At 39.5% G+C, this 1153433-nt stretch overlaps 3 protein-coding genes, 2 long non-coding RNA genes, 2 other non-coding genes and 5 pseudogenes across 11 annotated transcripts; 7 read left to right on the top strand and 5 right to left on the bottom strand.

The window, feature by feature from the left end:
* Positions 1-102732: 102732 nt before the first annotated feature.
* On the bottom strand, positions 102733-104279 carry LOC138930833 (mRNA export factor-like; annotated as a pseudogene).
* Positions 104280-140806: 36527 nt separating this feature from the next.
* LOC138931172 (uncharacterized) lies at positions 140807-143224 on the bottom strand. The gene is made up of 2 exons (XR_011446434.1): positions 143010-143224; positions 140807-141876 (listed from the first exon to the last, which is right to left on the bottom strand). It is a non-coding gene; the product is annotated as an uncharacterized lncRNA (long non-coding RNA).
* Positions 143225-264969: 121745 nt separating this feature from the next.
* LOC138930832 (tigger transposable element-derived protein 1-like) lies at positions 264970-266614 on the top strand (annotated as a pseudogene).
* Positions 266615-286839: 20225 nt separating this feature from the next.
* On the bottom strand, positions 286840-1141501 carry LOC138931170 (uncharacterized). 2 transcript variants are annotated; one of them, XR_011446432.1, is made up of 5 exons: positions 1140515-1141234; positions 1137889-1137964; positions 510913-511022; positions 437188-437228; positions 286840-286952 (listed from the first exon to the last, which is right to left on the bottom strand). It is a non-coding gene; the product is annotated as an uncharacterized lncRNA (long non-coding RNA). The 2 variants fall into 2 exon arrangements; XR_011446431.1 differs by lacking the exons at positions 286840-286952; positions 437188-437228; positions 510913-511022 and adding an exon at positions 1112424-1113874 and having other exon boundaries at positions 1140515-1141501.
* On the bottom strand, positions 641149-642371 carry LOC138930030 (PRELI domain-containing protein 1, mitochondrial pseudogene; annotated as a pseudogene).
* On the top strand, positions 735047-735701 carry LOC138930107 (CD2 antigen cytoplasmic tail-binding protein 2 pseudogene; annotated as a pseudogene).
* Positions 736799-833683, top strand: LOC138930106 (E3 ubiquitin-protein ligase Hakai pseudogene; annotated as a pseudogene).
* Positions 833878-836580, top strand: LOC138930105 (cancer/testis antigen 47A-like). Its single transcript, XM_070289672.1, has 3 exons — positions 833878-834562; positions 835402-835543; positions 836568-836580. Exons 1-3 carry the CDS (start codon positions 833878-833880, stop codon positions 836578-836580), a joined length of 840 nt encoding a protein of 279 aa, XP_070145773.1.
* Positions 983456-983562, top strand: LOC138931294 (U6 spliceosomal RNA). Its single transcript, XR_011446536.1, has one exon. It is a non-coding gene; the product is annotated as a U6 spliceosomal RNA (small nuclear RNA).
* On the top strand, positions 1008012-1008084 carry TRNAG-CCC (transfer RNA glycine (anticodon CCC)). The gene has a single exon. It is a non-coding gene; the product is annotated as a tRNA-Gly (tRNA).
* LOC138931168 (periphilin-1-like) lies at positions 1032833-1034721 on the bottom strand. 2 transcript variants are annotated; one of them, XM_070292063.1, is made up of 2 exons: positions 1034505-1034721; positions 1032833-1034339 (listed from the first exon to the last, which is right to left on the bottom strand). In XM_070292063.1, exons 1-2 carry the CDS (start codon positions 1034704-1034706, stop codon positions 1033471-1033473), a joined length of 1071 nt encoding a protein of 356 aa, XP_070148164.1. In that variant the 5' UTR covers positions 1034707-1034721; the 3' UTR covers positions 1032833-1033470. The 2 variants fall into 2 exon arrangements, with proteins under 2 accessions (XP_070148164.1, XP_070148163.1); XM_070292062.1 differs by having other exon boundaries at positions 1032833-1034721.
* Positions 1141311-1144998, top strand: C1GALT1C1 (C1GALT1 specific chaperone 1). 3 transcript variants are annotated; one of them, XR_011446430.1, is made up of 2 exons: positions 1141311-1141452; positions 1142086-1142208. XR_011446430.1 is itself a non-coding variant. In XM_070292065.1 (2 exons), exon 2 carries the CDS (start codon positions 1143765-1143767, stop codon positions 1144719-1144721), a length of 957 nt encoding a protein of 318 aa, XP_070148166.1. In that variant the 5' UTR covers positions 1141364-1141452; positions 1143760-1143764; the 3' UTR covers positions 1144722-1144998. The 3 variants fall into 3 exon arrangements, 2 of the variants coding, with proteins under 2 accessions (XP_070148166.1, XP_070148165.1); XM_070292065.1 differs by lacking the exon at positions 1142086-1142208 and adding an exon at positions 1143760-1144998 and having other exon boundaries at positions 1141364-1141452; XM_070292064.1 differs by lacking the exon at positions 1141311-1141452 and adding an exon at positions 1143760-1144998 and having other exon boundaries at positions 1142126-1142208.
* Positions 1144999-1153433: the final 8435 nt, after the last annotated feature.

Below are 1153433 nucleotides of genomic sequence, written 5' to 3'. Positions count from 1 at the left end.
TTTCACTTTCATCAAGAGGATTTTTAGTTCTTCTTTACTTTCTGCCATAAGGGTGGTGTCATCTGCATATCTGAGGTTATTGATATTTCTCCCGGCAATCTTGATTCCAGCTTGCGCTTCTTCCAGACCAGCGTTTCTCATGATGTACTCTGCATAGAAGTTAAATAAGCAGGGTGACAATATACAGCCTTGACGTACTCCTTTTCCTATTTGGAACTAGTCTGTTGTTCCATGTCCAGTTCTAACTGTTGCTTCCTGACCTGCATACAGATTTCTCAAGAGGCAGGTTAGGTGGTCTGGTATTCCCATCTCTCTCAGAATTTTCCACAGTTTATTGTGATCCACACAGTCAAAGGCTTTGGCATAGTTAATAAAGCAGAAAGAGATGTTTTTCTAGAACTCTCTTGCTTTTTCCATGATCCAGCAGATGTTGGCAATTTGATCTCTGGTTCCTCTGCCTTTTCTAAAACCAGCTGGAACATCAGGAAGTTTACAGTTCATGTATTGCTGAAGCCTGGCTTGGAGAATTTTGAGCATTACTTTACTAGCATGTGAGTTGAGTGCAATTGTGCCATAGTTTGAGCATTCTTTGGCATTGCCTTTCTTTGGAATTGGAATGAAAACTGACCTTTTCCAGTCCTGTGGCCACTGCTGAGTTTTCCAAATTTGCTGGCATACTGAGTGCAACACTTTCACAGCATCATCTTTCAGGATTTGAAACAGCCCAACTGGAATTCCATCACCTCCACTAGCTTTGTTCGTAGTGATGCTTTCTAAGGCCCACTTGACTTCACTTTCCAAGATGTCTGGCTCTAGATGAGTGATCACACCATCATGATTATCTGGGTCGTGAAGATCTTTTTTGTACAGTTCTTCTGTGTATTCTTGCCACCTCTTCTTAATATCTTCTGCTTCTGTTAGGTCCAGACCATTTCTGTCCTTTATCGAGCCCTTCTTTGCATGAAATGTTCCCTTGGTATCTCTAATTTTCTTGACAAGATCTCTAGTCTTTCCCATTCTGTTGTTTTCCTCTATTTCTTTGCATTGATCACTGAAGAAGGCTTCTTTATCTCTCCTTGCTATTCTTTGGAACTCTGCATTCAGATGCTTATATCTTTCCTTTTCTCCTTTGCTTTTCACCTCTCTTCTTTTCACAGCTATTTGTAAGGCCTCCCCAGACAGCCATTGTGCTTTTTAGCATTTCTTTTCCATGGGGATGGTCTTGATCCCTGTCTCCTGTACAATGTCACGAACCTCATTCTATAGTTCATCAGGCACTCTATCTATCAGATCTAGGCCCTTAAATCTATTTCTCACTTCCACTGTATAATCATAAGGGATTTGATTTAGGTCATACCGGAATGATCTAGCGGTTTTCCCTACTGTCTTCAATTTGAGTCTGAATTTGGTAATAAGGAGTTCATGATCTGAGCCACAGTCAGCTCCTGGTCTTGTTATTGTTGACTGTATAGAGCTTCTCCATCTTTGGCTGCAAAGAATATAATCAATCGGATTTTGGTGTTGACCATCTGGTCATGTCCATGTGTAGAGTCTTCTCTTGTGTTGTTGGAAGAGGGTGTTTCCTATGACCAGTGCATTTTCTTGGCAAAACTCTATTAGTTTTTGCCCTGCTTCATTCCACGTTCCAAGGCCAAATTTGCCTGTTACTCCAGGTGTTTCTTGACTTCCTACTTTTGCATTCCAGCCCCCTATAATGAAAAGGACATCTTTTTTGGGTGTTAGTTCTACAAGGTCTTGTAGGTCTTCATAAAACCGTTCGACTTCAGCTTCTTCAGCGTTACTGGTTGGGGCATAGACTTGGATAACTGTGATATTGATGGTTTGCCTTGGAAACGAACAGAGATCATTCTGTCGTTTTTGAGATTGCAACCAAGTACTGCATTTCGGACTCTTTTGTTGACCATGATGGCTACTCCATTTCTTCTGAGGGATTCCTGCCCGCAGTAGTAGATATAATGATCATCTGAGTTAAATTCACCCATTCCACTCCATTTTAGTTTGCTGATTCCTAGAATGTCGATGTTCACTCTTGCCATCTCCTGTTTGACCACTTCCATCTTGCCTTGATTCATGGACCTGACATTCCAGGTTCCTATGCAATATTGCTCTTTACAGCATTGGACCTTGCTTCTATCACCAGTCACATCCACAGCTGGGTTTTGTTTTTGCTTTGGCTCCATCTCTTCATTCTTTCTGGAGTTATTTCTCCAGTGATCTCCAGTAGCATATTGGGCACCTACTGACCTGGGGAGTTCCTCTTTTGGTATCCTATCATATTGCCTTTTCATACTGTTCATGGGGTTCTCAAGGCAAGAATACTGAAGTGGTTTGCCATTCCCTTCTCCAGTGGACCACATTCTGTTCAGACCTCTCCACCATGACCCGCCCGTCTCGGGTTGCCCCGTGGGCATTGCTTGGTTTCATTGAGTTAGACAAGGCTGTGGTCCTAGTGTGATTAGATTGACTAGTTTTCTGTGAGTATGGTTTCAGTGTGTCTGCCCTCTGATGCTCTCTTGCAACACCTACCATCTTACTTGGGTTTCTCTTAACTTGGGCGTGGGGTATCTTCACAGCTGCTCCAGCAAAGCACAGCCACTGCTCCTTGCCTTGTACGAGGGGTATCTCCTTACAGCTGCCTTTCCTGACCTTCAGTGTGGAATAGCTCGTCTAGGCCCTCCTGCACCCTTACAGTCACTGCTCCTCAGGTTGCTCCTCCCAGCCACCGCCCCTGGCCTCGGGCATGAGGTGGCTTCTCCAGGCCGTCCCCGGCCTGGGATGCAGGGTAGCTCTTCCCGGCCTCCAGCCCTGTCCTCGGACCTGGGTAGCTCCACTCGGCCGTTCCTGCGCCGTTGCAGCCTGGCACTCTGGGCCGCTGTCCCTGACCTCAGACGTGGGGTGACTCCTCTCGGCCGCACTAACTCCTTTAATCTCAAACTGATTCTATGAGGTGTGTTACCACTGTTATACTACCATTCAGGCCCAGTCAATGTGTTATCACCATTTTAGAGATCAGTAAATGAGATAGAAAATGAATAACTTGCCCCAGGTCACAGAGTTGGTGATTACCAGAGCTCAGATTCAAATACCAGGCCAATTTAACTCCAAAGTCTACAGCATTAACTACTGCTCTATTCTGTTTGTAAATGGGCAAAGTAGGAATTCATCCCAGCTCTGTCTTACTCCAGACCTTATTTTTAATCCAGTACTCTGTGTTACCCCACCAGTTTGGTGAAAGTGAAAGTGAAGTCGCTCAGTCATGTCCGACTCTTTGCGACCCCATGGACTGTAGCCTATCAGGCTCCTCCATCCATGGGATTTTCCAGGCAAGAGTGCTGGAGTGGATTGCCATTTCCTTCTCCAGGGGATCTTCCCGACCCAGGAATCAAACCCGGGTCTCCCTCATTGCAGGCAGATGCTTTACCGTCTGAGCCTGTAGGTTGTCCCCCCAAAAATGATAGTAAACAAAAAATTACAAAAACTTGGTAATGACCTCAAAGTTTACCATCCAACTTCAAGTGTTCTAGTTTCTCTCCTACATACTGAAGTAAAATTTGAATGTTTACTTCAGACCCAGAGAGATGGTATGGGGAGGGAGGTGGGAGGGGGGTTCAGGACTGGGAACTCGTGTACACCCGTGGCAGATTCATGTTGATGTATGGCAAAACCAATACAATATTGTAAAGTAAAAAATAATAATAAAATAAAATATGAATTAAAATGAGTGAATGAATAAGGCCTCTGTGAACGTATCTAACTAAAACCAATGCTGCCTACATTTACCTTCATCATGATACATGTAAATACTGCACATAGCCAGTGTAACCATCTTAGGGGCTTTGATTATCTCAGACCACATTTAGTCACCTAAAAGCTCAGAGAATCTATATACCAGGCTCACTTGAAACACTTTCCTGAAAAATTGGTTGCCCAGTTCTTGTCTAAATCTTCCTTAAATCTTTTTATATTTTTGAACTTCACTAGTATTTAGGTAATACATGTTCAAAAGGTAAGGAAACTGTAGTGTGGAGGATGAGAAAAGGGAAGAGTATACAAAAAGTCTTGGGGGCGGTCCTAAGATGGCAGAGGAATAGGATGGGGAGATTACTTTCTCCCCCACAAATTCATCGAAAGAATATTTGAACACTGAACAAATTCCACAAAACAACTGAACGCTAGCAGAGGACATCAGGCACACAGAAAAGCAGCCCATTGTCTTTGAAAAGAGGTAGAACAAAATATAAAAGATAAAAAGAGAGACAAAAGAGTTAGGGATGGAGACCCATCCCGGGCAGGGAGTCTTAAAAGAGGAGAAGTTTACAAACACCAGGAAACCCTCTCACCAGTGGGTCTGTGGGGAGTTTTGGAATCTCGGAGGGTAACATAAGTGTGAGGAAAAATAAATAAATAAAACCCACAGATTACATGCCTAAGGGCAACTCACAGTGGAGAAGTACCCCAAGATGCTCCCATCCACCACCAGCAAGCAGGGGCTGAACAGGGAGGAGCAGGCTGCATTGCTTAGGGTAAGGACCTGGCCTTAATGCCCTGAGGGAAATCTGAGGGAGCTAACATGAGATAGCAATCTAAACTGCCTGATAGCCACAGAGAGAGAGAGAGAGAGAGAGAGAGAGAGAGAGAGAGAGAGAGAGAGAGAGAGAGAGAACTATCCCATGAAAAGCCCTAACCTAAGGCACTGCCAGACCCACTCACAGAATAAAGGACTGAGCGAATACCAGAGGAGAGCTAGCCGGCTGTGGACAGGCCCATCCCCCACTGGAGGCAGGGGGCAGGTGGGTGCCAGCCAGAGCCTGAAAGGGGCAAACTCGGCCCCAGAGACAGCATCCTTTACCAAACTGTGAGCAGGCTTCCAGTTTCTAACCAAGACTTCCTGGGATTCTGGACGATTGACATCTGCTGAGAGGGTCACAGCTAGAGATCAGCTCCCCAGAAGAGACATGGGGTACACTGTAGATGAGTGCGCCCGCTGCCACCTAGGAATCTGAGTGGCCGGGACCGAGGAGGTGATAAGACGCACTTGCCGCCTGAGGAGAGTGCACTTGCCAAGCAACTGGTTGCCTGAGCTGCTTGGACCTGGGAAGGGCACATAATGCAAGCCCAACTGAGTCTGTGCCTTTGTCAAGGACCCGAGAACCTGAACATGAGCGGTTTAGACCTGGGAAGTGCATGCAACCCAGGGCCCACTCCCTGCAGAGCAACCTGGAGCCTGAGCAGTATAGACTGAGAAAGCACACACACCACGAGCGGGGGCAAACCCAGTGTGGCCAAAACACTGTGAGCACTCCCCCACAAACACCAGTAATATTTGTTTGCAGTGTTCCTGCCTCCCAACAGCACAACTGAACAAGTGAGCCTAAACCAGAGACCATCTTCGCCCCCTTGTGTCAGAGCAGAAATTAGACCCTGAAGAGACTTGCAAACAGAAGCCAAATAAAGAGGGAATCGCTTTGGAAGTGACAGGTGCAATAGATTAAAATCCCTGTAGTTAACACGACTACATTGGAAAGGGCCTATAGATCTTGAGAAGTATAATCTGGAACAAGGAATTATCTGAAACTGAACTGACCCCAAATGAACTGACCCCACACTGCCCACATAGCTCCAGAGAAATTCCTAGATATATTTTTACTATTATCATTTTTTAAATTAAAAAAAATTTAAGTCCTTTATTACTCCTTTAATTTTCATTCTAATAACCTACTATTACCTCACCAAAAAAGACCCTATTTTAAAGCAAACTTCATATATGTTTCTTATACTTTTTGTGATTTTGTTGGATTTCTTTAAAGATTGTATTTTTGAGAATCTAACTTTTACTCTAAATTTTTAATTATTGCTTTTTGGTATTTGTTATCAATTTTGTACATTTAAGAATACAATCTTAAGTGCCCATTTTTACTTAGGAGTGTGATTACTGGCTTGATTACTCTCTCCCCCTTTTGACTTTCCTTTTTCTCCCCCAGGACACCTCTATCTCCTCTCTCCCCCTTCTCTTCTCTACATAACTCTGGGAATCTCTGTGTTCCAGGCTGTGGAGAACACTTAGGGAACAGAGTACTGCCCAGATCCCTCTCTCTCTCCTTTTGATTCCCCCTTTTCTCCTCCTGCTCACTTCTATCTCCTTCCTCCCTCTTCTCTTCTCTATGTAACTCCGTGAACCACTCTGAGGATTCCAGACTGTGGAGAGCACACAGGGAAGAATTACTGGCTAGATTGCTCTCTGCCCTTTTGATTCACCCTCTTCTCATCCTGGTCACATCTATCTCCCTCCTCCCTCTTCTCTTATCCATGTAACTCTGTGAACTTCTCTGGTTTCCCTCACTGTGGAGAATCTTTTCACCATTTACCTAGAAGTTTCTCATCGGTGCTGTATGGATGGAGAAGTCTTGAGGCAACTGTAAGAATAAGACTGAAAACCAGAGGCAGGAAGCTTAAGCCCAAAACCTGAGAATACCAGAGAACTCCTGACTCCAGGGAACATTAATCAATAAGAGCTCATCCAAAAGCCTCCATACCTACAGTGAAACCAAGCCAACAAGTTCCAGAGCAAGACATACCACGCAAATTCTCCAACAACACAGAAACTTAGCCCTGAGCTTCAATATACAGGCTGCCCAAAGTCACACCAAACCCACTGACATCTCAAAACTCACTACTGGACACATCACTGCACTCCAGAGAGAAGAAATCCAGCTCCACCCACCAGAACACTGATGCAAGCTTCCCTAACCAGGAAACCATGACAAGCCACTTGTTCAACTCCCCCCCCCCCCACACACACACAGGGAGGAACCTCCACAATAAAAAGGAACCACAAACTGCCAGAACACAGAAAGACCACAGCAAACACAGCAATCTAAACAAGATGAAAAGGCAGAGAAGTATTCAGCAGGTAAAGGAACATGATAAATGCCCACCAAACCAAACAAAAGAGGAGGAGATAGGGAATCTACCTGATAAATAATTCTGAATAACGATAGGAAAAATGATCAAAAACCTTGAAAACAAAATGGAGTTATAGATAAATAGCCTGGAGACAAAGACTGTGAAGATGCAAGAAATGTTTAACAAGGACCTAGAAGAAATAAGAAAGAGTTGATCAATAATGAATAATGTAATAAATGAGATCAAAAACACTCTGGAGGGAACCAATAGTAGAATAAGAGAGTCCAAAGATAGGATAAGTGAGGTAGAAGATAGAATGGTAGAAATAATGAAGCAGAGAGGAAAAAAGAAAAAAATAATTAAAAGAAATGAGGACAACCTCAGAGACCTCTGGGACAATGTGAAATGCCTCAACATTCGAATCATATGAGTCCTAGAAGAAGAAGACAAAAAGAAAGGCCATGAGGAAATACTTGAGGAGATAATAGTTGAAAACGTCCCTAAAATGGGGAAGGAAATAGTCACATAAGTCCAAGAAACCCAGAGAGTCCCAAACAGGATAAATCCAAGGAGAAACACCCCAAGATACATATTAATCAAATTAACAAAGATCAAAAAGAAAGAACAAATATTAAAAGCAGCAAGGAAAAACAACAAATAACACACAAGGGGATTCCTATCAGGATAAAGGTTGATCTTTCAATAGAAACTCTTCAAGCCAGAAGGGAACAACAGGACATACTTAAAGTGATGAAGGAGAAAAACCTACAACCTGGATTACTGTTCCCAGCAAGGATCTCATTCAAATATGAAGGAGAAATCAAAAGCTTTACTGACAAACAAAAGCTGAGAGAATTCAGCACCACCAAACCAGCTCTCCAACAAATGCTAAAGGATCTTCTCTAGACAGGAAACACAGAAAGGATATATAAACTCAAACCCCAAAATAAAAAGTAAATGGCGCAGCACTGTTTATAATAGCTAGGACATGGAAACAACCTAGATGTCCATCAGCAGATGAATGGATAAGAAAGCTGTGGTACATATACACAATGGAGTATTACTCAGCCGTTAAAAAGAATACATTTGAATCAGTTCTGATGAGATGGATGAAACTGGAGCCGATTATACAGAGTGAAGTAAGCCAGAAAGAAAAACACCAATACACTATACTAACATATATATATATATGGAATTTAGAAAGATGGCAGTGACAACCCTGTATGCAAGACAGCAAAAAAGACACAGATGTGTATAATGGACTTTTGGACTCAGAGGGAGAGGGTGGGATGATTTGGGAGAATGGCATTGTAACATGTATACTATCATATGAGAATCGAATCGCCAGTCTGTGCCCAACGCAGGATACAGCATGCTTGGGGCTGGTGCACGGTGATGACCCAGAGAGATTTTATGGGGAGGGAGGTGGGAGGGGGGTTCATGTTTGGGAACACATGTACACCCATTGTGGATTCGTGTCGATGTATGGCAAAACCAATTAAATAAATAAATAAATTGAAATGATGGAAAAAAAAATAAATTGGAACAAAGAAAAATAAAAATAAAAAGTAAATGGTAACAGGATCATACTTATCAATAATTACCTTAAGTGTAAATGGGTTGAATGCCCCAACCAAAAGACAAAGACTGGATGAATGGATACAAAAACAAGACCCCTATATATGCTGTCTACAAGAGACCCACCTCAAAACAAGGGACACATACAAACTGAAATTGAAGGGCCGGAAAAAGATATTTCATATAAATGGAGACCAAAAAAAAAAAAAAAAAAAAAAAACCAGGAGTAGCAAAACTCCTATCAGATAAAATAGATTTTAAAATAAAGAATGTGAAAAGAGACAAAAAAGGACACTACATAATGATCAAAGGATCAATCCAAGAATAAGATATAACAATTATAAATATATATGCAACCAACATATGAGTACCGCAATATGTAAGGCAAATGCTAACAAGTATGAAAGGGGAAGTTAACACTAACACCATAATAGTGGGAGACTTTAATACTCTACTCACAACTATGGATAGATCAATTAAGCATAAAATTAAAAAGGAAACAAACTTTATATGACACAAAGGACTAGTTAGACCTAATTGATATCTATAGGACATTTCACCCCAAAACAATGAATTTCACCTTTTTCTCAAGTGCACATGGGACCTTCTCCAGGATAGATCACATCCTGGGCCATAAATCTAGCCTTGGTAAAATCAAAAAAATTGAAATCATTCCAATCATCCTTTCTGACCACAATGCAGTAAGATTAGATGGCAATTACAGGAAAAAATTATTAAAAATTCCAACATATGGAGGCTGCACAACACGCTTCTGAATAACCAACAAATCACAGAAGAAATCAAAACAGTAATCAAAATATGAAACAAGTGAAAATGAAAACACAACAACCCAAAACCTATGGGACACTGTAAAAGCAGTGAGAAAGGGAAGATTCATAGCAATACAGGCTTGCCTCAACAAACAAGAAAAAAATCAAACAAATAACCTAACTCTAAACCTAAAGCAACTAGAAAAGGAAGAAATGGAGAACCCCAGGATTAGTAGAAGGACATAAATCTTAAAAATTAGGGCAGAAATAAATGCAAAAGAAACAAAAGAGACCATAGCAAAAATCAACAAAGCTAAAAGCTGGTTCTTTGAGAAGATAAATAAAATTGACAAACCATTAGCCAGACTCATCAAGAAACAAAGGAAGAAGAATCAAATCAACAAATTAGAAATGAAAATGGAGAGATCACAACAACAACGAAGGAAACTATAAGCAAGGTGAAAAGACAGCCTTCAGAATGGGAGAAAATAATAGCAAACAAAGCAACTGACAAAGAATTAATCTCCAAAATATACAAGCAACCCCTGCAGCTCAATTCCAGAAAAATAAATGACCCAATCAAAAAATGGGCCAAAGAACTAAACAGACATTTCTCCAAAGAAGACATACAGATGACTAACAAACACATGAAAAGATGCTCAACATCATTCATTATCAGAGAAATGCAAATTAAAACCACAATGAGGTGCCATCTCATGCTGGTCAGAATGGCTGCTATCAAAAAGTCTAATATCGTATGTGAAATGATCGCCAGACCAGGCTCAATGCATAATACAGGATGCTCAGGGCTGATGCACTGAGTGCTCAGGGCTGATGCACTGAGATGGTATGGGGAGGGAGGTGGGTGGGGGGTTCAGGATGGGGAATACGGGTACACCCATGGCAGATTCATGTTGATGTATGGCAAAACCAATACAATATTGTAAAGTAATTATCCTCCAATTAAAGTCAATAAATTTATATTTTAAATATCAGGAAAAAAAGTCTACAATACATAAATGCTGGAAAGGGTGTGGAGAAAAGGGAACCCTCTTACACTGTTGGTGGGAATGCAAACTAGCACAGCCACTATGGAGAACAGTGGAGATTCCTTAAAAAATTGTAACTAGAACTGCCATACTACCCAGCAATCCCACTGTTGGGCATACACACTGAGGAAACCAGAATTGAAAGAGACACGTGTACCCCAGTGTTCATCACAGCACTGTTTATAATAGCCAGGATATAGAAGCAACCTAGATGTCCATCAGCAGATGAATGGATAAGAAAGCAGTGGTACATATACACAATGGAATATTACTCAGCCATTAAAAAGAATACATTTGAATCAGTTCTAATGAGGTGGATGAAACTGGAGCCTATTATACAGAGTAAGTAAGCCAGAAAGAAAAACACCAATACAGTATATTAATGTATATATATGGAATTTAGAAAGATGGTAGCAATGACCCTATATGCAAGACAGCAAAAGAGACACAGATGTATAGAGCAGTATTTTGGACTCTATGGGAGAAGGTGAGGGTGGAATGATCTGAGAGAACAGCATTGAAACATGTACATTATCATATGTTAAACAGATCGCCAGTCCAGGTTCGATGCATGAGATAGGGTGCTCAGGGCTGGTACACTCAGATGACCCAGAGGGATGGGATGGGGAGGAAGGTGGCAGGGGGTTTCAGCATGGGGAACACATTTAAACCCATGGCTGATTCATGTCAATGTATGGCAAAAACCACTACAATATTGTATAGTAATTAGACTCCAATTAAAATAAATAAATTAAAAGAACCCCCCCCCCAAAAAAAGAGTCTCTTCTTTCTAAAACACAAAATGCTTTCCTCTACAGACACAGGATAGTTCACTCTCTATCCTGCAGGGTAAGAAATAAAGGTTATAAATGTAAAACATTAATGGACCCATACTGTATTTCAAGAAGGATGTAGAACAAAAGTCCTTTCTGGGACTGACCTGGAAAATGACAGAGGATGGCCTAAAGGGTCATACCCAATATAGTGGCTTTTACATCACACAAAGGGAAATGCACAATGAGTTGTCCTTCATGCTTAAAAAACTGGTATTATTAAATGACTGTTAGGAAGGGTATGTTCCTAAAAAAAGTTTTCTGTATACTTTAAAAATGAAATCATAATTTAAATATACTAATATAAATTAAAGAAACTCTATTTCAAATCCACAGCAAATAAAAATATTCAATACATAACAAAACAATTGACCAAATAAAAACGAATAAAAAATAACTATTGAAACACTAGCCAAGCAGTTGACATTTGACTGAACTGCCAAAAGATCACTTAAAATAATTTTCAAAACTTTTAAAACCATAATTCTCTGAATCAGTAACGATCAACCCATGGCTAATTGGGACTTTTGTCATGTGGTTCAAGAAGCAAGTGTGAAGATAAATTTTATTTCTCTTTTTTTTACTGATAATAAAATTTGAAGAACAAAAATAAGAGCAATCTGACATTAGAGTGCTTTTAAACGATGTTGGGAAAAGAACGATTAGGAGCTGAGAAGCTGAGCTTTTCCGCTTACTTAGTTCTGTGATATTAGAGGAAATTATTTATCTCATTTGAGTCTCTATTTCTTCATCTAGAAAATTAGATAATAGGGACTTCCAGCTCCAAGAAAACATTGCCTATTCCTCCTGTAAAGTACAACAATCCTAAACATTATGTACATAATAAGAAACATTATATATATATATATATATACACACACACACACACACACACACACACACACAGACACGTTTATATACATTTAACTATTCAGTTCAGTTCAGTTGCTCACTCGTGTCCGACTCTTTGCAACCTAATGGACTGAAGCATGCCAGGCTTCTCTGTCCTTTACCAACTCCCGAAGCTTGCTCAGATTCATGTCCATCGAGTCAGTGATGCTATCCAACCATCTCATTCTCTGTCATGCCCTTCTCCTCCCACCTTCAATCTTTCCCAGCATCAGGGTCTTTTCAATGAGTCGGTTCTTCACATCAGGTGGCCAAAATATTGGAGTTTCAGCTTCAGCATCAGTCCTTCCAATGCATATTCAGGAGTGATGTCCTTTAGGATGGACTGGTTGGATCTCCTTGCAGTCCAAGAGATCTCAAGAGTCTTCTCCAACACCACAGTTCAAAAGCATCAATTCTTCCGCGCTCAGGTTTCTTTATGGTCCAACTCTCACATCCTTACTTGACTACTGGAAAAAACATAGATTTGACTAGACAAATTTTTGTTGGCAAAGTAATGTCTCTGCTTTTTAAAATGTTTTCTAGGTTGGTCATAGCTTTTCCTCCAAGGAGCAAGTGTCTTTTAATTTCATGGCTGCAGTCACCATCTGCAGTGATTTTGGAGCCCCCCAAAATAAAGTTTCTCACTGTTTCCATTGTTTCCCCATCTATTTGCCATGAAATGATGGGACCAGATGTCATGATCTTTGTTTTCTGAATGTTGAGCTTTAAGCCAACTTTTTCGCTCTCCTCTTTCACTTTCATCAAGAGGCTTTTTAGTCCTTCATTTTCTGCCATAAGGGTGGTGTCATCTGCGTATTTGAGGTTATTGATATTTCTCCCTGCAATCTTGATTCCAGCTTTTGCTTCATGCAGCTCGGCATTTTGTATTATGTACTTTGCATATAAGTTAAATAAGCAGGGTGACAATACACAGCCTTAACATACTCCTTTTCCTATTTGAAACCAGTCTGTCTTTCCATGTCTGGTTCTAACTGTTGCTTCTTGACCTGCATACAGATTTCTCAGGAGGCAGGTAAGGTAACTATTAGAAAACTCTCAGAAATGGAGAGTAGAAAGTAGAAGGCAGACCAACTAGAAAACTCATGACTCAAGGAACAGCACAATGATAAGTTCTCTGTACTTTTTTTTCCTGCATATATGGCACGCTGGAAACTAAACAACCCAGCAACCTGGAAATGCCAAGGAGTGAATAAAAAATAAAATCCTATCCTATCTTGCCATAGGACCATGAACTTGTAGGAAATAAAGCCTTGAATCTAGCCTGACACCATGGAATAAACTGTGATCTCAACACTGCCAGGATGTAACAGAGTATCCCCATATTCCCAGTAGATGATGTCAGGAAAGGCTGAGTAAAGATCCAGGTCATTCAGCCCCATAAGCAGGTAACAAGCACTCCCCCTCTGCAGTGTTACTTTCCCCATTCCACTGCTAGAAAGGTGTCAGAGGAAGTCAGCTAAAACAGAAGATTGAAAAACTGAGTCTCATGGTATAAAATATAGATCTTCAAGCTCTCAACAGAATATTACTAAATATATGAAGAAACAGAAGAATCTTAAACTGAATGAAAAGAAAATTAGATACCAACACCACAGTGACAGAAATGTCGGTTTCTGACAAAGAAACTCAAGTAGTCATCTTAATACATCACCAAGCAATGATGTACATGCTTTAAACACATGAGAAAAAGAATAGCTTATCATAGAAATAGAATTTATTCAGAAAAATACAATAACTGAAATTTACAGACCTCAATGGATGGACCACAGAGTTACAGGAAAGGCACGGAGAAAAGAATATATGAACAATGCTGACCTAGATGGTGTTTCTTCCCATGGATTTGGGCAAAGTCAAATTAAAATCTTTGAGAAAAGATTCACCATTCTAGATGCCACTAGGAACACTTGTGATTCATGTTGTGTCTGTTACATGTGTTCAATCACTCATTCGTGTCTGACTCTTTGTGGCCCCACAGCCTATAGCCCACAAGCCTCCCTCTGTCCATGGAATTGTTAGGCAAGAATACTGGAGTGGGTTGCTGTTTCCTTCTTCAGGGGATCTTCTTGACCCAGGGATCGAATCCATGTCTCTTGAGTCTCCTGCACTGGCAGGTGGATTCTTTATCACTGTGCCACATGGGAAGCCCCTTGTGATTCATGGGAAGAGTTCGCAAAGAGTGGGATACAACTAGTGACTTTCAATGTCACTTTCACAGGGGTTTGGAAAAAGTTGAGTCCAACCCTCATGTAAGACTTTGAGGGAGACTGCAGATATGATGAAAATAGCAAGAGAACTAGAACCTGATGATGTGACTGAATTGCTACAACCTTATGACAAAACTTGAAAGACTGAGGAACTGCTCCTTTGGGATAAGCAATAAAGGTGGTTTCTTGAGATGGAATCTGTTCTTGTTGAAGATTAGGGAAATAACAACAAGGGTTTAGAATATTACATAAACTTAGTTGATAAAGCAGCCACAGGGTTTGAGAGGATTGACTCCACTTTAGAAGAAATTATGCTGTGGGTTAAATGCTATCAAACAGCACTGCAGGCTACAGAGAATTCCGTCATAAAAGGAAGAGTCAATCACTGCGGTAAGCTTCATTGTCTATCTTAAGAAATTTCCACAGCCATTCCCACCCTGAGCAACCACTACCCTGATCAGTCGGCAGCCATCAACATCTAGGCAAGACCCTCCACCAGCAAAAATATTACAACTAGCTGAAGGCTCAGATGATAGGTAGCATTTTTTTTTAACCAATAAAGAATTTAGATATAATGCTACTGCATTACTCTTAGGAGACTACAGTGTAACCATAACTTTTCTATGTACTAGAAAACCAAATTATTAGTGTCATTATTATAATATTCCCTATATTATGGCAATCTGGAACAAAATCTTCAAGATATGCCTGTATACATATTTCCAGTTGTGTTTTATCCTGCCTCAACCTGTAAGTAGCAAGCTCAATCCTCACTTTTTCCAAGAAATATTACTTAATAAATTCCTTTCCATTTCTCTACCATCCTATTTCTATTTTGTTCTATTTCCTTAAGTCTTCTCACCAACTAGATTATAATCTTAACTACAGGGATTGTGTCATTCCTTCTGTGTCTTCTACATTTTCATGAAGACATAAAAGATAGACATATTTAGTGGGAGCAGGTATAGAGATGGAGAACACATTGCCTGGCATCCCCTATCTACCAAATGGATAGGTCCATAGAGTCGAACATTTCTATCAGCTTATTGGATTGCACATTGGGAATCGTACAATGTCTTTTCTTGAATTGTTTATTGCTTTATCATGAAGGTAAAACTGGGGCGAAAATGAGCATTTTCAACAGCAGCCAGTGAAAATGTTATTGGTTTTGGAATAAGAGAGGCTTAGGAATAAAACTGAACTGCCATGAATTAGTTATATGATCTTAAGCAAGTTATTTAACTTATTTGTGCCTGAGTCTATCTTATGCAAAATGGGAATTATGATAGCACCTATTCTACTGGATGACTGTGGGAAAAATAAGATAATATATACAATATATTTCATAGTGCCTAGCAGTCAATAATCAATAACTTAAGACAGCCATTATTAGCTATTCACCTAATATCCATTGAGCAATCACTATATGACAACCCTGCAGTAAGAACTAACTATATAGAGATAAACAAGATGCATTTTCTGCCTTTTAGCAGCTTAGATTATACCTACAATCGGGCCTTTGTATAAGAGTTCTCTCATTTGAGGTTAAACATCTAGAAACAAATTTTTGTAGTCAGGAAATTCACCAGGTTCTCTTAAACATGATTTACTGTTAAGCTATATATACACCATCCTTTACTTACAAAATGGAATATTTTAAGTGAATTATATAACTGTATAGAATATTTGCTGAATTGCACCTGGGTTACTTTCAATTTATCAATTTATCTTTTAAATATTTTGATCTATAAATTCAATGCAGTGTTTAATATTACCAAAAAATTTTATAAAGTCTACCATTTATTCAAGTTATTGAAAATTCTGAATTGGACAAGAACATCTTGCCTTATATCTAAGGCAGTGCTTAATTAAAATTCAACACTCATATAGGGTACATGTCCATCTGCAAATCCTTCAAAATACAGAATTTATTCCATATCTATCATAGTATTTACCATAAGACCTTGTACCTTAGAATTTAAAAATATTTACTGAAAAAAATGTATAAATATATTAAGGAAAATGACAATTTTAAACCATAGTACAATCATGCATCAATAATCATTAAATAAATGGCACAGACAATAAAACTAAAGGAATTGGAAAAAGAAATGTCAAGAGCCTCAAGAAAAGTTTTTGAAAGAAAGTAGGATTTTAGTTAAGAATTTTCTGTAGAAAGCAGGACTTAAAATTGGATCATTTTAGATTGCAGAAAATATTAAATGCTGACTAAGGTGTTTACACTTTATCTTCCAAACAATGGAGAGGCAGTGAAGGTTTTTTGAGAAGAGAAAGTCAGATAGTCAACGTTCTACCTTAAGAGACATGAACATCACTGAGAAGAATAAACTGACAATGATTTTTGAGGAATTATTTATCATGTACTTTCACATACATTATATGATTTAGATCTAACACAGACATAAGTTAGGAGTTATTCTTTCCATGTTATAAATAAGAAAACAACTTCAGAAAGGATATATGGTTTACCCTCGACAGCAAAATTACAAGTATTATTTCTATATCCCCAGTGCCTAGTATATTATCTAGCACATTATATGCTGATAATATTTGTTTAATACCTAATTACTCATGTAATTCTTCATTCCAAAGAAAATGTTTTTTATCAACCAATTGGGTTGGAATTACAAAACATAGTCTTAGATGATAATGATGCCAGGTATAATTAGCATCATTATTAATACAGCAAATTTACTTTATCAAAGAAATTTGACTGGAATGCGAAAGTAGGAAGTCAAGAAACACCTGGAGTAACAGGCAAATTTGGCCTTGGAATGCGGAATGAAGCAGGGCAAAGACTAATAGAGTTTTGCCAAGAAAATGCACTGGTCATACCAAACACCCTCTTCCAACAACACAAGAGAAGACTCCACACATGGACATCACCAGATGGCCAACACCAAAATCAGATTGATTATATTCTATGCAGCCAAAGATGGAGAAGCTCTATACAGTCAACAAAAACAAGACCAGGAGCTGACTGCGGCTCAGATCATGAACTCCTTATTACCAAATTCAGACTCAAAATTGAAGAAAGTAGGGAAAACCGCTAGATCATTCCGGTATGACCTAAATCAAATCCCTTATGATTATACAGCGGAAGTGAGAAACAGATTTAAGGGCTTAGATCTGATAGATAGAGTGCCTGATGAACTATAGAATGAGGTTCGTGACATTGTACAGGAGATAGGAATCAAGACCATCCCCATGGAAAAGAAATGCAAAAAGGCAAAATGGCTGTCTGGGGAGGCCTTACAAATAGCTGTGAAAAGAAGAGAGGTGAAAAGCAAAGGAGAAAAGGAAAGATATAAGCATCTGAATGCAGAGTTCCAAAGAATAGCAAGAAGAAATAAGAAAGCCTTCTTCAGCAATCAATGCAAAGAAATAGAGGAAAACAACAGAATGGGAAAGACTAGAAATCTCTTCAAGAAAATTAGAGATACCAAGGAAACATTTCATGCAAAGAAGGGCTCGATAAAGGACAGAAATGGTCTGGACCTAACAGAAGCAGCAGATATTAAGAAGAGGTGGCAAGAATACACTGAAGAACTGTACAAAAAAGATCTTCACGACCCAGATAATCATGATGATGTGACCACTAATCTGGAGCCAGACATCTTGGAAAGTGAAGTCAAGTGGGCCTTAGAAAGCATCACTACGAACAAAGCTAGTGGAGGTGATGGAATTCCAGTTGGGCTGTTTCAAATCCTGAAAGATGATGCTGTGAAAGTGTTGCACTCAATATGCCAGCAAATTTGGAAAACTCAGCAGTAGCCACAGGACTGGAAAAGGTCAGTTTTTATTCCAATTCCAAAGAAAGGCAATGCCAAAGAATGCTCAAACTATGGCACAATTGCACTCATCTCACATGCTAGTAAAGTAATGCTCAAAATTCTCCAAGCCAGGCTTCAGCAATACATGAACCGTGAACTTCCTGATGTTCCAGCTGGTTTTAGAAAAGGCAGAGGAACCAGAGCTCAAATTGCCAACATCTGCTGGATCATGGAAAAAGCAAGAGAGTTCCAGAAAAACATCTCTTTCTGCTTTATTGACTATGCCAAAGCCTTTGACTGTGTGGATCACAATAAACTGTGGAAAATTCTGAAAGAGATGGGAATACCAGAATACCTGACCTGCCTCTTGAGAAATCTGTATGCAGGTCAGGAAGCAACAGTTAGAACTGGACATGGAACAACAGACTGGTTCCAAATAGGAAAAGGAGTATGTCAAGGCTGTATATTCTCACCCTGCTTATTTAACTTCTATGCAGAGTACATCATGAGAAACGCTGGACTGGAAGAAACACAAGCTGAAATCAAGATTGCTGGGAGAAATATCAATAACCTCAGATATGCAGATGACACCACCCTTATGGCAGAAAGTGAAGAGGAACTAAAAAGCCTCTCGATGAAAGTGAAAGAGGAGAGCGAAAAAGTTGGCTTAAAGCTCAACATTCAGAAAACAAAGATCATGACATCTGGTCCCATCACTTCATGGGAAATAGATGGGGAAACAGTGGAAACAGTGGCAGACTTTATTTTTGGGGCTCCAAAATCACTGTAGATGGTGACTGCAGCCATGAAATTAAAAGACGCTTACTCCTTGGAAAAAAAGTTATGAGCAACCTAGATAGTATATTCAAAAGCAGAGACATTACTTTGCCGACTAAGGTACGTCTAGTCAAGTCTATGGTTTTTCCAGTAGTCATGTATGGATGTGAGAGTTGGACTGTGAAGAATGCTGAGCAGCGAAGAATGATGCTTTTGAATTGTGGTGTTGGAGAAGACTCTTGAGAGTCCCTTGGACTGCAAGGAGATCCAAGCAGTCCATTCTGAAGGAGATCAACCCTGGGATTTCTTTGGAAGGAATGATGCTTAAGCTGAAGCTCCAGTACTTTGGCCACCTCATGCGAAGGGTTGGCTCATTGGAAAAGACTGTGATGCTGGGAGGGATTGGGGCCGGAGGAGAAGGGGACAACCAAGGATGAGATGGCTGGATGGCATCACAGACTCGATGGACCTGAGTCTGAGTGAACTCCGGGAGTTGGTGATGAACAGGGAGGCCTGGCGTGCTGCGATTCATGGGGTCGCAAAGAGTCAGATACAACTGAGCGACTGAACTGAATTTCATCCTCAAATATGTCCCATGGGTGCAGGTATTATTATTTCCAAAGGGGAAATTGAGAACCAAGTCATTTATCTTAGGGCTCATGCCGTAGTTATTGTAATGCTGGTGGGACCGAGTATAATTTTTTAAAGACAAAGTTATTCTTGTGTATATGGCATGAAGAGGGCTAATAACCACACTTCTCATAATATAACATGAGATTTTCTTCTCTATAAGCCACTTTAATATCAATAATTATCCATTTCACACAGATAGAATCTCCCTATAGAAAATTACAAAGAATTGTTGAAAATACTTTCGTTGAGATGTTCTATGTTTTACTTAATCCTTACTCTTGAAATAACTGAGCCAGTTTAGAAAGAACAGGAATAATTTAGTTAAAATTGGCTTCTTCAGAATTAACTATTATAGTAATTTTGGGATGAGTACAACTAGCCTTACAATGAAATCACTCTGTTTTATCAAAGCCCTTAAAAGGTGAAATTAGAAGTGCATTCTGTTGGTTATATTAATAAAATTCACTGTCATAATATATTCATTATGGAGATTTCATAGGAGATCATGGCTATCCTTCCAAAGGTTCAATGCTTGTTCCTGGATCTCTCACGGCAAACAAGTATTGGTGAATCAAAACAAATTCATATGATTCTAAAAAGGCTAAATTCAACATTCACATATGGTATTTATTTCTACATTTCTTAACTCTTTTGTATATTTTCTTCCATCAAATTCAAGATTCGAATGTAATGCAATGTACAAGAATCTAATGTAATTGTACATTTCAATTATGACAAATGGCTTTACCTACTTTTGCTATTCTTGGCAAACTGTGCACTCACAGTTCTTTCGCAATCAGATCTCCCAAGAGTCCTGTCTACAGGCTTTCTATAGCACAAGGCCAAGGCATAATTCAAGTACTGCACAATAAAAATTAAGTTTCAGTGTATGAACCTCCAAGCAGAGGTTCACAAACGTATCTCACAACATAAAGCTGAGTATTCGGAAGATAATAGGAGGAAAGCAACTTAACCAAAGGGATCAAATTCTAAACTGTCCCCTCTTAATTACAGTTTTCTTATCCTCCTGAGAAAACTTCTTCCACATTCTCAGCCACCATTTATATATCTTAGTGATGAATGGAGATATTGTAGTACAATGTAATAGCAGACTATAGTCAACTTTCTAGAAAATTTGAGGATAATTACAGTATTCTCCCCTGGAGAAGGAAATGGCAACCCACCCCAGTGTTCTTGTTGGGAGGATCCCATGGACAGAGGGGCCTGGTGGGCTACAGTCCATGGGGTCCCAGAGAGTCCAACACGACTGAAGTGACTTAGCACACATAGTATTCTTTCCAGAATGAAAATTGATTCATTACACATATGTATTCTAAAATACGAGTGGCATGTGCACCAAGTTGATTCCCAATGCCTTTAAAAATCAATAATAGAAACAAAGTTTATCTCTATATTACTTGATCAATTGAAATAAGTAATTTTATCATTTTTAAATTCACATATTTATTGGTTCCTAGTAGTGTGATTTTTCATATGCCAACTTGTTTAATAGTCAAATAACTTAATTATATGTTTACCTGAAATAAATAGATTCAGTTCAGTTCATTTCAGTCACTCAGTCGTGTCCGACTCTTTGTGACCCCATGAATCACAGCACGCCAGGCCTCCCTGTCCATCACCAATACCTGGAGTTCACTCAAGCTCATGTCCATTGAGTCGGTAATGCCATCTAGCCATCTCATCCTCTGTCATCCCTTTCTCCTCCTGCCCCCAATCCCTCCCAGCATCAGAGTCTTTTCCAATGAGTCAACTCTTCGCATGAGGTGGCCAAAGTACTGGAGTTTCAGCTTTAGCATCAGTCCTTCCAAAGAACACCTAGGACAGATCTCCTTTAGAAGGGACTGGTTGGATCTCCTTGCAGTCCAAGAGACTCTCAAGAGTCTTCTCCAACACCACAGTTCAAAAGCATCAATTCTTGGGCACTCAGCCTTCTTCACAGTCCAACTCTCACATCCATACATGACTACTGGAAAAACCATAGCCTTGACTAGATGGACCTTTGTTGGCAAAGTAATGTCTCTGCTTTTGAATATACTATCTAGGTTGGTCATAACTTTTCTTCCAAGGAGTAAGCGTCTTTTAATTTCATGGCTGCAGTCACCATGTGCAGTGATTTTGGAGCCCAAAAAATAAAGTCTGACACTGCTTCCACTGTTTCCCCATCTATTTCCCATGAAATGATGGGACAAGATGCCATGATCTTCGTTTTCTGAATGTTGAGCTTTAAGCCAACTTTTTCGCTCTCCTCTTTCACTTTCATCGAGAGGCTTTTTAGTTCCTCTTCACTTTCTGCCTTAAGGGTGGTGTCATCTGCATATCTGAGGTTATTGATTTTTCTCCCAGCAATCTTGATCCCAGGTTGTGCTTCTTCCAGCCCAGCATTTCTCATGATGTACTCTGTATATAAGTTAAATAAGCAGGGTGACAATATATAGCCTTGACATACTCCTTTTCCTTTTTGGAACCAATCTGTTGTTCCATGTCCAGTTCTAACTGTTGCTTCCTGACCTGCATATAGGTTTCTGAAGAGACAGGTCAGGTGGTCTGGTATTCCCATCTCTTTCAGAATTTTCCACAGTTTATTGTGATCCACAGAGTTAAAGGCTTTGACATAGTCTATAAAGTAGTCTGGAACTCTTGCTTTTTCAATGATCCGGTGGATGTTGGCAATTTGATCTGGTTCCTCTGACTTTTTTAAAACCAGCTTGAACATCTGGAAGTTCATGGTTCATGATGTATTGCTGAAGCCTGCTTGGAGAATTTTGAGCATTACTTTGCTAGCGTGTGAGATGAGTGTGATTGTGCGGTAGTTTCAGCAATCTTTGGCATTGCCTTTCTTTGGGATTGGAATGAAAACTGAGCTTTTCCAGTCCTGTGGCCACTGCTGAGTTTTCCAAATTTGCTGGCATATTGAGTGCAACACTTTCATAGCATCATCTTTCAGGATCAGTATTCTTGTCTTGAGAACCCCATGATCAGTATGAAGACAGTATCAATAGATTAACAACCCCTAATTAATCAGACATTAGCTAGATGTTACCATAAAGTTATTTTCCTAGTATAATTAAAGTTCCTGTTCAGTTGACTTAAAAAAAAAAAACTATCTTATACAATTTGAGGGTAGCTGTCTGACTCTTATGGAAGGGTTTAAATGCAGAATTGAGGTTTCACCAGGGTAGAAAAGTAATTCTGCTTGGGAACAATGGCTTTGGCCCATGCCATAGGTTCAAACTTTCCCATAATCATCCCTTTCTGAGTACCCATCCTAGGAATTCAGGACTGGCTTACTTGCCGTAATAGTGTAAGCCAATTCTTGTAATCTCACTCTTCTGTGTGCTCTCTTTCTATATGTGTGTGTGTGTATACGTCAGTTTTTTCTGTTAATTTGGCTAGGTTATCATACCACTGATCTAAATGTCGCCATGAAAGTATTTATATCATCAGCTGAATTTAAGTAAAGGAGATTATTTTGTATAATGTGGGTGAACCTCATCCCATCAGTTGAAGGTCTTAAGAGTGAAAATGAGGTTTTCAAAGAAGAAATGAATAAATGTGTGTGAGATATATATATGTATAGATCTCATATGCTTTTCTCATTATGTATTATGGTTACATACATTGCATATATTATATATAAATCATTATAAATATATAGTATAGGCATACTTCCTATGGGATCAGTTACAAATAGATGCAAGACACTGTACCGTGTTCTCTAGGAGATACATACATACATGTGTGTGATTTAGGGATTTTGTGTGAAGTCGCTCAGTCGTGTCTGATTCTTTGCGACCCCGTGGACTGTGGCCCGCCAGGCTCCTCTGTCCATGGGATTCTCCAGGCAAGAATACTGGAGTGGGTGGCCATTTCCTTCTCCAACATACATACATAGGAGTTCACTATTAGTAGAAAAAATATGAAGAAAGCATTAATATGCAATAGAAAGTGATAATAAGACTATAAACAAGATAAAGGTAAAATGATTTGGAAGTTCAATGCAGAAAAGTTATAGACAAACTGGAAAAACCCAAGAAGGGTTGAATCCAATTATTCATCAATTTATACCTAATTTTATACTTTAGAGTGTAAGAGTAAATTTAAGACATATAAAAGTTATTTCAGTTATAAACTCACACAGAGTGTATATATATATATATATAAAACTTCCATTCTAAAATCCTTTTCACTGTGAACTCTTAAAAAATGTGCTTCATGGCTTCACATATATATTAATATATAATATAGATAACCTATGATAAGTTCATTAATTTATCAAAATTCAGCAAAAAGTATGACATTTTAAGGTTTTTAAATTATACTACTGTTTAGTTCAATAGCTGACTTATAAATACATTGTCCTGAGGGCAAAATATACAATCTATTCCTTTGGCATCAAATAGAAACAATTTAGGTCTTCCGTCATGGCTCAGTCAGTAAGATTCTGCCTGAAATCCAGAAGACCCAGGTTCAAACTCTGGGTCAGGAAGATCCCCTGGAGAAAGAAATGGCAACCCACTCCAGTATTCTTCCCAGAGAATCCCATGGACAGAAGAGCCTGGTGGGTCCACGGGGTCAGTGTCAGACATGACTGAGTGACTAAACTTTCAATTTAGAATAAAATGGAAAGATGATTAGATTTGAATATCTCTAAAGGCATGAATTTTTTTAATTAAATATTTGACCATGTCTCTATATTTAACAAAAATTCATACCTTTAGAGCTATTTGAATCTAATAATCTCATCCCTTTTATTCTATTTCTAAAGTGAAAGTTCTAGAACTAACACCCAAAAAAGATATCCTTTTCATTATAGGGGACTGGAATGCAAAAGTAGGAAGTCAAGAGATACCTGGTGTAACAAGCAAATTTGGCCTTGGAATAAAAAACAAAGCAGTCAAAGGCTAACAGACTTCTGCAAAGAGAAAGCACTGGTCATAGCAAACACCCTCTTCCAGCAACACAAGAGAAGACTCTACACATGGACATCACCAGATGGTCAGTACTGAAATCAGATTGATTATATTCTTTGCAGCCAAAGATGGAGAAGCTCTATACAGTCAGCAAAAACAAGACTGGGAGCTGACTGTGGCTCAGATCATGAACTCCTTATTGCCAAATACAGGTTTAAATTGATAAAAGTAGGGAAAACCACTAGATCATTCAGGTATGACCTAAATCAAATCCCTTATGATTATAGAGTGGAAGAAATAGATTCAAGGGATTAGATCTGATAGAGTGCCTGAAGAACTATGGACAGAGGTTTGTGACATTGTACAAGAGGCAGTCATCAATACCATCCCCAAGAAAAAGAAATGTAAAAAGGCAAAATGGCTGTCTGAGGAGGCCTTACATATAGCTGAGAAAAGAAGAGAAGCAAAAGGCAAAGGAGAACAGGAAAGATATACCCATTTGAATGCAGAGTTCCAAAGAATAGCAAGGAGAGATTAAAAAAAGCCTTCCTCAGTGATCAGTGCAAAGAAATAGAGGAAAATAATAGAATGGGAAAGACTAGAGATCTCCTCAAGAAAATTAGAGATACCAAGGAAACATTTCTTGCAAAGATAGGCATAGTAAAGGACAGAAATGGTTTGGACCTAACAAAAGCAGAAGATATTAAGAAGAGGTAGCAAGAATACACAGAAAAACTATATAAAAAAGATCTTCATGACCCAGATAACCATGATAGTGTGATCACTCACCTAGAGCCAGACATCTTGGAATGCGATGTCAAGTTGACCTTAGGAAGCATCACTATGAACAAAGCTAGTGGAAGCAATGGAATTCCAGTTGAGCTATTTCAAATCCAAAAAGATGATGCTGTGAAAGTGCTGCACTCAATATTCCAGCAAATTTGGAAAACTCAGCAGTGGCCACAGGGCTTGAAAAAGTCAGCTGTCATTCCAATCTCAAAGAAGGCCAATGCAAAAGAATGCTCAAGCTACCACACAATTGCACTCATCTCACACATTAGCAAAGTAATGCTCAAAATTCACCAAGAAAGGCTTCAACAGTACATGAACCATTAACTTCCAGACGTTGAAACTAGATTTAGAAAAGACAGAGGAACTAGAGATCAATAGGCAGTATCCATTAGATCATTGAAAAAGCAAGAGTTCCAGAAAATCATCCAATTCTGCTTTATTGAATAAAACAGATCTTTGACAGTGTAGATCACAATAAACTATTGAAAATTCTTAAAGAGATGGGAATACCAGACCACCTTACGTGCCTCCTGAGAAATCTGTATGCAGCTCAAGAAGCAACATGGAACAACAGAACATGGACATGGAACAACAGACTGGTTCCAAATAGGAAAAGGAATATGTCAAGGCTGTATATTGCCACCCTGCTTATTTAACTTCTATGCAGAATGCATCATGTGAAATGCTGGGCTGGATGAAGCACAAGCTGGAATCAAGATTGCAGAGAGAAATATCAATAAACTCAGATACACAGATGACACCACCCTTATGGCAGAAAGCAAAGAACTTCTTGATGAAAGTGAGAGTGAAAAAGTTGGCTTAAAACTCAACATTCAGAAAACTAAGATCATGGCATCTGGTCCCATCATTTCATGGCAAATAGATGGGGGAAATAATGGAAACAGTGGCAGACTTTATTTTTTTGACTCCAAAATCACTGCTGATGATGACTACAGCCATGAAATTAAAAGATGTTCCTTGGGGAAAGGCTATGACCAAACGAGATAGCATATTAAAAAGCAGAGACATTACTTTGCCAACAAAAGTCTGTCTAGTCAAATCTATGGCTTTTCCAGTGGTCATGTATGGATGTGAGAGTTGGACTATAAAGAAAGCTGAGTGCCGAAGAATTGATGCTTTTAAACTGTGGTGTTGGAGAAGACTCGAGAGTCCCTTGGACTGCAAGGAGATCCTAAAGGAAATCAGTCCTGAATATTCATTGGAAGGACTGATGCTGAAGCTGAAACTGCAATACTTCAGCCACCTGATGCGAGAACTGACTCATTGGAAAAGACCCTGATGCCAGAAAAGATTGAAGGCGGGAGGAGACAGGGATGACAGAGGATGAAATGTTTGGATGGCATCACTGACTCAATGGACATTTAGTCTGAGTAAGCTCCAGAAGTTGGTGATAGACAGGGAAGCCTGGAGTGCTGTAGTCCTTTGTAGATCACAAAGAGTCGCGCATGACTGAACAACTGAACTGGAATGAACTGACCATGTCACATAAAACAACATGTATGTGTTGCTGCTACTGCTACTGCTAAGTCACTTCAGTCGTGGCTGACTCCATGTGACCCCATAGACGGCAGGCCACCAGCCTCCCCCGTCCCTGGGATTCTCCAGGCAAGAACACTGGAGTGGGTTGCCATTTCCTTCTCCAAGGAAATGTATGCATTGGAGACCCTTAATAAACAAAAATGAAATATGTCTGTGGCAATTACTCTTCATTTCTGGGACACATCAAAATTTTGTAATTATTTCAAACAATGATACTAATATTTTAATAGTCAGTCTTAGTTGGTAGACTAAATTATAAATGTTATAATACTTAGATATGTATCCTGGCCACAGTTACCCATTTGTTTTAGCTTGTAGTAAACCCTGCTTCTCCATCATTCATACTTTCTGTGTTCTTGTTCATTTCCCTTCATTTTCACTTTAAATCTAGATAACTGAAAGACTAAGTTTTCCACTGATGATGCAAAGTAAAGCACAGTCATCAGTCAATCTTACAAACTTTCTGAAATGAGAAAAGGATTTGATTAAATTAAGCAGACAGTATTCACCTGGTCAAAAATGTATTACTAATCAAATTCCTAGGTAAACAAATTTCAAATTTTAGCCAGAGAAGAAAAAAGTTCTCTCCATGCAATATGAACACAGGGTTAATGTTGGCTCTCCTGATATAGCAGTCTATATGGCAATGACACAACATATACACATAAGTTAATGTTTAGTAAATTGGACCAAATGTCTCTCTGTTTACATTTGGTAGACACATTTTAAAATGTATTATATTACCTCCCAGTGAAATAATTAAGAAGCTCTCTTCTACCTACATCAGGCTGTCTCAGCATAGAACACTGTTCTTGGAAGCAGGTACTATGACACATTTTTAATCAGAGTTCTACTAATTAATCCCCCTGGAATGGTACATCTGAGAGAAGCAAATGCATCCTTTCATTAAAATCCAAGTCCCTCCCATAAAAACCAGTAATTTCTGTTTTCATTTACAGAAAAGATGATGGGAATTCACCAAATTGGCTCCTAGTGTGGTATTCAAGGAGTAAGTGTGAAGGTCAGAAAGCAAATTAACACAGACCTCAATCAGATGTTGAATAGCTTCATACTGACAAGTATAGGAGGAGAATTAGTTATTTAATTCTAGCTGAATAAGACCATTTAGTTGAAATGAGACAAATTACTGAGTAAACAGTTTAACTGCATCTACATGAGGCTTAATAATATTTTATTTGTTTAACCAAAAATCAACAATGGAAATAGCATAGAAACCAGTTTTCACTACCATTGGTAACTAATACTGTTTCTGTATCCCATGGCTTTAATAGTCAGGAAATATGTGATTTATTGCTGTTGAATTAGAAACCTGTTTTCAACACAATTTAATTAATGTGATAAGCATTTATACAGCAATAATGTGGTTACAAGAAGTGCAATATGATAAAGTAGAAAAAGATACCACTGAAAAGAGATTGTCTTTACTCCATTGTATATTCTTGCCTCCTTTGTCAAAGATAAGGTGTCCATATGTGTGTGGATTTATCTCTGGGCTTTCTATTTTGTTCCATTGATCTATATGTCTGTCTTTGTGCCAGTACCATACTGTCTTGATGACTGTGGCTTTGTAGTAGAGCCTGAAGTCAGGCAAGTTGATTCCTCCAGTTCCATTCTTCTTTCTCAAGATTGCTTTGGCTATTCGAGGTTTTTTGTATTTCCATACAAATCTTGAAATGATTTGTTCTAGTTCTGTGAAAAATGTGGCTGGTAGCTTGATAGGGATTGCATTGAATTTGTAAACTGCTTTGGGTAGTATACTCATTTTCACTATATTGATTCTTCCAATCCATGAACATGGTATATTTCTCCATCTATTAGTGTCCTCTTTGATTTCTTTCATCAGTGTTTTATAGTTTTCTATATATAGGTCTTTAGTTTCTTTAGGTAGATATATTCCTAAGTATTTTATTCTTTTCGTTGCAATGGTGAATGGAATTGTTTCCTTAATTTCTTTTTCTACTTTCTCATTATTCGTGTATAGGAATGCAAGGGATTTCTGTGTGTTGATTTTATATCCTGCAACTTTACTATATTCATTGATTAGCTCTAGTAATTTTCTGGTGGAAAACTGGTCAACCACTTGTAAAAGAATGAAACTAGATCACTTTCTAACACCACGCACAAAAATAAACTCAAAATGGATTAAAGATCTAAATGTAAGATCAGAAACTATAAAACTCCTAGAGGAGAACATAGGCAAAACACTCTCAGACATAAATCACAGCAGGATCCTCTATGATCCACCTCCCAGAATTCTGGAAATAAAAGCAAAAATAAACAAATGGGATCTAATTAAAATTAAAAGCTTCTGCACAACAAAGGAAAATATAAGCAAGGTGAAAAGACAGCCTTCTGAATGGGAGAAAATAATAGCAAATGAAGCAACTGACAAACAACTAATCTCAAAAATATACAAGCAACTTATGCAGCTCAATTCCAGAAAAATAAACGACCCAATCAAAAAATGGGCCAAAGAACTAAATAGACATTTCTCCAAAGAAGACATACGGATGGCTAACAAACACATGAAAAGATGCTCAACATCACTCATTATTAGAGAAATGCAAATCAAAACCACAATGAGGTACCACTTCACACCAGTCAGAATGGCTGCGATCCAAAAATCTGCAAGCAATAAATGCTGGAGAGGGTGTGGAGAAAAGGGAACCCTCCTACACTGTTGGTGGGAATGCAAACTAGTACAGCCACTACGGAGAACAGTGTGGAGATTCCTTAAAAAATTGCAAATAGAACTACCTTATGACCCAGCAATCCCACTTCTGGGCATACACACCGAGGAAACCAGAATTGAAAGAGACACATGTACCCCAATGTTCATTGCAGCACTGTTTATAATAGCCAGGACATGGAAACAACCTAGATGTCCATCAGCAGATGAATGGATAAGAAAGCTGTGGTACATATACACAATGGAGTATTACTCAGCCATTAAAAAGAATTCATTTGAATCAGTTCTGATGAGATGGATGAAACTGGAGCCGATTATACAGAGAGAAGTAAGCCAGAAAGAAAAACACCAATACAGTATACTAACACATATATATGGAATTTAGGAAGATGGCAATGACGACCCTGTATGCAAGACAGGGAAAGAGACACAGATGTGTAGAGCGGACTTTTGGACTCAGAGGGAGAGGGAGAGGGTGGGATGATTTGGGAGAATGACATTCTAACATGTATACTATCATGTGAATTGAATCGCCAGTCTATGTCTGACGCAGGATGCAGCATGCTTGGGGCTGGTGCATGGGGATGACCCAGAAAGTTGTTATGGGGAGGGAGGTGGGAGGGGGGTTCATGTTTGGGAATGCATGTAAGAATTAAAGATTTTAAAATTTAAAAAATAAAAAAACTAAAATTAAAAATAAATAAATAAAATAAAATAAAATAGCCCTTTGACTCACAAAAAAAAAAAAAAGAAAGAATATAAAACTACAAAATCATCCTGCAGCAGAAAGGAAGGCAGTGTCCCTTTGCAAACTACCTCCAAATCCCATCTCCAAACTTCTCCAATGACCCTCCAATGTGAAGATGCTCTCTCAAGATTATATAAGCTAATGAAATCATTTATCTATACAGACTCTAGTTTAAGCTCATAAAGTTGTAGTATACCAACCCAACTAAGGCATAACCAAGCAAAATGACTTATGAAATCTGAATAAAAATCAAATCACTGAGAGGAAAAATGTAAAATCCACTATTTATACAAAAAAAAAGAAGAAACCTGCATGAATACTAGATTTTATGCAGCTATTAAAAATGTGTATTTTTTAAGAAACATGGTTGAATTATGCCACTTTAAATTCAAAGCAAAAAAAAAAAAAAACAATATGTACAACAAACTGCAAGCATCTGAAAATGTGTGTGTAAGTGGATAAGGACAAGAAAGGAATACACGAGGATAAAAAAAAGTTGCTTTGTTAGGATTATATAATTTTGGAATTTTTCTCTTTCAAAGACTCTTTTAATATTATTGATACATCAACTTATTCACTAAAGTCCAATGAACAGAAAATTCAAACAAAAAATCAACATAGCCAACAAAGAAAAATTTTAGCCCATGGCTCAGTACAATTTTCATTTCAAGCATTATACTTTAACATCACAAAAACTGTATCATAGACTGTATATGTTAAATGAAAAACTCTTGTTATGGTTGGGTCCCCTCTCTTCCCACTGTTTCAGAATATTTGAAAAAAGGGCAGAACAAATAGACAGTGGTATCTATTAGGAGGACTTCTATTATAGGGAAATTTTTACTTTAAAACATTAGAATTGCTCATTTGAATATCATCCTCAGGGTCTTATTGATCTTTGTGTTCTTAGTTTAGGCCTGGCTCAGTTGCTCAATAAAGACTTCTACAATTAATAGCTAAATGATTATTATTATATCCGAACACAAACTTTTCAGCTACAATCTTTGTATAATAGCAACTGTGAATAAGATTTATTGGAGATTTCAGAATAATTACATGGTCCATTATTGAAAACATAATACTCAGTGATTTTTATAAAACTGGTCTACTAAATCAGAAGCCCAAGATGATTTATTTTATGAAACTTTGCAAATATTTAGTAAGCTTGTAAAAAAAATTTGAAAATATACTTTGTGTATGTTAACTGGCTTTTCAGGTCTCTAAAACAAGAGAAATAAACCAGTAATGTATTCTACAGAGAATGTACTCCCAAGAAGTTTGGTAATAACAAACATCATGAGAACAACATAAAAACTATTATTGTATTTCATTACTATCCTTTCATAAATATAGGCAGAAGCATATGTGCACACACACACACACACACTCTTATGAGTGGTAGTGTAACTATGCATTTAGTAGAGGCAACATGTTATAATAGCAACTAATGATGACAGATAATTGGTGTGAACTTTCATCCAAGATAACTTCTGAGGAAATCAACCAGGTATCTGATAAATGCTGTTCATTTTTTTCAACAGAGCGAACTGATCTGGCATCACAGGAATTTTTAAATCTTTAGAAGAGAGTTCATCCTAAATTGCTTCTCTAATATTTATGAGAAGAAAAACTTTTCTCAATATCTTGAAGAAAATTTGTGGACTAAATAATACATCACTGCTCTAAGCCAATTTGACATATAGGATTATAATTTTATAACACTTCTAGAGCATATAGTATATTTATTTCATATAAATCAGACAATAAAGGTTAGGATATTCCCACCCTGGATTACAGTATGTAACATCTTATAGAAAAAAGAAGTAATTTGCAGGTTAGACTTATTAGATTTGGTATATAGGCAGAGGAAAACTGAAAGTACAATAAAGTTGAGTTTTTAAAAACATGTAGCCACACTACCCACACCAGCAGTCCTAATGATGATACAGCAGGGTATTACCATCCTCCCCTGACCTGATGGCAGCAGAACTCTGCTATCCCTGCAAAGGGGGTGCCAACAAGACTAGTGTTTCCTGGCCCCCTACTCAGCAGCAGTAGTAGCAGATCTTAGTCTTGCATCTCCCAGCCATTCACACAGCAGCAAAAAGCAACCAAAATCTCCAGTTTCCCAGCTCTATACTCATGAGAACAAGATGGTCCAGACTTGATGTCTCCCATCTAACTACTCAACAGTAGGAAAAAAAATAACAGGCTTGATATCTTCCTGGCTCCAAATCTAGTGGTAGATGGTGACTTAGAAACAACATTTATCAACACTTCCACCCAATGACAAAAGGTAGCCTAGGCAGCTGTCACCACCCCACCCCTCCCACCCCAGCAACAGTGGCAGAGATTGAGCAGGAAGCTAACTGGCAAGGCAACTCAGTGCAGAACAAGATAAATGCTCTGGTCCACAAACCCAGTGTTATTCATTCTCCTAGTGGCATATCAGGAGGCCTAGGGAATCCCTTTTGCCCACATGGGATAACCAACAGGGACTGTGACATAGGAAAAATGCTTCATCTGGCAATTATTAATTATCTTGAAGCAAATGAAAAAAATTACAAAATCTCAGCAAAGAAACAGAAGCAAGGAAAAGAACCAGATGGAATTAAAACGCTGGAAAAGACAAAAAAAAAGAAAGAAATCAAAACCTTACTGAATGGTCTCAATACAGGAATGGAGAACACAGAGAAAAGATTTAGTAAACCTCAGGACATAGAATTCACACAAATTGAAAACCACATGCACACACACACACACATACACACACACACACACACACACACACACACACAAGAACAGGGCCTCAGAGACCTGGGAGGCAATAACAAAAGATCTAATATTTGTATCACTGGATAAGGAAAAGAGAATGGTATTCAAAAAGAAGTTAAATCCTTAAAAATGACTAAAGAAAGCTCTCCAAAAAAGAAAGAAAATAAAAGCAGAAGACGTGAAACTTCAGAAAGGAAAAGGAGGAATAAAAGAATGAATAATATACGGATGACTAGAAGGTGAGTTTCTTAAATCATACTTGATGTCATACTCAATGTTTTTATATTTATAAATTTTAATATCTATAGCAACCATGAAGCAAGCTATAGGGTGATATAGTTTTAAAAAACTATAAGCACATCAAGATTTACAAAAGTATCCAAATCATTATAGGAAGAAAAGAACAGAGAAACAAGAAAGTGAGGGGGGAGAAAATAGTAAATATATGTTAAAATGGTAGACTTTTACATAACATATCAATAATTTATCTATAAATGGCATAAATACACAAAAGAGATCAGCAGAGTGGATAAAAACCAGTACACAACTATATACCATTTACACAAAATTCACTTCAAACAAAGAAGATTGAGTATACAGGGATGGAAAATATATATAATTGAAACACCAAAATAAGTGGGAGTAGCTATGTTAATATACTTTCCAGAGCAAAGAGCAAATTATTCAATTTGAAACAGGACATTAAACAATAATGAAAGGATAAATCCATCAAAAATATATAGAGATCCTAAATGTGTGTGTATCAAACAAGAGGCTGCAAAACAGGTGAAGCAAAACCTGAGCTGTACACAGAAATAGATAAATTCATGATTATACTTAAGAAATTCAACACCTCAGTTGCACCAGTTAATAAACTAACCAGAAATCAGGAAAGACGTAAAATATGAACAATATACTGTCAACCAACAGCACCTAATTAACATTTATAGAACACTCCCACACTATAGCAAGACAGGTATTATTTCCAAGCACCCACTAAACATTCACAAGATATACCATATACTGAGTCACAAAACAAATCTCAATAAAATTGGAACATGTGTACACCTGTGGTGGATTCATGTTGATGTATGGTAAAACCAATACAATATTGTAAAGTAAAAAATAATAAAATTAAATTTTAAAAAATTATATAGAATATGTTCTCTGAATATAATTGAATCAAACTAAAAATCAATAGAAAGAACACAATATATTTTAAAGACAAATATTTAAAAATTAAATAATGTACATCTAAATAACCATCAATCAAAAAGGAAGTCTCTTGCTAAATTTTGGAAAGTACTAGAAATTAAAGAAAATGAACACACAATATATCAAAATTTGTAGTATACTATTAAAGCAATGCTGAATGAGAAATGCATACAACAGAAAAGAGAAAAGCCATCAAGTAAATATGCTTAGTTCTTTCCTCAAGGTGATAGAAAAAAGAAGAGCAAAATAAACCTGAAAAAACATAAGGAATAGAATAATAAAGAAAACAATAAATTAAAAAATATAGAGAAAACAAAGAAAACAAAAGGTTGGATCTTCGTGGCTAGTTGGCATTTCAACTAATGAGGCAAAAAACCTTCTACAAAATTAGGATTTGCTATGTACTATATAAGGTCTTTCCAACTGGCGCTAGTGGTAAAGAACCTGCTTGCCAGTGCAGGAGATGTAAGGGACATGGGTTTGATCCCTGGGTCAGGAAGATTCCTGGAGAAGGAAATTGCTATCCACTTCAGTATTCTTGCCTGGAGAATCTCATAGACAGAGGAGCCCCATGGACAGGCATAACATTGCAAAGAGTTGGACATGACTGAAGTGACTTTGCACACACACACATATTAAAAATAAATATAGATGCAATCATCAGTTAAACTAATAAACTGCAACTCCCAAATTAATTCTGTGACTTTGAAAGTTAGAAGAAAATTAGATATTATATCAGAAGTCATTATTTAGTCTATACGGAAAAATCTGTGATGGACTTTTAAAATATGGCTACTAAAACTCCTAACCACTCATACCTTCTTCTCTCCCAATAATTTGTAAATATGGTACTGAAGCTTTATGATTTCAAATAACAATGCAATATGTTAAAGACTCAAAAGGGGACTCTATTCATATATATATATATATATATATATATACACAAAATCTAAAACTTTAAATCTATATTTTAAAGATATGGAACAGTTGAGTAGGGAAGATGCTTTTGTATTAAGGCAGGATAAGGGCATTCTCAAAACAAGCAGAGGGCAATATTACATTTATTGTACTTATAGGCGAGGATAGCTATAACTTCTGGAAAAGAACATAAACTAGAATTTTGGAAAGGAAGGAGAACTAATTGTCAAGTTCCTAAACTGGAGAATAATATTGTGTGTGTGTGTGTGTATTTGTTTAATGATAATATGTTTTCTACTAAAAGAAAAACAAATTTGAAGGTCTTAGATATAAACTAGAAAAACATGTGTAAGATGTGCAATTTAAGATTCAACATAGTAAAGATGTCAAGTCATTGGAATGCTAGGAAAGACTTTCTTGCTAGGCAAGAGGAGAAAGAGACAACAGAGGATGAGATGGTTGAATGGCACCACCCACTAAACGGACATGAATTTGAGAAACTCAGGGAGATAGTAGAGGACAGAGGAGCCTAGTGTTCTGCAGTCCATAGGGTTGCGAAGAGTGGGACATGACTTAGTGACTGAGCAATAACAACAACATGTTTATTGCCACATAATTCAAAATAACCAAGATATGTAAACAACCCAAACACTCATCAATAGATTAATGGATAAAGATGTGTTACATATACACTATGGAATACTATTTATCCAAGAGGAAAGAAGATATCCTTTCATTTGTGACAACCTTGAGCACATTATTCTAAGTGGGTTAAGTCAGGCAAAGACAAGTACCATATGATATTACTTTTATGTGGAGTCTAAAAAAATTAAACCTGTAAGGAACAGAATAAAATAGTGGTTACCAGGGAATGTGGGTAAGATATAAGAGAGAGGGTAAAAACTTTTAATAAGTAGTAAAAAAAAAAAAAAAAGCCCATAGCTAATTAACACGGCAATGAACATAGACAAAAATATTGTACTATAATTCTGTAATGTGATAACTATCACTACAAGGGAATTGTATCACAATTTATAAATGCATCATTGAAAAGACCCTGACTCTGGGAAAGATTGAAGGCAGGAGAAGGGGACAACAGAGATGAGATGATTGGATCCCATCATTGACTTGATGGACGTGAGTTTGAGTAAGCTCTGGGAGTTGGTGATGGACAGGGATGCCTGGGGTGCTGCAGTCCATGGGGTCACAAAGAGTCAGACGCGACTGAGCGATTGAACTGAACAGAATGCACTGTACATCTTAAACTTATACAGTGTTACAGATCAAATTAATTCAATAAAATGCTTATTAAATAATAATCATTTCAATTCTCTTCATTTCAATTTGTAGATACAGAAAAACCTTAGTGATCTTACCTTAGGTGACTGACAGCTTTAACTACACAGAAATGAGGAGAAAGATACTTTAGCTTTATCTTAGCAAACCAATTCAAATCATTTTCAGCATGTGCTTAGGTTATTGTAAATTCCAGAGATAAGACTGGTTTATGATGAACTGCTAGAGTGGGTGCAGCAAGAAAAGGATGAAAAAACCAATAGCAGAGTTCAAAATGCAGTTCTTAACTGCTTTGAAAAGAATTGTAGAGCATTTTAAGCAGGTGCAAACAAAGGGAAGAAATATCTTTTAACAGAAGTTTTATTTGGTTATCCAGGAAATACTTCTGTCTCTGGAGGAATACATTCATTTGCTCTGTTTAGTTATGTGAATTTCATCTACGCATATGTACGCTTTTGTTATGCAAAATGCCATGGGGGTGTTTTTAGTGCTTATTTTCTTCTGTCTCTCTCTCTCTCTCTTTACATTAAGAATTACATATCAAGGGACAATACATTATTTTGTGGCAAAATACACAACTACAGGCAAAGCAGGAAGAAGCATTTAAATGCTGTTGCTATGGATAGAATCTTGAGGCCAATAATATTTTCTAATTAGAAGTTTGCTCTGCATCATCCTTTTCAAATCCATTATGGTTTTAAACGTTAAACTGTGGTGGTTTTTCAAATATTGCTTGGATAGTGGTGATTAGGAAAATGTTGAAATAAATGTCCACTGGGTGCCCCTACCTGAATTGTTCTCAGGCAATTAAAAACGAGAATATCCTATACAGAATTCCATCATTTATGCCACCAATACTCCTTCTGTGTCCCTTATTTTGATAAAATGCTCTAAATTTCTTGCAGATCCCAAATTAAATAAATGTTGTTCCTTGATTCTCCACCACAGCAGCATATTAGGATAACCTAAACAGATTGTTTTTAATCAATAGGCCTTGTTTTCTTTAGAGGAGTTTAAGTTTATAGACAAGAAAGTACAGGGTTTCCACATCCTCCCTTTCTCTATGTACAGTTTCCTTTAAAATTCACATTTTGTGTCAGTATGGTACAATCATTACAACTGTTAAAAAGAAGGAACATGTCCACAACAGAGTCACTTATGCTAACATCCACCAAGACTTAAAACCTAAACCCACTGCAATCTCAGTCTCTCCCATGAGTGGAATTTTAAACCAAAATCAGTTTAAATTCTGGTCAACACCATGGAAATAATTTGCCTAAAATCCCCAATATTCCTCTAAAGGCAGGTGATCTTACTTGCACCAATACTCCATTTTAATTTCCTTGCCCCACCATTTTCCTGCCTATAAAAATTTTTCTTTTTTAAAATGGAGGATAATTGCTTTATAAGGCTGTGTTAGTTTGTGCTATACAACAGTGTGAATCATCTGTAAGTATACATATATCTCCTTTCTCTTGAAACTCCTTCCCATGCCCCCATCTCCCATTTTCATTTTGTACAACTCCTAAGAGTGCCTTTCTACTTGCCAGATACCACCGGGTCCAAGAACTGTGGATTAAAACCAATTAGATATTTAAATTTACTCAGTTGAATTTAAGTTTTTTAACACATCTGGTGAACCAATACTGACATATTATTAACTGGATTTCCATAGTTTACATCAGGATTCACTCTTTGTGATACACATTCCATGAGTTTTAAAAGATGCATCATGACATATTTCCATCACTATTGTATCATATAGAATAGTTTCAGGGTCCAAAAAATCCTCTCCTCTCTACCTACTCATCCCGCCCTTACAACCTCATAACCCCTAGCAACCACTGATCCCTTTACTATCATAACAGTTTTCCTTTTCCACAAAGTCATAGAATTGAAATCATAAAATAAACAGCCTCCTCAGGTAGGTTTCTTTCACTTAGCAATGTGCTTGTAATATTTCACCATGTGTCTCCATGGCTTGGTAGCTAATTTCTTTTAACCTCTGAATAACATTCCATTGTCTAGATGGACCACAGTTTGTTTGTCCATTCACTTATTGAAGGTTATCTTGACTGCTTTTGTGTTTTGGCAATTGTGATAAAGATGTTATAAACATTCATATTCAAATGTTTGCATAGACCTTAGTTTTCAGGTTATTTGGGTATATACCAAGAAGCAAGATACTAAATTATATGGGAAGAGTATGTGGAGTTCTGTAAGAAACCGCCAAACTGTATTCCAGTTTGACTATATCATTTTTCATTCCCACCAGCGATGAATGAGTGTCTGTTGCTCCACATTCTCATCATTTGTTGCCAGTGTTTTGAATTGTAGCCATTCAAATAGATGAGTAGCAGTATTCCATTGTTTTAATTTGCAATTAGCTCATGGCATATGATGTTAAGCATCTTTTTACATGATTCTTTGCCATCTGCATATCGTCAAGGATGTGTCTCTCTTCAGATATCTGGTCAACTTTTGAATTGGACTGTTTTCTTTTTGATGAATTTTATGAGCTCCTTGTATATGTTGGATATTGGTACTTTATAAGATATGTATTTTGCTAAGATTTTCTCCCAGCCTGTGGTTTATCTTTTAATTTTCTTAAAAGTCTTTCATAGGGCAGAAGTCTTTAATTTCACTGAAATTCAACAAGCAAGTTTTAATTTCATAGATTATGCTTTTAGTGTTGTATCTAAACAATCATCACCAAACCAAGGCACAATATTCCATTTTTTTAAGTGGTGATATCCAGGCCACACATAAGAGGTGGCTTAGGCAATAGCATTTTTAAAGTCCATCCCTGCTCCTGCAATTTTCATGCATGACTATAGTGAGAAACTACTACTAAGAAAGTAACCTTAGAGTCATCTTAGTTTATCATGGTTCTTAAAGCCTAAGAACTCCTAGTTGATAGAGACCTTTCTCAATCTGTTCATGAAAACTGCCTGTTGCTTCTTCATTCCAAAGTACAAAGTGTGTCCCAGATACATGAATACATAACTTATAAAGCCTTTGATGAGACTTCATTTTAAGGTTTTCTTTTAATACAGCACAGCAACATTTCAATGTAAGAATTATGTTGTCAAAATTTAGCAAGATCCGAAGATGTTTCCTTCTTTATAAGAAAAATATCACTTTAAAAATAATTACATATTTCCATGTTCCACTGAAATATTTTGGGTCACAAATTGGCAAAGCATCATATTTGTTTCAAAAGTGTTTCCATGGTGTCATATTTGCTGCATTAAAAAGCACCACACATTACAATATCCTGGTACCATGACATTCTAGTTTATCCACCTCTCGATAACTTCCACATGCTTCTCTCTCTCCAAAGCTTTTACTGCTACTGCATAATTCAGACCCTCATCATCCTCCAAACGATTTTTCACTTGCCTTCATGACACCCATTCACTGAATTCCCACTGTATATAGATTAAAGGGCAATTTACTTAGCAAGACATGGGGGACTCTGTAAGCCATATCTGTTAGTTCAAAAGTACACCAAGTCTGTCAAAACACAATGCTTGGTCCACAGAAGTGATGAGGAATATGAAAAGCAAATCTGGCAGATCTCTGAGATCATCATGCTATTCCTCAACCTCAGTCAATCCTCTCAAACCCTGCTGTTGCTCTAATAAGAAAGTTTATGTAAAATTCCAAATCCTTTGTTACTATTTCAACAATCTTCACAATATCTTCACCAGGAGTAGATTCTATCTAAAGAAACAGCTTTATTTACACATTCCTAAGAAGCAATTCCTCATTCATTCAAGTTTTAGCTTGAAATTGCAGCAATTCACTCACATCTTTAGGCTCCACTTTTAATTCTAATTTTCTTGCTGTTTCCACAACACCTGCAGTGACTTCTTTTACTGAAGTGTTGAACCCCTCAAAGTCATCCATGAGGGTTGGAATGGATTTTTCTCTGGATTCAGTTCAGTTCAGTTCAGTCACTCAGTTGTGTCTGACTCTTTGCGACCCCATGAATCACAGCACGCCAGGCCTCCCTGTCCATCACCATCTCCCGGAGTTCACACACTCATGTGCATCGAGTCGGTGATGCCATCCAGCCATCTCATCCTCTGTCGTCCCCTTCTTCTCCTGCCCCCAACCCCTCCCAGCATCAGGGTCTTTTTCGATGCGTCAACTCTTCGCATTAGGCTTTAGCTTAAGGGAATTTTGTGGCTGATTTGATCTATCCAGACCATTAAAACTTCCTGTGTATCAACAATAAGTCTGCTTCACTGTCTTATCATGCACGTGTTCACTGCAGTAGCACTTTTAATTTCCATCAAGAACTTTTTCTTTGTATTCATAACTTGGCTAATTCTTTCACAAAGGAGGCTTATCTTTCAGCCTATCACAGCTTTAGCATGCCTTCTTCACTAAACTCAATCATTTCTAGTTTTTGTTTTAAATTGAGAGAGATGTTACTTATCCTTTCACTTGAACACGTAGAGGACACTATAAGGTTAATAACTGATCTAATTTTAATAGGGAGGTCTGGAAGAGGGGGTTGGGATCAGGAGAATATCTGGTCAGTGGAGCTATAAGAGTACACAAACATTAATTTTACCATCATATTTGAGTACAGTTTGTGGCCATTTACAATTTGTAAAAATCATGATATTTGCAAAGCACAAAAAGCTAAGTGCAACAAAATGAGGTATGGCTGTATTTGGCATCTGCAACATCACCTAGCATCCATTTGGTCACACAGTAGGTGGACTTTCCTGGTAGCTCAGCTGGTTAAGAATCTGCCTGCAATGCAGGAGACCCCATTTTGATTCCTGTGTTGGGAAGATTCCCCAGAGAAGTAATAGGCTACCCACTCCAGTATTCTTGGGCTTCCCTGGTGGCTCAGCTGGTAAAGAATTTGCCTGCAGTGTGGGAGACCTGGGTTCAATCCCTGGGTTTGGAAGACCCACTGGAGAAGGGAATGGTTGCCCATTCCAGTAGTCAGTCCTGGAGAAGTCCAAAGGGTTGCAAAGAGTCGGACACTACTGAGTGATTTTCACTTCACTTCAGGTGCTCATAAGTTTATTAATTAGACAATTTCAGAACTCTTTAGTATTGGTCCAGTCCATTAATATGTGATTTGCATATATGGCTGCATTAATACTTATATATTACTAAACATTATTGATTGTCCATGTACCAGGAACTCTGCTATGCACTAAAAATACAAAGAATAAGATAGAGTCCCTACCCCTAAGGAGCCTGAAATCTATGGGGGGAAACATGCTTTTAAACACATTACATTACAGATTGTTGCGTACTCTCTTAAGCGTAGACTCCTATGGCCACAAAGAAGAAGACCAACAGGATTTGGGGTTGTGGAGTAGAGAAGCCTTCCTAGAGGAGATGAGATCTAAATTAGGTTGAGCTATAAAGAATAAGATTCACTTGTGGGTATTTCCCAGATGAAATGAGTGCATATATACCTCAAGAGACATATATAAGAATGCTCATAGCAGCTTAATTCATAGTAAATTCAAAGTGGAAATGTCCATAAGCAGTATAATGAATTTTTAAATGGTTGCAAATTCATATAATGGAATACTATATAGTAATGAGAATGTGTGAACTACTGCTACATGCGACAATGTGGATGAATTTCATAAACAATGTTGAGCAAAAGTTATAAAGTAATATATACATTTATATCAAATTTTAAAAACAGAAAAAATAACCTACAATTATGGCGATTAGGTTTAGACAGAAGGAAATAGTTTGAGGGATCATAAAGAGATTTTTTAGAGTTACTGTAAAGAGAATTTAGTTATGTTCTTTTTTTTTCATCTGGTTACATGAATGTATTCATGGGTATGAAAAAATATATGAGAATAAGAAATATGGTAAAAGTAAGAAACAACAATCAGTTAAATTTTATTGAAACTCAAAGTTCCAGGCATAAGATTTTAAGAGGTAAAGCTGGAGGGATCATAGAGGGACTTATAATCGTTAAGTGGAGATTGAGCTTTATCCTGAAGAGAATTTAGAAGACATGAACTATTTTAAATAGAAAGGGGATATGATACTTTCACTATTTAAAGATGTACCTGGATGCTCTAGGAAAAACAGTTTGGACGGGATAGAAAATGACAACAGGAAGACAAAACAGTTGTCTATTGGAGCAGTATGGGTGAGAAATAAATTATATTAAGGTTTTAGGGCAGATGGAGAAAAGCAAATATATTCTGGATATTTTGAAGATAGTGCTGAAACAATTCAGGTATTATATAGATTTAATGAAGCGAGAAATTAAGATTTTTAGGTTTCTGGATTAGTTTATGTGAATTCATCTCATGTAATAGACAGTCTTTTAGCCATAGGTGTTTGTTTTGAACTCTAAGTCTGAATAGTGAGGGACCAGAGCCATGAATACATAATGCCAGCATCTGTCTGCCCCATCCCTGTATATTTAGAATAGCCTAGTCATAAACAGACACCAGTGTCATACTGCTCAGTAGAGTAGTATCTCACTTTTTTCCCCAATACTCTCCTGCTGTAGTCTAGCTATGGCGTTGATTCTGTTTACTTTGTCACTCTTTGCAGCCAGTCCTGCCCTAACCCTTTATTGCCTGATCTTGATTCTTCACATTCTTTTGGTACATCATTTCCCATACTGTGATCTGTAAGGAAGCAGAATCAAAATCACCAGGGAAACTTAGTGATAATCAGATTCTGAGACCATTTCCATCACAGCTACCTTAAACATAAAAACTGGGGTGTGTTTGTTTTGCAAAGGTATTGCCATGAATGAAATTAGGTCCGCCACAAATTCATGTTGGTGTCTTAACCCCCAGTGTGATCGTACTTGAAAATGGGGTCCTTTGGAGGTAATTATATTCAGATAAGGTCATGACAGGGATTGGGGGTGGGTGGGAGGTTTCATAATGGGATGAGTAACTTTACGAGAAGAAGAAATACCAGATCTCTCTCTGCCATGTGATAACACAGCAAGAAGGTAGCTATCTATAGCCACAAAGACAGCTCTCACCAGAACATGACTATGCTAGCAACCTGATCTAGGAACTCCAACTTTGAGAAAATAATTCTCTGTTGTTGAAGCCATCCAGTCCCTTGAATTTTGCTATGGCAGCCCTGGTTGATTAATATAGATATAGAACACAAAGGCAACAAATGGAGCTGGCCTGCATAATGGAATGACACCAGGAAGTGGAAGGTTGACAGGAGCACGAATTATTCTCTTCTTACCTCTGGAGCTACATGAGCTGTTGTCTCTCCTTCTCTCTGTGATTTTTCTTCAGACTTCTTTCTCATAAGATTGATTTTCTCATTTTCCACATAGGTCCTAACATGGTTAACCCTGAATGGCAGCCTCGGTTCCTGAGTCTAGATTTTCTCAGTTCCAGGGGTCAGAAGAGACCAAATAAAAGAATTGTGTTCCAATTCCAAGTTTCTAGCATGGAGAATATGAATAGTTCTCCCTGGATCAGGTGTCTACCCCTTCTTCATTTAATTGTGGCCTAAGGTGAAAGTCTTATAATCCACTATTCACCCAATAGGCATACAGAGCAGGCTCTCTAAGAAATAAGTGTATGTACAAGATCAGATGTCTGACCAGTTCAAGAGATGTGTGTCCTCTGAGGTATTATAAATGTATCTTTCCAGGAAGTGATATGTGTCTTTGTAGATTGTGACTGCTTTTAACAGCACATGTCTACTTGTTTTGTTATTCTTCTCTCCTCCTCAAATTATCACCAGAATTGAAAGAGACACACGTACCCCAATGTTCATTGCAGCACTGTTTATAATAGCCAGGACATGGAAGCAACCTAGATGTCCATCAGCAGATGAATGGATAAGAAAGCTGTGGTACATATACACAAAGGAGTATTACTCAGCCATTAAAAAGAATACATTTGAATCAGTTCTGATGGGATGGATGAAACTGGAGCCAATTATACAGAGTGAAGTAAGCCAGAAAGAAAAACACCAATACAGTATACTAACACATATATATGGAATTTAGAAAGATGGCAATGACGACCCTGTATGCAAGACAGCAAAAAAGACACAGATGTGTATAACAGACTTTTGGACTCAGAGGGAGAGGGAGAGGGTGGGATGATTTGGGAGAATGGCATTGAAACATGTATACTATCATGTAAGAATTGAATCGCCAGTCTATGTCCGATGCAGGATACAGCATGCTTGGGGCTGGTGCACGGTGATGACCCAGAGAGATGTTATGAGGAGGGAGGTGGGAGGGGGGTTCATGTTTGGGAACACATGTACACCTGTGGTGGATTCACGTCAATGTATGGCAGAACCAATACAGTATTGTAAAGTAAAATAAAGCAAAAATAAAAATTAAAAAAAAATTATCATCAGCATAAGTCTACTTGTTTCATTTCTTCCTATTTTTCATTTTCTGCCTTTTTTGGTTTTTCACCCTGCTCTTCTCCTCATCCTCCACAACATTTTCCTCTTCCTCCTTCTATTCTCTTTTTTCTCTTTCTCTCTCTCTCCCTTTCTCTTTTCCTCCTCTCTTCTCCATCCCTTCCTCTTTCTATTGTCTTTAAAAGCCAGGAGTGCATTGATCCTTACAAAGGATATACCTCTATTACCAGAAACACTAATTAATGGAATATGATAGTGAGAAGAGACTGACACTGTCAAAGTTAATGACAAATCACCTACAATAAGATATATTTAAAGTAAAACCGGCTGTGTTATTCATGCTATTTGAAAATAAGAATAGCATTAAGTACACATTTCTGAAGGGTTTCACTGTTTCATCTTGGATAGATAATTGCCACTGATTATCTACCAAGGTGTACCTGAGGCTTCTTAGAGATCTTAGTGTTAAAATTCATTCCAGGATGACTTTCTCTCTGAAAAGAGAATGCCAGGAGATATTATACTATAGAGGAATAATGGGAATGAAAAACTGTAGTGCATAAATCATGATGAGTCCCCTAGAATTTTCAGTTCATAAAAACCAGTCAAGGTTAAACAAAGGCAAATCTATTGGCAATATAGTCACACACTGCCCCACCCACTTGTTAGAAATGCCCTTAAAGGCCAGAATATTTTTCTAGTGCTACCTTCAGTGATATTCTTTGAAAGAATGTTATCCACATTGAGTTCTTTGCCAACAGAATTTTACAAAAGGCTGCACTCTGGAAATTTCAGCATACAGTTATAACCCCAGGACCACAGGACATTGGTGAGACTTTAATTACTTGGTGGTTACCTAGTAGCTAGATATTTAGTTGACTATGGTACTAATCATCTGTAAAGAGCTACTGCTTCCTCCTCTTCAATAAAAGTTCATTCAAATAAAATAAGAGAGAAAAATAAAACCCGAGTAAGCCTTTAAAGAAACAAAACACTGAAACACTATTACACTTCATCCTACCATAAGGAAAAGATATATATTCCCTAATCAAACAACCCTTGGACTGCAAGGAGATCCAACCAGTCCATCCTAAAGGAGATCAGTCCTGGGTGTTCACTGGAAGGACTGATGTTGAAGCTGAAGCTCCAATACTTTGGCCATCTGATGCAAAGAGCTGACTCATTGGAAAAGACCCTGATGCTGGGAGGGATTGAGGGCAGGAGAAGAAGGGGACAACAGAGGATGAAATGGTTGGATGGCATCACCGACTCGATGGACATGGGTTTGGGTGGACTCCGGGAGTTGGTGATGGACTGGGAGGCCTGGCGTGCTGTGGTTCATGGGGTTGCAAAGAGTCGGACCTCACTGAGTGACTGAACTGAACTGAACTGAATCAAACAACCCCTGATATATTTTCCTCCATGGAAACAAAGGCCAATTTGCCCAAAGCAATGATTAATCCTGATTATTAAGATTTTCTCAGTGCATTTAAGCAAGTATTTTTATAGTACCTATAGCATACAAGGAGCTTCCCTGGTACCTCACTGCTAAAGAATCCACTTGCCTATGCAGGAGACGTGGGTTTAACCCCTGGGTCAGGAAGATCCCCTGGGAAACGGCAATCCACTCCAGTATTCTTGTCTGGGGAATTCCATGGATAGAGGAGCCTGGTTGGTTAGAGTTCATAGGGTTGCAAGAGTTCGACACAACTTCGCAACTAAACAACAACAATTTCACACAAGTCGCTCAGTTGTGTCCAACTTTTTGCAGCCCCAAGGACTGTAGCATGCCAGGCCTCCCTGTCCATCACCAACTCCTGGAGTTTACTCAAACTCATGTCCATTGAGTCGGTCATGCCATCCAACCATCTCATGCTCTGTCGTCCCCTTCTCCTCCTGCCTTCAATCTTTCCCAGCATCAGGATCTTTGCAAATGTGTCACTTCATCACATCAGGTGGCCAAAGTATTGGAGTTTCAGCTTCAGCATCAGTCCTTCCAATGAATATTCAGGACTGATCTCCTTTAGGATGGATTGGTTGGATCTCCTTGCAGTTCAAGGGACTCTTAAGAGTCTTCTCCAACACCACAGTTCAAAAGTATCAATTTTTCGGCACTCAGCTTTCTTTATAGTCCCCCTCTCACATCCATACATGACTACTGGAAAAACAATAGATTTGACTAGATGGAATTTTGTTGGCAAAGTAATGTCTCTGCTTTTTAATATGAAGTCTATGTTGGTCATAGCGTATCTTCCAAAGAGCAAGCATCTTTTAATTTCATGGCTGCAGTCACCATCTGCAGTGATTTTGGGGCCCCCCAAAATAAAGTCTCTCACTGTTTCCATTATTTCCTCATCTATTTGCCATGAAGTGATGGGACCGGATGCATGAATTTAGTTTTCTGAATATTGAGCTTTAAGCCACCTTTTTCACTCTCCTCTTTCACTTTCATCAAGAGACTCTTTAGTTCTTCTTCACTTTCTGCCATAAGGGTGGTGTCATCTGCGTATCTGAGGTTACTGGTATTTCTCCCTGCAATTTTGATTCCAACCTGTGCTTCATCCAGTGCAGCATTTCTCATGAAGCCCCAGTAAGGAACAAATATATGTGATATGGCCTATACATCTTAGAACTTAAAATCTAGAAGGAAGAAGCAGACACGCAGATGGGTGTATATTAGAGTTACTTAGACATAGCAGAATGTGCACAACCAAGTAAAAGAGGAGCAAAGAGAAAATAGCTTTCTATCAGGAGGTGGGTTTGAGTAGGTCCTTGCAAGATTTAAGGCATAAAAGAAAAAATTCTAGGCATAGGTGGGAAGTGAATGGGTGAGAAAAAAAATGAGAACCAGAACTTGGATGATATATTGACTAGAATATAAAAGAGCAGATGGATGACATATTACAAGGGACACATAGGTTACATTTTATGAATGACTGAAATGCTTATGAAAGGTGGGAAAAATGAGAAAATGACATTAAGGATGACTACAATTTTAATGTGTGGTGACTGGACAGATGGTGAAATCGTAAGAGAGAATACATGAGATTAAGATTACGTGTTTGAAGAAGTAATGATATATTAGACTTTATACATACTGAGGTTGAACTACACAAATATATTCATAAAAATCACATTTATAAAATCAGTCTCAAATGCATGTCCACAATTAAATATGAGTGATATTTAGACATGTGAGCACTGAATAAAGGGAAGAGTTGAATTCAGTAGAATAGACACACCATGCCCGAAAAAGCACAGCATACATGACAGTTATGGATAGACGTCTGGGGAACCAAAACCTTATGAATTATATAAAAAAAGAGTTGTCTGTGAAGAACATGAAAATATAAAGTCAGAGTAAAGTTAAGAATGTAAAGAAGACTTTGCCAGACTAAAATAGAGAGTTCTAAAAAGAACATAGTTAATATTATCATACCTGTTGTTATAAGACTATCAATAGAATACATTTTTAAAAATCCTAAACTTATAAATACATATACATGGGCTTCCCAGGTGATGCTAGCAGTAAAGAATCTGCGTGTCAGTGCAGGAGACATAAGAGACGCGAGTTTGATTCCTGGGTCGGAAAGATTCCCTGGAGGAGGGCATGGCAACCCACTCTAGTATTTTCGCCTGGAGAATCCCATGAACAGAGGAGCCTGGCAGGCTACCATCCATAGGGTAGCAAAGAATCGGACACAACTGAAGCAACTTAGCACACACATACATATATACATACTTTGTTGTTTTGTTTCTAAATCATATCAGGAGCCTGGTGGGCTACAGTCCATGAGGTTGCGGAAGAGTCAGACATGACTTAGCAACTAAACAACATACACATACACACGCATATAAAAGCATATTTAAGCACAGGTGACAAATGAATGAATGAGAAAAAATTACCATATGTATAATTATACATATAAGAATTATATATACATATTTAGATATAGATCTCTAGTTCTATCTACATTAACTAAGAGTAAAGGTTACAATAAGAATACCCAAGTCAACTTCATTGAAACTTTATTCCCTCTCAGGATTAACAATGTCTATTCCTAATACCTGGGTGTAAACCATTTCCAAATGAGGCCCAATTCTTCCTCTCTCTCTCTTTGTAAAATCCAGTGGCTAACAGCTCAACCAGAAGCCAAACAGAAACCTCTATATAGTATTTGTATGTCTCAGGTGCTATCACACTGCCTACTGTAGCTTGAAAGGAAAGATACACTATGGATACTTTTTAAACCTTCATATTGGGTAGTCTTTGTACAATCATTTAAACCACTCTGAATAGTTCACTGTGAAAGGAAGGCTATGAATGAATTATTCACTGAAGCACCTGGCCAATGTCTTCAGAGCAGATACTGGAAGAGCTCATTGCTTAAAATGGTTTCTGTTCAAAAAATAGTTTGAAAAGAAATCCTACTCTAGATATATTCCAGAGTGCCATTATGGTTTATTTAAAGCCTTATGAAAAATTGAAGACTTCCTTACTAGATCTCTTTCAAGGACATAAAAAATAGATTATAATTCCTAGCAGATTCTGTGTGGCATAGGGATCACAGCAGGAAGAATATTTAGAAAACATCTTAAGCATCTTCTGTTTATCCCTCAAATACATGTTTATTACCTATTCAGCTTGCAGACTGTGCTTTGTTCATGGGATATCAAGGGCTTTATATTAATGAAAACTATATTCAAAACACGTAATCAGGTTTAAACTTCAAAATATCTTTAGCATTAATCCCAGGGAGGTAAACTAAATCAACTGCTTTCATAGAAAAGTCTTCTGACTAGGCTCAAATGGGTGATTTACATTGACATGTTGCTTTTGAAACTAATCTGTACATGGGGAAATAATTTATGAACTTGCTACATGTTATTCCTTACTTCCAAAATGATACCACATTCACCTTTACCTCTAAAAAAGACAGTAAGGAAATTCCATCAGAGGAACAAAGTATATTTCATGGCAAAGTTGATACAAAACCGAGATCTGTTTGCATTCCCATCTGGAATAGGTATGTAACTGATTAGAAGGGTTCTTGCTTCAAAGACATTTGAGAAGGATTGCTTTCTTCAAATATCACAAATTACAGACTTTATTCCACTATATTCTAACTCAGTACTTCCATAGTTCTGGTCCCAAAGCAATGCAAATTGTAGCCAGTGTTTTAAAATATTCAAAGAATTTTATCTACAAGAAGGCTAGGAAGTATGGTTATGCAGAGCTCTTGAGGATGTAGCACCACGGTACAGTTTTCAATATTCATGTATTCACAGTGCAACAATCCTTGTTCCACTCCCTTGGTTTTGACTAAGAAGTTAAATGATACCAATTTATTTTAGAGTTTCCTTTTTCCCCTGAGATAATCACTAGCAGTCCACTTTAGTCTTTGAGTCAGAAAGTGATACATTTCATAGAACGAAGAAAAAATCCAAAATATAAAGAATTCATAAAATCTTTATGAGTAAGTAGACTGAAAATCCGTTCATGTACCTGAAAAGGTATTTCTACTTTGAATAGGTAAAGGCAACTTAACTGACTTGGACAAAGATAGCATTTGGATGCTGCTTCAGAACCATTCTACTTATACAACATACCTATTGAGGCTGCAGTAATTTTTTTTTTTAAGGTTTTTAAAATAACATTTATTTCTTAAAAGTTAACATATACATAATAGGAAACCAAAAAGCACAAGAAGCAAAAAACGAAGTCATTCATAATCACAAGCAGTTTACCGTTTGACATCTCCTTCTAGGTCTCATTTGTGTATTTTCACAACTAAGCATTCATTTTTATGTAATTAAGACCATACAGTTATGTATCATGCTGTGAGGCTGCAGTAATTTTAACTCATATGGCAACCTAGTGACATCTTCTCTAGTTAAGCTTATCCTTATTCAGATCACTCATTTGCCTCGTGTGGACACACATCTAGTTTTTAACTATATCCATTTGCACACACTTATTTCATAATACCTAGTTAAGTGTTCTAACTTTCAGTATCATCTGCACAGAGCAGACATTCAATAGATATTTATGCTTAGTAACACAAACAACATAAAGTGAGTAGTCAATAAATACTGCTGATAGACTATTGTTGTTATTCTAAGCATTTTTCAAAATATCATTTAGGAGAGTTATTTTTCAAGTCAGTGATTTATTTGATATCATTCATCATGTTTAAGTAATGGAAAGTAGAATGGCATATTAATTTATTTTGAAATAAGCCTTCCAGCTTATCACATTTAAGAATCTCTTCCAAATGACTGTTGCTGACCCTAACATCAACTAGCACCATTTTTAGTGAAACCCTCTCCTGTCCAAATTCACTGAATATTCTCCTTTCAAACTTCATCATCATGTAAATTTTATTATGAGCTATGTTCACCTGGGCATGAACAGAGGATAAATAGGTACTGTACACAAAAAATATTTCATATCCTGCATGACAGGAGTTTAATACAATAAATGAGTTTCTGTGAGTAAGAAAAAAATCTCTATGTTATAAAGGCCATTTTAATTTAGAGGGAATATACCTTTATACTAGTTAAGTCAAGGGGGAGTTGTCAGAGATAAATAATTTGGTAGTGGTGCATACAAATGTCAGTAGTCTACAGCAATACTCTGAATAACTTCATACAAAGTATGCCTGAACTGAATGCTGCTGCTGCTGCTAAGTCGCTTCAGTCATGTCCAACTCTGTGCGACCCCATAGATGGCAGCCCACCAGGCTCCCCCGTCCCTGGTATTCTCCAGGCAAGAACACTGGAGTGGGTTGCCATTTCCTTCTCCAATGCATGAAAGTGAAAAGTGAAAGTGAAGTCGCTCAGTCGTATCCAACTTAGCGATCTCATGGACTGCAGCCTACCAGGCTCCTCTGTCCATGGGATTTTCCAGGCAAGAGTGCTGGAGTGGGGTACCATTGCCTTCTCCACCTGAACTGAATAAGTCATGCCTAATAGAACAAATTTTATAAAATTGTAATAAAATACCATCTATTCACTTCTAAAATAATCTCTTAGAAATTGTATCATCAATCTCTGACACCAATCCCAGCTGACACTATTCCATCAGAATATGGAGTAGCTTAAGTGTTTGTTGTACACACAGAACACTACAGTGGTTCTCATATTTAATGCCCTCTTTGATTGATTTTACTATGCATTCTCTCTAAATTAAGGTTGGTCTATTTTACCTATGATTATTCTATTCTTCACAGAAACTGTCATTTCTCTCACAAAACCAGTGTCAATCTTCTAATTCTTTCTGTAGACTCCCTTAGACGGCTCCTCACACCTCACAAGGCAAATAAGCATTCTAAACTGGTAAAATCATCCAATGATCTTACTCATATTTTTCCAACTTTCATTTAAACATAGTCATGGGCTTCCCTGGTGGCTCAGTCAGTAAAGAGTCTGCCTATCAACACAGGCGACCGGGGTTCAATCTCAGGGTCAGGAAGATCCCCTAGAGAAGGAAATGGCAACCCACTCCAGGATTCTTGACTGGAGAATTCCATGGACAGAGGAACCTGAAGGCCTATAGTCCATGGGATTGTAACAGTCAGACACAACTTAGAGACTAAGCCACCACCATGAAACATAGTAAAAAATAATATGTCTCCCCCCCCCCAAGAAAAAAAAAAAACTACAAATTTACAAGATGTTGAACAAATACGGGTCCTGAAAACCATCCTTTATTACCAAGACATTTAAGAGAATATAAATCCCATGATCCCCAGAAGCCTTTTTTAAAACTAGACCTATCTTCTGAGGTAAATATGCTTCCAGTGGGCCCTGTTCCCAGAAAGAACTCAGATGGCATGTGATCTATCAATTGTTAGCCCACTAAAAAGCACCTGATAATCAGTCTACTCCAGCATAAGGTGCAACAAACATGCGTGAATCTCTCCTTATGCATTTAAATGAACTTCTAAAAGACTTCTTCTTTTGTGCCTCCACATTTTCCTAATTATTTTAATTGCCTGAGCAATTATCATTTGTCAGTTCAGAAATTAAAGGGAAACAATGATAAATACCAGACTTCGGGTGTTTATTTTTGGCACTGATAACTTTTTGCTTATTACCTCAATTTCAATGGCAATATTTTAATGGGATGAGAGTTATTTTTAATTCAACAAGTAGCTAAACTCTTGTATGCTTTCCCTAAAATGATGCCTCTCAGGTGAGATGACCTACATGTAGAAAAGGCCCATTGAAAGTTTTCCTTTCATGGAAATGCATAGAGGCACAGGTGCACATTTCATTTCCAAGTTTGCACAGGAGGTAGATACAGTGGGGAAAAATATCTAAACTAAAAAACAAAATATAAATATACATAGGAGACTTTCCCTATTGGTTATGATTTAGACATTCACAAAGGAGTATCCTTCCCATTCTAAAAATAAGAAGTTGTACAAACTATAATAATCATATGTTTAACACAAGAGAGGACTAAGGATGCAAAGAAAACCAAATAATCTAAGTTACATAAAGTCATGAGCCCGTCCTAGGAGAGGAGAAACAACTGATTTATTCTCTGAGCAAAGCAGGAGGAACAACAAACTTGTCATAGACTGGAGAAAAGATAAACCAAACAAAATATTAACTTTTAACCACTACACTTGGGCTGGAATGGTGGAGTAAAATCTAGAAAATCCCTAGGTACAGGACAATCTGCTGATGTTTCCTATGGAATCTTTACTAAATACACAGTGGGAGCAAACCAAAGGCTGGTGGTGACAGGGTAGGAGACCTAAGAGAGACTTCAAAGGTGAACAGGGCCCAGACTGAGTTAATGACACCAACACATCAAAGGATGAGACACTGAACTAAATATGAGATCTTGAGATACACCAGGCTTCACCAAGTGTAAGAAATGGCCCAGCAAAAGTGTTACCTAAACCTAGGCTTGCAAAGCCAGCAGAAAAAGTTTACAGCAAAGAGAATTACACTAAGACTTAAAATACTGGTATTTGAGCTATACAGAAGGGAAAAACCTCTGTGATTTAGAAATTTGATGTGCGTGCTAAGTGGCTTCAGTTGTGTCTGACTCTTTGTACCCTGTGGACTATAGCCTGCCAGGCTCCTCTGTCCATGGGATTTTCCAGGCAAGAATACTGGAGTGGGTTGCCATTCTCTCCTCTAGGGTATCTTCCCGACCCAGGTATTGAATGCATGTCTCTTATGTCTCCTGCATTGGGAGGCAGGTTCTTTACCACTAGCGCCACCTGGGAAGCACAGAGATATCACCAGAATCTTACCACTGTACTGGTAACAAACTGAATAAGGGAAATTCCTGACCCCATCTTAAAATATTTGGTACCATGATGAAGTAATGAACTGACATTAACTATATGTACAACAAGGGCTTCCCCAGTGGCTCAGTGGTAAAGAATTCTCCTGCTAATGCAGGAGATGCGGGTTCAATTTCCAGGTTGGGAAGATCCCTGGAGGAGAAAATGGCAACGCATTCCAGTGCTCTTGCCTGGGAAATCCCATGGACAGAGGAGCCAGGCAGGCTACAGTCTACAGGGTCACAAAGAGTCAGACACGACTGAGCATGTATATCTACAACAAAGTCATGATCCAGATAGTCTTCCCTGATATAAGGAGAATGAGATCAGAATTAAAAGAGACTGAGACATCTAAAAATTTAGGGGAAGAATACCAAATTGAAAGTAAAACCCAGAGAACACACTCTAGAAAACTGCACAGGGGTCACCTTGCATCTTTAGATAAATTCTAAGGGGAATGACCATAGAATGAAATTTCAAAAGGTCAGTTCAGTTCAGTTCAGTCACTCAGTCGTGTCTGACTCTTTATGACCCCATGAACTGTAGCACGCCAGGCCTCCCTAATCATCACCAACTGCTGGAGTTCACTCAAACTAATGTCCATCGAGTCGGTGATGCCATCCAGCCATTTCATCCTCTGTGGTCCCCTTCTCCTTCTGCCCCCAATCCCTCCCAGCATCAGAGTCTTTTCCAATGAGTCAACTGTTTGCTTGAGGTGGCCAAAGTACTGGAGTTTCAGCTTTAGCATCAGTCCTTCCAAAGAACACCCAGGACTGATCTCCTTCAGAATGGACTGGTTGGATCTCCTTGCAGTCCAAGGGACTCTCAAGAGTCTTCTCCAACACCACAGTTCAGGCAAAGAACAAATAGCAGAGAAAAACAACTACCTGAGGGGAACAGTTAACAGAACAACTATCACTGTTCATACAAGACTGAGACACTCAGAGTAGAAAGAACTCATTGAACAACACCTGAAGCATTCAGTATGAACATAAGGAAGGCCATGACATCAGCTTGAACTTAACTGGTACTATTAAATACTACTTTAGATCTACACTAAGAAAGCTTTAAAAAAAATTCAGAAGGATATAACTGACTCAAATATCTTCACTGCTTGTCAGAACAAAGTTCATCATTTTTTATATAGAGACATATGAGCAGACACACAACAAAACAATATTCACAATATTCAGGATATAATAAAATCTAATAGACATGCAACAGTGCAGGAAATTTGTTGGCTAGGGGCTAGAGGGAGGGGAAAATGTGAAATTGTTTCTCCGTGGGTATAGAATTTCAGTTATATAGCAGGAATAAGTTCCAGAGATCTGTTAAACAACTTACTACCTATAGTCAATAATATAATATGTCACACTTAAACATGTTAAGAGGATAGAACTCATGTAAAGTATTCTTACTACATGCAAATTGCACAAACATACACAACACAAAGAACTTTCTTAAGGTGATGAATAGCTCAGTACTCTAACTGTGGTACTGGTTATAGTTGAATTGATGTATGCATATGTCCAAACTCATCAAGATGCATGCATTAAATGTTAGCAAATTTTAGATTCTATCTCAATAGAGTTTAGAAAGAAAATATAAACATATAACTATAAACCAAAGTTTCCTTTGAATGCCTAACAAATAACCACAGTCTTTGTTGCTAAAATGACAGAAAACTACTTTCTTAAAAGTCTTGAGGCCAGAAGTCCAAAATCAAAATGCTAGCAGGTTCTCTCTCCTTCTCAAGGCTCTAGGAAGTATTCTCCCATGTTTCTTCCAGCTTCTGGTGTCTGTTGACTTTCCTTGACTTTTCTTGTCTGCATCATTCCAGTCTCTGTGGTCACATTGCTTCCTACACTTCATGCATCATAAACCCTTCTTTTGTCTTTATCTCATAAGGACACAGGCCATTGGATGTAGGGTTACATGGATAACCCAAGATAACCACATACTGAGGTCTTCAATTATATTAACAAAGATACTTTTATCCAAATAAGAAAACTTTCACAGGTTCTGGGTGGACATATCTTTTGGGGGCTACCTGTCAACATACTCTAGCATCTAATAACAGAGAACCAAAATATATGAAGCAAAACTAACAGACTTGAAAAGGAAAATGGACAGTTCAACAATAATAGATGGGGACTCCAATACTCCAATTTTCAATGATGAATAGAACTACAAGGCACCATATCATCAAGGAAATCACATGACTATATAACAACTAGAGCTAAAAAATATTTATAGGAACTTTCACCTAACAACAGCAAAATACCTATTTTTCTCAAATATCCATGGGATATTCCTCAGACAGATGACGTTTTCAGCTAAAACACAAATATCAACAAAGGCTTGAAACCATACAAATACAGTAGATAAAATTAGAAATCATTAGGAATCAATGAAATTTAGGAAATCCTAAAATATGTGGAAATTAAACACACTAATATTTACTAAATGAGTCAAATAATAAATCATAAGGGGAATTAGAAAATATCTTGAGATGAATGAAAACTTAAAAATTGTAAAATGCAGCTAAAGTAGAGCTTACAGAAGAATCTATGGATGCCATTTGTATATTAAAAAGAACTCCAAATAATAACCTAATCTTCCACCTTAAAAAAAAGAACACACTAAATCTAGTACATGCAGAAGGAAGTTAATAACAAAGGCTAGAATGAAAATTTAAAATAGAGAATAAAAGAACAATACAGAAAAAAAACATTTTTTCAAGTTGGTTCTTAAAAAGATCAGCAATATTAACAAACTCTGGCTAAAAGAACCAAGGGAAAAAAGATTCAAATAACTAAAATCAAGAATAAAAGAGATCCATTACTGAAATTTCAGAAATAAAAATAATTATAAAGGAATCTATGAACTACTGTATTTTAACAAATTAGATAACCTACATGAAATGAAGAAAGTTCTAGAAAGACACAACCTACTGAAAGTGACTCAAGAATAAACAGATAATCTAGACCTATAACTACAACAAAAATTAGTAATTTTAAAACTTTAGGAAAAACAGTCTAGGCCCAGATGTCTTTAATGGTGAATCCTCTTGAATGTTTAATGAAGGATTAGTAACATCATTCACAAACTCCTTCAAAAAATAGAAGAGGAGGAAACACTTCCTAACTCACTGAATGAGGCCAGTGGTATACCCATATTAAATACAAAGATGCCACAGAAAGGGAAAACTGCAGATCAATATTTCTTATGAACATAAATATAAAATTACTCAATAAAATACAAGCAAACTGAATCTAGAAATTAAGAGGATTATACATCATTACCAAGTGGTATTAATCTCAGGATGCAGGTTAGTTTATTATCTGAATGTCAATTGATGGAATACACAATATTAACAGGAAAAGGAAAACAAATTGCATGCTCATCTCAACAGATGCAGAAAAATTATTTGACAAAATCCTATACCATTTTATGTAAAAACACTGAAAGACATTTATGAAAAACCACAGGTATCATTGGAGAAGGCAATGGCACCCCACTCCAGTACTCTTGCCTGGAAAATCTCATGGACGGAGGAGCCTGGTAGGCTGCAGTCCATGGGGTCGCTGAGGGTCAGACATGACTGAGCGACTTCCCTTTCACTTTTCACTTTCATGCACTGGAGAAGGAAATGGCAACCCACTCCAGTGTTCTTGCCTGGAGAATCCCAGGGACAGGGGAGCCTGGTAGGCTGCTGTCTATGGGGTTGCACAGAGTCGGACATGACTGAAGCGACTTAGCAGCACAGGTATCATCATATTAAACTGAGAAGCTTGGGTACTTTCCTGCTAAGATCAGGAACAAGACAGATGTTTCCTCTTGTCACTTGTATTCAAAATTGTACTTAAAGTTTTAACCAGGTCACTCAGACAAGTAAATAAAAAGCATACATATTGAAAAGGAAGCTCTCTAATCATAGATAACATGATTTTATATTTAGAAAATCTGAACAAATTCACTAAAATGCTATTAGAATTAATAAGTTCTGCTAAGTAACAGGATATAAGATCAATAAATAAAAATCAATGTTATTGCTATATACTAACAGTGAAACTCTGAAAATGAAATTTTAAAATTATTATCAAAATTTAAAAAATAAAATATGTAGAAACAAATTTAACCAAATAGGTTCAAAACTTGTGCTCTGAAAATGACAAAACATTTTTGAAAGGAATTTTAAAAGATCTAAAAATAAATGGAAAGACAATCCATGTTTGTGAATCAGAAGATTTAATATTGGTAAGAAGTAATATTCTCTAAACATGCTACAAACTCAATGAAAGCCCTCAAACTCCCAGTGGCCTTTTATGCAGAAATTTGTATGATTGCCCAAAAATTCATATCAAAACATAAGGAACACAGAAGAGCCAAAACATCTTTAAATTGAAGAACAAAGATAGAAGACTTACACTTCCCACCTTTCAAACTTCTTACAAAAGCTACATTAATCAAGATTGTTTGGCACTGGGATGAGCACAGGTATCTAGATCAAAGGAGCAGAATTGAAGATAATAAATGAAGTATTAACTTTAAGGTTATTTGACCGTCAATAATGCTCTCAATTCAATAGGAAAAATAGTCTCTTCAACAAATGGTGCTGTGATAATTGGATATCCTTGTGCAAAGGATGACTGCCAAGAGAACAATGAAGAATGAAACCTCAAGCAAGCTGCCAACCCTACTCCAACCAGAAAAATGGGAAATCCTGTATCTTTCACTTTAACTGTTATCTCTAAGAACAATAGAAGTTTACTACCGATTTTAACCGTTAGCCCAGAAGCATGCCTTTCCTATTAGGTCCACACCGGCAACAAAAATACCAGCTACAACAACTAAAGGACACATCTTCTGGCCCTGCTTCTTGATCTCCACAAACCTGGTGACAGGGATACTGTCTTACAGGTAAACCAAAAACCTCCATGATTACGTTTGCCACCTGGAACCACTCTGACTGCTGCTTTTCAAAAATCGTTAACTGTATCTCATTGGTGAATGCTAAAACTAAATAATATATGGAAGCTCCAGTTAGAAATGTAATTTTTAACTTTTCAAGTAAAAATGTGTGTGTGCATGTGTGAGAGATGTATTCAGAGTAACAGTTCACTTTATCCACCATATATTTTTATGCAAAAATCACTGGTGTTTTAAAGTGCTGGCAATTAATTCAACTTTTAAAAATATTAATGGGCCATCTAATAGTGTGGGAGTTGATAAAGTACATTTGTGAGCATATTTGGCTTCATGAGAAATAACTGGATGATAGTTTGTAGTCTACTTCAGTATGTAGAAACAAAAGATCAAGCTCTGCCCTCCAGTCTATAAAGGAATACCAATGATGCTTTCCTCTAAGAAAAGCACATAAAATTGTATTTATCTTACAAAAGTAGAAATTCTTGATCAAATAGCCCAGCAATATGCAAGTTTCTGAAAATTTCTCCCCTATTGCTGCCACGCCCCTTTTGTAACTTCTATTAGCATTGTGAAATAAATCATACCTCACTGTGAAAAAAAGTGAGATGATAAAGCAGAAAAAATGCAACCAATAATCAAGAGAAAATAATTTTAAATAGAAGAAAATCATCAGATAACCCAGATGTAAGATTTAGCTTACAAAGACTTAGCACTTTAAAACAGCAAAAAATGAAAGCACTTAAAATTCTGTGGGTTGACTGGGTGATTCTGCCACTGGATGCAGTGCCAGTTGGGATTGTTCATATGACTTCATTCATTTAAGAGCTTAGCTGGAGGGCTGTGTTTCTCCTCTATGTGGACTCAGTTTTCATACCGTCTTATCCTCCAGGACTTTCTACATTTATACCCTTGATTTGATCTTGACCCTAGTTAAGGGCTCAGGATTTAATCAATTCCATGAGGCTATTTCTTAGAGAACCATTTGCCAGCTGGAAAAGAAACAAATGAGAAAATATTTTATCTTCCAAATCAATAAGTTTTATATTAGACATATTTATTTCATATTATGATTGAAAACTAAACAGTTCCTTCTTTAGCTCATCTCTCTCTTCTCATACATTACCATAGCTAAAAGAAGGCAACTGACACTTCTGACTTCTTGATATTTTGATCTCCCGGCTATCATTTTAACCAGTTCTAAAATTTTGTTAGTTATTTTTTTCCACCTTCCAAGTTATCACAAGTGACAATCTTGTCAATGTTATATCAATATATAACAGAAAGCCCTTTTTTACAAGGGCAATAGCAATTTCCTCACTGCTCTCTCAGCCTTAAATAACTATTTCTTCACCATTCTTCCAGTCACCCAGTCTAAAAGACAATGGCATCTATTTCATGTTTTTGTTACAGAAACCACTTCACTTTGGGGGGAAATTCTATTTCAGTTATCTATTATTGTTTAACAAGCATCACAAAAACCAGTAATTTAAAAGAACAATGGTGTACTATTTCTTAGATGTCTATAAGTCTTCTATTTCTTAGAAGTCTATAAGTCTATAAAACTGAGTCATTTCAGTCTCTTGCACTGTACTTTCTCATCACAAGGTATCTCTCAGTGCTTCTCTATATGCCCCCCATAATAGAAACAGATATGGGGACTTCCTTACAAAATAGCAGCTGGTTTTGAAAAGGAAATTCAAGGGCCCTGAATGGTGATTCCCAGAAGTAGCACATGGTTGCTTCCACTGCATTCCATTGGTCAAAAACTTACAAAGATAACCAGGATTCAAGGAGACTGAAAATAGATTCTTACCCTTTTATGGGAAAAGCACTAGATCATACTGTGAGGGGAGAAAATTGAAAATCAATCTACCAGTTTCAGCAACCTACAGAACTAAAAAACTCAGAACCCCCCCAGGCAAGAAACATACAAAGAAAACTCCATCTAGGCCTATAGGCAGCAGTTCAACGAAAAAGGTAATCTTAAACTCTGTCAGAGAAAAACTAAATACTATATGCTACTGCTAAGTCACTTCAGTCATGTCCGACTCTGTGTGACCCCATAGACGGCAGCCCACCAGGCTCCCCTGTCCCTGGGATTCTCCAGGCAAGAACACTGGAGTGGGTTGCCATTTCCTTCTCCAACGCATGAAAGGGAAAAGTGAAAGGGAAGTCGCTCAGTCGTGTCTGACTCTTCGCGACTCCGTGGACCACAGCCTACCAGGCTCCTCTGTCCATGGGATTTTCCAGGCAAGAGTACTGGAGTGGGGTGCCATCGCCTTCTCTGAAATACTATATAGATGACAACAATAATAGGAATGACATTATGTTCATCAAAATAAAATAATGGAGGCTAGGAGACAATGGGATTACATATCTAAAGTGTTGAAAAAATGTAAAGTTAGAATTCTATATACGGCAAAATATCTTTCAAAAGAGATGAAGTGAAAACATTTCCATACACACAAAAGCCAAAGAATGTGTCTTAAACAGGTGTATACCACAGGAAATGATGAAAAAAATTTGCTCTTCAGGCAAAGGGACAGATTGACTGGGAAAAAATGAATAGCAGCAAAAACTATGTAGGTACCTAAAAAACATATATTAAATAAAACTACATATGTGTACAGCAATTTATTATGGGGTTTATAACATATGTATAAACAATATGACATCAAAGTACATATATTGGAAGAATATGGACTTATACTAATCTAAAGTTCTTATATTGTGTGGAAACCAGTGGTATATTATGTGAAATTAAATTGCCATTAGTAAAGTATGTATTTTATAATTTTCAGAGAAACCACTAAAAATAACACCAAAAGATATATTTAAAAGTAAATAGAGGAGATAAAAGCCAATACTAAAATATACATAATTAGCACAAAAGAGGGAAGGAATGAAGGAACAGAAGAAACAAGAAAATGTGGCATAAATATAAAACAAATAGCAGGATGATAGACAAACCCAACCACAGTAAAAACTAAAAGTAAATGGGCCAAATACTGTAATTGAAAAACAGAGATTATCAGATAGGAGAATAAAGCAAAACCCACTACATGTTTTATGAGTTGTCAAACATAAGGACATATACTAGTTGAAATTGAAAGGATGAAAGAAGATGTACTATGGAAATATTAATCTCAGAAAATTTAAACTGTATGGAAAATGAGAATGCCAGAAAGAAAGCAATTTTATAATAATAAATGTGTAATTTATTAAGAAGATATAACAAAACCCAAAGAGAAGCCTGCGCATTGCAACTAGAGAGGCCTTCTCTCGCTGCAACTAGAGAAAGCCCATGCACAGCAACAAACAACCAGTGCAGCCAAAAATAAACTACTAAAACTCAAACAAGAATAAAATAGAAAACATAAATAACCTTCCATCCATTAAAGAAAATGAATTTAAAAAATCAATAGCCTTCCCACACAGAAATCTTTAGGCCTGAATACTTTCCCTGGTAAATATCGAAAACTTAAGAAAGAACTAATATCAATCCTATGCAAATTCTTTCAAAACTTAGTGGAGGAGAGAATACTCCCCATCTCACTTTATGAGGTAAGCATAACACTATTACCAAAATCTGACAAAGAATGACAAGAAAAAATTATGGATCAATATTATTCATGAATACAGTAGCAAAATTCCTTAATAAAACAGCAGCAAATCAGTTCAGTTCAGTTCAGTCGCTCGATGCTCAGTCGTGTCCGACTCTGTGACCCCATGAACCGCAGCACGCCAGGTCTCCCTGTCCATCACCAACTCCCGGTGTCTACCCAAACCCATGTCCATGGAGCCGGCGATGCCATCCAACCATCTCATCCTCTGTCATCCCCTTCTCCTCTTGCCCTCAATCTTTCCCAGCATCAGGGTCTTTTCAAATGAGTCAGCTCTTTGCATCAGCTGGCCAAAGTATTGGAGTTTCAGCTTTAGCATCAGTCCTTCCAATGAATGTTCAGGACTGATCTCCTTTAGGATGGACTGTTTGGATCTCCTTGCAGTCCAAGGGACTCTCAAGAGTCTTCTCCAACACCACAGTTCAAAAGCATCAATTCTTTGGTGCTCAGCTTTCTTTGTAGTGCAACTCTCACATCCATACATGACCACTGGAAAAACCATAGCCTTGACTAGACGGACCTTTGTTGGCAAAGTAATGTCTCTGCTTTTGAATATGCTATCTAGGTTGGTCATAACTTTCCTTCCTAGGAGTAAGTGTCCTTTAATTTCATGGCTGAAATCACCATCTGCAGTGATTTTGGAGCCAAGAAAAATAAAATCAGCCACTGTTTTCACTGTTTCCCCATCTATTCGCCATGAAGTGATGGGACAGTAGCAAATAAATATCAGCAAAATATTGAAATGACAATACATCATGAATAAGTAGAGTTTATACTGTGCTTAGTTGTTCAGTTGTGTCTGACTCTTTGTGACCCCATGGATTGTAGCCTGCCAGGCTTCTCTGTCCAAGGGATTCTCCAGGCAAGAATACTGGAGTGGGTTGCCATGCCCTCCTCCATGGGATCTTCCCAACCCAGGGATCCAACCCAGGTCTCACGCATTGCAGGTGGATTTTTCTACCATCTCAGCCATGAGGGAAGCCCAGAGTTTATACTAGTAATACAAAATTGATCTATCATTTCAAAAGCAGCTGATGAAATTCACCATTATAACAGACCAAAATTAAAACCATATTACCTTTTCAATAGGTGAAGAAAAAGCACCTGAAATACTTCAATATTAATTCATTATTAAAATTAAAAATTTCAATACATTAGGAATAGAAGGAAATTTACTCACCCCAATAAAGGTACCTATGAAAAATATACAATATTAGTTAGCCTGGTTTTTTCAAGTAGAATATCTGGGTGTCCCTCCCTGTAACTGAAAGTAAAGTAAAGTCACAAAGAGGAAAGTAGTCATCCATTAAAAACAAATTTCCAAAGCTCCTATCAGAACAAGGTACAAGCATGTATGTGCACAAACACACACATGCACATCAAAATACCTGACAAGCATATATTCACAGATATTTAACAAAGATTATAATTATAAATTTTAAACTATGCTTTTCCAAAATAGCCTAACTCCAATGGAGACAGAGGCAGGGCTACCATGTACAGCTGAACTAACTGTACACTGCACAAAGCAATGGGGCACGATTCACATAGACAATAATGTGAATGGCATCACGTGGAATTGTAAAATACAGTTGTCCTCTGAAGCATCTGCTTCTAGCAAAGTTATTTAAGGAGTATGAATTACATCAACCAAATTGCTTCTTCTCAAATTCATACTGCAACACTGCACAAAGAAACCAGGCTCCTACTTACTGATAAAATAAATTTTCATATCTGTCCCCAAATTTGTTTGCAGTGTTCTGCAAAACTAGTTTTGAATATTCATTCAACCTACCAACAACAACAACAAAAAAGCAGCAGCAGCAGCAGCAGCCTTGAGCTTCCTGAGTAGTCTTCTGATGGAAAATACCTCTTTATCACATTTTGCATCCAAAATGAACCTATCTTGAATTATATGCTCTTAGAAGGCAATCTTAAAAATTATTGTTGACGTGTTGTCAATTAACATTTATATTATTAACATAGTGGATAACATCTTCCAGATATCTTTTGCAGGAAAGTCAGAAAGCTTTTAAAACAGCTTTTTCTTATTGGATCCCCTCATAAAAGCCAAGTTACATTAAATTGTAACTCAAGTGAAAGTACTTCCAATGAAAAATCATCTAATAGAGGCCCATTGCCTTCTGTGTGTCTAACATGGCATAGGGATAGAAGTATAAGAAACTAGAAGAATTGACAGTGAATGTAGCAGCATAACTCTCTCTCAAATATCAATTGTCTCAATTGTACCATTATCAGGAGCTGGATAGCAGTAACTTCAAAGTTGGGCTCTCAGAAGCATTGTCTAGAATTCTGATATCTCAAGCTATTGATTAAAGTGAAACCCATATACTTCCAGTATCTTATAAGCTAAAAACTAAGCTAACATCATGTTAGATGACAATTCATAGACCTAAATTGTATTCTTACTAAGGCAGAGCTAGCCCACCTATACATAGAACTACCTATAGGGTTGCCTTTAGGCAAAGCCAAATGTTCCCTTAAAAAAATGAATTTCGTCTAATAGTGCTTAGACAAAAATCCTGTTGTGTTCTCAGAGTTCAGAATCATAGGACATGGAAGACATCATCTTGACTTAGAAAAATTAAAGGAAAAACATTTCCATAAACTTAAATCATCCTAGCTTATTACTTTGTTGTAGACAATCTAATCTGAAGTAGCACTTTATTGAAATGATTCTGCCAAGTTGGGTATCTCCAAGTATCTGAGCAAATTAACTTGTTGGGTGGAATTACTGATTTTCAGGTAAACCATTTAAAATATTCCAATTGGGAGGCAACCTGTTTCTATGCCAGACTATATTTGATATTTTGATCACAATCAGGTGGAAATGTCTAGTCCTTAAAATACAGATATTGAGATGGCCAAAAAACTCGCTCATTTTTTCCCCACCATAAGATGGCACAGAAAAACCCAAATGAACATTTTGGCCAACCCAATACTTGTCAAAAAGGCTTAAAGCATCATTCTCCAGCCAACGAAATATTCAAATAATATACAGATAACATAAACAATGTTTTCAGCCCACTGAACAAATATTCAGTGGTAACATACTCATAAGTCCAGAACTGACACTACCCCATTAGTGACAGTGGTGTAGACAAAAGTGATTTTTACCTTCAATCAACAGCAGGGAGATTGCAGAGACTACAGAGTCCATATTCCAGAAAAGGAACTAAATTCTTTAACACATTTATTCATGTCTGTGGGTGGATACTGTCAACCTATGGTGAAATCAGTTAACAATCTCTGTGTCTTACCTGACATTCAAAGGAAAATGTTCCTCATTAAATAAAAGAATGAGACTATAACATTGCAAATTGAAAAGGCATTATTCTCTCTCATTACACATGTGTAAAGTCCATAGGCCAACAGCTGAAAACTAATAGTCTTACCTGTTTCCAATATAAAGAAAAAAATCATCAAAAGCATGGATCATAACATCTGAAAATCAATTAATGTAATATATCATATCAATAAAATAAAGCACAGAAACTACATGATCATATCAACAAACAGAAAAAAAAAAAAGGAAAATCCACCATCCCTTTATAATAAAACCAAGAAACTAGAAATAGAAGGAAATATGCTAGAGTTGATAAAGGGCAACTATGAAAAACAGCTAACATTATATTCAAATGAGAGACTAAGTGCTCTACTCTTAAATGAGATCAAGAACAAGATAAGAATGTCCATTCTTGCTAAGCCTGTTCAACACTGTACTAGAATTTCCAGCCAGAGTGATCATGCAAGAAAATGAAATATCAAGGCTTCTATATTGGAAATGAACTATTTGCAGAGGACATGATATTGTATATACTAAGTCCTATGGAATTTACACACAAAAATCTATTAAAACTAATAACTGAGTTCAGCTAGTTGGCAGGATATAAAATCAATATATCTGAAGCAAGTTTATTCCCATAGATGATTAATGAACAATCCAAAAAAGAAATTAAGAAAACAATTCAATTTATAATAGTATCTAAAAGAATAAAATATCTAGGAAACTCTGAAAACTATAAAAATTGCTGAAATAAATTAAAGTGACTAAAATACATGTAAATATATCCCATGATCATGGAACAGAAGATAATATTATTAAGATGACAATACTCTTCAAATTGATCTACAGATTCAATACAATCTCTATCAAAATGCACACTGCCTTTTCGCATAAATTGACAAGCTTATCCTAAAACTTATATGGAGATTTAGAAAAAAAAATAGCACAAAATTTCCCTGAGGAAGAGTAAAGTTGGGGGACTCACAGTCTAGATTTTAAAACTTACTACAAAGCTACAATAATAAAGAAATTGTGTTAATAGCATATAGACATATAGATGAACAGAATGGAAATTAGAGGCCATAAATAAAACCAATATATTTACGGTCAACTAATTTTAGAGAAGACTGTAAAGATGAATTAGAGGAAAGAATAATTTTTAATAAATGGTTCTGATATGAGTGAATAATATACACTTGCAAAAGAATGAAACTATGACTTCCTTATATCATAAACAAAATTAACTCAAAATTAACTGTAGATCTAAATATAAGATCTAAAATATAAAACTCTTAGAAGAAAATTAGGAATAAATCTTGGATATGACAGGGGGCAAGGCATAAAATAAAATAACAAATGAAGTGATCAAATTGAAATTTTTTGTGATTCAATGGACAACATCAAGAGGTTTAAAAGGCGCCCCAGTGATTTTCTCAATTAAGGGTTGTTACCTGAAGCAATTAAATAGATGATTGTACCTAATATATTCAATTTATAATGACCCTCCAATATTTTTGGTATTAAAATGTTCCAAATGGAGTTACATCAATAAACAAAAAAAGGTAGAGTAAGGACTTCCAAGGATATGTCCCTCCAATGAAGTAATGATAAACTATCAAAAACTGTCAGAATGACTTTTTCAAAACTAAAGCATATTGCCCTCCCAGATATGAGTAGGCATCAGCTAATTTACTGAGGGCCTAAATAGAACAAAAAGGCAGAGGAAGAGAGAATTTCATCTCTCTGCCTAAATGTATGAGCTGGGTCACTGGTCTTCTCCTATCTTTAGACAGGGACAAGCATCGTCAGTTCTCCCTATCCTCAGGCCTTTAGATTAGAACCAGAATTTATTAATACACCATTGGCTCTTCTCAGTTTCAGATCTTCAGACATTGACTGGTACTACATCACTGACTTTCCTGGGTCTCTATGAATATATCTATGAATATATACACTATAAATATATAAAAGTATATTAAAATACAAATATATTCCCTAGATCTATTTATCTGAAAAATCTTGATTAATATAGACTTTGGTATGAGGAGTGGGTCCAGAGGAATATACTTTTAAGGATTTGTTTTCTAAATATAAATTGGTCTAGGGCTTCTAGACTTGGCCCTCTAATCTGGTTAAAGAATCACTCTTGCCTATAGTAAAGAAAGCACTGATAGTCCATAATATGATCTTGCAGTATAGATATGTAAAATATTACTGGATATTCCTAATCAACTATGGTATGAGAAGCAAGGAACGAGGTGCCTGTGTACTTGAAACTTTAACAATTGTTTTTGGAAAACAAGCAAATATGATGAAGTCAGTTGGTTGCTTCTAAGCTTACTGGACAAAGTGAGGGAAAAAAGGATGAGCTCTGGATTCAAATTCCCAGGTCAAATGCAGCATAAATGACCTTAAAGTTTCTATGTATAACCTGAAGTACATACTTATTTTCTATAGCCATAAGACAGACTGCTGAAAATGGAATATAGAATAATGGCATCCTAACTGGCTGAATAATAACATAAGTTGAAGTCTCAGTCTCACGGGGCACACTGATTGGGAAAGATGGGATCCTACACCTTGGGATGGAAAGAGTAGCAAGACCTTGATGAAGCTGTAGTCATTCAGACCATAAACTCTGGTGAGAGTTAAAAAAACAAACAAAAAAAAAAATCAATGGATGAGGCCTCCCTCCCCCTTCTATCAGAAGCAGGGGTTAATCCTGTATTATCTGAGGAACCTATACTGGCCACCCTAAAGGTGGCTATATTGCAAGACAATGCTGAGTGTATATCCTCAGGACTCTATCCCACCACCCCTCTTTGCTTCTAGACCTTTAACTAGATTCAAGTCCCAGCAGGTCCACAATATGAAGTTCGAGTATCATCCATAGTGAGGTACACCTCACTTCAAAAGAATAACTTCTGTTTTCAAATCTAGACAGAAAGAAAGAAAGGAAATATATGTGGAAATAAACATTAAGGATGTGGGGTAATGGTAGAAGGAACATACAGTTGGATCAGGAGGAATTTATTGATATGAATTCACTAAGCAGAGATTCTGCATTTAATGTGTGGCTCTGGAGTCAGAAAGAGTTCTAACAGTTTGTTTAGTTGGTTGGCTGAAAAGTAGATGAAAAGGTGGTCCACTGTGAAAAAATGAGCATGCTGGGCCTCCCTTGGTTTAATGGAGAGACAATGGATTTGTCATTTAAGACCAACACTCCCACAATGGGAAGATCAAGAAGACATACCTTTCACTAACACTGTGAGAAATAAAATTGTGAGGTGAGTACTGGCAACCTTGAGGAGCTCTGCAATTAGTTTTCTGTGTAGGCCTGACCTTACAGTTGGAACTGCAGACCCTGAAACAGGAAAGCCATATACAATGGAACTAAATGGATTCCAGGTGGCAGTGACCAAGAAATCAAGGTGGGTGGGGTTGCTGTAATAGACAACAGAGTCAAAGCAGCAGTCAGACTATAGACTCAGAGCACATAGAATGCAAAGGAGTCCAGGCCTCATTGAGGAAGGAATTTGGTCCACTGCCAAAAATTTATACTGTTAATCTTTCTCCCAGTCTCCTCTAAAGGGACATGACTGTAGACTGGGGGAATGAAGATAAAGCTTTTATGGACTTTTGACCAATCAAAGACAATCATATTCCTATATGCCAGCAATGAACAAGTAAAAAGTGAAAGAAAAGCACAATATCATTTACATTAGCACTCCCAAAATGAAACTCTTAGGCATAAACCTAACATATATTAAGAGATCTATGAGGCAAAATGGCAAAATCCTGATAAACAAGATCAAAGAAAAACTAAGCAGAGAGAAATCTCATGCTCATGAATAAAAGAACATTTTGTCAGATGTCAGTTCCTCCTAACTTGATCTATGGATTCAATATAATCCAAATCAAAATTCCACCAATGTATTTTGTATATATCAACAAAGTGACTGTAAAGTTTATATGGAGAGGCTAAAGACTCCAATAGCCAACACAATATTGTAGGGAAAAAACAAATTTGGAAAGCTGATGTCACCCAACTTCAAGAGTTACTAAAAGCTAGAGTAATCAAGAAAATGTGATATCAGTGAAAGAATAGACATATAGATCAATGGAACAAAACCCAGGAATAGATCCACAAAAATATAGTTAACTGATCATTGAAAAAGGAGCAAGAGCAATACAATAGAACAAAGATAGTCAGTTCAACAAATGGTGCTGGAACAACTGTACATCCACATGGAAAAAAAATCTAGAGACCATATACTTCAGTTTTCACTTTCATGCATTGGAGAAGGAAATGGCAACCCACTCCAGTGTTCTTGCCTGGAGAATCCCACAGATGGGGGAGCCTGGTGGGCTGCCATCTATGGGGTCGCACAGAGTCGGACACGACTGAAGTGACTTAGCAGCAGCAACAGCAGCAGAGACCATATACCTGTCATAAAAATTAGCTCAAAGTGGATCATACTCCTAAACAGTAAATATGAAAGTATAAAATTATAATAAAACATGGGACAAAATCTTGATGACTTTTGGTATGATGATGACTTTTTAGATACAACAGCAAAGGGACAATCCTTGAAAGAAATAACTGAAACTCATTAAAAATAACTGATAACTCACTAAAAATAAGTTTTATTTTGTGAAATATAACAAGAGAATGAGAAGATAAGCCCCAGACTTAGGTAAATATTTGCAAAAAACACATCTGAAATAGATTCAAAATAAACAAAGAACTATGAAGACTCAATAGCAAGGAAATTAACAACATGATTAAAAATTGGCCCAAATACGTTAACACACACATCATCAGAGAAGATACAGATGGCCAAAAAATTATGAAATGATGCTCCTTATCATAAGTAATATATGTTATCAAGGAACTATAAGTTGAAACAACAGGGTGAGAAACCACTATATACTTACAAAAATGGCCAAAATCCAGAACACTGACAACACCAAATGCAAGTATGTGGAGCAAGAGGAACACACAGTCATTGCTGATGGAAATGCAAAATGGCACAGCCACTTTGGAAAACAGCTGGGAATTTTCTTACAAATCTCAACATACTTTTCCTATATGACTGAAAAGTCATGCTCCTTACTATATACCCACATGTATTAGAAAACTTACATCCACATGAAGTCCTGTATGTGAATATTTATGTCAGCTTCCTTAATAATAGTCAAAACTTAGAAGCAAACAAGACACTCTTCAGTAGTTGAATGAATTTAAAAAACTGGTACATACAGACAATGGAAAAGCTTTAACACTAAAAATAAATGAACTGTTAATGTAAGAGAGCCCATGGAGAAACCTTAAATATGTATCACTAAGTGAAGCAAGCTAACCTGATAAGGCTATATACTGTATGATGCCAACTACAGACATACTTCAGAGATATTGCATGTTCATTTCCATACTACTGTGATATAGCAAATATCACAAAAAAGAAAGTCTCACAAATTCTTTGGACACCTAGTGAATATAAGAGTTATGTTTATGTCTAAAAAATGTACATACCATAATGTACATGCTATAAAATGCTATCATCTGAGACATCAGCAAGTTATAATCTTTTTGCAATAGTAACATTAAAGATCACTGATCATGGCAGAGGAACCAGAGATCAAACTGTCAACATCCGCTGGATCACTGAAAAAGCAAGAGAGTTCCAGAAAAACATCTATTTCTGCTTTATTGACTACGCCAAAGCCTTTGACTGTGTGGATCACAATAAACTGTGGAAAATTCTGAAAGAGATGGGAATACCAGACCACCTGACCTGTCTCTTGAGAAACCTGTATTCAGGCCAGGAAGCAACAGTTAGAACTGGACATGGACCAACAGACTGATTCCAAATAGGAAAAGGAGTACGTCAAGGCTGTATATTGTCACCCTGCTTATTGAACTTCTATGCAGAGTACATCATGAGAAACACTGGGCTGGAGGAAGCACAAGCTGGAATCAAGACTGCAAGGAGAAATATCTATAACCTCAGATATGCAGATGACATCACCTTTATGGCAGAAAGTGAAGAACTAAAGAGCCTCTTGATGAAAGTGAAAGAGGAGAGTGAAAAGGTTGGCTTAAAGCTCAACATTCAGAAAACGAAGATCATGGCATCCAGTCCCATCACTTCATGGCAAATAGATGGGGAAACAGTGGAAACAGTGGCTGACTTTATTTTTCTTGGCTCCAAAATCACTGCAGATGGAGACTGCACCCATGACATTAAAAGATGCTTACTCCTTGGAAGGAAAGTTATGGCCAATGTAGACAGCATATTAAAAAGCAGAGACATTACTTTGCCAACAAAGGTCTGTCTAGTCAAGGCTATGGTTTTTTCAGTGGCCATGTATGGATGTGAGAATTGGACTATAAAGAAAGCTGAGTGCCGAAGAATTGATGCTTTTGAACTGTGGTGTTGGAGAAGACTCTTAAGAGTCCCTTGGACTGCAAGGAGATCCAACCAGTCCATCCTGAAGAAAATCAGCCCTGGATATTCATTGGAAGGACTGATGTTGAAGCTGAAACTCTAATACTTTGGCCAACTGATGCAAAGAGCTGACTCATTTGAAAAGACCCTGATGCTGGGAAAGATTGAGGGCAAGAGGAGAAAGGGATGACAGAGGATGAGATGGTTGGATGGCATCACCGACTCAATGGACATGGGTTTGGGTGGACTCCGGGAGTTGGTGATGGACAGAGAAGCCTGGTGTGCTGCGGTTCATGGGGTCGCAAAGAATCGGACATGCCTGAGCGACTGAACTGAACTGGTCACAGATCACCATAATAAATATAATAAAGAAAGAGTATTACTGAAATACTGCAAGAATTACCAAAATGTGACACAGAGACTCAGAGAGAGCAAATACTGCTTTAAAAAAATGGCATCAATATACTTGCTATATACAAAGCTACCAGGAAACTCCTATGTATAAAAAATACATTATCTGCAAAGTGCAAAAATAGTGAAGCATAATAAGATGAAGTGTTATTCTGTATGATGTTCCAGAAAAGGCAAAATTATGGATTCAGTAAATCAATCAATGAATGCCAGGGATTGGGGGTAGGTGGGAAAAGATGACTAGGTGAAGCACAAAGAATTTTTAGGACTGAAAATATTCTGTATGATATCATAATGATAGAAATATGTCATTATACATTTATCCAAACCCAAGGAAAGCACGTCAAGAGTGAATTGTAACATTAACTGTGCACTTTGGGTGATTATGTTGTATCAATGAAAGTTTATCAATTGTAACAAATATAACACCCTAATGGGGAATGTTGATAATGGGGGAGGCTATGCATTTGTGAGGGCAGAGGGTGTGGGGGAAATCTCTGAACCTTCCTCTCAATTTTGCTATGACCCTAAAACTGCTCTAAAAATAAATCCTTAATTTTAAAAAATGGACTCAAGAAATAAAAAGAACCTGAATGTCATGGATCAATAACAAATCGAGATTGAATAAATAATCTCACAACATAAAATACAAAATCTCAGAACCAGATGACTTCACCAGTGAATTCTCTCATTTAAAAAAGAAATAATCCAAATCTTTCAAAATATCTTCCAGAAAATAGAAGGAGACACTTTCTAATACATAATATGTGGCCAGCATTGCTCTGATACTGAAAGAAAAGGTATCGTGAGAAACTATACAGTGATATTCTTTATGAATATAGATGTAAAAATCCTCAACAAATATAGCATACCAAATCTAGTACCCTATTATACAGATGACAAAATGGGATTTATCCCAGGAATGCAAGGGCAACTCAACTGAAAATCAATGCAATACATCATGTTAACATAATGAAGAGGAAAAAAAGCAAATGACCACCTTTATTGATCCATAAATGCATTTGCCAAGGCCAATACCTTCCATGAAAAAAGAAACACTTCAAAGACAAGTAGAAGGTAGTATAGTTAAAATGATGAAAGTCATTTATGAAAAACTCACATCTAACATATTGTGAAAGACTGAAAGCTTTCCTCTATGATCAGGAGCAAGACAAGTATATTTTCTTTCACCAATATATTCACCATTGCACTAGAGATTCTAAAGAGAGCAATTACATAAGAAAAAAGACATGAAAGACATTGAAACTAAAAGGAAGAGGACAGTTCACACCAACAGTGGATTGTAATGTAAAAAGTGGAATTTGGATTATTATAATAATTATTATAATAATTATAATAATATATATAATATATAATATATTATATATTATAAATATATATTATATATATTATATATTATATATATTTATATTATAAAATATATAATATATATAATAATTATTATATTTTAATATTTATTATATATTATATAATATTATATATTTTATATTTATTATATATTAAATATATATTATATTATTATAATAATTATTATAATCTCTAGTTTCAGATTTTATATACACACACATCCCTTAAGTCCCCATACCAGAAAAGAAATTTAGACTGAATTCAGAATCTGGAAGAGATATTTGCATTCTCATGTTCATTATAGTATTGTTATAATAGGCAAGAGCTGAAAACAACCTAACTGTTTATCAATAGATAAATGAATGTATTCTTTCAAGAAAATAATTACAACCTTCTCTAACAGAGAGTGTATAATTCTGCAGATGGGATATCTATGACTAAACGTGACAGTAAAGAGCATTCTCCCTCATAATTTAAAGAGCCATGAAGTTAAAGAGCCATGGGTTAAATATCAGAAATGAGCAACAGTGAATAGAAAACTTGAATTTCTTAGATGCTGAGCTGATATTTTATCTCATGTTAAATAGGGACTTTTTAATTCTGCCAGCACTTTCCGGATTTCATAGAACACTCTCCTGTTCTGTAACCAGCAGCAAGGCAACACTTAGGACAACTGTGACTAGCAGAATGGGTTGTAGAGATATCAGCCTTCATGGAGATTGACCTCTAAGGATTCTGAAAGATGGACTGTTGAGAAAACCAATGAACAGACAAAGGTTTACCTAGTAAACCTTGTTCAAGGGTCAATCGTACTCATTCTTTCTCTTATTTTATTATAAAAAGGATTAATTTCTAAAATAAAATAATTTATTCATAAAATGATTATGAAAATTATTTATTTGTCCATATTGCTTCAGTTCAGTTCAGTCACTCAGTTGTGTCCGACTCTTTGCAACCCCATGAATTGCAGCACGCCAGGCCTCCCTGTCCATCACCAACTCCTGGAGTTCACTCAGAGTCATGGCCATCGAGTCAGTGATTAGATCAATCTATTCCCTTATTCATTAGATCCAATCGCATCTTGCCTACTCAAAAGACGTATTTCAGCATCATCCCCTCTCTATTACATCATCCATCTCTTATCCCTGCTGAGTCATAGAAATCATTTTTTTTCGTATATCAGGAAAAACAAAAACAAGAAACTTGTCTATAGAGCCCACAACCTTTCACCAGTTACTGCCCTATTTCTCTGCTTTCACTAAGTAGGAATATTCACCAAAATATTAATAGCTGTTCCTGCCACAAGCAATCCTTTTTTACTCATTTTTCTCTTGAATTCAATCCACAATTAATTCAATTAGCTACACAACTTATTTAGATGATTTTCATGTTACTAATTCTAACAGTCAATTCTCAGTTCTCTTTTTTGACATAACAGCAGCATATACCACTCCTTTCTCCCTTTCTCCTGGGAACATTGTTAAATTGGTTTCTAGGATAGCATACTATTTTGCTTTTCTTTCCGTCTCACTGACCATTACAAGTCAACTTTTTATTATTTTTATTTTTACTTTATTTTACTTTACAATACTGTACTGGTTTTGCCATACATTGACATGAATCCACCACGGGTGTACATGCATTCCCAAACATGAACCCCCTCCCACCTCCCTCCCCATAACATCTCTCTGGGTCATCCCCGTGCACCAGCCCCAAGCATGCATTGGACATAGACTGGCGATTCGATTCTTACATGATAGTATACATGTTTCAATGCCATTCTCCCAAATCATCCCACCCTCTCCCTCTCCCTCTGAGTCCAAAAGTCTGCTAGATTTTGTAGTTCTTTCTTTTCTCTCCGTCTTACTAACAACTTTGGAGTGTCCCAGGGCTCAATCCCTGGATTGCTGCTTTCTCTACATTCACTCAGTAATGATCTCATCTATTTTCATGTTTTCAAAGCCCATATATATGTTGTTGATTATCAAATTTATATCATCTTTTTACATTTCTCCCTTAAACTCCAGACTTACAAATAAAACATGTTCACCTCAATGTTTAATAGATATCTCAAACTCAGCACATTCAGTATGCAATTGCTGACCTCCACTTCCACAAACCTGGTTCAACACCAGGCTTTTTTTCCTCGCTACATTGGATAGATACTGATGCATAAAAATTTACAATATACTTAGTGGTGTAACATAACACATATTTATTATTTCATAGTTCCTTTGGGTCAAAACATGGCTTAGCTGAGTATTCAAATTTCACTCTTTTGTCAGGCTTCCCTTGTGGCTCAGCTGGTAAAGAATCTGCCTGCAATACGATAGACCTGGGTTTGATCCCTGAGTTGGGAAGATCTCCTGAAGAAGGGAAAGGCTACCCACTCTAGTATTCTGGCCTGGAGAATTCCAGGACTGTATAGTCCATTGGGTCACAAAGAGTCAGACACGACTGAGTGACTTGCACTTGCACTTTCACTTTCAAAGTGTCAGTCCTGTCTCAGGTCTCACCTGAAAGTTTAATAACACAGGATCCACTCCCAAGCTCCTGTGTCTGTTTACAGAATTCAGATATTTTCTGGCTATCCGCTTGAAGTAAGCCTCAGTTCATTGCCACATGGACTTCTCTGCTCACTTCATCAAAGCCAGCAAGGGAAAGAGTCTGCTAATAGTATGGAAGTGATCATCTTATATAGTTACAGAAGTCACTTCCTATCATTTTTGCCATATTATATTGGTTAGAAGCAGTTACTGGTCCCTCCCACACTCAAGAGGAGGTGATCCCACAAGGGCATGAATACCAGTAGGCCCAAACCACATGGGGTCATCTTAGAATCATTTTGCCATACCTGATGCAAAGAGCTGACTCATTGGAAAAGACCCTGATGCTGGGAAAGATAGAGGGCAGGAGAAGAAGGGGACGACAGAGCATGAGATGGTTGGATGGCATCACCAACTCAATGGACATGGGTTTGGGTGGACTCCAGGAGTCTGTGATGGACAGGGAGGCCTGGCTGCGGTTCATGGGGTCGCAGAGTCAGACATGACTGAGCGACTGAACTGAACTAATGGCAAGTCCACTCAAGCCAAAATCCTTGGCATTATTTTTGGCTTCTCTTTCTTTCACACCCCACATTCAGTCAGTCAGCAACTCCTACAAGTTCTGCTTTCAAACTATACAGAGTCTGACTATTACCACCTGTACCACTCTAGTACCACTGCTGCTGTTAGGTCACGTCAGTCGTGTCCGACTCTGTGACTCCATAGACGGCAGCCCACCAGGCTCCCCCGTCCCTGGGATTCTCCAGGCAAGAACACTGGAGTGGGTTGCCATTTCCTTTTCCAATGCAGGAAAGTGAAAAGTGAAAGGGAAGTCACTCAGTCATGTTCAACTCTTAACGACCCCATGAACTACAGCCTACCAGGCTCCTCTGTCCATGGGATTTTCCAGGCAAGAGTACTGGAGTTGGGTGCCATTGCCTTCTCCAACCACTCTAGTACAATAACCATAATTTCTCTTGGATTACTTGTTGTTGTTTATTTGCTAAGTCGCGTCTGACTCATTTGCGATCCCATAGACTGTAGACCAACAGGCTCCTCTGTTCATGGGATTTCCCAAGGAAGAATACTGGGATGGGTTGCTATTTCCTTCTCCAGGCGATCTTCCTGACCCAGGGATTGAACCCATGTCTACTGCATCAGCAGGCAGATTCTTTACCACTTAGGTACTAGGGAAGTCCCTTGAATTACTTAATAACTCCCTAACTGGTGACTTTTCTTCCACCTTTATCACCCACCATGGTCTACTCTACATACAACATCCATGATGACCTATTTAAAAGACGAGTATATATCTTATACTTGTATCTGACAGCCCCCTTTGCATACTGTTTAGGGCCTCCCAGGTTTGATTTATTTAGCAGGATTGCTGACAAGTGAAACTAGAAGGATTAAGGACTCAGTACGTCTAAGTTTTCTCATTTTCCTGTTTATCTTATCTCCCTATAACCATTTTTCCTTCTCAAGACATGACTCCAAGGTATATATTTTGAAAATATTACCCACCGTCTTTGGTTAATATATTATAATCCATTCAGATGCATAGCATATCTTTTTCTCCAACTGTGAAGGCTTCCACTGTTCTTTCAAATAACTCACAGACAGCATAATACAATGATCTGAATCAGACAGAAAATAAGACAGCTCTTTCTATCAGTTATCCCAGAGAGCTAGAGGTCATTTAATTAGAAACACATCTGAAACTGATTCCCTTAGTGAATTGGTCTCATCAAGGTAAGACTACCAGATTCAGGGACAATGAATACTTTAGGCAACATTCTCTACATTCAGGATTTTCACAAAAAGCAAAAGAGAGAAACAACTCAAATCCCTCATTTACCACTGATAGGATTTGTATAAAAGACTCCTACGAGCTGTAGAGGGGCTGTTTAAGCAGAAGCTAGGTGGAGGTGGAGCAAAGTTTTACACAGGAAGCATGGATGAATATATTAGGTAAAAGAAGGATCTGCAGCAAATTGGGCCTGTTTAATTTATGAAGGCTGTAAGCTCCTGGAGAAAGAGGAGTCTTGCTTCCACAACTGAACTCCTGGTGGACTAGAAGGGGGCATCTGGACATCCACAGACACCAAAAGCTGGAAAGCCACCACAGCAGCATCTCCAAAGTAGTCGAATAGTTATCATTTAGCCCCTTGAAATTTGCTGCAGAATGTAGATGGGTGCTGAGTTACTGGGAGAAAGCTGAGCTTCACAATTGTAAATCAGTATACATTGCCACTGTCTATATAATATCCACAACGATAAGTAATATCTTTCTTTGGATTTTAACAAGAAAGATGACATCCAAAGGAGATGGGGAAATGTCTCCTAATTCAAGTCATACATTTGAAGGGAAAAAAAAAAAAGAAGACATCCTGGTAGACATCTTTTAAGAATTCGATAGAGCATTAAGAGAAAGGGTGAGCATGGGAAATTCATCAATTCACCGTCAGATATAAAAAGTCTCAAGGCAAATAAATATGGTTACTTTCTCAAAGGAATTATGTGCACTGTGTTCTTACTATGAACACATGCTCCTTTAAACTGTCTACCTTTGGTTTTCAAAATCCTACAGATCTCATAGTCAGCAACAACAAGAAAAAACACACTGCTAAATTGCTTAATTTCCCTATTACCAGTTAGGTTAACTTTTCCTAACACTTCCACTATCTCTAAAGAACTGCAAGAAGATATCCCCTCTCTCCAGTAATTCCATCACAAAGGACTTGAAAGGGGAAAGCAGAAAAGAGAATTAAAATTTATTTTACTTTTCTGCACCATTGCTTTATTCTTCCCCTACCTGGTGGTGCTCACTTTTGCATCTGAAGAAAGCAAGAAACTGGGGGAAAGTGTTCTGGTGGAGGAAAGAATTTTTAAAAAGAAAGCAGAAGATGTGTAACAAGAGGTACACATACACATATTTTTATTATTAATTTCTAATTTGTATTTTGGCCCTCAATGTGCCCTTTATGTTATTTGTTTCATGACAAGAACATGATGAATTCTCAAATATGTTCCATGCAGAGTTAAAAAGAATGAATATTCTGCAGTTAATAAATGCAGCTTTTTTCCCAGTCACACACATTAAAAAAACATGTCAATTAGATTGTTTATTTGTATGTAAATATAGTAATACAGAAAATTTATAACTATTTTAGAAATCTCTTTGAACTATAAAATAGAGATAACTGTGCTAAAGTCATCCTCTATTTTGAATTTTTCCACCTCTTTCCATTTTTTTCATTATTTTTTATAGTTGTGTTATTAGGTGTATTGAAGTTTAGAAGTGCTCAGTCTTGCTAAGGAACTTATTCCTTACTTCTGTGTTTTTACTTCTCTCTTTAGATTTCTTTTAATTAAAGTCTATTTTGGCTGGTATTAAAATAATCACCCTAGCATTATTTTTGCAAGTATCTTACTGGCATTTTTTAAAATGTTTTAAACTTTTTAAAACATTCAAGCATTTCTGTGTCCTTAGGTTTTAGCAGTTTCTGATAAATACCATATGGTTGTGTTTTTAAAAATTCTGTCCTGCCAAACTTTGTCTTTTACCTGGAAAATTTATTCCATCTAAAATCACTGTAATCCTCCTATATATAGATTTAGTTATACCATATTAGTTTCTATCTTCTATTTGTCTCTTTTCCCATACTTCTGTTTTCCTTCTCCTTTCTTTTTCTCTTTTGTGTTTTTCTCCCATAATCTATTTTTTTCTCTCACAATTTTAATTTCTACTCCTTTTCAGTATCATACTAGTGGTCTCTTAGTAGATTCAGAAAACAAATATGTACAAAGTTTTAATATTTCAAATCAGCCATACTGTGGCAACCTGGAAACCAGTTTGTTATAGCCATCACACACACACACACAAAAGGGTAATAAGCCTGGACTTCCAATGGTTATTACAAAGTCTAATAACCATAACAAATTTGGAATCAGAAAATAATTTCCAGTTCCAGACTTAGCCTTTCAACACAAGCTACAGAGTAGGCAGCAATCTTAGGAAGCATCATGCTGGTACATACATCTATTAGATACATATATTAGACGGTACATACATCTATTAGATATCTAACACATCACAGGGTAAGAGGTTTTGACAGTGTATACAGAGGCAAAATATATCCATGCTAAATCAGAGTCAAGATTACTGAAAAGGGGGAAATTTTTACTTCGATGTGCTTCAATCATTAAAGCCCAAATCTTACAGGAATTGTATTTACCTTTTTTTCTTTTCCTAGTAAAGCATGTAGAAAAAGCTTCATATTTAAGATTTCAGCTATCTTACTCATGAAAAGGTACACAGTAATCTGTACTAGTTCCAACATCATAAAAGAGGTCTATCAGGGCTAATGCCTGCCTGCAAGAGGAATGTTTCTCCTGATGAATAAAACATCCATATATCAAAATCATGGGTGGCACGTAAAATTTCTGAGCATTTTGGGCAAGGACTAGATTTAAGTGTTGGCTTAAACACGAATGAACATAGCATCAGTGTTACTCAATTCTAGAAAGATGACAATGGCCCAAGAGTCTTGAAATACAGACATTACTTCTTCCAATTAAGTGAAAAATCCCTTTTGTACACTGCAAGTCACATACCTGATATACTATAGAAGAACAATTATAGATACAGACATTGAAAAGTAAAATAATGTTGGAAGCAGAGTCAAATAGCATAAGACTCCATAACTATATACAGAAATAGCTTTTGACTCAGAAGGGAGTTATGGGAAAGGCAGGTTCCAGAATGCTAAAGACATCTTCCACTCTCTATTAATACCTGTATTATTTAACAAATAAATGCTAGACACAGAACTAGGAATTTTACACATATTAAGTCACTTAATCTTCATAACAACCATGTGAATAGAACTAGTCATATCCATTTTTTAACAGATAAGGAAACTGATATATCAAGTAGTTAATGGATTTGTCCTTGGACAGATAAAAAATGTCCTTAAACCTGTAAAGTATTTACTGTCTCTGCTACTTACTCTGTATGTTAGACAGTTTATAACACAAATCTCCCAATCAGTATACAAAATTAATTCTTCAAGTAACCACACATCACCTAGTATAGAGCTAAATACGCAATAGATAACCAGTAAATTTTTTGTAATAAGTTGACCAATTACATTGGGCTTCTATGAATTTTTACATTCTATCTACTCTCATTCAATGCTGTTTTGTAGCAAATGATCCCTAATGAATTCCCAGGAATGGTTTAGAGAAACAAAAGCAATCAGCAGGGAAGCCTGTGCCACCTGGTTTATACATTCAAGCCAAGCACTGTCTTCATAGTTTAGTTTATCAGGAACCATTTGTTCAAATGTAATAGGCTCATCATTTTATTACAAACCCACTGTTTCATGCTAAATACATATTCATGGTACTTATAATTTAAAAAGAGAAGACTCTAAATAATAGACTCAACACTAAAGTTGCTAAAGGGATAACAAATATTTTCAAAATAAAGAGAGTAAAAATATGAGTTCATTGAATCATTGAAATAGCAGCCTACATGCTGAGAATGGTGTTCTCTATATTATAATTCTGTATGTGTTACAATGAACTCTTTGAGAGTTGTGTTTGAGATAAGGGAAAGCCAAGAAATGAGTGTCTCAGGTGGGGCATTCTGAATAAAGTTACATGCTGTGAGGTTTTACTGGTATAAATGGTTAAAAGTCACATCAGTTTTCTCACAGAATTGATATTCCTGATTAACCTCTTAAGTAACTTATGCTGCTGCTGCTGCTGCTAAGTCGCTTCAGTAGTGTCCGACTCTGTGCGACCCCATAGACAGCAGCCCAACAGGCTCCTCTGTCCCTGGGATTCTCCAGGCAGGAATACTGGAGTGGGGTGCCATTGCCTTCTCCTAAGTAAGCTATATTCTTTAATAAATCCTCTCAGATTATAAAAATTAATAGGACTTCAGTGTAACAGTGTTGAAAATATTTTAGTATTAAAATAAATTTAAAGCATTTATAATCTCACTACCCACAAATAATCAGGATTAAGGTTATTGATGAATTCCCTTGTTCACTACTTTCAAATTTCACTTCATTGATGAATTCCCTTGTTCTCTACTTTCAAATTTCACTTCTTTGAAATTTGATGCAGTGATTGGTAACCGTGAAGCTGCCCAGGTGATTGGCTACCCGATGGAGAACCAATAAAAACTAGCCAGAAATTAAGGGCACAGCTATTATCTGTGGATAATAATTATCAGGGACCCTGCGTTTAACTAGCATAATATTATCACTTTCTTCCTTAAAATACTAAGGCAAAACTAGCCTGAATATCCCTGTTTGCAGTGCTGTGTAGAAATAAAGATGCTTGTCTCAAAAGTAACTCTAGCACCTCAATATTCACCATAATGAAAATAAAGTGAGCAAGGCAAATTATGTATTCTTTTGTTCTCCAGTTGATAAAGGCATCTCCTATCTCTTTTATCTCAAATTTAATAAACACAATAAAGATAAATCACAGTATAATAAAATTTGGAGCCAGGAGCTCTGCAATTGCTAGTTGAATTATTTACATTCTCTAAATACTCAGTTTCTTTCTCAGTAAAAATGAGATAATAACAATATCTCCCTACCAAAAATTCTATTATGAGAATTAAAATAAGCTGTGTTTGTGTGTGTGTTGGAGAGCAACAGACAGACAGACACACACACAGAGATGATACTGGTAGTACATGTTATTGTTGTTACTGTGGCCTGTAGATGTTATTTAATGTCTAAACTTTACCCTGATTTTTGGTAAATTCATCAGGGTTCTCTATGTGAAAGATGTTTAGAAGGATCAGAAGATGTGAATAGTGCCTATGAAAATTTGGTCTCTAGCCACTCAAGTCTGGTGCCCCATGTATTTAACTGACAGTCAAGCTTGTTGCATTTTTTACCTTAAGTTATCAGAAAAATATTTTTATTATTCTACTTAGAAAATTACAGAGGTCAGCTATCTGGAACAGAATTTCATTATGAGGTTAACAGGAAATTTACAGTGTTGGGAGCTTCCAATATTTAGGCAAAGGTCTACCTTAGTCTTAGAATTTAAGAGAGCTTATATTAATACAAAGCTTTCCTCACCCCCATGGCACCTCTGAATCCCTCGAGTAGTAACAATCTGATGACTTGCCACTTCTTTATATGGTGACCTATACTGGTCATATATGTTAGATTTAACTCTGCAGCCATATTAGAAATTCTTTAATAGCATAAACCTTCTTTTCTATAACATAGTACTAAACATATGGAAAGGACCTAGTGCTCATTTAATTTTCATAAATATTCATCATTAAGCCTGGATTATACACTTACATCTGTGGAAAGAGAGACATGCAACAGGATGTTCACTACTACAGCACTCTTTGTAATAGCAAAATACTGGAAAAAGCCTAAGTGTCAATCAGTAGGAAAGATCTACTTAGAAGCCACTAAGTAGTTACTTCTGTAGTATAGATGCCCATTCCATGGAGACTGGATGTTTTGATCAGCCTGTCATAGTGCCATGGCAAACCGTGTCATTCTGTCTCCTTGCATATATCCCATGCTTCAGGCCTAACAATTGCTCCTTTTGATTGCTGAAGACTTTCTTTTAACTTACAGTAATATTTTCATTTAGATTATACATAAAGTCCTGCTGCTGTGAAAACCATTTTTCTCTTAAATAAGATTTAGCATCTCTTCTGTGCTACCTATATGCTGATATCACATTTTAACTCTCATTCATTGTTTCCCCTCACATATACACAGTTGTGAACATGAAGGTATCATAATATGCAGATTGGTATGATTACACATAGATATTTTCATTTTTGTTCCTCTCTCTGTGCTCATCTGCAAACATTTGCAATCATCTCCATTGTTCTCTCTATATAAAGCCTTTGCTACCAGTTTCCTTATGATAGGTGATTAGTGGGACATTATATCTTCATTACCTTCTTCTGTAGATGAGCAGAAAGAGAGGAGAGTCAATTCATTTTGTTAAGTACTATATTAAACATCTCTACATAAGTGTAAAAAACTACTATATATCACTATGATTTATATTTAAATCATTATGTTGTGAAATGACCACAATATTCCCATTACAAACATGAGCTTAGATAGAGATATATATGGTGGAGAAAGAAATGGCAACCCACTCCAGTATTCTTGCCTGGAGAATCCCATAGACAGAGGAACTTGGTGGGCTAAGTCCAGGGGGATCACAGAGTTGACACAACTACAGTGACTTAGCATGCCTGGAGAGATATATATGGTGCCTTGGATAGATTAACGAACCTTCCTAGAGTGACACATGTTCATGCAAAGATGGGCACAGTAAAGGACAGAAATGGTATGGTCCTGACAGAAGCAGAAGATATTAAGAGGTGGCAAGAATACACAGAAGGACTATACAAAAAAGGTCTTCATAACCAGATAACCAAAATGGTGTGATTACTCACCTAGAGCCAGACATCCTGGAATGTGAAGTCAAGTGGGCCTTAGGAAGCATCACTACAAACAAAGCTAGTGGAGGTGATGGAATTCCAGTTGAGCTACTTCAAATCCTGGAAGACGATGCTGTGAAAGTGCTGCCCTCAATATGCCAGCACATTTGGAAAACTCAGCAGTGGCCACAGGACTAGAAAAGGTCAGTTTTCATTCCAATCCAAAAGAAAGGCAATGTCAAGAATGCTCAAACTACTGCACAATTGCACTCATCTCCCACACTAGTAAAGTAATTGTCAAAATTCTACAAGCCAGGCTTCAACAGTACATGAACCGTGTACTTCCAGATATTCAAGCTGGTTTTAGAAAAGGCAGAGGAACCAGAGATCAAATTGTCAACATTCACTGGATCATTGAAAAAGCAAGAGTGTTCCAGAATAACATCTACCTCTGCTTTATTGACTATGTGAAAGCCTTTGACTGTGTGGATCACAACAAACTGTGGAAAATTCTGAAAGAGATGGGAATACCAGACCACCTGACCTGTCTCTTGAGAAATCTGTATGCAGGTCAGGAAGTAACAGTTAGAACTGGACATGGAACAAAAGACTGGTTCCAAATCAGGAAAAGAGTATGTCAAGGCTGTATATTGTCACCCTGCTTATTTAACTTATATGCAGAGTATATCATAAAAACAAACAAACAAACAAAACAAAACACTGACCTGGATGACGCACAAGCTGGAATCAAGATTGCCGGGACAAATATCAATAACCGGGACAAATATGTAGAGGATACCACACTTATAGCAGAAAGTGAAGAAGAACTAAAAAGCCTCTTGATGAAAGTGAGGAAAGAGTGGAAACAGTGACAGACTATTTTCTTGGGCTCCAAAATTACTGTGGATGGTGACTGTACCCGTGAAATTAAAAGACACTTGCTCCTTGGAAGAAAGGTTATGATCAACATAGATGGCATATTAAGAAGAAAAGACCCTGATACTACAAAAGATTGAAAGTGGGAGGAGAAGGGGACGACAAAGAATGACATGGTTGGATGACATCACCAACTCAATGGACATGAGTTTGAGTAAACTCTGGGATCTAATAGATCTCTGATCTAATAGATCAGTTCAGTTGCTCAGTCATGTCTTATTCTTCACAACCCCATGGACTGCAGCACACCAAGCCTCTCAGCCCAACAGCAACTCTCAGAGTTTACTCAAACTCATGTCCATTGAGTCACTGATGCCATCCAACCATCTCATCCTCTGTCAGCCCCTTCTCCTCCCACCTTCAATCTTTCCAGTATCAGGGTGTTTTCAAATGAGTCAGTTATTCGCATCAGGTGGCCAAAGTATTGGCGTTTCAACTTCAACATCATTCCTTCCAATGAATATTCAGGACTGATTTCCTTTAGGATGGTCTGGTTGGATATCCTTGAAGTTCAAGGGACACTCAAGGGTCTTCTCCAACACCACAGTTCAAAAGCATCAATTCTTTGGTGCTCAGCTTTCTTTATAGTTCAACTCTCACATCCATATATGACTACTGGAAAAGCAATAAATTTGACTGGACGGACTTCTGTTGGCAAAGTAATGTCTCTGCTTTTTAATATGCTGTCTACGTTGGTCATAGCTTTCCTTCCATAGAGCAAGTGTCTTTTAATTCCAAGGCTGCAGTCACCATCTGCAGTGATTTTGGAGCCCCCCAAAATAAATTCTGTCACTGTCTCTATTCTTTACCTATCTATTCTCCATGAACTGATGGATCCAGATGCCATGATCTTAGTTTTCTGAATGTTGACCTTTAAGCCAACTTTTTCACTCTCCTCTTTCACTTTCACTAAAAAGGCTCTTTAGTTATTCTTCACTTTCTGCCATAAGTGTGATGTTATCTGCATATCTGAGGTTATTGATATTTCTCCCGGCAATCTTGATTCCAGCTTGTGCTTCATCCAGCCCAGTGTTTCTCATGATATAATCTGCATATAAGTTAATAAGCAGGGTGACAATATACAGCCTTGATGTACTCCTTTCCCAATTTGGAACCAGTCTTTTGTTCCATGTCCAATTCTAACTGTTGCTTCCTGACCTGCACATAGATTTCTCAAGAGACAGGTCAGGTGGTCTGGTATTCCCATCTCTTTCAGAATTTTCCACAGTTTGTTGTGATCCACACAGTCAAAGGCTTTCACATAGTCAATAAAGCAGAAATAAATGTTTTCCTGGAACTCTCTTGCTTTCTCAATGATCCAACGGATCTTGGCAATTTGATCTCTGGTTCCTCTGCCTTTTCTAAAACCAGCTTCAACATTTGGAAGTTCACAGTTCATGTTCTGCTGAAGCCTGGCTTGGAGAATTTTGAACATTGCTTTACTAGTGTGTGAGATAAGAACAATTGTGCAGCAGTTTGAGCATTCTTGGCATTGCCTTTCTTTTGGATTGGAATGAAAACTGACCTTTTCCAGTCCTGTGGCCACTGCTGAGTTTTCCAAATGTGCTGGCATATTGAGGGCAGCACTTTCACAGCATCGTCTTCCAGGATTTGAATTAGCTCAACTGGAATTCCATCACCTCCACTAGCTTTGTTTGTAGTGATGCTTCCTAAGGCCCACTTGACTCCACATTCTGGGATGTCTGGCTCTAGGTGAGTGATCACACCATCGTGGTTATCTGGTCATGAAGATCTTTTTTTTTAATAATTCTTCTTTGTATTCTTGCCAGTTCTTTTGAATATCTTCTGCTTCTGTTAGGTCCATACAATTTCTGTCCTATATAGTGCCCATCTTTGCATGAAATTTTCCCATGGTATCTCTAATTTTCTTGAAGAAATCTCTAGTCTTTCCCATTCTATTGTTTTCCTCTATTTATTTGCATTGATCACTGAGGAAGGCTTTCTTATCTCTCCTTGCTATCCTTTGGGACTCTGCTTTCTTATCTTTCCTTTTCTCCTTTGCCTTTAGCTTCTCTTCTTTTCACAGCTATTTATAAGGCCTCCTCAGACAACCTTTTTGCTTTTTTGCATTTCTTTTTCTTGGGCATGGTCTTGATCCTTGCCTCCTGTACACTGTCATGAACCTCTGTCCATAGTTCTTCAGGCACTCTGTCTATCAGATCTAATCCCTTGAATCTACTTCTCACTTCCACTGTATAATAAGGGATTTGATTTAGGTCATTCCTGAATGGTTTAGTGGGTTTCACCACTTTCTATAATTTAAGTCTGAATTTGGCAATAAGGAGTTCATGATCTGAGCCACAGTCAGCTCCTGGTCTTGCTTTTGCTGACTGTTTCAAACTTCTCCATCTTTGGCTGCAAAGGATATAATCAATCTGATTTCAGTATTGACCATCTGGTAAGATCTATGTGTACAGTTGTCTCTTGGTTTGTTGTAAAAGAATGTTTGCTATGACCAATGTATTCTCTTAAAAAATTCTCTCTCTCTCTTTTTTTTTTTTTTTTTACTATGATGGCTACTCCATTTCTTCTAAGGGATTCTTGCCCATAGTAGTAGATATAATGGTCATTTGAGTTAAATTCACATATTCCAGTCAATTTTAGTTTGCTGATTCCTAAAATGTCAATGTTTACTTTTGCCATCTCCTGTTTGACTACTTCCAATTTGCCTTGATTACTGGACCTAACATTCCTATGCAGTATTGCTCTTTATAGCATTGCACTTTACTTCCATTACCAGTGACATCCACAACTGGGTGTTTTTTGTTGTTCTTGTTGTTGTTGTTGTTTTGCTTAGCTCTGTCTTTTCATTCTTTCTGTAGTTATTTCTCCACTGATCTCCAGTAGCATATTGGGCACCTACCAACCTGGGGCATTCATCTTTCAGTATCCTATCTTTTTGCCTTTCATAGTGTTCATGGGGTTCTCAAGGCAAGAATACTGAAGTGGTTTGCCATTCCCTTCCCCAGTGGACCAGATTTTGTCAGAACTGTCCACCATGGCCCATCTGTCTTGGGTGGCCCCACACAGTATAGCTCATAGTTTTACTGAGTTAGACAAGTCTGTGGTCCATATGATCAGATTGGTTAGTTTTCTGTGATTGTGGTTTTCAGTCTGTCTGCCCTCTGATGGAGAAGGATAAGAGGCTTATGGAAACTTCCTGATGGGAAGTTTTATATATTAAGCTGTAATTTTTTATTTCCTCCTTTGAGTCAAAAGAGCAGTAGTAGTATAATCTCTTACTCTATTCATTTAATTGGATTGCTGGTCACTTTTCTCCTTTGGATGTTACTATTTAGTTTATTTCCTTTCCTTGGCCTTAATGGAACCACAACAGAATTTTCTATTTCTAAAAGATTTCTTATTTACTCAAGTATATAAAAATCACCTTTCCACTCCACATACTCAATTTCTATACCATACCTAGAATAGGCTCTTAACACATACTGAAGAGTCTGCTATTGTAGATACCTGTATTTGTTTCATTTCTCCTATAAGTTCCTTAAGGTCAGAGACTCATCTTTTTGTTCCAATGTACCTAACAGAGTGTCTAGTATATCATAGCTATATCTAAAATATAAATAAGTTAACTAATGGCATAGAATTCTGGGTGACTTCAAGTGTGCTTTGGGTGAATTATATTATGTAACAGGGTACTTAAGTCTGTTTTTCTTAAAGCATTGCTTAAAACATATTGAAATATACATTTTAACTGACTGGAATAATGGCATTTATGTATTATTTATAATACAAATGACATCATTCTTTTAGTGCTATATACAGCATTAAATCTTATGGAATAAACTACTACACTATTGTGAAAGAGTCTTTCAAAGTGAGTCATAAAGAAAAAAAAAAACTTTAACAAAATGAAAAGACAACCCACAGAATGAGAGAAAATATTTGTAAACAAAGCAACAGACAAGGGATTAATTTCCAAAATATACAAACAGGTCATGAAGCTCAATACCAAAAAAACAAAAAACAGTTTAATTTTTAAAAAAGGACATAATGGGGGAAGGGGAGGGTGGGTGTAAATGTATAATGTACATATACAGTACTGTGTGTAAAATATAAAGCCAGTGGAAGTGAAAGGTTTCTGCTATCAGCCACGAATGACGCCAGGATTCCCGGCTTCCTGAGGAGAGGAATTCGTTCTGGGGCCAGTGATGAGGCTAGATTACTCAGAGTTTTTCATGTAGCAAAGTTTTCCTAAAGTGTAAAAGAGATAGTGAAAGCTTCTGACAGGCATCAGAAGGGGACAGAAAGAGGGCCCCCTTGCTAGTTTTTAGCAAGGAGTTATATATATCTATCGGTGGTGGTTTAGTCGCTAAGTCATGTCTGACTCTTGCAACCCCATGGACTGTAGACTGCCAGGCTCCTCTGTCCATGAGATTCTCCAAGCAAGAATACTAGAGTAGGTTACAATTTCCTTCTCCAAGGGATCTTCCTGACCCAGGAATCAAACCCAAGTCTTCAGCATTGCAGGCAGATTCTTTTACCAACTGAGCTACAAGGGAATCCCGTATATACCTATTAGCAAAATTAGAGAAAAACACCTCAAAACTGAGAGAGTTGCACCAGGCCCCTCCCCACAACATTCATTTTGAGATAGCATTGGCACAAAGTGAGTCATCCCTGGCCATAAAACAATTGACATGAAGAAAGGCAGATTTTCAAGCAAATACATAGTCCATTAACATAGCTTAAGAAAGACATTTCCATAAGAAAAGCACAGTGGTTAGCTCAAGATTTGAGATAAAGTTAAGTTCAGGTGGAACCAGGTGTCACCATGGCAACACAGGATTCAGTTCAGTTCAGTAGCTCAGTGGTGTCCCACTCTTTGCAACCCCATGGACTGCAACACGCCAGGCCTCCCTGTCCATCACCAACTCCCAGAGTTTACTCAAACTCAAAAGTCTGCCATTTGCAGTTTATTTCCTCCTTCCACTTGGGGACCTCTGACCTCCCTAGCTAGGCTGTTAACACTCTCAGGAATTTGATGTATGCACCACCCAGGGAATCCAAAGCCAGTGCTCTGTGACAACCCAGAAGGCTGGGATGGGAATAGAGGTTCAACCAGGAGGGAATGTAAGTATACCTAACGCTGATTCATGCTGATGTAGGGCAAAGGCCATCACAATACTGGAAAGTAATTATGCTCTAATTTTTAAAAATTGAAATAAAACAATGGGCAGAAGATTTAACTGCACATTTCTCCAAAGAAGACATACAAATAGCCAGCAGGCACATGAAAAGATGCTCAGCATCACTAATTACCAGAGAAATGCAATTCAAAACTACAATGAGGTATCACCTTACACCAGTCAGAATGTCCATTATCCAAAAATGTACAAACAATAAATACTGGAGAGGGTGTGGAAAAAAGGGAATCCTCCTATACTGTTGGTGAAAATGTAAATTGGCAGAACCACTGTGGAGAACAGAAAGGAGATTCCTTAAAATACTAAAAAATAGACCTACTATGTGATTCTGCAATCCCACTCCTGGGCATATACCCAGAGAAGAATGTAATTAAAAAAATACATATATCCCAATGTTCATTGCAGAACTATGTAAAATAGCCAAGATATGGAAGCAACCTAAATGCCCATCAATTGAGGAATGGATAAAGAAGATGTGGTACACACACACAGACACACACACATATGTATACACACACACAATGAAATATTATTCAGCCACAAAAAAGAATGCCATTTGCAGCAACATGGAAAAACCTAAAGACTGTCATACTGAATGAAGTAAGTCAGACAGAGAAGGACAAATACCACATGATATCACTTATATGTGGAATCTAAAACATGATACAAATGAACTTATTTACAAAACAGAAATATGTAGAAAACAAACATGCTTACTGAGGGAGAAAGAGGGGAAGATAAATTGAGAGACTGATATTGACATATACACTATTATATACATAATAAATAACTAATGGAAAGCAACTGTATAGCACAGGGAACTTTACTCAATACTCTGTATTGAACTATATGGGAATAGAATCTTAAATGAAGTATATATGTCTATACATAATGAAATTACTTTGCTGTACACCTGAAACTAAAACAACATTGTAAATCAACTACACTTCAATAAAATCTTTTAAAAAATGATGAGCACAGTAAACTAGAATAAAATTAAACATCACATATTTGTGCAAAATGCCAAGAAACAGAATAGATTGTTGTATCAGCACTTGGATACAGGATGCTGTTGGGTTAAATTTGTTAGCATAGAACTCTAAGTTTTACACTGAGATGATTTTACACTGAGGGGAAACATCAGAATAAGCCCTAGTGTAGCATAGGTCATGTGCATTTTCACATGTAATCATAGATAATTATATCTTCCTAAATGTCCTTGTCCCTTTGTGACCTGGCAAAATCTGATTCTTCTTTTCAACCTTAGGTTAAATAGTGACTCCTCTCTTAAAATCCTACCCAGTTTTCCATGATAGAATTAGTAATTCTGTCCTTTCAGTTGCATCTTGTTAATATTACTAATAATGTGTATCACACTAACAATTTGGTTACTATAATGAATCTGCTTACATATCTTTTATCTTTGATTCTTCCACAATTCTTCCACATTATTTTCAGTTAATTGGGCTTTTACTGATCTTCAAATTCCCCCAGAATTATGTGGCTTCATAAATAAATGTGAAATCTTTAAGTTTCATTTTATAATATGAAACAGTAGCATTTTTCACAGGTGAAACAGAAGCATTTCTTCATTAAATATAATAGTATGTAGAATTACACATTGGAGCTGGAGTTAAAATTTGATATTTTTCTTTTTATGTTTAGTTTTCTCTTAGTAATAGCAGAGAGGGTATGAAAAAATGGCCTGTATGAACAACCAAAGAATATATAGCTACCTTTCTTCTAAAATGACTAATGTATTGCTATAATTTCAGACTCACTGTACCTAGCTGTCAAAACCAAGCCTTCTGGTTTTGTTTTTTTTTTTATGTCTCACACCCATTGCAATGGATTGTAATGCTTTTGTGCTCACAATTGCATGTGTACCCTCTCCTCCCATATACATTTATCATTCTCAATGTAAATTCCCCACCAGGGCTATAGATTATGGCTCTACACTCTGCACTTACAGAAAACCTAATGAAAAGAATAAATTACAGAGGAAGAAATTACCAACTATTACTATGATTCCCAATACTAGGGACCTTGAGCTACTTTAATGTGTATGAAAACTACTTCCAATGATTACAGCATCAGTGGGGAAAATGGAAAAAAGGAATTAATATGAACTGAAAAAGAACCTCCCTTTTGCTTTTGTTCATATAATAACGTGGTTATGTAGTGAATTAACTGAATTAAGTAAATCGTTAGGCTGTAATGAAATGCAGGGCTATGTATTGTTATATTGTCCTGAATAGAATAGAGAGTTTTACCACTCTAGGGTATTCGGAAAGCATAGTTATAGGAAGAACAAAAATATTTCCAGGGACTTCTCCCTTGAAATAACTCCCTCTCTCCTAAATGTCTAGAAACTACAAGTAATATGTTTTCTCCCTATGATTTGATGGGCAGCAAAAGGCTCCCCTGCCCCAAATATTTCCATCCCAAAGAACCAGAACTCTTCATGTTACTAATATCTTTGGATGGAATTTATAAAGGTTCCAGTAACCATATAGTTTTAGCATCTGAATGGAAGAAGTTTAGACATAACGGCCTATCAACTAAGACTTACAGGTTTGGTTTTGTTAAATACCAGAAAGCAAGAAAAAAATTAATGTACACTTAAACACAGACAACTTTCACACAAATTAGATTCTATACTGCTTTTGAAAACTCATGAAATCTGGCAAAACTAGACTCATATTCCTGCACAGAGAATATTTACTTTGGGCAAGTCATTTCATCTCTTTTTAAAAAATTTATTAATTAGAGTATAATTGTTTTACAATGTTGTGTTGGTTTCTGCCATTCAACCACGTGAATCAGCCATATATATACATATATCCCCTCCCTCTCTGAATCTTAGTTTCCTCATCTGCAAGATGAATATCTAGGCCACAAAACTGTTAGTAGAATTAAATAAGATAATAAATAGAGCCTAGTGCATATTAAGCACTTGATAAATGATAATTATTAGTATTAACCCTGTCTCCAGGGGCATGTATCCTGCAGTTTGGCACCAACCCTTCTACACCAGGCTTTTCTCTCAACACAGATGTTGAACATCAGTGCTAGTCTACGAGTACACTTGCACTATCTTCCTTATAATAAGAATATTTCTATTTTTCAAAATGAATGATAAATTGAGAGGACTTTTGTATTTCAGAAAAACAGGAAAGAATACTAAAACACTAAATATTCTCCAGATACTTTAAGCATGGCCCAATTTCTAAACAAGGTAGATGTGTCTACCATGAAAAGTGCTACTTTAAAGTTTCCCCCCACTTGGCAGCAGTATTGTTGTTGTTTTCACATTGTGTATTTCAAACTGGTCATTCTTAGTTTCAAAGTTCCAAGACTTCAAAAAGATCCCAAGATATCTGAGTAGTGCATTAAAAACAAAGTTGGCATACTTTTCTTTTAAAAATCTGTTTGAAGTCAAGATGTGTTCAAGAAGAAAAGACACTTCATCTTCTGAAGCTGTGATACTTATTCTCTGTGTGTCCCTATCCATTCCTCCCCAGATCTATTCTCTACCCGTTTCTGACCTGCTCTGTGCTCTTGGAAAACTATTAATAATATCCACTAACAGCATTACAGGAATTCTCTTCTTGGCTGGCTTCTATGTATTTCTTAACTCTAGTTATGATCAGGAGGAGATTGAGGGTGGAGAGTGGAAGAGAGGGAAGGATAGAAGAGAGGTCAAAGAGAGGTCCCTATGTTTATGCGCTCTCCCCTAAACTCCATGAACTGCCATTTCATGGTTCCTCTGTGGTCAAAGTTCTTATACTTTGCCCCCTCTTCCATGGCTCTATACCCTCTATAAATTACAGTAACATCATTCTCCCTCCCTGCCCATTCAAGGCTAAGGATGGTGATAGACTCCTATTGTGGTTATTTCCTGGTAGCTTCCACATGTCTCACTAGTTCCCTTAACCCTAAATATTTTGCACTAAGTACTCTCCTGAAATATTGAATTAGATTCTGTCTCTTGACTAATATAGAAGCCATTACCAAATGTACTATTTTGTTTAAAAGATATTAACTTTTGCCTTAATTTTTGAGCTATACTCGTTAAAGCAATAAAAATAAAATCTGTGACTATTCTACAATAATGACTCTATGACTTATATAACCTTTATAATTGAATAGACATACGACTATTTAAGTGTTTCTTCTTTCAAGGTAAATATATATAAATGTGTAACATTTTAGTATTGTTGATTTTGGCATGGAAGAAATTATTGAATAAAGCAAAAATAAAGGATAAGGGCTTCAAAGGTTTTTCAGTGGTAAAGAATCTGCCTGCCAATTCAGGAGATCTGGGTTCAATCCCTGATCCAGGAAGATCCTACATGCCACAGAGAGACTAAGCCTGTGCACCACAACTGCTGAGCCTGTGTTCCAGAGCTATCGTGCTGCAACTACTGAAGTCCATGTGTCCTACAGCCAATGTTTCACAACAAAAGAAGTCACCACAATGAGAAGCCTGTGCACCCCAAATCACCACAACTGAAGAGAGTAGCCCCTGCTTGCCACAACTTGAGAAAAGCCTACACAGCAACAAAGATCCAGCATAACCAAAAATAAATAAATACAATTTTTAAAAATGAATAAAAAGCATATAATCACCTAAATAGATACGCAAACAGAATCTGACAAAATTAAACATCTATTTATGATAAAAAAGAACTCAGCAAAATATAGGTGTCTCAATATAATAAAGGCTATATAGAAAACAAATCCACATTTAACATCATATAGAACAGTGGGAAGGCAATGGCAACCCACTGCAGTGTTCTTGCCTGGAGAATCCCAGGGACAGGGGAGCCTGGCGGGCTGCTGTCTATGAGGTTGCACAGAGTCAGACACGACTGAAGCAACTTAGCAGCAGCAGCAGCAGCAGCAGCAGCAGCAGCACAGTGGAAAGTTTAAAGCATTTCCTCTAAATTCAGACACAAGGAAGGATCCCACTCTCACCTCTTCTATTTAACATAGTATTAGAAGGCATACACACAGGAATCAGACAAGAAAAGAAATAAAAGGCATCCAAACTGGAAGGGAAGAAGTAAAACTATCACTGTAGATATGACACTATATATAGAAAATCCTAAAGTCTCCACACCAAAATAAAAAATGAAGAATAAATGAATTCAGTAAACTTGTAGGATACAAGATCAATATAAAGAAATCTGTTATTTCTTTATATGCTAATAATGAACTATCAGAAAAAAGAATTCAAGAAGACAACCCCAGTTATGATTGCATCAAAAAGAATAAAATAACTGGGAATAAACTTAGCCAAGGAGATAAAAGATCTATACTCAAAATACTCTAAGACATCAACAAAGGAAACTGAAGACAATACAAATAAATGGAAGGCTCCATGTTCACAGACTGAAAAAATCAACACTGTTAAAATTTCCATACTACAAAAGCAATCAACAAATTTAACATAATGCCTATAAAAATACCCATGACATATTTCTGATCCTAAAATTTATATGGAATCACAAAAGACCCAAATAAGCCAAAGCAATCTTGAGAAAAAAAGAACAAAACTGAAGATTTACATTTCCTAATTTTAGACTTTATTAGAAAGCTACAGTAATCAACATAGTATGTTACTGGCACAAAAACAGACACACAGAATAATGGAATAGAATAGAGCCCACAAATAAATCCATGCACTTATGATCAATTAAGCTATAACAAAGGAGGCATGAATATACAATGGAGAAAAGACAATCTCTTGAATAAGTGCTTCTGGGAAAAATCAGACAACAACATGTAAAAAAAAATGAAATTAGAACATTCTTCAACACCATATAGAAAAATTACCTCAGGATAAAGACTAAAATATAAGATGAGAAATCATAAAAATCCTTGAAGAAAACATAGGCAGGACAGTCTTTGACATAAATCACAGCAATATTTTTTGGATCCGTCTCAAAGGCAAATGAAACAAAAGCAAAAATAAGCAAATGAAACCTAATTAAACTTAAATGCTTTTGCACAGCAAAGGAAACCACTGGCAAAAAGAAAAGAAAACTTACTGAGTGGGAAAAAGTATTTTTCAAATGATATGACTGATAAAGGGTTAATATCTAAAATATGTAACAGCTCATAAAACTCAATATCAGAAGAACAAATAACCCAATAAAAAAAAAAAAAAAACAGGCAGAGGACCAGAATAGACATTTTTCAAAAGAAGCTATACAAATAGCCAATAGGCACATAAAAATGCTCAATATTGCTAATTATCAGAGAAATGCAAATCAAAACCAAAATGAGACATCACCTACACCTGTCAAAATGACTATCATCAAAAAGTCTACAGATAAATTTTGGTGAGGATGTAGAGAAAAGGGAACATTATTTACAGTATACAAGATACAGAAGAAATCTAAATGTCCATCACAACAGATGAACTGATAATGGAGATGTGTATATGTATGTATGTGTACACGCACACATACACAGGGGAATACTACTCAGTCATAAAAATAATGAAATTTTGCCATTTGCAGCAACATGGATAGACCTAGAAGGTATTACACTTAGTAAAATAAGTCTGATAGAGAAACAACAATACTCAATGTTACCACTTAAGTGGGGGATTCCCTGGTAGCTCAGTGGCAAAGAATCCACCTGCAATGCTGGAGACATGGGTTTGATCCCTGGGTCGGAAGATCCCCTGGAGAAAGAAATGGCAAACACTCCAGTATTCTTGCCTAGGAAATCCCATGGACAGAGGAGCATAACGGGCTAGCCCATGGGCTCACAAAAGAGTCAGATATGACTTAGCAACTAAACAATAACCAACAATCATTTAAATATAAAATCTAAAAAATAAGACAAATAAATGAAATAAAAAGACAAAAACAGACTCAGAGAAAAAAATTGTGGTTACCAGTAGGGAGAAGAAAGGGGAGAGTGGCAAGACAGGGATAAGGAATTATGAGGAACAAACTATAATAAGGTAAAAAAGCTTCAGGAATATATTTAATAGCACAGGGAATATAGCCAATACTTTATAATAACATTAAAGGGATTATAAGCTATACAATTTTGAATCACTCTCATACACCTAAAGCTAATATAATATTGTAAATCAACTATACTTCAATAAAAAATTAATCCTAATAATGATACTAATTATTATTCTATCTGGTAGAATGTCACTTTTAAAAAATCATTCAATTAATTGAGTTATAATACTGCAATTAAGGATTACAGTAGTCCATGTGCTGGAAATACTTATTACTTAATAAAACACTATTTAGCCCTGGGATTGAGTATGTGTTAATACTCAAAAGGTATAGAAATGCTCACTTTTATTGAAACCAAACTATTAGGAGAATCAAATAAATGTAATTTTAGCACATTGACAACAATGAGACACAAATAACAACCAAACAAGGTGATAAAAGATGTTTACCAAAAAAAAAGAAAATCATTCTCCAGGGGCTGTCCTATGCCAAGGATAGAATTAGTTCATTTATTTTCATTTTCAACCAAAATACTGGTCAATAATCATCCATGTTAACTAAGATGACAATAAGCTCTTAAACCAAAACAATTCGAAAGAAAAAGAAATACAAGAAGGCAAAATGGTTCTCTGAGGAGGCCTTAAAAATAGCTGAGAAAAGAAGAGAAGCAAAAAGCAAAGGAGAAAAGGAAAGATATACCTAACTGAATGCAAAGTTCCAAAGAATAGCATGGAGAAAAAAGAAAGCCTTCTTAAGTGAATAATGAAAAGAAATAGAGGAAAACAATAGAATGGGAAAGACTACAGATTTCTTCAAGAAAACTGGAGATACCATGAGAACATTTCATGCAAAGATGGACACAATAAAGGAAAGAAACAGCATGGACTTAAAAGAAGCAGAAGATCTTAAGAAGAGGTGGCAAGAACACACAGAAGAACTACACAAAAAAAAGGTCTTAAAGATCTGAGTAACCATGAAGGTGTGATCACTTACCTAGAGCCAGACATCCTGGAGTGTGCAGTCAAGTGGGACTCAGGAAGCATTACTACAAACAAAGGTACTGGAGGTGACGAAATTCCAGCTGAGCTTTTTAAAATCCTGAAGGCGATGTTGTTAGGGCCAGTGTACTGGGATGACCCTGAGGGATGGGATGGGGAGGAAGATGGAAAGGGGGTTGAGGATGGGGAACACATGTACACCCATGGCTGATGTATGTCAATGTATAGCAAAAACCACTACAATATTATAAAGTAATTAGCCTCCAATCAAAATAAATAAATTAATTTTTAAATATGCCAGCAAATTTGGAAAACTCAGCAGTGGCCACAGGACAAGAAAAGGTCAGTTTTCATTCCAATCCCAAAGAATGTTCAAACTACCATATAATTGTACTCATTTCACATGCTAGCGAGGCTGTGCTCAAAATTCTCCAACCTAAGCTTCAACAGTACATGAACCGGGAACTTCCAGATATACAGGCTGGATTTAAAAAAAGTGGAAGAACCAGAGATCAAATTGCCAATGTCCATTGGATCATAGAAAAAGCAAGAGAATTCCAGAAAAATAGCTACTTCTGCTTCATTGACTATGCCAAAGTCTTTGACTGTGTGGATCACATTAAACTGTGGAAAATTCTTCAAGAGAAGGGAATACCACACCACCTTACCTGCCTCCTGAGAAACCTATATGCAGGTCAAGAAACAACAGTTAGAACCACACATGGAACAAAGGACTGGTTCCAAACTGGGAAAGGAGTACGTCAAGGCTGTATATTGTCACCCTGCTTTTTTTTAACTTATATGCAGAGTACATCATGAGAAATGCTGGGCTGGAAGAAGCACAAGCTGGAATCAAGATTGCCAAGAGAAATATCAACAATTTCAGATATGCAGATGATATCACCCTAATGGCAGAAAGTGAAGAGGAACTAAAAAGCCTCTTGATGGTGAAAGAGAAGAGTGAAAGGGCTGGCTTAAAAATCAACATTCAAAAAACTATCATGGCATCTGGTCCCATCACTTCGTGGCAAATAGATGGGGAAAAGAAATGAAAACAGTGACAGATTTTATTTTCAGGTTTCAAAATCACTGTGGAAGTTGAGTACAGCCATGAAATTAAGATGCCCACACCTTGGAAGAAAAACTATGACAAACCGAGACAATGTATTAAAAAGCAGAAACATCACTTTGCCAACAAAGGTCTTATAGTCAGTCAAAGCTATGGTTTTTCCAGTAGTCATGTATGGATGCGAGAGCTGGACCATAAAGAAGGCTGAGTGCTGAAGAATTTATGCTTTTGAACTGTGGTGTTGGAGAAGACTTATTAAATTTTTAATTAATTTATTTTTAAATTAGTTATTTTAATTGGAGGCTAATTACTTTACAATACTGTAGTGTTTTTTGCCAAACATCAACATGAATCAGCCATGGGCACATATGTGTTCCCCATCCAGAAGCCCCCTTCTACCTCCCTCCCCATCCCATCCCTCAGGGTCAGCCCAGTGCACCAGCCCTGAGCACCCTGTCTCATGCATCGAACCTGGACCAGCAATCTGCTTCACATATGATAATATACACATTTCAATGCTATCCTCTCAAATCATCCCACCCTCGCCTGGAGAAGACTCTTGAGTCCCTTGGACAACAAGGAAATCCAACCAGTCAATCCTAAAAGAAATCAACCCTGAATACTCATTGGAAGGACTGATGCTGAAGCTGAAGCTCCAATATTTTGGCCACCTGATGCCAAGAGCTGCCTCACTGGAAAAGACATTGATGTTGGGAAAGACTGAAGGCAGGAGGAAAGGGGGCGACAGAGGAGGATGTGATGGTTAATGGCATCACTGATCCAATGGACATGAATTTAAACAAACTCCAGTGGATGGTGAAGGACAAGGAAGCCTGGTGTGCTGCAGTCCATGGGGCTGCAAAAAGTAGGACACAACTTAGCAAATAAACAGCAACAACAAGCTCTTAAAATATTTCAAAGTGCCTATAGAATTATCAAGGAATCAAGATATGCTTTGTTTAGTTTTGGTTTCCTGTACTCTTAACTGTGGAGAAGGCAATGGCACCTCACTCCAGTACTCTTGCCTGGAAAATCCCATGGACGAAGGAGCCTGGTAGGCTGCAGTCCATGGGGTCGCTAAGAGTTGGACACGACTGAGCGACTTCACTTTCACTTTTCACTTTCATACATTGGAGAAGGAAATGGCAGCCCACTCCAGTGTTCTTGCCTGAAGAATCCCAGGGGCGGGGGAGCCTGGTGGCCTGCCGTCTATGGGGTTGCACAGAGTCGGACACGACTGAAGTGACTTAGCAGCAGCAGCACTCTTAACTGCATAAGTTTATATCATTTTCTCATAATTGCTAATGCACATGTTTATTTAAGAAATAGTGTTGGATGCTTACTTTATGCAAGATGCGCTTAGAACTACAGATGAAATGACAGTGAACGATAATGGTGTTGGAATGTTCTGGTTAACTGAGAAAAGTTTTGAAGGTCATTATGCACTTTACTCCATCTCCCATACTGGATACAGTGAAATTTTCTCTATGTGGCCAAATATGTTAAATAACAATATTAAATGACCAGGATTCCCTTTAGATTACAATTTAACATTCTTACTGATTTCTAATTTCTCTTACCTCAGTTGCTACATTTGTAAAAATCAGCAGAATGTTGGTTACAGCTACTTTGGGTAAATATTTGTTTACTTGATAATGTATTCTGCTTTAGGCTGGCTTTAGGCATCTGTGATGGTGACAGGAAATTCATCTATCCCTCTCAAACATGATGCATTTAAATCAGTTTGGGTTTGAGTTGGTAAAGGATAAACTGCTCAGAAAGGGAATACTAAGTGGGATGCATTTACTTTTGGTTTCTCAGGGGAAAGAGAATTTGAACAGGAGACCACACCTCATGTTCATCTGCAAAACGAGGCACCCATCCCATTGCCAGGTGTTATTTGTGTTTCACAGACATATGGATAACTCAAGGGACATGCCAAAATGAATTTTAAAAAAATGTTTTAAACTGGGTGTACATTGTTAATGGCAGGATATCTTGACACTAATCAAAACAGAGTAAAGGTTACACTTGTATATTTCCAAACTAAATAATATCATCAAATTTATGAATACCTATTGAACACCTACAGTATGCAGGGATGATAACATTGAAGATGAAGGATTCCTGATACTCCACATACCTTTGACTAGTAGTAGCTAGAAAGTTAAATTGTTAGTCGCTCCATCCATGTGCGACTCTTAGGGGCCCCTTGGACTGCATCCTACTAGGCTCCTCTGTCCATGGAACTCTCCAGGCAAGAATACTGGAGTGGGTAGCCATTCCCTTCTCCAGAGATCTTCCCAACTCAGGGACCAAACCTGGGCCTCCCTCACTCTGGGCTGATTCTATACCATCTGAGCGACTAGGGAAGCCCCTAGTAGTAAGCTGGAAGTGTACACAAATACATTTCTATTGTGACTGAAGCTGTTAAGCCGATATTGGCTGATCTAACTGCTCCAAAATTCTAGTTTGTTCTGGCATCTGTGTCCCAAGAGCTGCATCTACTATCAGATCCCATAGTTGCAAGGGTGCCTTGAACAGGATGGAACACAATTTCATTTACTACGTAGATATCTTGAGGAGCTGAAATGTTGGTTCTGTTAGATTAATGATATTTAAAAGTGAAGTTATCTTTGGCAGAAATTGGGGGGTTGATGTAATGAATAGCAATTCTCCCCTCAATGCTTCCCAGGGCAAACCTGTTCAGTTTATTCTGTTTGTCTTTAAAAAACAGCCACACGTTGATGCTGATGCTTCAGTGGAGATGCTATCCTCCTGAGTTCAGAAGGTTGATTCTCTAACTGATAGATAATCCGTTCCCTCTCTGCAGCTGCCACCCAGCCATAGGATCATCATGTCATCAGAGTGACGCCTTTCAGGAAGTTGTAAAATCATCATAGGAGTTGATGATTGTGTATCCCCAAACTTCAAAGTCTTATCCTAGTTCCAGGTCATCACACAACTGTAGTTTGGTGTTGTGATCCAATGTATGGTTTTCACAGGAGTATCATGTTGCACAATGTGTCTATTGCCTGCTTACTGTTGAGGTCCCATGTTTTGGCAGTCTTATCACGTGATGCTGTAAACACTTAGCTCCCATCATCACTCCAGCAGACATCTAGCACAGGCTAGCTGTGTATTTGCTGGGCTTTTGCAATAGTCTGTCCACTATCTTGAGCTTCCTGCTGCTGCTGCTAAGTCGCTTCAGTTGTGTCCAACTCTGTGCAACCCCATAGACGGCAGCAACCAGGCTCCTCTGTCCCTGGGATTCTCCAGGCAAGAATACTAGAGTGGGTTGCCATTTCCTTCTCCAATGCATGCATGCATGCTAAGTCCGCTTCAGTCATGTCCGACTCTGTGCGACCCCATGGACAGCAGCCCACCAGCCTCCTCTGTCCACAGGATTCTCTAGGCAAGAGTACTGGAGTGGATTGCCATTTCCTTCTCCATTGAGCTTCCTAGCAGCAAACATCAACATTGTTAGCCCACGATCCTACAGAAGAAAGTTCCCCAGCAAAGTTGGTAGGCTAAAAGACAGACAACCAATCCTATCATCAGGAGAGGATGTTACCTCAATATCCTTCATAAAGTGAAAGTGAAATTTGAAAGTCTCTCAGTCACATCTGATCCTTTGTGACCTCATGGACTATACGGTTCATGGAATTCTCCAGGCCAGAATACTGGAGTGGGTTAACTGTTCACTTCTGCAGGGGATCTTTCCAATCCAGGGATCAAACCCAGGTCTCCTGCATTGCAGGCAGATTCTTTACCAGCTGAGCCATCAGGGAAGCCCTTCATATCCTTCATAAGGTTGTGATTTATCTGTGGTTATGTTGCCAAACATGCTGGCCCTGCCAGATCCAAACCCCGAGCTTGTTCCAAACAGATTCATGCCACGGAGGGAAGCCAGCAACAGGGAGCGGGAAGAGCTCAGAAGCCTGTGACTCCGCTTGCGCATGAAGGAGATGGAAGCAAGGCAGCAGGCCGGCCGAAGAAACGGCCCTCCAAATTTCTAAAAGCAAGATTTTCAACCATGGGATTTGGGGGCAAATATGCCAGTGAACAGCATACTTCTCCTTCTGCCTCATCTTCTACGTCTAATCAACACCAATGTTTTATGAACTGTAACTCCTAAACATCACTGGAACATACCATTCCTCTCCATCCGTCTGTATGTCAAATCCCTAAGCGGAAGCCACCCTCATCTCTTACCTGGACCTTCTCCTAACAAGTCCCCCTATACCAAGTCTTTCCCCATTCCAAACTGTTTTTCATATCACAATATCATTAATCATTCTAAATAAAGCACAAATATAATCATTACCTCCACTGTCTTGCCTTCAGGCTTCCTGTTGCCTGCAAAGTTAAATTCAAATGGCATAGCAAGGCATGTGAGTACAAGTCTTACACTTTTTCACTAGCCATCCCCATGTTTCTGTGGATATACTCCATGTTCTAATTACACTAAACTGCTTACAGCTCCACACACACTTATTTCCTCTCATCTGTCCATAATTTAGCACATGCTAGTCCCTTTGCCAGGCACACCCTTCACCCCTTCACCTTCATTTTTTCTAAAGCTCACTTTACTCATTATTCAGGTCTCAGCTAAGACACCTTTCTTCAGGCAACCTCATTTGACTCTAAAAGACTGTGCTAAATATGGCTCCTGGTTTTACCAGAATAATTTGTGATTCCTTGTTACCACTTAATCCCACTGGATTTTAACTGCTTGTTTGTCTAGCTTTTTCATTGGGCTATAAATTCCATGAGAACAATTTTATCTTGCTAATCCTTATATCCTCAATCCCTAGTATAATGGTTCCACATAATCTGTCGTTGCTAATAGCCCTTCTATTTTAAATGCACGGATTTTTTTTTTTTTTTACTTCAAAGAACCGTGTCCAGTCTGAAAATAGGGGTGCATTTGAATCTGGGGGAAGTGGACAGGTAATCCAGTCTGAAAATAGGGGTGCATTTGAATCTGGGGCAAGTGGACAGGTAACTTGGGTTACCCATCATGTCCAGAAACTCAACCTATAAAATGATATACTATAGAGAAAGCTATGTCTTACAGGAATTCTTTTTCCATTTTAGCACTACAAGGCACCCACAGAAGCTTTACAAGCATTTGCCCCTCATTCACTAGTGTTGTGCAAATTAAAAACATCTTGTTAAGGCAGAGAATCTTCTCCATAAGATACAGAAAGGAAAGGACACCACTTGAGTACTTTATAAGCACTGAACCAGATTAAAACGCACATCACAGGCAACCTGCTAATAGATTCTGAAGACAGAAAGCAATTCCACCCTATATATCATCAAGCAGTTACAATGCATTACATACATGTTCTCAAGATTAACCATAATTTGTCTTTCCATAAGAGGATACTACAACACCGTTTCATATGCATTCTTTCACAGTTCATCCCCAATTCATCTGGCATTGAGATAGCCATTTCTGTTAGCTAATTGCCTTTGTCTGAAGGAAAAACAAAACTCCTGTCACTAGGACAAGCATTTGGTTACAGCTCAGGAAAAGGCATTCCTACAGTAACAGGGAAACATTCACGCTCTATATTCCTTGATGTTTACATTTCAAAGAGATGCTTCCCAGATGCTTAAGAAAAACACTCCTGGGTTGCAAAGCTAGCAAGTGGCTTACCTTGCTAGCTGTACAAACAGATGTACAGAGATATTAAAGGGAAAGGAGAAGGATTCACAAATAATAGATTTTTCACAGAAATATACTGAGAAAGGGAGAGGGAATTCTTGGCAATGGGAAAAACCATTTTTAAAAAACTACCCTTATACCAGTCAGCTCAAAGTTAGGTAGGCCTTTGTCTTTTCTTAATAAGCAGGCCTCCCTCAGAGAATATATTTCCTCTCTCACAATCTATGTATCTCACATAGTAGAAGAAATGTTTTGAGAAAGCCATACCCATGGCTTTAAAAAACATATATATGCTAATGAGGTGGCTTTAAAAAACATATATGTGCTAATAAGAAGTCCAGATTATATTACTAGTCTGGCCTTTCCCTTGAACTCAAGACTCAAACAGAAGAGATATTAAAATATTTAAAGATCAGGACTTCCCTGGTGGTCAGTGGTTAAGACTCCATGCTCCCAATGTAGGGGGCCCAGGTTCAACGCTGTTCAGGGAACTAAGATCTCGCATGCTGTATGGCAAGGCCAAAATGAATAAATTAAAAAACACTCCACAAAATAAAATATATAAAAATATTCAAACGTTGATATTTCCTGGATATTGGGAAATCAGAAAAGACACCAGCCTATGTTCTATGTAGGTATGCTCTATATATGTAACTGTCTGATCAAAATTTCCACTTAATAATGAATTAGTGTCTTAAGTATGTTGTGTGAAACTTCTATCCCTAAACTGCTCATAGCATGGTCTTCCCTGTACCAATAAAAGATAACCCTATTGCTTGGGCCAAAAAGGTAGGAGTCATCACTGATTCTTTTTCTTACGCTCCACACCCAGCTTATAGGGAATCCTATCTTCTCCAATTTAAAAATGTGTCAGCAAATCTCAACATTTCTTATCTCCTGCACTGTTAAGACTCTAGTCAAAACTACCATCACTTTGGGGCCTGGATTACTGTAAAAACCTACTAACTGGTCTCCCTGCTTAACATCTTCTGCTCCTACATTCTTCTCCATACAAACGCCAGAAAGATTTTGTTAAAAACCCAAAATAAGATCATGTTTCTCTTCAGCTCAAACCTCTTAAGACTTCCTATTTCAACAGAGTATAAGTTAAAGTCCATACAGCGGCTGATAAGCCTCCACAAGGCCTCCTGTTATTTTTGTCATCTCATCTCCTATTTCTTGTCCTTTTGCTCTCTTCACTGTATCCCCACTGCCCATTTGCTGTTCCTAAATCATGCTAGGCTTCAAACTGGCCTTGAAGCCTTAGACCTGGCTATTTCTTTGGTCTTGAACTCGTTCCTCAGCTATTGGCATGGCTCTCCTCTTCTTTCACCACTTTATAAAAGAACTTTTTAAATATATTCTTTTTGAGACACAATTTACATACCATAATATTCTCTAAGTGTAAAATTCAGTGTTTTTTAGTATATTCATCGAGCTGTACAATCATCATCCTTTTATAATTTGAGAAACTTTTCGTCACCTCAAAAGGCTAGTTTGAACTCATTAAACAGCCACTTCTCCATTCCTCCAGTTCCTTCAGTCCCAGGCAACCATTACCTTGCCTCTCTGTGGATTTGCTTACTCTTGTCATTTTGTACAAATGAATTCATATAATATGTGGTCATTTTGTGTCTGGTTTCTTTGACTTAGCATCATGTTTTTGAGGTTCATCCCTGGTCTCATATCACTACTTCATTCCTTTTTATGGGTAAAAATACTTCATTGTAAGTATATATGACAATTTGACTGTCTATTCATCTGTTGATGGGACAGGAACATTAACCTTTTAAGTACTAAAACTATAATTCAACATTAGTGCATCCACAATTATAACTGCTAATGGCAAGATTATATGTGGTATGCACAAAATGTTGTGAAGAATAATATTTAAATTATTTGCCAGCAAGTGATTTTTAAAATAAAGTCCCTTCTAGTTCTTGTTTTATTAAATATGTGAATACAGTGTTTTCATTAATCTCTTACCTCTGACAGCTTGTATTTGGCATGGGTTCAGCTAGATCCCTAGGACAGCAGTAGAGTTTTCAGTCCATTCCTGTCCATAACTGCAGTAGTCCACACAAGTTATAACCCTGGATATGTTCTCAAATAAGAGAACACCAAGGCATTGCCCTCAGGAATTTCACTATCAGAGAAACAGCTTTGCTACTATATTTTTATTTTTTTTTAACTGTTTTAGGCCCTATTCGGGGGGCTTCCCTTGTAGCTCAGTCAGTAAAGAATATGCCTGCAGTGCAGGAGATCCGGGTTCGATCCCTGAGTTGGGAAGATCCCCTGAAGAAGGAAATGGCAACCCACTCCAGTATCCTTGCCTGGAAAATCTCGTGGAAAGAGGAGCCTGGTGGGCTGCAGTCCGTGGGGTTGCAAAGAATCGGGCATGACTGAGCAATTAACACTTACTTACTTACTTGAAAGTGAAAGTGAAATCACTCAGTCGTGTCCAACTCTTTGCGACCCGTGGACTGTAGCCCACCAAGCTCCTCCATCCATGGGATTCTCCAGGCAAGAATACTGAAGTGAGTTGCCGTTTCCTTCTCCCTACTTACTTACTTAGGCCCTATTCAGTGATGCATTCAACCCTGTGCTAGACTTGTGTGCTGTGCTCAAGGACAGCTGGGATGTTCTGAGAGGTCTTTATAACATCTTAACTCAGGGATTCACTCATCTGGGACTGATCTGCATAGTATTCTGCCTATGTGTCAGAAGACGGTCCAGGTTTGGGAAACACCCTGGGCTGCCCGCCTCCTTCCACTTTCAGAGGCAGTTTGGTTAAGGTTAGAGTTGAAACAGTCAATCTAAGGTAAACTAGCTTAGACTCTGCCCAAATATGGCTTTGTCTTGAGGCTTTTAAATTAATATAATTTACACATCATGTAGTCGACCATTTTAAAGTGTACAGTTTAGTAGTTTTCAGTCTATTTACAAGGTTGAACAACTATCACCATGATCTATCTTCAGAATATTTTCATCACCCTATAAATAAACCCCATACACAGGAACAGTCATTCCTTACTCCTTTCCTCAGACTCCTAGCAACCACTAATCTACTTTCTATCTCTAAGGATTTTCCTATTCTGTACATTTCCTATAAATGGAACTTACAATCTGTATCCTTTTGTGCTTGCCTAGTGTCTTCGAAGTTGATTCATGTTGTAGCATGTATCAGAATTCATTCCATTTCATGGTTCAGTAATATCTCATCCTATAGATATAAAACATTTTGTATACCCACACATCCAGTGATGAGCATTTGATTTGTTTCAATTTTTTGAATATTAGAAATAATACTGCTATGAACACTGATGTACAAATTTTAAAAAAATTATTTATTTTAAATTTATGTGGACATATTATCCACTTATTTTTTAATCAAATTTCTCCTCCCAGAAAAGCCTGTCCTAACAGTCCTCTTTAAAATATCATTCCCATTCTCTTCATGACATTTTCTATTCCTCATCACTGGGCTGTATTTCTCTATACACTTGCGATCATCTGTTTATTATTCATCTTTCTTCATTTGAATGCAAACTACCTGAAGGCAGATAATCTTATTTCTTTTGTTTAATGCTGTAACCTCAGTGCTAGTAAAGGGTCTTAGGCAGAGCAGATACACAATATGAATTTTTAACACTTTCTGTGTCCCCTTTCTTCTGAACAATTATTGTCTTCACTGTCCCCTCTACACACATGGCTTGAAAAGTCAATTCTGATAAGGTTTTACCTGTCTACTTTCCATACCAAAAGAACTGGAAAGGGTATGTAGACATTCTCCAGATATTCCATTTCTGTTTCTAAAGAAAACAATGTGAGTGAACTGTCAACATCACATGAACTTTATAATATGGATATTAAACAATGGACGGTGGAGGCAAAAGGCCTAGATTTGAATTCATAGTCTTCTACCTTTTAGCTGTATGATCTTGAATAAGTTTCTTTACTATACTTTTCTTATGTGTGTAAAACAAGTAACAATTGTATCTGTCTCATGGGATACTTGCCAGGATATACGCATTAAAGAATGTGAAGTATTTATGACAGCATAAGATATCTCAGTTTAGTTCAATTCAGTTTCTCAGTTGTGTCTGACTCTTTGCAACCCCATGAATCACAGCATAGCAGGCCTCCCTGTCCATCACCAGCTCCCAGAGTCTACTCAAACTCAGGTCCATCGAGTCAGTAATGCCATCCTGCCATCTCATTCTCTGTCATCCCCTTCTCCTCCTGCCCCCAATCCCTCCCAGCATCAGAGTCTTTTCCAATGAGTCAACTCTTCACATGAGGTGGCCAAAGTACTGGAGTTTCAGCTTTAGCATCATTCCTTCCAACGAACACCCAGGACTGATCTCCTTTAGAATGGACTGCTTGGATCTCCTTGCAGTCCAAGGGACTCTCAAGAGTCTTCTCCAACACCACAGTTCAAAAGCAGCAATTCTTCGGAGCTCAGCTTTCTTCACAGTGCAACCCTCACATCCATACATGACCACTGGAAAAACCATAGCCTTGACTAGACAGACCTTTGTTGGCAAAGTAATGGCTCTGCTTTTGAATATGCTATCTAGGTTGGTCATAACTTTCCTTCCAAGGAGTGTTTTTTAACTTCATGGCTGCAATCACCACCTACAGTGATTTTGGAGCCCCCCAAAATAAACTCTGACACTGTTTCCACTGTTTCCCCATCTATTTCTCATGAAGTGATGGGACCAAATGCCATGATCTTCTTTTTCTGAATGTTGAGCTTTAAGCCAACTTTTTCACTGTCCTCTTTCATTTTCATCAAGAGGCTTTTTAGTTCCTCTTCACTTTCTGCCATAAGGGTGGTGTCATCTGCATATCTCAGGTTATTGATATTTCTCATGGCAATCTTGATTCCAGCTTGTGTTTCTTCCAGCCCAGTGTTTCTCATGATGTACTCTGCATAGAAGTTAAATAAGCAGGGTGACAATATACAGCCTTGACGTACTCCTTTTCCTATTTGGAACCAGTCTGTTGTTCCATGTCCACTTCTAACTGTTGCTTCCTGATCTGCATACAGGTTTCTCAAGAGGCAGGTCAGGTAGTCTAGTATCCTCATCTCTTTCAGAATTTTCCACAGTTTATTGTGATTCACACAGTCAAAGGCTTTGGCATAGTCAATAAAGCAGAAATAGATGTTTTTCTGGAACTCTCTTGCTTTTTCGATGATCCAGCAGATGTTGGCAATTTGATGTCTGGTTCCTCTGCCTTTTCTAAAACCAACTTGAACATCTGGAAGTTCATGGTTCATGTATTGCTGAAGCCTGGCTTGGAGAATTTTGAGCATTACTTTACTATCGTGTGAGATGAGTGCAATTTTGTGGTAGTTTGAGCATTCTTTGGCATTGCCTTTCTTTGGGATTGGAATGAAAACTCACCTTTTCTAGTCCTGTGGCCACTGCTGAGTTTTCCAAATGTGCTGGCATATTGAGTGCAGCACTTTCACAGCATCATCTTTCAGGATTTAAAATAGTCAGCTGGAACTCCATCAGATACCTAGTAATTAACTATTATTATCATCATCACCAGCAAATAAAAGGTAAAGCAACTCATAATTTCTTTGCTTCACAATGGCAAGAAAGTATAAAATTTCCATCAATACAGAAAAAAAGATAAAGCATATACACTTTGATACTACCCAACTGACAATGGCATTTCAAGCAAAGACTATGAATAACAATAACAATAATTATTCCAACTAACAGTTAATGACAGGCAGTATAATATGGTAATCAAGAGCACAGTCTCTGGAGCCACATTCAGTCAGTTCAGTTGCTCAAGTCATGTCTGACTCTTTGCAACACCATAGACTTCAGTATGCCGGGCCTCCCTGTTCATCACCAACTCCCGGAGTTTGCTGAAACTCATGTCCATTGAGTTAGTGATGCCATCCAACCATCTCATCCTCTGTCATCCCCTCCTCCTACTGCCTTCAACCTTTCCAAGCATCACGGTCTTTTCAAATGAGTCAGTTCTTCACATCAGGTGGCCAGAGTATTGGACTTTCAGCTTCAACATCAGTCTTTCCAATGAATATTCAGGGCTGATTTCCTTTAGGATGTACTAGTTGGATCTCCTTGCTGTCCAGGGGATTCTCAAGAGTCTTCTTCAATACCATTGTTCAAAAGCAACAATTCTCTGGCATTCAGCTTTCTTTATAGTTCAACTCTCAGATCCCTACATGACTACTGGAAAAACCATAGCCTTGACTAGACGGACCTTTGTTGGCAAATTAATATCTCTGCTTTTGAATATGCTATCTAGGTTGGTCCTAACTTCTCTTCAAAGGAGCAAGCATCTTTTAATTTCATGGCTGCATTCACCATCTGCAGTGATTTTGGAGCCCAAAAATATACAGTCTGCCATTGTTTCCATTGTTTCCCGATCTATTTGCCATGAAGTGATGGGACCAGATGCCATGATCTTAGTTTTCTGAATGTTGAGTGTTAACCTAACTTTTTCACTCTGCTCTTTCACTTTTATCAAGAGGCTCTTTAGTTCTTCTTCACTTCCTGCCATAAGTGTGATATCATCTGCATATCTGAGGTTATTTATATTTCTCCTGGAAATCTTGATTCCAGCTTGTGCACAAGCTGGAGCCATATTGCCTGAGCTCAAATATTATTACACTGCTTACTAGCCATGCGAGCCTGGGCAAGTTATTTAACCTCTCTGTGCCTTGGTGTCTATAAAATGGGGGTATAACAGTACCTAGTTCATTGAATTTTTGTTAAGAATTAAAGAAGTTTATACATGTAATGAGCTTAGTTCAGTGTCTGGCACCTGGCAAGTGCCCACTATATTTTAGCTACTGCTACTGGGTACTATGTTACACACAAAGACTTTTACCATGATTATACAAAAGTAAATCAAATCACTCTCAAACACTCTACATAGGCTGTACTAATAAGAATGGTTTAAGTCACACTGCATTTCTATCTTCTTGACTCAACTAAAACCTAGAATTTGGTAAAGAATGGATAAATGCTTATGGATGGAAGAAAAGGAGGGCAGAAGGCAGTAGGCTTCAGGCATTGCTGCTGCTCTGTCCCAGAGTCTACCACTTTGTTTTTGTTTAGGTACTAAGTTCCTATCCAACTCTTTGCGACTGTAGCCCTTCAGGCTCCTCTATCCATGGTATTTCCCAGGGAAAAGAACACTGGAGTGGGGTGCCATTTCCTCCTCCAGGGGATCTTCCTGACCCATGGGTTGAACTTGCATCCCTGTATTGGCAGTTGGATTCTTTACCACTGAGCCACAATGGAAGCCCAGAGTCTTATCACATTGTTGTTCAGTCACTAAATCGTGTCTGATTCTTTGCAATACTATGGACAGCAGAACACCAGGCTTCTCTGTCCTTCACTATCTCCCAGAGTTTGTTTAAACTCATGTCCATTGAGTTGATGATCTGCCATATATCTACTTGTTTTATATATAGTCATCTTACTCATGTAATTCTTCATGTTCTGATTTCTTAAGCTTCTAGTATTTAGGGCTAACAGAGATGGCAGAGTGGTTTCAGAGGCCCTTGCCATACATATGTCCAGAATAGTTAAGCCTCAATGTGTAAGCTTCCCATAAATCATTTTATATCTCTAACATGTCAACCAACTCCAGTGTTCTTGCCCGGAGAATCCCAGGGACGGTGGAGCCTGGTGGGCTGCAGTCTATGGGGTCACACAGAGTCGGACACAACTGAAGCGACTTAGCAGCAGCAGCAGCAGCAACATGGTTTTAATGAATGGACTAAATGGGCAAATCTTTAATTTGCAATAAATTCATAAATAATGACACTGATCCTCCTAAACTGGAAACAGGAGGACCTGTCTATGGAATTTTAAGATAGACTTTAAATTACCAGAAGAAGGCTGATTTCTGTAATAAAGAAGTAATGAAATGAAACAGGCTATTTTATAATAAGAATGGCCAACATCTGTCACAGTCATCATGAGACACCATCATAGGGCAGCCTTAACTTTTACATGATGGACTCAAAACTACTGGATAGTGGAGGTCTTAAATCCCTTATTTGTATTTATGATTTTATGTTTAAAATGAGCTGTCAGTATCAAAATTGGATAGTTGACAGTTACACAGAAAATTGAACATCAAAAGTCGGGCAAAGAAAATACCTATCATCTTTTGAAGTTTCCCTCCCAAACCTAATTTGGATTATAATTTGCTATATGCCATCTAAACTTTTTGTTATTATGAAAACACAACATCCAGAGAGTTAAGTTTCTTGTTTCTCGTGAAAAAAATATGGCTGTGGCAAAATATTAATGATCAGTGAATTCTACTTCAGGCCTCCAAACACAATTGTATTAATTTGAGGGGTTAAAAGGAGCAGAAAAAAAGATGATTCTGTAATTTTATCCACAGAAATGGTATCTACTACTAGTCCCCAAGTGATGCCAGGGCATCTACACTTTTCATATAACAAAACAAGTCAAATATGAAAATAGAAGCACGTATTTTCCCATGTTTGATGATAATTCCCCTAATATTCAGTGAAGTAAGAACAGTGACCCAGGAGTTTCAGGGTTGCAAAGAATAGAACTTCTCAGCTAGACGTGACAAACTACAAATAGGAAAATACATATATTCACTGGATACTCTCAGGAACACTGGGCCCTCCTTAACTTCTGAATTTACCATTATCTTTGATTTGGGTATTCTCCTAAAACCATCTTTACCTAATTGACCCCTTTTAGGAGATCAACCCTGAATATTCATTAGAAAAACTGATGCTGAAGCTGAAGCTCCAACACTTTGGCCACCTGATGTGAAGAGCTGACTCACTAGAAAAGACCCTGATGTTGAGAAAGAATAAAGGCAGCAGGAGAAGGGGGTGACAGAAGATGAGATGGTTAGACGGCATCATGGACTGAATGGACATGAGTTTGAGCAAACTCTGGGACATAGAAAAGGACAGAAAAGCCTGGATTGCTGCAGTAATTGGGATTGCATTGAGTCGGAAACAACTTAGTGACTAAACCACAACAAACTCTGTGAAGTCCAACTCAAATGCCACTAATAGTTGTAACACAAGGTAGAAAGTTTAGAGGCCATGAAATGGTACAGGAAAGGCACTCTAGAATTCTTTTTTTTTTTTTTTCTTTTAAAGATAATTAGATTAAGGCAGTATCTTCTATGTTTCTCAACTACAAAGTTATATGCCAAAGAGCTTTCCTTCATCCTTCCTGAAAAGGACTATGTCTTGATAGCTCAGAAGCCAGGGTTGGGCAGTGGCTGGAGGATAAATGGAAAGCATGTATTTCATCTAAATGACAGGCTTTATTCTTCTCAGTTCAGTTCAGTCGCTCAGTCATGTCTGACTCTTTGCAGTCCTATGGACTGCAGCTTGCCAGGCGTCTCTGTCCATCACCAACTCCTGGAGTTTGCTCACACTCATGTCCATTGAGTCAGTGATGCCATCGAACCATTTCATCCTCTGTCATCCCCTCCTCCTCCTGCTTTCAATCTTTCCTAGCATCAGGGTCTTTTCCAGTGAGTCAGTTCTTCGCATCAGGTGGCCAAAGTACTGGAGCTTCAGCTTCAGCCTCAGTCCTTCCAATGAATATTAAGGACTGATTTTCTTCAGGATGGACTGGTTGGATCTCTTTGCAGTCTAAGGGGACTCTCAAGAGTCTTCTCCAACACCACAGTTCAAAAGCATCATTTCTTCAGTGCTCAGCATTCTTTATGGTCCAAATCTCACATCTGTACATGACTCCTGGGAAAACCATAGCTTTGACTAGATCGACCTTTGTCGGCAAAGTAATGTCTCTGCTTTGTACTACGCTGTCTAGATTGATCATAACTTTTCTTACAAGGAGCAAGTGGCTGCAGTGATTTTGGAGCCCAAGAAAATAAAGTCTGTCACTGTTTCCACTGCTTCCCCATCTATTTGCTATAAAGCGCTTACTCCTTGGAAGGAAACTTAATGATCAACCTAGACAGCATATTAAAAAGCAGAGACATTACTTTGCCAACAAAGGTCCATCTAGTCAAAGCTTTGGTTTTTCCAGGAGTCATGTATGGATGTGAGTGTTGGACTATAAAGAAAGATGAGCACCAAAGAATTGATGCTTCTGAACTGTGGTGTTGGAGAAGACTCTTGAGAGTCCCCTTGGACTGCAAAGAGATCCAACCAGTCCATCCTGAAGAAAATCAGTCCTGAATATTCATTGGAAGGACTGATGCTGAAGCTGAAACTCCAATACTTTGGCCAGCTGATGCAAAGAGCTGACTCATTTGAAAAGACCCTGATGCTGGGAAAGATTGAAGGTTAGAGGAGAAAGGGATGATGGAGGCTGAGATGGTTGGATGGCATCACCGACTCAATGGACATGAGTTTGAGTAAACTCCAGGAGATGGTGATAGACAGGGAGGCTTGGCGTGCTGTGGTCCATGAGGTCACGAAGAGTCGGACATGACTGAGTGACTGAACTGAACTGAACTGATGGGACCAGATGCCATGACCTTAGTTTTTTGAATGTTGATTTTTAAGCCAGCTTTTTCACTCTCCTCTTTCACTTTCACCAAGAAGCTCTTTAGTTCCTCTTTGCTTTCTGCCATAAGGGTGGTGTCATCTGCATATCTGAGGTTATTAATATTTCTCCCTGGAATCTTGATTCCAGCTGATGCTTTATCAAGTCCAGCATTTTACATGATGTACTCTGCATATAAGTTAAATAAGCAAGGTGACAATATACAGCCTTGATGTACTCCTTTCCCAATTTGGAACCAGTCCATTGTTTCATGTCCAGTTCTAACCATTGCTTCTTGACCGCCAAATATATTTCTCAGGAAGTAGGGAAGGTGGTCTGGTATTCCCATCTCATTAAGAATTGTCCATAGTTTGTTGTGATCCACACAAAGGTTTTTGCATAGTCAATGAAGCAGAAGCAGGTGTTTTCCTGTAATTCTGTTGCTTTTTCAATGATCCAGTAGATGCTGGAAATTTGATCTCTGGTTCCTCTGCCTTTTCTAAATCCACCTTGAACATCTGGAAGTTCTCAACTCACGTACTGTTGAAGTCTATCTTGGAGAATTTTAAGCATTACTTTGCTAGCATGTGAGATAAATACAATTGTGAGGTTGTTTGAACATTCTCTGGCATTGCCTTTCTTTGGGATTGGAATGAAAACTGACCTTTCCAGTCCTCTGGCCACTGCAGAGTTTTCCAAATTTGCTGGCATACTGAGTACAGCACGTTAACAGCATCATCTTTTAGGGTTTGGAGAGAGGGATTTGGCTATTTAAAGTCCCTCAAGGAAACAAGGAGGTTTCCAGATTTGTTCTGCAGCCATGGTCATTTAATTCAATTCATTTCAACCCAACAATGATTTATCAAGCACATAAGTGTTGAAAGTTTTACTCACTCAGTTGCGTCCAACTCTTTGAGCATGGACTGTAGCCTTTCCAGGCTTCTCTGTCCATGGAATTCTCCAAGCAAGAATACTGGAGTGGGTTGCCATTCCCTTCTCCAGGGAATCTTCTCACCCCATGGATCAAACCTGGGTCTCCTGCACTACAGGCAGGTATTTTTACCATCTGAGCCACCGGGAAAGCCTATATAAGTGAACATGAGTGTTCAGCCAAGTGTCGGATGACACTGTGGAGAAAGCGATACACAATACTGCTCCCACCCTTGAGAAACTCATAACTTCACTGTTTTAACAAGCGTATAGTGGAATTAAGTAAACATACCAGGTAATACATGATTAAGCATGTAAATGAATGGTACAAATTCTGAAGCAGTTCATAAGAGGGTTCAGTTCAGTTCAGTCACTCAGCCGTGTCTGACTCTTTTCGACCCCATGAATCACAGCACACCAGGCCTCCCTGTCCATCACCAACTCCTGGAGTTCACCCAAACTCATGTGCATTGAGTTGGTGATGCCATCCAGCCATCTCATCCTCTGTTATCCCCTTCTCCTTCTGCCCCCAATCCCTCCCAGCATCAGGGTTTTTCCAGTGAGTCAACTCTTCGCATGAGGTTGCCAAAGTATTGGAGTTTCAGCCTCAGCATCAGTCCTTCCAATGAACACCCAGGACTGGTCTCCTTTAGGATGGACTGGTTGGATCTCCTTGCAGTCCAAAGGACTCTCAAGAGTCTTCTCCAACACCACAGTTCAAAACCATCAATTCTTTGGTGCTCAGCTTTCTTTACAGTCCAACTCTCACATCCAAAAATGACCACTGGAAAAACCATAGCCTTGACTAGACGGACCTTTGTTGGCAAAGTAACGTCTCTGCTTTTGAATATGCTATCTAGGTTGGTCATAACTTTCCTTCCAAGGAGTAAGTGTCTTTTAATTTCATGGCTGCAATCACCATGATTGTCACAATTATAGGAGGGTAAGCTCTGGTAAATTGAACCAATCATAAATGACTTTGGAAAAGAAATGGAATGTGAGATGGATTGCTGAAAATACAGTAGAAGTTGAATCATGTTCTATTTGAAAATATCCTACCTATTAATTGGAAGAGGGCTTCCCTGATGGCTCAGAGGGTAAAGAATCTGCCTGCAATGCATGAGACATAGATTCAGTCCCTGGGTCACGAAGATCCCCTGGAGCAGGAAATGGCAACCCACTGAAATATTCTTGCTTAGATAATCCCATGATAGAGGAGCCTGGCAGGCTACTGTCCATGGGGTCAGAAAGAGTCGGACACAACTGAGTGACTAAACACACGTTAATTGGAAATAGCAACACTGATCAAAATGTTATGAAATTTTGGTTGAGAACTAGTATTTCTGATACTCTTTTTTTTTTTTAGAAACTAACTGTAAAAATTGCAGTCAAGTTGCTTAGACAATCTGGACCTCAGGTGTTTTTCATAGGATGAGGGGATATGGCTAAATGATTTCTAAGGACACTGAGAGCAACACCATGTTCAGGCTGTGATTCCATGACTGATCCCATGCTCTGATGAATTATGTGCTTGAAGAGAACAACTGCCTTCCTTTTAAAATGATTGTAATTTTCATCTTTCACTGGTTCAGGCTAAGCTTTACACTTCATATAGCAGTCTTTGTATAAGTCTGAAACACAGACTCTTACAGTGCCAGTCTGGTTACATGAATATATGAAGTGGATGGAGTGTTTAAAAACAGGATTTGGTGAAAGCTGTTCAACAGACTTCCTGCCAGAGCTAGAGCTAAGGATGAATATGAGATCCCTGTGGTAAGATTGTTAAAAAAAAAAAGCCACAGATCTGGATTTTTAGGTGAAATCTTTGGAGTTTTACATTTCTTTTAAACCATATGGAGGTCTATGCCCTCTTGCTGAACCAATACATGTGTAGTGCATATGCCAAAAGAAGCCCAAGGACTACCAGTTTGAAAGCCCTCTTGCAGTACACACTCTCTATTATTCAGGATAAAATTCATACATAGGTTTATTGACAGACAATCATGTTGTCGATTCACATAACTCAAGATGAAAACTTTCTTTCATATACAGATGACACATTTGACTGGGCATCAGGAAGGCAAGAAACTAGAGACAGTCATGGGGTTGAATTTACCCCAAGCCACAGTGAGTATCTGCTCACATTAACTCCCTTGAACCAATAGTATATACTTATAAGCTGGCTGGCTGGCTAGAGCCAATATGAGAGAGTACAACCTTTCTTCTCTGCATAAATTATTCCATACCATGGGGCAGGAATGAGTGCAGTACATGGCATTTGAAATTCTCAAATAGAAAAGATTTCTTGTTTCACTTAAAGCCATTTTAGAAATTAGCTTTAATCCACCTGCTTTGCGGCAGCTGTTGCTAACAGCTAGTTAATAAAAAGGGAGTGGATCCTGCCTCCCCATGCCCTGCTCTTCAATGCTTATTTCATTAATAGCCGCCTATGAAAAATAAATGGATCCCAAACTTAGGGAATTTGCTTTATTTGCTTTTTAACCTTCAAAAAGTAATCTATGCTGAGAGATATGTAAGTCAACAGAGGTACTTAAATCATTACCACAGTTTCATTAACTTGACTAGAATCAATAGACATGGTCCTGGGGATGGTGGGTAAAGCAGAATACTAAACCCAAATACACAACATATTTGAAGTATGACTTCAAGATGTAAGTAACATTCACTTGATAAGATTGAGAGACAGGAGGTTCCAGTTGTATTATTTCCTAGAAAAGGATCTCTCTCTCCAGCTCACAATCTGTCTAGTTTCCTCCAGGGTCTTCTATTGCTGGGAGGTCAAAAAGAAAGATTTTGGCTCTGGGGTTCTGTTGCATTTGCATTTGCAAGGACTGTCACTTGGAACATTCTTAAAGGGACACACAAGGAGCTGAGCTCCACACTATCAGAACCTGGCTTATTTGGAATATAAATCTTCATGACATTATTATGTTTTTGCTAAGGCTTGTTCCCAACTGTCTAAAATGTTGGCTTGACTCTACAGCTCGTTGTTTATTAAAATTCATCTCACAAACACAATGTATAGCTATTATCAGAAAAGGGCAATAGTTGAGATGGAATTGGAAAATGATTAAAAAAACAAAGGGGAACACACACAAACAATAGCCCAGAGGAAATGAAGTTTTTTAGCTTATTCACAGAGAGAAATTTATATCTGAGATGTGACCCAGGCATCACTCCCTACCAATATAAGAAATAAACACATCTTCTGTGTTAGTACCAGAGGCCATGGAAAGAATATGTAATTTTTCCACAATGTAAGTTAAATGTAGAAAGAGAAGGAGCTATCAAAAGTATCATACAGTACTCCAAGACTGTGCAATGCTCTTCTCCACGCCAACATTGTTATACATGTTATAACACTCCTACACATATTGTTCTCCCTCTGTAGGATGCAGTATTCCTTCAATTAAGGTGACTTACATCATTGAGCACCTACTCTGTACATAGTAACCTGCTAATCGCTACTCACTGACAATTCTGGAATAAATAGGGTATGGTCCTTCCCTAATGGAGACTCTAATTTCACATTGCCTACTATATGTTCAAACTATATCTGTGAATGTATTTGAAACTTGGCTTTAGACTTCTGTCTCCCAATACAAAGCTTTTTACCACCCCTCCCATATTAATTTCTTTCTGTTATACATTATGAATGTCATTTAATTTCTTCTGTTTGCTTGCCACTTTGCCTTCATATTGCCTCAAATATGCATGTGGATCTATGCAGCTGGATGCTAAGCTCTTCAAAGGGATTGACTAGTCAAAGTATATATATATGAAGGACTGGGAGAATGGCATCAAGCGGATAAGTCTACAACTGCCATAGAATGTAAACATCTTATGTAATTCTGTTTCTAAACTCAACTCTAAACTCAATGCAAATTTTCATTATGAATAAAATAATAATTTATATCCATAAGAAGACAGGTGGCTTAGAGGAAAAGAGTATTACATATGATGAGTGAAAACAGATTCAAGGCCTGTTATTCGGTTTACTGTATGACTTAGGGCAAATCACTTCAAATCTCTGAGCTACAATCTCCATCTCTGTAAAATTAGATAAAAAACATCAGCCTTCCCCTCCTCTTACTTGGAGTTGTGAGACTAAAATTAGAAACCATGAAGTATATATCAATTTCTAGTCATTTTCGTTAAATATTATTACTGGCTTTTAATAAAAATCATTACATTTTAATAACAACATTTTCTCATGAATTCTCTTCTCATTCTATTCCTTAAATTTTTTTTTCTTTTATTACATTGTATTACATCCATGTTCCAAAAAATTCCAAATAAATAAGGTGATGAGATATGCCTATACGTGGTTTTGTATTTAGTCTAGGCACTCAAAAATTTATTTTCAATTATCCTTTTAAAAATTCATCTCTTTAAGAAAAAAAGGAAGCAAGGTATTCCAGGTGATCACATATTCTGTTAATAAGGCTACTATATATGACACATCTAAGTAACAATTTTGAAAAATATATGATATAATAGATTACCCTGATAACAATTTAAGTTTTTATGACTGAGAAGGACATCAAGAATTGACAAAACTTTCCTGAAATTTATATGGAAATGCAAAGGATCCAAAATAGTCAAATGAATCTTGATAAGAACAAAGTTGGAAGACTTACATTTCCTGATTTCAAAACATATTTTGCAGCTGCAGCAATCAAGACAATGTAGTACTTGCATAAGGATAGACATACAGACCAATGGAACCAAATTGAGAGTCCATAATTAAATCCTTTTGATTTTCAAAAAGGATGTCAAGATGATTCAATGGGGAAGGAATTCAACAAATTCTTCAGGGACAAATAGCTATATCACATGCTGAGAAGTTTGGCTTCAAGCCAAAATCCTATAGTGACCTTTCAGGCAGACCATAAGCAACTGTGAAGGTTTGATCTGGCAGGCCTAATGGAGGAAAGCTGCATTCTCCACACCAGATGTGGTACAAGGCACTGTATTTCAAGCTCTGAAGGGAACTGCAGTCAGATGCAACACAGGCCACGATACTATGCACATCTATATTCCTATCCCATGTGCCTCAATGGGACTTACTTATCAAGGGCCTTATCTCCATTGTTTAGTACCCTTTTGACTCCCAAACCTTCCTCTTCTCCCTCTCCTCAACACTTGGGTCCATAAAATGGCAAGAATCTTTCGTTTGACCTCTTGCTTATACTATCACAGTAAGAGAACAAAGCTATGATGGTTAATTTCAACTTGACTTGTTATCACAATTCACTTCTGTGATATCTCATACATGTAAAAGAATGAAGTTGAACCCCTAGCTCAGAATGGATCACAGACCTTAATGTAAGAGCTAAAGATACAAACTTCTTAGAACAAAAAATAGATGTAAATCACCAGACCTCAGGTTATACAAAGCCATCTTAGACAGGGCACCAACAGTAAAAGTAACAAAAGAAAAATATAAATACGACTGTGTCAAGGCTTCCATGATAGCTCAGTTGGTAAAGAATTTGCCTGCAATGCAGGAGACCGTGGTTGGATTCCTGGGTGGGGAAGATCCTCTGGAGAAAGGATAGGCTACCCATTCCAGTATTCTTCCACTTTCCTTGCGGTTCAGCTGATAAAGAATCCACCTGCAATGTGGGCAACCTGGGTTAAATTTAAAACCTTTGTGTTTCAGAGGAAACCATGAAGAAAGTGAAGACAATGCACGTAATAAGAGAATATATACTTCCCATCATGTATCTTATAAGGAATTTGCATCCAGAATGCATAAAAATATTTACGTGCATGCGTGCTAAGTTGCTTCAGTCGTGTCTGACTCTACACGACCCTATGGACTGTAGCCCACCAGGTTCCTCTGTCCATGGGATTCTCCAGCAAGAATACTGGAGTGGGTTGCCATGCCCAGGGCATCTTCCTGACCCAGTTATCAAACCTGTGTCTCTTACATCTAACTGCACTGGCAGGCAGGTTCTTTACCACAAGCACCAAATGGCTTTTAACTGAACACTAAAAAGATTTTTAAAAAAAGCAATTAAAAATCTATAAAGGATCTGAAAATATATTTCTCCAAGGAAGATATACAAATCAGCAATACATACATAAAAAGATGCCCAACATCATTAGCCATCAGGTAAAATGCAAAATAGAGCCACCCTGAGATATTGCTTCACATCCACTAGGTTGACTAAAAATTAAAAGGATGAGTTCCATTCAGTTCAGTCATTCAGTCGTGTTCGACTCTTTGGCGACCCCATGAATCGCAGCACGCCAGGCCTCCCTGTCCATCACCAACTCCCGGAGTTCACTCAAATTCACGTCATCGAGTTGGTGATGCCATCCAGCCATCTCATCCTCTGTCGTCCCCTTCTCCTCCTGCCCCCAATCCCTCCCAGCATCAGAGTCTTCTCCAATGAGTCAACTCTTCGCATGAGGTGGCCAAAGTATTGGAGTTTCAGCTTTAGCATCATTCCTTCCAAAGAAATCCCAGGGCTGATCTCCTTTAGAATGGACTGGTTGGATCTCCTTGCAGTCCAAGGGACTCTCAAGAGTCTTCTCCAACACCACAGTTCAAAAGCATCAATTCTTTGGTGCTCAGCTTTCTTTACAGTCCAACTCTCACATCCATGACTACTGGAAAACCCATACCCTTGACTAGACGGACCTTTGTTGGCAAAGTAATGTCTCTGCTTTTGAATATGCTATCTAGGTTGGTCATAACTTTCCTTCCATGGAGTAAGCATCTTTCAATTTCATGGCTATAGTCACCATCTGCAGTGATTTTGGAGCCCCCTCCCCCCAAAAAATGTCTGACACTGTTTCCACTGTTTCCCCATCTATTTTCCATGAAGTGATGGGACCAGATGCCATGATCTTCTTTTTCTGAATGTTGAGCTTTAAGCCAGCTTTCTCACTCTCCTCTTTCACTTCCATCAAGAGGCTTTTTAGTTCCTCTTCTCTTTCTGCCATAAGGGTGGTGTCATCTGCATATCTGAGGTTATTGATATTTCTCCCGGCAATCTTGATTCCAGCTTGTGCTTCTTCCAGCCCAGCATTTCTCATGATGTACTCTGCATATAAGTTAAATAGGCAGGGTGACAATATACAGCCTTGGCATACTCCTTTTCCTATTTGGAACCAGTCTGTTGTTCCATGTCCATTTCTAACTGTTGCTTCCTGATCTGCACATAGGTTTCTCAAGAGGCAGGTCAGGTGGTCTGGTATTCCCATCTCAGATATGGGAATTAAAAGGATAAACAGTAGCAAATGTTGCTGAGGGTGTGGAGAAACTGAAACCCTCAGATACTGCCAGTGGTATTATAGAATGATTCAACTACTATGGGAAAGGCAGTTTTCCAAAAAAGCATAGAGTTACAACTACTGCCACCTGGGAAGTCCCATGGTATGAAACAGTGATTCAATTTCTGAGTATATAAGAGAAATGAAAATACATTATTGCACAAAAAATTGTTCATGGATGGTCATATCAGCACTATTAATAATAGCCAAAATGTGGAAATGATCTTAATTGCCATCAACTGATCAATGAAGTTTAAAGATATGGTATATCCATATAACAGAATAGTATTCAGTTTTACAAGGGAATAAAGTAGATTCTTTATATAAAGTGACCAGAAATAGGGAAATCCAGAGATAGAAAATAGATTAGTTATTGCTAGGATTTGAATGGAAAGGGGATATGAGGAGTTACTGTTAATGAGTACAAAGTTTCTTTTTGGAGTGATGAAAATGTCCTAAACTTAGATAGTGATGGTTGTAGAACCTATGAATGGAAAAAAAAATGAATTTACTGTTTAAAAGGTTGAATTTATGGTATGTGAATTTTCCTGTAGGCTACTTTGTGATGAGTATTAGCAAAGTCAGTTGTTATAATATTTAACAAAACAACCAAAATGCTTGTTAAGAGAGCCTAATATCTGACAGAACTCTTGGCAAATCCCTCTTATTGTTTCTTTATTCATGCACACACAAACCTTTTCTCCATGCCCAGAAATAACTAATTTCCAAAATAGTATCATCTGAGCCACAGAATGATGTAATAAATAATGGGTTTCTACCAAAAAGACCAGGATGCTAGTCCCCAATTTTGTTATCTTATAAGCATATATAAGTAATAAACCTCTCTCATTCCAACATCCATCAAACTGGAGCTCGTGTAGTGATACATTGCTTGGTGAGAATGTAGCAGCCACAGTGGAAAACAATCTGGCAGTTCCTCAAAAAGTTAAAAGTTAACGTGGAGTTACCCTATAATCCAACAAATTTACTCAAATTGAAAGCAGGTATTTAAATACAAATGTACAAGGCAGTTTATAATAGCTTATTCATAATAGCCAAAAACTGTCAAAAACATGAATATCTGTCAACAGATGAATGGGTAACCATTTGTATGATATACACACAACACCCATAAACAATGGAATATTATTCATCCATAAAAATGGAATAAAGCACTGAGACATGGTATAATATAAACGAACCTTGAAAACATTTTGCTAAGAAGAAAGACACAAAATGTAACATTTAATTATAATTATATGAAATATCTAGCATTGGCAAATTTTATGGGAAGAAAAGTGGGAAAGGATTATTTTATCTAAAAGATTACTTGAAATATGTCTTCTATGAAGATTATCTTCAAACACATGAATCCTTAGCCTCACATACACTAAGACTGTGGCTAGATATCAACTATTTGAAAAATTGGTATCTTAGATGAAATTCCAAAACTTGTGTGAAAGTTTCATCCAAAAAGGGAATGAATTCATTGATAAGGGTGTGTGAAATAGTCACTCTCTTTCTTATATCATCTAAATTAATCTAAAACACCCAGATGGTTGACTTATTTTTTCTTTTTCCATTCAGATACTTTTCCTTCTTTCCTCGGGCTCTCATTTGTTCTCTCTCCCTCTAATATTAAAAGCAAAATCAGGACAAACAGAATCTCCCAGAGCTTCTAGGAAATAGACAAGGTCATCAGTTGCTCATAATCAAAGTAAACTGATCCTAAAAATATCCTCTAAGCAAGTGTATATTTTCAGGTTTTGTTTTTAATTTTGGCTATTGCTTTTTATTTATTTATTTTTATTTTTACTTTATTTTACTTTACAATTCTGTATTGCTTTTGCCATACATAAGCAATGTAAACCCCAGTGTTACCATTAAACTGGAATGGTAAACATACTGTCCTGGGGCAGGGAATGGCAACCCACTCCAGTATTCTTGCCTGAAGAATCCCATGGACAGAGGAGCCTGGCGGACTACAGTCCATGGCTTTGCAAAGAGTCAGATACAACTGAGCACACAAACACACTGTACCACTCACATGCCCATCTTCACACTGGTCCATGTAAATAATTTATTGATTCATATAAAGAATATAAGAATTCAAATAAAGAAATAAATTTTATAATTTATTGCAAGTACTTTATATAATGATAATTAAATGATTGTCAGTTTTACACACATTGTCTTTTATACTCACCTTCTCTGTAAAACTCTCCCAGGACTTTTCATGAGAATTGCTCAGAAGCAATAGGAAGCCCCCAACTGCATTATAACGTTACTGATATTAAAAACAGTGTTGGACTCAGTCTCCTAAATTTGAAACCATTTCTCCTCTGAAAAGGCTGTTAACACCTTAGATCCAGTGAGTCTGTGAACCATTAAATCTGTACTAGCCAGAATGTATAAATATGTATGCACATTTTCATTTGTATATGTAAATATCTACACAGTCCCTGCCCCACATCTTTCCAGCTACCTATTTCTTTCAAGAGCATCTGGTACTGTGAATGCAAGTGGACTAGAATAGTTCTCAGCTCTGAGATGTGCTCTCCAGAAAAAAACTAACTAAAATCTGCAGAACTGCAAGTTATAGGCCTAGACGCAAGCCCAGCTACATAGCTCTCCACAAATTACAGGTAGACAGTAGACTTAAAGAAGAATTTCCTTCTTTAAAAAGTGTTTCAATGCTTAGATACCAAGGCGACAGATTCCTTAGAAACACGGCAATAGGGAAATGATATCCATGCTGAATATGAATGCCCTAAGTGTGCAATTATTCTATTAGCCACAGAAGAATACCTATTCTAAATTGTCTCTTTTGTGAAAATATAGGGCAGGTGTTGCTATTTGGCATTGCATTTTTCTTTCAGTTATCTTGGCACTGCTCTTAATGAAGAGAGAAGATTTGGTTAAGTGTGAAATTAGTTATCCAATTGAAGAAATGCCTGCTGTTTGCACATATTTTAAATTCCTGAAAAATCTGACAAATGCCCAAAGAACTCCCCACTACAATTTAGATAAAAGAAAGTATAAACTTTCAACAACAATAAATCATGCATACATATATATGTAAATGCGTATGTACAGTTTGGGGGAGAGAAAAGGTCTTGCTAAGGTGAACTACAATTCTCATTCCTCTTAGGGGTCTGAAAAGGAAAATAGGAACTGTAATGGCTACAACTTGAAGTTTAAAGATACTTTACCTAGTTCTGATTCCACCATCTTCCACTGATCACATGGCTACTGCTTTAGTGTGTCCAACCTGGTTAATACTATATTTTCAGAAAAAGTAGGAAAGAGAAGGAAAGGGAAATTATGATGATAATACAAATCTCATACACACATTTTAGTGATATATTTCTATCTTTCCTGGGTGAATTTGAAGATAATTATGATAAATGAAAAAGTCAATTCCCAAAAGGTTATGTACTATATGATTTCATTTATATATGCTGCTGCTGCTGCTGCTAAGTCGCTTCAGTCACGTCCGAATCTGTGCGACCCCATAGACGGTAGCCTACCAGGCTCCCCTGTCCCTGGGATTCTCCAGGCAAGAACACTGGAGTGGGTTGCCATTTCCTTCTCCAGTGCATGAAAGTGAAAGGGAAGTCGCTCAGTCATGTCCGACTCTTCGCAACCCCATGGACTGCAGCTTACCAGGCTCCTCTGTCCATGGGATTTTCCAGGCAAGAGTACTGGAGTGGGGTGCCATTGCCTTCTCTGTCATTTATATATAACATTCTTTAAATAACAATATCATACAAAGAATAACAGATTAATGGTTTCCAGGGAATAAGAGGTCGAGGTGGGAAGGAATGATGAGAGTGGATGGGGCTATATAAAAGAGATCCTTGTAGTGATGGAAATGTTCTGTATCTTGGTGGTATCAATATCAATAGCCCAGTTATGATGTTGTATTACAATTTTGTAACATTTTACCACTGAGACAAATTAGGTTAAGTACATGTGGAATTTTCCTGTATCATTTCTTACAATTCCATATAAATATGAAATTATCTAAAAATAAAAAGTTTAACTAAAAATCAATTATAAATTATCCTATAAACAATAAAAAACTCAATTTAAAAACAAACTTCATAAGGAGCATAAAATATGAAATATTGGGGGATAAATATGATGTGTATGACCTATACACTGAACACAACAAAACATTGCTGAGATGAACTAAAGAAGAATTCATTTAATGAAAAGAGATCTTGTGCATGGGTTAAATTCAATATTAAGATGTCAACTCTCCCCAGATTCTAGTATACATTTAAAGTATTCCCAATCAATGCAAACTAGTACAGCCACTATGGAGAACAGTGTGGAGATTCCTTAAAAAACTGGAAATAGAACTGCCATATGACCCAGCAAACCCACGCTGGGCCTACACACTGAGGAAGCCAGAATTGAAAGAGACACATGTACCCCAATATTCATCACGGCACTGTTGACAATAGCCAGAACATGGAAGCAACCTAGATGTCCATCAGCAGACGAATGGATAAAAAAGCTGTGGTACATATACACAGTGGAGTATTACTCAGCTATTAGAAAGAATGCATTTGAATCAGTTCTACTGAGGTGGATGAAACTGGAGCCTATTATACAGAGTGAAGTAAGTCAGAAAGAAAAACACCAATACAGTATATTAAAGTATATATATGGAATTTAGAAAGATGGCAACGATGATCCAATATGCGAGACAGCAAAAGAGTCACAGATGTAAAGAACAGACTTTTGGACTTTGTGAGAGAAGGCAAGGGTGGGATGATTTGAGAGAACACTGAAACATATATATATTCATATGTGAAATAGATCGCCAGTCCAGGTTCGATACATGAGAGAGGCTGCTCAGGGCTGGTGCACTGGGATGATCTTGAGGAATGAGATGGGGAGGGAGATGGAGGGGAGTTCAAGATGGGGAACACATGTACACCCATGGCAGATTCATGTGAATGTATGGCAAAACCCACCACAATATTGTAATTAGCCTCCAATTAAAATAAATAAATTAGTTTTAAAAGCAGTATTCCCAATCAAAATCTCTCTAGATTTTTATGTGAAAATTGACAAGCTGGATCTAAAATTCATATGAAAATGCAAAGGCCCTAGAACAGTCAAAATTTCAGTATTATGAAGCTTTATGACAATGTGGTATTAGCCTAAAGATGAGACAGATTAAAAGAATGTAAAGTACAGAAATAGATCCACACATAAATGGGCAAATGATTTTAAACAAAGGCAGTTCAGTGGAGAAAGAACAATCTTTTCAAGAAATAGTCATACAATATTGTAAAGTAATTAACTTCCAATTAAAATAAATAAATTTATATTAAAAATAATAATAATAAATAAAAATAAAGAAATAGTCCTGGAATAACTGGATATTTATGTGCAAAAATAACAAAAAAACCTCACATCATGTATAAAAAGTGTCTTACGATGAATCATAGATCTAAACACAAACATAAAGCTATGAATCTTCTAGAAGAAAATGTAGGAGATAAACTGACTTTGATTTAGGCAAGTATTTCTTTTTTTCCATAATTTGAAGCTTTTTTTAAATATAAATTTATTTATTTTAATTGGAGGTTAATTACTTTACAATATTGTACTGGTTTTGCCATACATCAACGTGAATCCGCCGCAGGTATACATGTGTTCCTCATCCTGAACCCCCCTCCCTCCTCCCTCCCCATACGGGTCAGGCATAAATGAAGAGACTTAGATACAACAATGTGTGCATGCATGCTAAGTCTCTTCATTTATGACCGACCCTGGACCCTATGGATTGTAGCCGGCCAGGCTCCTCTATCCATGGGATTCTCCAGGCAAGAATACTGGAATGGGTTGCACTGCCCTCCTCCAGGGGATCTTTCTGACCTAGGGACCAAACTCACATCTCTTACATGTCCTGCATTGGCAGGTGGGTTCTTTACCACTAACACTACCTGTGAAGCCCAGACATAACAACAATGCAGTATGCAAAATTCTAGGATACATCCCCAGCACCACTACCACTAAGATCTATGGCCCCTGTTACACACCCCCTCCCCCAGTTATTCAATCAAGTGAAGTGAAGTGAAGTCGCTCAGTCGTGTCTGACTCTTTGCGACCCCATGGACTGTAGCCTACCACGCTCCTCCATCCATGGGATTTTCCAGGCAAGAGTACTGGAGTGGATTGCCATTTTCTTCTCCAGAGGACCTTCCCGACCTTGGGATCAAACCCGAATCTCCTGCATTGTAGGCAGACGCTTTACCATCTGAGCCACAAACTCTTCTTCAAATCACATTTACTTTGTAATCTATTTCAATGTTGTGTCTATACTCATCACTCTACTGAAACCACTCTTGCTAAAATCACAGTTGTTGAATCTAATGACTCCTTTTGTAATACTCATCCTAAAGCCAACTGGCTCCTTTTCAAGATCCTCTTCTCCCTTGCTTTACATAAAAGCACATTCTCCAGATTTTTCGCCCTTCTAATCTCTTTTGATGGCTAGTTTTACTTTTCCCATTCCTTAAATATGAGTGGGGTTCTATTCTAATCTCTTATCTTACTACTATATATACTCTCCCTGTTGTTCTGCTGTTCAATCACTATCCATATGTTGATGAATAATATTTACATCTTCATCGCAAATTCTCGACAAAATGACAACCCACTCCAGTATTCTTGCCTGGGGAAGCCCATGGACAGAGGAACCTAGCAAGGTACAGTCCACGGGGTCGCAAGAGTTGGACATGACTTAGCAACTAAACCACCGCCACCCAAATTCTCCTCTACATTCCACTCACATATCCAACAGCTTCAGAAATAACTGCAAAGCGACATCTCATTGGAAAAACTCAGTTATCACTCCAATTCCATAATTCTCTTCCTACAGTGTTACCTCGCTTAGAAAATAGTGGTCTAAGCCTTGGCTGATGCGGTTCATCAAGTCTCGTGAACTACAGCACCAAAATCTCCTGAATCTATCTTCACAGCCACAACACTAGTCCATGCTTCCATTTTGTTTCATACTGATTGTTGTAGTGTTGGTCACTCAGTCTTGTCTGACTCTTTGTGACCTCATGGACTGTTGCCCAGCAGGCTCCTCTGTCCATGGAATTGTAAAGCAAGCATACTGGAGTGGGTTGCCATTCCCTTCTCCAGGGGATCTTCCCAACCCAGGGACCAAATCCATGTCTTCTACATTGCAGGCAGACTCTTTTTCATCTGAGCCACTGGGGAAGCTCTTGTTACAACACCTTCCTAAATGATAATACACCTCTCCTTCTGCCCTTCCACTCCACTCTGCCCTACTAGTTGCACAGAGCCATAAGAGTGAATTTTGAAAACATACCTGTTTGTGCCATTCCCTACTTAAAATCATTCAATGGTTTCTCATTATAATTAGTATTGAGTCTAATACATGGCTTTACAGTCCTTATTGTTTAGCTTCCCTCCCAAGTTTTACCCACTGTTACTACTCCTACCTTCAGGCTCTCTGCTCCAGGAATGAACTTTCAGTTCCTGAAGATCCTGAGTTTGCTCTCACCTCAAAATCTTGACACATTCTGTTTCTTCCACAAAAGCACATTCATTCTTCCTTTCTTCTCTTGGCTAACTACTACTTATCCTCATGTCTCTCTCTATGTTAAGACTTCCCAGAAATCCAGACTGAGATGTTTTTCCTCTCTGTTTACAGATTACACTGAACTTCTATCTTAGTACTGATCACAGTGCATTTGAATTCATTTACTTGTTGCTCTTCTTTACCATTAAACCACTAGAACTTGGCAAAACTATCTGACATATAGTAGAGAGTCAATAAAAATTTTCTGGTGAAAGGGAAGGGGAGACAAAAGGAGAGGGAAAGGAAGGAAAACTCTGAAGAGTTAGTTTGGAAGAGTCACTCTCTTGCTGACTGTTCATTAGGTTCAAATAGCTCAGAAAACAATCTGATATTTGCTTAAAGTAAAAAATATTACTTTTAAAACTCTCCTACTGAAGGAATAAATAAAAGCTTCCCACATCCAAACTCTTACCTCTACAATCCCTAATTCCTGATCACAATATAAATTCAGACATCAGCCTTGCATTTCCCAAGTCTGCACACAATAATGTATTAAAGAACCATCAATATCAATTAAAAGTTGTGATTTTCTTGGAAGAAAGTCAGGACTTTACTAATAGCAATGTAGTTTATCCAATATTGCATGAAGGCATGGGGAAATATCACTAATTCCTCAGATATCATATATTACTTACAAGATAATTTTTTAAAAAAAAGAACAATCCCAATTTCCCCCAATTTACTGCACTTTTCAGTTTTTTAAGAAATCCTTATTTGCCTTATATAAACTGTATTTATGAGTCTCACAGGTTAATTTTATGTTACTTAAAAATATTTTCTTTAATCCATTTTTTAAATTTAACACCATTAATTCCATTACAAGGATTCTCATTAAAGGCACTAAGTGGAAAATATGTTTATCCAAATTCATAAACAAATAATCAATTTTCCACTCTTTTCTCAAATCATTTTCCAGTGTGTATTGCTAAGCTTTTTCATTATAATTGATTCTATACAGCCTTTCTTCAGATATTTAATCCAGATTATTTGTGACCTTGGACTCTATTCTCAGTAATGCATTTCATTCCAGAGGTTTCCATTTTCTTGGGAACATGTTGAGATTAATTTTCAGAGTTCAAGCTGAATCATACACCTGAGTAACTCCAGGCAGACAAGGTAACACTCTTAAGTATCAGCATAGCTCCACAATTAACATTACAAAACATAAATATTGTTGCTCCTTACTATGCTCATCTCAAAATCCTACACTTCATTCAGTGTGACAATCTCTAAGTCCTTCCATATTGCTGTAAATGGCATTATTTCTTTCTTTTTAATGGCTGAGTAGTAAGAGTAAAAAAGTAAGTCAGACAGAGACGAAATATTGTTTGACATTCCTTATATGTGGAAATATAAAAAGAAATGATACCAATGAACTTACAAAACAAAAAGAGACTCACAGAGAACAAACTTAACAGTTGCCAGGAGGAAGGATGAGGGGAAGAGACAGGGAGTTTGAGATGGACAGGCATACACAGCTATATTTAAAAGGGATAACCAAAAAGACCTACTATCTAACACAGGGAACTCTGCTCAATGTTATGTGTTAGCCTTGTTTGGTGAGGAGGAGAATGCATTCTCATATATGCATGGCTGAGTCCCTTTGTTGTTCACCTGAAATTATCACAACATTGGCTATATCCCAACAGAAAATAAAAAGTTAAAGAAAAATCTTACACAGTCCGTACTAAAGACCAGAGGGAAGAATGACAAAAGCAGTATTTATTATTTCAGGCTCTTAAGTGATGTCTATAGGACGCTAACTCCAAGTGCCTGAAAAGGGGAGAAATCCTGTTAAATCACTTCTTTGATTTATTAGTTTGTCCACAGGACACAAATAATCAAGTTTCACTGAGCTCTATAACTGAATTGACCTTTTTTTTTTTTTAACAGAAAGTGTGGGCAGTAAGACCACAAAGTTTTCTTCAACTACTATAATGAATTATTTTTGAGTAATGAAGCAATCTCCAGATAGTTCACCTGATTGAGTAGTACAGACAATTCAACCATATCCACTGTGAACACATTCTTTGAGGCAGAATTGGGCATAGGGGATTTATATACCATCTTGTATCCAACTAGATAACACACATACACACTGGTTGCTTCTAGAAGGCTTTCCACTCTTCAAGAAATGGTCATTGCTGAACGTGCACTTTCTCACCCCAATCCATCGCAGTCACTGCTCTATTAACTGATCTAGCTTCTTGTTTTCGTTTACAGTTTTAAGTCTCCCCCTCAAAGAATAATATATTGACTTGGGCACATCAATGTATTTCATTAAGCATCTCCAAGTACTCCTGAGAAATAGTCATTCCAATTGACCTGTGAAGTTATAAGAATTTATACATAGGTAGACGGTAGCACAGAATGAACACAAGTATTGAGAGTTATACCTAAACTCAAACCTAGATCAGTCACTTAACAACTATAACATTTTGGGCAAGTTACTTACATTTCCCAAAATCCATATTCCTCATCTTTAAAATGAGAATAACAATGATTTCATAGAGTTGCTATGAGAATTAAGTACCAGCATATGGCATATGCAAAGTGATCAGAAACTCATGGTTCCTTCCCTTTCAGCTTTGTAAACTGTATTTAAATTTGGAATTTTCCAAGCACTTTACAAAGTAGCATAAATCTTTTGCTTTTCTCTAGACAATATAAATGATGTTTTCTCACTGTATGAAACCAGCACAGTAGCCCCATTTGATTCTGAGTCCTAACACATTGAAGGACACATCTAATGTAGTTTTACTATTTGTTGAGACACCACTAGTTAAGCATTTCTCTTGCTCCTTGTAGCTGCTGTCATTTCTTTCACATTAAATGGTTCTGGTAGCAGTCATGTTCTGCATTTCCAATCTCCATGAAGGAGCAATTTAGAAAGTCTAATAAATAAATAACCATTCAGCCATGTGCCTTTAATTTTCATTCCTCTAAATCCAGACAGTGGCAATAATGGAAAACTCCTAAGTGCTAGAGCAAGGAAAGATATGAGAATATTTTTGTGGCAGCATACTCAGTTCTACAATTCTACAATGAGCAAAAATCTCAAGATCTCACAGCAAACTGGTCTCTATATAAAGGCTTTGACAATTCAATGTTGTCAAAGTGACCACAAAATTATAACTCTTGTGCCAGTACAGGAATATAGGACATGCATGGGTTTTGATATTCAAGGGGAGATATTATTGTTGGTAGACAATTATCTAAGGGCTTCTCACTTGTGTGCACATCTTCTCATCAGAAGCACTGGGAGTTTTTGTTCTGGACTATTTTCTTAAGGATGTTTATATAGCAAACAACTTTGGAAGATGGAGAAAGTATCTTCCTCCAATGCAAAGGACAGAGTTGTTTGCTCTTTGGGATAACAAAGATAATATCTTCCTCCAGTACCAATGGTGGGGAGTTTAAAATATTGAGGTTTCCTAAGCTCGGGTCCTCTCAGCTGTGAAGAAAAGAAGACCATTCATCAATCACTGAATGGATCATTTACTACTGGATTTTTTATTACTCTCTTACTTTAATTATTCCAATTCTCCAAATAGTTTCCCCACCTCCATTTTTGAGCCTTCAAATTCATTCTCTACAGTAGTCAGATGAGCTTTACAAAACATGAACTTAATCATGTTCTTTCTTAAACTTTCAATAGTTTCCCATTACCCTAAGGATGAGGCTCAAACTCACAAACTGGCTTACAAGATCTTTTTTAGAAATTATTCATTTATTCATTTTTGACTGTGCTGGGTCTTCACTGTGTGCAGGTTTTTCCCTAGTTGCAGCGTGCCGAGGCTACTCTCTAGTTGTAGCGTGTGTGTTTCTCATCGTGGAGGCTTCTCTTGTTGCACACCATGGGTTATAGGGTACACAGGGTTCAGCAGTCGTGGCATGAGGCTCAGTAGTTGTGGCTCCCAGACTCTAGAGCACAGGCTCAGTAGTTGTGGTACGTGGTGTTGGTCGCTCCCTGGCATTCGGGATCTTCCCAGTCGAGGGATCAAAACCATGTCTCCTGCATTGGCAGGGGGATTATTTACCACTGAGCCACCAGGGAAGCCCTTGGCTTACAAGACCCTTTATGATCTGGTCTCTGCTGAACTCCAGAGGTTCACATCTCCTATTCATGCCCGTGCATTATGTATACTGTATTGAATTCCCATTGTACTGAGCACCTTTCAGTTCCTTAAAAGCCTCATGTTCTTCTTCATCTCTGGGTCTTTGCATATACTGTTCCATCTGCCCTGAACTATTTCCCATCTTCCCAACCCCTTTCCATTCATCTAACTCTATTTCTTCAGGCTTTAACCTAGAAGGAGAAAAGTGTTGGACAGTGCATACCCTTAAATACATAACATGCATACACACACACACACATACACACACACTTCTATATAGACTATGTTCTTCTGGATACATACTGTTTGCTCCTTCCTCCCTGATAATGGGGACTTCAGTCCTCACCAACAAATGTTTATTGTCTGAGCTCACATACAGGGAACAGATTAGTGACTGCCAAAGGCAGGGAGTAGAAGGAGGGCAAAATGAATGAAGGGGTCAAAAGGAACAAACTTCCACTTAAAAGATAAATAAGTCACGGAAATGTAATGGACAGCACAGGGACTATAGTTAAGAATACTGTAGTGCATATGAGACAGTTGCTGAGAGAGTAGATCTTAAAAGTTCCCATCACAAGAAAAAATAATCTGGTAACTATGCAACAGGATGGATGTTAACTAGACTTACCATGGTGATCATTTCACAACATAAAAATGAAACATTATGCTGTACACCTGAAATTAATATAATGTTATATGTCAAGTATACCTCTGTAAAACAGTTTGACTTTTTCATAGCTGCATCATTGCTATTTACTAATTTTATGGTTACTGCAACTATCCAAAACTGCTATCAGTTCAGTTCAGTTCAGTTCAGTCACTCAGTCGTGTCCGACTCTTTGTGACCCCATGAATCGCAGCACGCCAGGCCTCCGTGTCCATCACCAACCCCCGGAGTTCACTCAGACTCACGTCCATTGAGTCCGTGATGCCATCCAGCCATCTCATCCTCTGTCGTCCCCTTCTCCTCCTGCCCCCAATCCCTCCCAGCATCAGAGTCTTTTCCAATGAGTCAACTCTTCGCATGAGGTGGCCAAAGTACTGGAGCTTCAGCTTTAGCATCATTCCTTCCAAAGAAATCTCAGGGCTGATCTCCTTCAGAATGGACTGGTTGGATCTCCTTGCAGTCCAAACTGCTATCAAGGAGTATCTAATCTGAAATCATGAATGACACCTCCATTTAGGAGTGTTTAATGCTCAGTGGGAATCAAAGTAAGAAATGACTATTTTCTTCTTTAAAACTATTGTTTTGAAAAGGCACCGCAATAAACCTATCAGAATGAGTTTCACAACAAGATTTGTTCATTGCTGACACTTTCCTAGTGTCTTGATGTTGTCCTAAAGTGTGTCACCCATGACCTCAGCATCGTCAGGAAACTTTAATAAAGAAGATTATCTCTTTAGGAATCTTGCCTAAGACCATTCTTATGTAACTCTGGTCCGAACATGTAGGCTTTATTTTCCTTTCTCTGGGTTTTGAACTGAGACTTCAGTTGTTAAGAAGACAGAAACGCTACTCAAAATCTCTCATGTTTCTCCCAACTCCCCTCCAGCTAAATTCTCATTAAGAGAGGCCCTATCAGTGGGTTCCATCACATAAAATGACCAACATTTCTTCAGCCTGGACTGTGAGCTGAGGTTACAAATTGTTTAATGAACCTGAGAATTCAACACACAGCAAGGAGAAACATTTGGCTGGCAGACACTAACATTTCTTACAGAGCAAAAGACAAATAAAGCTTTTTTTTTTTTTTTCCTCCAGAGAAGCATATTCTCAAATCCTAGAATCATATTTGACTACAGATGTATGGAGAATAAAGATCTTATATAAGTTCCAGGAAGGACCAGATCCACTTTCAAAGCTGTTAAGATTCAAAATAATAACAAAGTGAAGGAAAAGGAAGAACAGAATTGCAGATCACTCAAAGTATTGACTATTTTCACTAATGATGGGAAGTACTGGTACGGGAGGAAAAAAAAAAAACCTACAGATAATGGAATAAATATCCTAGCTATTTCAAGTTTTTGCCAAGTTAGGGGAAAATACTAGGTTAATATAAAATAACCACTCTGACATTTATTTAAAATTTTGTAGGCTTTAGTTTCTCTTACCAATTCAGTAGGTGAACTGAATGAATTATGAGGCAGAAAAACAGTACCAAATTAATGATGGAAGAAAACAAAAACCCTGGAAAATCAGAATGTAATGGATTGCATCTGTTCACCAACTAATGTAACAAATGCATCCCAGATCGCAGAGGGCTGACCTTGTTTTCAGTTTGAAGTTTTTGAACTTCAGACTAGCATCATGGATTAAGTTTGATATGCCATCATTAAGCTTATAGCCCTCTATTTGGAATGTTTAGAATCCTTCCTGTGTCTCAAAATGAAAGGAAGTTCATGCCAATGTGCTTCTGATTCATTTACACTGACTCATTAAAATGCATTTCCTTCCTCATGTGATACTTTATATACAAAGTGTCATTTGACTACTTTGATGAGCCAAATTAACATGTTGACCCTTGTAGAAATACAAAATACTGGAAATATCATTTTTGTGTGTGTGAATACACAAGTCATAGTTGATATTATTGAGAGATCTCAGGTTTAAGTGTTATAGATCATTTCAAAAACAGTGTCATTTGAGAAGCATGCTACAACTCTGCCTACCCCAATCTATTCCATCCCCACCAGTGTCCAGGCTCACTCTTTCTGCTGAGTCAGATATTCTTACTATCAATCAGTAGACTGCTTCACAAGATAGATCACAATTGTTCTTATATTCCAAAGGCCATTGTTTAAATGGACAACACAGATCACTATATCAAATTAGTATGTTTTTCCCCTTAAAAGGTATAGTGTTTTTTGTTTGTACAGTGTTTGGTGTTTTTGTTTGTTTTTTTTTTTTTGACAAGAAAAGCGTTAAAGTGGCCATGAGTCTACCAGTAAAAAGAAAGCAAGTAAGATGACAACTATGAGAACATAGCCAAAATACTGTAAATATCAAGACTTCACATAGTACAGTGGATGGCTATGGTTCCAATTTTCCAGTTTTCTTTTATTATACATAGCTGCCTTAAGAGATTTCAAAGAAAATTTGTATGTGTGCAACCATCAGGGACTTAACTCTTATTCAGAGCATTCACAGATTTAATTTGGAAATTGTTGTAGCCTTTAAAATTTCCATTTTCATAAATTTGAATATGTGTGCATGTCATTCCTTTACTATAAAATACAGAGTTGAATGGAAACTAACTTCATCTTTCAAAGAAATTTTAGCAAAACTGTCATAATTTACAAGACAGTGAACTACTAATGAGTTCACTGATTAATTATTTTTACTCAGGACAGAAGTATCCTGACAACTATCTTCTAAAAATTGATTTTTTTTCTGATCAAAAAAGTAAAGTAAGCACTTAGTGAAATAGTCAAATAACAAAAGTACAAATGACTAGAAACTGAAATTTCCTTGCAGTTCCACCCTTTGATTTGATAGGATTCAATTTGAGCACTCGTGACCATTTACAAAATGGCTGATTTCTATGGGTGCACTATGTCATATATATATTTTCCCTGAAAGCTTTCAAGCATGCACTGTGTACTGGTGAGGTACAATAAATGAAGTGAATACAGAGCATACTTCCATTGCTTGAGTATATTATAAATATAAGTCTATATATACAGATTATGTAAGCATATAAACAGAAAATGTTTATATGTGTAAACATGCACACATATATACACACATGCACCTGTTTGCTATAAATAAGCATTTTTAATGAATCCAGGCCCTCAGTCAATATGACATTCTCCCAAACTGCTTCCCTCAGACATATCGTGCCTCTGTACTACACAAATATTCCAACCAGAAGAAAGGTATGACTAGTCTTAATGTTATTTGTGTAGAGTACTTAAACATATTAAGTCAAACTTCAACAATTCAAAATTAAATGAGCATCTCCTTATTTTCTGGGATCTAGAGCACTCTGGAGGAGAAGGCAATGGCAATCCACTCCAGTACTCTTGCCTGGAAAATCCCATGGACAGAGGAGCCTGGTAGGCTGCAGTCCACGGGGTCGCACAGAGTTGGACACAACTGAAGCGACTTAGCAGCAGAGCACTCTGGGACAGGAATAGCACATATTTGTATGTCTGTGTGCATATATGTATATACCTGTTTATAAGGTTAACTGGTGCAAGACAGAGTGAAACACAGTACACTACTTCTTTCAAAAATAGTTCTGTTAGCAGATATATCATGATACATGCGGACTATAAATACACAACCATTGGTACTATTCAACAAATGACAAAAAAAATTTCCCCCTGTCCATACTGCATTATGCATTTATATATATTGATTTATAAATGTCTTTCATATATACTCATTTCTAGTCTCAGGCCCTAGAAATTCTGGATGTCCCTTGTTCAGTTCAGTTCAGTTCAGTTCAGTCGCTCAGTCGTGTCTGACTCTTTGTGACCCCATGAACTGCAGCACGCCAGGCCTCCCTGTCCATCACCATCTCCCAGAGTTCACTCAGACTCACGTCCATCGAGTCCGTGATGCCATCCAGCCATCTCATCCTCTGTCGTCCCCTTCTCCTCCTGCCCCCAATCCCTCCCAGCATCAGAGTCTTTTCCAATGAGTCAACTCTTCGCATGAGGTGGCCAAAGTACTGGAGCTTCAGCTTCTGCATCATTCCTTCCAAAGAAATCCCAGGGCTGATCTCCTTCAGAATGGACTGGTTGGATCTCCTTGTAGTCCAAGGGACTCTCAAGAGTCTTCTCCAACACCACAGTTCAAAAGCATCAATTCTTCAGTGCTAAGCCTTCTTCACAGTCCCACGCTCACATCCATACGTGACCACAGGAAAAACCATAACCTTGACTAGATGGACCTTAGTCGGCAAAGTAATGTCTCTGCTTTTGAATATACTATCTAGGTTGGTCATAACTTTCCTTCCAAGGAGTAAGCATCTTTTAATTTCATGGCTGCAGTCACCATCTACAGTGATTTTGGAGCCCCCAAAAATAGTCTGACACTGTTTCTACTGTTTCCCCATCTATTTCCCATGAAGTGATGTGACCAGATGCCATGATCTTCGTTTTCTGTATGTTGAGCTTTAAGCCAACTTTTTCACTCTCCTCTTTCACTTTCATCGAGAGGCTCTTTAGTTCTTCTTCACTTTCTGCCATAAGGGTGGTGTCATCGGCATATCTGAGGTTATTGATATTTCTCCCAGCAATCTTGATTCCAGCTTGTGTTTCTTCCAGCCCAGCGTTTCTCATGATGTACTCTGCATAGAAGTTAAATAAGCAGGGTGACAATATACAGCCTTGTCTTACTCCTTTTCCTATTTGGAACCAGTCTGTTGTTCCATGTCCAGTTCTAACTGTTGCTTCCTGACTTGCATATAGGTTTACCAATTAGACAAATGGATCTAATCTAATTGTCAACCATGGGACTTCCCTGGTGGTTCATTGACTAAGACTCCGCACTCCCAATGCAGGGGGCTCAGATTTTACTCCTAGTCAGGGAACAAGATCCCACATGCTGCAACTGAATGTTCACATTCCACAACTAAAGATCCCGTGTGCTACATCTAATACATGGTGCAGCCAAATAAATAAATGTTTTTTAAAAAATTGACAACCACTTACTCTTTTGCTATTTAAATACCGTGCATATAGAAATAAATAAGGTAAAATCATTGCCCTTAAGGAGCATATGGCCAGCTGGGAAGATAGATAGGTACATTGATCATACAGCTTAATAAATACCAAGAGAGAGCAAAAAGCAGGTGGTATGGAATTACAAGGGCTTCCCAGGTGGCTCGGTGGTAAAGAATTTGACTGCCATTGCAGGAAATGCAGGTTTGATCTCAGAGTCAGGAATATCCCCTGGAGAAGGAAATGGCAACCCACTTCAGTACTCTTGTCTTGAAAAATACCATGGACACAGGAGCCACAATTCATGAAGGCACAAAGAGTTGGACACGACCAAGTGACTGAACACACACACACGGGATTACAACATATTGACTCAGACTAGAAATGAAGGGGCTCAATGAAAACATGGGCTTCCTGGATGGCTCAGTAGTAAAGAATCTACCTGTAATGCAGGAGACATGGGTTCAATCCCTGGGTCGAAAAGATCTCCGGGAGAAGGAAATGGCAACCCACTCAATGGATATATGTTTGAGCAAACTCCTAGAGCTAGTGAAGGACAGGGAAGCCTGGTGTGCTGCAGTCCATGGGGGTCGCAAAAAGTTGGAGATGACTTAGTGACTGAACAACAACAAGAACAATGAAGACTTACAAAAGGAGATGCGATCATAGAAGTCATTCTTGAATTCCAGCAGAGATTTACAGACAAAAGAATATGTACAAGTTATAGACACAAAGAAAATATGACACACTAAAAGTGTACCTTGTTTTGGCTGAGGTCAGATCACGTCAGGTCTTATACATCATTTGAAAGTGACTGAATTTCATCCTGAAGAGAGTTGAGCTTGGCTCTTCTCCATATGATCTCAACATCCAACAAGCTAGTCAGGGCTTTCATGGTTATTCCTGAAACCATTCCTCACTATGATTCTAGAGATTTTCCAAGGAAACTATAGTCTGGTTAACAAAGATCAAATTCTGCAATGCAGAGAAGTCATGGAAATTTTAAGGTAACTCTGAGTAAAAAAAATGTATCCCACATTACTACAATTGAGCACAACTCCTTACACAGAACACATTTCAGGCCTATCATGTGTATACTGAAAATAGATATTAGAGCAGATTTTTAAGAACACATAATCGATCAGGAATATATTCCTAACATGTATTGGTCTCTTGGTGACATGGAAAATAGAACTCAGATACAGTCACTTATAAAACAGAAAAATATTCCTTTGTAACATTCTATGGGTTTCTACTATAGAACTACAGAATTCAAGGAGATAGAAAACAGGGATCAAAGATTCATTTTGGATTATATGAAAACCTGGAAAGCCTGAAGAACAACTAATAAGTAAGAATCTGAGAAGGCAAGGAAAAGAAATCTCGGGGAAATCTATGTTTTACTTTCAAAGTAAGGCAAAAGAGATAAGTGAGAAAGGAAAGATAGTGTTCTGAGCCCACAATACAACATCAAGGACAAGCTCTGATTCAGAACCTCAAGATCTGAGACTGCATCTCAGATAGTACTTAGACTGTATGTGAATCAACAACAGGGGAAAAATACAAAGCCAAAGTGGGTATGAGATCAGTATTTGGATTAGAACAGTTGAAATGGTCATCAAGAAGAAATTGGAATCCTAAGAGAGGAAGATATTTTAAGAGGACATATATAGTCGTAAATGAAGTTATACTATCAGACCCAAATAAATTATACTCCAGAGAAATAATAGTAATGCTAATCATGACAAAAATAGAATTTCTGAAAAAAATCTGTCTCAATGGCCTTAATGTAAAAAAGTCAGCAAAATACAGACTGAGTGCTGGTAGAATTAGATTATTTGTATTTGAAAGATCTCACAAAAATTTGGTTAAGTAAAACAGTGTCAGCTTGGAACTTTAGTCACATTAGGCGGTTATTCTCATGTAAAAATTTTATTAATTATTTGGAAGAAAATTTTGAATTTTGGCTCATTAGTTCTGTGGACAGAATCAAATGAGAATGAACACAATGAATGACAAAGATAAAAACCAAAAATACTAGCAAGATGAATTATTCCTAGGATTACCACAGAATCTTGCCCTTGGGTCTAAATAATAATAAAGTGTTCAAGTAAAGACTGAAGAAAATCATGATTCTGAAGCCACAAATATCAACAAAATAAGGTTTGAATGGACTCACTACACATTTACTAGGAGTCAGCTGTGGACTTCCCTGGTGTTTCAAAGGTTAAGCCTCCGTGTTTCCAATGCAAGGGTCATGGATTCAATCCCTGGTCAATGAAGCTCCACTTGGCACATAGTACAGCTGAAACAAAGCCCTTAATATGAGTCAGCGTGGAATATAGCTGTTTAAAAATAGATGATGTAGTCCTGGAATGAAATCCAATAAACATGTTTAGTAAAAACAAAAATGATGATAGGCCTGTTCTATTCTGGGATAGCCAGACAAACCATTGGACTATCTGGGTTAAGTCCTTTCTGGACTCCGCAGTGGCAAACCACATATCCAAAGGAACCTGAGCAAGATGGTGGAGGAGGGGTGTTAAAAACCATATCATGTGAGGAACAGTTGAAAGAAATGGGGAGATTGAGCCTAGAAAATGATTATCAGTGACTTCAAATCTCTGTTGGACTATTGTATAGAAGAGGAAATTATAGTTGTTTCAGTTTCCCCTCATGATTAACATACAGTTATGAGAATGCCGATTTTGGTCCTATGTATTGATATGATTTTCTAATGAATAGACATGTTCACAAACAAAATCTAGAAGTTGCATAGATAATGTGCTTTTTGCCACCACAGGTGATAAAGTGAAAACTGATTCACTTAGCATGTTAGAGTCTAAGAGTCTTCAGAATCAGAAAGAACCTTAGAGATGATCTTCTAGTCTCATACATTCATCTTACATGTATAAAAACTAACCTAGAAAAAATAAGTGACACCTGTCTATGGTGTATAGGCAATACTTAAATCCAGGTTTTTTGACTCTAAGTCAAGTGTTCTTTTTACTAGGGAGGATAGCATTATCTGATGAGGGCTTAGTCAGAAACCCTACTAAAAAGAAAGGTTCCCAAATAAGAGCAATTCCAAGAGAAACCTGATTTTGCTGCCTGTTACACTAAAAAAGTATTCCTCCTCCTTCCCTCAAATGTTGTTCACTATGTTGCACAAATTCTTTGGCAAATGGTAATAGAAGTTATTTATTTGCTTGTATCACTCTCTTTCACATTCATTTATATCACTTATGTAGCCCAAATCATCTGCTTTGTATGGACTAAGAACTTCTTGTCCAAGCTATGCCATGAAGTTCCTTGTGAGACTTTGATAACATCTTTTTCCTTTCTGGACCTTAGTTACCTCCTCTGTTAAGTGAGAAGATTGGACTAAGTGATTTCTAATGGCTCCTTCAGCTCTGACATCTGATAATTCTACATTAAATAGCATTTCATTCTATTAAAAAAATTAAGTCACACAACAATTAACAGCAATTCAAAATCATCTAATTTTAACATATAATTTATTTTAAATAAAATATGTATATTTATTTTAAAGTAACTTACTATTTTACTGACATATTTATTCTGAGTTACAGTTAACTTCCATGCAGTGTCACCCATTCTAATGAATGATTCCATATAATGTTTGATAAGTACCCTCTATAAAAATGATAAACAAAATAGGACTAATATTTATACTAACCATGTTATAACTTTCTGCTAATGGATAGAGTAGTTACAATTCCTGTGACATGATCTGATCCAAAATACATCTGGGTCTACGTAATAGTAAGCAAAGTTACCCTAAGGCTCTATTATCCTTGACTAAAGCTTGATTTTGAAACAGTCAATCTTTAAAAGTCAGCATCCATATAAAAATTAGTCCTGACATTCCTCCCTGAGAGTTACATTTGCTGAGCTTGTGTTCAACTTTCAATTTTAATTCTGTCACTTAAAAGTGAAAATTGCCAAAGCAAACATTTGGTTTCAAAGAAAGTTATCTCTTTACCAAGTGAGTCAGACACCAAAGACATTGCCCTTGTTAGTGAAATACTTTTTTTATATCATGAAACTAATCCAGTTCTCCAAAACTTACTTTTACCATACTCTTGTTTCTCAGCACCAGAATCTTTGTTACCAAGAGTCATTTCTCTTGTTCATTCATCTGTGTTTCCTAGTAGACCATGAAAGCCAGAGGTTTAGCATCTTCTGTTAACATTTAGTCTCCATGAACATCACCTGAGCTAGTCATCATCTCTGGAAAAAAAGAAAAGGACAGTTAGAAAGGAATGATGGCACACAATGATAGATTTAAAGGTAAAAGTGATAATGTGATAAAGACTTGGGTACATTCTCAAAAACTATGCTGTGTTCGATAGCAGTGTGATATAGTACAGGGACCAGTCAATTTTTTCTGCAAAGGACCAGATAGTTACGGCTTCGTGGGCCATATGATCTCTATCACAACTACTCAACTTGCTACTGTAGCAAGAAATCAGTCATAGGCAGTTAGGCAATATATAACAAAATGTGCATGGCTATGTTTCAACAAAATAGGTGATAGATCAGATTTGGCCCATGGACTGTAGTTTGCCAACTCTTGATCTGATGAAATGATTCTGAGAGATGGGGGCTCAAATAACAGTTAGAGCACTTGTTAGGTCAGTAACCCTAGGCCATTTACTTATTAACATCTTTCTGATTGCACTTTTCTGTTAAATAAGAAATATAGTATCTTGTAGGGCTGTCATGATGGAGAAGGCAATGGCACCCCACTCCAGTACTCTTGCCTGGAAAATACCATGGGCGGAGGAGCCTGGTAGGCTGCAGTCCATGGGGTCGCTAAGAGTCGGACACGGCTGAGCGACTTCACTTTTACTTTTCACTTTCATGCATTGGAGAAGGAACTGGCAACCCACTCTAGTGTTCTTGCCTGGAGAAGCCCAGGGACGGGGGAGCCTGGTGGGCTGCCGTCTCTGGGGTCGCACAGAGTCGGACACGACTGAAGTGACTTAGCAGTAGCAGGGCTGTCATGAGCATAAACTATGATTGCTACAAACTGAACTCTGTTCCACAAAAATTCATATGTTGAAGCCCTAATTCCTGATGTGAATAAATTTGGAGACAGAGTCTTTAGCAAGTAATTAAGGTAAAATGAGGTGATAAAGGTAGGGCCCTAATCCAACATGCTGCATGAGCAGCTAGAAAATGAAAAATTGACAACAATATACATATCTCAAAAAGGAAACAAAATCATCCAAAGATATTCAAGTTCTCCTTTCAACCAAATAAATTAAGGGTTTGGATTTCTAAACCTTGGCAAATAAGAATAAGGTTGCAAAAAACATTCATGCATAGGTTTCTGTGCAGACATAGGTTTTCAACTTCTTTCAGTAAATGTCAAAGTTCATGATTGCAGGATTATATGATAAGAATTGCTTAGCTTTGTAAGTAACTGCCAACATATCTTCTAAGGTGATTGTACCATTTTGTACAAAGAATGAGAATTTTTATGACCTTGCATTCTTTATAGCAGTTGGTATTGATAGCCCTGTTTAAAGCTATCCTAATAGGCATACAGTAGTAATTATTGTTTGACTAAAGGTGAACACTCTTGAAATTTAAAAAAAAAATAGAAATTCCAAGCCAAAAAAAACATATATTACAATAAAGATGTAAAGGGAAATTATAAAACTGAAAAATATAGTATTCAAAATAAAGATTTCACTGTGGTGGGCTCAATAGTAGAATGGACATGACATAGGAAATCATAAATGAACTTGAAAACAGCATAGATTAAGGGCAATTATATAATCAGAATAACAGAGAGAAACAGATTTTAACAAAATGAACAGAGGCTAGCAACCTAAAAGGCCTAATATTTGTGTCAATGGAGTCCCTAAATGGGAGGAGAAAAATATTGGTAGATAAAATATATTAGAATAATAGTTGAAAAATCTTGAATTTAATGCAAGGCATAAATTTATAGATTCAAGAAGTACAGCATACTACAAAAAGGATAAACTACAAGAAAACCATGTCCAGACACATAATAATCAAACAGCTGAAAATCAAAATAAAGAAAAAAATCTTGAAAGCATCCAAAAGAAAATGGCACACTACATACAAGAGAATTTGTATAATTGGTGAATGAGAAACCACATAGGCCAAAATATAATAGAACATTTTGAAGACCTAAAAAAGAACTGTCAACCTGGAATTCTTTGTCCAGAAAAGTTAAAAGTATTTTCAGGTGAAATAAAACTAAGAGAATTTGTCACAATCAGATATAATTGCTAAAAAATTCTTCAGGCTAGAAAAAAATGATACCAGAAGGAAACTTGCTCCAGGAATAAAGGAAGATTGACAGAAAAGGCAATTATTTGGGCCAAATATAAGAGTGTTTCTTTCCACTTAAATTCTGTAAAATATGTATGGTTCTTGAAAACAATTTAAACATTTGTCTGAGGGAGGGTTTTAATATATGTAAATGAAATACAGATGGCAACTGTAATTTAAATGGGGAGGAACCCTACATTTTACTTGAAGTGGTACAATATTAACTCTAAATAGACAATATGTATACTGTTGTAATTTGAGTAACAACTAAAATTTATAAGTGTATATATAGGCAAAAAAGTCAAATTAAAATGGAATACTAAAAGCTATTCAAATAATCAAAAAGACAGGAAATGAAAAATGGAAAAAAAGGGGGACAAATAGAAAACAATGAATACAAGTATATGTAGATCTAATCCAAGAAAAATAATGAAATTAAATATATAAATAGTGTAAGAACATAAATGAAAACATAGATTGTTACACTGAATTTAAAAAAAAAAAACTATATCTTCTCATTAAGACCAAACTATATGACTTCTAAAGAGACCCACTTCAAAGAAGAAGATACAGACAGGTTAAAAATAGAAGACTGGAAAAGGCAATACCAGGCAAACACTTATCAAGAGAGAACTGGTTAACTATACTGATATGAGACAAAGCACATTTATACATGAGGGAAATCACCAGGGATAAAGAGGGATATTACAGAATGATAACAGGGTGATTTCATCAAGAAGAAAAAAATCCTAAATATACATGCAACTAACAATAGGGCTTTTCAACTCTTGATTCCAGAGCAACTAAACATTCATATATAGAAAATAAACCTCAATCTATTACTTATGCTTTATTTAAAAATTAATTCAAAATGAATCATAGACTTAAATGCAAAGTTAAAAAGTATAAAACCTAGAGAAGAAAACATAGATGAAAAATCATTATATGCTTGTCTGGAATAGTTCTTAGATATAATACCAAAGCACAATTAAACAGAAAAAAATGACCATTTGGAATTTATCAAAATTTAAAACTTTTGCTCTTAAGAGGATGAAAAAATAAGATTCAATCTGAGAAGAAATAATAACAAATCATAATCTGACAAAGGCTTATATCCAGAAGATATAAAGAGTTCTCAGAGATCCAAAATAAGGAAACAAAAAAAACCCCTAATTTTTAAAATAGGTAAAACACGTGAAGAAACATTCCATCAAATAAGTTATATGGATGGCGAGAAAGTAGATGAATAGGTATTCAGGCTAACTACTAGAGGAAAAAAATACAAATAAAGATCTTGATAAGATACTGTTACCCAGTCCAAGCTCACTCTGCTTGCCACACAGGAGGCCAATGAGAGATGAGGTGTTGAGGCAAGGAAGAGACCAGCTGACTGAGAAGATGGCACACTAGCACCTCAAAAATAACCATCTTGTCAGGGTCTGCATATCAGATTCTTTTAAGGATCAGTGATGGGGGCAGGTGAGGAGATGAAGTAAAAAGATAATTTATGTCCTTCAAAAATCTCCTAGAATGACAAGCCTCAGGTAGAGAGATGCGTTAGTTTCATTTCCTTACCATCATTTCACGGATGGTGTGAGCAACTGGAGCTCTCAAACATTGCAGATGAGAATGGAAAACGGTACAGCCACTTTAGAAAACAGTTTCTGGTGATGTTTAATGTATACTTCCCATGTGACAACAGCAATCCAGCTCCTTGGTATTTATGGTAAGAGAAATGAAACTCTCTGTTCACATAAAAATCAACTGAGAATGTTTAGAGTAGCTTCATTCATAAACATCATAAATGGAAACAACCCAAATGTCCATCAATAGGTGACTTTATAAACAAACAGTGGTAAAGTCATACAGTTCAGTTCAGTTCAGTTCAGTCACTCAGTCGTGTCCGACTCTTTGCGACCCCATGAATCGCAGCACGCCAGGCCTCCCGGTCCATCACCAACTCCTGGAGTTCACTCAGACTCACGTCCATCAAGTCAGTGATGCCATCCAGCCATCTCATCCTCTGTCGTCCCCTTCTCTTCCTGCCCCCAATCCCTCCAAGCATCAGTCTTTTCCAATGAGTCAAGTCTTCCCATGAAGTGGCCAAAGTACTGGAGTTTCAGCTTCAGCATCATTCCCTCCAAAGAAATCCCAGGGCTGATTTCCTTGGGAATAGACTGGTGGATCTCTTTGCAGTCCAAGGGACTCTCAAGTGTCTTCTCCAACACCACAGTTCAAAAGCATCAATTCTTAGGCACTCAGCTTTTTCAGAGTCTAAATCTCACATCCATGCATGACCACTGGAAAAACCATAGCCTTGACTAGACGGACCTTTGTTGGCAAAGTAATGTCTCTGCTTTTCAACATGCTATCTAGGTTGGTCATAACTTTTCTTCCAAGAAATAAGCGTCTTTTAATTTCATGGCTGCAGTCACCATCTGCAGTGAATTTTGGAGCCCAGAAAAATAAAGTCTGACACTGTTTCCAAGGTTTCCCCATCTATTTCCCATGAAGTGATGGGACAAGATGCCATGATCTTCGTTTTCTGGATGTTGAGCTTTAAGCCAACTTTTTCACTCTCCTCTTTCACTTTCATCAAGAGGCTTTTTAGTTCCTCTTCACTTTCTGCCATAAGGAAGGTGTCATCTGCATATCTGAGGTTATTGATATTTCTCCCGGCCATCTTGATTCCAGCTTGTGCTTCTTCCAGCCCAGCATTTCTCATGATGTACTCTGCATAGAAGTTAAATAAGCAGGGTGACAATATACAGCCCTGACATACTCCTTTTCCTATTTGGAACCAGTCTGTTGTTCCATGTCCAGTTCTCACTGTTCCTCTGACCTGCATACAGGTTTCTTAAGTGGCAGGTCAGGTGGTCTGGTATTTCCATCTCTTTCAGAATTTTCCACAGTTCATTGTGATCCACACAGTCAAAGGCTTTGCCATAGTCAATAAAGCAGAGGCAGATGGTTTTCTGGAACTTTCTTGCTTTTTCTATGATCCAGAGGATGTTGGCAGTTTGATCTCTGGTTCCTCTGCCTTTTATAAAACAAGCTTGAACATCTGGGAGTTCATGGTTCACCTATTGCTGAAGCCTGGCTTGGAGAATTTTGACAATTACATTACTATCATGTGAGATGAGTGCAATTGTGTGGTAGTTTGAACATTCTTTGGCATTGCCTTTCTTTGGGATTGGAATGAAAAGTGACCTTTTCCAGTCCTGAGACCACTGCTGAGTTTTCCAAATTTGCTGGCATATTGAGTGCAGCACTTTCATAGCATCATCTTTCAGGATTTGAAACAGCTCAACTGGAATTCCATCACCTCCACTAGCTTTGTTCATAGTGATGCTTTCTAAGGCCCACTTGACTTCACATTCCAGGAAGTCTGGCTCTAGGTGAATGATCACACCATTGTGATTTTCTTGGTCATGAAGATCTTTTTTGTACAGTTCTTTTGTGTATTCTTACCACCTCTTCTTAATATCTTCTGCTTCTGTTAGGTCCATACCGTTTCTGTTTTTATCGAGCCCATCTTTGCATGAGATGTTCCCTTGGTATCTCTAATTTTCTTGAAGAGATCTCTAGTCTTTCCCATTCTGTTGTTTTCCTCTATTTCTTTGCATTGATCACTGAGGAAGGCTTTCTTATCTCTTCTTGCTATTCTTTGGAACTCTGCACTCAGATGCTTATATCTTTCCTTTCTCCTTTGTTTTTCACTTCTCTTCTTTTCCCAGCTATTTGTAAGGCCTCCCAAGACAGCCATTTTGCTTTTTTTTTCATCTCTTTTCCATGGGGATGGTCTTGATCCCTGTCTCCTGTACAATGTCATGAACCTCCGTCCATAATTCATCAGGCACTCTATCTATCAGATCTAGTCCCTTTAATCTATTTCTCACTTCCACTGTATAATCATAAGGGATTTGATTTAGGTCATACCTGAATGGTCTAGTTGTTTTCCCTACTGTCTTCAATTTGAGTCTGAATTTGGCAATAAGGAGTTCATGATCTGAGCCACAGTCAGCTCCTGGTCTTATTTTTGCTGACTGTATAGAGCTTGTCCATCTTTGGCTGCAAAGAATATAATCAATCTGATTTTGGTGTTGACCATCTGGTGATGTCCATGTGTAGAGTCTTCTCTTGTGTTGTTGGAAGAGGGTGTTTGCTATGACCAGTGCATTCTCTTGGCAAAACTCTATTAGTCTTTGTCCTGCTTCATTCTGCATTACAAGGCCAAATTTGCCTGTTACTCCAGGTGTTTCTTGACTTCCTACTTTTGCATTCCAGTCCCCTATAATGAAAAGGACATCGTTTTTGGGTGTTAATTCTAAAAGGTCTTGTAGGTCTTCATAGAACTGTTCAACTTCAGCTTCTTCAGTGTTACTGGTTGGGGCATAGACTTGGATTACTGTGATATTCAATGGTTTGCTTTGAAAATGAACAGAGATCATTCTGTCATTTTTGAGATTGCATCCAAGTACTGCATTTCAGACTCTTTTGTTGACCATGCTGGCTACTCCATTTCTTCAAAGTCATACAATGGGATGCTAATCGGCAACGAAAAGGAATGGGTTACTGACAAATGTAACATCATGAATGAATTTCAAATGCAATATATGCTAAGTGAAAGCAGTCAGATTGAAAAGGCAGTGTACTCTAGGTATGACTTGATTCAGATGACATTCTGGAAAAGGTAAAACTATCGGAACTGAGAATGGATTGATGGGAGTTAAGAATGGGAGGAATGGTTTGACTACAAAGGTGAAGCATGAAGTTTTCTTGGGATGTAGAAACTATTTCCTGTTTTGACCTTGACAATGGTTTCACAATTCTATCATTTGTCAAAACTGACATGACTGTATGCTATAAAGATTACATGTAAATTTAACATATGCAAATTTTATTAAAAAATTAGGCTGGAAAAAAGTGGGGATCATAGTCATGTCTACATTTACATTCCAGATGAACAACATCTATGGACAACTTTGAGTCAGATATAATCGTATGTTTCATTTATATGGCTTTTATTTTCATTCTGGATATATTTCTATACTTTCTATGCTGCAAAATCTTAGTGGTGTTGATCATTAACTGGGCCAGCATAAATTCAATCTCTGGCCTTTATTTCTGTCCTACTGCCCTGAGTAGATAATGTACTTCTGTGTCTGATAAGGTACTTTGGCCTTTACTTCAACCTAGTAGATAAAACGCCTTCTACAAAGAGGGGCACAGCACAGCTCTCAATGTTTTCAGCTCTTTGTGAACAGATATTTACACAGAGTCAGTATTCAGTATATTTATCAAGAATAAAACAAGCAGTCCTAAAAGTCGACGACTGCCAATTCTATCTCCTGCATAATCAAATGAGAATATCTGTCGTTTTCAGTTTTATTATAAACTCTGAAAATACTTTCAACTACTGCAATAACTTTCAGAGGAGAATCCTAAGGAATTTGCTGCTGCTGCTGCTAAGTCGCTTCAGTTGTGTCTGAACCTGTGCAACCCCATAGACAGCAGCCCACCAGGCTCTCCTGTCCCTGGGATTCTCCGGGCAAGAACACTGGAGTGGGTTGCCATTTCCTTCTCCAATAAGGAACTTGCTACTTAAGGACAAAACCAGATTTTTTTTCAGAGCCTGAGATACTCTCAAGTAAAATTCCTTACATTTGTTTATTGCTGAACAAGTTTTGAAATGCTCTCATGTTTATTACCATTAGGTTCTCCTAACACAACCTCAAATGGAGCTCCAGAAACTTAAGCGATATGCACAAGATTACACAGCTCTGAAGTAACGCAGTTGGGCCCAACATTCAGTTCCTGGGAATCTAATGGAGTTCTCAGAATATTTCAATGTAAAGCAGAAAGTAATTTTAGATTCACTTCTTCTTGAAGCTTTGTTTCTCTTAATTTGGGAAGACAAATATGCTGAAAAGAATTGTAATCATTCTTGGATGATTAAAGAATGGTGCTTCAGGGTCTTCAGGGTCAGGGTCCTCAATTTCCTGACCATCACCTTTCATGATACCTATGATTATTTCTTATCAGGGAAAAGAGAAGAGTGGGCAGCTTAGAAGTTAAAGTAGGGGTCCTGGAGACTGATCCCCTCCCTGGAAGACCTTCAGCTTGCCTCTCATCTCAAGAGATTGGAGGTTATTTAACCTGTGGGCTGCCGTCTATGGGGTCGCATGGAGTCGGACACGACTGAAGCAACTTGGCAGCAGCAGCAGCAGCAGCAGCAGCAGCAGCAGCAACAGCAGCAATCTCCCAGTTTAGAGGACTTTTGCTTAATTCTAGGCATGTCTAATTTCCCAGACACTACCTTAAGTGCCAGTTTTCCAGTTTTTGCATAATATCCTTCCCAAAGGGGAACTGCAGTCCCCACATCGACTATTTATAAGGGGCCAGAACTCCAACCTGTACATTCTCAATCTAAGTCCTAGCCTATTTCCTAAAAAAGTCATTGTTACACAAGTGTTTTATTTTGTTTTGCTGAGGTATAATTGACCTGTAGAAGCATTTTGAAGCCCATTTTATTTCAAGTGACTACTAGAGTGCCAAGTATATTACAGAAGTTCAATATAGATTTGATGCATAAATAAGTGAATGAATCAATGAAGTATAAAAGATTCTTTATTTTGAGGTCAGAAAGTTCGTACTTAAAGGCATTTTGATAATTACTTGCTGCTAGGAGAAGGAAATGGTGATCACAATCTCAAGGACAGTGAGAAATATCTGTAGGTGGTCAGGTAATTAAAAACAAACAAAAGCAACTGTAGCTATAATTGTGTTCTGATCCATACCAGCAGGGAAGTTAGCAATCTAGGATCATGGTTCAGTAAATATATTTTAATGAACATAAGCATTGAATAACTTTCATTTTCCCTATTTTTAAAAAATGACACTCACATTCTAATTTTCCCTTTAAAATCCTCTTGGAAACTTAAACTCACAAATGTTGTCAGTCTAAACAAACATCCCTGATTGAAATTTTCCTTCCTGAACACTCATTGAGGATTATGTGTTTAAGGGCTTTTTATAACTTAATCTGCATAACCTTGAAGAGTCTCTTCATCCTTTAGCTGATTAAAAATATTTTTCACAGCCCGTAAAGCAAGATATGACTCCATGCTATGTGTATTTAATAGAGGAAATATGCTTTATGTGCTCCATTAAGTCGTTTGTGAAATTACATTAGTGCCATGCCATTAGCACACCTCTTTCAGGCACATCTGTGGCCATCTTTTGACAGGTAAATTAACAGTTTCATCAATCTACTCAGAGATTTGTAATGACCTTCTAATCAAAAAAAAAAAAAAACCAAAAACCTTATCAGGAGTTACAAAGGGTATCAGACATAATCTTCAATAGAGTATTGGAGAAATGAATGGTACAAGATATTATATTTCTTGATGGATGATAGTGGCATATTTTAGAGACATTATTAAATTATATTCACTTAAGATGTTAAAAATATAAAAATATAATATGGGGCAGATATAGATGATTGCAAGAATGATGTTTAAAATATGGTGACTTTTCTAAGATGCCAAAAAATTATTATAAAAATCTGGTTTCTATAACAAGAAAATTGTTAAATCATAAGTAGATTGCTAAACATTGACAGTATCCACACAGCTAGAGTTCATTTCTAAACAGTATATGTGCTAAGTCACTTCCGTCATGTCTGACTCTTTGTGACCCTATGGACTGTAGCCCACCTAATTCTAATCTTTGCTATTTATGAATGGATAATATTACAGCAAAATACTATCACCTTTAAGTCTCCTGCTCAAAGCTTTTATTATGATTGATTAATTTTTCAGAGATCAGTTTCAGATGTCACTGTCCTCTTTCCTTCAGTTTTTTTTCTTTTAACGTTTACTCTAAGTGTATATTGTTTCCATAACAATAAATTATAGCAGAAACAACTTTTTCCAGTGTGCCACTGTCCTAAATCATCTAGCATATCTCCAGTATTTTTGCCATTCTCATCCCACTCCCACATTATAAAGTGCTTTACAAATTTTGGACTGACAGGTATAAAAATTAACATCAGCATCACCTCCTCTGTGTATACCTCAGCTCAAAGTGCCGTCTCCTTCCTCTGAATTTTCACAGCACTTAATGTCTCTTCATCTCATAAATGGCATCGGATACTAATAGTAATAATTTCCATTATTTTCCCAACTAGAGTGTAACTTATTTGGGGGCACTATGTAAGATTGTTAAAGCTTGGACTCTAGCATCAGGCAGCTTGGAGTCAAATCCTGAGTTTGCCATTCAACTAGCTATGTGACCTTGGACAAGCTGCTTTATCTCTCCAAATTTAAGTTTTCTCACTTGTAGAAAAGGATGACATTACTGCCTACATTAATATAATGTTATGCCATTCCCACAACCACAGTTTTATTACTGTTTTCTAGGTAAATGAAACACTACAGAAATATGTGAATGACCAGAAACAAATTGTCTTACTTCAGTGTACCTTTCAAAATATATTGATAAAAATTCAGATGGGAGAAATATGTTAGCTTTATTTTTTAATTCTATAAAATTGAGTTTCAGTCTCAGCTGCCTAAGACTGCTCATGAATCAGAGCCCATCAGGAAAGGTATCATATGAGAATAGGTTCTAGAGTCAGACAACCTGTGCTTACATCTCACCTCTGCCACTCATTATCTGTGAGATATAGGATAATTTGCCTATATTTCTTAAGCTTCAGTTTTCTTATCTGTAAAATGGGGGTTGTAACAACATTAGATACATCATAAGGTTACTGTAAGGATTAAATGAGTTAATAAATGTGATTCATTTGGAATAGTACCTGCATAAAGAAATTGTTGTTAGCAATTTTTGTTGTACTTGTACTCATCTTTAAAATATGCTGAATTCTCAGTTTTGAATCCTTATGAGAGAAACAAATGGTGTGTATACAGAAAAAAAATACTATAGGAAAACTCATAGAAGGAGGAATAGTCAGAGTGCCATCATCATTCATAGTTCCAAGAAACTCACTGAGTGCCCAAAGCTTTAAAAGTCTAATCCTAAATTGTTTCTTTTTAGTTCTTTACATTCAGTAGTCCATGCGTTTTTCAGAGTGACACACAGAGCAATATTTTCTATCAGTTTCAAATTATGTTTATAGTAGATTCATTCTCTAAGAACCAGATCAAGATAGAGTCCAAACTTTTACAAGAACCTCACCATGCCAGCTAGTCTTCTTTTTGAGATCCTACAGTACTTTATCATCTAAAGCAGGGGCTGGCAAAATATGGTCTCTGGTTAAATCTAGCTGCAAACTTATTCTTGTACAGACTGTGAGTTAAGAATAGCTTTTATATTTTTTAAGAATTATAATAAAAAATAATGACTATGTGTGTGACAGGGGATCATAGGTACTCTGCAAATTCTAATGTATTTACTATGTATTCCTTTATAAAAAGAAAGTTCCTGACCTCTCCTTTTCTGTACTCATATACAGTCTAGAGATATATCTTGTGTTCACTGCTACTGGTAGATAATAACCATAATATTCATATCATCATTAGGTGTTTACAGTGTTTCAGGCACTATGCTAAGTATTTAACTACATCATTTTAGTTTTCACTACAGCCCTATGAGTAGATAATAATTTTTAGGTATATAATATTTTAATTTCCTCATTTTGTAGATGAGGAAACTGAGATTTAGAGTAGAATACATCATGCCATGGTTACATGGCTAGCCAATATTTGAACTTAAATCTTACTCAAAAACTCACATCCTTTTTCATACTGTGGCCCACTGCTGTTGTGTTTGTTCTCTTAACTCATTTAAATTAAGTGCATGTGTTTAAGTCTAGATTATAAACTCCTTAAAGGCAAATGCCACGTGTCTCCCACAAGAGAGAATGCTACATACACAATGGCTATCCAATAAATATTTACTAAATGCAAAAATAAATGAATGTAACTCAATATTTAATCTTTCACAGGCCTACTGAGGGATATGCTACTAAAGAACATAATCATGCATTCATAAATTACAGATGTGCCTAATACTTCATTGTTCTTGTTAGTGCTCAGTGGCTCAGTAGTAGTAGACTTTTTCTACGACCCCATGGACTGTAGCCTACCAGGCTCCTCTGTCCATGGAATTCTCTAGGCAAGAATACTGGAGTGGGTTGCCATTTCCTTCTCCAGGGGATCTTGCCAACCTAACTTTCTCCAAATCTTTAAATAGATCTTTCTACTTGGACTTTTCCTATGCTAAAATGAAGCACTGCCTGGAGTTATGTTATACATAAGTTTTCTTCCTTCCTCCCTTTCTCCATTCTTCCCTCCCACCCTTCCTACCTTCTTCTTCTTCCCTCCCTTTTTCCTTTTTTTCTTCCTTAAAAAAATATTCAGCATGCTGCTTAATATGTGTAAGTTAATGAGGTGGACAAAAGAAGCACGGCCAATGATCTTGTCTAAACTGCAATCTAGGTTCTTTGGTTCTTACTGTTATATCTAGATATCTTAGTTGAATCATTTTCAGGTTTTAAAGCATCTAGATGTCAACAGCAATTACCTTCCACTTGAAGTCAGTTGCCATGTGAATCTAATGCACTCCTCTAATATTTCTGTATATGCTGGGAATTTAAGTTTTTATAATCCTCTCTGGCACTGATTGATGGTTTTTGCTGTATTTTCTTTTCTACTATGCATACTGCTGCTCTTCCTGTATCACTGCTCAGTCTCCAACCAATTACCAGAGATTATTTCTTCTCCTTCATCTTAATCCAACTTCCTCTTTCTTCACCTCACATACTGGCATTTGTGTGAGACAAGAGAGTAGAAAGACTTTCACTAAATATCTAGAGGCAGTGAAAGTTGAACTTCTAATAAGCAAATAAATAAAACATAGCTCATACTCTTATGGAACCCACAGTCATTTTAGAGAACACATATATTGAAGTATCATCTGTAAAATAACAAAATGGTGAACAGAAATTTCTAACATTAAAGATGAGTTTTAAAACTTATGTTATAGCCATTTAATGAAATATTAAAGCTATCTATCATTTAAAAAATTATGTGTGTTACACATATGGACACCTTATCTTTGACAAAGGAGGCAAGAATATACAATGGAGTAAAGACAATCTCTTTAACAAGTGGTGCTGGGAAAACTGGTCAACCACTTGTAAAAGAATGAAACTAGATCACTTTCTAACACCGCACACAAAAATAAACTCAAAATGGATTAAAGATCTAAATGTAAGATCAGAAACTATAAAACTCCTAGAGGAGAACATAGGCAAAACACTCTCAGACATAAATCACAGCAGGATCCTCTATGATCCACCTCCCAGAATGCTGGAAATAAGAGCAAAAATAAACAAATGGGATCTAATTAAAATTAAAAGCTTCTGCACAACAAAGGAAAATATAAGCAAGGTGAAAAGACAGCCTTCTGAATGGGAGAAAATCATAGCAAATGAAGCAACTGACAAACAACTAATCTCAAAAATATACAAGCAACTTATGCAGCTCAATTCCAGAAAAATAAACGACCCAATCAAAAAATGGGCCAAAGAACTAAATAGACATTTCTCCAAAGAAGACATACGGATGGCTAACAAACACATGAAAAGATGCTCAACATCACTCATTATTAGAGAAATGCAAATCAAAACCACAATGAGGTACCACTTCACACCAGTCAGAATGGCTGCGATCCAAAAATCTGCAAGCAATAAATGCTGGAGAGGGTGTGGAGAAAAGGGAACCCTCCTACACTGTTGGTGGGAATGCAAACTAGTACAGCCACTATGGAGAACAGTGTGGAGATTCCTTAAAAAATTGCAAATAGAACTACCTTATGACCCAGCAATCCCACTTCTGGGCATACACACCGAGGAAACCAGAATTGAAAGAGACACATGTACCCCAATGTTCATCGCAGCACTGTTTATAATAGCCAGGACATGGAAACAACCTAGATGTCCATCAGCAGATGAATGGATAAGAAAGCGGTGGTACATATACACAATGGAGTATTACTCAGCCGTTAAAAAGAATTCATTTGAATCAGTTCTGATGAGATGGATGAAACTGGAGCCGATTATACAGAGTGAAGTAAGCCAGAAAGAAAAACACCAATACAGTATACTAACACATATATATGGAATTTAGGAAGATGGCAATGACGACCCTGTATGCAAGACAGGGAAAGAGACACAGATGTGTATAACGGACTTTTGGACTCAGAGGGAGAGGGAGAGGGTGGGATGATTTGGGAGAATGACATTCTAACATGTATACTATCATGTGAATTGAATCGCCAGTCTATGTCTGACGCAGGATGCAGCATGCTTGGGGCTGGTGCATGGGGATGACCCAGAAAGATGTTATGGGGAGGGAGGTGGGAGGGGGGTTCATGTTTGGGAATGCATGTAAGAATTAAAGATTTTAAAATTTAAAAAATAAAAAACTAAAAAAAAAAAAATTATGTGTGTTAGTTAGCAGGGTGAGCCGATATGTGTATATCATGAAAAGATAGCTCATGAGAGGTCAATGACTTCTGTATACTTTGAACAACATTCTAAAAATTATACACCAGTTGGGCAGAAGAATAGGGAGAAATAACAGCCTCTCATGTTTTTAAAGATTTTTTTGATGTGGACCATTTTTAAAGTTTTTATTGAATTTGTTGCAACATGGCTTCTGTTTGATCCATTGGGTTTTTGGCTGTACAGCATGTAGAACTTGAGCTCCCCAACCAAGGATCAAATCTGCACCCCTGGCTTTGGAATGCAAAGTCGTAACCACCAGGCCTTCAGGGAAGTCCCAAGCATTTCACTTTTAATATCTACACACTGCTGTATTTAAATGTTTATAAGGATCACTATTCTATAGTTAAAACCTAAATAAAACTGGGCCAAAGGGCTGATTAAACTGATTGTAAAAGAATATTTTCATTTAGTGGCTCTTCATGTAGTGGTTATATTTGTGCACAACAAGGCACTTTCACAGTTTGGGGACGGCTTTACTATTTTACAGAAATGTCCAACTCATCCACCACATTTCACAACATCTGCTAAAAATCAAAATTTTGGAACTTTTGTTAGATATGATATTTGAAGATGACAAATTAATCCAGAAGGTGAATACTTAAGTTTCAGGACAAATGTGGTCTTAAAAATGTTCTTCAAAATCTTCCATGCAAGAGACAAAATATTGTGTAAAAGAATAGCACTGGAATAAAAAAGAAGTCTCAATTGTTCTGTCAAGAAAGGATAAGGGACTAATAGTAATCTACCTGTTCTGAAATAAAAATGCTAGTATGTAGCTTGGCTAATGTTCAGATCAAGTAGAACAAAAGGTTACAAATAGTTTAGGCCAATAAGTCTTCATGTCAGTAAAAATATTTTTGAGTTACAAAAGGTAATGCTGTTTTATAACAGAATCCCCTGCTGCTCAAGAGAAGTTATTAAAATGAATAACTGTAGAAATCAATGGAATAGGACAGCTTGGGACCATAGTGTGAATTCTAAAAACCCATCTTATAAATAAGTACAGAAAACATTTCATGTACTATTTTCAGCTCCCTTGGAGGAAATGGTTAAAAAGTAAAAGAAACCTCTAAGAACTAGACAGATTCAAGACCAAAATAACATTAGGATAGTAGAGTCACTGGGGGCAGCTGTCTTGTTTTATTTTCCATTCTTACCGTCTGTAAGAACAGCAATAAATTCTAACAAAACTCAGAATACCAACACATATGCACAGAAACACACACACACCTGCTGAGAGGTTATATCGCACAACTAAGCGGGGGCACCAAATAAACAGAAAACCCATCAAAAAATATTTAACTAGAATCACTTTTATATCGTCTTAGAACTTTTTCTAGGCACGTCTGAAAATGCCTCAAAGTTATAAATTTCTCCAAGGATTTCTTTGCCAGATGACACCATTCTTCATTTGATAGTAGTCCCTGAATATATGTCTCATGACCTAAGGAACACATTTTTATCATCACTCTATTTTCTAACCACAGGGAAAGTGTAAGCAATAATCTTAATTTTGATAGGAGGGAAACAAGAGATAGCACAGCTTTAGAAATATGAGATGACAATAAGATAGTATTATGAGTTTATCTGTATGTGGTAAATATAGCCTAAGTGGGGTGTATGTATATATGTGTGTGTGTGTGTGTGTGTATATATATATATATATATATATATTTAAGTGGAGTATATTTTAACAATCTTAACTATTTTCTGTCAGTCCTTCAGTCAGCACTCCATTTTAACTAGGCAAATTTACCTTCTTCCACAAAGAGATATTAGTCAATGTCTGGAGACATTTTTGGCTTCCCAGGTGACTCAGTAACAAAAAATCTTCCTGCTGATACAGGAGATGTGGGTTCGATCCCTGGGTCAGGAAGATCCCATGGAGTAGGAAATGGTAACCTACTCCAGTATTCTTGCCTGGAATATCCCATGGACAGAGGAGCCTGGCAGGCTACACTCCATGGGGTTGCAAAGAGTTGGACATGACTGAGCACACACAGGGAGACATTTTTGGTTCATAGAAGCTCACAATGAACTGGGGTGGGGCATTGGCATCTAGCAATAGTAGGTAGGGGCTTCCCTGGTGGTTCAGCTAGTAAAGAATCCACCTGCAATGCGTGAGACTTCAGTTTGATCCCTGGGTTGGGAAGATCCCCTGGAGAAGGGAAAGGCTACCCACTCCAGTATTCTGGCCTGGAGAATTACATAGACTATATAGTCCATGGGGTTGCAAAGAGTCAGACATGACTGAGCGACTTTCACTTTCTTTCACTTTCAGTAGTAGGTAGAGGCTGGGAATTCTGCTAGATGTCTTACAGTGCAGAGGGCAGCCCCCTCCCCGCCCTCAGAAGAATTATCTGGTCCAAAGTGACAGTAGTGCTGAGGTTGAGAAGCCTTGCTTTAAATTATCCTCAACATGACTTGCTTGCCTGGGAAATCCCATGGACAGAGGAGCCTGGTGAGCTATAGTCCATGGGGCTGCAAGAATTGGACACAACTTAGCAACTAAACCACCACTACCAACACAACTATATCAGAAGTCTCTAGAACAAAACAATTTCCATATATCTCTAGGCTTCAAGTTATACATGCTTCAAAGTTCATCTTCCTTTCACTGCTTTGCACTCCCTCACTTTTTCTGCTCCAGTTCAATCTTGTTTTGCTTGACTTTGCATCTAAGCTTTCAATTTCATTAACTTTATTCTTACTATAAATCTAACTTCAAACTGCTTCCTTTGGGAGGAAAAATAGAAGTTATTTCTGATATTTATCCTTGTGTTCCATATTTTAATCTCAAGCAGAATATATTCTGCTTCCGTATATTTTAGACCTCTAGACAAGTCTATCCCTACCAGAATTGCAATCAACAGTAAAAATCTAGAATATTGTCTGTCAGTTAGAGAGACATTATCAACAACCAACATTTCATAGTAACTCAAGAGGCCACATTTCATTGGAGTGGAAAGAGATCAAGAATTAAGGCAGATACTTTTAACCATATCAATTAAACTAACACAGCAGAACTCCTTTATGACTCTGATATTGGGATATAGGAGTAAGATCTCCTGCCAGGATAATCATATAATATCAGGCTTCTATTATATCAGTCATCTTCTTTGGGGACTAGCTCTTGACCGTGATATAACTAATAGTGTGATGACAAGCTGTTAAAACACACTTTAATTATATTACTAGAGGACAGTGCACTACCACTGAAGCCAAAATAAAGACAGTCATGATTCACATAGGTACCAGCAAAATACCACACTAGCAAAGAAACAAGTTGAGTCTTTTGGAAAGAGGCAGACAAAGATAGTATCTAAGTTACTCTTTATTGATGAATCTTGCTATCTTTTCAGAAATGTTTTTAAATTCTGTAGAAAGATTATTGACAAAGTTGTTCTAAGAAAGATAATAGACATTTTAGTGGAAAAATATGTCTCCTACAGCCATGAATTTCCTAACTCTTAGTTTGGAATCAAAGTTTAATTGGGGGTTGCTATGGGGACTCTTTATACGTAAATGTCAATTCACATTAGACCCAACAAAGATATCGATCATGCCTCTACTATAGAACTTATCATGCTGTATTATGCAACTTTGATGTCAACTCCCCAACACCTTCCAGCCTTCTAATATTACTTCTCTAGTGTATTTCTAATAAAAAAGAGGAGTTTGTCCAATAGTCAGTCTTAAATCTAAACAGGTTAAAACTACTTTTGTCTGCATTACTTAGTCTCTTTGACCTCTCTTCCCATTTTATGGTCACTTCTTAGAATGCTTAGACCACTTCTCTCCTGATCGAATACTCCAATCTCCACAAAGCATGACAAAGTTGTTATAGCGCAAAACAACATTTCCCATTACACATGTACAATTCATTCCCTGTAAATGGAACTACAAGATTATACAGGTATAACAGACTTTACTGGAATTTTGAGAATGGGAAAGGATTTTAAATTGTAGCTATTTAAAAAAATTAGTCATTTAATATTACTGACTTTTGTTTTTAAATGTCCTTTATCTACCACTGATATTATGTCACTGGACATATCCTACAGGCTCTGGCCTTCATCTATGTTCCCTAACTTCTTCCTCCCTCCTATCCTGGTATTTCTGTACTCGACCCCTACCTCCAGCACTATATTCCAATTTCTTACAAAGGAGTATAGAAATCTTTTCATGCCATGTTTAATCCTACCTCACATTCTCAGACATTCAATCCTCCACTCTCAAGATTCTCACCAAAGAATTTTCCCACAAGATATATTTTTCTGTAATGAATCTGGAGTTCATTCAGTTTAGTTCAGTCACTCAGTCATGTCCAAGTCCTTGCAAGCCCATGAATCAAAGCACACCATGCCTCCCTGTCCATCACCAACTCCTGGAGTTCACCCAAACTCACGTCCGTCGAGTCAGTGATGCCATCCAGCCATCTCATCCTCTGTTGTCCCCTTCTTGTCCGGCCCCCAGTCCCTCCCAGCATCAGAGTCTTTTCCAATGAGTCAACTCTTTGCATGAGGTGGCCAAAGAACTGGAGTTTCAGCTTTAGCATCAGTCCTTCCAATGAACACCCAGGACTGATCTCCTTTAGAATGGACTGGTTGGATCTCCTTGCAGTCCAGGGGATTCTCAAGAGTCTTCTCCAACACCACAGTTCAAAAGGATCAATTCTTCGGCACTCAGCCTTCTTCACAGTCCAACTTTCACATCCATACATGACTACTGGAAAAACCATAGCCTTGACTAGATGGACCTTTGTTGGTTAAGTAACGTCTCTGCTTTTGAATACGCCATCTAGGTTGGTCATAACTTTCCTTCCAAGGAGAAAGTGCCTTTTAATTTCATGGCTGCAGTCACCATCTGCAGTGATTTTGGAGCCCCTCAAAAAATAAAGTCTGCCACTATTTCCACTGTCTCCTCATCTATTTCCCATGAAGTGATGGGACCAGATGCCACGATCTTAGTTTTCTAAATGTTGAGCTTTAACCCAATTTTTTCACTCTCCTCTTTCACTTTCATCAAGAGGCTTTTTAGTTTCTCTTCACTTTCTGCCATAAGGGTGGTGTCATCTGCATATCTGAGTTATTGATATTTCTCCCAGAGCTCATTAATCCCCCCAAAAAAGTCCAATCAAAAAATTGGCAGAAGACCTAAATAGACATTTCTCCAAAGAAGACATATAAATGGTCAATAGGCATATGAAAAGATGTTCAACACTGCTAATAGACAAATGCAAATCAAGACTACAATGAGGTACTACTTTACATTGGTCAGTATGGCTATCATGAAAAAGTCTACAAAGAACAAACCTGGAGAGAGTGTAGAGAAAAGGGAACTCTCCTACATTGTTGGTTAGAATATAAATTGGTGCAGCCATGATGGAAGTTCCTTAAAACACTGAAACAGAGCTATCATACCATCCTACAATCACACTCCAGGGCATTTAAACAGAGAAAACTTTATTTTTTTTTTATTTTTATTTTTTAAATTTTAAAATCTTTAATTCTTACATGCATTCCCAAACATGAACCCCCCTCCCACCTCCCTCCCCATAACATCTTTCTGGGTCATCCCCATGCACCAGCCCCAAGCATGCTGCATCCTGCGTCAGACATAGACTGGCGATTCAATTCACATGATAGTATACATGTTAGAATGTCATTCTCCCAAATCATCCCACCCTCTCCCTCTCCCTCTGAGTCCAAAAGTCCGTTATACACATCTGTGTCTCTTTCCCTGTCTTGCATACAGGGTCGTCATTGCCATCTTCCTAAATTCCATATATATGTGTTAGTATACTGTATTGGTGTTTTCCTTTCTGGCTTACTTCACTCTGTATAATTGGCTCCAGTTTCATCCATCTCATCAGAACTGATTCAAATGAATTCTTTTTAATGGCTGAGTAATACTCCATTGTGTATATGTACCACCGCTTTCTTATCCATTCATCTGCTGATGGACATCTAGGTTGCTTCCATGTCCTGGCTATTATAAACAGTGCTGCGATGAACATTGGGGTACATGTGTCTCTTTCAATTCTGGTTTCCTCGGTGTGTATGCCCAGAAGTGGGATTGCTGGGTCATAAGGTAGTTCTATTTGCAATTTTTTAAGGAATCTCCACACTGTTCTCCATAGTGGCTGTACTAGTTTGCATTCCCACCAACAGTGTAGGAGGGTTCCCTTTTCTCCACACCCTCTCCAGCATTTATTGCTTGCAGATTTTTGGATCGCAGCCATTCTGACTGGTGTGAAGTGGTACCTCATTGTGGTTTTGATTTGCATTTCTCTAATAATGAGTGATGTTGAGCATCTTTTCATGTGTTTGTTAGCCATCCGTATGTCTTCTTTGGAGAAATGTCTATTTAGTTCTTTGGCCCATTTTTTGATTGGGTCGTTTATTTTTCTGGAATTGAGCTGCATAAGTTGCTTGTATATTTTTGAGATTAGTTGTTTGTCAGTTGCTTCATTTGCTATGATTTTCTCCCATTCAGAAGGCTGTCTTTTCACCTTGCTTATATTTTCCTTTGTTGTGCAGAAGCTTTTAATTTTAATTAGATCCCATTTGTTTATTTTTGCTTTTATTTCCAGCATTCTGGGAGGTGGATCATAGAGGATCCTGCTGTGATTTATGTCTGAGAGTGTTTTGCCTATGTTCTCCTCTAGGAGTTTTATAGTTTCTGATCTTACATTTAGATCTTTAATCCATTTTGAGTTTATTTTTGTGTGCGGTGTTAGAAAGTGATCTAGTTTCATTCTTTTACAAGTGGTTGACCAGTTTTCCCAGCACCACTTGTTAAAGAGATTGTCTTTACTCCATTGTATATTCTTGCCTCCTTTGTCAAAGATAAGGTGTCCATATGTGTGTGGATTTATCTCTGGGCTTTCTATTTTGTTCCACTGATCTATATGTCTGTCTTTGTGCCAGTACCATACTGTCTTGATGACTGTGGCTTTGTAGTAGAGCCTGAAGTCAGGCAAGTTGATTCCTCCAGTTCCATTCTTCTTTCTCAAGATTGCTTTGGCTATTCGAGTTTTTTTGTATTTCCATACAAATCTTGAAATGATTTGTTCTAGTTCTGTGAAAAATGTGGCTGGTAGTTTGATAGGGATTGCATTGAATTTGTAAATTGCTTTGGGTAGTATACTCATTTTCACTATATTGATTCTTCCAATCCATGAACATGGTATATTTCTCCATCTATTAGTGTCCTCTTTGATTTCTTTCATCAGTGTTTTATAGTTTTCTATATATAGGTCTTTAGTTTCTTTAGGTAGATATATTCCTAAGTATTTTATTCTTTTCGTTGCAATGGTGAATGGAATTGTTTCCTTAATTTCTTTTTCTACTTTCTCATTATTCGTGTATAGGAATGCAAGGGATTTCTAGCAATCAGAATCCAACAACACATTAAAAAGATCATACACCATGACCAAGTGAGCTTTATCCCAGGGATGCAAGGATTCTTCAATATCCGCAAATCAATCAATGTAATTCACCACATTAACAAATTGAAAAATAAAAACCATATGATTATCTCAACAGATGCAGAGAAGGCCTTTGACAAAATTCAACATCCATTTATGATAAAAACTCTCCAGAAAGCAGGAATAGAAGGAACATACCTCAACATAATAAAAGCTATCTATGACAAACCCACAGCAAACATTATCCTCAATGGTGAAAAATTGAAAGCATTTCCCCTAAAGTCAGGAACAAGACAAGGGTGTCCACTTTCACCGCTACTATTCAACATAGTTCTGGAAGTTTTGGCCACAGCAATCAGAGCAGAAAAAGAAATAAAAGGAATCCAAATTGGAAAAGAAGAAGTAAAACTCTCACTGTTTGCAGATGACATGATCCTCTACATGGAAAACCCTAAAGACTCCACCAGAAAATTACTAGAGCTAATCAATGAATATAGTAAAGTTGCAGGATATAAAATCAACACACAGAGAAAACTTTAATATGAAAAGATACATGCACACCAATGTTTATAGTAGCACTATTTACAATAGCAAAAACATGGAAACAACCTAAATGTCCATCAACAGATGAACGGAGAAAGATGTGGGATCTGTGTATATGTATATATATGTGTGTGTATATGTGTGTGTGTGTATACATATATATATATATATACACATATATATCCAACATATACATATTCATATATATCCTGTATACATGTTCAATATATACACACATATATATATATATATAGTTGAAACCCCATGAACAGTATGAAAAGGCAAAATGATAGGATACTGAAAGAGGAACTCCCCAGGTCATTAGGTTCCCAATATCTACTGGAGATCAGTGGAGAAATAACTCCACAAAGAATGAAGGGATGGAGCCAAAGCAAAAACAATATCCAGTAGTGGATGTGACTGGTGATAGAAGCAAGATCCGATGCTGTAAAGAGTAATATTGCATAGGAACCTGGAATGTCAGGTCCATGAATCAAAGCAAATTGGAAGTGGTCAAAAAAGAGATGGCAAGGGTGAATGTTGACATTCTAGGAATCAGAGAAGTAAAATGGACTGGAATGAGTGAATTTAACTCAGATGACCATTATATCTACTACTGCGGGCAGGAATCCCTTAGAAGAAATGGAGTAGCCATCACGGTCAACAAAAGAGTCTGAAATGCAGTACTTGGATGCAATCTCAAAAACAACAGAGTGATCTCTGTTCGTTTTCAAGGCAAACCATTCAATATCACGGTAATCCAAGTCTATGCCCCAACCAGTAACGCTGAAGAAGCTGAAGTTGAATGGTTTTATGAAGACCTACAAGACCTTGTAGAACTAACACACAAAAAAGATGTCCTTTTCATTATAGGGGGCTGGAATGCAAAAGTAGGAAGTCAAGAAACACCTGGAGTAACAGGCAAATTTGGCCTTGGAATGCGGAATGAAGCAGGGCAAAGACTAATAGAGTTTTTGCCAAGAAAATGCACTGGTCATAGGAAACACCCTCTTCCAACAACACAAGAGAAGACTCTACACATGGACATCACCAGATGGTCAACACCGAAATCAGATTGATTATATTCTTTGCAGCCAAAGATGGAGAAGCTCTATACAGTCAGCAAAAACAAGACCAGGAGCTGACTGCGGCTCAGATCATGAACTCCTTATTACCAAATTCAGACTCAAATTGAAGAAAGTAGGGAAAACAACTAGACCATTCCAGTATGACCTAAATCAAACCCCTTATGATTATACAGTGGAAGTGTGAAATAGATTTAAGTGCCTAGATCTGATAGACAGAGTGCCTGATGAACTATGGAATGAGGTTCGTGACACTCTACAGGAGACAGGAATCAAGACCATCCCCATGTAAAAGAAATGCAAAAATGCAAAATGGGTATCTGGGGAGGCCTTACAAATAGCTGTGAAAAAAGAGAGGTGAAAAGCAAAGGAGAAAAGGAAAGATATAAGCATGTGAATGCAGAGTTCCAAAGAATAGCAAGAAGAGATAAGAAAGCCTTCTTCAGTAATCAATGCAAAGAAATAGAGGAAAAGAACAGAATGGGAAAGACTAGAGATCTCTTCAAGAAAATTAGAGATACCAAGGGAACATTTCATGCAAAGATGGACTCGTTAAAGGACAGAAATGGTATGGACCTAACGAAAGCAGAAGATATTAAGAAGAGGTGGCAAGAACACACGGAAGAACTGTACAAAAAAGAGCTTCATGACCCAGATAATCATAATGATGTGATCACTAATCTAGAGCCAGACATCTTGGACTGTGAAGTCAAGTGGGCCTTAGAAAGCATCACTACGAACAAAGCTAGTGGAGGTGATGGAATTCCAGTTCAGCTGTTTCAAATCCTGAAAGATGATGCTGTGAAAGTGTTGCACTCAATATGCCAGCAAATTTGGAAAGCTCAGCAGTGGCCACAGGACTCGAAAAGGTCAGTTTTCATTCCAATCCCAAAGAAAGGCAATGCCAAAAAATGCTCAAACTACTGCACAATTGCACTCATCTCACATGCTAGTAAAGTAATGCTCAAAATTCTTTAAGCCAGGCTTCAGCAATACGTGAACCATGAACTTCCTGATGTTCAAGCTTGTTTTAGAAAAGGCAGAGGAACCAGAGATCAAATTGCCAACATCCACTGGATCATGGAAAAAGCAAGAGAGTTCCAAAAAAACATCTCTTTCTGCTTTATTGACTATGCCAAAGCCTTTGACTGTGTGGATCACAATAAACTGTGGAAAATTCTGAAGAGATGGGAATACCAGACCACCTATCCTGCCTCTTGAGAAATCTGTATGCAGGTCAGGAAGCAACAGTTAGATCTGGACATGGAACAACAGACTGGTTCCAAATAGGAAAAGGAGTACATCAAGGCTGTATATTGTCACCCTGCTTATTTAACTTATATGCAGAGTACATCATGAGAAACGCTGGACTGGAAGAAACACAAGCTGGAATCAAGATTGCTGGGAGAAATATCAATGACCTCAGATATCAGATGACACCACCCTTAATGCAGAAAGTGAAGAGGAACTAAAAAGCCTCTTGATGAAAATGAAAGAGAAAAGCGAAAAGTTGGCTTAAATCTCAACATTGAGAAAACGAAGATCATGGCATCCAGTCCCATCACTTCATGGGAAATAGATGGGAAAACAGTGGAAACAGTGTCAGACTTTATTTTGGGGGGCTCCAAAATCATTGCAGATGGTGACTACAGCTATGAAATTAAAAGATGCTTACACCTTGGAAGAAAAGTTATGGCCAACCTAAATAGCATATTCAAAAGCAGAGAAATTACTTTGCTGACTAAGGTCCGTCTAGTCAAGGCTATGTTTTTCCTGTGGTCATGTATGGATGTGACAGTTGGACTGTGAAGAAGGCTGAGCACCGAAGAATTGATGCTTTTGAACTGTGGTGTTGGAGAAGACTCTTGAGAGTCCCTTGCACTGCAAGGAGATCTAACCAGTCCATTCTGAAGGAGATCAGCCCTGGGATTTCTTTGGAAAGAATGATGCTGAAGCTGAAACTCCTGTACTTTGGCTACCTCATGCGAAGAGTTGACTCATTGGAAAAGACTCTGATGCTGGGAGGGATTGGGGGCAGGAGGAGAAGGGGATGACAGAGGATGAGATGGCTGGATGGCATCACGGACTCAATGGACATGAGTTTGAGTGAACTCCAGGAGTTGGTGATGGACAGGGAGGCCTGGCATGCTGCAATTCATGGGGTCGCAATGAGTGGGACACGAGTGAGCAACTGAACTGACACAAAGAATTGATGCTTTTAAACTGTGGTGTTGGAGAAGACCCTTGAGAGTCCCTTGGACAGCAAAGAGATCCAACCAGTCCATCCTAAAAGGGATCAATCCTGAGTGTCCATCAGAAGGACTGATGTTAGAGCTGAAAGTCCAATACTTTGGTCACCTGATGTGAAGAACTGACTCATTTGAAAAGACTTTGATGCTGGGACTGATCGAAGGTGGGAGGAGAAGGGGACAACAGAGGATGAGATGGTTGGATGGCATCACTGACTCAGTGGACATGAGTTTGGGTAAACTGGGAGTTGCTGATGGACAGCGAGGCCTGGCCTGCTTCAGTCCTTGAGGTCACAAGGAGTTGGACACGACTGAGCAACTGAAATGAACTCAGTCATTAAAAAAAAAAGTGAAATGATGCCACTTGCAGCAACATGGATGAACCTAGAAATATCTTACTAAGTGAAGTAAGTCAGAAAGAGAAAGAAAAATACCATATGATATCACTTACATGTGGAGTCTAAAATATGACACAAATGAATTAATTTACAAAACAGAAATAAACTCAACAGACACCAAAAACAAACATATGGTTATCAAAGGGGAAAGAGGGTGGGGAAGGATAAACTAGGAATTTGGGATTAGTAGATATATACTACTATATATAAAGCAGAGTAAACAAGGTCCTACTGTATAGCACAGGTAACTATATTTAATATCCTCTTGTGTTCTTTGGAAGAAATGATGCTAAAGCTGAAACTCCAGTACTTTGGCCACCTCATACGAAAAGCTGACTCACTGGAAAAGACTCTGATGATGGGAGGGTTTGGGGACAGGAGGAGAAGGGGACGACAGAGGATGAGATGGCTGGATGGCATCACTGACTCGAAGAACGTGAGTCTGAGTGAACTCCGGGAGTTGGTGATGGACAGAGAGGCCTGGTGTGCTGTGATTCATGGGTTTGCAAAGAGTCAGACACGACTGGGCAACTGAACTGAACTGAATACACCATAATGGAAAAGAATATACTCTTATAACTGAATCACTTTGCTGTCACCAGAAACTAACACAATGTCGCAAATAAACTATGTTTCAACTTTAAAAAGCACTATGCCTTGCCCATATCAGTCACATGATAGAAAGAGAAACTTTTATAAAATGTAATACTATTAATATATAACCAATATATTTAACATACATAGAAGAATGATTATTAATAAGATTAAATATTCACTATATATTATTGAGGGGAAAAAACAGGCTGCAGAATAAAAGATTATAGAATTACTCCACTACAACCTCACCTCAAAATTAAATATATCCTAAAGTTGAGTAGGAAGAAGGCAATGGCACCCCACTCCAGTACTCTTGCCTGGGAAATCACATGGACGGAGGAGCTTGGTAGGCTGCAGCGCATGGGGTCGCTGAGTCGGACACGACTGAGTGACTTCATTTTCACTTTCCACTTTCATGCATTGGAGAAGGAAATGGCAACCCACTCCAGTGTTCTTGCCTGGAGAATCCCAGGGATGGGAGAGCCTGGTGGGCTGCTGTCTCTGGGGTCGCGCAGAGTCGGACACCACTGAAGCGACTTAGCAGCAGTAGCAGCAGCAAAGTTGAGTAGTGATTTCTGGGTATGCACTATTTTGGTGATTTTTATGTTCTTTCCTCCATATTCTGTATCTTTAAAATTTACCACATTTCTCCTGAAAAACATTTGTTACAAACAGAAATATTTTTGATAAAATGAAAATAAGGTACTCTTTAGAGGGGGTTTTCCAAAAAATGAGGTATAGTTAGATGAAGGGAAACCTGATTCAAAAGAAATTAGAGGGAATAGTTAAGCTAATGGCTCAGACTTGCAAATCTTTATGCAATTGAATGTACAAAGTAATACAAAAAGATAACTTACTGTAAGAAGGAATTATTACCTATATACAATGAGGGCTAATGAAGCACCAGGCTTTACTAACTGCATCTCCTTTTCTAGGGTTAGAACAGGAGCAAGAAGTAACCAGTATCCAAGAAGGTGGTGTGGATCACCAAGGATCCAACAAAAGCATCTTTTTCTAAAGAAAACAGCACTAAATTGTGCATGACCAGGTTTACCCTAGGCTTCATGGTTTTAAACAAGTAAACTTACCTCTATGAGTTCCGGTTTTCTCATTCTGTAATTTCCCCCCAAACACAATTATTGTCTTATTTATCTTTGCATCTTTTGTGGACCAAGTACCCTGTACAGAGTAGTTACATTATAATTGTTTGCTGATTTCATGAAATATAAAATGAAGAGGTTGGACTATGTGATTTCTAGGGAACTTCCAGTGCCTAGCTTCTGTTATTAAATGAAATATTTGTTGAAGATTCACTATTTATAATGTACTGTGTTTCACATCATAAAAGTATTAGTCATGACCATTATTTTCTAGAACCTGATAATTTATTTGGAGAGAGGAGATACCTTGGTGGTTCTCTAGCATTTATTGATAGTGCATCTGTCTAACTGTGTGTGATAGAATTACGTCTAGAAAGAGTAACCGAAAAGGCACTCCAGCCAAACGAGTCCTTTGGGATGGACAGAGCTTCTGTCCTACTTTCTATCTCCTCTAACTACTTGCACAACTTAGGTTGATCATTTAGAGGGAAAAAGGAAAATTCCCAGCTTTTCACATGTCACTCTGAAGCATGAGATAGACTCAGAAACAAAACCTCAGCATCTAAGGTACTTTCAAAGCAAAATCACCTCAGTCCTAAACTGTTCATCTCCAAATCTGACAGCCCAAACTGCTGCTCTTAGGAAAAGAAGAAAAAGAAGAGAGATGAAGGGAGTTTTTAGCAACCATGTATTAGTCAGTATGTCACCAGAAGGCTCTACTACGTATTGCTGTGTTGTCCTGACTTTCTGTGGGTACAAGAGGAGAGGGGCTATGTATGCCATTTCCTCTGTCCTCCAGGCCAGGGAACATTTTTTTTTTACCTCTTTCTAGTTATAGATTGGAGAAAGTGATGGCACCCTACTCCAGTACTCTTGCCTGGAAAATCCCATGGATGGAGGAGCCTGGTAGGTTGTGATCCATGGGGTCGTTAAGAGTCGGATACGATGAACATTGGGGTACATGTGTCTCTTTCAATTCTGGTTTCCTCAGTGTGTATGCCCAGCGGTGGGATTGCTGGGTCATAAGGCAGTTCTATTTGCAATTTTTTAAGGAAACAACCTAGATGTCCATCAGCAGATGAATGGATAAGAAAGCTGTGGTACATATACACAATGGAGTATTATTCAGCCGTTAAAAAGAATGCATTTGAATCAGTTCTGATGAGATGGATGAAACTGGAGCCGATTGTACAGAGTGAAGTAAGCCAGAAAGAAAAACACCAATACGGTATACTAACACATATATATGGAATTTAGAAAGATAGCAATGATGACCCTGTATGCAAGACAGCAAAAAAGACACAGAGGTGTATAGCAGACTTTTGGACTCAGAGGGAGAGGGAGAGGGTGGGATGATTTGGGAGAATGGCATTGAAACATGTATACTATCATGTAAGAATCGAATCACCAGTCTATGTCCGTTGCAGGATACAGCATGCTTGGGGCTGGTGCACGGGGATGACCCAGAGGAATGTTGTGGGGAGGGAGGTGGGAGGGGGGATCATGTTTGGGATCACATGTACACCCGTGGTGGATTCATGTTAATATATGGCAAAACCAATACACGTATTGTAAAGTAAAATAAAGTAAAAATAAAAATTTTTTTAAAAAAGTTGGAAGCTAAAAAAAAAAAAAGAGTCAGATACGACTGAGTGACTTCACTTTCGCTTTTCACTTTCATGCATTGGAGAAGGAAATGGCAACCCACTCCAGTGTTCTTGCCTGGAGAATCCCAGGGACGGGGGAGCCTGGTGGGCTGCTGTCTGTTTGGTCACACAGAGTCGGACACGACTGAAGCGACTTAGCAGCAGAAGCAGCAGTTATAGATTACCTATAGTGCCCTATTATTTTCCCTTTTGAAGTGCTTTCTCAACTTTTAAAATGAATGCTTCTTTTTGCTAACCATAAAAATCTCATGAACTCTCTGTACTTTATATCATAAAACAAGTATGCTTTAAGCTCTTTAAACATAAATTTAGTGATATATTTTCTTCAAAGCAGGCATGTTTTTCTCCAAGTCCCAACTCTCCCAAATCACTGATGATGAGAGGTATACAGAGAATAACAGATCTTCACATGATAAAATTACTGTCAAACAGGAAGTAACTAAATGATGAGAGCATTGTACAGGATGCTCAGTAAGTGTTCTAGGAGTTTAAAGGAGAAACTTTAAAGGATTCAGAAAGAGGGAGGAATAAGAATTGGGCTTCTAAAGATGGATGGGATAGCAAATGATAGAAGACAGTGGCATAAGCAAGGATGCAGATGAAAAGAAGTCCAAAATATATGTGGAGAACAGCAAGCATAATGGTTTGTCCTGAATCCAAGTTTTCTCTTAAAGCACAGTTGAGATGAGGCTGACCAGGGAAGTAGGAGTCAGAAGAAGCTAGAGAAGTTGTGTTCAAACTTTTTGTTTGCCTTGGTGCGAAATTCCTGAAGGAGATGATAGATATTCATCAGTAACAGAAACATACAACAATACTTCTGACTTGGGAGTGTATGCATGGTGGGCACGTATGTATACCATCCTAGGGCACATTAAGAGTATCTATTGTAAAAAAAAAAAAAAGCCCCTCTCACTCACGATAAAGGATACGCATCCCTTCACATACAGTGTAATTTTCTGAGTCTAAAGTATCTTGAGTGCTTCCCTGGTGGCTCAGTGGTAAAGAATCTGCATTCCCTGGTCTAGGAAGATCCTCCATGCCATGGAGCAACTAAACCCATGTGCCCCAAGTACTGAGCCTGTGCTCTAGAGTTCAGAAGACACTACTACTGGAGCCCGAATGCCCTAGAGCCTGTGCCCACAGCAAGAGAAGCCATCACAATAAGAAGCAACTAGAGAGTAGCCTCAACTTGTCGCAACTAGAAAAAAGCTTGTATAGCAATGAAGACCCAGCGCAGCCAAAATAAATAAATAAATAAGAAAAAAAAGTATCTTGAATACTTGTTTCAAAAGTTTATATATGATCCTTAAAATTGGTTTGTAGGTGATATTCATTCACTCATTCATGCATTCATTCAACAAATGTTTATGGAGCAATTGCTATGACAGACATTTTGTTAGATACTAAAGATGGAGGTAAAGAGATAGACTGGGTTTTCACCTCTTGGAGCTTAGGTATTGTAAGGGAAATAAAAATCAATTTACTTCACAAATAAGTCTTTCAGTCTGGACCATAAGAAACTGCTAATACTTGACCATTTTCGCCTAAACAGCAACTACATATGGATCAACATAACATAATGACATAATGTGATAACAGCTGTGAAGGAAAAGTAGAGGCAACAATTAGAGCTTATACTAAGGAAACTCCATTTATTTGTTCAGAAAAATTTTCCTTGAGAAAATGATGCTTAATCTGAGATTTGAATAATGTGTGGCCCCTGACTAGCTGAAGCGGTTCTGAATGTTCCAACCCAAGTGAAGAAGTCACCATAGTAGGAAGAGAATTCCCTCCCCAGTCTTCCTTTGGGCAATGTTGGTAAGTCAACAGTCCTCTGCTGCTGCTGCTGCTGCTGCTAAGTCACTTCAGTTGTGTCAGACTCTGTGCGACCAAATAGACGGCAGCCCACCAGGCTCCCCTCGTCCCTGGGATTCTCCAGGCAAGAACTGGAGTGGGTTGCCATTTCCTTCTCCAATGCATGAAAGTGAAAAGTGAAAGTGAAGTCGTGTCCGACTCCTAGTGACCCCATGGACCGCAGCCTACCAGGCTCCTCCTTCCATGGGATTTTCCAGGCAAGAGTACTGGAGTGGAGTGCCATCGCCTTCTCTGAAAAGTCCTAGGTAGAGTCAAAAAGCAAGCCAGGGAATTTCCCTGATGGTCTAGTGTTAGTTAAGAATCTGCCTTTCAATTCAGGGAACAGGGCTTTAACTCCTGGTCAGGTAACTACAATCCCACATGCCACGGAGCAACTAAGCCTGCGTGCCACAAATAGAGAGCCAGTATGCAGCAACAAAGACCCAGTACAGACAAGAAAAAAACACAAAACAGCAAATCAGGTTGATAGGCTCAAGGACCCTGAGGACAAAGAGATGATGGCAAAAAGATAGTTATCAATATCCCTGAAGATCAAGAGTAATGAGAACCTTGATTCAAAACATGGTATACTTTCTATATACTGTTTTAAGCAGCATCTATTATTGGAACAATCAGATCTTAGGAAAAGATATGCTCCAGAATTGAGACTTAGATCAGTCCACCATCTTTGGGAGTGGAATTTCTCAGTGACTATAAGGAAATCTGATTGAATTTCAGCAAATCTCATATACAGCATGCTGTTCACATAAAAGGATGAGATGGTTGGATGGCATCACAGACTTGATAAACATGAGTTTGAGCAAGTTCCAGGAGTTGGTAATGGACAGGAAAGCCTGGCATGCTGCAGTCCATGGGGCTGCAGAGTCAGACACAACTGAACTACTGAACTGAACTGTTCACATACAAGACTCTGAAGCTAGGATTTTTTTTTTCTTTTAATCATCTCACACTAGATTCATTTGTCATTTTGACAGCCTATTTTGTATTGAAGATCTACCACTAAAAAAGAAGGGGCCAACATTTAATTGTTAATCATTTTCTGGCAAATGTTTGTTTGGGAAAGTGTGGAGAGACTGTATTTCCATAAGAAAAAAAAAACTATTATATGGTGTGATTTTCCTTTTTCTTCTTCCATTTCCTTTTCAAGGTGTGGTATTTCTTTTTCTTTTTCTCTGCTAAAAAGAACCACTTTACTTGTAACAAAGAAGAATTCAGCATTACATAGGGCCAAATTAGGTATCACAGAAAAGATTTAGAAGTCGAAATACCAAAAGGACCTTGCTACGCAGCAGTCTGCAATACAGTGTAGTTTCACAAAAGAGCTGCAATGTGGTGCCAATGCAAATGGTGATTCCACTAAGAAAGACTGGCTGAGAGAACATTTCTTTTTTCTTTTTTTTTTTAAATTTTTATTTTTACTTTATTTTACTTTACAATACTGTATTGGTTTTGCCATACATTGACATGAATCCACCACAGGTGTACATGAGTTCCCAATCCTGAACCCCCTTCCCACCACATATCATCTCTCTGGATCATCCCTGTGCACCAGCCCCAAACATCCTGTATCCTGTATCAAACATAGACTGGCAATTCATTTCTTACATGATAGTATATATGTTTCAATGCCATTCTCCCACATCATCCCACCCTCTCCCTACCCCTCTCCCTCAGAGTCCAAAAGTCCGTTCCATACATCTGTGTCTCTTTTGCTGTCTCTCATACAAGGTTATCATTACCATCTTTCTAAATTCCATATATATGTGTTAGTATACTGTATTGGTGTTTTTCTTTCTGGCTTAATTCACTCTGTATAATTGGCTCCAGTTTCATCCATCTCATCAGAACTGATTCAAATGTATTCTTTTTAATGGCTGAGTAATACTCCATTGTGTATATGTACCACCGCTTTCTTATCCATTCATCTGCTGATGGACATCTAGGTTGTTTCCATGTCCTGGCTATTATAAACGGTGCTGTGATGAACATTGGGGTACATGTGTCTCTTTCAATTCTGGTTTCCTCTGTGTGTATGCCCAGCAGTGGGATTGCTGGCTCATAAGGCAGTTCTATTTGCAATTTTTTAAGGAATCTTCACACTGTTCTCCATAGTGGCTGTACTAGTTTGCATTCCCACCAACAGTGTAAGAGGGTTCCCTATTCTCCACACCCTCTCCAGCATTTATTGCTTGCAGACTTTTGGATCGCAGCCATTCTGACTGGTGTGAAATGGGACCTCATTGTGGTTTTGATTTGCATTTCTCTGATAATGAGTGATGTTGAGCATCTTTTCCTGTGTTTGTTAGCCATCCATATGTCTTCTTTGGAGAAATGTCTATTTAGTTCTTTGGCCTATTTTTTGATTGGGTCATTTATTTTTCTGGAATTGAGTTGCATAAGTTTCTTGTATATTTTTGAGATTAGCTGTTTGTCAGTTGCTTCATTTGCTATTATTTTTTCCCATTCTGAAGGCTGTCTTTTCACCTTGCTTATAGTTTCCTTTGTTGTGCAGAATATTTCTTAACATGTCCATGTTGACTTAACTCTCAAATAGCTATTAAAAGTAGTCATATCTAAGCTCTTGACAGTTTATAATTCATAGCGGCACATATACTCAAATGTAGCTTCTATATTACTTTCCACTGTATATCAACATATTTTCTTCAACATAGGATTTTTTAAAATATACTTGCACTTATAAATGACTACAGAAACACTTCAGACATGTATTATATACCAGGAATTTGGAGTTTGTGTTTCATTTCATCCTCAAAATAACTCAGAGCTAGGAGTTTTTATTTCCATTTTCTAGATGGTAACAGTGAGGTACAGAGAAGTTAAGACACTTGCCCAATATCACAGAGCCAGTAAATATCTGAGCCAGGATATGAATCCAGATCTGGCTTTTTCTACTATGCTAGACTGCTTAAACCACACCAGTCTGATATAGAAATGTAGATCTTAATCCCACACAGCTTCTGTAAAGTTTCAGAGTACAGAGATTTTAGCAGTCAAAAGTCACCATAGGATAAACTAACCTGGTATCACATTCCTCCAAAACTAAAATGCTATCTCCTGCTGTGTGATCAGAGACCTGAAAGGTATCATCAAACAATCCAATTACTTTATGTATGTGTGTGTGTGTGTGTGTTTGTGTGTGTGTGTGTGTGTGTGTATGCTGGAGATAAATCCTCTGCCTGTTGAGGAGAATCCTATTGTTCTTAGTATCAGAATTCATTTTTCAACAATAGACCTGCTTATTGGATGGTGGATGGAAGGATGGGGAGTGGGGTAGAAGTGGATGGACCAGAAAAACAACACAAGGTGAAAGGCAAACCCCCACAAAGGTCATGCTTGAATGTTTTCTGAGCCAATTTCTAAGAAGGTCAGATTAGGTAATCTATAAGGCCTTCATTTTGCTAACTGGGAAAACACTTTTGGAAAGAACTGAATTTCTCAAGCAACAGTGAAAATTGAACCATCTATATGAGGAAGAGGACAAAAAAGGAAGATGAGGCAGAGGACTGTCAGGCAGAACATTTAAAAAGAAAATGGTTTGTAAAAGAATGAAACTAGAACATTTTCTAATACCATACACAAAAATAAACTCAAAATGGATTAAAGATCTAAATGTAAGACCAGAAACGATAAAACTCTTAGAGGAGAACATAGGCAACACACTCTCTGACATAAATCACAGCAGGATTCTCTATGATCCACCTCCCAGAATATTGGAAATAAAAGCAAAAATAAACAAATGGGACCTAATTAAAATTAAAACCTTCTGCACAACAAAGGAAACTATAAGCAAGGTGAAAAGACAGCCTTCAGAATGGGAGAAAATAATAGCAAATGAAGCAACTGACAAACAACTAATCTCAAAAATATACAAGAAACTCCTGTAGCTCAATTCCAGAGAAATAAATGACCCAATCAAAAAATGGGCCAAAGAACTAAATAGACATTTCTCCAAAGAAGACATACAGATGGCTAACAAACACAGGAAAAGATGCTCAACATCACTCATTATTAGAGAAATGCAAATCAAAACCACAATGAGGTCCCATTTCACACCAGTCAGAATGGCTGTGATCCAAAAGTCTGCAAGCAATAAATGCTGGAGAGGGTATGGAGAAAAGGGAACCCTCTTACACTGTTGGTGGGAATGCAAACTAGTACAGCCACTATGGAGAACAGTGTGGAGATTCCTTAAAAAATTGCAAATAGAACTGCCTTATGAGCCAGCAATCCCACTGCTGGGCATACACACAGAGGAAACTAGAACTGAAAGAGACACATGTACCCCAATGTTCATCACAGCACCGTTTATAATAGCCAGGACATGGAAGCAACCTAGATGTCCATCAGCAGATGAATGGATAAGAAAGCGGTGGTACATATACACAATGGAGTATTACTCAGCCATTAAAAAGAATACATTTGAATCAGTTCTAATGAGGTGGATGAAACTGGAGCCTATTATAGAGAGTGAAGTAAGCCAGAAAGAAAAACACCAATAGTGTATACTAATGCATATATATGGAATTTAGAAAGATGGTAATGATAACCTTGTATGAGAGACAGCAAAAGAGACACAGATGTATAAAACAGTCTTTTGGACTCTGAGGGAGAGGGAGAGGGTGGGATGATGTGGGAGAATAGCATTGAAACATGTATACTATCATATAAGAAAAGAATCGCCAGTCTAGGTTCTATGCAGGATACAGGATGCTTGGGGCTGGTGCACTGGGACGACCCAGAGGGATGGTATGGGGAAGGAGGTGGAAGGGGGTTCAGGATGGGGAACAAGTGTACACCCGTGGCAGATTCACAATGATGTATGGCAAAACCAATACAATATTGTAAAGTAATTAGCCTCCAATTAAAATAAATAAATTTAAATTTTAAAAAATAAATAAATAAAAAGAGAATGGAAAGATCACACTGGTCATTTTGAATTAAATTTCCTATGTGATATGAAATAGAATTTTCCTCTTCATCAACTCATGGAACAACAGCAGTAATATTGAATAATAACAACAAAAGCTCTTAGCATTGACTGATTGCTTACACTGTGTCCAGCTCTTAACCTGCATTGGTCGTTTGATCTTTATTACAGTCCTACAAGATAAGCACTTTCATTATCTTCACTTGATTTTGAGGAAACAGAGACTTCAGTCAGTTCAGTTCAGTTCAGTCGCTCAGTTTGTCCGACTCTGTGACCCCATGAATTGCAGCATGCCAGGCCTCTCTGTCCAACACCAAATCCCGGAGTTTACTCAAACTCACGTCCATCGAGTTGGTGATGCCATCCAGCCATCTCATCCTCTGTCATCCCCTTCTCCTCCTGCCCCCAATCTCTCCCAGCATCAGAGCCTTTTCCAATGAGTCAACTCTTCGCATGAGGTGGCCAAAGTACTGGAGTTTCAGCTTTAGCATCATTCCTTCCAAAGAACACCCAGGACTGATCTCCTTTAGATAGGACTGGTTGGATCTCCTTGCAGTCCGAGGCTTAAAGAGGTTAAATGGCTTTGCCCCAAATCACAGCTAGGAAATAGCTGAGTCAGGATGCATACTCTCATCTGCTTTGTTCCAAAGCCCAGGCTACTAATGAGAAAAAGCCAAGTAATGCAAAGCAGGAAGTGGCAGGAGGGGAGTAATCCCTTTCTGCCTTCTCTTTCCTGCAGTCTCTATTTCTGTTTCAGAAAACCCTGTATCACATTGTACTAGAGATCAAATTATTTTCCATTCAAGAAAAAGCAATCAATTTCATTTCTAAAAAGTTTGTTTAGGAGCCCCTTCTCAATCTTAACATCTTATGAAAACGCTCCACAAATGAAGCAAGTTCCTTAAAGTTAAAAAACTAAACTGAAGAGTATTGCTACCCCTGCTTTCTTTTCGTCTCTAATTGCATGGAATGTCTTTTTCCAGCCCTTCACTTTTAGTCTGTATGTGTCCCTTGTTTTGAGGTGGGTCTCTTGTGGGGAGGGAGGTGGGAGGGAGGTTCAGGATTGGGAACATGTGTACACCTGTGGCGGATTCATGTTGATGTATGGCAAAACCAATATAATGTAATAAAGTAATTAGCCTCAAATTAAAATAGATAAATTTAAATTAAAAAAAAAACTAAACTGAAATTCAAAACACTCATACTTCCACATACAGTTTATTAGCATATTTTTCCTCTGCATAAAAACAACTAGCCTTTGCGGTCCTAGTGTTTCTGCAACTGTGATTGGGAAAATACTGAAAAGGAGAAGAAACAAACCCCAGTCCTTCAGAAACAATTAGTGTTTATATACGTCAAAGCTGCAAGACTTTCAATTTAGCTAACACAAACGGATCACTATATAAGTCACCAGAATGAATGAACAGTTTGGCTGAGGATGGCATTCAAAAGGATCATGGAAATTTACTTATTATTAAAAAAGCATTCAATCTTTGTGGATTCTGAACTTTAAATTCTAATCTTTGATTTTTAGGGGTTGTTGACTGTAAATAACAAGTTTTTTAAGGCTTTTAAAGTGGGTGAGATCAGACAAAGCTCTGATTTAAGACCATTTAAATAATTAGTGTACAAAAGAAAAACATACAATGATGTTCCATACTAGTCTCAAAGTACTAAAAAGAAAAACTAAAGACATTTTCTTTCTCTAAGGACATAATTAAAACATCCAGGAACAACTATTGGGGATACATAAACAGGATCCAGAAAGTTACACAATGGAAGAGTTAACAAACAAAGAATCGGGATTATAGATTATGTGAGTGCTCGAAGGAACGTAGGGATGTTCTACTCTAATCTCACTGTGTTGCAGTTGAGGAAACAGTGGATCAGAGAGTAAGATGATTCTCCAAAGATCATAAAGCTAGATACAGTAGGTGATGTGCGAGATATAAGTGGGAAAGTGGCAAGAGGTGTATATGAAAAAATTAGCCAAGTGTGGGAGGGGAAAGAGTATCTGAAAAATCAGAAAAAGACTAGCTCCTGCAGGGCTTTGTAGGCTGTGTTAAAGAGTTTAGATTTTTAACTTAAAAACTTTGAGAAACTAATGTATATAGTCACAGAAACAAAATATCAGTTTTATATTTCAGAAAAACCACCCTAGAGAAGGTTGAAAAACAAATATCAAAGGACTAAACTCAAGGAAAGAGATTAGTTAAAATATTATAATAATTTGGCATGTGAAAAAATAAAAAAGGAACAACTCACAAAGAAGGAACGTAAGATGGAGGAAAGGAATGACAGTGGATGGAGAGATGGAGAAGAGGAAATATAGCTTTAATTTATAAATGAGGTAGAAGTTACACTCAACAGAAGTTTGTGAAAAATTAGATGGAACGGGAAGAAAGTGTCAAAGAATAAGCATGGCATGAGATGATTAAGCACATAGATATTGGGTCTAGACAACCTGGGTTCACATCTCAGGATGTTCTACTCACTGACCATATGGCTATGGGCAAGTTACTCAATCTCTCTATGCTACACTTTCCTCATCTGTAAAATATACATGACTATAGTATCTACCTTAGAGGATGTTGTGAGGATTAATGAATTAATATTTTTAAAATAGCAAGAGTGTCTGGTACATAGTAAGCTATATAAGGATTCAATAATATTGGGAAAAGATTGATTTCTTTAATGATTACTACTATCCACTGTGTTTAAAAAATATCTTAATAAAGGCAGAAATATGGGGAAAATAATATGTAAAACATAATGTCATATGTATATGAAATATGTTAATTTTACCTGTCAGCATTTGTTCCATGGAGGAGCTACTTCACCCACAATATAAATTGTCCTACACAGGACTAGAAAACGTCAATTTTCATTCCAATCCCAAAGAAAGGCAATGCCAAAGAATGATCAAACTACCACACAATTGCACTCATCTCACATGCTAGTAAAGTAATGCTCAAAATTCTCCAAGCCAGGCTTCAGAAACACATGAACCATGAACTTCCATATGTTCAGGCTGCTTTTAGAAAAAGCAGAGGAACCAGAGATCAAATTGCCAACAACCACTGGATCATTGAAAAAGCAAGAGAGTTCCAGAAAAACATCTCTTTCTGCTTTATTGACTATGCCAAAGCCTTTGACTCTGGAAATAAACTCTGGAAAATTCTGAAAGAGATGGAAATACCAGATCACCTGACCTGTCTCTTGAGAAACCTGTATGCAGGTCAGGAAGCAACAGTTAGAACTGGACATAGAACAACAGACTGGTTCCAAATAGGAGAAGGAGTACGTCAAGGCTGTATATTGTCACCCTGCTTATCAAGGCTGTATATTGTCACCCTGCTTATTTAACTTCTATGCAGAGTACATCATGAGAAACACTGGACTGGAAGAAACAAAAGCTGGAATCAAGATTGCTGGGAGAAATATCAATAACCTCAGATGTGCAGATGATATCACCCTTATGGCAGAAAGTGAAGAACTAAAGAGCCTCTTGATGAAAGTGAAAGAGGAGAGTGAAAAAGTAGGCTTAAAGCTCAACATTCAGAAAACAAAATCATGGCATCTGGTCCCATCACTTCATGGCAAAGAGATGGGGAAACAGTGGAAACAGTGGCTATCTTTCTTTTTCTGGGCTCCAAAATCACTGCAGATGGTGACTGCAACTACGGAATTAAAAGATACTGCCTCCTTTTGGAATGAAACTTATGACCAACCTAGACAGCATATTAAAAAGCAGAGACATTACTTTGCCAACAAAGGTCCATCTAGTCAAGGCTATGGTTTTTCCAGTAGTCATGCATCGATGTGAGAGTTGGACTATAAAGAAAGCTCAGCACTGAAGAATTGATCCTTTTGAACCGTGGTGTTGGAGAAGACTCTTGAGAGTCCCTTGGACTGCAAGGAGATCCAACCAGTCCCTTCTAAAGGAGATCATTCCTGAGTGTTCACTGGGAGGACTGATGTTGAAGCTGAAATTCCAATACTTTGGCTATCTGATGCAAAGAACTGACTCGTTTTAAAACACCCTGATGCTGGGAAAGATTGAAGGCAGGTGGAGAAGGAGATGACAGAGCCTGAGATGGTTGGATGGCATCACCAACTCAATGGAGATGAGTATGAGTAAACTCTGGGAGTTGGTGATGGACAGGGAGGCCTGGCTTGCCGTGGTCCATGGGGTCACGAAGAGTCACACACGACTGAGTGACTGAACTGAACTGAACTGAACTGAGTGGAACTATCAATCAAGTGCCTGATCCTTCAACCATATGGATGGGCATGTAACCCTGATCCTATCAATCTTGACATTTTTCCTTATTAAAGGGATGAATTACCCATGACTCAAGATAAGTATTTGGAATTCTTATAGAAAATTTTCTATATGCACATTGGGAGTGAGAAAAACTCTTTATGAGTTACAAGCTGTAAATGTATAGGCTTAGCGGTAACTACGGTCATTTTCCATGCCACATGGAGAGAGTTTCTTCAAAAAAAAATATTGATGAACAGAGAGTAATGGAGTCCCAGATACAGCAGTACCTGAGATCTACCTTTAGGCTTCCCAATTTTGTCATTCAAATCCTTTATTGCTTAAACTAGCTTGAATGGAGTTATTGTTTTTTTTGTTTTTGTTTTTTTTTAAACACAGAGTAATAAGTAAAATATGTTTAAGTTTGGAGGAATTTCTAAAAGATTTCTGACTTTATTAAGGCATAATTTTCATATGACGCAGACATCCATGGAATAAGAGAAGAGTGGAAAACATCAAAAGAGGATGATCACCAAAAATGTTGTGGTGGTAGAAAAATTAGACAAATTTCAAAATATACAGAATATATCTAAATTTAGGTGTCACGGAAACAAACAACAGAAGACTAAATAGAAAGAAATGGAGAAAAGAAATGAAGTTAATGGAAGATGGAATTTAGTAACAGTTTCTGGACACAATGTTGTCTTAGGGATTGTTTGAAAAGAATGGAGTAAGGAAGAGATTTAGCTATGACTACACCATCTACCCACGTCAAAGGTAAGAGAAACCCAAGAGAGTAGGTGTTGTGAGAGGGCATCAGAGGGCAGACATACTGAAACCTTAATCACAGAAAACTAGCCAATCTGATCACATGGACCACAGCCTGTCTAACTCAATGAAACTAAATTCAATAAAATTCCATGTGGGGCCACCCAAGACGGATGGGTCACAGTGGAGAGGTCTGACAGAATGTGGTCCACTGGAGAAGGGAATGGCAAACCACGTCAGAATTCTTGCCTTGAGAACCCCATGAACAGTATGAAAAGGCAAAATGATAGGATACTGAAGGAGGAACTCCCTGGGTTGGTAGGTGCCCAATATGCTACTGGAGATCGGTGGAGAAATAATTCCAGAAAGAATGAAGGGATGGAGCCAAAGCAAAAACAATATCCAGTTGTGGATGTGACTGGGGATAGAAGCAAGGTGCGATGCTATAAGGAGCAATACTGCATAGGAACGTGGAATGTTAGGTCCATGAATCAAGGCAAATTGGAAGTGGTCAAACAGGAGATGGCAAGAGTGAACGTCGACATACTAGGAATCAGCAAAATAAAATGGACAGGAATGGGTGAATTTAACTCAGATGACCATTATATCTACTACTGGGGGCACGAATGCCTTAGAAGAAATGGAGTAGCCATCATGGTCAACAAAAGAGTCCAAAATGCAGTACTTGGATACAGTCTCAAAAACTAGAGTGATCTCTTCATTTCCAAGGCAAACCATTCAATATGACAGTAATCCAAGCCTATGCCCCGAACAGTAATGCTGAAGAAGCTGAAGTTGAACGGTTCTATAAAGTCCTATAAGAACTTTTAGAACTAACACCCAAAAAAAGATGTCCTTTTCATTTAGGGGACTGGAATGCAAAAGTAAAAAGTCAAGAAACACCTGGAGTAACAGGCAGATTTGGCCTTGGAGTATGGAATGAAGCAAGGCTAAGGTTAACAGAGTTTTTCCAAGAGAACGCACTGGTCATAGCAAACACCCTCTTCCAACAACACAAGAGAAGACTCGGCACATAGACATCACCAGGTGGTCAACACTGAAATCAGATTGATTATATTCTTTGCAGCCAGAGATGGAGAAGCTCTATACAGTCCACAAAAATAAGACCAGGAGCTGACTGTGGCTCAGATAATGAACTCCTTATTGCCAAATTCAGACTTAAATTGAAGAAAGTGGAGAAAACCACTACACCATTCAGGTATGACCTAAATCAAATCCCTTATGATTATACAGTGTAAGTGACAAATAGATTTAAGGGAGTAGATCTGATAGACAGAGTGCCTGATGAACTATGAATGGAGGTTCATGACATTGTACAGGAGACAGGGATCAAGACCATACCCATGGGAAAAAAAAAATGGAAAAAACCAAATTGGCTCTCTCAGGAGGCCTTACAAATAGCTGTGAAAAGAAGAGAAGCGAAAACCAAAGAAGAAAAAGAAAGTTATTCCCATTTGAATGCAGAGTTCCAAAGAATAGCAACGAGAGATAAGAAAGCCTTCGTCAGTGGTCAATGCAAAGAAATAGAGGAAAATAATAGAATGGGAAAGAATAGAGATCTCTTCAAAGAAAATTAGAGACACCAAGGGAACATTTCATGCAAATATAGGCATAATAAAGAACAAGAAATGGTATGGACCTAACAGAAGCAGAAGATATTAAGAAGAGTGGGCAAGAATACACAGAATTGTACAAAAACTAGCTTCACGACCCAGACAATCACAAAGTGTGATCACTCACCTAGAGCCAGACATCCTGGAAGGTGAAGTCAACTGGGATTTAGAAAGCATCACTATGAACAAGGAGGTGATGGAATTCCAGTTGAGCTATTTCAAATCCTGAAAGATAATGCTGTGAAACTGCTGCACTCAATATGCCAGCAAATTTGCAAAACTCAGCAGTGGCCACAGAACTGGAAAAGGTCAGTTTTCATTCCAATCCCAAAGAAACGCAATGCCAAAGAATGCTCAAACTATGGCACAATTGCACTCATCTCACACACTAGTAAAGTGATGCTCAAAATTCTCCAAGCCAGGCTTCAGCAATATGTGAACTGTGAACTTCCAGATGTTCAAGCTTGTTTTAGAAAAAGCAGAGAAACCAGACATCAAATTGCCAACATCTGCTGGATCATGGAAAAAGCAAGAGAGTTCCAGAAAAACATCTCTTTCTGCTTTATTGACTATGCCAAAGCCTTTGTTTGGGTGGATCACAATAAACTGTGGAAAATTCTGAAAGAGATGGGAATACCAGACCACCAGACCTGCCTCTTGAGACAGCTGTATGCAGGTCAGGAAGCAACAGTTAGAACTGGACATGGAACAACAGACTGGTTCCAAATAGGAGAAGGAGTACGTCAAGGCTGTATATTGTCATCCTGCTTATTTAACTTATATGCAGAGTACATCATGAGAAACGCTGGGCTGGAAGAAGCACCAGCTGGAATCAAGATTGCCTGGAGAAATATCAATAACCTCAGATATGCAGATGACACCACCCTTATGGCAGAAAGTGAAAAGGAACTAAAAAGCCTCTTGATGAAAGTGAAAGAGGAGAGTGAAAAAGTTGGCTTAAAGCTCAACATTCAGAAAATGAAGATCATGGCATCTGGTCTCATCACTTCATGGGAAATAGATGGGGAAACAGTATCAGACTTTATTTTGGGGGTCTCCAGAATCACTGTAGATGGTGATTGTGGCCACGAAATTGAAAGATGCTTACTCCTTGGAAGGAAAGTTATGACAAACCTAAACAGCATATTCAAAAGCAGAGATATTACTTTGCCAACAAAGGTCCATCTAGTAAAGGTTTACGGTTTTTCCAGTGCTCATGTATGAATGTGAGAGTTACACTGTGAGGAAAGCTGAATGCTGAAGAATGATGCTTTGGAACTGTGGTGTTGGAGAAGACTCTTGAGAGTCCCTTGGACTGCAAGGAGATCCAACCAGTCCATTCTAAAGGGGATCAGTCCTGGGTGTTCATTGGAAGGACTGATGCTAAAGCTGAAACTTCAATACTTTGGCCACCTCATGTGAAGAGTTGACGCACTGGAAAAGACCCTGATGCTGGGAGGGATTGGGCGCAGGAGGAGAAAGGGACAACAGAGGATGAGATGGCTGGATGGCATCATCAACTCGATGGACATGAGTTGAGTAGACTCTGGGAGTTGGTGATGAACAGGGAGGACTGGCATGCTGCGATTCATGTGGTTCCAAAGAGTTGGACACAACTGAGCGACTGGACTGAACTGACACCATCTGAAGCTTCCCAGGTGGTCCTAGAATTAAAGAATGCAGGAGATACAAGAGACACTGGTTTGAACCCTGGTCAGGAAGATCCCATGAAGGAGGGCATGCAATTCACACAGTATTCTTGTCTGGAGAATCCCATGGACAGAGGAGCCTGGAGGGCTACAGTCCACGGACTCACAAAGAGTGGTACACGACTTAAGTGACTTAACATGCAGCACACACACACACACACACACACACACACACACAATCTTAAGGATCCAGAGTTATTCAAGGCTTGACAGTCCAATTAATGGCTCATCAGCACTAAAATGAAAATTAAGTTGAAAATAGTTGGGGTGTCACCACAGTATATTTCTCATCTAGACTCCATAGAAAAGAATTAAACAATATCTAAGGTAGGTGTATAGATGTACTTTTGAGAACATCAGAAATGCCTTTTAGGATTCAGTTCAGTTGCTCAGTTGTGTCCAACTCTTTGCTACTCCATTAACTGCAGCATGCGAGGCCTCTCTGTCCATCAACTCCCGGAGTTCATCCAAACTCATGCCCGTCAAGTCGGTGATGCCAGCCAGCCATCTCATCCTCTGTCATCCCCTTCTCCTCCTGCCCCCAATCCCTCCCAGCATCAGAGTCTTTTCCAATGAGTCAACTCTTCACATGAGGTGGCCAAAGTACTGGAGTTTCAGCTTCAGCATCAGTCCTTCCAAAGAATACCCAGGACTGATCTCTTTTAGAATGGACTGGTTGGATCTCCTTGCAGTCCAAGGGACTCTCAAGAGTCTTCTCCAACACCACAGTTCAAAAGCATCAATTCTTCAGTGCTTAGCTTTCTTCACAGTCCAACTCTTGCATCCATACATGACCACTGGAAAAACCATGCTGCTGCTGCTGCTGCTGCTGCTGCTAAGTCGCTTCAGTCGTGTCCAAATCTGTGCGACCCCATAGATGGCAGCCCACCAGGCTCCCCCATCCCTGGGATTCTCCAGGCAAGAACACTGGAGTGGGTTGCCATTGCCTTGACTAAATGGACCTTTGTTGGCAAAGTAATGTCTCTGCTTTTAAATATGCTATCTAGGTTGGTCATAAATTTTCTTCCAATCCTTTAATTTCATGGCTGCAATCACCATCTGCAGTGATTTTGGAGCCCAAAAAGAGAAAGTCTGACACTGTTTCCTCATCTATTTCCCATGAAGTGATGGGACCAGATGCCATGATCTTCGTTTTCTGTATGTTGAGCTTTAAGCCAACTTTTTCACTCTCCTCTTTCACTTTCATCAAGAGGCTTTTTAGTTCCTCTTCACTTTCTGCCATAAGGGTGGTGTCATCTGCATATCTGAGGTTATTGATATTTCTCCAGGCAATCTTGATTCCAGCTTGTGCTTCTTCCAGCCCAGCGTTTCTCATGATGTACTCTGCATAGAAGTTAAATAAGCAGGATGACAATATACAGCCTTGATGTACTCCTTTTCCTATTTGGAACCAGTCTGTTGTTCCATGTCCAGTTCTAACTGTTGCTTCCTGACCTGCATAACAGGTTTCTCAAGAGGCAGGTCAGGTGGTCTGGTATTCTCATCTCTTTCAGAATTTTCCACAGTTTATTGTGATCCACCCAAACAAAGGCTTTGGCATAGTCAAGAAAGCAGAAAGAGATATTTGCTGGAACTCTCTTGCTTTTTCCATGATCCAGCGGATGTTGACAATTTGATCTCTGGTTCCTCTGTCTTTTCTAAAACCAGCTTGTACATCTGGAAGTTCACGGTTCACGTATTGCTGAAGCCTGGCTTGGAGAATTTTGAGCATTACTTTACTAGTGTGTGAGATGAGTGCAACTGCACAGTAGTTTGAGCATTCTTTGGCATTGCGTTTCTTTGGGATTGGAATGAAAACTGACCTTTTCCAGTCCTGTGGCCACTGCTTAGTTTTGCAAATTTGCTGGCATATTGAGTGCAGCACTTTCACAGCATCATTTTCAGGTTTTGAGATAGCTCAACTGGAATTCCATCACCTCCACTAGCTTTGCTCATAGTGATGCTTTCTAGGGCCCACTTGACTTCACATTCCAGGATGTCTGGCTCTAGATGAGTGATCACACCATCGTGATTATCTTGGTTGTGAAGCTCGTTTTTGTACAGTTCTTCTGTGTATTCTTGCCACCTCTTCTTAATATCTTCTGCTTCTGTTAGGTCCATACCATTTCTGTCCTTTATTATCCCCATCTTTGCATGAAATGTTCCCTTTGTATCTCTAATTTTGTATTAGAATTAGACAAAATTATTATCCAACTGGGACTCTCTAAGAGGCACCAAGGAAAAGAGCTATGCAGAAACAAGATTATAACATGTCACCTGCAAATTGTTACAGAGCTGCCAATGCATTTAATGTCCTTTTGCAGGCCTGCTATAGAGCCAGGATTTGCAAATGGCCTGTGAAGAACCTGTTCACTTGAGGAAAACAAAAAACTTCAGAAAAGGTTTGAAGTGGTATCTGGCCAGCTGCTCCTAAAGCAAGCTCTCACAGGTTAGAAAAAAGGAGGGGAAATGACAATGCCAGGTAATGTTAAGACCAAAATGCAATTGTTACTAGATTTGGGGAGGTATTGCTCTTCAACTATAGATTTAAGAAGACATGGATGGCCACTGATGAAATTAGGCTCTGTGAAATTATTCAGAAAGAAAAAGACAAATACTGTATGATGTCACTTATATGGAACCCAAAAAAGCCAAATTTGTCAAAACAGAGAGTAGAATAGTGGTTTTCAGGGGCAATGGGTGGGGGTGGGCATTTGAGAGAGGGGAGAGAAGAGTAGAGACATTATTTAAGGGTGGAAACATGCAACTAGTAGACAAATCCGGGAGATCTAATGTACAGTAGAGCAAATAGACAATATTGTATTATAACTGTCAAACTTGCTAAGAGACTGATCTCTTTTATACATTATTAAAGTTTATACTCTGGTTACAATTATTACCAAATATTGGCTATATTCCCTGTGTTGTACAATACAATACATCCTTCAGCATACCTTACATCCAATAATTTGTACCTCCTACATTTCCATCCATATAATGCCCCTCCACCACCCACTGGTAGCCACAAGACTGTTCTCTTTATCTATGAGACTATTTCTTTGTTTGTTATATTTGCTGATTTATTTTTTTCAGAGTCTACATATTATTTGTCTTTCTCTGTCTGACTTATTTCACTTAGTATAATGCCCTCCAAGTCAATCTATGTTGCTGCAAATGGCAACATTTTATTCTTTTCATGGCTGAGTAGTATTCCATTGTGTGTGTGTGTGTGTTTGTGTGTATCTATCTATATACACACCACATCTTTGTGTATAAGGGTTCTCTTTTCTCCACATGCCTCTCCATAGCTAAGAGACTAGATCTTAGTTATTCCAGCCACACAAACACACACAATTAGGTGACATGATAGAGGTGATAACTATTGTTAAAATAGAAATCACAACATATAAATGTATTAAATCAACATGCCGTTTACCTTAATTTTACAGAGTGTTATATGTTAAATCTCATTCAAGGGATAATCAGTAGAAAAAGTTTAGGGCAAAAGACAGAATTGTCCTAGGCTGTGCTTGCTCTTGTTCTTTTGCACTCTCTCTCACTACTGATCCCACTACAGTATCATTTGTCCTCAGTATGCTAAACTGTCTCCCACTTCACAGAAAATAGAAACCAGTAGGTATAGGATGAGGACATTCTTTATTTTCCAATGACTATTTTTGCAATTTTTCTTGCATTCACACCCATCCTTTTCTGGTATCTTCATACTACAAAAAAAAAAAAAAGAGGTACTTTTTCTCCCTGAGACTAATATTTTCAGTTATTCTTTGTATACCAATCCTTTCAGAAAACATAGTGGGTTGAGGGTCTTCTTTCTTTCATCTTCAACCTCTATCTACCAGATCTTTTTCATCAGCATTCAAGCAAGCTCAATTTCTCCTATCTTAAAAGCATAACTCCCTAACCCCCTCCTGCTGCTTTGTTATTTCTCTCCCCCAGGTCACAAACAGACTTCTTGGAAGAACTATTTGCAAATGCTATTCACATTCCTAACCTATAGTCAAGACCCATCTCAATAATTTGGTTTCTGCTTCCAGGAATTTACCAAAATATCTCTCATCGGGAACACCTAGGAGTTCCTTAGTTTAAATTCAATGGATATTTCTCAGTCATTATCTACTCGTCCCATCAAAAGCACTCAATACACACCGAGGAAACCAGAATTGAAAGAGACACGTGTACCCCAATGTTCATCGCAGCACTGTTTATAATAGCCAGGACATGGAAGCAACCTAGATATCCATCAGCAGACAAATGGATAAGAAAGCTGTGGTATATATACACAATGGAGTATTACTCAGCCATTAAAAAGAATACATTTGAATTCGTTCTAATGAAGTGGATGAAACTGGAGCCGATTATACAGAGTGAAGTAAGCCAGAAAGAAAAACACCAATACAGTATACTAACACATATATATGGAATTTAGGAAGATGGTAATGATAACCCTGTATGCGAGACAGCAAAAGAGACACAGATGTATAGAACGGACTTTTGGACTCTGAGGGAGAGGGAGAGGGTGGGATGATTTGGGAGAATGGCATTGAAACATGTATACTATTATGTAAGAAACAAATCACCAGTCTAGGTTTGATACAGGATACAGGATGCTTGGGGCTGGTGCACTGGGATGACCCAGAGAGATGATTTGGGGAGGGTGGTGGGAGGGGGGTTCAGGATTGGGAACTCATGTACACCCATGGCAGATTCATGTCAATGTATGGCAAAACCAATACAGTATTGTAAAGTAAAAATAATAATAATAATAATAAAATAAAAATAAATAAAGAGGAAAAAAAAAAAAGAAATCCTTGTTTCTAGAAATACTCTCTTCCTTTGGTTTACCTGTACTCTTTTCATTAAGATTCTCTTCCTCTTTCATCTCTTGGTATTCCTGAGGATTCTGTGCTGGGTTCTCTTATTTTTTTCCTAATACATTTTCAGCTGGTGGGACATCTTGTCCACTCCCATGGTTTCAATTGTCACAATAAGCTGAAGACTCAAAAATATATATCTCTATCCAAGTTCATTTTCCTTAGTCTCAAACCCGTATATTCAACATTTTACTAGGCATCACCATTTGGATATAGAGTAGGCCTCTCATTCACCACATATCCAGAAATACATGGCCGATTTTCATCTTTTGCCAAAAAATCTCATCAGTGAACTCATATTGTTAGCTGTTTACTTAGAACTTCCACAGGTTAGACTATCCAACAAGTATGTCAAACTCAACATACCCCAAACAGAACTTTCGATTCTCTCTCCCAAGCATGATGCTCTATAAGTTTTATATTCATAAATTGTTTCATCTACTTGGTAGCCCAAACCAAAATCACAGATTTTATTCTTAAAGTGTTGCTTTCCCACATTCCCTCATGGAAGTCAATTTAACCTTACAATTATTCTCTTGGAAAGCATTTTGTTTAAAATCACACTTCTAAATATTTAAATTAAAATATCTATCCTAAACTTGCTAATCAAAATGCTTGCCAGGTCTGGCTAATCATAAACAACTACTGACAACTTAGTCAAAACAGTACCCCCATCTTCATTTAATCAAAAAAATGGTCTTTACAGCAAAATATCCATAATATTCCATGAATTCATGGGGTATGTGACAATGAGAAAGCTAAAGTTGTTTGAATGAAGAGCACTGCAGAGATCAGACAGAAGACATAGCATCAGGTTCAACTCAATCCTCTTTCCTTGATTTTGCATATAGATTATTAGCTGATCTCATCACCTTTACTTCCAACCATTGCCCAAATTTTCCTCTCCTCTCCATCCCCACAAGCCATCAACCTAACCCAAACCATATTTTCTTTTGCTTGGACCACTCTATAAGTCTCTCAATAATCTGATTCCTGTCTTTAATTTTAACTCTTAAAGTTCACTCTCTACAAAACAGCCAGAGTAAACGTTTCCAAAGAACAAGTCAGATCACACTGCTTCAAACCTTTCAATCACTTACCAATTCATTTGGAAAAATATTTGAAGTTCTTGCCACAGCCTACATAACCTCTACCTACCAATCAACTTCATCTCTTGCCATTGGTCTACAGCACCTACATATGAACTGTGAAGGAAATAAAGATTTTTTTTAAAGATATATTTAGGAATCATAACCAGCATGTTCTCTATGATAAGGATACCGATTGTCCTAATATCAGTCACAGTTTTGGTACAGCCATAATACCTAATAAACGCACATTACTTTAGGGGTTTTAAAGTATTTTTGCATATATTAACTTATTTAGACCTCAGTGTATGAAATAGATGGAACAAGCTTCATAATCTCCATTTTATAAGGCTGACACCATAGAGACAAAACTAGAACTAGTTTTTCTGACTCCCAGCCAAGTCCTAAACTGCACTGCAATATAGGCCAATGGAAATGTGAAAATAATTCTTATTTACATCATGTATCACTCTTAATTAGAAGTATCTCTGTTAACAAATAATATATTCTGTCTTCTTGAGACTTTCATTGCTGTGGAGATTTACAAGAAAATAGAAGCATTATTGCTTTAAAAAAATGCAATTCCTCTAAGGACGAAGGGAGACATGAACACTTATTTAGCTAGAAATGTATACCAGCAAAGGAATCGTCACTCATATATCCCCTGTCAAAAGTTTTCTGTGTTGTTTTTGGGGTTTTTTTTGTTTGTTTGTTTTTTGTTTTTCTACTATTTTACTTTCAGAAACAAGAAAAAAAATGCCCATGTCTAATATTCTGGGATGATTGAACACCATATATTCTTGCTATATTATAACCATTGCCCAGGCAATAGCCATGTGTTACTCACCATGGCATCTCCAATACAGTGCCTGACACAAAGAAAGCTCCTAGTATATTAGTGTTGAATAAATATAAACATGTATCAGCAGTTCATCCAGGTTAAGTGTCTAAAAATATAAAAGCGAAATCATGGTGTCTTGCCTATTCAATGAATACATTTACCCATATATCTATCACTGTGCTCATCAAATGGACCAGATGATTTCTTTTTTTCTATAGACATTCATTGAATTTTAGCTGAACTACTTACCTAGAACTTTTCTCTCCTACATTCTAATATGTTGTACCATGACCAGAAACATTTCTGAGGTATAACAGAGACAGCAAACTGTCCCCTAGTATCCATTCTTTCCTTCTCGGTTTCTGCTGGGAACCTACCTACTCAGCTAAAAACTATATTCCCTAGTCTCCCTGTAGTGAAGCATGCCCACATTAATATGTTCTACACAATGGGATGTAGGGAGAAGTGCAATGTAGCTCCTGAGTCATCTTTTTAAGGACAAAGCTACTTTCTGTGGACAGTCTTAAACTGTTCTACATGAGAGAAAATGACTTCTTTTGTATCTGTACATCTGTTTTGGACTGTTTATTACAACAGGTTCAGTTCAGTTGCTCAGTCGTGTCCGACTCTTTGCGACCCCATGAATCACAGCACGCCAGGCCTCCCTGTCCATCACCAACTCCAAGAGTTCACTCAGACTCACGTCCATCGAGGCAGTGACACCATCAGCCATCTCATCTTTTGTCATCCCCTTCTCCTCCTGCCCCCAATCCCTCCCAGCATCAGAATCTTTTCCAATGAGTCAACTCTTCACATGAGGTGGCCAAAGTACTGGAGTTTCAGCTTTAGCATCATTCCTTCCAAAGAAATCCCAGGGCTGATCTCCATTCTTTAACTAATATACCAAATCACTTTAGATGATGATAAGTATTCAGTTCAGTTCAGTTCAGTTTGGTCGCTCAGTCGTGTCCGACTCTTTGCAACCCCATGAATCGCAGCACGCCAGGCCTCCCTGTCCATCACCATCTCCCAGAGTTCACCCAGACTCACGTCCATCAAGTCAGTGATGCCATCCAGCCATCTCATTCTCAGTCGTTCTCTTCTCCTCCTGCCCCCAATCCCTCCCAGCATCAGTCTTTTCCAATGAGTCAACTCTTCACATGAGGTGGCCAAAGTATTGGAGTTTCAGCGTCAGCATCATTCCTTCCAAAGAAATCCCAGGGCTGACCTCCTTCAGAATGGACTGGTTGGATCTCCTTGCAGTCCAAGGGACTCTCAAGAGTCTTCTCCAACATCACAGTTCAAAAGCATCAATTCTTCAGTGCTCAACCTTCTTCACAGTCCAACTCTCACATCCATACATGATTACTGGAAAAACCATAGCCTTGACTAGATGGACCTTAGTTGGCAAAGTAATGTCTCTGATTTTGAATATGTTATCTAGGTTGGTCATAACTTTTCTTCCAAGGAGTAAGCATCTTTTAATTTCATGGCTGCAATCACCATCTGCAGTGATTTTGGAGGCCCCAATAATAAAGTCTGACACTGTTTCCACTGTTTCCCCATCTATTTCCCATGGAGTGATGGGACCGGATGCCATGATCTTCATTTTCTGAATGTTGAGCTTTAAGTCAACTTTTTCACTCCCTCTTTTACTTTCATCAAGAGGCTTTTTCTGAAAGTGCTGCAGTCAATATGCCAGCAAATTTGGAAAACTCAGCAGTGGCCACAGGACTCGAAAAGGTGAGTTTTCATTCCAATCCCAAAGAAAGGCAATGCCAAAGAATGCTCAAACTACCACACAATTGCACTCATTTCACATGCTAGTAAAGCAATGCTCAAAATTCTCTAAGCCAGGCTTCAACAATACGTGAACCGTGAACTTTCAGATGTTCAAGCTGGTTTTAGAAAAGACAGAGGAACCAGAGATCAAATTGCCAACATCCGCTGGATCATGGAAAAAGCAAGAGAGTTCCAGGAAAACATCTATTTTTGCTTTATTGACTATGCCAAAGCCTTTGACTGTGTGGATCACAATAAACTGTGGAAAATTCTTAAAGAGATGGGAATACCAGACCACCTGACCTGCCTCTTGAGAAACCTGTATGCAGGTCAGGAAGCAACAGTTAGAAATGGACATGGAACAACAGACTGGTTCCAAATAGGAAAAGGAGTTCATCAAGGCTGTATAGTGTCATCCTGCTTATTTAACTTCTATGCAGAGTACATCTTGAGAAACACTGGGCTGAAAGAAACACAAGCTGGGATCAAGATTGCCTGGAGAAATATCAATAACCTCAGATATGCAGATGACACCACCCTTATGGCAGAAAGTGAAGAGGAACTAAAAAGCTGCTTGATGATAAGTATTACAAAACCAAAATGTGTCTCCTTGTATGAGAACTAATTTCCACTTGAAACCATCTATTTTGAGTGGCCTTTGAGACACTTAAAAATTGACATCACAAATATTTAGTTGTTTTTTTAGCATATGGATATTTAGAGCCTATGCAATAGTATCGAAAAGAAGTACATTTTACTCAGTTGTTGACTGCTTGACTTTTATGATTGCTTTTGGTAGGTTTCTCTAAGTATGGTATTTACCAAACTGCTTCCCATAAATCATTAAAAGCCCACAAGAAGTAAGTAAGCATTGTGTGTTTGCCAAACACTCATGCGTAGGTGCACAGGCTTATGGGGGGTGGTGGGTGGGAATAATGATATAAAGAAAGGAGGATCCTGTTGTCACATTTGAGAAGCTCTTGGTTAGGTGGGTTTATTGACTATAGTACTTCTCAGACCCTTTAATATCCCATTAACATGGCTCTTTATTATTAATACCATACTGTAATGAGCTGCTATATGAGAACACATATGATATAAAGACACTAAACAGTGTCACAAGCTCATGTGGGTTTCTTTAAAAGTGTAATACACTCTCAGGTTCACTAACTCTACTTAGTTTTGTTACCAAAAAATAAAGGAAATAGCTTCTTGCTTTAGTTTTCCATACCACCAAACTTGCTTCAGACTGCTACTGCTTCAGAATCATAAACTCAAATGAAGCAAGCTAGCTAGAATTTGCTAGTACAATAAAGTTGCCTTTGGGAAATAACAGAAAGAGGCTGAAAAGAAAAAAATTGCTCAGCCTAGTCATTGAAGCAGCAAGGATCTTAGATATCTGTGATTTCCATCCCACTTAATAAACTTTAAACAAAGATATGATGGTATTGGTTATCATTTATATTAAGCAGGCTAGAGAATTACGTTCCAATTATATGCCTCAGAGCAAAGTGATTGCCATGAATCTATGCTCTAAGCCAATACTTACTAGCAATGCTTTGCGAAAACACAAGACAATCCAAAACGCTCCATCAATGAGGCAGTTTACATGAGGCAAGAAAATGATACCACTTGTGTCACTGTCTTTATACTCAATGAGGATGTTCCTACTTCTCCCCTGCCTTTCATCTTCACATTTTATAAAAATAAAAATGGAATACATTTTTAAACTAGTTGAGAGAAAAAAGCCTCTGAGGTAGAGTCCTTACATTTATTTTGGAGATCATTATGGTAGGTAATGAAAAGGCCCGGTAATAAATCTATGATCCACTGTTATGAATTTCCTAGCATTCAGAGAGCCATAGGCTGATTGCTAACCAAACCTACTGTTTTGTGCTTTTCACCTAATCTCCACAATTTGGAAACTTCATTTAGTGAACAAATAGTTAGCAACTCAATTTCAGGAAATGTCTGGATTTCTCCCAAAATAAAAAATTAGAAAAGTACAGTATTTGACCTATTGTTGTTTAGTCACTAAATTTTGTCCAACTCTTTTGAGACCCCATGGACTGTAGCCTGTCAGGCTCCTCTGTCCATGGGATTTTCCAGGCAAGAATACTGAGGTGGGTTGCCATTTCCTCCTCCAGAGGATTGGAATCAAAGCCCAAATCCTGCTTTGGGAGAAAGAGTCTTTACCACTGAGCCACCAGGGAACCCCTATATGATGTATAAATAATATGCTTTCTCACGGCAATCCTGACTGTATTTATCTTCAAGTTCTTTTTAGCATAATTTTCAAAATGACCATATAAACACAGCCTGAACGAAGTTTTCAGTGTCCACACAGAATACATATTATCCACTGTGACCCATCTCTGTCAGTCAAAAATTTTGTTAAGTGAAGTTATAAAGAGAATCTAGTTTCTTTTTGGATTCTATGTATATGAATTATCGCATGCAAACATTACCAGGGCTTTGCTGGTAGCTCAGCTGGTAAATAATCTGCCTGAAATGCAGGAGACCCCGGTTTAATTCCTGAGTCATGAAGATCCCCTGGAGAAGGGATAGGCTACCCACTCCAGTATTCTTGGGCTTCCCTTGTAGCTCAGCTGGTAAAGAATCCATCTGAAATGTGGGAGACCTGGGTTTGATCCTTGAGTTGGGAAGATCCCCTAGAGAAGGGAAAGGCTAACCACTCCAATATTCTGGCCTGGGGAATTTCATGAACTGTATAGTTTATGGGGTCACAAAGAGTCAGACCTGACTGAGCAACTTGTATTTTCACTTCATACAAATTATCAAAGACAAAATTACTCTAGATTTGTTTCACTTGTCTTAAGTTATAAATGCAAAAGAGCACTCTTACTGAAATTTAATGCAAAGAGAAAAGTAAATATTGTAAGCTCCGGGAGTTGGTGATGGACAGGGAAGCCTGGCGTGCTGTAGTCCATGGGGTTGCAAAGAGTCAGATATGACTGAACTGAACTGAGCTACCCAGGCTGTGTATGTGTATATATGCTCTCAAATGAACAGAGTGAAAATCAGAAACTTGTCAACCAGCTATATCATGTACCCCTGAGTTCTGTGATTTTGTCATTCTAACAACTTGACTTTTCCTGTGCAATTTTGATGTTTAAAAAGATGGCATTTGTAATCATTGGCAGTAGTATTTAAACAGCAGGTATTAATAGGTGGTCCAAGAAGGCAGAAAATTGAAATCAGGGAGTCTGGTAATAAAGACTAGGCAAATTTCCATGACACAGGTGAAACAAGGTGTTACAAAAGGCAGAAAGGGAGGGTACTCTGTCAGCACGTAATAGGTAAAGATCTAGTTAGGGCTGCCTCATTGCACAACTCCAGGGGTACCACTGACATTACAGTCTGCCCCATGGTGTCCCCTGGAACTGTGCAGTGTACAGCTTGCAAGGCCATATGTGACAGTCCTGGGGGCTAGGTAGACAGGCAGTGTCAGAGAAATCAGGCATCATTTGAAAAGTGTCAAAACATGGCAAATGAAAGTCTGGGTATGGATTCTAATTTTTGAGAATATATCGTGATAAAGATAATATAAGAATTTCAAGGGAATCAGAATACTTGGCAAAGGATCAAGCACAGGAGAAAATCAAGGCCTAGTTATGGGTATTGAAGAAGGAGGCAGACTTCCCTGATCATAGCAAACAAGACAAAAAAGGCCTCAGTTATTGCACAAAGTCAAAATAATATCCTCAGCAAAAGTACTTGGTGTTGAGTATTGGCCAATGGCTACTTAAAGTCCTTTTACTAGAGAACAGGACTACTGTCAGAATTTGCGGTAATTTAGAACTATTAATAGCAAGTAAATGACCTCTCTTTTGGCGTTCAGATGTAGTCAAGGGCAGAATTGCATCAAACTTTTAACATACTAGTGCCCCTGTTTGATGCTTTGCTCTGTAAAAGATACTAAAATATAAAGATCACCTACACCTAAGACCAAACTATCTGCACAAAAATGAAAAAGTCATGGAAGTACAGAATTGGTTGATCTGACCTGGCTAAAAACCTCTGTGTTTCCCAATATGAAAGATAAAAACATCTGGAAGATTAAAATATTAGATGTCATATAAATTACTTTCGGAGAAGGCAATGGCACCCCACTCCAGTACTCTTGCCTGGAAAATCCCACGGGCAGAGGAGCCTGGTGGGCTGCAGTCCATGGGGTTGCGAAGAGTCAGACATGACTGAGCGACTTCACTTTCACTTTTCACTTTCATGCATTGGAGAAGGAAATGGCAACCCACTCCAGTGTTCTTGCCTGGAGAATCCCAGGGATGGGGGAGCCTGGTGGGCTGCCGTCTATGGGGTTGCACAGAGTCGGACATGACTGAAGTGACTTAGCAGCAAATTACTTTAAGTTTCTTAGCTATAAAAACTCACCATCCCCACTTGTAACCTGTTATCTAGTTAACTTCAGAGATATTTTAAGTTAAATTACAGTTAAGTTATATAACATTTTATTTGGAAAAAGATGTTTGGAGTCTATTTCCTCATAGTTACTAGAGTTTTTACATGTCTTACAAAGCACTAGGGAATCACGAAATGAAAGCATAGGCAGGAATCCCCTGGTGGTCCAGTGGTTAAGGGACACAGGCTCAATCCCTGGTATGGGAAGATCCCACATGCCATGGGGCAACTAAGCCCATGGACCACAGCTACTGAGCATGCGCTCTAGAGCCCAGAATCCACAACTACTGAGGCCATGCACCGCGAATACTGAAGCCCACATGCCACAGAGCCTGTGCTCTGCAACACGTGAAGCCGCTGTAATGAAAAGTGCACGCCCCACAGCTAGTGAGTAGCCCTCACTCTCCACAACTAGAGATAATAAAAAATGTTAAAAGGAATCGTAGGCAAAGGAATATTTGCCAAATATCACACACTCTGGCTATGTAATTAAAATTCAAGCTTATTGGCAGGAAAGCATTAAAATGAATCTGTAAATATTTAAGAGCTACAAATTCATGTTCACTGACCTATGTGTATGATGGGACATGCACATTCAGCATTAAAAGTTGTATAGTTTTTGATGAACAAACATTCTCATGCACTGATACGTCAGAACCCTGAAAACTTGTTTTGTATTATTCATCCTTAAAGATAATGGAAAGTGGTGACTTTACTAAAATGGGGAAAGTGAAGAAATCTATTTAGGGTTTAGGGATTTAGGAGTTTAATTTTAGATGTGCTGAATTTGGAGTGGCATAGCATACAGAAGAATAGCTTATAACAAGTGGTCAAACACCAAGTTGAAATCCTAGCTCCACAACTTACTAGTTTATGTGAACTTGGGGAAGTTATGAATCTACCCTCAACTTGTTATTTCATCTCTATAATAAGGATCATGAAAGCACCTACCTCACAGAGTCATTGAGAGAATCCAATGAGTCAGCACTTGGAGAATAGTTGGAACAGTGCAAGGCAGTGCTCAATAAATAATCTTCCTGTTACTGGTGTTGCCTTTGCTGTTTTTACCTCTGCTGTTTCAGTTGTGGCTGTTATATTTAGGGGGATATTCCAACAGATATTTATAAAAGCAGAAACAGATTGGGAAAGAGATTTGGACCTGGAAATAAAGATTTGATATGGCTCTGATGAGCTTTAGGAGTTTTGACTTAGTAGAATGGTGGGAAGAAGCTTCAGATGAAATATTCCTAAGTCAGAGGTGAAGGAGAGACTGGGTGGCAAGTGCAGAAAGTCAACTTGTAAAGAGAAGTTAGTTGTAAAAGGAAGGAAAGAAATAAGGAGGAATCTACAAGGGGCAGTAGGGTCAAGTAAAGATGATTTTCATGAAAAGGGAAATCTGTGGGAGAAGCCATGACCCGTGAGTCACTATTTCAGGAAGTTCTAACTGCTCTTTTAGCTCAGGTAACAGATTTTCTCTCTCCTTCCCTTTCTTTATCTTATACAATCAGTCCTAATGACTAAGTAGTTTTCCAACTCTATGATTTTCCTAATTCTTCCTCTCAATTTTGTGCTCCAATATCTCCCTTACTTGTTTTGTTAATGGGCTTCTCTAGTCCTCAAACAGTAAGAGGAGGGGCTATGCAATTTTCACTGAGGGCACAATTGTCCTCAAAGAGAGAACAAAGGTTCTAATTTCCTCTGCATCTGGACTCAGCATGCTCTTTTCGATGACCTACTCTCAGAAGTAAATTTTCCACTGTGGCCTCTAATTTTGTGTATAAGATTCTTCTCAAGGTTACAATCTGGTTGCAGGTGCAAAGAAAAAAATTGCACATGAGGGAAAATATTGTAAATGGAATCTATGGCTCATCAAGCTGTCTCTGACCTTCCTTATTTACTTAAACATTGATTTTCTTCACAACATAAATACATAACATGGTAGCTATAGTCATGACAAGGGCAAGATTGCCTGATGGTTTCAGGGTGGCTTTCATGAGACTGATATATTCATACTTTAGTGGAATCTTTCTTGGTCCATCCTCAACTCTAGGTTATAAAACTATGATTCACCAAAATCTAAATAACAAGAGAATAAATTATGAATGAAAATTTGACTGTATACTATCATAACAGGATATACATTTATTACCAGTGACATTCATATCTCGACATCCAGGTACCTTGCATATTAAATTTGTAAGTCCTGGTGAATACAGATCAAGAAAAATTAAGTTTTTTCACTTAGAGGGTGACAGAGGCTAATCAATTTCTCTTCTCTAAAACAGAATCATTTGTTGTTATTGTTCAGTTGCTCAGTTGTATCTGGCACTTTGTGACCGCAAGGACTGTAACCTGCCGGGTTCCTCTGTCCACAGGATTTCCCAAGAAAGAATACTGGAGTGGGTTGCCATTTCCTTTTCCAGGGGATCTTCCCTACCCAGGGATCAAACCCACATCCAGCATTGGCAGGTGTGTTCTTTACCACTAAGCCACCAGGGAAGCTATGCATGTACTAAATTGGAGTACCTTCACAGACTGACTTGTTTACCCTGCACAACTCTAAGGGATGCCATTTACATTGTAATCTACGTGAATCTGGAGAAGGCAATGGCACCCCACTCCAGTACTCTTGCATGGAAAATCCCATGGGCAGAGGAGCCTGGTAGGCTGCAGTCCATGAGGTCTCTAAGAGTCGGACACGACTGAAGCAACTTAGCAGTAGCAGCAGCTACATGAATCATACCCTATGGAATTTTGCAGGATCCAATTTGAGAGGCTTTAAACAGTAAATCTGAAAACCCTATGTCTCTCCTTTCTATGTGTGGGGTTGGCTAATTCCTGATAATATGTGTCTTTATATTTCAAACAATTACAAAAAGCATTCCACATTAAAATACTGTTCCTAATTTACACTTTCCGTTCATAACAATTAAGTGCAATGTCCTCATAATATAAAACAGTGGTTCCCAAAAGATATTATATAAGAGGAAAGAAAACTAGCCCTTGTTTAAAATGCAGATCTCATGTACCCATACCCAGGGACTCTGTTTCAATAGGTTTGGGTGGTACCTAGGAATTTGTATTTTAAAAAGCATTCCTGATGGTCCTGAAGCAAGCTCTCCTTGAGAAACAACTCCTTAAATGCAGATTAATCTCATCAGTTACCCTTTTCCAAAGAACCCTCTAAGATGTGGTACCACTGGGCAGGTTTTCTTTACATAACTAATTTCAACCATGGTATAGAGATTTTTGTCCACTTTCCTAAACATGAAACTCTGCCTGATCATGAGGTCTATCTCCAGAGTCTGTGACCCTTTGTCCATGAACTACACCAATACTTAAGGACAACACTTCAAAGTAAAGTATACTTTTTTAAAGAGAGAAGTTAGAAATTCAGTGTGAATCTTTTCACTCATTGCTTGAGTATTTTATTTAGGCTAATTCTATTCTGGTGACTGCCAAATGCTCACAGCATGGCTGATTTCCAGTCGGTGCTCTCCTTAGACTAAAATATCTTATTTTTGATAATCTTCCCTGCATGATTGCTTCTATTGGATAGGTTAAATTTGGCTTCTTGTCTGCTTACATCCTTAAGCTCTCCCAGAGAGGTTATTGTTTGGATTCTCAATACTGTTCATAACACTTTCTCCTTTAATATCACTTCAAATTTAATTAACATGCCATTTAAATTCTTTTCAAAGCCATTAATGAAGACATTCACCAAACACATACATAACACCATCCCTCTGCAACTGGAATTATTGTCACCTACCAAACAAGGCCCATGTTTCAAATGTTTCAGCTCCATTTCAAGGCTTCTGTAAATGCAGGGCCATTCACTGGCAACAGATATTTATAGAAAAGAGATTTATTCAAGCCAAAACTCCATAAAGGTGGGGAACCCCCAACCAATAATCAAAAATGCGAAACTTTAATTTAAAAAACCTAGCACAATGGCAAATAATTAAATTTAGCTGTGGTTTTGGAGGGATGTGGTATAGTGATCCATCTTGCTCTCTTTCACTGGGTCCTATAATTCCCATAATTAGTAACATTTGAATATAGAGGTTAAATCTTCTCCAGATGCGGAAAAAACTTTTGCTCTATTCCTTATGAATTTGACCCCTAGTCAGTGAATTTAATATCTGATCATTTCTGTTAGAGTCTCAGATCTCATGCTCCAATTTAACTAATCATCTTTTCCCCCCTGGAATTAAGATTTATAATAACTTGAGTCTGTGTTATTTCTACATCTCACCATCTTTACCAAGACTGGGACTCTGACTTCCTTAATAGACCTCCAGGAGCAACAGTTCAACACTTGAAATCAAGCCCAAATGCAAAGGCACCAGTGACTGTCAGCTGATCGCCAGGCTATTTACCATCTTCCAGTGTCTCAGATAACAGACTTCTGTTGTGCAGAAGTCCACAGTACTTACAAGGAGAATTAATTTCAAAAGAACACAATGGGATATATAACAGAAGTAACTTAGGCTGGTAGAGTCAGGGAAGGTTTGACAGAGAGAATGACATTTAACCTAACTTCTGAATTAATTTGGGGAAAAATGGTGAGAGAGAGAGAAACACAGGATAATTAAAATCTACCTAATTTCTACCTCGCATGTCTAATAGGCATATCATAGTTTAAATTATCCAAAAACAATACCTTTTTATTCTTCACCTCCTCCCACCACCACTACTACCAAAACTGTACATCCTCCAAGTCTACAATCTTTAATATGCCCTGGTTCAGGAGTTCATCTTTTCAATATTTAAGGATTTTTTTAAAACTTAATTTTGGGAAAACCTTATATTGTCATACATGTTGCATAGCTTTTCCCTACTTTTGTGTCTTTCAGACAACTTTAGTTATGGTAATTTTTACTACACCAGCTTTTAACTTTATATGTCATATGTACCATTTTTGCTTTATGATCTCTATTTTCCCCACCATACTTGGAAATGTCTTCCACAAAACATGATCATATATTTATTCCTGTTTACTTTTTACATTTGTAAATCTTTGATCCATTTGAAATTTATTTTTATGTAAGAAGTAAGACAGAGATACAGAAACGATCATTTATTGATAGCTTACTGTGTGCCAGGCACATTATTTCATTATGATGTAAGTATTACTCTCCCATTAAAGAGATGATAAAACTAATGCTCGGAAAGGTTAAGTAACTTGCAAAAAGTCACACAGCTGGATAACAGCAGAGCAGGGATTTGAACTCAGCATTGTTGTTCAGTCACTAAGTTGTGCTCTACTCTTTGTGACAACATTAACTGCATCAAGCCAGGCTTTTCTGTCCTTCACCATCTCCTGCATTTGCTCAAATTAATGTCCATTGAGTTGATGATACTATTTAACCATCTTATCCTCTGCTTCCCCCTTCTCATTTTGCCTTCAAACTTTCCCAGCATCAGGATCTTTTTCAGTGAGTTGGCTCTTCACATCAGGTGGCCAAAGGATTGGAGCTTCAGCTTCAGCATCAGTCCTTCCAATTGAATATTCAGGGATGATTTCATTTAGGACTGACTGGTTTGATCTCCTTGTTGCTGAAAGGACTCTCAAGAACGCATGTAAGAATTAAAGATTTTAAAATTTAAAAAAAAATTTTAAAAAAAAGAACCACAATTTGAAAGCATCAATTCTTCAGCACTCAGTGTTCTTATGGTCTAAGTCTCACATCCATGCATTACTACTGGAAAAACCATAGCTTTCACTACAGAGAAATTTGTTGGTAAAAGGATGCCTCTGTTTTTAAATATGCTGTCTAGGTTTGTCATAGCTTTCCTTCCAAGGAGCAAGTGTCTTAATTTTATGCCTGCAGTCACTGTCGACAGTAATTTTGGATCCCAAGAAAATAAAATCAATTACTGCTTCCACTTTTCCCCCTTCTATTTGCCATGAAGTGATGGGACTGGATACCGTGATCTTCATTTTTAGAATGTTGAGTGTTAAGCCAGCTTTTTCACCCATCTCTTTCACCTTCATCAAGAGGCTCCTTAGTTCCTCTTCACTTTCTGCCATTAGAGTAGTATCATCTGCATATCTGAGATTGTTGATATTTCTCCCAGCAATCTTGATTCTGGCTTGTGATTCATCCAAGCTGGCATTTCACATGAGGTACTCTGCAGATAAGTTAAATAAGCAGGATGACAACATATAGCCTTGATGTACTCCTTTCCCAATTTTGAACCAGTCTGTTGTTTCATGTCCAGTTCTAACTGTTACTTCTTGACCTGCATACAGGCTTCTCAAGAAACAGGTAAGGTGGTTTGGTATTCCCATCTTTAAGAATTTTTCACAGTTTGTTGTGATCCATACCAAAAGCTTCATCATTCTTACAAACTGTAGAGCTGTGATGGTAAGTTTCACTGAATACTGAATTTTTTCTGTCTGAAATCTCTAATCTGTTCCATTTCTAGGCCAGCAGCACACTGTATTCATTTCTATTTAGCTTTATAAAAGGTTTTAAAATTTGATAAGGCAATGCTCTTTATTGCTTCCTCTTTTCAGAAGTCAGCTGGCTATTGTAATATATTTACTCTTCCAGGTAAACATTAAATCATTTTCCAAGGTCCGAAAATCCTAGACTGGAAGGTTTATTGAGATTGCATTTAGTTATTCATTATTTAAGAGGGAATTAATATAGCGCAGGTGGCAAAGAATCTGCCTATAATGCAGAAGACATGGGTTTGATTCCTGGGTTGGAAAGATCCCCTGGAGAAGGGAATGGCAACCCACTTCAGTATTCTTGCCTTTAGAATCCCATAGACAGATGAGCCTGCCCAGCTATAGCCCATAGGGCCACACAGAGTTGGACATGACTGATTGAATAACACTTTCACTTTCAATATATTTACAATCTGATAAAAAAGACACATATCTCCACTTATTCAAGTCTTTTATATGTCCCTTGGCTAAATTTTTCAGTTTATTCTTAGTGGTCCTATTAATATGTTCCGTGTTTTGTTAATGTTTTTGATGCTACTGTGAATGGGATCTGATGATGCATGTGTACATATAGAACTCTTTCATCCTTTTAGATTTTACTTGCATATAATCTTTATATATAATTGTAATTAAAAATATAGTAATTTATAGTCTGATTTTATTCAATAGTTTCACTTATTTGTCTAACCTACCTTGTTTAATTTTAAAAGTATTTAACAAAGTATTTTAGAGATACAAAATCATATATTAAAACATATAAATAGATGTGTATATATATCACATATAACGGATGTGGGCAAATATAACATGTGAACAAATAATTACAATACCAAAACCTTACCAATTTTGTCTACTGAAATTGCTAGCTGTATTAGTCACTTTGGGTTGCCATAACAAGTACTATAGGTTGGGTGGCTTAAATAACAGACGTTTATTTTTCAAAATTCTGGATACAGGTAAGTCCAAGATCAAGTGCTAATGAGGTAGATTTCATTCTAAGACCTCTTCTCTCGGCCACCATCTCACTGTGTTCACGTGACCACATGTGCCAAAGAAAGGGCGGCCAAGAGAGCATGAGAGCTCTATGTCTCTTCTTGATAAGGAAAATAATCCTGTCATATTAGAGTCTTCACCTTATGACCTCATCTGAACTCAATGACATCTTTAAAGCCCTAGGGTTTTTAAAGGACTCAGTTCACTCCAAAGTCAGCTATTATACTGAATACCTATATTACTCAGATTAAACTATAACTAGATCCTCCTGGTTTTTCTAGATATACAATCATGAGAAAGTAATGGTAATTTTGTCATTTTATATTATATAGTTATAATTTGGTGATTGAGACAACACTGGTGATTTCTGGGATCACTGTCTTAAACCTGATTATAAAATTAATGGCCATAGTGTTTGACCATGAAATATGATTCTGACTGGTATTTTAGTGAGGCATCTTTTTATTTGTATTTTATTTGTCACATTTTTTTTTACCAGTAATAGATGTTTAATTTTGTCATTTTTGACATCTATCAACATTACCGTATGCTTTTACTATTTTGAAACTCTTATTACTACTGTAAATATCATCAAATTTGAACTCACATCCCTGAAATAAAATTTGCTTTTTAATGATCTCTTATTCTTTCATTATACTCTGTAAATCTATTTATTAATATTGTACTTCAGATGTTCACACCTGCATTCAAAAGTGAAAATTGTCACTGTTTCTATTTTTGAACTCTGTCAGTTTTTGTTATTAAGCTAATCATGCCTCCATAAAATAAAGTTCCCTTCTTTCTCTACTGTCTGATACAATATAAATAATGTGAGAATTAATTTCTAATTGAATGTCTTTAACAATTTTCCAGTGAAACTCTCTGATCTCAATATTTTTAATAACTTTCTCATTTCCTTTCATGAAAAAGGTTTTCCTTAGGTTTGTTTTTCTTACTGAGTCAACTTTAGAAATTAACATTTGCATACAAAACTATTCATTTCACCCATATCTTAAAATTTATTAGCAAAAATATACACAATATACAACTTTTAGCTTTTATCTATGGTTACTTCCTCTTTTTATTACTAATGTTATATATTTATTTTACCCTTGTTTATTGTCAAAACCATTGCCTTGTGGTTCATCTCCAAGCAAGCATTCCAGGTCTGCCCATTCCATGCAACAGGTTAGCAGTAGATCTAGAGCAGAAAGGTCCCAGGAGGACCCTGCCACAGAGAGAGCCCAGATCTCAGGCAGCAAGCAGGGCAACCACCTCAATTCCTGTAGCCACAATGCTTGGAGTCCTAGCCCCAAATTAACTCACACCAGAGCCTTGCACTAAATCTGAAACAAACACAACAGAGAAAGGGATGCAACATCAGGCTGCCTCTGAGAGAAACCACAGACACCTACATAGGTGTGATCACATGGGTGGGCCTCAACTTACTTCAGCAATCACCTCCCTTGGAGAAAGGTATACATGTTCCAGGGCAATGGAGTCTCATCACACTTCTACTAGGGCTTCTACTACAAAACTGGGGAGCAGACTCAGTCCCTGACAGGGTGCCATAAAGCAGAGAGAAAGCCCCGCCAGACATCCACCACAGGCACTATATACTACAAAAACACTCTCCATCAACAGCCAACATATCCTGAGGAAAGCAAAAAATGAAAGAATTCAGCAACGCTAAACCTACTTTAAAACAAACGTTCATCTCCAACATAAATCACAGCAGGATCCTCTATGATCCACCTCCCAGAATTCTGGAAATAAAAGCAAAAATAAACAAATGGGATCCAATTAAAATTAAAAGCTTCTGCACAACAAAGGAAAATATAAGCAAGGTGAAAAGACAGCCTTCTGAATGGGAGAAAATAATAGCAAATGAAGCAACTGACAAACAACTAATCTCAAAAATATACAAGAAACTTATGCAACTCAATTCCAGAAAAATAAACGACCCAATCAAAAAATAGGCCAAAGAACTAAACAGACATTTCTCCAAAGAAGACATACGGATGGCTAACAAACACATGAAAAGATGCTCAACATCACTCATTATTAGAGAAATGCAAATCAAAACCACAATGAGGTACCACTTCACACCAGTCAGAAAGGCTGCGATCCAAAAATCTGCAAGCAATAAATGCTGGAGAGGGTGTGGAGAAAAGGGAACCCTCTTACACTGTTGGTGGGAATGCAAACTAGTACAACCACTATGGAGAACAGTGTGGAGATTCCTTAAAAAATTGCAAATAGAACTGCCTTATGACCCAGCAATCCCACTGCTGGGCATACACACCAAGGAAACCAGAATTGAAAGAGACACATGTACCCCCAATGTTCATCACAGCACTGTTTATAATAGCCAGGACATGGAAACAACCTAGATGTCCATCAGCAGATGAATGGATAAGAAAGCTGTGGTACATATACACAATGGAGTATTACTCAGCCGTTAAAAGGAATTCATTTGAATCAGTTCTGATGAGATGGATGAAATTGGAGCCGATTATACAGAGTGAAGTAAGCCAGAAAGAAAAACACCAATACAGTATACTAACACATATATATGGAATTTAGAAAGATGGCAATGATGACCCTGTATGCAAGACAGCAAAAAAGACACAGATGTGTATAGCGGACTTTTGGACTCAGGGGGAGAGGGAGAGGGTGGGATGATTTGGGAGAATGGCATTGAAACATGTATACTATCATGTAAGAATCGAATCACCAGTCTATGTCCGATGCAGGATACAGCACGCTTGGGGCTGGTGCACGGGGATGACCCAGAGGGATGCTGTGGGGAGGGAGGTGGGAGGGGGGTTCATGTTTGGGATTGCATGTACCCCCGTGGTGGATTCATGTCAATGTATGGCAAAACCAGTACAGTATTGTAAAGTAAAATAAAGTAAAAATAAAAATTTAATTTAAAAAATTAAAAAAAAAAATAAAATAAATGTTCAAGGGTCTTCTTTAAAGAGAAAAAAATCCATAGGAAATGGAAAATCACAATAGGAAAGGCAAATACAAAAAAAGTATTGAAGATCACATAAATAAGCCAATACATAGATTAAAAATCAAAAAGTTCTGTAAAAGTGATTATAGCTACAATTAACAGTAAAGAATAAGCATGAAGATGTAAAATAAAACACAAAAATCACAAAATGTAGGTGATGGGAATATAAAAATGTTGATCTTTTAGAATGTGTTTGAATTTGAATGACTATCAGTTAAAAGCAATGAGATATAGTTACGGGGCAACTTACTAGAACTCTATGGTAATGAAAAAATATATACAATACATACACTCACAAAAAAGAAAGTAACTCAAGCAGACTACAAAAGAAAATCAAACCACAAAAAAAAAATGAAAAAAGAACTTAAAACATCAGGAAAACAAGGATTAAAAGGTGATAAGTACATACCTATCAATAATTAGTTTAAATGGCAATGGACTAAATACTCTGATCAAAAGACAAATAGGCAGATAGGATTTAGGAAAAAAAACTTACAATTTCTGACTGCAAGAGACTCACTTTAGGATGAAACACACAGAGAATGAAAGTAAGAGGATAGAAAAAGATTTTTTATGCAGACAACAAGAAAACAGTGGTAGCAAGATGCATATCAGACAAAACAGATTTTTCAGAAGGCCATATAGGAAAATAAACAAAGGGAATATATAATGACAAAGAAAGCACTACAAGAAGGGGATATTATACTCATTAACATATATGTAACCAATATAGGAGTACCAAAATATATAAAACAAACACTGACAGGAAAGGTGAAATTGACAGGACTATAGTAACAGTGAAACTTTAACACCCCACTGACATCAATGGACAGATCATCCAGAGAGAATGATAAAATATACCAGTTGGAATTAATTGATGTCTATAGGACAGTACATCCAAAAACATACAAAGAATACACATTCTTTTCAAGCACACACAGACCATTTTCTAGAACAAGTCACATTCTAGGTCACAAAACAAGCTTCAACAAAATTAAGGGGATAGAAATCATTTGTAGCATCTTTACTGATCACAACAATATGAAACTAGAAATAAAGCACAGAAATAAAAACAGGAAAATAACATGTGAAGACTAAACAACATGCTACTAAAAAACCATCTAACATGTATACTATCATGTGAATTGAATCGCCAGTCTATGTCTGACGCAAGATGCAGCATGCTTGGGGCTGGTGCATGGGGATGACCCAGAAAGATGTTATGGGGAGGGAGGTGGGAGGGGGGTTCATGTTTGGGAATGCATGTAAGAATTAAAGATTTTAAAATGTAAAAAATAAAAAACTAAAAAAAAAAAAACCATTAAGTCAATGATAAAATCAAAGAAGAAATCGAAAAATATCTTGAGACAAACGAAAACGATAATACAACTTTACAAATCTATGAAATGCAGCAAAAGCAGTTTTAAGAAGAAACTTCATACTGATACAACCCTTCCTCAAGAAATAAGGAAAATCTAAAACAATTTATCATCTAAAAGAATGAGAAGGAAAAAAAAGTCAGCAAAATGAAGGAAATAATCAAAACTAGAGTGGGAATAGAGGGCTTCCCTTGTAGCTCAGTTGGTAAAGAATCTACCTGCAATGCAGGAGACTTGGGTTCGATTCCTGGGTTGTGAAAAGTCCCTAGAGAAGGAAATGGCAACCCACCCCAGTATTCTTGCCTGGAGAATCCCATGGACAGAGGAGTCTGGCAGGCTCCATGGGGTCACACGAGTCAGACATGACTTAGTGACTAAACCACCACCAGAGTGACAATAGAAATCAAAACACAATAGAAAAGGCCAATATAAAGAAGAGCAGTCTTTCCTTAAAAGTTAAAATCAACAAGCCTCTAACCAGGCTCACCAAAAAGAGAGATGACCCAAATCAACAAAATAAATGAAAGAGGAGAAACAACAATTGATACCACAGAAATACAAAAAACAAGAAGAAGAAACAGAAAATTTCAATAGACCAATTACCAGAAGTGAAATAGAATCATCTGTAATGGAAAATCTCTGTATAAACAAAATTCCAGGACTGGATGGCATCACTGGGGAATTCTACCAAATATAAAAAGAACTTATCCTTCTCAAACTATTACAAAAGACTGAAGAGGAGGGAACACACCCAAATTAATTCTATGAATCTATCATCATCCTGATCCAAACCAGACAGTTACTACAAAAGAAAAGGAAAATTACAGGCCAATAACTTTGATGAATATAGATGCAAAAGTCTCAACAAAATATTAACAAACTGAATCCAACACTACATAAAAATACACTATAGGATCAAGTTGGATTCATCACAGGGTCACAGCATGGTTCAACATATGCAAATCAATATGATACACCATATTAACAAAATGAAAGACAAAACATGATCATCTCAATAGACACAGAAAAACATTTGACAAAATTCAAGATACATTCATGAAAAAAATTCTCAACAAAGTGGGTATAGAGGGAACATATCTCAACATAATAAAAGGCATCCACCACAAACCCAGTCAACATGATAGTCAATGGTGAAAAGCTGAAAGTCTTCATGCTAAATGCAATAGCAGACAAGGATGCACACTCTCACCACTTCTATTCAACACAGTATTGGAAATCCTAGCCATAGCAATCAGACAAGGGAAATAAATGAAAAGTAACCAAACTGGAAGGGGAAAGGTAAAACTATTACTATTTGCAGATGATATTACTCTAGATAGAGAACAAAAAGACCTCCCTGGTGGCTCAGTGGTAAAGGATCCACCTGCAATAAAGGAGACATGGGTTTGATTCTTGGATCAGAAGATCCCCTGAAGAAGGAAATGGCAACCCACTCCAGTATTCTTACCAGGGAAATCCCATGGACAGAGGAGCCTGGTGGGCTAGAGTCCGTGGGGTCACAAGAATCAGACATGACTTAGCAACTAAACCACAACTACCACAAGAGAACACAATGTGCTTAGTCATCCAGTTGTGTCCAACTCCTTGTGACCCCATGGACTATAGCCTGACAGGCTCCTCTGTCCATTGGGATTTTCCAGGCCAGAACACTGGAGTGGGTTGCCATGCCCTTCTCCAGGGGTCTTCCCAACCCAGGGATCAAGCCCAGGTGTCCCACAATGCAGGCAGATTCTTTACCATCTGAGCTACCAGGGAAGCCCAAGAATACTGGAATGGGTAGCCTATACATTCTCCAGGGGAACTTCCCAATGCAGGAATCAAACCAGGGTCTCCTGCATTGCAATGGATTATTTACCTCTGAGCTAGCAGGGAAAGTCTTCACAAAAGAACTACTAGAACTAATGAATTAACTCAGCAAAATAGCAAGATACCAGATTAATATACAGAAATTGGCTGCATTTCTTAACAATGCATTTCTAACAATGACATATCAGAAAGAGAAAATTTTAAAAATCACATTTAAAATCCCACCCTAAAAAATAAAATACCTAGGAATAAACTTAAGGAGGTGAAAGACCTACACACTGATAAAGTATAAAACACTGATAAAGGAAGCTGAAGATGATTCAAAGAAACAAAAAGACATCTAAGACATCCCACAGTCGAGGATTGGAAGAATTAATCCTGTCAAAAGACTACCAAAAGCAATCTGTAGATATCATGTGATTCCTATTTAAAAAAAAAAAAAAAACAAGATTTTTTCAATAAACTAGAACAAATAATCATAAAATTTATATGGAATTACAAAAGCCCTAGAATTGCCAAAGCAATCTTGAGGATCAAGACAAAGCTGGAGGCAAAACCCTCCCAGACTTCAGACAATACTACAAAACTTCAGCAATCAAAACAGTATGGAACTGGCAAAACAAAACAAAAAAACAGACATATAAATAAATGGAACAGAATAGAGAGCCCAGAAATAAAGCTATACAACTATGGTCAATTATTCTTTGACAAGGGCAGCAAGAATATACAATGGAGAAAAGACAGTCTCTTCAGTAAGTTTTGCTGGTAAAGCTGGACAGCCAAATGTAAATCAGTGAAGTCAGAACACTCCTTTACATCATACACAAAAATAAACTCAAAACGGCTTAACGTACAATTATGATATAAAATCATGAAATACCCAGAGGATTACATAAGCAAAACATTCTCTGACATAAATCATAGCAATATTTTCTTAGGTCAATCACCAAAGGCAAAGTAAATAAAAGCAAAAATAAACAAATGGCACCTAATCAAACTAAAAGCTTTTGTACACCAAAGGAAACCATTATCAAAAAGATAACCTAAAGAACTGAAGAAAATACTTCTAAAAGATATAACCTACAAAGGTTTAATTTCCAAAATATATAAACAGCTCATACAATATTGAAAAAAAAAAAAGACTTAAAACGTGGGGACAAGACCTAAGCAGACATTTCTTCAAAGACAATATGCAGATGACCAACAGGCACATGAAATGTTGCTAATAATCAGATAAATACAAATAAAAACTATAAAAGAATGAGGTATCACTTCACACTTGTTGGAATCAGTCAGTTCAGTCGATCAGTCATGTCTTGACTCTTTGCGACCCCATGGACTTCAGCACACCAGGCTTCCCTGTCTATCATCATCTCCCAGAGCCTACTCAAACTCATGTCAATCACGTTGGTGATGCCATCCAACCATCTCGTCTTCTGTCATCCCCTTCTCCTCCTGCCTTCAATCTTTCCCAACATCAGGGTCTTTTCCAATGAGTTGGTTCTTTGCATCAGATGGCCAAAGTATATGAGTTTCAGCTTCAGCATCAGTCCTTACAATGAATATTCAGGACTGATTTCCTTTAGGGTTTACAGGTTGAATCTCCTTGCAGTCCAAGGGACTCTCAAGAGTCTGCTCCAACACCACAATTTAAAAGCATCAATTCTTCATTTCTCAAGTTTCTTTATAGTCCAACTCTCACATCCATACACGACTACCGGAAAAACCATAGCTTTGAGTAGATGGACCTTTGTTGGTAAAGTAATGTCTCTGCTTTTTAATATTCTGTCTAGGTTGGTCATAGCTTTTCTTCCAAGAAGCAAGTGTCTTTTAATTTCATGGCGGCAGTCACCATCAGCAGTGATTTTCAAACCCCCCAAAGTAAAGTCTGCTATTGCTTCCATTGTTTCCCGATCTATTTGCCATGAAGTGATGGGACTGGATGTCATGATCATAGTTTCCTGAATGTTGAGTGTTAAGCCAACTTTTTCACTTTCATCAAGAGGCTCTTTAGTTCTTTGCTTTCTGCCATAAGGATGGTGTCATCTGCATATCTGAGGTTATTGATATTTCTCCCAGCAATCTTGATTCCAGCTTGTGTTTCTTCCAGCCCAGCGTTTCTCATAATGTACACTGCATGTAAGTTAAATAAGCAGGGTGACAATATACAGCCTTGACATAGTCCTTTCCCAATTTGGAACCAGTCTTTATTCCATGTCCAATTAAAACTGTTGCTTCTTGAACTGCATACAAATTTCTCAGGAAGCAGGTCAGGTGGCCTGGTATTCCCATATCTTTCAGAATTTTCCACAGTTTATTGTGATCCACATAGTCAAAGGCTTTGGCATAGTCAATAAAGCAGAAATAGATGTTTTTCTGGAACTCTCTTGCATTCTCAATGATCCAGAGGATGTTAGCAATTTGATCTCTGGTTCTTCTGCCTTTTTTAAATCCAGCTTGAACATCTGGAAATTCATGCTTCATGTACTGTTGAAGCCTGGCTTGGAGAATTTTGAGCATTTCTTTACTAACCTGTGAGGTGAGTGCAACTGTACAGTAGTTTGAGCATTCTTTGGCACTGCCTTTCTTTGGGACTGGAATGAAAACTGACCTTTTCCAGTCCCATGGCCACTGCTGAGGTTTCCAAGCCAGTGGCTGGCTTATTGAGTGCAGCACTTTCAAGCATCATCTTTGAGGATCTGAAATAGCTCAACTGGAATTCCATCACTTCCACTAGCTTTGTTCATAGTGATGCTTCCCAAGGCCCACTTGACGTTGCATTCCTCTGATTCTAGGTGACTGATCACTCCATCATGGTTATCTGGGTCATGAAGATCTTTTTTATATGGTTCTTCTGTGTATTCTTGCCACCTCTTCTTAATAACTTCTGCTTCTGTTAGGTCCATACCATTTCTGTCCTTTATTGTGCCCATCTTTGCATGAAATGTTCCCTTGCTGCTGCTGCTGCTAAGTTGCTTCAGTCGTGTCCAACTCTGTGCAACCCCATAGACGGCAGCCCACCAGGCTCCTCCATCCCTGGGATTCTCCAGGCAAGAATACTGGAGTGGGTTGCCATTTCCTTCTCTGGAAATGTTCCCTTAGTATCTCTAATTTTCTTGAAGACATCTCTAGTCTTTCCCATTCTATTGTTTCCCTATATTTCTTTGCATTGATTGCTGAGGAAGGCTTTCTTATCTCTCCTTGCTATTCTTTGGAACTCTGCATTCAAATGGGTATACTTTCCTTTTCTCCTTTGCCTTTAGCTTTTCTTTTCTCATCTATTTGTAAGGCCTCCTCAGACAACCATTTTGCCTTTTTGCATTTCTTTTTCTTGGGCATGGTCTTGATTACTGTCTCTTGTACAATGTCACAAACCTCCGTCCATAGTTCTGCAGGCACTCTGTCTATCAGATCTAATCCTTTGAATCTATTTCTCACTTCCACTGTATAATCATAAGGGATTTGATTTAGGTCATACCTGAATGGTCTAGTGGTTTTCCCTACTTTCTTCAATTTAAGTCTGAATTTGGCAATAATGAATGACTATCAGCAAAAACCCACAACAGATTAATGCTGAAAAGAGTGTGGAGAAAAGGGAACTCTCCTACATTGCTGGTAGGAATGCACATTGGTGCAGCCACTGTGAGAAAGGGCTTCTCAGGTGGCTCAGTGGTAAAGAATCTGCCTGCAATGAAGGAGATGTGGGTTCTATCCTTGGATACAAAAGAACCCATTACAGTATTCTTGCTTGGGAAATGCCTGGGACAGAGGGGCCTGGTGGGCTGCAGTCCATGCAGGTGCAAAGAGTCGGACACAGCTTAGCAGCTAAACATCAATAATGGAAAACACTACAGAGGTTCCTTTAAAAATTAAAAATAAAGCTACAATATGAGTCAATAATCCCACTCTTGTGTATATATATTTGGAAAATATAAGAACTCTAATTTGAAAAGATACATATACCATAGTGTTCATAGCAGCAATATTTATAATGGCCAAGACATGGATACAAGTCAAGTACCCAAAACAGACTGTTAAGAAGAGATGATATGCTTATACAATGTAAAATTACTCAGCCATAAACAGAATGAAATATTGCCTTTCACAGCAACTTGGGTAGACCTAGAGAATATTATACTTAATAAGTCATATAGAGAAACAAATACTTTATGATATCACTTATAAGTTGACTTTGCAAATAATACAGATAATATATATATATGTATATAAGAATACACACACACATGCACACACATACACACATATATATATATATATATATCTGAGACAGACTAACAGATACAGAAACCAAATGTATGCTTACCAAAGTGGAGAGGAAGGGAAAGACAAACTAGGAGTACAGAATTAACAGATACAAACTATGATACATAAAAAACACGAGAAACAAGGTTTTACTGTATAGCAGCAGAAATAATATTTACTATAATAACCAATAATAGAATATAATTTGAAAAAACACTTTGCTGTACATATGAAGCTAATATTGTAAATTAAATATACTTGAATTTATACAAAGAGAAATACTATTGCTTTATTTCTTATACTGTTACCAAATTATTTTAAAATTTCATATCTACTGTTTATCTTTCTGCTTTCAAATTCATTTATTCACTTTTTTTTCTTAACATCTTCCTTCTTTGTGGCCTAGATTTACTTTTTTATTGTCCTTCAACTTTCTTATGTTACAATATTAATTCATTTTTAAGCCCCAGAGATGTTTAGATATTTTACTTGCTTTTCACTACAGCTTTTGCTTATCCCAAATGTTTTAGCATGTAACATTTTCATTCCCCATGAACCTCCCTCCATCAGTATTAAGTATTTTTACTCTATAGCTTTTCTCTTTGAACAACTTTAAGAAAGAATTTTGTACATGATTATCAACATTTTCAGGCAATTGGGAGTTCTGCACCTTCATTTAAATTTATTTCGAAGTTTTATTGCTTTGTGGTGCAGAACCTGATTTATGATGTTTGTACCTGGAGAATTCACTGAGGTTTGCTTTTTGATCTATTCCATTTTTATCTAAATAATGTGATGCCATATCAGTTTTCTATTGCTGTGTAACAAATTATCACAAATTCTGTAGCTTCAAACACCCATTTATTCTCTCACAGTTTCCGTACATCAGAAACTAAGCACAGTGTGGCTCAGTTGGTTTTCTGTTTAGGGTCTCACATGGCCCAAATCAAGAAGTTAATCACACTGGGCTCTTACTAGGAGGCTCCTGGAAGAATCTGCTTCTAGGCTTATTTAGATTGTTGGCAGAGTTTCAGTTCCTATTTCCTTACAAACTAGACTATCAGTCTTGTTACATGGCCGTCTCCATCTCTAAACCAATGAATGATGCTCTCAAGTCCTTCTCCTACTTCAAGTCTTTCTAGCTTCTGTTGCATCTTCCTAGCTGGTCTACAAGATTTCTATGACTCCAGCCAGAGAATGTTCTCTGCTTTTAAGGGTTCATTGAATAGGTTAGGCCCACATGGCTAATCCAGGACAATCAATCTATCTTAAGATCTGTCTCTTAAGTTTCTTCTGTAGTCTTTTTTTACTAAGTAATACATAACACAGTAGTCACGGGTTCCAAGAATAAGAGTATAGTTATCTTTGAGGATCATTCTGCCCACCTCAGGTAATTACATTAAAAAAAAGAACTTCCAGGTTTGTAGAATATACAAATGAAAAATGAATAAATTATATCAAACTTATTGTCAGGACAAATATATTCTTATTTCTTATTTACTTCCTCTCTCATGGGTTGATATTTATTGGCAGAAGTGTTTCTCTTTCTACTTTGCTTCATAATTCCAGCAGCTTATAATAGTAGTCATCTCTGAGTCTTTGCAATATTTCAGACACCATTCTAAGTGCTTTATATGTAACAAGCCACCAAATCTTTACAATGCCTGTTTTGCAGATGAGCATGTGTTGAATAGAGGTTAAACAATTTGTCTAAGGTCAGACAGCTAATTGATAGTAGAACCAAGATTTAAATCCAGGATGTCTAGTTTCAGAGACCATGCTCTTAACTACTATATGAATCTGCCTTTTGTACATATTTCACAGTATAGTATCTTTTGATTAAAGTTGCATGAAGATGTTAAACATCGTGGAATACACCCTTCTCCATTTCAAAGTTACTATTTTTCTCGAGCACAATGTTTGAAATTTGGCTTGAAGAAAAAGCCCAAGCTTGATGCATGATACAGGGTGCTTGGGGCTGGTACACTGGGATGACCCAGAGGGATGGGATGGGGAAGGAGGTGGGAGGGGGGTTCAGGATGGGGAACACATGTACACTTATGGTGGATTCAAGTCAATGTATGGCAAAACCAATACAATATTGTAAAGTAAAATAAATAAATTAATTTAAAAAGTAGAACCATTGCTTTTGCATTTTGGATTACAAATTAATTCATTCATATAATTATAATTAATTTAGTTATGACTATGAGTTCTCTGTTGGGAGGATTAAATAAATAAACTGAAATAGATCTCGACCTTGAAAACTGACAAGATGATGAGTAAAATCATACAGATACTTATGTTATTATAAGGTAGAACATAATATGCAAAATAAAGAAATGTCAAGGCAATTAGAGAAACGAAAGAAAACTTCTAGCTTTGAAAACCAAGGATGACTCCATGGAGGAGGCAGCATTTTAAGCAGACCTTGATAAATAGGATTTAGATATACTATGGGAGGAAATAAGGGCATTCCAAGTGGAGATAACAAATGAATATAGGCAGAGAAATACAGAGAATTTATTTTTAAAATGTGATTAGCTCAGTTTTGTTAAGGCGTAGATTTTGTGAAGATACTCAGAAGCAAAAAAGAAACCTAGATTCAAACTTCTTTGGGGTGAGCCACAAATATATGTGAAGCTTTCCAGGTGATGTGGTGGTAAAGAATTCACCTGCCAATGCAGGAGATGTAAGAGACACAGGTTTAATCCCTGGGTTGGGAAGATCTCCTGGAGTAGGAATCAGTAACCCAGTCCAGTATTCTGGTCTGGAAAACTCCATGGACAAAGGAGCCTGGCAGACAACAGTCCCTGGAGTCGCAGAGAGTCAGACTCGACTGAGACTGAACTTGCACAAAAACACACAGTGATACAAGTCTCAGGAGTCTTGATAGGCTTCACACTACAGGCCACTGAGAGAGACTGTCGATATCTATGCAGTGACATAGCATGATCAGATGATTAAGACTGGCAGCAGACTATAGGAAATAGAATACGGAAATAAGGAGAAATAAGATGATCTTTATTTTGGAGTAAATTGATAAGGGAATGAGGGTCAGAACTGGTGTAGTAGTAGTACAATAATCCTGACTTACTGGGAAGATACTGGAACCATTAAACAAGAAGACATTCAAAAGAAAAGAGGGGATAACATGGGTATCATCATTCTGATCTCATTCACTTTTTTGTTATTGTTTGAGCAATATTCATATTAATTGTGAGTATATATTGAGTGCCTATCATTGCCAAACTAAGCAATTTACAAACAGGATGCACTATCTCATTTGGTCCTTATAACAACTCTGTCAAGAAGGAAAGTGTGTCACCAGGATGTGGTTCCTGAAGGAAGCCTCCTTCCACCAAGAACTAAGAAATGGGGGCACTAAAATTGCCCTCTGAGAATTAAACAAAGAGATAAACACCTAATGGATCAGAGAGAATTTACAGTCTTCTAAGGGGCGAGAAACTCCCAAGACATCAAGTGTTTATAGATTGTTGGGATATGTTAACCTATCTAATGGATGACCTTTGATTAAAGAGTTCAGCAGGTGGAAACACTGTAGATAACATTTAGTGGTAGAGAAAAATACTAACATTCTAGGGAAGAAGGAAGTTTGGTCATTGAAATCTGAAAACTCTCATCCAACTGGCAATGGTATTCCTGTAATAAAATGAATAATTTAACCTATTCCATCTTGATACAGTGAACATTCAAATTTCAGTTCAATTAAGTTTCCTTGTCACCATCCCATGCTGACCAAGCAAACTTAAGACTATGACTTTATTGTATTTACTAACAGTTGCTCTCTCTGTCTAGCATCTCTAGCTTTTGATGAAGCACTTTCTCACCCACATCACCCTACCACACCATTCTCAGTTCATGTGGTTTGGAGGAACTGATTCTAGCTCCTTCTTCCATGAATGGACACCTAACTCATGCCTGGCTATTGAACTCATTTTCTTACCCATGAGGCAGTGAGTGACTGGTTCAGGTATGAGCACATAATACAAGTTTGACCCACAAAAACCATGTGCTAGACTTGGGAAAGAGATATTTTGTTCTGTAATCACTGACTGCATGGAGACTGTGGCCGCTTTTGCTTGCAAGCCAGATGGAGAAAGACAGACTGAGTGCTGAGGATAATATCTGAGGCCCTGGATCCACCTCTAGACTTTTAATTCACATTAAGTCATACATTCACCATTTTAGGCAAAAATATTACCACGTCTAGATCTATATTCATATCTGTTAGCCCCTAGATAATTATTCCTAATTTGCAGATGAGAAAACTATGATGAACTAGTGTGTGCTAAGTCATTTCAGTCGTGTCTGACTCTTTGAGACTCTATACCAGGCTCCTCTGTCCATGGCATTCTCCAGGCAAGAACACTGAAGTGGATTGCCATTTCCTTCTTCAGGGGATCTTCCCGATCCAGGGATCGAACCCTGGTCTCCAGCACTGCAGGCAGATTCTTTACCATCTGAACCACCAACGAAGCTCCACGATGAATAACTTATCTATGTATTTTACAAAACTTCTTTAAGATTGTTCATTGTGCAATATTACCAATAGTCCCTTATGTACGGATCCAGACAGTTAATGCCTTGTACAATTTTAATTTTAGGATTTAAAAAAAAAGTTTCATTCTTAAGACAAAGTTGTGTACTTCATTTCACACAATAATCTTTTTGTAATAATGAAATGTAACCCGATTTATTTCAACTTCTCCCTTGTCTCCCAGGATGCTCAGAACCAAATTTCATATTTAGATTGTGGGAGTAATTCATGCAAGAGCTCTGAAACATCTCTCTCTCTCTTCTGATGGTTTCTGTGTTTTCCTTTTCAGAATTTCAGTTGCCCTATTTTAAAGATATCTATGCAAGCCTCTTTGAATATTTTTTTAAAGTCAATGAAATGATGTATTTATCAAAAGTGAACTCCAGGGTTCTTTTTATCTCTGGGATTCTCAATAACACATTGCAAATACATGCACAATCTCATTTTGACCCATAATTCCTTTGACTATGAAAGAATCACAGAATGTTATATGTAAAAGGGACTTTAGAGGTCATCAGTTCTAGATAAATCCTTTTTCTTTGCCTTTGAAGATGAAAATATTTGCTCAAGGCTATATAGCTAGTTACCAGTAGATCAGGGATTATCTGAATACCAATTTCCAATCCACTATTCTTTTTATCTACTCTATCATTCAAAAGTCAAAAGAAGTTTAATAACCAATCCCAGTCAGAAAACCTATTTCCTCTCTTGAGTTCTTATCAATAAATACTGTTCTTCCTAGCAATGAGGCTCTATTTACTTTCCAAATTGCCTATGACTTGCTTCATGTCTTATATCAGAATATTTTAAACAAAAATTCAATAGTTCAGTCCATCATATTGTACCAGTCTCCTCTTTAAATAACGGGGTTCCTTCTTTTTATTTACATCCCTTTACCCCCAAGGTGAAAATTAATTCATGTTTTTTCAGCTATCCTTATCTTTCTATTTTAGCAAGCCCCCTGTTGAATCACAGAGTCTTGTCAAGCATATTAGTATGCCTCCACCTCTGAGAACTCTGACTACTGCTTAGCCTAATGAGGAATGGGCTGTCTGGTTCTGGAGAATTAACTGGAATTGGCTGACCTAAATTTCAAAGCTTTATTTCCGGACCTTTTCTCAAAATGAACACACATCTCAAGCCTACAGAGGAAAGGCAGCAATCGGGGGGAAGGAAATGCAACAACCTGCTGTGGAGCTGCTGGCTCTTCGCCACTGTAATCCACATGTCTGCAACTGCTACAGGACTTCCAAGGCTTCGCTGGTTGTCTTATCCTTGCTACATTCTATAAACTTAAGTCAAATAATAGTTGGAATAATACCATCCACATTTTGATGACAAAGAAACTGAGGCACAGAGCTCAGTTTGAAAAAGACAATCAGCAGAAAAAGGCAAAAGGCTTTGGAGTCCACCTTTCTTAATACTTACTTAATATTGAGTAAGTATTAAGTAATCTGTAAGCAAGTCTTCTTCTAGCAATACTGGCCATTACTGAGAGCTGGAAGGCAGGATTAGCCCTCAGCAATACAATAATCACTTCTTTCTGGGCTCTTTACTCCCCCCTTTCAGCAGCCCTCACACTGCTCTCAGCCTTCCTTTCATAGAATGCAAGAAAGAAAATATGAGTAGTGTTTACTGGACACTTACCAGAGAGGTATTTTATCATATACATCATTTCATTAATTTGCTCATGAACTTTACCTACTGGGCATGATCTATCTTTCTTCTCAAAGATACAAAAGGATCCTTCTCAGAGAGAATAAGTAAAATGACTGAGAATTATATAGTAAATGGCAGTTTTGGTGTACAAAACCCATGGAATCTGAACTTAAGTCTCTCACTGTTTTCATTTTATCACCTTACCTTTGTAAATTGCTTTGATGAATTAAAGTTAGGGATTTCAGTGTCCCTATCCCAAAGAAAAATGGTGACAAAAGAAAGAATGAGTAAAGTTGAATTTCACTCTAATGAAACAGATTACGTACTTTGGAAGAGGAGTTATTCTTTCCCTCTTCAAATAACACACCAATGACTCTGATTATAGGGGACTCTACTCAGTATTCTGTAATAACCTGTATGGGAAAAGAATCTGAAAAAGAATGGAGATATGTATATGTATAACTGAATTACTTTGCTGTACACCAGAAAGTAACATAACCTTGTAAATCAACTATACTCTAATACAAAATAAAAAAATGTTAAAGCTTACTCTGTTGATGCATAAGAAAGGAGCATCTTGGTAAGGATTTTAAATATCAAAACATAGCCAAGAATACACTGCTGAGATTTCTGCCCTTATTGGGCCTTGAATAATAAAATATACTGTGAATGACAGTTTGAGTATTTCAAGCATATCTGTTTCAGGTCTGCCTTTCATCTTCTGAAATGTAGACATATGTGCATGCATGCATGTCTGCAAGTGTGAGCACACACACATCCTATGATTGTATATACTTTGCAGGTCTGTTAACTATCAGGAAATCAGACACTGGGGCTTAATGCTATGATGCAGGCTATTCAGATGCTTGGCTCTCACTGCTGTGTCAACATCAGTTCAAGGCTGTGGAAGGTAAAAGCAAATGTATGCTGCTTCAGCTGCCAGGAAAATATCAACTATCAACATGCTGATAGGAGGCTCTACCTACACTGAATACTCTAGCTCCATGTTCAACTGCCTGTTTACTGAATTCTTAATATCTTTCTTTTAATATAAATTTATTTATTTTAATTGGAGGTTAACTACTTTACAATATTGTATTGGTTTTGCCATACATCAACATGAATCTGCCACAGGTATACACGTGTTCCCCATCCTGAACTCCCCCTCCCTCCTCCCTCCCCGTACCATCCTCTGGTTCTAAAGGTACAACAACCCCTAGGAAGATATAGGGTTCTGTGAGAATACTGTTCAAACAATTTATTTATTTATTTATTTATTTATTTTAATTTTAATTTTTTTTTTCAGTTTATTTTTTTTTAATTTTTTAATTTTTTTTTATTTTTTAAATTTTAAAATCTTTAATTCTTACATGAGTTCCCAAACATGAACCCCCCTCCCACCTCCCTCCCCATAACATCTCTCTGGGTCATCCCCATGCACCAGCCCCAAGCATGCTGTATCCTGCGTCAGACATAGACTGGCGATTCAATTCTTACATGATAGTATACATGTTAGAATGCCATTCTCCCAAATCATCCCACCCTCTCCCTCTCCCTCTGAGTCAAACCAGATCACTTTCTAACACCACACACAAAAATAAACTCAAAATGGATTAAAGATCTAAATGTAAGATCAGAAACTATAAATCTCCTAGAGGAGAACATAGGCAAAACACTCTCAGACATAAATCACAGCAGAATCCTCTATGATCCACCTCCCAGAATTCTGGAAATAAAAGCAAAAATAAACAAATGGGATCTAATTAAAATTTCCCCACGGGGAAATCACGTGGACCCACGGGGAAATCACGTGGGCCCCCAGGGGAAATCACGTGGGCCCCCAGGGGAAATCACGTGGGCCCCCAGGGGAAATCACGTGGGCCCCCAGGGGAAATCACGATTAAAAGCTTCTGCACAACAAAGGAAAATATAAGCAAGGTGAAAAGACAGCCTTCTGAATGGGAGAAAATAATAGCAAATGAAGCAACTGACAAACAACTAATCTCAAAAATATACAAGAAACTTATGCAGCTCAATTCCAGAAAAATAAATGACCCAATCAAAAAATGGGCCAAAGAACTAAATAGACATTTCTCCAAAGAAGACATACGAATGGCTAACAAATACATGAAAAGATGCTCAACATCACTCATTATTAGAGAAATGCAAATCAAAACCACAATGAGGTACCACTTCACACCAGTCAGAATGTCTGCGATCCAAAAATCTGCAAGCAATAAATGCTGGAGAGGGTGTGGAGAAAAGGGAACCCTCCTACACTGTTGGTGGGAATGCAAACTAGTACAGCCACTATGGAGAACAGTGTGGAGATTCCTTAAAAAATTGCAAATAGAACTACCTCATGACCCAGCAATCCCACTGCTGGGCATACACACCAAGGAAACCAGAATGGAAAGAGACACATGTACCCCAATGTTCATCGCAGCACTGTTTATAATAGCCAGGACATGGAAACAACCTAGATGTCCATCAGCAGATGAATGGATAAGAAAGCGGTGGTACATATACACAATGGAGTATTACTCAGCTGTTAAAAAGAATTCATTTGAATCAGTTCTGATGAGATGGATGAAACTGGAGCCGATTATACAGAGTGAAGTAAGCCAGAAAGAAAAACACCAATTCTTAACATCTTAACATTCATCCCAATACATTCTGTGAACCTGATCAGTTTCACATATGCAATTTGAAAAGGAAACATTACAGACTTGAATATAGCACACACACAAGGTTTGAGTAGTAACTATTTTTGTTCCATTGTCCCGTACTGGTGCTTATTTTACATTAAGTAATGAACTTTTATTTTTTTTGTCGGATAATCACAGAAGTGAACATTTCCTTGAGAGCAAGACTTTCACTTTTTTATCTCTAGGTCTTCAGAATGCTGTCAGGTTATCTGGAACATGGGCTTCCCAGGTGGAGGTAGTGGTAAAGAATCAGTTGTCAATGCAGGACATGCAAGAGACATGGGTTTGATCCCTGGGTTGGGAAGATCCCCTGGAGGAGGGCATGGCAACTCACTCCAGTATGCTTGCCTGGAGAACCCCATGGACAGAGGAGCCTGGCAGGCTACAGTCCATAGGGTTGCAGAGTCAGACACAACTGAAGTGACTTAGCACACACTCACACATCTGGAACATAATAGGAGCTCAACTAATATTTGTAGGAAGATAATTAATATGGTGGGATAATATCACAAAACATGTAGAGTGAAACCTTATATGTGGAATAATTTGTCTGTATGTGTAGAATTCTGGTTTAGAACATACACGCGTAACGGATTCATGTTGATGTGTGGCAAAACCAATACAATATTGTAAAGTAATTAGCCTCCAATTAAAATTAATAAATTTATATCAAAAAAAGATTTAGAATTCTGTAATGGATGCCTCTGGTGCCCCGTGTCATAGTCTCTTGGCATAGCTGTTATTTCAACTGCTATTGTGGTAGACAGGTCCAGGGGAGTTTAGACAACTTCCTGTTGGCAGCTGTTCCACCTCAAGCCTATAAAGCTTGAGCTCTTTCTGCTTTTTACCCCCAAGGCTTTCTCTCATGCTTCTTAGTCTTCCAATAAATGTAATCTAGAAGTACCACTGAATTAATACTCTCAGTAACAACCTTCAGCCATTGGAGGATGGGAGTCAGTGAATAAATCTTTCAGTATGTTCTCAGGTGAATTATTTTATATACTTCCAGGAAGCCCTGGTAATATTGAGCCCCTGTTACCCAAGTTCTTGTTCAGTCGCTAAGTCGTGTTTAACTCTTTGTGACCCCATGGACTGAGGCACACCAGGGTCCTCTGTCCTCCACTATCTTTTGGACTTTGCTCAAATTCATGTCCATTGAGTCAGTGATGCTATCTAGCCATCTAATCGTCTGTCGCCCTCTTTTCCTTTTGCCTTCAATCTTTCCTAGTATCATGATCTTTGCCAATGAGTTGGCTCTTTGCATCAGGTGACCAAAGTATTGGAGCTTCAGTATGAGTCCTTCCAATGAATATTCAGGGTCAATTGACTGGTTTGATCTCCTTGCAGTCCAAAGGACTCTAAAGAGTTTTTTCCAGCACCACAATTCAAAAGCATCAATTCTTTGGTGCTCAGCCTTCTTTATGGTCCTACTGTTACCCATGTGGTGGTGGTGGTTTAGTTGCTAAGTGGTGTCCAACTTTTGCGCCTGCCAGGCTCCTCTATCCATGGGTATTGACTTAAAAATGCACTCCTGTATCAGCTTTTCCTTATTTCCTGAATTAGTCTTCCTACCCTCCCACTTTGCTTTCAGGGATCATGTCCAAATAAACTACCTTGATCCAAGCCTTTGTCACGGACTCTGCTTTCAGTGGACCTAAATTAAGACAAGTTCATATAGATCACAGCTAAAATTATGGTTCCACCACTTGTTAGCTATGTGAACTTGGACAATTTACTGAAATTCTCTGAGTGTCAGTTTCTTTAACTGTTAATGGGCATAATAATAGAGCCTAATTCACATGGCTGTTGAAAATATTAGATACAATAATGTATGTAAAATGCTTAGCATGCTGCCTAGCCTATAATAAGATATCAAAAAGAATGGTGATTATAAATACAGCTATGCATCTAAGTAGTCAATCAGTGATAGTCACATAGGACTCACATAACAAGGTTTTACCTAGCCTAGGCTGCATGATATGCCCATTCCTCCACATTCCTCCAACCCTGCCACCCTAAAAGTGCCTAGCACAAAAGATAATTTGGCATGTATGTGTTTTTTCTAAACCTGACAAGGAGTCCTAGTGAACACACAGTCAACAGCAGAGCATGACATACTGAAATCTGCCTGGAAGTCAGCTGCCACACTGATTATGATAGTATCCATGCAGGGAATCATGTTGAATGGTAACAATTTCCTACATCACACTGGTTAGGAAGGCTCCTCAAGTGTTAAGACTGGTATTTCTAGCCTATGAGCAGTGAACCATAATGTGCAACTCTTTCATTCAGACACATTGTCACTGAACAACACACAAGTGGCAGGCATCAAAAACTTAAGAGTGAGTCCCGAGGAATTCCCTGGTGGAGCAGTGATTAGGACTTTGTGCTCTCAGTGCTGAAGACCCAGGTTAAATCCCTGGTTGGGGAAATAAGATCCCACAAGTTACACAGCCAAAAAAAAAAAAAAAAAGAAGCCAGAAAGAGTGAACTCTCACCACACTCTCTTCCCATGGGAGATATTGTTGTGATTCTGCAATGTGAGTTAAAAAAAAATAACTTATTGACTCATTGAACAAACTGAGATAAGAACACTAAAGTTTAGAATCAGAAAAAATTAGCAAAGTTGATGACATAGCATTTGAACAATCTACAGAAAACCACAGGTGTTCACAAAGGCAACAGCAGCTTCATGAAAACACAAGTGGGACCAGATGCAGATTAAGGCAGCACATCCCAACAATCTTCACATGATAGCACACATAAGAATGCTAACATCTGTATGGCACACTGGGGGTAATGAATGAGATTGATCTTTCCTTCCGCTTACCCAGGAAAGAAAATGAAAAGTGTTAGTTGCTCAGTCTTTTCTAACACTTTGTGACCCCATGGATTGTAGCTCCAGGCTCCTCTGTCCATGGGATTCTCCAGGCAAGAAAACTGAAGTGGGCTGCCATTTCCTTCTCTAGGGGATCTTCCCAACCCAGGGATTGAATCTGAGTCTCCTGCATTGTAGTCAGCTTCCTTACTGTCTGAGCCACCAAGGGAAGCTGCTTCCCATGAAGTCCCCCGTTGAAAAAATATAATCAAAGCAAAACAGTGAAATGAAACTCACTAAATCCTTAAACACTTTCCTCTCTTCTACATATACTTCCTTAAATTTGACAAGAGCAATCCTATTTCCCTATTTATGCATGACCAGAACACAAGCATACTTACAAACACATTCATAGGAATCCTTTTCATTGAAGATGTTTTACCACATTTTTGAAGAGGCACATATAGGGGTGAAAAAGAGGTTTACCTCCAATCTCAGAAAGAGAAGGTCAGCTCCAATGTATGTGGTAGGCAGAATAATGGCCTCCCAAATATGGCCAGGATCTAATCCCCAGAATCAGTGACTGTCAATTACATGGCAGAGGAGAATTAAGGTATCAGATGGAATTAGGGTCACTAATCACCTGCTATTCTTGAAAAACAGATTATTCTGGATTATCTGAATGGGCCCAACATAATTATAGGGGATCTTCCCAACCCCGGAATTGAACCCGGGTCTCCTGCACTGCAGGCAGAGTCCTTACCATCTGAAACACCAGGGAATCCTGCAACAACATAATTATAAAGATCCTTAAATGTGAAAGAGGAGGCTATCCTGGAGGTCCAGTGGTTAAGAATCCACCTGACAATGCAGGAGACACAGGTTTGATCCTTGGTGTGGGAAGATTCCACATGCCATGAAGCAACTAAGCCCATGTGCTACAACTACCGACTTCAAGTTCTAGAGCCCGGGAACCACAGCTACAGAAGTCGCATGCCCTAGAACCTGTGCTCCATGACAAGAGAAGCCATTGCAATGAGAAGCCTGCACACTGCAACTAGAAAAAGCCCACATGCAGAAATGAAGACCCAGCACAGTAAAATAATAATGATAATAGTAAATTAATTAAAAGATTGTTTCTTTTCTTTTTTTTAACTTTATTTTACTTTACAATACTGTATTGGTTTTGCCATACATCAACATGAATCCGCCACGGGTGTACATGAGTTCCCAATCCTGTACCCCCTTCCCACCTGCCTCCCCATACCATCTCTCTGGGTCATCCCAGTGCACCAGCCCCAAGCATCCTGTATCCTGCATAGAACCTAGACTGGTGATTCGTTTCTTACATGATATTATACATCTTTCAATGCCATTCTCCCAAATCATCCCACCCTCTCCCTCTCCCACAGAGTCCAAAAGACTGTTCTATACATCTGTGTCTCTTTTGCTGTCTCGCATACAGGGTTATTGTTACCATCTTTCTAAATTCCATATATATGCGTTAGTATTACCGTATTGGTGTTTTTCTTTCTGGCTTACTTCACTCTGTACAATCGGCTCCAGTTTCATCCACCTCATTAGAATTGATTCAAATGTAATCTTTTTAATGGCTGAGTAATACTCCATTGTGTTTCATTTTTAAAAGTTTGAAAGAGAAAGGCAGAAGAGTCAGTGGTAGAGTCACACAATGTGAGAAAGCCTTGACTAGTCATTGTTGACTTTGAGAAAGAAAGGAGCCTTGGAACTAAGAAATGCAGGAGCTTTCAGAAACTAGAAAAGACAAGAAAGGATGCTTCCCTCAGTCAGTTCAGTTCAGTCGCTCGGTTGTGTCCGACTCTTGGTGAACCCACGGACTGCAGCATGCCAGGCTTCCCTGTCCATCACTAACTTCTGGAGCTTGCTCAAACTCATGTCCATCCAGTCAGCTCCCTCAGTTCAGTTCAGTTCAGTCGCTCAGTCGTGTCCAACTGTTTGCAACCCCATGAATCGCAGCACACCAGGCCTCCCTGTCCATCACCATCTCCCGGAGTTCACTCAGACTCACGTCCATCGAGTCCATGATGCCATCCAGCCATCTCATCCTCGGTCATCTGCTTCTCCTCCTTCCCCCAATCCCTCCCAGCATCAGAGTCTTTTCCAATGAGTCAACTCTTTGCATGAGGTGGCCAAAGTATTGGAGCTTCAGCTTTAGCATCATTTCTTCCAAAGAAATCCCAGGGTTGATGTCCTTCAGAATGGACTGGTTGGATTTCCTTGCAGTCCAAGGGACCCTCAAGAGTCTTCTCCAACACCACAGTTCAAATGCATCAATTCTTCGGTGCTCAGCCTTCTTCACAGTCCAACTCTCACATCCATACATGACCACAGGAAAAACCATAGCCTTGACTAGACGGACCTTAGTCGGCAAAGTAATGTCTCTGCTTTTGAATATACTATCTAGGTTGGTCCCTAGAGCCTCCAAAAAGAAATAAGACCAGCTCACATCTTAATTTTAGCCAAGTGACAGCCACTTCAGACTTCTGACCATCCAGTCTTTAATACAACTTTTGAGCTGTGTTAAGCCACTAAGTTTGTGGTAACTTGTTACAGCAGCAATAGAAAACTAATAAAAGACATTTCACCAAAAAAAGGCACAGGCATAAAATATTTCACTCTTTAATAGTAAGTGAAGGAGACATATTTTGTGATGACTTTCTAGTTATTGCCAGCCAACAGACTAACATGTTTCCAAGTAGAGGTCCTCGCAGGGCTTTACAATAACATTTAGATCATGCTATCAGAGAGATAGCAAAGACCTTGCACAAAAATATTTTTAACAGCTTGTCACATTGCTTAATATTACCTATGTAAAGTTTTTCAAGAAGAGGATAGCCTGTACTCAAATACACAAACAGGTCATCTGAAGAAATACAAATTAACTCCATACTTTTCAAATTCTAGGTGTTAGGAAAACCACACACAAAGAAAGAAAGTGTTAGTCACTCAGTCATGTCTGACTCTTTGTGACCCCATGGACTGTAGCCTGCTAAGCTCCTCTGTCCATGGAATTCTCTAGGCAAGAATACTGAGTAGATTGCCATTTCTTCTCCAGGGGATCTTCCCAACCTAGGGACTGAACCCAGGTCTACCGCAATGTGGGTAGACTCTTTACCATCTGAGCCACCAGGCAAGACCAGAATACAAACACACTACATCTTTCTGGAGTGTCCATTTTACTTTAAGACTGGGGAAGAGACAAGAGCATCATTCTTCTACTAAAACACACTTAAGTAGATTTAGAAATAAATTAGATTTTTGCATAAGTTTTAGACAAAACAAGCAATATTTCACATATGAAACTATTATTTTTAAGAAAAGTTCCAACTGACTCCCTGGTGTGTGAGTTCACTTTTCCTGTAGACAACTTTGAGCAGTATTGAGTTTAATCATTATCTATTTTCAGTTTTTCTCAGGTGTGTATATTTGATGATGCAAGTTAGACTGCAAGTTTCTAAGAGCAGGGGCTGTGTCTTCCATTTCTTTTGTATTTCCACTAGAGTTCCTTATGTGAAAGCTCCAGGTCAAAGCTGCTTTTTGAACTATCAATTGGTCTCAATAAATCCAGCTTTTCCAGGTGCGATCTCCTCCTAAACAACAATACACAAGCAGATTTAATCATGTTTATTTCGTTATAAGTAATGCAACACACATACTGCAGGATGCATGGATATTTCTGCACTGTCACTGCCTTATGCAAAATCGGCTTCCAGCAGATATTAGCTAACTCACTGCCCTGACACAAAGTGGGACAGGAAAGCGCACGTCATGACAGGATGTTCCACAAGACCCTATGACAGTTTCCCAAAGAACAGGAAATTTGTTCTTTGCGTCTCCTTCTGCTTCCTGTCTCTCCTTATTCCAGAATGGTTTCAGAATTCAAAGGGAAATGCAAAAATAATCAGCAAGTACTTGAAACAGTATTGGATCCCTCTAATTTGTTAACAATGAAAGGTTTTCCATTTGTTAGCATGTTGCAATTTTCATATCCTGTACCTTACCCTGCATTTTTACTGAATGCTGCTGACACAGCCTCTCAGAAGAATGAAACTTAATTACTTCCCCTGCTACCTAGTCAGAAAGGCTTACCTTTTCTGAGGTTTACAACAGGAAGCCCAACAAACACCTGGTGGAAAAGTAGCACATCAGTCAATCAACTGGTTGTTCAGCCAATAGGATGCACAAACACATATGTATGTGTGTACATTTGTATCTGTATATGGATAAGATACATATACATGTATGTATAAACTATATAATTATATATACTAAATATTTGATGGAATTGGCATCATGGAAGCATAGCCTTAAACCCTACTTTGGCAGGCTAGGGTGGTTATGTCTCAATGAAGTTGGGAAATGTGCAACTTGTCCTCCTGCTTCCCATCTATCTTTTAGTGCTTCACTGACTAGTTGTGCTTTTGTATACAGCTCCTTATTAAACCTAGTCTTCTCATCCCCTATGTCTTCTCATGCCTCCTCATCTCCTAGCCTATACTTCCAATTGCAAATAGGGTTCTCTGACAAGCAAACTCTGAGATTAGGATGCAGGAAGTATACAGGAGAACACTCTTTGAATGAATACCTATGGAAGGAAGGAAATAAAACGAAGCAGGATTAGACACAGAAAAGTTCAGTTCAGCTCAGTTCAGTTCAGTTGCGTCCGATTCTTTGTGGCTGCCAAAGAAGTGGCACTTGTGGTAAAGAACCCACCTGCCAATGCAGAAGACATAATGAAATTCAGGTTCGATCCCTGGGTGGGGAAGATCCCCTGGAGGAGGAAATGGTAACCCACTCCAGTATTCTTGCCTGGGAAATCCCATGGAAAAAGAAGCCTGAAGGGCTACAGTCTGTAGGATCGCAAAGAATTGAACACAACTGAAGAGACTTAGCATGCATAATGCCAACAAAAATCTCAAAGAAGCCCACCAAGATGGGCTTTCAGAGTCAGCCCAGAGTGGTGGGGCACAAGCCTTGACAACTGGTCAGCCTTTAGTAGGAGCTGCCCCTGGAATGAGGCATTTTTCTTCCCTCCTCCTTCATCCCTGAGGAGGTTCTGAAGGGTACAGCACAGTGTGGACCACGTTCTCCAACAGGCACCACATTATTGAACAATTTAATTAAAACAGAGTCTGTTCTATTTCCAGTTTTTTAGAACTGCCTTATGACCCAGCAATCCCACTGCTGGGCATACACACCAAGGAAACCAGAATTAAAAGAGACACGTGTACCCCAATGTTCATCACAGCACTGTTTCTAATAGCCAGGACATGGAAGCAACCTACATGTCCATCAGCAGATGAATGGATAAGAAAGCTGTGGTACATATACACAATGGAGTATTACTCAGCCATTAAAAAGAATACATTTGAATCAGTTCTAATGAGGTAGATGAAACTGGAGCCGATTGTACAGAGTGAAGTAAGCCAGAAAAAAAAATACTAATAAAGTATACTAACACATATATATGGAATTTAGAAAGATGGTAATGATAACCCTGTATGTGAGACAACAAAAGAGACACAGATGTATAGAACAGTCTTTTGGACTCTGTGGGAGAGGGAGAGGGTGGGATGATTTGGGAGAATGGCATTGAAACATATATAATATCATATATGAAACAAGTTGCCAGCCCAGATTCAATGCATGATACTGGATGCTTGGGGCTAGTGCACTGGGACAACCCAGAGGGATGGTACAGGGAGCGAGGAGGGAGGGGGGTTCAGGATGGGGAACACATGTATACCTGTGTCAGATACATGTTGATGTATGGCAAAACCAACACAATATTGTAAAGTAATTAACCTCCAGTTAAAATAAATAAATTTATTTTTTTTAAAACAGATTCTGTGATAAATATTACCATCACCACAATAAAGTTAAAAACACAAATTTCCTTGGGATGACCCTTAAGCAACACTGGGACATTTTTGGTCCAATGACCAACCATCAGACAAGATGAGTTTTCAGGTCCTTTTAAATTGTTCCATGAAAGCAAATGATCACTTTCTTGAGAGGCCAAGCACTAAAAGTGAGTGAGTTGCTGTGTGGTAGCAGCATGAACTTTGGAATCAGAAGAATTTGGAAGATAATTTTTTCTCTGATTTCCTTAACTGACTTAAGCAAGTTAATTTCTCTGAGCTTCAGTTTTAAAACCTGGCTAACAGTAAACACCTACTTCAAAATGGTTTATGATCACTAAATGAGATGATTCAGATAAATACTTAGTATAGCACTTGGCTGATAAGAAGTATAGCAATGTAGTGAAGAGGTGAACAGATCCAGCTTTGGAGTAAAAAAAAGTAGAGGATTACCTTCTAGCTTTGTTTCATACTATCTGTGTAAACTTGGGCACAGATTAAGTTACTTAACCTATGTAAGCTTCAGCTTAGCTCTACTTATTATAGTAGGTACTACTATTATTTCCATTTTACCTTAACAAAGCTGGGGGGGAAAGTTCAGGAAAAGAAAATGTTTCCAATGGTAATTTACTGTTAATATCTCTTTGTACCTCACCTTCTTACCCTAGTTCTAGCTCTTGAAATCAGTCAGGAGCAATTTAATCCCTCTAGTCTATAACAGCCCTCTTATCATTACTTTGGCAGCCGTATCACACTACTCTCTCTTATTGAACTCAGTCAATTAAAACCCTTTAACCATTCATTTACTCAGCTATTCATCCATCCATATTTCCCTTCCTTGCTTCCCTCTTTCCATTAATTGATTAATTCATTTATTCACCAAACTGCTTACCAGCCATGAACTAGGTGTTCTCGATAATGCAGGGGGAAAAAAGTGCAACTTCTGTGATCATGCACTTAATATTCCCATCAGGGGAAAATAATAAACAAATGGTCAAGAAACTTTGTAAAAATGGTTATAAAACAGAAAAGCTAGCTATGACAGAGAATAAGGGGAGGGGGGCTGATTAGATAAAGTTTTCAGGGAAAACATTTCTGGAGAGAACATTTAGCTGAATCTTTTTTTCCCTATATGCTCAAATTAAAAATAAATTAGTTGAAAGCCCAGATCATAAATTCATATTTTTTTCATGAAAACTGCAGTGTAAATAGGAGAAAAGAATTTGATTTATAAAAAAAAGATTCACAGAAGGAAGATATTATTCAAAAAATACTTCCCATTGGAAAGTCAAGTATTTCTCCTGCTGTTGTAAGGAAATTAGAATCACTAAGAATAATTAAGCTCTTGAGGAGAAGAGTAAGCTAGAAGGGCAATCAAGTTCTGGAGACAGTGGAACAAAGAAACAGATTGATATTGAACAATGATGGAATTTACATTTGATTTATATTAGCCACAAATGCTCTATATGACCCTATCACAATAAGATAATAACCATAAGTGGTTTTGTGAAGTTCATCAGACTGTCACATTTCCTTGGTCTCTAGCATATCAATCAACCAAAAGAAGTTTTACTTCTCCTAAATCAGTGATAATAGGGAATTTTTTTTCACTTCAGCCAAAGTAGAACTGACCTTCTGGGACATTTACTGATTAAAAGATTCTTATCGTAAGACCAAATATGTCTCAATATGTTATACATTATCCTCAACAGGCATTAATTAATAAAAAAAAAGGTCTGAAACAGGGAGAGCTAGTCAAAAGTCATGGATTTGAATAAAAGAGTTTTAATAATAAAATTTGTTGGAGGCTTTCTATCAGTAGAGCGGAAACTCTTTCTCATTTCCCTAAAATCAGAAACCTAGTCATTCTGACTGACATGTGGAAAATATGATCTGTCTTTGCAGAAAGATGTGTACCTGTCTGAATAATGATATAATTTTGTAATGATACCTCTTAGAAAATTAACATTCTATGTTAATTTGGCTTTTAACCTAATTCTTCTTCACTGCTGCTACTGCTAAGTTGCTTCAGTCGTATCTGACTCTGTGCGATCCCATAGATGGCAGCCCACCAGGCTCCCCTGTCCCTGGGATTCTCCAGGCAAGAACACTGGAGTGGGTTGCCATTTCCTTCTCCAATGCATGAAAGGGAAAAGTGAAAGTGAAGTCACTCAGTCGTGTCCGACTCCTAGTGACCCCATGGACTGCAGCCTACCAGGCTCCTCCATCCATGGGATTTTCCAGGCAAGAGTACTGGAGTGGGTTGCCATTGCCTTCTCTGACTTCTTCACTAAGCCCCCACATTAATAAAATAATATTATATTTTGCCTGAACCAATATATAAATTAATTGACTGCTATGGCCCACATAAGGATTCAGTAGATATTCACAGGGCACAGAACAAAGTCTAAAATACAGTACATGTTCAGTAAATTTTATTAATGATGTTGGCCTAAGAGTCACCTCATGAAAGATCAGAAAAAGTGGAAAAGAGAGGAGATGGCATACATAATCACCAAAACTTGATAATGAAAACACATTTTTGTACTTCATTTTACATGAATATAATTAAGCTAAATCAAATTAAAATATCATAGCATTCTGTAGTTCAAGAAATAATTTAATATATAAATTTCATTTATTCTTTCTAACAATGTTGCTAAAATTACTGAAGGGAAGTTTTATTATCTCCATTTCACAGATAAGGAAACAAATTCAGAAAGATTAGAATTCCATTAAACCCATAGGTATACAGATGGATAGGTGGATGCATGGGTAAAAGGAATGAAGGAAAAGAGAGAGGAAGACAGATTCACTCCTAAAGGCCACATAGAGTGGAAGAGTTGGAACTCAGTCTTAAAATTATAAATGCCAAACTCAGATCACTTTCTAGTAGAGAAAAGTTTAATATTATTGTGCTCAGTCAGTCAGGCCCGACTCTTTGTAACCCCACGAACTATAGCCTGCCAGACTTCTCTGTCCATGGAATTCTCCAGGCAAGAATACCGCAGTGGTTGCCATTCCCTTCTTAGGGGTTTTTCCTGACCCAGAGATCGAACCTGAGTCTTGTGCATTGCAGGCAGACTCTTTACCATTGAGCCACCTACTATTATATTATTGTCAACATTATTACTACTAAATACAGCAAGTTGCCTAACACTAGTAGAGTGCTTGTATTTTTCACATTATAAATATATCTTATTATATGGGTCTCAGAGGAAATTTATAAGCAGTTTAGGTAGTTTTAAGCCCAATTCACTAATGAACAGATTAAGTGGCTCATCTAAGGATCCTGAATGTTCAGTTTAACAACTTTCCTATTTGATGTTGGTTATTTAAATTAAAACTAAAGTTCAATTCATTCATTCAACAAATATGCTAGACTGTGTAGTGTTCATAATGAACCTGTGACAGTATAAATAGTAAGTTAAGCTGAACAAGATCCTGCAGAGATATAAAAGCCCTAAATAAGAAGTTTACATTTTATTCTAAGAAGAATGGTTTTAAAGAAAAGCATGCTATGATCTGGCTTACACTGAAGAAAGAGCTTTCTGGATTATAAGCAGAGATAAAATTGCTTAGGAAAACTATTTATAATGTTATTGTAAGACTCTGATGGGCTTCCCAGGTGGCACGCATGGTAAAGAACTCACCTGCCAATACAAGACACATCAGAAACACGGGTTGGATCCCTGAGTCAGGAAGATCCCCTGGAGGAGGGCATGGCAACCCATTCCAGTATTCTTGCCTGGAGAATCTTATGGACAAAGGAGCCTGGCGGGCTATAGTCTATGCATAAAGTCACAAAGCATCAGACATGATTGAGCACACACACATAATGGATCCTATGATGCAATAATCATATCCTCGGACCATCCCCACCAAAACTAAAATATTTATTATCAGTTGCTGAAAGTTGTCTCACTTGTTCTTTCTCCAGACTGTCCTTGACTAAAAACAGCCATCTTACCAAGGCTGCATCCCTTTCCCAGGGAAGCTTATGTGTGTGCTCAGTTGCTCAATTATGTCCAACTCTTTGTGACTCCATGGACTGAGGCCCACAAGGCTCCTAAGTCCATGGGATTCTCTAGGCAAAAATACTGGAATGGGTTGCCATGCCCTCCTCCAGGTCCAGGGATTGAACCTGCATCTCTTGCATCCCCTGCACTGGCAGGCAGATTCTTTACCACTAGTGCCAGCTGGGAAACCCTAGGGTAGCTTGCATCTAGTGAATAATCATTGTGGGGTACAAATATCAGGCCTTTTTCCCCAATGGGATACAACTGAGAAGCATATTTCAACCTCCAGAGATCCCCATAAAATTACCTGAAACCTTCATTGCAAAATGGATGCATTTATCCAAGATTCTAGATTACAGGTGCTGATTTAAAGAACTGTACTTTTGTGTGCTTGGTTGACTGACTTTTAGCCTACATGAAATAAAGATGCCAAAAATTCCTAGCTACAATAAAGAAATACATAAAAATTCTTATGGAAATAGGAGCATTGGAATGAAATTGTCATGTGTAACATATTAAATCACACATTAATTCTATCCTACAAGAGGGTCCAAAAGACAATTTATTCATCATGATGTTGAGAAATCCACCAATGAAGGTAAGAACCAGCATCTTTGAAAAGTACAATGGCAGGCGTCCTCCCTACGTTTAGGATGAAGAGAACAAGTTCTGCCAAAAAGCATGATCCTAATTTCAATGGAAATGGTGGCATCTCAAGATGGCAGATGCCAAACAGCACCTTAATAGTTAGACGCAATATAGACAGAATTAATGCAATGGACAAGGCCATCTTTCAATCATACTGAAATGACCCTGATGGATCTCTGATAGAAGAAAATTGATTATTGAGTGCCCAGGACTGAAACAAATCACAGGCCCATTAGTGTCTTATGTGACTCACAAATCTGAAAAGAATTCTAAATCTTTAAAAGATCCTAACATAAACTATCAAAATAATGAATCACTGTCTCCTCTAAGATCATAAACCTCAAGTTCAGTTCAGTTCAGTCGCTCAGTCGTGTCCGACTCTTTGCGACCCCATGAATTGTAGGACGCCAGGCCTCCCTGTCCATCACCAACTCCCAGAGTCCACCCAAACTCATGTCCATCGAGTCAATGACGCCATCCAGCCATCTCATCCTCTGTTGTCCCCTTCTCCTCCTGCCTCCAATACCTCCCAGCATCAGAGTCTTTTCCAATGAGTCAGCTCTTCACGTGAGGTGGCCAAAGTACTGGAGTTTCAGCTTTAGCATCAGTCCTTCCAAAGAACACCCAGGACTGATCTCCTTCAGAATGGACTGGTTGGATCTCCTTGCAGTCCAAGGGACTCTCAAGAGTCTTCTCCAACACCATAGTTCAAAAGCATCAGTTCTTCGGTGCTCAGCTTTCTTCACAGTCCAACTCTCACATCCATACATGACCACTGGAAAAACCATAGCCTTGATTAGACAGACCTTTATTGGCAAAGTAACGTCTCTGCTTTTCAATATGCTATCTAGGTTGGTCATAACTTTCCTTCCAAGGAGTAAGGGTCTTTTAATTTCATGGCTGCAATCACCATCTGCAGTGATTTTTGGAGCCCCCCAAAAATAAAGTCTGACACTGTTTCCACTGTTTCCCCATCTATTTCCCATGAAGTGATGGACCCAGATGCCATGATCTTCGTTTTCTGAATGTTGAGCTTTAAGTCAACATTTTTGCTCTCCTCTTTCACTTTCATCAAGAGGCTTTTTAGTTCCTCTTCACTTTCTGCCATAAGGGTGATGTCATCTGCATATCTAAGGTTATTGATATTTCTCCCAGCAATCTTGATTCCAGCTTGTGCTTCTTGCAGTCCAGCATTTCTCATGATGTACTCTGCATAGAAGTTAAATAAGCAGGGTGACAATATACAGCCTTGACGTATTCCTTTTCCTATTTGGAACCAGTCTGTTTCATGTTCAGTTCTAACTGTTGCCCCCTGACCTGCATATAGGTTTCTCAAGAGGCAGGTCAGGTAGTCTAGTATCCCCAGCTCTTTCAGAATTTTCCACAGTTTATTGTGATCCACACAATCAAAGGCTTTGGCATAGTCAATAAAGCAGAAATAGATGTTTTTCTGGAACTCTCTTGCTTTTTCGATGATTCACTGGATATTGGCAATTTGATCTCTGGTTCCTCTGCCTTTTCTAAAACCAGCTTGAACATCTGGAAGTTCACAGTTCATGACCAGTTAACAAATTCACTACCTTTGAATGAAAGGGAGGATGGGAATCCTTGAGGAAAGATTCTGTAATAAAATCACAAGGACTCAAGCCATTACCAAAAGGCCTGTGGCTTGGAGAAAAGAAGTTGTTCATATCTTTCAGGTATTAGTGAACTGCTGCTGCTGCTAAGTCACTTCAGTCATGTCCAACTCTGTGTGACCCCATAGATGGCAGCCTACCAGGCTCCTCCACCCATGGGATTTTCCAGGGAAGAGTACTGGAGAGGGTTGCCATTGCCTTCTCCATTAGTGAACACTAGACCTAATATAAAGTTAATATATCAGTACATCACTATAGTCCTCTGGCCAAAGAGGGGTTTATAAGTTCAGCTGATAGATGGAGTTTTGGAGCTCAGTAGATCTCCAAATTGTCTTGCGGTTACTATTCCAGTTACTGATAGGTATTTGGATCAGCCAGTGAGCAGAACACTCACACTGTCTCCCTGACTCATGGGGAGATGTGTCATGGGAGAACTCCTGGATTTATCAAATGTTCCAAAATTAAAAAAACAAAAACAACAACAACAAAAAAAAACAGTAAAATAGGGGAATGAAAGTGACTGATGGCACCATCAAATGTCTGAAATATGCAAATCCTTTCCTATTGTTATTTAAATCATCTGTTTGGCCTGTGCATAAGAAAAAGTCATCTTGGAGCAGAGCAACCCATTATTTTAACCTTAATCAGGTGGGGACTCCAACTGCAGCTGCTGTTTAGTCAAGTCAATTTTCTGGAACAAATCAACATAATCTCCAGCACCTGGTATACCACTATGGCTCTAGTAAACACTTTTTCTCCCATCCCAATAAACAAAGAACAACAACAAAAAATAAGTTAGCTTTTGCCTGGTAGGTTTAGCACTAAACATTCACCGTTGTACCTCAGGGGTACATTAACTTTTCAGATTTGTGTTAGAATTTAGTTCCAGGGACATGGATCATTTCATCATGCCACAGGACATCATGTTTATGATACTAATGATGACAGTATGATAAGAGGACTCTAAGCAGGAAGTAGCAGCAGTTATCTTAGATACCTTAGTGACACAGATGCTTATCAAAATGTAGGATAAACCTGAAGAAAATCTAGGAATCTGAACACTGGTCAAGTTTACTAGGGGTCCAGTGGCCTGAGGAATGATATGATATTCTTTCCAAAGTGAAACACAAGTCACTCCAACTTACTCCTCTAAATTTTAAGAAATAGGAACAATACTTGATGCGACTTCTTACATAAATCACATTTAGGGGACTTCCCTAGCAGTAGAGCGGTTAAGACTTTGCCTTCCAGTACATGGAGTGTGGGTTCAGCCCCTGATTAGGGAGCTAAGATCCCACATGCCTTGCAGCCAAAAAACCAAAACATAGAACAGAAGCAATACTGCAACAATTTCAATAAAAACTTAAAAAAAAAAAAAACACATTTGGGTATCCTGCTCCAACTCATATATCAAGTAGCCAAAAAGATTTAGAGACCAAAAAGTATCGAAGGATCTCCAGATGTCTTAGACTACAATATTATGCAAGCAAGTTCTCTACTTGGCTACTATATCCTAGCCCATCCATGTTGTGAAGTGTATTGGACTGTATGAAATTCTATACAAAATCAACACCAGTCCCCGCTTAGAGGTGCATAGCAGACAGTCCTAGAGTTTTGAAGCAAAACTACTGCCTCCACTAGTAAATATCTACTCATCTCTTTATGAAAACCATTTTCAACTTACTGATGGGCTCTCCTAGACATTGAATGCTTGATGACAAAAAACCTTCTGGACATTGCAGTCATCACAAATTATGTATGTCAAGGAAAAGTCCATCATCAAAGGGGAAGTGGAGGGACTATGCTTGGAAGCACATGTTAGTTGCAAGAGCAGCAGCAGGATTCTTAAAACACCAGTATGCCTACATCCATCACACTGCCATCACTTCCACCTATACCTGTAGACTCAATGGGGAATTCCTTAGGAAGAGGAAAAAGTCAAGTCTCACTTAAAGGTGACTCTGCACAATGTGCTAGCACTTTCTAAACTGCCAATAATTCAGTCCCACTCAATGGTGACACTGTTCTGAAGAAGAGTGAAGTAACTCCTCCCATAGTGAGAACTTTAGCAGTAATATGGTTTTCCACTCTGCTTGTAAGGAGAGATAATCTGAGAGATGGATCTACACTAATTAATGGGCAGTAGATGATGGTTTTGTCACATTGTGTGGGATTTAGCCACAATGTCAGGGATTGAAGGATTAGTGACAAAGAAATCTAAGAAGTATGTAAACTGGCATTTTATAATAGGCTAAGCCTGTGACTGTATCTGTGTCCTTTTTGAATTGTTACTAAAAGACATATCTTTACAGGAAAAGTGTTCAATCCACTGAACAAGATGACAAGTCATGCAGATAAATAAACTCACCAATAAAGTGTTCAGCTGAAGCTGAAGCTCCAATACTTCAGTCACCTGATGTGAAGAGCTGACTCATTGGAAAAGACCCCGAAGCTGGGAAAGATTGAGGGCAAAAGGAAAAGGGGGCGACAGAGGATGAGATGGTTGGATGGCACCATCGATTCAATGGACATGAGTTTGAGCAAACTCCAGGAGATGATGAACAGGGAAGCCTGGCATGTTGCAGTCCATGGGGTTGCAAAGAGTCAGGCACAACTTAGTGACCGAACAACAACAAAAGTGTTCATAGTAGTAAGGATGATGATTCTTTATAGTCTCACTCTGCCAAGCCAAGTTCACGACTACCCTTGTTCAGTTACTATTTAAGCTATTTGTTGCTGCAAAATGATCCATACCAAAACCAAATGGCTCAAAATACAAATAATTTAGTTAGCTCACAAATTTGCAATTTGGGCATGGATTTAGGTAGAAATATCCTCTATTTCAAATAGTATCAATTGAGGCAGGTCAAAATGGCACTGGGATATCAAATTCTAATATGCTTCATTCATAGCGGGCAATCACAGCTAGCTGGGAGCTGAGCTGCGGCTGAAGCTTGGGGACTTCAGTTTCTATTCATGCGGGCCTTTCCATGGTCTGCTTGGCTTCCTTATAGCATGATTACTGGATTCCAAAAGAAAAAACCCTCTTTGTGACAGCCTTGGGAATGCACACAGTGTCATCTCTGCCCTACTCTACTGATAGTCAAAAAGGTCCTCCCAGGATCAGACTTCATTTCTTGATGAAGTAATAGTAAGTCATTTTTTTGAAGTACATACAGTATTTAAACATTATATTATTAAATATTACAATCTAGTGATTCACAATTTTTAAAAGTTATACTTCATTTTTGGTTATTATAAAATGTTGGCTATATTTTCCATGTTGTATGATAAATCCAGGTAGTTTATTTTCTACTTAATTTTTTACCTAACCAACCACCCCTATATTGACCCTCTCATTTTTCCTCTCCCTACTTGTAGTCACTGGTTTGTTCTCTATATCTGAGTCTGATTTTTGTTATATTCACTAGTTTGTTGTATTTTTAGCTTCCACAAGTGGCATCATACAGTATTTATCTTTCTCTGCCTATGACTTATTTTACTTAGCCTAACACCTTTCAAGTTCGTCCATGTTGCTGCAAATAGCAAAATTTCGTTCTTTATATGGTATGGCTGAGTAGTATTCCATTTCACTGTGTGTGTGTGTATACCACATCTTCTTTATCCTTTCATCTGTTGATGGACACTTAGTGTGCTTTCATATATTGACAAATTGTAAAAATGCTGCTATGAACATTGAGGTACACATATCTTTTTGAATTAGCATTTCTGCTTTTTTTCAGCTATATACTCAGAAGTAGAATTGCTGAGTCATACGGTAGCTCTTTTTAATTTTCTGAGGACTCCCCATACTTTTTTCACAGAGGCTGCACCGATTCACACCAACAGCATGCAAAGTTTCCCTTCCCTCTACATCCTGGCCAACATTTGTTGCTTGTATTGTTTTTGATTACAGCCATTCTAACAAGTGTGAGGTGATCTCATCAGGGTTTTGATTTGGATTCCCCTGATGATTAGTGTGTTGCGTATCTTTTCATGATTCTTCTGCACATTTTCTAATCAAGTTCTTTGCTTTTTGATGTGGAGTTGCATGAACTATTCTTTTACATGTAGCCATCCTGTGTTCCCAGTACCACTTGTTGAAGATACTGTCTTTTCTCCTTTGTATATTCTTGCTACCTTAGTTGCAGGTTAATTTCATGGTTTTATTTCTGGGCTCTCTATCCCATTCCATTGACCTATGTGTCTGTTTTTGTGCCAGTGTCTTACTGTTTTGATGACGACCATAGCTTTGTAATATAACTTGAAATCAGGAAGTATGTTGCCTCCAGCATTGTTCTTTCTCAGGATTGCCTTGGCAATTAGAATTTTGTTAGGCAGTCCACTGAATCTATAGATGGTTTTGAATAGCAGGAATGAATGTGAACCTGTACTATTCTTAGCTGCCTAATATCCTATAACATAGTTTTCCACATCACAAATCCTATATCCCCAAGGTGGCATACTGTAAATTCTCTTCCTCAGGCTTCTGTGCAGCTAGTATACAGGCGTACAGCTAAGTACTACCAGATACACTAGTGCAAGATTCATAGCGAACAATGTGTGGAAGCTTCCTCTGGGCGAGCATCCATTTTTCTGCCTTGGATGGTAGCACAGGTCACAGCACCAATTCTTTTTTTTTTTTTTTTAATCACTCCAGCATTGTGATGTGATTCTTGCCATTTTTTTTTAATTTATAAAGATCTTTGCTTTACATTGTTGATATTGTTGTTTTATCATACCATCCTTTTGTTTGGTTTTCCCCACCTAGTGTGAAAAGGTTAATGGTTTTTTATTTCAATTTTTTTTCCATTATCATTCTTTTAATGTTATCCAGCTTTAAACAGACATCACTATCACTTTCTAGAGCATGGATTGGTAAACTACAGCCTATGGGTCAAATTAAAACCCAGGTCACCATTTTTTTAATGCCCATGCATATTTTAAAATGGCATTATGTAAGTATTTTATATAGATGCCTACATAATATTCTTGATTAGCTCTTGGCCTCCCAAACCCAAAATATTTATTATCTATTAAAGAAAAAATTTGCCTACCTTTGGCCAGAATTAATCATTATCTATATCCTCCTACCAAATAAAAAAAATTTGACTTACTTTTTCTTTTTTTCTTCTAATTCAACCAACATCTTATATGGAGTGCCAACTATGTGTCATGAAACATTCTAGATGTTGGGCACAGTTCATTTTAAAATCTGATTTTTTTTAATTCCAAATGGCTATTAATTTTATTTTATACTATTATTTAACCCATATTTAGATTGCATCCAAATATAAGTCACTTCAGTCATGTCCAACTCTTTGTGACCCTATATACCATTTATGTCATCTTTTACAGATTTATTTTTCATTTTGCTGGCATTCTTTCTTGGGAAGTTTTTCAGAGAGAGTATATACATGGAATTTTTTTTTAATTGCTTACATACTTCAAATATATTTGTGTCCTCAAATGGTTGTGCTGAGTATGTTTCTCTTTCTTTTGTAGATAGTTACAACTTTCTTTCTTGGAAGACTTTGGAATATTCATTTTGGGGGTGCCAAAAATTTGTCAACATGTGTTTAAATGCATATATATTTAAATGCATATATAGGGACTTCTCTGGCAATCCAGCGGTTAAGAATCTGTCCTGCAATGCTGGGGACATGGGTTCGATCCTTAGTCGGGGAACTAAGATCCCACATGCCTTGGGGTAACCAAGTCCACGTGCCACAACTAGAGAGTCTGTGTGCCGAAGCTAAGACTCCATGCAGCCAACTAAATAAATATTTTTTTAAAAATGCATATATATTCTTTCCCTTGAAATAATCTTTTTCAATCTGAATATTTGTGTCTTTTTTATGGTAACAAAAATTTTATTCTATTATCAGTTGGATTATTTTATTTCATTTTCTCTGTTCTCATTTCCTAAAACTATTAGATAGATATTGGGACTTCTGGATGAACTTCTATATGCTTCTAATGTTTTTTTTCTTTTCTATTTCTTTGCCATGGAATAAAATCAAACAGGAGACATACATGAGTCCTGTCCTCCTGGAGCTCATATCTGCTATAAAAAAAAAAAAAAGCAAATACAACATGTGATATTTCCCTGATAACTTTTCTCCTCCTGTAGTTTGTGACAACATAATTCCAATCTCTTCCTCTGTCTTCACATGGCTTTTTCCTGTGTCTCTGCATATTCTTTTCAGCATCATGTATAGATGACTGCCACTGGAGTTAGGGCTCACTCACATCCAAGATGATCTCATGTCTAGTTCCTTACCTTAAATATATCTGCAAAGACACTTATTCCACACAAGGTCACTTCTGAGGTTCCAGGTAGAAAGATCATTTGGAGAAGAGGGGCACTATTCTACCCACTATTAATAGTGATTCTTTAAAACATGTGTTTCCATACTGTAATACTTCAACATTTGCAAAAAAATTTGCTTCATAGATTAAAAAATTATTTTTTATTTAGCTGTGAATTGGAAAACCAATCCCACATCACTGAAACTTTCAAACTGATTCTCTACCTACTCAGCTTTGGAGAGGCTGGGAAGGCATATGGTCCAGTTGACCCACTCCAAGGTCTTAAGTGAAACAATATTTATTCTCTAAAAGCAAATATACTTAGCTTTATTAGTCCAAGATGCTTCCATCTACATGGCTCTATAAAAGATGACAAAGCAGCTTTGTGCTTGTATTCTTTCAGAAATACTGGAGATGAATATTGCTCTGCATGAACACTGAGCTTTGATACCTGTTAAATCCTATAGTTATGTCTATTGGCAGATAAGACAGACTACAACTTCATTTTATATTTTGCATTTATCATAAAGACCTATTATACTTAGGTTTCCCTTCCCCAAGCTTCTTGACATTGGTGGCACTAAAAGGACACTCTAAAGTACAACAAATTCCTCTGTTTTTTATTCCCACATTTAATCTCATTCAAGCGGTAGTAGCAGGTGAAGTTTTTAAAAAAACAAGCAAGCAAACAAACAAACAAACAAAAAAAACAGAAACAGTCAACTTATCACATGAGACTCCTAGTTCTAACATTAATATTTTCTAAAAAGTCTAAAACATTTATAAGTGGCTTTTGTTTGCTTATAACTCCCCTCCTCCGCTTTAATTACCAAACACTGAAAACAATATTTCTGTTGCATATTGTCTCAAATTCAATAGATGCACAAACAGTGAAGTCTGAAATCAAGAGTCACAGATGAGGAATTTTGATATAATTGAATGTGAAGCATCTCATCACAGGAAAATGGCTTTACTTTAACATACACAAATTTAAGAGCACAGGATATTTTGAATTGCAAAAGCAATCACAGCAAGCATATGCAAAATTAGTTACATTTTGTCAACATACAGTAACTTTTTCTATTCAAGAGAGATTTTTAAAAATTTATTTCTTTGTCTATGATATAATTCATATTCAAGAAAGTTTATTCCAAGGCATAAGCTTGACCTTGGCTATGTAACACCTGCCATCTACCAAATAGAAGTGCTGCTGCTGCTGCTGCTAAGTTGCTTCATTCATGTCCGACTCTGTGCGACCCCATAGATGGCAGGCCACCAGGCTCCCCCATCCCTGGGCTTCTCCAGGCAAGAACACTGGAGTGGGATGCCATTTCCTTCTCCAATGCATGAAAGTGAAAAGTGAAAGTGAAGTCGCTCAGTTGTGTCCGAATCTTAGCGACCCCATGGACTGCAGCCCACCAGGCTCCTCTGTCCATGGGATTTTCCAGGCAAGAGTACTGGAGTGGGGTGCCATTGCCTTCTCCTAAATGGAAGTGCAGTGTTCAGAAAAGTGGCAAAAGGGAGTGGCTATAAGAGAAACAGCAAACCCAATAAAGACATATAAAATTGTTCACAGGATAGGCAAAACACACACAGAGACCTTAAAAAAAAAAAGAAAAAAAAACTCAAAAGAGTTTTAGCCAATGGCAGGCTTCTTTCCTAAAGCAGGCTGACTTAGTATCTAGGAATTTTGGACAAAAGGTTGGGTTTCTACAAACAGGTTGAGGCTCACTTATTTTACCATATTTTGGAATCAATGATTAGATTCTCTGGTAAGTGTCTAATTTAGTTCAAGGTAAGGAACACTCTGATAATGAACATGTTTGGATGGGGCACCCTTGTATGTATTTGAGGCATTCAATTCTAATTTCCTGTACAGGAGCCCTGGAGAAGGAAATGGCAATCCACTCCAGTATTCTTGCCTAGAGAATTTCATGGACAGAAGTGCCTGGAGGGCTACAGTCCATGGGACTGCAAAGAGTCGGATGCGACTGAGCAACACACACACACACACACACACACACACACACACACACACACGTCCAATTATAGCAGGACTTTTAGTCTATATAACTTAAAATGTTAGAGATCAGACTTAAATACCAGTGATAACACTTTCAAAAATAAGTAGTCTTACAGTATTATACAATACTAATCATAAGCCATACAAAACAATTCCAAATAGAAGCCCATATTCATGACTTATATTTCTCCTTCCCTTCAAGGCCAATTCCAAAAGAGAATTCTTGTTTGATGGACCAAGAATTATTGTCAAATTTAACATTCATAGATATTTATAAAATAAATAGATTTTTTTTAATATTCCAAATTACTCCCATCTCAACATAAGGTAAAGAAAACCGGATTCTAAAATCACACTGCTCTGATAACCATCATATGTTGCCCTTGGTTCTAACTCCATTTCAAGTTGAACTTAAGAGGTGTTACACCTCAAACCACACATGTCAAATACCACTCTGGCATCTGCTCATATCAACTTGTAGAAATGAATATGGATAAATGTACATGTTGACTACCCCAAAAAAGGGAGCAGCACAAGAGTTTTTTGTTGGTGGTGTTGTTTAGTTTTATTTGTGTTATCCCCTTGACTAAACAAGTAAATAATAATGAAAAGAAAATAGTCAACTGTGTTCAAGGAAGGCAGAAACTCCTAAAAGAGGCCATCACAGAAATAAACATTACAAAACTTTTATTTTGTCCAAATGCTTGTTAATCATTTTGGTATAATCTCAAAGGGTTATAACTTTGCACAGGCATAATTTTCAAAGTGCAATCACCTACATTGTATCAATATAATGGAGCATTTGAACAAATCTTGTGATAGGAGATACCAGAAATATCTGAGTTGTCTCCTAAGTTTTTATAAACAAGGCAATATTCCATTGTTTTGATTATAATTCAGCCACATCCATTTTTGTCATGTTTACATAGACTTAACTGTAGGTTGTCCTTAAATTATCTTGATTAAAGGTATGGCTATCTGGCTTACCCATAATATATACGTGACAGAGAGTCAGGCCATAAACATAAATATCTGAATTCCCCTGGACTATCTGTTATGATCAGAACAGGTAAAATAATGTTGAAGCATTTTTCCCTTTCAGGTTGTTTATTATGGAGTCTAATACAGAATACAAGGAGAAGATACTGATTAGGCTCCTAGGAGAATTACAGAGTGTAAACACTCTAGGGGAACAAATGAGAGAATTCATTTTACCTCATCCCAAACTCCAAAGACAATTTCATTATTATTTTCCAAACAATTTATATTCCTCTGGCAAGGTGGTCCCAGGGAACATTTGGTCAGTTATAACTGATCTTTACAGCACAGCCAGACTGTGAAACTTCTAAAAAATGGTCCGAAATAAAGCTTACATTCAAATGCTGAGAAGCACTGACACTTTACTGACAAATGGCATTGGCAAACACAACATTCTCTTCCTTGTCTCTGGAACATGGGTTTCAACTCTAATGCCACTTTGCTCCCTGGAGAGCCTTTTCAGACCTTCTCACCCCTCTCTCTGTGATAGGGACCTCTCCACTGACCTCTCTGGTCACCCTATGTTTTTCTCTGCAGTAGCAATTATTTGCATTTATTCACAGAAATAGCTCCCAAAATATTAGAAGTTCTGCATAAACTTAGCTATGTCTGTCTTATTCACCATTGTATCAGTCTTCATCAAAGGAATGGACAAATAAATGACTGAATGACTGTCTGCTGTCTAATATTTTTAAGATAGTAGCTTCATAACTTTTCCATCTGGGAGGCTTGATGAAACCTATATTATGTGCTAGACATGAAGCGTTTCTCAGGGGTTACTAAAGAATGGAACTGGCATGTACTGAGTAGCACCTATGTGCCAAGCACTAAGTCCCCTTTCTGGTGAAATTTAATTTATCCTAATTCTTACACCACCTCTACTAGGTACTTAATATTATTACTTTACAGATGACTAATAAACTAGGAAATATAAGAAATTTTGTATACTTTATCTGATTCTGTAATTCTCTATATTTCTACTTGTGCAATGAGAATCGAAATACCTGGGTTTAGCTGTCTTCAAAAAATGAGGATGAGCATATTAGAAAAAGAATACATCAATATAATAATGGAGCTAAGCATTCATATAGGCCTCAAAGGGGCCATGAGACACCCCTTTATCCCTCTCAAAAGAAACCCCATATCAATTAGCAATTCCAAACACTTTCTAATCTTGTTTTGTGACAAGTCATTGGGCCATAATTTACTCTGAAAACAAATGGCTTTATAATTTTTATGGTAGACATTGAGAAGAATAATACTGTAGTAAATATTTTCTATACCCGACTACTCTACTGTCACCTGCCCTGGGTATGCCTTGTAGGTCTCTTACTCCCAGAGAAAGAATAATTATGGGACAATAAAACCATATTCTAACACATACTTAAACAATTTCTAGAATAACACACACTGCTGGGCCAACAATTCTGATCTAGTACAGTATCTTGGAGGAAGAGTAAGAAAGTCTTTTATCTCTTCTCAAATCATGACCGGAGAAGGCAATGGCACCCCACTGCAATGCTTTTGCCTGGAAAATTCCATGGATGGAGGAGCCTGGCGGGCTATAGTCCATGGGTTCATAAGAATCGAACACGACAGAGCAACTTGACTTTCACATTTCACTTTCATGCATGGGAGAAGGAAATGGCAACCCACTCCAGTGTTCTTGCCTGGAGAATCCCAGGGACGGGGAGCCTGGTGGGCTGCCGTCTGTGGGGTCGCACAGAGCCGGACACGACTGAAGCGACTTAGCAGCAGCAGCAGGAGCAAATCATGACATGTGTTTGTTCAGTACACAAGGATATATAACCAGCTCTCTTACTTTACTGACAGACAGTAGAATACCAGACAGGAAAGTTGTGATGATGAAAGTTTGGGGTAGGGACAGAACAGGAGGGATAGACTAAAGAATCAATCCAAAACACAGAGTACTGCATAAAAAAGAAGGCCTTTGGGGGAAGTGAGGAGCAAGTCATGGGCACCAGGCATATGAAAAAGTGAAAAGAAGTCAGGAAGTAGCGGGAGAAGCTTTGATGACTTGACAATTGTCCTAGAGCTGGCACTAGACAGAACTACCAACTATGAAAATGAGCTTCACTCTACTGATAAATGTGATCCACAAACTACATTTTAAGAAACACTGATCTAAAGGGTCTCATCTAAGTTAAGTCATGTTCTTATTTTTTTTTTCCTGCCTCCACTTAATGGGATAAACAAGACCGATCCTGTGTTTCAGTTAAATAAGTACTACTTATTGCTTATCACACACTTGTAAAGCACAAAAGCATACAAACAGTAGAATGGAATCTGTTAGAGAATTGCTTATTCATAAAATGGTGTCTGTTTTCTCAATGTTATTCTGCCAGCCCTGCTTAGTTATAAACAAGTCCTTGGGACGATGTTGATAAGTTTGCTTCAATATTTTTACTGCAGCATTATGTGTGTCCCCAACCTCTTAAAGCACAGAGAATCTTCAAAAGAAAAATGGGCCTACGGTTATGAAATTCTGGCAATAGCCCATTAAAAGAAAAGAGAGTAACAAGTTTTTCATTAACTAAAATCAATAACATATGCCACTGCAATTTGCCATCATTGCAAAAACATTGCATTCCAATCAGAGAGAGTACAAAAGGTTGTAAGTTGTACAGAGTCACAGAGGTAATCAAAATTAGGGCAATAAACTAATCAGTGGTATGAAATCAATAGATTCATTGAGCTCCAAATCCTACGTAGAAGTCTTTAAAGCAAAAGTATGATATCCAAGGAGAAGGTGTAACACAAATCAATAAGGACCACTCTTAACCTGACAATAGAGTTGTGAAATGTATTCTGTTTGCTGTTTGATACCCATCAAAATTAATGAATCATTTTTATTTCAGAGAAAACAATTACAAGAGATTCTGTTTTCTAGCACAGAAGTCTCTTGGTAATAGACCATCCTAAGAGATGATATAGATACAGTTCTCCCTGAAATCTGTTTTTACTGTACCATCCCCTCTCCAAAGAATCTTCTCCTCCCTCTAAAAAGTAAATGCTGAAAGTCATCCTGAAGGAAAAAAAAAAACACACACACACACAATTCAATTAGTAAAGGGGCTTTTGAAAATGATGTAGAAGTAAACTTGTATATATGTTTAAAAAGTACCACTATAGAGCTTCCCTGGTGGCTCAGTGGTAAAGAATCTGCCTGCAGATTAAATGCAGGAGACATGGGTTCAATTCCTGGTCTGGAAAGGTCCCATGTGCCATGGAGACACTAAACCTGCATGCCACAACTATTGAGCCTGTGATCTAGAGCCTGGGAGCCACAACCACTGAGCCCATGTGCTGCAACTACTGAAGCCTGCACTACCCTAGAACCCGTGCTCTGCAACAGGAGAAACCACCACAGTGAGAAGCCAGAGCACCGCAGCCAGAGAGTAGCGCACACAGCAACAAAGACCCAGCCCAGCCAAAAGTAAATAATTTTTTAATTAAAATAAAAAGCTACTGACCACTTTTCATTGTCCCATTCCCCTGCAGTGCTTCCTTAAAGTAAAACAGCTGGTTTCAGGGATCTTATCTCATAGTGACATCTGCTATTATGACACCTCACAAATGATTAGCACCATTTGTTACACTAGTTATAATTTTTTTAGAAGTTACCATCTATGAGACACCATGCTGGTTTCTTTAGATTTCTTATTTCATTAACCCCTCAGAACTTCTATATTGTAGATATTAGTCACTTTTCAGATGAGGAAACCAAGATCTACAGAGGCCAAATAAAGTCAAGATTATACAGTAACAGATATATATATATATATATATATATATATATATATATATATTATATATTTAACATTACAAAGTCAAAGGACAGTTCCCAGCATTCACATCTTGGATACTGGGATGCACAATGATTGAGTGTTATAGTAGAGGAATCTACTGATTCCAAGTAAAGCCATCCATACAACTGCATGCTTATGACTGTATGGAAGAGACGATCAAAACGAAATTAGGGTCTCAATCCAAAATGTGAGAATGATCTCGTTTCCTTTTGGTATAAATAATATTTTTATTCTCTGCTATTCCTTAATTCCAATACTTTTCAAAGGCATGTATGTCTGGATACAGTCAGAGCTGGTTCAACTGGATTTTGTTTATGATTTGCTTTGCTTCTTAGAATGCTTTAAATTTTTATATAACTCAATTGATGCAAGATTTCAAAATGCCTTAATGGCCCATAAATGAATCAGGTTCTTAGTTTAGTTTGCTTTCAATCCAAATCCATAGTATCAGTTCTATAGATCTGTGGCTATCGAGCAGGGCCAACATCAGGTCAGAGTGAGTGAGCCTTCAAGATGTTTGAGCTGGATTTAGAAAAGGCAGAGGAACCAGAGATCAAATTGCTAACATCTGCTGGACCATCAAAAAAGCAAGAGAGTTTCAGAAAAACAACTACTTCTGCCTTATTGCAGAGAAGGCAATGGCAACCCACTCCAGTACTCTTGCCTGGAAAATCCCATGGATAGAGGAGCCTGGTAGGCTGCGGTCCATGGGGTCGCTGGGAGTCAGACATGACTGAGTGACTTCATTTTCACTTTTCACTTTCATGCACTGGAGAAGGAAATGGCAACCCACTCCAGTGTTCTTGCCTGAAGAATCCCAGGGATGGGGGAGCCTGGTGGGCTGCCATCTCTGGGGTCGCACAGAGTCGGACACAACTGAAGTGACTTAGCTGCAGCAGCAGCAGCAGCTGCATTATTGACCATGCCAAAGCCTTTGTGTGGACCACAACAAACTCTGGAAAATTCTTCAAGAGATGGGAATACCAGACCACCTGACCTGCCTCTTGAGAAATCTGTATGCAGGTCAGGAAGCAACAGTTAGAACTGGATATGGAACAACAGACTGGTTCCAAATCGGGAAGAGAGTACATCAAGGCTGTATATTGTCACCCTGCTTATTTAACTTATATGCAGAGTACATCATGAGAAATGCTGGGCTGGATGAAGCACAAGCTGGAATCAAGATTGCCAGGAGAAATATCAATAACCTCAGATATACAGATAACACTGCCCTTATGGCAGAAAGTGAAGAAAAACTAAAGAGCCTCTTGATGAAAGTGAAAGAGGAGAGTGAAAAATTTGGCTTAAAACTCAACATTCAGAAAACTAAGATCATGGCATCTGGACCAATTACTTCATGGCAAATAGATGGGGAAACAATGGAAACAGTGAGAGACTTTATTTTGGGGGGCTCCAAAATCACTGCAGATGGTGACTGCAGCCATGAAATTAAAAGACACTTGTTCCTTGGAAGGAAAGTTATGACCAACCTAGACAGCATATTAAAAAGCAGAGACATTACTTTGCCAACAAAGGTCCATCCAGTCAAAGCTATAGTTTTTCCAATAGTCGTGTATGGATATGAGAGTTGGACAGTGAAGAAAGCTGAGCACTGAAGAATTGATGCTTTTGAACTGTGGTGTTGGAGAAGACTCTTGAGGGTCCCTTGGACTGCAAGGAGATCTAATCAGTCCATTCTACAGGAAATCATTCCTGAATATTCATTGGAAGGACTGATGCTGAAGCTGAAAGTCCAATACTTTGGCCACCTGATGCAAAGAACTGACTTATTTCAAAAGACCCTGATGCTGGGAAAGATTGAGGGCAGGAGAAGAAGGGGACGACAGAGGATGAGATGGTTGGATGGCATGACCAACTCAATGGACATGAGTTTGAGTAAACTCCAGAAGTTGGCGATGGACAGGGAGGCCTGGTGTGCTGCAGTCCATGGAGTCACAAAGAGTGGGACATGACTGAACAACTGAACTGAACTGAGGTGCCTAGGGTACAAAACTGACAGAAGCACACACTGAAGAATGCCTCATGCTGAGTAGGAGTGTCCTCTTAAACTCTGTGCCAGAGGCACCTCACTTACCTCATTCTAGACCAGGTCTTGCAAGTAGGGATTCCAGTTTACAATTCCTGGTGACTCTTGGTGACTAACAAAGGGATATGATGCCAATTGCCTTTTTTTTTTTTTTGACAATCCAAAAAGGTTCATACCTGTAGATACTTCCACTAACTCACCAAAGGTAAAAATATGCTTTGAATATTGAAATGGCAAAGATAAGATTTCAGGAAATTATTCATATTCTGTTCACTTAGTCTCAAAATCTAAAAGATGGCTGATGCAGGAACTCCAATAAATGTTCAGCTGTCTGCAACAGAGATGTTTTCCCTTACATGACAACCGATATAAGTTTGTTGCAAACAAAGCTACAATATTAACTTCATGAACAATTAATACCATGTTCCCACCAACTGAGGTAAGCAACTAGCTCAAACTGGTTTCAGGTCTGTCCCAGGAGATAAAGAGTCTCCAACATAATAACATCAGCAGAATCTGATAGCGTTTAGCAATTTCTGCTTATCAGAGCAGAATTAAATCACAAGGTAAGTGAATTACAGAGTTCCTTACTCTATCAGAAAAGGTTTCCACATGATCGTAGTCAAGGTCAGCAGTAGTGTGCTAAAGTTGCCTACAATTCATTAGCTGGTGAATCTAGTTTCCAATTCAATTTCTTAGTTTCATGAATACAGGAATCACAACTACTGGTAAAACTCAATTTAAACATGAAATTACGAGATAGCATTATAAAGCATTCTTGACTTTTCTAAGATACTCATTTGTGAATTTATCTGTAAAAGATTGAGCATAGGCAGCTAAAGATTCCTTGAAATGTATAACAGCTCAAAGAAATAATGCTAACAGAGACAAAATACATCATTAAAATAAGTAAGCTCAAATATACATCTCTTTGTACTTGGGCATGTACCAGCACAAGACACAGAAATTACATATCTGAGAATTTCTAATGTGTGTTGACTTCAAATCGGAATAAAAGGACTCAAATTCATGTCAAGAAGAGCTCCACAGGTGTCACAGAAGCCATCCAAATGGTGGGATAAATTTTATGATAAAAACCATCCAGGCAACTTTAGATTGTAGGGAATATCATTTTAAGTATAAAACCCGTACCTTTAACTTTAGATTGTAGGGAATATATTGTTTATATATTCCAATATATTGGAATATATTTAAATATAAAACCCATTCCTTTAAATTTAATACTAAAAGTCTGTTTAATATGCCCTTCTATCTTATCAAGTGGAATCAAGTGAGCATGATTAAATGCTTTAAATTTCAAAGATTTTTCTGAATTTTATGATGACCTGAAAGTCACTTTTTCACATTACTCAGATTATAGGTAGAAATGCAGGTAATATGATGTACTGAAGTGAATAGGTACCTGGCTGCAACATACAACATATTTGTTTATTTTGAGTGCGGCTCTCCTGTTTTCCCTGTTATTTTATTTCTTCTAAAACTAAAGATAATGTCAAACTAAAAGGAGATTTGGTGCCCTAGTAAGTTAGGTTCCCACTAGAGTTTTTATATAAACTACTTAATTCAGTGTATACATTCTAAAATGGAATCACTAAGTAACCTTAATCACAACTATGCAATTGTCCCTTTTAAGTTTCCTATGTGCTTCTGTAGGATATAATAATTACTTTCCTTTATAAACAATAAAGTATTGAGTTATTGATATAACTATCAATTTTAGATCACTAAAATATCAGGGTCAGAAAAGCTCCTAAAGATTGTATAGCCCTGCTACTGCTGCTAAGTCACTTCAGTCGTGTCTGACTCTGTGCGACCCCATAGACGGCAGCCTACTACTTCCTCATTTTACAGTGGAAAATTGGGCCCATAAAGAAAAACAAAAATTATAGAAATAACTGGAAGTAAAACTGACAATATGTCATGTCACTATATGATCATGTACTATGACATCTCACACTCAGAAAAAAACACTTAGAACACTGAAATAGTGGGAAAAAAAAAAGACGTTTCATCTATCTAGATCTGGTCTCCAAGATATATGAAACCTTGAACATTTCTTCTAAGTTACTGATTCTCTCACTAAAACAACTTTTTACATTTAAAAAAGAATGTTTCTGACTAATACCATAAAGCATGTGGGATCTTAGTTTCCCCACCAGGGACTGAACCCATGACCCCTGCAATGAAAGCTCTGAGTCTTAACCACTGGACCAACAGGGAAGTCCCACAAAACAACTTTTTCCTCCCATTTCAACACTGACACTTAAAGTTTTGTCTTGCTTCTGTGGCTAAGAGTCATGTGAGTGAGAAAGCTTCCATTTCTCTGTCACACAGAGAAAAACTGTAAGTATTTTCCCTTTAAATACTTCTTTGAAAGTGAAAAGTGAAAGTGAAGTCATTCAGTCATGTCTGACTTTTTGCAGCCCCATGGACTGTAACCTACCAGGCTCCTCCATCCATGGGATTTTCCAGGCAAGAATACCGGACTGGGTTGCCATTTCCTTCTCCAGGAGATCTTCCCGACCCAGGGATTAAACCTGGTTCTCCTCCATTGTAGGCAGATGCTTTACCATCTGAGCCACCAGGGAAGTTTAGCTTTTTGCATTTTATTTTTTACAAATTAAATGAGCATATAGTGCAGAGTTCCCATACACCAACCCTCACAATATGCCCCATTATTAATATCTTGTATTAGTGTGATACATTTGTTATGATTAATGAACCAATACCATTAGATTATTATCAACTAAAGATGCAGTTTACATTTATACTATTTGATTCTGTGTTGTACAATTTTATGGGTTTTGACAAATGCATAAATAGAGTCCACCATTACAATATCACACAGAAAACTTTTGCCTCTCTAAAAACTATTCTGTGTGCTTCATCTAATCAAACATCTCCTGTTCCCTTGATCTATGGAAACTACCCATCTTCTTACAGTCTCTCTAGTTTTGTCTTTTCCAGAAAGTCATATAGCTGGAATCATACAACATGTCACCTTTTCAGAATCACTTTTTTCACAATATGTATTTAAGATCCATCTCTGTCTTCTTGTGGCCCAATAGCTCATTGTGTTTTTTTTTTTCACTGAATAATATTATATATAGATATATATGACTGTTTGCTCACCTATTCACCTGTTGAAGGACATCTCAGTTGCTTGAATTTTTGCCAATATTGAAAAAAGCTGCTATAAACATTCACGCACAGGTTTTTGTATGAACTCAAGTTTTCAACTCAATAGGGTAAAAACCTAGGAGAGTAATTACTGGATTATATAATAAGACTATTTCTAGATTTGTAAGAAACTGTCAAACTCTCTTATAAAGTGGCTGTATTATTTTGTATTCCCACCAGCAGTGAATGGGAGGTAAGGAAGCTGTAGAACAGTTTGAAGATAGCAGAGACTGGTTCATGAAGTTTAAGAAAAGACGCTGTCTCCATAGCATAAAAAGTACAATGTGAAATAGCAAGTGCTAATGTAAAAGCTACAGAAAGTTATATATAGCTAGGATAATTAATGAAGGCGGGTACACTAAGCAAACATTATCAAGGTAGGCAAATAGCCTTATATTGAAAGAAGACATCATCTTGGACTTTTATAGCAAGGAGTCAATGCCTGGTTACAAAGCTTCAAAGGACAGGATGGTACTCTTCTTAGGGGTAATGCAACTGGTGACTCAAAATTGAAACTGATACCTGTTAACCATTCTGAAAATCCCAGGGCCCTTCAGAATTATGCTAATTTGATTCTGCCTGTGCTCTATAAATAGAACAACAAAGCCTGTATGATAGCACATCTGTTTACAATATTGTTGACTATTTTAAGTCCACCATTGAGACCTACAGCTCAGGAAAACAGAGATTCCTTTCAAAATATTTCTGCTCATGGACAATGAATCTAGTCACCAAAAAGCTCTGATGGAGATGGACAATAAGATTAAAGTTGTCTTCATGCCTGCTAACACAACAGCAGCCCACAGACCAAGGCGTCATTTTTAATTTTAAGACTTACAATTTAAGAAATACATTTCATAAGACTGTGAGGAGAAGGGGTGACAAAGGATGAGACTGCTGGATTCTATCATCAACTCAATGGACATGAGTTTGAGCAAATGGTGAGATAGTGAAGGACAGGCAAGCCTGGCGTGCTACAGCCCATTGGGTCGCAAAGAGTTGGACATGACTGAGTGACTGAACAACAATATAGCTGCCATGAAGAGTTGGACATGACTGAGTGACTGAACAACAATATAGCTGCCATGGATAGTGATTGCTCTGATGGATCTGGGCAAATTCAAGTGAAAACTTTCTGGAAAGGAGTTACCATTCTAGAAGACCTTAAGAACATGCATAATTCAAAGGAAGGGGTCAAAACAGAAACATTCCCAGAAGTTCAGAAGTTGATTCCAACCCTCATGGATGACTTTGAGGAGTTCAAGACTTCAGTGGAGAAAGTCACTGCAGATGTAGTAGAAATAGCAAGAGAACTAGAATTAGAAGTGGAGCTTGAAGACTTGACTGAATTGCTACAATCTCAAGATAATACTTTAAAGAAGAGGAGGTACCTCTTATAGATGAGCAAGGAAAGTGGTTTCTTGAGATTGAATCTACTTTCAGTGAAGATGTTGTAAAGACTGTTGAAATGACAACAAAGGATTTAGAATATTACAGAATTTTAGTTGATAGAAGAGCAATATGGTTTAAGAGGAATGACTTCAATTTTGAAAGAAGTTCTACTCTGGGTAAAATGCTATCAAACAGCACTGCACACTACAGAGAAATTGTTCATAAAAGCAAGAGTCAACTGGCATAGCAAACCTCATTATTGTCTTATTTTAACATATTACTACAGATACTCTAGGCTTCAGCAACCACCACCCTGATTAGTAAGCAGCCATCAGCATCGAGGCAAGACTCTCCACCAGCAATGAGATTACCACTTGCTGGAGGCTCAGCTGCATTTTTTAACAATAAGGCATTTTTAAATAGGTATGTACATTTTTAGACACAATGTGATTGAACACTCAGTAGACTGAAATACAGTGTCAATGTAACTCTTCTATGCACTGCTGCTGCTAAGTTGCTTCAGTCGTATCCGACTCTGTGCGACCCCATAGACGGCAGCCCACCAGGCTCCCCCGTCCCTGAGGTTCTCCAGGTAAGAATACTGGAGTGGGTTGCTATTGCCTTCTCCAATGCATGAAAGTGAAAAGTGAAAGCAAAGTCGCTCAGTCGTGTCCGACTCTTAGCTACCTCATGGACTGCAGTCTACCAGGCTCCTCCATCCATGGGATTTTCCAGGCAAGAGTACTGGAGTGGGGTGCCATTGCCTTCTCCATTTCTATGCACTGCTGCTACTGCTAAGTCACTTCAGTCATGTCCGACTCTGTGTGACCCCATAGACGGCAGCCCACCAGGCTCCCCCATCCCTGGGATTCTCCAGGTAAGAATACTGGAGTGGGTTGCCATTTCCTTCTCCAATGCATGAAAGTGAAAAGTGAAAGCAAAGTCAATCAGTCATGTCCGACTCTTAGCGACCCCATGGACTGCAGTCTACCAGGCCCCTCTGTCAGTGGGATTTTCCAGGCAAGAGTACTGGAGTGGGGTGCCATTGCCTTCTCCGTTTCTATGCACTAGGAAACAAAAAAATTCATGTGACCTGCTTTGTTGAAATATCCATTTCATTATGGTGGTCTGGAAGTGAAACCACAATGTCTCTGTGATAAGCCTGTGTACCTGCAATACAATTAGATTATTTTGTCATGGTCTCCCTTCTAATATGGAATCAATTGACTTTCTAAATGAATTTTTTAACTTGCATACATTAAGGTTCAATTTTTGTGCTACAAAGTTCTGAGTTTTGAAAAATGCATATTGTCATATAGCCACCCATGCAATATAATACAAAATAGTTTAATTGCCCTAAAAGTTTCCATATGCTTCAACTATTCAAATTTCTTCTACCTTGGACTCAGGGCAACTACTCATCTATTTATTACCTCTAAAATCTGCCTTTTTCAAAATATCATACAAATGGAATCATATCATATATAGCCTTTTCAGACTGATTTTTTTCATTTAGCAATATTCATTTAAGATTTATCCATGTCTTTGCATGGCTGTATAGCTCATTCCATTTTACTGCTGATAGTATTCCATTGTATGGCTACACCACAGTTCAGTTATGCATTTACCTATTGAAGGACATCTTGGCTGCCTCCAGTGTTTGTGAGTTTTGCTACAAACATGCATGTGCAAGTTTCATATGGCCCTAAGTTTTCATATCGGTTGAGTAAATACCTAGGAATGTGACTGATAAATCACATGGTAAGCCTATGTTTACCTTTGTGAGAAACTGTAAAACTATTTTCCAATATCACTTGACCATTTTCCATTCCTGTCAGCAATGAATGAGCATTCCTTTTGCTTTGCATCCTCACAAGGCATTTGTATAGTCAGATTTTTTGTATGTTAGCCATTCTCATAGGGGTATAGCTGGAACATATTGCTATTTTAATTTGCATTTCCCTAATGATAGACAATGTTGAACGTCTTTTCATATGGTTATTTGCCATCTGTATGTCTACTTTGATGAGGAGTCTGTTAAGGACTTTGCCTTATTTTTAAAACCAGGTGGTTGTTTCCTTATTGTTTCATTATTTTGCAATGTATATAAATGTCAAATTTTCATGTTTTACATTTGAAACTAATATAATGTTATGTGTCAATAATACCTCAATTTAAAAACAAACACAATGCTATATTTAAAATAGATAAGCAACAAGGACCTACTATATAGCACAGGGAACTCTGCTCATTATTCTGTAATAGTCTAAATGGGAAAATAATTTGAAAAAGGATACAAGTATATGTATAATTGAATCACTTTGCTGTACACCTGAAACTAATACAATATTATCAATCAACTATACTCCAATATAAGATAAAATTAAACACACATAAACCAAAAAAGTTCTTTGTATATTTTTGATGTAAGGTCTTCCCTGGTGGCTCAGTTGGTAAAGAGACTGCCTGCAATGTGGGAGACCCAGGTTCAATCCCTGGGTCAGGAAGATCCCCTGAGAAGGAAATGCCAATCCACTCCAGTATTTTTGCCTGGAGAATCCCATGGACGGAAGAGCCTGGTGGGCTACAGCCCATGGGGTCACAGAGAATCAGACAGGACTGAATGACTAACACTAACACTTTGTGATATGTGATTCACAAATGTTTCCTCCTGGTTTATGGCTTGTCTTTTCCATCTCTCTCTCTCTCTTTTTTTTTCTTTACAATATTGTATTGGTTTTGTCATACATCAACATGAATCCACCACAGGTCATTTTACTTTGCAGAGCAGATTTATTTTTTTTTTTTTAGTGAAGTCCAATAGATTCAGTTTTTTTCTTTTGTGGATGATGCAGCTAGTATTGTATTAAAATCTTATCACCAAACTCAAAATCACATTCTCACGTTATCTTCTAGAAACTATATAATTTTACATCTTATATTTCAGTATATGATACATTTGAAGTTCATGTTTGTGAAAAGTGTAAGGTCTGTGTTTAGCTTCATTTTTTTTGCTTTATTGTTGTCAAACTGTTCCAACAGTATTTTAGAAAAATCTACTCTTTCTCCATTAAATAACTTTTCTGTCTTTGTCAAATACCAGTTGACTGTATTTGTTCAAGTCTATCTCTGGGCTCTCAGTTCTATTATATTGATCTAAGTGTTCTTTTTTTTTTTTTTTCACCAATACAACACTGTCTTGATTACTTTATCTTTAAAAAAGTTTTCAAATCAGGTTGTGTTAACATTCCAACTTTGATACTCTTCAGTATTTTGCAGGTTATTCTTTTTCTTTCTATACAACTTGGAGTGTCAGTTTTTCAATACCTAAGAACTAGCTTGCAGGGGTTTTCTTTGGGATTATATTAAATCTACATAGTTGGGAAGAATTGACATTAACAATAGTGAGTTTTCCAATTCATGAACAAGGACTTATTTAAATTTGCTTTGATTTCTTTCACCAGTGTTTTATAGTTTTCTATAAACAGATTCTTTTTGCTTTGTTTTTTATACCCAAGTATTTCATTATTTTTGATTTCATTGTAAATGTTACTATTTTATTAAAATTCTAATTCTAAATCTTAATTACCAGTATATAAATAAATGATTGGCTATTAGAGAAATGCAAATCAAAACTACAATGAAGTACCACCTCATACTGGTCAGAATGGCCATCATTGAAAAGTCCACAAACCATAAATGCTTCAGAGGGTGTGGAGAAATGGGAACCCTCCTACACTTTTTGTGGCAATGTAAATTGGTGCAGCCACTGTGGAAAACAGTAAGGAGGTGCCTTAAAAAAACCTAAAAATAGAGCTATCATGTGATTTTGCAATCCTACTTCTGGCTATATACTCAGAGAGAAATAAATTAGTGTTTTTCTTTTCTTTCAGTATATACCCAGGAATGTTTAATGTTTGATCTTTCTACAGGTTCCAGAGGCTTCAAATTTCTCTAACATTCTCTCTTGTTTCCTACCTTGACTTTGTGCTTCCTTAAGATTTCCAGTCAGAAAGAATCTGTTTCTTGTAGCACTTTCAGATAAAACCCACATTTATGATACTGATGCTCTGTTGGCATGACTGTGAAGTATGGAGTTGGGGAGATTTCTGTAATCTTATGATTAAATAATAATCTATTAGTGGCCCTGTATCTCAGAACTATGACAGTCTATTTGTATTGCTTTTTGCCTTAGCACTTTATGGATGGCCTAGAACCAGTATTTCCAATCCTTGAACGCTGTTGACTATGTTTTAACACCTTAGGTAAGACACGAAGGCTAGATGGAGCTGAAATCAAAGGAATTCCCTTCCTCTGACTGGGAAAATGCCCTAATATAGTCTTCAATCCTGTAGACTAGGATTTTGTTATGGAGAAGGATCTTGGTATATTTCACAATTATCATTCTTCCCTCACTTTTCCAGAGCCACAAAGGGATCTTTCCTAGATACTCCATGATGAGAACCCAGTGGGATTTCTTTAGGTAAAGCCCATGAAAATATGAAGGATTCTCCTAAGACTGAAGCCCTTAGGGATTTGTTATTCTCTTGAAAGTTAACACACAATTTCTAGAAAAAGTCATCAAAATGATCACTTTACCAGTCCTAACTTTTTTTGTTTGCCATATAATTAAAAGTCTTTTTTTCTTTTACTTTTTATTTTATATTGGAGTATGGCCGATTAAAACATTGTGGTAGTTTCAGTTCAGTTCAATTGCTCAGTCATGTCCGACTCTTTGTGACCCCATGAATTACAGCACACCAGGCCTCCCTGTCCATCACCAACTCCCAAAGTTCACTCAGATTCACGTGCATCAAGTCACTGATGCCATCCAGCCATCTCATCCTCTGTCATCCCCTTCTCCTCCTGCCCCCAATCCCTCCCAGCATCAAAGTCTTTTCCAATGAGTCAACTCTTCGCATGAGGTGACCAAAGTACTGGAGTTTCAGCTTTAGCATCATTTCTTCCAAAGAAATCCCAGGGCTGATCTCCTTCAGAATGGACTGGTTAGATCTCCTTGCAGTCCCAGGGACTCTCAAGAGTCTTCTCCAACACCACAGTTCAAAAGCATCAATTCTTCAGCGCTCAGCCTTCTTCACAATCCAACTCTCACATCCATACATGACCACAGGAAAAACTATAGCCTTGACTAGACGGACCTTAGTCGACAAAGTAATGTCTCTGCTTTTGAATATGCTATCCAGGTTCAAGTAGATAGCAAATGGACTCAGCCATAGATATACATGTATCAATTCTTCTGCAAACTTGCCTTCCATCCAAGCTGCCAAATAATCCAACTAATTTATGGTTCAGGGACTTATGCTCCAAATAAAACATCCTTGAATGTGACTCTCCTGATACATTTGTCTCTCTAGATTTGGGGGTGTTTGCTCTGCAACCTCAGTTCAACAATTAGTCCAAGGAAAGTCATAGATTTTTAGTTTGTGTAACTTTTTCTTAGAGTTAATTTTGGAATGTTGGTTTTTAAGCTGTAAATATTAGAGCTGAAACTGGAAGTCAAAATTGACTTTAAAACAAAAGTCCTGGGGGTGGTCCTAAGATGGTGGAGGAATAGGATGGGGAGACCACTTTCTCCCCAACTAATTCATCAAAAGAACATTGAAATGCTGAGTAAATTCCACAAAACTACTTCTGAATGCCGGCAGAGGACATCAGGCATTCAGAAAAGCAGCTCATTGTCTTCGAAAAGAGGTAGGAAAAAATATAAAAGACAAAAAAAGAGACAAAAGAGGTAGGGAGGGAGTTCCATCCTGGGAAGGGAGTATTAAAAAGAGAGAAGTTTCCAAACACCTGGAAACACTCTCACTGCCAAGTCTGTGGCGAGCCCTGGAAGCACAGAGGGCAACATAACAGGGAGGAAAAATAAATAAATAACTAAAAGCAACAGATTACAAGCCCAGTGGTAACTCCCCCAGCAAAGAAGCAGTGCAGATGCCTGCATCCGCCACAAGCAAGCCGGGGCTGGGCAGGGAGGTGCGGGCTGCATTGCTTTTTAAGGGCCCGAATGCCCCGAGGGTAACTAGAGTAAACTAACTTGGGCTAGCAAACCAGACTGGGATAGCTACCATGTGAAAAGCTCTAACATAAGACACCACCAGGACCACGCACAGAACAAAGGATGGAACAGAATTAGCCAGCTGCAGACCATCCCCCTCCGGAGACAGGCAGCCAGAGCTGGAAGGGCCGGAAGGGGGCAATCGCAGCCCCAGAGAGACATTATTTACCAAACTGCAAGCAGGCTTCTTTGCTAACTAAGACTTTTTGGGGTTCTGGACAGTCATCATCTGCCTGAGAAGGTGCGCCAGTTGTACCACCCAGAAAACTGAGCAGCAGGGACAGGAGAGGCGATAAGTCGCAGCGACCATGCTCGCCAAACACCTGAGCTACTCGGACCTGCTGCTGCTGCTGCTGCTGCTGCTGCTGCTGCTGCTGCTGCTAAGTCGCTTCAGTCGTGTCCAACTCTGTGCAACCCCATAGACGGCAGCCCACCAGGCTCTCCCATCCCTGGGATTCTCTAGGCAAGAATACTGGAGTAGGTTGCCATTTCCTTCTCCAATGCATGAAAGTGAGAACTCAAAGTGAAGTCACTCAGTCGTGTCCAACTCTTCACGACCCCATGGTCTGCAGCCTACCAGGCTCCTCCATCCGTGGGATTTTCCAGGCAAGAGTACTAGAGTGGGGTGCCATTACCTGGGAAGGGCACAAAACACAGGCCCAACCGATTCTGCGCTTTTGTGGAGTACCTGAGTGCCTGAACCTGAGTGGCTTAAACCTGGGAGGTGCATGTAGCCCAGGGCCAGCCTCATATGGTTCCCGGCAGAGCAAGCTAGAGCCTGAGCTGTGTGCGCCATGAGTGGGGGCAGGCCCAATGTGGCTGAGACACTGCGAGCACACACCAGTGTTATTTGTTTGCAGCGTTCCTCCGTCCCCACAGCACAACTGAACAAGTGAGCCTAAAAAATGTGTCCACCACCGCCCCCCTTGTGTCAGGACGGAAATCAGACACTGAAGAGACCAGCAAACAGATGAAGCTAAAACAGAGGAAACCGCTTTGGAAGTGACAGGTGCAACAGATTAAAACCCTGTCGTTAGTACCAACTACATAGGAAGGGGCCTACAGATCTTGAGAAATATAAGCCGGACCAAGAATTATCCAAAAATGAACTGACCCCACACTGCCCACAACACCGCCAGAGAAAGTCCTAGATATATCTTTACTATTTTTACGATCATTCTTCTTTTTCTTTTCCTTTTCTTTTTTTTAACTTTTTACAATTTTTAAGTCCTCTATTACTCCTTTAATTTTCATTTTTATAACCTATTACTTTTCAAAAAAAGACCCTATTTTTAAAGCAAACTTCATATATATATATATATTTTTTTTAATAATTCTTGTGACTTTGTTTTTTTTTTTGTTTTTTCTTCTTCTTCTTTTAATATTGTATTTTTGAAAATCCAAACTCTACTCTAGATCTTTAATCTTTGCTTTTTGGTATTTGTTATCAATTTTGTACCTTCAAAAACCCAATCTCTAGTACCAATTTTTACCTGAGAGCGAGATTACTGGTTTGACTGCTCTCTCCTCCTTTGGACTCTCCTTTTTCTCCACCAGGTCGCCTCTGTTTCCTCCCTCCCCCTTCTCTTCTCTACCCAACTCTGTGAATTTCTGTGTGTTGCAGACGGTGGAGAACACTTAGGGAACTGGTTACTGGTTGGATCTGTCTCTCTCCTTTTCATTCCCCCCTTTTATCCTCCAGGCCACCTCTGTCTCCTCCCTCCCTCTTCTCTTCTCTGTATAACTCCATGAACATCTCTGAGCAGTCCAGACTGTGGAGCACACAAAAGGAAGTGATTACTGACTAGCGTGCTCTCTCCTCTTTTGAGTCCACCTCATCTCATTCGGGTCACCTCTAACTCTCTCCTCCCTCTTCTCTTCTCCATGTAACTCTGTGAGCCTCTCTGGGTGTCCCTCACTGTGGAGAAACTTTTCATCTTTAACCTAGATGTTTTATCAATGGTGCTGGTATAGAAGGAGAAGTCGTGAAACTACTGTAAAAATAAGACTGAAAACCAGAAGCAGGAGGCTTAAGTCCAAACCCTGAGAACATCAGAGAACTCCTGACTCCAGGGAGCATTAATTGATAGGAGCTCATCAAATGCCTCCATACCTACACTGAAACCAAGCATCACCCAAGGGACAGCAAGTTCCAGAGCAAGACATACTCCAAAACCATTGACATCTCATAACTCATTACTGGACACTTCATTGCACTTCAGAGAGAAGAAATCCAGCTCCACCCACCAGAACACCGACACAAGCTTCCCTATCCAAGAAACCTTGACAAGCCACTGATACAACCCCACCCACAGCGAGGAAACTCCACAATAAAGAGAACTACACAAACTGTGAGAATACAGAAAGGCCACCCCAAACACAGCAATATAAACAGAATGAAGAGACAGAGGAATACCCAGCAAGTAAAGGAACAGGATAAATGCCCACCAAACCAAACAAAAGAGGAAGAGAGAGGGAATCTACCTGATAAATAATTTCAAATAATGATAGTGAAAATGATCCAAAATCTTGAAATAAAAATGGAATCACAGATAAATAGCCTGGAGACAGGGATTGAGAAGATGCAAGAAAGGTTTAACAAGGACCTAGAAGAAATAAAAAAGAGTCAATATATAATGAATAACGCAATAAATGAGATCAAAAACACCCTGGAGGCAACAAATAGTAGAATAATGGAGGCAGAAGATAGGATTAATGAAGTAGAAGATAGAATTGTAGAACCAAATGAATTAGAGAGGAAAAAAGAGAAACGAATTAAAAGAAATGAGGACAATCTCAGAGACCTCCAGGACAATATGAAATGCTCCAACATTTGAATTATAGGAGTCCCAGAAGAAGAAGACAAAAAAAAAGACCATGAGAAAATACTTGAGGAGATAATAGGTGAAAACTTTCCTGAAATGGGGAAGGAAATAATCACCCAAGTCCAAGAAACCCAGAGAGCCCCAAACAGGATAAACCCAAGGGGAAACACCCCAAGACACATATTAATCAAATTAACAAAGATCAAACACAAAGAACAAATATTAAAAGCAGCAAGGGAAAAACAACAAATAACACACAAAGGGATTCCCATAAGGATAACAGCTGATCTTTCAATAGGAACCCTTCAGGCCAGGAGGGAATGGCAAGACATACTTAAAGTGATGAAAGAAAATAACCTACAGCCCAGATTACTGTACCCAGCAAGGATCTCATCCAAATATGAAGGAGAAATCAAAAGCTTTACAGACAAGCAAAAGCTGAGAGAATTCAGCACCACCAAACCAGCTCTTCAACAAATGCTAAAGGATTTTCTCTAGACAGGAAACACAAAAAGGGTATATAAACCTGAACCCAAAACAATAAAGTAAATGGCAATGGGATCATACTTATCAATAATTACCTTAAACGTAAATGGGTTGAATGCCCGAAACAAAAGACAAAGACTGGCTGAATGGATACAAAAACAAGACCCCTATATATTTTGTCTACAAGAGACCAACCTCAAAACAAGGGACACATACAGACCATAAGTGAAGGGCTGGAAAAAGATATTCCACACAAATAGAGACCAAAAGAAAGCAGGAGTAGCAATACTCATATAAGATAAAATAGACTTTGAAATAAAGGCTGTGAAAAGAGACAAAGAAGGACACTACATAATGATCAAAGGATCAATCCAAGAAGAAGATATAACAATTATAAATATATATGCACCCAACATAGGAGCACCACAATATGTAAGACAAATGCTAACAAGTCAGAAAGGGGAAATTAACAATAACACAGTAATAGTGGGAGACTTTAATACCCCACTCACACCTATTGACAGATCAACTAAACAGAAAATTAACAAAGAAATACAAACTTTAAATGATACAATAGACCAGTTTGACCTAATTGATATCTACAGGACATTTCACCTCAAAACAATGAATTTCACCTTTTTCTCAAGTGCACATGGAAACTTCTCCAGGATAGATCACATCCTTGGTAATTTCAAAAAAATGAAATCATTCCAAGCAACTTTTCTGACCATAATGCAGTAAGATTAGATCTCAATTACAGGAGAAAAACTATTAAAAATTCCAACATATGGGGGCTGAACAACACACTGCTGAATAATGTAAATATCACAGAAGAAATCAAAAAAGAAATCAAAATATGCATAGAAATGAATGAAAATGAAAACACAACAACCCAAAACCTGTGGGACACTGTAAAAGCAGTGCTAAGGGGAAGGTTCATAGCAATACAGGCATGCCTCAAGAAACAAGAAAAAAGTCAAATAAATAACTTAACTCTACACCTAAAGCAACTAGAAAAGGAAGAAATTAAGAACCCCAGGGTTAGTAGAAGGAAAGAAATCTTAAAAATTAGGGCAGAAATAAATGCAAAAGAAACAAAAGAGTCCATAGCAAATATCAACAAAGCCAAAAGCTGATTCTTTGAAAGGATAAATAAAATTGACAAACCATTAGCCAGACTCATCAAGAAACAAAGGGAGAGGGTTCCCTGTTGGTGGGAATGCAAACTAGTACAGCCACTATGGAGAACAGTGTGGAGATTCCTTAAAAAACTGCAAATAGAACTACCTTATGACCCAGCAATCCCACTGCTGGGCATACACACCGAGGAAACCAGAATGGAAAGAGACACATGTACCCCAATGTTCATCGCAGCACTGTTTATAATAGCCAGGACATGGAAACAACCTAGATGTCCATCAGCAGATGAGTGGATAAGAAAGCTGTGGTACATATACACAATGGAGTATTACTCAGCCGTTAAAAAGAACTCATTTGAATCAGTTCTGATGAGATGGATGAAACTGGAGCCGATTATACAGAGTGAAGTAAGCCAGAAAGAAAAACACCAATACAGTATACTAACACATATATATGGAATTTAGGAAGATGGCAATGACGACCCTGTATGCAAGACAGGAAAAAAGACACAGATGTGTATAACGGACTTTTGGACTCAGAGGGAGAGGGAGAGGGTGGGATGATTTGGGAGAATGGCATTCTAACATGTATACTATCATGTAAGAATTGAAACGCCAGTCTATGTCTGACGCAGGATACAGCATGCTTGGGGCTGGTGCATGGGGATGACCCAGAGAGATGCTATGGGGAGGGAGGTGGGAGGGGGGTTCATGTTTGGGAACGCATGTAAGAATTAAAGATTTTAAAATTTAAAAAATAAAAAACTAAAATAAATAAATAAATAAAATAAAATGGAAAAAAAATAAAATAAAACCCTAAAAAAAAAAAAAAAAGAAGTTCTAAAAACCTCATTGTGCCCCAGGCTGCTAACTCCTAGTAGCCCTTTGGTGGAAAGGTTTGCTCTGATAATATCCAAATAATACTTATTATTGAATAGTATCCATTCTATGTTACTGTATTATGTACATGTTAAGAATCAGATGCTGAATAATCATTTTTGCCATCATTATTAAATAAAACACGAATCTAATTTTGTTAGGAAAAAAAAAAGAAACAAAGGGAGAAAAATCAAATCAATAAACTTAGAAATGAAAATGGAGAGATCAGAACAGACAACTAAGAAATACAAAGAATCATAAGAGACTACTATCAGCAATTATATGCCAAGAAAATGGACAACGTGGAAGAAAGGGACAAATTCTTAGAAAAGTACAACTTTCCAAAAATGAAACAGGAAGAAATAGAAAATCATAACAGACTCATCACAAGCACAGAAATTGAAACTGTAATCAGAAATCTTCCAGCAAACAAAAGCCCAGGTCCAGATGGCTTCACAGCTGAATTCTACCAAAAATTCAGAGAAGAGCTAACACCTATCCTACTCAAACTCTTCCAGAAAATTGCAGAGGAAGGTAAACTTTCAAACTCATTCTATGAGGCCACTTTCACCCTAATACAAAAACCTGACAAAGATGCCACAAAAACAAACAAACAAACAAACAAACAACTACAGGACAATATCACTGATGAATATAGATGCAAAAATCCCTAACAAAATTATAGCAATCAGAATCCAGCAACACATTAAAAAGATTATACACCATGACCAAGTGTGCATCCCAGGGATGCAACGATTCTTCAATATCTGCAAATCAATCAATGTAATACACCACATTAACAAATTGAAAGATAAAAGCCATATGATTATCTCAATAGATGCAGAGAAAGCCTCTGACAAAATTCAACATCCATTTATGATAAAAACTCTCCAGAAAGCAGGAATAGAAGGAACATATCTCAACATAATAAAAGCTATATATGACAAACCAACAGCAAACATTATCCTCAATGGTGAAAAATTGAAAGCATTTCCCCTAAAGTCAGGAACAAGACAAGGGTGCCACTTTCACCACTACTATTCAACATAGTTCTGGAAGTTTTGGCCACAGCAATCAGAGAAGAAAAAGAAATAAAAGGAATCCAAATTGGAAAAGAAGAAGTAAAACACTCACTGTTTGCAAATGACATGATCCTCTACATAGAAAATACTAAAGACTCCATCAGAAAATTACTAGAGCTAATCAATGAATATAGCAAAGTCGCAGGATATAAAATTAACACACAGAAATCCCTTGCATCCCTACACACTAATAATGAGAAAGTAGAAAAAGAAATTAAGGAAACAATTCCATTCACCATTGCAAAAGATAAGAATAAAATACTTAGGAATATATCTACCTAAAGAAACTAAAGACCTATATAGAGAAAACTATAAAACACTGGTGAAAGAAATCAAAGAGGACACTAATAGATGGAGAAATATACCATGTTCATGGATTGGAAGAATCAATATAGTGAAAATGAATATACTACCCAAAGCAACTACAGATTCAATGCAATCTCTATCAAGCTACCAACGGTATTTTTCACAGAGCTAGAACAAATAATTTCACAATTTGTATGGAAATACAAAAAAACTCGAATAGCCAAAGCAATCTTGAGAAAGAAGAATGGAACTGGAGGAATCAACCTGCCTGACTTCAGGCTCAACTACAAAGCCACAATCATCAAGATGGTATGGTACTGGCACAAAGACAGAAATATAGATCAATGGAACAAAACAGAAAGCCCAAAGATAAATCCACACACCTATGGACACCTTATCTTTGACAAAGGGGGCAGGAATATACAATGGATTAAAGACAATCTCTTTAACAAGCGGTGCTGGGGAAACTGGCCAACCACTTGTAAAAGAATGAAACTAGAACACTTTCTAACACCATACACAAAAATAAACTCAAAATGGATTAAAGATCTAAATGTAAGACCAGAAACTATAAAACTCCTAGAGGAGAACATAGGCAAAACACTCTCCGACATAAATCACAGCAGGATCCTCTAAGACCCACCTTCCAGAATACTGGAAATAAAAGCAAAAATAAACAAATGGAACCTAATTAAAATTAAAAGCTTCTGCACAACAAAGGAAACTATAAGCAAGGTGAAAAGACAGCCTTCTGAATGGGAAAAAATAATAGCAAATGAAGCAACTGACAAACAACTAATCTCAAAAATATACAAGCAACTCCTGCAGCTCAATTCCAGAAAAATAAACGACCCAATCAAAAAATAGGCCAAAGAACTAAATAGACATTTCTCCAAAGAAGACATACAGATGGCTAACAAACACATGAAAAGATGCTCAACCGCACTCATTATCAGAGAAATGCAAATCAAAACCACATTGAGGTCCCATTTCACACCAGTCAGAATGGCTGTGATCCAAAAGTTTACAAGCAATAAATGCTGGAGAGGGTGTGGAGAAAAGGGAACCCTCTTACACTGTTGGTGGGAATGCAAACTAGTACAGCCACTCTGGAGAAGAGTGTGGAGATTCCTTAAAAGAAACGAAATAGAACTGCCTTATGACCCAGCAATCCCACTGTTGGACACACACACCGAGGAAACCAGAATTGAAAGAGACACGTGTACCCCAATGTTCATCACAGCACTGTTTCTAATAGCCAGGACATGGAAGCAACCTACATGCCCATCAGCAGATGAAAGGATAAGAAAGCGGTGGTACATATACACAATGGAATATTACACAGCCATTAAAAAGAATACATTTGAATCAGTTCTAATGAGGTGGATGAAACTGGAGCCTATTATAGAGAGTGAAGTAAGCCAGAAAGAAAAACACCAATATAGTATACTAACGCATATATATGGAATTTAGAAAGATAGTAATGATAACCCTGCATGCGAGACAGCAAAAGAGACACAGATGTATAGAACAGTCTTTTGGACTCTGTGGGAGAGGGCGAGGGTGGGATGATTTGGGAGAATGGCATTGAAACATGTATACTATCATATAAGAAACAAATCACCAGTCTAGTTTCGATGCATGATACTGGATGCTTGGGGCTGGTGCACTGGGATGACCCAGAGAGATGGTATGGGGAGGGAGGTGGGAGGGGGGTTCAGGATTGGCAACATGTGTACACCCATGGTGGATTCATGTTGATATATGGCAAAACCAATACAGTATTATAAAGTAAAATAAAAAAAATTTAAGTCCTAAGCAGGATATACCAGATAAATAATAAGGTAATAGGAAGATATAAAAATGATTTGGGAAAACTAAAGTTAAAAATGATACAGAAGAGTTAAAAATTCACAGAATATCACACTGAGAGCAGGAAAAAAAAGGAAACATGCAACTAAAAAGACATCTGAGGATACAGAGCAGAGATTGATTAAAGTAAGCAAAGTCAAATGAAAAATGATAAATGGCATCCAATATGAAAAAAGCGAGTGCTCCTGAAGAAGAGAATCAAAGTAAAAGAGGATAAAAATGCAAAGATTTAATTCAGGAAACCATACAGAATATAAGATTTAGCCTTAAGACAAAGTTTTCTTTCACTTGGTCATAGTGTAAATTGGTACAAAAAAGCAACACTAATAGATACATTAACTAAATTTCAGAGATAAAGAACACTGCTCTTCTTTAGTTGCTAAGCTGTGGCTGACTCTCTGCTACCCCGTGCACTGTACCCCACCAAGCTCCTTTGTCCATGAGGTTTCTCAGGCAAGAATACTAGGGTGAGTTGTCATTTCCTCCTACAGGAGATCTTCCTGACCCTGGAATTGAACCCGTATCTCCTGCATTGAAGGCAGATTCTTCACCATTGAGCCACCAAAGGAGCCCAAACAACTGTACAATGTAGCAAAATTCATCTTTAGGCTTATAAAGGGGTAATATCAGTCCAGTCTCAGAAGTCTTCATCACAACAGTCACTGTCAGAATATAGTGGATCAGTGCTTAAAAGCATAAATGACCTAAGCATTTTATACTGAGCTACAGTGCCATTTAAGAATAAAATAGACAAAATTTCAAATACACAAGAACTCAGCACATATAGTTCTAATGAGCCCCTATTGCACAATGGAGAAACTGCTGCATAAAATCTGTTAATGGATACTTTAAAGATAGTAGGAATATGAAAATTGTTGTTACAAAGAAGAATCTAAATGCTTTTAAATGTAACCGCAGAGAAATAATACAACAAAAGTCACACAATAATGATGAAAAGCTAAAAGGCAATATAAGTAAATTTTCTAAATTTCTTAGCCATGGATCTAAAGATAACTTTAAGGTTGTCAAGTCAAATAACTGAGTGATAATATATACATATAAATTTATAATTGGAGAAGGAAATGGCAACCCACTCCAGGACTCTTGCCTGGAGAATCCCATGGATGGAGGAGCCTGGTAGGCTACAGGTCATGGGGTTGTAAAGAGTCAGACACGACTAAGCAACTTTACTTTCACTTTCACTAATAGTGAGCACCAATCATTCTAAAAATAGTGGCATAATTCAATAAAATTGGATAGTGAGGGAGGGAGATGGAGAGATGGATCAAAGTACATGTGAAGTAATTTCATAACTTCTCATAGTGGGATAACAATAGATAAAATTTCCCACTGCCTACAGATGGTAAAAAATCTGCCTGCAATGCAGGAGGCCCAGGTTATCAGGAAGATCCCCTGGAGAAGGGAATGGCAACCTACTCCAGTGCTCTTGCCTGTAGAATTTCATGGACAGAGAAGCCTGGTGGGTTACAGCCCATGGGGTCTCAAAGAGTCAGACGCACCTGAACAACTAATAATCCCCCTGGTAGACAGTAGCTCCACTACAAATTTCTCAGCAAGAAACTGGCCTCATCAGTGTTGAATATGTTATCTCCAAACACTATTTTTTTATTCTATGAAGGTACTGTTTGGGACCTTTAGTTGGGTGTTTCTATCTTTCATAGGGATTATAGATGCTTGCAGCAGAGTATAGCACAACCAACACCACTATGAGGAAGAAATGATTCCTTCATTTTCCTTATTTTGAGGCATCACTGCCACTCTACACTAAAAACACTATCTTCCCATCTGGGTCTGGAAATCTAAACCCTGATATCAAGTTCCCTTTTCTTCCTCCCACTCCATAAAAATGTGCCTTTTGACTCCTGGCACGTGGATTAAAGTTTTATGGAGGGAAATTTGTCTCTACTGCCCTGTACTTGTCTATTCTTTACCCCAAATGTACTTCCTATGGACATGCCAATCTAGCCCCTAAACCTGCAAGGCCTCATGTCTCTTCCTTTTCACATACCTGACTCTTCCTTTCACGCTGTTCCTTCTGTCATCAGACAACTTAGAGATACAGACGTATCTACTGGGAGGAAGGGTTCTCTCACCATACTGACTTTAATTGTCACCAGCTGTGTTCCATGTTGCTGTTATCTTGGAATGGTGCAGTTCTATGGCCGCCCTTGAACCTGGCCAAGATGCATCTGATGTGGGCTCCTATTCACTCTATGTAATGACCCAAATGTGCTGCCCTTTTTCCTCCATCCTGCTTTCTTAAAGTAACTGCAACTCTGTGAGATGTATTACTAGACCTCAGGTAAAGCAGTCTTTGTTCTCCTCCATGTCTTCTGAAATTGAAAGGACAAGAGGTTGAGCTCAGAACAGTATTGGACAGCGAAAACAGAATGAAGGAGAAACAGGAAGGGGGTCTTAACGAGAATGGGTGCAGATTGGACAGAAGGCTCATGCCAGCAAGGACAGGTAAGCCTCTTGTAGAGGAGATGGTCAATAAAGAAGAGAAGCTTGGGTAGGATCATCTGACCTTGCTATCACCTATGGACTTGAGTTTAAAGAAGATCTTCCCTTTGGTGCTTATGGTTCATTGTCTCCTAAGTACACCCAGCTCCTTTATTTCTTGGTCATCTTAGCCTTGTTCAAACTTCCCGGTTTCTACCCTAAGGGTCCTACCCTTTCTGTAGAAATCCCTCTCCGGGACACTGAGGACCATACCCTTTCAGCGTTTTTTGGTCATCAAGGCACTCCCTTTAGCCAACAGTAGCTAGAGAAGGTTTGGAGAAGGCAATGGCACCCCACTCCAGTACTCTTGCCTGGAAAATCCCATGGACAGGGGAGCCTGGTGGGCTGCAGTCCATGGAGTCGCTAAGAGTTGGACACGACTGAGCAACTTCACTTTCACTTTTCACTGTCATGCGTTGGAGAAGGAAATGGCAACCCACTCCAGTGTTCTTGACTGGAGAATCCCAGGGACAGGGAGCCTGCTGGGCTGCCATCTATGGGGTCGCACAGAGTTGGACACGACTGGAGCGACTTAGCAGCAGCAGCAGCAGGTACAGAAGGCTTATACCTCACAAATCACTATTCTGACACCTCCCTGGAGGGTGGGAATGCCAGGGGGCAATGTTCTGTGGTTTGAAATTGGGGATATTTCCTTAACGTCTCTAAAGAGCCTTCCCAAATGACCTTCTACTTCTCATCTTCCCATGTTCAATTCTTGTGGCACATATAGCAGAGATGGTATTTCCTCTAAGCCATCCCTCATGGCCACCTCCCATATTTTTAATTCATTCTGTCTCCTGTTTGTCACCATCAACTGCTAGTTTGGATGCCTTACCTGCTATCTCTTCAACTTAACACAACTGTATTTTAGCCTGAGTGGAGGTATAAATCATCTCTCTTCTCTCCAACAAATTCCCCTTATATATTTTGAAGAGTACTCACTTATTGGTTACTATCAGACAACTTTTCCACCCTACCTGCTTTCCCCCATATCCTCACAGATCATATCAGTTTTCTGTTTTACAGTCTGAACTCACTTCCTGAGGCTCTCAAGGATTCAACAGAAAATCCTGCTGTACTGGTTATCTTGGTGCCGTTTCAAATCTGAGGGTTTGTGTTCATTTCACTAAGGGGTAGCACTCAGACTTGGTTTTTACCAATGTAGGAATAAGGGCAAATATTTATCTGCTGGAAGTTTTCCTGGGTGTTTGTATGCAAGAAAATGCAACTGAGGACTGATAAATGCTCTCAGGGACTGGTTTAACTAGAGGTGTGTCTTACATGAAATATATTTGCCAATATATTTTGGCACTCAACAGACACTTTTATAAACTTAGTTTACCACTGGTGCCGTTAAGCTTCCTATCTCCTTTCCTCTCCTGAGGGCTTCTGGAGAAAGGGAGATGATGTCACAGGAGGAATAGTGGTGAAATTAATTTTTCTGAACAGTGGTAACAAACATCCAGCTTCTGGGAAGAGACAAATCCTCCAAGAGCAAGTCCTCTCCATTTAGCTCCCTAGGTAGAGGGTCTCCCATTCAGATTTTAGTCACTGGAGGAAAAACATAGTGAGGTGAGTGGAGTTGATAATCCTAAACTGACCAATAAGTTCATCTAACCTGTGGTCCTTACAATCGTTTGGCCTAGCAAGTGACTTCTAGATTTTCCATTGAGCTGCTTCCTGAGTGCCTCCAAATATGTTCATTGCCTAGTTCTTGGAATCTGTAAATATGTTAAGTTACATGGTGATGGGGAATTAAGACTACAAATGACATTAGGGCTGCTAATCAGCTTACTTTAAAATAAGGGGATTACTTGAGTTATCACAATGGGTCCAAAAAAGTGGCAGAGGGCTGCAGGAGAAAGGAGTCAGGGAGATGTGACAATGGCAGTGATGCAATGAGACAGGTCATGTTTCCTAGCTTTGAAAATGAAAGAAATGACTATGTCCTTTAGAAGCTAAGAAAGGGCAAGAAAATGGCTTATCACTGTAGCCTTCAGAGAGGAATGCAGCTCTATTGGCACCTTGCCTTTATCCCAGTGAGACCCTGTTGTACTTCTATTCCAAAACACTATAAGCTAATAAATTCATGTGTTTTTTTTAAGCTTCTAAACTTATGGTAACTGTTAGAGCATCAGTAGAAAAGTAATATGCAGCACAAAGTATTGATACATCATATCATAAACAATTTATTGAGATCTTGCTTTGAGTGAGTTGTCAGAGGCCTGGGATTACATGCTATTGGGGAAAAAAAATATGATCCCTGATGCCACAGAGTTTCTAGCCCAACACAGGAACTAAGTCTTGTGGGCATATCTCAGGATCACAAGTCAGTGTTAGGGATCCTGTCCTCCAGAATTCTGCTCCTGTTACTGTTTCTTGGACCTGTTTTCAGGCCCTCTTCCCATTTAATCCTCAGAACGTTCTCAGAGCACCCTCCTTTCTACTAAGAGCTACATATCCTTCTGCCAACTGCTTTCCTTCTTACTTTCCTTTAGGCTCTCCCAACTTGATACAAATCTTTACCAAGACAAACCTCAAATACCAATTTTTTGGTTTCTGAGGTTTTCTCTAACCTGAGAATAACCTATGTATTGATAACATCATGTATTTTTCTCCATATTCTTTTACATGAAAGAATGTCACCTCACTATAAGTGCTAAAAGCATTTTTTTAACTAGTGCATATGACCACGTAGCATCAGCACAGAGACAGAATGTAGGTTCTAAGGAGACCATGATCACAATGGCTTTGGATTCAGAGAAACCTGAGAAGATAAGAAACTTGAGCCAAAGCCTGATGATGACTTAAAATTTTATAGAGTTTGAGGCTTGCTACAATTCTTGATGGAGAGAGGAAGGCTGACAGGCCTCACAGACTGTGTTTCCAAAAGGGCAGTGGTAGGATTCATAACGAAACAGATTTAACTGGAGTTCCCAAGCGGTGCAGAGGTAAAGAATTCACCTACCATTACACGAGACATAAGAGACAAGGGTTTGATCCCTGGGAAGATTCCCTGAAGAAGGAAACAGCAACCCACTCCAGTAGTCTTGCCTGGAAAGTTCCATGGACATAGGAGCCTGGAGGGTTATAATCCATGGGATCACAAAGAGTTGGGTGTGATTGAGTACACACGAACATGGATCATCATCCAGTTCTGTGTACCTAGGTCATAGATTAGTAACTGAGGAGTCTTAAAATGTATTAAACAATCACTCTGGTAGCTTCTCTGAAATCTGGTGAATCAGGCCTAATTCCTTCCCTCAACAAAAGTTCAGAGGTTACAACGTATGTCCAAATAAGTGTGACAAATGATGTGGGTCACCAAAGAAGAATAAAACAGGAGGCTCTGAAGTCAAGAGGTGAGTGGTTTTCTGCAATACAGCTTCTAGTACCTAATGCCACCCACACTGCAGAGAACAGTTTTATAAAAATACAAATTTTATTATCTCTTCTAGTAAAGTTTATATACTTACTTTTGAGTATGTATCCCAGAAAAATCCTGAGGTAAAATCCAAGAGCAAATGAACTCGGCTGCTCTTCATAGCAATTCTGTGGAAGTGGATAGTTGGAGACTAGGTGTTCACCTCTGGGGACAAATAAATAAAGGTGTTTACTCATTCTAAAATACTAGCCAGTGGTTCAAAGCAATAGCTTAAACTTCTGGACATATACACAGCAGCATAGACACAATTTATCACATTGGTACACACACTGACTGAAAATTTTACAGTTGAAATGGAATGGTAGCTGGACTTGCTTTACAAATAACCTAACAAAAATATAGAAATAAGCGGGGAACTGGATATAATATGGATAGTAAAATCTTGATAACTGTTGAAGCTGGGTGATGCACACGCCACTAGTGAATGTTCTTTAAAAAATAATGTCTTCAAGTTATTTGCCCATTTTTTAAATTGTGCTAAAATACATGTTAGGTAAAATTCATCACTTAAAATATTTTAGAGTTAACAAGTCAGTGACAAGTCAGTGTAAGTATTAATCTTCACTGTTTATTTCTAGAATGTTTTCATCACTCAACTAGGAAGGCCATACCCACTAAGCAGCATGAATATAAACCAGAAAATTATGGAGAAATAGCTTTAAAGCACTTAAAGGGAAAAAAGAAGTGGCAACCAAGAATTCCATAGCCAGTGACAGAATATTTCCAAAATAAAGACAAAATAAAAATTAAACTTTTAAAAGTAAAAGAATTCATCAGCAATAGACCTGCATTATCAAACACATTAAAAGAATTCATTCAGATAGAAGAAATAGACTCCCGTGAGAATATGGATTTACTCAATACAGTGGTGAACACTGAAAAACTGTAAATATTTGCATAAATAAAAAAGTTGGGTTTTCTCTTATTTTTAAAATCGCTTTGAAAAATAGTATTTTCAAGGGAAAGTCATAACAAGGTTTATAGGGTTATAAACATATGTAAAGGTAAAATAGATGACAAGAATGACACAAAGGTCAGTAGGGAAGAAATAAACATATACTGCTACAAGGATACTATTCATAAAGTAATATCACATGAAGGCAGATTTGAGAAGTTTTAGCTGTATACTATCAACCATGAAGGAGTCACTAAATTATTAAACTAAACAATGATAGCTAATAGAACAAAAAAAGATAAAGTAGAATATTGAAAAATATTAGCTCCAAAGAATTTAGGGGAAAAAGGAAACAAAATATAGAGGAAATAGAAAAAAAACACAAAATATTAACTTAATGTTATTCATGATTGGAGACTTAAATACAATTCTCTAAATACTGTGTTGAATACACAGACAGAAAATCAGTAATGATATCATTTCAGTCTCTCAATCGTGTTAAACTCTTTGCAACCCCATGGACTGCAGCACACCAGGTTTCCGTGTCCAATGCCAACTCCCAGAGCTTGCTCAAACTCATGTCCATCGAGTCAGTGATACCATCCAACCATCTTATCCTCCGTCGTCCCCTTCTCCTCTTGCCTTCAATCTTTCCCAGCATCAGGGTCTTTTCCAATGAGTCAGTTCTTCTCATTAGGTGGCCAAAGTATTGGAGTTTCAGCATCAGTCCTTTCAGTGAAAATTCAGGACTGATTTGCTTTAGGACTGACTGATTTGATCCCCTTGCAGTCCAAGGGACTCTCAAGAGTCTTCTCCAACAGCACCATTCAAAAGCATCAATTCTTCGGTGCTTAGCTTTCTTTATAGTCCAACTCTCACATCCATACATGGCTACAGGAAAAACCATAGCTTTGACTAGACAGACCTTGGTCAGCAAAGCAATGTCTCTGCTCTTTAATATGCTCGCTCAATAGTCATAGCTTTACTTCCAAGGAGCAAGCATCTTTTAATTTCATGCTGCAGTTACTATCTGCAGTGATTTTGGAGCCCAATAAAGATATAGAAGACTTGAAATACTATATGAATCAAATTGGTCTAATTGAGAGTAGTAGAGCATTCCACCCAGCAATAGCAGAATAGTCTTTACAAGTACACAGACAACATTTACCAAGATAGATCATATTCTGGGCCAAGGAAACAAGTACCAATATATTTTAAAAGACAAATCATATAATTTACTTTGTATATATGTATGAGTATTGAATTTGAAATCAATGACAAAGATACGTTGTTTTATCAGTTATCTTTCCCATTAAGTTTAAAATATTAAATCCACCCTTATTTAGATTATATGACTCTCTATATAGAAATTCATTAAGAATCTAAAAATGCTCCTAGAAGTAATAAGGGTAATAAGAATCTACAATTTGTGTGGAAACACAAAATAACCCTAATAGCCAAAGTAATCATGGGAAAAAAATGGAGCTGGAGGAATCAACCTTCCTAACTTAAGACTATACTACAAAACTATAGTCATCAAGACAGTATGGTATTCGCACAAAAACAGAAATATAAATCAATGGAGCAAGATATAAAGCCCAGAGATAAACCCACACACATCTGGGCACGTTATCGTTGACAAAGCAGGCAAGAATCTACAATGGAGAAATAAGAGCCTCTCCAATAGATAGTTCTAGGAAAAATGGACAGCTACATACAAAATAATGAAACTAGAACACTTTCTTAGAGAAGGAAACAGCAACCCACTCCAGTATTCTTGCCTGGAGAATACTGTGGACAGAGGAGCCTGGTGGGCTGCTGTCCATGGGGTTGCACAGAGTTGGACAAAACTGAAGCAACTTAGCATGCATGCTTGCATTGGAGAAGGAAATGGTAACCCACTCCAGTGTTTTTGCCTGGAGAATCCCAGGGACAGAGGAGACTGGTACGCTGCCATCTATGGGGTTGGACACAACTGTAGCGACTTAGAAGCAGTAGCAGCAGAAGAACACTTTCTAATATCATGCCCCCAAATAAATGAATTAAAGATTTAAATGTAAGGGCTCCCTGCTGGCTCAGATGGTAAAGAATCTGCCTGCAATGCAGAAAACCCAGGTTTGATCCTGGGGTTAGGAAGATCCCCTGGAGAAGGGAATGGCAACCCACTCTAGTAATCTTTTCTGGTAAATTCCATGACAGAGGAGCCTGGCAGTCTACACTCCCAGAGGTTGCAAAGAGTTGGACACTACTGAGCAACTAATACTTTCACTTTCACTTCTAGTAACTAGAAAGCTCTTATAGGAAAATATAGGCAGTACACTCTTTGACATACATCACAGCAATATCCTCTTTGATCCAACGTAGAATAGTGGAAATAAAAACAAAAGTAAACAAACAGAACTTTAACTCAAAAGCTTTTGCACATCAAAGGAAACAAACAAAAGACAACTCTAAGAATAGGAGAAAATAATTGAAAATTAAACACCTGACAAAGGATTAATCTCCAAAATATACAAACATCTCATGCAGCTTGATACCAGAAAAAAAAAATCACAATCAAATAAGACATTTCTCCAAAGACGACATACAGATGGCCAACAAAAAAGTGAAAAGATACTCAACATTGCTCATGATTAGAGAAATAAAAATCAAAATTATAACAAGGTATCACCTCACATCAGTCAGAATGATCATCATTAAAAAATCTACAAACAGTAAACACTGGAGAGCATGTGGAACCCTCTTACACCATTGGTGGGAATGTAAAATGGCACAGTCACTAAGGAAACCAGGGCTTCCCAGGTACTGCTAGTGGTAAAGAACCTGTCTGACAATGCAGGAAACCTAACAGATACAGGTTTGATCCCTGGGTCAGGAAGATCCTCTGGAGGAGGAAATGGAAACCCACTCCAGTATTCTTGCCTGGAGAATCCCATAGACAGAGGAGCACGGTGGGCTACAGTCCATAGAGTCACAAAGAGACAGACATGACTGAAGAGACTTAGAACAGACACAGACTATGGAGGACGGTATGGGGATGGCTTAAAAAACTAGGAATAGGACTACCATATGACACAACAATCCCACTAATGGACATATATTCTGAGAAAACCATAATTTAAAGAGACACATATACCTCAATGTTTGTTGTAGAATTTTTTACAATAGCTTGGACATGGAAGAAATCTAGATGTCCATTCACAGATGAATGGATACAGAAATTGTGGTACATATGTACAATGGAATATTACTCAGCTATACAAAAGAACATATTCAAGTTAGTCCTAATGAGGTGGATGAATCTAAAGTCTATTATAAAGGGTGAGGTGAAGTAAGTCAGAAAGAGGACAGATACTGTATATTAATGAGTGCATATGGAATCTAGAAAGATGGTACTGATGAACCTATTTGCAGGGCAGCAACAGAGACACAGACATAGAGAACAGACTTGACACGGTGGGGGAAGCAGAGGGTGGGATGAACTGAGAGAATAACGAAAACATAGACATTAACGTATATAAAATAGATAGCAAATGGGAATTTGCCGTGTGACACAGGGAGCTCAACCCAGTGCCCTGTGACAACCTAGAGGGGTGAAATGGAATAGGAGATTGGAGGGAATTCAGAAGGGAGGGGACATATGTATACCTGTGGCTCATTCATGTTGATGTATGGCAGAGGCCAACACAATATTATAATGCAATTATCCTCCAATGAAAACAATGAATAAAAAAGAGTAATAAGAATCTAAAAATGCTCCAAGAAGTAATAACTTCTTGCTACATCATAAAAAACAAGGTCAATATACAAAAAATTAATTTTTTTCAAGGAACACTTGGAAACAAAAATTTCCATAAATACAGTTTATGATAGCCTCAAAAAGTGAAATGTCAGGAACAAATCTAAGTAAATATGTGCTGGAATAGTATGCAGATAACTACAAAGGACTGCTGAAAGAAATCAAACAAAACCTAAATAGACAGATATATTATATTCCTATGATATGAAAACACTTATATAAGGGTTTTACAAGTGCATTTTCTCTTAACTGATAGAATAAATGCAATTCTTATACGATTACTTTGTAGCTGAAAACAAGATTATAAAATGTACATTAAATGACAAAGGAGGTAGATCAACCAAAAATAATTTTTAAAAGTACAAAGGTAGAGGGCCTCAATTACTCTATTTTAAGATTTCAAGCTACAGTACTCAATACACTTCGGTATAGACAAAACTACAGTACTCAAGACAGTTTGGTATAGACAAAAGAGCTGAAATACAGATTAATGAAACAGAAGAGACAGTCCATAATGAGAGAAAACACGTATGTTCAATGAATATTTGACAAAAGTATAAAGGCAATTAAATGAAGAAAAGAGAGTAGCTTTAAAAAATGATGCTGAAACAACCCTATAGCAAATCACTAAACAGCTCTGTGTCACTGTTGATTGTTCCTAGGCATCATACAAAAAGCATGACCCATAAAAGTATTGACAGGGTCTGTCCTAAGACTCTTCAACAAAAGAGTCTGAAATGCAGTACTTGGATGCAATCTCAAAAACGACAGAATGATCTCTGTTCGTCTCCAAGGCAAATCATTCAATATCACAGTCATCCAAGTCTATGCCCAAGTAAGTAATGCTGAAGAAACTGAAGTTGAACTGTTTTATGAAGACCTACAAGACCTTTTAGAACTAACCCCCAAAAAAGATGTCCTTTTCATTACAGGGGACCGGAATGCAAAAGTAGGAAGTCAAGAAACACTTGGAGTAACAGGTAAATTTGGCCTTGGAATGTGGAATGAAGCAGGACAAAGACTAATAGAGTTTTGCCAAGAAAATGCACTGGTCATAGCAAACACCCTCTTCCAACAACACAAGAGAAGACTCTACACATGGACATCACCAGATGGTCAACACCAAAATCAGATTAATTATATTCTTTGCAGCCAAAGATGGAGAAGCTCTATACAGTCAACAAAAACAAGACCAGGAGCTGACTGTGGTTCAGATCATGAACTCCTTATTGCCAAATTCAGACTCAAATTGAAGAAAGTAGGGAAAACCGCTAGACCATTCAGGTATGACCTAAATCAAATCCCTTTTGATTATACAGTGGAAGTGAGAAATAGATTTAAGGGCCTAGATCTGATACATAGAGTGCCTGATGAACTATGGAATGAGGTTCGTGACACTGTACAGGAGACAGGGATCAAGACCATCCCCATAGAAAAGAAATGCAAAAAAGCAAAATGGCTGTCTGGGGAGGCCTTAGAAATAGCTATGAAAAGAAGAGAGGCGAAAAGCAAAGGAGAAAAGGAAAGATATAAACATATTAATGCAGAGTTCCAAAGAATAGCAAGGAGAGATAAGAAAGCCTTCTTCAGTGATCAATGCAAAGAAAGAGAGGAAAACAACAGAATGGGAAAGACTAGAGATCTCTTCAAGAAAATTAGAGATACCAAGGGAACATCTCATGCAAAGATGGGCTCAATAAAGGACAGAAATGGTATGGACCTAACAGAAGCAGAAGATATTAAGAAGAGGTGGCAAAAATACACGGAAGAACTATACAAAAAAGATCTTCATGACCCAGATAATCATGATGATGTGATCACTAATCTAGAGCCAGACATCCTGGAATGTGAAGTCAAGTGGGCCTTAGAATCACTATGAACAAAACTAGTGCAGGTGATGGAATTCCAGTTGAGCTGTTTCAAATCCTGAAAGATGATGTGTGAAAGTGGTGCACTCAATATGCCAGCAAATTTGGAAAACTCAGCAGTGGCCATAGGACTGGAAAAGGTCAGTTTTCATTCTAATTCCAAAGAACGGCAATGCAAAAGAATGCTCAAACTACTGCACAATTGCACTCATCTCACATGCTGGTAAAGTAATGCTCAAAATTCTCCAAGCCAGGCTTCAGCAATATGTGAACTGTGAACAACCTGATGTTCAAGCTGGTTTTAGAAAAGGCAGAGGAACCAGAGATCAAATTGCCAACATCTGCTGGATCATGGAAAAAGCAAGAGACTTCCAGAAAAAAACATCTATTTCTGCTTTATTAACTATGCCAAAGCCTTTGACTGTTTGGATCACAATAAACTGTGGAAAATTCTGAAAGAGATGGGAATACCAGATCACCTGACCTGCCTCTTGAGAAATCTGTATGCAGGTCAGGAAGCAACAGTTAGAACTGGACATGAAACAATGGACTGGTTCCAAATAGGAAAAGGAGTACGTCAAGGCTGTATATTGTCACCCTGCTTATTTAACTTCTATGCAGAGTACATCATGAGAAACGCTGGGCTGGTAGAAGCACAAGCTGGAATCAAGATTGCCGGGAGAAATATCAATAACCTCATGGAAACAGTGTCAGACTTTACTTTTGGGTGCTCCAAAATCACTGCAGATGGTGACTGCAGCCATGAAATTAAAAGACACTTACTCCTTGGAAGAAAAGTTATGACCAACCTAGATAGCATATTCAAAAGCAAAGACATTACTTTGCCGACTAAGGTCCCTCTAGTCAAGGCTATGGTTTTTCCAGTGGTCATGTATGGATGTGAGAGTTGGACTGTGAAGAAGGCTGAGAGCCAAAGAATTGATGCTTTTGAACTGTGGTGTTGGAGAAGACTCTTAAGAGTCCCTTGGACTGCAAGGAGATCCAACCAGTCCATTCTGAAGGAGATCAGCCTTGGCATTTCTTTGGAAGGAATTATGCTGAAGCTGAAATTCCAGTACTTTGGCCACCTCATGTGAAGTGTTGACTCATTAGAAAAGACTTTGATGCTGGGAGGGAATGGGGGCAGGAGGAGAAGGGGACGACAGAGGGTGAGATGGCTGGATGGCATCACTGACTCAATGGACGTGAGACTGAATGAACTCTGGGAGTTGGTGATGGACAGGGAGGCCTGGCGTGCTGCAATTCATGGGGTTGCAAAGAGTCGAACACGAGTGAGCGACTGAACTGAACTGAACTGAATAGTAGGTTTTAAAAATAAAAATTTAAGAAGTAAAAAAGAACTTAAAAATTTAAAAATGATAATAGTAAAATATATCTAGGAATTTCTCTGGAGCTGTTGAGGACAGTGTGGGGTCAGTTCAGTTTCAGATAGTTCCTTGTTCCAGCTTATACTTCTTCTCAAGGTCTATAGGTCCTTTCCCGCGTAGTCCATGCTAATTAAAGTGTTTTACTCTGTTGTACCTGTCACTTCCATAGTGATACATCTTCTTTGTTTATTTTGGCTTCCTGTTTGCAAGTCTCTTCAGTATCTAACTTCCACCCTTACACAAGGGGGCAAAGGTCGTCACTTATTTAGGCTAACTTGTTCAATTGTGCTGAGGGGAGGAAGGAACACTGCAAACAAATATCACTGGCATCACAAATATCACAGACCCACCAGTGAGAGAGTTACCTGGTGTTTGGAAACTTCTCCTCTTTTACAACTCCCTCCCCGGGATGGTTCTCCATCCCTAACTCCTTTGTCTCTCTTTTTGTCTTTTATATTTTGTCCTACATCCTTTGAAAGACAACGGGCTGCCTTTCTGGGTGCCTGCTGTCTTCCGGCAGTGTTCAGAAGATATTTTGTGGTATTTGCTCAGCATTCAAATGATCTTTTGATGAATTTGTGAGGGCGAAACTGATCTCACCATCCTATCCCTCTGCCATCTTCGGACCGCCCCCACCCCTACACGACTCAAAATATAAGGACAATTCTCTTCATTGTAATTGGAAGTAAAATAATGGCTGTGTTTTTGTGGATGTTGTTGTTGTTGTTTGTTTTTGCATTTTGGAACCAGATAAAATGATTTAAAATTTATGTAGAATTTCAAGGCCAGGAAGAATCAAGATAATCTTGAACAAAAAAGGATGATATATACTCTCAGAAGTCATAGTTTTCTATAAAGGCATAACAGTTAAAGCATTACAGTACTGTTAATGTGGTAAAAATACCAAAATAAACTATGGAGCAAAAAAAAAAAAAAGAGAAATCAAGAAGCAAAGTTTTCTATTGCTACCTAACAAATCATCTCAGACTAAGCAGAATAAAACATACCTATTTAGTATCTCATGGCTCTGGAGGTCAGAAGTCCAGATGGGCTCAACTCATTTCTCAGCTCAGTCCTGCAAGGCCGAAATTAATACTGAGATTTCATCTGAAGGTACAGGGAATAATTTGTTTCCAAGCTCATTCAGGTTGTTAGCCAAATCCAGTTCCTTCAAGTGCAGATCTAAATTCCCTATTTCCTTACTGGCTGTCAGCTGAGAGCTGTTCCCTCCATCTCAAGGCTTCCTGCATACCACCTTGCATGGCCCCTTCTATCATTTAACTAGGAACAGTGTGTTGAGTACTATTGATATTTCAAATCTCTGGCTTTCTCTCTTGTCATAAATAGGAGAAAATGTGATGCATTTAAGAGCTTGTGATTAAATCAGGCCCATGTCCACCCAGATGATCTCCTTATCTGTACACTATTTGGTCCATTGTGCCATATAATACAACATGATTATGAGAAGGCTATATCATCATATTCACAAATTCCCATCATTAGCGTGTAGCATCTGGGAGAGCCATTTCAGAATTTTGTCTGTCACACATATTCACGTCAATGTGGTCTCATGATTTTCCACAAATGTGGCACTGCAAAGCAGTAAGAAACTCATTTTGTTTTCAATAAGTGACTTAACCAGTTGGATATCTATATAGAAAAAAATGAAACTTTCACATGTGAAAACAATTTCAACTGGATTATAGATCTCAATATGGAAATTAAAATAATTAAGCATCTAAAAAATAACAGGAAATGTCCTCATTTCCTTTAGAGAAGCAATGATTTCTTAAATAGGATATTAAAACACTAAACATAAAAAGGTTAATAAATTACACTTCATTAAAATTTAAGAACTTCTGTTTATCCAAAGATGACATTAAAACTGAGAAAGTAAGCCATAGAGTTGGAGGAGATGTTGGCAATAAATGTATCAGATGAAGGGCTCCTATCCAGAATATATTTTTATTAAACATTCTATATATCACTGAGAAAAAGGCAGACAACTTAAGTTTTGAAATAGGCAAAGGATGTGGGAAAGCCCCTTACCAAAGATAATACACAAGTGGATCAAAATATTTTTTTAAAATTCTCAACTCCATTTGCTATCAGAGAAATACAAATTAAAAACACAGTATGTTATCACAACATCCCAACCAAAATGACCAATATAGGGGAAAAAAAGGACTGCTCTGATAGATTGCATTAATAGTGTCAATTCTTCATCTCTCACTGTAACAATGATCTTGCCATGGGACTTTTTAATTCCTCCTGTTAAATTTGTCTCTACTCTTATCTTTGGCTTTAACCTTATGACTTACCAATAGAATAAATCAGAAGTAAATGTGCAACATTTTCAAACCTAACTCTTAGGGCCTAAGTGTTTCTGTTAGCCTACATGCATTTTTGTCGTCTCTATTAGCTCAGTTGGTAAAGAATACACCTGCAATGCAGGAGACCCCGGTTGGATTCCTGGGTTGGGAAGATCCACTGGAGAAGGGATAGGCTACCCACTCCAGTGTTCTTGGGCTTCCCTTGTGACTCAGCTGGTAAAGAATCCTCCTGCAATGCTGGAGACCCCGGTTCGATCCCTGGGTTGGGAAGACTCCCTGGAGAAGGGAAAGGCTACCCACTCCAGTATTCTGGCCTGGAGAATTTCTTGGACTGTATAGTCCATGGGGTTGCAAAGAGTTGGACAGGACTGAGCGACTTTCACTTTCACTTTCTGAGCAGTGTTTCCCCAGTATAATTGCTGCTCACCCACTCTCTGGTTTGTGTCCCTGAATAAACACACGTAGAAGAGACCACCGTAAAGAATAAATTCCAGCCAGAATCACTGTTTAGAGGAGAGCCACCCAAGAGAACCTAACATATCAGTTGAACCTGGGATCACCTGCAGATGTATCAGTATAAGCAATAATAAATTGTTCTTATCTTTAGCCACTAAGTTTGTAATAGTTTGCTTTGCAGCAATAGCAAATGTTGGTGAAGAGGTACAGTAACTAGAATTCCCATATGCTGATAGTGGGAGTAAAAATTGGTACATTCACTTAGGTGAACCGGCAAATATCTCACAAAGCTAACCATGTGTTTGCCGTTCAACCCAGCGAGTCCAGTCCAGAAATGCAAATATATACACACTACAAGACATGCATTTGAGGGATTACAACAGTACTACTCAAACTGCAAAAAATATAAAACAATATAATGCATGATATATACTGGTTCACTCATATATTGAAATATTATAAAGAAATGAAATGGATAAAAACAGCAATATTCAATGATATGGATGAACTTTAAAATTATACTTTGAGGTAAAGAAAATGGTCACCAAAGGGCATATACTGTATAATTCAACTCATATTAAAGTTTAAAATTTGGAAAAATTAACATAGGCTTATAAAATTGTGGTTATCTTTTGGAAGGGTAATGGCAGGGTGGCAAGAGGTGAATAAAGAGGCTTCTATAGTGCTGGTTATGTTCTATAACTTGACCTGGCTGATGGTTACATGGAAGTGTTTATTTCATACAAATCTATAAAGTACTGCACTTAGGATTTGTGTACTTGTACTTATCTGTGTTTATGACCCTTCCCCAGTCTTCCTCATACCAAACTCATACTAGACTATAATAATTTTTATACCAAGTTCTTTGCTTAAGGGTCCTGTGTATCTCAAAATAGTAGCAGTGTGGGAACTACAGAAGTTGTAAGTTTATTAGATGTGATCATTTTGTTCTATCACACAATGGAAGGGCTTTCCAAACTTGGAAGATGTCCAGTGTGAATAATTTCCTTCTGTCTAGTTCCCACTGTTATCCCTTTTCTCAATACCCATTCCCTTCTGTGCAACCCCTTCTTTAAAGTTTCAGCAACGGTCCCTTGCTGCTCTTCCTTTGGGAAATTCCATCTATCTTCACAAGAAGAGAGTTCTCTTTCCCTTAATCACTTCCTGCTTTTATGTCAACTGGAGTGTCTAGAGCTTCAGGTAAATGCTAACAGAGACTCTCATGAGCACAGACAAAATTCCCTTTGGAAGGGTCCTATGCAGACCCTAAGGCCCTCAAAGATTGAAAGAGGGTAACCTCATCTCAGTTCAGTCTACCAGTGAAATCCACAGCGGATGCCTCACTAGCTTTCCTAATAGGGGTATAAACCTTCCCGTGTGGACATTTATTTTTTCTTGGAGTTAAAATGACAAGCCAATATTAAATGAACAGGAATCCTTCCCTTGCTAAAGCAAGCCCTTCACTATTTTATTTTATTTTTCTGAGGATTCCCTGAGTGCTATATTTACAGGAGCCATAACACCAAATTCTCTTTACATTGAAGAGACTCAGTGCGAGCTCAGTTTATATACTTTTTCATTTCAATTTCCCTCTGGAGAAGGAAATGACAACCTACTATGGTATCCTTCCCTGGGAAATCCCATGGACAGAGCGGCCTGATGGGCTAAGAGTCAGACATGACTTACCTACTAAACAACAACAATTTCCCTCACTCATAGAGACACAAGGATGTGAGGACAAGGATTCTAGCTTCCAGTTCAATATGTCTTTCCCTGTTTCTAAACAGAGAATTCATGTTTTTCTTCAATTTTACTGAAAACACAACAGATAGTCTATAAATTTTCCTTTGGTTTACTCTAGTAAATCTTTTTCCATCTCAATAGAAAGAACTGCCAGACTGACCTCAGTGCCTGTTTTCAATTTAGGCTCCCCTCGCTATTTCTAGTACACATTTCAGGTTTTACTCAAATGAAACTTTTCTTCATTTTCTTAGGTATGGTGTTATTGCTGGTGTTATATTCTCCTGTTCGTTTCGATAGTTATATGAGAAATCCAAGTGTCAAGTAGGGACTGCATGCTAAGTCGCTTTACTTGTGTCTCTTTGCGACCCTATGGACTGTAGCCTGCTAGGTTCCTCTGTCCATGGGATTCCCCAGGCAAGAATATTGGAGTGGTTTAAAGAAGTAGTTCTGAAATTTCAATGTGCATATGAGAACTGAGAATCTAGTTAAAATGCATATTGTGGGGTGGGGCCAAAGATTATACATTTCTAATAAGCATCAGATGATGCCAGTACTGATGGGCGTTGTACCACAAATTGAGTACCATGTATTTGGAAACTGTAAAGACAAACTGCTTGGTTAAAATTTCATCTCCTCCATGTAATTTAGCTATGTTAAAAGAGAATTTTCCACAGGCAATTTACTGATCTTGTAGGATTTTATTCAGTGATTTATGAACCAGGCAGCATTTCAATCTAGCAGACAGAAAAAAGCTCTGAGGAGCTATACCAGGCTTGAAATTCTTATAGACCAGCATGACCAGGAACAAGGAACTTAACCCTGGGCATTTGCTGATTGGTTAAAATAAGGTCACTTTCCTTACAGGAAGAAAAGCGAAGTCTTAGAGCCAGGTTAGGTAACTTGTGCTGAGCAGGGAAGCACTGACTGGTGGACCTGGGACTTCCTTCTCTGGAAGAGCCAAGCCAAAGAAACATGGTCAAGTCTTGGTTTGCTGACATGGTACATAGCATGAGAGTCTCTATCTCGAACCTAGCCCAGTTTAATAGCTATATGACTTGGGCAAGCTATATCCTTATCTTTAAAATGAGGATTGTAATGGTGCCTATCATTGGGAACATAAATACTGAAGGAGATAATACATGTAAAATACTTAGGAAACTATCTAAATGTAGCAAGAGTACAATAAATTACATGTCTCTGAGGTAATCTGACTTTCATATGTACTGTGCTTAGTCGCTCAGTCATGTCCAACTCTTTGCGAGCCCATGGACTGTAGCCCGCCAGGCTCCTCTATCCATGGGGATTCTCCAGGCAAGAATACTGGAGTGGGTTGCCATGCCCTCCTCCAGGGGAATCTTCCCAACCCAGGGATCAAATCCAGGTCTCCAACATTGCAGATGGATTATTTACCATCTGAGCCACAAGGGAAGCCCAAGAATACCAGAGTAAGTAGCCTATTCTTTCTCCAAGGGATTTTCCCAACCCAGGAATCAAACCAGGGTCTCCTGCATTGCAAGCAAATTCTTTATCACCTGGGCTACCAGGGAAGCCCTGGCTTCCATATAAAATGTAATAATTGTAGAAATCATCATAATAAAGTCTCAGATACCCTTTCTAGTAGTTGAATTATTCTGATCACTTAGAAGAAATTGTTTTAATCAGAGAAATAAAAAAAAGTTATTTTAAAAAAAATATGTCCCAGGCAAATGACAAGGATGAGTGACAACTAGCAATGAAAGGGAAAGGCACATATAAGATGCTAGATGCATATGAATATACATATATTTAGCCTTCATTTAAACCTTATAATAACCCTGAAAGGCAGATTTTCATTATATTGTTATGCATTATACTGTTTCTAATATGTAGTTAAGGAAACTGAGGTTCAAAAAACTAAAGAAATTTGACCAAAGTCACATGATTAGCAAACAGGAAAACCAGGATTTAAACATATTTGCAAATTTATATTTCATTATCATCCTTGAAAAATTAACTGGCTTTCTGAAAGAAGTTCCAAATAGAAAGTGAATTCTCTGTCCATGAATCTCTAAATAATTAAGAGATTCACAATCATGCCTTCAGCTTCAAATGTTTCACTAACCTTTTTGTGAACTACAATACTTCCACAGCTGCTAGCCTAGCTCCACTAAAGGCATACACGGTCAGCATTTTCATTTTGAATGCTGTAGGGGCACTTTGTAACTCAGCTATAATCAATCTATGTTGGGCTGAGGTTTGTCATTAAAGGTCATGACTCAAGAGTGACTTTAAAATAAAAAATCCTTTTAGCCAAGTAAAGTAGAAGCAAGGCACATGAACAGAGGCTGATTCTGCACCTGATTGTAATTCACAGCCAGGTGTCAGATTTAAGTATTTGCTTTATGCTTTCCAGAAGACAGCTGCTATGTATTTTCAACTGAAAAAAAAAAAAAAAAAGCAAACTGCAGGAGAAAATAATTACAAGTCCAGAGAGCTCAGCCAATGCCCTTATCCAAAAATGCTCTGAACATTCACTTACATTTTCAAAAGGTTGATCATGCTAAAATTTCATCACCACAAACACTGCAGATATCAATGAAAGAAAATGAATATCAGAACACAGGTCCAAAATAAGTGAAATAAATATTCTGATCCTAAAATTGAAGATAACAATTTGACTGTGATTTGAAGTATTTAATAACTCCAGAAGCGTCTAAGAATAGACAAATTATAAGTATGAATATCTTTGACATGAAGCTCTGGAAAAAAATTCTAAAATTGCAACAAAACCTAGAAGGGCAATCCTGCTGCCATCTAATAAAGCCAGTTGTATTGTCAGGTACAAGAGGCTCAAGCAAATCATCCATGTATACTTGTAAAAGAGCTCTCCAAAACAGAAACCCTTGATTTGTATCATTTGCCAGTTTCTGGGGTGAAAAATACACCAACCCAAACTGATATCACTAGGAATGTGACACCACTGAATGCAGAGTTGGATATATGTGTACAACTGACTCTGTTAAGCTGATGTTAGTTAGCTACAGCACACTGAGGGCTCAAATCAATAATCTTCCACCATAGGAAAGTAGAGTAATAAAAGCAAAGTTAACCTAAATAAAATCAGAAGGAAATAATAAAGATTAGAGAGCAAATAAATGAGAGAATAGTAAAGTAATAGAGAAAAATTGATAAAACCAAAGATTGATTCCTTGAAAAGATCAACAAAATTGAATAACCCTTGCCTAGACAAACCATGGAAAAAAGGGAGATGTATTTTACAAAATTAAAAATATTATAATAAAATGTTATGCATGACTGTTTGACAAAAAATTAAGTAACCCAGTAAATGCACCAATTCCTGAAAGACAGATACTACTGACTCAAAAAGGAATAGAAAATCTGATCAGATCTTAAAAAGATGAGAGATTCAATCAGTAAGTTTTAAAAAATCTCCATAAGAGTGAAAAGTTCAGTAACCAGATGGCTTCATTGAAGAATTCCAAACATTTAAAGGAGAATAAACACCAATCCTTCACAAACTCTTATAAAAAGACAAAAGGAAAAGACCCTTTCAAACTCATTATATGAGGCTTATGTTATCCTTACATTCAATTGAGACAAAAATAGTAGGAAAAAAACACTACACATAAAAATTCTCAATACAAGCAAAGCTAATCCTCCAACACGTGAAAAGGATTCTAAAGTATGAATAAGTGGGATTTATTAGAGGATTGACCAGTGGCTTCAACATTAATGTCAATATAATATAACATATTATAATAACTAAGGGCAAAACTCACATCATCATCTCAATAGCTACATAAAAAGCATTTGACAAGATCCAGTACCTTTAAATGAGGATACCCAAAAATTAAGAACAGAAGTCAACTTCTTCAGTCTGAAAAACGGAATCTATGAAAAGTTACAGGGTGCATCATAATTAATGGTATAAGACCAAAATGCTTCCCTAAAGTCAGGGACAATACAAATATAGATGCTCATGCCACTTCTATTCAACATTGTACTTGAAATTTTATGTAGGGAAACTAGGTATGAAAAAGATTAAGGCATCAAGATTGGAAAGGAAGAACTAAAACTCTGTTTATGGATAACATGATCTTGTACATAGACAATCCTAAGGAAACCATTAAAAACACTATTAAAATAAATGAGCTCAGTAAGGCTGCAGGATACAAAATCAATTTAAAATAACTACATACTAGCTAAGAAAATAAATATGAAATTATGCAAATTACATTTATGATAGCAAGAAAACCAAAATACATGGGTATATATTTGTCCAAAAAAGTACAAAATGTATACACTGAAAACTTAAAAACATCTTGGATAGACATATATATCAATGAAATGAAAATGACAGTACAGACATAAATCCAAACATTTATGATTTATTGATTTTTTTACATGGATGCTAAGACACTTAAGTGAGAAAGAATAATCTTTTCAATAAGTGATAGTGGGATAAATGGATAGCTACAGGCGAAAGCATAAAGTTGGACCTCCCCACAACACAACAAAAACAAAAAATAATTCAAAATATATCAACGATTGCATTATAAGAGTTGAACTATAAAATTCTTGGAAGGAAACAAAGGACTAAATGCCCATGGTCTTGGATTGAGTAATAATTTTTTAGATATGCCACCAAAAGCACAAGTGACAACAGGAAAAACAGAAAAATTGAACTACATGAAAGTTAAACACTTTTCTACTTCAAAAACTACCATCAAGAAAGTGAAAAGACCACCCAGAGAATTGAGAAAAATTTTCACAAATCATATGTCTGATAAGAGAGTTGTATTGAGAATATATAACGAAAATTTTAAATAATAAAAAATGTAAGTAACCTAGTTAAATCACAGGCAACAGATCTGAAGGAAAACTGTTTCTCCACTCACAACACTTACGACATCAAATGTGTGGGTTTTTCCCCGACCCCAGCCAATTTGCCAACCCTCAGGATACCAAATGAGTGCTCTATAATGTAATTCAACATTACTCCAGATGTAGAGTAACATTCCACAATCTTAACGGCTCAGTCTCTCACAAGAGTGTCCTGCTTCAGATGCCAATCACAAGCTATGAGTCCTCAGAGTACTCAAATTCTGTCTAACCTGGCTACAATGTCAGAGGTTCCCAGAGCCTCCCACTGCTTAGGTTCAATAATTTGTTGATATAGCTCGCAAAACTCAGGGAAACATCTACTTATGTTTACCAGCTTATTACAATGAATATTATAAAAGATACAGATGAAAACCAAGATGAAGTCCGTACATAGGAAAAGGTCCAGAAGCCTTCTGCGTACAAAAGTTTTGGTACCCGTGGAGCTGGGGTGTATCTCCCTCCAACATCTGGATATATTATTCATCAACCCAGAAGCTCTCTGAACTCTGTATTTCAGGGATTGCATGGAGGCTTTCTCACATAGGCATGATCAATTATTAACTAGAGCCCTCCTCTCTCCTCTCCCTATAGGATGCAGATGAGGTGGAAATTTCCAAATTTCTAATCATGACTTGGTCTTTCTGATAGCCCCTATCCGAAAGCTATCCAGGAGCCCACCAAAGAGATGCCTGATTTGAACACAAGACACTCCCTACAACCCAGGAATTTCCAAGGGATTTAAGAGATCTGTGTAAGATGTTCCATTCAACATCATCGCTGAGGAAATTCAAGGGTTTAAGGAGTTCTGTACCAGGAACAACTATATAGTTCTTATTATATCACAAGATTTGATTGGACTTATCTCTGAAGAAGACACACAATTACCCATTAGGCACATAAAAATGCACAAAATAATTAGTCATCTGGGAAATGTAAAGCAAAACATGAGATATCACTTCATGCCCATTAGGATGGCTAATTTTGTTTTTAAAGCAAACTGACAAATGTTAGCAAGTATGTAGGCAACTGGAATGTTCATATCAATATATTTCTGCTGGGAATGTATAATACTGAAGCAACTATGGATTTTAATTTGGTGTTTCCTGAAGATGTTACACATTGAGTTACCATATGACTCAGTAGTAAGATACCTACTCCTAAGATTAGACCAAAGGGAAATAAAAAAGCAGGTCCTCACAAATACTATACACAGATGATCATAGCAGAATTATCCATGATAGCAACAAAGTGAAAACCAAAACATGTCTGTCAACTGATGAGTGGATAACAAACACGTGGTATATTGATACAATGGCATATTCAACAGTAAAAAGAATTACTAATACATGTTATAACATGGATGAACCTTGAAAATATTACTCTACGGTACATAATTCCATTTACATAAAATTCCAGAAAAGCCAAATCTATAGAGACAGAAAGGATAGTAGTGGTTTCCTAGGGCTGAGAGTGGGAGATATGGGGAATGACTACCAATGGCTACTGGCTTCTACAAGAATCAAACTTGTTAAGTTGGATTGTGATGACAGTTGCATAACCCTATAAATTTACCAACAAAACACTGAACTGTAAGTTTTAAATGGGTGAATTATAATATCTCAGTAAAGCTTTACAAACAAAAGTGAAAGCAGCTAACATCTACTGATTAAATTAACATTTACTCATTAAATTCCCAGCACTGTGCTATTTCATTTATACTTAATATTTCATCTAATCTGCATGATAACACTGAGTTAGGTATGATCATTTACTCCTTTGATCCTTAAGCTAAGGATCAAAGAAGTTAAGGAATCCTAGGCCCTAGGTCCCATAGCTAGTTAGTGGTAAAACTGAACTTGAACCTGTGATTGATTCCAAAGGCCATGTCTACAATTGAAGTTACTACCCTACACTGCCTGGATATCAAGAAAAAGGCAGTCGCTGAAGAATAAATGTACATAGTGAAAGTGTGTAGAAAATAAGAATTTGAAGATAGAACCTAGGGACACTGTAACTTGAGTGCCAAACAGAGGAATAACTCACACAGAGAAAGAAAAATATTAATAGAAAACTGAAATAAAAGTAGCTCCTTGAAATATATTAAATATATATCAGGTGCTGATAATACAACAGTAAATAAGATGTAATTGCTGTCCTAAATATATACTAGACAAAATAGACAAATAACTTTTAAAAATCACAGCCAAAATTGAGATTTGTCTTAGCATTTCTAGAGTACAGTTTAATGCTTATTCAAGAATGTATCCACATGGATTTCAGGAAAGACAGCCAGAGGTAAAGTTGCTCTGCAAAAGCTGTTTTCAACATCCCATTATTAGTGTTTTTGTACTATTCTCTTTCCCAGTATACATCTCTCCAAGCCCCTTTACCTTTCTGATTCTTAGTGATCTATTTTCCCTGCTTCCAGTGTTATCTGGAAAGAACCAGATACTAGTCATTTAAACCCCACTGTGAATGAGTTAGTATTATGTAAAACTGGTAGAAATAAGTATCCAGTCTTAGGAAGATTTTTCTGAAATGTAGAGTGCTCAGAATTACATGTTATTTAGTTTGTTCCATTTACTGTGTATATACACTATATATATATGGTTTTCAAACTCTTCTTTATAGTCCAACTCTCGACTGAATAGTAACTATGTTAATTTTTTCTAAAGTCTAGCTAATCTTTGTTTTCATCCAGTTGTATTTAGATATAATTGACGTACAGTACTGTATAAGTTTAAGGTGTAAAATATAATGATTTGACTTACATACATCAAGAAATGATTATCACCATAAGTTTCATGAACATCATCTCATACAGATATAAAATTAAATAGGAAAAAAATTTGTGATCAGAACTCAGGATTTACTGTTAATAACTTTCATATATAACATATATCAGTGTTACTTATATTTATCATGTTGACATTAGACCCCTAGTACTTATAACTACAAGTTTGTACTTTTTAACAACCTTGATCCAATTCTCCTCCCACCACACCCAACTTTTATAACTACAAATATAATCTATTTTATTTGAGTTCGTTTTTGAAGCTCAGCTGATTACAAAACTAGGTTAGCTCCTGGTATACAACATAGTAATTCAGTACTTCTGTATATTTCAAAATGAACACCATGATAATTCTACTTATAATCTGACACGGTGCAATGATATTACATAATTACTAGCTATATTATCCCAGAGAAGGCAATGGCACCCCACTCCAGTACTCTTGCCTGGAAAATCCCATGGACAGAGGAGCCTGGTGGGCTGCAGTCCATGGAGTTGCTGAGAATCGGACATGACTGAGCAACTTCACTTTCACTTTTCACTTTCATGCACTGGAGAAGGAAATGACAACCCACTCCAGTGTTCTTGCCTGGAGAATCCCAGGGACTGATGAGCCGGGTGGGCTGCTGTCTATGGGGTCGCAGAGTCAGACATGACTGAAGCGACTTAGCAGCAGCAGCAGCAGCTATATTATCCACACTATATATTTCATAACAGATTTTTTTTTTTTTGGCTGCTCTGCATGGCTTGCAGGATCTTAGTTCCCTGACCAGAGTGAACCTGGGCCCTTAGCAGTGAAAGTGCAGAGTCCCAACCTCTGTATCTTTTTCAAGTAGAAGTTTGTACCTCTTAATCATTCTCACTTATCTGTCTCATCCTCCCACCCAATTCCCTCTGGCAACCACCTGTTTTTATCTATAATTCTGTTTCTCTTTTGTTAAGTTTGTCCATTTGTTTTTTAGATTCCACATATAAATGAAATAATACAATCTGTGTTATTCTGCACTTGACATACCTCACTTAGCATACTTCCCTCTAGGTTCCTTCCCGCTGTCACAAAGATCAAGATTTCTTTCTTTCTATGGCTACTAATTCATTCTTTCTGTGTGTATGTGTGTATATAGAAATATATCTCACACATTCTTTATCCATTCATCTCTTGGTGGGCACTTAGGTTGCTTCTATATTTTGGCCTCTGCAAATGCTTCAGTGAACATAGGGTTGCATATACCTTTTTGAACTACTGCTTTCATTTTTCTGGATAAATACACAGGACAGAAATTGCTGGCATATATGGTAGTTTTATTTTTAATTTTTGAGGAATCTCCATATTATATTCCACAGTGGTTTCACCAATTTATATTCCCACAAAAAGCTCATGAGGATTCCATTTCTCTACATCCTCACCAATACTTGTTTGTTTTCTTTTTCATAAGAGCCATTCTGAGAGTTGTGAGGTGATATTTCTGTTTTAATTTGCACTTCCCTGATAATTAGCAATGTTGAGCATCTTTACATATGTCTATTGGCCATATGTATGTCTTTGTTAGAAAAATGTTTATTCAGGACCTCTACCCATTTTTCAGTTAGGTTGTTTTCTGTATGCGTTCTTTGTATATTGTGGATATTGTGCTCCCTTAAAGAGTAGAGTTTCTATTTCCCACAGTCCTCTGGCTCTCCGAAAAATAAGCCCTGCTGGCTTTCAGAGACCCGTCTTCCCAATGCATGAGCCCTAGGCTGGGGAGCCCAATGTGGAACTCAGACCTCCCACTGCTTGAGGAGAACCTCTGCAACTGTAATTATCCTCCTATTTTTGAGTAACCAGCTAGGAGTACGGGTCTACATTATATAGGATCGTTGCCCCTCCTACCCTTCTTATTATGGTTCCTTCTTTATATCTTGAATTGTAGATCTTTTCTGCTAGTCTTCAGGTCATTCTCACCAATAGTTACTGTATAAATAGTTGTAATATTGGCATGCCCATGGGAGTAAGTGAGCTCAGGGTTTTCTTACTCTACCATCTTGAGCACTCCCTCTATATCTGTGTTAATTTTATCATAATTATATTTCATGATATTCCCCAGGAAGACAAAGGTAGGTTTATTTTTTGCCCTTCCTTCACCAAAAACCAGATAAAATTATAATTCCCTTCTCAACACAGACATGATTTTTAAATTCAAAATTTAGCAATTATAATTTCATTTTTATCATATCAATTCTATATCCCTGGTAGGGTCAAAATAATGGGCTTACAAATATACTGTATCATTCCCTTTCTCAGAGAAGGGCTTCTTGTAATTTTTAAAAGTCTGTCCTAGTTGTGCTAGTTAAACTAGACCAGATGAGTGTTGTGTCCCTTAGAGAATGCAGATATTTGTAGGTATGTTTTCTGACACCATTTGAGGGGACAGGGTAGGATGGAAACTATAATCACTGTGTCTTCAATATTCTCTTGAATAAAGAATAACTATCTATACACAGTTGGTTGAAACCCACAGTTCTTTTTTTTAGGTAAAGTTCCCTTTGTACTCAGTAGGAGCTTTCTCTGCATACAGATTCCTAGCTCAGTAGAGCCTGAACTTAAAACAAATATCCTTCACCCCCTATAGGCAAATCCTCAGACTCAAGCAATAGGAAAATTAGAAACCAGTTTCCGGTGAAAAATACCCTCCCACTGGTTGAACATGCTGAAACTTATAATGGAAATTACCACCTTAGTTTTCATTCCAATTCCAAAGAAAGGCAATGCCAAAGAATGCTCAAACTACCACACAATTGCACTCATCTCACATGCTAGTAAAGTAATGCTCAAAATTCTCCAAGCCAGGCTTCAGCAACACGTGAACTGTGAACTCCCTGATGTTCAAGCTGGTTTTAGAAAAGGCAGAGGAACCAGAGATCAAATTGCCAACATCCGCTGGATCATGGAAAAAGCAAGAGAGTCCCAGGAAAACATCTATTTCTGCTTTATTGACTATGCCAAAGTCTTGGACTGTGTGGATCATAATAAACTGTGGAAAATTCTGAAAGAGATGGGAATACCAGACCACCTGACCTGCCTCTTGAGAAATCTGTATGCAGGTCAGGAAGCAACAGTTAGAACTGGACATGGAACAACAGACTGGTTCCAAATAGGAAAAGGAGTATGTCAAGGCTGTATATTGTCACCCTGCTTACTTAACTTATATGCAGAGTACATCATGAGAAATGCTGGGCTGGAAGAAGCGCAAGCTGGAATCAAGATTGCCTGGAGAAATATCAATAACCTCAGATATGCAGATGACACCACTCTTAGGGCAGAAAGTGAAGAGGAGCTAAAAAGCCTCTTGATGAAAGTGAAAGAGGAGAGCGAAAAAGTTGGCTTAAAGCTCAACATTCAGAAAATGAAGATCACGGCATCCGGTCCCATCACTTCATGGGAATTAGATGGGGAAACAGTGGAAACAGTGTCAGACTTTATTTTGGGGGGCTCCAAAATCACTGCGGATGGTGACTGCAGCCATGAAATTAAAAGACGCTTACTCCTTGGAAGAAAAGTTATGACCAACCTAGATAGTATATTCAAAAGCAGAGACATTAGTTTGCCGACTAAGGTCCGTCTAGTCAAGGCTATGGTTTTTCCAGTAGTCATGTATGGATGTGAGAGTTGGACTGTGAAGAAGGCTGAGCACTGAGGAATTGATGCTTTTGAACTGTGGTGTTGGAGAAGACTCTTGAGAGTCCCTTGGACTGCAAGGAGATCCAAGCAGTCCATTCTGAAGGAGATCAACCCTGGGATTTCTTTGGAAGGAACGATGCTAAAGCTGAAACTCCAGTACTTTGGCCACCTCATGCGAAGAGTTGACTCATTGGAAAAGACTCTGATGCTGGGAGGGATTGAGGGCAGGAGGAGAAGGGGACAACCGAGGATGAGATGGCTGGATGACATCACGGACTCGATGGACATGAGTCTGAGTGAACTCCAGGAGTTGGTGATGGACAGGGAGGCCTGGCGTGCTGCCATTCATGGGGTCACAGAGTCAGACACGACTGAGCGACTGAACTGAACTGAACCACCTTAAAATTAGAGTAGAAACTAACACAATATTGTCAATCAACTATCCTTCAATAAAATAAATCTTTAAAAATTAAAAAAAAGTCGTATGCAAAGAAAAGTCCTCAACTCACAACTTTCCAGGAAAGCTGAACATAAGGGAACAGGGCTTATCTGTTGGAAAGACAGTGCAGAGGATCACCTGTATTGCTGAGAGGGTCACCAGCTGGAATGCTATGACCCCTGTAACTATATTCTACTTGGCCTCTTTGGGTCTAAAATGCTTACAACATTGGATTCGTAGGAAGGAGTTAATATTAACTGCACATTTACTACATTCCCACATTCATGGCATAAACATTTCAGTCCTCACAACAGCCTAATGAGGTACGCATTACTTCCACTACGTTTAAAATGAGTAGGTACAAGAAGTTCAACAAGTCCAAGGCTACACAGCTAACAAGTAGCACAGTCAACATTCAAATATCATGTTCTAGAGTCTATGCTGATCGGAGAAGGCAATGGCATCCCACTCCAGTACTCTTGTTTGGAAAATCCCATGGATGGAGGAGCCTGGTAGTCCATGGCAGTCCATGGGGTCGCTAAGAGTCAGACACGACTGAGCAACTTCACTTTTCACTTTTCACTTTCATGCATTGGAGAAGGAAATGGCAACCCACTCCAGTATTCTTGCCTGGAGAATCCCAGGGATGGGGGAGCCTGGTGGGCTGCCGCCTATGGGGTCGCACAGAGTCGGACACGACTGAAGTGACTTCACAGCAGAGTCTATGCTGATAACATGGAGACTCCCAGATACCTTCAGACTGCTGCTGAAACTAAGCCCAAAAGGGCAAACAGTGAATTTGCCTGTAAGTTTCAAATAGGTGATTTGGCAGGTGAGAGTGGGAAAATGGAAAAAAAAAAAAAAAAACACTTTATTTGTTTAAAGAAAGATCCCTTTAAAGTGCTGGAGACCTTAAATATTAAAGTAACCTGCTCTACAGAGGACTTCATGGAGGCTGAGAGCTTTTGTTCATGTAACACCATGAGAAGTTGTGCCTTCTGACCACCCTATAGCTCCTGTTAACTTGCAAAGGAAATATTTATCCCATTTCCAACCTCCAGCAAATACTACTGTTCAAAGTTTCTGGAGTTTTCCTTAGAAATGATTCAGCAAAAAAGAGGCATATACAGAAGGTTACAGGTACATCTATACCTAGACCTTAAGTATTTTTTAATAAAAGGTTTTGTAAACTGGATTATTTCCTGCTTTTGACTTGTGTTTTAGTCCACATTAGACATTTATCTTAATTTTTGACCACTGTTCTTTAAACTTCTGTACTTTTCCTTTCAAGCTTGGTATCTTTTTCAGTAGGCAATGATCTATAAATAAACATTTATATATACACAAAATGACTCAGCACAGAACTACTAGTTTTTCCTTAAAGTTTTATCAAATCATTGTCAAATGGACAATTTCAGGAAGTTTGCCTGGTCTCACTTGCAGGGCAGGTACTACCATACTTCCCACAAAATACAGTATCAACTCAAGGCAGACAACTTTTTCCATTCATCAGTCAAGTGCTTTCATTTCGCAGTTTTATCTGCTATCCAAAAGCTACTTGTTTACTGGGCACTCTTATCTTTTCTCAGCATGAACTGTCCTTATGATAAAGAAAGCCCAGAATTTTGACAGTGCATGGAGATTTGGTTTTGATTTGAAACCAAGTCAAGATTTCACTTTGATTCTCTTCTCTTAGATGTTTATATTTCATACAAAACCATAATAACAACCCTGGCCTGAACTGTAAGCATCTCTCTCTATTATGGGAAGAAGTAGAAATATCTCCTGAGTTGCTCACCAACAATAAATTAATCTCTGAGTTTGTCAAGGGATTTTCTCTGAGTAATAAATGATCTGATACGATTGGAATTGTTGACACCTAGTCAAAGCAATATAAAAAGGGAACAGTCTATTGACTCTTGAGCATTTCACTTTAGAAATAACACTCAATAGACGTCAAAGGGTAAAATGAAAGCATCATCTTTTTCAATTGCCAAATGACAAAGATGCTCTATTTAGAAGGAACTGAAAGGCCCATCTTCCCACAAATCTCTCCCCTACCATCATTTCAGGTTTACTGAACATTCTGCCATCACTAACCCCTCTCAGAACTGCTAGAGGGAGATACAGTCATTTTACTCATCTAAGCTAAGACTGTATTACCTAAGTTGGGTATTTGTCTTCTATGTCACCATTAAACACTATAACTCCCTCTCTCGTGACATTTATCATGCTGTATTGTAACTATTTATATTTTCTGACTCACATGTAAACTCTTAGATCCTTGAGAAAGGGAACCAAATTAGGCTGCATTTTCAGTGCCTAGAACAGTAACCAAGGTCTACTAAGTCATATATTTGCATAGTAAATATTTCAGAAATATGTAACTGATGAAGAGAGGAAGAAGTAATGAAGATACAAATTACAATGATAGGAATACATTCATAGTATTAAGCCATCATCATCTAAGAACACAAAGCAAGCCCCTAAAATGAAGGTGGCAAAACGGTCACTTTTCAAGTTACATGTAGCCCATGATGAGCATTGAAAAAGTAGGAAATGTCACTTTTTTTTCCAAAAAAATTGTCTATCTTTTTCATGAGAAGCTAGAAGCTATATCAATCAATATAGGTCAATAATCTTATATGGCAATATAATATATTGTCAATATAATATATTGTCAACAATCCTATCTGTTGTCCCATCAGATGAGGAATGGGCTTTCCTTTTGTTTACAGTCCCAATGGGACCCATTTTATTGCTTTATGCTATTAATAGCCGCCAGCTGCAGCAGCCAATATAACTATTTAAGGTTGTGCCCTAAGGAAGAAGATACAAGACAAATATGCTACCTATGAACATTAGGAGGGAGAGAAGAGAATATGTCACCAAATTATAACTAAAATGAGAACCACCACTTCAAAAAGGCTCTGGGCATCTTGCACAAAGGAGCAGCAATACTAAAGCAAACCTTTGCATTACTTCATAATTTTTAAGTTAGTCCTATAAAGAGGGATGACCATAGGACCAAGTGTTAAAATATCCGCTTCCTTTATAGATTATGATGCAATATTTAGACTAACTTAGAACTTCACATGACAAACATTATTGTCACTGAAGAGAAGGTTTCAGTTAATATCGAGGCTGAAAATAGGGAAAGTGGCTCAGATCGTGTTTGCCCAATTAAGAGCCAATCAGTAATTTCTTTTCATGAACCTTGGAATATAATTTTGCTTTCCTCCATTCACATGCAAATGCATTATTTCAAGTGAACAAAAAATGCAGGAAAAAAGAAATTCAAACATTATGTATCTTAATACTAGGGTTACAACATGCCAAATAAAAATTTTTTATAAAGCTTTTGTTTCAGCTTTTGTTGAATAAGACAGCTGTTTCTATTCATCCAAGGATATTTTTTTTCTTTCTTTCCTAATTTTTTTTGAGGAAACTGGTGACTGTGATTATAGCAGAATGTCTTCCTAAATCACATTCAAAATAACAAAAATTTCTTTTAAACTATCATTGACAAATGTAAAGTGTTTCTATAACAAAGTTAAATTTCATAAACACAAATGTTCCTTAGAAGCAACCAGCACTTCAGAAAATCATTTCTGTGTATTTTTTCTTTTTTCTTTTTTTCAGGCTAAAAACTTCATCAAAAATGGAAAACTAAAAGACATTAGAAAAAAAATTAAGAATAAATGTTTGCACCAACAAGATTTGGGGATACTTCCATGTATCATTAAAGCCAGTAATATTTCTATTTAAGGAGATCCAACCAGTCCATTCTAAAGGAGATCAGTCCTGGGTGTTCTTTGGAAGGAATGATGCTAAAGCTGAACTCCAGTACTTTGGCCACCTCATGCAAAGAGTTGACTCATTGGAAAAGACTCTGATGCTGGGAAGGGTTGAGGGAAGGAGGAGAAGGGGATGACAGAGGATGAGATGGCTGGATGGTGTCACCGACTCAATGGATGTGAGTTTAAGTGAACTCCAGGAGTTGGTGATGGACAGGGAGGCCTGCTGCTAAGTCACTTCAGTCGTGTCCAACTCTGTGAGACCCCATAGACGGCAGCCCACCAGGCTTCCCCGTCCCTGGGATTCTCCAGGCAAGAATACTGGAGTGGGTTGCCATTTCCTTCTCCAATGCATGAAAGTGAAAAGTGAAAGTGAAGTCACTCAGTTGTGTGCGACCCTCAGCGACCCCATGGACTGCAGCCTTCCAGGCTCTTCCGTTCATGGAATTTTCCAGGCAAGAGTACTGGAGTGGGGTGCCATTGCCTTCTCCGACAGGGAGGCCTGGCGTGCTGCAATTCATGGGGTTGCAGAGTCGGACACGACTGAGTGACTGAACTGAACTGAACTGAAGGACTAAACATACTACTTCCAATGTGAAATAATTTGATTAACTTCCTCATTACTACCAGAAGTTATATAAAACAGGAAATGTGAGGTAGATTTTTAAAAAATAATTGAGATGAGAAAATATATATTCAACCTATCAAGAAAAACAAATTCAAACCATGGAAATATTCAGTTGTGCTTTAAACTTTCCACTTTTTTCTGTTCTTTCCAAAAAATTAATGTTTTAACCTAAATAACTGAATAAAAAGCTGTTCTCCACAACTATATTTTTAGGACTTGAATAAAAACATACCTTTTTGACAATATTATTGTGATTTTTTACTTTAATTTATAAGGACTTATTGATTTCAGAGGATATCCTATTTGTCATGGTAGAAGTAAGGAATGTTCTTTCAAAATCCCAGATATTTATTGAATATCACCAGTGTTCTAATAACAAGAGAAATAATATATCATTTATTGAACATTTACTAGGTACCTTGCCAATTCTATTTTATAACTTTTACATAAATTAATTTATGTTATCACAGTTCTAGTTTCTTTATACTTATTTTCTCATGATAGATATAAAATCATATCTATCTCAATGTATCTACATACATAAATATATATCTCAATATAGATGTATATCTCAACATATGTATAGTCACATTTTGGTGAGTGTAAAATGGGCATAATAACATCTACATCATAATGTGGCTATATAAACACACACACCAGAACAGGATATAAATTATCATCTGCATTTTACACATAAGAAAACTGACACAGAGCACTAAAATAACTAACAAAATATCACATCACTAATCAGTGGTAAAAATAATATTTTGATTCATGCCTCTCAAACTCCAAAGCTCATTCTCATTCCATTTAGCTATACAAACTTACATTTTGATCAATGGCTTCCATCTTTTAAATAAGAAAGTACTGTTTTCTAAGTAATGAGGCTGAATTTTAAGAAAGTCATACACTCTTTCATTTTATTACCTTTGTGACCACAAGAGTACCAGAATCTTTATGGAACAGAAATAATTTTGTTAAGATATACATCTGGGTTAAGTGAGATGATCTGGATGAGAGTTGTGGTCCATGTCTTTAAAAGGAAAAGGAAAAAAGAAAAGGATTTAAACTTGGGCCTTCTGGAAAGCAGAAACTCCTTACACTAGACAAGTTCAAGACAGCTACCTGGCCAAACCACCAAAATTTGAATCTTGGCTTCCAAAAAATGTGTGACAAGGCCGAACTATTTTTCTAAAGGCAATCAACCAAACTCTGCATTATCATACCACACATGTCTTTTTCTCAGGCAGTTAGGGCATTAGACCTCATCTCCTTTGTCTCACTCAGAGAACCAAATAGATGATGAACACCAAGAAATATGAATCAAAATTACTTTAGTTACATTCACTGACAAAGAGATTTATAAATATGATGATGGTCTATCAAAACAAAGCTGTCCACATCTTCATTATTCATTTTCTTCTTGAGATCAATATGTTCCTTCAATCATCTAACCTAGGACAACTCCTAAGATTTCTACTGAACTGTATTCCTTCAGTATGAGAACAACTTAGTAGGAACACATCCTTTCCTTCCAAGTCTAACAAACATTTCAAATCCTATCTTTCGTTTGAGACTCAATGTCACGGCTAACAATTTCCTCATCTCTAAAGTTAACATAATACTAACCTCATGGGGAAGTTACAATCAGTAAATGAGATAGTGCAGTGATTCACAAGTATTTATTTTTTAACCCCAAAACTTTTCTTCAAATTAAAGCTTTATGGGGAAGCCCAGTCTATACAACAGAAAAATGCAGAGCAGTTCTTGAAACCATTTGGGTAGAGGAGGAATTCAAGAGGAAATTTCAAAATCATTGTGATTATGTATAAAAAATTTCTAGTATTTGACATTTACAAGAGCAAAAAATAAATGGCAGCAATTATTATTGCTTGAACACTTTCCGTCAAATCAGCAATTAAAAAGAAAACTTGAGCCATGGCCGTAAGGTTGAAAGCAAAATATCTTTTGGCCCTTTTGCCTCTCAACTTTGATCTAGAAAATGTTGACCTCAAATCTGTCTCTTCCAAATCAAACTACAATTTAAATGTACTATGGCAGCTTACTATTTAACATAATTGTATCAAAAATTTACCATTAGCACAAATTATCTTCAACATAGTTTTTGGGTTGAAAAGCTTATGAAGTATGGTGAAAACTGCACTAGACCTGACTTCTAATTGGAATTCTCCTACTTATTATTGAATGAAAAATCTTTATAACTTCTATATTTATTGTTTTTCTTCTGTCACAGAGGTCATCATACTTTTTCCATAAAGGATCAGATACTAAATACTTTATGTTCTGAGGACCATAAAGTCTCTGTTGTAACTACTCAACTCAGCTGTTGTGGTACAGACGCATGAATAAACAATGCATAAGGAAACAGGTATGGTTATGTTTCAATAAAAGTTTATTCACGAAAACAGATGCTAGGTTGGATTTGGCCTACCAGTCATAGTTTTCCAAACCCTGGATTGGAAATAATAGGGTTGGACCAGATTATTAATCTCAAATTTGGCTAGGCATCAAGATACTTTGGCAGAGTTTTTGTAAATTACAGGTTTCTGCCCAACATACCATCCCCATAAACCTTCTGATTCAAAATCGCTAGGATTAAGACCCCCAAATTTCTAAGACTCAGAAACAATTGCAATAATTAAGATACAGGTCTGTAGACAATCTTAAATTATCACTGGACTAGATGATTTCTAGCACTCCAATTCTAACATTCTTTGATAAACAGTGATTCTCACCAGTGGTTTTGATCCAAGTTTGACATACTTAAAAATACAAAGTATACTGAAATAATATCACTGCTTTTGATGAGCGAAATTTTGAGAATTTATTATCACTTGGAAGGTATCAGTAGATTAGTGTATGTCAGAAAATTGTGCAGAAAACATGAATATGTTATGGGCATTACTGCTTTAAAAAAAAAAACAGTATTCCTTGGGTTTCACTTTCTGAAGCATTTCTCTTACAGCAGTGGCTGTCAAGCTTTTTGACCTCAAGAAGGCTTAACATTCTTTAAAATTACTAAGAGTCTTAAAGACCTTTCGCTTATGTGGCCTTAGACAAAACTTGAGCTTATCTATTTATATTTACTATATTAGAAGTTAAAACTGAAAAAATTAAATATTATTTTAATAATCATAATAAACATATTTTATGTTCTTGTCCTTCATACAGATGAAAAATGTATGTTTCCAAACACAGGGAACACATAAAATCCCATCACCTATACTACTATCCATGGCATGATATAAATATGGTTATACTTTGATCTAGAAGTGGAAATTTTGGCTGCCATCTATGTGATAGATACAGGTACTAGAGATGCTTTCCATATCTGTGTGCCACTAAATACCAATGATTACCCAGGTACCCTTTCTCTTCAGCAAAGAAATTATTCCTCCATTCTTCAAATATAAGAATAATTTCTATTCCAGAATCTTATTTTGGGGGTGTTTCCTCCTATTCTCTGATATTCTGCTAAATCCAACCAAAAGATGTAGGACAAAGGAACCCATTGTTGTAGTCCATACATGTCAGTTTCATGAAGCAAGAAGGAAATGCATTCAGATGGGATAAACTGAATATATTTGGCTCATCAGACTCTTTAATATTTGTCCATCAGAGGGGTTTAACATGATATTGTTGCTTTAATTAATTACAATCTTGCTCAGTAACTCATACAAAAGATTTTCACATTTTTTATGGGCATTCAGGGCATTTTTATAGGCATTCATAAGTTGCTTATTTGATGTTTTCCCCATTTTCTTTCTTCACTTCTCCACTATTTTCTTTTTTTCATAATAACACTCAATGTTCAACACTCAATGTTCAACACTCAGATCATGCATAACTTTATGTCTTCCTGATTTCTCACCCACCCAGGAGTAACCCCTACCTCCTTTGTAGTCTACATTTCAACAAAAAGCAGTAACTGAGAACCTATAGCACTTGACAGTATTTACTGGCTTAAATCTTTCTCTTCCCAAATAGTGCTTACACAGTACCCAGAACCTAATCTATGCTCAGTAAATGTTTACATAAATGGTCCACAAATAGTGTCAGGGTATTAGTCCTCTGGTTCCCCAGAATTCAGACTGAAATTGGTAGAGATAAAGGTATTGGAGTCCAACTGTTTTTAAGTCTTAACTAAATTTTTGAAGACTGAATAAAGAACAAAGAGTCAAGATTAAAAATTCGGAAATATCTATACTCCCATGACAGTAAGACAAGAAAGAAAAAGGAAAGAAAAGAATGGAGAGAGGAGAAGAAAGAAAAGCAGGAGAGTATACTGTTATGGAAGCCAGACATCAGAGGAGTAGAAGAGGAAGAAAGAGAAGGAAGAGGTCAGGGAGAGGAAGAGGATGTATATGGGGAAAAAGGGGAAGACAGAGGAAAAGGAAGAGGTTAGTAACATGAGATACTAAATAGAGTATACCCTTATATAAAACTTGCGGTCAGCCATTCCAGTCAAAAAGCAAGCCTTTTGAGGAAATCAAACTGTAGAGGAAACTTAGTAGTGGTTGCTTAAACAACTGAATCTGCTGCTGCTGCTGCTAAGTCGCTTCAGTCGTGTCCGACTCTGTGCGACCCCATAGATGGCAGCCCATCAGGCTCCGCCATTACTGGGATTCTCCAGGCAAGAACACTGGAGTGGGTTGCCATTTCCTTCTCCAGTGCATGAAAGTGAAAAGTGAAAGTGAAGTCACTCAGTCATGTCCAACTCTTCGCGACCCCATGGACTGCAGCCTACCAGGCTCCTCTGACCATGGGATTTTCCAGACAAGAGTACTGGAGTGGGTTGCCATTGCCTTTTCCGAAACAACTGAATCTAGATATGTATCACCATGAATGATCAAACACATTCATTAGAACATGACAAAAACCAACACCATCAGTTCAGTTTAATTCAGTTGCTCAGTCATGTCCAACTCTTTGAGACTCCATGAACCACAGCACGCCAGGCCTCCCTGTCCATCACCAACTCCTGAAGTCCACCCACACCCATGTCCATTGAGTCAATGATGCCATCCAACCATCTCATCCTTTGTTGTCTCCTTCTCCTCCTGCCCTCAGTCTTTCCCAGCATCAGGGTCTTTTCCAATGACTCAGTTTTTCACCTCAGGTGGCCAAAGTATTGGAGTTTCAGCTTCAACATCAGTCCTTCCAATGACCACCTAGGACTGACCTACTTTAGGATGGACTGGTTGGATCTGCTTGCAGTCCAAGGGACTCTCAAGAGTCTTTGCCAACACCACAATTCAAAAGCATCAGTTCTTTGGCGCTCAACTTTCTTTATAGTCCAACTCTCACATCCATACATGACTACTGGAGAAACCATAGCCTTGACTAGATGGGCCTTTGTGGACAAAGTAATGTCTCTGCTTTTTAATATGCTGTCTAGGTTGGTCATAACTTTTCCAAAGCAACACCATAAAAGAGGACAAGAATAAACAAAAAGAATAACTCAGAAGGAAATAGGCAGCTCAGAAAAAGAGGTTTTTTCCTATTACAAGATATCAATTAATATAATTTATACAAAAGAGAAAAAGTATGTACAGCTTAAAAGTCATTAATAAGCAAATGCTTATGTTACCACCATCTGAATCAAGTAATCAAGTATTGCTGGTACACTAGAAAGCTCCCTTCCAATATCCTCTTCCTGTCCCTCCTTGGAGAGGCAACTAATATCTTCATTCATATGATTATCATGCTTTACTTTCTGTATAATTTACCATATATCCATTCATTCCTAAAAACTACAGTTTAGTGCTTTTAGTTTCTGAAATTTATATAAATGGGATAATACTGTATACATTTTCAATGACTTGCTTGCCCAGTATTATACCAGGGAAATATATTCTCATTGCTGTAGGTAAGAGTAGTTATCCGTTTTTTTCCTATAGAGTATTATGAGGAGGGCATGGCAACCCACTCCAGTATTCTTGCCTGGAGAATCCCATGGACAGAGAAACCTGATGCACTATAGTCCACAGGGCCACAAAGAGTCGGTTTTCCACAAAATGTTTATTTTATACATTCTATAAGTCTTATTTATGTCTTTAATGCATTTTTCAATGCATGAAGAAAAGAACCCAATTAAATTTTTTTTCCATATGCATATCCAGTTTCCCTAATACAAATTTTTGGGCAAAGGACATTGTCTTCATTGTGTGATTTTGGCACCCTTGTACAAGACCATTTGACCACATACAGGAAGGTTTATTCTGGTCTCTCTGTTCTCTCCCACTGGTCTATAATTCTGTCTTTATGCAAGTACCACACTGATTTGATTACTATAGCTTTGTAGCATGGTTTGAAACCAGGAATTGTGAAGTCTCCAACCTTGTTCTTTTTTCAAGATTTTTCTGACTATTCCAGGTCCCTTGAGATGCCATATGAATTTTAGGATGGGATTCTCTACTTATGCAAAAAAAAATACTAGTGGGATTCTGATAGGGGTCACATTTAATTCAGAGATTGCATTGGGTAGTACAAACATTTTAAGAATATCAGGTCCTCCAGTCTATGAACACAGGATAACTCACCATTTGTTTCTATCTTCTTTAATTTATTTAAGCTATGTTTTATCATTTTTAGTTATACAAGTGTTTCACTTTCTTGGTTAAGTTTATTCCCAGATGTTTTATTCTTTTTTATTCTATTGGGAATATGATCATTTTCTTAATTTTTCTCTTACATGGTTAATTATTATAATATAGAAACACAATTTTTGAGTTGATATATTCTGCAGTTTAATTACTGTTTATTAGTACTAACAGGGGTATTTATGAAATCTTCAGGTTTTTCTACATATAAAGCCATGTCACCTGCAAACAAAGATGAGTGTACTTCTTCATTCCCAATGTGGATGCTATTTTTGTTTTTCTTGCCTAAAAACTGGCTAGGACTTCCAATACTGTGTTAAATAGAAGTGGTGAGAGCAAGAGTTCTTGCCTTACTGAAAGAAAAAAGCTTTCAATTTTTAAGCACTGATTATGATGTTAGCCATAGGCTTCTTATATATGAAAATTATTATGTTGAGGTAGTTTGGCCTTGTACTCCTAGTTCATTGAGACTGAATAATGAAAAGGTCTTAAATTTGTATAATGTTTTTCTGCATCAGTTGAGACATTCATGCTGGTTTTGTCTTTTATTCTGCTAATGTGCTGCATTATATTGTAGGCCTTGTGATCTTATATTGATTCCAAATATATAAGGTTGTAAATGCAGCATCTTTGATTGTGTCTCAGGTTTTGTTCCAGATAATGGGTATTTTCCTTTAACTATTTTTTCCTCAATAAAAAACATTTTGTCAATTTTATTTGTCATTTTGAAGACCAAATTCTGACCTTGCTGATCTTCTCTATTGAATGGTTATTTTCTTTTTCATTAGATGGCTTCCTTGGTGTCTCAGACAGTAAAGAATCTGCCTGAAATGCAGGAGACCTCGGTTTTACCCCTGGGTTGGGAAGATCTCCTGGAGAAGAGAATGGCAATCCACTCTAGTATTCTTGCCTTGAGAATTCCATGGACAAAGGAGCCTGGAGGGCTACAGTACATGGGGGTCTCAAAGAGTCGGTCACAACTGATACTTCTCTTAATTTTATTATTTGCTTTCTACTTTATTTGGTATAATTCTAATGGTATTTATCTAGTTTTAAACATATATCCATATATTATAATTTTGCGATGAAATTGCTTCTGTAATATATACACTTAAGGTGAAATTTTTCCTTTTAAATTCCAATTGAACTGATTGTCATAATCTTTAATATAGCTTGTTTTCATTCTGTGAAGACTACTCTCTGGTATCCACTGTGATTTCTTTTAAATGTGGATTTAGATTTTTTTTTTAAATTTCCATACATATGAGGTTTTTCTAGCTATCTTTATGCTATTTATTTTTAGTTCAATTTCACTGAGGTCAGAGAACACGCTTTTTTTTAATTGAAACTTGCAATATAGCTCATTATATGGTCAATTTTAATATTTTATGATTTAAAAGGTTGTACTATTTATTAGTTGGACATAGTGCTACATAGATGTCTACTAGATCAAGGTTATTAATTGTGCTATACAAAACTTTTTCTATATTCTTTATGACTTGTTTAACTTTTGACCTATCAATTTAGAGAAATACGCTATAATATCCTATCATGACTGTGGATTTCATCTGCATACTGTTGTTCTGTAAATTTGTGCATTATATATTTTGAGGCTATGTAATCAAGTGTTACATAATACCATAGTGTTGGTTTCCTAGTGAAAGCAAAACTTTCATTATAGTAATTCTTTCTGTCCCTTTATAGATTACTTTTGATAGCAGTTTAACATTATATTTACTCTTTTGATTAGTATTCAGTAATATAACCTATTTCACCCTTTTAATTTAACCTTTTTATATACTTATGTTTAAAACTATTCCTGGTATAAACTAAATATAGTTGAACTTTTCAATCCATTCTAAGAAATTTAGTCTTTTAACAGGGATGCTTAGCCTATTTACACTTAATATATATTTAATTTACATTTTAGCACATATTGGACTCATATATAACATTTATTTTATACTGCTTCAGCTTATTTTTTTTCCTTTTTTATTTTCTTTGAAAATTTTTTTTTACTTGTTACTACATTATTCTTTCCATTAGTTTAAATAATACATACCCCATTTCCATTCTTCTAGTGGCTTCTCTAGAAATTATTGTCTGCATATTTAACTTATTCAGTTCTAAAGGGGATCAATATATCTTCCCTTCTTCTAGATGATATGAAAGATGCAGAACACATTAATTACTCTGTCATCCACTCAGTTTGTATTTCTCCTTCAGTTGTGAAAAATACATTCATTGAGCATATTCTTCTAGGCTGTGTATTAATTTATTTTGCCACATTGAAAATATCACTCTACTGGCTTTTGGCTTCCATTGCTGCTATTGAGAAGTCAACTGTTAATTCAGACATTGCCTTTCTTCATGAATATATTTTGCCTTTAAAGGTTTCCTATACTTTTTTATCTTTTGTGATCTATACTTTCATTATGCTATACTGAGTGTTTATTTTTTCTCTTTCTTGGGATTTCTAAGGTTTCTTAAGTCTTATTTTTTTTATTAGTATCTTTAATTAGTTTTGGAAAACTAGGCTATTATGTCCTTAAATTCTGCCTCTGGCTTTTTATCTTACTCCTCCATTAGCCTCATTAAATGATAACTCCCCTTTCAAAGATCTGATGAAGAACATTATTTATAACTCTGAGTTGGCCTTTAAATGCAACACAAACAGACCTACTGTTGAAGAGGACAAAACAGAAGCAAACTGTAAGAGTGACTCCTCATTGACCATTCTACATTTAATTCTGATGATAGGATAAGGACCTGGACTCAAAAGGAAAAAAAAAAAATATATGGCCACAGCTTCACTTATCTCTCCAGGCAGACTATGAAGAAAAAGCCAGTGGTGGAAAGGGCCGTTGATAATTCTTATAGATGTTTAGGTGAAGAGGGTGCGTAGAAACTGAGTAATATGTTTTCTGATCAAAGGAGGAACAGCATAATAGTAGTTTCTGAGACTGAAAAAAAAAGCAGAAGTATGAATTGCTTTTTAGGGGGTTGCTGAATGTGGTTGTGGTGGTGGTGGTTAAGTTGTGAAGTCATGTCCGACACTTAACAGCCCCATGGACTGTATCTTGCCAGGCTCCTCTATTCGTAGGATTAGTTCCTGAGATGATTGAAAGCAGAAGTATGAATTGCTTTTTAGAGCATTTCCAAGTGTGGTCCTAGCTATTGGCAACTGAGGCTGATTCACTAGCAAAGATATTAAAATATGTTCCAATAAAAACCAATCACATTCTTATATTTCATTAATCACCTTTGCAGTTATACCAAAATGGCTGAATTTTAATAATATTGCATCCACTTATTTTACATTTAAGACCTACAGACTTTAGAGAATTTACAAAATATTTTATGTCAAAAGGAGAAAGTCTCACTCTAAAGTCCCTGATGTAAGGGTAACATGGTTTTCAAAATGAAATTTTCTGTGTAAATAAAAAATAACGTTAGGGACATGAAGCTATCAAAGTGTAATATTGACACATACTTGCTATAATAATTTTTTGAGTATACTAGGGCAAAAGACAAACTATCAAGAGGTAGAAGAAACAGTAGTGAGAAAATAAACATATAAAACTTATTGGTAAGATTCATTCACTAGGATGCTTACTGTAAACACAGTAACAGTCATGAGCTAACTGCTAATAATTACAGATGGGAAATGGAGGGTGTGTGTGTGGGGGGTGTTTTGTTGTCTGTGTATGTGTCTGTTTCTATACCACTGTGAATCGTGGTATGGGGTGAAGGAGTTCTACAAACTATTAACTGATTCCTGAAGTTCATCCTGATGACTGCTGAATTTTGTAAAATAAGTTGCATATCTATTCGTCATGTTTTTTCTTCCTTTATCTAATGTAATAAATTATATTTTAAATTTTTTAATCAATTTATTTCAGTTGGAGGCTAAGTACTTTAAAATATTGTGGTAATTTTTGCCTAAACATTGACATGAATCAGCCACAGGTGTATATGTATCCCCCCATCCCAAACACACCTCCCACCTCCTTCTCCATCCCATTTCTCTGGGTTGTCCCAGTGCACCGACTTTGAGTGCCCTGTTTGCTACATCAAATTTTGACCAGTCATCGATTTCACATATGGTAATATAGATGTTTCACAGCTATTCTCTCAAATTATCCCACCCTCGCCTTCTCCCACGGAGTCCAAAAGTCAGTCTTTTATATCTGTGTCTCTTTTGCTGTCTTGCATATAGGGTTGTCATTACCATCAATCTAGATTTCGTATATATGTGTTAATATACTGTATTGGCGTTTTTCTTTCTGAGTTACTTCACTCTGTATAATAGGCTCCAGTTTCATCCATCTCATTACAACTAACTCAAATGTGTTTTTTTAATAGCTGAGTAATTCACCTTGCTTATTAAACATATATGCAGAGTACATCATGAGAAATGCTGGGCTGGAAGAAGCACAAGCTGGAATCAAGTTTGCCAGGAGAAACATCAATAACCTCAGATATGCAGATGACACCACCCTTATGGCAGAAAGTGAAGAGGAACTAAAAAGCCTCTTGATGAGAGTGAAAGAGGAGAGTGGAAAAAGTTGGCTTAAAGCTCAACGTTCAGAAAACTAAGATCATGACATCTAGTCCCATCACTTTATGGGAAATAGATGGGGAAACAGTGGAAACAGTGGCAGACTTTATTTTTCTGGGCTCCGAAATCACTGTAGATGGTGACTGCAGCCATGAAATTAAAAGACACTTACTCCTTGGAAGGAAAGTTATGACCAACCTAGATAGCATATTGAAAAGCAGAGACATTACTTTGCCAACAAAGGTCTGTCTAATCAAGGCTATGGTTTTTCCAGTAGTCATGTGTGGATGTGAGAGATGGACTGTAAAGAAAGCTGAGCGTCGAAGAATTGATGCTTTTGAACTGTGGTGTTGGAGAAGATTCTTGAGAGTCCCTTGGACTGCAAGGAGATCCAACCAGTCCATTCTAAAGGAGATCAGTCCTGGGTGTTCATCGGAAGGACTGATGCTGAAGCTGAAACTCCAATACTTTGGCCACCTGATGCAAAGAGCTGACTCACTGGAAAAGACCCTGATGCTGGGAAAGATTGAGGGCAGGAGGAGAAGGGGACGACAGAGGATGAGATGGTTGGATGGCATTACTGACTCAATGGATATGGGTTTGGGTAGACTCTGGCAGTTGGTGATGGACAGGGAGGCCTGGTGTGTTGTGATTCATTGGGTCACAAAGAGTCAGAAACGACTGAGCGACTGAACTGAACTGAATATTCCATTGTGTATATCTATATACACATATGCTTTCTAATCCATTCCTCTGCTGATGGACATCTAGGTTGCTTCCATGTCCTGGCTATTATAAACAGTGCTGCGATGAATATTGGGGTACATGTGTCTCTTTCAGTTCTGGTTTCCTCAGTGTGTATGCCCTGCAGTGGGATAGCTTGGGCATATGGCAGTTCTATTTACAGTTTTTTATGGAATCTCCACACTGTTCTCTATAGTGGGTGTACTAGTTTGCCTTCCCACCAGCAGTGTAAGAGGGTTCCCTTTTCTCCACAACCTCTCCAGGATGTATTGTTTAGACATTCTGATAGCAGCTATTCTGACTGGCATGAGATGGTACCTCACTGTAGTTTTGATTTGCATTTCTCTGATAATAAGTGATGACGAGCATCATTTTATGTGTTTGTTAGCCATCTGTATGTCTCCTTTGGAGAAATATCTGTTTAGTTCTTTGGCCCATTTTTTGATTGGGTCATTTATTTTTCTGGAATTGAGCTGCAGGAGCTGCTTGTATATTTTTAAGATTAATTCTTTATCAGTTGCGTTTTTTGCTATTATTTTCTCCCATTCTGAAGGCTGTCTTTTCACCTTGCTTATAGATTCTTTCATTGTGCAAAAGCTTTTAAGTTTAATTAGCTCCCATTTGTTTATTTTTGGTTTTATGTCCATTACTCTGGGAGGTGTGTCATAGAGGATCTTCCTGTGATTTATGTCAGAGTGTGTTCTGCCCATGTTTTCCTCTAGGAGTTTTATAGTTTCTGGTCTTACATTTAGATCTTTAATCCAGTTTGAGTTCACTTTTGTGTATGGTGTTAGAAAGTGTTCTAGTTTCATTCTTTTACAGGTGGCTGACCAGTTTTCCCAGCACCACTTGTTAAAGAGATTGTCTTTTTTCCATTGTATATTTTGCCTTTGTCAAAGATAAGGTGTCCATAGGCGCATGGATTTATCTCTGAGCTTTTTATTTTGTTCCATTGATCTATATTTCTGTTTTGTGCCAGTACCATATAGTCTTGAGGACTAGCTTTACAGTATAGTCTGATGTCAGGCAGGTTGATTCTTCCAGTTCCCTTCTTTCTCAAGATTCCTTTGGCTAGTCAAGGTATTGTGTGTGTGTGTGCGTGTGTGTGTGTGTGTGTGTGTATTCTGTGTTTCCATACAAACTGTGAAATTATTTGTTCTAGTTCTGTGAAAAATACCATTGGTAGCTTGACAGGGATTGCATTGAATCTATAGATTGCTTTGGGTAGTATATTCATTTTCACTACATTGATTCTTCTGATCCATGAACATGGTGTGTTTCTCCATCTATTTGTGTCATCTTTGATTTCTTTCATCAGTATTTTATAGTTTTCTATATATAGGTCTTTTGTTTATTTAGGTAGATTTAGTCTTAAGTATTTTATTCTTTTGTTGCGATGGTGAATGGAATTGTTTCCTTAATTTCTGTCTTCTCATTGTTAGTGTATAGGAATGCAAGGGATTTCTGTGTATTAATTTTATAATGCTGCAACTTTACTATATTCATTGATTAGCTCTAGTAATTTTCTGGTGGAGTCTTTAGGGTTTTCTATGCAGATGATCATGTCATCTGTAAACAGTGAGAATTTTACTTTTTTCCCAATATGGATTCCTTTGTTTTTCTTCTCTGATTGCTGTGACTAAAACTTCCAAAACTATGTTGAATAGTAGTGTGAGAGTGGGCACCCTTGTCTTGGTCCTAACTTTAGGGGAAATGCTTTCACTTTTTGCCATTGAGGATAATGTTTGCTGTGGGTTTATCATATATGGCTTTTATTATGTTGAGGTGTGGTCTTTCTATGCCTGCTTTCTGGAGAGTTTTGATCACAAATGGGTGTTGAATTTTGTGTAAGGCTTTCCCTTATCTATTGAGATAATCATATAATTTTTACTTTTAGTTTGTTAGTGTGGTGTATTACATTTACTGATTTGCAAATACTGAAGAATTCTTGCATCGCTGGGATAAAGCCCACTTGGTCATGGTGTATGATCTTTTTAATATGTTGTTGGATTCTGTTAGCAAGAACTTTGTTGAGGAATTTTGCATTTATGTTCATCAGTGATATTGGCCTGAAGTTTGCTTTTTTGTGGCATCTCTGTCCGGTTTTGGTTTTAGGGGGATGGTGGCCTCAAAGAATGAGTTTGGGAGTTTACCTTCCTCTGCAATTTTCTGGAAGAGTTTGAGTAGGATTGGTGTTAGCTCTTCTCTAAATTTTTGGTAGAATTCACCTGTGTGGCCACCTGGACCTGGGCTTTTGATTGTTGGAAAATATTTGATTACAGTTTCTATTTTCATGCTTGAGATGGTTCTGTTTAGATTTTCTATTTCTTCCTAGCTCATTTTTGGAAGGTTATACTTTTCTAAGAATTCCTCCATTTCTTCCAAGTTGTCCATTTTATTGGCATATAGTTGCTGATAGTAGTCTCTTATGATCCTTTGTATTTCTGTGTTGTCTGTTTGAATTCTCCATTTTCATTTCTAATTTGGTGATTTGATTCTTCTCCCTTTTTTTCTTGATGAGTCTGGCTAATGGTTTGTCTATCTATTTTCTCAAAGAACAAACTTTTAGTTTTGTTGATTCTTGCTACAGTTCTCCTTTGTTTCTTTATCATTTATTTCTATTCTGATTTTTATGATTTCTTTCCTTCTACTAACTTTGGGGTTCTTCAATTCTTCATTTTCTAGTTGCTTTAGGTGTAAAGTTAGGTTATTTATTTGATTTTTCTCTTGTTTCCTGAGATAAGCAGTATTGCTATGAATCTTCCTCTTAGCACTACTTTTACTGAATCCCATAAGTTTTGGGTTGTAGTTTTCATTGTCATTTATTTCCATGCATATTTTTATTTCCTTTTCAATTTCTTCTGTGATTTGTTGGTTGTCCAGAAGTGTGTTGTTTAACCTCCATATGTTTGTATTTTAATAGCTTTTTCCTTGTAGTTGACATCTAATCTTACCGCAGTGTGATCAGAAAAGATGCTTGAAGTGATTTCAGTTTTTTTTTAATTTACCAAGGCTAGATTTATGGCCTAGGATGTGATATATCCTAGAGAAGGTTCCGTGTGCACTTGAGAAAAAGGTGAAATTCATTGTTTTGGGGTGAAATGTCCTATAGATATCAATTAGGTCTAACTGATCCAGTGTATAATTTAACCGTTGTGTTTCCTTGCTAATTTTCAGTTTGGTTGATCTATCCATAACTGTGAGTGGAGTATTAAAATCTCCCACTATTACTGTGTTACTGTTGATTTTGCCTTTCATACTTATTAGCATTTGCCTTATGTATTGAAGTGCTCCTATGTGGGGTAAACATATATTTATAATTGTTATATCTTCTTCTTGGATTGATCCTTTGATCATTATGTAGTGTCCTTCTTTGTCTCTTTTCACAGTCTTTATTTCAAAGTCTATTTTATCTGATATGTGTACTGCTACTCCTGCTTTCTTTTGGTCTCCATTTGCTTGAAATATCTTTTTCCAGCCCGTCACTTTCAGTCTGTATGTGTCCCTAGGTTTAAGGCGGGTCTCTTGTTGACAGCATATATAGGGGTCTTGTTTTTGTATCCATTCAGCCAGTCTTTGTCTTTTGGTTGGGCCATTCAACCCATTTACATTTAAAATAATTATTGATGAGTATGATCCAGTTACCATTTACTTATTGTTATTTGTTTGATTTTAAAAATCTTTTCTGTGTTTCCTGTCTAGAGAAGATCCTTTAGCATTTGTTGGAGAGCTGGTTTGGTGGTGCTGAATTCTGTCCGCTTTTGCTTGTCTGTAAAACTTTTGATTTCTCCTTCATATCTGAATGAGATCCTTGCTGGGTACAGTAATCCGGGTTGTAGGTTTTTCTCTTTCATCACGTTATGTGTGTCCTGTCATTCCCTTCTGGCCTGAAGAGTTTCTATTGAAAGATTAGCTGTTATCCTAATGGGGATCCCCTTGTGTATTATTTATTGCTTTTCCTTTGCTGCTTTTAATATTTGCTGTTTGTTTTTGATCTTCATTTATTTGATTAATATGTGTCTTCGGGTGTTTCACCTTGGGTTTATCCTGTTTGGGACTCTCTGGGTTTCTTGGACTTGGGTGGCTATTTCCTTCCCCATTTTAGGGAAATTTTCAACTGTTATCTCCTCAAGTATTTTATCATCCCCTTTCTTTTTGTCTTCTTCTTCTGGGACACCTATGATTCAAATGTTGGTGTGTTTAACATGTTCCAGTGGTCTCTGAGGTTGTTCTTTTTATTATTTTTTCTTTTTTCCTCTCTGCTTCATCTATTTCCACCATTCTGTTTTCTACCTTACTTTATCTTCTCTGCTGCTTCAGTTATTCTACTGTTATTATTGCATTATTCATTACTGATTGACTATTTCTTCTAGGTCCTTGTTAAACATTTCTTGCATCTTCTCAATACTTATCTCTAATCTATTTATCTGTAACTGCATTTTGTTTTCAAGATTTTGGTTCATTTTTACTATCATTATCTTGAATTATTTTTCAGGTAGACTCCCTATCTCCTCCTCTTTTATTTGGTTTGGTGGCTATTTATCATGTTCCTTTACCTGCTGAATATTCTCTGCCTTTTCATTTTGTTTTGATTGCTGTGTTTGGGGTGCCCTTTCTGTAGGCTGGAAGTTCATGGTTCCTCTTTATTGTGGAGCCTGCTCCCTGTGAGTGGGGTTAGACTAGTGGTTTGTCAAGGTTTCCTGGTTGGGGGAACTTGTGTCTGTGTTCTAGTGGGTGGAGCTGGATCTCTTCTCTCTGGAGTGCAATGATTTGTCCAGTAGTGCATTTTGGGGTGTCTATGGGTTTGGCATGGCTTTGGGAAGTCTGTTTTTTAGTGCTCAGGACTGTGTTCTTGCTTTGCTGGAGAATTAGTGTGGTATGTCTTCCACTGGAACTTATTGGCTCTTGAGGGGGGCTTGGTTTCAGTGTAGGTATGGAGTCTTTTGGGTGCACTCTTGTCTATTGATGTTCCCCGGAATCAGGCATTCTCTGATGTTCTCAAGTTTTGGAGTTAAGCCTCCTGCCTCTGGCTTTCAGTCCTTCTCTTACAGTAGCCTCAAGACTTCTCCATCCTTACAGCACAGATGATAAAACATCTAGATTAATGGTGAAAATTTTCTCTACAACAAGGGACACCCAGAGAGAGTTACACAGAGAAGAGAAGAGTGAGGAGGAAAATAGCGGTGACCAGGAGGAGAAAAGGGGGAGTCAAAAGGGGAAAGAGCAATCTAGCCAGTAATAAATTCCCTAAGTGTTCTCCACAGCCTGGAACACCCAGAGAGATTCACAGAGTTAAGTAGAGAAGAGAAGGGAGAGAGATAGAGGTGACCTGGGGAAGAAAAGGGAGTATCAAAAGGTGAAAGGGCAATCAAGCCAGTAACCACACCCCTTAGTGAAAATGGATACTGAAGACTAGATTCTTAAATGCACAAAACTGATAACAAATACCAAAAAGCAAAGATTAAAAATCTAGAGTAGAGATTAGACTCTCAAAAATACAATATTAAAAATACAAAACTGGGCCTGAATGCCCCCAAGTTCTTACCCTAAGCACCGATGATGCAGCCCACACCTCTCTGCCAAGCCCCTGCTCTCTGGTGGGGGACGCAAGCATCTGGGCTACTTCTCCATGGGAAGTTGTGGTTAGGCGTGTATTCTATGGCTTTGTTTTGTTTTGTTTTGTTTTCCTCCCAGTTATGTTGCCCTCTGAGGTTCCAAAACTCCCCCATAGACCCACCTGTGAGAGAGTTCTTGAAAGTGAAAGTGAAAGTGAAGTTACTCAGTCGTGTCCGACTCTTTGTGACCTCATAGACTGTAGCCTACCAAGCTCCTCTGTCCATGGGATTCTCCAGGCAAGAGTACTAGAGTGGGTTGCCATTTCCTTCTCCAGGGGATCTTCCCAACCCAGGGATCGAACCTGGGTTTCCTGTATTGGAGGCAGACGCTTTAACCTCTGAGCCACCAGGGATATGGAAACTTCTCCTCCTTCACAGTTCCCTCCTTTAGGAGGACAAGTCTCCATCTCTAACACCATGTCTCTCTTTTGGTCTTTTATATTTTGCCCTACCTCCTTTTGAAGAGAATGGGCTGCCTTTCTGGGTGCCTGGTGTCCTCTGCTAGTGTTCAGAAGTTGTTTTGTAGAAGCTGATCAGCATTCAAATGATTTTTTGATGAATTTGTGGGGGAGAAAGTGGTCTCCCCGTCCTATTTCTCCACCATCTTAGGATCGCCTCTCCATTATTTTAAAACAACCTTACTTTTGAGGAACAATCTGTATGTTAAAGCCTTTCAGGAAAAAACACTTCAAGACACAGTGTTCCAACAAGGAAATTCCTCTAAATATACGTGAGAGAAAAAATGAAAATCTTACCCAAAAAAATATTCCACAGATTAGAAAATCTGTTACTTCCTAATTCACTGTATGAGACAAGCAAAACCTTGATTCTAAACCCAGCATTATATATAAGAAAAGAAAATTACATGGAAACAAAAGTCCTTAACTTGCTCAAAGCAAAGAAAATCAAGAAATAACCCCCAAAGATAATGTGTTACAACCAGGCATGGCTGTATTTTAATGAGATTTAGAGCAACCGTGAAAATTACCATACAATTTTTCCTACTTGATCTATCAATTTTCTCTCTAAAGGGATCAATTTGTTAAATTCAGTTTATCTAGGAATAGTATCCAGTTTATCTAAATATCCAAATTTATTACATAGAAGTCTGCAAAGTAGTCTGTTGTGACTTCTTTACAGTATTTATTTCAGTGCTTCCTTCCCCCATATCCTTTTCCCACATTTGCGATTTCTCTCTCAACCCATTTTTTCTTGGATTAGGTTACTTAGTAATTTGTCTATATTGATTATTATATTTTAAAAGCAAGATTTTACTATTTGAATCTATTGTTTTTCTCTTCATTGTTTTATTTATTTCTGATATTTTTGGTATTACTCCATTACTCATACTTTATTGCGGTTTATTTGTTGTTTTATTTCCAAACTTTGGGCTTCCCTCATAGCTCAGTTGGTAAAGATTCTGCCCACAATGCAGGAGACCTTGGTTAGATTCCTGGGTTGGGAAGATCTCCAGGAGAAGAGAAAGGCTATCCATTCCAGAAATGACTGAGCATCTTTCCCACTCCAGACTTTTGATTTTAATTCATTTATTTTCATTTTTTTCATCTTTATTGTTAAGGTATTAAAGACCATGAAAATTCTTCTGATCAGTTGTGTAAATATGCCCCATCAGTTTTATTATGGAATATTTTAAATGTTAATTTTTAGAAATTTCAGAATTTTGATTGGTGTTTCTCCTATCACAAATTAGTTGCTTAAGAGTTAATTCCTTCTTCATTCACCATGGAATTATCTATTTATTTTATTAATTAACTTATTGTATTGTGTTCAGAAAGTGTTCTCTTAATAATTTTACTATATGAGACTGATATTCGTATTATAAGATAATACTGAGAAATACTTCTAAATCTTCCATGTGCTCTGGAGAAGAAACTACTCTTGCCATTATCAGGGTAAAGTTTGATATATACCCATAAGATCTACCATACTGTTTATGTTGCTTAGATCTTTCATTACCCTCCTCTACTCCCATGTTTTCTAGTCTACTTGTCATGTCTTGCCTACATCTTAACTGGGTTAAATTTCTAGTTATTACTATATATCTACCTATGTGTCCATTCACCTCTTATAGTTGTATTTTGTAAAGGTGGTTGTGTCACTTGGTACACAGATATGCATAATGGTAATAATTCTTTATTATAACCTAAGGGTTATAGCCTTTTTTAAAAAATGCCCTTTCCTAGAAAAATTGTCAAATATGTAGAAATTAAATAACACACTCCTAAGCAACCAATGGGTCAAAGATGAAGTCAAAAGAAAAAATAGAAAACATCTTATTAAAATGAAAACACAACTTTCCACAACTTATGAGATACAGTAAAAGCAATACTAAGAAGAAATTTTATAGCAGTAAGCACAAACAAAAAATAAGAAATATCTCAAGCAACAAAACCTAACTTTAAACTCAAAAATTATAAAAGAAAAAAACCCAAATTTAGCAGAAAGAAAGAAATAATAAATATTAAAGAATCTCTATAAACAAAACAGAAAAACAATTGAAAATATTACTAAAACAAGAGCTGATTTTCAGAAACAGTGGAAACAATGTCAGACTTTATTTTTTTGGACTCCAAAATCACAGCAGATGGTGACTGCAGCCATGAAATTAAAAGACGCTTACTCCTTATGACCAACCTAGATAGCATATTCAAAAGCAGAGACATTACTTTGCCGACTAAGGTCCGTCTAGTCAAGGCTATGGTTTTTCCAGTGGTCATGTATGGATGTGAGAGTTGGACTGTGAAGAAGGCTGAGTGCCGAAGAATTGATGCTTTTGAACTGTGGTGTTGGAGAAGACTCTTGAGGGTCCCTTGGACTGCAAGCAGATCCAACCAGTCCATTCTGAAGATCAACCCTGGGATTTCTTTTGAAGGAATGATGCTAAAGCTGAAACTCCAGTACTTTTTGACTCATTGGAAAAGACTGTGATGCTGGGAGGGATTGGGGGCAGGAGAAGAAGGGGACGACCGAGGATGAGATGGCTGGATGGCATCACTGACTCGATGAACGCAAATCTGAGTGAACTCCAGGAGTTGGTGATGGACAGGGAGGCTTGGCGTGCTGCGATTCATGGGGCCGCAAAGAGTAGGACACAACTGAGCAACTGAACTGACCTGAACTGAATGAAAGTAACAAAATTTTAACTAGACTAAAAATAACAATAAAAACTCAACAAAATCAGAATGAAAAAGACAACTGACTCCATATAAATAACAATCATAAGAGACTACTATAAATAATTACACACAAATTGGATAATCTAGAAACAAATGGAAAATTCCCTATAAATAAGACATACCGTGCCTGAATCAAGAAGTAGGAAATCTTAATACACTGATAACATGTAAGGCTATTGAAAATGAGTCAATAATCAAACACATTCCAATAAAGACAATTCTAAGAACAGATGGTTATACCAGTTAATTCTAGCAAGCATGTGAACAAGAATTAACACTTGTCCTCAAGCTTTTCCAAAAACTGAAAAGGAGGGACCAATGCCAAACTCATTTTATGAGATTAATACCAAAGTCAAGTAAGGACACTGAAAAATAAACAAAAAAACCATAACTATAGGCCAACCTTTCTTATGAATATAAATGAAAAATTCCTTAGCAAAATATTAGCAAACCAAATTCAAAAGTATGTCAAAAGGATCAGATGCCATGACCAAGTGGAATTTATCCCTGGAATTCAAGGATGCTTCAATATATGCAAGTAAATAACTGTGACACACCACATTAACAGAATGATGAAAATCACATGATCATCCCAATACATGCAGATAAGGCATCTGAAAATATTCAACTCTTTCAAAATGTTCAACAAACTATGTATAGAAGGAATGTAGCTCAATAAAATAAAGGCCATATATGACAAACCCACTGCTAACATCTAATTGGGCTTCCCTGGTGGCTCAGAGGGTAAACCGTCTGCCTGCAATGCAGGAAACCTGGGTTCGACTCCTGGGTCAGGAAGATCTCCTGGAGAAGGAAATAGCAACCCACTCCAGTATTCTTGCCTGGAAAATCCCATGGATGGAGAAGCCTGGTAGGCTACAGTCCATGGGGTCACAAACATCTAATTAACGGTAAAAATAAAAAATAAAAACCTTTCATCTAAGATCAGAAGCAAGGCAAAGATGCATGAGTGAATCCAGACACTATTATTTCAGCTAAAGAATGTGCTCACCACACTGGTGTATAAAATAAACTACGTATTTCATGTATAAAAGAAAAAACATAAAACATGATGCAAAAAATAACTCCAAATATATTAAAGATCACAACAGAAGACAATGGATTAAAGATGTCTATAAAAAGCACAGTTTATGAGATAGGATTAATGAGCTGAGAACACAATCAAGCTGTCCAATACATAATTATTTATAGTAGTGAGTTTTAAAACCTAGATGTGCCTCTAGTAGTAGAAATGTAAATAAATGCATTATTGTATATACACTGCAGTAGTTGTAAAGAATAAACCAGATCTTATTAATAACATGGAGATAACACCAGATAAATCAAGCCACAGAACAGAAACTAAGTGTATGTGTCTGTACGTGCAAATAACCATATACAAAAATCATGGAAAATAACTTGAGGGATACATTCCTATGGGCAAGAGAAGGGAACTGAGGAAACTTGAGAAGCGGGACTTTCCCTTTCTCCTTTTTTGTGTTTTTAATTTTTATGAGAAAAATATATTCACATATTTAAAAGGATACACAGTTTCAAAGGTGGCTCTGTGGTAAAGAATCTGCCTGCCAATGCAGGAGATACAGGAGATTTAGGTTTGATCCCTGGGTCAGGAAGATCCCCTGGAGAAAAAAGTGGCAACCCACTCCAATATTCTTGCCTGGAGAATCCAGGCAGAGGAGCTTCACAGGCATCAGTTTATGGGGTAGCAAAGAATTGGACACAATTGAGTGACTGAACACACACCACACAAGCAGCATCACATTCTCTTTCTCCAGGATTTCCCAGACTAAATTATCCTCATCTTGAAAGTATGCTTTCACACCTCAGTGTAATGACCATTTGGAGTTTTTTTCATTTCTGTGATAGACAACAACTCAAGTCGTATCTTGAAGTGAAATTTCACAAAAATTTATGTTTTATGGATACATTAAAATGCAGGGTGGTCCAGTACTTAAGATGCCATGCCCCCAGTGCAGAGGTCCAGGGTTCGATCCCTGGTCAGGGAACTAAATTCCACAAGCCACAACTAAAGATCCCACATGCTGCAACTGAGACCTGATGCAGCCAAAATTTTTTGTTTAATTTTTATTTTTACTTCATTTTGCTTTACAATACTGTATTGGTTTTGCCATACATTGACATGAATCCACCACGGGTGTACATAAGTTCCCAATCCTGAACCCCCCTCCCACCTCCCACCCCATATCATCTCTCTGGATCTTCCCCATGCCAATTTTTTAAAAAAATGTGCAGGATACTTTGAGTAACATACGAACTTAGCTAGAGTAGCTTTGTACATGAAAGCACCAACCTGGGGCTTTAGTGTAATTAGTTTATAGACACAGAAGCAAATGCTCTTTACTTTTTCCATTGCAAAACATCAACTGGCTTCTGGTTGACAAGCTGGCTTTAGTATTGACAGTGTGATTGAATTCTGCCTTCTAAATGGCACAGGCAAATCCATCTAGGAGCCATCCTACACAAATAAGGGTACAAGTAAAACTGTGCTAGGAAGACATTGGCCAAAGTAAGTATATAAACACCAAAGAAGTCGTGAGGAACATAACCGAAACAGAGAGAACATAGCAGAAGTGCAGTGGTTAAATTACCAAGAAAATGAAATTATAACATTTCATATTCTTATTTTTTAAAACGTCAGAACATCACATTTAGTTTTATGATATTTTCTATTTTTATTGGAATGATTGAGGGTTCACAGAATTGGACATGTTTTATAGCAATTTCTATATCTTTAAGAATAATTAACAGGGTAATATATAACCCTGAGGAAAGGTCGATCATTAAAATACTTGATAGCTCATTCTTAACACAAAGGTTACAAGCAGGGAAAAAAATGACATTTAATCTAGGTTTATTTTATCTCTTCAAGTAGCATATTTCTATTACAATGTTTTGGTATTAGTCTCAATCTTCAAATGTGCATGTGACAGACTTTCTGTGTAAATATCTGCAGGTACTCACCTTATAATTTTTCTAAAATATATAGTTTGCACACTTACACAAACACAAAAATGCATGGTTTTATAAATGGAATTTGATCAGTATATTAAATATACTGAAATAACAAACAGATTCCAAGGAGAAACAATTGAAACAGATTTTATCATTCATTTGCTTTATAACTGCATCAGTGGCCTTGAAGGATATCCTCTGAGGTATCCTTAAAAGATAATCTAGGAAGCTTCTCACTTGACACAGTGGCCTGTCCTGCCTTTGAAGCAATTCTAATTTTTGAATTTCAGGACAAGAGCTTCTTCGCTGTAAATTCCATCTATCCATTTTGTTTCCTCCTTTTATTAATATAACAGTACAATTGACCCTTGAACAACACAGGGGTTGACCTCCACACAGTCAAAATTCTGCAAATAACTTATAGTCAGCCCTCCATATACATGGTCCAGTTCCTCTGTATCCACAGTTTCACAACTGCTGATTCAATCAACCATGGAGCATGTGAAAATGAAGTCACTCATTCATGTCTGCCGACTCCTTGCGACCCCATGGACTGTAGCCCACCAGGCTCCTCTGTCCATGGGATTCTCCAGGCAAGAATACTGGAGTGGGTTTCCATTTCCTTCCCCAGGGAATCTTCCTGACCCAGGGATCGAACCCAGGTCTCCCACATTGCAGGCAGACGCTTTAACCTCTGAGCCACCAGGGAAGCCCATGGAGCATGTAGTACTGTAGTATTTACTATTTTTTTTAAACCCATGTATAAGACAAACCATGTAGTTCAAACCTGTGCTGTTCGTGGACAAACTGTAATTCTGAAAGTAGGGTGACCATATTCCAATGCATGTACAAAATGATCAATTGGGATAAAGTAAGAAAATATTCTAATTCACACATACACTAACACATATACGTATATACATATATAATTATTTTTACATGACAGTGGAAATAGTAGAATAAAGTGAAGTGAAGTGAAGTTGCTCAGTCATGTCTGACTCTTTGCGACCCCGTGGACTGTAGCCCACCAGGCTCCTCTGTCCATGGGATTCTCCAGGCAAGAATACTGGAGTGGGTGGCCATTTCCTTCTCCAGGGGATCTTCCCAACCCAGGGATCAAACTCAGGTCTCCCGCATTGCAGGCAGATGCTTTACCCTCTGAGCCACCAGGGAAGCCTCAGGGCCTCTAAAAAATTTCACCTAAATAAAATAAAAATAACCCTGACAAAAACTGTCAGAGTAAACTTGTTCAGAATTATGGAAATTGAACAAAGACCTGCAGTAATTGAGGAAAATTTGTTCAAGAAAACAAACTGAATCTCAATGAAAACAGGAAATGGCCAGAATCCATGTGGCCATTGTGATGACTTCAGGGCAGAGGATAAGGAGTTTTGAGAGAGTCAACTAGAAGTAGAGTTTAAAGGGAAATTATGAAATTTCCAGTGGGCAATCAAAAGAGAGATGGGGAATGACAGGATGCAATCACAACAACGAAGAAAAGCCAAAGCAACATGATCTCAAGCCAGTCTTGGGGACGCTCTGGTAGATTCTGCTGAATTAGAAAGTGCCCTCCTCAAAGCACCTTCCCCTTAGAGTTCTTCGGCTTTATCACTCAGAGAAGAAAACATTAAGGCATAGAAACAAGAGACACCCATGGATAAGAGCAGGAACCATTTCAGCAGACACATGGTGAACCGAGAAGAAATGGCTTCTGGTGTGCTGGTCTGCCCTTGCACCTGGAGACTGAGGACAAGTCCAGGTTGGGCCCTTGGTGATGTCACAGAGGGCCCCACCATGGCCAGAACCCATGTGGCCATTGTAATGACTTCAGGACAGAGGATAAGGAGGCTTGTGGGAATCAACTGGGAGTAGGGCTTAAAGGGAAATGGTGACATTTCCAGTGGGCAATCAATGCCATCTCAATGCCAGTGTACTCTTTTTGAACTTGATGCTCTACAGGGAAGGTGGGTCCGTGTTCTATTTTTATTTTTCCATTTGTTGAATCCAGACACTAGGTGAGCAGAACAGACCTGTGGGCATGTGCCCCTGTGGAGTAGACAGCCAAGTTGGAAAGAAGGATATTAAACCAGAGGCCACAAACTAGGAGCCACTGATGTGTTTTGTGCGGCCTACCCTGTTTCTAAAAATGACTGTGGTCAGTCCCTAAGTCATGTCTGACTCTTTGAGACCCCATGGACTGTAGCCCACCAGGCTCCTCTGTCCCTGGGATTTCCCAGGCCAGAATACTCGAGTGGGTTGCCATTTCCTTCTCCAGGCATAGAGGATGTTTTAGGTCAGTGAACTATTCTGGTCTGATGTTATAGTAAATGCATGATACTATTTTTGTCAAAAGCCATAGAACATCACAAAACAAAAGTGAATCAATGTATGCATATTAAAAGAAAAACTTGACATCAAGAATGGAATACAGATTTTGACGAAGCAATCTAATTATATTACAAATGTATGAAACCACCTCACTAAGATCCCCTGACTTAAGTAACTTTGGAAATGAACAGAATTTGCAAGACTAAAAGCAAAAGAAAAAGGCACTGTAATCTAGTTGATAGCGTCCTTTCTCATAGGGGTATAGGTTAACAATCTTGATACTGTTATACATGTATACTTGAATTGAACAAGTAAATCGATGGCACATGAGTATACATACATTTATTTCTTTGTTCTGTTAGCTGAAAGGGTCTAAAAGAAATGATACCCCCGAAATCTGAAAGAAACTATGACGTTATTCTTTGATGTAAATCCATAAGTCTTTGATTAGAAGAGCTTGTTATGCATGTTCTGAACCAGGAAATGGAAATACTAGGTCCCCAGACTCACTCAGCCTCCAAGGATGGGGTTGCCTACCATTTCCATGTCTAGTCTTGACCTCCCCCCTCTGCGTTTCTCCTTCCTCCCCCAAATCCCTCAATACACTAAGAATAACTGTAGAAAGCTCTGACTTGAGAGTAATGTGCCAAACATATTTTATCAATTTATGGGTTCATCAATACTATCAGTGTAGTCTGCTTTTCATTTTCTAATTTTAAATTTTGTAATTATTATTTTTCTACATCACATGGCATGCAAGATCTTAGTTCCCTGACCAGGGATCGAACTTATACCCCCCACCTCCCACAGTAGAAGCACAGAGTCTTAACCACTAGGCCACCAGGGAAGTTCTACCATGGTGGTTTTAATGTTTCACAAGTATAGGTCTGCTTAAGGAAATGGTGGTACATCCTACCATTGATTACAAGTGATAGTAGAGGATGATATTCTAGTTTACATCTCAGTTTTAGCTCTTTTTTCTCCTTTGAGAGACAGATGATCAGTGCCAATGATAGTCAAAGCTGCAGTTAATCTGCATGGCCTAATCTCTCCATTACGTTATTTTAGTCATCTTCATCCTAGAATATTGCAATATATTAGTGTTTTTCAAAGTGCATGTGCAAATGAATCACTTGGGGGTGTTGTTAAAGTGCAGACTGCTAACTGAATAGGTTTGGGTTGGAGTCTGAGATTCTGCATTTCTTCTAATAAGTTCCCAGGAAATGCTCACTCTACAGTCTATGGACCACAAAGCAGAACCATTCTGAATAATAATTAGATATTGATCTAAAACCTGATTGTAATCTATAGGTCATTAGGCTCTAAATTTTAAAGGAACGGTCTACAGTTAGGTTGCCACATGTTCTACTAGAAGTTAACTGTCAATTAGTCTGAAGGTTGCATGTATCTTTAAAAGGCTTCTTACTGATTTCAGAGGCTTGTGCTTTTCGGCCTCTGAACTAATTAAAAAAAAAAAAATCACACCATCAGAAAATAGGAAATGTTGCCTGCCAACTAGGATAGGAAACTCTCAAGTTTGTATTGTATAGTTTGTAACATCTGAATATATCAAATATGATCTCTCATAATTTCATTATTTTCAGCCTTTTAAGCACTGCAAGCTAGGTTTCAACAGTACATATACTGAGAACTTCCAGATGTTCAAGCTGGATTTAGAAAAGGCAGAGGAACCAGAAATCAAATTGCCAATGTCCGTTTGACCATAGAAAAAAGCTTCAGAATTCCAGAAAAAACATCTACTTCTCCTTCACTGAGCATGCTAAAGCCTTTGACTGTGTGTATCACAACAACTGTGGAAAATTCTTAAAGTGATAGGAATGCGAGACCACCTTACCTGTCTCCCAAGAAACCTGTATGCAGGACAAGAAGTAACAGAACCAGACATGGAACAATGGACTGGTTCAAAATTGCGAAATGAGTGTGACAAAGCTATATATTTCGTCACCTCTACTAGCTTTACTGGTAGTAATGCGTCCTAAGGCCCACTTAACTTCACACTTCAGGATATCTGGCTCTAGATGAGTGACCACACGATCGTGGTTATCTGAGTCAATAAGACCTTTCTCAGATGGTTCTTCTGTGTGTGTGTGTTTTTTTTTCCCTACTAAATCCAATTTATCCTTGATTCATGGATCTAACATTCCAGGTTCCTATGCAATGTTGTTCTTTACAGCATTAGACTTTATGTTCACCACTAGACACATCCACAACTGAGCATCATTCCACTTTGGCCCAGCCACTTCATTCTATCTGGAGCTATTAGTAATTGCCCTTAACTCTTCCCCAGTAGCATACTGGACGCCTTCTGACCTAGGGGGCTCATCTTCCAGTGTCATATCTTTTTGCCTTTTCATACTGTTCATGGAGTTCTCCAAGCAAGAATACTGGAGTGAGTTTCCATTTCCTCCTCCAGTGGACCATGTTTTCTCAGAACTCTTCACTATGACCCTTCCATCTTGGGTGGCCCTGAATGGCATGGCTCATAGCTTCATTGAGTTATGCAAGCCCCTTTGCCATGACAAGGCTGTGGTCCATGAAGGGGGAGGATTCCTATTGCTAAGTCAGCATGGGGCGTGTTACCTTGAGCTTGAATCAATTTATTAACACTGAAGAGAAAAAACATGCAAGCAACTATGATCTGCATTTATACTATATCATTATTTAAACAAATGAGAACCTTGATTACCAAAGCATTTGAAAATGACAGCCTATCATACCAATATCACTCTATATCATAATTCAAATTCATTTAAAAATGTATCTGCATTCTTAAAACAGAAGAAATAAACTCAAGCCATATTTTTCAGAATGAAAGGTTAGACAGATGAGAACATATCATCACCTATTTACCCTTTTACTTGCTGCCTTGCTTTAATTATAAAAACAAATAGTAACTGTAAGTGAAACAAGGGAGTGAGAGCAAGGTGTCATGAAAACAAAATTAAACCTGCTTTCTGGGAAGGGAAGTCAGAACCATTTACAAGAAATGAATGAAATTAGCCATCTGTATTTACTGTTTTTAAATGGTGCTTTTAAATGAAATTTCATATGGCTACTTCTGCCTAATTCCTATCTTTGAGGTTTTGTGACACTCCCCCACTTTTGGAGATTGATGAGGAAAACAGTATGGGAAAATAATTTCAAAGCCTTGCCAGTTCTGAGGCAGATAAGATCCCTAGTGAATGTCCCTTTTAGCAAAGCACATTAATGAATCTTGGAATTCAAAAAGACATCCACTAATCAATAAACTATACACTGTTCTGCATAATAAGGTAAAGGGAATTGGGTTAGTTTTGTTTTCTTAGATGGAGGACCATGGGGATGTGAAGAGAGTGAGGGAGTTGTCAAGAAGATAGAAGGACAGAGCCCGAGGACAAAATGTACAAGGTGAGATATACAACTGGCTGACTGGCATGAGGACTCATATGCAAATTTAAGTTATTAGCACTGCTACAAAGACTTCCTGTTCATTAAGTGAGCCCGATATCAATCACAGGTGACATACGAGGAAGACAAAATTCAGAGCAAGCAGGAAAATCATGGCAGGAGTAACCATGAAAACATATGACTGAGAAATTCTCAGGAATTTTGCAAAGGATACTTTTCTTCACAGGGTATAAAAGTTTATTCATTAGTCAAGGAGCAATATTTCTCCAAGTCACAAAATGACAATGGCAGCTAATAATATCCCAAATTCAGTTTTGGTATTTTGATTTAGTTACAAGAGAACAGAACTAGTTAAACACATCTAAAGCTGTAGTCTGATAGTTTGACCCCTATAAACCCACAGATAAATATGTGTATATAGATACATGTAAACAAAATCTCGCTGATAAGATTTATTTTTAATTTTCTTTGTTCATTCAATAATCTGTCAGGAGTATTTTATCATTCCAAACATAGCTCTAAATTATCATTATTAATAGCTGCATATGTTCTATTATCAAGTTATAGAAAGTATTATAGCAATCTACATTCATTGTCCTTTTAATTCAGTCACTCAAAAACATTTGTCCAATGCCTGTATTGTACCAGACAATGTTACATCTTTGGGAGACACATTATCTCAGGAAGTTTACAAACCAGAACAATAAATTTCAAGGGTAGGATCATAAGTAAATCAATTCCTATTCTCATTCCTGTCAGAGTCACTGTCTTTCTTTTATGCTTGTTTTATCTTTGATTAACCTCAATGTTACCATAAAAGTTAAAGAAAATTCATTACCTTTTAAAACTCAAACCTATATATTGCGAAACACTGATCTAATGGAAAAGAGAAAATAGTTATCAGAAAGTGCTTATACAGAAACTTATACTTCAAGAAAGTCTTAATGACTTCAAAGTTTGCCCATCTCCCTGTCTGGCTATAACTCCATGGGATGTCTCAGTTATTATACAAGGAAGAAGATACAACGTGGGGAAATGTTTCCTTGCTAATAAATAGAAATGATCATATTTAGGGGAAACAATGGCAGGAAATGGCTTCACAGTGATTAGATCTTACATTAAAATAGAAGTCTTTATAATAAACACTGAAAGCTTAATAGCACCCACAAACTAATGGATCTTCAGCTACAATGACCAAAATCTGCAGCACACTTAGGCCTATGTTTGGTAATTACACAGCTGCTAAATGACTGTAAGCAAGGGTAGTATTGATGCCTCTTATCGTAAAGAATAGGATATTCTCTATAAAATTGGTAATAAAATGAACAGTTTATGAAAAACCTTACAGATAATACAAAATGAGGGGAGGTGTTTATCTGATTCTCAACCAAGTTATTTAGATTAGGATCAGTATTTCTAAGGGCCTCAAATGTTTCTGACATTCAAAGTCATGCTATAGTACACTTGAGGAAGACTTTCAAACTTCAAATATTTACAAAGTATTTACCACACAAAATAAAACTTAATCCCTGCCTTCAAACTAATCAAGGTAACCAGGCAAAGTTAGGATAGAACTTCAAACAATACAGTATAATACATAAGTAAATTCGAAATTATATGCTACAGGTTATAAATAGCTGTTCAGAGATATTGAAAAAAAAAAAGCTCAGAAGTCAGGAATGATTTAAGGAATAGGCAATGGTTCCTGAAGCATGAGTAGCATTCAGATAGGCAGAAAGTTGGCTCAAATCACCAAGACCACTGAAAAAAAAACAAAAGGGATCTAAAATTACTATTGATTTTCCTGTGAAAATAGGAGATGTTTAACCATGATTGTGATCCAGAAAATGTCTCTGGTCGATTGCATTCTATTGTTCATTTGCTTCTTTTGTTGTCCCTGTATTCTGCAAACCTGCTGTCTCCTGGAACTGCCTCCACTTTCTTTCACTATGCTTATATTTTAGCTCAATTCTCATTTTATAGAAAGAATAGCCTCAAGTACATATTCAGATTAATACAATACTTATGGAGCTCCTATTGCATGCCCAGAATCATTTCAGGTGGGAAGAAATAAACATGCAATCTATGCCATCAAGGACTTTACAATTTTATTGACGGGAAAAACACTAATGGAGATGAAGCAATGGTATATCACATTTGAAATCAAAGATCATAAAACATGGCACATATACCTCTCAAGGTACATGGAAAACTTTCCTATGAGTTTGTGGGGAAAGGGAGAGTTTTAAGATAATCAATTTCAGACTTTCAACTTCCTTATGAATACTTTGCATATAGTTATCTGCCTGAGATGGCACCTGCAACCTGCACATTCTTTTTCCAGCTCCCCACTTACAAAACCCTTCTCTCATTCAGAAAAAATAAAGGATAGCTCTCAGTCATCACTAATTTTACTATAGTATATTGCCACAGGATGAAAAAGCTGTGGTGTGCCAAACAAAGGGACAGGGTGAAATTATGTTAATGAAGAAGATAAAATGCATGACTAATGGCTGAGTAATATCCCAAGTTAGGTAATTTGTAATTCCTTGTTTTTAACAAAATTGAAGGAGAGTCTAATTGAACTGTCACCTGATGGATCATTAAAAATAAGTTTTGATGATGTTAGTATGTGATTTTTGACATATAATTAAAAAGGAATTCAAAGGATTAAGAGACATTTCTGCAACAAAATTCTTTCCATTCACATCTAATTGTGTATGAGAACAAATTCATCTATATTTACATACTTCAAAAATTTTTTAAACTTAGAAAAAAATAATAAAACTCATCTACAAATTGAAAAAAGCTAATTGAAAAGCAGCTATCATTTCATTAAGAAATGCATTTCAAATAGCATTTTATCTTTTAATTATTTGTCAAAACATTGATATACCTAAGTTGTTTTGATCAAATGTGCTCTAAAAATTTGTAAAGATAGCTCATTCCAGTACAAAAACTTCAAAAGAACTTTATACAGGAAAAAAATTAAATTCATATACATATTTTACCACAGTATTATAATAGATGATCAGCAACCTAATCAAAAAATGGGCAGATGACCTAAATAGACATTTCTTCAAAGAAATACAGATGGTCAGCAGGAACATGAAAAGATGTTCAATATCACTAATTATTAGAGAAATGCAAATCAATATGACAATTAAGTATCACCTCACAATGGTCAGAAAGGCAATCATCAAAAAATCTACAAACAATAAATGCTGGAGAGGATGTGGAGAAAAGGGAACCCTCCTACACTGTTGGTAGGAATGAAAATTGGTACAGCTATGATGGAAAACATGGAGGTTTCTCAAAAAACCTAGAAACAGAGCTACCATATGATCCAGCAATCCCACTACTGGGCATATATCCAGAGAAAATCTAATTCAAAAAGATACATGTACCTAATGTTTACTGCAGTACTATTTACAATAGCCAGGTAATGGAAGCAACCTAAATAACAACTGACAAATGAATGGATAAACAAGGTGTGGTACATATATACAATGGAATATTACTCAGCCATAAAAAGAATGAAATAATGCTATTTGCAGTGACATGGATGGACCCAAAATTTTCATACTGAGTGTAGTATGTCAAACAGAGGAAGACAAATATAATATTGCTTATATGTGAAATCTTAAGAAAATAATGTTACAAATGAGTCTATTTAAAAAACAGAAATAGAGTCACAGACATAGACAAACTTATGGCCACCAAGGGGGAAATGAGGAATAGGAAGGATAAAATAGAAATATAAAATTAACCGATGCAAACTACTATACATAGAATAGATAAACAATAAGTATACAGTCAGCGAAAACAAGACTTGGAGCTGACTATGGCGCAGACCATCAGCTTCTCATAGCAAAATTTAGGTTTAAGCTAATGAAAGTGGAAAACCACTAGGCAAGCCAGGTACAACTTAAATAAAATCCCCTATGAATATGCAGTGGAGGTAACAAACAGATTCAAGGGATTAGAACTTGTAAACAGTGTGCCTGAAGAACTATGGACAGAGGTCCATAATACTGTACAGGAGACAGTGAACAAAACCATCCTAAATAATAAGAAAAGCAAGAAAGCAAAGTGGTTGTCTGAGGAGGCCTTACAAATAGCTAAAGAAAGAAGAGAAATTAAAAGCAAGGGAGAAAGGGAAAGGTATATCCAACTAAACACAGATTTCCAAAGAACAGCCTGGAGAGACAAGAAGGCCTTCTTCAATGAACAATGTATAAAACTAGGAAAAAAAAAAAAAAAAACAACAGAAGGGGAAAGACTAGAGATCTCTTCAAGAAAACTGGAGATATCAAGGAACATTTCGTCCAAAGATGGGCACAATAAAGGACATAAACAGAAGAGACCTAGTAGACTCTGAAGAGACAAGAAGGCCTGGAAAGAATACACAGAAGAACCATATAAAAGAGATCCAGATGAACCAGATAATAACGATGGTGTGGTCAGCCACCCAGAGCCAGATACTTGGGAGAGTCAAGTGGGCCTTAGGAAACACTGCTGTTAATAAAGCTAGTGGATGTGATGGAATTCCAATGGAGCTATTCAAAACCCAAAAGGATGATGCCATCAAGATGTTGAGTTCATTATGTCAGCAAATCTGGAAGACAGAGCAATGACCACAGGACTGGAAAAAGGTCAATCCTCATCCCAATTCCCAAGAAGCATAGTACCAAAGAATGTTCTAACCATCGGACAATTGCACTCATCTCACACACTAGTAAGGTCATGCTTAAAATCTTGCATGCTGGGCTTCAACATTATGCGAACCAAGAACTTCCAGATGTCCAAGCTGGATTTAGAAAAGAAAGGAACCAGAGATCAAATTACCAACTTTCACTGGATCACAGAGAAACCTAGGAAACTCAAAAAAAAGCATCTACCTCTGTTTCATGGACTATGCCAAAGCCTTTGACTCTGTGGATCATAATAAACTGAGGAAAGCACTCAAAGAGATGGGAAAAACCAAACCATCTTACCTGTCTCCTGAGAAACCTGTATGTGGGTCAAGAAGCAACAGTAAGACTCCTGTTGGAAAAACTGGTTCAAGACTGAGATAGGAGTACGACATGGTTATCTGCTGTCACCCTGTTTGTTTAATCTATATGCTGAGCACACCATGAGAAATACTGGGTTGGATGAGCTACAAGCTGGAATCAAGATAGGTGGGAGAAACATCAACAACCTCAGATATGTGGATGATACCACTCTAGTGGCAGAAATCGAAGAGGAACTAAAGAGCCTTTGAGGAGAGTGAAGGAGAGTGAAAGAGCTGGCTTAAAACTAAATATTAAAAAAACTAAGATCATGGCATTCACCCCCATTACTTCATGGCAAATAGAAGGGGAAAAGATGGAAGTAGTGACAGATTTCCTCTTCTTGGGCTCTAAAATCACTGTGGATAGTGAGTGCAGCCATGAAATCAGAAGACGTTTGCTTGTCGGCAGGAAAGCTATGACAAACTTCAACAGTGTGTTGAAAAGCAGAGACATTACTTTGCCAACAAAAGTCCATACAGTCAAGGCTATGGTCTTCCCAGCAGTCATGTACAGTTGTGAGAGCTGGAACGTAAAGAAGGTGGAGTGCTTCTTGAAGAATTGATGCCTGAAAACTATGGTGTTGCAGAAGACTCCTGAGAGTCCCTTGGACAGCAAGGAGATTGAACCAGTTAATCTTAAGGGAAATCAACTCTGAATATTCCTTGGAAGGACTGATACTGAGGCTGAAACCCCAGTATTTTGCTCACCTGCTGCAAACAGCTGACTCTTGGAAAAGTCCCCTATGCTGGGAAGGATTGAGGTCAGAAGGAGAAGAGGGCATCAGAGGATGAGATGGCTGGATGGCATCACTGATGCAAATGGACATGAACTTGGGCAAATTTTGGGAGATGGTGAGGGACAGAGAAGCCTGGCATGCTATAGTCCATGGGGACCCAAAGAGTTGGAAATGACTGGGTGACTGAACAATGAAGAACAACAAGGATTTACTGTATAGCACAGGAAACTGCATCCAATATCTTCAAATATACACACATGCACTCACATACACACACACACACATCAGTTCAGTTCAGTTCAGTCGCTCAGTCATGTCCGACTCTTTGCGACCCCATGAATCGCAGCACGCCAGGCCTCCCTGTCCATCACCAACTCCTGGAGTTCACTCAAACTCATGTCCATTGAGTCGGTGATGCCATCCAGCCATCTCATCCTCTGTCATCCCCTTCTCCTCCTGCCCCCAATCCCTCCCAGCATCAGTCTTTTCCAATGAGTCAACTCTTCGCACGAGGTGGCCAAAGTACTGGAGTTTCAGCCTCAGCATCAGTCCTTCCAATAAACGCCCAGGATTGGTCTCCTTTAGGATGGACTGGTTGAATCTCCTTGCAGGTCAAGGGACTCTCAAGAGTCTTCTCCACTTTCATGTACACCTGAAACACAATACTGTAATCAACTATACTTCAATTTTTAAGAAAAAAATTTTAAAAGAAATTAAGGTAGTACCTCCAAATAGGACAATAGTATGTATTCATGAATCAGGCCACAAACATATACAGCATGACGCTACTTTTGTAAAATGTGCTCAGGTGTATATATGCACAGGCATATGCATAAAAAATAATCTGGAAAAATAATCACCAAAATATTAATCTTGGTTAGTTCTGTGTTAATTTGTATTTTGATTCTTTTTTTAAATTGCATTATTTATATTTATTTCCAATGAGCATGAATAATTTGTATATTTTAACAATTATATACTTTAAACATCTATCAAAATAAGTTCATATATACAAAGATAGTCTCCCAAGAAATGTTACAAAATCTAAACAGCATTTATCTCTAGATTGTGAGATTATGGAAAACTTTTTACATTCTTCTTGCCATTTATCTGTATTTTCTAAAATTACTATGTGTTATTCAGGTATTTAAAATAATAAAAATTATTAAAATATTAATTTACTCTGGGAACTCTGACAATAATATTTCAGATTCTTAATTCTATTAAAACAGATTTAGAAGCTCCCTCTCCAATATTTGGGGCTTCCCTAGTACCTCAGTTAGTAAAGAATTTGCTTGCAATGCAGGAGAAGATCCCAGTTCAATTCCTGGGTCGGGAAGATCTGCTAGAAAAGGGATAGGGCACCAACTTCAGCATTCTTGGGCTTCTCTGGTGGCTCAGCTGGTAAAGAAATATGCCTGCAATGCAGGAGACCCGAGTTTGATCCCTGGGTTGGGAAGATCCCCTGGAGAAGAAAACGGCTACCCACGCCAGTATTCTGGCCTGGAGAATTCCATGGACTATATAGTCCATGGGGTCACAAAGAGTCGGACACAACTGAGTGACTTTCACTCTCCAATATTTTGTTGTTGTGGTGATGGTGGTGGCTTAGGGTTTATTTCTATTAAAAAAAAAGAGAGAGAAAGTTGTATCTTGCATCAGATTTTTAAAATGTTTAAGTGAGATATTTTTCACAGCCAGCTCAGGTATAAGGCTACCTTGCTGTCCTAATTGTGCAGTACACAAATTCAGTTCCCTACTCCTAGAGATGAAATGCTGGTACAGACAAGAACAAAAGCCTATGAATACCAAGGTAAAGGAAAGAATTGCTTCCTTCTTTGGGAAAGGTATGAAGACGTGGGGCAATGTATTTACAAACACTTTTTTCATTTAAAGCCTAGGACAAGACTTGAGTTAGAAGGGAAAGGATCATATAAGCTATTCTCATCTGAATTTCGTCATGTGGAGGAAAGGATGAACAAATATAATAATATACTTTGGAAAACAAATGAGAGGTCAACACATAGTAAAGTTGTTTAACATGACTTTCTGAGTCTAAGGGACTTCCCTGGTAGCCCAGGTGGCTAAGACTCTGTGTTCCCAATGCAGGGGGACCAGGTTCCATCCCTGGTCAGGGAACAATCCCTTCCAGAACATGCTACATGGAAGGACAGGAAAGCCTGGTGTGCTGCAGTCCATGGGGTTGCAAAGAGTTGGACATGACTGGATGACTGAACAACTGGGTCTAAACGCAGCCATTATATCTTATTAGGTCTATAACCTTGGTAATTTATTTAACTTCTGTGCCTCAGACAAATGGAAATAATAGTAGTAGCTACTTCTTAAGAGAATTAGACTCAATAACCTCTCAATAACTGTAAGCTAACAATAATGAGCTTTGTAAAGAGAAGAAATGAAGTATCATATATATATGAGGCCAAATTTGAGTTTAAATATCTGTATGACCCAGGTCAAATTAATTAGACTCATTATGCTTCAAATTCTCATCAGTAAAATGGGACAAATAAAATATTCCCTTATGGAGTTATAAAAATTAAACGAAATAATCTAAAGAAGGAGTCTGTTACATCATAGACATAAATAAAACTGCAGGCCCAGATTCACTCTAGTATTCATTATCTGGCTTCATGCCTCAGAGCCTGATCACTGAAATCACCTGCCCTCTGGCTTTCAGTGAGGTTCAGACAATGGGAAGTATCAGAAGACGACCAGCAGGAAAGAGGAGAGTGATGTCAGCATACTCATTCCCTTGGTTCTCTTCTTATGAGGTTTTCCTCTGGATAGCTGCATCTCTCGCAAAAGAAAGTCACTGGCCTTAAAGCCATTTTTCCATGAACCCTCTCCATCTGGGTTCCAGTAACCACTCTCTCTTGTCTCCCAGGACTAGGGGTGGTGACAATGTCAACTTTCACTGGTTTGGGCACTATCTCTTCTGGTTCCATACACCCTGTCCACAGCTTTGTGAACAGTTTAGTTGCTCAGTCATGTTCAGCTCTTTGTGACCCCATGGACTGCAACATGCCAGACTTCCCTGTCCATAACCAACTCCCAGAGCTTGCTCAAACTCATGTCCATCGAGTCAGTGATGTCATCCAACCATCTTATCCTTTGTTGTCCCCTTCTCCTACTGCCTTCAAGTTTTCCCAGCATCAGGATATTTTCAAATGAGTCAGTTCATCACATTAGGTGGCCAAAATATTGGAGTTTCAGCTTCAGCATCAGTCCTTCCAATGAACACTCAGGACTGATTTCCTTTAGGACTGACTGATTTGATCTCCTTGCAGTCCAAGGGACTCTCAAGAGTCTTCTCCAACACCACAGTTCAAAAGCATCAATGCTTTTGCACTCAGTTTTCCTTATCGTCTAATGCTCACATCCATACATGACTACTGGAAAAACCATTGCCTTGACTAGATGCACCTTCGTCAGCAAAATAACGTCTCTGCTTTTTAATATACTGTCAAGGTTGATCACAGCTTTCCTTCCAAGGAGTAAGCGTCTTTTAATTTCATGGCTACAATCACCATCTGCAGTGATTTTGGAGCCCTCAAAAATAAAGTCTCTCACTATTTCCATTGTTTCCCTATGTATTTGCCATGAAGTGATGGGACCAGTTGCCATGATCTTTGTTGAGTTTTAAGCCAGTATTTTCACTCTCCTCTTTCACTTTCATCAAGAGGCTCTTCAGTCCCTCTTCACTTTCTGCATAAGGGTTGTGTCATCTGCATATCTGAGGTTATTGATATTTCTCCCAGCAATCTTGATTCCAGCTTGTGCTTCATCAAGCCAGGCATTTCACATGATATACTCTGCATAGAAGTTAAATAAGCAGTGTGACAATATACAGCCTTGACGTACTCCTTTCCCAGTTTGGAACCAGTCAGTTGTTCCATGTCCGGTTCTAACTGTTGCTTCTTGACCTGCATACAGATTTCTCAGGAGGCAGGTAAGATGGCCTGGTATTCCCATCTCTTTAAGAATTTTCCACAGTTTGTTGTGATCCACACAGTCAAAGGCTTTGGTGTAGTCAATAAAGCAGAAGTAGATGTTTTTCTGGAACTCTCTTGCTTTTTTGATGATTCAATGAACGTTGGCAATTTGTAAACAGCCCCTTTTCAAATAAACCCACCTCAAATTATTATAATATGAATATTCCATTTATTTACTGTTGATACCCTGACAGATTCAGAGAGTATGCTGTGACAGAGAATAAATCCTTATCATTGTATTATTCAAAAAATGTGAAGATTTTGTCTTAATAATGAGATATACGCTTTTAAATGCTGGACTGGATAAAGCACAAACTGGAATCAAGGTAACTGGGAGGAATATCAATAACTTCAGAAACGCAGATGACACCTCCCTTACGGCATAAAGCAAAGAAGAGCTGAAGAGCCTCTTGCTGAAAGTGAAAGAGGAGAGTGAAAAAGCTAGCTTAAAATTCAACATTCAGAAAACTAATATCGTGGCATCTGGTCCAATCACTTCATGGCAAATAGATGGGAAAACAGTGACAGAGTTTATTTTTTGGGGCTCTGCAAAAAATGCAGATGGTAACTGCAGTCATGAAATTAAAAGATGTTTGCTCCTTGGAAGAAAAGTTATGACCAACCTAGACAGCATATTAAAAAGCAGAGACATTACTTTGCCAACTAAGGTCCATCTAGTCAAAGCTATGGTTTTTCCAGTAGTCATGTATGGATGTGAGAGTTGGACTATAAAGAAACCTGAGTGCTGAAGAATTGATGCTTTTGAACTGTGGTGTTGGAGAAGACTCTTGAGAGTCCCTTGGACACCAAAGAGATCTAACCAGTTCATCCTAAAGGAAATCAACCCTGAATATTTATTGGAAGGACTGATGCATAAGCTGAAACTCCAATACTTTGGCCACCTGATGCAAAGAACTGACTCATTTGAAAATATCCTGATGCCAGGAAAGATTGAAGGTGGGAGGAGAAGGGGATGACAGAGGATGAGATGGTTGGATGGCATGACCGACTCAGTGGACATAAGTCTGAGTAAGCTCCGGGAGTTGGTGATGGACAGGGAGACCTCACATGCTGCAGTCCATAGGATCACAGAGTCAAACACAACTGAGTGACTGAGCTGAACTGATTGGCTTTTAAGAAGGCTTGAAAATCACTTTGTCAGTGCTCTTCCTTGATAAGGGGCTTCCCTGGTAGCTCAAATGGTAAAGAATCTGCCTGTAATGCAAGAGACCTGAGTTCAATTCCTGGGTTGGAAAGATCCCCTGGAGAAGGAAATGGCAACCACTTCAGTATTCTTGCCTGGAGAATTCCATGGACAGAGGAGCCTGGCAGGCTACAGTCCATTGGGTTGCAAAGAGTCGTACACAACTGAGTGACTGCCTTTATAAGAAAAACAAGCAAGAGATGCACATGGATACCAAAAGAGAATCAGTTTAAGGGACAAAGATGGAGGGTGGGGATAACGTGAAGCCTCTGTCAATCCTCTGGGCTGGAGGATTTCATGGGACCTCTTGCTGAAAATACCTACCACAGTAAAACATATTCACTACATGGAAGATTACTTCTAATACTTGGACCATATCTCATCAGAAATATCTGAGGACTCCAGCTTTATTAGTAAGCAGAGACATTTTAAGCTGCTTCATTGTATAAAAATAAAGAAGGGCAGTTGATTTTTTATGTCATGGTTTCCTGCAATTCTATTCCCACTCCCAGGGAACTCTTTTGTTATTGTCACCCTTGTTGAAACAACACTAGAGAACAATGTTAAAGTGGCTTCCATGGCAAGGGACCCAAAAGGTTAGATATGCTCAGTGATACTTTCAAGATGAGCCTCTCAACCTTTGTCCTTGCCGTGGTACCCAGGGAAGAGTGTGCTTCAGACCTTTGTTTTTAGTATGCTACTGAGTTAGTCAATGCCTTAATAATTAGCAAACTCTAGTGTGCCAAATTATCTTTATATAAATAGGTTGTGTGGATTACACTTGCCTTGTGGATGTGGAACATGAGCTCCTCAACGACATATACATTTGTCTCTTATTCCAAGTAGCACTGCTAGGATTTAATAATTGCAATATTATGTGCAGGCAAGTAACCTTAATGCTACATAAAAAGCCTCAAATCCTCTAAGGTTCCCAACCGAGGTAACTGTAACTGGCAACTTACTTTTGTGCATAGGGAACAATTTGGTGATTTTCACTGATTGATGCATTTCCAGACTTCACTAAAAGCCAGGAACTCATGTAAGGAGATGTCTGAATGAGGAAAATCTGACAGAAGAGTGTGCATGCCAGGAAAAATGAATGACTACAAAGTATGCACGGGGAGCATCTGAAAAGGCAATATTAAATGGAAGTAAAAAATGAAGTCCTTTGACTTTTGTGCACATTAAATGAATATTAATTTGGTATACTTTTGGCAAATTGCCTCTTATAACAACTGCCATCTGGAATCATAAATGCAATCCTAAGCCTAAAGAAAGAATAACAAAGAAGAGCACACTGCATGATTCAAAGCACAGAACCTACAGCTAATAGCATTACCTTTTATGTATGACTTATAAGCAAGTACCATAATAAAAATCATAAAATTAAGGTACAGTTAAATGTACTTTTACAGAAAATATGTTATTTCTGGATACCTTTTTATCTTCCAAGATAACTACAAACCTCCAAAATCAATAAGACAAATGCAAAATCTGTCTATCACTTCAACTTTCAATTCTGAGATATTTAAATGCCACTTTTACCTTCTATTTTCAGACAAAATTTTAATGGATTTTTTTGGAGGGGTGTGACTCCAGATGTTTTTACAAATATTTGTTGGATTTTGTAATCCAAATGCTTCACTGTGTCCCAAATCATACTATACCTGGAAATTGAACTATTCATGCTGCAAATTGAATTCCTCAAAGTGAATCCTTTATAAATAACGCACATTAACATAAAAAACTATCTAAATTAAATGAGGTCATTTCTATTTCTCAAAGGAAACTTGATTTGCAACTCCATCAACTCCAATAAGATCAGAATAAGCAAATGGCAAGATGAACCTCAATCATATGAAAATTAAAATCTAGCTCTTTCTTAAAGGGGAACTGTACTGCACACAACAGTGTACTAAATTTCAGAGGTTTAACAGGCTTTAGAAATCATACATATGAATACTTTCCCATGTTACACATCAAAGGACTGAGAAAAAAAATACATGAAGAGAAGTGCATATGTATAATACCTATCCAACCCTCACAAAAAAAAAGAAAGAAAAAAAAAAACAGAGAGTAACAATACTAATGTTAAAAAAAAAATCCAGTAAAGTATACTACCTGATGTGAGAAATGGAATGAGAAGCAATGAGATACAGAATCTAGTAGATAAAGCAAATTTGCGACAAAGAAATCCCATGTTCGTGATCACATCCATGCATACACAGCAACATCAGTACCCTACCCGGTGGTGTTGGCCCTTGAGCACGCAAAGTGCAGTGAAATAAATGTACAATGAGATGGTTATGGTAACATGGAAAACTGAGTGAACATGGACACCCCACCTCAGCTAAAAATACATGTAACTATTGGGTAAAATAGATGTTTTAAAAAATTAAATGCTCAAGTATGAAAAAAGAAAGTAAAAATCCTAGTTGTAAAAAAAAGTATGTACAACTTCAAAAGAACAAGAGCAATTAATCCTTGAGCAGAAGTTTAGGAAGCCCAGGGTGTTAGTTGACTATAGGTCCTAGATTTTAGGGCTGTAACACCTATTGAGGGCCATGAAGACAGAAACACTGTAGCAATGTCCTTTGAGTCAAAGATGGACTAGAAAGCCTCCACCCATCAGCAAAGGGGAGAAAATTCAAATTTTGATTAACCACGGTTCAGAGTGGGTCAAAGGTCTCTCATAAGAAATCAAAGTTGCCACACATGTGCCATGCACGTATCAGATCTGAATTTAAAATACACACATAGTAGGGGAATCCTTGAAGAATGAAATTAACATGATGAAGTTTTTAAAACAGAGAAACTCCTGGGCTCTGGACAGAAGCATGTATAAAATTACTTTTGATATAACACTTCTACAATCAGGGACACATGGAAACTCAATGTTCCCATCTCCTACTCCTCCAAGTAAACTAAAGATAAGCTTCTAATAAAAGAATTAAAACCACATGAAGAAACAATCTATTAGGAGAAGTACATCAGTCAAAACACACAGAAAGATTAGTACCTCTAAGAACTTGAAACAGAGCAATCTGAGATAAGCCATAAAATAAATATATTTAAATAATTGAATAAATAAATGAGGGAATAAAAACCACAAGGAGTCAATAGGACATCAGCGAAAGAACTTTTCATTTAAAAAAAACAACCAAATAGAATTCTTCACATAAAAATAAACAAAAAAAGTTGCCCTAAAAACTCCAGGAGCAAGTCAAACACCAAATGAGAAAGACTTAGGTGAAGAAAAATTTGTAGTATGAAAGTTAGATCTGAAAAAATTATCCAAAATACAACACATGGAAATGGAAAAATAGAAATTTTGAAAGAGTTTGAGAGATGAAAAGGACAGGGAGGGATTGGGGGCAGGAGGAGAAGGTGATGACAGAGGAGGAGATGGTTGGATGGCATCACTAACTTGATGGACATGAGTTTGAGTAAACTCCGGGAGTTGGTGATAGACAGGAAGGCCTAGCATGCTGCAGTCCATGGGGTCATGAAGAGTCAGACACAATGAGCAACTGAACTGAATATGAATCATAGAAACAAATATTAGAAACACTGTCAGGCAATATTTGAACAGATATTGGTGGTAAATTTTTCAAAATCAAATTGAAAGGTACAAAGAGAATTAAAAAAAAATACACACCTAGACATTAAAAGTATTTACAGACAAGGAAATATTAATTTTGTTACCCATAGACACTCCCTGGACAATACTAACACAATTCAGGAAGAAAGGAAATGTGGCCCAAAGGGAAGGATTAAAATACAAAAAACAGTAATAAAGAAAGAGATGAAAAATAAGATTAAATGTAAATAAAATTAGCTACAAGCAACATACATAATAAGAATCAACTATACAGTATACTAACACATATATATGGAATTTAGAAAGATGGTAATGATGGCCCTGTATGCGAGACAGCAAAAGAGACACAGATGTGTAGAGCGGACTTTTGGACTATGAGGGAGAGGGAGCGGGTGGGATGATTTGGGAGAATGGCATTGAAACATGTATACTAGCATGTAAGAAACGAATCGCCAGTCTATGTTCGATGCAGGATACAGGATGCTTGGGGCTGGTGCACTGGGATGATCCAGAGAGATGATATGGGGTGGGAGGTGGGAGGGGGGTTCATGTTTGGGAACTCATGTACACCCGTGGTGGATTCATGTCAATGTATGGAAAAACCAATACAGTATTGTAAAGTAAAATAAAGTAAAAATAAAAATTAAAATTAAATAAAAAATAATAATAAATGTCAGGGTATGTGAAATAGAAAGCCAGTGGGAATTTGCTATATGACACAGGGAGCTCAAACCTGGTACTCTATGACAATCTAGAGAGGTGGGATTGGGTGGGAAGGAGGTTCAGGTGGGAGGAGACATATGTATACCTATGACTGATTCATGTTGATGTATGGCAGAGACTAACACAATATTGTAAAGCAATTATCTAATTAATAAAATTTTTTTAATCAGGGTATAATGCCATATAATAAGTAACTTCATACAAAATTCAAATTTTTCATGTCCACATGGATGGAGTATACATAGAAGTTATACCAATTATCCCAAGGACCTACAAAAGGTTGAGTAGCACTCTGCCTTAAAATAATATTTTGCAATTAACTGAATAGATGGCATTTTATAGACTGAGTCCTAATGATCCAATTCTGATGTACTGCCTCTTTTCTGACACTAGTCTTAACCCACTAAGTTCTTATTGAAATGATGAATCCTTCTGGTTCCCACAGTGATTGTGACTGAATGTATGTCAAGTATATAATTGTTTCAGGGGCCAGTGCATAACCTCTTTTAATGTCTAAAAGCTTACGGTGTTAGTACCTTCAATAAGTATAGGGATATTTGTTATACTGATTTTTTTCCATTGGATTTGGATATCAAATGATTTAGTGAAGCTACTGTAAAGGTTAAAAATAATTGCAGGTAATAATTTCCCCATTGATGTTTCCACTACCAAAAAGTGATAGACACATATGCAGACACCAAAATTTTCAAAACTGGGTAATCATAAAACTTATTATGTGAAATATTGAAGTTGTATTTCATTTGGAATTCCAAGAGACCTAGGAGGGGATTGGTGGTAAGGCCAGGACCTGGATATAAGTTAGTGAGGACAGCGGATATCAACCTCTGAGTGTAATTGTACTCTTAAAGGAAAATTTCAAAATTCTGCCCTTTTTTTGTTAATTTTTGTTGGGATATAGTTGCTTTACAATGTTACTTTGTATCGTGCAGCAAAGTGAACCAGTTATATGTAAAAAATCTCCTTTTTATTAACTACTTTACAGTCTTAACCAATTCCAACTTGCTTTCCAGACACATATTCCTTAGAAAAGAAAAATTATCTGTTGAATCTTTGTTTTCAAGGGGACTTGAATAATAAATTTATACATAAAATTCAAAAAAATAACAATAAAAGAAAGTGAAATTAATATATCAAATAGCTATTACATATGCAGTGTGAGGGGCTTCCCTAGTAGCTCAGCTGGTAAAGAATTTGCCTAGAATGCAGGAGACACTGGTTCGATTCCTGGGTAGGGAAGATCCCATGGAGAAGGGATAGGCTACCGACTCCAGTATTCCTGGGCTTCCCTGGTGGCTCAGATAGTAAAGAATCAGCCTGCAATGTGGGAGATCTGGGTTGGGAAGATCCCCTGGAGGAGGGCACCACAACCTACTCCAGTGTTCTTGCCCAGAGAATCCCATGGACAGAGGAGCCTGTCGGGCTACAGTCCATGGGGCCATAAAGAGTCAGACACGACTGTGTGACTAAGCACCACATAGCCCATACAATGTGAGGAGTTGATTGGAGTTAAACTGCTAAAAACTCCTTGAAATGTTGGGGAGGAAAGTAAATATGTTTCTAGAATACTTAATATACTGAAAGCTATATCATAGATGGGAATATTGAACACCATGAAGTTATATCACCTTTCCAAGTTAATCTGTAAAATTAATGCTATCTCAATGTAAAATCATCAATAGAATTTCTTCTGGAACTTGAGAAGCTGATTTCACAATTTGTAAGAGATAGCTAAGACAAAATTTTGAGGAAGAACAAGAAGTAAATACAAAGCTATTGTAATACATCATGATTTATTATAATGCTTCATAACTCAATGTGACATTGACCCCGGGAGGACAAATAAACTAATGGGACTGAAAAAAGAGAATAGTAGACTCAAGTACATATGTAAATATGGTTTATGATAAAGAAGGTATCACAAATCAGTGGAAAAATGATGAGCTACTTATTAAGTAAGACTAGTGGTAACACATATAAAAGATATAAAACCTGAGCCCTAGCATACATCATGAATACAATTATAGCAGAATAATTGTAACATTATGGCAAATAAAAATTTCTTAAATAAGACAAACAAAAATTCATATTGGTAACATACAAAAGGATAATACAAGCATTTGATAGAAAGGTAAATGCTTATAGACCTCAGGTAGAGGCAAACTGATATTGATATATATAGACAGATAGATATACAGAACAATATCTAATAAAATTAAAGACATGTATATATGATGACCAAGTGATTCCATTTCTAGGAAAATACCCTAGAGAAACTATTTCTGAGCATGCATAGAAATGCTCATTGTAGAAATTTTGGGAAAAATAAAGGTTTGGAAACAATCAAAATGTCCACTAATAAGGATCTACATGTATCAGTCCATTTCCAAGCCACTGGAATTGCCAATAAAGCACAACTAAAAACATTCGCTTGGAACAAGATATAAAATGTGGCAGGTTATAAGTATTTTAAACTCACTTATGCACAAAGTCATACAATAGTGCACTCAAATATAGCACTGGTAATAGAGGAGGAAAATGCCAATTGAAGAGTTGTTTATGTAGGTCTTGTTTAGGGCACAATGTCCAATATATGCATAATTATTCTTCTCAATTCCAACACATTGATAGGTATATATGCATATACATACTTAAATACCTATCAATGTGTTGGGATTGAGAAGAATAATTATGCAACACTATCAAGAACCAAGACTACCACCATACCATTTTCCTATGTCAGATCTAAGAATAGAGATTCAGCAAATGATATTATAAGAATCTTAAGCCAAAACATTCAGCTACTAAGCTTCCAAATCCTAAAGATAGGTAGATGAATTCTCTGCAGGATCCCAAATATTCAGGTTGACATGTACAGGCCTTGAATTAGCCAGATGGCTAAATTTGTACTATTCTGTTTTATAATTGTTTTTAATCCTTATTATATGTTTGCTTTCCCAATCAAAGGGAAAAAGTCTCAATGTGCAGTTCTTTTCTGGTAAATGAAGAACCAAGTATATATTAGTAGGCACTACCAGGAATTCAGTAAGTGTTGGATTTAACCATATTACTTCATTCATTTGTTCAATGAGAACTTACTGAATGCTAGGTGGCGCAGTGGTAAAAAAAAAAATCTGCCTACCAATGCAGAAGACGCAGGAGACATGGGTCCAAACCCTGGGTGGTGGAAGATCCCCTGGAGGAGGAAATAGCAACGCACTCCAGTATTCCTGCCTGGAAAATTCCATGGACAGAGGGGCCTGGCAGGCTAAAGTCCATGGGGTAGCAAAGAGTTGGACCCATCTGAGCACAATGCATGCATGCACGTGATCAACTACTATAGTAAGCACTGCTTCCTTTCTGTTGTATTGTTTTAGGAAACCTTCACACCTGTCACTGGGTCTAATTTCATGACATATTATTCTCATGGTCTATCAGAGGAAGAAAAAACTGTCCACATTTTATAGAACCTCTAATTCCAGGGTACTAAGTACCAAATGACACAGCATGGGATCTTGGATAATACCATAGTAGGAGAAATTTACCACAACTATTGACAGTCACAAAATAAATATCAACTTACCCATATATATAAACACACACACACACACACACAGTCTAAATTCTGACAACACAGGAACTTTTCCCAATGCCTGCACTATTGCCCTGATCAGGATTAGAAATGCTCTATTTGTAACATAATCTTGGTACACTCAGAGAATAAGTGGTACCCAGAATGGAGCCAGTTAGTAAAAACTGGATTCCAGTTCTTAAAATAGGGAAATAAACATAAAATCACATTCTTCCTAAGGAAAGCAGCAGAAGCTTTATGCCAATCGCTTCCAGGGAGGTTAAGTGTTTTGATTTAAGTAAAAAGACTGTGCATTTCCTGAGGTGATTACTTAGCATAGCAAGCAATGCAATCTGCTATGATTTCAAAGCAAGTATATCTTCAATTTATGTATCTCAATAAACAGGAATACAGCAATAATCCAACTGTCAACATTCAGTTCACTCACTGATTCGTGTTTGATTCTTTGTGACCCCATGGACTACAGCATGCCAGACTTCCCTGTCCATCACCAACTCCTGGAACCTACTCAAACTCTTTTCCATTGAGTCAGTAATGGTATCCAATCATCTCATCCTCTGTCATCCCCTTCTCCTTTCACCTTCAATCATTCCCAGCATCAGGGTCTTTCAAATGAGTCAGTTCTTTGCAACAGGTGGCCAATATATTGGAGTTTCAGCTTCTGCATCAGTCTTTCCAATGAATATTCAGGAATGACTTCCTTTAGAATGGACTGGTTGTATCTCTTTACAGCCCAAGGGACTCTCAAGGGTCTACTCCAACACCACAGTTCAAAAGCATCAATTCTGCAGCGCTAAGCTTTCTTTATAGTCCAACTTTAACATCCATATATGACTACTGGAAAACCCATATCTTTGACTAGACGGACATTTGTTGGCAAAGTAATGTCTCTGCTTTTTAATATGCTGTCAAGGTTGATCACAGCTTTTCTTCCAAGGAGCAAGCATCTTTTAATTTCATGGCTGCAGTCACCATCTGCAGTGATTTTGGAGCCCAAAAAATTAAAGTCTGACACTATTTCCACTGTTTCCCCATCTATTTGCAATGAAGTGATGGGACCAGATGCCATGATCTTAGTTTTCTGAATGTTGAGTTTTAAGCCAACTTTTTCACTCTCCTCTTTCGCTTTCATCAAGAGGCTTTTTAGTTCCTCTTCACTTTCTGCCATAAGTGTGTGTCATCTGCATATCTGAGGTTATTGATACTTCTCCAAGCAATCTTGATTTCAGCTTGTGCTTCATCCACCCTGGCATTTCACATGATATACTCTGCATATAAGTTAAATAAGCAGGGTGACAATATATAGCCTTGATGCACTCCTTTTCCGATTTGGAACCAGTCTGTTGTTCCATGTCCAGTTCTAACTGCTGCTTCTTGACCTGCGTACAGATTTCTCAGGAGGCAGTAAGGTGGTCTGATATTCCCATCTCTTTAAGAATTTTCCACAGTTTGTGGTGATCCACACAGTCAAAGGCTTTGGCATAGTCATTAAAGCAGAAGTAGATGTTTTTCTGGAACTCTCTTGCTTTTTTGATGATCCAATGGATGTTGGCAATTTGGTCTCTGGTTCCTCTGCCTTTTCGAAATCCAGCTTGAACAATCTAGAAGTTCACAGTTCACATACTGTTGAAGCCTAGCTTGAATAATTTTGAGCATTACCTTGGTAGCATGTAAGATGAGTGCAATTGTGTGGTACTTTGAACATTCTGTGGCATTGACTTTCTTTGGGATTGGATTGAAAACTGACCTTTTCCAGTAATGTGGCCACTGCTGAGTTTTCCAAATGTGCTGGCATATTGAGTGCAGCACTTTCATAGCATTATCTTTTAGGATTTGAAATAGCCCAACTGGAATTCCATCGCCTCCATTACTTTTGTTCCTAGTGATCCTTCCTAAGGCCCACTTAGGATGTCTGCCTCTAGGTGAGTGATCACACCATCATGGTTATCTGGGTCATGAAGATCTTTTTTGTATCATTCTGCTGTGTATTTTTGCCACCGCTTCTTAGTATCTACTGCTTCTGTTAGGCCCATACCATTTCTGTCCTTTATTGTGTCTATCTTTGCATGAAATGTTCCCTTGGTATCTCTAATTTTCTTGAAGAGATCTCTAGTCTTTCCCATTCTGTTTTCCTCTATTTCTTTGCAATGATGATTGAGGAAGGCTTTCTTATCTCTCCTTGCTATTCTTTGGAACTCTGCATTCAAATGGGTATATCTTTCCTTTTCTCCTTTGCCTTAAGCTTCTTTTCTTTTCTCAGCTTTTGTAAGGCCTCCTCAGACAAACATTTTGCTTTTTTATATTTCTCTTCCTTGGGGATGGTCTTGATCACTGCCTCCTGCTCAATGTCACAAATCTCCCTCCATAGTTCTTCAGGCACTCTGTCTATCAAATCCAATCCCTCGAATCTATTTCTCACTTCCACTGTATAATCGTTAGGGATTTGATTTAGGTCATACCTGAATGGTCTAGTGGTTTTCCCTACTTTCTTCAATTTCAATCTGAATTTGGCAATAAGGAGTTCATGATCTGAGCCACAGTCAGCTCCTGGTCTTGTTTTTGCTGACTGTATAGAGCTTCTCCGTCTCTGGCTGCAAAGAATATAATCAATCTGATTTTGGTGTTGACCATCTGGTGATGTCCATGTGTAGAGTCTTCTCTAGTGTTGTGTTGCTATGACCAGTGCATTCTCTTGGCAAAACTCTGTTAGCCTTTGGCCTGCTTTGTTTGTACTCCAAGGCCAAATGTCAACATATCTAGTGTTACTATTTCCTGTCATTACACAATTGTAATAGCCCTATTTTCTGATACACGAATACAGCAATTACAGATCTAATGTCCATGTCTCAGCCTTCTAGAGCTCTATCCTACTAGGTTTGATGATCAATGTTTGCAACTTTAGAACACAATAGGACCTCATCCTAGTGCATTGTGCATCATTATCTGGAAAACTACCTGGAGGTAGTTCTCCTTCCTGCCCACATACAAGGAGGAGTATCTGATGTCAGGTTTACTCACCCTAATACTCCCATTACCCTATACATGGGATGGACATGAGTAAATTACTGCTAAAACTTTGGACCTGCTTGATTTGCATTTCCATAACATGTTAAGGAATTAAAACAAACAATATAACTTAATTTTACTTTTAAAATTCCCCTGTGAGGTAAACTCAATAATCTCTGCTATCCCACACAACCCAAGAGACTAAGCATTCCCATAAGACTGTGATATTTTTAGGGCCAACCTTGGCGTTTTGACAGTGCTGAGAATTTCATTTGGCTCAGAACCACAGAGACCCTCCAGAAACAGAAATTTTAAAAAAATCCTCCTACATTATATCAAGAGGAAGAATATTATTTTAGAACAGTCGTTTTAGCATGGGAGGTTCTTTCATCAAGAATAATCCTGGGCAAATTTATGTCCTATTATTTATCAGACAGCTTTTAATATCCTTGTTATTCATAGACAGAAATTAGAAATATAATGAAGTTGTGATTTCACTTTCCTATCCCTGGTACTAACAAAGGAGCTAAGAGGCCTCTACGATGAAAATGAGTGAATGAAAAGCAGACCTTCACTTTCTCCAGTTCTATTTAGAGTTCACAGCTCTGTCAGCAAGGGGCACAAAACAGAACTACCTCCCAAACTTGTGTCTCCAGAATTAACCATGCTCAAGAGAAATACAGAGAACCTGAAGCACTAATTGGAAGAAAAAGATCATAGAAAAACACCAGTCAAACAAGATGTGAAAAAAATCAGAAGTCTCAGGTTTTTGTAAACTCCTCTAGGAGGTCCTACCTTACCACATGAACTCTATATTAATGCCATTTACTCTCAACACATTGTTATCAGTGGATACAATATGGACCAACACTTATTTACACAGATGCTGACTAATACATTTCAAAGAAAATTAACTACTATTCATCTAGTATTTATTGACTCCCTACTGTGTTCCAGGTACTGTTCTAGGTGCTGGGAATACAGCATGGAACAAAACAAACAAAAATCATGCCATGTAGAACTGACATTCTGGGTGAGAGAAACAATCAAAATCAAACATAATACAGGATTTAGAGATTAAAGTGTATTAAACTTTGAGGACTTTCACAGCAAAGAAGAACAGAAAAATCAGGAGGAAGGTGGTAGAACATAAGGAACTAGATTTAAGAAATTGGTTTCTTTTAAGATGGGAGAAAGGGCATATTGTTATGCTAAAGGGAATAACCACAGAGAAAGAAAAATTGATCATGTAGGAGAACAGCTAACATAACGTTCTTGACAAGGTGAAAAGGGTTATGATCTAGCACAAAATTGGAAAGATTGGTTTTCTTAGGAGCACAGGGAATTCATCTATTCTAACTAGCAGGAAGGCAAAGAAAATGAATACAGATGCTGGTAAGTGAATAGATATGATGATAGGAGACAACAGAATCTACTCTGGGGCCAAGACCACACTTTATGTTCTTTCCCTAAGCATTTACATCCATGTTCCACTATTAGGTCAAATGGCACTAGCATGAAACCAGATATTTAGATAAATGCAGTGAAATAAAAAGTCCAGAAATAAATCCATACATATATGGTCAATTAATTTTCAACAAAGGCACCAAAACTATACAGGATAGGATGGACTCTACAATAAATAGTACTAGCGAAAATGGATATTCACTTGCAAATGAATGAAACTGGTATCATATACCATACACAAAATCAACTCAAAATGATTGAAGATGTGAAGGTAAGGCCTGAAACCATAAAGCTCCTGGAAGAAAACACAAGGGATAAGTTCCTTGACACTTGTCTTAGCAATGATTTTGTATATTTGATATCAAAAGCAAACCAAAAAAGACAAAAAATAAACAAGTGGAACTCTATCAAATCCAAAAAGCTTTTGCTTAAAGGTAATCATCAACAGAATAAAAAGGAAACCTACAGAATGTAAAAGATATTTGCAAACCACATATCTGATAAGGAGTTAATATCCAAAATATATTAGGAACTCATACAACTCATTAACAAAACCAGTTACCCAAATAAAAAATGGGCAAATGATGTGAATAGACGTATCTCCAAGGATGACATATAAATGGTCAATAAATATATGAAAAGATGCTCAACATCACTAAACACCAGGGAAATGAAAATCCAAATATCACCTCACATCTGTAAAGATGAAATATCACCTCACATCTGTAAAGATACCTATTATCAAAAAGACAAGAAATTACAAGTGTTGGAGAGAATGTGGAGAAAAGGGGACATTGTGCACTGCTAGTGGGCATGTAAATCCGTATAGTCACGATGAAAACCTCTATGGAGGTTCCTTAAGAAATGTTAAATTAAACTACCATATGATCCAGAAATCCCACTATGAGTATATATCTGAAGAAACGAAACCACTAGATCATAGCGATATCTGAAACTCCATGTTTTTTGTAGTAAATCCACAATAACCAAAATATGGAAACAAACTATTTACCTATGGATGAAAGGATAAAAGCATGTATTTTTTGTATATAACACAATGGAATATTACTCACCTTTAAAAATAATCTTGTCATTTGTGAAATCCTGTACAAACCTGGAGGGTTTACATAAGCCAGACAGAAAGACAAATACTAAATTATTCCAAACCAGTCCATTCTGAAGGAGATCAGCCCTGGGATTTCTTTGGAAGGAATGATGCTAAAGCTGAAACTCCAGCACTTTGGCCACCTCATGCGAAGAGTTGACTCATTGGAAAAGACTCTGATGCTGGGAGGGATTGGGGGCAGGAGGAGAAGGGGATGACCGAGGATGAGATGGCTGGATGGCATCACTGACTCGATGGACGTGAGTCTGAGTGAACTCCGGGAGTTGGTGATGGACAGGGAGGCCTGGCGTGCTGCGATTCATAGAGTCGTAAAGAGTCAGACACGACTGAGCGACTGAACTTAACTAATATGTAGAATCAAAAAAGAGAAAACAACTAAACTCACAGAAACAGAGAGAATGGTGGTTGTCAGGAGCTGACAGGGGAAATGTGGACAGGATGGTAAAAGGATATAAATTTTTAGTTGTAAGATGAATAACTTTTGAAATCAAGTGTATAGCATGTTAATTACAGTTGATAATACTGTATCATAAACTGAAATTTACTAAGGGTATATCTTTCACCATTCTCACACAAAAAAGAACATGTTAATTAACTATGAAAGGTGGGAATCCTTTCAAAATGTATACAGATATCAAATCATCACACTATACACACACACATATATAACAATTTTGCTAACAATAAATTTATAAAAAATACTTATTGTCAAAAATGTATATATACTGACCCACAAGTAGCCATCACTGGTGAAATGGAAAGAGAATCAGATGTGGAATTAATAACAATGTATTTGAGTCCCAGCTCCACAATTTACTAGTTTGTGATCCTAGGCAAATTACCTCATTTCTTGCATCTTCTGCTTTCTCAACTATAAAACAGGATAGTTAAGACAATTACTTGGAAATTATGTGAAAGTATTTTATGACTGAAGGTAAATGATTTTGAAAATAACTTCAGCAACAAATATTCTGGTCAACTGAATTGCCATGCAGAAGCCCAATATGTAAGAGGGTTAAAGTGGAAATAATTTGGTTAATATGGAAGTAGGTGGCCTGAACTGTTGCCTACTCACCCCTCCTGCACTCTGACAGCCTTTGAGAGGGGTTTTCAAAACCCTCTATAGCTCTGAAGAACAGAATCTGAAAACCACTGAAACCTACATATAGAATATATAATTGGTGATCCCCTCTTCATCTGTTATAACTTACATACTTTTCCTGCACGGTATAACTTGACTATCCTACGGATAAAGGCATCTCTGAAGTTCATTTCCAAGCATAGAGTCAAGCAATGTCTAAAGAGAAGTGCTTAATCCAAACTCAGTCTCCCCACTATTCAGTTTGTTTTCTCTCCTTGATTATTAGTCCGGTCTACCATAAGAGCCAGCTGCTGCCCATGCTTATAGGGGAATAGGTAGGGAAAAGAACTTATCAATATATGTTTCCCTGTCTACTAGAATCCAGTGACTGGCTATCTATTTCCTATATAAACTTTTGTTGGATTCTATTGAAAATGGCCACAGAATTAGATTTCAACTGACACTATTGTGGTAAATGTTCTGTCAAGCTATTTCTCTATAGTGCATAACTACTCTTGCCATATCTTAAAGAATTTTTTCTTCATTCTCTGGTTAAAGAGGCTGTGACCCTTTCTCCAGAAATAAATTAGCTAATTTTGGACCAGTCAAACCATGAGGTAATTTCCATAGCTATTTCCATTGCCATTATTAACTAACATGTTTGTAGATTCGCAGTATAAGAGTAGTAATCCAGTGCCCAGGTACTGGAGCTACAGTTCTAGGATTCAAGCTAGTTCTGCCACTTTAACTTTGGAGGAATTAGTTAACCAATCTGCATCTCAGTTTCTTTATGGAGTCTGGCAATGATTATGATAATTATGATAACTGTAATTGGACCTTGTCATATGCCAGGTATTTTTTAAATCATTTTAATTGAAAATGGTACTTATCCCACAAAGTTGTGGCTAGGATTAAATAAAACAATACTATTAGAGGTCATAGACTAATACTTGCATATAAGTGCTTAATAAATATCATATATGATTATTTTATTATTAATTCAAGCAATGTTTACTGTCTATTTCTTGAGAAAACATGCCTTAAAATCAGAGTTCACACTCTTAATAAATTTGTTTAGGAGACCAACATGCACACAAAAGTTATCTTTTTATCCCAGCTTTATTGAAACATAAGTTAAAATAATGCTATGTAATTATAAGGTATGCAACATGATGATGTAATACACATAAATATTGTGTATGGTCACCACAATAAGGTTAGTTAATACATCCATCAGTTTATACACTTACCATTTACATTTTTCTGTGGTGAGAATGTTTAAGATCTACTCTGAGTAAATCTCAAGTATATAACACAGTACTATTAACTATAATCTAGCACCACCATGCCATACATTAGAGTCCCCAGAAGTTATTCATGTTATAAATGAAGTTTGCACCTTTTAACCAACATCTCCCCATCTCCTAGACCCAGTGGCGAACGTCATTCTGCTCTCTGTTTCTTTAGCTTTGGCCTTTTTAGCATAATGTCCTCAAGGTCCATACATGTAACTGCAAATAGGAGGATTTCTTGCTTTCATGGCTGAATGATATTCCACTCTGTGTGGCACACATGCATACCAAGTTTTCTTTATGTATTCCTCTGTCAATGGATACAGGTTTTTTCCATGTCCTGCTACAATAATGTTACAATGAACCTAAGAGTGCAGCAATCTCCTAAAAATAGCAATTTCATCTTCTTCAGATGAACACAATTTTTCTTTGGTATCCATGGGGTATTGATCCCAGGATCTCCTATGGATACCAAAATCTGAAGTGCTCAAATCTCTTAAATAAAATGATGCAGTTCCACATAACCTACACACATCTGCTCATATACTTTAAATCATCCCTAGATAACTTATAATACCTAAGACAATATGAATGCTGTGTAAGTAGTTGTAAATACAATATAAAGGTAATGTAATCAGTTGCCAGCACATGGCAAATGCAAGTTTGGCCGTCTAGAATATATTGAAATTTTTTTTTAATATTTTCCACCTGCGGCTGTGGAACCATAGACAGGCAACTGTATTCAAAAAGTAGGATTCTGAGATTGCTTGATAGTTCTATTTTTAAATTTTTAGGGCTCTCCATGTTTGTTTCCATAGTGGCTCTACCAATTTATATTTTTACCAGTAGTACACTGTAAGAATTCCATTTTCTTCACATCAGTATTTTTGCATCTGGTCTCGTTGTTAATAGCCATTCTAAGAGGTGTGAGGTGGTTTTGACTTTAGTTTGCTGATGATTAGTGATGTTGACCAGGCTTCCTGGGTTGCTCAGCGGGTAAAGAATCTGCCTGCAAGGCAGAAGACTCTGGTTCAATTCGTGGGTGGGGAAGAGCCCCTGGAGAAGGGATAGGCTACCCACTCCAGTATTCTTGGACTTCCCTGATAGCTAAGATAGTAAAGAATCCACCCACAATGTGAGAGACCTGGGTTTGATTCCTGGGTTGGGAAGATCCCCTGGAGAAGGGCACGGCAACCCACTCCAGGCTTCTTGCCTAGAGAATCCTCATGGACAGAGAAGCCTGGTGGGCTACAGTCCATAGGGTCGCAACGAGTCAGATACAACTGAGTGACTAAGCATAGCACATTGATGCTGACCAGTATTTTACATACCTGATGACAGTTTGTATGCCATCTTTGGGGAAAAAAATCTATTCAATTCCATTCCCCATTATTTAATAGGATTATTTGGTATTTTGCTTTTGAATTATATAAGTCCCTTAAATATTTTGTATAACCACTTATTAGATACATGGCTTGCAAATATTTTCTCCTATTCCATAGGTTGCCTTTTTATTTTCTCAATTATTTATTTGCCTTGCCAAACCTTTTGAGCATGATCTAGTCCCACTTATTTTTGCTTTCATAGATTATGTTCTTGGTTTAATATCTAAAAAACCACTGCCAAGACCAAAGCTAAGAAGCTTTATCCCTATGTTTTCTAGGATTTTTATGATTTTAGGTCTTAACTTAAGCCCATTTTGAGTTTACTTTTATAAGTGGTGTGAGATAGGGATTTAATTCAATTCTTCTATAAGTGTACCAGTTTTCTCACAACTATTAAATGAAGAGAGTCTATCCACTGAATATTTTTGGCTTGTCAATTATTAGTTGTGGTTTAGCTGCTAAGTCGTGTCTGACTCTTGTGACCCCAAAGACTATAGCCCGCCAGGCTCCTCTGTCTATGGGATTTCCCAGGCAAGAATTCTGGAGTAGGTTACCATTTCCTGCTCCAGGGGATCTTCTTGACCCAGGGATCAAACCAAGGTCTCCTGCTTTGCAGACAGTCTCCTGCTTTGCAGGCAGATTCTTTACCAATTGAGCCACCAGGGAAGCTCTTTGTCAATTATTAATTGACTGTATATACATGTGTTTATTTCGAGGGCTCTCAGTTCTGTTCCATTGGTCTAAGCATGTGTGAAAATTCATATCTGATTCTTTGTGACCCCATAGACTGTAGCCAGGCATCTCTGTCCAAAGAATTTTATAGGCAATAATACTAGAGTCGGTTGCTATTTACTACTCCAGGGATCTTCTTGGTCCCAGGGATCAAAACTGTATCTCTTTTATCTCCTGCATTGGCAGGCCAATTCTTCACCTTGAACCACCTGGGAAGCTCCTCCATTGGTTTATGCATGCATGCTAATTGCTTCAGTCATGTCCAACTCTTTAGGATACTATAACTATAGCCCACCAGGCTCCTCTGTCCAAGTGATTTTCCAGGCAAGAATAGTAAAATTGGTTGCCAGGTTCTTCTCTAGGGTATCCTCCCAACCCAGGGATCAAAGCCACGTCTCACTGTGTCTCCTGCATCATAGGCGGTTTTTTTTGTTTGTTTTTTTTTTAACCACTAGTGCCACCCTTACAGGTCTCCCTTTATGCCAGTCCCATGCTGTTTTGATCTAAACAGTTTTGCAATGTACTTGAAAATCAGGACATATGCTGCCTCAAGCTTTGTCATTCTTTCTCAGAATTGCTTTGTCTATTCCAGGCCTTTTGTGGTTCCACAAAAATTTTAGAATTGTTTTCTATTCCTATGAAAAATGCTATTGGAATTCTGATAGGAATTGCAGTGACTCTATCAGAGAAGGTGATGGCATCCCACTCCAGTACCCTTGCCTGGAAAATCCCATGGACAGAAAAGCCTGGTAGGCTACAGTCCATGGAGTTGCAAAGAGTCGGACACGACAGAGCGACCCCACTTCCACTTTTCACTTTCATGCACTGGAGAAGGAAATGGCAACCCACTCCAGTGTTATTGCCTGGAGAGTCCCAGGGACGGGGGAGCCTGGTGGGCTGCCGTCTATGGGGTCGCACAGAGTCGGACACGGCTGAAGTGACTTAGCAGCAGCAGCAGTAGCAGCAGTGACTCTATAGATGGCTTTGGGTAGTATAAATATTTTAACAATAATAATTTTTCTGATCCATAACCTCAGATTTCTTTCCATTTATTTGTATCTTCTTCAATTATTTGCATCAATGTTTTACAGTTTCAGTGTATGGTCTTTAACTACTTTCATTAAATTCACTCAAGTATTTTATCGTTTTTGATGCTATTCTAAATGGAAATGTTTTCTTCTTCAGATACTTATTAGTATATAGAAATAATTGATTTTTGTCTGCTGATTTTGTGTCTTGCAACTTTACTATACTCATGTATTATAATAATTTTTGATAGAGTCTCTATTATTATCTATACACAAGTTCAGAGTGCCTAATGAACTATGGATGGAGGTTCGTGACATTGTACAGGAGACAGGGATCAAGACTATCATGGAAAAGAAATGCAAAAAAGCAAAATGGCTATCTGAGGAGGCCTTACAAATAGCTGTAAAAAGAAGGGAAGCGAAAAGCAAATGAGAAAAGGAAAGATATACCCATTTGAATACAGAGTTCCAAAGAATAGTCAAGGAGAGATTAAAAAAAAAAAAAAGACTTCCTCAGCAATCAATGCAAAGAAATAGAGGAAAACAACAGAATGGGAAAGACTAGAGATCTCTTCAAGAAAATTAGAGATACCAAGGGAACATATCATGCAAAGATGGGCACAATAAAGGACAGAAATGGTATGGACCTAATAGAAGCAGAAGATATTAAGAAGAGGTGGCAAGAATACACAGAAGAACTGTGCAAAAAAGATCTTCATGACCCAGATAATCATGAAGGTGTGATCACTCGCACTCACCTAGAGCTGGACACCCTGGAATGTGAAGTCAGGTGGGCCTTAGGAAGCATCACTATGAACAAAGCTAGTGGAGGTGATGGAATTCCAGTTGAGCTGTCTCAAATCCTGAAAGATGATGCTATGAAAGTGCTACACTCAATATGCCAGCAAATTTGGAAAACTCAGCAGTGGCCACAGGACTAGAAAATGTCAGTTTTCATTACAATCCCAAAGAATGGCAATTCCAAACAATGATGAAATGACCGCACAACTGTACTCATCTCACACGCTAGTAAAGTACTGCTCAAAATTCTCCAAGCCAGGCTTCAACAGTTCATGAAGCATGAACTTCCAGATGTTCAAGCTGGTTTTAGAAAAGGCAGAGGAACCAGAGATCAAATTACCAACATCCGCTGGATCATGGAAAAAGCAAGAGAGTTCCAGAAAAACATCTACTTCTGCCTTATTGACTATTGCAAAGCCTTTGATTGTGTGGATCACAATAAACTTTGGAAAACTCTTCAAGAAATGGGAATACTAGACCACCTGACCTGCCTCTTGAGAAACCTGTATGCAGGTCAGGAAGCAACAGTTAGAACTGGACATGGAACAACAGACTGGTTCCAAATAGGAAAAGGAGTACGTCAAGGCTGTATATTGTCACCCTGCTTATTTAACTTATATGCAGAGTACATCATGAGAAATGCTGGGCTGGATGAAGCACAAGCTGGAATCAAGTTTTCTGGGAGAAATATCAATAACCTCAGATATGCAGATGACACCACTCTTGTGGCAGAAAGTGAAGAAGAACTAAAGAGTCTTTTGATGAAAGTGAAAGAGGAGAGTGAAAAAGTTGGCTTAAAGCTAAACATTCAGAAAACGAAGATCATGGCATCTGGTCACATCACTTCATGGCAAATAGATGGGGAAAAAGGGAAAATAGTGGCTGACTTTTTTTTTTGGCTCCAAAACACTGCAGATGGTGATTGCAGCCATTAAATTAAAAGACACTTGCTCCTTGGAAGGAAAGTTATGACCAACCTAGACAGCATATTACAAAGCAGAAATATAGATCAATGGAACAAAATAGAAAGCCCAGAGATAAATCCACACACCTATGGACACCTTACCTTTGACAAAGGAGGCAAGAATATACAATGGGTTAAAGACAATCTCTTTAACAACTGGTGCTGGGAAAACTGGTCAACCACTTGTAAAAGAATGAAACTAGAATACTTTCTAACACCATACACAAAAATAAACTCAAAATGGATTAAAGATCTAAATGTAAGACCAGAAACTATAAAACTCCTAGAGGAGAACATAGGCAAAACACTCTCCAACATAAATCACAGCAGGATCCTCTATGATCCACCTCCCGGAATACTGGAAATAAAAGGAAAAATAAACAAATGGGATCTAATTAAAATTAAAAGCTTCTGCACAACAAAAGAAACTATAATCAAGGTGAAAAGAGAGCCTTCTGAATGGGAGAAAATAATAGCAAATGAAAAAACTGACAAACAACTAATCTCAAAAATATACAAGAAACTCCTGCAGCTCAATTCCAGAAAAATAAATGACCCAATCAAAAAATGGGCCAAAGAACTAAATAGACATTTCTCCAAAAAAGACATACAGATGGCTAACAAACACATGAAAAAATGCTCAACATCACTCATTATCAGAGAAATGCAAATCAAAACCACAATGAGGTACCATTTCACGCCAGTCAGAATGGCTGCAATCCAAAAGTCTACAAGCAATAAATGTTGGAGTGGGTGTGGAAAAAAGAGAACCCTGTTACACTGTTGGTGGGAATGCAAACTAGTACAGCCACTATGGAGAACAGTGTGGAGATTCCTTAAAAAACTGGAAATAGAACTGCCTTATAACCCAGCAACCCCAATGCTGGGCATACACACAGAAGAAACCAGAATTGAAAGAGATATGTGTACCTCAATGTTCATTGCAGCCAGGACATGAAAGCAACCTAGATGTCCATCAACAGATGAATGCATAAGAAAGCTGTGGTACATACATACAATGGAGTATTACTCAGCCATTAAAAAGAATACATTTGAATTAGTTCTAATGAGGTGGATAAAACTGGAGCCTATTATACAGAGTGAAGTAAGCCAGAAAGAAAAACACCAATACAGTATACTAACGCATATATATGGGATTTAGAAAGAAGGTAACGATAACCCTGTATGCAAGACAGCAAAAGAGACACAGATGTACAGAACAGTCTTTTGGACTCTGTGGGAGAGGGCGAGGATGGGATGATTTGGGAGAATGGCATTGAAACATGTATAATATCATATAAGAAATGAATCACCAGTCTAGGTTCAATGCAGGATACAGGATACTAGCGGCTGGTGCACTGGGATGACCCAGAGAGATGGTATGGGGAGGGAGGTGGGAGGGGGGTTCAGGATTGGGAACACGTGTACACCCATGGTGGATTCATGTTGATGTATGGCAAAACCAATACAGTATTGTAAAGTAAAATACAGTTAAAAAAATTAATTAATTAATTAATAAAAAGCAGAGACATTACTTTGCCAACAAAGGTCTGTCTAGTCAAGGCTATGGTTTTTGCAGTGGTCATGTATGGATGTGAGTTGGACTATAAAGGAAGCTGAACGTCGAAGAATTGATGATTTTGAACTGTGGTGTTGGAAAAGACTCTTGAGAGTCCCTTGGACTGCAAGGAAATCCAACTAGTCCATCCTAAAGGAGATCAGTCCTGGGTGTTCATTGGAGGGACTGATGTTGAAGCTGAAACTCCAATACTTTGGCGCCCTGATGTGGAGAGCTCACTCATTTGAAAAAAGACCCTGATGCTGGGAAAGATTGAGGGCAGGAGGAGAAGTGGACGACAGAGGCTGAGTTGGTTGGATGGCATCACTGACACAATGGACATGGGTTTGGGTGGACTCCAGGAGTTGGTGATGAACAGGGAGGCCTGACGTGCTGCAGCTCATGGGGTTGCAAAGAGTCAGACATGACTGAGCGACTGAACTGAACTGAACTGAAACACAAGTTCATATCATCTGCAAACAGATAATTTTCAAACAGCAATATTTGATTCTTCCCTTATGATTTGGAAGCTTTACATTTTTCTCTTGCCTAATTACTGTACCTAAGACTTCCAGTACTATGTTGAATAGAAGTGGCAAGAGTGGGCTTCCTTGTCTTCTTCCTGTTATTAAAGGAAAAGCTTCCAACCTTTTAAATTTGAGCATGATGCTAGCTGTTGGCTTGTCTTATGTGGACTTTACTATGTACATTACTTCTACACCCAGTTTCCCAACATTTTTTATCATGAAAGGAGGTTGCATTTATCAAATGCTCTTTCTGTATCTATTTAGAAGACTACATGATTTTTTATTTTCATCCTATTGTGATGTTTATTGATTTACATCTATTAAACCATCCTTGTATCCCTGAGATAAATCCCACTTGATTATGTTGTATTATCTTCCAATGTGCTGTTGAATTTAGCTTGACAGTATTTGGTAAGACTTTTTGTATCTATATTCATCAACATTATTGGCTTGTAGTTTTCTTTTTATGTAGTATCCTCAGCTAGCTTTAGAATCAGGGTAATGTAGGCCTTATAAAATGAGTTTCAGAGTATTCTCTCCTCTTCAATATTTTAGGAAGCATGTGAGGAGGTTTGGTGCTAATTCTTCTTTAAATGTTTGTTGAAATTCACCAATGAAACCACATAGTCTTGGGCTTTTCTTTGTTGGGTGTTATTTGATTACTGATTCTATCTCCTTATTCATTATTAGTCTGCTCAGATTTTCTATTTCTTCATAATTCAGTCTTAACAGGTTGTCTGTTTCTAGGAATGCATTCATCTCTTCTATGTTATCCAATTTGTTGGCATATAATTATTTATAGTAGTTTATTATGATTCTTTGTATTTCTGTGACATCAGTTGTAATGTTTCCATTTTCATTTCTGACTATTTAAGTCTTCTTTTTTTCCTTAGGCTACTTAAAGGTTTGACAACGTGCCTTAAGTCAGCCCTGTTAGGAATTCTGGGGCCTTCTCAGACTTTTCCTATGGATATTTCTGCTCCATATTTCTTGTTTCTTCTTTAAGGAATTCTAAAGATTATACGCCTTCTATCAATTCTGCAAAGTCAGACCAGAAGCTGACAGCTTCCTATTTGCTTTCCCTAGGACAGTGCTGGATGCTCAAGTTTCTGTACTTTCTCCCATTCCACATAGTTGTGCTAGCTTTCTGATGCATTTACTAGTCATCAGTAAACACTCAGTCTTGCCACTTTCAGGGAATCGCACATGGAGCCAGCCACAAGGCAAAGGAGATGTGTGGGTAAGTTACATAAAGCACTGGGGGTGCTCATGGGTTAGTTGAGGAGATACATAGGCAAGGTGTACCCAGTGGAAAATAGACAGGCTGGTGGAATCTATGAAGAGGTGAGTGGATCTACATCCTGTTGGTGCCCTCCCAGATCTCTGGCTATTCTCCCAGTTGCTCCCCATCACTGAGTCATGAAGCACATACACTTTAATCTGGATAGGGTAAGGACAAGGAGGTCTCTTTGGCAGCATCCTACACAGCTGGACAAGCTGGATGCTCATTCATATGCTTTCACTTTCCCCTATGGGAGAATTCTTGGATCAAGAAAGTCTCTCTTGGCACTGGGCTGTGCTGCCTCTGGGAAGAGATGATGCAAGTAAAGAAAAATTGTTCCTCTTACCCTCTTCAATGTGTCCAATCTCAGATTGATTTTGTTCCAGTGGTGTGCTAGAACTTCACCCCTCAAGTCTCAGACTTCCACAAAGTCACTCTCATGAATAAGGTGACTGTTAAAATTGATGTTCTTTGGGAAAAATAGTAGAAAATTCCTATTCTGCCATTTTGATCAAAAATCATTTTCAAAGCATCACACGTGCTATCATTGACGACTGCAAATCGTGCTATATTATCATAATGGATAGTGTACCTATGTCTATCAAGGTAATTCTTACAGAGCTTCATAGGAGAGCAAAAGCTTGCACTATAATTTTTATAAGTTTAAGAATCATTAGAAGTTCTTCAAGTAAAGGGAAAGAAGGACATTCTAAGCAGAAGAAAAGCCATGTACACATGCAACTGGTAACTTAATACAAATTAAGATAAGCTTAGATAATTTCTAATATTTCAGCAAAACTGGAAAGTAGAGCCTAAGGAGGGCAGGGAAAGAGAATGGACAAGTAGAGATATTACAATTTATATGTCAACAGTTCTCAAATGTTCTAGTTAAGAAGCCTCTTATACTCTTAGAATTATTGAAGACTCCAAAGAGCTTTTGCTTACATGGCCTATATCTATCAATACTTATGGTATTAAAATTATAACAAATTTTACAAACAATAGAATACTTGAGTACATAAGCACATTTCCTATTAGCTTACAGAATGATGATGCCATCACATTATCACATGATCTGGAAACTTCACTATGTACTTTTGAGAGGATGAGCACTGAAAAGACATTTCCCAAAGCACGAAAATCATGACATTTCAAGAGATGGGGGTCAGTGGTAACAGCTTTATCCCATCAATATTAGTTAAGCTCTATGTTAGGTTTATAGAAATATACTTTCAATTTTGTATCTTCATCTATAATTCCTTTAAACTATTCATTCTTTCATCTATTTAGCTTGAGTATTACCAGTTAAGTAAACAGCTTTACATCATATATTTTAGTGGGCCTAACAAAACAGTGCTATAGTTATTGATCTGAGGATGTATTTTCCTATCCCTTAAGATTTTCATATTTAATGTCGAGAAAATGTGCAGAAAGCTAAAACATTTCAAAACCACACAGGTGAAAAATGGAACAAGGTAAGAATATAAGGGCAAAAATTACAGAATGATGGATTGGTACAAATATTGAGCATGGATCTCCTTATGAACAGAATCATATGGAAAAAGGGCAGCCAGTTAACACTCTGAAATTCAAACCCAAGATTGCACTTTATATGGAAGCTCACTTCCATCTGCCATCCAATGTGAATTTAACACCATAGCACACTTTCTGACTCATTCAAGTGATGATATTTTCTATAAAATCTTCCCTGAAATCAATGTGCTTCTGTTCTTGCTCTGCCATATGGCCGACCTGTCAGCCATTTTCTTATATACAAAATTATTCTGAAGAATAAATTATAATTGTACCCAGCTCTTATTAGCCTCTTTTTATAGCCTGTTATACATTCTCCATTTATCAGTTTTTATTAAAAGAAATAATTGCCATCACTTGTAAGTTTATATAGCCATAAGCTGCTCTTGATTACTCAGCACTTTTACAGAAACCATTTTCTGGTAATTACATGGTACTCAAAATTAAGCCAGTAAAACTATCACCATTATACTAAATTCCATTTAAAACAGTTATTTTCCTATGTATTTTCTTAAACTTGAGATTATCATGCAGGTATGGTTAGTTTCAAAACTAAGCTGACTAGGAAGAAAATCTATTGAGATGGTTTCAAAAGGGAAAAGGGTTATACCTTTGTGAATAACTAAACTGACTATAATAATTATTAAAAATAGAGTGGACTTTTGCACTTATTTTCTCTGCCTAGAATACTCTTCCCCAAAGAGTCACATGCCTTCTTTCCTAAATTTACTCGTCTGTGCTCAGATGTCAATTTCTGATAGGGATCTTCTTTGACCATCCTAAATAAAACACCCATGGTATTCATCTTTTTTTAATCTTCTAATTTGCTTTCTTTTTCTTCTTAGCCCTAATCATTAAGAGATCTTATATTACTTATTTAATTATATTTGGGGGGGGCAGAAATTTTGTCTTCCAAATATCTAGAAAAGTGTCAAGCAAATAGTACTCAGTAAATATGTATTGAATAAATACATACATTTAGGAAATTAGTTTTTAGATTACTCAGCTACATAGCTTATTCTAATCTTTGAGTCTTCACAATTATTGTGTTGTTGCTATTTAGCTGCTAAGTCATGTCTGACTCTGAGACCCCATGAATTGTAGTGCACCAGGCTGCTCTGTCCATGGGATTTCCCAGGCAAGAATACTGGAGTGGGTTACCATTTCCTTCTCCAGAGCATCTTCCCAACCCAGGGCTTGAACCTGTGTTTCCTGCTTGACAGGAGGATTCTTTACCACTGAGACACTGAGGAAGCAATCCCTGATTATTAGCATCCCAATTTAAGACTAAAGAAAATAAAATACTCTCTTCACCAGGAATGAAACAGGTTTTAAAATCACAAAAAATCAATGAAGCTTTTAAAATAACCCATTAGAAGTCATATGAAGGACAAATTTAAGAATAAATGACAATTTTTTATATCTAAAATGACTCAAGTATTTCCTATTAAACCTGTCAGTATTCTCGAATATGAGAAAATGGGCAGTCCTAGACATTGGTGGGGAGTGTATAAACAGCACAATCTTTCCTGAAGGTAATTTGGCAATAGTTATCAAAACCTTAAGTGCATATTCTTTGATATATTAATCATATTTTACAGAGATTCTAAGGAAATTATTTTGATATGTTCAAAGGTCAAGCTATATGGAAATTCCCTGGAGTATTCTCCATAAGTCAAAAACCAAAAATGATTTAATAATCAGAAACCAAAGACAAGTATAAACTATAGTGCATCTGTGCAAAACTATTTTATATAAACAACAAAAATATTAGTGAAAAATATTAAATTTAATGGAAAGTATTCACCATATATTAAGTATAGAATAAATTAAACATCTTAATTCTGCTCTATTGACTATGCCAAAGCCTTTGACTGTGTGAATCACAATAAACTGTGGAAAATTCTGAAAGAGATGGGAATACCAGACCACCTGACCTGCCCCTTCAGAAACCTATAAGCAGGTCAGGAAGCAACAGTTAGAACTGGACATGGAACAACAGACTGGTTCCAAATAGGAAAAGGAGTACGTCAAGGCTGTATATTGTCACCCTGCTTATTTAACTTCTATGCAGAGTACATCATGAGAAACGCTGGGCTGGAAGAAGCACAAACTGGAACCAAGATTGCTGGGAGAAATATCAATAACCTCAGATATGCAGATGACACCACCCTTATGGCAAAATGTAAAGAAGAACTAAAGAGCCTCTTGATGAAAGTGAAAGAGGAGAGTGAAAATGTTGGCTTAAAGCTCAACATTCAAAAACTAAGATCATGGCATCTGGTCCCATCATTTCATGGCAGATAGATGGGGAAACAGCGGAACCAGTGGCTGACTTTCTTTTTCTGGGCTCCAAAATCACTGCAGATGGTGACTGCAGCCATGAAATTAAAAGACGCTTGCTCCTTGTAAGGAAAGTTATGACCAACCTAGACAGCATATTAAAAAGCAGAGACATTACTTTGCCAACAAAGGTCTGTCTAGTCAAGGCTATGTTTTTTGCAGTGGTCATGTATGGATGTGAGAGTTGGACTATAAAGAAAGCTGAGCGCCAAAGAATTGATGCTTTTGAACTGTGGTGTTGGAGAAGACTCTTGAGAGTCCCTTGGACTGCAAGGAGATCTAACCAGTCCATCCTAAAGGAGATCAGTCCTGGGTGTTCATTGGAGGGACTGATGTTGAAGCTGAAACTCCAATACTTTGGCCACCTCATGGGAAGAGTTGATTCATTGGAAAAGACCCTGATGCTGGGAGGGATTGGGGACAGGAGGAGAAGGGGATGACAGAGGATGAGATGGTTGGATGGAATCACCGACTCAATGGACATGGGTTTGGGTGGACTCTGGGAGTTGATGATGGACAGGGAGGCCTGGCGTGCTTCACTTCATGGGGTCTCAAAGATTTGGACACGACTGAGAGACTGTACTGAACTTTTAAATATTTTAATTATGTAATGTGATTTTATTACACATATGTTAATTTAACACAGCTCTAAACATGATCTAAAAATCATACACTATAATGGAAATGATGCAATATTTGACTATATAAAGACTATAAACCTTAATAATAAATAATGATGATAAAACAGAGCAAAATACATGTAGAAAACTAGAAATAATCTGTCACATAAAAACATGTAATATGAGTGTTATGATATAAATTTTTGAAAATGAACTAGGATATTAACCAAAATGCTGTCATTGATTATCACATGTATGTAATTACATGACAGAATTATTTCCTCTTTTTGCATATCTGTATTTTCTAAAAACTAATATACTTAACTGTAAGCACTAACTTTGAAATGATATTTCTAAATAAATGCTAACTGGATTTCCTTAAAGTCAGTCAGCTTGGACATTGTGGGAAATTCAAGTATACATATATTGAGAAGTTTTCTTAAAATATCTGGATGGTTTTAAAAATATCTATGGTGAGATTTTTTTTAATTAAAGGTAAGCAATTTGGCTTATCCAGTTATCTCTACTAATAGACGAAACTGTATAAAACAGTAAGGATTTTTAAAAATTATTTTTTATTCAAGACTTCAGATCTAATCAGATGAACACATCAGTTCAGTTCAGTTCAGTTGCTTAGTCATGTCCAACTTTTTGTGACCCCATGAATAACAACATGCCAGGCCTCCCTGTCCATCACCAGCTCTCGGAGTTTACGCAAACTCATGTCCATCGAGTCGGTGATACCATCCAGCCATCTCACCCTCTGTCGTCCCCTTCTCCTCCTGCCCCCGATCCCTCCCAGCATCAGGGTCTTTTTCAATGAGTCAACTCTTCGCATGAGGTGGCCAAAGTACTGGAGTTTAAGCTTCAGCATCAGTCCTTCCAAAGAACACCCATGACTGATCTCATTTAGGATGGACTGGTTGGATCTCCTTGCAGTCCAAGGGACTCTCAAGAGTCTTCTCCAACACCATAGTTCAAAAGCATCAATTCTTCAGCACTCAGCTTTCTTCACTGTCCAACTCTCACATCCATATATGACCACTGGAAAAACCATAGCCTTGACTAGATGGACCTTTGTTGGCAAAGTAATTACTCTGCTTTATATACAGATAAACAATCTAATTTCTTGACATTACTTTATATATTTAAAAAGATGATGCATTTCTATAATAATGACATAGAATCCTTCTAACTATGCTGTCTCAAAGTGAATAAAAATTAATACAACTCTATGTTCTCTCTAGCCTCTGAGTAAAACACTAAGATGTTATTTCCTGGTGTCTCATATGGCATATTTGACACATTTATCTTTATTTATATTTTTATAAGATGGAAGCTCCTGCTTTTCTGCCTATCCAAATTCTCTAAAATCTAGTTCTTCCAAGAAGTTATTTTTCAACTCACAATGAACTTCGTCTTGGCATTTACTGCCAAACTCAGTATTCTATCATATGACTTATGAATATTTGCTATTTCTAATTCCTTCCCACTTAAATTGGAAAACTTCATATAGAAAGAAGATTTAGTTTCATTTTTCATTCCTCACAGAGTATATACTTGTATATTTGAAAATATTGGCTTGCATGTTCATTTATAAAATTAATACCATGAAACCTAAAAAGCCTTCTTGCTGTTAAACAACTAAAATTTCTGGTAAAATTATACATTTTATATATATATATATATATATATATATATATATATATATGATTTGAAAATAAAGTAAAACAATCTTCACAGTCCTTACAAAAGTGGTAAATAAGAAAATGCTGAAGTCCCCAGTGCTGTCAAGACATATGCTGATCGCTGTTGATCCTATTTTAATGGCTATAATTTTCATGGCTACACATGGCAAAGGACTTAGAAGGCAATGTGCACGCACAAAGGCAGAAGTCTGATTAGGACTCCTGAACAAAGTTGTGCTGTTCTTAGTCACTCTGTCATGTCCGACTCGTCATGACCCCATGGACTACAGACCATGGGGATTCTCCAGACAAGAATGTTGGAGTGGTTTGCCATGCCCTCCTCCAGGGGATCTTCCCAACTCAGAGATCAAACCCAGGTCTCCTGCATTGCAGATGGATTCTTTAACATTTGAGTCATCAGGGAAGCCCATGAATACAGGTGTGGGTAGCCTATCCCTTCTCCAGGGAAACTTCCTGACCCATGAATTGAACCAGGGTCTCCTACCCTGCAGGCAGACTTCTTTACCAGCTGAGCTACCAGGGAAGCCCAAACAAAAGTAGAACTGCAAAAGATTACCTCCTCTGCAAACCAGATAAACTAGAGAAAAGCCCATCCCACAGAAACAGACAACCTGGATACCTTCCACTCTCAATCTTAACGCAGGGCAAAGGAACAAACATATCTTCCCTGAGAATCTAACAACAAAGATCTTAAATCGAAGTGCAATCAGAATTTCTACTATCTCTTCTATGAAAAACCCAAACTTGAAAGTTTATTTAAAACTTTTACAGGGTTATTAGAAAACACAAGTATTTGATAAAAGTTAATCAAAGTCCTCTTCAGATAAAAGCAGTTCGATCACAGGTGTCAGGAAATTCTCCCAAATACATTTCCATTTAACATTGACTCCCAACTAACAATTATAGAAACACAAGAAAACAAGAAACTAGAATCAAAAGGCAGTACAAATACACATGCATACATGCACAAACATTGCAAAATCATCCTCAAAAAATTTTCAGAAATGTGCTTATTTGATAAACAATACAAAATAAATTTGAGACAATCTCAAATGTATCAGTAAGGAACAAGAGATTTTTTGATGACCAGAAAAAAAACAAAAAAAATCTAGAAACAATACATCATTAAAATTTTAAAAATAATTATCAACTAACAGTGTATCAACTACTAGCTCCACTAAAAGTTGGTGGAGGTGATGAGGTGAAATCCTGAAAGATGCTGCTATGAAAGTGCTACATTCAATATGCCAGCAAATTTGGAAAACTGGGCAGTGGCCACAGGACTGGAAAAGGTCAGTTTTCATTTCAATCCCAAAGAAAGGCAATGCCAAAATGCTCAAACTACCACACAATTGCACTCATCGCACACGCTAGTAAAGTAATGCTCAAAATTCTCCAAGCCAGGCTTCAGCAATACGTGAACTGTGAACTTCCAGATGTTCAAGCTGGTTTTAGAAAAGGCAGAGGAACCAGAGATCAAATTGCCAACATCTGCTGGATCATGAAAAAAGCAAGAGAGTTCCAGAAAAACATATATTTCTGCTTTATAGACTATGCCAAAGCCTTTGACTGTGTGGATCACAACAAACTGTGGAAAATTCTGAAAGAGATGGGCATACCAGACCACCTTACCTGCCTCTTGAGAAACCTGTATGCAGGTGAGGAAGCAACAGTTAGAACTGGACATGGAACAACAGACTGGTTCCAAATAGGAAAAGGAGTACATCAAGGCTGTATATTGTCACCCTGCTTATTTAACTTCTATGCAGAGTACATCATGAGACGCTGAGCTGGAAGGAGCACAGACTGGAATCAAGATTTCTGGGAGAAATATCCATCACCTCAGATATGCAGATGACACCACCCTTATGGTAGAAAGTAAAGAAGAACTAAAGAGCCTCTTGATGAAAGTGAAAGTGGAGAGTGAAAAAGTTGGCTTAAAGCTCAACATTCAGAAAACTAAGGTCATGGCATCTGGTCCCATCACCTCATGGCAGACAGATGGGAAAACAGTCGCTGACTTTATTTTGGGGGGCTCCAAAATCACTGCAGATGGTGACTGCAGCCATTAAATTAAAAGACACTTGCTCCTTGGAAGGAAAGTTATGACCAACCTAGACAGCATATTAAAAAGCAGAGACATTACTTTGCTAAAAAAGGTCCAGCTAGTCAAGGCTATGGTTTTTCCAGTGGTCATGTATGGATGTGAGAGTTGGACTTTAAAGAATGCTGAGTGCTGAAGAATTGATGCTTTTGAACTGTGGTGTTGGAGAAGACTCTTGAGGGTCCCTTCGACTGCAAGGAGATCCAACCAGTCCATTCTCAAGGAGATCAGTCCTGGGTATTCATTGGAAGGACTGATGTTGAAGCTGAAACTCCAATACTTTGGCCACCTGATGTGAATAGCTGTCATTGAAAAAGTCCCTGATGCTGGGAAAGATTGAGGGCCTGAGGAGAAGGGGACAACAGAGGATGAGATGGTTGGATGGCATCACTGACTCAATGGACACAGTTTTGGGTAGACCCCAGCAGTTGGTGATGGATAGGAAGACCTGGTGTGCTGTGGTTCATGGGGTCACAGAGAGTCTGACACGACTGAGCGACTGAACTGAACAGTGTAAAAACAGAACAGGTATAGCTGAAGATAAAATTAGTAAACTAGAAAATAGCTGAAATCATAGAATAGCATATAGCAGAAACAAAAGATGGGTAATATGAAAGGTTAAGATACATGCGAAAAGGACTTCCCTGGTGATCTAGTGTCTGAGACTCCAGGCTCTCAATGCAGGGGGCCTGGTTTGATTCCTGGTCAGGGAACTAGATCCCACATGCCACAAGTAAGAGTTTACATGCTACAGCTAGGGATCCTGCATGTCACAACTAAGATCCAGTGAAAGTGAAAGTTTCTCAGTCAAGTATGACTCTTTGTGACCCCATGAACTATACAGTCCATGGAATTCTCCAGGCCAGAATACTGGAGTGGGTAGCCTATCCCTTCTCCAGGGGATCTTCCCAACCCAGGGATCAAACCCAGATCTCCCACATTACAGGCAGAATCTTTACCAGCTGAACCACAAGGGAAGCCCAAGAATACTGGATTGGGTAGCCTATCCCTTCTCCAGCAGATCTTCCCGACTCGGGAATTGAACCAGGGTCTCCTGCATTGTAGGTGGATTCTTTTCTAACTGAGCTATCGGGAAAGACCCAGTACAGACAAATAAATAAATATATATGTATTTTTTTAAAGAAACAAGGAAGATAGAGACATCTTATAAACATCTACCATATTATAGAAAGAAAAAAGAATGAGGAAAAGGCAATATTCAAAGAGATAATAGCTGTGAATATTTCAAAACTGTTATATAAATGAATCCTCAGATACAGAAACCACAATGAATTTCAAGTAAGATAAAATCTAAAAATTCATCAGAGTGATACTGTACAATAGCAGAGACAAAGAAAATAATTAAGCTGCCAGGGGGGAAAGACAGAATGCACACACAAAAATAATTAAAAAGTAAATGGACAGTGAACTATACAAGAATAATAGTAATAACTAGAAAATAATGTGATAATATCTTAAAAGCAATGAGGTCAAATAACTGTTAGCCTAGAGTTCTGTATCCAGAAATTGATCTTCAGGCAAATTATAAATTTTCAGACAAAGGAAGCTGAAAGTTTGGTGATCAACAGATACATACTAATGAGAATTTCACAGAATATAATCCAGGAAAAAAGAAAATGTTCCTAGAATCGAAGCAAAAAATAATAATGATTATATTTAGTACATGAATTCCAGAACGAGGCAAACCATGGATTTATACCAAAGATAAGTACTTTTGTGAAGAAATAATGAACATTATGGATAATTAGAATTTAAATCAAACTAAAGGAGAAAATGAAGTAAAAAATGGGGAGAACATCAGTCTGAAAACAAGGCTATGACATTATAAAATAAATGTGGTAGTTAATTCATTTCAACTTTATTAAGAATTGTTCATCCCATACAGACCATTTTGTCAGAATATTCTGTCCTTGTATAGACAATAATGACATCCTGCCCTACCAATACTAGAACATGCCTTGTCAGTTATTTCACATGGAAGGATGGATTTGCATAGAGATCGTCATACTCTTTTATTCAATACTCTCTGGTGACAAGTGACCCCCATTTACAAGGAATATGACTAGTGCTAATGAGGGCTGCAGTGTCCGGCTGAGCAACAAAGCAAAGCTAACCAAGCATTCTCTAAGAAAAATTGGCTCAATTAGGTGAAATTCCAACAGCTCCACTATAGTTTCAGATTGCCTTTATCAGAGAGACTGCATTCCACTTCAGCCTGCTGACTGAGAGGACCTGAAGCACAATGAAGATTATTTCACCAGACTAAAACTATGAGAGAGAATAAGCAAACACATACAGGAAATCTTTCTTCCTCATCCTTACTTGATGAGTTGGCTCAATTAATGCAAACAACTTGTAAAAGCCAAGTGGCCCAGTACTGAGGGTGAACAGATCACTAATTGACAATAAGTGTGGACAACTTATGACCCAATTAGCTGCATACAAGGAGAATGAGAAGCTTGGGACCTATTAAAAATTGAGAGCTCAAAGATAGCCACTCTTGAGGAAATCTCAAAGGGAGGAGGAATGTTGTTAGCTTCATGAAGCATCCCAGCACTCTCATCCCATGTCATTTACTATCTCCAATTGGCTGACTTAAATCTACAGGGAAAGTAAAAGTGAAAGTGAAGTCACTCAGTCATTTCTGACCCTTTGCAACCCCGTGGACTGTAGCCTACCAGGTGTCCTCTATCCATGAGATTTTCCAGGCAAGAATACTGGAGTGGGTTGCCATTTTCTTCTCCAGGAGATCTTCCCGAACCAGGGATTGAACCCAGGTCTCCCACATTATAGACAGACGCTTTACTGTCTGAGCCACCAGGGAAGTCAAGAAGATTTCTTAGCTGATTTCAAGAGTGGGAGTGAGGATTGGGGTAGAGGGAGAGGAGGGCTTGAGAAAAAGTTAAGAAGGATATTATAAAGCCTTTTCATTTCTTTAAATACCTGTTCTTCCTCTGTGCCTTATTATACAATACTACAAATACTGGAATGGGTGAATTTAACTCAGATGATCTACTACTGCGGGCAGGAATCCCTTAGAAGAAATGGAGCAGCCATCATGGGCAACAAAAGACTCCGAAATGCAATACTTGGATGCAATCTCAAAAATGACAGAATGATCTCTGTTCGTTTCTAAGGCAAACCATTCAGTATCACGGTAATGCAAGCCTGTGTCCCAACCAGTAACACTGAAGAAGATGAAGTTGAATGGTTCTATGAAGACCTATAAGATCTTTTAGATCTAATACCCAAAAAAGATGTCCTTTTCATTATAGAGGACTGGAATGCAAAAGTAGGAAGTCAAGAAACACCTGGAATAACAGGCAAATTTGGCCTTGGAATATGGAATAAAGCAGGGCAAAGGCTAATAGAGTTTTGCCAAGAGAATGCACTGGTCATAGCAAACACCCTCTTCCAATAACGCAAGAGAAGACTCTACACATGGACATCACCAGATGGTCAACACCAAAATCAGATTGATTATATTCTTTGCAGCTAAAGATGGAGAAGCTCTATACAGTCAGCATAAACAAGAATGGGAGCTGACTATGGCTCAGATCATGAACTCCTTATTACCAAATTCAGACTTAAATTGAAGAAAGTAGGGAAAACCACTACACCATTCAGGTATGAACTAAATCAAATCCCTTACGATTATACACTGGAAGTGAGAAATAGATTTAAGGGTCTAGATCTGATAGAATGTCTGATGAACTATGGATGGAGGTTCATGACATTGTACAGGGATCAAGACCATCCCCATGGAAAAGAAATGCAAAAAAGCAAAATGATTGTCTGAGGAGGCCTTACAAATAGCTGAGAAAAGAAGCGAAGCGAAAAGCAAAGGAGAAAAGGAAAGATATACCCATTTGAATGCAGAGTTCCAAAGAATAGCAAGGAGAGATAAGAAAGCCTTCCTTGGCGATCAGTGCAAAGAAATAGAGGGAAAAAACAGAATGGGAAGACTAGAGATCTCTTCAAGAAAATTAGAGATACCAAGGGAACATTTCATGCAAAGATACGCTCAATAAAGGACAGAAATGGTATGGACCTAACAGAAGCAGAAGATATTAAGCAGAGGTGGCAAGAATACACAGAAGAATTGTACAAAAAAGATCTTCATGACCCAGATAATCACGATGGTGTGGTCACTCACCTAGAGCCAGACATCCTGGAATGTGAAGTCAAGTGGGCCTTAGAAAGCATCACTACGAACAAAGCTAGTGGAGGTGATGGAATTCCAGTTGAGCTATTTCAAACCCTGAAAGATGATGCTGTGAAAGTGCTGCACTCATTATGCCAGCAAATTTGAAAACTCAGCAGTGGCCACGGGACTGGAAAAGGTCAGTTTTCATTTCAATCCCAAAGAAAGGCAATGCCAAAGAATGCTCAAACTACTGCACAATTGTACTCATCTCACACACTAGTAAAGTAATGCTCAAAATTCTCCAAGCCAGGCTTCAGCAATACGTGAACTGTGAACTTCCTGATGTTCAAGCTGGTTTTAGAAAAGGCAGAGGAACCAGACATCAAGTTACCAACATCCACTGGATCATCAAAGAAGCAAGAGAGTTCCAGAAAAACATCTGTTTCTGCTTTATTGACTATGCCAAAGCCTTTGACTGTGTGGATCACAACAAACTGTGGAAAATTCTTTAAGAGATGGGAATATCAGACTACCTGACCTGTCTCTTGAGAAACCTGTATGCAGGTCAGGAACAACAGTTAAAACTGGACATGGAACAACAGACTGGTTCCAAATAGGAAAAGGAGTACGGCAAGGCTGTATATTGTCACCCTGCTTATTTAACTTCTATGCAGAGTACATCATGAGACATACTGGGCTGGAGGAAACACAAGCTAGAATCAAGATTGCTGGAAGAAATATCAATCACCTCAGATATGCAGAGGACACCACCCTTATGGTAGAAAGTGAAGAGGAACTAAAGAGCCTCTTGATGAAAGTGAAAGAGGAGAGCGAAAAAGTTGGCTTAAAGCTCAACATTCAGAAAATGAAGATCATGGCATCTGGTCCCATCACTTCATAGCAAATAGATGGGCAAACAGTGAAAATAGTGGCTGACTTTATTTTTTTTTTTTGGCTCCAAAATCACTGCAGATGGTGATTGCAGCCATGAAATTAAAAGACGCTTACTCCATGGAAGGAAAGTTATGACCAACCTAGATAGCATATTCAAAAGCAGAGATATTACTTTGCCAACAAAGGTCCGTCTAGTCAAGGCTATGGTTTTTGCAATGGTCATGTATGGATGTGAGAGTTGGACAGTAAAGAAAGCTGAATGCCGAAGAATTGATGCTTTTGAACTGTGGTGTTGGAGAAGACTCTTGAGAGTCCCCTGGACTGCAAGCAGATCCAACCAGTCCATCCTGGGGGAGATCAGTCCTGGGTGTTCACTGGAAGGACTGATCCTGAGACTGAAACTCTAATACTTTGGCCACCTCATGGGAAGAGTTGACTCATTAGAAAAGACCCTGATGCTGGGAGGGATTGAGAGCAGGAGGAGAAGTGGACAACAGAGGATGAGATGGTTGGATGGCATCACGGACTCGATGGACATGAGTCTGAGTGAACTCTGGGAGATGGTGATGGACAGGGAGGCCTGGCATGCTGTGATTCATGGGGTCACAAAGAGTCGGACACGACTGAGCAACTGAACTGAACTGAAAAATACATACATGATAACATGACAGTGCCTTACTTTGCAAATTCTATTCCATTTATCATCGCATTTTATTGCAACATGTACAGAGATAAAAACGATAAAGAAACTAAGGAACAAACAGATAAGTGACTAGACCAGGATTACATCGTTTGTCAGCAGTGGAGCCCTTAATTCCCTTTCCACTACTTTATTGAGTATGATTGTTAAGAACTTAGGTTCTAAATTCATACTACCTGGGTTTGAATCTCTGCTCTGTCACTTGTTACCCTTGTAAGATCAGACATATCATTAAATTCTCTGAGCATGTTTTAGGTTTTTTGCAATGTATATGTGTGAAAACTCGGTTGCCCATGAAGATTAAATGTGGTAAAGCATATAAAGTAAACTACATATAGTAAATCCTCTGTGTGTAATTGATTTATGAATCATTTTGAACTGAGTCATTCTAATTTTCTCCAATCAGTGCTTTTCTTAACCCTATAGAAATAGCTTTTCTGGTACCTTACTGCCTCCAGGGCATGTTTCAAAAATACTCAGTCATTTTCAGCTATTACATGTCAATCCAGTTTAAAACTTTAATACATATTCAATTTAATTTAATCCCTTCCTTACCCCTGCCACTAACCTCTACCCCCCAGTCTGGCCAGCTTATGGCCCCAGGACTCACAGTGAGAAGTGGGAATAAGGAATTGGCTTCACTTATACTCCCCCTTCCTTTCCAGCATCACGGGGTAAGGGAATTAAAGGTCTGGATCTGGCATTCCTCCTCCCTCTCTCTATTCAATGCCTCAATTCTCTGGTGTTGGAATACTCAAAGGCAAATACTGGAGGAAATACAAATGTCTTTTCTTAACTGACCATGACTATAGTCCCCACTTTGCAAGTTGTCACCATTTTTCTGGCTAATGCTTACTGACCATGGATTCTCTATCAGGCATCAAATGTGAGGCATGAGATTTTGGGGAAATGGTACAGAAGACTACTGCACAGTTCCCTAATGTGAATCATTCCCACCCACTGTAGAGTAGCCTGTGTAAGTTTAGACATTCAGTTGTATCTGACTCTTGTGACCCTAGGGACTATATGTAGCCTGCTTGGCTCCTCTGTCCATGGGATTTTCCAGTCAAGAATACTGGAGTGGGTAGCCATTCCCTATCCCAGGGGATCTTCCCAATCCAGGAATCAAACCCGCATTTCTTGCATCTCCTGAATTTGCAGATGGACTCTACCCATGTGCCACCTGGGAAGCTTAAGAGTAACCTACAGCCCTGTTAATGAGTAGCCCTCTCAGATTGTATATAAGCAAGACAGCTCAGGTCTAGCTACCTTCTGCAGTGACCAACTGACCCATGGGAAATACATACATCCCTGCCACAATGACCCATGAGAGAGTAAACTGACATACTAGAGCACATCTTCTCACCCTTTTGCCTCTCTACAGGTTCTTTTCTCCCAGTTTAGCAAGGTCCTCTTAGTAAGATTTATGCCATATTAGGAAATGAGATGCTTGTCTCATTTCATGTGTATGCTCAGTCACTTCAGTCATGCCCACCTCTTTGCGACTCTATGGACAATAGACCACCAGGCTCCTCTGTCCATGGAATTCTCCAGACAAGAATACTGGAGTGGGTTGCCATTTCCTTCTCCAGGGGATCTTCCCAGCCCAGGGATCCAACCCACATTTTCTGTAACTCCTGAATTGGCGGGTGGGCTCTTTACCACTAGCGCCACCTGGGAAGCCCGACTGAAGGCAAGCCACCATTATTTTTCACCTGGATCATTGTAATAGCTTCCTAACAGGTCTTGCTGCTTCCAGTCTTTGCCAATTTTTAGCCTATCCTTATTACAACAGCCAGAAATACTCTTGTGAAAATTCAAGTCAGATCAGTTCACTTCTTTGCTCAATCATCTCCAGAGCTCCTCATCTCATTCAAAAAATCAAAATCCTTAAAAGGGCCTACAAAACACTACTCATTCAGTTTACCTGTAACTTCTCTGACTTCAAGACCTAAGCTTTTTCTCTTGCTTATTCTATTCCAGTCACACTGTTTCCTTGCTGAATGTTGTTACCTCTGCCTGGAACACTCTTCCCCCCAGGTAGCTACAGAACTTTGCTCAAATCCATTTTCTTGGCAAAGGCTTACCCAATCATTTTATTTAAAATGCAAACCATATCCTCTGGCACCCCCTACTCCATTTCTCTGCTTTATTCCTCTATAACACACTTACCACCATCTACAATATTACATATTTGTTTATTTTCTGTCTTTTCCTCTAAAATTTAAGTATCAGGAAGGCAGTGATTGTTTTGATCACCAGATATAAGAAAGAAAGCAATCATCAAAAATAGGATGCCTAAAACTAGGATTACTCATGGGCTGCAGCAATTATTAATGACAAGGCAAGGAGCATGACAATGGAAGTGAATGTCTAAAGGTAGGTGGAGGACAGATATTATTTGTAGGAGTGGAGAGGAAGGACTTAAAAGTCACTGGTATTAGAAAGATCATCTTCACTCATAAAACTTTCAGAAAATAAGATGGTAGTAGCATTGGAGGGAATGATAGTGAGCCAGGAGCTAAAATCTTCAAGAAATGGGAGAAACTGACCTATAGATTAACTGATGAAAGTATCAAGGAGATAAAGTCTAATGACATAAGATCCATGTGGGGCAGTTTTGAGTTGGTTAAAAAAAGAAGCCTGAAAAGAGCAATGGGGATACAGGATGTCATCTATCCCATTTTCATGCCTATTTATCTGAATAATGTTGGAAAGCAACCAACCATCACACAGAAGGACTACAGGAAAAGCTGTATCATCAGGAAAGACCCAGCTTTCAATTCAAGCAAAAAGGGCAAAGAGCTTTCAGAAAATCAGTTGAAGATATAGGAGATTTTCTGATGACTAACCATGAATTCCAGAGGGCTCAGTGAAAGGCAGTTGGGGAGGCATAGACTACAGGCTCAGAAAAGGGGTTTGTGAAAGAATATGTAGATTAGAATTGGGTAGACAAAGGATCACCTGGTCATCTTGTGATAATTAAAAGAAGATAATTAGATCAGTGCCAGTGTTCTCAATGCAGATGGGGCTTCGGGAGGGGCTGGTTGGTATTGGTGGTGGTAAACTGTTAGTTTATATGAAGAAATAAAGGAAAAACAGGCTTCTTACCAGAAATATCCAGGGTTTAGGGGTACACACTTGAGTCTTGTTCACAAACGTATCAAGTTCCACAGAGGAACAGTTTTACTCTGAGTAGTCAGAAGGCATCTAGGCTCCCTAGTGACTCCACCCAATAAGGGGCCAAGTAAGGGGTGGCCTTACCTCAAGCATAGAGGGTTCCTTTCCTATTTTAGCCACTATAGATCAATGAAGAGACTGCCTGACTCCAAAAACACAGAGCTCATCTTGACCCCTCCCAAAATGCCAACAGAGAACTGAGTTTACTTTGAGCCTGTAAGCACCCAGTGAACTCCAAGCTATTATTTAATAATCATCACAAGTCACACACATTTTTGAAATTCTAAAGGTTAAAGACAACTGCTGCTCAATTAAAAATATAAAACTGCTTCCCTACTGGGACTTCCAATTTAAGCAATCCAGTCATTATCCAGTACTTTGTCTATAAAAGCACAAAAGAATGATCCTTTTTTTTTTTACCACCCAATATACCTCATTTTTGGCTTCTCTTAAAGAATCTGCCTGTAATGTGGGAGACCTGGGTTCAATCCCTGGGTTGGGAAGATCCCCTGAAGAAGGGAAAGGCTACCTACTCCAGTATTCTGGCCTGGAGAATTCCATGGACTGTATAGTCCATGGGGTTGCAAAGAGTTGGACATGACTGAGCGATTTTCACTTTCACTTTTATACCTCATTTGAATGCAAAGCTACCTTTTTGAATTCTTAAGCTAGTTCACATTAGATATGAGGGTAGTTATTTTCACTTTGAAAACACTAGATAATTCTGATAATTTTCCAACTCTGTTACAAATCCTATAAACATAATCACATCACTGAACAGACAGAAAGATCAAATATTTACCCCAAGGTCAGGACTGTAGTGGAAAGAAGAAATTGTTCCTATTGGCTTAGCATGAAACTTTGGTAAGAACATACATTTCTACCTATGATAAAATTTGGTAAGAATATATATTTCTACCTAGGATAAAGGGTTTTATTGGATTATTGCAATAATCTAAAGTTCAAATTAGGTTCAAAGTATGTCCAGAGATGGACATACTTTAGAAATTTCTTTCTTTAGGATGCCATTATTTCTCATAGTTAATTAAAACACTTATTTTATTACTTAAAAAAAGAGCATTATGAATTCACAATAAGCTAAGGGGCATGTTCGACATGATCTAAGAAATAGAAAAGTAATTCTGGTTTTTGTACAATTCCCTATTTAATCTTACTGTCTGCTAAATTGTGTATTTTAAAATTTTTAAAAATATAATAGCTTAAAAGACTTCTGAGAACTGAGAATGTATAACTCCTTAGCCAATTTTTATGGAGACAATATGCCTAGCTGAATTCTGTGTGTACATGCGTGTGTGTTCAGTCGTGTCTCTTTGCAATCCTTTGGACTGTAGCCCACCAGGCTCCTCTGTTCACAGATTTTTTTCAAGCAAGAATACTAGAGTGAGTTATCATGCTCTCCTCCAGGGGATTTTCCCAACCCAGGTATCGAATGCACATCTGTTTTGCAGACAGATTATTTACTGGCTGAGCCACTGGAAAAGCCAAATTGAGTTCTCTAAGACTGTTTAAAGTAAGAGATGGGGACTTCCCTGGTGGTCTGGTGGTTAAGACTTTGCCTTCCAATGCAGGGAGTACAGGTTTGCTCCCTGGTCAGGGCACTAAGATCCTTGAGGCCTCACTCACATCCAAAAAAACAAAAACATAGAAGCAATATTGTAACAAATTCAGTAAGGACTTTCAAAATGGTGCACATCAAAAAAATCTTTTAAAAAATAAAAAATAAAGTGATGTTGACAATCAACCAACAAATATTTACTGATCAGGTATTATAAACAAGGTATCTTCTGAGAGAGATGCAGTCAAAGGGTTTAAGATGGCACCTACTTCAAAAAGTACATCATGTCGCTGGGGCACTGAGAGGTGATTAGGACAAACACACCAAATCAAAGACCAAGACAAGTCAGCAGATGCTAAGTTTCAAATGACAGGCCCAGAGAGGAACTGCTTTACTTGATGAATGGAAGCAAGACTACTAAGGTCTGAGGTGGTCAGAGAAGACTTCTGGACCAGATGAAACCAGTGGAATCTGGAAGAATAGTTAAGATTCAGAGAAACAAAGGGGAGGGTATTAGTAGTCAAGAGGGGAAGAGCCATGAAAAAAATCAAGGGCTGTCAATATGTTTGGCATTCATGAGGCACAGTGAAAATATGACTGCGGCGAATTCTAGTAATTCAGATATTAAAAATCTTAACTAAGCACAACTTTGCAAATGATGCTTTCGTATGTAAATGTTCAAGGTGACATTTACAAAAAACAATTCAAGTCTAAAGTCAGTAGCTTTCATAAACCAAAATCAATAAATTTAGAATACCTTCAATATGCTTTCAACTGGGTCCTGTAATTTGTGAATGTTAAAAGGATCTTTTGTTTCTGGGAGTTTATTATTTGATGTAGAGTTAGTCTGAAATTAAAATTTTCATTACTTCATTCTGCTTATTAGCACCCATTTATATTAATCTGTAACATGTGCTATATTTAAAAGTTAACTATGTTTCTAAATTCCAATTTAAGCTACATTGGCCTTTCTGCAGGATCCTGAAGAAGGAACATTTGTCTCTAACTCAAACTCCCCATCTGTAAAACAAAGGAATTCGAACAGATCTGTGGTTTTTAAACCATTTTTTTTAAATCAGTAGAATAAAAAATAGTAACTTATTTATATGTTATTATTAGGACATGGGTATGCCTGTGGCTAATTCATGCTGATATATGGCAGATGCCAACACAATATAGTAAAGTAATTATCCTCCAATAAAAAAAGAAAAAAAAAATAATAGCTTATTCAAAGACATAATAGAGAAGACAGACTAAAGTCTATCTGTTCTACCTGTACCATGGGCAGGGGATCTAAAGCTGTCTCTGTTACTTTTTCTTTACCCCTACAATGGCCCTAAGACAATTTTTCAGAAACACAGGGTTCCAGGGAACACAATTTGAAAACCACAGAGTCCTAGATGCTCTCTAAGGGCCCCTATGGTTCTAAATTTCTCCCATTCTAAGGAAATACCTTCAAAAGATTGTCAATACATATTAATATGTGGTTTACATTTTAATAACAATCTTAGGACTAAATGCTAACTCCCAAATCTACAAACATTTTGGCAAAATTCATTATGTGTATGGATTGTCATATTTCCTCAGAAATTTCATAAAGGAAGTACTGCACAGGACAGAAAGTCAGTATTTGACACTGCTTACTGGAGAAGGCAATGGCACCCCACTCCAGTGCCCTTGCCTGGAAAATCCCATGGATGGAGGAACCTGGAAGGCTGCAGTCCATGGGATAACTGAGGGTTGGACACAACTGAGCGACTTCACTTTCACTTTTCACTTTCATGCATTGGGGAAGGAAATGGCAACCCACTCCAGTGTTCTTGCCTGGAGAATCCCAGGGATGGGGGAGCCTGGTGGGCTACTATCTATGGGGTCACACAGAGTCGGACATGACTGAAGCAACTTAGCAGCAACCTTCCCTTTTGGCATCTTTGGACCTGACAGCCCAGAGCACACTGCTTCTCACCCCTCATCTCATCCCAACAGAGGTGATTCGCTAGAGCCTATCTACCCTAGAGACAACAAGTCATTCCCCATAACTCTCTTTTATCCCCAGATATCCTTGTCCTAGATCATAGTTCCTATAGGAACTACTGTCTGATTGATGATAATTAACTTTGCTTGAACACTGCCTGCTAATATGACAGTGGATGTTGTTGATTAATGAATGCCTTGCTCCATCCAACTACTATATTTACAGACTAAATATAATATTGCCATTGTGAGGATTTGGGGAACTACTGTTAGTAGAGGAGATGATTTTAGAGAGGTAGGTCATCAATAACCCTCAAATCACAATGGGATTCTTGAAACCCTGATGCTGGCAAAGATTGAGGGCAGGAAGATAAGAAGGCAGCAGAGGCTGAGATGGTTGGATGGCATCACTGACTCAATGGACATGAGTTTATGCAAACTCTGGTAGATAATGAAGGATGGGGAAGCCAGGTGTGCTGCAGTTCATGGGGTCGTAAAGAGTTGGGCATGACTGAGCAATGGAACAAATCACAATATGTTGATGATGATCTGCTTTTCTTATGCATAGAGGATCCTGTTTACTAATTTAAATGACTGGACCTTCTAGCAAAACTTATGATGTCTTATTTTTGTATCAGTTGATTTTATTGTTCATATATATTTATGAACACCATTATCCATAATAGCTTTCACTTATTTTTTATCAAGAACTTGATACTACCTCCCTCTGTTACTAGTTCAAACAGCTAATTTTCCATCAGAAAATCCATCTAATGAGGAAATAAAGGCCTGGGGTATAGAAAAGAGCACAGAATTTCCCAATCAGGTACTGGATACCAAAATGGTTTATAATGAGGAATCTGAAACATTGTATCAGATTACAAAGTCTTTTGAAATTTTCATCTGGTATGGACTAAAGTTAAGAATTATGTCATTTCCTCTACACAGAATCTAAATGAGACTGAATGAAGGTGGTCCAGAGGAATCCTGGCTATCAAAGGAACTCATCTTGAAGCCTCATTTTGGGTGGGACCAACATACACCTAGATGTTGGTACACCTGAGATAATTTTAACTGCAGGAATTCCCATTCCCTCCTAGTCCACACTCTTTCTTGGAGATAGCTTTAATGCTTAAATATTTTTTCATCAAACCTTGCACATTTATACATGCAAAGTACATATCTTCCCTACCAAAATCATTCTTTTGGGAGCTTACCACTATATTACTCTATTATTTGATATGCAAATGTTCTAGGTTATTGGTTATCTTAGAATAGTTTCTTTCAAAACTTGACAAAGAGGTCATCTTTATAAAGAAATTCACTTATCAAACTATCACACTGAGAAGTATTGTGTGATTTCACAAAAACCATAATATAGCAAAAACAATATAACAGCTGCCCTGACATGAAGGGCAGATTCTGAAAGAGAACCAGACACAAAGCTCAGTGGTGACCTGAGAAACTATTTCAAAACCAAGCCCAAGGAAACATGGCTTTGTGTTGATGAGTATCACAAGCACCTCAGGTACCACTAATTTTGAAATTACTGCCACCTCCCATTGAAGTGCTTTCTTGGAAATAATGAGGTATTGATATACGTTTTTTAATCATGCTGCATTTGAAAACTCCACCAAAATATCCTTCCTCGCAAAGAATAATGACAGAAAAATCTGTTTAGAAGTTCTGTTTTGTGTTCAATTTCATACCAAATGAATTTATGCAGACAGAAATGAAGTATTAGAGATGTGTCAGAAGTAGAGGATTCAAATGTTACTGCTTAAATGGAAGAAGGATGGGAAGAGAGAGACAGACATATGGACAGGTGTTAGACCACTCTCATGGTTTAGGGTTTTGAATATGGAACAAATAAATCTTGTCAATGAGTTGCTGGCATTCCTCCAGAACGGCCCTGTGGATCAACCTCATTGCTAGTGATCTGGGCAAACTGCTATATGTATTCTGCCACTGTTGCATAACATATGTACCTGAGTGAAGAAAAGCTTTCTAAAATAGCAAACTTCTAAGTAAGTCCCCTTACTTACTAATAATAATAACTAAGAATGCTGTCACATGAGAAATCTGACAGGTTCATCAAAGCAAAGATGGTTTTCCAAGAACACTCACACACAGGCATTTAACGAATCTCAGGTACTAAATAATCAGCCTGACATTCTATCATTTATGGGACTAGAAACAGAAAAGAGAACTGAGATGATCCAACTAATGTAAAAGAGATTCAGATAAACAGGAAGCAATCCTCAGAAGTAGCTAGTAATTTTGCAAAGATTCCTGTTATATTTTTAATAAGGATATGATAGATTCTTATTTTTTAATAAGGATATGATAGATTCTCCTATTTAGTAGAAGAAACTACTTCAATAGAAGAGAATAAAGATATCAAGGAAAGGAAAGTTGCTATTGAACAAACAAATGGGACAGTGTTCATTTCAAGAAAGGAAAACTTGAAGGGATGGCTCTCTGGTGCCTCTGATCATATCTGGTTCCCCTACTTATGATCCCCTCTACTCTGATTTCAGCTTATCCACAGGGACTTCCTCAAGGTCTACCTCCTCCACAATTCACTCACTCTAACTCACAGTGGTAAAAGTTTTCTACAAACTGCTACTGAAGTAGAGAAATAATGTGCAACATTTTATTGAGTTGGTCTGTCTCCAGTGTGATTTTTGCCTCTCTGTTCAAATATACTGCATAGTCCTTGAGGACAAGAACGATTTCTTATATATTAATATGTCTAGCAGTACAGTTTGGTAAAACCCAATAAATAGTCCTTAACTGATTGACAAAGGGTAACTCACTAGTCCACCTTAAGATGTATGCTCAACTTCTACAAGTTGGAAAGCATTAAAAGCCAAAATAAGAATAATGCTGAAATTAGCTTGTAATTAGAATATGGGGTCTTACTGCCAGGAGTAATAGCAAGAGGTTATTTGGTCCAGCCTCCTGTCTTCAGACAGATGGATATTTAGCCAAATTTGTTCTCTTATTAAAGAGCCCAGCGACAGAAACATCCAATTCTTACTTGAAATGTCTATTCCAATATTTCCCCCCATGTTAAAAATTCCTAATTTTTCTAAATGAAATAGCTTCCATTAACACATACTAACAAACACACAGTGATTATTTCTTCCTTCATTTAAATGGACTGATTCAGTTTGGTATCAAGTAACTTTGCTGAGAACTGGTTTATGCTGATCACCAATTCAGAAGAGAACAATCTTAAACCCTTCTCTTTATGCTCAGCCTCCAGTCCTCAGCAGTTTTGGTCAAGCACCGGACACATCCACAAAGAAACTGAAATTCACAATAAATCCTCTCCATCTCAGTACAGGTTGACCTGTCAAAGTTCAACAATGTGTTAACATGAAATCTCAATAACTTACAACTCAGGTCATAAGAATGCTTTTTAATCCCTTTTAAACTTGAGCCCTGCTAAAATCAGACCAGAGTGGTACAGTCCACCCTGGCTCCTCAGGACGGACTCTAAGGCTAGGGGAATTTTAGCATAATATCTCAATAGATGCTAAATCATAAGTGGAAGGCCTTTAACCTCCATGGTCCCAACAGACATAGTTTATAAAAGCACTTTGTGAAGCAAAAACATCTACACGTCTCCTGGTTTGGAGAATTCCTTTCAGCATGGCTCCTCACCTACATACACAAAGAGGAACAAAACACTGTCTTTGGTCTTCCCTTTCAAAGTATTACAAAATACTTAGAATTTCTCTTTGCAAAGAAGCACTTTCCAACCCCAATGCTTGACATAAGATGAATGAATAATACATATGCAAATAAGTTACCTTTCCTTTTCAGTTAATTTCACTGAATACATATTTACCAAGATTCTACTTATATACCCAGCACTTCTGTTAGGTACATGGGGAATCAAAAGAGGATAATGCCTTTAACAATAAGATGCTGCCTATATGGTAAGGGAGATGAGACTTGTGCAAAATAATTATAGAATGAATATATTCCTAAAATCTAGGTATAAGGTGAGAATCTCCTATTTCTTAACTAAACATGTAGGCATTATTTTCAAATGTGCTACCATGCCGTCTTTGAGAAAACTATCAACATCTCATATTTAATTGTATTCATGAACTCAATTGCATCCTGAATTTGAAGGATAAGAAAATACAGCCAAAAGAGAATAATACCTATAGGAATACACCTTTTAAGATGTATTCCACAACTGCAGTCACTTCAGATATAACAGCATCCCTGTATCATGCACAAAGTTGTTTTTAAAACCTTCCTTAAAGCCATCAATATGACCCAGGCTATATAACTGTATCAAAATGGTAATCCTCTTAATAAGAGAAATATCAATTAAAACATATGCTGCTTTTGCTCATGAAATTGTCAAAAATATTTTAAAATTATGTTATGGATTAGAAGAGGGAAAATGTAGGGAAGTTTCCTTAATCACTAACAGTTTGAACATAAGATGTTATAATCCTCCTGGAGAGTAATTTTTAAATAAGTAACACAAACATTTACTAAATGTACATATTCTGCTAGCCATTTCACAGCATTTAATTCAGCAATGCTATTGTGGGGGACAATATTTGGTTTTCCACTACTTTTCAAGCAAATGGGAGCACCACCTTTCCCCACCTCTTTGAGGTTAAATGTCTCCACATGATTAGTTCTGGCCAGTGAACCATGAGAACCTCTGTTTCCTTTCTATGCAAAAGTACTTAAGAGCCAGTAAGCAATTTACAATATTCTCATTCCCTACCAAGGTATTCATGAGAGCGCATGGTGAGAGGGTGTCAGAAAATGAAGGAATCTCAGTAAATTGGGGTCTCTATTTAATAATCAGAACTCTCCTGTTAACCTTTAATGTAGATGTAATCTAAGCAAGAAATAAACCATTGTTCTTTTAAGCTAGAGAGATTTTCGAGTGTTTGTTATCACAACATAACCAAGCCTATCTTAACTGATAGAGTAGTTTGTCCTAAAAAATATGTATAAAGGTACATAAACAAAATTTTTAAATAATGCTAGAAATCTGGAAGCAATTGAAAAGCCCCATAAAATAGAATCTTTAAATTACATATAATTAATACTATGTAACCATTTAAAATGAGATTGTATACATATATCAGGTTGGCCAAAAAGTTCATCTGTGTTTTTCTATAACATCCAACAAAAAACCTGAATGACCCAATGTTTATTGACAAGGAAAGATATTCTTGATGTAACACTGAGTGAAAAAAGTAGGTTATAAAGACATGCACAGTTTGATCCAATTTTGTTGCTACACATATACACACTCTATGTACACGTATCAAAATGTTAATATTCTCTGATGAACTTCCAGTGATTTTTCTTCCTATTTCTGCTTGTCTGAGCTCTTTAACTGTACATGCATTACTTATGTAATAAGAAAAACAGTAATTTTTAAATTGAGCCAGGATGTAAGTCTCAGTTATACAAGATGATAAACCCTGGAGACTTACTATACAACATATTGACTATAGTTAACAATATTGTCTTATATACTGAAAAGTTTGCTAAAAGGGTAGATTTTAGGTATTCTTATCACACAAAAAACTTATTAATAGAAGGCAAGAGGATACTTTCGGAGGTGATGGAGAGGCTCATGGATAGATTACAGTGATGGTTTCATGAGTGTAGACTTATCTCCAAATTCATCAAGTCATATACACTAATTATGTATAGTCATGAACATGTATGTATAATTATGTATAGCTTTTGTATGCCAAAAATGAAAAGAATAAACAATCCCCTCAAAAAAATTAGCCAGGCCACTGATTATTTAAAGTCCTCATTGAGGTAGATTCATTTCAGGAAACTAAGGTTTTCTTCACCCCTATGACTAGGAAATAAACAAGATTTCCATTTTGTTTAAACAAAGGTAAAAAGAAATTTTTTAAAGCCACCTCAGATAACATGAATCTTCAGCATAACATGGATGTCTGATTTATTTCCTTTCATTTTCCTAGCAGATGGGCAGCTGTTCTTGTACTCACAAACCTACTGTTACAAGCAGGATATTCAAGCCAAGACCCTGAGGGGTGATTTTTAATCATTCATGTTGAGCTCTAGGGAAGAAAGGAGACTATTGTTATGCAACTCACGGAAGCACTCAACCTTCTCTTTTCAACTTCATTTTGGTTCCCCTACTTCAAGTTTCACATACTAGCTACATTTTGAAAGGTGATTCTAATATATGCCTTCTAAAAAGCATAAACATTCCTTTTACTTAAGAGAGTTATAACACTAAATGCTTGTATCTGGATGACAATTACACTTTTACACTTCCATCAGGAAGCTTCCACATGCCGCTTATCCTCATCCATCAGAGGGAAGACAGAATGAAAAAAAAAAAAGATAATCACAGAAAACTAGCCAAACTGATCACATGGATCACAGCCTTGTCTAACTCAATGAAACTATAAGCCATGCTGTGTAGGGCCACACAATATGAACAGATCACTGTGGAGAGTTCTGACAAAATGTGGTCCACTGGAGAAAGGAATGGCCAGCCACTTGAGCATGCTTGACTTGAGAACCCCATGAACAACTGTTGTTCTTCAGTCACTCAGTCATGTCTGACTCTTTCTGACCCCATGGACTGCAGCATGCCAGGCTCCCCTGTCCTTCACCATCTCCTGGAGCTTGCTCACACTCATGTCCATTGACGGTGATGCCATCCAAACATCGTGTCCTCTGTTGCCCCCTTCTCCTCCTACCTTCAATCTTTCCCAGCATCAGGGTCTTTTCTAATGAGTCAGAGCATCACATCAGATGACCAAACAAAGTACTGGAGCTTCAACCTCAGTATCTGTCCTTTCAGTGAATATTCAGGGTTGATTTCCTTTAGGACTGACTGGTTTGATCTCCTTGTGGTCCAAGGACTCTCAAGAGTCTTCTTCAACACCACAGTAAAAAGGATCAATTCTTCAGTGCTCAGCCTTCTTTATGGTCCAAATCTCACATCCATACATAACTACTGGTAAAACCAAAACTTTGACTATACAGACCTTTGTTGTCAAAGTAATGTCTCTGCTTTTTAGTGCATTTTCTTGATTTCTCATAGCTTTTCTTCCAAGAAACAAGCATCTTTTAATTTTATGGCTGTAGTCACCATTTGCAGTGATTTTGGAGCCCAACAAAGTAAAATCTTTTATTGTTTCCATTGTTTCCTCATCTATTTGCCATGAAGTAATAGGACAGGATGCCATGATCTTAGTTTTATGAATGCTGAGTTTTAAGCCAGCTTTTTCACTCTGCTCTTTCAGTTTCATCAACAGGCTCATTAGTTCCTCTTCACTTTCTACAATAAGGGTAGTGTCATCTGCATATCTGAGGTTATTGATAATTCTCCCTGCAATCTTGATTCCAGCTTGTGCTTCATCCAGTACATTTCATATGATGACTAAGCAAGGTGACAATGTACAGACTTGATGTACTCCCTTCCCAATTTTGAACCAGTCCATTATCCCATGTCCAGTTTTAACTATTGATTCTTGACCTGCATACAGGTTTCTCAGGAGGCAGGTAAAGTGGTCTGGTATTCCCATCTCTTGAAGAGTTTTCCACAGTTTGCTGTGATCCACACAGTCACAGGCTTTAGTGTAGTCAATGAAGCAGAAGTAGATGTTTTTCTGGAATTCTCTTGCTTTTTCTATGATCCAACAGATGTTGGTAATTTTGTCTCTAGATCTCTTGCCTTTTCTAAAAAAATTATGAAAAGGCAAAAAGATATGACACTGAAAGATCAATTACCCAGGTCAGTAGGTACCCAATATGCTACTGGAGAAAAACAAAGAAATAGCTCCAGAAGGAATGAAGAGGCTGAGCCAAAGTGGAAACAATGCCCAGTTTGTGGATGTGTCTGTGGTGAAAGTAAAGTCCGATTCTGTAAAGAATAATATTGCTTAGGAACCTGGAAGATTAGGTCTGTGAATCAAGGCAAACTGAATGTGGTCAAACAGGAGATGGCAAAAGTAAACATTGACATTTTAGGAATGAATGAACTAAAATGGACGGGATGGGCGATTTAACTCAGAAGGCCATTATATCTACTACTGTGGGCAAGAATCCCTTAAAAGAAATGGAGTGACCCTTATAGTCAACAAAAGAGTCCAAAATGCAGTACTTGGGTGCAATCTCAAAAATGACAGAATGATAGTTCATTTCCAAGGCAAACCATTCAATAGCACAGTAATCCAAGTCTAAGCCCCAACCACCAATGCCGAAGAAGCTGAAGTTCAATGGTTCTATGAAGACCTACAAGATCTTCTAAAACTAACACCCAGAAAAGATGTCCTTTTCATCGTACAGGACTAGAATGCAAAAGTAGGAAGTCAAGAGACAGACAGACAAGTTTGGCCTTGGAGTACAAAATGAAGCAGGGCAAAGGCTAACAGAGTTTTGCCAAGAAAATGCACTGGTCATAGCAAACACCCTCTTCCAACAACACAAGAGAAGACTCTACACATGGACATCATCAGATGGTCAGTACCAAAATCAGACTGATTAAATTCCTTGCAGCCAAAGATGGAGAAGCTCTGTGCAGTCAGCAAAAACAAGATTAGGATCTGACTATGGCTCAGATAATGAACTCCTTATGGCAAAATTCAGACTCAAATTGAAGAAAGTAGGGAAAACCACTGGGACATTCAGGTATGACCTAAATCAAATCATTTATGATCATGCAGTGGAAGTGACAAATAGATTGAAGGGATTAGATCTGATAGAGTGCCTGGAAAACTATGGAGGGAGGTTCGAAATATAGTATAGGAGGCAGTGATCAAAACCATCCCCAAGAAAAACAAATGTAAAAAGGCAAAGTGGTTGTCTGAGGAGATCTTACAGAGAGCTGAGAAAAGACAAAAAGCAAAGGGCAAAGGAGAAAAGGAAAGATACAGCCATCTGAATGCACAGTTCCATAGAATAGCAAGGAGAGATATGAAAGCCTTCCTAAGTGAATAAAACAAAAAAGGAGAGGAAAACAATAGAACAGGAAAGACTATAAAGATCTCTTCAATGAAATGGTGACAGACTTTATTTTCTTGGGCTCTAAAATCACTGCAGATGGTGACTGCAGCCATGAAATTAAAAGATGCTTGCTCCTTGGAAGAAAAGCTATGACAAACCTAGACAGCATATTAAAAAGCAGAGACATTATGCTGCTGACAAAGGTCCATCTAGTCAAAGCTATGGTTTTTCCAGTAGTCATGGATGTAAGACTTGGACCATAAAGAAGGCTAAGCACCAAAGAACTGATGCTTTTGAATTTTGGTGTTGGAGAAGACTCCTGAGAGTCCCTTGGACTGCAACCAGTCAATCCGAAAGGAAATCATTCCTGAATATTCATTGGAAGGGCTGAATCTGAAGCTCCAATACTTTGGCCTCCTGATGTGAAGAGCCGACTCATTAGAAAAGACCCTGTTGCTGGGAAAGATTGAGGCAGGAGAAGAAAGAGTTGGCAAAGGACTAGATGGCTGGATGGCATCACCGAGTCAATGGGCATGAGTCTGAGCAAGCTCCAGGAGATGGTGAAGGACAGGGATGCTGGGCGTGCTGTAGTCCATGAGGTAAGAAAGAGTCGGACACAACTGAGCAACTGAACAACAACAACACAATCATAAATGCTTCATTACTGATTCTCATGGGGACAAGATGGGGGAGGAGGCTTACATGTCAAAAAAAGGATGTGTTATGAGTTGATGTGTACTCCCGGGGCAATGTGATTGATGCTTTTATTTACCCCCACTCTCCAAAAGAAAACTAGAAATGCCAAGAAATTGATACACTATAAAGAAGTTTCAAGACTGAATGTCTAAAGGGTCATATTTGAGAATATTCGGTTTTAACCAGAAAATCACGTAAACTTCCCACATTTAATCATGTGTGCTGTTGCTCAGATAACTGAGGTTAAAAGGGGAAACCATTACAGTCATTTATTCAACAAGCATTTACTGAGTATCCACTATGTGGCTGGATTGCCATGACATAATGGTCAACTGAAGTAGACAGGATCCCTGCCCTCCTGAGACTTAAAGGAGATAATACAAGCTGATAATAGCTAGGATCCAAAATATCAACAAAGTGGAATGGGTCTTTAGTTTCGAATAAAGGTTGAAGGAAAGAGAATAAACAAAGATAGGTATGGTATCTATATTATGGAGCTTATGGTCTATGGAGCCAATCTGAAAGGCAGATATAATCAAGTATTTTTAATGGAGGCACACAGGATGCTATGGAGATTGTATAAAAATGGGACAAGCAAAATATGAAGGGAATCAAGGATGGCTTCCAGAAGGAAAGTAGTAGAGTTTCACCTCTAAGAATGAGTTACGTAAGAAAGATGAGAAATGAGTTTTGCAACACAGATTACCACATGGAAACGTCCTGAGATAAGAGAATATTTCATGTTTGGGAAACAGAGAAGACGATTGTGGCTGGAGTATAACAAGTGAGAGAGAAAGTGTCAGGAGGTGAGATTAGAGGGTAGGCAAGGACGAAAACTTTTTAAATTGAGATATAATTAAAATACTATAAAGTTTAATGTATACCATTCACTGTGTTTTTTTAAATATTCACAAAGTTATAAACCAGCAAACTATCTAATATCAGAACATTTTCATCACCCCTAAAAAAGTTAATTCGTATATCAGGACCTGAAATAGGAGGGAAGGGGGCAGGGCACAACATTCAAAAGAATGACATGCATATAGGACATAACAAAAACTGGTGAGAACCAACTAGATCCAAGATTGCAGAAGATCTAATTCCAGTGGACCTTAAGTAGGCCTCCATTTTATGCTCATTTTAATACATCAGCATGTGAAGTGACATACAGGTGCCATGACAGTTCTGAGGCTAATCATAAAAGGCCAAAAAGTGGGGCTGGACCAATTCCTGGGAATCCTTGTCCCTTCCCCAAAACAGTTGGAATACTGTTCTCACTCATTAGCCTGTGAAATTCCTCAGCCAATAAAAACTAACTACCCCATATTTGGAGTCTCTCAACTTCTGATATGGACCCTATTCTGTCTGTAGAGTGTCAAGGCCATTCTTGCCTTTTAAGAGGGACTGCATTCTCTCTATAGAATGTGTATCTCTCTAAACCATTTCTTACCCGTCAATTTGTCTTTCATTGAACTCCTGTGATGAGACAAAGAAACCAAACTTTATTAAGTCCTGAGACCAGGTGTATGATTTCAATAAAAAGACTGTGGGTTCAAGTCTCAATTTGAGTTGCGTGGTTTCCGACCCACAAAATGGAGACCTCAGTCAATAGCCTGGCTCATATCACAAATTTGAACCTAAGTTGATGCTGGGAGGGATTGGGGGCAGGAGGAGAAGGTGACGACAGAGGATGAGATGGCTGGATGGCATCACTGACTCGATGGATGTGAGTCTGAGTGAACTCCGGGAGTTGGTGATGGACAGGGAGGCCTGGTGTGCTGTGATTCATGGGGTCACAAAGAGTTGGACACTACTGAGCGACTGAACTGAACTGAACTGAAGCCTACACTTATAGGAAATATTTGTCAGGGAAATCTAACATACACCAATTATAATACTCCAACTCAGAGTTGAACCATAAAGAAAGCTGAGCGCCAAAGAATTGATGATTTCGAACTGTGGTGCTGGAGTAGACCCTTGAGAGTCCCTTGGACTGCAAAGAGATCAAACAGGTCAGTCCTAAAGGAAATTATTCCTGAATATTCATTGGAAGGACCAATGCTGAAGCTGAAGCTCTAATACTTTGGCCACTTGATGCAGAGGTGACTCATTGGAAAAGACCTTGATTCTAGGAAAGACTGAAGGCAAAAGAAGGGGGTGGCAAAGGATGAGATGGTTGGATGGAATCATCAACTCAATGGACATGAGTTTGAGCAAACTCCAGGAGATAGTGAAGGACAGAGAAGCCTGGCATGCTGCAGTCCATGGGGTTGGAAAGAGTTGGACACGGCTTAGCAACTGAATAACAACAAACACTCAGCTTTAGTGAGTTAAAGCTTACCCTAGAAAACAGGACAAGTTAGTCTCATAAGGAAATCCCCAGTCTCCTGGCAAATCATGCCCTTTTTCATGTTGCCTCTTTTAACTTTCCATAAAATTCACTCTTGCCCAAAATTCCTCGGGAAGAGTACTCCACTACTTGTTAGGTACTCCTCTGTGAATGAAAAATATTGCCTGCTATACCAGTAAACAAAGAATGTTGCCACCATCAAGACATCACATTACAGCCTCCCCCACAGCGAGCCCTGAGGGAACTTAGGATGAAACAGGATGCCCAGCACCTAGCAGTCAAGTGCTGCAGCCACCCCCGACAATGAAGCACTGAGAGGAAACTCACATAGGATACTAGCCCCACACAGCTGAGCTGCCTATCACAGAAATGATTTCAAGTAGCCCAGACTTTGCAACTTCCCATGCATAAAAGCATTCAAATTGTTAACTTGAGATACCTAGTTTTCTTTCATTAAGAATAATCTTTCGATGTTACGACTACCCAGTCTTTATTGCAAAAACTCCTATATATTCTGCCCCCTCCCTTGCCTCTTTGGAGTAGTCCCTCAGACTGATCTGAGACTTCTGTGTCCCTGACTTGAAGTCCTCAGAACATTTGCCAAATAAACCCTAACTCTCAACTTCAGGTTGTGCATTTTTTCCAGTCAATACCCCTAATCCATAGATTGTTTTCCCTTGAATATATGACATCAAGCTCATTACTAAACTGTTTTGTTTTTGTCATTTGGCACCTCCCAAAAGAAGCTCAATACCCATAAGCATTTATGTTCCCCTAGTCCCAACCCCTACCAAGTACAAATCTACTTCCTATCTCTATACTTTCGCCTATTCTGGACATCTCATATAAATGGAATAATACAATATGTTTCTGGCTTCTTTCACTTAGCACAAGGTTTTCAAGGTACATCCATGTTGTGGCATGTATCAGTACTTCATCACTGCTTACAATGGAATAATATTCCTGTATATGGATAATATAACATTTGTTTATCTTTTCATCAATTGATGGATATTTGGCCTGATTCTACTTTTTAGCTATTATGAATAATGCTAGAACATTTGCCTACAAGTTTATGTCTGAGTGTTTTCAATCTCTGATATATACTGAGGAATAGAACCATTGGGTCAAATGGTAACTAACTTTTTAAGAAACGAAAAGATCAGCTATCACAGTTTCATGTAGATCATTGAATAATTTTGCATTTTACTCTACAGGACAATAGGAAGCTAGTGGTCACAAAGAATTGGACGTGACTTAGCAATTGAACAACAACAAAGGGTTGCTAAAGTATGGTATTGTTTGATTTACATTTTTGAAATCTTCCTTGGCTACTATATAGAGAATGGATCAAAAGAAGCAAAATAGGAAAAAAAGAAAATTAATTAGGGTTCTACTGCAAGACTCTGGAAATAGATGGTGGCTGGGACTAGAGAAGGTAGTAGCAGTGGCTCTGGGAGGACAAAGATGGATCTGAGAGATACTTGGCAGTACAATTAACCTGCTGTCTTCTTTGATTAGATACTGTGAGCAAGAGGGGGGGATGTGTTAAAGGTGATTCACAGGTTTGCAGTTACTAATAACCTCTACCAGAGCAACTTCAATAGATTGGTAGGCAAGAAAGCCAGATTACAATGAGTTCATTCAGCAAATGTTTATTGAATACCTACTATGTGCTAAGCACAGAGGATATACAGCAATGAAGAGAACAGAAAAAAATTCCTGTTCTCATAGAGCTTATAATTTAGCAGGAGGAAGAGAGAAGGGGAAGGGAGAAAAGGTCAAAGCAATCCATCATATAATATGTTGGAACGTGATAAGTACTACAGACAAAAATTAGAGTAATAAAGCTTATCTCCAAAGGAATTATAATAATAAACATTTAAATAGCACTAATGAGAGCCACATACTATTCCATGTGCTTTACATATATTTAGTCATTTAATCCTTACAACACTATAAGTTAGGTACAGTTATTATCCCACTTTACAAATGAGGAAACTGAGGCACAGAGAGGTTTCTGTTATTTTCTAAAGTAAGTTGCCCAAGTTCACATAGTTTGTGACTAGAATGGCTGAAATTCAAACTAAGATATCTGGCTGCAAAATGTGAGCTTGTAACCAATATGCTATACTGAAAGAGAGAAAATATGGTCTATCTGAAAACAGACTACACCAAGGGAAGATTTTATTTTTAACCAAAGCTATTTAAGGATGGTTACAGGATAAGGCATAGAAAGCAATGGAGATTGAAATTATTTATAGAGGGAATACCTTATAGAATGAAATTTCAGGAAATTAAGAGGCTTTAGAGAAGATGGTATTTGGGAAACTTCCTAAGTATATAACTATCTTAGGATATCTTGTTTGTCTAACATTTGAGTAGGCAGGACTTAAAGGAGAGCATTGTCTTGGTTCTTTGGGTATTTTTGGTCAACTTTTCTAGACTATTCTGCCTCAATTCTTTGACTTGTCCAAAAATCCAAATGGAAAAAGGAAATATATATAAGAATAAGTGAAAGAAGAGATAAATACAGTTCTGAAGTTGACTGACCCTCAAACAGACTAGGTGAAGTTAAAATGGAGTGAGTTGCCACAAAGGGGAGGAAATCCTTGGATGCAGAACTCCACTTTCCTTCATAATTTCTTCTGGGAAAGCCTTGTATAAGGTCCAGAGGTGTCGGGATTAATCACAGGCCATCTTTTTGCACTTCAAATCCTGTCTACCATTTCTATGTTTACTATCACCAAGATGACTCCCAACTACCTAGAACTCAGTCCACTTGCTTTATTTGGTCTGGGAATACTGTGACCTCCTCCTCCTTTACATACTGATCAGTATATGCAGAAGGAATGAAGATGAATACTTGCAATCAGATGAGAGGTCAACCTCGTTGACTTGCAGCTTCTGCAGCCTTCCTTAAATCTGGGCTTCCCTGGTGGTTCAGTGGTTAAGAACCTGCCTGCCAATTCTGGAGACATGGGTTCAATCCCTAGGGTGGGACGATCCCCTGGAGGAGAAAATGGCAACTCACTCCAGTATTCTTGCCTGGAGAATTCCATGGACAGAGGAGCCTGGCAGGCTATAGTCCATGGGGTTGCAGAGTCAGATACATCTGAGCATACATGCATGCCCGAGAGGCCAACAACATAAAAACTCAAGAATGGAAAATTGTAAAAAAGGAAAAAAAAAAGTATTGAACCACACTAGGAATTAAGATCTGACTGCAATCAACAAAGGTTTACTGGATGCCAATGTACAAACAGGCATCTGTACCAGAGAAAGATGCTTAGGCATGACTGTGCCCTTTTAGGTCTCTCCAAGCTCAACCCACCATCTGCCTATTCAATGCATGAACATTTCTGGGAAGAGTCAAGAGAGAGAAAAGCTCTTGATTTAAAAGGAACAGAGGGAAGAAAAGATGACAAGCATGGAAACACATTCTATAAAAATTCTGTAGATATTAGTGCCCCCTATTTTTATTCTTAAACTGCCATGACTCAGCCTCCCTCCACCAGAAGAACACGCTGCAAAGCTATCTGCCTATTTAATCACATCAAGACTGGAAAATCTGAAATGAGTTTGCAAAGGGTTGATGCTTATGGAGGAAGTATAAGAATTGGTATATGCTAATTCTCTTCCTCATATGACTGTCTGCCATATCTGATATCAACTACAGGCTCTGAGGTAATCTCTATGACTGACTAATCTCAGTCTCAGTAAGCCCAGGCCACTCCAGGAGGGAAATAAGAGCAGTCCACAGAGTGGCCTACAGCAGGCAGATTGACTTTATCCCAAGATAAATGATTCATGGCAAATGGTGGAATTTGACTTGAAAAAAAAATAATAATGTGTGGAATAGGAAAAGAACAAATGCTGTTGCAAAAATTAAATGCTTGCAGCACAGAAATATAATCTAAATACAGCTATTGCTGAAAGATTAAAGGCTGAAAGGATTCATACTCTGAGAAGCTATTTTACTCTCTAATGAGAGAGTAAAGACTATTAAGAATCTTAACATTTATAAGTACTAGTGGACATTTCCATAAAATGACTCTCTTCTCCCTTCTCTCCTCCACTTATCTTCTAGCTAAAATCTAAAACAAAAAGGTATAGATTTTAATGTTCTGTTTTCCAGGGATATAAAGAGGGAATACTATTATTTCAGTACACATATATATTTTGGACATGAATATATATAATTTCCCAATTGTCATAAATATGAAGAAAACACATATTCCCAGCATTTCTACCAGCTAGCTGCTAGACTCAACAGCTTGGCAGTTGGATCTGTTGGCCTGTGAAGCCAAATAGGTAAGTAAAGACTAAATGGAGCCGATTATACAGAGTGAAGTAAGCCAGAAAGAAAAATACCAATACGGTATACTAACACATATATGTGAAATTTAGAAAGATGGCAATGACGACCCTGTATGCAAGACAGCAAAAAAGACACAGATGTGTATAGTGGACTTTTAGACTCAGAGGGAGAGGGAGAGGGTGGGATGATTTGGGAGAATGGCATTGAAACATGTATACTATCATGTAAGAATCGAATTGCCAGTCTATGTCCAATGCAGGATACAGCATGCTTGGGGCTGGTGCACGGGAATGACCCAGAGAGATGTTATGGGAAGGGAGGTGGGAGGGGGGTTCATGTTTGGGAACGCATGTACACCCGTGGTGGATTCATGTCAATGTATGGCAAAACCAGTACAGTATTGTAAAGTAAAATAAAGTAAAAATAAATTTTTTTTAAAAAAAGAAAAAATAATAATAATAATAAAAGACTAAATGAACATCCTCAAGGTCTTTAATTCAAAGAAAAAAATACTCACTGTTTGAACTTAGGAAATGTAAGCAAATAACACAACTTCTGGAACACTGAGGTTCAAGTTAATAGGGTGACAAGCCTAAACAAAGGTTTGCTTTGTGACATAGGAGATAGTTTTGACTCTATTCCTGTCTGAGGAGGCACTTCTTAAAACATGCCTAGCAGCAGCAGCAGAACTAGTACCATCGAGAAGCCCGTTAAACAGGCAAAGACAAGACATTTTGAAGGTCTAAGAACCTTCATCTTTATGGACTACTCACCCCAATGCAAAATGCATTTCCCACAATACATACAGCCTCCCATATACACTCACATGAAGGAAGTAAAGAAAACACATTTTCAGCTATGACTAAGGATCAATCTGATCAGCTAAAAATTCTTTATCATTATACTGTATTTTCCTACGTTTCTTGACATTCTGAGCACATTTGCTCTCAAAGTCCATTCAAGGACATACATACCTGAATAAAGAAGCATTTAAATTTCATTCAGATGACAGTGAAAGTAAAAATTCAGTAAAACAGAAAAACACTTCTTTTTTTTTTTTTTTTATAGAAAAACACTTCTAACAGTTAAAACAAGCATACAATTTTACCAGTTAAAACAAGCATACAATGTTACCATTTGATTGTTAAATTACTTGTTCCTGAAAGGAGTTTAATAAAGCTACATGGAGTCCTTTTTGCACGCAAAAATAAACACACACACAAGCTAACCATTTGGCTGTCATAGAAATATAAAGAAATCACTGGATAATGAAGAAGAATTCAAGTACAGCTGTCTCACAAAACATGAAAAATCACAGCAAGTCTAAACTCATATTTCCCCCAAAGCTAGCATCATTATTACTAAATTAAACACAAAAAACCAGCTGCAGTGAGTGAGCGTGACTACTCTTTTAACAATGATACCGACTCAAAGTCAAAGCTTATGTCATCACAGACAAACATGAGACATTTGTCCAATGCTCTTAGCTAGAATTCCTTTTTTTTTTCCAATTCACTTTGGAAATCTTTCCAAATATTGTAAAGTAATTAACCTCCAATTAAAATAAATAAATTTATATTAAAAAAAGCCAGAGGGAACACACTCAGCTAACGATACACCTGAAATTTAAAAATAAAAAACAAAGAGCCTCAGGGCTCTTGTACAAAGAGTAGGCAAGGAGTAAAGAATGATGTCCTTTTTACTCTCAGATAATGGACCATCAATATGCCAAATCAATAGTACCCAAAAAGCCACCAGATATGTGGGCATCTCTCTATGTCTTCTCATAGAAGAATAAAAATACTCCTCTACAGAGATATAAAGAATTATGCTGAAGCAACAATTACTACAAATACAGTTTGAAAACATATTGGAGAAAGTGAAGGAAGATCCTAAAAGTTTCTGGGTTTTCTTTCTTTCTTTCTTTTTGTTTTTGCACTCAGACCTCAGATGCATATGGTCTAGGTTGCGGTCATACACTGTCATATTTTACATTGCAAGATATGTTTCCCTAACAGTTGAATGTAAATGGAATTTTGTTGCTCAGATCACAAAAAGTGAAATATCTGGGAATCCAGAATTCATTAATTTTTCATTGAGGCAAATCATCTATTTTCCCCAGATTCCAAATGTCTTACTCTCAAATTATTGAATATGACACATTCTTCAGCTAACTACTAACTCCTTTTATTATAAGTGCTAAGCAAAAGCAATAACTATAACTAGAAGCAGTAAGTAAAACTTGTAAGAGAACTGATATAAAGAATGGGTCTGGTCATTTACAATAATAATATGGTATTACTTTAAAAAGTGAGGGGGGAACTTGCCCCTTATGGTAGTGAGTTCCCTGTTACCAAAGACATCCAAAGATAGGCAGAGTAACACCTATCATGAATTTAGTGACACAATTCACTCACTGGCTGTATAGCAGTGATACTGAGCAGGGCTCTATCAGGCTCCTGGGCACAAAAGCCTTTGCCTTTCTGTGTCCTCCACTTCTTGATTACAGGAAATAGGCTGCATCCAGCCTCCATGACCTTGCCTGAGTTCCAAGGGACAGGTTCAAACAGGTACTGTTTAGGGAAGATAGGAGATGTGGGGACAAGGAAGGAGCAGTCCAGAAATCATAATGCAGCCTTAGGGCAGAGTCTTAGCTCCCCAACAAGGAATATATATATAACAATACCTTAGAATGCTTTTGCAGATACTAAAACCCCCGCTAGGTGGGAAAAGCTAACTGTGTGCTGCCCACAAGGACAGAGACTCCAGACCGGTTAGAACAGAAAGGTTGATGATGCTGACTCCCACTTATCTCACGACCAACCAATCAGAAGAATAGCACTGAACTGAGCATCCCCTCTACGAACCACTATCATAAAACTTCTCACTACCCTCTCAAAGTTGGGACATAACAGTTTTGAGGGCATTAGCCTTCTGTGGCCTCCTTTGCCTAGCAAAGGAATAAAACTCTCTCTTAGATTTAACTGGTGTCAGAGTACAGAGAATGGATTCAGCTTCAGTAGTAACTTTTAAGGTTCTTGAAATTTTATGATTCTTTGACTCTGTGAATGCTGCTATGAACTATTTTCTAAAATGATTATTTTTTTTACACAGCAAATACTTAATTATTTTTATAAACCCACCTTTTCACACGTTGAGTCTATTTAAAGATGGCAAACACCTACAATTGTATCTGATGTCTTTATTCTCTTTCATAAGATAGATGTGAACGTTTATTCTTGAGAAAACACAGGCTTATCTTTAAAAATGCATTCTTTTTATGATCAAAATTCAGATTAAAATAATCAGAAGGCAAGTGGAGGAGGTAAGGTTTAGAAGACTAGCTGGTAAGAAGTTTGGGAACAACTAAACTGAAGATTCAAATATATGTATACATGACCTCCAGAATTAAAAAGAAAGGAAGACAGAAAAGGAAGACAGAAAGGAGGAAAGAAAATGAAAGAAATCAACCAGCCCTGGTTGGTAGCACCTGTACAAAGTTGTTAAATAAGAGTACCAATGAAATTGTTCATCAAAGCCACACAAGGTCTCTTTCAAATTGAAATAACAGAATTGACTGGAAAAAAAAATCCTGCATACTTGCCTACCACTTAAGCAATGTTCAAACAGTTCTGGAACACTTATTGTGCCAGGATACTCAAACTGTAGCTGCGAACTTAAAAGTATTTACCTTTGAGCCATAAGATATCATCCCATGGGTCAAATGTATTCACAACAAAGCATCACTAATTATCTTTTCAAGAAATAACTAAGTACAGAAAACTAACATCTGAGTCCTTTCTTATGTTTCAAGTATTATCGATTAGAAATGTCAAAGAATCAAAATCTCATTAATAAGCACTTTGTGACTGATCACTAAGTCCAATAAAGTTATTTTTCATACAAAAATAGCCATGTTCCAAACCCAGTAAGCAAAAAGGAAAAGTCTTGAAAGAACCTGTTTTTGAGCCCCTCCTACTCCCCACCACCAAACAATCTGATTAGTAATCACTTCTATTACCCAGGGCATAATTTTTCTTTCCTTGTTCCTTAGTCTCAAAGACACAAAAGGAAAATAAAATGTTGTATCTAGTTTTAAAGTAATCAAAAGGCTAATCAGAGATAAATCCAATCTCTATCCCAGAGAAAATCAGTATCTGTCTGAGTTCCAAATCCTCTTTAAACTGTGGAAAGCCACACTTCTGCTAGGATTGGAGCAGCACTGAAGAACAGATTCTAAGTGTTGTTTTCTAAGACTACCACTCCATTTTAAAAAAATCAGAATATGCAGTATTTTCCCCTAAAAATAAATAGTTCTTTAAGTTACAAAATCTCAAAAAATGCTCCAAATTACTTACTGACAGTTCACCCAAGATACCCATGCTAGTTTGATCCTCCATCTTTATCTAGGACCTCCTTTATCTCAGCAACAAGTCCATATGCTTGCCTGTATCACTCTCTCTTAGCAAAAAACCCCATCTCTTTTTCCACCCCCAGACCATCTTGCTTACAGTATCCCATGTTCTCGCGTGTAATTCCTTCCCCTCCATTCTGACAATTTTTTTGCCAAGGTTTCCACTCCTTTTAAAGCACCTCTTCATTTCTGCTAACATTTTCACTTTGGGGCTTCCCTGGTGGCTCAGTGCTGAAGAATCCAGCTGCAATGCAAGAGATATGAGAGACACAGGTTCGATCCCTGGGTCAGAAAGATCCCCTGGAGAAGGAAATGGCAACCCACTCCAGTATTCTTGCCTGGAGAATTCCATGGACAGAGGAGCCTGGCGGGCTACAGTCCATGGAATTGCAAAGAGTCGGACACAACTGAGCAATTAACACTCACTTCTGCTACCTGTTTTTGCTTATTAACTTCAAACCACACCAATTCCATTTTCTTCAGAACCCTTCAGGTATCCAAACTCCAAACCCTTGGTGTGCCTAAGATCTAATTAAAACCACACACTAAAAAGGATAAACTAACAACAATTGCTTCATTCTGAGCTGACCTTCATATATATAGACTTCCCAAGTGGCACTAGAGGTAACGAATCTGCCCGCAATGCAGGATACGTAAGGGATGCAGGTTCCATCCCTTGCTCAGGAAGAGCCCCTGGAGGAGGGCATGGCAATCCACTGCAGTATTCTTGCCTGGAGAATTCCATGGACAGAGGAGCCTGGTGAGCTGTGTCCATGGGGTCGCAAAGAGTCGGACATAACTGAATCGACTTAGCTCACAGCAAGCTTCATACATATAGTCCTTCTGATCCACCAGCAGCAAGACATGTGTGGTGCTTTTCCGGTTATACTGTGGCTGCGTATTAAGTCATTCTGTTTCCCTCTGGCTAGACCGCTCTCTATGGAAAGGCTTATGCATTATTGAGACACCTTTCTTGGATTTTGAAGAGAAGAAATGTAGTCCATAAATGCTGGATTTGACTCCCCCGAGTACCCTGCTCTAACAACTGAAATACCGTTGAGGTAGGTAGGCAATATAATCAGTTCAACCTATGTCAAGTTCTTCGCTCACTCATCCAGCAACTATTTGCTAGGCAATGATCTGGGTGCTGTGGATATAAAAACTCTAAGATATGATCTCATATTAGTAAGGTTTCTGATGCAACAATGCATGTGCTTGCATGCTCAGTCGCTTCAGTCATGTCCGGCTCTTTGTCACCCTATGGACTGTAGCCCACCAGGCTCCTCTGTCCATGGGATTATCCTGGCAAGAATACTAGAGTGGGTTGCCATTTCCTCCTCCAGGGGATCTTCCCAACCCAGGGATCAAATCTGCCTCTCTTATATCTCCTGCACTGGCAGGGTGGCTCTTTACCAGTAGCACCACCTGGGAAGCTCAATCCAGTAATGCTGTATGCCAAATAATTTCAAAATTTCAGTGGACTATCACGTTTATTTTGCACATTCATGGGTCTATGGGATTGCTATGGTTTGGCTGGCTCAGCTGGGCTCATCTAAGCTAGACTGGACTCTAGATGTGGTTAGGTTCAGGTCTGCTCTGGTCTTCATCCCTGGACCTAGGGTGTAGGAGGAACAGATACAGTCATGTTCTTCTCATGGCATAAGTCAGAAGCTCAAGAGGGGTGTTTGGAAACATGTGAAGCCTCTAAGTCCTTGGTCTAGAATTGACAGACTGTTATATCCACTCATATTGCACTGGCCAAAATCATATGGCCAAGCCCCAAATTAACAGGAAATGAATATATATTGTGCCCACATGCCATGCCATGCTAAGTCACTTCAGTCATGTCTGACTCTGTGTGACCCTATGGACTGTAGCTCACCAGGCTTCTCTGTCCATGGGATTCTCCAGGCAAGAATACTGGAGTGGGTTGCCATTTCCTCCTCCAGAGGATCTTCTTGACCCAGGGATCAAATGTGTCTGTCTCCTGCATTAGCAGGCAGGTTCTTTACCACTAGCACCACCTGGGAAGATATTATGCCCACAGTGAGCCACAACCAGGGTAAAGATGAAAGGAAGCATTGTGAGCAAAAAGTACAATCTATCCACATGGTCTGGATCATAAACAACTTCCAGCCTAGTAAGGGATAATGAGGGGAAATGCTCAGTCACTCAGTCACTGTCATGTCCAACTCTTTGCAGCCCCACAGACTGTAGCCCTAAAGGCTCCTCTGTCCATGGAATTTTCCAGGCAAGAATACTTGAGTGGGTTGCCATTTCCCACTCGAGTGAGGGTGAGTAGGGTCAGCCAAAACTCACCTTTACCATCTTTTTTTTTTTTAACTCTATCTCATCCACTGTGCAGACTTCCAGACTGATCTTCCCTTTCCTAAAAATTCCCCTCAAAGGGTTCTGAACCTTAGTGGGTATCTTAAATGACTCTGAGATCTGGTTTTCTCAACCACCATGCAGCATCTAACAATTTTCTCCTGTCCTTCTCAAAGAGCAAAAGCAATGCATGATTGCTTCCAAAGGCAAAAGAGGTAGTCACATGATCGATGCCCACCAAACATACCACAGTCAGTTGCACTGAACTCTGTGCCAAGGGTGTGACAACAATGCCTATACCACAAACACCTATGTCCCATGCTGAAGATACATTAAAGGCACTATTGCCACCAATACTGTTGATATTTTAAACCCTCAGTAGCTTATATGTTTACCCCCAAAAAAGGAAAAGAGCCCTTCAAAATGCCAGTCACACATATTTCAGGCATGCAATATAAAGAAGGTCTGAGTAACAACAGACTATCCCTAGAATCACCCCTTCAGTTCCTTGGGTTGAGGAATTCACTTTATTAACTTTATTCTTTTCACCTCTATAATAAGCTCTCCCCTAGATTAATCCTACATACAAATAGATCTATGGTGGGCCAAACTCTAATAAATGCCCTGGTAAACACAACTCAAGTCTGGGATCTGAACTGAATAAACCTAATACAACATGATGAATTCTAGAAAAGATTTAGGTTTTAAAAATACTAAGAAATAAAAGAGAAGAGAGTGATTTATTTTGCTGAAAGGGTAAGGGAAAGTTTCACACATGATATGACCCTGAGTGTTGGTTCACTAGGTAAACAGGGAGAAAGGCAGTATGTAGTCAAAGGGAATGGTGCAGTTAGTCTGTTCAGTTCAGTCGTTCAGTCGTGTCTGACTCTTTGCAACCCCATGAATCACAGCATGCCAGGCCTCCCTGTCCATCACCATCTCCCGGAGTCCACCCAAACCCATGTCCATTGTGTCGGTGATGCCACCCAACCATCTCATCCTCCATCATCCCCTTCTCCTCCTGGCCTCAATCTTTCCCTGCATCAGGGTCTTTTCAAATGAGTCATCTCTTCACATCAGTTAGCCAAAGTATTGGAGTCTCAGCTTCAACATCAGTCCTTCCAATAAACACCCAGGACTGATCTACTATAGGAAGGACTGGTTGGATCTCCTTGCAGTCCAAGGGACTCTCAAGAGTCTTCTCCAACACCACAGTTCAAAAGCATCAATTCTTTGGCACTCAACTTTCTTTGCAGTCCAACTCTCACATCCATACATGACCACTGGAAAAATCATAGCCTTGACTAGATGGATCTTTGTTGGCAAAGTAATGTCTCTGCTTTTTAATACGATGTCTAGGTTGGTCATAACTTTCCTTATAAGGAGTAAGAGTCCTTCAGTATCATGGCTGCAGTCACCACCTGCAGTGATTTTGGAGCCTCCAAAAATAAAGTCTGACACTGTTCCCCCATCTATTTGTCATGAAGTGATGGGACCAGATGCCAAGATCTTAGTTTTTGAATGTTGAGCTTTAAGCCAACTTTTTCACTCTCCTCTTTCACTTTCATCAAAAGGCTTTTTAGTTCTTCTTTACTTTCTGCCATAAGGGTGGTGTCATCTGCATATCTCAGGTTATTGATATTTCTCCTGGCAATCTTGATTCCAGCTTTTGCTTCTTCCAGCCCAGCGTTTCTCATGATGTACTCTGCATATAAGTTAAATAAGCAGGATAAAAATATACAGCCTTGACGTACACCTTTTCCTATTTGGAACCAGTCTGTTGTTCCATGTCCACTTCTAACTGTTGCTTCCTGACCTGCACATAGGTTTCTCAAGAGGCAGATCAGGTGGTCTGGTATGCTGATCTCTCTCAGAATTTTCCACAGTTTATTGTGATCGACACAGTCAATGGCTTTGGCATAGTCAATAAAGCAGAAATAGATGTTTTTCTGGAACTTCTTGGTTTTTTTTTTGTTTTTTGTTTTTTTTTTATGATGATCCAGCAGATGTTGGCAATTTGATCTCTGGTTCCTCTGCCTCTTCTAAATCCAGCTTGAACATCTGGAAGTTCACGATTCACGTATTGCTGAAGCCTGGCTTGGAGAATTTTAAGCATTACTTTACTAGCATGTGAGATGAGCACAATTGTGCAGTGGTTTGAGCATTCTTTGGCATTGCCTTTCTTTGGGATTAGAATGAAAACTGACCTTTTCCAGTCCTGTGGCCACTGTTGAGTTTTCCAAATTTGCTGGCAGCACTTTCACAGCATCATCTTTCAAGATTTGAAATAGCTCAACTGGAATTCCATCACCTCCACTAGCTTTGTTCGTAGTGATGCTTTCTAAGGCCCACCTGACTTCACATTCCAGAGTGTCCAGCTCTAGGTGAGTGTGAGTGATCACACCTTCATGATTATCTGGGTGGTGAAGATCTTTTTTGTACAGTTAGTCTGTGAAAAAGACTAATCTTCTCTTGAGCTGCATAAAGATCAAATGGCAGGTGAGATAATAAATTATGCTTTCCCCTGATAACTGATCTATCTCCTGGATAAATCTGCAGTGGCAGAAGGAAGCCAAGCTGTAGCACTGTTACTGCACATTACCTAGAAAAAGCAATCTAAAAAGTAAAGAGTGCTATTACTTAGTTAAGGTGGAAATTTCCTAGTTCTTGTTACACACATCATGTTTGACCATCCTTGGCCATTATTCTAATACTTAGAATTAGCAGTCAAAATTCTAGGAAATAGAGGTGCTTCTGGAAAGTACAATAGAATTTAAGAAAAAATTAATATTCTAAGAAAGTACCAACTATCAAGAGCTGAATGTTGTTGAATGTCTCCATGTTCTCTAATGTCCCTCATAATACTGCTGAGTAAACAGAACTATCTTATTCCCCTCTTCCGTTTTTCTGCCAGTACCTACCTTGCTACAGTGGAGTGGGCAGAAAGAGTATATACTCAGTAGCTGTTAGGTGTGGTTGATCTTCTACAGCGTGCCCACAACACGCTGCCATCTTTTCTCTGAACCACTAGTTCCATCTTCAAATCATAATGCCGACCTTATCCCCGCAACTTCTGTGAAGTTGGAAGTACTACTTGAATATGACTTATACAATAATATATATAATATTTAGATAAATAAAAATACCATAATGAAAGACAGATAAAGATGGGGACAGAGACAGACATTAAGGAAGAATGAAAGGAAAAAGCTGTATATTTTAGTGTTTTCTTTCCTTAAAATTTCTTTTGATATGGATCATTTTTAAAAGCCTTTATTGGATTTGTTACAAAATTACTTCTATTTTAAGTTTTGTTTTTTGGACAAGAGGCCTGTGGGATCTTAGCTTTCCAACCAGTGTTTGAACCTGTACCACCTACCTCCCCCTGCCATGGAAGGTAACTGCTCAAACACTGGACTACCAAGGAAATCCCTATTTTCTCTTTAATGGTGCTTAGCTCTTGCATTTTGAACAAGAGGCTTCATATTGTAATTTTGTCCTGGACCCCTCAAATTAAGAAGCCTGTCTTCATCTATAATGCAGTCCCTGAAGATGACCAACAGAAACAGTGCTAGTTATCAGAAAACTCTCTCCTTTCTTTTCTTTATCTGAAGCATTTCCTTCTGTATGCCATTGTTCACATGCAAGTCTTTTGGACTGTGAATGTCACAGCTTATTCTCCCCTTTGATAAGATTCCCATACAGCTAAATACTTTGTTAAATGAGCAGACCTGGTTAATAATAATTTCCTCCAAGGGAAAATACAGGAAACTGAAATAATATAGTGCTCTGAATTTCTTTACTGTGCTGGTAGGGACAAATCACCATACCAGAAATAAAATATCTAGCTTCCCCCCTATAATTGGCAAAATTCATGAATTACCACAGGAAAAATAAAGATAACCAAAAAATAATTTTTATTAAACTTAAGGTGCTAAAAGGTTGGTTAGACACAGGAAGCTGCCACACTGAGAGTAACCGCCTCTTCCACCTTATTTGTCTGCTGGCTTGTCTTACCACCCACCAAAGCAAGCCTCAGGTAATAGCCATAATAAAGAAATCTGGTTTGAACTTCCTCCACATGTTGCTCATTAGAAAAACTGTAGCTAGTTAAAGGTGGAAAGCAATCACACAATCATATAACACATGCTTTTCATTTTAAATGGAATAACTAAGGTCCACAGAAGTGATTTTAAAATGTAATCTCAAGATAGAAAAGATCCTTAAGGATCCTGTTACCTAATTCTCCACCAGACATTAGAATCCCTTCCAAGTGCTGGAAAAACCCGAGTTCTGGGAAGCTCATTAAGGTAGATACTTATTTCCTTTTTTTAATGCTTCCTTCTCATATTTAGTTAAAATCTATATTTACTACAGCTTCTATCCATTGGTCTTTGCTCTTATACCTGAGGCCACTTAGTAGAATTTAAATGTTGGAGGACAATGATCATGTCCAAACTAAATCTTCTCCTTCAACCCAATATTCCTTGATTCTTCCTCAATGTCCAACCTAAGATCATATAACTAGTCAAGAGGCAAATAAAGAATGAGATTTCAATCCTTTTAATGTCTTCTATTGTTCTCTTTTCCCTTTACCCCATGACTACAAAACATGACTGGTATGTTTATGACTATAAAACATCAATGGTAAAACATGTGGGATCAGCTAGGATTGCCTAACAGAGCAAACTCAATTTTTTTTACCAAAGCAGGGACTACCTCAGTTCAGTTCAGTTGCTCAGTGGTGTCTGAATCTTTGTGACCCCATGGACTGCAGTATGCCAGGCTTCCCTGTCCGTCACCAACTACCAGAGTTTACTCAAATTCATGTCCATTGAGTCAGTGATGCCATCCAACCATCTCATCCTCTGTCATCCCCTTCTCCTCCTGCCCTCAATCTTTTCCAGCATCAGGGTCTTTTGATATTTCTGCCAGAAATCTTGATTCCAGCTTGTGCTTCTTCCAGCCCAGCGTTTCTCATGATGTACTCTGTATAAAAGGGACTACATAAAGGCCTCTAAAACACCTGAATCAGACAAGCTACCTTCATTCCCACTTTCCTCTCCTGCATCTCACTAAAATCTTGCAAGGACCACATATTTTCAGAGTTCCAGGCCACTAAACTTCTGTTGGGATGCTATTTAATTTACTTAAACAATTCAGCACTTGCACTATTTTGCATTAATATAGGCTACAGCAGGATAAAGAAACCAAAGCTAAGCCCAGACACCTCATCACTAAGATAGAGAGATACAATGCTGAAAAAGGGCTTGCCTGGTGGCTCAGTGGTACAGAATCTGCCTGTAACACAAGAGACACAGGAGAAGTGAGTTTGATGCCTGGGTCAAGAAGATTTCCTGGAGAAGGGAATGATAACACACTCAAGCATTCTGGCCTGGGAAATCCCATGGACAGAGAATCCTGGCGGGTTACAGTCCATGGGATCACAAAAGAACTGGACACAACTGAGTGACTAAACAGCAACGACAAGGCCTAGAAAATCTAGAAATTGGGGATAAGGAGGAGAAAGAAGCAGAAAAGAGGCTGACTATAGTGATTAGCTTGTTTAGTACCCAGTACTATGGGTTTCCCTGGTGGCTCAGAGGTTAAAGCATCTGCCTGCAATGCAAGAGACCTGGGTTCGATCCCTGGGTCGGGAAGATCCCCTGGCAAAGGAAATGGCAACCCACTCCAGTATTCTTGCCTGGAGAATCCCATGGACAGAGGAGCCTGGAGAGCTACAGTCCACGGTGTCGCAAAGAGTTGGACATGACAGAGCGACTTCACTTTCACTTTCACTGTTGGAATACATCAAGCCTTAAAATCATTATTATTTTCTGAGGAAATGATAGTCACTCAGTCATGTCCGAGTCTTTGTGACTCCATGGAGTGTAGCCTGCCAGGCTCCTCTGTCCAAGGAATTCTCCAGGCAAGAAGACTGGAGTGAGTTGCCATTTCCTTCTTCAATTATCTTCTCAGCTCCATGCAATAATTTAATAACAATATATACCATTTCTGGAGCACTATATATTAGGCATCCTACTTGCAAAGTAATATTATTAATTTCCTCCCAGATGTTAGTCTCATTTTACTGGTGAGAAAACTAATGTTCAGATTCACTTGCCCAAGGTCATACACCCAGTAAAGTGACACAGCAAAGACTTAACTGCTTACAGAACCCAGAATTTTTACCATCCTCCACTCTCTTACATATAGGCTTCTAAGATGATCTGACTGTGTGAACTACAGGGGGGGGGAGATGAAAAGAAATAATGTATAATCTTTAGGATAACTGAAAGAGTCAGGTCTGGAATCCACTCTGACTCCACTAAACCTCAGAATCAGGCAGGCCTTTAGGAACCAAGTGGGGAAAAAAAATCCAGAACACAGCACGTCAGGGATACTGAAGCTGAAGTACATTGTTAAGAAGACCAAGGTAAGTTTGATCTTGGGTGAGGCTAGCTGGAGCAGGGATTAAGGACTCTACGATGACATACATAGGTTTATCCTCAATTGTCTAGAATGGTGTATGGTACATAGGAGGCGCTATGAAGGCATACAGTCGGCATACTTGTGAAATTAATGAATTATCATCGTGTTCTTATAACTTGTGAATATTCCAAAGCAATATAAGTGCTGGAACCATTCAGAGCTAGGAAATGATCCTAAGGGCCAAGCTTATTCCAGGAACATATCTAGGAGAACAATAATGAGAATGCTATGTGAAGGATTTATTTTTCTGTGTCCTTTTTAAGAATAAATTTCTTTACAATTGCTAAATATGAGTATCTACATATCTAGCGGTCTCATGTCACTTCACCAGAAATAATCAAGCTAGTGAGCTAAAGGAAGCATTGATTTCTTCCAACTCAGTACAGGGTACTTTCTGATGTCCGAACACTGTAGAGAAAGTGCTACTCCTAGGAGTAAATTACACTTTATTTGGGTAAGTAGAACTCTGATTTACCACCATGCTTGTTTATAGTCTCACTAATTTCATAACAGTTAATGACTGGCAATGGACTTCCTTGTCAATTATTTTAACTCACTACTCAATGATGTTTTCAGCAGATATTAAATAAGATAGTGCCAGGATAACTGTTACATTCTCATAAACAAATACCATAAAATCAATTAATTGGAATCCAACTAACAGTCCTTTCAATTAAACTGTTTTTCCCCACTGTGCTCACATTTTAGTAGAATGATTATTATCACAAGATAAGAGGAAACTATAAGCAAGGTGAAAAGACAGCCTTCGGAATGGGAGAAAATAATAGCAAATGAAGCAACTGACAAACAACTAATCTCAAAAATATACAAGCAACTCCTGCAGCTCAATTCCAGAAAAATAAACGACCCAATCAAAACATGGGCCAAAGAGCTAAAGAGACATTTCTCCAAAGAAGACATACAGATGGCTAACAAATACGTGAAAAGATGTTCAACATCACTCATTATCAGAGAAATGCAAAATCAAAACCACAATGAGGTACCATTTCATACCAGTCAGAATGGCTGCGATCCAAAAGTTTACAAGCAATAAATGCTGGAGAGGGTGTGGAGAAAAGGGAACCGTCTTACACTGTTGGTGAGAATGCAAACTAGTACAGCCACTATGGAGAACAGTGTGGGGATTCCTTAAAAAACTGGAAATAGAACTGCCTTATGACCCAGCAATCCCAGTGCTGGGCATACACACTGAGGAAACCAGAATTGAAAGAGACACGTGTACCCCAATGTTCATCGCAGCACTGTTTATAATAGCCAGGACATGGAAGCCACCTAGATGTCCATCAGCAGATGAATGGATAAGAAAGCAGTGGTATATATACACAATGGAATATTACTCAGCCATTAAAAAGAATACATTTGAATCAGTTCTAATGAGGTGGATGAAACTGGAGCTGATTATACAGAGTGAAGTAAGCCAGAAAGAAAAATACCAATACAGTATACTTACACATATATATGGAATTTAGAACGATGGTAACGATAACCCTGTATGCGAGACAGCAAAAGAGACACAGATGTATAGAACAGTCTTTTGGACTCTGTGGGAGAGGGTGAGGGTTGGATGATTTGGGAGAGTGGCATTGAAACATGTATAATACCATATATGAAATGAATCACCAGTCCAGGTTCAACGCATGATACTGGATGCTTGGGGCTGGTGCACTGGGACAACCCAGAGGGATGGTACAGGGAGGGAGGAGGTAGGGGGGTTCAGGATGGGGAACACGTGTATACCTGTGGCAGATTCATGTTGATATATGGCAAAACCAATACAATATTTTAAAGTAATTAACCTCCAACTAAAATAAATAAATTTATATTAAAAAATAAAATAAAAACATCAGCAGTAACAAGCCAAATTCAAGGAAAAGCCCTGAGATTAGTATAGATTCAGCCTAGTCTCTTGCTTGTTAATTCTAATCCTGGACCATGATCACTGATATCTACCATGAAACCCTTAAAGTCATGAACCAGGGTTCAGTTTGGGACGTTATCAGAGGAGACTCTGAGAAAGCCTGGGGCCTACAATTCAGGGCCCTGAAAAAAATGCAGACACCTGAACCAGGAAGCACTACCAGTTACACTGCTTTTGACATGCAGGAAAGGGGAGGTCCAAAACCAGATATGAGAAGGATAGGTAGGCCACTGGAAAGTAATCCCATGATTCTGGATATCTGATTAATCGTTAGGCCAAGCAAGCAGGCAGTTGCAACAGCACAGAACCTAAAGCAAAAACCCTGAGTCCCAGAGAAACTAGAGTTCATAAAGTAAAAAGATTCAGTTATTTAGGTAGTTGATTTTACTGATTCATCCAGTAAAAATTAATTAAATTTATATATTTATTGCAAAAACTCTGATAGAAGAAAATAAGACAGGCTCTTGATGCTACAAATGGGGGTTTTTATAGCCAATCATGAAAGGGTTCACATTCCATTTCTTTCACTTAACCACTTGTAATGCTGAATTTTGTGTCAAACTGGTTAGACTATAGAGCTCACCCATTCTGCTAATCTAGGTGTTATTTGTGAAAGTATTTTGTAGATGTTATTAATATATACAGTTGACTTTAAGTAAAGGAGATTATCATTGATAACGAAGTCTGTTGAATGCCTTAACAGAAAAGAAATTCTGCCTCAAGCCTAAAACATTAACTCCTGCCTGGGTTTCTGACGTGCCAACCTGCACTACAAATTTTAGACTGGCCTCCCCCCATAATCTCATAAGCCAAATCCTTAATAATAAATAAGTGGGTGGTTGTGGTTTAGTCACTCAGTCGTGTCTGACTCTTTGGGACACCATGGATGTAGCCTGCCAGGCTCTTCTGTCCATGGAATTCTCCAGGCAAGAACACTGGAATGGGTTGCCACTTCCCTCTCCAGGTAATAAATAAGTAAATATCTCCATATTGCCTCCTGGTTCTGTTTCTCTGGAAAATTCTGACTGATATACTATTCACATGACCTTAAGCAAGTTACTCAACCACTTTGAGCCCCAGTTTCCTCATGTAAAAAGTAGGGGTAATAACTACTTTATAGAGATGCTGAGAGTATTACAACTATGATTGAATACCTTATACACTGTCTTACATGTATTAAGGGCTAATAAATGCTATTTTCTGTCTTCTTAAGATAGATCTGACATCATAGCTTTGACCTTCTGCTTGTTCTGACTTTGGATAACTTTCTAATCTTTCTAGGTCTTCAAGAGAAAAAACTATTCTACATCTGTGGAACCCCCTAGAATAAGCTGACCAAACAGAAATGGTGACTGAAAACTGGTGTATGTAGTATATGAACCAGAAGGCAAACACAAGTATAAAGATGGAGGAACCAGGTATAAGGAGAGAGAAGGACACTGGACAAGAGGAAGGGGGATGGGGGAAGGAACATCTCAAGTATTCTGGAACCTAACATACCAAATGCTTAAGAAAAAAATTAACCTCACTTGCCTCAGACAGACACGTGTCACATATACATGCATATAAACACATACTTATTTCAAATATATTAAACCATTAAAAATAAATAAATAATGAAAACTCTATTAATCCTAGAAGAAAATATTTTAGGAGCTTGAGATAAAAGTTTAAGATCTCCTTTTAAAATGATTCACACATGCAAAACTCATAACAGAAGAAAATAACAAATTTTACTATACTAAAATGTAAAAATGGCATGCAAAAAAATTATTAAACCAAAGTTGAAAGCAAGTAACAGACAGGGAGAAGATATTTGGAATGCGTTTAACCAATCAGGAATAATCAAAGACTCCCACAAATCCATAAAATAAATGACAACTCAGTAGGTTAAAAAGGCAAATGATTTGCACAGGCAATTTACAGAAACAAAAAACACAAATGGCCAATAAACACACAAAGAAATAATTAACCCATTAATTCTCAGGAAATGCAAGTCAAAAATATAAGCTATTAATTTTCACATATTATTTACAAAAAAATTTAAAGTCTGATTTTGTTAATCAAGTGGGACCTAATAAACTTAAAAGCTTTTGCAAAGCAAAGAAGCCATTGACAAAGCAAAAAGACAACCTATAGAAAGGGAGAAAACATTCACAAATGATGTGGCTGACAAGGGATTAACATTCAAAGCATACAAATAGCTCATACAACTGAATATTAAAACAAGAAACAACCCAATCAAAAATTGGACAGAGGATCTCAATAGACTTTGGAACAAAGGAGACTTATAGATGGCTAACAGGCACGTGAAAAGATGCTCAACACTGCTAACTGAAAAATGTAAATCAAAACCACAGTGAGTTTTCACCTCACATCTATCAGAATGGCTGTCATCAAAAAATCTACAAATAATAAATGTTGGTGAGTGTGTGGAGAAAAAGGGAACTCTTGTACAGGGTTGGTGGGAATGTAAGTTGGCTCACCCACTATAAAAATCAATATGCTGCTACTGCTAAGTCACTTCAGTTGTGTCCTACTCTGTGCGACCCCATAGACGGCAGCCCAGCAGGCTCCCCTGTCCCTGGGATTCTTCAGGCAAGAACACTGGAGTGGGTTGCCATTGCCTTCTCCAATGCATGAAAGTGAAAAGTGAAAGGGAAGTCACTCAGTCGTGTCCAACTCTTCACAACCCCATGGACTGCAGCCTACCAGGCTCCTCCATCCATGGGATTTTCCAGGCAAGAGTACTGGAGTGGGGTGCCATCTCCTTCTCCAACAAAAAACAATATGGAGATGTTAAAAAAACAAAAACAGAACTACCATATGATCTAGTAATTTCACTCCCGGATATACCTCTGAAAAAAAAGAAAGCAGTAATTTGAAAAGATACACACATCCCAGTGTTCATAGCAGGATTATTTACAATAACCAAGACATGGAAGTAACCCAAGTGCCCATCAACAGAGGAATGGATAAAGAAGATGTATATATATATACACACACATGTGATATATATATATATACATACACACCATATATATATATATATATATATACACACACACACATCACACACACATGTGTGTGTGTGATGGAATATTACTCAGCAATAAATAAATGAAATACTGCCATTTGCAGCAACATGGATGGAACAAGAGAATCCTATGCTTAGGGAAGTAAGTTGGAGAAATACAAATACTAGATGATATCACTTGTATGTGGAATCTGAATAAAACATGAATGTATTTGCAAAACAGACTCAGAAACATTTAAAATAATTTTGTGGTTGTCAAGGGAGAGAGGGTGGGGGATGAGATGGTTGGATGGCATCACTGACTCAATGGACATGAGCTTGAGCAAACTCTAGGAGATGGTGAAGGACAGGGAAGCCTGGCGTGCTGCAGTCCATGGGCTCACATAGAGTCAGACACGACGGAGCAACTGAACAACCACCAAGCATGGGGGAAGAACCAAATTACAGGTATAGGATTAACAGATACAAACTACTATATATAAAATAGATAGACAGACATAGAGAATGAACTGGTAGACACAGTGGGGGAAGAAGAAGGTGGGATGAATCGTGAGAATAGCATTGAAATATATATACTACCTTATGTAAAACAGTGAGTCAGAAGTTGATATATATGACAGGGAGCCAAGCCTGACACTCTGTGATGACCTAGGGGGTGGTGGGATAGAAGGGGGATGAGAGGCTCAAGAAGGAGGGGATACATATATGACTGATGTGCGCTGTTGTACGGCAAAAACCAACACAACACTATAAAGCAATTATCCTCCAATTTAAAAATTGAAAAAAAGATAAGCAACAAGAATTTACTATATAGCACAGGGAATTATAGCCATTATCTTATAATAACCCATCATGCATTATAACCTGCAAAAATACTGATCCAATATGCTGTATACCTGAAATGAGCACAATATTGTAAATCAACTACACTTCAATTTTTTAAAGTCTGACTTTGTTAATAATATTTGCATAAGATGTGAAGAAAATGCCATGAAGAACTCTGGAGGGCAATTTGATAATTATTAATATTGCTTGTACCCACAGATAAAACAACTTTAATCAGCTCCATTACCCTTTCAGAAAATACTTGCATTTGAACACACAGTCATATACAAAATTGTTGATTGCAGCCCTGTTTCTACTAGTGACAATTTGGAAACAACCTAAAACTGCAGGAATAAGAAAACAGCTAAGTCGACTATAGAGCATTCATATTATAGAATGATACAAAGCTAGTAAAATGAATGAGCTAGATACACATGCACCAACAAATACTCTTCCTAGACACTTTGCTGAGTGAAGAAAAAACAAGTTGCAAGACACTAAGTACAGAAAAATACCAATTATGTGATCATGCACGCAGAGGCACCTACACACACCTACACACACCTACACACACACACACACACACACACACACACACACGACAAACTGCTGAAGAAGTCTCCCTGGCATGAAATTATTCTTGTTCACAGCTACGAACTACTTGGCTCTGCGCATCTCTTTTGGCCAAGGCTCCACAACTCTACATTTTCTCAACACCAGGCCACAAATCTGTCCAAGTTAACGACTTCTTCCCTGGACTCAGGCACAAAACCATATACAGATAGGAAAATGGTACTGGATCCAAGAGATTTGAAATGAAAGTTCATCCCAGCTCACCAAAATGTCCAAAGTCCTCCATCTTCTAGTAGGTTGCAGGACTGAAAGCCAAAACAAACAAAAAAAAAGGTCAACACATTCATATTTTGAGAGTTCACACTTCTCTGCTTGTGATACTCTGCATTTTGGTTCTTCTTCAGCTGTTTCAATAGGTATTTTTCCATTTTTAAAACTTGCAACCTTGTAAGCTGTCTCTGTATCAGTGAGCTAGCTAGAATCTGTCTCTCAATTGCCAAGCACCAACTATATAAACTATTGTTTCTTTTTAAGGAAATAAGTGGTCTTTGGAGTTTTGCTCCTTGTACTAGTATATATTCCAGGCGTCTAAAATAAGAATACTCTAACAATAGCAAAATGACTAGAACTTATTTCATCAAACAATTACCTTTGATGAAGATTGTGTTCCACAACAAAAGAACTATATCATGCTTATACAAGGCAATTAAGCTACAACATGGTATACATTTTGACTACTAGATTATAAATTGTAAATATCATAGAAATAATTTTTTAAAGGTATCAATTTGGAATGCTTACTATGAGTCAGTCATTCCACCACCATTTAAAATATATTAGTGCATTTAAAGTTTAATCCTATAGCAAATTGTAAAGAAATCCTTATCAGCCCACTTATTAGAAATATCTTTGAATCTAGTTTTGTTGCATTTCAAAGACAGCAACAACTGTATACATAATACAGCCTTTTATATATCAAATGGAAAAGCTGACTGAGCAAGTGACCCCATGGGAGCTGGTTTGGTAGCAGGGACTCACACATCTTTGTACCATCCACAACACACAGCCCAGTTACTTGCATGTAATACTCAACAAATGTTTGTTCATTAAGTAAATAAATGTAAAGTTACATAAAAATAAAAAGGCTTTCAATATGCTATTCCTGTCTTAAGTACCCAATTTTTAATTCATTCTCAGTATAACATTACTTGCTAAGACAGTACTCCATTCAAAATAGTTATCTTAGACCTCATCACTTTTTAGAAGCTAGACAAGCCAAAAAGAAAACTGCAAAATTAAAACAAAATCAGTGAATGGATTTGACATTTTATAAAATACTACCTGTGACATGCTTTTATCTTTGCTGTGAAAATTATAACAAATTTTAAACGTTACACACCATATCTTCTCTTTGCTTTGAAAACCTTATAACTACCATTGGCCAAAAGCAATAAAAACATGAGTATGGTAACCCACTCCAGTACTCTTGCCTGGAAAATCCCATGGATTGAGGAGCCTGGTAGGCTACAGTGCATGAGGTCGCAAAGAGTCGGACAGGACTGAGCGACTTCACTTTCTTTCTAGCACCTGAAAAAGAGATATATAATGAACTAAATCTCTTCCCAGGTGGGAAGGTAAAATGGCTCAACCACTTTCCAAACGAGTTTGGCAGTTTCTGGTAAAAAAAAAAAAAAAAAAAAAAAAAAAAACACCTACATTTACCATATAAGCCAATGATTATGCTCCTAGGTGTTTACGTGAAATGAAACTTATGCTCACAGAAAAACATGCATGTGAGTATTTATACAGGATTTATTCTTAATCAACAAAATCTGGAAAAAAGTCCTGTCAATTAGTGCACAAATAAATTGTGGTATATTACATGGTATAATTGAGTTAGCAATTAAAAGGAATTAACCATAGATATGTAACTACATGGATGAATGTCGAATCCATTGTAACAAGTGAAAGAAACCATCACAAAAGACTACACGCTGTAAGATTCCATTTATACGACATTTTAGAAAAGGGAAAACAGTAGGACTGGAAAAGCGATTGGGGGGAGGGCACTGGAACTGATTCATATCTTAATTTTGTTGGTTTGCATTTGTCAAAACTTATAGAACTATATGCTAAATAGGGTGAATTCTACTGTATGTAAATTATACCTCAGTTTTAACTTAAAAAGAAAAAACCTTCACTTAAAAGTACTTATAAAAAACTATGCACGTTTTTGCATTCTATCTTGCTTCAGAAAAGAAGAGGATATGGCTACAAATAGATCTAATGCAAAAGGTAATAAATTTTGTAATCATCATAAAAATAAGTGCTATTATTTGAAATAACAACATAATTGTGATGATCGAAGTTCCTTCCCCAAAAAAACTAAGCAAAGAAATCATTACAAAGAAAAAACTACACAGTACAATTTGAATTAAACTAGCCCTAAGGTTAGGGTAAAAATGCATGCTATAATGCCTTTCCACTTCCCAAAGGATGGTCACAAGCCAAGTTCAGGCTATACTAGCTACTGATACTAATAGGGAGGGAAGTTCAATGGGATACAGGAGTCTTACTGTTGTTCAGTAAAAGAAAAAAAAAAATCCAATTGCTTAGGAACAGAAAGAGAATCAAGTATTATAAGCCAAAAAGAAAAGGGAAACAAGAACACTAAGATGAAACGGAAGTAAAATACAGAAAGAAAAAATGGCAGAGTTAATAAATAAAGCCTATGATTGGGTTATAAGGGAAAAACACTACAACTGGCAAAGAAAAGATTATTATCAATAAATTAAAAGGGGAAAATGTGAACTGCAGGCATATAAGGCTCTCTCCCATCTCAAGGTTTTTGCTCTTATTGTTCATCCTGCTTAGGATACTCCTCCCCCAGCCCTTTCCTTGGCAGACTCAGCTTAAAAATCACCTCTTCAGAAAGGCCTTCCCTGATAAGGCAATCAAAAGTAGAACACTCTACTCACATGACAAGATCTAAGCTCTATAAATCAGGACAGAAACGTATCTATTTTTTTAACTGCCTCATGCTTAGTGACTAAATGAGAGCTTGACACACAGTAAGTGTTCAAAAAATATATTCAAGCACATGCTTTAAACAGAATACAAGGAAAACATAAATCCTCTTGGGTACTGTCAAATTTGGTAATCATAAAAAAGAATAAATTTATACTAAAAAATTTAAAAAATCAATACCATAAGAAATAAAGAATGCATATGCTTCAAAACATAAAAAAAGTAATTTTTAAGACAAATGCTTAAGTCAACTGGAACTGACAGACTCAGTAGAACTTCTTTTAAACTTTCTTAAGATTACACATTCTTTTGCTTCAAACTATTTTTAAATACAGAAAAAGAAGATATGTTACCCATGTTACTACATAAAGCAAATATGGTTTTATTCTAAATTGAGAAGAAAAATAGCAAATAAGGGAATTCTAGGCTGATCTTTCTTTTCATCAAATAATGTATGTTTGTATATACACATATATATTATATATTATGCAAGCTACTTATGTGTGTATAATCTGAATAAAATCTTAAGAAATAGAACACTAGAATATAATTTTTTTAAGTATCAACTATTGTTGTTGTGCAGTCACTAAGTCATGTCTGACTCTTTACGACCCCATGGACTGCAGCATGCCAGGCTTCCCTGTCCCACACCGTCTATAACTATTACCATTTATTCTACGAATACAGGCTAATAATAACCTGTTAATGGGAAAATAAATTATTTTTTCAATTAGCTGCCAAGAAACACTGGTGACATTCAACATATTTTCTTGATTAACAAAATTAAATATTTTCATTCCTGACATGAAAAGGGCACATTTAAACAATAGAACCAATAATACATTTAATAGAGAAGTATGACTGGAATTCAATGGCACCCCACTCCAGTACTCTTGCCTGGAAAATCCCATGGACGGAGGAGCCTGGTAGGCTGCAGTCCATGGGGTCGCTAAGGTCGGACACGACTGAGTGACTTCCCTTTCACTTTTCACTTTCATGCATTGGAGAAGGAAATGGCAACCCACTCCAGTGTTCTTGCCTGGAGAATCCCAGGGACGGGGGAGCCTGGTGGGCTGCAGACTATGGGGTCGCACAGAGTCAGACATGACTGAAGCGACTTAGCAGCAGCAGCATGAATGGAATTACTTCTTTTAAAATCAAGAATAGGCAAAATAGAACTCCACAATTTTTTTTTTCCTGGTTGCCACTTTCTTTTAATGGAATATTGACTAAGATTATTAGAGAGAAAAAAAAAGGAATTGAAAGTACATTTAGGAAAGGGAGATACTAAAAATCATTTTTTTGCTTATGACCTGAATATAGAGTACTCAGAAAATCCAAAGAAGTCAACCAAAAAATTACCAGAGGTAATAAAATGAGTTTATCAGAATTGTGGAGTGAAGTAAATCCACAAAAATAAATTAAATGCAGCCCTATATACTAATAATACAGAAAATACAATGAATAATTCAAAAAAGAAATGAGATTACATCCTCAGTAACTATTAAAAACACTAATGCTTGTGCATTAAGTTTATGACACACAGAAAACTGAGACCTTAATTAGTGAAAAATGGAAGATTTAAATAAATGAAGAAATATACCTATCTCATTGTTAGAAAGATTCAAGAAAAGCACACTCAAACTCACATATATATACTACAAAATATTTGTTAGAATTGTGTGATATTTTAACAAGAAAGATTAATCAGTGGTACAGAACACTTAGAAATAGACTCAAATTATTATAATAATAACTAAAGCTATTGTAAAAAATATAAGTAACATAGAAATGGATAATAGAATCCTTTATAAATGTTTTGCCAGGGTAAAAATGGTTATAAATAAAAATAAATAAATAACCTGGACCAATGCCTTATACTGTACATTTGTAACAAATGCCATATAACAATCAAAGCTTTAATGAGAAAGTATTTTGCTAAATTATAAGGTAAAAGTGTGTTTAAAGAATTGAAATTCAGTGTCAGGAGAAGTTAGACAAACAAAGGTAGTATCTGAAAATAAAAATATATTCACAACTATGGGCTAAGACAGATTCAGCTAAAGGTGATGGCGAAGAAGTCCAGCCAGGCAGGCCAATGCCTGGAGAACAAGAGATGGCAGTCCAGGTAAGCAGTCAGCATTAGGGAAAGCCAGGAGAGGGGGCAGATGCTGATGACCTGGTAGACAGGTAAAGCACAACAATGTGAGTAGCAATGCTGCTGCTAAGTCGCTTCAGTCGTGTCCGACTCTGTGCGACCCCATAGACGGCAGCCCACCAGGCTCCCCCATCCCTGGGATTCTCCAGGCAAGAACACTGGAGTGGGCTGCCATTTCCTTCTCCTATGCATGAAAGTGAAAGGTGAAAGTGAAGTCACTCAGTCGTGTCTGACTCTTAGCGACCCCGTGGACTGCAGCCCACCAGGCTCCTCCATCCATAGGATTTTCCAGGCAAGAGTACTGGAGTGGGGTGCCATTGCCTTCTCCGTGAGTAGCAATAGAGATGGGTATTATTTGCCTACGGAGATGATGTTCAGAGATGAGGTGCAAGTTCTGCAGTCCCAGTCGCTAGTCTGGGATTTCAAAAAAAAAAACACAGGTTCCTAAAAGAACAGGGGAGGAAAAAGCAAAGTCCTAGTCTTATAAGAATGAGAATACTATGTAGATCATCAAAGCAGAGGCCCTTTCATAGAACTGTTGTGCAAGGTACATGGACAATGACAAGAATAAGGCAGAAACCAAGTTAGTAGAAAACTGATCCAGTCTAGGCTTAGTATACAAGCAGAGGTTAAGTGGTTCCAACTATGAGGATTTAAAGAGCTCTGGGTTAGTGAATCAGATCGCTTGCTATGAAATGGCATTTTATTCCAGCTATGGAAGGGAGATATATTTCTGACTTTTAAAGAAATAGAGTATGTCATCTCATACAAGACAAATGTATTCAAATGTCTTAAAAATAAAAAGGCTGTTAAGCTATGAAATGTAATAAAATGAGTATCAAAAGAAAGTATCATAATGGGAAAAATTCATGAGAAAAATGTAACTGATAAAGGCTCACTATCCAACTTGAATAAAAAATTAATGCACATATATCAGGCTAATACTCAGATTCTACTTGATAAGTTAACAAAGTTGAACAGGCAGTTTATATAAAAAGAAGTGAAATAGGATATCATCATGTGGAAAAAGAGAAAGGCTCGATAGTAATTAAATGAATATAAGTTAAAAGTTCATTGCTTATCTAATAAATTAACAATAACAGTTTATAGACTCAATAGCAAGCAAGAATTTGGGGAAATGGGTATGCTAATACATTGCTGTTGGCTCTGTAAATTGACTCAGTGTTGCAGGATGGTAATTAGGCTATATTCAAAAAGAATAAAGAAATCATTCATATTTTTTTCTAGCAATTTCACTGTAGGGAATACACCCCTTGGGAAATAAATCATGTTTTATTTTTTCCAAAAGGAAAACATGATTAGTACTATGATTCTTATGGCAGTTCTCTGTACAACTTTTATAAAAATAGGTAGAGTCCAAATGTTATCTATTACTGAAATGGTAACAAAGAGATCTTTTGTAGGCATTAAAAGTGACAAATGAGAGGAATTTGTTATATATAATATGTAAAACTGTTATGTGAAAAAAAATCATAGTACAAAATATTAAGTACATAACAACACAAACCATGTCAAAAGCTTTAAGACTGTTTATAAATTTCTATTTCTTCTGCCCGTTTTAGTAAGTTATATTTTCCTAGGAGTTTGTCCATACCATCTACATTTTCATATTTATCAGCATAAAGTTAGTCATATCATTTTTTCATATTTAAAAATCTATTGGGATATCTCCCTTTTCATCCCTCACACTGGATATTCATCTTTGTTGGATAATGTTGTTAGAAATTTATATATTTTATTAATCTTTTCAAACAACCAACTTTTCATGCTGTTGAATTTCTCTACTGTAGGTTTGTTTTCTATTTCCTATCTGTTCTTGTCTTTATTTTCTTGCTCCTAGATATTTCCGGTTATCAGAAGATAATTAATTTTATTTTTTTAATTTTTATCTTATATTGGGGGAGAGTAGAATAATAATGTTACTCTCAGGTGTATAGCAAATAATTCAGTTCCATGTATCCATTCTTTTCCAAATTATTTTCCCATTTATTACAGAACATTGAGCAAACTTGCATGTCCTGTACAGAAGGTCCTTGTTGGTTATCTATTTTAAATCTAGTAGTGTGTACATGTCAATCCCAAATTCCTTACCTATATTTCTTGAATTTAATTTGCTGCTTTTCTTCTAATTTCAAGTAATGGATATTTATATGATTCCTTTTCAGCTTATCATCTTACTAATATATTTAAGAATACAAATATTCCTCTAATAAAAGTTATAACCCATAGTATTGATATAAATTCTATCATTAAATTCAAAATATTTTCTAATGCCCATTATAATTTTTATTTAACTTATTGATTATATAGAAGTACAAAGAAGACTCTATACATGGACATCACCAGATGATCAACACCAAAATCAGATTGATGCAGCAAAAGATGGAGAAGTTCTATACAGTCAGCAAAAACAAGACCAGGAGCTGACTGTGGCTCAGATCATGAACTCCTTATTGCCAAATTCAGATTGAAATTAAAGAAAGTAGAGAAAACCACTAGACCATTCAGGGATGACCTAAATCAAATCCCTTATGATTATACAGTGGAAGTGAGAAATAGATTTAAGGGACTAGATCTGATAGAGCACATGATGAAATATGGATGGAGGTTCATGACATTGTACAGGAGACAGGGATCAAGACCATCCCCATGGAAAAGAAATGCAAAAAAGCAAAGTGGCTGTCTGGGGAGGCCTTACAAATAGCTGTGAAAAGAAGAGAGCTGGAAAGCAAAGAAGAAAAGAAAAGATATAAGCATCTGAATGCAGAGTTCCAAAGAATAGCAAGAAGAGAGATAAGAAAGCCTTCCTCAGTGATGAATGTAAAGAAATAGAGGGAAAAAATAGAATGGGAAAGATAAGAGATCTCTTCAAGAAAACTAGAAAAAAAAAAAAAGAAAGAAAACTAGAGATACCAAGGGAACATTTCATGCAAAGATGGGCTCAATAAAGTACAGAAACAGTATGGACCTAACAGAAGCAGAAGATATTAAGAAGAGGTGGCAAGAATACACAGAAGAACTGTACAAAAAAGATCTTCATGACCCAGATAATTCTGAAAGAGATGGGAATACCAGAGCACCTGACCTGCCTCTTGAGAAACCTATATGCAGATCAGGAAGCAACAGTTAGAAGTGGACATGGAACAACAGACTCGTTCCAAATAGGAAAAGGAGTACGTCAAGGCTGTATATTGTCACCCTGCTTATTTAACTTATATGCAGAGGACATCATGAGAAACGCTGGGCTGGAGGAAGCACAAAATGGAATCGAGACTAGTGAGAGAAATATTACTAACCTCAGATATGCAGATGACAACACCCTTATGGCAGAAAGTGAAGAGGAACTAAAAAGCCTCTTGATGAAAGTGAAAGAGGAGAGTGAAAAAGTTGGCTTAAAGCTCAACTTTCAGAAAACGAAGATCATGGCATCTGGTCCCATCACTTCATGGGAAATAGATGGGGAAACAGTGGAAACAGTGTCAGACTATTTTGGGGGGCTCCAAAATCACTGCAGATGGTGACTGCAGCCATGAAATTAAAAGACACTTACTCCTTGGAAGGAAAGTTATGACCAACCTAGATAGCATATTAAAAACCAGAGATATTACTTTACCAACAAAGGTCTGTCTAGTCAAGGCTATGGTTTTTCCAGTGGTCATGTATGGATGTGAGAGTTGGACTGTGAAGTAAGCTGAGTGCCAAAGAATTGATGCTTTTGAACTGTGGTGCTGGAGAAGACTCTTGAGAGTCCCTTGGACTGCGAGGAGATCCAACCAGTCCATCCTACAGGAGACTAGTCCTGAGTGTTCATTGAAAGGACTAATGCTGAGGCTGAAACTCCAATACTTTGGCCACCTCATGCGAAGAGTTGGCTCATTGGAAAAGACTCTGATGCTTGGGGGCAGGAGGAGAAGGGGACGACAGAGGATGAAATGGCTGGATGACATCACCGACTCTATGGACATGAGTTTGAGTGAACTCCAGGAGTTGGTGATGGACAGGGAAGCCTGGTGTGCTGTGATTCATGGGGTCGCAAAGAGTCGGGACACGACTGAGTGACTGAACTGAACTGATCTGACGGAATCAAACTCCTATGTGCCAGCTCCCACATTTAATGAGCATCATTATCTTTAAACCTTGTATTATAGATATCACTGTAGGTGTCTTTCCTTTCACAAGATTTTTGACAGCAAGGTCCATATCTTTGTCACCTCTGGAATACACAGCACCTATAGGTAATAATCAATGTTTATTGCTTGCCTGACAGACTGATTAAATAAATGGTAAAGCTGCTTATCTCTATTATAAAACCTCATATATTCCATTTAAATATGGTTCTTAAAATGCTTTGTTTCAAAAGAGCTGTTAGCCCATTTAGAAAGCAATTTTGCTCGTAACAGAAAATTGGGTAACTACAAGGTTTTTCAAAAGATGAACTGATTCTGAAAGCAGATGTATTTGATTTTGCGTGATGGTTGCTACGGGAACACCTAAATGCAAATTTCATTTTACATAAGACTCAGTTAAAATATTGATCAGAAAAGAGAGAAGAAGCTTCAAGCCAAGTCATAAAGTGACTTGAGAAACTGCTTTCTGATTGGAAGGGGAAAAAGGATTCTGTTTTATGTAATCAGTCTATTTCAGCATAGATGTAGAGTGGAGAGTTAGCAGCAAGGAAGCACAGAAGAGACACTGCCAGTTTCCATCCTGTGCTAAGATTCAGAAAAGCAGAAGAAGCAAAATAGCTAACTGCTAGCAGTTTAATTCCTTCAGCACTTAGTGATCTGAATTTCAGCTTAAAGCTCACATCTTATGGTGAAATTTCCCTGCCCTTGGGAGGGTGAGGTGCCTTAACCCATGTTCTTACAGTACCAGGAAGTTCTTCTCTTTAATGTAAATTCTGGGAGATCAGAGGTCATGTCTTATTCATGCCTATATCCCAAGCACCTGGCCCAGTGGCTCGCTCCCATTTTTAGCCTCTTGTCTCACTCACCACTTCGCAGGCCAGATGGGACAGGAAAAAAAAAAGGAGTTTCTGCAACAAGCTGCTCCCTCTGCTCACCTTTGGACCTTTATACAGACTGTTCTCCCTACCCTGAGCCCCAAGCCGTACCATTCCCTGACAAAATATTTCCTATCCTTCAGTTCTATGTTTATAAACTTCTTCCTTCAAGGCCTCCTTAACTCTCCAAGTCTGGATGAGGGGGACTTCTGGGTGTTCCAGGTCTACCCTAACACGGCACTTATCTCATGGTAGTTTATTTCATGGTGGAAAAAAATACTTCATCTCATCCTCAGCACCTAGCACAGTACCCGCCACATCACATGAACTTAAAAAGTACTTGATGACCGCATTTAAAAAAAAAAAAAAAAAGATTGCCTACAGAAGACAAAGGAATCTGACAGGTGTGGGGTGATACAAGGATGCATATGACAAAAATTCTTGCTCACAACATCAGGAAGGATCCAAACAAATACATAATTAACGCCAACACAAGGCAGACTGTAATGAATGCTACAATTAAGGCAAACATGTACTATGAATTGTCTGGAACCATCTTGATTTCAAATAATCTATCACATTGTTCCTATAAGTATACTTATCGTTGTCAAAGCATGTGTCCTGATTTAGAGTTCAGCAAATGCAGTCGCTGTAGTTATCATCAAAGTATAAGCAAATTGCTGTAGGGTATAGAAGATGGAAAGACTTATTAGAGGAAGTGCAATTTGAATTGGGCTTTGAATGGAGAGGGTGACAGGCAGAAAGAAATGAGTAGAGGAGAAAAATTTCAGGCAAAGGAAATCAGCCTAAGCAAGAGCTCTTAGGCAGGAAGGTGAAGGATGGAGCGAAGGAATGATGAATAAACCAGTATGACAGGAGTAGGAAATAAGAAGTCATCTTAAAGCTTGAGGAACATTAGAAATGACAAAGGAATTCCTGACTTTGGTTAGTTGTAAGCAGATAGTTATATTTCTCATAAGGGAGCAAAGTTAACTGTTCACATAGGAAGACAGGCTACAGAGGCTGTGACTCTTAGGGAGGGGCCAGAGCCATGAAAGTTTCTTAGGGATAGGGAGAAATTTTAACTCTCAGAAGTTAGAAAGAAGCCTTGCTGGAAGGGGTGGGGAGGTGGGAGGATGGAAAGAACAAGAATGCTATATACTTTTTAAATTTAACTGTGTATCGTTAATGGTGATGTGCAAGTATTAAAAAGATTTCTATTCAAGGGTGGAATACAATTGAGTAGAACATGCTAATCTATTTTTCAGTTAAGCATGCCTACAGAAAGCATCATTTAACTGAAAGAAAGCAAAGTATCAAAGAGGGGATAGTCTGAGTCCTAATATAGTGATAGTGATATCACAATACCTAAAGCTAATGTTCTATCCCTGGGTTGGGAAGATCCTCTGGAGGAGGGCATGGCAACCCACTCCAGTATTTTTGCCTGGAGATTCCCATGGACAGAGAAGCCTGGTGGGCTACAGTTCATGGGCTTGCACAGAGTTGGACATGAGTAAAGCAACTTAGCACACACACAGGGATGTATAGATCTACACTATTATCAACCAAGTTGTGCTTTTAACTTACTGACAGGTAGCACATAAAAGTTTCACTTAATTAATTGCTTCATTAAAATGGGTTTTGTAGACAACACCTAATATACTTGAATATCTGCTTACAAATCTATGAAGCTCTTTACATTTAATTCTCATGCAGTATACGTCATCCCAAAGAAAGCCTTGCAAATTCATTCACTTACCCATATCTCAATCCTGCAGATATCTAAGAAAGGGACATTTGGTGTCTGCCATTCATTGCACCAGCTGCCGATATGAACTGGCTCTTCATAGAATGGAGAACCTGATAGGAAACTAGGCAGCTCCCCTAATCCTCCAGTTCCAGGTCTTCCTAGTGCTGTGGGCTTCTCTGGTTTATTCTAGGAATTCATTTCATCAGATATTAACAAATTCAAATGTATGTACAAAACTCTCCAAAGCAAATTATTGTAAGTTATTTTTTTTAAATTATCCACACATTCATACTAGACTCTCAGCTAGAAGAGGCCCAGTGACAATTAGTTCAAACCTTATGTTTTAGGGACAAGTAAATACAGATAGCTAAGGCCACCCACAGAAGTGTACAGGTTATTCACTGCATGTAACCAATATAAGTACAACAACCCTTGAGTTGTGCAGTGCATAACCTGAACAACCATATGTATATCCTGTATGCCCTTTGTCACAGATATAACTAACTGTAGAACCAAGAAGGTTCATGGTTAAGTATGGAGGCTGTGGAGTCCATCAGCCTGAATTCAAATCCCACTTCTACTAATAATTGTTAGCTGTGTTACCTTATAAAAGTTAGCCAAATCTTTTGAATCCTTGGTTCGCCCATATTTAAAATGGGGATAATGACATTATATACTTAGGGTTATTTTATTAAACATTAAACATTATTTTTTCAAACTAAAAAGCAGCTAACCTAATTTCCACTCATTATTCTTCTCACCTCCTTCCTTTATATAGGTAGGCAGAGATTTGTCATTTAACAAGATACTGGCTAGTTATTGCAATGATTTCTGGTACTATTTCACTTAGTATCCATACGACCAACAAAAATAACAAATATACATTGAGCATGACCTAAATCAAATCCCTTATGATTATACAGTGGAAGTGACAATAGATTCAAGGGATTAGATCTGATAGAGTCCCAGAAGAACTATGACAGAGGTTCATAACATTGTACAGGAGGCACTGATCAAAACCATCACTGAAGAAAAAGAAATGCAAAAAGGCAAAATGGTTGTCTTAGGAGGCCTTACAAATAGCTGATAAAGAAGAGAAGCAAAAGACAAAAGAGAAAAGGGAAAATATACCCATCTGAATGCAGAGTTCCAAAGAGTAGCAAGGAGAGATAAGAAAGCCTTCCTAAGTGCTCAGTGCAAAGAAATAGAGGAAAATAATGGAATGGGAAAGACTAGAGATCTCTTCAAGAAAATTAGAGATATCAAGGGAATATTTCATATAAAGAAGGGAACAATAAAAGACTGAAATGGTATGGATCAATCTAACAGAAGTAGAAGATATTAATAAGAGGTTGCAAGAATACACAAAAATACTACCAAAAAAGATCTTAATGACCCAGATAACCATGATGGTGTGATCACTCACCTAGAGCCAGACATCCTGGAGTGGGATGTCAAATGGGCCTTAGGAAGCATCACTACAAGCAAAGATAGTAGATCTGATGGAATTCCAGCTGAGCTGTTTCAAATCCTAAAAGATGAGGCTGTGAAAATGTTGCACTCAATATGCCAGCAAATTTGGTAAACTCAGGGGCCACAGGACTAGTAAAGGTCAGTTTTCATTCCAGTCCCAAAGAAGGGCAATGCCAAAGAATGTTCAAACTACTGCACAATTGCACTAATTTCAAATGTGAGCAAAGTAATGCTCAAAATTATCCAAGCTAGACTTCAACAGTACGTGAACCAAGAACTTCCAGATTGTTCAAGCTGGATTTAGAAAAGGCAGAGGAACCAGAGATCAACTTACCAACATCCGTTGGATCATCAAAAAAGCAAGTCCCAGAAAAACATCTATTTCTGCTTCATTTAGTGCACTAAAGCCTTTGACAGTGTGGATCACAACAAACTGTGGAAAATTCTTAAAGAGATGGGAACACCAGAACACTTTATCTGCCTCCTGCGAAACGTGTATGCAGGTCAAGAAGCAACGGTTAGAACCAGACATAGAACAAAAGATTGGTTCCAAATTGGGAACGGAGTACGTCAAGGCTGTAGATTGTCACCCTGCTTATTTAACCTATATGCAGAGTAAATAGGTCATACAAAATGCTGGGCTGGATGAAGCTCATGTTGGAATCAAGATTGCTGGGAGAAATATCAATAACCTCAGATATACAGATGACACTACTCTTATGGCAGAAAGTGAAGAGGAACTAAAGAGCCTCTTGATGAAGTTGAAAGAGGAGAGTGAAAAGGTTGGCTTAAAGCTCAACATTCAGAAAACTAAGATCATGCATCTGGTCCCATCATTTCATGGCAAATATAAGGGGGAGGGGAATGGAAACAGTGACAGATTTTATTTTCTAGGTCTCCAAAATCACTGCAGATGGTGACTACAGCCATGAGACTAAAATTGTTACTCCTCAGAAGAAAAGCTATGACAAACCTAGACAGCATATTAAAAAGCAAAGACATCACTTTGCCAACAAAGGTCTCTATAGTCAAAGGTATGGTTTTTTCAGTAGTCATGTATGGATGTAAGAGTTGAACCGTAAAGAACACTGGGCACAGAAGAATTGATACTTTTGAACTGTGGTGCTGGAGAAGACTCTTGAGAGTCCCTTGGACAGCAAGGAGATCAAACCAGTCCATCCTAAAGGAAATCAACCCTGAATATTCATTGGAAGAACTGATGTTAAAGTTGAAACTACAATACTTTGGCCACCTGATGCGAAGAACTGACTCATTGGAAAAGACCCTGATGCTGGGAAAGATTGAAGGTAGGAGGAGAAGGAGATGATAGAGGATATGATAGTTGGATGGCATCATTAATTCAATGGACATGTGTTTGAGCAAACTCTGGGTGATAGCAAAGGACAGCAAAGTGTGGCATGCTGCAGTTCATGGGGCTGCAAATAGTTGCACACAACTGAACAACTGAACAACAACACTGAGTGCTTTTGCCAGGCCCTGTGTTAAGCACATTTATATATATCTCATTCAATCCCCACAACAACCCCAAAAGTAGTTTTAGTTTTACAAATGAGGAAATTGAAGTTCATTAAGATTAAATAATCTAAGACCCTTCAGACAGTAAATGGCAACACTAGATTTCAAAGCCAAGTCCATTTGATCCCAGAGTCCATGCTCCCAATCCCTGTGCTTTGTAGACGAGGAAAAATTTTCTTCTACCCTTCTAGGTTCTTGTAGCTAACCTAATCATTAAATTTGCATAAGACAGGTTAACAGAAGGAAAACAAATTTAACTTTATACATCCAAGAGTCTCTCATAGACAGGAGAGGCTCAAAGATCATCAGGCAATTAAGGCTTATACGCATCCTCAGCTAAGGAGAAGGGGATCGGTGTCTAGAACTTCAAAGGGTGAGAGAGATAATTCACAGGAAGATGGGAAGAGCAAATTTGGGTTAAATCAATGTTTTCCATGCCATACAAAGGCAATGGGGCATAGAGGTAAATTTGAACAAAGAAGTCCTGCTAAGCTCCCTGCAGCTTATCACACACCTTTACTCTTTGTAGTCATCTCTGTGTTAATTCTCTTCCTGGACCAGGTGCCCTGTCTTAATTCTTTTAGACAGTTAAGGGGTCAGTAAGAAGCTCCTCTTGAGTCATCTGGGCCTTGATTATTTTCAGCTCACAATAATCCACATGCCAAAATGGCACACCCTGGAGCTGTCTGCCCTGAACCCCATCAACTTCCTCAGCATGATGAGAATATGTGAGTTTGCTCCATATTTCATTACAGTGGCCTCTGACCTGGCCTACTCAGTCCCTAGATATCTGCTCATTTGCTCACCCACCCCGTATCCAAGCCAGCTCTGAAAAAGATATACAGGAACCTGTTTCCTTTGCTTTATTATTCAATTACAAATGGTAGAAACTTAATCTGTAATTTTATACAAGGGCTATTGTGAAGGGTAAATATTTCTTAGGTGCTAATTTTCTATTCCCCTCATCTTCTGGTGCTCCTTTGCTGTTTAATATTTTGAAAAATTAATTGTTTAATTTCAAGCATTGATTTATTAAACCAACACTGACAGGGATATCTTAACTGAATAATTTTGAGCTCATCATTTCTGTATAGCAGGTAATGGTGCTGCTGCAGGGGGGAAAAAAAGCCATGGAGAAGGGAGCAAGGGAGAAAATCTTCCCTTTTTTGCTTTGGAAGAAAAAGTAGAGTTCCATTTTTGAGTCAGAAGTATTACTAAGAAACTCAGAAATACCTAACAAAAAGTAAATCATGTCTTTACTTTTCATTTTGACTCAGTGGCTTCTCCAGGGTTAACATCAGTCAAATGAAGCCAGAATGCAAACTCAAATGAACAGAGATATATATAATATTTATACTGTCTATACGTATTATACATACTATGTAGGTAAATGTCAGCTAAAATATGAATCTTAAGGTAAATGTTTTTAGTGTCTAGTTATCAGTGATCAATGGCATTAATAAGAGCCATGACAGAAGTTTTAAAAAATATCTAGGAAGCTTATGATTAGACATATAATGTAAGGTTTTTTCTTAACTTTTATAAATTCCACATGACTTGCAATTACTGGATCAACTTAATGTTTGCTGTTATTGTTTCTTGCAAAACAAAGCACTGATGGTTCACTTTTCCCATAATTACTGAAAAAGCGTGGAAAAGGGCAGGCACAACTTTTAAAATAATGATATGGCCATAAAATATGACAAAAACTGGCTAGAACCAACTAGGTCCAAGATGATGGAAGATGTGACTTCCAGCAGACCTTCAGTTTCATCATATGCCCATTGTAATACATTAAGCTAAATGACACACCTACCATCACAAAGACAGTTCTGAGACCAATCATAAAAGACCAAAAAGTGGGCAATGGACCAATTCCTGGGAATCCCCATCCCTTCTCCAAAATAACTGGAATAATCCTCCCACTCACTAGCCTATGAAATTAACCAGCCTATTAAAACTAACCACACCATATTTTGAAGCCCTGTTGTTCTCTCTTAGCTTGAGATGGCCACACACTGTGGAGTATGTTTCTCTCTAAATAAATCCACTTCTTAACTATTGCTTCATCTCCAAATTATTTCATGAGAAAGCAAGAAGCTTAAATTCATCGGCAACATTATGAGCTTTCCAATGTACATGTTCTATAAATAGGATCACCCCTTTCATCTAGGCCAAGAGTCAGTATACTTCTTTCACAAAATATCAAATAGTAAATGTTTAGGCTTTGTGAGCCATACACTCTCTGTAGTAACTACTCAGCTCTGCCACTGTAGCAGGAAATCAGCCACGGATCATATATAAAGGAATGTGGATGGTTGTGTTCAAATAAGAATTTATTTATGGGTGCTGAAATTGAAATTTTATATAATTTTCACACCACAAAATATCCTTCATTCCATGTTTTTCAGCCACTTAAAAAATGTAAAAACTGGGATTAGAGAAAGATGGCGGAGGAATAGGACGGGAATATCACGTTCTCCCTCACAAATTCCTCAAAAGAACATTTCAACGCCGAGCAAACTCCACAAAACAACTTCTGTAGGCTGGCAGAGGACATCAGGCAACCAGAAAAGCAGACCATTGTCTTCAAAATCAGGTAGGAAAAAATATAAAAGACGAAAAAGGAGACAAAGGAGGTGGGGAGGGAGCTCCGTCCCCGGAAAGGGAAGCCCGTCCCGGGAAGGGAAGCCCGTCCCGGGAAGGGAAGCCCATCCCGGGAAGGGAATTTTAAGAAGAGAGGTTTCCAAACACCAGGAAACACTCTCCCTGCCGAGTCTGTGGCGAGCCTTGGAAACACAGAGGGCAACATAACAGGAAGGAAAAATAGATAAATAATTAAAACCAAGAGATTACAAGCCCACCAGTAACTCCCCCAGCGGAAAAGCAGCACAGACGCCTGCATCCGCCATTGGGAAGTGGGGGCAGGGCAGGGACGCGCGGGAGGCGCGGGCTGCAGAGCTTTGTAAGAATCGGGCAGGAACGCCCCACGCTCCACCAGAACGATCTAACTTGGGCTAGCAAACCAGACTGTGGGATAGCTACCACGCGAAAAGCTCGAACATAAGACACCACCAGGACCCAGCACAGAACAAAGGACGGAACGGAAAAAGCCGGCTGCAGACCATTCCCCGCCGGGGACAGGCAGCCAGAGCCGTAAGGACGGGAAAGGGGCAATTGCAGACCCGGAGAGACTTTACTTACCTAACTGCAAGCAGGCTCCTTTGCTAAGACTTCTGGGGGTGCTGGACAGTCACAGTCTGCCTCACGGGGTGCGCCAGCGGTCCACCCAGAGAGCTGAGCGGCAGCGGCGGAAAAGGTGACAAGCCGCGGCGATTGCGCTCGCCAAACTCCTGAGCTACTCGGACCTGGGAAGGGCACAAAGCGCAGTCCCAGCCGCATTTGTGCCTCTGAGGGCTGCCTGAGGGCCGAACCTGAGCGGCTTGGACCGGGGAAGTGCACGCAGCCTAGGGCCGGCCCCAGACGGTTCCCGGCTGAGCATCGTAGAGCCGGAGCGGTTTGTGCGCCGCGAGGAAGGACAGGTCAAGCGGGGCAGAGATACTGTGTACACACGACAGTGCTATTTGTTTGCAGCATCCCCCCTCCCCACAGCGCGACTGAACTAGTGAGCCTAAAAACCAGCAAACAGAAGAAGTTAAACAGAGGGAACCACCTTGGAAGTGAGCCCACACGGCCCATAACATCAGAGAAGAGCCAGATATATTTTTAATTTTTTAATATTTTTAAAATCATTCTTTTTTTTTTTGCCTTTTGCTTTTTTTTCCTTTTTCCGAGCTTTTTTTTAATTGTTAAATCTTCTATTTCTCCTCTAATTTTTATTTCTATAACCTAGTATTACTATTTTTTTTAAAAAAAAGACTTTTTTTTTTTTTTTTTTAAGGCAAACACCATATATACTCTTTGGATGGTTGTTGGTGTGTTTTTGTTTTTGTTTTTGTTTTTTTTAATAATTATTTTTTTTTCTTTCTTCCTTTTTCCTTCTGCTTTTCTTTAATATTGTATCTTTGAAAATCCAACCTCTACTCCAGATTTTTAATCTTTGTTGTCAATTTTGTACATTTAAAAACCCAAACTTCACTACCAAGTTTACCTGAGAGCGAGATTACTGGCTTGTCCACTCTCTCCTCCTCTGGCCTCTCCTTTTTCTCCACCAGGTGGCCTCTGTCTCTTTTCTCCCCCATCTCTTCTCTATCCAACTCTGTGAATCTCTGTGTTCCAGACGGTAGAGAACACCTAAGGAACTGGTTACTGGCAGGATTTGTCTCTCTCCTACTCATTCCTCTCTCTTATCCTCCTGGTCACCTCTGTCTACTTCCTCCCTCTCCTCTTCCCCGTATAACTCTGTAAATACCTCTGAGCGGTCCAGTCTATAGAGCGCACATAAGGAAGTGACTACTGGCTAGCTTGCTCTCTCCTCTCTTGATCTCACCACATCTCATTCCAGTTACCTCTAACTACCCCCTCCATCTTCTCTTCTCCTTATAACTCAGTGAACCTCTCTGAGTGTCCCTCAAGGTGGAGAAACTTTTCATCTTTAACCTAGATGTTTTATCATCAGTGCTGTATAGATGGAGAAGTCTAGAGGCTACTGTGAAAATAAAACTGAAAACCAGAAGCAGGAAGCTTAAACCCAAAGCCTGAAAACATTAGAGAACTCTTGAATTCAGGGAACATTAAGCAATAGGAGCTCATCAAAAGCCTTCATACCTACACTGAAACCAAGCTCCACCCAAGGGCCAACAAGTTCCAAAACAAGACATACCACGCAAATTCTCCAGCAACACAGGAACACTCCCCTGAGCCTCAATATACAGGCAGCTCAAAATTATCCCAAAACCTTTGATGTCTCATAACCCATTACGGGTCACTCCACTGCACTCCAGAGAGAAGAAACCCAGCTCCACCCACCAAAACTCCAACACAAGCCTCCCTAACCAGGAAACCTTGACAAGCCACTGATAGAACCCCACCCAAAGTGAGGAAGCTCCATAATAAAGAGAACTCCACAAATTATCAGAATATAAAAAGGCCACCCCAAACGCAGCAATATAACCAAGATGAAGAGACAGAGGAATACTCAGCAGGTAAAGGAACAGGAGAGTTGCCCACCAAATCAAACAAAAGAGGAAGAAGTAGGGAATCTACCGGAGAAGGAATTCCGAATATTGATAGTGAAAATGATCCAAAATCTTGAAATCAAAATGGAAACACAGATAAATAGCCTAGAGACAAGGATTGAGAAGATGCAAGAAAGGTTTAACAAGGACCTAGAAGAAATAAAAGAGTCAAAATATAATGAATAACACAATAAATGAGATCAGAAACACTCTGGAGGCAACAATTAGTAGAATAACGGAGGCAGAAGATAGGATTAGTGAAATAGAAGATAGAATGGTAGAAATAAATGAATCAGAGAGGAAACAAGAAAAACGAATTAAAAGAAACGAGGACAATCTCAGAGACCTCCAGGACAATATGAAACGCTCCAACATTCGAATTATAGGAGTCCCAGAAGAAGAAGACAGAAAGAAAGATCATGAGAAAATCCTTGAGGAGATAATAGTTGAAAACTTCCCTAAAATGGGGAAGGAAATAATCACCCAAGTCCAAGAAACACAGAGAGTCCCAAATAGGATAAACCCAAGGCGAAACACCCCAAGACACATATTAATCAAATTAACAAAGATCAAACACAAAGAACAAATATTAAAAGCAGCAAGGGAAAAACAACAAATAACACACAAGGGGATTCCCATAAGGATAACAGCTGATCTGTCAATAGAAACTCTTCAGGCCAGGAGGGAATGGCAAGACATACTTAAAGTGATGAAAGACAATAACCTACAGCCCAGATTACTGTACCCAGCAAGGATCTCATTCAAATACGAAGGAGAAATCAAGAGCTTTACAGACAAGCAAAAGCTGAGAGAATTCAGCACCACCAAACCAGCTCTCCAACAAATTCTAAAGGATATCCTCTAGACAGGAAACACGAAAAGAGTGTATAAACCCGAACCCAAAACAATAAAGTAAATGGCAACGGGATCATACTTATCAATAATCACCTTAAACGTAAATGGGTTGAACGCCCCAACCAAAAGACAAAGACTGGCAGAATGGATACAAAAACAAGACCCCTCTATATGCTGCTTACAAGAGACCCACCTCAAAACAAGGGACACATACAGACTGAAAGTGAAGGGCTGGAAAAAGATATACCACGCGAATAGAGACCAAAAGAGAGCAGGAGTGGCAATACTCATGTCCGATAAAATAGACTTTAAAACAAAGGCTGTGAAAAGAGACAAAGAAGGCCACTACATAATGATCAAAGGAACAATCCAAGAAGAAGATATAACAATTATAAATATATATGCACCCAATATAGGAGCACCACAATATGTAAGACAAATGCTAACAAGTATGAAAGGGGAAATCAACAATAACACAATAATAGTGGGAGACTTTAATACCCCACTCACACCTATGGACAGATCAACTAAAGAGAAAATTAACAAAGAAACGCAAACTTTAAATGATACATTAGATCAGTTAGACCTAATTGATATCTATAGGACATTTCACCCCAAAACAACGAATTTCACCTTTTTTTCAAGTGCTCATGGAACCTTCTCCAGGATAGATCACATCCTGGGCCATAAATCTAAACTTGATAAATTCAAAAAAATCGAAATCATTCCGAGCATTTTTTCTGACCATAATGCATTAAGATTAGATCTCAATTATAGGAGAAAAACTATTAAAAATTCCAACATATGGAGGTTGAACAACACACTTCTGAATAACCAACAAATCACAGAAGAAATCCAAAAAGAAATCAAAATATGCATAGAAACTAATGAAAATGAAAACACAACAACCCAAAACCTGTGGGACACTATAAAAGCAGTGCTAAGAGGAAAGTTCATAGCAATACAGGCATACCTCAAGAAACAAGAAAAAAGTCAAATAAATAACCTAACTCTACAACTAAAGCAACTAGAAAAGGAAGAGTTGGAGAACCCCAGAGTGAGTAGAAGGAAAGAAATCTTAAAAATTAGGGCAGAAATAAATGCAAAAGAAACAAAAGAGACCATAGCAAAAATCAACAAAGCCAAGAGCTGGTTCTTTGAAAGGATAAATAAAATTGACAAACCATTAGCCAGACTCATCAAGAAGCAAAGAGAGAAAAATCAAATCAATAAAATTAGAAATGAAAATGGAGAGATCACAACAGACAACACAGAAATACAAAGGATCATAAGAGACTACTATCAGCAGTTGTATGCCAATAAAATGGACAACGTGGAAGACATGGACAAATTCTTAGAAAAGTACAATTTTCCAAAACTGAACCAGGAAGAAATAGAAAATCTTAACAGACCCATCACAAGCACGGAAATTGATACTGTAATCAGAAATCTTCCAGCAAACAAAAGCCCAGGTCCAGATGGCTTCACAGCTGAATTCTACCAAAAATTTCGAGAAGAGCTAACACCTATCCTACTCAAACTCTTCCAGAAAATTGCAGAGGAAGGTAAACTTCCAAACTCATTCTATGAGGCCACCATCACCCTAATACCAAAACCTGACAAAGATGTCACAAAAAAAGAAAACTACAGGCCAATATCTCTGATGAACATAGATGCAAAAATCCTCAACAAAATTCTAGCAATCAGAATCCAACAACACATTAAAAAGATCATACACCATGACCAAGTGGGCTTTATCCCAGGGATGCAAGGATTCTTCAATATCCGCAAATCAATCAATGTAATTCACCACATTAACAAATTGAAAAATAAAAACCATATGATTATCTCAATAGATGCAGAGAAGGCCTTTGACAAAATTCAACATCCATTTATGATAAAAACTCTCCAGAAAGCAGGAATAGAAGGAACATATCTCAACATAATAAAAGCTATCTATGACAAACCCACAGCAAACATTATCCTCAATGGTGAAAAATTGAAAGCATTTCCCCTAAAGTCAGGAACAAGACAAGGGTGTCCACTTTCACCGCTACTATTCAACATAGTTCTGGAAGTTTTGGCCACAGCAATCAGAGCAGAAAAAGAAATAAAAGGAATCCAAATTGGAAAAGAAGAAGTAAAACTCTCACTGTTTGCAGATGACATGATCCTCTACATGGAAAACCCTAAAGACTCCACCAGAAAATTACTAGAGCTAATCAATGACTATAGTAAAGTTGCAGGATATAAAATCAACACACAGAAATCCCTTGCATTCCTATACATGAATAATGAGAAAGTAGAAAAAGAAATTAAGGAAACAATTCCATTCACCATTGCAACGAAAAGAATAAAATACTTAGGAATATATCTACCTAAAGAAACTAAAGACCTATATATAGAAAACTATAAAACACTGATGAAAGAAATCAAAGAGGACACTAATAGATGGAGAAATATACCATGTTCATGGATTGGAAGAATCAATATAGTGAAAATGAGTATACTACCCAAAGCAATTTACAAATTCAATGCAATCCCTATCAAGCTACCAGCCACATTTTTCACAGAACTAGAACAAATAATTTCAAGATTTGTATGGAAATACAAAAAACCTCGAATAGCCAAAGCAATCTTGAGAAAGAAGAATGGAACTGGAGGAATCAACTTGCCTGACTTCAGGCTCTACTACAAAGCCACAGTCATCAAGACAGTATGGTACTGGCACAAAGACAGACATAGATCAATGGAACAAAATAGAAAGCCCAGAGATAAATCCACACACATATGGACACCTTATCTTTGACAAAGGAGGCAAGAATATACAATGGAGTAAAGACAATCTCTTTAACAAGTGGTGCTGGGAAAACTGGTCAACCACTTGTAAAAGAATGAAACTAGATCACTTTCTAACACCGCACACAAAAATAAACTCAAAATGGATTAAAGATCTAAATGTAAGATCAGAAACTATAAAACTCCTAGAGGAGAACATAGGCAAAACACTCTCAGACATAAATCACAGCAGGATCCTCTATGATCCACCTCCCAGAATGCTGGAAATAAAAGCAAAAATAAACAAATGGGATCTAATTAAAATTAAAAGCTTCTGCACAACAAAGGAAAATATAAGCAAGGTGAAAAGACAGCCTTCGGAATGGGAGAAAATAATAGCAAATGAAGCAACTGACAAACAACTAATCTCAAAAATATACAAGCAACTTATGCAGCTCAACTCCAGAAAAATAAACGACCCAATCAAAAAATGGGCCAAAGAACTAAATAGACATTTCTCCAAAGAAGACATACGGATGGCTAACAAACACATGAAAAGATGCTCAACATCACTCATTATTAGAGAAATGCAAATCAAAACCACAATGAGGTACCACTTCACATTCAGTCAGAATGGCTGCGACCCAAAAATCTGCAAGCAATAAATGCTGGAGAGGGTGTGGAGAAAAGGGAACCCTCCTACACTGTTGGTGGGAATGCAAACTAGTACAGCCACTATGGAGAACAGTGTGGAGATTCCTTAAAAAATTGCAAATAGAACTACCTTATGACCCAGCAATCCCACTTCTGGGCATACACACCGAGGAAACCAGAATTGAAAGAGACACATGTACCCCAATGTTCATCGCAGCACTGTTTATAATAGCCAGGACATGGAAACAACCTAGATGTCCATCAGCAGATGAATGGATAAGAAAGCTGTGGTACATATACACAATGGAGTATTACTCAGCCGTTAAAAAGAATTCATTTGAATCAGTTCTGATGAGATGGATGAAACTGGAGCCGATTATACAGAGTGAAGTAAGCCAGAAAGAAAAACACCAATACAGTATACTAACACATATATATGGAATTTAGGAAGATGGCAATGACGACCCTGTATGCAAGACAGGGAAAGAGACACAGATGTGTATAACGGACTTTTGGACTCAGAGGGAGAGGGAGAGGGTGGGATGATTTGGGAGAATGACATTCTAACATGTATACTATCATGTGAATTGAATTGCCAGTCTATGTCTGACGCAGGATGCAGCATGCTTGGGGCTGGTGCATGGGGATGACCCAGAAAGATGTTATGGGGAGGGAGGTGGGAGGGGGGTTCATGTTTGGGAATGCATGTAAGAATTAAAGATGTTAAAATTTAAAAAATAAAAATAAATAAAAATAAAAAAATAAAAAAAATAAAAAAATAAAAAAAAAATGTAAAAACTATTCTTAGCTCACAGGTTATACAGAAACAGGCAACAGGCTGGATTTGGTCTTGATACCATAGTGGTCGATGCCTAACCTAGGTAGGGATAAAGCAGATCCTAAAAGGAGGTGATATATTTTGACTTTGATATTGATCCTATACTCAGAAATGAGTAATGGCAGAACTTAATAGGCAACACCAATTATCAGGATCACTTGAAGTGTCATATATCATTATTTTGTTAAGGTTCAGATATGAGGAGTCACAAACAACCACAATAGCAGCTTTAAATATGAGATCCTAATTTTGACAGTTTCTGATAGCAGGGAAAAAAACTTGAAACTGGCAGGAGATCCATGTTAATAGGTATTTTTTGGTTCCAAAGAAACTCCATGAGTAAATGCTGTCCAATCATTTCCTTTTGTTTGATATATAGTAAGAAACTGATAGAGAACTATCACCTGCACTTTCCTGTTTCATCAGCAGCTGCTCATTCCAGCATGATTTAGCTTCCTAAAACAAGAGCCTCATCCTTCTAAGACTAGTCAATAGCTAGCCCAGTCATTTTCTGTAATTGCTTGGGTGTGACATCAATAAACAGCAGCATACCTCTCTCTCTGGCATTCATGCAACCGCATTGATTTCAAAACCAAAGAATCTAGTTCCATATGGGTCATTCTAACATGGATTGTAGTTCCATGAGTGTAGGGATCATGTGTGCTTTGCTCACTGCTCTATTCCAGAGGCCTAGTGCAGCGCCTGGAATATAGCAAGTTCTCAATATTGGGCTTCCCTGGTGGCTCAGTGGTGAAGAATCTGCCCACCAGTGCAGAAGACAGAGGTCAATCTCTGATCCAGGTAGATCCCACAAGCCACGGAGCACCTAAGCCCATGCACCACAAGTATTGAGCCTGTGCTCTAAAGCCTGGGGGAGAAGGCAATGGCACCCCACTCCAGTACTCTTGCCTGGAAAATCCTATGGACGGAAGCCTGGTAGGCTGCAGTCCATGGGGTCGCGAAGAGTCGGACATGACTGAGTGATTTCACTTTCACGCATTGGGGAAGGAAATGGCAACCCACTCCAGTGTTCTTGTCTGGAGAATGCCAGGGATGGCGGGGCCTGGTGGGTTGCCGTCTATGGGGTCGCACAGAGTCGGACACGACTGAACCGACTTAGCAGCAGCAGCTAGAGCCCAGGAACTGCAACTACAGGCTATGCACCTAGAGCCTGGGCTCTGCAACAGGCCTCTGCAGTGGCCACCCCAGTGAGAAGCCCACACGCCGCAACTAAAGAGTAGCCCCTGCTCACCGCAACTAGAGAAAGCCCTTGTGAAGCAATAAAGATCCAGCGCAGCCATAAAAAAATAAATACATAAATAAAAATCTTTAAAAAAAAAGACAATTATCATACAGTGGTTAAGAGTGTACACCTTGGAGTTACACAGGGATTTGAATCCTGGCTCCACATGACCTTGCAAGGAACAGGATCATTGAGCCTCAGTTTTCTCACCCATAAAAAGAGTATAATAGCAGACTGAATTAGGTAGTATCTATAAAAGAACAACATGGAAACTGGAATGTAGAAAGCATTTAATAAATACTAGCTGTGACTCTTTCTCCTCATTATTAATACCGTTTCTCCTCCAGTTGGTATATTTCAGCTTATTTATTGAGTCTCAAGAACTTTCACTATAGTCTAGGGGATCTATCCATATGGAGACACTATCAGCCTGCCTGTCAAGGTTTTCCACAGGGGACTTAACCCATGGTTTCCTGCATAATATTTTCTGATTGCTCCAGTTAAAGTGTTCATTCTGGTTAGCCCAGAACTGAGGATATACCCAGGAGTTTCAGTGTTAAAAATGGATGGACAAACTAGGATGGATCTGTAATCCTGCCCTTATATCTATCCTTGTCATCCTAGCTTTCAGATGCCACTCATTAAAAAAAAATCCATGTGAATTTGGAGGTGGGTGGATGAATAAGAGAGGGGAGAGGATAAGACTCAAAGCTTCCAGTGGGAACCAGAACAGAATGCCAAACAAGAGTGCCTGCTTCTCCTCCTCTCCCAACCAGAAGCTTTCAGCACTTCAAACAATGGTTAATCAACTGGCTCCAGCCTAAGCAGAATTGGTATTTACATTCAGTCCTCTCTAAAATGCTAATTGAAATTATTTGCAGCTAAAGGCAGTTTGAAAACTCCTTTCATTACATAGACAAAGACTGGGAAGGTGGCATTTCTCTCTCTTATTTTTCTTTGTTTTGAGCTCTTGTTCCACAGATCAAAGAGCAACCAAGCCTTTTGCAGCTGTCCCCTTCTAACTTCTGAAGTTTTATTCACATTAAAATCCAAATATAAACTTCACGCCTGGCTGCTGAGAGGCAAGAATCCCTTCTTTGAAAAGGCTTCCTCCAAACAGCTGGAGGAACTGCTTGGACTGCTTTTCTGCTAAATACAGTTCCTCATGACTTGGTTTGGGATGGGGATGGACTTGAAGAAAGACAGCTCTCATTGAAAGAGAAATTACTCTTTGTCTTTTCCTCAACAGTTTTACAAAACCTGCAGAAACCCTCCAGAATTAACTGGAGACTGCAAGCTCCTTTCAAAGGGAGTGTGAAAATCTGTTGCCTATAAGGTAACCCGGTGCCTACAAGGGCTTCCCTGGTGGCTCAGCTGGTAAAGAATCCACCTGCAATGTGGGAGACCTGGGTTCAATTCCTGGGTTGGGAAGAGCCCCTGGAGAAGGGAACAGCTACCCACCCCAGTATCCTTGCCTGGAGAATTCCATGGACTGTATAGTCCATGGTGTCACAAAGAGTCGGACACGACTGAGCAACTTTCACTTCACAAGGTAACCAGGCATCTCAGGAACTAGTTTTACAATAACAGCATATGAGATATCATAATTATATGATAAAGTATTCTAACGTTGACTTAACAGTCACAGCCTAAAGTTGGAATTTTTAGGACTTAAGCCCAGGAGGTGGCATCTCAAGCAACCCTGAGAGAGCTATTCCAAGGAGGTGACAGTTTATATAAAAGCTTTGCAACAAAAGGGTAGGTAGTCAAATCATCAAAAGATGCTTGTTAATTAAAGAAAACAAGTTATCTCAAGTTAAGGAACTTATTTTCTCTGAAGAAAATGGAATTGGAAGGAGAAATGGTTGCAAGATGACGGAGGGTGGGAAATGATATAATCACAAAGAGCCTTAAGAATGTGTTTTTTCATGCACAAAAGGTCAAGAATGGTATCTGGGCAATGTGTGGCCTATATAAAAATTGATAAACAGAAGCCTTAATTAAATAGACTTGGGAGACCAGAATGGGGAGTTCCCATGCCCTATGACACCTTCAAAGACCTCCTCCTATTTACTGACATAGGGAGCAAAATTTGCTGTCCCAAAATGCTTCTCTTCAGCATGGGAATGAATTTAGGCTGATTATTTTTGAAAAACAGAAGACTCAGGAAATCTTTCTTTTTCACCTCCCACTTAGCTGCATAAAGAATTTAGACAGGATCTGCTCCTGGAATAAAACTATCATTAGAGCTATCTGCAAAGAACACAGGCTAGGTGTTGTTGGGGGGAACTCTAGGTAGGGCCTAGAGATCAGAATCCACCATGTTCCATTGTCTCTAAGTGGCCCATGAACATTTATTTACCAAACATCTGTTTTTCCATCTCCATGTGAATTGCCTTCTTCCCCTTTGAAGTCCCAAACCACAACTCCCAACATCCTCTTTTGTCTTTAGCTGAAGATAGTATTTAAGGTGAGAGTTTCAGTTATTTTTGTGAGTTTCTCATTTCTCCTGGATCTTTCCCGAGTAAATATACATGTTGTTAAACTTTTGTGTGATTTTCTCCTGTTAAACTCTTTTGTACCAAGTTATGAGAACTAATCAATGAACAGAGTAAAGTTGCAGGATATAAAATTAATACACAGAAATCCCTTGCATTCCTACACACTAACAATGAAAAATCAGAAAGAGAAATTAAGGAAACAATTCCATTCACCACTGCAACAAAAAGAATAAAATAACTAGGAATAAACCTATCTAAAGAGACAAAAGAGCTATATGCAGAAAACTATAAGACACTGATGAAAAGAATCAAAGATGAAACAAACAGATGGAGAGATATACCATGTTCTTGGATTGGAAGAATCAATATTATGAAAATGACTATTTTACCCAATGCAACCTACAGATACAATGCAATCCCTATCAAGTTACTGATGGTATTTTTCACAGAACTAGAACAAAAAATTTCACACTTTGTAAGGAAACACAAAAGACGCTGAAAATCCAAAGCAGTCTTGAGAAAGAAAAATGGAGCTGGAGGAATCAACCCTCCTGACTTCAGATTGTATTACAACACTACAGTCATCAAGACAGTATGGTACTCAGACAAAAATAGAAATACGGACCCATGGAGCAAGATAGAAAATCCAGACGTAAACCCGTGCACCTATGGGCACCTTATTTTGACAGAGGAAACAAGAATATACAATGGAGAAAATACAGCCTCTTCAATAAGTGGTACTGGGAAAACTGGACAGCTACACGCAAAAGAATGAAACAGAACACTTCCTAATACCGTATTCAAAAAAAAAACTCAAAATGAATTAAAGACTTAAATATAAGGCCAGAAACTACAAAGCACTTTATAGGAAAACATAGGCAATATACTGTTTGACATAAATGACAGCAAGATCCTCTTTGACCCACCTCCTGGAGTAATAGAAATAAAAACAAAAATAAATGGGCCCTAATGAAACAAAAGCTTTTGCACAGCAAAGGAACCAGTAAACAAGATTAAAAGAAAATCCTCAGAATTGGAGAAAATAATTGCAAATGAAACAACTGATAAAGGATTAATCTCCAAAATATACAAGCTGCTCATACAGCTCAATATCAGAAAAACAGCTCAATCAAAAAAAATGGGCAAAAGACCTAAACAGACATTTCTACAAAGACATACAGATAGCCAGTAAACACTCAAAAAGATGCTCAACGTTACTAATTATTAGAGAAATACAAATCAAAACTACAATGAAGTATCAACTCACACCACTCAGAATGGCCATCATAAAAAAAAATCTACTAACAATAAATGCTGGAAATGATGTGGAGAAAAGGCAACTTTCTTGCACTGTTAGTGGGAATGTAAACTGATAAATCCATTATGGAGAACAGTATGGAAGTCCCTTAAAACACTAGGAATAATCTACTGGATGACCCAGCAACCCCACTACTGGGCATATACCTTGATCCAGAGGGATGGTATGGGGAGGGAATTGGGAGGGAGGTTCAGGATGGGGAATACATGTACATCTGTGGGCGATTGATGTTGATGTATGGCAAAGCCAACACAATATTGTGGTAATTAGCCTCCAATTAAAATAAATAAATTTATATTTTAAAAAATTAAAAAATTAAAATTAAAAAAAAACAATTTTATAAGTCACATGTATACCAATGTTCATTGCAGCACTATTTATAATAGCCAAGACACGGAAGCAACCTAGATGTCCATCAACAGATGAATGGATAAAGAAGACGTGGTGCATACATACAATGGCATATTATTCAGTCATAAAAAGAACAAATCGGAGTCAGTTCTAGTGAGGTGGATGAACCTAGAGCCTGCTATACAGAGTAAAGTAAGTCAGAAAGAGAAAAACAAATGTATATTAACTCATATATAGAGTCTAGAAAAATGGCACTGATGAACCTATTTGCAGGGCAGCATGAAGACGCAGACCTAGAGAACAGATTTGTGGACACAGTTGGGGAGGGAGAGACTAGGATGAATGGAGAAAAGTAGCATCAACATATATGCACTATCATCTGTAAAATGAATAGCCGGTGAGAAGTTGCTGAATAACACAGGGAGCCTAGCCAGGCGCTCTGTGATGACCTAAAGGGGTAGGATGGGGTGGGGGGAAGGGAGGGAGGCTCAAGAGAGAGGGGATATATGTATAATTATGGCTGATTAGTGATGTGGTATGGCAAAATCCAATACAACATTTAAAGCAATCTTCCTCCTTAAAAAACAAAAAATATTTTAAAAATTGAAAAAAAAATCTGTTTCATATCAATTTAATTCTTAGACAAGACAGAAGAACTTTGAACAGTAGAGAAAATTTTCTTCCTCCTTGACACTGGCAACACCTCAGCCAATGAAAAGTCTTGGACTCTGATTATTATAGCCATCCCAACTTCCTTTTCCCCTCTATAAGAGTTTTCTCCATTTTTACTGGGGACTTGCACGTGGCTTGCCATGGTTGCAAACCCAGAATTGCTATTCTCTGCTAATCCTGAACAAACCCATTTTTGCTGGAGAAATAACTGGCAGTCTATTTGTTTTCAGTCAACATCTATTATATACAATCAAGGCAGAGGTTTACAAGGTTATACTTTCAGTTGTAATGCACGTGACTTTGCTGAAGAATCATCAGTATGTCAGGAATGGATTTTGAAGGTCTTCTAATCCAACCTCCCAATCTATGCTTGAGTCTCTCTGTATGACATGATTTGCTATTTAATCTACATTTAACCACCTCTAGGATAAGGAACTCACTACCATATAAGTTCATTTATTTTATGTCTATGAATTAAGTTATCTTTATACTGAATGAAAATCTGTCATCTTAAGAGTTTTTACCCGTTGGACTTGATTCAACTGCTTCAAGATCCACTCAAATTTCTCAACGGTGCCCCTCTTCAATTATGTAACTTATGTAACATTTACTGGGCTTTCCTGGTGGCTCAGATGGTAAAGAATCTGCCTGCAATGCAGGAGACCTGGGTTTGATCCCTGGGTTGGGAAGCTCCCCCAGAGGAGGGCATGGCAACCTACTCTAGTACTCCTGCCTAGAGAATCCCATGGACAGAGGAGCCTGGCAGGCTACAGTCCATGAGGTTGCGCAGAGTTGGACATGACTGAAGCAATTAAGTTAGCAGCAGCAGAACATACCACTGCAAAATTTGCCTCTTTGGCACAGTGAATATTTCAGACTGACTACTTTTGAGAAACAGTGGGAAAGCTCTCAAAACACAGAAGTTACCTTTTGTAACAGAGATTTACATTTCTAAGAGAAATCTTCATTTGTAAGGTGTATCCCTCTCTCTGCCAAGAAGAGTGAATTTCTAGAAAATGTTGTCAGTGGAGATTGACCACTTAAATATGCATAACAACCATATTACATGTTGTTTACTATGCTTGTCCTGATAACCTATCATAATCAGTTTGCCCCTCTCTCAACAGTATCTGCCCCCAACATCTTTTTATGTAGCTGGAGATGTTGCAGTTTGGGCCTTGGACTGGGCCATTTCAAGGAATTACTCAGTTTTCCTGGGTCTCTCCCATGTATACAGGAAGCATACATGTTATCAAACTTGTATATGTTTTTCTCCTGTTAATAGTGGGTTCTCAGCCAAGAACCTAGAGGGTAGAGAGAAGATTCTTTTTCCTCGCCCAGAGTTCCACATTATTGCTAGCCTCTGAGTGCTTCCCTCTCTTCTCATTGGTAGCTATAGCCCTCCCCATACCTCTGGTAATTACCCCTTAATAAAATGCTTCTCAAATTTGTCTTCAGAGGGTACCTGCCAGGGATCTGAATGGTTCAACCTCCTTCCCTCTAAATTTTATGCTTGATTTAATTCATCCTATGATTCCCTGGTGGCTCATATGGTAAAAAATCTGCCTGCAATGCAGGAGACCTGGGTTCAATCCCTGGGTCAGGAAGATCTCCTGGAGGAGGGCATGGCAACCCACTCCTCTATTCTTGCCTGGAGAATCACATTGACAGAGGAGCCTGGCGGGCTACATTCCATGGGGTCACAAAGTGTCGAATACAACTGAGTGACGAATACTTTTCACTTTTTTTCAAGTGAATTCGTTTGCTGAGAACCTGTACAGAGGACTGATCGAAGCCTCACCTAGGATGTTGAACCATATACCTTTAGGGTTTTCTTTAATCCTGAAATGCAATAAGGCTATGGCTTACAATTTGCCCTTTTGTCCTTAAACATTTAACAGAGAACTCATTAATTCCCTCTAAGTCCAGTGTGCACTAAAACGAAAATGAGTAAGCAAAAATCCATAATACAAAATACAGCTGAACTCTGTTATTACATGATTTTGGACATACATAGGTCAAATGAAGCCCTTTGAGACTTAAAGGTCCTACACAATAAAGTCTAATACAGTTCCTCTAAGAGAATTTACTTTATCTCAGCAATAATATTATAAAAGGATTTCACTAAACACACAGACACACACACACACACACACAAAAAAAAACAAATAAATCAACCTCTAGAAAGATAAATGGGGAAAAATTCAATCTGAAAACTATTTCTGGGCACTCTGTATTTGTAGTTACAGGTTCAGAAACACTAGAATCTAATGATCTGTTAGCAAAGTGAAGTGTGGAGCTGGTATTGATTTAGCTTTAGTTACTTAGAAACAATATTGACCCTTAAGAGATACATTTCAACATTTTGCATTCAGGGCATAAAGTAGTTCCATCCAATTGATTAATAGACACTGTATATCATTTTTGTTTTTAATGAGATCTTTTTCTTCTGACTGAGATACTAGTACTCCAGTGAAAGATTAAAAGTGGATTTTATAGCTGAAAAGTTAACATAAATGAGTTCCCATTCCATCTTGTGAAAAAAAAAAAATCATGGCAGATTCATTTTTAGAAAATGAGTGACTGGTGAAAAATGGATAAGACAGCTTAGTGCCTATTGAGAAATAGCTACCCAAAGAGAGAAAAATCAAATCAATAAAATTAGAAATGAAAATGGAGAGATCACAACAGACAACACAGAAATACAAAGGATTATAAGAGATTACTATCAGCAGTTGTATGCCAATAAAATGGACAACGTGGAAGAAATGGACAAATTCTTAGAAAAGTACAATTTTCCAAAACTGAACCAGGAAGAAATAGAAAATCTTAACAGACCCATCACAAGCACGGAAATTGATACTGTAATCAGAAATCTTCCAGCAAACAAAAGCCCAGGTCCAGATGGCTTCACAGCTGAATTCTACCAAAAATTTCGAGAAGAGCTAACACCTATCCTACTCAAACTCTTCCAGAAAATTGCAGAGGAAGGTAAACTTCCAAACTCATTCTATGAGGCCACCATCACCCTAATACCAAAACCTGACAAAGATGTCACAAAAAAAGAAAACTACAGGCCAATATCTCTGATGAACATAGATGCAAAAATCCTCAACAAAATTCTAGCAATCAGAATCCAACAACACATTAAAAAGATCATACACCATGACCAAGTGGGCTTTATCCCAGGGATGCAAGGATTCTTCAATATCCGCAAATCAATCAATGTAATTCACCACATTAACAAATTGAAAAATAAAAACCATATGATTATCTCAATAGATGCAGAGAAGGCCTTTGACAAAATTCAACATCCATTTATGATAAAAACTCTCCAGAAAGCAGGAATAGAAGGAACATATCTCAACATAATAAAAGCTATCTATGACAAACCCACAGCAAACATTATCCTCAATGGTGAAAAATTGAAAGCATTTCCCCTAAAGTCAGGAACAAGACAAGGGTGTCCACTTTCACCGCTACTATTCAACATAGTTCTGGAAGTTTTGGCCACAGCAATCAGAGCAGAAAAAGAAATAAAAGGAATCCAAATTGGAAAAGAAGAAGTAAAACTCTCACTGTTTGCAGATGACATGATCCTCTACATGGAAAACCCTAAAGACTCCACCAGAAAATTACTAGAGCTAATCAATGACTATAGTAAAGTTGCAGGATATAAAATCAACACACAGAAATCCCTTGCATTCCTATACACGAATAATGAGAAAGTAGAAAAAGAAATTAAGGAAACAATTCCATTCACCATTGCAACGAAAAGAATAAAATACTTAGGAATATATCTACCTAAAGAAACTAAAGACCTATATATAGAAAACTATAAAACACTGATGAAAGAAATCAAAGAGGACACTAATAGATGGAGAAATATACCATGTTCATGGATTGGAAGAATCAATATAGTGAAAATGAGTATACTACCCAAAGCAATTTACAAATTCAATGCAATCCCTATCAAGCTACCAGCCACATTTTTCACAGAACTAGAACAAATCATTTCAAGATTTGTATGGAAATACAAAAAACCTCGAATAGCCAAAGCAATCTTGAGAAAGAAGAATGGAACTGGAGGAATCAACTTGCCTGACTTCAGGCTCTACTACAAAGCCACAGTCATCAAGACAGTATGGTACTGGCACAAAGACAGACATAGATCAATGGAACAAAATAGAAAGCCCAGAGATAAATCCACACACATATGGACACCTTATCTTTGACAAAGGAGGCAAGAATATACAATGGAGTAAAGACAATCTCTTTAACAAGTGGTGCTGGGAAAACTGGTCAACCACTTGTAAAAGAATGAAACTAGATCACTTTCTAACACCGCACACAAAAATAAACTCAAAATGGATTAAAGATCTAAATGTAAGATCAGAAACTATAAAACTCCTAGAGGAGAACATAGGCAAAACACTCTCAGACATAAATCACAGCAGGATCCTCTATGATCCACCTCCCAGAATGCTGGAAATAAAAGCAAAAATAAACAAATGGGATCTAATTAAAATTAAAAGCTTCTGCACAACAAAGGAAAATATAAGCAAGGTGAAAAGACAGCCTTCTGAATGGGAGAAAATAATAGCAAATGAAGCAACTGACAAACAACTAATCTCAAAAATATACAAGCAACTTCTGCAGCTCAATTCCAGAAAAATAAACGACCCAATCAAAAAATGGGCCAAAGAACTAAATAGACATTTCTCCAAAGAAGACATACGGATGGCTAACAAACACATGAAAAGATGCTCAACATCACTCATTATTAGAGAAATGCAAATCAAAACCACAATGAGGTACCACTTCACACCAGTCAGAATGGCTGCGATCCAAAAATCTGCAAGCAATAAATGCTGGAGAGGGTGTGGAGAAAAGGGAACCCTCCTACACTGTTGGTGGGAATGCAAACTAGTACAGCCACTATGGAGAACAGTGTGGAGATTCCTTTAAAAATTGCAAATAGAACTACTTTATGACCCAGCAATCCCACTTCTGGGCATACACACCGAGGAAACCAGAATTGAAAGAGACACATGTACCCCAATGTTCATCACAGCACTGTTTATAATAGCCAGGACATGGAAACAACCTAGATGTCCATCAGCAGATGAATGGATAAGAAAGCTGTGGTACATATACACAATGGAGTATTACTCAGCCGTTAAAAAGAATTCATTTGAATCAGTTCTGATGAGATGGATGAAACTGGAGCCGATTATACAGAGTGAAGTAAGCCAGAAAGAAAAACACCAATACAGTATACTAACACATATATATGGAATTTAGGAAGATGGCAATGACGACCCTGTATGCAAGACAGGGAAAGAGACACAGATGTGTATAACGGACTTTTGGACTCAGAGGGAGAGGGAGAGGGTGGGATGATTTGGGAGAATGACATTCTAACATGTATACTATCATGTGAATTGAATCGCCAGTCTATGTCTGACGCAGGATGCAGCATGCTTGGGGCTGGTGCATGGGGATGACCCAGAAAGATGTTATGGGGAGGGAGGTGGGAGGGGGGTTCATGTTTGGGAATGCATGTAAGAATTAAAGATGTTAAAATTTAAAAAATAAAAAACTAAAATTAAAAAAAAAAAGAGAAATAGCTACCTCTCTGTTCCCCTGATAATCATACCATTTTCAATGCACATTTTGAAATTCACAGATGAAGTAAGAGATCCTGCTGCTGCTGCTGCTAAGTCGCTTCAGTCGTGTCCAACTCTGCACGACCCCATAGATGGCAGCCCACCAGGCTCCCCCATCCCTGGGATTCTCCAGGCAAGAACACTGGAGTGGGTTGCCATTTCCTTCTCCAATGCATGAAAGTGAAAAGTCAAAGTCATGTCCTGAACCTGTAACTACAAAGTGAAAAAAAGTCGTGTCCAACTCTTCACAGCCCCATGGATTGCGGCCTACCACGCTCCTCCATCCATGGGATTTTCCAGGCAAGAGTACTGGAGTGGGGTGCCATTGCCTTCTCCAAGTAAGAGATCCTAAGCTTCCCCCAAACCTCAAGTGTACACTACAGAACAGTGAAAACATCCTGACAATTTCCAAGCTTCTACATCAGAAAAGTCTCAAATGAGGTTTAAGCTCCTCTTGTTTCTACTAAAGAAATGTGATCCTTTCTTACATTGGTAACTAACAAAGATACTCGGGGTTACTTCTCCATCAGCTGAGATAGAGAGAATGAACATATTCTTCCAAATATTTAGCGAAATCATAGAGCCAGATAAAAGGGACTAAGGGGCACCAAAAGTAGAAAAGCAGTGACGTGTGATAAAAATGGCTGGCTCTGAATGCCAGCTCATCATTGAGTGGTACTGTGACCTTGTACAGATTTACCCAAGCTCTCAGCATTTCATCTATAAAAATAAAAGTTCCATTTCACGTGAATTTCTGAAAAGTCAATGATATAATATATGTGAAAGAGTCTAATCACCTCATAGAATTTTTCTCAGTAAATGAAAGTTTCATTTCATTTTAAAAAATGATTTGTTTTTGAGTCATATAATCTAGTTAGAGCAATAAACCACATGTCCTGGAAATAAATGAAGAACACTTAAGGCAATATAGACTCAGGTGTCACAAGGAATAATCTTGGGTTTCAAAAATCGGCATTCTGATGAGAAATAACCATTCTGTGGCTTAGTCAGGGGAGTGTTTAACTCCTAAGCTATCAGTTCTCCATATCCCATGTACTTGGCGCTCAGAGAGAGACAACCGGTATTGCTACTGGTTTCAGTGAGATGCAGAAGTAATCTGTCATATGATGTACCTCTAACTCAGGTATCAAGGATGCCTAGATGATCCACTGCTCTTATATTAACTGTGCCAGTGTCATCCTCTAGTGGGTAGAGGTAATAATAAATTTGCTATTTTATCTCTGCACTTGGCCCAGCAGCCTCAACCTGCTTGCTAATGAGGAACTTTGGGGGACTCTCCAGTGTGTTTAGGTATTTGTCAGCATCCTTTCAATGTATTAAGTGATGTATACTATTCAAAGTGTTTTGGCACATACCTGAATTTCCTACTGACCATTCCAAGTGGGACTTACAGCTTTGGCTGTGATTATTTAAATGTACCAACACTTGCACAAGCCACCCCCTCTCTCCCCACAACCCATGCACAAACACAAACTATAGCAACTGAGTACATTCCAAGTACAGACTTGATTCCAATACATACTGACTTCTTGCGTCATTTACAGCAGAGAGCAGTCGTTAAGCACAAGCATGAACAGTCTAACTTAAGAAGAGCCATGTAGCAGGAGTCAAGGGAATGTGTAAAATTGCAGCAAGCCACAGAAGCATCTCCTGTTCCCACAGGCACCTGCAACTACTAAAAGTGATACCAACAGTAAGTGGGAAGTCAGGAAGAAGAATGCAGTGAGCATATACGTGCAAGCAAGCAAGCTAACGAAGAATTAGGCTGTCAGGATACTCAGGAGAAGGGCTAGCTGGCGGGGCGGTGGCGCAGGGGTGGGGGTTGCGGGAAGTATGCAGTGTCCCTCCCTTACCTCACTACTTACATTAAAGCACTGGATCCATCTCAATCTTTCTTCTGTCTTTGCTGTTGAGGGGAAATATTCATATTCCAACTTTTTTTGGCCTTCATTTCCTTTAAAATGTCCACATTCTATGTACATAGCTGTCAAATTTCCAGGGATCGGAGAGGGAATCACATTCCTTTTGGATACAGATTCAGTTCTCAACAGGATCTGGACAAAAGCAAAGTGTAATTCTGTTCTCTCTATCAGCAACAGTCCTAGGAGTCCACTGCTTTTCTGCTGCCCCAGTTACCCTGATCTGCTATAGAGCCACCCTTCCCTTTCCTTCCGAAACATCACTCAGGCTCCTATTCATCACTTTCCAAGGTGATAACCGAAAATTCATTTCTGCTCAGGTGTCAAAGAAGGGTCAAGGTGATACAATAACCTGTGGTTATTGATATTTTTCCCAAGAGTTTGTTTTCAGGAGGCACTATACTTTAAGCACAACAAAAGATCTCTAGCAATAGGGACTTCAGATGTTGGTGGCAGGTCAGTGGGAGAAAGATTTTTGGATCACATCTTCACCCAACTCTGAACTCATTGCTACCTGTTCCTTGTGACTTGGCCCTGACTGTTAAGCAAGCCCTAGCTTTCCCCTATGGGCTCTGGTTCGTCCCATTCCTCTGATACCTACTGCTTTGTAGTGCCTACTTCAGCACTGGAATTCACATTCCAACCCCAGCACCTGGCCAGGTCTGCCTAACTCATCCCAAGGCGGGAATCAGACACAAACACAAAAAGGTAAGTAAGATAGAGGAAACAGCCCCCTTTCTAAGAAGAGTGTAGTAGGAAGAAAGAGCTATACTCAATTATAATCTTAATGTGATAAATTCCTTTGCCTCTAGCAATTTTAAAAGGTTCAATGTAGAAAGGGAGATTTAATACATCTTTAATGTCAAAGAGGAGAATGCCAGTCAGGATAGAGAAGGACACACTCAATAGTTGGGACTACATATGAAAAATCCTTGTATGTTCAGGAAAAAGCAAGAAATTTCAAAACAGGGAGATGTTTGATGCTTAGAAGGTGCTCAATAAATGCTTTCATCATTGTGGTAAAATAAACATAACATAAAATGTATCATTTTAACCATGTTTAGGTTGAAACTGACAATAAGTACATTCACATTGCTGTACAATAATTATCAATATATGTTTTTAAAGAATGAATGAATATCATGAAATCATAAAGGACCTCATACACCATGCTAAGGAATATGGCTGATATTCTGCAGGCAATGAGAAAACATTTTAAAGTGATTAGGTAGCTCAGACGGTAAAGCGTCTGCCTCCAATGTGGGAGACCCAGGTTGGATCCCTGGGTCAGGAAGATCCCCTGGAGAAGGCAAGGGCAACCCACTCCAGTACTCTTGCCTGGAAAATCCCACGGATAGAGAAGACTGGTAGGCTACAGTCCATGGGGTCGCAAAGAGTCGGACACGACTGAGCGACTTCAGCTCAACTCAACTCAACCATAAAAAAAGGAAAAAGAAATCAAAAGGTATTTGAGATATAAAAAATTTACAATGATTATCAACCCTGATTACACATTAGAGGTCTTTTAAAAATCACATCCATGCCTGGGTCCCCTCCCACACCAAATAATCAGAACCACTGGGGAATAGGACTTGCATCACTATATACTAAAAACCTCCCAGGTGATCCCAATGTGAAGCTAAGGCTAAGAACAGCCACTACACTACAGCAGAGCTGCTGCTGCTGCTGCTGCTAAGTAGCTTCAGTCATGTCCGACTCTGTGGGACCCCATAGACGGCAGCCCACCAGGCTCCCCCATCCCCGGGATTCTCCAGGAAAGAACACTGGAGTGGGTTGCCATTTCTTTCTCCAATGCATGAAAGTGGAAAGTGAAAGTGAAGTCGTGTCCAACTCTTAGCGACCCCATGGACTGCAGCCTACCAGGCTCCTCCGTCCATGGGATTTTCCAGGCAAGAGTACCGGAGTGGGGTGCCATTGCCTTCTCCACTAGAGCAGAGAGTCTCCTCAAAAGCAAAGTGAGGCTTTTACTGATCAGTATCACCTGGAAGCTGGTCAAAAATTAAAATTCTCAGGCCCAAACTCAGACCTACTGAATCAGGAACTCTGGAAGCAGGGTCCAGAAGTCGGTGCTTTGGGGAGACCTCCAGGTGACTCTGGTGCATATTAAAGTTTGAGAACCACTGATCTATAAAAATTGTAGAAATCATGGATTTATTGGAGGAAACATAAAGTGATGGACAGAGAGATGGCCAAGATGATGTTCAGGTTTGACAGCTTTTAGTATGACCATCTGATGGATAGGAGGATTACTATCCAGGGTAAGAAACAAGGGAAAATGGGCCCCATGAAAGATCAGAATTAAGACACCCACGGGAAGAAATGTAGAATTTATCCAGAACCAATTAACTTGGATGAATCGCAAGCTGGAATCAAGATTGCTGGGACAAATATCAACTACCTCAGATATGCAGATAATACCACCCTTATGGCAGAAAGCAAAGAGGAACTAAAGAGCCTCATGATGAGCATGAAAAAGGAGAGTGAAAAAGCTGACTTAAAACTCAACATTCATAAAACTAAGATCATGGCATCTGGTCCCATTACTTCATGGCAAACAGATGGAGGGAAAGTGGAAACTGTAACAGAGCTTATTTTTCTTGGGCTCCAAAATCACTGCAGACAGTGACTGCAGTCATGAAATTAAAAGACACTTGCTCCTTGGAAGGAAAGCTATGACAAACCTAGACAGTGTATTAAAAAGCAGAGCCATCACTTTGCTGACAAAGGTCCATTTCATCAAAACTATGGTTTTTCCACTAGTCATGGTAAAGATCAAGGACAGGAGGAGAAGGGGGCAACAGAGGATGAGATGGTTGGATAGCATCACTAACTCAATGGACACGAGTTTGAGCAAACTTCAGGAGACAGGGAAGGACAGGGAAGCCTGGCGTGCTGCAGTCCATGGGGTCGCAAAGAGTCAGACACAACTTAGTGACTGAACGACAACAAATTAACTTGAAACCTCTTTACCTGCTTATAAAGTGAATAGGTGCTCTTCCTCCTCTCAGTATGAACAAAGCTGGAAAACTGGACTGTCAAATACCATAACTTAGCCATCCCTCTTGAAGGAGTCCTACACACATCCTGGGGCTTAACCCTTCCTCCCAACATTCTCCCACTATGATATGCCTAAACAGCCTCTGTGCTTGTATGGCTCCACTAGCATCCTTTTTGCCAAAAGGCAAGCTGGGAAAATGGGAAAAGGCAATCTTTCTGAACGTATTACCTTTGTTATCATCATTAAATGCCAAGATTGAATGTTCACCTGATTTCGCCAATATTAAGCAGTGATGATATATTTAATAGAACTTGTTGCCTTCAAACAGCAGTTCAGAATTCTCTGGAGGTTAAATCTTCATTTACTTTAGAAGAGATTTAACAGCAAGGCTTCAGACAAACTGGCTGCTTGAAGTGTACTTCAACATGTGTATGCTGTAATCAATCAAATTGACTGACAAAGATATTTGCAATCAGTTTACCAGAAAAAACTTCAGTAGTCCTTTGGTCTTAGAAGATCTTGTTGGACTTATGATTTGTTTCCAAAAACTGAGAATATTCATTAATAAAGGCACTTCTTCTTTCCAAGCACAAAACTGACAGCTTTGATATTTCCAGAGGAGAGTTAGAGTCTCCTCTTGATAAATGTAAGCTCCATGGAAATTGATCAATGTGATATCAACAACCAATGTGACTTTAACAATTCTGAAGTAAGTAGATATTGACATTATGGGTTCAGCTTTATGCCAGCTTACAAGGCACTGATTCTCAAATGTGGCTGCACATCAGAATTATCTGGGAAGTTTTATGCATCACTGAAGCCTAAGCCCCATCCACTAGAGATTCTGATATAGTCAGTCAGGGTGGGGGTCTGGACACAGGAATTTTTAGACGCTCCCTAGGTCATACTAACATACAACCAAGGTGAAAACCACTTGATAAGAATTTTTTTTTTAATGAATAGAACCTATTTGAGCTTTCTAGGTGGCACTAGTGGTAAAGAATCCACCTGAAAATGCAGGAGACATAAGAGACTTGGGTTCTATCCCTGGATTGGGAAGATTCCCTAGAGGAGGGCATGGCAACCCACTCCAGTATGCATGCCTGGAGAATCCCGTGGACAGAGGAGCCGGGGAGGATACAGTTCATAGGGTCGCACAGAGTCGGACACAACTGGAGCGACTTAGCAGGTACATGTGTATTTGATAAAATGGTGGATATATTGATAACAGTGGAGAGCAGTAAAAGAAATTTATCCAAAAAAAATCTGTTTGAAGCCAAAATGTAAAGTCCCAGAGAGCACTGTTTAGGTTCTGAAGTAGGGCAGACAAATGATGGAAAGAGGTTCAAGAAAATTAGTCTAGCAGTGCTATTCAGGATGCACTGAAAAGGAGTATAAATGAAAGCACAGAGACAAGTGGGGACGCTATTAAAGAAAATAAAAAGCTAAATAATTATCCCATTGTTTATACAACGAAGCTGAATCTTCTTAGCACAGTATTCAGGACCGTCTATAATATTTTGCCAATCTATATTTCTAGTCTTATCTCTCTTATTTCTAACTTATCTGAGAGAGAAGTTAGACGAAGCCACAGTCTAACCCTAATAGGCGGTATGTGAAGAAAAAAGTCCCGAGGTTAAACACTGGTTGAAAAAAAGTTAAAACAGGCTTCCTTACTCAAGGATTTTTCAGAGCCTACAATAACATCTTCTTTGACAACCACTGCTTTATAATCCAGATTTTCTCATTGGATCATGCTTCTAAGATGGTTCTTTCCTTAGCATCCCTCTTCAATTCTACTTTGTTTATAAATAAAAGGCACAGAATAAACTTATGTTCCACGCTTGGATTAGTTTTCTTTTATTTAAATGGGCAACATAAACCTTAAGAGACCATGTGCAATATTGAGTCAAACTCGTATGCTCTTAAGAGAGGATAGATTTTCTGGTCTGTTAAATACCTATTAATGTATCATAAAATAGCACTGAAAACCATCCCCCACAACACCTCCTGACACACACATCTCATCAGTTGTTTTTCAAAAGACAAATTAAATCAGCCAGTACTTGGAAAATAAAATAGAACAGTGCCACTGAAACACATATAATACTTTGAAACCAGACCCTATCAGATCTTCCTTTTTTTTAAAAAAAAAAAAGTATTTATTTTTTAGTTGAGGGATAATTGTTTTACAGAATTTTGTTGGTTTCTGCTAAGCATCAACATGAATCAGCCATAGGTATACATATGTCCCTTATCAGGCCTTCCTTGAAGAGGCTGCAATGCTTAGCAGTTAAAGGGATATATTACCTATTTGCAACTCAAAATATTCCATTAGAAGCTAGGTCCTGTCAGGACTCTGGTTCTAAATGATGATCTTCAAGAGGTTCCTAATTTGCCTGGGAAAGTTATTTCTAGTTGAGTTGGCATTCTATGATTCTCCCCAGGGGCAATTTTATTTTATTTTTTAATGTTGAGGTAGAAATAAACAGAGCCACATAACTGGCACCTCTACTGGCATCAGCTGCAGAGAGGTGAGGTAGGATAGCAATCTCAAAGGTAAGAGCAGATCTGCACTCTATTGAAGACACTCAAGGGGGGAAATATGCTGGTTTTTGTTAAGTGAAAAGGTTCAAACAGGAAAATTCGCTGGAGACTGCAGAGGCTTTTCTTCATTGGGTTCCTTCAGAATACTAATCATGTCGATTAAAAGATCAGCTACCTTTTCAATGTTTCTGACTGGAATCACCCACACCCCCTTTGGATATATCTGTCAACCTAGAAACAATCCTCAGGTGCCCAGCAACTGGCAAGTACTAGGCCTACGAACCAGAAGACATGGATTTTAGACCTTGCTCTGTCTCTCCATAGCTGTGTGACTTAAGACAAGCCCCATTCCACCTGAGGGCTTAGTGTCTTTAGCTTTCAAAGCAATTATCATTCCCACTCTTTCTGACCTGGGATTGTTAGAGGAAACGAGGGAGGTAATAGATATGAAGGGTCTTTGGATATACACTATCACCTTTTGTGTGCCAAGTTCAAAATATTCCTTCTCATGGATTAAAAAAATAGGTGGCAAGGAGCAGAGATATGCTGAAAGTATATTTATTTTAGAAAAGGAGATTTATTTTGCGAATGCAGAACATTCCCATAAAATCCTATTGGAAGAAGTACTGGACTGTACAGGAACTAGAAAGTCAAGGGCAACTGCTCTGTCCCCCTGTGCTTCCCCCACCAAGGCCAAGTGGTCACATATCTCCACTTCTCTATATCTGCCTTATTATTTCCCTGCTAACCAACTTGTGCATGTTTATGACTTAACAGTCTAAATGACTCATCTTTGTAGCCCCAAATCCACAGCTCTTAGAGAATCTAATATCCGTCTAAATATCAGCTATAGAGGGGTGGGATGGGAGGGGAAAGGGAGGCTCAAGAGAGAGCGGATATATATATGTATGTGTGTATATATATATACACATATATAATTATGACTGATTTGTGTTTTATGGCAGAAACCAATACAACATTGTAAAGCAGTTATCCTCCAATTTTTTTAAAAGATTAATTATTCAAAATAAATATATATCAGCCATAGCCAAGGGGGCAGGAACGTGTGAGAGCAGGACAGCACAATCCTTCTTAGATGTGAATGAATTGAGTTCACTAAGATGATGATGGTAAAGAAAATGGTTGGCACTTTCATGTAGAAGTCTGATGACTCTAAAATTACATAAATAATCTGTCACCTCATTAAAGTCTCATTTAAAAACAGAATTACTCTTCCCCAAAAGCTCAAATGAGGTTGTGTGCTTGTAACAGAGAAAGAGCTGCTTCTGCACCACAGAGAGAGGACAGGCATGGCTCCTCACTTATAACCAGTAGTAAGAGGAAAATCTGAACATGATCAATGCTTTTCTATTTCTCAGGCTTTCATGACTCATGGTTCTAAAAAAAAGAGAGAGCAAAAACCTTTAAATCCATTTACCTGACCTGTCCCCATTTACCACTGAGAAACCAATAAAGTTATGAAAGACAATGCTTTCAGATATTTGTAGAAATTAACTTAATTGAAAACTTATGCTTTTTCAACTCAATGAGTTAAATGAATACATTTTTTTAATGTGACACTTTTAAGCCTTAAATGAGGATTTTCTGTAAGTTAATTTGCTAAAGGACAGATCTGTTTGAAAATGGGTCAGTGTCTCCAGCTGAGCTTTGGTAAGTATGTATTACCATTCCTTTCTTCTATCCACCAGTTTCACCTCCTTGGTCAAAATCAACGCTGTGGTGTGAGTGAATCTAACACCCAAATAAATCTTCCCAGTAGATAGTTTGGAAGGCCCTACTAACAACATGGAACTTGAATATTTCTTGCAAATTCAAAATCAGTCATCTTATTTTGACAAGATGTGGGTGGAAGGTCAAAAAACATGCCCCTCCCCCCTTCTTGCAAATGATGTGGAATGGACCAAGTGTGTAACTTCAACGTCACTAATCACTCTTCACAAGCAGCCACGTGGCCACAGAATAGCTCTGCATTTAAACATCAAGAGCAGAGACACCTTATTTAGCTAAGCCTGGCATCGGTACAATCAGAGACTCTATCCACTGCATGAACATGATAAGTCAATAGGTAAGTTATGGCACCAATTCTGAGAACAGGCAGGAAACAGCGCCTCTGGCTGAAAGGTGGCATTTGAGTCATATGTTTATTTACCATGTATCTCTTCAGTGAATGCAGATACCTGAGTTTTAAAACATCTGCCTTGTGAAGAGATTACATTGGAGTCCAAGGGTGAAATAGTTTGATAATTTATTCTTATTTTCTTCTTTTTTTCCCCTTCTCACTTTCTAGGACACCCATGAAGCATGACTGCTTCCACAGAGGAAAAGACTACAGGATGGGAAATAAATACAGTCATCTTTTGAAGCCTTCCCTTTACCTACCAATCTCCCTCTTTCATTCATGTTATAACTGCTTTTAAATCATGGAGGAATGAGCTAGGTGCCCTTGTTCTGGTGAAATAGAGTGCTTTCTGCCATGTGGTACACACAGTTGTACATTCAATAGGTATTTATCAAACATATCATGCAGTGTAGCTAGAAATGGAAATTAGAATTTTTTCCAGTAAAAAAATCATTACAGAGCCCAGAGGTTATGCATATACCTTCAACATACAGAGAAGAAGCCCAAGACCCTTGTAAAGACAAATCCAGGCTCAGAGAAAGATTCTGATCCACTGTATGTATTTGGGAGGGGGTGGGAAAGCCACAATGACCAATGAAATATAATTTTTAAAGCAAGATATCATCAACTAGCCCAACAATGACCATTGCTACTTATCAGGCTTCCCTGGTGGCTCAATGGTAAATAATCCACCTCCCAATGCAGGAGACATGGGTTTGATCCCTGGGTCAGGAAGGCCCCATGGAAGAGGGCATGGAAACCCACTCCAGTATTCTTGCCTGGAGAATCCCCATAGACAGAGGAGCCTGGCAGGCTACAGTCCATGGGGTCATAAAGAGTTGGACATGACTCAAGCAACTGAGCATGCATGCACATCCCAGCATATTTACATATTATAGCAAATGCTTTAATTCTAAGCACAAGAAAGAGTAGTAATCCTCAACTATTGGTATATTTCAGAATCACCTAAGAATTTTATTGAAATGTAGACACTCAGATCCTAACTCCCTAAGTTTCTAATTTAGAAAATCTGTGCTAGGTCCTAGTAATGCACATATTGTTATCAAAAACTCCAAATGGTTCCGATGCCTTCAGTTAAGCTATCGCTTCCAGTAGCCCATCATAAAAAACACATAATATGAACATATTGACCCATGAGATCCTAACAGCTCTCTAATGACACTGGACTTACTAGAATAACTTGATTTTTGTGTAGGATTTTCCTTGAAATAAAAAGAAGAGGAAGACTGGAACTTGAGGTACGGCTGGGGTAAGAAAACAGCAACAGGGGACCTTAGTCAGTCCAGAGGCAGCCTGAGGCTGTGTATGGGCATAAGATGAACAGTAATGATGAAGCCAGATTAAAAGAGAAGTGGGAGCAAGTGGTAAAGAACTCATATCCTTGACTTTCTTTGCAGTAAGCATGCCCCATACAAAAAAAGTAAGTGTCCAGGAAATATGGCTATCCAATCAATAAATGCCCCTTGCCATCATCTCTGCTGCCATCTCTCTTGGTTGCCCACTTATACTAAGGGTGGCAGCACCATGAGGCAAAAGATATAGAAGACCACCATGGCATCATGAAAGATAGTCCCACAAATGTTCCAGGCAGCATGATGCCACAGTAAGAGCCATAGACTGTGGTCAGAAGATCTGAGTTCCCGACCAGGCTCACTTCTCATTTCACTTCACCTCTTTGAGGCTTACTCGTCACTCCTTTGGCTAGAATCCATAATTCAGTTCTAGTGGGCGGAGCAGCTGAGGAAGCCAAGGGCTGAAACAAGGAAAAGGACAGTTGAGGAGATGTGAGCCAAATCATATTCACTCAAGCATTGTTCAAGAATACAAGAACCCTCTTTGCCACTCAGCCAGCTGACCAATTTCACTCTCAAACTTCAAAGGGAAAGGAAAAAAGGAAAGAGACACATAAGCAAATTATTTAATGCTGTATGTACCATAAAAAGTACAGCCAAATTCATCAAAGTCCAGTCTTAGAAAAGGATGCAAAAACCACATCACCAATAAAGCATTGTACCGAAGCATGCAAGAGCAAAAATGCAAACTAGAGAAAAACTGGTGGCAGAGCTGCACCTGATGGAGGGTGGGGGAGGTTTCCAGGCTGAGATGTGCGTCCAAATGGGATGAGAGGGTGCAGATTCTGGCCATATGTACAGCCATGCTCTGGGCAAAAGCCTGAAATTACCAATTAAATAAATGTGGGTGTTCATCAATCCCGCCGCTTCTCTGACTGCAGCCCTCTCACCATTTTGGGCTCCCACTCCCCATCCCAAGTATTCAGGGTCCTCCTGCTGCCTGTTCCCTGACTTTTCTGGAAGCTCTCTGGCTTTAGCACCTGCTCTCTCCTTGATGATTACAGGTCAGAATTGTAGTAAGAGACACCTCTAACCAGGGAAAAGGCACAGAAGAAAACAGCTTCAAATTTCAGCCTTCGTAGACATTGAGAAGAGGACAGAAGTGATCCACGGCCTGATGACCAAAGAGAGTAATGGTCTATGGTCTCTCCTTCCTGTACTTCGTTTTTCTTTCCTACATGCCTTCCTCATAAAATCAGTCTGTCCCTAAACAGGTAATCAGTGTCTTCATCCTCTCTCCCCTCCTTTCATCAAATTCTGCTCCCCTAAAGCTGCAATGTCATTAATACCCTTCCAGTAGCCCATTATAAAAGGACAGGACACCATGCTCTTTTCCCACCGGTGGGTACATTTCAAGGGTTCTCTCGCTGTCAAATGATAGGCTGTCATTTTCTGTTGAAAAGATTTCTGGTTTTAGTGAGCAATTTGGGGTGGGGGGAATTACAACCCTTTTCCCGTGCCCTAAACTCACAGAATCTGTCCAAAATTAGGACAGATTCCAAGCACAGGCCTGTCATCTTGATACTACTCATGAATTTTAGAACCAATAACATCACTAAACCCAAAATCACCTATCAAATTTCTTATTTCCATGTAATTTCTAATTGCTAATAGAACTGGTCTGTAAAATAATGACCCTTATAGATGATAGTTATAAGCAAAGTTCTTTGAAGTGGTAGATCAAAGGAAATCTGTTGCCTGAGTGATATGTGATCATTTCAAGGCATTTTCAGAAAGGAATTTCATAATACCTTGAAATTGTATACCATGATACAGGCAAAATAAAGACATGCAAAATGTCTAGGTTACAATACAGTGAGGTGCAACCGTAACTGACACTGCCTAGAAGCTCAAATGTTGAACTGGGAAGAGGTTTACTGTAACACGCAGGGCTCCTGTCCTTCACCTAATCCTATACAACAGGATAATAACTTAAATGGAGAGAGAGAAAGCCTGTTGGTCAAAATTCCAAGTGACAAATGGCTTGAAAGAAGAGCAAATACACTGGTTGACAGAACCAAAACATAAGGAGTCAAAACAGAATAGGAATAAACTACCACATTCATGTCCCCAAAATTAAATGTACGGGTACCAGACAGGGAGAAGTGACACATGAAAAGGTGTTAGAAGCTTTTGTTAACAACAAATTCTTTTGAGTCAACAGAGTGCCATGGCTCCTTAAAACTTTCAACGTAACTGCGTTCAAGGAAATGTACTATCAGTCATGGCAACCCACTCAGGTATTCTTGCCTGGAAAATTCCATGGACAGAGGAGCCTGGCAGGCTGCAGTCCCTAGGGTCGCAAAAGAGACACAACTGAGCACAACGATACATCAGTCATTACAAAACCAATAAATAGGCTGCATTAGGCACTTGATCCAAAAAACAAAGTGGTTCTTCCTCATAAGATTCTGTGTTTGGTTATGATTATTCTCATCCAGAGGTCGCAGTGCCCCCAGTGGGCATATGGAAATGTGTTGGAAGTATCTGGGTTGTCACAATGATTCAGGAGACCTACTCACATCCACTGGGTAGGACCGGAGATGCAAAAAATCTTACAAGTGTGTAAGATAATCCTACATGTGTATAGGACTTTCTTGTCTAAAATGTAAATAACATCCATCTCCAACAAGACACGTTAAACTAACAAGAGAAACCAGGATTGAGAAGAGTCTAGGAACAAGTCCTAAGAGGCAGAGTTAAAAACACTGAACATGTCCAGCCTGGAGAGAAAAATGGGGGCTCAAAAAGAATAACTCTTTTCAAATATATGAAGTGTTGTGTTAATTACTTCGGGTTTCACAGTTAACTAGTAGAGAGGTAGGCCAGGAATTCAATCTCTGGAGGCAGATTATTTGGGTAAGAGGTAAGCTGGTCTTTGGAACCTGCTAGACATGGTTGGTAGGCTTTACTATCCGCTTCAATTGTGTGCCAATATAGGAGGACTGGGGCTTCCCAGGGGGTGCTAGTGGTAAAGAACCTGACTGCCAGTGCAGGAGATGTAAGAAATGTAAGAGATGCAGGTTCAATCCCTGGGTCAGGAAGATCCCCTAGAGGAGGACACAGCAACGCACTTCCGTATTGTTGCCTGGAGAACCCCATGGACAGAGGAGCCTGGTGGGCTACAGTCCACAGGGTCGCAAAGAGTCAGACATGACTGAAGCGACTTTACATGCATGCATAGCAAGGCTATCAGAAAGATTAAATAAGATAATGAAAATGAAGGCCTTCTTTGTGTCCATCATGTTAAGATAGCTCAGTAATACTAGTATTCTGAGGGCGCGTAGCATGGCGGTTGGTTTAGACTCTGGTTCAAGTGGCTTGGGTTTGACTCTTATACAAGAAGCACTATGCAAGGTGGGTAGAAAGGTGGATTCTGAAACCACCCTGTCATACACTACGTCTAAATAGTGGCTGTGGGGATTTCCCTGGTAGTCCAGTTGTTAAGACTTCGCCTTTCAACGCAGGGGGTGTGAGTTCAATTCCTGGTCAGGGAGCTAAGATCCTACACGCCTAGTGGCAAAAATAAATAAATATATAAAATAGAACAGAAGTAATATTTTAACAAATTCAATAAAGACTTTAAAAATGGTTCACATCAAAAAAATCTTTAAAAAATTATTCATCATTTATTAGAGTGGTTTGTTGGGCTTCCCTGGTGCCTCAGGCAGTAAAGAATCTGCCTGCAATGCAGAAAACCTGGGTTTAACTCCTGGGTCAGGAAGATCCCCTTGAGAAGGGAATAGCAACCCACTCCAGTATTCTTGCTTGGGAAATTCCACAGACAGAGGAACCTGACGGGCTACAGTCCATGAGGTTGCAAAGAGTCAGACACAACTGAGTGACTAACACTTTATAATGGCTATATATTTACAGTGGCTCTGTTATGTTCCAGCTGTGTGATCCTGGACACAAATCACTTACTTAAGCTCTCTGTGCCTTAGTTTCCACATATGTCAAACAGCAATAATAATAGTACTCCCCCACTGGGCTGCTGTGAAGATCAAATAATTCTGTAAATCATGTTTGAGAGTGGATGTCACATGGTGAGCTGGTAAATAATATGCCTGCAATGCAGGGGACCCCAGTTCAATTCCTGGGTCTGGAAATTCCCCTGGAGAAGGGACAGTCTACTCACTCTAACATTCTTGGGCTTTCCTGGTGGCTCAGTGGTAAAGAATCCGCCTGCAATGCAGGAGACCCAGGTTCAATCCCTGGATCACGAAGATCCTCTGGAGAAGGGAACAGCAACCCACCCCACTATTCTCCATGGGAGAATCCCCATGGACAGAGGAGCCTGCATTTGGACACAAAGATGCATTTGCTACATAAGTAGAGTCGCCTCTCCAACAAGATGCATCAAGTTTATCCTGTGGAGCATCATACACACTGGCATAATGCCATGTACTATTGGTAGGCAGCTTTCAAAGATAAGTCCCCACCCCAGTGACCCCTGGCCTATTATTACAACATTCAGTTCAGTTCAGTTCAGTCGCTCAGTCGTGTCCGACTCTTTGTGACCCCATGAATCGCAGCACGCCAGGCCTCCCTGTCCATCACCAACTCCCGGAGTTCCCTCAGACTCACGTCCATCAAGTCTGTGATGCCATCCAGCCATCTTCGTACATTTTGCTGTTCAAGAAACTAAGGCATTAAAACTGAGAGCTGAATGATTTGCACAAGAAAAAAGTGTTAGCAAGTAGCAGAGGCAGGATTCTGACTCAAACAGTCTAGATCCAAAGCTCACATGTGCATTCAGATAGACTGAGGTTTATGCCTAATCTCAGTTCTGTTGTTCACTCTTTTTCCAAACTTGGGTAAGCTGTATGTCTCGATTAGCTGAACCTCAGTCTCCTTATCCATTAAATGGGAATACTTACAGTGCCAAACTCAGAGTTGCTATGAAGATTAAATAACATTTTGGATCTGAAGCATATGGCACAAAACTTGATTGGGTAATCTGTTGCCATTATTAAAGGCCCTCCACTAGTGTTTATGGAGGCTGAGACAAGAGCACAAATGGAGGCCCACATATCAGATGTCTTCATGTTTTAAAAATATAAATCAGAATTTAAAAATAGTAAAATAAAATATGTTCTCTCCTCCTACCTTGAAAAATATAATTCATAACTTTGAAGGTCAGGTTAGAAGTTTGCATTCTCAGATTTCTGCACCGGAATATGCCAGTGTAGAGAAAGGTGACCCCAGGGTCACTGGCCTGCTCTCTTCTTTTCCCACTCCAGGCTCCGTTCTACAGAGGAAAGGGCCTTGTACACACACCTGTAGATGTTCCAGCCCCCCAAATCTGAGTTCTGACTATATTAGGGTTGTCTCCTACCTCTGCTAAGTCACTTCAGTTGTGTCCGACACTGTGTGACCCCATAGATGGCAGCCCACCAGGCTCCTCTGTCCCTGGGATTCTCTAGGCAAGAACACTGGAGTGGGTTGCCATTGCCTTCCCCTATTAGGGTTGTCAAGGTCCAGCAAATAGAAATATAGGGTGTTGTACGTTTTATCTGGCAACCCTAAGACCATACTCCCTTCCACACAGTTTCCTTTAGGCCTAAGGGTGCACACGCTGGCAGCACTAAGTCCTCTCCCTGTGTGGAGGGGTGGCCAAAGGCGGGCCCAGAGGGACTTCCCTGGTGGTTCACAGGCTAAGATTCTGTATTCCCAAAGCAAGGGGCTGGGTTCCATCCTGGTCCCTGGTCGGGAAACTAGATCCCATATACTGCAACTAAGAGTTCACATGCTTCAATTAAAAAAAAAGAAAAAAAGGCTCCATGTGCCACAACTAAGCCTGGCACAGCCAAATAAATAAATAAATAATAAATATTAAAAAAGCAAGACCAGAATACATCCCTTTGAGAGCATGGAGCCCAGTACAGTAGCACACTTTGCCCAGGTCTAAGATTGGACAGGCCCTAAGTAATTAAATGAGCATTCTTTCTGGATCACCTTTCTAACCTCCACTGTTTCATCTTCTGTACTGCTCTCACACTAGTTTCCGCAAATGGCTTCTAACTCTCCAGTTCCCTGGTTCCTCTGCTCCTGATTTATGTCTGGCTCAGAAACCCTGACAAAAAGTCTTGTCCATAGGGTTATATTCATTTGCGTAATCTTCAGCTCAAATCCTCTCTTCACCCCTATTCCCACTCATGATCCCTTACTCTCTGAATTATTGCCAAAGATATCTGGAGAATAGTGAGGGGAGGGAAAAAATTATACATGTGTGTTTGTGGGCATCCAAGAAATAAAGTCATAAATAGCAGTCCAGGTAAAGTCCAAAAACAAAATGATGGAGCAGGGAAAGGCAGCCAAGCCATCATTAAGTGCATCACGTTAAGAAATGGGATTAATTTTGTTCAACAATCATCATGTAAAGGCATATTCATCACTGACTAAATGTAATAAAGCAAGGCACAAATAGAATGGACAACATTTCTCCCCAGTTTCTTAAAGTGTTATATTTATAATCTATCCATCTCTATAGAAAAGACTAGCACTGAGGGAAGCCACAAGCCACATTTCCATATTCATAGCAAACCCAGAGATAAAGAAAAGTCAAGTCAAGGACGTGGATCCTGGCACTGAAATTACATCCATCTCTCAGGAAGATGACACATAAGCCAGTCAGACAGAGTTGGTCAAAATGTGTCTCAACAAGGTTGATAAAGGACTGACATCTGAGCACAGCTCTTAAAGACAGAAGTAATTTCCCAGGAAGACAGAAAATGACTTAGGGGTTTAGGGTGATAGCAACCTCAGGAGGCAGTCACAGTGAAATATACATGCCAAACACGCGAATGCCAGCTAAGGCTGGCATTTAACAAATATGAATAAAACAGTGTTTTATGCTTTATTAGGCACTTACACGCTAGGTACTATGCTAAGTGTTTTTATGTCTATTACCTTGTTTAATCCTCATAATAGTTCAGCAGTTATTCTTCTTCCCATTTTATAGAAGAAATGGGGGTCCAGAGAGGTTAAATACCTTACTGAATATAACACAGTAAGACATAGAGTTGCTATTCTAACCCAGATACGCCAATCATTTGTCAGATCACTCCTACTTTGAGACCCACACTCCTACAGAGAAACTGATAACATGTCCAGAGGAAGATGACCAAGGCTGGGAGGGGACTCTGAACCAGGCCATGTGTGGAAAAGTTCCAGAAACTAAAGGTATTAATCAGAGAATAAAACTTAGGTGGCCATAAGATTCATGAATTCAGGAATTATGTCTTTTAATCACCCATATATCCCCAATTTCTACCATGACACCTATTAATATATTAGGCTTTCAATAAATATTTGTTGAATAAATAAATGAATTAATGGAGGAAAAGATGAATAAATGACTTCAGTGCTACCTTAATATGCTTATAAAGGCTAATCATGTGGAAGAGACATGATTCTAACAATCTATTTGACTCTAGTGTCAGAAGCTGTAGGTATCAGATAGTAATTAAAAATAATAAAGATTTTTCTAAGGGTTGATATAGTCCAGCAGGAGAATGAGGTTATCTTGAAAAGTCCCAAATGTCTTGCCAGAGGAACTATCTTCTTTTCTTGATAATCAACAGATAAGACAGTTTCGTGTTTTTTTGTTTCCCTTGTACAGACAAAGAATAGAAGAACAGAAAGGATTGCTGACTTACTAGAGGTCATCAGGTTGATCATTCAGGTTTAGGGCATCGTCCTTACCTTTTGAATTTAAATTACAACTTTGACCTTAAATGCTGCAACCCAAGTGCGTGTCTGTGTCTGTGTCTGTAAAATGGTAGTTTGCTTGAGTTTCATAATGTGATTTGAATTTTTCCATTCCAACTCTATCTTTAAGCCTATCTAACTAGTCCATAGAATTGCTAACCAATACATATGAGAGATCAACAAATCAATGTTATTTGACAGTTTGTTTACTCTAGTCAGTTGCTTAGAAGCCAGTCCTCATGATCTATTAATTGACCACCATCTCATTCACATCAGCCTGGTTTACCACAGTGGAGAAATGTGGATTGGACAAGAATTCTAACAGTTAAAACAGAGAAAATGCTGTGGGCCTATCACTGGACAGATACATTTGATCCTCAATATTCATGAATCCCATATTTGCAAAATTGCCTCTCCTTAAAATTTATTTATGACTCCTAGATCAATACTTACGGTGTTTTAACAGTAACTCATAGGCATGCACATGTGCAGAGTAGAGAAAATTTTTCGTTTTCCCAGTGTGCACATTCCCAGTTGAGACAGAACAAGGGAATACTCTCCCTTTCTTTTTTGAGCTCTCATACTGGAAACAAGTATCCTTTTCACAGTTTGTTTAGAGACACATTTTTGTATTTTTTTCTTGGTGATTTCACTATTTAAAATGGCTCCCAAGGCCAGTGCTGTAGAGCTGTCTGGTGTTTAAGTGCAAGAGGCTGTGATGAGACTTATGGAGAAAATTTGTGTGTTAGATACACTTCATTCAGGCATGAGTTATATGTAGTGCCCTTGGCTATGAGTTCAATGTTAATGAATCAACAATATGTATTACATAAGATGTCATTAAACAGAAACACATATAAAACAAGGTCATGTATTGATCAACTGACAAATCAGTTCACAGGAACCTAACCTAACCTAATTCAGCATTTGTGGCAATTTTATAGAGCATTATGACCATGCATAACAGGAATCAACTGTATATTCTTTGAGACTCTCCTATTCCTGTCCGAGGTAAAAGGGGTCTAGGCTCAATATCTCCTATCCCAGCCTGGCTTCCTGGAGCTCTCGTGTACACATCTACACGCACATGGGCTACAGCATGGCAGACAAGGAACAGAGGCCTCTAAACGGAGACGCCAAGGTCTGAAACTCAGCTGCCTTAAGATACAGTATCTACAACTGTGCAACAGGGAGACCAGCGAATCCAAGCCCTTGCTTGGGCTTTTCAATCCCAACCAAATTGCCACCAATCTTTCCCAAGGATGACACTGCCTATGGCCTAATTAGACATATTTCCTTCTTCCTGCTCAGGCCTTATACTGGAGAGTCAGCTTCTTAGTTAAGAGCAAAACTTTTCAAAGATTTCTATTTTTGTTGAGAAGGCATTCTGAGAAAGGGCTCTGCGGTGGGAGGCAAGGTACAAAAACAGAGTAGAGGATTTGTCCCAGGGCTCATCTTGACAGAGGACATCGTGCTACTGCAGTCCCAACTCCTCTGTGCCAAGCGTGCTAGTCCCCAAAAGCTGAATGGGCTCATAGAGAGGTGACACACTGGGTCTGAGGCACCTCCCTCCCCAACAGAGAAACCAGTCAGACTGTGGGGCTGTAGAACTGCTCCCCACTGCTAATGTCAGTGAAATAACCTCGCGTCCATGAGGAGAGAATTCCCACCTTCCCACCTCCACAGCTGGGAAACACAAGTCCAGCCTACCAGGCTAGATGTCCAACTAAGAGCAATTAGTCACCGAGCTGCAGAAAGCTTCAGATCACGGTACTTGCCACAAACACATGCCGCCCACTCCCAAGAGAAGTTTCGAAAGCAGCAGGGGTTTTTCTTTTCTTTTCTTTTCTTTTTGAGCAAAGAGCACTTGACAAAAAGCACTAAAATACTCAGAATAAAATCTCAAGCCGAGCTGTCAAAAGCATCAGGATAAAGCAGTGCAAATGCATGCAAGCATCTGTGGTGCTTCTTCAAGCCAGACCACACTGCCACCTACTGAACGAGAACAACTTTTCCCTTGACCGTGTCTATCCTGAATGCTTCCTGAAAATTCATTCTGGAAAACGTGGCCATTTGTTTCCCCCTTCTCAGGGCAGTTTGGCGACATGACAGGCATCCCCCTCTATGAGCCAACAGCATCTTCTCTGGCACCTACCCACCAGAGGAAACTTAAAAGTAATTGACTGGCAAGCTGGCACCATCAGGCACTGACTCATTTGTTCCATGACAGAAGTTGGGGGAGGCAGAGTCCACATGAATGTGAAGAGAGGCATACCACACCAAAAACAACTGAATCACAAGGCAACCACAGGGAAGAAACTGCTGACAAGTGCTTGAAACAAGGCACCCATAACCATGAATCACACAGCATAACAGCTGGGTACCAAATGATTTATAAATCTAGAAGATTCAGAAATAACTTTGCAGCGAAAACCCACATGAAATCCAATTCCAAGACCAGATCACCTGGACTGAGGCCACTGAGAAGCAGCAGTGAGCTTGGGATTAATTGCTTCCCAAACTGTTATTTGCCATCTCTGCATTCAGTTAGTGTCCTAGTTTCAAACCTGAAATCCTAAATTACAGGGGGAAAGAGTTCAGGGGGAAACTAGATATCCAGGATGAAAGATTGATGGGGTCACTTGCCAGGTAAGTCTGTTCAGTTCAGTTCAGTCACTCAGTCGTGTCCAACTCTTTGCAACCCCACTGACTGCAGCACGCCAGGCCTCCCTGTCCATCACCAACTCCTAGAGCCTACACAAACTCACGTCCATTGAGTCGGTGATACCATCCAACCATCTCATCCTCTGTCGTCCCCTTCTCCTCCTGCCTTCAATCTTTCCCAGCACCAGGGTCTTTTCAAATGAGTTAGCTTTTTGCATCAGGTCACCAAAGTATTGGAGTTTCAGCTTCAGCATCAGTCTTTCCAATGAACACCCAGGATGGATCTCCTTTCAGATGGACTGGTTGGATCTCCTTGCAGTCCAAGGGACTCTCAAGAGTCTTCTCCAACATCACAGTTCAAAACCATCAATTCTTTGGTGCTCAGCTTTCTTTATAATCCAACTCTGATACCCATACAAGACCACTGGAAAAACTATAGCCTTGACTAGACAGACCTTTACTGACAAAGTAATTTCTCTGGTTTTTAATATGCTATCTAGGTTGGTCATAACTTTCCTTCCAAGGAGTAAGTGTCTTTTAATTTCATGGCTGCAATCACCATCTGCAGTGATTTTGGAGCCCCAAAAATAAAGTCAGCCACTGTTTCCCCATCTATTTCCCATGAAGTGATGGGACCAGATGCCATGATCCTCATTTTCTGAATGTTCAGCTTTAAGCCAACTTTTTCACTCTCTTCTTTCACTTTTATCATGAGGCTCTTTAGTTCCTCTTCAGTTTCTGCCATAAGGGTAGTGTCATCTGCATATCTGAGGTTATTGATATTTCTCGTAGCACTCTTGATTCCAGCTTGTCCTTCATCCAGCCCAGTATTTCTCATGATGTACTCTGTATATAAGTTAAATAAGCAGGGTGACAATATACAGCCTTGATGTACTCCTTTTCCAATTTGGAACCAGTCGCTTGTTCCATGTACAGTTCTATCTGTTGCTTCCTGACCTGCATAAAGTCTGTTATAAGTAGGTAAAAGTCGTTTCTCTTCTTAAGACAGACTTAAGAGGCAAAGGGAATATAAAAGGAAAGGAGAGAAAAAAAGAAGTGACAACACCCTTCTACTGAATGCATGTTATATATCTGATACTTCTCTAGGCATTTTAATATGCCACTATGTCTAATCCTTTCAACAATACTAGACTAGCTTTATGGAAGAGGAAACAGATTGCAAACAGTAAAACTACTTGCCGAAGATTATATAGATAATGAGATACAGAATCTGGATTGAAACCAGCTATTAGAAAATAAGGAAGAAGAGGAAAGATACTACTTGGTTAGAGCTGCTGCCTAATGCAAGATGAGCAAGAAGTTATTTTCCATACCACAATTAGTCCAAGAGGGGCAACCACTTGATATATTGCCGTGGCTAGGCTAGATAGAACCACTCCTGTGAGAAGCTATTTTCTTCTACTCCTCTAACTGAATTGTTCCCATGATCAGAGAGATAGTTAATAGTTTGAACTCTTGAGACTCTGTGCTTAAGGAGAGGTTGAGACTTTATTCCACAGAGAAGGATAATTCACAAGCCACCAACAGCCAGCAAATTAATCTGTGGTTTACCTTTAACTGGTCACCCTCAAACATTAGAGCTGTGTAGTGAAAACTCAGAAAATTTCTAAAAGCTTTAATCAACGTCCTGTGATTCATCAACACTTTGGGTAATGGATAAATGAAGTCAAAATGGATACCAAGCACCATACACTAGGAAGAGGCAGCTTCTCTCAAACCTTCCCTAGCCTAAGGAAGCAGTTAAGCATTTGGACTATATCCAAATATATACCAGGGTAGGATGTGCTACAGCTAGAGAGAAACTTAGATATCCTCTAGTCGAAAACTCTTAAAGGCCTTGATGCTGGGAAAGATTGAAGGCAAAAAGAGAAGAGGGCAGCACAGGATGAAATAGTTAGATAGCATCATCAATTCAATGTACATGAATTTATGCAAATTTAGGGAGACAGGGAAAGGGCAGGGAAATCTGGCATACTGCAGCTCACGGGGCTGCAAAGAGTCGGACATGACTTAGAGACTGAACAACCACAAACTTATTTGACAAACAAAGAGACTAGGACATAAAAATAGAAATTCCAAAAAAAAAATAGAAATTCCTCATCCAGCTTCTATGATTCATTCAAGAGACTCAAAGCCTGGTTGTATATCGTAGCATGTTCTGGAAAATGTAAACAAAGTAGACAATATAGTCTTTGCCCTCCAAGAGTTTCCGATTGAGCTCTAGCTATAGATCTTTTTTAAAGGATCCTTGAAAAAAATCACAATATTTTGTGGATCTGATCATGATATCAATTATCCTTTTAGTGTTCATTGATTATGAAAATTAATAATGAGCAAAAGTTCCTATGAATTGTGTTCTTAAATCCATCTATATTTAAATAAAGCCTGCACATGCTTCTGAAAAATTAGATGTATGCATTTTTGCGAAATCATTTATTTAAACTTCAGAATAGTTTTTGGTAAGCACACTTCTATAGTACCTCATAGCTGGAGACCACAGACAGGAACTACTGCTGTAGAGGAAAACCCAAAGACACTGCAGCCAAATCCAAATTTATACTCTGGCAGAACTGGAGGTGACCTACAATGCGGGAGACCCAGGTTCAATTCCCTGGGTTGGAAAGATCCCCTGGAGAAGGGAAAGGCTATCCACTCCAGTATTTTGGCCTGGAGACTTCCATGGACTGTATCATGGGGTGGCAAAGAGTCGGACACGACTGAGCGACTTTCACTTTTAGTACAATGTTTTACTGGATTCCAGGAATATTTACCTGCCACCAAATATTCCCTTCCCCATTCCCTGAGATCTTTTATTTCTCTCTGTCATACTCTACACTCTCAACTTTCTGAAACTCAAACAACCAAAGCAGACACGGTTTCACAAGCAATCACAACTCAAATGTAACCCTTTCAGAAAGACAGACAATCACATAAACTTTTACATAGGTTCCTTATACCTATCTAGCTGAGTTTGAATAAAAGACATTATGGGAGGTTGATGACTGACAAGTTACTTCTATCTGGGAAGACCTAAAAGGAGTCTGGGCAGAGTACATCAGCAGTTGGGTAGGGGTAAGTACTTAGACCTTCAGAGAAGAATATGGAGATACTAGATGCAGGAGAATGGTGGGAGGTAAGAGGAAAAGAAAGAGTATCAAAGGCAAATTTTACTAAACTTGAAATGTTCCCTTGAATCATCTCATACTACAGAGTATTACCTGAGTATGGAGTCCTAAGTGTTATGGTACATGCAATAACTGACAGAACAGTTCAGAAAAGAAACAAGAGCTCTTTGTATGTTGGGCTATTTTGAGAAGGCTTCATGGAGAAGTATGGTATGACTTGGACCTTAAAGTAGAGGCAGGATATGAAAACGTAAGGAAAGGGTATCCCAGGTCTAGAGGAAACCATAAAGCAGAAGTGAGCACTGGGGAAAAACTGGGCAACAAGGATAAAGTCAGCCTGGATGGAGCAACGGGTAGATAATTAGAGTCAAAAGAAATAAAACTGGAGGAAAATGGTGGTGTGAGATCATGGAAGGCCTTAGAATCAGATAAAGTTCACTCTTACTGTAGACAGTGGGAATCTCCACGAATCTGTGACTAGATGAGTGGCAGAGTGAAAAGAGTGCAATAGTCCAGCAGTGATATTTAGAGTATTACTCATGCATGGCCTTCAAAGTTAAAACCTTAGTGTTTTTTCAACTCATTACCTGTGAGGCCAGACATAAGTTATGCAAGCCCTCTGAGCCACAGATATTTTAATCTCTAAAATGGGAACAGTAATATACACTTCATCTGGTTGTTGTGAGACTCAAATGAGAATCTTCACAAAGTACATTATTACAATACCTAGCATATACTGCTAAGTCACTTTAGTCGTGTCCGACTCTGTGCAACCCCATAGACGGCAGCCCACTAGGCTCCTCTGTCCCTGGGATTCTCCAGGCAAGGATACTGGAGTGGGTTGCCATTTCCTTCTCCAATGCATTAAAGTGAAAAGTGCAAGGGAAGTCGCTCAGTCGTGCCCGACTCTTAGCGATCCCATGGACTGCAGCCTACCAGGCTCCTCCGTCCATGGGATTTTCCAGGCAAAAGCGCTGGAGTGGGGTGCCGTTGCCTTCTCCTTTAGCATATACTAGATAACTAATAAATAGTAGATATTTATACTAATAAATCATTATTATCATTATTACCAATAATACTAGGGCAAGTAATTAGGAGGCTGTGGCAATAATCTAGAATTAATCTGTGTTTAGGCCTAGAGAGAGGCCACAGAGAGGAGGGATTGACTCTCAAAGACATTCCAAGTGGAGATTCAACAGGATTTGGGATTAGGCTGCACATGAAGGCTGGAGCAGAATAGTGTGAGAAAGAAGATCCGAAGACCTAGGAGCCTTGGATGATGGAAAAAGACACAAACAGCCAGAATGGAGAAGGAAATTGGAAAGAGTAGGGAGACTGGGTGGTAGAAAGATAATCCATTTCTTTTATAAAGTATTGATGTTTTTAGGTAGAAAAGATAATACATTTCTTTTATAAAATATTTTTCTATTTTATATAAAAATATAAATTTTTTCTATTTTATATAGAAATGATATTTAGGCAATTGAAATATGCCCAAGTGACAGTCCACCCATTTTGACAACACTGTACTAAGGTCCACAGGACAGGACTGGAAAGGTAGATCTGGGAAGTAACTACAAGGAAATCATAGATGAAGCAAGGCATAAATAAATTTGTCAAGAGGATGAATATATCAGGAGGACAGAGTATGAATAACAGAGCTGGGAGGAACAACCATAAGATGGAATAAGATAAGGAAAGCATTGGAAGTGTATAAGAAGTGAGGAGAGATAATAAACAGGACCTCTCTTTAAGAATAGTTACACAAGAGTGCAAGAAAAAGGATTCAAATTAATCACAAAAGAGCATGCCCAAGCTAAGACTGGAAGGGTCTTAAAAAAAAGATATGCTTATCCGCCTGGAATAATTTATGGTTCTCTGGTAATTTAAAATTGAATTTTCACTTAATACATTCATTTATTCAAAAAGCATCAACAGGGGTTCTACAAAGGATGACAATAAGTATTTTAGGAGCTACAATAAAATATACAAAGTCTGTCCTCGAGGAGGAGGGTAAGAGATATATTAACACACATATTTACAAACATTTAAATCATAATATCAGAGTAAATTAGCAATTTGAGACAATTCATGTGCATAGTAATATGTAATTGTCAGATAACTGCTAAGAGTTCAGAAAAGAGAAAAGTTTATTTGGTCCAGAGTGATCAAGGAAGGCTTCCCAGAGGATATAAACCATAACTGGGATTTTTAACCATGGGTTAGTAAGTAACAAAGTAACTGGAACAAGTTCTGATACTTTAAACTATTAATCTTTACCATGAAGACTATTTAGCTAAAGGGGTTTGTCCTGGATATTGATCACCAGAGTTTATAAAAGCCTCTCCAAGCTGATATTCCTAGAACTCTCTCAGTATGGTCAGTATCAAATTTGTTTTCCCTTCTCAACTTCACCTCATAGGGATCTTCCTGGGCATTTTAGTAATTTTAATTAGAATCTTACAACATTTTATGACTGCAACTCCCCAAGAGCTAGAAAATATACTAGGAAGAAAAACCTTATAAACAGAAGAGGGGCCTGGCCTTGATCCACATACTTTCTGAGTTTCATGATTTTATACACAAGGCAAAGGTAGAAATGCTTAAATGCCAAAGATGATTGGGGAACTAAAGGAGCCTTGCATTCCGGGAATGGAAACATACATTGCAAAAAATTGAACAGTAATATGGTCCTTTTTAATCTTGATCCTCCAGGAGAACTGAGAGAGGAGAAAAAGAACAAAAATAAACACCCTGGGTTCATTTAGCCTCAAGGAATACTGACTGTGAAGGGCACAGGGATGGAGAAAGGGGAGAAACAGGACTTTGCTTTCCTGGTAAAGTCTGATATTAAGATGCAGGAAATGGTTTTTAAATTATACATGTGTCTCATTCTACAGCACACAGAGCTGCTGAGTATCTGAAGTACAAAAGAAAAGTGGCCTTGTCCCGAAGAAAGCATTACCCTTTGAGAAGAATATTAGGTTGTTATCCTTTTGCATTTCCCAAAGACAACCCACTGAAATTTCCCAGAGCAATAATAAAAGGACTGCTGTGCAGGAAAAGGAACAGCAGAAAAGAGCAGACTGACAGGAAGGACTCTCTTTAAGGAAACCTGGTATGTGATTTATTTTGCCCTTTACAAAAGAGATTATCTGAGTCAATCATCAGATTTACAAAATCATTCTTTGCTGCAAATAAAGTAATAATAATAATATGGATATTAAGAAGTTTCTAAAAAGCAGTAAACTAAATGTTCCATGGCAATTACCCCCTGGAATCTACTTGGGCAATTATACAAAGTAAAATCTGGAGGTGAAGACAAGAAGTGCTAATGATAGATTTCGATCTTTTGGTAAAAATCATTAAAACTGTAAAGTAAATGAGGAAGGCCATTCCTTAGACAAACCAGCAAGGCTCCAGTTTGGAAGGAAGCCACACTAGCGGTAAAGTCATGTTGTCTGGGAGCAAGGAAAGGTGATGGCAAAAACAGAATGAAGGAAAAGATGGAGCCAGGGCCAGACTGGTGACAGGCATCAGCAGAGTCAGTGTGACACACAGTTTCCTAGGTCTTCTCACGAAGCCCTCATTCCCACTGTTCCTTCTTGTCACATATTACGACTTCTAAAAACCCAAAAATATGGTAAGGGATGCACACTCAGGAAATCTCTCTTATTTTTAATGCTTGTCTTGAAGAGCCAATGTCCTAGTCTTTACCTGCAAAATTAGATCAGTGATGGGATTTTTAAGCCCAGTAACAAGGACCTAGAGCACCAAGGCTAAATCAGAACAATACAAAGTTCTTACAACATAGCCAGGGATTGGCTGTTTCCAGGGAGCAGTGGGAGGCTCTGCAGTCCCAGATTATATGTCTCTGTCTCTAAATCAGCCAATTAATGAACTGGAGTTTCTTTTCCCCAAAGTCTCTTTCTATATCCAGACTATTATAGTCTTTTAGAATCCCTTGTGAAAGGTTAGAAAGGCTTTAATATTTGAGACTTTGCTTCTGCTGCAGTTAATACATTTTACAGCTACCTGCCTATCAATACCTGAGCCTCCAAACAAGAGTTTTAGGGTAGGTCAATTCCTTTATCCACAGAACAAGCGAGTTTAGAAGAAGCATCTACTATGTTCACAGTACTGTGAAGGGATACAAAGGAAACTAAAAACAGAAAAAGAATGGGAACAAGAATCGTAATGTAGTGTGTTTTAATTCAGTTAAAACTCTCTTCTCATCTGAATCTGACCACCAAAGTCTTTTCATCCTGCAAGGTCACTGTGGGCTCATACACATGGCCTGAAAGGTCCCCAATACCCGTTCTAACGATGGATATCAGTGCAACTGATACAATTAGACTACAGATTCTCAACCCGGGGTGGAGGTAGAGACGAAAGAGTGCTACAGAGACAGGGAGCAATGAGGAAGCTCACCATGCGACATACAATCTTTTGGGGAAAGAGTTATGTGGATAATTTTTAAAAAGAAATTATAAAATGGTCATTTCTTAGATGCGTTTTTAGTCATGCCATTTTGATATTTAAAATATTAATGGTGTGACACTTTTGCATTTATCAAGAGGGACATGAATTAGAAAATAGAAATTTCCTTAGAAAAGAGACCATGCTTAATTCTACCTTTTATTTGCAGCACCTATAACAGAGCCTGGCATACAGGAGGTGTTTGGCAAGGCTGTCAGTAGATTGCATGGATCGATACGAATGAATGATAGGAAACTTGAAACATTAACAAAAGAGTCACATGAACAAACTAGAATCCTTCTGTTTTCTTACCAATACTAAGACATGACATTTTTCACTAACACCACTAAGAAGAAACATAGAAGGGCTACGGATTACCAAATCCTGCCATGAAAATAACAAGCGGCATCACTGAAACCAGAGAAAGACTTCAGAAAGAATGTGTGTGTTGACTTTATCAGAGGATTTAACTCTTTAAATCAAATCTCAAAGGGAAAGTAATGACTCAGATACCAGAAAGACTGTCCACAGCAAAACTGACAAATGATTCCAATCTCCTCTCTTGCAGATCAGATGCCTCAAAAAAGGGTGAGCACTAAAAAAAAAAAAAAAAAAAAAAGAAGGGTGAGCACTTTCGTTAAACTTGTCAAAATGTTTAGATTTTCCATCTTTGGGGCATGCAGTAGGATTGCACTTCCTGGCCTCCATGTGCTTTTCAGTGGTTCTTACATGACTAGCTCTGGTCAATGGGTTGTTACTGAAAGTGATATATGCTGATTATGAAGTAGAGAATTCTTCTTGGAAGAATCTTCAAAGGCCTCTTTTTCCCCTCTGCTACATACTAGCAATGTTCCCTATGGTTGTTTCTCCATCAGCCTGAGTCAGAGTGACAGCAATGGAAATGCAGAGCCGAGTTCAGCCCCCAAAGACCTGAGATGGATGCACAGCGCGAACAGATAGGAAAGTAACCTTTTATGTTTGAAGCCACTGAGATTTCATTGGTTCTTGGTTCCTGCAGCATAATCTATCCTATCCTAATACAACTTGGTTTACTATAATCAACATAGTTTATATCCCTTAAATTGCTCTGACCCATTCTTCAAAGCTTAGAATCTAATTGCTGCTAGCAATTAACATTCCACCAAGAACAAAATAATACAGAGAAAAGCAATCTTGTATTTAATCACTGGAACTATGAACAGAGAAAAAGAACATGCAAAAAGGGAAATACATGCCAGCAAATACAGTAATTCTAACATAAATAAAATTAACAGATAAATTTTCAGGCAATTTCAGGTGGCATGAACAGACTCTCGCCATCCTTCCCTGTAATGGAAATTCATTAAATACAAAGGGAAATTTCTTGAGAAACTAAAATAGCAGACCACACTCAAGATGGCCCACTGAAAATAGACTGTTCTTGAGACAGTGATGGGAATTCCTTAGAGGGAAAGCGAGAGAGAAAGGGAATTCAATAAAGACACCGCATACATGAGTCCTTCTAAAGCTAACATAATAATCTTTATCTGTATAGCACTTTATATTATGTGAAGCTCTTTCATGTGTATCTCCTCATTTGAGCTTCACAGCTACCTTATGAAACAGACAAGGCAGGGAACACTACCTACAATAAAATGATGAAAAATAATAAACCCAGATAAGTTGTGAATTGTCTAAGATCAATAGAGCTAACACACGACAAAGGTGGGATGAGAACCTATACTTCCTAACCCCTGCTCCGTGCTTTTCAGATGATTATCACATGTACCTCTAATAAAACACATGAACACACTCACTTAATAGAGCTAAAATCATATTGTTAGCTTCCTGAAATCACTTGTGATCTAAGCATAAGCTTTATTTGCATACCAACCATCTGAGCAATAGGTGTAATAGACAACTTTATATTCTGATTGAAGATGAGATTCTTGCAACTAAGATGCTGTATGCTATGCATTAAACATGCCATCCTGTTAATTCATTTCTCAGTTGATGATGGTTCTGGATGTAAATTAGCACTGTGCTTTTTCAGACCCAACAGATGTTTCTGGGTGTTTATTTCTATGATTTTTTTCTCCTTGAGATATTACATGCAGTCATCAGGCATTGCATGTACTAACAGACAACTCTCCTTACAGCAGGGTATGAAGACTAGAACCCAGAGTCCACCAAGCAGGGCTAAGATTCAGGGATGCGACTTGTAATTTTCCTTTTTACATCTATTCTTATATCTATTCTGCATCTTATACCTATCCTAAGTGAAATGTCTTATCCCACTAAAGCAATCTCTAAACTAGAAATATGAAAGACATGTAGATGGGTTTTCCTTCCTCCACCAGAGGTCAGGTGGGGAAGTTGTCTACACCTGGGAAGTTGTCTATTCTTTAGAATCAATAAAAGCCTTTAATTCAATTTATGTAATCAGTTTCTGTAGCAATCACTACGGTAGTCCCTAAGATAGTCCTGACATGGAAGAAGCATTGCTGACTTTGTCAATCATTAGGTACTCAAAAATTAACCATATAGCAGGAAAAAAAATCCACTCATACAGCACTCAGACGCATAAAGAAAGTGTAGCTTATTCATTGATTCTGTAACTGATCTGATAAACCCTCACCCACTTGAGAGAAGATTAAAAGATAAAAAGACAGAAAAGTTTCTCTAGCTCAATTTGTTCATTTTAAGCCTAATCTAATAATTTAAACTCTTCAAGTTACAGTCTCTACATAAATTCAGTTTCTAAAATGTGCTTTCCATCTCCCAGCACATCCCCAAGATGACACTCGAGCACTGTCAAAGGGCTTTCATGAATATAAGAAGATATCAAAATGGGGCCCTTTCAATCTATTTAATCTGACACCTCAAAAGATTAAGAATAAAAAAATACAATTATACTTCCACTCCAAAGTCAGGCTCTTGAACTACCAATGCAAGAATTTTGAAGGTGAAGTCCAACAACCCTTAAAGGAGGTTTCACAGCCCTTAGTGCAATATCCACATCTGGCAGAAGTGAGCTGAGATTGAGGAGGGATTGGAAAATGGAAGAAACTCCTTTCAGAAGTAATTGAAGCTCATATAACTCAAAACAAAAAAGAAATTGATTAAACAATGGGCAGAACTGAATATAGACATTTTCCCAAAGACAAAAGACAGGTGGCCTACAGATACATGAAAATATGCTCACCATCACTACTTATCAGAGAAATGCAAATCAAAGCCACAGTGAGATATCACTTCACACCTACCAGAATAGCTATCATTGAAAAGATCACAAAGAACAAATGTTGGCAGAGATGTGAAAAAAAGAGAACCCTTGAACACTGTTGATAGGAAGGTAAGTAGGTGCAGCCAGGGTGGAGAATAGTATGAAGTTTTCTCAAAAAACCTAAAAATGGAATTAAGATATGATCCAGCAATTTCACTCCTGCATATATATCCAAAAAAACCCCCGACAAAATCATGAATTTGAAATGATACATGCACCCCTATATTTGTAGCAGCGTTATTTATAATAGCCAAGATATGGAAGCAACCTAAGTGTTCATCAACAGATGAATGGATAAATAATGGATAAATAAGATGTGGTGTGTGCGTGTGTACACACACACAATGGAATACTATTCAGCCACAGAAAAAAATGAAATTTTCCCATTTGAAGCAATGTGGATGGACTTGGACATACAATGTTAGAGAAAGACAAATACTGCATGACATCAGTTGTGTCTGTGTGCATATGTGCACATGTGCTAATACACTTCAGTTGTGTCTGACTCTCTGTTACCCCCATGAAATGTAGCCCACTAGGCTCCTCTGTCCATGGCGCTCTCCAGGCAAGAATAGTGAAGTGGGCTGCCATTTCCGTCTCCAGGGGATCTTCCTGACCCAGGGATCGAATCAGTGTCTCTTACATCTCCTGCATTGGAAGGCTGGTTCTTTACCACTTAGTGATACCTGGGAAGCCTGATATCATTTATATGTAGAATCTAAAATATACAACAAACTAGTGAATATAACAATAAAAGAAGCAGACTCACAGATACAGAGAATGAACTAGAGATTACTAGTGGGGACAAATGAGAGGGACAATATAGGGATAGGAGACTAAGAGGTACAAACTGCTCTGTATAAAACAAAGTAAAAGGATATACTGTACAACATGGAGAATATAGTCAATGTTTTACAATAACTATAAATGAAGTATAACCTTTCAGTTCAGCTCAGTTGCTCAGTTGTGTCTGACTCTTTGGGACCCCATGAATTGCAGCACACCAGGATTCCTTGTCCATCACCAACTCCCAAAGCCTACTCAAACCCATGTCCCTTGAGTCAGTGAATCACTATATAACACACCTGTAACTTATATAATAGTGCACAGCAACTATACTTAAACAAAAAAGAAGTAATTGTTGATTTTTAGTAATGTTCTTTCTTCTCCCCAAAGGAAAAGGAAGTTGGTGTTTTCCCATTACCTTAATTCAACTGAGAAGGCCCACAACATTCAGACGGCTTATTTTTTGTCCCCTGCCATTTAGGGGCCACAGGATACTTGTGTCTATTTGGAAATCTAAAGGGCAGGAGTTTGTGGCTGCCTAGCTGTTCTGAGAGCAAAGAGAGGATAGTACAGTGACAGTGGTCTACACTCCCAGAATTTGTCTACATAAATGACACAGTGGTATCTCTTTCTCACCATGTATTTTTTCCTTTTGCTCCTATAACAAATTATCACAAAGTAAGTGGCTTAAAACACCACAAAGTGCAAGTGAAAGTCACTCAGTCATGTCCGACTTTTTATGACCCCATTGACTATACAGTCCATGGAATTCTCCAGGCCAGAATACTGGAGTGGGTAGCTGTTCCCTTCTCCAGGGGATCTTTCCAACCCAGAGATCAAACGCAGGAGGATTCTTTACCAGCTGAGCCACCAGGGAAGCCCAAGAATACTGGAGTGGGTAGCTTATCCTTCCTCCAGTGGATTTTCCCAACCCAGGAATCGAACTGGGGTCTCCTGCAATTGCAGCCAAATTCTTTACCAGCTGAGCCACTAGGGAAGCCCTAAAACACAAGTTTCTTACAGTTCTGGTGGTTACAAGACCAAAATGAGTCTTACCGGTGTTAGAAGGACTGGTTCCTTCTGAGGGCTGCAAGGGAAGATCAAGTCCTTATCCTTTTCTGCTTGTAGAGACTGCTGGCATCCCTTGGCTTGTGGCCACAGGACTCAAATTTCTACTTCCACTCTTACATTGCCTTCTCTCCCCTCTGATCTGCTTCCCTCTTATAAATACCCTTGTGATTATATCAGAACTTACTATAACATTACTAGAACTAATCCAGGATAATCTCATCTCAAAATCCTTAATCATACCCACAATGTCCCTACTATCATGTGAGATAACATATTCACAATTTCCAGAGATTCAGACATTGATATCTTTGAAAGACCATTATTTATTCTACCATAGACCAGAAGTGAGCTTTCTTCAATCCTCCATCTCAAAATTGCTTTAACCCTAGAACAATGGGACCTCAGCAGAACGAGACTGGAGATATATCATCAAAATTAGGAGTGGGTGGGAGTGGGAGACTGTTCTTTAACAGCCATCCAGAAGAGAGACTAACTTTGTTAAAGAATGTGGAGGTAAGAGATCACCAAATAACTAAAGACAACTCAAGAGTAAGGTTTAATACCTGCCAAGCAGATGCATCAAAGTCAAACCACAACAAGGCCTTTCAGGTTAAGACTTTTATTTCTTATTTCTTACTCTTCTACCCACTGTGACCTAAATAGTTCATAAAATGTGGCTATCACAGTGGGGAAGGGCTAAAAGGAGATGCACAATGAAAAGGAGAAAAGAAGGTATGCCCCCTTTTATCCTACAGTTAAGTCTGAAACAAACCATTCTCAGGGAAGGAACAAGCTTTAACTTCAAATGAAATTCAGAATATTAACCATTACATAGGATTTGACATTTTCATTATTGAAGAGAGACAATTTGGGGGCAAATGGGACCAGGGAACTTGTAATCATCCAGAAGCTTTAGGACCTGCCAAGATTTCATCCAGTGGCAAAGAAAGAACCAAATCACCAAGCAGATTTGAGCAGGCACTGAGGGAGATAGGAAGAAGGCAGGCAATTTATAAATTCACTTCATTAAGTTCTACTGCACTGTTACATAAGCTTGTAACAGAAGGAAACAGAAGGCAAGCTCACAATCAGTATCAGATTCCTGTAACTGTCCTCCGGCTCTGATTCCTTAGGGCTTTGTGGCAATGTGCCTTGTCTGCCTGGCCACTGCTCATCTGTTGGCATTTGCTGCTGAGGCCAGGAGCTGGTGAATTCTAAGTTTTCTATTAGCATGGTCAGGACCTAATGATCCTTGATGCTGATGAGGCTCCACCAAGGCACTCATTAGCACAATGGACACCCAGATGTTTGGCTCAGACTTAACATTTGGTTCTTAGCCAAGGCTAACCATCCCACACTGCTCATCTGGAGAACTACTTAACTCTTGTAATTGAACCCTCTCTGGGAAAATCTCCCAGCAGAATCTCAGCTAACTGATTTCCATATACTCCTACCAGTGGAGTCAACAAGAAACTTCTTTCTAGTTCCACCTCCACAAAAGAATAGAGAGCAGCCCAGGGCCAGGATCACCTACATGATTTAGGAGACAGGAATACCAGACTACCTTACCTGCCTCCTGAGAAACCTGTATGCAGGTCAAGAAGCAACAGGTAGAACTAGACATGGAACAACGGACTGGTTCAAAATTGGGAAAGGAGTATATCAAGGCTATATATTGTCACCCTGCTTATTTAAATTTATGCAGAGTACATCATGTGAAATGCCGGGCTGGATGAAACACAAGCTGGAATCAAGGTTGTCAGGAGAAATATCAATAACCTCAGATATGCAGATGACAACACCCTTATGGCAGAAAGCAAAGAGGAACTAAAGAGTCTCTTGATGAAGGTGAAAGAGAAGAGTGAAAACGCTGGCTTAAAACTCAACATTCAAAAAACTAAGATCATGGCATCTGGTCCCATCACTTCATGGTAAATAGGTGGGGGAAAAGTGGAAACAAGTGACAGATTTTATTTTCTTGGGCTCCAAAATCACTGTGGACAGTGACTGCAGCCATGAAATTAAAAGACACTTGCTCCTTGGGAGAAAAATTATGACAAACCTAGAAAGAGTATTAAAAAGCAAAGATAGCACTTAGCCAACAAAAGGCCATCTAGTCAAAGCTATGGTTTTTCCAGTAGTCATGTACAGATGTGAGAGTTAGACCATAAAGAAGGCTGAGTGCCAAAGAATCGATGCTTTTGAACTGTGGTGTTGGAGAAGACTTGAGAGTCCCTTGGACTGCAAGGAGATCAAACCAGTCAATCCTAAAGGAAATCAACCCTGAATATTCACTGGAAGGACTGATACTAAAGCTGAAGCTCTACTATTTTGGTCATCTGATGCGAACAGCTGACTCCTTGGAAGAGACCTTGATGCTGGGAACGATTGAGGGCAGGAGGAGAAGGGAGTGACAGAGGAAAAGATGGTTAGATGGCATCACCAACTCAATGGACATGAGTTTGAGCAAACTCTGGGAGATGATGAAGGACAGGAAAGCCTGTTGTGCTGCAGTCCATGGGTTGCAAAGAGTCAGACAAGACTGAGCCACTGAACAAGTGCAAAATGAAAATGTGTGACACCTTTTTAAAGAATTTCAAGGTGAAGAGAACAGACCATTAAGGCAAGTACAAGGCCCTTCTGAGCACAGGGCCCTCTGTGACTTCCCGGGAGCACTAAATTATTTTGGCTAACCAGGCTATGCCACCAGTTTTACATTGGTGTGGCCTTTACCAACCAAGGAAGCAAAAGGCAATGCAACTGCAGGGAAAAGCAAGGAGAAGGCGAGGTTGAAGAAATCAGCTGAATATTATTAAATTGTTATCCTCACTTACAAACATCTCAGCTTTAAACTGTACTTACAGCTTTGGGGTTTGCAAAAGGCTTTCATATCTATTCCCTCCTTTGTTCTTCATGGTATCCTTGAACACCAGGTAGGCAGGAGTTTCATTTTACATTTGAGGAATCCAAGCCTAGAGAGGGGAAAGAATTCATCCAAGAACATACAGTTAAGAAGAAGTTAAGTTAGAATGATGTATACAATCCCAGTCTGGCATCTCTCCAAATGTTTTCTAAATGACACACCTTTATCTTTGTTCATCACCAGAGTAATAACCAGGAATTATGCTTGGTTTTCCATCTTTCCATGAAATACAGCCCCATTCAACCCACAGAGGATGCACAAGCATGGCAGAGTTGCTTCCCTTCTTAGCACTGCTCTTCCTCTTTACATCTCCATTCCCCACCACCAACCCCCTGCCTTCCCCCTACACACACACACACACACAGAGTCAGAGATCAAATCAGAGACTTGGTCAGGTACAGTTCAACTGCCACTCAGCATGGATACTATGAGTCAGAATCAGATATACAAAAAAACACTAGGGAGACCCTAACCAGATACTTTGATGGCTGGAAGTGGAGTACAGAAACGTACTACTAAAGGACTGAGGCCTGAAAATCTCCTATGAGAGGTTTTCTTTTGAGTTTGGCAAGTGTCACAGAGTAGTGACATGGTAAGCCATTAAGTTTTTCAGACTTTACTGGCAATATGTTTCCAATTCCTTTCTCAGACCAAGTTTTGTCAGGGTATAGAAAGCAGGTGGGGGTCTCCAAAAACAGGCTAAGGAGAGGGACTATCCAGATGGGACAGGAGAAAAATAATCAGAGAAACCAGGCGATCTACTTTATACATTGAATACTCTCCAGTTCTGCCTGCTGCCTTTCCTTCTCTCATATAGATAGATCTCAAGTGAGAGGAAGACAGAGATTTAAAAAACTAACCTCACTTCTGCTGGGAGAATGTGGTTTAACATACTTCTTCCTCAAAATTAATTGCCTTCGACCAAATTAAAAAGAATGTCAGTAATCTTGATACCCCTAAGTCATTAGGGCAATTTTAAAGGCTCTCTGTAGAAGTTCCAGGTTTACTCACATTTGTTAAAAAGGATAAAACTCTGAAAAGGAGCCCCACTTCTGTGGAGATGGAAAAAAGCATTAATAGAGGCTTACAAAATACAAAGTCAAAATTGCACATAAAAGGCTCTCCCCAGGACTAAGTTTCTTAGGAGAAACATATACTTGACAAGAAGAACATTCAGATACTTATCAAGTAATAGGTGCAGTTTGCTCAGATGGTTAGAAAATTAAAACAGTATGGGCCAAGAACATAAACTTTTCGGTTTACAATACAGCATCACTGAATTAACAAAAACCTGACATCATTAGTATTCCAGAAGCTTCACCAAAAATGTGATATACAGCTAAAACAGGTGAGGGATTTTTTTTAAAGGCTGAAACATTTTATACACATTTGCCTAGAATAACTGTCAGAGTACAAAGCATGTCAGTGTAGAGCTCTTTGAAAATGATGCCAAAAGTCTCTTTCATTGCTGTGTGGCAGCCATGTTTGACTAAATACCACTCTAGCCCCCAGTTTTTTAAAGCAACTAGCACCTACACAATTCCTTTCCCCAGAAACAGTTATCCATTCTCCTCTCCCGGCACTAATATGGAGTATCTGCAGTATATAGTTCAGGGATAAAAGCAATATAGCTCTGCAGGTAAAGTCAGTAGCTCGCCAGAGAGAGGCAACTAGGGACAAGCAGATAAGAGAAGTCAGTGTCCTTATCTGCAGCAGGAAGTCTTGTAAAGGCACAGATCTCAGAAAAGTGCCTGAGCCCCACAGTTCCGGCCTTTGAGACCACACAGCCCAAGAACACCTACTACAAAAATAGGCATGCTCATCCATTCCCATGGTTACAGGCCAAACATCCCCAAAGGAAAACTGACTCATAATTACCAGTGAAACTGAAAAAGGCAATTTGAGAGCTAAGAGTTAAGATGCTCCCCTCAGAAGCTGAGGTCGGCAGCAATAAGGGCCTCTTCTGCCCCTAAGTCTTTGTCCTCCTCTAGAACAGAATCTGAGGACACAGACTAGATGTTATTCATTGCATAGGACCTGAGGCCAAATAGGTAATCAACTGATGACTCTAAAGCCCCCTTGCTTCTCATAGTTACCAGGTCCCCACAAATCACTTTCACCCAGTGAAAGAGAGAGATCTCTACTAGCAGCAGAGTTTGGAGGAAACTTCAGAGTACTTGCCATTCTATTTTCATCTTTGCTTCTGTGAAAAGAAGAAAAGATGCTAAAAGGCTATGGAGGGGACTGTGCTTGGATCCTCTTCCTCTGAGAGCTCCCTGTAATGGTGGCAGGATCTTGGAGGAACACACGTGGTGGTGTCTGAAGAGGCTACATCATGGGCCCAGGGGCACGAAGAGTTGGCAAAAATCCACAGAGGCCAAAGCAGAAATTCCCTTCAAGGGACTGGGCAGGCTTGGATGAGGAGTCCATCAGTGGTGATTGGTATGAACCAAAGATCAAAGAGCCCTCCCTGCATGTTCTGCTCTGTGCTAGACTCCCAAGACCACTGAACAATGGAGGCAGCACAGGGATAAGATAAAGGACCAGTGATAACTGAGACTGAATTTCCAACTAGCCTGATGAATTGGGGGCTCAGAGTAGATGAAACCTGATTTAGAAAAAACATATAAAATACTTCTTGTGCACCTGAGTTTATGAAATTAAAGTCACGCTCACAATACTACCTTGTCCGCTCTCTTGACCTCTGCCAGAGAGTCAGACCAACTGAATACCTAAAAAATAGAGGCTCTGTGCCCTCATAAGTTACATAAGATGTTTCATGCATCTTCAGCAGATTCACAGAAAAAAATACTGAGCTCCAAAACACTGTCACTTCAGCCAGGTGAGATCGGCAGCCTGAACAGGGAGGTGCAATGTGGTTCTTAATCTTTACTTTTACGCTTTAGGCTTATAATCACAAATGTCTCACTCAGGTACCAAGGCAGGGGAGCGAGTACAGGGGAGTCCCTAAACTGAGCATTAGAAGAAAACAGCTGGGTTAGCTGAGATTCTCCTGGGGTGGAGCTGGTTATAAAACACCCAGCTCGGAAACAATGCAGAGTTTATACAATTACCTGCATGTTTGCGGCACTCCTGGGTCTGCTGCAGCAATCACAGGCAATCAAATTAACACATGTATCACAGTGTGCACCAATGAATTCCCAAGTTTTCAGCAGAGTCTGATTAGTATTAACAACATACCAAGGGAAAGAAGGATTAAGGGATAAACTATTCAGTCATTATGCTATGAATTAAATCAGTTCAATGGTGACTAAGCCTTAGTTTAGGTTGTTCCATGTCCAAAATACCCTCCCGCCACGTATGGCAATCTCTATCCTTCAAACCGAGCTCTAGATCTATCTTCTATGTGAATTCTGACTACTATTGGAGCTCATGCTCTTCAATCAAAGCTTTGTAATAAATACAATATTCTATAAGTCACTAATTACTTCTTCCATGGTAACTATGATTTTATAAGCTCCTTAATCACAAGATTGGGAACATTTATTTCTTTTGTATCCCCTTAATCAGTGGCTCCTAAACCTAGAGATTTCATGGGCAAGCAAAATCTCCACAAAAAGACTCTGGGGATCTGATAGAAGATTGCAGAAATTTTATTTGGCCAAATAAGGACATTTTAAAACCAACTAGCAGATTTCTACTGTGTATAAAGTGAACTAGCTAATAAGAAGCAATAAAGACCAACTTCCCCAAAAAACAACCAGAAAACCTGCCATAAATATTTTTTAAAGTCGATTGTCTGAAAAAGAAAGGGAAAAAAAACCTATTTACAAATGACAAAATTTAAGTCTCTAGGAAGGCATTGGAGAACTAAAATGGTGGCCAAAACTTATAAAGATATAAAAGGAGAAGGAAACCAAGAAAGGTAATCTGGATCTTTCATTCTAGAATAGGCAGCTTAGAGACTAAGAAACCGAACAATAAATTTGAAAATCTGATGAGCTTAGAGGGGAACAAATGAAATCCAGAGTCTACTGGGGAGGCAAGGTAAATGCATTAGATTGGGACCACAGGAGTTTCTGTCCTAGGCATAGGATGGACTGGAAAAGACCAGCTCACTCAGAGACTATGCCTACTAGTCACTGAAACTGCATTAAGATGATCCAGGACTGTGAGTTCTCATAACCATTTGTCAGTTTAAAAAAAAGGTAGGAGCCTTTATTTAGGAAGACACTGTCATACTAGGACTCAAATTCTTTCTGTAATATTTTTATGTACAATAAATAAAACAGTGAATTTTATATCAATAGAAAAATCTAAAACAAATAAAAAGAAAAGAGAATAAAGATAGATTATGTTCAATATAGTAATTAAACTTGCTGCTTACCTCAACAGAGACAATACAATCCAGGCGGGGGGAAAAACTGAATGATAATATCAAAGTGCTAAAGGAAAATAACTATTAAACAAAACAAAAATAAAAATTTCACTACCTAGATTCAAATTGAGAGAAACAGTAAAAGGGTATTCTTCAGGAGGAAGAATATTCTTCCTCTTGTGGGGTTTAAAGTATAGAAAGATAGAGTGAAGTAAGCCAGAAAGAAAAACATCAATACAGTATACTAACACATATATATGGAATTTAGGAAGATGGCAATGACGACCCTGTATGCAAGACAGGAAAAAAGACACAGATGGGTATAACGGACTTTTGGACTCAGAGGGAGAGGGAGAGGGTGGGATGATTTGGGAGAATGGCATTCTAACATGTATACTATCATGTAAGAATTGAATCGCCAGTCTATGTCTGACGCAAGATACAGCATGCTTGGGGCTGGTGCATGGGGATGACCCAGAGAGATGTTATGGGGAGGGAGGTGGGAGGGGGGTTCATGTTTGGGAACACATGTAAGAATTAAAGATTTTAAAATTTAAAAAATAAAAAACTAAAAAAAAAAAGAAAGAAAGAAAGATACACAATTCGAACAGCATACAATTTGAGAAAAGGTTAAAATGGAGTTACTAGCTGGGCTTCCCTAGTGGCTCAGATGGTAAAGAATCTGCCTGTAATTCAGGAGACCTGGTTTTGATACCTGGGTTGGGAAGATCCTCTGGAGAAGGGAATGGCTACCCACACTCCAATACTCTTGCCTGGAGAGGTCTATGGACAGAGGAAGGCTATAGTTTATGGGGTTGTAAAGAGTTGGACATAACTGAGCGACTAACATTTTCACTTTTTTCACTGTGCTTGAAACTTAAAAAAAGCCAGGAATGTGTGCTATAATATCTAGGGTATCCACTAAAATAATAATAAAACAGTATATAGTTACCATGCTATTAGAAGAGGAAAAGATAACTAGTTAATCCAAAAGAAGGCAAAATAAGAAAGGACAAAATGAACTCAGAATGAATGGAAAACATATGAAGAATTTGGCAATATGGATTTAAATGCAAATATAGGTACTAATTATAGTGCATGTAAATGAACAAGATACTCCAATTAAACAACTGTTGGACTAAATACAAATACATATGTTTCATATAAGAAATACATCTTAAACATAAGAGTACGGAAAACTGCAAGTATAAAGATAGGAAGGATATGTCATGCACACTCCAAACAGAAGAAAGCTGATGAAGCTAGACTAATAGCCAAACTAAACGTTAAGGCAAGAAGCATTACTAGAGACAGAGTGGGATGTTTTCTAATGATAAAGGGATCAATCCATTAAGAAAATAACTCTAAATTTATATGAACCTAAGAATACATCTTTGAAATATATAAGGAAAAATTATGTAGGATTGAACATGGAAATAAGCTGGTAAAAAGGTTCAAACTTCTAGTTACAAGATCAGTAAGCACTAGGGATGTAATGAGCAACATGATGGCTATAGTTAACACTGTCATATAGTTAACACTGTCGTGTGGTATATTTGACAGTTGTTAAGAGGACAAACCCTATGAGTTCTATTATCAGAAGGAAGATATAGTTTTCTTTTTCCTTTTTCTTTGTATCATTTGAGATAGGATGGCTGTTAACTAAACTTATTGCAGTAATCGTTTCACAATATATGTAAGGAAGTCATTGTGCTGTACACCTTAAACTTGCACAGGCATACCTCAGAGATATTTCAGGTTTGTTTCCAGACTACTCTAATAAAGCAAATGTTGCAATAAAGCAACTCACACAAATTTTTTGGTTTTCCAGTGCATATAAAAGTTATGTTTACACTATATTGTAGCCTATTAAGTGTGCCATAGCATTGTCTAAAAAAATAATGTATATACTTAAAATACTTTATTGTTAAAAAGTGCAAGCCATCATCTGATATCACAGGATTGCCACAAACCTTCATTTTGTACATTTGCAAAGCACAAAAAAGCTACGTGCAGTAAAATAAGCTATACTTGCACACTGCTGTCAGTTATATCTCAATAAAACTTGAAAAAAACTGAAAGCACACACACACACAAGGAAATATAACCAGACAAATCCACAACCATAGGGAGATTTTAACACAATTACCTAACTGACAGAATAAAGAAGCTATGAATAAAATAACTAACAAATTAGACATAACTGACACACAGAGAACAGTGCACCAAAGTGAAGAGAGAATCCTTTGCAAGTATATGAAAAAAAATTATGGTAACATTGACCATAAAGCTTTAAATTACACAGAGCATGTTCTCTGCCCACAGTGGAATTAATATAGAATAACAAAATATCACTTTAAAAATCCCTATATGTTATGAAACTAAGAAATACAGTTCAAAATAACCATGGGTCAAAAAAGAAATCACAATGGAGTTTAAAAAATATTTTGAACTAAGTAATCAAGAAAATTGATATATAAAGACTTGAGGCTTAGAGGAAATTTTATAATCTTAAATGAATAACTGAGAAAAGAAGGCAAGCTGAAAATCACGGTTATAAGAATTTGCTAACTATGGCCCACAGGCCAGTCATCTGCTTTCGTAAGTAGTCTTTAGGAAAATATAACCACACCCATTTGTTTAAGTATTGCCTATGGCTGCTTTTGTGCTACAACTGAAGAGGTGATTGAGACAATGACTACATGGTTCACAAGCCTAAAATGGAGCTTTTTAAAAAAGGTTGTGGATGTCTTAACTAGGCACTCCTCTCAAGAAGTTAGCAGAAAGCCAAAATGAACAATGAAAATCAAAGAAAAATAAAAATTTTGTTGAAACAGACAAAATTCATAAAAAGTACAACTTGCCAAAACTCACCAAAAAAAAATCTAAATAATGTTACAACTATTAAAGGATTTAAATTTGTAATTAACTCCCCACAAAGAAAATTCCAAGCTCAAAGGCCTTTTCTTATTTTTTTAATTAGAGGATAATTACAATATTGTGATGGTTTACCATACATCAATATGAATTGACCATAGGTATTCATGTGACCCCTCCATCCTGAGCCCCCATCCCATCTTCCCCCCCACCCTACCCCTCCAGGTTGTCACAGAGCACCAGCTTTGGGTGCCCTGTGTCACACATCAAACTTGCACTGGGTATCTGTTTTACACATGGTAATGCATATGTTTCAATGCTATTCTCTCAAATTATCCCACCCTTTTTCTCCCACTGATTACAAAAGTCTGTTCTTTACGTGTGTCTCTTTTGCTGCCCTGCACGTAGGATCATCTGTACCACCTTTCTAGATTCTATATATATGTGTAAATATATGGTATTTGTCTTTCTCTTTCTGACTTACTTCAGTCTGTATAATAGGCTCCAAGTTCATCCACCTCATTAGCACTGACTCAGATGCGCTCCTTTTTATAGCTAAGTAATGATTCCACTGTGTATATGCACCACAACTTCCTTATCCATTCATCTGCCAATGGACATCCAGGTTGCTTCCATGTCCTAGCTATTGTAAATAGGGCTGCAATGAACACTGGGGTACGTGTGTCTTTTTCAATTCTGGTTTCCTCAGGGTATATGGCCAGTAGTGGGGTTCCTGGGTCATATGATAGTTTTATTCCAAGATTTTTAAGGAAGCTCCATACTGTTCTCCATATTTTATTGAACACTAAAGGATTCATGAACATAATATATCACCAAATTTAAACTTTAAGTTTTTTAAAAACGGAACACTTCTCAATTATTTAATGAAGTCAGCATAATTTTAACTCTAATACCTGACAAAAAATTATGAAAAAGAACATTTATGTGACAATATCATTCACGAACACAGGTGCAAAAACCTAAACAGAAAACTGCAAACTGCATCCCATATTATATAAAAATGACCACAGTGAGTTTATTCCAAGAAGGTTTTTTTTTTAAAAAAAAAAAACATTTATTTTCTAACCCAGCAGGATCCTATGGTCTTCCCTGAACAGGCCTTCTTCCCCTATGCCCTCTGCTTTAGCTCCTCTCTGAAGTACCTAGATGATAGTATTTAATGCAAATTTCCTGATTTTTTTTTTTTTTTTTTTTGCAGATATGAAAACTCCCCACCAAATGGAAGGAGTTACCTACTTGATGATCATGAGCACATAACCCCAGACCTCCCGGAACCTAAGGACTGATAATGTTAACCCTTGTGACATCACCTTGTTCCCTCACCATCAGCCAATCAGAGAACTGTGTATGAGCCAATCATGGACCCTGTGACCCACCCTCCCAAACCTGGCTGTTAAAAGTGTTTTGCCAAAACCCTTTAGGGAGTTCAAGGCTATTTAAGGCAAGAGCCACCTTGTCTCCTGGCATGGCCCTGCAATAAACTTTTCTCTGCTCCAAACTCCAACCTTGCAGTTTACTTGGCCTCACTGTTCTCTGGGCACAGGAACTTGCATTAACAATTCTATAGTGTTATTTACCACATTAACAGAATAAAGGCCAAAACTCAAACAACCAATTTAGTTGATGTGGAGAAAGTATTTGATAATATCCAACATCTCCTTTTGGTAAAAACTATTAGTAAATTGGGAACAGCAGTAAAATTTATTTGATAAATGGCATCCACAAAGAAAAACACAGTTAAAAATCATATGTACATGATAAAGGATAAAGAAACTGTGCTACATAAATACAATGGAATACAACTCAGTCATAAAAAGGAATGCATTTGAGTCAGTTCTAATGAGGTGGATGAACCTAGAGCCTATATACAGAGTGACTAAGTCAGAAAGAGAAATATAAAATCACATACTGACACATACATATGGAATCTAAAAAGATGGCACTGATGAATTTATTTTCAGGGCAGCAATGGAGAAAAAGACATAGAGAACAGACCTATGGACACAGTTGAGGGATGGAGAGGGAGAAGGTAAGATGTATGGAGAGAGTAACATGGATATTTACAATACCATATGTAAAATAGATAGCCAATGGGAATTTGCTGTGTGACTCATGGAATGCAAACAGGGGTTCTGTGACAATCTAGAAAGGTAGGATGGGGAAGATCAGAGGGAGGTTCGGGAGGGTGGGGACATGGGTGTCCCTATGGCTGATTCTTGTTGATATATGACAGAAAACCACAAAATTCTATAAAGCAATTATCCTTCAATCAAAAAATTTTTTAAAAATCATATGTAATGGTGAAATAGTGACTATTTGGCCCTTAACTTAAAATCAGATAACCATTTCACTATCAACACTTCAATACAGATCTAAAGGTCCTAATTAGTGAAATGAGGCAGAAAAAAAGTGGAAACAGTAACAGATTTTATTTTCTTGGCCTCCAAAATCACTGTGGACAGTGACTGTAACCATGAAATTAAAAGATGCTTGCTCCTTGGAAGAAAAGTTATGACAAACCTAGACAGCATATTAAAAAGCACAGTTATCACTATGTTGACAAAGGTCTGTATAGTTAAAGCTATGATTTTTCCAGTAGTCATGTATGGATATGAGAGTTGGACCATTAAGAAGGCTGAGCACTGAAGAAGTAATGCTTTTGAACTGTGGTGTTAGAGAAGACTCTTGAGAGTCCCTTGGACTGCAAGGAGATCCAACCAGTCCATCCGAAAGGAAATCAACCCTGAATATTCACTGGAAGGACTAATGCTGAAGCTCCAATACTTTGGCCACCTGATGTGAAGAGCTGACTCATTGGAAAAGACCCTGATGTTGGGAAAGATTGAGGGCAGGAGGAGAAAGGGGTGACAGAGGATGAGATGGTTGGATGGCATCATCGACTCAATGGACATGAATTTGAGCAAACTCTGGGAGATAGTGAAGAACAGGAAAGCTTGTTGTGTGCTGCAGTCCATGGGGTTGCAAAGAATTGGACATGATTTAGTGACTGAACAGAGGTCCTAATGAGTGAAATGGACAGGAAAATGTAATACAGGTGTAATTATTAGAAAGAAAAAGTAATACAACCTTTTTCATTGATAACATAACTGTATACATAAAAAATTCTAAGGAACCCACAAAAACTCTTTGAAATATTTTAAATTATTAACTTAAAAAGTCAATAAACAGGACTTCCTCATGGTAGAGTGGTTAAAAATCTGCCTGCCAATGCAGACGACATGGGTGCAATCCCTGGTCCAGGAAAATCCCACATGCTGAAGGGCAACTAAGCCCATGCACCACAACTATTAAGCCAGAGTGCCACAGCTACTGAAATCTGCATGCTCCAGAGCCTGAACTTTGCAGCAAGAGAAGCCACTGCAATGAGAAGTTGATGCACCAGAATGAAGAATAGCCCCAGCTCACTGCAACTACAGAAAGCCCACGTGCAGCAAAGAAGACCCAGCACAATCAAAAATAAACAATTTTTAAAAAGTCAATAAACAATTTTTTTTACCCTAGGAACAAGCATATTAGAAAATAAATTCTACATGATTATTCACAGTAATATCAAAATAATAATTTTATAAAACAAATTTAACAAAAGATGTGTATGAAGTACCTACTGAAAACTATAAAATATTGATAAGAGAAATTAAAGGATATATAAAAAGAGTATGGTATTTATCATGCTCATGGATTACAAGACTTCAAAATATCTATTTTCTCCAATTAGAGCTGCAGCTTCCAAGTCAGAAGACTTACATTACCTAATTTAAAGATTTGCTCTATTTAAAAATATAATTACAAAGACATGCACCACAACTGAGCCCATGCTCTAGGGCCTGCAAGTCACAACTACTGAACAACCCTAGCATAGCTAGAGCCTGTGTTCTGCAGTAAGAAAAGCCATAGATAGGAGAAGCCTGCACGCCATAACTAGGAGTGGCTCCCAATCAGCAACTAAAGAAGGCCTGTGTGCAGCAACAAAGACTCAGAGAAAGCAAAAATAAATAAATCAAGAAAAAGAAAACAAACAACATGGAGGAAACTTAAATACATATTTCAGTGAAATAAATCAATCTGAAAAGGCTACATCCAGTATGATTCCAACTATATGACATTCTGGAAAAGGCAAAACTACAGAGACACTCAAAAGATCAGTGGTTGCCAGACATTAGGGAGAAGGGAGAAATGAACTGGCAGAGCACAAAGGATTTTTGCTATGTTTAGTCGCTCAGTCATGTCCGACTCTTTGTGACCTCGTGAACTGTATCCCACCAGGCTCCTCTGTCCAAGGGGAATCTCCAGGCTAGAATACTGAAGTGGGTTGCCAAGCCCTCCTCCAGAGGATCTTCCCAACCCAGAGAATGAACCCAGGTCTCCCACACTGCAGGCAGATTCTTTACTTTCTGAGCCACCAGGGAAGCCCATGCTGGCTTTTTAGCATGACACTATTCTGTATGATATTACAATGGAGGACATATGTCATAAATCTGTCAAAATCCATAGACCATATGACACCAAGAGGGAACCCTAATGTAAACTATGGATTTGGTGTGATGAAGTTATAGATTATAACAAATTTATTACTTTGGCATAGAATGTGGGTAGTGGAGGAGGCAGTGCATGTGTTGGCAGCAGAGGGTACATTACACTCAATTTTGTTGTAAATCTAAAGCTGCTCTAATATCTATTAAAAAGGGGGTAGGGGCAGAATAACCTTGACTTCTACCTACCTCACATACCACACAAAATTGGGGATTTATGATAGCAGGAGAGGTGGTGATGAGGGGAGTGGTTTCTGTTCCGTTTTGCGATCAAAAACTGCTCTAAAAATATAAAGTCTATTGAAAGAAAACGAATATTGACCTCTACATCACAGCATATACAAAATAACTGTTTATACATAATAGAGCCAAGCATGAAAGCTAATACTGGAAAGATTCTAGAAATAAACATAGATGGAAAACTTTATCAATTTGGGTAGGCAGATTTTTCTTACAACACAAAAATATTAAACATAAAAGAAATACTGAATTCTTCCTCATTAACTTCTTTATCAAAATATACCATTAAATGAGTAATAAGAAAAGGTACTGATGGGGAGAATATGTTTTCAATATATATATCTAAAAAAAGGACTTGTATTCAGAACTTAGAATTACTACAATAATAGAGACAAACAATCCAATAAAAATGAGCCAAAGAGGTAGACACTTCATAAAATAAGGTATATGAATGTTCAATGAGTACATGAAAAGGTACTCAACACGATTAACCATCAGAGAAGCTTAAATTAAAACCAAAATGAGCTAATACTTCACAGCCACAAGAATGGCTGAAACGAGGAAGACTGACAACACGAAATATAAGTGAGGCTGTGGAATACTTAAGAGAAAGCTCTGATTACTCATCTCTTTGTCCCTTATAACCAGTATTGTACTTGTAAATAGGGGAGTGTTAAGTAAATATTCAAGGGATAGCTGCACTGATGAATAGGAGAGAGAAAATGTTGCAGAGGAGAGCAAAAATGAGATCAACAGGAAAGAAAGAAGGGAAAAATTAAGGGTAGAAAAATAAGAAATATGGGAAAAAATTAGAAAAAATTATACCATGTTTAAATTGCACTGCTTAAACAGTAAAATACATTTGGAAAACAAAACAAATATCAAATCAATCCCTCTTTAACGAAATCGAAAACATTTTTAAAACTTAATTACCAAGAAATGCAGGAAAACCTTTTATGCAAACAACTTGGCAGAATGTGAAATACAAGAAATTCCATATTCTATAAGGGACAAAGACCAACATAAAACTGAACTACCAGTTAAGGCCCTTCCATAATGCTCTTAGTATTGTTTTGATAAACTATCCTTATGAAGTTTTCTGTGTAATAAACATGTTCAGGCATCATGTTTAATGCCTGAGGCCCAAGTTTATTCAGATCTTTTTTTTTTTTTTTTACCAAATGCCCCCAATTATAATAGGGCACATTATATCAAATGCACCCTTATTATATGTGTAGTATCCAAATCACAGAGGACTCCATTTGGTTTTAAAATATCACATGATTAACAATCTTGTTTTTTTCTAGGTAACTCAAATTATCTAGATTTAAAATGATACATTCATAATATCAAAGTACACTGATCTTTTCACTAAACTGTATCTATGCTGAATGAGATCAGGTATGCTGCACTGTACTCCAGCTCACCGTCAGCAACCTGCCATGGCTTTCCTTTAAATTCCCACCACTGTTTTCATCCTTGTTCATATCTATAGGTGGGCTCTAGAAGTAATCTTGCTACCATGGGTAAGAGGCTGTTGATATAAGCCATGGATACTTGTCTACCCTGTATTTCCATTATATTTTTCTAAATGTTTGAAATCAAGTGAGATCAACAGATAAACATGAAGCATAAGAACACATCATATCCCTAGGGCCTGCCTTCATAAAAAATTTGGGAAGTTGGAGAAATATACCCTCATATTGAATTCATACTGAAAATCCCCCAGATACCCTGTCATTAGAATGTTCCCTTGATTCTCAGGAATCCCCATGGATGGTCACAAGCATGCCATTTTGAGCACTCTGTGCCCAGATCTTTGCTCCTATTCTTCAAATAATAAATGTTTCCATCCACTATTCCCTTATGGTTTCTCCTCTGCTAGATTACATGTTGCTAAAAGGATAAAGAACATTATGCAGAGGCAAAAATAATTAACCAAGTGGTATTTCCCCTTCCAGGAAACATTTTTAAAAGGTTACAAGAGGGCTCTAGAAACAAGCATAACACACATAAGACTACTGTACTGACTATTCCACACATAACACATAACACATATAACACATAACACACATAAGACTACTGTACTGACTATTCCACAAGTCTCTGATATGGGCTTCCACAATGCTAGTTAATCGCCTCTTAGAACATGTACACTACAAAAGAAGCCCCTGGGACAGAAGGCAGCATTGTCTACTTCATTCAACATTTCGAGGGCAAAGGAATCATGCTGCCTTCACACTTTTCCCAAAGAAGTAATTCAGCATTCAGAACTGTGTGAAACACCTCTGCATTTGGCACCACCATGTTCAGTAAAGGGTTAACTCTGCAGGCCTGGCTTATTCAAATTCTCCTGCAAATTCCAAAGGTCTTCAGGACTGACCCTTAACAGACTACAGGGAAATATCCTATATACCCTTGGAATATCCTGCCTGATCAGAATGTCTTTGTATACCTGGGGTCTTGGACCACAGCAGACTGAACTTGAACACTGCTTTTTGTGACCCTGGGCCACACTGAAGTTTGATCATGGAGAGGGGGAAGGTGCGGGGGAAGGCTGTGCTGGAGACTGAATGGCTAAGATCAGTCATGTGGAGCTCCATGCCTATGACTGACCCCTAATAAAACCCTGGCCACCAAGGTGCCAATGAGTTTATTGTTTGGCAACAATTTTCATGTGCCATCACACTTTGTTAATGGGAGAATTAAATGTCACCTGGGCAATTCCACTGGGAGAGGACAAGTGGATGCCTGTGCCCAGTTTCTCCTGGACTCTGCCCTAGATGCCTCTTCCCTTTGCTGATTTTAATTTGTATCCTCTCACCATAATGAACCATAATGTTGAGTACAGCTTTTCTAAGTTCTATGAGTCCTTCCAGCAAATCATCCAACCAGAGAATTGTCTTGGTGACCCCTGATTCAACTATATTCTTATACAATTGATAAAATAGTCTTTTGTTGATAAGTGGTGTGCTAGCTTGCTCTTGCACCCTTGAGCTGTCTCTCTCTGCCTATGTCTACTGTCTGTCTGTCTGTCTCTCTGTAGATAGATAGATGTTCATTAGATAGGAAATTAATTTACTGCTATAAGCAACCATTTTGACAAACTGCAAGAAAAGACAAGTGTGAAAATGAGAGTTATTTATATTCAGACAAATGGCAGACAAGTCTACACAACAGCCCAAAGGCAAAATATCGGTGCCTCTGGGAGGGAGACAAATTAGCCTGGCATTTTTAATTAAAATTGGGCTGCTTCCTGGAATGCAAAGATTTTTTTTCCACTCCTCCCTCACCAAAGACAAGAGCCACATATTTTAAGTATGTTTCTAAAATTAAAAATGCAAGCATGAAATTTGAGGATATATTAAAGTATATTAGTTTACCTTTATTGGGTTTTCCCTGACAGCCTTAGTATAATTTGAATTTTCATAACTAAAATATCCACTCTTACAAAGAAAATCTGAAAGCAGAGAGGTAAATTTTGAACTGATTTTGACTTTCTGGCATTTTTTGTAATACTTACAGCCTATTTTCATTACCCAAAGCTATTACACAATGTTGTAGCCAATGTGGAGGGACAGAGAGAAAAGATAGTATAAAATCCAAGGAGTGAAAAGAGAAAGCAAGAGCAAACACCATGTAATATCTGGAAACTCCTAACTCTCCTTGGGCCTGAGAACACTCTGCCAGCCACCGTAAAATGACACTGATGCAGTCTTATCCTTTCAGGCCTTTCCACCTCCTTCCCCTCAAGCTAGCCTAACATCTTTCCTATTCGGACAGAGTCCTACACAGAATGCTTTCCTGATGCCTAGCCAAGATGGTATCATAGGCACCTAAATTTCCTTCTTCCTTACCAAACTTTGCTCAACTTACTTCTTGTCTTTTCATAATCCTGTAGTCTTCCATATGTCTCTGGGTGGTAATAGGCTCATCAGATAGGATACATAGATTCTGGCTCCTAAGCCAGGCAGTATAATTTTACTATCAAGTTCAGCATTTACACTCTATTGCTCCTGTTAGCTCAACTGGTAAAGAATCCACCTGCAATGCAGAAGACCCCAGTTCAATGCCTGGGTCAAAAAGATCCCCTAGAGAAGGGATAGGCTACCCAGTCCAGCACTCTTGGGCTTCCCTAGTGGTTCAGACAGTAAAGAATCTGCCTGCAAGGCGGGAGACCTGGGTTCGATCCCTGGGTTGGGAAGATCCTCTGGAGGAGGGCATGGCAACCCACTCATATTCTTGGAGAATCCCCATGGACAGAGGAGCCTGGCAGGCTACAGTCCATGTGTTCACAAAGAGCTGGACATGACTGAGCGACCAAGCGCAGCACACAGCACAGCACTTTTCCTATAAGTAGAGCCTGCTGGAAGGAGATGAGCAAACTGTTGATCCGAAGCTCCAGTCATCGATGAAGTCAACTATGAAAGAGGTTTGTTTGCCCATTTGAATAACAATTGTCTCATACCTTTAGGTGAGAACTGCCTCACTGAAACCTGGCAACTTTAGCTCAATCTAGAAAACTGGCTATCTATCCTTCCTCTTTAAGATACTGAGGTCTTGTTTGGTCCTAGGAAAAATATTCACCTAAAATTGGATTAGGGAATTCAATCTCTTGTCTGCATGTCTTTTTAGAGTAGCGAAACACATTTTTGCTCATCTACTTTATTTAGGATGTTGACCATTCCACAAGTAGTGAACACTGAATATTTCATAAACTGAGACCAGCAGAGGAACCATTATTTGTATTTAATGTTCTTCTGTCCTACTTTCTGGGCTGTTTCTGACCTAGCTTATATCAAAGACTTTCTACCCTTTCATTCACCATTCAAGTAACACATTTAGTAGTCAGACAACTACCATATGCCAGGCACTGTGCAATTTGCTGAGTTCCATTTCTCCTGCAAACTCTGGTGTTTTTATATGATAGTAGTTTATGATACTTCCCCTCCAAGAAAACACATTTGCACTTTCATAGTGACCTTGAATGCCCTATAACTAGGAAGTAACTCTAATGGTGAATTTATACATGATGATTTACACAGTATTATCCAATACTCTTCAAATCATAATCTATAAGCCATCAACTAGATTCCATACTAGTAACAAAAGGTACCCTTTTAGCCAACATTTCTTTCAAATCACCTCATCAAATAACTATGTTTATACTCACCCTTGAAACTGAAGCTTTCTCTCAAAAGACCCTATCAAGCATGAAGTGTAAAGACCATTTATGCAGGTGACAGTCCATAGGTGATTCAGAACAATCTCTGACCATGTGCACCTTTGCTCTATTGTGGTACTGATTTCACTGAGTCCTGAAGCTCTCTTTAGATTAAAAGTGACCACTCAGTTGTCTCTCCTAGACCTCCAGAATGAAGACTCCATATAGCAATCTTAGAGGAAAACAAGAGAACAACAACTGTTGCTTATAATCCTCACTTTGAATAATCGTGATGAGAGTAAATAATAATTAGCATGCTACACTTAAGAAAAAGGAAAGCTAGGAAGAGAGTAGGTTGTTTTAGAAATAACATCTCTGTAAAATGAGGTATATGTATAGAAACAGGCCTGAAAAGACGTTCACCCAGCTGATGTGATGGTTATTTCTGGATAATAGGATTATTAGTGATTTTTAGAAAGTTTTTGCTCGATTATATTTTCTAATATTTCTAAAAAACAGTTTGTAATTGAGCTACTTCCAATAAAAAATAATTAAAATCTGTATATGAGTACTGTGGCATCACCAACTGGATGGACATGAGTTTGAGCAAGCTCCAGGAGTTGGTGATCGACAGGGAAGCCTGGCATGTTGCAGTTCATGGGGTCGAAAAGAGTCAGACACAACTGAGCGACTGAACTGAACTAAGGGATACTTAAGGAAGTGGCTTTTAGGATCACAGACATCTAAAAGTAGTAGTTTATTAAGATAGTATAAGCATCTAATACAGAGCCTAACACATAGAAAGTGAAAAATTGTTCATAAAATCAGAGCAAAATGTGTTTTCATTTGTACACAAAAAAATGATTTTAGCATTTCAGCTGCAATGTTTTCACTGTGGAAATATCTATATTTTAAATTAGTAATCTTTGAATTTGACTTGTAATTTGCATATTACCTGATAAACTCTTCTTCCAAATTTATCCCATGTGTAAACTTTGGAAAATGGGCTGGGCTGCAATGGGAAAATCTTGTATTTCATCACATTATCTTCAGTTTAGCAATACTGTTGGAGGCTCCATTCATGAGCATTAGTCTAAATCACCAAAATCTGACCCTAAACTCTCAAACTTTCCCGTGAAAAAATGTTAAGGCTTGGAACATTACTGAAAGAACCTCTGTGAAACCACTAGAAATTCTCTAAATGCATGCTCTTTAAATTTGATCATTACTAACACTCAATCACTTAGAAACTAAAAGATTTTGATCTCAGCAACAGAGTGAGTTTTCTTTGCAGCCATGCATTTTGAAAATATATCCAGATGGACGTGTGACTTTGCAAACCTGCTTAATTGTGATAAAGAGCCATTTCTTTTGGTCACATTCTCGCACTAAGATGCTGACAGAATTCATGAAGGAAATAATAATGATATATGGCATAAATCCAAAAAGAGTTTCCTTAAAATTTTAATTTATTTTTGGCTGTGCTGGCTCTTCATTTCTGTGCAGGCTTTTCTCTATTGCAGTGAGCAGGGTCTACTCTCCAGTTGCAGTGTGCAGGCTTCTCATTGTGGTGGCTTTTCTCATTGCAGTTTGCAGCCTCTGGAGCACAGGCTCAGTAGTTGTGGTGCATGGGCTTAGTTGCTCCCTGGCATGTAGTAGTTGGGGCTTTGGGTTCTGATGGGTATTCTTTTTATTAAACAATCTTTTTAAAAAAATTCTTGACATGTAAAAATGCTTTTTGTAAACAGTTTTGACTTCTCTGGTGGTCCAGCAGTTAAGACTCCATGCTTCCATTGCTAGGGCTAGAGGTTCAATCCCTGATTGGGAAACTAAGATCCCACATGCCTCAGAACGGCCAAAAATAAATAGAGAATCAATTTAAAAATAAAAATACAGTTTGGGTCTTCCTTGGTGGCTCATTGGTAAAGAGCCAATGCAGGAGACACAGCTTCAATCCCTGGTCCAGGACGATCCTACATGCCGTGAAGCAACTAAGCCCAAGCACCACAACATACCACTGTTGATGACTACACCTTGAAGAGGGTCCTCTGGGTACCACCAAGTCAAATGGCTTCTTCTCCGACAAAGTGAGCCAAACTGGAGCTTAAACTACTGCCATTGCTCTGGTTAAGAAAGTCTTGAACAAATCTAGTAGGCTGGGCTTAGGAGAGAAAGAAGCTTCTGGAAGGAAATTCATCCTATAGGAACAAAGAGACAGATGGGAAAAGACAGAAAACTTGACCTTGCAACAAAGTCTTAGTGATCAGAAGGGAGAAGTGATGCCACATTTAGAAAATGACTTACCACTCAACTGTGTCCTTGGCCCACCCAGATGGATACATCTGAGTTCTAAGAAGAGAAAATACTGTGTGTATATGTTGCAAAATGCTGTTTCAACAAAAAGCTCTAATACTTTGGGAAAGAAGCAGATTATTCTGGAACTCCTCTAATCACTCAGGATAAAATGAGAGAGAAGTCTCTCTGTCACAGAGAGCTGCTTATCTGTTCCACCATCAGTGCTTCCGATTGGGGGGGGGGGTGCATTGAGAGGAGCAGCAATATCGTCCAAGGGAAGAATGGCAGCACCCAGCAGGAGACTGCAACTCCCCCTGAGGGGGTCATAGAGCAATGACATAGCCTCTATAGGTTAGGAGAGTACAAGAACAGTGGCAAGTACCACCCCACACAAACAGGACACCACAGCAGCTAACAGAGTGACAGCAGGTGCCAGTAGGAAACTAGCCAGGTAAACCATAGCCCAAAGGAGAAGTGCTCAGCAGAAGCACACAACACAAGCTGTGTGGGTTCACAGGGTTTATCTTGACACGGTGAGAAATAACAGGCAGAGGACAGGGAACAGCAAGATGGGAAGAGCTTGTGTGTATGTGTGGTCAGTCCTGTCTGACCCTTTGCAACCCCATGGGCTGTAGCCCGCCAGGCTCCTCTGTCCATGGGATTTCCCAGGCAAGAATATTGGAGTGGGTTGCCATTTCCTCCTCCAGGGAATCTTTTCTGACCCAGGGATAAAACCTGCATCTTCTGCTTTGGCAGGCAGACGCTTTACCAGCTGAGCCACTGGGAAAGCCCTAAGATGGGGAGAAAACCTTGGCAAAGACTTAGTAGTCTTGTGTAAGTAGGAAGAAGAAAGAGTCTGTGAAATATAGCACTGTTAATGTTCCTCAGTTTCCTTACCTGCAAAATGAAGGTAATCATATTCTTATGTCTAAGGAATGTTCTAAGAGTTAAATGGAATAATATGAAAAGCATTTAGAATAGTATCCGGCACAAGAAGCAGTATGTTGAAGTTATAACTGTTATTATAAACTCATTCCGCAGTATATTCTGGTTATTTATTCATTCATTCATTCAACCAATGGCTGAACTTTAATTTTAAAACAGCCACAAGTCGTTCTCTTAAGTACTACCCAATGCAGATTTCTATGAACTTAGGTATAATGAGCAACTCCAACTAATCTTCAAAAATCCCAGATATAATATGAATCATTTATATTTTTAAAGTTTCACTAACAGATAACTCACTTGCACTTTAAAATTATTATCCTTTATAATCAAGTAAATATCACTATAGGTATCATGACTTTCTCTAACATTCAATGTGTATCAATTGCAAGGTTCATCAGCTATTCCCTTATTATTTTCCACTATACTTACAATCACGCTAAATAGATTGCTGTCTGCTTTATACTGACTTGATAAATCAGCTAATCTTATCTTAGGTGTGGAAAACTAATTCAGATATCATTTAGTACATACATACTCTAACATTCTTTTTTCCTTCAAAAGTATAACTTCACTCAAGTAACAAGACTTGCCAAAAAAAGTTCCTCTCTTAGAGTAAGAAATAAAGAAATAAAAGCATTAGGTTCATGAACTCTCAATTGTTCTATGTCATTTCTGACTCCCTATGAGAGAGAAGTGAAAATGATCCTTCAGAAACCCTGAATCTCCTTCACAGGATCAAAAGTTTTCTGGAGCTCCTGAGTGTATGTGAGGTTTACTGCAGTAATTTGGAGTGGTAGGACAACCCTCATTAAAAAAAACTTCCTTACTCTAGAATTTTCTCACATGAAAGATTGACTTTAAGCTGCCCATTACAGTATCTTAAAAGAGAGACCGCAGCTGTTTTCACCCATGCTCTAAGCTCCCAGTCTGTGTTTCCTCTCCTCTATGGCAAACGGAGGAGAGCAACAGAGACAGAAGGGCATGTCAGGTTCCAGTTATGACTACCACTAGGTTCCCTGTGGGTACAAGTGACTGGGTGAAGTTGCCATCCACTGAAATGGGTAACACTGGGAGACCATCAGGCATTCACACAAACATGTAAGTTTGCCTTTTGTGTTTCAGAACCAAGTACACAGGAAATACATGCAGCCATCTGCTTACCCAGGCCAAGACCCTTCTCCTACACTACCATTCTAGACTATTCCTGGCCCCTTTTTTCTTCTCGCCACACTGGCAAGTGTTGTTGCTTAGTTGCTCAGTCATGTTCGATCCTTTGTGACCCCATGGACTGTAGTCTGCCAGGCTCCTCTGTCCATGGGATTCTCCAGGCAAGAATACTGGAGTGTGTTGCCATGCCCTCTTCCAGGGAATCTGCCCAACCCAGGGATCAAACCCTGTCTTCTGCATTGCAGGCAGATTCTTTACTGCTGAGCCAACAAGGGAAGTAGAACATTCCAATTCTGTGTCCTATTTCATCAGGAATTTTCTTTCTGGTTTATTCCAGAAACAAATTCTAAGGCATTAATGGAGGCCAAATGGGTTTTTCCATCCATCTTACCACAATTGGGCTATAATATAAACTTACAAAGAATCAACAAACAATAGGAGTTTGGGGTCCTACAGCAAGGGCAGAGAGGAATACATTTTTGTAAAGATGCACATTTCAGTGCCCATCAAATTATAATATACAAGATTCTGGTCTGATTTTAATAAAACATCAAAGGAAACATAAGTAAATTCACATATCTGTCTGCATGGAACTTTCTCCAGTTGTCATCAGGTAGAAATGACAACTCTCTGCCTTGAACTCACATAGGACTTTCTTTTACACTTTTTAATAGGGACCTTACCATTTTAATATTTTTATCCCATTTACCTGTGCACATGTCTCTCCCATACTGCAAAGTGACTCAATTCCCTCTTGTTCCTTCTCTTCTTTTCCCACTTTTCACACACATGCACGTGCACACACGCACACACCACATTCTCACTACTACTGCACTGTGATTTGCAAATAATGTATGTGCAGTCAGTTCAGTCGCTCAGTCGTGTCCGACTCTTTGCGACCCCATGAACCGCAGCAAGCCAGGCCTCCCTGGAATAATAAATGTTAGAAGCTAGATTTTAAAGCTTTATTTGTACATGGAGAAAGTCTTTCTATTCTGGCCTATGATTAAAAGGCACCACAAGCAATCAAGTTTTGTCTCTCCAGATCACAATCATAATACGCCTCTTCCAAAGCATTGTCTAAACCACATTTGCTTTTTTTTTTGTTTGTTTGTTTAGCAGATTGAAGAAACTACCTTATGTGCTTTAAAGCTATTGACATTTCATCTAACGCCAAGGTCAAGAGTTCAGATGTCTCAAGATACTATGAGACAAAAGACAAATATAAATTTACAGGTTGGTTTGTAAAAGAACCTTATTAATTTAGACCACAACAATGTGAAATTGGTTATCATTTGAAAAAACAGTTTGGTATCCAAAATAATAACATGAGCAAAATTTCAAGAAACATATTTATACTTTTAACCAACAATTTCAAGGATTTTTGTAAGCAGTGCATTGTTTGCCATTAATAGATATGCAAATAACAGATATGAAAATTATAGATAATTAACTACTCACTAAGGAAGCTTCTGTAAGGAATCCTATTAAGCTATATTGTTTAATATTTCTAATTCTTATTATGTCTCAATTATTTTTGTCTTTCTCCTGCTACTAGAAATCAAGCTTGATGATAATAGGATTTTGTCTATTTTGTTCACTGCTATGTTCTCTGCACTGAGAACAGTGCCTGGCATGCAGAGATGTTTAATAAACAAGTTGCTAAATAAGTAAAAGAATGGATGATATCACTAAGTGTATTTGAAAGTGACAGAATATTTTTAAAACACTGAAATATTACTATTTGAATTCAAATTGTAAACTAATGCAAGAGTCCCCCTGGTGTTCCAATCAGTGCCCCTTATTAACTTTAACTCCAAAGCTTTGTCATTTTGGAAATCATCACTACAAATTAGTAGAGAAATTTTCAGTCTTCTACAAAGCCTCAAGGGTAGAATCACTTTTAGAATTGCTATATAAATTCAGAGACATATAAAGAATTTAATTTCCTTGGTTTGACTGCTCTGTTTTCAGCTATTCCAACCAGCTCATTGATCAAAATAATATACAGCTGATCTATAAAGTAGATAAACCACAGCATGCCATGTATTAGGAAGACATTTTGTGCAAATTTCTTTTAAGACTGAATTGGTCATAAAGCCTTAAACATCTTTTTCCCGCCTCTGTCATCTTCCCTCCTACACCACCTATAACCTACTCCAAGCATTTCTGAAAATTAGTGTTCAGTTTCCATGTACTTCACTCAAGCAAACAGGCTAAGAAACTTGGTGCTTAAAGAGCATCGTTTTTAAAGAACAAAACAATTATACCTAATCCCGTCTGCAAACAGAAAGAGGCTTCAATGTTGAAAGCATGTGTTCTATCTCCACCAGCTCAGAAACTGCAGCGTTCTTATTGGCATTTGTTTACTGTATTCTTTGATCATTTCTGACACCACTATTACCAACTTTGTCTATACTAATATCATTTTATGACTTATAAGTAATACAGCAGAAGCAGAGATAAACAGCCAGCAAGTGGAATGGCTTGGCTTCCACAGTTGCACCAGATCTTGCTACTGGTTTTTGCCTAGTCTGTCTCCTCCATCTCACCCTAGATCAGAATACTTTCACATGCCTTGCAACAAAATAATCTGAAAATGTTTAAAACATTTCTCTGTGAGCCCTCAAAAGAACCAGACCCTTATTATTCCCAAATGAGCCTGGAAATCCACATTCTGCCTCAGTGTCTTGACAAGAAGAGCAGATCAAACATAAAACATGTTGAGAGTGTTTGAGGGGCCAATGGTGGTGGTTGTGGTTTACACACCCAAAACAGAATCACATAAGCTCCCTTACACAACCAGTAGGCCAGTGACATTCAAACTCATCTTTTTTCATTAACAGTGAAATACACACTTTCCCCTCACCCTAATCAGGAAAAAAAAATCTTATATGGCAATTTGGTCCAGAAAACATATAGAGTAGCTCTCCTTGAATCAAGCACAGAAGACCAGGACACCACCAGCTTGAGAGTCTGTGAGGTCAAGCCTCAACTAGCAGGAAACCTGGCCCAGAGGCAGAGCAAAGCAATAAAGGCCAAGAGATCAGGCAAGAGACTGAGAAATAAGGGCTAAGACTTCGGCTATAAGGGCCTAAATTAGTTGTAAAATAAGGGCTAAGACTTAGTTCCAGTCAGAGGGATGTGAATGAGTAACAAGAGAGAAGGTACAGATCTAGAACCAGATGGTGAATCTCGAGTTGCCGGCTGCCTTCCCATAACTGCTACTTCCAAGGCCACACGTTCAGACTGAGCTTGCTGAGCATAATGCTCACTATTCTGCTGTAACTGCAGTGACTGACTCAGGAATGTGGATCAGCTATAAGGAGTGCGGTTAAAAATACCCAGCAGTGTGTCAGATGCTTAGGTTAACATGCTCCCCGAGGAGACTGGCAATCTAGCCTCACCTCCACAACTGGCACTAAAGGGCTACAGGCAGGCTGGTGTGAGCACCAAGCTGTCCTTTCCGGTGCAGGAATAGATTCCCATATAGGCAGACTGAGGGGACAGTGTGACTGGGCTCTATCCCACCGCAATGAAGGGACTATCTCAATCTGTAAAGTGAGTCCCATGAATTGTTTAGCTTCCCAGTGCATACAAAAGTTATGTTTACGCTATCCTATTAAATGGTCAAGAGCATTATGGCTAAACAAAAAATGTACATGCCTTCGTGTCCAACTCTTAGCAACCCCATGGACTGCAGCCTACCAGGCTCCTCTGTCCATGGGATTTTCCAGGCAAGGGTACTGGAGTGGGGTGCCATTGCCTTCTCTGAATTAAAAAATACTTTATTGCTAAAAAATTCCAACCATCATCTGAGACTTCAGTGAGTCATAATTATTTTGGGGTAGCAAAATCAAAGATCGATGATGAAAGGTCATTGTAACAATTATACTAATAAGAGAAAAGTTTGAAATATTCTGAGAATTACCAACATGTAACACAGAGACACAGAGGAAGCAAGTGCTGTCAGGAAAATCGTGCCAATAGACCTGCTTAAGTCAGGGTGGGTGCAAATCTTTGATGTGTTAAAAAATGCAATATCTGCAAAGCACAATAAAATGAGGTACGGTTGCAGATTGGGAAAGGAGTACGTCAAGGCTGTATATTGTCACTCTGCTTATTTAACTTCTATGCAGAGTGAAAGTGAAAGTGAAGTCGCTCAGTCATGTCCAACTCTTTGCGACCCCATGGACTGCAGCCCACCAAGCTCCTCTGTCCATGGGATTCTCCAGGCAAGAGTACTGGAGTGGGGTGCCATTTCCTTCTCCAGGGGATCTTCCCGACCCAGGGATTGAACCCAGGTCTCTCGCATTGCAGGCAGATGCTTTAACCTCTGAGCCACCAGGGTACATCATGTGAAATGCCAGGCTGAATGAAGCACAAGCTGGAATGAAGATTGCCAGGAGAAACATCAATAACCCCAGATATGCAGATGACACCACCCTTATGGCAGAAAGCAAAGAGGAACTGAACAGCCTCTAGATAAAAGTGAAAGAGGAGACTGAAAAAGCTGGCTTAAAACTCAACATTCAGAAAACTAAGATCATGGCATGCAAATAGATGGGGAAACAGTCGGAACAGTGACAGACTTTATTTTGGGGGCTCCAAAATCACTGCACATGGTGGCTGCAGCCATGAAATTAAAAGATGCTTGCTCCTTGGAAGAAAAGCTATGACCAACCTAGACAGCATATTAAAAAGCAAAGACATTACTTTGCTGACAAAGGTCTGTCTAGTCAAAGCTATGGTTTTTCCAGTAGTCATGTATGGATGTGAGACTTGGACTATAATGAAAGCTGAGTGCTGAAGAATTGATGCGTTTGAATTGTGGTGTTAGAGAAGACTCTTGAGAGTCCCCTGGATGGTAAGGTGATCCAACCAGTCCATCCTAAAGGGAATTAGTCCTGAATATTCATTGAAAGGACTGATGTTGAAGTTGAAGCTCCAATACTTTGGCTTTGGCCACCTGATGCAAAGGACTGACTCACTGGAAAAGAACCTGATGCTGGGAAAGACTGACATCAGGAGGAGAAGGGGTCGAGAGAGGATGAGATGGTTGGATGGCATCACCGACTTGATGGACATGAGTTTGAGCAAGTTCTGGGAGTTGATGATGGACAGGGAAGCCTAGTGTGCTACAGTCTATGGGGTCACAAAGAGTTGGACACAACAGAGCGACTGAACTGACAGACAGTATGTATGTTTGTGTATTTACTCTAATTGAGTCCAACAAAAAGTTTTTTGCAGAAGGATGCCCAAGATTAGGATATGGTGTCAGATCCTGGAACAGACAAACTACCTGGTCCCTGACGAGTGTTAAACTGCAATTATGGCCCTCATAGGATTTCAACATGTAGTTTAAAAAGGTGTGTTCCAATCAACTGTAACTAGCTCCAGATTATTCTATGACTAGGACTGCAATTCCTTACATATGGCAGCCTGAGTCACACTAAAGAGAATGCCAAAAAAAAAAAAAAAAAAAACAGCCAAGAAAACAAGTTAAGTAGGTTGTTACATCCTTGGGAAATGATTTTTTAAAAATCAGTTAATAGACAAGAGAAAGGAAATGAGCGTGTATGACTGTGCAAGTGTGAGTGAATGTGAGAAAGACAGAGGTGTTGAGCAAATTGTGATCTGCCTCTTGAAACATAAGAAAAGATATTTCTGCCCCTGCCAGGATGGGGAACTTTGGACAAGTCTTTTCTTCCTTTGGGGCCTCATCTAACTCAAAGGGAAAATGATGGCTTCAATGTGAATGGTCTGTGAGGTCTCTTACAGCTCTCATAGTCTTTGGTTCTCTAACTCCTTTTGAAAATCTAGCACTAGATTTCAGCTATGGGTGCAAAGACCACAGAGGGACTAAGTCTTGCTTTCCTTGTATCTTTACTTCATCTTCTAATTATATCTTCATTTTCCATTTGTCATAACAGTAATGTATGTACCCTCCCACCAGGCAATCTCTGCCTCATTTCCTGGCAATAAAGAATAATTTCTTTTATTCTACACTAAGGGCTACAGGAAGCTTTGAATCCATCCCCACACCTTTCTTGTAAAGCTCTTTCTAAGGAGAATGGGCAGGGAGTGGCGATCGCTGGCCAGTGTTGTGAAGGACACCATCCAGTTATCACCTGCCAGTTACCCTCAAAGGATCCCCCAGGACCCTGGGATAAGGTGGAAGATGACCGGCTATTCAGATATAGAAGAGAACTGGGGACAAGAATAAATGGTGGAATATGTGCAGAGGAAAGGAGACAGTACTGTACACAAATCACGCCGTATCTCTGGATCCCAGGACTTCACAGTTAGTCCCAACAAGCTGTATACCAAATGTGGGGAATGCAGCAAAAGAGATCTGCCCAGCTGGAAAGAATATCTTATCACTGATGTTGTTTAGCATTTTTGTTGTATGGTGATAAAATGCCGATCAACTTTAGTTTCATTATTGTTTCTGAATCCTCTACAGACAGTGCCAATGGGAAGTTGATCTGAGAAAACGGAATGTAAAGGAAACATCCCTGTATTGAAAAGACCTGAGTGCTCTAAGGGTCACTAAGCATCTGGTAGGCTGAATAATTGTCTTCCAAAGATATCCAGGTCCTCATGCACGGAACCTGCTAATGTTACCTTATATGATAAAAGGGACTTTGTGGGTATGACTAAGTTATGGGTCTTGTGATAAGGTTATTCTGGATTATCCTGAGATGAAGTGAGATGTGCAATTGCACTCACTTCCCACGCTAGCAAAATAACGCTCAAAATTCTCCAAGCCAGGCTTCAACAGTACTTGAACTGATAGCTTCCAGATGTTCAAGCTGGATTTAGAAAAGGCAGAGGAACTAGAGATCAAATTGCTGACACCCATTGGATCATAGAAAAAGTAAAAGAATTCCAGAAAAATGTCTACTTTTGCTTCCTTGAATACGTTAGAGCCTTTGACTGTGTGGATCACAACAAACTGTGAAAAATTCTTCAACAGATGGGCATACCAGATCACCTTACCTGCCTCCTGAGAAACCTGTATGCAGGTCAAGAAGCAACAGCTAGAACTGGACATGGAAGAACAGACTGGTTCCAAATTGGGAAAGGAGTATGTCAAGGCTGTATATTGTCACCCAGCTTATTCAATTTATATGCCGAGTACATCATGTGAAAAGCTGGGCTGGATAAATACAAGCTGGAATCAAGATTGCCAGGAAAAATATCAATAACCTCAGGTATGCAGATGATAACACCCTTACGGCAGAAAGCAAAGAGCTGGCTTAAAACTCAACATTCAAAAAACGAAGATCATAGCATCCCACCCCATCACTTCATGGCCAATAGAAGGGAAACAATGGAAACAGTGAGAGACTTTTATCTTCTTGGGCTCCAAAATCACTGCAGATGGTGACTGCAGCCATAAAATTAAAAGACGCTTGCTCCTTGGAAGAAAAGCTATGAAAAACCTTGACAGCATATTAAGAAGCAGAAACATTACTTTGCTGACAAACATCCATATAGTCAAAGCTATGGTTTTTCAGGTGGTCACATATGGATGAGAGAGTTGGACCATAAAGAAAGCTGAGAGCTGAAGAATTGATACTTTTGAACTGTAGTGTTGGAGGAGACTCTTGAGAGTCCCTTGAATTGCAAGGAGATCAAACCAGTCAATTCTCAAGGAAATCGATCCTGAATATTTATTGGAAGGACTGATGCTGAAACTCCAATACTTTGACCACCTGATATGAAGAACTGACTCATTGGAAAAGATCCTGATGCTGGGAAAAATTGAAGGCAGGAGGACAAGGGGATGAGAGAGGATGAGATGATTCGATGGCATCACTGACTCATGGACATGAGTTTGAGCAAGCTCCAGCAGTTGGTAATGGACAGGGAAGCCTGACATGCTGCAGTCTATGGGGTCGCAAAGAGTCAGACATGAGAGTCACTGAACTGACTGACTGGCCTTGAGAAGGGCCCTAAGTTCAGTTCAGTTCAGTTCAGTCGCTCAGTCGTGTCCGACTCTTTGTGACCCCATGAATCGCAGCACGCCAGGCCTCCCTGTCCATCACCAACTCCCGCAGTTCACTCAGACTCACGTCCATCGAGTCAGTGATGCCATCCAGCCATCTCATCCTCTCTCATCCCCTTCTCCTCCTGCCCCCAATCCCTCCCAGCATCAGAGTCTTTTCCAATGAAAGGGCCCTAAATGCCGTCACAAATATCCTTACCTAATCGACCAGCAGTGACTGGCTTCTACCTTTCAACAGATTTTATCAAATTGTTTGTACACTGAGGTATCTTATAACTAGGTGTTATGGATTAAATATCTGTGTTCTGCCAGAATTTTAGGTTGAAATCCTAACGCCCACCATGATAGTATTAGGAAATGGGGCTCTAGGGAAGTGATTAGTTCATGAGGATGGAGCTCTCATGAATAAGATTAGTACCCTTATAAAAGGCCCACAGAGCTCTCAGCATCCCTCTACCACTGTGAAGGCACAGCAAGAAGAACCAGGGAGCAGGCCCTCACCAAGACCCCCAACTATGCTGACCCCTTGATATCAGCCTTCCAGCTTCTAGAACCACAAGAAATACATTTCTGTTGTTTTAAGCATCCATATCATGGTATTATTTTATAGCAGCCCAAACTGACTCAGACATTAGGTTAATAGTTTACAGTTGTTTTCAGAAAATATGAGAACCCCCCCTTTATCATCAGACATTTTCTCAGACCTCCACATGACAACAGCTATACTTCACTACTGATGGTCAAGAAAACATAGTGGCAATAGTAACTGAATCCCAGGATACATACGTTCAAAATGTTACATACATGTGCAAGTAATATATTTATCCAGTTTTTCACAAGATTTTTCTGAAGTTCTTAAAATAAATTTATCCCTCCCCACTCTTGAGGCCGTTGTCAAGTGGGCATTTTGTCTCTTTTTTCCTCCTACTTCCTTGTCCTGATATGGCCACCAAGCCTCCTCCTCAAACATGGTTGCTATGTGACCAGAATTCAATGCTCTGACTAATCAGATCTGTTGTTACTTTGCTGTTGGTTTATCCAGTTTCTCTCCCTTACACTATTCTCACATGTGAAACCTAGGGCAAAATCTCCCTGTAAAATTCTGAGTCTGTCCTCCAGCTCTGCTCCAGTTATCTCATTTCAGTTCTCTCAACTCTTCCTTGAACCCCAGTTCTAATGTCCCATGTCCCCCACTCCATGGTTAACCTATATGATGGAAATGAGGGAAGGGTATCAATATGGCCTCACTGAGGAGACTCCCTTTGAACTACATCTTGAGAGATGAGCAGGAGTTTCACTGGCAAGGTTAAGGGAAAAAGCATTTCAAATGAGGCAAAACTATAGAAAGTGTTGAACAGTAGTTTGAAATGAAGCATGTGTTAAACACGCAGATTTCTGGACCCCGCCTCCAGAGATTCTGACTCATAAGTCTAGGGTGGGTAGTCTAGGGTACATGTTCAACATATGCCCCATATAGTTCTGATAGTGGTGGTTTACACATTGTACTTTAAGAAACAATGACCTAGAAACAGGCTTAGTAAGTCAAATATAATTTGTTCATCTGTAGAACTGTGCAGGGAAATTCTGCTGAGGGTCAAGGGTAATAGCTGTGGCTCATCTGAAGAAAGTGCCTCATGTACACATTGAGATATTAATACATCCCTGATCCCTTGGTATTGCTGACTAATGGCACGCTGAACAACTCTTGCCAAAGAGGGAGCTAGTTCTTCCTTTACATATCTTTCTAACTTCATTAAAGCCAAAATTTTCAAGTATAAATAAGCATTGTTGATTTTTGCCCTGCAAATCACAAGACAGAAGATGCTTCTTTTGTATACCTAACCACCATTGTGTCAAAATTTCATGACACCTCATATTTTAAGATGGCACTTCGTGGCTTTTGGTCTCAGAGCTCTTGGCACCTGCATAAAAGCAGTTTCTGCATATACTCAAAATGCACATGTACACGAGAGATGGAGTAATGGGGTGAGGGTAATGCAATTTGCATATATGAGCAAATGTGTAAGCCTGATGGTTAACTTTCTATGTTAAGGTAATGAAGTTCATGAGGCCAAGGTTATAAGTTTAATCTACATATGAATCAGATAACTGTTCTCCATCACTTAACAGACCCTACCCTTTCCCCAAGTCACCAATGAACAAATATAACTGGGCTAGGCATAAGTGCATGGCTAGCTCTGTGTAAGATATTCCACCTATGTGAAAATAACAAAGATGCAGAGAACATGTTTAATAAAAAGAATGGGTTAGGATTACTTCCACCTTTTTCAAATAAAGTAGAACCAGACCTTTATCTTAGAGAATTCAAATATGGTTTTATGTGCCACCTTTTGTAGTAATATATTTAGATAAGTGTGCTAAAGCATCCTTCTAACTGAGAGTCAAGTAGGGAGAAAAAAATGTAGTTAGTGGTGCTTTGTAGATGGATGTAAAATGGAGGAGAGCATGTTATCAAGGTAGCTTCACAATGCAAGAAGTGGATAAACAATTTGATTTGTCCATCATACCTCAATAAAAACAAAATGCAATAGTTGGTTTTATTGTCTAAAGGGAAATATATTTTTCACATGATCCTTTGGGCTTCTGAATTCTTCACTGATTTCCACCAAACAGCATACAAGACATTATAAATCCCATCAAGAAAAAGGTCTAAGTAGCTGTCTTCTGTTTGAATGGTCACTGGCATAACTCAAGCAGGCTTAGGCCCAAGGCATGCTGGGGCCTTGCCAAGAAGGCATCTATGTGAATTGGGAAGATGGTAAGACTAATCTGTATAGAGACTGGGAAACTGGCCCCAAAGGCCAGTTTAGGAGAGAGCAAGTCAGTCTCCCACAGGTATGATGGTTTCCGTCTTAAACCTGAAAACATTCAGTATTGGTCTACTAACCAATAAGGTCCGTGACTGAGTCAGTAAACAATCAAAGAAGTAATCACTTAGTCAGTAGTCAGGTTCTAACTGATTCATATAGAACAAGTGCCCAAACCAGCAGCTAACCAAAAGAGCACAGTTTCTAACCAAACAAGAAGGTACCAACAGGATGCTTTAGAGTAACAGTGTTACTGAGTTAACTGAGTCAGGGTTACTGATAGGATCCTATTCTAGATACTCCTGGGGGATGATAATGACAAGATGGAGACCTAGGCTAGACCTCTGAAATCACTGCCTCCAGAGAAGTTAATACAAGTAATGAACACTGCACAATGCTTGGCACAGAGTAAGTCCACAATAAGTGCTAGTTATAATAATTACTTTAAAAACTGTGACAGAACTGCTGGGTTACCCTTGCCTTCCACTAGGCCAATTCTGAAAGCCATTTATTTTCCTCAGCCCTTTCTTGCTGTGACTTAAAGATCATGTAGTTCAGAGTTCACAAGTCTACCATGTCTGGAGATAAAGAATTACACAGTTTCAAATGGTCAGACTGAGGCTGACAAATGCCATATTGCATGACAGTTGAGATAATGAGCTCTGAGATCAAGCCATCTGGATTTAAATTCTAACTTGTCCAAACTATGTAGCCTCAGGCAATTTGCTTACTTTACTGTGCCTCTAGTTGGCTCTCCATAAAATAAGCATGACAAAAATCTCATTGAGTTATTCTAAAAATTAAACTGACATAATGCATGTAAAGTGCTTAACATGGTACCCAGCACACAGTAAGTACTCAGTAACTGTTAGCAATTGTGATTTGTGATTGTTGCTTCTGTTTTCATTCAGAACTGGCTCAGGAGGCATGACTAAATCTGTACTTTTGGATACATGTGGGCTTACCTGGGAAAAGCTGAGGAAGAGGGACAACGAAGGAAACAGAGCAAGAGTTGCTAATGAGATGCTAACAGCCGATAGTGACTTGAGTGCCCCAAGAGGCATGAGGCCAGTGGAAAGTCAGACCAGAGAGACTGCTTATGGATCTCCTCACACTGTAAAAGTGTTTCAAGCTGGTTTGGGTAGGGAAGATCTTTTTCATTTATGTTAGCAATTTTTTCATTGCAGTGCTTTATTCAACACTTACCCCCAAACCAGCTAAAATGGCAGTTATTACACTGGGCTTAATGAATAGGAAACTAACAAATATAACTGAGGTGATCAGCCAGAATGAATCACCAGTTTAGGAAGGAATGCCAGCTCAGCAAGGGCACTGCTCACCTGCAGGCATGGGCCCCAAACTGCAGCTTCCAGCACCAACAGAGTTCATGGGGGAGAGGAAATCACCCCAGTGGTGCCTAAGTAGCCACCCTTTGCTCTCCTATGCCCTCTCAAGCCCTGCCCTTTTCACTCTCAGGGTGACTTCTACAAAGAGTAGAATATTTACATTAGGGAAGGCAAGAGAGCACCTAAGAGTCTGCACTCTGGAGTCCCCTAAACTGGGCATGAATCCTAGCTCTTCTTTGACTAGCTGTGCAGGATTGAGCAGGGTACACAACATTGATGGGCTTCAGAGTCCTCACCTAAACTAGGGGTCAACTTGGTAACTATCCCATAGGTCGACTATAAGGATTTGATGAGATTATTTCATTCAACCAATGTTTAGGACATGTCTACTTTACAGCTGGCTGAGACTGTGCTAGGTGCTACAGACACACAGAGGAAAAACTAGACATGGTTTCTGCCTCATGGAACTTCCAATCACAAAGGGGAGACCACAGTGCCCCTTCTATGCTATCACCGGACTTCCTGTTTACCGCAAGGCAGTAGCAGCTGATGGTTGGATATGTTTTACAACTAGAAACTAGGCCTCTTTGCCCACCTTTAACCCAAACAATACTATCTGCCTGAGACCGTATTTCTGAAAATGTGCCCTCTTTCCAGGCTGCTTCATTGTTGTGTGCTGCCTACTAGGACACATTTGCTGTTTTATTCACTCACTGAAAGAGATGGAATACCAGACCACCTGACCCACCTCTTGAGAAATCTGTATGCAAGCCAGGAAGCAACAGTCAGAACTGGACATGGAACAACAGACTGGTTCCAAACAGGAAAAGGAGTACGTCAAGGCTGTATATTGTCACCCCCTTATTTAACTTATATGCAGACTACATCATGAGAAATGCTGGGCTGGATGAAGCACAAGCTGGAATCAAGATTGCCAGGAGAAATATCAATAACATCAGGTATGCAGATGGCACCACCCTTATATCAGAAAGTGAAGAAGAACTAAAGAGCCTCTTGATGTAAGTGAAAGAGGAGAGTGAAAAAGTTGGCTTAAAGCTCAGCATTCAGAAAACTAAGATCACGGCATCCAGTCCCATCGCTTCATGGCAAATGGATGGGGAAACAGTGTCAGACTTTATTTTTGGGGGCTCCAAAATCACTGAAGATGGTGACTGCAGCCATGAAATTAAAAGATGCTTACTCCTTGGAAGGAAAGTTATGACCAACCTAGACATCATATTAAAGAGCAGAGACATTACTTTGTCAGCAAAGGTCCATCTAGTCAAGGCCATGGTTTTTCCAGTAGTCATGTATGGATGTGAGAGTTGGACTATAGAGAAAGCTGAGCATTGAAGAATTGATGCTTTTGAACTGTGGTGTTGGAAAAGACTCTTGAGAGTCCCTTGGACTGCAAGGAGATCCAACCAGTCCATCCTAAAGGAGATCAGTCCTGGGTGTTCATTGGAAGGACTGATGCTGAAGCTGAATGAAACTCCAATACTTTGGCCACCTGATGCGAAGAGTTGACTCATTTGAAAAGACCCTGATGCTGGGAAAGATTGAGGGCAGGAGGAGAAGGGGACGACAGAGGATGAGATGATTGGATGGCATCACCAACTCAATGGACATGGGTTTTGGTGGACTTGAGAGTTGGTGATGGACAGGGAGACCTGGCATGCTGCGGTTCATGGGGTCGCAAAGAGTTGGACACGACTGAGTTGGACATGAACTGAACACTATACATTGGTGGAAATAGAAAAAGGTAATTGTGTCTTGAACAGTGAGGGAGATGCTAGAGTGGAGGGAGAACAAAGTGGACAGCTCTGTTAAGAGCAATGTTGGACCCTTGAGGAGACATGAAGGATTATATATTTTGTATCAAGTACAACTGAAAACCATTGAAGAGTTTTAGGTACTACAACAAGACGCTTTTATGTTTGCAAAAGATCCTCCTTTTTCAGCATTTTATAATAAAAAATTTCAAAATGACCCCAGAAATCCAAAAACTTTTACAGTAAGCACCCCCATACTACCCACTAGGAGTCTATAATACATTTATTACACTTGCTTTATCACCTGTGTATCCACCTAGTCATCCTTCAATGAATCCAGTATACCTTATTTTCACATGCATCACAAAGTAAGTTATAATCATCAATACTTTGAAAATTTCATCCTAAATACTTCACCATGCATATCACTAATTGGAGTTCAATATTTATTTCTTTCCCCCAAATGATTGCTTTTAGAAATCTGACTGCAGAATAGCAGTTACCTCAAAAGGAAGCTCAAAGAAGCTTTCTGAGGTGTGAAACAGTGTACATTTTGATCTAGGGAATAGTTACAAGAGTATATACATATTTAAAATTCATTGAGTTATACACTTGAGACTAATGCACTTTGTACATATTACTAGTTGTATGTCATGTCTCATTTTAAAAAGTAAAAGTAAAAAGATCTGTCCAAGGTATAGATACAGATTAAAAGGGAACAAGTATGTGACAGATGAGACCAGTTAGAAAGCTATTATAATCTCCAGAGAAAATGACAATAGCTTCTACTATGATGGTGATATTGAAAAAGGAAATAGACAGATGTATTATATATTTTGGAGAAAAGTATCAGAATTTGCTGAGGTTCTGAATGCGGGATGCACTTGAATAGTTGGTGGTACCATGTAGTAACAAGATAAACAGAGGGAAAAGCAGAATGGGACTGAGGTGACAGAACCTATAGGAGGCACAATCCAGTTTTGAATCCTTTTGGTTTCAGTTGCCTCTGGAATATCCAAATGCCCATTTCAAACTTTCATGTTAGATATACAGGTCTAGTACTCAGAAGAGGTCTGGAGGAAAAGAGGAATTTGGGAGTCGTTAGCACATAGGTGGTATAGATGGTATTTGAAGACAAGATAATGGATGAGATACTTAGGAAGAAAATGCAGCATGTGGGGGAAATGAGACTACAGACAATTCATGTAAAGCACTTAGCAAACATGCTGCACATAGTAAGAAATCAATGATCAGTAGCTGCTCTTATTATTACTCCTCATCGTCATCATGATTAGACCTAACACAAGAAAAAATGATAGCGCTTAATAGGCAGGAAACATACTGAACTTGGAGTTAAGTTTTAGAGCTCAAATACTCTGTTATCTCTTTCTGTTCACTCTGTCCCAAAATAACACAAAAGATAGATGTCTGAAAAATCAGAATATTTCACTCTTAGACCATTTAGAAAAAATATAATGAGTACCTAATCTGGGCCTAGGCACTATGGATACTAAAATTTATAAATAGCATTTCCATTTAGGAGGCATCTACTATATCTGGCACACTATAAGCATTACCTCATTTAATCTCCACAAAGATTATCTGCAGTAGGTTGGTATAATTATCCTCATTATACACTGAGGAAACCAAGATTCACAAAGGTTAAGCAACTTGTTCAAGATCAGAGACAGAGTGAGTAAGCAGCAGGGCTAGGACTCAAACTCAGGCAGTCTGGAGGCAGACTCCATACTTTCCCCACTCTTACATTATCCCAAGATCACTTACCAGAGAAGGAAATGGCAACCGACTCCAGTAATCTTGCCTAAAAACTTCCATGGACACAGAAGTCTGGTGGGCTACAGTCCATGGGGTCGCAAAGAGTCAGACACGACTAAGCGACTAAACAACATCACTTAGGTAGATCAAGTGGAGCCATAAAATCATAACCAAAAAAATTAAGTGTATGTTATAAGCCACATTACAATAATACCAATAATATCTACTGATTGCTGAGCAGGTGCTATTCTCTTTGCCCGGTAGTATTCACAATGCTTTACCTGTATTAACTCATTTAATCCTCACAACAGCCAACTTGCTCAAGTAAGTATTATTATCATTCTCACTTTATAGGTGAGAAAACCGAGGCACAGAGAGCTTCAGTAACTTGTCCAAGATCGCACTTCTCATAATGACAAAGCTTGGATGTGAATCCAGCCAGGTTCAGAAACCAAAAGAACACTGAGGAAATCACAGAAGACATCATGGAGATGCTAGGATTTGTTCTAGATCCTAAAAATAGTAGGATTTAGAGAAGCTAGGAGGAAGGCATTCCACTGAAACAGCATGCTCGAGCAGCAGCAGCAGCAGCTACCAGACTCTGCAGAGGACACCTAGAGAGGGTCAAGAAGTCTGAATGCTTCTCCATCACTGTCCCCCCCACAAAGCCGCTCTCAACAAGCTGCCCAAATTTCACGGAAGCACAAACATAGGAGAGACCGAAGGTAATATTTAGGAAGCTGCAGATTAGGTTTATAGGATTTGAATGTCAATCTAAGAACTGTTATTTGTTTGGCTTCACCTCACGTGTATCTGGGGCTAGTAAGCACAGCCTGACACTCCAAAGGTTAGGTCTTTCCGTCCCAGTCCATTTCATTTTGCTGTTGTTTGTTTCCCTGCTTCCTGCTGGACAGCTTGAAAATGCAGTGACTAAGGAAGCAACAGTGTAACTGGAAGAGGCCAATGGTGATGATACAAGAAGGGTATGAAAAAGGAAAAAGAAGCCTAACATGTTAGAACTATTTACTTAAATGTGCAAGGGCTGCTACATGAAGCCAAGGTATAACTTGCAAGCATCATGTCTAGTTACACTACTCATTCTTTCACTCAAGAAGTGCTTACTGAGCACCTCCTAGATTAGCAGAGCAGGATTTCTCACCCCTCAACCCTATCTACCTTCTTTCTTATTAGCATCTTCAGTCCTGAGTGACAATTTTAGCAAAATAATGGCAACCCACTCCAGTATTCTTGCCTGGAAAATCTCATGGACAGAGGAGCCTGGCGGGCTACAGTCCACAGGGTCACAAAGAGTCGGACCCAACTGAGCGACTTCACTTAATAAGCAACCAAGATTCAGTTCAATTCAGTAGCTCAGTCATGTCTCTTTGTCATGGACTGCAGCATATTGCAACCAAACATTAGTAATAAACCAATAAACTGAAACCAGTATTAGTAAGAAAAATATTTGTCACATAGTTGTACCGCTCAGAAGAAACTAAAAGATTAAAACTTTAGTCAACTCTTCTACAAAAATCACCCTAAATATTCTCTGAAAATTCCATATATATGCGTTAGTATACTGTATTGGTGGGTTTTTTTCTGACTTGCTTCACTCTGTATTAATAGGCTCCAGTTTCATCCACATCATTAGAACTGATTTAAATACATTCTCTTTAATGGCTGAAATAAGTCAGAAAGAAAAACACCAATACAGTATACTAACGCATATATATGGAATTTAGAAAGAAGTTAATGATGATCCTATATGCGAGACAGCAAAAGAGACACAGATATAAAGAACAGTCTTTTGGACTCTGCGGCAGAAGGCAAGGGTGGGATGATTTGAGAGGGTGGTGTTGAAATGTGTATATTATCATATGTGAAGCAGATCGCTGGTCCACGTTCCATGCATGAGACAGGGTGCTCAGGGCTGGTGCACTGGGATGACCCTGGGGGATGGGATGGGGAGGGGGGTTCTGGAGGGGGAACACATGTGTGTCTGTGGCTGATTCATGTCGATATTTGGCAAAAACCACTACAATACTGTAAAGTAATTAGCCTCTAATTAAAATAAATTAAAAAAATTTTTTTTTAATTCTCTGAAAAAATTTTCAAATGAAACTCCATAGCTATGATTACTAGAGAAAGAGCTAGAACACTAGGGAAAGGCAAAAGATAGCAAAGAGAAGCTGGAAGGTCATTAGGAAAACAATGGACACCTAGAATGCTCATGTAACTCAGAACTGTACACTGAACAATGGGAAGAAGCGCAGAATTCTTTTTCGCATCGCACTAAAAATTCCACGCATGTTCATAATTAGCAGCTCACAAGATTGCATGCTTTCTGGTGATGAGCCTCATCTTGAAGCCTTTCCAGACAATTCAGGGCAGAAATGGCAGGGTTATTACAGGCCAGATGCTGGGGATGCATCACTGAACAAGAACAATAAACACGGTCCCTGACTTCCCAAAGCTTAGACTCTAGTTTCCAAATAACAAATTTTCAAAACTGCGTGATGTGCTATAATCAGGAAAGCACTGAGGGCTGAAATTGAGGGGGTCAGAGAAAGTTTCCCAGAAGAAATGATATCTAATTATAACTTTAAAAATGAGTAGAAGTGACAAAGAAATAGTTATTTAATAAAAATTGATAAACTAAAAATTATTTTATAATCATTCATATATAAAAACAAAACTTTCTACTGATAAACTAGGAAAAGACAATGAAGAATAAAATAAAACCACACTGTAAATAACACAAAAGGGAATAAATACTGATGAACAGCTGGTAAGAAATTATGGTATACAGGATTAAAAAGGGTTAAAAATGGAAATGAACAGAGTTTAACAGGATTCAAAATGAAACACAAAGGAGATTTAAAACAAAATAACTGAGGAACATTAAGAAAATGGACTAGAAAATATTTAAATCTCCCCAGAAACAAGAAACTCAAATATATAGGTTTACAAAACATACCACAATCCTAGAAAAAATTGATACAGAACAATCAGCACTAAAATATATCTTAGTAAAATAATAAGATTTCAAGAACAAAGAATCCTTTGCATATCTAGACAAAAAATGAGGACACTGATAAGGAATTTTATCAGGCTGGCCTCAGATGTGTCCAGGGAAACATTCAGCACCAGAAGAAAGAAAGTGAAGCAATGTCTGTCCACAAAATCTTCAGAAAAAATAAATGTTAGCCATATCTTGCTATGTGCTGCTGCTGCTGCTGCTGCTAAGTTGATTCAGTTGTGTTCGACTCTGTGCAATCCCATAGACGGCAGCCCACCAGGCTCCCCCATCCCTGAGATTCTCCAGGCAAGAACACTGGAGTGGGTTGCCATTTCCTTCTCCAATGCGTGAAAGTGAAGTCGCTCAGTTGTGTCTGACTCTTAGCGACCCCATGGACTGCAGCCTACCAGGCTCCTCTGTCCATGGGATTTTCCAGGCAAGAGTACTGGAGTGGGGGGCCATTGCCTTCTCCATATCCTGCTATATAGTCTTTCATGAACAAAAGTAACAAATGTTTTGGATTATACAAGAATTTACAGAAAGAATATCATTCCAGTAGGCACGCGTTGAAAAAAAAAAAAACTGCTGGAGGACAAACGTCAGCCTACTCAAAAGACAGATGGAAACTCTAGCACGAGGATTAACGTTGAAGACAGAAACCACTTAACTACAGGACTAAGATTAAAATAACCCTGGAAATTACAGTTAAAGAGTAAAACAGAAATCTTATAAATAAAAATACAAAGACTACACAACTAAAAAATAGGAGAGAGAAGGTAGGACTTAATATAGGTGTATCAATGTCTTCGTATTTTAAAGTGGGTCAGTCAGTTCAGCCACTCAGTTGTGTCTGACTCTTTGTGACCCCATGGACTGCAGCACACCAGGCCCCCCTGTCCATCACCAACTCCCGGAGTTTACTCAAACTCATGTCCATTGAGTCGGTGATGCCATCCAACTATCTCATCCTCTGTCATCCTCTTCTCCTCTCACCTTCAACCTTTCCCAGCATCGGGGTCTTTTCAAATGAGTCAGTTCTTTGCATCAGGTGGCCAAAGTACTGGAGGTTCAGCTTCAGCATCAGTCCTTCCAGTGAACACCCAGGACTGATCTCCTTTAAGATGGACTGGTTGGATCTCCTTGCAGTCCAAGGGATTCTCAGGAGTCTTCTCCAACACTACACTACAGTTCAAAAGCATCAGCTCAGCTTTCTTTATAGTCCAACTCTCACATCCATACATGACTACTGGAAAAACCATAGCTTTGACAAAAGTGGGTAACCAAAGGATATCATAAGGCTGATAACTCAGATGTATAGGCATATTTAAAAGTATAAAGCTAAACAAACAAGAAAACAATACAACTATAATTGGGAGAAGGAAGAATAGAATGGGAGAAAAAGGACAAAGTAGTAAAATGAAGTAGATTCATTTTCTTCTTTGCTCATGCAGAGTCAACAGACACTAGTTTTAAAAAATAAAGGATTGAGAGGTTGTCTGTAGCTGTGACGATGACCCTGACTCAAACTCCGAGAACTAAACTATAGGAGTGTTCACAGTTACATATTATCATGTTATTCTACAATCCCAAGTGGGTCAAGATGAACCAGGCTTCCAGCATATTTAAAGAAAGTGTGAAGATAATGTGTACCTGGTTTAGGGTCCACACTACAGCTAGCCATGTGTCAATTGCATCTCTAAAAGAAAGGACAGAGACAAATTTTCACCAGTTTTTGGTTACAACCAGAATAGAACTAGACCCCAAGCTGTTAACTCTTACAATTTTTCCTATTAGCATCACTAGTATCACATCTAGCTATACTGCTTTTTCCTCCTCTTGAAAGAAGTACACTTAACCACTGAGGCTCTTCTACAATCCTATTATGGTTAACTAGTTTACAAATTAAAAAAAAAAAAGATGAGTTCTATTTTTTCCAGTTTTATTGAGATATAACATATAACACTGCATACGTTTTAGATGTACAATCTGATTGATGTGTGTATTACAAAATGATTACCACAATAAGTTAACACCTATCACTTCACCACTTCACACCATTATAAATTTGCTTTCTTATGATGAGAACTTTTAATATCTACTGCCTTAGCAGCTTTCAAATATACAATATAGTATTGTTACCTATAATCATCATGTTCCATACTATATCATAACGATTTATTAATCTTACAGCTGGAAGTTTGTAACCTTTTACCATCTTCACTCAATTTCTCCTACCCACTACAACATTGGCAACTACCAATATGTTCTGTTTCTATGAGTTTGGTTTTAATTCCACATTTTTTAAAGTGATATCATAGAGTAATTATCTTTGTCAGACTTATTTCACTTAGCATAATGCCCTCAGGGCTTTATGCCTTCCAGCCCTCAGGGCTGGAGCTAGTGGTAAAGAACCTGCCTGCCAATGCAGGAGACATAAGAAACGTGGGTTCAATCCCTGTGTCAGGAAGATGTCCTGGAGGAGGGCATGGCAACCCACTCCAGTATTCATGCCTAGAGAAGCCCATGGACAGAGGAGCCTGGTGGGCTACAGTCCATAGGGTTGCAAAGAGTCACACACAACTGAAGCGACTTAGCACACATACACAATGTCCTCAAGGTCCATCCAGGTTGTCACCAATGGCAGTATTTCCTTCCTTCTTATGGCTGAATAACAGTTGTGTGTGTTTGAGTGTGTTACTCATATTGTCTTTATCCATTGATGGACACTGGTTTTGTGTCTTGGCTATTGTAAATAATGCTTCAATGAACACAGTTATGCAAATATCTCTTTAGGATAATGATTTCTTTTCCTTCAGGTTTTGTATTTCACCAAAAGTGGCGTTTCTGGATTATATGGCAGTTCTGTTTTCCCAATAAAATTTAATTCAATGAGAGTACCATTCCTTGTTCATGGAGAAAATCTCCAATAGGCCTATGACTTTTCAGCTCAATAATAGTAGAAAAATCCTAACTTTACCTAAATGAAATCTTCCAACCTCAAGATGTGAGGTTGCAATGTAGAAGCTCCTTCTGCTAGCCTGTTTTCTCCTGAATCATGCTCTATCCTACATCCTTACTGTAGATGCTCCATCCAGGTCAAAGAGGTGGGGACAGTTAACAAACAGATAGGGATAGTTCTTCCTTGACTTCACACAGTACTCTTCTGAGTCTGGACCTAGAACCTGGCAGATAATTAAAGTGGACCCTATCTCCTGGTTGCTTCAACACACCATCTCTTCTGCTGTTCCTATGACCCAGCAGGTGCAGCTCTGATCTGTCTAGGACCAGGAGTTTAGACTGCTAATTAAGACTGTTTCTTCAACCTTTGGGTGTCTGGCACTAGGCCTCCTGCTTATTTCTGCTTAGATTTCCCCATCTCTCTACACAGCTCCATTGTATAAGACCCAAGTCTCCCTCATAATGGCCCACATCCATCTGCAGAAACACTCATGCAATGCTTGCTCTGACCATCACTGGAAATATAGGCCAATCTGGGAACCAGGAGACAGGTGAAGGAGGAGAATTTATTTTGTATTATATGTACACCATGTCCTTTGGGTTTTCTTGTACTGAGTATACGTATTATCAAAATTCATGAATAAAGTATTTTAAAAAGTGAACTACAGACTGGTAGAAAATATTTGCAATTCATGTATCAGCCAAATGACTTTTATCTGGAATATATAAAGAACTCTTATAAGTAGAATGACAAACAACAGAAAAATTAACAGTATATATGAAAAGATACTTCATAAGAAAATATATAAATGCCCAATAAACACAAATGAATGTTCAACCTCATTAATCATTATGGAAATATAAACTAAAACCATGATAACACCAAATACTCCCTCCCTCAAAAACACTTATGTCCAAAACTTGTGCATAAATGATCATGGTAGCTTTATTCATTATTCATAAAAACTAGAAATATCCCAGAGGTATATGAATGGGTGAATGGATAAATAAAATACAATACTACTCAGCAATACACCAGAATGAGTACCGATACCAACAGTGATAAACCTCAAGATCATTAATTACACTGAGTAAAATGAGCCTGACAAAAAAAGAACAGATCATAAGATTAATTTAGAACTTCACAAAGGCAAACTAATCTATAATGATAAAAAGGAGATCAATACTGAGGGCAAGGGTAAAGAGAAAGATGAATTGTAAAGACATACAAAGGAACTCTTTGAGGTAATAGAAACATTCAGTGTCCTTATTTCATAGGTATATAAATATGCCAAAACTCATCACATTGTACACTTTAAATAAATACAGTTCACTTTATGTAAATTACTGCTCAATAACTTTTTTCTTGAAAAAAGAAACACAAAATCCTCTTTCAGTAAATGAAAGCTAGTGGCTAATCTGAATTGTAAAAGAAATTTGCTATGTATTTAATATATTTTCTAATAAATTATCACAAAGTCCCCCACACAAAGCTGAAAAAGTGTGTAGGTTTTGCCCCAACATTTTTTAAATGTGAGGAAAGTAAGCTTTGAGGAAGAAAGTTATCTCAGTGTACACAAAGTAAGTAGGCTTAGGTGTGGTTTGAATTCACTTCACAATGTTCCCTAATTTAAATAGGCCTTTATGGAAATCAATCCTGAATATTCATTGGAAGGACTGATACTGAAGCTCCAAAGCTTTAACCACCTGATGCAAAGAGCAGACTCATTAGAGAAGACCCTGATGCTGGGAAAGATTGAAAGCAGAAGGGGACGACAGAGGATGAGATGGTTGGATGGCATCACTGACTCAATGGACGTGAGTTTGAACAAGCTCTGGGAGATGGTAAAGGACAGGGAAGCCTGGTGTGCTGCAGTTCATGGGGTCACAAAGAGTCAGATAAGACTGAGCAACTGAACACCACCACCAAACCAATGGACAGAAAGAGTATTTCCCATCATAATTCTAATTTTTACCTATGCAAATTCCACCCTCATCACAATCTGAACAAATCCATATCAAGAATACCAGGTCCTCAGGTCTATTCTGCTTGGTTGAAATATGCTCTTCTTCATCTCCAGTGTTTTCAAATGTCTAAATTGACAGATTTGATACATTCTGTAAGTCTTTAGTGACTGATAATATATACACTGTCCTGGTGAAGAAAAGTTCTTTTCCTATATATTGTATATCAAAGAGCAAAATGCAATATATTATGCATTATAAAATACTATTTTTGTAAATGAAATATGTGTAAAAGTTTATAAAGCAACCCAGATATCCATCAATGGATAAATGGATTTTTTAAATGTGGTACATATATTCAGTGGAATATTATTCAAACTTAAAGAAAATCCTGTCACAACATGAACTTTGAAATGTCATTCTAAGTGAAATACACCAGTCACAAAGAGACAAATACAGTATGATTCTACATATATGAGGTATCTTAAGGAGTCTACTTACAAATAGAAAGCAGAATGGTGGTTACCAGGGGCTAGGACAAAGGAGCAGTGGCAAGGGGTAATTATTGTTTAATGGGTATAAAGTTGCAGTTTTGCAAAATGAAAATGTTCTAGAGATTGGTGACACAACAATGTTAACAGAACTGAACTATAGAAACTTATAAATGATTAGTTTACAAAACTTTATGTTGTGGTTTTTAGCTAAATAAAAAGTAGTGTTTAAAAATTAATGTTTAAATTAAGAATTAGGAACACACTTCATCGAGAAAGTTATGCCCATAGGTCGTACCTCTTGCTTACACCAACCACGAGGCCTTCTACTTATTGAATAATTTTAATAATCTAAATTTTGAAAGAAGTATGTCATTGAGATCTTCAAATTCAAAGCATGGAGTTGTATATGACGTTCACATAATTCTGAAACTCTCCTCCACATTTTTAGTTATATTCCCTTTTTCATTTCTAATTTTATGGCATTCCCCCCTTTCAGATTTATTAGCCTAGGATTTTGTCCCTCATATTTTTTTTTCAAGAAAAGGTATTTGCATTTGCATGTAATTTCAATGGATTTTTCTTTTCTAGTTCATCAATATCTCCTTATACTCCTATTAAGTTCTTCCTCAGGTTTTCCCTTATGCTTATGATGTTCTAGCTTTGGAAGTAGAATGCTTAATAAAAGAAATTTTGTAGAACTATGAATTATTAATTTCCTTCTAATTAAAGCTTGTCAATGCCTCTTAGATTTGAACACATAATTCTCATTATTGTGATTTCTCTAAATATTCTGATGCTGTGGCTTCTGTTTTCTTTCTCAAACCAAGAAGTCTTTTGAAAGAGTGTTCTGAATTGTCTATGTATGCAAAAGGTTTCTACTTGTCCATCTATTATTAATTGCAAATATTACTGACTGTTGTACTATCTTTGATTTTTGGAATTGGGGTTTACATTGTCGTTAGTATGTGATTACATTTTTAATGTTCCATGGGTAAAGAATTTTTTCATAAATTGATTAAACTTTATTAACTAATCAGACCCTCTATATTGTTATTTATATTTTGCCTTTTTATCCTTCATAGAAAAAAAGATACATATTCTGTCCCCCTTTACAACTTGCATTCTGTAAGTTCTTCCTTGGATCTGGCAGTATTAAATTATTACATTTGAATGGATTTTATTTTGTACATTAGGGTTCATCAATGTTACACTCTTACTATATATACATCGCAGTCCTTACCGGTACTGTCAAACTGAATCGAGATGATGAAATCTTCTGTCATTGCTGTCCAATGTTCTGACTATTGAGCACTTGGACACATGCAGCTGCTGAGCTTTTGAAATGTGCCTAGTAGCTCAGTTGGTAAAGAATCCGCCTGCAATGCAGGAGACCCCAGTTTGGTCCGTGGGTCCAGAAGATCCCCTGAAGAAGTGTTAGGCTACCCACTGCAGTATTCTTGGGCTTCCCTTGTGGCTCAGCTGGTAAAGAATCTACCTTCCATGCGGGAGACCTGGGTTTGATTCCTGGGTTGGGAAGATCCCCTGGTGAAGGTAAAGGTTACCCACTCTAGTATTCTGGCCTGGAGAATTCCATGGGGTCACAAAGAGTCGGACACACTGAGCAACTTTCACTAGCACTATTGAGGAACTGAAATTTTTAAATTTAATTTTAATTATATTAAATGTAAAGTCACACAGCCACATTGTAGCTACCTTACTAAAGAAATGTTAAGTTCATAATAAATCACCAGCCTCATCTTATGAATATGGTTGCTCTAGGTTCCACTTTATTAATTATATGTCTTCTATCTGGATTTGCTGAGATATAGATAGATATTTCTTCTACATTGTATCTTTTATAAAATACAGAAACTATAGCTGAACACTGTTTCTGAACTCCATCTGAGAATCTTTGTCCTATAATAGAAATGTTTCACTCACATTTAATAGCATCACTCGGTTTTACTTCTGTTGTTGTATTTGAATTATGCTTTCTTCCTATCTCCTTTTTTTTAATATGGATTTTCTTTTTTTTCTGCTTTAACAATTTGAAAGTATACTTTCTGCTTTTAATTCTGTAAGAGGTTACCCTTAAAATTAAAATAATTTGAATCTATAATTCTCCTTGAAATAGTATCTACTAATTCCTTCTGTGCTTTCCTACCACACGCCCATTTCTTCCAAGTAACAGTGGCATAGTGTGAGATTTTAGACTGAGTTTTGTATTTTCAATGTTTACAATATTATCTGTCCTTTCAAAAATTATTAATGATTTGTGCATTCTGCTTTTTATAATCTTACTACAAAATTTTTAGAATAGTTCTATGTTTAAATGGAGTCATTGTATGCATCAACCTTTTAATAAACATAATCCACACTCTTAAAGTCTTTATTTTTCAGTTTTCAGTTGCTTTGAATTCTATTTTGAGTTGCCCACCTCCTTTTCCAAAGACTCTGCAGAGGGTATATTTTCCAAGCTCTTACATTTCTGAAGGTATCTTTATGTTGCAATGTTAGGGTAAAGAACTTCTTGGGTAAAATATTTTTATATAAAAAATATAAGTATCACTCCATTGTCTTATCACATTTAATATTATGTGAAAGTCTAGTTATCCCATTTTTTTACTTAGAGGTGAGCCGTTTTTTGTGTTGTTGTTTCTTTTTCTTTTTCTTTTGAGTGGGTTCCTATAGATTTCTTTTTCTTTCATCTCAAAATTCAGGAATTCACCAGGATTATTTAGATGTCAGTCACATCTTATTAGTTTGACTGGTACCTGGTGATATTTTGATCTGCAGATTCAGCCATTTCTTTATTTCAGAGATGTTTTCTTCTGTTGTTGTTTCTATTGCATTTATGCTTTATCTTCAGATATATGGATTAGCCACGTGTTGCTTCTCCATTCTCTAGTCCATTATTCATATTTTTATCCCTTGTTCTTCTTCTCAGCATTAATTGCTGCTTTTATTTCCCACATCTACAAACCCGATCCCTATTGTTTCTGGTTTATTTTTTTACATTCTAGTTTTTTTTATCGATGGTTGACTATTTTGGGTACACAAAAATGGCGATTTCATATGGTTTAAACTAATACAAGAACAGTTACTGCAGTCCCAACAGTATGGCAACTAAAAATACATTGAATTAATATAGAAATGATCGAACAGACTGTGGTACAACACATTCATATCATGAACTACTGCCATTAAGAGAATTGGGTAAAATTCAGTAAATCCATTAGTACTGATTAATAAACAAATGATACAGAAAATGTATAACATACTAATCAATATTATAAAGTAATGACCAAACTTCTGTGTGTGTGTCCATGTTTGTCTGACTTATGTGAAATTAATCTAGAGAAATGTACAGAAAGATATAAGTCAGGCTGTTAACTTTGGTCATCTTGGGCAAGTATAACAAGGAGAGGCGGTAAGGACAAGCCCTTCAAAAGACATCCTTAAACAACAAAGAAAGCATTAGAGTATGATGCCATTTACAGAAAGTAACATACATAATAAGCCACAGAAAAGGATGATCATTCTAAGACGTTTATCTTAGATCCTACCCCCCTAAGATTTTAGGTAAGATTCTTACCTAAGAATTTTAGATTTTAGCTAAGATTTTAGATAAGATTCTTTCTTCTGTTTTCCTCCATCCCAACACACACACACACACACACACACACACACACACACACCATTTAGAAAACATAAATATAACATTCACACTTCGAAATGCCCACAGCATAAGCTAGTTTCCAACAATACTGGCAAAGAAACCTTTTCTCCACTTCCTCTATTTAGTGAAACTTCTCCCTGCCTGCAATGCAGGAGACGTAGGTTCGATTCCTGATTTGGGAAGATCCCCTGGAGAAGGAAATGGCAACCCACTCCAGTATTCTTGCCTGGAGAACCCCATGGATGGAGAGGCCTGGTGGGCTACAGTCCATGGGCTCGCAAAGAGTCAGACACGACTGAGACTTCATTTTTCACTACTTTCTTTCTCCACCCGTGGCCAGACTCAGACCAGCCTCCTTCACAATATGATAGTCTCTACATCAGAGTCCTGCTACCTTCCCTTATAGTTCTGGCTCTTCCAAATTACAGAGAGATTGTGAGGTCCAGGAATTTTTCAATTTATTGAGAAGCTGGGATTCTCTTGCTGAGTGTAGAGGACATTTTCCAGTGTTTTTCTTTGTTTGTTGTTTTCCAATTTGGTCCACACCTGCACTCTGTCTTGACTATTCCCTCCTTTTTTACACTTCAGGATAAGACAGGTTTTCTGTGCTTTTAAAATTTCCTCAGTCCTTCCAGAATATCCCTATTTCTTAAACTCCCTATTTATTTCTAAGCTTCATGTATTTTAAGTCCACCTTACCTTCTAGAATCTCAGCCTCCATTTTACCTTTCTAGGTAGTAATTCTAGTGATTCTTGCTTCAAGGAAGTTTAATACTTCATTTCACAGGGCCTGAGGAAACCAACCAATCTCAACCCCTTGAGACTTCCATGGCCCTTGGACCACATTTAAACTAGTACCAAAGCTTTAAAAGCCTTTACTCATCTAATGCTGAGGCCCCCTGTGCCCTCAGCATTACATCTTCCCACCCCATCAATATTTTATGGAATCTAAATTAAAGGCTGTTTTCAAACTCTTAATTGTAAAGCATTACTTTCAATTTTCATAATGACTAAGACCAAATTTAGCTTCTGGCATTGCTTAGGCTCTCCCTAGTTAGAGAGAGGCAAGGGCTGTTTAAACCTATAATCTTAGTTTCAGTCCACACTCTATAATTTTCTGGAATCATGGCTCTGACAAGAAAATGCCTGGAAAGACACCAACCTCTGGGTCTCACAACTCTGCAAAGGACACTTGTTGACAGACTTCAACAAAAGGTCTGCAATGAGTAGACCTTGAGGCAGATTTCCAAATGAATCAGACACCTTACTGTTTGGCCTATGCCTTTTCAAATGAGAGCTGAGAGCTTCTGTAGACTATGTAACCTTCACCTTTCACCTCATTGGCATTAGTCCCCCAATCACAGAGCATCAAGCAAGCAACTAAACACTGCCCCAATTCAACTGCACCTGCACAGTAGAGACCTGCTGCCTATTGGGCTCCAGCACAAGAGAACTATACTGAGAAGCCTTCTGGAAGTGAACCAAATAGACTATAACTAGCTGAGATCCATTTGAACCATTTCAAACCAAATCACAAATCACTGGTAGTCCTGACTAATTTGTGGCTCAGTAAAAATTAGGCAGCAGCTACACAGGATGAACAAAGAGTTAATGTGAGCAATATTATAAACAAAGAGAATGAACAGGGAAGCCCTAAAACCCTCTTGTTCACCCACCACCAAATAAAAATCTGTTCCTCACATTTCTGCAGAATCTTAAAATTGCCATCATAGGAATTACTCTGTTAGGTTGAAAGTATTGAATGTCTTTGTTAAAATTTAACAGAGAAACCAAGAAAAGATACCTCAAACCATTGTAAAATAAGTCATAGGGCCCTTAATTTGTTTGACATATTAAGCAGTTTCCTAGAAAAACCTAGTAATATCTCATATCTATAAAAGGCCTTAAAAACTACTCATTGTAACTTTCTGTGCTTATAACACTCAGATGACACAAGGCGGTGGGGAGGATCTATTACTATCTTTGTTATTTGGTAAGGAGATTGAGACCTAAAGAGGTAAGGTGACTCCATCCAGCTAGCAACTGACACCTGAAATAAGAGTGGGTCAAAGGACAATGAAAATTTCAGAGAGAAGGAATTTGGGAAGACCGTGAACACTAGGGGGCGGGCTAAGGTGGGGCCCCTGGTAACACTGAGTAACCTCAGAACACTGAAGACCAAAGCTTTGGCTGACAGAGAAGGGGAGGTGACTGGGTAGCACGTTTCTGTCCATGGCATTACAGTATGCACATCATCATTCAAGGGTCTTTCAAAAAACACAGCATATCGTTAGATCCACCAATATCCAAAAATAAAGTAACACAGATCTACTCTACTGGGAATGAAACAATCTGGATTCTGGTGCCAGGTTCTACTAATGACTAGCTGCATGACTATTTGTGCATTTTCCTATCTATTTCTTTGAACACGGGCAAAAGAAGAGGAGCCATAAAGAATTTAAAAGACCACAGGATTTGGGACAAGAAGACTGAGGTTCCTTTCAACACTTAACAAAAACATTCACTATATGCCATGCACTAATCTAATCTCTAGGGAATACAGAGGAGACCATGACAGACAAAAGCCCTGTTCATATCAAACGTACATTCTAATGGCAGAGAAGACAGACAGTAACCAAACAAGCAAACAATCTGAAGAAGTGAAGAAGAAGTGAAGTCGCTCAGTCGTGTCCGACTCTTTGCAACCCCACGGAGGCTCCTCCGTCCATGGGAATTTCCAGGCAAGTGTACTGGAGTGGATTGCCATTTCCTTCTCCAGGGGATCTTCCCAAGCCAGGGATCAAACCCAAGTCTCCCACATTGCAGGCAGACGCTTTACCCTCTGAGCCACCAGGAGCGCTAACAATCTGAAAGACATCTGCAAATGATATGGGCTATGCAGAAAATGGATTTTGAGACTGACTTCAAAAACCTGGGGCAAGGGACTTCTCTGCACCTCCACCCCATCTCATTTTTAAAAGAATGCTAATGACTCATGCCTCACCTACTCCAGGGACTTGCTGTAAGGATGAAATAAAAGTAGGGATTGGAGAGCTCACTGTACAATGCAATTTGTTTACATAACTTTTACCAGAGAGGAAGAAAAATCCTGACCACTTTACTGCTGAAAGCAAGCAAAGAAACTGAGTGAGCCAGAGATTCGGTTGTTTCTAAAGAGAAGGTATAAAGGGGCATGTTCATTAACAAGGTATAAAAGAAGACCAGTACCTAAGGCTGATTCATGTTGATGTTTGACAGAACACAACAAAATTCTGTAAAGCAATTATGCTTCAATTAAAAAATAAATTTAAAAAAAAGACTAGTCAACATAGACTAGGTGGGTAAATAGAACTGAGAGTTGGAAGAAAATGAAGAGACCCAAGCTAAATCAGAGAAAGTTCTCCTTTCATATATTTGGGTTTTATTGCCAGAATTGATAGGGCATGCAAAAGTGAAAATTGATCCAGTTATCAGTGATTGGCCTCAAAGCCTCCAACTACAATAAAGGCCAAAGTACTCTTGATTCTTTAAAGCACATTCTTATCATGCAGACACTCGCACTGAGTGTTTTCTACCACAGCTGGAGGCAGAGAACTGAGCCTGGATAAGAGGAGGCAGAGACTAGAGTGTCTAGATGGAGGGGCACATCATAAGCACATGTTTTGTTAACCCACAGTTGAAGCATGCTAGGTGCCAAATAGAGAGAGAGAACACCAAAAACAAACTTCCAGGCCTATGCAACTAAGACAGTGCTGGCCAGCAGCATAGCAACATGCTAGAAGACCAGTTATTTAAGTCTTGCTTCTCTCACATCTATAAGTAACCCTGCTAGAGCAGTGGCTCTTCACAGTGGCTGGACTTTTAAATCTTTAAAAGAAGCCAATACCTACACCCGCTCTCAGAGGCTTGGATTTAATTAGTCTACGGCATGACCTAGGCACTGTTAATCTTTTCAGCTGCCCAGGGGCTTCTGATGTACAGCCAGGTTGGAAGAAGTGTGTCTGCAACTGATTTGAACGGTCCCTTCAAAGTTTGATTTGAACAACATCTCTCACTACTTATGTTCTTTCAGCACTTCCATTTGCTAGTGGTAACCAATAGACAACAAGGGAAAAGGAGAGAAAAAAAGAGGGCATTCACATTTACACATCCAAAGTCCCATGACCTCTCTCAGCTCCCTGTGATATGCCTCTCTTATTAGAACGTGCATCCCATGCATCATGGATCACTAGCAGGTGAACACAGCATTTCTCCACCCAAAGCCAAAGAGTGTGGTTTAGCTGTCCCTATCCCTCAACCTGTGCTGACAGGGATCCTACCTGTACTTTCCAATTTACTGTTCACTGAATCGTTCCCATCCCCACTGAATGCACTTGTTACCTTGGAGATGAGACAAGAGGGCAAAGGGAAAAGGTGGGAAGAGAAGGAAAGAATATGACCAAAGAAAGAGGAAGAAAGAAAGGAAAATGAAGGTAGAAAAATGAGTCGTTCCCATCCCAAAACACAAGGAAAGCCATCAGAAATAAAGAACTTTTAGAGCTGTAAAAGACCTTAGAAATCACCTAATCTGGTTTCTCTAAGAGTGGACCTTAAACCGTTCAGATTCCTTTTGAGTTATTTTTTAACCTGACGATTCCTGGCCCTAATCTAAACTTACTGACTCAAAGGATAAAAACTAGACGACGACCTCAAATCTGAATTTTTAAACACTCCTTTGCATAATTCTTCTACACCTTAAAGTTTGAGAACTCCTAATCTACATTCTCTCCTTTTAAAAAAAGGACACTAAGGCTCAGAGAAAAGAAGGGATGTGCTTAAGATACACATAAATCTAATTAGTTGCTGAGATGGGACTTGAACCTAGGTTTCCAATTCACAGTCTAGTGCTACTTCTACCATCCCCTACAGGTGTTACCACCGCTGCCAGTGCCAAAACATATGAACACCAAGACGCATTCTGCTTGGTCCAGAAAAAGTCTGTATCCGGTATTAAACTTCCTTAGACATCCTATAAGTCTTTGACAAAACACATACCTGATTAAAAACAACAGCAGAAACAATGACCCGTATCCACCCCCCTAAAAAAAAAGCCCTTTGTACGAGGCAGAAACGAGTGGTAATCAACTAAATTCCCCAAAGCCGCAATACCCCAACCACCCAAGTCATGACTCAAACATGACAGAAATGCAGGCATCAAGGGGCATAAAGTTATTTCTTCATTTCTCTCAATTCCTATTATGCATAAAGCCTGTCCTGAGTAGCAACAATTTTAGAGAAAGCTAGTTTTAAATACAGCAATATTTTTGTTATTATCTTCTGGGGACTCTATGGGTCAAATATCTAACATCTTCACCAGAAGTACTCTGAATTGCTCACTGGTCACTCAGAAGGAGCTTTTTCATTACCTTTTCTGAAGTGGCCACCTGATACTGAGAAGGTATATCTATCTAGATTTATGGCTCTTGAACTCAGTTGATCCATCCAGCTGGTTATAATTTTATGTTATATAAGACTGGATGCCTTAGGGCCCTGTTGGCCCAGACTTTCTAATTGGCATCTGCTGAGACTGACATTCCATTACCTGCTGGAGCACATGTATCTGAATAACCTTCGTACACTGACATAAACTAGGAATCAAGGACTGGCTGTGGCATTTGGATACATTAAAAACATGCAGGGCTTGGGATTTGGTTCAGAGATCATAGCAAAGAATCAGAAGATTCAGAAGCACATGACTTCACCCCTACCCAATATCTGAACAATGCAGTGAAACATTCCAACAACCTAGGGAAACGCACAATTTTGTAACCATCCGAAAGATTAAAAACATTAAACAAATCAGTCATGTAATTGTGAATCAAATTGTACTCCAAGTGCTCCATAACTATATAAACATTAGAAAATTTTATTTTGATTGAAATTTGAAACAAAAATAAACTGTATCACATCGTGGAAAAGTCTTTCACTATGACAGAATATACACCCCAAATGTGTTTAGGGAGAGTAAACCTCTGTTCAAAGGTGAAATGTCCTCTAGCTAGCAAAGAGGCATTTATTGGGAGCTTACTATATGAAGAAATAAAAAGTCTGGGCCCTTATCCTAGAGATATTTATAAAATACTTTAGAAGATATAATATACAAAATGAAATTACAGGAGAGAAAGCAAACAGCCTAATAGATAGCCTGCCCTACAGGCGATAAACAACTGTCCGTGACAAGATTACCAGATGATGTGCCTTGTCTGAGCATGGACAAGTGAGTCGTTCCCTCTTCTGTTCTCTGTCCCCTTCCCATCTTCTCTCCTTCCTCTTCTCCCCTCACCAATTTCCCCTACTCCCCTGCCCTCCCAACTCCACCCCCACTTCCTCTCCCTGGACCCACACACACACAGAGACAGACACCACACACACACACAAGAATGCAATCCAACAGAGCAAAGACTGAAACCAGTTATTTTGACCAATTATGTTTTGATACCATACTCATTTTCTAAACATTTCCATGGTGTTTCTAAGAGACTACAGGACATAGTTTGTGAAATCCTGGGACCATTCCCACAGTGACTGAAATTTCTGATATTAGTAAAACTTTAAGGCAATGATTCACCTCTTATTTGAGGTCAAGGGACATAATTAAATCTGTATAAGGAGAGGGTATGATATTATAATCTATTGAAAAAAATTCATGTGGTAGTGATTAAGAACATGAGCTCTAGAATATGGCTGCCTGAGTTGACAAGTCCAGTGAGTTCTTATCACTTCTTGTCTGTAAAGATTTCTTTAAATCCACTGCAGACAAGCTTTTTTCCCCATCACTACTTCACAAAACTGCTCTTGCTAAGGTCAAGTATGATCTCTATGTTACTAAATCCAATAGCAAATTGTCAGTCCTCACCTTATTTGAATTTTAGTAGTAATTACCATTATCTCTCTCCAACTTGAAGTAGTCTCTGTCTGAACTTCAAGTCAGCACATTCTCCTGGTCTTCCTCTTACCTTCTTAGTTTCCAACTTTGGCTCTCTTTCTCTTCCCAATCTCTATATGCTTGAATGTCCAAGGGTTTAGCTTAGAAATTTCTTTTCTCCTTCTGTACTCACTCTTACTGATCTCCTTCAGTCTCTGCATCTAATCGTTGAGCTCTCTCAAATTTTTAATTTCAGCTAGAGCACCTCCCCTGAACTCCATATATATATACACACATATATATACACACATACACACACACATGTAGCCATTTCCATAATACCTGCCACTTGGCTGCCTGAGAGGCCTCTAAAACCTAGCACATCCAAAACCAAACTCCAGTTCTTCTCTCTTAAACTTGTTCCTCCCACCATATCTTCCATCTGAGTTGTTGGTAACTCCCTTCCAATCACTCAGGCCAAAAACTCCGTTGTCATCTTTAATTCCTATTTTTCTCACAGCCCAATCCATTTGGTTAGCAAATCCCACTGGCCTAACTTAACATGATTCCAAAATTCAACCACTTCTCAAGTCCTCTACCGCATCACCGTGGTCTAAGTCACCATCCTCTTACATGAATTATTTATAATAGCCTCCTAACATCTTCCTGCGTTTGTTTCTCACTGTTTCCTACAGTTTGTTTTGAACATGGCAGCTGGGGATCCTATTAAAATGTAAGTCAGATCATATGCCTCCTCAGCTCAAAACCCTCAGATGACTTTCTCACTCAAGAGTAAAAGCTAAATCTTTACAAGGCCCACCAAGAGCCTTTCTCCCCTCACTGTTTTCCTTCTGACCTTATATCCTACTATGCTGCACCTAACTCACTCCACCCTAAGTATGCTGGCCTCCTTGCTCTTCCATGAATGAACTAAGCAAGACTCCACCTCAGTTTTGTCCTTTATGTTCACTCTACCGGGAAAAATCTGACCCTATGTATCTACATGGATCCCTCCCTCACTCCTTCAAAGTTTTGCACAAATCTAATTATCAGTGAGGCCTAGCCTAGCACTATTTAATACTGTAACTGCACACTCCATCTTAGCCTGTGATATACCTTCCCTCAATTATCCTCCTCCAACATATTATAAATTTGATTTTTCTGTTTATTGTCTATCTCCAGAAATACACACCAGAATATAAGCTAAATTAGTATGAACTACCATCTGCTTTGTTCACTGTCATATCCCCAGCACCGAGAATTATTCCTAGAATTTAAAAAGTGATGAACAAATAAATGATCTCAGGTAAGTTAAATTAAACTGTCGGTGTCAAATTTGACTCATTTGTAAAGTGCAAAGACCACTGCTACCTATTTCATAAAGTTGCACCGAAGATTAAATGAATAAATACATATAAGGTCTTTGGCAAACAACCTCAACAAGCATTCAATATTTGCAGCTATTTATTACTATGGGGCTTCTCTGGTGGCTCAGTAGTAAAGAACACGCCTGCAAATGCAGGAGTCGTGGGTTTAATCTCTGGGTCATGAAGATCCTCCAGGAGAAGGAACTCAAACCACTTCAGTATTCTTGCCTGGGAAACCCCATGGACACAGAAGCCTGGGGGGCTACAGTCCATGGGGTCGCAAAGAGTTGGACATGATTTAGCGACTGAGTATACATACACATTGTTAAAATGATTCACTAAGAGGATACAAATATGTACAGGAAAGGAAGGAGAAAGAATATGGGTCACAAACTTTGAAATCCAGGCCCTAATGTCTAATAAGGGGAAGTGGGGTAGGATGGAGGACATAAAACCTCAGTCTTCACTGGAGACTTTAGGGAATGTATGAGATTTGCACAAAAGAAAGTACATGTGATAATATGTGATATATGATATGATACTGCCTTAGGGCTTCCCTGGTGGCTCAGAGGTTAAAGCGTCTGCCTGCAACGCGAGAGACCTGGGTTCGATCCCTGGGTTGGGAAGATCGCCTGGAGAAGGAAATGGCAACCCACTCCAGTATTCTTGCCTGGAGAATCCCATGGACAGAGGAGCCTGGAGGGCTACAGTCCATGGGGTTGCAAAGAGTTGGACACGACTGAGCGACTTCACTTTCACTTTAAGGTGACCATGAGCCTGTCTATGGACCCACATTTCCATTCAGGTTGTAGCAGCAAAAAGTTGTTGATTAAGTACCCTGGCTGTTCCTATGACTGAGCCAACACCCAGGAAATAGGCAAAGGGCTTTCTGTAGCTCTTTATAAGGTGCCAAAGAAATGTCACGTTTTATTTTCCAAATAGAAATGGAGTACATTCCTATAAGGAAAAGAAGCATAAATTTCAACTAAGAAGAAGTTATTAGAGGCCAGAAGTAGTAAAATTTTAAGAATTTAGAAACATGTAGTGATAGCTTTTATGAGGCATTCTGCCTTCCTTAAGTTCAGGGTTTATATACAGCCTTAAATTAAGCTTTGCAGATTTTGACAGTGCTAGTTCAGAGTTTGGATATTTTCTTACTGCCTTATTATGCTGGGAAAGGGGCCATGGGCAGTGTTCTTTCAGCACCTGAAAACATTTCTATAAAAAATTCATCAACCATTAATTTGTTTCAATGATACATTTAGCTTTTCAATTCTAAGGCTGCAGCTGCTGCCGTATTGTGAAGAAAACATGTTGAGGTGATTTTCCTCTGCCTGCTAAAGAGCAAGCATGGTCTGACCTAACCCCTGAGACACTTCCACACAATTTTAAAAGGTGCAGAATACACAATGGAAAAGACATAGACACACCACCAAAGTCCCCTCTCAAGGGAGAGGGTCTGATCACCAAGTAAGTAAGTAACCAGGACAAATAGGGGTGTGAAATGAGGTTGAGGGGAAACTAGAATTAACAGTGGAGGATGTAGACCTTGAGAATCAGTTGCAGCCTTGAGATCATCCACCTTTGGGGGAGCTGGAATTTTCTCCACTAGCCTTCCTTTTCTAAGTTCTCTCCAGAAAGAGAGGTCTATAGAATCCTGGGAAATCCATACCTGAAACACATTAGAAGAACTGAATCTAAGCCAACAGGGGGCAAACACTACAATACACTGCTCCTGTGGAGTACCTATTGCTTCAGTAGCTGGAGCAACCTAGGCAGACATCCTTCAGCTTTTAGGCCTTTCAGAGATTACCTCAACCAGAGAAAATCGTCTTGCCCAAAGTCATGATCCTTCTTGGGGCAGCCATATCCAATGACTGATTGATGAGCTTCCCTCATAGCTCAGTCGGTAAAGAATCTGCCTGCAGTGCAGGAGGCCCAGATTCAATTCCTGGGTCGGGAAGACCCCCTGGAGAAGGAAGTGGCAACCCACTCCAATACTCTTGCCTGAAGAATCCCATGAACAAAGGAGGCTGGCAGTCTACAGTCCATGGGGTCACAAGAGTTGGACACGACACAGTGACTAAACCACCATAATGGCCAGGCCTTTCTGAACCAAGTAAGGAAAACACTGAAGGACATTTTTTAGTTCCAGATTTCCCTAGCTAAAGATTAGCTAAGGCTGCTGTTGAGCCTATAGCTCAGATTCTCTGGCTATCCATTCCTGCTTCTTTCCTTTCCCTTCCATACACGTTGATCCCAAGGGAACTCCTCAATAAATATCCTATAACCTGGAGAAGGCAATGGCACCCCACTCCAGTACTCTTGCCTGGAAAATCCCATGGACGGAGGAGCCTGATAGGTTGCAGTCCATGGGGTTGCTGAGGGTCAGACACGACTGAGTGACTTCACTTTCACTTTTCACTTTCATGCACTGGAGAAGGAAATGGCAACCCACTCCAGTGTTCTTTCCTGGAGAATCCCAGGGATGGGGGAGCCTTTTGGGCTGCCGTCTACGGGGTCGCACAGAGTCGGACACGACTGAAGCGACTTAGCAGCAGCATATGCCAACTCAGAGTTGCTTCCTAGGGAACCTAACCAATGAAAACATAGGCAATCATGTCAGAAATGTTCAGTATATTCTAGTTCATTAAACATTGATTCAATATTCATTGAGGACTTTTTCTAGGTATTAGGGATAGATCATTGAACAAATTCCTGCTGTCATGGAGCCTGTATTTTAGTGAGGGGTAACAAGCAATAGACAAATTAGCAAATGAATAATATATCAAATAATGATAAATATTATGAGAAAAAAATGATACAGGAGCACATGAGAAACTAAAGGTATGGTTAATATAAACTTTGTGGTTACAAATGTCCTCAATGAGAAAGTGACATACAAGACAGACTAACATATAAACATATTATAGAAAGAGCATTCCAAGCAGTTGGAACCATAAATGCAAAGGTCTTACTGTGCAAAGGAATTAGGTGTGCTCTTGAAAATGAAAGAAGGTCCATGTGACTGGAATAGAGGAAAAGTAGTAAGAGATGAAGGTGAAGAGGTAGCCAGGGGTCAGATTATGGTAAGTATTCTGGGATTCATTCTATGTATATTTGGAAGTTATCAGAGTATATAAAGCAAGACGTGAGATTATGTGGTTTATATTTTAATAATATGACTCTAGCTACTGTGAAGAAAAAAAATTAAAAGGAAAATAAAAATGCGAAAATCAATTAGAAGGCTACAGCAGAAGTCCAGGGTTAGAGAGAATGGTGGCTTGAATTGGGTAGCAAGAATGGATATAAAGAAAGGTGTGGAGATCATAGATATATTTTAGAACTACTGCATGCAAGCTTGCTGATGAATTGGATATAAAGGATAAGGGAGAGAGCCCTTAGAGAAAATTCTGATTTTGAATTGAAACATCAAATTATAGTTCATTGGGCCCCCCCCCCATTCAAGTACTATGCTGAGTTCTCAAGAGGTCAAACTGATGAATCGTGTGAGGGCCCCAAATTCAAAGAGCTGAGAGACAGGATATAGGATATTATATACACACACACGTACACATAAAGAGACATATACATACACATATATATGACTGTAAAGTGAGTTAGGAAGTAGGGCATGCCAAAGAAATACACATTTTTTATTGTCCTCTACTTGCTTCATGCATATTAACTTTGTTCTTCAGTCTGACACATATGTGTTCTTGCTATGAAGCTACGCAATTATTTGGTATTAAAGAGATACATGGCTTCCCTGCTAGCTCAGATGGTAAATAATCTGCCTGTAATACAGGAGACCAAGTTTCGATCCCTGAGTTGGGAACATTCCCTGTAGAAGGGAATGGCAACCCACTCCAGTATTCTTGCCTGCAGAATTCCATGGACAGAAGAGCCTGACAGGTGACAATCTATGGGGTCGCAAAGAGTCAGACACAACTGAGCGACTCACACACACAAAAAGATGCATATTAGTTGCTGGATTAACCAGCAACTCTCTCCAGGATATTTATTAATGCCTTATTCTTTTAAAAAAATTGAAGCAAATAACTATATTACATTTGCCATGAAATGGTTTAAGAATCTCAGTGCCAAATTTGTGTTCTGTCTAAAAGTGGGGTAAATGAATTATTTTGTCTCAATTAGCCAATGAGCATCTATTCAGAGAAAGAAGAAGGCACTAGTTCAGTTTATTATGGACCATAGCAAAGACTAGCTCTTCCCCAATATCCTTTCCCCACTTCCTGCTTAGAAATATAACTTCTAGTTTTTAGCTGTAGACATGGCCATCACAAAGACAGACTGTATTTTCCAAATCCCTTGAATGGCCATACGACAAAGTTCTGTCATAAGATGAGAATAAAAATGCCCTCCCAACACCTTGTCTTTTCAAATGACCACAAAGTGTTCATCCTATCTACAGTTAGAACATCACTTTTGAACTATAAGGTAGAAGTAAAGCCCTGGACCTGATGGATTCATAGGTGAATTCTATCTAACATTTATAAAAGATTTATCACCAATGTTTCTCAAACTTTCAAAAATGAACTCAATAAAAAGGAATACTTCATAACACATTCTATTAGGCCAATTCAGTCACTCAGTCATGTCTGACTCTGAAACTCCATAGACTGTAGCACACCAGGCTTCCCTGTCCATCACCAACTCCCAGAGCTTGCTCAAACTCATGTCCATTGAGTCAATATAAAGACAGATAAAAACATCACAGGAAAAGAAATCACAGACCCATATACCAAATATAGATTCAAAACTCCCCAACAAAAGATTAGTAAATTGAACCAAACAGCATATTAAAAGGATTATTCACCATAACCAAGTGAAATTTATACCAGAAATGCAACAGTGTTTCAACAAAAGAAAACCAGTGTAATACGTCACATTAATAGAATAAAGAGGAAAAAACCACAGATCATCTAAATTAAAGCGGAAAAGGCATCTGACAGAATACAGCACCATTTCATGATACAAACTCTCGGAAAACAAGAATATTTTACCACAAGAAAAAAGTTTGGGTTTAAATACTGGTTCTGCCACTTAATGTATGAAGTTGAGCAAGTCATTCAATCTTTTAGCACCTCTTATGAAAGTATTGAGGTAGTTAAGTTCTCAAAACTTCATGCGGTGCATGTAAGGAACTTTGCAAAATATCTGGAACAGAGCAAGTCCTCAATAAAAGTTAAATATTATTATTGGGGCTTCCTGGTGGCTCAGATGGTAAAGAATCTGTAATATGGGACACCTGGGCTCAATCCCTGGGTCAGGAAATCCCCTGGAGAAGGGCATGGCTACCCACTGAAGTATTCTTGCCTGAAGAATTCCATGGACAGAGAAGCCCAGTGGGCTACAGTCCTTGGGATCACAAAAAGTCGGACACAACTGAGGGACTAACACACACATCACTTCTCTGCTGGCTCAGTGGTAAACAATCTGCCTGGAATGCAGGAGACATAAGAGACATGGGTTCAATTCCTGGGTCGGAAGATCCCCTGGAGGAGGATGTGGCAACCCACTTCCGTGTTCTTTCACAGGAAATCTCAAAGACAGAGGAGCCTGGTGGGCTACCGTCCATGGGGTCGCAAAAGACTCAAAGATGACTTAGCAACTAAACAATAACAACAAGCTTGGCTTGAAAAAGCCAAGAAAGATTGAAGGCAAAAGGAGATAGGGGAGGCAGAGGATGAGATGGTTAGATAGCATCACCAACCAAATGGACATGAATTTGAGCAAAGTACGGGAGACAGTGGAGGACAGAGGAGCCTGGTATGCTGTAGTCTATGTGGTCACAAAGTGTAGGACATGACTTAGTGACTGAACAACAAAACATATTATTACTGTAAAGGAAAGTAATTTCTTACACTAAGAAATAATGCATTCCTAACTACAAAGTTCAGCAAATGAATGCTGTCTAAGCACAGATCCTTCTACAAAATACTATACAGCAGGGATTAGAAAAGTTTTCCTATAAAAAGCCATAGAGTAACCAAATATACTAAGCTGTGCAGACCATACAGTCTCTGTTTCAACTACTTGACTCTGCTGTTATAGCACAATAATTGCCATAAAGAACACCTAACCAAATGAGTGTGACTGTGTACAATAAAACTTTATTCAAAAAAACAGGTGATGGCCAGACTTGGCCTACAGACTGTAGTCTGCTGACTCAGTCAGTGCTAGACACTTGGCTCAAATAAACTATAAACTACTAGCACATATGCATAAATTCAGGCATACTCTTGTTTCCTTCTGAATGGACTGTTTTGAAGAACACTGAATCTCTGCTTCCCTTAAAACAAACAGTTAACTCTGATTACAGAATTTACTGATTGCAGGTGGTCCTAAGATGGTGGAGTAGGACAGGGAGACCACTTTCTCCCCACGAATTCATTGAAGGATCATTTGAACACTGAGAAAATTTCACAAAACAACTTTTGAACTCTGGCGGAGGACACCAGGCACCCAGAAAGGCAGCCCATTGTCTTCAAAAGGAGATGTTTTATCATCAGTGCAGTATGGATGGAGAAGTCTTGAGGCTACTTTAAGAATAAGACTGAAAACCAGAGGCAGGAGGCTTAATTCCAAACTTGAGAATACCAGAAAACTCCTGACTCCAGGGAACATTAATTGAAAAAGATTCATCCAATATAAGCAAGGTGAAAAGACAGCCTTCTGAATGGGAGAAAATAATAGCAAATGAAGCAACTGACAAACAACTAATCTCAAAAATATACAAGCAACTTCTGCAGCTCAACTCCAGAAAAATAAACGACCCAATCAAAAAATGGGCCAAAGAACTAAATAGACATTTCTCCAAAGAAGACATACGGATGGCTAACAAACACATGAAAAGATGCTCAACATCACTCATTATTAGAGAAATGCAAATCAAAACCACAATGAGGTACCACTTCACACCAGTCAGAATGGCTGCAATCCAAAAATCTACAAGCAATAAATGCTGGAGAGGGTGTGGAGAAAAGGGAACCCTCCTACACTGTTGGTGGGAATGCAAACTAGTACAGCCACTATGGAGAACAGTGTGGAGATTCCTTAAAAAATTGCAAATAGAACTCCCTTATGACCCAGCAATCCCACTGCTGGGCATACACACCGAGGAAACCAGAATTGAAAGAGACACATGTACCCCAATGTTCATCGCAGCACTGTTTATAATAGCCAGGACATGGAAACAACCTAGATGTCCATCAGCAGATGAATGGATAAGAAAGCTGTGGTACATATACACAATGGAGTATTACTCAGCTGTTAAAAAGAATTCATTTGAATCAGTTCTGATGAGATGGATGAAACTGGAGCCGATTATACAGAGTGAAGTAAGCCAGAAAGAAAAACACCAATACAGTATACTAACACATATATATGGAATTTAGGAAGATGGCAATGACGACCCTGTATGCAAGACAGGGAAAGAGACACAGATGTGTATAACAGACTTTTGGACTCAGAGGGAGAGGGAGAGGGTGGGATGATTTGGGAGAATGGCATTCTAACATGTATACTATCATGTGAATTGAATCGCCAGTCTATGTCTGACGCAGGATGCAGCATGCTTGGGGCTGGTGCATGGGGATGACCCAGAAAGATGTTATGGGGAGGGAGGTGGGAGGGGGGTTCATGTTTGGGAATGCATGTAAGAATTAAAGATTTTAAAATTTAAAAAAAAAAAAAGAAAAAAGAAAAAAAAAAGAAAAAGATTCATCCAAAAGCCTCCACACCTACACTGAAACCAAGCTCCACCCGAGAGCCAACAAGTTCCAGAGCAAGACATACCAGGCTAATTCTCCAGCAATGCAGGAACATAGCCCTGAGCATTAATATACAGGTTGCCCAAAGTCACACCAAACCCATAGACACCTCAAAACTCACTACTGGACACATCATTGCACTCCAGAGAGAAGAGATCCAGCTCCACCCACCAGAACACCGACACAAGCTTCCCTAACCAGGAAACCTTGACAAGTCACTAGTCCAACCCCACCCACAGGGAGGAACCTCCACAATAAAGAGGAACAACAAACTGCCAAAACACAGAAAGGCACCCCAAACACAGCAATCTAAACAAGATGAAAAGGCAGAGAAATATTCAGCAAGAAAAGGAACATGATAAATGCCCAGCCCACCAAACCAAACAAAAGAGGAGGAAATAGGGAGTCTACCTGAAAATAATTCAGAATACTGATAGTAAAAATGATCCAAAATCTTGAAAACAAAATGGAGTTACAGATAAACAGCCTGGAGACAAGGATTGAGAAGATGCAAGAAATATTTAACAAGGACTTAGAAGAAATAAAAAAGAGTCAATATATAATGAATAAGGCAATAACTGAGATCAAAAGTACTCTGGAGGGAACCAAAAGTAGAATAACTGAGGCAGAAGATAGGATAAGTGAGGTGGAAGATAGAATGGTGGAAATAAATGAAGCAAATAGGAAAAAAAGAATTAAAAGAAGTTAGGACAACCTCAGAGACCTCTGGGAAAACGTCAAACACCCCAACATTTGATTCACAGGAGTCCCAGAAGAAGAAAACAAAAAGATATGCCACGAAAAAATACTTGAAGAGATAATAGTTGAAAACTTCCCTAAAATGGGGAAGGAAATAGTTACTCAAGTCCAAAAAACCCAGAGAGTCCCAAATAGGATAAATCCAAGATGAAACTCCCCAAAACACATATTAATCAAATTAACAAAAATCAAACACAAAGAGAAAATATTGAAAGCAGCAAAGGAAAAGCAACAAATAATACACAGGGGGATCCCCATTAGGATAACAGCTAATCATTCAATAGAAACTCTTCAGGCCAGAAGGGAATGGCAGGACATACTTAAAGGGATGAAAGAGAAAAACCTACAACCCAGATTACTATAACCAGCAAGGATCTCATTCAGATATGAAGGAGAAATCAAAAGCTTTAGAGACAAGCAAAAGCTGACAATTCAGCATCACCAAACCAGCTCTTCAACAAATGCTAAAGGATCTTCTCTCGACAGGAAACACAGAAAAGGTATATAAACTTGAACCCAAAACAGGAAACACAGAAAAGGTATATAAACTTGAACCCAAAACAACAAAGTAAATGGCAATGGGATAATACTTATCAATAATTACCTTAAATGTAAATGGGTTGAATGCCCCAACCAAAACACAAAGACTGGCTGAATGAATACAAAAACAAGACCCCCATATATGTTGTCTACAAGAAACCCACCTCAAAACAAGGGACACATACAGACTGAAAGTGAAGGGCTCGAAAAAGATATGTCACTCAAATGGAGACCAAAAGAAAGCAGAAGTAGCAATACTCATATCAGATAAAATAGACTTTAAAACAAACGCTGTGAAAAGAGACAAAGAAGGCCACTACGTAATGATCAAAGGGTCAATACAAGAAGATATAACAATTATAAATGTATATGCACCCAATTAGGAGCACCACAATATGTAAGGCAAATGCTAACAAGTATGAAAGAGGAAATTAACAATGACACAATAATAGCGGGAGACTTTAATACCACTCACACCTATGGATAGATCAACTAAACAGAAAATTAGCAAGGAAACACAAACTTTAAATGATAAAATGGACCAGTTAGACCTAATTGGTATCTATAGGACATTTCACCCCAAAACTATGAATTTCACCTTTTTCTCAAGTGCACATGAAATCTTCTCCAGGATCCTGGGCCATAAATCTAGCCTTGGTAAATTCAAAAAAACTGAAATCATTCCAAGCATCTTCTCTGATCACAATGTGGTAAGATAATGTCAACTACAGGAAAAAACTATTAAAAATACAAACATATGGCAGCTAAACAATACGCTTCTGAATAATCAGCAAATCACAGAAGAAATCAAAAAAGACATCAAAATATGCATAGAAAATGCAACAACCCAAAACCTATGGGACTCAGTAAAAGCAGTGGTAAGGGGAAGGTTTATTGCAATACAACATTACCTCAAGAAACAAGAGAAAAGTCAAATATCATGGACACCATATCTTTGACAAAGGAGGCAAAAATAAATAATGGAGAAAAGACAATCTCTTTAACAAGTGGTGCTGGGAAAACTGGTCAACCACTTGTAAAAGAATGAAACTAGAACACTTTCTAACACCATACACAAAAATAAACTCAAAATGGATTAAAGATCTAAACTTAAGACCAGAAACTATACAACTCCTAGAGGAGAACATAGGCAAAACACTCTCAGACATAAATCACAGCAGGATCCTCTATGACCCACCTCCCAGAATATTGGAAATAAAAGCAAAAATAAACAAATGGGACCTAATTAAAATTAAAAGCTTCTGCACAACAAAGGAAACTATAAGCAAGGTGAAAAGACAGCCTTTGGAATGGGAGAAAATACTAGCAAATGAAGCAACTGACAAAACAACTAATCTCAAAAATATACAGGCAGCTCATGCAGCTCAATTCCAGAAAAATAAACAACCTAATAAAAAATGGGCCAAAGAACTAAACAGACATTTCTCCAAAGAAGACATACAGATGGCTAACAAACACATGAAAAGATGCTCAACATCACTCATTATCAGAGAAATGCAAATCAAGACCACAATGAGGTACCATTTCACACCAGTCAGAATGGCTGCTATTGAAAAGTCTACAAACAATAAATTCTGGAGAGGGTGTGGAGAAAAAGGAACCCTCTTACAGTGTTGGTGGGAATGCAAACTAGTACAGCCACTATGGAGAACAGTGTGGAGATTCCTTAAAACACTGGAAATAGAACTGCCATACAACCAAGCAATCCCACTGCTGGGCATACACACTGAGGAAACCAGAATTGCAAAGATATGTGTACCCCAATGTTCATTGCAGCTCTGTTTACAATAGCCAGGACATGGAAGCAACCTAGATGCCCATCAGCAGACGAATGGATAAGAAAGCTGTGGTACATATACACAATGGAATATTACTCAGCCATTAAAAAGAATACATTTGAATCAGTTCTAATGAGGTGGATGAAACTGGAGCCTATTATACAGAGTGAAGTAAGTCAGAAAGAAAAACACCAATACAGTATACTAATGCATATATATGGAATTTAGAAAGGTAGTAATGATGACCCTACATGTAAGACAGCAAAAGAGACACAGATATAAAGAACAGATTTTTGGACTCTGTGGCAGAAGGCAAGGGTGGAATGATTTGAGAGGGTAGCGTTGAAATGTGTATATCATATGTGAAGCAGATCACTGGTCCAGGTTCCATGCATGAGACAGGGTGCTCAAGGCTGGTGCACTGGGATGACCCTGGGGGATGGGATGGGGAGGGAGGTGGGAGGGAGGTTCTGGATGGGGAACACATGTGAGCCCGTGGCTGATTCATGTCGATGTATGGCAAAAACCACTAAAATATTGTAAAGTAATTAGCCTCCAATTAAATAAATTAATTTTTAAAAAGAATTTACTGATTGCTTTCTCTTTGCTAAACATGTTAACTGACGCTCCTTTATTTTGAGGGGCTCCAAAATCACTGCAGATGGTGCTTGCAGCCATGAAATTAAAAGACACTCCTTGGAAACAAAGTTATGACCAACCTAGGTAGCATATTGAAAAGCAGAGACATTACTTTGCCAACAAAGGTCTGTCTAGTCAAGGTTATGGTTTTTCCTGTGGTCATATATGGATGTGAGAGTTGGACTGTGAAGAAAGCTGAGTGTCGAAGGGTTGATGCTTTTGAACCATGGTGTTGGCGAAGACTCTTGTGAGTCCCTTGGACTGCAAGGAAATCCAACCAGTCTATTCTGAAGGAGATCAGACCTGGGCATTCTTTGGAAGGAATGATGCTAAAGCTGAAACTCCAGAATTTTGGCCACCTCATGCAAAGAGTTGACTCATTGGAAAAGACTCTGATGCTGAGAGGGATTGGGGGCAGGAGGAGAAGGGGGCGACAGAGGATGAGATGGCTGGATGGCATCACCGACTCGATGGACATGAGTTTGAATGAACTCCGGGAGTTGGTGATGGACAAGGAGGCCTGGCGTGCTGCAATTCATGGAATCGTAAAGAGTCGGACACGACTGAGCAACTGAACTGAACTGAACACTTTACCAGATGTACCCAAAAGAGAATTTTGAAACCTAAATGTAGATACCCTTTGTGACATTTTAGTTGGTTCTTACTATCAATTAAAATAATACTTTCCTCATTCACTATACTGCTATGAAAATTATTATCTACAAAATGCTTCAAAGTTATAAGGGTTAAGTATCATTATATAGTTATACATCCAAAATTCCTTTATTAACTATGCAATTTTTCTCATTACACAGGTGAAATACAATACATTTAATCTTAGTTATCTTTCATTCCATCAGTGAGTTCATATTTGATACAGTTTTGAGAACCAAAATGAAAACCTGAATTCTCCTACAATTTACAGGCTCTCAGTTAAAGACTTGGCCCACAATTACCAAACGTAGCCACAAAATTATATGGCTCCAGCAAAGAAGGGGACAACTGTCCACAGTTTCATTAAATGATTCCCCTTGGAATTTCCCTTTAGACCAGGTCTTAAATACTCTCCATCACCCAACATACTCTACTCAGGTACTCTGTACTATATTTTTAATCACAAAATGTTTCATTGGCCTGATCTAATTGAATTACAATCAGAATCCCCACAGTATTTCTGAGAAATTCACCACACCAAAAGTTGCTACACTTGCCATTTCTTATTAAGAAGAAAACAGACAAGCCATACTGTTTACATTGCTGAGGCAAGACAGCCTCTCCTGGAATCTTGCTCTTCTTTCCTCCACATGTCCCTTAGCATTTATGAGTGCAGTTTCAAACAAAAGTTCAAACCCCACTGCAGTCATTGAGGGACTGTCCAGAGTTTGTGTGTGTTCATCTGCTCCACCTTAAGCTGTTCAAGAGACAAGACTCAAACTTATAAAAATACCTCAGTTGGGGGTTTGTTTGCTTTATTATAAAATGGATTAATCACAGGATTTTTATAATAGCTTCATAAGCACAAGTTAACAATAGTTCAATGAACAAAAACTGATTTTCACTAGTTAATTTCTTGGGAACATTTCTACTGCATTAATCACACTGCATTTGGAATGCAGATACTTCATACATTGTACAAAAATATATATATATACTTGCTAGGACTGGGAAGTCTCTGAGTATTCTCATGGTGTTTCCTATAGCAGGCCTCGACTTCTTAGTGAAATCATTTTAATTTTTGTTTAAAGTATCCATGAAAGGGTATTTAACTTTAAGTGGCCATTGAACTTTTGTAAAGTAGACTTTGCAACCCTAGAGAGAAATACTGTCATACAAGTGTGGGGATTTGCTCTTGTCTACTGACAAAGCACAATGATTTTCTTTAACACTAAAGTGTGCATGTGTATCCTGCTCCTATTATACAATAATGTCTCCAAAAACAACAATCTCCCTTTTAGGAAGCCTCTATGAACAGTCTCTATTCAATGACTTGAATGTGCAAGATAGTCAGTCAAATAGAGAACAGTAACTTCAACACTCAAGTTGTTCCTGACACCAAAATGGAGCCCTAAGCCTTAATATGATCATCAAGAAGCAAAGAAAACAGCATGAGCAACACCTTTTGGTTTCAGACCACTGTTGTTCTATTTCCTTACTGTATCACCTTAGAAAATGTACTTAAACTCATAAGTACAGATTCTTTTCTCTTCATTCTAGATTCCTCATCTGTATAATCAGGATAAGATACATCACCCATAGTAGTCATTCAAACATTTTGGAAATAATTTCAAATAAAAAGAGGGAAAAAAAGAAACAAATTTACAAGTAATCCTGAAAAAAAACCCACTAATCAGAACCTTCCATGCTTTCCTCCTTCCCACACCCCAGCATTCAGGTTAATAGAGGTTTCCTTATCACAGGTGCAGGAAAGAGTAAAGTAGCTCAGAAGCAGCTGGCTTCTCTCAACTGACTCATAAAAAATGGAATACCACTCCCAGCAGCTATTATAACGCCACCTCCCCTATTTTCCAAGCCCCACTTTGCAACCAGTGATAAAAAAAAAAAAGAGCACAATCATCTCTCACCTTAAAGCAACTCTATGTGAATTCTTCAGTTATCTCTCATGTATTCAGGAGAGGCTGGACCAATCAGATATTAGTCTGGGTCCAGGCTGCTGCTTCCCTGATCTGCCCTTGGCTTCCTTAGCTCCCAGACTAGATGGCAGGCAGGAAAACAAAAGGTGGGAACTCCAAGTAGAAAAACATGGACTGTTGCTTAACAGATCCAATTAAAGGTTTAAAGTTTGGGTGAACCCTCAGTAAAATGGGGCTTACTTTAAAAGATTCATTTCTCTTTATTATCCACAACTCATTAGTGTGGTTAGTTAAAAAAATAATAATGATACATCTAGTCCTCCTTTCTAATGTGAGTCTGGAGGGACATAATATTTAGCCATGCATATTAGATAATAATAAAATATGTAACAGAAAACTGAGGGTTCAGAGGGAGGAGCTGGTTTGACTTCATATAAAACAGAATCTGCAATACATTGAAGGTGCCTCGACCAACAAACTACTGTATAATTCTAAGGGTGATTTCTTAAATTATTTACAGTCTCAGTAGCTTCCAGTTTGATACACAGGATACCATCTCTTGCTAAGAATTTCATCAAAGTGTTCATTTATCTGTCATGGGATGCTAAAATTTGACAACTGGTAAGTTGAGGGAATCTTTGATACTACACCAGAAGAGACAGCAGATGATACAGCATCTCTACCCTCAACTGTCTCAGCATTATTTGTTTATTTATTTACTTTTGGCTCTTCTGGGTCTCTGTTGCTGTGTGTGGGCTTTTCTTACGGCAAGCAGGGGCCACTCTCTCTCTAGTTGTGGTGTTCGAGCACATGGAATCTTCCCAGACCAGGGATCAAACCCACGTCCCCAGCACTGGCAGGTGGACTCTCAGTCACTGTATCCATCAGGGACGCCCTCAGCATTATCTTGAAGAACATATTTTAAGAGCTTTTACTGAAGTTTGCTTTCCTCCCAGAAAAAGAGAGTTCTTCATTTAACAAAGGTATGCTTTTCAAGATAGTGATGAGACACTTTGCCCAAGTCTAAAGCAGAGACATTACTTTGCTGACTAAGGTCCGTCTAGTCAAGGCTATGGTTTTTCCAGTGGTCATGTATGGATGTGAGAGTTGGACTGTGAAGAAAGCTAAGTGTCAAAGGGTTGATGCTTTTGAACTGTGGTGTTGGCGAAGACTCTTTGAGAGTCCCTTGGACTGCAAGGAGATCCAACCAGTCCATTCTAAAGATCAGCCCTGGGATTGCTTTGGAAGGAATGATGCTAAAGCTGAAACTCCAGTACTTTGGCCACCTCATGCGAAGAGCTGACTCATTGGAAAAGACTCTGATGCTGGGAGGGATTGGAGGCAGGAGGAGGAGGGGACGACAGAGGATGAGATGGCTGGATGGCATCACTGACTCAATGGACATGAGTCTGAGTGAACTCCAGGAGCTGGTGATGGACAGGGAGGCCTGGCGTGCTGTGATTCATGGGGTCGCAAAGAGTCAGACACGACTGAGTGACTAAACTGAACTGAAAGAAGCAAAAAAGGAAAATATCTAGAAGCGATTATGGGCTACACACATTGAGGTCCACCCTGTGATTCTTAAAAGTTCAAATTCTGTTCCATTTTCCATTCCTTTACAATCTTTCACTTTATAATCCTATCTCCCTCCATTTTGAATAGTTGCTCAGGGAAAATACTGGGACAACAAAAGCTCAGTTAACGAGCCAAGAGAGTAAGATAGATGCTCTCCCTTCTCCTGGTATGGGGGGGGGGGAGTGGGGTTTTAGTGCTCTCACAGGTCTAAAGATTAAGTCTCTTGGGTTTTCCAGGGTAAGACAGAAGGCAAAGGGTAGAACACACAAGACAGACCACCTGAAAGGAGAGCATTAGCCACTAATCACAGAAGAGAGGTTTTTATTCAGTAGTGAGCTAAAGCTCAAATTAAGAAAGATCTAAGAATTAAAAATAACTCAATAAATGGTGTAAGGGTGTACAGAGGGACAATTTTCTCCTAGAACTAAATGTTAAAGACTTGAAGGAGTACAGTTAGTAATAAGTAAGAAAAGTTAACCATGAAGGTTTCCCAGATAACTCTCTCTCAGAAAGTCTGATTTTCCCAAGAATATCGTTATCATTATAAAACACTCATAAGGAAATTAGCTTCATTAATTAAGAGCAAACAAGTTTATAAGGGAGGATTTTCATGATAAGCCAAAATCTGCTTTCCCTGTAACTCCTATATATTAGTTCTAGCTCAGCCCTTTAGTTCAAAAGAGAGCAACCTAGTCCCACTTCCTCCTGATATTCATCTGATGATCAAATATTTGAAGACAATTATCTCCATAAGTCTTCTCTCTGTAGGTGAGACAACCTTTATTCTGTCAACCTTTTTGTTATAACATAGTATGCAGAGATCATATGTTAGATATTTTGATTATACTCCATAGTTCAGTTCTGTCACTCAGTCATGTCGGACTCTTTGCGACCCCATGGACTGCAGTACACTAGGCCTCCCTGTCCATCACCAACTCCCAGAGCTTACTCAAACTCAGGTACATTGAGTCAGTGATGCCATCCAACCATCTCGTCCTCTGTCGTCCACTTCTCCTCCTGCCTTCAATCTTTCCCAGCATCAGGGTTTTTTCAAATGAGTCAGTTATTTGCATTAGGTGGCCAAAGTATTGGAGTTTCAGCCTCAGCATATGTCCTTCCAATGAATATTCAGGACTGATCTCCCTCCGGATGGACGGGTTGAATCTCCTTGCAGTCCAAGGGACTCTCAAGAGTCTTCTCCAACACCACAGTTCCAAAGCATTAATTCTTCAGCGCTCAGCTTTCTTTATAGTCCAACCCTCACATAAGGACTTCTTAAAAAATTAAGGTTCATGTCATTTAAGAGTTTCTTATATTAATATTAATTAACATTAACATATTAATATTAATTAACTTTAATATAGTAATATTAAGAGTTTGTTAATTCAATAAACTTTTATATTGAGTTTCTTATATTAATATAACTCATATATTAATGTTTCTTATATAACTCTTATTATGTAAGAGTATCATATAAATAGTTTCTTATATTAATAATAGGTTCTTATAGTAATATCAATTTTATATTGATAATAATTAATATTGTATTAATATAAGTATTATATTACGACTTAAAGTATTTTAACTTTAAAAAGACAAGTAGACGTTTTAATTTCTGCCTCAAGACTTATGAATCATATGACTTGTAACTCTCTCTCACGACCTGGTGGCAGAGCACTGCTTGAGAACTACAGAATTGGTTATGAAAGAATAAATGAAATGTTAAAACAATAAAAACTACAGTCTCAGAGTAGCTTTCTGACATCACCCAACTTTCTCATCATAAATCAATGGCCTAAATTTCCATTACTAACGATCTGCTAGTTTTCAAACTTATTTTAAAAGCCAAGACAACCTTTTCGTCAAATAGAGGAAATATAATGTAGTAGTTAAGCACAACCTGGCCTCAAACCCCAGTTCTACCACATACTAGTTATTTAGCCTTGAGAAAATTACATTAATGTGTCTGTGCTTTTAGCTTCTGTAAAATGAGGGTAATGTCAACTTCTGAGGTTGTTTTGAGTTTTAAATAATATGTAGTGTTGAGAACAATGTATGGCAAAAGTGTCTTTTATCCATCTTCTAATTTAGTGTTTCTAATACTCCATCGGTGGGCTTCTCACGTGGCTCACTGTTAAAGAATCCACCTGCCAAACAGGAGATGCAGGTTCAATCCCTGGATCAGGAAGATCCCATAGAGAAGGAAATGGCAACCTGCTCCAGTATTCTTGCCTTGAAAATACCATGGACAGAGGAAACTGGCAGGCTACAGTTCATGGGGTTGCAAAAGAGTAGGACATGACTTAGTAACTAAACAACAACAACAGGTACTATGTAAGTGTTTGCTATTGTAATCCTAAGAAAATTTTACCAGGAAGCTAAATGGAATGCAAAATGATATAAAAGTGCAAAGAAAGATATGAGGCCCTGCTTACTTTGAATAAAACATGCTATAGCCCTATGGAAACAGTGAGAGACTTTATTTTCTTGGGCTTGAAAATCACTGCAGATGGTGACTGCAGCCATGAAATTAAAGGATGCTTGCTCCCTGGAAGAAAAGCTATGACAAACCTAGACAGCATATTAAAATGCAGAGATATCACTTTACTGGCAAAGATCCACATAGTCAAAGCTATGAGAGAGCTGACTCATTGGAAAAGACCCTGATGCTAGGAAAGATTAAAGGTAGAAGAAGAAGGGGATGACAGAGAATGAGATGGTTGGATAGCATCAATGACTCAATGGACACAAGTTTGAGTAAGCTTCGAAGATGGTGAAGGACAGGGGAGCCTGGTGTGCTGCAATCCATGCGATCACAAAGAGTCGGACATGACTGAGGGACTGAACAACAAATAGTCCTAATTATACCACAACCCACTCCACCCCTTATTCCAGTCAGGTTCATAGCATCAAAACTTGAAGTCCACACTAAATGATTTTAGTTCTTGGAGTTAAAGAACAGAGTCATCAGAAAGTCTAAGTTATCTACTACTAATACTGCAGAATTAGTTATCTTGGAAGTTATCAGTCACCTTGGAATGTAGTAAAGCCCTCTGAAAACAAAGCACAGAGTAAGTTTGTTTTGTTTTTTAGTAGGTGGGAAAGGAAGAATATATTTGAATCATGGTCAGTCAGCCAAACAGAGCAGATATGGAGAGAAAGTACTGCAATGAAATAATGCTATGGCTGACAATGGAGATAGCTAACTATCATTGAGGGTTTACAATCTGAGAGTTGGACCATAAAGGAGGCTCAGCACCAGAGAACTGATGTGCTGCTGGGGAAGACTCTTGAGAGTCCCTTGGACTGCAAGGAGATCAAACCATTCAATTCGAGAGGAAATCAACCCTGAATGTTCATTGGAAGCACTGATGCTGAAGCTCCAATACTTTGTCTGCCTGATGCGAAGAGTTGACTCATTGGAAAAGACCCTGCTGCTGGGAAAGATTGAAGGCAAAAAGAGAAGGGGGTAGCAGAGGATGAGATGGTTGGATAGCATCACTAGTCAGACAAAACTTAATGACTGAACAGCAGCAACAATAACAATGTGTTAAGTCAAAATACTTTATAGGTTAATTTTTCAAGCCTCAAAACAAATTTATGGGAGAGGGGCTGTTAACATCCCTTATCAGCCCAGTTTTACACATGCAGATAACTGTCACAGAGAGGTTAAATAACTGGCCCAAAGTTGTACAACTAGTAAATGGCTGAGTTGAAATCAAACCCTAGACATTCCTAGACACATATCAGCCCAGTATCAGCGAATGTCCTAAAGGAATGCAAGGCAAGAGGAGACACAAATCACTGAGAACACTCAATCATTCTCTGTATCACCTGATTTCTTGTACAGCAAAGTCATCATAAGACTGTGAACTCTGGAGCCAGACAGATCTATATTAAAATTCTTGTTTCCATCCCTTACATGTGTGCTTATGAGCCAGATACTGAGTATCTTGAAGCCCCAACATTATTCAATGTTGTCTTGAGGAGTAAAACTCATGTGTGCATATCACCCAGCACTCTTGCACACAGCAGGCTTTCAGCAAGTGACATCACTTTTGTCAATGCTCTTTGTATTTTCAAAACACGGTATTTGTAACTTTTGCCCCTCAACTCAGTTCCAAAATTGACATCATTCCTATAGCACAGAAAGGACAAAGAGAAAGTAATTTACACAGAACTGGGGCTTCCCAGGTGGTTTAGTGGTAAAGAATCTGTCTGCAATCCAGAAGACCCAGGTTCAATCCCTGGGTCGGGAAGATCCCCTGGAGAAGGGAATGGCTACCCACTCCAGTATTCTTGCCTGGAGAATCCCATGGACAGACGAGCCTGGTAGGCTACAGTCCATGGGGTCACAAAGAGTCAGACACAACTGAGCATGCACACACCACAGTTAAGTCAGCCCATGGCCGGAACTCAAATCGGAAATTTCCTAGTGTCCAACCCAGTCATTTGCAACTTTCAGCTTCCTCTGGCAACTTCGTTAAGTTTTTCTTCTTCCCAAATCTGTGTTTCTCATCCAAAGAAGAAAGTGAGCACTTTAATCAAAGTCAGATGAAAATTAGACAGATTTCCGGAGCAACAGGATGATCCTCTTGCCTTTTCTGGGGAATATTGGTTCCTGCCAACCAACTGGCAGAGAAAAAGGTGACAGCAAGCCACATAAGTGCAAGTATCAGTGGGTGGAGAAATGTCAGAAACAAAGAAAGCTCTTTACAATATTAAATGCAAACTCATTTACTGGTGGCTGCAGATAAGATGGAAGAGTTTACCATCGACAGGGACTGTGACAGTGATGAATGAAACCATTCTGGAACTGTGAAGGAAAGTGGCCTCCGAGAAGGGGGATAGACATTTAAGGAGGAGCATGAGGATGCTGTGGGCAGGGGGAACAGGAAGAGAATGAGAACTAGTTATGTGTGGGCTGAGGCATTTTCAGTGGCAGAACAAAAAATATAGAAATAATGCTGCTGATACTGAAAAAGCCCAGGCAGGCATCAATTGCCACCCACTCGTAGTCCCCCACACTCTAAAATCAGGAAAGGTACAGCTTCAAAGGAAGAATGAGGGGGAAGGGAAAATGGGTAAGATACATCTGACAAATGAAATTATATGGGGTCAGTTATCAAATCCACAAAGAAAGAAAAGTATCCCATGGCAAGGGCCAGTATAATGGCAGATGTAATCCGTGAATACACAAACAGCTATCCCTCAGCACTTAAGAGGGACTGTTATCGAAAGACTAGGGAAGTTTGAAAGTCCTTGTTCCAAGTTCTTTTCACTCCCTGTTTAAAAGATGACATGCTGCCAGAAATAAAGCAAGCCTGAGTCATAGTTTGGAATTGAAAAAAAGTGTTGAAAATGGAAGTTGAGTTATGGAAATGGGTTTGTTTCTCATAAATGAAAATAAAAAATGTTGGCTCACTGTAATTCTCTAAAAGCTACTGGGAAGACACAGAACTCTGCATACTTCATTTTTAAGTACTTGACTATTTTGGTGACTATAAGCATGTGTTTTAGGTTCATTCTCCCCTTTATCCCTTGATGAAGCTTTGGTATTTGTGTTTCTCAAGCAAAGCTCCATCATGTTGTCTGAAATCCTTCCATTCATTCTGCAAGTACTGAGTGTGCTCCTACCGCGTGGCACACATGGTGTCAGATGCTACCAGATTGGAGAGTGCAAAAAGAAATGTCAGACACAATTTAGAGATGAACCGCAAAAACATCAACAGGTATGAAGCAAGTAAATCGCAATTCATGGACAAGTTGAAAACACACAACAGATCCCAAGGCTGGGCAGTAAATGAAAGGGGCAACCAGGAAGTGAAGGAAACTCTGAAAACCAGGAAAATCTTCATGGTCTTGAGTGGTCCTGAACACACACTAGAGGAGATGAGCCTTACGTAATGGGTCAGATCTGAACCAGGAGGGAGGAAGAAGAAAGACCACTCCAAAATGGGAAGGTCCTTCTATAACAAGTTTCTCTTCTTTGAGCCAAAGACACATAGCTTGATGAATTTAAAAAAAAAATCCAAAGGCCAAGTTTTCTATATTTTTCAAACCTTTTAATAACCTTAGAATTGACTTTTTTTGTGCCTTTTACATTCAAAACTCCATTTCTTGGTTTATAATCTTTTCCTACTTGCAAGTGTGCATGCTAAGTCACGTCAGTCATGTCCAACTCTTTGCAACACCATGGACTGTAGCCCATGAGGTTCCTCTGTCCATGGGGATTCTCCGGGCAAGAATACTGGATTGGGTTGCCATGCCCTCCTCCAGGGGATCTTCCCGACCCAGGGATCAAACCAGCTTCTCTTATGTCTCCTGCCCTGGCAGGCAGGTTCTTTACCACTGAGCCACCTGACAAGCCCTACTTGAGTAGTCCTCACACCTGAGCATGAACCTGAGTTCATGCATTTGTGGAGTTTGTTAAATAGGCTGGTCTCTGATTCAGCCCATTGAGGCCAGGGCCCCAAATGTGCATTTTTAACCAGATTCCTCTCCCAGCTGAATTTTTTATAAGTGGTCAAAGACAGCCAAGCTTTGAGGAAACACTGGTGCTACTCCAACAAAAAATGGATCCCATAAGCCTCCTGATAGAACTCAGCCAGGAAGGACGTGGAGAATACATGTACAGAGATTTCAGATCTGACCCCGGACCTTCCTCACCACCACCCTCAACCTCCACTGCTTTATTCCATGGAATACAGGAAAAGTGATTCCCAACTGTCAGAAGGAATAAACATCAAAACAGTACAAACATACACATGCACTCAAAAAACAAACACCAAATTAATATTGAAAAACTGGCCCCAATTTAACTCAAAACCTACAAAGTTCACATAGGTTCAAAGTCCAACTGAAAAAATTAAATGTACTCTCCCATCCAAGCTGGGCTGCCTTGGCCTGAACAGTGACCTCAGAGCCATCAATCAAATAGCAACTAATAAAAGAAAAATCTATACTAGTTCTAAGTCTCCAAAACCCAATGCATCACATCTTCAATAGTAGAAACTACGAGGCCATTTCTATTGCCCCTAAGGTTAGAGAAAACAGTTCAGTACTTAACCCACACCTTCTAGGCTGCCCCAAAACCCTCCTAAAGTACAGCTCTGAGCAAGGTATTGACTGCTCTAAAACCTGCCACCAACAACCCATTGTCTACTCTATAGAATAAAACACCTCTAATCCCACAGACAAATGCTTTCCCTTCATCTGATCCCCACCTATAAAACCTTGTCTACTACTATTTCTACACTCCATACTTCTACGACATGAGACTATTCCCCTTATACAGACCTATCCTGGACTTTTCCACCTCTATTGGCATTTAACATGCTAGTCCCTCTAACCAAAATGTCCACAAATTGTGCCCTCTCCCCTTGCCTTCACAAGCCTCCATGGAGAATCCCCTGCTCCCAGCAAAAAAGTAATTTCTCTCTCATTGGTGCTTCCCCCACATTTAGTAGCTCCCTTACAACACTTAGTATATTCATATTCAGCCTGCTCTGTGTATCATCATGTGTATCTCTTATCTCTTCTATTAAAATTTTAAACCCCCTGAGGTGCCATGTCTTATCTCTCACAGCTCCCAATGCAGTTATTTACAAGATTTATGAGTGTTTTCATGCTGGTACAGAAGGGGTTAAACACAGACTGTATAATAACTGACAGACGGTTCTGAGAAGTTCTTTTCTATCAGTAGAACTGTCATCTCTCCAACATGGACAGACTGGATCTTGCTACTTAAAGTACATTTTCCTACAGATACTATAAGATGTGATTCCTTCTTTTTTTTTTTTTCAATTTTCAATGATAAGAATCATTTGAAATTTCTGAGATATGATAGTGAGACGAGAGCAGCCAAGTTTGAAAGTCCAAGCTGTTTTCCATCCATCCATCCTTCACCTTCCATCAGTTCAGTTACTCAGTCATGTCTGACTCTTTGCGACCCCATGAATTGCAGCATGCCAGGCCTCCCTGTCCATCACCAACTCCCAGAGTTGACTGAAACTCGTGTCCATCGAGTGGGTGATGCCATCCAGCCACCTCATCTTCTGTCGTCCCCTTCTCCTCCTGCCCCCAATCCCTTCCAGCATCAGAGTCTTTTCCAATGAGTCAACTCTTCGCATGGGGTGACCAAAGTACTGGAGTTTCAGCTTTAGCATCATTCCTTCCAAAGAACACCCGGGTCTTATCTCCTTTAGAATGGACTGGCTGGATCTCCTTGCAGTCCAAGGGACTCTCAAGAGTCTTCTCCAACACCACAGGTCAAAAGCATCAACCCTTCGGCACTCAGCTTTCTTCACAGTCCAATTCTCACATCCACACATGACCACTGGAAAAACCATAGCCGTGACTAGACGGACCTTTGTTGGCAAAGAAATGTCTCTGCTTTTCAATATGCTATCTAGGTTGGTCATAACTTCCTTTCCAAGGAGTAAGCGTCTTTTAATTTCATGGCTGCAGTCACCATCTGCAGTGACTTTGGAGCAAATAAATAAATAAATAAAATAAAGTCTAACACTGTTTCCACTGTTTCCCCATCTACTTGCCATGAAGTGATGGGACCAGATGCCATGATCTTCGTTTTCTGAATGTTGAGCTTTAAGCCAACTTTTTCACTCTCCTCTTTCACTTTCATCAAGAGGCTTTTTAGTTCCTCTTCACTTTCTGCCATAAGGGTGGTGTCATCTGCATATCTGAGGTTATTGATATTTCTCCTGGCAATCTTGACTCCAGCTTGTGCTTCCTCCAGCCCAGCGTTTCTCATGATGTACTCTGCAAAGAAGTTAAATAAGCAGGGTGACAATATACAGCCTTGACCTACTCCTTTTCCTATTTGGAACCAGTCTGTTGTTCCATGTCCAGTTCTAACTGTTGCTTCCTGACCTGCATATAGGTTTCTCAAGAGGCAGGTCAGGGGGTCTGGTATTCCCATCTCTTTCAGAATTTTCCACAGTTTATTGTGATCCACACAGTCAAAGGCTTTGGCATAGTCAATACAGCAGAAATAGATGTTTTTTCTGGAACTCTCTTGCTGTTTCAATGATCGAGCAGATGTTGGCAATTTGATCTCTGGTTCCTCTACCTTTTCTAAAACCAGCTTGAACATCTGGAAGTTCACAGTTCACGTATTACTGAAGCCTGACTTGGAGAACTTTAAGCATTACTGTTTGCATTAGTTTTTATTTAAGCCTTGGACTTAGTGATGATAGCACTGTAGGATTTGAAGCATAGGACACTCAATCTTTATTGAACTGTATCACAGCACTGCCCTCCACTCTGGTTTAGACATAATTGCAAAAAAAAAAAAAAAAAGAGAGAGAGAAAGCCCACAGAAATCAGTAAGATTAGCCAGAATCCCCTCAGAGCCTCTCACATCTTCTACAGCCCTCTGGGAAACTCCAGACAAGTTGGAGACAGACAGTCCCTTTCTGCAAGGAGCTTGCACTCCAGCTAGAGGCCCAGAATCCATAGGCCCCAATTTTAAGGAGACTAATTAACCAAGTGTTAACACATCACTATGGTAATTGATCAGTGGGCACAGGGTTCAAGGCTAACCCCAAACACAGGCTTAATGGACAGCCGCCTATACCGTGTGGTATGAGGGCCAAGGAAAACCTGTCTCTAATCAGCCTGCTTTAGTACACAAAATTCCACTGTTTCCTAAAGGTAAGGCATTAAGGATATCCATCTAAAATGCAAACATTTCCTAAAGCTAGGAGTATCTTGAATAATTGCATGGAAACTTTTCAGAAATCTGTAAGCCAGTGAGAAAGCAAGAATCTACTGATCAGGAAGGAAGTCCAAACCATGGCAGCTTCTGATAGACACTTAGGATCACTGCCTTGGTCCTCTCTATACCACTCTCCACCCTTTGAAATATTTTGAGTGCCTTTAGGCCCATCTTTAAGAAGGTTGTAGTCTAATGGGAAAGAGAGAGATGTAAATAGTTTCCATTTCATGGGGTACATAATGAGACAGAGGTATACACTGCTGTTACTGCTAAGTCATTTCAGTCATGTCCGACTCTGTGCAACCCCATAGACGGCAGCCCACCAGGCTCCCCCGTCCCTGGGATTCTCCAGGCAAGAACACTGGAGTGGGTTGCCATTTCCTTCTCCAGTGCATGAAAGTGAAAAGTGAAGAAAGTGAAAAGTGAAGTCGCTCAGTCGTGTCTGACTCTTAGCGACCCCATGGACGGCAGCCCACCAGGCTCCTCCATCCATGGGATTTTCCAGGCAAGAGCACTGGAGTGGGGTGCCATTGCCTTCTCCAAGGTACACACTGGTGCCATGGAACTCAAAGGAGAAATACAGCCCCATCTGAAGGGGCTGGAGAATGCCTCTTAGAGGAGCTGATATCTGAGCTGTGTCTTGAAGTAGGAACAGGAACTAGTAAAGAATGTAGAAATGGTGTCATGGGCAAGAACAGAAGACAGCCTTTTGTCTGTAAAGTGTGTAATAGGGAAGCTGAGGCAGAAAGATCTGTAAGCCACTCCATATTATACAGTAATGTCACTCTTTGCAACCCCTTGTACTATACAGTCCATGGAATTCTCCAGGCCAGAATACTGAAGTGGGTAGCCATTCCCTTCCCCAGGGGATCTTTCCAACCCAGGGATTGAACCCAGGTCTCCCACATTGCAGGCAAATTTTTTTTTTTTTTTTTTTGCCAGCTGAGCCACTCATTACAGGGAAGCCCCACAGTAATGTCATAGGAAGCATCAAATGTAGGGCAGAAAGGTGGAAGAGGGGCGATGGATCACAACAGAAGACAGATTGTGAAGAGCCTTGCACATCATGTCAGGAAGTGTGGACTTGATGTTCAGCTTAATAGGAAACAATGAAGGGTTTTTAGCAGGGGAATGAGACAATCAGATTTATGTTTAGGAAAATCAATGGTACATGTGTGGAGAATGGATTGAAGAGAGGCAGGACTAGAGGTAGAGAACACAATGAATAGGCTGGCTCAATAAGATGAATCCCGTCCCCTCTGGCTTTCTCCTCTACCCCATCTTCACACCAGTCAGTGCCTGAGGCTACCCTTTGATTCCTGGTGGCATTGCAGGTGGCTCTCGGACTGGAGGGAGAACTGGCCAAAGCTTGGTCTTTGTCTTCACAGAAAATATTCAACCAACTTGGCACCTAAATGCTCTCCACAGTGATAGCAACAGGGAGGGCTCCAGCGGGAACAGCTCAATCACCTCACCCACTCACTAGGGTGTGGCTCTTACCCTGAAAACCTCCTCCAGACCCTCCTGGATGTCTCCTATAGTCAGTCTGGCAAAAATAATCTGAGCTCAAATAATTCTGTTATTTGACTAGAGCAATAGAGGCATTTAAAACAGAGACAAATCCATTGTCTTTGCTAATTTATCAAAGAAGCCCTGTTTTCATTTCCCCCTCTATTTTGCAAAGCCCTGGTAAACATATGATTTTTCCTGAATAATTCCTTACTGTTTTCCTCTCTGTTCCAGCAGGCTGCCTGCAAGCAGCTCGCCACTTAACTTGGGAACTTTCCCATAATTGATTTTTCACCTCAGATACCATCTTTAACTGCAAAATATCTGAGAAAAATAGCCCAGGTTGAAGATTAACACCTTCAGTTTGACTGATACTGCTGACCTGTGGTGATTGATAGGAGAATCTTAAAGTGAAGCTAACCTTGATCTCAGCTCAGCTTGGTGTGGATGGAGGCATTGCTAGTTCACATACAATAAGAGGTCCCCAGCGGCTGTCCTTGAGGCTGACCAAACTGAGTACAGTGTTTCCTTCAAGTAAAATGAGCCACAGGCAGAGGGGCCTTCCAAGCACAGAAGTCTTAGGTCGTATGGTAGCACGCTTGTATCTTCATCAGTCTTCACAGATGAAATCTATCCCATTGGGCATGTTGGATATGTCTTACCAGATTGTTTTAGTGGGGCAGCCAAAGCTAGGAAAGAGAGTGCTATCTGGACTCCCATGGAGAGAAAAAGTCAACTCCAGACCTTCTCTGGGTATGATCGTGAGGCCCAGAGCCCAGTCTTTACTTACTTGACTACTAACATTTTCTAGGTGCTCAGCTCTCAAGTGATCACACAGCAGGTAACCTGAGAGACAACACCCATATATAACAAAAGAACTACAACTCCATTGCCAATCAATTCAAAAATGTCAAGCTATGTGGTAAACAACCCACCTGCTAATGCAGGAGATACAAGAAACACAAGAGACATAGGTTTGACCCCTGGGCTGGGAAGATCCCCTGGAGAAGGGCATGGCAACCCACTCCAGTATTCATGCCTGGAGAATTCCATGGACAGAGGAGCCTGGCAGGCTATAGTTCATAGGGTCACAAAGAGTTGGACATGACTGAAGTGACTTAGCACATGAGGCTTCCCAGGTGACGCTAGAGATAAAGGACGGGCCTGCCAATGCAGGAGCCATAGGAGTCAAGGGTTCATTCCCTGGATTGGGAAGATCCCCTGGAGGCGGAAATGGCAACCCACTCCAGTATTCTTGCCTGGAAAATTCTACAGAGAAGCCTAGCAGGCTACAGTCCATGGGGTCTCAGAGTCAGACACGACCAAAGCAACTGAACGCATATGACATCAAAGCAGACAATATGAGATGGGGTTAAGAAAAAGCCTTCAAAGGCGTGACAAATTAGGAGAGAGAGGAGAGGTTTCAGGGGGAGTACAAGTAACTTTTTTAAAACTTACGATTGACTATCTACCATGGTTAAGGCACTATTCTTTTACATTATTCCTTTTAAGCTAATATCAGTATTATCCCCCATTTTACATATGAGGATTTGAGGATGGGCATGTTTAAATTACTTGCCCAAACTTAAGGTGACATGTAGCATGGCCAGAAGTCAAACCCAAACCAACCTGACTTTAGAGCCCAAGCTCTTAGAACTACACTCCACTCTTCTTCCAGAATGATCCTGTGCTCTGGAGCAAGATGGTTGAGCTGACTGGGAAGACAAAGTTGGAAAAAGTACTGGATGGAGTTTTACACACCCATGTATCTCTCTCCTCAACAGTATCAAGAATTCATGCAAATCTGACTCGAAAAAGTCCTGAGTGCCCTCTTTCTCCTCTGAGCACAAAGGCTTCCCTAACTGCCAATAGAATGGAAAGCCATAAATTTCCTTCTCAGTTTTGATAAAGTTAGCCCAAGTTTCAAACAACACGCAAAGGAAAACAAATCTAAGAATTTTTAGTTCAAGCAATAATTCTGTTTCCATGGAAACACATAAGGGTAAACTGTAGGAAAAAGACAGCATAGGCAGGCTTCACCTCCACCCTATGAGCTGCAAAGCTATTTTTCTCTTTAAAATAAAGAAACCCTGTGTAAACAAGCCATCAAGGCTGGGTGGCTGGTGGGTTATCAGGAAAGAAGGGATTTAACAATAATGGGATTATAAGAACAATTTGAATTTAACAGAGCTACTGGCCCTTTGAATTATTTTAGTTAATTTGGTTAATTCTCCTTTGATAGATCAAGTTTCTTTGCTGCATAAATATTAGCTTCCTAAATCTCCAGCAATAAACTACCACGAGATCTGGTTATTTTGGGGACAGCAAGGGGCTAATTTGCGCCTGAGCTAAATCATGTGCAACCTCCAATGATAGAGCCAAGCCTCAATTAACCAGAATCCAATTAAATGGAGCCTTCAACTAAATGCATCCCCTTTCTGCACAGGGTGCCCAGTGATAAGAAAAAAAATACATCACAGAAATTTAGTATAGTACGAGTGCATGGCAAGGGAGGAGGGAATATAGCTGTGTGACTTTGGGCAACTTCTTTATACTCTCTATCCCTCCATTTCCTTATCTATATAGCAGTTGTTAGCATTAATGTAGGGTGCTTCATACAGCACTTGAAACTTAGTAAGAACCCAATAAATCTTAGCATATATTTATACTCTCTTAGTCTATAAAGCCACTCAAAACCATCTTCCAGGGGATGATTTACTGTGAGTGCCCACCCAGCCTTCACCTTCTCCATCCCCATTTCCAAAAGTAAATAGTGATCCATCACTCTGAACAATGTTACCAATGCCAGCAAGGACTTTCTCACTGAAGAATCTGTAACATTACTTTCTAAAGCTGGAAAGAGAGCTCAAACATAAATATCTGAGATGGTATAATGCCCAGACAATATTCATGTTCCATTTCCCTTTATATTTTTTAATCTCACTGACCCCTAGTTCCCCCAAATGAACTGATCTTTAACTTTGTGTGATGCAGACCACACATTTTGCCCTGGCTGACTTAACACTTCATCCAACAGCCCAGTCTCTGAGACAGTGTGTTAGGCTCACAGCAGAAATGAATAGGCCTGTGAAGTTCTCTAAGTACAGCATTATGCCCGATTAGGCACTTAATTGGGCACCGCATCCTGTTGATGATAATTATCTTTATTATCCCCACCATCAGCCTGATGCAAAACTGTTCAAAAGACAAGTTGTTTCCTAGCCTCAAACCAACCAACAGACACTTTTTTCCCAATGTTGTCCCTCAGGGTGGCCAGTGCCCCAAACTCTGACACCCACTCACACTGAGGTATAGAGGATCAATGACAGTTAAAAGGGGCTTTCCTGGTGGTCCCTCAGTATGCTAAGTTGCTTCTGTCACGTTGGACTCTTTGCAACCCCTCAGACTGCAGCCCGCCAGGCTTCCCTGTCCATGGGATTCTCCAGGCAAGAATACTGGAGTGGGTTGCCATTTCCTTCTCCAGGGGATCTTCCCAACCCAGGGATCGAACCTGCGTCTCTTTTGTCTCCTACATTGGCAGGTGGGTTCTTTACCACTAGCTCCACCTGGAAAGCCCCGGTGGTCCAATGTTTAAGAACCCACCTTGCAATGCAGGAGACATGGGTTCAATCCCTGGTCTGGGAAGATCCCACATGCCACAGAGCAATTAAGCCCAAGAGCCACAACTACTGAGCTTGTGCTCTAAAGCCAAGGAACTGCAACTACTGAGCCCACATGCAGCAACTACTGGAGCCTCACAGCCTAGAGCTCGTGCTCCCCAACAGGAGAAGCCACCACAATGAGAAGCCCATGCACTACAACTGGAGAGCAGCCCCAGTTCTCGATAACTACAGAAAGCCCCCTCATAGCAACGAAGACTCAGCATAGCCAAAAATAAATAAATAAAATTTTTAAGTGGATTTAAAGATATATATAGAATGTGCATGCTCAGTCACTCAGCACTGTCTGACTCTTTGCAGCCCCATGGACTGTAGCCCTCCAGACTCCTCTGACTACAGAATTTTCCTGGCAAGAATACTGGAGTTGCGTGCCATTTCCTCCTTCAGGAGATCTTCCTGACCCAGGGATCAAACTGGCATCTCTTGCACTGGCAGGAGGATTCTTTACTACTAGCCCCACCTGGGAAGTCCATATATAGGAAAGAGGGTCCTCAAGGTCAGTTTTCATAATAATCCCAAAGAAGGGCAATGCCAAAGAATGTTCAAACTACCCATACAATTGCGCTCTTTTCACATGCTAGCAAGGTTATTCTCAAAATCCTTCAAGCTAGGCTTCAGCAGTATATGAACCTAGAACTTCCAGAGGTACAAGTTGGATTTGGAAAAGGCAGAGGAACTAGAGATCAAATTGCCAGCATCTGTTGGATCATAGAAAAAGTAAGGGAATTCCTGAAAAAAGAAATCTACTTCTGCTTAATTGACTATTCCAAAGCTTTTGACTGGGTCAATCACAACAAATTGTGGAATATTCTTAAAGAGATGGGAATACTAGACCACCTTACCTGCCTCCTGAGAAACCTGTATGCAGGTCAAGAAGCAACAGTTAAAACCAGACATGGAACAATGGACTGGTTCAAAATTGGGAAAGGAGTACTTCAAGACTGTATATTGTCACCCTGCTAATTTAACTTATATGCTGCTGCTGCTGCTTCAGTCGTGTCTGACTCTGTGCAACCCCACAGATGGCAGCCTACCAGGCTTCCCCATCCCTGGGATTCTCCAGGAAAGAACACTGGAGTGGGTTGCCATTTCCTTCTCCAATGCATGAAAGTGAAAAGCGAAAGTGAAGTCGCTCAGTTGTGTCCGACTCTTAGTGACCCCATGGACTGCAGCCTTTAAGGCTCCTCCTCCATGGGATTTTCCAGGCAAGAGTACTGGAGTGGGGTGCCATTGCCTTCTCCATAAATTATATACAGGGCACATTATGTGAAATGCCAGGCTGGATGAAGCTCAAGCTGGAATCAAGATTGCCAGGAGAAATAGCAACAACTTCAGATGTGCAGATGATAGCACTCTATTGGCAGAAAGCAAAGAGAAACTAAAGAGCCTCTTGATGAAGGTGAAAGAGGAGACTGAAAAAGCTGGCTTAAAACTCAACATTCAAAAAACTAAGATCATGGCATCTGGCCCCATCACTTCATGACAAATAAAAGGGGGAAAAGTGGAAACAGATTTTATTTTCTTGGGCTCCAAAATCACTTTGGATGATTATAGCCCTGAAGTTAAAAGACACTTGCTTCTTGGAAGGAAAGCTATGACAAACCTAGACAGCATATTAAAAGCAGATATATCACTTTACCAACAAAGGTCTGTATGGTTAAAGCTATAGTTTTTCCAGTAGTCATGTATGGATGTGAGAGTTGGACCATAAAGAATGCTGAGCACCGAAGAATGGATGCTTTCAAACTGTAGTACTGGAGAAGACTATTGAGAGTCTCTTGGACAACAAGGAAATCAAATCAGTCAATCTTCAAGGAAATCAACCCTGAATATTCATTGGAAGGACTGGTGCTGAAGCTCTAATACTGTGGCCATCTGATGATGCAAAGAGCCAACTCATTGGAAAAGACCCTAATGCTGGGAAAGATTGAGGGCAGGAGGAGAAGAGGGTGACAGATGATAAAATGATTAGATAGCATCACTGACTCAATGGAAATGAATCTGAGTAAACTCTGGGAGACAGTGAAGTATAGGGAAGACTTGCATGTTGCAGTTCGTGGGGTCACAAAGAGTCAGAGATGACTTGGCAACTGAACAGGAACCCCTGACATCATGCCACCTAGGCATGTGCTACTCCAAAGAAAGAAGAATTAGCCACACAAACAAGCACAGAGCTACACAGGACACTCAGTATTTCTCAATGAGTCACTAATGCCCAAGAAAACCTAAGACAAAACTAAAACACAATGTAGATGATGATACCTATTTACCTGATATCATATGAAGAACACCAAAATGTCTGTCCCAATAGTCATCAAGAGCAATTTTGAATGATAAGATATATAAGTGGTATGGTAAGTCATTCAGAGGTATGAAAACAACAGTTAGATTTCCTGTAAGTTCCCAAGCAAATAAAGTGCCCTGGCAAAATGGCACAACAGTTAGCAACACATGGATTTGAAAGCTAGAAGAGAAGGGAAGTCAGGAACCCTACTCAGTTGACATCACACCTCTTGGAGGAGGTCCTAGACTTGTCTGCCTTCCTTTTTCCTTCCTTCAATCCTTCTGGTAGTGGGGGAAACAGGGCAAGAAAACAACAAAAGAGAGAACTACTTCACAGTTTGCTTCAGACCAGACCTATCATGGACTCAGGTCTCCATTCTCATATTAACGGTCTGCCCACACGCTTTCATTCTTTAGAATTTCCCCAAATCCACTTAACAGAGTTAAAAATCTCTGGCTGAGTTTCCATCAGCACTCTCTGTGGAAAGAAGATATCAAGTGAAAGTGAAACTGTGCATGTCTGGCCCCACAAAGGGTGAAATATTTGGATAACGTGTTGGACGTTTCAAATACCTTCCATTTTCTGCTGAGGTAGCCTGACTTGCTGAGAATATGTTCTCTGGGAAGAAAAAAGTTAAGTGGTCTATTCCAGAGCCTCAGTGAGGCAGTGAGCTTGACAGAACTTCAACGAGAGGAAGCCAATTAGCGTAGTTTTTACCATGACAACCAGTGCACCTTCCTAAGAAATCAGCGAGACTCACACGCTGACAGGGGAGAAGGGAGAGGAATGTCAGAGAATGTGCTGACTTTGAAAGACCCTTTTTTGAAATGACTCAATATTATGCATTTTCTCAAAATGTCTAGAAATGGAGAATTATTGTTGTCAATGACATGACATTCATTTAGCTCAGGCATGCATAGTTCTGGATGGTGCAAAGCATCAGCAAGAGCAGGAGACTGAGAAAGTACCCCAATTATATGCACAGTTTACAGTTCAGCTGGAGTGGAGGGCCTTAGGACAGGGCAGATCCAAACACATCTTGGCAAACATCACTCAGTTTAAGAGATACAGACATCACTGAAATTTTAAGGCATGAATTAGAAGACATTATCTTCATTCATTCATTCATGAATTACCATCTCTGCTAAATAAATTTCCCCATCTCAAAAGCTCTCCTTTCCAGACCCAATCTAAAATGTAAGTTCTTATCCCTCTATGAAGCCTCCTTTCTAAAGTTACCCCTGGTTCCAATGATCATATTTTCAGACCTTCTATTAGAGTCCACACCACACAGCTCAGTACTGAATTCTACATTATTTTATAATACTATTTAGTACATTTATGTCATATTTCCCCGTGACAGTAATTTCTTCAAGGGCATTCTTCTGTATCTCTGAGTACTATATAATGTTGGGTTAAGTGCCTAATAAAAATGTACATGGTGCTTGATTGCTTACAGAGTTCACAAACCTGCGTCTAATTTAAGGGTGACTATATGACCTTGAACCTAGTGCCTCAATTACTGCAGCAGAAAATAAGAATCCTTCCTATGCTCTCCATGGAAAGTAAAGGACAAGGCACAGCAGTAGGCAGGATTTTGCTACCATTGTGGATTTCCTCTTTGTAAACTGCTAGGATGATGAAGAAGAAAAGGATGAGTCATCATTTGCAGTCCAGTCCCAGTAGGTATTTATAGCTAACTCTAGAAATAGTGTTCTCACAACTGTGTGCCTTAATTCTATTCTTCCTTCAAGGCTCAGTTTAGCTGTCACTTCCTCTATGATTCCTTGTTTCTTCATCCAGAAGGACTCCCAGGCTTTTTTCAACTACTAGAGCATTTTATCATGCCTCCTCTCATGACATATCACTTTTTTCTTTGTGTTGTAGTTATTTATGCCCTTGTTTTCTCTCCCCTCACACATATAGTGACATATACTAAGTACACAATACTAGGAATACCTAACACATATTTACATTTATATATATTATTTGATTTAACCCTTAAAGCAATTAAGTTGAAGTAAAGACTATTCACATGTCAATCTTACAAATGGCAAACTGAGACTCTGAAAGATTAAGTCATTTGCTCAGGATCATACAACCAATAAGTGTCAGAGGTAGAATGTGATTTGAGAGTCAGCATTTTTTTAAAATTTAAATTTATTTAAATTGGAGGCTAATTACTTTACAATATTATAACTATACTATAATGACTCAATCAATGGTGAATGAAGGAAAGAAGAAATGTAATGAATTAAAATATACTACAGTCTTACCTGATAGAGGCTTTCCAGCCATTTGCACATCTTTAGGCTGTGACTGCGGAGAAGGCAATGGCACCCCACTCCAGTACTCTTGCCTGGAAAATCCCATGGATGGAGGAGCCTGGTAGGCTGCAGTCCATGGGGTCGCCAAGAGTTGGACACGACTGAGCAACTTCACTTTCACTTTTCACTTTCATGCATTGGAGAAGGAAATGGCATCCCACTCCAGTGTTCTTGCCTGGAGAATCCCAGGGACGGGGGAGTCTGGTGGGCTGCCGTCTATGGGGTCGCACAGAGTCAGACATGACTGAAGTGACTTAGCAGCAGCAGCAGGCTGTGACTGATCAAGTGTCTGATGCTCCCTACTTGTAAAAGAGTAATTAGACCCAATGTCAAAAGCAAGAGATCAAGTTATAGACTTTCAATATCACCTGTTATTCAGCCAAGAAGAGAGTCCTCGTTTACATTTTCAGTCTCTCCTTGGTCTGCAAACTACACAAGGTTCTTATGTGCAATTTTGCATACTGTTCACCAAGAATACACTAGCATTTTGGAACTACTCTCACTCTTCAGACTGGGGGATCATGAGCTAGGCAATATGAGCCTACCAAACTCAGCTAAACTTCATTATTTTTTTCTGAAACTACTGAAATTAGAATGCATTACCAGTGTTCAACCCTAGATTCCGCGTTAAGATGGTTCCCGACTGCATACATGCCAGATTCAGTCTGTGAAATAGCAGCATTCATTGATTAAATCAAAAGTGGTTAGGGACCAAGAAGATACCTATAAATGTTTATATTTTTAAAAATTAGTTAAAAACAGCTTATTCTTAAACTATAACACTTTAGCCTTTATCTGAAGTCCTCTACAGTGGCAGGTCCCCTGCTGGCCCTGCACAACATTCCTCTGGATGGTCAATGTGGATACCTAGAAAAGAATGCAAATATGGTCTCTACTAAAAATTGTTATCTCGCCATTCCATTGTACAAGTATAACTGTGGTTATAGTACAGTGTTTCAGACAATGAGTTCTGATGTCAGCCAGCCTGGATTCAAATCCTGGCACAGCAACTATCTTGAACAAATTATTTAACCACTCTGTGCCTCCATTTCCTTATATCTAAAATCAGATAATAAGAGTCCTACTTTGGGGACTTCCTGGGTGGCATCGTGGGTAAGAATCTGCCTGCCAAGGCAGAGGACATGGGTTTGATCCCTGGTCCAGGAAGATCCCACATGCCTCGGAGCAACAAAGCCGGTGCGCCACAACTAAAGACTGCATTCTAGAGCCCATGAGCCGCAACTACTGAGCCCTCATGCTGCAACTACAGAAGCCTGCATGCCTAGAGCTGGTGCTCCACAAGAGAAGCCACGTCAATGAGAAGCCTGCGCACCACCATGAAGAGTAACCCTCACTTGTGGCAATGAGAGAAAGCATGAGCAAAACAGTGAACACCCAGCATAACCAAAAATAAATAAAATTCATTTTAAAATGAAATAGTTTTTTTTAAAAAAGAGTCTTACTTTCAGAATTGTTAGGATTATATGAGTTATATGTGCCTAACACATATTTCTGGCCACAAACAAGTGGTATATAAGTATAGTTATTATTATTTTAATATGTAAGTGGTTTTAATACTCAAGATCTGTATAGTGCAGTAGCTCTCAACCTGGAACAGTTTTTGCCTGTCAGGGTACATTTAGCAAAGTCTTGGGACATTTTTGGTTGTCATCAATAAAGAGGGGAGGAGATGCTATTGACATCTAGGAGGTAGAATCCAGGGAAATGCTAAACATCTTACAATGCATAAAACAGACCCCTACAACAAAGGATTACCTGGCCCCCAAAATTAATAGTGCTGAGGCTGGGAAAACCTGGCAGGGGCAACCTCTACTTTATGAGAACTCAGCGGACCAAAATTCCAAGTAACAAATGCCAGTAAATAACAGGTGATAATTTCTCTTCAAAAAGCTTTCACCAAAGGGTCCTTTCAATATCAGAATTTGATAGATTTAGGGCTTACAGATTAATTATAGCTTCATTCACATATTTATAAATATTTTATACACATATAACAATGGGAACTTTATAAATTCAATACTAGCTAATATACTTAAGGCAAAATATGGGTAGAAATTTTGTCAATGATTTCATAATGCAAATATGTAAACCTCCCCCTTTCAGCCTTCTTAAAGAAGTTACAGGGAAGTGAGCAAGATAAAAACTTAAAGGTAACATGTTATACATCAGTGCCAGCTGAACATAAAGCACATCTAAATCGATAACTCACGTTAAAGAGAAAAGAGAGGGTTTGCATCAACATCTACTTCTCAGTAATTGATCAACTTGTTGAATGTGGCCCATCTATAAAGCCAACTTGAATTATCCAGGTATTGTCTTATCTACTCTCTGATTGGTTATTAACTGAATGATTCAGTCAACCTAGTCAATGTGCCTTATGTGTCTGAGACCTGTCACTACAACCGCAACTGGTCAATGAAGAGAAAAATCAACCAATTACCCTTGCACTGTCTAGATCTAGTTCCCTCACCTCACTTCAACTTTTCCCAGACAAACCCATACACACAGTTATTTGGATTGTTTCTAGGTTCTATCCAGTTGTTTTGGATTTAAATAAACAAAAACTCCTTCCTCCTGGAACTTCTACTTTTAGAACCACAGCTTAGCTTCTCTCTTCAAGTTGAATTGTATGTCTTATGTACCTATTGTATGCTTGGCACTGCATATTTTTAAAAAGCTTAATTCTAGAGGTAAAAGTCAAGCTTATTCACATGAAACAATTAAAGGATAAGTTGTGAGAGTGTACAGTCAACCCTTGAGCAATGCAGGGGTTAGGCATACAGATTCTATCACAGTTGAAAATCCACATGTAACTGCCGTCAGCCCCTGTATCTTGCAATTCCACATCCATAGATTCAACCAACCATGGATCATGTAGTGCTACTTCTGTAGTATATATTTATTGAAAAATCATCTGTGTATAAGTGAATCTGCACAGTTCAAACCTGTGTTGTTCAAGGTTCAAAATTTTATTTGAGTTTTCGATTCAGCAGTTCAGGCCGAGCTTATATAGTACAGATGATTAGCCAACTTACTGAACAAGAGTTCTAAAGGTGAATTTAATGAGAGAGCTACAGGATAGTATGTAAAAGTGGTCTTTGGACTAATACTGACATGAATTCAAATCCAAGCTCCACTATTTCTTAGCTACTTAAGCAAGTTACTTTACTTAGCTACAAGTTCTTAGCTACTTTGAGCAAGTTACTTTAACCTTTCTGAGCCTCAATACCCCCATCTGTTTTAAAGTGAAGATAAAAATAGGGTTTTCCTCATTGGGTGGTTGTGAGGATCAATCAAGATAATGACGAAAACAGCGCAGTTTAACGTATCCTGTATAGGGTGGTCACAAGTTCCTATGCATACCAGTTAGACATTATTTGCATATTCCCCTCCATTACACAAATTTAATTCTTCCTCATTCTTATGGAATATCCCTTCTTCTTAATGGTTAGAAATCATTTAAGCAGTACCTGAGAGTTATTTTGGATCTGCAACTATTGTTATTCTGACTCTTGCTGCATGAGGTTATAAAAGAAAACTTTTTCTCAAAAGAGAGATCATTCAGGGAACTTCCATTTAACATGTATAGGGATTTTGTTGCAATGCTTTAAGTAATCATCAATTGCAAGCCCTTGTCTTTTATTATCATTGGCATTTTGTGGTTATTCAGAGGAAAAGGAGAGGTAGGAGGAAAAAGAAAAAGGAGATGAAAGAGGAAAAAGTAAGGCAGGAAAAATAATACCTGCCTTACTTATAAAGGAATAGGAAAGGTCATCCAGGCAGAGAGTACAGCATAAACAAAGACACAAAAGCAAGAATGAGCAGGTGGAGCATAAACTGGCCAGTCTGATTGGATCACAAGGAACATGTTGGGTGTAATGAGGCATCTTTTGATGCACAAGGAGAATAGCAATAGTGACTTGTCACCAAGTAACTACTTCCCTGTTAAGGAGTCAAACTTTGAAATACCACATGCCTACCCCTCTGTATTTTCAACTGTTTTCCTTCCTGGTGACCTTGAAAAAGGCAAATGCCCACTGATTTTAGAAAACACATTCAAGACATGACAAGCCCACTACCAGTCCTGGTCAGTGAACTGACTGCCCCAGGTACTTCTCCTTGGACTAGAGGGCTTTGGTTTCTCACTACTCTAAACCTGCAATTTCCAGTCACAGTAGGCTGGCTCAATCTCACTTGAAATGAATTACAGACAGATGAAGCCCCTAGCATCCTGGGTAAAAAGCAAGAGGCTAGAATGTTTATAAACTGCCAGCTAACCCATGATGTCTGCCACCTCTAAATCAGCCAAAGTTGGCACAGGTGTTTGAGTGATCTCCCCATAACTCAGCATTTCTTTTGCGTTTCAGGGATTTTTTTAAAAAACAGTCTAACACAATTACCTTTGTATTTTGGTTCATGTTCCATTCAAATTCTGCCAAATAGAATAAGTTACCCCAAAAGGTTTTCAACAGATTTTCTGCTGAGGGAGAGAGAGGGAGGGGAGAGAGAGGAAAGGGGGAGGAGAGGGAGAGAGAGCAGGAGAGAAGAACAAATTTCATATATGAATCAATCTGAGGTTTTATCTTAGGGAACCAAACAGATAAGCCGAAAGTCATGAAACTATTTCCCTCAGTTTCAAATCCTATGTAAGCCCTAACTCCAGCACCCTAAGCAGTCTGCACAGAGCAGTAGTGAACAATGGGGAGCCACCTCCCAGCACAGACAACTGATGGCTGCCCACCTTCAGAGCCCTGTCTGCTCTCAGTGCCTACTGAGTCCCAGACTTCTCAAGGATGGACAGCCTGACTCTTCTGGCTACAGTACAACTTTGGATTCAAAGGGCAACAGATCTGGTACTTGGCAAACATGTCAAGCAATGGAGCCTGTCTTTAATACCTGTACCACCTCCCTAACCCTTCTGTGCCCCTCAAATTGCCAAATCTCTGCTACCTGTGCAGCACATCCTATGATGAAATGGAAAGGATGGGGAATCTGGAATCAACAAGGATTTATCACCACTTACTATATGACCTTAGTCATGTTGCTAACCTCTCTGAGCCTCAGTTGCATAATCTGTAAAAAGAAGGTAATACTACCTGCATCATAACATTATGTCAATTAGAAAAAAAAAAACAGTCTTAACATGCTTAGGACAAGGCCTGACACTGAATACTCAAAACAATAAATGGCAACCATCGTAGTTATTACTATTACTCTCCAGGACCATCTCCCTGCCAACATTAGGTATGCCTTCTTTGGAAAGGGCTCCATCATTCGTTCATTCATTGGGAATGTACTGAAAAGCTACTCTGTGTCCAGAAATATCCTGTATACCAGAAGTACAACAATGAACAAAACAAGGTGGCTGACAGTAAGCTCATACTCTAAACTGATAATAATAAGGCAATCTCGTGATTGAGAGCCACAGTCAGAATCCTGAGCATATAAGAAGCATGACCTAGTACCAAGAAGGTGGAGAGGGGAACTGGCAAGAATCAGTCAGGGCTATCTGAGTTCAGAACAGAACGGGTTAGCAGGAAGGCTATGGCTTCTTAAATAATCAGGGGACCTAAGGCGTGGCATGCACACACGCATGTGCACACACACACACACGCACGCATGCACACACACAACCAGGTCCAAGTGTGGGGATGCAAAACAAACTAGGCTCCAGTTGGTGACATAGATCCTGCAGTAGTGAGTTTTGATGCTGGGATGGGCAAGTTTAACTCACAAATTTAATGTACCATAGTTCTAAAGAGGCTGCATAAAAGTCAGGTCTAACAATATGTAGATAAACAAGATTAGATGATACAAGGCCTATAAATATGTACAAAGTGGTATATGAGCTAGAATCGTTAGTAAATATTACTGAACGCCTACTAGAAGTCAGGCACTACACTGGGTGCTTTTGGTTTACAAAGACACCTTATCTTTGCCTTCACAGAGCTTACAGTACTGGCGGGGAGACAGACATCAATCACATGTAAAAATAATAACAGACAAGGAAAATTCCATAAAGTGGACCTCCCAAAGTGCCACCCAAATTCACCCATTCCACATATGATATCCGATTCCCAGAGAAATCTAAGTGGGTAGAAGAAATAGTGTCATTTAGATGGCGACTCCCCTCAGATAACATGTGCCAGTTCTTAGGAGTGGCCATCTGGAGACAGCATTCACCTCAAAGGGATGTCTATGATGGCAGCATTCCAGGCCGTGTGGCACACTAGTAAAAGTTGTATTGTTTAGGCCCTCTTTTCGCAAACTTCATAGCATGGTGAGGCCATCTGCTCCTGCCCTTATGTTTCCTAAAGGACTAACTGTGGAGAGATCTCAGTCATGCATGTCAAGTGAAAACCATGAACATATTTTCCTGCCCTACTCCCTTCACAAAAGATAGCAGTTCTCTGGTAAAGAGAGAATCATTTGATTTTGCTGTTCATTCACTTAGTTACACATTCACATATTCAGCAAATAATTAATGAGTGTTTACAATGTGCTGAGCACTGCCAGGCACCAAGGGAAAATAAAGATATGGTCCCTGCCCTCAGGCAGCTCACAGTCTATCAGGAAAATGAACAAATAGTTACAAGAAAGTATGATGACTCTTGGAATGGAATAATCACAAAGTGCTGAAGACACAAAAGGATAAAACACTGAAGTCCAGGGGAAGGAGGAGCCTGACAAGGCTTCCCAGAGCGGGAAGACTTTCAATGATTAGTAATCGTGCACTTAGACAAAGAAGAGAAATGGCACTTCAGGCAGAGGGCACAGCATGGGCAAAGGTATGGATATGAGAAACAACACATTATGTATGTACAGGGAGGAAGACCAAACCTCCTGGTACCCAAGACACTCCCAATTACTCTTGTTATCCAGGCATAGTTATAAATGGCAGTCCCTTTCATTCTCAGAATTGTCCACTTGGATAATACATTTATGCAATAACCCTGCATATGTGAGGAACTTTAAGGAGTTTGAGAGGTAGCATAATAAAAAAGATGTTGTATAGACTCTAGAGTGAGAATTGTGCCCATAATTCTAAACCAAGACAAGAGAAGGTAGTTACTGGACTACTTTGAAACGTGCTTTGCCATTTTAAAAATTCTAATCACAAGGTCAAATTTCCCAGCCATGCCCATGCACACTGTAATTCTACTCAAAACTGGACCATTAGGTTCTATTTATACATTCCTAGGACCAGCTTTGCCATTTCCTAACTGTATGACCCAGGACAAGTTGATTAAACATGCTAGTCCCAGCTTCCTATCTGTAACATGATAATTCATTCAAACATTCAGCAAATACTTATATATTGACTATAATGTTCTATACCAAGAATATCCCTAGTCATTATTCCTGCCTTTATGTAACTTATAATCTAATGAGGGAGACAGATATAAAATAAGCAATGAAAGAATATTAAATAAATTTACCATTTTATGAGAACAGCATAGTTCTGATGTCAAAGCTGATAAAGAGAGCACATGTATGCATGCACACATGTAAACACATACAAAAGATATTGATCCATTTTAGTTACAAACATAGATCTTAAAAAGCTTGATAAAATACTAATCAATCAAATACAGAATATGATGATACCCAGTAGGATTAATTCCTCAAATTCCTTTCATATTAGAAATCTATCACCATAATATATCTTATATCAACAGAGCAATGAAAAATTATCTATATAATGATCATAATGTATGTTAAAGGTAATTTATTGAATTCTATGTTGCATTACTAATAAACACTTTTAGTAAACTTTATATAGAAGGATAATAACATGACAAAAGAAGATTTTTATCTCAAACCAATAGCTAATATCCTAATTAACAGTGAAGCTAGATCTGTGGTTCTCTAACACCTAAACAGAAAAATTGTTTAGAGATTTAAAGATTTTTACAGAGCTGGTATAATGAAGATGGTTAATATTAATAACTGGTAACAGCTAGTAACATTTAAGATGATTATAGTTATTATAATCATAATTATTATTTAAGCTATAGTACAAGGAGAATGAATATTGAGGCATGGCTGAAAATTATAGGGATAAAGTAACATCATGGAGTGTTTTATATGTTATACAAAAAAGACAGCCTTCTATGCTGTATGCAAAAGTGGAGTTAAAAGCAGAGCAGTTATAGAAGCATATAGATATTTAATCAATATCAACAGATCACTCTGTTGTGTGAAGATAGATTGATATGAGAAGAATGGAATTGGGAAAAGCAGTTAGCCATCTAAAAAATGACCATGAACTAAAGAAAAAAATGGTAACTTGAAATAGGGGGATGATACTAGAGATGTAGACCTATAGATACATTCAGAATGTATTTAGAAAGCAAAATATCCATGACTGTCAGTGGACAGGACATGGGGGAAAATGAAAAAAGCCTTCTTATATAGAGGTAGGCAGACTACTCAGGGCTTGCGGGCTATGGTGAGATAATTCATATTTAATCTAATAGCAATAGAAAGTGAAGTCACTCAGTTGTGTCCAACTCTTTGCAACCCCATGAACTGTAGCCTACCATGCTCCTCTGTCCAGGGAATTTTCCAGGCAAGAGTACTGGAGTGGGTTGCCATTTCCTTCTCCAGGGGATCTTCCCAACCCAGGGATTGAACCCAGGTATCCCACATTACAGGCAGACGCTTTACCATCTGAGCTACAGGGAAACCCTATATAGCAATTAGAGGCCATTAAATAGATTTAAGCAGGAATTTGCTGTGATAAGATTTGTATTTTAGAAAGTTTTTTCAGCTACTGGGTAGAAAATTATTGGGAAATGAACAGAAGAAGAAGCAAGAAGAAGAGTTAGAAAGCTGTTTCAGCAGTTGAAGAGCTGAATGAGATTGATTATTATACTTCTGGAGGCGGGGGGTCATTTACCAAAAGAACAAATTCTGTGAGAAAAGAAGTTTCAGAGGGAGGACTGTGACTTCCATTTCAAAGGCATTGTTTTGGGGATATCCAAAAGAAGATATAGGTATAGGTATATCAGTGTGTGCAGGCATGTGTGCTAGGTCATGTCCAACTCTTTGGGACTCCATGGACTGTAGCATGCTAGGCTCCTCTGTCCATGGAATTCTCCAGGCAAGAATACTGGAGCAGGTAACCATTTCCTCCTCCAGGGGACCTTCTTGACCCAGGGATCAAATCTGCATCTCTTGCACTGCAGGCAGATTCTTTACCACAGAGCCACCTGGGAAGTCCTAGGTATGTCAGTAGCTGAGCCCAAAAACCAAGGCTGGAATTAGAGATAAGTGAGTCAAATCATAATGGCTGCAATGAAGAGAACGACTTGGAGAGTGCAAAGACTGGGGCCAAAGAGTTTGCTTTTCAGTGGCAGGAAAAAAAATGAAAGTGCTATATACTAGATATACATTAAAATGTTTTAATTATTTTTAGTTTAGTTGATTCCTCTTTAAAAAAAGATAGAGAGAGAGAGAATATACAAGAAAGCCCAAAAGATGATCAGCCATGCACGTAAATTATGGAGGAAATTTTAAAAGGAATACCCCATGATAGCACTCAACATAGGCAACCAGTTTCCCAAGGCTTCCAGCTTATATTACAGTAGTCTTTGTACTCTCCTCAGTAGGAATAAAGGATGAAATTGGGTCTCTGCTGCTCTTAGAAATTTCTGAAGGTGAGAGGTGGGGCTGCAGCTTGATGGATTACAGAGCTGTTGTTGCTGTTTGAGAATATGATAATTGCAAACTCCCATCCCATCCAGACTAGCAGCCGCAGAGCATTTCTAATTGATTAGATTGAAAGAACTAAGGTTCTGGTAGAAGCCATTCTTTTCTTCCCCCATGATTCCCATTAGAATTCACAGTTCAGTGTCCATCCAAGTCTTAGAATCACAGCAAGCAGGAAAAAAGTAAGCACTGTATGGCACTCATGAACATCATGTAAGAAGTTTCTACTGACAATGAAAATAGAGGGAAGAATAAATAGTTAAAGGGAAGACAGGTCAAATGTTCATGAGCACAGTCATTGTCTATTAAAATATGTTACAGGACTTCAATAATTAAAATTGTTGATAATAAGGAAGAGATATATAGATCAATGAACAAGACTAGAAAGAATAGAAAGAGACCTAACCAAATACAGAAATAGTTTGAGATCAAAGTGGCATTTCAAGTTGGTGAGAAGAAGAGACATTATTCAATAAATAAGTTGATGTCAGCTGGTTAACAATTTGAAATATCAGAAAAGCTGCAACCCTACCCATTCCTTAAATCAAAATAAAATCAATTGGGGGTTTCCCAGCTGGCACAGTGGTAAAGAATCCACCTGCCAATTCAGGCAACATAGGAGACATGGGTTCAATCCCTGGGTCAGGAAGATTCCCTGGAGGAGGGAATGGCAACCCACTCCAGTCTTCAGGCCTGGGAAATCCCATGGACAGAGGAGCCTGGCAGGCTACAGTCCATGGAGTCACAAAGAGTCAGATATAAATGAGCTCACACACATTTCCAACTTCAATAAAGATGAACAAAATAAAATCAGTTGGATTGAAATATTTAAAATATAAAAAATAAAGAGATATCAGGCATTGTGAAAAGAAGATGATTTTAGCTTTGAAGTGCCCGTGAGACATCAAAGTTGACCTTCTGGGGAGGCACCTAAGATGGGTATGACCCTCAGGGAAGAGATGGGAGATGAAGTTAGAGATTGCAAAATCATCCACATGTATTTTGTAACTTAAGCCATCAAGATGGCCACGATTGAGAAAGTACGTGGAGTGAGAAGGGGGCCTGGAAGAAAATCATGAAAACATCTACATTTCAGAGATGAATAGAAGAGGCTACAAGAAGAAAGAGTTTCTAGAAGTGGGAAGTAAGCAAGGAGAGATTTCAGTCACAGGAACGGAGATTTAAGCAGGGAGTGGCCGACAATGTCAAATGTTTCTAGGAGGGCAAGTAAGATAAAAACAGAAGTTTCTATTGAAAATTGTACAAGGAGTCTAGTAAAAGTAGCTTTAGAGGAGTGTTGATAATAGGCACTTATTTAAGTGGAATGAGGAGTAAAAGTACAGACAGTGAGTGCGGATAATTCATTCAATAAGTGTAGAAATAAGACATGGAGAATGATACAGGGCAATTGTTAGAAGGTGTTACAGGCTGACTTGTGTCCTCCCAAAAGATAAATCTAATCCCCAGCACCTCAGAATGTGACTGTATCTAGAAATAAGTCAATGCAGGTGTAATTACACTTGAACCTTGAACAGCACAAAGATTAGGGGCACCAAGCCTCCATGCAGTTGAAGATCTATATACCACTTATAGTCAGCCCTTCATATTCATGGTTTCTCTGCATCCACAGTGTCGCATCTAAGAATTCAACCAACTGCAGATTGTGTAGTACTGTAATATTTAGTTTTGAAAAAGAAAATCATATATAAATGGACCCCAATGCCTCAAAACCATGTTGTTCGAGTGTCAACTATACTTAAGATGAAGTCATACTGGAGTGAGGTAGGCCCTTAATTCAATAATAGATATCCTTAAAGAGGAATAAAAAACCATGTGAAGAAAAAGTCAGGTGGGGAGAATGCCATAAGAAAACACAGAAAGAGATCCAGCGATACAGCTGCAAATCAAAGGACACCAAGGATCAACAGCCACCATCAGAAATTAGAAGACACAAGGAAGGGTTCTTTGTAGAGTCTCAGGTGATGGCTCTGATGAGATTAAGATTTCAGACTCCTAGGCTCCAGAACTCTGAGATAAATTTCTATTGTTTTAAGCTACCCAGTTTATGGTACTTTGTTACCATAACCCTAGGAAACTAATACAAAAGAGGATGTTTTGTTATTCTGCTGTTTGTTTTTTAATACTGGTAGAAACTTAACCACATGGTAAAAATCTGATAGAATGAGGTGGCCAAGATGGTTGAGCAAGAAGACCTTAGGCACACCTCCTCCCACATACACATAAAAATTACAATAATATCCAAAGCAACTGTTGATGAGAAAGACCACAAGACGAGTAGATAATGTATTCTACAACTAAAGATATAAAGAAGGAACTATACCAAGACAGGTAGGAGGAGAAAAGATGTGATATGTTCATGAACTATACCCTTGAGTAGGTGACCCACAGGTTGTAACTTACAACCGAAAGAGTGAGGGGCCTGAGCCCCACACTGGGGTCTTCCAGCCCAGGGGTCTTACACCATGAAGACAAGCCCCCAGAAGGCTCTGAAGCCCAGTGGTGCTTACTTTCATAAGAGCCAGAGGGCTTTGGTAAATAGAGACTCCACCTTTGAAGGGTGTACACAAATATCTCACATGTTCTGGGACCCATGACAGAAGCAGTAATTTGAAAGGAAAACAGACTCATATGCTGCTCTTTGAGGACCTCCTATAGAGACAAACGGCAACTGGGATAAATCCTGGAGACATAAACACTGGCCTCAATGATTTTGGGACCTTGTCCTACCACAAGGACACTGGTGCTGGCAAGGGCCATTTTGAAATGTTCCCTCTAGCTTATCAGTGCTGGGACTCAGCCCTGCACACCAGCCAGTTGGCATCAGTCTTAGGATACCCCAGGCCAAGCAGTTAGTGAGGCTGGGGCACAGTCCCACCCACCAGCAGGCTAGCTGCCATAGAAATCCCTGGGCTCCAGCCTCATCCACCTGTAGGCTGACACCAACTTTAGGTCTCCTAGGGACCTGCAGAAGATGATCCCAGGACTGGGCTCCACCCATTAGTAGGCTGGCATTAGCCTCAGGACCCAGATTCATCCACTAGTGGGCAGGTACTGGCTCCAGGACCACCATGACCCCATAGCCAGTCATGTCAAGATCCAACAAGCAGGCCACCATCAACCCAAGATGCCCTAGGTGCCAAGTCCCACCCATTAGCATGCCAAAATGAGCTGCAGGACCCCCACCCTATACCAAAGCCCCACCTATCAGCAGGCTGACACTAGTTCCAGGACCCCTAGCCCCACAGTCAGCCACCCTAGCATCCGGCTCTGCACCAGCCAGCAGTAGCCTTAGGACCCAACCACGATTCTGTAGCCAGCTATCTCATGGTCCAGCCCACCAGTGGGCCAGCACCAGGACTGAGATTCCCCTGACTATGGGACTAGCCATGCCAAGACCTGACCTGGCCCACCAATGGTCAGCAACCTCCACACAAAGCAGAGCCTAGCAACCAACCACACTGGGATCCAACCAAATTTACCAGTACACCAACAGTAGTCAGCCCACCATAAGAGAAAGACCCATGCAGCCCACGTAAAGGGTATTCCAAGAGCATATGGCTCTAGTGACAAGAAGGGAGTATTCACCGGAGACCCATAAGATGTTTCCTACAAAATGTCACTTCCCCAAGATTGGGAAACATAATGAAGCTACCAAATACATAGAAATAAAAACAGAGAAGTAGGCAAAATGAGACAACAGAGGAATTTGTTCCAAACAGTGAAATAAAACGAAACCCCGGAAGAACAACTAAGTGGAAATAAGCAATGTAACTGATAGTATTGTAAAGTAAAATAAACTAAAAATAAATAAATAAATAAAATATCAAGGGCTATTAACCACAAAATAAAAAAAAAATAAAGTAATAATCATAAAGATGTTGAAAGAACTTGGGAGAATGTATAGACAGAGTGAGAAGTTACAAGTTTTTAAAAGAGATAGAAAATATAAAGAAAAGCAGAACAGATATGGAGAACAAAATAACTGAAATAAAATATACATAGAAAGAATCAACACTAGATTAGATGATACAGAGGAATGGATCAGTGAACAGGAAGACAGAGCAGTGGCAATCACTCAAACTGACCAGAAAAAAAGAAAAATAAGAGGACAGTTTAAGAGACCTCTGAGACAACATAAAGCATATTAACATTTACACTATAGGGGTCTCTGGAGGAGAAGAGAGAAAGGAGCAGAGAATGTATTTAAAGACATAATAGCTGAAAAACTTCCCTAACCTGGAAAATGAAACAGACATCCAGATCCAAAAAACAAAGGATCAACCAAAAGAGGACCACACTAACACCAACTGTAATGATACAGCAAAAATGAAAGATAAAAAGAGTATTAAAAGCAGCAAAGGAAAAAGAACAAGTTCTGTACAAGAGAACTACCATAAGGCTATCAGTTCACTCTTTAGCAAAAACTGCAGGCCAGAAGGAAGTAGCACAATATATTTAAAGTCATAAAGGAGAAAAAAGCCTACTACCAAGAATACTCTACCCAGCAAGGCTTTCATTCATTTTGGAAGGAAAGATCAAAAGTTTTACAGACAAGCCAAAGTTAAGAGTTCAACATCATAAAACCAGCTTTATAAGAAATGTTAAAGGAACTTCTCCAAGTTGAAAAGAAAAGGCCACAACTAGAAATATGAAAATCACATAATGAAAAATCTCAGTGGTAAAGGCAAATATATAGTAAGTACAGTAAATCAACCATTTATAAAGCAATAAGAAGGTTAAAAGTCAAAAGTAGCAAAGTCATATATATGCTTAATGAGTGCTTAAGGGATATGCAATAGAAAAGGATGTAAAATATGTCAAAAACATTAAATTGGGTAGAAGTAAAAATGAATGGTTGTTAAATAAAATACATTTCAACTTAAACAACTTAAAATAATCATGTATATTTAGAGATAAAAAGATAACTATAGACAGATACACAGATATATAAAGATTGTTATATATAAACCTCATGGTAACAAATGAAAAATCTTTAACAGATAAACACAAAAAAAGGGAAAGGAATCTAAACATAACACTAAAGATAGTCATTAAGTCACAAAGGAAAATAGAAAAAGAAGAAGGAACAAAAACAAGCTATAAAACAACCCAAAAATGATTTTAAAATGGCAGTAAGTTAATACCTATCAATAACAACTTTAAAAGTAGGTGGACCAAATGATTGAATGGACACAAAAGCAAAACCCACCTATGTCTGTTTATAAGTCACTCACTGCAGATCTAAAGACACACACAAACTGCAAGGAAGAGGATGGAAAAAGGTATTCCACGCAAATGGCAATAAAAAGAAAGCTGGGTGGCAATGCTTATATCAGACAATACAGAACTTAAAACAAAGATTGTAAAAAGATGAGAGTAAAAATAAATGAAATAAATGAGGCAAAAAACAACAATAGAAAAGATCAATGAAACTAAGAGCTGGTTCTTTGAAAAGAAAAACACAGTTGACAAACATTTAGCTAAACTCATCAAGGAAAAAAATGAAAGAGCTCAAATCAATAATATCAAAAGTGAAAAAGTAGAAGTTACAACCATCATCACAGAAATACAAAGACTCACAAGAAGAATACAACAAAAAATTATGTGCCAAAAAATGGACAACCAAGCAGAAACAGAAAAATTCTGAGAAATGAAAATCTCCCAAGACCAAATCAAGAAAAATAGAAAATACAAACAAACCAATTACTAATAGTGAAACTGAATCACTAATTTTTTAAAAATACCCACAGCCACAAGCCCAGAATCAGACAGCTTAACATGTGAATTTTACCAAACATTTAGGGAAGAACCAACACCAGTCTTTTCCAAACTATTCAAAAAACCTGGAGAGGAAAGAATGCTTCTGAACTCATTCTATGAGGCCAGCATCACCTCAATATCAAAATCAGACAAAGATATGAAAAAAAGAAAATTACATGCCAGTAATCACTGATGAACATAGATACAAAAATTCTCAACAAAATATTAGCAAAACAAATTCAAGAATACACTAAAAAAGTCATACACCATGATCAAGTCAGATTTATCCCAGGGATGCAAGAATGGCTCAACATCCACAATTCAATCAATGTAATACACAACATTAACAAATTGAATTCAAAAAATCATATGACCATCTCAATAGAGGCAGAGAAAGCTATTGAAGAAATTCAATACATATTTATATCAAAACTCTTAACAAAGTGGGTATGCAAGGAGCATACCTAAACATAATAAAGGCCATATGTGATAAATACACAGCTAGCATCATAGTTAAGAGTGAAAAGCTAAAATCATTTCCTCTAAGACAAGGAACAAGACATCCTTGTGGACATCTGCCCACTCTCATCACTTTAATTCTACAAAGTATTAGAAGTCCTAGCCACAGCAGTCAGGAAAAAAATAAAAGGAATTAAAAGTGGAAAGGAAGTAAAACTGTCACTGCTTGCCAATGACATGCTATCCACAGAAAATCCCGAAGACCCACCCAAAAAGTACTAGAAATGGTCAATGAATTCAATACAACTTCAGGATACAAAATTAATATACAGAAATATGTTGTGCTTCTATTCACTAATAAGGAACTACCAGAAAGTGAAATTAACAAAACAACCCCATTTAAAACCTCATAAAAAATAAAATACCTGGGAGTAAATCTAAGAAAATAAAAGATTTGTACTAGGAAAACTATAAAACAATGAAAAAAGAAATTAAAGATGACAAAAATGAAAAAATATACCATGTTCTTGGGTAGGAAGAATTAATATTGTTAAAATGACCATACTATCCTATGCAACTACAGATTGAATGTAAGCCCTATCAAAATACCCATGACATTTTTCCCAGAACTAGAAGAAAGAATTCAGAAATTTGGATGGAAACACAAAATACCCTGAATAGCCAAACAACCTTAAGAAAGAAGAACAAAACTGGACTTATCATGCTCCCTGATTCCAAACTATATTACAAAGCTATAGTAATCAAAACAGTTTGAAACTGACACAGAAACAAACACATAGAACAATGGAACAGGAAACAGAGCCCAGAAATGAATCCACACTTATAGGAAGTATTAATCTATGACAAAGATAGCAAGAATACACATGGGGAAAACACAGCTTCTTCAAAAAATGGTGTTTGGAAAATGGGACAGGCATATGCAAAATAATCAAACTGGACTACTCTCTCACACCATTCACAAAAATAAGTTAAAAATGGATTCAAGACTTAAATATAAGACCTGACACCATAAAGCTTTTAGACAAAACATAGACAGTATATTCTTTGACAATAATCTTAGTAAAAATTTTGAACATGTCTCCTCAGGCAAAAGAAACAAATAAACAAATAAATGAGACTGCATCAAGCTTAAAAGGTTTTACACAGAGAAGAAAACTATCAGCAAAATGAAAACACATTATTGACTGGGGAATTTTTGCAGAAACTAATGCCTGTGGCTGACAATTTGTTTTGAAAACGAATATCGAAATGCCTCCAGTCAATAATGTTCAGATAACAAAAGACATATTAATACACCTCTGCTCAATGTAGTTAACAGAAGATATTTGCAAATGATACATCCAACAAGAGGTTAATATCCAAAATACTAAAGGACTCATACAACTCAACATAAAAAAATATATGATTTTAAAATGGGCAGAAGATCTTAATACATATTTTTCCAAAGGAGACTTACAGATGGCCAGTAGGAACAGGAAAAGATGCTCAACTTCACTAATCATCAGGGAAATGCAAATCAAAAGCAAAATGAGAAATGACCTCACCACCTGTCAGAATGGGCTATTAAAAAGACAGCACATGGAACGCTGCTCAGTGTTACAGCCTGGATGGGAGGCGGGTTTGAGGGAGAATGCATACATGTATTTGTATGGCTGAGTCCCTTCACTGTTCACCTGAAACTATCACAACATTGTTAATTGACTATACACCAATACAAAATAGAAAGTTTAAATAACAAAAATTAATAAAAATAACTCTTAGTCATCTTCCAAAAAAAAAAAGACAACAACTAATAAATGTTGACAAGGATGTGGAGAAAAGGGAATCCTAGTGCACGGCTGGTGGGAATATAAATTGCCACAGCCACTATGGAAAGCAGTATATAGAGATCTCAAAAGATTAAAAAGAGCTCTACTATATGATCCAGCGATTCCACTTTTGGTTATTTATCCAAAGAAAATGAAAACACTAATTAATAAAGATATATGCACCCCTATGTTCACAGCAGACTTATTTTCAAGAGCCAAGATATGAAAGCAACCTAAGTGCCCATCAATATGTGAGTGGATAAAGACATGGTACACACACATACACACACATACACACAGTGGAATGTGACAGCCACATTTTTTAAAGTATGAAATCTTGTTATTTGTAACAATGTGGAGGTATATAACAGGTATCATGCTAAGTGAAATAAGTCAGACAGAGGAAGACAAATACTGTATGATTTCACATTCAGGTAGAATCTAAAAAATCAAAACAAAACAAATTAACACATATAACAAAATAGAAACAGAGTTATAGATACAGAGAACAAACAAGTGATTACCAGAGCAGTGAGCTGGCAGGAAGAAAGAAATAGGTGAGGGAGATTAAGAGGTACAAATTTACAATTACAAATAAATGAGTCATGGGTATAAAATGTACAGTGTGAGAAATACTGTAACTATGTAATATCTTTGTATGCTAACATATTGTAACTAGACTTATAGTGGTGATCATTTTAAAATGTATAGAAATATCAAATCATATGTTGTGTAACAGGAACTAACAATGTTGTAGGTGTTATACTTCAAAAATAAACAAACATGGAAAATTGTTACTAGGGGTTGGGGAGGTAGGGGGAATGAAGGTAGCCAAAAGGTACAAACTTCCAGTTATAAGGTAAATAAGTACTAGGGATATAATGTACAACATGACAAATATAATTAACACTGCTGTATGTTATATATGAAAGTTAATAGAGTAAATCCTAAGAGTTCTCATCACAAGCAAGAATTTTTTTCTTTAACTTTGTATCTATATTGAAATGATGGATGTTCACTATATTGTGATAATCATTTTATTATATAAGTCAAACTATTATGCTGTATACCTTAAACGTACACAGCGCTGTATATTAATGACATCTCAAAATTGAAAGGAAAAAAATGAAAGGCCAAAAAATAATAACAATGCATGTAATTTATTTGTTTAAAACAAAATTTGAAAAATGACTTTTTGGGACTTAATTCAACCTCAGCTACTTAAAGCTATATACAATTGTCAACCCATGAAGAGCCCCCAGCCCTTGATGGAAATCCTTTTCTTTTGGGGGGATTTTTGCATTTTAAATATTTGCTGTTTTACCAGATGAATAGTCAGTTATGAAGTAAACAGTCATTTATAAGCTACATTTTAACAATCTGAAAATTGGAACTTTTATAAAATAAATTACAGTGGAGATATTAAGAAGCTGGGGAAAACCTAACACTCTCTAAGAGCTTAAAAAAAAAGCCTTTGTCCTTTCTTGAATGATCTTCTAAATAAACAGTTGCTACTGTTTAACATCAGGAGACACATTAAAGAAGCCCAATACCTGCATTGAACTGATAACACACATCTCTATAACTTAGGGGGAAAAGTAATAAGTATGGCTGTGGAGCCTTATTTCCACCGTCTCTTCTGGGGAAAATAACTTTTTACGCAAACTCATTTTTCATTTCCACCACATTGTCTTCCTTTTCCAAACAGGATATAAAATGATTTCACAGGCACCTCTGGAAATGAGCACTGAGAAAAGCTTCCCCTCACACAAAAGCCTACCCACCTCTTGAAAGATTCTAAAATTAGAAAAGCATTCTCTTTCACAAAAATGGAAGCGATGCAGCTAACCTACTTTGCACAATTCTTCAAGGCAGGCATAACTACATTTCCTGAGCTTCCTTGAGCTATGACATTCTGAAAAATACTTCAGGCCACCAAGCATCTAATTGGGCCCTTGGAAAGATCATTTTCTCACTACGAATGTTAGGCCTTTGAATAATTCTCCCTTTCAGGAGTTCCTTATCAAAAGGTAGTGGATTCTGTTCCCTCAACATGTTGGCATGCATTTTGGAATGTGTTGGCATCTCTTTGGAAATTGAGAAATATCTTTGCCTCTTTCAAATGGGTCATTTTCAATTTCTCTAGGCTGCATTTAAGTTACATCCAAGAATTTGGCTGGAGAGGCAGCACTCTGACCTAGGAGTTACAGAGAGGAGTTCTAGTCCCAAGCCCTCTGTTTATAACCATATAGTCATGAAGACTAGTTAAATACTTCTGAGTTTCCTCAGCTATAAATAAAGACAATGGAAACAACAATAACAAATAGCACAAGGTAATTTTAAGGATCAAGTGAGATCATCTGATAATGTTACATTTGCCAAAAATAACCACAGTTTACAGAAAGTTCTTTCATATGCATTAGTTCATTTAATTTTGCAGGAGCACTTTGAAAATGATAAATGGTTATGTTAGGCATTGTGACAATCACATGCATCAAATTTCTCTCAAATTAACCAGGCCCAAAATGCATAGTAAACCTCTTTAAATGTTCATGGCAAGCATTTCAAATAATATATAACCCATTTGTTGTGCTTTCATTCCTTCTATAGTTATTTTTTTCTTCTAATATATTTTGGGAAGCTGAAGACCATACCATTCTGTCAGAAGAAAGCTACATAAAATAACTCCAGCTTAAACAGCTCAGATTCTAACTTATTCATTTATTTTCTTTTCTTCTTTTCCCTTTTTTAAAATTATTATTCTTTGTCTTTTTTTATTTTAATTGTAGGCTAATTACTTCACAATACTGTGTCAGTTTTGCCATACATTGACATGAATCCACCACAGGTGTATACCTGTTCCCCATCTTGAACATCCCTCCCACCTCCCTCCTGATACCATCCCTCTGGGTCATCCCAGCACACCAGCCCCGAGCATCCTGTATCACGCCTCAAACCTGGACTGGCTATTCGTATCATATATGATATTATACCTGTTTCAATGCCATTCTCCCAAATCATCCCACCCTCGCCCTCTCCCACAGAGACCAAAAGACTTTATACATCTGTGTTTCTTTTGCTGTCTCACATACAGAGTTATCATTACCATCTTTCTAAATTCCATATATATGCATTAGTATACTGCATTGGTGTTTTTCTTTCTGGCTTACTTCACTCTATATAATAGGCTCCAGTTTCATCCACTTCATTAGAACTCATTCAAATGCATTCTTTTTAATGGCCGAGTAATACTCCATTGTGTATACGTACCACTGCTTTCTTATCCATTCATCTGCTGATGGACCTCTAGGTTGCTTCCATGTCCTGGCTATTATAAACAGTGCTGTGATGAAAATTGGGGTACACGTGTCTCGTTGAATTCTGGTTTCCTCGGTGCATATGCCCAGCAGTGGGATTGCTGAGTCATAAGCCAGTTCTATTTCCAGTTTTTTAAGGAATCTCCACACTGTATTCCATAGTGGCTGTATTAGTTTGCATTCCCACCAACAGTGTAAGAGGGTTCCCTTTTCTCCACACCCTCTACAGCATTTATTGCTTGTAGACTTTTGGATCTCAGCCATTCAGACTGGCATGAAATGGTACCTCATTGTGGTCTTGATTTGCATTTCTCTGATAATGAGTGATGTGGAACACCTTTTCATGTGTTTGTTAGCCATCTGTATGTCTTCCTTGGAGAAATGTCTATTTAGTTCTTTGGCCCATTTTTTGTTTGGGTCGTTTATTTTTCTGGAACTGAGCTGCATGAGTTGCTTGTATATTTTTGAGATTAATTCTTTGTCAGTTGTTTCATTTGCTATTATTTTCTCCCATTCTGAAGGCTATCTTTTCACCTTGCTTATAGTTTCCTTTGTTGTGCAGAAGCTTTTAATTTTAATTAGGTCCCATTTATTTTTCCTTTTATTTCCAATATTCTGGGAGGTGGGTCATAGAGGATCGTGCTGTGATTTATGTCAGAGAGTGTTTTGCCTATGTTCTCTAGGAGTTTTATAGTTTCTGGTCTTATGTTTAGATCTTTAATCCATTTTGAGTTTATTTTTGTGTATGGTGTTAGAAAGTGTTCTAGTTTTATTCTTTTACAAGTGGCTGACCAGTTTTCCCAGCACCACTTGTTAAAGAGATTGTCTTTTCTCCATTGTATACTCTTGCCTCCTTTGTCAAAGATAAGGTGTCCATAGGTGCGTGGAATTATCTCTGGGCTTTCTATTTTGTTCCATTGATCTATATTTCTGTCTTTGTGCCAGTACCATACTGTCTTGATGACTGTGACTTTGTAGTAGAGCCTGAAGTCAAGCAGGTTGATTCCTCCAGTTCCATTCTTCTTTCTCAAGATTGCTTTGGCTATTCAAGGTTTTTTGTATTTCCATACAAATTGTGAAATTATTTATCCTAGCTCTGTGAAAAATACCGTTGGCAGTTTGATAGGGATTACATTGAATCTATAGATTGCTTTGAGTAGTATACTCATTTTCACTATTGATTCTTCCAATCCATGAACACAGTATATTTCTCCATCTATTTGTGTCCTCTTTGATTTCTTTCACCATTGTTTTATAGTTTTCTATATATAGGTCTTTTGTTTCTTTAGGTAGATATATTCCTAAGTATTTTATTCTTTTCATTGCAATGGTGAATGGAATTGTTTCCTCTATTGCCCTTTCTATTTTCTCATTATTAGTGTATAGGAATGCAAGGGATTTCTGTGTGTTGATTTTATATTCTGCAACTTTACTATATTCATTGATTAGTTCTAATAATTTTCTGGTGGAGTCTTTAGGGTTTTCATGTCATCTGCAAAGAGTGAGAGTTCTAATTCTTCTTTTCCAATTTGGATTCATTTTATTTCTTTTTCTGCTCTGATTGCTATGGCCCAAACTTCCAAAACTATGTTGAATAGTAGTGGTGAGAGTGGGCACCCTTGTCTTGTTCCTGACTTTAGGGAAAATGCTTTCAGTTTTTCACCATTGAGGATAATGTTTACTGTGGGTTTGTCATATATAGCTTTTATTATGTTGAGGTATGTTCTGTCTATTACTGCTTTCTGGGGTTTTGTTTTGTTTTTTATCATAAACGGATGTTGAATTTTGTCAAAGGCTTTCTCTGCATCTATTGAGATAATCATATGGCTTTTATTTTTCAATTTGTTAATGTAGTGTATTACTTTGATTGATATTGAAGAATCCTTGCATCCCTGGGATAAAGCCCACTTGGTCATGATGTATAACCTTTTTAATATATTGTTGGATTCTGTTTGCTAGAATTTTGTTAAGGATTTTTGCATCTATGTTCATCAGTGATATTGAACTGTAGTTTTCTTTTTTTGTGGCATCTTTGTCAGGTTTGGGGATTAGGGTGATGGTGGCCTCATAGAATGAGTTTGGAGGTTTACCTTTCTCTGCAATTTTCTGGAAGAGTTTGAGTAGGATAGTTGTTAGCTCTTCTCTCAGTTTTTCATAGAATTCAGCTGTGAAGCCATTTGGACCTGGGCTTTTGTTTGCTGGAAGATTTCTGATTACAGTTTCAATATCCATGCTTGTGATGGGTCTGTTAAGATTTTCTATTTCTTCCTGGTTCAGTTTTGGAAAGTTGTACTTTTCTACGAATTTGTCCATTTCTTCCAAGTTGTCCATTTTATTGGCATATAATTGCTAATAGTAGTCTCTTATGATGCTTTGTATTTCTGTGTTGTCTGTTGTGATCTCTCCATTTTCATTTCTAATTTTGTTGATCTGATTTTTCTCCCTTTGTTTCTTGATGAGTCTGGCTAATAGTTTGTCAATTTTACTTATCCTTTCAAAGAACCAGCTTTTGGCTTTGTTGATTTTTGCTATGGTCTCTTTTGTTTCTTTTACATTGATTCTGCCCTCATTTTTAAGATTTCTTTCCTTCTACTGACCCTGGACTTCTTCGTTTCTTCCTTTTCTAGTTGCTTTAGGTGTAGAGTTAGGTTATTTATTTGACTTTTTTCTTGTTTCTTGAGGTATGCCTGTATTGCTATGAACTTTCCTCTTAGCACTGTTTTTACAGTGTCCCACAGGTTTTGGGTAGTTGTGTTTTCATTTTCATTCATTTCTATGCATACTTTGATTTCTTTTTTGATTTCTTCTGTGATTTGTTGGTTATTCAGCAGCGTGTTGTTCAGCCTCCATATGTTGGAATTTTTACTAGTTTTTCTCCTGTAATTGAGATCTAATCTTACCAAATTGTGGTCAGATAAGATGCTTGGAATGATTTCAGTTTTTTTGAATTTACCAAGGCTAGATTTATGGCCCAGGATGTGATCTATCCTGGAGAAGGTTCTGTGTGTGCTTGAGAAAAAGGTGAAATTCATTGTTTTGGGGTGAAATGTCCTATAGATATCAATTAGGTCTAACTGGTCTATTGTATCATTTAAAGTTTGCATTTCTTTGTTAATTTTCTGTTTAGTTGATCTATCCATAGGTGTGAGTGGGGTATTAAAGTCTCCCACTATTATTGTGTTATTGTTAATTTCCCCTTTCATACTTGTTAGCATTTGTCTTACATATTGCAGTGCTCCTATGTTGGGTGCATATATATTTATAGTTGTTATATCTTCTTCTTGGATTGATCCTTTGATCATTATGTAGTGTCCCTCTTTGTCTCTTTTCACAGCCTTTGTTTTAAAGTCTATTTTATCTGATATGAGTATTGCTACTCCTGCTTTCTTTTGGTCTCTATGTGCATGGAATATCTTTTTCCAGCCCTTCACTTTCAGTCTGTATGTGTCCCTTGTTTTGAGGTGGGTCTCTTGTAGACAACATATATAGAGGTCTTGTTTCTGTACCCATTCAGCCAGTTTTTGTCTTTTTTTGGGGGGGCATTTAAACCATTTACATTTAAGGTAATTATTGATAAGAATGATCCCATTGCCATTTACTTTATTTTTCTGGGTTCGAGTTTATACACCCTTTCTGTGTTTCCTGTCTAGAGAAGATCTTTTATCATTTGTTGGAGAGCTGGTTTGGTGGTGCTGAATTCTCTCAGCTTTTGCTTGTCTGTAAAGCTTTTGATTTCTCCTTCATATTTGAATGAGATCCTTGCTGGGTACAGTAATCTGGGCTGTAGATTTTTTTTCCTTTCATCACTTTAAGTATATCCTGCCATTCTCTTCTGTCCTGAAGAGTTTCTATTGAAAGATCAGCGCTTATCCTTAGGGGAATCCCCTTGTGTGTTATTTGTTGTTTTTCCCTTGCTGCTTTTAATATTTGCTCTTTGTGTTTCATCTTTGTTAATTTGATTAGTATGTGTCTTGGGTTTCACCTTGGGTTTATCCCGTTTGGGACTCTCTAGGTTTCTTGGACTTGGATGATTATTTCCTTCCCCATTTTATGGAAGTTTTCAACTATTATCCCTTCAAGTATTTTCTCATGGTCTTTGTCTTCTTCTTCTGGGACTCCTATGATTCAAATGTTGGGGCATTTAACATTGTCCCAGAGGTCTCTGAGGTTGTCCTCATTTCTTTTAATTCTTTTTTCCTCTGTTTCATTTATTTCTACCATTCTATCTTCTACCTCACTAATCCTATCTTCTGCCTGTTATTCTACTGTTGGTTCCCTCCAGAGTGTTTTTTATCTCATTTATTGAATTATTCATTATATATTGACTCTTTTTTATTTCTTCTAGGTCCTTGTTAAACATTTCTTGCATCTTCTTGATCTTTGTCTCCAGGCTATTTATCTGTAACTCCATTTTGTTTTCAAGATTTTGGATCATTTTCACTATCATTATTTGGAATTCTTTCTCAGGTAGATTCCCTATCTCTTCCTCTTTGGTTTGGTTTGGTGGCATTTATCCTGTTCCTTTACCTGCTGGGTATTTCTCTGCCTTTTCATCTTGTTTATATTGCTGTGTTTAGGGTGGCCTTTCCGTATTCTGGCAGTTTGTGGTTCCTCTTTATTGTGGAGGTTCCTCGCTGTGGGTGGGGTTGGACGGGTGGCTTGTCAAGGTTTCCTGGTTAGGGAAGCTTGTGTCGGTGTTCTGGTGAGTGGAGCTGGATTTCTTCTCTCTAGAGTGCAATGAAGTGTCCAGTAATGGTTTTTGAGATGTCAGTGAGTTTGGTGTGACTTTGGGCAGCCTGTATATTGAAGCTCATGGCTATGTTCCTGTGTTGCTAGAGAATTAACTTGCATGGTATGTCTTGCTCTGGAACATTTTGGCCCTTGGGTGGTGCTTGGTTTCGGTGCAGGTATGGAGGCATTTGATGCGCTCCTATCGATTAATGTTCCCTGGAGTCAGGAGTTCTCTGGTGTTCTCTCAGGATTTGGAATTAAGCCTCCTGCCTCTGGTTTTCAGTCTTATTCTTACAGTAGCCTCAAGACTTCTCCATCTCCTTTCAAAGACAATGGGCTGCCCTTCTGGGTGCCCAATGTCCTCTGCCAGCATACAGAAGTTTGTTTGTGGAATCTGCTCAGCATTCAAATGTTCTTTTGATGAATTTGTGGGAGAGAAAGTGGTCTCCCCATCCTATTCCTCTGCTATCTTAGTAACACCCACTTATTATTTTAAATTATAGTATATAAGCAGGCTTTATACTGTGACTTATTGAAGAGTGTGTTTCAAACAATGTAAGCATGAACCGACCTCATTGCTTCTTAAGTAAGAACAGTATTCAAAGTCATAATACTAACAGTTTTATATCAATAAATACATTGGAAAAATGTGGCATTACTGTTGCTCACCAAATGTTTATATTTCCCTTCTTTTCCACCTTTCCAGCACATAACCAGGTTGCTTTCCTTACACACACAGCCATCTAACTAGTTTTGGTCAACAATGCACAAATGAAAATGGTATGTGTCACTTCTGGGTGCATGCTTTAAGAGCCAGTGCATATTGCATCATATACTCTTTCCCTCTGTTGAGATGACCAACAATCCTAGAGATGACAGATATTCTGTCAACCTGGGTCCTGCAATGATGATGACATGCAACCAAAACTATGTAGCAAAAAACAAGGAAAGAACTTTTGTGATTTTAAGCCATAAGATTCAGAGTTTCCTCCTGCAATACGATGATCCATACTAAATCATATAGACTAACTGATTACAAATTTAGGCTCTGAAGTCAAAAAAATCAAGTTTCACTTCAGATGTATAATCTTAAATTATGGAACCTCACTTAGCTTAATTTCATCATTTGTAAACTGGACAAAAACAATATTTACCTCACTGCATTCTTTCCAGAATTAAATGAAGTAATACATATATGTCTATGAAAAGTGTCTAGCACAAAATATGTCCTCAGTCGATGTTCATCATGTGATTATCATCTAATCCTATAAGGTGAAAGGGACTTGCTGTGCCCATTTTGAAGATGAGAGAATAGCGGCCAACAAAAAATATGTTTGTCTTGAATGAGGTCATAGAATTCATTACTGGAACAATTATACCTAAAATAGAAATCTCCTAATGTCTAGCCCAACTGTTCATTTTAAAATATAGCATATCTCCTGAATTTAGAATACCTGTTTTAAGGCAGTGGTTCATATCTGAGGACTCCTAACACCCAGGAACCCATACAGTAGTAATAAAAATCTGTGATTTCTTTTACTACTCCCAACAGCTTAATATGTAATTTCCCCCACAAAAGACTAACAAAACAAAATTAACAAAAGCATCAAATTTCTCATCTTTAACAGCAATTATATCAGCTCAGCTCAGAAACAAAGTAAAATGAAGGCAATGGTAACACAAAACCTTTACAAACACCAAAATGTATAACAGAAGTTTTTATAATTGTCAAAAGTAGGGCATAAATGTGGATTTGATAAGTTAATGAGGGATACATGTTGTTATAAACATATTATCCATAAGACAACTGCATATCAGTTACCCAGAAGACATAAAGGCTACTAAAGATAGGGGGAAAAAAAAACCCAGCATATTTTAATAAAGAGACACTAGATAGTGTAGTAAGTCTTCCCAAACCACTATTCCATGGACTTGTTACATCTGAATCACCATGAGTAACTGTTAACAATACATATTCCCAGGCAGTACTTCAGATCAGTAGTTTACAAATGCCTCAGATGATTCTTTTGTGCAATCAGACCTTGGAAACACTTCTGTAGTATATAATATTCTCAGTAGTATCCAGCAGTAAATGCAATGAATTTCAACAGCTGCTTTTCACAGTGGTCTTCAATGTAAATAAATGAGAGAGAAAACTAAAGCACGCTATGTGAAACAATTAGCCAAAGCTTGGGAACTAAGTGCACAGCTTTCCAATGATCTGGCCTGATCCAGGAGTAAAACATACAGCAAAGCCCAGAAAAATATTTATTCAGAGAAACTCAAAATTTGGCATAAAATTTCAGTGAGTAAACAGACTTCCTGAAGACCAGCTCCTGTTGAGCTTCATATAAGGCTATCTGCTCTAAACTACTGCTTTTCGAACTTTAATGTGCATATAAAGCACCCAGGAATTCCTGTTAAAATGAAGATTCTGATACTTGTAGGTCTGGAATGTGTCCTGAGAGTCTCCATTTTTTTCCTAAATTCTCAGCTGATGCTGATGGATCTCCAGATATTCTAGAACTGATCCTGAAGAACTGTGTATCTCTCAAACAATCCGCCATGACTATATGGTTGTACCATTTAGCTTTCATAAAAATGTTGAAGTTACATTCTCAGGCAAAAAGCTGGAACTCAGCTATCTGTGTTTCCATCCCAAATGAAATATCTGGGTTAACTTTTTAGTGCCTGCCTACATAGCAGAAAAAGACTTTTCAGAGAAACAAGAGAATTTTTAAAATATATACTGAATAAGTTGGAATTGCACGGTTTCTCCTTCCCTGAGCCAGAGTAGCTATGGGCACTTAAGTACTTTATACGCCATTCCATTTATACCGCCAGTCACTCCTTTACAAAGGGTGGTCCTATAGGGTTCTCAAAGCATTTACATTGCCTACCTGTTATCATGTCTATTTTAGCCACTATCCAATCAGATAGCAGTGTACACTGTAACTTCACTTCTCTGTAGTTACTACACTTTTTAGTAGCTTCTTTTTTTTTTAGTAGTTACTATTTTTTAGTACTTTCCATGGATGTTTTTTCAAAGCTCAAGTAAAATATGTGGAGAATAGTTAATTCTACATTCTTTTTCACTAGCCAACAACCTAGTGGAAATATTCTACAGAAATGTACTTATTGCTTGATCCCACTAATTTGGGGTTCATTTGTTTGGATTATATCAGATGCACAAAAGCAGGTCATCAATCATAACACACTAGCATGGTTGGTCCATACATGGTACTCTTTTATTTACTTATTATTTTAATAATATAAGCTGGTGATCCCATTAAACCAATTTAGGAACTAGAACATTGCCAACAGCCTATACTAACCTGTTCTCCCTATCCCATTCTTCTATCTCACCCTCTGAGATAACCACCATCCTTAATTTTATGATTATGTTTACCAAGTTTTGTTTTTTCTTTAATTTTAGCTCTTGTATGTGTGTGTTTGTGTGTAATTCACCTGAGCTATATGATATTTGATCTTGCTTGGATGTGTACTCTATACAAAGGGGAATGATACTATATAGAGTAACTTTGGGAGCTTGCATCTTTTACTCCAACTTATGCTATTAAGATTTATCCAGGCTATTGTATGCTGTAGTTCATTGACTTTCAAAGCTTTATAATATTTCATCATGTCAATATATCACAATTTACCCATTCTCCTGTTGATGAGGATCTGGGTAACCTCCAGTTTATTACTACTATATTAAATGTTGCTAAGAGTATTTGTGGACATTACTGCTGGTTTCCAGTAGTTAATGTTTCTCTTGGGTAATGGTGATGCAGGCAAGGAATTGGGAAGGGGAAAACCTGCTAAGAGGAGGGAGATGGTCTGGGTATGAGGTAGGAATAGGACCAGGTAGGTCTAAGTAACTGGTGACTAAGTCAGGCACAGGATGAAGAGACAGGGAAGTCATAGGGACAAGAGGCAGAACAGAAGGAAGGGAGGGAACCAAAAGCTGAACTAAGGCAGAGGGAGAAGTATGATAAAGAGGAGGTTGAGCAGGAAAGAGACAGGGCAGCTTTTCCTGAAAACTTTTCAGATGAAATTCTGGGTTCAGTGTTCTATATTCTTTCTTTGCTGGATTCCATTATGACTTAGATTCCATTAAAACAGAGTCCAAGATTCTATGACATTTTGTCTTGGAAGATAACGTTGACATTTGGAGAGTACAGCTTTCTTATAAATTAAGAAACAAAGGTCCAAAAGGACTAGCCAAAGGTAGCTAACAATCAGAGACACAGGTTGGAGACAACACAATTCAGAGCTCATAAAAATAATCCCAGGATGACCAGGCAATGGATCAAAGTGCAGCTCTCCCCAGGGTGTAGAGGGGGCTCCTCTTGAAATTAGGGACACCCTAGATAGAGACAATAAAGAATGACCACTCTTTATCCATGAAAGGCACTTTCTATTCCTGTCTTTAAAAAACTGAGACTTCAAAACCATAAATATATTATGCCTTACTCTGTATATATCCTTTCCAAAATCTACAGTTTCTCTCTAGAATATTTGATCATCTTTCATTGGATTAATTCCTAGGTCATGTCTTTTGATGATACTGTAAAGATCAGTAAAACTGATAAATTTCCAGCAAGACTAACAGTAAAAAAGAAAAAAAGAACATAAATACTCATATCAAAAGTAAAAGAGGGCCTAATACTATAGGTCTCACAAACATTAATGGGCTTCCCTGGTGACTCAGACAGTAAAGAATCTGCCTGTAATACAGGAGACCTGGGATCAATCCCTGGATCAGGAAGATCCTCTGGAGAAGGGAATGGCAACCCACTCCAGTATTCTTGCCTGGAGAATTCCATGGAGGAGCCTGGTGGGCTACAGTCCATGGGGTCACAAATACTCAGACACAACTGACCAATTAACACTTTCACAAACATTGAGAGTATAACAAAGCTATACTACAAAAAAAATCTATGTACCTAAATTGTCATCTTGGATAAAATAAACCAATTCCTCAAAAATCACAAACTGTCAAAACTCAAGAAGAAGAGAGAAATCTAAACAGTCATATAATTAAATAAAATGATTATATAGTTTTAAAACTTGTCCAAAAATGGTTTCTCTAGGCCTAGAAGATTTCACTGGCAAATTCTAACAAATATTTAAAGAAATAATGCCAATCTACATAACCTTTCTACAGAAAACAGAGGAGGAAGTAAAGCTTCCCAACTCATTTTATGAGACAACATTAACCTGACATCAAAACCAGATAATAGTACAAGAAAGTAAAACTGCAGACCAATGCACCTCATGATTTGTATAAAAATCCACAAAGTATTAGAAAATTGAATCAGGCAATAGTTAAAAATAATACCATATAACTAAATGAGGTTTATACCAGGAATGCAACTCTGGTTCAATATTCTCAAATTAATCAATGCAATCCAACATATTAAATGATTTTTAAAAATGAAAAATCACATTATTATATCAATGGGTACAGAAAAAGCACTTGACAAAATTCAATATTAATATATGATTTAAAAACTCAGCAAATTAGGAACAGAAGGAAATTTCTTCAATTTGATAAAGGGCATCCACAAAATCTATAGCTAACATTGTACCTAATGGAGAGAGACTAAATGCATTTCCTCTAGTATCACTATTCTTAGTGCAATGAGGAAAATAAATACAATGCATATCAACTAGAAAAGAAGAAATTAAATGATCCTTATTTGCTAACACGCTGCCTAAGTAGAAAATGGAGTAAAAATAAAAATTTTAAAGAAAAAGGCAAATAATCTAAAAACAAATAACCACAAAAAACTTCCTACTACTAATCTGTAAGTTTAATATTGTAAAATAAAAAGATAATACACAAAAATCAACATTTGTATATATTAGCAATGTAAAATTGGAAACTGAAATCCCCCCAAAAAAATTAACATCAATTAAAATACCTCCAGAACATGAGACACTTCAAATACAAACCAAATAAAATATGTACAGGATATTTATGCTGAAAATGACAAAATTTGATGGAAAGAAAAATCAACAAAGATCTAAATAAGTGGAGAGACATAGTGCTCTCATAGATTCAAAGACTCAATACAATTTAGATGTTAACTCTCCTCTACATAATAAATGTATGCAATCTCTTTAGAAATTTTGTAGGTATTGACAAATTGATTCTAAAATTTATTTGGAAAGGGGAAAAAAAGGAGCAAAAAATATTTTGAAAAAAGAACAAAGTTGGAAGACTCACACAACCCAAATTTTAAAAGTACTGTAACATTGTAGTAATCAAGATTGTCAAAAGGAAAAACAAATAGATCAATGGAATAGAACAGACAGGCCAGAATTAGATCCAAACACATACAGTAAACTGATTTTTAGCAAAGGTGAAAATGATATTTAATGGAGAAAATAGTCTTTTTGAGAAAACAAAATGGTGCTTTATTAGCTATTTGTACACCCAGGTTCCTAACAGTATTATTCATAGTACCCAAAGAGTGATGCAACCAAAGTGACCATCAACAGAAAAATGGATAAGCAAATCTGGTATACACATATATTATTCAGCCTTAAAAAGGAAGAAAAGTCTGGCATATGCTACGATACAGATGAACTTTGAGGGTACTATGCTAAATAAGTCAGACAAAAAGACACATACTATATAATTACACTTATATAAGATATCTACAGTAGTCAAAAGCAGAAAAAAAAAAAGAGTATTAAAAAGCAGAGACATTAAGGTCCATCTAGCAAAAGCTATGGTTTTTCCTGTAGTGATGTATGGCTGTTAGAGTTGGACCATAAAGAAAGCTGAGTGCCGAAGAATTGATGTTTTTGAACTGCAGTGTTGGAGAAGACTCTTGAGAGCCCCTTGGACTGCAGAGAGATCCAATCAGTTCAGCCTAAAGGAAATCAGTCCTGAATATTCATTGGAAAGACTTATGTTGAAGTTGAAACTCCAATACTTTGGCCACCTGATGCAAAGAACTGACTCACTGGAAAAGCCCCTGATGCTGGGAAAGATGGAAGGTGGGAGGAGAAGGGGACAACAGAGGATGAGATGGATGGCATCAGTGACTCAATGGAGATGAGTTTGAGTAAACTCCAGGAGTTGGTGATGGACGGCGTGCTGCAGTCCATGAGGTCACAAAGAGTCAGACATGACTGAGCAACTGAACTCAAAGCAGTAGTCAAACTTATGGAAACAGTAGAATGATGGTTAGCAGGGGCTGGAGGAGAGAAAAATGGGGAAATGTTCTTTACTGGGTATAGAATTTCAGATTTACAAGATGAAAACATTCTAGAGATTGGTTATACACAATATGAAAATATTTAACACTACTAGAAATGGTAATGCTTCCCTGGTGGCTCAGTGACAGAGAATCCACTTGCCAATGCAGGAGACAAGGGTTTGATCCCTGGGTCAGGAGGATCCTTTGGAAAAAGAAATGGCAATTCACTCCAGTATTCTCATGGACAGAAGAGCCTGGCAGACTATAGTCCATAGGGTGGCAAGAGTCAAACACGACTTACCAACTAAACCACCACCAGAAATGGTAAAATAATAAATTTTATGTTATGATTTTTACCACAATTTTTAAATTTAAATTTTTTTAAATAAAAAATTGTGCCAGAAAACCACTAGTAGACTAGTGGTTTTCTGGAGCAGAGTTAGCAATAACAGAGATTAACAGTAAATGTGAATGAAAGATTCTCTTGGAGTGATGAAAATGTTCCAAAATATTCATAGCAATTGTTGCAGAACTTGGTAAATTTATTTTTAAATCATGACTGATTTGTAAACTTTAAAAGGGTTAATTATATGCAAAATATGTTTCCACAAAGTTCTTATTAAAATAAATAATTCAGGAACACTATTAATAAGCAATATCTGCTTTATTATAAATTATCCTTAGATACGATACCAAAAGCATGATTTATAATAGAAAAAGAGGACAAAATGGACTTTGATATTTACCACCTCCCAGAGTAATGGAAATAAAAGCAAAAATAAACAAATGGGACCTAATTAAACTTAAAAGCTTTTGCACAATGAAGGAAAATATAAGCAAGGTGAAAAGACAGCCTTCAGAATGGGAGAAAATAATAGCAAACAAAGCAACTGACAAAGAATTAATCTCAATATTATACAAGTGGCTCATGCAGCTCAATTCCAGAAAAATAAACTACCCAATCAAAAAATGGACCAAAGAACTAAACAGATGTTTGTCCACAGAAGACATACAGATGGCTAACAAACACATGAAAAGATGCTCAACATCACTCATTATCACAGAAAGGCAAATCAAAACCACAATGAGGTACCATCTCACGCCAGTCAGAATGGCTACAATCCAAATGTCTACAAGAAATAAATGCTGGAGAGGGTGTGGAGAAAAGGGAACCCTCTTACACTGTTGGTGGGAATGTAAACTAGTACAGCCACTATGAAGAATAGTGTGGAGATTCCTTAAAAAACTGGAAATAGAACCCCCATATGACCCAGCAATCCCACTACAGGGCATACACACCAAGGAAACCTGAATTGAAAGAGACACGTGTACCCCAATGTTCATCACAGCACTGTTTACAATGGCTAGGACATGGAAGCAGCATAGATGTCCATCAGCAGATGAATGAATATGAAAGCTGTGATACATATACACAACGGAATATGATTCAGCTATTAAAAAGAATGCATTATCAGTTCTAATGATGTGGATGAAACTGTAGCCTATTATACAGAGTGAAGTAAGTCAGAAAGAAAAACACCACCACAGTATACTAACGCATATATATGGAATTTAGAAAGAGGGTAACAATGACCCTATATGCGAGACAGCAAAAGAGACACAGATGTAAGAACAGACTTTTGGACTCTGTGGGAGAAGGCAAGGGTAGGATGATTTGAGAGAATAGCATTGAAACACGTTGTCATACATAAAATAGATCACCAGTCCAGGTTCGAGGCATGAGATAGGGCACTCAGGGCCGGTGCACTGGGATGACCCTGAGGGATGGGATGGGGAGGGAGGTGGGAGAGGTGTTCAGGATGGGGGACACATGGCTGATTCATGTCAATGTATGGCAAAAATCACTATAATATTGTAAAGTAATTAGCCTCCAATTAAAATTAATTAATTTTTTAAAAAGAAAAGCTACAAACATGAAGATGTATGCAAATCACACAGCCAACAAGACATGTTCATAATGTACAAAGAACTCTCAAAGCTCAACAGTAAGAGAACAAATAATCCAATTTTAAAACATACAAAGAACCTGACCATATACAAATGGAAAAAAATAGACAGATGTTAAATATCATTAGCTATTAGGGAAATGCAAATTGAAACAATGACAAGATACCACCACATACCTATTATAACACCTAAATAAAAAAGCAACAATACCAAGAGTTGATGAGGATACAAGAAACTACAACTATCATATACTGCTCATGGTGATCATATATACTGGCAAATGATTTGGCCATTTGTTACAAAATTAACCATAAAGTTTATCATAATGATACAGCAATCCCACCCCTGGGTATTTACTCTAAAGAAAATTGGTATTCACACTAAACTCCCCACAGAATAAGATTCTGTTCATAACTGCCCAAAACTGGAAGCAATCCAAATGACCATTAACAAGTCAATGGATAAACAAACTGTGGTAAATCCATATAATGGACTACTACTTGGCAATAATAAGGAATGAACATATCACAACAGGGATAAATCTCCAGAGAACTGCTGAGTGAAAGAAGCCAGTCTTAAAAAGATTACATACTGTATGTATATTCCAAACTGTGGAAAATTCTTAAAGAGATGAGAATACCAGACCACCTTACCCCCCTTCCTGAGAGACCTGTATGCAGTTCAAGAAGCAACAGTTAGAACCATACATGGAAAAACAGACTGGTTCCAAAGTGAGAAAGGAGTACATCAAGGATGTATATTGTCACCCTGCCTATTTAATTTCTATGCAGAGTACATCTTGCCAAATGCTGGGCTGCATAAAGCACAAGCTGGAATCAAGATTGCTGGGAGAAATATCAATAAACTCAGATATGCAGAAGACATCACCCTTGTAAGGCAGAAAGCAAAGAAGACTAAAGAGCCTCTTGATGAAAGTGAAAGAGGAGAATGAAAAAGTTGGCTTAAAACTCAACATTCAGAAAACTAAGACTATGGCATCTGGTCCCATCACTTCATGGCAAATACATGGGGAAATAATGGAAACAGTGAGAAACTTTATTTTCTTGGGCTCCAAAACTACTACAGATAGTGACTGCAACAATGAAATTAAAAGATGCTTGCTCCTTGAAAGAAAAGCTATGACAAACCTAGACAGCATATAAAGGAGCAGAGACATTACTTTGCTGACAAAGGTTTGAATAGTCAAGGCTATGGTTTTTCCAAGGTCATGTATGGATGTGAGAGTTGGACCATAAAGAAGGCTGAATGCCAAAGAATTGATGGTTTTGAACTGTGGTTCTGAAGAAGACTCTTGAGAATCCCTTGGACAGCAAGGAAATCAAATCAGTCAATCCTAAAGGAAATCAACCCTGAATATTCACTGGAAGGGCTGATGCTGAAGCTCCAATACTTTGGCCAACTGATGCAAATAGCCCAATCATTAGAAAAGCCCCTGTTGCTGGGAAAGATTGAAGGCGGGAGGAGAAGGGGACGACAGAGGATGAGATGGTTGGATGTCATCACTGACTCAATGGACATGAGTTTGAGCAAGCTCCAGGAGATAGTAAAGGATGGGGAAGCCTGGTGTGCTGCAGTCTGTGGGGTCACAGAGGGTCTGAGATGACTGAACAACAAGTGTATGATTCCATGAAGATGACATTCTGGAAAAGAACTATAGTGATAGAAAACCGATCAGTTGTTTACACAGCAAACAGAGGTTAGAAGTGAGTAGAGGGTTTAACTCAAATGGAACAGCACAAGGGAGCTTTCAGGGAGAGGGAATTATTCTGTATCTTCATTGTGGTGGTAGTTTGTGATTCTATGTGTGCGTTGCGGCTGCTGCTAAGTCGCTTCAGTCGTGTCCAACTCTGTGCGACCCCATAGACAGCAGCCTATCAGGCTCCCCCATCCCTGGGATTCTCCAGGCAAGAACACTGGAGTGGGTTGCCATTTCCTTCTCCAATGCATGAAAGTGAAAAGTGAAAGTGAAGTCGCTCAGTCGTGTCTGACCCTCAGCGACCCCATGGACTGCAGCCTTCCAGGCTCCTCCGTCCATGGGATTTTCCAGGCAAGAGTACTGGAGTGGGGTGCCATTGCCTTCTATGCACACCAAATAAGACAACTTCACTGTATAATTTATTTTTAATTTCAGTAAGTATTTATTGAGTGCCTGTTACATGTAAGATTTTGTTTCATATACTTGGGACACATCAGAGGATAAAACAACAGTCCCTGCCCTCATGGAGCTTACAGTCTAGCATTTATGACCATTTCACCTGGATGCAGTCACCCTGGGCAAGTCACTGGGCCTCTATCCTCAACCACCTGATCCAGGAGTAAGGAGGCCCAGCTCAGACATGGGTAACTGACTGGCTGTGCTGGAGATGCCAAACAGGGCACCTACCCCCAGCCCACCACCCAGACAGTGGACAAGACTGGAAGCTGGCTTTTAATAATAAAGTACAGGAGGAGAGGGCACAGGACTGGAGCTGGTAGTCTGCTAGGCTGCTGCCTCGGGGCCTGGGCTGGCTCCACAAACTGCCGCTGCTGCTTCTTGGTGGCTGCCCTGCTGGCAAGGTCCTTGGCCTTCTCCATAGCTGCCACTGACATCTCCTTGGCCTTCTCCTTGGTTTCCTTGGCTGTTTCAACAAGGGTTTTGGGAGGGGCCTCACCTTGCAGCTTGGCCAAGATGTTTTCAAAACCTTTCACAGTCATAGTCACGTTGCTTTTGAACAGTGCAAGACCAAATTCCTGGACATCTCTGGAGACACCAACTAAGCTAGAGGAGACCCAGGTTTCCTGGCAGATTTCAGTCCAGCCGGTGTTATCAGAGTTCACACAGTAAACACATCATTCCTCCACCACCATCAGCTGGGCGTGGTTGATGTTTCAGGTGAAGGTGGCCATGGTCTGGTTTCGTGGGTCCACAATAGAATCTTCCAGGATGTACACTGAGTGAGAAACACTGGCAGGAAACAGTCGCTCAGCCCAGTGGGGCATCCTGTTCGTCTTGGTCAGGAGTCCTTGGACAGGAGCTTCTGGTCAGAGGTCACCTCTCGGTGCACTGTGTCTTTCATCAAGACATGTTTGCTATAGGGATTTGGGACAGCTGCCAGAAGGCAGCAAACACTTGGTCCCAGGAACTCCAGAGCATGCTCTGGCCCAGAAAATACTCCACCATCATCCTGGCCAGGGCGGGCTCAGTGCCGGGGCAACATTAGGGGGTTGGAGCCCCAGGGGCATGCAGAGGCCAGGCTGGAGCTCAACGCTGGGCCACCAGGCTAGCAGCAACTCAGTTGCTACAGCGCTGCACCCAGCCAGCCACCGCCACCGCTGCCATGAGGGATAACTTTTAAAATAGAATGAAAAACTAATCCTGATTCAAGGAGGTTAAATGATAAATTTTATGTTATACATTTTATCCTAATTTTAAAAAATCAATGCATCAATCAATCCTAGTTCAGTCACTTTCAGTTCTCTGACCCTGGGCAACTTGACTTCATTTTATCTGTATATAAAATGTGAATAATAAAACTGCCTACCTCATAAGCTTATCATGAGAATTAGATACAAATTTTATATAATATGCTTGCCATATGACAAGAGTTCAATAAATGTTATTAATTTTACCCTGTAGATAATTTCTCCCTTTTGAATCCATCCTAAACAAGTCCTTGGGAATATTTTTATTAATATATATGCACCTTCATATATATGCATATTAATATATATGCAGCCTGAGCTGAGGATTGGAGACTGATCACCTCCTCTTGGCAGAGAACTCGAATTCTGGTTCCGGTCTGGTCTGATTTCTGGTAGGGCCGAGTTCCAGTCCTCCCTTCTCTGGAGGCCCAGGGAAAAGTCCCATAATGCCTGGGCATCTGTAGGTGGCAGGAGACGTCTGTAAGGCCACCCCTTTTGCGCCCCCCTCCCACCTCCTCCTCCTCCTTCTTTCAACCTGGCTTCCTTTCCTCCCTTGAAATCTTTGATGTTAGTACTTGGATCTGAAGTTCTGTGTCTCTATAGGAGGTTTTCTGAAAGACTGTATTCTTGTATTTAAGAGCTTCCCTGGTGGAGCCAAGGTTAAAGCATCTGCCTGCAATGTGGGAGACCTGGATTTCATCCCTGGGTCGGGAAGATCCCCTGGAGAAGGCAATGGCACCCCACTCCAGTATTCTTGCCTAGAGAATCCCATGGACGGAGGAGCCTGGTGGGCTACAGTCCACGGGTCACAGAGAGTCAGACACGACTGAGCGACTTCACTTTCACTGCTCAGTCGCTTCAGTCATGTCCGACTCTGCGCGACCCCATAGATGGCAGCCCACTAGGCTCCTCTGTCTCTGGAATTCTCCAGGCAAGAATACTGGAGTGGGTTGCCATTTCCTTCTACAATGCATGAAAGTGAAAAGCAAAAGTGAAGTCGCTCAGTCGTACCTGACTCTTAGAGACCCCATGGACTACAGCCTACCAGTCTCCTCCGTCCATGGGATTTTCCAGGCAAGAGTACTGGAGTGGGGTGCCATTGCCTTCTCCATCACTTTCACTATGCACCTTCATTTTTTTCTATCCCTCCACAATGTGTTGTCTATTTAGCACAGGTGGACCCCCAGGAGAGACCCAAATTCCTACTGAGTCCTTCAATCAATTTCAAGCCATGGCCCATAACGAACAAGAATTTGCCCCATTCCCAGGGCATCATGCTTACACTAAGCCTCCTCTTCTGGAGATAGAGTCTTTTACACCAGGCAGTCATGCCATCACCCCTGTATCCCAGATATAGTCCCCTCTCTAAGAAAGTTACCACTGATGTTTCACTATAACCTTAACAGAGGGGGATTCTAGTTTCACCAGTGGAGAATAACAAGAGCGAAGCAATGAAGTAAATAGAAAGGTAGGATATTAGACATATTTTTCCAACTTCACAGTTGGTCAAGGGCCAACTATTTCCACCCATTTTTCTTTAACAATCCTCTCCCCCAAATTGAGACATAGAATTTATCCCAGTCCACCCTATCATCTAGGAAAATCTTCGCAATTTTGGATGCAACATTTGTGCAGGCCACAGCTCCAACAAATCTGTTCTATGTAACAAATTATTATTTCCTCTGTTCATCATCATCCTGCACTCTGCCTCACTTGCAAAAATATGTTTCAGACGCTATTTGCTCCACAATGTTCCACTGAGAAACAAGGCATGCATCATGCCCCCAACAGTAGCTCCCAGAGCATACAGTTGCCAGCATCAGAACCCATCATAAAGAAGAGAAAGAAATTTCCATCTCCCGCCCCCTCATGATCAAACTGGGGCTTCAGCCCACACAGATCTGTCACTCTGAGAAGGCTCCCCAGTCACAGCATCATCTTTGCCAAGGAAGAACAGAGAAAATTGCATCTCAGAGCTACACAAAGTTAACTTTTCTATTCTAGCCTGTATTTTAGCAGCACTGTCTTAGAACAATTATCTCAAAAGTACAAACTCAGTTTTCACCTAAAGTGGAAAACTGATTTGGAAGAGGAATGTCCTGGACTAAGTTCACACCAGATCCTAAAATCATATTGCAAAAGAACCAAACCGTAGAATGGTGGAACACAGAATGTAAGATTTGGCATAATCAAAAAAAAAGGGGCTGGGGGGGGGGGGAACAAAACCTCCTTTGACAGGCCCCCTCCTGAACTTGTCATCTGAGATGAAAAGAAATATTCCTTGAAAAAGAATTAAATATGGGGTTTCTATCATGCCATTCCACTATCCCCAAATAGTAGCACTAACACTGATTCACAAACACACGCTGCAATCAAAAGCTTAACCCGTGCTCTCAGCATCAGTTCAAAGGTCCTCCCTTTCAGGAAGCTTCTTTAAGCAGCCTGACCCGTATCTCATTTTCTGTCCCAATCTCCCTAGCATAAGTTTATAACTGTGTTGTATGCTGCTCAGTCATGGTGGGAAAAAATGTAAGGTTTCCCTTCCCAATTAGATGGTAGGCTCAAGAGCAAGGAGTTGGTTTATAACATCCCTGTCGGTAGGTGATTCTCAAATACTTGCTGCTCAACTATAAAACACTGAAGTGCTAAGAAAGCTTAAGCAACCCTGGCTCCCACTGGGTCCACAGAGACTCTCAAACAGAGGGCCACCCATGAAACCATTTCAGTGTTGAGAAGAAGGTACCTACTGACAATCTATACAACCCAGAAAGCTGTTTGTTGCTATCATATTAATGAAAAATTGTCCCAAATGCTCAATACCAAACACTTAAGTATGGAGGTCCATGTACTCACAGGGAGAAAGAGGCTCAGGCAATGCAGCCCATTGAAACCCTTAAAGGAGATCTGCGTTGGAGGAGGCAGGATGTGGGTTGGAAATCTTGCCTAGCTTATTATGCCTTCTTTCACTGCTCATATCCACAAACGTAACATTTTGAAAGTAACAGAGTTCAAAGGCCAATATTTCCTCAGGTCCAACAGACTGAAAGTGGGTGTTCCTCTATGTTCTTGGGAAGAAAAAGTTCCAGTGCCACAAATTCATCTGCAAATCTTGTATCAATGCCAAGACTGTAGTACAAGGATAACAGGAACAGGGGAAGGTGCCTGGAATGGGAAAGCCAAAGCAAGAGATGTATATATACAGGGCAAAGTATAGGTATGAGCAAGGCAGGTAAACCAAAAGCAGGAGGTCACAGTGGACGAAGGTAGAAGTCGGACCGGTCATGAGGAGTCTGGAAACACATGGGTACCAGAGAGCAAGGCAAGAATTGACTTGACTAATTAAAATAAATACAATGGATGTGGAGGCAGAGTCCCAGTTATGCCACAGGTTGCATCTCTAACGGCCTAAACTCCTTTATGTATGAAACACGGACAGTTAAACCTACTTAACTGCCTACCTCACATGCAGTAATAGGGAGCAAAGGAAGTAAAGCACATCTGAACATGCCTGCTAAATTCTAAATCACTGTTCAAATGTAAGTGACTGCTGTGATGAGATCATTTTGGGGACAAGGAGAAGTATGTGGCACTACCGGACTGGTAAGCATAGTGAATCCAGAAGCAGTGAGTCCAGAACTTGCATCATAGACCACAGAAATGCAAAAATAGATCACAGCAGCAGAGAGAAGATTCCTAGAGTAGCAACACAAAGATGCCATGAAACTAACATCCTTCCACTGCAGGAAGTATCTTACATAAGCTAAGGCAGGACACAAAGAAAAGGCAAGACTTTCTCTTCTCTCTTAACAGAATAAAATTAATATCATGCATTTCTGAGCACTTACTGTGGACCCATATGGGATTGCAGGAGGAAGGAGAGGAGACCCATGAGGGAGTGGGCTGACTTCTGTTCCTTGCCTCAGTGAGTGGCACTAACACCCACCCAGTGGTCCAAACCAGAAACCTGAGAGTCAATTCTAGACTTCTCCTCCCTGCCTCTGGCCCTTCTCATCCGATCAATCAGTAAGTCCTATCGATTTTGCTCCCAAACACCTCTAAAATCTGTGCTTTCTCTCAATTTCTATTGCCATGGTATTCACTTCCTCAGTCCTCCAATATCTCAACCTCCTAATCAGCCTCCATGCCATCAGTCATCTTTTTAAATCACTAATCAGATCATGTAACTATTTCACACAAAATTCTACAATGGTTCACCACCAATGATGTAACCTGAAGTTCAGTGGATAATACAAGACAATATAATAAGCACATGCTAAATGGTATGTTGCAGACAACAGTCACTGAAGGAGATGAGAAAAAACAACACAGGTTCCCTTACTGGGGAAGAATACAAGGAGAGGAGAAGACTTACACTGATTCTCAAAGAACTGACAGAATTGGAAAAGTTGGAAGTATGTCTGCATCTGAGGATATGTGTGGGGGTGGGGGGTGGGAAAATCACAGAGATTTTTAAGGAGGAGAATTAAACCTCAGGAACACAATGAGCTTCCTAAGATTCAGGGGGATAATGTCAGCCCCCACACAGCATCAAATAAGCACATTTCCAGTTAATAAGGTAGCTTGTTCTTTGCTTCCTGAAAATGGAGAAATTAAATTATCTGCTTTGAAAAGGCTGCCTCAGAAGCACTTGGCAAACAGATTGAATATGGAGCCACCATCCTGGCAGAAGATAAATCAGATACAGAATGGCTCTGACAAAGCTCAGAACATGCAACGAAAACTGAGAGAGACAGGACCTGGATTCCAGCCATATCCAGTGTGTCAAGATCCCTGAGGGACAGCTGCAAGAAAGAAGCTAAATCAAAGAGGAAGAAGCAGTATTTAAAGAGACTATCATCTACAGAAACAGCACCCCTTCCAAAAAAAAAAATAGTAGCAATGGGATGCATTAAAAAAAAAGCACTTTAATATGGAAGTGAGACAAACAGCAGGCAGACGCACAGAGGCTGACACAGCTGTTTCTGTTTCAAAAACTGGGAAGCTTTTGGAGAACCCAGCCATTCCGATTTTTGGTACTGTGACTCCCACATGATACTAATATGTTTGGCTGAGAGTTGAGAAGTTCATAGAATCAACCTGATTTTTTGCCCATTTCTATGATACCAAATACACAGCTTTTATTAGCGGTTGGTTTGTTTTGGGTTTTTTTTGTTTGTTTGTTTGTTTGTTTTTGGCTGCGCCACACAGCCATCATACAGGATCTTAGTTTCCCCTCCAGGGATAGAACCTGCGCCCCCTGCAGTGGAAGCACAGAATCTCAACCACTAGACCAGCCAGGAAGTCCCTTTATTGGTGGTTTTTATTGACATAACTAATTGTGGTGATATCACGTTACTGGTCAAGTCAAATTCACCTTTTGGAGACTGTTTTCTGTCTCTGCATAGTAAACACAAAATATACCTAGTTCATGATGTTGACATTGGAGAGAACAGCCTTGGTGCCCTGGTCAGAGAAAGAATCTGGGCCTGAGTGGAATACACCAAAAGGAGGGATTTAGGATTTGTATAGCATTGAGGATTCTGCCTAGGACTTCTGGAGAATAGATATATAACAGATCATAATGATAGGTGAGAGAGATAGATGACAGACCTAAATGATGAGATATAGATGATGATGGAGACAAACCCCAATTGCATTCCATTCTAATTAAACATAGAGCAAACACCACACAGTTGCATCTTAGCTAGATTGTGAACCTGAACTGAACTTCCTGCCTGCAGATGTGTGGGTGTTCAAGCTAGAGAGGCTCATAAAACATGTAGCTCTCGACACAGCACAGATGTATTTAAGCACAAACACCTTCTCCCCCGCTCAGGATATACTCTGAACCATATTATTATTATATCAAACTTAATACTGACAGCCAGGTTTGGATCTCCAAGTATCTCAAAAAGAGTTACAGAGCTTTTTTTTAAAACAAAACAAAACAAAGCACCAAAAATGAATCCAGGACCTGACTTGCAATAATTCATGGCCCCAGGCTCTACTACCATCCTGATCTGAATGAGCACAGGTGTGAGACAGTTCTGTACTTCCTCTATTCTGTTCTCTCATTTGGCTAAGTTTGGGTCCATTGAAGGGAGAAGGTAGGTGCCTTTACACCCTGGACAAGTTGATCAAATCCACTGCTGTCATTTTCAGAGTTAATTTACTTCATAGCAGGAAGTATTTAGGGCTTCCTAGGTGGCTCAGCAGTAAAGAATCTGCCTGCAATGCAGGAGACATAATGAGATACAGGTTTGATCCCTGTGTCGGGAAGGTCCCCTGGAGGAGAGCATGGCAACCCACTCCAGTATTCTTGCCTGGAGAATCCCATGGACATAGGAGCCCGGTGGGCTACAGTCCATGGGGTCACAAAGAGCCAGACATGACTGAGCACACACACAGGGAGTATCTGCAGAAGCTTCCTCACTTGGCAATATTGGCTTAGTTAGTTATTTCAGACTGAAAGCTCAGCTCAAATGTCACTTTCCCCAGGAAAGCCTCCCAGACTGGATAACCCACTAAATATGAATTCTTTAACACCCTGTCACTCTTCTTTCTCACTCAACCCAATTGTTATTAATTATCTAAAGTGAAAAAAGTGATAGTCACTCAGTCGTGTCTGACTCTGCTACCCCATGGACTGTAGTAGACTGCCAGGCTCCTCTGTCCATGGAATTCTCCAGGCAAAAATACTGGAGTATGTTGCCATTCCCTTCTCCAGGGGATCTTCCTGACCCAGGGATCGAACCCTGCTCTCCTACATTGCAGGAAGATTCTTTAGCATCTGAGCCACCATATATTAATTATCTAAGTGTTGTCCAATAGAACTTCCAATGAGAATGGAAATAAATGTTCCATATCTATGCTGCCCAGTACAGTGGTCATTAGCATGTGGCTATTGAGTCCTTGAAATGTTAATGTAACTGAGAGACTGAGTTAACTCTTTGACTTTAAATAATTTAAACTTAAATTGCTATAAACAGCTTGGATATCATTGCGGACAGCTCCAGCAATTACATTCTGTGTTTTAAGAGAGCAAGGGTTATTCTGGTGTTTTTGTAACACTGTATCCCCAGGACAAATGTACAGTAAGCATTCGATGAATATGTAATTGCTTGATCAGTTAATCAGTCTACTATTATTTATTTATTTAGCCCACCAATATTAACTCTCTTGGAAACTATTTCACAAATTATTCCACAAGGTAATCACTTGATATTCAGGCTGAGGTAGGAAAGTGTAAACAATGAAGGTAATGGGGAAGAGAGAAGGAAGGAGGAGAAGACAGCTACCTGAGTTCATATTCTGGTTCAGATACTCAGTAGCTATATGACCTTGGAAAGTCATTTAACCTCATTGAGCCTCAGCTTCCTCATCTGTATAATCTGGACAATAATATCTATCCAGAGCTGTTGTGATGGTGAAATAATGCATACAAAGCACTATAAATGGAAGTGGTATCTATTATAACTATTTCTATTTATTGGAAGAATAGGATTAGCCAGACAGGGACAGCATAACCCAAGTAACCAACTTTTATACAAAAAGCACAGTCTCTAGTATCTCTCCTGAGAAATTCCTTTGTTTTCTCTATTTTCAACCAAATTCAAATAGGATCCTATATGCCACCTTCCTACTTCCTCTTCTTCATGGGGATAATGACTTAGCCAATACCTAGCCACTAACTTCGATTCAATAGCATCTTATACAGTAACATTTTTTCCACTAATACAGGCTTCCTAAAACCATACAATCTCCTCTATATCAGCCACTGTTTTAGTACAGCCTGCTCTGAGTATTTCTCATGATAATGGGTGCTTCTGTCTTCGGTCCTGCCTCCCCTACCAACACAGACACTGGAAGGGATGGCAGCATTTCAACTTATGATGCTCAGTATGAGAAACAGCCTTCACAGTTTGGAATTGATAGCTATGGCTCAGGATAGGAGGCTTCTGTCTGAACATCCCATATACAGCTTCTCACAACCAAGGGCAAAGTTGCCATACAATTCATTAACACTGCAAGGACCATCGAGCCTTTCTGTTTCAGGACAAAGTTGAAAATATTTTTAAAAATTGGAAAATGGAATTTGAAGCAAATCAATCCTACTTTTAAAACGTTTGGAACCTCATGTATCTAAAATCTAGTCACTCTCCAGTATACATATAAATAAAATACACATAATTTATCAACTTCAGGGGCAGGACAATAAAAAAGAAAAAGAGGATCTATATGTTAATGAGGTCCTGTCTTAAGCAAAGCACAGTATAGCTTCCAGTTTTACTTTTCAAGTGGAGTAAGGATAGGTCACAGAACATGTTTGTCTATGCTTTAAAAACCTTTAGAAGCAATTTGATCTGAGCTTCTTTTTTATAGATAAGGAACTGAAATGCAGAGAGGGAACATGACATTTCCAAGGGCACATAAAACTGTTAAGACTCAGACATGAATTTACATACTGGATTTTCCTTTTACTAGGTGAAGTTATTTGACCTCTCCAATCCTTCTTTTTCTAAGAATATGTGATGAATAATGATCCTCCACCTTACATGTTTACAATGAGGACCACATAAGAAAACATATAAAACACCTACTTTGTGCTGGACATATAAGACAAGTTGAGTAAACTTAGTTTTCTTCTCTTGACTATGTATTATAGTGTTCTTTTATTTAGTTATATCTTTATCTGCTTCATGGCAATAACAGCAATAATTGTATCTTTGCAAAAAGAGATGGTGACAAAGTTGGTCACCAGAATTTCTCTCAAGAATAACACTGTCTTGGATTAGAAGACTGCCTTAGTAGGTGTTTAAGGCAGAAAGATAGAAAGTGACCTTCCCCACCACTCCCCCAACCTCTTCCCCCTCCAAAAAAACAACCTGGATAAGTAGGCGGCACCAAGTCTTAGGATGGGCACGTTGTTTCTATGAATAGAATGGGGAAGGAATTTTGTTGATATCTTAGAATATGAGAGAACGTGAAAGAAATTGGCCAGCTAGAAAGAGACTTGGGTTCAGAGAACAAGATAGTGAAACTCCACAGGATTCTGGTAGCTAATACTGTCTGCGGTACATGTTAAAGTCATTTGCATCGCTGTAATGTAAATTATTCTCCATAGCCTCTATAAAATTTCAGTAAATTCTACACTGGTAATACCTTACATATGTGGATTATTTGGAGGAAACTTGAATTTTTAGGGATGCAGGGAAAGGTTTTGGACTTCCATAGTCCATGAAATCGGCAAGGATTCATGCTAATTACAACTAGGACTGACTCTGAGGTTGTACCTAACTTTTAAGGCAAGAACATCTCATGCATCATAGAATAGGACGTTTATTGAATCCATGCCTCCTAGGTGTCCTGTCCCTAATCTAGCTTCCAATGAGATGGGATTCAAGCTCTGAGGACTAAGTGCATCTATTATTAGAGGTAGGTAGTCAAAAGGCATAGAACTGAAAGCTAAAGTTTCTTAAGTGCCCCTAAGGAAATGGGCAAAGTATTATTTCCAAGTATCGGGCACTAGCCCCAGAGAAGGAAGAAGGGGAGCCGTGGCCAAATGTCAAATCCACCTTCAATGACCTTTTTTAAGAACTAATTCTAGATTAGTCTTGATACCTTCTCCCTAAAATAATATATTCTTCTCTTCCTTGATTTATCTTGAATGTATAGTCCCCATAGCCTCCAGGCTTTCTGGAATTTTCACTGACAATTCCAGATATGCCAAAGATAACTGAGATAGTCAACCTCTATTTTCTGCTAACACCTAGGTAGAAAGTCCCTGAAGAGAGAACAAAAACTTGACATGACAAAGATATATGAAAAAGCCCCTCCCCCTTTTTAGTGCCCTGAGGTCCATATTTCAGCAATTCTCAAATTTAATGTGTACAAGAATCACCTGAGCTTTCCTGAGCCCCACCACAGAAATTCTGATTCAGTCTGAGATAGTAGTCAGGAAACTGCATTTTTAACAATATCTCTAACTGCTCCTTATAAGTATATTAGTCTGCTAGGGCTGAAATAACAAATAACCACAGACTATGTAGCTTAAACAGCAGAAATTCATTTCTCACGGTTCTGACTGAGGGGAGTCTAACAGAACATGTTGGCAGATTTGATTTCTCCTGAGGCACCTCTTTCTTTGGCTTGTTTGTGTGGTAGCATAATTTGTGTCCTCAACATGGCCTTTTCTCTGTGCTTGGGCATCCCTTGTCTCTCCCTCTTCATGTAATAATACAATTTCTATTGGATTAGAGCCCCATCCTCATGACTTCACTTAATGTTAATTGTCTCCTTAAAGGCCCTCTCTCCAAATACAGTCAAATTGAGGGTTAGGACTTTGACATATGAATGGGGCGGGAGGCAATCAACTCACTTCATAACAGATAGTTTATAAACGTGGAGAAATAATGATGGCTTAATTGCAAAATAAAGAATATAGTTAGTTAGAAACAGCTACCCAGAACCCATGGCATACAGATTCTAGGGTACTACAGGAGAAACTACAAAATAAAAATGCTCCTGCCTTCATGAAAATGTAAGGTAAAAGGAGACTTTTATAAATACAGTCAATACATTTACAAGTGCCAAATATTGTATTGACTAAAAAGTTCATTTGGGTTTTTTCAGATGATGTTACAGAAAAACCCAAACAAAATTTTGGCCAACCCAATAAATACAGTGACCATGTAATTTATCATCTAAATAAGGACACGAGAGTAAAACAAGGCAAAAGGTATAAACTGGAATATCCAGGGTAAACCATACCCTCTGGTCATCCGGTAGATACTTTCTCCTTAAATGTTCAGGGACAAAGCCAGCTTTAAAAGGTAGACACCAGCCCAGTCCATTCACATTTGTTGCACACCTAATAAAATGACTTCCTTCCAGGTGAATTCATCTTATAAAATATAAATAGTAATCAAGAGGGTATGGGAGTTAGAAGGGTGTAGTGATGCATGAAACCATTATCACTTATTAATGCCTTAGCTTGAATTAGTATTTTCCATATTATCTCGAGGTCTCAGTTGAGCCCTATTAAAAAGGATGCAGAACAGGTATACTTTGATAAAGAAAGGAGGAAAAGGCCATGGATGAGGAAGTGGAGGCTCCAGGAAGTGATTTGCCCAAAGTTACATAGCTCATAAGTGAAGAGGCTGTTTTCTAACCCTGGCCTTCTGTCTCCTATTCTGGTATTCCTATCTGTCCATTATACTCCAAGATCTTTTGGAAACAATAGCCTTACATGAGTGTGAAGGATTCTGGGCACCCAATGAATAGAATTAAGTCTGGAGCACTTGACATATGTGGTAGAACAACAACACACCCCCTCACCCTGGCAAAGATGTCCACTTCTCAATCCCCAGAATCTGAGAACATGCTAGGCAATAATGGAAAAGGGGAACTAAGGCTGAAGATGGAATTAATGTTAATAATCAGCTGACTTTAAAATAGAGATTATTCTCAATTACCTAGATGGGTCCAATCTAATTAAAAGATTCTTAACACTGGGAAAGGGAGACAGAAGGCTAGGTCAGAGCCATTCCCCATGAGAAAGAGTTGACTGGTCATTGCTGGTTTGAAGATGGAGGATGGAGCCACAACTGAAGCAATGTAGCCCCTAGAAGCTGGAAAAGGAAAGGAAAGAGATTCTGCCTGAGAGCCTCCAGCAAGGAATTCAGACCTGCCAACATCTTGGTTTTTAGCCCAGTGAGATCCATTTTGGACTTCTGGACTTCAACCTCCAGAATTGTAAGATGATAAATGTATATTATCTGAGCCACTAAGTCTGTGCTAATTTGTTATAGCAGCAATGGAAAACTAATACAATACAGCAGGAAGAGTGATAAGGTAGGACAGTGGTGGAGGGGGTGGTGTGCACGTGTGTGTGCACGTGTGTGTGTCTATGATAGAAACAGACAATAAAGAGATCCAACAGATTTGAGGTAATTTATCTGCCACAGCAAACTTTATCTACTCTGCTCTTCTATTTGTGATTTGCACAACAAAAATAGTGAGTAGGTACTTTAGATAATAGTTTTTAATATATGTATTCTTGGAGTTTTCTAGTATTCAAAATCTGCATGAATAAATCACTCATTTGATAATGCTGCAATAGGACAGGTGCAGAGTCCATTCCCTTCTCAGTACATCTCTCTGGAAAGAATTAGCATTTTAAAACTAGAATTTGAAAGAGGGTAAATTAAGAGAAGGAAGACTGAAATAAAATGTTTCCCTTCCAAACTTTCCTCTGAAAATAACATGTCTGCCTGCATGACCCAAAGATGATTTTGCCAGTGACTTGCACAAGCATGAAATTCTATTTACTCTGCATTTCTTTTTCTATTACGTGATTCCATGGAGAAAGAAGAGTGTTAACCATTTACAGAGGAAGCTGACTCTCAATGTGTTTTTCCCAAATGACAACCAGATTTTCAGGGCCAGGACTTGATCTGTGAATATACTGCACTGTCTCAGAGAAGGGCCCTGAGCTGGACTCTTACATAGTACCATCTGTGACAATATCAGAATTCTAATAGTTCTACAATTTTTACTACCTCGAGCACTGTATCAAGAGCAATACTCCATCAACCTTCAAACCAACAATCTAAAAAAGGATGTCTCTTCAATTGATATTAAACAACTGGATGACTGGCTCATGGGGATCAAGATTTTCTTCAGTCTGTCACCAAAAAGAATTCAATTCTTTCCAAGAGCTCAGCAGTTAATATACACAGTAGGGAAAGCAATTAGCCAATTCATAAAGTTGGGTTCAGCTGACATGTCCATTGGAAAGGGAAATTATTTTTTAGCTTATGTAAGAATCTGTAACTCAATTTCAGGCAAGACTAGCATTACAAAGAGTGTTCACCCTTGGCTAGATCATCCTTTTGTCTTAGGGCACTGTGACTCTATGAATATTTCAACCAGGGCCATGAGTACCATCACAACAGGATTAACTTTACAAAAGTCCACTTCTGTAGTGGATTGTAATATCATCTGCCCAGCATAATATTCCTTTCCCCTTTCTTCTTGTAACCAAACCTCCCTTCCTATAGGAAACTCATTCCATAAAATTTAAGGGAGACCATCATCTCATAATCATCTGCCCCCACCATATCACCTGAGTTGGTATGTAAACCAGAATCACCATGCTTTCCTTGAAACTAACACAACAGTGTAAATCAACTATATGTCAATTTTTAAAATATTTATTAAATGAGGGGACTCCCCCCAAAAAAAGGTCCTGAGATGGGTGCTATCAATGAATGTGAAGAAAAATAAGGCAGTAAGTACCTCCACTCCACAGACTGACAGTCCACTGAAGGAGAGAGGTATTTACTCAAATAAACCAAAGCAGGGTCTGATAAATGAAACTGAAAAGTGAAAGTGAAGTCACTCAGTCGTGTCTGACTCTTTGTGACCCCATGGACTGTGGCCTATCAGGCTCCTCCGTCCATGGGATTTTCCGGGCAAGAGTGCTGGAGTGGACTGCCATTTCCTTCTCCAGGGGATTTTCCCTACCTAGGAATCGAACCCGGGTCTCCCTCATTGCAGGCAGACGCTTTACCATCTGAGCCACCAGGGAAGCCCCAGAAAACATAAATGAAACCAATGGGCTATGGGAAAATAAGGGACAAGGGAATTTATCCCAATTGGAGGCCTCTTGAGAAGCCTTCTGGAGTACTTATTATTTGAAAATGTCTTTGAAGGCAGCTAAAATGGAAAATTCCTGAAAAAGCAGCTAGCAGAAGCAAGTGTGCAAGATGGGACAGAGCTGGACCTGTAAAAAAAAGGCAGAGTTGTCTCATTCAGTTTAAGATCATCTGACAGTACTGCCATTTGTGGATTGCAATGTTGTGGATGGTGGAAATTGTGTTATATAAAATGAATGGAGAAACACAAGCTGAGATGGGATTGTAGACAAAAAGGGAGACCAGATATTATTCTGTATTTAAGGGGGAAGCATCTTGAGAGGTAAAATGACACAGTCAGATCTATTTTGGGGCTTTTTCCCCCAGAAAGTTAGTCTGGCCCTAATGTAAAGGACAGAAAAAAGAAAGAACAGTTAGGAGTGGGGTATGCAGAAAATGAGAGCCTCAGCCTGAGTCACAGCACCAAGAGTGAGAAGATAATACACCAAAAAGGGAAAAGTTATATGTCTCCTAAGTTAACAGCAGTGTGGGGCAAGAGTGGATGATGGTTAAAAATATAACCTTCATTTTCTTCCTCAGAACTTCTAACCTTCCATAGGTTATGCTGCTGCTACTGCTGCTAAGTCGCTTCAGTCATGTCCGACTTTGTGCGACCCCATAGACGGCAGCCCACCCAGCTCTCCCGTCCCTGGGATTCTCCAGGCAAGAACACTGGAGTGGGTTGCCATTTCCTTCTCCAATGCATGAGAGTGAAAAGTGAAAGTGAAGTCGTGTCCTACTCCTAGTGATCCCGTGGACTGCAGCCTGCCAGGCTCCTCCATCCATGGGACCTTCCCGGCAAGAGTACTGGAGTGGGTTGCCATTGCCTTCTCCGTCCAGTTGCCAACTCAGCCATAGGTTATACTGCCTAGTAAATTAGTAGAGGGAAGAGTGGAGGAAATCCATGAAAATTCCTCTTCATAAAAATAATTCTAAACCACAGAAATGTTAAAACCACAGGAGGAAAAAAGGTTGGTTACTTTTAGTACCACATATTTTTTGAAAAGGGGGTTGTGAGGAGTTAGTGAGTTTGATGGCCAACCTTACAGATAAGTTACTCACCACTCTCTTTGGGCTGTTTTTAAACATCAAGGCCGCATTCAAAAGACAAAGATTCCGTTTCCAATTGCAGCCAAGGTGGAGTAACAGGGCTTGGATTATCTTCTCACTTGAAACGACCCAAAAAATAGAGACAATAATAAAAGAGATTTCAAGATATAGTACACCAAGCAATGAACAACAGTAATCCCTGAAACAAATGATTGTGCCAGTTTGCTGCCCCAAAAGAGTTTCCAGGACACATGCAGGGTGCAGGGAGAGAGAATGGAGGAGAAGTCTTTATGGGTCTTCTGAGCTAGAGAGAAAGCAGCTGTGAGTACAAGAAGAACAAGGAGTTCATAGCACAGATAATCAGACAAGAGGGAGTAGCAGACAGAACCCTGGAAGTCAATACATGTGAAGAAACTAACCAAGGGAGGGGAAAGAACCACCTGAAAGGACTGCAGAGAGCAGTAGCCGGCACTCACTCAGGGCTAGGGATAAAGCCTGATCCTATAAGCCAAAATGAAAAACCTAGGGTAGAGTACTTGTCAAAAACTAAAGAGTCTAGGTTTCCCCCTACTTGTATAAACCAAAAAGACAAAACATACTTTTTCATGGATACTGAAAGAAGATGAAAGACTCTTGGGTCAGAGATAGAGTACTTATTGTTCATAGAACAGCAAGCAGCATGATCATGTGACATATTTGTGTTGGTTCTCTGTTAAGCCATAACTGAATGCTTATGTCCTCACAAAACTCCTATGCAGAACCACTAACCTCCTATACAACAATATTAGAAGGTGGAGCCTTTGGGAGGTAACTAGGTTTAGATGAGGTAATAAGGGTAGGCCCCTATAATAGGATTGCTGCTGCTAAGTTGCTTCAGTCGTGTCCGACTCTGTGCAACCCCATAGACGGGAGCCCACCAGGCTCCCCCATCCCTGGGATTCTCCAGGCAAGAACACTGGAGTGGGTTGCCATTTCCTTCTCCAATGCATAAAAGTGAAAAGTGAAAGAGAAGTCACTCAGTCATGTCCGACTCTTCACGACCCCATGGACTACAGCCTACCAGGTTCCTCTGCCCATGGGATTTTCCAGGCAAGAGTACTGGAATGAGGTGCCATTGCCTTCTCTGACAACAGGATTAGTTTCCTTAAATGAAGAGACACTAGAATGCTGGCTTCATTTTCTTCCCTCTGCCATGCAAGGATACAGTGAGAAGGCAGCTGTGTGCCAGTTAGGAAGAGGATTCTCAGCAGAATTTGACCGTGCCTGTACCTTGATCTTAGACTTCTCAGATTCCAGAATTGTGAGGAAATATATGTCTGTCGTATAAGCCACACAGTCTATAGCATTTAGATACAGCAGGCTGAGCAGATTAAGACAGTTCCCCTTGTCAATGAGTCCCATGGAGGTGATTTGATATAGGCCCAGGCAAATGTGAACTTCCATCACAGCTGAGGAACACCAAGCTTGGGTAACTTTGTCTTCATAAGAAGCAGTAAGCCTGTGGGTCCCTGCTGCTGCTGCTAAGTTGATTCAGTCATGTCCGACTCTGTGTGACCCCAGAGACGACAGCCCACCAGGCTCCCCCGTCCCTGGGATTCTACAGGCAGGAACACTGGAGTGGGTTGCCATTTTCTTCTCCAATGCATGAAAGTGAAAAGTAAAAGTGAAGTCGCTCAGTCGTGTCCAACTCCTAGCGACCCCATGGACTGCAGCCTACCAGGCTCCTCCATCCATGGGATTTTCTAGGCAAAAGTACAGAGTGGGTTGCCATTGCCTTCTCCAGTGGGTCCCTAAGAGAATGCTAACAATTCAGAAAGGCAACATAGGAAATCATTAGCACCCATCAAGCATACAGGAACAAGATGATGGAATCACCTGGAACATAGGCCTGGAAAGATAATAAGTATAGGACAAAAAGGGCCATAGCATGGTTCAAAGATTCCTAGTTCACGGGCAAATAAAAGCAAGGAGAGGTGGCATGGTATAATGGAAAATCATCTGACCTGAAAAATGAGGGTGCTAATATTTACTTTGCAAGAAAATGTTAATGCCTGGTATATAGCATATATTCATAGAGCAAATGGTAGCTCCTTAAAGACAAGGACCAGGAAAAAAAGCACATATATAGTACCAATGGGCTTCCCAGGTGGCCCACTGGTAAGAAATCCAACTGCCAATACAGGAGGTGCAGATTTGATCCCTGGGTTGGGAAGACCCCCTAGAAGAGGAAATCGCAACCCACTGCACTATTCTTACCTGAGAAATCCCCTGGACAGAGGAGCCTGGCAGGCTACAGTCCATGAGGGGCAAAAGAGTTGGATATGACTTAGAAACTAAACAACATATTACCAATAGCAAACAATAGTGCTTGAAAAGCATGAGGCACAGTGGAAAGAAAGAGAATGCTTTGCATTCTGGGAGAGCTTGACTTGAACCATATGCTGTGTACCTTGAACCATGTTATCTCCCCTCTCTGCTTCTCAGTTTCCTCATATACAAAGTAGAGATGCAAATATCAATGTTGCAATATTTAGAAACAATGTGTAAAATGTAATTGTCATCTGATATGTCTTGATAACTAATAGCTATTATTTTTATTAATATAATTATTAAATTTGCCTCAAAACTAGCCTCAGGCAAAGTGTCACAGTGTGGAAGACTACTCTGTAAACTCATCAGCCCTATTTTCTGAAAGCACAGAAAATAGCACTCTTGCTGATACCCATTTGTCTTTCATAGATCCCAGGAGTAACAAAAGACCAGGAAGCTCCATCCAGAGTTACAAGGCATTCAAATGAATTACAAGAAAGAAGTGTCACCAGACACATTAACAATAAAATAGAACATTCTGCTGTAAGGTTTTTCCTCAGCCTTCCTGGAAAATATTAGCAGAATGTCAACACTCAAACATACTCCAAGTTCCTATTAATGGCTACCTGAGTTGCCTTCACTTCCTTTTTTTGGCTTTTGTTTTTCAAGAAAAAGATTCATATCTGTTCCTCATTTAAGGCACTAAGAAAATGAAATCTCTCTCACACACACATACACAAGACATAATTTATCTTCTTTCCATGAAGGCAAAGTCAAATGCTCTTAGCTAAATTTCCCAATAAATCAAAGAAATCAACAAAAAGGAAAAGCACACTGAATATTAGCTATCAGATGTTCCTAAGAAAAAGAAACTGACATAGAAAGTCCCATGTCACTCACTCACCAAGGTGATCCATAGGTATCAAATTTTTCTGAAGCAAAAGTCAGGACACATAGGATGAGAATTATGAGCACACTTATGAGGGCAATGGTAAAATATTAATATCTAAAATCACTGCTATCCATTCACTTTTCTACCCAGATCTTAGACAAGTCAAAAGTCCTAGACTTAGAACATTTTAATTGATTATCTCTGGCTACTGATTCTGTACACTACATAATCACTTGGGCGAAGGGGAACTAAACTAAATACAATTTCTACCAACAAAAAAGAAAATGAGCCAACAGAGATTCTAGAAGAGAGAACTCTAGTTAGAATAACCCATCAGAAGAGGACAGAAAACAGTGCTCAAGACCAAAAAGAATGCCTGGGCATTCTCATTAGTCAGAGGAAATGGTGGTAGGTAAAGAAAATTTTCTAAGATGAAACCAAATAGACTGAGATCACAAGTATGAAAGGTGGCCTCACAGCCTGGTAACACTTGTTTTTAGAATGAGGACAAGTGACCATATGAGTTTTGACTACTCAGGGACAGCCCTCTAGAAACTAAACCATCATGAAAGAAATTTACTTAAAAATTTCTGAAATTAAAATATAGATGACTTCTTCAAAATTGACCTGTACTGAGAACCTTTTTAACTAGCCATGAGGATAATTTGGTCTGGTGGAAAGAACCTTCCACTAGCAGTTAGGTGACTTGATTTTTGATACTTCCTATATCTTGACTATTACTCTGTGGCTTTGTGAAATGTGGTCCATGTCCAGAGAGAATTCAGCCACTCTGAGACTGCTTGTGACCTATTTTCGCTCATTCTAATTAATAAGATATTGATTATAATAACTCATAGTGGGCATAGCATCAGTGAAAATTATGGAGTAAAGGATCCCTAGGGCCAATCCCTCCACAAAAACACCAAAGAGAAAAAAAAAACTTATGAAAACTATCAGAATCAAATTTATCAGAACTCCACAAAACAGTCAAAGCAAATATTTTAATAAGAAAAAGGTGACTAAAACCCAGTTAACAGAGCTTTGTGGCATTTTAGCTTATTCCTTCTGCATCCACACCTTTTAGGTTTAGTGTGGGTTCGTGAAACACCAATTCACATGCCCAGAATTGGTTCCTGGTATCAGACAGAGCAGATTGGATCTTGTTCTCAAAAATTATGACAGTTGGCTTTGATCTGGATGGCAATTCCCCAAAGGACTAACACAAAAAGATTGCCTTCATTTTGCTAAAACTGAAACTCTCTCGGGGTATATGAATGAATGCACAGAAGGGAGCATTTGTCAAAAACATTTTAAAGGCAAATGAACTAGCATCTTCCACCTGAAACAATGGATATCAGTTGAGGTAAACCAAAGACACAATGAAAAGCCAAAGGAAAGGCTAAGGAGGATGCTTTGGGGGATGAAAGTTTCCACATATTCCTGGAAACTTAAAAGGCTATGCATATGCCCAACATGAGAAGCATGATTAAAAAAATTAAGCAATCCCTAAGCCCTCTCCTCTAGCTGTCATTCAAGCTCTGCACAAGAAGGAAAGGAGGACAAAGGCAGAGTTATAAAAGCCTGAGTGTAGGAAGCCAGACTCAACACATATGGAAAGACCAGCTACAAAGACTGAGAGAGGTTTTTCTTGATCCAAGAGTTTAAGGAGCTATCTGTCCAATCAATAGCTAATGGAACAGACTTCAGTGACCACTTGTGACAAATACACCATCTTTACAAAATACACCAGAGAAGTCACTAAATAAACAAAATACTACAACCCATGACCAACAAACAAACCCCATGAGGAAGGGGGAAATCTGATGTTCAGTGTTATCATATTTTTAATGTTCAAAATGTCCAGTTTTCAACTGGAAATTATGAGGCATGTAAAAAGACATAAGAATATATGGCCCATTTACAAGGAAAAAAAGAAATTAAAAGAAACCATTATTAAGGAAGCCCAAACATTGTACTTACAAGAGGAAAACTTTACATGAACTATCTTAAATATGCTGAAAGAGCTTAAGGAAGCAATGGAAAAAAACCTAAAGAAACTCAGGAAAACAATATCTTGCCAAAATAAACAAAGATTTATTATTTTATAAATAAATTTTTATAAATATTTATTATTTATATAATATTTTAAAATGTTTCTCACCATCAATAAAGAAAAGGAAAATTTAAAATGGAAAAAAAAAACAAATTTTGAAGCTAAAAAGTACCATAGTTGAATTGAAATATTCACTAGAGAGATTGAAGAGTTAAACCCTAGAGAACCCTAATAGCCAAAACAATCTTGAAAGAGGAGAACAAGCCCAGATTTATCACATTTCCTGATTTCAAACTATACCACAAAGCTACAGTAATCAAAACAGAATGAGACTGGCACAAAACAGACACACAGAGCAATGGAACTAAAAGAGCCTGGAAATCAACACAATTATGTTGTCAATTAACCTCCAACAAAAGAGACATGAATACACAATGGGGAAAACCATCTTCAATAAATGATTCTGGTAAAACTGGGCAGGAACTCGCAAAAGAAACTGGACTACTTTCTCATGCCACATACAAAAATAAAGTAAAAGTGGATTAAAGACTTAAATGTAAAATCTGAAACCATAAACTTCTAGATGAAAACACAAGCAATATGCTCTTTGACATCAACTTCTCTGAACATGTTTCCTCAGGCAAAACAAGCAAGAGCAGAAATAAAAAAATTAGACTACATCAAACTAAAAAGCCTTTGCACAGCAAAGGAAATTATCAACAAAATAGAAAGGGTGCTTACTAAATGGGAGAAGATATTTGCAAACATTACATCTAATAAGGGATTAATATTAAATATATACAAAGAACTCAGACAACTCAACATGAAAAACAACCCAATTTTAAAAAGCAGGGATGACCCAGAGAGATGTTATGGGGAGGGAGGTGGGAGGGGGGTTCATGTTTGGGAATGCATGTAAGAATTCAAGATTTTAAAATTTAAAAAATAAAAAACTAAAAAAATAAAAATAAAAAAATAAAAAGCAGAGGACCTGAATAGACATTTTTTCATAGAAGACATACAGACGGCCAACAGGAACATGAAAAGATGCTGAACATCACTAATTATCAGGGAAATACAAAACAAAACAAAATGAGATATTAACTCATACCTGTCAAAATGTCATTTATCAAAAAGACAACAAATAACAAGTTGGCAAGGGTGTGGATAAAAGGGAAACTGTGGGTGAGGATGTAAACTGATGCAGCCACTAAGGTGAAGAGTATCAAGCTCCTCAAAAAATTAAAAAGAGAACTACCATATGACCCAGAAATTCTGCTCCTTTATATTTACCTGAAGAAAACAAAACTCTAGTTAGAAAAGACATATACACCCCTGTATTCACTGCAGCATAATAGCCAAGATATGGAAGCAACCTAAGTGCCTATCAATAAATAAATGAATAAAGAAGATGTGTGTGTGTATGTGTGTTCATGTGTATGTCTATAATAGGGTATCAGTCATAAAAAATGATGATATCTTGCCATTTGACACAACATGGATGGACCTACAGAGTAGTATCCTAAGTGAAATAAGTCAGACACAGAAAGACAAGTATTATGATTTCACTTATATGTGGAACCTAAAAACAAATAAACAAAAAAAGCAGAAACAGAATTGAAGATACAGAGAACAGATGTTTGCCAGAGGGGAGGAGATGGGAAGAGGAAAGAAATAGTTAAGGGAGATTAAGAGATACAAACTTTCGGTTACAAAAAAGATGAGTCATGAGTATAAAATGTACAGTATGAGAAATATAGTCAATAAATATGCAATATCTTTGTATGGCGACACATGTTAACTAGATTTACCAAGATGATCAGTTTGAAATGTATAGAAATACTGAATCACTATGTTGCACACCAGAACCTAACAGTGTCGAAGGTAAATTATATTTTTTAAAAAGACTCATAGAAAAAGAAATCAGATTTGTGGTTATGAGAGGTGGGGTGTGGGGGAGGGGAACTGGATGAAGGTAGTCAAAAGGTACAAACTTCCAGTTATAAATAAGTACTAGGGATGTAATGTATAACATGATAAATGTAATGAGCTCTGCTTTATGTTATATGTGAAATTTAAGAGAGTAAATCCTAAGAGTTCTCATCACAAGGAAAAACTTTTCTTCTATTTCTTTAGTTGTACAGCTACATGAGATAATGGATGTTCACTAAACTTATTGTAATAATCACCTGATGAGGTGTTAATATGTAAGTTAAATCATTATGCTATACATCTTATGTAGTGCTGTATGTCAATTATATCTCAATAAAACTGGAGTGAAAAAAGGACCAAGAATATGAAAATCAATGAAAAACTAAGGAGCTACTCTAGACTAACAGGCCATCACCATTAAATGCAGCACATGATTATGCACTGGACGCTGTGGACATTATTGGGACAATCTATGAAACTTGAACAGAGTCTATGAATTGAATGGCAGTATTAATGTTATTTTCATGAATTGGATACCTTTTTTTACGTATGTAGGGAAATCTCTTTGCTTACTGGAAATAACATATAATACTAAAAAATGATGAAATTTGTGACCTGACACAGAGGAAGAGGAATGGAGCTTATCAGAGCATATTTTGTATACTATAAAAGCTAAGTTGATGTTAATTTATAGCAAACTAGATTGCTATAAATTTAAGATGTTCTTTGAAATCCCAAGGATATACACCAAGAAGATAACTTTTACATAGAAAGGAAAATAAGGGAATATAAGTGGTACATTAAAAAAAATCAATTAAACACAAAAGAGAGCAATAATGAAGTAAAAAAGGAACAAAATTGATGCATAAGCTAGAAAATAAATAGCAAAATGGCAGAAGTCCTTGGATATCAGTAATACTTTAAAAATAAATAGATTAAACTCTCTTAAATTAAAAGTAGAGAGTGGCAAAATGGATATAAAAACATGATCTAATTATATGCTGTATACACGAGACTCACTCACATTAGATCCAAAGACACAAATAAGTTAACAAGGAAAGGATGGTAAAAGATAGCAAATACTAACCAAATGCAACTGGAGTTCTGTACTAATATCAGATAAAATAGACTTTTAAGTCAAAAATGTTACAATAAAAAAGGATACATAATAATAAAAGGGTCTATCCATCCAGAAGATATAACAATTATAAACATATCTGTACCTAAGAAGAGAGCCCTAGAAATATGAAGCAAACACTGACAGAAAGGAATGCAGAAATAGGCAGTTCTACAACAGTAGTCAGGCTTCTCTGGTGGCTAAATGGTAAAAAAAGATCTGGGACAAGATCCGCTAGAGAAGGAAATGGCCACCCACTCAAGTATTCTTGCATGGGAAACCATGGACAGAGGAGCCTAAGGGCTACAGTCCATAGGATCAGAAAGAGACACAACTGAGTTACTGAGCAAACACATGTCCACTAAGAATACTGGGGCTTCCAAAGTGACTCAGTGGTAAAGAATCCACCTGCCAATGCATGAGTCATGGATTTGATCCCTGAGTTTAGAAGATCCCCTGGAGAAGGAAATGGGCTGAAGAATTCCATGGACAGAGGAGCCAGGTGGGCTACAGTCCATGGGGTTGCCAATAATTGGACATGACTTAGCAACTAAACAACAACAGCAACAATAGTTGGAGACTTCAATATACTGCTTTCAACAATGTATGAAATCATTAGAAGAGCAATAAAAATATATGGGATATTTGAGAACATAATACACTAGACCTAACTGACATATACAAAGACAAGATACATATTCTTTACATGGTACATAGAATATTTTCCAGTACAGACAGCATGTTAGGCCACAAAACAATTTTCAATAATTTTTAAAACACTGAAATTATAAAACATATCTTCTCTGATAACAGTAGAATGAAGCTAGTTCTCAACAAAAGGAAAACAAATTTTTTTAAAAAAAACGTGTAGAAATTAAATAATATACTCTTAACCAATGGGTCAAAATGAGCAGTCACAAGTGAAATTAGAAAATATTTTAAGAGGAATGAAAAAAAAATACATCATAACCAAACTTATGGGATGGCATTAAAAGTAATACTAAGATGGAAATTTATAGTTGCAAATGCCTCCATTTAAAAAGGGGTTAAGATCTCAAGTCAATAATCTAAAGTTATACCTTTAGAAACAATAAAAAGAAAGGAAAACTAAATTCAAAATCTGGATTGGGATGGAAATAATAGTAAAATTTAAACCACAGATCCGTCAGTTAAGTTCAGTCATTCAGTCAAGTCCAACTCCTTGCGAACCCATGAATCGCAGCACGCCAGGCCTCCCTGTCCATCACCATCTCCTGGAGTTCACTCAGACTCACGTTCATCGAGTTGGTGATGCCATCCAGCCATCTCATCCTGGGTCGTCCCCTTCTCCTCCTGCCCCAATCCCTCTCAGCATCAGAGTCTTTTCCAATGAGTCAACTCTTCATACGAGGTGGCCAAAGTACTGGAGTTTCAGCTTTAGCATCATTCCCTCCAAAGAAATGCCAGGGCTGATCTCCTTCAGAATAGACTGGTTGGATCTCCTGGCAGTCCAAGGGACTCTCAAGAGTCTTCGCCAGCGCCACAGTTCGAAAGCATCAATTCTTTGGCGCTCAGTTTTCTTCACAGTCCAACTCTCACATCCATACATGACCACTGGAAAAATCATAGCCTTGACTAGACAGACCTTTGTTGCCAAAGTAATGTCTCTGCTTTTCAATGTGTTATCTAGGTTGGTCATAACTTTTCTTCCAAGGAGTAAGCGTCTTTTAATTTCGTGGCTGCAATCACCATCTGCAGTGATTTTGGAGCCCAAAAAAATAAAGTCTGACACTGTTTCTTTCCACTGTTTCCCCATCTATTTCTCATGAAGTAATGGGGCCAGATGCCATGATCTTCGTTTTCTGAATGTTGAGCTTTAAGCCAACTTTTTCACTCTCCTCTTTCACTTTCATCAAGAGGCTTTTTAGTTCCTCTTCACTTTCTGCCATAAGGGTGGTGTCATCTGCATATCTCAGGTTATTGATATTTCTCCTGGCAATCTTGATTCCAGCTTGTGCTTCTTCCAGTCCAGCGTTTCTCATGATGTACTCTGCGTATAAGTTAAATAAGCAGGGTGACAATATGCAGCCTGACGTACTCCTTTTCCTATTTGGAACCAGTCTGTTATTCCATGTCCAGTTCTAACTGTTGCTTCCTGACCTGCATACAGATTTCTCAAGAGGCAGGTCAGGTGGTCTGGTACTCCCATCTCTTGAAGAATTTTCCACAGTTTATTGTGATCCACATAGTCAAAGGCTTTGGCATAGTCAGTAAAGCAGAAATAGATGTTTTTTCTGGAACTCTCTTGCTTTTTCCACGATCCAGCAGATGTTGACAATTTGATCTCTGGTTCCTCTGTCTTTTCTAAAACCAGCTTGAACATCTGGAAGTTCACGGTTCACGTATTGCTACAGCCTCACTTGGAGAATTTTGAGCATTACTTTATTAGCATGTGAGATGAGTGCAATTGTGCGGTAGTTTGAGCATTCTTTGGCATTGCCTTTCTTTGGGATTGGAATGAAAACTGAGCTCTTCCAGTCCTGTGGCCACTGCTGAGTTTTCCAAATTTGCTGGCATATTGAGTGCAGCACTTTCACAGCATCATCTTTCAGGATTTGAAACAGCTCAACTGGAATTCCACCACCTCCACTAGCTTTGTTCATAGTGATGCTTTTTCTAAGGCCCACTTGACTTCACATTCCAGGATATGTGGCTCTAGGTGAGTGATCATACCATCGTCAATGAAACTAAGCCATGCCCTGTGGGGCCACCCAAGATGGGCAGGTCATGGTGGAGAGGTCTGACAGAATGTGATCCACTGGAGAAGGGAATGGCAAACCACTTCAGTATTCTTGCCTTGAGAACCCCATGAACAGTATCAAAAGGCAAAGTAATAGGATACTGAAAGAGGAACTCCCCAGGTCAGTAGGTGCCCAATATGCTACTGGAGATCAGTGGAGAAATAACTCCAGAAAGAATGAAGGGATGGAGCCAAAGCAAAAACAATACCCAGTTGTGGATGTAACTGGTGATAGAAGCAAGGTCTGATGCTGTAAAGGGCAATATTGCATAGGAAGCTGGAATGTCAGGTCCATGAATCAAGGCAAATTGGAAGTGGTCAAACAGGAGATGGTAAAAGTGAACATCGACATCCTAGGAATCACCAAACTAAAGTGGACTGGAATGGGTGAATTTAACTCAGATGACCATTATATCTACTACTGTGGGCAGGAATCCTTAGAAGAAATGGAGTAGCCATCATAGTCAACAAGAGACTCTGAAATGCAGTACTTGGATGCACTCTCAAAAATGACAGAATGATCTCTGTTCATTTCCAAGCAAACCATTCAATATCACTGTAATCCAAGTCTATGCCCCAGCCATTAACACTGAAGAAACAGAAGTTGAACAATTCTATGAAGACCTACGAGACCTTTTAGAACTAACACCCAAAAAAGATGTCCTTTTCATTATAGGGGACTGGAATGCAAATGTAAGAAGTTAAGAAACACCTGGAGTGACAGACAAATTTGGCCTTGGAGTACAGAATGAAGCAGGGCAAAGGCTAATAGAGTTTTGCCAAGAGAACGCACTGGTCATATCAAACACCCTCTTCCAACAACACAAGACATCACAAGATGGTAAACACCAAAATCAGATTGATTATATTCTTTGCAGCCAAAGATGGAGAAGCTCTATATAGTCAGCAATTCAGGGATACAAGATACCAAAAAAAGAAAAACAATCAGAATCAATAAAACAAAATGTGATTCTCTGGGGAAAAAAACATTTAGATAAACTTATCAAGAATTTTTTAAAAAGCTAAGCCAAAATCACAAATACAATTGGGGGCATTTCTACCAACTTTACTAAAACAAAAAAGATAAGACATTATTATGAGCAACTGTACATCAATCAATTTGATAACCTAAGTGAATGGAAAATTTTCCAGAGACACACAAACTACCAAAACCGACACAAGAATAAACAGAAAATCTAAATATGCCTATTATAATTAAGAAAACTAAATAAAAAATCTCCCCCAAAAGAAAAGCCCAGAACAAATTGGATTCATTGGTAAATTCTAACAAACATTTAAAATTACAGCACTCCTTCTCAAACTCCTCTTAGTATTTGAAATGGTAGAAACACATCCTAACTCATTCTATGAGGCTTAAACTGAGGGTAAGTCATCAGTTAGATCCATTAAACCATAACTTGCTTAGCAAACAATGAACTGTAACCTGCTTTCACTGACCAAGATTGTTTTTCTTTTTAACAAAGCCTTGCATATCCTCCTTGCAAGTGCCATATACCCCAAACAATAGGATGTTTGTCCAAGTTGTTTTTCAGGATCTTGGAGTCAGCTGTGTCCAGTTAGAGCTTGAGCATGCTAAGAATGCTTGGGATCATGGACAGTCCAGCTTGTATGTCCAGACATGTACAAGTGTCTGATCAGTGACCTTTGACATCAGAGGGCTAAAATCCCCACCCTCAGAATGTGCTAACACTGCCATTTTTGTCCCAAGAGGAAGCTTACAGCTTAACTGTGCTTGTTGTGCCTATGCAGAATGATGATTACCTCACCTTTTACTTATGTTCAATCACTTCTCATGCGCCCATGCTTCAGCTTCATCCCATAAATATCCACAGCCCCTTGCCTTGGGGGCTTGGGTATTTGAGATTTCTTCTTCCATATTATTATTTGGTTTCCTTGTGAATAAACCTTTCCTCTGCAACAAATCTCAGTGTTTCAGCATTTGCTTGCTCTGCATCAAATCAATCTGGTTCAGTAACAAGGCCAACACTTATCTAACATTGAAGTCAGACAAGGGCGATACAAAAAAACAACAGAACAGCGTCTTTTATGAATATAGACACAAAATCCTCAATAAACTATAGTAAACTGAATCCAGCAGCATATAAAAAGGATTATACACCATGACCAGGTGTGATTTATCCTAGGAATATAAGAATGGTTCAACACACACACAAAAATAATCACTACAATATACCACATTAACAGAATTAAGGGCAGGAAAAGCACATGGTCATCTCAATTGATGTCAAAGAAGAATTTGACGAAATCATATACCTTTGTATTATATGAATACTCAGCAAACCAGGAAGAGAAGAGAACTTTCTCAACATGACAAAAGTCATAAATGAAAAACCCGCAGCTTACATCATACTTAATGCTGAAAGACTAAAAGCTTTCCCACTAAGATCAGGAACAAGACAAGGATGGTCACTTTTGCCAGTTCTACTCTAACCAGAGCAACTAGGAAATAAAGAGAAACAATAGACATCAAAATTGGAGGGGAAGAAGTCAAAATATCTGTTTGCAGATGATGTGATCTTATGTGTAGAAAATCCTAAATATGCCAATGTTAAGCTAATAAACTCAACGCATCAAAAAGAATAAAATATTTACAAATAAATTTAACCAAGGAAGCAAAACACTTGTACAGAGAACACTATAAAACATTGCTAACGACATTACCTTCAATGGAAAGTATCCTGCATTCATGGATTATAAAAATATTAATGTGAAAATTCTACCTAAAAGTGATCACAATTTCAATGCAATCTCTATGAACATACCAATGACTTTTTTTCCTACAGAAATGGAAAAACTCACCCTAAAATTCATATGGAATTTCAAACGACCCAGAATAGCCAAAAAAAAAAATCTTGAGAAAGAAGAATACAGAGAATTCACATTTCCCAATTTTAAAACTTTCTACAAACCTACAATAATCAAAACAGTGTTGTACTAGCATAAGGAAAGACATACAGACCAACGAAATTGAAAGTTTTGAACTAAATCCTCACATCTACGGTCAACTTATTTTCAACAAGAATGCTGAGACCACGTAATAAGGAAAGAACAGTCTTTTCAACAAATATTACTGGGAAAGCTAGATAACCACATGCAAAAGAATACAGCTGGACCTTTACCTTATATCATATACAAAAATTAACACACATGAATCAAAGATCTAAATTTAAGAGCTAAAACCACAGAACTCTTAGAAGAAGACATAAGCAAGATTGTATGACCTTGGATTTTAAAGTGGTTTCTCAAATATGACACCAAAAGAACAGGGAACAAAAGAAAAAATAGACTTAATTAAAATTAAAACATGTGCAAAGGATACTATGAAGAGAGTAAAAAAAACATCCACAGATTGGGAGAATATATTTGCAAATCATAGATGATAAGGGTTTAATGCCCAGAATATAAGAAGAACCCTTGAAACTCAACAATAAGACAAAAACAATTTAATGGGGAAAGGACATTAGGAGACATTTCTTCGAAGAACATATAGACATGTACAATAAGCATATGAAAAGATGCTTAGTACCATCAGTCATTATGGAAATGCAAATAAAATCATCTCATTGGAGATCACATTTACTGAGATGGTTCTAATTTTTTAAATAGAGAAAATAAATAAATGTTGGTGGAGGTATCAGCTATTGGAGCCCTCATACATTGCTGGTGAGAATGTAAAATTGGGGAGGAATTCCCTGGCAGTCCAGTGGCTAGGACTCGTTCCTTTCAATGTAGAGAACACAGGTCAGAAAACTAAGATCCTGCACACTATGTGGGCCTCCTCCCACCAAAAAAGAATGTAAAATTGTACAATCACTGTGGAAAACAGTTTAATAGTTCCTCAAAAAGTTAAACATAGAATTTTCATATGACCCAGCAACTTCACTCCTATATAGATATTAGGTTTGTGCAAGCTATTGTAGTTTTGCATTGTTGAAATTTGATTTTGATATTGGAATATTTTCTTAAATAACTGTGGTTATGTTGTACATCATTTTAATAGGCATTTCTCAGTTACTTTTTCTCTTTGCTAATGACATTACTTGCTGTTTATTTTGTATTTATTTTAGACTACAGAAATGACATTAAATAAAAAGCAAATTTGAGTGATTTTTTGAGTTCAAAATGGGTCATAAAGTAGTGGACACAACTCACATCAGCAACAACACATTTGGCCCAGGAACTGCTGATGAACATAAAGTGAAGTGGTGATTCAAGAAGTTTTGCAAAGGAAACAAGAGTCTTGAAGATGAGGAGCACAGTGGCCAGCCATAGGAAGTTGACAACAACCTACTGAGAGGATCATCGAAGCTGATCCACTTGCCGAAGAACTAACATCAATACTAAGGTCACTCGTCATGTGAAGCAAATTGGAAAGGTCAAAAAGATCCATAAGTGGGAGCCTCATGTTGTTGTTGTTCAGTCTGCTCAGTCTTGTCCAACTCTTTGTGACCCCATGGACTGCAGCACACCAGGCATCCCTGTCCTTCACCATCTCCCACAGTTTGCTCAAACTCATGTCTGTTGAACTGATGATGCCATCCAACCATCTCATCCTCTGTCACCCACTTCTCCTCCTGCCCTCAATCTTTTCCAGCATCAGAGGCTTTTCCAATGAGTCAGCTCTTTGCATCAGGTGACCAAAGTATTGGAGCTTCAGCATCAGTCCCTCCAGTGAATATTCAGGGTTGATTTTCCTTCAGGATTGACTGGTTTGATCTCCTTGCAGTCCAAGGGACCCTCAAGAGTCTTCTCCAGCATCATTCAAAAGCATCAATTCTTCAGCACTCAGCCTTCTTTATAGTCCAACTCTCACATCTGTACAGGACTACTGGAAAAACCATACCTTTGACTACATGGACCTTTGTCAGCAGTGGTATCTCTGTTGTTTAATACACTGTCTAGGTTTGTCTTAGCTTTTCTTCCAAGGAGCAAGCATCTTTTAATTTCATGGCTGCAGTCACCATCTGCAGTGATTTTAGAGCCCAAGAATATAAAGTTTGTCACTGTTTCCATTGTTTCCCCATCTATTTGCCATGAAGTGATGGGACTGGATGCCATGATCTTTGTTTTTTGAAAGATGAGTTTTTAGCCAGCTTTTTTCACTCTCCTCTGTCACCGTCCTCATTACCTTCCTCTTTGCCTTCTGCCATTAGGGTTGTGTCATCTGCATATCTGAGGTTATTGATATTTCTCCTGGCAATTTTGATTCCAGCTTGAACTTCATCCAGGCCAGCATTTTGCATGATGTATTCTGCATATAAGTTAAATAAGCAGAATGGCAGTATACAGCCTTGACATACTCCTTTCCCAGTTTTGAACCAGTCTGTTGTTCCATGTCTGGTTCTAACTGTTGCTTCTTGACCTGCATACAGGTTTCTCAGGAGGCAGGTAAGGTGATCTGTCTTTAGCATAGTCAATAACTATGAGCTGACTGCAAATCAAAAAAAAAAATCATCATTCTAAAGTGTCATCTTCTTTTATTCTTTGTAAAAACAATGAACCATTTCTCCATTGGATTGTGATGTGTGATGAAAAATGGATTTTATATGACAACCAACAATGACCAGCTCAGCAGCTGAACCAGAATAAGCTCCAAAGCACTTCTCAAAGCCAAACTTGCACCAAAAAAAAAAAAGGTCATGGTCACTGTTCGGTGGTCTGCAGCCCATCTGATCTACTACAGCTTTCTGAATCCTGGCAAAACCATTACATCTGAGAAGTATTCTCAGCAAACTGATGAGATGCACTGAAAACTGCAATGCCTGCTGCCAGCATAGGTCAACAGAAAGGGCCCAATTCTTCTCCGTGACAATGTTCAACCACACATTGCACAATCAATGCTTCAACAGTTGAACAAATTGGTCTACAAAGTTTTGCCTCATCCACCATATTCACCTGACTTCTCATCAACCTCTAGATCACTTCAAGCATCTAGACAACTTTTTGCAGAGAAAACACTTCCACAACCAGCAGGAGGCAAAAAAAAAAATGTTTTCCAAGAGTTTTTTGAACCCCAAAGCACAGATTTTTATGCTACAGGAATAAACAAACATTTCTCATTGGCAAAAATGTGTTGATTGTAATGGTTCCTATTTTGACTAAAAAATATGTGTTTGAGCCTAGTTGTAATGATTTAAAATTCATGGTCTGAAGTTGCAATTATTTTTGCACTAACCTAATATGTACCAAAAAGTAGCAAAAACAGATTCAAACAGATACCTGTACACCAATATTCATAACAGTATTTTTTTAATTAATTTATTTTTTAGTTGAAGGATACTTTACAGAATTGTGTTGGTTTCTGCTGAACATGAACGTAAATCGGCCATAAGTATACACATGTCCCCTCCCTTTTGAACCTCCCTCCCACCTTCTTCCCTATCCCAGCTCTCACGGTTATTACAGAGTCCCAGTTTGTGTTCCCTGAGTCATACAGCAAATTCGCATTGGCTATCCATTTTACATATGATAATTTAAGTTTCCATGTTACTCTCTTCACACATCCCACCCTCTCCTTCCTCCCCCCACCTCATTTCCATAAGTCAGTTCTCTATGTCAGTGCCTCCATTGCTGCCCTGCAAATAATTTCATCAGTACCATCTTTCTAGATTCCATATATATGTGTTAGTATACAATATTTGTTTTCCTCTTTCTGACTCACCTCAATCTGTATAATCGGCTCTAAGTTCATCCACCTTGTTAGAATTGACTTAAATGCATTCTTTTTTATGGCTGAGTAATATTCCATTGTATATATGTACCACAGTTTCTTCATCCATTCATCTGTTAATGGACATCTAGGTTGCATAGTATCATTATTCACAATAGTCAAAAGGTAAAAACATGTGCCCATCAAAAGATGAACAGGTAAGCAAAATGTGGTAAAATCTAGTTTTTGTATTTATATGATTTCTGTGAACACTGAATTAGCAAATCTGGAACCACTGTTCCTAGAGGAAACTCGGGTTCGGTTGCTACAAGTCTCTGGTCACAATATTTTCATCGTCCAATCAATACATAACCATGTCTTAGGTGTGTTTTTTACTTAATGTATACTGTTATACATATAATAAACACTGGACTCACAGCCAACAGCAGTATAACTCATACCAGAACAAAGCTAATCTAATGCATATATTTTCTCCAAAAGGCACATCACAGCTTTCTTGTGCTTAGAAACTCTAGATAGTATTTCAACAGTATGCTCAGTGGCAATTTTAAGCAGAAAATCACCCCAAAAAGCAAAACAAGGAAAACTTAAAACCCTGGCACTAACTAGACTTCAAAGAAGACACTTATTTTTGAAAGCTAAAACAAGAAGGCAGAGCATCACCTCATTCAACCTTAACTTAGAACATGTATATCAGGAGGTTCAAATTTTTTGCCACTCTGCAAAAAACTTCCTCTGCAAATGACTACAAAAATGACAGTATTATTAACTTAGTGATTACAAATAAATCTTAATGAGTTGGTGAAATCTCAAATGCAGAATCTATGAATAATCAACTGTATATACATAAAATGAAATTTTAATCAGTCATTAAAGGAAATAAAGTTCTGATACTTGCTAAAATGTAGTGGAAACTTGAAAACATGACACTAAGTGAAATGAGCCAGACACAAAATGACAAATACTCTAAGAGTCCACCTATATGAAACACCAAAATAGGAAATTTACAGAAACAAAAAGTGGATTAGAGGTTATCAAGGATTGGGTAAAGGGTAGTATGAGGAATTACTGGTTATTGGGTTTCAAGTTTCTCTTTGGGGTGATATAAATTTTTGGAAATGAGACAGTGGTGATGGTTGTACAACACTGTGAATATAACTAATACTATCAAATTATACAACTTAAAATCAGTCACATTGGTAAATTTTATGTTATATATACTTTACCACAATGAACACTAAACAAAAATTAAGTGAAATTTTTTTATGTTATATGACAAAAAATACAAATGTTTGAGTATTCACAGTCATATCCTACCTCACCCCCACCTCAAAGGATGCAACAACGTTTAACAGCTTACCTCATGAAATTCTGATTTGGTGTTGACATTAAACTAGAGAAGTCAAAGGACAGATTTATTGATTTGAGGATTAGATAGTCACTCATTAGAGGTAAAACTAGATCTGGAAAGGCATAGATAAGGAAAAAAAGGTATGGAAGAGCCAGCACAGTCAGATCTTGGGGAATTTCAGGGAGAGTAGAGAAAAGATGGAGGGCAACTGCCATACAGTGTGAGTTACTAAAGGAGAGATAGCAAATGAGGATTCTAAGAGGTTTGACTTTGGGCTATAATTTTCATCCCTTTTTTGCACCTCTTCAAAAAGCATTACTAAAAACAATAATTTCAAAGTTTTCCTTCGGGTGTAGATTTGTGTTTTCTTTTGGACATAACATTATATTGAAACAGGCCCGCTTTATTCAGATTATATTAAACAAAGGCTAGAGGGGTTATTAATTCAGAAGTTTATGAAAATGAACAAAAGAATGTGTTAAGAATGACTACTGCAAATCCATAATGAGAACAATATACACTTAACTCCCATGCCTAGATATACTGAACTACAAAGAATACAAATTAAAAAAATGAATACAAATGATTCTGATTTCAGTTCCTAGCTCTTTCTAAATAAGGAACTAGTATCAACCATGTCCTTTGCTTTGTAAAAATCTATCCCCAAAACTTTGTGATTTAAAACAATAAACATTTAGCTATATCTCATAATTTTATAGGTTATGAATTCCAGCAGAGCTTGACTGGGTGGTTCTGTTCCACATGACATCAACTGGGATGACTTAGTGGTATTCAACTGGTGGCTTCATTCATATTCTTGGTGCCCTGTTCAGGACAGCTGAAGATTCATCTCAACAGGACATCTTTCTCTCTCTATGGAGTCTCAAGGCTTCTCTGCATGACCTCTCAGCAGGGTATTGAGACCTTTTACAGGGTATTTCAGTGCTCCAGGAAATCAAGGTGGAAGCTGCCAGTACTCTCATTGGTGAGGCCCAGAACTGACTTAGCATCACTTCCACCATATTTCATTAGCAAGAAGAGGGACTAGCCAGCCCAGATTCAAGTATAGAGGAGATATGTACCAACACTTGATAAAAGAAATGCCAAAGAACTTGAAGCCATCTTTAATTTCCCACAAACACTTAATCAAAATGGCTAGGGGTCATCTATTCCAATTCAGATCATCTCCTATTCCACACTGCTCATTCCACACCATCAATTTTGTCTCTGGGGTGGTTGTTTTATACTTTATGGTGCTTATTAATAATGGAAATGAAGTATATGGCATGAAACTTGGGCTTTACGATCTTTTTTAAAATCTTTAATGAATAAAAGAGGTGGACTAAAGTTTCAGTCACTTCAATGATTACAAGAATTCTGTCTCTCTAGAGATGAAGACTGTAGTTCAGCCTTCACTTTATTCTTTGGGGAAATTGTGTGGTCACTATTAAGGTACATGCAGAGACTATAGATGCAAATTTCAACTCTACAGCTTAATAAATTGGGCATATCTTTAGCTGGACTGTGAGGAGTTAAGAATATTTTAATATAAATTTACATTGGATTATCTCTGAAAATTATCTTTTGTTCATAAAAATTCTAAGTAGGTCTTTTTGTTCAAATATTTGCTACCAGAAAATTGGGAGAACAAAACTATGCCAAGAAGAGTATGCAGATCTGATCGTTTCTTCATCTCATAATGGAATAAAGACTGTGAAAAGAAAATTAACTGAATATACATTAAGTGTTCTGGTTTTCAAGTATAAACTGTTGTTCATGATTGAGCAAGGACTCTACTTCTGAAGCTTTATGCAACCTGTTGCTAGACTATGTATGAACTGAAATAGTATTATACCTGAATCATTACTTGTGACTAAAGAAATAAGCATGGACTTTATTTTTTGTTTAGTTTTTGTTTTAAGAGATATTGAGACTTCATGTGCAGCAATATAGCTTTGGTTGCCTAGGGCAGAGAGTTTCCAGATATAGCTAGAGACATTCTCCCTACTTTGACAAATAGTTCAGCATTCCTCTGACACCTCAAAAAGAGGTACCTCTGAAAGATGGCACCTTAGGTAGTGATGCTGACCATCACCTGAAGGGTATCTCTAATACAAGCTAAGTGAGAAATACTAAACTGTTTCAAGGGAAGAGGCTATCGGCTGGAGGGGAAGGTGGAACACAAGGAAAATATCATGGCAGTTGTTATGTGGTAGAGGGCAGACAGGTTTTATAAAACATTTACTAGATATTTTTAGGAACTCCCAGATATGTAGAGAGAAGAATGCATGCTAAGGTCAAGATATCAGGCCAACAGGAATGTAAATGATGGTCATTTGATCATTAAATGTTATTGTGTCAGGGAAGGATTTCTTAAACAAGACTCAAGAAGCTTAAATCATAAAGAAAGACTGATAAATATGAGCACATTAAATCAAGAAATTCTGATGATCAAAAGTAACTGTGAAGAAAGTAGAACAGGCCAAAACCTGGAAAAAGTTGAGAAAGATATCTATAACACATATAACCAAAGTTTTATTACCAAGATTACATTAATTCCTAGAAATAAATTTTAAAACAATATCCAATACAAAAATGGGCAGAAGCATATCAGCATATCAAACAAGCATATCACAGAAGATGAAACTTGAATGCCCAATAAACAGATGAAAAAGTGCCCAAACTCATTAGTAACCAAAGAAAACTAAAATCACAAAGAATTAATACAAGACACTCACTAAAGAAAAACTAAGCTTTATAAAACCAAGTGTTGGCCAAGAACTTGGTACAATCAAAATTCTCATACATTAAAAAAAAAAATTCTCATACACTGCTTGAAATACAAATATGTTCAATGATCTTGGAATTAGAAAAAGTTTTTCATTATCTGCAAAAGTAGAAGACATGCATATCCTACGATACAACAAGCAGTCTATTCCTAGGTATTCATCCTCGAGAACTTCTCACACTTCTAACTATTCATATAAAGGACTCAAATTTAGCAACATTTTAAATGTTCATTGGCACAATGGCCAAATTGTGATATAGTTATAGTTATGTAATGGAATATTATACACCAGTGAAATGAATCAACTATAGATACATGCTGATGTATCTGACCTTGATGCTAAGAAAGGTTGAGGGAAAGTGGAGAAGGGGGCAACTGAGGATGAGATGGTTAGATAGCATCACTGACTCACTGGACATTGAGTCTGAGCAAACTCCAGAAGACAGTAAATGACAGGGAAGCCTGGCATGCTGCAGTTCATGCGGTCATAAAGAGTCAGACATGACTTAGCAAATGAAAAACAATAAATACATACAACAACATAGAATAAACTTAGAATATAAAGTAAAAAAATCAGGTCTCAAAAATAGAAACAGCATGATAACAATATTTATGACACTCAAAATTTAGCAAAAAATAAATTGTTTAAGAATATCTACATACAGGAAAGCTCTAAAAATTTAAAGCAATACTAAATTCAGGACAGTAGTCACCTTTCAGACATAGCAGTGATATGTTATCAAGGAAGAATACACAGGAATTTCAACATCATTTGTAATTTACTCTTTCTATGGCAAAGTAGCAGTTTAGAGTCATTTGTTTTATTATGATGATAACTAACTTTCAAATATGTTACATGTATTCTTCTGTGTGGATCAAATATTTTGTGAAAAAATATGGAAACTTTCTCCATTGGAAAATAGTTAATGTGATCACATTTTACAACAGGCTTGTGATGAAGTGTAAACATATCTTAGGCAGACAAAGCTTTAGTAAGAGACTGTTAGAAGCCCTATCATTTTATAAAATAAAAGCATGCTCATTTTCAGCTACATAGCATGCCATTATTGGAGAAGGAAATGGCAACCCACTCCAGTATTCTTGCCTGGAGAATCCCAGACACAGAGGAGCCTGGTGGGCTACTGTCTATGGGGTCGCACAGAGTCAGCCATGACTGAAGTGACTTAGCAGCAGCAGCAGCAGCAGGCCATTATGGAACAAGGCCTACAGGCTGGCTCCTAAGAGGTCCCACAGGAAGGTGCTCATTACCTTGGTGAATTAACCATAGTCCTGAGTCTGGCCCTCTGCCTTGCAAACATCTGAAGTCAGATATTGTCAGCTCACTGAGAGCATATCCACCTCTCAGCAATGCATGCACACTAATTATGCTCCCTAGACTAAGACAGACACCAAAATGCCAATTCATTTATTGACAAAGTAAAACATAATTCTCGCATGGACTGGAATAATCAGGCAGGATGACGAGAGAATTCTCTCCTAGTAATCATACCACATGGACAGCAAAATCACAATAAAAGGTAATTTTTTATAATTTACACTGAGAATTAACTGACACAGACATCAGATTATTCATAGTTTATTTGAATAATGTATTTTTCTCCCTGTAGCTATGGTGCATGGAAAGCCACAACATCATACTCAGTTATCTGATGAGCTAGAAATTGTAAGAAAGAGAATAAAGTACATCAAATGCTTTAAATCATCAGGATAGGTTGAGGTACCCATCTCATTGGGATTCTCCAGCATATTGGGTCAAAGTGCTGGAAGCAAACTGGCTCAGGCTCTCTCTTGCATTGAGCATGCTTGGCTGGACACAGCTACCAGGTGGCTTCTTGAGTCTTCTTTTTCTATGCTTATTGAATTGACCATACTCTCTCATTGATTTGGTCATTATTTAGACCAATGTTTTACAATGTAACAATAATTCTCATCTTAGACATCTTCTTTCAGGCGACAGTACAGATCTACCCTGGATCTATGTGTTGAACTCAGAGGGCAATTTATCCCTTTCATTTTCCCATATTCTTAGGGATACCTCATTAAAGCTCCCCCACTCCAAGTACTTATACTTCCTATTTCTGAATTTAAAGTACTATCAGTAAAATATAAATATCCACAAAATAGTTCAGTAAAGATAAGACACTAGATATCATTAATAAGAAAGGGAATTATAGTTGTACCAAAAATGAAAGACAAGATCATGACTGTTACTGAGTTTTTCAATATAGCAGTGCATACCCTGACAGCCAAGTCAGAAAGGAAAGGCAAAAATAAGTTGCACTTCCCAAAAGAGGACATAAATATTCTTTCAGAAGACCTCGTGAGGTGTCTGGTATATTATTTAAGTTTCCCCTTTGTCAACTTTGTAGAAAATGTCACTGCTCTTCCTAGACAGAAGGGTCACAACTGACCCAAAGTCAGTAAACTGAAGTAGTTTATAGCTTGATTGGAGCTAGCCATCTTTCCCTGACTGACCCTCAAAAATAATTATTTGTGTCCAAGGCTGCAATTACCCCCTGAAGCTCTTGCAGACAAGTTACCAAACTGTCCCCTCACGAAAATAAAACTTCTGTGTTGGCTTCCTTAGCCCCAACTGAGCAATCCACTGAGTTGGCTGGCCACCAATTCCCCTAAGCCCTACAGTAGTGAATCTTCAGTATATATATTATCCAAGCAGACTTTACCATTCTTAGGAGCCCACAAACAATGAAAAGCAAAAATAGCCCAGAGTTAAACTTAAGAGTCAACAGATACATACCAATGTCATAGCCTTATTCACATAACAAATGTGCCTGAGCAAACAACTTACCCATACTTCTTCTAGGAAATATTTCCCAAAGATGCAAACATTCCCATAATGAGGTACATTTTTTTCATACTGAATTAATCAGGGCCCCCCTCAGGAAAAAGATCACACTCTCAAAAGGACAATTTAATAAAGGGACTATTTATAATGTTGTAAAAAAATTAAGAGAAATCAAAAAGGGAAGGTGAAGCTTTTCAGGGTAGCAACAGAGACAAGGCGCCTTTACCATCACCCTTATCAAAGAGGGCAGTAGAGGAAGGAGTAAGGCTTCCCAGGTGGGACAGTGATAAAGAATATGCCTGACAATGCAGGAGACCCAGGTTCAGTCCCTGGGTTGGGAAGTTCCCCTGGAGAAGGGAATGCCTACCCACTCCAGTATTTTTGCCTGGAGAATCCCATGGAGAGAAGAGCCTGGCAGGCTATAGTCCATGGGGTTGCAAAGAGTCGGACATGACTGAACAACTGAGCACACACACACACAAAGGAAAGGAGTAACTAGAACCTGTGAAGAACTTCAGGGAAGACCTATCAGAGAGAAGCTGAGGTATTCAGTAGAGGAACAAAGTTAAATCCAAACCACATCAGGGAGGGAGTCTGGAAGAGCCATCTCTTTTCTCCTACTCTCCAACTGCCTGTTGTTACCTCCCCTGGAGTAAACTCAAAAAGCAGAGGGAAAGAGCACCCATTAAGACAATCCATTAGGATTGGCCTTCCAGGACACAAATCAGGTGTAGGGGAGGAAAAACCATTTTCCTGCTACACTTTTAGGGTCTTGGCTGGAACCCCCTGTGATAAAAGACATTAATAGGAGAAATACAAACAGAAATTTAATAACATGTATACCTGCCATATACTAATATATATGAGATACCCAGGAAAACTAAGTAGCTCTCCAAAATAGCCCATGCCTCCACTTTCTGTACCATACCTATCTAAAAGGTAAAAGACGACTGGGGATTACAGTGAAGTTGTAGGAGGCTCTCAAACAAAGCACAGGAAACCAGGGTATGGTTGTTATGCAGACTTAAGTCCTGGCCTTCTCTACTGATAAGAGTTTCAAGAGACTTACAACCTTACAAATGGAGATTTCCCTTATAAAAGGGTAACTTCTATTCAGTTTTCAGAGCTTTTACTACCTCTGCTGTTTGTTCAAAATAACCAGTTTAAGACCATGTTTATGCCACAAAGGTACATTTCACAGTGACTTATCCTGCCCTCCTTCACAGATAAGAAAATTCTGCCTAGAGAGATGAACTGCCTATGATCACAAAGGCACTAAATGGCAGAGGCTAAACTTGAATGAAAGACCTCTGATTCCTTACTTTTGGGAGAAGAATTAGAATAAACTTCTTGATAGCCCTGACCATTTCCCCCACTTCATTGCTTTGAGCAGAGAGGAAATGAGTAGAACGTAAAGAGTAGGAGAAAAGAAGCAAAGAGAACTAGTAGGACAAGAGGGGAAGGTGCTGAGGTTATCAAGAATCAATAAATGTGCAATCCAACACTCAGACCAACTGATAACACAAAACATTTATAGTGACAAAGCACCATAGCCAAAGGTTTACACACATGAATAAGCATATGTAACATATTGGGACATTTTCTCAAATACACTAAGATTTAAGAAGCCTGGCAATAATCCTTTTTCTTTATCTTATAACAGCTGCTAGAACCCTCTGTGACTTCTAACAGCCCCAATTTCTAAACGTTGAAAGAGTGGAAATATAGAAGATACGCTATTCCAAGAAATAAATTTCAGAAATGGAGTTGGATGAGAGCTAAGATGGTGGAGGAATGGGACGGGGAGACCACTTTCTTCCCCACAAATTCATCAAAAGAACATTTGAACACCAAGAAAATTCCACAAAACAACATTTGAATGCTGGCAAAGGACATCAGGCACCCAGAGAAGCAGCCCATTGTCTTTGAAAGGAGGTAGGAAAAAACATAAAAGATAAAAAGAGAGATAAAAGAGGTAGGGACAGAGATCCATCCCGGGAAGAGAGTTTTAAAAAAGAGAGAAGTTTCCAAATACCAGGAAACACTCTCACTGCTGAGTCTGTGGCATGCCTTGGAACCACAGAGGGCAACATAACCAGGAGGAAAAATAAATAAATAAAACCCACAGATTATGAGCCCAACGGTAACTCCCTCAGTGTAGAAGCAGCACAGACGCCTGCATCCACCACAAGCGGGGGCTGGGCAGGGAGGCACAGGCTGCATTCTTAGAGTAAGGACGGGGCCTGAATGCCCCGAGGGCAATCTGAGGGAACTACCTTGGGATAGCAAACCAGACTGTGGGATAGCTACCACGCGAAAAGCCCTAACTTAAGACACCGCCAGGCCCACTCACAGAACAAAGGACTGAGCAGAGCTAGCTGGCTACAGACCAGCCCTTCCCCCTCCAGGCAGGCGAGGGCAGCCAGAGCCGGAAGGGGGCAATTGTGGCCCCAGACAGGCATTATCTACCAAACTGCAAGCAGGCTTCATTGCTAACCAAGACTTCTTGGGATTCCAGACAGTCAACATCCGCCTGAGAAGGTGTGCCAGTTGTACACCCAGAAAACCCGAGCGGCAGGGACGGGGGAGGCGATAAGTTGCATGGACTGTGCTCGCCAAACACCTGGTCACCTGAGCTGCTTGGACCTGGGAAGGGCACAAAACGCAGGCCCAACCAAGTCTGCACCTCTGAGGACTACCTGAGTACCTGAACAACTCAAACCTGGGAAGTGCATACAACCCAGGGCCAGCCACAGACAGTTCCCAGCAGAGCAACCTAGAGCCTAAGCAGTGTTGACAGGGAAAGCACACATGCCGTGAGAGGGGGCAAACCCAGTGTGGCCGAGACACTGCGAGCACACGCCAGTGTTATTTGTTTGCAGTGTCCCTCCCTCCCCACAGCACAAATGAACAAGTGAGCCTAAAAAAAGTGTCTACCACCTCACCCTGGTGTCAGGGTGGAAATTAGACACTGGAGATACCAGCAACCAGAAGAAGCTAAAACAGAGGGAACTGCCTTGGAAGTGACAGGTGCAACAGATTAAAACCCTGTACTTAGTACAGACTATATAGGAAGGGGCCTACAGATCTTGAGAAATATAAGCTGGATCAAGGAACTATCTGAAAATGAATTGATGCCCCACAACAACACCAGAGAAAGTCCTAGATATATTTTTACTATTTTTACTATCATTCTTTAATTTAATTTTTTTTTTATTTTTAAGTCCTCTATTACTCCTTTAATTTTCATTTTTATAATCTACTATTACTTTGTAAAACAAAAAAGAGACACCCTATTTTTTAAAGCAAACTTCATATATACATATATATTTTATAATTTTTGTGACTTTGTTTTTTTTTATATTGTATTTTTGAAAATCCAACCTCTAGATTTTAATCTTTGCTTTTTAGTATTTGTTATTAATGTTGTACCTTTAAGAACCCAATCTTCAGTACTCATTTTTACTTGGGGTGAGATTACTGGCTTGACTGCTCTCTCCCCCTTTGGACTCTTCTTTTTCTGGACCAAGTCACCTCTATCTCCTCCCTCCCCTTTCTCTTCTTTTCTCTACCCAACTCTGTGAATCTCATTGTATGTTCCGGATGTGGAGAACAGTTAGAGAACTGATTACTGGCTGGATCTCTCTCCTTTTGACACCCCCCTTTATCCTCCTGGCCACCTCTGTCGCCTTCCTCCCTCTTCTCTATGTAACTCTGTGAACATCTCTGAGGGATTCAGACTGTGGAGCACACATAAGGAAGTGATTACTGGCTAGCTTACTCCCTCCTCTTTTGATTCCACCTCATCTCATCCTGGTCACCTCTATCTCCCTCCTTCCTCTTCTCTTGTCCATGTAACTCTGTGAACCTTTCTGGGTGTCCCTCACTGTGGAGAAACTTTTCATCTTTAATCTAGATGTTTTATCAATGGTGCTGTATAGATGGAGAAGTCTTGAGGATACTGTAAAAATAAGACTGAAAACCAGAAGCAGGAGGATTAAGTCCAAATCCTGAGAACACCAGAGAACTCCTGACTCCAGGGAACATTAAAACAGGAGTTCATCAAACACCTCCATACCTACACTGAAACCAAGCTCCACCAAAGGGCCAACAAGTTCCAGAGCAAGACATACCACGCAAATTCTCCAGCAACACAGGAACATAGCCCTGAGCTTAAATATACAGGCTGCACAAAGTCACTTCAACCCATTGACATCTGATAACTCATTACTGGACACTTTATTGTACTCCAAAGAGAAGAAATCCAGCTCCACCCATCAGAACACCAAGACAAGCTTCCCTAACCAGGAAACCTTGACAAGCCACAGGTACAACCCCACCCACAGCTAGGAAACTCCACAATAAAGAGAACTCCACAAACTGCCAAAATACACAACGGCCACTCCAAACACAGCAATATAAACAAGATGAAGAGAGAGAGGAATACCCAGCAGGTAAAGGAACAGGAAAAATGCCCACCAAACCAAACGAAAGAGGAAGAGATAGGGAATCTACCTGATAAAGAATTCCAAATATTGATAGTGAAAATGATCCAAAATCTTGAAATAAAAATGGAATCACAGATAAATAGCCTGGAGATAAGGATTGAGAAGAAAAGTTTAACAAGGACCTAGAAGAAATAAAAGTCAATATATAATGAACAAGGCAATAAATGATATCAAAAACACTCTACAGGGGACAAACAGTTGAATAATGGAGGCAGAAGATAGGATTAGTAAGGTAGAAGATAGAATGGTAGAAATAAATCAGTCAGAGAGGAAAAAAGAAAAATGATTTAAAAGAAATGAGGACAATCTGAGAGACCTCTGTAACAATGTTAAACGCCAAACATTCAACTCATAGGAGTCCCAGAAGAAGAATACAAAAAGAAAGACCATGAGAAAATACTTGAGGAGATAATAGGTGAAAACTTCCCCAAAATGGGGAAGGAAATAATCACCCAAGTCCAAGAAACCTAGAGAGTTCCAAACAGGATAAACCCAAGGAAAAACTCCCCAAGAAACATATTAATCAAATTAACAAAGATCAAACACAAAGAACAAATATTAAAAGCAGCAAGGGAAAAACAACAAATAACACACAAGGGGATTCCCATAAGGATAACAGCTGACCTTACAATAGAAACCCTTCAGGCCAGGAGGAAATGGCAGGACATACTTAAAGTGATGAAAGAAAATAACCTACAGCCCAGATTACTGTACCCAGCAAGGATCTCATTCAAATATGAAGGAGAAATCAAAAGCTTTACAGACAAGCAAAAGCTGAGAGAATTCAGCACCACCAAACCAGCTCTCCAACAATTGCTAAAGGATATTCTCTAGACAGGGAACACAAAAAGGGCATATAAACCCAAACCCAAAACAATAAAGTAAATGGGAACGGGATCATACTTATCAATAATTACCTTAAATGTAAATGGGTTGAATGCCCCAAACGAAAGACAAAGACTGGCTGAATGGATACAAAAACAAGACCCCTATATATGTTGTCTACAAGAGACCCACCTCAAAACAAGGGACACATACAGACTGAAAGTGAAGGGCTGGAAAAAGATATTCAATGCAAATAGAGACCAAAAGAAAGCAGGAGTAGCTATACTCATATCAGATAAAATAGACTTTAAAACAAAGGCTGTGAAAAGAGACAAAGAAGGACACCACATAATAATCAAAGGATCAATCCAAGAAGAAGATATAACAATTATAAATATATATGCACCCAACATAGGAGCACCACAATATGTAAGACAAATGCTAACAAGTATGAAAGGGGAAATTAACAATAACACAATAATAGTGGGAGACTTTAATTCCCCACTCACACCTATGGACAGATCAACTAAACAGAAAATTAACAAGGAAACACAAACTTTAAAAGATATGATAGACCAGTTAGACCTAATTAATACCTATAGGACATTTCACCCAAAAACAATGAATTTCACCTTTTTCTCAAGCACACACGGAACCTTCTCCAGGACAGATCACATCCTAGGCCATAAATCTAGCCTAGGCAAATTCAAAAAAACTGAAATCATTCCAAGCATCTTATCTGACTACAGTGCAGTAAGATTAGATCTCAATTACAGGAGAAAAACTATTAAAAATTCCAACATATGGAGGCTGAACAACACGCTGCTGAATAACCAACAAATCACAGAAGAAATCAAAATATGCATAGAAATGAATGAAAATGAAAACACAACAACCCAAAACCTGTGGGACACTGTAAAAGCAGTGCTAAGGGGAAAGTTCATAGCAATACAGGCATACCTCAAGAAACAAGAAAAAAGTCAAATAAATAACCTAACTCTACACCTAAAGCAACTAGAAAAGGAAGAAATGAAGAACCCCAGGGTTAGTAGAAGGAAAGAAATCTTAAAAATTGGGGCAGAAATAAATGCAAAACAAACAAAAGAGACCATAGCAAAAATCAACAAAGCCAAAAGCTGGTTCTTTGAAAGGATAAATAAAATTGACAAACCATTAGCCAGACTCATCAAGAAACAAAGGGAGGAAAATCAAATCAATAAAATTAGAAATGAAAATGGAGAGATCACAACAGACAACACAGAAATACAAAGGATCATAAGAAACTATTTTCAGCAATTATATGCCAATAATTTCGACAACTTGGAAGAAATGGACAAATTCTTAGAAAAGTACAACTTTCCAAAACTGAACCAGGAAGAAATAGAAAATCGTAACAGACATATCACAAGCATAGAAATTGAAACTGTAATCAGAAATCTTCCAATAAACAAAAGCCCAGGTCCAGATGGCTTCATAGCTGAATTCTACCAAAAATTTTGAGAAGAGCTAACACCTATCCTACTCAAACTCTTCCAGAAAATTGCAGAGGAAGGTAAACTTCCAAACTCATTCTATGAGGCCACCAACACCCTAATCCCAAAACCTGACAAAGGTGCCACAAAAAAAGAAAACTATAGGCCAATATCACTGATGAACATAAATGCAAAAATAATTAACAAAATTCTAGCAATCAGAATCCAACAACACATTAAAAAGACCATACACCATGACCAAGTGGGCTTTATCCCAGAGATGCGAGGATTCTTCAATATCCGCAAATCAATCAGCGTAATACAACACATTAACAAATTGAAAAATAAAAACCATATGATTATCTCAATAGATGCAGAGAACGCCTTTTACAAAACTCAACATCCATTTATGATAAAAACTCTCCAGAAAGCAGGAATAGAAGGAACATACCTCAACATAATAAAAGCTATATATGACAAATCCACAGCAAACATTATCTTCAATGGTAAAATACTGAAAGCATCTCCCCTAAAATCAGGAACAAGACAAGGGTGCCCACTCTCACCACTACTATTCAACATAGTTTTGGAAGTTTTGGCCACAGAAATCAGAGCAGAAAAAAAAATAAAAGGAATCCAGTTTGGAAAAGAAGAAGTAAAACTCTCACTGTTTGCAGATGTGATCCTCTACATAGAAAACCCTATAACTCCACCAGAAAATTATTAGAGCTAATCAATAAATATAGTAAAGTTGCAGGATATAAAACTAACACACAGAAATCCCTTGCATTCCTATACACTAATAATGGGAAAACAAAGAAAAGGAAACAATTCCATTCACCATTGCAATGAAAAGAATGAAATACTTAGGAATATATCTACCTAAAGAAACAAAAGACCTATATATTAAAAACTATAAAACACTGGTGAAAGAAATCAAAGAGGACACTAACAGATGGAGAAATATACCATGTTCATGGATCGGAAGAATCAATATAGTGAAAATGAGTATACTACCCAAAAAATCTATAGATTCAATGCAATCCCTATCAAGCTACCAATGGTATTTTTCACAGAACTAGAATTATTTCACAATTTGTATGGAAATGCAAAAAACCTTGAATAGCCAAAGTAATCTTGAGAAAGAAAAAATAGAACTGGAGGAATCAACCTGCCTGACGTCAGGCTCTACTACAAAGCCACAGTCGTCAAGACAGTATGGTACTGGCACAAAGACAGAAATATAGATCAATGGAACAAAATAGAAAGCCCAGAGATAAATCCACGCACCTATGGACACCTTATCTTGACAAAGGAGGCAAGAATATACAATGGAGAAAAGACAATCTCTTTAACAAGTGGTGCTGGGAAAACTGGTCAACCACTCGTAAAAGAATGAAATTAGAACACTTTCTAACACCATACACAAAAATAAACTCAAAATGGATTAAAGATCTAAATGTAAAACCAGAAACGATAAAACTCCTAGAGGAGAACAGAGGCAAAACACTCTCTGAGATAAAGCACAGCAGGATCCTCTATGACCCACCTCCCAGAATACTGGAAATAAAAGCAAAAATAAACAAATGGGACCTAATTAAAATTAAAAGCTTCTGCACAACAAAGGAAAACTCTAAGCAAGGTGAAAAGATAGCCTTCAGAATGGGAGAAAATAATGGCAAATGAAGCAACTGACAAAGAATCAATCTCAAAAATATACAAGCAACTCCTGAAGCTGAATTCCAGAAAAATAAAAGACCCAATCAAAAAATGGGCCAGAGAACTAAATAGACATTTCCCCAAAGACGACATACAGATGGCTAACAAACATATGAAAAGATGCTCAACATCACTCATTATCAGAGAAATGCAAATCAAAACCACAATGAGGTACTATCTCACACCAATCAGAATGGCTGCTATCAAAAAGTCTACAAACAATAAATGCTGGAGAGGGTGTGGAGAAAAAGGAACCCTCTTACAGTGTTGGTGGGAATGCAAACTAGTACAGCCACTATGGAGAACAGTGTGGACATTCCTTACAAAACTGGAAATAGAACTGCAATATGACCCAGCAATCCCACTGCTGGGCATACGCACCGAGGAAACCAGAATTGAAAGAGACACGTGTACCCCAATGTTCATCACAGCACTGATTCTAATAGTCAGGACATGGAAGCAACCTAGATGTTCATCAGTAGATGAATGGATAAGAAAGCTGTGGTACATATACACAGTGGAGTATTACTCAGCCATTAAAAAGAATACATTTCAATCAGTTCTAATAAGGTAGATGAAACTGGAGCCGAATATACAGAGTGAAGTAAGCCAGAAAGAAAAACACCAATACAGTATACTAAGTTCCACAGCATATATATGGAATTTAGAAAGATGGTAACGATAACCCAGTATGCAAGACAGCAAAAGAAACACAGATGTACAGAACAGTCTTTTGGACTCTGTGGGAGAGGGTGAGGGTGGGATGATTTGGGAGAATGTCATTGAAACATGTATAATATCATATGTGAAACTAATCACCGGTCCAGGTTCAATGCATGATACAGGATGCTCGGGGCTGGTGCACTGGGATGACCCAAAGGGATGGTATGGGGAGGGAGGTGGGAGGGGGCTTCAGGATGGGGAACACATGTACACCCGTGATGGATTCATGTCAATGTATGGCAAAACCAATACAATAAAGTAATTAGCCTCTAATTAAAATAAATAAATTTATATTTAAAAAAAGAGAAATGGAGTTATTCTTAAGTCTGTCCAAACCAGAAAATTTCCCTGTTTGTTTCTTCTGGATTCCCTCTAGAAACAGAGAATCACCAGTCCATTCTAGGCTTAAGCCTCAGCTATGAAATAACTTGCTGTCTGAACCTGGGCAAGCTACCTCTCCTTTTTAACTCCTGAATTCCTTGTATGTAAAGTGGGTATACAGGATTGGATGGTTTCTAAAATTCAGCCTTAATGTTGTCATTATTTTTTTCTACAGTTCTAAAGTTTAATACTTACCTATGGCTATGACTTTACACAGTTCTGTAAAATAAATCAAAGGAGTCAGAAAGCCAACTTTATTTCCCAATGAACCCTAAGTTGGAAAGGCTTTAACTGCAAAAACATTTCACCAGAAGCAAACAATATCTTCTCCCCTTTCCATGCTGGCCACAGTCTGACTGAAATAACTGAAGGGATTTTTTTGTTGTTTTTTTTTGTTGTTGAAGAATAAAACAGTTACCAAGACTAAACCAAGAAAGGGTACCATTGACTATCTTTAAGTAATTCTTCAAATGTAAAAGTCAAATGATACTGAATTGGTGAATGAGCAAAGAAGATGAAACCTCATCCCAAGACAGTAAAGCAAAGTATAGTTTTTCTAAAAAGAGGCACAAGTGAAAATTTAATCGGGAGAAAACAAAACCAAGGCAGCCACTGGGCCCATGAGCATTTATCAGCTTATTTCATTTAATAAACTGCATTCAAAACACCTGAACCAAGGGGATTCCACTCCCTCTCAGAAATAAAAAGAGCAACTGGCAATAGCAGCTTTTGCTCCTTACACAGCTATTCTCAAACTTAAGCGTGTATCAGAATAAGCTGGAGAACTTGTTAAAACGTATGTTTCTGGACTTTGACTCCCCGTCCCACCCCCACCCCACCAAATTTCTTATTCCGTATTCTGGGGTGGGATCTGAGGACTTGTTTTTCTGTTAAGATTTCAAGTGATGCTTGAATACTGTTGTCCGGACCTCACTTTTAGAACCACTGCCCTCGAAAAAAAGCTCCAAATCTTATCTTTTTAAAAGTACTCACTTAGGGCCTTCCCTGGTGCCTCAGTGGTAAAGAATTATCCTGCCAGTGCAGGAGACACAGGTTCCATCCCTGGTCCAGGAAGACCCCACCTACCGAAGAGCAACTAAGCATGTGCACCACAACTACTGACCCTGTGCTGTAGAGCCCAGGAACTGCAATTACTGAGCCCACGTGCCACAGCTCCTGAAGCCTGCATGCCCTAGAGTCTGTGCTCCACAACCAGAGACACCATCTCAGTGAGAAGCCCGAGCACCGCAACTAAACAGCAGCCCCTGCTTGCCACAACTAGAGAAAAGCTCCCGCAGCCACGAAGACCCAGCACAGACAAAAATAATAATATTTTAAAGTACTCAGTCAATATAAGATTCATTTTTTGGGAGGGGTACATTTCTGCTGTGAGTGTTAAAACATACCACCAAAATAGCTCAGAGACTGCACTAACACAATTGATAAAAGAAGGGAGAATAAAGGCAAACTATTTCTATTCAGGAAAAATAATGATTAAGTCATTTAAACCACACTCCCAGTAAATCTCACCTTACTTTGGAGATTGTGGGTAGTCATTGTAAATCTACCTGCCTGATCTTTCAAGAAAATTAGAGATACCAAGGGAATATTTCATGCAAAGATGGGCACAATAAAGGACAGAAATGGTATACACCTAACAGAAGCAGAAGATATTAAGAAGAGGTGGCAAGAATACACAGAAGAACTATACAGAAAAGGCCTTCATGACCCAGAAAACCACAATGGTGTGATCACTCACCTAGAGCCAGACATCCTAGAGTGCAAAGTCAAGTGGGCCTTAGGAAGCATCACTACAAACTAGGCTAATGGAGGTGATGGAATTTCAGTTGAGCTATTTCAAATCCTAAAAGATGCTACTGTTAAAGTGCTGCATTCAATATGCCAGCAAATCTGGAAAACTCAGCAGTGGCCACAGGTTGGGAAAAGGTCAGTTTTCATTCCAATCCCAAATAAAGGCAATGTCAAATAATGTTCAAACTATCACACAATTATGTTCATCTCACACACTAGAAAATGCTCAAAATTCTCCAAACTAGGCGTCAACAGTACGTGAACCGAGAACTTCCAGACATTCAAGCCTGATTTAGAAAGGCAGAAGAACCAGAGATCAAATTGCCAACATCCATTGGACCATAGAAAAAGCAAGAGAGTTTGAGAAAAACATCTACTTCTGCTTTATTGACTATGCCAAAGCCTTTGACTATGTGGATCACAACAAACTGTAAAATTCTTAAAGAGATTGGAATACCAGACCAGACCACCTGACCTGCCTCCTGAGAAATCTATATGCAGGTCAAGAAGCAACAGTTAGAACCGGACATGGAATAACGGACTGGTTCAAAATCGGGAAAGGAGTATATCAAGACTGTATATTGTCACCCTGCTTATTTAACTTATATGCAGAGTACATCATGTGAAATGCTGGGCTGGATGATGCACAAGCTGGAATCAAGATTGCCAGGAGAAATATCAATAACCTCAGATATGCAGATGACACCATCCTTATGGCAGAAAGCAGAGGAAGGTAATGAGGAAGGTAACAGAGGAGGCTGAAAAAGCTGGCTTAAAACTCAACATTCAGAAAACAAAGATCATGGCATCCAGTCCCATCACTTCATGGCAAATAGATGGGGAAACAGTGGAAACAGTGACAGACATTATTTTCTTGGGCTCTAAAATACCTGCAGATGGTGACTGCAGCCATGAAATAAAAAGATGCTTGCTCCTTGGAAGAAAAGCTATGACCAACCTAGACAGCATAGTAAAAAGCAGAGACATTACTTTGCCAACAAACTTCCATCTAGTCAAAGCTATAGTTTTTCCAATAGTCACATATGGATGTGAGTTGGACTATAAAGAAAGCTGAGCAGTGAAGAATTGATGCTTTTGAACTGTGGTGTTAGAGAAGACTCTTAAGAGTCCCTTGGACTGCAAGGAAATAAAACCAGTCAATCCTAAAGGAAATCAGTCCTGAGTGTGCATTGGAAGGACTGATGCTGAAACTGAAACTCCAATACTTTGGCCACCTGATGGGAAGAACTGACTCACTGGAAAAGACCCTGATGTTGGGAAAGATTGAAGGCAGGAGGAGAAGGGTATGACAGAGGATGAGATGGTTGGGTGGCATCACCAACTGGATGGACATGAGTTTGAGCAAGTTCTAGGAGTTGGTGATGGACAGGGAAGCCTGGCGCACTGCAGTCCATAGGGTCGCAAAGAGTCAGACACGACTGAGAAACTGAACTGAACTGAACTGGTTCTTGAACCCATATGCTATAAGAAGAGCTGCCCATCAATTCTCCATACACACTTGTACAGTATCAAGTCAGTCATTTCTTTCAAAGTTTATTGATAAATCTATATATCGATTTATCCAAGCCTTTTACTTGTAGATCTGAATGGACAACTAATGATAGCCAGTCATCTGGGGGGTGAGGAGCCAGGGGAAGCAACAAAGAAAAAGATCAAGATCAACAAAAAGGAACCAAATCAGAGAAAGGAGAAAAGGGAAAACTGAGATAAAGAAATAATTCAAAGAACAAAGACAACTTTAAAAATTCTAATTACTGTCCTCATAGATATTTTAAAAGATATGGCATTCATAAAAGAGCAAACTCTGATATGTCAAAAGAAAAGCAAAATGTAAGAGTTTGTATACATTAAAACCATTATTACCCCAGAAAAAAAATGTGTTTAATTATTTTAATTGGAGGCTAATTACTTTACAATTTTGTTGTGATTTTTGCCATACATTGACATGAATCAGCCATGGGTGTACACGTGTCGGCCTGTCCTGAATCCCCTTCCCATGTCCCTCCCCATCCCATTCCTCTGGGTTGTCCCACTCCAGTGGCTTTAGTGCCCTTTTTCATGCACTGAAAATTTTTTTAATCAATGGGTAGTATGAAACTAGTCAATCCATCTAAGAAGTCAAGGAAATTTTCAATGACATATAGAAGACAAAAAGATGGAAATTATATAATGAGAAAAGAGTTAAGATAATGAAGGCTAGATTGAGGATGTCTAACAAGTATTTAAAATGAGTTACAGAATTCAAGAATAGATGCAATGAAAGAAAAATATACAAGAAAACTCCTCTGAATTAAAAACAAACTCCTTTGGTGAAAGGAGTCACCAAATGCCAACTAATGGGTAAAAATACATAAGTAACCATAGCTTCTTTACATTTCAGAAAGCCAAAACCAAAGAGGGGGGAAAAAAGGAAAATTATTATTGACAGAAGAAAAGATTCAGAGCACCAGGTGAAAAGGTTTTGGTCCTTTTACATCCTAAGTAGAAGTATAATGTTTCACCTATATAAGTTTTAAAGACCAAAACCCAAACTCAATATCATGAATAGATCAATTTTTTTTCAAACTATTCAACAGATTAAATGCAATACCAATTTAAAAAAAAAAATGGTTGCATAAGACTATATTCGAGTTTTGCCAGAGCTGCTCCGAGTCTTAGCTCAAAAACTGCTAATCCTCACCTTTAACAGGAGTCAAGCTAAATTTTTTAAGTTAAAGGTTCCAGAAATAAGAAAAGAAGCTGAAAATAAACAAGAAAAGCTGGAATGAGCAGGGACCAAGATGGAGATGAATCTGACCCTGAGTCTCATTATATGTTGATCTAACACTAGCATATTAAATTATATACCTGCCAGCAGCCATGACCAGACATTAAGGATCAAAAAAGGATGAAAAGGGCATGGCATCCCACTTCCCTGAAAAAGCAAGCCCTTCCTCAGTAGATTAAGGCATTCACTGCCCCATCATTAGCCTCACTCCTCCTCCTTTGGTCTTTACCCTTTAAAATTAAATCTCTCCCCAGGTAGGAGAGAAGTTGATCTGTGAACTTAGTTGCCATTTCTCCACTCTTTGGCCACAGAGTAAAACTTGTGCTGTGTTGATTGCAGCTTTGGCTATGTTAAGAGCTGCTTGAATCTGAACAGAGAAAGAACTCACCCCTTACCCACAAACCAAGACAGAGGGCCTCATCAAGGGCTATGGCCTGAGTAGGGTCTACATGACTTAATTTGGTAACAGTATATCTGTGGAATTTTAAAATGCATTCATATAACAATATTATTATATTAATATATTGGGAATTTCCCAGCAGTCCAGTGGTTAAGACTCTGTGCTTCCACTGCTGAGGCTGGATTACGATTCCTGATTAGGGAACTAAGATCCTATAAGATGGTGTACCCAAAATATATATTATATATATATTACTGTATGTATATCAATATGTACAGTAAATAATACTAAATAATTATAGGGGATCAGATATGCCACCCCAAAATATGTGTATTTGGCATAAGGATTAATTTAGGCTGATCATTTTTAAGAATCCGTAGATACAGCAGAAGCTCTGAAAATTGAGTAGAAGCTACCCTTTTTAAAGAAACATTTATATTTACAAGGGCAACCTCTACTTTTAAGGATGTCTCCCTCACTGTGCCAGGAAGAAGAAGACTTCTAAATCTCTAGAAACTGTTATCAATTCAGAAACCAATCACCTAAATCTGCATAACAACCATACTCATCTACCATGATTTTCTTGTTCAGTTCAGTTGCCTCTGACTCTTTGCAACCCCATGGACTGCAGCACACCAGGCCTCCCTGTCCATCACCAACTCCTGGAGTTTACCCAAACTCATGTCCATCTAGTACGTAATGCCAGACAACAATCTCATCCTCTGTTGTCCCCTTTTCCTCCAGCCTTCAATCTTTCCCAGCATTAGGGTCTTTTCAAATGAGTCAGTTCCTTGCATCAGGTGGCCAAAGTATTTTCTTGTTACACTCCCTTGACCCTCCCTCCCTTAAGTTGGACTCCCCACTCCCAACACCTTCTTTTGTCTTTGACTAAAACTGGTATTTAAGACGATGGCATGGGCCATTTTGGAGAGTTACTCAGTTTTCCTGGGTCACTCCCATATATACATATGTCATTAAACTTGTTTTCCCCTTGTTAACTTGTCTTATAATAACTTATTATAGAGTAGCCAAAGGACCCAGAAATGTAAAGAAAAAAATTTTTCCTCCCAACAATTGATGTAGTTAGGAAGATAAACTTCCCTGGCTGGACTCAGCTGCCTCTAAGGCTACTGAAGCTAAGAAATCCTGGGACTTCTGACAAAAAGCCCTTTACCTGCAGGGTCTGAAGGAAACTAAGAGTAGCGACAGCCTTTTTCTGATTCTAAATTTAGATTAGCTGGAGGAAATATTTGTGGAACTCATTTCTCAGGTATAGCAACTTTGGTAAAAATGTGTTATGAGCACTCTTGTTTTCTATTGATCCCTTTCCTCCCATAGATTGTCATTCATTGTTTTGTCTCAGTTGTCCATGTTCTGAGAGTTTGGCTTTAGAACCAGTGATAATAGTCTCTCCAGCAACTGGCAGATGTATGTACTGACATGAATCTGGAGACAAAACTGAGTAGGCTGTGGGACCAATAAACTGGCTGGTTAGAAGCACAAGTAACAACCTGGGCTTATGACTGGTATCTTGGCATTCTGTTTGTGCTACGGTCAAACGAAGGCTGTCTGCAAATGAAGGCTCTCAGGAGACTTCATCAAAGGGGGCCCCAGTCCATTAGAGGACTTTTTTATGTCAACATTCATTGTCTCTTTAGTGCTGAAAAAGTTTTATTCCAGTAGGGCTTTCCCAGTGTCACATTGGTGGGTCTATACCTGGAGGTGTCTCCCATTCTCACAGGAAACTGGAGACACTGCTTGCTCTATACCATTCATATGGCCTGTGACAACAGTTCTTGCTTTATCAGGGTAACTCTGAGAAAATTTCTGTATCTTTTGAGGGCTGCATAGTTTGCATTCTCCTTTGAAGATGCTCCTTGCCTCCATGGTTAAGCCATGAAAAGGGTTATTGGTTTGAGTCACTATCAAGGTTAATATCAAGGAATATTAAGTTAATATCAAGGTCACTATCAAGGAAAAATAGTGGAAACAGTGGCAGACTTTATTTTGGGGGGGGGCTCCAAAATCACTACAGATGGTGACTGAAGCCATGAAATTAAAAGATGCTTACTCCTTGGACGGAAAGTTATGACCAACCTAGACAGCATATTAAAAAACAGAGACATTAATTTGCCATCTAGTCAAGGCTATGATTTTTCCAATGTATGGATGTGAGAGTTGGACTATAAAGAAAGCTGAGCACCAAAGAATTAATGCTTTTGAACTGTGGTGTTGGAGAAGACTCTTGAGAGTCCCTTGGACTGCAAGGAGATCCAACCAGTCCATCCTAAAGGAGATCAGTCCTGAGTGCTCATTGGAAGGACTGATGCTAAAGCTGAAACTCCGATACTTTGGCCACCTAATGCCAAGAACTGACTCATCTGAAAAGACCCTGATGCTGGGAAAGATTGAAGGCAGGAGGAGAAGGGGATGACAGAGGATGAGACGGTTGGATGGTATCACCGACTCAATGGACATGCATTTGAGTGGACTCCAGGAGTTGGCAGTGGACAGGGAGCCCTGGTTTGCTGCAGTCCATGGGGTTGCAAAGAGCCAGACGTGACTGAACAACCGAACTGAACTGAACAAGGTTAATATAAAATCCTTTTTAATCACCAAATGATGAATCCTTTAAATTGGCTATATTTAGGTTCCTCACCTTGGACCTGAACAGCATGCGTATGCATGCTCAGTCCTGTCCTACTCTGCAATGCTCTAGACTGTAGCCTATCAGGCTCCTCCATCCATGGAATTTTCCAGGCAAGAATACTAGAGTGGGTTGCCATTTCCTCCTCCAGGGATCAAACCTGTGTCTCCTGCACTACAGACAGATTCTCTACCACTGAGCCATCAGGGAAGCCCCAAATTGGCTATATTTAAAAGAAAAAAAAATTTTCTTAGGAGAGCTCTCATCCTAAATAATTGTCACATTAATACCTATGGAAAGACCAACTTAAGAAAAGGACACAAAGATGCATAACAGTCTTAGGGATCCCCTTAATAAGATTTTTTTAAAAATTAGATTTAGAACAGAAAATAATGTCTACATCCAACATAAATTTCCTCTCAAAATCCAGTCCCATCAGCTCAGCAAATTTCTTAAAATATCCAAACTCCTCTAACTTCCCAAGAAATATCTCTTAAACACTCAATTGCCTGTTTTGACGTCCCTCTCTTTACAAGACTTACAGATAGCACTCCAGCCTAACTTTAAGGCCCAGAGTATACCAGGTTACTCATGTAAATACAGAAATCCAGGAAATGAATTTAGTAGAAACACTCAAGATAGGTAATAGGGATGCTTTGCTGTCCCTTACAATTCTTCCTCCTTTCCAGGGCTCCCTAATCTAATTACCTAATTACTAAATATAGGTTTATCCATGGTGGCTTTCTCTTATAGAAAAGCTAAAGATATTTGAGTGTATTAGTTAACTCATTTGGTGCCATGCTGAGAAATTTTCTATGAAAAATGACGTTTCTAGAAATTACAAAAAGTATTTCTAAATTTTCCAATATACAAAACACTAATGTAAAAGACAGTTCACAACTACTTACTTTTTCAGTTTTCACTAGAAATTAATGGTTTTAAGGGTTACAGGTTAAAGGATGAAATGGTTAGATAGTATTCACTAACACAATGGCCAGGAATTTGAGCAAACTCCGGGAGATAATGGAGGACAGGGGAGCCTGGCATGCTGCAGTCCATGGGGTTGCAAAGAGTCAGACACAACTGAGCGACTAAACAACAAGAAAGAGCTAAAAAAAATCTAATATATGTGGTTAAAGCTACTAGAAATAAGAAAGGGAACATTTCCACATGACAGGAAAAAGGACGTATACTTTGGGTAAAAGAAGATTTATGAGAAAATCTTTGGAAAGCAATTTTATGTGTGGTCAAAACTAAGTTTCCAATGAATTTAATTAAGCAAATAAGTTTTAATATTAAAATTAAGCCTGGTGCAAAATGTAAATTTGGTTTTCTGTTAAAAGGATGAAGTTTTCTTTCACTATTTGTCTGCTCTTGATGAGAGATTGCAAAAGGCTTCACTTTACACCTTTAAAAATAATCTGCTTTTAAAAAGGGTTCTGTGTTTTCTCAAAATAATTTCCTGTGTCTAGAAAACTGAACCTTCTCTATATTAAAAGAGATAAGGTGGGGTTTTTTTTTTTTGCAACTATTTAGCTATTTTGTTTGTTTGTTTTTACTATTTAGCCTTTAATACCTTCTGTTGTCAAAATGATTAAAAGGATAACTAACGTCAAGGCTGTATATTGCCACCCTGCTTATTTAACTTATACACAAAGTACATCATGAGAAACAGTGGTCTGGGAGAAGCACAAGCTGGAATCAAGACTGCCAGGAAAAATATCAATAACCTCAGATATGCAGATGACACCACCCTTATGGCAGAAATTGAAGAAGAACTAAAGAGCCTCTTGATGAAAGTGAAAGTGGAGAGTGAAAAGTTGGCTAAAGCTCAACATTCAGAAAACGAAGATCATGGCATCTGGTCCCATCACTTCATGAGAAATAGATGGGGAAACAGTGGAAACAGTGGCTGCCTTTATTTTTGGGGGCTCCAAAATCACTGCAGATGGTGATCGCAGCCATGAAATTAAAAGACACTTACTCCTTGGAAGGAAAGTTCTGACCAACCTAGATAGCATATTCAAAAGCAGAGACACTACTTTGGCAACAAAGGTCCATCTAGTCAAGGCTATGGTTTTTCCAGTGGTCATGTATGGATGTGAGAGTTGGACTATGAAGAAAGTTGAACATCAAAGAATTGATGCTTTTGAACTGTGGTGTTGGAGAAGACTCTTGAGAGTCCCTTGGACTGTAAGGAGATCCAACCAGTCCATCCTTAAGGAGATCAGTTCTGGGTGTTCATTGGAGGAACTAATGTTGAAACTGAAACTCCAATACTTTGGCCACCTGATGAGAAGAGCTGACTCATTTGAAAACACCTTGATGCTGGGAAAGATTGAAGGCAGGAGGAGAAGGGGATGACAGAGGATGAGATGGTTGGATGGCATCACCTACTAGATGGACATGGGTTTGGGTGGACTCTGGGACTCGGTGATGGACAGGGAGGCCTGGTGTGCTACGGTTAACGGGGTTGCAAAGGGTCTGACACGACTGAGCGATTGAACTGAACTGCAGCATTATTTCACAGTGAACTATGATTCTATTTCACCAAGTGTATGAAAACCTTTTTCTTATTTTTGACAAACTTCCCAAAGTCAAATTCTAAATGAAGTGTGGTTTGTTTTTGTTTTTTACCTCAAACTAATTTTGAAATTCCCCAGAGGGCCTTGGAATATTTTAAAAGATTTGTTCTCAAAAAAAAAAAAAAAAGATTTGTTCTCTCTCCTTATAAAAAGGAAAATGTGACAGGAGTTAGGCTTATTTGATATGTTAAATTACATGGGTTTGTTTTAGTTGTTAAGTCATTTCTGACTCTTTTACAACCCCATGGACTCTAGACTGCCAGGCTCCTCTGTCCATGGGATTTTCCAGGCAAGAACACTGGAGTGGGTTGCCATTTCCTTCTCCAGGGGATCTTCCTGACCCAGGGATTGAACCCTTGGCTCCTGTGTGTCTTCTGCATTGCAGGCACATTCTTTACCACTGAGCCACTGGGAAGAGTTGTCAAATAAGAAACAATACTATTTTCTTTATGTTGTGTATATACTGTAAGTATTCCAGAAATTGAAATCCCTAGAAATCTGATATGTCCTGTATAATGTTATCAGTCATAACTCAAGTTACCTTAAAATGCTATACATTATAGAAATAACCCACTCCTTGTCATTTCCATCATAATAAATTCTCATGAGATATTTAACAATGAGCATTTTTTAGTCTTTTTTCATTTACAGAGAATTATTGTTTTACTCTGATGCTTTTACAAAAGCATACTGCAAAAGTGCTTAACCCTCAAAGAGATTCAAGGAAAACACTTTTGACAAGTATAGCTTTCTGATAACTTTAACATCATACAATTGAACTGGGTAAGAATTTCCAGAACTACTGGGAGAATGATACAAGCAGAATAAATATTAATAAAATGGGACTAAATGAGCTGAGAATTATGATTATAAATTTTCATGACTTCTTACCTGAAATAGTCCTGTTTTTTAAAAAACGTTTTGTTTTTTCAGATTTAATGAAAACTTTTTCTCTTAAGCTACCTCTGACCTACAGCAATTTGGTAAAATATATCTTTGTGAAGAAAGATGAAACATTTCTCCCTACCTGATTCCCCCTCAGAACTCTAAGTGAGTATTCTTATTTTCATGGCAATATAGTTATTTGCCTAAGTTCACTAACAATTTGTTCTCCTTGTAACAGGACACAATTGGAAGCACTGCATACATTAATCACCAAGGCTTTGAGTGGAATATCATATTTTAAAGAGGCGTGCATAGACTCACATATGATGAGACAGCTTTAAGTAGCCAAGGTTGACTTTATACAGTCAACAAAGCCCCTTGGAAAAGTAGCCTGGTACCTTGCTAACAGGGTCCCCAGCAGCCTTACTAGGTGAATAAGAAGGGTCAGTTCCTGGCAAGTGCAGGAACCTCCAGATATCTGGGGGACTTAGAGAAGGGAGGAATTAACTCAAATCTATACATACTGCTGCCAAGTCTGATGATAATTCTTTGTTTTGTCTTCCTAGCTTTGAGGCTTTTAAAAGTCCAATCTGAGATCCCTTATGAAAAGTTCCAGCAAAATAGATTTTTTAAAAGCCTACATGGTCCATGACTGGTCTTGCTGTACTTACACAAATGATGCTATTAAAAAAAAAACCCATAATGTAAAAGTATATACAAACACATACATATATATGTGTGTATATATATATATATATATATATATATATCTGAATCACTGTGCTATACACCAGACACTAACACAACATTGGAAATCAACTATACTTAAATAAAAAAAGAGATACAAGGAAAGTGGGACAATGGAAGAATGTATGTGCATCTTATATAAAGAAATAATAGAGAATACATGTGCATCTTATATAAAGAAAATATACAGCACTCCTACAAATAAATACAAAAGCTCACGGATAGGCATTTCACAGAAAAGGAAACAAATTTTGAATCAACATAGGAAAAGATTCTTAACTCCATTAGGAATCAGGGAAATGTGAATTAAAATCATGAAGAGATACTATTTTAAACCCTCAAAATAAGCAAAACTTTAGAACTCTGATAGTTCCACATAGTGGCAATGATGCAGATGAACAGGAACTTTCACTTACTGCAATGGAAATGTAAACTTAAAGACACACTTTAGAAAACAATTTAGTATTATCTTTTAAAATTGGAAACTTGCTCACCCTTGACCTAACAATTTTACTCTTATGTATATACGCTAAAGAAACTTTGCAGAGGCATGCAGAAAGATAAGCTGAAATATCTTCATGGTAACATTGTAATAGCAGAAAAATGGAAACAACCACAACGTCTAGTGGTTAAAGAACAGATATGTAATATTCTTGTAAATATAATTTATCAGTAAAATTGGGTTTGCTACAAATACACAAATGAAAGTATCTTAGAAGCTTTGAATGAAACTGTTAGAAAATTTGCAAACAAAACAATGAATTTGTAGAAAACAGCATATAACATGGCACATTTAAAAAATGACAGGATCCCATAAGATCAGGAACAAGAGAAGTATGCCCATTTTTGCACTTTTACTCAATATACTATTGGAAATCTAAACAGAGCAATTAGGCAAGGACGATAAATGAAATGCATCCAAATTAGAAAGAGGTCAAATTATCTCTGTTCACAGACAACATGATCATATGTGTAAAAACTCTAAATATTCCACAGTTACAGCTAACAAACTCAAAGTTTCTGAATACACAGTCAATATGAAAAAATTAGTTACATTTCTATATCCAAAAAAAGAAATTAAGGAAACATTTCCATTTACAGTAGCATCAAAAAGAATAAAATATTTGGAAATAAATTCAACCAAGGAGGTAAAAGATTTATATAATGAAAACTACAAAACACTGCTGAAACAAATGAAAGAAGGCATAAGTAAAAAAAAAGAATACTGCCCATATTTATTTAATATTGTTAAAATGACAATTCTATCCAGAAGCGATCTGAAGATCCAATACAATCCCTATGAATGTCCTAATGATGCTTTTCATGGAAACAAAAAAGGCTATCCTAAAATTTATGGAATTCCATGGGACTCAGAGAAAACAAAACAGTCTTGAAAAAGACTAAAACATTGGAGGACTTACACTTCCTGATTTCAAAACTTACTACACAAAGGTATAGTAATTAAACCAATACAGTACAGGCCTAAGGGCAAATGAATAAACAAATGGACTAGAATAGAAAGCCTAGAAATAAGCCCCCACATATATGATCAATTGATTTGTTAAACAAAGGTACCAAGACCATTTGATGGGGAAGAGTCATTCAACAAATAAAGCTGGGGAAACTAAATATCCACTTGCAAAAGTATAAATTTGGATCCTTACCTTGCACTATATACAAAAATTAACTCAAAGTGAAACAAAGACCTAAATTTAAGAGCAAAAATAGTAAAATCCATGAAAAAAGATAGAAGATCTTCAGAGCATTGAATTTTGGAGTGATTTCTAGGACATGACAGTCAACAAAATTTAAAAAAAAAACAGGTAAGTTAGATTTCATAAAAATTAAAATTCTTTAGTGAAGTCGCTCAGTCGTGTCTGACTCTTTGCAACCCCACAGACTGTAGCCTACCAGGCTCCTCCGTCCATGGGATTTTCCAGGCAATAGTCCTAGAGTGGATTGCCATTTCCTTCTCCAGGGGATCTTCCCAACCCAGGGCTCAAACCCAGGTCTCCTGCATTGTAGACAGACGCTTTACCATCTGAACCATTATATATCAAAAAATACTATCAAGACAGGAGAAAATATGCATAGATCTTATACCTGATAAGAGATTAATATCCAGAAAACAAAGAACTATAAAAAATAACAAACAATTCAAAAATGTACAAAGGACTTCAATAGACATTACTCAGAGATAATACAAATGATCAATAACAAATAAGCACATAAAAATATAATCCACATCACTAATCAGCAGGGAATTGCAGATGACATAATAGTATTCGTAGAAAATCCTAAAAACACTACCAGAAATCTACTAGAGTTCATTAAGTAAAAGTGCCAGTCACTCAGTTGTGTCCAACTCTTTACAATCCCATAGACTTAGCCTGCCAGCCTCCTCAGTCCATGGAATTCTCTAGGCAAGAATATTGGAGTGCGTAGCCATTTCCTTCTCCAGGGGATCATCCTGACCCAGGGATTGAACCCAGGCCTTCCACATTGCAGGCAGATTCTTTACCGTCTGAGCCACCAGGGGAGCCCAGAGTTCACTAATGAATTCAGTTAAAGTTGCAGGATATAAAATTAATACACAGAAATATCTTGCATTTCTATACACCAACAACAAAAGATCAGGAACAGAAATTAAGAAATAATCCCATTTACCTTTGCATCAAAAAGAAAAAAAATCTAGAAATAAACATACTTAAGGATTAAAAAAATTGTATTCCAAAATTATAACACACTGATGAAATAAATTGAAGATGAGAAAAACAGATGGAAAGATACACTGTGTTCTGGGATTAGAAGAATCAATATTGTCGAAGTTTCTATACTACCCAAAGCAATCTACATATGCAATGAAATCCCTATCTAATTACCAATGGCATTTATCACAAAACTAAGACAAAAATGTTTAAATTTGTATGGAAACACAAAAGAGCCCAAGGAGCCAAAGCGATCTTGAAAAAGAAAAACAGAGCTGGGGGAATCAGGCTGCCTGACTTCAGACTACATTACAAAGCTACAGTGTTATAATCAAAACAGTATGGTACAGACCCAAAAGCAGAAATATAGCTCAATGGGACAGGATTGAAAGCCCTGAAATAAATTCATGTGCCTATGGTCAATTAATCTATGACAAAGAAGGCAAGAATAAAAATGAGGAAAAGACAGTCTCTTCAGTAAGTGGTGCTGAGAAAACCAGACAGCTACATGTGAAAGAATGAAATTAGGACGTTCTCTAACACCATACACAACAATAAACTCAAAATGGATTAACAACATAAATGTAAGAGCAGAAACTATAAAACTCTTAGAGGAAAACACAGGCAGAACACTCTTTGACATAAATGGCAGCAATATTTTTTGAATCTACCTCCTAGAGTAATGAAAGAAAAATTTTTGATGTGACCTAATTAAACTTAAGAGCTTTTGCACAGCAAAGGAAATCATAAAATGAAAAGATGACCCACAGAATGGGAGAAAGTATCTGCAAACTATACCAAGAGCAAGGGATTAATTTCCAAAATGTAAAGAGCTCATGCAGTTCACTACCAAGAAAAAAAAAAAAAAAACCTCAAGCAATGGACAGAAAATAAGACACACAGATGGCCAAAAAGCATACAAAAAGGTGCTCAACACTGCTAATTATTAGGAAAATTCAAATCAAAACTACAGTGAATACAGTATCACCTTATATGTCAGAATGGCCATCATCAAGATGTATACAAACAATAAATGCTGGAGAGGGTATGGAGAAAAGGAAATTCTCCTACACTGTTGGTGGAATGTAAATTGGTACAGCTACTATGGAGAACAGAACAGAACATCCTTAAAAGACTAAAAATAGAGTTATCATATGTTCCTGCAAATCCCACTCCTGGGCATATATCCAAAAAAAACCATAATTCAACAAGATACAGCACCCCAGTGTTCATTGAAGCACTATTTACAATAGCCAGGACGTGTAAGCAACCTAAATGTCCATCAACAGGTGAATGGATAAAGAAGATATGTTATAGAGATTATTAAATTAAGAGAAGTAAGCCAAAGACAAATATATCACTTATACATGGAATCTAAAAAGAAAATGATGCAAATGAATTTATATAGCACAAATAGACCCACAGACACAGAATATAAACTTATGTCTACCACAGGGGAAATGGGGGATGGATACACACTACTATATATAAAATAGATAATCAACAAGGACCTACTATATAGCACAGAGAACTATACTCAATATTTTATAATAATATATAAGAGAGAATAATTTGCAAAAGAGTATATGTGTGTGTGTATAACTGAACTACTTTGCTGTATACCTGAAACTAACACAAGACTGCAAAATCTATACCTCAATAAAAATAAAATAAAAAAATAAAAACTCACTTTGAAAACTATTTTTAGAAAAGAAATGCATAACTACAGAAGAAATATTTGCATTTAAAAAGCTTTTGATCAAAAAAACTACAATGTGATACTATATTCTAAGTAGAATAGCCATAATAAAAAAGAGAAAATACCAATTGTTGACAAGGATATGGAGAATGCTGCATGTTGTATGTTGTTGCATGTTGCTGGTGGTAATGTAAAATATTGTAGCCACTGTGGATAACATTTTGGCAGTTTCTCAAATGGTTCAACATAATTACCATGTGACCCAGCAATTCTGCTCTCATATAGACCCCCTAAAGAATTAAAAACAAGAACTCAAAGAGATAATCCATATACATCTATGTTCACAGCAACAGAATTCACAATATCTAAAAGGTGAAAATCACCCAAGTGCCCATCAACAGATGAATGGATAAATGAAATGTAGTATATATATACAATGAAATATTATTCACCAATAGAAAGGGAATGAATTCTGACACAAGCCACAACACAGATGAACCCTTAAAGACATTATGGTAAGTTACATAAAAAAGCCAGACACACATGGACAAATATTCAACGATTTCACATGCATTAGGTAGTTAGAATAGGAAAATCCATAGAGACAGAAAGTAGAACAGAAGTTACCAGGAATGGGTAGAATGCAATGGGTAAAGAAGACTTTGTTTTAGAATGATTTTTAAAAAAAGCTCTGGAGATGGATAGCAGTGATGGCTGCACAACAGTATAACTGGACGTAATGCCACTGAATTGGACACCAGAAAATTATTAAAATAGTTAATTTTATGTTATGCATATTTTACCACAATAAAACAAACTATAACTAGAAAAAAAAGATAAGAAACAGTAAGTAATATATTGTATAGGGACTTATACATATTCAATAGACACTACTAACAAGAACAGTAAGCACAAAATTCAAAACAATCATACTGGAGTGAAATAAGGGTGGGAAGTGGATGGAACATACAGACAGACGGCAGGAATATGGTAGCGTTCTAGCTGGGTGGTGGCTTTATAGATGTTTGTTTTATCAAAATTCACCAGATATATGTGTTATATTTATTCTTAAAATGTATCAAATATCATAATAAAACACTGAAAACAATCTCCCTCCCAAAAAATAAACAGACTAGCATAAGACTGTCAACATCACAAAATGCTAAAAGACAACAGAAGTGAATCTCCATAGTTTAAAGGAAAATGCCCTTGTGTCTAGCACTGTAAACCTTACCAAGTATTGATCAAGGATGAGACAAAACAAAAATCTGGGGACATGCAAGGACTCAAAGCTTAATATCCATTCATAATATATTTAAAAAGTTAACTGATGATTAATCAATAAAATAAAAATCTAACCCAAGGAGGAGAAAACCATGGGATACAAGGAACAGTGGCAGATGAGAATAACCCAGAGGAAGTCAAGAAATGTAAAAAGCATTAAGAGTAAACAATACACCTGAAACAACAGACTGGTTCCAAACAGGAAAAGGAGTACATCAAGGCTGTATACTGTCACCTTGCTTATCTAACTTATATGCAGAGTACTTCATGAGAAACGGTGGGCTGGGAGAAGCACAAGCTGGAATCAAGATTGCTGGGAGCAATATCAATAACCTCAGATATGCTGGTGACACCACCCTTATGGCAGAAAGTGAAGAGGAACTAAAAAGCCTCTTGATGAAAGTGAAAGAGAAGAGTGAAAAAGTTGGCTTAAAGCTCAACATTCAGAAAATGAAGATCATGGAATCTGGTCCCATTACTTCATGGGAAATAGATGGGGAAACAGTGGAAACAGTGTCAGACTTTATTTTGGGGGGCTCCAAAATTACTACAGATGGTGACTGCAGCCATGAAATTAAAAGACCCTTACTCCTTGGAAGGAAAGTTATGACCAACCTAGATAGCATATTCAAAAGCAGAGACATTACTTTGGCAATAAAGGTCTGTCTAGTCAAGGCTATGGTTTTTCCTGTGGTCATGTATGGATGTGAGAGTTGGACTGTGAAGAAAGCTGAGCGCCGAAGAATTGATGCTTTTGAACTCTGGTGTTGGAGAAGACTCTTGAGAGTCCCTTGGACTGCAAGGAGATCCAACCAGTCCATTCTACAGGAGATAAGCCCTGGGATTTCTTTGGAAGGAATGATGCTAAAGCTGAAACTCCAGTATTTTGGCCACCTCATGCAAAAAGTTGACTCATTGGAAAAGACTCTGATGCTGGGAGGGATTGGGGGCAGGAGGAAAAGGGGACAACAGAGGATGAGATGGCTGGATGGCATCACCAACTCGATGGACGTGAGTTTGAGTGAACTCCGGGAGTTTGTGATGGATAGGGAGGCCTGGCATGCTGCGATTCATGGGGTTGCAAAGAGTCGGACACGACTGAGCAACTGAACTGAACTGATACACCTGAAGCATCCAATTTTCCTGCTAGAGGCAAGGATTTAACAACTTATTTCCGTTTATTTGACTAAAATCCCTGTGATTCCACAGTGAATAATATTTCCATAATTCTGTAATTATAAATGTGGTCTTATTAGTTTAACATGGTTTTAGAATTAACATAAACAGAAAATTTTATAGTCACGTACATAAGAGATTGTAACATTTAAAAATTCTGAACAACGTAAAAATAATAGTGGTATTAAAACTTTGGAAATAGAGGAGATAGAAGTAGACAAGGGTGCATCATAGCTAAAGAGTCAATATATTGTTTAACATTAAATCAAAAGATGGATGCAAACATGTTTAGAATTATGGTAATTAACAAAAAAGCATAAAAAAGAAATGACTTAAACTAGCTACTATGGGACTAAGACCAGGAGTAATGAATAGATTGAAATGGAGAGAATCTGGTTTTTATTTAATATCATAAAGGCAAAGAATACAAGATTTAAAAATAAAAACATGGGAGGAAAGGGTGTTTGATGATGTGTTAAATTTACATTTCATTGTGGGGAGTTCGTAATTACTATTTAAAGAAAACAAATCAAGAAACAGGGCTGTAAGTATGGTGCTTAGAGTTTTTTTTTTAATTTTTATTTTTACTTCATTTTACTTTACAATACTGTATTGGTTTTGCCATACACTGACATGAATCCACCACAGGTGTACATGCGTTCCCAAACATGAACCCCCCTCCCACCTCCCTCCCCATAACATCTCTCTGGGTCATCCCCATGCACCAGCCCCAAGCATGCTGTATCCTGCTTTGGGCATAGACTGGCGATTCATTTCTTATATGATAGTATACATGTTTCAATGCCATTCTCCCAAATCATCCCACCCTCTCCCTCTCCCTCTGAGTCCAAAAGTCCACTATGCACATCTATGTCTTTTTTGCTGTCTTGCATACAGGGTCGTCATTGCCATCTTCCTAAATTCCATATATATGTGTTAGTATACTGTATTGGTGTTTTTCTTTCTGGCTTAATTCACTCTGTATAATCGGCTCCAGTTTCATCCATCTCATCAGAACTGATTCAAGTGTATTCTTTTTAATGGCTGAGTAATACTCCATTGTGTATATATACCACTGCTTTCTTATCCATTCATCTGCTGATGGACATCTAGGTTGTTTCCATGTTCTGGCTATTATAAACAGTGCTGCGATGAACATTGGGGTACACGTGTCTCTTTCAATTCTGGTTTCCTCGGTGTGTATGCCCAGCAGTGGGATTGCTGGGTCATAAGGTAGTTCTATTTGCAATTTTTTAAGGAATCTCCACACTGTTCTCCATAGTGGCTGTACTAGTTTGCATTCCCACCAACAGTGTAAGAGGGTTCCCTTTTGTCCACACCCTCTCCAGCATTTATTGCTTGCAGATTTTTGGATTGCAGCCATTCTGACTGGTGTGAAGTGGTACCTCATTGTGGTTTTGATTTGCATTTCTCTAATAATGAGTGATGTTGAGCATCTTTTCATGTGTTTGTTAGCCATCCATATGTCTTCTTTGGAGAAATGTCTATTTAGTTCTTTGGCCCATTTTTTGATTGGGTCATTTATTTTTCTGGAATTGAGCTGCATAAGTTTCTTGTATATTTTTGAGATTAGTTGTTTGTCAGTTGTTTCATTTGCTATTGGTGCTTAGAGTTTTAATTGGTGGTGTATTGGTCAGTTTCCAGCTAGCTGCCTGTAGGGGAGTTCTAATTTATAGATTTTGCTGGTTTCCTTGGCCTAATATTTCCACTATTGCCAACTGCAAGCACCAGTGTGACACCTATGGACTTGTAAAATTCCTGAAAAATTGGTGATGGGTTCTCATAATGACCTTGTTCCCAGGTGCCACTGGAAATGGAAGAATTGAAAACAGAAAGTTTCTTAGTACTTGCTGCCTCTAGTGAGTAGGGCTTGTGGGAAATTTTGCCTAACATTTTATATACCCATTGAATTTTTTACCCTGTTCATGTAATACTTTTATAAATAAAAAACTGCTCAAAAAAAGGCATTTCATCTTGTATGCAGAAAGCTAGAAAGAGCATTATTATCAACTTAACAAGAAAAATCCAGATAAACAGCAAAATCGGACTTTTATCTGCTGCCACCAGAGAGCTGACATCACAGGGAAAAGAACTAATCTAAAACCCAAGGAAAGACAGGCACCTCCCATGACAGAGAGAGGTCACAAACACTGGCTTACCGATGGTAGGGCACAGGAGGAAGAGACACAGTACCAAAACTGAGCTAAAACTGCAATGTACTGTTAAAAAACAAGAATTGGCTAATAGAACTCTTGGGTGCCTCAGACACAAGGGGAATTTACCCCTATTCACAGACTCCTCTGCAAAGACTTCTGTCAGGTGTTCCCTGGAAAGACTGTGCAGGAGGGAGAATGCAAAGAGCCTCTCAGTGGTATAGACTTGCTGAGGTTGCCACTGCAGGCAAGGCGCAAACTCCTCCTGGACTCTTATCCCCAGAGATCAAGAGTCTTTAAGCCACTAGCAGAGGAGCAACAAACCCTGTCCCTCCCAGGGCCCAGGTGAAGATCAACTAGGGCAGAGGGAAGTGTAAAAGAAAACTATTCCACCACTGGGGGAGAAGCAGGAAATAGTCCAGGGCTCTGAAGCCTATGCTAAAACCATTAGTAGTCTCTTGCCACTGGGGGATGGCAGGAAACTCTCCTGTCCAAGCTCCAATGATATAAGGCAGAGTTTGGCTGGAAAGGGCAGAATAACTGAGAAAGCTCCAACCCATGAGACCCAGACACACAGGCCTAAAAATGAAACCAGAAAACCTCTTCTGGCCCCAGTACCACACTGCTGCTGCTAAGTCACTTCAGTCATGTCTGACTCTGTGTGACCCCACAGACAGCAGCCCACCAGGCTCCCCTGTCCCTGGGATTCTCCAGGCAAAAACACTGGAGTGGGTCAGCATGGCACTACCAAGCATTAAGTAACCAGCAACAGCAGTCTACTGTTGGCATGGGAGGCAAGAACATGGGAGAAAACCCACCCCCACATACCCTTCCAAGGTATAGGTGCATGGGTAAGCCTGAAAGTCAAGGGTGGTGCAGGAAAACATTAAAAAAAAAAAAAAAAGAACCTTCCATGATCCCAACCCTTATCTGATAGAATTGCAAAGAGAACTGGACAAATCCAAAATTATAGTTGAATATTTCAATATCCTTTCAATCATTGATCAAACAAGTAGACAGATAATCTCTGCTGCTGCTGCTGCTACTAAGTCGCTTCAGTCATGTCTGACTCTGTGTGAGCCCATAGATGGCAGCCCACATCCTCTGTCCCTGGGATTCTCCAGGCAATAATACTGGAGTGGGTTGCCATTGCCTTCTCCAAGATAGTATCTAAAGATATACAAAAAACCTGAACAACACTGGCAGCTAACTTGATTTCACTAAAATTTATAGAACACTCCACTCAAATACAAAAGTGCACATGGAAAATTCATCAAAATAGGCTATATCTGGATCAAAAAAAATCCTCAATTTTTAAAATAAAATTGAATTCATTTAGAGTATATTTTCTGGCTGAAAAGGTACTGAAGTAGAACTAATAACAAAAAAATCAGGATAATTTCCAAATATTTGGAAATTAGCAAACTCCTGAATAACAATATTGAATGGTTTGCCTTGAAACAAACAGAGATCATTATGTTGTTTTTTAGATTGCATGCAGGTACTGCATTTTGGACTTTCTTGTTGACCATGATGGCTACTCCATTTATTATAAGGGATTCCTGCCTGCAGTAGTAGATATAATGGTCATCTGAGTTAAATTCACCCATTCCAGTCCATTTTAGTTCACTGATTCCTAGAATGTCGATGTTCACTCTTGCCATCTCCTCTTTGACCACTTCCTATGCAATATTGCTCTTTACAGAATCAGACCTTGCTTCTATCACCAGTCACATTCACAACTGAGTATTGTTTTTGCTTTGGCTTCATCCCTTCATTCTTTCTGGAGTTATTTCTCCACTGGCCTCTAGTAGTATATTGGGCACCTGCCAACCTGGGGAGTTCCTCTTTCAGTATCCTATCATTTTGCCTTTTCATACTGTTCATGGGGTTCTCAAGGCAAGAATACTGAAGTGGTTTGCTATTCCCTTCTCCAGTGGACCACATTCTGTCAGACCTCTCTACCATGACCCGCCTGTCCTGGGTGGCCCCACACAGCATGGCTTAGTTTCATTGAGTTAGACAGGCTGTAGTCCATGCAATCAAGATTGGCTAGTTTTCTGTGATTATGGTTTCAGTGTGTCTGCCCTCTGATGCCCTCTCGCAACACTTATCATCTTACTTGGGTTTCTCTTACCTTGGACGTGGGGTATCTCTTCAGGGCTGCTCTAGCAAAGCGCAGCTGCTGCTCCTTACCTTGGACCAGGGGTATCTCCTCACAGCCACCCCTCCTGACCTTGAACGTGGAGTAGCTCCTCTCAGCCCTCCTGCACCGGCGCAGCCACTTCTCCTTGGATGTGGGGTTGCTTCTCTCGGCCACCTCCCCTGACTTCAGGCATGGGGTTGCTCCTCTTGGCCGCTCCTATGCCGTCCTAGCCTGGCACTCTTGGTCGCTGCCCCTGACCTTGGGCGAGGGGTAGCTCCTCTCAGCCACACTTCTGTGCGGTCCATCGCAGCCAGTATGCTTCTGCGTGATCCGTTGCATATTAAAAAGCAGAGACATTACTTTGCCAACAAAGGTCCATCTAGTCAAGGCTATGGTTTTTCCAGTGGTCATGTATGGATGTGAGAGTTGGACTGTGAAGAAAGCTGAGTGCCGAAGAATTGATGCTTTTGAACTCTGGTGTTGGAGAAGACTCTTAGAGAGTCCCTTGGACTGCAGAGAAATCCAACTGAACTGAATAACAATAAAAACACATGTACTTGACAAAAAGATGGCGGAGGAATAGGACGGGAAGATCACGTTCTCCCTCACAAATTCCTCAAAAGAACATTTCAACGCCGAGCAAACTCCACAAAACAACTTCTGTAGGCTGGCAGAGGACATCAGGCAACCAGAAAAGCAGACCATTGTCTTCAAAACAGGTCACTCCACTGCACTCCAGAGAGAAGAAACCCAGCTCCACCCACCAAAACTCCAACACAAGCCTCCCTAACCAGGAAACCTTGACAAGCCACTGATAGAACCCCACCCAAAGTGAGGAAGCTCCATAATAAAGAGAACTCCACAAATTATCAGAATATAAAAAGGCCACCCCAAACGCAGCAATATAACCAAGATGAAGAGACAGAGGAATACGCAGCAGGTAAAGGAACAGGAGAGTTGCCCACCAAACCAAACAAAAGAGGAAGAAGTAGGGAATCTACCAGAGAAGGAATTCCGAATATTGATAGTGAAAATGATCCAAAATCTTGAAATCAAAATGGAAACACAGATAAATAGCCTAGAGACAAGGATTGAGAAGATGCAAGAAAGGTTTAACAAGGACCTAGAAGAAATAAAAAAGAGTCAAAATATAATGAATAACACAATAAATGAGATCAGAAACACTCTGGAGGCAACAAATAGTAGAATAACGGAGGCAGAAGATAGGATTAGTGAAATAGAAGATAGAATGGTAGAAATAAATGAATCAGAGAGGAAACAAGAAAAACGAATTAAAAGAAACGAGGACAATCTCAGAGACCTCCAGGACAATATGAAACGCTCCAACATTCGAATTATAGGAGTCCCAGAAGAAGAAGACAGAAAGAAAGATCATGAGAAAATCCTTGAGGAGATAATAGTTGAAAACTTCCCTAAAATGGGGAAGGAAATAATCACCCAAGTCCAAGAAACACAGAGAGTCCCAAATAGGATAAACCCAAGGCGAAACACCCCAAGACACATATTAATCAAATTAACAAAGATCAAACACAAAGAACAAATATTAAAAGCAGCAAGGGAAAAACAACAAATAACACACAAGGGGATTCCCATAAGGATAACAGCTGATCTGTCAATAGAAACTCTTCAGGCCAGGAGGGAATGGCAAGACATACTTAAACTGATGAAAGACAATAACCTACAGCCCAGATTACTGTACCCAGCAAGGATCTCATTCAAATACGAAGGAGAAATCAAAAGCTTTACAGACAAGCAAAAGCTGAGAGAATTCAGCACCACCAAACCAGCTCTCCAACAAATTCTAAAGGATATCCTCTAGACAGGAAACACGAAAAGGGTGTATAAACCCGAACCCACAACAATAAAGTAAATGGCAACGGGATCATACTTATCAATAATTACCTTAAACGTAAATGGGTTGAACGCCCCAACCAAAAGACAAAGACTGGCCGAATGGATACAAAAACAAGACCCCTCTATATGCTGCTTACAAGAGACCCACCTCAAAACAAGGGACACATACAGACTGAAAGTGAAGGGCTGGAAAAAGATATACCACGTGAATAGAGACCAAAAGAAAGCAGGAGTGGCAATACTCATATCTGATAAAATAGACTTTAAAACAAAGGCTGTGAAAAGAGACAAAGAAGGCCACTACATAATGATCAAAGGAACAATCCAAGAAGAAGATATAACAATTATAAATATATATGCACCCAATATAGGAGCACCACAATATGTAAGACAAATGCTAACAAGTATGAAAGGGGAAATCAACAATAACACAATAATAGTGGGAGACTTTAATACCCCACTCACACCTATGGACAGATCAACTAAACAGAAAATTAACAAAGAAACGCAAACTTTAAATGATACATTAGATCAGTTAGACCTAATTGATATCTATAGGACATTTCACCCCAAAACAACGAATTACACCTTTTTTTCAAGTGCTCATGGAACCTTCTCCAGGATAGATCACATCCTGGGCCATAAATCTAAACTTGATAAATTCAACAAAATCGAAATCATTCCAAGCATCTTTTCTGACCATAATGCATTAAGATTAGATCTCAATTACAGGAGAAAAACTATTAAAAATTCCAACATATGGAGGTTGAACAACACACTTCTGAATAACCAACAAATCACAGAAGAAATCAAAAAAGAAATCAATATGATTTCTTTTGAAAATACATATGCATAGAAAAGAAATATGCATAGAAACTAATGAAAATGAAAACACAACAACCCAAAACCTGTGGGACACTATAAAAGCAGTGCTAAGAGGAAAGTTCATAGCAATACAGGCATACCTCAAGAAGCAAGAAAAAAGTCAAATAAACAACCTAACTCTACAACTAAAGCAACTAGAAAAGGAAGAGTTGGAGAACCCCAGAGTGAGTAGAAGGAAAGAAATCTTAAAAATTAGGGCAGAAATAAATGCAAAAGAAACAAAAGAGACCATAGCAAAAATCAACAAAGCCAAAAGCTGGTTCTTTGAAAGGATAAATAAAATTGACAAACCATTAGCCAGACTCATCAAGAAGCAAAGAGAGAAAAATCAAATCAATAAAATTAGAAATGAAAATGGAGAGATCACAACAGACAACACAGAAATACAAAGGATCATAAGAGACTACTATCAGCAGTTGTATGCCAATAAAATGGACAACGTGGAAGAAATGGACAAATTCTTAGAAAAGTACAATTTTCCAAAACTGAACCAGGAAGAAATAGAAAATCTTAACAGACCCATCACAAGCACGGAAATTGATACTGTAATCAGAAATCTTCCAGCAAACAAAAGCCCAGGTCCAGACGGCTTCACAGCTGAATTCTACCAAAAATTTCGAGAAGAGCTAACACCTATCCTACTCAAACTCTTCCAGAAAATTGCAGAGGAAGGTAAACTTCCAAACTCATTCTATGAGGCCACCATCACCCTAATACCAAAACCTGACAAAGATGTCACAAAAAAAGAAAACTACAGGCCAATATCTCTGATGAACATAGATGCAAAAATCCTCAACAAAATTCTAGCAATCAGAATCCAACAACACATTAAAAAGATCATACACCATGACCAAGTGGGCTTTATCCCAGGGATGCAAGGATTCTTCAATATCCGCAAATCAATCAATGTAATTCACCACATTAACAAATTGAAAAATAAAAACCATATGATTATCTCAATAGATGCAGAGAAGGCCTTTGACAAAATTCAACATCCATTTATGATAAAAACTCTCCAGAAAGCAGGAATAGAAGGAACATATCTCAACATAATAAAAGCTATCTATGACAAACCCACAGCAAACATTATCCTCAATGGTGAAAAATTGAAAGCATTTCCCCTAAAGTCAGGAACAAGACAAGGGTGTCCACTTTCACTGCTACTATTCAACATAGTTCTGGAAGTTTTGGCCACAGCAATCAGAGCAGAAAAAGAAATAAAAGGAATCCAAATTGGAAAAGAAGAAGTAAAACTCTCACTGTTTGCAGATGACATGATCCTCTACATGGAAAACCCTAAAGACTCCACCAGAAAATTACTAGAGCTAATCAATGAATACAGTAAAGTTGCAGGATATAAAATCAACACACAGAAATCCCTTGCATTCCTATACACTAATAATGAGAAAGTAGAAAAAGAAATTAAGGAAACAATTCCATTCACCATTGCAACAAAAAGAATAAAATACTTAGGAATATATCTACCTAAAGAAACTAAAGACCTATATATAAAAAACTATAAAACACTGATGAAAGAAATCAAAGAGGACACTAATAGATGGAGAAATATACCATGTTCATGGATTGGAAGAATCAATATAGTGAAAATGAGTATACTACCCAAAGCAATTTACAAATTCAATGCAATCCCTATCAAGCTACCAGCCACATTTTTCACAGAACTAGAACAAATAATTTCAAGATTTGTATGGAAATACAAAAAACCTCGAATAGCCAAAGCAATCTTGAGAAAGAAGAATGGAACTGGAGGAATCAACTTGCCTGACTTCAGGCTCTACTACAAAGCCACAGTCATCAAGACAGTATGGTACTGGCACAAAGACAGACATACAGATCAATGGAACAAAATAGAAAGCCCAGAGATAAATCCACACACATATGGACACCTTATCTTTGACAAAGGAGGCAAGAATATACAATGGAGTAAAGACAATCTCTTTAACAAGTGGTGCTGGGAAAACTGGTCAACCACTTGTAAAAGAATGAAACTAGATCACTTTCTAACACCGCACACAAAAATAAACTCAAAATGGATTAAAGATCTAAATGTAAGATCAGAAACTATAAAACTCCTAGAGGAGAACATAGGCAAAACACTCTCAGACATAAATCACAGCAGGATCCTCTATGATCCACCTCCCAGAATGCTGGAAATAAAAGCAAAAATAAACAAATGGGATCTAATTAAAATTAAAAGCTTCTGCACAACAAAGGAAAATATAAGCAAGGTGAAAAGACAGCCTTCTGAATGGGAGAAAATAATAGCAAATGAAGCAACTGACAAACAACTAATCTCAAAAATATACAAGCAACTTCTGCAGCTCAACTCCAGAAAAATAAACGACCCTATCAAAAAATGGGCCAAAGAACTAAATAGACATTTCTCCAAAGAAGACATACGGATGGCTAACAAACACATGAAAAGATGCTCAACATCACTCATTATTAGAGAAATGCAAATCAAAACCACAATGAGGTACCACTTCACACCAGTCAGAATGGCTGCGATCCAAAAATCTGCAAGCAATAAATGCTGGAGAGGGTGTGGAGAAAAGGGAACCCTCTTACACTGTTGGTGGGAATGCAAACTAGTACAGCCACTATGGAGAACAGTGTGGAGATTCCTTAAAAAATTGCAAATAGAACTACCTTATGACCCAGCAATCCCACTTCTGGGCATACACACCGAGGAAACCAGAATTGAAAGAGACACATGTACCCCAATGTTCATCGCAGCACTGTTTATAATAGCCAGGACATGGAAGCAACCTAGATGTCCATCAGCAGATGAATGGATAAGAAAGCTGTGGTACATATACACAATGGAGTATTACTCAGCTGTTAAAAAGAATTCATTTGAATCAGTTCTGATGAGATGGATGAATCTGGAGCCGATTATACAGAGTGAAGTAAGCCAGAAAGAAAAACACCAATACAGTATACTAACACATATATATGGAATTTAGGAAGATGGCAATGACGACCCTGTATGCAAGACAGGGAAAGAGACACAGATGTGTATAACGGACTTTTGGACTCAGAGGGAGAGGGAGAGGGTGGGATGATTTGGGAGAATGACATTCTAACATGTATACTATCATGTGAATTGAATCGCCAGTCTATGTCTGATGCAGGATGCAGCATGCTTGGGGCTGGTGCATGGGGATGACCCAGTAAGATGTTATGGGGAGGGAGGTGGGAGGGGGGTTCATGTTTGGGAATGCATGTAAGAATTAAAGATTTTAAAATTTAAAAAATAAAAAGCTAAAAATTTAAAAAAAAACACATGTACTAAAACTTATCTGGATGCAGCTAAAGTAGTGTTTAGGATGAAATTTACATAGCATTTAACAGCTATAATTAGAGAAGGCTTCATTCAATGGTGTCAATTCCATCTTAAGACTAGAAAAAGAAATCAAAGCCAATGCAATCAGAATAATGAAACTACACAAAAGTCAATGAAAACAAAAAAAATCATAGAAAAGAATCACGAAATCAAATGCTAGTTCTTTGAAAAGATTACTAAATCTGACTTTTCAGTTCAGTTCAGTCACTCAATCGTGTCCCACTCTTTGCAACCCTATGAATCACAGCACGCCAGGCCTCCCTGTCCATGACCAACTCCTGGAGTTGACTCAAACTCATGTCCATCGAGTCAGTGATGCCATCCAGCCATCTCATCCTCTGTCGTCCCCTTCTCCTCCTGCCCCTAATCCCTCCCAGCATCAGGGTCTTTTCCAGTGAGTCAACTCTTCACATCAGGTGGCCAAAGTAATGGAGTTTCAGCTTCAGCATTAGTCCTTCCAATGAATACCCAGGACTGATCTCCTTTAGAATGGACTGGCTGGATCTCCTTGCAGTCCAAGGGACTCTCAAGAGTCTTCTCCAACACCACAGTTCAAAAGCATCAATTCTTCAGTGTTCAGCTTTCTTCACAGTCCAACTCTCACATCCATACATGACCACTGGAAAAACCATAGCCTTGACTAAATGGAGCTTTGTTGGCAAAGTAATATCTCTGCTTTTCAATATGCTATCTAGGTTGGTCATAACTTTCCTTCCAAGGAGTAAGTGTCTTTTAATCTCATGGCTGCAAGTACCATCTGCCGTGATTTTGGAGCCCAGAAAAATAAAGTCTGACACTTTTTCCACTCTGTCCCCATAAATGAAAGGAAACAAAACCTTAACTTAAAAAAATTAAGTAGTATCCCCTCTATCATATTGGGGAAAAAAATCATCTTCCCAGTAAGAGAGACAGTTCCATCCTGTGGTCACCACTTCTACCCAGTAAATAAGCAATAGAAACAACCTAATCATATACTCAGGCTAGCCTTCACATCTACTAGTGGCTATTTGTTTAATAGTCAAATCTCCAGAAATGTTTGACTTTCACACTGTCGCTCCCTCAGACTTCCCCTCAGCACACGATTCTGAATTTGTGATAAGAATGGTAAGTAGAATTTCTAGATAAGACTGATAAGAAGTGATGACTATTATTTGTACTCAATATTAATTTATGACAAAAGAAAAAGTATAGGAGCAAGAATATTATAAACATTCATGTTTTACAGGAACAACCTACAGGCCACCAACAAGAGGATTACTGCCAGGCAAAATTATTAAATCATTGAAATCTTTCATTGATGCCACTATTCAGAATGATTTAATCCATTTCTCATCTCTGCCCATTAAAACTTGCTCTTATTAGGAAAGAATCAAGGGTACAAAGAACTGAGAACAGCTTCAAATGCTACCTCACTCAAGGAATGAGAAATGAGGGAGAGAAACATTTGCTGGGTCAGACATTTTATATATATCATCCCATTTCTTCTTCACAAAAGCCATGTGATTTAGAAACTATTATGCCCATTTCACAGAGGAGAAAACTGAGGCTCAAGGACATGAAATCCAAAGCTTATTAGGTTCCAAAGCCCACATTCCTTCTGTCATAACACACTATCTCTATCCAAGGAGAAGACTGAATTACAATAAGGACAAGAGCCTTAAACTAAAAAAAAAAAAGAGAGAGAGAGAGAGAGATAAAATTATATAGAGCCCTACACATAGGTGCTAGTGGTAAAGAATCCTTCTGCTAATGCAGGAGACATGAGACTGGGTTTGATCCCTGGGTCGGGAAGATCCCCTGGAGAAGGGATTGGCAATCCACTCCAGTATTCTTGCCTGGAAAATCCTATGAACAGAGGAGCCTGGCAGGCTATGGTCCACAGGGTCACACAGAGTTGGATATGACTGAAGCGACTTTGACTGCACACACACTACACACAGAGAGACGTAAATAAGTATATGAAGAAACTGAAACTGAAATCAGTCTTGTAGTCTCGTTAACAGTATTATACCAATGTCAGATTCTTGGTTTTGAAATTATTCAACACTTCTATGTAAGATTAACAGTAGAGGAAGCTAAGCAAAGTGTACAAGAAACTCTCTGTACTATTTTATAACTTCCCATGGTCTTTAATTATTTCAAAATAAAAAGTTATACTTATCTCTCAGTAGAGATGAATAAAGAATAAATCTCTACTAGTGTTGATGGGAAGGTAGCCTCCCCAGTCCCTTTAATTCATACCATAGAGGTAGTTATCAACTCTGCTTCCATGTAAGGTCAGCCTTGGCTGCCAGAATCCACTGTGGTTGTACAAAATAGATCATTAGATAGAAAACAGGGGCCTTTTTCCCCTTAGCACTGATATGTAGTGGAGCTCCAGTTCCGATCAAATTCTTTCCTGGTGAATACAATATGTATTACATAGGGATGTCCTCCCAAAAGCATCCTCATTTCCGTATTTTGCTGGATGTATATGTCACCATCCATGAAGCCTAATATTTATGAAAGTGCAAAAGAGATGGGCTGGTTTCACTGGATTCTTGTTAGAGACACTGTGATATTATAGGAAGAGAATCAGCCATGGAATCAGAAGGCCCAATTCTACAACTTTGTGATCTTGAGCAGTGTATTTAACATTTCTTAACCTCAATTTTCTCTCTGTAAAACTGGGGTACAAATCTACATAATCATATGAGACAATGACTGTCAACCACGAATTTTATATGACTAGCTTTCTTATTATTAAACACTGATGATTGCTTTGAACAGAAGGTTTACTGTCCTGGATACTTCACATTGTATGTGGAACTAGCAAGTGACAACTCAAAGGCCCCTTATGAGGTTATTTCACCAGTGCACATTCACAAATCTCCATGCAGAAATGTGTTCAGCTATTTTCCATGGTCTGAATTTGCATGCAGATGTACTTCAGCTTCCGGCCCAAACTCTGTGTGATAAAATTAATCCTTGGAGCTGCTGAATTATAAGGTTGGAGGCTTCCACTGGAGGTCCCAGTGTTAGTCATAGCTCTGGATTTATGAACTCATAAAACATTAACTGCATTTCTCAGTGATTTGTGTCTGATTCTGTTTTTCACACATGATTTGTAAGTGAAGTATGCTATCCCCAGATGACATCAGTGCCCTGATAAACCTATAAAATTGCTCTTGTGTTTAACTGTCTTCACTCCCTAGAAATATAAAAACTGAATGATATGAAGATGAATAAACAATCTACACATTTCATACAACTATTGGTTTCACTGTCCTATGCTGGAAGAGTGTGAGTGGACCAAATCCTGACATTAGGTAAATGGGCTGTATTAGCAGAAGTCCGGGTAGGATGACTAGGCTTTCCTGGTGATCCCCAAGGAACTTTTATTTTCTTATAATTCCTTTAAGGATAGTGGTACACATTGTTCTGGGGAAAACTGCTATCAGTATTTGCTGTAGTGAAGGTTAATCATCTCTCAGACCAGGATCATGGTAACAGGTAGGCAGTACCAAATTTCACAAAGCCTTGGCTCTGACATACAGATGGCAAATAAATACATGAAAAGATGTTCAACATTCAAAGATGTTCATAAATGAACATGAAATAATGTTCATCATTATTAGAGAAATGCAAATCAAAATTATAAGGAAGTATCACCACACACCAGTCAGAATGGCCATCATCAAAAAACCTACAAACAATAAATGCTGGAGAGGGTGTAGAGAAAAAGGAATCCTCCTGCACTGTTGGTGAGAATATAAACTGATGCAGCCATTAAGGGATACAGTATGAAGATTCCTTAAAAAACTGGGGATAAATTTACCATATGTCCCAGCAATCCCACTACTGGGTATATACACTAAGAAAAGCACAACTCTAAAAGACACATGTACCCCAATGTTCACTGCAGCACTATTTACAATATCTAGGACATGAAAGCAATCTATATGTCCATAGATGAATGGATAAAGAAGTTGTGGTACATTTACACAATGGAATATTACTCTGCCATAAAAAGGAAGAAATCTGAGTCAGCTGTAGTGAGGTGGATCAACCTAGAGCCTCTTTTACAGAGTGAAGTCAGTCACAAAGGAAAAATAAGTATCATATATTAATGCATATATATGGAATCTAGTCCTGGAAAACAGTACTGATGAACCTAGTAGAGAATGGACTTGTGGACACGGTGAGGGAAGGTGATGGTGGGAGGAACTGAAAAAGTAGCACTGACATATAGACACTGTCATGTATAAAAGAGTTAGTGAAAAGTTGCTAAATAACACAAAGAGCCCACCCTGGCTCTCTGTGATGATCTAGAGTGGTGGGATGGGGGGAGAAAAGGGAGGTTTGGAAGGTAAGGGATATATACGTATATATATGTATAAATTATGACTGATTCGTGGTGTACATACGCAGAAACCAACACAAAATTGTAAAGCAATTTTCCACCAATTAATAAATAAAACAAATACTTTTTTTAAGATATGCAAATGATGTGCAAGGCTGACCTCTTCAAACAGAACAAAGAGACAATTCTTGTTTGTGCATTTGGTCATCAAATTCAAAAATGGCAAAAGGACAAAAATGAATCAAGTATTAAGGCCACTGCAGCCTGATACAAAGCCAGGATCAGGCTACACAATCCCCATGGTCATAAAAGTCACAAGCATAAAGCATTTCCCAAGAGCCTGGGATGGGGAAAAGAGAGGAAGATAAGGAAGCAGACAGGAGATGGGAAGAAAGAGAGGGTGAGATGTATGGAAAGAGTAACAAGGAAGCAAACAGAAGAGGAACCTAACAGAAAGGGAGTAGAGCACTTCAGATGGCTCAGGCAAAGTGAAGTAATTGCCAACTGAAAGGCCAGACAGCAAAGCAGCATAGGAATTCAAAAGGACAGATCAACCTCCGTCAAGCGCCCTGCCACATAATCTGCCATCTAAAACAGGATAATCTGAGGAATGAAAAGAGGATCCCTTAATAATTATGCCATAACTACAGGTACATATTGGGTTTATCTGGGGCAGACTGGGATGTGTGGTCAATCTTCCTATAAGCTCCTGTCTCCTTATCCTACTCTGTGAAGCAGAAGCCAGCTCTCCTAAGAGCAACAGCCAACTTCTTTCCCACAGAGGAGCTCCTGCCCATGCTGCACTCACGATCCCTAATTGATTATTTCAACATCCCAGGCCCACTGCTAAAGTAAGAACACCAGACCTCACCACCACCACCACCACCACATTTTCATACACAGAATTTAGTGGAGCCCTGACTGGCCAGTCACATACAGTCCCTATACTCTGAATACTACCTCTGGGAAAAGAGTGAACCAACAGACTCATTTTCCTTAGGAAACTGTACACAAGATGGAGAGGCTCTATACAGTCAGTAAAAACAAGACCAGGAGTTGACTGTGGCTCCAATCATGAACCCCTTATTGCCAAATTCAGACTTAAATTGAAAAAAGTAGGGAAAACCACTAGACCATTCAGGTAAGACCTAAATCAAATTCCTTATGATTATACAGTGGAAGTGAGAAATAGATCTAAGAGACTAGATCTGATAGAGTGCCTGATGAACTATGGAATGAGGTTCGTGACATTGTACAGGAGACAGGGATCAAGACCATCCCCATGGAAAAGAAATGCAAAAAGCAAAATGGCTGTCTGAGGAGGCCTTACAAATAGCTGTGAAAGGAAGAGAGGCGAAGAGCAAAGGAGAAAAGGAAAGATATAAGCATCTGAATGCAGAGCTCCAAAGAATAGCAAGAAGAGAAGAAAGCCTTCCTCAGTGATCAATGCAAAGAAATAGAGGAAAACAACAGAATGGGAAAGACTAGAGATCTCTTCAAGAAAAATTAGAGATACCAAGGGAACATTTCATGCAAAGATGGGCACAATAAAGGACAGAAATGGTATGGACCTAACAGAAGCAGAAGACATTAAGAAGAGGTGGCAAGAATACACAGAAAAACTGTACAAAAAAGATCTTCACAACCAAGATAATCATGATGGTGTGACCGCTCATCTAGAGCCAGACATCCTGGAATGTGAAATCAAGTGGGCCTTAGAAAGCATCACTACAAACAAAGCTAGTGGAGGTGATGGAATTCCAGTTGAGCTATGTCAAATCTTGAAAGATGATGCTGTGAAAGTGCTGCATTCAATATGCCAGCAAATTTGGAAAACTCAGCAGTGGCCATAGGACTGGCAAAGGTCAGTTTTCATTCCAATCCCAAAGAAAGGCAATGCCAAAGAATGCTCAAACTGCCACACAATTGCACTCGTCTCACACGCTAGTAAAGTAATGCTCAAAATTCTCCAAGCCAGGCTCCAGCAATACGTGAACCGTGAACTTCCAGATGTTCAAGCAGGTTTTAGAAAAGGCAGAGGAACCAGAGATCAAATTGCCAACATCCGCTGGATCATGGAAAAAGCAAGAGAGTTCCAGAAAAACATCTATTTCTGCTTTATTGACTATGCCAAAGCCTTTGACTGTGTGGATCACAATAAACTGTGGAAAATTCTGAGAGAGATGGGAATACCAGACCACCTGACCTGCCTCTTGAGAACCTATATGCAGGTCAGGAAGCAACAGTTAGAACTGGACATGGAACAACAGACTGGTTCCAAATAGGAAAAGGAGTACGTCAAGGCTGTATATTGTCACCCTGCTTATTTAACTTATATGCAGAGTACATCATGAGAAACGCTGGACTGGAAGAAGCACAAGCTGGAATCAAGATTGCCAGGAGAAATATCAATAACCTCAGATATGCAGATGACACCACCCTTATGGCAGAAAGTGAAGAGGAACTAAAAAGCCTCTTGATGAAAGTGAAAGAGGAGAGTGAAAAAGTAGGCTTAAAGCTCAACATTCAGAAAACGAAGATCATGGCATCTGGTCCCATCACTTCATGGGAAATAGATGGGGAAACAGTGGAAACAGTGTCAGACTTTATTTTGGGGGGCTCCAAAATTACTACAGATGGTGACTGCAGCCATGAAATTAAAAGACCCTTACTCCTTGGAAGGAAAGTTATGAGCAACCTAGATAGTATATTCAAAAGCAGAGACATTACTTTGGCAACAAAGGTCCATCTAGTCAAGGCTATGGTTTTTCCAGTGGTCATGTATGGATGTGAGAGTTGGACTGTGAAGAAGGCTGAGCGCCGAAGATTTGATGCTTCTGAACTGTGATGTTGGAGAAGACTCTTGAGAGTCCCTTGGACTGCAAGGAGATCCAACCAGTCCATTCTGAAGGAGATCAACCCTGGGATTTCTTTGGAAGGAATGATGTTAAAGCTTAAACTCCAGTACTTTGGCCACCTCATGCGAAGAGTTGACTCACTGGAAAAGACCCTGATGCTGGGAGGGATTGGGGACAGGAGGAGAAGGGGACGACAGAGGATGAGATGGCTGGATGGCATCACCGAATCGATGGACATTAGTTTGGGTGAACTCCGGGAGTTGGTGATGGACAGGGAGGCCTGGCATGCTTCAATTCATGGGGTCGCAAAGAGTCGGACACGACTGAGTGACTGATCAGTTTTGTTTGGTCAAATTTTATTTATAACAAGATCTCTGATTTACTATCTGTACATTGAAGAGGAAATGTAAAACTACTGTTCCATCTAGTGGGTAAACTCCATAGTCCAGGAACAGATACTAGAGACAACCTCTCTCCTGATGCTTAGAAGGACTGTGGAACCCAGTCTCTAGTGACTGTCATTTCCTTTCTTGTCATCGCTCTTTGCTTAGCCCTCCCAAAGTGATTTTCATCTCCTACATTTATTTCCCTAACACTCCAATATAGGTTGCTCTGGCCTGTTGCTTAGACTAAAGTGTACCAACTATCTTTCTGCTTAGTCTTGATTATCGAGGCTCTGCTATTTCCCTTTTTCTGGCTTCCGAGCACTATGTTCTGTGGCAAGTTCATGTGACTGAAGCTTTTTTTCCTTAGGAGTTCTTTTCCAAGAGACTCTGAGGTCCTTTATAAGAACTGACTCCTGGCAAATGTGCCTCACAGTCCTTCCAGATGTGCCCAGAGATGCCCAATTAATAGAGTAATACCAGCTTAGACTTCAACTGGGACTATTCACTACACTTACAATAACTCTATGTCTGATAAAGATCAAGGGTTATCTCTTTTTACAGTTAACTGAGACTGAGAGGGCAAGACTTACCCAAAGGCACACTGTTGAGAAAGTAGAGAGGCAGAACTGCATTCTAAGGGTAATTTGTACTCACCAACAGGAAAACCAACCAAAAAAAAAAAAAAACAGTAAATTTTGTAAAATAAACATAATAACAAAATCACTAAACCAATTGTATGCAGATAATTTAGATATTTAACATCTTTGTATCTTCACTTTGACCCCAGGGTCTAATCATTAGTAGATATTTACTACATACCGGTCAACTGTCTCATGGGTATGCTGACTGCAGCAGGGCCTTATCTCATGTTAACATTTCACAACAGTCACTGTGGGGGATGTCAAACTAAATATCTTCCTTTAGCTTCAAACAACTCATACTGAGTGCCAGAGATACATTTCATAATTGAAAATGAACCCAGAAGTGGAGCCTCTATAAGGGTCCATTAGAAACATACCAGGGCTTGAGACCTTCCAAATATAGAAGGGAAGCCATGCACATATTCATCCCCCAAATAGCCTCACAGCCCAGAGCTAGCAAAAACTGGTAAGATACTCTAGGATAGTGTGCAGCAATTACACTATCAGTCTTTTGTTAAGACTATTAAAGCACCACCTTCTCAAAAAAATAAAAAACATTGGAAATCCAAGTCTCTGCCAGCTTGTGCCCATGGAAACCATTCTGCCTGCAGAAATTGTGCCACCAGGGAACAAGATAGCATAGCTTCAAGGTGCTTCTCCAAGCAAAGTGTGAGGTTGAAATGACTTATCTAGCCCTACAATTCACTAGTGGCCCATAATTTGACCGTTTTCTTCCCACAATCACTCCCTTATCCCCTAGGAAAGGAAAAAAAATTAAACTTTAGATGCCCCCCCCCAAAGCAAGGGAAACAATGAGTCAGTCTATCTGAACAAAAAATAAGTGATTGACTGGCTGACTTGTCCTGCGATAGTGGCAGAGGGGAAGGATTTATTGCTCGTCTCAGGCATCTTTCAATCTGACCTGCAAAGTGAGCAGATGTAAAGTAACCTTAGCTTGGTGCTGATGGTTTTTTGGCTCAACTCCAAAGCCACTTCCATTATTTGCATTTTATAAACAGGACACACACCTGTCTTTGCCATACCAAGGTCACTCAATATCGAGACCATTAAATCCTCTCTAAAATAAAGCCCCATTAGCAGGACTAATTAAACAATGCCTAAATACACTAAGCAGTACTTTTGCTTTAGAAATGTTTCTTCACTATTCTGGCAATCCTTAGCAGAAAGCTCAGAGAAGGCAATGGCACCCCACTCCAGTATTCTTGCTTGGAAAATCCCATGGATGGAGGAGCTGGTGGGCTGCAGTACATGGGATCACGAAGCCAGACATGACTGAGCAACTTCACTTTCACTTTTCACTCTCATGCATTGGAGAAGGAAATGGCAACCCACTCTGGTGTTCTTGCCTGGAGAATCCCAGGGACAGAAGAGCCTGGTAGGCTGCCATCTCTGGGGTCGCACAGAGTCGGACACGACTGAAGCAACTTAGCAGCAGCAAGCTAGTTGTCAATAAAGAAGAGTGTTTGCATCATTAGATTAAAACCCTTCCTTCTCCTCCTTCAACACCCCCGTCACTTACACACACACACCACTACCACCATAAACTTAGGTCTAGACAAGTCTGGGAAAGACTCAGACTTTAAGATCTAGAGTTTGGTTTACTGTAGCAGTTAGCATTTCAGCCTATAAAATGCTTCTCTCTCATTTTCTAGCACTCCCTCTGAGCTGAAATGAGCTGCCATTCCATAATTCCACAGGCTGTGTCATTATGCATGGCACACAGTACTTTAGGGAAAAGGTGAAATGTAAACAGTTCCATCTGAGCACACATTATCAAACAGAGCCTGCAGTATGGGCAGGTGGTGGACAACCTTGGACAGGACATCAGTGTTTAAGGTGGAAACTTCTCCCACAATACATGGCAAGGAAGGAGGAAGAAGACAAAGAATTATACCCAAAATCTCATAAAGCCAAGGCAGATTAAATTCTTACTGCTAGTGTCACCCTGTTTGTGTCAGATTTTGACAAGATAAAAGTAATTCCCTTCAAACAAAATTTTGAAATACAGGAAGGAGGCTCCTCTATCTACCTGACACCAATACAAGTAGGACTAGACCATCCTCATGTTGTGACATGATGCTCTTAATTTTTATGGCTATAGTCCAGTCAGATTGATCTCAACATATATTGCCTGCAATGGAGAGTAGCAACATTTCATTTTATTGCTCAGGAATTTTTAATGAGTTCAGATAAAATGAGAGTAACAGGACAAAAAATAAAAACAATGTCAGCTACCACCTCTCTACTACCCTACTTCCCAGGGAATTTTAACCCTTCACTATTTTATTAAAGTCACAATTAGCCAGATAATGCTCAATAACATTCATTCCTACCTCTGTGCCTTTATTCATTCTGGTCCACACATCTTCTTTTCTAAAGTCTATCTTTCTGCTATATTTAGCCTGTCTCACCCTCTCCGTGAAGTCTTCCTTTCCCAAACTTCTGGGGTAGTGGTTTTCAAACCCTAGCATACCTCAGAATCCCCTGTAGGGCTTGTTAAAACTAAGATTCCTGAGCCTCACCTGCATAGTTTGAGTCAGAAAGTTTGAGGCCTGAAAATTTGCATTTCTATCAAGTTCCCTGGAATGGTGCTGATGCTGCTAGTGGTTTAGTATATCTAGCACTGGACTATGTATTTTATATATTGTCATTTATTGTTCTTCAATTGATTTATGAACATATTAGATAAGATTTTATGCTGGAATAAACAGAAAACCCAATGCAAACTGGCTTAAACAAAAAGTGGATTTATTTTCTCACTTAATTGGATCATCCAGATATTGGCTGACCCAATACTTCAATGATGTTTCAAGGACTCAATTTCCTTACATCTTTCTGCTCTGACATCCTCAGTGTCAGCTTTATCCAAAAACTGGTTCTTCTCTTGGCAATCACACAGTTGCCAGCCATGATTAAGACTATATATTTCTTATTAATCTCCAGAGGGACACAGACATCTTAGCAGCATTCCAAACAAGAGAAGTAAAACTCACCCTGATTAGGTAACCTGAAACACATAGTCTTTGAAGGATAGGGGTGGATATAACAAGGAAAATTTGAGTATTGTTAGGAAAAGAATGTATCCTGTAAAAGCACCCAGCAAACGTCTACTACACAACTCAGCCAGAGTATAAAATCAACTAGGGCAGTGATGACATTATCTAAAGCTCTTCTACCACACAGGGAACACTCAATAAAGGGATGACTTACTGCTTTAAAAAAAAAATTCTACCAATTGATCAGGATATAGCCTTAACTGAGTTCTGTTCCAGATCAACCAACTGTTTGTACTACACACAAAAAATGTTGGTAAGAGCATTCTTCATTTTTCTTATATACATCTATGTAAGCAAGCAATAGTTCAGATTTTTATGTTAAAATGGAAAAAAAATTTTGTTTACCATGAGAATACCTAATTCTCTTTATTTTTAAAAATTTTATGGAAGTACAGCTGTATAGGAAAGTGACTCAGTTATACATAAAGATTCTTTTTTATATTTTCTTCCAATATAGTTTATCACAGGATATTGAACATAGTTCCCTGTGCTATACAGTAAGACCTTATTGTTTTCCATCCTATGTGATAGTTTGCATCTGCTAATCTCAAACTCCCAATCCTTCTATTCCCATCTAATTCCATTTAAAATTAATTTTTTATCCAAAACATTCGTGAAAAACTAGTTCCAAGACCTCAACCAAAAGTTTGGGGTCTGACAATGTGAGTAGCTCTTACGGCCATGTGCTATTGTAATTGTTAGAAAACTATTTTATATATTGAACTAAAAATCAGTTTCCTTAGAACTTTAACTCATTGATCTTCATTCTACTATTAGGGGCTATGCCAAACAAATCTTTCTTAGGGTACTGCCTGTACCTTAGGACATATGTTCGAATGCAGGTGTCTTATACACTGGAAATTAACAAGAGCATTTTTCATATGCTACTTCAAAGAAAAACAAATTTGAGAAAGCATGGTAAGTGGTTATATTAGTTTCCTGGGCTACCATAACAAAATTCCACAAACTAGGTTGCTCACAACAAAAGAAATGTATACTCTCACAGTTCTAGAGGCTAGATGTGCAAAATCAAGGTGTTAGCAGGACCATACTCTTTCTGAAAGCTCTAGGGAAGAACCTTTCCTTTCCTCTTCCTAGTGTCTGGTGGTGGCCTGCAATTCTTGTCTTTTCTTGGCAGCATCACTCCACTCTCTGCCTCCATAATTACATGGTCTTTTTCCTGTGCTCCTCTTTTGTATCTCTGTAATGGAAAAAGAGGCAAGAAAGATTCGAAAGGTAAGGACTCACATCCACCACTGTTGGCTCTGAAGATGCAGGAAGCAGGCTGAAATCCTAGAAATGCAGGTGACCTCCACAAGCTGGGATTGTCTGTCAGCTGACAGCCAACAAGGAACTGAAAGGAGCTGAATTCTACCAATAATCTGAGTAAGCAGGAAATGGAATCCCCTCCAAATCTTCCAGAAAGGAATCCTTCAGAAAACTTTAGTCCAGGAAGAGCCTTGTCAGACTTCTGACCTACAGAACCATAAGATATTAAATTTGTGTTGTTTTGAGGCACTAAGTTTTTGGTAATTTGTTATAGCAACAATATAAAACACAGTAGGTTAATAATAGTTATTTTATTATTATCCTCATCATAATCTCTACCACCACCACTCACAAACCAAAAAGACAATAAGTCTCAGAATGATTAAGTATTATTCCTAAGGTCACATAGGTAGTAAGAAGCAGAGCAGGAATTTAAACAGAAGTATGCCTGACAGCAGAGGCCATGTTTATCACAATGCATCCCATGAAACAGTGAGATACCAAAGAAATAAATCTTAGAAGAAATAAAAACGACATTATCCCTGTGCATCTCAGAGTATTTACAGTGATGCCAATAAATATAGGCAGGCAGATTTTCTGATCTTTGAAAATATCTGACTTCAAAAGCAGAGGTGACTTGTAGAATAACTTTAGAATAACTGTAGCATGAGCAAATGTTTATTTGTAAACCTTCTCTCCCTTTCTTTTCCTTAATAACTCCTTCATCCCTCTCTCCAATATCCAACCAATCTAAAATATCTTCACAGAGCAAATGGCCAAGAATAGACAAAATGATCCTGAAAAGCTGAGATTTGCTCCCCTCTCCAAAATCTTAAAAGCTTATAAAGTGACAGTAATTAGGATGAGATAAGAAAATAGACCAATGGAATGGAGAATCCAGAAATATAAAACTTTGCATATATGAAAACCAGATATATGACAGAGTTAGTCACTAAAGATCAGAAGGGAAATAATGGGCTATTTTATAAATGGTTCTGGGCTATTTATATGGATAAAAAAGTAAAATTGAATCCCTACATCACACCATACAAAATCAGTTGCAGATCAATGAAAGAAGACTTCATTTGAAAGGTGAAAGTTTAAAAAAAAATTTAAGGGAAAATATTTTTTAGGATCTCAGGTTAGAGAAAACATTCTAAATATATCAGTAACATGCCTATCATAAAGAAAAAACTGATAAGTCTGAAGCATCGAAATTGAGAACTTGTGTATCACAAGACACCACAAAGTAATTAAAAGGCAACTTATAAACTTAGAGGAGACAAAATTATTGAGTCATGTAACTGGCAAAGAATTAGTATCAGAAAGACGTAAACAATCCCTGTAAGGGAAAACACAAATTGTGCAATAGAAAAATGGTCCAATGATATGAACAGGTTTTTGACCAAAGAAGAATTCTAAGTGGCTTATAATACATGGGCTTCCCTTGTGGCTCAGTGGGTACAGAATCTGCCTGCAATACAGGAGACTTGGGTTCGATCCCTGGGTTGGGAAGATCTCCTGGAGAAGGGAAAGGCTACTCACTCCAGTATTTTGGCGTGGAGAATTCTATGGACTGTACAGTCCATGAAGTTGCTAACAGTCAGATATGACTGAGTGATTTTCACTTTCTTTCACTTATAAAACATAAAAAGAAGGTGGTGGGTAGGTGGCCTGGATGCAGCCCTAGAGAAAACCTCTCTCTCTCTCTTCCCTCACCTTTTCCAGATCCTTAGTTTGGGGACAGTCCTTCTGTCCAGTCATGCCAAAGAGGAAAGTTACCTTCCAAGGTGTGAGAGATGAGGATGATGAGGATGATATCAGTGTCCCCAAGAAAAAATTAGTGGACCCTGTGGCTGGGGTAGGAGGCCCTGGGAGCCGCTTCGAAGGCAAACACTCTTTGGACAGTGATGAGAAGGAGAAGAATGATGATGAAGGGTCCAGCAAATATGACGTGTTGGCCTCAGAGGATGTGGGAGGTCAGGAAGCAGCCACACTCTCCAGTGATGGAGGTGTGTGGATTATACTCTTCAAGCTGCAGGAGGAGATAGAGGAAGGTCACTTTGAGGCTGATGGTAACTATTTCCTGAACTGGGATGCTCAGATCTGAGACAGTTGGCCGGACAACATTGATTGGGTGAAAATCAGAGAGCAGCCATCTGATCAGCAGCCTCTGTCAGACTCAGAGGGCGACGACAGCTTGGCCAGACTCCAGTGAGCACCCAAGCCCTCCTGGAGGGCACTCTGGAGCTTATGCTGCCAAGAGAGACAGTGGCTGGGCACTGAGGTATCTAGGAACTTGGGGGGAAGGCGAAGGGAGCAACAAGAGGGCTAGGAAGCCCAGTTCCCCTCATGAAGGCTACCTTCAGGATGGGGTTTATTGCTGGAAGCTGGATCTTCCTGGTCAACAGTTCTAGAAATCCAAACAGACTGACTTTGACCTCTACATCTGAGCCTACTGAGGGTGGTCCCTTCTTTCCTGGACTTTGTGGAGGAGGCTCTGGCTGTGTCAGGCAGTGAGGATGTTGGAGCCCACTTTTTAGTCAACTTCCTTTTCCCAATAAAAGTCTTTAGCTGCGGGGGCAGGGGGGGGACAAGAAAAGCTGCAAACCAATTTTAAGCAGAGAAACACAAAATAAAAACATAATGATATGAATTTTACAACAAAATTTATAATAAATTAAAAGTCTGTTAATAAATGTTGGTGAAGATGAGGAGTAACAAAACTTTTACACTCTGCTGACATTGATCTTTGGAAAAGCTGAATATGCTTATTCTCTATCATCAAGTAACTTCCTCTGCTATACACATACCCTAGAAAAATTCTTGAACATGTACAAGAAACATCTACAAGAATGTTTCAGGGAGGGAGATTCAAGAGGAAGGAGACATGGGTATACCTATGGCTGCCTCATGTTGATACATGTCAGAAACCAATACAATATTGCAAAGCAATTATCCCCTAATTAAAAATAAATGTAAATAAAGAAGAAAAATGTTTCACAGCAGCATTTATAACGCCAAAACCTGAGAACAAACCACTTATTCATCAATAGGAAAAATTTAAATTATAAAATATGCATACACTGGAATACTGAAAATGAATAAAATACATGCAATGACATAAAAGTATCTCAGAAATATACTGTTAATGGAATAAAGAAAGTCACAGTATTATTCCATCCCTATGAAGTGAAAAACATGCAAATATAAACAATATTTTTATAAATATTTATATACACACACACATACATATGTATGTGATTTTTAAAACTGAAAAGAACAAGAGGACAGTGAACACACAATTTGGTACAGTTCCTTCCTATCATGAGGGTACAGCAGTTTTCAGGTGCACTGATAATGCTCTATTTCTTAAGCTAGCTGGTAGATATATGGTGCTCATCTATTATTCTCTTGGATATATGACATGGTTATAAACATTTTATACATCAGTTGAGAAAATATGTATTTGAGAAGTGGTAGTCAAACTGTGCTTCATTGAACTGCCTAAAAGATGACTACAGGAGAGGGCAAAAGGACGCCAGAGGTGCGGGAGTGTTAAGGAGGAAAGACTCGGGACTCCCCAACTCCGACTTCACTCAGAGCAGCTGCAGCCTTCTGAATTTAGAAAAAGGTTTGAAAACCACTTCAGGTAATTTGCAAAAAGAAGGGTGTGCACTGAGTCACAAGGTCCCCTTGTACACATATATTTGCTTATATATTAGCTATTTGGCAGAAGGCCAAAGAAATCAAAAGCCTAGGTAGCAATTTGGCATATTTGGTCATGTTAGTTCATCACTCCCTTTGCAAAGTTGTTTTGTAAATAAGAATGAAAACACTTATTCTGTACAGTATGAAATTAAGCTCTCACAGAAGGGTGAGCCTCACTTTACAGCAGACTAGGTTCCCAAAAGGAGGGTACAAATGACATTTCTGTATAACCAGCTGTATCTTTCCACAAACAAATATGATCATTTCTAACATGTTTCGTGTCCATCTTCGAGTAGTCATCACTACTGATTTTAAACATACAAATATACCGATAGAATATAATATTTAAAGACACAAAATGAGAAATTGAGGCATATTGGGAAGGCATTTTATAATGTTACGAATCACGTCCCTAATTCATCAGCGCTTTTAACTTTGAACTTTCATGTATAAATAAATGCTCTTATATACAAATACCATTATAAAGTATTCTGTATAAAAAGGATTTCCAAGTCCTACTGGATGACCTTGTATTCAGTAAAGGAACCACTCTATATTGTGCATCACAAACTAGTGTACCAATAGTGCGGGGAGATTCAGCAGTGTGTGACAAGATTTGGCACATTTCCTGGAAAAAATTCCTGGGACTTCACTATTACTCAAAGACTTTAGGGGCAGGGAAAGATTCAAGTGACTTAATTAAGTAATCAAAAGCAGTATTTTCATTAAAACAAACATTCTTAAAAAGAAATCTATATTCATATAGTATTCTTATAATTTTAAAGTACAACTATTCAAAGAAATATCTTACTTTCAAAAGTACTTAGAACTCTGCCCCTCTTACTCTCACAGTTGTAAGTTTACTCTTCACTCCCATCATGGGTTACACTGTCAGAAAAGTTTGAGATGCTAAATCTATAGCATCTAGGCTTCTACCTTCAGGTACCACTGCGCTTGCGCATGCCGTCATGTACATGCATGCTTTCCTTTTTCCCCATTCCAGATTAGTCTCTTTTTCCAGTTAAAGGCTGGTTCCCCTGCACCGCTCCACACCCCTCCCCCAAAGCATAACAAGAGAAGCCTGCTGCTGCTGCTGCTGAGTCATGTCAGTCGTGTCCAACTCTGTGCGACCCCACAGACAGCAGCCCACCAGGCTCCCCCTTCCCTGGGATTCTCCAGGCAAGAACACTGGAGTGGGTTGCCATTTCCTTCTCCAATGCATGAAGATGAAAAGTGAAAGTCAAGTCGCTCGCTCGTGTCCAAACTCTTCGCGACGCCATGGACTGCAGCCCACCAGGCTCCTCCGTCCATAGTAGTTTCCAGGCAAGAGTACTGGAGTGGGTTGCCTAAGCAACCTCAGAACTGAAACACTTCAAATATTCATTCTCTCCTTCTGCCTGACTTTCTCAGTGGAACAGGAGTAGGTAACAAAGGGTCAAAAATAGGGTGACCTGGAGGTACTTTTAATTCCTGCGTTCAGGAAAGTACAGCGCATGCACTCCCTGGGCCAATAAGGTTGACTTCTGCTCCTCTTGTGCTTTGTGAGCGAAGTCATGGAGAACGCAGAAGGACGCTATCTTTCCTTTGAGGAGAACTAGTATGATTCCACTGGGGGCGAAGCTTTTCAAAATGAGCAAGAATCTGTTGAAAATCCTTTTTGGGACTTTAAAATAAATATTCTAGGTAAAAAGGATGAAACCATAATACATTTCTGTGACAAATGCAAATTACTGATTAGAATCTATGGGTGGATGATTCCATGCAAGCATGCTTTTTGCTACGCTTGTGCTATTTTACATGGAAAAGAAGGGGATATGATGTGCCCAGCCTGTGGTAATTCTGTGCAGCAAATTCAGAAGCATAGTCAAGGTTCTCTCTTTGTGTGTAGCGCTGTTCAAGGATGCAAGAGATCCTATTTGTCTCAGAAAGACTTAGAGGCTCATATCAACTTCCGCCACATGAGAGCTGGAAATTCTGTTCCCCATACTTAACTTGAAAATGTTCATTCAGCATTTTGTCCCACCACCAACTAAAATCTATGATTATCTTAAAAAGCTGCCAGATAAACATCATATGAACCATATTATACCAAAGCAATACTTTATGATACTACCACCTTCTTTGCAAAGGAGTTGCCCAAGCCACATAATCAGCCACAAGATATTCATGCTCCTACAGCAGAATTGTCTGTGGCTTCATCTCTACATCTTTCAATGAGTGAAGAAACGGACTCAAAAAGTCTTTTTGTCCCAACAAGAAAACAAAGTGATTTAATAACTGTTCCTATTCAGATTGATACAAATTCAGGTACCTGAGAAACACTACCTCCTGTCTCTGCAACTGCTCACCATCATCCTGAATAACAAACAGAGTCAACCAGTGGTATTGAACTCTCATCACACTGTGCCATCACAGTGATATTCTATACCACACTACGTCCTCTGCCATCAGTATGTCATCTAAGGCCACATAATTCCCAGGCCACAGGTACTTTTCACTTGATTCATAGGCAAGTTTCAGATACATCAGTGACTTCTATTCTACCACCTTCTGCACAGACATCTTATTGCTCAGATGCCACCTTGTATGAAAAATCTTCCACCAGGACCTGTCTCACCTCAACAGGGTAGTCCACCTGTAAGTATACACCCTTCTCACCATTATAATGCTTACTCTTTACCCCAGTTTACTGAAGATCAAGGAACTCTGAGCACTTCATTCATATTACTAGGGGAAATAAGTCATAGTATGTGCCCTGTACCCTTTCCACCAGGAAAACAGTGTCTGCCTTTTACAAACCTCATTTCTTGGACTACATTTCCTAGATTACACAAGATATAAACCATGTTACCAGTACTAATATTATTTTGAACAGAAGATCCAATGGTGGGGGGGAAGTATTGTCAACCATCTAACTAAGCTTTGAACATTTGGGGAAAGAAAAGCACCTCTTACAGAAGTGGCTATAAAAAGAAAAAGAAATGGCTATAAAACATTTAAAACCACTTGAAACGGTTTTAAGGCTTGATCTTAGCAATGATTTTAAGTACTTTACTATAGTGCAGATAAGTGGCTCAGTTGAGAATAACTATCCTTTAACAACTTTGTTCCTGTAGTATGGTAAACTGACACAGAAATGACCATTTGCAATATTATTTCCAGAGGCACTAGGGGGTGGTGCTGTGTTTTTCTTTCAAAAGTGTTGTTTTTGTTAAATGCAATATTTACTTTTTCTTGTGATATATTTTCCTAACCTGGAGAAGGAAATGGCAACCCACTCCAGTATTCTTGCCTGGATAATCCCATGGACAGAGGAGCCTGGCAGGCTACAGTCCATGGGGTCGAAAGAATCGGACACGACTTAGCAACTTCACTAACTTGGGTAAAAAGAAAAAATTTCAATATAAACTGAAATATATAAAAAAACAATAAAAAAATAAGGCCTTTGTACATAAATCTGTCTCCTTGTAACTTGTACCATTCTTGTTTCTAGGCCCAAATTGCTTTTTCTTTACTGTAACTTAGGCTGTGTGACCCAAACCATCTTCAGGCTGAGCCCTGCCCTAGATTCTTGACATCACACAAACCAGCAGTATTTAAGCAGCTCTAGCCCAGATCTGTCAAATCCAGCATGAAATCCCTCTTACTACTTCAACCCTGATCTTTTTTTAAAGATATGAATGACTTTTATTTTTTTATTAATTTACGTTAATTGGAGTATAATTTCTTTACAATATTGTGGTGGGTTTTGCCATACACTGACATGAATCACCCATGGGTGCATGTGTCCCCCCATCCTGAACATTCCCTGCCAACCTCCCTCCCCACCCCATCCCTCCAGACTGTCCCAGAGCACCAGCTGTGAGTGCCCTTCTTCATGCATTGAACTTGCGCTGGTTATCTATTTTACATATGGTAATATACATGTTTCAATGCTATTCTCTCAAATCATCCCACTCCTGCCTTCTCCCACATAGTTCAAAAGTCTGCTCTTTACATCTTTGTCTCTTTTGCTGCCTTGCATATAGGATCATCATTACATCTTTCTAAATTCCATATATATGTGTTAATATACTGTACTGTTATTTCTTTTTGACTTACTTCACTGTGTATAATAGGCTCCAGTTTCATCCACCTCTTTAGAACTGACTCAAATGTGTTCTATTTTATAGCTGAGTAATATCCTATTGTGTATATGTACCACAACTTCCTTATCCATTCAACTGCTAGTGGACACCTACATTGCTTCCATATCCTAACTGTTGCAAAAAGTGCTAAATGAGCATTGGGGTACATGTGTCTGTTTCGATTCTGGTTTCCTCAGTGTGTATACCCAGCAGTGGGATTGCTGGGTCATATGGCAGTTCTATTTCCAGTTTTTTAAGGAATCTCCACACTGTTTCCCCATAGTGGCTATACCAGTTTGCATTCTCACTAACAGTGTAAGAGGGTTTCCTTTTCTCCACACCCTCTTAAGCAATTGTTTGTAGACTTTTTGATGGCAGCCATTCTGAACGGTGCGAGATGATACCTCGTTGTGGTTTTGATTTGCATTTCTCTAATAGTGAGCGCAGCACTTTCATAGCATCATCTTTCAGGATTTGAAATAGCTCAACTGGAATTCCATCACTTCCACTAGCTTTGTTCATAGTGATGCTTTCTAAGGCCCACTTGACTTCACATTCCAGGATATCTGGCTCTAGGTGAGTGATCACACCATTGTGATTATCTGAGTAGTAAAGATCTTTTTTGTACAGTTCCTCTGTGTATTCTTGCCACCTTTTCTTAATATCTTCTGCTTCTGTTAGGCCCATACCATTTCTGTCCTTTATCGAGCCCATCTTTGCATGAAATGTTCCCTTGGTATCTCTAATTTTCTTGAAGAGATCTCTAGTCTTTCCCATTCTGTTCTTTTCCTCTATTTCTTTGCATTGATCGCTGAGGAAGGCTTTATTATCTCCTTGCTATTCTTTGGAACTATACATTCAGATGCTTATATCTTTCCTTTTCTCCTTTGCTTTTCGCTTCTCTTCTTTTCACAGCTATTTGTAAGACCTCCCCAGACAGCCATTTTGCTTTTTTTGCATTTCTTTTCCATGGGGATGGTCTTGATCCCTGTCTCCTATACAGTGCCACAAACCTCAGTCCATAGTTCATCAGGAACTCTATCTATCAGATCTAGTCCCTTAAATCTATTTCTCACTTCCGCTGTATAATCAAAAGGCATTTGATTGAGGTCATACCTGAGTGGTTTTCCCTACTTTCTTCAATTTAAGTCTGAATGTGGCATTAAGGAGTTCATGATCTGAGCCACAGTCAGCCCCTGGTCTTGTTTTTGTTGCAATATGCCAGCAAAATTTGGAAAACTCAGCAGTGGCCACAGGACTGGAAGAGCTCAGTTTTCATTCCAATTCCAAAGAAAGGCAATGCCAAAGAATGCTCAAACTACCAAACATTTACACTCATCTCACACGCTAGTAAAGTAATGCTCAAAATTCTCCAAGCCAGGCTTCAGCAATACGTGAACCGTGAACTCCCTGCTGTTCAAGCTGGTTTTAGAAAAGGCAGAGGAACCAGAGATAAAATTGTCAACATCTGCTGGATCATGGAAAAATCAAGAGAATTCCAGAAAATCATCTATTTCTGCTTTATTGACTATGCCAAAGCATTGACTGTGTGGATCACAACAAACTGTGGAAAATTCTGAAAGAGATGGGAATACCAGACCACCTGACCTACCTCTTGAGAAATCTGTATGCAGGTCAGGAAGCCAACAGTTAGAACTGGACATGGAACAACAGACTGGTTCCAAATAGGAAAAGGAGTACGTCAAGGCTGTATATTGTGACCCTGCTTATTTAACTTCTATGCAGAGTACATCATGAGAAACGGTGGTCTGGAAGAAGCACAAGCTGGAATCAAGATTGCCAGGAGAAATATCAATAACCTCAGATATGCAGATGACACCACCCTTATGGCAGAGAGTGAAGAGGAACTAAAAAGCCTCTTGATGAAAGTGAAAGAGGAGAGTGAAAAAGTAGGCTTAAACTCAACATTCAGAAAACGAAGATCATGGCATCTGGTCCCATCACTTCATGGCAAGTAGATGGGGAAACAGTGGAAACAGTGTCAGACTTTATTTTGGAGGGCTCCAAAAATCACTGCAGATGGTGACTACAGCCATGAAATTAAAAGACGCTTACTCCTTGGAAGAAAAGCTATGACCAACCTAGATAGCATATTCAAAAGCAGAGACATCACTTTGCCAACAAAGGTCCATCTAGTCAAGGCTATGGTTTTTCCAGTGGTCACGTATGGATGTGAGAGTTGGACTGTGAAGAAAGCTGAGCACCGAAGAATTGATGCTTTTGAACTGTGGTGTTGGAGAAGACTCTTGAGAGTCCCTTGGACTGCAAGGAGATCCCACCAGTCCATTCTGAAGGAGATCAGCCCTGGGGTTTCTTTGGAAGGAATGATGCTAAAGCTGAAACTCCAGTATTTTGGCCACCTCATGTGAAAAGTTGACTCATTGGAAAAGACTCTGATGCTGGGAATTATTGGGGCCAGGAGTAGAAGGGGACGACAGAGAATGAGATGGCTGGATGGCATCACTGACTCGATGGACATGAGTCTGAGTGAACTCCGGGAGTTGGTGATGGACAGGGAGGCCCGGCATGCTGTGATTCATGGGGTCGAAAAGAGTCAGACACAACTGAGTGACTGAACTGAACTGAATAGTGAGTGACATTGAGCATCTTTTCATGTATTCATGTGTTTATTAGCCATCTGTATGTCTTCTTTGGGGAAATTTCTCTTCTTTGGCTCACTTTAGTATTGAGTTGTTCATTTTTCTGGAATTGAGCTGCATGAGCTGCTTGTATATTTTGGAGATTAATTCTTTGTCAGCTGTCTCATTTGCTATTTTCTCCCATTCTGAAGTCTACCTTTCCACATTGATTATAGTTTCCTTCATAGTACAAAAGCTTCTAAGTTTAATTAGGTCCCATTTATTTTTGTTTTTATTTCCATTACTCTGGCAGGTAGGTTATAGAGAATCTTGCTGTGATTTATGTCAGAGATTGTTCTGCCTATGTTTTCCTTTAAGAGTTTCATAGTTTCTGGTCTTAACATTTAGATCTTTAATCCATTTTGAGTTTCCTTTTGTGTATGGTGTTAGAAAGTATTCTAGTTTCCTTCTTTTACAGGTGGTTGGCCAGGTTTCCCAGCACCACTTGTTAAAGAGTTTGTCTTTTCTCCATTGTATATTTTTGCCTCCTTTGTCAAAATTAAGGTGCCCATAGATGTGTGGATTTCTCTCTGGGCTTTCTATTTTGTTCCATTGATCTATATTCTTTTGTGCCAGTACCACACTGTCTTGATGACTATAGCTTTGTAGTATAGTCTGAAGTCAGGAAGGTTGATTGCTCCAGTTCCATTCTTTTTTCTCAAGATTGCTTTGGCTATTTGAGGTTTTTTGCATTTCCATACAAATTGTGAGGTTATTTGTTCTAGTTCTGTGAAAATACCATTGGTAGTTTGATAGGGATTACATTGAATCTACAGATTGCTTTGGGTAATACACTTTTCACCATACTGATTCTTCCAATCCACAAACATGGTATATTTCTCCATCTATTTGTGTCATCTTTTATTTCTTTCATCAGTGCTTTATACTTTTCTATATATATATGTCTTTTGTTTCTTTGGTAAATTTATTCCTAAGTATTTTATTCTTTTAGTTTCAATATGAATGGGATTGTTTCCTTAATTTCTCTGTTTTTTCACTGTTTGTGTATAGGAATGCAAGGGATTTCTGTGTATTAATTTTATGTCCTACAACTTTACTATATTCATTGATTAGGTCTAGTAGCTCTCTGGTGGTATCTTTAGGGTTTTCTATGTAGAGGATTATGTAATCTGCAAACAGTGAAAGTTTTAATTCTTTTCCAAACTGGATTTTCTTTTTCTTCTCTGATTGCTGTGGCTAGGACCTCCAAAATTATGTTGAATAGTAGTGGTGAGTGTGTGCACCCTTATCTTGTTCCTGATTTTAGAGGAAACGCTTTCAATTTTTTGCCATTGAGGGTAATGGTCACTGTGGGTTTGTCTTATATAGTTTTTGCCATGTTGAGGTATGTTGCTTCTATACCTGCTTTCTGGAGAGTTCTTATCATAAATCAGTGTTGAATTTTGTCAAAGGCTTTCTCTGCATCTATTGAAATAATCATAAGGTTTTCATCTTTCAATTTGTTAATATGGTGTATCACATTGACTGATTTGTGAATATTGAAGAATGCTTGCATCCCTGGAATAAAGCCCACTTGGTCATGATGCATGATCTTTGTAATATGTTAGATTCTATTCGCTAAAATTTTGTTGAGGATTTTTGCATTTATCTTCATCAGTGACAGTGGCCTGTAGTTTGCCTTTTCGATGGCATCTTTGTGTGGTTTTGGTATTAGAGTGATAGTGGCCTCATGGAATGAGTTTGGGAGTTTACCTTCCTCTGCAATTTTCTGGAAGAGTTTGAGTAGGATAGGTATTAGCTCTTCTCTAAATTTTTTGGTAGAATTCACCTGTGAAGCCATCTGGTCCTGTGCTTTTGTATGTTGGAAGATTTTTTTATTACAGTTTCAATTTCCACACTTGTAATGGATCTGTAAAGATTTTTGATTTCTTCCTGATTCGGTTTTGGGAAGTTATACTTTCCTAAGAAATTTGTCCATTTCTTCCAAGTTGTCCAATTTTATTGGCATATAATTGCTCATAGTCATCTCTTATGATCTTTTGTATTTGTGTTGTCTGTTGTGATTTCTCCATTTTCATTCCTAATTTTGTTGATTCGATTCTTCTCCCTTTTTTTCTTGATGATTCTGGCTAACAGTTTGTCTATTTTATTTATCTTCTCAAAGAACCAGCTTTTAGTTATGTTGATCTTTGCCATAGTCTCCTTCATTTCTTTTTATTTCTGCTTTGATTTTTATGATTTCTTTGCTTCTACTAACTTTAGGGTTCTTTCATTCTTCTTTCTAGTTGCTTTAGATATAAAGTTTAGATTGTTTGTTTGATTTTTGTTTCTTGAGATAGGCTTGTATTGCTATGAAACTCCCTCTTAGCACTGCTTTTACTGAATCCCATAGATTTGGGGTTGTCTTTTCATTTCTTTCTATGCATATTTTGATTTTCTTTTTGCTTTCTTTGATGATCTGTTGGTTATTCAGAAGCTTGTTGTTTAGCTTCTATATGTTTGTGTTTTTTTGTAGTTTTTTTTCCTGTAGTTGACATCTAATCTTACTGCATTGTGATCAGAAAAGATCAAAATGATTTCAGGTTTTTTTTTTAATTTACCAATGCTAGATTTATGACCCAGGATGTGATCTATCCTGGAGAAGGTTCCATGAGCACTTGAGAAAAAGGTGAAATCCATTGTTTTTGGGTGGAATGCAATGGCAACCCACTCCAGTACTCTTGCCTGGAAAATCCCATGGACGAAGGAGCCTGGTAGGCTGCAGTCCATGGTGGCGTTAAGAGTTGGACACAACTGAGCGACTTCACTTTCACTTTTCACTTTCCTACATTGGAGAAGGAAATGGCAACCCACTCCAGTGTTCTTGCCTGGAGAATCCCAGGGACAGTGGAGCCTGGTGGGCTGCTGTCTATGGGGTCACACAGAGTTGGACATGACTGAAGCGACTTAGCAGGAGCAGCCCTGTACATATCAATTAGGTCTAACTGGTACATTGTATCATTTAAAGCTTGTGTCTCCTTGCTAATTTTGTTTGGTTGACCTATCCATAGGTGTGAGTGGCATATTGAAGTCCCCCACTCTTATTGTATTACTGTTAGTTTCCCCTTTCCTACTTATTAGCATTTGCCTTGCGTATTGAGGTGCCCCTATGTTGGGTGCATTTATAATTGTTATATCTTCTTAGATTGATCCTTTGATCATTATGTAGTGTCCTTCTTTGTCTCTTGTCACGGTCTTTATTTCAAAGTCTATTTTATCTGATATGAGTATTGCAACTCCTGCTTTCTTTTGGTCTCCACTTGCATGAAGTATCTTTTCCCAGCCCTTCACTTTCAGTCTGTCTGTGTCCCTAGGTTTGAGGTGGGTCTCTTATAGACAGCATATATATGGGTCTTGTTTTTGTATCCATTCGGCCAGTCTTTGTCTTTTGGTTGGAGCACTTAACTCATTTACATTTAAGGTAATTATTGATAAGTATGATCCTGTTACCATATATGTTTGTTGTTTTAGATTTGTTTTTATAAATCTTTTATGTGTTTCCTGTCTAGAGAAGATCCTTTAGCATTTGTTGAACAGCTGATTTGGTGGTGCTGAATTCTCTCAGCTCTTGCTTGTCTCTAAAGTTTTTTTTTTTTAATTTTTTATCTATTTTTTTTTTTACTTTATTTTAGTTTACAATACTGTATTGGTTTTTTATTTTTCCTTCATATCTGAATGAGATCCTTGCTGGGTACAGTAATATTGGTTGTAGGTTTTTCTTTCATCACTTTAAGTATGTCCTGCCATTCCCTTCTAGCCTGAAGAGTTTCTTTTGAAAGATCAGCTGTTATCTTTCTGGGGATTCCCCAGTGTGTTATTGCTTTTCCCTTGCTGCTTTTAATATAAGCTCTTTGTGTTTAACTTTTGTTAGTTTGATTAATATGTATCTTGGGGTTTTTTGTCTAGCATTTATTCTGCTTGGGACTCTCTGGGTTTCTTGGACTTGGGTGGCTATTTCCTTCCCCACTTTGGGGAAGTTTTCGACTATTATCTCAAGTATTTTCTCATTCCCTTTCTTTATGTCTTCTTCTTCTAGGACACCTATGATTCAAATGTCCAACCCTGATCTTATGTCCCAGTTTTAATGGGGCACTGCTCCTTTCCTATGTTAAAAGATGAACTGAGGCATATTAAAAGTTTTAGAGTTTAAGTAAAAATGATTTCAAATCATGCAGCCTTCAATTGAACAAAAAGGAGATCTGAGGAGCTATATAAAAAGAGCAACATTTATAGGCAGACGTAAACAGGAACAAGGATATCATCCTAGGCAAAAAACCAGATTGGTTACGGCAAGTTTACCTTCCCTTAAGCACTGGCAGGGATTATTTAGATTACCCACTTGGTGTTTGTAAGGTGATTAGATTAAGCTTCCATTCATTGGAAAGCCAAAGCTATAATTGGGCTCCGCCAAGAATACACAGAAGAACTGTACAAAAAAGATCTTCATAACCAAGATTATCATGATGATGTGAACACTCACCTAGAGCCAGACATCCTGGAATGTGAAGTCAAGTGGGCCTTAGAAAGCATCACTACAAACAAAGCTAGTGGAGGTGATGGAATTCCAGTTGAGCTATTTCAAATCTTGAAAGATGATGCTGTGAAAGAGCTGCACTCAATATGTCAGCAAATATGGAAAACTCAGCAGTGGCCACAGGACTGGAAAAGATCAGTTTTCTTTCCAATCCCAAAGAAAGGCAATGCCAAAGAATGCTCAAACTATCACACAATTGCACTCATCTCACATGCTAGTAAAGTAATGCTCAAAATTCTCCAAGCCAGGCTTCAGCAGTACGTGAACCATGAACTTCCTAATGCTCAAGCTGGTTTTAGAAAAGGCAGAGAAACCAGAGATCAAATTGTCAACATCTGCTGGATCATGGACAAAGCAAGAGAATTCCAGAAAAACATCTATCTGCTTTATTGACTATGCCAAAGCCTTTGACTGTGTAGATCACAATAAACAGTGGAAAATTCTGAAAGAGATGGGAATACCAGACCACCTGACCTACCTCTTGAGAAACCTATATGCAGGTCAGGAAGCAACAGTTAGAACTGGACATGGAACAACAGACTGGTTCCAAATAGGAAAAGGAGTACGTCAAGGCTGTATATTGTCACCCTGCTTATTTAACTTATATGTAGAGTACATCATGAGAAACGCTGGGCTGGAAGAAGCACAAGCTGGAATCAAGATTGCCGGCAGAAATATCAATAACCTCAGATATGCAGATGACACCACTCTTATGGCAGAAAGTGAAGAGGAACTAAAAAGCCTCTTGATGAAAGTGAAAGAGGAGAGTGAAAAAGTTGGCTTAAAGCTCAACATTCAGAAAACGAAGATCATGGCATCTGGTCCCATCACTTCATGGGAAATAGATGGAGAAACAGTGGAAACAGTGTTAGATTTTACTTTTTGAGGTTCCAAAATCACTGTAGATGGTGACTGCAGCCATGAAATTAAGAGACACTTACTCCTTGGAAGGAAAGTTATGACCAACCTAATTAGTATATTCAAAAGCAGAGACATTACTTTGCCAACAAAAGTCTGTCTAGTCAAGGCTATGGTTTTTCCAGTGGTCACGTATGGATGTGAGAGTTGGACTGTGAAGAAAGCTGAGCGCCAAAGAATTGATGCTTCTGAACAGTGGTGTTGGAGAAGCCTCTTGAGAGTCCCTTGGACTGCAAGGAGATCCCACCAGTCCATTCTGAAGGAGATCAGCCCTGGGATTTCTTTGGAAGGAATGATGCTAAAGCTGAAACTCCAGTACTTTGGCCACCTCATGTGAAGAGTTGACTCATTGGAAAAGACTCTGATGCTGGGAGGGATTGGGGGCAGCAGGAGGAGGACGACAGAGGATAAGATGGCTGGATGGCATCACTGACTCGATGGACGTGAGTCTGAGTGAACTCCAGGGAGTTCACTGAGTGATGCACAGGGAAGCCTAGCGTCCTGCAATTCATGGGGTTGCAAAGAGTCAGCCACGACTGAGCGACTGAACTGAACTGAACTGAACCTCAGATGGCAAAGAATATGGCTGCAATTCAGGAGACCCAGATTCAGCCCCTGGATCAGGAAGATTCCCTGAAGAAGGGAATGGCAACCCACTCCAGTATTCTTGCCTGGAGAGAATCCCATGGACAGAGGAGCATGGCAGATTACAGTCCATAGGATTGAAAAGTTGGGACATGACTAAAGTGACTGAGCATGCAAGGAGCCATTTGTTTGAACAGTAAACAAGCAAGAGTGGTACCCTCTCTCCCTGTCTGTGGAGATTTAGTTCTAAGACTTAACTCCTTGCTTGAAAGAGAATGAGAAATTTTATTTTTCCTCTGATAGATACAACTGATGTGTGTGTAATGGGTTAACATTTATATATACATGTTAATGGGTCAACAAGTATATAAAAGGTAAGAGTTCTTTTTTGTTTTTTGTCTCTGCAGTCTATTGTAGAGGAAAAAATTTTTCTCTACCCTTCTAGATTTTTTGATTGGTCCAAGAATTAAATGGTACAGGTTAACAGGGGGGAAAAAAAAAATCACACAAAAGTTTAAGAAACCCATATATACATGGGAGAGACTCAGGAAAATTAAGTAATTGGCCAAAATGGTCAAAGCCATTACCTTAAATGCCATCTTCAGCTAAAGACAGAAGAGGATGTTGTAGGTATTGGTTTGAGACTTCAAAGGGGAGGAAAGCAAGTCACATGGAGATGGAAAAGCAAATATTTTGTAAACAAATACTCTTGGGCCACACAGAAAAAGTGGGACACAGAGCAGAAACTGATTTTTAGGCCCTGCCTAGAGTTTCCCCTAAGAAAATCAGTTTCTACTCTGTGTCCCATTGTTTCTGTGGCCCTGCCTAGAGTTTCCCCTAGATCTTTCCTGCTGGCTCAGTCAGTAAAGAGTCTGCCTGCAATGTGAGAGAACCAGGTTCAATCCCTGGACCGGGAACATCCTCTGGAGAAGGAAATGGCAACCCACTCAAGTATTCTTTCCTGGAGAATTCCATGTTCAGAGGAGCCTGGTGGGCTCCAGTCCATGGGATTGCAGAGTCAGATATGACTGAAAACTAATACCACTGCTGCTGCTGCTAAGTCGTTTCAGTCATGTCCGCCTCTGTGCGACCCCATAGACGGCAGCCCACCAGGCTCTGCCATCCCTGGGATTCTACAGGCAAGAACACTGGAGTGGGTTGCCATTTCCTTCTCCAATGCATGAAAGTGAAAAGTCAAAGTGAAGTCACTGAGTCATGTCCAACTCTCAGCGACCTCATGGACTGCAGCCTACCAGGCTTCTCTGTCCATGGGAGTTTCCAGGCAAGAGTACTGGAGTGGGGTGCCATTGCCTTCTCCAATAGTGATAACACTATTCCAGAGCAAATTCACTATCTACATTCCTTTAGGCAGTCTGAAGGAAGGTCAAAGTTTCTAATCAGCTTACATTAATCCTCATGCCAAAGAGACACATTTTAGGGTGGTGAATTGTGTTCCCCTAGGTTCGTGACATTGTACAGGAGACAGAGATCAAGACCATCCCCGTGGAAAAGAAATGCAAAAAAGCAAAATTGTTGCCTGGGGAGGCCTTACAAATAGCTGTGAAAAAAAGAGAAGTGAAAAGCAAAGGAGAAAAGGAAAGATATAAGCATCTGAATGCAGAGTTCCAAAGAATAGCAAGGAGAGATAAGAAAGCCTTCTTCAGTGATCAATGCAAAGAAATAGAGGAAAACAACAGAATGGGAAAGACTAGAGATCTCTTCAAGAAAATTAGAGATACCAAGGGAACATCTCATGCAAAGATGGGCTCAATAAAAGACAGAAATGGTATGGACCTAACAGAAGCAGAAGATATTAAGAAGAGGTGGCAAGAATACACAGAAAACTGTACAAAAAAAGATCTTCCCATGACCAAGATAATCACGATGGTATGATCACTCACCTAGAGCCAGATATCCTGGAATGTGAAGTCAAGTGGGCCTTAGAAAGCATCACTACAAACAAAGCTAGTGGAGGTGATGGAATTCCAGTTGAGCTCTTTCAAATCCTCGAAGACAATGCTCTGAAAGTGCTGCACTCAATATGCCAGCAAATTTGGAAAACTCAGCAGTGGCCACAGGACTCGAAAAGGTCAGTTTTCATTCCAATCCCAAAGAAAGGCAATGCCAAAGAATGCTCAAACTGCCGCACAATTGCACTCATCTCACATGCTAGTAAAGTAATGCTCAAAATTCTCCAAGCCAGGCTTCAGCAGTACGTGAACTGTGAACTTTCAGATGTTCAAGCTGGTTTTAGAAAAGGCAGAGGAACCAGAGATCAAATTAAATAAGCAGGGTGACAATGTACAGCCTTTTCTTATTTACAACCAGTCGGCTGTTCCATGTCCAGTTCTAACTGTTGCTTCGTGACCTGCATACAGGTTTCTCAAGAGGCAGGTCAGGTGGTCTGGTATTCCCATCTCTTTCATAATTTTCCAGTTTATTGTGATCCACACAGTCAAAGGCTTTGGCATAGTCAATAAAGCAAAAAGAGATGTTTTTCTGGAACTCTCATGCTTTTTTGATTTTTTTTCTGCTATTGTTTCACCAGATCCTAATCAAATAGATAATCATGATTCTACAATGATAATAGAAGAAAACACTGGGCGCCAGTCTGATTTATCTGATAATCATTTTGAGGGCAGCTCTCATGTTTACTTACAGGTCATTTACCAGAGACCAAAGTGGCCAATTTAAGGCTTTCTTTGCTATGGTTACTTATCATGAAGTTTGTATCTGGTATTAAGTTAGCACAAGCAGATAAGTTAATAGCCATCATTAGAGTTGAAATCCTTGGTTCTGCTGTTGCTAAATGTGTGTTTGATGTCTGTCATGCAACAGAGAAAATTTAGAAAAATTGGAGGGTCTTGGTTTCTATGAGAACTGAAACATCTCGTGGAGATTTGAAAGCTGATTTGTTAGAGGCTTTTCAACTGCCTATTCAGATTACCGGTAATCTATTGCAGAGGTCATACGGGGCAAAATGACGCAATTTGTGAAGGCAATGATAATGTTGAAAGAGCTGCAGAAGCCACTATTAAAACATGAGAGACTCCAAATATAGAAGCCGCATTTCTAATACTAGAAACCTCTATCCATTTTCTAAAACCAGCTTCACAAAAGGAAATGAACAAATGTATTGAAAAGGGGGCTAAAAGAAATTCAACCGGCCTATAGGAATTACTAACAAAATGATTCCTATATCACAGCTTTTATTTGCTTGATTAGTTTATTATGTTATCAACAAAATCAAACTGAAAGGGAGTTTTTAAAGGCACTAGACTAATACATTTATCAAAAAGATGAAATTATTCAAAACATTTTAAAGAGTTTTGTTATTTGCCAGCAGAAATCTTTACAGACCACTCCCAATGTAGGTGCAGAAAGTTTTCCCTGACCAACTTTACCAGGAACCCAGTGGCACTTAGATTTCATAGAATTGAGGCCTATGGAAGGTAGATTTTGTCTAGTGGTGTATGTATGATATCTTTTCCCTCTTCAAAACCATCCAGTCTAGGTTCGAAACAGGATACAGGATGCTTGGGGCTGGTGTACTGGGATGACCCAGAGAGATGATATGGGGAGGCTGGTGGGAGGGGGGTTCAGGATTGGGAACTCATGTACACCCGTGGCGGATTCATGTCAATGTATGGCAAAACGAATACAGTATTGTAAAGTAAAAAATAAATAAAAAATAAAGAGCACAAAAAATAAAAACAGATCCTCAGGCATTAGGGTAAAGTCCCTCTTCATGCACATAATCCCCACTGTTGAGATCCCAGAGCTTATTCAGTCAGATGGAAGAGATCATTTTATGTCTATTGTTGTTGAGGAATTATGCAAATGTTTGCAGACTCCAAAAAGCTATCATATTCCAAGTAGAATAAAAACTCAAACTCTAACAAACTCATTGGCTGAGATTCAGTGATCTACGGGTAAAATGGCCTAGATAGTTACCAGTAGTTTTCTTAAAAGTTAGAGCAGCTCTTGCAAGCAATAATGTTCTCTCTTAGAACTTACATTTGGCAGGTCTGTGAATTTGGGTCTGAAATCACTTCTTCCACTTTGATTTAACTGAATTCTCTCATTATCATGTTTGATACCTTAAATGGCTTTTGTCTTCCCTAGAAACCCTGAGACAAAGTCAGAAGACCCTAGAAGGACCTACTGGAAGAAGTCTGCCACTCCTGTTCAACTGAACAATTTAGTTTCCATAAAAGTGCTCTGGAGAAAAGATGCATTGTCACCATCTAGAGGGGCCACTTCAGGTGCTACTGATCACCCAGATGGCCAAAGTGAAAGAAAACCCAGATAGGTTCATGCTTCCCACATGAAGCCAGCTCTTCAAGAGGACTCAACTGTGGTTTGCAAAAATGACTTGAAACTTAAATTTTCTGGAATAAATGGTGTTGGTACTGAACTCAACTGAAAGGAGGTATGAAAGAACTTATAACTATTCTCAGACTGGACTGCCTTGTTATCTTATTCAAAATATTAAGGCATAGTAGTATAACAGTGAATTATTTGTTGTTTCATTACTCTTAGAATTACATTTTACTAGCAAGCAAACAGGTTATTTGTTACACCATTCTCTGTACTCCCATAATGGTTCCTAGAGTCACACATTTCTCATCGGCTCTGAATTATACTCCCAGTATGGACAGGGCCTGGGCTTATAAATCCAACAATTTGATTATTGGCAGAAAAAAAATAGAACTGTATTATAAACTTTTTACAATATTAAGGTGAAAATAACTAATATGCCTCCAGATACTCAAGCCCCAAATTTGACACAAATAATGTTTTGTTAACTAGCCTGATTGTAAGGGTGGTATATATGATTATATGATTACTAATAGAAATGATTACTATATGTATATATTAGTAATAGAAATGATTAGTATATATGATTAATAATAAGAAGCTGGCATTTATGGATAGAGACAACAGAAGACAGGTATAATGTCAGTTAGTCACTTTGGGATACAAGTTTTTCCAGTTCTAGTGCAGACAAACATCCCTATTATATTGGGTGGACCAAAATGTTTCTTCAGATTTTCTTGCAAGATATTATGGAAAAACCTAAAACTTTTTGGCTCACCTGATACTATTTGTAATAGTTAAATATCCATGGGTAACTACTGAGTTAGAGGTGAAAAATGGCCCAGAAGTTGGGTTTGCCCTCAAGACATAAATTATTGGAGCCATGTACCTTGAACACTGGAAGTTGAAGGGGAGAATTTGCCACCCCCCAAAATGGTTCTCTGCCATAAGGATTACCTTAAGTTGCTTATTTTTAAGAAATAGCAGATACAGGAAAAGCTATTAGTAGAGTGGAAGTTACCCTTTTATAAGAGAGATTTACATCTATAAGAGAAATCTTCATTCCTAAGGGTGTCTCCCTCTCTGTACCAGGAAAAGGAAGATGATTTAACCTCCAGAAACTTATCAGTGGAGAAGGCAGCACCTCAAATCTGCATAACAACTATATCCTAGTTTTCTGTGTGTTCCCTAGTCACCTCCCATAACTGCCAGCCCACCTCCAATATCTTCAGTTGTCTTAGCTGGAAATGGTATATAAGTTGAAGGCTTGGGCCATTTTGGAGAGTTACTCAGTTTTCCTGGGTCTTTCCCATGTATATGGGAGGTATAGTGAATAAAAGTTGCTCCGTCATGTCCAACTCTGGGACCTCATGGACTGCAGCCCACCAGGCTCCTCTGTCCATGGGATTTCCCAGGCAGGGATACTGGAGTGGGTTGCCATTTCCTTCTCCAGGGGATCTTCCCAAGCCAGGGATCGAACATGGTTCTCACACTGCAGGAGGACTCTTTACCCACTGAGCCACCAGGGAAGCCCTTCCAGGGAAGTATATATGTTATTAAATTTGTTTGTTTTTCTGCTAATCTTTTATTAAAAGGGGGTTTCAGCCAAGAACCTAGAAGGGGAGAGAGAAAATTATTTCTTCTCCCCTACAAAGTTTAATCTATACCCTTCAGTGTGTGTCTCATAGTAGGACTTTGATACTAGATAATGGCCATGTGTGTTTTATATCTGGAAGAAGTATTTGGGAAGATTGAATAATTACAGAAAGGTCTAATTTATTCTGTAATTATAATGTTACTTCTGTTAGGGGAAATTTATTGGGGCTTAAGAAAAACTCAGTTAAAAAAAAAAGAAAAAACTCAGTTAAAACTTTACATTATCAGGCTCCAGAGTTATTCAGTGAATCTACTCCAGATTTAGATTGGATGGAATATTATAAAAAACTACAAAGCAATACTTAGTTATTTTAAAGCTCAAAGATATAACAATTTATAAAAGTAATGTATAACAAAAGAGAATTTTTGTACATTGTTAATCAAGAATCTTCTTTAACCATTCACCATTATGATATGATATACTTCATTTTTCCTCAAGACAAATGTTATACTAATTTTAAAATCCATCTGACTGTAGTTCTGATAAAATGCTTTGTTCTGTTTCACTGTGGCCTTAGACTGTTGTATACTTAGACTATAGTTAAAGATAAATGTCATTGTAGATAATTAGAAATTTTAATTTTATTAGAAAATAGCAACAGAAAGGGGATATTATAAATTAAAATCTAAAAAATGTTAAATTTCCCTTAGTGCAAAACAGGAAATAACTTTCCCTCTCCCTTTCCTTTTATCATTTCCTTCAGAAAACTTGAGATTATAAATGTTCTCTCTGCCTCTTTGAGACACATAAGTATTTTTTAATATAAACTTATTTCTTTTAATTGGAGGCTAATTACTTAACAATATTGTATTGGTTTTGCCATACATCAACATGAATCTGCCACAGGTGTACATGTGTTCCCCATCCTAAACCCCCCTCCCACCTCCCTCCCATACCATCCCTCTGGGTCATCCCAGTGCACCAGCCTCAAGCATCCTGTATCCTGCATCGAACCTGGACTGGTGATTCATTTCATATATGATATTATACATGTTTCAATGCCATTCTCCTAAATCTTCCCACCCTCTCCCTCTCCCACAAAGTCCAAAAGACTGTTCTATACATCTGTGTCTCTTTTGCTGTCTCTCATACAGGGTTATCGTTACCATCTTTCTAAATTCCATATATATGCGTTAGTATACTGTATTGGTGTTTTTCTTTCTGGCTTACTTCACTCTGTGTAATAGGCTCCAGTTTCATCCACCTCATTAGAAAAGATTCAAATGTGTTCTTTTTAATAGCTCAGTAATACTCCATTGTGTATATGTACCACAGCTTTCTTATCCATTCATCTGCTGATGGGCATCTAGGTTGCTTCCATGTCCTGGCTATTATAAACAGTGCTGCGATGAACACTGGGATACATATGAGACACATATAAGTATTTTTTAATGGTAAAGTTTCTTACCAATTTTATATCCCAGCAATGTCATTATTGAGGGCCAAGGGACCATGTCTTTGAAAAACAAACAGGGTGGTGCCCTATTTTCACATCTGTGGCAGTTTAGCTTCATGTATATAAAGGAATGTACCTGCTTGGTTATAAAAGAGTAAGATTTCTTTTCTGTTTTTACAGTCTCTCTAGGGGATTGCCTGTGATATGTATCACAGTTTGGTTTAATGCTTATCTAATACTTCTACTGTTTTATTATTTCTACATTTGTGGAGAGGTTTTATTGGCTTGGCAGGGGATATTATGTTTATAGTTCCCATCACCAGCCACCTATCTCAGGACAAAAGTCCTTCCCTGGCTCTCCAGCCCAGTGGCAAAAGCCTCACAACACTGATCTCAAGCTGGACTCACCTGCTGCAGTCTGCCCCATAGTTGCCTTGATTTGTTCTCTTAACTAGACTCTACTTAACTGATTGGTGAGGTTAAGTGAAGTGCTCAGTCTCCTCTGTAAAACATACTGATGCCTTCAGAATGCTAAATGCTCATAGCACATAGACTGTGCTATAGAATCCATTCACACTTTCAGTTTCCATCAGTTGAATTATATACTTAAGAGTCAAATATTTTAGCTTCCAAATCTATTGTAAATCACCTGAACTTACATTATAAAACAGAACTGACAAAACAATGATACGTGACTACACACACAGATGTTTTCATAAAAAGCTATACTGTTTTGAAAAGACCTACTAACATTTGGCAGTCTCCTAGTGGAAAAAAAAAAAAAAAAAAAAAACAAAAACAAATGGTCACCCTACAGTGAGGCCCACAAAAAGGTAAACCCCAGTAATCCATAAATAACTTCCAATCAGTTTTGCTTTTTTTTTTTAAAGTCAAGTTCACTGGAGTAAAGCCCTCAGTAAAATATGCACCCACTTAAATGTAGTTATGAGTCTTGACAAATATGTACCCTAGCATATACCACAATCAAGAGATAGAACATTTCCATACAACAAAAAGGTCCCTTCAGTCCCTCTGCAGTCAATCTCACCCCACCACTAGCCTCAGACAACCACCAATCTATTTTGTTACTGTGGGTAAGTTTTGCATATTGCAGTATCTCATCTAAATTGAATTATGTGAATTTTTCTGTCTGATTTTTGTTCAATTTAGTTAATTTCTTGAAATTCATGTTGTTGAATATATCAGATTTTAATTTTACCCATTATTATTAATGTTAATTATATTAATCCATCGTATTAATATACCACTTTTTTCCCCATTTAAATGTTGATATTTTGGTTGATTTCTAGTTTGAGACTAAAATAAATAAAACTGCTATGAACACATTTCATGTGTAAGTCATTTTGTAAACAGGTTTCATTTTATTTGGAATGTACAAGTATGTACATTCTTATACATTCTAAATGCTAGGTTGTTTTGGAAGTCCAAAATGCTATGTTATATCATAACAGTATTTTGACTGTTTTGTTTTGGGGGCAAATTAAGCTCAGAAGTTGAGTTTGTCTTTGCCAACAATTAATTTAACACAGACTGACTGTGGGAATTATGATAATTTCACTAGCCAAGAGAATATAGTATGTCTGTGAATAAACCAGTAAAGAAATAACATACTCAAAACAAATGATAGATTAATTACACTGTTGTACCAGGCAAGGTTAGATGAAAGGAATAAAGTCCAATTTAGTTAAGGTGTATCTTTTCTAAGAGTTTTGGTTTCTCCTGAGAGAAGGCTTTGCCAACCAAGATCTGACTTCCAGCTGCTAGCATAAAAATAAAAGACCCTAGTTGCTGGAGCGTGTTGCTAGGGAACAGTGGTGCCTGTGCCCATAGGTATGCTGAACTCCTCTGGCTACAGATCAGACCACTGCCAATAAAGGCATTGCCTTTTACCTAGGTAATGCCCCAAGGTCTTCAAAGAGCTATTAGCAAAGGGTAGCTTCCACACAGACTGAAACTCAGATATTTCTCACAAATTCTCAGTATTTACAGTCTAAATATCTCTTGCCATAGTTGCTTCTCCTCCTGTTCTTACCAATAAGCGCCTAGAAGGGCCCCTCAGCAGCTGGGCTACCAAGCGCTTATCAATTACAACAGATGACAACTTACTTCATTCTTATATCAAAACAACTTTACTTCTAAAAACAACTGTTTTGTGTTTATCATAAACAAGTAAATTAAAACAACTTCACTTTCATCATAAACAAGTGGATTTGAAATAGCAAACTAAGAGTTGACATTGACCTTTATTTTTAAAAAACTGCCCAACTAGTTTCCCAAATAGCTGTGCCATTTTACACAACCCCCAGCAACACACACGAGTCCCAGTGGTTCCACATTTGCCCCAAAACTTTTAATTTTAGCCATTGTGGTATGTAGTATCTCATAGTGTTTTTTATTTGCATCTTTTAAAATACTTACTATTCATATCTTTTGTGAAGTGTCTGTTTAAATATTTTTTCTCATTTATGTTGTATTGCTTGTCTTATTGAGATGTAAGAGTCCTTTGTATATTATGGATCAAAGTCGTTTATCAGAGGCATGTATTACAAATATTTTCACCCTGCTCATGACTTGCCTTTTAATTTTCTTCTTGAAGAACAGAAGGGTTTTTCTTTTATGTTTTAGTGCAAGACTGCAAAGATTTCCTCCTATGATTCTTGTAGAAATGTTATTTTTTTTATGTTTAGTTCTATAAGTAATTTAAAGTAGGTTTTGTGTTGATATGAGGTAATGGCCAACATTCATTTTTTCCAGTTGTTCTCATACCATTTGCTTCAATGGCTTTCTTTCTCCAGTCAATTACCTTGGCAATTTCATCAAAAATTGAATGAACATATATGTGTAGGTCTATTTCTGGACACTCTGTTCTGTCTCGTTTCTCTAAGTTACAGTATACTTAAGGACAAAGATGTTACCAGCAACATGCTGGTAAATGTTTACCAACAGGCACTTTGGGAACATGGGTACAAACGACCAAACAAAAAATGCTGATTTGTAGCATTTGCTGACTGCCAAGGTATAAATCCTAGATAGCATATTCAAAAGCAGAGACATTAGTTTGCCAACAAAGGTCCGTCTAGTCAAGGCTATGGTTTTTCCAGTGGTCATGTATGGGTGTGAAAGTTGGACTGTGAAGAAAGCTGAGCACCAAAGAGTTGATGCTTTTGAACTGTGGTGTTGGAGAAGACTCTTGAGAGTCCCTTGGACTGCAAGGAGATCCCTCCAGTCCCTTCTAAAGGAGATCAGTCCTGGGTGTTCTTTGGAAGGAATGATGCTAAAGCTGAAACTCTGGTACTTTGACCACCTCGTGTGAAGAGTTGACTCACTGGAAAAGACCCTGATGCTGGGAGGGATGGGGGCAGGAGGAGAAGGTGACAACAGAGGATGAGGTGGCTGGATGGCATCACCAACTTGATGGACATTAGTTTGGGTGAACTCCGGGAGTTGGTGATGGACAGGGAGGCCTGGCATGCTTCAATTCATGAGGTCACAAAGAGTTGGACACGACTGAGTGACTGAACTGAAGGTATAAATTCTCCAAACATTGTTGATTTCAAGATATTCTGCACTACAAACTCCAGCTGCCTCATACTCCCCAAACTATAGTCTCTAGCTCCTCAATTCAGTGAGACTTCCATTTCTTTGCTTGGGTACCTTCTTCCTATCCTGAGGTCTGAAAAGTGCCTCTAGGCAGAAAGCAGATATGATCACAGAGCTCACCTTGTTTCCCTTCCCTCAGAAATCATAGACCTGTACTGGCTCTAGTCTGAAGTCTGAAAAACAGTTGTGTTGCATATTTTGTACAATTTTCTAGTTTTTTTGGCAGGAGGGCAAGTCTGTATCAGTTATTTCATCGTGGTCAGAAATGCTTCTCAATTAGCTTTAAATGCCTCACACCTAAATATGTCACAAACCACTATGTATTTGAGGAGAGCCTCTAACATGAAACACAGGAACCAAACAAAAGAATTTGGTAGGAAATAGATAATATAGAAAGCAGAATAAAACTTTTTTTTAGAACTATGATATCTTTGGAGAGTTACGATATTTAATCCATGAAACAAGGAAAACGTGCTGTAAGAAAAGGAAAAATGAGAAGGAAGATGTCTTAGAAATGAATATATACATATACAAATAAACATCTGTGTGTATATATATAATTATATATATTCACTCATATCTATATATGAGATATAATAAAAAAATAACTTACAGATTGGGAAAAAAATCCAAAATTTTTTCCTAAAACTTTAGAACAAAAGGACAGAGACAGTAAAAAAAGAAATAATAAAAAAACATAGGATCAACCCAGGCCATTCAATACTGCTTTCAGAGAAGGAAAAAAAGATTATAAAATTAAAAGAAATAATCAGAGAAAATTTCTACATTTAAGACTCATGCTTTAAGTTTTCAAAGAAAAAGGTCCAGCACAGTGATTAACCCACAACAAAGCACATCATCACAAAACTTTGGAACACCCAGAAGAGAGAGAAGATTTTAAAATCTTTCAGAGAGAAAGAATGTGAAACATACAATGAAATACAGAAGAGACTGACATGAAGTTTCTGAACAGCAACATTAGAAAGCAAAAGAGGATGAATGCCTTCAAAATTCTGAGGGAAAATTTTTTGGACCTTGAATGCCATACTTTATATCAACCAAATACAAAGACAGACTAAAGACACTGGAGACATGTAAGGTCTCAAAAAATAAAAGATGAGCTCCATCAGAAAGAAGTGAGTAAACAAAGAAAAGATGGCACCAGGAGATCCAAAAAACAGAACCGCTAGAGAAGTACAGAAGAGAAAGAGTATTTTGTATCTTCTGTTTGTTTTCTGATGATGAAAGGCAGCTCCAGGGTAACAGTTATACAGCAGAACTAAAGAGCAGCCAGTCCCGACTGAAATGACATGATGGGGAACTTCAGGAGGCATGTCTCCAAGAAAATAAAATGTAGAACAAATTAATTCCTGTGCCTTCCAGTATCAAGAAAAGCTTACAACTCTGGAGGAATTATGAAACTTCCATAGAAAACCACACCAAATATGAACACATTTTTAATCCCAAAGTAAAACAGAATTTATAACAGTGTTTTGATCCAATCAGGCTATATAACAAAATACCACTGACCGGGTAGCCTATAAACCACAGATATTTATTTCTCACAGTTCTAGAGACTAAAGTCCAAGATCAGAGTGCCAGCATGGTCAGGTGAGAGTTCTTTTCTGCACTGCAGATTTCTTCTTGTATCCTCCTGTGACAGAAGGGGCTAATAAGCCCTGTGGGATCTCACTAATCCCACTGAGGGCTCCACCCTCACCATGTTATCATCGCCCAAAGACCCGTACCTGCTATCACCTTCGGGGGTTAGGATTTCGACATAGGTAGGAATCTTAGGGAGATACAAACATTCAGATCATAGCAAAAAGAAAATAATAATATAGTATGTAGCTCAGCTGGCTGTGCACAATATATAGCTGTAAATAGTACTGATTTATCTGTATATTGGGACAACAGGAAAAGAAGTGTGTGTGAGGGAAGAAAGATTTTGATAACTAAATCTCCATATTAAATAGTATGAAATAGATAATGCTAAAGTTAAAAATCAAGAAAAAACAACAAAGCATTTTAAAATATGAAGGTAATAACAGAAGAAATAACCCTGGGGGATAGGACTCAGGAGTGATGAGGACAGGTAGGGGACTAATGCTTTTACACATGTGCCTTGAAGTACTAGTAGTTTAACTTTTAAACTAAGAGCACATATCACTTTGATAAAATTTTCTAATTAAATTTAAAAATAATTTCTTCCTGGCACTATTTCTAATTTTTCCTTGGATGAAATACCTCAAAATGGAAAGGTCAAGACATGATTAGGAGGAGGAAAGGGATGACATCTAATACACCTGGCTTGAATTACCGCCCAGGGGTCTACCCTCACCATTCACACTTGTTCAATTCCTTCCAAGGCTAGATCTTGAATATAGACTCATGATTCTGGAGTCAGACAGACGTGAGCTCAAAATTACCTATGATGCAAAATCCAAATGCTCTTTTCCCCAGAACAGAGGATGCAAAATCCAAATGCTCTTTTCCCCAGAACAGAGGAAACTAATAAATTAGGACTATTGTTTTCACGAAGGTAGTCACTGAGCTCTGTTCCTGAAGTTGCTTATCTTCATTAAGAGAAAATGAGTAACATCTGGTGGCATCCTGATTACATCCCCTTAATTTGGAAACACTGCTTGTTCACTTGCTTACTTGTTTGCTTACTCTTTTATGTGTGTGTCTCCATAGATAAATTAGGGAGAAATCTACTCCTTTGTATTCCAAAAATGGCAAAGGAAGTCATAATTAGATTTCATTGATTTAGTTTCCTCCCTAGGGGGAAGAAGTAAAACGAGGGTAAAACACTTTCCATAGCTAGAATTTTCATCTTAAACTCCCCACAGAAGTTTGGCTCTGGACTGGGGTGGGGGAGGGGGGCCTTTTCATCTAAAGATTAATTCCAGCTGTGGAGTTCAGGACCATCAAGACAATTTGAAGATTCCCAACTTCAGACAGAAAACTAGAGGAAGTGTAGCTAATACCAGGATATTTGGGGATATGTCATTTGATAGAGAATAATAGTAAAGCTCTTAAAAATAACATTTTAAGTTAGAATGAAATATTTAAATATATATCTTTAAGACTCCTTCATGGACCTAGAGTCCATACAGAGTGAAGTTAAATCAGAAAGAGAGAAACAAATATATTAATGCATATATATTGAATCCAGAAAAATGGTACAGATGAACCTATTTGCAGGGCAGGAATAGAAACACAGACATAGAGAACAAACGTGGTCACAGCAGGGGAAGGGGAGGGTGAGATGAACTGGGAGAGTAGTATTGACATATATATACTACGACATGTTAAATACATAGCTGGTGGGAATCTGCTGTATAACACACGGAGCTCAGCTCCGTGCTCTGTGATGACCTAGAGGGGTGGGATGGTAGGGTGGGAGGGAGGTTCAAGAGGGAGCAGATATATGTATACATATAGATGATTCACTTCATTGTACAGCAGAAAGTAACAACACTATAAAGCAATTATACTCCAATAATTAAAAAAAAAGATTTCCTGGTGTGTGTGTGTGTTTTTTTAATTATTAGCTAACTCTAATCCTGATCAGGTAAGAGGGCCTCTGTTATATTGTTTACCTTTCATTTCCCATTGCAACACCTCATCCCATCTCAAAGACAGACACACACACACACACACACACACATGCACACACCATAAGTTACTGGCCTGGCCTCTCAATATTCTGTATGTTTCCCATATTTTGAGGTATCCAGTTCTGCCTATTGGACTGTGAGTGTCCGCCTACACCCTGCAGCTGAGTCTATGCTGCCTCAGTCCTGTTATGCCAGTCTCGTTGCAGGTCTCAGTCTTTCCAAGTCTGCCCATCTTGTTTTAAGACATGACATGAGTTCTGACCTCTGTGGTATTACAGAATAAAGCTACCAGCCCTTCAAGCTCTTAAAGGCAGTTAACTCCTGAATCCACAGGGTTTTTTTTTTTTTTCACCTCTTTTTCATGTGTGAATTCACTAGAGAAAACTGCATTTAACTTGGCTTTCTGTCAAGGTCCTTGCATTATAGTTGCTGGATTCACTTTAGCCTAATGTCATTATAACAAAAATACTCTAACTTGGATTACCATGAAGTTTATACTTCCACTGCAGTGATTTTCATATTTTGGTGTGCATTAAAATCTCTGTAGGGGTGGCTAAAATGCATATTCCTGGGCTGCATTCCCCCTACCCCCAACAAGAGATTGAGTCAGTACATATAAGGTGGAGTCCAGAAATCTGCAGTTTATCTAAGCACTCAGGTGATCTGATGTCATGGGATGCTGTGGTCCACAATTTCAATTTACTAGCTTGTCGATGAAGCCCAATGGTCCATTCAAGTAATTGAGTAAGAAACAGAAATTCTTTTTTTTTTTTTTTTTTTTGGAACACAAATTCTCCTTTCAAGGGCTTTGAAGAATTGCATCTAGAAATCTGCTTTTCCTCTCTGATGGCGTTAAATACAAAGAGAAGGAAATCAAGCGCTATACTGCTGGCTCTGCCCCTTTAAAGAACGTCGCTATTCTGAAAATGGAATGCTTGCTTGCTTCCTTCACAAAGTTCTGCTTGCCGTGGGAGTAAAAGGTGTTATAATTGCAAAATTTGTGTTCACCAGACAAATTCTAGTTCTTTCATATGGCTTTAGACAATGCTGTCTCTTAACTGTTTGTACAGCACTTCAAAATCCTGAGGAGGTGGTTCAGTGTGGGCTAATGCCAGGGTTATTTAGAGAACATGCAAACAGAATCAAGACAGAGCTGTTCAAGAGGACAGAACAGTAGCCTCCCCAGCAATAGGGACTTGTACTTGCTAGAGCCACTGAATCATTGTGGAGCACAGACTGCCCACCTCTCCTAAAGGAGTGGGAAGTAAATTACTTCTCAGGCTCAAAGATGAGAATCTGGCTTAAACATTCCATGTGATGCTCTCCTATTTCAAATTCTAGGCTCTCATAAGATCCCAGGCAATGAGAGAAGTAAGAGAAATCATCACAGTTCTGACTCTGCTGATTCTAAGGCCTTGAGCAAGTCTTTCACTGTCCTGAATTCATAGATGTAGGATGGTAATATTTACCGCACAATATGGTTGCAAAAAAAAGTTATGAAAATACGTAGCAGAGTACCAGACAGTGAACCACTGCAACATTTATTTTTTCACTGTGCCTCATAATTTGGTCTGGGGTCAATGCCACACCAATCCCTCAATGGCAGTGAGTATCCCCAGCCACCATTTTGCTCATAGCAGTACCCTTTTCCAGGGAACATCACATGCCATTTAATGTGGTTGATTTTGGGGTGCGGTTGTCAGTTACCAGTGTAACAGAGTAGCAAGCAGGTTTTAATGCAAACTGAGGATTCCTCTCATTTCCTTAAAAATTCCATTTTGACTCACTTATTTTCACAGTATATTAATGAAGGTTAAAAATTATGTATAGCAAATTCCAGATTTATCTAGCAATTAAGGCACGGGCTCTTAACAGCTCTCAAAGCCACCCTTATGGGTGGTTTTCCAATTTTCTGAAAACCTGATGAATGCTACAAATCTTCACTCTTTCCTCTGGAGAAAAAAAAATACATGCACATGAAATTTCACAGTTTATAGAGGTTCACAGACTCCCTACAGACCAGGCTAAGAAGTCCTGATATAAGTATCATCACGCACCACTCTGTCTCTAGTAAGATAGGAGCCTAAGCCCTCCTTACCCTGAGAACAACATGAGAACTTCTCTAAAAAGGCTGTTAAAACCCCACAGAAGACTTGTGTGGGCTCCTTTAACAGACACTTGGGTTCTCAAAAGGACTACATACGGCATATGTCTAAGCAATGATGGGGTTGCCATGGTGAGGAGATTAAGAATTCAATTTTATAGTTTAGCAAAAATGTCTTCTAGCTTCTGTAAATCAGGCAAAAATGGAGGGCAGGGTGGGAAGAATAGTCCAAGAAAACAAAGTTTTCTCAAAGGGTCTCATCCAAATTTCAAGGGTCATGTTATCCACATTGCTCAAGTGATATTGCAATTATGCTGGAAAAATGCTTCTGCTCCTCCACAATCAGGCACTGCTCACCACCCTCCCGGGTCTGCTTTTTCTAATGGGTATTTCAGAATATCAACTTGCTGGTGCTCCGATTCTCAGATACCAAGAGTCAAACAGCAAGAGATTTGTTTTTCAGCTGACAAGCAGCTGAGAGAGGCAAGGATGAAACAGGCTGTGTACAGTAAATAACAGAAATTAGACATCACGCAAGAGACAAACGGTAAACTGTTCAATTAAACTATATTATTACATATTTTTTAAACTTTCAGTGTAGGCAAGGCATGGCCATTAATAACCCATCTGCCTCCTATAGAGAGCTATGTTGGGGTCACAACAGTGTCATTCAGATATAAAGGTAACAATTCTGGCTTTCCCCCACCAAAATGTGTATGCAGAGTTGCTCCTCCATAACAATCATCTCTATTCCTTCAACCCTTAAGAGTAAAGATATGCTTTTAAGGGAATGCTGGTCAAGTCAGGAATGCGATTTGTGGCCAAAGAACAAGACATATGTGGCTTCTACATGCTATGTATGTGGTTTATATGCATGCCCTTGACCTCATTAGCACAAGTCCCTCCTCATCAATAAGCCTCATCTGAGGAATCAAATGCAAACACAGAATTTGTTACTTTCCCCAGAAAGGAATGATATCCACAGAGAAAATTAAAGAGATCAATGGCAGCTCTGGGAAGAAAAAGATGGCTTTTAAATTAATTGATAAATAATGAATTGAAGTAGGCAAGAAAAAGAAAAAATTGAAAGACAATATTAGAACTGAAAAAAATGGGACTCATCTTTTCTAATACTCAGCTAGCATCTCTCACCTTGGTATCTTCAGCAATGAGATTCAATGAAGATATCCAAGTGATAGTTATGTCACCTGTTCATAAGACTTAAAGTGAAAGTGCTAGTCACTCAGTCATGTCTGACTCTTTGTGACCCCATGGACTGTAGCCACCTAGACCTGATAGACTACCTGATGAACGATGGACGGAGGTTCGTGACATTGTACAGGATACAGGGATCAAGACCATCCCCATGGAAAAGAAATGCAAAAAAAGCAAAATGGCTGTCTCAGGAGGCCTTACAAATAGCTGTGAAAAGAAGAGAAGCGAAAAGCAAAGGAGAAAAGGAAAGATATAAGCATCAGAGTTCCAAAGAATAGCAAGGAGAGATAAGAAAGCCTTCCTCAGTGATCAATGCAAAGAAATAGAGGAAAACATTACAATGGGAAAGACTAGATATCTCTTCAAAAAAATTAGACATACCAAGAGAACATTTCGTGCAAAGATGGGCCCGATAAAGGACAAAAATGGTATGGACCTAACAGAAGCAGAAGCAGAAGATATTAAGAAGAGGTGGCAAGAATACACAGAACAACTGTACAAAAAAGAGCTTCACAACCCAGATAATCACAATGGTGTGATCACTCACCTAGAGCCAGACATCCTGGAAAGTGAAGTCAAGTGGGCCTTAGAAAGCATCACTACAAACAAAGCTAGTGAAGGTAATAGAATTCCAGTTGAGCTATTTCAAATCCTGAAAGATGATGCTGTGAAAGTACTACACTCAATATACCAGCAAATTTGGAAAACTCAGCAGTGGCCACAGGACTGGAAGAGCTCAGTTTTCACTCCAATCCCAAAGAAAGGCAATGCCAAAGCATGTTCAAAGTACCGCACAACTGTACTCATTTCACACGCTAGTAAAGCAATGCTCAAAATTCTCCAAGCCAGGCTCCAGCAATACGTGAACCATGAACTTCCAGATATTCAAGCAGGTTTTAGAAAAGGCAGAGGAACCAGAGATCAAATTGCCAACATCTGCTGGATCATCAAAAAAGCAAGAGTTCCAGAAAAATATCTATTTCTGCTTTATTGACTATGCCAAAGCCTTTGACTGTGTGGATCACAATAAACTGTGGAAAATTCGAAAAGAGATGGGAATACCAGACCACCTGACGTGCCTCTTGAGAAACCTAAATGCAGGTCAGGAAGCAACAGTTAGAACTGGACATGGAACAACAGACTGGTTCCAAATAGGAAAAGGAGTACGTCAAGGCTCTATATTGTCACCCTGCTTATTTAACTTCTATGCAGAGTACATCATGAGAAATGGTGGTCTGGAAGAAGCACAAGCTGGAATCAAGATTGCCGGCAGAAATATCAATAACCTCAGATATGCAGATGACACAACCTTTATGGCAGAAAGTGAAGAGGAACTAAAAAACCTCTTGATGAAAATGAAAGAGGAGAGTGAAAAAGTTGGCTTAAAGCTCAATTTTCAGAAAACTAAGATTATGGCATCTGGTCCCATCACTTCATGGGAAATTGATGGGTAAACAGTGGAAACAGTGTCAGACTTTATTTGGGGGGCTCCAAACTCACTGCAGATGGTGACTGCAGCCATGAAATTAAAAGACGCTTACTCCTTGGAAGGAAAGTTATGACCAACCTAGATAGCATATTAAAAAGCAGAGATATTACTTTGCCAACAAAGGTCTGTCTAGTCAAGGCTATGGTTTTTCTAGTGGTCATGTATGGATGTGAGAGTTGGACTGTGAAGAAAGCTGAGTGCTGAAGAATTGATGCTTTTGAACTGTGGTGTTGGAGAAGACTCTTTAGAGTCCCTTGGACTGCAAGGAGGTCCAACCAGTCCATCCTAAGGAAGACCAGTCTTGGGTGTTCGCTTGAAGGACTGATGCTGAGTCTGAAACTCCAATACTTTGGCCACCTGATGCGAAGAGTTAACTCACTGGCAAAGACCCTGATGCTGGGAGTGATTAGGGGCAGGAGGAGAAGGGGACGACAGAGGATGAGATGGCTGGATGGCATCACCAACTCGATGCAAGCGAGTTTGGGTGAACTCCGGGAGTTGGTGATGGACAGGCAGGCCTGGCCTGCTGTGATTCATGGGGTCACAAAGAGTCAGACACGACTAAGCAACTGAAATGAACTGAACTGGATTGTAACCAACAGGCTCCTCTGTCCATGGGATTCTCCAGGCAAGAACACTGAAGTGGGTTGCCATTTCCTTCTCCAGGGGATCTTCCCAACCCAAGGACTGAACCTGGGTCTCCCGCATTGCAGGCAGACTCTGTACTGACTGAGCCACCAGGGAAGACCTCATAAGATTTAAAGGATACAAACTTTTCCATCAATAAGCAAGTGAGGTTTTCAAGTTCTATGGCATTGCTCCTGCATTTTTCTGCTCTTCTCCAGCTATATTCTCTTCCTAAAAGACCTCATCTAGTCCTACAGCTTTAAATACCATCAACACACCAATTATTCTCAAATTTATTTCTCCAGTCTTGACTTCTCCCAGCTCTGCATGCTCAACTGCCTATTTAATTGCAATTCCCAGGGTAACTAATAAAATACCTAAAATACATACAAAAAAGGAAATTAGGAAGGAATCAAAATGGTACAATAAGAAAGAAATACAGAAGAAGGCAGTACTGAAGTAATTAAGGAACAAAAATAATAGAAGCAGTATAGAAAACAAATAGCAAAATGGCAAAAGTTTCCCTCAATTATTAGTTTAAGTGTAAATGCATTAAACTCACCTATTAACAGACAGACAGTGTGGATTTTAAACATGACTCACCTATATGTTGTCTACAATAGACTGTTTTTAGATACAAAAACACAAATAGGTTGCAAGTAAAAGGATGGGAAAAAAACATTCCATGGATACAGTAAACAAAAGAGAGCTTGAATAGCTACAGAGTGACTAACGCTTGAGTAGCTATACTAATAGCAAACAAATAGACTAAGTCAAAAATTGTTACAAGAGACAAAAAAGACATACATTGATAAAAAGGTCAATTCATCAAGGAGATATAACAATTATAGACATATGCACAAACAAAAGAGCCCCAAAATATATGAAAAAATCATTGACAGAAGAAACAGTTTTACAATAGTAGTTGGAGACTTCAATACTCTACTTTCAATAATGCATAGAGCATCTAGACAGAAGATCAATAAGGAGATAGAGGACTTGAACAATAGTATAAACCAAATACCCCTAACAGACAGACAGAACACTCCATCCAATATCAGCAGAATATACCTCCTTCTCAACTGCACATGGAATATTCTTCAGGACAGCCCATATGTTAGGCTACAAAACAAGTCTCAGAATATTTTAAAGTAGTAGTCATACAAAGTATTTTCTCTGACCACAGTGGAATTATTTCAGAAATCAGTAACAGAAGGAAAACTGGAAAATTCACAAGTATGTGGAAATTAACACACTCTAAACCAATGGGTCAAAGAAAAAAAAATCACAGGAAAATCAGAAAATATTTGATACAAATTAAAATGAAAACACAGCATACCAAAACTTATAAGAGGTAGTGAAAGCAGTGCTCAGAAGGAAATGAATAGCTCTAAATGCGTGCATTAAAACAGGAGATATATCTCAAACAAATAACCTTACTTTGCTAGCAAAAGAATACTAAAGGTTAGAGCACAGATCAATGCAATACAAAACAGAAAAAAGGATCACTTAAACCAAAAGTTAATTTATTGAAAAGATCAACAAAATTGACAAACCTTTACCTAGATTAAGAAAAATGGAGAGAAAAATCCAAATAATGAAAACTAAAAATACAAGAGGTGACACTGTTCCAAAATTTATAGAAACAAAAAGGATTCTAAATGAATACTAGGAACAATTTTATGCCAATAAATTACCATGCTACTAAAATAAATGAAATAGAAAATATTAACAGGCCTTAAGAAGTAAGAATGAACCAATAATCAAAACCTCTCAAAGAAAGTTCAGGACCAGATGGCTACACTAGTAAATTCTACCAAACATTCAAAGAAGAATTAACATGTAACAGTATCCACTTCTCTCAAGAATTATTAATCTTTCAGTCACAATAACATACAAAGTTCCCCCGTGTCATGCATTCCAATTCCTAGAATTTCTTTTCCCACATCTTTAATAACCTTTCTTTACCACTGGGCCACCCAGGATGCCCTTAAATAACCAGCTCATCCTCAAATCTCAGCTTAATGTCTCTACTTCATAGAGGCCTTCCCAAATCATACTAATAGTCTTTCTACTTATTCTTTATCACAGTATGCTTCTTATTTCAGAATCCTCATTCTGAATTTAACCTTCCTTATCTGTTTACCTTTTTATCTTTCATCTCCACACTAAATTGAAGTGCCATGAGTTCAGATGCCTTATTCATCTTATTTACAGTTGTATAGCCAGAGCCTAACAAAGTACCTAACAAACAGCAGGCAATTGGCAAATTTTACTGAATTAATAAAGAAAACACTTTAACATCTAAGGTTTGTATAACCAAAGACTGAAATTTTGGCACAAGAAATAACTGCATTTCAAGTTAATATTTCAAACTAAAATATATTCATTTCTAATGTGTTCCATCTTTCTTCAAACATTTAAACATAGATTTTTCTAAAAATTTAAGATGAAGAATGATTATTTCCTAGCTGTAGCTAAATAGTATCCTTTGGCATGACTCTTTAGATAACCAAATATCATATTCCCTTTAAGGAGGCCAAAAAGACCAAACTACTAATGCTTTATTTGGACATAAACTTATCATAATAAATAAGTCATTCTAGATGTTATTAATAACTGTACACATGTATCAGCATTCTCTGAAGGGGGATTAAGGTACTGCCCGAATGTTACGTATAGGCACATCATTTCAAGACATAGGTGTATTCACAGCTTGCATTCTCACAGGAGACCCAGACCACGTTGAAATGAGAAGGGTAACAGCTACATCTCTAGTACTCTTGCCTGGAAAATCCCATGGATGGAGGAGCCTGGTAGGCTGCAGTCCATGGGGTCGCTAAGAGTCGGACATGACTGAGCAACTTCACTTTCACACAGTGGAGAGATGGAAATGGCAACCCACTCCAGTGTTCTTGCCTGGAGAATCCCAGGGACAGGGGAGACTGGTGGGCTGCCATCTGTGGGGTTACACAGAGTCAGACACGACTGAAATGACTTAGCAACAGCTTCATCAAGCTGGTTTGCCTGATTTTTTAAACATCAATTTAGGTCTCTAAAAATTGTTACCCATAATCATCTAGTGGCCAGATTTTCTGGACAAATGTCTTAGAATTCCACAGCATCTCATATAATAGAAAGACCCCAAAACTGAATTGAAGTACTGGTAATACTATGAAATGGCCAAAAGCTAAAACATGATCCAACTCTACACTTTAGAGGTCAGAAAAGGAGAAAACAAGAGCCATTAAATATTGTCAGCAGTTAGGACCCATTCACATAGCTAACATGTATTGAATGCTTACTACGGGCTAGGGTTTTTTAGGCATTTGTAATTTTTATTGCATCTAAATCTCACAATAACTCTAAGAGGTAGGTGTTACCATAATGCTCACTTTACCACTAAAGAAATCAAGACTTTGGAAGGTTAGATAACTTGCCAAAAGCTAACAAGTACTTACTGGAAAAGCCAGAAGTTGAAGCCATGTAGTCTGACTCCAAGGTTAGAGCTATTAACAGGTAGGCCATAATGCTCAAAGGAAAAAAAAAATATCTAGAGAAAAACTATTGAGAATGCAATCTCAAAAATCATATAATTTCTGAATAAGTTTATTGAACCAACATCCTGACTGTCTTCATTCAATGCCATTTAAACCTGAAAGTTTTCTTCATGATCTTTAATAGTATTATTTAAAGAGGATATGGATTCCATATCTTAATATGTCAATGTTCGCTCAGGTTTCATGCAGACACTAGGTAGTCAAACCCCTACTTTTCGGTCCCTTTGCAACTGACAGTCCCCAAGAATAGGAGTTAAGATGCTGGTGAAAAAAAACATCATTTCAAGTTGAAAGAGATGAGGAGAAAATTCTATAAACAATAACATAGTGACTGCATTTCCAGGAAAGTAGCAAGCCATTTACCCTTTGGTTATGGTTGTACCCTTGCTCTGGTCATAAAGTCTGGCAGTTAAGACACTATTTCAGTAGCTTTTGTAGCCTTGAAATACAGTTTTACTATTACTGACCTCAAAGCTGATCACAGTATGCATTTCCACTTTAATAACCACTTCAGAGTAAGTACTTGAGTTGTCTTCATTTCCTGCAAGGATAACTCAGATGCTACAGACTTCAACTTCTGTTTCTATTTCCACCTTGGTTAAAAGCTTTATCTTTTCTCCTGAGGTAATCATATAAGCCATCAATGGGCACCACCTCAGGAGAAGCCAAAGGTTGAAATTCAACACAAGGCCTCTTAAGCAATCTCCCACTAGCATTAGAGAACCCATTAATCTCAGGGAGTTCTGCTTTCCTTTAGAGAGATAAAGGAGTTCCCACTTCCAAGGAGGTCAGAGATGTTATGAAGCAAGAGGCAGGAATGATTCTAATCTAGTAACAAGAGTATTTATTTCCTAGTAATAAAAAGATTATTACTTATCATAATTGTTCTAACACTATATCTGCATCAAAATGTATTCAGTACCTAAAATATCTATATATAATTGTTCCCTGGACTTCTGGTTCTGTGATAAGATGGAGAAGTAGATGCACTAAGCACATTGGACATTATATACAAAAAACACAGGCTGACTTTGGAAGGTGGAGAGGAGAAAGAACATAGGGACTCTAGGACTCAAGGAATGGCATGGTGCTAAGTTCTTTGGATTTTCTTTCTGCCTAACATACCCTGGATTGGGTGCAGTAGAAGCCTGTAACCAGGACACATCAATATGTACAGAAAAAAAAAAAGCTCCTATTCTCTCTAGCCAAAGGACCAGGATAAAGGCAGCCTAGTAAGACAGAATACTTTTAGACAATAATCACGCTACATTAGCTAAACACCATGGGGCAAACATTGTACTGTTACCTCAATCCATGACAGCATAGGCCAAGTAGGAAACCTAGACATCCACCTTTACAAAGCTGTAACTAGGCACCTCTTCCCCTCTGTCAGGATAGTGACACAGAAGGCTGAGTAGATAACCAGGACTTTCATCTTTTTCTCAGTGGTAAGGAGGCCCCCTACCATGATGACAATGGAGGCCACGTTAAGTGCATTATCAAGGCATCCCTTCCCCTTCCAGTATGGGTGGTATCAGCAGAAGCCTAATGGGGACCTGAAATTCTATCCCTGCCAAGAAATAACAAGAAACCCCTCCCTATGGAACACTAAAGGTGGCCAAGTGAAAAACATGAACTTCCATCCCTAATTGGCAGAATTCTGTATCTGGTAAAAATATTCTTCATAAAAAAGGAGAAGTCAAGTCTATTTTTAAGGAAAATGAGGAGAATTTACCAACAGCAGACCTACCCTGAAACAATGGCTAAAGAAAATTCATGAGGCAGAAAGGAAATGATGAAACTTTGGAACATCAAGAAGGAAAAAAAGTATAATTAGAAGAGTAAAATTTTGGGTCAATGCAACAGACCCTCCCTTTCCTCTTGAGTTTCTATATGCTAACAATGAACTATCTGAAAGGAAAGACACAATCCCACATACAATGTCAAAGCAGTAAAGTACACAGGGATAAATTTAAACTAAGGAAGCGAAAGATCTGTACACTAAGAAGTATAAAACACTGATTTAAGAAACTGAAGAAAATGAAAATAAGTGGGAAGGTATCCTATGTTCATGAATCAGAATACTGCTAGAATATACATACTACCTAAAGCCATCTGCAGATTCAATGCAATCTCGAAATTTCACTGCTATTTTTCACAAAAATACAATAAACAATCCTAAAATTTGTATGAAACCACAAAAGACCCCAAATAGTGAAAGTAATCTTGAGAAAGAAGAATAATGCTGGAGGCACATTTCCCAATTTAAAACTATTTTACAAAGCTGTGGTAGTCAAAGCAAGGAGATCAAACAAGTCAATCCTAAAGGAAATCAGCCCTGAGTATTCATTGGAAGGACTGATGCTAAAGCTCCATTACTTTGGTCACCGGATGCAAAGAACCAACTCATTGGAAAAGACCCTGATGATGGGAAAGATTGAGGGCAGGAGGAAAAGGGAGTGACAGAGGATGAGACAGTTGAATGGTTGGATGGCATCATAAGTTTGAGCAAACTCCAGGAGATACTGAAGGACAGGGAAACCTGATATAATGTAGTTCATGGGGTCTCAAAGAGTCAGACACAACTAAGTGACTGAATAACAACAAAGTAATCAAAATAGTATGGTAGTATGGTATAGGCATAAAAACTAGACGCACAGACCAATGGAACAGACCTGAGAGCTGAGAAATAAACATATGCATGTATAATTAACTAATATGTGACAAGAGAGCCAAGAATATACAATGGGAAAAGGACAGTCTCTTCAATAAATGGTACTTGAAACACACTAAATGCAGAAGAATGAAAAGAGACCCCTGTCTTATACCACTCAAAAACTAACTCAAAATATATTTAATTAGTTAAATGTAAGATCTGAAACCATAACACTCCTATAAGAAAACACAGATAAGTCTCTTTCAAATGGGCCTTCACAATCAGTTTTTTAAATATGGCACAAAAAACACAGGCAACAAAAGCAAAAAAAATCAAGTGGGATTTTACCAAACTAAAGTTTCTGCACTGCAAAAATAAAAAACTTTATCAACAAATTGAAAGGTCAACCTACAGAATGAGAGGAAATATTTGCAAATCATCTCATAACATGCTAATATCCAAAGTGTGTAAGGAACTCACAACTCCATGGCAAAAATAATTTTTAAATACAATTAAAAAAAAAAAAAACGCTGGGCCAAAAAAGACATACAAATGGACAGCAGGCACACAAAGAGAAGCTCAATATGACTAATCAGAGAAATGTAGATGAAAACCACAATGTGATGTTATCTCACATCTGTTAGAATGGCTATCATCAAAAACACCAAAGATACCAAGTGTTGATGAGGATATGGAGAAAAGGGAACCCCTGTGCACTGTTGGGGGAATGGAAACTGGTGCAGCCACTATAGGAAACAGTATGGAAGTTCCTCAGGCAAATTAATAATAGAACTACCATACAATCCAGCAATTTCACTTCTGGGTATATATTCAAAGGAAACGAAATCAGGATCTCAAAGAGATATCTGGACTCCCATGTTCACTGTAGCATTATTCACAATAACAAAGATATGGAGCCTCTTGATGAAGGTGAAACAGGAGAATGAAAAAGATGGCTTAAAACTCAACATTCAGAAAACTAAGATCATGGCAACCAGTCCCATCACTTCGTGCCAAATGGAGAAACAATGGAAACAATGACGGACTTCATTTTCTTGGGCTCCAAAATCACAGCAGATGATGACTGCAGCCATGAAATTAAAAGATGCTTGCTCCTATGACAAACCTAGATAGCATGTTAAAAAGCAGAGATGTTTCTTTGCTGACAAAAATCCAAATAGTCAAAGCTATGGTGTTTCCAGTAGTCATGTATGGATGTGAGAGCTGGACCATAGCGAAGGCTGAGTACTGAAGAACTGATGCTTTTGAACTGTGGTGTTGGAGAAAACTCTTGAGAGTCCCTTGGACTACAAGGAGATTCAATCAGTCCATCCTAAAGGAAATCAGTCCTGAATATTCACTGGAAGGACTGATGCTGAAGCTGAAACTCCAATACTTTGGCCACCTGATGTGAAGAACTGACTCATTGGAAAAGACCCTGATGCTGGGAAAGATTGAAGGCAGAAGAAGGGGATGACAGAGGGCAAGATGGTTGAATGGCGTCACTGACTCCATGGACATGAATTTGAGCTAGCTCTGGGAGATGGTGACGGACAGGGAAGCCTGGTGTGCTGCATTCCATGGGGTTGCAAAGAGTTGGATATGAACAAGTGACTGAACGACAAGAAAATATGGAAATAACCTAAATGTCTATGAATGAATAGAATAAGAAGGTATGATATTTTATACACATACACAAAGAAATAGTATTTGGTCATGAGAAAGAAGGAAATCCTCCCATTTACAACAACATCAATGGACCTTGAGGGCATTATGCTAATTAATGACAGTGAAAAGACAGATATATGATCTCACTTATATGTGAAATCTAAAATGGCCAACCCCATAGAACAGAGAGTAGAATAGTTCATGCCAGGTTTTAAGAATGGGGGAAATGGGGAGATATTGGTCAAAGGGTACAAACTTAAGAGTTTTAAGATAAGTAAGTTCTGGGAATCTAATGTGAAACATGGTGACTATAGTTAATAATACTGTATTTTATACTTGAAAACTGCTAAGGGAGTAAATGTTCTTATCACAAAAAAAATGGTAATTATATGAGGTGATGGAAGTGTTAAGTAGCCCTATTGTGGTAATCATTTCATTATATATATATATATGTGTGTGTGTGTGTGTGTGTATCAAATCATGTTATGCAATTTAAATTTATACTGTATGTCAATTATATCTCACTAAAGCTGAGGGAAAAATTACATACAAGGAGGAAGGGAAGGAAGGAGGGAGGAAAAGAAGAGAAACTATCTGAAAAGATGACTCTGTAGGAAACAGTTTTTTTTTTTTAATCTGAACAAAGGATCAGATTTTAACTGGATCAGTCTGTGCAGTAATTTATCCTTTAGAGAAAAGAGAGTACTGCCAAAACGACTATTATGCCAGGGTGACTGTACCTGTGCCAAAGGCTGTTGTTTAAGGAGTATCAGAAACCTCATACTATGAGGAGGAAATATATTTCATTCAAATGACCCCGTTAGCAATAAACAAACTACAAATAAATATAATAAGCTGCCACCCTCAAGGGTGGGGAGGATTGTGGTCCAGTAATCAGAGTTGCTACAATATATTACCTAAAATGTATTTGTTTCCCTTTGGGAATGAGACAAGACAGGTGAAGAAACAGTAAAGTCTGACCCATGTATGGAGAAACAAGCAGGCAAGAGAAATTGCTTATGAGAGTGAACCAATGTCACATTTGATGGACAAAGATTTCAACATACCTACTAGAAACATACTCAAAGCACTAAGTGATGCCATGCTTAAATAAACAAAGGTGTGATGACAATGTCTCAAATACAGACTGGAAATAAGATAGAAACTATAACAGAAAATACAATGAAGTTATGAAGCTGAAAGCATGATAATTAAAAAGGAAAATTTTACTAGATGGGCTCAATAGTCGACTTGAGCTGACAGTAAAAAGAATCACTAAGTTTGAATATGTGCTGTGCTGTGCTTAGTCATTCAGTCTTGTCTGACTCTTTGCAACCCCATGGACTGTAGCCCACCAGGCTCCTCTGTCCATGGGGATTCTCCAAGCAAGAATACTGGAGTGGGTTGCCGTTCCCTCCCCCAGGGGATCTTCCCAACCCAGGTCTCACACATTGCAGGAGGATTCTTTACTGTCTGAGCCACCAGGGAAGCCTAAGTTTGAATAGAGACCATTGTTATTTGCAATTCAAAAAATAAAGGGGGTGAAAAAAGAAAATGAAAAGAGCTTCAGAGAAATAAGGGACCCCATAAAGTACACAAACTTGCAAGCAACAGAAGTCCCAGAAGAGAGATGAGAAAGAATGGGACAGAAAAAAAAATTCAAAGAAATAAAGGCTGAATATTTTCAAATTTGATGAAAAAACTAATACATACATTCAAGAAGCACAATGAATATCAAGTATGATAAAAGCAACCAGATCCACAAAAAAAAAAAAAAAACCACACATCATAGTAAAAATGCTGGAAGCCAAAACACATAGAGAAAATCATGAAAACAGCAAGAGAAAAACAAAGTGTCTCTTATAAGGAAACTCCAATAAGATTAATAGCTGACTTGTCATCAGAAACAATAGAGGCCAGAAGGCAAGGGGAAAACATATTCAAAGCGCTCAAGATAACACCAAAAAAACTGTCAGCCTAGAATGTTATATCCCTCAAAGCTATCTGAAATAAAGGTATTCTTTGATCAACACTATCTGAGAATCTGTTACTAGTAGACCCACCATACAAGAGATACGAGGCTAGAAGCAAGTGGCCCCAGACAGTATTTCCAATTTCACAAAGAAAGGAAAAAGCACTTGTAAAAGACATTATGTTATTATAAAAGGCAGAATAAGTACATATTTCTTTCCTTTCTTTTCTTAACCAATTTTAAAAGGCAGTTTTAAAATATATCATTGTACTACTGGAACTATAACATATAGAAATGTAATATATCTTCCAATAACAACATAAGGGAGGTGGTGAGGAGCAAAGGTGTATTGGATTAAGGAAATTATTCTTAATGTCAACATGAATCAATAAAAATAAATGAAGAAACTACAAAATGGAAATCAGGTTAATGTAAGAAAAGCTACAAATATATATGGTTCCCCTTGCTATAGTTACTTTAAAAAATTTAAACTTGTATGAAGTATTAATTACAGCACTGTGTTGTGTTTTTAACATGTAAAAGCATAGCAATAATAATCACAAAAAGAGGAAAAAGAAGACTGAACTACACAGGAGTAACATTTCTATATCTCACTGGAATTAAGTTAGTATAAATCTGTAGCAGATTCTGATAAATGAAGATTTTATATAGTAAGCCTAAGAAACCACAAAGAAACTGTGAAGGAACTAACATGAAACTATAAAAAAATTATTAAAGAAGTGAAAATTTTACACTAGAGAATATCCAGTTAATGCAAAAGAAAGCAGCAATGAGGAACAGAGTAACAAAATGGGGACTAGAGTTACAAAAAAGCACAGAACATACAGAAAACAAAAAATAAAAATTTATATAGAGGAAATTAATAACATAATCAAAACAAGAAGATCTAAGTATATGCTATCTATAGGAGACACAACTTAAGATTCAAAGATATAAATAGATTGAAAATAAAAGAATGGAAAAATATATGCAAAGAGCAACAGTAAGAAAACTAGAATGGCCATACTAATAGCAGACAAAACAGACTTTAAAACAAACAGTGGTTTAGAGGTAAAGGTTTATAATGATAAAAGATATTCATGAGGAATATATGAAAATTATAAACATATGCACCTAATTGCTGTTGCTGTTTTTGTTTAGTCACTCCAACTCTTTGCGACCCCATGGACTGTAGCCCTCCAGGCTCCTCTATCCATGGGATTCTCCAGGCAAGAATATTGGAGTAGGTTGCCATTTCCTTCTCCAGGGGGATCTTGACCCAGGAATCAAATCCAAGTCTCCTGCATTACAGGTAGATTCTTTACCACTGAGCCATCAGGGACCACCAGGGAAGGCCATGTACCTAATTACAGAGGACCAAATTTTGTGAAACAAAATCTGACAGAAAATAAGGGAGAAATACACAATTCTACAATAATACTTGGAGACATCAATAATCCACATTTAATAATGGATAGTACAAAAAGACATTCACAAGGAGACAGAATTGGACAACACATAAAATAGTTATGTCTAAAGGACATATATCAGAGAAGGAAATGGCAACCCACTCCAGTGTTCTTGTCTGGAGAATCCCAGGGACGGGGGAGCCTGGTGGCCTGCCATCTATGGGGTCGCACAGAGTCGGACACAACTGAAGTGACTTAGCAGCAGCAGTAGCAAAGGACATATATAGAACACATCTCCCAACAACAGCAGAGTATAATATATACATTCTTCTCAGTGCACGTAGAATACTCTGTATAACAGACCATATGGTGAGCTATTAAGCAAGTCTGAATACCTTTAATAAGGATGGAAACCATATATTTTTCTACCACAAGAGAACAAAATCACATATCAGTAACAGAAGGAAATTTGGTATATTCACAAATATGTGAAATTAAACATTCCTAAATAACAAGTGGATCAAATAAGAAATCACAAGAGAAATTTGAGGTGAATGTAAAATTTATGAGATCCAGTGAAAGCAGTGCTGAGAGGCTAACCTTCCACCTTAAGTCACTGGAAAAAGAAGAGCAAACCACACTAAAACAGAGGTCAAAAAAAAAAAAACTTTACAACAAAAGTAAAGAAAATAGAAGACAGGTAAAGAGGGAAAAATTAATGAAACCAAGAATTAGTTTCTCTAAAAAGATGACTGACAAACATTTAGCCAGGCTGATCAAAAGGGGGAAAAAAGGAGATAACAAGATGGCAGAGGAGTAGGTGGATGTGGAGTACCTCTCTCTCCGTGGATACACCAGGAATACACCTTCAGACACAAAAGTGGATGCAGAACACCAGCTGAGAGCAGACAGGAGTACCTGGCCAGCGGAAAATAATATATAGACCCACGCAAAACTCGGTAGGAGGAAGAAACTAGGAGGAAAAACAGGAGTTTTAGTAGGACTGGACCTGCCCTCAGCGTGTGGGGCAACTGAAGCAAAGGTCTGATCCCCACATCGGGGCAGTTGAATGAGTCAGAGGAGAAACATTTAAGGCTGAGAGTGAAACAGCTGATTTGTGGCAGCCTAAATGGACTGAGAATCAGACAGCCATTGCTGCAGCCATACATACCCCAGACAGGGACACAGGTCCCCTGAAAGGTGCAGGGGCTGGGAGGTGGAGTTTAGGGCTTGTGGAGCAATCCCAGGGTGAGGGCTGCTGTTGAATGCAGAGAGACAAATTGAGGGGATATGAGGGAGGAGATTGTGGTGGGAAATGCCTGTGGAGGAAAGCCAGGCAGCCATGGAAGAAAGGCAATACTGCTGAGTCACATGTAGAGGGTGGAGCCACCACCACAGACTCTCTCTTCATATGGGCAACATCAGCTGCTGAACAATAGAGAGGCTGGTCCATCAAACACCTGATGCATTCAACTACAGAGTAGGACCCCACCCAGGGTACCCCTCTAAGTGCCTGATGCACCCATCTACAGAGTAGGACCCCAGTCGTCGGGGGGGGGGGGTGGCGCGTGGCAGAGGTGGCAGTGCCCTCTACGTGCCTGATGTTCCAAATAACAGAGAAGGACCACAGGGGCAAGGGAGCCCTCTAAGTGCCTGAATGGGCAGAGCTATGGAGAAAGACTGGCCAAAGAGGCCTTCTGATCGCCAGCTACAAGAAGCTCAAAAAAGTCTCTGATAGGGCCATAACTCCTGTGGTGGAGGCAGTCCCGTGTCCCTGCACACTCGGTGCTGCCAGGGTCCCTGCAAGTCAAGCAGCTGTGTCACCTTCATGCTCAACTCTTACTGGGGCAGAGCTGCCACAAGCAAAAAGAGTCTTGCATCTATGCAAGCAGGGTTACTTCAGTCATGCCCAACTCTTTGCAACCCTATAGACTGTGGCCTGCCAGGCTTCTCTGTCAGGTTGGGGGGGGTGGTGCTGCAGGCAAGAATACTGCAGCATATCGGCCAATACTGGTTGCCATAGCCTTCTAGAGCACTATATTTCCTGCTGCCCTAGCCACCAACTCCCCTGAGTACCTGGTGCTGCCAGAACCCCTGCAACCCAAGCAGCTGCACCACCTCCACAGCTCACAGGGGCAAACTCAAGCCCTCCAGGGCAGCCTCAGAAGCAAACCCCAGTGGACAACCCACATGCAGAGGTGGAAATAAAAAGCACAATTGAAACCCAGGGGCAGTGTGGCACAGGAAGAAGACCCAAAACCTTCCCACCAGCAGGACAAGCTGCAGATTTAATCTACACAATCAACAAAGCAGACCGTGTATATGGACTATATAAAAGGACACTGAGAGCTCCCACAAAAGAAAATGCACTAGTTCTGAGAGCTGTGGACATTGGAGGCAAGAACGCACAGGAGTAGGACCAGATTAGAATCTGAGCAGCCCCCACAGCAGGTTCAGAGATCAGCATAGTGCTGAAGGGCATCCTAGGGAAGTGAGGTGGACTGTGACTCCCAGCGAGGGAAAGGACGCTGACAGCAGTCACTCAAGAAAAACACTTATTATTATGTTTTGACTTGTTCTGTAGATTCTTTTGGATTTTTTTTCTAATTCCTTACCCCCGCCTCTATTGTAGTTGTCAATTTTATTGGCAATATGAAATATAATTAAGCTTTTGAGCTTCTTGTTTTTTCTCAGCCTCATTTTTTATTGTTGTTATAAACCTCTGCCTCTATATTGGGCTATAGCAGCTCTTTGGAGTTCTCCTTTCCTTTCTTTTCTTTTTAATTTTTTAAACCTATTATTTTTTCTACATTTATTCCTTTGCTTGCTTTTCCTGCTGTCCTTTTCCCCTTCCAATTAATCTTTAATGTCTATAAATCTTCTTTAACTACCTTTATTTAACTTTGCATATCTATTCTTTCTTTTCTTCCTTTCCTTTCCTCAACATATTTGTTAGTTTTGTTTTCACTGCTCTATTCCCCACTTGGCACCTTGCTTTAGTTTTATTTACCAGTTTGTGATTTAGTTAATCTTGTTCTTAACTAGTAAATATAATTTTTGATTTCCTTTGTTTGCCGGGTCAATCTACTGTATTTTTGTTGGACTGCTTTGATTTTGCATATGGGTATATATGTATATGTGTATATTCCATTATTTTAATTATTATTTCCCTGATTTTATAACTGCCATTTGTCTGGGATTCATCTTTGGTTTCTCATTTTTGGCTATTTGTTTTAATCTCACTTAATGTCATAACAAACCACTTGTGGAATCTTCATTCCTGACCAGAGATCAAGCTTTGAGCCTCTGGAGTGGGAGCACTGACTCCAAGACCCTAGACTACCAGAGAACTAACCCTCAGTTCAGTTCAGTTGCTCAGTCGTGTCCGACTCTTCGCGACCCCATGAACTGCAGCACTCCAGGCCTCCCTGTCCATCACCAACTCCCAGACTTCACTCAAACTCACATCCATCGAGTCGGTGATGCCATCAAGCCATCTCATCCTCTGTTGTCCCCTTCTCCTCCTGCCCCCAATCCCTCCCATCATCAGGGTCTTTTCCAATGAGTCAATTCTTCGCATGAGGTGGTCAAAATATTGGAGTTTCAGACTCGGCATCAGTCCTTCCAATGAACACCCAGGACTGGTCTCCTTTAGGATGGACTGGTTGGATCTCCTTGCAGTCCAAGGGACTCTCAAGAGTCTTTTCCAACATCACAGTTCAAAAGCATCAATTCTTCGGTGCTCAGCTTTCTTCACAGTCCAACTCTCACATCTATACATGGCCACAGGAAACACCATAGCCTTGACTAGAAAGACCTTTGTTGCCAAAGTAATGTCTCTGCTTTTGAATATACTAATTAGGTTGGTCATAACTTTCCTTCCAAGGAGTAAGCGTCTTTTACTGCAGTGATTTTGGAGCCCCAAAAAATAAAGTCTGACACTGTTTCCACTGTTTCCCATGAAGTGATGGGACCAGATGCCATGATCTTCATTTTCTGAATGTTGAGCTTTAAGCCAACTTTTTCACTCTCCCCTTTCACTTTCATCAAGAGGTTTTTTAGTTCCTCTTCACTTTCTGCCATAAAGGTTGTGTCATCTGCATATCTGAGGTTATTGATATTTCTCCCAGCAATCTTGATTTCAGCTTCTGCTTCTTCCAGATCAGCATTTCTCATGATGTACTCTGCATATAAGTTAAATAAGCAGGGTGACAATATACAGCCTTGACGTACTCCTTTTCCTATTTGAAAGCAGTCTGTTGTTTCATGTCCAGTTCTAACTGTTGCTTCCTGACCTGCATACAAATTTCTCAAGAGGCAGGTCAGCTGGTCTGGTATTCCCATCTCTCTCAGAATTTTCCACAGTTTATTGTGATCCACACAGTCAAAGGCTTTGGCATAGTCAATAAAGAAGACATAGATGTTTTTCTAGAATTCTCTTGCTTTTTTGATGATCCAGCGGATGTTGGCAATTTGATCTCTGGTTCCTCTGCCTTTTCTAAAACCAGCTTGAACATCTGGAAGTTCAGAGTTCACGTATTGCTGAAGCCTGGCTTGGAGAATTTTGAGCATTACTTTACTAGCGTGTGAGATGAATGCAACTGTGCGGTTTTGAGCATTCTTTGGCATTGCCTTTCTTTGGGATTTGAGTGAAAACTGACCTTTTCCAGTCCTGTGGCCACTGCTGAGTTTTCCAAATTTGCTGGCATATTGAGTGCAGCACTTTCACAGCATCATCTTTCAGGATTTGAATTAGCTGAACTGGAATTCCATCACCTCCATTAGCTTTGTTTGTAGTGATGCTTTCTAAGGCCCATTTGACTTCACAGTCCAGGATATCTGGCTCTAGGTGAGTGATCACACCATCGTGATTATCTGGGTTGTGAAGCTCTTTTTTGTACAGTTCTTCTGTGTATTCTTGCCACCTCCTTTTAATATCTTCTGCTTCTGTTAGGTCCATACCATTTCTGTCCTTTATTGAGCCCATGGGGAGTATCAAATAGTGAGAACTCACACAAAAGAAACCACTTGAATTCAAGACCCTGCATCACCCAAGCACCAGTAGCACCCTATGCATCTAAACAACAAACAAAACAAAAATACAAATTCAATCATCAGCAGACAGGATTACCACCTCACTCAGCCTTGCCCATCAGAGGAAAAGCAAACAAACAAACAAAAAAAAAAAACCACACAAATCTCACCCTACATAAACCTTACACAAACCAGTGGACCAAACTTAGGAGAGCAGAACCAAAAGGAAGAAAGTATTCAACCTTGAAGCCTGAGAAAAGGAGACCTCAAACACAATAAGTTAAAAAATAGTAATAATGAAAAGGTGGAGAAATACTACAGAAATGAAGGAACAAATTAGAAACACAGAGCTCCAAACAAATTAAGAGGAACTAGGCCAACTACCTGAAAAGCAATTCAGAATGATAATACAGATGATCAAAAATCTTGAAAATAAAATGGAGAAGATCCAAGAATCAATTAACACACACCTAGAAAAAATAAAAAACATACAGAGACAAACAACACAATTACTGAATTTAAAAATACTCTAGAAGGAATCAATAGCAGATTACCTGAAGCAGAAGAATGAATCAATGAGCTGGAAGATAAAATGGTGGAAATAACTTCTGAAGAGCAGAATAAAGTAAAAAGAATGAAAGGAACTGAGGATAGTCTCAGACACCTCTGGGACCATATCAAATGCACCAACATTCAAATTATAGGGATCCCAGAAGAAGAGAAAAAGAAAGGGTATGAGAAAATTTTTGAAGAGATTATTACAGTTGAAAATTTCCCCAACATGGAAAAGGAAACAGTCAATCAAGTCCAAGAGGCACAAAGAGTCCTGTACAGGATAAACCCAAAGAGAAACACACTAATCAAACTAACAAAGACTAAACACAAAGAAAGAATATTAAAAGCAGCAAGCAAAAAGCAACAAATAACATACAAAGGAAAGCCCATATGTTTAACACCTGGTCTTTCAGCAGCAACTCTGCAGGCCAGAAGGGAAAGGCAGGACATATTTAAAGTACCAAAAGGGAAAAATCTACAACCAAGATTACTGTACTCGGCAAGGATCTCATTCAAAATTGATGGAAAAATAAAAAGCTTTTCAAACAAAGAAAAGTTAAGAGAATTCAGTACCACCAAACCAGCTCTACAACAAATGTTAAAGGGACTTATATAGTTACGAAATAAAGAGAAGAAAAAAGATCTACAAATCAACCCCAAACTATTTAGAAAATGGCAGTAGGAACATATATATCAATAATTACTTTAAATGTAAATAGATTAAATGCTCCAACCAATAGACACAGACTGGTTGAATGGATACAAAACAAGACCTATATATATGCAGTCTACAAGAAACCCACTTCAGACCTAAAGAAACATATAGACTGAAAGTGAGAGGATGGAAAAATATACTCCATGCAAATGGGAAGCAAAAGAAAGCTGGAGTAGCAATCTTCATATCAGACAAAATAGACCTTAAAATAAGATTACAAGACATAAGGAAGGACACTACGTAATGATCAAGGGATCAATGCAAGAGGAAGACATAACAATTGTAAATATCTATGCACCCAACATAGGAGCATCTGAATACATAAGACAAACACTAACAGACATAAAAGGAGAAATTGACAGTAACACATTAATAGTAGGAGACTTTAATATCCCACTCATACCAATGGACAGATCATCAAAACAGAAAATAAGGAAACACATCTTAAATGCTACACTAGATGAAGTGGATCTCCTTGGTATCTTCCAGACATTCCATCCAAATGCAGAAGAATACACCTTCTTCTCAAGCACACATGGACCATTCTCCAGGATAGATATCTTGGGTCACAAATCAAACGTCAGTAAATTTAAGAAAACTGAAATCATATCAAGCATCTTCTCTGACTGTGATGCTATGAGACTAGATATCAATTACAAGAAAATAACTGTAAGAAACAAACACATGGAGATTAAACAATACATTTCTAAATAACCAACAGGTTACTGAAGAAATCAGAAGGGAAATCAAAGAATTTCTAGAAACAAATGACAATAAAAACATGACAACTCAAAACCTATGGGATGCAGCAAAGACGTTCTAAGATGTTCTTAGAACAAAGATGTTCTAAGATGGAAGTTTATAGCAATACAATCCTACCCTAAAAAATAAAAAAAAAAAATTGAATAGACAACCTAACTTTACACCTAAAACAACTGGAAAAAGGACAACAAAAAAAAAATTAGTAGAAGGAAAGAAATCATAAAGATCCAAGCAGAAATAAATTAAAAAGAAATGAAAGAAATAATAGTAAAGATTATTAAAACTAAAAGCTGGTTCTTTGAGAAGATAAATGGACAAACCTTTAGCCTGATTCATCAAGAAGAAAGGAGAGAAGAATCAAATCAACAAAATTAGAAATGAAAAAGGAGAGGTTACAACAGGTAATGAAGAAATACCAAGGATTATAAGAGACTATTATGAACAACCATATGTCAATAAAATGGATAATCTGGAAGAAATGGACAGATTCTTAGAAAAGTTCAATCCTCCAAAACTGAACTAGGAAGAAATAGAAATTATGAACAACCCAAATACAAGCACTGAAATTAAGGCTATGATCAAAAATCTTCCAAAAAACAAAAGCCCAAGACCAGATGGCTTCACAGGAGAATTCTATCAGACATTTAGAGAAGAGAAAATGCCTATCCTTCTAAAACTCTTTCAAAAAATTGCAGAGGTAGGAATGCTTCCAAACTCATTCTACGAGGCCACCATCACCTTGATACCAAAACCAGATGAAGGCAACACAAAAAAAGAAAACTACAGGCAGATATCACTGATGAACACAGATGCAAAAATCCTCAACAAAGTTTTAGCAGACAGAATTCAGCAACATATCAAAAAACTCATACACCATGATGAAGTTGGGTTTATTCCAGGGATGCAAGGATTCTTCAATATACGCAAATCAATGTGATACACCATATTAACAAACTGAAAGATAAAAACCATATGATAATCTCAATAGATGCAGAAAAAGTCTTTGACAAAATTCAGCAGCCATTTACAATTAAAACTCTTCAATAAATGGGCATAGAAGGAACCTACCTCAACAGAATAAAGGCCATATATGATAAGCCTACAGCAACTGGACATGAACAACAGACTGGTTCCAAATAGGAAACGGAGTACGTCAAGGCTGTATATTGTCACCCTGCTTATTTAACTTATATGCAGAGTACATCATGAGAAACGCTGGGCTGCAAGAAGCACCAGCTGGAATCAAGATTGCTGGGAGAAATATCAATAACCTCAGATATGCAGATGACACCACCCTTATGGCAGAAAGTGAAGAGGAGCTAAAAAGCCTCTTGATGAAAGTGAAAGAAGAGAGTGAAAAAGTTGGCCTAAAGCTCAACATTCAGAAAACGAAGATCATGGCATCCGGTCTCATCACTTCATGGCAAATAGATGGGGAAACAGTGGAAACAGTGTCAGACTTTATTTTGGGGGGCTCCAAAATTACTACAGATGGTGACTGCAGCCATGAAATTAAAAGACGCTTACTCTTTGGAAGAAAAGTTATGGCCAACCTAGATAGCATATTCAAAAGCAGAGACATTACTTTGACGACTAAGGTCCGTCTAGTCAAGGCTATGGTTTTTCCAGTGGTCATGTATGGATGTGAGAGTTGGACCGTGAAGAAGGCTGAGCACCAAAGAATTGATGCTTTTGAACTGTAGTGTTGGAGAAGACTCTTGAGAGTCCCTTGGACTGCAAGGAGATCCAACCAGTCCATCCTAAAGGAGATCAACCCTGGGATTTCTTTGGAAGGAATGATGCTAAAGCTGAAACTCCAGTACTTTGGCCACCTCATGAGAAGAGTTGACTCATTGGAAAAAACTGATGCTGGGAGGGATTGGGGGCAGGAGGAGAAGAGGACGACAGAGGATGAGATGGCTGGATGGCATCACGGACTCGATGGACGTTGAGTCTGAGTGAACTCCGGGAGATGGTGATGAACAGGGAGGCCTGGCGTGCTGCAATTCATGGGGTCGCAAAGAGTCGGACATGACTGAGTGACTGAACTGAACTGAACAGCAAATGCTATTCTCAGTGGTGAAAAACTGAAAGCATTCCCCCTAAGATCAGGAACAAGACAAGGATGTCCACTTTCACTATTATTCAACATAGTTCTGGAAGTCCTAGCTACAGCAATCAGAGAAGAAAAAGAAATAAAAGAAATCCAGATCAGAAAAGAAGAAGTAAATTCTCACTGTTTGCAGGTGACATGATACTATAGATAAAAATTCCTAAAGATAGTATCAGAAAATTACTAGAGCTAATCAGTGAATTTAGCAAAGTTGCAGGATACAAAATCAATACACAGAAATCACTTTCATTTCTATATACTAACAATAAAAAAAATCAGAGAAATTAAGAAATCAATCCCATTCACCACTGCAACAAAAAGAATATCTAGGAATAAACTTGCCTAAGCAGACAAAAGAACTGTACACAGAAAATTATAAGACACTAATGAAAGAAATCAAAGACAACATAAAAAAATGGAGAGATATTCAATGTTCCTGGGTAGGAAGAATCAACATTGTGAAAATGAACCAAACAGAATCTACAGATTCAATGTGATCCCTATAGAATTACCAATGACGTTTTTCACAGAACTAGAACAAAAAATTTCACAATTCATATGGAAACACAAAAGACCCCAAAGAGCCAAAGCAGTCTTGAGAAAGAAGAATGGAATTGGAGGAATCAGCCTTCCTGATTTCAGATTATACTACAAAGCTAGAGTCATCAAGACAGTATGGTACTGACACAGAAACAGAAACATAGACCAATGGAACAAGATAGAAAGCCCAGAAATAAACCCACGCACCTATGGGTACATTAATTTTGACAAATGAGGCAAGAATATACAATGGGGCAAAGAGCCTCTTCAATAAAGGGTGCTGGGAAAACTGGACAGCTACATGTAAAAGAATGAAATTAGAACACGTCCTAACACCATACAAAAAGATAAACTCAAAATGGATTAAAGAGCTAAATGTAAGACCAGAAACTAAAACTCTTAGAGGAAAACATAAGGCAGAACACTTGATGACAGACAAAGGTAAACAAGTGGGACCTGATTGAACTTAAAAGCTTTTGCACAGAAAAGCAAACTATAAGCAAGGTGAAAAGGCAACCCTCAGAATGGGAGAAAACAATAGCAAATAGAACAACTGACAAAGGATTAATTTCCAAAATATACAAGCAGCTCATACAACTCAATACCAGAAAAACAACCCAATCAAAAGTGGGGAAAAGACCTAAACAGACATTTCTCCAAAGAAGACATACAGATGTCTAACAAACACATGAAAAGATGCTCAACATTGCTCATTATTAGAGAAATGCAAGTCAAAACTACAATGACATATCACCTCACACCGGTCAGAATGGCCATCATCAAAAAGTCCACAAACAATAAATGCTGGAGAGGGTGTAGAGAAAAGGGAATGCTCTTGCGCTGTTTGTGGGAATGGAAATTGATACAGCCACTATGGAAGACGGTATGGAGATTCCTTAAAAAATTAGGAATAAAACCACCATATGACCCAGAAATCCCACTCCTAGGCATATACCTCCAGGAAGCCAGAATTGAAAAAGACACATGTATCCCATTGTTCGTTGCAGCGCTATTTACAATAGCTAGAACATGGAAGCAACCTAGATGTCCATCAACAGATGAATGGATAAAGAAGTTTTGGTACATATACACAATGGAATATTACTCAGCCATAAAAAGGAACATCTTTGAGTCAGTTCTGATGAGGTGGATAAACCTAGAATCTATCATACAGAGTGAAACGAGTCAGAAAGAGAAAGATAAATATCGCATTCTAATGCACACATACGGAATCTAGAAAAATGGTACTGAAGAGTTTACTTACAGGGCAGCAATGGAGAAACAGACATAGAGAATAGACTTATGGACATGGGGAGAGGGGAGGAGATGTATGTTAAGAGTAACATGGAAACTTATATTACCATATGTAAAATAGATAGCCAACAGGAATTTGCTGTATGGCTCAGGAAACTCAAACAGGGGTTCTGTATCAACTTAGAGGGATGGGATGGGGAGGGAGGTGGGAGAGAGGTTCAAAAGGGAGGGAATGGACTGTGAAGAAGGCAGAGTGCCGAAGAACTGATGCTTTTGAACTGTAGTGTTAGAGAAGACTCTTGAAAGTCCCTTGGACTGCAAGGAGATCCAACCAGTCCATTCTGAAGGAGATCAACCCTGGGATTTCTTTGGAAGGAATGATGCTGAAGCTGAAACTCCAGTACTTTGCCCACCTCATGTGAAGAGTTGACTCACTGGAAAAGACTCTGATGCTGGGAGGGATTGGGGGCAGGAGGAGAAGGGGATGACCGAGCATGAGATGGCTGGATGGCATCACCTACTTGATGGATGTGAGTCTGAGTGAACTCTGGGAGTTGGTGATGGACAGGGAGGCCTGGGGTGCTGCGATTCATGGGGTCGCAAAGACTCAGACATGACTGAGCGACTGAACTAACTATGGCTGATTCATGTTGAGATTTGACAGAAAATGACAAAATTCTGTAAAGCATTTATTCTTCAATTAAACAGATAAATAATTTTTTTAAAAAGGTGGGGTGAGATGAAAAGACTCATTACTAGAATCAGAAATAAAATATGTAGCTGCTATAGACTCAATGTTTGTGTCCCCTGCCCCAGATATCTATGTTGAAACCTGATCCCCAGTGCGTTGATATTTGGTTGGAGGGCCTTTGGGAGATTATGATGTCGTAAATGTAGAGCCCTCATGAATAGGCTAAGTGACCCAAGGGAGCTCCCTTGGCCCCTTCTGCTATGTGAGGATGCAGCAATAAGATGTCAGTCTACAACCCAGAAGAGGGCCTTGCCAGATCTTGACCATGTTGTTACCCTGATCTCAGCCTCCAGAACTCTGAGAAATAAATGTCCACAGCTTATAAGCCAGCCAGGTACTTTGTTATAGCAGCCCAAGCTAAGACAGTGATATGGCAAAAATAAACAGGATTATGAATAGCATGAACCAATGCATGCCAATAAATTAGATAACAGATGAAATGGATATATTCTTAGGAAACACAAATGACCAAAACTGACTCAAGAAAAAAATAGAAAATGTGAAGACTTTTAACAAGAGATGGACTCAGTAATCAAATCCCTCCCAATAAAGAAAAACCCAGGATCAGGTGACTTTATACATGAACTCTATCATAAACTTAAAGAAGAATTCATACCAATTCTTGAAAAACCCCAAAATAGAAGAGGGAACATTCTCCAACTCATTCTATGAGACTGTTATTATATTGATACCAAAAATCAGATAATGGCATCATGTGGGGAAAAAAACACTACAGACCAGCATCTTTCATGAATATAGACTCAAAAGCCCTCAACAAAACTACTTGCAAACCAAATCCATCAACATATAGAAAGAATTATACACAATGACTAGCTTGTATTTATCCTAGGAATACAAGGATATATTAAGTTCAAAATAATGTCTATACTATATTGAACAGAATTTTTTTTAAGGATCATCTCAATAGATGCAGGAAAAAAAAGTGACAAATTTCACCATATTTTCATCAGAAACATTCAAATAGGAATAGAGTGAAACTACCTCAGTCTGATAAAAGGCATCTTCTAAAAAGACCCCATAGGTAGCTAGCATCCTACTTAATCAGAGATAGAGGGGACATAACAAAATGCAAAACATCAAACTCCAAGTTGACATAAAGCAAGGCCAATGTTTATGCCCCAAACATAGCTGCAAAATATCTGAAGCAAATACTGTCAGAAATGAAAGGAGAAATAGACTAATATTAATAATGGAATATTTCAACACACCTGCCTCAAAACCTGAAAATACTAGACAGAAAATCAGAAATATAGAAGAATCCAACAGTACCATCAACCAACAGTGTCTCACTGACATTTGTAGAACACTCTAGTCAACAGTGGGCTTCCCAGGTGGTGCTAGTGGTAAAGAACCCGCCTGCCAATGCAGGAGAAATAAGAGATGTGGGTTCAATCCTTGGGTCTGGAAAATCCCCTTGAAGAGGGCATGACAATCCACTCTAGTATTCTTGCCTGGAGAATCCTATGGACAGAGGAGCCTGGCAGGCTACAGTCCATGGGATCACAAAGAGTCAGACACAACTGAAGGGACTTAGCAAGCACACACTAGTCAACAGTAGAATATACATTCTTGTCACATGCACACAGAACATATGTCAATATAGACCATTTCCTGTGTCAAAACAAATGTGAACAAAAAATTTTTTAATTGAAACCATAAAGAGTATGATTCTAGAGTGATTGGGCAGCAAAGGAGAAATCAGTAACAGGAAGATAATAAGAAAATCTCCAGGAAGCAACCTAGATGTCCATCGGCAGACAAATGGATAAGAAAGCTGTGGTACAAATACCTGATGGAATATTACTCAGCTATTAAAAAGAATGCATTTGAATCAGTTCTAATGAGGTGGATGAAACTGGAGCCTATTATACAGAGCAAAGAAAGTAGGAAAGAAAAATACCAATACAGTATATTAACGCATATATATGGAATTTAGAAAGATGGTAACAATGACCCTATATGCGAGACAGCAAAAGAGACACAGATGTAAAGAACAGATTTTGGGACTCTGTGGGAGAAGGCGAGGGTGGGATGATTTGAGAGAACAGCATTGAAACATGTATATTATCATATGTGAAATAGGTCACCAGTCCAGGTTCAATGAGTGAGACAGGGTGCTCAGGGCTGGTGCACTGGAATGACCCCAAGGGATGGGATGGGGAGGGAGGTGGGAGGGGGGTTCAGGATGTGGGACACATGTACACCCACAGCTGATTTGTGTGAATGTATGGCAAAAACCACCACAATATTGTAATTAGCCTCCAATTAAAATAAATTTTAAAAAAAGAAAATCTCCAAACACTTAGAAACAAATCAATATACTTCTAAGTAATCCTTAACTCAAAGAGTAAGTGTCAAAAGAATTAAAATACATTGAATTGAATAAAAATTAAAATAAACAGATCAAACTTTGAGAGATAACAGCTAAAGAAGTACCGAGAGGAAATTTAAAGCACTGAATGCTTCAATGGTGGTCTCCCCTCATGTGCAGCAGACGTGTTCCAAGACTCTCAATGGATGCCTGAAACCATGAATAGGACCAAACCCTATATATATTAAGACTATATTTTTTCCAATACAGACATACCTATGGTAAAATTTAATTTATAGATTAGGCACAATAAAAGAATATTAAAATAGGATTATAATATACTGTAATAAAAGTTATGTGAATGTGATCTTTCTCTCAAAGTGTCTTATTTTATAGATTTAAAGCCTTTTAAGCACCTATCATGCACAGTGGCCGTAACTTTTACAGTTTGAGTTGCAAACCAGCAAAACCAGCACAAATTTTTCTTTCTTCATAATTTAACAGAAGATTCTTTCTTACCATAGATTTCAGCAACCTTAGCATGACTATCTCCTTTTTTATCAAGTCAAAGACTCTTACCTTTTCATTTTTCTTTTGAATTCCTTTCAGAAAAAGCTCTTTACAGCTTCTCTTTGGTATACCCAAATTGCCAGAGTCACTACTCTTGCACTTTGGGGGCCACTATTAAGTAAAATAAGGGTTACCTGAACACGAATACTGTGCTACCATGACAGTCAGCCCAATAACTGAGATGCCGACTAAGTGACTAAGATGTGCTGGACAGGGATGATTCAGTTCTCAGGTGGATGGAAAGGTGTGAGATTTCATCACACTACTCAGAACAGCTCCCAGTTTAAAACTTATTAATTATTTCTGGAGTTTTTTATTTAACATTTTGAACCTTGTTCGACCATGTTTAACTGAAAGTACAGAAAGTGAAACTACAGGTAAGGAGGAACTACTGTATTAGAAAAGAGAAAAAGCCTCAAATCAATGCCCCAAAGTGCTAACTTAAACTAGAAACAAACCCAAACCAAGCAGAGGGAAGGAGATAAAGAGTGAAGTCAAGGAAATAAAGAAAACAGAAAAATGTAGAAAACAAATGAACCAAATCTGGTTATTTAAGATCAACTAAATTCCAGCAAAACTGACAAGGGGAAAAAAAAAAAAAAAACAAGATACTTCATCAAAGAGAATAATATGGATAAACACATGAAAAGATATTCAGCACATCACCGACTCCGTGACATGGATTTGAGCAAACTGTGGGAGATACTAAAGGACAGGAAAGCCTGGTGTGCTGCAGTCCATGGGGTCACCAAGAGTCAGATACAACTTTGTGACCGAACAACAGCAATTAGTGAAATGCAAGTTAAGACCACAATGAAATATCACTACACACCTATGAGTGTACTAAAAACATTTAGTTGTACCCTTTAAATCAGTAAGTTTTATGTGAATTATCTCAATAAAGCCTTGAAAATAAATAAAATCAAGCAGTGCCCTCTTCAAAATCATGATAGTTCCAAATGCTTGTAAGAATAAATTGAAACTGGTCTCTCATCTTTTGCTGTTGGAAATGTAAAAATGGTACAGTTACTCTTCAAAACAGTTGGCAGTTTCTTTAGGGGGAGAGGAACCTAAGTACATGTTTACCATAACACCAAGCAATCACGTTATCATGTTCCTCAGCATTTATCTTAGAGAAGTGAAAACTTTGGTCCACACAAAAACCTATATACATACTTACACACAAACCTACTTATACACAAACTTGTTTAGTCACTAAGTCGTGTCCAACTCTTTTGTGACCATAGCCCACCAGGCTCCTCTGTCCATGGTATTCTGGAGTGGGTTGCCATGTCCTCCTCCAGGGGATCTTTGCAACCCACGGATCAAGCCTGCATCTCCTGGATTGACAGGCAGGTTCTTTTCCACCAGTGCCACCAAACACTGATAAATGTGATGTTCTTCTTTGGCAGACTCCAGTACAATCTTTAGGTATACTTTGGTGGTGGTGTTTCTTTTCCAAATAGCCTGCTGCTGCTGCTGCTGCTGCTGCTAAGTCGCTTCAGTCGTGTCTGACTCTGTGTGACCCCTTAGATGGCAGCCCACCAGGCTCCCCTATCCCTGGGATTCTCCAGGCAAGAACACTGGAGTGGGTTGCCATTTCCTTCTCCAATGCATGAAAGTGAAAAGTGAAGTCGCTCAGTCCTGTCCGACTCTTAGCGACCCCATGGACTGCGGCCTACCAGGCTCCTCTGCCCATTGGATTTTCCAGGCAAGAGTACTGGAGTGGGGTCCCATTGCCTTATCCATCCAAATAGCCTAGGACTAGACTATTTCAGCATGCATATCAATTCCTTTATGAACAGTAAAACATGAAATACAACCTTGGATGAAAAGATAAAAATAACAGCACTGAATAAATTGATTTCTGAAATATTTACTAAAACAGCAGCCAGTATCCAGTAGTATATCATCCAATATCTTCCTGTAATGAGAGAATCTGAGCCAAAGACGTTTTCACCTTCAATGTATTTTTGGAACATATATTTATGAACCAAATCTGTGTTGTTCATCGAAAAGTAGTTGTTTGGGAATTTGTTATGCTCTACTAAATGAGAGTATAAAGGCAAAAAATATAGTCCATTATGAATATAAACACTCTTGCCTCCTTCTTTTGTTTCTCTGCTCACTCAGTACTGGGTAATGCCCTTGGGAGATACAAAAAGGTAAAGGAATGGACCCTACCCGGAGGGAGTTAATAGTCTGGTGGAGGTAACACATCTCTGAGAAGTAAAACAATGCAATAAATATGACAAGGTTGCTGATGAGTCCTCTGGGAACTTGGAGGTTGGGATTCATGGGTCACCAAGAAAGACTAGATCTAAATCAGGACTTAAGGAATGGCTAAGATTTGGAGAGGCAGCAGGGAGATGAAGGGCATTCCAGCCAGATGGAACAAAGTGGCCAATGGTTCTATAGAGTCAAGAATGTGTAAAGCACATGTGGGGGACAATAGCTAGAATGGTGGAGGGGTCTAAGTTGAAGAATAGGAAAGACTGCAGCTGGGTCAAGATTAAGGATGCTATTCCATATTAAGGAGCTTTGGCTTTAGCCCATTAACTACTAAAGTAGCCAACTGCATCAGAATCACCTGGGGAAGACAGTTTAAAATGAATTATAGCCCCAACCTCAGTAACTCTCATTCAGTAGGTTTACGGCTGGATCCAGGAAATCTGCATTTTCAACAAGTACCACCCCACCACTTCCCCAAACTCATTCTGATAGAATGTAAGAAGTCCTTTGGGCAATAGAAAACCTCAATGGAAAGCCAATTAAAGGTTTTCTTCAAGGGAGAAGTCTATAATGATAGAGCAGTGATTCAGGAAAATAAATCTTCTAGGTATATGCTGATAGATTGAAGGAGAAGAAGATAAGGAAAGCCAGACAGATGGCTTTACAACAGTCCAGGTGTTAAGTCTAACCACTGATTTATCCATCCCTTTGTTCCCAGGGCCTGGTATAGAGTCTGGTACATAGTAATTCACTCAGAGGCAGAGAAGCTAATGCTTCAGAGTCCCTTTATTTACTCAGACCCTTTCCCAGTCCCTCTCCCTTTTTACTTCAAAAGGTTCATGTTCACACCAATTTTTGAATTCCTTCACTTAAAGAAGGCTCCCAAAGTTGTATAAAGCCTCACATGCCACAAAACACTGGATCCAATCCTACACTCAGTGTTTATTGAACTCAGAGATTAGACAAATCGCTTGGTGATTTTTCCTTACTAGAACTCCTTTCCTCAGTTTATTCTCAATGCAACAGATATGGCTTTTGTTTCAACAGGATCAGCCTATCATTCACATACCACTCTTCCACCCAAACTCTCCAGTCTCAGAGTAAAAGCGAAATATTTACAATGGCTCTAAGAAAGGACTGGTGCTGAAGCTGAAACTCTAGTACTTTGGCCACCTGATTTGAAGAAATTACTCATTGGAAAAGACCCTGATGCTGAGAAAGATGGAAGGCAGGAGGAGAAGGGGACGACAGAGAATGAGAGGGTTGGATGGCATCACCGATTCAATGGACATGAGTTTGAGCAAACTCCAGGAGTTGGTGATGGACAGGGAAGCCTGGTGCGCTGCAGTCCATGGGGCCACAAAGAGTCGGACACAACTGAGTGAACCGAACTGAAGGACCTATACAGCCCTGTTACCTCTCTGATCTTATCTCCTACTCTGTTCTGCTCACTGTGCTCCAGTTACTATATGTTGGCCTTCCTGTTGTTCCTTGACCATGCCAAGAATATTCCTGTACCAAGGCCTTTGAGATTTCTGTTCCCTTTGCCTAGAATGCTCTTCCCTACAAATATTCTCAGGGCTCACTCACTCCTCGAAAGTGAAAGTGGCTCAGTCGTGTCCGACTCTTTGCAACCTAATGGACTATACAGTCCACGGAATTCTCCAGGCCAGAATACTGGAATGGATAGCCTTTCCCTTCTCCAGGGGATCTTCCCAACCCTGGGATCGAACCCAGGTCTCCCTCATTGCAGGCGGATTCTTTACCAGCTGAGCCACAAGGGAAAGCTCTACTCAAATGTCACCTTCTCAATGACATCTTTTCTGACCATCTTCTCTAAACTGCAATCTTACACACATATTCCTTGTACCACTTTTTCAGCTTTTATATTTCTCCTTAACACTTATTATTATACAGCTGAACCTTGCCACATAGCAGTTAGAGCACTGACCCTCTGCATGATCAAAAATTCACATATAACTTTAAAGCTGGATATCCACATCTGTGGTTCCACATCGATGGATCCAACCAACCATGGATCATGTAGTAATGTACTACATATTTATTGAAAACAAGTCCCCATATAAGTGGACCCATGCAACACAAGCCTGTGTTGTTCAGGGGTCAACTGTGTAAGATTCCAATCTGTATTTACCTTTTACCATTCAAAATGTAAGCTCCATGAGGACAGAGAGATTTGTCTTTTGTTTGCAGTTATCTCTCTACCACTTGGAACAATATCACATACATAAAAGATGCTCAAGATGTTCAAAAAAGTCATCAGTGAATGAAGGCCACTTTCAGCTGTGTGACCTTGGATAAATCACCTGACATAAGCCTCAGTTCTCCCATCTATAAAAGTAGATAGCAGAACCTACTTGATTTAGTAATAAAAACCACATCTCTGTAGAGAGTGGTCCTTTTAAGCAAGCAATTTTTTCTCAGGGAGAGGTTTTGAAGCCTTTCAAGCTCCTGAATAAAGATGGAAACAAAACATTTTTAAAAAGAAAAGCAAAACAAAAATAACATCACCTACTTCATAGTAATCTTCTGAGGTTCAACATTAGATAACTTGTTTACATTTGCTTCAGAATGTTTCACCAATGAAGTAGTCAATAAACATTAATAGGAGTTCTTAATAACTTAATGAAAAAACATCACCTAATCAACCTCCATGGAAGACCAGCCTAATCTAAGCATAATGCACTTAGTCATCTACTGAGTTGTGACTGCAGAAGTTACTTTCATTTCTGTTCTTCCTTCCACTGATGAATGTTGCTGCCAAGTACAGAGACAGACAGATACATACAGACAGACAGATATGGCACACCAGAAGCTCAGCCATGACGTGTTCCCAGGCAAGAAGAATGGGAATCTGTCTTGTTTCAGAGACACATGAACAGGCATCCAAGCGACATGTACATTTTATTTGTGAAGAGTCAATCACAGCAGGAGCCCAGCTAAAAGAAACTCACCACCCCAACACATATACACATCCTGGTATGCATATCAAAAAAGCCCTCTCTGTATTCCCAAGGAATCATGGGAGTCTGAATCAGGAACAAGCTTACTCATGCAGAGAGGAGTCATAACTATTGGCATCATATGATCATTACCCAATCACTATCACCCTATAAATGACTGCCAGCCTCTTTCACACACCGAGCTCAGTCAGAACCTAACAGGACTAGTGCTGTTTCCAACATCTGTTCTGGGACTCCATCCTGACTCTTCACTGTCCAATTATAGGCTATAGATGTGGGTCTGCCTGGAAGGAAAGGAGCTAAGGGAAAGAATCATTCACACTGTCATGTTACAATCTGCTCCTGACAAATGTGTGGGTCCAGCCTTGAGATGAGAAGCTTCTTCCTTATTTTCTCTGCATCTACTTGAAGAGTAGGTTTCTGTACACACTGAACAACAACAATTGCTACCTACCATTTGCTTAGCAATTACTATGTTTGACAGGGCTTCCCAGGTGGCACTAGTAGTAAAGAACCTGCCTGCCAATGCAGGAGACACAGGTTCCATCCCTGGGTCGGGAAGATCCCCTGGAGAAAGAAATGGTAACCATTCCAGTATTCTTGCCTGGAAAATCCCATGGACAGAGGAGGCTGGTGGGCTACTGTCCACGAGATCACAAAAAGACTGATACAACTGAGCATCTGAGCACAGCACATGTATGAAATGCTATATTATGGCTTTTATATTCATTGTTCTTAATCCTTCAGTAGCATTTTTGGTAGGTAGCACTGTCCTTATTTCAAACAAAGAGGGAAACTGAACTGACTTATAAAGACTAATTGATTTACATAAGGTCACATAGCTAGTTAAGTGATAAAGCCAGGACTCAAATAGATCTGCCTGGCCCCCAACCTATATTTGCCACTATATAACAGTCCCATTCCAGAAAAAAAGCATTTAATCACATGCATGAAACTAACTTTCAGATCTAAAGTCCGTATCAGTTAGGCAATATGTAAAGTACCAAGAAAAGACTGAGGGAAGTTTCATCTAACTCAGAAAATAAGAGCAACTGCATTTGGTTCTGGATTATAAGCCCACTCCTGATTTAGCCCTTCTGTAGCTGTGAGAAAGGTCAGTGTTCATGTTCCCATATTAATTTGCTCCCTCTTGGTTACCTAAAGTAATCTGTCTGAAAAGAAAAACAAAACAGGGAATTCCCTGGCAGTCCAGTGGTTAAGACTTCACCTTCCAATGGAGGGGTTGTGGGTTCAATCCCTGGTCAGGGAGCAAAGATCCCACATGCCTCAGGGCCAGAAAACCAAAGCATAAAACAGAAGCAATAATATAAAAATTCAATAAAAGCTTTAAAAATGGGCCATATAAAAAAAAAATCTTTTAAAAAACAAACAAACAACAACAACAAAAGAATTTGTCTACTGATCCTCAGAAATCCTAAGCAGCCATGTTCAGTATGCTATGTATCAGCCTGGCTCCACCCAGGAGAAACAAATGACATAAGAATTTTAACACAGGAAGTTTAACACAAAGAATTATTCATTACAACAGAAGACTGCAGTAACTAGGGACTGGTTAGGATGAAGTGAAGACAATTCTAAAGACAGAAATAGTGCATATAAAGAGCAATTGCCATCCCTAAGGGTAAGATAGAATGCCCAAGCAGGAGTTTCTCCTTATCTCCAGAGCCACCCCCCACCCCGCATAGGTCTGAGATCCAGACATGGATGGAGAGGAGCTATCCGTGACTAAACAGATGGCAGAGAAGTTGTTGTGGTGCCACATCAGTGAAACTTACTAGAAATCCACTCTTTGGAACTTTCAAAAACTCACTCAATGTGGTTTCATGGGAAGTATCTCTCATCATAGACACTTCCCTACAAAACCACCTAAGAGGGGGTTACCAGAGTAAGTTTTCAATAGCTGTGAACTGCTGGATCCCACACACTGCAGAAGCCACCCACACTACAGGAGCCAGACACTCGGGAAGTCTCCAGCCGTGTAGGAGTCTATTGTTTGAGTTATATATGAAACAGAAAGTTAAAAAATTTCTTCTAACATCTCTGCTGAAAAAACTTGATATCATGAGAACTAGAAAAAGAAAGCCATTTTAAAAGGCCAATATTCATTCTCACAGATCAGACAATAAGGATACATAGAGAGCTCAAAATAAAAAAACTCATACTGTCAGATCTGTTAAACCTGGGAGGTTCCTGAGCAGCCTGTTTTTCCTGGCTCTAGCTTCTACCCAGTGCTATGTCTTCTCTCCTTTTCTCCTCTGCCTCCTGCCCAGGAAAAAAAAAAAAAAACTTGATAAATGTATCTTTGTAATTTTAATTTGGTCTGATTCTAGTTAATAATAAATATGCATTATAGAAAAAATTGGAAAAGTCAGCACTTTTATAGAAGAAAACTCAGAACATTCCCCAATTCAATCCAAGAGTTAAGCACAATTAACATTTTAATGTCTGTCCTTCAACACATATAGAAAATAGATATATAAGTGTGTGTATATATATATATATCCCAAACACATTCATACATCTAAGCACACAAACCCTTGCATGCATCCCACATCTATGATATACATTTATATAGATAGATGTATACGTATATATAAATATGGAAATATTTTTATAAATGAAAGGATACAAATACTGAGCATCCTTTTGGTTTTTTATTCTATAAGACTAAGAGCATTCCATATCACCCACAAAAGAACAAGGAAAACACCTTGGTTACTCATGAATTGTTAATCCTTAACAATGTGACAGTATTTCACAGTGGGTAAGGGCAGAGTTCAACAAGCAATAGGACAAACAAGAGCCCGCCTCTGTTTTTATAAATAAATTTTATTGGAGGACAAAGAAAGTGAAAGTAGAAGTGAAGTCACTCAGTTGTGTCCAACTCTTTGTGACCCCATGGACTGTAGCCCACCAGGCTCCTCCGTCCATGGGACTCTCCAAGCAAGAATACTGGAGTGGGTTGCCATTTCCTTCTTCAGGGGATCTTTCCAACCCAGGGATCGAACCCAGGTCTCCTGCATTGCAGGCAGACACTTTAACCTCTGAGCCACCAGGGAAGACCCAATGGAGGACAGTCATATCATTAATTTATACATTGTTTACAGCTACTTTTATACTACAACAGCATTGTTGAGTAATTGGAACAGAGATCATATGGCCTGCAAAATCTAAAACATTTACCATTTGACCTTTTACAGAAAAACTTGCAAATCCTCAATTAAGAGTATGGAATCTATAGTTAGCCTGCTTGTGCTAAAATTCCAGCTCCAACCCTGACTAACTGTGTGCCTGGGGCGAATCACTTCAACTCTGAGTCTCAGTTTCCTATCTTTATAAAATGGAAATAAAAGCACTTACTTCACAGGGCTATTGGAAAGATTAAATGAAACATAAACTGCTTACAGGCTTCCCTGGTGGCTCAGTGGTATAGAATCCACCTGCCATGCAGGAGACACAGATTCAATCCCTGGGTCAGGAAGATCTCCTGGAGAAAGAAAAGGCAACACACTCCAGTATTCTTGCCAGAGGAATTCCATGGATAGAGGACTCTGGTGGGCTACAGACCATGGGATCAGAGTCTGACATGACTTAGCAACTAAACAACAACAACAACAATGGTGCTTACAACTGTTACAAAGTTAAAATCTAATGAAAGCTTGTTATTGTTTGTTTATAAGCACACCAAATATCAACAAAAGCAATCACACACAGTGTATCATTGGTCCTCTACCATACTCTGGAGGGATGGACCTCATCAGCTGTATCCTTCTTTGGTTTTTCTTTTAGAACACAAAACGGAGGCTTTGAGTAAGAGGAAATCAGCCTTTTTATATAAAAATGAAAGCATGCCATCTCTTTCCCTTAGGATAAGCCCTAGAACAGGAGACTGAATCCCTCATCCATTTAGTAGGCAGAGCCAAGGAGAGAGCAGCAAAAGAGCCTTGAAACAAACCTAGATCTGGACATGAATGTATAATGTGCTTCAGTGTATACAAGCTGCAGAATTCCCCCTAATCTCATATAACAGCACCATTTCAGCATCAGTGCGGAGGCTCTGTTTAAATCAAGATGACACCTTCCCAGCAATATCATTACACAGAGGTATGGTGACACACTCTCTTCACCTACCAACTAATTTAAAAGTGATGAAACAAAACGAAAAAAAAGCGATAAAACAAAAATGGTGGGGCATCCCTAATGGTTCGGTGGCTAAAACTTCACATTCCCAATGCAGGGGGCAGAGTTCAATCCCTGATGAGGGAACTAGCTCTCACCTGCCGCAACTAAGACCTGGCACAGCAGAATAATATTGTTAATTAAAACAAAACAAAACTAAAACTGGTAATAATGATAAAGAAGTAGTTTGATTAAGGTTACAACTAGGTATTTTTATATCATAATTTATTTTCTCAAGCATATTTCTCACAAGCTTTAAATAACAAGTATTTTCTTAAAATTCAGTATCTTTTTCTGATGGTATTAGCAACTACAATAGTAGTATAATGAAGGTTTATCTGGATAAATTGCTTTGGATAAACAAAATAAATCCAGGAAACCTAGATACTGAATTATTTGCATCTTCTGAAGTTGTCTTGTTTTTGAGCAGCTAAGGAGAAATGAACAGAAGTTTTGTTCTCTTCACTTTAGTAGAGTTTTCATTCCCCTCTCCCTTGACTGTTCTTACCAACAGATATAGATGGGCAGGTGGCTGGAGGTGGCATGGAAAAGAATGGCACACAATATGGTACTGTAGTGATTACCCTCTATACAAATTGATGCTCAGAATTCTTACTGGGTTTTGGTTTCTAGTTCAGATAAAAATGGGTACAGTATTTTACACTGTAAAGACAGGACAATGATTTGTGTTTCACAATCTATGCATCTGAATTCATGTTCTTATGATTATCGTTCCTAGAACTATTCCTCCCTGGAATATGGGGTTATTCCTTTGGGCCACAGCAGGCAGATGAAAATGCGAAAGTATATGATATGATAGGCTCATATCTTCAAACACTGCACTTGGATAACAAGTATGGTCTGTTTCACCAGCATGTGATACAAATATGGCTGCACTTCTCACAGAACAGTTCCATTTAAACATCAGGGAACTTTGTGGGCATCTAGATGAAGCCCTAAAACATGACTACACCATTAGAGGGGCACACCATACCTCTTCAAATGTTGACTACTTTTGCTCTGGATTATGGCTCTTTACCTACTTCAGTGAAAAAAGGTGTTCAGTGCAAAAAGAAATGCAAAAAGGCAGAATGGTTGTCTGAGGAGGCCTTACAAATAGCTGAGAAAAGTAGAGAAGCTAAAGGCAAAGGAGAAAATGTACCCATATGAATGTAGAGTTCCAAAGAATAGCAAGGAGAGATAAGAAAGCCTTCCTCAGCGATCAATGCAAAGAAATAGAGGAAAACAATAGAATGGGAAAGACTAGCGATCTCAAGAAAATTAGAGATACCAAGGGAACATTTTATGCAAAGATGGGCTCAATAAAGGACAGAAATGGTAGGGACCTAACAGAAGCAGAAGATATTAAAGGTGGCAAGAATACACAGAAGAACTTTACAAAAAAGATCTTCACACCCAGATAATCATGATGGTGTGATTACTCACCTAGAGCCAGACATTCTGGAATATGAAGTCAAGCAGGCCTTAGGAAGCATCACTATGAACAAAGCTAGTGGAGGTGATGGAATTCCAGTTGAGCCATTTCAAATCCTTCAAATAAGATGATGCTGTGAAAGTGCTGCACTCAATATGTCAACAAATTTGGAAAACTCAGCAGGGGCTACAGGACTGGAAAAGATCAGTTGTTTTCATTCCAATCCCTAGGAAAGGAAATGCCAAAGAATGTTCAAACTACCACACAACTGCACTCATCTCACACGCTACTAAAGTAATGCTCAAAATTCTCCAAGCAAGGATTCAACAGTATGTGAACCAAGAACTTCCAGACATTTAAGCTGGATTAAGAAAAGGCAGTGGAACCAGAGATCAAATTGCCAACATCATTGGATCATAGAAAAAGCAAGAGTCCCAGAAAAACATCTGCTTTATTGACTATGCCAAAGTTTTTGACTGTGTGGATCACAAAAAACTGTGGAAAATTCTTCAAGAGATGGGAATACCAGGCCACTTTACCTGCTTCCTGAGAAATCTGTATGCAGGTCAAAAAGCAACAGTTATAACTGAACATGGAACAACAGACTGGTCCAAAATTGGGAAAGGAGTATGTCAAGGCTGTATATTGTCACTGTGCTTATTCAACTTATTTGCACAGTACATCACGTGAAATGCTGGGCTGGATGAAGCACAAGCTGGAATCAAGATTTCCGGGAGAAATATCAATAACCTCAGATATGCAGATGACACCACCCTTATGGCAGAAAGTGAAGAACTAAAGAGCCTCTTGATGAAAGTGAAAGAGGAGAGTAAAAATGTTGGGTTAAAACTCAACATTCAAAAAATGAAGATCATGGCATCTGGTCCCATCAATTCATGGCAAATAGGGAAACAATGGAAACGGTGACAGACTTTATTTTCTTGGGCTCCAAAATCACAGCACATGGTGACTGCAGCCATGAAATTAAAAGATGCTTGCTCCTTGGAAGAAAACCTACAACCAACCTAGACAGCATATCAAAAAGCAGAGACATTACCGACAAAGGTCCATCTAGTCAAAGCTATGGTTTTTCCAGTAGTCATGTATGGATGTGAGAGTTGGGCTATAAAGAAAGTTGAATGCCGAAGAATTGATGCTTTTGAACTGTGGTGTTGAGAAGACTCGTGAGAGTCCCTTGGACTGCAAGGTGATCAAACCAGTCAATTCTAAAGGAAATCAGTCCTGAATATTCATTGGAAGGACTGATGCTGAAGCTGAAACTCAAATACTTTGGCCACCTGATGCAAAGAACTGACTCATTGGTAAAGACCCTGATGCTGGGAAAGATTGAAGGCAGGGGAGAAGGGGATGACAGAGGATGAGATAGCTGGATGGCATCACCAACTCGATGGACATTAGTTTGAGCAAGCTCCGGAAGTTGGTGATAGACAGGGAAGCCTGGTGCATGGCAGTTCATGGGGTCACAATGAGTTGGACATGACTGAGCAACTGAACTGAACTGATTGCTCTTTCTGCAATTTGCTGTCCACCCATTTCTCCCTATGGAAACCTTGGCCATCTTTCAGATCCCAGCTCAATAAAACTATCTTCATGAAGCCTCCTCGGATTCAAGAACATATCTCTAAAAGATATGACTAACTATTGTTGCGATGAGATAGAGAATATGAGAAGCCAATAGAACTAGAATTAATGTGAATGTGAGGAACACTGAGATGGAGTTTCTGGGATAGAAATGGAAAGAAAGCTTTGAATTTTACAGAGTTTTCTCCCCCTGAGTTTGCAGATTTCAGTTGAAGCTGTTATAAAAGTTGTAAACTGGTAAACTAACAGGATCTGCTTAAGACTAGACTGGATCAGAACAACAGAGAACTACCCCCAAACACAACTGGCAGAGCACAAGTAATAAGCAACAGTAATTTACCACTGTGAGACAGGAAAGCGCATGGAGAGAGACACCCTCTCCCCTTTGGTGCAGGCATCGAGAGATGACTGAAACACTGAGGAAAAAAAACATCTGGTAATCCAACCACTACTTGAAGCACAAGATAATAATAGCACACTGCTAGAAGAATTTGAAGACCATGATGTCCTGAAGGTATTTTATATTATGTTAATAGATTCATTATATTAAGTCAATTATGTGAAAGGAGAGAGTGAAAACGACAAGCATGAAAAGCTGAAGAATTTCAATAGAGATACAGATACAAAGGAATCAACTGAAATTTCATGAACTTGTTTCACAAAAAGCCAACACAAGGACAGACACATTGGAATAGGCCCCATCAGACACATTGGAATAATGTCCCATTTTTACTTGATTACCTTTCTAAAGATTCTATTTCAAACTTCCAGTTACACATGTAATGAGCATGGAAGTTGCCACTTCCTCCTAACAAGTAAAAACTGAACAGACTAAAAGAATACTAACTCTTCTTGGACCCATGAGAGACAGGAGGACACAGGGAAAACTCCATGCCCCAAGTTTGAAGAAATATACAGGCAAATACAGGGAGTTGTGGCTTACTACAACAGAGACGCATGAGCAGAAACCACCGTGAGAACCAATGCCAGGGTAGGAAAACCTGAACTACAACTGATGAACTGCTGAAGTCTCAGCATGGGAAATTGAGTTAAAAATTCCAGAAGATCCCAGTCATACTGTGGGTCCAAAAGACCCACAATATTGTAAGGTTTATCTCCAGCAGCTCAACCAGGCTCCCACAGTAAATACGGGGTGGGGGAGTGGGAAATCCACTCAGGCTTCTGGGAGGGTGAGGAAAAAGGAACCATCCTGAAACACCCAGAGAACTCTGTTATTGAAAAGACCTGCTCTCTGGGGAAACTAGTAAGAGTCTAACTTGCTGGGCTATTATCAGAGCCTAACTGACCTAAAGAAGGAAGATACTCAACTCCAGCCCACTCTAGTCATCTTCTCTCACCTAAGAGGGGTGGAAGGGGAAACTCTGAGAGGTTCATAGTCCAGAGTCATGGGCTCACTGAAAGACTGAGGCCTAGTCATAGGATTATAAAATGCATCCTCTCCCCCAGTATTTCACCACCACATTACCAAAGGCCTCTTTTTATCTGGTATATCATGTCTGGTTATCATGGGGAAATTACAATGCATAATAAAAGGCACAAAATCATAACTTGAAGAGATATGGCATGGATATTGGAACTATCAGACTGAGAATTTAAAACAACTACGATTACGATTAAAACATAACTTGAAGAGACACCACTCTAAGAGCTCTCATGAATAGAGTAGACCAGAAGCAAGAACATATGGGCAATGTAAGCAGAGAGATAGAAATCCTAAGAACCAAAAGGAAATCCTAGAGATCAAAAACACTAACAGAAATGAAGAAAGCCTTGATAGGTGTAGAAGCCTGAACACAGGCAAGAAAAGATCTGAGCTAGAGAATGCTCAATAGAATCCTCAAAAACTGAAAAGCAAAGTGAACAAAGACTAAAAAAGCCAGAATAACCAAAGGACTGCGGGACAATTACAGATGATCACATATCCATAATGGGAATACTAAAATGAGAAGATAGAAAATAGAAATATTTGAAACAATAAGGACCAAGAAGCTCCCCAAATGTATGTCAGACACCAAACCACAGATCCAGGAAATCCAAGGATCATCAAGCAGGACAAATTAAACATCCTGCAGCTAGGCTTTCTATAATTTGAAGATGATACACCTAAGACAAAAGATCATGAAAGAAGCCAGAGGCAAAAACACATTACCTACAGAGGGGGAAGGAAAAGATTTACATCTTATTCCTCCTCAGAAACATGCAAAGAAAGAAGAGAATGGAGAAAACATTTAATAAAGACTTTCTCATACGAACAAAAAATGAGGGAATTTGTTGCCAGTAACTTGCCTTGGAAGAAATGTTAAAAGAGGTTCTTTAGAGAGATGGAAAATAATAGAGGTCAAAAACTTGGATCTACATTAAGAAAGGAAGAGCATCAGAAAAGGAATAAGTGAAGGCAAAATAAAGACTTCCTTACTCTTAACAAAACAGTATGCTCAAAATAATAATACCAACAATGTATTTATAGAAATAGGCATACTTCTGAGATATTCCATATTTGGTTCCAGACCGCTGAGGTGAAAATTGCAACATGTCACACAAATTGTTTTGGTTTCCCACAGTATGTGAAAGCTATGTTCATACTATACTGTGATGCATTGTGTCGAACAATACTAAGTACACAACTTAATTTTAAAATACTCTATTACTAAAAAATGCTAACCATCATCTGAGCCTTCAGTAAGTGGTAGCCTTTCGCTGGATGGTCTTGCCTCACAGCTCATGGCTGTTAACTGATCAGGGTGCTGGCTGCTGAAGGTTGGGATGGCTATGAAAATTTCTTAAAATAAGACAACAATGAAGTTTGTTGTACTGATTGACTCTTCCTTTCATGAAGGATTTCTCTGTAGCATGCAGTGCTGTTTCAGTTCAGTTTAGTCACTCAGCCATGTCTGACTGTTTGCGACCCCATGAATCGCAGCACGCCAAGCCTCCCTGTCCATCACCAACTCCTGGAGTTCACTCAGACTCACATCCATCGAGTCAGTGATGCCATCCAGCCATCTCATCCTCTGTCATCCCCTTCTCCTCCTGCTCCTAATCCCTCCCAGCATCAGAGTCTTTTCCAATGAGTCAACTCTTCGCATCAGGTGGCCAAAGTATTGGAGTTTCAGCTTTAGCATCATTCCTTTCAAAGAACTCCCAGGACTGGTCTCCTTTAGGATGGACTGGTGGGATCTCCTTGCAGTTCAAGGGACTCTCAAGAGTCTTCTCCAGCACCACAGTTCAAAAGCATCAATACTTCGGCACTCAGCTTTCTTCACAGTCCAACTTTCACATCCATACATGACCACTGGAAAAACCATAGCCTTGACTAGATGGACCTTTGTTGGCAAAGTAATGTCTCTGCTTTTGAATATGCTATCTAGGTTGGTCATAACTTTCCTTCCAAGGAGTAAGCGTCTTTTAATTTCATGGCTGCAGTCACCATCTGTTTAGATAGTATTAAAACCAGATATCAAATCGCCAACATCCATTGGATCATAGAGAAAGCAAGGGAATTCCAGAAAAATATCGACTTCTTCATTGATTACTGTAAAGCCTTTGACTGTGTGGATCACAACAAACTGTGGAAAATTCTTCAAGAGATGGGAATACTAGACACCTTACCTGCCTCCTGCAAAACCTATATGCAGAGTACACCATGTGAAATGCCAGGGTGGATGAAGCACAACCTGGAATCAAGATTGCCAGGAGAAATATCAACAACCTCAGATATGCAGATGATACCAACCTAATGGCAGAAAGCAAGGAGAAACTAAACAGCTTCCTGATGTAGGTGAAAAGAGGAGAGTGAAAAAGCTGGCTTAAAATTCAACGTTCAAAAAACTAAGATCATGGCATCTAGTCCCATCACTTCATGGCAAATAGAAGGGGGGAAAGTGGAAACAGTGGCAGATTTTATTTTCCTCGGCTTCAAAATCACTGTAGATGGTGACTGCAGCCACTAAGTTAAAAGATGCTTGCTCCTTGGAAGAGTGACAGTGACACATGCTCAGGTATGTCCAATTCTTTGCAACCCCATGGACTATAGCCTGCCAGGCTATTCTGTCCATGGAATTCTCCAGGCCAGAATACTGGAGTGGGTAGCCTTTCCCTTCTCCAGGGGAATCTTCCAACCCAGGGATCGAAACCAGGTCTCCTGCATTGCAGGCAGATTCTTTACCAGCTGAGCCACAGGGAAGCCCAAGAATACTGGAGTGGGTAGCCTATCCCTTCTCCAACAAATCTTCCTGACCCAGAAATGAAACCAGGCTTTCCTGTACTGCAGGCAGATTCTTTACCAACTGAAATATCAGGGAATAAAATCCAAAAGATACTACCAAAAAAAAAATCTGTTAGTGTAAATGAATTCAGTAAAGTTGCAGAATACAAAATATACAGAAATCTGTCACATTTCTATACACTAATGACAAGCTATCACATAGAGAAATTAGCAATCCTATTTACAAAATTGCATCCCATAAGATATCTAGGAACAAACTGAACCAAAGAGGTAAAAGACTCATACTCTAAAACTATAAGCCACTGACAAAAGTAACTGAAGATTACATAAACAAATGGAAAGATACACCGTGCTCATGGTTGGAAGAATTAATAGTTAATGTGACCATACTACTGAAAGCAATCTACATGTTTACTGCATTCTCAGCAAAACACCAAAGGCATTTTTCATAGAACTACAACAAAAAATTCTAAAACTTGTATGGAAACACAAAAGACTCCCAATAATCCAAGCAATCTTGAGGAAGAATAAAGCTGGAAGTATCATACTTCCTGATTTCAAACTATACTACAAAGCTATAGTCATCAAAACAATATGATACTGGCACACACAAAAAAAGATATACAGATCAGCAGAAAATAGAACACCAAACATAAACCTATACTTATATGGTTAATTAATCTACAACAAAGAAGGAAAAGATATTTAATGGGGAAAATACAGCCTCTTCAATAAATGATACTGGGAAAACTGGATAGCTACATGCAAAATAATCAAACTGGACTACTTTCCCAGAATATAGACAAAAATAAACTCGAAATGGATTAAAGACTTAAATAAGACTCCAAACCATAGAACTCCTAGAAGAAAATGTAGGAAGTGCTCTCTTAGACATTAGTCTTAGTGATATTTGGGAGGATCTGTCTCCTTGGGCAAGGGAAATGAAAGCAAAATGAACAAATGGAACTACATCAAACTGATAAACTTTTGCACAACAAAGGATAGTATCACCAAAATGAAAAGGCAGTCTACTGAATGGTAGAAAAATTTGTGAACAATATTCCTGACAAAGTATTAATATCTAAACTATACAAAGAACTCATACAACCAAACAAAAACAACCCAATTAAAAAATGGGTAGAAAACCTGAATAGTCATTATTCCGTGGATGACACACAGATGACCAACAGGCATGTGAAAAGATGCTGAACATAACTAATCATTATGGAAATGAACTAACCATCAGGGAAATACAAATTAAAACTAAAATGAGATCATCTCACACCTGTCAGAATGGCTACTGTAAAAATGACAAGTAATAAGTGTTGGTGAGGATGTGGAAAAAAGGGAATCCTGTGGGTGGGATCATGTATTTGTACATTCACTACAGTAAACAGCATGAAAGTTTCTCAAAGAATTAAAACTAGATCTGCCATATGACCCAGCAATTTCTTTTCTGAGTGTTAACCCAAAGATGAGAAAAACAGTATTTTGAAAAGATATCAACTGCAGTGTCATTTACAATAGCTAAAATAATGAAGCAACCTAAGTGTCCATCAATAGTTGAGTGGATAAAGAAGATGTGTGTGGGTGTGTGTGTATATGTGTGTATATATATATATATATACATATATATATATATATATATATATATATATATATATATATAGAGAGAGAGAGAGAGAGAGAGAGAGAGAGAGAGAGAGAGAGACTTCCCAGGTGGTGCTAGTGGTAAAGAACCTGCCTGCCAACACAGCAGACATAAGAGATATGGGTTCGATCCCTGAGTCAGGAAGATCCCCTGGAGGAGGGCATGACAACTCACTCCAGTACTCATGCCTGGAGAATCCCATGGACAGAGGAGCCCAGTGGGCTATAGTCCATAGGGTTGCAAAGAGTAGGACATGACTGAAGCGACTTAGCACACACACACACAATGGAATTTTAATCAGCCATAAAAAATGAAATCTTTCCATTTGCAATAAGAATAGATCTAAAGGATATTCCGCTAACTGAAATAAGTTAGAGAAAGACATAGCATGTGATCTATGTATATATGTTGAATCAAAAAACAAAAACAGACTCATGGATATAGAGAACAAAGAGATGGTTGCCAGTTAGGAGGGGTTGCAAGGCAAAACAGATGAAGGGGATTGAGAGGTACAAACATCCAGTTATGAAATAAATAAGCCACAGTGATGTAATATACAGCATAAGGAACACAACAAATTATACTGGAATAACTTTGTATGGAAAGAAATAATCACTAGACTTACAGTGATCATTTTACAATGTATACAAATGTCAAATCACTATGTAATACACCTAAAACGGACATAATATTCTACTTTAACTGTATTTTTTTTAATTTTTGTAAAAAATTCAGTATCTGTGAAGCACAATAAAACAAGATATGCCTATACACTCTCTTTCCCTTTCTTGAAATCAGGAACATGATCTTGAAGGTGAACGACCTTCAACCATAAAGACAAGGACTATACCCTAGAAGATGGTGGGGCAATATGATGGAAGAAATCTAATTCCTTGAAAGACTGTGTGAGGAAAGGCTACTCTGGCAGTCCTGATCCAGTCTTTGGACACATTAATGAAAATGAACTTATTTAAGTTGGTGGAAATTTTTTTCTTTGCTATAACTTAGTCTAATAAAAAGACTGTTCTATACACAAGAAAGAAGAAACTAGACACCTATCTAAGCATATGTAATTGAGAGGTGATTATCACACAAGATAGTATGAGACTGGAAGGGTATGATAACAGAAGGAAGATTGAATTGTAAGTACAGTTAGTATATGTCAAAACTTGAATATGAACTGAAGTTCACCTGACTATAAACATCATAACCTTAAATTCTCAACAATGGTTCTCAAACAATACATCAAAATGACCTGTACCACTTGTTAAAGTACAGATGCTCAGCATTTATCTCCAACGATTCTGATACTAGAAATCTATTTTTAACAAGTACCTTGGTTGATTTTTATCCACAATTGACTTAGAAAAGCAGCCTATGGCAATGTTTATCTTTCTAGATCATCCAAGCTCTTAGGAAACTACAATTGTTGGATGGTTACTGGTCACCCCAGGGAAGGAAAGAAAATGCAACAAGAATTCTATCTCTCCCACTGGCAACATTTGTTTTGCTCTTTTCCTCACATGCCTGAAATTTGCCTAACAGTATAGGGCACCAAAAAGAATACCTTTCAGTATACAACAACAGGAAACTCATCCACATTCTAACTATGTAGACCAAACCCCTTGGCTTTGCAGGTTTCTCCTGAGCAATTTACATTCTCTTCCCCAAAGACCACTCAGTCTTTCAAGATGAATAGGTAAAGGCAAGATCTGGTTAAAAAAATTTTAAGGGCAATATTACTTCATTATTTTGCCAAAGCTCGTAAAAGTCCAGAAATCTACATTTCAAATACTGCCAGCCCTATGTAACTTATTTTTACAAATTATATGGTGTTCACATTTGCAGAAAAAATACGTCAGCCATGGGACCAAGTTTGATCTTTTGAAGAAGCCATGAGGTCCCATTTTGCAATTAACCCTTATTTCTTCCTAGTTTATCCAGATTATTGTTAGTGATTTAATTAATGCCCTTTCAGAATTAAAGAGAGAGAGATGTGTTTATATATTTATTAAATAATGTGACCTAAACAACATCTATATTAACTTCAAACATTGTAGAATTCTGAACTCTAATGCAAATTTTGACACAACTTAGGCAAAATCAGGTCTTACAGAGCTCAATGCAAAGCAGTCTTTATTACTAGGTACTATCGCCCAGCACCAATCTTAAAAGGAGAGAGTTTGTGAAACTATAGGTAAATTTTATGCACTAACTCTGCAAAAGGAATGGATTGTGATGACTACTGATTAATGATAGTAATCTACCATAAGTGTAGGACATTTGGGGAACTTTTCGTATTATTTCACACTGCCCCTTTTTTGAAAAAAAATTTTTGGTGGGGGAGAGGACATGGCAGGGCATACGGGATCTTAGCTCCCCGACCAGGGATTGAACCCGAGCCCCCTGCATTGGAAACATGGAGTCTTAACCATTGAACCGCCAGGGAAGCCCCCCACCACTTTTCTAAATAGTGGGATCTCACTTTTGGAGCTACAGTAAGCCAAAGACTCTCTATCTCAAAAGTCTTCAGGTTCTACCAAGCAATGAAGTACAATGAAAAGAACTCTCAAAAAGTTACGCATTCCAAGTTCTGAGGAAGAAAATGCCTAGTTTGTGTGGGCACAGACAGTGTAGCTGGAACAGAATAATGACAAGTAATGAGGGTCCAGATCATGGAGGGCTCTATACGGCTATTGGAATTACTTGGGTTTTACTTAACATGATATGGAAGGTATTACAAAAAGGGTTTGGATGTGATCTATGAATTAACAGCATCACTCTCAACTGCTGTATTGAAAACAGACTGAAAAATATTAATAGCAATGCTGGCAGCCGGGAGATTAGTTATGAGAATATTGCAATAATCATGGTGAAGGATCCTTAAAGCTCGAACTAAGGATGAAGCAAGAGAGTTGAAGAGAAATAGATTAGGTTTTCATATTTATCTCATCACCAAATTCTGTACCATTTGTGTTATACTTTGTCACTCAGTCCTATCTGACTCTATGCAACCTATGGACTGTAGCCTGCTAGGCTCCTCTGTCCATGGGGATTCTCCAGGCAAGAATACAGGAGTGGGTTGCCATGCCCTCCTCTGGGGGATCTTCCCAACCCAGGAATCGAACTCAGGTCTCCTGCATTGCAGGCGGATTCTTTACCATCTGAACCATTTATGAAAGGCCAAATGGCATAACCAAGGACAACATTTTCACAATAACCTTCATCTTCCAGTATAAAAAGCCATCCCACCCCTTAAAGGCTTGGTGTTTTTATTCTCCATACTATAAAATCTTAGTTCTCCCTCAAACATCCATTAAGCATTTCCTAATTAAATAGTACACCAATGAACCACTGTCTAAATATTAATAGCACATTTGTTAGCTAACGGAAATTCAGGCAGGCAGTCAGAGGATTCAAGATTTTTGTTAAACTACTATGGGATGGATACTGAAAGCTCAGCCAGGGCTATCTCTGGGTTAAGGAAAAGGTGAATGAACAGAAGAGGCACTAGTAGGCAATTACTGTTGGTTTTCTTTAAAAATCCAGCACAATTGTATCTTCATTATCTCACTAAGTCAGTTATGGGCCATGGATTTTCATCACTACAGGAACTATAGTGAAGAGTAACCTGCCATATATTGGTCTAATCCTAGACTACAATTCAAGTCAGTATCAGGGAACTATGAGAAATGGTGGGCTTCCCATGTGGCATAGTGGTAAATAATCTACCTTCCAACGGAGGAGACAGAAGAGACCTGTGTTGAATCCCTGGGTCGGGAAGATCCCCTGGAGTAGGAAATGGCAACCCACTCCAGTTTTCTGGAAAACCCCATGGACAGAGGAGCCTGGTGGGCTACAATCCAGGAGATCACAAAGAGTCAGACATGACTGAGGGATTAAGGTCACACAGACACACACATCAGAAATTTTATTAATGTGATAAACTAATTCAGATAATCTAATTCAGCTGATCTCTTCCAGGAACACTAACACAAGCTGCTCTGCTAGATTGTTTGGAGGAGAACAAAGAGAAAGAAAAGGAATAAGGAAATGCTTCTCTTCTGATATTAGCTAAATAATCCTTGTTTGGGATAACTGGAAAAGGAATCAAACTACAAATCACATACCAGTACTAAAAATACTTTTTTAAAAAAGGTCAAAAGTTAACCACCAATGGTTCCATGTGGCCTGAAAGCATACTGTGTTTGGCTGAAATAGAAACTTAAAATTCAGGAGATGTCACATTAAAAATAAGGTCATTAGGGGACTTCCCTAGTGCTCCAGTGGCTAAGACTCCATGCTGCTAACGCAGGGGGCCTGGGTTCCATCCCTAGTCAGGGAACTAAATCCCATGTACCACAACTAAGACCCGATACAGCCAAATAAATAAATAATTAAAATAATCAGGTCATTCTGTAATACTAGAAGACTGAACTGTATAGGCTATATTCCCACAGGACCAAAAAATGAAGAGACAGTCAATCCCCAGCCGTCAAGTTGTATAGAAAAGCAGCAGATCTATCTCAAATTCACAAGAGAAGTCAGGGATGTTGTTTTCAGTCATGGCTTCCTAATTAAATAGCACCACCTGTGGAAAGCCAGTTACCAGCTCTGGGTCTCGGCTTCCCCAAATTTAAAAGAAAAAAGGCTTGGACCAAAAAAACCCAACAACAACAACACCTCACTGCCACCTATTCTATATTACCAGAAATGTTAGAGACTACACAGAAAAACAACCAGGGAGAGAAAAGGGAATACTCAACAAACAGAACTGGGTGTTTGGGAAAAAAGAGAAAGAAAAAAGCCTACCAAAATCCAAACTTCATAACTTTAGAGGGATAAGGGTATACATGGTAAAAACCACCAGGAAAATAGGAAGGAAATATCTGGAGAAGGAAATGGCAACCCACTCCAGTATTCTTGCCTGGAAAATTCCATGGACGAGGAGCCTGGTAGGCTACAGTCCATGGGGTCGCAGAGTCAGACACGACTGAGTGACTGGATTGTTGTTGTTCTATAGCTTTGAATAGCTTATCAGATGGTAAAGAATTTTTAAAAACAAAGGATATGAAAGAAACAGAAAAGGAAAACACTGGGAAACTTTCTACATGAAAAAAGAAAACCAATATACTCAGAAATGTAAGCAAACATAAGAGGCAAATGCAACATGAGAAAACCACAACAAAAAGAACAAAGCTTTATGTCCTACCCTCTACCTGACAGCACCTTCGTGTCTCAGTCCTCCACACAGGAAAGGCAGGGCTTAAACCTGACCCAGGAACCAGAGGGAAGCTGTGCAAGATCATGGACTGATAACCACGTGACAGCGCCACACCAAACCAGAGGGCTGTTACTAAAGCCTGAGTAACTACCCAATAGCAGTCACCTGCAAACTGAACCTGGGGTAGGAGTGACCGAGGTTCTTACCTGATTTTGTAGATGAGAAAACGCAGGCCCAGAACAGCTAAATGAGATTGCAAACTCATAACACCTGGTAAGCGTTAATGCCAATTCTGGAACCCAGCTGGGGTTCTGCCTCAGCTGATCCATCTATGAAATGAAGATGTTGGATTGGACCCGTGGTTCTCCAAGTGCAGTGCCCAGACCAGCAGCATGGATCTTCCACGAGAAGTCCTTGGCAGTGCGAGCTCTCGGGTCTCCCCAGATCCAGAATCCTGACCACTGGGATGGGGCCCAGCAATCTGTAGTCCCACAAGCCCTCTAGGTGCTTCCTCTGTGCACCCAAGTTTGGAAAACCGCTGGATTCCAGGATTTCTAAGGTCCCTTCTAGACATTTTCCTGGATGTCTGAGCACTGACCTCCAGGCCACTTGGCACAAAATCACACTGTTCTTAACCTAGGACCAAAGAGTGGTATACAAAGGAAAAGTCTGATTGCAGTTTGTAATAGTGGGAATAAATGCCCCTCCCTCCTCCCCCTTGGTGGAATTTATACCTATTGTATGTTAAAAGCTACCTGTCTGGATTCACTTGCATATAGCATGGTGGTACTCCTAAACCAGGCCTTCTTCCTGGGGTCTGCTTGGACAGAGGACCAATGAGCCCCTCTTCAAAAAAAGCCAAGTGGAGGGGGGGCAGGGGAAGGGGCAAGGAAGAGATGGCCTGTCAATCACCTTTTTGCAGCAAATTCTCTTAGGCTTAGAGGCCTGTAGGACCAGTTGGAGAAACGTGCTGGAGGGAACAGCAGGGGCCAACCTTCCCTGAGCCTGGCTGCTCCCCTTCGACGTGCCCTGACATTGGTCAGATTTCAATGCCAGCTCAAGGCCAGCTGACATGAAGGGACTCTCCTAGCCTGACAGTGAGGTCCTGCCCTGTGTTGAGGCCACTAGACTTTCCATCCCGGGAAGGGGCTCTGCTCCTCAGCCATCCTTGCCTAATCCTGGTCACCCAGCAAGGGTGGCTGTCGCCTAGGCCAAAGCCCAGCACCCTTCCTGGCAACCCCCGGCCACAGAGCCCCCTCACCCCAGCAGCCCCCTGGCCCCACACCCCCGTGGCCCCACAGCCCCCTGGCCCCATAGCCCCCTCACCCCAGCAGCCCCCTGGCCCCACACCCCCTCACCCCAGCAGCCCCCTGGCCCCAGCAGCACCACTGAGGCCACCTTCGCTGTTTGCTCTCACCTTTGCCCCCACTTTCCAGCCAGAGCTATTGAGGAGGTTTTATGTTTGATGAAAGTGACATAAAACCAGCTCTACTGGCCCAGCCAGAGCCTGTGCTGTGAAGGATGGAAGGGGAGGAGAGGAAGATGGCAGTCGTGTCCAAGGGAAGGCTGAAGACTTTAAACATTTACCTTGATTTGGGGGAGGCAGCTCTTGAAAGTCAGAGGAGGGATCCCACCTCAAGGGGCCAGAAAGACAGACTACGGTGCCTTGGGCTGCCCACCATCTTTCCCCACCCACACCCTCCTGGGCTCCTGTCTTAATGAGATGATAGAGGACATTTGAGCAACTTGGCCTTGTAGTTCACCAGAGGAAGATAAAGGCCCTGAGATGGAAAGCAAAAGCCCCTCAAGCTGTGCCCAGGAGACTCTGTTTTCTGTCACAGAGGCTGTGGCATGGAGACTTGAATGTGCCACGATTGAGGGGCACCATGCTGTTGAGAACAGGAAGGAAGAAAAGACTGTTGAGAGGAGGCAAATTCCTCAGGTTTCCCAAGAAAGATGTGGTGCTTCACTCGTAGCATGTGTAAACTGTTTTCAGGACTTGATTAATATCATTAAGCAACTTAATGCCTTCAGAAAATTCCAGTTAGAACAGGCAAAAACAAAGTCTAAACATCATAAAGTAATTCATGATACTAAGAGAAAGTATGTCTCTATCAACCTGTATGATAAGAGATATAAAATCATCTTATGAGCTTACAGATGACGAAAATAAATGGAAACCAGGTATTGCGGAGGCAGCTGTTGAGGAAATTAAAAAGAAAACTTGAGGAAAAGTCTGAAGGTAAAAGCCACCCTGAAAGAATTCTTTATCTTGGCATGAAAGTTTTGAAGAATGCAGAATTGCTCAGAAATATGATTCAGAAAGTCGATGAGCCTACTTTAGAGCACCTGAAATACTTATTCTCAAGTTTTCAGATGCTGGAGAGCCAACGAATTTCACAGTTGAATTTCTCTGAATCCAGTGACTATTTCTCAAATGAGGTGTTGACTAAAACATATCTAATAAAGTCACACCTGGATGATTTTGATCCTTCTTTTCTCATGGACCACAAGTTATAGGCTGCATTGGGTGCTAAATACATTGGAAGAAGAATGTCACTCAGAATGCATTAAGGAACAGGATAGCAAAGGAAATGGAACTTCTAGAATAGGGTACAAAAAAACTTTCAAGGACTCATACTTCAGCTACTTTTGTACTCTGGAAATTCCTAAATTTAGAATACTAAGTGGGGTTGGTACAGGTAAAATTGCTGAAGATCAATCGCAGTTCTTCTTTCATGAGTGTACAAGATTAATATTATACTCAACAGGACAAGACACACAGAATGATGACTATGACACAGGCGAAGAATCAAGAGAGAAGAAGCAAAGCAAGAGGAAGAAAATGATTAACCAGAAGTGGAAGAAGAACCCTAAAATAAACACGACTTTTTTGAATGCAAGCTGCAGCGAGCCAAGGGCGTTATATATCATTAGAGAATAGCTTAAACATACTCTGCACTGCTTATACCTTCTTTTTTTAAAAAAAAACAAAAAACAAAAAAAACAAATGTTTCTAGGTAGCTAAATAAGCAGCTTTTAAAAGGTTTTAAAACCAGTGTTTTCTTCTTGGAATTTTAATGGTCTCCACTTTTCTGCCCGATACATAATTTACTGCATCCTTGAACATCCATAGTTTGGTTCTCGTGAAGTACTTTTGTTATAGGTATACACCTACAGCTGCAAAATATCAGAATCCTTAATGGAAACTAAGAGCAGTTTAGAAAGCCTTCCTGAGAAACCAATTGAAATAGTTTTCAGATTAGCTTACTTGACTTGTGCCTTCACCATTGTGCAGTAGAAATGTAGTCTCTTGTACTCACTAGTACACAATGCACTTTTAACCTAACCATGTGCATGGTTAAGGGTTCCAGTAAAGCCACCTTCAATAACTGTCAGCTTATTTGAGGGTCTTTGCATTGATGGTTAAATTAAAAGAAATTTAGAGACAAGTGATTCATCACTGGGGTGTTAATAAAGTCTTGTCTTCATTTTATACTTAGCAGAGCAGTTTTTGTAGCACTCTACCTTCTAGGAATGCTACCTGTTCACCTTTTGGTAAACTTGTATCAGATTATTTTGTTGAAAGAAGGCTAAAATATCAAGGGGCAAAAGATGCTCTAGAGCTGTGGTCCCCCACGTTTTTGGCACCAGGGATAAGTTTCAAGGAAGACAATTTTTCCACGGACCAGGGAGGAGGGAGATGGTTTCGGGATGATTCAAGTGCATTACATTTATTGTGCACTTTATTTCTATTAATATTACATCAGCTCCACCTCAGATCATGAGGCACTAGATTCCGGAGGTTGAGGATGCCTGCTCCAGAGTCAGTCAGTCAGTTCAGTCGCTCAGTCGTGTCTGACTCTTGCAACCCCATGAACTGCAGCATGTCAGGCCTCCCTGTCCATCACCAACTCCCGGAGCTTGCTCAAACGTATGTCCATCGAGTCAGTGACACCATCCAACCATCTCATTCTGTCTCATGCTCTAGAGTAGTGGTTTTCAAAGTGTGGCTCCCAGCATAACGGTCTGGAAGGTCACAGTGCAGGTGAGCGCAGCCCTGCACTTTGGCTAAGACAACAGAGGAAGAGGCTCGCCTCCATCTAAGATAAGACCAACCTTAATTCACTGGCTCAAAAGTGTTGCAGGTAAAGTGACTAGGACAGCAAGGGCTCATCTGGAGAGGAGACTAGAAGTCCCTGGAGCTTGAGTCACACACCCGTCTGAGGATAATGATTTCCTGGAGGCAGTAGAGAAAAGTGTAAAGCAAAAACTAATGACAGAAGAATATAGATACGGTGATGCCATTTATATGAAGTTTTAAAACATGCCAAAAATGCTATGTACTTTGGGATATAAGTGTGTATTTAACAACCTCTTTCATTTCCCATAAATGTAGGCAAAGTACATGGGAATGAAACACCAAACTCATGACACCAGTTACTATTTGAGGAAAGGATGTGCAGACCTCCAACTCCATTTCTATTGTTTTATTTCTTAAACTCAGAGGAGATTACCTCGGCCCCAAGGAAGTTTCTATTAGTGCTCATACTAATATTGCTATAGTCTTATGTGTGACTTTAAGTAGTAAGTGGGCCTAATCTCTAGAATCGGGGTAAGAAAGTGGGTGAAAGGTAGTTTATCAGAGAAAGAGAGTTTGGGGGGAAAGCCTTGTTCTACAAATAGTTACGGTTACTTAGATACCCATTCAGGATGGCATTAACAGACTTCTTGGTATGCTACAATAGCATACTTCACAAGCAGCCTCCCTACATCTCATCTCAAGACCCTCACTGTATGGAACCTCAAAGAATCTTCTTCACCTTTCTGTCTTAAAGTATCAAACACCTCCAGAGGCAAGTTGACCTGAGGCAAAGCTTTGAAAGTGGGACAAGACTTACATCCCTAGATCTTTTACCTCTTTTTTCTAGGTACATCTAGAGACATCTCAATTCCACCATTATCCCCAAGCACCTAGAATCAGGGTCACTGTCACTCCCCATCTAGGCCTCCTTTCCCTGGGAGCACCCCATGCCCCCAGATCTTTTCTTCATTCCTCTGCTGATCTGCTCTCAAAATTCCCGTCCCAATTCCTCAAGACCCTGCCTAATGTAATACCTGGCTAATGATATAAAAGCAATAGTATTTTCAGGTAGAATGTGATACCATGTTAACAAACAATGTACTTGTCTCTGAAAGGTCCTATGAAATGATGCTAAGATAGGTAATTTCAGACCCTGTGGCAAAGTAGGGGAAGAAAATTTTAGATGATTTTTAACTTACATTATATAAAGAGACAGCAATTCAATGTGTAACCTCTCTGACCTCCAAAAGTTGAAATTTAGAATGAGCTAACCACAAAGCAAACAAACATTAACACTGATGCAATTCTCTGCCATTTATATATACTTTTAATGACCAAATTAAAAGACTTTTTCTTTTCTATGAACTTGTCCCCCTCAATCTAAAGATACTTATGTGTGTGTGTTAGTCTCTCAGTCATGTCTGACTCTTTGCAACCTCATAGACTGTAGCCCACCAGGCTCCTCGGTCCATGGGATTCTCCTGGCAAGAAGACTGGAGTGGGTTGCCATTTCCTCCTCCAGGGGATCTTCCCATGCCAGCGATTGAACTTGGGTCTCCGGCACTGCAGACAGATTTTTTACCATCCCTCTGGCAATATGAGATGTACTGGTATATAGAGAAATTACCCAAACTTTACTGACATTCAAGGCTCAACTTTAATCTCACCCACTGGGGGCTCTCCAAATTCATGAATGTGATCCTACACATAGTAGCATTTGACTTTGTAACTTGTACAATTAACCAATATAGAGGATGCAAGTTGTTTATAGTCATTTAACAAATGTTTAAGGGGCCTCCTTGGTGGCTCAAGGGTAAAGAATCCGCTTGCCAATGCGGGGGATGAGGGTTCAATTACTGGTCCAAGAAACCTGTGTTCTAGCGTCCAAGAGCCACTACTGAGCCCACATGCCTAGAGCCACGCTCCACAACAAGAGAAGCCACCACAGTGAGAAGCCTGCACCCTGCAACTGGAGAGCAGACCCTGCTTGCTGCAACCACAGAAAGACCCATGCAGCAATGAAGACCCAGTGTAGGCATAAATAAATAAATCTTGAAAATAAATGAATAAATGTCTGAGTATTTACTCTGTTCCAGATATCATTCTAGGTGTTTGGGGGACATAGTGAAGAAAACAGACAATAAGCTCTGCTTTTGTGGCACTTAACTCTTGGTGGTGGTCAGGGAGGCTGGGGAGTTAGGATAAGAGTAATAAAAACAAAGATAAATTTTATTAAATGGGAAAAGTTCAAAGCTATGAAGGAAATAGAAAGGGTGGTAATATAAGAGTGTTTGAGGGTGGCAGTGGGTGACAAGTTGTAGTCAGCGATGATCCCCTGTGAGTGTTCTTTGACTAAAACCTGAATTTCACACCCATGGTGGATTCATGTTGATGTATGGCAAAACCAATACAATATTGTAAAGTAATTAGCCTCCAATTAAAATAAATAAATTTTAAAATATTAAAAAAAAAACAAACCTGAATTCCAAGGAGGAGGCAGCTATAGGAAAATTTGGGAGGAAGATTCCCATGAAAATTACTAAGAACATAAAAGTGGGGGAGGGGGCATTTCTTCTGTACAGAAGGCAAGCATTTACTGATTGAGGGTGGACAAGAGGACCAAATTAAAATTCTGCTTCCTCTGAATAAAAAGGGCATGCTTAGAAGAAGAGGAGACCCAGACAAACCTCACTAATAAACCCTTAATTCTGTTAATGCTCATTGTATATTATCATGTTAAATATTCACAAAAACCCTGTGGGGTGGTAATTATTCTCTTTGTTAAGATGAAACTAAGGACAATACGGAAAGTTTACCCTAAGCCACACAGCTTTTAACAACAAAGGGACAGAAAACTTAACATGATCAAGAATTATCTGTTTGCAATCAACAGCCAACTTCCTATTAGTTAAGGGTTGGAGACTGGGATTCTATAATCAAAGAGAAGAATTAACAATCATAGTTTCTTGACAACTCAGAAAAATGAAACTGAACTATTTACTAAATAGCAAAGTGATCATTTCTAGATAGTTACATTAAGGGTGATTTTTATTTTCTTAATCCAGGCTCTGTTCCTTACTGGCTGTGTATCCTTGAGAATGTTGCTAAACATCTCTGTGTTTTGGTTTCCTTATTTGCAAAAGATGGATAATAACAGCACTCACATCATAAGGTTGTTTGCAAGGAGTAAATAAAATAATCTATGTATTTAAAATAGTGCCCAACCTATAAGTACTTAATAAATGCTAATGATTATCATTACCTCAATATAATTTTAATTTGAATTGTTTGAGCATATGTCCATATGTTCAAAAGCCATTTGTCCATATGTTTAAAAATCATTTATCTATGATTTATCTACACATGTCTTTTGCTTATATTTCTATTATTATCTTGTTCATTTGTATGGGCAAGATATGTGTGAATTTTTGATTTCCTCTTTATTCTTATGTGTTTTATTAATCTGTTGTACAAAGAATATGTATTATTTTTATAAAGAAGAAAAGCGTGGGACCCTAAAACTTGCCAGAAAGACCTTGGAGGGCCTTAGCAGAACTTTTCTTGACTCAACTCATTCCTAAACGCACCAAAACTCTTCTGCTAACTCTACCATCATCTCAATGGTTTTTTGCTTTGGAAGCCAACCTCCTTTTCAGGGCAAAGGGCAAACTCTTTACTGGAGCTTTCATGGCCCTATCTACTTTAAAGGCCCATCTGCCACTCTGCTCTACACTCCTGCCATTTTACTCCCTGGCTAGGTACACACCAACACATCTCTGCCACTGTTCATGCTGCCTCCTTTACCTATAGTTAGCTCCTTGCCCCCTGCCTTTTTACTGCCACTTGAACTCCTAGCTTCAGGACCCCCTGAAATGCCCCCTCTTGAGCACTTTCCCAGGCACCAGCCCACCCCCTTCATCTACTGGCTGTAGCTAATCATCCACTCTCCCAAGTGTTAAGGAAGTTAACACTTTGTGCTCATCCTTGTTATAGCACTTGACAGAGTGAGTCGTCATTGCCCAAATGTCTGTCTAACCCTTTAGATCATAAACCAGAACAAGCCATGGGTCTTAGATACCACCTGAGTCCCCAAGTCCTAACATAATTCTAGGTATATAGTAGGTGCTTACATGTACTCAGTGAATGCTTAAATGACTAGGGTCTGGAGTATTTGTCCTATAGCTTCAAGTGGACAAACTAGTTTTTCATGACCTGGAAAGACACTTGTATGATTTATCTTGTTTTGTTTGCTTTGTTTGGTAACATGTTAGCTCCTCTAAAGTGAGTAGTGATGGTCTTATTAAAAGTTCTGAAAAAAGAATGTACAGAGATGGGAGGAAATAAAGAAAGCATTAATACGCTGGTTTCATGGGTGAGGCGACTTCCCCGGTGGCTCAGATGGTTAAAAATAGGAGACCCGGATTTGATCCCTGGGTCAGGAAGATCCCCTGGAGAAGGGAATGGCAACCCACTCCAGTAGCCTTTCCTCGAAAATCCCATAGACAGAGGAGCCTGGTGGGCTACAGTTGATGGGGTCACAACTTCTATAGAGGGAAAAAAAAAAAAAAACCTGTCTACCTGGGAGTATGTGCTTCTCTGCTAAAGAAGAGTGGAGGCAGTCCTGTCACAGCATGGGATAGGAAACGGGAGTGCCCTAATTAAGCACCTTCCTCACCCCAGAACCTTCATCACATCACCGAGGTCTGCCCTCTGGCCAGAAACATCTGCCTCCTTTCCTACCCCTCAGTTCAGTTCAGTCTTTCACTTGTGTCTGACTTTTTGCGACCCCATGGACTGCAGCACACCAGGCCTCCCTGTCCATCACCAACTCCTGGAATTTACTCAAACTCATGTCTACTGAGTCAGTGATGCCATCCAACCATCTCATCCTCTGTTGTCCCCGTCTCCTCCTGCCTTCAATTTTTCCCAGCATCAGGGTCTTTTCAAATGAGTCAGTTCTTCACATCAAGTGGCCAAAGTATTGGAGTTTCAGCTTCAACATCAGTCCTTCCAATGAATATTCAGGACTGATTTCCTTTAGGATTGACTGGTTTGATCTCCTTGTACTCCAAGGGACTCTCCAGAGTCTTCTCCAATACCAAGGTTCAAAAGCATCAATTCTTTGGTGCTCAGCTTTCCTTATGGTCCAACTCTCACATCTATACATGACTACTGGGAAAACCATAGCTTTGACTAGACGGACCTTCCTATTCCTAAAGTGAAAGTGAAGCCATGTCCGACTCTTTGCAACCCCATGGGCTGTAGCCTACCAGGCTCCTCTTTCCATGGGATTTTCTAGGCAAGAGTACTGGAGTGGGTTGCCATTCCCTTCTCCAGCGGATCTTCCCAACCCAGGGATCAAACCCGGGTCTCCCACACTGCACACAGATACTTTACCATCTGAGCCACCAGAGAAGGCCACAGGCTTTTTTACAGCCAGGGACCCACTGGGGTTTACAAGCTCATTTTATCAAGGGCCACATAGAGACAACATCCTGTCTTTATTGTCCTTAGTTTGGGCCTGTTGCCCATGTTTTGGGTCCAACACCTCCCTCCTCTGAGAAGCCTTTTCTGAGAAAAAACTTTCAATGCCTTTTGACTCACTTGTTTGAGTTCATGCATTACAGTGTAAAGATGGAAATGTTTTACACCATCAGAGTCCTCCAGCCAAAGATCACAAAAACATGCCTGTAGCTGAGTGAGTTCAGTTTACTATTCATTGCAGTAAGGGAGAACACACATCATGGGGGAACCATGTGATGTCTTAACAAGTATCAGAAAGAACCTGTTACAGAGCCTGGGGGTCCTCTGGCTCAGATGGTAAAGCGTCTGCCTACAATGTGGGAGACCCGGGTTCGATCCCTGGGTGGGGAATATCCCCTGGAGAAGGAAATGGCAATCCACTCCAGTACTATTGCCTGGAAAATCCCATGGACAGAGGAGCCTGGTAGGCTACAGTCAATGGGGTCTCAAAGAGTTGGACACAACTAAGAGATTTCACTTTCACAGAGGCTGGGGTTTGATTGAGTTATTTGGGGAAGTTTTTCCTTCAAGGTAACAGAGGTTTGCTCTAGATTAGATGTCTTTGGGTAGCTGAGGCAATTCTCTGATTGGTATTTGAGTAAATCTTACCTGTAGGGAGAGGAGACTAGAACCAGGATAAAGATGTAATTGGTAAAGAAGTTGTAGACATTCATTTTAGCCAAGAGAGGGGGATGCTTAGTAATGTATGACCTTGTTTTTGGTCCTGTCTTGTCTCCTTTCAATATGGTCTCAGAGTGACCATATCTGATGTTGATGTTCTATGACACTGATGTTCTACGACAAGTCCAATAGAAAAGAAGATGGCCAAAGCGGATATGTGAGGTATGTTTCAATTCCAGATTAAAAATCATGCGATTGGTCCTAGTCCCGGCTCTTCTACTAACTGGCATGACTTTGGGGAAGCCAGTTAGCAGCTCTAAACCTTAGTTTCCCCATTTAAAAAAGAATGGTCTTAGATTCCATATCTAAAGGCCTCTCCAGCCCTGAAACTCTAAGAGAATGTGTGTTTTTCTTGCATCTCTTCTGTCTTTATAGAAAATGCTAAAGGGGACTTGGCCACACATCCTTGTGTGTGTGCATGCTAAGTTGCTTCAGTTGCATCTGACTCTGTGTGACCCTATGGACTATAGCCCCCCAGGTTCCTCTATCCATAGAATTCTCCAGGCAAGAATACTGGAATGGATTGCCATGCCCTCCTCCATGGAATCTTCCCAACCCAGGGATCAAATCCGAGTCTCTTACATCTCCTGCATTGGCAGGCAGGTTCTTTACCACTAGCACCACCCCAGAAGCCCACACATCCTTACAGAGGGGAATTAATGCATAACAAATGGTATTATAAGTGAACTGTTTAAAAATCAACTGAGATTTTATTTTTTAATTTAAATTTATTTATTTTAATTCGAGGTTAATTACTTTACAATATTGTATTGGTTTTGCCATACATCAACATGAGTCCATCACTGGTGTACATGTGTTCCTCATCCTGAACCACCCCCCTCCCTGTACCATCCCTCTGGGTCATCCCAGTGCACCAGTCCCAAGCATCCTGTATCCTGCATTGAACCTAGACTGGCAATTCGTTTCTTATATGATATTATACATGTTTCAATGCCATTCTCCCAAATCATCCCATCCTCGCCCTCTCCCACAGAGTCCAAAAGACTGTTCTATACATCTGTGTCTCTTTTGCTGTCTCGCATACAGAGTTATCATTACCATCTTTCTATGCCAAAGCCTTTGACTGTGTGGATCACAATAAACTGTGGAAAATTCTGAGAGAGATGGGAATACCAGACCACCTGACCTGCCTCTTGAGAAATCTGTATGCAGGTCAGGAAGCAACAGTTAGAACTGGACATGGAACAAGAGACTGGTTCCAAATAGGAAAAGGAGTACATCAAGGCTATATACTGTCACGCTGCTTATTTAACTTATATGCAGAATACATCATGAGAAACACTGGACTGGAAGAAACACAAGCTGGAATCAAGATTGCTGAGAGAAATATCAATAACCTCAGATATGCAGATGACACCACCCTTATGGCATAAAGTGAAGAGGAACTAAAAAGCCTCTTGATGAAAGTGAAAGAGGAGAGTGAAAAAGTTGGCTTAAAGCTCAACATCCAAAAAAAAAAAAAGCTCAACATCCAGAAAATGAAAATCATGGCATCTGGTCCCATCACTCCATGGGAAATAGATGGGGAAACAGTGGAAACAGTGTCAAACTTTATTTTGGGGGGCTCCAAAATCACTGCAGATGGTGACTGCAGCCACAAAATTAAAAGCCGCTTACTCCTTGGAAGAAAAGTTATGACCAACCTAGATAGCATATTCAAAAGCAGAGACATTACTTTCCCAACTAAGGTCCATCTAGTCAAGGCTGTGGTTTTTCCAGCGGTCATGTATGGATGTGAGAGTTGGACTGTGAAGAAGGCTGAGCGCCGAAGAATTGATGCTTTGGAACTGTAGTGTTGGAGAAGACTCTTGAGAGTCCCTTGGACTGCAAGGAGATCCAACCAGTCCATTCTGAAGGAGATCAGCCCTGGGATTTCTTTGGAAGGAATGATGCTAAAGCTGAAACTCCAGTACTTTGGCCACCTCATGCGAAGAGTTGACGCATTGGAAAAATCTCTGATGCTGGGAGGGATTGGGGGCAGGAGGAGAAGGGGACGACAGAGGATGAGATGGCTGGATGGCATCACGGACTCGATGGACGTGAGTCTGAGTGAACTCTGGGAGTTGGTGATGGACAGGGAGGGCTGGCGTGCTGCGATTCATGGGGTTGCAAAGAGTCGGACACAACTGAGCAACTGAACTGAACTGAAATTCCATATATATGCGTAAGTATACTGTATTGGTGTTTTTCTTTCTGGCTTACTTCACTCTGTATAATTGGCTCCAGTTTCATCCACCTCATTAGAACTGATTCAAATGTATTGTTTTTAATGGCTGAGTAATACTCCATTGTGTATATGTACCACAGCTTTCTTATCTATTCATCTGCTGATGGACTGCGGAGAAAAGGGAACCCTCTTACACTGTTGGTGGGAATGCAAACTAGTACAGCCACTATGGAGAACAGTGTGGAGATTCCTTAAAAAACTGGAAATAGAACTGCCATATGACCCAGCAATCCCACTGCTCGGCATACACACTGAGGAAACCAGAATTGAAAGAGACACGTGTACATGTTCATCGCAGCACTGTTTATAATAGCCAGGATATGGAAGCAACCTAGATGTCCATCAACTGAGATTTTAATCTTAACACTGTGAGTCATTACTGATTCCAAATTAAGGAGTTAAATGTAAACATTCAGAAGATCTCCAAAAAGAAAGTATAAAATTCAATTCTGGATGAGAAAAGATTTACAAATTTATGATGTTAAAACCAAGAAAAAAGAAAATATTATTAGATTTTACAATATAAAAAAGAAAAACTACATACTTAGAAACATTAACCAACTTAGAAGGCAAAATCAAACTAAAAAAACATTTTCAACAAATGCTCAGTATCCTAAATATAATTCCATCTTGTTCCATCTACCTAACTCATATTTTGATTGAATGCCACCTATACACGTGATAAAACTGAGGCCTGGAAATGATAAGTAACTGTTCCAAGATCACTTAGGGCAGCAAATGTTAAACCAACTCAGATCTCAGATTGGGATTCTGCCTCTTTTTTGCTGTCTTTATAATGAGAATTTTGGATTAGAGATTATCGACATTGCCTTCCAAATTTAAACCAATGATTTACAGCAACACCATTCTCCATTCCTGAGGTGAGACAGAGGAAAAATAAAAACCTTGAAATTCGGTTAGATTAATGAAAGGAAAAAAAATCCCTCTTTACAATTATGAGACTTATTAGTATTTTTCCTAAATGTAACATCCAGATGTAATTTGCTGTCTTTTTCAAAAAATATTTTTAGTGCTACAAAACTTTTTTTTACAGAATGACTGTAAAAGCAGTTAATTTCTGTATAATTTTCAAAATTACACTTGAGGTCTGGACTAAGTGGATCTTGAGATCAATAAAAAGTCTGGGACTGCTGCCTCTGAAACATCCTAGGAAGATGGCCCTTTTAATGTCTGTCATGCTTAGCTCTTAGGAGATGACCTGATCCTTTAAGAAACCTCTCTCTTTTTATTCCATCTTCAAAGCTTTAAGTGAATTTGTCTGGGTTCATTATATACCTTCTAGCTCCTAACTCCTTCAACACTTCTTCAACATTCAGTTCTTACTGCATTCATTTCAATTTTTCTACTCTTTTCCAACTATTTTTAACTAAGTTAAATTGTCCAAATTCTTTCTCTTCTTGGGAGCTTTTTAGTACTGCTAACATCTGAGATATACAACATTTTTATGACCCTGTCTCTATTCACATGAGCCATTACCAGGTGGAAATTCCCAGGTGGGAAATTTCTCACAGTTCATATGGCCCAGGATGCCTTCATAAATAATTTCCTGCACAATTACATAAACGACACAAGCCTAGAAGGCCTCAACACGTTAGAACCCCAAGGCGTCAAAGAACAAGTAGGCAATCGTAAGCAATTTGACGACCAAGGGCCTTGGCCGCTCACTGGACACAGAGCACGTCAATCTTTGTTTGTCAGCAAATGAGGCCAAAGCTCGTGACGAGGGGGCACACGTCACAGTCAACTGTTCCGGCCCCGCCCCTCGACCGTGGCCTGGCCCCGCTGCCTGACGCCCGGCTTCCGTGGGACGCTTCCGCCGTTGGCCGCCTACCCTCCCGATCGTTGGGCCTCCTCTGTGGTCCCTTCAGTGACTGCCTCGTTCCATCTCACTGCCCTCAGCCTCCTCTCAGGGCAGCCACTTCGGGTGCCACCACCTGCGCCATTGCCATCGTCGCCAGCCCGGCTGAGGTAACTGCCCACTGCCATGTCCACCACGGGGGATGGAAATCTGGCCCCTGGCGGGCAGGAAGGCCTAGCAGGTGTGGCGGAGGCGCAGGCCGGAGCCCGCGACGGTGTGGACCGCAGCTCCGAGCCTCGCAGGGGCGACTCCATGCCTGAGGCTGAGGCGGGTGGAGTCGTGGGGGCCTCAGGAGGCCAGAGGGAGGCGGCCCTGGAGGGCGGGAATGCTGAGGAGGAGTCGGACATCGGGCCGGCTGAGGAGGAGGAGGAGGAGGAGCAGGCGGAGGGCGTGAACCGCGTGGTGGATTCACGCCACTTCCCCATGACCGGCTTCCGCTTAACGTTCCTGAATCTGATGCACTCGATGCTGAACCGTTTGCACAACAACCACGTCCTAGTGCGGCCAAATGACGACCACGTGCTGGTCTGGCACCAGACCCGGCCGCGCTCGTCCAACCACGGCTCAGCCACCGTGGCCGAGTTCTCCGACGTCCCGGTGCCATCAGGTGGACCGGGGGAGGGGCAGGCGGAGGAAGCCCCGGCCCAGGAGGTGGAGCAGGCGGAGGAAGCCCAGGAGGCCGAGGAAGCTGAGGAGGCCGAGGAAGCTGAGGAGGCCGAGGAAGCCGAGGAGGCCTCTTTATGGGAGACGGCCACCGAGGAGTCTGAGTCCAGCTTGTGGGAGATGGCACAGGAGCCGGCCGCCCCCGAGAGTGAGCATTCGAGGGGCGGGGTGGGGGCGGGAGTTGGGGGGGACGGAGACACTGGCAGCTGCAGGCCGGGTCTGGGGACCCGGGATCCCGAAGAGGGGGCAGGCTCAGAGGGTGGAGTGCCTCAGGAGGGGAGGCTGGGAGTCAGGGCCTCCTTGAATCGAAGGCCAGAGGGGCCCAGTAGGAGCCCAACTCCATAACGACTTACTTGGTTTGGGGAGAAAATAAGCTGCCCTCTACCAACCCTGGTAAGAGGTCTGAGATGATCAGTGCCAGTTATGAGCCCACAGGTGAAGGTCAGTGGAGGCAGGTGTTCGAGAGGGAGCTTTAGAGGACATGGGAGAGAACAAGCAAATGGCATACCTCATATTTGGTTCATAGCTTTTAAAAATGTTAAGATTCTTGGAAAGTTGATCCCAAAACATTATGAACTCATACAGGAGCACTTGGTCAAAATGAAATATTCAGGGGATTGAGGAACTCATGAGCTTCCCCACAGAATTTGTTATTGAGGTGAAACATATTTTGGCGAGAAAGTTCTGACCATCAGACCCAGAGGATTCTGATCCTTGACCAGAAGTAATCAGTAGCACAGGGTGACAGATTTACTAGAAAAGAAGAAATAATTTCATTGTGAAAATGATCAAGCAGCAGCAAAGTGAGGGCCATGGAAGTATTGTATCCACCAGAAGGAAGGCCCCCAGTTACTCTTTTCTTAGTTGCTTCTGTCCTCCTGCTTCTCCTAAGGGTAGAATACTGGATACCTTGCCATTCCTTTATGAGTTGGGATTTTTTTTTTCCTGTGAATGTCTGATCCCAAAGTCTTTTATTCTTCTCTAAAGAAACAGCTGAATGCCAGGATGAGAACTCCAAAGAAGAGGCGCAGGCCACCAAAAGTGAGGGGAAAGAAAAGAAGTATAACAAAAAACAAGAAGAACCAGAAAAGGATCCGGACCCAGCAAAGGACAGGCCCAGAAAGTCCAGGTATCTGTGTATAGCTTTGAAAATAACCCAGCTATTCCCAGGCATTTACCAATTTTGTTTTTGCTTTTTAATTCTCGGAGTAAATTAAGCAAATGTTTGTTTAAAGTTAGTTCAACAACTCAAATTTACCTAATGTTTATAGAACATTCCTGCACCCAGTAATATAAAGAGCATGAAGTGAAATATACTTCATGGCTTCTCATTTGTTCTTATGAGGTCTTTTGTCCTCTATCTGTAAGACTACCAACAAGTTATAAATTTATTAGTACCTAAGACCAGTATTTCTTTAGAAAACAGTGACTAAAAGCAGCAGCAACTGGGCTGTGCACTACTTTGGCCTTCACTTCTTGACCACAAGTGCAGTCCCCTGCACTAAGAGAAGACACCTTTTAGAATGTAACTACTTACAAATAGCAAAAAGTTCAGATTTTCAAGTAGGACCACATTTAGTGATTAATACTTAAACATTTGTTTGGTTGTAGATGTGTGTATTTTATGTGACAGTCAAAAGAAACAGTCATAGTATGACTGTTGTTTATCACTGAGTTGGTAGTGAAGGTATATATCTTGTCTTTAATGATTAACATTTTCCCCCTCATTTTCATAGTGGTGTGTTTCATAATAACAGCCTCTTTCTTTATGGTAGATATATGGTATCTATATGGTAGATATGGAAACCGAGGGTCTGGGAGGGTAAGGGAGTATCATCTGTGGAGTGAGCACAGGCTTTTAAGGTAGAAAGAGTGATTTAAGTCCCAGACTAGCCTTTCAAAGGAAAAGCATTTATGGTGTTGGGCAAGAGGGAGACAAGGTTGGTAGGATCACATGAAGCCATCGAGTTGTACATGCACCCAGTATCCAGAGTAAAGGTTACAAGAGGAAAATGTGTTTTTCTTCTCTTGTTGAGATACAGCCCTCAGATGCAGCAGATATACATAAGGCTGACTGTTTTCTTAGATTTAGAAAGTTTCTGGTGCTGACTGATGCTGTATAATTGTTCATTTTCTCTCATTTCTTCCTGCAGTTTGGAAGACTAGAAAGAAGACAGAGAAAGAAGAAAGGATCCATTGTTCACTATTTTTAGATTTTTCAGAAGCCCATGGGAATATTATTAACACTGATTTCATTCCAAAATCCATCACCCAAAAAGCAACTGTCTAATAACATCTAATAAGAAATCCAATATCTAATTGGCTTTTATCTTTTATAGATATATTTGACAGCATTTGTTCTAGTTAAAACTAAGTTTTAAAGTAGTAAACTGAAGAGTAGATAGATTTATGTATAAAAATAATCCTGATTTAAATCTCTTTAAAAATGAGAAGCCGTTTTACATCATTGGAAGGCATCACATTCCACCATTTGATAAGCCTGTTTTAAATTCTTTTATTGCAGCCCAAAATAAAATTTGTATTTAAAACAATTTTGTAAAGATAGAAATAGAGGTCAAGGCTTTAGATCTGAACTTGTTTACTGTACTAGTCACTAGCCATGTGTGGCTGCTGAGCATTCAAAATGGGGCTAATCTGAGTTGAAATGTGCTACAAATGTAAAAAAATATGTTAAGTCTCATTAATAACTAATTACATGTTGAAATGATAATCTAGTATTAAATATAGTATTAAAATTATTTTCTCCAGTTTCTTTTCCTTTTCAAAAATGTATTCATTGCTACACTTTCTGGGCTTTCTCTAGTTATGGTGCACAGGTTCTCACTGGGGTGGCTTCTCTTGTGGAGCATGAGCTCTAGGGCAAATGGGCTTCAGAGTTGCAGCACATGGGCTTAGCTGCCCCTCAACATGTGGGATCTTCCTGTACCAGGGATTGAACCTGTGTCCCCTACACTGCAAGGTGGATTCTTAACCACTGGACCACCAGGGATGCCCTCGTTTTACTTTTTAAATGTGGCTACTAGAACATTTAAAATTATACAGGACTTGTGTTATATGTGTATTTCATAGTACTGCTGGGTGCTTTTGAAGGAAACCTGATGGATGGTCCAGCTTGCCTGGAGGCCAGAAGGTGCTGCTGAGCCTGAGCCCAGACACTGATTTGGAGCACTGGTTCTCAAAGTTTGGTCCTTAAAATAGCATTATTAGCATCACCCACGAATTCTTAGGCTCCACTCAAGACCTGTGAATCAGAAACTGGGAGTGGGGCCCAGTAGTCTGTGTTTCAACAAGCCCTCCAGGGGATTCTGATGCAGCCAAGGTTTGAGAAGCACTGGTTGAGAGCCACCTCTGGTGGGACCAGCCTGCGTTCACTGCCTTGGGGCTGTTGGAGGTAAACTGAACAGGACGGTAGGGGCTGGACTGGGGAGGAAATTAGGATTCACAGGGGCTGAGACAGAAGCTGTGGATAGGGGATGGCACCAGAAAAATATCGAAGGAACAGAGCTGGTTCCAGAAAGTTACAGACATGATACGGGTATATGAAGTCTAAGAGAACCTTCACTCAGCAGGAATGGATAGTAGATACATACAGAGTTGCTTGTGAGGATGTATGCATACACAAGCATACAGAAAGGCATGCAGTGGAAAGATAAACCACATTTAGGATGGTGGCTACCTCTTGGGGAAAGAAAAGGACAGCGATCCTATTGGGGAGGGATACATAGTGGGCTTCAACTGTATCTGTAATTTACATTTCTTAAACTGAGTGGTGGGTAAATAGTGTTTATAGTAGTAGTCTTTATAATTTTTTGCAGATCTGAAGTATGTCATAATAAGTAAAAATAAAAAGAAAAAAGGGAGAAAATGGACTTAATCTTTGACCTCTGTTTAAGGTAATAAAAAGATAAAGTTGTAGATGACCAGAGTGGAGGATCAGAGAAGGGGAAGGGCCTGGGGGGTTGAGACCAGACAGGCTCATTTCTGCATTTACTGAAGGCTTCCTAGACCTTCCTAGACCATCTGAAACATGGTCTAGCTGGAGCATACTTTGTTCCCATGGGCTTGGCTCCTGACCTTCTTGTAAATAACTGATAACCTACTGTCATGTTCTGTGGTGGTATGTCTTATATTCTAACTATGTGCACATGCAAATACACTCACTACATCCACCTATTCCATCAAAACCAACCCCTGCACTGAACCTTTAAGTGGCTGGGACCATTAAGGGTTTTATTTCTCTTTCTTTCCAAAGCCCTAGGCAATGAATTTTCCTCTTAGTAGGTATTTAATGTCAATTAAAGTGAAGTAAACTTAAGATCCCTACCACTATTTTTTTTTTTTTGGTCGCCAGTGTTGACATTTTAAAATGTGTTATATTATTCCTTATGGCTAGAACCACATGGTGAGACAGAAGGCAAAGCACTCCCTGTCACCATTATTTCAACTGAAAGGGCAGGTCAACTAGTACAATTTGAGGATCTTCAAACTGGTTCTGATTTCTAGTATTTCTGTGGTGCTAGTTGTTGAAGGCAATGGCACCCCACTCCAGTACTCTTGCCTGGAAAATCCCATGGATGGAGGAGCCTGGTGGGCTGCAGTCCATGGGGTCGCTAAGAGTCACACATGACTGAGCGACTTCACTTTCACTTTTCACTTTCATGCATTGGAGAAGGAAATGGCAACACACTCCAGTGTTCTTGCCTGGAGAATCCCAGGGATGGGGGAGCCTGGTGGGCTGCCGTCTCTGGGGTCACACAGAGTCGGACACAACTGAAGCGACTTAGCAGCAGCAGTTGTTAAAACAATATTGCTTCCAGGCCCAGCCAAGAGGTATCTCTGTCTTGAGCTCTATGCTTTAGAAGGCCACTTTGGTCTTCTTCCAGCCACAACCCTACCGCCAGGGCCAGGAGCCCAGCCCATGGGAGCAAGGGGTGTGTCCCTGCTAGCCCATGCTCCAGTTACCTGGCAGCCCTGAACAGTCCCTAGCCTGCTTCCAGGGCCCATGTGCTCCTTTTAGACCTGTCCTGGTCTAAAAGGCAATGCCAAAGAATGCTCAAACTACTGCACAATTGCACTTATCTCACATGCTAGTAAAGTAATGCTCAAAATAGTCCAAGCCAGGCTTCAGCAATACGTGAACCGTCAACTTCCTGATGTTCAAGCTGGTTTTAGAAAAGGCAGAGGAACCAGAGATCAAATTGCCAACATCCACTGGATCATGGAAAAAGCAAGAGACTTCCAGAAAAACATCTATTTCTGCTTTCCTGACTATGCCAAAGCCTGTGACTGTGAGAATCACAATATACTGTGGAAAATTCTGAAAGAGATGGGAATACCAGACCACCTGACCTGCCTCTTGAGACATCTGTATGCAGGTCAGGAAGCAACAGTTAGAAGTGGACATGGAACAACAGACTTGTTCCAAATAGGAAAAGGAGTACGTCAAGGCTGTATATTGTCACCCTGCTTATTTAACTTCTATGCAGAGTACATCATGAGAAACACTGGGCTGGAAGAAACACAAGCTGGAATCAAGATAGCCGGGAGAAATATCAATAACCTCAGATATGCAGATGACACCACCCTTATGGCATAAAGTGAAGAGGAACTAAAAAGCCTCTTGATGAAAATGAAAGAGGAGAGTGAAAAAGTTGGCTTAAAGCTCAACATTCAGAAAACAAAGATCATGGCATCCAGTCCCATCACTTCATGGGAAATAGATGGGGAAAAAGTGGAAACAGTGTCAGACTTTATTTGGGGGGGGGGGCTCCAAAATCACTGCAGATGGTGACTGCAGCCATGAAATTAAAAGACGCTTACTCCTTGGAAGAAAATTTGTGACCAACCTAGATAGCATATTGAAAAGCAGAGACATTACTTTGCTGACTAAGGTCTGTCTAGTCAAGGCTATGGTTTTCCTGTGGTCATGTACGGATGTGAGAGTTGGACCATGAAGAAGGCTGAGCGCCGAAGAATTGATGCTTCTGAACTGTGGTGTTGGAGAAGACTTGAGAGTCCCTTGGACTGCAAGGAGATCCAACCAGTGCATTCTGAAGGAGATCAGCCCTGGGATTTCTTTGGAAGGAATGATGCTAAAGCTGAAACTCCAGTACTTTGGCCACCTCATGCGAAGAGTTGACTCATTGGAAAACACTCTGATGCTGGGAGGGATTGGGGGCAGGAGGAGAAGGGGACGACAGAGGATGAGATGGCTGGATGGCATCACTGACTCGATGGACGTGAGTCTGAGTGAACTCCAGGAGTTGGTGATGGACAGGAAGGCCTGGAGTGCTGCGATTCATGGGGTTGCAAAGAGTCGGACATGACTGAGCAACTGAACTGAACTGAACTGAACTGGGGAGGGCTTACTGCACTCACTGCTGGGGTGGGTGCTCCCAGGCCCAAGGAGGGGTTGTAGGCCCAGAAGGGGATGTGGCCTGGCCTAGGAGCCAGGGCATGGGTAGGGGAAGGGAAGGAGGGCAGCTCTTCCCACACCATCAGCGCAGAACTTAGAGGAATCTGAGAATTCTAAATCCCATCCTGGCCTTTCAGGTGATTAGGAAGGTACACTTGTCATGGAAGGAGATACAACTTATTTAATGGTTTATCATTTGATTTGAACATTTCAAATATTTTTAGACAGGTGGATCCCTAACTGAACTCTTTTTCTGAACCTTGCAAATAGGACAAATGTTTCAGGCAGGCCAGATTAAATATCTGCTCTATCACCACTTTCCCTTTTCACTCCATGTTATACCTATTTCTGAGCATAGTGGGCCTCATGCTTCTGAAAATGTTTTTTAAAATTTACTTATTTTTTAATTGAAGTATAATTGCTTTACAGAATTTTGTTGTTTTCTGTCAGACATCAACATGAACCAGCCATAGGTATACATTTGTCCCCTCCCTCTTGAACCTCCCTCCCATCTCCCTCCCCATCCCACCCCTCTAGGTTGATACAGACCCCCTGTTTGAGTTTCCCAAATTATATAGCAAATTGCCATTGGCTATCTATTTTACATATGGTAATTAAGTTTCCATGTTACTCTCTCCATACATCTCACCCTCTCCTCCCACCCTCTCATGTCCATAAGTCTGTTCTCTATCTCTGTCTCTCCATTGGTGTCCTGCAAATAAAATTCATTGGTACCATCTTTCTAGATTCCATATACATGTGTTAGTATACAATATTTATCTTTCTCCTTCTGACTTACTACACTCTGTATAATAGGCTCTAGGTTCATCCACCTCATTAGAACTGACTTAAATGCATTCCTTTTTATGGCTGAGTAATATTCCATTGTATATATGTACCACAGCTTCTTTATTTATTCATCTTTTGATGGACATCTAGGTTGCTTCCATGTTCTAGCTATTGTAAAGAGTACTGCAATGAATATTGGGGTACATGCATCTTTTTCAATTTTTATTTCCTCAGGGTATATGCCTAGGAGTGGGATTGCTGGGTCATATGGTGGTTTTATTGCTAGTTTCTTTAAGGAATCTCCATACCGTCTTCCATAGTGGCTATATCAATTTACATTCCCACCAACAGTGCAAGAGGGGTCCCTTTTCTCCACACCCTCTCCAGCATTTAATCTTTGTAGACTTTTTTAATGATGGGCATTCTGACTGGTGTGAGGCAAGATCTCATTATAGTTTTGATTTTCATTTCTCTAATAAAGAACCTCTTGATGAAAATGAAACAGGAGAGTAAAAAACCTGGCTAAAAACTCAACACTGAAAAAACTAAGATCATGGCATCAAGCCCCATCACTTCATGGCAAATAGATAGGGAAATAATGGAAACAGTGAGAGACTTTTTATTTTGGGGGGCTCCAAAATCACTGCAGATGGTGACTGCAGCCATGATATTAAAAGACACTTGCTCCTTGGAAGAAAAGCTATGACAAACCTAGACAGAATGTTAAAACGCAGAGACATTACTTTGCTGACAAAGGTCCCTATAGTCCAAGCTATGGTTTTTCCAGTAGTCATGTATGGATGTGAGAGTTGGACCATAAAGAAGCTGAGGGCTGAAGAATTGATGCTTTTGAACTGTGGTGTTGGAGAACTTCCATTCAGAGCCCTTGGACTGCAAAGGAGATCCAACCAGTCAATCTTAAAGGAAGTTAAGTCCTGAATATTCATTGGAAGGGCTGAGGCTGAAGCTGAAGCTCCGATATTTTGGCCACCTGATGCAAAGAACTGACTCCTTAGAAAAGACCCTGAGGAGAAGGGGACAACAGAGGACGAGATGATTGGATGGCATCACCTACCTGATGAGCGTGAGTTTGAGCAAGTTCTGGGAATTGGTGCTGGACAGGGAAGCCTGGCGTGCTGCAGTCCACGGGGTCACAAAGAATCGAACATGACTGAGTCAGTGAGCTGAATAATGAGTGATGTTGAGCATCTTTTTCTGTGTTTGTTAGCCATCTATATGTCTTCTTTGGAGAAATGCCTGTTTAGGTCTTTTTCCCACTTTTTAACTGGATTATTTGTTTTTCTGGTATTGAATTGTATGAGCTGTTTGTATATTTGGAAATTAATCCTTTCTCAGTTGTTTCATTTGCTATTATTGTCTCCCATTCTGAGGATTGTCTTTTCACATTGTTTATAGTTTCCTTTGCTGTGCAAAAACTTTTAACTTTAATTAGGTCCCAGTTGTTTACCTTTGTTTTTATTCCCATTACTGTAGGATCTTGCTTTGATTTCTGTCATCAAGTGTTCTGCCTATGTTTTCCTCTAAGAGTTTTATAGTTGCTGGTCTTACATTTAGGTCTTTAATCCATTTTGAGTTTACCTTTGTGTATGGTGTTAGGACGTGTTCTAATTTCATTCTTTTTCATGTAACTATCCAGTTTTCCCAGCACCACTTATTGAAGAGGCTATCTTTGCTCCATTGTATATTCTTGCCTCCTTTGTCAAAAATAAGGTACCCATAAGCACATGGGTTATTTCTGTGCTCTCTATTTTGTTCCATTTGTCTATATCTATGTTTTTGTGCCAGTACCATACTGTTTTGATGACTGTAGCTTTGCTGTATAATCTGAAGTCAGGAAGGCTGATTCCTCCAGCTCCATGCTCCTTTTTCAAGACAACTTTGGCTATTTGGGGTCTTTTGTGTCTCCACATGAACTGTGAAAAAATTCTAGTTCTGTGAAAAAATCCATTGGTATTTTCATAGGGATTGCATTGAATCCGTAGATTGTATTTGGTAGCATAGTCATTTTCACAATATTGATTCTTCCAACCCAAGAACATGGAATATCTCTCCATCTGTTCATGTCATCTTTTATTTCTTTCATCAGTGTCTTATAATTTTCTGTATACAGTTCTTTTGTCTCCTTATGTAGGTTTATTCCTAGATATTTTATTGTTTTTGTTGCAATGGTGAATTGGATTGATTCCTTTCTCTTTCTGATTTTTCACTGTTAGTATATAGGAATGTAAGTGATTTCTGTGTATTGATTTCGTATCCCGTGACTTTGCTAAATTCATTGATTAGCTCTAGTAATTTTCTGATACTATCTTTAGGGTTCTCTATGTATAGTATCATGTCATCTGCAGTCAGTGAGGCTTTACTTCTTCTTTTCCCATCTGGATTCCTTTTATTTCTTTTTCTTCTCTGATTGGCATAACTAGGACTTCAAAACTATGTTGAATAATAGTAGTGAGAGTGGGCACCTTTGTCTTGTTCCTGATCTTAGAGGGAATGCTTTCAGTTTTTCCCCATTGAGAACGTTTGCTGTGGGCTTATCATATATGGACTTTTCTATGTTGAGGTAGCTTCCTTCTATGCCCTTTTTTTGGAGTTTTAATCACAAACGGGTGCTGAATTTTGTCAAATGCTTTTTCTGCATCTATTATATGGTTTTTATCTTTCAATTTGTTAATATAGTGTATCACATTGGTTTGCATATATTGAAGAATTCTTGCATCACTGGAATAAATTCAACTTGATCATGGTATATGACCTTTTTAATGTGTTATTGAATTCTGTTTGGTAGAATTTTGTTGAGAATTTTTGCATCTACGTTCATCAGTGATACTGGCCAGTAATTCCAAAAATGCCTCATTCTAATAGCCCATCTTGCTATAGTACTTGGATCTAGTCCCTAGTCCAGACTGGAGTAGAAATACGAACCACCTTGCCCCCTCTACTGTACTACCCTCCCACTGGTCACTTTCTTTGCTTCCTAGGTGTTTATATACAAAACTTCAATACCACCTCTTCCTCATACAAATACCCACCTGGAAGCCATCAGCTTGGTCAGGCACACCTAAGTGGAGGCCCTTTATGCCCTTCACAACCTCTTAAGAACATTTCATTTCTCTGAAAACCTTCAGGTCTGAACTGTCAATATCCTATTTGATTGCCCTCCCCATAACAGACTACAGAATAGGTTCTGTTGTATTTGTTTTCATATGCAAAGATCAAAGAAGTTACAAAGAAGCCGAATGCTTTGAAGAATGTGTCTCTGGGCATGAAAAAATAACCTGTGTTTAAAAACAGAGTTGTTAACTGTGGGAAAAATTAATAATGGTGGGGTCTCAGAATAAGAATGACCTAATAGAAGTTCACACTGAGAAGAGAGAAGGTGTAACAGCTAATCTACCAGAATTACCTGGGTAAAGGGCATCCACCTAAATGAAATTTCATGAAGAAAATACAAAGGAAATAAAATCCAATTACTCAAGAACCTAGCATTATCAAAAAGGTAAAGATGCAGATGTTTTATAGAGAAAGTACAAAAATCCAGCATGTGATTGTGTGGTATTAACAGGCAGGAAGGCCAGGGGTCTCCAAACAGAGGAAATAGGCTGCAAGTGTCAGACATTTTTCTCTCTCTTAAGCAGCAGGAGGAAACAAACTAGTGATATTTTTTTTTTCCTTTTCTATACAAATTTAAAAGGAGGTTTCTCTTAAAATACTGTGTTGCCATAATGACACCTGGTTTCACCTGAAGTTAACTATCTTCAAACCTTGAGTTAACCAATGCATTTTTCTTAAGGCAATGTTTGTCTTAAGCTATGTTAATGTACTATGCATTTAACTCAGACTCTGTCTTCAAGTTGGTTCCGCCTAATGGCTCAGAACCTACTTGACAAACCCGTATGTTACACTCAGATATTGTTCCCCTAATCTATGTAAATGAAATTATTTGTATGGTAATCTGCCATTCTACAAGATTCAAATCAATCATTTTATGGCCCGGGATGAATCATCTGGTGCCAAGATTATCCCAAAATGCATCTTATGGGTGAGGGGCCTGGTGCCATTCTGAGTTTTAAGACATTCCTTTCTTTCATTAACAGACTGCTAGTGATTAGATAACATCCAGCTGAAGACTAGCAGGGGGGTACTCTTTCTGCCTCCTTCTGATGCCTATGTCAGAAGCTTTCTCTATCTCCTTTATACTTTAATAAAACTTTATTACACAAAAGCTCTGACTGATCAAGCCTCGTCTCTGGCCCTGGATTGAATTCTTCTCCTCCGGAGGCCAAGAATCCCGGTGTCTTTCCATTCAGCAACAACCTTTCAGTATCACATTATACCATCATCAGGAAAACCAAAGACCCATTGGTTTTCCTCAACCATTCCACTCAGAACTGAAAAAGCACAGTTATGTCTAGTCCTGCATTTCTGTTTAAGCAAAGTAGCCCCAAGGTATCAGAGGCAGACAGAGTGAAAGGTATACTAAGACACTTCTGGGTTTCCCAAGAAAATGAGGTAGGCACTGCACAGGAATCCAAAGGGAGCTCACAGTATTTGATGTGTTTGGGGGATGGAAATAAAGGGGAAGGACTTAGAGAGGAAATTTTAACCTACTTCCAGTGAACCTAGGTGAAAATCTAGGGTGGTTGGTGCCTTGGAGAGCCAGCCTATTAACCAACTGACTCTAATGGCAAATGATTCTACATCTTTATTCCTTTGCCTGAAGTTCTTAACGGAGGCAATGCTACAAAAGACTGTGAGGCAAGATAGGAAGGAAGGAGTCAAAACTTTCTGGGCTACTTGTCCCCATCCCTCACAGCTAACCATCCCTCTCATTCTGACTCCTCTCCTTTTCCACTCCCCATTTTGAACTTCCCTCTTCTCTGTGGTTGAAGGTGACTGGTTCACCGGGGATGTGGAGGCTGTCCAGCCTAGTAACTTTTGAGGTATGTGTGTCTCTAGGAATGGGGGCAGGAAAGTGTGTGTGTGTGCTCAGTCATGTCAGACTCTTTGCAACCCCATGGGCTGTAGCCCGCCAGCCTCCTCTGTCCATGGGAGTTCCCAGGCAAGAATACTGGAGTGGGTTGCCACTTCCTTCTCCAGAGGACCTTCTGGACCCAGGAATTGAAACTGCATCTCTTGCAAATCCTGCACTGGCAGGCAGAGTCTTTGCCACTGTGCCACAGGATGGGGGTGAGGGCCTATAGCCTTGCTTTGGGCTAAAACCTTTAAAGCAGAAGCTCCTGAGTGGAAGGCACTACAAGTTTGGTTACATGGAGTTCTCCACCTCAATGCTGGAGTGAGGGGGTAAGACAGCTCTCCAATGGCCCCAGACTTTCTTCACTGTGGTAAGCTTGTTGTCTGCCTGATTGGAAGTATGGCTTTTGGCATCTGTAGAATTTTGAATTTCAGCAAGATCTTAAGAGCTTCAACAGTAGGATATGTAGAATGTGCGATACATTTCTGGGCAATCAAAGACATGGTCACAGTGAAACTGGGGCAAGATGCCAAACACTAATGGACTAACCAAAGGAGTACAATAATCCCCAAGAAATGTTCTGCCTCATAGGGAGGTGCTTACTGTTGCCAGGCCTGGAACATATTGACATGGGGCATGTGTAAAGACTGTCCCATATAAGTGTTCTATAACTTATAATTAGTACAATAAGTGTACTATTACCCAATTCACAGGCATTAGGGTCCCCCAGGGACACAGGGAAGGTGATTTAAGGGGTAGTGGACTGATTGGGAAACTAGTCTTTACAAAGCATGGAATACCAATGAAAAAGTGAGACATTTAACTAAGCACATAGTCTACAATCTTTGGACTAAATCATCAGGACTTTTACATTAGAGACACATTTTTTTCCTTTGTCAAGGAAAATGACCTCTTAATAACTCCAAGAAAACATTTTTGCATCCTCTCTTCTAAAGCATATTGTCCCAGGATAACTGCTTTCTAAGTAAATCTGCAACAATGTATCCAGCATCACAGCCCTTTCCTGAAAGCAGAAATCTCATAGGCAATGGTGAGGATTCAGAACAGGATGTGAAAGCCATATGTAGACAGTTAAGACCTAGGCAAGTTAAAACAACAACTGTTAATGGTAATAGTTATCCCAAATAGACAAAACAAGTCTCATAAAATTTAAGAAAATTGAAATTTTATCAAGTATCTTTTTGGATTGAAATGTTATAAAACTAGGAATCAAAAACAGGAAGAAGATTGGAAAATTCACAAATACATGGAAACTAAACAGTGCACTCCTGAACACCTAATGGGTCAAAGAAATCAAAGGGAAATTAAAATGTATTGAAACAAATAAAAATAGAAACAACATATAACTTATGCAGCAAAAGCATTAACAAGAAAGTTTATAGTAATAAGTGCCTACATTAATTTTAGAAAAAGATCTCAAACAACCACATATTATACCTCAGGGAACTAGAAAAAAAAAGCCCAAAGTTAACAGAAAGATGGAAATAAAGATTTGCAAATAAATGAAATAGAGAAGATGAAAACAGAAAAAAGATCAATGAAACTAAAAGTTGGTTTTTTGAAAAGATAATCAAAATTGGAAAACTTTTAGTTAGAACTATTCATAAAAAGAGAAGATACAAAATTATAAATCAAAAGGAATCATTATAAATGATACCACACAAATACAAAGGATTTTAAGGGATAACTATGAACATTTACACACCAACAGTTGGATAACCTAGAAGAAATGGATAAATTACTGGAATCATACAACCTACCAAGACTGAATCATGAAGATATTGCAAATCTGAACAGAACAGTAACAAATAAGGAGATTGAATTGGTAATCAAAAAACTCCCAACACATGAAATTCCAAGACCAGAAGGCTTCCCTGGTGAATTTTACCTAACATTTAAAGAATTAATGCCAATCCTTCTCAATTACCAAAAATTCAAAGAGGTGGGAACACTCCCAAACTTATTTTATGAGACCAGCATTACTCTGATACCAAAACCAGATAACAACATTATAAGAAATTATGAACCAATATTCCTAATAAAGGTAGATGCAAAATTTCTCAACAAAACACTATCAAATTGAATTCCATAGCACATAATCAAGAGGGATTTACCCCTGGGATGCAAGGAAGGTTCAAAATATACAAAGCAGTAAATGTCACATTAATAGAATGAAAGATAAAATCATATGATCATCTCAACAGATGGGAAAAAAAGAATTTGACAAAATTCAATATCCTTTCACGATAAAAAAAAAAAAAAAACTCAGCAAATTAGGTTGGAAGGCACATAGTTCAACATAATAAAGGCCACCTGCAATAAGCCCACAGCTAACATCATCCTCAATGGAGAAAAATTGAAAGCTTTTCCTCTAAGAACAGAAACAAGATAAGGGTGCCTACTTTCACCACTCCTATTCAGGATCGTACTCAAGTCTCAGAGAAAGTAGGCAAGAAAAATAAAAGACATCAAAATCAGAAAGGAAGAAGTTAAATTGTCTGTTTGCAGATGACATGATCTTATACACAGAAAACCTAAAGACCACATTAAAAATTTTTAGAACTAATCAGTGAATTTGGTAAATTTGCAAGATCTATGATCAACATACAAAAATCAGTTGCATTTCTATATACTAAGGACAAAGTATCTGAAAAAGAAATAACAAAAATAATCTCAATTACAATACATCAAACACAATAAAATACTTAGAAATACATTTAACCAAGGAGGTAAAAAGATCTATACACCAAAACTATAATACATTGAAATTGGAGAAGACATAAAGGGAAAGATATCCCCATTTCCTGTATAGAAAGAATATTGTTAAAACGTCCATACTACCCAAAGCCAATTACACATTCAATGCAATTCCTATCAAAATTCCAATGACATCTTTTCACAGAATAGAAAAAGCAATCTAAAATTTGTGTGGAAGCACAAAAGACTCCAAATACCCAAACAATCCTGAGAATGAACAACAAAGCTGGAGAGATCACACTTTCTGATTTCAAACTATATTACAAAGTATAGTATTTGAAACAGCATGGAACAATGGAACACAATCAAGAGCTCAGAAATAAGCCTATGCATAGTCGGTCAACTAATATTTCACAAGGGAGCCAAGAATATTTAGTGGGAAGACTCTTCAATAAATGGTATTGGGTAAAACTAGTTGTCCACATGAGAATAAAATTTGACTCCCATCTTATAGCACTCACAAAAATTCACGTGAAATGGATTAAAGACTTCAATTTAGAAACCTGAAGCCATAAAACTCCTGGAAGAAAACACAGCTTTCCTATGACAAGCTCCTTGACCTAGGTTTTGGCAAAAAATTTTGGGGTATGACACTAAAAGTACAGGCAGCAAATGCAAAAATAGACAAGTGAGACCACATCAAATTAAAAAGCTCATGCACAGCCAAGGAAACAACAAAATGAAAAGGCAATCTATGGAGTGGGAGAAAATATTTTCAAATCATCTATCTGATAAACGGTTAATATAGGAACTCATACAATACTGTTCAAATGACTATTGTCAAAAAGACAAAACAAGTGTTGGCAAGGATATTTAAGAAAAGAGAATCCTTGTACACTGTTGGTGGGAATGTAACTTGGTACAGGCACTATGTAAAACTGCACAAGTTTTCCTCCAAAAAATTAAAAATAAAACTACCATATGATCCAGAAATCCCACTTCTGGATATATAGCCAAAGAAAATTAAATAACTACCTGAAAGAAATATCTGCAGCCCCTTGTTCATTGCAACATTATTCACAATAGCCAAGACATGGAAACAATCAAAGTGCCTGTTTATGAATGGATAAAGAAAATGTGTGTAAATGTATACATATATACACAATGAAACATTATTCAGTCATAAAAAGAAATCCTGAATGTTATGACAACATGGATAAACTATGAAGGCATTATGCTAAGTGAAATAAGTCAGACAGAGAAAGACAGATACTGCATGATCTCACTTATATGTGGGATCTAAAAAAGAGCCAAACTCACAGAAACAGAGAGTAGAATGGTGGTTGCCAGGGGCTGCAGGAGGGGAAACAGGGAGATTGTTGTTCAAAGGATACAAACTCCCAATTATAAGATGAACAAGTTCAGGGGATCTAATAGTCAGTCTGGTGACTATAGTTAACAATACTATGTTGTATCCTTCAAAGTTGCTAAGAGAGTGGATCTTAAATATTCTCACAACCACCACCAACACAGAAAAGGTAACTTATGTAAGGTAATGAATGTGTTAACTAACTTTAACATGGCAATCACTTTACAATATATATGACCATCAAAACGTCACACTGTGCACCTTAAATTTACACAATGTTATCTACCAAATATATCTCAATAAAGATAGAGGGGGTGGGAAGCTGACATATCAAGCCATGAAAAGACATGCAAGAACCTTAAGTCATATTACTAAGTGAAAGAAGTCAATTTCAAAAGACTATTTATTGTAGGATTCCAACTACGGCATTCTTAAAAAGGCCAAAGTATGGAGACTAAACAGATGAGTGGTTGGAAGGGGCTGGGGGAAGGAATGGATGTATATGCAGAGCACAGGGTATTTTGGAGCAGTGAAACCTCTCTACATGATAATGTAATGGTGGATACATGTCATTATATATTTCTCAAAACCTAAACCGTGTACATCAAGAGTAAACGCTAATGTAAACTATGGACTTTGAGTGATAATGACTTGTCATTGCAGTTAATTAATTGTAAAAAATATACCATCTAGTGTAGAATGTTGATAGTCGGGAAGGCTGTGCAGGTGTGGGAGCAGGCGGTATATGAGAAATCTGTGTATCTTCTACTTAACTCCGATGTGAATCTAAAACTGCTCTAAAAAATAAAGTCTATTAAAAAAATCCTTGGACTCACATATGCCTATGTAATAATCCATGAGCTTATTTTATTTTCACTTCCCTCTCTTCTTCTTCCATATTTTTAGTTTTGCTATTTATATCTCATTGATATGTATTTCAGTTATGAATTGTTTATCACCTTTATCCCAAACTTTCGGTCTTCAGACTATAATTAGGTTAAATGCAAAAAAAATTAACAATGACATGAAGCAGGTAAAGAAATTCAGAGTGCACTTTTGTATTAAAAAAAATTCTATCTAGTATTTGTTTCTGCTAAGGAAAAGTAGAGAGTAGAGACAGCCCTGTCATAGCATGTGGTAGGAAATGAGGGGTTCCTACTAGAAATCTTCCTCACCAAAGGACCTCCATCACATCCCTCAGGTCTGTCCTCTGGCCAGAGACAATGTGCCATTCCTTCCCCAACTCCTTGGGTCAGTCTTTACTTATAGCTTAGGACCCTCTCAGGCCTTGTGTGAATTTTAACACAGGCCCTGAAGAGACAGTTGTTGCCTTTACTGCACTACGCAGGTAGGGGATACTGCCATCTTTTGAGTTCAAGTCCTCTCTCCTCTGTGAAACCTTTCCTGAGAAAAGTCCACACACTGTGGGACTTCCTGACACTCTGTTGCAGAGTTGAGTGAGTCAATACATAAGAGTGTAAAGACGGAAATATTTCACAGGCAATCTTTCTCCCAACTAGACTTGAGCCCTTGTCACCAGAGATAGTGACACCTGCTTCTCTGTCCCCAGCAATATCTCATACAAGTCACTGAATGCATGCGTGCCCAGTCATGTCCAACTCTTTGTGACCTCATGGACTGTAGCCCACCAGGTCCCTCTTTCCATGGGATTCTCCAGGCAAGAAGGCTGGAGTGGGTTGCCATTTTCACTTCCAGGGGATTTTGCCAACCCAGGAATTGAACTTGACTTTCCCACACATCTCCCTCATCTCCTGCACTGTAGGCATATTCTTTACCACTGAACCACTAGGAGAGTTTGAACATAGATGTGCAGTAAATATTTACTGGTTTCTCTGGGATGGCTGAGGAAGGCTGGTCTCTACCTTTCAGAGACCCTAGGTCATGTTCATTGACTTTGTGGCTGGTTAGTTAACCTTCTCCTGTCAAATGTCCCTGGAGCTAGATAGACAAGCAGACCTATATATCTCAAACTCAGATTAGAAGTCACAGAGATCTGGACTTTCCTGGTGGCTCAGTGGTTAAGAATCCTCCTGCCAGTGCAGGGTCCACGGGCTCCATTCCTACTCCGAAAAGATTTCACATGTCAAGGAGCAATGAAGCCCAGGGGCAACAACTACTGAACCTGCACTCCAGAGGCTATGCTCTGCAACAAGAAAAGCCACTGCTCACCCCAACTAGAGAAAGCGTGAGCACAACAAGGAAGACTCAGCACAGTCAAAAATAAACAAACAAAAGAAGTCAGAGCTTCTCCATTAACTAATATGACCTTAGGAAAACCAGTTAGCTGCTCTGGGCCTCAACTTCCCCATCTGAAAAAAAAATGGGCTTGAACAAAAATCTCACTCCCACCTATTCTACATTCCTAGAGTATGTGCATTCCTAAGAATGCACAGCCAGACATCAAAAGAGAGGAAAGGGATTACTCAACAAATGATGCCAGAGTTTAGCTATTTACAAAAAAAGGAAAGTCAACCAAGATCCAAACTTTATAACACATGTCAAAATAACTCCAGAGGGATAAGGGTATACAAGATAAAAAAATCACAAGGAAAATAAGAAAATATATCTTTGAATAGCCTTATGATCAGATGGTAAAAGAATTTTTAAATTCAAAGAATATAAAAGAAACAGAAAAGGAAAACACTGGGAAACTTTCTACATGAAAAAAGAAAACCAATATACTCAGAAATGTAAGCAAACATAAGAGGCAAATGCAACATGAGAAAACCACAACAAAAAGAACAAAGCTTTATGTCCTACCCTCTACCTGACAGCATCTTCGTGTCTCAGTCCTCCACACAGGAAAGGCAGGGCTTAAACCTGACCCAGGAACCAGAGGGAAGCTGTGTAAGATCATGGACTGATAACCACGTGACAGCGCCACACCAAACCAGAGGGCTGTTACTAAAGCCTGAGTAACTACCCAATAGCAGTCACCTGCAAACTGAACCTGGGGTAGGAGTGACCGAGGTTCTTACCTGATTTTGTAGATGAGAAAACGCAGGCCCAGAACAGCTAAATGAGATTGCAAACTCATAACACCCGGTAAGCGTTAATGCCAATTCTGGAACCCAGCTGGGGTTCTGCCTCAGCTGATCCATCTATGAAATGAAGATGTTGGATTGGACCCGTGGTTCTCCAAGTGCAGTGCCCAGACCAGCAGCATGGATCTTCCACGAGAAGTCCTTGGCAGTGCGAGCTCTCGGGTCTCCCCAGATCCAGAATCCTGACCACTGGGATGGGGCCCAGCAATCTGTAGTCCCACAAGCCCTCTAGGTGCTTCCTCTGTGCACCCAAGTTTGGAAAACCGCTGGATTCCAGGATTTCTAAGGTCCCTTCTAGACATTTTCCTGGATGTCTGAGCACTGACCTCCAGGCCACTTGGCACAAAATCACACTGTTCTTAACCTAGGACCAAAGAGTGGTATACAAAGGAAAAGTCTGATTACAGTTTGTAATAGTGGGAATAAATGCGCCCCCCCCCCCTTGGTGGAACTTACACCTATTGTATGTTAAAAGCTACCTGTCTGGATTCACTTCCATATGGCATGGTGGTACTCCTAAACCAGGCCTTCTTCCTGAGAGAAGAGAGAGAGGACCTGCTTAGGTCCTTCTTCTCTAAGGACCTTCTTCCTGCTTAGAGAGAGGACCGATGAGCCCCTGGAGGGACAAGGAAAAGATGGCCTGTCAATCATCTTTTTGCAGCAAATTCTCTAGGGGCTTCCCTCATAGCTCAGTTGGTAAAGAATCCACTTGCAATGCAGGAGACTGCAGTTCGATCCCTGGGTTGGGAAGATCCCCTAGAGAAGGGAAAGGCTACCTACTCCAGTATTCTGGCCTGGAGAATTCCAATACTCCATGGGGTCACAAACAGTTGGACATGACTGAGCGATTTTCACTATCACTACAGGCCCCTAGGACCTGCTGAAGAAAGGTGCTGGAGGGACCAGCAGGGGCCAACCTTCCCTGAGCCTGGCTGCTTCCCTGAGCCTGGCTGCTCCCCTTCGACGTGCCCTGACCTTGGTCGGATTTCAATGCCAGCTCAAGGCCAGCTGACACAGAGGGAATCTCCTAGCCTGACAGGGCCTTCCATCCCAGGAAGGGGCTCCGCTCCTCCGCCATCCTTGCCTAATCTTGGTCACCCAACAGGGGCGGCTGTCGCCTAGGCCAAAGCCCAGCACCCTCCCTGGCAACCCCCAGCCCCGCAGCCCCCTCACCCCAGCAGCCCCCTGGCCCCAGCAGCACCACTGAGGCCACCTTCGCTGTTTGCTCTCACCTCTGCCCCCACTTTCCAGCCAGAGGAGGCTTTATGTTTGATGAAAGTGACATAAAACCAGCTCTACTGGCCCAACCAGAGCCTGTGCTGTGAAGGATGGAAGCAAAGGAGGGGAAAATGGCAGTCGTGTCCAAGGGAGGGTTGAAGACTTTAAACATTTACCTTGATTTGGGGGAGGCAGCTCTTGAAGGTCAGAGGAGGGATCCCACCTCAAGGGGCCAGAAAGAGACTACGGTGCCTTGGGCTGCCCACCATCTTTCCCCACCCACACCCTCCTGGGCTCCTGTCTTAATGAGGTGATGGGGGACTCTTGAAAAACTTGGCCTTGCAGCTTACCAGGAGGAAGATAAAGGCCCTGAGGTAGGAAAAGCCCCTCAAGCTGTGCTCAGGAGGCTCTGTTTTCTGTCACAGAGGCTGTGGCATGGAGACTTGAATGTGCCACGATTGAGGGGCACCATGCTGTTGAGAACAGGAAGGAAGAAAAGACTGTTGAGAGGAGGCAAATTCCTCAGGTTTCCCAAGAAAGATGTGGTGAAAGAATACCCATAGACCACCCAGAATACAGCCACAATGCCCAGCAGTTATCTGTTGTTGTTTTGTAGCTCAGTCTTGTCTGACTCTTTGTGACCAATGGACTGTAGTCCACTGGGCTCCTCTGTCCATGGAATTCTCCAGGCAAGAATACTGGACTGGTATTCTCCATGGTATCTTCCCAACCCAGGGATCAAACAAAGCATCCTGTATTGGCAGGTGGATTCTTTAACACTGAGCCACCAGGGAAGCCCTGGCATAGCCTGAGGACATGATATAAACTGATTAGAACTAACAAGGTCCAAGATGGCAGGAGATTCAATTTCCAATGAATTTTAAGCCTCATCATACTGTCATATTTATATCTATGTTGTTGTTTAATCGATAAGTCGTGTCCAACTCTTTTGCAACACTATGGACTGTAGCTGCCAGGCTCCTCTGTCCATGGGATTCTGCAGGCAAGAGCACTGGAGTAGATTGCCATGTTCTTCTCCAGGTGATCTTCCCGACCCAGGGATAGAACCCCAGTCTCCTGCATTGGCAGGCAGGATTTTTTATTACTGAACCATCAGGGAAGCCCAGCAATTATCTAGGGCCCTCAAAAACTTTAAGTTTACAATTGCTCAAACAAAAGCTAGCTTTCCTAGAGAAGTTCATAATATTTTTTTAAATGCTTCTATCAACCTCTATTTGATAAAAGAGTCAAAATCATCAATACAATTTACGAGCTTAGAGAAAATAAGTGCAAATGCAAACAGATGTTAAGGAAACACTTATCAAAGAAATGGAGAAGAAACAGCTCCAGGAGGTGACAAAGTCTGAAGTAAAAGCTACCCTAAAGGAATTCCTCATTTTTGGTGAATGTTTAAGAATATACAGCTGTTCAGAGACATAGTTCAGAAATGCAATTAGCCATTCTAGAGCATCTGAAACATTAGACTCAAGTTTTCAGAGACTGATGAGACTGAGTTTCACAGAATATTTCTTTGAACTCAATCAGTATTTCTATTCATTGGATCCTGATATTGCATTCAATTTCTTTCTTTGGGTCAAGCTATTGTGTGTTGATGTAACAAGTGATTCAAAACAGCATCTCCAGAAGTTAAAAACTATGCAAATATTAGTGATTGTTTATTAGTAGTCTTTAGTGGGGTTGGAAACCAATGAATGGAGAAGGAAAAAAAGCTGATGCTACATAATTACAATTGCAGATTTTGCTGAGAACCTTATCTTCCTCCCGATTTTGTTGAAAATCACCTTAACAGAAGAAAGTATAAATTCCTCTTCACCTCCATAGTAGTAACAATTGATGGCTTTATCATTCCTCACGCTCTCCATCAGCCATCCTAAACAAACCTAAAGATATTGGGTGTTTCTTACAAACACAGTCACAACAAGTTAAAACCAAATCATGCTCCCCAAGCTCCTATTAAAAAAAATTTGGAGCCATTTCTTTTCCTTCTTCTCTACAACTTTCATCTCTCCTTAAATATTTGAGGCTCTAATGAGGAGACTTCCCTGGTGGTCCAGTAGTTAAGAATCCGCCTGCCAATGCGCGGGAACACAGGTTCAATCCCTGGCATGGTAACTAAGATCTCATATGCTGTGGGGAAACAAAGCCCCTCCCTGTGCCACAACTACTGAACCCATGTGCCCTAGAGCCCATGCTCTGCAACAAGAGAAGCCATCACAATGAGAAGCCCACACACTGCAATGAAGAGTAACCCCTCGCTGGCAGCAACCAGAGGAAGCCTGTGAGAAGTGATGAAGACCCAGCACAGCAGAAATAAATAAATAGGTAGATAAATTTTAAACATAATTAAATCTAATGAAGAGATGCCTTCCAAGAACAAAGTCCATGATCTCAAGAAATATCCACTCTTTCCTAATACTTTGGAATCCTTTCTTGGAGATTAATTTACTAAATAATATCAGATCATCAAAGGACTTCAAAAGAAGATGATAACTTCTTTTTCATTCTTTGCAATATGATGAGCCTTATTCTTTAGCATTTATTTTTATTATCCATGTCAATAATATCATACACAGACCCCAAAATGCTAGATACACCTGAGAACACATTATCTGTCCAAAACCAGACATCTGCAAGCCACAATAACTCTCACATAACCTGGGAAGGCTAACCTGAATTTACTTTTCAGTGTCCCTGCTCCTCCTTAAGGATATAAACATCAGGAAAACCTCTGGGATAGCATGGGCTGTAATGAAGCCCTCTTTTAAGCCAGTAATCCTAAGGATCCACTCTGCTCAGAGCCTTTGGCTGCCAGGAATATTCAATTATTCTCAGATAAAAGAAAGTCAGGCAGTTACTAATGCTTTTATCTCCTCATTAGTGTTAGCCCTAATACTGGTTTGGAGAAAGACCGCTATGGGGAGTGGGGTGGTTTTAGTGTTAGCCCCAATACAGAGAAGGACCGCTGTGGGGAGTGGGGTGGTGAATGAATATATCTATTATATAATACAATGACCCTGTACTAATTCAATGTATAGAATTCTAGAATCAAGAAGGGAAAGCTTAGCTCTAAAATCCCAGCTCCTCCCTCTCAGCTCTGCTACTTCCAGGTGGGTGATCTTGGACAAATTACCTAACCTCTCTGTACCTCCGTTTCTTCATTTCTAAAATAGAGATTATAGTATCTCCTTCACAGGATGGTTTGTGAGCATGTTTACATGACGTAATATTTATATAGCACTCAGAACAGTTCCTAATGCACAAATTGGTTAGCTATCTTTATTACATCACACCCTGTAGTAAAAGCTTTATAAGCATGTATTTATTATAAGGACCCTCCAAGGAAGTTATTGTACCATTTTGTGGATGAGGAAACAACTGAAGCTCAAAGTTAACAACATACAAGGTCATCCAGCCAGTAATGTGTGGAGTTGTGAGAGGAAGCCAAGTCTGTATGTCTGATTCCACAGCTCACACAATGTTTGAGAGCAGCACAGCCTCGGTCTCTAGTATATACGTGTTTGTGTGCTATACGAAGTCACTTCAGCCAGGTCCGACTCTTTGTGACCCCATGGACTGCAGCCTGCCAGGCTCCTCTGTCCATGGGATTCTCCAGGCAAGAATACTGGAGTGGGTTGTCATTCCCTTCTCCAGGGGATCTTCCCAACCCAGGGATCAAACCCAGGTCTCTTATGTCTCCTGCATTGGCAGGTGAGCTCTTTACCACTAGCGCCACCTGGGAAGCCCCATGCATGTGCATATGTCCTAAGGAAGAGGAAAGAGTTATCACTGAACTGAAACATCAGTGGCCCCAGAAACACTCTTTAGGGTTCCTCTACAGAGGACAACATAATACAGAAAGATCCCCCCACCACAAACACACATCCTTAACTTTATCATAGGGAACTCCTCTGGTAATGTAAGGGGACCTATCAGAGCAATGGCATCCATCAACAGGGTACTTCTCTACTCAGTAAAGCAGCAGCAAGACCCACTATGCCCATCAATGCACAAAAGAGGCTACAGAGCCTAATGGAACAGGGCTCTGCTACAAGCTGACACTACCATACCAGCAGAGCAGTAATGGTATCCAGTGAGCTGATAGATCTGTGAAAACTACAGTACTCAGAGAGAACGGCTATATCTAACTAATCAATAGAGGACATCAGGTACAGAATGAAAGGTATATGACACATTACTTGGGTATCTCAAACACATAGTAGGTAAAAGATTCTTTTCAAGTCCCCACACCCACCTCAATATAAGATACATAAGTTAGACCTTAGGGAAATGTATTTTATTCATTCATTCATTCATTCAATAAATGCTGATTTTGTGTTTTCTGTGAAAACACCAAGTACTATGGCTGCCAAGGATATAATGGTGACAAAGCTTCCAATTTTGCATGGGAAAATTACGTTATTCAAATAATTATACAAATACAGGACTGCACTTATGACAAATGCTATGACTGAGATGGGGATAGTGCTATAAACATCCATAATGGGAGAATGTTTACCCAGGCAGTGAAAATGAACAATAAAATGAGATCCAAGGGATGAATAGGCATTAATGAAACAAAAAGGGTGGGGGTACTTCCAGGTATAGAAGATAGCATATTCAAAGGCCCTGTGGCAAGATAAAGGTTAATAAATACAAAGACTTGAAGGCATGATACCATATGAGGCTGAAGACTCAGATGGAGCACAACCATACAGGCCTTGTAGGTAATTAATTATCTATAGTAAATAATTTGATCTTTATCCCAAAATCCATGGGAAGCTTTTGCAAGCTTTTAAAAGTAGGAGAATGTCATATGATTAATATTATGAAAAAAAATCACTCTCATGTCACTCCTGTTTTAAATCTTCCTAAGGCTTTCAATCAGAGAAGGCAATGGCACCCCACTCCAGTACTCTTGCCTGGAAAATCCCATGGACGGAGGAGCCTGGTTGGCTGCAGTCCATGGGGTCGCAAAGAGTCGGACATGACTGAGCGACTTCACTTCCCTTTTCACTTTCATGCATTGGAGAAGGAAATGGCAACCCACTCCAGTGTTCTTGCCTGGAGAATCCCAGGGACAGAGGAGCCTAGTGGACTGCCATCTATGGGGTTGCGCAGAGTCGGACACGACTGAAGCGACTTAGCAGCAGCAGCAAGGCTTTCAATTGCTTCCCAGGCAGCACTAATGGTACAGAACCTGACTGTCAATGCTAGTTAGATATGAGAGATGCAGGTTTGATCCCTGAGTCAGGAAGATCCCCTGGAGGAGGGCATGGAAACCCACTCCAGTATTCTTGCCTGGAGAATCTCATGGACAGAGGAGCCTGTTGGGCAACAGTCCATAGGGTTGCAAAGAGTCAGACATGACTGAAGCAGCAACATACACACATGCACCTGTGCTCACACAAGTGTGTGTGCGTGTGTGCGCGCACACATGCACACACACACAGCTTTCAATTACACTGAGAAACCCGTCCTTGTACCATGATATTCAGAGCTCTGGCTCCTGGCTTCTTTCCCTACTCTCCCTTCATTACCTCTAGTCCAGTCACACTGGCTTCCTTGCTATTCCTAGAAAATGTCAACCTTGTTCCCACCCGCAAGGCATTGAACTTGCTGTTAATTCTACCTAGAATGTTCTTTTCCCAGACATTTGCATGGATCACCCCCTCTCTTAGTTCAGGTTTCTGCTTCAATGCCAACTACTTGGAGAAGTCTTCTCTGCCAAGTCCATCTAAAATTACACCCCTTACCCTACTTCCTTATCTGTTTAATTTTTCTTCATGGCATTATCATGACCTAACATTTTATTAAACATTTGCTTATTGCCCACCTCTCCCAATAATATGTAACTGTATGAGTTCAGGGTTTTGTTTTGTTCACTGCTATATTACCAACACATAGAATGGTGCCTAGCACATAGTGAGTACTTAATAAATATATTTTGATTAAATGAATGAATAAATTCGTGACTGTGATGAAAAGAATGCATTGAAAGGGGGCCAGAGTAGAAGTAAGAAGTCTAGTTAGGAGACAATTATAGTATCCCAAATGGCAGTTGAATAGAGCTTGGACTGGGATGGTAATGGAGAAAGCAATGAGAATGAATAAGCTCTTAGATATTGGGGGAGGGGTAAAATTGATAAGACGATGACTGATTAGATATAGCAGGTGACAAAGGGGGGAGAATGATAAGGATGACTCCCACGTTACATGCTAGAATCTTCTTGTACATTACTTCTCAATTTTCTAGCAAGCGTACTATTGAGTTGGCCAAAAAGTTCATTTGGGTTTTTCCAGAAGTTAGGGACTTAAATATGCATAACAACCATGCCCTTGCTTACTGTGCTTTGCATGAAAACCTCCCATAACCAGCCTTGTCAACCTCTTCCCACCAAATCTTTTGTCTTTATCTGGAGGCATTTAAGGTGGTGGTTTGGGCCATTTCAGGGAGTTACGCAGTTTTCCTGGGTTTCTCCCATGTATAAAGGAGGAACTGTTGTTTAGTCACTAAGTCATGTTCAGCTCTTTGCAATCCCATGGACTGTAGCCCACCAGGCTCCTCTGTCCATGAGATTTCCCAGGCAAGAATACTGGAGTGGGTTGTCATGCCCTCCTCCAGGGGATCTTCCTCACCCAGGGGAAGAATCTGCATCTCCTGCATTGGCAGGTGGATTCTTTACCACTGAGCCACCTGGGAAGACCATACAAGAGGAATACATGTTATTGAATTTGTTTTTCTCCTGTTAATCTGCCTTTTATCATGGGGGAAGTCTCAGCCAAGAACCTTAGAAGGGTAGAGGGAAAATTATTTTTCCTCCCCAACAACACCATCAAAAAATAGTAAGTCTGAGAAATTCTCAAACCCTACAGAACCTAAAGAGATATGGTGACTAAGTATAATTGGTATCCTGAATGGGATCCTGGACTGGAGAAAGGATATTAGGTAAAAACTAAGAATATCTGAATACAGTATATTAAGGTGATACTAATGTATCAGAATCCCTTAGAAGAAATGCAGTAACCATCATAGTCAACAAAAGAGTCCGAAATGCAGTGCCTTGATGCAATCTCAAAAACAACAGAATGATCTCTGTTTGTTTCCAAGGCAAACCATTCAATATCACAGTAATCCAAGTCTATGCCCCAGCCAGAAATGCTGAAGAAGCTGAAGTTGAACAGTTCTATGAAGACCTACAGTACCTTCTAGAACTCACACCCCCCCAAAATGTTCTTTTCCTCATAGGGGACTAGAATGCAAAAGTAGGAAGTCAAGAAGTACCTGGAGTAACAGGCAGATTTGGCCTTGGAGTACAGAATGAAGCAGGGAAAAGACTAACAGAGTTTTCTCAAGAGAACACACTGGTGATAGCAAACACCCTCTTCCAACAACACAAGAGAAGACTCTACACGTGGACATCACCAGATGGTCAATACCAGAATCAGATTGATTATATTCTTTGCAGCCAAAGATGGAAAAGCTCTATACAGTCAGCAAAAACAAGACCAGTAGCTAACTGTGGCTCAGATCATGAACCCCTATTGCAAAATTCAGGCTTAAATTGAAGAAAGTAGGGGAAACTATTAGACCATTCAGGTATGACCTAAATTAAATCCCTTATGACTATACAGTGGAAGTGACGAATAGATTCAAGGGATTAGATCTGATAGACAGAATGCCTCAGAGGTTCGTGACATTGTACAGGAGGCAGGAATCAAGACCATCCCCTCAAAAAAGAAACACAAAAAGGCAAAATGGTTGTCTGAGGAGGCCTTACAAGCATCTGTGAAAAGAAGAGAAGAGAAAGGCAAAGGAAATAAAGAAAGATATACCCATTTGAATGCGGAGTTCCAAAGAATAACAATGAGAGAAGAAAGCCTTCCTCAGCAATCAATGCAAAGAAATAGAAGAAAACAACAGAATGAGAAAGACTAGAGATCTCTTCAAGAAAATTAGAGATACCAAGGGAACATTTCATGCAAAGATGGGCAAAATAAAGGACAGAAATGGTATGAACCTAAGAGAAGCAGAAGATGTTAAGAAGAGGTGGCAAGAAGACACAGAAGAACTACACAAAGAAGATCTTAATGACCCAGATAATCACGATGGTGTGATCACTCACCTAGAGCGAGACATCCTGGAGTTCGAAGTCAAGAGAGCCTTAGGAAGCATCACTATGAACAAAGCTAGTGGAGGTGATGGAATTCCAGTTGAGCTATTTCAAGTTCTAAAAGATGATGCTGTTTAAAGTGCTGTACTCAATATGCCAGCAAATTTGGAAAACTCAGCAGTGGCCACAGGACTGGAAAAGGTCAGTTTTCATTCAAATCCCAAAGAAAGTCAATGCCAAAGAATGTTCAAATTACTGCACAATTGCACTCATCTCACACTCTAACAAAGTAATGGTCAAAATTGTCCAAGCCAGGCTTCAACAGTATATGAACTGAGAACTTCCAGTTGTTCAAGCTGGATTTAGCAAGAGAGTTCCAGAAAAACATATACTTCTGCTTTATTGACTACGCCAAAGCTGTTGACTGTATGGATCACAACAAATCGTGGAAAATTCTTCAAGAGATGGGAATACCAGATCACCTGACCTGCCTCCACAGTAATTTATACACAGGTCAAGAAGCAACAGCTAGAACCACATGTGGAACAACAGACTGCTTCCAAACTGGGAAAGGAGTACATCAAGGCTGTATATTGTCTCCCTGCTTATTTAACTTATATGCAGAGTACATCATTGAAAATGCTGGGCTGGATGAAGTACAAGCTGGAATCAAGACTGCTGGGAGAAATATCAGTAACCTCAGATATGCAGATGACACCACCCTTATGGCAGAAAACAAAGAGGAACTGAAGAGCCTCTTGATGAAAGTGAAAGAGGAGCGTGAAAAAGCTAGCTTAAAATTCAATATTCAAAAAACTAAGATCATGGAATCCAGCCCCCATTGCTTCATGGCAAATATATGGGTAAACAATGGAAACAGTGACAGACTTTATTTTCTTGGGCTCCAAAATCACTGCAGATGGTAAGTGTAGCCATGAAATGAAAAGAGGCATGCTCCTTGGAAGAAAAGCTATGACAAATCTAGACAGCATATTAAATAGCAGAGACATTACTTTGCCAACAAAGGTCCATCTAGTCAAAGCTATGGTTTTCCCAGTAGTCATATATGGATGTGAGAGTTGGACTACAAAGAAGACTGAGCACCGACGGATTGATGCTTTTGAACTGTGGTGCTGAAGACTCTTGAGAGTCCCTTGGACTGCAAGATTAAACCATTTAATTCTAAAGGAAATCAGTCCTGAATATTCACTGGAAGGACAGATGCTGAAGCTATGATACTTTAGCCACCTGATGTGAAGAACTGACTCATTTGAAAAGACCCTGATGCTGGGAAAGATTGAAGGCAGGAGAAGGGGACAACAGAGGATGCGGTGGTTTGATGCCATCACCGACTTGATGGACATGAGTTTGAGTAAACTCTGGGAGTTGGTGATGGACAGGGAAGCCTGGCATGATGCAGTCCGTGGGGTTGCAAAGAGTCGGACACAACTGAGCAACTGAACTGACTATGAAACAAATTGTAGCAGAATGGTCCATAAAAATACCTTTTTTCCCTGGTTATGACCAGCTGTGGTATTGGGTTCTTTTAATAAAACCTGACTTCACCATAAGAATCAAAAACAGATGTATGAGGAAATACTAGAGTCAAGTTTTAACTGAAACTTTGCATTTTATTCTCTGGCTTGGATCTCAATACAACTGAGACAACTGAGCTTCAATTTCCTCTTTAAACAGGAATAAAAATTTCCTGTTTTACCCAGGGACCATGAGAATTATTAGAGCTTGACACCCTCTGTCATCTTTCCCATCTGAAGAGTGATGGGATTTCCCTTAGTGTCACAAAGTCCTAAGTGTGCTAATCTGACCATCCCAGGCCACTATCTGTTCCTGTGACTGACTGACCACCCAGGAGTCACACATTCTTATGGCACTTGGTTTCACCTTAGCATCTTTAGAAAATGTAGCAGAAAAAGCTGCCAGGTGGCGGTAGTGGTAAAAATAGCCACCTGCCAGTGCTGGAGATGTAAGAGACGCAGGGTTCAATCCCTGGGTCCAGAAGATCCGTTGGAGAAGGGCATGGCAATCCACTCCAGTATTCTTGCCTGGAAAATCCCATGAACAGAGGAGCCTGGCAGGCTACAGTCCATAGGGTCGCAAACAGTCGGATACAACTGAAGTGACTTAGCATGCACGCCTAGCAGAAAGAGCAAAGGGCAGACAGGAAGTCAGGAGAAATTGTTCCACGCTCAGAGCCACCACTGCCTTTCATCTGACCTTCAACTAGTCACTTCTTCCTTTTGTATAATAAAGGAATGGGACCTCAATCTATGTTATCTGTGGCTCTGAAGATCCCTTTGAGCCCTTCAGCTTGGACAAATGACTCTAGAACTCTATATGCAGGCAACATCAGGCAGGCTGAAAATGAAGATGACATCGGGCCTTTTGCATCCATATCGAGTTTTCAAATCAACTACGAAGTTCATCTCAGCATGGGGGCTTCTAGTGCCTTTTGCCACGCCATGACCCACACAGGGGTTGCTGAGATGACTCCAGGGGAGGAATGTGGCAGGTCCCCTTGTCAGAGACAATTAATTAACCTTGAAGTCATTATTTCTACTCCATTGTCTGTATTCCCCAGACTAGAAGAGTAGGAAAACCAATAATGACAGTGTTTCTGGAATGGAGGTTGATAATTACAAAGTAGAATTTCTCAGGTAGGTGAGAAGGGACATTGACCCTATTCATATTTATAAGCCTGGTATGTCTGAATCTCATTATGTCTATTTTACAGGTAAGGAGGAAATGTACTTTCCCATTTTTCTTACCTCAGCTCCTTTTCCTACCCAGTGCACACTCTGTGGAGAGAATATGGAATCCCTTTCATTCTAACCTCATTTCATTCTAACCTTTCATTCTAACAGGTTTAGAAAGCTGCTTTCAACAAATATCCCAACTAGAGGCTCTCAGCTCACTTTCCTGAGCAAAAATAGTCAGGTCATGTGACCCAGAAGAGTAGAAGCATTTCAAAATCAGCTTTCAGGGGACCAGAAAAGAATGTTGGACTTCCCAGGTAGTGCTAGGGGTAAAGAACCCGCCTGCCAATGCAGGAGACATAAGAGACAAAGGTTCAGTCCCTGGGTGGGGAAGATCCTCTGGAGGAGGGCATGACAACCCACTCCAGTATTCTTGTCTGGAGAATCCCATGGACAGAGGAGCCTGGTGGGCTACAGTCCATGAGGTCGGAGAGAGTCAAACACAACTGAAGCAACTTAGCACAGCACGAAGAATGTGAAAACCAGATTATTAAGAGTCTCAAAGGCAGTGAACAGGTTCTAGGTCTGGGTATGATGAAGTACACACACTCCAGCCTGCCTTTTCCATTAAATAAAGCTATCAGCCCTGAACAGAAAGCATGGAACAACTATTTTGAGAGAAAGTAAAAAGTAGCAGGCAGTTGGAAAAGACGACCAGTATCAAAAGTACCACTGACCCAGTGCTGAGTTTCCCATTCTTCCTTTAGTGCCCTCTGGCCTAAAACCCAAAATCCAGAATTGAACACCAGGTCAGGACAGAGAGATCTCTGAGAAGCCTTCTAATTAGGGTTCAAAGAATGGAAAACAAGTCTCCTCACACCTGAATAAAATGGAAGATATCCCCTTTTTCTATTGTTTTCTTTTTTCTTTTGTCTCTCCCTTTCTCTCTTCTGTATTCTCCCATGACCAAGCCCCCCCAGGAAATTCTCTAAAGAAGGCATCAGTGGCAGAAACAGTGGGGCCACAAGAACAGCTAAACATAAAGCAAAGGTCAGAGAAGCGGTGATCCCCAGAGAGTGGGGAAAAGTGAAAGTAAAAGTTGCTCAGTTGTGTCCAACTCTTTGCGACCCCACAGGCATACAGTCCATGGAATTCTCCAGGCCAGAATACCGGAGTAGGGAAAACTCCATTTTTGTTTCTCCCTGTCTTCCATCACTTGGCCCCAGATGTGAGCACAGTTGTGAAAGTACATAGCAGAATGAGATACGGAAGGCCAATTTTCTGGCCAGAGGACCAAAAGGGAAGTCTCAAAGAACCAGAAAGTTCAGGAGATATGGCTGAAGAGGAGCTGGGCAGAATGACCTGGCCCTGGAAACTTGTTGTTTATAAACTTCTGGGCTCACTACTAAGGTGTGCATATGTCAATCTGACCCAAAAGTGCAAAGATTTTGAGAACTGAACTCCAAGAGAGACCACTGTCCAACGCCCATACTGGCAACTGGGCAGGATAGATACAAACAGCATTGCAAAGGCTTTGAAAAGAGATGTAACACTGAAGCAAAGTCCAGAAAATCTGGTCAGAACTTGCAGCCCAAACCCAAATGGTTGCCTGCCAAAACAAAAGCATCAATTTCTTCATGGATTTAAACAACACAGAGAGGCTCATAATGTTCAAAGTATGCAGTCAAATGCTCTACCACTGAGCTATACCCCCTCAAAGTGTGCAAGATAGAATTCAAAAGTACTTAGCCTGTGAAGAATTAGGAAAATTCTCAACTTGCATGAGAAATCTTGAAATGAATGGAATTATAGAGCATCTTGGAGGAAATGGAAAGAGAAAATAGAAATTTTAGAGCTGAAAAATACAAAAGTAAAAAAGTTCTTGAAACTAACTAGATGGACTCAATAGTAAAGTGTGGTGCAGAACATACATCTAAAGAAACAATGACTGAAAACTTCTAAAATTTAGCAAAGGAATAAACCTGCATATTCAAGAAGCTTAGCAAGTCATATACAAGACAAATCCAAAGAAATCTATGCTTAGGTACATCAACACCAAACTGCTGAGAACTGTTCATACTAAATCTTAAGACTGAATAGTGTGATTTATCCAACTTTGTTCTTTATTTTGAAAATTGTTTGGCTATTCTGTTTTCTTTGTTTTCTATATAATTTTAGAAACAGCTTATGTGTTCCCTGGTGGCTCAAACTGTAAAGAATCTGCCTGGGATGCAACAGACTTGGGTTCAACCCCTGGCTCAGGAAGATCCCCTGGAGAAGGGAATGGCAACCCACTCCAGTATTCTTGCCTGGGAAATTCCATGGACTGAGGAGCCTGGTGGGCTACAGTCCATGGGGTCTCAAAGATTCAGACACGACTGATTGACTAACACTTCAACCTCCACAATATATTTGGTGCGTATATATATATATATATACACACACACAAATACTTCCGGGTTTGGGTAGAACTGATGACTATGTTTAATCTTCCAATACAGGAGAATGGTTTATCTCTCCATTTATTTAGGTCTTCTTTGATTTCTTTCATCAGCAGTTTGTAGATTATAGCATATAGACCCTATACATGTTTTATTAGATTTATATAAAATTATTGCATTTTGGACCTATTGTAATTTTTTTAAATTCTGGTTTCTAATTATTCAATGTTGATATACACAAATACAATTGATTTTTGTGTATCAACATTGTATCCTGTGACCTTGCTAAATTCTGTTATTAGTCAAGAAACTTTGTTGTCAATTTGCTAAGATTTTTCTACATAGAAAATCATGTTTGCAAATAGGGAAAATTTTATTCCCTCCTTTTTAATCTGAATGCCTTCTATATCTTTTTCTTTCCTTACTGTACTGGCTAGAACTTCCAGTACATATAGTGATGAATAGGAAGTCCTTGTATTTCTAAGCCAGTGACAGTTTTTATCATAATGGATGATGGATTATTTTTTTAAAGGAACAATTGATTAGCTTACATAGATTCTCTTCTTTATACTGTAGATTCTCGAGATATGGTGGATTATATTGATCATGTTTTAAAATATTGAACCAGTCTTGCATTTCTTGAATAACCCCACTTAGTCATGCTCAATTATTCTTTTTATATTGCTAAATCCAAACTGCTAATGTTTTGTTGAGGATTTTTACCTCTATGTTGATGGGGAATACTAGTTAGTTTTCTTTTCTTAAAACATCTATATCTAGTTTAGATATCAGGATAATACTGGTCTCATAAAACATGTTGAGAAATATTTCCTTGTCTGTTTTCTGGAGGGGATTGTGTAAGATTGGTATCATTTATTTGGTAGAATCCTCCAGTGAAACTATCCAAATCTTAAGTTTTCTTTTTCAAAATTCTTTTAATTACAGATTCAATTTGTTTAATAGTTATAGGTCTATTCAAGTTACCTGTTTCTTCTTGAGTGAATTTGGTGATTTGTGCTTTTAAAGAATTGGTCCATATCATCTAAATTGTTGAATCGACATACATAGTGTTATTCACGCATGCTCAGTTGCTTCAGTCGTGTCTGACTTTTTGAGACCCCCATGGACTGTAGCCTGCCAGGCTCCTCTATCAATGAGGATTCTCCAGACAAGAATACTGGAGTGGGTTGTCATGCCCTCCTCCAAGGGAGCTTCCTGACCCAGGGATTGAACCTCTGTCTCCCACATTGCAGGCAGATTCTTTACCACTGAGCCACTGGGGAAGCCCTAGAGTTATACATGCTCATGCTCAGTTGCTCAGTTGTGTTCAGCTCTTTGTGACCCCATGGACTGTAGCCTCCCAGGCTCCTCTGTCTATGGGATTTCCTAAGCAAGAGTGTAGGAGCAGGTTGTCATTTCCTTCTCCAGGGGATCTTCCCAACCCAGGGATCGAACCCGCATCTCTTGCATCTCCTGAACTGGCAGGCAGATTCTGCCACTGAGCATTTTGTCCTTTTATTGTCTGTAGCAAACCCCCTCTTTCATTCCTAATGTTAGTCATTTGTGCTTCTCTCCTTTTCTTTGTCAGTCATGCTAGAGGTTAATCAATTTTATGATGCTTAAAAGAATCAGCTTTTGGTTTCATTGATTTTTCTCTACTGATTTTCTGTTTTCAATTTTATCAGTCTCTGCACCCTATTCTTTCCTTGGGTTTAATTTGCTCTTCTTTTTCTAGTTTCTTAAGGTAGAAGCTGAGATCACTGATTTATTTTCATTTTTCTATTTTCAGCATTTAGTGCTGAGTTACCTTTGAAGCACTGCCTTCGATGCATGCCATACAATTTAATATGTTGTATTTTAATTTTCATTCAGTTGAAAATAATTTCTAATAATCAAGGTGAAAAGACAGCCTTCAGAATGGGAGAAAATAATAGCAAATGAAGCAACTGACAAACAACTAATCTCAAAAACATACAAGCAACTCCTGCAGCTCAACTCCAGAAAAATAAATGACCCAATCAAAAACTGGGCCAAAGAACTAAATAGACATTTCTCCAAAGAAGACATACAGATGGCTAACAAACACATGAAAAGATACTCAACATCACTCATTATCAGAGAAATGCAAATCAAAACCACAATGAGGTACCATTTCATGCCAGTCAAAATGGCTGAGATCCAAAAGTCTACAAGCAACAAATGCTGGAGAGGGTGTGGAGAAAAGGGAACCCTCCTACACTGTTGGTGGGAATGCAAACTAGTACAGCCACTATGGAGAACAGTGTGGAGAATCCTTAAAAAACTGGAAATAGAATTGCCTTATGACCCAGCAATCCCACTTCTGGGCATACACACCGAGGAAACCAGAATTGAAAGAGACACATGTACCCCAATGTTCATCACAGCACTGTTTATAATAGCCAGGACATGGAAGCAACCTAGATGTCCATCAGCAGATGAATGGATAAGAAAGCTGTGGTATATATACACAATGGAGTATTACTCAGCCATTAAAAAGAATACATTTGAATCAGTTCTAATGAGGTGGATGAAACTGGAGCCTATTATACAGAGTGAAGTAAGCCAGAAAGAAAAACACCAATACAGTATACTAATGCATATATATGGAATTTAGAAAGATGGTAATGATAACCCTGTATGCGAGACAGCAAAGGAGACACAGATGTATAGAACGGACTTTTGGACTCTGAGGGAGAGGGAGAGGGTGGGATGATTCAGGAGAATGGCATTGAAACATGTATAATAACATATATGAAATGAATCACCAGTCCAGGTTCGATGCATGATACTGGATGCTTGGGGCTGGTGCACTGAGATGACCCAGAGGGATGCTACGGGGAGGGAGGAAGGAGGGGGGTTCAGGATGGGAAACACATGTATACCTGTGGCAGATTCATGTTGATGTATGGCAAAACCAATACAATATTGTAAAGTAATTAGCCTCCAATTAAAATAAATAAATTTATATTTTAAAAAATTTCTATGATATTTCTGCTTTGACTTACAGGTTATTTAGGAATATGTTACTTAACTTCTGAATGATTAGAGATTTCCTTGCTATATTTCTGTTATTGATCTCATTTAATTTCATTATAGTCAGATAGTATATTTCATGTAATTTAAATTAATTTGCCAAGATGTGTTTTTATGGCCCAGCATATGCCTTATCTTTGTGACTGTTGATCTCAAAGTGCTTTTCAGTTTATGGATTCCAGAGTCTTGCAGAGACTGCAAAGCAGTGGCTCTACTAAGATAGGGTCAGGAGAAGGGAAATTTGAGAATCTGGACAAAATGTAACCAAGGAGAGAACCTCTTCCTTAATACAAAAGTAAAGTCATTGGAGCCATATCTGTGAAAACTTATCAGACACACCTCAAAAATCCCTTTAGAAGACAACTGAAACACTTTGTATGAATATTATATAACCTATGTTACCACAACTAAGCAATGTTGTACTCTTATTTCATATGAAAGTGAAAGTGAAGTCGCTCCGTTGTGTCCGACTCTTTGTGACCCCGTGGACTGTAGCCTTCCAGGCTCCTCCATCCATGGGATTCTCCAGGCAAGAGTACTGGAGTGGGGTGCCACTGCCTTCTCCAGGGGATCTTCCCGACCCAGGGATCGAACTCGGGTCTCCCTCACTCCAGGCAGACTCTTTAACCTCTGAGCCACCAGGGAAGCCCTATATATGGTTCCAAATTGCATAGAGTTTTGTGTAATTTTGAGTCAAAAGTCCTAGTTACCAAGGTCCAAAGAAAATTGATTACAAAGAGACCCCAAAAGAAAATCTGACAATTTATGCCAACCTCATAGAAACCTTCTAGGTCACCTTTGGCTCATGGTGGTAAATAGAAAGATATGTTAAATTCTGTCTCCTGTGTGTGTGTCTCTACCTTTGGAATGAAACAGTTACACCTTGTATCCAAAGCTTTCTAGGGAGACAGAGGAGCATAGTGACCAAAAGCAAAGACTCAAGCAGAAGACCCGAGTTCAAATTCTGGCTTTATCCTTTACTGACTCAGTGAAATTGAGCAAGTTCCTCAGCCATTCCAAGTCTCCACTTCTCCTATAAAATGGGAAAATAGCTGCACCTATATCATAAAATTTTGTGAGGAGTAAATAAGATCAAACATAAAAGTCCTGTCAGCTACATGCAAAAGGATAAAACTGGATCACTTTCTTATACCATATGAAAAAGGAAACTCAAAATGGATTAAAGGCTTAAATATAAGACCCAAAACCACAAAGATTCCTAGAAGAAAAATTGGGGGGAGATCACCTCAGACAAGGGCTACAAATGCAAAATAAACAAATGGGACTATATCAAATGAAAAAGCTTTTGCACAGTGAAGGAAACCATCAACAAAATGAAAAGGCAACCTACTGAATGGAGAATATATTTGCAAATTATATATCTGATAAGGGGTTCATAGCCAAAATACATAAAGAACACATACAACTTGATAACAAAAAACAAACAATCCAATATAAAAATGAGCAGAGGATCTGAATAGACATATTTCCATGGAATACATATGGATGACCAACAGGCACATGGAAATATGCTCAATATCACTCATCATCAGAGAACTGCAAATCAAAACCACAGTAAGATATCACCTCACATCTGTGAGAATGTCTATCATCCAAAAGAAACAAGAAGAGTAGGCAAAGATGTAGAGAAAAGGGAACCCTCATGCACTGTTGGTGGGAATGTAAATTGGTGCAGCCCCTATAAAAAAACAATATGGAGATTCCTCAAAAAATCAAGAATACAACTACCATGATTCAGCTATTCCACTTCTGGGTATTTCTCCAAAGAATTTGAAAAATTAATTTGAAGAAAACATATACAACCCCTATGTTCACTGCAGCATTATTTACAATAGTCAAGATATGGAAACAATCTACATGTCCATCAATAAATGAGTAAAGAAGATATGGTATGACTAACACAACATTGTTAATCAACTATGTTGTTGTTGTTCAGTTACCCAGTTGTGTTCGACTCTTTGTGACCCCATGGACTATAGCATGCCAGGCCTCCCTGTCCCTCATACTCTTTTGAAGTTTGCCCAAGTTCACATCCATTACATTGGTGATGCCATCCAGCCATCTCATTCCTGATGCACTGTTCTTCTGCCCTCGATCTTTCCCAACATCAGGGACTTTTCCAATGAGTTGGCCGTTCGCATCAGATGACCAAACTACTGGAGCTTCAGCTTCAGCGTCAGTCCTTCCAACAAGTATTCAGGATTGATTTCCCTTAAGATTGACTGGTTTGATCTCCTTGCTGTCCAAGGGACTCTCAGGAGTCTTCTCCAGCACCACAGTTTGAAGGCATCAATTCTTTGGTGCTCTGCCTTCTTTACAGTCTAGCTATTACAATCGTACATGACCACCGGGAAGACCATAGCCTTGACTATATGGATCTTTGTCAGCAGAGTAATGTCTCTGCTCTTCAACACACTGTCTAGGTTTGTCATCGCTTTCCTGCCAAGAAGCAAATGTCTTCTGATTTCATGGCTGCAGTCACCATCCACAGTGATTTTAGAGCCCAAGAAGAGGAAATTTGTCACTACTTCCACCTTTTCCCCTTCCATTTGCCATGAAGTAATGGCCCCAGATGCCATGATCTTAGTTTTTTAATATTTAGTTTTAAGCCAGCTCTTTCACTCTCCTCATCTATCCTCATCAAGAGGCTCTTTAGTTCCTCTTCACTTTCTGCCATTAGAGTGGTATCATCCACATATATGAGGTTTTTGAAGTTTCTCCCGCCTATCTTGATTCCAGTTTGTAATTCATCCAGCCTGGCCTTTCTCATGATGTGCTCAGTTAAACAAACAGGATGACAGTAAACAGCCCTGTCGTACTCCTTTCTCAGTCTTGAATCCATCCGTTGTTGGTTAAGAAGCAACTGTTAGAACCACTTCTTGACCCACATACAGTTTTCTCAGGAGACAGGTAAGATGGTCTGGTATTCCCATCTCTTTAAGTGCTTTTTACAGTTTGTTATGACTCATACAAACATAAATTATTTTAAAGATATGGCATGTATTTATGCATGTGTGTGCATGCTCAGTCATGTCTGATTCTCTGTGACTCCACAGACTCTAGCTCACCAGGTCCTCTATCCATGGAATTTTCTAGGCAAAAATACTGGAGTGGGTTGCCATTTCCTCTTCCGGGGGATCTTCCCAACCCAGGGATCCAATCCAGGACTCCTGTGTTTCCTGCATTGGCAGGCATATTCTTTACCACTGAGCCACCTGGGAAGCCCATGTATGTATGTATGTGTGTTGTGTGGATATATACACAGAATGGAATATTAGTCATAAAAAAGAATGAAGGAATTTCTCTGATGGTCCAGTGGCTGAGACTCCTGCACTCAATGCAGGGGGCCCAGATTCTATCCCTGGTAAGGGAACTAAATACCACATGCCACAACTAAGAGTTCACCTGCTACAACTAAAGATCCCGTGTGCAGCAACTAAAGACCTGGCATGCTGCAACTAACACTTGTAGCAGCCAAATGAATATTTTTTCAAAAAAAAGAATGAAATCTTGCCATTTGCAACAAAATGGATGAACCTAGACAATACTATGCCAAATGAAATAAGCAGACAGCGGTCCCAAGGTAGCAGAGGAATAGGACAGGGAGACCACTTTCTCCCCCACAAATTCATCAAAAGATCATTTGAATGCTGAACAACTTCCACAAAACAACTTCTGAATGCTGAGGGAGGACACCAGGCACCCAGAAAGGCAGCCCATTCTCTTTGAAAGGAGGTAGGACAAAATATAAATGACCAAAAGAGAGACAAAAGAGTTAGGGACAGAGACCCATCCTGAGGAGGGAGTCGTGAAGGAGGAGAAGTTTCCAAACAACAGGAAACCCTCTCACCAGCAGGTCTGTGGGGAGTTTTGGAAACTCAGAGGGCAACATAATTAGGAGGAAAAAAAAAAAACCACACAGAATATGTGCCTAACAGCAACTCCCAGCAGAGAAGTAGCCCAGATGCTCGCATCTGCCGCCAGCAAGTGGGGGCTGGACAGGGAGGCAGGGCTGCATGCTTAGGGTAAGGATCGGGCCTGAATGCCCTGAGGACAATCTGAGGGAGCTAGTGTGAGATAGCAACCAAAATTGTGGGATAGCCAGAGAGAGAGAAAAAAAGAGAGAACTTTCCCGCTAAAAGCTCTAACCTAATGCACAACCTGGTCCCTCACAGAACAAAGGATTGAGCGAATACCAAAGGAGAGCTACCCAGCTATGTACAGGCCCCTTCCCCCTCACCCTGCCAGAGGCAGAAAGGCACGTGGGCAACAGCCAGAGCTGGCAGGCAAGGGGCAATCTCAGCCCCAGAGACCGGCATCCTCCACCAAACTGTGAGCAGGCTCCCAGTTGCTAACCAAGTCTTCCTGGGATCCTGGACAGTTGACATCCACCAGGAGGGTCAGAGCCTGAGATCAGCTCCCCAGAGGAGACACACGGCACACCTGAGATGGTACTCTCGTGGCACACCTGGGAAACCAAGCGGCCGGGACCAGGGAGGTGATTAAGATGCACAGGCCACCTGGGACAGTGCGTTCGCCAACCATGTGATCACCTGAGCTGCTTGGACCTGAGAAGGGCAAAAAACACATGCCAAACCGAGTCTGTGCATTTGTGAAGTACTCAAGAACCTGAACCTGAGCAGCTTTAGATCTGGGAAGTGCACAAAACTTAGGGTCCACTTTGGACAGTACCCCTGCAGAGCAACCTGGAGCCTGAGCACTGTAGACCCAGAAAGCACACACCGCCATTAGCTGGGGCAAAACCAGTGTGGTCCATACCCTGTGAGCACTCTCCACACACACCAGTGATATTTGATATTTCTTTGCAGTGATCCTCCCTCCCCACAATGCAACTGAACAAGTGCGTCTAAATAAATGACCACCTTTGCTCCCTTGTGTCAGGGCAGAAATTAGACAATGAAGAGACTTGCAAACAGAGGAAGCAAAAAAAAAAAAAAAAAAAAAACCCCAAAGAAGAGGGAACAGCTCTGGAAGTGACTGGGGCAACAAATTAAAACCCTGTAACTAAACTTGACTAAGCATTGGAAGGGGCCTATAGACCTTGAGAAGAAGTACAAGTTGGAACAAGGAGCTAGCTGAAACTGAACTGACCCCACACTGCACACAACAGCTCCAGAGAAATTCATAGCTACATTTTTACCATTATGATTTTTCAAATTTTTTTAACTTTTAAGTTCTCTCAGTTCAGTTCAGTTCAGTCACTCAGTCATATCTGACTCTTTGTAACCCCATGGACTGCAGCACACCAGGCCTCTCTGTCCATCACCAACTCCCAGAGTTTACTCAAACTCATGTCCATTGAGACAATGATGCCATCCATCTCATCCTCTGTCATACTTTTCTCTCCCACCTTCAATCTTTCACAGCATCAGGGTCTTTTCAAATGAGTCAGTTCTTCATATCAGGTGGCCAAAGTATTGGAGTTTCAGCTTTAGCATCAGTCCTTCCAATGAATATTCAGGACTGATCTCCTTTAGGATGGACTGGTTGGATCTCCTTGCAGTCCAAGGGACTCTCAAGAGTCTTCTCCAACACCACAGTTCAAAAGCATCAATTCTTCAGCACTCAACTTTCTTTATAGTCCAACTCTCAAATCCATACATGACTACTGGAAAAACTATAGCTTTGACTAGACAGAACTTTTGTCAGCAAAGTAATGTCTCTGCTTTTTAATATGCTATCTAGGTTTGTCATAACTTTTCTTCCAAGAAGCAAGCGTCTTTTAATTTCATGGCTGCACTCACCATCTGCAGTGATTTTGGAGCCCCCCAAAATAAAGTCTGACACTGTTTCTCTATCTATTTGCCATGAAGTGATGGGACCAGATGCCATGATCTTAGTTTTCTGTATGTTGAGCTTTAAGCCAACTTTTCACTCTCCTCTTTCAATACACCCTTTCTGCCATAAGGGTGGTGTCATCTGCATATCTGAGGTTATTGATATTCCTCCCAGCAATCTTGATTCCAGCTTGTGCTTCATCCACCCAGTATTTTTAATGATGTACTCTGCATATAAGTTAAATACACAGGGTGACAATGTATAGCCTTGACATACTCCTTTCCCAATTTGGAACCAATCTGTTGTTCCATGTCCAGTTCTAACTGTTGCTTCCTGATCTGCATACAGATTTCTCAAGGAGCAGGACAGGTAGTCTGGTATTTTCATTTCTTTCAGAATTTTCCACAGTTTGTTGTGATCCACACAGTCAAAGGCTTTGGCATAGTCAATAAAGCAGAAATAGATGTTTTTCTGGAACTCTCTTGCTTTTTCCATGATACAACGGAAGTTGGCAATTTGATCTCTGGTTCCTCTGCCTTTTCTAAATCCAGCTTGAACATCTGGAATTTCACAGTTCATGCACTGTTGAAGCCTGACTTGGAGAACTTTGAGCATTACTTTACTTAAGTTCTTTATTATTCTTTTAATGTTCATTTTTATAACCTACTATTACCTTGCAAAAAAAGACCCTATTTTTAAAGCAAATTTCATATATGTATTTTTTTAAATTTTTCTGATTGATTTTGTTTTGTATTTTTAATATTGTATTTTTGAGAGTCTAACCTCTACTCCAGACTTTTAATCTTTGCTTTTTGGTATTTGTTATCAATTTTGTACCTTGAAGAATCTAGCCTTCAGTATCCATTTTTACTAAGGGGTGTGATTACTGGCTTGATTGCTCTCTCCCCTTTCGACACTTCCTTTTCTTCCCCAGGTCACCTCTATCTCCTCCCTCCCCCTTCTCTTCTCTACTTAACTCTGTGAATCTCTCTGGGTGTTCTGGGCTGTGGAGAACACTTAAGGAACTGATTATTGGCTAGACTGCTCTTTCCCCTTTTGATTCCCTCTCTTCTCCTGGTCACCTCTATCTCCCTCCTCCCTCTTCTCTTCTCCATGTAACTCTGTGAACTTCTCTGGGTGTCCCTCACTGTGGAGAATTTTTTCAACATTACCCTAGTTGTTTTATCATCTGTGCTGTATGGATGGAGAAGTCTTGAGGCTACTGTAAAAATAACACTTAAAGCCACTGGGAGGAGGCTTAAATCCAAAATTTGAGAACACCAGAGAAATCCTGATTCCAGGGAACATTAAGACAAGAGCTCATCCAAAAGCCTCCAAACCTACACTGAAACCAAGCTCCACCCAAGAGCCAACAAGTTCCAGAGCAAGACATACCACGCTAATTCTCCAGGAGCACAGGAATGCAGCCCTGAGCATTAAAATACAGACTATTCAAAGCCATGCCAAACCCATAGACACCCCAAAAGTCACTACTGGGCACTTCATTGCAGTCCAGAGAGAAGAGATACCAGCTCCACCCATCAGAACACAGACACAAGCTTCCCTAACCAGGAAACCTTGTTAAGCCACCTGTCCAATCCCACCTACAGGGAGCAAGCTCCACAATAAAGAGGAACCACAAACTTTCAGCATACAGAAAGGACACCCCAAACACAGCAATGTAAACAAAATGAAAAGGCAGAGAAATATTCAGCAGGTAAAGGAAGATGATAAATGCCCACCAAATCAAACAAAGGAGGAGATAAGCAGTCTACCTGAAAAAGAATTCAGAATAATGACAGTAAAAAACGATCCAAAATCTTGAAACAAAATGGAGTTTCAGATAAGTAGACTAGAGACAAGGATTGAGAAGATGCAAGAAATGTTTAACAAGGACCTAGAAGAAATAAAAAAGAGTCAATCAATAATGAATAATGCAATAACTGAGAACAAAAGCACTCTGGAGGGAACCAACATTAGAATAACTGAAGCAGAAGAGAGGATAAGTGAGGTGGAAGATAGAATGGTGGAAATAAATGAAGCAGTGAGGAAAAAAGAAAAAAGAATTAAAAGAAATGAGGACAACTTCAGAGACCTCTGAGACAATGTTAAACATCCCAACATTCAAATCATAGGAGTCCCAGACGACAAAGACAAAAAGAAGGCCATGAGAAAACACTTGAGGAGATAATAGTTGAAAACTTCCCTAAAATGGGGAAGGAAATAATCACCCAAGTCCAAGAAATCCAGAGAGTCCCAAATAGGATGAACCCAAGGTGAAACACCCCAAGACACATATTAATCAAATTAACGAAGATCAAACACAAAGAGCAAATATTAAAAGCAGCAAGGGAAAAGCAACAAATAACACACAAAGGGATTCCCATAAGGATAACAGCTGATCTTTCAATAGAAACTCTTCAGGCCAGAAGGAATGGCAGGAAATGCTTAAAGTGATGAAAGAGAAAAATGTACAACCCAGATTACTATACACAGCAAGGATATCATTCAAATATGAAGGAGAAATCAAAAGCTTTACAGACAAGCAAAAGCTGAGAGAATTCAGCACCACCAAACCAGCTCTCCAACAAATGCTAAAGGATCTTCTCTAGACAGGAAACACAGAAAAGATGTATAAACTCGAACCCAAAACAACAAAGTAAATGGCAATGGGATCATACTTATCAATAATGACCTTAAATGTAAATGGGTTGAATGCCCCAACCAAAAGACAAGGACTGGCTGATGGATACAAAAACAAGACCCCTATATATGCTGTCTACAAGAGACCCACTTCAAGGGACACATACTGACTGAAGGCGAAGGGCTGGAAAAAGATATTTCATGCAAATGAAGACCAGAAGAAATCAGGAGTAGCAATATTCATATCAGATAAAATAGACTTTTAAATAAAGGCCATGAAAAGAGACAAAGAAGGACACTACATAATGATCAAAGGATCAATCTAAGAAGAAGATATAACAATTATAAATATATATGCACCCAACATAGGAGCACTGCAATATGTAAGACAAATGCTAAAAAGTATGAAAGGTGAAATTAACAGTAACACAGTAATAGTGGGAGACTTTAATACCCCACTCACACCTATGGATAGATCAACTAAACAGAAAATTAACAAGGAAACACAAACTTTAAATGATACAATGTACCAGTTAGACCTAATTGATATCTATAGGCCATTTCACCCCAAAACAATGAATTTCATCTTTTTCTCAAGTACACATGGGACATTTTCCAGGATAGATCACATCCTGGCAATAAATCTAGCTTTGGTAAATTCAAAAATATTGAAATCATTTCAAGCATCTTTTCTGATCACAATGCAATAAGATTAGATGTCAACTACAGGAAAAAAATTATTAAAAACATATGGAGGCTAAACAACATGCTTTTGAATAACCAACAAATCAGAGAAGAATTTAAAAAAAAGAAATCAAACTATGCATAGAAAGAAATGAAAATAAAAACACAACAACCCCAAACCTATGGGATTAGTGCTAAGGAGAAAGTTCATAGCAATACAAGCTTACCTCAAGAAACAAGAGAAAAATCAAATAAATAACCTAACTTTACACTTAAAGCAGCTAGAAAAAGAAGAAATGAAGAACACCAGGGTTAGTAGAAGGAAAGAAATCTTAAAAATTGGGAACTTTTGTACACCCATGGCTGATTCATGTCAATGTATGGCAATACCAATACAGTATTGTAAAGCAAAATAAAGTAAAAATAAAAATCCTAAAAATTAAAAAAAAAATTAGGGCAGAAATAAATGAAAAAGAAACAAAGGAGACTAGAGCAAAAATCACCAAAACTAAAAGCTGGTTAGAAGATAAATAAAATAGATAAACCGTTAGCCAGATTCATCAAGAAAAAAAGGAAGAAAAATCAAATCAACAAAATTAGAAATGAAAATGGAGAAATCACAACAGATAACACAGGAATACAAAAGATCATAAGAGATGACTATCAGCAACCATATGCCAATAAAATGGACAACTTGGAAGAAATGGACAAATTCTTAGAAAAGTATAACCTTCCAAAACTGAACCAGGAAGAAATAGACCCATCACAAGCATAGAAATGGAAACTGTACTCAAAAATCTCCTAACAAACAAAAGCCCAGGACCAGATGGATTCACAGGTGAATTCTACCAAAAATTTAGAGAAGAGCTAACATCTATCCTACTCAAACTCTTCCAGAAAATTGCAGAGGAAGGTCAACTGTCAAACTCATTCTATGAGGCCACCATCACCCTAATACCAAAACCTGACAAAGATGCCACAAAAAAAAGAAAACTACAGGCCAATATCACTGATGAACATAGATGCAAAAATTCTTAACAAAATTCTAGCAAACAGAATCCAACAGCATATTTAAAGGATCATACATGATGACCAAGTGGGCTTTATTCCAGGGATGCAAAGGTTCTTCAATATTCACAAATCAATCAATGTGATACGCCACATTAAAAAATTGAAAGATAAAAGCCATATGATTATCTCAATAGATGCAGAGAAAGCCTTTGAAAAAATTCAACATCAATTTATGATTAAAAAAACCCTCCAGAAAGCAGGCATAGAAGGAACATACCTCAACATAATAAAAGCCATATATGATAAACTCACAACAAATAGTATCCTCAATGGTGAAAAACTGAAAGCATTTCCCCTAAAGTCAGGAATAAGACAAGGGTGCCCACTCTCACCGCTACTATTCAACATAGTTTTGGAAGTTTTAGCCACAGAAATCAGAGAAGAAAAAGAAATAAAAAGAATCCAAATTGGAAAAGAAGAAGTAAAATTTTCACTGTTTGCAGATGACATGATCCTTTACATAGAAAACCCTAAAGACTCCACCAGGAAGTTACTAGAGCTAATCAATGAATATAGTAGAGTTGAAGGATATAAAATTAATACCCAGAAATCCTTTGCATTCCTATACACCAACAATGAGAAAACAGGAAAAGAAATTAAAGAAACAATTCCATTCACCATTGCAAAGAAAATAATAAAACACTTAGGAATAAATCTACCTAAAGAAACAAAAGACCTATATATAGAAAGCTATGAAACACTAATGAAAGAAATCAAAGATGGCACAAATAGATGGAGAAATATACCACGTTCATGGATCAGAAGAATCAATAGAGTGAAAATGAGTATACTATCCAAAGTAATCTATAAAGTCAATGCAATCCCTATCAAGCTATCAACGGTATTTTTCAGAGAACTAGAACAAATAATTTCACAATTTGTATGGAAATGCAAAACACCCCAAATAGCCAAAGCAATCTTGAGAAAGAAGAATGGAACTGGAGGAATCAACCTGCCTGACTTCAGACTGTACTACAAAGCTACAGTCATCAAGAGAGTATGGTTCCACCACAAAGACAGAAATATAGATCAATGAAACAAAATAGGAAGCCCAGAGATAAATCCACACACCCACGGACACCTTATCTTTGACAGAGGAGGCAAGAATATACAATGGAGAAAAGACAATCTCTTTAATAAGTGGTGCTGGGAAAACTGGTCAACCACTTGTAAAAGAATGAAACTAGAACACTTTCTAACACCATACACAAAAATAAACTCAAAATGGATTAAAGATCTAAACATAAGACCAGAAACTATAAAACTCTTAGAGGAAACCATAGCCAAAACACTCTCTGACATAAATCACTTCAGGATCCTCTATGACCCATCTCCCAGAGTAATGGAAATAAAAGCAAAAATAAACAAATGGGACCTAATTAAACTTTAAAGCTTTTGCACAATGAAGGAAACGATAAGCAAGCTGAAAAGACAGCCTTCAGAATGGGAGAAAATAATAGCAAATGAAGCAACTGACAAAGAATTAGTCTCAAAACTATACAAGTAGCTCCTGCAGCTCAATTCCAAAAAAAAATAAATGACCCAATCAAAAAGTGGGCCAAAGAACTAAACAGACATTTCTCCAAAGAAGACATACAGATGGCTAACAAACACATGAAAAGATGCTCAGCATCACATGAAAAGATGCTCAGCATCACTCATTATCAGAGAAATGCAAATCAAAATGACAATGAGGTACCATCTCACACCAGTCAGAATGGCTGCTATCAAAAAGTCTACAAACAATAAATGCTAGAGAGGGTGCAGAGAAAAAGAAACCCTCTTATACTGTTGGTGGGAATGCAAACTAGTACAGCCACTATAAATTAAAAGACACTTACTCCTTGGAAGAAAAGTTATGACCAACCTAGACAGCATATTAAAAACCATAGATATGACTTTGCCAACAAAGGTCCATCTAGTCAAGGCTATGGTTTTTCCAGTAGTCATGTGCAGATGTGAGAGTTGGACTATAAAAAGAGCTGAGTGCTGAAGAACTGATGCTATTGAAATGTGGTGTTGGAGAAGACTCTTGAGAGTCCCTTGGACTGCAAGGAGATCCAACCAGTCCATCCTAAAGGAAATCAGTACTAAATATTCATTGGAAGGACTGATGCTGAAGCTGAAACTCCAATACTCTGGCCACCTGTTGTGAAGAACTGACTCATTTGAAAAGACCCTGATGCTGGGAAAGATTGAAGGTGGGAGGAGAAGGGGACAACAGAGGATGAGATAGTTGGATGGCATCACTGACTCAATGGACATGAGTTTGAGTAAACTGTGGAGTTGGTGATGGACAGGGAGGCCTGGTGTGCTGCAGTCCATGGGGTCGCAAAGTATCAGACATGACTGAGCAACTGAACTGAACAGCCACTATGAAGCAGTGTGGAGATTCCTTAAAAAACTGGAAATAGAACTGCCATATTACCCAGCAATCCCACTGCTAGGCATACATACTGAGGAAACCAGAATTGAAAGAGACACGTGTACCCCAATGTTCATCGCAGCACTGTTTACAAGAGCCAGGACATGGAAGCAACCTAGATGTCCACTGGCAGATGAATGGATAAGAAAGCTATGGTACATGTACACAATGGAATATTACTCAGCCATTAAAAAGAATACATTTGAATCAGTTCTAATGAGGTAGAGGAAACTGAAGCCTATTATACACAGCAAAGTCAGTCAGAAAGAAAAACACCAATACAGTATATTAACACATATATGTAGAATTTAGAAAGATGGTAACAATGACCCTATATGCAAGGCAGCAAAAGAGACACAGATGTAAAGAACAGACTGTTGAACTCTGTGGGAGAAGGCGAGTGTGGGATGATTTGAGAGAATAGCATTGAAACATGTATATAATCATATGTGAAATAGATTGCCAGTCCAGATTCGATGCATGAGACAGGGTGCTCAGGGCTGGTGCACTGGGATGACCCTGAGGGATGGGATGAGGAGGGAGATGGTAGGGAGAGTCATGATGGGGAACACATGTACACCCATGGCTGATTCATGTGAATGTATGGCAAAAATCACCAAAATATTGTAAAGTAATTAGCCTCCAATTAAAATAAATTAATTAATTTAAAGAAAGAAATAAGCCTGACAGAGAAATACAAACGCCAAATGATTTCATTTAAATGTGGAATCTAAAAAACCCAACAAACAGAAAACAAGAACAGTATCATAGATACAGAGAGTAAACTGATAGTCACAAGAGTGGAGGAGGTAGGAGGATGTCGAGTGAAATGCATGCAGGGGATCAAGAGGTACAAAATTCCAGTTATTAAATAACTAAGTTATAAGGATGTAATATACAGCATAGGAAATATAGTACTATTACAATAAATTTGTATGGCGACAGATGGTTACTAGAGTTATTGTGGTGATCACTTCATAATGTATATAAATGTCAAATCACTATGTTGTACACCTGAAAACTAATATAATATTGTACATCAACTATATTTCAATAAAAAAATTAGAAGTAAATAAATAAACATAATGGTCCTGGAACAGTGCCTAGTACATTATAGTGAAGTGAAAGTCGTTCAGTCGTGTCCAACTCTTTGCAACTCCATGGACTATAAAGTCTGTGGAATTCTCCAGGCCAGAACACTGGAGTGGGTAGCCTTTCCCTTCTCCAGGGGATCTTTCCATCCCAGGGATCAAACCCAAGTCTCCCATATCGCAGGCAGATTCTTTACCAGCTGAGCCACCAGGGAAGCCCATGATAAGTGCTCAATAAATATTGTGATAATGCTATTCATTTTCTTATCCTTATTACACAAGACCTGAAGCTGTAACAAGTGCACCTAGGCTTTGGTATGTGGATTCATGCACATTTGAAACATGCCTCCAGGGTTCAAGGGGCAGGAACAAGACTGGAAATAGAAGTAAAAGATGAAGGTCAGGGTCCAAAAGAATAGAAACCTGAGAGATTGCTGAGGTGTCTACAGCTCATAGTGCATGGGAAGCTCAGAACAATTTCAAAGTTTAATGCCAAGGCATACAAGACTCACACATACATCACTGTCTAGGAGGATGAGAGCAAAGGCCTCTTAATCCTCTTTTTATAAGAAAATTTGTGGTTGGACATGAGGGAGAACATCTTGACTGTGGCGACAGAATGTGTCTAAACTATCAAAACAATCTTGAAGAGATGAAATAACTACTTAATTGCACTCATCTCACACGCTAGTAAAGTAATGCTCAAAATTCTCCAAGCCAGGCTTCAGCAATATGTGAACTGTGAACTTCCTGATGTTCAAGCTGGTTTTAGAAAAGGCAGAGGAACCAGAGATCAAATTGCCAACATCCACTAGATCATGGAAAAAGCAAGAGAGTTCCAGAAAAACATCTATTTCTGCTGTATTGACTATGCCAAAGCCTTTGACTGTGTGGATCACAACAAACTGTGGAAAATTCTGAAAGAGATGGGAATACCAGACCACCTAACCTGCCCCTTGAGAAATCTGTATGCAGGTCAGGAAGCAACAGTTAGAAATGGACATGGAACGGACTGGTTCCAAATAGGAAAAGAAGTACATCAAGGCTGTATATTGTCACCCTGCTTATTTAACTTCTATGCAGAGTACATCATGAGAAACGCTGGGCTGGAAGAAACACAAGCTGGAATCAAGATTGCCAGGAGAAATATCAATAACCTCAGATATGCAGATGACACCACCCTTATGGCAGAAAGTGAAGAGGAACTAAAAAGCCTCTTGATGAAAGTAAAAGAGGAGAGTGAAAAAGTTGGCTTAAAGCTCAACATTCAGAAAATGAAGATCATGGCATCCGGTCCCATCACTTCATGGGAAATAGATGGGGAAACAGTGGAAACAGTGTCAGACTTTATTTTGGGGGGCTCCAAAATCACTGCAGATGGTGACTGCAGCCATGAAATTAAAAGACGCTTACTCCTTGAAAGAAAAGTTATGACCAACCTAGATAGCATATTCAAAAGCAGAGACATTACTTTGCCGACTAAGGTCCGTCTAGTCAAGGCTATGGTTTTTCCAGTGGTTATGTATGGATGTGAGAGTTGGACTGTGAAGAAGGCTGAGCGCCGAAGAATTGGTGCTTTTGAACTGTGGTGTTGGAGAAGACTCTTGAGAGTCCCTTGCACTGCAAGGAGATCCAACCAGTCCATTCTGAAGGAGATCAACCCTGGGATTTCTTTGGAAGGAATGATGCTAAAGCTGAAACTCCAATACTTTGGCCACCTCATGCGAAGAGTTGACTCATTGGAAAAGACTCTGATGCTGGGAGGGATTGGGGGCAGGAGGAGAAGGGGACGACCGAGGATGAGATGGCTGGATGGCATCACGGACTCGATGGACATGAGTCTTGAGTGAACTCTGGGAGTTGGTGATGGACAGGGAGGCCTAGCGTGCTGCAATTTATGGGGTCCCAAAGAGTCGGACATGACTAAGCGACTGAACTGAACTGAACTGAACTGAACTGAGTAGATTAAATGTTTACCTGCCTGAATGTAGGGAATGTGTCAGAGGATATCTTTTAGGTTCCATCAGCTTCACGACTCCATAATTTTTATTAAGGTGCAATTGTCATAGATCATTATATTAGTTTCAGGTGTACAACATAATGATTTAATATTTTACATACTGCAAAATGATGGCCACCTTAAATTTAGTTAACATCATTCATCACCATACATATTTGCAAAAAAATTGTTTTCCTGTGATGAAGACTCTTAATATCTACTCTCTTAGCAACTTCCAGAACACAATACTCTGGTCACCATGCTGTATGTAACATGCCCAGGATTTATTTATTTTATAACAAGAAGCTTATAATGACTCCATTTTAATGCCATACTAATTTTCTACAACCAAGAAAATCTTTAAAAGAAAGAACAAGGAAAGTAAAGAAGTTGACTCTAAAGGAGAGGATAAACAGACAGAGAAACACATAAAGTTGGATGTTTTACCTCAAGTCATATGGATGCTATACAAACAGAGCTTATGAACACATTTTGGTCTGAAAGGGACACAGAACTTACAAAAAAAAAACGGAAGGTGTGAAGCGGTATAATCTTGGTAGCAGGAGGAAGATATTATTTTGACAAAAGAACTATTAAAAGGCTCATGGGGAAAAACACTGTTTAGTCAGAATTTTCAATGCTGGGGACAAAAGTGAAAGAACACATTAAAAAAAAATCATGGGTGTTACACAATATTTTACCCTTAACCCACATTCTAGATCAAAGTATTTGAGCCAACCTTTTCCTTTCCTCAAAACTGTACTATATTAACATAATCTTGAATGTGACCCTAAAAGGGCAAAGGGGTTGAATGATACTATTGTAAAACAGGCCATTCTCCACCAACTTCTCAAATTGCTATTACTTCAAAATAAAGAGGGAAGGATACAGGAACATTATGAGAATCACAGGCTGCTGTGATTCAACAGGATTTTAATTTCCAATTTCCAAAGGCTCCATTAACCATCCATCTAAGTCTAAGGGATAAGGAAATGGAGAGCTTTGAATATGAATTCTCTGCCCTCACCTATTGTTCTGGTCACAGAGGAGACAGAAATAAACACTCTCTCAGAAGACCCAAAAGAAACTCTTAATGCCCAGAGAATAGAAATGGGTAAAGAGAAGAGTTTATACCAGGGTGGTAATATGAATGTGAGATCTCTCTGAATCAAGGCTGTAGTGCTCAAGTGTCTGCTTTTTGTGTTGTAAGAATAGTAATATTAGACTGTGTCCTCTGCATTCCATTTGTAAAATCTCTTGCCCACAGATCCCCTTGGTCTCCAAGTAATCATTTGTATGCCTGATATATTTGCTTATAAAATTCAAAATTGATGACTTAGCTACAATTTATCCCTCTTATTTATGGTCTGGCTGAGCTTAGTGACCACATGCTGACCTCTCAGAAGTGTTTATACTAAGCAAACACCAAGTGCCTAGGGCTGAACAGTTAGAGCCACCTGACTAGAGCTTTGCCCCAGGTGGCTATGCTTAAAATGGACATGAATGGTCCAACATTCTCAAGGAAGAAAGGCAATAGTGCGGGGATTGTTCAAAGCGTAATCCCAGACAATCTGTAGAATCAGATTCTATAGGTTGGAGCCCAGGAGCCTCTGTGTTATTAAGCTCCCTGGGGTCATTTTGAAGCTCAACAACATTTGGGAATCACTAGCTTTTTTGCAAACTCAACCCCACAACTAGATCTCAAGTAATCAATCAAAAAAGTATTTCACTGCCCAGACCAGATCCTTTCAGTAAGCCTCTGTTTTCTTTCTCTAAAATAGAGGTACTAATAGTACCTACCTCTTACAGGCTATGAAGGAAATTAAAAGGTATATATGTACAAAGCTTCACACAATGCCTAGCACATGGCAAACTGTTCAGTAAATGTTAGTAATTATAATAAGAAAAAGTCCAAGCTTGTTATGGAAGCCCTTCCAATCCTTGTATCTCTGTATTTCCTCATTTCCAACCATTCCCCCTGCCCCACCTGAGAATGTATACTCAAGACAAACAAAACCAACTGGAGTTCCTCATACACTATTCAGGCTTCCCAGGTGGCACTAGTGGTAAAGAACCCACCTGCCAATGCAGGAGACTTAAGAGGCACAGTTTCGATCCTTGGGTTGGGAAGATTCCCTGGAGGAAGGCACAGCAAACCATTCCAGTATTCTTGCCTGAAGAATACCATGGACAGAGGAGCCTGTTGGGCTACAGTCCATGGGGTCGCAAAGAGCTGGACACGACTGAAGCGACTCAGCAGGCATGCATGCATGCATACATTATGCTGCTTTGTATCTCCATTCCATTGCTTATACTCTTTCTTTGGCCTGGAAAGCCACAGAACACAGCTCCTTGACTTACAAAGCTGATGACTGATTCTTCAAGGCCTAAACCATTGGCTTCTTGGGGAATCTTTCATTGAACTCCTAGGTCTCAGTTAGGAGTCTCTCCTCTGTTCTCTTAGTACCCTGAACTCTACCTGTTTATATGTTTGTTTACCTGTCTGTCTTCCCCACTGGAGAGCAACTTCTTTGAAGTGATGGACAGTGGAATTTTGTGGTTGTTTCTCTAGTTGTTGGTGATCATTTTAAAACATCAAAAAAAGGACAAAAAATAATACAATGATCATCTATCTTTTATAACATCCACAAGTAACCATTATTGACATTTGGGCTCTTTAGCTTCTAATATTTTTCTGTTTATTTCCTTTAAAAATATTGGGTTGGCCAAAATGATCATTCAAGTTTTTCCATAACATGTTACAGAAAATCCCAAAGAAAATTTTTACCAATACAATAATTTATGAAAATATAGTCTACTTTTCAGAAAAAAAAATATTATAGGTCAAGCCAAATGTTCTCTTGACCTCCACTCCCACTGCTGTTCACCCCCTGCCTTTCCAAAGGTAACCAAATATTAACATGAGTTTGATATGCATTCTCCCAGTCTTTTTATACATTTACAGATGTATCTGTATCCATATAAAATACATAGTATTGGTTTACACATCATATTTCAAATGTCATGTGACTGTATGCATCATTCTATCATTTCCTTCTTTCATTCCAAAATGGTTTTGAAATATATTCATGTTGATGCATACATCTGGTTAATTCCTTTTAATTTATGTATAATAACCTGCTATATAGGTGTACCTCATTTTATTTAACCATTCCCCTGTTGACAAATATTTAGATTGTTTCCAAGATTTTACTAGTAGAAAAAGTCACAACAAATATGCTTTATTACATATCCCTTGGTGTGTATGTTTGTTACTTTAAAAAGAGAGCTAGGAGATTTCCTTGGTGGTCCAGTGGGTAAGACTCCATGCTCCCAGTGCAAGGGACCTGGATTCGATCCCTCATCTGGGACTAGATCCCATATGAATGCCACAACAAAGATCCTGTGAGCCACAAGTAAGACCCAACATAGCCAAAATGAATAAACATTTAAAATACAGAGAGAAAGACCTAGGAATATCCCTGTTGTCTAGTAGTTAAGACTTTGCCTTCCAATGCAGGGGGTGCAGGTTTGATTCCTGGCCTGGAAGCTAAGATCCCATGTGACTCATGGCAAAAATAAATAAATAAATAAATAAATAAAAAGCCAGAAACAACATTGTAACAAATTCAATAAAGACTTTAAAATCAGTCTACACAAAAAAATTCTAAAAAGAGAGAGAGACCTAATAGAACTGCTGGATTGTAGGGTGTGGGAATTTTTAGCTGTACCAATGTTTATGCCCAAAAGTTCTGTTCAAGAGTTGTCACTTCCCTACATCCTTACCAACACTTGCTGTGGTCAACCTTTTACATTTTGCCAATATTATCAAAGAAAAAGGATGTCTCATTGCTGTTTTTGACCATCTTATTTATCTCTATATTCCTGGCTACTGGCAAGTCCTTGGCACATGTTAATGGCTTGGTAAATATTTCTGATAATGTCACTTATAGGTCCTGGCTGTGGTTGCTAATACTTCAGAACACAACTAGGTGACTCCTTTCAGCAAGAACCTGAGAGAGATCCCAGTTTCCTCACCTCTAGGCAAACCAGTGATGAAAAGGTAAAGGGAAAACTGGAGGTGGCATAATTTCCTTTAGAGATTTATCATTCCCTAAGATGGCATGTGGTGAACGATTCTTGACTTCTGGGTCAATAATCTTTTATAATCAGTCAGGTTGGGGTCTAGCTCCTTCTACCTGAGAGCTAAGGGCACATCTCAGAAGATGACAGAAGTGAGAAACAACATATCTGCTCCTCAGTGACTCTGTTCCACCAGTGAGGAAGTCATGTATGGAAGGAATGGTTTAGCTTTCTAGTGGCCTGGCTGGAGGTATGTGTTGTAAATATTATGTGCTCATGAAAATACACTTCCTTTTATTCCTGGGCATACATCTAGACTATGTTTGCCATAAAGACTTATACAGCCCATGGAATTCTCCAGGCCAGAATTCTGGAGTGGGTAGCCTTTGATCTTCCCAACCCAGGGATTAAACCCAGGTCTCCCTCATTGCAAGCCGATTCTTTACCAGCTGAGCCAGAAAGGAAGCCCGTATCTTCTATAGGTAGTTGTATTCTTATGATTGCCTTTTGCCCAGTGGAATGTGAATCAAAGTGATATATAATATATCCATTCCTGACCCATTAAGAAACCTCTTATCCATGAAAAACCTCATGGATAAGAAACCTCATGTCCCCCATGTTGTTTTCTCTTTACAGCTCTCTGGAATGAAGATAAGCCCTAGAGTACCCTTGGTGGGAGTGCCACATAAGATGGCAGTTTCATCTTATGAAAGGAATCTGGGTCCCTGGATTCATTACTCAGAAAAGTGATAAGATGAGTAAGAATGAAAATTTATGTTTTTAAGTCACTGGGATTTCAGGGTTTATCTGTTACAGCAGCTAACATTCATTCCAACCAATATAATACTATACCCAAAATATTTGGCAAACCTTTTCAAAGACAACAATAATCCAGCATTTACCATGTCTAAGTGGGGATAGTTCAATTCTTTGGAACAAGAAGTAGAACTGGCAATATTATCTGTTAGGATAATTGTCAGCTAGTCTTCCCTGATAGCTAGCTGGTAAAGAATCCACCTGCAATGCAGGAGACCATGGTTTTATTCCTGGGTTGGGAAGATCTAATGAAGAAGGGATAGGCTACCCGATCCAATATCCTTAGGCTTCCCTTGTGGCTCATCTGGTAAAGAATCCACCTGCAATGTGGGAGACCTGGATTCAATCCCTGTGTTGGGAAGATCCCCTGGAAAATGGAAAGGCTACCCACTCCAGTATTCTGGCCTGGAGAATTTCATAGACTGTATAGTTCATGGAGTCACAAAGAGTCAGACACAACTGAGCAATTTTCATTTCACTTCACAGTCTCACAAGATGGAAAAAACAACAGCAAAGCATAAACGACATATCTACCAAAGCAAATGCTATGTAGTGACCATTGAAAGCAATTTCTCAAAAGATCCCAGGGCTGAAGTAAACATTGTTGTTGTAAGAAAAAAAACTTACTAATCAGCTCTAGTGCCTAATCAAGTTATAAAATGAAAAAGGAAGACATTACTAGTAAGTCTCCATGACAACTGTTAGGCAAGAATTTAGTTTGATGATGTCTGAAATGAACAGTGCTCAAAGAGCGCTGACACTGCAGTTCTCAACAGAAGGGCTGCAGGCTGCTAAAGTACCTAGAGGCTGCAACACTGCAGCTTCCAGTCCAAAGGTTGAAAACACACAGGACATGGGCAGATGCAGAAAAAAACAGCCAGGAATGGGAGGCAGGGAGGAAAGAATGAAGACGTGGAAAATCTTGTGCGTACAGTTCTCAACTGTCTGATTTAGGATTAAAACTCCCATATTTGCATTAAGATTTTGCTCAGTTTCTAGTGACATGGTTTTAATTTGGTGGTTCCTTACCTATAAAAGCTTTCTTGACAAGGCAGGATCTGTCTGATTCATCTCTGCATAGGGATGCTCTGAGTGCTGTATAGACACAGAATGGGCTTTCAAATAATGGGGCTTAAATGAATGACAAGGACAAAATATCACACAAAATTCTGAAAAAGGTACTTTTCTAGGAGCCCCACAAGGTAGAAGGTAGGGGTTTCTCTTTTTCAAGACTATGTTCTGTCTGCAATAACTCAATAGAACATACATTTTCTTTTCTTCCTTCCTTTCTTCCTTTCTTTATTTGTGCCATGCAGCATGTGGAATCTTAGTTCCCTGACCAAGGATCAAAACCTCCACTCCTGGCATTGGAAGTGCAAATCCTAAACCTCTGGACTGCCAGGGAAGGCCCAAGGGAGGAGTCTCTATATATCATTTAAGTCTTTGTAACAATAAAGTCTTTGATACAATAAGTAAACATTCATTTTGTAGCCCCTCTGTGCCAGTCACTGCTATAGCAAAGGAATACACAGTCCTAGCCTCAAGGCAGTGAAGCAGCGATGCAAGTCAGTTGGCTCCTAGAATACCGTGTGATCAGTACTTCCACAGCTGCAAGACAGGGCAGGGAGCTGTGGGTACTGTGGAATGCCAGCTTGCCAAATCAGAGAGGGTGTTTTAGAAGAGACTCACTGAACACCCACCCTAGTCTTATGCTGGATGCTGGAGATGGTGAAAGACAGAGAAGGCTGTTGTGCTGCAGTCCATGGGGTCGCAAAGAGTCAGACATGACTAAGTGACTAAACAACAACAAATTCTATCTTACAGGGCTTCCCAGGTGGCACTAGTGGTAAAGGAGTCACTTGCCAATGCAGGAGACATAAGAAACATGGGTTCGATCCCTGGTTCAGGAAGATCCCCTGGAGGAGGGCATGGCAACCCACCCTAGTATTCTTGCCTGGAGAAATCCCATGGTCAGAGGAGCCTGGTAGGCTACGGTCCATAGGGTCGCACACAGTCAGACACAACCGAAGTGACTTAGCACGCATGCACATTATCTCTTACAGACCCCAAACAGAGAAAACAAATTCAAAAGGCCTTACTGTTTGAGTGAATGATATAGAATACCTGTTGGACCGATCTCTGGGGACTCAATGATGCCCTCCATGGGACATAATCAGAAGACTCAGGAATTTAGAACCAGAAAGTTAGAGACCCAGAATGCTTGGAGGAAACTTAGAAATCTTTAATCTATGTCAACCCCTTAATTTTACAGATTGCTCATCTAAGGCAAAGGAGACTACCCAAAGCCTAATGGGTAGTTAATGAGAGTGCTGAAACAATCCAGGCTCCTCAACCACTCCTGAGAACCCAAGATGCAGGTTAATGTAAGAGCAAGAGAGATCCTAAGAGTAAGAAAACTCCTAAGAGAAAGAAAATTGAGGACACTAAGACCCAGCTGGCCCACCCCACATGTAAATCCTCCCTCCAAAACTAACCCTGGAAAATAAGTCCGTGAGATTTCATTAAAGGAACTTCCAGATTTCCTTACATTCTCCCCTCATCCCACACCCCCCAACACAAACAAATATCAATACTTACCTCCAGCTGGGAAAAAAAAAACAAGACAACTGTATTGGATTGCTCTCTTTGGGAGCAACCTTATTTACTTTTACAAAAGCATCTGTGTAAGCAATGAGAGAGGCCCTGATGGTGAAATAAACATCCCTTCTTTTATGGGTACTCCTCCACCACCAACAACAGCTTATACATCAGCTAATGTACACTGGCCTGGGGTAGCTCGTCTTGGCCACTGCCCCGTTTTACCAAGAGAATACACTGGTCATAGCAAACACCCACTTCCAACAACACAAGAGAAGACTCTACACATGGACATCACCAGATGGTCAACACCAAAATCAGATTGATTATATTCTTGCAGCCAAAGATGGAGAAACTCTATACAGTCAGCAAAAACAAGACCGGGAGCTCACTGCGGCTCAGATCATGAACTCCTTATTGCCAAATTTAGACTTAAATTGAAGAAAATAGGGAAAACCACTAGACCATTCAGGTATGACCTAAATCGAATACATAATGATTATACAGAGGAAGTGAGAAATAGATTTAAGGGACTAGATCTGATAGATAGAGTGCCTGATGAACTATGGATGGAGGTTCGTGACACTGTACAGGAGACAGGGATCGAGACCATCCCCAAGAAAAAGAAATGCAAAACAGCAAAATGGCTGTCTGAGGAGGACTTACAAATAGCTGTGAAAAGAAGAGAAGTGAAAAGCAAAGGCAAAAAGGAAAGATATAAGCATCTGAGTGCAGACCTCCAAAGAATAGCAAGGAGAGATAAGAAAGCCTTCTTCAGCGATCAATGCAAAGAAACAGAGAAAAACAACAGAATGGGAAAGACTAGAGATCTCTTTAAGAAAATTAGAGATACCAAGGGAACATTTCGTACAAAGATGGGCACAATAAAGGACAGAAATGGTATAGACCTAACAGAAGCAGAAGATATTAAGAAGAGGTGGCAACAATACACAGAAGACCTGTACAAAAAAGAGCTTCACAACCCAGATATTCACGATGGTGTGATCACTCACCTAGAGCCAGACATCCTGGAATCTGAAGTCAAGTGGGCCTTCACTACGAACAAAGCTAGTGGAGGTGATGGAATTCCAGTTGAGCTATTTCAAATCTTGAAAGATGATGCTGTGAAAGTGCTGCACTCCATATGCCAGCAAATTTGGAAAACTCAGCAGTGGCCACAGGACTGGAAAAGGTCAGTTTTCATTCCAATCCCAATGAGAGGAAATGCCAAAGAATGCTCAAACTACAGCACAATCGCACTCATCTCACATGCTAGTAAAGTAATGCTCAAAATTCTCGAAGCCAGGCTTCAGCAATATGTGAACTGTGAAGTTCCAGATGTTCAAGCTGGTTTTATAAAAGGCAGCGGAACCAGAGATCAAATTGCCAACATCCGCTGGATCATGGAAAAAGCAAGAGACTTCCAGAAAAACATCTATTTCTGCTTTCCTGACTATGCCAAAGCCTTTGACTGTGTGGATCACAATAAACTGTGGAAAATTCTTCAAGAGATGGGAATACCAGACCAACTAACCTGCCCCTTGAGAAATCTGTATGCAGGTCAGGAAGCAACAGTTAGAAATGGACATGGAACAACAGACTTGTTCCAAATAGGAAAAGGAGTAGGTCAAGGCTGTATATTGTCACCCTGCTTATTTAACTTATATGCAGAGTACATCATGAGAAACGCTGGACTGGAAGAAACACAAGCTGGAATCAAGATTGCCAGGAGAAATATCAATAACCTCAGATATGCAGATGACACCACCCTTATGGCAGAAAGTGAAGAGGAGCTAAAAAGCTAAAAAGAAAGTGAAAGACGAGAGCGAAAAAGTTGGCTTAAAGCTCAACATTCAGAAAATGAAGATCATGGCATCCGGTCCCATCACTTCATGGGAAATAGATGGGGAAACAGTGGAAACAGTGTCAGACTTTATTTTTGGGGGCTCCAAAATCACTGCAGATGGTGACTGCAGCCATGAAATTAAAAGATGCTTACTCCTTGGAAGAAAAGTTATGACCAACCTAGACAGTATATTCAAAAGCAGAGACATTACTTTGCCAACTAAGGTCCGTCTAGTCAAGGCTATGGTTTTTTCCTATGGTCATGTATGGATGTGAGAGTTGGACTGTGAAGAAGGCTGAGTGCCGAAGAATTGATGCTTTTGAACTGTGGTGTTGGAGAAGACTCTTGAGAGTCCCTTGCACTGCAAGGAGATCCAACCAGTCCATTCTGAAGGAGATCAACCCTGGGATTTCTTTGGAAGGAATGATGCTAAAGCTGAAACTCCAATACTTTGGCCACCTCATGCGAAGAGTTGACTCATTGGAAAAGACTCTGATGCTGGGAGAGACTGGGGGCAGGAGGAGAAGGGGACGACCGAGGATGAGATGGCTGGATGGCATCACGGACTCGATGGATGTGAGTCTGAGTGAACTCCGGGAGATGGTGATGGACAGGGAGGCCTGGCGTGCTGCGATTCATGGGGTCGCAGAGTCGGACATGACTGAGCGACTGAACTGAACTGAACATGTATGGATGTGAGAGTTGGACTGTGAAGAACGCTGAGCGCCGAAAAATTGATGCTTTTGAACTCTGGTGTTGGAGAAGACTCTTGTGAGTCCCTTGAACTGCAAGGAGGTCCAACCAGTCCATCGTAAAGGACATCAGTCCTGGGTGTTCATTGGAAGGACTGATGCTGAAGCTGAAACTCCAATACTTTGGCTACCTCATGTGAAGAGTTGACTCATTGGAAAAGACCCTGATGCTGGGAGGGATTGGGGGCAGGAGGAGAAGGGGACGACAGAGGATGAGATGGCTGGATGGCATCATCGTCTCGATGGACGTGAGTTTGAATAAACTCTGGGAGTTGGTAATGGACAGGGAGGTCTGGCATGCTATGATTCATGGGGTCTCAAAGAGTCAGATATGACTGAGCGACTGAACTGAATGTACACTGATGCATCGAGGCCCCTCTAGAACATGAATTTACAAGTGCAACTCCCAAAAGTCTCTCTCACTTCAGAGGGGCTGTATCACACAGTGGGATGGATGGGGAAATGCTGATTCATCCTGTACAGCACTAGGGGAGAAGTAGAAGGCACCTTGTGGTCCACAGGCAGCACTTGACTTGGGCAAAAAGTAGAGGAATGAGGCTTGACCCGATCTTCCTCTCGTGGGTCCCAGCCACCCTTTGGAGATTGTCAGAAATGGAGAGAAAGAACTAGAAGAGAATCTCAGACCTGAAAAATAAAAGCACAGGACCATCACATTCCCAATATGTTTTTCCTCTCCCTTTCAGCCCCTGAAATAAGAATTGACTGGGCCTGGGTACCTAAAAATATCTTTTGAAGATGGGGAACAATTGCCACATTAAAATGAGAGAACCCATTAAGAAACCTGAACGTACAGCAGTTCCACATCAAGATGATATCTATGCAAGGATTTCAGTCCATACCAACTCAAACAAGGAGCTTTCCTGCACTTGAAGTCCTCAGATCAGGCATCCAGAGATTCTTATTCACTGACAGGCAGGGTTGACGCCCCTACTCAGCCTTGAAGCTTTTGCAGAAGACAGACCACTGCCACTCTGTTTCCCCTAAGAATATGGGAGTAAAATCTTTAAGGGGGGAATGAAAAAGGAGGGAAGGGGGCAGGGCACACCTTTTAAAGAATGACGTGGCCATAGGACATGACAGAGACTGATTAGAACAACTGGGTCCAAGGATGGCAGAAGATTCAACTTCCAGTGGACTTCGAGCCTCATTATACACTCATTGTACTATATCAGCATGCTAAATGATATACTCACCAGTGTCTGAGGCCAACCATAAAAGGTCAAAGAGTGGGCTGTAGCCCAATCCCTAGAAAGCCCCACCCCTTCCCTGAAATAATTGGAATAATCCTCCCACTCATTAGCCTATGAAATTACCCAACCTATAAAAACTAACCAGGCCACATTTCGGGGCCTCTTGCCTTCTGAGATGGCCCACACTCTGACAGTAGAATGTGTTTCTTTCTAAATAAATCTGCTGCTGCTGCTTAGTTGCTTCAATCATGTCTGACTCTGTGCAACCCCATGGACTGTAGCCTGCCAGGCTCCTCTGTCCATGGGATTCTCCAAGCAAGAATACTGGAGTGAGTCTCCTCCAGGGAATCTTCTTGATCCAGAGACTGAACCCAGGTCTCCCACATTGCAGGCAGATTCTTTACCATCTGAGTCACCAGGGAAGCCCAAGCAAATCTACTTCTTACCAATCAAAAAAGAAATCCGAACAGAGAGATGCTATAAAACATTACTTTGAGTCCAACAGTCTTTATTAGTCAAACTTGTTCAAAAAAAGAAAGAAACCTGCAAGCATTCCGGTTGAGCGTAGCTCTTATCTCAAGACTTACACATTCAAACAGAAAGGAATAATATGCCTCTTATTGATACCCTTGTCCTATTTCCACATTCAGCCAGTATAAAACAAGGGAAAAGATGAGAGGGTAGGGAGCAATAAGAAAATAATTTGTCCCCACAAAATAATGGTCATAGAGGACCCTCCAAGATGCAATTTGCACAGATGCTTTTTTTTTCCTTGAAGCTCACATCACACCTAGGATTCCTTTTCACCTGCATGAGAAAAAATGGTTTTGAAAGTGTTGAGCTTAATTGATTTGCAGCCACACTAATTCAGACCCCAGAGATATCAATTATATATCCCATCATAGCCAGGGCCCGTGGGAAGAAGACTTTTCCCCCGAGATTTGTAGATGGGTTTCACAGTCAAGTGATTAACCCAAAGTTCCTCCTTCCAGAAGGATGGAGGGACACAACAGTTCTCTCATCCTTTATGCAGGCAACTGATACTATTACACATGAGATACAGCAGCCTGGGCTAGTCAGGGAGAGAGGAGCTCTGGATTAATCAAATGAATTGATCAAATACTTTGTTTGCCTAGTTTATTTCTGCTGCTCAGCTAATGAAGCAGAAGATGGGAGGTGACATTTTTTCTTCTGCAGGCAAAGAGTTAATAGCTCTGAAGCACCCAGAGATAGGCCTCAGATAGACCAAGCACTTATATCAGGTTGTGTATACATTTTTAGCAGCTTGCCAAGCTTCAAGCACTTTCAAGTGCTTTCAAGCATATTAGCCTTGCTTCACACAAAGCATAATAAGCCTGGTTGATGGCAGAGAAATAATAATGTTGTTAATCTATGCAGCTTGGAAGTGAATCATCCACTCCAACAACCCAGACTGATTTTATGCCCTTTGGACAGTCTGACTCAGTCCTTTCCTGGAGGCTAATGGACAATCACTATCTCATTTAGGCCCCATTCACACTCCTGTTTGTTTATTCATGGACAAACAAGCCAACGGCCTCCTGTGATCCAGCCTGAAATGCTGGCCTTAAGTGATTTTGTGCCTCCACAAGAAGAGCTCAGCTATTATACAAACTCAGGGCTGCAAATACCTTCTTCCTTAAATCAGCCCTCTTTGGTAATGGCTATTATCTAGGGAAGATGGTAAGAATAAGGTCAGTGTGAACCAGGGAAAAATCCAAATGCAAAAAAAGAAACAGTTTTATTATTCTCAAAAAAAAAAAAAAAAAAAAAAACTCAACCTGGGCTCAAAATGCTTTAAGGAAGCATACCAGAATGACTCTGACAGACCTATCTGAAGAACAATTAGGAATTACTTGTAACTGATAGATCAGTTACTGCTATGTAAAGGAGGACCTTCTGAACTAAAGTATTTACTGTTTCTTAAGATAATTTCAGGGCTTCCCAGGTGGCTCAGTGGTAAAGAATCTGCCTGCCAGTACAGAAGATATGAGTTCAATTCCTGGGTGGGGAGGATAGTGTGGAGGAGGAAATGGCAACTCACTCCAATATTCTTGCCTGGAAAATCCCCATGGACAGAGAAGCCTTGTGGGCTACAGTCCGTGGGGTCGCAAAGAGTCAGACACGACTTACCAACTGAGCACGAGCACAAAGACAGTTTAAAGTCATAAGAGCATTAAACAGTCCTCTATGAAATCAAGATGAAACTCTTCATGAAGAACTGTTTCGTTAATATTGGGGAAATGGTAATAAGTGTTGAAGTTGGGTGATGGTACATGGAGGTTCATTATACTATTCTCACGATTTTTGCCCATCTTTAACAGCTTCTGTAACAAAGTTCTTTTTGAATACATTGCTGAACAAAGGTAACTTTCAGGCCAGCCCTCTGAGTTATTACAAATTTGAAATTACTGGCATTAATATTAGAGCTTTGACTCTGCTTTAAAAAAATTTTATCAAAGCTCCCAGACCCTTGAACTTCACTTTCCCAAACTCAGCCAGCCTATATTCAAGTTCAAGGGAAGGGTAATTGGGATCTGACAGAGCCATACTTGTTCTGCTTCTAGTGGAAATATCAAGGGAAGCTCAGGAGAAGGCAAAGAGAGGTACTGGGCCAGGAGATGAAGCACTGGCTTTGAAAGCCAAAGCCTGTTTTGATGGCATCACCTGCTGTCAGCTTCCCACTTTCAGAGGGATTTGTCATAGAGAGAAATTGTCCTACATTCTCTCTCTTGCTTTGCTTGTGCCAAGCACCGTCATAAGTAGGCCACTTTCTCGTGGCCAGAATAAGCTCAGCTTGATGGAGAACCAATGGGGGATTGTGGCTTCAGTCCATTGCTTTACTCTAATGAGGGAAAGGTTTTCCAGGCTCAACAGTAGCTTGCATGCTGGGGCAGTTCTTAGTCAAGCACATTTCTCATTTGCCTTTGTTCTACTGAACATCTTCATGCAGGAGCTTGGAGGGGCAGTTAGGCTTGGAAATACTCCTATATGCAAACAGCTTCATTTGACCAAAAGAGTATTTCCAGGCAAGAAGCAATAATTCCTATAAACAAATCACATTCTCCCTAAGGCAAAATAAACTAAATTCAGGAAGGAAGATATTTTACAAAGTGAATTCCATACAATTCATGCAGTACAGCAGGCTTTTTCAAGACTTCTGAACTACAAAAAAGACAGAGAAAATGTTGGCTAAACTTTCTGCTGTGGTTAGCCACTTGGAATAACTAGCACACTCACAAATCTACCCTTGTCTCCATGGAGACAGAAGGACCAAACAACTACCTAAATATTATACTGCAAGGTATTACAGAGAAGCATCAGGGGCCACAGGGAAATACTATAAAGCAAAAAGAAAAACACGTCCTGCCTTCTAAAACTATAGTCCCAGCATAACACCATGGGATTCTACGATCTGGTCTTACTGTGATTTTATTATTATTCCCACTGAATAAATCTCCTTTCCTTTAAGCAAGGAGGAATCTAAAACTGAAAGATCCAAAGTGATTGAATTGACCTTAATGTTCTTGAAGAAATTGCCTTAATGACAGCCTTAGGTATACACTGAGTTGAATTACTTTTAATAAGGTTGGCAAACTTTTGTGAGACTTATCATATGCTACTCATTCAAAAACCTACAAGGTGGCAGGTACTGTGCTAGGTACTGGGAAAATGACACTTGCAACTTTTCAAAGGTGCTTTCACAACTTTAACTACATTTGACCCCTTCAATAACATATAAATTGTCATTAACAGTATTTTACAGATAAGGAAATTAAGACTCTGAGAAAAGACTTGCCCAAGGTCACAAAGCAACACTGCAGTGGATCCAGAATCTGCACCCTGGTTTTCAGGCACCAAATTCCACTTCAATTTCAACTGTATAACACCCCAACACTCAAAGGCCAGCCATAGCACTCCACAATGAGGAGTGTGTGTGTGTGTGTGTGTGTGTGTGTGTGCGCGCGCGCGCACGCGCACACACATGCTCAGTCTTATCCAATTCTTTGCAACTCTGTGGACTGTAACTCCCCAGGCTCCTCTGTTCATGGGATTCTCCAGGCAACAATACTGGAGTGGGTTGCCATGTCGCTCTCGAGGGGATCTTCCCAACCCAGGGATTGAACCCATGCCTCCTATATTACAGGCAGATTACCACCATACCACCTGGGAAGCCCCCACAATGAGGAATACTAGGATGAATTTAGTCATTTGACTCAGTATGGCCCCCAAAGAGCATTCTATGAATACAAAACAGTAACTCTTACTGCTTATTTTCAGTTCATGAAATTTTACCAGGCTGTGTACCTATGACAAGTACACTCCTCTGCTCCTCTGTATGTATATTATACTTCATTAAAAGTTTTTTTAAAAAAAAACACCCTTCTCTCCTCACTGTCCTGAAAGTGTGCTTTCCTGTGTAGACTGGTCCTCAGGCTTCATAGGCCTCATGCATTCAGCCTTTATGCCCTAGATGAAACAGGTATGGCTTTTCACTTGCAAACTCTTTTGGAGTTCTCCTTCCTAAACCACCGTCTACCACATTAAATTTGTCTCTCTCTCTCATGGGGATACCATGCTGCTGCTGCTGCTGCTGCTGCTGCTGCTGCTGCTGCTGCTGCTGCTGCTGCTGCTGCTGCTGCTGCTGCTGCTGCAAAGTCACTTCAGTCGTGTCCGACTCTGTGCGACCCCATAGATGGCAGCCCACCAGGCTCCCCTGTCCCTGGGATTCTCCAGGCAAGAACTGGAGTGGGTTGCCATTTACTTCTCCAATGCATGGAAGTGAAAACGGAAAGTGAACTCACTCAGTCATGTCCGACCCTCAGCGACCTCATGGACTAGAGCCTTCCAGGCTCCTCCATCCATGGGATTTTCCAGGCAAGAGTACTGGAGTGGGGTGCCACTGCCTTATCCAGGGGAGACCATAGGGGCAGCAAATCCCTAACACCATTGCTGCCCTTACTCTGAGCCAAAGGGGAAGAGGTGCTCTGACTGGTTCCCTGTAGACTGCCCAACACTCCCCCAAAAAACTATAGTTCCTTTTTCTAACAACCCTGTTGAGAGTCTTTCCAATTGACCAGAGGAAGCTACGCAGTCAAAACTAGCTTCTTCACACAGTGCCCAACTCTGAGGGCAAAATGCTATGTGGTGATTGAACTGAACTGCAATTTATGAGGGAGAGGATAAAGGGGACCAGGCTAAGCACCCTTTGTCTTTGGGCTCCCAGACCCCCTGAAGCTTGCTCACTTCCAATAACTTACCTACACTACTACTGGCACCAGAGCTGTGCTCAGTCACTTCCCATCCTATCCCCTCTGTGATTACTCTTTCCAACTGAGCCCAGACAACCAGGGCACACAGGGTTGAAATCCATTTACCATTCTGTTTTCAGCTCTCATTTCTTCATATGATCTCATTCAACATCATAACCTTGTCAGTGTAACAAAGAGCAGACGTATCACTGTCTTTCTTATATGGATAGAGAAACCAAGACCCAAAAAAGGAAGCAACAATCTCAAAAGCGCCTGGGTGATTAGGGTTTGGCATCATTTTTGTCCCTGATACAACAGGAAAAAAGTTGTCTAAAACTGGGGAAATGGCACCAAGTCTTTGTCTACAAGTAGCCAGTGGGTAGCTCATACTATTTTAGCTTTCTTTACCCTTCTGCTGACTGGAGCAGCTGACTGGAGGGAGCACAGGGATCTAGGCCAATCCATACATTTCTTCTTAATAACCTTCCAGTGTTCAATCATTAGTCAATAACAAAAAGGTAGCAGGTTGAATCTGGAGATAGAAATTGGGATTAAAAATTGAAAACTGGGGGACTTCCCTGGTGGTCCACTTAAGAATCCACCTTCCAATGTAGGGAAGGTGGGTTCAATCCCTGACAGAGAACTAAGATCTCACGTGTCACAGGGCAACTAAGACCATGTGCCACAACTACTGAGCCCACACACCTCAACTAAAGAAGCCTGCATGCCACAATGAAAGATCCAGAGTGCTGAAACCAAGACCTGATGCAGCCAAATAAATAAATACTTTTTTAAAAAGAATTGAAAACTGGGAAAGGGCTTCTATATCACAGTAATATAATACTTCAACTCTGAATTGCCATCAACCAAATCACTGGATGTTTGGGTCATTTCAGTAAAACAACAGGGCTGTTTTCTTGGATGGATGATTTGGTGGGTGAATATTTTTCTAGCAAGTTATTTAGCATTACATCACACAGATCACAGAATGAATCATAGAGACAAAAATAAACCAAATATTAAGGCTTGCTTATTACATTAGAGATGAGACTACTGAGGCCGAGATGGGTTAAGTGATCTCCTAAATTGAAGCACCTACTTAGTGAAAGAACTAGGATTAGACTGTACAGTCCCTGACTCCCAACCACTGCACTTTCCACTTCACTGGCTGAATCCATCTCGATCAAATTGTATGTGTGGTCATCATGCAGATGTGGCTAAAATAGAAAACGTGAAAAAAATGGCCTTATTCTGAATGAAGAGAATAACAGAAAAGACCAAATAACAGAAGCATTTCCCATTTCAAACATATAAATTCAGATTTAGGTCTATAACCTTAAGAAAAAGAAGCTTCCCTCATACGCCTAGAAAGGCAGCTTAAGGAAAGAAGTCGGCCTATTAAAGGAGCTAATGTCCTGACAGTTATTAATCCTGACTTGACTTTGACAAATTATGCAATCCCTATGCATCAGTTTCTCCATTTGCACATTCATAACTACATACCATAGTACCATAGCTCCCAAGCATCTCTGAAAGTAAGGGAACCACCATAAGGACATCTTGACTCTTAATTCCCACTACCCTCACCCCCACGTTTACTTAGTCACTAGTTCTGTTAACTGATGTCAAATATCCCTTAAATTCAAACCACTTTTCTATCTTTAATGTTTCTGTTTTAGTTCAGGCCCTCCTTATCACTTGCTCGGGTTACTCCGTCAAGCTTCTGACCACTCTCTTTGCCCTCAGTCTCTCCCTACTCCAGTCCATCCTCCACATGGCCACCAAGGTCATGTCTAAAACACCCAATCTGGCTATGTCATGCTTCCATTAACCATTTCCTGAAAAAGTCCAAAACCTCTTAGTATGACAAATAAGACTCCAGTTTGTCTTGCCCTCATCTACTTCTTTAACTTTTTATTTAATTTTTATTTTATATTACAGTATAGACGATTTACACTGTTGTGCTAGTTTCAGGTATACAGCAAAGTGGTTCAGTTACACGCACACACACACACACATATTCTTTTTCTGATTCTTTTCCCATATAGGTTATTAGAGTGTTGGGTAGAGTTCCCTGTGCTATACAGTAGGTCCTTGCTGATTACTTTATGTTTGCGTGTGTATGTTCTCAGTTGCTTCAGTTGTGTCTGACTTTTTGTGACCCTATGAACTATAGCCCACCAGGCTCCTCTGTCCATGGGATTTCCCAGGCAAGAATACTGGAGTGAGTTACCATTTCCTTCTTCAGGGAGGGGATCCCTCCAGATCCCTCCAGCTCAGGGATTAAACCCACATCTCCTGAATTGGCAGATGGATTCTTTACCACCAAAGCCACCAGGGAAGCCCTGACTTATGATAAGAATTGTTATTTATGGTCAACATGCAGCCTATAATGGCCAATAAATGAGGCATAATTAGGCTTCCTTGATGCCCCCACTCTTTATTTGAAGCTTTTATCTAAGGATTTAGGGAATTTAGAATTGCCAGCTGGAAGAAAGAGAAGTTTGTTCTAACTATATCTTCCTTTCAGAACTGTCAATCATTTTGTGGCTGTGAGGGAACGGGACTGACAATCAGTCTGTATTTCAGTCTTTCAGCAGCAACAAACCTCTCATTGTCCCACTCCACCTCTAACTTTGATTTCAACTCCCTGCCATCATATCACATCTCCTAAAAGTTAGAATTTACTTTCCTTTTTCCTCTTTAATACCCTCCAACTTTATCCTCCACCTCTACACACACACCAAGAGCTGATTTTCATTGCATGTATTTAAGTAAACTGTCAACCCATTATGCAATTTACATGAGAAAGCTGGTAATAAAGTAGGACCTTCTCCAAGGTCATTTGTATACTCTCTGATATCTGGGAAAGGGCCGAGAAAAAAACAGGTAGATAACTCAATCTGTCATGTGAATCTAAGGAGACTGTACAAATACCTCATTTCCATAACAACATTGTACTTGGTGTCCCGACATAATGAATGAATATGCTGTGACTGAAGACTAAACAGAGGCTAACAGTAAATGCATTAATTAGCGACCTGTTTACACTTCTCCTGGGAAGGATGGCCATTTGTTACAGGTGCTGTCATGCAAGAATACTGACTGGGTTTGGGTCTCCACTCGGGGAATGCAGATAAATTTGTGAGATTCTCCCACAAATTATCATTTGCTGACAGGCATTAATGACACTAATGAAGGCAGAAGACCTTGATTCAAACACACAAATGATTAGAGTTGATAATAGATTTGTGAACAGGGCCCTCATTAATGAATTTATTAATGATGCAGAGATGGAAGTTAAAAAGGGGTGTCTAGACATGTATTTATAGCACCTCCACCTCCTTCAATCAAAAGTAATTCTTCTATCTCTTTGATTTATCTCTTTTTCAGCTATATACCTAAGAAAGCGGAATAATCATGTTCTGGTAAGAGAAATCAGAGAAAAGAGGATAGATCCAGCTCTATTCAGTTAATGACAATTATGAATGAGAAAATTTCATGAAATCAAAAGATCACCGGCTCTCATCTTAAGAAATATGTGGTGATGGGTGCAAATTGGAAGGTTTATTCAGAGCAAAAGGAGCATTTACTAATCATGCCCAAACCTAGTTGAAGTCTTGTTGTTTGATAAAAGATGAGTATATTATTACCAATTTGTCTCCCACATCATAGATTTCTTAGGTAACTACACCCTTGACCAATAGTTACATTTCAGTGCAGGAAATGGTATGTGTTGACATTTCTGTTAACAATTTACACTTTCATTATCTTTTATCATGATTGAATGGCCAAATCCTTCTATTCCTGAGCAAGAAAGAACAACAGAATGTCAATGTTTGCATAGGGTCATGCCTGTTGTCATTCAGCAGTTTGCACTGGTTTGCACTGGTTTGTAGACAGATTTTATTTATAGCCATTATTCAATACAGAATGCTAAAACAACTGGTTGAGGCAAACAATTCGAAAAAAAAAAAAAGCTGGTTTGTCCAGTGTGGGAAGAAATTAACAAAGCCAACTGCATTATTGAATTAGCCTTTTACTAATTACTTCACTGAAGAGACCTATCACTTCAAGTGAAGTGTTCAGACCAGGGGTCCTGAGTAGGTATCATCATATTAAACACTGACTAGCACTTCAGTTCTAGCAAGTTGCATTATCAGCCTAAGAATTTCAATGATTAGATTGTAGATGTGGCTCAGTATTCTGAGGCATGAGACAGACAAGGCAGTCTCTGCTATCTTTTAAGTGAAAACTCATTCTCTTAAAACTTTAAAAATTGTTTAATGCCACATAAGGGCCCCAGAGTGAAGGCAGAGAGATTGCATTTTTCAGAGAGTGATTACCCACTTAGGCTGTTAGGCTTTTTCAGGAGTCTGTTTTAATAGAAATCTGTTTGGAATTAAGAGTAAAATGGAGCTGTAACGCACAAGAGGCCTAATACTAGCCCTGAGTTTGGTCTCATAACTGAGAGACAGATGGCTTCTTACTGCTTCTCAGACGCTTTTATGTTATAAGCATGTTGATTATTTCATTCTGCTAAGAATCCATATGTTCTGTGATCACATGATCAGGCAGCTCCCCAGAGAACATGCAGGCTATGGAGAGTTTCCAGCTGCTTCTTGTTGTCTTTGTGTTACAGATCCATATCTGGATGGATAATCACACGGATTTTTAAAATCATAATTGGGATTCTCTCCACCCAGGCTCCTGCTGACTCTGGGCTCCAAACAGTCACAAAGGTTAGCAGGTGGCATCTAGGGTTCAGCTGCAATTTGGAGCTGGGACTCAGAACCATTTTAACAGATCACCAAAGTCACAGGGCAAAGCTAGTATTGTGGGTGAGGATATTAATGCATGACTCTAATTGCCAAGATGCCTGGCATCACTTCAAACAAACTGGCCCTACGTATAACGAATTTCACCATTACTAGGTAGCCAGTTGGTAATGGGACAATTTGGTCCATGCAGCCACACTGGATAGTCACTGCAAATCAATGTTTATTCACTTATTTATTCCTTTATTAATGCAATGAATATTTATTGAGTGTATATTATGTGCCAGTCATTATACTGGGTGCTAGGGATTCAGCAGTGAACAAGTGAAAGATAGTTCCTGACTTATATTTAGTTTATTTTGTTGAGCTACACTATGTATAGCTTTAGGACTCTGCAGCCAGACAGTATAGCGTGTAAGTCCTGGCTCATCTACTTACTAGTTTTGTGACCTTGGCAAATCACTTCCCCTGTGAGTCTTAAGTTTCTTCATCCCCAAAACTGTGATAAAATTAGGACCTGATTTATTGAGCTGGCATGAGAAATCTAAGGGTTGCTGCTACTGCTAAGTCACTTCAGTCATGTCAGACTCCACCAGGCTCCCCCGTCCCTGGGATTCTCCAGGCAAGAACACTGGAGTGGGTTGCCATTTCCTTCTCCAATGCATGAAATTGAAAAGTGAAAGGGAAGTTGCTCAGTCATGTCCGACTCTTCGTGACCCCATGGACTGCAGCCCACCAGGCTCCTCTGTCCATGGGATTTTCCAGGCAAGAGTACTGGAGTGGGGTGCCATCGCCTTCTCCGAATATAAGGGTTAATATATGCTGAAAACTTAAAACAGCATCTGTCACATGATAAGCACTATGTAACTGTCAGACATTCTAGATATCTAGAAAGTAGATAATTTTTTGTTCATTCTACTTAAGATTCATGCCTCCTGAATCTAAAGACTCATGTCATTTAACAAATCTGGAAAATTCTCAATCATTCTCTCTCAAAATTGCCGCTCCTTTCATTCTGTCTAGTTTTTCCTTTGGGGATTGATTTTAGATATCATTTGGACCTTTAAGTTTTATTTAAATTAGTTAATTAACAAATTTATTGAAGTATAGTTGATTTACAATATTGTATTAGTTTCAGATGTACAGCAAAGTAATTCGGCATACATATATATATGTATATATGTATATATATGTATATATATGTATATATATGTATATATATATGTGTATATATATATATATTCAGATTCTTCTCCCTTATAGGTTATTACAAAATACTGAGTATAGTTTCCTATACTATATAGTAGGTACCTGTAGGTTATCTGTTTTATATATAGCAGTGTGTAAATGTTAATCCACTGGAGAAGGAAATGGCAACCCAGTTAAGTATTCTTGCCTGGGAAATGCCATGGACAGAAGAGCCTGGCAGGCTATAGTCCGTGGGATCACAAAGAGTCGGACACAACTGAGCAAGTAACACACAACATATGTTAATCCCACCCTCCTAATTTATCCCTCCTGCCCATTTCCTAACTGAAGCAGAAGAGATTAAGAAGAGGTGACAAGAATACACAGAAGAACTATACAAGAAAGGTCTTAATGACCTGGATAACCATGATGGTGTGATCACTCACCCAGAACCAGACATCTTAGAGTGTGAAGTTAAGTGAGCCTTGGGAAGCATTGCATGCGTGTGCGCTCAGTCACCTAGTCGTGTCCAACTCTCTGTGACTCCACGGACTGTAGCCTACCAGGCTCCTCTGTCCATGGGGTTTTCCCAGCAAGAATACTGGAGTGGATTACCACTTCCTCCTCCAAGGGATCTTCCCAACCCAGGGACTGAACCCACATCTCTTGCATTGGCAGGCAGATTCTTTGCCATTGAGCCACCATGGAAGCCCAGAAAGCATTACTATGAACAAAGGTAGTGGAAGTGATGGAATTCCAGCCGAGCTATTTAAAAATCCTAAAAGATGATGCTGTTAAAGTGCTGCACTCAATATATCAGCAACTTTGAAAAACTCAGCAGTGGCCACAGGACTGGAAAATGTCAGTTTTCATTCCAATCCCAAAGAACGGCAATTCAAAAGAATGTTCACACTACCATACAATTGCACTCATTTCACATGCTATCAAGGTTACACTCAAAACCATTCAAGCTAGGCTTCAGCAATATGTGAACCAAGAATTTCCAGATGTACAAGCTGGGTTTGAAAGAGGCAGAGGAACCAGAGATCAAATTGACAACATTTGTTGGATCATGGACAAAGCAAGGCAGTTTCAGAAAAAACATCTACTCCTGCTCCACTGACTATGCTAAAGCCTTTGTGTGGATCACAAAAAACTTTGGAAAATTCTAAAAGATGAGAATACCAGACCACCTTACCTGTCTCTTGAGAAACCTGCATATGGGTCAAGAAGCAACAGTTAGAACCAAACATGGAACAAAAGACTGGTTGGGAAAGGAATATGTCAAGGCTGTATATTGTCACCCTGCTTATTTAACATCTATGCAGAGTATAGCATGCAAAATGCTGGGCTGGATGAATCACAAGCTAGAATCAAGACTGTTGGAAGAAATATCAACAGCCTCAGATATGCAGATGATACCACTTCAATGGCAGAAAATGGAGAGGAACTAAAGGGCCTCTTGATGAAGGTGAAAGAGGAGAGTGAAAAGGCTGCCTTGGAACTCAACATTACAAAAACTAAGATCATGGCATTTGGTCCCATCACTTCATAGCAAATAAAAGAGGAAAAAGTGGAAGAAGTGACAGATTTTATTTTCTTGGGCTCCAAAGTCACTTTGGACTGTGACTGCAGCCACGAAATTTAAGATTCTTGCTCGTGGAAGGAAAGCTATGACAAACTTAGACAGCAAATTAAAAATCAGAGATATCACTTTGCCGACAAAGGTCTGGGTAGTCAAAGCTATGGTTTTTCCAGTAGTCGTGTGCAGATGAGAGAGTTGGACCATAAAGAAGGCTGAGCACCAAAGAACTGCTGCTTCAAATTGCAGTGCTAGAAAAGACTCTTGAGAGTCCCCTGGTGAGCAAGGAGATCAAACCAGTCATTCCTAAAGGTAATCAACCCTGAATTGGAAGGACTGGGGCTGAAGCTGAAGCTCCAATAGTTTGGCTATCTGATGCAAAGAATGGACTCATTGGAAAAGACTCTGATGCTGGGAAAGACTGAAGGCAAAAGGAGAAGGGAGCAGCAGAGGATGAGATGGTTAAATAGCATCAATGAATCAATGATAATGAGTTTGAGCAAACTCCGGAAGGTAGGAAAGGACAGGGGAGCCTGGCATGCTATAGTCCATGGAGTCACAAAGAGTCAGACAAAACTTAGCAACTGAACAATGAACTCCCCTTTCCCCTTTGGTAACCATAAGTTTGTTCTCTAAGTCTGTGAGTCTGTTTCTGTTTTATAAATATATTCATTTGTATCATTTTCTTAGATTTCACATATTAATGATATCATATATTCATCTTTCTCTGACTCATTTAGTATGATCATCTCTAGGGCCATCCATGTTGCTGCAAATGGCATTATTTCATTTATTATGGCTGAGTAATAATCCATTGCATATATGTACACATCTTCTTTGTCCATTCATCTGTCAGTGGACATTTAGGTTGCTTCCATGTCTTAGATAATATAAGTTGTGTTGCAGTGAACACTGGGGTTCATGTATCATTACAAATTAAGTTTTTATCCTGGTATATGCCAGGAGTGGGATTGCAGGATGATATGAGAGCTCTATTTTTAGTTTTTTGAGGAACCTCCATACTATTCTCCATAGTATCTGTATGAATTTACATTCCCATCAGTATAGAAGGGTTCCCTTTTCTCCACACCCTTTCCAGAATTGGTTATTTGTAGACATTCTGATGATGGCCATTCTGACCAGTGTGAGGTGGTACCTCAGTGTGGTTTTGATTTGCATTTCTCTAACAAATACCAGACCATGCTACCTGCCTCCTGAGAAACCTGTATGCAGGTCAAGAAGCAACAATTAGAACCAGACATGGAACAACAGACTGGTTCAAAATTGGGAAAGGAGTATGTCAAGGCTATATATTGTCACCCTGCTTATTTAACATCTATGCAGAGTACATCATGTGAAATGCCAGGCTGGATGAAGCACAAGCTGGAATCAAGATTGCTATGAGAAATACCAATAACCTCAGATATGCAGATGACATCACCCTATGGCAGAAAGCGAAGAGGAACTAAAGAGCCTCTTAATGAAGATGAAAGAGAAGAGTGAAAAAGCTGTCTTAAAACTTCACATTCAAAAAACTAAGATCATGGCATCCAGTCCCATCACTTCATGACAAATGGGGAAATAAGGGAAACAGTGATAGATTTTATTTTCCTGGGCTCCAAATCACTGCAGATGGTGACTGCAGGCATAAAATGAAAAGACACTTGCTCCTTGAAAGAAAAGCTATAACCAATCTAGACAGCATATTAAAAAGCAGAGACATTACTTTTCTAACAAAGGTCCATATAGTCAAAGCTATGGTTTTTCCAGTAGTCATGTATGGATGTGAAAGTTGGACCATGTAGAAGGCTGAGCGCCTTTTGAACTGTGCTCTTGAATTGTGGTGTGGGATAAGACTCTTGAGAGTCCTCTGGACTGCAAGGAGATCAAACCAGTCAATCCTAAAGGAAATCAATCTTGAATATTCATTGGAAGAACTGATGCTGAAGCTGAAGCTCCAGTACTTTGGCCACCTGATACAAAGAGCTGACGCATTAGAAAAGGCCCTGATGCTGGGAAAGATTGAAGGCAGGAAGAGAAATGAATGACATCGTTGGATGGCATCACTGACTCAATGGACATGAGTTTGAGCAAGCTCCAGGAGTTGGTGATGGACAGGGAAGCCTGGCATGTTACGGTCACTGGGGTCACAAAGAGTCAGACATGAGTAAGCAAATGAACAACAATGAACAATAATTAGCAATGTTGAGCATCTTTTTATGTGCCTTTTAGCCATTTGTATGTCTTTTTTGGAGAAATGTCTATTTAGGTCTTCTGCTCATTTTTTTTAAATTTTATTTATTTATATATTTATTTTACTTTGAGCTGTATGAGCTATTTGTATATTTTAGTGATTAATCCCTTGGTCACATCATTTTCAAATGTTTTCTCCCATTTTGTAGACTGTCTCTTCATATTGTTTCTGGTTTCCTTAAATCTATCCTCCATGTCTCTAATTCTCTCCTTAAAGGTCTCATATTACTGTTTTAACCACAAGATGCTAAAATACCAAGATGTAGGGACTTTCCTGGTGGCCCAGTGGCTAAGACTCCACACTCCTAATGCAGGGGGCCCAGATTTGATCCCTAGTCAGGGAACTGGATCCCACATGCCACAACTAAGACCTGGTATAGCCAAATAAATGAATAAAAATAAATATTTAAAAATAAATAATGGCATTGAAACATGTATAATATCATATAAGAAACAAATCGCCATCCAGGTTCAATGCAGGATACAGGATGCTTGAGGCTGGTGCACTGGGATGACCCAGAGGGATGGTACGGGGAGGGAGGTGGGAGGGGGGTTCAGGATGGGAAACACATGTACACCTGTGACAGATTCATGTTGATGTATGGCAAAACCAATACAATATTGTAAAGTAATTAGCCTCCAATTAAAATAAATAAATTTAAATTAAAAAAAATAAAGACATATCCCCTCAGTAATTTTGATTAAAAACTGTCAAATAAGTGAAAAAGACAATTCACTCAAATAGATTGGCTAATTATTTTTTAAGTTGATGAATCATCTGAGTGAACTAATTTTTTAATGCCCTAAAGATCTCCATAAAGAAAATGGACATCCAAGGATTTCCAAAGTTATTCTCAAATAAAAAACTAATTCTCACTTTGGGAGAGGACATGAAAATTGTAAGCTAAACTGAGATGCTTTTGACAATGATTACTCATCTCCCATGTTATACGTTAGAAAAAATATTGCTAAAGCATTTATAAACACGCTTATACTATTTTCATACACTACAAAGGGGACCAAAACAGCAATTTCCAGTTAATTATTTGCTTCTAAAATGGAGAAAAACCTCTTAAAACATTTTATAGGTGTCAAATTTTAATACAAGAGACTTCCTTTTAAAACATATTATAAGACAAGGATGCCCACTCTCACCAACTTTATTCAATATATTATTAGAAGTCCTAGTCACAGCAATTAGTCAAGAAAAACAAATATAAGGCATCCAAATGGGAAACAAAGAAGTAATATGTCACTATTTGCAGATGACATGATAAAGTATATAGAAAACCCTAAAGAACTCCACCTAAAAAATTGGAACTAATAAATGAATTCAGTAAAGTGGCAGGATACAAGGTTAATATGCAGAAATTGGTTGCATTTCTATATAGTAATAACTATCAGAAAGACAAAAGAAAAAAAAATGAAATCTTGCCATTTGTGGTAATATGGATGGACCCGAATGGTATTATATGAAGTGAAATAAGTCAGACAGAGGGAAAACAAATACTATGTGATTTCATTTATATATAAAATCTAAAAAAACAAAAATGAATGAACACAACAAAATAGAAATAGACTCAAATATAGAGAACAAACTGGTATTTGCCAGAGGGGAGGAGAGAACAAAATAGGTGAAGAGGATTAAGAGGGCAAACTTCCAGCTATAAAATAAATAAGTCACAGGGATATAATGTACACATAGGGAATGTAGTCAATAATACTATAACAGCTTTGTATGCTGACAGATGGTAACTGGTCTTATTGTGCTGATCATTTCACAATATGTAAAAATAGAGAATCACTATGTTGTATACATGAAACTAACACAATATTGTATGTAAATTATAACTCAATTTTAAAGGTAGTATATAAATATAAAAAGTGGTAATACAAAAAGTATTAATTGACTTCCTATTGTGAACTTCCAGATGATCAAGCTGGTTTTAGAACAGGCAGAGGAACCAGAGATCAAATTGCCAACATCCGCTGGATCATCAAAAAAGCAAAAGAGTTCCAGAAAAACATCTATTTCTGCTTTCCTGACTATGCCAAACCTTTGACTGTGTGGATCACAATAAACCGTGGAAAATTCTGAAAGAGATGGGAATACCAGACCCCCTGACCTGCCTCTTGAGAAACCTGTATGCAAGCCAGGAAGCAACAGTTAGAAATGGACCTGGAACAACAGACTGGTTCCAAATAGGAAAAGGAGTATGTCAAGGCTGTATATTGTCACCCTGCTTATTTAACTTCTATGCAGAGTACATCATGAGACAAGCTGGGCTGGAGGAAGCACAGCTGGAATCAAGATTGCTGGGAGAAATATCAATAACCTCAGATATGCAGATGACACCACACTTATGGCAGAAATTGAAGAGGAACTAAAAAGCCTCTTGATGAAAGTGAAAGAGGAGAGTGAAAAAGTTGGCTTAAAGCTCAACATTCAGAAAACGAAGATCATGGCATCCGGTCCCATCACTTTATGGCAAAAAGATGAGGAAACAGTGGACACAGTGGCTGCCTTTATTTTTCTGGGCTCCAAAATCACTGCAGATGGTGATTGCAGCCATGAAATTAAAAGACGCTTGCTCCTTGGAAGGAAAGTTATGACCAACCTAGACAGCATATTAAAAAGCAGAGACATTACATTGCCAACAAAGCTCCATCTAGTCAAGGCTATGGTTTTTCCAGTGGTCATGTATGGATGTGAGAGTTGGACTATAAAGAAGGCTGAGCACCAAAGAATTGAAGCTTTTGAACTGTAGTGTTGGAGAAGACTCTTGAGAGTCCCTTGGACTACAAGGAGGTCCAACCAGTCCATCCTAAAGGAGATCAGTCCTGGGTGTTCATTGGAGGGACTGAAGTTGAAGCTGAAACTCCAATACTTTGGCCACCTGATGCAAAGAGCTAACTCATTTGAAAAGACCCTAATGCTGGGAAATATTGAGGGCAGGAGGAGAAGGGGATGACAGAGGATGAGATGTTGGATGGCATCACCGACTTGATGGACATGGGTTTGGGTGGAATCCGGGAGTTGGTGATGGACAGGGAGGCCTGGTGTGCTGCGATTCATGGGGTCACAAAGAGTCAGACACAACTGAGTGACTCAACTGACACAAAAGACATGGCCCCTGTCATGAAGGTATATATAGGATCATTGGCAAAACACAAGGTAACCATGTGAAAGAGGAAAGGACAGATGGAGAAAAGTTTCATCTAGTATCTGCTATGTGCTGGGCATATTTACATCTTATCCTCACCACACTGCTGCAAGACATGTGGTTTATTCATTCACTCATTCACCCATTCACTTGAATGATACAGGTATGCACAAGGTCAAAGCACTAGCAGGAGAACAAGTTCAGATTCAAACTCAGGTCTGATACCAGAGCCATTATTTCCATTATATCATACTTCCAAACAATACGTTAAATCATACAGATTAAGTAAGGAGTACTGACAAAAGGAGTACTTCCCAGGGGGCTCAGTGGTAAAGAATCTGCCTACCACTGCAGGAGATGGGGGTTCAATCCCTGGCTAAGAAGATCCCCTGGAGAAGGAAATAGGTACCCACTCCAGTATTCTTGTCTGGAGAATCCCATGGACAGAGGAGGCTGTTGGGCTACAGTCCATAGGGTCACAAAGAGTCAGACATAGCTGAGCCACTGAACACACACACACGCTGACTGACAAGAGAAGCAGTACAGCATATGGTTGAAACCACGGAATTTGGAGTCAGACCACCCTGAATTCAAATACTAACTGTGTGACTCTGGATAAGCTACTTAACCTTCCTGAGCTTCTTTCCTCATCAGCAAAGTAGGTACATTAATAATATTTACCCATGGTGTTGAGATGATGAAACAAATTAATATACATAAAGGATTTCACACATTGTTTTCCATAGTAACCAATGAATAGCAAGTGTTCTTAGTATAACACTGATTTTAGTTATCTTTTTAAATCTAAAATTAATCTTTCTCTTTCTGCATTCTAAAGGAGGAGGCATATTTCATACTAGTAACAGTATGTTCCCTTCTACTCACAGAGACTGGTGGGAACGAAGAAGAAAAATACATTTTATAGCCTCTGCCAGTTCTTCTGAGCTGCTAAAGTAAGGGACTCCAGGAAAGATGGACTACTAAACACAAAAGATATTTTGGATCTGTGAAAGGACACTCTAGGCAGTAAGATGTCGAAAGCCAAATTGTTCTCAGTTAACATGGCAATAGAACACTTCATTAACCCAAATCTAGAGTTGACATCTGGATAATATACATATGAAGTGTAGGGATTCAAATAAAATGGGATAAAAGGGGTAGGTAAAATGGAAGGAGGTCTGTGCTACATTGCTCCACTTATCAGCATATTTCATTCAGTTCATTTGACTGCATTGAGAGACCCCCTTCTTTCTTCATTGCTTCATGGACATTGCTTCCAAACCTTCCCAGGTAACAGAAGACTCATGTTTCCTTCCAACAGGGAGCAGCAAGAATGGGGGTCTTCCTGCTAGAACCACAGAATAAGCTATTTAATCAGCTAGAATAATCAGAGGGGGTTGTCTGAAGGACACGGATTTGGGGGTTGGACCTGACAGGGCCAATTGGAGTCACTGTGTAGTAGGAAATTAGAAAGAAAGATTCCAGGAAGAAAGAGGGAAAGAGAAATGATGCCTTGATACATCTAGAAAATAACTAAAATAAAGGGTGCTAACCACCTCTTAAATACAGTTATCAATGTGGTTCCAGTCTTCTTGTGACTTCCACACAGAAGGAAAAGGCAGCTAATGACCCAGAAGCTCTGCTTGGGACAGAGGGAAACGGTGAGGACAGGGCTGGGATAAAAAGGGATATCTCTCCCCAAAGACAAGCCTAGCAAATTTCCCTCAAACCAGGTCACAAGCTGGACTATATAAGGGTTATTTAACCACTGCTTCCCCCTCAGTCCAACATTCTGACTCTTACTGGTGAACTTTACTGGGTTACAGCTGAGATATAATCTCTCAACAGTAAAAAGTGTGACCTCCTGTCACACTTACAGAATTAGTATTAAGTTTTGCTGCTTACAACAAAAAATAAAAATAACATTATCCTAAACAAGTAGAAGCTTGGCTGTCATGAAGAGAAGTATGGAGCAAGACAGCGCAGGACTACTGCAGTACCTCCACAGCCATCAGGGCCCCAGGCTTGATCTAGCTAGTCCATGATCCTTAGCTTCATGCTCCCTGTTCCATGATGGCTGTTCAAGCTCCAACTACAGTCCAACTCCAAGGAAGCAGGAAGGAGCACTGCTGCCTGGATATCTCACACAACACTTCCACTTACATCTTGTTGGCCAAAATAACAAAATAAATAATAGCTAGCATTTCTAGAGTGTTTACTATTGTGCTAGGCACTGTTCTAAAGGCTTTACAAATATAAAATCATTTATTCATCATAGAAACCCAATACAGTAGGTATTATGATCATATCATTTTACAGATGCAGAAACTGAAGCATAGAGGAGTAAATTAGCAGTTAGTAAGAGATGAGGCGTGTAGTCATGTATGGATATGAGAGTTGGACCATAAAGAAAGCTGAGCGCTGAAAAATTGATGCTTTTGAACTGTGGTGTTGGAGAAGACTCTTGAGAGTCCCTTGGAATGCAAGAAGATCCAACCAGTCAATCCTAAAGAAAATCAGTCATGACTATTCATTGGAAGGACTGATGCTGAAGCTGAAACTCCAATACTTTGGCCACCTGAAGTGAAGAATTGACTCACTGGAAAAGACCCTCATGCAGGGAAAGATTGAAGGCAGGAGGAGAAGGGGATAACAGAGGATGAGATGATTGGATGGCATCAACAACTCCATGGACATGAGTTTGAGCAAGCTGCGGGAGTTGGTGATGGACAGGGAAGCCTTGTGTGCTGCAGTCCTTGGGGTCACAAAGAGTCAGACACAACTGAGTGACTGAACTGACTGGCTGAAGAGATGATGTGGAGATCTAAAACCTACATAGCCTGATACCAGAATCTGTGCCTAACCACAGTGCTCCATACACTTCTTTTTTTTTTTTTTTTTTTTTTTTTTTTTTGACAACACTTCTATTAGTATTTATTTTTTTTCTTTATGAGTATTAACATTTTATTTTATTTATTTTTTTTTTAATTTTAAAATCTTTAATTCTTACATGCATTCCCAAACATGAACCCCCCTCCCACCTCCCTCCCCATAACATCTTTCTGGGTCATCCCCATGCACCAGCCCCAAGCATGCTGCATCCTGCGTCAGACATAGACTGGCGATTCAATTCACATGTGGAGAAAAGGGAACCCTCCTACACTGTTGGTGGGAATGCAAACTAGTACAGCCACTATGGAGAACAGTGTGGAGATTCCATACACTTCTAAAACAAGCTAGGCCTCACCTACCTTGGAGGAGGACTACTAGTCTTTTAACACGTAGCCTCCTTTTGAAGAGGGTCACCATTATCTGCATTACCTCTACCATAGTTTGGCCTCAGGTCAAACAACAGGGAGGGAACACAGCTTTGCCCATCAACAGAAAATTGGATTAAAGATTTACTGAGCATGGCCCCACCCATCAGAAGAAGACCCAGTTTCCCCCTCAGTCAGTCTCTCCCATCAGGAAGCTTCCATAAGCCTCTTATCCTTCTCCATCAGAGATCAGACAGACTGAAAACCACAATCACAGAAAACTAACCAATCTGATCACATGGACCACAGCCTTGTCTACCTCAATGAAACTATGAGCCATGCCATGTAGGGCCACCCAAGACAGATGGGTCATGGTGGAGAGTTCTGACAAACTGTGGCCCACTGGAAAAGGGAATAGCAAACCACTTCAGTATTCCTGCCTTGAGAACCCCACAAACAGTATGAAAAGGTAAAAAGATAGGACACTGAAAGATGAACTCCCCAGGTCGGTAGGTGCCCAACATGCTACTGGAGATCAGTGGAGAAATAACTCCAGGAAAAATGAAGAGATGGAACCAAAGCAAAAATAACACCCAGTTGTGGATGTGACTGGTAATGGAAGTAAAGTCCAATGCTCTAAGGAGCAATATTGCATAGGAACCTGGAATGTTAGGTCCATGAATCAAGGCAAATTGAAAGTGGTCAAACAGGAGATGGCAAGAGTGAACATTGACATTTTAGAATTCAGCAAACTAAAATGGACTGGAATGGGTGAATTCAACTCAAATAACCATTACATCTACTACTGTGGGCAAGCATCCCTTAGAAGAAATGGAGTAATCCCCATAGTCAACAAGAGAGTCCTAAATGCAGTACTTGGATGCAATCTCAAAAGCAACAGAATGATGATCTGTGTTCATTTCCAAGGCAAACCATTCAATATCACAGTAATCCAAGCCTATACCCCGACTAGCAATGCTGAAGAAGCTGAAGTTGAACGGTTCTATGAAAACCTACAAGACCTTTTAGAACTCACACCCAAAAAAGATGTCCTTTTCATTATAGGGGACTGGAATGCAAAAGTAGGATGTCAAGAAACACCTGGAGTAACAGGCAAATTTGGCCTTGGAGTACAAAACGAAGCAGGTCAAAGTCTAACAGAGTTTTCCAAGAGAACACACTGGTCATGGCAAACACCTTCTTCCAACAACACAAGAGAAGACTCTACACATGGACATCACCAGATGGTCAACACCAAAATCAGATTGATTACATTCTTTGCAGCCAAAGATGGAGAAACTCTATATAGTCAGCAAAACCAAGACCAGCAGCTAACTGTGGCTCAGATCATGAACTCCTTGTTGCCAAATTCAGACTTACATTGAAGAAAGCAGGGAAAAAGCACTAGACCATTCAGTTATGACCTAAATCAAATCTCTTACGATTATACAGTGGAAGTGAAAAATAGATTCAAGGGATTAGATCTGATAGACAGAGTGCCTGAAGAACTATGAATGGAGTTTCGTGACATTGTACAGGAGGCAGGAATCAAGACCATCCCCAAGAAAAATAAATGCAAAAAGGTAAAATGGTTGTCTGAGGAGGCCTTACAAACAGCTGAGAAAAGAAGAGAACTGAAAAACAAAGGCAAAAAGGAAAGATATATCCATTTCAATGCAGAGTTCCAAAGAATAGCAAGGAGAGATAAGAAAGCCTTCTTCAGTGATCAATGCAAAGAAAGACAGGAAAACAACAGAATGGGAAACTAGAGATCTCTTCAAGAAAATTAGAGATACCAAGGGAACTTTTCATGCAAAGATGGGCACAATAAAGGACAGAAATGGTATGGACCTAACAGAATCAGAAGATATAAAGAAGAGGTAGCAACAGTACACATAAGAACTAATCAAAAAAGATCTTCATGACCCAGATAATCATGATGGTGTGACCAGTCACCTAGAACCTGACATCCTGGAATGCAACATCAAGTGGGCCTTAGGAAGCATTCCTACGAACAAAGCTAGTGGAAGTGATGGAATTCCAGTTGAGTTATTTAAAATCCTAAAAGATGATGTTGTGAAAGTGCTGCACTCAATATGCCAGCAAATTTGGAAAACTCAGCAGTGGCCACAGGACTCGAAAAGGTCAGTTTTCATTCCAATCGCAAAGAAAGGCAATGCCAAAGAATGCTCAAACTACCACACAATTGCACTCATCTCACACGCTAGCAAAGTAATGCTCAAAATTCTCCAAGCCAGGCTTCAACAGTACGTGAACCATGAAATTCATATGTTCAAGCTGGTTTTAGAAAAGGCAGAGGATTTAGAGATCAAATTGCCAACATCTGCTGGATCATCGAAAAAGCAAGAGAGTTCCAGAAAAACATCTGCTCCTGGCTTATTGACTATGCCAAAGCCTTTGACTGTGTGGATCACAACAAACTGTGGAAAATTCTTAAAGAAATGGGAGTACCAGGCCACCTAACCTGCCTCCTGAGAAATCTGTATGCAGGTCAAGAAGCAACAGTAACTGGACATGGAACACCAGACTGGTTCCAAATTGGGATAGGAGTACATCAAGGCTGTATATTGTCACCCTGCCAACATTCAGAAAACTAAGATCATGGCATTTGGTGCCATCACTTCATGGCAAATAGATGGGGAAACAATGGAATCAGTGAGGCACTTTATTTTGGGGGGCTCCAAAATCACTGCAGATGGTGGCTGCAGCCATGAAATTAAAAGACCCTTGCTCCTTGGAAGAAAAGCTATGACCAACCTAGACAGCATATTAAAAAGCAGAGACATTATTCTGCCAACAAAGGTCCATCTAGTCAAAGCTGTGGTTTTTCTAGTAGTCATGTGTGTATGTAATAGATGGACTATAAAGAAAGCTGAGCACTGAAGAATTGATGCTTTTGAACTCTGGTGTTGGAGAAGACTCTTGAGAGTCCCTTGGACTGCAAAGAGATCCAACCAGTCCATCCTAAAGGAAACCAGTCCTGAATATTCATTGGAAGGACTGACGCTGAAGCTGAAAATCCAGTACTTTGGCCACCTTATGCAAAGAACTGACTCATTTGAAAAGACCTAGATGCCGGGAAAGATTGAAGGCAGGAGGAGAAGTGGACGACAGAGGATGAGACGCTTGGATGGCATCACTGACTCTATGGATATGAGTTTGAGTAAGTTCCAGGAGTTGGTGATGAATAGGGAAGCCTGGTGTGCTGCAGTCCATGAGGTCACTAAGAGTCGGACATGACTAAGCACCTGAACTGAACTGAACAGGGTAGCAACTGACTCAACAAAATATTGAGGGGCTTTATTAGGGAAGAAAGGGCAAAGTGGTATATGAATACAAATAGCAGCCTCTGCCACATCTATGACAAAGACTCAAGATAATGTCTGTGAAAGCAGTTTGCAATACAGTAAAAAGCAGGTAAAGCAAGTTGCCTTGTCAGTCTCCACAGAAATATTAGATAACCCTCTGGGAACTCTGGGACATTGTCTCCTGATTTGGGGTCAGTAAACTCTATCTGATAAGCCATTGTTTTTTCTTTCCCAAATAAGAATGTGTAAGTGAAGTGTTCTTTGGTATGGATCCCTGGGAAAATCCCATTTAAGGGGAATGTAGGCCTTTCCAAACAAAACTCATGTCATAAGGAAACTTTCATCACCAGACTCTTCCTTAAAGTAGTGAAAGCCTACAGGCCTCAGACTTAAAGCTGCTGATACAAACTGACTTCATGACAGCAGCTCAAATTTAGATACTGTATCAATAAGGGTTCTCCAAAGAAACAGAACTGACAGGAGATATATATTTATATACATATATATGTATATATGTATATTAAAAGATTTATTTTAAGGAACTGGCTCATGTGTGGAGGCTGGAAAGTCCAAAATTGATAGGGTGAAAAACCTCAGGCAGTATTTCTATCTTATAGAGACAAGACAGAATTTCCTCCTCTCTAAGAAACCTCAGGTTTTGCTGTTAAAGCTTTCAACTGGTTCTTTGAGGCTCACCCACATTATGGAGGGAAATATCATCCCTTATATCATCATCCTTGTGCAGATACTTAAGCTCTTTAGGGCCCTAAAATGGAATGATAATATCTTCCTCAAATAAATGTTGATAGGAGTTTTAAAATATTTATTTATTTGGCTACACCAGGTCTTAGTTGCAGCATGCAGGATTTTTAGTTGTGGCATGTGAACTCCCAGCTGTGGCATGCAGGATCTAGTTCCCCAACCAGGGATCGAACTTGGGCCACCTAGGCTGGGAGCACAGAGTCTTAGTCAATGGACCACCAGGGAGTCCCATTATTACATAATAGGATAATATGTAATAATGATTTTTTTAGGTTCTACCAAAGTTAGGTATTATTTAGTACATGGTTGTTTTACAATCAAGGCTGTAGCTGAGTGTAATGTGATATTATTCAAGCTGGACCCAGTGGCTAAGGAAGCTTTTGTAGTTATAGTGTCCGGGCTCATAAACCTTGTACAAGGGGGAGCTGCCCAGGTCAGCCACCACCTCCTGATCTGTATGGCTGGTGTGAAACATTGAGCTCAGTAAGCCTGTCTGGGTTGGTTGATCCTCTGACACATTTTGTTTCCATTTGAAGAACTGGTCAACTGAAGCAGACTGAATAAATTTCAGGAAAAAGACTACACAAAGTTAAACAGATGACTTTATGACAGGACTTAATCAGACTCTTAACATGAATCATGAATCTCTAAAAGAGCTTTCTAGTATGCAGCATCAGGAACTTCTCTAACACTTCTTGGTAGCAGAACCTCTGTTTCCATTTTGTTGAACACCTTACATCAGGGGTCCACAACCTTAAATCAGGGGTCCCCAGCTTAGAAACCGGGCCGCACAGCAGGAGGTGAGCAGCAGGCAAGTTAGCGAAGCTTCATGGGTATTTACAGTCGCTCCCCATCACCTGAATTACCACTTGAACTCCACGTCCTGTCAGATCAGCGGAGGCATTAGATTCTCATAGCAATGAGAACCCTAACCCTAAAGTCAAGGCAGAATATCCTGAGATTGCCACAAAATAGAAATAAAGTGCACAGTAAATGCAATGCAGATGAATCATCCCCAAACCATGTCCATCTCATCCCATGCACCCCCCACCCAGCACTGCCCTAGTCTGGAGAAAAACTTGTCTTCCATGAAACTGGTCCCTGGTGCCAAAAAGGGTGTGGACCGCTGGCTTACATATCATTGTTTGAGAAACTGTGCTTCACAGAGATCCACACTACCAGGCTACTTTTTAAATCACTATTAGAATGTCCAACCATTTCTACCGAATGCTTGTCCTTAAACCTGAGAGATGGTAGGAGATACCCAGAATGCCTCATTAGAGAGCTTCACAAAGTGCTACATGATCTTTCCCTAACTCAATTTAAAATGCCAGCTACAACTGTACTAGACTCGACATTAAAGCTGAAATGTTTCAGTTAAAAATTTAACACACAAATGGAAATTCAAGAATCAGGAAGGAACTAAAAGGCTTCTTGGCATAAGGCACCTTCTAGAACGAATGACCTGATGTTTCCCCTCAGCGTGGAATGGTCTGAGTCATGGAGCTTTTCTGGAAACAAGCCCTGAATCTATACACATTGTGTAACTTTCTACAGTCTGCTTAATGGCAGCCAAATAATCAGAGGAGGAGGGTGTTCCCCTGGCCATTTAGAGGAGATGCAGAATTAACCTTTTCTTTTCAAATTCTTTCGCACATTTACACACTACCCTTGATTCCTGGGTTGGGAAGATTCCCTGGAGGAAGGGGTGGCAACTCACTCCTGTATTCTTTCTTGCCTGGAGAATCTGCAAGGACAAAGGAGCCTGGTGGGCTACAGTCTATGGGGTTACAAAGAGTCAGACACGACTGAGAGACTAAGCACACTTCAACAGGTAATCTCACTTCTACCCAGCACTCTAGTGCCACACCTTTCTCATGCATTGGGTTGGCAAAAAAGCTCATTCAGGTTTTTCTATAACATCTTACAGAAAAGCCTGAATGTACTTTTTGGCCAACCCAATAGACCTGAGCAAACCCCAAGAGGGGGTGACGGAGACCACCGAGACAGCCAAGCCTGCAGGCACAGTGGCACTGGCAGCACCCTGCAAGCAAACATTTTGTCAGTCCACCAACATTCATAGTAGGCGCTGATCATCCCAACAGATCCACGGCAACTGCAACAATCAGAGTTCTCTTATCGGATCATTCTGCTCTTCATTTGGTCAAAGGGCATAATGGTTGCCCTCACTCCTTCTAGTCCAGTGGCTCAAATTTGAGCCTGCCTCAGACTCCTCTGAAGGACATGATGCATGCATATCTCTGGGCCCCATCTCAAAAGCCTCAGAGTCAGTGTCCCCACAGCATTCATATCAGCACAGCAGTTGGCTTCTTCCCACTCCAATGTAGACGGTCTGTGGCCCCCACCTCAAGACATTGCCGTCTTGGACACCTCAGTCAACCACCATCAAATAAAAACTGGTGCCTATCCAACTTACACCCAACATGTGAGCTTTCTTCAGGTATGGAAAGCTAAAAGAAGGTTTGTAACACAATTCACCCACAGGTTCACTTTCTAATAGAGATACAATTGTTCTATTGGGAAAATGTATTAACTCATTAATTTAGCAAGAAAATAAAAATATTTAGTTTAAACCTTACTTTTAATTATAAGCAAATCATTACTTAGCAAAAGCAAGAACCAAAAGAATTAGAAGGGCTTCCCTGGTGGCTCAGACAGTAAACAATCTGCCTGAAATGCAGGAGGCCTGCATTCAATCCATGGGTCATAAAGCTCCTCTGGAGGAGAGAATGGCTACCTACTCCAGGATTCTTGCCTGGAGAATTTCATGGACAGAGGTGGGCAACAGTGCAGTGGGTTGCACAGAGTCGGACACAGTACTGTTTAGCTGCTAAGTCATTCAGACTCTGTGACTCCATGGTGATGACTGGGTTCACAAAGATGCCCCAGGGGCCCTGTCTGTGCTGCCTCTCTCCTCCCTTCCTTTGGTGAACTCCTCCTTCCATCTGGCTCTAGGCACATGACCCAAATTGTAGCTGCCATTCTTTTCACATGGTTCAGTATCCTCAGCCATAGTAATTGGCTGAGAACTGAACTTGGCTTGCTCCAAAACTGGCCATGGATAGCTCACATACTCCTGGCCATGGGAATTAGTCTGAGATTAGGCGCGAACTCAAGACAAATCCATCAGAGCTCCTCCTCAAGACTTGCTGGACTGGAGCTAGCAAGGCAGCATCTTTTTCCCTCTGGTCCATGAGCAGTGAGCATGTGAGCTGAAAGCTAACACTGCCATGCCCTCTGCCACAGAGGGAATCCTGCTTTCAGGATGGAGACAACTTAAGAATGGAGCTAACACAGAGAGGAGAAATAAGAAGGCACAAGAATCCTGACAGCTTTTCAGCTTCTAGTTTCCTTCCCTAAAGGCCAACACCGAGGCTGCCCTAGTTCCTGTCCTTCCCAAGACCTGACTATTCAGCATTTTCTCTCAACCTCTGAGCCACCAGGTACCCCTCGTAACTAACTTCAGCCCATTCCACCTGGGTCTCCATCACATGCTTGGATGCACTCTACTTGCCATGTTTCTCTGAACTGCTTTTCTCGAAGTGGGTATGGAACAGCCATGAATATGTAGATGATTTCCAACTTGCTCAAGGCTTTCTCCACTTCTTCACCTCATTTCTTTACATCTTTACTCACTTTCTCTCTTCGGAAGGCTTAGAAACCAGCAACCAAAAGAGAATCAGGTATCACACAGGATTGAAAAGGCCTCCTCACGTCTGCCCTCCTGGGAAAAACCATTGTTCCATGGGGCCATTGGCTACTTAAGGGTGAAGGAGAAAATGAGTCAAGTAGACCTTTTCAGAGAAGCTCTCCACACACTCTCTAGCCCCTGGCTTCTCACCTGAGTCACTCAGAACTCTGCCGTAACTGGGTATCCAAGTTAGGGAGGAAAGGAGGTCACCGAGCACAGGACAGAGTTGGCCAACAGAGCCCACTGTTGACTCATACTCAACATGGCAAAAATAGAACTCTCTGTCCTCCCATAAACTAACTCCTTGACACAGCTCCCTTATTGCCTTATCATTCTCCTAGTCACCCTGATCTGATCACCAATTTCTATCTCTCTACCTACCCTGTAGTCAGTGAGATACTGATTCCTACCATTTGTTTCCTTTGAAATATCATTTATAGTCATTCTTTCCTCACCATTCTCACTGTCTGAACCAGGATCCATCACCTCCTGCTTGTGCCATGTGCTCGGTTGTGTCTGACTCTCTGTGACCCCATGGACCATAGCCCACCAGGCTCCTCTGTCCATGGAATTTTCCAGGCAAGAATACTGGAGTGGGTTACCATGTCCTCTGCTCAACCAATCTCTTATATGGTTTCTCTGACATCACCTCCTCTCCCCAAGCCTGAGCCGAAAGGGCCAAGGACAGATCCCTGGTCCAAGGGTTGCCAATCCATATTCGGCCAGTGACCTGAGACAGAGTCTGGTACAAACATATGAACTAGACTGATCAGATTCTCTAAAAAATTTGGCCTAACAGGAGTTTTTGCAGTAGCATGTGATCCTAACAATGCTGACCTCTAACTTTTCTCCCTGGGCCACACTGTCTCTTTAGTCTCTTCAGTTGTGTCAGACTCTTTGCGACCCTATGAACTGTAGGAATCAGTCCATGGGATTCTCCAGGCAAGAATACTGGAGTGGGTTGCCATACCCTCTTCCAGGATATCTTCCCAGCCCAGGGATCAAACCTGCGTCTCAAGTCTCCTGCATTGGCAGGCGGGTTGTTTACCACTAGTGCCACCTGGGAAGACCCAACTTTTCTCCACATTCCTTTTGAAAGGAGTATGCAATTTTATGGGGAGAAGGCAATGGCAACCCACTCCAGTACTCTTGCCTGGAGAATCCCATGGACGGAGGAACCTGGTGGGCTGCAGTCCATAGGGTCGCTAAGAGTCTGACACAACTGAGCGACTTCACTTTCACTTTTCACTTTAATGCATTGGAGAAGGCAATGGCACCCCACTCCAGTGTTTTTGCCTGGAGAATCCCAGGGACAGGGGAGCCTAGTGTGCTGCAGTCCATGGGGTCGCTAAGAGTCTGACACAACTGAAGTGACTTAGTAGTAGCAGCAGCAGCAGCAGCAGCAGCATGCAATTTTATGAGAACAAAATCTTTGGATATTTTTTAAAAAATATAAATTATTTGGCCTAAAAATACTAGAGGGAGAAGGAGAGAGGAAGGGGTGGGGAAGAGAAAGAAAACGGAGAGAGAGAAAGGAGGGAGGGGGCAGGGAAGGAGAAGAGAAAAGGGGGAGGGAGACGGGAGAGAAACAGAAGCTGAGGCTGAAAGGATGTGTGGAAAGAAGGCATGAGAACAGATTTTTGGACTCAGTGGGAAAAGGAGAGGGTGGGGTGATTTGAGAGAATAGCATTGAAACATGTATATTACCATATGCAAAATAGATGACGAGTGTGAGTTCAATGCAAGAAGCAGGGTACCCAAAGCCAGTGCTCAGTGACAACCTAGAAGGACGGAGGAGGGGGAGCAAGGTGGGAGGGTGTGTTCAGGATTGAGGGGGGTGCACATGTATACCTACGGCCAATCCATGTTGATGTATGGCAAAAACCATTACAATATTATAAATTAATTATTCTCCAATTAAAATAAATAGATAAATACAGAAGGCATGAAGACAAGTCAGAACTTTAAGGGGAGAAGTAGAAAGCTGGAGCCTTGGTGGGCTAGCTACACAAATGAAAACTGTAAGGAAGCCGAGGTGAGGAGTATGATAGAATTGGGAGCTTTAGAAAGGATGAACTGAGCAGATGGGGGAAAGAAGACAGGCAGGAATGAGGGGAGATTAGGGCTGAGTGATGTTCCTAGTACAACACTCGAGTGAAAAGTCCCGATCCTGCTGCTGAGGTCACTGAAGCTGCTGTGGATCCAAGTACAGTTCCTACAAGGTCCCACTGCGCTCTGCTTCCTGGTCTTTTAGTCCCCTAAAGGTCTTTCTCTCCTTTGTAATTCTTTAACAATGTCCCCACCTCTTAATTCAGGTCATTTGAAAGAGTCTCTATCCCTTGCAAACAAAAGAAGCTAATGAGCAGAGTTCAGATGAAATCCTGTCTGGCTTCTGAGAAGCTCATTATCTGGCCCCATACATGCATATCCAGCTGTCCAGTCCCACAACTCCTCAAGCAGGACCCTCCGCTTCAGAAATGTTTAGTCTGCTGGTCCCTGTGCCTTTATTGGCCCTTCTGCCTCACATGCACTCACTTCTCTTCACCTGACCAGTTTCTATTCCTGCTTTCAGGCTCACCTAGCCCCTCCAGCCCACATTACTTCTCGTTCCTCTTCCCTACTAAGCCCTATAGTCTGTTTCATGCGATCTAGCCCCCCATTGTACACTGACCTGTATTTTTCTCTATTTATTCCCTACAGGTTTTTTTGTTTTGTTTTGTTTTCAGTTGGTTCTGCGTGGCATACATGATCTTCGTTCCCTGATCAGGGATCAACCCATGTGCCCTGCAGTAGAGGCCCAGAGTCTTAACCTCTGGACCACCAGGGAAGTCCTTATTTCATGTTTTTTAATCTCCCCAACATGTTCTTGAACTCATGAGCAGGAAGAAGAGATTTTGTATTGCTTTGAATTGGCCCACTGGATTGCAAACATGGCAGATATTCACAAGTATCTCTTGTTGGAAAGGCATCTACACAGAGCACTAATATCTTAAGAGGCACATCGCAGAACCTCATTACTACACTAAGGGGCCCTGTGCTGAGAGTGTGGCCATTGAGATTAAATCCAAAGACAGGGGCTCAGCTCAAGGTGAGGCTGCCCTCAGACCCATGGGCCTAGTGAGAGGACCACACTTTTCATTTCCTCCAACAAGAGAGAGAGAACAGCAAAGGCCTGAGCCCTGGAAATGTCAACTAACAGCTTGATGTCATCTCTCCATCTATTCTAGGCAAAGCATAAAATCCTAACCCTATATTCCTTTGGGAACAAGCACCTCAAAACACAGGCCAGGGAAATGCCAATCTTTTCCTCCTTTCATCCTCGAGCTTTCCCCACCCCCCACACCAGAGAAATGCTCTGCTCCCTTCCCCAAGGGACAGTGGCTTTTCCAGGCTAAGCCCAAGTCACCTTTGAAAAAGGTCACCATTCCACGTGGGACTTGGAAATACCAAGAAACGCTGGATAGTCTTCTTAGAACTTGTCTCCATCACAGCATTTCAATACCAGAGGAGTGTGTGGTTCCACCCAGTGCCATTTCCAAAACTGACAAAGGACCCGTACATCAGCAGTGGCTATTTTGACACTCCATCATGAGTCATAAAATCTCTATTCAACACCCACTCCTGGAGCCGAAGGTATTATTTATTCCAAGGGTTCCATGAGAGGTCTCCACTAAGCACAGGATAATCTGCTTCTGAAAACCATAGTTAAGAAAAGGGCAGGTTTCTTGTCATCCTCAGAAACTGAAATACAAAAAATAAATCTGACTAAGAACATGTGGGTGGGAAGGTACATGAGAAGAGGATTTAAGAAAAACTTTTCCCATGTTACCCACTCAGGAGCTATTGCTGAGCCATGCCTCTATTTCTTGGTTTCCTGTTTTTGCTTATAGCAGATAAAAACTTGATGGCAGTGATCTTAATTTTCTCTGTCAGCTTGCCAAGCTCATGAGGGTGAGGAGAGGGTAGAAATTGTTCCTCTCCTCAGGCAGGAAGGGCTTCCCAGGTGGCTCAGCTAGTAAAGAATCTGCCTGCAATGCGGGAGACCTGGGTTCGATCCCTGGGTTGGGAAGATCCCCTGGAGAAGGGAACGGCTACCCACTCCAGTATTCTGGCCTGGAGAATTCCATGGACTCTATAGTCCATGAGGTCGCAAACAGTCAGACATGACTGAGTGACTTTCACTTTCAGGCAGGAAACTAAAGTTCAAGAAAAGGGGCTCCAGCAGAAAATGGAAAATGTGGGTGACCCCCAAGGCTGCTATGGACATATGTGGAACCACCTCCTGATCTGGGACAGGGACAGCATGTTAGCACGGATTCCAGATAGACGTAGAGATGTGGACATCATCAGTCTGGAAAATGCACATGAGAGATGTTAACAGATCTAAAGGGGACTTCTCCTTTACCTAGCCAGACCAGGGTTTGAAATTCCAACATCAGAAGCTCAGTTGGTTCATTCCTGTATTTGTTGCCTTTTCCCCAGGAGTCATCTTTAAAAAGGTAAATATTCACAGGAGGGATCATATACAACCATTAACATTGTAGTATGAATTAATCTGTCAAATTCTTTCACTAGATGTATATATAGAGAAGAGGGAATAGGGAAGGGAGGGGAAAGAGAGAGAGATGGAGGGAAGGGAAAAAAAAAGTCATCCTTTCTTGTCTTCTAAAAGTATATTCACGATCATCACTGCCAACTGCTGAACATCAGAATGGATGTCAGAGACTGAAAGCCTCATTTCAGTTTCCTCTGTGTCTGGGCAAGGGGGCTGCCAGTTATGTGAGTCTTTATTTGTTTGGAGGGATGTTGATGAAAGGAAGTCCATTTGAGACATCCTCACAGTGTTACCTCCTCCCCTTTCAAAACCCACCACCACAGCCCTTTGTGAAGAGTGAAACACTATGGTTTTATTTATATTCTGTCTAGAATACTGAGTCCCAGCTCACTGTCTCAATACTAGCTCTTCCCTCTGCCTAAAATGCTATTCTTCCTGAAATTTACATAAATCCTATATCCCCTTCTCAGACAGGCCTTTTCTATCATGTATCTACTCTAGCACATTGCCAATTTATTTTCTTTGTAACACTTCTCAGTACCTGATTTCATCTGATTTATTTTTGTTTACTTGTTTAATGTTTTCTTCCCTCCATACCACCAATTAGAATTTCTTGAGAATTTCCAATAGCATCTGTTTCATTCACATATGGGCCTAGAACAGTACCTGGTCCGTAGAAAATATTCAGTAAATATTTGTTGAATAGATAAACTGATGGATAGATGAATAATGAGTCACTACTCTCAATCCCCACCATAAATGGATATCCCCAAGATTGGTCTGAAATAATTTTCTCAGTGTATGAAAAGGTGTTCCACATCATATGTCATTGGAGAGATGCAAATGAAAATAACAAGATACCACTCCACACCTATTAGAATGGCCTAAATCTGAAACACTGTTTATAGTAGCTTTATTCTTAATAGCCTAAACTTGAAGTCCTTCAGTAGGTGAAGGGATAAATAAACTGTGGTACATCCAGACAAAAGGAACACTATTCAGGGCCAAAAATAAATGAGCTACCAAGCCACGAAAAGACATGGAGGAAACTTAAATGCATATTACTAAGTGAAAGAAGCCAGTATGAAAAGATTGCATACTATATTACTCCAACTATGTGACATTCTGGAAAAGACAAAACTATGGAGACAGTAAAATGATCAGTGGTTTCCAGGGGTGAGGGATAGACAAAGAGAGGGATGAATAGGCAGAGCACAGAGGAGTTTTAGGGTAGTGCTCAGCTAGTAAAGAATCCACCTGCAATGCGGGAGACCTGGGTTTGATCCCTGGGTTGAGAAGATCCCCTGGGGAAAGGAATGGCTACCCCCTCCAGTATTCTTGATTGGAGAATTTCGTGGACAGAGGAGCCTGTTGGGCTACAGTTCACGATGTTGCAAAGCTGAGGATCTGAGGCTGGGCAAAATAGTCTGGAACCACAAGAACATGTCTGACAAAGGGTAGGGAAAGGCCTCTGGTCCAAAGCCATATATGGGGTTTTCCTGGTGGTCTAGTGGTTAAGAGTCCACCTGGCAATGCAGGGGACGCCAGTTCGATCCCTGGTTTGAGAAGATCCACGTGCTGTGGAGCAAGTAAGCCCCTGTGCCACAACTACTGAGTCTGTGCTCTAGAGCCTGGAAGTTGCAACTGCTGCTGCTGCTGCTGCTAAGTCACTTCAGTCGTATCCAACTCTGTGCGACCCCACAGACGGCAGCCCACCAGGCTCCACCATCCCTGGGATTCTCCAGGCAAGAATACTGGAGTGGGTTGCCATGCCCTTCTCCACAATAAGAGAAACCACCACAAGGAGAAGCCCCCACACTACAACAGAGAGTAGCCCCTACTTGCTGCAACTAGAGAAAGCCTGTGTGTAGCAACAAAGGTCCAGCACAGTCAAAAACAATGAATTAAATTAATAAATTAAAAAATTTTAAGCCATATATATGCTCAGAATCCCGAAGACCTACAGAAAGCAACTGTTCAGGACAAAGCAAGCAAGAGAGCAAACTGGAGGGGCCAAGTTTGAGGAGACTTGGATTCAGTGGCCAATTCCTGTCCTGTTTAGGAAGTTTCTTAGATGTTTCTTATGATGAAAGAACCTTGGCTGAGGAAGCAACGAAGTGAATCAGCCTAACTTGAGTAGGGAGCATAATGATCAGGATGAAATATAAGAACAAAAGCAAATTGTATAGATAGTTTCGTTGGCAATTACCTAAACTCTGAATTAAGAGGAAAGAGGTGTGTGTGTGTGTGTGTGTGTCTCAGCTGTGGTGGGGCTAGAACTTCAGAAGTTTTCTATAAGCAGAAACCAAAGCTACTATCAACAAACACGTGACTGGGCTCCAGAGGAGGCACCCCTGAGCCATGCTGGGGAGTGGCTCTGCCACGGCCCCCTGGTGGCCGTGCGTATATATCCACCCACACAGGTCATGCAGGCAAAGTGTGGAAGTGCAGCCTGAGTCCTGTCCGATGCTTTGTGATCCTCCTGGTACAGAAGACAATGGGAGGAGGCCGTGTAAGGAGTTGCTACGAGTCCATCTCCTAGTGATCTACCTTCCCCTTCACCCTCCCTATCCCCACCCCTCCTGCCCTGGAGGTTCTCATGAGACAGTTTCTCCTTGCTTCTCAAGTCCTAATGAGGTATGCCGTTTTCTGCCTTGTCTTCTCAGAATATCTAACTGCTTTAATATATAAACACACATTTATAAAATATAAATGTTATAAAAATATAAAATACAATTTCTAATATAAATTTATATATTTATTATGCAGAATATAGAACTACTTTGTGGTGGCCTACATAGGGCTTCTCAGCAATGAAGTGCCCCACCCCTCGTGTTGCGGTGATCTGGCCCATGTCATTCCTTTCAGTGTAGGGGACAACAACTACAAAAAGGTGGCTCTTTCAGCTTCTTCTTGTTTTTACTGTCTATGTGAGTACTCAACTTTCTAAATCTAAAAGTGCCTCACTGTATCCTTACCAGTCAAACCAGTCAGGTCGTGGCCGTGGCCTTTCCTTGTATTGTATGTGTGAGATTGACAGACCTCAGACAGGGAAAAAAAGAGCCAAGCTCCTTATTTATACTATGATGTTTGTGGGGAAAGATTTCCCTGCTGGATAGTTTGAGTGAAAACATTCAAATACATCTCAATCCCCTCTGAAGAAACCCTGATATGGTCCAAACCCACTGCTCAGACCTTACTCAGTCAGGTCCCTGCTGACATACATGTACTTTGAAGTTACTGGCCATTTGCTACAGGGGGACAGGGCATCCCTGCAATGCAGACTCATGGCGTCCACAATTAGAGTATCACAACAGTTCATTTTGCAGCAAACCTCCACTCATCTCAGTCTAATGAGGACACAGCCATTTGTAAAGACTTCAGCTGCTGCTGCTGCTGCTAAGTCGCTTCAGTCATGTCCAACTCTGTGCAACCCCATAGATGGCAGCCCACCAGGCTCCCCCATCCCTGGGATTCTCCAGGCAAGAACACTGGAGTGGGTTGCCAAGACTTCTAGGAAAGGTCTATTGCCTCCTCTATCAGCCAGTGCAATTCTTGATCTAACAGGACACTCTTACTTAAGTTTTGCATGATTCTCATACTGTGGTGGTGACCTCTGTCCCCATAAAGGCAGAGAGGCTAGTGTGTATAGCACAGTCCTTGACCTCCAGGAACTTATACTCCAAGAAGAAAGTCAAATTGAGCCACAAAAACAAGCACTTAGGTATATAATATACAGTGCTATGTAATAAAAAGGTTCAAGCCAAGGGTTATAAAGGTGGAGTAGGGAAGGCAAACTCGCTTCAAATTTGTAGATTAAGTATGGCATTCTGGAGGATGTGGCATTTCAGCAAGGCCTAGAAAAAAACAGATAAAATTTCAATAAGCACAGAAGGGATAATAATTGGGTAAATAGGAAAAACTAAAGACCCTAGAATATAGATAATTCTGGGGAAAAAAGATTTTTTTTACTTAATTCTTTTCTTTAGAGTGATTGGAGATGATGTTTGCATCTAGAAAATATGGACAGGATACTACAAGCCAGAAACCAAGAACAAGGAAAAGCGTAGGGATTTAAAATATAATTGCCAAAACAAGAAGCAATGGACAGTGAGTAGATGTAAAAGAGCAAAAGTAAGGATAACCCAGTCATTAGACATACTGAGCAGCTGAAGGGCGAAGAGAGAATGGAGAACAGGCAGACAATTAGGAGAATAGTCAGAAACAACAAAGTGAACAGCAGCAGCTATGGTTCCCATAACTCCAACAAAGTGCTAGTTGCTTTCCTTACAGACTTTACCTCATTTAATTCTCACGAAACACAGCAAGGTAAGTTCTGTTATTAAGAAACCAAAGCTCAGAGAACTAAAGGAACTGCCCTCGTGTCAGACAAGTAGCAAGTAGCTGAGCTATGTCTGACCCCAAAACTATCGCTCTCAGCTCCCTCATTGGCAGGAAGGCACCGGGGAAGCAGCAGGGAGGAGACAAGGTTGAAAGTGCCAGACCAGAAGCGGATGTGTTTGGGAAAAGATCCTTCAGAAGCTGGGGAGGGGCAAGGTCTCAGGCATAAGTGGGGAAGTGGCAAAGTGATGGAATAGGGCAGAGGGTGAGGGGGCTTTTCTTCCTGCAAGATTCTGAACACTGCTGAGGAGACCCAGGGAGGCTGAGACGCAGTGAAGTGGAAGCTGAGAGGCAGCAGATCCAAGAGGACCTTGAAACCAACGCTGGGCCTGCCTCCAAGAGCAAACTGCGTGTGCCTGATGACTCATTCCCCAGGACACGGCCAGTTCCTGGCCAGCAGCCACACAGGGTGCTGCAGCAGGGCACTGTTCCACACCACGAGGCGCTGCCACATCCAGCCCCCTCCACTGGTCTCCAGGAAGTGTGGCCACACACGAAAGCCACGTTTGACTTTGTGTCACTAAACCATTTCTTCCTGTTGGCCAACTGGAGGGCAAAAGGGATCAAGCTAAACCAATGAAGGGATGTGTCAATTCCAAATTACTCCACAAAACGTTTTCTAAATGTGTCTGAGCTGGCCTTCTATAAAGGGCAAGAGTGGCACAAGAAACTGAAACTCTACCCTTGAAAATTGTTCAAGAGGGGTAGCCCTGAAAATCTGAATTCCAAAACCCCAGAGCAGGTGGCCTTTTCAAAGAGCTGAGTTGATTTTATCACTAGCTTTAGTCTGAATTCACCACAGATTTCCTCCGTAATCCAGGATGTGATAAGAAACCAACATAACAGGAATTCATCTTCCCCCAAGGAAAGGTGAGCATCTCTGAGCTCAACAGAGACAACTGGAACCTAATTACATTGCCTCTTTTCAAGCCTTCCAGTAAAAGTGTAAAATGAAAGAGGACTGAAAGAGGCTGTTTAGCACAGCTATAATGTGACCACGTTTTCTTTTAAAAATGACACACCAAGTAGCTGCCATTTTTAGAAAATTATCTGAAATCAGAGCAAGTGTCACTGTAGCAAAAAATAAATAAACAAAGACCCTCATTCAAGGGCTTTTGGAACCTGGGTCCCCAAGAGCAGTATTTCCTTGTTAGATTTGATTAATTTTACACAAAGGTAGGCCAGGAAGGCTGATCTGGAAAAAGAAAAGCAAACCTTTGTGAAGAAAAACAAGTATGTGGCCTTCGGGGAGCTAAGCACATGTTTAATTTTGTGTTTTAAACTTCTCAGCAGACTGCAGATCTATAAAGGGAATCACTGAAAGTGAAGATAACAGATAACGGGCGACTTACCCAGAGCATCAGGCTGTTTTCCGCAAGACGGGGCGAGAAGTGAGAAAGCAAAATCTTTGCTTCAGTTACACAAACTCCCTCTCCTTTGCAGAGAAACTTGATAGCTGAAATGGAGCCAGACGCTAATGCGGGAGGCGCTGCCAGTATCTCTGTGCTTGTCCAACACTGACATCTAGTGTTCAATTCTGGATTTTTTTTCCCAGAAAATGATCCACCAAGTAGGTGAATCTCCTCTATGCTTTTTATTGTGAAAGATGCTTCTTCTTTTTCTTTTTGGAAAATATCAAATTATAATTTAATTATTCTTTTGTAAAAGATACTTATTCAATTTATATTTTTAGTTTTAAAAAGTTATAAGGGTTGTTATTTTCATTAAATAAGACTTGGCAAGTGTGTGAAGAAAGCACAGGATCTCTAATCTGAATTTACTGGGTATCATAATTCTCTCTCACATCCATAAAGCACGAATCAGTTTCCAAGGCATTACCAGTTATCTTATCTTGTTAGCTATTCAACAACTCTGAGATGAGGGAGTCAGGATCATCTGATTTTGCAGAAAAGGACACAAAGGCCCAGAAAATCTAATAATCCAAGGTAATAGAGCAAGTCAGAGGGGATGCTAGTTCTAGAATTAAAGTTTTCCAACTTCTAGGCCAGGACTCATTAAGGCATCATTTCCTTTGTAGAAAGAAAGAAATTACACTCAACTGATGAGGGAAAAGGCAAATGGGGACACACAAATATACACACCCTTCCTTTTGCTCTGCACCATTAAAGCCTTGACATTAACTAATGAGCAGAGAGGAAAGCCACTGTGGATGATAGCCTCACTGCATTTTAGTCCACCGAGAAAGACTTGGCTAAAGCTAATGGACCCACTGGGCATTATTAACCTTCCCCTCCAGCCTACCAGAATCAGCCACCACAATGAAGTGCAGGGGCTGGTGTTTACAAACACCCAAAGAGCTTGGACTGTCACCCAAACAGCTTGAGAGTTGGTTACATTATGGCCAGATTTAGGCACTTTCCCCCAAGCAGCTGCATTCTGATGATGCTAGCAAGCTTCCTAATTATCATCTGAGCTAGAGGTATATTGGGAACCTCAGGACAAGCAAGGCACACTTGGGGGTAGGGTGAATGGATTAGAAATGTATACATTTCTTTCCTCTACAAGCAACTTACCAAAGGCTTCAGAATTTTAAACAGAAACTTCTGTTTTTAAACAGGATCATTAGCTGGAACTCTAAGAAAGAGAGATCAAACCATGAAGGTTTGAACACCAGTGAGCACTTCATAAATGTTGTCTGGAATAAAGATATTCCATGAGATTCCCAAAGAGATGTGGAGCATTTGCCTTTGACGCCTGCAGCCAAACTTGCACTGTTACCACTTTGCTAGAAGTGAAGCCCTTGGTGGGGATGAGACTGGAAGTAAGAGAGACCAGTAAACCAGACAAAGGGGAGGAGTTCAACCCTCAGGGTTCAGATCTCTCTGCCCCAAAGCACCTCCAATCTCTAGAAAACCAAGGTGTCAAATCCTACCATTAATATCCCTTTAAAATGGCAAATTAAAAGGCAGTGATACAGTTTGCTATATCAATGCTCCTTTCCCATTCTGTGGATTCTGTCCCAACTTGGTGGTCTAATCTCTTCATAACAATAGTCAGAGAAGGCAAAGGCACCCCACTCCAGTACTCTTGCCTGGAAAACCCCATGGATGGAGGAGCCTGGTGGGCTGCAGTCCATGGGGTCGCTAAGAGTCGGACACGACTGAACGACTTCACTTTCACTGTTCACTTTCATGCATTGGAGAAGGAAATGGCAACCCACTCCAGTGTTCTTGCCTGGAGAATCCCAGGGCCGGGGAAGCCTGGTGTCTATGGGGTCACACAGAGTTGGACACGACTGAAGCGACTTAGCAGCAGCAGCAGCAACAACAATAGTTACAACTAACACTAATACAGTAAGCACTATTCTAAGGGTTTTTTGTATATTATCTCATTAATCCTCACAACAATCCCATGAGGTAGTTGCTATGATCCCCACTCTACAGAAGGGTAAGCTGAGGCATACAAGTAACTTAATTTAGATTCCATATCTTTTAAGTGGTGGGACTAGAAATTAAACCCAGGTCTGTCCAACTGCAGTGTCCATTCCCTTAACCTCTGTATCAGTAGTTTTCAAAGTGTGGTCCTCAGCCTTATCTCTCCACACCTGCCCCCGACCAGACCTAGTGAAACAAAAACTGGGGTGGGGGCCCAGCCCCCTGGACTTTAACAAGCCACACAGGTGACTCTGATACACATGATAGCTTGAGTACTGCTCTATATGATACCACCTGTCGCTAAAAGTCGGTTGCAGGTGTAGATCATCAGCTCACAAAGAACCCTCTGCCCAGTCAGGAGGCAGCTTGATTTCCCGCCATTTGATGTTTTCTGATGAAACTGGAGTATGAGAACATGATTCAGTTTGATTGTGGGCTTGGATTAATCTTGAATGCTTTGGTATCACTCCTTACTCCTAGCAAAATTCCAAGACACTTTTTAGATCCAGAAATCAAAGGCATTCAAGTCATTGTATAATTGACAAAAGCCACTCATTGAGTCCATCCTCCTTCCTCCAAAACTGTACACACAACCATCTTGAGGCCAGCAAGTGAGTATCTCTTTATTTTTTTTTTAATTTTTAGATTTTTCAAAGGGTGAGTATCTCTTTAAAAAGAAAAAAAAGGGACTTCCCTAGTGGTCCAGTAGTTAAGACTTTGCCTTCCAATGCAGGGGGTGCAGGTTTGATCCATGGTCGGGGAGCTAAGATCCCATAGGTCTCATGGCCAAAAAACAACAAAAATTGAAACAGAAGCAATCCTACAACAAAATTCAATAAAGACTTTAAGAAAGAATTGTTGTTGTTCAGTTACTAAGTTATGTCTGATTCTTTGTGACCCCATGGACTGCAGCACACCAGGCTTCCCTGTCCTTCACCATCTCCCAGAGTTTGCTCAAACTCATGTCCATTGAGTCGGTGATACCATGCAACCATTTCATTCTCTGTCACCCCCTTCTCCTCCTGCCCTCAATATTTCCCAACATCAGGGTGTTTTCCAATGGGTCACCTCTTCACATCAGGTGACTAAAGTATTGGAGCTTCAGCTTCAGTGTCAGTCCTTCTAATGAATATTCAAGATTGATTTCCTTTACAATTGACTGATTTGACTCCTTGCAGTCTAAGGGACTCTCAAGAGTCTTCTCCAACACCACAGTTCAAAAGCATCAATTCTTCTGAGCTCAGCCTTCTTTATGGTCCAACTCTCACATCCATATATGACTACTGGAAAAACCACAGCTTTGACTATATGGACCTTTGTCAGCAAAGTGATGTCTCTACTATTTAATATGCTTTCAAGGTTTGTCATAGCTTTAATGAAATAAACTTTTCCAAGGTCCCCTAAGTAGAAAGTGACAGATACTAGCTGGGTTCTAAACCCAGAAGGTCTGCTGCCAGAGCCGCCCATGCATAACACCATGCTTGCTGCCTCTCTTTGGGAAATTCCTCCTATTTCACTTTAATTTTCCCCTCCTCGTCTCTACACACATTAGCCCCCCAGGAAGTCGTACAGTAGAGTAACTGTATAACCCAACTGTATTGTCAAATCCATTGTATAATGCAATATCTCCCAAACTTACTTGATCAGGGAACCCTTTTTTGTCTACCACCTACTAAATTTGCCTGACACAACTGGTCTTAGAACTACATTTTGGGAAAACCATTTTTGGTCAGGAAGATAACTCTCTAACTCAATCTTTAAGCCATTGTGAGAAAGTAGATGGACCAATGGGGGGGGAAGTGTGTGTGTGTGCATGTGTGTGTGTGTACATGTGTGTGTGTACTGTAGAACATATATAAGCATTTACTCTTGTTGCTGGTGGTGGCGTCATTCTTGACATGCATCTAACAGCTTTACCACATCTTTGGTTAACCTTGAAGGGCAAGACAGACAGATGATCTTGAGGGAAAGAAGCTTGTTTTACTTAGAGTACAAGATACAACTTGTGTCACTGACAGCAAAGGCATGATGCCACCATCTCAGCCCTTTGCACAGCCAGCACTTTGTAAGAGGGAAGGAGAGCTATGCCACCCACTCCAGGACACGTGGTTTGCCATCTCCATGCGCACTGGTAATGATGGGCAGTTTCCCCCTCACTGCCCCTGCCTCTCCCAGCCCCTCACCTAGAAGCTCCAGAGTGCTTACCACCTTCATCCAAATAGCCAGATGGAGATGTAGAGTCACGTTCAGTAACCTCTCTTTCAAATGTCTGTGCTCCCAGGAATTCTGCCCAATGGCATGGAGTAATGAGCTTTTTGGGCATGGGAGCAGGAGGAGCAAGGATTCTACCTTTGACAATTAGCACCTCACACAGGGGAGCAGAAGTAGGGAGGGCTCCAGATTACAGAGTAAACTGTTATCAATCTGACTTTTGGTGTCAGGTTGCTAATCTGAAATTCCTGAAATCATATCAAGCTACAGGTAAAAAAAAAAAAAAAAACAATTGTCATAAACAACATTTCTCTGATTTTCACACAAACCCATTGTTATGGTACCACCACTATTTCTCAGTGGTTGTCTCAGGTCTATTCATAAAGAAGGCTTCTCAGCCTTATGGACTTCTTAGAGCTTCACCACGTACAGAAGCCACATCCCAGGCACCTCATCACTGCTAGCAGTGCTCACCATGAATGATAAGGGCATTAATGCTTGTACCAAAGATACCACTTACCCCTGTTCCCAAAGCCTCCAGAGCTACATTAAGACACTGATGCTGCTTTGCACTTTTTTTTTTTTGCTGCACTACATTGCATGTGGAATCTTATTAATATTTCCCTGACTAGGTATTGAACCGGGGCCTCCTGCATTGGAAGCGTAGAGTCTTAACCACTGGACCACCAGGGAAGTCCCTACCCTGCACTACTCTTAAAACAAAATGGCCCTCTGTGCTGCCCCTGGTGTCACTGATGTACCACAGCTCTCTAAATGCCAAAGCTGAGTTCTGTTCCCTGGAAACCCCATGTGCCAGAGTTGGCTATGTTCTGAGCCAGTGCTCAATCAGGTCACCATAAAAGCTGTGCTGCCTTATCTCCCTTCCAATGTCTCACAGAGTTCTTTAGAGAAACTGCTTTGTTTTTTCCTGCTTTTATCTTCTTTGGGGGCTTCCCAGATGGCTCAGTGGTAAAGAATGCACCTGCAATGCAGGAGAAAGAGGTTTGATCCTTGGATTGGGAAGATCCCCTGGAGAAGGAAATGGCAACCCACTCCAGTATTCTTTCCTGGGAAATTCCATATACAGAGGAACCTGGCAAGCTACAGTCCATGGGGTCACAAAAGAGTCGGACACCACTTAGCAACTAAACAACAATAATCTTGTTTTTATTTTCACAATATCTTAACCCTCTGTGTCTATTTAGATACAAATCCTTAGGGAACTAGACCAATGGGTAAATCTGAGTGGCAGGCAATAGATTATACTCAGATTTTCCCAAGCCCTCTAACAACTAAGGCACTATTATTGTACCTAGCATGTGAACATGACTCTCCTTGGTAACCCATGGAGACATGGGATGGAGGCTCTTTACAGCATGTCCAAAGAGATCTGAATCCTGGTGGAGAAATCCAGCCTAGGCTCTCTGTAGTTTCGCTTCTACAAGAGATTTTATTCCCAGTACATCTTTCTTTCAAACCAACCCAAAAGACCACAGGATTGGACTAGGCAGAAGATAACCAGAATTCAAATTCCAGTTCTATCAGTTATCAGTCATGTGAGTCCTGGGCAGGCCGCTGAACTTCCACCTGCTGCGATGATAGTAACTCTCGTGACTATCTCCAGGCTTGCCCATTCAAGAAATACATATTGAGCTTCTTCTAAAAGATAGAAGACACAGTGCCAGGCCTGTTGCAGATGTAAAGAATAGTCACAGATTTTGCTAGGTATCAGCATGCAAACTAACAATATTTTTGAGAAAATATTAGTTGAGTTCTTATTATTTGTCCTGCACTTTACATGTGATCTCATTCCCCACAATAGCCCTGCAAGATAAGCATGATTAAGCCCATTTTATAAATGAGTATAACAGAAGCTCAGGGAAGATCATAAACTTATTCAAGCCACACATCTAGTACATGGTGGAACTTGGATTCTTCCACCAGACCATGCTGCCTCATGTATATAGGCAGCTATAATACAAGGTAGAAAGCGATTCATCTCATAAGGCATAGATGAAGTGCCACGGAATCAAATGAGATGCATATGAAAGTGTTTTATAAACAGTCAAGCTGACACAATTGTAAGGTGTTTCTGTTATTATCAATAGGGTAAGTGCTCTATAAAATATGCTAGCTGTAAAGTTCCATCTGTAAATAGGAGTTAACCAAGCCTTATAGAGGTGTAAAAGAAAGGAGTATTTAATTTCAGCTGCAACAGATCATTGGAAGGCAATTGGTGCCTCAAATTCAATCACTATTCTAAATAGCCCCGCATGTGTATATGGCCATGGGTAATCCATGTGAACAGATCAAGAGCCTCCAGAGCTCAATGGTAGCACCCAAGCAGAATGAAAATTAGTCCAGCACATTGCCACATGCTGGATGGAACTCTCAAGAGGACATATTAGGATGGGTTATTAAGATCACTTGGTGAAGCGGGACCTTGTTCAGGATGTGTGGACCCCTTGTTCAGGATGTGTGGATCACTGTGGCCACTATGGGCAAGACCATGTACCCCAGGGTGTAGAGAGCTTGTTTTTGAGTGGGGACTGATGCAGAGGCTCTTTGCTGTGAGTTCAAGGTGTAATAATCGTAGCTCATATATACTGAGCACCTCCTATGTGCCAAGTATTGAGCTAAGGACAGAGTACATCTTGAGTTATCATACTGTGATGAAGCCAACTCTATTTTGCCTCTTTCTACTGTTCATGGGGTTCTCAAGGCAAGAATACAAAAGTGATTTGCTATTCCCTCCTCCAGGAGGAGAGGAGAAGAGAAGAAGGGGACAACAGAGGATGAGATGGTTGGATGGCATCACTGACTCAATGGACATGAGTTTGAGCAGACTCCAGGAGACAGTGAAGGACAGAGGAGCCTGGTGTGCTGCAGTCCATGGGGTCACAAAGAGTTGGACACAACTTAGCAACTGAACAACAACAACCCTATTTATCTGATTAAGAACACATGTTTTGAAGTTATACCAGCCACTGTTTATTTTACACTGGATAAGTTAATTCAGCTCTCTGAGACCCAGTTTCCTAATCTGTAAAATAGAGATCCTAATGCCTACCTCAGAGAGTTGTCATGAGAATTAAGTCAATTAATTTAATAATAAAGCAGTTAATACTATACCCATGGCTTCCCTGGTGGTCCAGTGGTTGAAAATTCACCTTGCAACGCAGGGGACACTGGTTCGATCCCTGGACAGGGAGGATCTGACATGCCATGGAGCAACTAAGCCCATGGGGACAACTGCTGAGCCTGGGAACACCTAGAGCTGACGCTCTTCAATGAGAAGCCCACACATCACAACTAGAGAGTAGGCCCCACTCACCACAAATAGAGAAAGCCCACACATAGCAATAAAGACCCAGTACAGCCAAAAATAATTGAAAATAAATAATTTTTTTAAGTAAACAAAAAAATACTATACCCAGCACATAGGGAATGTTCAGTAACTGATAATATTGTTGTCATATTTTTCTACTGAAAGTTCAGCATGGATCATTCTTTTGACTTCTAGGAAATAGTACTAGAAAGTCCATTCTAGGCATAACAAGTTACCCTAAAATTTAGCAGCTTAGAATAACACATTTATTATCTCACTGTTTTTGTGGGTCAAGAATCCAAGCATGGCTAAACAGGGTCTTCTGCTCTAGTGTTTCTCACAGGCTATAATCAAGATATTGGCCAGGGCCGGGGTAGCATCTCAAGGCTTAACTGAGGGAGGATCCGCTTCCAAGCTCATTCATGTGCTTGTTGGCAGGACTCAGGTCTTCACAGGCTGTCAGCAGGAGTTTCCTCACTTGCTATTGGCTGGAAGCCATGCTTGGTTCCTTGCCAAACAGACCTCTCCAACCTGGCATCTTGTTTTGGCAAAGCCAGCAAGAGAGAGAGACAGCTAGCAAGATGGAAGTCACAGTCTTGTAACCTAGTCACAGAAGTGATACCACACCATTTTGGCTGTATTCTATTCCTTAGAAGTAAGTCACTGGATCCAGCTAAAAGAGGATTACACCAGGGCATGAATACCAAGAGCTGGGGGTCACTGAGAGCCACCTTAGATGTTGTCTTCCACACTGAGAAAGGTAATAAACACAAGAGTCAAAGAGAAACTCTTAAAATGCTTTGGTATATAAAATTAAGATTCAGAGTGAACTGTGAAAATAACTATAGGCTATTAAGGGAACAATTAATAAGGAAAGATATTACTAGGTTCTTGGAAGGTTTTGTTTCCCTCAATGATAATAAAAGGATTGCAGGGGGCGGGTGTTTGTTTTTTGATAAATGTGTAGCTTGCTTGAGCTCATTTCATAATAAGATTTTCACAAGGAACTGTATACAAAACCCTGTAATAACCTATAATGGGAAAGAATCTGAAAACGAGTGGGTGTGTCGGGGTGGGGGTGGGGGGGTTGGTGGGAGAGAGAGCTTCCCTGGTGGCTCAGATGATAAAGAATCTGCCTGCAATGCAGGAGATCCAAGTTTGATTCCTGGGTCAAGAAGATCCCCTGGAGAAGGAAATGGCAACCCACTGCAGTATTCTTGCCTGGAGAATTCCATGAACAGAGGAGCTTGGCGGGCTACAAAACATTCGGTTGCAAAGAGTCAGACACGACTGAGTAACTAACACACACACACACATATATATACACACACATATACATATATATGTATAACTGAATCACTTTGCTGTATACCTGAAACTAACACAACATTGTAAATCAACTATACTTCAATTTTTAAATATATTAAAAAATAAAGAAAGAAGATTCTAACCATGATCATACCCGTTTTACAGATGAGGAAACTGTGGCTCAGAGAGAGCTTACACTGGGTCCTTAAAGAGTAAAGTTGTATTGGAATCCAAGTCTGTTCAACTCCAAAATCTCTTTTTTTACAGCAGCAGCAGCAGCTATATCTAGTTGCCCCCTCCCCCGCCAATATTTAGCAAATTAGTGTGATTTGTTCCAGTTTCGTGTTCATGTTTTAGTTTTGTTCAACACCTTACTTTTGACTATATGCTCTGGGCTTCCCTGGTGGCTCAGTTGGTAAAGAATCCGCCTGCAATGCAGGAGACCCAGGTTCAATCCCTGGGTGGGGAAGATCCCTTGGACAGGGAAATGGCAACTCACTCCAGAATTCTTGCCTGGAAAATCCCACGGACAGAGGAGCCTGGCGGGCTACAATCCATGAGGTCACAAAGAGTCAGACACAAATTAGCAACTAAACCACCACCACCATATATATATATACCCTACCTTTACCTCCCACACCCATAATCCTTGTCATAAACTTTTCCCCTCCCAAACTGATAGTTTTTGTTTAGAAATTTAACACCAATTCTTTATAGCTTAGAGCAAAACATTTTTTTTAATAAATAGATGATATTTTGTTTGTGTTCCTGTGGTCCTCAGGTGCTAGGTGATATTTTGTTAATTCTTTTCTGAAAGTAAAAATACTAATCAGGATTTCTATTTTGTACCATTCTGGACCATACCAGCAATCTTTGCCAGTTTGTAGGAAACTAGATTTTCAGCATAATTCAAAAATTTGTACACACTAAGAGTACAGAGCACCTTGGTACTGAAAAGTAAAAGTGGAGAACAAAGGGATTTATCATGGGAGTAACCCACACTCCATTACAAGGATTTTTTTAAGCAAACAAAGCAAATTTTGCAAGCATACCTACAGCCATCATTGACTGAAAAGCCAGTGTATATACACAAGGAACTAAGCTCATTAGATACTGAGCAGGATACAACCCTCTATAAGACATAGGAGATTCCTATGTCTCAGGGAGCAGAGCTATTCAGCCTGTACCCAAGTGAGCATTAGTTCCTCCAAGAAGACATTTCCAGATGAAGTCACTTTCTATCCAGATTAACTGCTTGAAACTACAGGATGAATTCTTTACATCACCAGGTTTTTCATGGGTATATAAAAAATTATATCCATCCAGTCCTCACCTGTGTTTGGATCTTGGCAATGGTGTTATTTGCCAAGGCAGGATTTCTCAGTTAGACTGGAGGCATCAGTATGTATCACATGCTTCCACTTATCTTTGAAGGGTACATATAGAGCACTATAGCTCAGATTATTTCTGGAAGGGAATGAAAAAAAAATAAAATAAAATTTGCCTCTAGAGAGGGGAGGATTGAGAACTGTGGATCTAGAGCAGGTAGGAGAGGAAGACTCACTTTTCACTGTATGATCTTTTGTATAATTTGAACTTGTTACTATATTTATGTATTACATTTTGCCTAAAATACTTCAAATAATTTTTAAAGATTCAAGAAACAAATCAGGAGTTCTTAACTAGGCATGAAATCAGAAGTTCTTATACAGTTTTTGGCAAAAAAAAAAAAAAAAAAAACATGTAGAGGAGTTTAACCTTAATAGTTGGGACTGGGACTCTGGAGTCAGATTACATGGGTTTGAATATCTCCACCACTGGGCAAGACATCGGGAAAATAATTTGACCTCTCTAAGCCTCTGTTTCCTCCTCTGTAAATGGTGACTCTGTGGTAAAACCTGCTGTTCTAAGAACTAGGATGAAAGGAGGAGACTTTGGCAAGAGGTGATCCTTTCTGGAACTTGACTCAATGGGTAAAGCAAGGGAAAAGGTGGCTCTGATCCATCATCCCACACTTCCATGTTGGGTCTATGGATCTGAAATTAACAAATGATAATAATGAGACCTGTTTCACTGAAGCCTCCTTTGCTTTCTACAGTAGTCTCTATTGCCTTTACTTTGCTTCAAATTGGACCACTGTCTTTCTAGTCTTACGAGCACATTGGTGATGAAAAATTGTAGAACACTATTTGCCATTAACTCCTTGAGTATTAGAAGGCATGCTTGGTCATCTGATGTTAGAGCAGAAGAAAGGAGTGGAATGAATTGAGAATTGGGCAAACCTCCACACAGCTGGCCAGAGAAGTCCTAAGTACCAGGCTACCCCTACCCTTCTCCTGCATCCATGCTCCAAATCCAGGGTGCCAAAGCTAATCCAACTGAATTGGATTCTCAATGAGCTTCCACTCCCTGCAGCAATTTCACAGCATCATCTTTTAGAATTTAAAATAGCTCAGCTGCAATTCTATCAACTCCACTAGCTTTGTTCATAGTGATGCTTCCTAAGGCCCACTTGACTTCACATTCCAGGATGTCAGGTTCTAGGTGAGTGATCACACCATCGTGGTTATCTGGGTCATGAAGATATTCTTTGTATAGTACTTCTGTGTACTTAATATCTTAATATCTTCTTAATATCTTCTGCTTCTGTTAGGTTCATACCATTTCTGTCCTTTATTGTGTCCATCTTTGTATGAAAAGTTCCCTTGGTATCGCTAATTTTTCTTAAAGAGATCTCTAGTCTTTCCCATTCTGTTGTTTTCCTCTATTTCTTTGCATTGATCACTGAGGAAGGCTTTCTTATCTCTCCTAGCTATTCTTTGGAACTCTGCATTCAGATAGGTATACCTTTCCTTTTCTCCTTTGCCTTTCACTTCTCTTCTTTTCTCAGCTAGAGAAGAGAAAGGCCTCCTCAGACAACCATTTTTCCTTTTTGCATTTCTTTTTCTTGGGAATGGTCTTGATCACCACATCCTGTACAATATCACAAACCTCCATCCATAGTTCTTCAGGCACTTTGTCTATCAAATCTAATCCCTTGAATCTATTTGCCACTTCCACTGTATAATCGTAAGGAATTTCATTTAGGTCATACCTGAATAGTCTAGTGGTTTTCCCTTTCTTCAATTTAAGTCTGACTTTGGCAATCAGAAGTTCATGATCTGAGCCACAGTCAGCTCCTACTCTTGTTTTTGCTGACTGTATAGAGCTTCTCCATCTTTGGCTGCAAAGAATATAATCAATCTGGTTTCAGTATTGACCATTTGGTGATGTCCATGTGTACAGTCATCTCTTGTGTTGTTGGAAGAAGGTGTTTGCTATGACCAGTGCGTTCTCTTGGCAAAATTCTGTTAGCCTTTTCCCTTGGCAAATTTCATATTCCAAGGCCAAACTTGCCTGCTACTCCAGGTATCTCTTGACTTCCTACTTTTGCATTCTAGTCCCCTATAATGAAAAAGACATCTTTTTTGGGTGTTAGTTCTAGAAGGTCTTGTAGGTCTTCATAGAACCATTCAACTTCAGCTTCTTCAGAATTACTGGTGGGGGCATAGACTTGGATTACTGTGATATTGAATAGTTTGCCTTAGAAACAGAGATCATTCTATCATTTTTGAGATTGCACCCAAGTACTGCATTTCAGACTCTTTTGTTGACTATAAGGGCTACTCCATTTCTTCTAAGGGATTCTTCCCCACAGTAGCAGGTATAATGGTCATCTGAGTTAAATTCACCCATTTCAGTCCATTTTAGTTGCCTGATTCCTAAAATGTCGATGTTCACTCTTGCCATCTCCTGTTTGACCACTTCCAATTGACCTTGATTCATGAATCTAACATTCCAGGTTCCTATGCAGTATCATTCTTTACAGCACTGGACTTCATTTCCATCACCTGTCACATCCACAACTGGCTGTTGTTTCTGCTTTGGCTCTATCTCTTCACTCTTTCTGGAGTTATTTCTCCACTCTTTTCCAGTAGCATATTAGGCACCTACCGACCTAAGGAGTTCATCTTTCAGTGTCATATCTTTTTGTCTTTTCATACTGTTCATGGGGTTCTCATATCCCTAAGTTCCTCCTTCAAATCTGAGTCAGAATCTCCAAGGAGTAGAAACAGAGCTTGAAATTATTATAGCTAATAGCTATTGAGCATTTGCTTGTGTGCCAGACACTATACTAAGCTTTTTACATGTATTATCTCATTTAACATGTATTATCTCATTTAATCCTCACAACAACCTTCATAAGAGTTCACTATGACTATTAAAACCATTTACAAAGGTGCATGACTATTTTCAGGGGCTTCCCAGGTGGTGCTAGTGGTAAAGAACCCAACTACCAGTGCAGGAGACATAAGAGATGTGGGTTCGATCCTTGGACCAAGAAGATCCCCTGGAGTAGGAAATGGCAACCCACTCCAGTATTCTTACCTGGAGAATCCCATGGACAAAAGAGCCTGGTGGGCTACAGTCCACAGGATCACAAAGAGTTGGACACAACTGAAGAAACTTAGTGCACACACACAACCATTTTCACTATGTTTCTTGTTAAGCATCATTCTAAAATATCCTCCCTTAATCCAATTGAAAACAAATGCTCTTTTGTATGGCCTAAACTGCTGGGATTTTTTTCCCCTAATCTTACCCATTTTGTGATACTGCTTCCTTGGTGGAAATAACAGCCTTTTCTCAGTCCAAGATGCAAGATCCAAGCACACAGACCTGCATGCCCTACATTGTTCCCTAACTTGCTCAATGTCCTGTAGAACTCACAGTGAGGCTGCTTGGAATATTAGACGTGAAAAGAAATTCGCCCTTTTCACTGGCAAAGCATTTAATAAGGAAAGACAGAGGCTGCAAGACTCTTGAAGGCAAAAGGGTCTTCTTGGTTTTACAGTAGCAAAACACATCACATTCCTTAACTGGTTATTTATAATAGTAAGAACAGGTAACATTTATTGAACACTTTATTATGCTCAGGGGGCTTCCCAGGTGGCTCAGTGATAATCTGCCTGCCAATGTAGGAGACGCAGATTCAGTCCCTGGTTTGGGAAGATCCCCTGGAGAAGGGAATGGCAACCCACTCCAGTATTCCTGCCTGGGAAATCACATGGACAGAGGAGCCTGGCAGGTTACAGTTCATGGGATCGCAAAGAGTCAGACACGACTGAGCATGAGGCTTCCCTTCCCTATAATCTTGTAAGACAAGTATTATTATTATCCCCCCCCCATTTCATGGTTGAAAAGACTGAAGCCAGAAAGGCAAAATGATTTGCCAGTGATGACTTAGCTGTTCTTTTACAGAACAGAAATAAAATTCAGTTCTATCCAACTCCAAAATTGACATATTTAACCACTCAGTCTCTAATGCCAAGACCAAAAGAAAAGATATGATTGGACTTGTCTAAAATTGTGTTTGTGTATGTGAGGGTTTGGGTGATTTTCTGTGTATTTGTATATAAAAAGGAAGAAGATTTTATTTTCCAGTCTATTTGGTCTCAGGAAGCAAATGCTATGAATTAGTAGCATGGTAGATTTCTGGCCTGGCCAACTGATATGTGTCAAAATAAAAAAATCAGTGTGTTAGAACTACTGTCTTTTTATAAAATAATATAAAGAAGTAATTTCTCTCTCTAAAGTTAACATCTGAAGAGATTACCCAGCACCCAATTCCTTCTCAGGGGTGGAATCCCACTCTGGTATCATCTCCAAAGCCCATATTTCTGCCTTGGTAGGGTAGATAGCCAGATCTTTTAGCCCCAGTATTGAAATAGACATCAGTAATTCTGACATTCTCTGCTCTGCTCAGAGATCCTTCAGTCCTTTCTCCTCCTTTTCACTAGGTTCCTTGAAAATGTTCCCCCAAATACATTTCAGTTCCCCCAAACACAAAGCCTTCTTCCCAACCACCCATGATCAAATTGCTATTAGTGACCAAAAAAAAACAAAACAAAACAAACAAAAAAAAAAAAAACAAAAAACCAACTTCATAGATAGATGATTTTATTTGCAAAACAAAAATGCAGACACAGATATGGAGAACAAATGTATGGACACCAAGGAGGAGAAGGGGAATGGGATGATCTGGGAGGCTGGGATTAACATGTATATACTATTATGCATAAAACAGATAACTAATGAGAACCTACTTATAGCTTAGGGAACTCTACTCAATATTCTGTGGTGACCTAAATGGGAAAGAAATCCAAAAAATGAGGGGATACACACACACACACACACACACACACACACACACACACGTAGCTGATTCACTTTGCTGTATAGTAGAAATGAACACAACATTGCAAAGCAACTATACTCCAATAAAAATTAATTTTTAAAAAACCTTGATCAGTACATGTTACTACTTTTTGAGGGAAATACAGGTAACTAAAATCTGTTCCCTTACAGCCAACAACTCTGTTCATAGTGCAGAACCAGATATGGCCTCCCTGAGAGAGAGGAAAGAGGTAAACAGAATTCTCAGAAGCATAGAAATACTTCCCTCTCAAGCTACTCTCCCTCACATGACTGAGCTGTCGGGGCTAGCAGCAGAGGCAGAAGGTGGGCTAGGTATGAAAAAACTAGCTTTCCCATCAGAGTTAAGCAAAGGGGAATTCATGTCCAGTGCAACCAGATACTCAAGTGCTCTCTCCATTTTGCTCTCTCACTCTGCAATTTTTATTCTCACTATTTTTAGTCATTTTCTCTGTGGCTCTAACACACACAAGCTCACACACACATTCTGCTTCATAGCTTCTCTGTCCCTGGTTCCACTCTGCCAATATGACTTCCAGTTTGCCAGTGCAACTACAAAGAAATACCATAGATATGGTCTACATTTGCATACAGATCAGAAACTGTTCCATTTTTTGTACATATAATCACAAACACACACACACATACCCCAACACCTATATCTCCTATAGAGACATCTCCCTTTTCACAAAAGGATGCTCCTGAAAACCCAGCAAATATGAAAATTTTTATAGGTGAAAGTCAATTTTTTTAATTTAAATTTATTTATTTTAATTGGAGGCTAATTACTTTACAATATTGTATTGGTTTTGCCATACATCAACATGAATCCACCACGGGTGTACACGTGTTCCCAATCCTGAACCCCCCTCCCACCTCCCTCCCCATACCATCCCTCTGGGTCATCCCAGTGCACCAGCCCCGGACATCCTGTATCCTGCATTGAACCTGGACTGGCGATTCATTTCTTATATGATATTATACATGTTTCAATGCCATTCTCCCAAATCATCACACCCTCTCCCTCTCCCACAGAGTCCAATAACAGTGCAGCCACTATGGAGAACAGTGTGGAGATTCCTTTAAAAATTGCAAATAGAACTGCCTTATGACCCAGCAATCCCACTGCTGGGCATACACACCGAGGAAACCAGAATTGAAAGAGACACATGTACCCCAATGTTCATCGCAGCACTGTTTATAATAGCCAGAACATGGAAGCAACCTAGATGTCCATCAGCAGATGAATGGATAAGAAAGCTGTGGTACATATACACAGTGGAGTATTACTCAGCCATTAAAAAGAATACATTTGAGTCAGTTCTAATGAGGTGGATGAAACTGGAGCCGATTATGCAGAGTGAAGTAAGCCAGGAAAAAAAAAAAACACCAACACAGTATACTAACACACATGTATGGAATTTAGAAAGATGGTAGCGATAACCCTATATGAGAGACAGCAAAAGAGACACAGATGTATAGAACAGTCTTTTGGACTCTGTGAAAGTCAATTTTAACTCTAATTTTAGTAACTGTCTTAAATCATTTTCATGCTTATTACAAGCTTTTATTACAGTAAATAAAATTTTCTTTGATAGCGGGCACAAAAAAATAAATAAAACATGAATGAAATACTTTGCAAACTGTAAAACATTACCAAATACTAGTTTTCATCATTATTCGCTAAGCAGGTAGGAGTGACAATGGGTACAATTTTAAGGGCTCTGATGTAAGCCAGTATTACAATATGATAAATCCTTCCTTAATGTAAACATTTATACAAATGGGTTAGAATACATTGAATACAATGTAAGTCTCATTACATTAGAGCAAATCTACTTATATTAGACTGTGATTGGTCTTCATTTCTATTATATCCAAATTGGATTATAAATTTTTTAAAACAAAGATGGGTATAGCATTAAAAGACAAAGCATTGAATAAAAAGGGGGTTTAATTCCTTCTCTATTATCCACTGACTTTTCCATTGCTCCAAGTTCCTCATATGTATTTTTTAAGTGGTCATAATACCATCCTGCCCATTTAATAATATATGTGAAGACAAAAAGGTCTGTCTAGTCAAGGCTATGGTTTTTCTGCAGCCCACCAGGCTCCTCTGTCCATGGGATTTTCCAGCAAGAATACTGGAGTGCAGTGCCATTGCCTTCTCTGCACACACAAACCTAGGTGCTGCTTAAAGAGATTTTGCAGATATAATTACAGTTCCAAATCAGTTGATCCTAAAATGGGGAGATTATCTGAGTGGACCTGACCTATGACATAAGCCTTTAAATCAGAGACTTGATTTCTTTCATCAGTGTCTTCTAATTTTCTGTATATAGCTCCTTTGTCTCCTTAGGTAAGTTTATTCCTAGGTATTTTATTCTTTCTGTTGCAATGGTAAATGGGATTGATTCCTTAAATTCTCTTTCTGATTTTTCATTGTTAGTGCATAGGAATGCAAGTGATTTCTGTGTATTGATTTTGTATCCTGTGGCTTTACTAAATTCACTGATTAGCTCTAGTAATTTTGTGATAGTATCTTTAGGGTTTTCTATGTATAGTAGCATGTCATCTACAAACAGAGTTTTACATCTTCTTTTCCAATCTGGATTCATTTTATTTCTTTTTCTTCTCTGGTTGCTGTTGCTAGGACTTTCAAAACTATATTGAATAACAGTGGTAAGAGTGGGCACTCTTGTCTTGTTCCTGATCTTAGAGGAAAGAAATCAAAGATGATATAAACAGATGGAGATATATTACATGCCCCTGGGCTGAAAGAATCAATATTGTAAAAATGATTATCCTACCAAATGCAATCTACAGATTCAATGCAATCCCTATCAAATTACCAATGGCATTTTTCACAGATCTAGAACAAAAAATTTCACAGTTCATATGGAAATGATATGAATAGCCAAAGCAATCTTGAGAAAGAAGAATGGAGCTGGAGGAATCAACCTTCCTAACTTGAGACTATACTACAAAGTTACAGTCATCAAGACAGTATGGTACTGGCACAAAAACAGATATATAGACCAATGGAACAAGATAGAAAGCCCAGAGATAAACTCACGCACCTATGGGCACCTTATCTTTGACAAAGAAGGCAAGAATATACAATGGGGAAAAGATTGTCTCTTCAATAATTGGTGCTGGGAGAACTGGAGAGCTACCTGTAAAAGAATGAAATTAGAACACTTCCTAACACCATACACAAAGATAAACTCAAAAATGATTAAAGACCTAAATATAAGACCAGAAACTATAAAACTCTTAGAGGGAAACATAGGCAGAACACTATGACATAAATCACAGCAAGTTCCTCTATTACCTACCTCCAGAGGAATGGAAATAAAAACAAAAATAAACACGTGGGACCTAATTAAACTTAAAAGCTTTTGCACAGCAAAGGAAAATATAAACAAGGAAACTATAAACAAGACAACCCTCAGAATGGTAGATAATAATGGCAAATGAAACAACTGACAAGGGATTAATTTCCAAAATATACAAGCAGCTCATATGACTCAATACCAGAAAAACAAACAACCCAATCAAAAAGTGGGCAATAGACCTAAACAGACATTTCTCCAAAGAAGATTTACAGATGGCTAATAAACACATAAAAAGATGCTCAACATTGCTCATTATTAAAGAAATGCGAATCAAAATTACAATGAGATATCACCTCACACTGATCAGAATGGCCATCATCCAAAAAAAAAAAAAAATCCACAAACAATAAATGCTGGAGAAAGTGTAGAGAAAAGGAAACCCTCTTGTACTGTTGGTGAGAATGTAAACTGATACAGACACTATGGAAGACAGTATAGAGATTCCTTTAAAAACTAGAATAAAATTACCATATGACCAAGCAATCCCACTACTAAGGATATACCTTGAAGAAAGCAAAATTGAAAAAGACACATATAACCCAATGTTCATTGCAGCACTATTTACAAAAGCTAGGACATGGAAGCAATCTAGATGTCCATCAACAGATGATGGGTAAAGAAACTGTGGTACATATATGCAATAGAATACTACTCAGCCATAAAAAGGAATGCATTTGAGTCCATTCTAATGAGGTGGATCAACCTAGAGCCTATTATACAGAGTGAAGTAATTCAGAAAGAAAAAAAACAAAAATCATATATTAATGCATATGTATGGAATCTAGAAAGATGGTACTAATGAACCTGTTTGCAGAGCAATGGAGATGCAGACATAGAGAACAGACTTATGGACATGGGCTGGTGACGGAGGAAATAGAGGGTGGGATGAATGGATAAAGTAGAAAGGAAGCATATACACTACCATATGTAAAATAGATAGCCAATGGGAATTTGCTGTATGACTCAGGGAACTCAAACCAGGGCTCTGTAACAACCTAGAGGGAGGAAGGGGTGGGAGGTGGGAGGGAGGTCCATGAGGGAGGAAATAGATATACCTATGGCTGATTCATGCTGATGTATGGCAGAAACCAACACAATATTGTAAAGCAATTATCCTTCAATTAAAAATAAATAATTTTTTTTTAATCTGAGATTTTAAATACAAGAAGGACTTGATATGTGATTGCTGGCCATTCTACCACTCACCCAACTCAGTTCTCCTCTTCAGGTCTAATTCTTTTTGTCATGTGACCAAATGGCAGATTCTTTCTTTGTAAAAGCAGAATGATACTGACATATTAACCATAGTGGTTCCCATCCCGATTTCCTGTTATTCTTTTGCTTTTCTCATCCCTCCCGCCCATATTAGAGAATTCCCTGGGCCACTGAGAGGATGAATCAGATGAGAAGCACAAGAATTATATGCTAATAGGAATCCCTGTGCCCTATGAGCCTGAGCCAATTTCTTGGGGATAACCATAGAACCCAACAGACAGATTTGGGGGCTCAAAAGTAAACAGGATGCTGTGTGCCACAGCTAAGACCCTAAGACCTGGCACAGCCAAATAAATAAATATTTTAAAAAAGTAAACAGGGCCTGTGCCTAACTTCCTGGGTGGATCCCAGAGAAGTGGCAAGCCCTGCAGAGTTAATTCTCACCAACATGTAAAAGGGGCAGTGGTGATGGTTATGTGATGAATTTACACAAACGTGCTTGAGACGGCCTCGTGGGACTTCTCCAGGGTGGTGTGAAGTGCAAGCAGATGTTTCCTATGTATTCAGAAGTAGCTGAGAGAGAGAGAGCTAAAGTTGGAGGGACTTAGCTATCAGGACAAGAAGAATTCAACAGTACATGTATACCACAGTGGAAAGAAGAAACACCTCAAACACAGATGTCTACAGCTGGAGGCAGGGAGGGAGTTGGTACTCTAAATTCACTAAGGAAACCCTGAACTGACTGAGATCGCTTAAAGATAAAAAGCCTGAAATTAAGTTTCTGCCCACTGGCTCAATGGAAGCTGAAAACAAATAGAGAGAAAAAAAATGTTCTCTTTCCAGCACATGTAAGTAATATGGACTTGTAACTGAGCAGGACCCTATGGGGCCTTCCCAGGACAGACCCCTCCCCATGTCCTCTGCTTTAGCTCCTCTCTGAGTACCTAGACAATAGTATTTGATGCCCATTTCCTGAGTTGTTTTAAAGATGCTAAAACCTCCACCAAAGGGAAGAAATTAACTACCTGATGATCACAAGCATATACACTCCAGGCCTACTGGATGGAACCTGAGGTTTGACAGTGTTACCCCTGTGACAGAGCCCTGTTACTGCACCATCAGCCAATCAGAGAATTGTGCACAAGCTGATCACAAACCCTGCAACTCCCCTTCCTCATTTGGCCTTTTAAAATGCTCCCCTGAAACCCGTGGGGGCATTCTGGTGTTTTGAGAAGTCGTTGCCCTGAACTCCCTGAAATAAACCCTGCACTTTCCTTCTCCACAACCTGGTGTCAGTAGATTGGCTTTACTGCACATGGGTGAGCAGGCCCAAGTTCAGTAACCGAGATTCATATCTACTATATTTGCTTCCTATCAAGGCTCTTCATAAAGGAAGGAATTTGATGGCCCCAGTTTACATGCAAGGCTGTGGGGTCACAAACCAGTGAGGATATTACTGTGCCTGAAGAGTCAGGTACCAGGTCCAATAAGGAAAAGCAAGTCTGAAGTTTATTAGTAAAGTTAGGATGACTATAAAAGAACTCTCCTACAGATAAATAGGAGGGATCTGATTGGCAGGGGCTTCCCTGATGGCTCAGTGGTAAAGAATCTGCCTGCAATACAGGAGACCCAGGTTGGGGTCTCCTGGGTGGGGAAGATCCCTCAGTGGGGAAGATCCCCTGGAGAAGAGAATGGCAACCCAGTCCAGTATTCTTGCCTAGGAAATCCCATGGACAGAGCAGCCTGTAGGGCTACAGTCCATGGGGTCACAGTCAGACATAACTGAGAGACTAAATGACCACTACCATCTGAGTGGCAAAATACGGCATAAAACCTTTAGAACTACATGAAGCAGAAAGAGCAGTCAATTTTTAAGTAAAATTGAAAATAAAATAAAATTTAAAAAAAGAAATCTCTGTGGCTTAACACAAAATGGTTTAATGATTTGTTTCAATGCTGAGAAATAAACATGAGTGACACAGATTGTAGGGTCTCATATAGATTGTGGGATGGGGTGAGAGGACGGCTCTGCTCCAAGCGGTTATTCAGATATGTGGGCTCTTGCCACTATGTGACATCTTTTAGAGCCACTGAGTACTCCACCAGCTCCTATTCATCCAGCAGGCAGATTTTGAAGAGACAGTGAATGGATGAATACAAGGGATGTTTCAGTGGGCCAGGCTAGAAGTGGCACTCAACATTTTAGGACACATTTCAGTGGTGACAACTGTAACACTGTCCAATCCTGCAGGAGGGCAGGAAAGGGCATGTGATACTATGCTTAGGAAGAAGAGGAAACGCCAACATCAGTGAGCCCTGGGCACTAGCCAGGCCATGAGGATGGAGGAAGGGCCAAACCAAGGGGTGGTAGTAACTGTCCTTTCTCTCATTCCAAAAGGCTATGGACAATGCTTTTCACTAAGTAGATGCTTAAAGAGCAAAATCTATGATAATAAGAAGTTCCCTGAAATAGTATCTGTTTTTAGAGTAAACGTTGCCAAAATAGCTTTTCCGGTAAGCGGCCTGAGGTGACTCCTAAAAATGGTGCGCTATTCACTTGACCCAGAAAACCCCACAAAATCATGCAAATCAAGAGGTTCAAATCTTCGTGTACACTTTAAGAACACTCGTGAAACTGCCCAGGCCATAAAGGGTATGCATATCCGAAAAGCCACCAAGTATCTGAAGGACGTCACGTTAAAGAAGCAGTGTGTGCCGTTCCGCCGCTACAACGGTGGAGTTGGCAGGTGTGCACAGGCCAAACAGTGGGGCTGGACTCAGGGTCGATGGCCCAAAAAGAGTGCTGAATTTTTACTACACATGCTCAAAAATGCAGAGAGTAATGCTGAACTTAAGGGCTTAGATGTAGATTCTCTGGTCATTGAGCACATCCAAGTGAACAAAGCCCCCAAGATGCGACGCAGGACTTACAGAGCTCACGGTCGGATCAACCCCTACATGAGCTCTCCCTGCCACATTGAGATGATCCTTACTGAAAAAGAACAGATTGTTCCTAAACCAGAAGAGGAGGTTGCACAGAAGAAAAAGATATCCCAGAAGAAACTGAAGAAACAAAAACTTATGGCCCGGGAATAAATGCCACAAAAAATAAATGCAAATAAAAGTAAAAAAAAAAAAAAACGTTGCCAAAATAGATAACCAATGCTCTGGAGAAGACAGAAACAAGTGAAGTGCCTCATGCTAAAAGCTGCCTGACTGAAGGTTTCAGACAAAAGCAAAAAGTGTGAGCAAGTCACTTGGAAAGCTGTAATTACAGACCCTGATTACAGCCACAAAGCTCGGAATTTTATACTGTGTCAAAGCCTCTAGGTATGGAGCATTCTTGAATTTCATTTTTATCCTAAACAAAATGTGAGGAGCCAACCACCAACAAGCCAACCAAAAAAGTCAGAGTCCCCTGGACGAATTTTCGCATTTTGCTCTTAAGGGAACACAGACCAGAAGCACTCAGAAAGAACCATGGACATGCAAACCCCAACCTTCCAGAGTGCAAAAGAGCGACAAACCATATCTACAGTATGAATTGTGGTGTTTTCTTTTGTACATTAAATCCCACTTTAAAAAAAAAAAAAAAAACACTTTCCAGAAAACTATGAAAGTGTTACCAAAGCCAAGCTCACTCTGCTCACCACATGACAGGCCAGTAAGTCGGGAAAAGAGGTGTTGAAGCAAGGAATAGGGAGTGTATTTGGAAAGCCAGCAGATCAAAAAGATGGCAGATTAGTGTCTCAAAATAACCATCTTATGGGGTTCTGGATGCCAGTTTCTTTTATAGAACACAGAGAAGGAGGAGGTGAGGAAGTAAAGTAAAAAAGCAAATAAGTAAAAAAGTAAAGTAACCTTGCAAATAACTCCTGGAATAGCCAGTCTGGGGTGGTGTAGGGATACTATGTTAATTTCTTCTTTTTTGCAGCCATTTCACAGATGGACAAGGTCAGAATATCACCCTGAACAAAGTTTAACATTCAGACAGAGGGGCAGGGGTCCCTGATGTAGACCACTATGTGTAGACAGTTTCCTTTTAGTGAACAAAAGCAACCAGAAGCAAAGGTTAAGGTAAAATAAACAAATCCAACACCATAGTCAGATTTTGTTCTTCTCTGTAACAAACATATTTAAGGCATGTATGTATTCAAGTTGCAAGTCAGGGAATTTGTGCTACTGTTACTTTTTTTTCCTATTTGCCATGGGTTTTTAAAAGCTTAAGGTTTCTCTAGGAATGGGGAAAAATATTAGGAATACTAATTTGTAGCTTTAAAAGATTATTTTTTAAACGTACAGAGATCCTCTTCCTTAAGGCTTTTAAGATTCTAATCTGAAAATCAGCTGTAACAGTTACATTTTCATGGTTACAGGTATATATGGTCAGCCTGCAGTTAGCCAGAAAACTCCATTCTGTGAGCATTTTGTTTAAAAGAGGCTTTCCTAGGAATAATTATTAAATGAATAAATAATGAAATTGAACCAACTTGACTGCACATGTCCCTGGCTAATCTATAGATCTAAATGTCTTCTGAAGCACAAATTGCCTGACATTTTATCTTTGGATGAATATTGCTGCCAATCAGTCACTTACCCTTTCAAATGTTGCATTCATTTCCCCACAGGAAACTCTCTGAACCCCAAAATGCTAGAAGAAAACTGGAAGGATCTGTATTCACAGGCTTTTAGGGGCTGTCTGAGGGTTCCCATAGAGGTTTTCTTCATGTTGAATGACTTCAGACAAATCCTGCTGGTCGCCCAGACCCAGTTCATCTAAGACAAGAGGCTAGTCTCCTGATGAGGAAAAGCATTCTCTTTCCCAGGGAGTGATCTTGTAAAATTTGAAGGTCACAGCTTATCTCCTTCCTCTCTGTTAGAGTACTTCCTCAACAACTGAGATTAGTTATCTTTATTAGCTTAAGAGCAGACATTTAGAGCTCACAGAACAAGTACTCCACAATAATGTCCCTAATGAGCATTCTGAAAATTCTGTCTCTTCTTCCATATAAACCTTTTACTCATTCAAAATCTATATTGATTTGACCTAAACTGTAATGGAGTACACATTGTTGCTCTTTTGGAAGAAGGATTTATTGAGCAAATAAACAGTAGGTTTATTACATAAGTAAGTTTGATGTGGGTCTTCATGAGCTCCAGTTTAGAAAGCACTCTCAACGCTCATTTCATTTTACCCCTATAATCATCCTTTTTAACAGGTTTTATTATCCCTATTTTATGGACAAGGATACTGGGGCTCAGAAAGGGAAGGTGACTTGCTCCAGGTTTCACAGATTGGGTCGTAAATAAGGACCCAGACATCATCGTCATCAACATCAACAACATTATTATTATAAATAATAGCATTTAGTATATTCTGACTAGTGATTATATAACAGGTATTTTATTAACTGTTTCACATGCATTACTGAATTTAATTTATATAGTCAGCCTGTAGATTAGGTATTATTATCTTTCCCATTTTACAGATGAAAACTAAGGTCTCAGAGAAATAGAGCAACTTTCCTGAGACCATACAGCTAATAAGTCTTAGGATATGTTTAACCTGTCTAAGAAAATGAACTGTATTTTAGAAATTTGGCAAATTCAGTTTTGAAACATAATTATCAATTAAATATAATTCTTATCTATTCATTTTTTTAAATTGGGGAGGTGCTCTAGATGAAATATTAACAATAGTCTGAGTTATCATAAGGTAGAAAAAACGAATTTCTATATTAATCAATTTAGATTTTTCACTCCTCCACAACCCCCACATTTTGAGTGAATTAGTGATACTTTATTATAGTTCTGGCATTTTGGAGGGATGAGAAACATCAAAATTATAATTTGAAAAGCATATTCTTATTGTAATTGCTTTGATTTGATTTAAGTCATGATATTAATATATTTTGAAATTTCAAACAACATGGAAAAGGTGTGAGGTTTCATACATATCAAAAGGCAATCAAAAGTTATCATTGCTATAGTTGATTCTCCTCGCCAATGCATACACACATACACACACTCTCTTTTTCATTTTTGGTCTTCCCACCAGGGCTAGCAGGAAAGTGTGCAAACACACAGACAGATACACAAACAGTAACTCATAGCAAACTAAGCCCCTACTATGTATCCACCAGCTCAGAACATTAGAACATGTAATATTCCTCCTGGAGCAAACAATCTGACCAGAGGAATAAAACTCACACAAGAAGAACTGAGGGAATACTTAAAGCCACAAGTGCCACCCAATGGTCATTTCTTTTGGCTGTTCATCAGGATCACCTTGGGAACTTGTTCAAATGCAGGTACCCCAGCCACATCTTCAGAGATCTGTCTGCTCCAGGGAGTCTGGCTAGTGGAGAAATGGAATATTTCCTGCCCTATCAGTATACTAAGGATGTCATAGTCATCAGAGATCGCAGCAACCACAGATGGTGAGCTGGTGAGCCCTGAGGGAACTCAGGAAGGAAAGAACCCCTGCCATCTAGCAGCCAACAGACTGCAGCCACTCCCTATGGTGAGCCCCAAAGAAATTCAGGATGTGAAAATATAGGATACAGGCTCCAGATAGCAGAGATGCATATCAAAGGAACGATGTCAGTGAGCCCAGACTCTTGTATCTTCCAGTACATGAAAAAGTGCTAAATTCCTTAACTTGGGATATCTAATTTTCTTTAATTAACAATCATCTTTTGATGTTCAGACTATCTGCTCTTTGTTGTAAAACTCCTATATATTCTGGCTCCCCATCTTGCCTCCTCAGAACAGTTCTCTCTGAGGAGAGAGTTCTCTCTGAGGATTACTTGAGATGCTACCTCCCAGATACAAAGTCCTAAAAATTTCAGCAGAATAAAACATAACTCTCAACTTGTAGGTTATGAATGATTTTTAGTCAACACCAAGTATTGCTCAAATTCAGTTTGAGAAAGGCTTATTAATGCTGTAGACAGAACCTGAGAATATGGTTTTGTTGGGTAGTTGGAATAGGGAAACAGAGTCCAAAATGATGGTCAGAGGAAGTAGCAACTAGAAAAAAAAAGAGGATGCCACAGACCAGAGTAAGACCCTCAGGCAGGAAAACACACCCCATTCCCTGATTGGTCCTGGGCATAACCAATTAGACGAATGCTGGTACAATCCCCTGTTTTGCATAGGGACCTGCTGAAGGGAAGAAACAAAGGGATATAAAAGAGGAAAGCCAAACTGGGACAGGGCCACTCTTTCAAGGGTTTGTCCACTCTCATGCCTGAAGAGCATACTGCTTGCTGCTTGCCCATTAAATCTTGCCTGTTTGAGCTGAACACTGGTCTGTCATTTCAATTTTTTGCTGCAATGAGACAAGAACTGAGGAAGAAGAACTGACCTGAAAGTTTCTTAATGTCTTGTTTTCAAAACAGGGCCAAACAGCAAACAAGGTCACAAGGCAATACAGAGGGCATATTCACCCAATTGGCAGAGGAAACAAATCTGGGAGGACTAGTGACAGAAACTAACCCTAATAATCTGTCTGCAATCCTATGAACAATTGGTCAAGTAGAATGCCTTGAGTGCCACCACATGCCTCACGCTCATGCAGTAGAAAATAATACCCATGCCTACTTGCACATGTGCACAAAAGGACAGTCACCCTCACACCACACACAGATAGGTACCCTGCTGCCAAGGTGAGTCCCTAGTGTCTGTGACACAGTAGAGAACTGTTTGACACTCTGCCTGGCCACCCTTATGTTACATGGCAGCAAGCCCCTTCTGCTCGCAAACCTCCAAAATCCTAGCTGGACCTTACATGTAAAATCCCTGAGGCTGCCAGGCCTCCAGAGGATCCTGCTGTGCACATGGAAGGAGACAGGAGACCAGATGTGCTGGTCACAGAGACAGAGTGCCCACCTCCTGCCTCAAAGAAGGACTTACTGCCTAGCTCCCAGGAATGAAGTTAGCAGACAACCTCCTCAACTGCAGACAGTGGCCTAACCTGAGATCACAACCATCCAGGGACAACCTGCATCCAATGACTGCGTAAGGCAATGGTGTAAAACTGCCAAACCATTGCAGACCTACACAGGACAGCTCTGATGGACAAACCTTGCTCCAGAACTTTCCCATCAGATTGACCAGCACTTTGACTGGCTTATCTCGCAGTTCAACTTCTGCCTCGGCCCAATCCTGCTTCTCTCCTTTCACTTCCTGGGTATTAAGTCCCTAATAAATAGCTTGTACCTCAAACTCTGTTTCAGCATCTGCTTCCAGAGAATCCACTCTGTGACACCAGGTCAGACCAGTTCAGTGTCAAGGCCAAGTGTACATGGAAGAGAAAAAGGCAAGGGACTTCTGGGGCCCTTGGCCAGGGCTGCCAACACCTTGGTTGTCTCCAAGAGGCAGAAGTTTGCTTCTCTATGGCACTAAGAACTATGTACCTAGGTTTGCCCAGGTCCCTGGTACTGATGATAAATCTGATGACAGAGAAGCAGGGGGAGGAGGCCTTGTCCCTGGGAAGAAATAGCCATCAATATAGAGAACTAGTTAAATGCATTAGAATGCACCATTACCCAGGTGGTGCTAGTGGTAAAGAACCTGCCTGCCAATGCAGGAGACATAAGAGACACAGGTTCGATCTCTGGGTTGAGAAGATCCCCTAGAAGAGGGCATGGCAACCCACAATATTCTTGCCTAGAGAATCCCATGGACAGATTAGCCTGGCAGGTGGTCCATAGGGTCACAAAGTATTAGACACGACTGAAGCAACTATCAGTTCAGTTCAGTTGCTCAGTCGTGTCCGACTCTTTGCGACCCCATGAATCGCAGCACGCCAGGCCTCCCTGTCCATCACCAACTCCCAGAGTTCACTCAAACTCATGTCCATCGAGTCAGTGACGCCATCCAGTCATCTCATCCTCTGTCGTCCCCTTCTCCTCCTCCCCCAATCCCTCCCAGCATCAGGGTCTTTTCCAATCAGTCAACTCTTCGCATGAGGTGGCCAAAGTAATGGAGTTTCAGCTTCAGCATCAGTCCTTCCAATGAACAACCAGGACTGATCTCCTTTAGGATGGACTGGTTGGACCTCCTTGCAGTCCAAGGGACTCTCAAGAGTCTTCTCCAACACCACACTTCAAAAGCATCAATTCTTCGGCACTCAGCTTTCTTCACAGTCCAACTCTCCCATCCATACATGACCACTGGAAAAATCATAGCCTTGACTAGATGGACCTTTGTTGCCAAAGTAATGTCTCTGCTTTTGAATGTGCTATCTAGGTTGGTCATAACTTTCTTTCCAAGGAGTAAGCATCTTTTAATTTCATGGCTGCAGTAACCATCTGCAGTGATTTTGGAGCCCAGAAAAAATAAAGTCTGACACTGTCCACTTTTCCCCCATCTATTTCCCATGAAGTGATGGGACCAGATGCCATGATCTTCGTTTTCTGAATGTTGAGCTTTAAGCCAACTTTTTCACTCTCCTCTTTCACTTTCATCAGGAGGCTTTTTAGCTCCTCTTCACTTTCTGCCATAGGGTGGTGTCATCTGCATATCTGAGGTTATTGATATTTCTCCCAGCAATCTTGATTCCAGCTTGTGCTTCTTCCAGCCAAGCGTTTCTCATGATGTACTCTGCATACAAGTTAAATATGCATACACACATAAAATGTCTACTTTGTGGATTCTCCATAAAAACAGTTATAACATAGGGGACTGGCTAAATGCATTAGAATAATCCACAGCCCTTAAAAAAGAAAGAGGTAAAAGCATATTTTCTGACATGAGAGAGTATCCAAAATACATTGTTATCTGAATTTTAAAAACCAAGTTTTAGAACAGCTTTTGTAATATGATGCCATTTTAAAGTCAACACAGTGTAGTCCCATTTTAAATAAAATTTGCTTATAAGAAATTGAAATGTTTTTATATAAAAATATTTCCATCCCAGTTTATGTACAACATTTGAAATAATGCAAATCTCCCCAAATAATGTATCATCAACAATCACAGAATTTCAAAACTGGAAGGCCAGGTGAATTGTAAGCCATATTTACACTGATGCCACATGGTGGCGCCACTTTAGCTGATATTTCTGGCTTTCCTTTGTCAAGATTTGTCTCAAATTATTCTAATTTCTGAATTATGCTGGGCCCTGGGGAACACACTCCTTGCATAAAACACAGATGCCCTGAATACTGGTAGGTAGAACATTCTGGGGACTATATATCAATCTTAACTGGGGTTATCCCTGGAAAGTGGAAATGGGAAGGATGGGTATTATCTGTCTGTGTTACATACTTTTAATTTTATTATTTTATATTCAGTAAGAAAGGATGTATAACAAGAAACAATTTCTGATGAAAATAAATACTTTCTTTGGATTCTTAAGTAAAACCCCAAGTGTATTTCAAATGCCAGGCAGATGGCAGATGGCACACAGGAGGCAGAGCAGGAGGCCTGTCATCCTCTGGCCAGGCATCTGGTGCTCCATATGAAGAGTCAAAGCCAGAGGAATGTGAATGCCTCAATCCCACTGGCCCTAACGATGTCTCTGCCTTGCCCCTGCTTTCCTCCCAGGCTCCCTCAGCACAACAGCCTCTAGCCCAGAGCCTCTGCACAACATAACCTCGTCCTCGTCCCAGTTCTGAGCCTGGAACTTCCATCAGCCTCAGAGGGAACACCTGGAGAGGAAAACTCCTGCCAGAATTGGCCAAAAACCCCAGTGGAGCTCTAAGTCACTGTGCTACTCTGACCCTCAGAGGATGGTTCAGGGTTTAGGCTGCCTGAAATATTAGGAGCACTCTCATTTGAGAGCTTACTTTGTACAGGTATCACATACTAAGTATTCTATATACATGATCTCATTTAATCCTCAGTTCAGTTCACTCACTCAGTCGTGTCTGACTCTTTGTAAGCACATGGATTTAATCCTCATAGCTACCCTTAGGTGGGTACAATTATTACCCATTTTACAGATGTAGAAACTGAGGCAGACCAGAAAAGTTAAAGACACCTACCCAAGTTTGTACAATAAATGACAGATTTGAATCCAGTTCTGTCTGACTGAGGTGCCAGTGCTCAAGGTTTGCAGCTATTGCTTCTCTGTCCACTTGAGCCCTGAAGCAAAGCAGAACTGAATGCTCAACAGCTTGCCTAAATGTCAATGGATGAATATTATTCTATGGCTTAGAACTTTTGAATCCAAATCACAATAAATTTCTGAGCTAGAGATAAACCAGATACCTGGAAATACTGCCACTCCATCTGTTCATTCATTCATGCATTTATTCAAATCTCTACCTCTCTATGGGCCACTTTGTTTTTTGGTCACATTTTAGGTTAAGGATGAGTCCAAGGCCAGAGCTCTCAGCCTTCCTTTAGGAGATCTTTAGGAATATTGACACCTCAGAGAGTGAAAAGCATGTCATAAGAGATCATCGGTATTTAGGAGGTAGAGCTGAAAGACCAGAAATAGGAGTCAAAGAAGGAACCCTGACACTGGCAGTGCTAGGAAACTGAGTATGCAATTCACCCTTGAACTCTGAACCGAAGGCCTGCTATGTATAAAGCACATGGCATAACAGAACATAGTGCTGTGAGATTTTCAGCCCATGTGTATGTCAATGCCCCAGACAGCAAGGGAGCGTACATTTCCCTTGCTCTTCCTAGGTTCTCTGATTTGCTAGACCAAGAGCTCTTTGAGGATGGGAACCAGTATATCATCCCCAGTCTCCAGCACAGGGCCTGGCATAATGCTAGGGCTCAGTGAATATTGGCTGAACCAATCTCTATTCATTCTATCACAAGGAAGCCCTTGATTTTGTTTTCTGCTTGGGTTTATTGTTGTCCATTCAGGAAAGTTTTGGAATATATTTACTACATGCTAGAGACAGAGGGGAATTCTAAAGAAATTGACACTACTGTCCATGTTCTGAAGGGGCTTACATCCATATTGGAAGATGAACCACAGGTATACAACACAGTTGCATAAAAATATTGGGAAGTACCAGCCATCCTCAGCTCCCAAATGTAAGTCTTAGGACTAATTCATCCATTCAGAGAGTGCTATTATAGGCTTCCCTTGTGGCTCAGCTGCTAAAGAATCCACCTGCAATGTGGGAGACCTGGTTTGATCCCTGGGTTGGGAAGATCCCCTGGAGAAAGGAACGGCTACCCACTCCAGTATTCTGGCCTGAAGAATTCCATGTACTGTTCAGTCCATGGGGTTGCAAAGAGTTGGACACAACTGAGTGACTTTCACTTTCTTTCTTTTATTATGGCTGCCCAGTTCTCAGGACTGTAAGCAATTCAGGATTATTCAAAGATTTAACACAGAAAGTGGGAATTGGTGCATCTGAGTTAAACCGCATGCATGTCATTTAACTCAGCAGTCCCCAACCTTTTCAGCACCAGGAACCATTTGCATGAAAGACAATTTTTCACAGACTGGGGCAGAGAGATGGTTTGGGGATGATTCAAGTGCACTTGATTTCTGTAATTATTGCATCAGCTCCACCTCAGATCATCAGGCATTAGAACCCAGAGGTTGGAGACCCCTGATTTAACTAACTCTGGTTTAACTAACCTGATTTAACTACCATCGCTGGTTAGATGGTAGTTAAATCAGGTTAGTTTCTCCTACTTCACCCTCAATGTACCAGGAAAAAGTTATAACCACTTACCATCTAGATTCAACAGACTTTTTTATACTTTTATATTTTAAGTCATTTTACAAATAATTAACAGAAGTAAGGATAAAGGGGTAATGAAAAACAATTTTATTAGCAAGCTTAATAGGAATTTAAGCAAATAAATCAAATTTTTGTTCCATATTTTCCAGATTTTAAAAGTATATCTACCCCAAATGGGCAACATTCTTTTAATGTTGCTCAACAACTGTCATGTACAAACCTGGAACATATCACCTTGTAAATACTGATTCCAGATTTCAAACATATCTCTAAAAACTTCTGCTTCGTCATTGCTTCTGGTTCTTCTTCATACATGTAAAATGTCAAAATGTTATACTTTTGAAAACTTGATCGCTCATAATTTTGCTGAAGAGAGGATGGCCACCTTTATTCCACAATAGCAAAACATTTTCATTTTTAGAATCCTAAATACTGATTAGAATGACTGATTCAATGATGTTTTATTTTTCACTTCCACATCATTTTTTCCATTCATTCACCTTTGAATATACATCTGCTTTCAGCATGTCTCCACTTATGAATTATATCAAGTAACTTTCCACACAGAAATATTATAAAAGAATAGTGTCATGTGTCCTTTTAGCAAAACAGGGTAGTCCACATTCATATAACAAAATATTGCCTGATGAAGTCCTTCCTACTGAATGAGTAGTTGGATAGGAATATCATGTTTCCTTTTTGTCCTTGTAAATACACTGATACTTCAAAGATGCTTGAGTTTGAAAAACTGTATCTAAGATATCCAGGATATTGACATCTGTAGACTCACAGTCTGAGATTTCACTAATATGATCAATTCTGCCATCACCATTAGTCTAGAGTGCTGCTGTCTCTTTGGATTCATCTTCTGATTTATCTAATAATTGGGAAACATCATCCTCTGTCAATTTTCTTCTCTTAGAAGAAAATTAAAACCTCTGAAATTTCAACTGTGTTTCATGAAAGCCTTTAAAAACCCACAAAGATGTGTTTTCAGACTTCTTGATACATTTTTGAGGAAGATGCATGATTTCAGGCAACACAGTAAAAAACTGAAAGTGGTATAAAGGTGATGATTTATTCCAGAATTGCATTATCCCTCTGGGATATTCCAGACTTCTACTATTTTCTTATTATTCTATAGTTTTTCACCATAGTTGAGAATAACTGATGAGTGGATGGTGATTGCAGCCATGAAATTAAAAGACACTTGCTCCTTAGAAGGAAAGTTATGACCAACCTAGACAGCATATTAAAAAGCAGAGACATTACTTTGCCAACAAAGGTCCATCTAGTCAAGGCTATGGTTTTTCCAGTAGTCATGTATGGATGTGAGAGTTGGACTACAAAGAAAGCTGAGCGCCGAAGAATTGATGCTTTTGAACTGTGGTGTTGGAGAAGACTCTTGAGAGTCCCTTGGACTGCAAGGAGATCCAACCACTCCATCCTAAAGGAGATCAGCCCTGGGTGTTCGTTGGAGGGACTGATGCTGAAGCTGAAACTCCAATACTTTGGCCACCTGATGTGGAGAGCTGACTCATTTGAAAAGACCCTGATGCCGGAAAGATTGAGGGCAGGAGGAGAAGGGGACGACAGAGGATGAGATGGTTGGATGGCATCACCGACACAATGGACATGAGTTTGAGTGGACTCCAGGAGTTGGTGATGGACAGGGAGTCCTGGCATGCTGCGGTTCATGGGGTCACAAAGAGTCGGACATGACTGAGAGACTGAACTGAACTGAATAATGAAATAATTCCTGAGATTGAAATAGCAAAGTGTTTCAAGATGTAGATTTTCCTCAACTTATGACAGGGCTGCTGCTGCCATTTAGTCATCTCTAAGTCATGTCCGACTGTGACCCCATGGAGTGTAGCCCACCAGGCTCCTCTGTCCATGGGATTTTCCAGGCAAGAATACTGGAGTGGGTTGCCATGCCCTCCTCCTGACCCAGTGATCAAACCTGCATCTCCTGCACTGCAGGCATCTCCTCACTACTATACCACTGAGCAACCTGAGAAGCCCTATGATGGGGTTACATCCTGATAAACACATCATAAGTATAAAATATTAAGTAAAAAGTACACTAATACACCTACCCTATGAAAAACCATAGCTTAGCGTAGTCTACCTTAAAAGGGCTCAGAACACTTACATTAGCCAACAGTTGAGCAAAATCATCTAACACAAAGCCTGTTTTATAATAAAGTGTGCAATAGCTCATGTAATTTATTGAATATGGTACTGAAAGTGAAAAGCAGACTGTCTGTGTGGGCACAGAGGGGTTGTAAGTGTCTTGTTTGTCGACCCTCATGATCGAGTGGCTGACTGGGAGCTATGGCCTGCTGTGCTACCCAGCATCATAAGAGTATCTACAACATGTCATTAACCCAGGAAAAGATCAAAATTTGAAGTAGGGTTTATACTGACTGCATACTGCTTTCACACCAACATCATAAAGTCTTACCATCGTAAGTCACAGATTGTCTATATAAGAAAAATACGATCAGTAAGATACCATAATGTATTTTAACTTTATAAAAGGGTTCAAAGGACTCATATGGTAATTGCAAGACAGAATAAGTTGTATTCTGTACTTAAAAAACAATAATCCTTACAACTAGTTAAAAGTGTTCAAATAGACACTTAAAAAAAATAAAATTGGGTCCAATAAACTCTGATGATATACCAAGGGTTAAATCTTCCAAAGGTTCCCAGCTGCCTTCAGGGTAAAGTACTTGACAAAAAGGACCCTCCTAATCTGACTCTTGCTTACCATTCTAGCTGCATCACTGGACTCTCTCCACTCCACTGCAAAACCTTGCATTCCATGCTCCAGTTCTGTCAAAGCAGGAGTTGTTTCACACTTCTGTGTCTGCTCATACTATTTCCCCTGTTTATAAATGCCTCCCCTCCCCCATCTGCTTGGTGAACTTTCATTCTTAACTCAGCTAACACCTCCTCCAAGAAGCCTTCCTGGATCCCTTCCTCAGCTCAACTTCCCCGAACTAGCTGCACTCAGCAGCACCTTCAGCTTACCCTGCTCATCGTGTGCTAACACACCCTCTTGTCTGTCTTCCTTCCAGCCAGTATATTTCTGTAAGTCAAGAATTGTTGCTAATTCACACCCATAAATTCAGCATCTGGGCACTCAGTAAATGTTTATTGAATGAACAAGTAAATGAGTGAATAGCAGGTATGGGACAGAAGGTTTCTATTGGAGTACCCTGGGAAATAAGACTTGAAAAGGAGAGTAGGCCCAAACTATGGAGGACTTTGAGTAAGGATTCTTACCTTTATTAGAGTATCCTATAGTTTAATAGACCCTCAAACAATGATTTCATTTAATCTTCCAACAATCCTATAAAGTTACCAGAGCAGACAGATGAGGAAGTGGAATCTCTGATTCATCAAGTATTATTAATTAGCTTAAGGACACGCTGATAATTAGAAACTGAGATGTTCTGGCCCTTGGTTCAATGCTCTATTACACCAGAGTAACTCCAGGCTGAAGTGGTTTGCCATTCCCTTCTCCTGCTACTGCTGCTAAGTCGCTTCAGTCGTGTCTGACTCTGTGCGACCCCATACACGGCAGCCCACCAGGCTCCCCCATCCCTAGGATTCTCCAGGCAAGAACACTGGAGTGGGTTGCCATTTCCTTCTCCAATGCATGAAAGTGAAAAGTGAAAGTAAAGTCGTCCAGTCGTGTCCAACTCTTTGCGACCCCATGGACTGCAGCCTACCAGGCTCCTCCGTCCATGGGATTTTCCAGGCAAGAGTACTGGAGTGGGTTGCCATTGCCTTCTCCCCCTTCTCCAGTGGACCACATTCTTTCAGACCTCTCCACTATGACCCAACAATCATGGGTGGCCGCACACGGCATGGCTTAGTGTCATTGAGTTAGACAGGCTGTGGTCCGTGTGATCAGATTGGCTAGTTTTCTATGATTATGGTTTTAGTGTGTCAGCCCTCTGATGCCCTCTTGCAAAACCTACTGTCTTACTTGGGTTTCTCTTACCTTAGATGAGGGTTATCTCCTCACAGCCACTCCTCCTGACCTTGAACAAGGAGTAGCTCCTCTTGGCCCTCCTGCGCCTGTACAGCCACTGCTCCTTGGACATGGGGTTGCTCCTCTCTGCCACCTCCCCTGACCTCAGGCATGTGGTAGCTCCTCTCGGCTGCCGCCCTGACCTCAGACTGCAGTAGCTCATCTTGGCCACTGCCCCTGACCCTGGGCGTGGGGTAGCTCCTCTCGGCCGCTCCTGTGCTGTCACAGCCTGGTGCTCTCGGTTTCTGCCCCTGACCTTGGGCGAGGGGTAGCTCCTCTCGACCACACTTCTGCGTGGTCCATCACAGCGGTGCACTTCACCACAATGACACAATATGGTCCACTGGAGAAGGGAATGGCAAACCACTTCAGTGTTCTTGCCTTGAGAACCCCACAAACAGTATGAAAAGGCAAAATGATAGGATACTGAAAGAGGAACTCCCCAGGTTGGTAGGTGCCCAAAGTGCTACCGGAGATCAGTGGAGAAATAACTCCAGAAAGAATGAAGGGATGGAGCCAAAGCAAAAACAATACTCAGTTGTGGATGTGACTGGAGATAGAAGCAAGGTCCGATGCTGTAAAGAGCAATATTGCATACGAACCTGGAATGTCAGGTCCATGAATCAAGGCAAATTGAAAGCAGTCAAACAGGAGATGGCAAGAGTGAACAATGACATTCTAGGAATCAGCAAACTAAAATGGACTGGAATGGGTGAATTTAACTCAGATGACCATTATATCTACTACTGTGGGCAGGAATCCCATAGAAGAAATGGAGTAGCCATTGTGGTCAACAAAAGAGTCCGAATGCAGTACTTGGATGCAATCTCAAAAACAACAGAATGATCTCTGTTCATTTCCAAGGCAAACCATTCAATATCACAGTAATCCAAGCCTATGCCCCAACCAGTAATTCTGAAGAAGCTGAAGTTGAATGGTTTCATGAAGACCTACAAGACCTTTTAGAACTAACACCGCCCAAAAGATGTCCTTTTCATTATAGGGGACTAGAATGCAAAAGTAGGAAGTCAAGAAACACCTGGAGTAACAGGCAAATTTGGGCTTGGAGTACGGAATGAAGCACGGCAAAGGCTAATAGAGTTTTGCCAAGAGAATGCACTGGTCATATCATAGCAAACACCCTCTTCCAACAACACAAGAGATGACTACACATGGACATCACCAGATGGTCAACACCAAAATTAGATTGATTATATTCTTTGCAGCCAAAGATGGAGAAGCTCTATACAGTCAGCAAAAACAAGACCGGGAGCTGACTGTGGATCAGATCATGAACTCCTTATTGCCAAATTCAGACTTCAATTGAAGAAATTAGGGAAAACCACTAGACCATTCAGGTATGACCTAAATCAAATCCCTTATGATTATACAGTGGAAGAGAGAAATAGATTTAAGGGACTAGATCTGATAGACAGAGTGCCTGATGAACTATGGATGGAGGCTCGGGACATTGTAGAGGAGACAGGGACCAAGACCATCCCCAAGAAAACAGAAATGCAAAACAGCAAAATGGCTGTCTGAAGAGGCCTTACAAATAGCTGAAAAAAAGAAGAGAAGCAAAAAGCAAAGGAGAAAAGGAAAGTTATAAGCATCTGAATGCAGAGTTCCAAAGAATAGCAAGATGAGATAAGAAAGCCTTCATCAGTGATCAATGCAAAGAAATAGAGGAAAACAACAGAATGGGAAAGACTAGAGATCTCTTCAAGAAAATTAGAGATACCAAGGGAACATTTCATGCAAAGATGGGCTCAATAAAGGACAGAAATGGTACGGACCTAACAGAAGCAGAAGATATTAAGAAGAGGTGGCAAGAATACACGGAAGAACTGTACAAAAAACATCTTCACAACCCAGATAATCACGATGGTGTGATCACTCATCTAAAGCCAGACATTCTGGAATGTGAAGTCAAGTGGGCCTTAGAAAGTATCACTACAAACAAAGCTAGTGGAGGTGATGGAATTCCAGTTGAGCTATTTCAAATCCTAAAAGATGATGCTGTGAAAGTGCTGCATTCAATATGCTAGCAAATTTGGAAAACTCAGCAGTGGCCACAGGACTGGAAAAGGTCAGTTTTCATCCCAATCCCAAAGAAAGGCAATGCCAAAGAATGCTCAAACTACCCCACAATTGCATTCATCTCACATGCTAGTAAAGCAATGCTCAAAATTCTCCAAGCCAGGCTTCAGCAATTCGTGAACTGTAAACTTCCAGATGTTCAAGCTGGTTTTAGAAAAGGCAGAGGAACCAGAGGTCAAATTACTAACATCCACTGGATCATCGAAAAAGCAAGAGAGTTCCAGAAAAACATCTATTTCTTCTTTATTGACTATGCCAAAGCCTTTTACTGTGTGGATCACAATAAACTGTGGAAAGTTCTGAAAGAGATGGGAATACCAGACCACCTGACCTGCCTCTTGAGAAACCTATATACAGGTCAGGAAGCAACAGGACATGGAACAACAGACTGGTTCCAAATAGGAAAAGAAGTACGTCAAGGCTGTGTACTGTCACCCTGCTTATTTAACTTCTATGCAGAGTACATCATGAGAAATGCTGGGCTGGAAGAAGCACAAGCTGGAATCAAGATTGCTGGGAGAAATATCAATAACCTCAGATATGCAGATGACACCACCGTTATGGCAGAAAGTGAAGAGGAACTAAAAAGCCTCTTGATGAAAGTGAAAGAGGAGAGTGAAAAAGTTGGCTTAAAGCTCAACATTCAGAAAATGAAGATCATGGCATCTGGTCCCATCACTCCATGGAAATAGATGGGGAAACAGTGGAAACAGTGTCAGACTTTATTTTTTGGGAGCTCCAAAATCACTGCAGATGGTGATTACAGCCATGAAATTAAAAGACGCTTACTCCTTGGAAGGAAAGTTATGACCAACCTAGACAGTATATTGAAAAGCAGAGACATTACTTTGCCAACAAAGGTCCATCTAGTCAAGGCTATGGTTTTTCCAGTGGTCATGCATGGATGGGAGAGTTGGACTGTGAAGAAAGCTGAGTGCCGAAGAATTGATGCTTTTGAAGTGTGGTGTTGGAGAAGACTCTTGAGAGTCCCTTGGACTGCAAGGAGATCCAACCAGTCCATCCTAAATGAGATCAGTCCTGGGTGTTCATTGGAAGGACTGATGCTGAAGCTGAAACTCCAATACTTTGGCCACCTCATGCGAAGAGTTGACTGATTGGAAAAGACCCTGATGCTGTGAGGGATTGGGGGCAGGAAGAGAAGGGGACCACTGAGGATGAGATGGCTGGATGGCATCACCGACTCGATGGACATGAGTTTGAGTGAACTCCGGGAGTTGGTGATGGACAGGGAGGCCTGGCGTGCTGCGATTCATGGGTCACAAAGAGTCGGACACAACTGAGTGACTGAACTGAACTAAAGTGAACTCCAGGCTGAGGCATTTGGGCTTTAAACTGTGGTGTGGACACAGAGAGCCACGGGGATCAGTGAATAGGGGAGCTGCTAGATGAACTTAATGCTTTCAGATTTTGTAACTAGGAGACAGGTATGATTATTCTATACTAAGAATAAAATCTTGGTATATTAACAATATTTGCAGACTAAAGGACAAGTGCCAAGTCTGCAAAATAATCTGATCGATTTACCCTCTAAAACTCACCTTCCAGAGTAGAAAGGAGGTTCAAGCAGCTTAAAGTACATCTTTATGTGGTATCTTGGATCTGCTTCAAAATAATCTGGAGCTGGATGATGTATAAATGAAGTAAGGTTGGCCCTGAGTTCACCATTGTTGAGCTGAGTGATCAGTATGTGGGGATTTATAATATAGTTTAATCTATTTTTGCATATTTTTTAGTTTAAGTCCCCTAAAAGCAGGGCCTGAGACAAAGACATGGGTACTAGTAATTTATCTGGGGAATCACTTCCGGGGATCAGGATGAAGGCAATTGGAAGACTATCATAAAGAAGGTAGAAAATCCAGTAAAAGAATGTTATTGAGCTCACCACTGTGGGTGGTAGGGGCTTAAATTCTCCAGGACAAGCTGAGATCCATATAAAATGCCTCCCAAATTGACTGCCTAAAGTATGGGTGGAAAACACATTCATTCATCCCTCCTCACTGGTTGTGGGTTTCCCAGAGTATGGGAAAAGGTCCTGAGGCAGAAAGTAGAAAGACAAGTTGTTGTTGTTTAGTCGATAAGTCATGCCCAACTCTTTTGTGACTCCATGGACTGTAGCCCGCCAGGCTCCTCTGTCCATGGGACTATCCTGGCAAGAATACTAGAGTGGGTTGCCATTTCCTTCTCCAGGGGATCTTCCTGACCCAGGGATTGAACCACATCTCCTGCATTGGCAGGCGGATTCTTTACCACTGTGCCACCTGGGAAGCCCAAGAGGAACATGTTAAAGGCAGGATACTGTTACTGTGAGTTGAGTCAATGGACATGAAACTGTCCATCAGAGATGCAGCTAAAATCTGGGGTGAACCAAAGATACGCTATGGGAGTATCATCTGCTACAGTACATGTTTGATATTTTCCATAACAAATTACACAAAAAATAAAGTATAGGCAGTACACTCTGCACGCCCACAGATTTGTCTCTTGCTTCAACAACGTTTGGTTGGAACAGACCCAGGGACTCCCCTTGCCCCAGCCTCCAACAACTTTCCAGACTTTTTTCCAGTTGCAACCTTCGAAATCAGCCACTCAGCTATCCTCGATCACTGGGACCAGCCAACACCATTTTTTGAGCTTAATTCCTTATTACCAATCAACCATGAGCTCTCACATTCCTTAGAATTATTCCACCGAGGCGAAGGCTGCCATCAATAGACTGATCAACATGCATCTACAGGCCTCTGACACCTGCCTCTCTCTGGGCTTCTATTTCCACCCTGAGGTACTGGAGGTTGTGGGCTATTTCTGTGAATTGGCCAAGAAGAATACAAAACCAGCACAGCAGCCATGCCCTCCTCCAGAATGTTCAGAAGCCATGTCAAGATGAGTGGGATGAAACCAAAGATGCTAGGAAGCCTCCATTCTCATGGAGAAGAACCTGAGCCAGGCCCTTTTGGGCCTTTGGGCCTGCATGCCCTGGGTTCTGCCCATGCAGACTCCCACCTTTGTGAATTCCTGGAGGAGTAGCTGAAACTCATCAAGAAGATGGCAACCACCTGACCAGCCTTCACAGGTTGGCTGGTTGCCCGATTGGGCTGGGCAAATATCTCTTTAAAAGACTCACCCTCAAGCATGACTAAGAGCCCAGCGGCCCTTGAGGAGCCCCCCTGATGTCAGAGATTCTGCATGAAGTTTGTCTTTGCAGTTGCTAGGCGGCTTTTTACCCACCCTGGAGCCCTCTCCCAAGTCTTGGACCAAATGGAAACAATAAAGTTTTTGCAGCTAAATACATAAATTAATTATATTTTCTTCCATCTTTATCCCATTCCAGAATGGTAGTCAGGGGGAAGAAGGACTTCCTCAAGTTGGCCTTAGCTTTGACTACAAGAGCATGAAGGTCTCTGGGGCTGTGGGAATGCCAAGTTCAGTTCTTTAGGACTGAGCTATAAAAAGATACAAATGCACTGTGATTGTGCTGTGAAGTGAGATTACTGCATCTGAGTAAAACTGAGAGAGCAGTTGAGTGGATGGAGTCTTTTCTTTCCCCCTTTGAACTCATCCAGAGATCTGTAGCTGATGTAATTTACAAAGGATGCTTCCACTGACATCTCTTTTGTCTGCATCTTTGGCAAGGTTTCCTGAGCACTGCACACCCGTAACAGCTCCAGCTGCTTCACACAGCTTGACACTGAGGGACCTGCCAGTCTAGTCCAGCAGCTCTTGAGTCCCAGGACTCTTCCTAAAGGATAAACACAGCAGATGGCCACCCTTATGGTACAATTGAACTTACCATGCAATGACTCCTAAGGGCTCACTCAGCCAAGTGGGCACTTGGTGCCTAAGACTCACACGAGCCCTGGACTGTGGACCTGATGCTTTCATTAACCCAGGATGACTCTTTAAGTGTCTCATTCCCCCAGCCTTAAAAAGAATCTCAGGAATATCCAACCTAGCCTTTCACATGGAATAGAAAATGGCTTGGTGGTAAGGAAACCGCCTGCAATGCAGAAGATACAGGAGATGCAGGTTCGATCCCTGGGTCAGGAAGATCTCCTGGAGGAGGGCATGGCAACCCACTCTAGTATTCTTGCCTGGAGAATTCCATGGACAGAGGAGCTTGGCGGGATACAGTCCATGAGGTCACAAAGAGTCAGATGAGATTGAGCGATTAAGCACAGAGAAGGGGATGGAGTCAAGTGTCCCAAACAGGACTCTGGAATAGGATTCTGGCAACAGAAAGGAGCCAAAATTGGTTTGGGCTGGTTATTGCCCAGTAGAGTAGGAAGAGCACTGGCTTGGAACTAAAAGGTCCAAGTTCTTATTCTTTTTGTTCTATTTAGGGATGGGGTAATATAAGGTACAGTCTTACTGGCCTCAGTTTTCCATTCTGTCAAATGGGGCTAAATTATCTCTGCCTAGCCCAACACACAGGATTTTGTGAATATTTAATCAGTCACATTATAAACATAAAAGTACTTGTATTCCATAAAGTTTTTGCCTTTTCATACTGTTCATGGGGTTCTCGAGGCAAGAATACTGAAGTGGTTTGCCATTCCCTTCTCCAGTGTTTCATCAGAACTCTCCACCATGACCTATCCATCTTGGGTGGCCCTACATTGCATGTTTCATAGTTTCATTGAGTTAGACAAAGCTGTGGTCAGATTGGTTAATTTTCTGTGATTGAGCTTTTCATCCTGTCTGCCCTCTGATGGAGAAGGATAAGAGGCTTATGGAAGCTTCCTGATGGGAGAGACTAACTGAGGGAGAGACTGGGTCTTGTTCTGATGGGCGGAGCCATGCTCAGTAAATCTTTAATCCAATTTTCTGTTGATGGGCAAGGGCTGTGTTCCCTCCCTGTTATTTGACCTGAGGCCAGACTATGATGGAGGTAATGAAGACAATGGCTACCTCCTTCAAAAGGTGCCATGCACACACTGCTACTCTCAGTGCACCCAGCCCTGAAGCAGGCCACTGATGACCCATGCCTCTGCCAGAGATTCCTTGACACTCACAGGCAAGTCTGGGATTAGTCTCTTGTGGGGTCACTGCTCCTTTCTCCTGGATCCTGGCGCACACATGGTTCTGTTTGTGTCCTCCAAGAGTCTGTCTCCCCAGTCTTGTGTAAGTTCTGGTGGCTCTATGGTGGGTTAATGGCAACCTCCTCCAAGAGGGCTTATGCCATACCCCAGTCTACTGCACCCAGAGCCCCTGCCCCTGCAGCCATCCACTGATGACCCGTACCTCCTCAGGAGATACCCAAACACAGTTCTCAGTCTCTGTGGGGTCTCTAGGTCCTGGTGTTCACAAGGTATGTTTGAGCCCTATGAGCGTCTCTGGTGGGTATGGGGTTTGATTCTAAATACAATTTTGCCCCTCCTACTGTCTTGCTGGGGCTTCTCCTCTGCCCTTGGACATGGGGTATCTCCTCACAGTTGCTCCAGCACCACACAGCTTAAGGTGCTTCAGTATTCTTGCCTTGAGACCCCTATGAACAGTACAAAAATGCAAAATCACAGGACACTGAAAGATGCACTCCCCAGGTCAGTAGGTGCCCAGTATGCTACTGGAGATTAGTGGAGAACTAACTCCACAAAGAGAGAAGGCAATGGCACCCCACTCCAGTACTCTTGCATGGAAAATCCATGGGCAGAGGAGCCTGATAGGCTGCAGTCCATGGGATTGCTAAGAGTCTGACAAGACTGAGGGACTTCACTTTCACTTTTCACTTTCATGCACTGGAGAAGGAAATGGCAATCCACTCCAGTGTTTTTGCCTGGAGAATCCCAGGGACGGGGGAGCCTTGTGGGCTGCTGTCTCTGGGGTCGCACAGAGTCGGACATGACTGAAGCGACTTAGCAGCAGCAGCAGCAACTCCACAAAGAATGAAGAGATGGAGCCAAAGCAAAAACATCAAGTTGTGGACATGACTGGTGATGGAACTAAAGTCGATGCTGTAAAGAGCAATGTTGCATAGGAACCTGGAACGTTAGCTCCATGAATCAAAGCAAATTGGAAGTGCTCAAACAGGAGACAGCACGAGTGAACGTCAACATTTAAGGAATCAGGAACTAAAATGGACTGGAATGGGTGGATTTAACTCAGATAACCATTACATCTACTATTGTGGGCAAGAATCCCTTAGAAGAAATGGAGTAGCCATCATAGTCAACAAAAGACTCTGAAATGCAGTACTTGGATGCAATCTCAAAAATGACAGAATGATTTCTGTTCATTTCCAAGGCAAACCATTCAATATCACAGTAATCCAAGTCTATGTCCTGACCAATAATGCTGAAGAAGCTGAAGTTGAACAGTGCTATGAAGACCTATAAGACCTTCTAGAACTAACACCCAAAAAAGATGTCTTTTTCATTATAGGGTACTGGAATGCAAAAGTAGGAAGTCAAGAAACACCTGGAGTAACAGGCAAATTTGGCCTTGGAGTACAGAATGAAGCAGGACAAAGGCTAACAGAGTTTTGCCAAGAGAACGCACTGGTCATAGCAAATACCCTCTTCCAACAACACAAGAGAACACTCTACACATGGACATCACCAGATGGTCAATACCAAAATCAGATTGATTATATTCTTTGCAGCCAAAGATGGAGAAACTCTATATAGTCAGCAAAACCAAGACCAGGAGCTTGACTGTGGCTCAAATCATGAATTTCTTATTGCCAAATTCAGACTTAAATTGAAGAAAGTAGGAAAAACCACTAGACCACTCAGGTATGACCTAAATGAAATTCCTTACGATTATACAGTGGAAGTGACAAATAGATTCAAGGGATTATATCTGATAAACAGAGTGCCTGATGAACTATGGATGAAGGTTCGTGACATTGTACAGGAGGCAGGGATCAAGACCATCCCCAAGTGCTCGCTTCGGCAGCACATATACTAAAATTGGAACGATACAGAGAAGATTAGCATGGCCCCTGCGCAAGGATGACACGCAAATTCGTGAAGCGTTCCATATTTTTTCATCTGCGGGGTGGTGTGAAGCCCCGCCCCCGCCCTCCAGGCCCCGCCCTGCCCTTCAGGCCCCGCCCCCACCCTCTTTCATCTTCTCTTCCGGCCACTCTCTGGCCCTCCTTACCCTGCTTAGCTTGTACTTTGGACGCCTTCCCCGTAGATGTGATGTCTCTCTCCCCGTTTCTCTCCAGCCCTGCCTGCCTCCTTGTACCAGAGCTGTGACCTCTCAAGGCCTCCCCCTCTGCTGACCTCTCGGGTGTGGGGGAGGGAGGGGATGCCCCAAGATGGTTTCTGTGACCAGCATCTTGAGGTCAGGTCCCTGGGGCCCTGGCCCACAGCAGCACTGGTGGCCCAAGGGGAAGGACAGGACGGAAGGAACCAGGCATGTGGGGGTTCTGGCGAAGGGCTGGGGTCAGGGGAGAGGGTGTGGAGTGAGGTTCAGGACTGTCTGCACAGCTGGGAAGGGCCTAAAAGGCCTTTTGCTTGCTCCACACGCATCCCCTACTTTGCGGCTCTCAGACCTGAACTGAGGATGGAGGGAACATGCCCAAGGATGGACCCCCACCGCACCCCGCCCAGAGCACAAGGGAAGGTGGCTGTCCTGGGGCTGTCCCCAGGACTCCAGTCAGTGCCTTCAGCCCACCTGTGGGAGCCTGGAGTTTGGGGTGGGGGGTTCAGATAAGTCTGTCAAGCACAATCAATCTCCGGGTGGAACCAAAGAAGGAAAGAGCCAGGGCTGGGGGCACTGGCCACAGCCACAGAGCAACAGAGTGGGGGTGTCTTCTCCTGTGCAGGGGTGACCCTGCCAGCTGAGAACTGAGCAGGGATGCTCAGTCCTTGGAAGAGAGGGGGGCTCCCTGCTGTCTTGGGGTAGAGCTCTTGTAGGAAACCATGGGTGGGGGGGAGGGGAGGGAGAGCCAGCTGGTACTTGGGAACCCTGCCTCCTCTCTGGAATTCCGGCCCCCTCTGCTTGGGGGAATGCAGCGTTTACTTTCCTTTTCCTTCTCACTTTTGCATGTTTTTACTGATCGTTCGATATGCTAACTGTTCTCAGCCCGAGCCCTGAAGAGGAGGGCTCTGACACCTCCAGTCAGACTTTGGTGCTCTCTGGAGATAAAAACTCTTGAAGTGCTTTGTATATTTTCTCAATTAGATCTCTTTTCAGAAGTGTCTGTAGAACAATAAACATCTTTGACTTCTGAAAAAAAAAAAAAAAAGACCATCCCCAAGAAAAAGAAATGCAGAAAGGCAAAATGGTTGTTTCTGAGGAGGCCTTACAAACAGCTATGAAAAGAACAGAAGTGAACAAAGGAAAAAAGAAAAGATATACTCATTTGAATACAGAGTTCCAAAGAATAGCAAGGAGAGATAAGAAAGCCTTCATCAGTGATCAATGCAAAGAAATAGAGGAAAACAACAGAATGGGAAAGACTAGAGATCTCTTCAAGAAAATTAGAGATACCAAGGGAACATTTCAAAGAAAGATGGGCACAATAAAGGACAGAAATGGTAGGGACCTAACAGAAGCAGACGATATCAAGAGGTGGCAAGAATACACAGAAGAACTAATCAAAAAAGATCTTCATGACCCAGATAATCACGATGGTGTGATCACTCACGTAGAGCCAGACATCCTGGAATGTGAAGTCAAGTGGGCCTTAGGAAGCATCACTACAAACAAAGCTAGTGGAGGTGATGGAATTACATTGAGCTATTCCAAATCCTAAAAGATGATACTGTGAAAGTGCTGCACTCAATATGCCAGCAAATTTGGAAAACTCAGCAGTGGCCACAGGACTGGAAAAGGTCAGTTTTCATTCCAATCCCAAAGAAAGGCAACGCCAAAGAATGCTCAAACTACCACACAATCAAATTCATCTCACACATGAGCAACGTAATGCTCCAAGCCAGGCTTCAACAGTACGTGAAGCATGAACTTCCAAATGTTCAAGCTGGATTTAGTAAAGGCAGAGGAACCAGAGATCAAATTGCCAACATCCGCTGGATCATTGAAAAAGCAAAAGAGTTCCAGAAAAACATCTATTTCTGCTTTATTGACTATGTGAAAGCCTTTGACTGTGTGGATCATGATAAACTGTGGAAAATTCTTCAAGATATGGGAATGCCAGACCATCTCACCTGCCTCCTGGGAATTCTGTATACAGGCCAGGAAGCAACAGTTAGAACTGAACATGGAACAACAGATGAGTTCCAAATCGGGAAAGGAGTATGTCAAGGCTGTATATTGTCACCCTGCTTATTTAACTTATATGCAGAGTACATCATGAGAAATGCTGGACTGGCTGAAGCACAAGCTGGAATCAAGATTGCAGGGAAAAATATCAATAACCTCAGATATGCAGATGACACAATCATTATGGCAGAAAAGCGAAGAAGAACTAAAGGACCTCTTGATGAAAGTGAAAAGGAGAGTGAAAAAGTTGGCTTAAAGCTCAACATTCAGAAAACGAAGATCATGGCATCTGGTCCCATCACCTCATGGCAAATAGATGGGGAAATAGTGGAAACAGTGACAGACTTTATTTTTGGGGCTCCAAAATCAATGCAGATTGTGACTTCAGCCATGAAATTAAAAGACGCTTGCTCCTTGGAAGAAAAGCTATGACCAACCTAGACAGATTATTAAAAAGCAGAGATATTACTTTGCCAACAAATGTCCATCTAGTCAAAGCTATGGTTTTTCCAGTGGTCATGTATGGATGTGAGAGTTGGACTGTGAAGAAAGCTGAGTGCTGAAGAATTGATGCTTTGGAACTGTGGTATTGGATAAGACTCTTGAGAGTCTCTTGGACTGCAAGGAGATCCAACCAGTCCACCCTAAAGGAAATCAGTCCTGAATATTTATTGGAAGGACTGATGCTGAAGCTGAAACTCCAATATTTTGGCCACATGATGTGAAGAACTGACTCATTTGAAAAGACCCTGATGCTGGGAAAGACTGAGGGCAGGAGGAGAAGGGGATGACAGAGGATGAGATGGTTGGAGGGCATCACCAACTCAATGGAGATGAGTTTGAGTAACCTCTGGGAGTTGGTGATGGACAGGGAGGCCTGGAGTGCTGCAGTCCATAGGGTCTCAAAGAGTTAGACACAACTGAGTGACTGAATTGAACTGATTTCATAAACTGGGGCTTCCCAGGTGGCTAAGTGGTAAAGAATCCACCTGCTAATGCAGGAGCCACAGATTCAATCCCTGGGTTGGGAAGATCCCTGGAGAAGGAAAGAGCAACCCATTCCAGTATTCTTGCCTGGGAAATCCCATGGACAGAGGAGCCTGGCGGGCTACAGTCCATGGGGTCACAAAGAGTCAGATACAACATAGTGACTAAACAACAACATTTCATAAATTACTCTACATACAAAGAATAATTATTAAAATGATGTTAGCAAATATGTACTCCATACAAGGTCTGATTTCTTTATTGTGTTTGTGTCTTAAAACTGTCTAAACTTAGCTCAAATCCATGAAGTATATGTGTTAGCCTCTCAGTCATGTCCAACTCTTTGCGACCCCATGGACTGCAGCCCACCAGGCTCCTCTGTCCAAGAGATTTTCCAGATCAAGGATACTGGAGTGTGTTTCCATTTCCTTCTCCAGGGGATCTTCCCAAACCAGTGACTGAACCCAGGTCTCCTGCACTGCAGGCAGATTCTTTACCAACTGAGCTACAAGGGAAGCCCTAAAACTGTCTAAACTTAGCTCAAATGCATGAAGAGAAGAGTGATTTTCATTGCTCTCGTTCAAGACTCAGGACTCTGAATTTAGCGTAATGGAAGAAAATGAGAGGCAAGTAATATCTGGAGATTCCTTTCATCTGAATCATTCCCTCAAAGATGGGCACCAATAATGATAATGTTAATAGCTAATATTTAACAAGCAATAATTCTATCAGGCTCTGTTCTATGTGTGTTAAATATATTAACCCATTTAATCCTCACAAAAAATCTGTAAGGCAGGTACTATTATTAGCTCCATTTTACAGATGAAGAAACATAGGAACAAATTGGTTAAGTTTTTCACCCAAGATCACACAGCTAGTAAACAGCAGAGGTGGGATTTCAACACAGTTTAATTCTGGGGCCTATAATCTTAATCTCCACCCTCTACTAAACATGAATACATGTGTGCTAAGTCTCTTCAGTCATGTCCAACTCTTTGCGACCCTTTGCACTGTAGCCCACCAGGCTCCTCTATCCATGGGATTTTCCAGGCAAGAATACTGGAGTAGGTTGCCATGCCCTCCTCCAGGGGATCATCCCAACACCAGGATCAAACCTGCATCTCTTATGTCTCCTGCATTGACAGGCGGGTTCTTTACCACTAGCACCACCTGGGAAGCCCACCCTCTACTATACCTACTGAAAACTCCTCATCTCCCTCTTACCCCCTATTCCACCTTCAGTTTAGTTCAGTAGCTCAGTCGTGTCCAACTCTTTGTGACCCCATGGACCACAGCATTCCAGGCCTCCCTGCCCATCACCAACTCCCAGAGTTTACTCAAATTCATCTCCATTGAGTCGGTGATGTCATCCAGCCATCTCATCCTCTGTCGTCCCCTTCTCCTCCTGCCTTCAATCTTTCCCAGCATCAGGGTCTTTTCAAATGAGTCAGCTCTCCACATCAGGTGGCCAAAGTATTGGAGTTTCAGCTTCAACATTATTCCTTCCAATGAACACTCAGGACTGATCTCCTTGCAGTCCAAGAGACTCTCAGGAGTCTTCTCCAACACCACAGTTTAAAAGCATCAATTCTTTAGCGCTCAGCTTTCTTTGTAAGTCCAACTCTCACATCCATACGTGACTACTGGAAAAATCATAGCCTTGACGAGACAGACCTTTGTTGGTAAAGTAATGCATCTGTTTTTAGAGACAGCAAAAGAGACACAGATGTAAAGAACAGACTGTTGAACTCTGTGGGAGAAGGCACGGGTGGGATGATTTGAGAGAACAGCATTGAAACATGTATATTATCATATGTGAAATAGATCGCCAGTCCAGGTTCAATGCATGAGACAGGGTGCTCAGGGCTGGTGCACTGGGATGACCCCGAGGGATGGGATGGGGAGGGAGGTGGGAGGGAGGGTCAGGATGGGGAACACATGTATACCCATGGCTGATTCATGTGAATGTATGGCAAAACCACCACACTATTGTAAAGTAATTAGCCTCCAGTTAAAATTAAAAAAATAAACAGAAACACAGGTACACAATAAATAAATAAATAAAGTAATGTCTCTGCTTTTTAATATGCCACCTAGGTTGGTCATAACTTTCCTTCCAAGGAGTAAGCATCTTTTAATTTCATGGCTGCAGTCACGATGTGCAGTGATTTTGGAGCCCAAAAAAATAAAGTCGGCCACTGTTTCCACTGTTTCCCCATCTATTTGCCATGAGGTGATGGGACCAGATGCCATGATCTTAGTTTTCTGAAAGTTGAGCTTTAAGCCAACTTTTTCACTCTCCACTTCCACTTTCATCAAGAGGTTCTTTTTAGTTCTTCTTCACTTCCTTCCCTCAGTAGTTATTAATTGATCCTGGAATCAGTATCATTGAATCACCTTTTTTTTTTTTTTTTTTAGCCACATGGGGTCTTAGTTACCACACACAGGATCTTTGTTGCAGTGCACAAGCACAAGTTCCTCTCTAGCTGTGGCCCATGGGCTCCAGAGCACGAGTGCTATAGTTGCAGCACTAAGGCTTAACCCCATGACATGTGGGATCTTACCTCCCTGACAAAGGATCAAACTCACATAACCTGCACTGGAAGGTAGATTCTTAGCCACTGGACCACTAGGGCAGTCCTTGAATCACTTCTTAACTTTAGCTAACAACAGCAAGACATTGCCTATGAGGACCTGCTTCTATGGTTAGGTGTCATCTGGTACATCAGTCCTGTTGCTCAATCATGTCTGACTCTTTGAGACCCCATGAACTGCAGCACACACACCAGGCTTCCCTGTCCATCACCAACTCCCAGAGCTTGCTCAAACTTATCCATTGAGTCAGTAATGCCATTCAACCATCTCATCCTCTGTCATCCCCTTCTCCTCCTGCCTTTAATCTTCCCCAGCATCAGGGTCTTTTCTGATGAGTCAGTTCTTCGCATCAGGTGGCCAAAGTATTGGAGCTTCAGTTTCAACTTCAATCCTTTCAATGAATATTCAGGACTGATTTCCTTTAGGATTGACTGGTTTGATCTCCTTGCTGTCCAAGGCACTCTCAAGAGTCTTCTCCAACACTACAGTTCAAAAGCATCAATTCTTCAGTGCTCAGCTTTCTTTATAGTCCAACTCTCACATCCATACATGACTACTGGAAAAACCATAGCTTTTACTAGATGGACCTTTGTTGGCAAAGTAATGTCTCTGCTTTTTAATATGCTGTCTAGGTTGGTCATAACTTTTCTTCCAAGGAGCAAGCGTCTTTTAATTTCATGACTGCAGTCACCATCAGCAATGATTTTGGAACCCAAGAACATAAAATCTCTCACTGTTTCAATTGTTTCCCCATCTATTTACCATTAAGTGATGGGACCAGATGCCAAGATCTTCATTTATTTACTGTTGAGTTTTAAGCCAGCTTTTTCACTCTCCTCTTTCACTTTCATCAAGAGGCTCTTTAGTTCTTCACTTTCTGCTGTAAGAGTGGTATCATCTGCATACCTGAAGTTATTGATGTTTCTCCTGGCAATCTTGATTCCAGCTTGTGCTTTATCCAGCTTGACATTTCGCATGATGTACTCTGCATAGAAGTTAAATAAGCAGGGTGACAATATACAGCCTTGATGTACACCTTTCCCAATTTGGAACCAGTCATTGTTCCATGTATGGTTCTAACTTGCTTCTTGACCAGCATACAGATATCTCGGGAGACACATAAGGTGGCCTGGTATTCCCATATCTTTGAGAATTTTCCACAGTTTGATATGATCCACACAGTCAAAGGCTATGCATAGTGAATAAAGCAGATGTTTATCTAGAATTATCTGATATATAAACAGATCTTATTACATGTTTGGCAATTGAGGGACAGAGTGGAAAATGGGAATGGCATGAGAGAGAGAAGGTGTGTGCACTTGTACCACGAGGATGGATTTGTTTGTTAAGTGTATTGTGTTCTCACTATGGAAAACAGAGTCAGCTACTAGGGCTTGAGCTCTGCCTGGTTCTGGGTCCCTGCAGCTCCCCTCTCGTTCCAAATAGATCATTTGCCCCCATCGGTAGTCTAAGCCTCACTTAGGTTCTAACTCTCGTGCAGACCAGTGGCAGGAAATCCAAAGGGGCTTCTCACAGTGCTTAGGGCTTCACCACCAAATCCCATTGGTCCACTCAAGATCTTGGGTCCCAGCACTTCTTTAGGCTTCTGCCTTGCCCCTTAATTTAAGTCCCCACTTACTGCCCACTTCTGGGAATGGGTTGCTTCACTGAAACCCAGGCCCTCCAAACATGTGAGGGCCTTTTCAGTAATAAAATTTTAAATAATAAAAGCAACAAAAAACTAAATAATGACAAGCAGCTTCTTCTCAACCGTCAGTCACTTCCCATTCAGGTCAGTATTAAGCCAGATTCTTTGCCATGGCCTGTAAAGCCCTCATGGTCTCCCCCCCCCCCACCTCTTTGATGTCTCCTCCTGGGCTCATCCTCTTCCACTCCCCTGCAGCCACACTGCATTCATGCTGGTTTGCCAACACTCCAGGCATATTCTTGATCCAGAGCTTTGTACTTGCTAGGCCCTGCACATGGAACACGATTCCCATGGATTCCTTATGATTTGCAAGGGAAACCACACTAAGCATACAGCAGAGAGGGGCTTTCCCAGGTGGCTCAGTGGGTAAAGACCCTGCCTGCAGTTCAGGAGACGCCGGAGATATAGGTTTGATTCCTGGGTCAGGAACATCCCCTGGAGGAGGGCACGGCAACCCACTCCAGTATTCTTGCCTGGAGAATCCCATGGACAGAGAAGCCTGGTGGGCTACAGTCCATGGGGTCACAAAGAGTCGGACATGACTGAAGTGACTGAACACAGCATAGCACAGCACATTCAGTAGAGAAATGGATAACACCTGGTCAAAGTGATCAGGATTAGCACTACCAACGAAGGACAGATGGCTACATGTGCTTTGTAATGCCTCAGAATGGACCCAGCATCTCTCATTAGTCTTCTAGCTAATGACACAGCACCCTAGTGTAAACATGAGGAAACATCACACAAACCCCAAATGATGAATGTTCTATTTTTCAAAAAGGACTTTATTCTCCAAAAATGTCAGTGTCATAAAAGTCAAAGGTTTTGGAAATATTTCAGATTAAAAGAAGCTAAAGAGACATGACAACAAAAAAACAGTACCTGACTCTAGATTGGATCCTGTACTGAAGGGGCAAACAACCCTGTGAAAACACTATTTAATCAGCTAAAAAAAAATGGCATACAATCAGCGGGTTAAATAAAATGTTATATCTGTATTAAATTTTCTGAACTTGTTAATTGTACTGTGGTTGAATGGCATTGAAACATGTATACCATCATGTAAGAAACGAATCGCCAATTTATGTCCAATGCAGGATACAGGATGCTTGGGGCTGGTGCACGGGGATGACCCAGAGAGATGTTATGGGGAGGGAGGTGGGAGGGGGGTTCATGTTTGGGAACGCATGTACACCTGTGGTGGATTCATGTCAATGTATGGCAAAACCAATACAGTATTGTAAAGTAAAATAAAGTAAAAATAAAAATTTAAACTTAAAATAAAATTCTATGTAAAAAAAAAAAAGCATGCATTTGAATTAGTTCTAATGAGGTGGATGAAACTGGAGCCTATTACACAGAGTGAAGTAAGTCAGAAAGAAAAACACCAATACAGTAAATTAACACATATACATGGAATGTAGAAAGATGGTAATGATGACCCTATATGCAAGACAGCAACAGAGACACAGATGTAAAAACAGACTTTTAGAGTCTGTGGGAGAAGGCGAGGGTGGGATGATTTGACAGGATAGCATTGAAACATGTATATTATCATATGTGAAATAGATCGCCAGTCCAGGTTCAATGCATGAGACAGGGTGCTTAGCACTGGTGCACTGGGATGACCCTGAGGGATGGGATGGGGAGGGAAGTGGGAGGGAGGGTCAGGATGGGGAACATGTGTACACCCATAGCTGATTCATGTGAATGTATGGCAAAACCACTACAATACTGTAAAGTAATTAGCTTCCAATTAAAATAAATTTTAAAAAAAACAAAGTTTATCTGTTTTTAAAAGGCTGGTTTTTATCACTACTCAATGTCACTATTGAATAGTGACATTATTACACTATTGAATAGTGACTAATGAAACATTATGACATCAGGACACTGTTAGAGTCCCTTGGACAGCAAGGAGATCAAACCAGTCAATCCTAAACGAAATCAACCCTGAATATTCATTGCTAGGACTGATGCTAAAGCTCCAATACTTTGGCCACCTGATGGGAAGAGCCAACTCACTGGGAAAGACCCTGATACTGAGAAAGATTGAAGGCAGGAGGAGAAGGGGACGACAGAGGATGAGATGGTTGGATGGCATCACCGACTCAATGGACATAAGTTTGAGCAAACTCCAGGAGATGGTGAAGGACAGGGAAGCCTGGCATGCTGCAGGCAATGGGGTCACAAAGAGTCAAAGACGACTGAGCAACTAAACAACAATGTCAATATTCAATATCTTATGTACCCACTGTCCTCGTTCTACTCAGATACCTTCTCTAAGAAGCAAGCCTTGCTCTCACCCTTGTCTTACCTACAAAATCTGTCTGTTCTATATCCCAGGCCTCCAGGACCTCATCAATGATGGGAGTGGATTCAGGAAACTAATGACTGATATATGCCTTCTCTTCCCAGGGAGTATGTTTATATTTCAATAAGGACCTTAAGCCAACCAAGAGACTTGCAGTCAAGATTTCAGGCATGTGGTACACTAGGAAAGAGATTCATGTACTATGCCCCTTGGGATGCTGCCTCTAACTCTGGCTAAAATACTGGCCCAGAGCTGACCCTCCATTTCCTCTGACTACTCCCTACCACACACCATGCTCTACACAGTCACACAATTGCAACATTTCAGAAAGAGACCATCTTGGGGAGGTCGCCAAGTCCAGTGATTCTCAAAGTGTTGTCCCCAGACCAGCCACATTAGCATCACCTGGGAATTTATGGGAATGCAAATTGTCATGCTCCATCTTCTGGATCAGAAACTCTGAGATTTACGTTATCAAAGGGGAGATGGGGGAGGGATAAATTATGAGTTCAGGATTATCAGATATACACTTCTATGTATAAAACAGATAAGCAACAAGGTCCTACTGTATAGCACAGGGAACTCTATTCAATATCTTATAATAAACTACAATGGAAAATAAGAAACTCTGGGCACTTCCCTGACAGTCCAGTGGCTAAGATTCCCCACTCCCAATTAAGGGGGCCTGGGTTCAATCCCTGGTCAGGAAACTAGACCCCATTTGCTGCAACTAAGACCCAGCACAGCCAGATAAATACATTAAAATATTTTTTAAAAAGAAAGAAACTCTGAGGGATGGATCCAATAATGTGTGATTTAACAAGCTCTCCAGGTGATTCCAATTCATGTGAAAGTTTGAGAAACACTGCACTAAGCCAACATTGCCATTTTACAGATGAGAGCATTGAGACCCAGTTGTCCAAGTTCACCATGTTGACAGCTGAGAACCAGTGCTCTGACCCTCAGTCCAGTGCTCCTTCCAACATACCATGTAGTGCCAGAGACATGCTTGTTGACTACCAATGGAAAGGGCAGTAATCTCTTCTTTCTACTATGAAAGATCTTAAAATGTTATTAGGTGTTCCTGGAAACTCAGGATGGTTACTGAACACGTGGGATGAATCAAATACAGTCACGTGCATTCCCAAGGCCAATGAGAGACTCCTCCTGCTTTTAGGATTAATTTTGCCTCCCTTGACATCAGAGATTCTAAGTAACAACCACCTCAGACAAATATTTGTGGTGTTTGGCTTTCTCAGACTGCTGCAAGCAGTCAGCCAGAAGCAACACATAAAGCACAGAGCATCCAATCCTTTCTGAAACAGCCAACAGAACCCCTGAAGCCTGGATCCCCAGGGTGCTTCAAGAAGCAGCTAATGTATCTGGCAAGAGAAGCCAGCCACACCTCCCCACCTTGGAGAACAGGTTAAGCGAGTAGCCAGATCTTTTAAAAGGCTCCTGATTGGTGGAGCAGCTGAGGACCCACATACAGAGGCAGGGCCAGGCGGGCTGGGTAGCCCACTGACTTCAATCACATTGAAATGAATTAATGTTTATAAAAAGATGAGGCTTCAGAAACCATTTACTTGATGCCCTCAGCATTCCAGTACCATCACCACTATAGCCATGACCCAGAAAAAGCTAGATGTTACATATGGGATGGGATCTGAGCAATGGTTATGATTTTTAGAACAATTACAACTGAAGTATGCCATCTACCTTTAGAACAAGTACAACCAGAGTATGCCATCTACCTATACCATCTACCTTGACATTACTTTGCCAACAAAGGTCCGTCTAGTCAAAGCTATGGTTTCTCCAGTAGTCATGTACGGATGTGAGAGTTGGACCATAAAGAAGGCTGAGCACTGAAGAATTTATGTTTTTGAACTGTGGTGCTGGAGAAGACTCTTGAGAGTCCCTTGGACAGCAAAGAGATCAAACCAGTCAATTATAAAGGAAATCAACCCTGACTATTCATTGGAAGGACTGATGATGAAGTGGTAACTCCAATACTTTGGCCATTTGATGCAAAGCGCTGACTCATTTGAAAAGACTCTGATGCTAGAAAGATTGAAGGCAAGAGGAGAAGGGGATAACAGAGGATAAGATTATTGGACAACATCACCGACTCAGTAGACATGAGTTTGAGCAAGCTCTGGAAGTTGGTGATGGACTGGCATGCTGCAATCCATTGTGTCACAAAGAATTGGACACAACTGTCTGAACAACAACATGCCATCTACCATCTGTGAGGCAAGAGAAATTATTCAGGGTCAAATTAGCAGAGAATCCATAAAAATATTCTGCTCACAAATCATCAGCAGAGAAGCAGACTATAGTTCAGAAATTGATAATTTCTGAAGTTCCAAGGCTCAAAGTGGGAGAGATGAGGAATGAGGGACTCTTGGTTCTTTCCTCCTCTTATCACACGGATCCTTCCTTTTCTCCAATTTCCTACATCTATATGACTCTACAACTTCTGCTTACACCCACCCTGTCCCAGCCTTTCTTCTCTGTACTCCACCCACTCTTGTTTCTTAGACTCACTCTCCTTCAAGCACAGTCCTCATCCCGGCCCAGGCCCAGGTAGGAGCCTGAGACTCGGGTAAAGTATGCAGACAGACGAGGGGGAAGCAAGGCCAGTGCTGTGGAGGCATGGGCCCACACAGCCGCCAAAACGTTGGGAATCTTTCATATCCCTTCCACAGGAAGGCCCCCTGAATAGCTCAGACAGCTGTGCCCCTGGCCTCTCTATGTCTACCTAGGCCCTGGGGGCACTGGCACTGTCTGTCCCCACTAGGCTCCAACCCACCTGATGCCAACCTTGGGGCAACACTGGGTCCTGTGCTGATGAACCCCTAGGCAGACAGGTATAGAAAGGTCATTGTCACCACCTCTGCCATGCACCCCAGAACTGCACTCCTGTCATATTTTCCTTAAGTACAGAGCCTCATAGCCTCTGTGAGATGAATGCTGCTCCCGTCCTGTTGGGACTTGGCATTTGAAATGTCAGATCCCCCCCCCACGCACCCCACTCCCTCCCCGCACCCCCCACACACACACCCCTCCTGGATCTGACAACATTTTCTCCTCCTCCTAATCTAGACTTTCTCCCTCGGCTCCCCAGGCTTGCTCCCAGCACCCCCTAGGGGTTCTGTCAGCTCCTGCTGGGGCTGACTCATTAGCCCCTCCCCCACTTCCCATTTCTTTTTTCACTCCTCACTTTTTTCCATCCCCTCCCTCTTTGGCTTTCATCCCTTCTCTCTAAACTCTTTCCCCTCCCTCCCTTCCATACCTTCCCTTTCCTTTTCTGAATCCCTCCCCCGCTACCATCCTGATGGCACATTTAGTGTTTACATGAAGGAGATAGAACAATCACTCTGTGAGCAGGATCTGGGCACTGAAGTGTCTCCTTATGACCTTGATTATTTTACACAACCAGTTTTCAAAGCAGATGGATTAATCAAGGTTGATTTGAACCTCCTGCCCCTTGTCAGAGTCTCTGAAGCTGATCTTCCCATTGCAACAGTATTCCATTTTAACAGTCTGTCAGGGATAAGGATGTTAAGACAGTCAAGTGCTCTTTGCTTCTCTCCAGCCACCAAAAAGCAATTTTTGCTAATGCTGGTGAGAATTACATTAAAATTGTGTAAAAGAAAGGCATGACCTCATTTTTTTTTTTTTTTTGTCTGCTGGTGCTCAGCAGGGCTGTGATGGTGCTCTCTCCCACCAGCTCTAGGTGCCTAGACCAACCTGAAACGTGAAAAGCTCAGGGGTTGGATGGAAAGGAGGACATTCACTCTGGATCAACCAGTGGTTGAGCCTAAATCCTCACCAACCCAATCTTTCCCAAAGGGATTGTTCATGCTTCTTGGAATTCAGGCTAACCTCCCATTTCAGATCTTTGGAAGGGGAAAGGCTGCTTCAAACTGATACAAAGTTTAAATTTGTAATTTCCCAACTGATTCTGATTGTCCTGGGATAGGAAGGTATCTGTAAATTTGAAAAGGTTCCCGGAGGCATGATCTGATATATCCCAAACACCCAGCTATCCAGCATTGTAACTTGCCTTCTTTGGGGGAGTGAGGGGGATTTCTTTTTAACTGTTTATTTGTTCTCTTTTTCTTTCTTTTTTTTTTTTTTTGGTCCCACACAGCATGTGGGATGTTAGTTCCCCCACCAGGGATCAAACCCACTCCCCCTGCAGTGGGAGCACAGAATTTGAACTACCAGGCCACCAGGGAAGTTCTGGAACTTGCCTTCTTAACTGAAAGCACAGCTATGACTTTAATTGCCATCCTCCCCACCAATCATTGCCAGGTAGAAGTCCTCGGGAGGCCTGTCTAGGGAGAAATGATAAAGCAAAGATCCTCTAAATGCATACAGATTCACTTTTAAAACCCAAAACATCCCACTTGCACATTGTACTCTTAAGAAAAACTATTAGTCCTGCCAGTGGAAGTGTCAACACAACTATAATGCACTGACTTGCCACGAAATCTTTTATCTGACCTTGTGTTCTTCAACAAGAATGCCTGAAAAAGGCATTCCCCATGTTTCTAATTAAAGAGATCTTGCAGACATATTTTGATTTCAGTAAATTAAAATCTCCCTACATTTTCAAACAGCTACTTAAGCCCCAAGAACACCTCCATCAAATCAGATCCCCATTTGCACAAAATCTTCTCCATCTAAAATTAGTAGTGGACAAAATAAATAAATAAATAAAATTAGTAGTGGGCATGCTATATCTAAAATGGATCTACTGTTAAGAATCTGCCTTACAATGTGGAGGACAGAGGTTCAATCCCCAGTCAGGGAAATAAGATCCCACATGTTTCAGGGCAATGAAGCCCAAGCGCCACAACTACTGAGCCCTCAGGCTCTAGAGCCCACATACTGCAATGAAGATCCCGTGTGCCACAGCAGAGACCCAACACAGCCAAAAACAAATGAATAAATATTAAAATGGACCTACTATATAACACAGAAAACTCTGCTTAATATTATGTAGCAAGCTAAATGGGAAAAGAATTTGAAAAAGAACAGATCCATGTATATGTATAACTGAATCACTTTGTTATACACCTGAAACTTATCACAACGTTGCTAATCAATCGAATTCCAATATAAGATAAAAAGTTTAAAAAAAAAAAAAACCTAGCAGTGGCAACCCAACCGTGGGTTCTGTTTTGGCTCTGGCAGGCTAAATTTGCCCAAAGGATTGTGTGCAGTGCGTGGCTGGGGCTTAAATCACGGCTCCCATTTCCAAACATGGACCTCCCTGCTTGGGATAGGATTCTCCCTAAGGTAACCCCCTGACTTCTTTGTGCATTAAGTCAGCATGCTCTTTCATCATCTTGTACTCAATCACTCAGATATTTATAGCATGCCTACTTTTTGGCAGTCTATTGGCTGGGTGCTCATGAGAGGACAACAGTGAGCAAGGCAGTCACACTGTGTTCCCTCAAGGAGCTCATGAACCCCAGTGTTTTGCTGGGTCACACTGTCATTCTTGACTCAAACTCCTTTCCTAAGTCCCTTATTTGAACCAGATGTTCCTACCCTGCTTCTTGGACCAAATGTGGGCACTGAATGCAATCCACAGGGTCTTCTGTCTTAACCTGAGACCCAAGGCCTAGCTGGAAGGATCTTGGCAGGGAAGAAAAGAGGTCAAACAGGTCACCATTACTCTTGATCTGGTCCTATCTTGTGCTCAATCGTGATCTATCCATACCCAGATTCCTGAAACCCATTTCACAGGAATCTGATGGCCAGCAATCTGTGATTGCTGCTTTGTCCCTGTGCTCTCTGACACTACCCAGTCATCGGACTTGCATGGGACTTTGTACATTCAAATTAGTAGTGTGGTCATACCACTCTGAAACTGATGTCTCAGACCTGTACGTGGAATAAAGGTACAGACATCACTCGAAACCTGTGTCAGTCGGGGTCGCAGCAGGAAGTAGATGACACACTCAAAATGGATATGTTAGAGAGTGAAGATTAATAAATGGACAATTATAAATGGAGGGCTTCCCTGATAGCTCAGTTGATAAAGAATCAGCCTGCAATGTATAAAGGTGGGGACAGGGTGCCCAGGGCTAGTAACAGGAATTAGAGATGCCCTTACTACCAGGGCTTCCCTGGTGGCTCAGATGGTAAAGCATCTTCCTGCAATGCAGGAGACCTGGGTTCGATCCCTGGGTTGGGAAGATCCCCTGGAGAAGGAAATGGCAACCCACTCTAGTACTCTTGCCTGGTAAAGTCCATGGACAGAGGAGCCTGGTAGGCTACAGTCCAAGGGGTAGCAAAGAGTCAGACACGCTGAGCAATTTCACTTTCACTTTACCATCTAGGCCTGACTATGGATGGTCAGGCCTTTCATGTCATCCCTATAGGTCAGGCTCCTCTCCCAAGGCAGAAAGCAGGGTGGAGAAGGATGGAGAGGGAATCTGAAGGGGCAGATGGATGTTATCCAGCACAGGACATCTCATTCAAATTCTGCTAAGTCGCTTCAGTCGTGTTTGACTCTGTGTGAACCCATAGACGGCAGCCCACTAGGCTCCTCCATCCCTGGGATTCTCCAGGCAAGAACACTGAAGTTGGGTGCCAATGCCTTCTCCGAAGCAAATGAGCAGGATAAACCAAATGACAAGAAGAGCTTTTACTCTTTTCAAAAAAAGTAAATATTTTCAGACATTTTTAAATGACGGAAGAATTCATGTGCATAGAACAATAAGTGATTTTTTTCTTATCTATTTATTAAAATAGGGTCTCACTTTGTCCCTCTGGTAACATTAGCTCCTGTTACCAACTATGACTGAAAGAAATGGAACAGTATGTACAGATAAAAGCCTGGGTTTCAGATTTATAGCTAATTCAGGTTTCTTTTCTTGCACCACTGCCCACCACCCCACCACCAACCCCCTCTGCAAAAAATAAAAATTAGGTGTACCAAATTAAGGAGCTTTACCACTTACAATAAGGGCTTCCCACGTGGCTCAGTGGTAAAGAGTCCACCTGCCAATGCAGAAGACGCAGGAGATGCAGGTTTGATCCTTGGGTCAGGAACCCACTCCAATATTCTTGCCTGGAGAAGCTCATGTACAGAGCCTGGCAAGCTACAGTCCATGGGGTCATAAAGAGTCAGACACGACCAAAGGGACTGCATACACCACTTAGAAACATTTTAATGCTGTTATCAATGAACTAAATGTTGCTTTTCCACAATCCACTAGAAGAGCCTAGTTACAAGAAAACAAGCTGATGTTGGGGCTTTTTAAAATAATAATAAATGGGCTTCATTCCCAAGCCTTCTGCTGCACAGCCCGGGCTCCTGATCTTCCCCCGTTCCTGCATCCCTGAACCTAAGTACCTCCCAGGTGACCAGCGCAGTAGCACTGAGACCCTGTCTGAGTCCAGGAATCATGTACAGCAGAGTCCATGAGAGAGAAACACGAATAGGCTGACCCTCAGTATCACACAGATGCGCTCAGCCATTAACCAACTGTGCCACCTTGGGTGAGTTATTCAATTTCTCCGAGCCTCAGTTTCCTCAGGTTTAAAATGGAATAATATAAAGTCTACATCATCAGTTGTTACAGGGATTAAATAAGACAATGTCTGTAAAACACCTAGCACAGTGCCTGGCACACGATAAGTACACAATAAAACCCATTATTTTTAGACTTAGAAATAAGAACTAATGCACAGAAGAAAAAAAAAGGAGAAAAAAAGCAGGGGTGAAGAGTGGGTTATGTTTCAATCAACTAGAATGTTACCTTGCCCAGTTTCCCTTCCCTAAGGGGTCCCATTAAGTCCACATTTACGGTATTGATTTTTCCCAGTGCAGGGAACATTTACACACTAAGCATCTCTCCTGCCCATTGCTGTTTCACAAGTGGTGCTATATATATATATAATAAAATCTCCACTAATATCAATGCAGAAGTCTTTCTCTGTCAAAAGCAGGAGGTAAAGCAGAATAAAAGACCTAGGTCACTGAAGGGGGAAAAGGTGTCAAGGAATAGGTTGGGAGGGGGATGTGAGATGGAATAAGAGATAAAAGAGGACAAGAAGTTGCCATGACGTGTTTGTTTGGCTCTTCATTCAGAGAAACCACATCTACAAATGCTAGGCACGCTTTCATGTCTGATTTATTTCACCCTTTAACTTTGTGGCACAAAGTCCAGGTTCACAGACTCCCCCACTCACCACCATTCCCACAAGGGGAGACTACAAGAGGAGACAAGAACACCCAGACACGTCTGAATACTTCCCCAGATACCCCGAGACAGCCTCCCTCTTCCCATCCTCACCCTTCCCCCCACAACAACCAGCATGCCCTTCATAAGTCAGATCATTCCATCCCCTGCTCAAAACCATCTAATGTCTTTTGATCTCAAAGTTAAAATCTAGTTCTAAAAGGGCCTACAGGGCCCTGAGCAGCTTGCCCACCTGTTACCACTGCCACCATGAACTCTATCTACCACTCTTCTCATCTCTTCCCTCCAGTTACACCAGGCTCCTTGTTTCTTCTAAAACATCAAGCACACTCCTGACTTGAGCTCTTTGCACTGGCTAGTCCCTCTGCCAAGAAGGCTCTTCCCCAGAAATATGCATGGCTTACCTCAGGAACTTCTTTCAGGTCTTCCTTATTTAACCCTTTTTCCATGAAGTTTTCCTTTACCACTTTTATGGACTAAATGTTTGTATGCCCCCAAAATTCATAGGTTGAAATCCTAATGTCCCAATGTGATGATATTGAGGTGGGGCCTTTGGAAAGTGATTAGGTCCTGAGGGTAGAGCCCTCATGAATGGGATTAGTACCCTTATAAGAGAGAGGAAGAATCAGAGCTCATCTTTTAATGCCAGTCATGGCTGATTTTATCAGTTCAAGGGTAGAGTCAACCTTCACAATGTAAAAGTGATGAGGCAGCTACTGCAAATGACGTAGCTGTCCAAGAATGCTTCAAGAAATTATTGATGTAGGCATGTATTTACCTGAGCAGGTTTTTAATGTGAATGAGACAGGACTGTACTGGAAGAGGATGTCAAGCTGAAGTTACATCAGTAAAGAGTCACTCATCCAACCAATGGACCAGGGAGTTATAGTGACTTTTAAGAAAATATTATTTACATCAACCTTTATATCAAGCAGTAGAGGCAAGTGATGAATCTAGAATAACCTTGTAGCTATACTATATTGTATGCTAGCCGTTCTACTGTACTACCTCACTCTATTTTAGAATCACCTGGTGATTTTAAAACCGACTGATAACAGTTAAATTGGAATCTCTGTGAGTAGGGCCCAGGAATCTGTTTTAAAACTAACCAAGTGATCCTAATGGTTTGCCACCATTAACCCCTGCTTCCAAAAACTAAATAACTCTCCATATTTTATGAGCAACAGCAGCCTCTGGGAACCACTTGCACTCCTCTGAGCTCAATAAAAAAAAAGAATCTGGATGAAATCATGTTCAAATGACCATCACAGGGGAAAAAAAACCGAAAGAGGCAGCCAGTGGAGTATGCGGAAGGCAGAGCTATAGGGACTGACTGGGATGCTATGGTTAAGAGGTGAGACAGAGGCCGTGCCTTTGAGGACCTGTGCCTCCATAGGGGTCAACTTAGGTCTGGGAGCCAGCTTTCAGTTTCAGAAATTAACAAACTGTATTTTGTCAGCCGTCTCTGGGGAATATTCGTGAGGAATTTACTCCCATTCACCAAACTCACAAGAGATCGATCACATAGGTTGTATCATTAAGCAATCATAAGACTAACTCATAGTCCATAGCCCTGACAGAGACAGACCACATAAAGATGCAAGGCTGGATGTGTAAGTTCTAACTGAGGGGGAGGGCTGTGGGGAGGGGTGATAAAATAGTCGGAAAAGAGGCACTGCTGGGTAGGCACTTCTCAGAAAAGTGTGCTGTGTTAGACATCTGTAGCAGCTATACACAGAGCCTCTGCTTTGCCCAGGTTTTTAACATTGTCTTTTTATTAATTTATTTAGGGTTGTCATTGCTGCACACAGGCTTTCTTTAGCTGCAGACAACAAGGGCTACTCTCTACTTCTGGTGTATGGGCTTCTCATTGCGGTGGCCTCCCCTGTGACCAAGCATGGACTCTTGGGCCCATGGGTTTCAATAGCTGTGATTCATGGGTTCCGGAGTGCCCAGTAGTTGTAGCACACAGCTTAGTTGCTCCAAGGCATATGAGATCTTCCTGGACCAGGGATTGAACTGGTGTGTCCCATACATTGCAAGATGAATTCTTAACCACAGGACCACCAGGAAAGCCCTTTAACACTGTTTTTAACAAGTACTTAGAGTGGTCAAACACCTGCCTGTGAGAGGACAGGGGGTGCATCAAATAAAGAAAAATAAGTTTGATTTCCCACTGAAAAGGGGAAGCAGAAAAAAATGCATGGGGGGCATCAGTTCAGTTCAGTCACTCAGTCGTGTTCGACTCTGCGACCCCATGAACCGCAGCACACCAGGCCTCCCTGTCCATCAGCAACTCCCAGAGTCCACCCAAACCCATGTCCATTGAGTCGGCGATACCATCCAACCATCTCTTCCTCTGTCGCCCCTTCTCCTCCTGCCCTCAATCTTTCCCAGCATCAGGGTCTTTTCAAATGAGTCAGCTCTTCGCATCAGGTGGCCAAAGTATTGGAGTTTCAGCTTCAACATCAGTCTTTCCAATGAACACCCAGGACTGATCTCCTTTAGGATGGACTGGTTGACTCTCCTTGCAGTCCAGGAGACTCTCAAGAGTCTTCTCCAACACCACACTTCAAAAGCATCGATACTTTGGCACTCAGCTTTCTTTATAGTCCAACTCTCACATCCATATGTGACCACTGGAAAAACCATACCCTTGACTAGATGGACCTTTGTTGCCAAAGTAATATCTCTGCTTTTTAATATGCTGTCTAGGTTGGTCATAACTTTTCTTCCAAGGAGCAAGTGTCTTTTAATTTCATGGCTGCAATCACCATCTGCAGTGATTTTGGCGCCCCTAAAAATAAAGTCAGCCACTGTTTCCACTGTTTCCCCATCTATTTCCCATGAAGTGATGGGACCGGATGCCATGATCTTCGTTTTCTGAATGTTGAGCTTTAAGCCAACTTTTTCACTCTCCTCTTTCACTTTCATCAAGAGGCTCTTTAGTTCTTCTTCACTTTCTGCCATAAGGGTGGTGTCATCTGCATATCTGAGGTTATTGATATTTCTTCCGGCAATCTTGATTCCAACTTGTGCTTCCTCCAGCCCAGCGTTTCTCATGATGTACTCTGCATATAAGTTAAATAAGCAGGGTAACAATATACAGCCTTGACATACTCCTTTTCTTACTTCTTGTTATGAAACAAGAAGTTTAATAACAACTACCAGGTTGAATGAGACACAGCATGTCATTTAATTCTCCCAATAGTGCTGTGAAGGAGGTATTATTCTTATTCCATGCTATAAGGAAGAAACTAAGACTCAGAAAGTGAAATAGCTTACCCAAGATCACAGAGCTGTTGTGTAGTGGAGCCCTATAGAACCCATGTCTTAATGCAGGGTACCTGAGACTCACCTGGAGAACTTGTTCAAAATGCTAACTGTCAGGACCCAGCCCCAAAGATTCTGATGTGAAGGGTCTGAGAGGGGGCCCACAAATCTGCAGGTTGTAAACCCACTCCTCTGTGCCGGGAAATGATGGTGCAAGTGGTCCTTTCTGAAGCCTCACAGCTCTTCTCTTTGTATGGTGTCCTTGGTCATGGAAGGTACCTCTTCAAAGCACATCCAACCTAGACTTTGAAAGAGGCTTAACCATGATTCTCTTGTGTTCTTTGATCCTCTTCCACTTCCTGGAGTTGCCTGATGAGTTCAAAGACCCATCACAGTGAGCGCTGATCTGGGACAAAATGCACACGTGTCTTGGAGTGAAGCATCTATCCCAGCTGGCACACAGCCCAGAAAAAGAGGATGAGCACTCCCCAGCAGGAGGCCCCCAGATTAGGGAGGGGTGACAATCAGCTCTGTTGTGGATGAGGTCACCCTGAACACCTTCAAGAAGAGAGCATCTACTTGGCTTTGAATTGGTTTTATTTGGTCTCTGGTGGTTTCAGGTTCTGCAGGCCTCTCTGCATAAATCCCAGGAGAAAGGGAAGCAAACATCAGGTCCGGAGACCCACTCCACTGCAGTGAGTAGAGGAGCCTGAGCCCCACAGGGGCCCAGGGGGGAGAGGTTTCCATTCTCCAACCAGGAAGCTGTTACTTTCCCAGCCTCGGTGAAATCACCTGTATTTGGATTGAGTTGTGCTTTGGCCCTGCTTCAACATGATGTTCTCACCCTCAGCTCCTCAGAAAGCTAGCCCCCAGCCCAGCTCTCCCCTTCAGCTTTTCTACGTCCCCACTCCCCCAGGCCAGGCTTCTGGGGAAAGTCAAAGGAAGATCCTTGGTGGCTCAGTGGCTGTGAGGGTCCCTAAGCATTCCATTTAAAAGTGGTGTTCCACTCTTTCAGAAAGGATGGCACCATTCAGAAATAGCCCAGAACTCCACTCTGCCACTTTCTGTAAAAGTTACTTTCATTTTTCTGAACTTGTTTCCTTGTGTACAAAAAAAGGGATAACAATATCTATTATGCTCAAGAAAGATGAGGATTATATATATATGTGTGTATATACATATATATTTTCTTTCTTTCTTTTTTTTTTTTTTTTTTAAGCTTGAGGCATGCGGGTCTTAGTTCCCTGACCTAGGATCAAAACTGTCCCCCCCTGCATTGGAAGTGCAGAGTCCTAACCACTGACCCCCAGAGAATTCCAGAGGATTATATTTTTCAAATCATTTATTAAAATACCTGGCACATCAGGGCTTACTAATAATAATTACAATAAAGAGCTAAGATTTGTTTAATATTTATTACACTCCAGGCACTTTCTATTTGCCACATTTGGATTAATTTATTTAAATTACAAGAACCCTCTGAAAGAAATACCTTTTCTTGTGGCCATTTTACAGACAAGGGAACAGGTTCAGAGGGGTGAAGCACATTTTCCAAAGTGACAGCGTGAGTTGGAATCAGAGCTGACATTCACACTCAAGTCTGTGACCCCAAAGCCTGTTGCTGCTGCCATTGTCATTCTTTGTTGTTTACTAAGGAGCCGCTATGTGTGACACACCTGGATAGTAATGAAGAGCACAAATTATGTAGGGGGATTGTCCCCAGTAAATTCAGTCTAGATCAGATGTGGAGACAAGGCCTATGCATTAAAGAGAGACTAATACGAGGTAGCCCTGCCAAGTGCCCATGTTTGGTTCAGAAGTGCACAGAGGGGAGGATACTGGGAGATATTCTTCCATGGGTCTTTTGTGCTCCTGTATTTGTTGCTAGTGAGAAATGGAATATTTCCTGCCATATCAGTAAACAAAGGATGTCAAAGTCAGTAGCAGTTGCAGACCAAGGATGGTGAGCTAAGTGAACCCTGAGGGAACCCAGGAAGGAAAGAATACCTGCTGTCTAGCAGCCATCAGACTGCAGCCACTCCTTACAGTGAGCCCTGAGGAAATTCAGGACACTGGCTCCAGATAGCAGAGGTGCCTATCAAAGGAATGATGTCAGTGAACTAAGACTCTTGTGTCTTCCCATACATCAAAAAGCGCTAAATTCCTTAACTTGGGATATCTGGTTTTCCTTAATCAACAATCATCTTTTGACGTTCAGACTACCTGCCCTTCATTACAAAACTTCTATATAACCTGACTCCTTCTCCCCACCTCCTGCCACCCCTCCCCCACCTCCTCAAAGCAGTCCTCTCAGAGTTACTTGAGATGCTGTCTCTTGGGCTTGAAGTCCTAAAAATTCCCATTGAATAAAATGTAATGCTCAACTTTGAGGTTGCAGATAATTTTTAAGTCAACATTGGCCATGCTAAGAATGCAAGGTCCTGAGTGCTCCTTATCTAGGATATTTCTCAGGGTTATGTTTGCAGTGAGTAATCTTGAGGGGTGAATTAATACCACCCTCTGGGACAAAGAGTAGGCATGCTTACTGTCTGCTACAAAATGCTAAGTTCCCCAAGGACGACCAGCAGCCATCCCTCTGTGTTGCCTGCGGGGTTGGGGATATGGGGAACTGAGGCAAACATGTTGATGTTCATGCTACTTGCTGTGCTGTGAGTCATACAGTCTGTTGTCTCTGATCTGGGAATCTCATGTTTCCTTCCAGCACCCATGAAACAGTAACAGGCTAGATGATGAGCTTGTGAGTAGGGTAAAATCAAATCCCAGAAGTGACGAAAGATGCAAGCTATTGAGAAGCTGTGATGTGCCACACACACGTGTGGGCACTGGACATTACACAGTGAACAAAACAGGCAAGAGTGCTCTCCCATAGAGTATGCATTCTATGCGGGTAGGCAGACAAAGGTACAGGTCAACAAGATGGTTAGAGATGGTGATCAGTGTTGTGAAGGAAATAAGCAGGGGTGAATGAGCCTCAGTGTCCTCATTTGTAAAATGGGGCCAGTGTTAACATCTACCTCTCTGGATCATTGTAAATGCTTGATTCATGGAAAGTCTTCAACAAATATGGACTTTCATGATTATTTCTCCTTCCTTCTTCCATGGAAATAAGGCAAGAAAGTGGCTTCCTGGGGACTTCCCTGGTGGTCCAGTGGCTAAGACTCTGCACTCCCAATGCAGAGGGCCCAGGTTTGACCCCTGGTCAGGGAACTAGATCTCACAAGCCACAGCTAACAAATCCTGAATGCCACAATGAAGCTTGAAGACCCTGAATGCTACAACTAAGACCCAGCACAGCCAAATAAATAAATAAATCAAAGAAAGTGGCTTCCTTGTGTGCTTTGTAAGAGTGGAAAAAAGAGAGAACTACATGAGGAAAGAAGCCTCTTTCCTAAGCAGATATGAGGTAAGCAGGTCCATGCCACCTGATTATTTTGCTGATCAATACTTGGGAGCCAGGAATTTGAAATATTACAAACAAAAAAGAACTTGTCATTACACCAGTCATTACACTTGCCATTACACCATTTCAGTGCACCCCTCACACATGAAGATATCCACTGAAAAGCCAGCCTCAGGTGAATGGTTCTGGCCTTAGGATCTCCCTTCCTCTCTCCCTCCTAGTCATTGCCCAGGGTGACCTGATCCAGGGATGGAGCTGGTCTGGATGATGGAACCCAGCAAGCCTCTGCTCCTCTTCCTCCCACCTCCCCCACCCAAATGCAGCCGCTTCCCCAGCAGCCACTCCCCATCCCAGTGCTGATCCCAACAGCAAGCTCTCCAGCCTGCTTCCTCCTCTCCAACGTCTTCCTGGCACCTGAGTCAACATGAAACTCATGGACAGAGCACACTTCCACCTAGATGCGGCAGACATTAGCAAATGGGGCTGGAGTCCCATTTTTCTTTCTAAGCCATCATACAAGAAACTATTTCAAGGACCCATTCTGTGCTAGGAGTGCCTCCCACCCCCTTCAATAACTCACTCAGACATCACCCTAATAGCTCTGTCTCTCTAGTGGACAAATAGCTGGCCTCCAATTACCCAGACCCATTTGCTGCTGCAATGCATGGATGTTCAAGTGATGGTCAGTGATCAAGTGGCTAATTCACAATAATGATGGGGCAGGACATCTCCTCTTTTTGTTGCAGGCTTTGCTTCCCATGTATTATATTTTAAAGCCCTTTCTGAGAGTTTTCTCAGAAAACTCTTCTGAGTACCCTTCTTTAGAAGGGTATGTACCCCTTGTTCTGTGATGGCTGGAACTGGCTTCGTCTGCCTTGGCATAGGGTTTTCCTCTGAGCTGCTTGTAACCTGAGCTCCCCCAGGCCTTGCCAGCCTGCATATATTCAAGGCCATACTATGAGTCATCTCCCAAGTTTTACCAGCTCTTGCTTTTATCTCTCACACAGAAATTAGCCTCTAACAAAAGACCCCTGAATAATATTCGAGTACATAAGGAGTAGCTGCCTCCTGCTGCAAGCTGCTGCCACTGTTCCCCCTCCCCCCGGCAGTTTATTCCTTAGTAACTGTGCTAAGGAACTCTGTCTGCTGGGCAGCAAACACTGAAGCACTGAGGCCCTCGGGATGCCAAAGCCACCATGTTATGGGTGGAGGACAAGCCCTCCTCCCTTTGTGATACCCTTTCTTAGAGGAACAACCAAGCAGGCTTATGGATGGATGTCTTATCAAGGCTTTTTTTTTTTTTTAATTTAGAGGGCCCCCCCCCTCCCTTCTCTTCCACCTTCTTTTTCTGAAAAGACTGTGAGATAACTTGAAAGGCAGCTGGACCTGGAGAGGCACACGTCTACATTCAGAATTTTCCCCTTTGCTCCCAAGACTAACGATTCCTCACTTGACCCAGCTCACTGTGTTTGGTTTTTGCTTCCCTCAGAGTAATACACATAAATCAAACTTCAATCCTGTGTATTCTCTCCAACACACCAGCATCACCTATGTGCTCCTTGGTCCTCCTCCCTCCAAGGGCTAAAAGAGAAGAAAGAAAGAGGGTGAGTGCAGAGGTGGGGACACCCAAGTGGCCTTATATCAGGTTGGCACTAGGGGTAAAAGTCCTTCAAATGCCATATACTTATGTCAACATCAAAGGGCAAAAAGGAACATGCGATGGCAGTTTCTGATCAGAAGCAAACGGTTTTCCATGTCCTCATAAGAGAAGCTCATGGAAATGCCCTGGCAGTCCAACAATTGGGACTACGCATTTCCTCAGCAGGGGGCATGGGGTCTATCCCCAGACAGGAAACTAGGATCCCACAAGCTGCACAGTGCAGCCAAAAAAAGGCCGGGGGAGGGGGTGGGGGGCAGAAGTTAAAGCAGAAGCAGGACAATATCAAATGAAAGACTGCGTAGACTGTCTCAGGAGGGGATGGGGGTGAGACAGTTATTAGATGGCCTTCAAGGCCTGTTATAATGCTGAGGATGAAGAAATTGCTTAGAACACTGTGAAAGTGTTAGTCTCTCAGTTGTGTCTAACTCTTTGTGACCCCATAGACTGTAACCCGCCAGGCTCCTCTGTCCATAGGATTTTCTAGAGAAGAATATTGGAGTGGGTTGTCGTGCCCTTCTCCAGGGGATCTTCCCCACCCAGGGATCAAACCTGATCTCTTACATCTCCTGTATTGGCAGGCAGGTTCTTTACCAGTAGGTGGGTTCTTAACACCTATAAGAATCATTCTATAAGAACACTGTGAAGTGAAGTGAAGTGAAGTGAAGTGACTCACTCGTGTCCGACTCTGTGAGACCCCATGGACTGTAGCCTACCAGCCTCCTCCGTCCATGGAATTTTCCAGGCAAGAATACTGGAGTGGGTTGCCATTTCCTTCTCCAGGGATCTTCCCAACCCAGGGATTGAACCCAGGTCTCCCACATTGCAGGCAGACACTTAATCTGAGCCACCAGGAAAGCCCTGGTGTCAAGAGCCTTAACTACTTTGGGTTTCCTGTCAGGTGAAGAGGTTTAGAGTGGACTGAAGTGCAGTCGTTGGTCCTCCCTCAGTATCCGTGGAGGTTAGTCTTAGAACCCTCCAGACACCAAAATCCATGGATGCTCAAGTCCCTTATGTAAAATAGTGTAGTATTTGCCTATAACCTACACACATCCTTCTGCATACTTTCTTTTTTTTTTTTTTTTTTTTTTTTTTTTTTTTTTTTTGGCTGCACCACCTGGCTTGTGGGGATCAAACTCACAATCCCTGCAGTGGAAATGCAGAGTTTCAACCAGCGTATGGCCAGGGAAGTCCCTCCAGCATACTTTAAATCAGCTCTAGATTACTAATAATACCTAATACTATATATAGTTTTAAATACAATGTAAATAGTTACTAGCCCCAACGAATTGAAATTCTACTTTTTGGAACTTTCTAGAATTTTGTTAACAAAATAGTTTCTATCCACCGTTTGTTGAATCCACAGATGTGGAACATGCCAATTCAGAGGGCCAACTATAGGAGGGATTTTCAAGACATACACCAAGGAGAAAATTTAGCAGATTTGCCAAAAGTATACCCTGGAACTCCACAGGCAGCAATAGGACTCTAAATTGCCCTTTGAAAATGGGGCAAGAAATCAGGGTCTCCAAAGCTTAAATGTGCTTTTCCAAATTATCTAAAGAAGGCCAAACTCTCTAGTCCTAACCCCAGCGCCCCAAACCTGCCATCAGTACATATGGCTAGTTTGCCCATGTTAAGAGCAGCTCACTCCCCTCCTGGCTCCAATTCACACTTGCTCCGTATTACCTGTCTACTCTTTTCACACAAAATGAACTCTCTGCAGGAGAAACCCCAGGGCTTGGGGCTCTGGCTCTGCATTGTTCAGCTACCAGTAGATTAAGCTTTAACAGAGAAATCCTATCTGTTTATGGCTCCCCAAAGGATCTAAGCCTGGAGACTCTCACCATTTATTCATTTAATCAACAAACATATAATGAATTTCTACCGTGTGTCTGCACTGCTGAGACAGCAATGGAAAACAACGATGTAATCTAAAAACTCAGGGAGCTGAGGGTCTGATGGGAGATATACACAAAGAAATGAGGGATTACAACACATGACGTGAAAGAGCAAGTGCTGTGAGAGCATAAAGGAGGGCATCTCACCCATTCCAAGAGGGTCTGAGAAAGAACCATGTGAAATAATAGAAATACATACCTTGGTCTCTGCGTGCCATGCCCCCTCCCCCAGGTTGTTGGCACAGAGTTCCTAAAACCCATACAATTCCTAAGCCATAAGAGCACTAGCAGTGCCTCTTGTTCTAATGTTTGATCTTTGACCCTGGTTCCTGACACAGAGCTTCTAAACTCCTTAGAATTTCCTGGGTGATAGCAGTGTGTCTTGTTCTAATGAGGCAACTCTGGGTGAGCTCCTGGATAGTTTCCAGATGAGGGCTGGTCACCAGAAAAAATAAGCCATAATTAGAAGCTCAGAACTTTCAGCCCCATCCTCTAGAAAGGTGAAAGAGGCTCAAGGTTGAGTTCATGCCTGTGTGATGAAGCCACCATAGAAACCCAAAAGTATAGGGTTCAGAGAACTGCCAGGTTGCTGAACACATCTACGTGCCAGGAGGGTGGTGCACTCCAACCCCATGGGGACAGAACCTTCTTCTCTGCTCAGGACCCTCCCAGATCTTGCCCCATGTACTTCTTCATCTGGCTGTTCAACTGTATCTTTCATCATATACTTTATTTTATAATAAACCAATAAACATCTTTCCTTGAATTCTATGAGCTATCCCAGCAAATAATCAAATCAGAAGAGCGGGTCATGGGAACCTGCAGTTTGCACACAGTCAGTGAGAAGCACAGGTGACAACTTGGACTTTGAACTGGCATCTCAGTGGGTGGCAGTTTTGTGAGACTGAGCCCTAACCTGTGAGTCTGTGATAACTCTGGTTAGTGTTGGAAAAAACTGACTTGTAGGACACTTAGCGATGTCAGAGAATTGCTAGGTGTGGAAAACCCATAAATCTGATATCAAAAGTATTGTGAGTGTGAGAGCAAAAGAAAGCACTTCTGAACTGAAAGATGAAAAGGCATTAACCAAAAAACAGTGTTCCAAGCAGAGGGAACATATACCCATGACCATACATGATTTTGAGGAGCAGCAGAATGGAAGCATGGAGTTTGAGGGTGTGAGAGGGTTCCAACTTAAAATGGAACCAGGGATTGGAAATAGAGAATCTCAGGCATGTGTCCTCAGAAGAACAGAACTTAATGGAGAGACCAATTTCCATAAATGTCTGATCTACAGAGGACAGAGGCCTATCTCCTGACCAGTGAACATCTCTCCCCATCCTCAAGCCAGTGAACTTGCTGCTTGGGCTCTGGCTGGACGTCTCTATCTTTGCACTCCTTGCCCAGAAATACAACCCTCCCCGAACCTTCAAGGGACTCACCTGTACCTCACTATCGTATTGAGTTGGCCCAAAAATTCTTTCAAGTTTTTCTGTAGCATCTTATGGAAAACCCAAGTGAACTTTTTGGCCAACCTAATAATTTCCCCTGCTATTCCTGAATAAATAAACCCAAACTTTGGTTAATTTGAGCTTGCCTCAGTTTACTTCCATACTTAGGTGGACAAAGGTGAATCATAATAACATGCAGCATTTATCTAGGATGTCTGAGCGACGGTGCTGTGCTAAGTGTCTGCTATGCCTTCTCAGCTGATGCTCACAGCATCATCCCTCAGATGAGACACAGGGAGATTAAGTGCCTTATCCAAAGCCACACCCTTGGTGAGTGGTGAAGCTGGGAATGAAACTCCAGCCGTCCGGAGCCAGAACCCACATTCTTAACCCCCACTCTCTAATGCCTACATCTCTAATGCAAATGAATAAAACAAATCATGGGACGTTAGCACAGGACTCGACCCTTTGTTCCAAAGGCCACCAACCCCATTTAGAGATCCAAATCTCTCCCAGCTTCTGGCCCTTTGTGACCACAGAACCTCTGTTCAGTCCCCGGTTTCTTGCCACTAACTGGTACCCAGTTGTACCCCTCTCTGTTCCCTGGATCCTTGGTCAGAATGTCAGGTTCCCAGATCAGAGGCCAACTCCCTAATTCTTCTGAAAACCAGAGCCTTTCTTGCCTCTGAATCCTAAACTCCTCCTATCAGACCCACAGGCACTATACTATGCCATCTTCTCTGTGCTTCTTCCTATTCTGGTTTCCTCGGCCTCCCCGAGTTGCTTCAGTGTCTCTGTGTCTCTGACTGGTCTCCGGGGCACAGCCCCCATCCCCAGCCTAGACTCACCCACAGCCCAACAAAGACCAGACTGGGAGGTATGGGGAGGAGCGGGAAGAGGGAGAGACTTAAGAAGGCAAGAAGAGCAACTGTGTGAGAGGCTGGCCAAGTGAAGATTATGGAATATGGGCAGAACTCGGGCCCAGAGCCTAGAAAGAGAGATGTCCTTATCCTAAGGAGGCATGTGCGATCCAATCCACCCCTGATGACCTAGTCCAATAGCTAGCTGAGCACTGAAATCCCTTTTTAAAAGGCGGTTCACGAAGAAGAAACTGAGTAAGAAAGCAGCGAGCCCAAGGGAAGAGAAATGTGTATTTAATTTCACACTAGAGGACATGCATTCCTTCCCAGATGCTCATTTTGGTCGGAGACGGCACCCCGGACATAAAAGGAAAAAGGAAGAAGGCCTTGGAAGTGAGGAAATGGAGCCAAAAGGGACCAAGAGTTCTAAAGGGCATGGATGCCACAACCAGGCAGAAATGACAGCCTGACCCAGGTCCAGACTTGCCTAGACATGGTGCTCCCATCATACAGTGGATGTGGTTCCTGATTTCATTTTAGCTGATTGCCCAGAGAGAAAACACAATGTTACCTGCTATTTAGGCAGCACTGCCCTACAAAACCACTGAATTTGATGCAGTCCTATGATGCACCTCCTCCCATTTCCCCACTCCAGAGTTTAGGGACAGCTGTGGAGCAGATGGAAGGAGATTAGCAGCTACCCCAGGGCTTCTCAAGTTTTAAGGTACCATTTATCACCTGTGGACCTTGTTAAAATGCAAATTTGGATTCAATCAGTTTAAGATGGGCCCAGAGTTTGCATTTCTAACTAGTTCCCAGGCTTCCCTGGTGGCTCAATGGTAAAGAAGCTGCCTGCAATGCAGGAGATGCAGGTTTGATCCCTGGGTCAGGAAGATCCCCTGGAGAAGGAAATGGCAACCCACTCCAGTATTCTTGCCTGGAGAAGTCCATGGACAGAGAAGCCTGGAGGGCTACAGTCCATGGAGACACAAAAGAGTCAGCATGACTCAGCAACTAAACCGCCACCCAGGTAATCCTGGAGCAGCCACTGCTGGAGGGACAGGCTTTAGGTAGCAAGGCCTTCCTGCTGCTATAGCGCATTCCACTCCATTGCCCTGGCTCTTCATAATCTGTGAAGTACTAAACAAATACAGAAGAATCTGAGTGTTCTTTTATTTGATAAATCTAGCAACCCTAAATAGAATGGATGCAAATAAACTTCTACCGAAGAAAGATGTGCTGGCAGCCCATTAACAATAACAAGGAAAGTAAAATTACACAGGCCAAGAGGGAGAGTTCTATTTTCCTTGAGTTTCCTATAGTTGTTTGTTGGTCATCAGACACATAAAACATTCTGTGGACCTTTCACCACCAAAGAAAAGTCTCTTCACACTGAGCTAGAAGGTAGGTTTTAATATAGATATTAATACATCAGAGTTTGGCTCAATTGCCACATTGTTTCTTGTGTTGCTTTACAACATGGTAGACCATTAAAACTATTTCCTCATTTTACAGGGTAGGGAACTAAGGCTGGCCGGAGAGATGATTCACCTTGCTCAAAGTCACGTGACTAGTTAATAGCTAAACTGAACTAGAACTAGGCAATAAGCCTACTGCTCTTTCCAGTACAAGAATTTGTTAAAATAGCATCTGAACAGGGGAAAGACTTTAAGTTGATTGGTCCCATGTGGTCCCCAGTCCCTACAGTGGGGAACTTGTTGGAGGCTCCCTACTTGGAAATTAATATTGTTTGTGACAGGAGAAGTTTTCTAGTCTCTCAGTCACTCAAATAGACATCCTTTTGAGCATGGATTACCCATCTGATTGTGCAGCAGGAGTGAGGGAGGGATCCTACAGAGGTCATGGAAGGCTCTTTTGAGTTAAGTCTAGAACTGAGCCTTCATGCATGTATAAGAATTATATAACCAGAGAGGATGCTTCAGATGGGAAACAGCGTGAGCAAAGGTACTGATAAAAAAAAAATACATTGTATATTTGGCTATAGCCTTTTGCATATCAAGTTTAAAATTTGTTAAATCACCCTTCAGCTTTTGCTTCTATAACCAAGCAGGACACTATGGGGCCTTGAGGGGGAGCAGGCCCTTTCCCCACATCCTCTGCTTTAGCTCCTCTCTGAAGTACCTAGATAATAGTATTGGGTGCACATTTCCTGAGTTGTTTTATAGAAATAAAAACCCTACCAAATGGAAGATGTTGACTACCTGATGACACTGATCCCAGGTCTACTGGAGTCGGAGGATTGATAATATTAATCCCTGTGACACAACCCTGTTACCTCACCATCAGTCAATCAGAGAATTGTGCACAAGCTGATTGTATACCCTGTGATACCCCCTCACCTAGCCATTAAAAATGCTTTGCTGAAAGGCCTCCAGGGAGTTTGGGGTTTGGGGGAGGGGCACAAGCCACCCATCTCCTTGTTTGGCCATGCAATAAATCTTTTTCCAATCTCTGACACTTTGGTATTATTTAGCCTCACTATGCGCTGGGCACACAAACTTGTCTTTGGTAACACTGCTCCAAAATAGTTACCTTTTGCTTTTCCAAGTGAGTGGGTCACATTTGAATTGGTCCTTCATCCCCTAGTTTCACTCTTCCCTCTCATTGTACTTCTGATAGTCTGCAAGGATGTCATGTACAGTTGTACATGTTGTTCACTGCACAAAGATGCCCAGTCAGGAAGACAAATGGGGGCTGAAATCCAAAACGCACTGCACACACCAAGCCATGCTTTCTTAATTTGGTACATTGTGTGTTTGCCAGATCATGTGCCCAGAAAAGAGCACATTTTTTCTAGCTTACACAAAAGCACCCTAGCCATGGCCAAGGAACTATATCAGCTGCAGGTCAAATCGTGAGGTAAATGAGATTTTGCTCTGATTTCTCCTAGCTCCAAATCTTTAGCGCTGAAGCCACTAATGAAGCCACATCTGTAGACTAAGTTCTGCAGCAGTTCTTATAGGGTACTAACCATGACTGAAATAAATCAGGATTCCCAGTCACCTTTTGGGAATTTTAGAGCTGCCACCCTCCTGGATCTAGCATGACATGGCCCAGGGATGACCTAGATCTAATGCAGCTCACTTGGTTTCATTTCCTTCTAATCCCAAACAGGGTAACTCTGAGCCCCACCAGTTCCGCTGAGTCAGTTCATCTTTACTATAGGAACACTATTACATTTCTGCATGACTCATGACCAAGCCTATTCTTTCCTTCTCATCTCCCCTACCTAGCATCTCCCCTACCATCAGAATCAGCAGTAGAAATCAGAGGGGCACTCATCTGCCAATACCCATCTACCATAGTGTCTACTCTTGTGCCAAGTCCTGGCTCCTTCGTTCTCCTACTTGCTCTGTGCCATGAAGAACACTTCTTCCCCACAACCTACCAACCAGGGCTTTCAGACCTCCAGGGTTTACCCTTCTTTATCAGGGTTAAGGCTTCCCTGGTGGCAGTGGTAAAGAATCCATCGATCAATGCAGGAAACGCAGGTTCGATCCCTGGGTTGGGAAGATCCCCTAGAGAAGAAAATGGCAATTCATTCAGGTATACGTTCATGGGAAATCCCATGGACAGAGAAGCCTAACGTGCTACAGTCCATAGGGTTGCAAAGAGTCGGACACAACTTAGCAACTAAACAACAATAGCAATCAAGATTAAAGAGCTAAGCTGCTCTAACATAAAGACCCAACAATGCAATAAACAAAGAACAATAAAGTTTCTCTCCAAATGACAGTCCAGGGCACATAAGTGGTCTACTTGGCTCCATTCAGTCATTCATGGACTTAGGTTCATTCCATCCCATCAGATTTTTCCACCCTCCTATAGGGCAACATTGTCGTCTACCCAACTGAAGCTGTGTTCTAGGAACAATCATCTTTCTGCTCACAGAAAGAAGAAAGCATAGAGGAGCACGTGTATAAGGGCCTGGGCCAAGAGTAAGCACATATCTCTTCTGTTCACATTCCATTGCTCACAGAGCCACAAAAGGGAAGCTGGGAAATATAGTTCCCAATGGACAGCCTCATCCTATCTACAATTCCATTATTACAGAAGATGCCATAACTTCTTTCCTATCAGGAAACGCATCTTTTTGTCACAATTTCCTACCCAGAGTAGACATTTGATTAAATTCAATCAAGTTCAACCAACTTTCAGTTCAGTTCAGTCACTCAGTCATGTCTGACTCTTTTCAACCCCATGAATCGCAGCACGTCAGGCCTCTCTGTCCATCACAAACTCCCGGAGTTCACTCAAACTCATGTCCATCGAGTCAGTGATGCCATCCAGCCATCTCATCCTCGGTCGTCCCCTTCTCCTCCTGCCCCCAATCTCTCCCAGCATCGGAGTCTTTTCCAATGAGTCAACTCTTCGCATGAGGTGGCCAAAGTATTGGAGTTTCAGCTTTAACATCAGTCCTTCCAATGAATACCCAGTGCCGGAGTCCAGCTCCAGCAGCCAGGGAATCAGCCTGAAGGGGTGAGCGGTGTCGGCGGACAATGATGTAGCCTCTGATTCATAGTAGGGAACTACATGTTTATTTTAAGCTTTAGGTTCTCTTTTATACTTTGAGGAAAGCATTAGGTCAGAGGTTTTTAGTTTTCCCCACCCAGATTTACTGTACTTAACTTGTGATTACATTGTAAGTCATAAACATTCCTCAGTTTATTTCTTATCTTTCTAAATCCTGTTTGCCCCTAGTATCTTAAGATCATTATTTCCTAAAAAGGCTTCTAGCTATTCTCAATTAATCCTAAACCCTAAACTCAGCAAACTTCTTTTGCCATAAATATTTCCCTCACAAACAGGTCTCAGATAACAATCCTTCCCATGGCCTCAAGCTGCAGCCTACATGCTCATCCTGGGACATTCTTTGTAAAGATCCTTGAATAAATGTCAATGGTTATTTTATAGATTATTTTCTGGGCACAACTGTAGAAGGCTTTGTGCTTTCTCATGCTTCTCTCAAGCACCTTAACATTCTTTCCAGCCAACTCAACTGAAGAAAGGAAAGAACAAGTCAGAATCACAAGGCCTAACTCTTTCATCCTGGGGCTGTGCCTGCGAGATGAGGAGAGGGGGTTGGGGCCATGCCTCAATTTTGTCAGTAATGCCTAACGCAGCTCCCAACATCTCCCCATTTCTTATTTTTTAGAGCATAAGTATGAAACTCAGTAGATAAAGCAGAGACTCTTTGGTTGAGTATTCTGAAAAGGCACGGGGCTAATACACAAATCAGAATCAACAGGCATAAGCACATGGCCACATTAATCATTATTGTAAAAAAGGATCCATGGGAAAGATATCCCTCCAGATTTTTAAAAAGGGAATTACAAAGCTATTGAGAGGAAAAGTCAGACTCCGCCTGCTTCATACTCTGAATATTCTGATATAACTTAGAAATATCAATACTAAAATCTGAATGATTCCAGACGCCTAAAATATGACTCCTAATGCATTCCCAAGAATGTATGGAATCATTCACTTGTAGAGGGGTAACACACATCCATTTAAATTCAGCATGACACCTTAAAGACAACTTAATTTTTAAATTCGTAATTTCTTGCCCTATAAGTAGGACTGCTTCTTCTAAAGCATTGACCTTATTTTCTATTTTCCTATCTATAATTTCCTGTGTAGTAAGAGCTACGGAGACATTTCTGGACAGCTGATCGACAAACTAGGCAGGATGCACTTCTTTTGACAGGGCAACAGCAGAAACCATAACTGAAGCAATTATGAGCTGCATAAGGCATTACTGACAACCCAGGACTGATTTCCTTTAGAATGGACTGGTTGGATCTCCTTGCCAACTTAAACAGAGTCAAAACTTAAAACAATAAATGTGTTTAATGTGTAACATATACCTTTCCCTTAGGCATAGTTTCTCAAAGTATGGTGTATGGACTCTGGGTGGCCCAGGACCACTAATTTCCCCAGAAATCTAGCAAGTGGCAGAGGAAAAAGTGATGAGACTATTTCTTCACATACTTTCCACTATGTGAGATGCAAGGTTAATTATGATTTTTCACAGCTGTCACATTACATTCTTAACAATTCCTGTGTTCTTCAGGATTGGGCATGAACAAGAGCTGTAGGTGTCTCTGTCAACACTCATTTGTCAGAATACAATTCAGCTCTGTTAACATATATTTGTGCCTTTTGCATGTTATTGCTTACGCTTGTTAATTTACATTTTGTGTTATGACTCTTGTATACCATTGTATCCACAACCTAATCAACCATTCAAAAATGGTTCACTGAATATTAAAGTAGCAATAAAAATAGTAAATTCAATGCACCAACTCAGTAAACATCATGAGCATAAATAGTGAACAAGACTCCAGTATGAATATAGAATATGAATCTGTATATGATGGGACAAATAAACCTGTACAGGTGAAAATAGCACACAAGCAGTCGAAAATGCAAATGTGAAGTAAGAAGATAAATATCTGAAAATCTGATTTTGTTAGACCTACCATCCCTTTGCCCCTAGTTTCCAGCAGGCTGTTTATAATAAAACCTATCAAATTGTAGCATGAAGTCATCAAAGCTTTTACATAATTATTAAACAAAGTACAGTGAACTCTGTGGTAAACCAATGGAATTTTTAGAGAACAAGTATGAAGTAATTCCTTCATGAAATTGATGAATATTGTGACTAAGGCAGAGAAGATACTAAAGCAATAGGGGTATCCTTCAAAGTTGTTAGGCCTCTTGGCAACACAAGTACAAGTCACTTTATTGCCAAGAAGCTTGTAAAGCTAGGCACAATTTTAATGACAAATGACTTAGAGAAAGCAAAATGAGCTATTGGCAAAATTCCTGTAACAAACAACATCAGCGGACATCCACAATATCTATGACACACAGTGTAGAAGGGCAATTACTAACACATGTGAGGGCCAGCAAATACTTTATTGTGGAATCAGACAAAACCACTGATACTCAGACTCTTAGCATATGTGGGGAAAGGCTGCATGATTTTTTTGCATTTTTGACCCTGAAATCCCATGCTATCAGAGGAAACAGGTTTTCTTTTTTAATTAAACTTATTATTCTGAGGTAGTTTTTGATTTACATGCAGTATAAGAATAATGGACTTCCCAGGTGGCACAAGCGGTAAAGATTCCGCTTGCCAATACAGGAGACTTAAACACAGGTTTGATCCCTGGATCAAGAAGATCCCCTGGAGGAGGACAACCCACTCCAGTATTCTTGCCTGGAGAATCCTCACGAACAAAGGAGCCTGGTGGGCTACAGTCCATGGGGTTGCAATGAGTCAGACATGACTGAAGAGACTTAGCTCGCACGTGTGTGTAAGAATAACACAGAGAGAAACTAGGTACTGTTTACCCAGTTTCCCCAATAAGATTGCCTTGTAAAACAGTAATACAATATCACAACTAGAATACTGACATTGATACAGTCACAACAGAACATTTTCAGAAGTATCTCTCCTGTGGTCCTTTAATAGTCACACCCAGTTCAGTTCAGTTCCGTCAGTCAGTCATGTCTGACTCTTTGCAACCCTATGAACTGCAGCACGCCAGGCCTCCCTGTCCATCACCAGCTCCTGGAGTTTACCCAAACTCATGTCCACTGAGTCAGTGATGCCATCCAGCCATCTCATCCTCTGTCGTCCCCTTCTCCTCCTGCCCTCAATCTTTCCCAGCATAAGGCTCTTTTCAAATAAGTCACACCCAGTACCCCTACCTTAATCTTGTCAACCACTAATCTGTTCTCCATTTCTGTAATTCTGTCATTTCTAGGATGTTATACACTTGGACTAATACAGTATGTAGCCTTTAAGCATTGTTTTTTTTCATTCATTATAATTCTTTATAGATCTACCCAAGATGTTGTGTGTGTGTATCAATAATTTGTTCCTTTTTACTGCAAAATAGTATTACATGACATGAATATATTGAGTTGGCCAAAAATTCCACTGCATAAGTCCATAACATCTTATGGAAAAACCCAAATGAACTTTTTGGCCAACCCAGTACCATAGTTTGTTGAAGCACTCACCTTGTTGAAGGACATCTGGGTTGTTTCCATTTGGGAGCTATCACAAATAATGCTGCTGCGAACACTTGTGTAGAGGTATTTGTGTGAACATAAGTTTTCACTTCTCTTGGATAAATGTTTATAATTGCTGACTTGTAAAGTAGCTGCATATTTAGTTTTATTTAAAAAAAAAAAACTGTCCAGAATTCCCTGGTGGCTCAGTGATTTAAAACAAAAAAAAATCCACTTCCCAATGCAGGAGACACAGGTTTCATCCCTGATCCAGGAAGATCCCACATGCTTCAAAGCAACTAAGCCCGTGCACCACAACTATTGCTCAACTATTGCTCACAACTGTGCTCTGGGAGCCGCAACTAATGAGCCCACAAGCTGCAACTATTGACGCCCATGTGCCTAGAGCCTGTGCTTTGCAACAAGAGCCATGGCAATGAGAAGCCCAAGCACTGCAATTAGAGAGGAGCCCGCACACAGCAATGAAGACACAGCACAGCCAAAATAAATAAATTAATTAATTAAAAAAAAACTGTCCAACTCTTTCCCAGAGTGTCTGTACCATTTTACATTTCTACCAGCAATTACAGAGTGATCCAGTTTCTCCCCATAAGAGGAAAGGGTTTTCAAAACAAAAATCAAACCAAAAAAAAACCCCACACTCATACATAGAGAGAGCAAATTGCTGGTTGCTGGAGGGGAAGGAGTTTAGGGGTCGGTGAAATGGGTGAAGGGGGTCAAGAGGTACAAGCTTCCAGTTATCAAATAAATATGTCATGGGGATGTAATGTATAACAAGATGACTATAGTCAATAATATTGTAATGCATATTTGAGAGTTGAGAATAATTTAAAAGTTCTCATCACAAGAAAAAAATGTAATTTTTGTATGATGGCAGATGTTAACTCATAGGGTGATCATTTTGTAATGTAAACAAATATTAAAGCATTATGCTGTACAGCTGAAACTAGTATAATGTCAAATGGCAATTATACAGTAAATTTTTTAAAGCGGAAAGATTTTTAATTCAGTTATCAAGTGTTTTTTGTGAGTCACAAAGTACACTGGAATAGGGGCAATGAGATCAGTTCTGAAGAGCATTCACCATAAGCACAGGCCAGAAATATGTTGCTAAGCAAATATTAGAGGCTACATCCAAATGCCAACCCACTCCCTGCTCAATTCGCTGATAACAGCAATCAGCAACACATCCCCTGATCTCAATTCAGTATTGACGAAAACCATAAAAATTGTGAATATAATCAAATCATGGCCCCTAAGAGTACGTCTTTCCAGCATGCTGTACAAAGAAATGCAGCAAATACCAAAGTCTACTTTTCCACTCTAAGCATGCCAGCTGTTGAGAGAAATCACTTTCCCGCAAGTTATTGAAACAAGGGCTGTGAGGGGAGACTCTATGGCTTTGATAATGACACTAAGGATAATTTCTCAGATGTTAAATGCCTTGTTCAAGAGATATTTCATAGCCATATATGCAGAAACTCAAAGAAGCTGCAAGTAATTATTTCAGTGGTGAGATGCAGCTATGTTTAATGTTAAAGGTGAAATGAGCAGGATTTCCTTAAAAAGACCTAACTATGGGGCAGTTTTATCACTGAGAATTTGAGACTGCCTCAACATGTAGAGATTTCTTCCCTTCTCACAGAAAGAAATAAATTACATATCGTTGGGGACGTTTAAATATCACACCCAAGTCTTTCAGCAGAATTTGGCACCACGCTGTCTAGAATTGAATCAATCAAACAGGTGAATCCACACCCATCTACTTCCTGGTTTAACTATTCAACCTTCCAGCCTTTGAACGTGATTTGTTCAAAGACTTCAGCATCTGATGGAGTATTTCAAAGTGTCAACAGGGAACTATCATTGTCATTTCTGGGCCCATGTTTGCTCCAAACACCCAAAACTCTGCAGTAAAGCCACTAAATAGTTGCGGCAGTCCCCAGTGGCCTGTGATTCTGAGTTTGTATTTTTAACTTTTTATTATGAAAAGCTTTCAAACATACAAAAAGCAGGGTGGCTAGGACTATGAACTTCCATGTACCCACTACTCAGATTCAGTAGTAGTGCAAATACCTCTGGGGCCTGTCATCACAGTCCCTCCACCCACCTCTGATTTCAGCCAGAGCTGTTCTGCGCAAGTTCAGACTCACATCACCCTGACAGCATTCCACCTCCAGATCAAGCTTCTCTGTTTCCGCTTCTGCCCTAGTGCCTTCTCCAAAGCCAATCCACATAAAAGCACAGACTGGAAGTGTGGGACTGTTAATCCCTTTAGGGATAACCGTGAACTGAGCTGGGGTCAGGAACCAGTGGATGAGAGCTACAGCCTCTTATCTATCAAGGGGACAGTTCTGAGAGATGTTCTGTATCCTTCTCAGGATGTCCATTCAGAACCAAGCCCTCATGGCCCAATGCAGCAATATCACAAGGCACCCTCGCATTGACTTTTCCTCCTTCTCTAATTCTCCCAAACCCCCAACTCCTGTCTCCTGGGACAACATCCCAAATATACCCAACTACTCCCCAGTCCTTGCCTCAGACTCTGTTTTGGGGAAACCCAACTAAGACAAATAAGTTATCAAATTTTACCATTCTTATTTCATCTATCCTGGGATATTTTAAAGTATTTAAAGTATTTTTAGAAAAATAAAATATCTTAAAGTTTGGATTTTAAAAAATTTATTAGAAATAGGAAGGAAAGAAACCAGCTCAATATGGAAGCCGATTTGGGGTCAAGCTGTGCGTCACCAAGGTAGACCTATATACCTTGGTGAAATATTGCTCCTAAATCTCATCGCTCCCCCTTATATTATTATTAACTATATTATTCTAAATACTATTTCAACATAATGGTAATAAAAATGTGATAGGGCTTCTTTTCAGTTTACCTCAGCAGGGGTCTATGAATGGGCTAGCTGCCCACTGCATGGCTCTTGAAAATCAACTATGAGAAACACTGGCCATCCAAAGATCACCCCCAGAGCAGTTCATGGGAGTCTGTGAACCCCCATAAAAATGTACACTGACATGTGCACACACACGCGCATTTCTATGGGGAAAGGTCTTTCACCAGATCCTGAAACAAGTCCTTGACCGAAGAAGGGCTAACAGTCACGAATGAAGGGCTATCAGGCACTCTGAACCTGACTACGGGATGATTTTATTGTACAGACAGACGGAGCCCTTTTGGAACTCTTTAAATCATTCTGCATGGCTGATCATCATCTTCACCAAATGGCATGGCTAACCTCATTATGTGAATCCAACTAGAATTGATATGATTACAATGAAAGGATTTTCCCCTCCTCAAGGTCTAGTTTATAAAGAAGAGATTTTTTTTTTTTTCCCTCAAGCCTTAGTTTATAATAAAAGGTTTTTTTCCCCTCCTCAAGGCCTGGTTTTCCACATCTGGATTAGATGATCCGGTCCCAATTTTCTTCTCAAAGCTATCTCTCCTAGCCTCAAAGAACTTTTGGGATCCTGCCAATCAACAGGAAAAGGATTTCAATTTCAGTACGTGCTCTTTACAGACTAGCCCTGGTTCTCCCAGATAGCTCTGTACCCTGAACTGGTGCACACTTCCAGGCATGTGAGAGATTCAGGGCCAGCTGTCCATGAAGCATTTCCTCCCACCTGCATCTTGGCCAGCCCCAAAATTACTAACTCAGAGAGGAAGTTGGAAAGTGAAAAAGGCACACTTTTTCTCTAAAGAGACTTAATTAGGTTTAGCATTTGGGTTTGGGGTTTTTTTTCTTTCCCTATTAACAAAGAAGTATTTGTACAACATGAACACAAGTAGAGGAAGAAAATGACATCTTAAAATCATTTCCACTTAAAAACCAAGACAAAAATGGTACAGGTGGCCTTTTAAAAAGGGACTCCTCTACACAAGCCCTTTTCTTGAATAGGCCTCTAACTAGCCCTCATGCAGCTGCAAGGACGAGTTAACGTTCCTGTGATTTATTACTTTAAAGAGGATATTCTTAGGCATCATCTGCAAAAGAGGGCCTAGCAGGATGTAGAATAGGGGACTAAGAACACATTGGAAGGAGCTGAATTTTCCATGTGGTTTTCATTCTCTTTCTGATTGTACATGGAAAATCTTTTTTTTAAGATTTTTTTTTTAGCCACCACAAATATCACAAAAGCACGCTGCTCCTAGGGCGGCTTGCAGCAGGCCTGAGTAAGGCACTGAGCTCACGATAAATGGGAGGAGCCCAAAGCGAGCTTTATAATGAAAGGCACTTCTTGGCACAAAATGTCCTCCCTGACTCAAAGACTTTTAACTTCCATGGGAAGCCACCCTTGCTAGGTAATAAAGAGCAGCTGACACTGACTGAGCACTAACTATATGACAGGGAATGTTCCTGGCCATTGGCTTGGGTTATTTCATATTCCATGATAACCTCAGTTTATCATCCCTAGTTTACAGATGAGGAAACTTCAGCTGTTTCCTCAGAGAAATGAAGTCACTTTACCCATGTTGTTGTTTAGTCCCTCAGTCATGTCTGGTTCTTTTGCAACCCTATGGACTATAGCCTGCCCAGGCTCCTCTGTCCATGGGATTCTCCAGGCAAGAATATTGGAATGGGTTGCCTTGCCCTCTTCCAGGGGATCTTCCCAACCCAGGGATCAAACCCACGTCTCTTATGTCTCCTGCATTAGCAATCAGGTTCTTTACCCTAGTGGAAACAACTGCCAAGAAAGACTTGTTGTTTAGTTGCTAACTTGTGTCTGACTCTTTGCAAGTCGATGGACTGTAGCCCATTAGGCTCCTCTGTCCATGGAATTCTCTAGGCAAGAATACTGGAGTGGGTTGCCATTTCTTTCTCCAGGGGATATTCCCACCCCAGAGATTGAACCTGGATTTCTTTACGTCTCTTGCAATGGCAGGCAGGTTCTTTACCACTGAGCCACCTGGGAAGCCCCACACAAGGTCACAGAGCCTGTGAAAACAAAGCTCAGACTTTTCCCTGTTTGAATGACTTCAACAGTAGTGCTTTTAACGACTACATAGTTTTCACCCCTTCCTTTTCTTCTAGGGTAGGCCCCGACCTCAAATGCCAGGATTTATACTAGCCCCAGGTTACCTAGATGCTCTAGCTATAGTAGCTATCTGGCCTGCCCTCGGAAATAATGCCTCATGTATAAAATTTCCCATTTTATCCAAATACATCTAATCCCATTGAACTCTCGGTTTCCCATCAAATCTTTGAGAAAAATTATGGCACTTTTTTATATAATTAAAATCACTTCAGATTCTCTTGATATTATCTTTAAAATTGCTTTTGGGTGTACTCACACATACACATATCCTCCCACAGTATTAGTTCACATGTATTGACCATTCACTCTGTGCCAGACATCATGTTAATTATTTAACATGCATTTTTTCATTCAATTCCCCACAGTAACCTCATGAGGTAGCCACTATTATTACTCCTGCTTTACATATGAGAAAACTCAGGTTTAGAAAAGTTCTACCACTTCAGCAACTAGAGCACCCAGGATTTGAATACAGTTGTGTTTGACTTGTGAGCCGAAGCCTTTAAAGCACTGCTCTCTACTTACACTCTTCTTACCACTAATAAATCATGCTGATAGTATATACCTCTAACATAATGTAGTGAGACTTACACTTTACTTCTGTGTTATTTCTCCCAAACCCCATTGCCTCAGCATAATAATGGAGAAAAACATCAGACAGAGGTCAATGGAGGGGTGTTTGAAAAAATACCTGACCAGTATTCCTCAAAACTATCAAGGCCATCAAAAACAAGGAAGAATCCTGGTGACATTTGTGAAAATGATAGAGTAGGGAACTCCGAAAGTCTATCCCTCCTCAAAAGCTTTGAATAAACTGGCAAAAACTATCGGAATTAACTTTTTCCGAACTCAGGATACTAATCAAAAGCTTGCAAGAACAGGGGATATGCTCAATCAAGAGAAAGCAGCTGGATCTTGCTAAGAGAGCTTTGTGGCATTTCAACTGAACTTGGACCCATTCCTTGCTCCCTAGCTCAGCAGTGACCTTGGAGACAACAGCCCACATTCCTGGTATAAGTACCCAGTACAGGAGAACAGACTTTGTCCTCTAAGAATTGTGTCTGTTTATTTTAACTTGCCTGGTGACCAACTCAAAGGGCTTACCTTTATTTAGACTCACTCAGAACTCTCCCTGGGCTGAGGTGACTATCCAGGGGGAAATTGTCAAAATCATTTGAAGGCAGCCATTAGTAGCTGCCACCTGGGTAATGCATAACAGTTGGGGAAACAACAGACTAAGCAAAACTCTCAAGAGGAAAGGCTGGGCAACGAGATGCTTTGGGGAATAAGGGCTTTGAAAAGCTTCCACAGGGACTTCCCTGGCAGTCCAGTGGTTAAGACTCTGTGTTCCCAACGCAGAGGGAACAGGTTTGATCTCTGGTCGGGGAACTAAGATCCCATATGCCACACAGTGTGGCCAAAAGAAAAGAAAAGCTTCCACATATTCCTGGAAATCTAGAAGGCCACACGCATGCCCAGGACTGAGCGCATACTCAGAAGAGATCTGAGAAGGCCCTAAGTGCTATATCTGGCTGACAATTTATACATTTTTTCATATAATGTAAAGAAAATTAAACATGAATTGTTTGTGAGATAAGAAAACATAGAAGTGTAATTTTATATTGTATTTAGTATACATTTTGGCCCCTAACCTCCCCTATTTTCAATATGCTACTCAGGCTCACAACCATGTAATCTTACCTTCCATCATGATACATACAACTGAAAGACAAAAATCAAAATTGTCTTCTAGAATGAGTTCCAAAGTCACCTCGAAACCAAGCAGGGCCCTGTGGGGCCTTCCAGAGACAGGACCTCCCCGCCCCCCCCCCCGCCACCCACCACCAACTGTGTCCTCTGCCTGCCTCTTGTTTGTACAAAAGCTCTAGTCTCCCAGGCTTCTCCTGAGTCACAAAAGCCTGGATCAAGAATTAATGATTGAAAACATGTAGTAACAAAAGTAGTAGTTGGGCCAGGAGAACTGGTAAGAGTTTAAACAGTATATCAGCCATATGGCAGTGACAGAATCTTTAGTTCCACCCTGAAGTATAATAGTATCTGATGAAGACTTTCTGAATTGTTTTGCCAATGATAAAAACTCCGCCAAATGAAGAAGTTAACCACATGATGATCATGAGCGCATAGTCCCCAGACCTACTAATACTTAAGGATTGATAATGTTAACCCCTGTGACACCACCCTGTTACCTCACCACCAACCAATCAGAGAATTGTCCACGAGCTCATCACATACCCTGCAACCCCCTTCCCTCACTGGCCTTTAAAAAGCTTCCCTGAAACCCATTGAGGAGTTTGGGTGTTTTGCACATGAGCCACTCATTTTCCTTGCTTTGCCCTTCAATAAACCTTCTTCTGCTCCAAACTGTTATGTTCTGGTTTGTTTGGCCTCAGTGTGTATTTGGCACATGAAAACTGTTCCCTAAACAGACTTTTAAATTATCTCCAAGTTTTTTTATCACTGTCAAAGTCACATGGTTCTTCCAACTCCCAAGCCTATCTGGAATTTTGAAGGGAAAATCAGCTTGCTTTTCATTGGTCTTCCTTTGTGAGCACTTGGGATGAGATCGTCCTCCATTCTGTTCATTTACCAGTCTTTCATCTGCTTTTCCTCCCCATATGCTAAGGTTAGGAGGTACTGATGAAGCTTGGTTTCATCAAACATGGAGAAGAAAGAGATAAATATAAAATCAATGTACCAGTCAAGGATTTCCAATATGTGATTAATAGGTATACTAGAAAGAGACAACAGTAAAAAGGAGAGAAGGAAAACATTAAAGAAAGAATACAAGATTATTCCCCACAACTAAAGGACATGAGTTTCCAGATAGAAAAACCCACTGAGTGGCCAGTATGATGAATGAAAAATAGCCTCAATAAGCCTTATCATCATTAAATTTTGGAAAAATCAGAGCTTGTTGTTGTTGTTTAGTCACTAAGTTGTGTCTGACTCTTCTGCGAGTCCATGGACTGTAGCCCACCAGGCTCCTCTGTTCATGGGATTCCCCTCAGGCAAGAATACTAGAGTGGCTTGCCATGCCCTCCTCCAAGGAATCTTCCCAACCCAGGGACTGAACCCATGTCTCCTGCTTGGCAGGCAGATCCTGTACCACTGAGCCACCATGGAAGCCCAAGTATCCTAAGCTTCTGGAATAATCATAACAGGACACATGTGGAGATCAAGAATACTGATTGGGAATCAGAATCACATTCACTTCCTCAAAAATAATACTGCAAGTTAAACACTGGGGATTTTTTTCCAATTTAGAAATACACACCCAGCCGAATAACAAAAAGTTCTGGAAAAGCATAAAGACATTTTCAGATATTCAAATTTTCAAAGATTTTACTTCCAATGCATATTTTCTTAGGAAACTTTTGAGAAGAACATATCAAATCCAGGAAACGGTGGATGGAATGTAGAAGAGATGCAGGGAGAGGTCCCAGAATGACAATCGTGCATGAGGCCAGAGCAGGACTACTCAAAAAGTAGAAATAAAACCAATAAATAAAATCAAAATATTATTTGCAGAAAATTGTTGCAGACAGCTCTCTGAAAGATCCTTTCCCACTGAACACCCAAAACAAAATGCAGAAATGAAAATGAAAAAAACAGTGGTTATTTTAAGGGAATTTCTGGAGAAATATATTAAAAGAAATTTTAGAAAATAGTTAAATATAGTTTAAAAACAGTTCACATGATTATATGAGCACATTCCCAGGGTCACTCTCAGAGCTTTAGAAGGGGCTGGTAGAAACACAGGACCCTGGAGCTCAAATTTCACTGGTGTCAAGGCAAATCTATCTTTGGCACTCTGAGGGTACCATCAAGGAAGCTCCTTCAAGGAGCTTCTGGGACACTTCCACCTCATTGCTTTTAGAGTCATACCATGTCTGTCTTAAAATGAGAAGTGTGTTCTTTGCACACGTAATTTTATTGAACATTTGATCTTTGCCAGGCACCATTCTAGTCACTTTACGAATTCTACTACAAGCATGAATTAATGCTCACAATAATTCTGCCAGTAGATACTATTATTATCTCTTTTACAGATGGAAGTGAGGTTCAGAAGATAACACTATTTGCTCAAGGTCATGCAGATCTAAGCTGTAGAATAGGGATTTAAAGCTGGGTCTCTATGAGCCAAGAAATCTAACTTGTTTCACCAAAGCCAAAACCCCCAAATTCTTTCTGTTTACCTGATTCTTCCACTCTCCTTATCTGTCATTTAGTTTCTCCAGCTGCTTCTGACCATGGCATTCTTTGTATGAGCCCTTGGTTGTCTTTGGCAGCAGCTATGGCTGCCATCAGCATGAACAACGCTATCAGTACTGTTATCCAAGCAAAATGGGAAGGAGACTCCCACCTCCTGTAGTATTTATAGGATTTTCCAATCATGCTGACTCAGATTCCTGGATATGTGTGCTCTAACTAGAAGAGATATTGTACTCTGTATCAATCAGAGGATCAAGGCATATATCACATTCTAGCATATCCCAAGTGGCGCTAGTGCTAAATAACTTGCCTGCCAATGTAGGAGATGCAAGAGATTTGGGTTTGATCCCTGGGTCAGGAAGATCCCCTGGAAGAGGGCATGACAACCCACTCCAGTATTCTTGCCTGGAAAATCCCATGGACAGAAGAGCCTGGCGGGCTACAGTCCATGGGGTCACAGAGAGTCCAACACAACTGAGCAACTTAGCACATGCAGCACATGATATACAGCACCCAACCCTCTTTCTGGAACCTTAGCTGAGCCTTCAGCAGTCAGTTCTACTGTTCTATCAGACATTCTGTAAGCCAGCAGACAGCGGTGCCAGTGTGGGCAAGATGGCAGAGAAGGCAAGTCCATATCTAAAGTAGAAAACCATTCAGCTGAGGGAGAATCACTGCCTACTTCAGGATAGAAGGGATCCAAATAATTGACCTGACACCAGGCAACAGGCTGGTCTCCCTGAAAATGGTACTGTATGAGGGCTGTTGGCAGCCTGGGCACCTCACTGCAGCAGGTGCTAGAGCAGTTTTAGTGAAAGGAAGTTGACTCACTGGAAGATTTCCTTCCCCACTGTCCTTCAGAGCCCCTGACAGCTATATACACTCCCATAACCACCATTCAAAATTAGATACGTAGCATTTCCATCACCCTAGAAAGTTCCCTCCTGCCCTTTCCAGTTAATCCTGATGCCCACCCAAAGTTAACCACTTTTCAATTTTCTTTCTCCATAGGTTTGTATGTCCGTTCTTGGAAGTCATTTAAATGGAATCATGCAGTATGTATTTTGGAGTGTATCTGGCTTCTTGAGTGCAAATAATGGTTTTGAACTTGTGAACTGCTTTCAATTCTCCCCATTGATGAGCATAAAAAATTTGCTGGAGCTGGGTGTGTACTTTTCTATCGAAGCTGTTTGAGATGTGGTTCTGGTTATCGACTGGGGGTAATGAGGATGGTAGAGTGCATCTTGAGAAGAAAAGGTCAGCTCACAAGGCAACTGTTTCAGGTGAAATTATTACACAGTCTCCATGAAAAGGAAAATTATCCTCCTCTGGCATGATTTTTTTTTTTTACTTGATAAACAGGATTTTATTATGAGGTATCTTTTAGAGGTTTAAATGCTCTATTTTATCACAATGAGAATTATCCTTAAAGCAAATATTCCCTAAGATACCAAAGTATTAAGTTTATTTGAATATACTTAAACATATTGAAAGTTACAAAGCCTAAGGTAAGCAAGCAACAAGTCAATAAAACACAACTCAGAACTATAACATTTTCACATGATATCACTGACTATGAAATGCAAAAAGTCTACAAATGTTTAAGTGGAATGTACTCTAACCTATAAATTACACTAGTGTGACCAAATAAATGATCATGTAACAATGGAAGACTATAGGACATGTCCTGTAAGTACAGAAATCTTGGACTGCATTTTCAAGGAAGCTTGAAAAATTAATTGACCCATTGTTTTAGGATAGGGGGAAAAAAAGATAAGTATGGATTAGAAGGCTCTACATGTAGATAAAAAAATTCTAATTAAAATATCTTAGACTATTTTAGATGTTTATTTGATATTGGAAATATGGTCAACTATCATAAAGTATTTCTCTTCACAAAAATTCCATATATTAAGGATTTACACAATCCAGGGGGAAAAAAATCTAGAAATTTTTTTTTGCCTGAGAAAGCAATCTAAAACGGCTCTCCAAAATCTTGACTAGAGGTGTCATACTCTGCAATAAAATGCTTGAGTTCTTCAACACACCGCTCACTGATTTCATGTAAATTCTGTATCAATGCAAACTGTACAGACTTTTCTAGCGAAGGATCTTTTTCAATCAGCATTTTCACAACCATCCCAAAAGTTTCACAGTCTTGTCGGTAAACCTGTTCAATCTCTTTGGTTTTTGTTGCTATTGCTTTAGAGTGACTGGTTAGCTGACTGTCTTCGAACAATTCTATGCCATCTGTTGCATTTGACTCAGGTTCTACTGGATGGTCAATGAACAATGGTGCTGTGGATCCCGCCTCATACTCAGAAATTTCAGGTAAGTTACTTTCATCTGCCTTCTCTAGCTTTTCAGCGGCCCACTTGCTTGCAGCTTCAGCAAGTTCCTTTTCAGTTAGCCTACTGGGTTTTTCTAATACCTTTGATGAAGGAACTGCTGAAGAACTTGAGGGTGAAGTGTCTCTTGATGTTTTCAAAGGTTGAACAGGTCTTTCTTTACCTCTTTCTGGCTTTCCTTCGTTCTGCTGTTTGTAGCAGGCACCAGTACGCACGGACTTTCTATGTTGAGGCTGATGGAAATAATAAGTTTTGCTTCTTTCTGGAGAGTAACTTCTACTGCTGACACTGGAGCCAGATCTGCTGTGTGGAGAATCCTTTCGGCCTACAGGTGATTCTCTGAAAATAGGAGTGTCTCTTTTATGAGGTGACCGGTCTCTCACATAATGGGAGGAGTAGAAATTTTTTCTTCTAAAGCTGTCTCTCATGTCCCTGTATTCAGGCTGTCGGCTTGCAGAATGATCATCTCTCGTCCACCTATAGCCAGATTCATCTCCTCTGTGAGGTGGACCACTTCTTCGATCATGAGAAAAACTGCGGCCCTCGTCATAGGCTCGGTAATCAACATGACTGTAATATCTATTGTAGCTTCCTTCACCAGGTCTGTCTAGCAGTGGTGGTTTCTTTGACACAACATTAACTACTCTACGGTAGCCATCACTGGGGTGACTTCGAGGAGGTACTCTTTCTCTTGGGAGTCTTTCATAGCCATATCGTCCCTCAGACCACATTTCATCTCCTCTGTAAGCCACAACTCTGGGCCGCCTGGAGATCCCGTAACTGTAGTCGCCCGCTCGTTGCCGCGTTCCCAGGGAAGCACTTCCGGCGCACACTAAGACGTCAGCAAGAGCGCCCTCTGGCATGATTCTGAAAGAGAGCTGCTTCTGCCAGCAAGAAAAGTTCAGAGAAATTGGAGGGTTCATAATACTTGGATTCATCTATCAAAATAACCATCCCAGATCTCTATGTTCCACTTGTTCCCTATCTGCTCTTGAAAAAATGGCCTGACAAGGTTGTACATTTAGTCCTTTTTGTATCTATGCCACCCTTATCAGATCCTGAGCCGGATGTTTAGTAGTCTGTCCTGTAGCTACAGGAGATAAGGATCTCCTTTAAATCTGCCATGGAGGCAGAGTTCCTCCTGCAGTCAAGAGCAACCATTCCACTCCAAGTTCCTTATAAATAGCATTGTCTGTTTATCGATTAAGTGCCACAGCCACTTGACCTCCCCATATCTTGCCTTGTACCTCTGTATCATACCAATAAAATACCATATTGCACAGGTGAAAGCTCAAGTGACTGCAATGCCATTTCATGGCAGGGATTATCTTCATACACTTAACACCAGCCAGTGTCCCTACTGCTTTTTTTTTTTTTGTCCTTTGTTTATATTTTTGATAATTTATCCTTTGCTTTATTTTATTGATCTTTATTTTATGTTGGAGCATAATTGATTAACCATGTTGTGTTAGTTTCAGATGTACAGCAAAGTGATTCAGTTATACATATAGATGGATTAACTCTTTTATTCATTTAGGTTATTACAGAATATTGAGCAGTGTTCCCTGTGCTGTACAGTAGGTCCTTCCTGGTTATCTGTTTTAAGTATAGCAGTGTGTACATGTCCATCCCAAACCTCCCAATCTGTGCCCCTTCCCGTATCCCCTGAAAACTGTTAGTATCATTCTCTAAATCTGTGAGTCTATTTCTGTTTTATAAGTAAGTTCATTTGTACCATGTTTACAGCTCAGGTGACTATCAAAAAAACAAACAACCCAATCAAAAAATGGGCAGAAGACCTAAATAGACAGTTCTCCAAAGAAGATATACAGATGGTCAAGAGGCACATGAAAAGATGCTCACATTGCTAATTATTAGAGAAATGCAAATCACAATTTCAATAAGGGACCACCTCACACTGGTCAGAATGACCATCATTTAAAAGTCTATGAATAACAAATGCTGGAGAGGGTATGGAAAAAAGGGAAACCTCCTACACTATTGGTGGGAGTGTAAATTGGTGCAGCCACTATGGAGAACAGTATGGAGGTTCCTTAAAAAAATAAAAACAATGCTACCATGTGACCCAGCTACCACATGACCCAGCAATACAACTCCTGGTATATATCTGCAGAAAAACATGTTTCAAAAGGATACATGCACCCCAATGTTCATTGCTGTGCTACTTACAATAGCAAAGACATGGAAGCAACCTAAATGTCTACCAACAGATGAATGGATAAAGAAGATGCAGTGCATATACACAATGGAATATTACTCAGCTATTAAAAAGAGTGAAATAATGCCATTTTCCAACATGGGTGGACCTGGAGATTATCATAATAAGCGAAGTAAGTTGGGGAAAGACCAATATGATATTGCTTATATGCAGAATCTAAAAAAATGAAATGATATCTACTGCTTTTGACAGGAGAACAATACAACTCCAAACCCCCATCCTGATAGTCTGTTTTTCTAGAACCATTTTTAAAAGTAAGTGTCTTAGCCAGGGTCTTATAAAACACAGCCTGATTCAGAAAAGCAAGTACTGACCATATGGGAGTTATATAAGCCTAAGGCAACAGGATGACGGAAAAAGACAAGTGAAGCAAGGAAAGATGTATCAATGTGATGCAAAGCATTACCTCACTGGCCATTACGTCACAAAACTGCAGGTTACTTGCCAAGTGTATTTGCTCACAAAGGTTGAAAGGAAAACACACATACACATTTCAGAGTGGAGAAAGTAGGAGAAATAACTGCCTAGTTCCCTCACACGTCCTCATTTCCACTAGTCAAATCTCATACCCCAGGGTACTAACTCCCCCATCACTTCCAGTTGCATCTTCTGGTCCCTTCGCAGCCTCTCACAAAGCCAGATCCCATTCTCTTGGTATGGCATTTTACCCAGGTGTGGAAGTGGAGTGATAAGTTGGCACTCACAGGTAAATGGGTAGGACAGGACATGAGGGTCTTTCAGGTACAGGGCTTCAACTTACACTACCTGTAGCTCCTAAAACTCAGGAAGGATCACCCAAAAATGGAATGATGGCAGAATGATTTAAAAAGTGGGCAGTATCTCAGAGATGAGCCCAAGAAGGCACATGAGTTTGTGTCCAATACAGGTTAGCCCAAGTAAGACAAAAGGATAGTTTGGACTACAGTAGTGACCGTGGGGATGGAGAAAAGAGGCCAAAATCACTGTGGATGATGACTGCAGCCACGAAATTAAAAGATGCTTTTTCCATGGAAGAAAAGCTATGACAAACCTAGACAGCATATTAAAAAGCAAAGACATCATTTTCCTGACAAAGTCCATATAGTCAAAGCTATGGTTTTTCCATTAGTCTTGTACAGATGTGAGAGTTGGACCATAAAGAAAGCTGAGCACCAGAAGAATTGATGCTTTTGAACTGTGGTGCTGGAGAAGACTCTTGAGAGTTCCTTGGACAGTAAGGAGATCAAACCAGTCAATTCTAAAGGAAATCAAACCTGAATATTCATTGGAAGGACTGATGCTGAAGCTGAAGCTCCAATACTTTGGCCACCTGATGCAAAGAGCCGACTCACTGGAAAAGACCCTGATCCTAGGAAAGATTGAGGGCAGGAGAAGAAGGGGATGATAGAGGATGAGATGGTTGGATGGCATCACCAATCCGATGGACATGAGTTTGAGCAAACTCTGGGAGATGGTGATGGACAGGGAAGCCTGGCATGTTGCAGTTCATGGTGTCACAAAGAGTCGGACATGACTGAGAGACTGAACAAAAGCAACAAAGTGACCATGGGGATGGAGAAACAAAGGACAGATTTAGGGTACATTTTGAAGGTGGAGACAATAGTACTTTCTAATGAACTCTTTACAGGAGGTCAGGGAAAGGAAGGAGGAAGGATTCATGGATGACCCATATGTGTTTTACTTGAACAACTGGTTGGTACATGATATCATTTCTGAGATATGGGATATGGAAGGGATTGATACTTAGTGTAATACTGTCCATATTTTGGTCAAAACCATTTTGTGTTTCTGGTTTATTTTTTAAGACTGAAGTATTAGAATTAACAACCACATCCCAGGACAATTCCATTCCCTAATTCAGTCAAAGGCCAGCCCTACACATGAATAGCATATTGGGTACCTACTGACCTGGGGAGTTCCTCTTTCAGTATCCTATCATTTTGCCTTTTCATACTGTTCATGGGGTTCTCAAGGCAAGAATGCTTAAGTGGTTTGCCATTCCCTTCTCCAGTGGACCACATTCTGTCAGACCTCTCCACCAAGACTCGCCTGTCTTGGGTTGCCCCACGGGCATGGCTTAGTGTCATTGAGTTAGACAAGGCTGTGGTCCTAGTGTGATTAGATTGACTAGTTTTCTGTGAGTATGGTTTCAGTGTGTCTGCCCTCTGATGCTCTCTTGCAACACCTACCATCTTACTTGGGTTTCTCTTACCTTGGGCGTGGGGTATCTCTTCATGGCTGCTCCAGCAAAGCGCAGCCACTGCTCCTTACCTTGGATGAGGGGTATCTCCTCACTGCTGCCCTTCCTGACCTTCAACGTGGGATGGCTCCTCTAGGCCCTCCTGCACCCCTGCAGCCTGCTTATTTAACTTCTATGCAGAGTACATCATGAGAAACGCTGGACTGGAAGAAACACAAGCTGGAATCAAGACTGCCAGGAGAAATATCAATAACCTCAGATATGCAGATGACACCACCCTTATGGCAGAAAGTGAAGAGGAACTAAAAAACCTCTTGATGAAAGTAAAAGAGGAGAGTGAAAAAGTTGGCTTAAAGCTCAACATTCAGAAAACGAAGATCATGGCATCCGGTCCCATCACTTCATGGCAAATAGATGGGGAAACAGTGGAAACAGTGTCAGACTTTATTTTTGGGCTCCAAAATCACTGCAGATAGTGATTGCAGCCATGAAATTAAAAGACGCTTACTCCTTGGAAGAAAAGTTATGACCAACCTAGATAGCATATTCAAAAGCAGAGACATTACTTTGCCAACTAAGGTCCGTCTAGTCAAGGCTATGGTTTTTCCTGTGGTCATGTATGGATGTGAGAGTTGGACTGTGAAGAAGCCTGAGCGCCGAAGAATTGATGCTTTTGAACTGTGGTGTTGGAGGAGACTCTTGAGAGTCCCTTGGACTGCAAGGAGATCCAACCAGTCCATTCTGAAGGAGATCAACCCTGGGATTTCTTTGGAAGGAATGATGCTAAAGCTGAAACTCCAGTACTTTGGCCACCTCATGCGAAGAGGTGACTCGTTGGAGAAGACTCTGATGCTGGGAGGGATTGGGGGCAGGAGGAGAAGGGGTCGACCGAGGATGAGATGGCTGGATGGCATCACTGATTCTATGGACGTGAGTCTGAGTGAACTCCGGGAGTTTGTGATGGACAGGGAGGCCTGGCGTGCTGTGATTCATGGGGTCGCAAAGAGCTGGACACGACTGAGTGACTGAACTGAACATGTGACTAGGACCACTTACCACTGGTATGATGTAGTTGGCAATACATGTCTATTTGCCAACTACCCACAATTTATATTCTGATTATCTGTCGTGTATGTGTGTGTGCTCAGTAGTGTCTGACTCTTTGCGACCCTATGGACCATAGCCCGCCAGGTTCCTCTATCTATATGATTTTCCAGGCAAGAATACTGGAGTGGGTGGCTATTTCCTCCTCCAGGGGAACTTCCCAACCCAGGGATCAAACCCACGTCTCTTGCATCTCCTGCATTGGCAGGCAGTTTCTAGTTTCTAGTGCCAGCTATGAAGCCAAATTATCTGTTGCTGTCATCTCAAACTTTGTGGCTTAAAACAGCAACATTAATGCTAGTCACAACAATGGGCAAGTTTTGACAAAGTGGGCTTATCTTTGCTTCATATGACGTCGATTGGGGTGGCTCAACGTGGAGTTAGAGGATCTACACCCCAGATGGCTCCTCACATTGACTGGCAAGTTCACGCTGGCTGGCAAGTGAGAGCTCAGCCAGGACTGAGGGCCAGGAACTTCATTTCCTCTCCACAGTGCCTTTCCGTGGGCTGGCTGGCTTTTGTCACAGCATCTGGCCCAGTTCCAAGAATGAACACCCCCAGTGATAGGAAGTAGAGTTTCTTGAGGCATAGGCCCAGAAACTGGCACAGTGCCCCTTCTGCCTATTCTATTGGTCAAGCATTCACAGAACCCAGATTCAAGGGGAGGGGACTAGATATCACTTCTCAATGGGAAAGTGTCAAAAATTTGGTTGCCATGTCTTAAAATGGCACAAGTTAGAACCCTGAGCTTCCCTGGTGTCTTAGATGGTAAAGAATCTGCCTGCAATGCAGGAGACTTGGGTTCAGTCCCTGTATCAGAAAGATCCCCTGGAGAAAGAAATGGCTACCCACTCCAGTATTCTAGCCTGGAGAATTCCATGGACAGAGGAGCCTGGCGGGCTACAGTCCATGGGATGGTAAAGAGTCAGACACGACTTAGCCACTGAGCACAGGTTAGAACCCATAAGTTGCCACTAGGTAATGGTGTCCTTAGTTTCATGGTGATGAAGTAAGGGACCCTTAACCTATTAAGTGTCCACTAATGTGATTTTGTCAGATGAACTCTTGATACCTCTCAGGTCCCTGAGTGAATGGTAGCCTGGATGGAGAGAACAATATAGATAATAATATAGCTAAAACTTTTTGAGCACTTAACATGTGTCAGACATTGTTCTAAGCACTTTACATGCATCAGCTCACTGAATCCTCCCAGCAATCCAATGAGGTAACAACACTGTTATCACTATTTTATAGACAAGGAATCATGGCACAGAAGGGTTAAATGATTTGTCCAAAGTTGTACAGCCAGGGAGTAGTTGACCTGTGGCTTCCAGCCCAGATCTGTCTATACTCTAGAGCCCACACTCAAAACAATTACACTGCATTGGAAAGGGTAGAGATGGGCTTGTCAAAGACAGAGGGGCTGCCAGGCCAGCCCTGAGCAGGACCCAAGGGTTTATCAAGCCTTTATTGGCAGCAGCAGCTTTATAGGAAGAGGTATGTGTGAAATATCAGAGCTCTTGGGATTTTCCACCACAGAAGATTTATGGTCTGGAAAAGCATAAAAGGAAATGAATACTTATTGTAGAGTACCTTTTTTTGCCAGGCATTACACTAAGTGCTTTATGTGCATTAATTTCATATAATTCTCTGAATAATCATGTGGTAAGTATTATTATTATTGCCATTTTACAGCTGGGGAAACTGAAAGAGATTAAGTAACTCAGTCAAGGTCACAGATGATGAGTGGCCATGATGGGATTCTAGATCAGATCCAACTCCAAACCTGAACTGTTAATCATTATGTGTGAAACTTGGGGTTCAGTCTATAGCAGCATAGCTTCAGGGTTGGGACTGCTATGTAGCATCTTGGGGAAAAGATTGCTGAAAAAGTTGGGAAAAGGAACAGGACACTCTGAGTCCATCTAGTCCATCATTCTGCTGTTAGCCAAGCATCATGTCTAGCTGGTTGCATCCCTTTGTGCCTACTTCCTTTAATCTAAGATCTCATTAACAGCCAAGAATACTGACTCTATAAGGTACAACCTAGTCTGAGCAAATCCATCTCCAATTATTCTCCTCTTTATTCCCAGTTAATTAATAGCTAACTATTGAAGAAAGATTAAAATAATTGACTTCCTGATGACATTGAACAATTAAGTTCTCAACTGTCTTCACAAGTCTAATCACTATCTAAGTGGAGATTAATAGAGAAGAATCCTCTCTCCATCTAATTCCCTTTTGCAACCAACTACCCATTTGCAGGCTTCTAACCCTTCCAAGATACTTTCCAGGAAGCAAATTTAAATCTTGGCTCACTCAAGTAAACGTTTCCAACCAATCAGCCCACTGTTAATTGCAAAATAACTAGTTGTCCAGAAAAGGGAGGAAGTGGTAATAAAAGAGGGCCTAGATTTCAAGATTCCAGTTGGGCCACTTAAATGCTTCCTGAAGGTATGCCCAAAGAGATGAGATTCAAGCCTCCCTTGCTTCCTCCCCTGCAGATTTCTAAATCCTGGTAGCCTGGTGCCTTGACTTTTAGCTCTAACCCCTCTCTAGTTTGCTGCTGCTGCTGTTAAGTCACTTCAGTCGTGTCTGACTCTGTGCAACCCCAGAGACGGCAGCCCACCAGGCTCCCCGTCCCTGGGATTCTCCAGGCAAGAACACTGGAGTGGGTTGCCACTTCCCTCTCCAATGCATGAAAGTGAAAAGTGAAAGTGAAGTCGCTCAGTCGTGTCCAACTCTTAGCGACCCCATGGACTGCAGCCTACCAGGCTCCTCTGTCCATGGAATTTTCCAGGCAAGAGTACTGGAGTGGGGTGCCATTGCCTTCTCTAGTTTGGGACAACACTAACTCTAGTCTAGAGAGCTATAAAGACCTAAGACTAGAAGCCCATCATTCTGAGGCCTGTGATGGAGTCCTAACCTAGGTTTGTAGACTGATATCCCAGGATTAACTTGAGATCTCCCTCTCACTAACACTTTTGGCATCTCTCATCCTAACCTGACCTGGAGTTCAATATGCTTCTACTCAGATGCTTCCTTTCAAAATGGTTCTCCTAGCCAGCTTTCATTGGCCAGACCTAGCCATCAGTACATGAGCCACTTGTCCTAGAGACACCTCCTGAAAGAGTTCACAGCAACTGTGTCATCCTTAATTCCAGTTATCACAGGAGCTGAGGGAGAAAGCTACCACTTCCAGCTGATGGCAGCAGCCTGTTAAGTAGCTGTCAAATAGTGACCCTATAGACACAAAGCCCCACCCCCACCACCCCCAGCAAGAACCCCAGAGGCATCACTCTGTGGTAGCATCTCATCACTGTCTGCAGGGACTTGGATAAGTTAAACCTTGCCTCTGAAAGTCTAAAGCACCCAGATTTTGGCAGCTGCTAAAGCCCTGGTGGGGCTTCCCAGGTGGCTCAGCAGTGAAGAATTCACCTGCCAGTGCAGAGACACGGGTTTGATCCCTGGTCCAGGAATATCCCCTGGAGAAGGGAATGGAAACTCACTCCTGTATTCTTGCCTGGAGAATCTCATGGACAGAGAAGCTTGGTGGGCTAGAGTCCATGGGGTCACAAAGATTCGGACGTGACTTAGCAACTAACCACCAGCAACAATAAAGCTCTGGTAGGTGCAGACCTGGAGCTCTGAAGAGCAGTAAGTTTCATCTTGACCTACTTCTGATTATGCGCCCTATGACATATAATAATAGCCGCTCAGCCCACCCTATCTAGACTCATTATGTCTAATGGTTCCATGTCTTCTCCATTGGGCAGACTCTAAACACTGGGAGTTCAGACATTGTTTTCTTGAGGAACTAAAATTGCACCATTGGCCTGCACTTCCTTAAAGCAACTATATTGTATCTCAGAGACAGAAAAGAGAACAGATTCCAGTTTTATGTCAGCTTTACCTGTAAAAGAGAAGGTTCACCTACACTCTAGCCATGGAGAAGGCATGAGGGATCCTAAAGGGTTCGTTGCAAAACCAGGAGAGTAAGAGGAAGGCAGTGGTCATTTTTCCTGAACTCTAAGTAAGTGTCCTCAAATATGGGCAGCTGTATAGAGGTAAATAGAAGTAGGGGAATTGGGTGAGACCTCACCACTAATATTGATCATCATTAAAATCCTACAAGCCCTGGTACTATCTGGAAGCAATAAATGCTGGAGAGGGTGTGGAGAAAAGGGAACCCTCCTACACTGTTGGTGGGAATGCAAACTAGTACAGCCACTATGGAGAACAGTGTGGAGATTCCTTAAAAAATTGCAAATAGAACTACCTTATGACCCAGCAATCCCATTGCTGGGCATACACACCGAGGAAACCAGAATTGAAAGAGACACATGTACCCCAATGTTCATCGCAGCACTGTTTATAATAGCCAGAACATGGAAACAACCTAGATGTCCATCAGCAGATGAATGGATAAGAAAGCTGTGGTACATATACACAATGGAGTATTACTCAGCCACTAAAAGGAATACATTTGAATCAGTTCTGATGAGATGGATGAAACTGGAGCCGATTATACAGAGTGAAGTAAGCCAGAAAGAAAAACACCAATACAGTATACTAACACATATATATGGAATTTAGAAAGATGGCAATGACGACCCTGTATGCAAGACAGCAAAAAAGACACAGATATGTATAACGGACTTTTGGATTCAGAGGGAGAGGGAGAGGGTGGGATGATTTGGGAGAATGGCATTGAAACATGTATAATATCATGTAAGAATCAAATCGCCAGTCTATGTCTGATGCAGGATACAGCATGCTTGGGGCTGGTGCATGGTGATGACCCAGAGAGATGTTGTGGGGAGGGAGGTGTGAGGGGGGTTCATGTTTGGGAACACATGTACACCCATGGTGGATTCATGTCAATGTATGGCAAAACCAATACAGTATTGTAAAGTAAAATAAAGAAAAAAAAAAAAAGCTCAAAAAAAAAAAAACCTGGGAACAAATAAAAAGGTGGAGGACCTCAAGATCTGAAAGTTTGGGGGCCTTAATTCAGTAACAACAACTTCTGATTATTATTGAGTGCTTCCTGTATATAAGGCATGTTATATATAGTATCTCATTCAGGTTTGGCAACTATGATAGAGATTCATACTAGAGCTAGATTGTCTAAGAGTTGGGTGGGGGGGGGGTCTAAGGGTAGGAGGAAACGCAAAACCACTTTGATGATTGAAAAGAGAAGGGCTAGATCCCCTAAGCCCGAGTGCACAAAAATGCAGGACACAGGTTCTGAGAGTGTCTGAGATCTGCACCCCAGACAGAAATTCAGCTCAGGGAGTCTTTCCCTCCAGGCTTAGTTATCCTCTCTATTAAACTTCTTGGTGACCTTAGCTTCTTGTATCAGGGCTAATCCTTTCTAGATTCCATCCCTTTTTGCCTTCACAGGAACTTTAGCGCTTCCTCTGGGCAACATTTTATCTTCATTTTTTGTCTTTTTGTCACTTCCTTCATCTGATGGAACTTAAAAATATGTATTTATGAACGAAACTATGGAGACAGTGAAAAGATCAATGCCTGCCAGGAGTTCAGGGAGAGAGAGAAAGGGATACAATAGTCTAAGCAACAGGGCATTTTTAGGGCAGTGAAAACATTCTGTATGATACTATAATGATGAACACATGAAATCTTGCAGTTGTCAAAATCCATAGACTATACAGCACAAAGAGCGAGCCTAAATTTAAACTATGAACTTTAGTTAGTAATATATATCAGTATTGGTTCATTAATTGTAACATCAACTGGAGTAATGCAAGATGGTAATAAAAGGGGAAACTGTGGAGCAGGGAGAGAGGACACGTGTGGGAACTCTCTGTAGTTTGGGCTCAATTTTTCTGTAAACTCCAAAATCCTATAAAAAAAAATAAAGTCTGTTTAAAAAACAAAAACAAAATTACTTATGCTGATTGCATTTCTCATTAAAAGGATCCATGGCTCCCTGGAGAAATGGCTGTTTCCAGATCTAAGGTAGAAAATGTTTAAGATGATATTGGGGCATCTTGTCATACCAGTAAGCAAGGATGATATTAAAGCCTACTGAGGATATGTCAAAATGACTCAGGAGCCAATTGTCAGGGGCTTCTACCAACCAAAGACTGTCAAATTAACTGAGCATTAAAAAAAAGAGTATGGTTGATTCAAGCACATCAAGAATATAAAGTTCTACAACTTCATGATGATACTCAAGAAAAAAAAAACTCATTGATTATCATTGGCGATTTCTAGAGCAACAACTGATTAAGCTAAAAATTAATAAAGGTAAAGAGTTAAGCATGATTCTACATTTCCTGGTCAAACAGTATTTCAAGGCCACTAAAAGAGTTGAGAAGGAAAGTTCTTCATCATGGAGAATTCCACTAATCAATGCAAAAGGAATGATGGGATGATAAAATCACCATTTCACAACTCCAAATTAAATAATGAATTTAGAAAAGATCATCAATGAACTCTAAACCTATTAGGTGAAAGTTTAACAAGGAATAGGCCAAACACACCTACTAAAAAATAAATTTCATCCCTAAAATGGAGACAGACAAAATGTACTTTCTGACTGATGCAATTAAATGTACATATAACCACCTACAAAGTATTTTGCCACAAGAAATAAACCTGAAACAAATCAATCCTCTAGTCTCGATCTAAATACCAGTGTATGGGAAATAAAAGAGAGGAACAAGTTAATTGGTACCAGAAGAAGGTAATCAGCCAAATGCAGAAAGTGGAGCATTTTAAGGAACAAATAACCCAATTTCTCCAACAGCATAGTGTCTTAGCAAGGTTCAGGCTACTATAACAGAATATATAATAGATTGGATGGCTTTATAAACCACAGAAATTTGTTTCCTACATTTCTGGGGCCTGCACAGCCAAGATAAGGGTGACAGCATGGTTGGGTTCTTGGTGAGGGCTTTCTCCTCGATTCTGGACAGCTGTGTCCCTTGCTGTGCCCTCACATGATGGAAGGGGTGATGGAGCGCTAAATAAAAGCACTAATCCCATTCATGGGGGCTCCACTCTCATGACCTAATCACCTCCCAAAGGCCCTTCCTTCTAATATCTTCACATTGGAGGGTTAGGATTTCAACATATGAATTTGAGGAAGGTATGGACACAAATACTCAGCCTATTACACATGGGAAGAAAAGGAGGAAGGGAAACTGAAATAAAACAGAAATTCTATCCTGTTTATAGAGTAAAAGAGCCTTAAGAAACACAGTCACAAAATGTAATGTGTGGTCCTTGTTTGGATCCTGACTCAAACTAACCATTTCTTAGGATAAACAGGGAAATTCAAATATGAACTGAGTATTAATGAAGTATTATTAACTTTGTTCAGTTCAGTTCAGTCGCTCGGTCGTGTCTGACTCTGCAATCCCATGAATTGCAGCATGCCAGTCCTTCCCATCCATCACCAACTCTCAGAGTTCACACAAACTCATGTCCATCGAGTCAGTGATGCCATCCAGCCATCTCATCCTCTGTCATCCCCTTCTCCTCCTGCCCCCAACCCCTCCCAGCATCAGAGTCTTTTCCAGTGAGTCAACTCTTCACATGAGGTGGCCAAAGTATTGGAGTTTCAGCTTTAGCATCAGTCTTTCCAATGAACACCCAGGACTGATCTCCTTTAGGATGGACTGGTTGGATCTCCTTGCAGTCCAAGGGACTCTCGAGTCTTCTCCAACACCACAGTTCAAAAGCATCAGTTCTTCAGTGCTCAGCTTTCTTCACAGTCCAACTCTCCCATCCATACATGACCACTGGAAAAACCATAGCCTTGACTAGACAGACCTTTGTTGCCAAAGTAATGTCTCTGCTTTTGAATATACTAATTAGGTTGGTCATAACTTTCCTTCCAAGGAGTAAGTGTCTTTTAATTTAATGGCTGCAATCACTATCTGCAGTGATTTTAGAGCCCAAAAAAATAAAGTCTGACACTGTTTCCACTGTTTCCCCATCTATTTGCCATGAAGTGATGGGACCAGATGCCATGATCTTCGTTTTCTTCGTTTTCTGAATGTTAGGCTTTAAGCCAACTTTTTTGCTCTCCTTTTTCACTTTCATCAAGAGGCTTTTTAGTTCCTCTTAACTTTCTGCCATAAGGGTGGTGTCATCTGCATATCTGAGGTTATTGATATTTCTCCTGGCAATCTTGATTCCAGCTTGTGTTTCTTCCAGCCCAGCGTTTCTCATGATGTACTCTGCATAGAAGTTAAATAAGCAGGGTGACAATATACAGCCTTGACGTACTCCTTTTCCTATTTGGAACCAGTTTGTTGTTCCAGGTCCAGTTCTAACTGTTGCTTCCTGACCTGCATACAGGTTTCTCAAGAAGCAGGTCAGGTGGTCTGGTATTCCCATCTCTTTCAGAATTTTCCACAGTTTGTGGTGATCCACACAGTCAAATGTTTTGGCATAGTCAATAAAGCAGAAACAGATGTTTTTCTGGAACTCTCTTGCTTTTTCCATGATCCAGCAAATGTTGGCAGTTTGATCTCTGGTTCCTCTGCCTTTTCTAAAACCAGCTTGAACATTAGGAAGTTCACGGTTCACGTATTGCTGAAGCCTGGCTTGGAGAATTTTGAGCATTACTTTACTAGCAAGTGAGATCAGTGCAATTGTGCAGTAGTTTGAGCATTCTTTGGCATTGCCTTTCTTTGGGATTGGAATGAAAACTGAGCTCTTCCAGTCCTGTGGCCACTGCTGAGTTTTCCAAATTTGCTGGCATATTGAGTGCAGCACTTTCACAGCATCATCTTCCAGGATTTGAAATAGCTCAACTGGAATTCCATCACCTCCACTAGCTTTGTTAATAGTGATGCTTTCTAAGGCCCACTTGACTTCACATTCCAGGATGTTTGGCTCTTAACTTTGTTAGAAGTGACAGTATTATTGTGGTTATATACTAAGTAAGTCATTAGCATTTAAAAAGTTAGATAAACTATATGTATACATGTGGGTGTATATATAACCTTTTAAGAAGATATTGACTCTAGGAGTAGAAAGGTTGGATACTAGTTTAAAGAGCCACTTTTTATTTTCTTCATTTGGTTGCTAGAGCACATTAGTGTCAGAACAGCAGAGACAGACACAAAAGCAAGTAAAGACTTCGATATTGGGTTAAAGGAAATGGGTGACACAAAGCACTCTGCTTGCAAACCCACTGATTGGAAGGCCCCCATGAAATAAGCTGGCTACTAAGTCTGCCAGCAATTTAAAAGGTCGTCTTATAGGCTGGAAATCAATAGAGCTTCTGATCCAAAAGCCTTCTTTCCAGAAGTTGGTAAGGGAAAGTGTCCAGGAGTTCAAAATAGATTTGCATTTCCAGAATACAGCCGTAGGGTACTTCGGAAATCCACTGAAGCATACAGGGTGGTTTTTATCTGAAGATTTTATTTAAACTGTGAGTCATCTGAGATAAGAGAATCTCTATCATGCCCTAGGATGCCCTGGTAGCCCGCTCAGTTGAGTGAGAAAGAGCTTAAGATAAGGCAGTTTTTATGTGCTGTATAGTAAATTATGAAAGATACTTTAAGTTATGACTTTTTTTCAATGAAATGTTTACATGTTGGCTTTGAGCTTACATCATCCCATCATTCACTTTAGATGAGTGTGAAGAGTGAAAACCGAGATTAACAAAGGGACCGCTGTGGCTCGAGAGAAGGAAACTGCTAATCCGCAGAAAGGGTGCATGATATATCCTGTTCCTCATGATATATATTAGTAAGTTGTAATAGAATACAACAACTATTCTAATTGTAGTACCAACTAGAATATTACAGCATGTACTGGACCCCTTTGCAATAACATTGCTTATGATTTGATCCAATTAGTTAATAATTGAAACTGTTTTTTAAAAATTGAACCTGAGTAAGTATCTAGACCCAACTACTAATTTAGAAGAAATACAGAAGACAGAGGAACATGTTAAACACCATGGGATAGCTTTCAGCAAAATCCAGGCAGTGGAATACTCTGCTGGACATAAAAGATATGTGAGGAACCTATAAATAAAAGAAATGTAAGAGACGTATCTATTGATTACAGTATGTGGACTTTATTTGCATCCTGATTCAAATAAACAGGAAAAAGTGACATTTATGAGACAACTGAAAATTTATCATGAATGAATATTTGATTATAATTAAAGACATTAATTTAGATGTATTATGAACATTTTGTGGATTTTTATCTTTTTTCTTTTACAGATATACATTGTTATAGTTATAGATTAAATTATGAAATATCTTTTATTTGACTCAAAATAATACAGGAATGGATCTGTTCTCACCACTCTATTCACCATTGTGCTGATGGTGCTAAATTAAAGAAAATCTAAACAAATAGAGAGTGATGCCATGTTAATGTGGTGAAAAACTTGAATTGTTAATATGCCAATTCTCTCTAAATCAATCTATACGTTAAACAGAATTCCAATCAAAATTCCAGCAGGATACTTTGTAGAGATCAACAAGCTAATTAAAAAACATATGAAAAAGCACAGGAAATAGAAAAGCCAAAACAATTTGGAAAGAAAACAAAGTCATAGGACTCACGTTATATGCTCTCAGGGCTTTCTATAAAGCAACAGTAATCAAATGTCAGGATAAACATACAGATGACTGGGTCAGAATATAGTCTATAAGTAGATCTACACACATGTGCTAAATTGATTTTTGACAAAGGTGCAGAGGCGATTCAATGGAGAAAAGTATAGTTGTCTCAACAAATGCTTTTGGATCAAATAAACGCCTATATGCAAAAAATAAAACTAAAGAAAATGTTGACCTGAACTATACAATATTAACTCAAAAAAATCATACAAAATGTAGAAGAAAACATTCCTGATCTGATGTTCAGTAAAGAATTCTTAGACATAATATCAAAGACATGATTCATAAAAGAAAAAAAATGATTATTTAGAACATTAGAATTTTAAATTCTCCTCTTAGAAAGACACTATATTGAAATGAAAGCACAGTCTACAGACTGGGAGAAAATATTTGCAAGCTATATATCTGATAAAGAATTTATATGCTATCTTTCTATATCTCAAAATTCAACAGTAAGAAAACAAACATTCCAATGAAAAAAAATGAGTGATGGGAACATAGGGGTTCTTTATACTTTTCTGTCTACTTCTGCATCAAAATCTAAAATATACTCACCCCTAAAAATGGAGTCTGAGAAATCTGGCCATACATATTTATGATAAAATATAGGTTTTTCTATAGGTGAGATTTATCATTTCCTTATTTGTGATAGAATATGGGCTCTTCTAGGTGAAATTTACAGTTTTCTTAGATAGCTGATGATGAGGATGATAATAATGATGATGATAGATAAGATAGATATTGTTAGTGTTAGTTGCTCAGCCGTGTCCAACTCTTTGAGACCACATGGACTGTAGCCAGGCAGTCTCCTCTGTCCATGGAATTCTCCAGGCAAGGATACTGGAGTGTGTTGTCATTTCCTTCTCCAGGGCATCTTTCTGACCCAGGGATGGAATGCAGAGTGTCCTGCACTATAGGCAGATTCTTTACTGTCTGAGCCACCAGGGAAGCCTTATACATGTTTATATAGGAGCTATTTTTAATATATTGTAGAGCATTTTTAAATCGAATGCTTTGCAGTTTATAAAATATAAGTATGCTCTGTGCACACCTCAGAACAATTAAGTCAGAATCCCTGGAGTTTGAGGCCTGGACATGGGCATATTTTCAAAGTTTCTCAGGTGATTCTAGTATACCGCCAGGGTTGACAACCATTGCTTTGGGAGAATTGTGATAAGAAAGTGAAGGCTCATCCTTTAGTGTGAAAAGCACTCAAAGCCCACTTTTTCCTGAAGCAAGCACCACCACTGTAATCACTCACCCAGCACAAGAGCTTCACTCACACCCTGCCCTGTCCTCACACACTGAAATCTTCTCTTAAAGCCTCTAGGGATCTTGATTTATAGCCCTTTTGTCCTCTTTCATGTGTCTCCTTCTAGCCAGGATACTAAATGGACATGGAGGTATCTAAGCAACTCTTTTTGAGCATGTGTGTATGTGTGTCTCACAGATCGAAAGGTCACAGAGTATAGATTTCCCAGGGACAAAGAAAAGCGTAACAGAGAACAGGTCACTGAATCAATTTCAGAAGTGGTATCTGTAAGTCAATAAGCAGAAGCGAAGCACAATTTGGTTCTTGTCATGCTGCTACCTTTTATAATTGGGGAAATAAAGGAAAAAAACACACCTAAGAGATCAGCCTGGCTAGCATCTCTGTTGTTTGGAAAGTTCTCTTTCTATCTCTGTCTTGCCCCTTAAGCATTAGATAAGATGGATTCAGTGAACTTAGGCCCATGGAGTTCATAGTCTATGAAACCCCTAAAATCCTATGCAAAATTCTTTGTGTGTGTGTATTTTTCTAAGAAGAAGTCCATCAGATTCTCAAAGAATATTAACAATCTGGGACTTCCCTGGTGGTCCAGTGGTTAAGACTGTGCTCCCAATACAGGGGGCCCAGGTTCAATCCTAGGAGAAGGCAATGGCACCCTACTCCAGTACTCTTGCCTGGAAAATCCCATGGACAGAGGAGCCTGGTAGGCTGCAGTCCATGGGGTCGCTAGGAATCGGACACAACCAAGCGACTTCACTTTCACTTTTCACTGTCATGCATTGGAGAAGGAAATGGCAACCCACTCCAGTGTTCTTGCCTGGAGAATCCCAGGGACGGGCCTGGTGGGCTGCCGTCTATGGGGTCGCACAGAGTCAGACATGACTGAAGCGACTTAGCAGCAGCAGCAGCAGGTTCAATCCTTGGTCAGAAAACTGGATGCTGCATGCTATAACTAAAAAGCCTGCATGCCAAAAGAAAATCTTGTGTGCTTCAGCTAAGACCTGATGTAGTCAGATAAATTTTTAAAAGAGAATATCAACAGTCACTATCTTAAACAAAGGTATACATGTGTGCACATGCACACACTTGTACACTCACACACACATCCTGTCTTTAGGGATGTTTTAGTTTTTGGTCACACCCAGCAGACCCCAGAGTTATTTCTGCAGGTGAAAAATAGCTGATCTGATCTCACCACTGCTTCTTTTCTTTTCCTTTTGCACTTACTTTCAGTATCTGCCCTATACTGATGTCCATTTCTTTGGTTATCAGGTCTTACACTGTGTGCACAGGGTTACATATCAAGCTGTAAGCCATTTTCAGCCATTGGTAGTTCTTACATCTACTCATCCTGAACTCTACCTCGACTTTATCCTGCTTGTGTGGCCCCACTTCCAGGTTCCTGCTGCTGGGCCTTCCCCATGTAACTGACTCACAAATGACTACTACGTGCCACTACCAGATCTCAGTCCCCACCCATTCTTGACCTGCCTCCTCTCTTGGCCTGAGGAGTACAGAATGATAAACAGAACTATCTAGTTAGGGGGAAATGGTCCACATAGGCAAGCAGTGGAAAATGAAATCCAGCTCGATTAAGTTAGGATCAGGTTACAAAGGTCTTTGAAATAAGGCTGACACAGTGGACATCCCCCGCACCCACCCACCAAGGAGAAAATGAGGAACCACTGGAGATTTTTTAACTGGGAAAATAGCATGATCAAAGCAATGCTTTAGGGCAGCATTTCTGAAAAAGTGATGGATGTAATATTAATTGATGTTACATGAAAAAAGAAGTTTTGTGGTCAATTAAGCATGGGAAATGCTGGGTTAAAGAAAGTTAAAGATGTTTCTTTAATCACAGAACTTCTCAGACCCTTTAACATGCTAATCTTGTACATCATGAATTTTCAGGAGGGATTTGAACATTCTCTGGTTCCTAAACTTGCGTTAGCACAAAATCCTCTTTTTTAACGGGGGTTAAAGGCAACAACAAAACATTCCTAAACCACAATTTGGGAAACACAACCTTAGAAAGATTAATCTGGCCATGGTATAGAGGTGAGGCAGAAGTGAGCTGAAAGCAGGCCTGGAGACTGTGGGCAGCAAAGCAGAAGAAGCCCATGCTACCACCTCGACAGTGAGAATTAAGTGGGACTGGCGAGCCAAGAAACTGTATGAAGAACAGTAGGGACTGAGGTTAAGCTTCTGAAGGAAGGCAGAAGCTGTCTTATTTCTCTTTTATCACTTACACTGTAGTATCTAGCAAAAATTTTGCATATTAGAGAAATACACATACTCACTGGCCATTATAATATTTCCAGCACCAGAGATTTAATAAACTTACTTTTTTCTGTTCCACTCTAAAAGTAGTTTACCTGGTGTTTTTAGATATAATTAGCACAATTTGCAAAACTAGTTTACTATTCACATTGCAACAGTAAACTACTAATAGTTGGGACTGGGGTTATCTAAACTGAGAGAGTTTCTTTTTATCCACTTTTAAGGCAGATTGTAAATTTTGGTGACAGTGTTGGACTGAGAGCTTTTGTATGAAAGAGAGGAAGGAAAGAGGGAGGATGAAGATAAAGAAAGAATGTTCTATCCCAAGGACAGTTTGATTTGTTACTCACTCTGCCTCCCAAAGCTTTCATGGTATCATTTGGCCAATAGCTATATAGGTTACAGAGTCATGGTTACGTGAAAAACACTCAACAATAAAAGTTAACGAGTTCACTAGCCAGAGGAACCTGACTGAGGTAAGAAATTCCAGAGCAAACTTAGAAGAAATTTGGCTTGGTGTATCAAGGTTTGCAGAATTAGTCCCCATGACTTTAAAATCCTCATGTCATGGCTCTCTCAATTGATGCCAAGTCAGTTATAACAAGTTGTGGAGTTTAGGCTGTTCTCCCAAGATTTGACTTTAACTTTACTTTCTGGTCACATTTTTAAATTAACTAACATGTTTCTGACTTTTCATAGCCTCTTTTAGTAGAAGCAGTCCCTGGTGAAGGCATAAGACACATGGTTTCCCAAGAGAGTTCCCAAGAGAGCCTTCAGTACATCATCCATGGTAGCTGAAGATTCTTAGGCAATAAATACAGCCTCAATTCCAGTAGAGCTGAACTGTACTGTCACTCCCCCCAAGGGTGCTGAGCTATCTATATAAACCTTTACACAGCAAAACTAGCATATCAGTCTGTGTGTCTATTTCTTCATCTGTAAAATATGTATAATAACAGCACCTACTTCATGTGATTGAGAGAAAGATTTAATGAGTTCATACATGTAAAGTGCTTTGTACAATGCCTGATAATAGTAGGTGCTCACTGTTAACTATTTTTACCATTATTGTTGTTGCTGCTGTTGTTGTTGTTAATAGAACACATTATCAAAGCTGAACAAGCTAACAAGACACAACTATATAGTGGTTGGCAGAAGGAAGGTTTTCCTATAGGAACATGCCCTATTTACTTCATTCTAGACCTTTCTATACCTTTCTCACTTGCATCCTCAAAGCTTATTTCCTCTATGGAAAACTGAGTGTAAAATCCTGAGTTTCTCTGACATGTAGACCCCTTCAAATGTCCCCAGACACCAATACAGACCGAAGCACTCAAGTTTCCCTAAAGTAATAAGGCAAGGCAGCAATGAAAGAAGACTGTGATGAGAATGCTCCCAAGAATAAGAACCAAGTCTTTTTCATTTTTGAATTCTCAGTCTAGTGCAGGGCCTGGCCCAGAGTAGATGCTCAGTGAAATTTCACTGAATTGCAAGAGAAGAGAAGGAAGAAGTAGTTCTTAGCCTTCCCTAGCAGAGGTTACAGTGTTAGGCAGTAGAAGAACTGAGGGGGGGTGGGTACTATTACCCACAGCATGACTGGGGACATGGCAAGGCTTTCATTTCAGAGTCACTTTCTCTTACATTAGATACAAATTCATTATTCCTTCAAGATGGCCTCAGCATCCTGTGTTGTCATCATCAACCACCAGCAAGCACTATGGTGTTAGGAGCAGAAGGTACAGTTCTGAAAGCACGTCCTGCCCAGAGTGATTATACACGCTGGCCCGTAATGCTACCTTATCTTCTCAGTACAGTCTTCACTCTTTAAAACGTTAAGATATATACTTTATGCTATCTTTTGTTGGTGGCTCAGTGGTAAAGAGTCCACCTGTCAATGCAGGAGATATAAGAGATACAGGTTCAATCCCTTGGTCAGAAGATCCCTGGAGAAGGGAATGGCAACCCACTCTAGTATTCTTGTCTGGAGAATCCCATGAACAGAGGAGCCTGGTGGGCTACATTCCATAGAGTCACAAAGAGTCAGACACGACTGAGCAACTAAACAACAACTACAACAACAGGATATATACTTTATACTATCAAGGATTAACATGCAGCAGAGATTACGTGATCTGACTAACATGGAGAAAGCCAGATCTCAGCTCTTCTGTGGGAAATCTATAATTTTTTCAATCCTTCTGTATTATAATATCTTTTGATACTTTTAATAAATGATATTATTACACAATTAAATATATTATACTCTTTATAGTTCTATTCTTTTACATTTGATTAGGCATGTGGTAAGTACATGGTTCTCCTGAATAATAATGTAAGAAAGCATCCTTCTTGTAGAGTTGGCGGCCAGTCTTCTGGTACTCTATGTTTATATCTGATGTCTTTCTCTGACACACTGGCATAGAACACATAGGTTAAGTGACTCTTACTTGCAAAGACTTGATGGGGCCAAGGTCCTGGCTGCATAACCAATCCAAGGGTGCAGTTTTTTTCAATGGTAGGAACAATGGCATGAAGTCAAATTTGGACAAAGAACCAAGAGAATTTATGAATCAAGACTGTCCAAAGCAATAGAATTTAATATATAGTATGTAAAAAAAATAACTCAAAATGGATCAAAGCCCTAAATTCATAGAAGAAAATATAAGGGCAAATCTTCATTACTGTGGTTTGAAGCACGGTTTCTTAAATAGCACACCAAAAGAACAGGTAACAAAAGAAAAAATATTATTTAAATGTACCTCATTAAATCACAACGTTGTGAATCAACTATACTTCAATATAAGTTAGTTAAGTTAAGCTAAGTCGCTCAGTCGTGTCTGACTCTTTGCGACCCCATGGACTGTAGACCACCAGGCTCCTCCGTTCATGGGATTCTCCAGGCAAGAATACTGGAGTGGGTTGCCATTTCCTTCTCCAATATAAAATGAGAGGATTTTTTAAAATGCATTTCGCTGAAAGTGAAAGCTGGGGCTTCCCTGATGGCTCAATGTAAAGAATCCATCTGCCAGTGCAAGGGACACGGGTTGGATCCCTGGTCTGGGAAGATCCCACATGCTGCAGAACAGCTAAGTCCATGTACCACAACTACAGAGCCTGTGCTCTAGAGCCTGGGAACCACAACTACTGAGCCCATGCACAACAACTACTGAAGTCCACGCACCCTAGAGCCTGTGCTCAGCAACAAGAGAAGCCACCACAATGAGAAGCCCGTGCATCACAACTAGAAAGTAGCCCCCACTCACCACAACTAGAGAAAGCCTGAGCAGCAATGACGACCCAGCACAACCAAAAATAAATAAATAATTTTTTTAAAGTGAAAACCTTTATGCATCAAAGGACATCAACCCACATAATGGGAGAAAACTACTTGCAAATCATATGTTTGATAAGAATTTAATATCCAAAATATATAAAGAATTCCTATAACTCAACAACAAAAAGACAAATAATCCAATTTTTAAATGGGCAAAGGATTTGAAAAGACATTTGCCAAAGATGATATACAAGTGGCCAAGAAGCACAAGACAAAATGCTCTACATCATTACTTTTTAGGGAAATGTAAAGCAAAACCAAAAGAAGAGACTACTTTACTTCTACTAGAACAGCTATCATCTTTAAAAAATCAGAAAATAACAGGTGTTGATGAGAAGTTGGAGAAATTGCAGCCCTCATGCATTTGCTGATGAGAATGTACAATGGTGAGGTCACTGCGGAAAATACTATGGCAGTTCTTCAAGAAGTTAAACATAGACTTACCATGAAAGTGAAAGTGTTGGTCACTCAGTCGTGTCTGACTCTTTGCAACCCCATGGACTGTAGCCCACCAGGCTCCTCTGGAGAATTCCATAGAATTTTCCAGGCAAGAATACTGGAGTGGGTTGTCATGCCCTTCTCCAGGGGATCTTCCCAACCCAGGGATGGAACCCAGATCTCCCGCAATGCAGGCAGACACTTTACACCAGGGAAGTCCATGTGATTGAGCAATTCCACTTCTGAATTGAAAGTAGGATCCAAAAATAACAGATATCTGTACACCAATGGTCATAGCAATCTTATCACAATAGCCAAGTGGAAACAACCCAAGTGTCCATCAATGGATAAATGGACAAATAAAATGTGATATAACCATACCATGGAATATTATTCAGCCACAAAAAAGGAATTAAAGAGTAATACATGCTACAATATTGATGAACCTAGAAAATATTATTCTGAGCAAAATAAGCCAGGCACAAAGAACAAATATTATATAATTCCACTTATATGAAATATCTTGAATACTCAAATTCACAGGGACAGAAAATAGATTAGTGGTTTTCAGGGGCCAGGCAGGAATGGGAGGGATGGAAGAGGGGGAGTTATTGATTGATGAATTTCTTTTTGAGATGACAAAAATATATAAATAGTGGTGACAGTTATACAACATTGTGAATATAATTAATGCCACTGAACTGTATACCTAAAACAGTTTAAATGGAAAAGTTTATATTATATATATTTTATTACAAAAAATAAAGGAATTGCTTTATCTATGTCAATGTTTATATTTGAAATAACAAGCCATAACAGAAACAGAAGCAGTTCAAGGGTATTTTGATAGAGGACCTGAGAGAATCATGCCAATAACTTCAACCTTGCTTTTGCACAAGGATGGTAGTGATTCAATGTACTAGTTCAATTTGCATCTCATTCTCATCAGCTGCTGCTTGCTGAGCTACAGGGTAGAAGGCATGATTCATGACTCTATACAACAGATCTCTGAAGCCCTGAAAAATGAAAGATCTCAACACTTGTGTTGGGAGGGTGGTGAGGGGGGTCCAAGAACTGTGGGTAAAACCAACATGTTTGCTGCCCAGGAATATGAGGCATGGAACCAAGGAGAAGATTCCAAATGTAGAGTCCTGAGGATGCCAAGCTGCAAGCTGATAGAGAGCCCAAAACATAGATCACCCAGTCCGAGGGCTTAGCAGAAATGTAGAACCAATATATGAAAGCAAAAACTGGAGAGAGGCTGGGAAACAAGCCCATGAAGTGAGCTGGGGGGGGGGGTGTGGGGGCTAAATTAATCCTGAGCTGTCTGCCTCATGTCTTTACAGGATTCTCATGCCTAATTTTACACTTAAAGGCCTAAAAAGAACAAAAAGTTGAAGGTATTTTGACATTATAAACCACAATTATTAGATTCTTTTAAGAACATTTCCTTTTAAGGAGAGAAGTTACCTGGGAAACTGACAGGAGCTGTTAGCCTGAGAAGGGAAGAATAGTAGTATGTAAATCTTTTCTCTTCTGCAAATGATCTATAGAAATAGCAGCATCCCTCAGACAGAGTAAAAGAATTTGAGGACATTTCATTGTAGTCACAGGGACTTTAGAAATGGATGACAAAAAAAAAAAAAAAGAAAGAAAGAAATGGTTGACAGACTTCCCTGGTGGTCCAGTGGTTAAGACTTTGTCTTCCAATGCAGGGGTGCAGGTTTGATCCCTGGTCAGGGAGCTAAGATCCCACATGCATCCCGTCATGTGGGAGAAAATGCGCATGTGGGAGAAAATGGGGGGAAAGTACAGTTTTGTTTTTACCAACCTCTAACTGATATTTAACCTTTTCTTCTATCGTGAATGTAAGCAATGAACCATAGTAGTAGTCACAGTACCTGCAACTTTGAAACCAGTAGGAATCCTTTTATATCATATTACAGAAGTTGTAGAAATGTCCAATTATCTTTTATGCTCATCACTGCTTTGGAAATTATGGTAGTGATTAGTCTCACCACAAGATCTTATTATTTAATGTGTTGACTTTATAAACCACAATTTACCAAACCACAAAAAAACAAAACATAAAACAAAAGCAAGAAACATAAAAGTAATGAACAATATTGATACAAGATACAGGATGCTTGGGGCTGGTGCACGGGGATGATCCAGAGAGATGATATGGGGTGGGAGGTGGGAGGGGGATTCAGGATTGGGAGCTCGTATACACCCATGGCAGATTCATGCCAATGTATGGCAAAACCAATACAGTATTGTAAAGTAAAATAAAGTAAAAATAAAATTAAAAAATAAATAAATAAAGTAATGAACAATAAAAAAACAGAAGCAATATTATAACAAATTCAATAAAGACTTTAAAAATGGTCCACATCATAAAAGGAAATGTATTCTTTTTGAAAAAGGAAAGAAATGGATAAGAGAACAATTGTCTATTGCATGATAATTGGATATTGGATATTAGAAAGATTAAACAGATGTTCTGGGGATGTTAGTACCTGCAATGGAAGCCCTACCCCAAGAGTGACCAAGCCCAAATGCTAGTTGTCCAAGCCCTTAGTGTCCTAAAGGCTAAGAGTGGTAAGGTAGAGAAAATGAGGACAGCTGGAGGAATGAGACAAAACCTCCAACAGGAGACTTATTATCCACTGGGAAGGCTGCCCCTTTCAACCTCAGCCATGTTCCTACAGCCCATGCCTATCAATTCAGTGCAGGGGCCATGAAACATGAGGCCCACTAGATTTTTCTACTGCCACCTAACAGAGATCTGAACCCAAGAGGAATGAAAACGTCTTTTTTTTAAAAAAATATATAAAGGTAGAGAGGCAGAGAAGGTATAGAAAAGTGAGAGGAAGAATTGATAAAAATAAAGTGTGTAGAGGGCATAGAAGTCAACCTGCTTCTTCTGTTATAATTTCAAGGGCTGAGGGATGGGGAACTGGGGGGAGGCAGTGCCTTGCCAAAATCCCAGAAGAGTCAGGGATTAAATATTTAACCGTCAGTCAGGGACCAAAATAGATTATAATGTGAAGCTAGCTGAATTATGAGAATTACTTGGGCAGTAGAAAACTGAAATATATTAAAGTCATCCATCAGGCCCTCCTATTGCTAGTAAATGATAATTGGCTGAATCCATTTTCTGGGGTTGCCAGCCAAGGTTGCTCAGGCTCCTCTTCTGGCCAAGAGTACCTTCAGCAGTTAGCCCTGAGGGCAGGATTTGGAAAAGACGTGCTTCTTTGCTGTATATTAGGCAGAAAACAAGCAATAAACAGTATGGTAGCAAGGGGTGAGGTAGGGAGGAAGACAGCAAGTCAAAGTTAGAGTAAGGAGTTCAAAAATGCTGTCAGTCAAATGTTTAGACCCAAGGTTCTTAAGCTTTACCTGAGTCATAGATTCCTGTGACAGTTTGGTGAAACCTATGGATTTTTTTTTTCATAACATTATTTTTAAATGCAAGTAATAAAACATAATGGATCACAAAGGAAACCGAATATGCCACTCTACAATTATAGAATATTTTATACATGATATAGTAATATATATGTTTCCTTATTAACACATTAAATAACAAGATCTAGTGGTGAGTGTAATCACTACCATAATTTCCAAAACAACGATGAGCATAAAAGATAATTGGAAATCTCTACAACTTCTGTAATATGATATAAAAGGATTCCTACTGATGCTTTTGAACTGTAGTGTTGGAGAAGACTCTTGAGAGTCCCTTGGACTGCAAGGAGATCCAACCAGTCCATTCTGAAGGCAATCAACCCTAGGATTTCTTTGGACGGAATGATGCTAAAGCTGAAGCTCCAGTACTTTGGCCACCTCATGCGAAGAGCTGACTCATTGGAAAAGACTGTGATGCTGGGAGGGATTGGGGGCAGGAGGAGATGGGGACGACCGAGGATGAGATGGCTGGATGGCATCACGGACTCGATGGACGTGAGTCTGAGTGCACTCCGGGAGATGGTGATGGGCAGGGAGGCCTGGCGTGCTGCGATTCATGGGGTCGCAAAGAGTTGGACACGACTGAGCGACTAAACTGAACTGACTGGTTTCAAAGTTGCAGGTACTGTGACTACTACTATGGTTCATTGCTTACATTCATGATAGAAGAAAAGGTTAAATATCAGAGGTTGGTAAAAAAAAAAAACTGTATTTTTTCCCCATAAAAATTTAATGACCCCTTGATTTTCATGCATGGACTCCCTGGGAACTTGTGCACCCATGTTAAGAACCCCTAGGAGAAGTGAGACCAAACAGGAGACCAAACAAGAAACGATGAAAAGTTAAGAACAAAGAGTCACAGAAGGGGCCAGGAGTTCTAAATGAATTCAGATGATGAAGCTCAGATACCTATAATGGCTTTTTAAGTGTTCCCATCATGCACTTGCTTAACTGAACTGCATTCAGTTAAAGAGCCTGGCAAAAGGTAAGTGGGGTGAAAATGAAAGAAGAGAGGTCATGTGTTGAAAACTACAGAAGCTAGGTAGTGAGTACATCAGAGTACTTTACACTATACCCTCCATTTTTCTGAATAGTTGAAATTTTTCATACTAATGGAATTTTAAAATAATAAATAAAAAAGATCTCACACACGGTTTGGGTATCATAATTCCTCAAATTCATTCATTTACCTATTCATTCAATAAATATTTATTGCTACCTCTGGCACAGTGCAGGGTATAGAGAGGCTGAAACAAGAGTCATACAGGGGTCAGACCAGGAAAAACAGTAAGGAAGAATCAGTTCCAGTCCAGAATAAAAGCAAGAGGTAGGATGCAAATGGCAGGATGAAGCCACGGGATAGAGTAGGAAGTCCTGAAGGAGGACATTTGGATGAGATTGAAGTTCTTAAAAGGGAGAGGAAGAAGAGGATGGGCACACTGCCATCAAGGTGGGGCAGAGTGTGCAGTATCTGGGCACAGACAAGCTGAGGCAGGAATGGGGGAGTGGAGAAAAATGACTGAAGAAGTACAGAAGCACCAAGAGCAACTTTTGCATCCTCCTTCACAACTCTACCAAGCCCTGAATGCAGCGATCTCCATGGTTGCTATTTTCTGCCCCAAAAGACAGAGTTAAGAACACACCATTTGGGTTAATCCAAAAAAGCAGGTCACATCATAGCTCTCTCCTAGAAACATGAGTTTTCAAGTTTATTATCAGTCTCAAAAGAAAAATATATACACATTAACTTCGTTAAACTGAGCTTTAAAAGGAACACAGTATAACTTGGAACTAATACAAATCAAATGTCAGAGAGAAGAAATTAATTTCTGTTTATATTTCATTTCCTCTAACATTTGCCTAACTGGAAAAACAGCAACTGGGTTTTAATAACATTGGAGGAGCAAAAAATGCCCAGGATACAACCCTTTAAACAAATGTTCTTCCAAAGCCCATTCCAATAAGAGCTTAGTAATTACTGCACTCACAGGAGAGCTCTAGCTGATACCTTCCAATAGAGGCCTGCAGGACTCTGCTGATAGACAGATGCCAGCATTCTAACCTCCTGACTCATTCGAGAAAAGAAAGTGCAGACAAGTTTCATCAGGAAACCCTTTGGTAAGAAGCTTACCCAATGAGAGGAACTCTGCTTCAACAGGCGTTTCTCCTCCACTCGCTTCTAATTGAGCTACCTTTAGCACTTCCTATGTTGACCATGACACAGTGACTTGAACTTGTCTAATTGGCAACTAGGGCAACCTTTCAGATGCCCTAGTTATATCTGCCATGACTTCTAAACAGTAGGTGGCCCAGTCCCTGTCAACAAAGGTACACAATTTGCAGGGAACAATAATACCTCTTAGAAATCTTTTGGCACCCACAGTCAGCAGCAAAAAATGTGATATTTGCCAGTATCCACATTCAAATAGTTTTACTGCCTTAAAATCAAGTTGACCTAACCTATCCTGATCAAGAACACAGGCTCTAGAGACAAACATGGGTTTTAATTTAAGACACCCCTTCTTACTCAATAGCTGTGTGACCTTAGACAAGTTACTTAACTCCTCTAAGACTGTTTTAGGTTCCTTAAATAGGGGATGACCATAGCTATCTATCTCCTAGAGTTGTTGTAGGATTATGGAGCTCCTCCTCTGCTGGCATGTTGCTCCCTCAGTAATGCAGGCCCACCACTCCACTAACAATGAACTCCCTCCAGGGCCTGGGTCTGGGGAAGATCTGGGTATCCCCAGATCAGCTCCCCCCAGTATGAACACCCAGAGCTCTTATGTGCCCTAGAGTAATGTGAACACTTACTCCACCCCCACCCCACTACCAAGGCCAAAGGATGGGAGAATGGCCACCTGAAAAGAAATAAAGATTAACATCAATAGGCAAAGGGGAGTCTCCTCACTCTGAATAGAACAGAGGTTGCAGCCCAGGCCACCAGAATGCCAATGAGTCGGCACCTCCCAATCTCAAGTCCAAGAGACTCAGAAGAAGAAAGGAGGAGGGGGCAGGAGAAAGAAAGAGAGATGGAAAGGAGGAGGAGAAGGAAAAGGAAGAGAAATGATCTTCCTGATTGATAGGAGCCCTTCAAACAGAGGCCTGTCCTTCAAGAGAAACCAGAAAGGGGTTGAAGATGTTACATCTACTTTGCTCACCACGAGGAGTAGGAGAAGGAGGACGTCTGGCTGGCAGTATCGAGCAGTCTGCCAGGAAGAAAAGGCCACCACCACCACCCCTCTTCCCAAGAGCCAAGAGTCCCAGGCAGAGGCTACACCTGCCAGTAACGCCAGAGGCACAGAAAAAGAGACAGGGCTCCAGCCAAAAGCTGTCCAGGCTGGAGACCAGCACCTGCACCAAGAGCTAGAGACCTGTGTGGGGGCACACAGGTGATTCCCAAGCTGCAAACATTTGTCCTGTCATTATACAGGCACTGGTCAGACCTGGTGCTCAGGCTTTCTCCTTGTGCTTAAAAAGGAATGAACTGCTGACCCCTCCCAGCCACGTTTTCCCCCTTTTCCTTCCGAAGGCATCTCCCATTATCTATCTGGCTTTCCTTCCTCAAGGACAGTTGAAAATGGTGGGTGGGTTAGTCTCTTAGTCGTGTCCGACTCTTTGCAACCCCACAAACTGTAGCCCATCAGGCTCCTCTATCTGTGGGATTCTCCAGGCAAGAATACTGGAGTGGATTGCCAGTCCCTTCTCCAGAGGATCTTCCTGACCCAGAGATCGAACCCAGGTCTCCCACATTGCAGAAGTCTATGGGTGGGTGGGTTAGTTGAAAATGGCCTCTCTCAATTTCCCAAGTGAGTTTATGGATGTAATATGCTCCTGTCCTTGTCCCCACCTCCTTCTCTGGCTCTTTACCTGCAGAGGTCAATTTTGGATTCACCTTCCTACTTCTATATTCTGTGCTGCACTTAGTCACTCAGTTGTATCCGACTCTTTGTGACCCCACGGACTGTAGCCCACCAGGCTCCTCTGCCCATGGGATTCTCCAGGCAAGAATACTGGAGTGGGTTGCCATTTCCTTCTCCACAAAATGTTCCTGACTCAGGAATTGAACCCGCACCTCCTGTGTCTCTGCACTGCAGGCAGATTCTTTACCTACTGAGCCATCATAAGTTTTGTTGTCTACTAAGCCCCTGAGCCAGAAGTAGAGTGCCCAGACTCTGAGTACCCACCTCGCCACCCCATGTTGAGAATACTAGAGTGGGTTGCCATTCCCTTTTCCAGGGGATCTTCCTGACCCAGGGCTTGAACCCATGTCTCCTGCTTTGCAGGATGATTCTTTACCATCTGAGCCACCAGGGAAGCCCCAATAAATGTTAGCTTTTGTTATTATTCACTTTAAAGATTTCAGAGTGCTCTTTTTTATAATTTTTATTGGAGTATAGTTCCTTTACAATGTTGTGTTAGTTTCTGCTGTACAGCAAAGTGAACCAGATATACATATACATATATCCTCTCTTTTTTGGATTTCTTTCCCATTTAGTTCACCACAGAGCACTGAGTTCCCTCTGCTATATAGTACATCCTCAACAGTGTTCTTTCATTTCTCCATTAATTTGCAAATTCAAAAAAATTATTGTTTGGGGCTTACTTTACCAAGAGCATAACAAAATACTAGACACTGCAGGCAATGGAGTTGGAGTACCAAGAAAGATAAGAACGCCTCTAAACAGTTTCTACTCTCCATGAGTTTACACTGTAATTGTGGAGGAAAGATGTATGCATGAGCCATAGTGTTAGGAACCCTGGCAAGCCAGTAAGTCCCTAAATGAATGATACAAATTGAAAAGGTGCACACTTGATGGAGTTGAGGGCAAAAACAGCTGCTTGCCACTTGTGTTGACCTTTGAAGGATGGCCAAGAGTTGTGGCAGCAAAAGATATTGCAGAAAGTGGCAACACCATGGCCATAGACTTAAATTCCAAATGAGTAAAGCATATTTGACAGCCAGTGAGGAAACCAGCCATGAAGAAACAATGACAGAGGCCAGTAGAAAGTACAGCTAAGGTTACATCAAGATTCATGCCTAACAGGAGTTGTGGATATATAGCTCAGCTTTTGACATGTTGGGGGCAGGAAAAAGATGGTATCTGTGGAGAAGGGACACTGATAGGAGGAAGAACAGTAGAGGGTAAGAAGTAAATATATGTGGAAATGATAAACTGGATAATAAATGTCAAGTATAGGAAAACCCTATATTAATTGGAAAGTTTAGAGCAATTCTTTTGGGCAATAGGATATTCTAGCAGCTAAGTGTTAAGCAGAAACCCCTTGGGATTATTCCCCACAACCAACTACACCTCCCTTAGAAAGCCTTTTAATAAAATTTGAGCTCATCCTTTCTTAGTAAAGAGACTCTGGGTGAGTCATAGTATTTGTGTACTGGCCAAGAGCCTAAGAGTCTTAGGCCATAATTTCATTGCTATCAATAATGAAAAACTAGACATCTAAGGAATATAGTTCTTAGATCAGCTGAGTGTGGACTGAGCCTGGGACATGCTCTATAAATTAATTTTTAAACTAAATTCCTGATACAGTCTGTTTTGTATTCTTTATTTTCCTAAAAGCTAAGCATGTGTTATTTTGTTGTGTTAGTCACTCAGTCATGTCCAACTCTTTGTGACCCCATGGACTGTTGCCCACCAGGCTCCTCTGTTCATGGGATTCTCCAGGCAAGAATACTGGAGTGGGTTGCCATTCCCTTTTCCAGGGGATCTTCCCAACCCAGGGATCAAACCCAGATCTCTTGCACTGCAGACAGATTCTTTACTGTCTGAGCCACCAGGGAAGCCCAAACTAAACATAGCAAGATAAGAAAAACAAAAGTTAAAATTCAGTTAATTGAATTCTGCTTCCAGCCAAGATGGAGTAACAGGGACTAGATATCCTTCCACCTTAAAAACTATGAAATTGTATAAATATATGAAAGAATGTTTTTAGGACATTGGGCAACAAGCAGTGAAAGACTGCAAGCCTCAAGTGTATGGGGACAAAGTGAGTCCTACAACTGCACCAGGTTACTGCATTGAGGCAGTTTCCAAGATGCAGTAGAAGGAGAAGAAACCCAAACAAAGTCCAGCAGTCTCACTGACTTGAGTAGACAGAGGCTGGTGTTCACAAGAGCCAAGGCAACTATAATTTGTAGATCACACTACCAGAGAGGAAGGAGCAACACAGAGAAAGAGCTCTAGAGATATACAGAAGGGACCCCTTAAGTCTTTGGCTGAGTATGCATCTGCACAGATATGAGAGTAAAATACCCAGGGCTAGGGAAAGAAACACATCAAAAAGTAACTAGGATAATTCCCAGAGCTCACATAAGGCTGGTAATACTTCCTGTCCTAACCAGCCAGAATAGAAAGATCTCCTAATACAAGATCATCCAGTGGAATCCTCAGAAGGATGGTACCTTAGTGGGGGGACAAAATTAACCTTATTCTGAAGCCTATTCTGGACCTGTCTTGACAAAGTTTAAAAGGGGATCAAACTAATTCTGAGTAGCTTGACTCTGTATCAGAAAATTAAATCCAACACTATTTAAAGGAATACAACAAAATCCAGCAACCAACAAAAGTCTAACAATGTCTGCATTCAATATAAAGTTACTAAGGGGACTTCCCTGGTAGTCCAGTGGTTAAAAATCCACCTTCCAATGCAGGGAATGTGGATTTGATCCCCGGTCAGGGTACTAAGATCCCACAAGCCACAGGGCAACTCAGCCGCCATGCCACAACTACTGAACCTACATGCTCTAGAGCCCATGTGCCACAACTACTGAAACCTGTGAGCCACAACAAAGAGCCCAGGCACCACAATGAAAGATCCCAAACCTGCAAGGAAGATCCCATGTGCCTCAACTAAGACCCAACACAGCCAAACACATAAATATTTTAAAATAAATAAAGTTACTAGCTATACAAAGAAGCAAGAAAATATGACCCTAATCATGATGAAAGTCAATAGGAAGAGATCCAGATATGACCAAGATGATGGAAACAGCAGACAAGGACATTAAAACAGCATTATAAATATGCCCCCATATGTTTAGGAAGGTAGAGAAAAACACGGGCACAATCAGAAGAGGAATGGAAGATATAAAAAAAGATTCAAAAGGAGACACAAAAAGACTCTCTAGAAAGAGATGTACAATTACAGCATCTGAAATGAAAAGTATACTCGATGGATTAAAAGCAAATAAGACATTATAGAAGAAAAGATAAGTAAATTTGAAGAAATAGCAATAGTTTTTTTTCAAAATTGTATACTGCGAGAAAACAGAAATATAACTAGATTATTAAATAATGAAACAATGAAAATGAAAGTAAAACATCAAAATGGTGGAAAGCCACTAAAGCAACCTTAGAGGGAAATTTATAGCATTGAATACTTAAATTAGAAAAGAAGAAGGGCTTCTGTGGTGATCCAGTGGTTAAGAATCCACCTAGCAGCACAGGGGACACCTATTCCATCCCTGGTCCAGGAAGATCCCACAGGCCACAAGGCAACTAAGCCCATAAGCCACAACTACTGAGCCCATGTGCCTCAACTACTGAAGCCCTTGTGCCTAAAGCCCATGCTCCACAGCAAGAGAAGCCACCACAATGAGAAGCCTCACATCACAACTAGAGAGTAGCCCCTGCTCACCACAACTAGAGAAAGCCCAGGCAGCAACAAAGACCCAGCAGAGCCATAAATAAATAAATATTTTTAAAGATGAAAAGTCTCAAATAAACAATATAAATCCTACCTTAAGAAACTAGAAAAAGAAGAATGAAATAAATCCAAAGCAAACCAAAGAAAGAAATGATACAGAGAAGAGGAAAAACTAAAGAAATTGAAAATAGAAAATAATAGAGAAGATAAATGAAAATCAAAGCTAATTAATTTAAAAGATCAATAAGAGTAATAAGCATGACACAGGCTGATAAAGGAAGGAAGATAAGAGATAAATTACCAATACCAGAAATGAAAGACTATCAGTAGAAATGCTTCACTCATTAAAAGGAAAATAAAGTACTACAAAGAGTTTTATAAACATAAATTTGACAACTTAAATAGGAAAATTCTGCAAAACACACAAATTTGAAAATTCATCCTAGATGAAATAACCTGAATATTTCCAGAATTATTAAAGATGTTGAAGTCATCTTTTTTTAAACCTTCAAAAAAAAAAAGAAATCTTTAGTCCCAGATAGTTTTACTGCTAAACATTTAAAGAAAAAATAACATCAATTCTACACAATCTCTATCAGAAAAAGAATAGCAGAACAAACAATTCCCAGTGCATTTTATGAGGCCAGCATTATCCCAATACCAAAACCAGAACAAAAACAGAAAACTACAGACCAATATTTCTCACGAACTTAGAGGCAAAAATCCCCATCATGGTAGAAATACAGGGACTTTAGAGGTACAGAGGCCTGGGCTCCCAGGTGGCACAGTGGTGAACAATCCACCTATAAAGCAGGAGACGTAAGAGACTGGTTCGATCCCTGGCTCAGGAAGATCCCTTGGAGAAGGAAATAGGAACCCACTCCAGTATTCTTGCCTGGAAAATTACATGGACAGAGGAGGCTGGTGGGCTACAGTCCTTGAGGTCGCAAAGAGTCGGACATGAGCATACACGTAGACCTGGGTTAGAGTCCAGAATCTGCCATTTACTATATGCCACCTTCACCAACTTACTTAACCTCTCTGCTCTTATTTTTTTGTTTGTAAAATGGAGATGACTGTAACTAGTTGCATAGCTTTATTGTAAATATTGGGCTTCCCTGGTGGCTCAGTCAGTAAAGAATCTGCCTGCAATGCAGGAGACCTAGGTTCGATCCCTGGGTCAGGAAGATCCCGTGGAGAAGGAAATGGCAAACTACTCCAGTATTCTTGCCTGGGAAATCCCAGGGACAGAGGAGCCTGGAGGGCTATAGTCCATGGGGTCGCAAAGAGGCAGACACTACTGAGTGACTAAACCACAACCATTGTAAATATTAACTGAGATAATATAAAATTATAACATAATTCCTGAAACATAGTAGCATTTAATAAATGTTGCATAGTATTCCTATTATTATTGATGTTCCCACATATGTAAAAATGTGAGTTCCGTTTAAAGCAAGTGAACCAGAGTGGACAGTAGTACATGCCTCTGATCTTGTGGAAATTGGATGGGCTGATACATTCAGTGTTATAAAGTAGAGGTAGTATGTGCACCAGGGTTGTTGTTGTTTAATCACTAAGATCATCCTGACCCAGGGATTGAACCCATGTCTCCTGCTTGGAAGGTGGATTCTTTAACACTGAGCCACCTGCTAAGCCCTGTGCATACCAGGGGCCAAATGGCTAGTAGAAATGGAATGAGAGGAGAATTCCTCCCTCCAAGGACTAATAAGAACAAAGCAAAAAAACATGACTTCCCCACAGACACAAGTACTTTGATGAGGAAAGAATGTGATGTCCTGCCAAACTGAGGGCTTCTAGAATCGAACAACCCATGTGACCTCAGACTCATGATAAGTAGATTCTGAATCAGTGGATCTGGGATGAAGCATAGGATTCTTAGCATTCTCAACAAACACTACAGATGTTTCTAGTGCACATGGCTCATTGCTATGAGCTGAATTGTGCTGCCCCTCACAAAATTCATAGACTTCCCAGGTGGCTCAGGGGTAAAGAATTCACCTACAATGCAGGAGACACAGGAGACTCAGGTTTGATCCCTGGGTTGGGATGATCCCCTGGAGGAAGAAATGGCAACCCTCTCCAGTATTCTTGCCTAGAGAATCCAAAGTATAGTGGAGCTTGACGGGCTACAGTCCATACAGTCACAAAGAGTTGGACACCACTGAGCACACACACAAACCAAAATTCATATGTTGAAGCTCTAACCCCCCCAGTACCTCAGAATGTAACTGTTACTTAGAAGTAGGATCTTTAAAGATGTGATTAAGATAAAATGAGGCTGTTAGAATAGGCCCTAATCCACCCTGACAAGTGTCCATTTAAGAAGAGGAAATCTGGACACACAAAAAAAGACATCAGAAATATGCACACACAGAGGAAAGGTCACATGAGGACACAGCAAGACGATGGCCATTTGCAAGTGAAGGAGACAGGCCTCAGCAGAAATCTGACACCTTGATCTTAGAAATGCTGACACCTTGATCTTAGACTTCAAGCCTCCAGAACTATGAGAAAACAAATTTCTATTGTTTAAGCCATTCAATCTGTGGTCTTTTGTTATAGCAGCCCTAGCAACTAATGTAGTCATGAGCCATACTTCCTTTATATGTATATATACTTCTTAATGGAGAAGGGAATGTCAATCCACTCCAGTATTCTTGCCTAGAAAATCCCATGGACAGAGGAGCCTGCAGGCTACAGTCCATGGGGTCGCAAACAGTCGGACACAACTGAGCGACTAACACACACACACTTCTTAATTTTAAAAAACACATACTTGTTCATTTTAAAAATCCTAAAAGTCACAGGTTTCAAAATTCAGAAAGTATAAAGGATTATATAAAGAAAAGTCTTCCCACCAGGCCCCAAGACACTCATTCCCTTCCCTGAAGGCAATTAATGTTTTCAGTTCTTTCTATATTCTTCCAGAGATGTTTTGTGTATATGAAAGCAAATACATATATTTGAGCAGAGTTATGGGCCACACTTTAGAAATCTTGCTGTAGAGAGTGGGAGAGCTGTCAGGGTTTTCGGAGCAGCAGAGTAACGTGATGATACTCTGTATCCCGATACAGAGTAATGGGATAGGCAGGCCTTCCAGAAGGGGGAAAATGACCGCTGGGTCCCAGCTTAAGCATGTAATAGTTGGAAGGTGCGTAGGGTGCATAGCAAGGGGACCGTGATTCACATGTAGGTAATAAGGACCTGAACAAGGGCTGTAGTTGGGAGGCTAGGATGGCAGAGACACATAGGAAAAATACATCCAAGAGCAAATGAGCAGGACATCATTAATAAAATGATTTTGTTTGAACTCCTCTAAATTTTAAAAGTAATTAGCAAGATTGAAAAATACACCTCTCCTCACTCCCATTGGTTTCAATATGGCCAGTGAGCCAGGCAAGAGTGGAGTTTTTCCCTGGACTTAGATCTCCCGAAAGGCATATTGTCCACAGTGGTAAGAAATCTGTGCTGTGATTAATATTTCTGAGTGAAAAAAAAAAGTTTAAATCCTCTATGGGAAAAACGTTTAGCTGCTTTAAACCACAAAAAACGGGGCGAATGATAAGCCTTCTGTGGACAAGGACTCACTGCCAGGTGGCTGAAGTGTTAAAAAAAAATACGTATATGGTGCACTTTGCTTTCAACCTCTTAGTGACCCCTGCTGCTCTGAAGACCCAGACTCCTTTCTACCACCTCCAAGGGTGTGCAGTGGACTTGTGATGCTTCCAGCCTCCTTACCAGCCACTCTCCTCTCTGAAACAACAAGACCTTCTGTCAGGTCTTTGGTGGTGCCAAACTCCTGCCTGTTTTGTGGTATTAGCACATGCTGTTCCCTCTGTCTGTAAAGCTCTATTCCCTCCTCTTTGCCCTACTAACTCCTATCTACTTCAAGCCCCAATCCAAGTGTCTTTCCACAAGGAAACGTTCCCCTAGATTAGAACATTTTTTCCTTTTTTAAATTGAAATATATTTGACCTACAACACTGTATAATTTTAAGGTGTACAACATGTTAATTTAATACATTTATATATTATAATATGATCACAGCAAAAATTAGTACCTCTATCATGTTACATAATTATCATTCTTTTAGTGGTTGGAATAATTAAGTTTGAGTCTCTTAGCAAGTGTAATGATTGTAATGCAGTCTTGTCCATATTCACTGTAGTGTGCATTAGATCTCCTGGACTTATTTACTAATAATTGCAAGCTTGCATCCTTAAACAATATCTTTCCAGTCCTCCCACCCTCCAGCCCCGGGTAACCACATTTTACTCTCTACTTTTAAGGGTTTTATTTGTTCAAGAAAACACAAACACTAATTCAAAATGATTCATGCACCCCAGTGTTCATAGCAGCATTATTTACAGTTGCCAAGTTATGTAGGCAACCTGAGTGTCCGTTAACAGATGAATAGAATATTACTCAGCCATGAAATAGGTGAAATATTGCCATTTGCAGAAATACGGATGGACCCAGAGATTATCATGCTAAGTAAAGTAAGTCAGACAGAAAAAGACAAATACCTTATGATATCACTTCAATGGGGAATCTAAAAAACACAGCAAACTAGTTAATATAACAAAACAGACTCACAAATATTGAGAACAAACTAGTGGCTGTCAGTGGGGAGAAGTAAAAGGAAAGGGGCAATATAGGGGTAGAGAGTAAAAGGTACAAACAATTAGGTATAAAATAAGCTACAAGGATATATTATACAACATGGGGAATACAGCCAACATTCTGTAATAACTATAAATGGAGTAGAATCTTTAAAAATTGTGAATCACTATATTATACACCTATAACATATAATATTGCAGAGCAACTATCAGTGCAGTTCAGTCGCTCAGTCGTGTCTGACTCTTTGAGACCCCATGAATCGCAGCACGCCAGGCCTCCCTGTCTATCACCATCTCCCAGAGTTCACTCAGACTCATGTCCATCAAGTCAGTGATGCCATCCAGCCATCTCATCTTCTGTCATCCCCTTCTCCTCCTGCCGCCAATCCCTCCCAGCATCAGAGTCTTTTCCAGTGAGTCAACTCTTCGTACGAGCTGGCCAAAGTACTGGAGCTCAACTATACTTCAACTAAAAAAGAACAGCATACCCTTGTGGTCAGCCCAACAATTGATTAATTGAATCAAAAAAGAAAGAGGACTTCTCTGGCAATCCAATGGTTAAGACTCTGCATTCCCAATGCGGAGAGCATGAGTCTGATCCCTGGTCAGGGAACTAAGATCCCACATGATGCACAGAGTGGTCAAAAAATAAAAAAGAGTTTGACTTTTTTAGATTCCACATATAAGTGAGATCACACAATATTTGTCTTTCTCTGATTTCTCTCACTTAGCATAATATACTCAAGGATAAAGAAGATGTGGTGTGAATATATATCTACACATACAATGGAGTGTATACACACACACAATGGTGTATTTTTCGTCCATGAAAAAGGACATTTGTGACAACATGGATGGACCTTGAGGAAAAGTTTCTTTAGTGCTGATTTTCTTAGCACCTTCTTACTTTCCCTCATAGTATTATATTTATTAATGTCTGGCTTCCCCAATCAACAGTGAACTCCAGGAGAGCAGGGGCTATGTCTCCTTTATTCAGGACTGTATCCCCAGTGTCTGGTACAGTGTAGGTGCTCAATAAAAATTTCAGTTAAAGGCAAAGAAATAGCACCATATGCCCTAGAAGTGGTTTCCTCCTGAGAAGCCTCGTAAGAGAAACAACCAAATTACCTCCTCACTTTCTCCCTCTGCCATCTCAGCAGTTTTGTCCAAGCTCTCCATTCCTAACCTAACCTAGTCTTCAGCCCACTCCTGTCCTTTAATTCTTGAATCACCACAGTCCTCTCACCCCTCAGTCTAGTTATTGTTTTCCCAGTTTTTATAGAAGACTTCACATTCTTAACGTTGCTAGAAGAGCAACAATGTCAGTTCTGTTCCATAAAAAACAGTTAACAGATTTTCAGATTCAATGTCAAGTTGATAATAAGGGTAGTCACTGCTCAGTTCCAGTCAGTCGTTGTCATGAAGAAACAGGGGCTCTAGGTGCCAGGTTCTGTTTTTGCAGAAGTCAGAAATCCATATTTTTGTAAGAACCCTCCCATTGTTGAAATAGTGGCAACTGTCTTTTTAAATGTGAACACATGTTAGCTTAATGCAACACATCTGTGGGCCAAAGGTATCCCGTATGCCACAACTTTGTAACCTCAGAATAATAATTAATTTAATGATAATGCAAATCAGAATGAAGACAGTGATACTATGGGAGTAAAAGCAACATTTCAGGAACTTCCCTGGTGGACCAATGGCTAAGACTCCATGCTCCCAGTGCAAGGGGCCCGGGTTCAATCCCTGGTCAGGGAACTGGAGTTCACATATCGCAACCAACAGTTCTCATGTCACAAATAAAAGATCCCACATACTGCCACTAAGACCCAGCACAGCCAAATAAATATATATATAAGCAGAATATCATAGGAACATCATGAAATGGAACAATCACAAAATGGACATGGTCATATTAATGGATACTTAAAAAAAAAAAAAAGGCCCATGTGACTCATTCGGGTTACAGCATAGCCAAGGCAGGATTTCTGTGCCTCAGCCTTTATTTGGCCTCTCAAGTCATACAGCTTGTCCTCTTATGGTCCGTGACATGCTCTCTTGCCTATCTGTCTTTGCCTCCTGGATCTTGGCAATAAAGTCAGGAAGTGAGGGAGGAGTGATGATCAGAACAAAGAAAATAAGCTTAGCAAGGAGCGTGGTGTTCTTTCAGAAAAGCACTACAGGAAATAAGTTCAAGAAAAAATTACCCTTAGGCATTTGTATTCATTAATAGTTCATTCCTAGGTGCACCTGTTGAGTTTGGTCATTTTGTTTGTAATTTCCAATACTACACTTTAAGATTCTCACTTTTGTCCCTTACCTCATCTCTTCCGTCTCTTAATTGACCAGAACATTCAAGCCTGTGTTTCCCATTTAATCCTGCTGCTGCTGCTGCTGCTGCTGCTGCTGCTGCTGCTGCTGCTGCTGCTGCTAAGTCGCTTCAGTCGTGTCCGACTCTGTGCGACCCCATAGACAGCAGCCCACCAGGCTCCCCTGTCCCTGGGATTCTCCAGGCAAGAACACTGGAATGGGCTGCCATTTCCTTCTCCAATGCATGAAAGGAAAAGTGAAAGTGAAGTCACTCTGTCATGTCCAACTCTTAGCAACCCCATGGACTACAGCCTACCAGGCTCCTCCATCCATGGGATTTTCCAGGCAAGAGTACTGGAATGGGGTGCCATTGCCTTCTCCCCCATTTAATCCTACTTAACCCCAACATACTTATTTTCCTCTAGTAAGAATACACCTAAATACTACTTAAATCTAACCACTTCCTCAAAGTCTATCTGGGCTATTCTCACTAACTCAACTTATTTCTCCAACCATCCTTCTTCCTTTTCATTTCCCTGATCTGCAATGCTTTGTGAATACCTTTGTGTAACTCCATAATTCATGGACTCCTTTATGATTTACTTTAGGTAATTTGTTTCCTGGACTATAACCACAGTCCACAAAACTAATATTCATAGCCCTTTTGGGACTACCTGAAATCCTAGTGGAGCATTTCTGAAGACAGTTCACATGAGAGGTTTCAGAACATATGGGACATGTAGAGTCAGATGCAAGGATGTTCAGTGAAGTGTTGTTTGTAAGAGAAAAAGACTAGATAACTTCATCACTTGGAGAATGGTGAAATGTACCAGGGCACTAACATCCTATGGATTACTATGAATCTTCCAAGTATGAACAGACACAGTTTTTCTTAGGTTGGGCTTGCTAGAAGCAGGGCCTGAGACAAGGATTCTTGTGCATGTAATTCATCTGGATATCAGGGAGAAGGGAGTAAGGCGGGCACTCTATCAAACCAGGAGGGAAAGCTAGGCAAGAATTTGGAATTAGCTGGAGACTAGCTTCAATCTGATCCCATAGAGACTGTCTGGAGTATAAATTGCACTACAGAGTCCCCCTCCCCCAACTGGTGGAAAAGGTCTTTTGTACCTGCATGCCCATCAGCCCAACAGTTCTCAAAACTTTGAGTTACCAATAAACAGACATGGGTCCCTTTGGGAAAGGACTGAAGGAATCACTACTACATATAGTTTCAGTAAATGTATTGTGGTGGGATACACCTTGGACTGTTCTGCAAGGTCCTTCCTACCTGAAGACTTGGACCCCCATTTAGTCCCTGAGTTTCAGGTCTGAAAACTGGCTCAAGTCCAGAAACTCAGCAAACAGTCATGACTTTGTATTGTAGCAACTACTCTCAGCGTCCTGTCCATTCAAGCTTGATTGCTTTTGATTATGCAGATTGAGCAGTATCCTTGTTGCCAGCCCATCTATTTTGCTCCCAGGGATATCATACAATATGAACCACCTCCACAGTTCCCACTGGATCAAGTCCCCTTGGCTGCTACTCTGACCTAGCTCGTTATTATGACTGTTGTATCCACCTAGCTCCTGGCAGTTGAGCAAAACCACCTGGCCTCTATTACTGATTTCCGCATCACCGCTTTACTATTTATGAGCCTAACTCTGTGATTGTCTCTCCTACTATCCACCTGGGCCTGCATGTGGCCTGCACATGAACTTCTTAGCCATGCTGGGGTCCTCTCACCAGCACATTTCTTGTGGCCTTGGTGAACAGTGTGTCCCCTGAGTCTCTGGTGCAACATTCTCCAGTGGATCTTTGGGCCCCATATCCACTCCTAGGCTCCATTGTGAGCCTTTTCAGCCACGGTTTGTCATGGAAGTTCAGGCGTTTCTACTCAAAGTTAATATCAACCAACCTGTTTTCCACAACCTAAATCAAATCCCTTATGATTATACAGTGGAAGTGAGAAATAGATTTAAGGGCCTAGATCTGACAGACAGAGTGCCTGATGAACTATGGACGGAGGTTTGTGACATTGTACAGGAGACAGGGATCAGGACCATCCCCATGGAAGAGAAATGCAAAAAAGCAAAATGGCTGTCTGGGGAGGCCTTACAAATAGCTTTGAAAAGAAGAGAAGTGAAAAGCAAAGGAGAAAAGGAAAGATATCAGCATCTGAATGCAGAGTTCCAAAGAATAGCAAGACGAGATAAGAAAGCCTTCCTCAGCAATCAATGCAAAGAAATAGAGGAAAACAATAGAATGGGAAAGACTAGAGATTTCTTCAAGAAAATTAGAGATACCAAGGGAACATCTCATGCAAAGATGGGCTCGATAAAGGACAGAAATGGTATGGACCTAGCAGAAGCAGAAGATATTAAGAAGAGGTGGCAAGAATACACAGAAGAACTGTACAAAAAAGATCTTCATGACCAAGATAATCACAACGGTGTGATCACTCACCTAGAGGCAGACATCCTGGAATGTGAAGTCAAGTGGGCCTTAGAAAGCATCACTACGAACAAAGCTAGTGGAAGTGATAGAATTCCAGTGGAGCTATTTCAAATCCTGAAAGATGATGCTCTGAAAGTGCTGCACTCAATATGCCAGCACATTTGGAAAACTCAGCAGTGGCCACAGGACTGGAAAAGGTCAGTTTTCATTCCAATCCCAAAGAAAGGCAATGCCAAAGAATGCTCAAACTACTGCACAACTGCACTCATCTCACATGCTAGTAAAGTAATGCTCAAAATTCTCCAAGCCAGGCTTCAGCAATATGTGAACCGTGAACTTCCAGATGTTCAAGCTAGTTTTAGAAAAGGCAGAGGAACCAGAGACCAAATTGCCAACATCCGCTGGATCATGGAAAAAGCAAGAGAGTTCCAGAAAAACATCTATTTCTGCTTTCTTGACTATATCAAAGCCTTTGACTGTGTGGATCACAATAAACTGTGGAAAATTCTGAAAGAGGTGAGAATACCAAACCACCTGACCTGCCTCTTGAGAAACCTATATGCAGGTTAGGAACCAACAGTTAGAACTGGACATAGAACAACAGACTTGTTCCAAATAGGAAAAGGAGTACGTCAAGGCTGTATATTGTCACCCTGTTTATTAAACTTCTATGCAGAGTACATCATGAGAAACGCTGGGCTGGAAGCAACACAAGCTGGAATCAAGATTGCCAGGAGAAATATCAATAACCTCAGATATGCAGATGACACCACTCTTATGGCAGAAAGTGAAGAGGAGCTAAAAAGCCTCTTGATGAAAGTGAAAGAGGAGAGTGAAAAAGTTGGCTTAAAGCTCAACATTCAGAAAACGAAGACCATGGCATCTGGTCCCATCACTTCATGGCAAATAGATGGGGAAACAGTGGAAACAGTGTCAGACTTTTTTTGGGGGGGCTCCAAAATCACTGCAGATGGTGACTGCAGCCATGAAATTAAAAGACGCTTACTCCTTGGAAGAAAAGTTATGACCAACCTAGACAGCATATTCAAAAGCAGAGACATTACTTTGCCGACTAAGGTCCAGCTAGTCAAGGCTATGGTTTTTCCTGTGGTCATGTATGGATGTGAGAGTTGGACTGTGAAGAAGGCTGAGCACCGAAGAATTGATGCTTTTGAACTGTGGTGTTGGAGAAGACACTTGAGAGTCCCTTGGACTGCAAGGAGATCCAACCAGTCCATTCTGAAGGAGATCAGCCCTGGGATTTCTTTGGAGGAAATGATGCTAAAGCTGAAACTCCAGTACGTTGGCCACCTCATGCGAAGAGGTGACTCACTGGAAAAGACTCTGATGCTGGGAGGGATTGGCGGCAGGAGGAGAAGGGGACGACAGAGGATGAGATGGCTGGATGGCATCACTGACTCGATGGATGTGAGTCTGAGTGAACTCCGGGAGATGGTGATGGACAGGGAGGCCTGACGTGCTGTGATTCATGGGGTTGCAAAGAGTTGGACACGACTGAGCAACTGAACGGTACTGAGGATCCAACCTTCTAGGTGTGTTTATATCATCTTTCAGGGTCCTTGCCAGGGGAGTAAATCCTATATTCCAGGAAAATTCTCCTATACTTATAAACTATCTTTAATCTAAATTTGTGTTCTACCTCTTCCCCCTTGGTTCAGCAAAAATCCTTGCTCATACCTTCTGTCCCAGTTCCTGCTGGTACATTTTGTGACAGAGGCAGCAGTCTTATCAGGGTATAGTCCCTTTTGTATCTTGTCAGCATAGCTCATTCCCAATTGGGGTTCCATGATGATTTAACCCTAGTTATTGTTCTGCTGTCAAGGCGGTGCAAGGTTATAGGTGGGAGGACAAACCCTGAGAGGGGGCAGGCACATGTTGTCTTGTAAGGGAGAGGCCTTTGTATTGTGTTCAAGCAAATGAGGCATGCTAGCTCTTAATAGGGAGGACTGGGCCACTGACAGGCTCAAAGGGTTTGGGAAATCTAGAAATTCAAGGTTTTCAAGCCCCAGAAGTCCCTCTGTCAGATGTCAGGGTCTTATTCTTTCCCAAGCGCCGCCCTGTCTCGGCATAGCAGATCTGCCTTAGTTGGGACTCGAACCGCCTTTGGAGACTGAGTACTCTTGTGAGTAAGTCCTGGACCTAGTCCTTCTGCTGCACGAGTGATAGCCTCTTTATACCCTACCAATGAGTTTCTACAGCTTTCACACTTAACTTTAAATTGCCAACTAATTGCTATCATCTTTTTGTCATCCTTTTCCAGCATGTCAATCAAACTTAGAATAACCACAAAATTCTATTCTTTTATAGAGTACTAGTCTCCCCATATTTCTCAAATGTCTGACAAGTCAATAGCTAATATATTCCCTTCCACCAATGAAAGTTTTAACCTCACTGGTACCTTGTGTCAGGGAATAGCCATGCTCGATCCACCACCAGTATGAAGTCTTCCATGCCACCCTGGCAGTGATCCAGGTCCAAAATCCTGTAACACTTGCTTCTGCAGGCCACTTCTGGCACCAACTATCACAGAGCCTGGGTTCCTCAGGAAACAGACTCTGAGATAGGGACTAGTGCATGAGATGTTAATTAGGGTGTACCCTTAGGCTCAACAGCTGTGGAAAGGCAGTAGACAAAACAGCATTGGTCAGTGAAGTTATAATGCAGTCCCAATGAAGGCCTCAGCCTATTCCATGGTAGGTTCTGGAAATAGAATGACTGGTTGTCCCAAACTGGATTAAGAAGGCTGGACCTCCTTCAGAATGGGAGAAAATAATAGCAAATGAAGCAACTGACAAAGAATTAATCTTTAAAAATATACAAGCAACTCCTCCAGCTCAATTCCAGAAAAATAAACGACCCAATCAAAAAATGGGCCAAAGAACTAAACAGACATTTCTCCAAAGAAGATGTACAGATGGTTAACGAACACATGAAAAGATGCTCAACATCACTCATTATCAGAGAAATGCAAATTAAAACCACAATGAGGTACCATCTTACACTGGTCAGAATGACTGCTATCAAAAAGTCTACAAACAATAAATGCTGGAGAGGGTATGGAGAAAAAGGAACCCTCTTACACTGTTAGTGGGAATGCAAACTAGTGCAGCCACTATGGAGAACAGTGTGGAGATTCCTTTAAAAACTGGAAATAGAACTGCCATACGACCCAGAAATCCCACTGCTGGGCATACACACTGAGGAAACCAGAATTGAAAGAGACACGTGTACCCCAATGTTCATTGCAGCACTGTTTACAATAGCCAGGACATGGAAACAACCTAGAGGCCCATCAGCAGACGAATGGGTAAGAAAGCTGTGGTACATATACACAATGGAATATTACTCAGCTATTAAAAAGAATACATTTGAATCAGTTCTAATGAGGTGGATGAAACTGGAGCCTATTATACAGAGTGAAGGAAGTCAGAAAGAAAAACACCAATACAGTAAATTAACGCATATATATGGAAATTAGAAAGATGGCAACAATGACCCTATATGCAAGACAGCAACAGAGACACAGATGTAAAGAACAGACTTTTGGACTCTGTGGGAGAAGGTGAGGGTGGGATGATTTGAGAGAACAGCACTGAAAAAAAAAAAAAGAGAGAACAGCACTGAAACATGTACATAATCATATGTGAAACAGATCACCAGTCCAGGTTCAATGCATGAGACAGGATGCTCAGGGCTGATGCACTGGGATGACCCCAAGGGATAGGATGGGAACACATGTATACCCATGGCTGATTCATGTGAATGTATGGCAAAAGCCACCACAATATTGTAAAGTAATTAGCCTCCAATTAAAATAAATTACAAAATAAAAATAAAAAATAAAAAGGCTGGGCCTCTATACCCCTGCATTGACTACTCATCAGATATAGGCTTCCCCTGGAAGGAGGCATGATCTTGACTGAAGGAGTTTTCTTTAGCTGAGGTAATCCATCTCTAAGGAAAGGGGACACCTGAAGGCCATCTTCCAGGTGCACTCCCAGGAGCTGAGGGGAATAACATCTTCATTGCTGAAAGGAGATCTAGGCAGCACATTTTAGCATTCAGCATATGTACTGAATACACATTTATGGCACATATAGCCAAACCATGTCAGCAGAAACTTTCTGATCTGCCTTCTAATGGGTATGGAAAATAATAGTCACTAGCTTAGTAGCCACAGGTGTTCATCTGCTGTCCATCATCTGTTCTAGTGATGATACCATGTTTGACATAGCAGTTGGTATTACTACCTAGTAAAATTTCTGGTGCTTCCTTTTGTCACCTGCCATGATCTACCTGTTTTGTTTTGTTTTTTTTTTCCAGGGACAACACAGGAATCTGATGGCAACTGCACTGTGTAAGTCGCCAAGAGCACTAAATTCTGCAATTCTCCCTGGGATGCAATACATTTTAAATTTTTATTTACTTACTTATTATCTTGGTATGTGGAAGTGAAGAGTTTCTGAGGTTTCTATTTGACCTTTCCTACCAAGACGGTTCCTACCCTACTAGTCAAGGAACCAATATGAGGGTTCTGCCAACTGCTGAGTTTTTCTAATCTAATTATACAGCCTAGAACTAGGGAAGTGATCATTAGGTTGATCCATACCAGAAGACCCAGGATGAACTCTTCCTGGGCCAGGACTCCATTCATTATCTAACCCCTAAATGTTCCCTCTCAAATGAAAAGAGGAGACTGGGTTTCTTCACTGAACAGTTACTATTTTTCTTTGTGATGCATTAGATGACACCAATATCCCATTTCTTCTCAAGTTTTTGCCACTAATATTAGCATCCATTTTATCCACAATAATTATGATTTTGATATTTATCTAATATGATGATTTTGTATTTTTCTCATTTTTCCCAACATTTGTTTACTGGAATTCATGTGTAAGGCTTGTCCCTTCTCTCCAACATTTAGGTGATTTTTAAGTTCACATAGAGCTGACATTTTAGGATTCATTGTATTCATCACAATTTGTAACAATTTTGTCTTATGGTCTAATTGGTATGGGTTTGTCCCTACTATCAAGCAGTCCCAAAGCAGCAGTCCATTGGCAGCTGCTAAGTTGACTGAATACACTTCCATGCATTCAGTCAATTGGAAGACAATGAGCCCAGACAGATACAGAAAGTTTATTACTTACACAGGCAGCAAAAGTCAGAGCCTCATGGTGTCAGCACCCCATGTCCCTAGTCCCACAGGATGACATTGAATTAGAGGGGCCAGATAACAGATGACATGCAGTGGGTCACTTGGCTGCAGAGGAGCCAGCCCTAAACTATAGCCAAACAGCTTATACTGCTGCTATACTGAAGGGAGCTGTGTCCATGATGGTGGAAAGTTCTATGCCTCACCGGAACCAGTGAGGCCAATGAGAAACTGTTTCATGGCAGCCTCCCGCAAGATAGGGAGATGGATATGAAATGGTCTTGTAACAGCTTTTCACAATATTGCTTATGTTGCCATGTTCCCGAGAGAATTACAGAGCCGTCCTCTAAGACTTGATAGAGATCACCCGAGCCTCCACCATGTGGCCTGTGTGGAGACATTCAAGGTCACCAGGACACCGTAGCAGAACTATTCCCCTGCACCCACAGCTAGAATGAAAGTCCCATGATTCTAAACTCTGTACCTGGCTTGTTCACAGCTATATCCCCAGTACCCAGAATAGTGCCTGATACATAGGAGGTGCTCAGTAAACACTTAATTTATGAATGAAGGAATGAATAGGGACTTAAGATATCTGCTCTTCTGAGGTGAGGAGATGTCTGCCACCCTCTCTCTACCCCAAAGTGAGATCCATGTCCTCTCTTTCCTGGTTCTTCTTTAGCTCTAATCATTTGCCTGTGTCACTGCTGTTCCGTTCGCTTAGACTACTTACATCAGATTCAACAAATGACATTTCTAAGATGTTTCTTTACTCCCCTTCCCTCTTCTGCATTGAAGGCTCTTGATGTTTGCCACGACCAGTCTCTGAGAAAGTTGGGCTGAGTTTTAGAATGTTGAGTCTGACTTTCTGCTAGAGCAATGTGGTTCTCAACCAAGGCTGCACCTTAGAATTAGCTTTCAAAGAGAAGGAAAAAGGCTTCCCTGGTGGTTCAGTGGTAAAGAATCCTCCTGCCAATGCAGGAGATGCAGGTTCAATCCCTGATCTGGGAAGATCCCACATGTCGCAAGGCAACTAAGCCCATGCACCCCAACCACTGAGCCTGCTCTCTAGAGCCCAGGAGCTGTAATTACTGAACCTGTGCTTCACAACAAGAGAAACCACTGCAATGAGAAGCCCATGAACCACAACTAAAGAATAACCCCCGCTCTCCCCAGCCAGACAAAAGACCTCGCAGCAATGAAGACCCAGCACAGCCAAAGATAAATAATTTTTTTAAGAAAAGAGAAAGAGAAAGACCCTTTTTCCCAGGCTTTGCCCTCAGACTCTAATGTAACTACTGTGTTGTGGGGCCAGGACACCGGTAATTGTTTTAATCCTCCAGGAGATGTTGATTTAAAACCAGGGCTGAGCACCACTGCCTTAACTAGAGGACAGTAACCCACACCAAGTGCTTTTGGGTGCACCTGCTTTAGAGACCTTAAATATTTTTAACAGGAAGCAAAGTGTTTCATTCTACAAAAGAGAAAGAACAGTTAAATGCAAATGGCTCCAGAAAGGAATTAGACAGGACCGAAGGACAACAGGAGATCTTGGGCAACTCACTGAACTTCTCTAACTGAAGTTAGAAAGCACCAATCATCATGCCTAGCATGTAACATGTCCTCAGTGTGTGTTCGGTTACTCTGAACTTCATCTTAAATTGAGAGCAATAAAGCCTTCCTGCCTACTATCTTAGACTGAAAATAAATAATGGCTGTAAAGGCACTTTACAATCATTTAGGTGCTATATAAATGTACAGTATAACCATTATTTCTCTTTTTATGGAAATGTGAGCGATATATATCACTCTGTCTAAACTTTCCTAAGAAGTTTCCTGCTTGTAATCTCACAGAGCCTCACAACAGCCCTGGGACTAACTTGGGCAGTAAATTAACTGATAAAAAGACAGACAAGAGAGGTTGTTGCTCAGCAGAACTCAGACTGCATCCAAGAATGGTTAACTCCAAGGCAGAAATTCTCTTCACCAGATGACTGTTATGGAAGGCCTCTTCACAGACCCCCTAAATAAGCAGGTGGGTCATCGGATCAGCACTCTGGGCTGTTAAACGTGTTGGGATAGACTCTGTTACTTGTCCCTTTCTAAGCATGGAGGAAATCCAATCACTATTCCCCAGGTCTATGTTCCGTCCTTAGGTACACAGTTAGTTTGGCTTTTGTTTTGGTTTTTTCCTCTTATAAAACATTTCAGTGACCATGCTGCTGATACATTGAGAAAACAAAAGAAACCTTCCCCACTTTGCCACCATCACCTTTCTTCCTTACCATGTGCCACTTTCCTAATTTCAGCGTTGAAAAAGGCTGTGAAAATGGCAGCACTAAAGACCAATAGCCACAAGATGGCAGAGTTTACCATTTCATTTTTTCTTGTTTACATCATTTATTCATTCATTCATTCAAGAATTATTCTCTGAATGTCCACTGTATGTCCAATGCTTTTCTAGAAATCGAAAGGATTAGAAAAGAAGCACACTATGTGGTATGGTTTCCTGCCTTTGATGAGCTTGGGGAAGGGCAGTCTGAGGAGAAGAAAAAACACCTGAGAATATTTAAATAAAAATACACGTTAATGTGTGATTATAGACCAAATGAGCGATACAGACTGCTGTATGAAATGACAATGAGCCGGAATGGGCAGGCAAGTCTGCATGAAGGGGGTGAAAATTGAGCTGAGGCTTGAAGGATTAATAAAATTCAATGGTATTAATATATAGGTTGGAAAGTAAGAATAAATCCTAGGCAAAGGGACCAGTGTGTGGGTAATGCTACTGAGGCAGAAATGAGCAAAAACATGTGTCCAGGTCAATGATGAGACTAACCTGGTTACACCAAATAGATATTGGGTAAACAAGATTGAAATAAATTAGATCTCCATCGATTTTGCTAGAATGATGCCCACCATAAAAGCTAAAGTTGTCTGTTTAGTCTGCCAATAACTGTAGCCTTTGGGCAGGCAATTTAGTCTAGCTTCAGCTCTGTCATTTGTGAAATGTGCAGGTTGGATAAGATGACCTCTAACAGCCCTTCCAAATCTTATAAAAGAAAGAGAAAGACAGGGAGGCAGGCAGGGAGGGAAGCAGGGAAGAAAGAAGGGAGGGATGAAGGAAAGAAGGACGAGAAGGGGAAAAGAGGGTGGGGAGGAAAAAGCAAGCCAATTGTAAGTTCTCTAACAATTTCTGCATGGCCTTTGATATGTTTCTATTGCAAACACGAACAGTGACGGTCTGCATGGTGGTGAGAGTTTGGGCTCTACTTCAAGTCCTAGATCTGTCACTGTTTAACAGTAGGTCAGCTAACCAACTCCATATGCTTCACTCATTCAACAAATATGTATTAATATGTAACACCTTGTGCTTGTCATTGGCAGTAGGGGGATAAACAAGACAGACAAGATCCAGTCTATGGGGACTTCCCTGGCAGTCCAGTGATTAAGTCTCCACACTTCCACTGTGGAGGGCACAGGTTCAGTCCCTAGTCAGGGAACTAAGATCCTGGCATGCCATGTTGTACAGCTCCTCCTCCAGAAAAGATCGCTTCTAGGAAGCTTACAGTTTTGTAGGGGATACAGTTCAAAAATAATCCCACAAGAAACTAGACACAATTGTAATGGGTAAAAACTAGAGTAATCCAGTCTGATAGGTCAAGCCATGCCCCAAGGAAGGATGAGCCAGACAAAGAGGAGAAATGTATTTCAGGGCAATAGAGAGGGCTCTGAGACTAGAGGAAGCTGGTATAGAAAGCAACTGAAAGGCCACTGTAGCTGGTACACAGAGGACTAGGAGCCTCTAATTCTCCACATAATGGCAGCTGGGAGACCACAACATGTAAGACAGCAAAGTCTAGGTTATACAGTGTCTTGAGGGCCCTATGAAGCCTGTAGTGTATGCGTGCTAAGTTGCTTCAGTCGTGACCAACTCTTTGCAACCCTATGGATTGTAGCCCGCCAGGCTCCTCTGTCTATGGGATTCTCCAGGCAAGAAAACTGCAGTGGGTTGCTGTGCCTTCGTCCAGGGGATCGTCCCACCCAGGGATCCAATCCACATCTCCTGTGGCTTCTGCATTGCAAACGGGTTTGTTACAGAGTCCAAGCTCACATTGCTCATGGCAAGATAAGTCAATGAATCCAAGACAAGGTGTTAAGACCAAGAAGGGACTTTATTCAGGAGCTGGCTGACCAAGAAGATGGCAGGCTAGCACCTCAAAATAACCATCTTCTCAGGGCGTGGATGTCAGATTCTTTTATGGATCAGAGATAGGGGCGTGGTGAGGAAACTAAGTAAAGAGACAGTTTAATTCCTGCAAATATCTCCTAGAATGGCAAGCCACGGGTGGGGTGGATATGTTCCACTTCCTTATAGTCATTTCATGGGTGGTGTGAAATGGAATATCTCCTGTCATGTCAACAAAGATGTCACATCTACTTGTGATTTGGGCCTCCCCAAATGTGAATTTCTGGGCTGGGCAGGAAAGCTATGGCAAACTTAGACAGTGTGTTGAAAACCAGAGACATTACCCTGCAGACAAAAATCCATATAGTCAACGCTATGGTCTTCCCAGTGGTCAAATACAATTGTGAGAGCTGGACTGTAAAGAAGGTGGAGCGCCAAAGAATTGATGCTTTCAAACTGTGGTGCTGGAGAAGACTCCTGAGAGTCCCTTGGACTGCAAGGAGATCAAACCAGTCAATCTTAAGGGACATCAACCCTGAATATTTGTTGGAAGGACTGATGCTGAAGCTGAAACTCCAGTATTTTAGTCATCTGATGCAAAGAACTGACTCTATGGAAAAGTCTGATGCTAGGAAAAATTCATGGCAGGAGAAGAAGGCGTCATAGGATGAGATGTCTGGATGGCATTACCCATGCAATGAACATGAACTTGGGCAAACTCCGGGAGATGGTGAGGGACAGGGAGGCCTAGCGTGCTGCAGTCCATGGGGTCACAAAGAGTTGGACACGACTGGGCAACTGAACAACAACAAAACAGCAGATGAGGGGTACCAGGCGCTGCGCCACTTGCCACACAATTTCAAAGTGTCACAGGTAGGTGGAGTCAGGTTATCTCCCTGTTGTTGTTTACTCACTCAGTCCTGTCTGACTCTTTGCGACCCCATGGACTGCAGCACACCAGGCTTCCCTGTCCATCACCAACTCCCGGAGCTTGCTCAAACTCATGTCCATTGAGACAATGATGCAATCCAACCATCTCATCCTCTGTCACCCCCTTCTCCTGCCTTTAATCTTTCCCAGCGTCGGGGTCTTTTTTGATGACTCACTATTCACATCAGGTGGCCAAAGTATTGGAGCTTCAGCTTCAACATCAGTCTTTCCAATAGTCAGGACTGATTTCCTTTAGGATTGACTGGTTTGATCTCCTTGCAGTCCAAGGGACTCTCAAGAGTCTTCTCCAACACCACAGTTCAAAAGCATCAATTCTTCAGTGCTCAGCTTTCTTTATGGTCCAACTCGCACATCCATATATGACTATAGGAAAAGCCAAAGATTTGACTAGATGGACATTTGTCAGCAATGTAATGTCTCTGCCTTTTAATATGTTGTCTAGGTTGGTCATAGCTTTTCTTCCAAGGAGCAAGCGTCTTTTCATTTTGTGGCTGCAGTCATCATCTGCAGTGATTTTGGAGCCCCCCAAAATAAAGTCTGCCACTGTTTCCACTGTTTCCCCATCTATTTCCCATGAAGTGATGGGCCCAGATGCCATGATCTTCATTTTTTGAATGTTGAGTTTTATGCCAGCTTTTTCACTCTCCTCTTTCACTTTCAAGAGGCTCTTTAGTTCCTCTTCACTTTCTGCCATAAGGGTGGTGTCATCTACATATCTGAGGTTATTGATATTTCTCCTGGCAATCTTGATTCCAGCTTGTGCTTCATCCAGCCCAGCATTTCTCATGATGTACTCTGCATATAAGTTAAATAAGCAGGGTGACAATATACAGCCTTTGAAGGAGTCTTTTAGGCCTATAAAAGAAAACAACAGTTTCAAAGGCCCTTGCTGAATCATCTAATTTCGGAGAAAACAAAACATAACTTTAGGTCCCGCCCTGATGCTCCAGGCCAGTTGCATCTATTTGGGACTTATCACCCCCTGTTCAGAAACCTTCCAATACACCTGCCCAAAAGACTTATCACCCCCTGCCCAACTACAAATGCCATCTCAACTAAAGAATATCCAAAACATCCCGCCTGATTAACATTCCCCTATCGCTTCCACACACCTCCCTATAAATATGGAGCCTCCCTGATCCCTCTCCGTGCTCACCCTGGTCGTTAGGCCGACTGTCGCCCCTCCTTGCCTGAATAAAGGTAACCTACTTCTTTGAGGTCGTCTTTCCTATTTCTGCCTCAGCCTGAACTATACCTTACATTCTTGGTGCCGAAACACGGGAAGGGGTGAGACAGTCATCTCACTCTCTCTCTCCCTCCTTCTCATTGTTTTCCCTTTTCCCGGAGTCTGGGAGCGGGAACATCCTCCGAGCTCACTTTTCTGCCAGGGCTCAAGTTCCCCTCGGGGGCGCCCAGTGCCTTCGTGAGCGGTGCAAGCCTTGGGCTAAGGCTTTATTGATGCTTTGCGTACTCCCAGGCCTCAGCTCTACCCCCTCTCCCTCCCTCTCTCTCTGACGACCTCCGGAATAGGGAACTCTTGCCATTCGACTGCTCTACATGCAACACTCCACTCAAGCCGGACCCTAGATTAAGGTAAGATCCCGACGGTGTTCTAGAGGCGCCCTAGAACTCAGTCCTCTCTGGGTCCCGGGGACCCCGGCCCAGGGCCACTCTGTAGGCGATGGTGGGGGACGCTCCACCTCTACACAGAGCTCTCTTCTCATAACTCCTACTGCGACTCGCGCTCTCAATAGGAGCCTCTGCTTGCCTTTCAATTATGGGGTCTGGCCAATCTGTCCCAAAAGACTCCCCTCTGACCTGTGTTCTCAAAAATCTCAAACCACTCTCACTCACTGAACTCAAAGCTAACCATTTAAAACAACTCTGTACACAGATTTGGCCTCAATACCAATTAGACAATCAAGACCGCTGGCCTGAAGCCGGCACATTTGACTTTAACATTCTTCAAAATCTCACCGACTTCCTTAAATGGAATGGCAAGTGGTCAGAGGTCCCCTAAGCTGAAGCCTTTTCAGCCCTTCAGAGCAGGCCCTCCCTATGCAAGGCCTGCTCCACCCACGAGGTCCTTCTATACACCTTGCCTCCCAAGCAAAAGGGCTCTTCTTCCTCCACTAACCGCAGACCTTGACCTTCCGCACCCCCGCAGTTCGACCCTTCGGACAAGCCCCCTCCCTACCCGCCACCCCACCAACCCTCTCCTCCCCCTTCATTCAACTCACCTACTGGCTCTACCTCTCCTGACTCCCCCTCCACCCCGCTACCCCATCTCCCCGACTCCCCCTCCCCGCTTCCTTCCCCCCCTGCCACACGGGGTCACATACCCCCTGAGAGAGGTAGCAGGACCAGAGGGCCCCACCCGAGTCCATGTGCCATTTTCCTTGTCAGATATGAGCCAGACAGAAGAAAAGTTAGGATCATTTTCTGAAAATCCTACCAGATACAGAAAAGAATTCCTGAGACTCTCCCAGGCCTATAACCTCACATGGAGTGATGTATATTATATCCTAAATGCCACTCTCACCCCTGATAAAAAAAAAGACCGTATCTGGCAAGCAGCAAAAGCCCATGCTGATCATTTACATAACCAAGACTGGGATAGCCCAGTTGCTGATGAGGCGGTGTCTCAGTTAGATCCCCACTGGACTTACCAGCCTGGTGACCCAGGTATCAGGAGACTCAATCATATGATTACCTGCATTCTAGAAGGAATGCAGAAAAATACTCATATCCATGTCAATTATGATAAAGTCAGAGAAATCACCCAAAGGGAAGATGAAAATCCAGCCTTATTCTTGGCATGCCTCACACAGGCAGTCCAGAAGTATACCAACCTAGATATCACCACCTCTGCTGGGTTACTCTATCTTCATGTTCAATTTATCAGCCAGTCCGCCCCTGACATCAGACGCAAGCTTTGACAACTAGAAAAGGGCCCTGAGACCCCCCCAAAGAGACCTTCTAGAAGTAGCCTTCAAGGTGTTCAATAATAGAGAGGAGGAGGCTAAGAGAGAAAAAGAACATGAGAGAAAAGCTAAATATGCCTTTTTGGCGGCAGCAATTAAGGAAAGAGATCAAGCTGGCCCAATTCATCCCAGAACAGCCCCCCGCCCTGACACAACTTCCGATGCAACCAGTCAGGACACTGGGCAAAGGCATGCCCAAACCCACGGCCCCCAACAAAAGCATGCCCAACCTGTGGCCAGTGGGGACACTGGAAGATGGACTGTCCCCAGGGATGCCATGGCACCCCTGGGGAGGTCCCCACCTCCCAGACCTGGAGAGTGGAATGTCCACAGGGACGCCCTGGCGCCTCTGGGGAAATCCCCACTTCTCCCCAGAACCCCAGCCCAACCCTGGGAGAGTTGTTCCAATGACAGGGCCCGGGTTCCAGCCCCCCAGCCCGTGCCCCGAACTTGAGCTCAGAACTTAGGGTAGATGGGTTAGTGGCCAGAAAAAAGACCTCTTTTATAGTAGACACTGGAGCCACTTTCTCACTCTTAACTTCCTACTCTGGCCCAACTCAAGACTCAGAACTCACAATCAAGGGGGTTTCTGGAGTTCCCCTAAGGTCAAAAATCAGCCCTCCATTACTCTGTCAATTTGGAAAATCGACCCTTATACACTCATTCCTCATAATGCCTCAGTGTCCAATGACATTCCTAGGGAGAGATTTCTTATCCAAATTAGGGGTCTTTATTACCATACCCCCCTCAATATAGTCTCTATATTCTGCATGCAGATGGCACCTGTTCCCTCACCCCTGACCTTCCCTTGGATCTACCTGCCTTAGACCCCCAAGTCTGGGACACTGATCACCCATTCATAGCCAAACATCATCCCCCAGTCCACATTACCCTAAAAGACCCTTTGACTATAATCACCCAACAACAGTACCCTCTCACCCTGGAGGCCCATAAGGGACTTAAGCCTATAATAGACCATCTTCTCCAAGCCTCTATCCTAATTCCTACCCATTCACCACACAATACCCCTATTCTGGCAGTAAGGAAGGGATCAAACTCTTGGAAACTGGTCCAGGATCTGAGAAAAGTCAATGAGGCCATCACATCGACATTCCCAGTAGTCCCTAACCCTTACACCCTTCTGTCTACCATACCCCCAACTGCAACCCACTTCACAGTATTAGATCTCAAAGATGCCTTTTTCACCATCCCCCTCCACCCTCTCTCCCAGCCCCTTTTCGCCTTCACCTGGCAAAACCCCGAGACTCATGTTTCCCAACAACTAACATGGACAGTTCTCCCCCAGGGGTTCAGGAACAGTCCCCACTCTTTTGGACAGGCTTTACAAAAGGACCTACTGACACTCAACCTAGCCCCAAGTCATCTCCTCCAATATATAGATGTCCTCCTTCTTTGTAGCCCAACCCGAAAACTCTGCCTCCAACATACTGCCAAACTCCTTGGGGCCCTGGGATCCTGGGGTTATGAAGTGTCCCAATCTAAGGCCCAAATAGTCCAGACAAACGTTATCTACCTGGGGCTCTCCATATCTCATCAACAAAAAACTATTCCCCCAGATAGAATCTAGGCCTTAATTAACTGTCCACTTCCAAAAACGAAAAGGAAATTCCTGTCAATCCTCGGCCTCCTAAACTTTTTCCGTATCTGGATCCCTAACTTCTCCCTCATTGCAAAGCCACCCTATGAGGCAACTAAAGGATGTCTGGATGAGCCCCTCTTTAAACCCTCCTCGCTGGCCAATCCTCTTCGTCAGCTCACCCAGAGCCTCCTCCGAGTACCAACTCTCCACCTGCCAGATCACACCAGACCATTCTTTCTCTTTACACATTCCAACCAAAGACAGGCCCTGGGACTTCTGTGTCAGCAGGCCGGAGACACCTGGGCTCCCATAGCCTATCTATTAAAACAGCTTGACATGGTGAGCAAGGGGTGCCTCCCTGCATATAGGCCATGGTGGCTATCACAGCCCTCGTACCTGAAGCAAATAAACTCTCTAGGCATGCCCCTTTAACAGTCTGTTCTCCATACACCTTCCGAGACTTACTATCACATCGGGCTTTCCTCTCCCTTCCCCCTTTCAGGGTACAGGCCCTACATGCCTTTCTCCTCAACCCTCAACTCTCATTCTCCCCCTGCTCTCCCCTTAACCCTGCCAGCTTATTACCCATGTCCTCTACAACAGACCCCTCCTGCATAGTTGCAGCCTAATAGTAGACCTTACCCAAAACCCCTTCCAACATTTAACAGATCAGCCCGTCCTAGACCCAGACACCCCACACTGGTTTACTGATGGAAGATCTCAAAAATCGCCACCCTTTGCAGAAGGATACACCCTCATCCAGAGGGACCTTGTCACAATCACGGAACCCAGAAAACTTAAGCTTCACCTTTGCCACCTCACATCACCTCCGGACAGGCAGAACTGATAGCTCTCACCAGAGCTTTCAGTTCAGTTCAGTTCAGTCGATCAGTCATGTCCGACTCTTTGCAACACCATGAATCGCAGCGTGCCAGGCCTCCCTGTCCATCACCAACTCCCGGAGTTCACTCAGACTCACGTCCATCGAGTCAGTGATGCCATCCAGCCATCTCATCCTCGGTCGTCCCCTTCTCCTCCTGCCCCCAATCCCTCCCAGCATCAGAGTCTTTTCCAATGAGTCAACTCTTCACATGAGGTGGCCAAAGTATTGGAGTTTCAGCTTTAGCATCATTCCTTCCAAAGAAATCCCAGGGCTGATCTCCTTCAGAATGGACTGGTTGGATCTCCTTGCAGTCCAAGGGACTCTCAAGAGTCTCCTCCAACACCACAGTTCAAAAGCATCAATTCTTTGGCACTCAGCTTTCTTCACAGTCCAACTCTCACATCCATACATGACCACAGGAAAAACCACAGCCTTGACTAGACGGACCTTAGTCAGCAAAGTAATGTCTCTGCTTTTGAATATGCTATCTAGGTTGGTCACAACTTTCCTTCCAAGGAGTAAGCGTTTTTCAATTTCATGGCTGCAGTCACCATGTGCAGTGATTTTGGAGCCCCCCAAAATAAATTACAGTTTCCACTGTTTCCCCATCTATTTCCCATGAAGTGATGGGACCAGATGCCATGATCTTTATTTTCTGAATGTTGAGCTTTAAGCCAACTTTTTCCACTCTCTTCTTTCACTTTCATCAAGAGGCTTTTTAGCTCCTCTTCACATTCTGCATAAGGGTGCTGTCACCTGCATATCTGAGGTTACTGATATTTCTCCTGGCAATCTTGATTCCAGCTTGTGCTTCTTCCAGTCCAGCGTTTCTCATGATGTACTCTGCATAGAAGTTAAATAAGCAGGGTGACAATATACAGCCTTGACGTACTCCTTTTCCTATTTGGAACAAGTCTGTTGTTCCATGTCCAGTTCTAACTGTTGCTTCCTAACCTGCATACAGATGTCTCAAGAGACAGGTCAGGTGGTCTGGTATTCCCATCTCTCTCAGAATTTTCCACAGTTTATTATGATCCACACAGTCAAAGGCCTTGGCATAGTCAAGAAAGCAGAAATAGATGTTTTTCTGGAACTCTCTTGCTTTTTCTATGATCCAGTGGATGTTGGCAATTTGATCTCTGGTTCCTCTGCCTTTTCTAAAACCAGCTTGAACATCTGGAAGTTCACAGTTCACGTACTGCAGAAGCCTGGCTTGGAGAATTCTTAGCATTACTTTACTAGCGTGTGAGATGAGCGCAATTGTGAGGTAGTTTGAGTATTCTTTGGCATTGCCTTTCTTTGGGATTGGAATGAAAACTGACCTTTTCCAGTCCTGTGGCCACTGCTGAGTTTTCCAAATTTGCTGGCATATTGAGTGCAGCACTTTCACAGCGTCATCTTTCAGGATTTGAAAGAGCTCAACTGGAATTCCGTCACCTCCATTAGCTTTGTTTGTAGTGATGCTTTCTAAGGCCCACTTGACTTCACATTCCAGGATGTCTGCCTCTAGGTGAGTGATCACACCATCTGTGATTATCTGGGTCATGAAGATCTTTGTTGTACAGTTCTTCTGTGTGTTCTTGCCACCTCTTCTTAATATCTTCTGCTTCTGTTTGGTCGATACCATTTCTGTCCTTTATCGCGCCCATCTTTGCATGAAATGTTCCCTTGGTATCTCTAATTTTCTTGAAGAGATCTCTAGTCTTTCCCCTTCTGTTGTTTTCCTCTATTTCTTTGCATTGATTGCTGAGGAAGGCTTTCTTATCTCGTCTTGCTATTCTTTGGAACTCTGCATTCAGATGCTGATATCTTTCCTTTTCTCCTTTGCTTTTCGCTTCTCTTCTTTTCACAGCTATTTGTAAGCCCTCCCCAGACAGCCATTTTGCTTTTTTGCATTTCTCTTCCATGGGGATGGTCTTGATCCCTGTCTCCTGTACAGTGTCCCAAACCTCTGTCCATAGTTCATCAGGCACTCTATCAGATCTAGTCCCTTAAATCTATTTCTCACTTCCACTGTATACTCCTAAGGGATTTGATTTAGGTCATACCTGAATGGTCTAGTGGTTTTCCCTGCTGCTGCTGCTGCTGCTGCTGCTGCTGCTGCTGCTGCTGCTGCTGCTAAGTCGCTTCAGTCATGTCCGACTCTGTGTGACCCCATAGATGGCAGCCCATCAGGCTCCCCCATCCCTGGGATTCTCCAGGTAAGAACACTGGAGTGGGTTGCCATTTCCTTCTCCAATGCCATGAAAGTGAAAAGTGAAAGTGAAGTCACTCAGTCGTGTCCGACTCTTCGTGACCCCATGGGCTACAGCCTACCAGGCTCTTCCGTCCATGGGATTTTCCTGGCAAGAGTACTGGAGTGGGGTTCCATTGCCTTCTCTGGCACTTTTCCCTACTTTCTTCGATTTAAGTCTGAATTTGGTAATAAGGAGTTCATGATCTGAGCCACAGTCAGCTCCTGGTCTTGTTTTTGCTGACTGTATAGAGCTTCTCCATCTTTGGCTGCAAAGAATATAATCAATCTGATTTCAGTGTTGACCATCTGGTGATGTCCATATGTAGAGTCTTCTCTTGTGTTGTTGGAAGAGGGTGTTTCCTATGACCAGTGCATTTTCTTGGCAAAACTCTATTAGTCTTTGCCCTGCTTCATTCCTCATTCCAAGGCCAAATTTGCCTGTTACTCCAGGTGTTTCTTGACTTCCTACTTTTGCATTCCAGTCCCCTATAATGAAAAGGACATCTTTTTGGGGTGTGAGTTCTAAAAGGTCTTGTAGGTCTTTAGAACTGTTGAACTTCAGCTTCTTCAGCGTTACTGGTTGGGGCATAGACTTGGATTACTGTGAGCGCAGGCAGCTGTGACCAGTGCACTAAGGGCAGCTGAGAGGAGTTACCCCACGTCCGAGGTCAGGGGCAGTGGCCGAGACTGCCAGGCTGCAACGGCGCAGGAATGGCCGAGAGGAGCTACCCAAGTCCGAGGTCAGGGGTGGTGGCCGGGAGGACCTACCCTGCGTCCAAGGCCGGGACAGCGGCCGAGAGGAGCTACCCCGTGTCCAAGGTTGGTGTGGTGGCCAGGAGGAGCGACCCCACATCCAAGGATCGGTGGCTGCACAGGCGCAGGAGGGCTTAGAGGAGCTATCCCACGTTGAAGGTCAGGAAGGGCGGCAGTGAGGAGATACCCCTCGTCCAAGCTAAGGAGCAGCAGCTGCGCTTTGCTGGAGCAGCCGTGAAGAGATACCCCATGCCCAAGGTAAGAGAAACCCAAGTAAGATGGTAGGTGTTGCAAGAGGGCATCAGAGGGCAGACACACTGAAACCATGCTCACAGAAAACTAGTCAATCTAATCACACTAGGACCACAGCCTTGTCTAACTCAGTGAAACTAAGCCACGCCCGCGGGGCAACCCAAGACAGGCAGGTCATGGTGGAGAGGTCTGACAGAATGTGGTCCACTGGAGAAGGGAATGGCAAACCACTTCAGTATTCTTGCCTTGAGAACCCCATGAACAGTATCAAAAGGCAAAATGATAGGATACTGAAAGAGGAACTCCCCAGGTCAGTAGGTGCCCAATATGCTACTGGAGATCACTGGAGAAATAACTCCAGAAAGAATGAAGGGATAGAGCCAAAGCAAAAACAATACCCAGCTGTGGATGTGTCTGGTGATAGAAGCAAGGTCCAATGCTGTAGAGAGCAATATTGCATAGGAACCTGGAATGTCAGGTCCATGAATCAAGGCAAATTGGAAGTGGTCAAACAAGAGATGGCAAGAGTGAACGTCGACATTCTAGGAGTCAGCAAACTAAAATGGACTGGAATGGGTGAATTTAACTCAGATGACCATTATATCTACTACTGCGGGCAGGAATCCCTCAGAAGAAATGGAGTAGCCATCATGGTCAACAAGAGTCCGAAATGCAGTACTTGGATGCAATCTCAAAAACAACAGAATGATCTGTGTTCGTTTCCAAGGCAAACCAGAGCTTTAACTCTGGCTAAAAATCTAATGGTTAACATCTACACAGACTCCAAATATGCCTATAACATACTTCACTCAAACATCCTAATATGGAGAGAAAGAGGTTTCCTAACCCAAAAGGGATCCCCCTTTATTAATTCAGACATGATCCACAAACTTCTAGAGGCAGCACTCTTACCAAACAAAGCCGCCATCCTCCACTGTAGGGGACATCAAAAGGGAAGTCTCACATCAGCCTACAACAATGCTGCAGACCAGAAGGCAAAGGAGATAGCACTGTGCCATCCTTCCCTCCAGTCTCCTGTCATCTTAGCTCTGACTCCACTTGACCCTCCTACCACCAGAGAAATCCTCTCTTATCTACACTCACTTTTTAATCCCTTGTCCAAGACATTGCAACAGTTCCTCTGTAACCACTTCCCCATATCCAATGCTGACCAACAATATTTAGATAACCCTACCCGCTCCTGTCAAACATGTCAACGTACTAACCCCAATTCCAACCTTAAACCAACATCCTTTCCAACCCATCAAATGGGAGGCAGTCTCCCAGCACAGGACTGGCAGATAGACTTTACTCTTATGCCTCAGTCCAGAGAGTCAGATACCTCCTGGTCCTTGTGGACACCTTTTCAGGATGGGGAGAAGCATTTCCCACTACAAACAAAAGAGCCCACACCGTGGCCCAAATCTTCCTCACAGAAATTATCCCCAGGTTTGGCCTGCCTTCATCCCTACAGTCTGATAATGGCCCGGAATTTACATCCAAGGTCCCCCAACAACTTGTCCAATTCTTATAGATACTCTGGAAATTTCACATTCCATACCGTCCCCCGTCCTCAGGAAAGGTAGAAAGGATGAATAGAAAAATCAGAGAAACTCTTATCAAACTAACCCTCGAAGTACATCTGGATTGGACTAAACTTTTGCCAATTGTTCTCGTCAGAATACGGGCTTTGCCCAGAAAGCCCCTGGGGCTGAGCCCCTTTGAGGTGATGTATGGAAGGTCCATGCTCCCTCTTGGACTACCCCCTGAACCTCCTCCCATACCAAGCTTCTTACACTCTTCTGCTGGCGGAACTCCGCAATGCCCTCTGGAAATACATCAACCACAACTTGCCTGCCCCTGACCCCCAAGCCTCCCTGCCCCCTTTACAAATTGGGGGCATGGTCTATCTGTCTGATAATCCCCAGGGTGACCTAACCCCAAAGTGGCAGGGACCATTCAAAATCATCCTCCTTACCCCAACTGCTGCTAAACTTGAGAAGGTCACCTCCTGGGTACACCTCTCTTGCCTAAAATGGGTCACCTCCGATCCTGCACTGCCCTCCTTAAATGACACCTATCAGGTCTCCCTCACAGGACCCACCTCCTTAAAAATCACCCGGCAACAACCTCTGTTGACCATCCAAGAAGACACTGAATGACCTGTACTCTCCTCAACCTACAACTGTTCCTGACCCAACTACTACAAGACCTGTGGACCAGCACCCCAACAGGAACCTTCTTCAAAAACCTGACTACACTGGTGTCTCAACTGTGGCTCCAGGGAACCTTCCACAACCTGACTCCAGACGAAACTGATTTCTTTACTCTCATTCTCTACATCATTCTACATCCTAATGAACACTGTTCCTCCTCAGATTCAAGCAACCACCAACTTGGGGCCTTTTCCCCTCGCCCTGACTGGCCTCTCTGTCTCTCTAACTATAACAGCACTCTTAATCATAATCCTTGCTATAGGCCTGGTAACTGCCTCCCCTCAGGACTGGCCACCTATCCTTCATCTTTCCTTGGGTATCGCCTACATTGCTAGCTGTGTTCTACTCCTAGGACGCTACTTCCTCTGCACTGCCTAACTAACAGCCCCATGACTCTGTTCCTTATCCTTGCTGCACTCCCCAGCCTTCTGGCTACTCCCTGCCCCTGCTCTGACATTTATTCCTATGTACATTCCTCATGTTATAATACAGCTCCAAAACCATGCACCATGAACCTCGGGGGTGGGAAGTCCAAATCCCTACTCGCTGTTAAAGTACAAGAGAGGGAGAGTTTCGTGAGTACCTGCCATAAGCCAAATGGAAGAAACATATGTTTCTATCCCATTACCCACTGGGGGTACTCAGACGGGGGCGGGGTACTAGATCAAAATCGGGAAAAGAAACAAGAACAAGTCATAAAGAACATAATTTCCCAGTTACAGGTGACCCCTGAGCCTTATAAATGCCTAGACCTCCTTTCCCAATAACTGCCTCTCCTAAAACCTCCCTCTGGCAACCAACACCTTACCCGCCTTCTCAACTCTTCTTTCCAATTCTTCCAGTGCACCCAACACACATCCCAGTGTTGGACATGCATGTCACTGTCTCCCTCACCACACATAGCAATGCCTTTACCTTCAACCTGGCTGTCACAGGGCAACGATACCTCCCCTTCCCAACAAAAAACTACACAACTCATTGGGCCAGTCTCTGACAATGTCCTACTCTCAGCCTCTTCAAACCTAACCTGTATTAACTACTCTAGTCCCAACTACACTGGGCTTACAAACTCCGCTCCCTCCTTCTGTTCCATTTGGGTTCTCTGGAACAACACAAATAATTGCATCAATCTGGAAATCTTAATTCTCTGCGGGACCTATGCATACTCATGTCTCCCCTTGGACTCCCCTGGACCTTGCATCTTGGTCTTCCTGACCCCGGGCCTAACATTCCGCAAAGAAGAAGAGGTAAAACAAATAGTCTACCCCCAAGGGGAACTTTCCCACAGGAAAAAACAAGCAGTCATAGCCCCACTCCTGATTGGGACTGGCATAGCAGCAGCCCTAGGCACCAGGATTGGAAGCATCTCCAATCTGCCCATTTCTACTACAAGCTGTCCCAAGAACTTAATGAAGACATGGAGCAGGTAGTGAGAGTCCTTTGTTTCAATCCAAAGACAAATTAACTCATTAGCTTCTGTGGCCCTGCAAAATAGGCGAGCCCTGGACCTTCTCACCGCAGAAAAGGGAGGGACCTGCCTTTGAAATGGGAATAGTCCAGGGCAGAGTCAAAGAACTTAGAGACAAAATTGAATGCTGCAGAAAAGAGTTACAAAACCTTTACGGTCCCCAAAACCTGTTCCAACAGGTCCTCCCTTGGTTGCTCCCTTTCCTGGGACCACTGGTACTTATCATTCTATTCCTCTTATTTGGACCCTGTCTCTTCAATCTCTTTCAAAGGTTTCTTCAAGAATGGATTCGGGCCATCTCCCAAGATCAGGTCAAGACCATTCTTCTTCTCGAGAGCCTCACTCCAAGCTCAGAAAAAGGAGACCCTGGGCCCTAGGACAATCCTCCATTCCAGACACAAAATCGTTGCCCCTATCCAGCAGGAAGTAGCTAGAGAGATATGGTGTCCTTTTTCCCATTTTCTTTAATGATTTCAGGGTCTGGAATGAAGGAATCTTTGGGGCCTAGAAAAGAAAACAACAGTTTCAAAGGCCCTTGCTAAATCATCTAACTTCAGAGAAAACAAAACAGAACTTTAGGTCCCACCCTGATGCTCCAGGCCAGTTGCATCTATCTTGGACTTATCATCCCCTGTCCAGAAACCTTCCACCCCCTACACCTGCCCAGAAGACTTATCACCCCCTGCCCAACTAAAAATGCCATCTCAACTAAAGAATACCCAAAACATCCCGCCTGATCGCTTCCACAAACCTCCCTATAAATACGGAGCCTCCCTGATCCCTCTCTGCGCTCAGCCTGGCCATTAGGCCGACTGTCGCCCCTCCTTGCCTGAATAAAGGTAAGCTAGGCCTTACAAATAGCTGTGAAAAGAAGAGAAGCGAAAAACAAAGGAGAAAAGGAAAGATATCAGCATCTGAATGCAGAGTTCCAAAGAATAGCAAGACGAGATAAGAAAGCCTTCCTCAGCAATCAATGCAAAGAAATAGAGGAAAACAACAGAAGGGGGAAGACTAGAGATCTCTTCAAGAAAATTAGAGATACCAAGGGAACATTTCATGCAAAGATGGGCGCGATAAAGGACAGAAATGGTATCGACCAAACAGAAGCAGAAGATATTAAGAAGAGGTGGCAAGAACACACAGAAGAACTGTACAACAAAGATCTTCATGACCAAGATAATCACAGATGGTGTGATCACTCACCTAGAGGCAGACATCCTGGAATGTGAAGTCAAGTGGGCCTTAGAAAGCATCACTACAAACAAAGCTAATGGAGGTGACGGAATTCCAGTTGAGCTCTTTCAAATCCTGAAAGATGACGCTGTGAAAGTGCTGCACTCAATATGCCAGCAAATTTGGAAAACTCAGCAGTGGCCACAGGACTGGAAAAGGTCAGTTTTCATTCCAATCCCAAAGAAAGGCAATGCCAAAGAATGCTCAAACTACCTCACAATTGCACTCATCTCACATGCTAGTAAAGTAATGCTCAAAATTCTCCAAGCCAGGCTTCAGCAATACATGAACCGTGAACTTCCAGATGTTCAAGCTGGTTTTAGAAAAGGCAGAGGAACCAGAGACCAAATTGCCAACATCCGCTGGATCATGGAAAAAGCAAGAGAGTTCCAGAAAAACATCTATTTCTGCTTTCTTGACTATGCCAAAGCCTTTGACTGTGTGGATCACAATAAACTGGAAAATTCTGAAAGAGATGGGAATACCAGACCACCTGACCTGCCTCTTGAGACATCTGTATGCAGGTCAGGAAGCAACAGTTAGAACTGGACCTGGAACAACAAACTGGTTCCAAATAGGAAAAGGAGTACGTCAAGGCTGTATATTGTCACCCTGCTTATTTAACTTCTATGCAGAGTACATCATGAGAAACGCTGGACTGGAAGAAGCACAAGCTGGAATCAAGATTGCCAGGAGAAATATCAATAACCTCAGATATGCAGATAATACCACCCTTATGACAGAAAGTGAAGAGGAACTAAAAAGCCTCTTGATGAAAGGGAAAGAGGAGAGTGAAAAAGTTGGCTTAAAAGCTCAACATTCAGAAAATGAAGATCATTGCATCTGGTCCCATCACTTCATGGGAAATAGATGGGGAAACAGTAGAAACAGTGGCAGACTTTATTTTTTGGGCCTCCAAAATCACTGCAGATGGTGACTGCAGCCATGAAATTAAAAAACACTTACTCCTTGAAAGAAAATTATGACCAACCTAGATAGTATATTCAAAAGCAGAGATATTATTTTGCCGACTAAGGTCCGTCTAGTCAAGGCTATCGTTTTTCCTGTGGTCACGTATGGATGTGAGAGTTGGACTGTGAAGAAGGCCGAGCACCGAAGAATTGATGCTTTTGAACTGTGGTGTTGGAGGAGACTCTTGAGAGTCCCTTGGACTGCAAGGAGATCCAACCAATCCATTCTGAAGGAGATCAGTCCTGGGTGTTCTCTGGAAGGACTGATGCTGAAGCTGAAACTCCAGTACTTTGGCCACCTCATGCGAAGAGTTGACACACTGCAAAGACTCTGATGCTGGGAGGGATTGGGGGCAGGAGGAGAAGGGGACGACCGAGGATGAGATGGCTGGATGGCATCACTGACTCGATGGACGTGAGTCTGAGTGAACTCCGGGAGTTGGTGATGGACAGGGAGGCCTGGCGTGCTGCAATTCATGAGGTCACTAAGAGTCAGACACGACTGAGCGACTGAACTGAACTGAACTTTGTTTCCATCCTGAGTTCCCTCAGGGCTCACCATGAGGCAGGCTAGTGGCTGCTGGTTTGATGGCCATAGCATCCTTACTTTGCTGATATGGCAGGCCAGTTTTTCATTCACATCTCCAAAATTCATGTCTACCTCCACTGCCACCACCCTGGTCTAAGTCACATCTACCTTGGGCTATTGCTAACTGGTCCCTAACTTCTACCTTTGTTCCCCTCCACTCCATTATCCCTGCAGCAGCTTGAGTAATCTCTCTAAAATGTGAATCTGATCATGACACATTTGCTTAAAACCTGTCAATGACTTCTCACTGCTCTTGAGACCAAATCCATAAGATATATGTGAAAGCCATTCCTCTCCCTGAGATGTGCATTTTAGCTCAAGTTCCATCCCCTGCTCACTTGGTTTATTCCAGATCATCCATCCTTCTCTTCAGGAAAGCCGTTCCTGATCCCATTCACCATCTATTTCAGGTTCTTTTGTTATTTGCTGACTAAGAACCATATTATTTCCCTTCTCATCACTTATCTCTATAATTATATAGTCAACATGACTGTTTCATGTCTGTTTCTGCTACTAAACTATAAGCACCAAGAAAGCAAGGAATGTGTATTTTTTGCTTCCTTTTACATCCACAGAACTTCACCCAATGCCTGATATATAGGAAGCACTCAATGAATATCTGTTGAATGATGGTGATGTTAACTACTGCTACAAATAAAAATAAAAGTAATAATTATTTAATTATATTAAATATTGTTACTATTATTAATGTGCTATTTCACTGATAGTTATTCCTCCAGGAACCAACTTTTAAAACACAAAATTCAACTGAAGAAATTTAAAGATCAAACTGGCTCTAGTCAATGATTCATGAATCAGACAGCATCCCATCTAGCAAACAGGAGCTCCAAAAAGCTGTGGGAAAAGCAAGGTTTTTAAAGGCAGGAAGGGGTGGGGACAGAAGGAAGTCACTAGAAGAGAGTGGATCATGTCAGGCAAGATCATATGCCTAAGAGGAGCGGTGGGGGTCTATTGGGAAGATAACCTCACTAGTACTGACCAGGTAATTCCAGATTGACTGGTTACAGGTTACATTGTGGGGAGAAGCTGAAACTGTAGTTAGGTTAGGTATTAAGTCTTGGTTTGCTGGTGTGGGGTTTAGCATAAATGACTCCATTTGGGGCCTAAGCGAAATCAACATTGTTGATCAGTAAATATCCTACCACCTTTTTTCAGAGCCCCTATATATTATTATATGTATCACTTATTATAATATAACTAGTTACCACAGGCAGAGTTATGAGACTCTGAACTCATACTAGAACTAAGTCCTCATTCTGCTACTCTTTGCTACTTTGAACAAATTGGCCTTTTCTGGGACAGAGTTTGTTCTCAGACTCATGAGACGTTAACGAGATCACACATGGAAAGTGCTTAGTACAGTGTCTGGAATATAACATGCACTTACCAATATTACTGGTACATCTTACAGAAAGATCATTGATTAGTCTGAACAAGTACCTATTAAAAAGTACACCAAAACCAGAATATCAAAGGGCCTGTGACAACATGGTGTCTCAGACTGCTAGGGAGAAAATGCCCTCATGATATATAAACATGATTGAATCTTCCTGTAATCTTGAGAAATAAAGGGAACTTTGAAGAAGGCGAGAAAGCTACAGAACATTGAATGGGGCTTCTGAAGGTTAAAATGTATTGTTTACTTAACATGCTAATAGCATCATCTGGCATGCAGAAACAATAGAGTCGGTCCCAAAGTGCTGGCTATCTAAATGGTAGCAAACCTCTGAGGGTACCAATATAATACACTTGATCTAATCTATCCTTCTTTGGACTTCTGTGTCCCTAACTCTCCATAACTCCCTGATTACCTTGAGGAAACAGAATTAATTTCCCATGTCCTTTGTTTGGGAGAATTAGCTAACAGCCCATTTTTCTCCACTCTAATGTTATCTGATGTGCTTAAGCCACTGCTACTCCTTCGAGTAGATACCTTTTTAAAAAGGACCTTGGGGTACGAAAAGCCTTCATGAGGCAAGGGATTGAATCTCCAATGGTGGAATCTAAGTAAGACATGCAAACCAGTAAACAGACTCAGGAAGAACACATCACTCTTTGTGCTTCAATCAGGCAGTGGCTAGGAGCAGGTGTTTACAATCAAATAGATGGGATTTCAAATTCAATTTCAAATCCTAGATCTACAACATACTATCTGGGTGATCCAAGTAAATTAATTAAGTCCACTTCCTCAACTGTTAAATGAGGATAATAAGGATCTACCTTACTAGGTTGTTAGATTAAATAAGATGATATAAAGTCGTCCAAGAAGAATCTGTTTTAATTTTTTGAGTGCTTACATATTTTTATTGTTTAATCATATCTGCTGATTAATAGAACTGACCATGTCCTAGTCTTTTCTGAAAGGGTGGTGGGCTCTTCCCAGAGAGCCCTGAGGCCTGGGCGGTGGTCCACCCTGTTTGTATTTCAAGCAGAGGGTGGAAGAAGCAGCAACAATGGGAAGCCCAGGCCTCTGGCCACTGGTCCCACTTCATGGGTAAGAGCCACATGGAAGACACAAAGAGAGAAACTTGGATAAACCTGTGCCCTCCCCACTACACATGAACAATAAAAGCACAATTCAGAATAATTATCACCAGGCTTCCACTGGGAGAAGTTTGCACACTGCTTTACATAAAGGCCACCAGGTCTATTGACACCCTGAGGACTTAAAGGAGTGAAGTTGTGGGATGCACATAACAGGCATCTCCCAACAACTACCCTTTTTAGTAAACCTCAAAACTGTTGTTCAGACCCCTTCAGTCTGCTCCCAGAAAGCTCAGACAGTTTCTGCTTTCGACTTTAGAAACTCCAGGCTTTCCCCAAGTCCTTCCCCTCTATCAAAATGTACCTATTTGCTCCCTCAAGTTCCTACTCATTACTAGATGTCAGTGATATAATTTGGAGTTAAAACATTAATATTTTGATGATTTTGCTTCCCATCAACCACAAATAAGAGCTTCAGAGTGTGCATTATGGAGGATATTAGATCAACAAATATTTTTGAGGGTTTAGTGTGCACCTAGCATTGTGCTACATCCTGTAACACTGTACAAGGAACAGAAGAATTGCCACAGTGGGTCAATCCAGCCTACTATCCAGTTGCTAACATTAGCAATGAAGCATATGCTCAGGAAAAAGCAGAGGCAAAACATTCATACAACCTTTCTGGCTAGCAATTTAGCCAAACATAGCAAAAGCTTTAAAATTGTATATAATCCTTGACCCAGGAATTTTGCTCCTAAGAATCTTTTCTAAAGAAATAATCAGAGATATACACAAAGATGCAAGCATAATGAAATACCAAAAACCTGAAAGCAATCTATCCAAAATAGAGGACTGGGCAAATAATTCATTCTGCATCCACATGATAGAAAATTGCATATAAATTAAAGTTATATTAATACAAGACTCTTTAAAGACAGGAAATATCTATTCACTGCTGATTGTGAAATTTTTTAAATTTTATGCATAGAAAAAAGATTAAAAAGATATATACCCTAAATGGTGAAAGAAAATGACTATGTCAGAATGATAGGATTACTAATGACCTTTTTTGAGCTACATGATCTAAATTTTCCTGAAGAAACATTTTTTAATTATTACAAAACAATAAAACTTATGCTTTTTAAATTTCACATTCCCTGAGGACTGTTTGTCTTCCTTATAACATCAAAGAGTAAGTCCCAGCTTCTCCTATTTTAGCCATTTAATAGTTTTGCATTTATAAATGTGGCTAACATTTTTAATCCTTTTGATTTCTGGTTAATAATTTCTTGTATTATTTTTTTTAATCATTGTACCTTCAAAGAAGGTTGCAAGAAATGTACAGGGAAGTCCCATGCACTGTTTCTTCAGTATCCCCGATGTTAGCATCTTATATAACTATAATGCAACATCAAAACTGGAAACTGACATTGATATAATTCACAGTGCTTATTCAGATTTCACCAGTTATACATGTATTCATGTCTGAGTGTGTGTACGGATGAGTGTTTAGCTCTATATAATTTTATGACATGTATAGCCTTCCATAACCACCACTACAATGAAGATAAAGAGTATTTTCATTACCGCAAGGATACTTCATGCCTCCCTCTCCAATTCTCTAACCTCTAGCAACCACTAAACGTTTGTCCATCTCTATAATTTTGTCCCTTCAAAAATGTTGTATAAATGGAATCACACAGGATGTAACCTTTTGGGATCAGACGTTCTTACTCACTGTAATTTGGTGATTCATCCAGGTTGTCATATGTATTCATAGTTCATTACTTTTTCTTGCTAAGTAGTATTCCAAAGTATGGATGTGACAGTATGTGCAACCATTCGGCCACTGAAGGACAGTTGCACTGCTTCCAGTTTTTGGCTATTACAAATAAAATTTCTATGGGCATTTGTGTACATTTTAGTATTTTTTTAAATTCTCAGTTTATGTCACCCAAGAACTCAAGAAAGCCCTCATCTCCTGTTATACTAGGACTTGTTTTTTAAAAAATCCATGTTCACCTTAGGTGTACTGGCACAGTTCTATGCGAAACAAGATAAAGAAAAGAACATGGAGTTACACTGATTTCTCGCTGAATTGTACTTTTTAATTTATCTGTCTCTGTCCCTCAACTATGTGCTACATGGAGGCAAGGATCATGACTGAATTGCCTCTGCTTCTATGGCAGGGCACAGGACCTAGTAGAGAGTAGGTGTTTTGAAAATGTTACCATCTCTAGGGGTGGGTGGGGTCCAGGGATAGATGTTCTAGAAGAAACTCCATGGATTATAATAGGCAGTCAAGGTTGAGAACTACTATTTAGCTGAATAATGATTATTTAAAGGAGAAGAACAAAAGCTCATGATAGGAGAGGGCAGACTCAGGACATAGATGGGGATAAGATGCTTTATTAGCCTTCTCTGCTTGAAAGAGTGAGTTCTGTGTCCAGATTAACCTCTAGACTGCATGGCAGCTGCTAAGTCACTTCAGTCGTGTCCGACTCTGTGCGACCCCATAGATGGCAGCCCACCAGGCTCCCCTATCCCTGGGATTCTCCAGGCAAGAACACTGGAGTGGGTTGCCATTTCTTTCTCCAATGCATGAAAGCGAAAAGTGAAAGGGAATTCGCTCAGTCATGTCCAACTCTTCGCGACCCCGTGGACTGCAGCCCACCAGGCTCCTCCATCCATGGGATTTTCCAGGCAAGAGTACTAGAGTGGGGTGCCATTGCCTTCTCCACTGCATGGCAGAGGACCAATCATTTCTAGTGGTGTTTGAAAAGCGCTATTGTTGAATTCCTACATCTGACTGGGGCAAAGTAAAGCCAGCTTCATCTGTCCCACAGAGTTTTACCTATTTGAAAGGCTGCCCCACACATCTCTGGAGCCCCAGACACCTTGAGGAGTTTGATGGAAAAAGCAATTGGTGACATAAATTGCCTGGAGGTGCTTATTTGTTTAGATGGCATAATTACATTTGGCAGAGCTTTGGAGGGAAGGAACAATGGCTCCTTATATTACTATTACTGAATCACCTGGGAGACAGCCTAAAACTGTCCCTTGACAAATGCCAGTCCTGCCAGACCTCAATAAAATGCTTTGGACATATAAAATCACATCAGAGGCTGGACACAGACTGTGGAAAAGTGACTGGAATGGCCAGGGCCCAACATTTTTAAACACTGAGGGGATTCTGTAGACACTACAGCAGCTGGTTGAAGGACTATTCGAAGATTGCAAAACACCTCGCTGAGTTGGTGCCTGAGATCAGAAGCAGAGCACAGAGTTAAAGAAGGAGGGGAAGGCTTGTACAAAATACCAGGGTCTGTCAGTCAGGAAGATTTGTGCTTGGGGTTCAACTATGCTGTATCTCAAAATAAAGCTGCCCTTGTGGGAGGACCCCTCAAAGAGCAAACAAACCAAGTTTAGTTTTTGCCTGGGCCAACCTTTCTCATGTGCCCTTCCTCTTGAACTTTTGGAGATTGGCATGCTGCCTGGCTTACTGTTCTACCATGTGGTGTCCCCCGCTACCAAGGCCTGGTTTGAGAACTTGAGATCTGTGTTATGTCATAAAGACACAGGGGCAAAGATCAGCACAGCTTTTTGCCAAGTGGAGTCTGTCAGCTGGTGAGATTTAAGATCCAATTCAAAAATTGGAGTCTGTAGCACCAAATCATCAATACAGACAACGTCCTCAAGTATTTTGTGCCCTGCAGGCAAGGATCACAGACCTGGGCTGATTGAGGAAAGGACATCTCCTTTGCACTAGAAAGATGAACTATGAGCTAGTTAGGGATAGTGGGGAGGAAGGAGTCAAGGAAGTATAGGCTCAGTCTGTGGAATTGAGAAGACACCTGCAAAATGCTTTCCCTCAGCTTGCGTGAGTCAAATAAGCTTTATTTGGAGAAGGCGCACCCTGCCTCACATTTTTTCACAGGCCCTCAAAGTGCTTGTTTCAGCTTCAGCCTGCCCTACTGAGAGGGGCCGACTGAAATCTCATATTGGAATGTGGAAAGGCTATGACCCAGACGTCGCTGCTTGCTTCCAAGCTGAGAAGTGAGGTGAGAAGTGACATGATCCAGGTATATATCTAGGCTCAAAGAAAAAGGGATCACGGAAGTCCAGGTGTTGGCAACCATTTTTGACATCAACTAAATAGTCAAAAAAGATGGAAGGCAGGGCAGGGTTGCTACAGTAAATGCACTGGGCCCTGAGCAGTAACTGTGATAAGGCCCTGAAGAAGAGGTCAGAAAGCTCCTGGATGGGGCATGTTCACGTCTTGCTCTATCAGGAACACCACAACTGAGAAGCTGAGGTCGAGAAGATGAGAGAGGGCAAACACAATGAGTGACAGAACACGGTCTGGGATTTGCAGGAGGAGGCATGTGGGGTATCCTGATGTTGTACCAAAATCTGCGGGGGAAGGAATTGACCCTCTACTCACATCTGGATTGGAGAAGGCATTACCTGTTCTCTTCTATACCCATCTGGAGGTTGACGGAAAGAACTGACAAGTGGGTCTTCCTTGGTAGTGACTCCTGAGTTTTCTCCCCTAGCAGTTTATAACATAGTCGAGATTTTAGACTTTAGAATTCAAATCTTGTCTTTACCACTTATTAGCTGTACACTTATTAGTGTGAGCCTGGACAATTTAAACCACTTCTCTGAATCATAGTATTCCCACCTGTAAAATAAGGATGATAATATTTACATAATAGGATTACTGTACAGTTTAAATGAAATATCTATCAATGTCTGATACTAAGAACTCAGTATATTATTATTTGGCTTGATAATTATACATTTTCATCTGAAAGAAGACAGTTTTAGACAGTGGAAAAAAACAAGCTTTGAAGTCAGACTCAGGGTTGGATCCTGGCTCTAAAACTACCTGTGCTAGTTTGAGCAAGCCAGTATCATATGTAACAAGGGACACTCCAAATGACCATCAATATTTACCTCACAAGCATGGCGGATCCAGGTTTTGTGGGGCCTAAAGCTTATACCATTTGGGTTAAATTGGCTTCCTTTAAGTACAAAATTAGGTACAATCCTAAACATTTATTTAGAATCAGACCATAAATCATAAGAAACACACATTTTAAAAACTGACGAACATCACAAACATCATAAAATTTTGAAAGTATTTATTTTCTCATTTAATTAACTCTAATTAAATTAACACATCTCCATGCTACCCTTTTACCTATATTTTCTGGCTGCATAACTTTTGATTGCCTCTTCATCCAATACACCTTTTGTAGTACAATTTCTATAGAGTAGAAAAACAATTTTGTTTTTTTCTGAGAGTTTGCATGCATGCTCAGTCACTGTCTGACTTTTTGTGACCCCATCAACCCTAGCCCACCAGGCTCCTGTCCATGGGATTTTCCAAGCAAGAATACTGGAGTAGGTTGCCATTTCCTCCTCCAGGGGATCTTCCTGACCCAGGGATCGAACCTGTGTCTCCTGCACTTCTGCATCAGCAGGTAGTTTCTTTACCACTGAGCCATCGGTTTCTGAGAGTTTGGAGAAGTCTTCTTCAGCTTCACAATTCACCATCTCTGGTTAATATCATGCCAATTTTCTGGGTTGTTGTAAAACTGAGGAAAATCTCTATCATTTCTTTTATATGTGAGCTGTAAGATTTTACATGTCGAGTTTTTAAAGTAATAACTAATCTTAAATAAGCTTTAGATTTACCACTTCAGAAATGCTTCTGCAAGTCATTCCTACCCGAATACAGCCAGCAATAACTTAACTATATTCAGAAGTCCTAGCAAACCACATAACTATATCCCATTAAGCCCAAATAAATGTATATGTAACTCAATTTCTCTTTGGCTTGATCCCCAAAAGAACAGCTCTGATAAAGACAACCTCTCTTTAGAAAGCAAAGCAAGGCAGGGAATTCCCTGGTGGTCCAGTGATTAGAACTCCACATGTTCACGCTGAGGGTCCAGGTTCAATCCTTGGTTGAGAAACTAAGATCCCACAAGCTGTGTGGTACGGCCAAAAAAAAAGAGAGAGAGAAGAAAGCCAAAAAAAAGGCAGAAAATATGAAAAAGCAAAAGTAGTTTATGTATGGGTAGAAGGTAGAAGACACTCATTCTTAATATATCTTATATCTTCACATGTAGATTCAAAGTTAATAAAAGTATTCCCCTGTCCCACACATGTTTCAAGTATTCTAGGGTTGTGAATTCCACTGTAGAACTTGGAACACCAAACCCCAAAAGAATGAAGCCTCAGAGGAAATCTGGTAGACCTAACCTAAGGTAGGAAAGACTTTCCAAAGGAATACAGCAAGGAGCTTCCCTGGTGGCCCAGGGCTTTGGACTCTGCGCTTCTGCTGCAGGAGGCATGGGTTCAATCCCTGGTCAGAGAACTGAGACCCCACAAGCTGTGTGGCATGGCCAAAAACAACAGTGAAGACCAAAATTCTAAAGGAAAATACAGACTCAACTGTATTAAACTTTAAAACATCTCTGTGGCTAAACCAAACAAAACCAAATGTCAAACAACAAAACTAGAAGAAAAGGTAACTTTTTATTCATATTACAAGGATTAATAGCTCCAGTACAGAAACCCATTAAAATTTTTAAACCATGAGGAATTAAACATTAGAACCATCAAAGAGCATGAAAAGGCAATTCACAGAGAAAGAAATACAAAAGGCAAAAATGCAAAGAATTGGCAAGAATTTAGGGAAACTAAGCCCTCTTACTCTGCTGTCAGGAATGTAAATTAGCTCACCTTTATACAGGGCAATTTGACAATATAAAAATAATATTAAATAGAGTTTATTATTTGCCAAGTGCCCTGTGAAGTGCTTCACACTGATTTATTCAATTGCCACTCAACTGTATATTCAATGTGCATCACATGTAATAATGAAAAACAAGATTCCTTAGACACCCAACAACAGGATTTGGTTAAATAGAACATGGAACCTCTATACAGTAGGACTGAACTAATTTATATTTACCAACATGGAAAACCCTCTAAAATGTAGTAAGGGTTTTTTTTTAAGGCAACAAAAAAGAATGTACAATATACCTGCTAAATAACAAAATTTAAGTTTGAAAGATCTTAATGATTTTATTTAACAATTCATAAATTGGGCAGCATCCCATCTAACATATAGAAAGGAGCTCTGAAGAGCTGTACAAAATGGAAGCCTGTTAATAAGCAGAAGGTGGAGGGACAAAGAAATTACTAGTGATGACTGAATTGTTTCAGGCAAGGTCACCTTTTTTGTGGAGACTGCAGGGGTCTATGAGGTGGATTACTTCACTACTGCTGACCAAACAATTGCAGACAGACTGGAAATTACATTTCTAGGAGAGGATGAAACTGCAATTAGGTTGGGTATTAGGTCTCAGTTCGGTGATGTGGGCTTTAGTATGAGTGACTCCAGTCAGAGCCTCTTGTTTTTTAACAATTCCCCCTTCTGATCAGACCCTCAGCTTAACTAGAAGATGTGATCAAAATTTAAGGCATTAGTGTCACTTCCAGCTATCACTCTGAAGTTCCCACAGTTTTTTGCTGATCTTCTGTGTGGTATTCACAGGTCATGACTTTCTTTGCTGCATTCACAGGTCATGACTTCTGCTTCACAATTTTTAGCTGGTCATTCCCTTCATTCTTTTCTGACATTCTAGTCTTAGAACATTTGCTTGGTGGTGAGCAGCCACCACCATGCATTTTTACGATTCTGAGAACACAGCACACCAGGGGGACTACTGTGACTATGATAAGCAGGACGATTCCCAAAGTCTGGAGCGCACTTCAGAGTCATGGTTTCCAAGACCCAAACCAATCAAAATCAAACACATCAAGGAAAGAACCTGTTGAAGAAGTTACTTTCTCAAACCAGTGGCTTATTCAGTGATCTTATACAGCTGAGTTTCAACTTCAGAAGTGTTAATCCAGGTGCAGCAAGTGGTTCTGGTCACAGCACAAACAACTCCTTGATCAGCTAAAAGATAATCAAGGGTCATCTTTTTATCAAGGGCAAACTTAGAGAGTCTAAAGATGTCTATTGAATGGCTATGGCTTTTGCAGTAGATTCTGTAGTATTCAGGAGTTTGAGATTCCTGATCATAGCCTCACTTGTCTTCACTCCTAACCAGGCAAGTAGGGACTTGCCAGGGGAAGTGAGTCCTGAATCATGAACATCTTAATGAGGTGTCTCAGTTTGACTGTGGACAGTTAGGAGCACAGTTAGCTAACCTAATAGGCATTGATTGCAGAGTTATGCACCAGCCATCTGGGCATGCATTGGCCCAAGGAGAATGACAAACATCACAAAGATAAATTCTGTCAGGGAACAAAGCCATTCCCGCCAAGGTGGCACTGTTAATGGATTGTCGCATGTATCCACTCAAGCCAGGGGTCAGTTAGGTTTTCAGGACAACTGGAAACTAAACCTCCTAACCCAGAATAAAAAGTTGCTCTAAATTCCTTGCAAAGATCGATGCTGCTGGTGAGACCTTTTCGTGACTCGGGGAGATGTGATATAGATAATCATAAGTGTGGGGGTGCAAATGTACTACGATTTACATAGATATTGGTATATAATTGGGCAAATACATTATAACTGAAAAAAAGTAAAACAAGGCACAGGATGTTCTGGACATAAAAGTCAAACTCTAAGTGATTCCTAAGACAGGGAAATCAGTCAAAAATAGAAATTGGTCACAGGGAGGACCAAGGGGTCTCTAGCATCATGTTGTTGTTCAGTCCCTCAGTCGTGTCTGACTCTGCGCTCTCATGGACTGCAGACCACCAGGCTTGTCTGTCCTTCACTATCTCCCAGAGCTTGCTCAAATTCATGCCCACTAAGTCAGTGATTCCATCCAACCATCTCAATCTTCTGGCGCCCCCTCCTCCTCCTGCCTTCAATCTTTCTCAGCATCAGGGTCTTTTCTAATGAGTCAGCTCTTTGCATCAGGTGGCCAAAGTATTGGAGCTTCAGCATCAGTCCTCCCAGTGAATATTCAGGACTGATTTCCTTTAGGATTAACTGGTTTGATCTCCTTGCAGGGACTCTCAAGAGTCTTCTCCAACACCATAGTTTAAAAGCATCAAATCTTTGATGCGCAGCCTTCTTTATGGGCCAACTCTCATATCCATACATGATTATTGGAAAAACCATAGCTTTGACTATACAGACCTTTGCTGGCAAAGTAATGTCTCTAGCATCATAGAAAGGCAATTATGATGACAAATCCAGCAGTCTGAAAGGTAAACTCTATTAGTAATGGCCTGGAAGATAAGGATGATGGCATTAACTTTCCAGGTCAATGCCAGAGTAAAGGAAAGAAAGAGAAGGGGAGAGGGTTTCATGTTTGGCTCAAGTATGAAATTTTGATCTGGCATCTTAGCAGTCTACATCAATGTTAGCTACTTTTCTTCCCCTGATTTGGAGGTGTCTGATTTCCACTGTCTGTGCTATGCTGTGCTTAGTCATGTCTGACTCTTTGCGACTCCATGGACTGTAGCCTGTCAGGCTCCTCTGTCCATGGGAATTCTCCAAGCAAGAATACTGGAGTGGGGTTGCCATGCCCTCCTCCAGGGGATCTTCCCAACCCAGGGATCAAACCCAGGTCTATTATGTCTCCTGCATTGGCAGGTGGGTTCTTTACTATCTGAGCAACCAGGGAAGCCCTCCAGTGTCTACACAGGACAAGCTGTCAGGCGGAGCATTCTTTAGCGGTGAGATGTGTACTCAAGGTTTAAGTTCCTGAAGTTCGGTTGCCATCTGGATAAATGAGGAAGACCTGGTATAGTCCCTTGAAAGAAAACTTAAGAGCAGCTTTATTCTTGTGGATTCCAAATCAGAAGGGTGGGAGAAAACTGGAAACATTAGTTCAGAGTTATAGCCAGATATTTGAGGAAACTAAAAGAACTGAGGATCCAGTCCAGTTTACAGGTATATAACAAAACTTCAAAGATCAAAGACAGTTAACAGACTAAAATCTAGTATTTACAAAGGTGCAAACATAATTTTTCTCTCTACAATCACCCCCATTATTTTAACCAAGATTATCACAGTAAAACTAATTTGTTTGTATTAAAGTTGGGCTTGCTATTTATACAAGTGCAGCAAGAACAGTGACTGGGTATTACTTTTAAGTTCAGTCTTAAACTTAAGTTTAAATTCTTTTTAAGATACATTTGCTGGAACTTTGCATAAGAAATCTCAGCTTAAACTTTTAAAAGCCTCTGAGAACAGGAAGTCTAGCCTACATTTTGCCTAGAGCTTGTGTGAATTCCTCTCTTCTTGAGATTCTCAAAACATCTAGCTTTATGAGCCTGCCAGGAAGTAACCTTCCTTACTCACCTGATAAGGTTACCAGGAATCCAGTAAGCAAGGTACTAGGTCAGTTTTCCAAGAGGCTTTAAAAGTCAACCTTAATACCTTAAAACTATCTGGTCATATCTGAGTCTATGCACATCTCTCTCAAATCCATCGTTCCCATCAAAGCCTTGGTAATACAGCCAATGTTTCTGTGTTCTGTTACAAGGAGAACAAACGGATCCTTATTGAACTTAGGCAAATAACTAACGATATTGCCATAAAAAGAATACCTAAGAGTTTCTCAATTATGGAGGGATCAAGCAGGGAGAAAAAGTACATGCTGCCTCTTTGCTTACAAAGGGATACTTAACCAAATTGCTCCATGTCACAGCTAGCTTAAGAGAAAAGCTTTTCTTATATCTGGAAAAACAAAACATTAAAGAACCAGCAATGTTTCGATCAAAGTCATTAAAAATTATAATCATCCTCCTCAATTCATTCAGACCCATGTAATTAATACTTGTTCTGCTTGAATCCAGTTTTTCCATTAGTTCTGGAAACTCTTACCCAGTTCAGTTTTATGATCTTAAAGTTATCAGAAACCTGTTCTTTCCGTGAATCTCTTGAAGATGAAAGTACTTTGCAGAACAATTTTGCAAAAGCATCAGAGTAAAACAATGTACATGTGTGCTCCATCATGTCCAACTCTGAGACCCCATGGATTGTAGCCCACCAGGCTCTTCTGCCCATGGGATTTTCCAGGCAAGAATACTGGAGCAGGTTGCCATTTCCTCCTCCAGGGGATCTTCCTGACCCAGGGATATCCGCATCTGCTGTGTCTCCTGTATTAGCAGGCAGATTTTTTTTTTTTACCACCAAGCCACCTGGGAAGCCCAGTAACTGTATAAAGACTTACGTGTATACCCGTGGCAGATTCATGTTGATATATGGCAATACCAATACAATATTGTAAATTAACCTCCAATTAAAATAAATAAGTTTATATTTTTTAAAAATGCTTGTTGTTAAAGATCTGATGAGAGTTAATTACAATGGAATTGATGAGAAATTTTGGTTATTTTGGTAATAACTGGAATTACTACTGAAAACATACCAGGACACTTCAAATTCCCAGGAATTTCATCCAATTTCTGGAACATCTATCAGTTCAGTTCAGTTCAGTCGCTCAGTCGTGTCCGACTCTTTGCGACCCCGTGAATTGCAGCACGCCACGCCTCCCTGTCCATCACCAACTCCCAGAGTTCACTCAGATTCACATTCATCAAGTCCGTGATGCCATCCAGCCATCTCATCCTCTGTTGTCCCCTTCTCCTCCTACCCCCAATCCCTCCCAGCATCAGAGTTTTCCAATGAGTTAACTCTTCGCATGAGGCGGCCAAAGTACTGGAGTTTCAGCTTTAGCATCATTCCTTCCAAAGAAATCCCAGGGCTGATCTCCTTCAGAATGGACTGGTTGGATCTCCTTGCAGTCCAAGGGACTCTCAAGAGTCTTCTCTAACACCACAGTTCAAAAGCATCAATTCTTCAGCGCTCGGCCTTCTTCACAGTCCAACTCTCACATCCATACATGACCACTGGAAAAACCATAGCCTTGACTAGATGGACCATAGTTGGCAAAGTAATGTCTCCGCTTTTGAATATGCTATCTAGGTTGGTCATAACTTTTCTTCCAAGGAGTAAGCGTCTTTTAATTTCATGTCTGCAGTCACCATCTGCAGTGATTTGGGAGCCCAAAAAAATAAAGTCTGACACTGTTGCCACTGTTTCTCCATCTATTTCCCATGAAGTGATGGGACCGGATACCATGATCTTTGTTTTCTGAATGTTGAGCTTTAAGCCAACTTTTTCACTCTCCTCTTTCACTTTCATCAAGAGGCTTTTTAGTTCCTCTTCACTTTCTGCCATAAGGGTGGTGCCATCTGCACATCTGAGGTTATTGATATATTTATACAAATACAACATAAAGAAGGTTTAGTACAACTTATTTGACAGTTCTTCCCATGTAATCTAGCATATCAAATATACCTAAGTTAAACATCTCTCTTTTTCTAAAGAGAGTCATTTTTCTGTGACTTTCCAGAGACCTTCTGGAAAAATCTCAAAGTTACTTCCAGGTCAAAAAGACTTCATGTTGATTTGATTTTTTTGGCAGGGGGTTGGGGAGAGAATTGTCAAAAATATCAAAAGGCTTCACAAACATTTTGTCAAATAGGATCATAGGTCACTGAAACAACAATTATCTGTTTAGCCATAGTGACAAAGACTTCACAGGCAAATACAGAAAGTTAAATAATTGTAAAAAATTTGGAAAAAAAAAAAACAGAATACCTTAGCTCTTTAATAGAGAAGACTCAATTTTCTTAAGTAATCTAAGACTTGATAAAGACAATGTGAAACACAGGAAATTATTTTGATAAGACACAAAACCTTTGTCTTCTAAGCAAATTACTTAAAAGATAAAACCGTTTATAATCTCTTACAAGAGCAGACCAATAGTTAGTGTACAAAAGCTTGGCCCTTTTAAAGTAGAGAGAAAATCAAACTCTAATATTGTACCAGCTACTTTTGATATTAAAATCCATTTTTCACTCAAATAAATTCATTTTAATCTTAGCCAGCTTAACCATGCATAAAATTATTTTCCCAAGATTCCTTTCCCATAAACATTTTACAACTGTCTTTTTTACATTCAGATTTTGTCATATATTTTTCCTCTTTCCTATTCTGAAATAACCAGCCTCAGGACAAAGCTATTAATACTTTCCTTCCCCTCAACAAAAATGCGTTTCTATTCCTCATACCTTCTTTTACTGAAAACATACACCCTACTTTCCTTGCATGGAAACATTTCCCTTATTATTTCTAGTAGTTTTAATTACATATATAATTGTTAACCCTTAAAAACCTTAATTACTAGTGAAAATAAATAAACAATTGTGAACTATTTTATACATTAGCATTTTGTGGAAAATTTATAAACATTTTAATTTTCTAGAAACATATGCTTTTTCATCGTGATTTTTTTCAATGTGGCACAAAACGTGTTTACTAATAAACCCAAATCTTTTTGTTCCTCTATAAAATGAAACCGAAAGTAAATAACATTACATTTAGTAGTTAGTGTTTTTGTATTTCATCTTATTTGGAAATTATCTAGATATTTAATGACTATCCATCACTTAATTTAACTAAGCAAAACTTTAAGATTTCAGGTTACCAAAAAGATTGTGGAAACTGCTTAAGGAGACATATTGTGAAACATAATTATTGCTAAAAACTTCACCTAAAAACTCTAACCTCACATCTATTTAAATCACTTGTTTTCAACAATTGTGCTTAGCTTACTTCATCATACCAGGTTATATTTCTTGCTGACAAGTTTTATAACAGAGATAACATAAACTTATTTGACTAATAAACCTAGATAGAATAAAAGTTGTATGTATGCATTATATTCACTGTTGATAACACTAAAGACATGTCTATTTTAATTAAACTAACAGATTTGAATTAGATTTAATACCAAATATTTTCCTAGATCACATGAACCTGAAAAGCATTTGGGTTAGTTTCTGTTATATTTTTTGAGAATTGTATAAATACTAAATTCACATAGGCATTCTTTTTCTTTAAGCCAATTATACAGAACTCCAGTCTGTTTTTACAAATTAATTTTGACAAAACCATCTGGAGGTTAAAAAAAAAAAAATACAACACATCTACAACATATACAGAAACACACACAAAAAAACGCTGACCCAAACTATAGTTAAGATTTTATAGTTCTTGTTCTAAAATTTTAACCATGAGGCAGGTAAGACAATGTAAAACTCACTAGCTTGAAAAAGAACAGTTGAAATAAGTATACCTGCTCCAATGTCTATGGCTAAAGCCTTTTCTACTAATATTTGTGGAGAAAACACTTTAGATTTGTATTTGTCCTTAACAAGTAACCTCTAACTTTCCCAGTTCTTTTTTTATTGGAGTATAATTGATATACAATGTTTTGTTAGTTTCTGCTGTACAACAAGGTGAATCAGCTATATGTATACATACATCCCCTCCCTTTTGGGCCTTCCTCCCACCCCTCATCCCACCCCTCTAGGTCATCACAGGGCACCTAGTTGAGTTCCATGTGCTATACAGCAGCTTCCTACTAGCTAGCTATTTCACACATGGAAGTGTACATATATCAAGCCTAATCTCCCAAATCGCCCCACTCTCCTCTTCCCGCACTGTGTCCACATGCCCATTCTCTACATCTGCATCTCTATTCCTGCCCTGAGAAGACGCTCATCTATACCATTTTTCTAGATTCCGTATGTATGTGTCAATATACGATATTTTTTTCTGACTTACTTCACTCTGTAAGACAGACTCTAGGCCCATCCACATCTCTACAAATGACCCAATTTTGTTCCTTTTCATGGCTGAGTAATTAATATTCCATTGTACATATGTACCACATCTCCCTTATCCATTCATCTGTTAATGGACATTTAGATTGCGCCCATTTCCTGGCTGTTGTAAATAGTGTAAATGAACATTGGGTTACATATGTCTTTTTGAATTATGGTTTTCTTAGGGTATATGCCCAGTAGTAGAACTTCTGGGTCACTTGGTAGTTCTATTTTTAATTTTTTAAGGAATATCCATACTGTTCTCTACAGTGGCTGTATCAATTTACATTCCAACAGTGTGGGAGGGTTCCCTTTCCTCCACACCCTCTCCAGCATTTATTTAGATTGTTTGATGATGGCCATTCTGACCACTGTGAGGTGATACTTCATAGTTTTGACTTGCATTTCTCTAATAATTAGTGATACTGAGCATCTTTTCATGTGCCTCTTGGTCATCTATATGTCTTCTTTGGAGAAAGGTCTATTTAGGTCTTCCACCCATTTTTTTATTGAGTTGCTCTTTTGATATTGATCTGCATGGGTTGTTTATATATTTTGGAGATTAATCCCTTGTTGGTTGCTTCATTTGCAAATATTTTCTCCCACTTTGACGGTTGTCTTATCATCCTGTTTATGGCTTATTTGCTCTGCAGAAGCCTTTAAGTTTAATTAAGTCCCATTTGTTTTTTTTATTTGTTTCTTTGTATTTTCATTACTCTTGAAGGTGAGTCAAAAAAGATCTTGCTGTGACTTATGTCAAAGAATGCTTTGCCTATGTTTTCCTCTAAGAGTTTTATACTGCCCAGTCTTACATTTAGGTCTTTAATCCATTGGGCAAGAGAGCTTTTATAGCAGTTTGTATTTTTAAAAGGCTTCCCCCCATTTGGGGGAGAATGGATACATGTGTATGTATGGTTGAATCCCTTTGCTGTACACCTGAAACTATCACAACATTGTTAATTGGCTATACACTGATATAATAAAAAAAAAACTTTTTAAAGCCTTCCCCCCTACTTTTTCATTTTGATCTCAGGAATTGAGGATGGTCTACATAAGAGTTGCCAGAGAAAGACTAGGCAAAACAATTAGATATCAAAGACAGAGAAATAATGCAAGTTCCTCCAAAAAGGACTTTTGTTCTTTAAAGACCAGAATTTTTACAATATGTACAAGCTTCATGAGATAAATAGAGGAGGTTTTGGGATAACAAGGTAAAAAGGATAGGTGAGCTCTGCATTTTTTCTGCAGTCACATTTCTGGTTTTGCAAAGATCTGTAAGATAAGGATAGTTGCTTTCAATTTCTCAAGAAATTAAGAGGCAACTTAAATGACATCAGCCAAGAGAACGCACTGGTCACAGCAAACACCCTCTTCCAACAACACAAGAGAAGACTCTACACATGGACATCACCAGATGGTCAACACCGAAATCAGATTGATTACATTATTTGCAGCCAAAGATGGAGACGCTCTATACAGTCAGCAAAAACAAGACCAGGAGCTCACTGTGGCTCAGATCATGAACTCCTTATTGCCAAATTCAGACTTTAATTGAAGAAAGTGGGGAAAACCACTAGACCATTCAGGTATGATCTAAATCAAATCCCTTATGATTATACAGTGGAAGTGAGAAATAGATTTAAGGGACTAGATCTGATAGATAGAGTGCCTGATGAACTATGGACGGAGGTTCGTGACATTGTACAGGAGACAGGGATCAAGACCATCCCCATGGAAAAGAAATGCCAAGAAGCAAAATGGCTGTCTGAGGAGGTCTTACAAATAGCTGAGAAAAGAAGAGAACTGAAAAAAGCAAAGGAGAAAAGGAAAGATCTACCCATTTGAATGCAGAGTTCCAAAAAATATCAAGGAGAGATAAGAAAGCCTTCCTCAGCGATCAATGCAAAGAAATAGAGGAAAAAAACAGAATGGGAAAGACTAGAGATCTCTTCAAGAAATTTAGAGATACCAAGGGAACATTTCATGCAAAGATGGGCTCAATAAAGGACAGAAATGGTATGGAACTAACAGAAGCAGAAGATATTAAGAAGAGGTGGCAAGAATACACAGAACTGTACAAAAAGGATCTTCGTGACCAAGATAATCACAATGGTGTGATCACTACACTCACCTAGAGGCAGACATCCTGGAATGTGAAGTCAACTGGGCCTTAGGAAGCATCACTACGAACAAAGCTAGTGGAGGTGATGGAATTCCAGTTGAGCTCTTTCAAATCCTGAAAGATGATGCTATGAAAGTGCTGCACTCAATATGCCAGCAAATTTGGAAAACTCAGCAGTGGCCACAGGACTGGAAAAGATCAGTTTTCATTCCAATCCCAAAGAAAGGCAATGCCAAAGAATGCTCAAACTACTGCACAATTGCACTCATCTCACATGCTAGTAAAGTAATGCTCAAAATTCTCCAAGCCAGGCTTCAGCAATACGTGAACTATGAACTTCCAGATGTTCAAGCTAGTTTTAGAAAAGGCAGAGGAACCAGAGATCAAACTGTCCACATCCGCTGGATCATTGAAAAAGCAAGAGTTCCAGAAAAACATCTATTTCTGCTTTATTGACTATGCCAAAACCTTTGACTGTGAGGATCACCACAAACTGGAAAATTCTTCAAGAGACGGGAATACCAGATGACCTGACCTGCCTCTTGAGAAACCGGTATGCAGGTCAGGAAGCAACAGTTAGAACTGGACATGGAACAACAGACTGGTTCCAAATAGGAAAAGGAGTACGTCAAGGCTGTATATTGTCACCCTGTTTATTTAACTTATATGCAGAGTATATCATGAGAAACGCTGGGCTGGAAGAAGCACAAGCTGGGATCAAGACTGCAGGGAGAAATATCAATAACCTCAGATATGCAGATGACCACCACCTTTATGGCAGAAAGTGAGAGGAACTAAAAAGCCTGTTGATGAAGTGAAAGAGGAGAGTGGAAAAGTTGGCTTAAAGCTCAACATTCAGAAAACGAAGATCACGGCATCCGGTCCCATCACTTCATGGCAAATAGATGGGGAAACAGTGGAAACAGTGGCTGACTTTATTTTTCTGGGCTCCAAAATCACTGCGGATGGTGACTGCAGCCATGATATTAAAAGACACTTACTCCTTGGAAGCAAAGTTATGACCAACCTAGACAGCATATTAAAAAGTAGAGACATTACTTTGCCAACAAAGGTCCATTTGTCAAGGCTATGGTTTTTCCAGTAGTCATGTCCATACATGTGAGAGCTGGACTATAAAGAATGCTGAGTGCCAAAGAATTGATGTTTTTGAACTGTGTTGTTGGAGAAGACTCTTGAGAGTCCCTTGGACTGCAAGGAGATCCAACCAGTCCATCCTAAAGGAAATCAGTCCTGAATATTCATTGGAAGGACTGATGCTAAAGCTGAAACTCCAGTACTTTGGCCACCTGATGCAAAGAACTGATTCACTGGAAAAGACCCTGATGCTGGGAAAGATTGAAGGCGGGAGGAGAAGGGGATGACAGAGGATGAGATGGTTGGATGGCATCACTGACTTAATGGACATGAGTTTGAATAAACTCCAGGAGTTGGTGATGGACAGGGAAGCCTGGCGTGCTGCAGTCCATGGGGTCACAAAGAGTCAGACACGACTGAGCAACTGAACCGAACATACTATAAAGTTTAATCTATAAATTAGGTGCAGTAAGAGATTTATAATAATAATAATAAAATAGAACAATTATAACGATATAGTACAGTGAAAATTATGTGAATGTAGTCTCTGTCACAATATATTCTATGGTATTATACTCACCCTTCTTGAGATAATATGAGATGATAAAATGCCTATGTGACGAGATGAAGTGAGGTGAATGATGCAGGCATTGTGACATAGCATTAGGCTACTACTGCCTTTCTGATGATATGCCAGGAGGACCATCTGCTTTGGGTGATCCTGGATCATCGAGCCATGATGATACTGATGGATGGATGTCAGGAGCAGACAAAGTCACTGGTTGGGAATTCCAGGGTGGATGTAGCTGGAGGGCTTGAGGTTTCATCACATTACTCAGAATGGTTTGCAATTTAAAACTTAAGATTTAATTCTAGAATTTTCCATTTAATATTTTCAGATGACAGTTAACTAGGGGTAACAGAAACTATGGAATGTGAAACTGCAGATATGAGGGACTACTGTAATACATAAGAGGGTTGTGCTGCTGTATTGTGAATTACGTGGTGCTTTACAGCACACCTCAATGCATGGAAATTTTGAGAATAGTAATCAACTTATCCTAACTGACTTAGCCATGATCAACTTATCCTAACACAAGAGTCTTAAGAGTTAGGTAGCAAGTGCTCCATCAGATTTTAAGAGCCCACCAATTTTTCAACTTTTGGCTTCCAAGATTCTCATTAGCAATAGCCCTTATCTACACAAAACAAGACAAATATGTGCACCTTAACACACCAGCAGTAACCAAGAGATGTTACTGTGGCCTGCCAGGAGAAGACCTGGTACACACTACCACCAGTTTCCAATGTGGAACCTGGGATTGGAGAAAGGACTGAACCAGTAGACTCAAGAAGTGGAGACTGAAGACTGAGATTCGAAACAAATGGGGAACTACTGACAGAATCGCCAGCAGTTCTCAAAGTGGAATCTGGAGACTGAACTAAGGGCTAAGGTTTTTCAATCAAATAGGAAACTGTGGTCTAACTACAAGAAGGTCCTAACGTGGAACTGCAGAAAGCCAATTAGATCAAGCTTTCAAGGCAAAGAGAGCGGAACTCTGAACCAACAGGAACTTACCCACAACCCTAGGAAATGGTAAAAAAGACAGAGAATTCAAAGAGTTTGCAGGGCATCACACCTTTGTTTCTCCTTGACCCGAAAGCCATCAGAAGTCTCCTTCAGTTTCACTTCTGCCACCAGTATGTTAAATAACAAAATTCAGCTGGGTATATTTTAAACCTCTTGTTAGCTTTATTCAACAATTCATGAATCAGGCAACATCCCATATACCAAACAGGAAAGAGCTCTGAGGAGCTGTACAAAATGGAAGACTTTTACAGGTAGGAGGAGGCAGAACAAGGAAGTTATTCTAGCAAAGAGCTGATTGTTTAAGGCAAGGTCACCTTCCTCTGGGGAACAGCAGGGGCCTATCAGGCAAATTACCTCCTTAGTGCTGACCAGGAAATTCCAGACTAACTGGTTAAGATTACATTCCTGGGAGAGGTTGGAACTGTAATTAAGTTTCATATTAAGTCTCCATTTGTGATATGGGCTTAGCACAAGTGACTCCATTTGGGGCCTTATCTCTTTTTTAACATACAATTTCCATAAAAAATTGTTTACACTGTTTACAATAGCCAAGACATGGAAGCAACCTAAATGTCTATCAACAGAGGAATGGATAAAGATGTAGTACATATATACGATGGAATACTACTCAGCCATTAAAAAGAATGAGACAATGCCATTTGCAGCAACATGGATGGACCTAGGGATTGTCATACTGAGTGAAGTAACTCAGACAGAGAAGGAGAAATATCGTATAACATCCCTTATATGTGAAACCTAAAAAAAAAGATACAAATGAAATTACTTATAAACAGAGACTCACAAACTTGGAGGACAAACTATGGTTACCAGGGCAGTAGGGCAGGGGGAGGTTGGGGGAAAGGGATAGTTAGGGAGTTTGGGATGGACATGTACACACTGCTATATTTAAAATGGATAACAGATGCATGATACAGGATGCTTGGGGCTGGTGCACTGGGATGACCCAGAGGGATGGTACGGGGAGGGAGGTGGGAGGGGGGTTCAGGACGGGGAACACGTGTACACCCGTGGTGGATTCATGTTGATGTATGGCAAAACCAATACAATACTGTAAAGTCATTAGCCTCCAATTAAAATAAATAAATTTATACTTAAAAAAAATAAAATGGATAACCAACAAAGACCTACTGTAGAGCACAAGGAACTCTGCTCAATGTCATGTGGCAGACTTGATGGGAGAGGAGTTTTGTGGAGAATGGATACATGTATATATATATATGTATATATATGGCTGAGTACCATTGCTGTTCACCGTCTATTAGAACATTGTTAATCAGTTACAACCCAATACAAAATAAAGTTTTAAAAAACTGTATGCAAAAGCTTTTAAGTTTAATTAGGTCCCATTCGTTTATTTTTGCTTTTATTTCCAATACTCTGGGAGGTGGGTCATAGAGGATCCTGCTGTGATTTATGTCGGAGAGTGTTTTGCCTATGTTTTCCTCTAGGAATCGTCAGTCCAGGTTTGATGCATGAGACAGGGTGCTTGGGGCTGGTGCACTGGGATGACCCAGAGGGATGGGATGGGGAGGGAGGTGTGAGGGGGGCTCAGGATAGGGAACACATGTACACTTATGGCAGATTCATGTTAATATATGGCAAAACCACTACAATATTATAAAGTAATTAGCCTCCAATAAAAATAAATTTATATTTTAAAAAACAATATGAATATATATCTATATATGTATACAGAAACATCCTTGGGATATATACACCAAAATAATAAGGGTTCATTCCAGGTGGAATTTTAGATGATTTTGCTTTTCTGCTTTGGACCTTTCTATTTTATCTTCTGAATTTTTGTTATGACTATTCCTGCTGCCCAGGAGTAAAGTCATCTTGATGGGCATATAATCTATTTTATCACACAGGGTCCCATGCTTAGAAGAGTTCATGTTTGGCTTCATATTCTGTTGTCACTATTTTGAAATTCTGAATAATTCAGGAACAAGGGACCCCATGTTTTCATTTTGCACTGAGTCCTACAAATTACATAGGTGGAGTATAGCTTGCCTCTTCAGTTCTCACCCAGAAATCTATTGCTCTACAACTATCACGGGTGGATGCGCAGGCATAGGAGGGTCGAGAGGAGCTACTCCACATCCAAGGTCAAGAGGGGTGGCCATAAGGAGATACCCCTCGTCCAAGGTAAGGAGCAGCAGCTGCACTTTGCTGGAGCAGCCGTGAAGAGATACCCCATGTCCAAGGTAAGAGGAACCCAAGTAAGACGGTAGGTGTTGCAAGAGGTCATAAGAGGGCAGACACACTGAAACCATACTCACAGAAAACTAGCCAATCTGATCACACGGACCACAGCCTGTTTAACTCAATGAAACTAAGCCATGCCATGTGGGGCCACCCAGGACGGGTGGGTCATGGTGGAGACGTCTGACAAAATGTGGTCCACTTGAGAAGGGAATGGCAAACCACTTCAGTATTCTTGCCTTGAGAACCCCATGAACAGTATCAAAAGGCAAAATGATAGGATACTGAAAGAGGAACCCTGCAGGTCAGTAGGTACCCAATATGTTACTGGAGATCACTGGAGAAATAACTCCAGAAAGAATGAAGGGATGGAGCCAAAGCAAAAACAATATGCAGTTGTGGATGTGACTGGTGATAGAAGCAAGGTCTGATGCTGTAAAGAGCAATATTGCATAGGAACCTGGAATGCCAGGTCCATGAATCAAGGCAAATTGGAAGTGGTCAAACAGATGGCAAGAGTGAATGTCGACATTTTAGGAATCAGGGAACTAAAATGGACTGGAATGGGTGAATTTAGCTCAGATGACCATTATATCTACTACTGTGGGCACGAATCCCTTAGAAGAAATGGAGTAGCCATCATGGTCAACAGAAAAGTCTGAAATGCAGTACTTGGATGCAATCTCAAAAATAACAGAATGATCTCTGTTCGTTTCCAAGGCAAACCATTCAATATCACAGTAATCCAAGTCTATGCCCCAACCAGTAACACTGAAGAAGCTGAAGTTGAACAGTTCTATGAAGACCAACAAGACCTTTTAGAACTAACACCAAAAAAAGATGTCCTTTTCATTATAGGGGACTGGAATGCAAAAGTAGGAAGTCAAGACATACCTGGAGTAACAGGCAAATTTGGCCTTGGAATATGGAATGAAGCAGGGCAAAGGCTAATCCAGTTTTGTCAAGAGAATACACTGGTCATAGCAAACACCCTCTTCCAACAACACAAGAGAAGACTCTACATATGGACATCACCAGATGGTCAACACCGAAATCAGATTGATTATATTCTTTGCAGCCAAAGATGGAGAAGCTCTTTACAGTCAGCAAAAACAAGACCAGGAGCAGACTGTGGCTGAGTTAATGAACTCCTTATTTCCAAATTCAGACTTAAATTGAAGAAAGTAGGGAAAACCACTAGATCATTCAGGTATGACCTAAATCAAATCCCTTATGATTATACAGTGGAAGTGAGAAATAGATTTAAGGGACTAGGTCTGATAGATAGAGTGCCTGATGAACTATGGATGGAGGTTTGGGACATTGAACAGGAGACAGGGATCAAGACCATCCCCATGGAAAAGAAATGCAAAAAAGCAAAATGGCTGTCTGGGGAGGCCTTACAAACAGCTGTGAAAAGAAGAGAGGCGAAAAGCAAAGGAGAAAAGGAAAGATATAAGCATCTGAATGCAGAGTTCCAAAGAATAGCAAGAAGAGATAAGAAAGCCTTCTTCAGCGATCAATGCAAAGAAATAGAGGAAAAAAACAGAATGGGAAAGACTAGAGATCTCTTCAAGAAAGTTAGAGATACCGAGGAAGCATTTCATGCAAAGATGGGCTCGATAAAGGAAATAAATGGTACGGACCTAACAGAAGCAGAAGATATTAAGAAGAGGTGGCAAGAATACACAGAAGAACTGTACAAAAAAGATCTTCACGACCAAGATAATCATGATAGTGTGATCACTCACACTCACCTAGAGGCAGACATCCTGGAATATGAAGTCAAGTGGGCCTTAGGAAGCATCACTACGAACAAAGCTAATGGAGGTGATGGAATTCCAGTTGAGCTCTTTCAAATCCTGAAAGATGACGCTGTGAAAGTGCTGCACTCAATATGCCAGCAAATTTGGAAAACTCAGCAGTGGCCACAGGACTGGAAATGGTCAGTTTTCATTCCAATCCCAAAGATAGGCAATGCAAAAGAATGCTCAAACTACCACACAATTGCACTCATCTCACACGCTAGTAAAGTAATGCTCAAAATTCTCCAAGCCAGGCTTCAGCAATACGTGAACTGTGAACTTCCAGATGTTCAAGCTGGTTTTAAAAAAGGCAGAGGAACCAGAGATCAAATTGTCCACATCCACTGGATCATGGAAAAAGCAAGACAGTTCCAGAAAAACATCTATTTCTGCTTTCTTGACTATGCCAAAGCCTTTGACTGTGTGGATCACAATAAACTGTGGAAAATTCTGAAAGAGATGGGAACACCAGACGACCTAACCTGCCTCTTGAGAAACCTGTTGTCAGGAAGCAACAGTTGGAACTGGACATGGAACAACAGACTGGTTCCAAATAGGAAAAGGAGTACGTCAAGGCTGTATATTGTCACCCTGCTTATTTAACTTCTTTGCAGAGTATATCATGAGAAACGCTGGGCTGAAAGAAGCACAAGCTGGAATCAAGATTGCCGGGAGAAATATCAATAACCTCAGATATGCAGATGACACCACCCTTATGGCAGAAAATGAAGAGGAACTAAAAAGCCTCTTGAAAATGTGAAAGAGGAAAGTGAAAAAGTTGGCTTAAAGCTCCACATTCAGAAAACTAAGATCATGGCATCCGGTCCCACCACTTCATGGCAAATAGATGGGGAAACAGTGGCAGACTTTATATTCTGGGGCTCCAAAATCACTGCAGATGGTGATTACAGCCATGAAATTAAAAGACACTTACTCCTTGGAAGGAAAGTTATGACCAACCTAGATAGCATATTCAAAAGCAGAGACATTACTTTGCCAACAAAGGTCCATCTAGTCAAGGCTATCGGAGAAGGCAATGGCAACCCACTCCAGTGTTCTTGCCTGGAGAATCCCAGGGACGGAGGAGGCTGGTGGGCTGCTGTCTATGGGGTCACACAGAGTCGGACATGACTGAAGTGACTTAGCAGTAGCAGCAGTAGCAGTCAAGGCTATGGTTTTTCCAGTAGTCATTTATGGATGTGAGAGTTGGACTGTGAAGAAAGTTGAGCACCGAAGAATTGATGCTTTTGAACTGTGGTGTTAGAAAAGACTCTTGAGAGTCCTTTGGACTGCAAGGAGATCCAACCAATCCATCCTAAAGAAGACCAGTCCTGGGTATTCTTTGGAAGGCATGATGCTAAAGCTGAAACTCCAGTACTTTGGCCACCTCATGCGAAGAGCTGACTCACTGGAAAAGACTCTGATGCTCGGAGGGACTGGAGGCAGGAGGAGAAGGGGACGACAGAGGATGAGATGGCTGGATGGCATCACCGACTCAATGGACAAGAGTTTGTGTGAACTCCAGGAGTTTGTGATGGACAGGGAGGCCTGGCGTACTGCAATTCATGGGGTCGCAAAGACCTGGACACGACTGAGCAACTGAAATGAACTGACCACTATCACCATGCAGAACTTGCTACTCTCATTTTTGTTTCAAGTAGAAGGGTAAAACTTCTTAATAAGGAGGGTTTTGAGCTATTTTTTTCACTGTCAGCAAGGCTGTCAATTCTCTCCCTGAAGGGAAGGCAAAGCCTCTGAAGGCAGAAAATGTTTTCTTCTCTATTAGATTTTAGTTTAACATGCTCTCCTGGCCTCTGACAGGATGGATTGTAGGTGTCCATAATAGAACAGTAACTTCTAAAATGCCAATCCTAACAGGAGGAAAAAAATCTATTCTCCTGTGATCTACAATCAATCCCAGCCACTACTCTAGCATCAAATGCATATATGTACATTTACATACATGAATTATTAAGTCATTCTATAATGAGCATTCTTGCCTACAGCCTTGCCAAGCAAGGCTTTCATAATATCCCTAAGTAGTTTAGCAACAATTCAGAGCAACAACTAAAGCCGTCTTCTTAGCTACCAGTGAACATACTCATGCCCATATTGGTGATTTTCTATAGTTCATTTACATCAACTAAGCTTTTTATTGTCAGGAAGTTTCATGTAATTCTCCACTTGGAGATTTCACTGTTTATTTCTTTTGTAAAGATTATTTTTTTAACCAGGCACCCCTAATTCCAAAGAAATCATATTTTCTAAATGTCAAAATAATGTCCTTTACCTCCTTTATCTCTATGGTTTGTTTCCTATCTCTACAGTAATATCCACTTAGATGACAGAAAGTCACAGTCCTAATGTGACTCAATCCCCTTAAAACCAGTGTTCTCAGGAATTCCTCAGTTGTCCAGTAGTTAGGACTCAGCACTTTCACTACCATGGCCCAGGGTTCATCCCTGGTCAGGGAACCAAGATCCTGCAAGCTTTGTGGCATGGCCAAAAACAAAACAAACAAAAAAGCAAAAACTAAAAAATAAACAAAAAGCCCAAAACAGTGGATATAACATCTTGTCAGAAATGTCTGGAGGTTAATTTATATTATATCCATCAAATGTCTTATCTGCATGCTTTTTAATCCTTCAAATAAATCCACTTACCTAGATGAGAATTATAAAAATCACCACATTTCTTCTAAGGAGTTCTTTTGGTTTAAATATCCTCTACTAGCTTTACTGACATGGCATCAAACTCCCCGGTATTTTAGTGACCTCCACTGTCTCATAATTGTCACATAAACAGAAAACTTCTGGGACTTTCCTGGTGGCCCAGTGACTAAGACTCCATAGTCCCGATGCAGGGGCCTGGGTTTGATCAGGGAACTAGATCCCACTGTCACAAGTAAAGAGTTCACATGCTGCAATTAAGACACGGCACAGCCAAATAAATAAATATTTTTCAAAATTTAACATAAAAAAACAAGAAACTTCTAATTATGGATACTTCAAACACACACAAAAGTATAGAGAATAGTGCAATGAAGTTCCAGGTATCTACTACAGTTTCAGCAATTACATTCTGCCTATTTTAATCATCACTTCTTAAGTTTGTTTCTCGATTTGGAGCAAACTTTGAACATTAGATTCTAGCTAGGAATACAGCCAAATTCATATTCTCACTTGAAACAAAGCTGTCACCTAAGTAGCAGTTATCTAGTTAAAATCTAAAACCATCCCCACTCCCAGATTTTCCATCTCTACCCAACCTGCTTTCTAACTCCCTCTCCTCCCGCCCCTGAGCTTCAACTAGCACTTGTCCCAGCTAACTGGTCTAATCCTTTCAACTACTTAAATGTGGGACAGGAGGACTTTGCTTAGCATACTGCAGAAGAGACAAAACTGCCCTCTTACCATTGCATCCCAGGGCAATTTCATTTCAATTCTTTAACTTCTGTAGAAGTGAACAAATAATAGCATTTGAATAAAACTTATTTTTCAGACCTTTTGTTCAAAGATCTGTGTAAATGCATGCCCATGTCTATCCATGTGAAAGTGGATATTAGACAAAGAAGGCAAGAGCAAGGCTCAGAGGGAATGAGATGGAGGATTAAGTTATGGATCACAGGAAAGGAAGCAATGATTCTAGGCTCCCTCTGGGAGATTTTATCTCCTTTAACGTTCCCAGCAACTTCAGGTATCATCTAATTCCCATTTTACATATGAGGAAACTGAAGAAATTCAAACTTCAGAAGTTCTATGGCTCAAGACACCTAGTTTGAGAATGCTGCAGGCGGAACTGAGTCTGATTTGACTCCAGAACCATGCCCTTCTTACCTAAATAATAAGGTCAGGAGCACTGGAAATTGACTAGGATCCCCCAGGACAATTCCTTCTGAGGCCCGAGCCTCCAAACAAATGCTGCTATATAATGAGACTTTCTCTCTTCCTCACCAGATGGTCCCCTAAATTAGTTGAAGCCTGTGGGCCTTGAATATAAAACAGACAGATGCATCTCTATTATAATACAGCAGTTTGGCTTCAGTTGCAAGTGTTATGCTTTAAATATAAGAATGTAATTGATTTACAGTATTTTTTAATGATAAGGAGTTTTTGTGCTTGATCAGTCCAGCCCCTGAATGCCTGGCTGCTCTTCGTAACAGATAGAACTATACCTAAGCAGGCCACTGAAAGAAAAAGTTCTATTTCTCTGGGACAGGCCTGAGTAAGAGCACTTTTGCCCACCCATACTGCTGATGCTGCACCTAAGAGACCCACCAGAGGCAGCTCTTGCTCTTCCTCCCTTAGCCAGACTAGGCAAGAGGTGTTTCCTCAATAAGTCCCCAGCTTGCTGGAATAATAACCACCTTGCTCCTTTCTTTGCCACCAGCATTTACCCTAGCCTGCCTGAATCTAGAAGCTGATCCCTCTAGACTAGAGATCTTGCCTCTTCTTCACTGAGTTGAGGGGACAAGAGGCAGCTTTAAAACTTGCTTCTCTTTCACTTACATTTAGGATGCCTCCTTTTTCTGTATGTAAAGGCTCTGCTCATCTACAGCTAACCAAATTCTGCTCTAACTGTGAAACTGAGAAATCAGTCTTTATTCAGACACACGCTTCCTCTACAAAGCACAGCAGTTGGGTGGAGTGGAGCCAGCAGTGCAAAGGCAGGATCCAGGAGGGAGAGGGAAGAAAGCAATTCTGAAAGGGAGTGAGGAACAGCCTCAGGGTGAGGGAAGGCAGGTGTCATCAGAGGGGGAAGCAGGCAGCAGGAAGGAAGATAAATTCACTACTGAGGAGCAATGGAGAGGGACTAAGTACCAAGCACTATGCTAGATGCTTTACACATGCCAAGTGAGAATGGGCTGGAAAACGGGGAGGAATTTATGAATGCCATTACAGTAGTGCAGGCAAGAAGTAATTAGGAACTTAATAGAGTACTGACCGTTTGAATGGGAAAAGAGGACAGAAGCAGGATTCACTGTGAAGGGAGTCTCACAGTGTAGAGCAATTGACTGGGTATAGAGGTCAGGCAGAAGGAAGAAACCAAGAGCTTTGGGTTTTCATGAGTGACTGTGAATATAAGGGGAAATGACTGTCAGGAGACGGATGTACATAAGGTTAGTTCAGTTTGGGGCCTATTTGAGCTTTAAAATTTTTTATTATGCAAATTTCCAAACAGAGAGAAAAGAGAATAGGATACTAAAGTCCTATATACCCATTACCTAGCTCAATAATTATCAATACACAACCAATCTTGTTTCTCATCAATACCCTTACCTATTCTTTCTCTCCCCAACTGAATTATTTTGAAGTAAATCCCAAACATATATCATCCATAAACATTTCAATATGTATTTCTGAAAAATATTCCTAACACAGCCACATATAATCATCTCAACTAAAACAGTAATATTAAATTTTAATGTCATCAAATACTTAGTGTCATCAGTAAGTATTCAAACTTCCTTAATCAGCTCCTTGTTTGATTTATATAGCTAATCGGTTAAAATCAGGATCCAGGGCTTCCTTGGTGGCTCAGTGGTAAAGAATCCGTCTGCCAATGCAAGAGACACGGATTCAATCTCTGATCCAGGAAGTAACTGATCCACAGAGTAACTGAGCCCATGTACCACAGCTACTGAGCCTACACACCCAAGAGCCCACTCTCCACAACAGGAGAAACCACCACAATTAAGAAGCCTGCGTACCACAACCAGAGAGTGGCCCCCACTCTCCACAACTAGAGAAAAGCCCACACAGTAATGAAGACCCAATACAACCAAAATAAGTAAACAAAATTTTTTTTAAAAAATCAGGATCCAGATAAGCAGACCCATTGAACATAAGATTCATAAGATTGTCTCAGACAGACACTTGGAGATATCAAGCAGGCAACTGAAATTTGGGGTCCAAAATTCAAGAGGTAGAGGCCAGAAATATAGATGTGAAAATCATCTTCCCAGAGGGAACAGTTGCAGCTAACTGACTAGATGAAACTATTGAGTAGATATTAAAGGGGAGGAATATAACAATAAAAACGCCCCAAGGATAGAACCCTGGTGGAAGTGAAAGTCACTCAGTCATGCCCAATGCTTTGTGACCCCATGGACTATACAGGCCAGAATACTGGAGTGGGTGCCTTTCCCTTCTCCAGGGGATCTTCCCAACCCAGGGATTGAACCCAGGTCTCTCACATTACAGGCAGATTCTTTACCAGCTGAGCCACAAGGGAAGCCCAAGAATACTGGAGTGGGTAGCCTATCCTTTCTCCAGGGGATCTTCCCAATCCAGGGACCAAACCGGGGTCTCCTGCATTGCAGGTGGGTTCTTTACCTACTGAGCTACGAGGGAAGCCTAAATATTAGAAGAAATAGTGGTTGTATAGCCCATGGAATTCTCCAGGCCAGAATACTGGAGTGGGTAGCCTATCCTTTCTCCAGCGGATCTTCCCGACCCAGGAATCGAACTGGGGTCTCCTGCATTGCAGGCAGATTCTTTACCAAATTTAGCTATGAGGGAAGCTATGAAGAACCCTGGCGAGCAACTAAACTCAGAAGAAGAGAGACTGAGGATGAGAACTGGGAGATGTTGCAAAAACCAGTACTCAAGAAAACAAGCATGACACTCAGAGAGTTGGAGAACTCAGGTTTATTACGCCGGCGGGCCCAGAGGAGTTAACAGGCCAAGCTCTGAGCCCCAAACAAAGGGATTACAGAGTTTTTATAGGCAGACTGTAGTGGGCTACACTAGCTGTTAATAGGCTGGTTTAAACTAAGGGGTTTCACACGCGTGCGCAGGAACAGTGGTCAAGATGGGGAGGGGGACACCATACACAAAGATAAACTCAAAATGGATTAAAGACCTAAATGTAAGACCAGAAGCTATAAAACTCTTAGAGGAAAACATAGGCAGAACACCCGATGACATAAATCAAAGCAAGATCCTCTATGACCCACCTCCTAGAGTAACGGAAATAAAAACAAAAGTAAACAAGTGGGACTTGATTAAACTTAAAAGCTTTTACACACCAAAGTAAACTATAAGCAAGGTGAAAAGACAACCCTCAGAATGGGAGAAAATAATAGCAATTGAAACAGTTGACAAGGGATTGATTTTCAAAATATACAAGCAGTTCATACAACTCAATACCAGAAAAACAAACAACCCAATCAAAAAGTGGGGAAAATACCTAAACAGACATTTCTCTAAAGACGACACAGAGATGGCTAACAAACATATGAAAAGATGCTCAACATCGCTCATTATGAGAGAAATGCAAATCAAAACTCCAATGAGATATCACTTCACACCAGTCAGAATGGCCATCATCAAAAAGTCCACAAACAATAAATGGTGGAGAGGGTGTGGAGAAAAGGGAACACTCTGGCACTGTTGGTGGGAATGTAAATTGATAGAGCCACTATGGAATATGGTATGGAGATTCCTTAGAAAACTAGGAATAAAACCACCATATGACCCAACAATCCCACTCCTAGGCATATACCCTGAGGAAACCAAAACTGAAAATGACACGTGTATCACATTTTTCATTGCAGCACTATTCACAACAGCTAGAACCTGGAAGCAACCTAGATGTCCATTGACAGACGAATGGCTAAGAAAGCTGTGGTACATATACACAATGGAATATTACTCAGCTATTAAAAAGAATGTATTTGAATCAGTTCTAATGAGGCAGATGAAACTAGAGCCTATTATACAGAGTGTAGTAAGTCAGAAAGAAAAATACCAATACAGTAAATGGAATTGAGAAAGATGGCAACAATGACCCTATATGCAAGATAGCAACAGAGACACAGATGTCAAGAACAGTCTTTTGGACTCTGTGGGAGAAGGCGAGGGTGGGATGATTTGAGAGAATAGCATTTAAACATGCACATAATCATATGTGAAATAGATCGTCAGTCCAGGTTCAATGCATGAGACAGGGTGCTCAGGGCTGGTGCACTGGGATGACCCTGGGGGATGGGATGGGGAGGGGGGTGGGGGGGAGGGTCAGGATGGGGAACACATGTACACCCATGGCTGATTCCTGTGAATCTATGGCAAAACCACCACAATACTGTAAAGTAATTAACCTCCAATTAAAAATTTTAAAAATTTAAAAAAAGAAGTTGTGGTACATACACACAATGGAATATTACTCAGTCATAAAAAGGAATGCATTTGAGTCAGTTCTAATGAGGTGGATGAACCTAGAACCTATTAAACAGAGTGAAGTCAGTCAGAAAGAGAAAAATAAATATCGTATTCTAACGCATATATACAGAATCTATAAAAATGGTACTGAATAATTTATTTACAGGGCAACAATGGAGAAATAGACATACAGAATAGACCTATGGACATGAGGAGATGGGAGGAGAGGGTGAAATGTCTGGAAAGAGTAACATGGAAACTTACATTATTATATGTAAAATAGCCAACAGGAATTTGCTGCATGGCTCCAGGAAACTCAAAACAGGTGCTCTGGATCAACCTAGAGGGGTGGGATGGGGAGAGAGATGGGAGGGAGGTTCAGAACAGAGGGGCTATATGTATACCTATGGCTGATTCATGCTGAGGTTTGAGAAAAAACAACAATATTCTGTAAAGCAATTATCCTTCAATTAAAAAGTAAACTTAAAAAAAAAAAATAAACCTCTGGTTGCTTAGCTCCAAAAAGAGAATTAAAAATTAAATGATATTGCAAGCATGAATATGCCTGAAAACACAAATGAGATTCATTTATGGACCAACTATACTCGAATGGAAACAATAATGAATTTGCTCAGACAGGGAATTTGTTTATTAAAGATGAACATCTGTGAAATTCTAGGCAGCAGAGGTTACATATATTACAGGTATTAATTTTGGTAAACACAGAAGACACCTTTAACCCTCCAAAAAGATGTTATGCAGAAAACAATTTACCTTAGATTTCCTCCAATATTTACTATTCCAGTGAACTGTTGTGGAAAATCATGTTAATTTCCCAAAGGCCTTTGGACAGATTTCAAAAATTTGAATGTTTAAATGTAAGTGATTGCCAATTACTAAAAATTAATGACTTCTCATGCTGAATAATGCATGCACTTAGCAGGAGGACTTTAACAACAACACAGTGTTGTCAGTTTTGAATGCAGTCTTGCCTTAGCTGCTGGGCACATGAAGGCAACCAAATTTAAAAGCAACCCTCTCCACCCTGACAAGGTGCAGGTTAGTGTGTTTAGTGAAGTCTTTAGTGCAAGAGAGATAAGCTGTTTATTTTATGCTTAATATTACACTATATGGATGCACTTTAATTAATTCAACCATTGATGGATATTTCCCACTATTATAAACAACAATGCTTTGGACCATATACATTTAGCCTTACATCTGATGCTTTAATTTCTAGGGGAGAGATTACAAGAAGTGGGTTAGCTGGGCCAAAGAACATTTATAAATATTCTTAATTTTAGCAGAAACTACTTGCATGTATTTTTTAAATTAGGACTAAATGAGGAGAGACGTTTTAAAAATGCAATCACCCAACTACAAGTCAACCATCTCACTAATCTCACTTCAAATGCTAAGTATGCTTAAACACTGCTTTAAGTAGAGAACTGGGTTCTTAACCTCTCATTGGCAGTGCTTTTGATGTTGAAAATTCCACGGTTTATTGTTTCAGAGCATCTTGTATCAGTATTTTCAGTTTGGTATTCCCTCCTGTACTAGAAAGAAGCAGTGGTTTAAATTGACTCTGTGCCACTGTCTCTGAATTCTGAGTGCCACTTTTATCTGTCTTTCCTTGGTCCCTTTGTGCAAGGAGAGCTTGATTGTCTGCACTCTCTGAAAGTATTTTTATTGGTATCTTCCCCTCATTCTTTTTCTCCTTCTAATCTTAAAGATCCCTTTATTTGCTGTTCTTCAAATTCAAAAATAACAAATGCTTGTTATGACCAGTGAAACAATGCAAACAAGCAATTGAAGAAATGTATAAAGACAAGGCTAATCATTCACACCTCGACCTCCTGATGTGATCAATATTAACAGGCTGCTGAGGCGCCTTTCACAACTCCCTTTGCTCATTACCAACAGATCAAACATATGTACACATACATAAAATTGTTTGTTTTCTGCAAAGCATAATCACACCATACACATTATTCTGCAACTTGTTTCACTTAACTAAATATGTATGTGTGTGTGTGTGTATAGATATAGGTCATCGCTGGTGGCTCAGTGGGTAAAGTCTGCCTGCAATGCGGGAGGCCCAGGTTCAGTCCCTGGGTTGGGAAGATCCCCTGAAGCAAGAAATGGTAACCCATTCCAATATTCTTGCCTGAGAATTCCATGGACAGAGGAGCCTGGTAGGCTACAGTCCATGGGGTTGCAGTCGGACATATACATACATAGTCGGATATACACACCTCACACACCCACACACACGTGAGGTGGTTGTGGTTTAGTCAATATACATGTATTAATATATATGTGACAATAGACAATATATGTTATTTAACAAAATATAGTGGAGATACTCTGCAGTCTTAAGCTTTTTTCCAGTTCTAAAATTTATTTTTGTATTCCTTTGGAGAACGTGCCACCATGTATCTGTAATGGATTATTTAACGTCTTTCTTCCCAGCTACACTGAGAGTTCCTTAAAGGCAGGGGGATAATTTTATTCACCATTTTATCTTCAGAATTTAGGGTAGTACTGCCAGGATAGTGAGTGCCTAAAATCTATTTGTTCATTGTTTCAGTGCTTCCTGAAACTTTCAGTCCACTTAAACTGGGTCCCTGTCAATATTCAAATATGTGTCTTTAGGAACTCAGGGCTGGGTAAATCACCACTCAAAGTCATTTGGATGGAACCTGGTGACAGTACATTTAAAAAATGTGTAAGATTTTGTGCTTTTTAGCAAAAACCCCTTTATGTCACAAAAATGAATTTTAAGAAAGCTCACGTTTAGCAGAAAGCGAGCTCTACACTTGTAATTAGATTTGAGTTCTAGTTCCTCTTATGCCGTTAATTACTCTGTGATCTTTAGAAAGTTCCTTACCCTTCATTTCCGGTCCTGGTTCCTCATCTGTTGTTTTAACATTCATTAATTCCACAAATATATACTGTCCACGGCGTGCTGGTACTAAGGCTAGTGATACAGGGGTGAGTAGCGTACAGCTAATAGCTAGCGAATGCTTACTCTAGGCTTGGTCTTTTGCTAATAAGAGTCAAAGGCACTATCTCATTTAATCTTCTATGAGATAGCACTACCGTGATACTGTCTGTACTTTACAGAGGGGGGAACGGAGGCATAGCGAGGTGAAGTAACCTTCCCAGCATACCAAATGACGCGGTGAAGACAGTACTGGACTCCGGACAGTGGGGCTTCAGATACTGTTCCAATAACCTTAGCGACTCCTCGCCCTCATAATTTGGTGACTGTTTCAGTGGTCTGCATTTAACTTCAGCCCAGGGGTACTGGATGGAGCACCCTCTTGGTGCAACGTCTCAAGAGTTCGTCAGAGAAACCAATGAGAGACCTGACCCGAGCTCGGTCGGATGGAACGCTCTGCCTCGCTCCGCAGTTTCCACGCCCGGTAGGTGCAGCGGTGGGAGGTGTTGGCGGGTCGTACGTGCACACGCACGCCTCTCTGGGCGTCCCGTTTGGTAGGGGCCAGCGTCCGGGTCACGCCAGCCCGACGCGCTTCTCGGAACTCGGCAGGGGGCGGGGAGAAAAGGCGCGCTCCGTGCGCGCCGGCCCTTCCGACGTCGGTGCGGCGGGAGGCTCCGCCCGACCGAGGGCCTCTTTGCCCCGCCCCCTTCCCGCGCCGTCGTGGCGGCCACTTCCTGGCCCTCCCCACCTTTTGCGAAACCAACGAGAGGACACCGCCTGCATCTAGAGCAGCCCAACCAGGAACGTAACCGAGTGGCGCGCGAACGTGAGAGGAAAGCTCTGCGCGGCTGCGCTTTCCCGCCCCTGAACCGTTCTAGACGCGGGTGAGTGCTGGGGCTTCGGCCCGCACCTGGAGCTGCCCGCGGAGCAGCCCCGGGAACGACCCCGCCCCTCTCCAGGGTAGGCCTGGGCCCTGGCTCACTCCCAGCATGCTCCACGCGAGGTGCCCCGGCAGGTCCAGTGGGAGGAACAGTGAGAGGGAGAGATTGAGCGCCAGCTTCCTAGAGGCGCTCCGTCTGCCCCTCCTTGGGGTCTTGGGTTGACCATGTTCTCCCCCTCACTTCTATTCTCCATTTCATTCTCCTCCCTTTTTCCATACTCCACCCCAACCACCTTCATCTAAAGAGACTCGTATGGAAAACCACTCTGGTAGTTTCTGCCTTGTTTGTCCCCGTGTACAGTTTTAAGTTTCCCTCCCCTCTGCGCCAAAATCCTATCACGCGCATCACATATCATGTGCTACTCCTTAGGAAAATTTGTGCAAATGACTTTAAGTAGTATCCCCATCAAGAAGAATCCTGACATCCATATGCCATTATCAAGCTAAGAAACACTACTGAATTATCATATATTGACCAGAAATAATATGAAATGCCGAAGACCTATATAAAAGAATTCATTTTGCAGTGCATCTGACAATTCTGCTTGTTTCCTGTCAATTCTCTTTTCCTTATTAGAGCTGTGTTTGTTGACCGAGTTCTGTGAGTGACACAGAAAAGCTGTCCTGCCTCTTTCCCCACTCCCCCACCCCTGCTTAAGAATTACGTCTGTCAAGCTATTCCACACCTGGTCCTTCAAAGGTAATGGAAGTCAAAGTCCATTTCCTCTAAAACCAAGGGATGGTGTCCTTGAGGCAGTATGGTGATGTTAGATGCAAGATCTTACATGTCTGTTCATTTATAGGAAAACAGGGTTATTCTGTAACTTGTTTATTATCAATAATATGGATAGAAGCACTGTTGAGGTCATTATTCTGTACTAAAAAAAAAACGTTAAACTGCTGTCAGGATATCTGATTTCTAGTTCATTTCTACTACTAACCGTGACTTTGGGTCAGTTACCTAACCTCTGTGGACCCTGTGTTTCCCTATCTGTAAAATGAGAAAAGCGACATTAAGTATTTTCTAAGCCCACTTTGGACTGCAAGGAGAGCCAACCAGTCCATTCTGAAGGAGATCAGCCCTGGGATTTCTTTGGAAGGAATGATGCTAAAGCTGAAACTCCAGTACTTTGGCCACCTCATGTGAAGAGTTGACTCATTGGAAAAGACTCTGATGCTGGGAGGAATTGGGGGCAGGAGGAGAAGGGGACAACAGAGGATGAGATGGCTGGATGGCATCACTGACTCGATGGACCCGAGTCTGAGTGAGCTCCAGGAGTTGGTGATGGACAGGGAGGCCTGGCATGCTGCGATTCATGGGGTCGCAAAGAGTCTGACAGGACTGAGCAACTGAACTGAACTGAAGCCCACTTTCAACTTTAAGAGACAAAGGGAAAAATCTAAGTAGCTCAGAACATTCCTTGTGGAGATGGAGAGGAGATTGGGAAATTTTCAACAGTTGTATTTAATATTGACTTTCTTTTAATTTCTAATTGAAATCAAAGTGTAGACTTTTTACTTCTCCAAAGAATAAACAGATGCCTTTGGAGGAAATAAAAACGTTCATTAATGGTCCCCAAATAATGTAACTGTTTTCCTTATGGGCTTTTATTACATCAGTTAGTTGAGATACTGTGTTGGAAGTCATTTAGTCTTAGGAACAAGAGGCTAAATATTAACAAATATGGTATCAATTCCAAGAAATTTGCTTTAGATGTACTCAAAACACCTGGTAGCATTAGATTGAGAACAAAAGCCAGCACAGATACCACTGGTGATATAGCAACTGTTAAGTGGTTTTATTTTGTTCAGTTTAAGGTTTTCTTGTAAAAGTCCATTTATAGCTACAGAGGTATTTAAATAATATAATGCAAGCTTGTGAAACAAAATTCCTTTCAAGAGGACGATGGACAGACTACCTCTGTAACATTGGTTTCTGGGGTCAGTGCTTTAATTCAGTACTTGGTTAATTAAATCCCCATAGATGAAGTGCAGAAATAGCCTCGCAGAAAATTCTACAGCTGCGAGGTATTTCTGCAAAGTTCCAGTTTATACCCAGCAGTAATCAGATACCATTGGAAGCAAAAAATTCTTAAGATTCTCTTGTACTAGTTGCAACTGATTCCATGTCAAACCTGGGAGCCTTTTTTTCCTTAACATTAAGAGCCAAATGTAAGTATAGGGGAACTATCAAATCATTAGACTAATACTTTTCTGTTAAGTATCCTAAAGTTCTTTTTCTTCTTTATAGGAAAAATGCTTTCTGAAAGCAGTTCATTTTTGAAGGGTGTAATGCTTGGAAGCATTTTCTGTGCCTTGATCACTATGCTAGGACACATTAAGATTGGTCATGGAAATAGAATGCACCACCATGAGCATCATCATCTCCAAGCTCCTAATAAAGAAGACATCTTGAAAATTTCAGAAGATGAACGCATGGAACTCAGTAAGAGCTTTCGGGTATACTGTATCCTACTTGTCAAACCCAAAGATGTGAGCCTCTGGGCTGCAGTGAAAGAAACTTGGACCAATCACTGTGACAAAGTAGACTTCTTCAGTTCTGAAAATGTTAAAGTGTTTGAGTCAGTTAACATGGAAACAAATGACATGTGGTTAATGATGAGAAAAGCTTACAAATACGCCTTTGATAAATATAGAGACCAATACAACTGGTTCTTCCTTGCACGCCCCACTACGTTTGCTATTATTGAAAACTTAAAGTACTTTTTGTTAAAAAAGGATCCATCACAACCTTTCTATCTAGGTCACACTGTAAAATCTGGAGATCTGGAGTATGTGAGCATGGAAGGAGGAATTGTCTTAAGTATAGAATCAATGAAGAGACTTAACAGCCTTCTCAGTATTCCTGAGAAGTGTCCTGAACAGGGAGGGATGATTTGGAAGATATCTGAAGATAAGCAGCTTGCTGTCTGCCTGAAATATGCCGGAGTGTTTGCAGAAAATGCAGAAGATTCTGAAGGAAAAGATATATTTAACACCAAATCTGTTGGGCTTTTTATTAAAGAGGCAATGACTAATCACCCAAACCAGGTAGTAGAAGGATGTTGTTCAGATATGGCTGTTACTTTTAATGGACTGACACCTAATCAGATGCATGTAATGATGTATGGGGTATACCGTCTTAGGGCATTTGGGCATGTTTTCAATGATGCATTGGTTTTCCTACCTCCAAATGGTTCTGACAATGACTGAGAAGTGAAACAAGAGCGTGTATATGATCGCCGGACAAGACGTGTGTTGTTGTTATTTGTAGTAACAACTGCATATATATCCAACACAGCAGTATGTTTCTTTTTTTGTTTTCTTTTTCAATTTGGTGGCACTGATTTATTCCCACATCGAAGTTTACTAGTACATTTTAAAATAGGGTGGATTTTTTTTTCTTAAAAAATATGATAATTTCAACTGTGTTGGAAAGAAATGTCTTAAGAATAATAATTTTACAAATAAAGGATATATTTATAAGTAATATATGTGATAAATTCTAAATTATGAACATTAAAGTCTGTGTGGCACCTGTTTTTGCTGATTGGTTAAAAATTTAACATGTCTTTTTAGCTTGCTAAGATATCCAAATGAAATCTCTAATTTCAAATCTGTGATTAAAGTGAAACTTTTAGCTATGTGTTTCTGTTACTTCTAATGTTGGTTTATGTTCTAAGCCCTCATAAGTGCCAATGGATTTGTTTTCTCAAAATACACAACCAAGCAACCAAGAGAATGTTCCCAACCCCTGTTAAAGTAAAAGTTGAAATCTGTCCCTGAAATTGAAGATTACTTACAAAGGTTAATAATTTTCCTGGGAGCTAGTTTAGTGGCATTCCTCGGCATATACAATTTCTCTATCCATATACTGAAATTGGAGTGGTGACCATAAAGAATGTAATGTCATTTAACTGCATTGTTTCCCAGTTAATCAAGCTCTCAGCTATGGCTTGAATAAAAATATACCAGTTGAGATTGATTTGCTCCTGCAGAGCAAGTGAGTTCTGCGGAAATATCCTTTGTTGTTGTTTAATTTGTTCTGAGACCCCATGGACTGTAGCCCACTAAGCTCCTCTGTCCATGGGAGTTCCCAGGCAAGAATACTGGAATGGGTTGCCATTTTCTTCTCCAGGGGATCTTCCAACCCAGGGATCAAACCCAAGTTTCCTGCATTACAGGCAGATTCTTTACTGCTGAGCCACCAGGGAAGCCCCTTTGTGCTTAGTCTCACAGTCGTGTCCAACTCTTTGCAACCCCATGGACTGTAGCCCACCAGGCTCCTCTGTCCATGGAATTCTCCAGGCAAGAATAGTGGAGTGGGTTGCCATGCCCTTCTCCAGGGACGCCCCTTTAAATCTCCTTTAAAGAACTCCTTTTGGTAGTCTGGCAGTTTCATTTACTTGGGTTGAATCTGCCCTGGTTTTTGTTTACCTGTTCAAATTTTGAGATTTTTTTTTTGCATGTTCTTGATTGTATCATATGTTGATTGCACCTGTTTGGTGTGGAGGCCTTAGCCTCACCATTCACCTCGGACTACTATGCCATTTGCCTGATTTCACTGGCTACCTAGAAGCTTTAAGGATGGTAGATACAATAACTTCTGTCTTCATAAATTTGTGAAATACTTGGAGCTGATTTGCCCTCTAATTGGGCCTGCACATGCCATATTAAGTCAGATCCATAAGCCTCCACAGGGTGTAAGACCATGACATTTTAGAGATCAATTTTTCTTGTAACTGGCCTCTGATGTTCATAGTCTCCCACAGCTTTTGTAAGCCAGAAAGATAATTTCCTTAAGAGGGCCTTGGGCTACAAATTACCAATCATCAGAGTAGTGTGTAAAGCCCTTTGTTTTGATCTGTACAATCTTCCTCATTGGGGCTCTTGGTTAAGATGAAAGGTTATTAATTTTGAAAAATAATAACCATTTTATCAAGCACTGTAATATGTGGTCTCAGATGTAATTACTACAAATCGTATTCAGTGAGTATAATGATGCACAGTATCTCACGGAGTGTGACACCCAGTTTATAAGTATCACCTTGCCCCCAACACCAATATATTAAAATTTTTTCTAGTGCATTATCACCTTCAATTACATTAGGGTATCAAAATATAGTTGAAATAAATATATTAGAGTGCATTCCATTGTTTGATTTCCTAGTGGGTACTAACAGTTGCTTTTTAAACCAAATTTATGCTCTTGGTTGTATTTTTATATGAGTATTCCTTTATAAAAGGGACTTCCCTGGTAGCTCAGCTGGTAAAGAATCCACCTGCAATGCAGGAGACCCCGGTTCAATTCCTAGGTTGGGAAGATCCGCTGGAGAAGCGATAGGCTACCCACTCCAGTATGCTTGGGCTTCCCTGGTGGCTCAGCTAGTAAAGAATCCACCTGCAATGCGGGAGACCAATCCCTGGGTTGGGAAGATCCCCTGGAGAAGGGAATGGCTACCCACTCCAGTATTCTGGCCTGGATAATTCCTTTATAAAATGTTAGTTGTCTTAAATAATATACTGTCTCTTTGAACATATTTGTACCTAGTCTTGTAGATAAAACTGGAATCAGTAACACAGAAAATTGTGCTACAGAGGTCATGTTTACAGATTTGATCAGCATGCATTCAGTAGTCAAAAACTAACCCTAACTACACTCTTATTGGGAAGAGAGTTGGGAAGAATGGAGGTCTAATGAGAATTGATCATGATTGTGAATATGTTTTACATATGGCTGGCTAATGCCTACTATATTGGACAAAGTTATATTTATCTTTCTCGTTTTCTTGAATGCAGTGGAAACTGCACCTTGACTTTAACTAGGCCCCAGGCCATCTCCTTGCACAAGTTCAGTCACTAGACCTTCTTTGTCAAAACACTGGATTTGGACCAAAATATAGATTAGATCTCTTGGCTTTTTTCTTCATGTAGCTCGAAGATTGCTTGTGTATCAAATCTGATTTATAATGCCCAGATTTTTCTGTAATGCATTTAAACAAACCCATCTATTGGACTTAAAGCAGGGAACACCTGTATTAGAAAAGTTACTGAAAGCACAGTTTAGTAATGATGTACCACTAATTTTCCACTTGTTTAAAATATTCTGTTGCTTTTAGTGCCAGCTCACTTGGATTGATGCATTCACTGCATGTCTGAGTGGTTATGTGAAGAGCCTGTTTATAAAAGTTTAGCTCTTTTGGCATAGAAAAAAAATTCAGAAATTTTTGCCAACCTTCGCACAAAGGAGTCCCCAAAGTCTAATGAAAGAATAACTCAATTCCAATATAATCAAAGGTAAAATACTATATTCAAAGGATAATGGAGGAAATGACTTATTTAGAAAGTATGAAATGGTGAAATGAAATGATGGTGTATATCTGGGGTCTCTAGCATAATAGAAAAGTCCACTTTTATTAGTGTGGAATCTATACATTATACTATTCCTTGCATATATTGAGTATCCATTAGCTCAGCACTAGACCTGGTTATTTTGTGGAAAGCAAGAAGGCCCAAACACATGATTCATACAGGCAGTCAAACAATCATCTTGCATAAGCTTTGCATAAGCAATAAAACAAGCCATTCTTTACTATTAGAATATGGTGGTCCCTTTTTCCCTAAAAATCATTTTGATAAGTGCTGTTTTTCTTAACCCACATAATTCCCATTTCTTTGATAGCTTTCTGTGATTCTGTGCAAGAATGGCCACGCTGGTTTTGCCACTGCTTTGGCAATTTAGTGAAAGACCTGGCAGGAAGAGCAGAGCCTAAAAATAAAACTAAGATTTTCTATGAATGGATGGACGGATGGGAGTGAGAAGCTGCATGTGTTCACTTGTGTCCGACTCTTTGTGACCCCATGGACTGTAGCCTACCAGGCTCCTCTGTCCATGGGATTCTCCAGGCAAGAATACTGGAGTGGGTTGCCATGCCCTTTAGGGATCTTTCCGACCCAAGGATTGAACCCAGGTCTCCTTTGGTGGCTCAGCTGGTGAAGAATCCACGTGCAGTGCAGGAGACCTGGGTTCAATCCCTGGGTTGGGAAGATCCCCTGGAGAAGGGAAAGACTACCCACTCCAGTATTCTGGCCTGGAGAATTCCATGGACTGTATAGTCCATGGGGTGGCAAAGAGTCGGACACCACTCAGCGACTCACTTCACTTCTGCATTGCAGGCAAATTCTTTACCACTGAGCCACCAGGGAAGTCCAGGAGTGAGGAAGGATGTCCTTAATTATGTGACAGGCTTGCATTTGGAAAAAAAAAGTAAGCAGTGCTTCTAATGAATGAGTGATGAGACATCTACAAAGGTACTCAAAAGTGTAGAATGGCGATGTTTTAATAGTCAAAACACCAGCCCCATACCATCAGGAGGAAAAAGTGGTCCTAACTTGGGGCTTCCCTGGTGGCTAAGACAGTAAAGAATTCGTCTGCAATGCAGGAGACCCGGGTTTGATCCCTGGGTCAGGAAGATCCCCTGGAGAAGGAAATGGCAACCCACTCAAGTATTCTTGCCTGGAGAACTCCATGGACAGAGGAGCCTGGCTGGCTACAGTCCAGTCCTAACATGATGGAAGACAATTTTTTTAAATTAATTTTTATTGGAGTAGAGTTGACTTACTATGTTGTGTTAGTTTCGGTGTACAGCAAAGTGAGTCAGTTACACGTATACATATATCCATTCTTTTATTTTCCCACATAGGTTATTACAGGGTATTGAGTAGAGTTTCCTGTGCTATACAGTAGGTTCTTATTAGTGTACATAGTAGTGTGTATATGTCAATAGCAGTCTCCCAATTTATCCATCCCACTGATAGAAGACTAAATACTGGCACTGAGAATCTTCTTTTCCCTATTTACAGCTCTAAGGTATTCACCTCTAGAAGGAAACTTCAAGGAACACTGCCCATTCTCCATCCCAGTGCCATCCAATAGAAATGAAAGCCACATGTGTAGTTTAAAAAATTCCACTAATATTGAGTGAGTGAAGTCGCTCAGTCGTGTCTGACTCTTTGTGACCCCGTGGACTGTAGCCCACCAGGCTCCTCAGTCCATGGGATTCTCCAGACAACAATACTGGAGTTGCCATTTCCTTCTCCAAGGGAATCTTCCTGACCCAGGGATCGAACCCGGGTCTCCTCCATTGCAGGCAGATGCTTTATCCTCTGAGCCACCAAGGAAGCCACTAATATTAGCCACATTTAAAAAGACAGGTGAAATTACTTTTAATATTATATTTTATTTAACCCAATATATCCAAAATATTGTCATTTCAATGCATAAGTGACAGAAAAATGGGATAGTTTACATTATTTTATTAAGTCTTTGAAACCCAGTGTGTATTTTACAGTTACAACACGGGTCTAACCAATTCCAGAAGTGTGAGACAACATTCCACCCTGGGGCTGATGTGAATGGAGAAAACTTGAAGTTTCTTCTTAAAGAGCTGTTTATTTTTTTGTCTTGAATGCTATGGAAATTACCACCTGACTTTTAGCAGGCCCCAGGCCATCTCCTTGTACCAGTTCCATTACTGGATCTTCCTTCTCACAGGGAAGTATCATTGGATACTCCTTCTCAAAATTAACTCTTCCCTGGTGGCTCAGACGGTAAAGCATCTGCCTATAATGCAGGAGACCCGGGTTCAGTCCCTGAGTTGGGAAGATCTCCTGGAGAAGGTAATGGCAACCCCCTCCAGTATTCTTTCCTGGAGAATCCCATGGATGGAGGAGCCTGGTAGGCTACAGTCCATGGGGTCGCAGAGTCAGACACGACTGAGCGACTTCACTTCACTTCTCAAAATTAACTCAGTAGATGTGGGGTGAAATATAGATTAGACCCCTCAGCCTTTTCCCTTATATTGTTGCTGTTATTTAGTGGTTTCAGTCGTGTCCAACTCTTTTGTGACCCCAGGGACTGTAGCCCATTAGGCTCCTTGTCCATGGGATTTTCCAGGCAAGAATACTGGAGTGGGGTGCCGTGCCCTCCTCCAGGGGAAATTCTTGACCCATGACTGGAGCTATGTCTTCTGCTTTCAGGGAGATTCTTTTTTCTTTAAGTATTTATTTATTTATTTATTTATTTATGGCTGTGCTGGGTCTTTGTTGCTGCATGTGGGCTTACTCTAGGTGTGGCAAGAGAGGGCTACTCTCTAGCTGTGGTACCCGGGCTTCTCATTCCAGTGGCTTCTCTTGTGACAGAGCATAGCTCTAGGGCGTGAAGTAGCTGTGGCACCCAGGCTTAGGTGCCCTTCGGCCTGTGAGATCTCGTATCAAGAATCAACCCATGTCCCCTGCATTGTAAGGTGGATTCTTAATCACTGGACCACCAGGGAAGCCCCTGCAGGCAGATTCTTTACTATCTTAGCCACCCAGGCTAGGCAGCCACCCACTGTTACCTCATTCTAATCCTACTCATATTTTCCCACTGTGGTATACAGGCTCGGCCAACTTAAACTTATGTCCAGTAGCCCATAAACAAAGATGGTGATGCAACTGAGGGCTGAGACTAACATTTTATGAATATGAGGGGAGATTTTCTGCAAAACAGGCTTAGCATTCAAGTTGAAATTAGGTTCAAATCCCAACTCTGCCATTTATTAGCAATGTATCTTCAGGAAAGCTAACCCTTGTTTCCTCGTTTGCAAAATGAGAATTAAAATCTGCCTCATGGAGGGACTTCCCTGGTAGGTCCAGTCACTAAGACTCTGTGTTCCCAATGCAGGGGGCCCGGGTTCAATCCCTGGTCAGGGAACTAGATCCCACATGCCACAACTAAAGATCCTGTGGCACAACTAAGACCTGGCTCAGTCAAATAAATCTATAAAAATAAATAAAATCTACCTCATGGAACAGTCATAAAGATTAAGCAAGATATATAAATAGAGCTTATATATACAGTAGGTACTCAAGGAATGTTATTTCCTTTTCCCTCTGGCCCATTTGAACAAGTTTAACTAGCACTTCACACAGTTAAATATGTATCAATCCTTTTTATTAGGTATCTTTCTGGTAAAATATTAAAATATTGATGTGAATAAACAGCTGGTACTGAATATTCAAAGTCACAAGGGAACTCCTTCATTAATAGTTCTAAGATAACATCTATACACTGAATCTGTGCCATGTAATAAAATAGCTCTTCCTTGAGCAGTTGTTTAATAAAGTAAATATCTGTTTAAGGAAAGAATTGGAAGTTCCTTTTAAGAACATTAACCTAATACATGTTCCCCTTTCACAGCAAATTAGACATTATTGGAGCCGAAATTGCCCAAATCAATATGATTTCTATCTCCTCACACTTTAATCAAGATAGTTTTCTTTCTCTCTCTCTCTCTCTCAGTCTCTTTGGTTTTGGTTTCTTGGCCATGAGGCACGTAGGATCTTAGCTCCCCAAGGGGATCAAACCACCCCCCCCCCCACACTAGAAGGCAGAGTCCTAACCACTGGACTGCCGGGGAAGATGCTTCTCTATATCAAAAAAAAAAAAAAAAACTACTGCTTTAGTAAGACTCTTCCATGCACAGTAAAACCATCTGGGCAGTTGGCACTTGAGAGAGAACTGGATTTGACAATACCAAGAAGCTCACGAGGCCATGCGCCTTCTCTCGGACTTCTGCATTTGGGAGCAAGAAAGCAGAATTACTTTGTAGACTCCTTTAAAAACATTTTACAAAATATAAGATTTTTTTACCCTGTAAAACACAAAATAAGTGCAGTGTAATCTTACAAGTTTTTATGACAGTTCAGCCCCTACTATTTTTTAAGCAGAATAAAGCATTGCCAGCGATAAATTATCTTCCAGTCATGTGCTTTTTGAAAGCTATTTAGGAGATAGAGGTGACTCTGATGGGTTAGAGACTGCTGCTATCCCACTAAATGAAACTGTATTCTATATTCAAATACAGTTCAGGTTGAGCTTTTTACAGGATTTTAGTTTCTTGACCAGGGACTGAATTCATGCCCTCTGCCATGGAAGCATGGAGTCCTAACCATTGGACCAACAGAGAATTCCAAGGTTGAACTCTCTTAAACCCAAAATGCTTACATAAGCAAACTTTAGAAAGACTTTAGTCATGCAAAAGCATACTTTTTCCTCATCCTGGATAAGCAAACTCTCTAAGAAAGCTGTCCACAGCCAACAGGGCAAAAAGGACCCCTCGTAGCTCAGTCAATAAAAAATCTGCCTGCAATGCAGGAGACCCGGGTTCTATTCCTGGGTCGGGAAGATCCCCTGGAGAAGGAAATGGCAACCCACTCCAGTATTCTTGCCTGGAGAATCAGATGGACAGAGAAGCCTGGCAGGCTACAGTCCATGGGGTTGCAAGAGTCAGACGCAACTTAGCAACTAAACCACCACCACCCATCTTCCTCACACTGCCCAATTTAATCCAGATGCTTAAGTGAACAGTCAATTTTGGCTTTAAAAAATGAATTCTCGATGGGGCAGCATTAGAACTGATGAGAACAGTATCCAGATTAACAAGTACATACAAAATCTTTCAGATCGTGAAAAACTAAAAATCTGTTAAAACATCAATATGATGAAACAGGCATTCCATGCCTCACAGATAGGGAAACAAAAGTAGAAGTTAAGTGCATGAAGCTTTTAAAAGTTGTCTTGGGACTTCCCTGGTGGTCCAGTGGTTAAGAATCCACCTTCCAATGTGGGATGTGGGTTCAGTCCCTGGTCAGGGAACTAAGATCCCACATGCTGCAGAGCAACTAAGCCTGCACATTGCAGCTACTGAGCCCGTGTGCTCTGGAGCCCATGTGCCACAATTAGAATTGACATGCAGCAAAAGGTCCCAGGTGACACAAGGACGATCTCACATGCCACAACCAAGACCTGACACAGCCAAATAAATGAATAAATATTAAAAATTTCACTAATCCTTTTATTTCTCAAAATGTTCAGGGACAAAA

This window comes from Ovis canadensis, chromosome X, assembly GCF_042477335.2.
Source record: "Ovis canadensis isolate MfBH-ARS-UI-01 breed Bighorn chromosome X, ARS-UI_OviCan_v2, whole genome shotgun sequence".
In the NCBI taxonomy this organism is placed as follows: Eukaryota; Metazoa; Chordata; class Mammalia; order Artiodactyla; family Bovidae; genus Ovis; species Ovis canadensis.
The sequence above is the reverse complement of the archived record's forward strand: the minus strand, read 5'-3'. Positions and strand labels throughout refer to the sequence as shown.

Excerpts from the sequence above, each read along its gene's own strand:
- LOC138930105 (XM_070289672.1), top strand. The coding sequence starts at position 833,878 with ATGTCCACCACGGGGGATGGAAATCTGGCCCCTGGCGGGCAGGAAGGC. Across the intron at positions 834,563-835,401 it reads GGAGCCGGCCGCCCCCGAGA|AAACAGCTGAATGCCAGGAT; the intron begins GTGAGCATTCGA and ends TCTTCTCTAAAG.
- LOC138931168 (XM_070292062.1), bottom strand. The coding sequence starts at position 1,034,706 with ATGCCAGAGGGCGCTCTTGCTGACGTCTTAGTGTGCGCCGGAAGTGCT.
- C1GALT1C1 (XM_070292065.1), top strand. The coding sequence starts at position 1,143,765 with ATGCTTTCTGAAAGCAGTTCATTTTTGAAGGGTGTAATGCTTGGAAGC.